The following is a 1,153,433-nucleotide window of genomic DNA, read 5'->3' on the forward strand; positions in this document are numbered from 1 at the left end:
ATAACGGCTATAATTTATCTCAGCTACGTAAACTGACAGAAATTAACTTACTCCGAAATAATCAGTGATACATTTGCCACACCAACGCGAACCCATGACATTAGAGCAGTATTAATTTCTAGAATGAAATTTTCACTCTACAGCGGAATGTGCGCTGATATGAAACTTCCTGGCAGATTAAAACTGTGTGCCAGACCGAGACTCGAACTCGGGACCTTTGCCTTTCGCAGGCATGTGCTCTACCAACTGAGCTACCCAAGAACTACTCACGCCCCGTCCTCACAGCTTTAATTCCGCCAGTACCTCGTCTCCTACCTTCCAAACTTCACAGAAGCTCTTCTGCGAACCTTGGAGAACTAGTACTCCTGGAAGAAAGGATAGAGCACTTGCCCGCGAAAGGCAAAGGTCCCGAGTTCGAGTCTCGGTCCGGCACACAGTTTTAATCTGCCAGGAAGTTTCTGTATTAATTTCAATTATGACAAGATGAAATGCAAAAAGAACTTGAGATATTTCGTTAACATACGAGCCAGTATGATGCTTCACACCGCATTAAACCTTCAAATATTATTTCCATAAACAAAAGACGGAGTAATTTGATCGTCATAAGTTGTGTTGTCACTTTAGTGTGTGTGTGTGTGTGTGTGTGTGTGTGTGTGTATGTGTGTGTGTGTGTGTGTGTGTGTGGCGTCATGTGATGTGTAACTATTCTTGCATGTGCATACAAATCACACAGTTTAATGAACTACACATATACACACAATTAAAGCACACCACTTGAGGTACAGAACGGAGCACAACATACACAATAAAAACAACACACGTTCTACAAGGTTAAATTTTTCGAAATGGAAAGATTCAAGTCCAGTTTGAAACGTAAATGTACTTTCATATTGATTAATCTTCAAAACGGTAGTATTCAACTACGATAAATTTCTATGTGTAAGTCACCATTAATTCTCTATGTTGTACCAAAGTGTCCAGTGGGATTTCTGCGCACGTCACTTGAATCTGAATTCAAAGTGCGTGCGAGTTACGTGGTTTATGTTGGTACACATCTTTTACTCTGTACCGTAAGAAGAAATGGAGCGGCGTAAGGTCTGGAAAGCGCGGAGCACATTCGATTTGCCCCCGCTTCTTATTCACAGGCCTGGTTAATATTGACCAAGGTGCGTTTACGCAAGGGATCATCTTGTTGGTAGTAATAAAACTTATCACTGTTAGGTACTTTTCTACAGGGAAAAGGCCCAATGAGTCCCCTTGCAGACAAACCACACGGCCGATGTGGCCGAGCGGTTCTAGACGCTTCAGTCTGGAACCGCGCGAACACTACGGTCGCAGGGCGAATCCTGCCTCGGGTATGGATGTGTGTGATGTCCTTAGGTTAGTTAGGTTTAAGTAGTTCTCAGTTCTAGGGGACTGATGACCTCAGATGTTAAGTCCCATAGTGCTCAGAGCCATTTGAACCATTTGAACAAACCACACCACACATTTACACCAGGAAAAATCCACTGTTTTTCAACTGTAACGTGAGATTATCTTCAGACCAATACACACAATCGTGCCTGTTGACAGGTGCATTAAGCCTGAACTGAGCTTCCTCGAATAAACTCAGCTATCCATAAATTCCAATTTACTTCTGGCCATCTCCTCAATCCATTCACAAAATTTTAACTTTTGATCTGGCTCATGGTCACTTAGATGAAGCACCAGCCTTGGGATGTACACACGAAACACGCCTTTCTTCAAAATGCGTAGCATGCCACTAGCACTTACTCTCACGTGCCCATTGTTTTGAAGATTTTTGAGGTGAAAGCCGAAACAGTTCCAGTTGTGGATTCATCACTTGTTGCTATATGAGGTCGGCCTGTCTGGACTTTACGCACATCGCACACTCTTCCCTGACTTGGAATTTGTCTCCGAGACATGTTAATTGCTAACCTTGGCAGTGGTTCTGTACCATACTCTCTTCTCCACTCCCATTGAATCGCAGCAACTTTCTCACAGTCGACCGTTGTGGCCACGCGGTTCTAGGCGCTGCAGTCCGGAACCGTGCGACTGCTATGGTCGCAGGTTCGAATCCTGCCTCGGGCATGGACGTGTGTGATGTCCTTAGGTTAGTTAGGTTTAAGTAGTTCTAAGTTCTAGGGGACTGATGACCTCAGATGTTAAGTCCCATAGTTAATAAAAAAAAAAACCTTTCTCACACTTCCAGTACTACTTAACCACCCGCTTCCGCGCTTCAAAGCTCAGTATGAAAGTTACTTCCTTGCCAGTAACCAAGTTGACTAGCGTCAGCGACGATTCTGGTACCACTTGCTGATAACATTACTCTCTATCAGGAGTTAAACAATGTAGAACGGGATATTAATTTTTTATGGCACTTCAAAGTGTGTATATATTTTTTGACCCTTTGTTTTTCATCTCCTCCAATTTCTGATAATATTAATTACAGTTTTTAAATTACATGGTACGCTTTCTGCAGCGTGTGAAGGAATTAACAAGATACTTAGAAAAGGAATACGACTGTGATAAACCTCCATCTACTGTCATCAATAGAATTTATTAAGTCACCGCTGAGGGGTAACGCTCGTTTCACAACAATTCCCGCAAACGTGACCTCATTTTGACTTCACACACACAATATCGACCACAGCACGATCGGCTACCAACTTCCGATAGCATTCGATACGAACCTCTCACAAGATTTCTTGCGCGCGTACCGGAGATTTACAAGGACTCGTCATTCTTGGAATGATTTATTATAATTATTGCTATAATAAACTATCAAGTAACGATTTATCTACAGCTAATGCCTTCATATAAGCGTGCTCTCTTTGGAGTGAGTTATTATCTCCAATAAATTACAAATTAAAAATGAAACTTTTTTTTTTCATTTGCGTTATGCCGCTTGAATGTAACGGAGCATTGAAAATTTATCACAACCACGTCACCTTTATCATTAAATGTCACCTAATAACGAGACCGGATTATATGCATTTGCATGTTGCATATGCATTTGCCTATTTGCTCCTTTCACCGTTTATTGCATATTTTAACTAAAAACTAGTGACGATGCATGTTTTCGCTCTATGTTTACAGTATTTTAAAAATTTAGACGGGCGGTGTCTAGCTCGATCTAGTATTGATGTCTCACAGACTGACCGCGACCTAGAATTACGTGCAGTCGCTAACCTAGAAGCCACTGCCTGGCGAAATCACTACAGAAGAGGAACAGGAACAGGAACAGGCAGACAGAGTCAATGCTCCTGCATCCGCACCCCTGGCCTTTAGTGACCAAATTATTTCCAGAAGTTGTAGACTTTTTATGAACACTTTATTGGGCTAAGAAACCGTTCATAAAATCATAGTTTAAATCTTGAAAGTGAGAGTTTAGCCTACGAGTATAAAAAAATTAGTGGGAACTATTGTTCCCACCGAACTCTGGAGTAACTTCACTTGCTAATTTAAAAAATATATTTTCTTTTTTTTAGTACAAAAACATGTTAAACATTACATTTATATTTGTATTAGTTCATACTGTCCTTTGAGTTCACTAAGGTGATGTACTATGGAACTTAGAGAAGCATGGTGCTACACACAAAGGTACACGACAGTTGCTACACATTATCTTTGTTCCCTTTGTTCTTGGTGCTACATTGGCGGCATCTTCTGTTTGTTGTACCTTTTGTAGGGAAATGAGTTCCAACTTTCTTCAGACAAACTTCATCTGGTACTCGAGACACAACTCTTTTTGGTGTTTGAAAATGAACAGGCCTTCCTCTTCTCTTACGACTTGAGAAGACAGAGATAAGCTGCCTTGCCAAGAACAATCTAAATGTTAGCTGGTCTGCTTCTGTCTTCTGTAGCTTCCAAATAACGTAGGAACTGACAACTGCCAAATCCACAAGATAGAAAAACAGTTTGTGCCACCACTTCCACGAATGACGGCCTACAGCATACCGTTCACACAGCTGATCACAACTATCCACTCCTCCCATTATTTTATTACACTCTGCCACAGCCAATGGGCAGAATACTTCACTTCTGCTTCCACTAACTTACCTTGTAGTATTTATGTAATTTTCAGTCAAATCCAGCAAATATACACGAATACTGTCTCCCTCATAAATATAAAAGTAGATAAATACAACACAAGTCACTTCACACGCAAAAGGAAAGCACACTATTCAAAAAACGGTGTAGCAGTCGAAACAGTGGCTAGTTTTCACGCGGGAACTGCGCTTCTGCATTGATTGACTCACAAGGTAGAAATACAACAGCTTTCACCTCACTGTTGACAATCTACACATGGTTAGCACACTCTAACAGAGATGGTAGAACAAGTTAGAAGTGGGAACATGGATTACCACTGAACTTACAGCGAAAACAAATAAGTGGGAACTATAGTTCCCACTGGTCACTAAAGGGTTAATACCCTCCGCCGTCATACCGGACGCGTCGGCAACAATTAAATTAAACTACGCAAGCTTTTAGTCGCCCGTCCATCCATTGTTTCAGTTTAGATTCCTATTTACTTGTACACAGTTGCACGTCTTTACGACGTGTAGTGTGTAACATGTCGTGCATCATGCTGCCCTAAAAAAGAAACGTCGTTTCGTGGACAGCTCACCATCCTGGAACACTTACATATGACGGAATTGTTTTATATTGTCGAGTTTGCGAAAAAAACCTTTCGTGCAAAAAAAAAAAAAAAAAAAAAAAAAAGGTTTCAAATAGACCAGTCTGTCAAGACAAGTCTTCATATCGCAGGAATACAGAAGAAAGGACCACGACAGCTTCTGACTACAGCAAGTTGCAGTATCAGGGATTTGTCCAAAGGTAACCAAAAAAGTCGGTTTAACATGGATCTATGTGAAGCATTCATTGCAAGCAATATTCGTCTTGCCGGCCGGCCGCTGTGGCCAAGCGGTTCTAAGCGCTTCAGTCCAGAACCGCGCGACTGCTAAGGTTGCAGGTTCAAATCCTGCCTCGGGCATGGATGTGTGTGATGTCCTTAGGTTAGTTAGGTTTATGAAGTTCTGAGTTCTGGGGTACTGATGACCTCAGATGTTAAGTCCCATATTGCTCAGAGCCATTTGAACCAATATTCCCCTTCACAAACTTACAAACCCAAATTCTCAAAGGCTTCCTGCGCAAATATTGTTTAAATCAAAATATACCAGATTAATCAACAATGCGTAAATATTACGTTCCGACTATTTACGTAAATGCTCTGCAAGAAGTACGCAATGAACTCAAGGACAGCATTATCTGGATTTCAGTTGAAACTACAGACACTTGCGGCCGTTACACTGCAAATTTAATTGTTGGTGCTTTAAAAGTAGAGCCTTCTTCTTCCTATTCAGCGGCCTGCAAAGAACTTAAAAAAGTAAACCATTCTACGATCGTTAGATTTGTGAAGGAGGGTATTAGAAAAATATTACCAGTATCTTCTGCAGATGGAAGGGTGTTTCTGTTTATTTCAGATGCTGCTCCCTACATGATCAAAGCAGGAAAAGCCCTCCGGGTATTTCTTCCCACTTTGATTCATGTGACGGGCTTTGCTCATGGAGTACATTGCCGTGCTGAAGAAGCACGTTCCACGTTCGTGAATGTAAATAAACTGATTTCATCCACAAAGAAAGTGTTTCTAAAGGCTCCTGCTCGCATCAAGACCTATAAAGAAAAACTGTCAAATTTGTCTTTACCTCCCGAACCAGTGGTAATTCGTTGGGGTACGTTGAGTCGAAGCTGTGTTGTTCTAGAATGAACATTTCGAAGCCATTAGAGGGGTGGTAAACGACTTCGATAGTGCAGATTCTTTGGCAGTTTGCCAGTGCAAGGAAGCTTTTAATGATTCCGGTATTAAGAAAGACACTGCTGTGATTAGCACTCATTTTCCCCATATACCTGCAAGTATTAAAAACCTTGAAACTGAAGGTTTGATGTTGAATGAATCTATTCAGTTAATGAATAAAATAATTCTAGTGAACTCCTCATTGCCGGAGGTATTCCCAAGAAAACTGAAATAAAAGTTTTAAAACATTTTAAACAATAGCGCAGGCTTTGAAACCTTGTGCCAAATTGATAGTTTTATTACTGAGACAGAACTTTTACCAGAAACAATTATTGCCAACATAGCACCCAAATTCAAGTACTGCACAGTTAATCAGTTGATGTAGAACCGTCCTTTTCTGCTTATAAAAATGGTTTGAGTAATCGAAGACACAATCTTACTACCGAACACTTGGAACAGTACTTGGTCGTTTATGTTTAAAATAGTAGAAAAATGTAGAATAAATGATGATTTGGTCCAATAGTGTTAATTAAAAGTTAATCCTGTTCAAAAAATGCATGATTGTATGTTGTTTTTTAAATAAAATATTACGGAGTTTTTGAGCGTGCCGCTCTGCAGGCGATATATCTCGAAGTTGGTCCTGTACATATCGACTGTTTCGCTGCGACATACTCGCATCGCATCTGCTAGTTACCGACAACATAGAAGGAACAGTTCTTGAAACACAGTATGCGTCCCCGTTTTGCAAATTTTTAGAAAATAGCCCCAGAAAGGCCCATTCCTAACCTCTACCAGAAAGTATTCAGAAGATGATATCAGTGTTCTAAATGTACCGATTTTTCGCGTGGCCGGCGCTCTTCCTCGTAATTCGTATGCACAGGTTCGACTTCGAGATGTAATGCACGCAGTAACTACCAAGTTTTTTTATTATTTGATCTTGCATATTTCGACACTTCTCATGCATTTTTAAGCATTATTCATGCATATTTGCTTGCATATTTTGAGGTTTTTATGATGCATGTGATCCGGTCTCTAATGATAACCAAGACCGAAGTGAAACATCATATGGTTCAATGCTAGCGTATGAATAACGTCGTGGTTTGCGAAGTAGAAAGATTTTGGTTCGCATCCCGTTAGATGCAATTTTGTTTTTCATGTTAGCGTCGAGGACACTTTCTTTTGCTTTCCTATGAATGAAATACAGGTATGTTCTGCAATATTGGATGCTATTTATATTCAGTATATTATCTGAGAACCAAGGATCAAATAAATATTTAGCGATTTCCGAGTATGTGGTTAAATTTCTGCAACTGAAACGAGCAACAATAAAATTCGTGTTCTTCTTTCTGACAAATATTTGGCTCTGTATTTCCGAATATGTGCCACCTATGAAGTGTGTGGTTAGGCAGGAACCTTGTAAGTAGGCTGTTTATGTTTTCTTATTGGCAACGTTACGTAGCGCTCTGTATGAAAATCACTGGCTGTGCTGTGTGCAGCCTGTGGCTAGTTTGCATTGTTGTCTGCCATTGTAGTGTTGGGCAGCGGCAGCTGGATGTGAACAGAGCGTAGCGTTGCGCAGTTGGAGGTGAGCCGCCAGCAGTGGTGGATGTGGGAAATGAGATGGCGGATTTTTGAGTACAGAATGGATATTATGAACTGCTATGTATATTATGCTTTTTCAACACTATCAAGGTAAATACATTGTTTGTTCTCTACAAAAATCTTTCATTTGCTAACTATGTCTATCAGTAGTTAGTGCCTTCAGTAGTTTGAATCTTTTATTTAACTGGCAATAGTGGCGCTCGCTGTATTGCAGTAGTTCGAGTAATGAAGATTTTTGTGAGGTAAGTGATTTGTGAAAGGTATAGGTTAATGTTAGTCAGGGCCATTCTTTTGCAGGGATAGATTGCGTTGCGCTAAATAATATTGTGTGTCAGGTTAAGCACAGTCGTGTATAAATTGTTCTAAGGGAACGTTTCAACCTAAGAGTACAGCTTAAATTGCTGCGAGTGAAACGAGGAGCGTTAACGTTCATATTGTTCCTTGTCACAAATGTTATGCTGTTTATTTAGGATGTGTGACGATTTTCGAGTGTGTGGCTAAGCAGGAACCTAAGAGGACGGTATAAATTGCTATGAGTGAAAGAAGGAGGCTTAATATTTATATTTTTCCTTGTCGAAAAGCCGATCGCCGTTCAAGGCGTCGTCGATATTGCGCTTGGCGTCAAAATGACGTCACGTTTGCGGGAGTTAATGTGGAAAGAGCATTACAAGCCGCTGATCGGTATAGAAGTTCTATATGCGGTTCAAAACGAAGGAATCAAATTCTGCCCCCACGGAAAATATACTTAACTCTCCCAATAACCATTACTTTCTGTTCAGAATATTCAGTAACTACTTTACCTGTTTTTTTAAGATGATAAAAACAAAATATACCACTTCATGAAAATAATCTTCGTCATCTTAAGAAATCCGTACATTACTTCCCATCAATATACAGGGTGATCGATTGGGAATGGTCAGTATTGAGGGATAGAGGGAAGCAAAAACGTCCAGTTACCATGGGCTCTAAAATGCACACCTTACATCTACATCTACAGCATTCTCCACAAGCCACCTAATGGTGTGTGGCGGAGGGTACTTTCGGTACTACTATCTGATCTCTCCAACTCTGTTCCACTCGCGAATAGTGCGTGACAAGATTGATTGTCGGTTAGCCTCTGTATTGGCTCTAATTTCTCGAATTTCTACTCGCGGTCAACACGCGAGATGTATGTGGGGGGGTGGGGGGAGAGGGGGGGGAAGTAATACGTTGTCTGACTCCTGAAAACTGATGTCCCGAAGTTTCAATAGTAACTCTGTTCGTAATGCAGAACGCCTCTCTTGTATTGCTTCTCCCTACTACACTCCTGGAAATGGAAAAAAGAACACATTGACACCGGTGTGTCAGACCCACCATACTTGCTCCGGACACTGCGAGAGGGCTGTACAAGCAATGATCACACGCACGGCACAGCGGACACGCCAGGAACCGCGGTGTTGGCCGTCGAATGGCGCTAGCTGCGCAGCATTTGCGCACCGCCGCCGTCAGTGTCAGCCAGTTTGCCGTGGCATACGGACCTCCATCGCAGTCTTTAACACTGGTAGCATGCCGCGACAGCGTGGACGTGAACCGTATGTGCAGTTGACGGACTTTGAGCGAGGGCGTATAGTGGGCATGCGGGAGGCCGGGTGGACGTACCGCCGAATTGCTCAACACGTGGGGCGTGAGTTCTCCACAGTACATCGATGTTGTCGCCAGTGGTCGGCGGAAGGTGCACGTGCCCGTCGACCTGGGACCGGACCGCAGCGACGCACGGATGCACGCCAAGACCGTAGGATCCTACGCAGTGCCGTAGGGGACCGCACCGCCACTTCCCAGCAAATTAGGGACACTGTTGCTCCTGGGGTATCGGCGAGGACCATTCGCAACCGTCTCCATGGAGCTGGGCTACGGTCCCGCACACCGTTAGGCCGTCTTCCGCTCACGCCCCAACATCGTGCAGCCCGCCTCCAGTGGTGTCGCGACAGGCGTGAATGGAGGGACGAATGGAGACGTGTCGTCTTCAGCGATGAGAGTCGCTTCTGCCTCGGTGCCAATGATGGTCGTATGCGTGTTTGGCGCCGTGCAGGTGAGCGCCACAATCAGGACTGCATACGACGGAGGCACACAGGGCCAACACCCGGCATCATGGTGTGGGGAGCGATCTCCTACACTGGCCGTACACCACTGGTGATCGTCGAGGGGACACTGAATAGTGCACGGTACATCCAAACCGTCATCGAACCCATCGTTCTACCATTCCTAGACCGGCAAGGGAACTTGCTGTTCCAACAGGACAATGCACGTCCGCATGTATCCCGTGCCACCCAACGTGCTCTAGAAGGTGTAAGTCAACTACCCTGGCCAGCAAAATTCCGGATCTGTCCCCCATTGAGCATGTTTGGGACTGGATGAAGCGTCGTCTCACGCGGTCTGCACGTCCAGCACGAACGCTGGTCCAACTGAGGCGCCAGGTGGAAATGGCATGGCAAGCCGTTCCACAGGACTACATCCAGCATCTCTACGATCGTCTCCATGGGAGAATAGCAGCCTGCATTGCTGCGAAAGGTGGATATACACTGTACTAGTGCCGACATTGTGCATGCTCTGTTGCCTGTGTCTATGTGCCTGTGGTTCTGTCAGTGTGATCATGTGATGTATCTGACCCCAGGAATGTGTCAATAAAGTTTCCCCTTCCTGGGACAATGAATTCACGGTGTTCTTATTTCAATTTCCAGGAGTGTATATTGTGAACAGCAACGGTCCTATCACAGTTCCCTGTGAAGAGCGACGTGTTGAGTTGTATCTGCAAGAAAGTCTTGAATCCAGTCGCAGCTCTGCTCTGATACTCTGTAAGATCGTACTTTTTTCATTAAACGGCAATGCGGGACGGTGTCAGATGCCTCACTGAAATCAAGGAACACGGCATCAGCCTGAGCGCCGTTGCCCTCTGTGCTGTGGATCTCATGGAGGAACAGAGCGAGCCGAGTTTCGCAGGACCTCTGCTTGCGGAATCCGTCTTGATTTTGAGTAGCCAGTTGCAATAATGACTGTGTGAACGATGTGGCCTATTCTACACCTTATTTTAGACCTATGTGACGATGCTGTGCTGATTATATTTATCTGTTTTGACGATGCCATGACGACCTTATCACTTTAGGACATGGTGTAATAAAGATCTGAGGATGGTCATTACGGACTCAAACCGGTCATCGTCCAAAGAATTGATATTGTGATCAAACACTGGAATAAAAAACATTTGACAGTGTTGGATCACTGTTTGTATACGCGATCACGTCAGTTGGTGGAGTTTTTAGCTTGTACAGTACTACAAGTTCCACTGACTTCACCTTACACAAGCTAGGTCCAACTTTACCCAACTGAACATTTCTTTGTACCCAGAAAAAAATAACGCTTTCCTCCGCTGCATTGTTGGAGCTTCATCCATCACAGTCGAGTGGTATTGGGCATTGTCCATTACTATTCTCGAATTCGGAGGAATATTTTGCAACGGAACATTATCTTCACAGACGGTGAACGTGTTCGTGGACGCCCACATATTGCGAATCTGGAATTAATTTTTTTTAATACCTTCAGCTGCTGACGGGCGTTCGTATATACCAACGGAGACAGGTGAAAATGTATGCCCCGAACGGGACTCGAACCCGGGATCCCCTGCTTACATGGCAGACGCTCTATCCATCTTTTTTTTTTTTAAATTCTTTGTTGATCTCATTTTGTTCTAATTTGTTCGTTGTATATGTTCGGGGCGGACGTCTCATGACATCCCTTCAGGTTGTTCGTTGATCCATTCACTCAGTTTTTTTATTACAGAGTGTAGCTAACCCTCTGACCGAACACGCTGAGCTACCGTGCCGGCTATACTTAACATCTATGGTCATCAGTCCCCTAGAACTTAGAACTACTTAAACCTAAGTAACCTAAGGACACCACACAACACCCAGCCATCACCAGGCAGAGAAAATCCCTGACCCCGCCGGGAATCGAACCCGGGAACCCGGGCGTGGGAAGCGAGAACGCTACCGCACGACCACGAGATGCGGGCATCTGAGCCACCGAGGACACAGACGAATAGCTTGACTGCAGGGACTATCTTGAGCACGCCTCCCGCGAGACCCACATTTTGACCTTGTATGTCCACACACTACATTCATAGTTTCCCACCCCAACAGGTCATCAATGGTGTCTGTTCTTTCGGACATGCCCGAAAGAACAGACACCATAACCATATAAGTATATTGCGAATCTCGTGTTCAGACATGCTGCGCTGTTATTATTAACGAAGCGCGAAAACGAATACATGACGACTGTAGAACACTTCAACGCCAGAAAATATCACTTTTAAACGTGAGCAAGTGAACGTAGGTGCCTCTAAAGCTCGTCACGACGGGCAACAGCGACGCTTTACCAACAGAAATGCTGGCGGCGTGGTAGGGAAAGCCGGCTCGCCATTGGTGTTACCTGGGTAACGGCGTCACGTCACCTCCGGGAGCCAAACGTCAGAAGGCCTAACTATTTTTAAACGCACTATAGTTAACTTCGGAGCGCAGCCACTGACTGTGGTTAGACGCTCAACGAGCACAGAGTACGAGAAGGAACTTGCCCCCCTTCTTGCAGCGGTGTACCGTAGGTCTCTAGAAGAGCGTAGCGTTCAAAAAGTTGGGAAAAGGGCACAGGTCACCCCCGTTTTCAAGAAGGGACGTCGAACAGATGTGCAGAACTATAGACCTATATCTCTAACGTCGATCAGTTGTAGAATTTTGGAACACGTATTGTGTTCGAGTATAATGACTTTTCTGGAGACTAGAAATCTACTCTGAAGGAATCAGCATGGGTTTCGAAAAAGACGGTCGTGTGAAACCCAGCTCGCGCTATTCGTCCACGAGACTCAGAGGGCCATCGACACGGGTTCCCAGGTAGATGCCGTGTTTCTTGACTTCCTCAAGGCGTTCGATACAGTTCCCCACAGTCGTTTAATGAACAAAGTAAGAGCATATGGACTATCAGACCAATTGTGTGATTGGATTGAAGAGTTCCTAGATAACAGAACGCAGCATGTCAATTCTCAATGGCGAGAAGTCTTCCGAAGTAAGAGTGATTTCGGGTGTGCCGCAGGGGAGTGTCGTAGGACCGTTGCTATTCACAATGTATATAAACGACCTTGTGGATAACATCGGAAGTTCACTGAGGCTTTTTGCGGATGATGCTGTAGTATCTCGAGAGGTAGTAACAATGGAAAATTGTACTGAAATGCAGGAGGATCTGCAACGAACTGACGCATGGTGCAGGGAATGGCAATTGAATCTCAATGTAGACAAGTGTAATGTGCTGCGAATACATAGAAAGATAGATCCTTTATCATTTAGCTAGAACATAGATCAGCAACTGGAAGCAGTTAATTCTATAAATTATCTGGGAGTAGGCATTAGGAGTGATTTAAAATGGAATTATCATATAAAGTTGATCGTCGGTAAAGCAGATGCCAGACTGAGATTCATTGGAAGAATCCTAAGGAAATACAATCCGAAAACAAAGGAAGTAGGTTACAGTACGTTTGTTCGCCCACTGCTTGATACTGCTCACCAGCGTGGGATCCGTACCAGATAGGGTTGATAGAAGAAATAGAAAAGATCCAACGGAGAGCAGCGCGCTTCGTTACAGGATCATTTAGTAACCGCGAAAGCGTAACGGAGATGATAGACAAACCCCAGTGGAAGACTCTGTAAGAGAGACGCTCAGTAGCTAGGTACGGGCTTTTGTTGAAGTTTCGAGAACATACCTTCACCGAGGAGTCAAGCAGTATATTGTTCCCTCCTACGTATATCTCGCGAAGAGACCATCAGGATAAAATGAGAGAGATTAGCGCCCACACAGAAGCATGCCGATAATCCTTCTTTCCACGAACAATACGAGACTGGAATAGAAGGGAGAACCGACAGAGGTGCTCAAGGTACCCTCCGCCACACACCGTCAGGTGGCTTGCGGAGTATGGATGTAGATGTAGATGTAGAACGAGCAGAAGGCTCCTGCTGCAGTCGCTCAGGAAGGTCATAGTGACGTCACGAGGCACCATCATTTGGAGCCCGAGGGCAGACAGTAAAGCCAAAAGTGGAAACATCCCACATCTCCCCCGGCAAAGAAATCAAAAGCTGTTCACGCAATTTCCGGTAAGGTAACGCTGACCTTCTTCGAGTGCAGAGGCGCTCTCCTCGTAGAATTCCTCGAACGTGGTGTAAGACGAGTATATTTCTATTGTCTATTGTCAAATCACAATTTATGAAAGATGTTTATATTTTATTAATAGGATTAAGTAGGAATAATTAATATTTGTCATGTTGGAAATAATTGTGGTAGCAGGGAATGTCCGCACCAAATTATTGTTGGCAAGAGGGACCGCAAATTGATATAATTTTAAGGCGGGAGAGACCGCGTATGGATACATTTTAAGAAAAGAGCGGGAAAGACCGCGCATTGATACATTTTGTAATGGTAGCAGGGATTGTCTGCACCAGAAAGCATTGTTAGCGGGAGAGACCGCACTTTGGCGTTCGTAGGAAGTCAGTAGCAGGCGAGATGTGAAGCCAGTCGGTAGCAGGTCTGAAGCGAGAGGTTGACAGGAGCGGTGTGCCTGCCAGCCACTAGCTATGATTTACAAGAGATTATAAACGGATGTACAGAGACATCAGCTAGCTATTATCATAAGGGGAACTAATATTATTGAATTAATTTTTTGAGAAACTCAGGACTACTGAAGGTATGTTAGCGCATTGCTAGTTGTAAGATTATTGTAAAAAGTAAGTCCCATTTGAACGTTTGTAAAATCATTTCATTCAGAATATAATTCACTTTTGCCAGCAATATTGCATTTCTAATTACAATCCATCCCAAAAAACATCAACGTAAAACTTTGCAAAATTTTATTGTTGTCAAGAAAACGTTTAACTATGAAAAACGTAACTTGAGTCAAATTAAATAAAGAAGAACGTCAGCTTTGCAATTAAAGAATAACGTCAGCTTTGGTAATAAATACACTCCTGGAAATTGAAATAAGAACACCGTGAATCATTGTCCCAGGAAGGGGAAACTTTATTGACACATTCCTGGGGTCAGATACATCACATGATCACACTGACAGAACCACAGGCACATAGACACAGGCAACAGAACATGCACAATGTCGGCACTAGTACAGTGTATATCCACCTTTCGCAGCAATGCAGGCTGCTATTCTCCCATGGAGACGATCGTAGAGATGCTGGATGTAGTTGGGTGGCACGGGATACATGCGGACGTGCATTGTCCTTTTGGAACAGCAAGTTCCCTTGCCGGTCTAGGAATGGTAGAACGATGGGTTCGATGACGGTTTGGATGTACCGTGCACTATTCAGTGTCCCCTCGACGATCACCAGTGGTGTACGGCCAGTGTAGGAGATCGCTCCCCACACCATGATGCCGGATGTTGGCCCTGTGTGCCTCGGTGGTATGTAGTCCTGATTGTGGCGCTCACCTGCACGGCGCCAAACACGCATACGACCATCATTGGCACCAAGGCAGAAGCGACTCTCATCGCTGAAGACGACACGTCTCCATTCGTCCCTCCATTCACGCCTGTCACGACACCACTGGAGGCGGGCTGCACGATGTTGGGGCGTGAGCGGAAGACGGCCTAACGGTGTGCGGGACCGTAGCCCAGCTTCATGGAGACGGTTGCGAATGGTCCTCGCCGATACCCCAGGAGCAACAGTGTCCCTAATTTGCTGGGAAGTGGCGGTGCGGTCCCCTCCGGCACTGCGTAGGATCCTACGGTCTTGGCGTGCATCCGTGCGTCGCTGCGGTCCGGTCCCAGGTCGACGGGCACGTGCACCTTCCGCCGACCACTGGCGACAACATCGATGTACTGTGGAGACCTCACGCCCCACGTGTTGAGCAATTCGGCGGTACGTCCACCCGGCCTCCCGCATCCCCACTATACGCCCTCGCTCAAAGTCTGTCAACTGCACTTACGGTTCACGTCCACGCTGTCGCGGCATGCTACCAGTGTTAAAGACTGCGATGGACCTCCGTATGCCACGGCAAACTGGCTGACACTGACGGCGGCGGTTCACAAATGCTGCGCAGCTAGCGCCATTCGACGGCCAACACCGCGGTTCCTGGTGTGTCCGCTGTGCCGTGCGTGTGATCATTGCTTGTACAGCCCTCTCGCAGTGTCCGGAGCAAGTATGGTGGGTCTGACACACCGGTGTCAATGTGTTCTTTTTTCCATTTCCAGGAGTGTACAACCACTTATAATGACAGCCTACCAGCAGTTAATATAGTAAAACAGAGTAAGTATATTCATGTCGCAGTTCGATGTAGCAGTCAGATGGCGATCCAGTAACAGTAAAGAACGGTGAGGAACTGTTTTGGGTTATTGCAGGTAACGACTAAGGGCCACGACGACGACACATTCTATGTTTCATCGAAATCATCAGAAAATCACTTTTAATAAGCAGCAACTAAATTTGTATGCGAAGATTGAGAAAGAGAATAAATTTCAAAGGGAAGATTTCATTTGTTATTATTAAGCAAGAGATAGATATCCTAAGGAAAGGTTTCATAGTTTATTGTAAAAGGGAAGGTTATCAATAACAAAAGAGATATAGAGGAGACGGGAAGGTTTCAGTGGAACCGCAAACGACCCTCAGCGCTATAAAGACACTTTGCAGAAACTGCGACGCGCCACAAATCAAAACGTCCAGGAACGCTGTGGTACGGACGTGTCCTGTTGTACAATAAGGCCCGCCCCTGCAGTGCCAATCGGACAAAGACTATACGTCACCGACTGGGCTGCGAAACAGTGCAACATCATCCGTACATTACAGATCTTTCACCGTGTGATTTTCACATCTTTTGCGACCACATCTACATCACCTACATCTACGTGATTACTCTGCTGTTCACAATAAAGTGCCTGACAGAGGGTTCAACGAACCACCTTCAAGCTGTCTCTCCACCGTTCCACTCTCGAACGGCGCGCGGGAAAAACGAGCACGTAAATTTCGGTGCGATTTCTCTTATTTTATTGTGATGATCATTTCTCCCTATCTAGGTGGGTGTCAACAGAATGTTTTCGCAGTCGGAAGACAAAACTGGTGACTGAAATTTCATGAGAAGACCCCGTCGCAACGAAACACGCATTTGTTCAAAAATGGTTCAAATGGCTCTGAGCACTATGGGACTCAACTGCTGAGGTCATTAGTCCCCTAGAACTTAGAACTAGTTAAACCTAACTAACCTAAGGACATCACAAACATCCATGCCCGAGGCAGGATTCGAACCTGCGACCGTAGCGGTCTTGCGGTTCCAGACTGCAGCGCCTTTAACCGCACGGCCACTTCGGCCGGCACGCATTTGTTTTAACTAAATATGACGGTAGTATCTGTTCCCGAAAGAACAGTTACCGTGGATGACCATGCAGCTTTGCTAGAAATGAAATGATAATTAAATGGACACCCTAGTTCCAAACAGGCGTTGATGTACTTCATTGGGGACATGTTGAAAATGTGTGCCCCAACCGGGGAGCGTGCAAGGGATAAGTCCCTGCAGACGCACTGTCCTCTCTGCCCGCGGTGGCTCAGGTGGATAGAGCGTTTGCCATGTAAGCAGGAGATCCCGGGTTCGAGGCCCGGTCGGGGCACACATTTTCAACATGTCCCCAATGAAGTACGTCAACGCCTGTTTGCAGCTAGGGTGTCCATTTAATTATGATGCCTTTGTTTTAGTGATTACTACTCCAATTCACGTATCATGTCTGTGCCACTATCTGCCCTATTCCGCAATAATACAAAACGAGCTGCCCTTTGTACGTTTTCGCTGTCATCCGTCAGCCCTGCCTCATGCGGATCCCACACTGCACAGCAATACTCCAGAATAGGGCGGATAAGCGTGGTGTAAGCAAGCTCTTTGGTAGACGTGTTGCGTCTTCTAAGTGTTCTGCCAATGAGTCGCAGTCTTTGGTTTGCTCTACCGCCGGCCGCTGTGGCCGAGCGGTTCTAGGCGCTTCAGTCCGGAACCGCGAGACTGCTACCGTCGCAGGTTCGAATCCTGCCTCGGGCATGGATGTGTGTGATGTCCTTAGGTTAGTTAGGTTTAAGTAGTTCTAAGTTCTAGGGGACTGATGACCTCAGATGTTAAGTCCCATAGTGCTCAGAGCCATTTCAACCATTTTTTGCTCTACCCACAACATTATATCTGTGATCGTTCCATTTTATCAGGTTACCTTCCATTCAGAAGGCTGTTGCACTCAGCGACTGTTATATTGACTTGTAAATAATAGATTTCAGTTATCAGTCGTTCTTTTTAAATTTTATTGGCATATCTAGATTTCAGCTAGAAACTAGCCTTCTCAATGCTAAGAATACAAGAGGTACATAGTTAGATGATGTCACAAAAAGTTGCAATTAACGGCTTAACTCATATGGTTTGTATATTACATACCACTATCATTTTTCACCAATGCATGTAATGCCTGAGTAAAAATTTCTCGGTGTACATGCCGCGTCAAATCAGGATAAATCTCCAAGCTTTCGACCACTACCTCCATGGTCGTCGTCAGGGCTAAAACTGACTGTCGTGAACTAGCGAGGTTCCCACTTTTATATGCAAATGACGGCTTCTTATTGGCTGGAATACGTCAGCGATATGGCGCGTAGCGAAGTGGTGCCCTCTACTTCCATAGATGTAGTTGCTATCCCGCGTTGCTTGCGCTACGCGCCATATCGCTGACGTATTCCAGCCAATAAGAAGCCGTCATTTGCATATAAAAGTGGGAACCTCGCTAGTTCACGACAGTCAGTTTTAGCCCTGACGACGACCAAGGAGGTAGTGGTCGAAAGCTTGGAGATTTATCCTGATTTGACGCGGCAAGTACACCGAGAAATTTTTACTCAGGAAATACGTCGGGAAAGACTTCGTAGCCACATGTAATGCCTGTTGGTCGGGCTTCATCCACAGTTCATTGAATACTAATGTTTGCGGAAGGCGGGCTGCGTGGAAAACACATCGGCTGGTTACCTGGCGCTATTCTATGTGAACTATGTATAAACCTCAAGAGAAGTAAACCACTTCAAGTTTAATTACATAAAATGAAACATAAGTAAAATTCTTAAACTGTCGTTCGTCTTATTTCATATTTATCATGAAGTAATAAAATTTCCATGTTCACTCCCTGTGAGTCCGTTATTATTATTAAACCATTTAAATTACGTCAGGCGGGTAAAACATTTTTTTTAATTAAAAAAAAAATTTTTTAATTTACAAAACACTAGAAGACACGTGCTGTATACACCTATTAGTTGATAGGTATTTATTTTTATGTTATATCCCCCTTTATTAAAACATAATAAGTATATTGTTCATCATATTTGCTAAATAGTTCATAGATGGCGCCAAACATCAGCCAGATGCATGGTTATTACAATTTGGCTATTGTGCTATAGATATTGAGGGTGCTAACCTCTTTCTCCCTTAAAGCCGATTTTCCTTGTAAATTCAAAACAACCAATATATTGAATTGCTGTTAATAATACTGTTTATTCATCTGACCTAACCTATCAAGGAAGAAGTTCTGTTGGTTCAGAATTATATTCATCGTACTAGTATAGTATAATGCAAATGGTTGCTACATATTGGCAAGACGGCATGTGTTACTTTGCCCCCCACCTCTCTTATGGATCCTCCTCTTCCATTGGCTCCTTATCCCCCCTTTTCCGTCATCTGACCAGTTTCCCCCCACCTGCTCTCGGGTGTGGTATGTCATATTTGTGCGAACTTTTAGTGCAGTGTTTAAGTGAGTGTTCAGTGTTGTGCGTCCTTCCACAGTGTTGCGAACAGAAATCGTGCTGTCGCTGGGTGTGCTTTTTATATCTCTTGCGGACAGAACCCAGACTTTCGCCGTGTTTTTTAATTGTCTGTCTATTATTTTTCTGCTTCCTGTGTCTTTTATTAGCATCATCCACCCTGTGTTTTATGTTTTAAGCTCCAGAATTTTCTGCCATTTTACCTTTAAATCACCGATTTTATCGCCGACTGTTATTATGTTTTTATTATCTTCATCTTTTTAAAACAAATTCTGTAGGCTGAAGAGCAGTGTAATAAGCTGCTGCCAGCCCGCCCCCTTTAGGGGGAATCTAAACTCAATTTAAGGAAAAAATATATATATATATATATATATATGTTACTTTGTTCCCGCTGGGTCAGATCCTTCACTGTTTCGTAGTAGCAAGTCCTCGAAAAAGTCTCAGAACCCTGTATTTTTCATAACAACCTGATCATTAATCCCGATACTTTTCTGATGGCAGAAGATTGCGATCTCTTCCACGAAGGAACCCGCCCTTTCTCACGATTATGCAGCAATTTCCTATTGGATGTCAAAGTCGGCACCTTATGTTTTGTTGTAAGCAAATGTGCCGCCATACTCGATTTTTCCATGGTATCTTTTCTTCCCAATGAGACGTGTTCCCCAAACCTGATTTCCAGCCTCCTTCCTGTTTGGCCAACATAACAGGACTTACAGCCTGGGCAATCAATTTTATAAACTCCAGATGCATGAAATATGTTTTTTACATCTACAGAGTGTTGCAAAATACATCCTGAGCTAGTTTTGGTACCAAAAGACACTGTCATATCGTATTTTCTAAGGATAGTTGCAATCCTAGTGCTCACTTTTCCGTAGTAAGGTAAGCTGACAAACTTACTATGTTCTTTAGAAGCCGTATTATTATTGTAAAGCGTCATTGAAAGGTCTCTGTTGGATTCCTTTCATGTTAATTTCTTACATCTGTTGTCATTTACGGCATACATTCCACTTCTAAATTTACTGTGGTGTTTCTGACTCTATCTGGGAGGAGACTGAGCAGTGGAACGTGTTACTTTTACATATAAACAAGAACGATCTGTCACACTACTACACTTTAAAACACAGTTTATATGTAATTCATGTCAAACAGTCTCATACGGAACCTACATCCGCTTTCTTTTATATACTGTATATCATAAGATACTGCCGTCCCCCTTCTGTGTGAAAGGATGAATGAGCAAATGTATTTCTAGTTGCATGCTCGATAGTAGCAGACAAGCCGGTCTGCTAGAGAACAGTAGGACCAACGTTGGAACAGGTAGCTACGCTTTCTAAAAGCAAAGAGGTTTCTATTCTTGGTATGGTCCTGTCCGTCCTTTGTCATGTTAGTATAGGAAGCTGCCTCTCTGGTCACTTCCGTTTGTGTCTGTGAGGTACCCTTGTAGGGGCCCACGCCAGTCTGCGGCGAGCGTCTGAAGTGGTAAGATCTCCGGCTAAGCCCATCTCTGCTGTCTGTAGGACAATGGATTTCTTAAGTTCAGCCTAACTGAAAATTTAATCACCTTTATTTCAGGTTTAGATCTAAAATATCTTACGTTATCTTAAATTGCAATGCAGCGTAATTCGAGTGTGAAGTTCAGAATATCTTCCAGAAGTTGCTTTGTCACTACTTTGTGAGTAAAGGGGAACCATGTGTGGATGATCTGTAACTCTAACTGAGATCATCAATCTTAAATCCGAATGTGCGTGAGATTATAACGTCTTGTCTTGACAATATTTTTCAATATAGCAAATTTTCTTTATGTTCAACCCACGTGGGGTATACTTTGTGAGAACAGTACCACGTGCTTATACAATTGTTTGACCCGTCAGGTTAATAGTAAGACGATAGTAACCAGTTCAAGGTTTTTATTTTGTAAATTGCCTTTCGATGTAATTTATTTTAATTATCAAAATTATTGTGAGTTACACTCTTTGTGTAAACCAAGTTGACCACGTGAAGCATGTGGTGTAATCATCAAAGTAGCCCTCAGCTATTCTTTTCGGGAAGATTTCACAGACAATTAGTATGAATTTAGTACACCAGTATGTGGAAATTTCATGATGGACAGGATTGCGCCACGAACGTAACTTCTTTGGGTAAAAATTGAATCGGTTGGTTGTGGTTAATTTCCTCTTGAATATGTTTCAACGTTCTTTGTGTGTTATTTTATGAACACAGTGTTGTATGCAGTCTCCCAACCTTGGCTCCATATTTGATGTGCTCCATAAGATTACAAACTCACATTTTCACAATCCTAAATAAGGCACCAGTTTAGTTATGAATCAAGTTTAATATGCTGAAATTTTTTCTGGAACAATGATCAATGTTAAAATAAATGTCCAAATATAAAATGATTTATTTCTTTTTATTTAAATTCTCTTTATATATATATATATATATATATATATATATATATATATATATATATATATATATATATATATATCACCGGTTGTAATAAGATGCCTATTGGAAGATTATAATTAATGAAACTTCCTGGCAGATTAAAACTGTGTGCCCGACCGAGACTCGAACTCGGGACCTTTGCCTTTCGCGGGCAAGTGCTCTACCAACTGAGCTACCGAAGCACGACTCACGTCCGGTACTCACAGCTTTACTTCTGCCAGTACCTCGCCTCCTACCTTCCAAACTTGCCCGCGAAAGGCAAAGGTCCCGAGTTCGAGTCTCGGTCGGGCACACAGTTTTAATCTGCCAGGAAGTTTCATATCAGCGCACACTCCGCTGCAGAGTGAAAATCTCATTCTGGATTATAATTAATGTTAGTCTGGTTGGGAATTTGGTGAGCTAGACTGGATACCTGGTGAAACAATTGCTCGGTAATGCAAGGTTAACTTCCCCAGATAGCTAACAGCTTTTAACCCGCTTTTATTGTCTTGAATATCAGCACCGCTTTCAGAACAACTTAATGCAACAACATTACATCATCCTATTACAATTTAGGTTACTTGTAATTGAAATCCCTAAGTATTTAATTGAATTTACAGCCTTCAGATTTGTGTGACTTGCCACGTAATCGAAATTTAGCGGATTTCTTTCAGTACTCATGTGAATAACTTCACACTTTTCTTTATTCAGGGTCAATTGTCACTTCTCGCACCATACAGATATCTAAATCATTTTGTAATTCGTTTTGGTCCACTGATGACTTTACAAGACGGTAAATGACAGCACGAGAAGAAAGAGATGCGTGGATGCTGGTTACAGTAGCACGAGGAAGCGTGAGGCTGGGTTTGGGCGGTTGTGGACCCGTCAGCGGCTGACCGCGTCCTACGAAACAGGAATTAATCGTGTTGGTTAGAAACAGTCTTGGTTGCAATTTTAGTTTTTTTCTTTTTCAACGACGCGTTTCGCCTTATTTAGGCATCATCAGGTTATCTTTTTTAGACGGATAACTTGAAGATGGCTAAATAAGGCGAAACGTGTCGTTGAAAAATAAAAAAAACTAAATATATACTAAGATGGTGTAAGTAGGCTGTTTAGATTTTTATATTGGTAATGCCACGTAGCGCTCTGTATGAAAATCACTGGCTGTGCTGTGTGCAGTATGTGGCTAGTTTGCATTGTTGTCTGCCATTGTAGTGTTAGGCAGCGGCAGCTGGATGTGAACAGCGCGTAGCGTTACACAGTTAGAGGTGAGCCGCCAGCAGTGGTGGATGTGAGGAGAGAGATGGCGGAGTTTTGAAATTACATATATTATGACTTTTGATGATATTAAGCTGGCAGTAGTGGCGCTCGCCGTATTGCAGTAGTTCGAGTAACGAAGATTTTTGTGAGGTAAGTGATTTGTGAAAGGTATAGTTTAATGTTACTCAGGGCCATTCTTTTGCAGGGATCTTTGATAGTCAGATTGCGTTGCGCTAAAAATATTGTGTGTCAGTTTAAGCACAGTCTTGTACAATTGTTCTAAGGGGACGTTTCAATGGTATCTGTTTTATCGGACAGAAAGAACAGATACCATCGGTGACCATGCAGCTCGTTAGAATGAAACTACAATGAAACACCCTTAGTTGCTTACAGGCGTTGACACACGTCAACGGGGAGAGATGAAAATGTGTGCCCCGACCGGGACTCGAACCCGGGATCTCCTGCTTACATGGCAGATGCTCTATCCATCTGAGCCACCGTGGACAGAGAGGATAACACGACTGCAGGGATTTATCTCTGGCATGCCTCCCGCGAAATCCACATTCTCAACGTATTGTCCCGCACTGTTTGTGCATTCGCGCAGAAGGAGAAGATGGTCAAGTGGCCGGTGAGCTTTAACTATATATATACTAAGATGGTATGTCCGAAAGAAGAGATACCATTGGTGACCATACAGCTAGTTAAAATGAAATTACAATGAAATGAACACCCTTACCTGCTTCTTCTCTGCGAATGCACAAACAGTGCCCGAACTCTTACGGGAATCGGCAACGCGCCGCGAATAATGAGTATAATGGGTGGGGGCACTACGAATGTAGTGCGGGACAATACGTTGAGAATGTGGGTTTCGCGGGAGGCGTGCCAGAGATAAATTCCTACAGTCGCGCTATTCTCTGTGCCCTCGGTGGCTCAGTTAGATAGATCGTCTGCCATGTAAGCAGGAGATCCCAGATTCGAGTCCCGGTCGGGCCACACATTTAATCTGCCCCCGTTGACGTATGTCAACGACTGTAAGCAGCTAGAGGTGTTCATTTCATTGTAAGAAAAAAAAAACTAAAATTGCAACCAAGACTGTTTTTAACCAATACTGTTAAGCACTGGTTTGCTGTATGCCATATATGGATTGGAAGAATTTCTATAGGAATTAATCGTCTCGTCTGCTAGTGGGATATATGTCTTCACGCGTGTGGTGATTATGAGAGGTGGCATGAGCCCCCTCTCATATTTCTATCTTACTCTCAGTAATTCGATTTTCCTCTCTAATTGCATGCGGTGAAAAGTCGCTATTCCTTCACGCGCAGACTTCCCACGCAGCGTCTCTCGTCATCTGCTGATCTTGAAAGGGTTATGCCGGGGAGTGGATGCTGTCCAGACGCCGACATTGTCAGAAGAGCGGGGACGACACGTCGACAGGGGCCTGACGGAGCGGCCGGGCTAGAGATTCCGTTACTTCGCAGAAAGTTAGTGAAAACACTTTCTAGCGGGCTACCAGTGAGGCATGGGAATGGCTTGTGTTCCCAGGCAGTCTTGGCGGGCAAATTCCCGCGTTTTCTGCAAAATCATAACTGTGATTGGCTTGCTCAGGGGATAGCAAAATCGGCGCAGAAATTGGCGCCAAGTATCTCCATTGGTAGAATAGCACTGCGTCGGCAATAGAGGGGAATTTTACGCCGGTTTTCGAGTTACTGATTGGAACGTTTAACCACGGCCACTGTCTTGGGGGCGGGAATGTTCTGTGTTCGGCTTGTGCGGGTGCTCTTGAGAGAGTCGGCTCTCGGCTTTTGGTCAGAGTGGGTTACAAGACTGAGCTCTCGCTGCTCTGGACACCCTGCCTTCCGCTGGCTGTCTAATAAACTTTCCATTAATTGTAACTGTTTGACGAAGTTGCTGAAGTTTCGACTTCAACGTAACTTTCCGAGTACAGTTGCAATTGAGCGTTCTGCGTACAAGCGGCCTATGTTGTCCGTATTGAGCAGTTTTGGCTAAAGTTGACTGTACCGGAGTTACTGTGTGACTTCTCTTGTTAAAATCACTCACTGTACCGTCAGTGATTGTGTAGCGAGCCTTCTTCGTCTCCCTCAGAGGCGCATTTGTATTGGTAGGAAGCCTTTAGCCTGGAACAACCAGACCAGGATAATTTGTTTCGGGCTATACTCTCGACATTATCATCACCACGATGGGATGTCGAAGCAACCAGCCATCGCCTCCGGTACGCCAGACCGTGTCCTTGCAGTTAAGAAGACAGCTTGGTAATGTATGTCCGCAGCACCGGCAGATTACGGAATGTTGCTCTGTGATAATCAGAGCTCAGCAGAGCGCGCCTGTTCCCGTCTTTTCTGACGTGGTTCTGTCTTGGATGTTCATTGCCTGAGTTCTCACTAGTGTAGCAGCAATTAATGTTGGGTTGGCTGGGTGTTTCTCTTAAGATTTGTGTTGCAAGGAATTGGCTCCACATACCACTTGGTCATAAATGTCAGAATCTAGTTTATGGACAACTTCACCTTCACAGCATTTATTTGAGTATGCAATTTGATGTATTGTAAATGTTTCATGTGTTTTGTTTATTATTTTGAGTTTAGTCGTAATAAATCAAATTGTTATTTTGGACAGAACCTACATTCCGTTAATTGGTGGAGCAACCCTTCCATTTCTCACTACGTTAATGAAACTTTCCTTTATCTAATTAATTTCTATCCAATTAAATTATTGCAGGTGCCAAACTCTTTTCTACTCCACATGCAGGGTCGATTACAGTCAGTTCGCGTTTCTTCTTAATCCATGTGCAACAGCAAAAGTCGGAGTTAGAAAAGGTGAGGTTCATCATTTCCATATGAGGATTCGAGAAGAATTTAGTGCTAAATACACTGCTAGTCCCGGCACCTCGCAATTACTGTGGAATAGAACCACACCATGGCCCCGTTCCAGTGGGTGTTTGGTTTTCATTTGACTGCACTTCACAGATACCAAAGCGAGTCACAAGAAACGTACACACAACTTCCGTTGCTCAATTTTGCCAAATCTCGAGCAGAGCGGATGCAGTACTAGATGTGATTAACTGTAAGAAGAAGATGAAAGAGAAGGATAGACGAGGCTCCACTTTACCCTGTAACTCCATTCTCATCTGTCAACGAACAAGCGCTCCGTTGTTGAGAACAGCAAAAGTTTTTTCCATCTCGCGCTGATAAATAGTCTCGGCTGCGCTTCGCGTTCACATCCATTTGGCGGTGTCTGCCTCGTCCTGAACCTTGTGTGTGTGTGTGAGAGAGAGAGCGCTAGTTCTTTAAGAGTCCTTTGAGCGCCGTAATACGCCTTGCGCGGCTCCGCCAACAGCGGTTATTCTGCGGGTCACGGCAGCGCCCGCTCCGCCCGCAGCTTCATCTCCTCGCCCCCTGCTTTTCGCACCTCGTTTGCGCGGAAGTGGGGGCGAGCAGGTGTGAAAATCCCGCGCAGTGGCGGGGGTCGGCTGTAGGGGAGACCGCGTGCCCCACCCATTCCCCTGCGGGCCCATCAGTCGCAGCCCTCCAATAGGGCGTAAACTTGGCGGCGCGTCCACGTGGCTGCGTCCAGGTGTGGTGCGAGGACCGGACTGTCAGTGTCGGGCCAGACGGGCACCTGCTGGACGCTACGAGGGAGATATCCTCCAGAAACCTCTAGTCTGCACGACAACCCACCATCTGCACTGCACGGACCGCTTTTTAACTTCTCCACAATAGTGATGTCTCGTGTAAGTACAGCTTTCACTGATTCTATAGCGTAAGATTCATTCACATCATACCCCGCAGGCCACCTGATGCTGTGTGACGGACGGTACTTTCGGTACCACTATCTGGATCCCTCCAACCCCGTTCCACTCGCGCGACTGCTACGGTCGCAGGTTCGAATCCTGCCTCAGGCATGGATGTGTGTGATGTCCTTAGATTAGTTAGGTTTAAGTTCTAGGGGACTGATGACCTCAGAAGTTAAGTCCCATTTGAACCCGTTCCCATTATGAACCCGTTCCATTCGCGAATAGTGCGTGGTAAGAATGATTGTCGGTAAGCCTCTGTATTGCCTCTAATCTAATTTCTCGAATTTTCTCCTCGTGGTCAAAATGCGAGCTGTATGTGGGGGCAGGGGGAGGGGGGGGGGGAAGTAATATGTTCCCCGACTTCTCCTGAAAAGTGCTGTCCCGAAATGTGAATGCTAAATCTCTCCGTGATGAACAACGCCTCTCTTGTAACCTCTGCCGGTGGATTTTGTTTGCCGGCCAGAGTGGCCGAGCGGTTCTAGCCGCTGCAGTCTGCAACCGCGCGACCGTGCGGTCGCAGGTTCGAACCCTACCTCGGGCATGCATGTGTGTGATGTCCTTAGTTAGGTTTAACTAGTTCAAAGTTCCAGGGGACTCATGACCTCAGAAGTTAATAAGTCACATAGTGCTCAGAGCCATTTGAACAATTTTTTGGATTTTGTTTGTTGTTGTTGTGGTGTTCAGTCCTGAGACTGGTTTGATGCAGCTCTCCATGCTACTCTATCCTGTGCAAGCTTCTTCATCTCCCAGTACCTACTGCACCCTACATCCTTCTGAATCTGCTTAGTGTATGCATCTCTTGGTCTCCCTCTATGATTTTTACCCTCCACGTTGCCCTCCAATACTAAATTGGTGATCCCTCAATGCCTCAGAACATGTCCTACCAACTGGTCCCTTCTTCTTGTCAAGTTGTGCCACAAACTCCTCTTCTCCCCAATTCTATTCAATACCTCCACATTAGTTGTGATCTACCCATCTAATCTTCAGCATTCTTCTGTAGCACCACATTTCAAAAGCTTCTATTCTCTTCTTGTCTAAACTATTTATCGGCCATGTTTCACTTCCATACATGGCTACACTCCATACAAATACATTTTATATCCTCTCTACTTCGACCATCATCAGTTATTTTGCTCCCCAAATAGCAAAACTCCTTTCCTACTTTAAGTGTCTCATTTCCTAATCTAATTCCCTCACCATCACCCGACTTAATTGGACGACATTCCATTATCCTCGTTTTGATTTTGTTGATGTTCATCTTATATCCTCCCTTCAAGACGCTATCCATTCCATTCAACTGCTCTTCCAAGTCCTTTGCTGTGTCTGACAGAATTACAATGTCATCGGTGAACCTCAAAGTTTTTATTTCTTCTCCATGGATTTTAATACCTACTCCGTATTTTTCTTTTGTTTCCTTTACTGCTTGCTCAATATACAGATTGAATAGCATTTTGTTTAGCATCTCCGTAACGCTCTTTCGCCAGCTAATGCTAACGCGAAAAAACTTGCTCCCTTTCTAGCAGTAATTTATCGTAGATAGCTCGAGCAACGAAAGGTACCTAACGACTGGAAAAAAGCGCAGGTCATTCCCGTTTTTAAGAAAGGCCGTAAGACAGATCCACACAACTACAGACCTATATCGTTGACGTCAATCTGTTATAGACTTATGGAATATATTTTGTGCTCCAGAATTATCTCGTTTTTGGAAAATAAACATCTCCTTTATAAAAATCAACATGGACCAGATGAGATATTCGTAAGGTTCTATCAAGATTATGCGAAAGAACTTGCTCCCCTTCTAGCAGTAATTTATCGTAGATCGCATGGGCAACGGAAGGTACCTAACGACTGGAAAAAAGCGCAGGTCATTCCCGTTTTTAAGAAAGCCGTAAGACAGATCCACACAATTAGAGACCTACATCGTTGACGTAAATCTATTATAGACTTATAGAATATGTTTTGTCCTCAAGAATTATGACGTTCTTGGAAAATTAACAGCTCCTCTATAAAAATCCACATGGATTCCGTAAGCAGAGATCCTGCGAAACTCAGTTCGCTCTGTTCCCCCATGAGATCCACAGCGCAGTGGACAACGGCGGTCAGGTTGATGCCGTGTTCCTTGATTTCAGAAAGGCATCTGACACCGTCCCGCATTGCCGTTTAATGAAAAAAATACCAGCTTACAGAGTATCGCAGCAGAGTTGCGATTGGATTGAAGACTTTTTTGCAGATACAACTCAACACGTCGCTCCTAACGGAACAAAATCGACAGATGTAAAGGTAATTTCCGGAGTACCACAGGGAAGTGTGACAGGACCGTTGGAGTTTACAATATATATATATATATATATATATATATATATAATCCAGTAGAAAGCGTCGATCCCATGACGAAACGCGCCGCTCTTCGTTGCATCCTCCCTGTCTCGCCTATGCCCTACCTGGGAGCGATCCTAGATAGATGAACAATACTCAAGAATCGGGCGAACAAGCACCTTATAAGCCACTTCTTTCGTGGATGAGTTACATTTCCTTAAGATTCTTCCGATGAATCTGAGTCTGGTGTCTGCTTTTACCACTGTTTTATATGGTAATTCCACTTCAGGTCGCTCTGGACAGTTACGCCTAGATATTTTCCGGCAGACGCTGTCTCCAGCTGTTTGTCATCAATAGTGTAGCTGTACAGTAGTGGATTTTTTCTCCTATGTATGCGCAATATCTTACATTTATTTACGTTCACGGTCAACTGCCAGAGTCGCACCATTCATCAGTTCCTGCACGTCGTTCTGCAAATTCTTACTATCTTCTGGCGTTGCTACTTTGCTATAGACAACTGCGTCATCTGCGAAGAGCCTTAAAGAGCATCCGACGCTTTCTACTAGATCATGTCTATATGTATGTTGTGAACAACAACGGTCCTATCACACTTCCCTGTGGTACTCCGGATATTTCCTTCACATCTGACGATTTAGTTCCGTTAAGAGCGACGTGTTGAGTTCTATCTGCAAGAAAGTCTTGAATCCAATCGCTAGTCTGCTCCGATACTCCGTAAGCTGGTATTTTTTTTCATTAAGCGGCAATGCGGGACGGTGTCAAATGCCTTACTGAAATCGAGGAACACGGCGTCAATCTGTGCGCCTTTGTCCACTGCACTGTGGATCTCGTGGAGGAACAGAGCCAGCTGAGTTTCGCAGGATCTCTGTCTGCGGAATCCAAGTTAATTTTTACAGAGGAGATGTTTATTTTCCAAGAACGTCATAATTCTGGAGGACAAAACATATTCCATAAGTCTATAACAGATTGACGTCAACGATGTAGGTCTGTAATTGTGCGGATTTGTCTTACGGCCTTTCTTAAAAACGGGAATGACCTGCCCTTTTTTCCAGTCGTTAGATACCTTTCGTTGCTCAAGCGATCTACGATAAATTACTCCTAGAAGGGGAGCAAGTTCTTTTGCACAATCTTTATAGAATCTTGTAGGTATCTCATCTGGTCCTGAAGCCTTTCCGCTAGTAAGCAACTGTTGCTGCTTTTCAATTCCGCGATCGGTTAGCTCTGTATCTCCCATTTCGATGTTCGCACGACGATTGAAAGGAGGGACAGGGTTACGATCTTCCACGGTGAAACGACTTCGGAAGACCGAATTCAGTATTTCGGCCTTCTCTCTGTTATCTACCGTTTCGGTGCCGGTGTCGTCCCTGAGACAATCAGTAGATGATTTTGACCCACTTACTGATTTTACACACGACCAAAATCTCTTAGGGTTTTTACTCAGGTCGGTTGACAACGTCTTACTTTCGAAATCATTGATCGCTTCTCTCATTGCTTTTTTATTTATTTATTTATTTATTTATTGTTCCGTGGGACCAAATTAAGGAGAAGTATCCATGGTCATGAAACGAGTCAATACATGAAATTATAACACGATATTAGAAACAGATAAAATGAAATATAAAAAAAACATATTCAGGTGACAAGTCGTAAGTTTAAATAAAGAAAATCAACCATGTAACACTGGAATTTGCTTAATTTTTTAGCTCTTCCAGGAGCTCCTCGACAGAATAGAAGGAGTGAGCCATGAGGAAACTCTTCAGTTTAGACTTAAAAGAGTTTGGGCTACTACTAAGATTTTTGAGTTCTTGTGGTAGCTTATTGAAAATGGATGCAGCAGAATACTGCACTCCTTTCTGCACAAGAGTCAAGGAAGTGCATTCCACATGCAGATTGGATTTCTGCCTAGTATTAACTGAGTGAAAGCTGCTAACTCTTGGGAATAAGCTAATATTGCTAACAACAAACGACATTAAAGAAAATATATACTGTGAGAGCAATGTCAGAATTCCCAGACTATTGAATAGGGGTCGACAAGAGGTTCTCGAACTTACACCACATATAGCTCGAACAGCCCGTTTTTGAGCCAGAAATACTCTTTTTGAATCAGAAGAACTACCCCAAAAAATAATACCATATGACATAAGCGTATGAAAATATGCGAAGTAGACTACTTTTCGTGTTGAAGTGTCACTTATTTCAGATACTGTTCTAATGGTAAATAAAACAGCATTTAGTTTCTGAACAAGATCCTGGACATGGGCTTTCCACAACAGCTTACTATCTATCCGAACGCCTAGGAACTTGAACTGTTCCGTCTCACTTATAATATGCCCATTCCGTCTGATCACAATATCGGTTCTTGTTGAATTGTGAGTTAGAAACTGTAAAAACTGAGTCTTACTGTGATTTAGCATCAAATTATTTTCCACAAGCCACGAACTTATTTCATGAACTACATTATTTGTTACTGTTTCAATATTACACACAAGATCCTTCACTATCAAGCTGGTGTCATCAGCAAACAGAAATATTTTTGAATCACCTGTAATACTAGAAGGCATATCATTTATATAAATAAGAAGCAGCAGTGGCCCCAGCACCGACCCTTGGGGAACGCCCCACATAAAAGTGCCCCATTGGGACTGAACATCACTACCACTCTCAATATTGCGGAGAATTACCTTCTGCTTTCTGTTCTTAAAGTAAGAAGCGAACCAATTGTAAGCTACTCCCCTTACTCCATAATGGTCCAACTTCTGCAGTAATATTTTGTGGTCAACACAGTCAAAAGCCTTCGTTAAATCAAAGAAAACACCTAGCGTTCGCAACCTTTTATTTAATCCGTCCAAAACCTCACAGAGAAAAGAGAGTATAGCATTTTCAGTTGTTAAATCATTTCTAAAACCAAACTGAACATTTGACAGCAAATTATGTGAATTTAAATGCTCCAGTAACCTTGTATATACAACCTTCTCGATAACTTTAGCAAACACCGATGGCATAGAAATAGGTCTATAATTGTCAATATTATCCCTGTCTCCCTTTTTATAAAGTGGCTTCGCTACCGAGTACTTTAATCGGTCAGGAAACCGACCACTCCTAAAGGAAAAGTTACAGATTTGGCTAAGTACTGGGCTAACATACATAGAACAATATCCATGAGAGTTCTTGGTCTTTAGTGATTTGATTATTAACTCAATCTCCCTCTTGTCAGTATCATGGAGGAGCATTTCAGGTAACAGTCTCGGAACACTTTTTTCTAAGAGCGCTATATGATTCCCTGTTGGGACTAGGTTTCTATTTAGTTCACCTGCTATATTCAGAAAGTGATTATTAAATACTGTACATATATGCGACTTATCAGTAACACGGACATTCCTACTACGCACTGCTCTCCTTATGCTCATTTTCGCTTCGTTCACCTATTGTTTGTCAGCTAGGTTTTTACTTCTCTTGAATCTGAGATGAAGTGCTCTTTGTTTACGTAGCGCTTTTCTAACACGGCCTTTAAACCGTAGTGGATCTCTCCCATTTCCTAAAAACCTTACTCGGAACACTTGTCAAGGAGATATTGAACGATGCCTTTGAATTTTTTTCATTTGTTCTCCACATCTTCGTCCTCATCACCGAATATTTGATGCTGACTGCTGAGATATTCTGAAATTTGTATCATGTCACCCTTGCTGAGGAAATATATCTTCCTACCTTTCTTAACATTCATAGATGCTGCCACAGCCTTATGATCACTGATACCTTACTCTACGTTAACCGATTCGATAAGTTCAGGTCTGTTTGTTGCCATATGGTCTAAGATGTTACTCTCACGAGTTGGTTCTCTATCAGCTCAAGATAATTTTCGGACAAGACTTACAGAACAATGCCATATGATTCCCTGTCTCTGGCATCAGTTTTGATGGCGTAACACTCCCAATCTATACACGTGGCAAGTTGAAGTCACCCCCTATTACAGCGGCATGACCAGGAAAATTGAAACGTCCCCTTAGAAAAATTATGAAAGGCTGTGCTAGTAAACTTCTACGTCATTTGATGCAAGGACAACTGAGTAAAACTGAACGTACTCAGACAGTTCTCTCTTTACTCATTCTGATCATCACTAAACTGACACACAATATTTTTTAGAGCAACGCAGTCTGACTTTCAATAATCCCTACAAAAGAATGGCCCTGACTAACAATAACCTACACCTTCCATGAATCACTTACCTCACAAAAATCTTCGTTACTCGAGCTACCGCAGCTAGCGCCAATACTGCCAGCTAAATAAAGGATTCTAACTACTAAAGGCACTAACTACTGATACGCATAATTAGCGAATGAAAGGTTTTGATAGAGAACAAACAATGTATTTACCTTAATAATGTTCAAAAGTCATATATATATATATATATATATATATATATATATATATATATATATATATATATATATATCAATTCATGACATCCATCTTTACAAATTTCCTTTTTCTGGCGGACACACGTCCAGATCGTTCGCTGAAAACTCTGCCATATCTCCCCCCGCATCCACCACTGCTGGCGGCTCACCTCCAACTGCCCAAAGCTACGCGCTGTTCACATCCAACTGCCCAACAATACACTAGCGAATATTCCAACAATCAGTCCAACCAGCCACAGACTGCACACAGCACAGATTTTCACACAGAGCGCTACGTGGCGTTACCAACATAAAAACCTAAACAGCCTACTTACAAAATTACTAATGGTATTCTGCAAATTTTGACAAGCGCTCTGCAACTACAGATCCTGACCCAGATGGTCTACAAAAAACATCCGATCACCATTTTTGACAGTTCTTTGATACTCAGCTTCACCCAGATTAATTCACATTCGAAATCTGTGATAACCTCGCTAGATTTTATCGAATTTCTTACTGCAATAATCACGCCACAACCATTGACGACTAACCTCTCCTTAGATAAACATTCCAATCTGAACTTAGGATTTCATTGTCATTGATGTCTGGTTTCAACCAGCTTTCTGTTCCCAATACTATCTGTGCTAGAGATGGGCAAACCGAAACACGTAACTGTTTCGAAACAAATGAAACACTACACTGTAATGTTTCGATACGCTGTTTCGAAACAGCGAAACAGCTTGTGTTTTGTAATCTAATAAATCTACACATTTTATCACATTGAATGTCTACTGTATAAGTATGTCCACATAAACATAAATGAGGTGCGAGAGCGCTAATCATATCGTAGAAAGTATGAAACTATCACTTAGGCGCTTGGCAGTTTCGTATTTCCTGCAGCAAATGCGCTGCTTTCGTGTCGTGTGACTTTCATACTTTTTAATTGGCTGAGGACAGCCATAGCTGAAAACAGAAGAACCCGCACGAACGGAACTGGAGGTGGGAGCAAACTGCAGAAACAACGGATACGCTGCTATGATTCCCACATTCCGTTAGTACGGGTAATATACCCATCTTGCTAATTTCCATGCACACAAAGGGAATCATTGTGGATAATAGGCAGTGACTATAGACTCACAAATAATTCGAATAAATAACAAAATATAACAAAAAAATTGTCTTTCAAGGTGTTTAGAACCGTTACTATAAATTCACCATGCTTCCCAGCCCTTCCCGGTCACCATTACACTATCAGTGATATGTCAAACAGATTGCATGCAATTATACCTACATCAAATTTATGTATATGTCTAATAACTGTCACTCTACGCCTTTTTTTATTCAAAATGTTATAGGCTTACTTGCGTTTCTTAATATGATTACTGTAGATGACGAGAGAAACGTATGTTATGAAAAAAGTGTAATTTAACTGAATGATTTTCACATATTTATTATTTTGAATGTGAATAGTATACGTTGTTTTATTGTTTGGTTAATGTTTATAAAGCAGATGTTACGCCATTTCGGAATAGGACAGTCAGATAGAAACGAAGCTTTATTTTCGGATATCTTAAGCTTCATGCTATTGCTTGTCAAAAAGATTTCGACACTCTTGAAAGTGTTTCACGAAGTGGTATGTTGTGTTTCAGTACCTGTGCCGAGCCCGAATCTCGTCCGACACAGAGCGGAATGAAACATCACTGTTTCGATACAATTAGTCCGCTCCAATCACAGGTGGACTGAAACAGCCTCATTTTGAAACAACGACACAGTTTCTGTGTCTGGCTCGAGATCGAATCTGATCCGGTTGTCCGAGACAGGGGCGGAATGAAACACCACTGTTTCGAAACAGTGAACCACAGCCGTTCCGAAACACTGAAACAGTTCCACGTATCGATACACTGTATCGAAACATAGAAACAGTGGTCAAATCTAATCTGTGCTTTATAACCTTCAGTAAGCGATACCAATTCTGGGACCTTTCCTTGCATGCACCTGCAATTTTTCTAAAATCATATAAATCTTTTCTACCTCTGATCTGCGAGGACCAAGCTTCTCTGAGGCCGCTGTGATTGGTTTAGCAGGCAAATCGTCTTTGTCTCCGAGGGAGGGATTCTCTAACCTCTGGGACAATTCTTCCGCACTGCATGCGTATTCATTGCTGGAAGTTCGCAACACTCGGACCACTGTCAATCGCAATACGGAAAAGTTTCTGCCCGCAGATTTAGAGAGCATCGCCGGTCCAAAACTCAGCTTGCCCTTTCCTCACACGATCTCGCACGAACAGTGGATGAATGTCAACAGGCAGATTTGTAGACGTCTGGGAAGCGTTTGACAGGGTGCCCGCTTGCAGACTGTTACAAAGCCTCGAAAATGCGGAATAGGTTCCCAGATAAGCGCGTGGCTCAAAAGCATCTTAAGTCACAGACCATAATACACTCCTGGAAATGGAAAAAAGAACACATTGACACCGGTGTGTCAGACCCACCATACTTGCTCCGGACACTGCGAGAGGGCTGTACAAGCAATGATCACACGCACGGCACAGCGGACACACCAGGAACCGCGGTGTTGGCCGTCGAATGGCGCTAGCTGCGCAGCATTTGTGCACCGCCGCCGTCAGTGTCAGCCAGTTTGCCGTGGCATACGGAGCTCCATCGCAGTCTTTAACACTGGTAGCATGCCGCGACAGCGTGGACGTGAACCGTATGTGCAGTTGACGGACTTTGAGCGAGGGCGTATAGTGGGCATGCGGGAGGCCGGGTGGACGTACCGCCGAATTGCTCAACACGTGGGGCGTGAGGTCTCCACAGTACATCGATGTTGTCGCCAGTGGTCGGCGGAAGGTGCACGTGCCCGTCGACCTGGGACCGGACCGCAGCGACGCACGGATGCACGCCAAGACCGTAGGATCCTACGCAGTGCCGTAGGGGACCGCACCGCCACTTCCCAGCAAATTAGGGACACTGTTGCTCCTGGGGTATCGGCGAGGACCATTCGCAACCGTCTCCACGAAGCTGGGCTACGGTCCCGCACACCGTTAGGCCGTCTTCCGCTCACGCCCCAACATCGTGCAGCCCGCCTCCAGTGGTGTCGCGACAGGCGTGAATGGAGGGACGAATGGAGACGTGTCGTCTTCAGCGATGAGAGTCGCTTCTGCCTTGGTGCCAATGATGGTCGTATGCGTGTTTGGCGCCGTGCAGGTGAGCGCCACAATCAGGACTGCATACGACCGAGACACACAGGGCCAACACCCGGCATCATGGTGTGGGGAGCGATCTCCTACACTGGCCGTACACCACTGGTGATCGTCGAGGGGACACTGAATAGTGCACAGTACATCCAAACCGTCATCGAACCCATCGTTCTACCATTCCTAGACCGGCAAGGGAACTTGCTGTTCCAACAGGACGATGCACGTCCGCATGTATCCCGTGCCACCCAACGTGCTCTAGAAGGTGTAAGTCAACTACCCTGGCCAGCAAGATCTCCGGATCTGTCCCCCATTGAGCATGTTTGGGACTGGATGAAGCGTCGTCTCACGCGGTCTGCACGTCCAGCACGAACGCTGGTCCAACTGAGGCGCCAGGTGGAAATGGCATGGCAAGCCGTTCCACAGGACTACATCCAGCATCTCTACGATCGTCTCCATGGGAGAATAGCAGCCTGCATTGCTGCGAAAGGTGGATATACACTGTACTAGTGCCGACATTGTGCATGCTCTGTTGCCTGTGTCTATGTGCCTGTGGTTCTGTCAGTGTGATCATGTGATGTATCTGACCCCAGGAATGTGTCAATAAAGTTTCCCCTTCCTGGACAATGAATTCGCGGTGTTCTTATTTCAATTTCCAGGAGTGTATGTTGTCCTCGATGGGGAGAGTCATTCAGATACTAGGATATCGTCAGGAGCGTCCTCAGGGAAGTGTGGTAGGACCACTCTTGCTATCTGTGTACATAAGTGATCTAATGGACTGGGTGAGCAGCAATCTGCTGTTTTTTTCCGATAACCCTGTTAGTGTACGGAAGGTGTCGTCGTTCAGTGAGTATAGGAGGATACAGAAAGACTCGGAAAAAAATTCTATCTGGTGTGATTAATAGCAGCTTCCATCATTATTGTAAATAGCAGCTTGCTGTATATCTGGAAAAATGAAAGCTAATGCAGATGAGTAGGAAAAACTATCCTGTGACGGTCGTATACACGAGCGTCATTCAATATTTAAAGAGACAAATTGGTCTGGAGAAAAAAGCGTTTGTTTTTACAAAAGAATACTTTTTCTACTTTTCTACATAATCCCCTTGAACATTTATGAACTTGCTCCAACGGGCTACAAGCTTTAATCCGGCTGCAAATAACTCTTTATCTTGATGTTTGAACCAACTTCCCACAAAATTTTTCACGTCCTCGTTGTCCTTTAACTTCGTCCCACGTAATGCCTCCTTCAGTACACCAAACAAATGGAAATCAGTAGGTGCTAAATGAGGCAGCACTTCCCAGCCCATTACTGTTAGTTGAGCAATATGAGGACGTGCGTTGTCTTGTTGGAGAATCACACCATTCCTCTCAGATCCACGACATCTCTCTCACTTTGTTTACAAGCAAATCCGAGTAGTATTGGCTGTTGATTGTACACTGCTCTTCGAGATAATCACAAAAATTTGGACCTTCAGCATCCCAAAACACCGTCAACATGGCTTTTCTTGCTGATGCTTGGGTTTTGAATTTTTTCTTGACAGGTGAGTTGGTGTGTTTCCACTCCATTCTTTGTCTTTTTGATACTGGCTCATAATAGTAAACCCAAGCCTTATCACAAGTTAAAATTTTGTGGAGGAGGTGCTCAGCTTCTCTTTCATAACGTTCATTTAGCTCTGTGCGCACTCTCAACCTTTTCTCCTTGTGTAGCCGCGTCAACTCCATTGGGACCCATCTTGCACACGTTTTGCGATACTTCACCTTGTTACAGATATGTTATGAACTGTACCAATACTAACTTGAACCTTATCAACTATCTTTCCTCAGTCACGTGGCGGTCGGCACGAGTAATGTCATCAATTCGACTTTGAAGTGAGGGAGTTGAAACTGCAACTGGTCGGCCAGAACAGTGTTCGTCAGTCACTGAGTCGCCATCATCTTTGAACTGCTCTACCCACTTTTAAAAGTTTGTACTATTCATAAAACCTTCAGCATAAACTTTGGACGTTCTACTGTATATTTTCACTGGTTTCTAGCCTTCAGAAAGTAGAAAACGAATAACAGAACATTGTTCAACTAATGTGGACGATTCAAGCGGATCGCCATCTTGAAATGTATTTTTGAGGTTATAAACAAAACAATGTTGATACATCTGCTCATCAGGACTCATCCCAGTGATGCCATCTTAAAACCATAAGAGTACCAAACTTGCCCTACTAACAGTTTTTCGTCAGACCAATTTGTCTCTTTAATTATTGAATGACCCTCGTAGTACCGGATGGTTATAATTGAAGTGCAGCTACTCAAAGAAGTCCAGTATGGACTGTAATTATCTTATCCTGACGATTTAAAGCGCAACCGATGTATACTCGAAAAAACAGTTCTAATTGTGCCCAACAGTTGCAAATCTCGTGCTGAGCAAACAAAAAAAGTTTAGAAATATTTGCATTTGTAACGGTCTAGGAACTGCACGTGGGCAGAAAACGTCAGACTAGTGCAAAAGGAACAATATTGATTTTTATTATTAACCGTTGCATACACAATTTTTTTTCGGTATTGGCACTGGAGACGTCGGCGGGATGCTGTACAACGCCAAATTTGAACCTGGTGGCCAAAAGTGGAACTAATTTTTATTCAGCGTGAGAATAAGAATAAGAATCTTTATTAGCCATTCAGTATTTTCTTATACAATGGGCTTCGTCAATAAGTTCAATTACAGTATAAAGATGGCTATATTCTCATAACAATGTATATATAAATCATATGAATGTTAGTGTAGTACAATAGCACACATTTGGAATTTTATATAGTGTTAATTTCACTTAAAAGAGAAAACATTATACAAATTTATATTAAGCGGGGAGTTTTCGTGTTTATGACACTATGTCATTATCATATACATGTTGATAACACTATGTCATTATCCTAAGATATTGATACAAATATAGAGCACTCGAAATAGGTCGATGCCTGTATGTTAGATATTGTTTTTCCTAGTTTAGGTCCTACTACAGGCAGAGGTACTTTCTCTATGTTAAAACAGCAAATCTGCCATAGCTCATCTATACAGGAGACCGCTCATAGAATGCTTGTGTGGTACGTACTCGAGTACTGTTCAAGTGTGAGGTTCGCACCAGGTCGCGTTAAAGAAAGACATCGAAACAATTCAGAGGCGCGCTGCTAGATTTGTTACCCATAGGTTCAGCCTAACAATAATTACAAAGATGCTTCGGGAACTCAAACGCGAAACCCTGGAGAGAAGAAGGCGTTTTATTCGGGAAACGCTTTTGAGAAAATTTAGGGAACCGACGCTTGCGACAAGACAGCAGAACGATTCCACTGCCGCAAACGTATATTTCGCATAAGGACCGTGAATACAAGCTGAGAAAAATTAGCACTCTTCGGAGGCACATAGATAGTACACCACTGGCCATTAAAATCGCTACACCACGCTACAGACGCGAAATTTAACCGACAGGAAGAAGATGCTGTGATATGCGAATGATTAGCTTTTCAGAGCATTCACACAAGGTTGGCGCCGGTGGCGACACCTACAACGTGCTGACATGAGGAAAGTTTCCAACCGATTTCTCATACACAAACAGCAGTTCACCTGCGTTGCCTGGTGAAACGTTGTACTGATGCCTGGTGTAAGGAGGAGAAATGCGTACCATCACGTTTACGACTTAGATAAAGGTCGGATTGTAGCCCATCGCGATTGCGGTCTATCGCATCACGACATTGCTGCTCGCGTTGGTCGAGATCCAATGACTGCTAGTAGAATATGGAATCGGTGGGATCAGGAGGGTAATACGGAACGCCGTGCTGGATCCCAACGACCTCGTACCACTAGCAATCGAGATGACAGGCATCTTATCCGCATGGCTGTAACGGATCGTGCAGCCACGTCTCGATCCATGAGTCAACAGATGAGGACGTTTGCAAGACAACAACCATGTGCATGAACAATTCGACGACGTTTGCAGCAGCATTATCTTTCAGCTCGGAGACCGTGGCTGCGTTTACCCTTGACGCTGCATCACAGACAGGAGCGCCTGCGAAGGTGTACTCAAGGACGAACCTGGGTACACGAATGGCAAAACGTCATTTTTCTGATGAATCCAGGTTCTGTTTACAGCATCATGATGGTCGCATCCGTGTTTGGCGACATCGCGGTGAACGCACATTGGAAGCGTGTATTCGTCATCGCCATACTGGCGTATCACCCGGCGTGATGGTATGGGGTGCCATTGGTTACACGTCTCGGTTACCTCTTGTTCCCATTGACGGCACTTTGAACAGTGGACGTTACATTTCAGACGTGTTACGACCCGCGGCTCTACCCTCCATTCGATCTCTGCGAAACCCTACATTTCAGCAGGACAATGCACTACCGCATGTCGCAGGTCCTGTACGGGCCTTTCTGGATACAGAAAATGTTCGACTGCTGCCCTGGCCAGCACATTCTCCAGATTTCTCACCAATTGAAAACGTCTGGTCAATGGTGGCCGAGCAACTGGCTCGTTACAATACGCCAGTCACTACTCTTGATGAACTGTGGTACCGCGTTGTAGTTGCAGGGGCAGCTGTACCTGTACTGGCCATCCGAGCTCTGTTTGACTCAATGCCCAGGCGTATCAAGGCCGTTATTACGGCCAGAGGTGGTTGTTCTGGGTACTGATTTCTCAGGATCTATGCACCCAAATTGCGTGAAAATGTAATCGCATGTCAGTTCTAGTATAATATATTTATCCAATGAATACCCGTTTATAATCTGCAGTTCTTCTTGGTGTAGCAATTTTAATGGCCAGTAGTGTAGCTTTTCCCTCTCTTAATTTGTGAGAGGAACAGGGAAGGCAATTACTAACACTAGTACAAGGTACCACGTACCCTTCAACGGTATCCAGAGTATGAATGTGCATGTAGATGTATCTGTATATGTGTACCAATTACTGGATGTTCGCTACATCATTACTCACCTTTACTCTGTCCACTAGCGCTTGTACCAGATAAAAGACAGCTAGTAAACATATGGTCTGTTTACCGGCGAAGAGCTTTCTCTAAAATCTACTCTAGTGACAACACCTGTCGTCTCACTGCACTAGCCCGCATCTCGTGGTCGTGCGGTAGCGTTCTCGCTCCCACGCCCGGGTTCCCGGGTTCGATTCCCGGCGGGGTCAGGGATTTTCTCTGCCTCGTGATGGCTGGGTGTTGTGTGCTGTCCTTAGGTTAGTTAGGTTTAAGTAGTTCTAAGTCCTAGGGGACTGTTGACCATAGATGTTAAGTCCCATAGTGCTCAGAGCCATTTGAACCTCACTGCACTATGAGCTGTGGAATAACATACCACTCACGCGATTTTTAAACAAAACAACGATGCATTTCGGAATGGCAACATATTATCTGTTCGTAGTGAGTTGTTGGGTGCACGAATTTAGTCTTGGAATGTTGTGTTTTGTTTTCAAGTGGGTGATATTACCATATTAGAGTTTTGAGCTAAGTTCCTGGGTTTGCAGGAGAATAATAATGAATTAAGGATGGGTCCGTCCTTTTAAAAGTACGCAAGTTATTGTTTTGTTTTAATACTCAAACACGTTTCATCACAGTTGTGGCATAGCTAATGGGTCTTTTGTTTTCGTCAACAACTACCACCCAATCTCTCTTCTGACTGCCTTATGCAAAATTCTTGAAAAAGTAATGTTTGTACAGTAGCTTCACACCTTTGTCAAAATAAAGTTTTAACAAAATGTCAGTTTGGTTTCCAGAAAGGTTTTGCAACGGAAAATGCAATGTATACTTTCACTAATGAAATATTAAATGCTCTGAGTAACCGGAAGTCACGCGTTGGGATTTCTTGTGATCTCTCAAAGGATTTTGATTATGTAAATCATGGATTACTTCTATATAAGCTCAAGTACTGTGGTATTAATGGGACAGCGCTCAAATGGTTTAAATCGTACCTAACTGGAAGAGTGCAGAAAGTTGAAATAAATAGTTCACATAATATGCAAAAAACTGGTGATTTCTCAAACTGGGGAACAATCAAGAATGTGGTGCCGCAAGGTTCGGTCTTCGGTCCTCTGCTGTTCTTAATATATATTAATGACTTGCTATTCTATATTCACGAAGATGCAAAGCTGGTACTTCTTGCCGATGATACAAGTATAGCTATCACACTCAACAGACAAGAATTAACTGATGAAATTGTAAACGATGTTTTTCAGAAAATCGTTAAGTGGTTCTCTGCAAATGGTCTCTCATTAAACTTTGACAAAACACAGTATATACAGTTCCACACAGTAAATGGAATGACACCATTAATAAACATAGACTTCGATCAGAAATCGGTAGCTAGGGTAGAATATTCAAAATTTCTAGGTGTATGCATTGATGAGGGGTTGAAGTGGAAAAAAAAACACACTGAAGATCTGCTGAAACGTTTGAGTTCAGCTACTTATGCTATTAGGGTCATTGCAAATTTTGGCGATATACATCGGAGTAAATTAGCTTACACGCCTATTTTCATTCTCTGCTTTCGTACGACATCATATTCTGGGGTAACTCATCATTGAGTAAAAGAGTGTTCATTGCACAAAAGCGTGTCATCAGAATAATTGCTGGAGCTCATCCAATATCATCCTGCAAACACTTAAACAGCTAGGGATCTTCACTGTAGCCTCACAATATATATTCACTTTGTTGTTGTTGTGGTCTTCAGTCCTGAGACTGGTTTGATGCAGCTCTCCATGCTACTCTATCCTGTGCAAGCTTCTTCATCTCCCAGTACCTACTGCAACCTACATCCTTCTGAATCTGCTTAGTGTATTCATCTCTTGGTCTCCCTCTACGATTTTTACCCTCCACGCTGCCCTCCAATGCTAAAATTGTGATCCCTCGATGCCTCAGAACATGTCCTACCAACCGATCCCTACTTCTAGTCAAGTTGTGCCACAAACTTCTCTTCTCCCCAATCCTATTCAATACCTCCTCATTAGTTACGTGATCTACCCACCTTATCTTCAGCATTCTTCTGTAGCACCACATTTCGAAAGCTTCTATTCTCTTCTTGTCCAAACTAGTTATCGTCCATGTCTCACTTCCATACATGGCTACACTCCATACAAATACTTTCAGAAACGACTTCCTGACACCTAAATCTATATTCGATGTTAACAAATTTCTCTTCTTGAGAAACGCTTTCCTTGCCATTGCCAGTCTACATTTTATATCCTCTCTACTTCGACCATCATCGGTTATTTTACTCCCTAAATAGCAAAACTCCTTTACTACTTTAAGTGTCTCATTTCCTAATCTAATTCCCTCAGCATCACCTGACTTAATTTGACTACATTCCATTATCCTCGTTTTGCTTTTGTTGATGTTCATATTATATCCTCCTTTCAAGACACTGTCCATTCCGTTCAACTGCTCTTCCAAGTCCTTTGCTGTCTCTGACAGAATTACAATGTCATCGGCGAACCTCAAAGTTTTTACTTCTTCTCCATGAATTTTAATACCTACTCCGAATTTTTCATTTGTTTCCTTTACTGCTTGCTCAATATACAGATTGAATAACATCGGGGAGAGGCTACAACCCTGTCTCACTCCTTTCCCAACCACTGCTTCCCTTTCATGCCCCTCGACTCTTATAACTGCCATCTGGTTTCTGTACAAATTGTAAATAGCCTTTCGCTCCCTGTATTTTACCCCTGCCACCTTCAGAATTTGAAAGAGAGTATTCCAGTCAACATTGTCAAAAGCTTTCTCTAAGTCTACAAATGCTAGAAACGTAGGTTTGCCTTTTCTTAATCTTTCTTCCAAGATAAGTCGTAAGGTCAGTATTGCCTCACGTGTTCCAACATTTCTACGGAATCCAAACTGATCTTCCCCGAGGTCGGCTTGTACCAGTTTTTCCATTCGTCTGTAAAGAATTCGCGTTAGTATTTTGCAGCTGTGACTTATTAAACTGATTGTTCGGTAATTTTCACATCTGTCAACACCTGCTTTCTTTGGGATTGGAATTATTATATTCTTCTTGAAGTCTGAGGGTATTTCGCCTGTCTCATACATCGTGCTCACCAGATGGTAGAGTTTTGTCATGACTGGCTCTCCCGAGGCCATCAGTAGTTCTAATGGAATGTTGTCTACTCCCGGGGCCTTGTTTTGACTCAGGTCTTTCAGTGCTATGTCAAACTCTTCACGCAGTATCTTATCTCCCATTTCATCTTCATCTACATCCTCTTCCATTTCCATAATATTGACCTCAAGTACATCGCCCTTGTATAAACCCTCTATATACTCCTTCCACCTTTCTGCTTTCCCTTCTTTGCTTAGAACTGGGTTGCCATCTGAGCTCTTGATATTCATACAAGTGGTTCTCTTCTCTCCAAAGGTCTCTTTAATTTTCCTGTAGGCAGTATCTATCTTACCCCTAGTGAGACAAGCCTCTACATCCTTACATTTGTCCTCTAGCCATCCCTGCTTAGCCATTTTGCACTTCCTGTCGATTTCATTTTTGAGACGTTTGTATTCCTTTTCGCCTGCTTCATTTACTGCATTTTTATATTTTCTCCTTTCATCAATTAAATTCAATATTTCTTCTGTTACCCAAGGATTTCTATTAGCCCGCGTCTTTTTACCTACTTGATCCTCTGCTGCCTTCACTACTTCATCCCTCAGAGTTACCCATTCTTCTTCTACTGTATTTCTTTCCCCCATTCCTGTCAATTGTTCCCTAATGCTCTCCCTGAAACTCTCTACAACCTCTGGTTCTTTCAGTTTATCCAGGTCCCATCTCCTTAAATTCCCACCTTTTTGCAGTTTCTTCAGTTTCAATCTGCAGTTCATAACCAATAGATTGTGGTCAGAATCTACACTTATGAAATTTATTATTAACAATCCGAACGAATTCAAAAGTAATAGCAGTGTACATGGCTACAACACTAGGAGAAAGTGTGATCTTCACTACTCAAGGTTAAATCTAACTTTGGCTCAGAAGGGGGTAAATTATGCTGCCACAAAAATCTTTGGTCACTTACCTAATAGCATCAAAAGTCTGACAGATAGCCATACACCATTTAAAAGGAAATTAAAAGAATTTATGAATGGCAACTCCTTCCACTCATTACATGAATTTTTGGATATAGTAAGTGGTAATTTCCACACACCCCCACCCAAAAAATACATTAAGTGTCATGTAATATTTTGTGTAATGTAATATCTTGTATAGACACCTTTTATTTACCTGAGACGTTCCACATCATTATGAAGTGTCGTATTCATGATCTATGGAACAAGTACTAATCTAATCTACATTTTTAGGTTAGGAAATGTGATACATCATAATTTTGTCATTTAAATTGTATGTGCCCAGCCACAAGTCTACATACATTAGTACACCATATCATCTGGGAACATGAGGGATGTTAGAAAATCGTCTGCATTGAATTATCGTTTGTAATCTAATCTTTAAAATGTATATTGTGGTAATATTCGTGACAGATGCCCGTTTTTGTCATTACCATTGTAGTATCTGGCTAGTCTTGTGCTTTGACACGTTATTTTTCATGTACCAAATGTGTTCTTGAACAGTGAAACCTATGGAGATCCGTAAGAGTTTTGTGAAGCTTAGGTGCGGCGAACTGTTTCGTAGTCTGTTATTCATGCGCTATGTCTCGTATTTTGAGAGTGTTCACTCGCGTTTTCTGCTGCTCGTTTGTAAATACTGCGTCTTGTTGCGTTGGTGTGGCTTGGACGCATTTTTACTGCACTAATTTACGTTTCTGGTGCAGATCCAAAAAGCTATCACTCAGGGCAATAAGTTATCAATGACCAAACAGTACTATGTAGCAAAACACCATTCAGTACTCTTAACGAATTATCGGACGACACAAAACAGAAAGCGCACACAGACATACACATACATGGAATAGATACAAACAGAACAAATCAAAGTTCGCAAACGTCAAACCGAAAGAAAACAGTAAACAAACGACAGTCGGAAGCACGAGATAAACGTAAATTAGCGTTGCTGGCCGCGGTGACCGTGCGGTTCTAGGCACTTCAGTTCGGAAACGTGCGACTGCTACGGTCGCAGGTTCGAATCCTGTCTCGGGCATGTATGTGTGTGATGTCCTTAGGTTAGTTAGGTTTAAGTAGTTCTCAGTTCTAGGGGACTGATGACCTTTCATAGTGCTCAGAGCCATTTGAGCCAAATTAGCTTGGGTAAACACTGCCAAGATACCAAACATAGTACATGAATAACAAACTACACGAAATAGTTCGCCATACCGAAGCTTCACAAAGCTTTTAGCGATGACCACAGGTTCAGCTCAGCTGTTGGAAAACATGTTTGGTACACGAAAACAAACTCGTCAGAGCTCAGGACTAAGCAAATACTACACTGTAAAACCACAAACGGACATGTTTCACGAATTTTACCAGAACATACATTTTAAAGACTAAATTATAGACAAAAATTCAATGCAGACGATTTTCTAACATTTCTCATGTTTGCAGATGACATAATATACTAATTTAGACATGTGGCTGATTTTGGTTGGCGGACGCAGGACACACATAATGTTAAAATAAAAGGTAATGTGCACATACTATTTAAATGACAATAATATCTGATGTATCACATTTACTAACCAAAAAAATGACCTTACGTATCTGTTTCAGGAAATTAATCAAAAAAGCAAATGAGGATGCCACAACTGTGGTAAAACATGTTTGGGTGTTAAAACAATAATTTTTGTACCTTGAATAGTATTACATTTGTACTGTATCTTCACGTGCAACTGGTATTGTTCTCTATGTTACGCGCTGCGACAACGTGTAGCCCTAATAATAACAATGGGAATTTTTAGTACTACAAAAGTGAGTTCGAGTTTTGTCTACGAACCAATCTCTGATTGTGCCGAGCAAAGATACGCTATTAACTTTTCATGTTTTTTTCTGTATCTGGCAAACATGAAGAACTCGGGGCATAAAAGGCATGAAAATTACATACAGAAAAATCACAGCACTTGAAATGACAATCACAGAACCGAGTGAACAATATTTAATTCCAAAAAGTACATTAAGTGATAAATGTAAAGCTTTACGGTGCTTCTGAAACCTATTTTACGAAATAATAAGTTTTTTATGAGTACATTCGGTGGTAAACAGGAAAACGTATTGTGTGATCAATTTAATTAAAAATGGTTTCTTTCGGCTAGTGTGCAGATACTCAGAACAGTCGAAAATAAAGCACGGGTTCGATAAGATGAAATGAAATCGGGTAAAGGCTTTTAATTTTACGAAAAATCATGGCGACTTAAGGATGAGGACAAATGAATCCACGAATTTGGTGCGAGCAGCAAGTTTCATCAAGGAACAAAGGATATATTGACCTGATGGACAAGGTTTATAACCATTTCTGAACCAATCAAAACTTTTTTTGCCACAAAAATTACTAGTTTACATAATACAGTTTCATAACCAACAAAAAGTTCCACAAATTTAAACGACCAAAATACGTGTACAGGGGCGGAAAAATTATTTAAAAAATGAACGAACGCATACACTTAAGCCCGCTTTACAATGGAGCGAATGGAAGCGAACGCAAACACAGCCTGTCAACGCTGCGTTACTGTTCTTTGGCGCTAATAATCGTCACACGGAACACAAACTCTGTTTAGTCAGACCCACGGTACGAAACACACGGTACGAAACTCTGATATTAACATCGGATTAACAAGGCGAGAGCACTATTTTCGATGAAGTATGCAAAACGGCGTAGGAGAAGAATTCAGGTGTCCCAATTTGTACGTAAGCGTGAAGTGGGTCAGGGCAGTGTACCTAATACTGAATTGCAACACCAGTTCCTTAACGTTATTCTAAAACGTTGCAGATATGTCGGCTGACGTTTTTCGCTAGCTCCTCAGGAGGAAATATGAAAGGATGAAACTGATAACCGACGACAAATACAACACGAGGAGATGCTAGCATTTACACTTTGCCTATTAACGAGTGGAGACATTTATGTTAGTGATTGCTCCGCTTTATAGTTTTGATGTTTGCAGCGACGTATGCGAAGCATTTCCACGTTTTGTTAAAGTATGTACGGCGCAGATAATGTCAGTAAAGTATGATTAATGAAATGTGAATTATAAGTACGACCCCTCACATAGGCTACTTGATAAAATCTGCTAGGTAGTTTGTTACAGAGCAGATAGAGTGATCCTGTGTATAGCATTTTTATTTATCATCAAAAATCTCTAACACAACAGTGATAGATCAGCCATTTATTTATAGATACCACAAACGTAAACAATGCAAATGATTAGGCCTTTCGTGTAATTTTCATTTTATTCAGCATCACAGATGCGTATACACACCTGTTAAGTTTCAAGGAAATTTACTGTGTTCCTCCTCACTAACAAAAATACATCTACATATATATTCCGCTAGCCACCAAGCGGAGTGTGGCGGAGGGCACAATTCGCGCCAAAATCATATTTCCCTCCCTCTGTTCCACTCGCGGATCGCGTGAGGGAAAAACGACTGTCTGAACACCTCAGTACGGGCTCTAATTTCCCTTATCTTATGAATGGTGATAATTGCGCGATTTGAAAGTTGGTGGTAATAATATATGCTCTACATCCTCGGTGAAGATCGGATTTCGGTTCAAATGGCTCTGAGCACTAAGGGGCTTAACATCTATGGTCATGAGTCCCCTAGAACTTAGAACTACGTAAACCTAACTAACCTAAGGACAGCACACAACACCCAGTCATCACGAGGCAGAGAAAATCCCTGACCCCGCCGCGAATCGAACCCGGGATCCCGGGCGCGGGACCGAGAACGCTACCGCACGACCACGAGCTACGGACTCGGATTTCGGAATTTAGTGAGGAGCACCTTCTGTTTAGCGCTCCATCTACCTGCAAGTGTGTCCCACTTCAAACTTTCTAAGAGATTTGTAACGCTCTCGCGATGGCTAAATGTACCAGTCACGAATCTTGCCGCTCTTCTTTGGACCTTGTCAATCTCTTGAATCAGACACAACTGGTAAGCGCCCCATACAGACGAACAATAAGACTGGACGAACTAATGTATTGTAAGCTATTTCCTTTGCTGAAAGACAGTATTTCTTCAGGATTCTACCAATAAACCGCAATCTAGAGTTCGCCTTATCCGTTACTTAATTACAAATCTCGTGGTTTTTCATTCCATTCCCGCCTTAAGCATGGATTTAATCAATTTATCGTCTTTCTGACGTTCCTTTTCTGACCATCGAGTGCTTCGGCGTTTTGTAGCAATCATATTTCTTTTTCTTCCACATTTTCGCTGCGATCTCTTGAAGCCGAAAGCACGATTACATTCTCGTACCCGTCCGCCACACACTCAACTCACATCAACAACAACAGAAGCAGATAATATAGGAGACGAAACCTTTTTGTAGAGCTGGCGCCGAAGAGGAGTGGACAGCAACTTGACGGTTCGCTAAGTGACGGACAACCAGCGGTACACGAGCGAACAGAAGCGAACGCGAACCGAACTCGACCGAATGCCGTTTTCTGTCCCTCGCCTAGCGTTTACACTTCAGAGAATTCTCGTCCGCCGTTGCACGTTCGCTTGTGTTCACTTCTATGTAAAGCTTAGTGTCCTTTTGGGGGCTGAATAGCTTTGATGTTGGGTTGCGGGACGCTGATGTCTACCGTATCCCTAGCAGTTGCGGCATATCACAAATCGGTTACATAGCGTGAACGACAGGTGTGTAGAACATAAGCGTTGTGCTTACAACAGCCGAGCAAATATGCTACTACAGTTCTACGTAAAAGTGAATAATTATAAAAAGTAGTGCCCATAGGACAGAACAGAATGTTAACAATAGTAAGGCAATAAGATCGTTTAAAAATTATTTCTCTTATTTCCTGTAGTGCCATCTGGCGGAATAATTTATTTAACTACTTATCAAAAATTTTGAGTTGAGATTAAACTAGCATATCACCTTCTACGACACATGCTCAGAAAGTAAGTGTACTGTGACCATAACGTGCTGTTTTTTGTGTTTCATTTATATATGTATATATATATATTTGGAGGGTTTGCAACACTGAGTATAGAGGAGTGGGGGGGGGGGGGGGGGCGGTGGATCCCCTGAGAGAGCGAGCATCACAGGAACACGGTAGTACGTACACACACATCTTAGTTTCCAGTTGCGTGAAAAATATTGGTAAGAAATCCCGCCAAGTGCGAGCCCCGTGCTGTGATTGTGTGCCGGACCGAGACCCGAACTCGGGACCTTTGCCTTTCGCGGGCAAGTGCTCTACCAACTGAGCTACCCAAGCACGACTCACGACCCGTCCTCACAGTTTTACTTCCGTCAGTACCTCGTCTCCTATCTTCCAAACTTCACAGAAGCTCTTCTGCGAACCTTAACTAGCACTCCTGGAAGAAAGGATATTGTGGGGACATGATTTTGCCACAGCCTGGGGGATGTTTACAAGAACGAAATTTTCACTCTGGAGCGGAGTGTGCGCTGATAAGAAACTTTCTGGCAACTGTGTGACGACCCGGGATTCGAACTCGGAACCGTTGCCTTTCGCGGGCAAGTGCTGTACCGACTTTTTTTGTTTTAAAAAAATTCATTTTGTTCGTTGCGTTTGTTCGGGGCGGACGTCCCATGACATCCCTTCAAGTTCATCGATGTCCATTCACTCCTTTTTTTTTTTATCACGGAGGACAGCTAAGCCTCCGTCCGAACGCGCTGAGCTACCGCGGCGGCGAGCTACCCGGCCACCACTCACGACCCGTCCTCACAGATTTAATTCCGCCAGTACGATGTCTCCTACCTTCCCCCAGGCTGGAGATAAACCAGGTCTCCGCGATGTCCTTTCTTACAGGAGTGCTAGTTCTGCAAGGTTCGTAGGAGAGCTTCTGTGAAATTTGGAAAGTAGGGGACGAGGTACTGGCGGAATTGAAGCTGTGAGGACGGGTCGTTACTCATATCTGGGTAGGCAAAAGTCCCGAGTTCGAGTCTCCGGCACACAGTTTTCATCTGCCCGGAAGTTTCAGAACGACTGTGTTTAAATGGTGTAGGGAGTTAAGTGCAGAACAAATGTTCATGACGAGCAGTGGAATGCAAGACCTTCCATTTTGATTAATGAACTGGTGAAAAAAATCGAGCAAACTGTTCGTGAAGACCGCCGACAATGGATGATATTTTGCGCCCCGTTTCCACAACTCTCTAGAACTCTTATGCGAGACACTCCCAGAAACGCTGGGGTAACCGGAAACTGTGCACAGGACGGATCCCAAAACAGCTGGCAGAGCAGCGCGAGAAAAATCGGCTACATAGCGCCCGCGAGTTTCTCGAGTTACATAAATTGGAAGGTGAGAATTTTCTGAAATTCATTGCGACTGGAGACGAAACAGCATCTGAGACAAAAAGACTTTCAGCACAGAGCTCACAATTTATGGCAAAAATCATCACAACCTCTGTGTTTTGGGACCGAAAAGGCATAATTTTGGTCGGATTTCTGCCTCAGGGTGAGACCACCAGTGCACAGCGATAATGCGAGACGTTAAAAAAAACTCTGAAGCAGCATTCAGATCGAAAGGAGGGGAATGCGACGAGAGGAGAGTGCCTCTCGCGCGAGAAAGCCCGTCCTCGCACTGCCTGAGCCCCGAGCCGCTATTGGACTCACTTTCAGATTATCATATTTTCACATCCCTGAGGGCGCACATGAATGGAATTAAACTTTCAACTGACGAGCAGGAGCAGAAAGAAGTTCAGAAATGGGGGAAGTTGCTTGTGTCACGGCTCACTACGTGCACTGAACGGAATGGCGATCATGTGGAAAAACAGTAAACAAGAATATCAACAATATCCTCTGATTGCTTCTTTCAAATACAGTTTCTCTAAAAAGACATAAGAATCGAATACACCTATTTTCTGAACATGCCTCGTATAAACAGAGATGAAGGATTTTTCTTAAATTCTGAGTGGGATTCTGCGCTCTATCGCTCGTCAAATGACATGCGGATACAGTTAGTGCTACCTGCTCGCCCGCTGCTAATTAATACCCACTACCGACAACTTCCGACTTGCGCATCTTTGCTTCTCTGATGGCGCTATTTGTTCACGGTGTGTTTTCGTTTTTTTTTTTTTTCTGCGTATAGGGTATTACACGAAAACGATGCTGTAGCAGCCACAGAGGGTATTATGGTTCATGAAAGCCCCGCACATCGATGTTTTAAATTTCCTTGCACAGGGTTTCTGTTAATGCATCTGCACGCCCGAATAGCTGTGCGTGATAAAGCGCTGCTTTATCGAATCCGCCCCGCATATTAAAGAAGAGGGTCGGGTGCTGTCCAGCCTAAACGTCGTTTGGCGTTTACCGGCGTGATGTGTGGCTTATGAACAGCCGCTCGACTATGAAACGCAAGTTTGGTTCGTTGGTTTTGTTGTTTGGAGGAAGAGACCAAACATCGAGGTCATCGGTCTCATCGGATTAAGGAAGGACGGGGAAGGAAGTCGGCCGTGCCCTTTCAAAGGAACCATCCGGGCATTTGCCTGTAGCGATTTAGGGAAATCACGGAAAACCTAAATCAGGATGGCCGGACGCGGGATTGAACCGTCGTCCTCCCGAATGCGAGTCCAGTGTGTTAACCACTGCGCCACCTCGCTTGGTGAAGGTTGTCCCAACTGAAACCTAGGTAAATGTAGGTAAACATTGAAACTAATGCTGTTGCTAATTTAAAATAAATGAAATGAATACCCTGTATAACCAGGAAGACTTTTTAAAAAAATTACTAACAAAACGAAATACATTGGTCTAGTGCACAACATACATACATTATACATCCTCCATCAATGGATCGCGGACCTATACGTATACGTCCAAGAAAATTAAAGTTTATCCGTTTTCTTATCGTCTCAGTTACAAATTTATTTTTATAATGTGGCTAGTTTCCATAAATATGTGATCATGCTCAGATCTATGATGTTGAGTAAACAACTCGTCGTATTCCTGTGGAACTACGGATCAGAATACTTTTCCATGTGAACGGGTTGCTTACGCAACAAAATTTATCTCGAGATGGAAAAATGTAAATGAGTGTTTGGCGTCATTGGCCGGGAGGCCCCTTGCGGGGCAGGTCCGGCCGCCTTGGTGCAGGTCTTACTACATTCGACGCCACATTGGGCGACCTGCGCGCCGGATGGGGATGAAATGATGATGAAGACAGCACAACGCCCAGTCCCTGAGCGGAGAGAATCTCCGACCCAGCCGGGAATCGAACCCCGGCCCGTAGGACGGCAATCACCCACGCTGACCAGTCAGCTATCGGGGCGGACATCTCGAGATGATCAAATATTGATCGAAAATTATGTCAAATTCCGCCTCAGAGGATACGATACGCAAACGCTTAAACTACGACAACACACGGAACACCGTATGCACGATTGACTGAGAGGTCGTGCATACCGCCTCCCTCCCATAGGCTACCTTGACCACTATGGCGTCAGAAATGACATCTTGCCACAAAATTAAATAACAAGATGAAATTTTTGCAAGTTCTGAAAAAGTGGACCTTATTCTGCACAGGATAAAAGAGGAAAAAAAAGAAAAAAATGTGTCTAATGCACAATACTGTTCTAATCTCCGCCCTCAAGGAACTTTACATGTTGTAAACAAAAACATAAACATCTACAGCTGAAACACGGAAATCATCGCACGAGCCATCTACGTAACATATGACGCCCAACGTCAAAGTACATATCTGAATGAAACCTTAGCGTCTCCAGGTTTAACGACTGGCCGGCCGCTGTGGCCGAACGGTTCTAGGCGCTTCAGTCCGGAACCGCGCTGCTGCTACGGTCGCAGGTTCGAATCCTGCCTCGGGGAGGGATGTGTATGATGTCCTTAGTTAGGTTTAGGTAGTTCTAAGTCTAGGGAACTATGACCTCAGATGTGAAATCCCATAGTGCTTAGAGCCATTTGAACCATTTTTTTTTTCTTTTTTTTTTGCGTAATGAATGTTCAATCAGCTTACGGAAATGCAGCCAGGTAGTGGTTTCGACAGGCGCCGATATTTTGGCAGGTGAACATCCAGTCATTTTTAAGGAACAAACGCAATGAGGGAGCAGTTCTTATATTTCGCAAGCCTTTGTTCCGCTTCGGCAGGTTCAAATGGTTCAAATGGGTCTGAGCACTATGGGACTTAACTTCTGAAGTCATCATGCCTAATATTTATACAGTTGCTGACAGGGCCGCGAAATGTTGAAAATATTGGCATTCATTTCAACTGAACATACTGAAATATTTCGAAAACTACACATCGGATCAGAGAAAGTTACAATTCCAATTCGTTTGTCTTGCAGGGGGACATCCAACGATACCACGTTCGACCCGCACCTCCCCATCCCGCGAGTGGGTGGCAGGGAGGCAACTTTGAAACCTCCAAAGAGATCTGCCGTTTTTTTTTATCGCAGATTACGATTCTACGGCAAAATCTACATGCGTTTGGTCCTTTGACCATAGATACTAGTAGACTGGCCTTGCTGTGCAGAAGCTATAGGGCTGGTGTGGCTCCAACATAAACCACGTGACTGTCGGCAAAACGTGGCGGCATTTCAAATCAGCGGTCTGCCATCCTATGTTTGTATCGTATTTTACCCACATTTCTCAGTTGACTGCCAAACGCATCCAACAAAAATTACTTTTTTATTTGCGAAAAATTATGTCAGAACTACATTTGACCTGGATTTGTTCACAGTACCATTTATAAAATCTAACAAATACATCGAACGCCCCTCTGGTGGGCAGCGGGACGAAATTACTATAAACTATCAATTAAAGTAAAATGTCGTTAAAATTCTTTTAAACGGTAAGAGTGGGCTCGTGTCAAAACTTCTAAAATTGCATTCGCCGCGTTTTGAGCTCTAGTCACTTATAAAAGAAAATGGGATATGGGAATTACGTCAACTATAGGTGCCAAAATTGTCAACTTTAGGAGCAGGTCCATTTTAGAGTATCAATTTTAGGTGCACTTCAAAGGTTCAGTTCCTACTATTTTTATAAAAGTTTAAACTATCAGTTTTAAAAAAAAAAATGATATTTTAGATGAAAGGTGAGACTTTGAAGTTTCAGAAAATAATTTTGGAGCCTACATTTATTTAATAGTATCAGAAGGTAGAAAAAAATTCTCTTCACCTGTCGACTATAGGTGCTCTTACCTTATTATAATCTCACTTGTATCTACAAAAAGGCGCGTATGTGCAGATGGCTTAAAGTTTTTCCATTTCAGGGCCTGTATCCAAAGCTGCCTTCGGTTTTCATCCTTAGGGAACCTATGAGTAGGAACGAGAAACAGTTATACTTACTTCTGTAACCGAATTATCACAGGTACTTTCGAAAATGGAATATGAGTGTGACTTTACAGGCATCACTTTCAACACTTTAATTTACGTGATACTCTATTTCAAGTGTAAAAAACGTAAAATTCACTTCAGCAGATTTCCATAAACGCATCTGCACCATCATAGGAACACTTACACGTGAAATGTAATGCCATTTCCCCCGACAAAACGCTGAGTACAGCCGCAAGCGCAACACGAAACAACCATGTTTTGCCAACATTCACGTGACTTTAGCCCAGAGATGTTGGAGCCACGAAAATGACGTTAGGGCCAGTCTATTATATATATGGTCGAAGGTTTGCTCTGAACCATTTTCTTCGTTCTTCGTGAGCTCAGGTCGCTGTGTACCGCCTGTTATGATGCGTCGTAGTTCGCTACACGGCCACGGTGGCGCATCGGGCAGTCCGCTGATCGATATGTCGGAGGAATACAACGTTGCGAAGGCGCTTTCCAATTATAAGTTATGAAGTACTGGCCCGTCCTGGCCAGCATTGAGGTGGGGTCCCGCGTGCCACTGTATATTCTAGGGCCATTGAGTATCATGTCGTAAATTACGATTACGTACCCATTTCTATTCGTCCGACTACAGCGCCATCTGTAACGAAACAAAGAAAATCCTTCAGTCAAAACGTATGTAAATTTTGCCGTAGAATCATAATCTGCAAAAAAAAAAAAAAAAAATAATAGGGAGGGTTCCCAATCAAAAGTTCAAAAAGTTTAAAGTTGCCCTTCGCCATACACGCACTAGGTGGGGTGGGGGACCAATGGGGTATCAATGTCCCCATCCGAGAGAAGCAAATTGGAATTATAACTTTTTTTGATCCGATGTATAGTTTTCGATATTTCAGTGTCTTCAGTTAAAATGAACTCCCTGTACATACAAACTGCTATTACGGTATGTTGATAATTTTTACTTATGGACCGTCTGACAGCAACTGAATAAAACACAATTTTAGTGCCATACGCGTTTCGCCTTTATTTTCTGCAAGGCATCATCAGTGGCCTGGAATATGTACCTATGTTTGCTATTTAATTAACATTTTTGTCGCTGTGCCTATAGGTTATAAACAGTTCTGGTGGTTGGTATTTCCTATTAAGTAGTAATGTTTTGAACTGTACTTACAGGTTGCGTGGACAATTTCTTACATATTACGCTCCTGTTGCATTTTTGGTGTTGTTCTTCTTCTTATGAATACCAATTTTCGGTTTTTTTCCACATTCAACAGCACTATGAACTGAACGCTCGTTTCAATGCAATGTTTTGGTTTCTGTTGCCAACTGTCAAATGTTCTTGCCAAAGATCGATGTTATTGCCAAACTTTCGAGTGTAATTATTGAAGTATCTGTGAATTGTCCACGCAACCTGTAAATACAGTTCAAAACATTACTACTTAATAGGAAATATCAACCACCAGAACTGTTTATAACCTATAGGCACAGTGACAAAAATCTAAATTAAATAGCAAACATATGTACATATTCCAGGCCACTGATGATGCTGCGACGGATTTTTTTTACGTGTGTGCGTGCGATGCACCAGTTGTGACGGATTATACGTTGCTGCTGCAATGCAATTTCTTTTATAATTTTTGTTCACCTACCCCTTTACAGCGGTAGATCTTCGCACGTAAACTCCTGACTGCAGCTACTTACGAGATCACAGAAAAGCAGTGTTGAGGAAACTGTAACCTCACAGCTACACGCCGGAGGCCGCTATAAGTAAAATTTGCTGAAAATTGTCTATGTACTTTAAAGACTAACTAACCTAAGGACATCACACACATCCATGCCCAATGCAGGATTCGAACCTGCGACCGTAGCGGTCGCGCGGTTCCAGACTGTAGCGCCTAGAACCGCTCGGCCACCTCGGCCGGCTTTAATCTCCTTTTTGTTCGTCATTGTTCGTTGTATTTGTTCTGGGCGGACGTCCAATGACACCCGTTCAAGTTCATCGTTGATCTCTTCAATCGGTTTTTGTTACAGAGGGCATTTAACCCTCTGACCGAACACGCTGAGCTATCGCGCCGACACGCACTCAGCTACGGGCGCCACCATTTCCAGATAGGCGCAATAGTAATTACTTCGTAGTCAAAAATAAAAGGCTAGAGTGAATTTTATGATTTCTGTCTATTTTCATTACACCCACACTTCAGAATAAAACCAATGAATCTGTTAACGTTTCCCTTAAATATATTTACAATTACAAAGTAGATTGCTAATTACACTAATACGAGGTGCATTCAAGTTCTAAGGCCTCCGATTTATTTTCTGCGGACTGGAAAGAGATAGAAACATGCGCATTGTTTTAAAATGAGGCCGTGGTCATTGTCAATACATCCCAGAAATGGCAGCACCGTACGGCAGATGGAATTTTACCACCAGCGGCGAGAATGAGAACTGTTTTAAATACTTAAAATGGCGACGTTTTCCTAACTTGAACAGCGTGCAATCATTCGTTTTCTGAATTTACGTGGTGTAAAACCAATTGAAATTCATCGACAGTTGAAGGAGACATGTGGTGATGGAGTTATGGATGTGTCGTAAGTGCGTTCGTGGGTGCGACAGTTTAATGAAGGCAGAACATCATGTGACAACAAACCGAAACAACCTCGGGCTCGCACAAGCCGGTCTGACGACATGATCGAGAAAGTGGAGAGAATTGTTTTGGGGGATCGCCGAATGACTATTGAACAGATCGCCTCCAGAGTTGGCATTTCTGTGGGTTCTGTGCACACAATCCTGCATGACGACCTGAAAATGCGAAAAGTGTCATCCAGGTGGGTGCCACGAATGCTGACGGACGACCACATGGTCAAGCAATGTTGACACGCAACGACAGCATGAATGGGACTTTCTTTTCGTCGGTTTTGGCAATGGATGAGAGGTGGATGCCATTTTTCAGTCCAGAAACAAAGCGCCAGTCAGCTCAAGGGAAGCACACAGATTCACCGCCACCAAAAAAATTTCGGGTAACCGCCAGTGCTGAAAAAATGATGGTGTCCATGTTCTGGGACAGCGAGGGCGTAATCCTTACCCATTGGGTCCCAAGGGCACTACGGTAACAAGTGCATCCTACGAAAATGTTTTGAAGAACAAATTCCTTCCTGCACTGCAACAGAAACGTCCGGGAAGGGCTGCGCCTGTGCTGTTTCACCAAGACAACGCACCCGCACATTCAGCTAACGTTACGCAACAGTTTCTTCGTGATAACAACTTCGAAGTGATTCCTCATGCTCCCTACTCCCCTGACCTGGCTCCTAGTGACTTTTGGCTTCTTCCAACAATGAAAGACACTCTCCGTGGCCGCACATTCACCAGCCATGCTGCTATTGCCTCAGCGATTTTCCAGTGGTCAAAACAGACTCCTAAAGAAGCCTTCGCCGCTGCCATGGAATCATGGCGTCAGCGTTGTGAAAAATGTGTACGTCTGCAGGGCGATTGCGTCGAGAAGTAACGCCAGTTTCATCGATTTCGGGTGAGCAGTTAATCAGAAAAAAAATCGGAGGTCTTAGAACTTGAATGCACCTCGTAAGTGTGGCACATGAAAATTATTTAATGTTATGATGAATTAACGTAAATTTTATAAACGAGCTACACTGATGTGACAGAAGGCATGCGATACCTTCCAATATCACGTCGATACTCCTTTTCCCCGCCGTAGTGCAGGAACTCGACGTCGCATCGACTCAACAAATCAAACTTCCTGGCCGATTAAAGCCGTTTGTCTGATCGGGACTCGAGCTCGGGACCTCTGCTTTTCGGAGGCAACTGCTCTACCAACTTCCTTTTTTTTAAAATCTCATTTTTCTCTCTATTGTTTGTTGAATTTGTTCGGGGCGGACACATGATTATACCCGTTCAGGGTCAACGGAACCGACCGATCCCACCTGTCTGCTCTGACTCATGACGTATGGGTGTTGAGGTGTGTGACGTCATTACGGCAGGGAGTTTATGATTTGGTTGTGTTTGTAGATGTCTTCTTGTTGTGTTTTATAGCGCCCTCTGTTTGTGTGTGTGGGGGGGGGGGGGCGACCTACTTTGCAGCGCCGAAATTTGTTCGTGGTAATTTTTTTTATCTATTTTTCTCGAGTTGTAATGTTTTGTGTGTTTATTGTGTACTGAATGTGTTTTAATTTATGTAGGGATGTTTGACTTTTGAATTTTTGAGGTGGTGTGGTTTTGGTTTTGTTTTTCGTAGTTGTAGGTGTTGGTTTTCTCGTATCAACAGTTATAGTTGACCTATATAGGTCAAGGGAAATGACCGATTCCAATTAGCATAGTTTCATATGTGGGTCTTGGTGTTTTGGTATCGTCAGCTGTGGTCAAGTGAAATGTCTGATTCCATTTTTCGTAGGCGTTGGTGTTTTGGTATCGTCAGCTGCAGTTGACCTATATAGGTCAAAGGAAGTGTCTGATTCCTATAGATTTTTGTAATTTTTTTGTTCGTCATTTTGTGTGTTTTGGGAACATGGTGTGTTTTTGTACTGTTATATTTAGCGAGTCACCTCCCTAAAACCCCCAATTTCCCGCAGTTGTCCCGTTAATTTGATTGTATTTTTGGAGGGAGATGTTATTGTCTTATTTATATGTATTTACGTTTGTTCCCGTGTGTACGTAGTGACATGATAAGCGCCATATTGGAGACGCTTAGCATAATCCATTTCCGCCATATTGATGTCGTCATGGGTCAAAGCAGACGGGTGGAGTCGGACACTTCCGTAATTCCCCGCCCCCAACTGAGCTAACCAAGCACACCTCGTCCTCACAGCTCTACTTCCGCCAATAACTTCGTCTCCTACATTCCAAATTTCACAGAAGCTCTCCTCCGAACTTGCTGGCACACAGTTTTAATCTGCCAGGAAGTTGTAAGTAGACTGTATAGGTTTTTTTATTGGTAACGCCACATAGCCCTCTGTATGAAAATCACTGGCTGTGCTGTGTGCAGTCTGTGGCTGGTTTGCATTGTTGTTGGCTATTGTAGTGTTGGGCAGTTGGCGGTTAACAGCGCGTAGCGTTGCGCAGTTGGAGGTGAGCCGCCAGCAGTGGTGGATGTGGGGAGAGAAATGGCGGAGTTTTGAAATTTGTAAGACTGGATGTCATGAACTGCTATATATATTATGACTTTTGAACACTATTAAGGTAAATACATTGTTTGTTCTCTATCAAAATCTTTCATATGCTAACTATGCCTATCAGTAGTTAATGCCTTCAGTAGTTTGAACCTTTTATTTAGCTGGCAGCAGTGGCGCTCGCTGTATTGCAGTAGCTTGAGTAACGAAGATTTTTGTAAGAGATTTGTGAAAGGTATAGGTTATTGTCAGTCAGGGCCATTCTTTTGTAGGGATTTTTGAAAGGCAAATTGCGTTGCGCTAAAAATATTGTGTGTCAGTATAAGCAAAGTCATGTATAAATTTTTCTAAGGGGACGTTTCAAAGTTTCATATTGGCGCCCACTCCGCTCCAGAGTGAACATTTCATTCTGGAGGTTCATCAGATCGTTGGAAGTCCCCTGCAGAAATACTGAGCCACGTAGCCTCTGCAGCCGTCCATAACTGCAGAAGTGTTGCCGGTGTAGGATTTTGAGCACGAACTGACCTCTCGGCGATGTCCCATAAATGTTCGATGAGATACGTGTCGGGCGATCTCGCTGACCAAATGATTCGCTCGAATTGTCCCGAATGTTCTTCAAACCAGTCGCGAACAGGTATGGCCCAGTGACATGATGCATTGTCTTCCATAAAAATTCCACCACTGTTTGTCGCAGACAGTTTCTGGCTAGCCTAACATAACCATTTTCTATCGATGAGAGGTGCAGTTGCATCAGAAGGCACAGTTCATTCCATGTAAACACAGCCCACACCATTATGGTGCCACCGTCATCTTGCACAGTGCCTAGTAAGAAAGAAATGCATATGATAAACAGGTATTCATTCGACAAATATGTTATACTAGAACTGACATGTGATTACATTTTCACGCAATTTGGGTGCATATATTCTGAGAAATCAGTATCCAGAACAACGACCTCTGGCCGTAATAACGGCCTTGATACGCCTGGGCATTGAGTCAAACAGAGCTTGGATGGCGTGTACAGGTACAGCTGCCCATGCAGCTTCAACACAGTACCACAGTTCATCAAGAGTAGTGACTGGCGTATTGTGACGACCCACATGCTCGGCCACCATTGACCCGACGATTTCAATTGGTGAGAGACCTGGAGAATGTGCTGGGCAGGGCAGCAGTCGAACATTTTCTGTATCCACAAAGGCTCGTACAGGACCTGCAACATGCAGTCGTGCATTATCCTGCTGAAATGTAGGGTTTCGTAGGGATCGAATGAAGAGGAGAGCCACGGGTCGTAACATATCTGAAATGTAACGTCCACTGTTCAAAGTGCCGTCAATGCGAACAAGAGGTGACCGAGACGTGTAACCAATGGCACCCCATACCATCACGCCAGGTGATACGCCAGTATGGCGACGACGAATACACGCTTCCAATGTGCGTTCACCGCGATGACGCCAATCACGGATGCGACCATCACGATGTTGTAAACAGAACCTGGATTCATCCGAAAAAATGACGTTTTGCCATTCGTGCGCCCAGGTTCGTCGTTGAGTACACCATCGCAGGCGCTCCTGTCTGTGATGCAGCGTCAAGGGTAACCGCAGCGTGGTCTCCGAGCCGATAGTCCATGCTGCTGCAAACGTCGTCGAACTGTTCGTGCAGATGGTTGTTGTCTTGCAAACAGCCCCACCTGTTGACTCAGAGATCGAGACGTGGCTGCACGATCCGTTACAGCCGTGCGGATAAGATGCCTGTCATCTCGACTGCTAGTGATACGAGGCCGTTGGGATCCAGCACGGCGTTCTGTATTACCCTCCTGAAGCCACCGATTCCATATTCTGCTAACAGTCATTGGTTCTCGACCAACGCGAGCAGCAATGTCGCGATACGATAAACCGCAATCCGATAGGCTACAATCGGACCTTTATCAAAGACGGAAACGTGATGGTCCGCATTTCTCCTCCTTACACGAGGCATCACAACAACGTTTCACCAGGCAACGCCGGTCAACTGCTGTTTGTGTATGAGAAATTGGTTGGAAACTTTCCTCATGCCAGCACGTTGTAGGTGTCGCCACCGTCTTCAGAAATACACCCAAGACCGAAGGCAACACTAGAACCAAAGTAGACCTCCCAAAAACATGTGCACAGTACAATTCAAGAGGCTGTCGAACTACACGCCATGTCAGACAGCATCAGCACGACGAGGAAAGGTACAATGCCGGAAAAGTATGCTAACCTCCAGGGCAGGCAACTGGAGCGTTAGCGGCAACAAGGCAGAAAATACTCCTGGTGGCACTTTACCAATAAGAATAATACTAAGTCCAAATTAATATCAAGGAGTAGAAGGCGGTTAATACGAAGGCATTTCGGAAAGTAAAGATACACCGTACGCCAGAGGAACAGAAGAGTTTTGGCGAGGAAGTTGGCAACACTGGTGTTAACCTTGAACCATTAGCTTTCTCCTCGCGGTCGTTCGGCAGTTGAACGTTGCTTCTGGTTGGAGTAGGTCGTGTTTAAAATGGCTGCTTCGATTCAGAATCCCGCCAAATGCGAAGTGCCCTCCGTCATACGTTTTGTTCATGCAAAAGGTCAGCGACCAGCGGATATTCACAAAGGAATTGTTTCTGTTTATGGGAACATTATGAATCGACAAAATGTAAAGAAATGGTGTCGTCATTTCTCTGAAGGTAGGACCGATGTTCATGACGAACAAAGGATAGGTCGGCCATCTGTGATCTTTGATGCTCTTCTTTGGAGAATGGAGGAAGCAATTCGTGCGAATAGACATCTCACATTCAAAGAATTGAATCAGATCATGTCGGACGTGTCAATGACAACTCTTTATGACGTTGTGACTGTCAAGTTAGGGTACAGGAAATTGTGTGCGCGCTGGGTTCCAAAACCGTTAACGAAAGAACACAAAAAGAAAAGGATGGGCTTTGCACTCGACTTCCTCACACGCTATGCTGAAGCAGGTGACGAGTTCCTTGATCACATTGTGACAGGTGACGACACGTGAGTTTATCACCATACACCTGAACCCAAGCAAACAATCAATGCAATGGCGCCATTCGAATTCACCAAAAGCCAAGAAATGCAAAACGTCGATTTCAGCGAAGAAAATCGTGGCTTCTGTTTTTTTGGGACAGACAAGGCATTCTTCTGTTGGAATTTATGCCTCCTGTAACGACAATTAATCCTGCTGCATATTGCCAGACTTTGAAACTTCTTCGATAGCCAATTCAAAACAGACGCAGGGGAATGCTGACAAGTGGAGTCCGCTTGCTTCACGACAACGCTCGGCCTCACACAGCGCTCGTAACCGAAGCACTACCCGAACAATTCAAATGGGACGTATTGGACCAAAGCCCGGACCTTGCGCCCACCAACTTCCATGCCTTCCGTTACCTGAAGTCACATCTCGGTGGAAAATCATTCCACGACGATGAAGAGATCAAAGATGAAGTTGAAATGTGGTTCCGACAACAGGCGGCAACCTTCGATGACTGTGGGATACAAAAGCTTGTGCACCGACTTGACAAATGTTTGGATAACGGGGCTGATTATGTCGAAAAATAACAAATAATCCAGTTAATAAGATGTAACAGACGTTTTCTAAATAAATGTTCTATTTAAGGACTGCGAGCCATTGTATCTTTACTTTTCGAAATGCCCTCATAGCTTCCACCAACCTGAGAGACTCTACTTGTTGTGGCAGGCCTCACCGACTTTGGGAGCAGCAACACGTAAACAACAGCGAGATCTCAAACAGTGGAGGTTTCAACCCTGGGCACGGTTCACTCAGCTTCAAACGTCCTGGGTTCGGTCGTCGGTTACAGCCCCTCGGTCCAACAGTGCATCCACGCCGCCAGCGGTCCCGGCCTCCCCCCGCGCTGCTGACGGCCTCGCTCCATCCGAAGCTGAACTGCCTGACACACACGACGACCCGGAATACTAGCCGTGGCACCAAAGATAGTACCTCAGTACTGGCTATCGATAACCGCTGCTGCTGCCACCCACGGACAAATAATACTAGCAAATCAGTGGCACCATTAACACAAGAAGGAATCGAGACGCCACTACCGCTATTACACGATGAGAAGTTGTGAACGACAAGAACGCGAGCCACAAACGGTTCAGACAGCTTTACCAATGCACTGCCCTTTTACACCTGTGTGCCTCTCACTTGCACAAGCTTCCCTAACTGTAACTTGCTCATTCCCACTATCTCACTAGACCATCGCTCTAAGTCGCTGATACCCATCCAGTACTAATCGGAAGTTCTCACTCACTCATTGAGACAAACTCATTATCTTATAGATTGATACGTGTTACAAACCGGACATAATAGGAAGGACCAGATCCCTTTGATTTTTTCTTTTATCACTCGTTTATTACATCAGAGAAATACACATTTTAAGGCAAAATTTAACTACATGAAATATTGCTCCCAGTAAAGGTTAACATAAGCAGTGACAAAACTTAGTTCTCTTAAGGTTTTCTGCTGGAAACAAATTTTACGTAGTCAATGCAAGGTTTATATCAATTTAGCTCAAACACGTAGCTAGTGATTGAATCACGACACAGACACTTTAACAATTTCGGCAACAAATAAACAGCGTGAATTTGTACTCACAGTAACCAACTACTCAACAGCCTTGCCATTGAATAAGTAGTAGGCCATTTGGAGCGAATTAGCAACACCCAGCAAGTAAGGGAGTTAATACCAACAGCCTTTAAATGTCTTGCTCCCCATTAAATAAAAAAACTTACAGTAATTAAATGAATAAAAAGTCAAATGCGCTACGCTCCACTCACACTCTTCAGTGGAACCCAAACCAAAATGCAGATTCCATCAACTGACTAGCACTGAGGTCACTCTAAAGCTCATCTCTGTGTTCCCAGACACACGTGGGGCAAACTTATACAAGACAAGATTTTGATGGGAGCACATCAGTAAAACCGGTAGTGGAGCTAACTCGTGCCACTGAAAATCAAGGTACTAGACCGGGGCACAAGGTGGTAAACAATGAGGTTGCCTTAGTGCTATGCCGGCCGCGGTGGTCTAGCGGTTCTGGCGCTGCAGTCCGAAACCGCAGGACTGCTACGGTCGCAGGTTCGAATCCTGCCTCGGGTATGGGTGTGTGTGATGTCCTTAGGTTAGTTAGGTTTAAGTAGTTCTAAGTTCTAGGGGACTTATGACCTAAGATGTTGATCCCATAGTGCTCAGAGCCATTTGAACCATTTTTGAACCTTAGTGCTATACTGCGACCCAAAATATTAATTAAAATGGCCAATTCAAAATTAAGAACACATAAACCATCGTTAATTAACGAGGAGTGACACCAGGTCGCTCGAAGGGATGACAACACTTAATTGAAAAGACGAATGCTGGAGGCGGCAGTGTCACACCTTCTCTGAGTTTTAACCAGGAGTCACTTTCCGCTATACAAGTAAACATTTAACCAAGCACAAGGAAGAAACCCCAAAGAGAAAATTCAAATAAAACCCCCAAAAGATTATAAAGGACAGGGAACCCCACCTATTTAAATTCAAAAGAATTAGCTCCCCCCGAAGGCAGTGTAAACGCTAGGACTACACTTACGATGCCACCAAAATTGGTTACAAAAATTCTTACACATTTGCTCCTTTTCTTTAAAAGAAACACAAGGCTGCTTAACTTCTGCTGGACGTCCGGTATGGCTTGTGTACGATACACCAGGCAGCAACCCAAGCTGGGCCGTCGCAAGGCACGGCGAGCAAAATCAGGAGAGCAGACAGGCAGGCAGCCGACACACATCCTCCCTCCTGAACCGGCAGACCGCGTACGACCGACTCCACATACACGTGGTTGCTTCCCACCTCGTACCTCGCGGCGTCTCAGCAGGTAGCCCGAGCAAACGTCAACTGCCACTCGCCCCGCGAATGCGGAAACAACAAGGCAAGCAAAGATAAGAAAGATCGAAGGATCGATAATGGACATCCAAGAGACTGGAGCGCCAGTAACGAGCGCCACGGCTCATAGATCTTATAATTAAATTTTCCCTGAGACATTTAAGTCTTATCTTTATCTACGATAATGATGGAAGCAGACGATACGAAGTAAAATTTGTGCCACATCAGGGACTCGAACCTAGGTCGTTTTGGTCATTTTTTTAATGTATCAAATGGCTCTTTTTTTGTTTCTTTTTTTTACGAGTTTGATGTCCCAGCAATCTACTTTTTTTTATTGAACAAACGGAGAGTATATATATATATATATATATATATATATATACAAAGCAACAGTTCTTCAAGGTACCAATTAAACATATACAAATGAGTGTTAGGTAAACAAATTGTTAGAATAACATTGAATACACAAAATATAACACAGCCTGTTGTCTTTGTTTTTTTTTAATAATTTGTATTGAACAAACTAAAAGTACATACACTCCTGGAAATGGGAGAAAGAACACATTGACACCGGTGTGTCAGACCCACCATACTAGCTCCGGACACTGCGAGAGTGCTGTACAAGCAATGATCACACGCACGGCACAGCGGACACACCAGGAACCGCGGTGTTGGCCGTCGAATGGCGCTAGCTGCGCAGCATTTGTGCACCGCCGCCGTCAGTATCAGCCAGTTTGCCGTGGCATACGGAGCTCCACCACAGTCTTTAACACTGGTAGCATGCCGCGACAGCGTGGACGTGAACCGTATGTGCAGTTGACGGACTTTGAGCGAGGGCGTATAGTGGGCATGCGGGAGGCCGGGTGGACGTACCGCCGAATTGCTCAACACGTGGGGCGTGAGGTCTCCACAGTACATCGATGTTGTCGCCAGTGGTCGGCGGAAGGTGCACGTGCCCGTCGACCTGGGACCGGACCGCAGCGACGCACGGATGCACGCCAAAACCGTAGGATCCTACGCAGTGCCGTAGGGGACCGCACCGCCACTTCCCAGCAAATTAGGGACACTGTTGCTCCTGGGGTATCGGCGAGGACCATTCGCAACCGTCTCCATGAAGCTGGGCTACGGTCCCGCACACCGTTAGGCCGTCTTCCGCTCACGCCCCAACATCGTGCAGCCCGCCTCCAGTGGTGTCGCGACAGGCGTGAATGGAGGGACGAATGGAGACGTGTCGTCTTCAGCGATGAGAGTCGCTTCTGCCTTGGTGCCAATGATGGTCGTATGCGTGTTTGGCGCCGTGCAGGTGAGCGCCACAATCAGGACTGCATACGACCGAGGCACACAGGGCCAACACCCGGCATCATGGTGTGGGGAGCGATCTCCTACACTGGCCGTACACCACTGGTGATCGTCGAGGGGACACTGAATAGTGCACGGTACATCCAAACCGTCATCGAACCCATCGTTCTACCATTCCTAGACCGGCAAGGGAACTTGCTGTTCCAACAGGACAATGCACGTCCGCATGTATCCCGTGCCACCCAACGTGCTCTAGAAGGTGTAAGTCAACTACCCTGGCCAGCAAGATCTCCGGATCTGTCCCCCATTGAGCATGTTTGGGACTGGATGAAGCGTCGTCTCACGCGGTCTGCACGTCCAGCACGAACGCTGGTCCAACTGAGGCGCCAGGTGGAAATGGCATGGCAAGCCGTTCCACAGGACTACATCCAGCATCTCTACGATCGTCTCCATGGGAGAATAGCAGCCTGCATTGCTGCGAAAGGTGGATATACACTGTACTAGTGCCGACATTGTGCATGCTCTGTTGCCTGTGTCTATGTGCCTGTGGTTCTGTCAGTGTGATCATGTGATGTATCTGACCCCAGGAATGTGTCAATAAAGTTTCCCCTTCCTGGGACAATGAATTCACGGTGTTCTTATTTCAATTTCCAGGAGTGTATGTTTCACTGACACTCTACCCCTCTCCTCTCATACTGCAATTGTCTCCTTCGCTCTTTCTACTACAACCACGGTCTACTATCTTCCCGTATTTATTATTTTTCGGTCTCATTCCCAGTGTCTCTATCTTCTCTTTCAGCATGAAACAGCACGAATATGTTCGCACGCCAAAATGATGAAAAAATTTTTGAAGGTAAAATGAGACAGGCGGTACCCTACATTCCAGTCAGCCTTTTAAACAGGAGCATATCCGCCTTTTTTTGTACTCCGATAGCAGCATTCTTTCAGTAGTTTCCTTCTTTTTCCCTACCACAGGATGGGTACTTACTCATTGAAGGACCTTATGGACCAGTAAAACTTCGACACTTTACTTTTTTGCAACTGGAATGATGCAGAAGTAATTATACACCTCAGACCGGATTTTACGTGCACAAAAATTGTGCATATGCTTCAGTACTTCAGCATGAGTTGCCCACAACTCTTCTGAAGATAATGGAGACACTTTACAGCATACGTCCCTTTATACACTTTTTGCCTCACATTGGATTTTTCGTGCGTATTTTACGTGCAGAAGTAGTATGACTTTGAACCTCTGTATCTCGAAAACGGGTAAAGATATAAAGAAAATTTTCAAAGTTGTTAGAGATCGGGGTCTTAAGAGTATAACGTAAAACTTACAGCCATTTGCGATGCTTAGCCTTGGAATGTGCGGCTCATTTTTGTATTTTGAGACTGATAAAAATGTTTGGAAACGGGAATATGGCTCTTCTAGATAAATGCCTAGATAATACGACACTAAAATTTCAGCAACTTGCTGGGGTTATTTATAATGTAGATTTGACCTCATACCGGTTTTGACGTGCGTATTATACACTACCCTATCAAAAGTATCCGGACATCCCCAAAAACATACGTTATTCATATTAGGTGCATTGTGCTGCCACATACTGCCAGGTACTCTATATCAGACACCTCAGCAGTCATTAGACATCGTGAGAGACCAGAATGGGGCGCTCCGCGGAACTCACGGACTTCGAACGTGGTCAGGTGATTGGGTGTCACTTGTGTCATACGTCTGTACGCGAGACTTCCACGCTCCTAAACATCTCTAGGTCCACTGTTTCCGATGTGATAGTGAACTGGAAACGTGAAGGGGCATGTACACCACTAAAGCGTGCAGGCCGACCTCGTTTGTTGACTGAGAGAGACCGCTGACAGTTCAAGAGGTTTGTAATGTGTAATAGGCAGACATCTATCTAGACCATCGCACAGGATTTCCCAACTGCGTCTGGATCCACTCCAAGTACTATGACATTTAGGCGGGAGATGGATTTCATGGTCGAGCGGCTGTTCGTAAGCTACACATCGCGCCGGTAAATGCCAAACGACTCCTCGCTTAGTGTACGGAGCGTAAACATTGGGCAATTGAACAGTGGAAAAACGTTGTGTGGAGTGACGAATTACGATACAGAATGTGGCGATCCGATGGCAGGGTTTGGGTATGGCGAATGTCCGGTGGACGTCATCTGCCAGCGTGTGTAGTGCCAACAGTAAAATTCAGAGGCGGTTGTTTTGTTGTGTGATTGTGTTTTTCATGGACGGGGCTTGCATCCCTTGTTGTTTTGCGTGGCACTATCACAACACGGGCGTACATTGATGTTTTAAGCACTTTCTTGCTTCCCACTGTTGAAGAGCAATTCGGGGATGGCGACTGCATCTTTCAACACGATCGAGCACCTGTTCATAATGCACAGCCTGTGGCGGAGTGGTTACAAAACTATAACATCCCTGTAATGGACTGGCCTGCACAGAGTCCTGACCTGAATCCTACAGAACACCTTTGGGATGTTTTGGAACACCGACTTCGTGCCAGACCTCACTCTCAGACATCGATACCTCTCCTCAGTGCAGCACTCCGTAAAGAATGGGCTGCCATTCCCCAAGAAACCTTCCAGCATCTGATTGAACGTAATGCCTGCCAGAGTGGAAGCTGTCATCAAGGCTAAGGGTGGGCCAACACCATATTGAATTCCAGCATTACCGATGGAGGGCGACATGGACTTGTAAGTCACTTTCAACCAGGTGTCCGGATACTTTTGATGACATTCTTGAACCGCGCATTTACTTTCAAAACGTTTTCTTATTTACTTTATTTACTAGCGATTCATCAAGAACATTAACATATTTAATCACACTATGTGAGCGTTGAAGTAGTTGCCAGAGGCAGAAATAGCTTTATTTTTTATTTTTTTGACAGTATGAGCTTTCGGGCTGAGAAGCTTGCCGCTCCCTTTCAACACGGCCGTAGTCACGACCGCTCACAACAACCTCTGAAAGACTACACTGGTGCAAATCTGCAACACACCAGATTACTTTAAACTAAAAATTTTAACAACTCACACAAACACATAAACTATGCAAAAAAAATGGTTCAAATGGCTCTGAGCACTATGGGACTCAACTCCTGTGGTCATAAGTCCCCTAGAACTTAGAACTACTTAAACCTAACTAACCTAAGGACATCACACACATCCATACCCGAGGCAGGATTCGAACCTGCGACCGTAGCGGTCGTGCGGTTCAAGACTGAAGCGCCTTTAACCGCTCGGCCACTCCGGCCGGCATAAACTATGCACCCCGTAAGAGGGATGGAAATGGTACAAAACACTCACATTAAAAAAAAAACTTACCACCGAAAGTGCAACTTGTTTTTAAAAGAAAACTCTTACGGTGGAAGGGTAGCAACTTTATATAGTAAAATAACCATGTAAACAAAAACCCACGAAATGCAGTCTCACATAAAATGTACAAACATGCTTTACATTACACATATACAGCCTCTCAAAATGATAGGCAAGATAAAAACATATTTAAGGAATTCGGCCTTTACACCTTAAGCAATAAATTCGTTAACACCGAATCCGACAAACATGACAGAGGCAGCTATTAACGTACGGTAGACCGACAGACAGACAGACAGACACTAATTGCCTAACAAATGCGGACAGGGGACAGACGAGCAAGCTGGGGACGAGAGACTGACCAAGAAAACAAGTAGAATTTAACAAGTAAATGAAACAACATATCACCAACCACTTAACTTCTAATAAACTGCGATGTCTGGCGAAGACTTGGCGCAGCACCCCCAAATCGCTCTCCCGAACCTTCCGCTGCCAGCCGCTTCAACGGACGCAGGAAGGCGCGCCGATCTCCCGTCTCACGGCGTCGCAGCTCGCACCGGCCAGACCGATGTCATGGGTTGACTCCTGTTGCTCTCGTGTCGGCCGCGAAGCCACTACCCCTCGCTATACGGCGCGGCCCACTGGACTCACGTGGGGACCTCACATGCGCCGACGCTCAAGACGGACAAGTCATCTTGCGTCTCAGTGCGCGACCGACCAACCGATCGATCCAAGCGCCAATGACCATTGACTGAACAAACTCGAGCAGACTGGCGGCCTAACACATACTCGCACTCCGGACGACAGACAGACACTGACTGCCCCACACTGACCCGGCTGACCAACTGACCAGACTCGCCGCCTAGCGAGTTTTTTTTCTTTATTGCTATTTTTATACCTGTTACAGGTAGGCCACCAGCGGCATAATACGCCGCTCCCGCTCTTCGGCCACAGAGAAAAGGAAAGATACAAATGAAGACAATCAAAGAATAAACAGGGTGGTTATATAGACGGAGACAGACACTTTTAAAATAAAATACATGGAGCCGTTCACGGGCGTACAGTCCAGGATAAAATTGTTCAGACACGTGGACACACACAGAGACGATAATTGGCACACGCGAACATTGGAGCACAAAACGAATAACACTGGAACACTAGAGCACGATCGACGTCACACACAGAAACACGTGGCGATGATCTCCGGCGCGCGAAAGTCCACTAAGCGTGTACGGGGACCTGCCAAGAGAGGAGGGAGGGGGTGGGGGCGGGAGAGGGGAGAGCAGAGATGCCAAGGGCAGGGGAGATGGTGGGGAGGGAGGAAGGGAGGAGGGGGTAGGGGAAGCCCGGGGGAAGAGGGGTGGAGGAAGGGGGGATGGAGGGAAAAGGAAAGAGAAGGGAGGGAGGGTGCCCAAAGGAAAAAAACACAGGAAGTGGGAGGGGAGGATCAAAGTTGGTAGGAGAGGTAGATGGAGGGGAGGAGGGCAACATCAGGCAGGGGGATCTGGTGCAAGTCACCTTGGTAAGGAGAGTGGAGAGATGGAGAGCGGGTGGGACGTGGAAATACAGGCACGGCAGCGGGCGGGGGTGGGAGAGGATGGGTGAGACAAGCGGGTGAGGAGGATCGAGTTTACGGAAGGCGTAGAGAATCCGAATCTGTTCGAGGAAAAGGAGGAAGTGCGGGAACGGAATGAGGTCGTACAGGATCCGCGTGGGGGAGGGGAGACAGATGCGATAGGCGAGGCGGAGAGCGTGGCGTTCGAGGAGTAGGGGGGGGGGGGCGGAGATCCAGGCCGGAAGGGCGTAACAGAGGATAGGGCGGATGAGGGATTTACAGGTGTGGAGTATGGTGGAGGGGTCCAGACCCCACGTATGGCCGGAAAGGAGCTTGAGGAGACGGAGTCGGGAGCATGTCTCGGCTTGCAGTGTCCGGAGATGGGGGGTCCAGGAGAGGCGACGGTCGAGGGTGACTCCAAGGTACTTAAGGGTGGGGATGAGGGCGATAGGACGGCCATAGATGGTGACATAGAAGGAGACGGAAGGAAGGGGTGGTTTTGCCTACAATGATCGGCTGGGTTTTGGAGGGATTGGCCTTGAGCAACCACTGGTTGCACCAAGCGGTGAACCGGTCAAGATGGGATTGGAGAAGGTGTTGGGAACGCTGCAGGATGGGGGCAAGGGCAAGGAAGGCGGTGTCATCGGCAAACTGGAGAAGGTGCCGCTTAGCGAGCTCATAGCGCCCCTTAAATGCTCGTGAACGGGAAACCTTTCCCGTTTCCCACCAGAGGGAGACACCAAAGCTGCGTCTGCCACAGTGGCGCCACCGCCAGGAACGGAGGGCGACTGCTTCACACTACGGGGCACATTCTGTTTCATGCATACCTATTATAACTTCTTTAGAAATGATTGATATCCGCCGGTATCGAAAGGTTGCTAATACTCATCGGGCTCGGTTACTCACAAAATGTGCGCAGCCTCCGACGAAGGCAGCGCAGCGTGTTGACGAGTCGTGGCTGTGTTTTTCAGAAGGCGACGTCAGAGAGGCGATCCTGAGCGGACGGGCGCCATGGCGGGACACGAGGTGGGCTGTGAGGAGGACCCGCTCTCTGTGGCGCTGCAGCTGCCGGCGGAGTCCGGCTCTGACGCCGAGGAGGAGGGAGAGGACGCAGGGGGCCCGAGGAAGGCGGCTGTCGGGGGCGTGCGGGGGCGGCGGAGGCGGCCCGGCGGCGACGCGGGCGCCAGGCAGCCCTGCAAGTTCTCCATAGACAGCATCCTCGGGCTGGGGACGGCGGTGAGTGCTACCTCGGGTCACCTCTCTTCCTCCTTCACTTATTTGTTTTTTTAATTGCATCCTAAGGGGGGAAAAAACGACGCACCACGAAGAAATTATCCGAGTGGGACGGAAATCGCTAGCTGTGATTTACATGTACAGACAAACACATGCCGCGAGGGATTAGCCGAGCGGTCTGAGGTGCTGCAGTCATGGACTGAGCGGCTGGTCCCGGCGGAGGTTCGAGTCCTCCCTCGGGCATGTGTGTGTGTGTGTGTGTGTGTGTGTGTGTGTGTGTGTGTGTGTGTGTGTTTGTCCTTAGGATAATTTAGGTTAAGTAGTGTGTAAGCTTAGGGACTGATGACCTTAGCAGTAAGTCCCATAAGATTTCACACGCATTTGAACATTTTTGACAAACACACGAGTACAATTTCAGAAAAATTTGATGATTCATTCAAGAGGAAGGGCTTCACAAATAGAGCTGTGCTCCACCTTTGGCCCTTATGCAAACAGTTATTCGGCTTCACATTGATTCGTAGTGTTGCTGGATGTCCTGAAGGATAGCGTGCTGGATTCTGTCCAATTGGTACGTTACATACGCAAACGCCAGAGCTGGTTGGAGTGCTCTATCCACGAAGCTCCAAACTTTCACAGTTGGGGGGATATCCGCCGAGCTTGCTAGCCAGCGAAGGTTTGGCAACACAAAGCACAGGATGGCCTGCCGTGAAGGGCACCAAACGGGCCATCGAATAATTAAATGTTTCCCTGAGGAAACATTAGTGTAAGGCCATAGAATGTTTTCGACATACATCTGTGGTGTAAAGGTCTGGCAGACAACAACCAAAGGGCTCGTCCTGCTGTGAAATGAAACGGCACCCCAGACCAGCACTGTTGGACTGCACGGAGGGGGAGTGTCCCGCCACTATGCCAGGCACATCTTCGCTGCTGATTGGGGCTCAGCTCGAAGCAAGACTCATCACTACTCCACTCAATGAGATTCCAGGCCGAATACGTGTCTGGAGATGTCCCAGAGGTCGACTGGATAGCAACCTGACCGTCGCCTACTGTACAGCCGAACAACCAGGCATGACGGGCTGAGGTGCCATTTCTTTTCGCAATTGGACCCTGTTGGTTGGCCGGCCTATGTGGCCGTGCGGTTCTGGGCGCTACAGTCTGGAACCGCGCGACCGCTACGGTCGCAGGTTCGAATCCTGCCTCGGGCAGTGATGTCCTTAGGTTAGTTAGGTTTAAGTAGTTCTTTCTAGGGGACTGATGACCTCAGATGTTAAGTCCCATAGTGCTCAGAGCCATTTGAACCTCTTGGTTGTCATCCGCAGTATCCTCACAGCACAGCAGTACGCTGACGATATTCCACGCCCCGTTTCGTTACCCTTCATGGCAAGCCATCCTGGGCTCGTATTTCAACAAGATAATGCCTGTCCGCGCATGGCGAGGGTTTCTACTGCTTGTCTTCGTCCTTGCCAAGAACTACCTTGGCCACCGAGGTCACCAGACCTCTCTCCAGGTGAGAATGTTTGGAGCATTATGGGCCGGGGCCTCCAGCTAACTTCGGGTTTTGACGACCTAACTCGCGATACCCTTCAGAAGAGCATCCAGCAGCATCTACATCTACATCATACTCCGGAAGCCACCTAATAGTGTGTGGCGGAGGATACTTTCGGTATGTAGGATAATGTTGATTGTCGGTAAAGCAGATGCCAGACTGAGATTCATTGGAAGAATCCTAAGGAAATGCAATCCGAAAACAAAGGAAGTAGGTTACAGTACGCTTGTTCGCCCACTGCTTGAATACTGCTCAGCAGTGTGGGATCCGTACCAGATAGGGTTGATACAAGACATAGAGAAGATCCAACGGAGAGCAGCGCGCTTCGTTACAGGATCATTCAGTAATCGCGAAAGCGTTACGGAGATGATAGATAAACTCCAGTGGAAGACTCTGCAGGAGAGACGCTCAGTAGCTCGGTACGGGCTTTTGTCAAAGTTTCGAGAACATACCTTCACCGAAGAGTCAAGCAGTATATTGCTCCCTCCTACGTATATCTCGCGAAGAGACCATGAGGATAAAATCAGAGAGATTAGAGCCCACACAGAGGCATACCGACAATCCTTCTTTCCACGAACAATACGAGACTGGAATAGAAGGGAGAACCGATAGAGGTACTGAAGGTACCCTCCGCCACACACCGTCAGGTGGCTTGCGGAGTATGGATGTAGATGTAGATGTAGATACCACTATCTGATCCTTCCAAACCTGTTCCACTCGCGAATAGTGCGTGGGAAGAATCAATGTCGGCAAGCCTCTGTATTGACTCCAATTTCTGCAATTTTTTCCTCGTTGACAATATGCGAGATGTATGTGGGGAGAAGCAATATGTTGTCCGACTCTCCTGAAAAGTTCTGTCCTGAAATTTCAGTAGTAACTTTCTACGTGACGCACAACGCCTCTCTTGTAACGTCTGCCAGTGTAGTTTGTTTATCATCTCAGTAACGCTCTAGCGCCAGCTAAACGATCCCGTGACGAAACGCGCCGCTGTTCGTTGTATCTTCTCTATCTCCTCTATCAGTCCTGTCAGTCACTACTTGCATGACGGCGAGAGGTGTACCAACACGGTACTGACTTGCTCAATTTGAGAAGCTCTTTCTCTTAAATAAATGTAGTGGTAGATAGGACAGCTTGGCTGTGGAAGTGGAAGGGTAGCCCACAACATAAACAGTATTCACAATTACAAGCACTCAATCTTTAATGATCTTCCAGCAATGAAGGCTCTTAACAAATCTCAAGCAAGGGCATAAACTTGGTTACAAACATATGTTAACCTTCAACCAATGAATAACACCAATAAAGAATTACCAGTCAATAAACCTAGGTAAAGGACTGCTTTACAAGAATGCTTAAATTAAATAAAATCATGAAAGCTAAGTTACAAATCTTATGTTAAGCTTCAACAGATGAATAATACCAATAAAGAATTCTCATTTAAATAAGACATAGATAGGAAAATGCCTTACCAAAATGCTTGAATTGTGTAAAATCATGAAAAGCTCAGTTACAAAATTTCCTCACAAACTGCTTAGGAATTTACAGCAAATAAACAAGTTTGATCTGTTTAACCAGAAGGTAACTGCCAAGTCCAAGCGACCGAAGCCACTCAGAGCGGACGACCGCCCCCAACGCTGGTCATCAACCGACATCGTCACGGCCCAGTGGCCGCTGTGCTAAAACAGACTAACGTTTCGGTAAGCGACCGACATCAACACAGGAGTAGCAGTGACTGAAGGTCGGCGTACGCCTTACGAAACACGGCACACCCTGAAGCGGGAGCAGGCACAGCTGACTAGCGGCCATACAACCGCGAGCAAACAAATCTCACGCCGCCCGTACTAACGCGGGAAATGATAGCGAGCGACAAGACGCCACGCGCAAAGCAGCAACCGTGCCTGCCCCTCGACCACAGAATGTGCCCTGTCTCCTTGTCTATGGTAATACAATTTATAGCACACAACAAACGATTTAATAATGGCATTAGTTCAACGCAAGATCAGTTAACAGTTAGGTCCAGTAGAGATTTACCCACGGATTTACCTTCAAACCAACTTCCGGACCACAGGCGGAAATTAGTAAACTTGGCATAAGTTTTCATCAGGCCGATAAACAAGAAATCAAATTAAACAGTACCCAAAATACATTCACGATACGCAAGCCCTTCAAGACCTTGCTATCTTAGAGTTATCATTAACGGCGAAACATACACAAATGAATGACAAGAAAGTCACCATTGAAAGCAAAAAAACGCACCACAAAGGTTAAATTAATTTGCAGACGATCCAGTCACTGAAAGCTCAGTTTCACAAGATTAGGGCTAACCCCACTCGGCAGCAATACATTTGTGTGCGTGATAACTAGGTTGCCCAAACAGGACTCCAAAACCCAAAACAACAGGTCACACGTTAGCTGTCTTTTTCTCGGATACTAGGCACCACCGGGCTAAGACAATCGCGACGAAAAAAAAAAATCTCTGAAATTACAGCTGCCTGCTGCAAAACAAATGAGTCAGGGTGCTTGAACGTAAAGCACAAGCCACTGTTCCAGCCGAATCGTAACCTTTTCAATGCACATACGGACAGAACAACACACGTGGGCATAAAGGGAGCAGTAGATGCGTATCGAGCAAACTATACTGCGCCAAAATACGACCCACGTCACGTCCACAAACCGGAGCACTGCTCCCGGAGCCGGTGTCTGCTCGCTGGACTGCCGCAACTCTGTCCCCCGGAAAGCGATGCTGACTGCCGCCTTGCTCAACGCCCCCTTCTCGGCCGTGCACAGCAACTCTTCTCTTGTCGCCTCAGAGTGCGGCCGCCATGTCCATTCTCCGCTGCTGTCCGCCCCAGACTCCCTTTACTCGCACTCACTCCCCCGTTAGGACCCGCTCCGACAGGAGGCGCTCGCGATCGCACATAGTGCCTGTGGTGTCACAGCCAGACACCACACTTGCTAGGTGGTAGCTTTCAAATCGGCCGCGGTCCGCTAGTATACGTCGGACACGCGTGTCGCCACTGTCAGTGATCGCAGACCGAGCGCCGCCACACGGCAGGTCTAGAGAGACGTACTAGCACTCGCCCCAGTTGTACAGCCAACTTGCTAGCGAAGCTACACTGACAAATACGCTCTCATTTGCCCAGACGATAGTTAGCATAGCCTTCAGCTACGTCATTTGCTACGACCTAACAAGGCGCCATAGCATTTGATAATTAATATTGTGAAGCCTGTACAGTAACGAGAGATGTACAACAATTATGGATTAAAGTTAAGTATTCCAGCAACTACGTTCTTTTCTTACTAGACTCAACTACTTTACTGTTCCAGACATCACGCCAGTCTGCGTGAGCTTAATCGCGTGCCTTTCGGCTTCCTCGCATAGTGACTTGGCTGTCTTGCCAAGCCACAACAGTGCCAACCTCAACCAGAGGAGTAATCGATAGCGTCTTGCGCCCGAGAGCCGCGTCACGGCTCAATAAATAATCTAGTTGTTGGTTTTTTTTCGCCTGTACACGTGAAACATTGCAACATATCTACCGATTTCCGTCCGATACGGATGATTTTTTCGCCGTGAGCCTTTTTTTTGGGTTAGGGTGTATTGACTTACAACCTGATCAAATTGTGCTTCTTTTAAATGCATAAAAAACGTAAATTAATGCAAATGGGTAGGGAAAACAGTTTGAAAAAAGAAACGCTCGAAGTTCTTGTGATATGACTGATCTGTAAGCAACAAATAAAATAGACTAGATAAACATGTGATACGCCTTTGAATGACTTACAGTTTGCCGCATGATACATCTGCTGGTCAAAGAATACAAATCTGAATAAAGCTAAGATAATGGCATTTAAAGGAGTTAAGTCAATCAGGTCAAAATCTCTTATCAGTAACTGAATAACTGAACATGTCAACAGTTGTAATAATATAGTACCCCAAAAAAGTTACCAGCATAATACAGATACAAACAACGAGCTTCATCAGTTTCAGTATATAAGAAAATAAAACTTTGGTAAAAACACACAGTTACTTGACTGTTTGCAACAGGGAGGGAGGGAGAGGGAGAGGGAAAGGGAGAGAGAGAGAGAGAGAGAGAGAGAGAGAGAGAGAGAGAGAGAGAGAGATGACACTTGTAAACAGTACAGTTTTTCACACTTGAAAACAGAATGACGATGATGATGATGATGATGATGCAAGCGGGGAAATATTGCAAGCTTTGGATCTTGTGTGCAAACATGTAAGACGAAATTTTATTATGAGATAGGACAGTATTTACTGAAGTAGAAAGCGAGAGACAGAGAGATAGAGAGAGAGGGAGGGTGGGGTGACAGAGGGTGTGTCTAAATCAGAGAAAATAAGAAAGGAGAGGCAGTTAGAGTTTGGTCTCCTATCGGAAGATGATGAGCAGGTGTGAAAATATTGCACGCTACGCAATTTATGATCTTATGTGCACACAGGTAAGATGAAATTTAATAATGAGACAATACAGGCTCCTCCATTTTAATACTACGCTGACACTGGTTCAAGATGGGATGAGGAGGAAGAAACAGAGAGAGAGCACAAAATACAACTGGACAAGTTCCACCACTCATTTTTTTTACGTTTCCCACCACTACCATCTTGCACTTTTAAATTTCACACCACAGCCATTTTGCATTTCTTATTTCTCACTGCAGCCACCTTGGGCGAAAGCATGACCTGTTGATTAAAGAGTACATCTACATCTACATCCATACTCCGCAAGCCACCTGACGGTGTGTGGCGGAGGGTACCTTGAGTACCTCTATCGGTTCTCCCTTCTATTCCATTCTCGTATTGTTCGTGGAAAGAAGGATTGTCGGTATGCCTCTGTGTGGGCTCTAATCTCTCTGATTTTATCCTCATGGTCTCTTCGCGAGATATACGTAGGAGGGAGCAATATACTGCTTGACTCTTCGGTGAAGGTATGTTCTCGAACTTCAACAAAAGCCCGTACCGAGCTACTGAGCGTCTCTCCTGCAGAGTCTTCCACTGGAGTTTATCTATCATCTCCGTAACGCTTTCGCGATTACTAAATGACCCTGTAACGAAGCGCGCTGCTCTCCGTTGGATCTTCTCTATATCTTCTATCAACCCTATCTGGTACGGATCCCACACTGCTGAGCAGTATTCAAGCAGTGGGCGAACAAGCGTACTGTAACCTACTTCCTTTGTTTTCGGATTGCATTTCCTTAGGATTCTTTCAATGAATCTCAGTCTGGCATCTGCTTTACCGACGATCAACATTATATGATCATTCCATTTTAAATCACTCCTAATGCGTACTCCCAGATAATTTATGGTATTAACCGCTTCCAGTTGCTGACCTGCTATTTTGTAGCTAAATGATAAAGGATCTATCTTTCTGTGTATTCGCAGCACATTACACTTGTCTATATTGAGATTCAGTTGCCATTCCCTGCACCATGCGTCAATTCGCTGCAGATCCTCCAGCATTTCAGTACAATTTTCCATTGTTACAACCTCTCGATACACCACAGCATCATCTGCAAAAAGCCTCAGTGAACTTCCGATGTCATCCACCAGGTCATAACTAACCTCGCTAGGTTAGTTACCATGTCCACGTCCCTTATCTAAGGCATATATTGTTCGATTCAGCAGTGTTTTTATAATTTCACCGAAATTTCACAACTGCTCATGCGGCGGCACAGAAATTTTAGCATAGGAAATATGACTCTATATTCTGTATGTGTTAACATATATTCGAACAGTCGGACGCCACTGCACGATTCCTTGCATACTTCCTCTCCCCTTCTTTTTCCAAAGCAGCAATCAGATACCACCAGGGGGGTACCCACGAGTGGCATGGTATGTGTTAATCTTGAATGTTCCTGCAGGTTCAGAGGCTGGAGACGGAGTTCATGGACTTGGGCTGTGGCCGGGAGTCGAACCCAGCAAGCAGGCCGCAGCACATCGCTCGTCCCGAGCCGAGGCTTCCTTCGCCCGACATCGTGGAGCCCATTCCACACAGGTGAGTCCCGACACGTCACACTCCCTTGTCTAAAAATCTATTCAGATGTCCAACTACACAATCACCCCGGTTCCCAGAACTCCTGGAAATAGACGTTGACTGTGGATGTTGTATCACAGACACAGTCCCTTTGACTGTTCAGAGATGTCACTAAACCCGCCCAAAGCTGTAAACAACAGTGCATGAACAGCGAGTATTAGATGGAGGGAGTCCGACAGACGATCAGTTCCAGTTATTCCAACAGGAAGGAGGTACACGGCCCGTGTTGTCTTTAGTTCAACCATGCCTAGACGATCAATACCGCCGTTCGATCGCATCTGCATTGTTGCTTTGTGCCAGGAAGGGCTCTCAACAAAGGAAGTGTCCAGGCGTCTCGAAATGAACCAAAGCGATGTTGTTCGGACATGGAGGAGATACAGAGGGACAGGAACTGTCGATGACTTGCCTCGCTCAGGCCGCCCAAGGGCGACTACTGCAGTGGATGACCGCTATCTCCGAATTCTGGCTCGGAGGACCTTGATAGCAACGCCACCATGTTGAATAATGCTTTTCGTTTAGCCAGGGGATGTCGTGTTACGACTCAAACTGTACGCAATAGGCTGCATGATGCGCAACTTCACTCACGACGACCCTGGCGAGGTCCATCTTCGCAGCCACGACACCATGCAGCGCGGTACAGATGGGCCCAACAACATGCCGAATGGACCGCTCAGGATTGGCATCACGTTCTCTTCACCGATGAGTCGCATATGCCTTCAACCAGACAATCGTCGGAGACGTGTTTGGAGGCAACCAGGTCAGGCTGAACGCCTTAGACACACTGTCCAGCGAGTGCAGCAAGGTGGAGGCTCCCTGCTGTTTTGGGATGGCATTATGTGGGGCCGATGTACACTGCTGGTGGTCATGGAAGACTCTGCAACGGCTGTACGATACGTGAGTGCTATTCTCCGACCGATAGTTCAACCATATCGGCAGCATAGTGACGACGCATTCGTCTTCTTGGGCGATAATTCACGCCCCCATCGTGCACATCTTGTGAATGACTTCCTTGAAAGTAAAGACATCACTCGATTAGAGTGGTCAGAATGTTCTCGAGACATGAATCCTATCGAACAAGCCTGGGATTGATTCAAAAGAGCTGTTTAGGGACCAACCACTTAGAGGGCTTTGGTGCTGCCATTCACTGACGGCATTCCATTGAGGTGTTTCCAACAGTACAACGCTCGCACACATACCACTGCTGTAACCCAAATGCCCCACTGCACATGTGGTGCAGGTCTGCTCTATCACATCACAAGATCTGTCTCTAATCGAGCACATGTGGCACATCATGTGGTTCAAATGGCTCTGAGCACTACAGGACTTAACAGCATCTGTGGTCGTCAGTCCCCTAGAACTTAGAACTACTTAAACCTAACTAACATAAGGACATCACACACATACATGCCCGAGGCAGGATTCGAACCTGCGATCGTAGCGGTCGCGCGGTTCCAGACTGAAGCGCCTAGAACCGCTCGGCCAGAGTGGCCGGCCATCGAACGACAACTCCAGCATCATTCACATACACACATAAAAAAAAAATTGCATCACCCCGGTTCCCAGAACTCCTGAAGATGGATGTTGACTGTGGATATTCTATCACGTACCTGGAAGTACTCGAGAAAGCTTGGCCACAGTCCCACGTGAAACGGAAATCCAACGAGGTTCCAGCAAACGCGGAAGAATACACAGTGCAATGTTTACATCGGGTTTATTCTTATGATGAACGGATTATAGCAGTTATATACAGTGGCAACATTCCTCCCATTTCTTTCTGCAATATCGCAGAAGAAACATCCAGATTCTCGAAGCCCTATTACACGACCTCGTTCAAACTCAGTGAGGTGTCGATAGTTGCTCATTGTCGCCTTAAAAGCATTCTTGATTAAAATCAACTCACCGAGTCCATCTGGAAGGTAATTAACGCTTACGACCGTTACTACGTGTATTTAAATCAAACAAGATTTGCAGCCACACAATGGCACTACTACCGCCACTCTTATGCGACTTGCGCGCAATTTGAATAGACGTCATATTTCAGATGTAGAAACACGCCTACCAACTTTGGTTTACGTCGTAAAACTCCGTCTTGGTGTAGCTTTTTTTTCTCCGTCAGTGCATTACCCATTAATGGAGGAACTGAGGCCCGAAGATCGCAACTTCGTGAGATGAAGGTGGTTGCTTTGACAAGCTGCTGTCTATAAAACAGGAACGAATTCACTCAAGTGGTACAGCAATGTTGTTCACACATTTTGTGATCGGACTCTGTCGTAGATGAGTGCCAGTTTCTGCCTCCTGGCTTGCTGAAAGAAAGCGTAAGATGCAGTCAAATCTAACTTGAACTGAAATGCCCTGCTTAACCCGCAGGACAGGACAGATAGAATAAATTGTGGACAGGGGCCAAAATAAGGAGCTGTCAGTTACACTCAAACATACAACTTTATTCTTTGATCAAACATTAAAAGAGCCCAAAAAGTTTTTTAAACACAGGACTTTAATCTTGGGACTTAATCACCGGCTGAAAGCTGTGCTGTCTGCCATCGGGTTCCCCTAAATGGCAGGCAGCACCGCATAACAGCCATGCTGTGAGGGAAACAAATCAACAGCCAAACAGGCGAAGACATCAGGTAAACACGCAGAAGATTCCAGTCAATTAATAGGAACCCGTGGTCTAGGGGTAGCGTCTTTGATTCTTAATCAAAACGTCTTCATTCCCGGGTTCGATCACCGCCACTGCCTACATTTTGATAAATAATCAGCATTGACGGCCGAAGACTTCCGGCATAAGAAGTCAGCCTCATTCTGCCAACGGCCTTGTCAAAGAGGGCGGAGGAGCGGATAGAGGTTCAGGGCACTCTCTTGTCCTAGGGGTGGGAAATTGCCCCTAAAGGTGGAAGAATCAGCAATGATCAACGACATGAGGATGCAGAAGGCAGTGGAAACCACTGCATTAAAGACACGTAACGTGTATCCACAGGACATGTGGCCTGTATTTGAAGAAGTGTCATGATCTCTCCATTGGCAAAAGATTCCGGAATAGTCCCCCATTCGGATCTCCGGGAGGGGACTGCCAAGGGGGAGGTTACCATGAGAAAAAGATTGAATAATCAACGAAAGGATAACATTCTACGAGTCGGGGCGTGGAATGTCAGAAGCTTGAACGTGGTAGGAAAACTAGAAAATCTGAAAAGGAAATTCAAAGGCTCAATTTAGATATAGTAGGGGTCAGTGAAGTGAATTGGAAGGAAGACAAGGATTTCTGGTCAGATGAGTATCGGGTAATATCAACAGCAGCAGAAAATGGTATAACAGGTGTAGGATTCGTTATGAATAGGAAGGTAGGGCAGAAGGTGTGTTACTGTGAACAGTTCAGTGACCAGGTTGTTCTAATCAGAATCGACAGCAGACCAACACCGACAACGATAGTTCAGGTATACATGCCGACGTCGCAAGCTGAAGATGAACAGATAGAGAAAGTGTATGAGGATATTGAAAGGGTAATACAGTACGTAAATGGGGATGAAAATCTAATAGTCATGGGCGACTGAAATGCAGTTGTAGGGGAAGGAGTAGAAGAAAAGGTTACAGGAGAATATGGGCTTGGGACAAGGAATGAAAGAGGAGAAAGACTAATTGAGTTCTGTAACAAGTTTCAGCTAGTAATAGCGAGGAGGTATACTTGGAAAAGGCCGGGAGATACGGGGAGATTTCAATTAGATTACATCATGGTCAGACAGAGATTCCGAAATCAGATACTGGATTGTAAGGCGTACCCAGGAACAGATATAGACTCAGATCACAAAATAGTAGTGATGAAGAGTAGGCTGAAGTTCAAGACATTAGTCAGCAAGAATCAATACGCAAAGAAGTGGGATACGGAAGTACTAAGGAATGACGAGATACGTTTGAAGTTCTCTAACGCTATAGATACAGCAATAAGGAATAGCGCAGTAGGCAGTACAGTTGAAGAGGAATGGACATCTCTAAAAAGGGCCATCACAGAAGTTGGGAAGGAAAACATAGGTACAAAGAAGGTAGCTGCGAAGAAACCATGGGTAACAGAAGAAATACTTTAGTTGATCGATGAAAGGAGGAAGTACAAACATGTTCCGGGAAAATCAGGAATACAGAAATACAAGTCGCTGAGGAATGAAATAAATAGGAAGTGCAGGGAAGCTAAGACGAAATGGCTGCAGGAAAAATGTGAAGACATCGAAAAAGATATGATTGTCGGAAGGACAGACTCAGCATACAGGAAAGTCAAAACAACCTTTGGTGACATTAAAAGCAACGGTGGTAACATTAAGAGTGTAACGGGAATTCCACTGTTAAATGCAGAGGAGAGAGCAGATAGGTGGAAAGAATACATTGAAAGCCTCTATGAGGGTGAAGATCTGTCTGATGTGATAGAAGAAGAAACAGGAGTCGATTTAGAAGAGATAGGGGATCCAGTATTAGAATCGGAATTTAAAAGAGCTTTGGAGGACTTACGGTCAAATAAGACAGAAGGGATAGATAACATTCCACCAGAATTTCTAAAATAATTGGGGGAAGTGGTAACAAAACGACTATTCACTTTGGTGTGTAGAATATATGAGTCTGGCGACATACCATCTTACTTTCGGAAAAGCATCATCCACACATTTCCGAAGACGGCAAGAGCTGACAAGTGCGAGAATTATCGCACAATCAGCTTAACAGCTCATGCATCGAAGCTGCTTACAAGAATAATATACAGAAGAATGGAAAAGAAAATTGAGAATGCGCTAGGTGACGATCAATTTGGCTTTAAGAAAAGTACAGGGACGAGAGAGGCAATTCTGACATTACGCCTAATAATGGAAGCAAGGCTAAAGAAAAATCAAGACACTTTCATAGGATTTGTCGACCTGGAAAAAGCGTTCGACAATATAAAATGGTGCAAGCTGTTCGAGATTCTGAAAAAAGTAGGGGTAAGCTATAGGGAGAGACGGGTCATATACAATATGTACAACAACCAAGAGGGAATAATAAAGAGTGGACGATCAAGAACGAAGTGCTCGTATTAAGAAGGGTGTAAGACAAGGCTGTAGCCTTTCGCCCCTACTCTTCAATCTGTACATCGAGGAAGCAATGATGGAAATAAAAGAAAGGTTCAGTAGTGGGATTAAAATACAAGGTGAAAGGATATCAATGATACGATTCGCTGATGACATTGCTATCCTGAGTGAAAGTGAAGAAGAATTAAATGATCTGCTGAACGGAATGAACAGTCTAATGAGTACACAGTATGATTTAAGAGTAAATCGGAGAAAGACGAAGGTAATGAGAAGTAGTAGAAATGAGAACAGCGAGAAACTTAACATCAAGATTGAAGATCACGAAGTCAATGAAGTTAAGGAATTCTGCTACCTAGGCAGTAAAATAACCAATGACGGACGGAGCAAGGAGGACATCAAAAGCAGACTCGCTATGGCAAAAAAAGCATTTCTGACCAAGAGAAGTCTACTAATATCAAATACCGGCCTTAATTTCAGGAAGAAATTTCTGAGAATGTACGACTGCAGTACAGCATTGTATGATAGTGAAACATGGACTGTGGGAAAACCGGAACAGAAGAGAATAGAAGCATTTGAGATGTGATGCTATAGACGAATGTTGAAAATTAGGTGGACTGATAAGGTAAGGAATGAGGAGGTTCTAAGCAGAATCGGAGAGGAAAGGAATATGTGGAAAACACTGATAAGGAGAAGGGACAGGATGATAGGACATCTGCTAAGACGTGAGGGAATGACTTCCGTGGTACTAGATGGAGCTGTAAAGGGCAGAAACTGTAGAGGAAGACAGGATTGGAATACGTCCAGCAAATAATTGAGGACGTAGGTTGCAAGTACTATTCTGAGATGAAGAGGTCAGCACAGGAAAGGAATTCGTGGCCGGCCGCATCAAACCAGTCAGTAGACTGATGACCAGAACAAATAGGAACCTTTCCTTGCAGAGGTCACCGCGACATATCCGGCCACGGATTCCTACGCCGGGTTTCTATTGGCTCCAGACTCGGCCGGTCGTCCGCTACTAAAGGCAACAGCTATAGCAGAGTCTCCGAGAAGATATCACCGAAGCCGCTGTAGTACCAGCCGATCGAAGTACCAGCCGACCGAGAGGAACCACATCTCCGGCTAGATCGACGGACGTCTGCATCTATTGTACAGCCAGCTATTGTATTGTAGAAGAAGTTACGTTCAATAAACTGTTGGAGAAGACAACAGTGGTCGCGGCGACCTCTGCGAGGAAAGGTTCCTATTAATCGACTGGAAACTTCAGCGTGTTTACCTGATGTCTTCGCCTGTTTGGCTGTTGGTTTGTTTCCCTCATAGCGTGGCCGTTATGAGGTGCTGCCTGCCATTTAGGGGAACCGAATGGCAGACAGTACAAAAGCCACTTTAATTTAAAAACGGCTGAAGGCCAATAACTTAAAGCAGAAGCATAACCAGAAATTTAAAAAGCAAGCCTTATCTTAAAACCGTTCTTTAGTTAGGCTGAAGTAAACAAGTTAAATTGGCTGAAGGCCAAAGACTTAAAACTCCAAAACATTATTTTTTTTAAAAAAATACCAAAGTCCTTATGTGAAACAGTTCATTAATTTAGGCTGAAGGCCATAAGAACAAACAACTGAAACTCAAACCAGATGAAGGCTGAAGACCTAAAAATTCAATAGGCTGAAGTAAACAAATTAAATTCAAATCGGCTGAAGGCCGAAGACTTAAAAGTTCAAAAATTTTTAAAAATGCCAAAAGGCTCACATGAAACAATACCTTAAACTAGGCTGAAGGACTTAAGAGTAAAACAACTCTAATTTAAAACGCAAAGCCAGATAGAAGCCATACAAGTACCTACAACAAGAACAAATTTTAAAATTTTTGAAACTATAATAAATAAATGTAAGTCTCGTCTGAGTTGGGCCTCCCGTCGGGTAGACCGTTCGCCGTGTGCAAGTTTTTCGATTTGACGCCACTTCGGCGACTTGCGCTTCGATGGGGATGAAATGATGATGATTAGAACACCACAACACCCAGTCCCTCAGCGGAGAAAATTTGCGATCCAGCCGGGAACTGAACCAGGGCCCTTAGGATTGACATTCTGTCGCGCTGACCACTCAGCTATCATCTCTTTTTCTTTTTTTTTTTTTAAAAAAAAGAAAAGTCTCATTTTGTTCGCTTTTGTTCGTTGCATATGCTCTGGGCGGACGTCATAAGACAGCCGTTTAAGTTCGTTGTTGATCGATTAACTCAGTTTTTTTTTAATATATTACAGAGGGCAGCTAACCCTCTGACCGAACACGCTGAGTTACCGAGCCGGCGAACCACTCAGCTATCGGGGGCGGACGAAACTATAATTACTTCTGCTTTTAATGCAATGTGTTGAAGATTCCTGCCATTTGTGACTCAGATGTAGAAACAATCGTGGACTCTGTTTTATTTTTGTTGCGACACAGTTTTATTGCTTTTGATATCTCATTGACACACGGCTGCGGGTTTTTTATTCAGCTACAAGTCTGGTGGTTTATGTGGTACGTTAAATAGTGCAGGTAATACATTCAGTACAGGTTTCCTACGTGCCACATTGACAGATTTGGCTGAATGTGTAGCGAACAAAACTGCGCTTTCTCGGGTAGATATACGACGTCTTTCTGCAAAAGGTCATTGAAACGCCCTGCTAATCTCGCAGGAGAGGACAGATAGTATAAATTGTGGAAAGGGGCCAAAATAAGAGGCTTTCAGTTACACTCGAACATACAAATTGATTCTTTGATCAAACATTACAAGAATCCAAAAAAAATTTTAAACACACAGCTTTAATCCTTGGGAACTAATTACCGGCTGAAAGGCACTTTAAAAACCGCTGAAGGCCAATAACTTAAAACGCAAGCATAATCAGAAATTTAAAAGGCAAGCCGTATCTTGGAACAGTTCTTTATTTGGGCTGAAGGCCAAAAGAATCTGAGATTTTCAGAGCAAACTATCTGAATTCAAAATCGGCTGTAAGCGCAACACTTAAGGCTAAACAACATTAAATTTCTCTGTTTTTAAAAAAAAGAAGGCCTTACGTAAAAAAGTTCTTAATTAGGCAAAACTCAACCAAAACAGAAATTTAAAAGGCAAGCCTTATCTTGAAACAGTTCTTTAGTTAGGCTGAAGGCCCAAAGAATTAGACACTTCAAGAGCAAACAAGTTAAATTCAAATCGGCTGAAGGCCTAACACTTAAAACTCCATAATTTTTTTAAATACCAAGGGCTTTACGTGAAACAGTTCTTTAGTTTAGGCTGAAGGCCATAAGAGCAAAAGTACTCAAACTCAAAATCGGCCGAAGGCCCAAGACTTAAAAATTCAACGAAATTAAAATTTTTAAAATGCCAAAAGGCTTACGTGAAACAGGCTGAAGGCCTTAAGAGCAAGACAACTCTAATTTAAAACAATAATCGGCTAGAAGCCATACTAGTACAAACAACAAGAAGAAATTTTAAAAAAGAGAATAGGGCAGTACACCCAAGGGCGCTCAGATGTTCGGGGATCGGCCTGTAATTCAAACACTAACCCTCACTTAGGTGTGACAGGCAGTCGGGCCAACCATTCACGATCCGACAGTAACCCAACCGACCGACAGTCAACGGGCCAAGCGACAGGATGTCCCAACAGCCCACAACGAAATTCAAACGACACAATGTGAACAGTTTGGGCTGGCTGGTAGATTAAGTAAACACTCAACTTCCGTGTCCGGGATCGGTGAGCCACGGACCTCGTAGCAATGGGAACAGCCCCTCACACTCCGACCGTGCACGTGGACCCCGGCAGCGGCGTCGGCCAGGCACGCGCCACGGAGACTTCCTCGCTGGTCCACGCCAACCGATCAACTGTGCAGGCCCGGAAACGGTGAAAGGACCAAATATACATAGGCCGATGAGACGACCAGCCAACGGTCGTCCCGCTCCAATCTCCCTCCGTCGGAGAGTTCACGTGTGTCTCCAGCCGTCGGCGAGCACTGGCTGCCGGCGCCTCACCGGCGCTCCGTCCCACGACTGCACTGCTGGTCCGTCCCGAACTGACTGCCAGACTCACCACGACCCGGAAAATACAGGGCTATTACAAATGATTGAAGCGATTTCATAAATTCACTGTAGCTCCATTCATTGACATATGGTCACAACCATGGAGGTAGAATAAGGGGAGATGGCACTACAGACTTACGCTGTACGTTGTTTTGAAGCCAGTGGGCGGGGCCTGCCGCCATCTTGGATCCCCCAAAACATTAGCAGACGAGTGTTTACAATTGCTTCTTATTCGTCATTTCTGTCTTGTGCACACGATATTTGTCTTATATAGTAAATGTTACACAGTTCAAAGTGAACAACACAGCATAAGGAACGCAACGTCCATCGTTTTTCTTGTCTTAAATGCGTATTCGATACAGTAATACGACACGAAAATACGACGCATCTGGCCTCAGTACTGTAATTCCTTTTTGTTTATGCACTTCAAATAACCGAGAAGAGAAGTATGTGATATGAAAAACGTGCTTTCGTAATCCATTTCTATTCACTTTCATTGTGTTTGTGTCGATTATTGATAAAGCCAGAACGCCAAAAGCAATTATTGATAGTAACGTGTAATACAATAACAAAGTGAAATTAACATATCTATGAACAGATTCTACACTTTTATTACACACAGTTAATTCCGTTGCAATCTCCACATTTCAGTTACTACACGTGCGTAACTATTGCAATTGAAATCTCCAGACAAGTAGTTCCGGATATTGAGGTTTTAAACCGTAATTTTATGGCAGCTGAATTCCATATTGATATGCTACATTTCACGAACCTTTTGCAAGTGAGCAGGATAAGCGGAAAAAATTGATGGCACAGCATCTTCCCTAATGCGGACTGACGAAACTGATGTTCGATCAATATCTTCCTCCCGGAAATGCTGCGAACATATTTTACTGTACTTGGTTGGTTTCCAATCTTTCCTTCTCAAAGCGTTCACTCAGAGAGCTCTTCGCGTTGGATTGATGGGAAATCTAAAGTCAAATCACAGAAATAAAACCATACAGTAAAACTTTACAGTGTATCAGAATTTCAAGTATATATAAGAAAATAGCGCTCAAATAAGTCCACTTACGAATGAAATGTGGTTTGTTTAAACTTTAGACTACAATCAGAACGATTAGTACACCCGTAAGAGACGCAAGCCGGCATTTTTTTTATCAAAACACTTCACGACCACACGGAATCAAACCACCAAATGCGAATGTTTTGGGGTAGGTAACATGGCGTACCTTCTCTAGGGTTGGCTTCAAGTTTGTGACGTCATGACAACTCCTCTTATTTTTACCTCCATGGTCACGACACACTACAGAAACGTAGAAAAACTCATAAAGTTTTGTTCGGCTGAAGCCGCACTTCAGGTTTCTGCCGCCAGAGCGCTCGAGAGCGCAGTGAGACAAAATGGCGACAGGAGCCGAGAAAGCGTATGTCGTGCTTGAAATGCACTCACATCAGTCAGTCATAACAGTGCAACGACACTTCAGGACGAAGTTCAACAAAGATTCACCAACTGCTAACTCCATTCGGCGATGGTATGCGCAGTTTAAAGCTTCTGGATGCCTCTGTAAGGGGGAATCGACGGGTCGGCCTGCAGTGAGCGAAGAAACGGTTGAACGCGTGCGGGCAAGTTTCACGCGTAGCCCGCGGAAGTCGACGAATAAAGCAAGTAGGGAGCTAAACGTACCACAGCCGACGGTTTGGAAAATCTTACGGAAAAGGCTAAAGCAGAAGCCTTACCGTTTACAATTGCTACAAGCCCTGACACCCGATGACAAAGTCAATCGCTTTGAATTTTCGGCGCGGTTGCAACAGCTCGTGGAAGAGGATGCGTTCAGTGCGAAACTTGTTTTCAGTGATGAAGCAACATTTTTTCTTAATTGTGAAGTGAACAGACACAATGTGCGAATCTGGGCGGTAGAGAATCCTCACGCATTCGTGCAGCAAATTCGCAATTCACCACAAGTTAACGTGTTTTGTGCAATCTCACGGTTTAAAGCTTACGGCCCCTTTTTCTTCTGCGAAAAAAAACGTTACAGGACACGTGTATCTGGACATGCTGGAAAATTGGCTCATGCCACAACTGGAGACCGACAGCGCCGACTTTTTCTTTCAACAGGACGGTGCTCCACCGCAATTCCATCATGATGTTCGGCATTTCTTAAACAGGAGATTGGAAAACCGATGGATCGGTCGTGGTGGAGATCATGATCAGCAATTCATGTCATGGCCTCCACGCTCTCCCGACTTAACCCCATGCGATTTCTTTCTGTCGAGTTATGTGAAAGATTCAGCGTTTAAACCTCCTCTACCAAGAAACGTGCCAGAACTGCGAGCTCGCATCAACGATGCTTTCGAACTCATTGATGGGGACATGCTGCGCCGAGTGTGGGAGGATGTCTGCCGAATCACTAAAGGGGCACATATCGAACATTTGTGAATGCCTAAAAAAACTTTTTTAGTTTTTGTATGTGTGTGCAAAGCATTGTGAAAATACACTCCTGGAAATTGAAATAAGAACACCGTGAATTCATTGTCCTAGGAAGGGGAAACTTTATTGACACATTCCTGGGGTCAGATACATCACATGATCACACTGACAGAACTACAGGCACATAGACACAGGCAACAGAGCATGCACAATGTCGGCACTAGTACAGTGTATATCCACCTTTCGCAGCAATGCAGGCTGCTATTCTCCCATGGAGACGATTGTAGAGATGCTGGATGTAGTCCTGTGGAACGGCTTGCCATGCCATTTCCACCTGGCGCCTCAGTTGGACCAGCGTTCGTGCTGGACGTGCAGACCGCGTGAGACGACGCTTCATCCAGTCCCAAACATGCTCAATGGGGGACAGATCCGGAGATCTTGCTGGCCAGGGTAGTTGACTTACACCTTCTAGAGCACGTTGGGTGGCACGGGATACATGCGGACGTGCATTGTCCTGTTGGAACAGCAAGTTCCCTTGCCGGTCTAGGAATGGTAGAACGATGGGTTCGATGACGGTTTGGATGTACCGTGCACTATTCAGTGTCCCCTCGACGATCACCAGTGGTGTACGGCCAGTGTAGGAGATCGCTCCCCACACCATGATGCACGATGTTGGGGCGTGAGCGGAAGACGGCCTAACGGTGTGCGGGACCGTAGCCCAGCTTCATGGAGACGGTTGCGAATGGTCCTCGCCGATACCCCAGGAGCAACAGTGTCCCTAATTTGCTGGGAAGTGGCGGTGCGGTCCCCTACAGCACTGCGTAGGATCCTACGGTCTCGGCGTGCATCCGTGCGTCGCTGCGGTCCGGTCCCAGGTCGACGGGCACGTGCACCTTCCGCCGACCACTGGCGACAACATCGATGTACTGTGGAGACCTCACGCCCCACGTGTTGAGCAATTCGGCGGTACGTCCACCCGGCCTCCCGCATGCCCACTATACGCCCTCGCTCAAAGTCCATCAACTGCACATACGGTTCACGTCCACGCTGTCGCGGCATGCTACCAGTGTTAAAGACTGCGATGGAGCTCCGTATGCCACGGCAAACTGGCTGACACTGACGGCGGCGGTGCACAAATGCTGCGCAGCTAGCGCCATTCGACGGCCAACACCGCGGTTCCTGGTGTGTCCGCTGTGCCGTGCGTGTGATCATTGCTTGTACAGCCCTCTCGCAGTGTCCGGAGCAAGTATGGTGGGTCTGACACACCGGTGTCAATGTGTTCTTTTTTCCATTTCCAGGAATGTATCTCAAATAATGAAGTTATTGTAGAGCTGTGAAATCGCTTCAATCATTTGTAATAACCCTGTAATGTTGGTCGCTCCAGTGATGGTACGACAGTGCACTTATAGATATATGCTGATGCTGCCGCTCACGGGCGAGTAAGGCAGCATCTCAGTGACAGCAGTAATTGAAAATTAACATTACGAGGCGCCAGTACGGTAAAAACAGGGTGTTAGACAAGAGACGGCACGAAGACGAGCCACGTACGGCTCAGTCATGTCTTCTCGTTTTAACTAGAATTTTTTTGTTACTAGAGGAAAACGACATTATTCAGTAAATATCTGAGCGTTACGAGAATCGTAACTAGACTGTCCTGTAAAGTCCCGTTTGCCAACGGCCTCTCCGCAGTGGTAACACTGGTTAGATCACCGAAGCTAAGCGCTGTCGGGCTTGGCCAGCTCTGGGATGGGTGACCGTCCAGGCCGGCCGAGCGCTGTTGGCAACCAGGGTGGTCTCAGCCCCTGTGAGGGGCTACTTGATTGAGAAATAGCGGCTCCGGTCACAAAAGCTGACAACGGCCGGGCGTTCAGTGTGCTGATCATGTTGTGTCTAGACAAGACAGTCTAGACATGCGAGGAAGCCGAAAGGCACGCGCTTAAACTCACGCAGGCTGGCGTGAGGTCTGAAACAGGATACGTAATGAATGCTGTAAAGAGAAGTACGTAGCTTCTGGAATACTTAACTTTAATCCACATTTGTAGAACATCGCTCTTGATGATACATTAATAGAATCTCAATATCTATACTGGTAATAGCGCCTTGCCAGGTCGTAGCAAATGTAGCTGAAGGCTATGCTAACTATCGTCTCGGCAAATGAGAGCGTAGTTGTCAGTGAACCATGGCTAGCAACGTCGGCTGTACAACTGGGTCGAGTGCTAGTACGTCTCTCTAGACCTGCCGTGTGGTGGCGCTCGGTCTGCAATTACTGACAGTGGCGACTCGCGGGTCCGTCGTATACTAGCGGACCGCGGCCGATTTAAAAGCTACCACCTAGCAAGTGTGGTGTCTGGCGGTGACACCAGAAATCATATGCCTCTCCGTATCCGCATCCAGCGAAAACCTACAGTCTCAGGATGACACGGCGGCCGGTGGGTGCCGTTGGGCCTTCCGAGGCCTCTTCGAATTGAGTAACGTACCGTTTCGTACCACCCAAGGTCCGCAGAAAAGTAAAGAATGACAAATGCGGTGCCACTTTTTAGTTATTGTCGATTTTTATAGCTCTACATTCACACCCTGTTGCAAAAACTACGAAGGTCACTCCAAAAGAAATGCACACTATTTTTTTTAATCCATTTTTTATTCTACATGTTTGAAACTTTTACAGTGTGTAGATACATCCTTTAGGAACACTATTTTCATTTCACCACATAGCCGGCCGGAGTGGCCGTGCGGTTCTAGGCGCTACAGTCTGGAGCCGAGCGACCGCTACGGTCGCAGGTTCGAATCCTGCCTCGGGCATGGATGTGTGTGATGTCCTTAGGTTAGTTAGGTTTAATTAGTTCTAAGTTCTAGGCGCCTGATGACCTCAGAAGTTAAGTCGCATAATACTCAGAGCCATTTTCTCCACATAATTTCAAATGGCTCTGAGCACTATGGGGCATAACGTCTGAGGTCATCAGTCCCCTAGAACTTAGAACTACTTAAACGTAAATAACCTAAGGACGTCACACACATCCATGCCCGAGGCAGGATTTGAACCTGCGACCGTAGCGGTCGCGCGGTTGCAGACTGTAGCGCCTAGAACCGCTCGGCCAAACCGGTCGGTCACATAATTTCCATCCCTCTCAACTGCCTTACGCCATCTTGGAACCAGCGCCTGTATAACCACACGGTAAAACACTGGACAAACCTGTTGGAGCCACTGTTTGGCAGTGTGCACAAGGGAGTCATCATCTTCAAACCTTCTTCCACGAAGAGAGTCTCACAGTTTTCCAAAGAGATGATGGTCACATCGAGCCAGGTCAGGACTGTAAGGCGGCTGTTTCAGTGTTGTCCATCCGATTTTTGTGATCGCTTCCATGGTTTTTTGAATGACATGTGGCCGTGCATTGTTGTGAAACAGCAAAACGTCCTGCTTTTGCCGATGTGGTCGAATACGACTCAGTCGAGCTGCAGTGTCGTCACATATGCATCAGAATTTATGGTGGTTCCACTTGGCACGATGTCCACAAGCAAGAGTCCTTCGGAATCGAAAAACACCGTAGCGATAACTTTTCCAGCAGAAGGTGTGGTTTTGAATCTTTTTTCATGGGTGAATTCGCATGATGCCACTCCATTGACTGCCTCTTCGTCTCTGGTGAAAAATGATGGAGCCATGTTTCATCACCTGCCGCAATTCTTCCAAGAAATTCATCTCCACCATTCTCGTACTGTTCCAAAAGTTCGCTGCACGCCGTTTTTCTTGTTTCTCTGTGAGCCACTGTCAACATCCTGGGAACGCACCTGGCACAAACCATTTTTAACGGCAACACTTTCAGTATTCTGCAAACACTTCCTTCCCCTATCCCAACGTAGCGTGACAATTAGTTCACTGTGATTCTGTCAGCAGTCACCAATTCGTTAACTCTCTGCACATTGTCTGGAGTGTGTGCAGTACGAGGCCTGCCGCTGCGAGGACAATCCTCAATATTGCCGTGCCCGCTTTCATCACGTAACCTGCTTGCCCACCGACTAACTGTACTACGATCGACAGCAGCATCTCCATACACCTTTTTCAACCTCTTGTGGATGTTTCCCACTTTCTTCTTTTCACAGCACAAGAATTCTGTGACAGCACATTGCTTCTGACGAACGTCAAGTGTAGCAGCCATCTTGAAGACATGCTGTGACGACACCACTCACGAGAGCAGGCTGAACTAAGTTTGAAAACATGCGGGAAGGATGTATCTACACGCTGTAAAACTTTCACACATGCAGAATGAAAACTGTATTTTTACAAAAATGGTGTGCATTTCTTTTGGAGTGGCCCTCGTATGTTACAGACCAAGTTAAATGTAAGCGCATCCAGAAGTGTCGCTTGCTGGCCGTTTGGGGCGCTGGTGTCGCTTTTGGTGACAAGAAGGAGCCAGAGTATCGTGGGTGTTATGTTAGAGTGTGACTATACTCCGCCACAGCATTGGCCGCACCGGAGCCGTCGGGCGTGTATTCCAAGTGGCTTTCTGCCGTGAACCATCCCTCTTTTCTGCTCCAGAGTACACGGTGCACACGCAGCGGACAGCAGTGAAAAGCTTTGCATTGACGATCGAGCGGTCCATGACCCAGGCGATCATGGTAGGCAAAACCACCCCTTCCGTCTCCTTGACTTCTATGTCACCATCTATGGCCGTCCTATCGCCCCCATCCCCACCCTTAAGTACCTTGGCGTCACCCTCGACCGTCACCTCTCCTGGACCCCCCATCTCCGGACAATCCAAGCCGAGGCACGCTCCCGACTCCGTCTCCTCAAGCTCCTTTCTGGCCCCACATGAGGTCTGGACGCCTCCACCATCCTCCACACCTGTAAATCCCTCATCCGCCCTATCCTCTGCTACGCCCACCCTGCCTGGATCTCCGCCCCCCCCCCTTCCTTTTACAAATCCCTTCAGATCCTTGAACGCCATGCTCTCCGCCTCGCCTATCGCATCCGTCTCCCCTCCCCCATGCGGATCCTGTACGACCTTATTCCGTTCCCACACCTCCTCCTTTTCCTCTACACCTCCCGTAAACTAGATCCTCCTCTCCCATCCTCTCCCACCCCCGTTCGCTGCCGCGCCTGTATTCACACGTCCCACCCGCTCTCCATCTCTCCACTCTCCTTACCCTCTCCCAAGGTGACTTCCACCAGCTCCCCCTGCCTGATGTTGCCCTCATCCCCTCCAGCATCCCCTCCTATCAACTTTTTATCCTCCTCTTCCACTTCCTGTGTTTTTTCCTCAGGGCACGCTCTCTCCCTTCTCTCCCTCCTCCCTTCCTCCCCCCTCCTCCCCCGGGCTTCCTCTACCCCCTCCCATACCGTCATTCCTGCCCCCATCTCCTCTGCCCCTGGCATCTCCGCTCTCCCCTCTCCCTCCTCCCCCACCTTTTTTCCTTTTTGGCAGGTCCGCGGACTCGCACATGTTAAGTGGAATTTAGCGCGCCGGAGATCATCGCCATCGGTTTAGTGGGTGTGCTGCCCTGTTTGTGCGTCAGTGTTTAACTTTTTAATGTTCGGATAATAAGTTGCCGTCTCTTTAACCTAAGAATAGATGATCAATGCAGCAAGCCGCTATCTCTGTGTAATGTCTTGTCTGTTTAGACGTGTATCTGTTGTCTTTAAGATCCCTTCACCTTCACACATAAGTCTATAAAGTAAAGTAAGGCCCTCCCAGTTCTTGGCTGATCCGTGATAAGACAGGCGAAAAATTAGAGTAATGGAGGATAATTAGTATTATCTCTATTTTCATCGCTCTCTTTCTCTCCTTTATCTATGTATAGTTTTTAATATAAGATTTAATTACGTGATATAGTGATAAAAATAATCAGCCAAATAGAATCTTTGGCGGAGTCCTTCGTCTTGGGAATCAGCGGCTGGCTTCCTGTAAGAGATCTTTACATTTATTATTACTGTTAAACACTGCAGTCAGTCGGGAGAATCAATCGTTTGGACAGTTTGTTCCTTTTACGAAAGATTGCGAATTCCAGATGTGTATATAGCCTTTCTGGACGATTTAACATAGACTCAGTGATTGCAAACTCTCTTCGACACAGCTGAAACTTCCCCACCAATTACAGGGCCAACGTGATCAACAAATGATTCAGGAAAAACTCATTCGTTCATTCACTCCAGAACTAAAAAGTCAAAAACCTTATTTATGGAGGAAATCGTGTATTAAATCCATCTCCATTACATGTCCAGATCTCCGGCGATTCCACGCCTTAATTATTTTCCTTTTACAATCTCTTTCTCTGCAAAACAAACTGCTAGCGGCACAAATGTTAATTGGCTCGCTTTAGCGAGAAGAAAAGCAGAATATGTATCTCTCAGAAACACGTCGTCCGCAGCTCGTGGTCGTGCGGAAGCGTTCTCGCTTCCGGCGCCCCGGTTCCCGGGTTCGATTCCCGGCGGGGTCAGGGATTTTCTCTGCCTCGTGATGGCTGGATGTTGTGTGCTGTCCTTAGGTTAGTTCGGCTTAAGTAGTTCTAAGTTCTAGGGGACTGATGACCATAGATGTTAAGTCCCATAGTGCTCAGAGCCATTTGAACCATTTTTTAGAAACACGTCAATCCCTCAACAGATACTCCAGAAGCTGTCCTAGTTACCACTCTAACAACCACGGAGAATGCATATCTGCATCTCTGTTATTTCAAAGAATAAATGCACTAGAAAATACTTTGGCGTCGACGAGCTGCCGCCGCATATATTACGAGAAAATCAGATCAGATAACTTTTCCAAAGTGAATGAATGTGGATGGTTTGATTGAAAATGATTAATTGGTGCGTGGTAGAGGGTATTTGCTGTGGGGACATTACAAGTGTTTTCGCCGCCCACGCTCCTTCGTACGCGTGTGTCGTCTAAATCATCAGTGTTTGTGTACAATACTGACAGTTTCCTTGTTTTTCTTCGCGTGTGAACGGCTTCATGTTTGTTAAATACTGTGTCTACTGTTTTTTAAACAACGTTATGTTACTTTGTGTCTTCATTGGTTTCTCTCTTATTGTACTACCTGTGGCTGAAGAGCGGAGTAAAGTTGCCGCTACCAGCCCACCTTGTATGACGTGTAAAATGACAATAAAGAAAGAAAAAAGATCGAGCGGTGAGAGCGCGTCGTGTGTTGTCCAGGCCGGTGCCTGCGGCACTGCTGGCGGTGTCTGGCAGTTCCGCGACGCCTCCGCCGCCGCCAGCGTCCTCCTCGGGGGCGGCGTCGGGGGCGGCGTCGGCGTCTGCGGCGGCAGCAGCGGCGGCGGCGGCGGCTTTCCTCGATTACGGTGCGGCTGGACCCGGGGGTTCCCCGCCGGCGGCTTCTCTGGGCTCCCTACTGTACGGCGGCTGGCTCGCCTCTGCTGCCGCCTCCGCCGCCCGACCACACCCGCACCTGTTCGGCCTGCAAGGTAGGCAACATACCACTCCACGTGAAATTTTCATGATAGAACGACAATTTTAGATTTCTGAACACCGTTCTCACAAGAGAGAGAGAACAGACACTACTGTCTGGTACCAATTCTTTCAGCACAGCTACACTACTGGCCATTAAAATCGTTACACTACGAAGATGACGTGCTACGGACGCCAAATTTAACCGACAGGAAGAAGATGCTGTGATATGCAAATGATTAGCTTTTCAGAGCATTCACACAAGACTGGCGCCGGTGGCGACACCTACAACGTGCTGACATGAGGAAAGTTTACAACCGATTTCTCATAAACAGCAGTTGACCGGCGTTGCCTGGTGAAACGTTGTTGTGATGCCTCGTGTGAGGAGGAGAAATGCGTACCATCACGTTGCCGACTTTGATAAAGGTCGGATTGTAGCCTATCGCGATTGCGGTTTATCGTATCGCGACATTGCTGCTCGCGTTGGTCGAGATCCAATGACTGTTAGCAGCATATGGAATTGGTGGGTTCGTAATACGGAACGCCGTGCTGGCTCCCAACGGCCTCGTATCACTTGCAGTCGAGATGACAGGCATCTTATCCGCATGGCTGTAACGGATCGTGCAGCCACGTCTCGATCTCTGAGTCAACAAATGGGGACGTTTGCAAGACAACAACCATCTGAACGAACAGTTCGACGCCGTTTGCAGCAGCGTAGACTATCAGCTCGCAGACCGTGGCTCCGGTTACCCTTGCGCTGCATCACAGACAGGAGCGCCTGCGATGGTGTACTCCACGACTATCCTGGGTGCACGAATGGCAAAACTTCATTTTCTCGGATGAATTGAGGTTCTGTTTACAGCATCATGATGGTCGCATACCTGTTAGCCGACATCACGGTGAACGCACATTGGAAGCGTGTATTCGTCATCGCCATACTGGCGTATCACCCGGCGTGATGATATGGCGCTCCATTGGTTACACGTCTCGGTCACCTCTTGTTCGCAATGACGACACTTTGAACTGAGGACGTTACATTTCAGATGTGTTGTGATCCGTGGCTCTACCCTTCATTCGATCCCTGCGAAACCCTACATTTCAGCAGGATAATGCACGACCACATGATTCAGGTCCTGTACGGGCCTTTCTGGATACAGAAAATGTTCGACTGCTGCCCTGGCCAGCACATTCTCCAGATCTCTCACCAATTCAAAACGTCTGGTCAATGGTGGCCGATCAACTGGCTCGACACAATACGCCAGTCACTGCTCTTGATGAACTGTGGTATCCTGTCGAAGCTGCATGGGCAGCTGTACCTGTACACGCCATCCACGGTCTGTTTGACTCCAGGAGTATCAAGGCCGTTATTACGGCCAGAGGTGGTTATTCTGGTTATTTATTTCTCAGGATCTATGCACCCAAATTCTGTGAAAATGTAATCACATGTTAGTTCTAGTATAATATATTTGTCCAATGAATACCAGTTTATCATCTGTATTTCTTCTTGGTGGAGCAATTTTAATGGCCAGTAGTGTACTTCTGACTTGTGTGAGGCCAGTTGGGTCTGACCACAGGGTTGTCCATGTGGGAGGCTGAGACATGGTTTCCCCAGAACCATACCGAGTGCGGAGTCAAGAAGAGATTACTCAACAGAGATATTCTTTATTACTTGACCAGCTGAGCACCCAGAATTGCCCGTCTATCTATTTATTCCAATCTGTTAGTCCATCTCCTCCCCCCCCCCCCCCCTCTGTCTCTGACCATTCCTCCTTCTCCCTCTCTCTGTCCACCTTCTTCACTATCTCCCTCTACTCTCTGTTCATCTCCTCGTGCACCTCTCTCCATCCATCTCGTTCACCCCTTCTTTCTGTTAATCTCTTCCTCGCTCCCTCTGTCCATCTCCTCCACCCCCTCTCTCTGTCCATCGGCTAATCCTTGTCCACCTTCTCCTCTGCCCTCATTCTGTCCACGTCCTGTGCCCTCTCTCTGCCCATCTCTTCCTCCCCATTCTCTCTCTATTCTTCTTTCCTTTCTCTTTGTATTCCTCCACTTCTCTCTCTCCATCATCTCCTCGTTTCTGTCTGTATCCATTTCCTCCTTCCCCGCATGCTTCTGTCCACCTGCTGCTCCCACTTTCATTTCTATCTCCACGTTATCACCCTCACTGCAACAGGAACTTCGTGGTTCTCATGTCAACTGTATTTCTTTCCAGAGAGTAACATCGGCACCAAGTCGCTCCTGTCAGAGAGGTCACAGTTCGTAGTCATTGACGTAAAGTCATTGTGGTGTCACCGCCAGACACCACACTTGCTAGGTGGTAGTCTTCAAATCGGCCGCGGTCCGTTAGTATACGTCAGACCCGCGAGTCGCCACTATCATTGATTGCAGACCGAGCGCCGCCACACGGCAGGTCTAGTCTAGAGAGACTCCCTAGCGCTCGCCCCAGTTGTACAGCCGACTTTGCTAGCGATGGTTCACCGTCTACATACGTTCTCATTTGCCGAGACGACAGTTAGCATAGCCTTCAGCTACGTCATTTGCTACGACCTAGCAAGGCGCCATATTCAGTTGCTATAATTACTAATAATATTGTGAATCATGTACCGTCAAAAGCGACGTTCATCATTAATGGATTAAAGTTAAGTATCAAACTAATTCCGTCCGCTTTCTGAATTCTAATTCCTTGTCATGTTCCAGACCTCACGTCAGTACAGTTCTTCCCTCCTCACGCCAGCCTGCGAGACCTAAAACGCGTGCATTTCGGCCTCCTCTAGTAACACGGTGTTGGCTCTTCTGCCAACACAACAGTCATCCAGTAAAGCAGAAGTTATTTCAGGCGCTCCCCAAGGTAGTGTTATAGGCCATTTGCTGTTCCTTATCTATATTAACGATTTTGGAGACAATCTGAGCAGCCGCCTTCGATTGTTTGCAGATGACGCTGTCGTTTATCGACTAACAAAGTCATCACAAGATCAAAACAAACTGCAAAACGATTTAGAAAAGATATCTGAATGGTGCGAAAAGTGGAAGTTGGCCCTAAATAACGAAAAGTGTGAGGTCATCCATATGAGTGCAAACAGGAATTCGTTAAACTTCGGTTACACTATAAATCAGTCTAATCTAAAAACTGTAAATTCAACTAAATACCTAGGAATTACAGTTACGAACAACTTAAATTGGAAGGAACACATAGGAAATGTCGTGGGGAAGGCTAACCAAAGACTGCGTTTCATTGGCAGGACACTTGGAACATATAACACACCTACTAAGCAGACTGCCTACACTACACTTTTCCGTCCTATTTTAGAATACTGTTGCGCGGTGTGGATCCTTATCAGATAGGACTGACTGAGTACATCGAAAAAGTTCAAAGAAAGGCAGCACGTTTTGTATTATCGCGAAATATGGGCGAGAGTGTCACAGAAATGATACGGGATTTGTGTTCGAAATCATTAAAAGAAAGGCGTTTTTCGTTACGACGGAATCTTCTCACGAAATTCCAATCACCAACTTTCTCCTCCGAGTGCGAAAATATTTTGTTGACGCCGACCTACACGATCACCACGATAAAATAAGGGAAATCAGAGCTCGTACGGAAAGATATCGGTGTACATTCTTTCCGCGCGCTATACGAGATTGGAGTAACAGAGAATTGTGAAGGTGGTTCGATGAACCCTCTGCCAGGCACTTAAATGTGATTTGCAGAGTATCCATGTAGATGTAGATGTAGATGAAGTTTGGTCGAAATCGATGGAGGAGTATTGGAGTTCCTTTTTACACACAGCTTAGCTCACGTTTCTACTGATCAGCCAGAACCACCTACCTAACAGCTGGTACATTCACCTTTGGTACAACTAACAGCAGCGATGTTTCGTGGCATGGAGGTAGTCAGGCATTGGTTGTCACTGGAGGGAGCTGGCACCAAATCTGAACACGCTAATTTCCGAAAATTTCGGTGAGGTGGGCGACGAGCTCAAATGAAAAGTTCAATCACATCCCACGTGTCTTTGGTCCGATTCAGATCTGACGAGTTGGGGAGTCAGCACATCAATTGGAACTCGCAGTTGTGCTCCTCGAACCATTCCATCACACTCCTGACCTTGTGACATTGTGCATTATCTTGTTGAAAAATGCCACTGCCATTGGGAAACTCGATCTTCATTAAGGGGTGTACATGGTCTGCAACCAGTGTACGAGACTGAAATGCCTGGGCTAACAGGACAGAGCGTATTAGGTTCTGGAAACGGGCCAAAATAAGTTCCTGTCAGTTGCACTCAACATACAAACTTTATTTATCAACACACAATATTACAACAAGGATGCAAAACACTCAAAACTTTAATCCACCTCCTTAGATAAACTTTAAATCGGCTGAAGGCCGACAGAAGGCTTAAGCAAAATTGAAGTACAAGGTTCTTCTGGGGGTTTCACCCAAGAATATTTTCTAAAACGTCAATCTAATCGGCTGAAGGCCTTAGCAATTTAATTTTAATGGGACTAGGCTGGAGGTCGCATACTAAGCAATAAGAGGGGTTTCACTGAAAAGACAGAAGGCCTTATCTTGACACATTTCATATAAAATAAAGAATAACAATCTCATGCCTTAAGGGAAATACAAGGACATTAATTTAAGAGATATTAATACTCTGCTGAAAGCCACATATCAACAATATATGTTCTACTGACTGGTTTGATGGGGCCCGCCACGAATTCCTTTCCTCTGCTAACCTCTTCATCTCAGAGTAGCACTTGCTACCTACGTCTTCAATTATTTGCTTGACGTATTCCAATCTCTGTCTTCCTCTACAGTTTTTGCCCTCTACAGCTCCCTCTAGTACCACGTAAGTCATTCCCTCATGTCTTAGCAGATGTCCTATCATCCTGTCCCTTCTCCTTATCAGTGTTTTCCACATATTCCTTTCCTCTCCGATTCTGCGTAGAACTTCCTCATTCCTTACCTTATCAGTCCACCTAATTTTCAACATTCGTCTATAGCACCACATCTCAAATGCTTCGATTCTCTTCTGTTCCGGTTTTCCCACAGTCCATGTTTCACTACCATACAATGCTGTACTCCAGACGTACATCCTCAGAAATTTCTTCCTCAAATTAAAGCCGGTATTTGATATTAGTAGATTTCTCATGGCCAGAAATGCCTTTTTTACCATAGCGAGTCTGTTTTTGATGTCCTCCTTGCTCCGTCCGTCATTGGTTATTTTACTGCCTTAATGGCAGTCGAATTAAGTCGGGTGATGTTGAGGGTATTAGATTAGGAAATGAGACACTTAAAGTAGTAAAGGAGTTTTGCTATTTGGGGAGCAAAATAACTGATGATGGTCGAAGTAGAGAGGATATAAAATGTAGACTGGCAATGGCAAGGAAAGCGTTTCTGAAGAAGAGAAATTTGTTAACATCGAGTATAGATTTAAGTGTCAGGAAGTCATTTCTGAAAGTATTTGTATGGAGTGTAGCCATCTATGGAAGTGAAACATGGACGGTAAATAGTTTGGACAAGAAGAGAATAGAAGCTTTTGAAATGTGGTGCTACAGAAGAATGCTGAAGATTAGATGGGTAGATCACATAACTAATGAGGAAGTATTGAATAGGATTGGGGAGAAGAGAAGTTTGTGGCACAACTTGACAAGAAGAAGGGATCGGTTGGTAGGACATGTTCTGAGGCATCAAGGGATCACCAATTTAGTACTGGAGGGCAGTGGGGAGGGTAAAAATCGTAGGGGGAGACCAAGAGATGAATACACTAAGCAGATTCAGAAAGATGTAGGTTGCAGTAGGTACTGGGAGATGAAGAAGCTTGCACAGGATAGAGTAGCATGGAGAGCTGCATCAAACCAGTCTCAGGACTGAAGACCACAACAACAACAACAACAATGGCTTAGGACCTAGAAATAGTTTCAATTCAAAAGGCAGAAGGCCTTATTTTAAAACGTCTCCAGTAAAATTCGGCTGAAGGCCCCATAAAGAAATATAACAACCTCATGCCTTAAGTGCAAGACAAGAACATTAATTTAAGAGATATTGATACTCATCTGAAAGCCACATATCAACCAAATATCTAAAATCCAAACGGGGAAATCACTACATAACACACATGGAATGGCGCTCAGAAGTTTGCAAGGGTCGACCTGGGATTGTAACACTAACGCCTATTTAGGTGAGACAGACAGCCTGTCGAACGACTTCTTAATCTAGAGGCAACCCAACCGACAGACAGCCGACCGACCAGTCAACGAAATCAGTTCCGCTCCACGCAACCAGCAAAACGACCACAAGATAACAGTACACGACACAGAATATTGGCGCCCGCAACGACCAACAACACCTCAGCAGTCGAACTACACTTCTGGAAATTGAAATAAGAACACCGTGAATTCATTGTCCCAGGAAGGGGAAACTTTATTGACACATTCCTGGGGTCAGATACATCACATGATCACACTGACAGAACCACAGGCACATAGACACAGGCAACAGAGCATGCACAATGTCGGCACTAGTACAGTGTATATCCACCTTTCGCAGCAATGCAGGCTGCTATTCTCCCATGGAGACGATCGTAGAGATGCTGGATGTAGTCCTGTGGAACGGCTTGCCATGCCATTTCCACCTGGCGCCTCAGTTGGACCAGCGTTCGTGCTGGACGTGCAGACCGCGTGAGACGACGCTTCATCCAGTCCCAAACATGCTCAATGGAGGACAGATCCGGAGATCTTGCTGGCCAGGGTAGTTGACTTACACCTTCTAGAGCACGTTGGGTGGCACGGGATACATGCGGACGTGCATTGTCCTGTTGGAACAGCAAGTTCCCTTGCCGGTCTAGGAATGGTAGAACGATGGGTTCGATGACGGTTTGGATGTACCGTGCACTATTCAGTGTCCCCTCGACGATCACCAGTGGTGTACGGCCAGTGTAGGAGATCGCTCCCCACACCGTGATGCCGGGTGTTGGCCCTGTGTGCCTCGGTCGTATGCAGTCCTGATTGTGGCGCTCACCTGCACGGCGCCAAACACGCATACGACCATCATTGGCACCAAGGCAGAAGCGACTCTCATCGCTGAAGACGACACGTCTCCATTCGTCCCTCCATTCACGCCTGTCGCGACACCACTGGAGGCGGGCTGCACGATGTTGGGGCGTGAGCGGAAGACGGCCTAACGGTGTGCGGGACCGTAGCCCAGCTTCGTGGAGACGGTTACGAATGGTCCTCGCCGATACCCCAGGAGCAACAGTGTCCCTAATTTGCTGGGAAGTGGCGGTGCGGTCCCCTACGGCACTGCGTAGGATCCTACGGTCTTGGCGTGCATCCGTGCGTCGCTGCGGTCCGGTCCCAGGTCGACGGACACGTGCACCTTCCGCCGACCACTGGCGATAACATCGATGTACTGTGGAGACCTCACGCCCCAAGTGTTGAGCAATTCGGCGGTACGTCCACCCGGCCTCCCGCATGCCCACTATACGCCCTCGCTCAAAGTCCGTCAACTGCACATACGGTTCACGTCCACGCTGTCGCGGCATGCTACCAGTGTTAAAGACTGCGATGGAGCTCCGTATGCCACGGCAAACTGGCTGACACTGACGGCGGCGGTGCACAAATGCTGCGCAGCTAGCGCCATTCGACGGCCAACACCGCGGTTCCTGGTGTGTCCGCTGTGCCGTGCGTGTGATCATTGCTTGTACAGCCCTCTCGCAGTGTCCGGAGCAAGTATGGTGGGTCTGACACACCGGTGTCAATGTGTTCTTTTTTCCATTTCCAGGAGTGTTCATGCCACGCTGGACTGCATCAACACGATGAGGAAAATACACTGCCAAGAACTACGTCAGTGACCAGGGCAGGTGACCGGAACGTCAACAGCCACAAGGCAAATGATACCGCTGGTGAACTTCAATAACAGGGAATAAATTAAGTTAAATTTCACAAGAAGACGGCTGGAATCTTAGCCGACTAAAATACACACGCGTTGTTGCTCGCGAGAATGTCCCAAAAGCGGCAACCAGGATCAAATGAAGAAATGTATACAGTTGAGGCTCGATAGTAAATTAAGTGAGGACTCAACTTTCATGTTCAAGAGTCCGCAGCTCGTGGTCGTGCGGTAGCGTTCTCGCTTCCCGCGCCCGGGTTCCCTGGTTCGATTCCCGGCAGGGTCAGGGATTTTCTCTGCCTCGTGATGACTGGGTGTTGTGTGATGTCCTTAGGTTAGTTAGGTTTAAGTAGTTCTAAGTTCTAGGGGACTGATGCCCATAGCTGTTAAGTCCCATAGTGCTCAGAGCCATTTGAACCATTTGAACCATGTTCAAGATCGGTGGGCGACGAACTTCGTAGCGCTCGCAAGCAGCACCTCACACTCCAGCCTCGCGTGCACACCGCCAGCGGCTCCAGCCCGACCTCGGACAACGGGGGACTGCGTGCTCCTCCATGGCAACTGTCCGACTGGACTGCTGGTCCGTCCGCGACTGCTGCTTCGTGACGTCTGCACTGCTGGCGTGTCTTCCATTCACTGACTACCTGCCCGACACACAACGACCCGGAAGTACTATCGATCGCAACAGAGATGGTACGACTGTACTTATCGTACGCGCTGCTGCTGCCACTCACAGGCAAGTACGTCAGGAACTTAATGACGCTAGCAAATGGAATGAGAAAACGAGGCGGCACTACTATAATAGAAGATGGCAATCAATTAATGGGATCAACACGAACTGTGCATGGCTCAGAGAGTCCTGGGCCATCTTGGTCCCTTGCACGAGCTCCACCGGACCCATGGACGCCCACGTGAGTGTTCCCCAGAGCATAATGCAGCCACCGCCAGCTTGTCTTCGTCCTGCAGTACAGGTGTCGAGGAGCTGTTCCCCTGTAAGGCTATGGATTCGCACACTTCCATCGGCATGATGAAGAAGATGTCAGAATTCATCACACCATGCAGCGCTCTGGCACTGAGCCAAAGTTCAGTGCTGATGATCAAGCTCCCATTCAGTCGTAGTTGTCAATGTTCTGGTGTTAACATTGTCATGCACAGGTCATCGGCTGTGAAGGCCCATTGTTAGAAGTGTTTGGTGTTCTGTGTTCTGAGGATGTACGTCTGGAGCACAGCATTGTATGGTAGTGAAACATGAACTGTGGGAAAACCGGAACAGAAGAGAATCGAAGCATTTGAGATGTGGTGCTATAGACGAATGTTGAAAATTAGGTGGACTGATAGAGTAAGGAATGAGGAGGTTCTACGCAGAATCGGAGAGGAAAGGAATATGTGGGAAACACTGATAAGGAGAAGGCACAAGATGATAGGACATCTGCTAAGACATGAGGGAATGACTTCCATGGTACTAGAGGGAGCTGTAGAAGGAAGAAACTGTAGAGGAACACAGAGATTGGAATACGTCAAGCAAATAATTGAGGACGTAGGTTGCAAGTGCTACTCTGAGATGAAGAGGTTAGCACAGGAAAGGAATTCGTGGCGGGCCGCATCAAACCAGTCAGTAGACTGATGACCAAAAAAAAGAAAAAGTGTTTAGACACACTTATACTCTGCACAGGATTATTGTCTCAGTTTCTCCACAGTACGCCACCTGTCCTGTTTTACCAGTCTGCCCAACCCACGACATCCGACATCTGTAACTTAATGATGGAAGACTGCCCGACTCCAAGTCGAGCAGATACCAAAATGCTCCTGCTCAACCTCTGGACCATTACCAACTGTCTACATCTACATCTACATACATACTCCGCAATCCACCATACGGTGCGTGGCGGAGGGTAGCTCGTACCACAACTAACATCTTCTCTCCCTGTTCCACTCCCAAACAGAACGAGCCCTAATCTCTCTTATCTTTGTGGTCTTTCCGCGAAATGTAAGTTGGCGGCAGTAAAATTGTACTGCAGTCAGCCTCAAATGCTAGTTCTCTAAATTTCCTCAGTAGCCTCCTTTCCTCTAGAGACTTCCACCCGAGTTCCTGAAGCATTTCCGTAACACTCGCGTGATGATCAAACCTACCAGTAACAAATCTAGCAGCCCGCTTCTATGTCCTCCCTCAATCCGACCTGATAGGGATCCCAAACGCTCGAGCAGTACTCACGAATAGGTCGTATTAGTGTTTTATAAGCGGTCTCCTTTACAGATGAACCACATCTTCCCAAAGTTCTACCAATGAACCGAAGACGACTATCCGCCTTCCCCACAACTGCCATTACATGCTTGTCCCACTTCATATCGCTCTGCAATGTTACGCCCAAATATTTAATCGACGTGACTGTGTCAAGCGCTACACTACTAATGAAGTATTCAAACATTACGGGATTCTTTTTCCTACTCATCTGCATTAATTTACATTTATCTATATTTAGAGTTAGCTGCCATTCTTTACACCAATCACAAATCCTGTCCAAGTCATCTTGTATCCTCCTACAGTCACTCAACGCCGACACCTTCCCGTACACCACAGCATCATCGGCAAACAGCCGCACATTGCTATCCACCCTATGCAAAAGATCATTTATGTAGATAGAAAACAACAGCGGACCTACCACACTTCCCTGGGGCAGTCCATATGATACCCTCACCTCCGATGAACACTCACTATCGAGGAAAACGTGTTGCGTTCTATTACTTAAGAAGTCTGTCCTCGGTCAAACTCAGACAGAGTGCATGCCTTGCCCATTCTACGCAACGGCAGCAGACTCACTGCTGCTATATGCACCGTGCGTGTCCCTGACTAGCAGAGATTCCTCACCAGATGACGCTACTATCAACTGGACGTTTTTATATCGATAGTAGGTCGGTGGTCATAACGTTCTCGCAGATCAGTGTATAACATGCACCACACATATTCTTACACATATTCCTCCTGTATCTGTATTGACGACAGCCTGCAATTGTGTTTTCACATATCTCCGTGTTTATGACGTCGTTTACCCTGAGCTATGTGTCACACACTTTTGAAGGTACATCCAGTGCTACATGTGCATACTGTCTGCAAAATACACTCCTGGAAATGGAAAAAAGAACACGTTGACACCGGTGTGTCAGACCCACCATACTTGCTCCGGACACTGCGAGAGGGCTGTACAAGCAATGATCACACGCACGGCACAGCGGACACACCAGGAACCGCGGTGTTGGCCGTCGAATGGCGCTAGCTGCGCAGCATTTGTGCACCGCCGCCGTCAGTGTCAGCCAGTTTGCCGTGGCATACGGAGCTCCATCGCAGTCTTTAACACTGGTAGCATGCCGCGACAGCGTGGACGTGAACCGTATGTGCAGTTGACGGACTTTGAGCGAGGGCGTATAGTGGCCATGCGGGAGGCCGGGTGGACGTACCGCCGAATTGCTCAACACGTGGGGCGTGAGGTCTCCACAGTACATCGATGTTGTCGCCAGTGGTCGGCGGAAGGTGCACGTGCCCGTCGACCTGGGACCGGACCGCAGCGACGCACGGATGCACGCCAAGACCGTAGGATCCTACGCAGTGCCGTAGGGGACCGCACCGCCACTTCCCAGCAAATTAGGGACACTGTTGCTCCTGGGGTATCGGCGAGGACCATTCGCAACCGTCTCCGTGAAGCTGGGCTCCGGTCCCGCACACCGTTAGGCCGTCTTCCGCTCACGCCCCAACATCGTGCAGCCCGCCTCCAGTGGTGTCGCGACAGGCGTGAATGGAGGGACGAATGGAGACGTGTCGTCTTCAGCGATGAGAGTCGCTTCTGCCTTGGTGCCAATGATGGTCGTATGCGTGTTTGGCGCCGTGCAGGTGAGCGCCACAATCAGGACTGCATACGACCGAGGCACACAGGGCCAACACCCGGCATCATGGTGAGGGGAGCGATCTCCTACACTGGCCGTACACCACTGGTGATCGTCGAGGGGACACTGAATAGTGCACGGTACATCCAAACCGTCATCGAACCCATCGTCCTACCATTCCTAGACCGGCAAGGGAACTTGCTGTTCCAACAGGACAATGCACGTCCGCATGTATCCCGTGCCACCCAACGTGCTCTAGAAGGTGTAAGTCAACTACCCTGGCCAGCAAGATCTCCGGATCTGTCCCCATTTGAGCATGTTTGGGACTGGATGAAGCGTCGTCTCACGCGGTCTGCACGTCCAGCACGAACGCTGGTCCAACTGAGGCGCCAGGTGGAAATGGCATGGCAAGCCGTTCCACAGGACTACATCCAGCATCTCTACGATCGTCTCCATGGGGGAATAGCAGCCTGCATTGCTGCGAAAGGTGGATATACACTGTACTAGTGCCGACATTGTGCATGCTCTGTTGCCTGTGTCTATGTGCCTGTGGTTCTGTCAGTGTGATCATGTGATGTATCTGACCCCAGGAATGTGTCAATAAAGTTTCCCCTTCCTGGGACAATGAATTCACGGTGATCTTATTTCAATTTCCAGGAGTGTATGTTGCGAATAGATTTAGTAGTAAAGAAGTAATAGATGAGAACGTCTTATATGATGCGCCAGTTTTATTGCATGAACAGCGAAAATGTAGTAAACGATAAAAAAAATTACAATCATCATTTTGCAGGTTGTGTCAGAAAAATAAAGTTTCACAACAGCTTTGAAATAATGTGTAAATTTTTTGGCAAGAGACTGAGTGCTCTCATTCTCAAATGCTGCATGTATGTAGACTGGGTATTTCCGCTCCATTAGCTATGCTTGCTTTCCTCCCTGAATCCATTCATAGGTAAGTGATTCTTTATCACCACAGTAGTTGTTTCCAGACAGTACGTGATTTGTATAACAAGCTTACTTGATATCGATCCAGTGCGTTAGAAAGAGATGTGCAACGTACTTACACACATCAAAAACAGTTCTGCATCACCTGGGTTCCGAGAGTTGCGGAACCTGTACAGAAAACTGGAATAGAGACCAACAAACATCATTTCCGCCATTTTTATTGCTCATGAAAACCACACATTGCATGTTGTGCCACCATACAGCGAGACATTCAGAGGTGGTGGTCCAGATTGCTATACACACTGGTACCTCTAATACCTAGTAGCACGTCCTTTTGCATTGATGCGTGCATGTATTCGTCATGGCATACTATCCACAAGTACATCAGGGCACTGTTGGTCCAGATTTTCCCAATCCTCAACGACGATTCCCTCTAGTTGGTGGGTGACGTCGTCCATAAACAGCCCTTTTCAATCTATCCCCTGTTCGATAGGGTTCATGTCTGGAGAACATGCTGGCCACTGTAGTGGAGCGATGTTGTCATCCTGAAGGAAGTCATTCACAAGATGCATACGATGGGGGCACGAATTGTCGTCAGTGAAAGCGAATGCCTCGCCAGTGCGCTGCCGATATGGTTGCACTGTTGGTCAGAGGATGGCATTCACGTATCGTACAGCCGTTACGGCGCTTTCCATGACCACCAACGGCGTACGTCGGCCCCACATAAAGCACCCCAAAACAGCAGGGAACCTCCACCTTGTTGCACTCGCTAGACAATGTGTCTAAGGCTTTCAGCCTGACCGTGTTGCCAACAAACATGTCTCTGATGATTGTCTGGTTGAAGGCATACGAGACACACATCTTTGAAAAGAGCGTGATGCCAGTTCTGAGCGGTCCATTCGGCATGTTGTTGGGCCTATCTGTACCGCGCTGCATGGTGTCGTGGTTGGAAAGATGGACCTCGCCATGGACGTCGGGAGTGAAGTTGCGCATCATGCACCCTATTGCGCACAGTTTGAGTCGTAACACGACGCCCTGTGGTTGAACAAAAAGCATTATTCAACATGATGGCGTTACTGTCAGGGATCCTCCGAGCCATAATCCGTAGGTAGCGGTCATCCACTGCAATAGTAGCCCTTGTGCGGACTGAGAGAGGCATGTCATCAACAGTTCGTGTCTCTATCTCCTACATGCCCGAACAACATCGCTTTGGTTCACTCAGAGACGCCTGGTCACTTCCGTTGTTGACAGCCCTTCCTGGCATAAAGTAACAATGCGGACGCGATCGAACCGCGGTATTGACCGTCTAGGCACGGTTGAACTACAGACAACACGAGCCGTGTATCCCCTTCTTGGTGGAATGACTGGAACTGATCAGCTGTCTGACCCCCTCCGTCTAATAGATGCTGCTCATGCATGGTTGTTTGCATCTTTGGGCGGGTTTAGTGGCATCTCTGAACAGTCAAGCGGACTGTGCCTGTGATTCAATATCCACAGTCAACGTCTATCTTCAGAAGTTCTGCGAACTGGGGTGATGCAAAACTTTTTTATGTGTGTACATGCATTTTTATAGTATGTATAGATACCTACAATAGAGTACTTTGTTAGCAGCAGCTCTGGAGCCAGATATGTCTGGCCAGCAGCCTATGACGTCCCATGTAGTGTGGTGAGACTGATATGACAGTGGCAGCAGGACACAGGCTGCGGGGATGGAAGGACTGAACCTAAGCAGACAATACATCACACATGTAATTTTCATTTTTCCCAAAAACTTCCAAACATCATGTACTGCATTTGTACTATACTACTGGCCATTAAAATTGCTACAGCAAGAAGAAATGCAGCTGATAAACGGGTTTTAATTGGACAAATTGTAAGGTGTCAGGCAAATCCAACACCTTAAATGAAAACCCTGACATGATAAGCAAATCCAGTAGTATGTCACATAGCTCCCAATAAATCGTGACATTAAATTAACCAAAGTTATACGAGTAACGAGTGAGCAAATGGAATACCACAGACTAACACAAGAATGCCTACATGCATGTCATACCTTCCCACCGTGAGACAGACGCAGTTCTGAGGGGAGAAACAAGAACAGAAGCCGAGAGCAGATCCGTGTTAAGCTAGAAGGCCCTACGATAAGGGACGGACACCCACGTCGCCAGCTAACCACCAGGACCACCACCTCCCACCCCCCCACCCCCCCCACCCCCCCGCCCATGTTAAAAGCTACAGCCCTCCAGAAGAACAGTATAGATCTTACGATAACACTAAAAGGGCCACGCCAGCCGCAAGTTTTAGCGTGAGACTTTTTCGCGTCTCTGTTACGTTGCAAACGTTAAAAACATTGCCCCACCACGAAAAGTAACCGCCAGGACTACCACCCAGCCCATGTTAAATGCTAGAGCCCTCCAGAAGAACAGTATAGATCTTACGATAACACTAAAAGAGCCACACCAGCCGCAAGTTTTAGCGTGAGACTTTTGCGCGTCTCTGTTACGTTGCAAACTTTAAAAACATTGCCCCAGCACGAAAAGTATAACGTTTCTCATTGGATGGAGAGAATTTTTGTAGGCGGAGCTTAAGGTTAACATTGAGACCCTGATTGGTCAGATGAAAACACAGCCAGATAGTTTTTTTTTAACGAACTTCGGTAAATTGTAGTGAGGAGAAGTTAGGAGAGAGTTGCATCGGAGACGGCGAGCTGTATGGAGCTGCGCCGTCCGCCGCCCCCTGACGAACACCAACAAGGTAATGAACGCACGCGATGCCGCATTTTTGGGCGCATAAGGCTTCACTCAGAACTGCAGAAGTATCATCTGTTACACCCCCTTTTTACGTAATACTAGTGTCGATCGTCAATTAAATCTCATGGTATTCATATTTGCTATGTAAGTTAAAATCTGAAACGCGATGATTTCTCTGTTATATAATTGTTGAGAAGCCACATCAGCCACTAATTTACAACAAGTTAGATAAGGAATTAAAGATAATTGAGGGTCACTGTAGACCATTTTGATAGTTTTATCTTTTGTGAAACTTAACTTAAACCTAGATTATAGATGTGATATGGCATAGGTCATCCTTCGATCCATTGTAGAACTTGGAAACCCATTCAGGGAATATTCCTTCACATTTTTGTTTGAACACAGTTGGTTTTTATCATCCTGTATTAAAATATTTCCTTTTATCAATAGTGCAATTTGTAAACAATGTTTTGTGAGTAGAATAAAATTTCCAGTGGTAAACTTAACTGCTTTTTCGACGTTATTTCACCAGCTAACTAAAAATAGGAAAGCCTTGAACCCCTTCCACTAAATTTAGTTAGTATTAAGATTCTTTTACAGGGAGTGCAGTGGAGCTAACGCTGAAATAATTAAGTATTTGGTTATATCATCGCTAGTCTCACTGAACACTTCTGAACTCTACATGTCATGTGTGGTCTGGCATCTCCTTACCAGCAACAGGTCCCAGGTTCAAACTAGTCAATTCCCTAAAAAACACGCTCAGAGCGTCGTTGCGCGAAAGTGGTAGGGAGACACGACATAGAACAACAGACACCACGCAGAATGTTATAAAATATATTATACTAACACTGACATGTGATTACATTTTCACGCAATTTGGGAGCACAGATCCTGAGAAATCAGTACCCAGAACAACCACCTCTGGCCGTAATAACGGCCTTGATACGCCTGGGCATTGAGTCAAACAGAGCTTGGATGGCTTGTACAGGTACAGCTGCCCATGCAGCTTCAACACGATACCACAGTTCATCGAGAGTAGTGACTGGTGTGTTGTGACGAGCCAGTTGGTCGGCCACAACTGACCAGACGTTTTCAGTTGGTGGGAGATCTGGAGAATGTACTGGCCAGGACAGCAGTAGAACATTTTCCGTATCCAGAAAGACCCGTACAGGACTGCAACATACGGTCGTGCATTATCTTGGTGAAATGTAGGGTTTCGCAGGGATCGAATGAAGGGTAGAGCCACGGGTCGTAACACATCTGAAATGTAACGTCCACTGTTCAAAGTGCCGTCAATGCGAACAACAGGTGACCGAGACGTGTAACCAATGGCCTCACCTCATACCATCACGCTGTGTGATACGCCAGTATGGCGATGACGAATACACGCTTCTAATGTGCGTTACCGCGATGTCGCCAAACACGGATGCGACAATCATGATACTGTAAACAGAACCTGGATTCATCCCAAAAAATGACGTTTTGTCATTCATGCACCCAGGTTCGTCGTTGAGTAAATCATCACAGGCGCTCCTGTCTGTGATGCAGCGTCAAGGGTAACCGCAGCCACCATCTCCGAGCTGATAGTCCATGCTGCTGTAAACGTCGTCGAACTGTTCGTGCACATGGTTGTTGTCTTGCAAACGTCCTCATCTGTTGACTCATGGATCGAGACGTGGCTGCACGATCCGTCACAGCCATGTGGAAAAGATGCCTGTCATCTCGACTGCTAGTGATACGAGGCCGTTGGGATCCAGCACGGCGTTCCGTATTACCCTCCTGAACCCACACATTCCATATTGTACTAACAGTCATTGGATCTCGATCAATGCGAGCAGCAATGTCGCGATACGATAAACCGCAATCGCGATAGGCTACAGTCCGACCGAAACGTGATGGTATTCATTTCTCCTCCTTACACGAGGCATCACAACAACGTATCACCGGGCAACGCCGGTCAACTGCTGTTTGTGTATGAGAAATCGGTTGGAAACTTTCCTCATGTCAGCACGTTGTAGGTGTCGCCACCGACGTCAACCTTGTGTGAATGTTACTGTATACTGATAATTTTTACTTATGGACCGTCTCACAGCAACTGAATAAAACACAATTTTAGTGCCATACGCGTTTCGCCTTTATTTTCTGCAAGGCATCATTAGTGGCAGGCTGCGTGGACAATTTCTTACATATTACGCTCCTATTTTTGGTGTTGTTCTTCTTCTTATGGATGCCAATTTGCAGTTTTTCCCACTTTCCACAGCTCTATGAACTGAACGCTTGTTTCAATGCAATGAAAAATAAAAACTAAAAATTAAAAAAACCTAAACATTGCATTGAAACAAGCGTTCAGTTCGTAGTGCTGTGGAATGTGGGAAAAAAGCCGCAAATTGGCATTCATAAGAAGAAGAACAACATCAAAAATAGAATAGCAGCGTAATATGTAAGAAATTGTCCACGCAGCCTGCCACTGATGATGCCTTGCAGAAAATAAAGGCGAAACGCGTATGGCACCAAAATTGTGTTTTATTCAGTTGCTGTCAGACGGTACATAAGTAAAAATTATCAATATAGCGTAATATTACACGCAACTGAGGAAGACAGGACTACAAAACTTGTGTGAATGCCCTGAAAAGCTAATCATTTGCATATAATAGCATCCTCTTCCTGCCGGTTAAATTTCGCGTCTGTAGCAAATCATCTTCATGGTGCAGCAATTTTAACGGCCAGTAGTGTAGATTAAAGTGATGTCTTTTCTGAAAGTGGTGTATAGCCGTGTGTGGAACGGAAACACGCACGCACGATAAACGGTTTAGACAAGAGAATATAGAAGGTTTGAAACGTCGTGCTAAAGAAGAATGCTGAAAATTATATGGGTAGATCACGTAACTAATGACATACCGAATGGAAGTGGAGAGAAAAGAAATTTTTTGCGTAATTTGACTAGGAGAAAGGTTCGTTTGATAAGACATCAAGAGAGCACCAGTTTATTACTGGACGGAAATGTGTGGTGGGGGTGGGGGTAAATATTGGTAGAGGGAGACCAAGAGATGAATACAGTAAGCAGATTCAGAAGATTGTAGGTTGCAGTAGTTATTCTGAGATGAAGAGGCGTGCACAGGGTAGAATAGCATGGAGAACTGGAACAGCAACAAAAACATCTCCAGCGAATTTCGCTGCTTGATGTTCATATGGTTCAAAGGGCTCTGAGAACTATGGGACTTAACTTCTGAGGTCATCAGTCCCCTAGAACTTAGAACTACTTAAACCTAACTAACCTAAGAACATCACACACATCCATGACCGAGGCAGGACTCGAACCTGCGTCCGTAGCGGGCATGATGCTCAACCTGTAGATTACTGCTCAGGCCTGGACGCTGACTGCAGCCGGCTGCAAACACCTCCAGCGCCCGCTCGTATAGGGACGGGGTGGTTTGCAGGACGGAGCGACCGCCGGTATGCTCCGCCAATTAGCGAGCAGGCAGCTGAAACACTGCCCACTGGCTGGCTAGCAGCCCCTCTGTGTGGTCTACTGTTAGCACCTCGGCGACACTCAGACGTCCTTTCCAGGGCTGCAAAGGACAGATGGTCGCCAAGCGTGGCGTTTCACTCCATAACAGGACCTCTTACTGTAGAAATGTTGGAACACGCGAGGCAATACTCACCCTACGTCATATCTTAGGAAATAGATTAACGAAAGGCAAACCTACCTTTCTAGCATTTGTAGACTCAGAGAAAGCTTTTGACAAGGTTCACTGGAATACTCTCTTTCAAATTATGAAGGTGGCAGGGGTAAAATACAGGGAGCGAAAGGCTATTTACAATTTGTACAGAAACCAGACGGCAGTTATAAGAGTCGAGGGACATGAAAGGGAAGCAGTGGTTGGGAAGGGAGTGAGGCAGGGTTGTAGCCGCTCCCCGATGCTATTCAATCTGTATATTGAGCAAGCAGTAAAGGAAACAAAAGAAAAATTTGGAGTAGGTATTAAAATCCATGGAGAGGAAATAAAACATTGAGGTTTGCTGATGACATTCTAATTCTGTCAGAGACAGCAAAGGACTTGTAAGAGCAGTAGAACGGAATGGACAGTGTCTTGAAAGAAGGGTATAAGATGAACATCAACAAAAGCAAAACGAGGATAATAGAATGTAGTCGAATTAAATCGGGTGATGCTGAGGGAATTAGTTTAGGAAATGAGACTCTTAAAGTAGTAGATGAGTTTTGCTATTTGGGGAGCAAAATAACTGATGATGGTCGAAGTAGAGAGGATATAAAATGTAGACTGGCAATGGCAAGGAATGCGTTTCTGAAGAAGATAAATTTGTTAACATCGAGTATTGATTTAAGTGTCAGGAAGTCGTTTCTGAAAGTATTTGTATGGAGTGTGGCCAGGTATGGAAGTGAAACATGGACGATAAATAGTTTGGACAAGAAGAGAATAGAAGCTTTCGAAATGTGGTGCCACAGAAGAATGCTGAAGATTAGATGGGTAGATCACATAACTAATGAGAAGGTACTGAATAGAACTGGAGAGAAGGGAAATTTGTGGCACGTCTTGACAAGAAGAAGGGATCGGTTGGTAGGGCATATTCTGAGGCATCAAGGGATCACCAATTTAGTATTGGAGGGCAGTGTGGAGGGTAAAAATCGTAGAGGTAGACCAAGAGATGAATACACTAAGCAGATTCAGAAGGATGTAGGTTGCAGTAGGTACTGGGAGATGAAGAAGCTTGCACAGGATAGAGTAGCATGGAGAGCTGCATCAAACCAGTCTCAGGACTGAAGAGCACAACAATAATAACAACAACTAACCTAAGGACTTCACGGTAAATGATGACAGCCAAAAAAGTTGCAGGATAAAGATTTACTAAAATTTTTGACCACAGTTTCCGTATATCTAAATATACCTTCATAGAAGTAAAATACACCTGAACAGGAAGACACCTTCATTAGTGAAAACTTAGCATCGGATCTGAGAAAGAAAAAACACTATAGCTTATGAATTTTTTTATGTTTGCTGTTTGTGGTTTTCGATGTGTATGTGTGGTTAATTGGCTATTATGTTTTTATTCACAACGACAGATGGTTTCGTTTTACTTTAATATTTTGGATGTCTTCGGTGGTATGTATTTTACCGTTTAACTTACGCGAGATTCTCGCGCATAACACTAGTGCCCTCTCTCGTTAGATGTGTTCCGTAGCGCAAGCTTCATCTGCTTGACACTAGGACACAGGTAAATTGGTTTCATATTTTCTACTTTACGTAGATGTTTTTAAATGGTTCTCATATGTTTTATTTCTGTCAGAGACAGCAAAGGACTTGGAAGAGCAGTTGAACGGAATGGACAGTGTCTTGAAAGGAGGGTATAAGATGAACATCAACAAAAGCAAAACGAGGATAATGGAATGTAGTCGAATTAAGTCGGGTGATGCTGAGGGAATTAGATTAGGTAATGAGACACTTAAAGTAGTAAAGGTGTTTTGCTATTTGGGAAGCAAAATAACTGATGATAGTCGAAGTAGTAAGGATATAAAATGTAGACTGGCAATGACAAGGAAAGCGTTTCTGAAGAAGAGTAATTTGTTAACATCGAGTATAGATTTAAGTGTCAGAAAGTCGTTTCTGAAAGTATTTGTATGGAGTGTAGCCATGTATGGAAGTGAAACGTGGACGATAAATAGCTTGGACAAGAAGAGAAGAGAAGCTTTCGAAATGTGGTGCTACAGAAGAATGCTGAAGATTAGATGGGTAGATCACATAACTAATGAGGAGGTATTGATCAGAATTGGGGAGAAGAGGAGCTTGTGGCACAACTTGACCAGAAGAAGGGATCGGTTGGTAGGACATGTTCTGAGGCATCAAGGAATCACAAATTTAGCACTGGAGGGCAGCGTGGAGGGTAAAAATCGTAGAGGGAGACCAAGACATGAATACAGTAAACAGATTCAGAAGGATGTAGGTTGCAGTAAGTACTGGGAGATCAAGAACCTTGCATAGGATAGAGTAGCATGGAGAGCTGCATCAAATCAGTGTCAGGACTGAAGACCACAACAACAACAACAACATGTTTTATTTATTAAGACATAAGGTTTGATTTAGCACAACTTTTAATATATTTGATGCGCATGTGTACGTGTCCATGGATCTTAATGTGCGCGAGTGTCTCGCGCATACCACAAGTGCCCTCTCTCGGTGAAACTTGTCTGCCCTAGGGCTTCCACACCCTCTTCACGCTAGTTCATAGGCGAAGTAGTGATGCTAAACTGTGTTCGCATCGACCCTCTGTCCATAATTATGTTGTATAAATGGAGATGATGTTTTAACTACTGACAACGCCCTTGGCACAATTGTTTTATGAATCTCCGTTTCAGGATGTGATTTTAGTAAGTGACAAATTTTTTGTGCCTGTAATACTCTGGTAATTTTACAGTTACTTTGCCAATTAACCACACATACACATCTAAAACCACAAACAGCAAACATCAAAAATACGTAAGCTATAGTGTTTTTTCTTTCTCAGATCCGATGCTAACTTTTTGCTAATGAAGGTGTCTACCTGCTCAGGTGTATTTCACTTCTGATGAAGGTATATTTAGATATACTGTGATACGTGTTACAAACCGGACACAATAGGAACGACCAGACCCCTTTGCTTTTTTTCTTTTATCACTCGTTTATTACATCAGAGAACTACACATTTTAAGACAAAATTTAACTACCTGAAATATTGCTCCCAGTAAAGGTTAACATAAGCAGTGACAAAACTTAGTTCTCTTAAGGTTTTCTGCTGGAAACAAATTTTACGGAGTCAATGTAAGGTTTATATCAATTTAGCTCAAACACGTAGCTAGTGACTGAATCACACCACAGACACTTTAACAATTTCGGCAACACATAAATAGCGTGAATTTGTACTCACAGTAACCAACTACTCACAGTAACCAACTACTTGCCGGCCGCGGTGGTCTAGCGGTTCTAGGCGCGCAGTCCGGAACCGCGCGACTGCTACGGTCGCAGGTTCGAATCCTGCCTCGGGCATGGATGTGTGTGATGTCCTTAGGTTAGTTAGGTTTAAGTAGTTCTAAGTTCTAGGGGACTGATGACCACAGCAGTTAAGTCCCATAGTGCTCAGAGCCATTTGAACCATTTTTTTAACCAACTATTCAACAGCCTTGCCATTGAATAAGTAGTAGACCATTTGGAGCGAATTAGCAACACCCAGCAAGTAATGGAGTTAATACCAACAGTCTTTAAATGTCTTGCTCCCCATTAAATAAACAAACTTACAGTAATTAAATGAATAACAAATCAAACACACTACGCTCCACTCAAACTCTTCAGTGGAAGCCAAGCCAAAATGAATATTCCATTAACTCACTAGCACTGAAGTCACACTAAAGCTCATCTCTGTCTTCCCAGACACACGTGGGGCAAACTTATACAAGATTTTGAAGGGAGCACATCAGTAAAACCGGTAGTGGAGCTAACTCGTGCCACTGAAAATTAAGGTACTAGACTGGGGCACAAGGTGGTATACAATGAGGTTGCTTTTAGTGCTATACTGTGCTCCAAAATATTAATTCAAATGGCAAATTCAAAATTAAGCACACATAAACTAGCATTAATTAATGAGGAGTGACACCAGGTCGCTCGAAGGGATGACAACACAAAGACGAATGCTGGAGGCGGCAGTAACATCAAACACCTTCTCCGAGTTTTAACCAGGAGTCACTTCCCGCTATACAAGTAAACATTTAACCTAGCACAAGGAAGAAACCCCAAAGAGAAAATTCAAATAAAACCCCCAAAAGATTATAAAGGACAGGGAACCCCATCTATTTAAATTTAAAAGAATTAGCTCCCCCCAAAGGCAGTGTAAACGCTAGGGCTACACTTACGAGGCCACCAAAATTGGTTACAAAAAGTCTTATACATTTGCTCCTTTTCTTTAAAAGAAACACAGGGCTGCTTAACTTCTGCTGGACGTCCGGTATGGCTCGTGTACGATACACCAGACAGCAAGCCAAGCTAGGCGGTCGCAAGGCACGGCGAGCAAAATCGGGAGAGCAGACAGGCAGGCAGCCAACACACATCCTCCATCCTGAACCGGCAGACCGCGTACGACCAACTCCACATATACGTGGTTGCTTCCCACCTCGTACCTCGCGGCGTCTCAGCAGGTAGCCCGAGCAAACGTCAACTGCCACTCGCCCCGCGAATGCGGAAAACAACAACGCAGGCAAAGATAAGAAACATCGAAGGATCGATAATGGACATCCAAGAGACTGGAGCGCCAGTAACGAGCGCCACGGCTCATACCGAAACCGTGGTCAAGAATTTTAATAAATCTTTATCCTGCAACTGTTTTGGCTGTCATCATTTACCGTGAAGAACTTCAACAGTTCCTGTTTCAGCCATGTTTAAAATCTTGAAATAACCTAAGGACATCACACACGTCCATTCCCGAGGCAGGATTCGAATCTCCGACCGTAGCGGCCACGCGGTTCCTGACTGAAGCGCCTAGAACCGCTCGGCCACAACGGCCGGCGACGACTACAAGTCACTGGAGGCAGACACGCCAGTATACATTGACGAGCCAAAGATTATGACAACCTCTTTTATAACTTTTTCGTGGAACGCAATACGTCACCAATTCAGAAGCTCAAAACAAAGTGCAAAACGTTTTAGAAGAAATATCGAAATGGTGCGAAAAGTGGCAGTTGACCTTAAATAACGAAAAGTGTGAGGTCATCCCCACGAGTGCCAAAAAGAACGCGTTGAACTTCGGTTACAGGATAAATCAGTCTAATCTAAAAGCCGTAAATTCAACTAAATACCTAGGAATTACAGTTACGAACAACTTAAATTGGAAGGAACACATAGAAAATGTCGTGGGGAAGGCTAACCAAAGACTGCGTTTCATTGGCAGGACACTTGGAACATATAACACACCTACTAAGCAGACTGTCTACACTACACTTGTCCGTCCTCTTTTAGAATACTGCTGCGCGGTGTGGGATCCTTACCAGATAGGACTGACGGAGTACATCGAAAAAGTTCAAAGAAGGGCAACACGTTCTGTATTATCACGAAATAAGGAGAGAGTGTCACAGAAATGATACAGGATCTGGGATGGACATCATTAAAAGAAAGGCGTTTTTCGTTGCGACGGAATCTTTCCACGAAATTCCAATCACCAACTGTCTCCTCCCAATGCGAAAATATTTTGTTGACACCGACCTACATATGGAGGAACGGTCACAAAGATAAAATAAGGTAAATCCGGGCTCGTACGGAAAGATATAGGTGTTCATTCTCCCGCGCGCTATACGAGATTGGAATAATAGAGAATTGTGCAGGTGGTTCGATGAACCCTCTGTCAGGCACTTAAATGAGATTTGCAGAGTATCCACGCAGATGTAGAATTCTGCGTATCGTGGACTCGACATGAATATTGATGAATAAACAAATCTTTTTTCATAGAAATATAACCTAACTTTTTGAACACATCTTGTACATTGCTACCAGTAAGAAGCACTCGTGAAGGTCACTGTAGCGCGCTTTCAGGAAACCTCCTTACTCCCGTGCTCATCATTCACATCACTGGAAAGTGTCAGAGTGAAGCGCGAGCTACGTATGGTACAGCGGGGTGACATCCGACCGCAACATACCTTGCCACGCGGCGGCAATAGCGTTTACCTCTTCATTCGCTGAGCGCTAACACCTGGCATGGCTGAAGAAAAGCTGGACATTCATCATATCACCACATACACATAGATACTCCGCAAGCTACGGTACAGTGAGTGGCGGAGGGTACTCTGTACCACCACTACTAATCGTTTCCATTCCTGTTCCACTGAGCGAGGGAAAAACGACTGTCTGCACGCCTCCGTTCGAGCACTGATTTCTCGTATCATCGTGGTCCTTACGGGAAATGCACACACCTCGGTTTCGAGAGTTCCGGAACCTGTACAGAAAATTGGAATAGAGGTCAAAGTAAACATCATTTGCGCCATTTTTATTGGTCATGAAAACCATACATTGAATGTTGTGCCACCACACTGCGAGACCTTCAGAGGTGGTGGTCCAGATTGTTGCACAAACTGGTACCACTGAAACGTCCCCTTAGAACAATTATATGCGAGACTGTGCTTAACCTGACACACAATATTATTTAGCGCAACGCAATCTGACTATCAAAGATCCCTGCAAAAGAATGTCCCTGAGTAACATTAAACTACACCTTTCACAAATCACTTACCTCACATCTCCGTTACTCGAACTACTGCAATACGGCGAGCGCCACTACTGCCAGCTAAATAAAAGATTCAAACTACTGAAGGCACTAACTACTGATAGGGATACTTAGCAAATGAAAGATTTTAATAGAGAACAAACACTGTATTTACCTTAATATCATCAAAAGTCATAATATATGTAATTTCAAAACTCCGCCATCTCTCTCCTCACATCCACCACTGCTGGCGGCTCACCTCTTAACTGCGCAACGCTACGCGCTGTTCACATCCAGCTGCATCTGCCCAACACTACAATGGCAGACAACAATGCAAACTAGCCACAGACTGCACACAGCACAGCCAGTGATTTTCATACAGAGCGCTACGTAACGTTGCCAATAAGAAAATATAAACAGCCTACTTACATAGCCCCCATGCTCCCCACAAAAAATTTTACGCAACGTTACGTAGCGCTCTGTATGAAAATCACTGGCTGTGCTGTGTGCAGTCTGTGGCTAGTTTGCATTGTTGTCTGCCATTGTAGTGTTGGGCAGCGGCAGCTGGATGTGAACAGCGCGTAGCGTTGCGCAGTTAGAGGTGAGCCGCCAGCAGTGGTGGATGTGAGGAGAGAGATGGTGGAGTTTTGAAATTACATATATTATGACTTTTGATGATATTAAGGTAAATACAGTGTTGTATGTGGCTAGTTTGCATTGTTGTCTGCCATTGTAGTGTTGGGCAGCGGCAGCTGGATGTGAACAGCGCGTAGCGTTGCGCAGTTAGAGGTGAGCCGCCAGCAGTGGTGGATGTGAGGAGAGAGATGACGGAGTTTTGAAATTACATATATTATGACTTTTGATGATATTATGCTGGCAGTAGTGGCGCTCGCCGTATTGCAGTAGTTCGAGTAACGGAGATGTGAGGTAAGTGATTTGTGAAAGGTGTAGTTTAATGTTACTCAGGGACATTCTTTTGCAGGGATCTTTGATAGTCAGATTGCGTTGCGCTAAATAATATTGTGTGTCAGGTTAAGCACAGTTTCGTATATAATTGTTCTAAGGGGATGTTTCACCACTAATACCCAGTAGCACGTCCTCTTGCATTGATGCATGCCTGTATTCGTCGTGTCATACTGTCCACAAGTTGACACGCGCAGTGGCCACACGGTTTGAGGCGCCATGTCATGGACTGCGCGGGCGCTCCCGCCGGACGTTCAAGTCCTCCCTCTGCCTTGGGTGTGTGTTTTGTTCTTAGAATCAGTTAGTTTAAGTAGTGTGTAAGTCTAGGGACCAATGATCTCAGCAGTTTGATCCCTCAGAATTCACACAAATTCACACTTCATCACCGCAAGCCCGCATCTCGTGGTCGTGCGGTAGCGTTCTCGCTTCCCACGCCCGGGTTCCCGGGTTCGATTCCCGGCGGGGTCAGGGATTTTCTCTGCCTCGTGATGGCTGGGTGTTGTGTGCTGTCCTTAGGTTAGTTAGATTTAAGTAGTTCTAAGTTCTAGGGGACTTATGACCACAGCAGTTGAGTCCCATAGTGCTCAGAGCCATTTGAACCATTTTTTCACCGCAGTGTTAATCCAGATTGTCCCACTCCTCAACGGCGATTCGGCGTAGATCCGTCACAGTGCTTTGTCGATCACTTCGTCCATAAACACCTCTTTTCAATCTATTTCAGGCAAGTTCGATAGAGTTCATGTATGGAGAACATACTGGCCACTCTAGTCGAGCGATGTCGTTATCCTGAAGGAAGTCATTCACAAGGTGCGCACGATGGGGGCGCAATTGTCGTCCATGAAGACGAATACCTCGCCAATATGATGCTGATATAGTTGCACTATCGGTCAGAGGATGGAATTCACGTATCATACAACTGTTACAGCATCTTCCATGACCACCAGCGTCGTACGTTCGCCCCACATAATGCCACCCCAAAACATCAGGGAACCTCCACCTTGCTGCACTCGCTGGACAGTGTGTCTAAGACGTTGAGCATGAGCCGCTTGCCTCCGAACACGTCTTCGATGATTGGTTGATGGCAATACGAGACTGATCGGTGAAGAGAACATGATGTCAGTCCCGAGCGTCCATTTGGCATGTTGTTCGGCCCATGGTGTTGTGGTTGCAAAGATGGACCTCGCCATGGACATGGGGAATGAAGTTGCGCATCATGGAGCCTATGGAGCCTATTGCGCACAGTCTGAGCCGTAACACGACGTCCTGTAACTGCACGAAAATCATTATTCAACATGGTGGCGTTGCTGTCAGGGTTCCTCCGAGCCGTAATTCGTAGGCAGTGGTTATCTATTGCAGAAGTAGCCCTTGGGCGGCCTGAGCGAGGCATGTCATCAACAGTTCCTGTCTCATAATTATTTTCAGCCATAGTGGCTATGTTTGTGCACCGTGACTGTGCTGGATAATTATTTATTTCAAGTTTCTGCTACCAGTCACTTTTTATTTTATGCTTAATCTAACATAATGCAACGCGTTTCGAACATGTTCTGTTCATCTTCAGGCGTTTATACGTACATACATACATATAGAGAAATGTTACTTAAAAATACAGTCTTAAACTAGATTCTATATTAATCTAGTTTAAGACTGTTTATTTTTAAGTAACATTTCTCTATGTGTATGTATGATGTATGTATGTATAAAAGCTTGAAGATAAACAGAACATGTTCGAAACGCTTTTAATTATGTTAGATTAAGCATAAAATAAAAAGTGACTGGTAGCAGAAACTTGAAATAAATAAGTTCCTGTCTCTCTGTATCTCCTCCATATCCGAACAACATCGCTTTGGTTCACTCCGAGATGCCTGGACACTTCCCTTGTTGAGAGACCTTCCTGGCACAAAGTGACAATGCGGACGCGATCGAACCGCGGTATTGACCGTCTAGGCACGGTTGAACTACAGACAACACGAGTCGTGTACCTCCTTCCTGTTGGAATGACTGGAACTGATCGGCTGTCGGACCCCCTCCGTCTAATAGGCGCTTCTCATGCATCGTTGTTTACATCTTTCGGCGGGTTTAGTGATATCTCTGAACAGTCAAAGGGGCTGTGTCTGCAATACAATGCCCACTATCTTCAGAGTTCTGGGAACCGGGGTGATGCGAAACTTTTTTGGATGTGTGTATTATTCATGCTGCGTTACACCTAACCGCTGGAAAAGAAGTGAATAATCTGATTTACATATCCACTAGTCGCAACACACGGTCAAATCCTCTAAAAAGGGTAACTCTTTTGATTAGCTATTCCTATTAACAGGAGTATCCTTCCATAGCGTCTTTGGAAACTAAGCAAATTTTAGCAAGAGGTTTATATGTGGCAACAGAGCGACAGGGTTTTCTGTTATTTACGTAATAACATGCTAAATTACTTTATTAGTGGTAGGGTTATAATTTCACTTTCATTAGCATAGAGAGCCAGAGGCTACTAACCAGATTTTCTCACGACTGTACTTGTGCTCGTTATGAAATTGTTTTGAGACCCGTGTTACACAGACTTTATGAAAGTTGAGCTTGTAATGGTTAATGTCATATGAAGAATCATGACTACTGTGCATTTTGTGTTCTGTTTCATCAACAATCACATGTCAGCTGTTCACATCAGTGTGAATGGGACTGGAAGCCCCACGCTTTCATTACCGCTACGCTCGTTTGGCCACTTTTAAATTTTTCACTCCACTTGTCTACACTTTCTCTGTGGTAGGCCTAAAGCATTGCTCCCGTACTGTCCTGAAAGTCTACATGTCACTCGCAGATTACCCCATTCCCGATAAACTTTGGGGCGGTGGTTCATGGGAATGGTCCAGGCACCTGATAGCCTTCCGGATGTGTTCAGATCATGAGAATCTGACGGCCAAGACATCAACGTGAGTTCACACTCAACCACTGTAGCGCGAGACTGGCATCGTGAATCGTTGTACGAAAAGCGGAGCAACTTGAATGGAAATATATCACAATTTATCCCGCTGGAATAAGCCATCGTCGTTATGGAGGACGTCGAATATCAAGGGACGCAGGAGGTCTTAATGCTCATGCCTTCGATTGCTACGGCAGGTCCCATAGGAGACCAGGCAAATGACCCCCCGCCGGCCGAAGTGGCCGTGCGGTTCTAGGCGCTGCAGTCTGGAACCGCGGGACCGCTACGGTCGCAGGTTCGACTCCTGCCTCGGGCATGGGTGTGTGTGATGTCCTTAGGTTAGTTAGGCTTAAGTAGTTCTAAGTTCTAGGGGACTTATGGCCTAAGATGTTGAGTCCCATAGTGCTCAGAGCCATTTGAACCATCTGAGTGTCCCCCATACAATAATAACGTCCCCGCAGGCCAGCGTACGTGGTACGGTATATCTTCCTTGCAGTCATTTGTCTGGGTGACTCTAACATCCCTTTTCATCTCCAGCAGATTGTTTATAAATGTAAGGCAGTAGACATATTGCTCAACTTCTTAAAAACAGGTCTGCAATATGATCGTCGGTGACCTTCACATACCTTCTCAGTAAATTAGCTTACCACGCCTATTTTCATTCTCTGCTTTCGTATGGCATCATATTCTGGGGTAACTCATCATTGAGTAAAAGAGTGTTCATTGCACAAAAGCATGTAATCAGAATAAATGCTGGAGCTCATCCAAGATCATCCTGCAGACACTTATTTAAAGAGCTAGGGATCTTCACTGTAGCCTCACAATATACACTCCTGGAAATGGAAAAAAGAACACATTGACACCGGTGTGTCAGACCCACCATACTTGCTCCGGACACTGCGAGAGGGCTGTACAAGCAATGATCACACGCACGGCACAGCGGACACAGCAGGAACCGCGGTGTTGGCCGTCGAATGGCGCTAGCTGCGCAGCATTTGTGCACCGCCGCCGTCAGTGTCAGCCAGTTTGCCGTGGCATACGGAGCTCCATCGCAGTCTTTAACACTGGTAGCATGCCGCGAGAGCGTGGACGTGAACCGTATGTGCAGTTGACGGACTTTGAGCGAGGGCGTATAGTGGGCATGCGGGAGGCCGGGTGGACGTACCGCCCAATTGCTCAACACGTGGGGCGTGAGGTCTCCACAGTACATCGATGTTGTCGCCAGTGGTCGGCGGAAGGTGCACGTGCCCGTCGACCTGGGACCGGACCGCAGCGACGCACGGATGCACGCCGAGACCGTAGGATCCTACGCAGTGCCGTAGGGGACCGCACCGCCACTTCCCAGCAAATTAGGCACACTGTTGCTCCTGGGGTATCGGCGAGGACCATTCGCAACCGTCTCCATGAAGCTGGGCTACGGTCCCGCACACCGTTAGGCCGTCTTCCGCTCACGCCCCAACATCGTGCAGCCCGCCTCCAGTGGTGTCGCGACAGGCGTGAATGGAGGGACGAATGGAGACGTGTCGCCTTCAGCGATGAGAGTCGCTTCTGCCTTGGTGCCAATGATGGTCGTATGCGTGTTTGGCGCCGTGCAGGTGAGCGCCACAATCAGGACTGCATGCGACCGAGGCACACAGGGCCAACACCCGGCATCATGGTGTGGGGAGCGATCTCCTACACTGGCCGTACACCACTGGTGATCGTCGAGGGGACACTGAATAGTGCACGGTACATCCAAACCGTCATCGAACCCATCGTTCTACCATTCCTAGACCGGCAAGGGAACTTGCTGTTCCAACAGGCCGATGCACGTCCGCATGTATCCCGTGCCACCCAACGTGCTCTAGAAGGTGTAAGTCAACTACCCTCTCCAGCAAGATCTCCGGATCTGTCCCCCATTGAGCATGTTTGGGACTGGATGAAGCGTCGTCTCACGCGGTCTGCACGTCCAGCACGAACGCTGGTCCAACTGAGGCGCCAGGTGGAAATGGCATGGCAAGCCGTTCCACAGGACTACATCCAGCATCTCTACGATCGTCTCCATGGGAGAATAGCAGCCTGAATTGCTGCGAAAGGTGGATATACACTGTACTAGTGCCGACATTGTGCATGCTCTGTTGCCTGTGTCTATGTGCCTGTGGTTCTGTCAGTGTGATCATGTGATGTATGTGACCCCAGGAATGTGTCAATAAAGTCTCCCCTTCCTGGGACAATGAATTCACGGTGTTCTTATTTCAATTTCCAGGAGTGTATATTCACTTATTAAATTTGTTACTAACAATACGAACGAATTCAAAAGTAATAGCAGTGTACATGGCTACAACACTAGGAGAAAGGATGATCTTCAGTACTCAAGGTTAAATCTAACTTTGCCTCAGAAGGGGGTAAATTATGCTGCCACAAAAGTCTTTGGCAGATAGCGATATAGCATTTAAAAGGAAATTAAAAGAATTTCTTAATGGCAACTCCTTCTACTCATTAGATGAATTTTTGGATATAGTAAGATGGTAATTTCCCCAACCCCCACAAAAAATAAAAATAAAAAACAATTAACAATATTGTCATGTAATATTTTGTGTAATGTAATATCTTGTATAGACACCTTTTATTAACCTGACACGTTCCACATCATTACGAAGTGTCGTATTCATGATTTATGGAACAAGTACTAATTTAAACTAATCTAAAAATCTAATATCATTCTTACCATATCATTCTGACCAATGAAAACTCTGTGTATCTCTTCTAGTTTCATAAATGTGGAATAACTAAACAAAGCGATAATGCTGCGTGGAATAACTAAACAGACTGATAATGCTGTGGCCTGCACGAGTTGAGACACACGCTACATAGAGGAGTGGCGAGTTGCCTATGCATCAGGCACAATGTAGTTCAAACGTCACTTAAGAGAGGGACTGTGTTATAAGGACTATAGTTACGCTTTCGCTTTGCATCGAAACGTACACAACAGCGACTGTGTCACGCTTGTGGCTTACATCACACAAAAAGTTACGAAGTGGATGTAACTAGACACGTGGCTGTGTTCAGAACACGGCAAGTGCCATAACCCAGTTTCCCAGAAATGTCGCTCAGTGAAAGATGGATCAAAATAAGCGAACGTGTGTCTCAGATTATCCGAGATACTCCACCGTTTCTGAGGAAATGACAGTGAAAGTTTCCGTGCCTTTTAGCACACAATAAATTTAACCGACGCTGTGCCAGTGTCTTCGCGCCTTTTCGCCCCATTTTAAACCAAATGATTGCTTTTACTTTATATTATTTTTTAATTAATCTAACCATGTCCATAGAAGATTACTACACGAATTTTTCCAATGTATTTTGAAACAGTAGTTTCCTTATTTGTCTAGTAATTGTCTGTCTAGTGAACGAATTAGACACAAAATAAATGAATGACAAAATCAGTTGAATTTGTTTTTGGTGAAATACCTGTAGTGAATCTTGATTCGTAATCAAGTGCAAGCGGCGTTTGCGAAAAAGTGATCCATTATGCATGGTTTGCCGCGAAATTATTGCCAACGCGTAAAATCTTCACCATTGTTAATGAAGTTTCTCTCGTGTGTGAGATTCACTGGAAGAAATGCTGCTGCAAATCTGCCTTCGCGCGATGCTCATAATATTCGGAATTCCTATGTTTGCAGTGTTTCTACTATCAGCATCGTCCAAGGGAATGCACCAAATCATCCTAAACAATAAACGTAAGAATAAAATGTAAGAATTAATATTGGAACTGATATAAGAATGAAATGTAAGAACATGAGAATTTGAAAAGATTGTAACCACTGAAAATACTATTCACACACACACATACACACACACACACACACACACACACACACACAGAGAGAGAGAGAGAGAGAGAGAGAGAGAGAGAGAGAGCGAGTCCGTCAGAAAAATGTATACACTCTTTGTCAGGCTCTATCGATATATCGATATTCGTCCGATTTGAGTTACGAGCGTGTTGTACTATGGTCTTTGGCTCAACAGACATTAGTACTTTCACGTGAGTATTGAGAAAAGAAGACTGCTGGAGCACGCTTGATATTCGAGCAACGACAATGTATTGTGATGTGGTTTCTCAAATTTTATAATGCCGTTGAAGTGCAGCGTCAGTGGAGGCATGAGTTTGAAACAGAACCGCCAACCCGCCCAAGAATTAAAGGCATCATTGACAAGTTCCAATTGCATGGAACGATTTGTGATATTCACAAAGGAAGTCAGCGTACAGCTTCGTCGGCTCTCGCGTTGGAAACGTTTGTTAATTCTCCACAGAAGTCTGCTACGCAATGTGCACATAAAGTGCGGGTAGCAGAACAAGTGTACGAAGAATTGTGGAAGCTGCTAAGTGAAAAGTTTACATTCCACGATTACTGCACGTGGGTGTGCCCAGATAATTTTGATTAGTTGAAATTGTAATGAAATCCACACCTTTAGCTGCTTACAGGCGTTGATAAATATCAACGGGACAGTTGAAAATGTGTGCTCCGACTGAGACTCGAACCCGGGATCTCCTGCTTACATGGCAGACGCTCTGCCTGACTGAGCCATCGAGGCCACAGAGGACAGTGTGACTGCAGGAACTTATCTCCTGCACGCTCCCCGTGAGACCGACATTTCCAACTTCCTGTCCACACACTACATCTGTAGTGCCCCTGCCCACTATACTTATTATTCGCGGCAATCAATCTACGGATTTCCGTAAGAGTTTGAGCAATGTGAGTGCATCCGCACCGAAGATCACTGGCCGGTAAGACATGTCCGGTATAGGTAAGGGTGTCCTCTGTGTCCTCGATAGCTCAGTCGGATAGAGTGTGTGCCATATAAAAAAAAGATCCCGCGTTCGAATCCCTGTCGAGGCACACATTTTCTACCGTCCCCGTTGATATTTATCAACGCCTGTAAGCAGCTAAAGGTCTGGATTTCATTGTAATAATTAATTAGTAGCTGTGTTGATCTGAAACACTAGACGCATATATACACTCCTGGAAATGGAAAAAAGAACACATTGACACCGGTGTGTCAGACCCTCCATACTTGCTCCGGACACTGCGAGAGGGTTGTACAAGCAATGATCACACGCACGGCACAGCGGACACACCAGGAACCGCGGTGTTGGCCGTCGAATGGCGCTAGCTGCGCAGCATTTGTGCACCGCCGCCGTCAGTGTCAGCCAGTTTGCCGTGGCATACGGAGCTCCATCGCAGTCTTTAACACTGGTAGCATGCCGCGACAGCGTAGACGTGAGCAGTATGTGCAGTTGACGGACTTTGAGCGAGGGCGTATAGTGGGCATGCGGGAGGCCGGGTGGACGTACCGCCGAATTGCTCAACACGTGGGCCGTGAGGTCTCCACAGTACATCGATGTTGTCGCCAGTGGTCGGCGGAAGGTGCACGTGCCCGTCGACCTGGGACCGGACCGCAGCGACGCACGGATGCACGCCAAGACCGTAGGATCCTACGCAGTGCCGTAGGGGACCGCACCGCCACTTCCCAGCAAATTAGGGACACTGTTGCTCCTGGGGTATCGGCGAGGACCATTCGCAACCGTCTCCATGAAGCTGGGCTACGGTCCCGCACACCGTTAGGCCGTCTTCCGCTCACGCCCCAACATCGTGCAGCCCGCCTCCAGTGCTGTCGCGACAGGCGTGAATGGAGGGACGAATGGAGACGTGTCGTCTTCAGCGATGAGAGTCGCTTCTGCCTTGGTGCCAATGATGGTCGTATGCGTGTTTGGCGCCGTGCAGGTGAGCGCCACAATCAGGACTGCATACGACCGAGGCACACAGGGCCAACACCCGGCATCATGGTGTGGGGAGCGATCTCCTACACTGGCCGTACACCACTGGTGATCGTCGAGGGGACACTGAATAGTGCACGGTACATCCAAACCGTCATCGAACCCATCGTTCTACCATTCCTAGACCGGCAAGGGAACTTGCTGTTCCAACAGGACAATGCACGTCCGCATGTATCCCGTGCCACCCAACGTGCTCTAGAAGGTGTAAGTCAACTACCCTGGCCAGCAAGATCTCCGGATCTGTCCCCCATTGAGCATGTTTGGGACTGGATGAAGCGTCGTCTCACGCGGTCTGCACGTCCAGCACGAACGCTGGTCCAACTGAGGCGCCAGGTGGAAATGGCATGGCAAGCCGTTCCACAGGACTACATCCAGCATCTCTACGATCGTCTCCATGGGAGAATAGCAGCCTGCATTGCTGCGAAAGGTGGATATACACTGTACTAGTGCCGACATTGTGCATGCTCTGTTGCCTGTGTCTATGTGCCTGTGGTTCTGTCAGTGTGATCATGTGATGTATCTGACCCCAGGAATGTGTCAATAAAGTTTCCCCTTCCTGGGACAATGAATTCACGGTGTTCTTATTTCAATTTCCAGGAGTGTATATATTAACCTTGTGAATGTATTACGTAAATGTTGTGTGTGAAAATATATTCAGGACAGGTTCAAAAAGAAGTTGTTTGAGTATTTATTTATTAGTCCATGAAACTACATTGTAACAAATGTTTGGACCTGCAAGGACACCAGTAATAACGCAGGGAAACACCAACGCGTCGCCTCAACGTTGAAGAGATGTAACAAATTAGACGGGACATAGGAACATTTTTAATTTTTATATCTATCTATTGTTAATGAAATCTTATTGTTCAATTTCTTCTTCATTAGCTAATGTGACTGTTTGGATAGCCGAAACCCCCCCTTATTCAATAATGCACTGGTAAAGGCATGCGTATTCAAATACAGAGATATATGTAAACACGAAGAAAAAGGCGCAGCGGTCTGAAACGCCTATATAAGTCAACAAGTGTCTGGCGCAGTTGTTAGATCGGTTACTGCTGCTACAATGGGAGATTATCAAGATTTAAGTGAGTTTGAACGTGGTGTTGTAGTCAGTGCACGAACGATGGGACACAGAATTTCCGAGGTAGCGATGAAGTGGGGATTTTCCAGTACGACCATTTCACGAGTGTACCGTGAATATCAGGAATCCGGTAAAACATCAAATCTCCGACATCGCTGCGGCCAGAAATAGACCCTGCAAGAATGGGACAAACGACGACTGTAGAGAATCGTTCCACGTGACAGAAGTGCAACCCTTCCGGAAATTGCTGCAGATTTCAATGCCGGGCCATCAATAAGTGTGGTGTCACCGCCAGACACCACACTTGCTAGGTGGTAGCTTTAAATCGGCCGCGGTCCATTAGTACATGTCGGACCCGCGTGTCGCCACAGTCAGTATTTGCAGACCGAGCGCCACCACACGGCAGGTCTAGAGAGACGGACTAGCACTCGCCCCAGTTGTACGACGACTCTGCTAGCGACTACACTGACGAAGCCTTTCTCTCATTTGCCGAGAGACAGTTAGAATAGCCTTCAGCTAAGTCCATGGCTACGACCTAGCAAGGCGCCATTAGCCTTACAGTGCTTGTAATTAAAGTCTCATTTGTATCGTCAAGAGCGATGTACCACAATGATGGATTAAAGATAAGTATTATAAAAGCTACGTACTTTTCCTTAGTGCATTCATAACTTATCCTGTTCCAGACTTCACGCCAGTCGGCGTGTGTGTACGCGTGCCTTTCGGTTATCCGTCACTGTGGACTGACTGTCTTGTCAGCCCACTACAATAAGTACCGAGCGAGGTGGCGCAGTGGCTAGCACACTGGACTCGCATTCGGGAGGACGACGGTTCAATCCCGTGTCCGGCCATCCTGATTTAGGTTTTCCGTGATTTCCCCAAATCGCTCCAGGCAAATGCCGGGATGGTTCCTTTGAAAGGGCACAGCCGACTTCCTTCCCCGTCCTTCCCTAATCCGATGAGACCGATGACCTCGCTGTCTGGTCTCCTCCCCCAAAACAACCCAACCCAACCCATCAATAAGTGTCAGCGTGCGAACCATTCAACGAAACATCGATATGGGCTTTCGGAAACGAAGGCCCACTCGTGTACCCTTGATGACTGCACGACGCAAAGCTTACGCCTCGCCTTGGCCCGTCAAAAGCGCTGTTGATGACTGGGAACATGTTGCCTGGTCGCGCGAGTCTCGTTTCAAATTGTATCGAGCGGATGGACGTGTACGAGTATGGAGACAACCTCATGAATCCATGGACCCTGCATGTCAGCAGGGAACTGTTGAAGTTGTTGGAGTCTCTACAATTGTGTGGGGCGTGTGCAGTTGGAGTGATATGGGACTACTGCTATGTTAGATTCTACTCTGACAGGTGACACGGACGAAAGCATCCTCTCTGATCACCTGCCTCAGTTCACGTCCATTGTGCACTCCGACGGACTCGGGCAATTCCTGCAGGACAATGCGACACCCCACACGTCCAGAATTGCTGCAAAGTGGCTCCAGGAACACTGTTCTGAGTTTAAACGCTTCCGCTGGCCACCAGATTTCCCAGACATGAACATTATTGAGCATCTGTGGGACGCCTTGCAACGTGCTGTTCAAAAACGTTCAAATGTGTGTGAATTCCTAAGGGACCAAACTGCAGAGGTCATCAGTCCCTAGACTTACATACTGCTTAAACTAACGTATGCTAAGAACAACACACGCAGCCATTCCCGAGGGAGGACTTGAACCTCCGGCAGGAGGGGCCGCGAAATCCGTGACAAGGCTCCTAAGACCGCGCGTTCACAACACGCCGCTCATGCTGTTCAGAAGAGATCTCCACCCTTTCGTAGTCTTTCGGATTTATAGACATCCCTGCAGGAGTCATGGTGTCAGTTCCCTCCAGCACTACTTCAGACATTAGTCGAGTCCATGCCACGTCGGATCGTGGCACTTCCGCGTTCTCGCGGGTGTCCTCCACGATTTTAGGCAGGTGTGCCAGTTTCTTTGGCTCTTTGGTGTATATTCGAGAATAATCTTAAAAATCATTTAACCCTTTAAATATTTCCCTTTTTCCCAATAATAGTGCTACACATTCTTCTTTAAGTCAGTAGGCGTTTCACCTGTGTCGCGTTCCATTCAGACCATATAGAAGAGCGTTCTCTTGCCTGGCTCTAACAACGACCTTGAACCGCGATTTATTTTCAAAGAATATTCTTAAGAATTTGTTCCATTTACTAGCGATTCATCAAGAACATTAACACATTTAAGCACATTATGTAAGCATGGAACTAGTTGTCAGGGAGTAACTGATGAAATCATAACCGAATTCATTTTAACAAATGGGAATTTTATTCACTTTAATAGTGCCTAGAAGCATTTTTTAAAAGAAACAGATTTAAAATTATAATCAGAAAGCACCCTCTACATATCAAAGTTACAATTTATTCAGAGGCAGAAAGAAACAAGTTTTGGATGTATGAGCTTTCGGGCAGAGAACCTTGCCGCTCCCTTTTGACACAGCCGTAGTTACGACCGCTCACAACAGCCTCTGAAAGACTACACTGGTGCAAATCTGCAACACGCCAGATAACTTTAAACTAAGAGTTTTAACAATTTACACAAGCACACAAACTATGCACCTCCCGTAGGATGGATGGAAATGGTACAAAACACTAACAACCAAAATATTAACCTTGCCACCGAAGGTGCAACTTGATTTCAACTTCTAAGAAAAGTCTTACGGTGAATGGGTGGCAACTTTATGTACTAAAATGATCATTTAAATAAAAGCCCATGAAATGCAATCTTATATAAAATTCTACAAGGTTGGTCAAACAATAGGTAAGATGTTCCACAGTACACAGATACCGCCTCTCAAGATCATAGGCAATAACATCAAAGTTTCCAAGGATCAAAACATATTTCAGGTATTAGGCCATTACACTCGAAGCAATAAATTCGTTAAGACACCAAATCCGACAAACATGACAGATGGTTCAAATGGCTCTGAGCACTATGGGACTCAACATCTTAGGTCATAAGTCCCCTAGAACTTAGAACTACTTAAACCTAACTAACCTAAGGACATCACATACACCCATGCCCGAGGCAGGATTCGAACCTGCGACCGTAGCAGTCCCGCGGTTCCGGACTGCAGCGCCAGAACCGCTAGACCACCGCGGCCGGCTAAACATGACAGAGGCAGCTACTAACGTACGGTAGATTGATAGGGAGATTACCAAACAACCCGAACCGCAGGCTGCTCCAACCCACCCCTACTCCACAAGGGAAAAACGGACCACCCAATTTATAAACAAGCACCTTCCCGCAGGTGGGCAAACGGAGAAGAATGGTGGGACGACCCCAAAGCATAACGGTTGGTGACCTCACCAAGAAAACAAGTAGAATTTAACAAGAGTAAATCAAACTACATATCACCAATCACTTAACTTCTAATAAACAGCGATGTCTGGCGAAGACCTGGCGCAGCACCCTCTCCCGAACCGTCCGCTGCCAGCCGCTTCAACGGACGCAGGAAGGCGCGCCGATCTCCCGTCTCACGGCGTCGCAGCTCGCACCGGCCAGACTGATGTCGTGGGTTGACTCCTGTTGCTCTCGTGTCGGCCGCGAAGCCACTACCCCTCGCTGTACGGCGCGGCCCACTGGACTCACGAGGCGACCTCACATGCGCCGACGCTCCAGGCGGACAAGTCATCTCGTGTCTCAGTGCGCGACCGACCAACCGATCGATCCAACAGCCAATGACCATTGTCTGAGCAAACTCGAGCAGACTGGCGGCCTAACGCGCAGAGTCAGATGCAGGAACCAAGCCCCGACCGGGCGACCACTCCCTGAGTTCTCTTACTGGCGGAGTGGGAAGACTCTCATTTTGCCGGCTTTAAGGGTTGATCCGAACGACAGACGGACACTAACTGCCTAACAAATGCGGACGAGAGACAGACTAGCAAGCTGGGGACGAGAGACTGACCCAGACTGACCGACTGGCGAGCTCATAGCGCCCCTTAAATGCACGTGAACAGGCAACCTTTCCCCTTTCCCACCAGAGGGAGACACCAAAGCTGCGATTGCCACAGCGGCGCCACCGCCAGAAACGGAGGGCGACTGCTTCACACTACGCGCTGAGGCTCGCTCTTCAAAATGGTTCAAATGGCTCTGACCACTATGGGACTCAACTGCTGAGGTCATTAGTCCCCTAGAACTTAGAACTAGTTAAACCTAACTAACCTAAGGACATCACAAACATCCATGCCCGAGGCAGGATCGAACCTGCGACCGTAGCGGTCTTGCGGTTCCAAACTGCAGCGCCTTTAACCGCACGGCCACTGCGGCCGGCCTCGCTCTTCAAAACAGCAATTTTTACCACGTCTCAGACCTCAATAATTCTACTAGAATGTCGGCTAATCGATATCTCCTGTTTCGACTTAAGTCTTCTAGTGATCTGCCAAACTTTTTCGCAGAATTGGACATCACATTTAATCTTCATGTACTTTATACTTATTTTTTTAGTAAAACTGTCTTTGAGTCTTTCTGTACGCACTGTACACGTATGTGTGAATGTTCAGAACCGTGTACGAGCCCGGTCAACTACCATTCGCTGGCACTGCTGTACCTATTCAGTCATCTCTCGAATCAAACTCAGAGCCATCGCAGATTTTTCTACCGTTTACTCACTGCTTTACATAGCTCATCGGTGGTTTGAGTACAGAATGACTTGAGAATTTTTTGTGCTCCAGCTGAAATTGCGCGCAAACTGCGGTCTTTAGCACCTGCGACCTCATTTTGTTTTCCACGCACGTTTCGTACCGGCCATTAGAGCACCTCTGCGAACCGCCTACGAACACGTCAAACTGCTAATGACACACTCGAAACAGATCTTCTTGTTATTGCCTCCAGTTTGGCCTGTAGTGCCTTCTCGTGCGTCACGCTCTCCATATTTGCCGCGGCTCTTATGGTCATCTGCAAGAAACTGCCTTCTTTCGTAATGTGCTAAGTCGTGCTTTCCGAGCTTTTCAGCATGTGGGACGTTACATTGTTGCCCAAGCTATGGACTATACGGCAGTGAGCCACAACTACAATGAGATACGTTGATTAGCCAGAATATTATGACCAGCTACCCGATAGCCTGTATGTCCACATTTGGCAGATATGACAGTGGCGACGCATCGTCGCATGGAAGCAATGTCGCCTTGGTAGGTCGCTGGAGGGAGTTAGCACCACGTCTGCATACACAACTCACCTATCAAATAACTTCCGGGAATTCAGCCAGGTAACACTTTCAGCGACCGCCGATATTTCGGCGGGAGAACACCCCGCCATTTTCAAGGCAAACTGCAACGGACAGGCGGCGTACATGCAAATTTAATACCTCGGTTCTCGGACCGAAGCAGGAAAGATAACACACACACACACACACACACTGAACACTAGTGCCACCAAAGATGACCAAAGTCAGAGCTATCGATAGCGAGACTATGAATTCGCAGGTGAGGCAGCATTGACTCTGTTCCTCTGTTTTTTTACTAGGGAGAGAGCCGGATTCCAAACAGAGTTTAAACAGAAACCTCCATCCCTGTTAACGAGGTTGCTCGCTAATTTAATCTCAACTGCCTCCCTAATCACACTGTCCCAATAGCTGGACGTGCCAATATCTCGGTGTTATTATATAACATGGGGTGACCAGTATCCAAGCAATGTTCGGCAATAGCAGATCTATTTGGCTGCTGTAATCGTGTGTGCCGTTTATGCTCAGTACATCTGTCCTCCACGGTCCTGATAGTTTGACCAATATATGCCATGCCGCAGCTACAAGGGATACGATATACACCCGCCTTACGCAGTCCAAGATCATCCTTAACGGAACTCAAAAGTGCTCTAATTTTAGATGGAGGTCGGAAAACACATTTCACATCGTATTTCCGTAAAATACGACCGATCTTATTGGACGTGTTTCCTACGTAAGGCAAGAAGGCAGTAGACTTAGGTGTTGACTCAGAATTATCATCAATGACCTGATGTACAGTTGGACGATAGCGCAACGCACGTTCAATCTGTCTATCACTGTAAGCATTTTGACGAAATGTAACTTCAAGATGGGACAGCTCAGCTGGCAAAGTCTCAGCGTCAGAAACGACATGTGCCCTGTGTACCAAGGTACGAAGTACCCCTTCACGCTGAGCCGAATGGTGACAACTATTAGCTTGTAAGTACAAGTCGGTGTGAGTACGTTTCCTGTAGACAGCATGTCCCAATGATCCATCATCCTTCCTCATAACCAACACGTCGAGAAAGGGAAGGCAACCATCCTCTTCCACCTCCATCGTAAAACGAATGTTCGGGTGGATCGAGTTCAGATGTTCTAGAAAGACATTCAAATTCTCCCTACCGTGAGGCCAAACAACGAAGGTATCGTCAACGTATCTAAAGAAACAGGCGGGTTTTAAAGGCGCCGACTCCAATGCACGTTCCTCGAAGTCTTCCATAAACATATTTGCGATCACAGGAGACAACGGACTACCCATCGCAACTCCATCTGTCTGCTCGTAATACTGGTCATTAAATAAAAAGTTAGTGGATGTCAACACATGCCTAAAGAGATTAGTTAAATCAGCACCAAACCTGGCTTCAATTAACCACAACGAATCGGACAGAGGAACACGAGTGAAGAGAGAGACCACATCGAAACTCACTAAAATATCAGAGTCATTCAGCCTCAGTCCCTCCAAACGACGTAAAAAATCAGCTGAGTTCCTGATATGATGTTCACACCGTCCTAATTGTGGACTCAACAGAGAAGCAAGATGCTTGGATACATGATATGTTCGATCGGATTCGTATCTGGTAGATTTGAGGGGGGGGGGGGGGGGGGCAGCACATCAATTGGAACTCGTCACTGCTTCCTCGAACCACTCCATCACACTCTTGGCTTAGTGACATTGTGCGTTATCTTGTTGGAAAATCCCACTGCCGTCGGGAAACATGTGCATGGTCTGGAAGTGGTGCAAGATATTCTTGGCCGTTATGGTGCCTTTCAAAAACTCCACTGGACCCGTTCATGCCCAGGTGAATGTTCCCCAAAGCATAATGGAGTCTACGCCAGCTTGTCTCCGTCCTATAGTACACGTGTGAAGGAGCCGATCCCCTGAAAGACAACTGATTTACGCCCTCCCGTCAGCATAATGAAGAAGGTGTCAGACCTCATCAGCCCATCCAACGCTCTGTCATTGCGCCAACGTCCAGTGCCAATGGACAAGTGCCCATTTCAGTTGTAGCTACCGATCTCGTGGTATTAACATTGGCACATGAATGTGACATCGGCTGCGGAGGCTCGTCGTTCGGTAAACAATGTGTTCACATTGTACTCTGCACAGCATTAAAATGTGATGTCAGTTCCGCCACAATTCGTCGTCAGTAGTGCAGCAAAGGTGGCGTCACCCCACTGACGTCATCAGCTGACGTCACGTGACGTCACCTACTCGCATCAGCAGCAGCGTCACGGCCGCCATCTTGGATGACGTCAGTGGGGCGACGCCGCCTTTGTTACACTACTGTCGTCTGACCTGTTTTACCAGTCCGCCCAGCCTACGATGTTCGACATCTGTAATGAGGGATGGCCGCCCAACCCCACTTTGGTTGCGCCACGTGTTGAAGACACTCACCACAACACTCCTGAAACACCCAACAAGTTTCTGAAATTTTCGCGCCGAACCTCCGGGACATTACAGTCAGCCTTCAAATGGTTCAAATGGCTCTGAGCACTATGGGACTTAACATCTGTGGTCATCAGTCTCCTAGAGCTTAGAACTACTTAAACCTAAATAACCTAAGGACATCACACACATCCATGCCCGAGGCAGGATTCGAACCTGCGACCGTAGCAGTCGCGCGGTTCCGGACTGCGCGCCTAGAACCGCTAGACCACCGCGGCCGGCCAGAGTCAGATAAATCGCGTGTCTTCCCCATTCCACACACACAGCGCACTGATAATACTACATGAACCGCGCATGTCTCTGACTAGCAGTCATTCCTCGGCAGGTGCCGCTGTTGTCATCTGGATGGGTTTATATCGATGGTAGGTCGGTGGTCATAATGTTCTGCCCGGTTGGTGTATGAGATGAAGGAAAAACCTCCATGCTACAAAAGTTAAAAATGGTTTAACTTCATGAGGCCACCTTAAGAGTCAGAAGGCCCCTTTTTTAATCTAACATCCCGAAACCGATGTTTTACATATTTATGCCTCGATATTTCGAAAATATGTGGTTTCAAAACATTTACACTCGAGAGTTCATTGGGAATATGATAATCTACAGCCTGTTTGTTGATTCAATGTGCATATGACAGCATCCGCGGCAATAGCCTATACAGTGCAATGCGAGGCTTTTTGATTTCAATGTGCATATGACAGCACGCACGGGAATAGCCTATAGAATGCAATGCGAGACTTCAGAATCCCTGAGAAGCTAGTGAGAGTGGTGCAAGCTTGTATGGAAGGGTCAAAGGCAGCAGTGCGTTTCAGGGGAGCCGCAACAGAAACATTCGAGATAGGCCTCAGACAAGGGTATGCTCTCTCATGTGTTCTGTTCAATGTCATCTTAGAGAAAGTAATAAAAGAGTGTAGGCAGCAGGAGTGGGCTGGAGTAGAGATGGATGGTAACTTCAATTGCATATGCAGATGAAATAGTACTATTAAGTGAATCAAAGTACGAGTTGAAAGAATTTACCAGAAAATGGACAATAATGCACAGAAGGTAGTGCTCAAAGTGAATCGAGGCAAAACAGAGTTCATGCAATTAGGAAGAAGACAAGAGCACGTAGAATTTCTTGAGATAGATGGCAAGAGGTTCAAGAGAGTAGACCAGTTCAGACACTTGAGATCTTGGTTTGCTACGGACAACAACATAAAAATGGACGTCAAGGAAAGAATAGCAGCGGGAACGAAATGCATGCATTCCCTCAGAGAGACGCTCGGCTCTAAATCGATCTCAGCGAACACTAAGATGAAAATCTACAACACAGTGATATGCCCAGCAGTAATCTACGGTTCAGAAACATGGAGCATGACTAAGCGAGAAAGGGAAAAAACCATTAATATTTGAAAGAGGAGTAATGAGGAAGATATGGGGACCAGTTTTAGATAACAGAGAATGCAGCAGGAGGAAAAACGAGGAAATCTACCTTCTGATTCGACAACCGACTATCCTACAGAAGATAAAGAGGAAAAGAATACAGTGGGTGGGCCATGTAGCCCGTATGCCAGATGGAAGACAGGCGAAGATGGCACTGGAGGGGAAACAAAACACCAAACGCCCCATTGGACGACGAAGGCAGCGCTGGATGGACGACCTGGCGAAGGACCTAGCAGCCCTGGGGACTGAAGACACCTGGAGGGACCGGACACAAGACAGGAAGGAATGGAGACAGTTTGTGGAAGCAGCGCGTGGCCTGCAGGGCCTGCGATCGCTGAATATCTGTCTATGTATCTATCTACTCCTGGAAATGGAAAAAAGAACACATTGACACCGGTTTGTCAGACCCACCATACTTGCTCCGGACACTGCGAGAGGGCTGTACAAGCAATGATCACACGCACGGCACAGCGGACACACCAGGAACCGCGGTGTTGGCCGTCGAATGGCGCTAGCTGCGCAGCATTTGTGCACCGCCGCCGTCAGTGTCAGCCAGTTTGCCGTAGCATACGGAGCTCCATCGCAGTCTTTAACACTGGTAGCATGCGTGGACGTGAACCGTATGTGCAGTTGACGGACTTTGAGCGAGGGCATATAGTGAGCATGCGGGAGGCCGGGTGGACGTACCGCCGAATTGCTCAACACGTGGGGCGTGAGGTCTCCACAGTACATCCATGTTGTCGCCAGTGGTCGGCGGAAGGTGCACGTGCCCGTCGACCTGGGACCGGACCGCAGCAACGCACGGATGCACGCCAAGACCGTAGGATCCTACGCAGTGCCGTAGGGGACCGCACCGCCACTTCCCAGCAAATTAGGGACACTGTTGCTCCTGGGGTATCGGCGAGGACCATTCGCAACCGTTTCCATGATGCTGGGCTACGGTCCCGCACACCGTTAGGCCGTCTTCCGCTCACGTCCCAACATCGTGCAGCCCGCCTCCAGTGGTGTCGCGACAGGCGTGAATGGAGGGACGAATGGAAACGTGTCGTCTTCAGCGATGAGAGTCGCTTCTGCCTCGGTGCCAATGATGGTCGTATGCGTGTTTGGCGCCGTGCAGGTGAGCGCCACAATCAGGACTGCATACGACCGAGCACACAGGGCCAACACCCGGCATCATGGTGTGGGGAGCGATCTCCTACACTGGCCGTACACCACTGGTGATCGTCGAGGGGACACTGAATAGTGCACGGTACATCCAAACCGACATCGAACCCATCGTTCTACCATTCCTAGACCGGCAAGGGAACTTGCTGTTCCAACAGGACAATGCACGTCCGCATGTATCCCGTGCCACCCAACGTGCTCTAGAAGGTGTAAGTCAACTACCCTGGCCAGCAAGATCTCCGGATCTGTGCCCCATTGAGCATGTTTGGGACTGGATGAAGCGTCGTCTCACGCGGTCTGCACGTCCAGCACGAACGCTGGTCCAACTGAGGCGCCAGGTGGAAATGGCATGGCAAGCCGTTCCACAGGACTACATCCAGCATCTCTACGATCGTCTCCATGGGAGAATAGCAGCCTGCATTGCTGCGAAAGGTGGATATACACTGTACTAGTGCCGACATTGTGCATGCTCTGTTGCCTGTGTCTATGTGCCTGTGGTTCTGTCAGTGTGATCATGTGATGTATCTGACCCCAGGAATGTGTCAATAAAGTTTCCCCTTCCTGGGACAATGAATTCACGGTGTTCTTATTTCAATTTCCAGGAGTGTATCTATCTATCTATCTATCAGTACATAAAAATCTTATGGCTGCTCAAGAAGAAAGAATTAGGAAGGAATAGATATCCTATGTTCATTCGTTCATTTTATTTATTTTCTTACATTCACCTCTTATAAAAAGAAAATACAGGGGTTGTCCAGAAAGTAAGTTCTGTTCGGTCGCGAAATGGAAGCCACAGAGAAAGCCAGAAACGTTTTATTTGCAACAGTTACGTACACCTTCCACCTACTTCTCTACATAGTCGCCGCTCCAACTTCGATTGCTGTCATGGTGTTGTATCAACTTTCCAATATCCTCCTCATAGAAAGCAGCCGCCTGGGCTTTCGGCCAGTTACCTTCACTGGTCTGCAGCTCGTTGTCTGTGGAAGACTTTTATCTTCATCGCCAGCGGTTCTTATGAGCAGAGATGAGACTCAGGGGCTGGTCAAACACTTCTCATCGGAAACGCTGCAGGAGCGCCTTCGTTGCCCCTGCAGTGTGCGGCCGAGAATTGGCAAGAAGAAGGAACTGCTCGACAGTTGTGTTATGTGGGTTGCATGACGCAGACGAAATCTCTAACCAGGTCATTATACTTGGCCGGAGACGCTGTTCCCTACGTATCTTTACGTGCTCACTGTTCACTCAAAACTGAAAAGAGCGACGAGACACAATCGACGGGCATACTAGAGACACTGCCAACACATCTGTGCACATACGGTTCTCGTCCACGCTGTCGCGGCATGCTACCAGTGTTAAAGACTGCGATGGAGCTCCGTATGCCACGGCAAACTGGCTGACACTGACGGCGGCGGTGCACAAATGCTGCGCAGCTAGCGCCATTCGACGGCCAACACCGCGGTTCCTGGTGTGTCCGCTGTGCCGTGCGTGTGATCATTGCTTGTACAGCCCTCTCGCAGTGTCCGGAGCAAGTATGGTGGGTCTGACACACCGGTGTCAATGTGTTCTTTTTTCCATTTCCAGGAGTGTATTTTCTTACATTCACCTTTTATAAAAAATATTAAATTTTATTTTCTTACATCCACCATCTATAAAAAAAATATTAAATTTTATTCTCTTACATTCACCTTTTGTATGAAAGAAATAATTATTTTTGAAAATTGGTGAATGTGATACTAAAAAATATTCATTCTTATTAATTTTTCTAAATGAGTTAGACGTGAAATGTTGAGAATAGTAGGTAGATTCGTGGATTCAGTAGGTTCTGGGTAAGTTTTCATTTTCTAGTGAAAAGAACAAGTGAAACGAGTGATTATTGGTAAAAAATGAAAAGGGAGCTAGAACCTACTGAATGGATCTACTGATATCCTTCGTCAGTTTATGGCGGGGTCAAGGAGGTTAGATTAAATTACAATCTACCCTATGTATGAACCAGGATAGATTTCAGCCTTCAAGGGTGGGGTGGATATCACGAAGCCTCTGCGCTTGGAGACTAGTGCTGCAAAGCGGCGTTTGCTACTAAAAATATGCCGAATGCACGTAAATGAGCTACATCCGTCTCTTGAGAATGTGGCGAGTATTGTAAGCTCTGTCGTCAGTTACTCGATTTACCAGACAAATTTTACCAGAATGTGAAAAGGGAAAAACGCCATGCAACAAAAGTTAAAAACGATTTAACTACGTGAAGCCAGTTTTGTTCCCCCACCACCGATTAAAGTTAGAAGGGCCCACCTTCGAATCTAACATTGCGTAACTGATGTTTTACGTATTTACACTGATAACCGAAAACAATAGCCGGCGACGCATCGCGGCGTGGAAGCAGTGTGGCTTTTGTAGGTCACTGGAGGGTTGTTTGGGGGAAGAGACAAAACAGCGAGGTCATCGGTCTCATCGGATTAGGATGGATGGGCAAGGAAGTCGGCACACTGCCCTTTCAAAGGAACCATCCCGGCAGTTGCCTGGAGCGATTTAGGGAAATAACGGGAAACCAAAATCAGGATGGCCGGATGCGGGATTGAACCGTCGTCCTCTCGAATGCGACTCCAGTGAGCTAACCACTGAGGTCGCTGGAGTGATTTGGCACAGGTGCACAAACAAGTCACTTAAGGGGCTCCGGAACGTCCTGTACTTGCAATGTTAAAATAACGCTTATAAATTACATCTTTCCTCACAAAGTATTTGAGGTAGGAAGTTGAACTTTTTACAGATTATTTATTGGAATATGGGCTACAACTTAACACAGGGATTTTACAAAATTTTAGTTCAGTTATTAAAGATGATTTTTTTTCAATTGTAATGAAAATTCACAACATTTTTTTGCAATTTTTTATTTATATATTCAAAAATATACAGTTTTTTGGAAAAAGGTTGTGTTAAATTATGCAGAAGGTACTGTGTAACATTTACTGAAAGTTTGAAACAAATATGTATGGAAGATCCTTAGAAAACATGTAATTAGTATGAGAAAATAAAAGTTTTGGGAATCGAGCGACAAAGATTGGATTAACTTTTTAGTGCATTCCAGGTCCATATGATGGATTATCTTCATCCTCTGCAAACTCCTCCTCCAGCTTCCTCTTGTTCCTCCTCCTGTTAACTGTTGCTTATATTTCTAGACTCTTTACAGCCCTGTCTGCAGCCCGAAGGCGTTCCTTGTCTAAAGCAAGCATCGCTCGTACCATGTTAGAACCTATCTTCATTCCCATATTTCTAAATACCTTGCACCTTACAATGTTGCCATCATTGAAAGTCGCAACAGCATCATACACACCAAAGTGAAGTGTTTCTATTCCAACAAATACAGTCTTGGGGATTCTCGACGATATAACACTATTTACACTTTCATTGGGGTTTTGAGTTTTTCCGTGAATACACTTTTTGAACAGCTTAGGTGCTGCTAAGTCTCTGAAAATAGGTTTAGGCACAACACATACTTTATCTCACATCACTAAAATGTACCTGATGAACACGGACGTTAATAATAACACCATTTGACAGCAGTTTAACAGCGCCACAGTGGGTCACGCCCATGTAGAACACATTTCAAAAAATTTTTAAAAATAGTTGTAGTCTTCGGAATTGAATAAATTATTTATCTATGAAAAGGTAATAGTCTGCAGATTCAGAAAACGCAAAAAAGTAAAAATTGAACTTTTCATGATTTTGAGCCTTTCCGGAGCCCCTTAATTCTCGTAAATTCCGTAGAGGAGAGCGATGAGCTCTGGCGCCTACTTCAGTCACATCCCAGATGTGTTCGATCGGGTTGAGATGTGGCGACCACACTCCTGGCATTGTGACACGACGCATTATCTTGCTGAAAAATGCACCTGCTGTCAGAAAACATGATCGTCGTGAATGGGTGTACGCGGTCTGCGACCAGTCTACCATACCCCTTGGCCGTCACGGTGCCTCGCACGACCTCCACTGGACCCACGGACGCCCACGCGAGTGTTCCTCAGAGCTCGTCTCCGTCCCACAGTACAGGCGTCAAGGAGCTGTTCCCCTGCAAGAGGACGGATTCGCACCCTCCCATCTGCATGAAGGAGGTAATGGGATTCATCAGATCGTGCAACGCTGCCCCACTGGACCGACGTCCAGTACCGGTGGTCACGTGCCCATTTCAGTAGTAACTGCCGATGCCGTGGTATTAACATTGGCAGGTGCACGGGTTGTCACCTGCAGACGCCCGTCGTTGGGAGTGTTCGGCGCGCTGTGGCACACCTGTATCTGCACAGCATTAAACTCTGATCTCAATTCCGCCACAGTTCGCCGCCTGTCCTGTTCTACCAGTCTACCCAGCCTACGACATCTGTAATGAGCGATGGCCGCGCAACGCCACGACGTCTGGACGTGGTTTCACCTAGGTTTCGCCACCTGTCTTAGACACTCACCACACCACTCCTCGAACAACCGACAAGTCGTACTGTTTCCGTAATACTGGTGCCGAGCCTCCGGGCCATCACAGTCCGCCCTCGGTCAAATTCAGATCGCGCACCTTCCCCATTCGACACACAGGCATCTACCGTCAGTGTGTCCCACTATCATTCCTCGCCATGTCACGCTGCTATCGCTTGGATGGATTTACTCTACTGACCATTAAAAATGCTACACCAAGAATAAATGCAGATGATAAAAGGCTATTCATTGAACAAATATATTATACTAGAACTGACATGTGTTTACATTTTCATGCAGTTTGGGTACATAAATCCTGAGAAATCAGTACCCAGATCAACCAACTCTGGCTGTAATAACGGCCTTGTTACGCCTGGGCATTGAGTCAAACAGAACATGGATGGCGTGTACAGGTACAGCTGCGCATGCAGCTTCAACACGATACCACACACCTTCAATAAAATTCTTCAGGGTATCAGACCGCATCGTCATAATTTAAAATGCGCCAACGTTTCGGCCAGCGTTGCAGCTAGCCTTCATCAGGGCCTTACGTTAAACTGCTAAATGAAACACACTTGGTTCCTTAAATAGCTGCACGAGAAAACCGTGTCGTTACTTGATTGGCTGTAAGAGGAGGAGGAGGAGGGGTGAAAGGTATGCTTTATTGGTGTTTCCTTTATTATCTGTCATTGGCTGAAATAGCTGTTTTCTATTGGTCTTTATATTAATCCACCCCATTGGAGGAGACGGACGAATAGCGAACAGGTGATGGCTGTGACGTCACACTGTTGACATGCTGTCCAGAAGCCGGCTGCGGCGTGCCATTGCTTTGTGTGCTCGCGACCACTACTGCGGCTCTCCGCGTGTCTGCATGGGCCGCCACGGCTCTGCCGCCGCTCCGTAGCCCTGCTATTGCAGGCAGCCAAGACCTCGGAAGCTTGTACCCGTCCTCTCTATTCATGTTGGCGGGTCTTCTGGCTATTTCTATCGCCTCTCTAATCTTTCTTTTGAAAGTGAGAGGCTGTTTCGCCAGGACGCGGGCTTCTTGAAAAAATATTGGTTTCCCGCACTCGTCTCGGTGTTCCGCCACTGCTGACTTAGTGTGTTGTTTCAGGCGGATATACCTTTCATGTTCCGAGAGCCTTGTGCTAATCGGACGTCCCGTCTCACCTATGTAGTCTAATCCACACGCACAACCAATTTCATACACGCCAGCTGTGTGTAGTTTCTCAACTGCATCCTTGGTAGAACCGAGCATGTCTGATATTTTGTTTCTGCTTCGGAAAATTGGTTTCATGTCGGCTTTTCGTAAGATTTTGCCAATACGTTCGGTGGACCCCTTGTACATATGGTAACACAGCAATGCTCTGTGCCTCCTTCTCCTCTTCGCTATTAGTCTTCTCCCTTGTCGACATGGTGCTGTCTATCGTCTGCTTCCCATAGCCATTCCGAAGATGGACCTGAGGCGTTCAAGTTCTGTCTTCAGATGTTCTTCGTCGCTTATCCTGTACGCTCTCTTCGTTAGCGTGTGCAGGGCGGACTTCTTCTGCGTGGGGTGATGGTGGGAGGAGGCGTGAAGGTACTTGTCCGTACTGGTTGGTTTCCTGTACACTTTGTGGCCAAGTTTACCATCAGGTTTTCGATAAACTTCCACGTCGAGAAAAGGCAGCACCCCATTCTTCTCTGTTTCCATTGTAAACTGAATTTTCCTATGCTGTTGGTTAAGGTGCTTGTGGAAGTTCTGTAACTCCTCTTCTTTGGCGCATTTTAAATTATGACGATGCGGTCTGATACCCTGAAGAATTTTATTGAAGATGACAACGGCCGCGGAAGCCTACGCTTACATACGATACCACACAGTTCATCAATAGTAATATCTGGCATATTGTGACGAGCCAGTGCTCGGCCACCATTGACCAGACGTTTTCAGTTGGTGAGCGATCTGGAGAATGTGCTGGCCAGGGCAGCAGTCGAACATTTTCTGTATGCAGAAAGACCCGTACACGACCTGCAACATGCGGTCGTGCATTATTCTGCTGAAATGTAGGGTTTCGCAGGGATCGAATGAAGGGTAGAGCCACGGGTCGTAACACGTCTGAAATGTAACGTACACTGTTTGAAGTGCCGTCAATGCGAACCAGAAGTGACCGAGACGTGTAACCAATGGCACCCCATACCATCATGCCGGGTGATACGCCAGTATGGAGATGACGAATACACGCTTCCAATGTGCGTTCACCGCGATGTCGCCAAACACGGATGCGACCACTATGATGCTGTAAACAGAACCTGGATTTATCCGAAAAATGACGGTTTGCCATTCGTGCACCCCGGTTCGTCATTGAGTACACCATCGCAGGCGCTCCTGTCTGTGATGCAGCGTCAAGGGTAACTGCAGCCGTGGTCTCCGAGCTGATAGTCCGTGCTGCTGCAAACGTCGTCGAACTGTCCGTGCAGATAGTTGTTGTCTTGCAAACGTCCCCATCTGTTGGCTCAGGGATCGAGACGTGGCTGCACGATCCGCTACAGGCATGCGGATAAGACGCCTGTCATCTCGACTGTTAGTGATACGAGGCCCTTGGGATCCAGCACGGCGTTCCGTATTACCCTCATGAACGCACCGATTCCATATTCTGTTAACAGACATTGGATCTCGACCAACGCGAACAGCAATGTCACGATACTATAAACAGCAAACGCGATAGGCTACAATCCGACCTTTATCAAAGTCGGAAACGTGATGGTACGCATTTCTCCTCCTTATACGAGGCATCACAACAACGTTTCACCAGGCAACGCCGGTCAACTGCTGTTTGTGTATGAGAAAACGGTTGGAAACTTTCCTCATGTCAGCACGTTGTAGGTGTCGCCACCGGCGCCAACCTTGTGTATATCGACATACGGTCAATGGTCATAATGTTCTGGCTGGTCATTGTGAATCATCTTGGAACACAACAGTGACTTAATTTTGTAAACGTAGGCTTCCGCGTCCGTTGTCAGACTCAATAAAGTTCTTCTGGGTTTGAGGCCACGTTGTCAACTATAAAATGCCGACGTTTCGGCGACTATTGCAAGACGCCTTCCTCAGGGTGTATTGCAAACTCCCTGAGGAGGGCGTCTTGCAGTAGTCGCCAAAACGTTGGAAATTTATAGCTGACAATGCGGCCTCAAACCCAGAAGAATTTGACTTAAATTGCTCAGTTGGGACAAGGCATATATCTAGAGACATAAAAAGCCAATAGTTCAGCGGCGACAGATGGAGGCCAGTTCGTCAGATCTCATGCCAAAGATGCAGTCTCCGAAGAAACCGCTTCTCCGGCCTTCTGCGATTGGTCGGGCGCCGCAGAGAGCCACAAATATCCGTGAGATGCTATAGGAATTTCTCCCCTTCTAGCAGTGTTTGGCCGTAGGTCTCTGGAACAGCGAAGTCTGCCTAACGATTGGTAACTCGCAGTCTGTTGTAAAGTCGTGGAACTTGCTCCTTGCTCGTGCATTATGTCGCCTACGGAGAATGTAACTCTGATCTACAAAGCTCATAGCGCATCTGTAAGCATAATGTAGCTCCTCAGTTTGCCTCACAAGGGCTGAGTGCATCCCGCTTGCTACCAGCGCTCGGCAGTCCAGATGGTCACCCATCCAAGTGCTATCCCAGCCCAACAGCGCTTAACCTCAGTGATCTGATGGGAACCGATGTTACTACTGCGGCAAGGCCGCTGGCCCTTCAATTACACTACTGACGCAAAATCACTGGAAACAGCAGCTGCCGTGAAATACCACTGAATAACCATTTGCAGCGAACTAAAGTACAATAGCCGCATAAAACAAATTGTAGGACAAGCAGACGCCAGATTAAGACTCATTGAAAGAATCTCGAGGATATTAAGCGGAATTGTATAGCATATTCCATGACAGGTGGATTGGTCGTCGAAGCACCATACCGTGGCCCGCACGTTCAACGTATCTAACGTCCCCGGATTTCTGTCTGAGGGGAAAGTTAAAGGATATTTGCTATCCTGATCCACCGACAACGCCTGACAACATGGGTCAGCGCATTGTCAATGCATGTGCGAACATTGCGGAAGGCGAACTACTCGCTGTTGAAAGGAATGTCGTTACACGTATTGCCAAATGCATTGAGGTTGACGGACATCATTTTGAGAATTTACTGCATTAATGTGGTATTTACAGGTAATCACGCTGTAACAGCATGCGTTCAAGTTCACAAAGGTACGTGTATCACATTGGAACAACCGAAATAAAATGTTCAAACGTACCTACTTTCTGTATTTTAATTTAAAAAACCTACCTGTTATCAACTGTTTGTCTAAAATTGTGAGCCATATGTTTGTCACTATTACAGCGCCATCTATCACAAAGCGAAAAAAGCGGTCCAACTAAAACATTCACATTTCTTTACGTACTACACGAATATGTAATAAAAAAGGGGGTTCCTATTTTTAAAAAACGCAGTTGATATCCGTTTGACCTGTGGCAGCGCCATCTAGCGGGCCAACCATAGCGCCATCTGGTTTCCCCCTTCAAGGTAGACAAGTTTCGTTCTTTGTACTTTTTTCGTTCGACGCTTATATCATGAGAGATTTGGCCCGGTCATGATCAATGGACCACCCTGTATATTATAAAAATAAGTGTGTAATGTGCGTGCCGCTAAAACTCATAACGGAGCCCCGGTATGATCAAGGGAGTTATATGGCGTGGTAGGCCTCTATCCTCCATCCATGAAGAAGGTTCCCGTTTTTACCTGAAGAGCGTGCTTTTGAAGATATGAGGACTGCGAAGATTCGCACTCTGGAAATTTCTAGAACATCCCAGAGCATTCGCGAGTTTTCGAGAACATCCCAATACATTCTAGAGTATTCGAGAGCATTCCACGAAATTCCAGAATGTTCAGGAATGTTCCGTAGTGAGCCGGGATGTTCTGTAATGCTCGGTAACATACCGGAACATCGCAGACCATTGTGGATTATTCCAGAACACTTTCGAATGTTGTGGAATGTTCTGGAACAGTGTGGACTATTCGAAGCCTTTTTGGTATGTTCTGGAATTCGCCACTGGTGCGACTACCATTGGTAAATGCCTGTCGTCAGTTCGAACGTCAGTTTCTTATCAGTAAAGAAAGGAGGAACCGAAAAAGTCGTCGGAGTGGCCGAGCGGTTCTAGGCGCTTCAGTCTGGAACCGCGTGACCGCTACGGTCGCAGGTTCGAATCTTGCCTCGGGCATGGATGTGTGTGGTGTCCTTAGGTTAGTTAGGTTTAAGTAGTTATGAGTTCTAGGGGACTGATGACCTCAGATGTTGAATCCCATGGTGCTCAGAGCCAGCCGAAAAAGTGGTGCAGTAAGTGAATAAAAACAAACAGTCACGCGTCAGAAGTCAAAGTGGTACAGTGGCTGAATATAAATCGAAAATAAAGTGTGAAAAGTGTGTAAAATGTCCTTAGCGTACTCGTCAATAAAAAGTTTATTTGAACTATATTGTAGACAATGCCCAAACGCAAAAGAGGAGGAGAGCTTGTCAGTTCTGAAGCAGAACGGTGAAAACAAAAAGAACAGAGAAACAACGAAGCAACGAAGCAGATGAAGAGCGCAAAGCACGTTTAACTGCCTAACGAACGACAAACGAATGAACTCGCCACGTTCTTTGGACGAAAACTGGTCAGTGCGCATCGGCCACCGTGTCCTGTCAACACCGACTCAAAGGAAGGCCTGAGCGCTTGTTGGTGACGTCACGTCAGCTAGGCACGGCGAACGCCAGGTCTCTTGCAGGCAGAAACGCCTGGGCGTGCTTATCACCATAAATCTCTTATTTTTGGACAAAATGTTTGGTATTGTTTTGGATTCTGCAGTTTTATTTAGATGAAAGATGTTCTTACTATCGTAAAGCTACAAATGAAGATCATAGTTCTGTATTATTGAATCCCGTCGAAACAAACGTAGATCATTATGAGAAGATGCTTTGCCCCATTGCAAGCTTCGGAAATTTTACATTCAAGTAACTATATTTACTTGATCCATTTTGTTATCGAAACTTACAGCAACCCCCTTACAATGAACTCGTTTCTTTTATTTATTTATTTATTTTCGTTTGACATCGTCACTGGAAATGTGAACTAATTTACATGTGTAAATGTCCATCTGTTGTCAGTCATTAGACTACAGTCGTTTTCAACGAAAGGAATTCTAAACAGGAAACAAAATAGCTTCATACATCGAAAATACTGCTGAGCTTAAACTTTTTTAAACATGCACATTAGAAAAGATAAATATTCCCCTCTTGCAACTGAAAGGAGAAACTTTATAAGATAAAAAAACTTTATTTGATAAAACAAGTATCTCTCTTTTGCCTCTTCTTCTGTCCCCCACCCCCTGCCGCAAAGTGTACAATCGCAAGATATTTCATGAACATTCAGTGCTCGTCACCCCATAGTCAACCAAGATACCTGAAGAAGAGCACCAATATGTTCACATTTTCTTGTAAAAGCAACCCAGTACAAACGTAACTTCGTCAGATTTACAAATAAGGTAAAGAAGCACGAATTCTGTTGCTGCTGGACCATGAAGTTGTTTTTGTATGTCAGTCCTTAAAACAGGTGGAATTTAAGTTCAGCAGTACACTATTTGTTAAGAAGTGTAATGAATTGCACAATCAATTGATTGCAGACATCTCTCAGAACAATGTGTGTTGGTCAACTACCGCCAATAGTTTCACATTTTCCTGTGTCAGAGAGGGAGACACCACCATTATGAGTATGCCTGCAACAGACCTGGCGTTCGCCGTGCCTAGCTGACGTGACGTCACGAACAAGCGCCGTGGCCTTCCTTTGACTCGGTGTTGATCCTGTGCGGGTGAAGATGTGTGTCACGTTCAAAATCTCGTTCAACATATCGGAAGCTGATCCGTAACTGATTTCCAGTTTTTTCTCAGTCGCCGCGATTGTGATGCACATGCTCTCGATCACCTGAGGCGTCACATCTCTTGCGACTTCCGATCCTTCACAGAGAGATGGTCTGCCATTTGGTTCTTCGTCACTCAGAATTGTCTGACCGAACTGGAAGATCCTGTGGGACCTAACCAATGTGTTATATGGTGGGCCACTGTTGCTGTAGACCTACACCATTTTGGCGCGGGTTGGTGCAGCGTTGTTCGTCTTGAAACGCAGAAAACGAATTTAGTGGACGATACTCCATTATATATATGGATATATAGGGTCTATGGATACAGGGGGTCTATACAGGGACGATGGTCCTGAGGACAAAATCATGGAAATGGAAGAAGATGTAGATGAAGATGAAATGGGAGATACGATACGGCGTGAAGAGTTTGACAGAGCACTGAAAGACCTGAGTCGAAACAAGACCCCGGGAGTAGACAACATTCCGTTAGAACTACTGACAGCCTTCGGAGAGCCAGTCCTAACAAAACTCTACCATCTGGTGAGCAAGTTGTATGAGACAGGCGAAATACCCTCATACTTCAAGAAGAATATAATAATTCCAATCCCAAAGAAAGAAAGTGTTGAGAGATGTGAAAATTACCGAACAATCAGTTTAATAAGTCACAGCTGCAAAATACTAAAGCGAATTCTTTACAGACGAATGGAAAAACTGGTAGAATCCGACCTCGGGGAAGATCAGTTTGGATTCCGTAGAAATACTGGAACACGTGAGGCAATACTGACCTTACGACTTATCTTAGAAGAAAGATTAAGGAAAGGCAAACCTACGTTCCTAGCATTTGTAGACTTAGAGAAAGCTTTTGACAATGTTGACTGGAATACTCTCTTTCAAATTCTAAAGGTGGCAGGGGTAAAACACAGGGAGCGAAAGGCTATTTACAATTTGTACAGAAACCAGATGGCAGTTATAAGAGTCGAGGGGCATGAAAGGGAAGCAGTGGTTGGGAAAGGAGTGAGACAGGGTTGTAGCCTATCCCCGATGTTATTCAATCTGTATATTGAGCAAGCAGTAAAGGAAACAAAAGAAAAATTCGGAGTAGGTATTAAAATTCATGGAGAAGAAGTAAAAACTTTGAGGTTCGCCGATGACATTGTAATTCTGTCAGAGACAGCAAAGGACTTGGAAGAGCAGTTGAACGGAATGGACAGTGTCTTGAAAGGAGGATATAAGATGAACATCAACAAACGCAAAACGAGGATAATGGAATGTAGTCGAATTAAGTCGGGTGATGCTGAGGGAATTAGATTAGGAAATGAGACACTTAAAGTAGTAAAGGAATTTTGCTGTTTGGTGGTCAAAATAACTGATGATGGTCGAAGTAGAGAGGATATAAAATGTAGACTGGCAATGGCAAGGAAAGCGTTTCTGAAGAAGAGAAATTTGTAACACCGAGTATTGATTTAAGTCTTAGGAAGTCGTTTCTGAAAGTATTTGTATGGAGTGTAGCCATGTATGGAAGTGAAACGTGGACGATAAATAGTTTAGACAAAAAGAGAATAGAAGCTTTCGAAATGTGGTGCTACAGAAGAATGCTGAAGATTAGATGGGTAGATCACATAACTAATGAGGAGGTACTGAATAGAATTGGGGAGAAGAGGAGTTTGTGGCAGAACTTGACTAGAAGAAGGGATCAGTTGGTAGGACATGTTCTGAGGCATCAAGGGATCACCAATTTAGCACTGGAGGGCAGCGTGGAGGGTAAAAATCGTAGAGGGAGACCAAGAGATGAGTACACTAAGCAGATTCAGAAGGATGTAGGCTGCAGTAGGTACTGGGAGATGAAGAAGCTTGCACAGGATAGAGTAGCATGGAGAGCTGCATCAAACCAGTCTGAGGACTGAAGACAACAACAACAACAACAACATTTTACAAGCGGACTGCGCGATTCTCTTCTGGCTCCTCTAGCGGCGTTCTACGGTACTTGTCAAACAGAAAATAGTCGGGAGAAAAGCACTGAAGGCAGACGTGTAGGCTGCATACGGTGAGGGCTGCAGCTTCGACTTTCTGCTGAGACGTGTGTGTGTGTGTGTGTGTGTGTGTGTGTGTGTGTGTTCAACTCATTTGACGGACCTACTTCTGCAGCACCGGCGCTTTTCTCCTGCGCGCCGTTGTAGGCAAGAGACACTCAACAACAACACCTCACCTCGAACCCTGTTGTGCGTAGAGTTTTCTTGTTTGGGAAAGCAAATAAAAGTGTCATTAATGAATATCTTCAGAGTCAGCTCCAAGCATTCACCGCGGGACACAAAGATATTGAGCATCTTTGCTCGGAATTTAAAGGTATTGTCCACCATGTGCTAGAGAAGTATGTGCCTAGCAAAAGTATAGTGGAGGGAAAGGTTCCACCTAGGTACAACAAACATATTAGGAAGTTGCTGAGAACGCAGAGAATTTTACGCAGCCGTTTTAAACGTAGTCACTGCCTCGCTGACGAACTGAAATTATGCAAAATGAAAGCACCGGTCAGAAGGACAATGAGAGACTCTTGTAACGAATTTGAAAGCAATATTTTATCTGCAGATTCTAAAAATAACCCCAAAAAATTTTTGTCGTATGTAAAATCTATGAACGCTACAAACAATTCAATACCTTCTCTTGCTGACAGTACGGGTAATGTAAGTGATGATGATAAACAGAAGGCCGAAATTCTAAACCTAGCTTTCAAAAACTCTTTTACGATAGATGACTGCAGCCCCATTCTCCCTTTCAGTTACCGAACAAACGAAAGGATAGCTGACATAGTGTTTAGTGTATCTGGGATTGTAAAACAGTTAAGATCCTTAGACGCCAGAAAGGCATCTGGCCCAGACGGTATCCCCGTAAGATTTTATGTGACTATGCTACAAATATAGCACCATTCTTATCTGTCATCTGTCAGAGATCATTGGAACGGCGGAAGTTTCCACGGGACTGGAAGAAGGCCCAGGCCATAGCAATCTATAAAAGGGTAGAAAATCGGATGCACATAATTACCGGCCAATTTCACTGACATCGATTTGTTGTAGAACCATGGAACATATTTTGTGTTCAGACATAATGACCTTTCTAGACTCTGAGAAGCTCATCTGCAGAAACCAGCACGGTTTTAGGAAACAGCGGTCATGCGAGACGCAGCTGGCCCTCTTTGTGCATGATATACAACAGGCTCTAGATACCGGCTCCCAGGTTGATGCCATATTTCTCGACTTTCGAAAGGCGTTCGACTCAGTTCCGCACTGTCGCTTGCTACAAAAAGTGCGCACTTACGGTCTATCCAGTGACATATGCGATTGGATAGAAAGTTTTCCAACAGGCAGGGAGCAGTTTGTCGTCCTGAAAGGGGTAACTTCAACAGAAACCAGAGTAACTTCAGGTGTGCCCCAGGGCAGCGTAATAGGTCCTCTGCTTTTTACGATTTACATAAACGATCTGGTTGATGGTATTGACAGCGGCATTAGGCTGTTTGCCGATGATTTTGTAGTCTACAGGAAAGTAGTGTCACACGAAAGTTGTGAACAAATCAATGAGCGTTTGCAAAAAATAAATGCCTGATGTAATGACTGGCAGTTATCTCTCAATATTAGTAACTGAAATCTACTGCGTATAACAAGGCGAAAATCCCCATTAATGTATGAGTACAAAATAAATGATCAGTCTTTGGAAGCGGTAACATCAGTCAAGTTTCTGGGTGTGACTATTCGAAATGATCTCAAATGAAATGATCAGATTACGCAAGTGACGGGCAAGGCGAAGTCTAGATTGCGGTTTATTGGTAGCATCCTGAAGCGATGCAGAGCTTCAACAAAGGAAACTGCTTTCAATACTTTGGATCGTCCAGTCTTAGAGTATTGTTCGTCTGTATGGGACCCTTACCAGTTGGGTTCATTCAAGCGATTGAAAACGTCCAAAGAAGAGCTGAAAAATTCGTGACTGTTATATTTAGCCATCGCGTTACAAATCTCATAGAAAATTTGAAGTGGGACACACTAGCAGATAGACGACGCGCTAAACAGAAGGGGCTGCTCACTAAATTCCGAAATCCGATCTTCACCGAGGATGTAGAGCATGTATTATTACCACCAACTTTCAAATCGCGTAATGATCATCATTCAAAGATAAGGGAAATAAGAGCTCGTACTGAGGCGTTCAGACAGTCGTCTTTCCCTCGCGCGATCCGCGAGTGGAACAGACGGGAGGATATGACTTTGGCGCGAATTGTACCCTCCGCCACACACTGCTTGGTGGCTAGCGGAGTATATATGTAGATGTAGGTGGTATTTATGTCCCTGTCCCGGTTGCTCCTGTTTATGCTTGCAGCCATCAGGTTTCCTTCAAATAGGCTGAGGAAGGGGAAAACTGTTTGCGTCATATTTCGCGTAAAATACGTCGGTCACATCCCGAGATGCTCTTACTAAATGAACACTGCAGCCGGCAGGTGTGGCCGTGCGGTTAAAGGCGCTTCAGTCTGGAACCGCGTGACCGCTACGGTCGCAGGTTCGACTCCTGCCTCGGGCATGGATGTGTGTGATGTCCTTAGGTTAGTTAGGTTTGAGTAGTTCTAAGTTCTAGGGGACTTGTGGCCACAGATGTTGCTCAGAGCCATTTGAACCATTTTTTTTTAACACTGCAGGCTTCAGCTGTGAAGTACCACTTCTCTCGTAGGCTCTTTACTTGTGAGTACATATAGTGTTTTCCTTTGCATTACACTAACTAACAAACACGGCGTTGGCTGGCTAAATGGTTCAAGTGGCTCTGAGCACTATGGGACTTAACATCTGAGGTCATCTGTCCCCTTGAACTTAGAACTACTTAAAGCTAACTAACCTAAGGACATCACACACATCCATGCCCGAGGCAGGATTCGAACCTGCGTCCGTAGTGGTCGCGCGACTGCAGACTGAAGCGCCTAGAACCGCTCGGCCACACCGGCGGTGTTTCGACGAACCCTCTGCCAGGCACTTCAGCGTGATTTGCACAGTAGCCATGCAGATGACTGGGGAGACGTCCTATTAACTGGTGCGATGAGCAGTACCCTCGGCCATTCATTTTATTTTGGTTTGCATGGTTGTAGATATACGAGGGTAATCCCAAAAGTAAGGTCTCCTGTTCTTTTCTAAGTACATGGACCTCTTTATTTCTATAGTGGTTTACATCAGTTTACAGCTTGAACATATAGCTATTTTTCGACATAATCACCACTTCTGTCGATGCATTTTTGTAGACGCTGTGGCAGTTTTTGTATGCCCATGTCATACCAGCTCGCCGCCACGCTGATAAGAAAGTTGTGAACCTCTTCTTTCACCTCGTCGTCGGAGCTGAATCGCTTTCCGGCCAAATGTTCTTTTTACCTAGGGAACAAGTGATATCTACATCTACATCTACATCCATACTCCGCAAGCCACCTGACGGTGTGTGGCGGAGGGTACCTTGAGTACCTCTATCGGTTCTCCCTTATATTCCAGTCTCGTATTGTTCGTGGAAAGAAGGATTGTCGGTATGCCTCTGTGTGGGCTCTAATCTCTCTGATTTTATCCTCATGGTCTCTTCGTCGCGAGATATACGTAGGAGGGAGCAATATACTGCTTGACTCTTCGGTGAAGGTACGTTCTCGAAACTTGACAAAAGCCCGTACCGAGCTACTGAGCATCTCTCCTGCAGAGTCTTCCACTGGAGTTTATCTATCATCTCCGTAACGCTTTCGCGATTACTAAATCATCCTGTAACGAAGCGCGCTGCTCTCCGTTGGGTCTTCTCTATATCTTCTATCAACCCTATCTGGTACGGATCCCACACTGCTGAGCAGTATTCAAGCAGTGGGCGAACAAGCGTACTGTAACCTACTTCCTTTGTTTTGGATTGCATTTCCTTAGGATTCTTCCAATGAATCTCAGTCTGGCATCTGCTTTACCGACGATCAACATTATATGATCATTCCATTTTAAATCACTCCTAATGCGTACTCCCAGATAATTTGAGGTATTAACTGCTTCCAGTTGCTGACCTGCTATTTTGTAGCTAAATGATAAAGGATCTATCTTTCTGTGTATTCGCAGCACATTACACTTGTCTACATTGAGATTCAATTGCCATTCCCTGCACCATGGGTCAATTCGCTGCAGATCCTCCTGCATTTCAGTACAATTTTCCATTGTTACAACCTCTCGATACACCACAGCATCATCTGCAAAAAGCCTCAGTGAACTTCCGATGTCATCCACCAGGTCATTTATGTATATTGTGAATAGCAACGGTCCTATGACACTCCCCTGCGGCACACCTGAAATCACTCTTACTTCGGAGGACTTCTCTCCATTGAGAATGACATGCTGCGTCCTGTTATCTAGGAACTCCTCAATCCAATCACACAATTGGTCTGATAGTCCATATGCTCTTACTTTGTTCATTAAACGACTGTGGGGAACTGTACTGAACTCCTTGCGGAAGTCAAGAAACACGGCATGTACCTGGGAAACCGTGTCTATGACCCTCTAAGTCTCGTGGACGAATAGCGCGAGCTGGGTTTCACACGATCGTCCTTTTCGAAACCCATGCTGATTCCTGCAGAGTAGATTTCTAGTCTCCAGAAAAGTCATTATTCTCGAACATAATACGTGTTCCAAAATTCTACAACTGATGGACATTAGAGATATAGGTCTATAGTTCTGCACATCTGTTCGACGTCCCTTCTTGAAAACGGGGATGACCTGTGCCCTTTTCCAATCCTTCGGAACGCTACGCTCTTCTAGAGACCTACGGTACACCGCTGCAAGAAGAGGGGCAAGTTCCTTCGCGTACTCTGTGTAAAATTGAACTGGTATCCCATCAGGTCCAGAGGCCTTTCCTCTTTTGAGCGATTTTAATAGTCACTGTGCGCCAACTCAGGACTATGGGTGGGTGATTATGTTCCACTGAAACTGTTGCAGGAGAGCAACGGTTTGCCGAGTGATGTGTGGGCGAGCGTTGTCGTGGAGAAGGTGTACGCCCTTGCCCAACATTCCTCTTCTCCGGTTCTGAATTGCCAATTTGAGTTTTTTCAGAGTCTCACAGTACCTGTCAGTGTTAATTGTGGTCCCAGTGGGCATAAAGTCGACTAACAATACCCCTTTCCGATCCCAAAAAACGGTTCTCATGACTTTACCAGCAGACTGTGTTTGTTTGAATTTCCGCGGCTTTGGCGAAGAAGGATGCCGCCACTGCCGTGATTGTTGCTCGGTCTCAGGTGTAAAGTGGTGTGCCCAGGTTTTGTCACACGTGACAATTGAACCCAGAAAGTTGTCCTGTTCGGCTGCAAGGCGGTGAAGGAATGCGCGGGAAGCATCAACTCGTTGCCGCATGTGGTCCTCAGTCAGCATGCGTGGCACCCATCTTGCGCATATTGGCCGAGCGGTTCTAGGCACTTGAGTCTGGAACCGCGCGACCGCTACGGTCGCAGGTTCGAATCCTGCCTCGGGCATGGATGTGTGTGATGTCGTTAGGTTAGTTAGGTTTAAGTAATTCTAAGTTCTAGGGGACTGATGACCTTAGATGTTAAGTCCCATAGTGCTCAGAGCCATTTGAACCATCTTGCGGACACCTTGCGGTAGTTCAATGTTTCCGTTAAAATTATGTAAGCGGTGCTTCGCGAAACCTCAGGAACCAACGTGCAGAGATTATCCAGGTTGATCCGTCGATCTTCACGCGTGCTTTGCTCAGCCTTCAACACTGTCTCCTCAGAAATTGACGGTCTCTCGCTCCTTTGTTCGTCGTGAATTTCGGTCCGACCAGCTGCAAACTCTCTACACCACTTACGAACATTTTTGACATCCTTGCACGACTCACCATACACTTCCGTCAATTGGCGATGGATTTCAATCGGCGCAGTGCCCTTTGCGTTCAAAAACCCAACAACTGCGCGCAATTCGCACTTGGCGGTAATATCTAACGGGAGCTCCATTCTCAACGGCTGCCAAGCCAAGACTGAGCGCCTCAGCGCGGCGTGCGCATGTTTACACACAGCGCGTGAAGCACTCTTCATAACAGTGTGACCAACTGCCACACAAGCAAGGTTCTATACTGAAACTTCCTGGCAGATTAAAACTGTGTGCCCGATGGTAGAGCACTTGCCCGCGAAAGGCAAAGGTCCCGAGTTCGAGTCTCGGTCGGGCACACAGTTTTAATCTGCCAGGAAGTTTCATATCAGCGCACACTCCGCTGCAGATTGAAAATCTCATTCTGGAAACATCCCCCAGGCTGTGGCTACGCCATGTCTCCGCAATATCCTTTCTTTGAGGAGTATTAGTTCTGCAAGGTTCGCAGGAGAGCTTCTGTAAAGTTTGGAAGGTAGGAGACGAGATACTGGCAGAAGTAAAGCTGCGAGACCGGGCGTGAGTCGTGGATCGGTAGCTCAGATGGTAGAGCACTTGCCCGCGAAAGGCAAAGGTCCCTAGTTCGAGTCTCGGTCGGGCACACAGTTTTAATCTGCCAGGAAGTTTCATATCAGCGCACACTCCGCTGCCGAGTGAAAATCTCATTCTGGAAGGTTCTGTACTTATAAAAAAATTGGAGATCTTACTTTTGGGTTTAGATGTAGACTGATGTCTCATTGTTTCCGTCGGTGAGAGAAAGAGGCAGCAAGGCTGAGATTGAGAAGGAAGGTCTTACGAAATATTTTATGCCCTCAGTGGACAACTCCAGCATCCTTCGGCCATACCTCGGCAACTACCTGCAACACCCTTGACCGGCCATATCGCAGTATTGCCGTGTGTTGGGGTCTTATTGCGGCAAGGTTGAAAGCAACACTACTGCGGACACACATGGGTATACACTGATGAGCGAAAACATTATGACCGCCTGCTTAATAGCTTCTTAGCCGTATTTGAAACGAAATACTTCACTGATTCTGCGTATCAGGGACCCCACAGTTTGTTGGTAGGTTTGTAGATGTATGTCTACGCACACGTCAGGTAATTCGTGTAAATAACGGGCTGCTGATTTGCGTACGCAGTAATGGCCCCCCGATAGCGACCCAGATGGGTTTCGTAGAATTTACATCAGGCAAATTTGGTCGCCTAGACATCAACGTGACTTCACTATAATGCTCGTCAAACCACTATAGCACGATTCTGACTCCGAGACACGAACAATTATACTGCTGAAAGATGGCATCGCCGTCGGTAAATACATCAAATTGAAGCAATGCAAATGGTTCGCTGCTGTCAGCGTGTCTTCGATTACTACCCACAGGTCCATGCAAGCCCAGGAGAATGTCTCCCGTAGCCTTATACTGCTCCCACCAACCCGCGTCCGTGATGTTTGTTTTGTGGGGCGCTCAACTGCTCCCAATTTTTTCACAGTCCAATTTTTTTTCGCAGTCCAATATAGCCACTGTCACGAATGATGAGCATGATGATGAAATGATGAGGACAACACAAACATCCAGTCCCCGCGCAGAGAAAGTCCCCAACCGGGCCGGGTATCGAACTGTGACCCCGTGATCCAGATGTTTAACAAACTCAAGTGGCAGACTCTGCAAGAGAGGCGCTCTGCATCGCGGTGTAGCTTGCTCGCCAGGTTTCGAGAGGGTGCGTTTCTGGATGAGGTATCGAATATATTGCTTCCCCCTACTTATGCCTCCCGAGGAGATCACGAATGTAAAATTAGAGAGATTAGAGCGCGCACGGAGGCTTTCAGACAGTCGTTTTTCCCGCGAACCATACGCGACTGGAACAGGAAAGGGACGTAATGACAGTGGCACGTAAAGCGCCCTCCGCCACACACCGTTGGGTGGCTTGCGGAGTATAAATGTAGATGTAGATGTAGGTAGCAATGCTAGCCAGTAGACCACGAACTGCGAACGCCTGCGAGTTAGCAGAAAAGTGATTCGCCGACGCCTTTCCATTGATCGACAGTCAAATCCTGATATCCAGTGCCCACTGCAATCTTAATTGTCGATGTCGCTGGGTCAATATGTGAACACGTACGGGTGGTTTGCTGCGGAGCTCCATGTTCAACAATATATGATGAACGGTGTACTCCGAAACTTTTGTGCGTGCGCCAGCATTGTGCTCTTTCGGCAGAGATGCCGCAGAACACCATCTACCGCAGACAAGGCTCCGAACACCACGTTCTGTGAAGAGTCGTGCACGTCCAAGCATTTAGAGCCTAGTGGTAGTTCCACTGTCCTTTTACCTCTTTCAGTAGACGCTCACGACAGTAGCACGTGAGCATTCGACCAGCTTTCGAGATACTCGTTGACAGTTTCTGCGTAATAATAATCTGCCCTTTGTCAAAGTCGTTTATGTCAAAGGATTTCCCAACTCGCAGTCCATATCTTTGCTAGGATGGTCCCTCGTCTGTGTCAACTGCGCTTATGTACGAGGGTCACTCCAAAAGAAATGCACACTATTTTTTTTTAAATCCATATTTTATTCTACATATTTTCAAGTTATACAGTATGTAGATACATCCTTTAGTTACAATATTTTCATTTCTTCACATCATTCCGTCCCTCTCAATTGCCTTGCGCCATCTTGGAACCAGCGCCTGTATACCCACACGGTAAAATTCTGGACCAACTTGTTGGAGCCACTGTTTGGCAACGTGCACAAGGGAGTCATCATCTTCAAACCTTGTGTAAGTAGGCTGTTTAGGATTTTGTGTTGATAACGTCACGTAGCGCTCTGTATGAAAATCACTGGCTGTGCTATCTGCAGTCTGTGGCTGGTTGGCATTGTTGGAATATTCGCCATTGTAGTGTTGGGCAGTTGGCTGTTAACAGCGCGTAGCGTTGCGCAGTTGGAGGTGAGTCGCCAGCAGTGGTGGATGTGGGGAGAGAGGTGGCAGAGTTTTGAGAGCAGATGATCTGGACGTGTGTCCATCAGAAACAGTACATTTGTAAGACTGGATGTCATGAACTCATATATATATTTTGACTGTTGAACACTATTAAGGTAAATACATTGTTTGTTCTCTATCAAAATCTTTCATTTGCTAACTATGCCTATCGGTAGAGTGAGTTCAGTAGTTAGAATCTTTTATGTAGCTGGCAGTATTGTCGCTCGCTGTATTGCAGTAGTTCGAGTAATGAAGATTTTTGTGAGGTAAGTGATTCATGAAAGGTATAGGTTATTGTTAGTCAGGGCCATTCTTTTGTAGGGATTATTGAAAGTCAGATTGCGTTGCGCTAAATGTATAATGACGTTACACTTGTTCCACGAAGAGAGTTTTTCAGTTTCCCAAAGAGATGATAGTCACATGGAGCCAGGTCAGGACTGTAAGGCGGGTGTTTCGGTGTTGTCCATCCCAGTTTTGTGATCGCTTCCATGGTTTTCTGACTGACATGTGGACGTGAAATGTCGTGCAACAGGAAAACATCCTGCTTTTGCCGATGTGGTCGAACACGACCCAGTCGAGCTTGAAGTTTCTTCAGTGTCGTCACATATGCTTCAGAATTTATGATGGTTCCACTTGGGATAATGTCCAGAAGCAAGAGTCCTTCGAAATCGAAAAACACTGTAGCCGTAACTTTTCCAGCAGAAGGTGTGGTTTTGAATTTTTTTTCTTGGGTGAATTTGCAGGATGCCACTCCACTGATTGCCTCTTCGTCTCTGGTGAAAGATGATGGAGCCATTTTTCATCACCTGTCACAATTCTTCCAAGAAATTCATCTCCACCATTCTCGTACTGTTCCAAAAGTTCGCTGCACACCGTATTTCTTGTTTCTTTGTGAGCCACTCTCAACATCCTGGGAACCCACCTGGCACAAACCTTTTTTAACGCCAACACTTTCAGTATTCTGCAAACACTTCCTTCCCCTATCCCGACGTAGCGTGACAATTCGTTCACCGCGATGCGTCTGTCAGCAGTCACCAATTCGTTAACTCTCTGCACATTGTCTGGAGTGTGTCTAGTACGAGACCTGCCGCTGCGAGGACAATCCTCAATATTGCCGTGCCCGCTTTCATCACGTAACCTGCTTGCCCACCCACTAATTGTACCGCGATCGACAGCAGCATCTCCGTACACCTTTATGAGCCTCTTGTGGATGTTTCCCACTGTCTCGTTTTCACAGCACAGGAATTGTATGACAGCACGTTGCTTCTGACGAACGTCAAGTGTAGCAGCCATCTTGAAGACATGCTGTGACGGCGCCACTCACGGGAACAGGTTGAACTGAGTTTGAAAACAAGCGGGAAGGATGTACAGGGTGTTTCAAAAATGATCGGTATATTTGAAACGGCAATAAAAACTAAACGAGCAGCGATAGAAATACACCGTTTGTTGCAATATGCTTGGGACAACAGTACATTTTCAGGCAGAGAAACTTTCGAAATTACAGTAGTTACAATTTTCAACAACAGATGGCGCTGCGGTCTGGGAAACTCTATAGTACGATATTTACCACATATCCACCATGCGTAGCAATAATATGGCGTAGTCTCTGAATGAAATTACCCGAAACCTTTGACAACGTGTCTGTCGGAATGGCTTCTCATGCAGATGAGATGTACTGCTTCAGCTGTTCAATTGTTTCTGGATTCTGGCGGTACACCTGGTCTTTCAAGTGTCCCGACAGAAAGAAGTCACTGGGGTTCATGTCTGGCGAATAGGGAGGCCAATCCACGCCGCCTCCTGTATGTTTCGGATAGCCCAAAGCAATCACACGATCATCGAAATATTCATTCAGGAAATTAAAGACGTCGGCCGTGCGATGTGGCCGGGCACCATCTTGCATAAACCACGAGGTGTTCGCAGTGTCGTCTAAGGCAGTTTGTACCGCAACAAATTCACGAAGAATGTCCAGATAGCGTGATGCAGTAATCGTTTCGGATCTGAAAAATGGGCCAATGATTCCTTTGGAAGAAATGGCGGCCCAGACCAGTACTTTTTCAGGATGCAGGGACGATGGGACTGCAACATGGGGCTTTTCGGTTCCCCATATGCGCCAGTTCTGTTTATTGACGAAGCCGTCCAGGTACTGTAAAAATAAGCTTCGTCAGTAAACCAAATGCTGCCCACATGCATATCGCCGTCATCAATCCTGTGCACTATATCGTTAGCGAATGTCTCTCGTGCAGCAATGGTTGCGGCATTGAGGGGTTGCCGCGTTTGGAGTTTGTATGGATAGAGGTGTAAACTATGGCGCACGAGACGATACGTGGACGTTGGCGTCATTTGGACCGCAGCTGCAACACGGCGAACGGAAACCCGAGGCCGCTGCCGGATCACCTGCTGCACTAGCTGCGCGTTGCCCTCTGTGGTTGCCGTACGCGGTCGCCCTACCTTTCCAGCACGTTCATCCGTCACGTTCCCAGTCCGTTGAAATTTTTCCAACAGATCCTTTATTGTATCGCTTTTCGGTCCTTTGGTTACATTAAACCTCCGTTGAAAACTTCGTCTTGTTGCAACAACACTGTGTTCTAGGCGGTGGAATTCCAACACCAGAAAAATCCTCTGTTCTGAGGAATAAACCATGTTGTCTACAGCACACTTGCACGTTGTGAACAGCACACACTTACAGCAGAAAGACGACGTACAGAATGGCACACCCACAGACTGCGTTGTTTCTATATCTTTCACATCACTTGCAGCGCCATCTGTTGTTGAAAATTGTAACTACTGTAATTTCGAAAGTTTGTCCGCCTGAAAATGTACTGTTGTCCCAAGCATATTGCAACAAACGGTGTATTTCTATCGCTGCTCGTTTAGTTTTTATTGCGGTTTCAAATATACCGGTCGTTTTTGAAACACCCTGTATCTACACATTGTAAAACTTTGACACATGTAGAATGAAAACTGTATTTTTACAAAAATAGTGTGCATTTCTTTTGGAGTGACCTCTCGTATTTTTGTTATCGCGCGACGTGCCCGAACACCACCAGGAGGCATCCAACGCCGCGATGGGCAGTGGTCATAATGTCTTGGCTAATCAGTGCAGAATACGTCCCGTGTAAACGCAGCTTTAAGGGAGAAGAGAGGAATAGGTTTATTGGCAGAGAGGGTGTAGAAGTTGGGTAGGGTGAGGGTGGGGTTTGTGGTGTAGGAAGGGAGGGAAGGAGTGAGGGAAGTTAGAACAGGAGAAAAAGAGAGAGGGAGAGAGAGACGGAGAGGTCTGCCGTGTGCACGTGAGTCGCGGCAATTTGTCGAGCGAGTTAGCGCCTCGCTATGCCCGTGTTAGCGGGCCCGTTCTTGCGGCGTCTCCGCAAACAGCTCGTTTTGTTGGGAGCCAGAAAAGGTCTTAAAAGGGTCAAACAGCAACGGCAGGCAGGGGATAACTGGCGCAGGAATGTCCTGCTCTGCTGCGCCCAGCACGGCCGTACCGGCCCGTGGAATGCGGTGCACAGCCACGACTCCGAGAATTCCGGCTGGACCCTCTTCCCCGAATCCGCTTTCTAGGTAAACCAAAAATCGGGAGGAAAAGCGGTGGGGGGGGGGGGGGAGGAGCAAACACTACGCACTGCCCGGGCTACAAGTGGGATACCCTGTCCAGGGGCCCTATTCTGTATCGTTCATACCGATCGGTGTAGTAAGTTAGACTCGGTAGTGACGTCATTTTCGGTTCTTTATCGAAATATCCTATGCAGCAAGCTCCTGAGACTTGTTACCGAACGGTCCTCCCATCGATTTTATAATTGAAGCGAGAGGTTTTGGATTTCGGTCTGGCCCTGTCGATCGGTGAGCTGTGCTTTACATACACCTACAATTTGTTACCTTTAAACATATTTAGCCGTTTTAGCTTTCGATTTAGTGATTGTGTTACTAAAGAATCACCAGAGGATGCATCCGGTTGGAAAGTGAGTTCATAATTGACTATTTTCCTTTGTTAGAAATATGGTTAGGTTGTTACTGTGAATGATTACATCCAAAAAAAAAGACGTTTTAAATCAATATAATCTCAAAATACGTGTTATTTTTATGCAAATAAGAGTTTAACGATCGTTAAATATCAAGACATCGGCTCTGCTAACGTATATTACATGAGTGTGATCTGACGTTAGTAGTGCCTTTGTGTACTTTTTTCCACGAATGGGTTAGTTAGTAATTATCGAAACGTGTTTACGACTTTCAAGTAACAATGGAAAGCAATTATGTGAAGCCTGATACAGAAAACCTTCCAAACTATCACGTATTTATGACTTATGCAGCAGTCGGCCGGGGTGGCAGAGCGGTTCTAGGCGCTACAGTCTCGAACCACGCGACCGCTACGGTCGCAGGTTCGAATCCTGCCTCGGGCATGGATGTGTGTGATGTCCTGAGGTTAGTTAGGTTTAAGTAGTTCTAAAGTTCTAGGGGACTGATGACCTCAGCAGTTAAGTCCGATAGTCCTCAGAGCCATTTGAACCACTTATGCAGCACTGTTTGGCAACGAAGCCACCCTACGTTCCTCTACACAATACTACAAGAATTCAGCATTGCCTGCCTGATATTTAGCGTGTCCAAGTGGTAAGCGCGCGGGAAAGCGATATAAAAGGACACGGGTTCGCGCATGGGTGACGCAAAAAAAGCATATAAGCAACACGTTCTGAGACATTGTTATTCGTGGAAGTTAAGGTTTTTCTGCAATATTCGTTCTTACTTACATGTAAGAGCACACATCCTCAGTAATGATTTCGTGATTTCTGTGTGTTTAAAATACGAAATATTGTTGGAGATGAAAGTGCTGTTGGTGGAACAACCAACAGTGACCTTTATATTTTTTCTTGTCAGAAATAATTCACCATTTTTACCGGACATGTAGCGATTTCCGAGTATGCGGTTAGACAGGAATCTAAGAGCACAACTTAAATTACTGGGAATCTAACTAGCAGCAGTCATCTTCATGATGTTGCTTGTCACAAGTATTTATCTGCGATCGAATCCTCAACCACAGTAGACAGAGATGGAAGATCTCTGCCGTAATATTTTTAGGCTGTAGCACGATATACGAAACATTTTCATTCTTGAGATACATGTTATAAACTTCCACGAACTGCAGGAGATCTCGAAAATGCGTTTTTTTTTTCAATTTTGTTTTTAAGACTCAAATCGTTGACATATCATATAGGGAAGCGAGCTACTTAATCAAAAAAAAAAAAAAAAAGGTTCAAATGGCTCTGAGCACTATGGGACTTAACATCTGTGGTCATCAGTCCCCTAGAACTTAGAACTACTTAAACCTAACTAACCTAAGGACATCACACACATCCACGCCCGAGGCAGGATTCGAACCTGCGACCGTAGCAGTCTCGCGGTTCCGGACTGTGCGCCTAGAACCGCTAGAGCACCGCGGCCGGCGCTACTTAATCATTTGGATCTCTAGGAGCGAGTTATAACCACATCCTGTTTACCTTCTTATCGTTTGGAACTCTCAGTATCAATTTGTCGGGTGTTTTTATAGGTGTATTAGTACAATGTAGTACTACACACTATTCCTAACTCATTTTCCGAAACATAAAATTCAAAACACGATGTCAGTGTGAATGAGAATAGGACGACATAATTCGGCATTTACGACAATCTGCAGAATACAGTGAAATACGCTACCGTTATTATGCATGCATGGAAATATGCGGTCAGGGAAACTGTAAAAATTTTTATGCATTTCAGCTGAGAATCGTGGAAATGGACATACTGCGCCTGATACTGTTAAGGAGGAGGCAAGGGCGATGAAGGCGGGCACGCCAGCTCGGTGGAATGCGGCGCCATGCGTTATGGCGACGTAAACGCAATTTTCGGTACTTGGAAGAATAGCGCGCCTGTGTCGTCTGCTATCAGCTTTGTGTTCGTAGCGCTGTGCGCGCTGCAGTGCGCATGCGCGGATTTGCGGCCGCTTGCTTTTGATTGGCTTGCGCGACACAAACCGACAACAGCGCTTCGGTTCTCTAGAACCGAACGGTATCGCTACCGAAATGCATACTGAATAACGCAGGGAATCTAATTCGAGTACTAGACCGTTCGGTGCTCTTGAGTACCGAAACGATCGGCACAATGGCGAAAGATACAGAATAGGCACCCAGGAGACTGTACAACGCTTCTACGAATCAGAAAGTAAGTTACACTTCCAAGTTATAGCCATTTATCAAGCCACATAGACATAGGCAACGCAGCAGTGATAACAAAAAAAAAATGGTTCAAATGGCTCTGAGCACTATGGGACTCAACATCTTAGGTCATAAGTCCCCTAGAACTTAGAACTACTTAAACTTAACTAACCTAAGGACATCATACACACCCATGCCCGAGGCAGGATTCGAACCTGCGACGTAGCAACCCGCGGTTCCGGACTGCAGCGCCAGAACCGCTAGACCACCGCAGCCGGCGCAGTGATAACATACAAGTTCACTTTTCCACATAGTCCCTAAGAGACAAACATTTCTCGGAATGGGTAACCAACTCTTCAATTCCAGATGCGTAGAAATCACATCCAGCGCTATGTAAGCACCTGATTACAGCTGCTTTCACCTCCTCATCGTTTCGTAATCGTCGCCCATCGAGTTCCTCTTTCATCTTGCCGAACACTTGATAATCGCACGGTGCGAGGTCTGGGCTGTATGGACGATCTTGCCACACCTCCCACTCGAATCGCGGCAGCAGCTCTGACGTTTGGCGGGCCAAATGCGGTGTTGCGTTATCGTGAAAGAAAATCACACCGGCGCTCATTTTTCCCCGCCGCTTTTCTCGAACTGCCTTACGCAACCGCTACAGCGTTTGACAACACGAAGCAAAGTTCATTTTCCACACCCTCTCTGTCAAAGAACACTGTCGCCGTCACCTTTCCTGCCGGAGGTTGGACTTCGGCATTTCTTCGTTGTGATGAGGTGGTGTACGCCCATTTTATCGATGTTCTCTTTGTTTTGGGGTGGTGAAGTGGGTCATCCACGTTTCATCCCCTGTGACGATTCGCCGCAAGAACTCCTTTCCTTCCACAGAATAAAGGCAGTGACAATTGGAAACGTTGTCCCGCGTGAACATCGGTGAGCAGTCGTGTCACCTACACTACTGGCCATTAAAACTGCTACACCAAGAAGAAATACAGATGATAAACGGGTATTCATTGGACAAATATATTATACTAGAACTGACATGTGATTACATTTTAACGTAAGTTGGGTGCATAGATCCTGAGAAATCAGTACCCAGAACAACCACCTCTGGCCGTAATAACGGCGTTGATACGCCTGGGCATTGAGCCAAACACAGCTTGGATGGCGTGTACAGGTACAGCTGACCATGCAGCTTCAACACGATACCACAGTTCATCAAGAGTAGTGACTGGCGTATTGTGACGAGCCAGTTGCTCGGCCACCATTGACCAGACGTTTTCAGTTGGTGAGAGATCTGGAGAATGTGCTGGCCAAGGCAGCAGTCGAACATTTTCTGTATCCAGAAATGCCCGTACAGGACCTGCAACATACGGATGTGCATTATCCTGCTGAAATGTAGGGTTTTGCAGAGATCGAATGAAAGGTAGAGCTACGGGTCGTAACACATCTGAAATGTAACGTCCGCTGTTCAAAGTGCCATCAATGCGAACAAGAGGTGACCGAGACGTGTAACCAATGACTACCCATACCATCACGCCGGGTGATACGTCAGTATGGCGATGACAAATACACGCTTCCAATGTGCATTCACCGCGATGTCCCAAACACGGATGAGACCATAATGATGCTGTGAACAGAACCTGGATTCATCGGAAAAGATGACGTTTTGCCATTCGTGCACCCAGATTCGTCGTTGAGTACACCATCGCAAGCGCTCCTGTCTGTGATGCAGCGTCAAGGGTAACCGCAGTCACGGTCTCCGAGCTGATAGTCCATGCTGCTGCAAACGTCGTCGAACTGTCCGTGCAGATGGTTGTTGTCTTGCAAACGTCCCCATCTGTTGGCTCAGGGATCGAGATGTGGCTGCACGATCCGCTACAGCCATGCGGATAAGATGCCTGTCATCTCAACTGCTAGTGATACGAGGCCGTTGGGATCCAGCACGGCGTTCCGTATTACCCTCCTGAACCCACCGATTCCATATTCTACTAACAGTCATTGGATTTTGACCAACGCGAGTAGCAATGTCGTGATACGATAAACCGCATTTGCGATGGGCTACGATCCGACCTTTATCAAAGTCGAAAACGTGATGGTACGCATTTCTCCTCCTTACACGAGGCATCACAAAAACGTTTCACCAGGCAACGCCGGTCAACTGCTGTTTGTGTACGAGTAATCGGTTGGAAACTTTCCTCATGTGAGCAGGTTGTAGGTGTCGCCACCGGCGCCAACCTTGTGTGAATACTCTGAAAAGCTAATAATTTGCATATCACAGCATCTTCTTCCTGTCGGTTAAACTTCGCGTCTGTAGCACGTCATCCTCGTGGTGTAGCAATTTTTATGGCCAGTAATGTAATTTACGTTTTTTTTCATATAATTCATTGTCACCCTATACGTCATGAATGCCCGTACATCCTGCTTTAAGGTTCGTGTACCCAAAGTTCCTGCACCGTTGCTGCACATTGTTGTTACTCATGACTGCTGCGTTATGTGGGCTGCATAAAATCAGGCGGAATCCCTCAGCACGCAGAAATCGAATGACAGCACGAACTTCACAATCGGCAGGAACTTCTAGGCGTCTTTACGTGCTCACTGGGCGTTCAAAGTGAAACGTGCGACTCGACACTATCGACGTGCGCAAGAGGCACACTGCGCAACACATCTGCGCAAAGCGTCACCTGATTTTCAGTCTGGTGTTAATTTCGCGACGGATAAGACCTTTAAAAAATATCCCTCGTATATACATCGTCCGTCGAAATACACTCCTGGAAATTGAAATAAGAACACCGTGAATTCATTGTCCCAGGAAGGGGAAACTTTATTGACACATTCCTGGGGTCAGATACATCACATGATCACACTGACAGAACCACAGGCACATAGACACAGGCAACAGAGCATGCACAATGTCGGCACTAGTACAGTGTATATCCACCTTTCGCAGCAATGCAGGCTGCTATTCTCCCATGGAGACGATCGTAGAGATGCTGGATGTAGTCCTGTGGAACGGCTTGCCATGCCATTTCCACCTGGCGCCTCAGTTGGACCAGCGTTCGTGCTGGACGTGCAGACCGCGTGAGACGACGCTTCATCCAGTCCCAAACATGCTCGATGGGGGACAGATCCGGAGATCTTGCTGGCCAGGGTAGTTGACTTACACCTTCTAGAGCACGTTGGGTGGCACGGGATACATGCGGACCTGCATTGTCCTGTTGAAACAGCAAGTTCCCTTGCCGGTCTAGGAATGGTAGAACGATGGGTTCGATGACGGTTTGGATGTACCGTGCACTATTCAGTGTCCCCTCGACGATCACCAGTGGTGTACGGCCAGTGTAGGAGATCGCTCCCCACACCATGATGCCGGGTGTTGGCCCTGTGTGCCTCGGTCGTATGCAGTCCTGATTGTGGCGCTCACCTGCACGGCGCCAAACACGCATACGACCATCATTGGCACCAAGGCAGAAGCGACTCTCATCGCTGAAGACGACACGTCTCCATTCGTCCCTCCATTCACGCCTGTCGCGACACCACTGGAGGCGGGCTGCACGATGTTGGGGCGTGAGCGGAAGACGGCCTAACGGTGTGAGGGACCGTAGCCCAGCTTCACGGAGACGGTTGCGAATGGTCCTCGCCGATACCCCAGGAGCAACAGTGTCCCTAATTTGCTGGGAAGTGGCGGTGCGGTCCCCTACGGCACTGCGTAGGATCCTACGGTCTTGGCGTGCATCCGTGCGTCGCTGCGGTCCGGTCCCAGGTCGACGGGCACGTGCACCTTCCGCCGACCACTGGCGACAACATCGATGTACTGTGGAGACCTCACGCCCCACGTGTTGAGCAATTCGGCGGTACGTCCACCCGGCCTCCCGCATGCCCACTATACGCCCTCGCTCAAAGTCCGTCAACTGCACATACGGTTCACGTCCACGCTGTCGCGGCATGCTACCAGTGTTAAAGACTGCGATGGAGCTCCGTATGCCACGACAAACTGGCTGACACTGACGGCGGCGGTGCACAAATGCTGCGCAGCTAGCGCCATTCGACGGCCAACACCGCGGTTCGTGGTGTGTCCGCTGTGCCGTGCGTGTGATCATTGCTTGTACAGCCCTCTCGCAGTGTCCGGAGCAAGTATGGTGGGTCTGACACACCGGTGTCAATGTGTTCTGTTTTCCATTTCCAGGAGTGTAGTTCCGAGACAGATTTAATTCATGGCGTATATGCGATGTCAGATCAGTAACTATGGTGGAAGCCTGAGCTAACAACTGTAAACAACATATGTTCATTGGACCAATCAGCTGTGAGCAGGTGAATTTCAACAGTGGACGTTGAAACTTCTTTATGTAAATGAGTGTGTCTGTACTTAAAATGCAGAATGACTGAGAAAGTGAAACTTCTTCATTTTTTGATTCTGAAAGAGCTGAGTAAAACTAAACCTACTGAGCCTACTTCCTCTTTACTTTTTCTTATCATGTCAACACTGACCCACAATATTGTAGCGCAACGCAATCTGACTGCTCAAAAGAATTACAACCTGACTTCAAATAATTAATTCAAAAGAATCGCCATGACTAAAAAGAAATCTTAACAATAACCTATACATTTCATTAAGGACTTACCTCACAAAACTTCATTACGCGAACTACTGCAATACAGCGAGGGGTAATACTGCCAGCTGAATAAAACTAGTAACTACTAATAGGCATATGGCTAGCAAAGGAAAGATTTTGTTGCAAATCAAATAATGTATTTTTTTATCTTAATAATGTGACATCCAGTCCAAACACGAATATAAATCGTCATTGACATCTAGTACAAAGGTATATAATCGTGAATAATATTGAATCTCCAAGCTGAACAAGTAGAAATCTTTAGCCTACGCTAACACTTCAGACCTCTACCCTCCACCAATGCTAACTTCTCACATCTAACATCCATCACTGTTGACTGTTCACCTCCAACTGCACAACAGTACTTCCATCACTGTTGGCGACTAACTTGCAACGGCCCAACAGTACTGGCGATTCTTCCAACAATGAGTCCAGCGATTAACTTCCAACAACGAGTCCGTCCAGCAACAGAGTCTCTTACAAAGAAAGCGCAGTCAGAGAACCAATGCAAAGCGCTGCCAACATAGAAGCAGCCCACTTATAACGTGTGGCAGTAGTGTGCACACATTGTTGTGTCACAAATCACAAAGGAGAAACTTCTCTAAACCAAGTGTTCTAGATATTTCATAGCACATTTCGAAGACGAGAAAACTGCGTTCAGAGTTTGTCCTACACACTGCGCCTCCTCAACGACACACAGACGCCTCAAGCGATTTGGTTGAACTGCAAAATGAGGAAAATTCTTATCCCGACGAAGAAATTTTCTGGCAGTTTGACATGGTTGTTTGAACGTCCTGTGGGTACTCATGGGAACTCAGGTGGCGTGGAGGGGGGCATGGGAGGGGAGGGGGGAACGGCACACCATGTACAACACCTGAAACCTTAACCCATCATCTCAACTTTTCTCTATTTTTTATTAATTCAGTCACGAAACTTTTGAGACTGACGTGATATACTTTGCAAACCAATATGAAGTGAGAGCCGCTGACCCATTGGCAGGCTGTGACGGGAACGATCATGGCCATCCTCTTACCGAAAAACATGTTAATAAAAGCTTCAGTGGCACATTAAGAGTGGAGGTCTTAATATTTCACCCCAATCAGTATGCAACAAAAATAACTTCAAACATACTAACTACATTGTTGAATGAAATATTCACCATTCCTGCACTAGTTAATTATCACTGATTAGATATAACTACAATCAGAATATGTTTTACTTACGTGTCTCTCTTGCTTCATGCTCTTTGCCTAGTGTCGCACCAGTTAAGTGGTGATTGAAACACATTCCCTCCCCTTTCTTGTGACTTATTAACACCAGATCAGCTGTGCACGACGCAACTTCTGCAAGTAAGTGAGACAAATGAAAACGTCTTCAGACGCGTGTCATTGCGTCTTTTTAGGTCAATATCTAAACACAGATTGAACCCTCTGCCAGGCACTTAAGTCTGATCAGCTGACTAGCGATATAGATATAGACAGATTCCCTAGCATAGTATCTTTACATATCAAAAACTGATCACAGACTCCGTAGCACAACATCTCTACATGTTGTTGTTGTTGTTGTTGTTTTTGTTGTGGTCTTCAGTCCTTAGACTGGTTTGATGCAGCTCTTCATGCTACTCTATCCTGTGCAAGCTTCTTCATCTCCCAGTACCTACTGCAGCCTACACCCTTCTGAATCTGCTTAGTGTATTCATCTCTTGGTCTCCCTCTACGATTTTTACCCTCCACGCTGCCCTCCAATACTAAATTGGTGATCCCTTGATGCCGCAGAATATGCCCTACCAACCGATCCCTTCTTCTACTCAAGTTGTGCCACAAATTTTTCTTCTCTCCAATTCTATTCAATGCCTCCTCATTAGTTATGTGATCTACCCATCTAATCTTCAGCATTCTTCTGTAGCTCACATTTCGAAAGCTTCTATTCTCTTCTAGTCCAAACTATTTATCGTCCACGTTTCACTTCCATACATGGCTACACTCCATACAAATACTTTCATAAACGACTTCCTGACATTTAAATCTATACTCGATGTTAACAAATTTTTCTTTTTCAGAAACGCTTTCCTTGCCATTGCCAGTCTACATTTTATATCGTCTCTACTTCGACCATCATCAGTTATATTGCTACCCAAATAGCAAAACTCCTTTACTACTTTAAGTGCTTCATTTCCTAATCTAATTCCCTCAGCATCACCCGACTTAATTCGACTACATTCCATTATCCTCGTTTTGCTTTTGTTGATGTTCATCTCATACCCTTTCAAGAATCTGTCCATTACCTTCAACTGCTCTTCCAAGTCCTTTGCTGTCTCTGACAGAATTACAATGTCATCGGCGAACCTCAAAGTTTTTATTTCTTCTCCATGGATTTTATTACCTACTCCGAACTTTTGTTTTGTTTCCTTTATTGCTTGCTCAATATACAGATTGAATAGCATCGGGTATAGGCTGCAACAGTATCTCACTCCCTTCCCAACTACTGCCTCCCTTTCATACCCCTCGGCTCTTATAACTGCCATCTGGTTTCTGTACAAATTGTAAATAGCCTTTCGCTCCCTGTATTTTACCCCTGCCACCTTCAGAATTTGAAAGAGAGTATTCCAATCAACCTTGTCAAAAGCTTTCTCTAAGTCTACAAATACTAGAAATGAAGGTTTGCCTTTCCTTTATCTTTCTTCTAAGATAAGTCGTAGGGTCAGTATTGCCTCACGTGTTCCAACATTTCTACGGAATCCAAACTGATCTTCCCAGAGGTCGGCTTCTATCAGTTTTTCCATTCGTCTGTAAGGAATTCGCGTTAGTATTTTGCAGCTGTGACTTATTAAACTGATAGTTCGGTAATTTTCACATCTGTCAACACCTGCTTTCTTTGGGATTGGAATTAATATATTCTTCTTGAAGTGTGAGGGTGTTTCGCCTGTCTCATACATCTTGCGCACCAGATGGTAGAGTTTTGTCAGGACTGGCTCTCCCAAGGCTGTCAGTAGTTCTAATGGAATGTTGTCTACTCTGGGGGGCATTGTTTCGACTTAGGTCTTTCAGTGCTCTGTCAAACTCTTCACGCAGTATCATATCTCCCATTTCATCTTCATCTACATCCTCTTCCACTTCCATAATATTGTCCTCAAGTATAGACCCTCTATATACTCCTTCCACCTTTCTGCTTTCCCTTCTTTGCTTAGAACTGGGTTTCCATCAAAGCTCTTGATATTCATGCAAGTGGTTCTCCTTTCCCCAAGGGTTTCTTTAATTTTCCTGTAGGCACTATCTATCTTACCCCTAGTGAGATAAGCCTCTACATCCTTACATTTGTCCTCTAGCCATCCCTGCTTAGCCATTTTGCACTTCCTGACGATCTCATTTTTGAGACGTTTGTATTCCTTTTTGCCTGCTTCATTTACTGCATTTTTATATTTTCTCCTCTCATCAATTAAATTCAATATTTCTTCTGTTACCCAAGGGTTTCTACTAGCCCTCGTCTTTTTACCTATTTGATCCTCTGCTACCTTCACTATTTCAAGCCTCAAAGCTACCCATTCTTCTTCTCCTGTATTTCTTTCCCCCATTCCTGTCAATTGTTCCCTTATGCTCTCCCTGAAACTCTCTACAACCTCTGGTTTAGTCAGTTTATCCAGGTCCCATCTCCTTAAATTCCCATCTTTTTGCAGTTTCTTCAGTTTTAATCTACAGTTCATAACCAATAGATTGTGGTCACATCTGCCCCTGGAAATGTCTTACAATTTAAAACCTGGTTCCTAAATCTCTGTATTACCATTATATAATCTATCTGATACCTTTTAGCATCTCTACATATCAAAAACTAAATACTCAATCATGAATATAGAAATTCTACATATGAAAAACCAGACACAATCTCGCTGGCATCGTAACTTTACAAATCAAAAGCTAAACTTAGACTCTCCGAATTGACGCGGAACGCCCATATCTATGATCTCACATTTTCCACGAGAAACAGAAACTTTTTAATATCACTAATTTAATAATTAGCACATTCCTTTAGACAAAGTACAAATTTTTAGAAATTCGAGAGTAATGGTTAGCAGACTATAGTGCTGGTTACTGAGATCTTATTCAATTTCACTAAACAATGTTAGAGTACCGGTATACGAATGTTTTTATGATCATTAACTTTTCAAATAAGTCGTTTATGGAAATGAAAACTGTACCTCTAAAAGTGGACAAAGCGAATTTCATTTGGGATATGTCAAGCCTAATACAAATAATTTTCACTTTTGCACAAATTTTAGGCAATACAAACTTTTGTATGTATCATAATTTTGATATATTTCTCTAAATAAAATATTTTTAATAACACTATCTACATTATTACAATTGCGAAACTAATAACTAATAACTGAATAATAAAATTTAATGCGAAACACCTTTAATAAAATTTCAGTGACTTATGGAATATATTGATCATGCTGTTATGTATTTACTAGACGGTATAAAAGACATATAAAGTGTTATTTGGACCATTAGTTCTCCATTCCTTGTTAATTACGTCCTTTACTCTAAAATAAATGAGGACAGGCCTTTAACACTATACGTTAAACATACCTGTTACGCTTGACTACAGCTCAAGAGAAATGCTTTAATTACCGCACATGCTGAATGAAATTAGTACTTATGTGTGATCACACATATCGCATAATTCAGAAACAAGGTAGTATCGAGAGCGCTTATCGAGTACTAGAGTAATGGAGATTTACGTAGCCTCCAGATACATTTCACGGTAACGGCGAGTTCTATATGCCCTCGATTTCTTCGAAGTACCCAGAGCCACAAATAAAGCTGACCAGTATGATCGATATTTGTAGTGGGATCAGCAACAAACTTAAAGTCAGAACTTTGACCGTAATGTAGGTGAAGGACTTCTGCTACCTTGGAAGTGAAATAACCAATGGCGGATGAAGCAGTCAGGGTATAAGAAGGACTGTGGGAAAAGCCGAGCGGAAGAGAATCGAAGCGTTTGAGATGTAGTCCCACAGAAGAATGTCGAAAATTAGGTGGCTTGATAAGGTAAGGAATGAGAAGGTTGTCTGTAGAAACGGCGAAGGGTCCACGACATGAGAAAACAACGGTTCGTTTCATTTGAGTATAACTTTATTCATTCTCGAGTTAGGTCGCATTTTCTTCAGAACAAGAGTGGTTATTTTTTTTTTTTTTTTTTTTTTTTTTTGCGCGAATTCCTCTCCTTTCATCTAAGAGTAGCACTTGCAACTTATGTCCTTAATTATTTGCTGGATGTATCCCAATCTCTGTCTCCCTCTACAGTTTTTGCCCCATACAGCTTCTAGCATCATGGAAGTTATTCCGTGATGTCTTAACAGATGTCCTACCATCCTGTCCCCTCTTCTTGTCAGTGTTTAACATATATTCCTTTCCCCGCTGATTCTGCGGAGAACCTCCCCATTCCTTACCTCATCAGCCCACCTAATTTCAATATTCTTCTGTAGCACAACTCAAACGCTTCAATTCCTTTCTGTTCCGATTTTTTCACAGTCCATGCTTCACTACCATACAGTGCCGTGCTCCAAACGACCATTCTCAGAAATTTGTTCTTCAAATTAAGATCTATAATCGACACTAGTAGACTTCTCTTGGCCAGGAATGGTCTCTTTGCCTGTGTTAATCTGCTTTTTGTGTCCTTGCTTCCTCTGTCGTATGTTTTTTGCTTCCTAAGTGACCGAATTCCTTAACTTCGTCTAGTTCCTGCTATCCAAATTTGAAGTTTATCGCTAACCTCCGTTCTGGTACTCCTCATTCCTTCCGCCTTCCTTCGATTTACTCCCAGTCTGCATTCTATACTCATTGAGCTGTTGATTCCATTCAACACATCTTGTAATCCTTCTTTACTTTCATTGAGGATAGCAGTATCATCAGCAAATCTTATCACTAATATCCTTTGAAACGTCCCCTTTGAAAAATTAAGAATGACAGCGCTGGAAAAACTTCTACGTTATTTGATTTCAAACAGCTCAGCAAAACTCAGTTTTCTCTTTACTTATTCTGATCATCACAAAACTGACACACAATATTTTAGCGCAACGCAGTCTGACTTTCAATAATCCCCAAAAAAGAATGTCCCTGACTAACAATAACCTATACCTTTCATGAATCACTCATCTCACAAAAATCTTCGTTACTCGAACTACTGTAATACAGAGAGCGCCAATACTGCCAGCTAAATAAAAGAGCCTAACTACTGGTTCAAATGGCTCTGAGCACTATGCGACTTAACTTCTGAGGTCATCAGTCGCCTAGAACTTAGAACTAATTAAACCTAACTAACCTAAGGACATCACACACATCCATGCCAGAGGCAGGATTCGAACCTGCGACCGTAGCGGTCGCTCGGTCTAACTACTGAAGGCACTAATTACTGACAGGCATAGTTAGCAAATGAAAGATTTTGATAGAGAACAAACAATGTATTTACCTCAATAATGTTCAAAAGTCATAATATATATATATCAGTTCATGACATCTAGTCTTACCAACTTACTGTCTCTGATGGACACACGTCCAGATCATCCGCTCTCAAAACTCCGCCATCTCTCTCCCCACATCCACCACTGCTGGAGGCTCACCTCCAACTGCACAACGCTACACGCTGTTCACGTCAAACTGGCCAACACTACAATAGCGAATATTCCGACAATGCCAACCAGCCACAGACTTGCACACAGCACAGCCAGTGATTTTCATACAGAGCGCTACATGGTGTTACCAACATAACATCCTAAACAGCCTACTTACATAGGTAGGTAGAAGTTACTAAAAGCGAACGATCTGGACGTGTGTCCGCCAGAAAAAGGAAATTTGTAAAGATGGATGTCATGAATTGATAGATACATATATCATGACTTCTGAACACTATTAAGGTAAATACATTGTTTGTTGTTTTTTATTTAGCTGGCAGTATCGCCGCTCGCTGTATTGCAGTAGTTCGAGTAACGAAGATTTTTGTGGAAGGTATAGGTTATTGTTAGTCAGGACCATTCTTTTGTAGGGATTATTGAAAGTCAGATTGCGTTGCGCTAAAAATATTGTACGTCAGTTTAGTGATGATCAGAATCAGTAATGGGAAAACTGTTCGAGTACGTTGAGTTTTGCTCAGCTGTTTGAAATCAAATAACGTAGAAGTTTTGCCAGCAATGTTATTCTTAATTTTTCAAGGGGGATCGGCCGGGGTGGCCGAGCGGTTCTAGGCGCTACATCTGGAACCGCGCGACCGCTATGGTCGCAGGTTCGAATCCTGCGTCGGGCATGGGTGTGTGTGATGTCCTTAGGTTAGTTAGGTTTAAGTAGTTCTAAGTTCTAGGGGACTGATGACCTTAGAAGTTAAGTCCCATAGTGCTCAGAGCCATTTGAACCATTTTCAAAGGGGACTTTCCACCTTTCATCCTGAAATTTAACTCCTCTTTTGAACCAGTCTTTTATTTCCGTCAGAGCTTTTCCGAGGACTTCGTTCTTACTATTCCCTCTTGGTTCTTGTATATGTTGCACTTTGTCCATCTTTCCCTACACGTTACTCCTATTTCTCGCAGAATTCGGAACGTGTTGTATCATTTTACACTGTCGAACGCTTTTGCCAGGTCGACAAATCCTGTTATCGTCTCTTGATATTTCGAAATCTTGCTTCCAATATCAATCGCAGCTTCAGAACTGCCTGTCTGGTGCCCTTGCCTTTCAGAAAGTCAAGGTCATGGTCATCCAACCGATCCTCAATTTCTTTTCCAGTCTTCTATGTATTATTCTTGGCTCTGAGCACTATGGGACTTAACATCTGAGGTCATCAGTCCCTTAGAACTACTTAAACCTAACTAACTTAAGGACATCAAAGACATCCATGGCCGAGGCAGGATTCGAACCTGCGACCGTAGTGATCGCGCGGAACCAGACTGAAGAGCATAGAACCGCTCGGTCACACCGGCCGGCTATTACTCTTGTCAGCAACTTCGGCGCATGAGCCGTTAAGCTGATTGTATGATAGTTCTCGCACTTGTCGACTCTTGCTATCTTCCGAATTGTGTGGATGATGTTTCTAGAGAGTCCGATGCTATGGTTCCAGACTCAGTGATTCTACACACAGATTTTAATAAACGCTTAATTGTCGTTTACTCCATTATCTTCAGAGATTAGAAAGCAGTGTTGTCTGTAACTTGTGCCTTATTTGATCTCAAGTCTTCTAAAGATCTTATGAACTCTGACAACTAAAATAGATGAACGTAGTGCTAGATAAATTAGTGCATAAATCCGTGTATGGCTTTACCATGTTGAGAAGTTACTATTTATGTAGTCACTGGTACCGTTTCCATGTTTGGAAAAATAATTATCGTAGTGACAATTATTTAACAAGAGCCCGTCAATGTTAGGGCGATTTTCTTAGGACTTACTGTGGAATTTGAGAAATCGTGTCGTAGTTAAGAAAAGGTTATTCTCGTTATTCACACAACTTTGCTCTTCCTGTCCACTGAAGTGTGACCGCAATTGACGCTGTGTCAGAAGCAGTTTTGCACTCCATACGCGTTTCAGTTATCGCCTCCCGATCTGTGAGCATCAATATTAGCTTTTATGTAATACCATATGTACGGAATTCATTCGATACATTGCTTGTCGCCTACGTATCGACCGGTTTCCTGACCTCTAAGACGCAAGATATTCATAACAGACACACTTGCTTACTCGCGCAATACACAATCTATAGGGTGGTTCAAAAATGACCGGTATATTTGAAACGGCAATAAAAACTAAACGAGCAGCGATAGAAATACACCGTTTGTTGCAATATGCTTGGGACAACAGTACATTTTCAGGCAGACAAACTTTCGAAATTACGGTAGTTACAATTTTCAACAACAGATGGCGCTGCGGTCTGGGAAACTCTATAGTACGATATTTTCCACATATCCACCATGCGTAGCAATAATATGGTGTAGTCTCTGAATGAAATTACCCGAAACCTTTGACAACGTGTCTGGCGGAATGGCTTCACATGCAGATGAGATGTACTGCTTCAGCTGTTCAATTGTTTCTGGATTCTGGCGGTACACCTGGTCTTTCAAGTGTCCCCACAGAAAGAAGTCACAGGGGTTCATGTCTGGTGAATAGGGAGGCCAATCCACGCCGCCTCCTGTATGTTTCGGATAGCCCAAAGCAATCACACGATCATCGAAATATTAATTCAGGAAATTAAAGACGTCGGCCGTGCGATGTGGCCGGGCACCATCTTGCATAAACCACGAGGTGTTCGCAGTGTCGTCTAAGGCAGTTTGTACCGCCACAAATTCACGAAGAATGTCCAGATTCAGTAATCGTTTCGGATCTGAAAAATGGGCCAATGATTCCTTTGGAAGAAATGGCGGCCCAGACCAGTACTTTTTGAGGATGCAGGGACGATGGGACTGCAACATGGGGCTTTTCGGTTCCCCATATGCGCCAGTTCTGTTTATTGACGAAGCCGTCCAGGTACTGTAAAAATAAGCTTCGTCAGTAAACCAAATGCTGCCCACATGCATATCGCCGTCATCAATCCTGTGCACTATATCGTTAGCGAACGTCTCTCGTGCAGCAATGGTAGCGGCGCTGAGGGGTTGCCGCGTTTGAATTTTGTATGGATAGAGGTGTAAACTCTGGCGCACGAGACGATACGTGGACATTGGCGTCATTTGGACCGCAGCTGCAACACGGCGAACGGAAACCCGAGGCCGCTGTCGGATCACCTGCTGCACTAGCTGCGCATTGCCCTCTGTGGTTGCCGTACGCGGTCGCCCTACCTTTCCAGCACGTTCATCCGTCACGTTCTCAGTCCGTTGAAATTTTTCAAAGAGATGCTTTATTGTATCGATTTTCGGTCCTTTGGTTACATTAAACCTCCGTTGAAAACTTCGTCTTGTCGCAACAACACTGTGTTCTAGGCGGTGGAATTCCAACACCAGAAAAATCCTGTGTTCTAAGGAATAAACCATGTTGTCCACAGCACACTTGCACGTTGTGAACAGCACACGCTTACAGCAGAAAGACGACGTACAGAATGGCGCACCCACAGACTGCGTTGTCTTCTATATCTTTCACATCACTTGCAGCGCCATCTGTTGTTGAAAATTGTAACTACTGTAATTTCGAAAGTTTGTCTGCCTGAAAATGTACTGTTGTCCCAAGCAAATGCAACAAACGGTGTATTTCTATCGCTGCTCGTTTAGTTTTCATTGCCGTTTCGAATATACCGGTCATTTTTGAAACACCCTGTATATACACCGAGAAGCCAAGCGTCATAGGATACCTCCTTTGCCCCAGCATTGCGCAACAAATCGACGTGGCACGGACTCAAAACGTTGTTGGAAACCCTTGCAAAATATTGAGTCACGCTGCCTCTGTAGACGTCAATATTTGCGACAGTGTTGCCGGTGCAGGAGTATGTGAACAAACCGATCTCTCGATTATGCCCGTAAATGTTGCCTGGAATTTATTTCGGACGAGTTGGATAGCCAGATCATTCGTTATAACGGTCCAGAATGTTCTTCAAACCAATTGCGAACAATTGTAGTCCGGTAACATGGCGCATTGTCATCCATAAAAATACTATCGTTTTTTGGGAATATGGAGCCCACGAATTGCTGCAAACGCTAACCAAGCAGCCGACCATAGCTATTTCCAGTCAATGATCCGTTCAGTTGAGACAGATATAACTGTTTCTTACGCACCTCCGTGGACCGAAAGGCCTTGTTATACCACCGTACAACGCAACCCGCCCAGCCATTATAATTTAGATGACACTCACTAAGGGATATGACGACCAACCTATTAGCCTGAAAAGAATCAAAATATTTTTCAATGAACCGAATACGGGACCAATTATTAACTAAAAAAGGATCAGTGTAATCAATCGCATTACAGGGCTATTACAAATGATTGAAGCGATTTCATAAATTCACTGTAGCTCCATTCATTGACATATGGTCACGACACACTACAGATACGTACAAAAACTCATAAAGCCGAGAAAGCGTATGTCGTGCTTGAAATGCACTCACATCAGTCAGTCATAACAGTGCAACGAGACTTCAGGACGAAGTTCAACAAAGATCCACCAACTGCTAACTCCATTCGGCGATGGTATGCGCAGTTTAAAGCTTCTGGATGCCTCTGTAAGGGGAAATCAACGGGTCGGCCTGCAGTGAGCGAAGAAATGGTTGAACGCGTGCGGGCAAGTTTCACGCTTAGCCCGCGGAAAATTGTCTCATGCCACAACTGGAGACCGACAGCGCCGACTTCATCTTTCAACAGGATGGTGCTCCACCGCACTTCCATCATGATGTTCGGCATTTCTTAAACAGGAGATTGGAAAACCGATGGATCGGTCGTGGTGGAAATCATGAACAGCAATTCATGTCATGGCCTCCACGCTCTCCCGACTTAACCCCATGCGATTTCTTTCTGTGGGGTTATGTGAAAGATTCAGTGTTTAAACCTCCTCTACCAAGAAACGTGCCAGAACTGCGAGCTCGCATCAACGATGCTTTCGAACTCATTGATGGGGACATGCTGCGCCGAGTGTGAGAGAAACTTGATTATCGGCTTGATGTCTGCCGAATCACTAAAGGAGCACATATCGAACATTTGTGATTGCCTAAAAAAACTTTTTGAGTTTTTGTCTGTGTGTGCAAAGCATTGTGAAAATATCTCAAATAATAAAGTTATTGTAGAGCTGTGAAATCGATTCAATCATTTGTAATAACCCTGTAGTACGCTCGGCCCACCTACACAACCAAACATTGAATGACAAAGCGGAGTCATTCCAATTAGAAATAGGTAGAGAATCATACTTAGTAATATAAATGAGTGCAGACTTTCGACTCCTACAGTTCTGAACATCAAACACACCATTAATACTACCGAACATAAACTCTATACCACCTCTAACCTCATTCAATAGCATTTTTTTTCCTTCGACTTTATATAACAACGCAAATGGGTGCAATTACCTTGAGCAAAAGGTTCCTCTGATGCACAATATTCCACAATAGCCCAAACAGAAAGAATAGTGTCAACAAAGTGCTGTTTTCCAGACACACTACTAGCATCGACTGTAAGCTCCACCATGCACTGTGACGTTTTGAAAACTTAGGTCCACGGATTCGTGGGGTCTACGCAACACTCTAAACCTACCATCAGCTCTTACAAACTGAAATCCGGGCTTATCTGACCAGACCACGGTTTCCCAGCCGCCAATCGATATGGTCAGGAGCCAAAAGAGGCGCTGCAGACGATGGCGTACTGTTACCAAAGGCACAACTGTGGTGTCACCGCCAGACACCACACTTGCTAGGTGGTAGCTTTAAATCGGCCGCGGTCCATTAGTACATGTCGGACCCGCGTGTCGCCACTGTCAGTAATTGCAGACCGAGCGCCACCACACGGCAGGTCTTGAGAGACGTACTAGCACTCGCCCCAGTTGTATAGCCGACTTTGCTAGCGACTACACTGACGATGCCTTTCTCTCATTTGCCGAGAGACAGTTAGAATAGCCTTCAGCTAAGTCCATGGCTACGACCTAGCAAGGCGCCATTAACCATTTCTAGAGAGAGTCTCACTTGTATCATCAAGAATGCTGTATACAAATGATGGATTAAAGTTACGTATTCCAGCAGCTACGTACTTTTCTTTATAGCATTCATTACGTATCCTGTTCCAGACCTCACGCCAGTCTGCGTTAGACTATAGCGTGCATTTCGGCCTCCTCTAACTACAAGGTGTTGGCACATCTGCCAACACATCAACAACCGTCGATCATCTGCTGGCGTCCCCCTTTAACGCCAAATTTCGCGTTTTGTCCTAACGCTTACATTCGTCGTACGTCCCACATTTATTTCCGCAATTATTTAACGCAGTGTTGCGTGTCTGTTAGCACCGACAAGTCTACGCAATCGCCGGCGCACTCGGCAGTTAAGTGAACACCGTCGCCCACTGGGATGTCCGTGGTGAGAGGTAATGCCTGAAATTCTGTGTGTTCTCGACACACTATTGACAATATGGATCTCGGAAAATTGAATTTCCTAAAGATTTCCTAAATGGAATGTCCCATGCGTCTAGCTCCAACTACCATCCCGCGATCATAGTCTCTTAATTCCCTTCGTGCGACCACAATCGTGTCGGAAACCTTTTCAGATGAATCACCTGAGTAGAAATGACAACTCTGGCAATGCACTGCCCTATTATACCTCATGTACGGGACGTTACCTTCGTTTGTATACAGGGTGTTTCAAAAATGACCGGTATATTTGAAACGGCAATGAAAACTAAACGAGCAGCGATAGAAATACACCGTTTGTTGCAATATGCTTGGGATAACAGTACATTTTCAGGCGGACAAACTTTCGAAATTACAGTAGTTACAATTTTCAACAACAGATGGCGCTGCAAGTGATGTGAAAGATATAGAAGACAACGCAGTCTGTGGGTGCGCCATTCTGTACGTCGTCTTTCTGCTGTAAGCGTGTGCTGTTCACAACGTGCAAGTGTGCTGTAGACAACATGGTTTATTCCTTAGAACAGAGGATTTTTCTGGTGTTGGAATTCCACCGCCTAGAACACAGTGTTGTTGCAACAAGACGAAGTTTTCAACGGAGGTTTAATGTAACCAAAGGACCGAAAAGCGATACAATAAAGGATCTGTTTGAAAAATTTCAACGGACTGAGAACGTGACGGATGACGTGCCGGAAAGGTAGGGCGACCACGTACGGCAACCACAGAGGGCAACGCGCAGCTACTGCAGCAGGTGATCCGACAGCGGCCTCGGGTTTCCGTTCGCCGTGTTGCAGCTGCGGTCCAATTGACGCCAACGTCCACGTATCGTCTCATGCGCCAGAGTTTACTCCTCAATCCATACAAAATTCAAACGCGGCAACCCCTCAGCGCCGCTACCATTGCTGCACGAGAGACATTCGCTAACGATATAGTGCACGGGATTGATGACGGCGATATGCATGTGGGCAGCATTTGGTTTACTGACGAAGCTTATTTTTACAGTACCTGGACGGCTTCGTCAATAAACAGAACTGGCGCATATGGGGAACCGAAAAGCCCCATGTTGCAGTCCCATCGTCCCTGCATCCTCAAAAAGTACTGGTCTGGGCCGCCATTTCTTCCAAAGGAATCATTGGCCCATTTTTCAGATCCGAAACGATTACTGCATCACGCTATCTGGACATTCTTCGTGAATTTGTGGCGGTACAAACTGCCTTTGACGACACTGCGAACACCTCGTGGTTTATGCAAGATGGTGCCCGGCCACATCGCACGGCCGACGTCTTTAATTTCCTGAATGAATATTTCGATGATCGTGTGATTGCTTTGGGCTATCCGAAACATACAGGAGGCGGCGTGGATTGGCCTCCCTATTCGCCAGACATGAACCCCTGTGAGTTCTTTCTGTGGGGACACTTGAAAGACCAGGTGTACCGCCAGAATCCAGAAACAATTGAACAGCTGAAGCAGTACATCTCATCTGCATGTGAAGCCATTCCGCCAGACACGTTGTCAAAGGTTTCGGGTAATTTCATTCAGAGACTACGCCATATTATTGCTACGCATGGTGGATATGTGGAAAATATCGTACTATAGAGTTTCCCAGACCGCAGCGCCATCTGTTGTTGAAAATTGTAACTACTGTAATTTCGAAAGTTTGTCTGCCTGAAAATGTACTGTTGTCCCAAGCATATTGCAACAAACGGTGTATTTCTATCGCTGCTCGTTTAGTTTTTATTGCCGTTTCAAATATACCGGTCATTTTTGAAACACCCTGTATGTGCATATTGCTAGTGCATGACTTTTGTCACCTCGGTGTTTAAGAAGAGAACAAATGGAAACATTAACCACAGTCTCGCAATATATTAATTCATTCATAAAATCTGTTTTAAACGACATAGCGGAGTTTGAGAATAAGAAACATACTCACCAGCACAATTCTAGAAGAAGTAATGATCTCAACTACACTCACATTCTGGCACAGAAAGCTGTGCAATAGTGAGCTACAAAAGCCTCTGGCAATCTACCTATTGAAATTAAGTATTTGACAGACAGCAGTAGTATACACATACACAATGTGATCAAAACCATCCGGACACGTCCCTGAAAATGACTTACAAGTTCGTGGCGTCCTCCCTCGGCAATGCTTGAATTCAATATCGTGTTGGCCCAGGCTTAGCCCTTGATGACAGCTTCCACTCTAGCAGGCATTACGTTCAATCAGGTGCTGGAATGCTTCTTGGAGAATGGCAGCCCATTCTTCACGGAGTGCTGCACTGAGGAGAGGTATCGATGTCGGTCGGTGAGGTCTGGTACGAAGTCGCCGTTCCAAAACGTCCCAAAGGCGTTCTATAGGATTCAGGTCAGGACTCTGTGCAGGCCAGTCCATTACAGGGATGTTAATGTCTTGTAACCACTCCACCACAGGCCGTGCATTATGAGCAGGTGCTCGATCGTGTTGAAAGATGCAATCGCCATCCCCGAATTGCTCTTCAACAGTGGGAAGCAAAAAGGTGCTGAAAACATCAATGTAGGCCTGTGCTGTGATAGTGCCACGCAAAACAACAAGGTGTGCAAGGGCCCTTCATGAAAAACACGACCACGCCATAACACCACCGTCTCCAAATTTTACTCTTAGCACTACACATGCTGTCAGATAACGTCCACCGTGTATTCGCCATACCCACACCCTGCCACCGGGTCGCCACATTGTTTACCGTGATTCGTCACTCCACACAACGTTTTTCCACTGTTCCATAGTCTAATTTTTACGCTCCTCACATCATGTGAGGCGTCGTTTGGCATTTACCGGCGTGATGTTGGGTTTATGAGCAGCCGCTCGACCACGAAATCCTTCTCACCTCTCGCCTAACTGTCACAGTAGTTGCAGGGGATTCTGATGCAGTTTGGAATTCCTGTGTGATGGTCTGGATAGATGTCTGCCTATTACACATTACCACTCTCTTCAACTGACGGCGGTCTCTGTCAGTCAACAGACGAGGTCGGTGTGGTGTCACCGCCAGACACCACACTTGCTAGGTGGTAGCCTTTAAATCGGCCGCGGTCCGTTAGTATACGTCGGACTCGCGTGTCGCCAATATCAGTAATTGCAGACCGAGCGCCGCCACACGGCAGGTCTAGAGAGACTTCCTACCACTCGACCAGTTGTACAACCAACTTTGCTAGCGATGGTTCACTGACAAAATACGCTCTCATTTGCCGAGACGATAGTTAGCATAGCCTTCAGCTACGTCATTTGCTACGACCTAGCAAGGCGCCAGTACCACTTACTATAGATACTGAATCATGTACAGTCAAGAGCGATGCTCATCATTAATGGATTAATGTTAAGTATTCCACCAGCTACGTCCGTTTTTCTAAATTCTAATTTCCTTGTCCTGTTCCAGACCTCACGCCAGCCTGCGTGAGCTAAAACGCGTGCCTTTCAGCTTCCTCTAATAAAACGGTGTTGGCTCTCCTGCCAACCCACAACAGTCGGCCTGTACGCTTCTGTTCTGTACATGTCCCTTCACGTTTCCACTTCACTATCACATCGGAACTGGTGGACCTAGGGGTGGCTAGGAGTGTGGAAATCACGCGTACATATATACAGTATGTACGCTTTTGTCTTCGAAGAATGAACAGCATAGAGACAGAAGTGCAGGACGTGACCACCATTTTGCAGGACAATGCTCAAGAACGTACAGTGCAAGCAGTTACTGATCTGATGTGGCTGCTAAGTGTTATACCACCTACTGCACTCCTCTGACATAAGCCCTCGTGAGTTCAACTCTATTTCTAAACTGAAGGAAACACTTCACGGCATTCGCTTCAGAACTGCTACACATTCGTCGGGCAATAGACCGCGCCGCTCGAACTGTCAGCACAACTGGCAATGCTAAGAGTATCCTACGACTTCCACATCGCTGGCAACGGGTTACACACCCGTCATCGAACCCATCGTTCTACCATTCCTAGACCGGCAAGGGAACTTGCTGTTCCAACAGGACAATGCACGTCCGCATGTATCCCGTGCCACCCAACGTGCTCTAGAAGGTGTAAGTCAACTACCCTGGCCAGCAAGATCTCCGGATCTGTCCCCCATTGAGCATGTTTGGGACTGGATGAAGCGTCGTCTCACGCGGTCTGCACGTCCAGCACGAACGCTGGTCCAACTGAGGCGCCAGGTGGAAATGGCATGGCAAGCCGTTCCACAGGACTACATCCAGCATCTCTACGATCGTCTCCATGGGAGAATAGCAGCCTGCATTGCTGCGAAAGGTGGATATACACTGTACTAGTGCCGACATTGTGCATGCTCTGTTGCCTGTGTCTATGTGCCTGTGGTTCTGTCAGTGTGATCATGTGATGTATCTGACCCCAGGAATGTGTCAATAAAGTTTCCCCTTCCTGGGACAATGAATTCACGGTGTTCTTATTTCAATTTCCAGGAGTGTATATATACAGGGTGAGTCACCTAACATTACCGCTGGATATATTTCGTAAACTACATCAAATACTGACGAATCGGTTCCACAGACCGAACGTGAGAAGAGGGGCTAGTGTAATTGGTTAATACAAACCATAAAAAAATGCACGGAAGTATGTTTTTTAACACAAACCTACGTTTTTTAAAATGGAACCCCGTTAGTTTTGTTAGCGCATCTGAACATATAAACAAATACGTAATCAGTGCCGTTTGTTGCATTGTAAAACGTTAATTACATCCGGAGATATTGTAACCTAAAGTTGACGCTTGAGTACCACTCCTCCGCTGTTCGATCGTGTGTATCGGAGAGCACCGAATTACGTAAGGATCCAAAGGGAACGGTGATGGACCTTAGGTACAAAGAGACCGGAACAGCACATTACGTCCACATGCTAACACCTTTTTATTGGTCTTTTTCACTGACGCACATCTACATTACCATGAGGGGTGAGGTACACGTTCGACGAGCGTTTCATAGGACGTGGAGGACGCATAAATTGGCCAGCCCGTTCTCCTGATCTTACACCTACGTTAAAGGAGAATGTGTACCGTGATGTGCCTACAACCCCAGAGGATATGAAGCAACGTATTGTGGCAGCCTGCGGCGACATTACACCAGATGTACTGCGGCGTGTACGACATTCATTACGCCAGAGATTGCAATTGTGTGCAACAAATGATGGCCACCACATTGAACATCTATTGGCCTGACATGTCGGGACACACTCTATTCCACTCCGTAACTGTAAACGGAAACCACGGGTGTACGTGTACCTCACGCCTCATGGTAATGTACATGTGCGTCAGTGAAAAAAAAACAATAACAAGTTGTTAGCATGTGGACGTAATGTTCTGTTCCAGTCTCTTCTGTATCTAAGGTCCATCACCGTTCTCTTTGGATCCCTACGTAATTCGGTGCTCTCCGATACACACGATCGAACAGCGGGGGATTGGTACTCAAGCGTCAACTTTAGGTTACAATATCTCCGGATGTAATAAACATTTTACAATGCAACAAACGGCACTGATTACGTATTTGTTTATATGTTCAGATGTGCTAACAAAACTAACGGGGTTCCATTTAAAAAAACCTAGGTTTGTGTTAAAAAACATACTTCCGTGCATTTTTTTATGGTTTGTATTAACCAATTACACAGCCCCTCTCCTCACGTTCGGTCTGTGGAATCGATTCGTCAGTATTTGATGTGGTTTACGAAATATATCCAGCGGTAACGTTAGGTGATATATATATATATACGCCGTAGAAGTTTCATTGTTGGGATTTCTGGTTCCCGCCTGTGAGAAGCAGGCAGCGTCAGACATTCAGTATCGCCTACCGCTGCAATGAAGGTAACACACGAGGAGCAATATGTGGCTTTAAAATTGTGCTTTCGTCTCAACAATTCTTCAGCTGAGACCTATAGATGGTTACTGGTGGCCTAGGGAGTGTCTTGTTCTTCCCTACAGCACAGGTCGAAGGTGGTTTAAAATGTGGGAGTGTCTGTTCTTCCCTACAGCACAGCTCGAAGGTTGTTTAAAATGTTTAAGACAGCAGACAATCAATTTTAAAGGAAGCTGGACCCTGTGCTCCAGTTACTGCTCTTATGGAAGAAAACATCAACTCTGATTTCACCAACACCGTTACTGCTACACGTTTAAATGAACATTTTACCCAGAAATGGATTGGTCGTGGTGCTATACGTTTGTGGCCACCCAGCTCGCCCGATTTAACAGCAATGGATTTTTATGTATGGGATGGATATAACTTGTGGAGGGGAAAAACTACAAGTGGTAGAGAACTTCAAGTACCTGGGAAGCGTGATTGAAAGTAAGGGGGAAAACGCAATGGAAATAAATGAAAGGTGCAGAAAAGCAGGGCAGTTCTACAAATGCATTAGGGGGCTTATTTGGAGCAAGGAGGTGCCACAGAAATCCAAGGGAATTATATACCGAACCTAGTTTGTCTCCATATTGGCATAAGGAAGTGAGACATGGGTAATGCACGAAAGCGACAAAAGTAGAATACAGGCTAGTGAAATGAAGTTCCAGAGGAGCAGGTTGGGTGTAACAAGACGAGACAGATTGCGAAATGTGTATGTGAGGGAAAGACTAAAGGAGGAACCAGTACAGGACAGGATAGAAAAATCAAGACTGCAGTGGTATGGACACATGAAGAGAATGGATGAGGGAAGAATTCCAAAGAGGATGTTTGATCTGCAACTGGAGGAGAAGAGGCCCAGAGGAAGACCAAGGGATAGATGGGTGAAGGGAGTGAAGGAATGTGTGATGAGAAGAGGAGAGAACTGGACGAAGGTGGAAGAGGGGGAATGGTGGAAAGACAGAACACGATGGAGAGGCTTGTGTTCCCGACAGACCCAGCCAGTGGCTGGAAACTGTCCAAGATGATGATGATGATGGATGAAAGACATAGTTTATGAGGAAAAAGCCAAGTGTGGCATTACTTGTCGCATTATGAATGCAATAGACGAAATTAAGATCAACCCTGTGAAACTGAAACTAGCAACAAAATCTGTTCCTACACGTGCAGCTAAATGCATTGCACTTGGTGGAGATATTTTTGAACATTTATTGTGAATGTATTGTGATATTGTATGTACACTGTACAACTTCTTTAAAACTGAGCCATGGTAAAATAAAAGCAGATTATCTGACACATTCATACAGCTTCAGTTAGCGTTATTAGCGTCGATTTCCCAAAATTAAATTCCCTACAACAGCTGTTGAATACTTTGTGCAATTGCCTGGAATTTAGAAAAAAAATTGGGCCAAGTAGTTAAAAAATTACAAATTTTACGAAATTACTTCTTCGCTTCTCTGGATGTTCTGGAAACCTAGTGCAGATACACGTCTGGGACATGTTTTATGCCCGAAACGTTCTAGGCGCTTGAGTCTGGAACCGTGCGACTGCTACGGTCGCAGGTTTGAATCCTGCCTCGGGCATGGATGCGTGTGATGTCCTTATGTTAGTTAGGTTTAAGCAGTTCTAAGTTCTGGAGGACTGATGACCTCAGATGTTAAGTCCCATAGTGCTCAGAGCCATTTGAACCATCTTTTTGACATGTTTTATTAGATTCGCCAGATGAATAGTAACAAAATAAATGGAAATTGTGCTTTACTTTAACCTTGTACAGTTTTGCGATGGCTTCATATAAGCGAAGTTGCTAAATTTCAGGCAAAATCTTTTACTAGCCGTAACTCCGTAACTAAACATTTGCAGACCTATGTTTATATGAACTTTTTTCTTTAGTTTTACTTGCAGAATAACCTATTCAAATATTTCCATATCTTCGTGAGTCACCCTGTATTGTTCACGCGCCAGTCTGCGAGGCATAGTTAGTTTTCAAATGAGTACACGAAGTGAAATTAGCAAAGGCTTTATGCCTCGGTATCAATATGATCAATGTTTACAGTCCTTGAAAACTGTGCGGTGAAATTGCGCTGGAGTGCCACACCTTCATCCATAGGCCACCAAAGTATACAGTTTCGCATTTTCCGTCGACACCTGTATGGATATGAATTTTTGACCAATTTGCATAGCTCCTTCGTGGTGCGTGGTTTTTTACTTAGAGTTTATGTCATTGGGCATGTGACAGCCTTTCTACTGATCGCAACCTCAGTTATCCAACTAGGGGAAAGAGATCCTACAGTGTAACGTGGAATCCGAGCCACATAAAGGCTAAGTGAAGGGGGGTAGGACGTCATACGGGCCGACTTGGAGCAGGAGAGGCACCACAGGACATTTTAATTTCCACTGTCTATACTTTTACAAGTAAATTCATAAAACTTTGTCAGCATGACCAGGAAGGATACAGGATTCACACTCATAGCAGCGAAAGCTCAAAAACATAACAAAATAATTTTTTTACATGTGAAATTTCATCATTTATTCACTTACTATTGGCTGCATTTGTTGCTATAGGTACACTTTTCTTCATAAGTAAGAGAGACTGTTCGATGAATTTTGCACAGCATACAAACAATACTTACAGGTGTCTGAAACTCTAGAATCTATTTAATTTAGGAAAAAATGAATGAGCTGTTACGTTTTAAACTTTAGAAAAAAATCAAATTTTGTAGTTAATTATCTCAATATTTACCACAGTTTTTAATAGATTTGGAAAATTCTAGAGTTTCATACAACTGTAAGTATGGTTTGTATGCCGTGCAAAATTCATTAAAGAATCTCTCTTACTTGTGAAGAAAAATGTACCTGTAGCAACAAATGCAGCCAACAGTAAGTGAAAAATGATGAAATTTCATATCTAAAAAAAATTTATTTTGTTATGTTTTTGCACTTCCACTGCTATGAGTGCGAATCCTGAATCCTTCCAGGTCATGCTGACAAAGTTTTATGAATTTATTTGTAAAAGTATAGACAGTGGAAATTAAAACGTCCTGTGGTGCCTCTCCTGCACCAAGTCGGCCCGTTTGACGTCCTACCCCCCTTAAAGGCATATCGAAAATTTCCGTCGTCCTGTCGGATTTCGATCCCGCGGCCTCTTATCTTCCAGAAGCGCGCACTAGACACGTTCTCCGACACCCGAAAATGGGACGAACGTCGAGGAAGTCTGTTAAAGCGACCATTTCCCACTTTGTTCACCTGCGTGCAGCGTGGAACTGTTCTGCGAAGCCGAGATCCCTTCCAGAAGCCTGACTCGGCGTTTAGAGGCCCCGTCCCGCGTGCTTATAGCCTTCCTGCCGCAACCCACTGCCGTCACACAAAACGTGAGAGCCGAGGAGAGTACACACGGGGGGAATACAACCCGCGCTAACTGCCTGCGCAAAGACAGCCGCGTCGTGACGGAGCAGCTGTCGCTACAGCCGTTTACCCAAAGCATCGGCCGCGAGTGTGCGCTGGAGGCGTGGCGGTCCCGAATTAGGTTCTTAACGATACCGTGACAAGTACGTCATTACACTAAAGGATTTACAGCGTGCGACGTATCGCGCATTCTGAATACTGCTCGCCTGTCTGCGATCCGCACCAGGTAGGGCTGGCAGAGGAACTGGAGAAGACCCGGAGAAGACCAGCACGTCTACATCTACATTTATACTCCGCAAGCCATCCAACTGTGTGTGGCGGAGGGCACTTTACGTGCGACTGTCATTACCTCCCTTTCCTGTTCCACTCGCGTATGGTTCGCGGGAAGAACGACTGCCGGAAAGCCTCCGTGCGCGCTCGAATCTCTCTAATTTTACATTCGTGATCTCCTCGGGAGGTATAAGTAGGGGGAAGCAAAATATTCGATACCTCATCCTGAAACGCACCCTCTCGAAACCTGGACAGCAAGATAGACCGCGATGCAGAGCGCCTCTCTTGCAGAGTCTGCCACTTGAGTTTTGCTAAACATCTCCGTAACACTGTCACGCTTACCAAATAATCCTGTGACGAAACGCGCCGCTCTTCTTTGGATCTTCTCTATTTCCTCTGTCAACCCGACCTGGTACGGATCACACACTGATGAGCAACACTCAAGTATACGTCGAACGAGTGTTTTGTAAGCCACCTCCTTTGTTGATGCACTACATTTTCTAAGGACTCTCCCAATGAATCTCAACCTGGCACCTGCCTTACCAACAATTAATTTTATAAGATCATTCCACTTCAAATCGTTCCGTTCGCATACTCCCAGATATTTTACAGAAGTAACTGCTACCAGTGTTTGTTCCGCTATCATATAATCATACAATAAAGGATCCTTCTTTCTATGTATTCTCAATACATTACATTTGTCTATGTTAAGGGTCAGTTGCCACTCCCTGCACCAAGTCCCTATCCGCTGCAGATCTTCCTGCATTTCGCTACAATTTTCTAATGCTGCAACTTCTCTGTATACTACAGCATCATCCGCGAAAAGCCGCATGGAACTTCCGACACTATCTACTAGGTCATTTATATATATAGTGAAAATCAATGGTCCCATAACACTCCCCTGTGGCACGCCAGAGGTTACTTTAACGTCTGTAGACGTCTCTCCATTGATAACAACATGCTGTGTTCTGTTTGCTAAAAACTCTTCAATCCAGCCACACGGCTGCTCTGACATTCCGTAGGCTCTTACTTTGTTTATCAGGCGACAGTGCGGAACTGTATCGAACGCATTCCAAGAGTCAAGGAATATGGCATTTACCCGGGAGCCTGTATCTAATATTTTCTGGATCTCATGAACAAATAAAGCGAGTTGGGTCTCACACGATCGCTGTTTCCGGAATCCATGTTGATTCCTACAGAGTAGATTCTGGGTTTCCAGAAAAGACGAAAAAAAGACATGTTCTAAAATTCTACAACAGATCGATGTCAGAGATATAGGCCTACAGTTTTGCGCATCTGCTCGACGACCCTTCTTGAAAACTGGAACTACCTGTGCTCTTTTCCAATCATTTGGAACCTTCCGTTCGTCTAGAGACTTGCGGTACACGGCTGTTAGAAGGGGGGCAAGTTCTTTCGCGTACTCTGTGCGGAAACGAATTGGTATCCCGTCAGGTCCAGTGGACTTTCCTCTGTTGAGTGATTTCAGTTGCTTTTCTATTCCTTGGACACCTATTTCGATGTCAGCCATTTTCTCATTCGTGCGAGGATTTAGAGAAGGAACTGCAGTGCGGTCTTCCTCTGTGAAACAGCTTTGGAAAAAGGTGTTTAGTATTTCAACTTTACGCCTGTCATCCTCTGTTTCAATGCCATCATCATCCCAGAGTGTCTGGATATGCTGTTTCGATCCACTTACTGATTTAACGTAAGACCAGGGCTTCCTAGGATTTTCTGTCAAGTCGGGACATAGAATTTTACTTTCGAATTCACTGAACGCTTCACGCATAGCCCTACTTACGCTAACTTTGACATCGGTTAGCTTCTGTTTCTCTGAGAGCTTTTGGCTGCGTTTAAATTTGCAGTGAAGCTCTCTTTGCTTTCGCTGTAGTTTCCTAACTTTGTTGTTGAACCACGATGGGTTTTTCCTGTCCCTCACAGTTTTACTCGGCACGTACCTGTCTAAAATGCATTTTACGATTGCCTTGAGCTTTTTCCATAAACACTTTCAGTGTCGGAACAGAAATTTTCGCTACAGGTTCATTTACGAGGGCATGCTGAGAAGTAAAGCCTCCGAATTTTTTATGTGAAAACTTATAAAGCTTTTCTAATAATACAAACGTTATTAACATCCTACATCTTTATTCTTTATGGCTACATATTTATTTCTCAACATAGCTACCATGGCGACGAACGCAGTTCTCCCAACGAGAGGCCAGTTTGTTGACACCGCCACTATAGAACGTTTGAATTTGTTGCGGGAGCAACAGCCTCACTTCAGCTTCATCACTACCGGAGTGAAGTCCTTGTAATTGGTTCTTTCTATCGACCACCAGACTCACCCCCCGATGTAATCATAAACTTCCGACAAAATCACTTCTCAGTATGAAACGTCCCCTTAGAAAAATTATACATGTCTGTGCTTAAACTGACACACAATATTTTTTTTTTTTTGCGCAACGCAATCTGACTTTCAGTAATCCCTACAAAATAATGGCCCTGACTAACATTAACCTATACCTTTCATGAATCACTTACCTCACAAAAATCTTCATTACTCGAACTAACTACTGATAGGCATAGTTAGCAAATGAAAGATTTTGATAGAGAACAAACAATGTATTTACCTCAATATTGTTCAAAAGTCATAATATATATAGCAGTTCATGACATCCATTCTTACAAATGTACTGTTTCTGATGGACACACGTCCAGATCATCCGCTCTCAAAAATCCGCCATCTCACTACCCACATCCACCACTGCTGGCGGCTCACCTCCAACTGCGCAACGCTACGCGCTGTTAACATCCAACTGCCCAACACTACAATAGCCAACAACAATGCAAACCGGCCACAGACTGCACACAGCACAGCCAGTGATTTTCATACAGAGCGCTACGTGGCGTTACCAATAAAAAAACCTAAACAACCTACTCACAACTACTACGTAGACGTATGTAATCACTGGAGGAGGCTTCACTCATTCAGCTATCAACAGGGATACTTAAGCTGTGAGCGTAACCGTCTAGGAAAACAGTACTAAATATCTTCTCTAAAAACAACCTACATAATATCTTTCAGAACCCAAGTCATTACGTAAACATATTGGACCTAATGAAAATTGTTGTGTTGGCAGAAGAGCCAACACCGTGTTACTAGTGGAGGCCGAAATGCACGCATTTTTAGTTCACGCAGGCTGGCGAGAGGAGGGAAGAACTATACTGACGTGAGGTCTGGAACATGACAAGGAATTAGAATCCAGAAAGCGAACGTAATTAGTTTGATACTTAACTTTAATCCATTAATGATGAACGTCGCTCTTGACAGTACATGATTCACAATATTATCTGTTCAGATTATAGTAAATGAATATGGCGCCTTGCTAGGTCGTAGCAAATGACGTAGCTGAAGGCTATGCTAAACTGTCGTCTCTGCAAATGAGAGCGTATGTAGTCAGTGAACCATCGCTAGCAAAGTCGGCTGTACAACTGGGGTGAGTTCTAGGAAGTCTCTCTAGACTAGACCTGTCGTGTGGCGGCGCTCGGTCTGCAATCACTGATAGTGGCGACACGCGGGTCCGACGTATACTAACGGACCGCGGCCGATTTAAAGGCTACCACCTAGCAAGTGTGATGTCTGGCGGTGACACCACAAAAATAAATAGGCCTAACCTGTTTGAAGATGACCACAATGAAAGTGGTATGAGTGACAGGTGGTTGAAGCATCAGTGATTACCAAAGTACAAAGGAAAATTACAAAAAATTTACATGTCCAGCAAATTAAACTGAAGCGCCAAAGTAACTGGTACAGGCATGCGTATTCAAATACAGAGGTATGTAAACAGGCAGAATACGGCGCTGCGGTCTGCAACGCCTGTATAAGACAAGTGTCTGGCGCAGCTGTCAGATCGGTTACTGCTGCTGCAATGGCAGGTTATCAAGATTTAAGTGAGGTTGAACGTGGTGTTATAGTCGTCGCACGAGTGATGGGACACGCCATCTCCGAGGTAGCGATGAAGTGGGGATTTTCCCGTACGATCATTTCACGAGTGTACCGTGAATATCAGGAATTCGTTAAGACATCAAATCTCCAACATCGCTGCGGCCGTAAAAATATCTTGCGAGAACGGGACCAACGACGACTGAAGAGAATCGTTCAACGTGACAGAAGTGCAACCCTTCCGCAAATTGTTCCAGATTTCAATGCTGCGCCATCAACAAGTATCAGCGTACGAACCATTCAACGAAACATCATCGATACGGGCTTTTCGGAGCCGAAGGCCCACTCGTGTACTCTCGATGACTGCACGACACAAAGCTGTACGCCTCGCCTGGGCCATCAACACCGACACTGGACGGTTGATGACTGGAAACATATTGCCTGGTCGGACGAGTCTCGTTTCCAATTGTATCGAGCGGATGGATGTGTGCGGGTATGGAGACAACCTCATGAATCCATGGACCCTGCATGTCAGCAAGGGACTGTTCAGGCTGGTGGAGGCTCTGTAATGGTGTGGAGAGTGTGCCGTTGGAGTGATTTGGGACCCAAGATACGTCTAGATACGACTCGGACTGGTGACTCGTACGCAAGCATGCTGTCTGATCAACTGCATCCATTGCCGGCCGAAGTGCAGTCTGGAACCGCGTGACCGCTCCGGTCGGGCATGGATGTGTGTGATGTCCTTAGGTTAGTTAGGTTTAAGTAGTTTTAAGTTCTAGGGGACTGATGACCACAGAAGTTAAGTCCCATAGTGCTCAGAGCCATTTGAACCACCTGCATCCATTCATGTCCATTGTGCATTCCGACGGACTTGGGCAATTTCAGAAGGACAATGCCACACCCTGCACGTCCAGAATTGCTACAGAGTGGTTCCAGGAACACTCTAATGAGTTTAAACACTTCCGCTGACCACCAAACTCTTCAGTCATGAACATTACTGAGAACAATTGGGATGCCTTGCAACGTGCTGTTCAGAAGAGATGTCCACCCTCTCGTACTCTGACGGATTTATGGACAGCCGTGCAGGATTCATGGTGTCAGTTCCCTCCAGCACTAAGACATTAGTCGAGTCCATGCCATGTCGTTCTGCGGCACATCTGCGTGCTCGTGGGGGCCCTACACGATATTAGGCAGATGTACGAGTTCAAATGGTTCAAATGGCTCTGCGCGCTATGGGACTCAACTGCTGAGGTCATTAGTCCCCTAGAACTTACAACTAGTTAAACCTAACTAACCTAAGGACATCACAAACATCCATGCCCGAGGCAGGAGTCGAACCTGCGACCGTAGCGGTCACGCGGTTCCAGACTGCAGCGCCTTTAACCGCACGGCCACTTCGGCCGGCTGTACGAGTTCCTTTGGCTCTTCAGTGTATATAAAGAATAAAGATGTAGAATGTGAAGAACGTTTTTTTATTTAAAAAGCTTTAAGAGTATTCATATAAAAAGTACACAGGCGTTACTTTTCGGCACGCCCTCGTAGCAAGCGCGAAAGCATCACTGAGGTGCTAGGTCGCCTCCAATGGCAGCTAGAGAGGCGTTCTGCAAGGTACGGTCTATTGTTAACGATACGAGAGCGTTAGTTCCTAGAAAAGACAGCCAACACATTTCTTCCTCCCAAGCGTAACTCGGGAAAAAACCACGAAGATAAAATCAGAGAGATTCGAACCCATACGGCGGCTTACCAGCAAACGTTCTTCCCGAAAAGCATACGCGACTGGAACAGGAAAAGGGGTGACAGTCGTACAGAAATTACCCGTCGCCACACACCGTAATGTGGCTTTTCGGAGTACAGGTGAGGAGGTGACATGCAAAGATGGTTGGTTGGAGAGAGGAGACCAGACAGCGAGGTCATCGGTCTCATCGGATTAGGGAAGGACGGGGGAGGAAGTCGGCCGTGCCCTTTCAAAGGAAACATCCCGGCATTCATGCAAAGATGAACGCGTCCACTAAATTTTACATTGTTGAAATCAGGATGACTACATACAATTGGCTGAGAATTAGAAATTAACAGTAATGGAGTACGTCTTAAAATAACATCTCCTTTATATTTTACACGAATGTTGCATGCAATTCCTTCACAAACTTTTTTGAAATCCTCTACAGCACCTTCTTCTAATGAAATTTCATTTCCAATGATTATACGCCTATTTACGGCGTCTTGAGGAGCAAATTGATTCGTCTTCTTATTGCATCGGCCAATGTGGCCTACATTAAGTCCAAGATGCGACCCTGCGATGTTAATGATAATCACCTTTTATCCACAGTATATAATAAAATACGTACCATAGACAAATCAAAGCAGAAATTTAAAGTAGGAGAGTTCGTAAGAATCAGTAAAAACAAAGCCATTTTTGATAAAGGATACAAACCAAATTGGTCTACAGAAATATTTAAGATAATTGGAGTCCAAGAAACAAATCCTAGGACATACACTCTGCAAGATTTTGAACTAAATAATATTACTGGTGCGTTTTATGGTCATGAATTATAGAAAACAAAATACCCCAATACTTATCTAGTAGAGAAAGTATTGTACAGGAAAGGAAATAAGGCATTTGTGAAATGGTTAGGTTTTGATAGAAAACATAACAGTTGGCTTCCAGTAACATAAAATGTAATTTTATTATACAAAATTACAGTTATTTTTAAAGAATTATATAAAAATTACAGTTATGTTTTAAAGATATACCAAACGAAAAAATTACAGTTATGTTTTAAAGATATACCAAACGAACAACTGCTTCTTCAAGTTCCCAATAGTTATACCACAGATGCACACCATCACACAACACATCAGGAATTTTAAAGCATTTACAAAAAAAGGCTTGAATACTAGGAAATGAAAATAAGCTTCACAGTTTTCACATGATTCACAATGGTCTAACAGTTCACACTTGCCTGCTTTTGTGAGGGGCCATTACACTCTTTACTCCACACTGTTCGGCTTAATGTTTTAAGTAGTACTCTTTGTACCACTTCACCAGCATATTTGTATTCAATTTCGCAGTTACTGGTTGGTACCTGCCAATACCATTCAGCTTACGTAGAGCATGTAGTGAAGGGCAGCCTCTCTCCTCCACATTAGTTATTAGGCAGTCAGGTAAGAACTCTCTTACCCATTTCACTTTTTCAGTACCTTTAACAAGCACAGTGCAGTTTGTTGGTACCACTGATTTGATGGAGTTTAATGCACTATCCAGCGAGACTCCAACTGAATTAATGTTGTAGTGGTGATGGTTCTCTGCCAACCATTTTGCTGATTCGATATCAAGTTCGTAATACGGTGTTCTACATTGAAGAATGTAACTTCCAGAGGCAAACACTGTTCCATCATCGCACAGCATTTGGAATGCTAAGTCCTTAGGAACAAATTCATTCGCACATGTCTTGAAGCCTTGACAGTCGAAGATTACAGTATACTTCTTGTAAGAAGGTTACACACACAAACTTGCTGCTGCTGCTCGTAGATGTCGATGTTATCGGTTCAGAGGACATGATGTGCTGTGCTCCAAATCACCCCCCTTATGTACTAAAATTCGAGTACAGCCGGTTAAAACAACTCCTGTTATCAATACGTGTCGGGCAGCCTTTTGCTGGCGTGGGTGCTTGCTCAGATAATTGTCCTAAAAGGGCAAATTATCTCGGCGGGACAGTGACAACTGACAACTGTAAAATTTATTTCAGGCATACACATTAATGAAAATAAATTATTGTGATGCAAACTCCTTTACTTATGTGCCAAAAAGTATTTCATATCTGTAAATCAAATTTACAGTTAAAATATTCCTTTAAAAAGTACATTTGAATATGGGCATGTTCTCATTTGCATGAACCGTTTGGACATGTTCGGCTTTGAATGATTTTCAAAAGCAAATACCATGCTTTTTTTCAAAATAATTTACGTCTTCCTGTACTATACTAAATGTACTGCACTATATCACATTACATATTTGTAACAGTTCACTATCCGCTATCACGCAAAAAAATTATAATTGTCAGCTGTAACAATGATATTCATTTTCAATGTTTTACCAAAACTTCTGATTTTATTGTTGTTTCACAATTATTTAAAATATTTCATATTACCCTGACAGAATGCAATAATGTAAGAATGGCATTACCTGTTTATGAAGAAGAGAAATTTGTTAACATTGAGTATAGATTTAAGTGTCAGGAAGTATGTGTCTGAAGATTAGGTGGGTAGATCACGTAACTAATGAGGAGGTATTGAATAGAATTGGGGAGAAGAGAAATTTGTGGCTCAACTTGACTAGAAGAAGGGATCGGTTGGTAGGACATGTTCTGAGGCATCAAGGGATCACTAATTCAGTATTGGAGGGCAGCGTGATGGGGTAAAAATCGTAGAGGGAGACCAAGAGGTGAATACACTAAGCAGATTCAGAAGGATGTAGGCTGCAGTACGTACTGGGAGATGAAGCGGCTTGCACAGGACAGAGTAGCATGGAGAGCTGCATCAAACCAGTCTCAGGACTGAAGATCACAACATAACAACAACTCTAAGTCAAAATCACAAAAATCTGTGGGTGGCCAAAAAAAAAAAAAAGTGTGCATCTCTGCTTGTCCGTCCTCAATAGGCTCGTAAACAACACTGACCATTCCTATCCTGTATTGTTATTGGTGACGAGTAATAGTCTCTTTATGCTTAACATAAGGGAAAGGAAGGACGCAATCCAAGAACAATGACCAGGAAGGCTGCGTGAATTGATGCTACTCCACAATAACGCCGGCCTGCATTCTGCTAGACTGACAGAAAACACTGTACAAGAGTTGGGTTGGGAAGTCATTCCACACCCATCTTAAGTCACCTGATCTTGCACCGTCAGATTCTCACCTTTTCCGTTCTCTATCGAGCGACCTTCCAGGAACTTCTTTTCCGAATAAAAATGCGCTCCGAACATAGCTCGACGAGTTCTTCGCCTCAAAACTACATGATTTGTACAGTAATGGAATCGAAAAGTACCCCATTGTTGTCAGAGTGTTGTAAATAGTAAAAGATTATAGTAAAGATAATAGTAAAATATTATTGATTACTAAAGTCTCTATTACGTGTATCTGTTCTAAGCGCGTCAGTCTGGAACCGCGTGATCGCTACGGTCGCAGGTTCGAATCCTGCCTCGGGCATGGATGTGTGTGATGTCCTTAGGTTAGTTAGGTTTAAGTAGTTCTAAGTTCTAGGGGACTGATGACCTCAGTAGTTAAGTCCCATAGTGCTCAGAGCCAATTTTGTATCTGTTGTGTTTATTAAAATATGGAAAAACGCTACGAAATTACGCATCAACCCAATGTATAGCAGTAACACTACCTACATTCTGTATATGAGGAAATATTACACAGCGGATTTCACATTCAAAAACATCGTTTGATTCTTCCTTGTTTGTAAGAAGATGGTATTATGTCTCGAGTAAAAAGGATAAATGTCTATCCACACATGCTACAAATCGACAGCGGCTGTACAAGCAAGAGTATAAACGTTGTAACTGTTTTATTTGATTTCTTCTTGAACAAAGGAGTGTGTGTATTGTAACGTGAGCATTCTTTCAACTGACCAACGCAGTCATATGCTTACTTAAAAGCTGTCTGATGAAAGGAGTCGCCAGATCCATCTGAAACTTCGTAACTGTATTCCAGTTGATTGCTACAAAAAATTAATTAAAATTCTGAAACTTTATACTAAAAAAGCTGTCGTGTGAAATTCTGTATGCTTCACTGCAGTGAACAGTGCTACAATTCGTGTCATCAGAATATGTGTCTTGCAGTTTTAACACGCAGAACTAACAGGGTAACGATTCTGCACAAAATTATTAAATCAACTTTGAAAGAATAAGTGCCTAAAATGTTTCTATCAAAATGCCGTGAAAATTTACGTACTGAACCTAAGTAACATCCCGCACATTGAATGACGCACACGCGAACACGTCACACAGCACTGTGAGAGCAACAATGTCTGACAAAAGAAATGAGATCTGAACTGAATTTCAACTGATCTGACCCTGGTCATAATTCCGAAATGCAACGTTCGACTGTAAGTAGTCGTAGCGTGACCTAACAGTGATATTAGACTGGCCCTAACAAAACTTTCGTGACTTGCCTTGCGGCAACGGAAACTCAATGCTGTTCCATAGTGATGCATGCTAGAATGCAGCGCAGCAGCAAACCGGCCAAGGAAATCTTATCCAAGTGCAAAGCAAGGAAAAACAACTATGCTAAGAATATAATACTGTGTACCGCTAAGTGCAGTACGGTGACACTCAACCACAAAATAAAACTGCAGTAAGGAGAGAGTGAAAGAAACTGAACCTACTGAATAATATAGAAGAGACTAACATTTAAAAAAATGTATTATGAAACTGTTTTTAACTGTTACAACAATCTTTACAAAATGCACTTCCTATAAAAAAATATTACTGTTCTGTGTAACTCGTTAATGAAATGGTAAAGGAGTGGGGGATCTATGACTCTGGTTCCAATCCATGTGAGCAGATAATTTTGCTTAATCTCGTTTCGTCAATCAGACTAACCGACCCGAATCAACAAAGAAAATTCATACAGAAAAGAACTGCCTTTCTCGAACTAATCAGAAATTACGCGTGAGAAAGCCGTGCAGCGGCAATATTAACTGAACACCTTCACACTTCAAACACCAGTCTTTACAAACTAATATCTCCGAAAATCAACATGCTCTGCATTTGCATCTCTGTTTCCGCTAGTTATTTTCGCAAACCGCCACCACACTCTGTCACTTAATAAACGCAAATGCTTCACTGGCAACGATAAATTACTGACAGCCAAAGATCACATTGCCTGTACTCAGAACCTCTGTGGCGTAACATATCGACTATTACTGACACTGTAAGTAGGCTGTTTAGGTTTTTATGTTGGTAACGCCATGTAGCGCTCTATATGAAAATCACTGACTGTGCTGTGTGCAGTCTGTGGCTGGTTTGCATTGTTGGAATTTGCTATTGTAGTGTTGGGCAGTTGACTGTTAACAGCGCGTAGCGTTGCGCAGTTGGAGGTGAGCCGCCAGCAGTGGTGGATGTGGGGAGAGAGATGGCGGAGTTTTGAGAGCGGATGATCTGGACGTGTGTCCATCAGAGACAGTAAATTTAGAATCTTTTATTCAGCTGGCAGTATTGGCGCACGCTGTATTGCAGTAGTTTGAGTAATGAAGATTTTTGTGAGGTAAGTGATTCATGAAAGGTATAGGTTATTGTTAGTCAGGGCCATTCTTTTGTAGGGATTTTTGAAAGTCAGATTGCGTTGCGCTAAAAAAAATATTGTGTGTCAGTTTAAGCACAGTAATTTATAATTTTTTTAAGGGGACATTTCATATGTCGACCCTTAGCCGAGGCTACCTCACTGGAATCTTCTGATTTTTTCTTGTAGTTTGTGTAATTAGTGTAGCTATTGTTTATTGCTAGCACATAATTATAGAGATAATTTCCTTTGTAGTTGTATTTTTTCATTGTTGTACAGTAAAACAGTTGTGGCATGCATGTAGATTTGCACCAAGTATTTCGCAGCTGCGCTTGCAATTAACCAGATATTATTTTCAATGCTATGTTAATGTGTTTTCTTATTTTTGCTATTCAAATTGTCTTTTCTTGTTGTCGTGTGAAATACGTGATAATTATGGCGTGTGAAAAACGTAACACTAGGCTCCAAAGTAAATTGAGAAATGATAGTGACGACGAGGGTAGCTTATCAGCACCACCTTGTAGTGAATTAACAGACATTCAAAGTGGTAATTTGGTAATTCTGCATAGGGAAATGGAGCAGGCGGCAAATAATGGTGTAAACAGTGAAACAATTAGTGAACAGGGAAGCATTATCGATCGATCGGTCGGCAACAGCTCGCCTTAGGAATCCAAAATGACAGGACACAATCTTGCAAATACTTTAGATTCAGGTTTTGCGTTCTCAAATAAGCCAAGACACATTTTCTGCTTTTCAAAATGCGAATATTGCCGGTTCAAATGCACTGCCGAAGAGCACTGAGGAACATGTTTCAGACACCAGTACATTGTCATTACAATTAATGCAACAAATGGGACAAAAGTTAGACACAATGGAACAAAATCAGAGACAAACACAGCTAAAGTTAGACACAATGGAACAAAATCTTCAAAAGTTAGACACAATGGAACAAAATCTTCAAAAGTTATACACGATGGAACAAAATCAGAGACAAACACAGCACAGTCAGTGATTTTCATATAGAGCGCTACATGGCGTTACCAACATAAAAACCTAAACAGCCTACTTACAACATCTGTTTGAAAAATATCCAGTGAACAAGTATGAAGTAGCCTATGACTCAATGAACAGGAAGAGAACTCTCACCGACTGCCAAAAGCTAGAGACCTCACATCGCCTTACAGTGTCTGTGCTGCTCGTTGTCGCTCGCAGCAATTTAAGCTGTGCTCTTGGTTTCCTGCCTAACAACACCCTCGGAAATCGCAACATATTCCGAAATGAACAGCCAAATATTTGTGACACGCAAGACTACAAAAAATGCTGCCGCTGCCTGTTTTACTTGCAGTAATTTAATCTTTCGATTTTTAATCAGATTAAAAGTATCTGGAAACAATACTGTGCCGTTCACTATCATTTAGGGCTCACGTCACTTGCAGAAACGTTAAAGACCAAGAACAACATTATCGGAAAACTAGCTGAAACTTCTTGGAGGATTCAAGCTGGCACTATCGTACAGCGGCCTTGTCCCTTTTATATTCTGCAGCTAAATATTGCGCACTAGTCTATTACAAGAGTGCGCACGTCAGTAAGGCTGATGTTCACTTGGAAGGCACCTTGATATCAATCCCTGTACATCGGCTGACTGCTCTCAGTAACATCGCTCCACTCCACATGAGACGACAAGAAGCAGTGAACCGTGAATGGAAAAAGATTACTAACGTAGAGTTTTCCCAAAGGCTACCTGTCCAGCAAACTGTGCTCAGTCCACCCAGCAGGAAGGAACCACTGTGGACAGCTCGTCAGATCCAACTAATGAAGACTGAAGCTGTGTGGAAGGAGACGTGGGAAAATAATACCCGCATACGTCGTCATGACCTCAAAGACCCCACACGTACACCGGACTTGTAAATGTCTAGAAGCACCTCTTGTCAGCTGAACACAGTCCAATGTGGACACGTAAGAACTAAGTTCTACATGTACAAATGGGGACTCTCGGACTCCCCATTGTGTGACTGTGAAGCTTCAGAGCAGACCACTGACCACATTGTAGAGGAACGTCCCACGAGATATTTTAATGGAGGCTGGAAGGATATCATCATCGCTACTCCAACAACACTGGAAGAGACAGACTCTCTTAACATCTCGCAGCAAGATCAACTGAGACCAGACCTCTTGCATATTCCCTTTGTATGTGTCAATATTGCTGGAAATTGTTTGTGTATATCCATACGATAAATAATAATAAACTTAAAAATTAAAACGTGGTTATGTACTATGTAGATTGTCAATCCTAAGTCTTGATAAAATGTGAAGGATTTTTCTTGTCACAAGACGGTTGGAAAAGCCACGCCTATTACCAATCAGTTTTGCATCGTGGTATCCCCGACGAGAGCCACCCCCACTGCTGCAGCTTTCTTTGACGGTCGGAAAAGCAAGGGCTAAAATTTTTGGGTTGGAAACTCCACGTTGGCGTCACGGGACCCAGATTCCATGATGACGTATGGATCACCACGGCGGCTATTGTTCAAGCTGCCCTTGAGGCGACAGCAGAGAGATTTGCATTGACAGTGGTCCATCCTGCCCAACACTGGACACATACTTAGTGTCTTTGAAGCGTCAAAATGTAGGGTGTAATGAGACGGCCACCAAGTCCCGGTTCTGCTTACGGCATCTATGGTGGAGGCACTGAGCAGAACGAACGTTGCCATTTGCACTTGTCATCCTCATACCAGCCCACCTCCAGGTGCAATACCATCATGAAAGACATCTTTGTACAGATAAATCATCAGTTGCTGCCCAAGACCTTATTACGTTTATACTACACACATCAGAAAAAGTTTTGCATCACCTCGGTTCCGAGAGTTCCGGACCCTGTACAGAAAACTGGAATAGAGATCAACATAAAAATCATTTCCACCCTTTTTACTGCTCATGAAAACCACACATTGCATGTTGTACCACCATACAGCGAGACCTTCAGAGGTGGTGGTCCAGATTCCTGTACACAGTGGTACCTCTAAATTCAGCAGCACGTCCTCTTGCATTGATGCATGCCGGTATTCGTCGTGGCATACTATTCACAAATTCATCTTTAATCTTTCATCTCTGACCTGCCTGAAACCATCACAAGGAAGTTCAGCTATGCTGTTGATATGGCCTGAGCTATCCAAAGCAAGCAGTTTGAAGACACTGAAAACATCCTCACAACTGACCTAAACAAAATGCACGAGTATTTCACCAAATGGAGGCTAATACCAAATCTCACCAAGACTGAAGTCAGCTGCTTTCATTTGAACAACAGAATGGCGGGATATGAGCTGAAGGTTCATATGAATGACAGTCAACTGCGATATCAGTCATAACCAAAGTACCTGGGGGTCACTCTAGATAGGACATTATTCTTCGAAAGATACCTGGAAGATGTATCCAATAAAATAAGCTCACGGAACAGCCTCATTCAGAGGCTCTGCAGCACTAACTGGGGAGCAGCAGCAGACACACTACGAACCTCTGCATTCGCCTTAGTGTACTCTGCAGCCGGGTATTGTGCACCAGCGTGGTTAACCAGCAAGCATGTAAACAAGGTGGACACCCAGCTCAACGCTGCTATGAGAACCATAACGGGATGCATAAAGATTACCCCACTATATTGGCTTCCAACACTTAGTCATATAGCTCCACCCTCCCTGCGAAGACAGGAAGCTCTGATGAAGGAATACACAAAAATAATGAATAATCCATGAAGATGTCCCAACTTTGGAAAGAACACGACTCCGCTCCAGAAATCCCCCTTTAAGACTGGCCCAACAACTGTCAGCTGCCAACTTCAGCATGGATACTAAATGGCACGAGAGCTGGAGTGATAGTGCCCCCCTGACAACCGTAAGCTTATCGGTACACCAGAGAAACCTAAGGGCTTTGAACTTGCACGACAGCTATGGAAAAGCCTAAACAGAATCCGTACAGGACACGGACTATGTGCACACAATCTACACAAGTGGGGAAAACTTCCCAGCCCTAGCTGTGACTGTGGGGCACCTAATCAAACAATACAGCACATTGCCCAGGACTGTGAATTAAGAGCAGGGTAGTCGGGCTGAATTCTTCAACGCCACACCGCCCTGCCTCGAATGGATCGCCAATTTGGATGTCAGAATTTGAAGACTTGTGTAACGCAAAATACCTGCTGTGACGTTACTTTTTATTGTTTTTATGTATTATATTTTATCTGAATATGTATCCTTCACTTATGTATTTTATAGTGTATTTTATCATATAATTTCATAATGTAATATGTGTAAACCATGTGTGTAGCGCCATACGCCATACTCTAAATAAATAATGGTCCAGATTGTCCCACTCATCAACGGCGATTCGGCGTAGATTCCTCAGAATGGTTGGTGGGTCACGTCGTCCATAAACAGCCCTTCTCAATGTAGGTTCATGTCTGGAGAACATGCTGGCCACTCTAGTCGAGCGGTGTCGTTATCCGGAAGGAAGTCATTCACAAGATGCACACGATGGGGGCGCAAATTGTAGTCTATAAAGACGAATGCTCCGCCAATATGCTGCCAATGTGATTGCACTATCGGTCGGAGGATGGCATTCATGCATCGTACAGCCGTTATGGCGCCTTCCATGACCACCAGCGGCGTATGTCGGCCCCAGATAATGCCACCATGCTGCACTCGCTGAACAGTATGTCTAAGGTGTTGAGCCTGACCAGGTTGCCTCCAAGCACGTCTCCGAAGATTGTCTGGTTGAAGGCATATGCGACACTCATCGGTGAAGAGAACGTGATGTCAATCCTGAGCGGTCCACTCGACATGTTCTTGGTCCCATCTGTACCGCGCTGCATGGTGTCGTGGTTGCAAAAATGGACCTCGCTATGGACGTCAGGACTAAAGTTGCGCATCATGCAGCCTATTGCGCACAATTTGAGGCGTAACACGACGTCCTGCGGCTGCACGAAAAGCATTATTCAACATGGTGGCGCCGCGCGGCGTAGCCGTGCTGTCTCAGGCGAAATGTCACGGTTCGCACTGCTCATCCCGTCGGAGGTTCGAGACCTCCCTCGGGCATGGCAGTGTGTGTTGTCCTTAGCGTAAGTTTAAGTTAGATTAAATAGTATGTAAGCTTAGGGACTGATGACCTCAGCAGTTTGGTCCCATAAGACCTTACCACAAATTTCCAGTTTTCAACATGGTGGCGTTGCTGTCAGGGATCCTCTGAGCCATAATGCGTAGGTAGCGGTCGTCCACTGCAGTAATAGCCCTTGGGCGGCCTGAACGAGGCATGTCATCGACGGTTCCTGTCTATCTGTATCTCCTCCATGTCCGAACAACTACACTTTGGTTCACTCTGAGACGCCTGGAGACTTCCCTTGTTGAGGGCCCTTCCTGGCACAAAGTAACAACGCGATATTGAACGTCTAGGCTTGGTTGAACTACAGACAACCCAAGCCGTGTACCTCTTTCCTGGAGGAATGACTGGAACTGATAGGCTGTCCGACTAATAGGCGCTGCTCATGCATGGTTGTTTACATCTTTGGGTGGGTTTAGTGACATCTCTAAACAGTGAAAGGGACTGTGTCTGTGATACAATATCCATAGTCATCGTCTGTCTTCAGGAGTTCTGGGAACCGGGGTGACGCAAAACTTTTTTCGATGTCTATATGTTTGTGACGATTGCCGATTGTATTAGTAAACGATTCTGCCGAGTTTTAGGAGGTTAGAACCACCATCCAACCAAGGGTAAAGCCTTTAATGCCACACTACTTTAATCTATTTACGTAGTAACTGTTCTGTAAGTGCTGCCTTGTTCAGTGACAGGTGATTACTTTGTTCACATGGAACGCGACTCGCGTTAGTCGCCGACTAGCGGCGGTGGCTGTGGAGAAAGGCGGCTGTCCGGCCTTAAAGACGTTCTTTGTGGCGCTCTATAGGCTCTAACGGCTGGGCAAACGCGCGGCCGCTCCCCGACGCCAGAGTGTTTGCCTAAGCGCTGTCACTCAACGCTGATGTGTTATAGGGGGCAGCGCGCGCTGTGTGTGTGTGTGCAGGAGTGAGAGGATGGGGTCGAATGCGCGGGTGGGTGAGGGGGGGGCGGCGAGCGAAACTCAAACAGGGGCACAGTGGTGGTTTGCGGTGACTGTTAGACGCTGTAAAGCAATGAAGCATACCGGCTGCGCGAGGGAAGCCACTAATGGAGCGACCGAGCTTTTTCCTGGAAAGTTGGCCTCCAACTACTCACAAAGAAGTTAGCACTCGGGTGTGGGAGGATGACGGTTCAAACCTCTCTCCGGCCAACCAGATCTTTAGCTCCTTTCATCATCATTCTAAAAGTAGAGAACGTTTGTTTCTCGCGGCATTTTCGTTCTAGACTAGCGACCCACCCAGCTTTGCATGGTTAGCATTGTGTGTCCATGGCCTGACGACTTGTCTGGCGCGGGAATCTACGACGGCTGTTCAAAAACCATGTTGTTGTTGTTGCTGTGGTCTTCAGACCTGAGACTGGTTTGATGCAGCTCTCCATGCTACTCTTTCCTGTCCAAGCTTCTTCATCTCCCAGTACCTACTGCAGCCTACATCCTTCTGAATCTGCTTAGTGTATTCATCTCTTGCTCTCCCCCTGTCATTTTTACCCTCCACGTTGCCCTCCAGCACTAAATTGGTGATCCCTTGATGCCTCAGAACATGTCCTACCAACCGATCCCTTCTTCGAGTCAAGTTGTGCCACAAACTCCTCTTCTGCCCAATTCTGTTCAATACCTCCACATTAGTTATGTGATCTACCCATCTAATCTTCAGCATTCTTCTGTAGCACCACATTTCGAAAGCTTCTATTCTCTTCTTGTCCAAACTATTTATCATGCATGTTTCACTTCCATACATGGCTACACTCCATACGAATACTTTCAGAAACGACTTCCTGACACTTAAATCAATACTCGATGTTAACAAATTTCTCTTCTTCAGAAACGCTTTCCTTGCCATTGCCAGTTTACATTTTATATCCTCTCTTCTTCGACCATCATCAGTTATTATGCTCCCCAAATAGCAAAATTCCTTTAGTACTTTAAGCGTCTCATTTCCTAATCTAATTCCCTCAGCATCAGCCGTCTTAATTCGACTACATTCCATTATGATCATGATTTTTTTTGTCAACATACCTTTACTCATCCTCATAATTTTGATGGTCCTTTTCAAAGTAGTCTGCCATGAGTGCGATGCACTTGTCCCAGCGTTTCTAGCAGTCTTCAAATACATGCTGGGAACTATTTTTTGAGAGGTCCTTCAAAATCACCTCTGCAGCCTTCACCACTGCTTCTTATGATTGATAGTGCATCCCATGAAGCCGTTTCTTCATGTTAGGGGATAGAAAAAAGGTCACATAGGGCTAAATCACTTCACGTTGATTTTTTGCAAGATATTCAGCAACAACATTGGCAATATGTGGCCGCGCATTATCGTAGTGCACCATTCAGCCTGCTTGACGGAAATGTGGCCTTTTGCTCCTGATATGGACTTGAAACGTTTTCAGGACATCCCTCTAGTATTGTCCAGTTACTGATGTGTGTGCAGGTACATGCTGATTAACCATTCCATGAATATCAAAGAATGAGATGACCATAACTTGCCCAGCAGAAGCAACCACTTTTGCCTTTCTGGGGATTGGTGATGGAGATTCCCACACTGAAATTTGGTGCTTGCTTCCAGGATCAAAATTATGTAGCCTAGTTTCATTAGCAGTGATTATATTTGAAAGAAACTCCGGATCTTCCTCTAACATCAACTTGAATTTTGTGCACTCGCACGCGAATGTCTTTTTGTTCGAGGATCTACAGTTTTGGAACCAGTCACGCACAAACACGTCTCATGTGTAATTAGTCTGTCACCAACGTGTGGGTGGCATCCAATGCAATTTCAGAAAGTGATCTTAAGGTAATTCGTCATTCTTCTCTCACAATTACAGCAGCAGAGTTGATGTTTTCTTCCGTAGGAGCAGTAACTGGAGCACCGGGTCCACCTTCCTTTAAAATGATTCTCTCCTCTCTTAAACCTTTTAAACCACCTGCGAGGTGTGCTGTAGAGAAGATCAGACACTCCATAGGCCTCCTGTAACATTGTATGGACCTAAGCTGAAGATTTGTTGAGACTAAAGCAGATTTTCAAAGCCGCATATTGTTCCTCGCGTGTTAGCTCCATTGCAGCGGTAGGCGATACTGAACATGTCTGACCTTGCCTGCCTCTCACAGGCGGGAGCCAGGAGTTCCAACAATGAAACTACTACGGCGTGTTTGTTGCACATTAAGCTAAAAGAATATCATAAGATTAAAATATTAGCGAGAGAAATTATGACCATAAAGAAAATTATGATCATTCTTTATCGAACAGCCCTCGTATATCTACATCTACATCTACATCCATACTCCGCAAGCCACCTGACGGTGTGTGGCGGAGGGTACCTTGACCACCTCTATCGGTTCTCCCTTCTATTCCAGTCTCGTATTGTTCATGGAAAGAAGGATTGTCGGTATGCCTCTGTGTGGGCTCTAATCTCTCTGATTTTATCCTCATGGTCTCTTCGCGAGATATACGTAGGAGGGAGCAATATACTGCTTGACTCTTCGGTGAAGGTATGTTCTCGAAACTTGGACAAAAGCCCGTACCGAGCTACTGAGCGTCTCTCCTGCAGAGTCTTCGACTGGAGTTTATCATCTTCGTAACGCTTTCGCGATTACTAAATGATCCTGTATCGAAGCGCGCTGCTCTCCGTTGGATCTTCTCTATCTCTTCTATCAACCCTATCTGGTACGGATCCCACACTGCTGAGCAGTATTCAAGCAGTGGGCGAACAAGCGTACTGTAAAGAAGAGTGTCTGTTTGTAACACATAAAAATCTGCCGTTTTATTCTGATCTTGATGAAATTTTGTAGATATTACCCTCAAGACAAGAGGAAGATCGCTGTCTACATAAGATTTCGTAATCTGACTTGAAACATATACGCTCATAAGCCAAAACATTATGACCACCGGCTACCGCGACGTGGATGCCGCCTGGTGGCTATGTGGGCAGCTGACGCGGCAGCAAAAGTATGTAAGCGGAACTGACACGGGCGGCGAATCACCCTAGCGAAGATATGGGCTGAAAATGGGGAAATTCATTGAGATAAACGACTTTGACAGAGGGCAGATTATTATTACACAGTTAGCAACAAATATTCGGTGATGAGGACAAAGATGTGGAGAACAAATGGAAAAAGTTCGAAACTTCAATATGCACTAGACAAGTATGTTCCGATTAAGGTTTTAAGGAATGGGAAAGATCCACCAAAGTTTAGTACCCGTGTTATAAAAGCCCTACGTAAATAAAGAGCACTTCATCTCAGATTCAAGAGAAGTAAAAACGTAGCTGACAAACAAAAGCTGAACGAAGCGAAAAAGTGAACAACTGCGATTATCGGCTGTTACCACGGACTTCAGTCAGTGTTGTGCTTTGTGATATTAGAAATACGCGGAGTGTGACCGTGTGTTTTTTAGTGCTAAGTGTACTAGTGTTGCATTTTTCAATGCGAATAAAGTGTTTATTACTGAATAATTGGCATCTAATTTACCTACGTCGTAACAATATAATAAAATGGATCGTTACGTAACAAGAAAAAAAAAGAAACATCTGAAGATTCCGGTCACCATTCAGCCGCAAAAACACCACCAGATGTACAGGCAGAGCCCAGAACTTCGTCGAAACTACGATTTTCCCAAGTGAGCCCTTTACCGATGAAGCAACGTTTACTAACCTCGCTAGTGTAAATTTTCATAAGATGCACTACTGGGCAGCAGAAAATCCGCACTGGCTTCGTCAGATACAACATCAACGGCCATGGACCGTAAACGTATGGTGGAGCACCATAGGAAACTACATTGTGGAACCTCACTTCATCTCACGCGTTCTGAATGGACATTCGCACGCTCACTTTCTGACGAACATCCTGCCGATTCTTCTAGAAGAGTTACCACTGGATACACGAAAGTGTACGTGGCTGCAACACGACGGTTGTCCAGCTCACTCGTCCAGTGCTGCAACGCAGATACTGAATGACAACGTTCCTGGACGTTAGAAATTACGGATTTCTATTGCCAACCGGCCTGCGGGGTCCTCCGATTTGTCTCCTCTCCATTTCTTTCTTTGGAGAGCACTCAAAGACGCTGGCTGTGACGAATCCCCAGCTACGCCAGACGATATGTGTCGTCGAATCGCCAGTGTGTGCTCTGCCTTCTCATCCACTGTGATTACTTCTGTTCATCACTCTTTCGAACGGCGATTGCAAATGTGCCTTTCAAGTCCATGGTCAACAGTTTCAACATGTGCTTAAATGAAGGATAAAGTTATTTTTTTTGGAAGACAAAATTTACGTTACGTGGTTTGTATTGTTACCAAACCATTGTTAGTAGATTGTTTATTTCATTTACGTGTGTACGAAACTGCACTGCACTGTCAAATAAGTCGAAAGCGTGTACTGCACGTAGCTGGTGACACTGTAATTACGCGCTTAGGTTCAGTGTGAAAAGACGTTTCGTTAAGAAGAATACTTATTTTGCGGCGTACAGATTATCACCTAAGTATTTTTAATAAAATGTTTAGTTCAAGGAATGTATCCTTTCTGATATGATTTAGAACAGTGTGGATAGAGACAGTTGTCCGACAGCATGTATTTTACCTTATAACCCTACCATTACTCCTGTAATTTAGTATGCTTTTACCTAAATAACAGAAAACCCTGTCTTAATGTTGCCACGTATAACCCTCTTACTAAATTTAGTTTCCAAATAAAGTACACTATGGGAGGATCTTTTAATAGGAAAAGCTAATCAATATAGTTATCCTTTTTACAGAATTTGACCGTGTGTTATGTCTAATGGATAAGTAAATCAGACTATTCAATTCTTTTCCTAAGATCTTACGCAGTAGCTGGAAAAAAACGCGGTATGAATAGTGTTACGAGTATATTGAAGCTAGGACAACTCGTTCCAAGGTTCATTTAGTGGTTTAAAATAAGTACCAACGGTTGCCAGCCTGTCCAGGCAATGAAACAGTGAAGTATTGGAAAAGCAGAAAGTACGGATTTTGCCTAATTTCTTGCTACTGTTTAAGTCGCCTCTTCAAATAAATGTTACTCCACGTAAACAATGTTGGTGCAGACACTGGAATTATTTGACTACTACACCCTTATACATTACGTTTTTAAAAGAGGAAAAGCCCAGTAGATAACTTCAAGGAAGCTAAAACAATTTGGCCAGGGAGGACCTATAGAAAAGCACTTTCTATAACTAACAAGCTTAAATACTAAAATACTTAGATACTAAAGCACACACTTCTTATACTGAACATTTCACTTCAAGAAAACCACTTTCTTACTGGGATTTAATTTTAAAGCTATTGCTCTTTGAACTAACTCTGTGTAGTCATTTAACAGATTCTAGTAACTTTGCTCCACTCTGACTGAATTTTACGTAAGCAAACTGTTACTATAACACTTTGCAATAGTCAGGAAAACGTTTAAAACAAGAATAGTTTGAATTTGTTTCTCTGTAATGTACTAAAGCATGGGTGTGATCTTATTCTGACTAAAATTTTCATTATGCCTTTCAGTGAAACAACTAAGAGAACTTTTCTTTAACTATTGCTCAAAATGAAAATATTTATGATCTCTTTAACTTTATGATGCAAATTTACATTAAATTTACACTCTTCCACTACTGAGACGTAATTTCATTACCCTCATACATTCATCTTATTATTTAAACAGAAACAATTTAAATGGTGCCTGTTTATATTAACTTGGCACTTCATAAGCCTGTAAAACAGGACACTCGAATTAATCAAACACCAGGAAGGAACCCTATATAGGTGTATGATTACGGCCGGCCGGTGTGGCCGTGTGGTTCTAAGCACGTCAGTTTGGAACCGCGTGACCGCTACGGTCGCAGGTTCGAATCCTGCCTCGGGCATGGATGTGTGTGATGTCCTTAGGTTAGTTAGGTTTAAGTAGTTCTAAGTTCTAGGAGACTGATGACCTCAGTAGTTAAGTCCCATAGTGCTCAGAGCCATTTGAACCATTTTTTTGTATGATTACGATGAAATAACAGGGTGAACCAGTTTATTTAAAGTTCAAGAATGATTAGTCACTAATAAAACACAGTTTAAATTAATGGTTCACGCTGTACAAAAGTAAAATACCAAAGAAAAATCTTATCTGGTGGCTGTAGGCTTGAGTGTGGTGAGCAGTTACGGCGACTACACTACCCACAGTACGGCGTGCAAGTATCTTGCTGTATGTGCTCAATTTCTCTTCTTGGCGTCGTTCAGTTTTACATACAGTAGCCCAACAACTCGCACGTATGCCGTAAGCCGTTTACAGTCTTCATCCGAGGCATTCTTGTGGAAATTTGAAGGCAAAGCTTCTCCTGTTCCACAAGGGTGTTCCCTCAGTCACTGCTGCCTACAGACTAGACTTGGCCACTGTTTCTATGTTTCGATACAGTGTATCGATACCTGGAACTGTTTCAGTGTTTCGGAGCGGCTGTGGTTCACTGTTTCGAAACAGTGGTGTTTCATTCCGCCCTTGTCTCGGATCTCGAGCCAGACACAGAAACTGTATCGTTGTTTCAAAATAAGGCTGTTTCAGTCCACCTGTGCTTGGAACGGACTAATTGTATCGAAACAGTGATGTTTCATTCCACTCTGTGTCGGACGAGATTCGGGCTCCGCACAGATACTGAAACACAACATAACACTTCGTGAAACACTTTCAAGAGTGTCGAAATCTTTTTGACAAGCAATAGCATGAAGCTTAAGATATCCGAAAATAAAGCTTCGTTTCTAGCTGACTGCCCTATTCCGAAATGGCGTAACATCTGCTTTATAAACACTAACCAAACAATAAAACAACGCATACTATTCGCATTCAAAATAATAAATATGTGAAAATCATTCAGTTAAATTACACTTTTTTTATAACATACGCTTCTCTGTTCATGTACAGTAATCATATTAAGAAACGCAAATAAGACTACAACATTTTAAATAAAAAAAGGCGTAGAGTGACAGTTATTAGACATGTATATAAATTTGATGTAGGTATAATTGCAAGCAATCTGTTTGACATATCACTGATAGTGTAATGGTGAACGGGAAGCATCGTAAATTCATAGTAACGGTTCGAAACACCTTGAAACACAATTTTTTTCTGTTATATTTTGTTATTTATTCGAATTATTTGGCGTTATTTGTGAGTCTACAGTCACTGTGCCTATTATCCACAATGATTCCCTTTGTGTGCATGGAAATTAGCAGGATGGGTATATTACCCACACTAACGGAGTGTGGGAATCCCAGTAGCATATCTGTTGTTTCTGCAGTTTGCTCCCACCTCCAGTTCCGTTCGTGGTGGTTCTTCTGTCTTCAGCTAAGGCTTTCCTCAGCCAATTGAAAAGTATGATAGTCACATGACACAAAAGCAGCGCATTTGCTGCAGGAAATACGAAACTGCCAAAACGCCTAAGTGATAGTTTCATACTTTCTGCGATATGATTAGCGCTCTCGCACCTCATTTGTGTTTATATGGACATACTTATACAGTAGACATTCAAGATGATAAAACGTGTAGGTTTATTAGATTACAAAACAAACTGTTTCACTGTTTCGAAACACCGTATCGAAACATTACATTGTACTGTTTCATTTGTTTCGAAACATTTACGTGTTTCAGTTTGCCCATCTCTACTACAGACTGTGTAACTTACTTCCCGCCCTTGCTCTAGGCAGCGCTCCAATTCGCCCTTGCCACCTTTTCCACTCCCCAGAGCCACTACCGTTTCAAACAAAAGCACACTGGTTTTTACGTAACACCTATTTCTTACATTGTTCCTACGCCTGATCGTTTTTTACAATTGTCAAACTGACATCAACATGGACAGTTCATACACACAAATATTTTAAAATACAAAATGCCATCAGAAAATTATTTAACGTAGTAAACAATTTACTTAGTATTTTACATGCATTACTCATATACAATGCAAAGAACTTCAACCTTCAGTACAGCACATTTTACACATGCAGAAAATATAGTACCAATATGCGAAAATTTTAAAACAAAAAATTATAGAAATTTAAATGAACCATAAACAAACAATGTAATAAAATGTGTTTAAAATCAATCATCACTGGACATAAAGAATGCGTTCCTCAGTTTGAATCAGAAAGCAAACGCCAGAGCATGAAACGGAAACACAACCCAGTCATGCCCGTGTAGGACAAGCTATGCTCACAGTTTTTAAAGCACAATGGCTAATTCTGGAACACTACCTGGACAAGTGGTCACCAGTGATTGCTTTTCGATGAGCGGATGCCTGCAATTCGAAATAACTGACAAACGGGCGCCGCACTTCAGTTGGTAAAAACGGGACCCTCAAAGGATCACTTTGTTGTTCTTCTGTCTGTATTTCTGTCCGTCCGACTTTTCAGAACCTTTTTTCTCGGGAACGAGTAGACGTATCAAGTTGAAATTTCTGTCACATTAAGGTCTACGGTCCCTTCGCGATTAAAAAAAAAGTCAAGCTACTAATAAGTTTCGGCTGGTCCCGGCGGAGGTTCGAGTTCTCCCTCCGGCATGGGTGTGTGTGTTTGTCCTTAGGATAATTTAGGTTAAGTAGTGTGTAAGCTTAGGGACTGATGACCTTAGCGGTTAAGTCCCATAACATTTCACACACATTTGAACATTTTGAACAAATAAGTTTTGTTTAATTTACGTCTATGGTCACAATCTTTTTTGTGACCATAGACGTAAATTAAAGGAAACTTATTACATATACGGGTCACTGTGTTTTTTCGCGATGATGTCGCAGCTTGTGAATCAAGCTACTAAGTCAATGCAATCAAAATATATGGCCATTTGTGTCACGTATTTTGATACTCGCTAACTCATTCATCAGACCCTACAGGGTACATTCCATCGGCCTAGAAGCGAGAAATTTGCAAAGAAGCTAGGATTTACACTACAACCAAAGGAAAAAAATCCGAATTTTTTTTTTCATTTGTGATTATATCACACGAAAAAAATCAACAATGGTTCACACATGCGTCCTGTATGCGGTCTCCTTTACAGATGAACCTCACTCTCCTAAAATTCTGCGAATAAATTGAAGTCTCTACAACAGTCCTTACACGCTCATTCCATTTCATATTGTTTTGCAACGTTACGCCTAGATATTGAAATGAACTGTTGTGTGGCTACGGCCTCCCGTCGGGTAGACCTTTCGCCTGGTGCAAGTCTTTTGAGTTGACCCCACTTCGGCGACTTGCGGATCGATGAGGATGAAATGATGATGATTAGGACAACACAACACCCAGTCCCTGGGCGGAGAAAATCTCCGATCCAGCTAGGAATCGAACTCGGGCCATCTTGTATGGCATTCTGCCGCTCTCACCACTCAGCTATCGGGGCGGACGCCTAGATATTTAATTGATGTAACTGCGTCAAGTGGGACACTACTGATGCTGTCTTCGAACATTGCGGTTCTGTTCCTACTACTGACCGGCCGGAGTGCCGTGCGGTTCTAGGCGCTACAGTCTGGAACCGCGTGACCGCTACGGTCGCAGGTTCGAATCTTGCCTCGGGCATGGGTGTGTGTGATGTCCTTAAGTTAGTTAGGTTTAAGTAGTTCTAAGTTCTAGGGTACTGATGACCTCAGATGTTAAGTCCCATAGTGCTCAGAGCCATTTGAACCATTTTTTTCTCCTACTCATCTGCATTAACTCAGATTTTTCCACATTTATGGCCAGCTATTTGGGGAGCAAAATAACTGATGATGGTCGAAGTAGAGAGGATATAAAACGTAGACTGGCAATGCCAAGGAAAGCGTTTCTGAAGAAGAGAAATTTGTTAACATCGAGTATAGATTTAAGTGTCAGGACGTCATTTCTGAAAGTATTTGTATGGAGTGTAGCCATGTATGGAAGTGAATCATGGACGGTAAATAGTTTGGACAAGAAGAGAATAGAAGCTTTCGAAATGTGGTGCTACAGAAGAATGCTGAAGATTAGATGGGTAGATCACATAACTAATGAGGAAGTATTGAATAGGATTGGGGAGAAGAGAAGTTTGTGGCACAACTTGACCAGAAGAAGGGATCGGTTGGTAGGACATGTTCTGAGGCATCAAGGGATCACCAATTTAGTATTGGAGGGCAGCGTGGAGGGTAAAAATCGTAGGGGGAGACCAAGAGATGAATACACTAAGCAGATTCTGAAGGATGTAGGTTGCAGTAGGTACTGGGAGATGAAGAAGCTTGCACAGGATAGAGTAGCATGGAGAGCTGCATCAAACCAGTCTCAGGACTGAAGACCACAACAACAACATGGCCAGCTGCCATACATGACTCCAGCTAGAAACTTTGTTTGACTTGTCAATCTTCTTGTATGCTCCTACAATCATTCAACTTCAAAAAATGGTTCAAATGGTTCTGAGCACTATGGGACCTAACATCGGATGTCATCAGTCTCCTAGAACTTAGAACTACTTAAACCTAACCAACCTAAGGACATCACACACATCCATGCCCGAGACAGGATTCGAACATGCGACCGTAGCGGTCGCGCGGTTCCAGACTGTAGCGCCTAGAACCGCTCGGTCACACGGGCCGGCCACTCAACTTCGACAGCTTCCCGAACACTACAGCATCATCAGCAAATAGCAGCAGATTGCTGCTCACCCCGTCCACCAAATCACTTAGGTATATAGAAAACAACAGTGGTTCTATCACACTTCCGTGAGTCACTCCTGACGATGCACTTGTCTCTGATGAACACCTGCCATAGAGGACAACATCCGGATTCTGTTACTTAAGAAATCTTCGAGCCACTCACATATCTGGGAACTTATTATGTACGCGTGTACCTTTGTTAACAGCCTGAAGTGTGGCACTGAGTCAAATGCCTTACAGAAGTCTAGGAATATGGAATTCGCCTGTTGCCCCTCATCCATGGTTCGTAGAGTTCGGGTCAGGCAACAAACATCCCCCAGGCTGTGGCTAAGCCATGTCTCCGCAATATCCTTTCTTTCAGGAGTGCTAGTTCTGCAGGTCCGCAGAAGAGCTTCTGTAAAGTTTGGAAGGTAGGAGACGAGATACTGGCAGAAGTGAAGCTGTGAGACCGGGCGTGAGTCGTGCTTCGGTAGCTCAGTTGGTAGAGCACTTGCCCGCGAAAGGCAAAGGTCCCGAGTTCGAGTCTCGGTCGGGCACACAGTTTTAATCTGCCAGGAAGTTTCATCTCGAAGGAAGTCTATGCCACAATCCACTGCTTGATTTGCCTGGCGGACCGCTAAGAGAGGGTGTACTCTGGCAGCGGCCACCCTAAGACGTCAAGGAACTGTCAGTTTGATAACGCAGGGAAATGTGGTGAGGTGGTAAAAACTGCAGAGGAAGAGCAGGGCTTCAGTACAGTAAGGAGCTCCAAGTGGATGTAGGCAGCGGTAGGTGAGAGGCTGGTGTAGGAAAGATTAGCGTGGAGAGTTACACTATGTGATCAAAAGTATCCGGACACCCCCCAAAACATACGTTTTTCATATTAGGTGCATTGTGCTGCCACCTACTGCCAGGTACTCCACATCAAAGACGACAGTTGTCATTAGACATCGTGAGAGAGCAGAATCGGGCGCTACGCAGAATTCACGGAGTTCGAATGTGGTCAGGTGATTGGGTGTCACTTGTGTCGTACGTCTGTACGCGAGATATCCACACTCCTAAACATCCCTAGATCCACGGCTTCCGATGTGATAATGAAGTGGAAACGTGAAGGGACACGTACAGCACAAAAGCGTACAAGCCGGCCTCGTCTGTTGACTGACAGAGACCGCAGACAGTTGAAGAGGGTCCTAATAAGTAGTGGGCAGACATCTATCCAGACCATCACACAGGAATTACGAACTGCATCAAGATCACAGTTAGGCAGGAGGTGGATTTCATGGTCGAGTGGCTGCTCATAAGCCACACATCACGCCGGTAAATGCCAAACGACGCCTCGCTTGGTGTAAGGAGCGTAAACATTGGACGACTCAACAGTGGAAAAGCATTATGTGGAGCGACGAATCACGGTACACAATGTGGCCATCCGATTGCTGCATGTGGGTGTGGCGAATGCCCGGTGAACGTTATTTGCCAGCGTGTGTAGCGCCAACAGTAAAATTCAGAGGGGCGGTGTTATGGTGTCGTCGTGTTTTCCATGGAGGGGGCTTGCACCACTTGCTGTTTTGCAGGGCACTATCACAGCACAGACCTACATTGATGTTTTAAGCACCTTCTTGCTTCCCACTGTTGAAGGGCATTTCGGGGATGGCGATTTCATCTTTCAACACAATCGAGTACCTGTTTATAATGCACAGCCTATGGGGGAGGGGTTACACGACAGTAACATCCCTGTAACGGACTGGCCTCACAGTGAAACGTCCCCTTTGAAAAATTATATACGACTGTTCTTAACCTGACACAATATTTTTAGCGCAACGCAATCTGACTTTCAATAATCCCTACAAAACAATGGCCCTGACTAACATTAACCTATACCTTTCACAAATCACTTACCTCACAAAAATCTTCGTTACTCGAACTACTGCAATACAGCGAGTGCCACTACTGCCAGCTAAATAAAAGATTCAAACTACGGAAGGCACTAACTACTGATAGGCATAGTTAGCAAATGAAAGAATTTAATAGAGAACAAACAATGTATTTACCTTAATAGTCATAATATATATATTAGTTCATGACATCCAGTGTTACAAATTTCAAAACTCCGCCATCTCTCTCCCCACATCCACCACTGCTGGCGGCTCACCTCCGACTGCGCAACGCTACGCGCTGTTCACGTCCAGCTGCCCAACACTACAATGGCAGACAACAATGCAAACTAGCCACAGACTGCACACAGCACAGCCAGTGATTTTCATACAGAGCGGTACGTAACGTTGCCAATAAGAAAACATAAACAGCCTACTTACAACAGAGCCCTGACCTGAATCCTATCCAACACCTTTGTGATGTTTTGGAACGCCGACTTCGTGCCATGCCTCAGCGACCGACATCGATATCTCTCCTCAGAGCAGCACCCCATAGAGAATGGGCTTCTATTCCCCAAGAAACCTTCCAGCACCTGATTGAACGTATGCCTGCGAGAGTGGAAGGGTGGACCAATACCATATTGAATTCCAGCATTACCGATGGAGGGCGGCACGAACTTGCAAGTCATTTGTAGTCAGGTGTCCGGATACTTTTGATCACATAGTGTATGTAGGATACCAGTAGGCTTCCCTTGACCAGGAATCTTCTTTTTGCCTAGTATGCCTTTTATGTCCTACCGCTCCATGTGTCGTGGGTTATTAGCTACCAAGTTAGCAGAACTCGTTAACTTTATGTGCTTTGTGATCACCAATTCCGATTTTACTTTCTCGCTTTTTCTGATTTGTGCTACTTCTCATTATTCTCATCTTTCTTCTATTTATTCTTAATCGATATTTCTTATTCATTAGACTGTTCATTCCATTCAGTAGATACTGTAATTTTTACAAAATTGTTGAGGCTTTCGTGGCCACTTGTTGACAAACTGCCTATTGGCTTCTGTCTCGGGTTCTTCGGCCGACGTTCATCTAATGATTTTTCTGACGTTTCGCCAGCACGAGTGGCTGGCATTGTCAAAGCTTCACCCTCCATTGCCGGTGGTGAACTGGAGGCGAGCTCGCGGCCGCAGACTATAGGTACATATAGTCTGCGGCCGCGAGCTCGCCTCCAGTTCACCACCGGCAATGGAGGGTGAAGCTTTGACAATGCCAGCCACTCGTGCTGGCGAAACGTCAGAAAAATCATTAGATGAACGTCGGCCGAAGAACCCGAGACAGAAGCCAATAGGCAGTTTGTCACTGTAATTTTTCTTCAGTTTTACTGAGGATGGCAATATCATCAGCGAATTTTATTATTAATATCCTTTCCCTTCGAATTTTAATTCCACTGTTGAACGTTTGCTTTATTTCTGTCATCGCTTCCTCGATGTACGAGCAGACTGAAGAGCAGGGGCGAGAGACTACATCCTCGTCTTACACCCTTTTTAATCCGGGCACTTGGTACTTGGTACTTTGCTGTTGTACGTATCGTACCCCTACGGCTTACCACTAATTTTCTCAGGATTTCGAACATCTTGCACCATTTGACATTGTCGAGCGCTTTTTCCAAGTCGACATATCTTGTGACAGTGTCTCGATTTTTCTTTAGCCTTGCTTGCATTATCAACCGCAACGTCAAAATTGTCGCTCTGGCGTCTACCTTTACTAAAGCCAAAGTCATCTAACAAATCCTCAGTCCTCTTTTCCGTTCTTCTGTATATTGTGTTGTGGACTGACAAGACAGACAGTCCACAGTGACGGGTAACCGAAATGCACGCGTACACACACACCGGCTGGCGTGAGGTCTGAAACAGGATACGTGATGAATGCTATAAAGAAAAGTACGTAGCTGCGTTAATACTTAACTTTAATTGATCCTTGTGGTACATCGCTATTGTTAATACAAGTGAGACTCTCTCCAGATATGGTTAATGGCGCCTTGCTGAAGGCTATTCTAACTGTCTCTCGGCAAATGAGAGAAAGGCTTCGTCAGTGTAGTCGCTAGCAAAGTCGTCGTACAACTGGGCGAGTGCTAGTCCGTCTCTCTAGACCTGCCGTGTGGTGGCGCTCGGTCTGCAGTTACTGACAGTGGCGACACGCGGGTCCGACTTGTACTAATGGACCGCGGCCGATTTAAAGCTACCACCTAGCAAGTGTGGTGTCTGGCGGTGACACCACATTCCTCCCCCGCAAATCGACGAACGGTCGTGTTATAAGGCTTCCGCCCGCCGTGGGGAGGGCCCCATGGTGACGTATGCGATGAGGTGGGGAGCCTAACAACAGGCGAGGCCGTGGCACCCGCACCCGGCCATTCAGTCCGAGGGGAGCTAGGAAACGCCTGAAAACCTAGTCCAGGGTGCACGTCAACATGCGGTGTATGCGCCCGTAATGAGACAGGAGGGGCCGAAGGGTCGACCTCCATTGCGTCGGGGTATCCGACGCGTGATGACGCCATGTGGTCCGGAGCGGGCAAGAGTTCCATGGCGGAGGACATCTGGCCACGGGAAGCGATCGGCGGCGCGTGACCCAGGGAGGCGCTTGGCGGCTGCAGCGAAGCGTCCACTGCGGGCGGCGCCGGCGAGAGAACAGGCGGCGGCGGCGGCGGCGGCGGCGGCGGCGGCGGCGGCGGTTCGCCATGGGGCAAAATGGAAGGCATCGTCGGTAACACCTGGGGATGAGGCGAGCCAGTAGATGGGTCCCCAGGGTGCTGACCGGACGGCACCGTCGCTGAAAGCAGACGGGGAGCGGCAGAACCCGTGCGACGACAGAGGCGCAGCTGATTTGAGATGCCGACGCACCTCACCAGAGGCCCCCAAAACCAAATACATCGCGCGGCCGAGGCAGCGAAGAATGCGCCCTGCGAGCCAACGCCGTGAACCGCGATAATTGCGATAGAATACAACGTCGCCTGGAGCGAAAGCAGGAGTCTGCCGCTGCACAGGAACCTGATGCGGGGGATGCAGCAAAGACATCAAGGTTCGATGAGGACGACCGTGGAGCAACTCAGCCGGCGAGCGACCATCTCGGGGCTGAGAGCGATACGAAGACAAAAAGAGCAACAACGCGTCCTCCCGAGAATGCGACTCTTTCAACTTCAACATCTGTGACTTGAAAGTCCGGACCAAACGTTCAGCGGCACCGTTTGACTGAAGTGAAAACGGCGCGGATGTCAGATGTTGAATACCATTGGCCTTGCAGAATGCCTGAAATTCTGCGGACATGAATTGTGGGCCATTGTCGGAAACAATAGTCTGTGGAAGACCTTCAATGCAAAAGACAGCAGACAACGCTTGGATGGTGCCAGATGACGTCGTTAGAAGATTCCACCGCAACGAAAAACGCCTTTGTTTTAATGATGTCCAGCCCAAATCCTGTATCAGTTCTGTGACACTCTCTCCCCTATTTCGCGATAATACAAAACGTGCTGCCCTTCTTTTAACTTTTTCGATGTACTCCGTCAGTCCTATATGGTAAGGATCCCACACCGCGTAGGAGTATTCTGAAAGAGGACGGACAAGCGTAGTGTAGGCAGTCTCCTTAGTAGATCTAAGTGTCCTGCCAATCAAAAGCAGTCTTTGGATAGCCTCCACCACAACATTTTCTATGTGTTCCTTGCAATTTAAGTCGTTTGTAATTGTAATTCCTAGGTATTTTGTTGAATTTACGGCCTTTAGATTTGACTGATTTATCGTGTAACCGAAGTTTAAGGGATTCCTTTTATTTAGGGTCAACTGCCACTTTTCGCACCATTCAGATATCTTTTATAAATCGTTTTGAAGTTTGTTTTGATCTTTTGATGACTTTATTAGTCGTTAAACGACAGTGTCATCTGCAAACAACCTAACAGGGCTGCTAAGGTTGTCTCCTTGATACGTAGATAACAGACAACAGAGGTCCTGTAGCACTACCTTGGGGAATGCCAGAAATCACTTCTGTTTTACTCGACGACTTTCCGTCAATTACTACTAACTGTGATCACTCTGAATGGAAATCACGAATCACGTATTTTAGACTATATTCCATAAGCATGCAATTTCACTACAAGTCGCTTGTGTGGTACAGTGTCAAAAGCCTTCCGGAAATTCTTGTTCCATACAATGGTAAATACGCTCCTGGAAATGGAAAAAAGAACACATTGACACCGGTGTGTCAGACCCACCATACTTGCTCCGGACACTGCGAGAGGGCTGTACAAGCAATGATCACACGCACGCCACAGCGGACACACCAGGAACCGCGGTGTTGGCCGTCGAATGCCCCTAGCTGCGCAGCATTTGTGCACCGCCGCCGTCAGTGTCAGCCAGTTTGCCGTGGCATACGGAGCTCCATCGCAGTCTTTAACACTGGTAGCATGCCGCGACAGCGCGGACGTGAACCGTACGTGCGGTTGACGGACTTTGAGCGAGGGCGTATAGTGGGCATGCGGGAGGCCGGGTGGACGTACCGCCGAATTGCTCTACACGTGGGGCGTGAGGTCTCCACAGTACATCGATGTTGAAGCCAGTGGTCGGCGGAAGGTGCACGTGCCCGTCGACCTGGGACCGGACTGCAGCGACGCACGGATGCACGCCAAGACCGTAGGATCCTACGCAGTGCCGTAGGGGACCGCACCGCCACTTCCCAGCAAATTAGGGACACTGTTGCTCCTGGGGTATCGGTGAGGACCATTCGCAACCGTCTCCATGAAGCTGGGCTACGGTCCCGCACACCGTTAGGCCGTCTTCCGCTCACGCCCCAACATCGTGCAGCCCGCCTCCAGTGGTGTCGCGACATGCGTGAATGGAGGGACGAATGGAGACGTGTCGTCTTCAGCGATGAGAGTCGCTTCTGCCTTGGTGCCAATGATGGTCGTATGCGTGTTTGGCGCCGTGCAGGTGAGCGCCACAATCAGGACTGCATACGACCGAGGCACACAGGGCCAACACCCGGCATCATGGTGTGGGGAGCGATCTCCTACACTGGCCGTACACCACTGGTGATCGTCGAGGGGACACTGAATAGTGCACGGTACATCCAAACCGTCATCGAACCCATCGTTCTACCATTCCTAGACCGGCAAGGGAACTTGCTGTTCCAACAGGACAATGCACGTCCGCATGTATCCCGTGCCACCCAACGTGCTCTAGAAGGTGTAAGTCAACTACCCTGGCCAGCAAGATCTCCGGATCTGTCCCCCATTGAGCATGTTTGGGACTGGATGAAGCGTCGTCTCACGCGGTCTGCACGTCCAGCACGAACGCTGGTCCAACTGAGGCGCCAGGTGGAAATGGCATGGCAAGCCGTTCCACAGGACTACATCCAGCATCTCTACGATCGTCTCCATGGGAGAATAGCAGCCTGCATTGCTGCGAAAGGTGGATATACACTGTACTTGTGCCGACATTGTGCATGCTCTGTTGCCTGTGCCTATGTGCCTGTGGTTCTGTCGGTGTGATCATGTGATGTATCTGACCCCAGGAATGTGTCAATAAAGTTTCCCCTTCCTGGGACAATGAATTCACGGTGTTCTTATTTCAATTTCCAGGAGTGTAAATAAATCTGCTCTCCTGTGAGCGCTGAAGCTAACCTTATAAGCTGTGCCCTGCTGACCCATTCACGCGAGCCGTAACTAAGTTTCTCCTTACCTTGCAGCCCCGAAGCCCTCTGGAAGGCGTTCTCGGAAGCCGGGGCTGGACCGGAAGCCCCGCCAAGCGTACAGCGCCAAGCAGCTGGAGCGACTCGAAGCCGAGTTCAAGGTAAGCCACTGGTGGAGCGAGCACGCAGCGCACTTTACAACGGCTGACGAACACACATTTTTGTGCTTAGGTTCCTCGTCGAAGACGGGGGTGAATTCTCACATTATTTAGAAATACACACTCTGATCAAAAATACACTCATTAAGGATAATTGCAGAATGTGGTGTCACACGACGTGGCACTACACAAAAATGGCGCTAATAGCATAGGCACACAGGGAACGCACACGACACAGATCTGTAAGTCCACGGTATTGGTGATAAGTTGAGAAAACCGTCCCGAAACACATGTGCTACAAAACGCCACTGTTTCCTGCGCATGTACCCCGACATCAATATGGGATATGATCACCATGCACACGTACACAGGTCGCACAACGGGTTGACATACTCAAGATCAGGTAGTCGAGCAGCTGCTGGGGTATAGCCTCCCATTCTTGCTCCAGTGCCTGTCGGAGCTCCTGAAGTGTCCTAGGGGTTTGAGGACGTGCAGCGATACGTCGACCGAGAGCATCCCAGACATGCTCGATCGGTTGGAGAACAGGCAGGCCACTCCATTCGCCTCATATCTTCCGTTTCAAGGTACTCCTCCACGATGGCAGCTCGGTGCGGCTGTGCGTTTTCATCAGGAGGAAGGTGGGACCCACTGCACCCCTGAAAAGGCGGACATACTGGTGCAAAATGACGTCCCGGTGCACCTGAGCTGTTACAGTTCCTCTGTCAAAGACATGCAGGGGTGTACGTGCACCAGACATAATCCCACCCCACACCATCAAACCACGACCTCCATACAGGTCCCTTTCAAAGACATTAAGAGGGTATCTGGTTCCTGGTTCACGCCAGATGAAAACCCGGCAAGAATCACTCGTCAGACTATACCTGGACTCGTCTGTGAACATAACTTGGGAACGCTGTTCCAGTGACCATGTACTTGACACCAGGCTTTACGGGCTCTCCTGTGACCAGGGGTCAGTGGAATGCACCTTGAAGGTCTACAGGTGAATAAACCGTGTCTGTTCAGTCGTCTGTAGACTCTGTGTCTGGAGACAGCTGTTCCAATGGGTGCGGTAAGGTCCCGAGCAAGGCTACCTGTAGTACTCCGTAGCCGTCTGCGGGCACTGATGATTAGATATCGGTCTTCTTGTGGTGTTGTACGCTGTGGACATCTCGTACTGCGGCGCCTGGATACTTTTTCTGTCTGGTATAATCGTTACCATAATCTTGCGATCACACTTTGCTATGTTTGACCAACCTCCAGTCGCCCTAGTATTCTACCCCTCATAACGTCATCAATATGTGTTCTTTGAGGCATTTTCAACACACAGTCACCATTAGCACGTCTGAAAACGTTGAAACGTCCCCCTAGAACAATTTATACGCGACTGTGCTGATAAATCTCTTACACTATTTGCTTTTCAAACAGCTGAGCAAAACTGAACGTAAACATTCACTAAAGTGACACACAATATTTTTAGCGCAACGCAATCTGACTATCAAAGATCCCTGCAAAAGAATGACCCTGAGTAACATTAAACTACACCTTTCAGAAATCACTTACCTCACAAAAATCTTCATTACTCGAACTACTGCAATACAGCGAGCACCACTACTGCCAGCTAAATAAAAGATTCAAACTACGGAAGGCACTAACTACTGATAGGGATAGTTAGCAAATGAAAGATATTAATAGAGAACAAACAATGTATTAACCTTAATGGTCATAATATATATAGCAGTTCATGACAAATTTCAAAACTCCGCCATCTCTCTCCCCACATCCACCACTGCTGGCGGCTCACCTCCAACTGCGCAACGCTACGCACTGTTCACATCCAGCTGCCGCTGCCCAACACTACAATGGCAGACAACAATGCAAACTAGCTATAGACTGCACACAGCACAGCCAGTGATTTTCATACCGAGCGCTACGTAACGTTGCCGATAAGAAAATATAAACAGCCTACTTACAACGTCTGCACACTTACTCGCTGCACCGTACTCTGACATTCACCAACACACCTCTGCGTATGTGGACTGCTGCCAGCACCACCGTGCGACCACCGCAGGTCAAATGCACCGCATGGTCATACCCCGAGGTGATTTAAACCCGCAAACCGCCCACCAGAGCGTTGTTTCACCATGTATCAGCATTATCCTTAATTTATGAGCATGAGTGTTTCTGGACATACCCACGTAGCGCGGACTGGGCAGTAGATGTGACGGGAGGCTGTGTTGTCAGCATAGAGGCAGCGACAACAGATGGGGGCGGTCAGGAGAGGTCGGTGATGTCCAACGTGGAATAGTAATAAAGTATCACCTGAGTAAAAGAGCCCATCAGGGACAGTCAACGCTTCTAAAGCTGTCCAAGTCGACTGTTGTTGATGTGATGTGAAACGGAAACGCGAACAAACGACCACAACTAGCAAGAAGAGGCCACGACGTTGGGATCACAGGTCTACTTCAAACTTTGTACGCCTTTAGTAGGCCAGTGAAACAACATAATGTCCAAGTAACTGATGTAGCTGTGCGAAGGGGGTGGTTGCAAGAATTCATTGTAGTTAATTGGTTAGCGTTCGAGCTACGTAAGATAGACGTCTATCAGGCTACGGTTCGACTCCCATTTCAGCTTAATTGTTTATATTTTTGATTACTCGTTACATTATTTAATTTATATCACATCTGAGAGGTAATACAGGGCGATTCAAAAAGAATACCACAACTTTAAAAATGTGTATTTAATGAAAGAAACATAATATAACCTTCTGTTATACATCATTACAAAGAGTATTTAAAAAGGTTTTTTTTCACTCAAAAACAAGTTCAGAGATGTTCAATACGGCCCCCTCCAGACACTCGAGCAATATCAACCCGATACTCCAACTCGTTCCACACTCTCTGTAGCATATCAGGCGTAACAGTTTGGATAGCTGCTGTTATTTCTCGTTTCAAATCATCAATGGTGGCTGGGAGAGGTGGCCGAAACACCATATCCTTAACATACCCCCATAAGAAAAAATCGCAGGGGGTAAGATGAGGGCTTCTTGGAGGCCAGTGATGAAGTGCTCCGTCACGGGCTGCCTGGCCGTCCAGAACTTTTCCCTTTGCACAAACACCCATTCTCTGTAAACTGTTTAAACCAACGTTTAATACACCACCTATCAGGAGGTTTAACACCATACTTCGTTCGAAATGCACGCTGAACAACTGTCGTCGATTCACTTCTGCCGTACTCAATAACACAAAAAGCTTTCTGTTGAGCGGTCGCCATCTTAGCATCAACTGACGCTGACGCCTACTCAACAGCGCCTCAAGCGAACAAATGTGCAACTAAATGAAAGTTTATAGCTCCCTTAATTCGCCGACAGATAGTGCTTAGCTCTGCCTTTTGTCGTTGCAGAGTTTTAAATTCCTAAAGTTGTGGTATTCTTTTTGAATCACCCTGTATAATAAAAAAAACCATGTGTATTTGCACGAAGTATTTGCGTAAAGTTTCAGTTTATGTTTTCCATGCCTATATGGCAAATACCATGCTGCAAAGTGTGATGTCGAGAGCACATCTGACTAGTAATTGTACATTATTCTTGTGGTCTGGCACATTATGACACACTATAAGGGGCGTTGAAAAGGAAACGAGCCGGAGACTGGAATGCGCAAACCGGTGACAGGAGAGTAATGTCGTGGCGTGTGTAGCGAGGTGTGGTTCTGACCACAGCGTGGAAGTTCACAGCTCGTCGTTAGAGGGCAAGTCACGTGACCATGCAAAGCTAGGAGCAGCATGCATCAATCGTGCAACGCTGCCAGTCGCATTGCAGTGACACGGAGGCGTCAACAGAAGAGCAAAGAGGTGTTGTTCGTTTTCTGACAGCGGAAGGAGGAGGAGGAACAGACATTCATCGACGAATGTCCCAGGTGTACGGCGGACACTTCATGTCCCTTTCAAGGGTCAAGCCGTGGCACAAGCGCTTCAGGGAAGGCCGGGTGTCCTTAGACGATGATGCACGGTCTGGAGCGCCAGACTCCATTACCGATGACACCGTCCAGCTGGTGGATGCACTCATTACCCGGGACCGCCGAGTGACAGTGAAAGCCACAGCCGCCATGGTCAGACTGAGCTTCGGAAGTGTTCACACTATCATGAAGGAACGACTGCAAATGCGCAAAGTGTGTGCCTCAGGAGTGTCCCAGTCTTCAAACGCACCAGGAAACGTGTCGAACGGCTCACTGCTCTGCTCATCTGCAGCGCTGGCACGAGCCGTGCCCTGGAGATGAGTCGCGGTGTCGTCACTTCGAACCAGAATCAAAACGACAAAGCATCCAGGGTCACCACCACCACAAAAAACCAAGGCCATCCACACGAGTGCAGGAAAGGTTATGCTGACGTTCTCCTTTGACCGAGATGGCCGCCTTATTATTCACTTCCTCCAGCGCGAGGCAACAGTGAATGCCCAGCGTTACTCGCAAACCTCGACCACCCTTCTCCAAGCGATCAAACCAAAACGACCACTCAATCTCACCCGTGGGTTCATTCTGCTCCACGACAATGCAAAGCGTCACACGGCCAACACAGTCGCGGCACTCCTGCAGAAATTCAAATTGGAGGTTCTCGGCCACCCTCCATACAGTTCGGACCTCTCCCCCTGTGATTACGCCATTTTTGGTCCCCTTAAAAAGGCTCTGAGGGGCAAACTATTCACCTCGGTCGACGACGTCCAGCTGTATGTGCGGAACTGGATAACATCGCAGCCCTGCGAATTTTATGAGACAGCCATTCACCGCCTTGTGTCACAGTGGTACAAGTACGTCAACATCCAGGGTCAATACTTCTAACGTACAGGTACTGGTTTCTGTAATTATGCCTCCGGCTTGATTCTCTTCGACGCCCCTTATATATTACTGATTGTGAACAACGTCATTTGCATCAATATTTATCGGGGTTTGACCTGGGTTTTCCGAGCCTCCCACTCGTCTTCGAAAATTTAATTACAAATAGTAAATAGTGAAATAACAAATTACACTCCTGGAAATGGAAAAAAGAACACATTGACACCGGTGTGTCAGACCCACCATACTTGCTCCGGACACTGCGAGAGGGCTGTACAAGCAATGATCACACGCACGGCACAGCGGACACACCAGGAACCGCGGTGTTGGCCGTCGAATGGCGCTAGCTGCGCAGCATTTGTGCACCGCCGCCGTCAGTGTCAGCCAGTTTCCCGTGGCATACGGAGCTCCATCGCAGTCTTTAACACTGGTAGCATGCCGCGACAGCGTGGACGTGAACCGTATGTGCAGTTGACGGACTTTGAGCGAGGGCGTATAGTGGGCATGCGGGAGGCCGGGTGGACGTACCGCCGAATTGCTCAACACGTGGGGCGTGAGGTCTCCACAGTACATCGATGTCGTCGCCAGTGGTCGGCGGAAGGTGCACGTGCTCGTCGACCTGGGACCGGACCGCAGCGACGCACGGATGCACGCCAAGACCGTAGGATCCTACGCAGTGCCGTAGGGGACCGCACCGCCACTTCCCAGCAAATTAGGGACACTGTTGCTCCTGGGGTATCGGCGAGGACCATTCGCAACCGTCTCCATGAAGCTGGGCTACGGTCCCGCACACCGTTAGGCCGTCTTCCGCTCACGCCCCAACATCGTGCAGCCCGCCTCCAGTGGTGTCGCGACAGGCGTGAATGGAGGGACGAATGGAGACGTGTCGTCTTCAGCGACGAGAGTCGCTTCTGCCTTGGTGCCAATGATGGTCGTATGCGTGTTTGGCGCCGTGCAGGTGAGCGCCACAATCAGGACTGCATACGACCGAGGCACACAGGGCCAACACCCGGCATCATGGTGTGGGGAGCGATCTCCTACACTGGCCGTACACCACTGGTGATCGTCGAGGGGACACTGAATAGTGCACGGTACATCCAAACCGTCATCGAACCCATCGTTCTACCATTCCTAGACCGGCAAGGGAACTTGCTGTTCCGACAGGACAATGCACGTCCGCATGTATCCCGTGCCACCCAACGTGCTCTAGAAGGTGTAAGTCAACTACCCTGGCCAGCAAGATCTCCGGATCTGTCCCCCATTGAGCATGTTTGGGACTGGATGAAGCGTCGTCTCACGCGGTCTGCACGTCCAGCACGAACGCTGGTCCAACTGAGGCGCCAGGTGGAAATGGCATGGCAAGCCGTTCCACAGGACTACATCCAGCATCTCTACGATCGTCTCCATGGGAGAATAGCAGCCTGCATTGCTGCGAAAGGTGGATATACACTGTACTAGTGCCGACATTGTGCATGCTCTGTTGCCTGTGTCTATGTGCCTGTGGTTCTGTCAGTGTGATCATGTGATGTATCTGACCCCAGGAATGTGTCAATAAAGTTTCCCCTTCCTGGAACAATGAATTCACGGTGTTCTTATTTCAGTTTCCAGGAGTGTAAATTCACTACAACTTCATGAAAAAGCACGTGGGTTTTTTCATTATATTGCCTCTCAAATGTCATATAAATTTAATTATGTGACCAGTGATGAAAAAAAAAATATATTACAAAGTAAGCGGATTAGAACCGCAGCCTCGTTCACAACCCGCTTCCAACGCGCGAACGCCAACCCCTTTCTTTACGGTATTTTTCGTTGTATTTGGTCGTAACGGACGTCACATGACATCCGTTCAAGTTCGTTGTTGATCCTTTCACTCAGTTTTTTTCTTATTGCAGAGACCAGCCAGCTCTCTGACCGAACACGCTGAGCAACCGTGCCAGCAGCTCTTTTTTTCCCACAGCCATATGAAATGTCGTGTGGCTAGTGCGTCGATCAGCTACCGTGACTTCTTATGTTAGCTCTTCCGCATGGATACATCAATTACACAATAGACGCGAAAAACTTCCGTTGCGATTTCCTCCTACCTGCACATTGTGTTGTTTTAATGGTCTCCTAAAGGTGTACAGAGTTTGAAGTAAACTCATACTCATAAATTAAGGATAATGCTGATACATGGTGAAACAACGCTCTGGTGGGCAGTTTGCGGGTTTAAATCACCTCGGTGTATGACCATGTGGTGCATTTGACCTGCGGTCGTCGCACGGTGGCGCTCGCAGCAGTCCACATACGCAGAGGTGTGTTGGTGCATGTCAGAGTATGGTGCAGCGAGTAAGTGTGCAGACGTTTTCAGGCGTGTGTTGAAAATGGCTCAAAGAACACATATTGATGACGTTGTGACGGGTAGAATACTAGGGCGACTGGAGGCTGGTCAAACACAGGTGGTCGTAGCACGGGCCCTCCGTGTGCCACAAAGTGTGATCTCAAGATTATGGCAACGATTCTAGCAGACAGTAAACGTGTCTAGGCGCTACAGTACGGGACGTCCACAGTGTACAACACCACAAGAAGACCGATATCTCACCATCAGTGCCCGCAGACGGCCACGAAGTACTGCAGGTAGCCTCGCTCGGGACCTTACAGCAGCCACTGGAACAGTTGTCTCCAGACACACAGTCTACCGACGACTGAACAGACATGGTTTATTCGCCCGGAGACCTGCAAGGTGCATTCCACTGTCGCCTGGTCACAGGAGAGCCCGTAAAGCCTGGTATCAAGAACGCAGTACATGGTCATTGGAATAGTCCCAGGTTAAGTTCACGGACGAGTCCAGGTATAGTCTGAACAGTGATTCTCGCCGGGTTTTCATCTGGCGTGAACCAGGAACCTGATACTAACCCCTTAATGTCCTTGAAAGGGCCCTGTATGGAGGTCGTGGTTTGATGGTGTGGGGTGGGATTATGATTGGTGCACGTATACCCCAGCATGTATTTGACAGAGGAACTGTAACAGGTCAGGGGTATCGGGACGTCATTTCGCACCAGTATGTCCGCCTTTTCAAGCGTGCAGTGGGTCCCACCTTCCTCCTGATGGATGATAACGCACGGCTCCACCGAGCTGCCATCGTGGAGGAGTACCTTGAAACAGAAGATATCAGGCAAATGGAGCGGCCTGCCTGTTCTCCAGACCTAAACCCCATCGAGCACGTCTGGGATGCTCTCGGTCGACGTATCGCCGCACGTCTTCAAACCCCTACGACACTTCAGGATCTCCGACAGGCACTGGTGCAAGAATGGGAGGCTGTACCCCAGCAGCTGCTCGACCACCTGATCTTGAGTATGCCAACCCGTTGTGCGGCCTGTGTACGTGAGCACGATGATCATGTCCCGTATTGATGTCGGGGTACATGCACAGGAAACAGTGGCGTTTTGTAGCACATGTGTTTCGGGAGGGTTTCCTCAACTTACCACCAATGCCATGGACTTACAGATGTATGTCGTGTGTGTTCCCTATGTGCCTATGCTATTAGCGCCAGTTTTGTGTAGTGCCACGTTGTGTGGCACCACATTCTGCAATTATCCTTAATTTATGAGCATGAGTGTATATCTGCGATCCCAATGTCGTGGCCTCGAAGACCAGGCCGACCTCATGTACTGACGGACAAGACCATGGAGTTTTGCGGAAGCCCGTTGTAAAGGGGCCACTATGGATTCCAGAGTAATGCCAGCACTAAAGTTACAACAGTGATTGTGTATAGGCAGTTAAAAAGAACGTGGTAGAATGGTACGGCAGCTTCTCACAATCAACACATTTCTGTGGTTAGTGCTAAGTGACGAATGAGCTGCTGTAAAGAGCGACGCGCCTGTACAGTGGATGACTGGAAACGAGTTCTCCTCCCGCCGGAGGTTCGAGTTCTCCCTCGGGCATGGGTGTGTGTGTTATTCTTACCACAAGTTAGTTTAAGTTACCAGAATGAGATTTTCACTCTGCAGCAGAGTGTGCGCTGATATGAAACTTCCTGGCAGATTAAAACTGTGTGCCCGACCGAGACTCGAACTCGGGACCTTTGCCTTTCGCGGGCAAGTGCTCTACCATCTGAGCTACCGAAGCACGACTCACGCCCGGTACTCACCTTTCTTTCAGGAGTGCTAGTTCTGCAAGGTTCGCAGGAGAGCTTCTGTAAAGTTTGCAAGGTAGGAGACGAGGTACTGGCAGAAGTAAAGCTGTGAGTACCGGGCGTAGTTTAAGTTAGTTTAAGCAGTGTGCAAGTCTAGGCACCGATGACCAAAGCACTTAGGTCCCTTAGGAATTCACACACATTTGAACATTTGGAAACGAGTGATTTGGAGAAATGAATCACGCTATAGCCTGTGGTAATCCGATCAAAGCGTGGGGTTTTGCGTATGACTGGAGAACTGTGCCTGCTATCGTGTCTAGCGCCAACAGTGAAGTTCGCAGGAGGCGGAATTTCGGTACGGCGAAATTTTTCGTGCGGTGCGGTCCCCTCACTGTGCTAAACGTGTAGGGATATAAACAAATTTTACAGCTTTCTGTACTGTGTACGGTACAGCAACAGTTCGGAGACAATGGTGGTTTGTACCCACATCAAAAAAAGTTTTGCATCACCCCGGTTCCCAAAACTCCTGAAGATAGACGTTGACTGTGCATACTGTATCACAGACACAGTCTCTTTGACTGTTCAGAGATGTCACTAAACCCGCCCAAAGATGTAAACAACCAGGCATGAGCAACGCCTATTAGACGGAGGGGATCCGACAGCCGATCAGTTCCAGTCATTCCACCAGGAAGGAGGTACACGACTCATATTGTCTGTAGTTCAACCATGCCTAGACGGTCAATACCGCGGTTCGATCGCGTCCGCATTATTACTTTGTACCAGGAGGGGCTCTCAAACAGGGAAGTGTCCAAGTCTGTCGGAGTGAACCAAAGCGATGTTGTTCGGACATGGAGGAGGTACAGACAGACAGGAACTGTCGATGACATGCCTCGCTCAGGCCGCCAGAGGGCTACTACTGCAGTGGATGACCGCTACCTACGGATTGTGGCACGGAACCCTGACAGCAACGCCACCAAGTTGAATAATGCTTTTCGTGCAGCCACAGGACGTCGTGTTACGACTCAAACTGTGCGCAATAGGCTGCATGATGCGCAACTTCACTCCCGACGTCCATCTTTGCAACCACGACACCTTGCAGCGCGGCACAGATGGGCCCAACAACATGCCGAATGGACCGCTCAGGATTGGCATCACGGTCTCTTCACCGATGAGTGTTGCATATGCCTTCAACCACACAATATTCGGAGACGTGTTTGGAGGCAACCTGGTCAGGCTGAACGCCTTAGACACACAGTCCAGGGAGTGCAGCAAAGATGGATCGCTCGACTAGAGTGGCCAGCATCTCCTACAGACATGAACCCTATAGAACATGATGAACTTGTGGATAGTATGCCACGACGAATACAGCCATGCATCAGTGCAAGAGAGCGTGTTACTGGGTATTAGAGGTACCGGTGTGTACAGCAATCTGGACCACCACCTCTGAAGGTCTCGCTGTGTGGTGGTACAACATGCAACATGTGGTTTTCATGAGGAATAAGAAAGGCGAAAATGATGTTTATAGCATTACAATGAAAAACAGCATCTGTGATATAATGCTCTGCGGACAAAAACATCCTGAAATGGACTGGTCTGCCCAGAGTCCCGACATAAACCTAACAGAACACTTCCGGGATGAGTTAGAATGTTGGCTTCGGTCCAGATCCCAGCGTCCAGCTAAGTTTATGCCGATATAAAGGCGAAGGCTGTACACATCTCACATTAATGTCCGCTAAAAGTTGTCCAGTTACTTTTGATCTGATAATATGTTTGCTTTCTACACAGGGTGACCAGAAAGAGGCTGAAAAGTTTGTAAGGGTGTTTCAGGATAGGTTGTGCTGAGAAATAATTTTTAAGAACCAAAATCGATACGTTGCGCCCTTTCCGATTTAGTTACCATTGTAGTTAACCAATTAGTAGGTTGCGCACTCAAATTCGAGCAGCCCTCCAGATACGGTGTCGCCAAACGTGCGCTTCGTTCGGTTTCCTGTATTCCAACAAGAGAGCGATATTAAAACTGGATATGGGATGGTCGTAAGGGTCGTACCCGAGCCAAACGTTTACCATTCTCGGGCACTTCCATCTCCACTAAGAGAACAACTGACACTCACAAAACTTCATTGGGCCACCCTACAACCCGGATCTCGGTAATTCTCACTTCCACCTATTTGGCCCCATATCGAAGAATAAATGCAGTACTCGATTGAAATTTAAATACGTTGTGATTAAGAAAATTTTGTTAGCGCTGTATTTAATACTCTATGTGTTACATTATTACTCTTCTACACATAAATAATCAATAACTGTAATCAAATTAAACAAAAGTATTATCAAATAACAATCACAAGTTAAACTGAAATATATTTATAAAAAGGATAGATGCATATATGTGAAGGCTTGGCAGGCCCATTATTCTCATCATACAAAGTGTGGTCTACATGATTCAAATTTTTTTACTTTGCAAGCCTAGACACGAAGAGCATAACAATTTTGAAAGCTTTGTTTCGAAATGTTTCACTCAGCAATTCATTTTTAATCTGCAGCCATATTCCTAGAACTTTAGTTTGAGTAACTGACTTCAGTGATGTATTGTCAAGACTTACCATTGCATTCGAATTGGTGAGTTGGAGAAGCGGTCATGTCCCAGAAAGTAAACTTTTCAGGGGCCACAAAAAACTGTTTTACTACACAGTGGTTTTAAGAGTAGCGTCATAGAGATGCTATGTAGCAGATGACCGAAGGCGAAACAATTTACACCATTGCGACATACTTTAAGCATGGAGTGCGGTCAGTAACGCACTTTGAACGTACAGGAGGTGACCCTTTCTAACCTGATGATGCTGATGAGCCAACTAGCGTCCTGTCTGCAGAGGAATGATTGTGTTATGGAAGTTCGTATTAATCATATTCATTACAGAAATAAAAGTATGTGTTATGAGCATACAGGTTTATTCACAGTGTAACCAAAATACAACCACTATCAAAATACAACAAAGCAGAAAACGGTGGCTTGTTTCATCTTCAACTTATCAATCCTTCGCAGGCCACTAAGAGATACTGTTATAAAATGGTTTCTGGTCGTCTGGTATGTATCGTAGAATTTTCCTAACATCATCTCGTTTCTTCTTTTTTATTCGAACAGATCCCCTATACACTTGTTTACTGGATGACCCCTTCTCTAATACAATACCCATCTAACGAGCATTTCTATTGATGATGCATCATCCTTTGTTATACCAGACAATAAAGATTAGTTAACTCCCGCAAATGTAATTTGAAGAAAAAAGATTCATACATTTCTTATAGAAGTTGGGAAGAGTGGAAGTTCATGAACTCCGTTTTTTTATTTATTTATTAACTTATTTTACTGACACCTGTTAGTAATTAGACATTAAAATGTATACACTGCAGAGTCCATAACATATTAACCATAACTGAAAACCTGGAAATAAACAAACAAATGGCACAGACTGCTGCTGGCTTATTATTAAATGATCAGACTCAGTTCCTTTCTGTCCCTTGATAAATCAACTTTTCGTTACAAACACTAGATTCAGATTATAAATTAATCTATTTCTCATAAACTGTTAATGTATCTCCACATAAAAACTTTGTTCTCCATTTCTAGTTAATATAACCGTTTATATGTGACAAAAAGAGTAATGTTTTGCTATGTAAACTCTCTATATCATTTTTGTATCTTCTGTACAAATAATATCATTGTAAGTTGCTTATCATTTTATCCATGTTTGCAGTACTCAGTTATCACCTGAAGATATCCTAAGAAGCTGAACATTGGTTTGTGACCAAATAAATATAATTTTGCACACCATTAAGAAATGTTTTCCAATTTGATGTAATTATAATGCCAGTGATATCTGCAAATAATTTTTTTCTGTTTCTTTTTTTTGCTTTACTAAAAGTAAATATCATCAACATACGGAAGAAGCAATTGAGGTCTTAGAACAGAGCCCTGCGGTAATCCACATGTAATTAAGCTAAATGTGTTGCTTTAATGAGACTTTCTGTTATGTTATCACACGTTAATGTCGCTATTCGCTGCCTGCTTTCTAGATAATACCATATTCATTGTGAGAACGAAGTCTTTCGCGATGTCACTGTTGTATAAAACATTCTCGGACTACTTGCTGAGTCAGTTCAGGGTAAAACCTTGAGCTTTCGACTACTACCTCCATCTTCTTCGTCAGGAGCAACTAAATGTCAGAACAGGTGCTGTTGTGGCCTTATGCAGCCCATAAACGGCTTCTGATTGGTCGGTAATTATGTAAAACTGTGACAGGTGGTCTCAACATTTGCGCAGGTGGTACCACCGCCCTGTTAAGGACAGTCTTGGTCTCAGGATCTCTGGGATTTACAACAATCCTGAGCACGAAACCAGTTACATTGGTCAGTCCACCCGCACTGTTTCCGACTGCTATGCAGGACATCAACGACATATTAAAAATCGAGAACTGCAGAAATCTGCAGCTGCTGAGCACAACCTCACAAAGAAACATAAAATACTGTTTGACGAAACAAAAGTTTCGTACCGGGCTCCCACATACTAGCGCTCTGTAATTAAAGATGCTGTTGAAATAAGAATGTGAGAGAATAACTTCAACCATGACAGTAGATATAATCTTAGCAGTGCATGGAAGCGAGCTGTCGATGCAGATAAGATCCAGAGATGTTCGTCGCAATGTTTACTCTACGGCGGGAGCGGTAGCACCACCAGTGCCTTCGACCATAGATACTAGTAGACTGGCCTTGCTGTGCAGAAGCTATAGGGCTGGTGTGGCTCCAACATAAACCACGTAACTGTTTGCAAAACAAGGCGGGATTTCAAATCAGCGGTCTGCCATCCTATGTTTGTATCGTATTTTACCCACATTTCTCAGTTGACTGCCAAACGCTTCCAACAAAAATTACTTTTTTATTTATTATGTCAGAACTACATTTGACCTCGATTTGTTCACAGTACCATTTATAAAATCTAAGAAATACATCGAACGCCCCCTCTGGTGGGCAGCGGAACGAAATTACGATAAACTATCAATTAAAGTAAAATGTCGTTAAAATTCTTTTAAACAGTAAGAGTGGGCTCGTGTCAAAACTTTAAACATTGGATTCGCCGCGTTTTGACCTCTAGTCACTTATTAAAGAAAATGGGATATTGGAGTTATGTCAACTACAAGTGCCAAAATTGTCGACTTTAGGAGCAGGTCCATTTTAGAGTATCAAAGGTTCAGTTCCTACTGTTTTTACAAGAGTTTAAACTATCAGTTTAAAAATAATATTTTAGATGAAAGGTGAGACTTTGAAGTTTCAGAAAATAATTTTGGAGCCTACATTTATTTAATAGTATTAGAAGGTAAAAAAAATTCTCTTCGTGTGTCGACTATAGGCGCTCTTACCTTATTATAATTTCACTTGTATATACAAAAAGGCGCGTATATGCAGATGGCTTAAAGCTTTTCCGTTTCAGGGCCTGTATCGAAAGCTGCCTTCGGTTTTCATCCTTAGGGAACCTATGAGTAGGAACGAGAAACAGTTATACTTACTTCTGTAACCGAATTATCACAGATACTTTCGAAAATGGAATATGAGTCTGACTTTACAGGCATCACTTTCAATACTTTAATTTACGTGATACTCTATTTCAAGTGTAAAAAACATATAAAAGTCACTTCAGCAGATTTCAATAAACGCGTCTGCACTATCATAGAAACACACGTGAAATGTAATGCCATTTCCCCCGACAAAACGCTGAGTACAGCCATAAGCGCAACACGAAACAATCATGTTCTCCATACTAACATGGAGATCACTGGGACCAGTCTATTACATTTATGGTCGAAGACCAGTGCAGACGTCACCATCACGCTTTACGCAATTATCGACCAATCAGAAGCAGTCTACAGTCTATATAAGGCCACCACAACATTAATTTTGAGTCAGCCGCTCCTGACGAAGAGGTAATCGTCGAAAGCTCTAGGTTTTACCCCGAATTAACGCGACAAGAAGTCCAATAATGTTTTAGACACCATGTCCACCGTTTTGGCATACCTCGGACAGCTTTTTGGGCTAATTTATGAATAATAATGTTACGTAGACTGCGTGTTACACAATTCTTTTTATCGACCAGGATAACACATTGATCGCTTCCATTTCTTGTGGGACACAGCCGCTTCAACTGTGTGTCTAGGATTCAGTCGTGTAATACACAGTGTGAACTTAATGACGGAAGTGGGTGTCAGTTTGTGACGTACAGGTGGTGTCTGTCGGCAGCTGGACAAGTACCTGAGCGTCAGCAAGCGGATGGAGCTGAGCAAGGCTCTGGCGCTGACGGAGGTGCAGATCAAGACGTGGTTCCAGAACCGGCGCACCAAGTGGAAGAAGCAGCTCACGTCCCGCCTCAAGATGGCTCACAGGCAGGTACCGTCAACACACAGTCCAGTCTTCTGTCTCTCTCTCTCTCTCTCTCTCTCTCTCCTCTACACTCACAAACTAGTCTCATGCACTGAGAAATTACATGTGCAAATCCGAGGGTAGCATGAAGTTTATTTCTTTTTTTGGCTTCTGGTGTCAGTCACATGATTTAAATAGTTCCCCATAAATAATTCTCATTTGTCATGTATCGATATGTTGTTGTGGTGATCTTCAGTCCAGAGACTGGTTTGATGCAGCTCTCCATGCTACTCTATCCCATGCGAGCCTCTTCATCTCCAAGTACCTCCTGCACCTGCATCCTTCTGAATCTGCTTAGTTTATTCATCTCTTGGTCTCCCTCTACGATTTTTACCCTCCACGCTGCCCTCCAATACTAAATTGATGATCCCTTGATGCCTCAGAATATGTCTTACCAACCGGTCCCTTCTTCTTGTCAAGTTGTGCCACAAACTCCTCTTCTCCCCAATTCTATTCAATACCTCCTCTTTAGCTACGTGATCTACCCATCTAATCTTCAGCATTCTTCTGTAGCACCACATTTCGAAAGCTTCTGTTCTCTTCTTGTCCAAACTACAGGGTTATTACAAATGATTGAACGCGATTTCACAGCTCTACAATAACTTTATTATTTGAGATATTTTCACAATGCTTTGCACACACATACAAAAACTCAAAAAGTTGTTTTAGGCATTCACAAATATTCGATATGTGCCCCTTTAGTGATTCGGCAGACATCAAGCCAATAATCAAGTTCCTCCCACACTCGGCGCAGCATGTCCCCATCAATGAGTTCGAAAGCATTGTTGATGCGAGCTCGCAGTCCTGGCACGTTTCTTGGTAGAGGAGGTTTAAACACTGAATCTTTCACATCACTATACGTGAAACTTGCCCGCACGCGTTCAACCGTTTCTTTGCTCACTGCAGGCCGACCCGTTGATTTCCCCTTACAGAGGCATCCAGAAGCTTTAAACTGCGCATATCATCGCCGAATGGAGTTAGCAGTTGGTGGAATTTTGTTGAACTTCGTCCTGAAGTGTCGTTGCACTGTTATGACTGACTGATGTGAGTGCATTTCAAGCACGACATACGCTTTCTCGGCTCCTGTCGCCATTTTGTCTCACTGCGCTCTCGAGCGCTCTGGCGGCAGAAACCTGAAGTGCGGCTTCAGCCGAACAAAACCTTATGAGTTTTTCTACGTATCTGTAGTGTGTCGTGACCATATGTCAATGAATGGAGCTACAGTGAATTTATGAAATCGCTTCAATCATTTGTAATAGCCCTGTACTTATCGTCCATGTTTCACATCTATACATGGCTACACTCCATACAAATACTTTTAGAAAAGACTTCCTGACACTTAAATCTATACTCGATGTTAACAAATTTCTCTCCTTCAGAAACGCTTTTCTTGCCATTGACAGTCTACATTTTATATCTATGTATTGGTATCGTATATAGTCATAAATCAAAATGAAAGCACTGGCTACACGCTGACAGAAGAAATACCGCAACACCAATAAGGAATTAAGGGACATAAACGAAAGTTGGTATAATCTGTCCATTAGAAAAATAAACCTGATGTAAACATTACGCCTTGTATTCTCCCGCGTTTGCTCGAATCTCACTGGAATTCGTTTCAGTGGAGCGGAAGCCAAGCTGTGACCATTGCAGTCAAGTACCATCGTAGGTATAGGTTTTATGCTGTGTTACTTATGTGACTGAGCGATAACGCGGGACAACAGCTTTACCAGCGCATTAAACTTTGACAGCACTGGCCAACCAGCGGTCCAACTAACCTGCAATGGTGTGAGCATTTGGAGTTTCGACGTTAAAAGAGACGAGTAAAGAAACAATACCATGCAAAAGCGTACTGCAACAATTTCACCGTACTAATACTGAAGCCAATGAAGGTATTAATTACAGTCAGTCATCAGGTAATCTCTTAGGTGCTTCCTTATAAGAATCTGAGAAATCCGTCAGTTCTGGAACTGTCATCTGCTACATTGATAACGAACCGATGAACAACTGAATCCACAAAGCCACGCGGTGGCGCATTTTCTCCTCTTGCTTTGTGAGGTGCTATTCCTAATCCGCCAGTACTCGGCAGTGACATGTGAAAAAGCTGCATGCGTTAGTTCCAGTATGTCTGGCAGTTTAACAGCCTTTTTAGTTATCGGGGCCAAATCCCTTAACTTGGCTCCAGATCTGCTGGGTTCATATTGTAATCGTACAGAGACAAAGGTAAAAATGCAGCATTTGTATGGTGTGCTCGATGCTGTGAAAATGACTGTTTTCTGTGATTCTACGACGCTTCGTACATCTGTGGTAAAAAATAATGGACATAGTCCAAATAAATAGTTTTTAGTTTTTCATTTTTGCCCTCAAAAATTAGACTGTATGTTTTCTTAATTTAAGCAAAATAATGGACATAGTCCAAATAAATAGTTTTTAGTTTTTCATTTTTGCCCTCAAAAATTAGACTGTATGTTTTCTTAATTTAAGCAACCTTTATTAACAATATTTAATAAAATATCTATAATTGAGAATTTATATTTGAAATGAAAACAGGAATTTCGGGTGCAATGTGTAATTAGAAACAAGAAGACGTGCATTATTCGTAACTACATTATTCGTAATTACTATTGTGAGATGTAGATATTTCAAACTGAACGAGAAAAAAATGACTCTGGTAAAGCTAGAACGAGCCTACGGTTTATTTTCAGTCTACATCTACATCCATACTCCGCAAGCCACCTGACGGTGTGTGGCGGAGGGTACCTTCAGTACCTCTATCGGTTCTCCCTTCTATTCCAGTCTCGTATTGTTCGTGGAAAGAAGGATTGTCGGTATGCCTCTGTGTGGGCTCTAATCTCTCTGATTTTATCCTCATGGTCTCTTCGCGAGATATACGTAGGAGGGAGCAATATACTGCTTGGCTCTTCGGTGAAGGTATGTTCTCGAAACTTCAATAAAAGCCCGTACCGAGCTACTGAGCGTCTCTCCTGCAGAGTCTTCCACTGGAGTTCATCTATCATCTCCGTAACGCTTTCGCGATTACTAAATGATCCTGTAACGAAGCGCGCTGCTCTCCGTTGGATCTTCTCTATCTCTTCTATCAACCCTATCTGGTACGGATCCCACACTGGTGAGCAGTATTCAAGCAGTGGGCGAACAAGCGTACTGTAACCTACTTCCTTTGTTTTCGGATTGCATTTCCTTAGGATTCTTCCAATGACTCTCAGTCTGGCATCTGCTTTACCGACGATCAACATTATATGATCATTCCATTTTAAATCACTCCTAATGCGTACTCCCAGATAATTTATGGTATTAACTGCTTCCAGTTGCTGACCTGCTATTTTGTAGCTAAATGATAAAGGATCTATCTTTCTGTATATTCGCAGCACATTACACTTGTCTACATTGAGATTCAATTCCCATTCCCTGCACCATGCGTCAATTCGCTGCAGATCCTCCTGCATTTCAGTACAATTTTCCATTGTTACAACCTCTCGGTACACCACAGCATCATCTGCAAAAAGCCTCAGTGAACTTCCGATGTCATCCACCAGGTCATTTATGTATATTGTGAACAGCAACGGTCCTATGACACTCCCCTGCGGCACACCTGAAATCACTCTTACTTCGGAAGACTTCTCTCCATTGAGAATAACATGCTGCGTCCTGTTATCTAGGAACTCCTCAATCCAATCACACAATTGGTCTGATAGTCCATATGCTCTTACTTTGTTCATTAAACGACTGTGGGGAACTGTATCGAACGCCTTGCGGAAGTCAAGAAACACGGCATCTACCTGTGAACCCGTGTCTATGGCCCTCTGAGTCTCGTGGACGAATAGCGCGAGCTGGGTTTCACATGACCGTCTTTTTCGAAACCCGTGCTGATTCCTACAGAGTAGATTTCTAGTCTCCAGAAAAGTCATTATACTCGAATACGTGTTCCAAAATTCTACAACTGATCGACGTTAGAGATATAGGTCTATAGTTCTGCACATCTGTTCGACGTCCCTTCTTGAAAACGGGGATGACCTGTGCCCTTTTCCAATCCTTTGGAACGCTACTCTCTTCTAGAGACCTACGGTACACCGCTGCAAGAAGGGGGGCAAGTTCCTTCGCGTACTCTGTGTAAAATTGAACTGGTATCCCATCAGGTCCAGAGGCCTTTCCTCTTTTGAGCGATTTTAATTGTTTCTCTATCCCTCTGTCGTCTATTTCGATATCTACCATTTTGTCATCTGTGCGACAATCTAGAGAAGGAACTACAGTGCAATCTTCCTCTGTGAAACAACTTTGGAAAAAGACATTTAGTATTTCGGCCTTTAGTCTGTCATCCTCTGTTTCAGTACCATTTTGGTCACAGAGTGTCTGGACATTTTGTTTTGATCCACCTACCGCTTTGACATAAGACCAAAATTTCTTAGGATTTTCTGCCAAGTCAGTACATAGAACTTTACTTTCGAATTCATTGAACGCCTCTCGCATAGCCCTCCTCACACTACATTTCGCTTCGCGTAATTTTTGTTTGTCTGCAAGGCTTTGGCTATGTTTGTGTTTGCTGTGAAGTTCCCTTTGCTTCCGCAGTAGTTTTCTAACTCGGTTGTTGTACCACTGTGGATCTTTTCCATCTCTTACGATCTTGCTTGGCACATACTCATCTAACGCATAATGTACGACGGTTTTGAACTTTGTCCACTGATCCTCAACACTATCTGTACTTGAGACAAAACTTTTGTGTTGAACCAACAGGTACTCTGAAATCTGCTTTTTGTCACTTTTTCTAAACAGAAAAATCTTCCTACCCTTTTTAATATTCCTATTTACGGCTGAAATCATCGATGCCGTAACCGCTTTATGATCGCTGATTCCCTGTTCTGCGTTAACTTTTTCAAATATTTCGGGTCTGTTTGTCACCAGAAGGTCTAATATGTTATCCCCACGAGTCGGTTCTCTGTTTAACTGCTCAAGGTAGTTTTCAGATAAAGCACTTAAAAAAATTTCACAGGATTCTTTGTCCCTGCCACCCGTTATGAACGTTTGAGTCTCCCTGTCTATATCTGGCAAATTAAAATCTCCACCCAGAACTATAACATGGTGGGGAAATCTACTCGAAATATTTTCCAAATTATCCTTCAGGTGCTCAGCCTCTACTACACTACCGATACCACTATAAATACAATCTAAGTTGACATCTCAATTGTATGTAATACCTGAAAAGAACTTCAAAGCCGATTACACCTGAGAATTTATGAAAAACATTAAGAACAACCTATTTCTCGGCACTTTTTAACCGTGTTCCACACGCGTGTTTCAATGCGGAACAGTAAGCAACCTCAGACATTTTCTTACTGCGTATTAACAGGGCGACAATCAGAGCACAACAGTGCAGACGTTGTGACTGAACACGATTTCTGAAATAAACGCTACATAGCTAAAGCGTGATTAAGAAATGCGTTGATGGCTATTAATATATAGTCTTAAAGTTTCATTTGAAGTGACGTAGTAATAATATATCTCATACAAAGTAGAGCCTACTGCCAAGAGCGTAACAACACCAGTGTACGTGTGCTATGGCTTCTGACCAATCATCGTGTTTGTGTTTGTTTATGTCAGGTTTATTCTTATGATGAAAGGCCTATAGGCGTGTTTCTACATCTGAAAGATGATGTCTATTCAAATTTCGCGCCAGTCGCATAAATGGGGCGCTAGCCACTTTGACGATGCGTTCAAACAGAAACGAACCGGAGGCGTAAATACAGTACCTGTATGTTAGAAGTATTGACCCTGGCTGTTGACACACATGTGCTACTGTGACACAAGGCGGTGAATGGCTGCCTCATAAAATCCCCGGAGCTGCGATGTTAACCATTTACGCTTGTACAGCTTGATGTCGTCATCCAAGGTGAATCGTTTGCCCCTCCCCCCAGCCTTTTTAAGGGGACCAAAAATGGCGCAACCACAGGGGGAGAGATCCGGACTGTATAGAGGGTGGCCGAGAACTTCCTTCCCATTTGAATTTCTGCAAGAGTGCCGCGACTGTGTTGGACAAGCAGAATGACCCCACAGGTGAGATTGCCTGGTCGTTTTGATTTGATCACTTGGCGAAGGGTGGTCAAGGTTTGCGAGTAACGCTGGGCATTCACTGTTGTCGTTTTGATTTGATCGCTTGGCGAAGGGTGGTCAAGGTTTGCGAGTAACGGTGGGCATTCACTGTTGTCCCTTGCTGCAGGAAGTGAATCAGAAGTGGGGCCATTTTTGGTCCCCTTAAAAAGGCTCTGATGGGCAAACGATTCACCTCGGATGACGACGTCCAGCTGTACATGTGGAACTGGTTAACATCGCAGCCCCGGGAATTTTGTGAGACAGCCATTCACCACCTTGTGTCCCACTCGGACAAGTGTCTCAACAGCTAGGTCAATACTTCTAACATACAGGTACTGGTTTCTGCGATTATGCTTCCGGCTCGGTATCTTTTTTACTTATTTTTTTACGCCCTTATAGGTTTGTTTTAAATACACACTGTAACGATCGTGGGCGTTAGTTATCTTTGAGATTGGACCTGATGAGTTGATGTTAGTCAAGGATGCTTATAAGGTGATAGAAACTCCACTAGCAGCACCTCACCGAATTTGAGCGAGGTCGTGTAATAGGGCTACCAGAAGCTGGATGTTCCTTCTGCGATACAGCAGAAAGACATGGCAGGAATGTAGTCACGAGAATGTGTAGTCACAAGAAGACTGGGCTCCAGACAGCCACATGGTACTACCTGTAAGAAAGAACGTCGTGTTCGGCGTATGGCTCTGGCGCATCGTACTGCATTTGCAGTAGCAATTTGAGCAGCAGCTGGCATCACAATGACACAACAAACTGTTACAAATCGGTTACACCAAGGACAGCTCCCAGCCAGACGTCCTGTAGAATGTGTTCCACTCATCCCAAACCACCGCGAGTAGTGTCAAGGGAGAGCTCACTGGGGGGCAAGCTGGAGGTCTATTGTGTTTTCTGATGAGAGCTGGTTCTGCCTCGGCATCAGTGATGTCCTTGTGGTGGTTACAAGGATACCTGTCTGGGTGCTAGACACACTGGACCTACACCTGGAGGTATGGTCAGGGGTGTAATTTCGTCCGACAGCAGGAGCACTCTCGTGGTTATTCCACGCACCCTGACTGCAAATCTGTACGAAAGTCTGGTGATTCGACCTGTTTTAGTGCCATTCACGAACAGCATTCCAGGGGGTGTTTTCCAACAGGACAACGCTCGCCCACATACCGCTGTTGTAACCCAACATGCTCTACAGAGTGTAGACATGTTGCTTTGGCCTGCTCAATCACCATATCTGTCAGTCGAGTACATATGGGACATCATCGGAGGACAACTCCAGCGTCATCCATATATAGCATTAACCGGCCTTGTTCTGAGCGACCAGGTGCAACAGGCATCGAACCCCATCCCACAAACTGACATCCATCACCTGTGTGACACAATGAATTCATGTTTGCATTCTCGCAGTTTTACGGTTATTAATGTAGCAGCATTTCACATTTGCAATGGCTTATTTTACAATTTCATAGCCTGTGATCTTGCAATGTTAATCACTTAAATATGTAACCTAGACAAATATATTACCGAAATTTCATTACTCTAATAAAATTATTTTTGGGGGTTTCGATTCATTTCCGTCAGTGTAATTAGACCCTAAAATAGTGGTTATCGTGAATCTCTTGGCTTCACATCACACACATTCATAATAATATTTTATTTTTTTTTTTGTAGTGATGATATTCCATATTCTTTCATGTTATTCGCTGAATGCGAATTTCATGACATCACCTGCAATTGGTAGAGATACATTAACCAGTTGTGACATATATTGTGCTGGACCGGGATTCGTGGCCAGAGTTCCTACTTTATCATGAATGAACGCCTTACCCCTTTTAGGCTTTCAGTACACGCTCCTTGGTCCGATCCAAACCTCCGTATCTCACTGTCATTTGTATCGTTTCTCATGCACGTCTTCCTTCAAGCTGATAACATTACTTCATTCGCACTCAGAGAGAATGACTCCCACAAGGTATCGAGACCAGCTGCTGATTGTCAAAACGTGTAACTATCGTAAGCTAAGATGGGGCATACGACGATAACATGATTTCCTTGTGGCATGTGTCATTCTCCCTGAGCGGAAATCAAGTGTTGTTGCGAACTTAACACTTTCGCTGCTGTGGACGTGTATACACGTCCTGCTAAGCCGTTTCCCAGGAGCTGCTTGGGATTTCCTGACGCGCTACGGACATCTGAATGCGTACTTAACCGCCGACCTCTCACAGCTGCGGACGAGTTGAAATAATAATAATATTTTGTGCGATCTGGCTTTTGAATGATTTTTAAAGGTCAAAGGGAGATGTGCATAAGACTAAAATATAAGGAAATGGACAGTGGCATATGGACGTTTGGATAGGGCCAGGGAGCTTGCACGGATAGCCAAAATTGTTTAGCCTACCACTCACGATAAGTAGGAAGTCTGGGTTCGAGTCCTGACCCGACACAAATTTTCACGTCACAATTGAGTAATACATCTATACCCATTGCAGCTGAAGCTGTGAAATACGCATTCAACAAGTGACTTGGAATATTTCATTCAGCTCCTGGTCGTCAAGCCATATGTAATACTCTATTTACGCTACTTACACTCCCTCAGCTCCATAGCTACAACAGATTCGAGGTAGCTGTGATATACGTTTTTATAGAGTATAGGGCAATGTTGTCAGTCAAAATACACGAGTGTTCAATGTATTTTCCAAATACTTTAGACGTGAAAACAATGATCTTTTTCTAGAACTATCCCCAGGAATTTCACCGAATTTCCTTTCATAAGTTCATGATTTTTACAGTTGATATATAAACTATTATATTTCTGTTGTTTACTTTAAACTGTGTCATTTGGGTCTTTTTCGTGATTAATTTTGATTCATTCAGATCAAATCAGTGTTCTAAGCTGTCTAGGGTATCAATGACCCTTCAAGAAATCTGTTGTCTGGTTTCACTTTCAATGAGTACAGATGCATTATATGCAGTTAAAACAGTGTGTTGTTATATTTTTGCTGTTGTGATCTTCAGTCCTGAGACTGATGCAGCTCTCCGCGCGACTCTATCCCATGCGAGCCTCTTCATCTCCCAGTAACTACTACAACCTACATAATCTACTTAGTGTATTCATCTCTTGGTCTGCATCTGTCATTTCTACCCTCAAGCTTCCCTCCAGTACTAAATTGGTGATCCCTTGATGCCTCAGAACGTGTCTACTGACCGATCCCTTCTTCTAGTTAAGTTGCACCACAAATTCCTCTTCTCCCCAATTCTGTTCAGTACCACCTCATTAGTTACATGATCTACACATCTGATCCTCAACGTTCTTCTGTAGCATCACATTTCAAATATTCTTCTCTCGTCCTAACAAATTTCTCTTATTCAGAAACGCTTTCCTTGCCATCGCCAGTCTACATTTTATATCCTTTTTACTTCGACCATCCTCAGTTATTTTGCTCCCCAAATAGCAAAACTCCTTTACTACTTTTAAGTGTCTTATTTCCTAATCTAATTCCCTCAGCATTACCTGATTTAATTCGACTACATTCCATTATCCTCGTTCTGCTTTATGTGATGTTCATCTTAGATCCTCCCTTCGAGACCCTGTCCATTACATTCAATTGTTCTTCCAAGTCCTTTGCAGTCTCTGACAGAATTACAATGTCATCGGCGAACCTCAAAGTTTTTATTTCTTCTCCATGGATTTTAATACCAACTCCGAATTTTTCTTTTGTTTCCTTTACTGCTTGCTCAATATACAGATTGAATAACATCGGGGACAGGCTACAACCCTGTCTCACTCCCTTCCCAACCACTGCTTCCCTTTCATGCCCCTCGACTCTTATAACTGCCATCTGGTTTCTGTACAAATTGTAAATAGCCTTCCGCTCCCTGTATTTTACCCCTGCCACCTTTAGAATTTGAAAGAGATTATTCCAGTCAACATTGTCAAAAGCTTTCTCTAAGTCTACAAATGTTAGAAACGTAGGTTTGCCTTTCCTTAATCTATCATCTAAGCCAAGTCATAGGGTCAGTATTGCCTCATGTGTTCTTACATTTCTACGGAATCCAAACTGATCTTCCCCGAGGTCAGCTTCTTCCAGTTTTTCCATTCATCTGTAAAGAATTAATGTCAGTATTTTGCAACAGTGTCTTATTAAACTGATAGTTCAGTCATATTCACACTTTTCAGCACCTGCTTTCTTTAGAATTGTGTTGTCATATGTAGCGGTCAATCATTTTATAAAATAAAAACAGAAATGGGTCTGTAATGGAACCTTGTAAGGCCATGAGTGAAATAACTTTCCATCAGACAAACTATTTCCTGTGCTTTATATGTTTTAATTCTGTTAAATGTGAATGCAAGACACAACCATTCATTCCATAAATTTCTAATTTATAGAACAATATGGAATGGTAACACAGGATGTCAGGTGTAAGTGTGCTGCCTGGAGATGAAAAGGTTGACAAGGTAGTCATGGAAGGCCACTTCAAACCAATCAGAAGACCGATGGGTACTCCCAACTTAAAGCAGTGGACTACACAGTCAAACGCCTTCATAAGTTGTTTACCAAAAATTCTTGAGAGTTTTTGGACTATAAGATGAATACCATTTCTCAAGTAATTTTGTTGATGTCACATATTGTACTTTTGCCTTTCTCAAAGCTAAAGTGATTTAATGATGTGAGATTAGATTTTTCTTTGTAGTTCTAGATCGGAGCTGCAACTATTTTTCCAAATACTTTTGAAAAAACTGAAGGAACGCTTACTGGTCAGCAGTTTCATACATCTCTCTTTGAGCCTTCTTTCAATAACTGCTTCACCACTGTATACTTTGGAGAATCTGGGGAGCATTTTTTCTTAAAATGAGTGATTAATTATTATGTTTAGGGGCCCTGATATTATCATGGAACCTGTTTTATTTACTCTTGTGATTATACTATGCACTCCAGAGGTATTTAAAAAATATATATAATGCCATATTTTCTACACCTTTATATGCAGTTAAAACCTCCGTATAATGCTGATTTAAACCAAAGGAAAGGACATTATCTATGTTTCATATTCACAACGTCCTGCAGCCTTGATGTAATTGATGAACGACATAATTTGTATTTATTGACAAGGACAAGGTTGCTTGTTTTTTATATTTTTCTGGATTGTTTTCAATCTGTCCAAAGATATTTGGAAATTTGTGGTAAGTTCCTATGGGACCAAACTGCTGAGGTCATCAGTCCCTAGGCTTACACACTACTTAATCTAACTTACGCTAAGGACAAAAAACACACACACACACACACACACACACACACACACACCCAACAAAAGACTCAAACCTCCGACGGAGGGAGTTGTGCAAACCGTGGCAAGGCACCCTAGACCACATGACTACCCCGTACAGTTGTCCAAAGATAAAGCAAGCCTTAAACGAAACACGACAGGTTTTATACTAGTAATATTTTGTATATTTTATTTTTATATTAACCATATTTAATACATTTATAACAATAAACGAAACAAAGCGATCGCACACACATCACATAAACCACAGAAAACATACACATGAAACAATATCTTTGACAAAAGAATACATCACTGATATTATACAGCATGCTTAACCTCATGGTTACAAGGACATGCTGATACCCAGATAAAATTTGTGTCCTGCCTACTCGCCGAATATAGGGTGCCTAGGAAACCTACTCTCTCGGATTGTTAGACAACAATTCAAGCAAATTGTATTAATGAATGTTTATTACATTAAGATAAATGGCAATATTTAACCTTGAGAATTTTCAATGAGGTGGTGCAAGCAATGGCGACAGAAAAAAATTAAAAATCTCCTCAGTATATACAATTATACAGTTCCTAAGTCGCTGCTACAGAGCTCTTAGAATGGCTAGTCTTCAATTGGGCTATGGCCAGGCAGCACAGCGCTTATGTTCTCTTCATGTAGATGCCACTACTGTCTCGTTGTCGTCCTAGAGAGGAGTCAGTCTGTGTAGTATTTGCTGACGTTTTCTTCACAGCCTTCTCTGCTCTACTGTTTTGCCAGCATTTGACTTTACGCCAGAACAAAATTAATGGCAGATTCCCACAAAGATCTTCAAAAAAGTCTGTGAAGAAATTAAAATGAAATATTTGTAAGCACTAGGCAGTCTAACATAAAATTTTCAAAATTATGAAAACATCCCAAATCCCATGACATAATTTATAACATAAAATACTGTGTCTTATATTACTATGTATCTTCTTTAGGACTGCTGATGATGAGCATGTAGTACAACAAAACAAAAATAAAAATTAATAAAACAAGCTGCCTAGGTTTTGTCTACAAATAATATCCTTTCTCAAGAACATTACCTATGTAACCACTTACAGTAACAATATTTAAAAAAATAAATAAATAAATAAATAAATAAATAAATAAATAAATAAATAAAAAGAAAAAAGGCTTTTAAATATTTTTGATATTTCTGAAGGATCTATATGGATTTGCCACCTAATTCTGCAGATCTGTAGACTTGCAGCTGTGACACTAAGGTCAGATTCTGCAGTTGACCACAATGCCTTTGATTTATCTGTACAACTCAGAATGAACTACTGTATGCCATTCTCACGCCCCCGACCATTCACAGGGCCTGTTCCCGCCGCCTCCATCGTCAGCACCGCCGCCTCCGCACGTCCCGACGCCGACACACCTGTTCACAGCGACGCCCCACATGTCGGCACCGGCTCAGTACTCCCCTCTGGTGGCAGTGGCCCCATACTACGGTGCATTGTACACACTGCCCGCTGCAACTTCGAGAAACTCTGCCAGTCCGCCACCACTGGCGCTGCTGTCACCGAGTGCGAGGGATGAAAATAGTAGTGGCAGTGGCTGAATCTAATGCTGTCATGAAAGCAATGTGAACTGAAGCTGGTTTCCAGTGATTGTATATGAAACTGTTCTAGTGAGATTCCACAGATTTGTGCACCTGACGAGTTCTGAGAAAAGTTCCTCTGCATTTTGTCACATTTACATTATGTGGACGTATGTGTTGTTGGAATGCTAAGTGAAGTTAGCAGTGTAGTGAATAAAGACCTACATGGCTTGTTAGTTTCAAGAGTGTTAGAAAGATGGACTTGGGATTGAATGTCGTATGGTTCCGTATGTTTCTTCACCATCCATGTATTTGACAAAATTACTGTGACTATCACCTTTTAGTTTCATCAGTGAAAATATTATACCACAGTAGACTGATGCAGATGTGCCATAAAATAACTTGGAGATTATCTGACACATTTCCAAACTGTTTTCATCACAACTTTTTACTCTCATTTTACTGTGTATCTATGAACCGACTTACTCATTTGTCATACAAAATGTGCAATATGATATTGGACCAGTCAGACTGTGATATTGCGAGCAAGGTACAATGGTAAGAAATACATTATGACTGAGGTGTGACATCATGTAATAATGATAATATAATCATATATGCAGTGCAATGTCTGCAAGCAATATTATTTTATGTATCCAACACATGCAATTTGTCTGTGTAGTAGATAAACAATAGTACAATAGTCATGATACTGTGCAAAATACTGTAGCTTATAGTGTACAGTCATATACTCTGAAAACCTCTTACATGTATATGCTACAAATACTTTACAACCACCAACATATTCAATCAACATATCACACTGTCTCCAATATACTTCAAAATTACATAACTAAATTGATTTTCGTAATATCCAATAAACTCCTTTGTACTCCAGACATAAATCAGCAGCTTGTGTCAATACTGTTCCAGTACCCCACCACCTGTATTTCATTGAGATATTGAACTCTCATATAGAAAGCATCTTCAAATGTCTGATTAAATTGCAAGTAAATTAATGTGCTTTATATTTGACATTAAAGATATAAGTGACAAAAGGCTTGACATATTTAAAGTTTGCTAAAATTCACTAAGTGTTCTCATTATCAAAAAATGGATGAGTGTAGTACAGACAAGCTGCACTCCGTTTTAAGTAAAAGCTAACTTTTCTCGCATCTCAATCTTTATGTCGTCATTTCTCCTGAACTGTATGTCGTATAATGATATAAATTTGCAGGTGCATTTAGTGATATATGTGGACACTGCCTGCACACTGTGTTGTTAGGGTAGATGCAGAGTGAAAAGTCAGCCAGACAAGCTCACAACTTGCAGCAACAAAAAAGTCCTTTGTGAGAGGGTGCATGGAAACCCAGGGGAGGGGAGGGGGGGGGGGTGTTTGCAACCCTTGTTTACAGAATAAGCAGCCCTTAGCGGCTCGCCATCTCTCAACTATTCATGACGTCACCTTTCCGGCTTAGATCTTTTTTAATATGACACTTTTAAGTACTGCATCTTTTCCAGTCAGTACAAACTTTAATTTTATTAATGTATTATATACCTAATGTTTTAGAACAGTTAGTCAATTCTGAAGACTACGCCCATAGTAGCGTCAAAACCTGATCAATTTTGACCTAATATTTGTCACCGAGGGCTTATTTGTTCTAATATAAAACAACTGTATTGTATTAATGGTAATGCTAAAGGATATAGGACTACCACATGACGAAGCAAGAATCAAGGTAAGTACATGATTAAAAATTATATTTTTTCTCTTTCTTCTTTTTCGTTTTTGAACTGTATAATTACATAAACGAAAATATTGAAAAGTGAAGCAGATGTAGATTTGATGACTGAGGTGTTGGCCAAAATGAAAAATTAAAAAACTGAATAATTCCAGTTATGATTCCTAGAAAGCTACAATAAAATCCACCAAAACTTCATTAGAAGCTAGTATGGGGAGATTAGAAAATAGAGTAAAGTCCAACTTACGGCTCTAAAATCAGATTTAGAAGTTCATAAGAAACAGTAATTAATTCCAGTTACAAACAAGTAATTCAAAGATAATATCACAAAACAAACTTATTCTGCGACCAAACCTGTTGTCCTTGAAGAAAAAAATAATCAAAAATAAACTAAACAATCACAACATAAATATAGTCAGCAATTGGGATCCAATTAATGTGCATATAGTCACATACTTTGAAAATCTGTTGTGGCATATTGTATTCCTTGAGTAAAAGTATATGACAATGTAATGAGTGAGGTAAGTAAATTATTTTTGTTTTTCAATTAAGGTGTTATCAGGATGGCATTTAGGGCATTATACAGATCTTTGACGCAATGATGTATTTTGCGATTTACGTGATACTACACGTGATTAATATTGCAAGAACACATGTTAATGTAAGCACGAGATAGACACTCAAATGTGAAATTCTGGGACATTAATAACCGGTAACCACCAGAATGTTGAATGCAAGCGTTGTGCATGCATTGTGTTGTACAGGTGCCGGATGTCAGTTTGTGGGATGGAGTTCCATCCTGCTGCACTTTGTCAGTCAATCCAGGGACTGTTAATGCTGTTTGTAGGTAACGCTGGAGTTGTTGCCTGATGACGATCAATAAATGCTCTATTGGAGACAGATCTGGTGATTAAGCAGGCCAAGGCAATATCGGCACACTGCAGAGCATGTTGGGTTACAACAGCAGTATGTGGGTGAGATGTGTGTAAATAATCATTTTACTGGAAACCATAAGTCAATCATATATGCTCCTGACATAGGGACATTAATCGACTATTTACCAAGCCTGTACCACGTGCTTCTTTGAAAACTCCATACACTAATGAACATAAGACAAAAAGATGTGTGATTATACACTGAGTGTAAATGATGAACCAAGTAAGGAACACAAAAGACGATCTGAAAGTGAATGAAGTGAAAGATGATAGTACTTTCAACTACTGAGTTGATTGGCAAGACGATATGGAAATAATAACAACTTTTACACTACAAATGTCTTTATGTGTTGATCATTGAAATCTTTGCAGAACAGTGGTTGAAAAGTCAACAAAAGAGTTGGAAAGAGAGACCTGTACCAAATCTTGTAACCTTTATAATTTTATTTATGCTAGTCCAAGTTTATGAACAATGTTATCATACAAATCAATCACATGTATGTATTTTCTTTGTAAAGTTAATGAAAATCAAGTTCAAATGTCACACTTTTACAAACTATGATAAATAGTATGACCATCAGTAAAATATTTTTGTGGTAATATGATACTTCTTAGCTGATGCAAGACATGTTTTTTTTTTTTTTTTTTGTGAATTTATGGACCTATTTACATGCTTCCAAACTCGTAATGGATACTTCATTTATTATTTTATATTATTTCCTTTACATTTGAAAATCTCTGGAGACATATTCTTAACTGTTATGCAAAAGCTTATATTATCACACACTGTCTTACACAGTTTACCAGGTATTAACTGGTTACTTTATTTTCTACAAAAATAAATTATTAAGAGTATATTATAAACAAGTATTTACAATAATTACATAATAATTTGTATTTTACAAAAATTGTGCTCGTGAATTATACAATTTCTGTCGTGAATGATAGAAAGTATGGCTAAAAATCAAGTTAAGATGTAGAATTGGAAATTCTTGCTACCAGCAAGGTGGACGTGACCAGACATAGCTTATGTGTAATGTTTACTGTGCTAACAAGAGAGGATTACGCCGCATAACAAGGCTCGAGAGCCGTTATAAGCCGCAACCCTTGGACACAGCGAACATAGCGGAGTACGGTCTGTTTGTCACATAGGCATCACGTGCTGCCGTGTGAAACACACATAATGCTCAGGAGTACTGAAAATTTCTAGAACTAGTGGTGCTGGGTGCACTACCGCCTATAAAAAGGCTAGCTGCCGTAATGTTGAGGGAGTGATGTAGCAGCTGGTCAGTCAATCAGATATGGTTTAGCTGGAGTTATGATGCAGTGGGATTGTAGTGCTGTGCTGCGTAACCACGAGAGGACTTAAGACTCATTTTCATGTAGTCAACACTTAGTCTGGTGTGCCCGCCTCTGCTATATCGGGACTCAGACTCAGGGAGCTATGAGAAGTTACACTATTAAGAAGGCAGTTAGTAGACTTTGTATATAGAACTGTTTATAAAACGGATGTGCCAGGAGTGCTTCCAATGTACATATCCTCATGCAATGATTTCTGATTGCATCCAGTGAACCCTGAGATCCAAGCCGAGTTCCGTATTCTAACTCAGCCTACAGCCCTCTTTTCAGTGGAGCGAGTGCACAGAAGACAGCCCACGACCACGAGACCTCCTGCCAAGTAAGTTCTTCTTCGTGCATTCTTGCAGTCCAGTCCTTCTACTCCCTCTCAGGACTCAGTGGGACACGACAGGAAGAGAAAACTATTTGGTTTCAGGTGTGGGGTAAGGGTGGAGAATTGGCAGAAATAGAGTACAGGAATAGGCAAAGGGGCGTCAAATAGCACCAGCACAGAGCCAGAGGGTAGACGTGCCGCGTCTACGAAGAGGGTTGTCACATCGCGTCAACGCAGAGCCAAAGGGTACACACACTATGTCTACATAGTAGGTCGTTGCATCGCGCCAATGCAGAGCAAGAGGGTAGATGCACCACGTCTACGGAGAGGTTCGTCGCTTCACGCCAATGCAGCACCAGCGTCGAATCGCGCCGTCGCAGGATGAAAAGGTCGCAGGTCTGCGCTACCGCGGCAGCTGATCCATCTCGCATCGCACTCGTTGCGGGCAGATCCACGTGGTGCCATCGAGAGTGCCGAGTTCGCCGTACAGGCCACAAGAAACAACGTTAGTGAAGATGGGAAACGCTGACGCAGTAGACTCAGGTGGGAATATGCAAATAAACCTCAGTGAGAACAGATTATATTTAAGTTATAGTGAGGCCACCAAGTTAGTACCACATAAAGTGGAGGGGGACAGAGAAAAACTGTCCGACTTCATAGATAATTGTGATAACGCTTACAACTTAGTAGACCCTAGTTATAAGCTAGTATTTTTAAAGTTTATTATTGGCCAAATAACGGGCTCCACCCGCAGTAAGCTATTAGTTAGAGATCACACAGAAATTTGGTCTTATGTGAGAGCAATTTTGTTAGAAAATTATGAAAGTAAACGCACTATTGATTACTATGCCTGCACCATGTTCAATAGTAGGCAAGAAAAGGGGGAAAGTGTGGTTCAATGGGTCTCTCGCATGGATTCCATGCAATTCCATTTTCGAGAGGCAATGAAGAGGGTCATGGATGATGAAGAAATTGCGGGGTGCAATGCATCGATAGGGAAGTTAGGACGGGGCATGTTTATACAAGGGTTGTATGATGAGCGGATAAAGACAGTTATTGATTGGTGACTCCATGGCGTGTTGTGTGCACCACGACCAAATAGTGGATAGAATTGGAAGGAAAATCAGCATTGGCCATATTTTGTTGTTTTATTGTCAGCAAAATTGATTTTCAGTCACTTAGTGACCATCCTTAGTGCTATAATATAAAATTAAAATTGGTAGGCACTGGTATCAAGCTATAACCACAAGCTTGTGGTGAACCCAGTGCCTACCAATTTTAATTGTATATTACAGCACTGAGTATGGTCACTAAGTGACTGAAAATCGATTTTGCTGACAATAAAACAACAAAATATGGCAAATGCTGATTTTCCTTCCAATCCTAAAGACAGTTATACGGGCCCAAGGTGAACGGATCACCCTGTCCAAAGCTATTAATTTAGCAGCTACCGAGGAGTGTGCAATAACCTCGGAAAGAGATAAGTGCCACGTAGCAACTGTAGCCTGGCCGGAGAAAAGAATTAGCATGAAATGTTTTAACAGCGGGAAAGAAGGGCACATATAGCAAGAGTGCAGCAAAAAGTATACTGTCCAGAAGACAGACACTGTAAAGGAGATTCCCCAAACGACAGAACGTAGTCGGCTGCCCATAAAAGAAAGGGATGATGATGATTTCAAAGGGACTGGATCGTGGGCACAGTGTCCCCAACCAGTATGATGTACGGCATGTAATCTGACGGGACACTTGCCCCTGTGTACTAGAGCAAAGCCAGTGACATGCTTCACGTGTCACCGAACGGGACACTATGCTCGTGATTGTCGTGAAAGTAAGTGGGCTAACATACACAGGAAAAATGTGCAGGGAAACAAGCAGCGGGCATAACACTGCAGTTCCATTACGCTGCGTCAGGAATCATATGAGCTGCTGACCGCACGGGGAAAAATGATTATATATGCGTACAGAGCAAGGATGTGAAAGGGTCTGAAACAAAGTTACTGATGGATAGTGGTGCCCATACTAACCTTATACAGTCCAAGGTTCTGAAGGAAAACGTGCAGTGGGATCCTAGAAGGGCGGTAATGATAAAAAGCATCGTCAACCAAGAATCAGGACAGAGGGTCCTGCGTCAGTACGTTTCAGCAACGGTGAGGGAAGCAACTGGGTCACACAGTTCCAAGTAGTGAATGAGTGTATTGAGTTGCCATTTGATGGGTTACTGGGACGGGAGTTCGTGGACAAAAATAAAGCGGTGTTGGATTATGACCATAGAAGAATGCAGGTACGAGGCGAATGGATAGCGTTGTGAGAAGAATGCAAAGAAGCCACCATCAATAGATTAATGGTACAAAATGATGGAAACGGGAAGACTTTAAGAGCAAGTTACGCAGCTGTAACGAGGTTTGGAAAGAAGCCGGCCAAGGTCACCCCGCACAGAAACAGTCGCCGCAACGCAAATGAATGACAGAGGCCCATTCCATGTAGATAACGAGGGTATTGGTCAAGACAAATACACAGCGAGGGGCGTCAGCTGGCCGCCGCCTGTGCCGTCCCAAGAGGGTTGTACAAAACCAAAGGAAAATGAAACTAAGCAAAGTAAATGGCCACACAGAAGAGCAAAGAATCAATGTAAGGTCACGACGAGTAGGAGTGACATGTCTCCAGCCCCGAAGGACTCTGAAGAAATAAGAATCGGGCCGCAAGAAGAAAGATTTATAAAAGTTTGCGTGACACGAAAACTAGGGAGTGAAGCAGTAATTCCGAAACAAGAGATTAGACAGGTATTAGCGGAACGAGTTCCGCCACCGAGCAGTTGTAAAATCCTACGTGCACCGCATGGAAAGAAAGGCAGAAGAAAACCGTGGTAGTGCTTGTTGAAAGAAAATGTGTGTAGAGCACTTAAACCAAGAAGAGCAAGAAGACATAAAGGAGTTGTGTTTGGTGACGTGCTCACCTACACCACTGTAGTCAAACACCAGATTCCATTAGTACCTGAAGCAGAAGGGACAGTCATAAATCAGAGGCCTTACCGAATCCCCCAAGCACAGCAGGAAGCACTGAAAAAGGAAATAAACGGCATGCTGGATGACGGCACAACATCACCGAGTACCAGTCCATTGAACTTCCCCCTGTTATTACTACCGAAGAAGCTAGATGCCAGTGGCACACAAAAGTGGAGAGTGGTTATCGATTATTGGAAATTAAATGATACGTCGTTGAATATGGTCTACCCACTGCTCGGAATTGATGAAATACTAGATAGCCTAGGGAAGGCAAAGTATTTCTCAACCCTAGATCTTGCAAAAGGGTACTATCAAGTCCTGATAGACAAACGGGATCGATAAAAGACGGCATTTAGCACACCTACAGGCCATTATGAATACAATAGGATGGTGATGGGCCTGAAGACGGCTCCATCCACATTCCAACGGTTAACCCTCCTAATACCCAGGCCGTAATTTTATGTAAAATGTACCTTATTTCCTATTCCTAAAAATTATGAAATATTCAGACTTTTCCTGAATTAAGTAATGGGTTCATAATATATTAATATAACTTTTTGAAAATATTTAGTTTTTCAGAAAATCAAGAGAGAACCACTGAATACCACTGGGGTTAAATGCAACCCCATTTCTCTCTTGCAGTATTATTACCCAATAATGCTGCATTGAATCCGTAACTGTTGCTGCATTTCCTTTGTTTTATTCTCGTAAAGTGTGATTGTTGCCAATACTTTATAAGCCGACAGTTATTTGTCCCATACAAGTGGACACTACTATTGCGCATTTTGCATCTAGTGGAAAATGTCTCGTCACCTTTCCGAAGACGAAGTGCTTGAAATATTACTGCACGATAATCCTCTACCTGGAGAATCAAATAGTGATATCAGCAATATAGTTTCTGATGTCTCATGCAACGATGGTGGGTGCGTCACTTGAGGAAGTATTTGATCACTTACTGAAAGAACCCTAAACTTGCAAGTTGACAAATGTGAATTCCTAAGGACGGAAGTTATGTTTTTGTGGCACGTTTTGACAGTAGAAGGTCTGGAATCCGATCCCACTAAAGTAGCAGGAATAGGAAAGTATCGGCGACCAAGGACAACTGCTGACTTCAAAAGTTATCTGGGCATGATCGGATACTAACGAAGATTTTTGAGCAACTTTAGCAAAATTGCGAAACCCCTACACGAACTATTAAAGAAAGGAGTTCCATATGTTTGGGTGGAAGCGCAGGGAGAGGCGCTTCAAACATTGGAAGAGACATTAACCAAGCCAGCGATACTACAGTGTCCAGACTTCACTAAAGAGTTTTCATTAACGAGTGATGCCAGTAAGTACACGTTAGGGGCATATTTGAGTCAAGGTCCAATGGGAAAGGATTTATCAATTGCATACATATCACGTACTCTCAAGGAGGGAGAGCTGAATTACAGTACAATAGAGCGAGAGTTGCTTGCCATAGTATGGGCAGGTATTTCCGACCTTATCTCTTTGGAAGGAAGTTCAAGATACTCACGGACCATAAACCACTGATGTAGCTAGGTAACATTACGGATCCATCATCAAGATTAATGAAGCTTCGGTTAAAGTTGGAAAAATATGATTACCAAATCTTATATAAGGAAGGAAAGCAAAATCGCGTGGCCGGTGCGCTATCATGCATTCGGAGTGTACAAGATGGCGACAAACACAACAGGTTACAAAGAGGGACACAAACGAGACTGACAGGCAAGAAGATAAGTGAGGGGACACTGCAACTAAGACCACAATCAAGGACTCTAATAGCAATGAGATAACTGAGACAGAGGTGACAGCTGAGATGCAGACCTCTAAGAGACAGCTGACGCAACAGAGATACGCGGAGGCAGTAACACATCCAAGATAAACAAAGACAATGTTCTGAGTGCAGAGGATAAATTGCACATCTCCCATAGTAGGCCATCAAGGAATGGGAAGGACGTATGAACGAATAAAACAGTACTATACATGGCCGGTTACGAAAGCAGACAGAGGGAAGTTCATAAGGACATGCAAAAGTTGCCAAAAGAACAAGATCACACAAGCTAAGACTAAGCAACCACTAGAGCTAACTCCAACGCTAGAATTTATATTTGAGCGCCGTGATATCGATATAGTAGGTCCATTACCTAGCCTGGGCACAAATATATTTTGTGCTTTTTAAGACTCTCACAAAGTTAGTAATAGCTGAACCAATAGCTCAGCAAGACGCAGATACGCTTCCACGAAAATTGGCGGAAAGCATTATTTTAAAATTTGGGATCCCGACAGCTCTGTTGAGTGACATGGGGAGCAATTTCATAGGTGATACCATGAAACGAGTCTGCAAATTACTGAGAATAGAGAAAATACAAATGACAGCGTACCATCCGCAGTCCAATGGAGTGCTAGAATGTACACACCGTACCCTGACGGAGATGCTGCGACACAATATGAACCAGGACCAGACAGGTTGGGACAGATGGGTTGCATTCACATGTTTTGTGTACAGTACTACTACTCATAGCACCAAGGGATGCACACCGTTCGAATTTTTCTTTGGCAGGAAGCACAATTTGCCGGGATGGCTACAAAAGAAACCAGCAAACATAATCTACAATTATGACGATTAAGTGACAGAGATTCGACAGCGACTACAAATGTTACACCAAGATGCCCGTGACGCAACACAAGTGAGCAAAGAAAGAAACAAGAATAACTACTACAAAACACAAAACCCGAGGGAATTTAGAAGGAATGATCGCGTATTGCTATATGGCAAGAGCGTGCGTCGGGGACAACTGAAGAAATTAGATAGCCAATGGCGAGGGTCATTTACTGTGGTTGATGTGCAAGAACCTAATGCAGTAATTAGGCTACAAGGGAAGAAATGTATAAAAGTGCATGCTAATAGGCTGAAGGAATTTTACTGAACGTAAATGTGAACATTTTATTAGAAGATGTGATGTAGAAGGAAGAAGGATCACGGGCGATAAAGGACCAGAAGAGTGACAAGTATGTTTCTATTACGGATGCCAAGGGCGAAGGCACTGTGGGTGACAGAGCTAGTCGGGAGTATCTTGCAGATCAGCCTAGGGGGATGAGAAGCGCCACCGCAAGATGTACGAATGCAAAAATTCCAGTCAGTGCCGGAAATTTACTACCACAACCAGGGCAATATGAGTTTGTACAGCATTACATGGAGAGTGGTGAGCTATTTTAACCTCAAGGAACTGCACGACAAATTTGAGGACACGCAAGTGGTTGCCAATTGAGCGGTAACACATTGCATGCGTAAGCTGAATCAGGCAAAGTTAAGCACCGGAGAGTGCGAGAATGTACAGCAAACTGTGCAATGGCATGTGAGTAAAATTTCTAGATCGAAAGAGTTAAGGCTAGGCAAGAACAACAGAGGGTCAAAAGAGGAAGATTAAATTTTGTAGAGGAGGCATATAAGGTATTGTTTGGCACATTAGATGAAGATGATGCGGCATTCTTCAAAGCCAAAATAGACGTACTCGAGGAACAGCAGAGAGAGCTGTTACGATTGTCCAAAGAACAAGTGACCATTGTGAGAGCGTCACTGGCAGGAGTGAATCAAACAATTAATGTGGTAATTAAGAATACTCAGATAATTGCAGAAGGAATAAGAAAACTAAGTATGCATGTAGAGGATTATGAGAATAGCACTAATAGGAAGGTACAACATGCCCTGATTCTCTAACTATTACAGAGCAAATAATGCAGATTACTGATACGTTCAATGAACTCGAGAGGGAATATGACTTATTAGTCTCTGCAATAGTGAACACGCAGAAAGGTCTATTAGAACCACACTTGATTAACCCCATACAGGTGGTCAAGTATTTAGAACTGATAAAAGATGATTTAAGAGACAAAAAGTTCCTCATTGAACTCACGAAGGACCAAGGGTATCAGTTACTTTGTATAATAGATATAGATGTTAAATGTACCTTTAGTGGACAGTAACATATATATGTTATATAGAATATGGCCATTTACCCATGGAGTATGATTAGGCAAAGAAATTGTTTGCTTATATACAGCCTGAGAAAAACTACTTGCTAACTGATAATGCGAAACGACAGTACTCCCTACTGTCCCATGACCAGTTACACTGTAAAATGGTAATGCTGAGAAGTCATATTTGCAAGCAGAGGTTTGTTTTTATGTCCACCTATGACCACAGCAATGTGAAGCTTGTATGCTGCAGCCTATAAGAGAAGTTCCAAAAGATTGCAATCAAAAGTACGAGGGCAGTTCAATAAGTAATGCAACACATTTTTTTTCTCGGCCAATTTTGGTTGAAAAAAACGGAAATTTCTTGTGGAATATTTTCAAACATTCCCGCTTCGTCTTGTACAGTTTCATTGACTTCCGACAGGTGGCAGCGCTGTACGGAGCTGTTAAAATGGCGTCTGTAACGGATGTGCGTTGCAAACAACGGGCAGTGATCGAGTTTCTTTTGGCGGAAAACCAGGGCATCTCAGATATTCATAGGCGCTTGCAGAATGTCTACGGTGATCTGGCAGTGGACAAAAGCACGGTGAGTCGTTGGGCAAAGCGTGTGTCATCATCGCCACAAGGTCAAGCAAGACTGTCTGATCTCCCGCGTGCGGGCCGGCTGTGCACAGCTGTGACTCCTGCAATGGCGGAGCGTGCGAACACACTCGTTCGAGATGATCGACGGATCACCATCAAACAACTCAGTGCTCAACTTGACATCTCTGTTGGTAGTGCTGTCACAATTGTTCACCAGTTGGGATATTCAAAGGTTTGTTCCCGCTGGGTCCCTCGTTGTCTAACCGAACACCATAAAGAGCAAAGGAGAACCATCTGTGCGGAATTGCTTGCTCGTCATGTGGCTGAGGGTGACAATTTCTTGTCAAAGATTGTTACAGGCGATGAAACATGGGTTCATCACTTCGAACCTGAAACAAAACGGCAATCAATGGAGTGGCGCCACACCCACTCCCCCATGAAGAAAAAGGTTAAAGCCATACCCTCAGCCGGTAAAGTCACGGTTACAGTCTTCTGGGACGCTGAAGGGGTTATTCTGTTCGATGTCCTTCCCCATGGTCAAACGATCAACTCTGAAGTGTATTGTGCTACTCTTCAGAAATTGAAGAAACGACTTCAGCGTGTTCGTAGGCACAAAAATCTGAACGAACTTCTCCTTCTTCATGACAACGCAAGACCTCACACAAGTCTTCGCATCCGAGAGGAGCTCACAAAACTTCAGTGGACTGTTCTTCCTCATGCACCCTACAGCCCCGATCTCGCACCGTCGGATTTCCACATGTTTGGCCCAATGAAGGACGCAATCCGTGGGAGGCACTACGCGGATGATGAAGAAGTTATTGATGCAGTACGACGTCGGCTCCGACATCGACCAGTGGAATGGTACCGTGCAGGCATACAGGCCCTCATTTCAAGGTGGCGTAAGGCCGTAGCATTGAATGGAGATTACTTTGAAAAATAGTGTTGTGTAGCTAAAAGATTGGGGAATAACCTGGTGTATTTCAATGCTGAATAAAACAACCCCTGTTTCAGAAAAAAAATGTGTTGCATTACTTATTGAACTGCCCTCGTATATCATACTGAATGAAAGTATCTGGACACAGATACACGACAATGAATGGCTGTACGTCGCACCCAAGGACAAGGGTTTAACAATATTGTGCAATGAGTTACCCCCTAACGATCTTATCATAAGAGGTACTCGTAAATTTACATTTACAAGCCAGTGCAAAGGATATGGTGCACAATTCATGCTACAAGCAGACCACATAAATTGTACTAATCTAAGCAAGAATGATGTAGTACCTACGTTAAGTTTAGATATAGACTGTTGTATGATAAATGAGGAGAAGCAGGAGTCACAAAAATACCTGTATTGTTACCCTTAGAACATATTGTAAGACACTTAGATAACCTAAAGATACCAAGTCACAAAATAGATTGACTATAAAGCGAAATAGAATACCAGCAGCGAACAACCTTCCGAGGATGGTCACAAAGTATGTATTCCGCGTGGGGATACATAGGTTAAGTAACCCTAGTTGTAATTATTATAATATGTTGCTCATGTATCTATTTTAAGTATTGTCGAGGGTGTGGCAGAAGATTGTGTCAAGCAGAAGGAAATTGCTGTGCTAAAGTGTGTGTAACAAATACGGTGGTAACAGATAGCCACCATAAAAGAAGTGTCCGATATGCTCCTTCCTTCCATTCTGTACAGTGTGGAGAGGAGGAAGATGGTGGAGAGTATGAATTAAAGTATACACGACGTACTCCTCTCCCTTATTGAGTGCAGTGGAGAGAGCAAAGTCAAACGCCACAACTCACTAAACAAATCGAACCACGTGCAAATACAGTAGAGTCGTCGGTACTCAAAACAGATAGGAGATGAAAATACAACTTAAAAATTATGTACAAGCGTAATTTGAAGTTGAATGATGAACTATGTTGTATAATATTTTATGTAACCTTTTACCTATTCCTTTTCTTTTGTGTTGTGTTGTAAACTATGTGTATGAAATTTTAAAGTGATCATGCATTTCAAAAAAATTATGTGAAACCTTGGTAATATTAGGTAAAGCTCTGGACTTTGAATTGTGTAATCCAAAACTTTGTATTGTTGTGTGAATTACGAACAATGAAAAGAGTGATATAGAAGTGTAATGTGGAAGTTACCACGACAAGTGTGGACAACAAACAACCAAATGTCAATTGTACTTAAATTGTGCTTTCTATTTTTATGACAATGTACTTGTATAAGAGTTTATAATGTGAAACCATGTTTTAAAATAAAGTCTTGCAAGTTTCACTGGCACCGCACATAGAGATGGAAAATTTTGTAGGCTAACCTCGAGAGTCCGAGCTTAGAAAATTTTCCCCTGGGGGAGGGAGATGTCGCGAATGATAGAAAACAGGGTTAAAAATCAAGTAACATGTAGGCTTGGAAATTCTTACTACCAGCGAGGTGGACATGACCTGGCGTAGCTTATGTGTAATGTTTACCCTGCTAACAAGAGCGGACTACGCCGCATCACGAGGCTCGAGAGCTGTTACGAGCCGCAGCCCTCGGACACAGCGAACATAGCGGAGTACGGCCTGTTTTGTCACGTAGGCATCACATGTTGCCGCGTGACACACACGCAATGCTCAAGAGTACTGGAAACTTCTAGAACAAGTGGTGCCGGGTGCACTACCGCCTATATAAAGGCTAGCCGCCATAGTGTTGGGGGATTGATGGCAGTGATGTAGCAGCTGGTCAGTCGATCAGATATGGTTTAGCTGGAGTTATGATGCTGTGAGATTGTAGTGCAGTGCTGTGTAGCCACGAGGGGACTTAAGACTCATTTCCATGCAGTCAACACTTAGTCTAGTGCACCTGCTTCTGCTATATCGGGACTTAGACTCGGGGAGCTATGAGAAGTTACACTACTAAGAAGGCAGACTTTGCAAATAGAACTGTTTATAAAATGGATGTGCCAGGGGTGCTTCCAATGTACATATACTCATGCAATGATTTATGATTGCATCCAGTGTACCCTGAGATCCCAGCTGAGTTCCGCATTCTAATCCAGCCTACAGCCCTCTTTTCAGTGGAGCAAGTGCACAGAAGGCAGCCCACGACCACGAGACCTCCTCCTGCCAAGTAAGTTCTTCAACGCGCAGTCTTGCAATCCTTCCACTCCCTCTCAGGACTCATCAGTGGGACACGACATTTCTATTTATAATCATTTCAGTTAAATTATAATCTGTGGTCTGTCAATACATAACTTTTGTAACAATATTGTGAGAGAAAAGTTGCTCCTCACCATATAGCGGAGATGCTGAGTCGCAGACAGGCACAATAAAAGGACTGTCACAAATATAGCTTCCGGCCAGTTAGGCCTTCATCAAAATTAGAGTGGTGTGTGAGGTACGTATTTGTGTGAGTTTGTATGTGTGTGTTTGTTGTCTAATTTTGACAAAGGACTTATTTGCCGAAAGCTATATTTGTGACAGTCTTTTTATTGGACCTATCTGCGACACAGCATCTCCGATATATGGGGAGTAGCAACTTTCCTTTCACAATATTGTTTACATTCCACCCTGGCTTTTCAATTGTTTTATATATAGAACTTTTTCATTTTTGGTTTATGTTACTCTCTGAAGATGAAATGTAGTCTAGTCATAATGGAAGGGAGACTTAAGAAAGTTTCTAACATGTGATGTTGGATGGACATGTGGAGGTGTGATTGTTCAATGTCTCATTGCACTCCCATAAAAATGTGTTCATGAAGTTATGTTGTGAAAGAGTAAGTCTCATCAGAAGAAATGTGTATGTCAAATTTGAGAAATATAAGAACGGACTATTTAAAGAGTGTTTGATTCAAAAATTCAGCAGCATTAGTTCAAAAAGTGTGGAGGAGTAAATTATTAATCTTGTTGTTTCACAAATGCTCTGTAACAGATTGCCAACTTCTGAGATTAAGGATCTGTTCCAAAACATGTAAAACCAGAACCCTAACATTCATCAACTACACATACAAATGACAAGGGTGCTTCTCACTGCCAAGCATTTCCAATGATTATAGGATTCTAGCATTGGTAAAACTCTCTCATTAACCACAACAAAAGAGCGAAGCAAAATCAAATTAGGAGACTATTTTTTTTTTGGACAACCTATTAGAAGGGTGAAGTTCTACAGAGTTATTTTTAGTTTTAAGTGTGGAAGGATAAGTTATATATACATGAACATGGCAAGGTACCTAGCATTGAAAATAAATAGATTGTGTGGTGATAAGAAATGTATTTCCTAGAGATTGTGAAGTAATAAGGCCAAGGAACAAGCCGCAAGGGCATGAAGAGACTTGCCAATGGGCATGATTAGCAGGAAGCAAAAGATAAATGCACAAAGTGATGGGAGCCTATACCCGGGCCGTTGAAACATTGCATTTGACTAAAATGAAATTTTCACTCTACAGCGGAGTGTGCGCTGATATGAAACTTCCTGGCAGAAAAAAACTGCATGCCGGAACGAGACTCGAACTCGGGACCTGGTAGAGCACTTGCCCGCAAAAGGCAAAGGTCCCAAGTTCAAGTCTCGGTCTGGCATACAGTTTTAATCTGCCAGGAAGTTTCATTGCACTTGACGTTTGCGTATGAAGTTGGCAGCATAACAGTGTAACAAGTGAAGAACGAGAGGCGTTCAGCGCAGGGCACCAGCCAATCACAGAGCAGTGAGCACTGCTGATACTCACGTGCTGTGACGTCAAAGTTAACGCGTTGCTGGCTCTGTTTAGGGAATGTCTAAACAACATGAATTGTATCTTGTTTACCGCGTGTTTTCATTGTACTGTGTTCTATATCATTGTGACTTTTGTTACATTGTGAGTTTAAATACTGGAAAATGCCACCGAAAAGACTTCGTTCACCTAGTGACAATCCTTTGCATTGAGGGGTGCCGCTAAACAGACAGGCACTGGAGTTCCTACACAGAATTCGTGAGTTTTAGTACATAAGCATTCATGGACAGCCATCAATTCCTCCCGATAAAGTGGTGAAACATACGTCGAAAACTCCTGGAATTAATGCAAGAACCGTAGTAAGTAAGGGAGTATTACTACAAAACTTGGAAGATACTAAAGTGAGCCGTAATGATTCCGAGCTGTCTGGATCAAATAATACATTTTTAACGACCCCGGGAAAGAAGAAAAAGCAGCCTAGTCCTATCACAGATTCAGAGTCTTTCCAGACTGATGCAATTCGCAGGCATGTTTATGCTTACTACAGCAGAAAAGAGTATCCAACTGTAGCTAAGTTATTAGTCTCTTTAAAAGAAAGTGAATTCTTCAGGGATGGTAAAACATCACTAAAAATTGTGCTAAAAAATATGGGTTTCCAGTCTAAAACGCTAGACGGACGCAAAGTACTGTTAGAAGGCGCACATATTGTTACGTCTCGAAGCATTTTCTTGCACAAAATTGTAAGCAGAGACATTCATTCCATAATTTGGCTAGACGAAAGGTGGGTTAATGCCAGGGAAGCTGTCAGTAAATGCTGGACAGATAACACACCCAGAAGTAGTGGCCATCAGCCGATGGGAAGAGGAGCTATATTAATTGTGGTCCATGCGGGCTCCTCCTGTGGTTTTGTCCCTGATGCACTTTTAGTTTTTAGATCAACACACACCGGTGATTATCATGAAGATATGGATCACACACGATTTGTTGAGTGGTTCAGGAACCTTTTAAAACAATTTCCTATCCCTACAACAATCGTAATGGACAATGCTCCATATCACTCGGTGATACTGAACAAAGCCCCAACCACAAATGATTGGAAAGAAGTTATGGTGCAGTGGTTACAGGCTCGAATATTGCAGCGGATATGAGTATGACAAAGGTTCTATTATATTCTCTTGTTAAAGAAAATAAGCCTAAGACACCTACATATGTAGTAGACGAAATCGCCAAGGAGCAGGGTCATAGTGTAATAAGGCTGCCACCATATCACTGCCATTTCAACCCTATTGAGTTAGTACGGAGTGATATAAAAATGTACGTAAGAAACAACAGCAAGTCCTTTACAATAAGAGAGGTGGAAAAGCTGTTGCATGAAGCTCTTGTGACTGTGAATGCAGCCTCATGGAGAAAAAGTTGAGCACGTCAAGAAGCTTATACGAGCAGCACAGACAATAGAAGGCATTATCTGTGGCCATGAAAAGTTAATGATTTGTCTTGCTGATGACGACGATGAACACTGTTTTGACAATGAATCGGACAACAGTGACGATGGCAAACTGGATGGAATTGCGCCATTATCGATGTAAAGTGGTGAGTGAAAAATTACTAATATTGGTTATTTATTGCAATCTCAGTTATTTATTTTGTAAACTATGTATAGTATTGATTTTAAAGTACCAGTCGTCAGATGCTTGTTTTCTGTATTTTTTTGCCCCGTTATCGAAAGGATGTGCATTGTTATGCTTTTACATGCATTATTACACGGTTGTTTACTTCCTGTCATCGTAGTATAACTAAAAACGAGTTTTTATATACTCTGTAATTGCTCAATTGCTTGCATTTATGAGACAGGGCGGAAAACTGTATTGTCTGTTGTGTGTATAGAGGCTGCTCTTGCATCACTATTACAATATAGCCAACCTAACTTGACAAAAAACGAACTGTCAAGTGCAATGTTTCGCTGGCGCAGGTATAATGGACTATTAAGTAGAGAAGTAATAAGTAGCCTAGTAGCATAAGATGAAGTCTAGAAAGTGATATAAATGTAGTCTCTGAACCTCTGGGGTTAAGCCACCTGAGACTCTACTGGTGGAAACTTGTCTTGTCCTGTCCTGTGTGTGTGTGTGTGTGTGTGTGTGTGTGTGTGTGTGTGTGTGTGTGTGTGTGTACAACTCTTGTCAACGAGTTGCGTGCTGTGTGCTGGGCACTTGTGTCACCAGTCCCACCTCACAATGTCTTCAGGCAGGTCCCATTCCTTGAAGCTGCCATGGATTCTGACAGCTGGCATCAGTTCCATCAGCCGCTTCACACCCCCGGGCACACGTCGACACCACTTGACATTCAGGTTCCTGTGAAAAATGTGGAAATTCTGCTGTTATTGCGTCAATGTCATCATCCACCTGAGGTAATTCTGCACTGTAAATGGTACAGGCCAATTATTTTAATCACTACGCACAGGTACATGCTAAAACAAAAAAGTGTGAAAGGTAGCTGAAGGAGGTAGACGAAAGAAACTGATAAGGAGAGAAAGAGGGTTATCAAGGAACAAAGGTATAATGTTGTAGGAAATGCAAGTGTAATAACACATGTTTACATTTAGTAACACTTGTTTACATTTAGTAAACTACAGTGATGTAATCATGTCGATGTTACTCACAGGAGAGAGTGATCCAGGAGGTATCACAGGATAGAAGAATGGGGTGGAAGGTTGATTCTCATCTACATCATTCAGAGAATCTCATATTTGAGGACAGTATCCACATAGAGCACATTTGAAGTCAAATTTACGACTAGCACATTGGTGCTCTAAGCAAGCTGTCACTGGTCACCTTTGCTAAAGAACACAATAGATGGTTGCCATTCACTTGGTAGTTGAAGAAGAAGAAGAAGAAGAAGAAGAAGAAGAAAGCTGTGCACTAGTTACAGTTGGTATACAACGCAACTGCATTCACAGGTGGTCCTGGGTGTGATAGGGTAAGATATGCCTCTGGTGGGACTGGATGCAGACAGGTCTCCTATCTGGGTATCCCACATCAAGATGACCCATGTGCAAGGGGTTAGGGATATGTGTGACTCAAGGATAGCCCAGGACCTTTCTTCCATTAAATGTACACTGAAATACAAGTTTGTGAGAGGTGAGAATGATTTTGAGAAGTACGTGCTTTGCTGCAGTGCACAGTGGAAGGCAGTTGAAGTTCTAGTAGAGGATGCAGTTATGTGGTACCTGATGGAGTGATGCTTGGTGATTAGGAGAGTGCTGATTTACATCTCATTTGCAGGAACAGTTGGATACACAAAGGCATGTGCTGATATGGCATGGATCTGTTTGTGGACTACATTTGGAGGTAGTTCCTCTCCATAAAGGTCTTAGAAGAAGGTGGCTAAGAGAGTGTTGGCAATAGAGGAGAGGAAACTGATGGCTGAGTGGAAAAAAGGCAGAAAAGGACAATGGTGCATGAGGTGGTCATCTATGGAGTGGTTAAGGCTAAGAAGAGAAGCACGATGCAAACTATCTGGAGGGTCAATAAAGAAGGAAAGACACTGGGAACATGCAGGATATCAAGAAGATGTGGATTAAGGTTTTGAAGAGGTACTAAACCCAAATGAAAACACAGAGAAGGAAAATGAGGAGCAGGGAATACAGAGGATGTCGAGATCGACCTAACCTGGACACAAGTAGAGAAAGCAATCAAGACCACAAAAGCAGGAAAAATGCCTCTACTAAATGTGCAGATAGTACTGGAGTGCAATATCTCCATTGGATTATGAGAACAGTATAGAAATAAAGGAATAAACCGGAAGACATGAAAAGGAATTGCATGATCAAATTTTCAAGAGGGTAGGAGGAAGCATTGTGTGTCAGAATTCTTGGAGAGTTACTTTGATGTGTCATGCTGGAAGAATGCAGAAGATGATAGGAAGAGAACAGGAAATAATAACTTGAGTTTAAACCAGAAAGGCCAACAGTTGATCTCACTGTTAGTTTGAGACAGCTCCAAGAGACAGACTGTGGTAAGACTTTAGTAATGGTGGTCCTGGATGTTGAGAGTGCGAATTTTAACAAAGCTGGTGGATTTCTTCCAGTTATTATTTTTCCTCCCTCCAAATTGTTATAATTACTCATTTTTTTTCAAAAGTAGTGATTTTTTGAAATGATTATTTATATAGCATGCACACAGTACCTAAAAGCCTCAAATATTCACCCAGGGCTTATTCAACTTATTTTTTGTTATCTATTACATACCTTGGGTTATCAGTACGAAAATGTTAGCAACATCTGTGCCCATTTCACTAAGAAGTAATTACATCTTTAATTGATTAATTAACACAACTTTAATTAAAACATTGTTACTACAAAAGAATAGCATATTTATGTAAACTAAGCAGTGTAATTTAATACAAATTATTACTGTATCTCAAAGTTTTATGTTCAAATGAATCTCCACTCAGTATTTAATTACTCAGAAATGAAAATACTTAATTGTAATTTGGGCAAAATCTGGTAAACAACAATAGGTAAATTGTTTTAATTATTGCATACTTATTAGAGAACTTGATTGGAAGCCATTTTAAGTCAGTCTGTGTAGAGTTATCAAATGAGCAAGATCTATGTCTGGTAATAGGGGGAAAAGTGCCACCAACAATGTAGTACAAATTAAAAGTTGGAAAATTACCATGTTTTGTCTCAATTTCATGTCCGGGAATTTTTTTTTTTTTTTTGCTGACTGATTTAAACTTTCACTTCTTTTTACAGACAGTGCTGAATTTCAAGAATGGATAATGCCTACTGTGAAACACGATCAGGCTATGAAAAGCATTTTTTTTGTTATGGTTTTAGGGCGCAAAACTGCTAAGGTCATTAGCGCCCGGTCCGGGACTTAAGAAACAGTAAAAAACCTAAAATAGAAACCAGCAACAGTGGGAACGAAAGGCATAAAATTGGAGAAACTAAAAGCAGAAGGAAGGCTTAAAAATCCACTACAGAAAGGGGTTGGTTATCCCAAAAAAAAAAAAAAAAAAAAAACTTCAAATGACTGACGTCATTTCACTGGCACGAATGAACTCTAGAACGCAATCGGCCGATCGCGTGTCATCTGCTAAAATTGACAATATATCAGGCGACAGCTGTAGATGGGCGTGTAACGGAGTAAAATAGGGGCACTCAATTAAAAGGTGTCTTACCGTCCACAACTGAGAGCAGTGGGGACAGAGTGGGGGAGGATCGCCGCTTAAAAGATGTCGATGGCTAAAAAGACAGTGCCCTATCCGGAGTCTAGTTAAAATTACCTCCTCCCGACGACGCGTTCGGGAGGAAGAGGTCCAAAAACAAGGAAGAGTTTTTACGTCCCGCAATTTATTTTGGGGAAGTGTCGACCGGTGCGCGTGCCATAAATGAACAACATGACGACATAAGACTCTCCGTAGATCGGCGACAGGAATCGATGGAATAGCTGGACGAAGAAGAGAGACTGCAGCCTTGGCTGCAATATCGGCCGCCTCATTTCCGCAGATACCAACGTGTCCCGGGAGCCAGAGGAACGCCACCGAGACGCCCCCCAGGTGGAGCAAGCGCAGACAGTCCTGAATCCGGTGGACCAGAGGGTGCACAGGGTAAAGAGCTTGGAGACTGAGGAGAGAGCTGAGAGAATCAGAGCAGATAACATACTGTATCCGCTGATGGCGGCGGATGTAGTGGACAGCCTGGAGAACAGCGTAAAGCTCCACAGTATAGACCGAACACTGGTCAGGAAGCCGAAAGTGATTTGGGGTGTCGCCAACAACATAGGCACTCCCTACACCTAACGATGTTTTCGAGCCGTCGGTGTAAATAAATGTGGCGTCCGGCATTTGTGCACATAGAGCAGCAAATGCCCGAAGATAAACAAGTGAAGGGGTACCATCCTTGGGAAATCGACAAAGGTCACAGAGCAGGCAGATCCGGGGACGGAGCCAAGGCGGTGCTGTACCCCAAGTTGTCAAGAAGGTTTTTGGAAAGCGGAAGGAAAGAGAATGGAGCAGTTGACGGAAACGGACTCCCGGTGGTAGTAGGGAGGAGGGGCGGCCTGCATACCCTACATCAAAGGAGGCGTCGAAAAATATGTCATGGGCTGGATTAGCAGGCATGGAAGACAGATGGCTGGCATAACGACTCAGAAGGACTGCTCGCCGATTGGACAGCGGAGGTTCAGCAGTCTCAGCATAAAGGCTTTCCACAGGGCTGGTGTAAAAAGCTCCAGACACTAAACGTAATCCACGGTGGTGGATAGAGTCGAGACGCCGAAGAATAGACGGCCGAGCAGAGGAGTAGACTATGCTTCCATAATCCAATTTCGAGCGCACTAAGGCGCGATAGAGGCGGAGAAGGACCACTCGGTCTGCTCCCCAGGAGGTACCATTCAGGACACGGAGGGTGTTGAGGGATCGCAGACAGCGAGCCGAAAGATACGAAATGTGGGAGGACCAGCATAGTTTCCTGTCAAACATAAGACCCAAGAATTTAGCGACGTCTGAAAATGGAAGGTTGACAGGTCCTAGATGTAAGGAGGGTGGAAGAAACTCCTTACGTCGCCAAAAATTAACACAAACGGTCTTACTGGGAGAGAAACGGAAGCCGGTTTCGATGCTCCAAGAGTGGAGGCGATCGAGACATCCTTGTAGACGTCGTTCAAGAAGGCTGGTCCGTTGAGAGCTGTAGTAGATCGCAAAATCGTCCACAAAGAGGGAGCCCGAGACATCAGGAAGGAGACAATCCATAATTGGATTGATGGCAATGGCAAACAGTACAACACTCAGCACGGAGCCCTGGGGTACCCCGTTTTCTTGGGAGAAAGTACGGGAGAGAGTAGTGTTCACCCGCACCCTAAATGTGCGCTCTGCCATAAATTCGCGAAGAAAAAGGGGCAGCCGACCTCTAAAGCCCCAAGAGAATAGTGTGCGGAGGATGCCTGTCCTCCAACAAGTATCGTATGCTCTCTCCAGATCAAAAAATATTGCTACTGTTTGGCGTTTCCGGAGAAAATTGTTCATGATATAAGTGGAGAGAGCAACAAGATGGTCAACGGCAGAACGATGCTTTCGGAATCCGCATTGGGCAGGTGTTAAAAGACTGCGGGACTCCAGCCACCACGCTAGACGGTGATTCACCATACGCTCCAAAACCTTACAGACACTACTTGTGAGAGAAATGGGGCGATAGCTAGAGGGGAGATGTTTGTCCTTTCCAGGTTTCGGAACGGGAATGACGATAGCTTCCCGCCATCGTCTGGGAAAAGTACTGTCGGTCCAAATTCGATTATAAAGGCGAAGGAGGTAATGCATACTATGGGTTGATAAATGCAGCAACATTTGGACGTGGATACCTTCCGGTCCTGGGGCGGAGGAGCGAGAAGAAGAGAGTGCATGTTGGAGTTCCCGCATGGAGAAAACAGTATTATAGCTTCGCGATTTTGAGAGGAGAAAGCAAGAGGTCGCACTTCCGCTGCACGTTTCTTCGGGAGAAACGCTGGCGGGTAATTGGAAGAGCTCGAAATCTCAGCAAAGTGCTGACCCAACGAGTTAGAAATTGCGACGGGGTCCACGAATGCATCATGCGTGACAGTGAGCCCAGAGACCGGGGAGAAACTAGGCGCGCCTGAGAACCGTCGAAGCCGACTCCAAACTTCCGAGGAGGGAGTGAAGGTGTTAAATGAGCTAATAAAGAATTTCCAGCTTGCCTTCTAGCTATCGCAGATGACGCGACGGCATTGCGCACGGAACTGCTTATAGCAGATACAGTTGGCCAAAGTAGGATGGTGGCGGAAAACGTGGAGAGCACGTCCCCGCTCACGTATTGCATCACGGCATGCCTCGTTCCACCAAGGAACTGGGGGGCGCCGGGGCAATTCGGAGGTGCGTGGTATTGAATGTTCCGCCGCCGTAAGAATAACGTCGGTAATATGTGTGACCTCATCGTCGACGCTGGGAAAGTGACGGTCATCGAATGTCACTAGAGACGAAAAAAGTGTCCAATCGGCTTGGGCAAACTTCCATCGTCGCGGGCGCATGTATGGCAGTTGAGGCTGCAGTCTGAGGACACATGGAAAGTGGTCACTCGAGTGTGTATCATCAAGGGCGAACCATTCGAAGCGCCGAGCTAGAGGAACAGTACCGACCACAACGTCCAAATGAGATAAATTTGTCGTGGAGTCAGACAAAAATGTGGGGACCCCAGTGTTGAGGCAAACTAGATCCGCTTGGTGGAAAACGTCTAGCAATATGGAGCCACGTGGACAAGGATGTGGAGATCCCCAAAGCGGGTGGTGGGCATTGAAGTCCCCAACCAGCAAATAGGGGGGTGGAAGCTGACCAAGAAGATGAAGGAGATCAGCTCGTGCCATTGGTGTGGACGATGGAATGTATACAGTACAAAGAGAGAACGTGTATCCGGAAAGGGAAAGACGGATGGCGACAGCTTGGGAGGAAGTGTTTAAGGGGATTGGGTGATAATGGAGAGTATCATGGAGAAGAATCATGAGTCCTCCATGGGCTGGAGAGCCTTCAACAGAGGGGAGATCATATCGGACGGACTGAAAATGGGGGAGAACAAAGCGGTCATGGGGACGCAGCTTTGTTTCCTGAAGACAGAAGATGACCGGCGAGTAGGATCGTAAGAGGATCGACAATTCATCCCTATTGGCTCGAATGCCGCGGATATTCCAGTGGATAATGGACATGGGGTGAACAGAAAATGGAGGAATGTGACCAAAGTTGCTGTCAACTCAAAGACTGCTCGGAGCTAGCGACCGACAGCATGGAATGGCAGTCAGCCGAAGGCAGAAGATCCTGATCCATAGGTTGGTCAGGAGCAGCTCCTGCCACCAGCGATCGACCGGTTGACCGGCCACCAGCAGTGCGCCTCGGCGACACAGAAGACGGCCGAGGGCGATTTCCGCCAGGTGGTGCTGTAGATGGGACACGCCTTGGCGGAGAAGGAGAGGAACTGGGTTTCTTTGTAGCCTTCTTAGAAGTATGATGTTTATATGAAGGAGGAACCGATGGTTGGGAAGTTGCGGTACGTAAAAACTCCTCACGAGTATGCTCTTTTTTGGAAGGCTTGGTGTCTGACTTTTGGGCTCGAGATTTAGCAGAACACGATGAAGGGTGAGCCATAGAGTGGGCAGGCGAAAGTGGTGAGGTTGAACGAGCTATCTTTGCGCTGGCCGATCTGACGACCGTGGCACTAAAGGTGAGGTCGCAAGTCTGTGTGGCCACCACCTTTGTTGGCCGAGGAGAAGCAAGGACAGTGCTGTATTTTCCTGTCTGAGGCACGGTGGGCTGGCGACTGGCGAATAATTTTCGAGCAGCAAAGGTCGACACCTTTTCCTTCACTCTTATTTCCTGGATGAGCTTTTCGTCCTTAAAAACGGGCAATCTCTAGAGGAAGCAGCGTGGTCACCCATACAGTTGATGCAGCGAGGGGATGGAGGTGGACAAGCACCCTCATGGGCATCCTTGCCACACGTAACACATTTGGCCGGATTGGAACAGGACTGGCTGGTGTGATTGAACCGCTGACACCGATAGCAACGCGTAGGGTTTGGGACATAAGGGCGAACGGAAATTATTTCATAGCCTGCTTTGATTTTCGATGGGAGTTGAACTTTGTCAAATGTCAAGAAGACAGTGCGGGTTGGAATGATGTTCGTGTCAACCCTTTTCATAACTCTATGAACAGCCGTTACGCCCTGGTCAGACAGGTAGTGCTGAATTTCTTCGTCAGACAATCCATCGAGGGAGCGTGTATAAACGACTCCACGCGAGGAATTAAAGGTATGGTGCGGTTCCACCCGTACAGGGAAGGTGTGGAGCAGAGAAGTACGCAGCAATTTTTGTGCCTGGAGGGCACTAACTGTTTCTATCAACAAGGTGCCATTCCGTAATCTGGAACAAGGATTTACAGGACCTACAATTGCGTCGACACCTTTCTGAATAATGAAAGGTTGACCGTGGAGAAGTCGTGACCTTCGTTAGACCGACAAACAACAAGGAACTGTGGCAACGATGGAAGAACTGTCTGTGGCTGAGACTCAGTGAACTTTCGTTTGTAAGCAGACATAGTGGAAGGTGAGGAAACCATTGCGGAAGAATCCCCCATGATTACCAGCGTCTCCGATGGCGCGCTCCTCCCTTGTGGGGGCCCTCACTGAGGGCACTCCCGCCTTAGGTGATTGTTCACACCTCAGGTCACACCTCCCGACAAACGGACGGAGGGACCAATCGGCACTTTCGGAAGGTATCAGCTCATGTAATCACCCCTCCCTGGGCCTGGTCGTTACCAGGGGGTACGTACGTGTCCTACCTGTCTACCCGGGGCGGGGAATTACGCGTTACCCCGTCACCGGCTACGCATGGAAGTGCGTGGGTCGGCCTTCAGACACGCACAGGGAGGAAAAAAGAGAAAGGGAAAGGAAAGAAGAGGGGTCTCAAACGCCGCAGCGGAGAAAAGTGCAGAGAGAAGAGGGAAGGAAAAGAGAAGGACAGAGGAAGGACGAAGACTTGCAAGTATAGAAAGCAAGGAATTTGTAACAGTTTAGAGCGTCCGTCTCCGGACGTAGCCACAAACCATACTCCCAGAGGGGGAGAAAGGGAAGGAAAGAGCCAGAGGTGAGGGGGAGGGGGGGGGCGAAGATGGGGGATGGGGAAGGATGCGGAAAGGGAAGGTATGCAGCCCGGAAAGGAAGGAAGGCCACATTAGCTCGGGGTCCCGTGCTCGCTACACACGTATCCACAAAAGGGTTGTGGACCCCCTGGGGGGTATGAAAAGCATTGCTTCCCAAGATACAGATCATGCACATCATTTTTGTACATACCGTTCATGTCTGTTACATTTGGAAAATAGTGTTGTAAGAGTTTTATCAGTGTGTGTGTGTGTGTGTGTGTGTGTGTGTGTGTGTGTGTGTGTGTGTGTGAGAGAGAGAGAGAGAGAGAGAGAGAGAGAGAGAGAGATATTATATGTTTGCCACACATGGATTATTGTGAATGATGGCATATTTACATGGAATGGCCTGTGTCTCCTAGTCCAACTGAGCTCATCACTGACTGGAAATGGCCATGCATTTGCAGCCAATAATGAACTTTGTGTTCCCAAGCAACAATGGAATTGACACCGGGTAACAATGGTTCGCAATTGGCTTGAAGGACATTTAGGACAATTACAGTGAACAATCTGGCCACCCAGATTGCCCGACATGAATCCCACTGAACATTAATGGGAAGTCATGGTGACAATCTTCTGCAACTCTGAATGGATTATTCTGTTTGATGTCCTCCCACAAGTCTGCACATCTGAGAGGTGCTCATAAAATGTCACTGGAATGTTCTTCCTTATCCACCACACAGTCCTGATCTTGCACCTTCTGACTTCCATCTGTTTGGCCCAATGAAGAATGCACTCTACGTGAAGCAGTATGTGGATAATGAAGTTATTGATGCAGCAAGACATTGACTCCAGCATCACACAGTAGAATTGTACCTTACGGGCACAAACCTTCCCAGTAAGGTGGCATAAGGCAGGCGAATTACTTATCGAATGCCTCACATACACATTAGAAGGCAAGTGCTATGGAAAGTGGAAAATTTCAAGTACCTGGGCAGTGTACTAGAAAACAGCAGGAGGGTAAAAAAGGAGAGGACAGAGGGGAAGGTAAGCCCAAAATTTCCTGCACAGTGTAAGCAACATGGTCAGGAGCAGGATTTAACACCAAAAACTAAGTAAATGTTGTACTGAGTGCATTATGCTCCAATACTCATGTATGCATCAAAGATAACGTATTTACTCGAATCTAAGCCGCACTTCTTTTCCAGTTTTTGTGATCCAAAAAAACATCTGCGGCTTAGAATCGAGTGCAAAGCAGAAGTTCTGAAAAATGTCGGTAGGTGCCGCCACAACTAACTCCTGCGTCGAATATATGTAGTGCTACACAGGCATGCTTTGCAGACACAAAGATAAATACTGGCACCAAAACCTCTGCGTCAGTACATAAATTAAAAAAGGGTGGAAGATAGGCTTTTTTTCTCCGCGGCGCGGGGAGGGGGATACACATTGGGTTATTACTGACAAGGTAACAAATCAAATTAGGGAAAAAGGAACATGCCTTGTAGTGTCATATCTACCAATTCCTTCTATTAGTCATCTGAAATGGTGAGTTTGGCAATGGAGTGAAGTATGTTGGGGTAAATAGTGTCGGGGAACACCAACGGATGAATATAGGAAGCAGGATCAAATGGATGTATGTTAAAGTACAGATGAAAAGGCTTGTATAAGATTGACTACTGTGGAAGCCTATGAAGGGTGTATCCATGGACAGGGAAAAAGAAATTTCCAGATTTTTCCCGGATTTCCTGATTGAAAATACACTATCTCTCGAGTGAAAATACACTTTTTCTGTGTTAAGTGACAGTATACTTTTCCTTGGCACTGTGAAACGTATCAATCCTTTGATGGTTTATTGTTTTTACAACATACAATTTCCTGGCACTTTAGAAAATGAAACTCCGGGGAAAAAACATGTTTTGGAAAGATCTTTGATGTGCAGCAACATCTACACTGCATATTTTTGTCTTACAAAGGTATAAATTCGAATTCCACCAAACACTACATGTTACTTTCCGAAGCATTGAAATCGAGATTGTGACACGCTTTTGTAAGCCAGTCACAGCACGTGTCCCATGATCTCGACAACTGATGACAGCAAAGGACACGTGATGAAGTCAGCCAATAGCGAGATCACTCTTAAGTAGCGCGAACACACAAATAAGAAAAGTTAATGGTTTAAATTAATATACATATTGTTGCTACAAGAAAAGAAAAGCTGCCACATATAATATTGGTCTCGAAGATTAATAAGCTGCAGAGAAGCTAAGCTTCCACATATAATGTTGATCTTTTTTGCGCATGGTACACTTTAAGATACATCACATAAATGTGCCAGTAAAATTTTCAATAAAGACGTAAATGTCTGATCTTCTGGGCTCGAAATTCTTCTAGATAGCCGTCCCCAAAGAGCTGATTTTTAAATGAGAGTCAAACACTCTGCGATTTAAGAAATTCGTTGTACATTCTCGCACATAGTTCATCTTGCATAAATGGAAATTTACTTCGAAAGTAATGCTTTTCAAACCACCATTTGCAGTATTTTCTGGTGACCTGTTAGAAATAGGTTCGTTTCAGCAGTCGACAAAGTGCGCCAGATAACAGGCATCGTCGTGCTTGCACAGCTACGATGACGCCGGAAGCCCATATGTTCGTACGTGTACAACATTAAAAGATCTTACATTAAACAGCTGTCATGTCATGCGCATTGCAGGTAATCTGTTGTTAAGAAGAATTGCATAGCCTTCCTAAAACCTTTAACGCAGTTTGCCATTGGCAGACGCTTGTATGAGCACTGTGTTTTGTTGTCATATATGGCACATTTCCTTTGCAACTTGAGTTTTATTTTCTTTTTTTTTTTTTTTCTCTCTTGTTCGTGTTTTGTTGCTGCAGTATTATACTGCAGAAGTGAGTTACAGTAATATTCTTTGTTAGAGTACTGGTTCTCACCAGTCAAAAATCACAAAAATTTAACTCAAAACTAAAACAATGTAAAATTCCCGGGCTTTTCCCAGATCTCCCGGGTCGTATACACCCTGCAATATCAAATACTTCTTTGGACTGAAGAGCGTAACAACAGTAATTCTCATCTAGTTAAATTATGTATGTGTTATTATTTACTATATCATGGCTGACTTATTGATGAAAGTTACAGCAGATTTGTTCAATATCACATAAACATTACAACATTTTGATTTCTCGGATCAATAACATATAATACAGGGTTATCCAGAAAATAATGCGTTCTCTCCTTCCCTCTTTTTTTAAACCATTGATCAGGTATGTTAGCACGATTTCCAAGCCTCATAAGCTTTCTGGAGTTCCTCAAACGACCTGCTCTTCACAACAAAAGCCATCAAAGTAGCTTGCAGACTGTCTGACTCTAGATGCTTCCCTTTGCAGCCAAGGGAACAAAGTATAGTATGCCACGGCCAGGTCGAGACTACAGGGCCGCAGTGGCACTGTTGTCACATTGATACAAGTCACACAGGACATGACAACAAAGGTGGCTCGAGACAGCACACTGTCACGGTGCAGTTTCCACAATGTGCAGAACTTCTTTCAGGTGTGGATGACGTGTGGTTCAGTATCTTGAGCACTGCCTTGAAAAACTGGACACCATCAGTCTGGCCATTGGGTATAAACTCATCATGCACTATCCCCTTCACATTAAAAAACAAAATCATGAGCATAGACTTTACTGGAACTTGTTTATGCAAGCCTCTTTCTGGTGAGCTGACAACACTGTGTGCCATTCTGCACTCCACCTCCAACTCCAGGTCATATTGAAAGACCCATAACTCATCCCCAGTGATCATAGTAAATTGGTATCCTCTCAGAGAGTTGGTCGATCTCTTCCTTTCACACGCTGGTCAAAAGTCTGAGCACAAGTTTTGCACAAATTTTCTGAACGACCAAGTCTTCCAATACAGCATCACAAGCAACTGTTTTCGTACGTCCAATATTTCTGACATCAAGCTAACACTCATTCGGCTGTCTGAACTCGGTGACTGGCATACACGAGTCACGGTCGTCCGTTCACAGTGTTGACGGGCATACCACGTGGGCCTCGTTTAAGACATCCTGCCAACCTTCTCTAAACACCTTGAACTACCTGTATATGCAAACTGAAATGGCAATCAGCTCAAAAGGCTTCCTTAAGCATTCCAGCCAGAAGTTTCCAGCAGTGTCTTGTTGAACTTCACACAAAATTTTGCTGTAGATCACTGCTCTAAAGAATTCTCCCTTGTAAATTTGCGCAACCACTAATCAGAGGTTCACCGAAAAAGCTGTATTAACACTCCAAGAGCAAGGAGGCAATTGAGCGACTTACTGCTGAAAAGCTAAGGTAACCCCCCCCCCCCCCCATCTCCCCAGATGGTATGACTGCTCTGCAGCATAGTCGTGTCACAAAAATTGTGATACATTACTTTCTGGATACACCCTGTACAACACAGAGGGATTTGTGGTTATAAGATTAAGACACTGTCTGCTTTCCAATCATGAAGCTGTTACTTTCAAGCAGTTCCTCAGATGGTTCCTCAATGCCAAACTACTAATTCCATCTTTGGCATAGATATGATAGTTTGGGGAATGATAAGAACAAAGAGTTCACTCAGGACCCAGTTCCAGAACAGCTCACCTTCTCTGAGGGTGAGAGGAGATTTGGTCTCTCTCAGTCTCAAAACAATTGGTTCTCTCCCCTCCTGGGATTTTACTGATGTCCCCTTCATTTTCAATCTTTCCAAAACTTCCTATCCCTATCCCAAGGAAGGAACTACTGTCAGTTCCTAAAGCTAGAATAGTGTGTATATTTATAATATATGCCTATTGCAGCACTGGTATTTCAAAAGATGAAGATACACACTAGCTACCAACTGCAGCATATATAAAAACCATTCAGATCAATATATAAAACCTTTCAGAACACTATTAGCACTTTGACATTTTCTTACCTGAGACTTACAAGCTTGCTTGCAAACTGATCAAATGGAACTCCAGTAACTATGGAATTCTGCAGTGACAGGCGGCGCAAGTTGGACAATTTGACAATACTACTTAGACCTGGTTCCAATTTTGGAAAATTCATTTCTTCCATGATTAATGTATGAAGTCGTGGTAGGCCGGTGAGGAAAGGGATCAGAGCCCCACCAAGAGCTTTGCAACATGACACATCCAATCTGAAACAAGCCACAAGAGTGATATTCATGCAGATATTAATGGGCAGTGAAACACTCAACAATTAGCCACCGTCTGCAGAAAACAGCGTCTTTGATGTAAATCGTGAAATTACGAACATATCTATAACAAGGCGTCAAACCATTAAATTACAATATAATACAGGTGTAGGGACATGACATACTTAGGAACTGCTTCCAAAATTAACAGGACAGTTAAATCTGACTGACTGTATCCGTAACTACTAAATATTTTACAATGTTGTATACTAGATGTAACTTATAACATGCTTGCCATAGCGCAAAATATCTAGAATTCAAAAGAGGGTCTGACGGCACTTACCTTGTCAGGTTAAATAAATACACAAAGTTAAGAAGCTTTTTAATCACCTGTATATTGCTGAAACCACATTCACAAGATGCTGCAGTCATTGAGACTGCCAGAAATATCCTAATATCGGAACGCGTGCAGCAGCACACATACCAAATATGCTCCAAAACGCCATGGGTCAAAATGGGATTTTCCAGTGTCCTTACCTCAGGTTCTATTGATGATAAAAAGGTATAGTCAAGTGTTTTAGATAACTCTTGGTATAGGGACCATTTGTAAACTCAACAGGATTGTCTGATTGTCACCATCCTGCAGTCCGCACCGGTAGCTGAGTGGTCAGCGTGACAGACTGTCAATCCTAAGGGCCCGGGTTCGATTCCCGGCTGGGTCGGAGATTTTCTCCGCTCAGGGGCTGGGTGTTGAGTTGTCCTAATCATCATCATTTCATCTCCATCGACGCGCAAGTCGCCGAAGTGGCGTCAAATCGAAAGACCTGCACCAGGCGAACGGTCTACCCGATGGGAGGCCCTAGCCACACGACATTTCCATTTTTATACCATCCTGCAGTACAAGGTCAAAGTATGAATATTACGTACTTCCTCCTGCTAAGGCAAATGAAGGAAATTGTTTGGTTCTTTTTGAATTTGATGTGGTCTATTGTGAGCTTGATGGGACTTACGGAGACAGCATTAGTTCATGCGTGGTTCCTTGTTCCCAACGCTCTCCCAAAAATAGTGTTTCTTTTACTACATTTCTGCCTTCAACAGTGGACCTAAACCCAACCGAGGATTCTAAGACAGCAATGCACAGAAAGGAATGAAATTTTTACAATATACTCCCAAGATCCCGATCCCTAACAATCTTGAAAATTTTCTTAGTAACAAAGCAAACTGCTCCAATTTTAATGGCATATTATCTGGGCATTTATCTAAACGAGTTATCTCCCCATTTTTTAAAAAAATCTTTGCCAGTTATCAACAAATGCCCATTTTTTTCCTTACACAAAAACCCAGCCACACATTCAGAGATATCTATGCAGCAAATGGCTGTAATTTTTATAATGTATTCCTAAGGTCCCAATCTCTAACAACCTTCAAATTATCTTCATATCTTTACCCTACTTGTGCAAGTAAAATCCGGTGTGAGGCGAAAATGTACAATAGTTTATAAAGTGATGTAGCACAAAGAAACAGGTTGTAAAGTGTCTCCATTATGTAATAAACCCCATGTCGTACTGAAACATACAAGAAAAATTTTGGCACCTAAAACACAGTCTCAGGTGTAAAATTAGTTTTGTGTTATTTCAATTTCACATAAGTAAACTAACTATATTTTACTGACCAATATATTTCTTTTCATATGCTGCAGCTGGGAAAAGAAGGGAAACAGCAGAAAAATGCTACTGTCAGAGCACAAGAAATGCAAAAATGTTCCTGCTTATTTTTAAAAGACAGGCTGTAAAGTGGGATAAAAGGTGTCTTCGTCTTCCTTCCTCAGCATCTTTAAAAATTTTCTAAAAAATTTGACATGCAAACATATTCAACTTTTCACACTGAGAGGGAAGAAGACAGTGGCAGTGGCAAAGAGACATAAAACTAATAAATACTGACGATAGCAAGCATGACAGTGTGAGAGAAAGAGGTACTAGTGGCAGCTGAACACAGTTGACATGGACAGAACAATGCTGCAACAAGAGTAATGGAGACAGTGCCAGGGAGGAGGAATAAAGGGAAGAAGAAACTGGAAGTGGGTGAGAGTCAGTGATAATGAGAGAGTGTATACTACAATGATAATGAGAAGCGACAGTAGCAATAGCAAGGAAGGAATGAGAGATTGGTAGTGAGAGAGCAAGAGGAGACTGTAGTAGTAGGGCAGAACAAAGGTGACTGTGGCTGTGACAGGAGACAATGACCGGGTGGGGGGCGGGTGGGGGGGGGGGGATGAAGTAAGTAAGTGAACCAGGGAGTAGAGTGAAGGGTATGAGAGCTGTTGGCTTGTGGGTGTGAGTGAGTTAAGTCAGAGGAGCTTTTGGGAGTTTGAGGTGAATTGCATGTTAAAAACGGGCGAATATGTTTGTATGCCAAAATTTAGTGTGAAAATTTTAAAGGTGCTTGGAAAGGTAGAATGAGGCAGCTGGTACTTTCCAGTCGGACACACTTATAACACGAACATGTTTACATTTTTTGTGGTCCGACAGGAGCATTTTTCCACCATCTGTTTTAATCTTCGTATGAACATGTCTCCACCAACACTGTGACGCAGTTGTTACAAAACAGTAACATCCCTGTAATGGACTGACCTGAACACAGTCCTGACCTGAATCCTATAGCACACCATTGGGATGTTTCTGGAATGCCGACTTCGTGCCAGGCCTCACCGACTAACATCGATACATCTCCTCAGTGCAGCTCTCCGTGAAGAATGGGCTGTCATTCCCCAAGAAACCTTCCAGCATCTGATTGAACATGTGCCTACGAGAGTGGAAGCTGTCATCAAGGCTAAGGGTGGGCCAATACCATATAGAATTCCAGCATTACCAATGGAGTGCACCACGAACTTTTATGTCATTTTCAGCCAGGTGTCCGGATACTTTTGATCACATAATGTATACACTATATATTGTCCACCATAATAGATGTATTATTTACATTTTAACTTACTATAGTCCACAAAGTTTGCATCTGCACTATGGCTTGCTCCCATTACCGATATTTTTGGCATTACATTACTGTTCTTATAGCAGTTACTGTTGCGGTGTGATGGCAGTTACTTTTTTTAGCATCATGCCTTTATTTATGTAGTATAGCAATCTCAGGACAGTAAGTTCTATTGTCAGCTGACTAGTCCCATGTTTTGTTTAGTTTCTCAATGGATTTCATGGTTCAGGCATGCATGCCCTTAATGTATTACTTCTTTTCATATTTAAGCATGTTTATGCATTCATTATTTCGATTCCCTATTTCTGAACATTTATATACTGAGAGATTCTGTGATTTCTGAACATTTCATTACAGTGTGATCACTGTATGCGATACCATTATTTGTGCAACACGACTCAGCGTACTTTTTCAATGAAAGCTTTTCTAATTACTACAATATCTCAACTTTTACTTAATATTATGTTACCACTGTCTGATGCAGGTTTTATTAATACAGCCATTGGGTACATGATATGTTTATGACTAATGTTTGCTTGTCATGCATTTTAGTTTACCATCTTGATATCTTTGATCCCTCTCTTATACTTTTTAGTAAGGGGTATGTATGGTTAATTCATTTTAAATAATTTATGTTGCATATCACAGTTGTTGCTTGTTTTAAGTCTGATTTTGTCTGTTTATAAAGTGAACTGAAGATGGTGCCAATGAGGCACTGATACTAGTGGTCAAAAGTGTTCTTAATATCAGAAAAATAGGTTTCAAGACACAGTTTCAAAGTGAACCACCCCTACGGTAGATGCCCTAAACTCTGACCGCCTAGATGTCGCACGGCAGCGGTGCTGCTGAGAAACTGCAAGTAGCTGCTGATTTATCTCCTATTGTAACATCTGATGTGTCAGTTCAACAGGATAATTTACATCCTTCAGATGATATAGGCTATGTTTATCTAATTTGTCTTGTGTACGTTAGGAAAACAGGAGTCACAGGCACGTGATAGTTGTAGTGCTTTCCGACATTATGAAGAAGAGCAGATAATGACAGCACTGCGCAAATGTTGAAATGCAGACAATAGTGAATTGTTATTCTATTGTGCACATTTACCTGCTCCTGCATCCACGTACAAGGCATGTTTTTTAAGTAAGTACCATTTTGAAATTAAAAAAAGACGTGCTAAGATATCTCACTAATTTTATTTTTATATGAAAGCCTGTACCTCAATCGACTTTTCTACATAATTTCCGTCAATATTGAGGCACTTGTCATAATGTCGTACCAGTTTCTGAATACCCTCCTCAAAGAAGTCTGCCGCCTGACTTGTTAACCACTGCATCACCACTGTTTTGACTTCGTCATCGTCTTCGTCGTAGCCTCGTAATGAGACAATCAATGCAGCAGCTTACTGTAAGACATTGCACAATCTGCACCGTACAATTCAAATCAGAACAAAAGACATGGCAAGTTGAGCAAGGGCATTGTTTTGCTGCAAGACAATGCCCGTCCGCATGTGGCGAATCAGCCCAAAGGTCTCATCACGTCTTTTCGATAGGAAACTCGAAATCATCCTTCGTACAGCCCCGATCTTGCACTTGAAGAAACACCTGGGCAGTCAGCGTCTTCAAGACGATGACGAAGTCAAAACAGTGGTGATGCAGTGGTTAACGAGTCAGGTGGCTGACTTCTATGAGGAGGGTATTCAAAAACTGGTACAACGTTATGGCAAGTGCCTCAATATTGATGGAAATTATGTAGAAAAGTAGATTAAGATACAGGCTTTCACGTAAAAATAAAATTACTGAGATATCTTAGCACACCTTTTTTTAAATTTCAGAACGGTACTTACATAAAAAACACGCCTCGTATATACGAATTCCCTTAGCCATCAGGCCTTCTCAACCACGAGGCATAAATGAATGCCCTAGCTGCCTGGAAGTTCTGCCTGCCGGATGTACATGTACACTCATAGCCGTCTGGTGGCATACACTTGTGCTTGTAGCCACAAAAGGATGAAATTCTACTGTGGTGGACTGTAATACCGATCGGCTAAAGGAGTGACTTCAGTCCAACCTATGAGCGGTTTCCACGAACGTAAATCGAGTTACACTGATTCCTATTGTTTTCATACTTGTCCTGGAAATTCACGAGACCAATAACTCTTACTTATTTGCGTTTCAGTTTAGTCAACAAGTAGTAAAAGACTTTTGTGATCCAAGTTGGGGAATAGAAAATGAACAAACCTGAACTCAACACTATTTCTACCTTTGTACCTCCAATTGCTTGGAGAGACTTTCTTCACTGACAATCATGTGCCTAAAAGAAAGTGTGACTTCGCCTTCAATACCATCAATCAGGCTGAAAGATGAAACATTTCTTTAGACAATTTCTGAGAAAGATTCAGAATGCATGACGAGCTATACCCCTCTAGCCCTACTGGAGGACTTAATAAGCTCAAACATGGCCTTCTTGAGTGATATTACATTCATTAAATGTCATGAGGTGAAACTCACTATACAGAGCCTGAACTGCAATTTTGACCAAAACAGTTCATTAATTAGTATCACAACTGTTTGGAGTCTGCTGCTTCGCCACTCAATGTTTCATTTCTCAATCAGATATTGTATTTCCACTGTGGAACAAAGTAAAATACAAAGCTTACATTTCAAGACGTTGCAGACGGTAGATCTCCGAGAAGGCAAAATCAGACAGCTTATCGGCACCCCAGAGATTGAGTTCACGTAAAGCAGGGCACCCACGACAGATGGCAATTACTGTGGCATCGTCCAGGGCAGATGAACAACGTAGATCCAGTGCTCTCAGTTTCCGTAGCCTTCCATCCCTTAAACAAACAAAAAAGTACATATTTTACACACTGACAAATCAATTTTGCTGCATTAGTGAAAAAATTTGCACACCAGTCTGACTTGATCTGCAGGAATTCACTGATATTATCTGAGAAAGCCCTTTATCTATTTAGGACACACAAGGATAGTAAAGCTGTAATAAGTTGTGTGAGAATAGGAAGAAAACAGGATGGCAGATAGAGAGAAATGATCTGATGCAAGGACATGTACAATCATAGTGTTAATGCATTTACCACACAACTTACTTAAATGCTAGAGCAGCTATACCAGGTGATGGGTCAATCCACCCCATTTTAAGTTCCTGCAAATTCTCCATTCTTCCAAGAGCAGTAAAGGCCTCCAGCTCTTCGACGTGAACATCATACTTGTAAAGCCTCAGACGTTCCAAGCCACCAGCACAGGATGCGAGTAGTGGGGTGACACACCTGTGATTCAACAGAAATGCAGCTCAAGATAATTAATCTACTCTCACAATTCAGAAGTCTAAAAAACAGAGAACCTCGTAACTCCGAATTAATGGCGATAAATCTGTACTTCAAACAACCATGTTCAGTTTTGATTACTACGTCATTTTCAACTGATTAATTACCATCATATTAATTTTATAGAAATTAACACAATATATTGCCACTAATTATCCTGTAGGAATATTCTGTGGCTTCGCCAAAGCATCCACCTGTGTAAATTACAAAATTCTGTTTAGCAAACTAAGTCTTTTGACATTACTGGAATCATTGTATGGACTAACTCAGGTACATAAATAGCCTGGGAATGGAGGACATAACCTGCGGTCCACCACAGGGAGTCCGCAGTGCCCCACTTTTCCTCCTGACCTACTGAAAAATGATGCCCCATTTTTTTTTTACTACCGTCTGTCTCCTCAATATCCCCTCCCCCCCAACAGCCAATGTCGCAGTAACACCAGCCTCCTATCATTCTTTTAATCGTTAAACCAAAGGGACCAGACATCCTCATCTTCTGGAGACTGTCCTCAATTTTCAAGCTTTGCCTTCAAATTCCTTTAAAACTGATGAGGACAATAAATATCCTCAATTTCTTATTTTTGTCCTCAAATTTTGAAATTTCCTGAAATAACTTAAGTACGGACAATGTACTGAACATTTTAAACTACAACTGAACATACAAATGCAATCAAATTTGCAACAATTATTTAATTGCAAGAAAATGCAGTATGCACTAACATGCAAATTATACTGAGGCAAAAGCTTGCAAGCACAATGCACACAATTTCTAAAATTGTGTCTCATTGATGAACAAGTTGTCACCCTCTCTTCCTAGTTATCATTTGCGATTTGCGTATACGCCAAATTTTAAGGAAACAACAGCTAATTTGTCATCTTCATTAATTGGGTTTCTGCCAGTTATTCGCATATTTCCTGCAGTAAAGACGTGAATAACTGACAGAAAGTCGATTAAACAAGATGGCAATGCCTCACTGGGAAAGCGTGTAGAATTATAACAATTAATTTGTTTGTGGAAAGACAATGTAATTCTTTTCTCGTGCTGCGAGTCTCAAATTCCCACAGACAGACAGACACAGACAGGCATATACTCGTTTTCATGTAGGCATACCATTATCTGTATTTATCTTTTACTTGTTTTAGGTATATTGAAAGACAAGTATAAAATCTAGCTTGTGAAGGGGTGGCTGTTTGTCCTCGGGGGAGGGGAGGGGAACACCATACAGAAACTTTAAATATAACTGACACTTCATAAATTATCTGCAGGGACAGAAACAAAAAAAGGGACTGAAGGAGGTGCGGTATCAAATTGTAACGTGACTGCAAGCCACGGCACGTGCCTCACTCAAGCACTTGACTGACACGAATTGAGGTCATGTTCATTTCTGTTTCATACTCAATAGCAGCTGCTTTAGATTTGAGCTACGCAGAAGCAACATGTTTACTTTCATCCCCTTTCACACAACTGACTTTCTTGTTCAACCTATTACTCGAGACAGGTGAGTGTACTGCAGCACCCCTGGTGTTCTATTCCTGGACCAAGTCTTATCTGTTTGGAGTGGTTGTTGTGACTCGCTGATCTTTCAAAGTGCCGCTGCGCAGTTACGCACGTCCTGTACATGCGGCACTGTCTGCCAGCCATGCAGCAGCAGCGCCACCTAAGCGACCGGCCAGCCAGGGGCTGCTAGACTCGGACTCAATTATGATTTGACTGTTAAGTATACACACGTCTTACTCTGTTTACTTGATCTGTGACTTTCATGTATTGCATCTTCCTTGAAATATATTTATTTGACTTGAAGTTATAACAATTGGTGACGAGGATGGGATTTTTCTTTTCCATTGTTGACCCTTATGTTTCCATGGCTACTTCAGAGCAATTATTGCAAGGTCTCATAGAACAGTAAACACTTCTCACAAATGCAATTCGTGATTTCGTCGCGGCATCAAATGCGGGACGTCTCTCATCGTAGTCTCTGCCTCCTTTTCCTCCTTACGACGAGACGCCGGAAGACTGGTCTGATTATGAAAAACGTCTTCGACAGCACTTCTTGGCATTTCATGTCGCAGGCGAACAAACATGTAAGTCTCTGTTCCTTTCATGGATTTCATGTTGTCGCAATTGGCTCCTTTGAAAGATCCTGCGTCTTTGTCCTTTGCTGAAATGTGCTCACTTCTGTCCGTCTATTTTCAAAAGCAAACGCATGGGGTAGCCTCTCGTGTTGCCTTTTATCGTTGTCAAAAACAATCGAATCAATCCTATCGCGCTTGGGCTGCTGAACTTCACGGCCTCAGTAGAAAGTGCCAATTTGTTACTGAAGTTCACAAAGAATCCTATGCCGATTCCATGGTATGGGATGCTATTATCCGATCAGCGCCCGACAAAGAAGTTAGGCAACGTGCCCTTCAGTTGGCAAATCCGACTCTAGATGAAGTCCTATCCATAGCTCAGTCTTTTGAAATTTCTCACGCCGCTGGAGCACAAATAGAGGCATGGGACGACGTCGGGGAAATACAACCTCTGTGCAATGTTGACGAAGCGCGTGGCGTGTCCCCGCCTGCCGACGTGGCCGCCGTACGCTCGCAAGCGCAGCCTCGGCTTAACCGTAAACTAACCTCTAAGAAACTGCAGCAAAACCCACGGCAACTTCCTTCATGTCCGCGGTGTTCTACAAAACATTCACAAGAAGATTGTCCACAACATTGGGCCATGTGTCACAAAAAAAAAAAGAGAAAGAAAGAAAGAAAGAAAGAAAGAAAGAAAGAAAGGGCCCTGTGTCATCCGTTGCAAATCCGACCGCATACATGTTCATGAACATGACGCTGATTCTGATTCTGTATTGTCTGTCGATTGTACTTCTTCCCTTTCAAGTAAGTTGTTCCTCACTGTCCAAATACTTGGTCGAGATGTTTGCATGCAGGTGGATACTGGTTCTGTTGTCACTATCATCAATTCTAAGGCGTATCTTCAGCTGGGTTCTCCAATCCTGTCACCTGTCACTAGGCAATTACAGACGTACAATAAACAGAAGATTTCTCTCTTGGGACAATTTGATGCTGAGATATCTTACAAATCTGTCGTTCGCTCTGTTCCCATATTTGTGGTCGACTATAGTAACACGGAGAATCTTTTTGGTTTTGAAACCATTCGCGTTTTTGGGTTCTCCATAGATGACCCTGTCAATATCGTCTCTGATGCTATTCCTTATGCTCAATTGGATTCCTTGTCGACGACATTTTTGTCCCTTTTTTCTCCTGGGTTAGGCCGTGCTAACGACTTTGAAGCTCATATCACGCTCAAACCCACTGCTCGGCCTAAGTTGTTTCGGGCTCGGCCCATTCCTGTGGCCCTTTGTGATCAGGTCAAACAGGAGCTGGATCGTCTCACTGCTTCAGGGGTCTTGCTTCCTGTCACTTCCAGTGAGTGGTCCTCTCCTGTCACTGTCGTTGCTAAGCCAAATGGTGATATTCGTATCTGTGGCTATTTCAAAGCCACTGTAAATGCTCAATGCCTTGTCGACACTTACCCTATGCATCGACACTGCTTCCAGGCAGTTTCTGGTCCCTTAACACGCCTTTCGGCCTCTATCAATACCAACGATTGCCATTCGGGGTTACCAGCATCCCTGCTCTCTTTCAGTGATTCTTGGAACAATTGTTGCTCACTGTCCCTGGGTGCATAAATTACCAGGACAACATTGTTGTCACTGGCTCAACCACTGACGAACATCTTCGAAATCTCTGCACGCTTTTTCATGTCTAACAGACTGCCGGTCTTAAGTGCAATCTTCAGAAATCAACATTTTTTCAGGCATCTATCACATACTTGGGGTTTCAACTCTCTCAGGATGGTATTCGTCCACTTCAGCAAACTGTCGCTGCGATCTGATGCCCTTCCTCACCCTATATCTATTAAGGAACTGTAGGCCTTCTTGGGGAAAATAGCATACTATCACAAGTTTTTACCGTCTGCTGCTTCGGTGGCTCAGTCATTGCATCGCCTGTTGCATAAAAATGTGCCTTTTCACTGGTCTGCATCATGCGATGCGACTTTCCAGAAATTGAAGACTATGCTGAAACAGGCCCCGTGCCTGGCTACTTATCGACCTGGCCAACATCTTGTTCTTGCCACGGACGCCTCTCAATATGGGGTTGGTGCAGTCCTTGTGCACCGTTTTACTGACGGTTCTGAACAACCCATTGCTTATGCCTTCAAAACACTCACGGACGCCCAACAAAGGTATTCTCAAATTGAGAAACAAGCTTTGGCCATTATTTATGCTCTTCATAAGTTTGGCGTTTTTCTCTATGGATCCAAATTTCATCTTGTTACGGATCACAAACCACTTGTTTCATCCATCAACGTCACTTCCTGACAAGGCTGCACACCACCACCAGCGTTAGGCTCTTTACTTGTCTCGTTTCAATTATGAGATTCATTTCCGGCCGACGGCTCAATATGCGAATGCTGATGCACTGTCTCGCCTTCCCGTGGGTCCTGATCTGGCATTCGATAGGGACGAGCTTTTGTGTTTCCACCTGGATATTGCCGAGCAGCGGGTTGTGGACGGGTTCCCCATCACCGGGGACCGGCTGGCGGCTGCTACGGGTTCTGATCCTACCCTCTCCCTGGTTTTACACTGTATTCAGAAGGGTTGGCCAGATCGTCCGTCCGCTAAGACTACTGATCCGTTGCGGAACTACTACGCTTTGCGTTACCGCCTCACGGCTAGGGATGGTGTTATCCTCCTTTCCCCCGAAAATGCTTCGCCGCGTGTTGTGGTACCTGCATCTTTGCGTGCTTCAGTCTTGCGCCTCCTTCACCTAGGGCACTGGGGTGTCTCTCGCACAAAATCTCTGGCGCGCCGTCGTGTGTACTGGCCCGGCATCGACTCTGAAATCACACACATGGTCGCTGACTGCAGCCCTTGTGCATCACAGGCCGCCGCCCCAAAGTCATCTTTGTCACCGTGGCCTTCGCCTGAGAAGCCCTGGGAGCGTATTCATGCATACCTCGCGGGACCTTTTTTAGGTAGTTATTGGCTTCTCGTTATTGAAGCTACTCTAACTTTCCATTCATTGCCCGTTGCACGTCGCCTACCACCGCGGCAACCACATATGCTCTAGCTCGCATTTTCTCTTTGATAGGCCTTCCCTCTACTCTTGTTACTGATAATGGTCCGCAATTTGCCTCTTCCGATTTTGCGGATTTTTCTGCCTGTCACGGCATCACACGTCACAGCCCCTCCGTTCCAACCAAAGTCAAACGGTGAGGCTGAACGACTGGTCCGCACATTTAAGGCTCAGATGAGGAAACTCCCGACTTCTTCTGCTGCTGATGATGCGCTTCTCCATTTCCTGGCTGAGCTCTTACATGGTCAACAGCTCCGCACGCTACTTCATGTTCTGTGGCCTTCCACCTCACGGCCGCAGGTGCCTTCGCTTGGCCGGTTCACCGCCGACGACCTCGTATTGGGTACAGGCATATGGCAGGCGGCCAAAATGGAGTCCTGGCCGCATCTTACGACACTGTGACCGATACCTGTATGAAAGCCAGACTCACGGGTGTTGCAGTGCATCATTCGGACCAGCTTCGGCCTCGTGTGTCGGCAACGCCTGTTCCGGATGTCGCTACAACACCTTCGGCTCTAACTGACGCTCGAGACACTGGAATCTCTCCTTACTCACAATGCAGTCCTCTCATCATCATATCGGTGCCAGCACAAGAACTGACGCCACCAGGAGACGTACCCATGCAGGAACCAGATGACCATCATCTGTCAGAGCAACTCTACTCACCTCCTCCTCCTCCTCCTCCTCCTCCTCCTCCTCCTCCTAAGGACACAGACACATCGCCCAAGTCTCCTGTAATAACAACCAGACTTGCCGCAACAGGCAGATTGGTGCATGGGGCCCCAGCACATTCGACCCAACGTCTTCTGTCATCTCAACCCATTATCATCGGGGACACTTCCGTCCGTAAGGGTAAGCCTCCTCCTCGAGACTTTACGGCCAGTCAAACAACACCTATGAACGTTAGCAATCTGCAGGCCACCTCCATCAAGACCTGTGCAAAAACTTCAAAGGGGGGAAAAGTGTTGACACTCGCCGATCTTTCAAAGTGCCGCCGCACAGTTACGCGCGTCCTCTACATACAGCGCTGTCTGCCAGCCATGCAGCAGCAGCGCCACGTAAGCGGCCAGCCAGCCAGCGGCTGCTAGACTCGGACTCAATTATGATTTGACTGTTAAAGTGTACACTGTTTACTTGATCTGTGACTTTCATGTATTGCGTCTTCCTTGAAATATGTTTATTCAACTTGAAGTTATAACAGTGGTCATTTTCGTTTGCACATCATTGCCAAAACTGTGTTGCTGTGAGAGCTGTCTGCTGTGCAGTGCAGCATCTGAGTGGTCAATGAGAGGTTATGAAGAACTACCCTTTCTAAGAAAAAATAGAAATATAGTAGCAAAAAATTGCGACTAGCAATGATAATAGAGTGTATCAAGGTGCACAGCAGAATTCATAGTCAAAGTTCTTGTCAAAGGTCGGGTGATAAATTCTTTACACTACTGACATCTGAAGGAACAGGAAAGTGTCAGCCTAACATTTCAGAATATAACAGTATAGATTTATTTGCTCTAGAAAATAAATACTTGTGAAGTGTAAACACACACAGTTATATCCAGAATGTAGTAAATGGTATCTTTTTACCGTATCCCTCTGCCAATTTATACTATATCTTTGAGAGTGTTCAGATCCTGTTTTCCTTGGGTTTTACTTAGCAAGCACTTCACACTATGTGTAAGATTCTGGAACGAATTATGCTAGCTATGGGAGGTTCCATTGTACTGCTCTGCTTGAAATTTGACTATTTTTTGAAAACAGGAAATAGCACAGTTCATTCATATCACAAACTCTTGTAGTATGTGAACAGGTTTAAATTAAAAGTTCTCCTACATCTATGGATGCCATGTACTGGGTGACAATTATTGAACTATACAAAATAAAACTGTCAACTTCTGAGCGGTTTGCATTAGGATGTTCAAACTGCACGGTTAGCCGCGGGGCACACTGGGAATTAGTATGCTAATGCATGGTTTGGTTTAGCAATGAAGCCAACTTTCACTTTAATGCGTTCATCAATAAGGCAAGTTGGCACATCTGGGGGACTGAGAATCCGTATTTCGCAATTGAGAAATTCTCTTCGCCCTCCAACGGATGGCTGTGTGGAGTGCAATGTCCAGTCACAGAATAATCAGTGTGATATTCCTTGATGGCACGGTGATTACCTAATGGTACATGAAGGTTCTGGAAGATTATTTCATCCCCCTTATCCAAAGAAGAGACCCCAATTTCGACAATATATGGCTCACGCACGACGGAGCTCGACCTCATCAAAGCAGGAGAGTGTTTGACATCCTGGCGGAGCACTTTGGGGACGGCATTCTCACTCTAGGGTACTCAGAGACCACTGGCATGGGCCTCAATTGGCTGCCTATTCTCCGGATCTGAACACATGCTACTCCTTTTTGTGGGGCTATTTTAAAGACAAGGTGTACAGCAATAACCCCAAAAGCATTGCTGAGCTGAAAACAGTCACTCAGGAGGTCATCGACAGCATGCATGTTCTGACACTTCAACAGGTCATGCAGAATTTCACTGTTTGTCTATGCCACATCACTGCCAATGATGGGAAGCATATCAAACATGTCAGAACCTAAATCCGAATATCTGTAGTGACCAGAATGAGATTTTCACTCTGCAGTGAAGTGTGCGGGAACAAGACTCCAACTTGGGACCTTTGCCTTTCGCGGGCAAGTGCTCTACCATCAGAGCTACCCAAGCACGACTCACGACCCGTCCTCACAGCTTAAATTCTGCCAGTATCTCGTCTCCTACCTTCGAAACTTCACAGAAGCTCTTCTGCGAACCTTGCAGAACTAGCACTCCTGGAAGAAGGGATACTGTGGAGACATGGCTTAGCCACAGCCTGAGGAATGTTTCCAGAATGAGATTTTTCACTCTGCAGTGGAGTGTGCACTGATATGAAACTTCCTGGCAGATTAAAACTGTGCTGGAACAAGACTCAAACTCAGGACCTTGGCCTTTCGCGGGCAAGTACTCTACCATCTGAGCAAAGGTCCTGAGTTCGGGTCTTGTTCCGGCACACAGTTTTAATCTGCCATGAAGTTTCATCTGTAGTGATGTGTAGTGATGTTTACACGTTGAATAAAGTATGTGAACACTGTAGTTTGTGAAGTAGAACTGGATTAAATTGCCCCACACTGACATCGTAAATTGGTGAGTGTAAATGTATACATAATTAATTCTTTTTCTCTCTGCAATCGGATAGGCTATGCATGTTTTGCTTTATTACTTTCTAGAGTGTGAATAGCGTGTTATTTGGTATGCTTGGATTACGTTATTATACAATGCTCTACATGCAGCTATTACTGTAACAATTTGGAACAACTTTTCGTAGATATTGTCATTAACTTCAAGTGTTTTTATTTCCTGGTTTGTCTCCGTCATCATTCTCTCCATTTGTTGCACCTACGTATAAACGTTAATTGTAGCTTACATTTACAAAACGTACTTCGGAGTTGTGGGTGTGTGCGGTGGCAGCTATTGCAACCTCGCAATCACAGTGTAGCAAACCACACGCGAGCAATCAAGTGACATGTTTCACCGGCCCGGGTTTATGTGACTCTACACTGCATACTCCGGCTTTGAACTCCAGTTTACCTGTGTCCATTTGTAAACAGGATTGAAGTGACTAAAATTATACAAGTACTCAACAACAGTACTCATTTCTGTACCAGACAGTAAACAGCTAGATAGGTACTAGTTGTACACATAGGTGTTTCATGCTCCAATGTTGTCAACACAATGACACATGATGGGAATGAAAGGGGGTGTATCAACTACTAGTTCTGGGCAGCCAATGAGAAAGCACCTGGCAGACGATAAGTTTGGAAGCAAGAGACATTGTAACATCCTCACGTCAGCATAGAAGGGAAATCTGATATATGTATTCGGACAAAAACAGCTGTGTTCTCAGGTCTCTCAGAAATTGCACACATTCTGAAGAAACAGCTAAATATTTGCAGCAACAAGATATAAATTTCACAGCTATGCTATTAGGATGACTATTAAAAATAGTGATACCACGGATGACAGGGTCGGCTAGTGAAAAATGTATAAAAGGAAACGGTCCACAAATTAATGTAAACCATTTCTTCTCACATCTTTTATTTCTCCTTGTATTACAAAATGTAAAGAATAAATGGCATGAATTTAGACTAGGTGTAATAACTTTTTAGACAGCTACTTTGTCACTAAAACAATTTGTAATCCTGATTGGTCAGAATAAGATAATAAGTTTTCCTCAAGAACATCTTGGAAAAGAAGGGGGCCAGCTTATAATCAAGGTCATCTTACACGAGGTAAATACCTGCATTTTGGTTTCCGTACAAGTTGTAAATAACATTTTGTCCCCTGTATTTTTTTTATACCTGCTGCCTTCATAATTTCGAAGAGTGTAAGTCAAGATTGTCAAAAGCTTTCTCTAAATTTGCAAATGCTGCAAACATAGGTCTGCCTATCTTTATTAGTGCCATAGGAATAATTGAAGACGGTGACCTGAACATTTTGAATACTATATAGTGTAACAAAAATTGTTGTACATAAAGCATAATCTTCAAACAAAACTCATTTTCACAAGAAGCTAGACAATATTCGAGTAGTGGTATTAACACTCACCCAGCCATTGTCCACTTTATGCGTATGGACTTAAGGGTGTTGTTCTTGGCTTCCAGGAAGTATTCCAGATCATCCATATTGACATAGCTGAATGTGAAGTCAACTTCTTCTAGCTGTGGGCAACTATCAGCTATTAGGCGCAGCAGAAGAGGTGTTTCATTGCTAGAATCGTATTCTCCCAGACAGAGGACACGTAGGTGCTCCAAGTGAGAGACTGCCTGTGCAAGTATCTCTGACCTCATCACTTCACTGGGTATCGTCAGTGAATTTATTTTGGGGCACTTCTCAACCAAGTTCTTGAGCATCTGCAAGTAAAACACCGTTTCCAAGCAATACAAACACACAGGTGCAAATGCAAAGTTCACGGAGCACAGCATAAGTTATTTTCCTGTTCAAAAAGGGCAACAAAAGCAAATGTAGAAACTCGACACGTTGGGCTGTTTAACGTGGCATACAACATCCACTCAAAAATACTGAACAACAGAAAATATCACATTCAATTCCATCACAATTCTTGTGACCGTGATGTAACCCAGGATAGAAAGATGGTCAGCACCCAATGTAGCATAATCCGTCTTTTATTGCACATCCAGATTTCAGCTAACAGTGCAGTTATCATCACCGCAGTACAGGTAGCCATGCAGATTCAACATAATTAGTTGGACTAATGCTTCTGTATGTAGGGTTGGAATTTGTGTCATCATAATTATATTTAGTCTATGTGACAACCTAAAATACACTGATGATTGCTGCACTGTCAGCTGATCTGCAATAATAAAGGCATACAATATTAGGACTGGTGATGACTACCTTTCTGTAACGCACAGACTAAGCTGAAGCACTTCTCCAAGACAATCAAAGTGCATTTACAAAAGGACAGTCATATAGTGAAAATATCTTTACAGTACAAGAACTTGTAATAGACAAACAGAATTTAACCTTTGAACTCACATCACTTTAATAGCTTTTGAAGAAGTTTTCGATACAGCAGACAGAAATACAGGGTGTCCGAAAAGTCTTTCCCTGATTACATAAATTGATAACGCAGGCTAGAAGTAAGATACAAATACAAAACTTGTGTTGAATTGTTTACAACTATCAAAGTTTTTTTTTTCTGTTTTAGGTTCGCAGCACGTAAGCACTGGATGAGGTGCAGTGCCCAAGAAGCCATGTTAACCAATCAGGAGAAGGCACAGTGTGTCCTGTGGTACCATGAGACACGATCACCAACCACAGTGCAGAGACACTTCCAGACAACATTTGGAAGGAATCCACCTGATGTCAAGAGCATTAAAGCCTGGTATGAGAAGTTCAAGAACACAGGAACGGTTGCTGACCTTCCGAGGTCTGGTTGACCAAGAACCTCATCAGACAGGGTGGAAGCTGTAAGGCAGTCTTTTCTGAGAAGTCCGAAGAAATCGGTGCACAGGGACCTTTGCCTTTCATGGGCAACTGCTTTACCAATTGACATGCTGAACCACAACTCACATGTCCTCATGCTTCGCAGGAGGGCTTCTGTGAAGTCTGGATGGTAGGAGATATGGTACTGGCAGAAGTAATGCTGTGAGGATAGGTCATCAGTTGTGCTCAGGTAACTCAGTCAGTGGAGTACTTGCCTGCCAAAACCAAAGGTCTCGAGTTTGAGTCTCAGTCTAGTACACAGTTTTGATCTGCCAAGAACTTTCAGAACAGAAGTGATTGCTTAGAAAATTGGCTTTAAGTCTCTAAACTCAAGTTACAAATTTAGTAAAGTAATGGAATCTACCTCCCTACAAGACCAATAGTGATATTTTGCCAGTAACATGTTTTTTTGGGGTTTGGGGGATGGTCCCAGGTTTAATTTTCAGCCTAAGTTTCATCTCTTGCTGCATGATAAACATTCTGACTGTGGACACAGGTTTTTAAAATTCTCTAGCAATTATCAATTTGAGACGCAAATACTTTGAATACTTTTCTGGTAGATATGGTAAAGTAGACCTATTTGTTACTGAAGCGAGTTATCTTCAGTTATAATTAACACAGAATTACTACAGCTACGGTTTTGTACACTGCTCTACTGATGGAGTAGTTATTGTGGGTTTGGCATGGGGTGCGTGCGCTATCTGCTGATGGTATTTCTTTGTGGAGCTTACCAAGGTGATTGTGACTGTGTGAGAGATCCGTGTAGGTAATTTTGCATCAATTCCTATCATACAGTACTGGTGATGTATGCTTTTAACACATCAGATCTTCACTTACAATTTCAGTGTGCCATAGCTACATTTGCATTTTATTTACTTCTGGTATGTTGACAATATAGTTGTGTAACATTACACTATATCAGTGCCAAATGTATCTCACTACAGAGCAGGTTCTTATAAAAAAAAAGTAAGAATCTAAAATAACACACAATGTGAAGTGTTACGTTAAGTTAAACATAAAATATACGCTGAAGCACCAAAGAAACATATACGCATGTGCATTCAAGTATGTAAACAGGCAGAATACAACACTATGGTTGGTAATGTGTATATAAGATGAGAAGTGTCTGGCGTAGTTGTTGGATCACTTACTGCTGCTACAATGGTATGTTATCAAAATTTAAACAACATAATGTTATAGTCGGCACATGAGCGATGGTACACAGCATCTCTGAGGTAGCGAAGAAGTGGGGATTTTCCCATACAATCATTTCACGAGTGTACCATGAATATCAGGAATGCGCTAAAACATCAAATCTCCAACATTGCTGTGGGCGGAGAAAGAACCTGCTGGAATGGGACCGGCAACGACTGAAGAGCATCATTCAACGTGACAGAAGTGCAACCCTTCCATAAATTGCTGCAGATGTGAATGCTGGGCCATCAACAAGTGTAAGTGGGTGAACCACTCAATTAACCATCATTGATATGGGCTTACAGAGCCAAAGGCACACTCATGTAACCTTGATGAACGCATAGCACAAAGCTTTACGCCTCGCCTGGGCCCCGTCGACACTGACATTGGATTGTTGACGACTGGAAACATGTTGCCTGGTTGGACAAGTCTCATTTCAAATTGTACCGAGCAAATGGATGTGTGTGGGTATAGAGACAACCTCATGAATCCATGGACCCTGCATGTCAGCAGGGGGCTGTTCAAGCCGTGGAGGCTCCGTAATGGTGTGGGGCATGTGCAGTTGGAGTGATATGGGACCTCTGATACGTCTAGATACGACTCTGACATATGTACGCATCCTGTCCGATCACCTGCATCCATTCATGTCCATTGTGCATTCCAACAGACTTGGGCAATTCCAGGAGGGCAATGCAAAGCCTCACACATCCAGAACTGCTACAGAGTGGCTCCAGGAACACCCTTCTGAGTTTAAACATTTCCCCAGACATGAACATTATTGAGCGTATCTGGGATGCCTTTTAACACGCTGTTTAGAAGAGACTCCACCTGCTCGTACTCTTATAGATTTATGGACAGACTTACGATTCATGATGTCAGTTTCCTCCAGCACTACTTCAGACATAAGTCGAGTCCATGCGATGCCGTGTTGCGGCACTTCTGCATGCTCGTGGGGGCCCTACACGATATTAGGCAGGTGTGCCAGTTTCTTTGGCTCTTCAGTGTACATAAGATACAAAGGAATTACAGATATTGGCTGCAAGTGGGCATTGTTTGAAACAAATGGGGACAGTTGAAAATTTGTGCTGGGCTGGGATTCGAATGCAAGCCTCCTGCTTACTTGGTAGTTGCTCTGACCACAGTGGCCAGATACAGTGATCACTGTAACCGCACAGACTACCCTAGAATGCCTCCCATCGCACCCAAATACTCAACTTATCTACACACTACTAATGTAGTGACCCTTGCCCATTACCCTCATTACTTGCAGCACTTCAACGATTCCATTAAGTCTGAGCCTGGCGCACATCCGCACTGAATAGATCACTGGCCGTATCCCCTTTGAAAAGTGTCTGTAATTCCTTTGTGCCTCAATTCATAATGGCTGGTAAATATAAATAAGACTAACAACAAGCATCAACACTCAGATGCAAAAAATGATACTTACTGGGTAGTTGATCCTCTGCAAGCTAACCAGGGACAGCTCGGAAAGTCTATGGCAACTGGTATACAGGGCTCGGATAACACAAGGTGAGACAGGTTGCAGCATACGCACTTTCCGTAGATCTGGAGCATTGGGGAGAAACTCTATCGCCTCCCGGTCAGTTGCGCCAAACTGCCTGTCACAAAGTTAGTTGATAACACATAAATACTTGTTTGTCAAGTGCCACCCGTAGTATCAGGATATGGCCATTGTAGGCCAAAACCGGTTATGATAGTATCATAAAAAAGTGATTGTGTCAAAAATAAAAAATAATACATTACATAATAATGACATCTAATTCCTTAATAGTACCTCCAATATGTCCGAATGTACCTTCCATACACATTGTCAATATTCTGAAGTGAAATATTTGTAGCTTCTACAATGACATCTATCTTGTACACGAATCCAGAAGCGAATCTGTTTCAAAATCTTTCTTTAAAGAGAATGGTAATAATTTGTGGTGGAGCAGAGAAACTAATGCTAACTTTCTGAAATTCCAATTTCTTCAGATAGTAATAGAACATAAGGGCTCAAAAGAAATGAGTAGGAAACACCCGTTACTGGGGCAAAGGACAGGCAGCATGGCAAGCCAACAATGTAAAGTTACAGCTGACAGCCATTTTTTTTAAATCACATACAGTGGTCATGTGAATTGTGTGTGTGTGTGTGTGTGTGTGTGTGTGTGTGTGTGTGTGTGTGTGTGTGTGTGTGTGGCCGAAAGCTTACTTGTTTAGCAGTCTCTTTGTTATGCCTGTTTGTGTCAGCATCTCCACAATTGGGGAGTAGCAGCATTCGCGATACTGTCAATAACTTAAATGCTCTAGATAAGCAGAAAATTTTCCGAAAAACTGCTCAGGTTTAACATGAAAATATTTTTAGAACAGAGTGCACCAAATGTTTTAACATATTGTACATGTGCCCCAGTTACTGGTTAACGCCTATGCCGTTAAGGACAAACTGAGTCATCTTTTAATGTTTGTCAAATGGCGACAACTGTCATTCCTGAGCCAGGCCACTGCCGCAAAGACGGCAACAATTATGCTTCATAATACAGCATGTCCCGCTCCTCCCCCCATGAACCATGGACCTTGCTGTTGGTGGGGAGGCTTGCGTGCCTAAATGATGCAGATAGCCATACCGTAGGTGCAACCACAACAAAGGGCTATCTGTTGAGAGGCCAGACAAACATGTGGCTCCTCGAGAGGGGCAGCAGCCTTTTCAGTAGTTGCAGTGGCAACAGTCTGGATAATTGACTGATGTGGTCTTGTAACATCTACCAGAACAGCCTTGCTGTGCTGGTACTGCGAACGGCTGAAAGTGAGGGGAAACTACAGCCGTAATCTTTTCCGAGGGCATTCAGCTTTACTGTGTGGTTAAATGACGACAGCGTCCTCTTGGGTAAAATATTCCGAAGTAAAATAGTCCCCCATTTGGACCTCCGAGCGGGGACTACTCAGGACGATGTCGTCAGCAGAAAGAAAACTGGCATTCTGTGGATCAGAATGTGGAATGTCAAATCCCTTAACTAGGCAGGTAGGTTAGAAAATATAAAAAGGGAAATGGATAGGTTGAAGTAAGATATATCAGGAATTGGTGAAGTTCAGTGGCATGAGGAACAAGACCTCTGGTCACGTGAATACAGGTTTATAAATACAAAATCAAATAACGGTAATGCGGGACTGGGTTTAATAATGAATAAAAAAACAGGAACGCGGATAAACTACTACGCACAGCGTAGTGACCGCATTATTGTAGCCAAGGTAGATGAAGCCCATGCCTACCACATTAGTACAAGCTTATATGCTAACTAGCTCCGCAAGTGAAAAGATTGAAGAAACGTATGATGAGATAAAAGACATTATTCATATAAATAAGGGAGACAAAAATTTTGTAGTCATGGAGGACTTGAATGCAATTGTAGGAAAAGCAAGAGAAGACAAAATAGTAAGTGAATATGGACTGGGGTAAGGAATGAAAGAGGAAGCTGCCTGGTAGAATTTTGCACAGAGCATAACTTAATCATAGCTCACTTGGTTTAAGAATCATGAACAAAGGTTGTATACATGGACAAGGCCTGGAGGCACTGGAAGGTTTCAGACAGATTATGTAATGGTAAGAGAGATTTAGGAACCCAGTTTTTAATTGTCACACATTTCCAGGAGCAATGTGGACTCTGACCATAATTTACTGGTTATGAACTGTAGATTGAAACTGAAGAAACTGCAAAACGGTAGGAATTTAAGGAGATGGGACCTGAATAAACTGAAAGAACCAGAGGTTATAATGAGTTTCAGAGAGAGTATTAGGGAATAATTGACAGGAACAGGGAAAAGAAATACAGTAGAAAAAGAATGGGTAGCTTTCAGAGATGAAATAGTGAAGGCAGCAGAGGAGCAAGTAGGTAAAAAGAATAGGGCTAGTAGAAATCCTTGGGTAACAGAAAAGATATTGAATTTTTTGACAAATGGATAAAATATAAAAATGCCGCAAATGAAGTAGGCAAAAAGGAATACAAACAATTCAAGAATTAGATCAACAGGAAGTGCAAAATGGCTAAGCAGAGATGGCTAGAGGACAAATGAAATGATTTGGAAGCATGTATCACTAGGGGTAAGATAGATAATGCCTACAGGAAAATTAAAGAGATCTATGGGGAAAAGAGAACCACTTGTATGAATATCGAGCTCATATGAAAAAACCCATCCGAAGCAAAGATGGGAAAGCAGAAAGGTGAAAGGAGTATACAGAAGGTCTATACAAGGGTGATGTGCTTGAGGGCAATATTATGGAAATGGAAGAGGATGCAGATGAAGACGAAATGGGAGATATGATACTTCATGAAGAATTTGACAGAGCACTGAAAGATCTAAGTTGAAACAGGGCACTGAAAGTAGACGACATTGCATTAGAACTGCTGATAGCCTTGTGAGAGCCAGTCCTGACAAAACTCTTCCATCTGGTGAGCAAGATGTATGAGACAGGCGAAATACCCTCAGACTTCAAGAAGAATTTCAATCCCAAAGAAAGCAGGTGTTAACAGGTGTGAAAATTACCAAATTATCAGTTTAATAAGTTACAGTTGCAAAATACTAACACAAATTCTTTATGGACGAATGGAAAAACTGGTAGAAGCCAACCTCAGGGAACACCAGTTTCAATTCCTTACAAGTGTTGGAACATGTGAGGCAATACTGACCCCATGACTTATCTTAGAAGACAGATTAAGTAAAGGCAAACCTATGTTTCTAGCATTTGTAGAATCAGAGAAAGTTTTTGATAATGTTGACAAGAATACTATCATTCAAATTCTGAAGGTGGCAGGTGTAAAACACAGGTAACAAAAGGCTGTTGACAATTTGTACAGAACCAGTTAGAAGAGTCAAGGGGCACCAAAGGTAAGCAGTGGTTGGGAAGGGAGTGAGACAGGGTTGTAGCTTATCCCCAGTGTTATTCCGTCTGTATGTATAGCAAGCAGTAAAGAAAACAAAAGAAAAATTTGGAATAGGAATTAAAATCCATGGAGAAGAAATAAAAACTTTGATGTTTGCCACTGACATTGTAATTCTGTCAGAGACAGCAAAGGACCTGGAAGAGCAGCTAAACAGAATGGTTGGTTGGTTGGTTGGTTGGTTGAAGAGAGGGGGGAAGGGACCAACAGCTACTTTATTGGTCCCTTGTTCTGAATAAAACAATGCCACAAGGGTGAGAATGAAACAAGCAAGAGCGACAATGCAAAATGGAGAGAAAGGAAAAACCACAAGAATGACGGAAGGGTAACAAACACTTAAATGGAAAAAAAGGAGAGAAGAAAACCACAGAAATGCAAGGGACGGGTAGAAGAGATTAAAACAACAAAACAGATTACCATGGCTGGCTGACCATGAGAATAAAAAGGAGAAGCCAGACACTCTGCAACACATGAAAACCTCCACCCTAAAAGCACTAGGGTGAAGGACACAGGACATGTAAAATTTAGATCAAATGATAAAACCTACCCTCACAAATAAAACGTAAAACTAAATTAGCCAATGAGGCGTTGTCAGATATAATTAGCGACAACGAGTGCGGTAACTGAAGATTTCGCTGCACGGCAGTCAAAGTGGGACAGTGCACCAGAATATGGGCCACTGTCAACCGGGAACCGCATTGACACTAAGGCTGGTCTTCACAGCACAGGAGCTAGCCATAGGTCGCCCAAGCTTGGCCAATGCGGAGCCGGCAGAGAACCACGGAGTCCCTGCGAGAGGCCCGCATGGAGGACTGCACACATTCATCGTCTCCTTACTGGCACACAGTTTGTTGTGTGTACTGAGACTATGCCATTCTGTCTCCCAAAGCCGAAAAACCTGGCGATGTAAAAACGAGCACAGGTCAGTTATTGGAATGCCGATCTCCAGAAGCGGTTTCCATGTATCCTGTTTAGCCAGCCTGTCAGCAAGTTTGTTGCCTGGGATTCCAATGTGTCCTGGGGTCCACACAAACAGCTGAACGACCGAAACGTTCCAGGGCAAAGATGGACACCTGGATGATTGCTACCAAAGGTTGACGAGGGTAGCACTGGGCGATAGCTTGTAGGCTGCTCAAGGAGTCAGTACAGAGAAGAAACGACTCCCCAGGGCATTAACGGATGTGCTCAAGAGCATGAGATACAGCCACCAGCTCTGCAGTGAAAACACTGGAGCCACCAGGAAAGGAATGCTGTTCAATATGTCCATGGACATACTGTAGCCGACATGACCATCAGCCATTGAGCCATCTGTGTAAACCACTTCATGGTCACGGTACATGTCAAGAATAGAGATGAAGTGATAGCAGAGAGCCGCAGGGTGAACTGAGTCCTTCGGGCCATGTGAAAGGTGCAGACGAAGCCACGGCCTAGGTGTACACTATGGAGGTATACATGATTGGACATCGAGTATAGGCAGTTAAGGCAAGGACTCGAGTATAGGTGGTAAAGGCAAGGACTCGAGTATAGGTGGTAAAGGCAAGGACTCGAGTATAGGTGGTAAAGGCAAGGACTCGAATATAGGTGGTAAAGGCAAGGACTCGAGTATAGGTGGTAAAGGCAAGGACTCGAGTATAGGTGGTAAAGGCAAGGACTCGAGTTCAGATAGAAGGGATTGGATGCGAACTGCAATTGTAAGCCCTGACCTGAGCCGCCGATGCAGGAGATGAACCGTTGTGGGTGGGAAAAGGAGACGGTAATTCAGATGCGCAGGAGAACTACGAATGCGTGCAATGTAACTGGTGAACAGTTGTGCACACCTGATCTTCAATGGAGAAACTCTAGCCTCCGCAAGGACGCTGGTCACCGGACTCGTCCTAATAGCTCCTATTGCTAGTTGAACACCACAGTGGTGCACTGGGTCGAGCAAACACAATGCTGAGGGCACCGCCGAACCATAAACCAGACTCCCATAGTCAAGGCGGGATTGAACAAGGGCTCTGTATAGCTGCAGTAGCATAGAGCGATCTGCACCCCAGTTGGTATTGCTCAGGCAGCGGAGGGTATCGAGGTGCTGCCAGCACTTCCGCTTAAGCTGATGAAGGTGAGGAACTCAAGTCAATCGGGCATCGAAAACCAGTCCTAAAGATCGCTAATCTCCACTACAGTGGTGGGATTGTTAGTAAGGTAAAGTTCTGGTTCCGGATGAATGGTATGATGCCGACAGAAGTGCATAATACACGACTTTGCGGCCGAAAACAGAAAGTCGTGGGCTAGAGTCCTTGACCGTGTCTTATGGATGGCTCCCTGTAGGCGCCGCTCAGCAACACCAGTACTGGAGCAGCAGTACAAAATGCAGAAGACTATGGGAGGCACCAACTCGGACACGTAAAGTTCGAACTAACAGGAAATTTTGGTTAAAAATCTGGAGCAGGCCTCTGATACCCCAATCATGTAATGTGCCAAGGATATGTTGTCGCCAGGTGGTGTCTTATGCTTTTTGTAAAAAAAAACGGCAACAAGGTGTTGCCACAAGGCTGTCGGATGGTAGACTCAAGAGACACAAGATTATCAGTGGTAGAACGACCCAGGCAGAAGCCGCCCTGGCACGGAGCCAATAGGCCACGTGACTCCAGGACCCAACCCAACTGCTGACAGGCCGTATGTTCCAGCAGCTTACAAAGAATGTTGGAGAGGCTGAGGGCCGATAGCTATCCACATCAAGCGGCTTTTTGCTGGGTTTGAGAACTGGTATGATGGCGCTCTCCTGCCAGTGCGATTGAAAGATGCCATCACACCACATTTGGTTGAAGGTCACGAGGAGATGTTGCTTGCAGTCAGATGAGAGATGTTTAAGCATCTGACTGTGGATCCAATTGGGCCCAGGAGCTGTGTCAGGGCAATGTGCAAGAGCACTGAGGAGCTCCCACTCTGTAAATGAGGCGTTATAGGATTCACTGCGGCGTGTAGTGGACTTTCTCTTCCATCCACCGTTTGAGAGGGTGAAAGGGTGGGGGGTAATTCTCTGACACAGAGGCGTGAGCACAGTGCTCAGCAAAGTGCTCGGCAGTCGCATTTGCGCTGGTAGAATAACACTCCATTTATATTAACACCAGGAACACCTGTTGGGGTCTGGTACCCAAACACTCGTTTGATGTATTGCACCCTATGGTCAACACGTACCTCTCCCAACACTCCTGTTTCCGCCTTTTGATAATCTGGCGAACGCGGGCACAGAGCCGTTTAAAGGCTATGAGGTGCTCCAGGGAAGTATGCCACTTATCAATGTTTCCGTGGGGGGGGGGGGGGGGGAGTCAACGGTGACAGCAGAGGTGAAAGTTTCCCAGTCCGCCTTGTTTAAAGCCCATCTGGGGAGGCGTCTGTTGGCCTGACGCCAGGGCAGTGACAGGAAGATGGGGAAGTGGTCACTACTACACAGGTCGTCATGTGCTCTCCAGTGGACAGATGGGAGGAGGCCAGGACAGCAAACAGAGAGATCAATGCCTTTTGCCACAGTGAAATGTGTGACGGCCCCAGTATTTAAGAGGCAGAGGTCGAGTTGCGACAGTAAGTTTTCGACATCTCTGTCTCAGCCAGTAAGAACTGTGCCATCCCACAAGGGGTTATGAGCATTAAAATCTCTCAGAAGTAGGAAAGGTTTGGGGAGTTGATCAATCAGTGCAGCCAATGTGTTCAGGGGTATTGCACCATCTGGAGGAAGATATACGTTGCAGACAGTTATTTCCTGCATCATCATCATTCTGACAGCCACAGCTTCAAGAGGAGTTTGAAGGGGCACAGGTTCACTGCATACTGAGTTCAGGACATAGACGCAAACTCCACCTGACACTCTATTATAGTTGCTACAGTTCCTGTAATATCCCTTATAGACATGGAGGGCAGGGATCCGCATTGCCGGGAACCAGGTTTCCTGGAGGGCAATGCAGAAAACAGGTGTAAAGCTTGACAGTTGCCATAGCTCAGCCAGGTGGTGGAAAAAACCGCTCCAATTCCACTGGAGGAAGACGTTATCGAGAGGCTGGGACGGCATGAAGCACGCAAGGGGGCAGGTTACGCCTCAGGATCACCTGCTGCCTCCGACTGAGTATTTGTAGCCATTTCTATGGTGGATGAGGCATCAGTGAGATACAGGTCTGCAGGGGACACTAAGATCTTCACTGCATCCTCAGATGCAGAATTGATAGGGAGTGGTGGTGTTGGGGCCACCAGAGGCTCCTGTTTCGTAGTAGACTACTACTTAGTTTGCTTGCTCTCTCGCTTCTCTTTAGGGCCTTGCTGGAAAGATTTCTCTGAAGCAGCTTCAGGCATGGATGAAGACCGTGAAACTCTTGGCACCTTGAGCCACTGGCGAGTGTCCGCCGTGGCATTAGCGGAGACCTCGGAAGAGAGGGCCTTCCGCATGAGAGGAGCCGGAGGGGGCTGTTGCTTCTCCAGCAGGGGGGAGGGACGATGTCCCCTGCATTTGGGGGGGGGGGGCGGGGGCGGCCTTGCTCCCGAAGTAGGTGTTTGGGAGCAATGGAGGAAGATTTGCGCCCCCTACCACCAAGGGGGCAGATGTATTCTGGTGTCCCGGAGGGCCCACTGTTCGAAGCACAGAATGAGGAGCCACTGGCACTTGGGACAGCGATGGTGATGTAGCTGCAGCGTACGTTGACATCAACCAAATAGGGTGTCATCATCAGTGTTCTGCCCAAAGGTAGGTTTTCACATGGTAGTTCTCCAGGCTGTCCGGGTCTTCTGCAATCTTCTTCAGGTCTGCATAATTTCCTCTTCCCTTTATGTCGTCTCTCATCTTGTACCTCCTTCTTCCTCCCTCGGTCTTCTCCCACAAACCAATCCTTCCAAAGCACCTGCTAGCACTCCCTTCTCAATTAATGTCCCAACCATTTCTTTTTCCTTTTTCTTACAACCTTCAGCAGACATCTCCTCTCACCAGCCCATTCCAATACTTTTTCATTACTCGCTCTTTCCATCCAGCTTATTCTCTCCATTCTCCTCCACATCCACATCTCAAATGCTTACAATCTTTTACATCCCCTCGTCTCAGCATCAATGTTTCTGCCCGATATAGTGCGACACTCCCGACAAAACATCTGCCAAGCCTTTTCCTTAGACCTCTACCTAATTTGCCACTTAAAAAGTCTCCTCTTTCTGTTGAAGGCCTCCTTCACTATGGCAATTCGAGTTTTCGCCTCCTGGTGACATCAAGTCTTCAGTTATTGTGCTTCCAAGATATTTAAATTCACTTACTTGGCTAATGGTAGATTGTCCTATTTTAATATTTGAACGAGCGAGGTGGCACAGTGGTTAGCACACTGGACTCGCACTCGGGAGGGCGACGGTTCAATCCCACGTCCGGCCATCCTGATTTAGGTTTCCCGTGATTTCCCTAAATCGCTCCAGGCGAATGCCGGGATGGTTCCTTTGAAAGGGCACGGCCAACTTCCATCCCCGTCCTTCCCTAATTCGATGAGACCGATGACCTCGCTGTCTGGTCTCCTCCCCCAAAACAACAGCAATATTTTAATACTGGACAGTCTGCGTCTTGTACTGATGACCATACTCTGTTTTTGCTGTGTATTTGCATCCCATATTCCACACAAGCTTTATTCAGATCCAGAATGAGATTTTCACTCTGCAGCGGATTGTGCGCTGATATGAAACTTCCTGGCAGATTAAAACTGTGTGCCCGACCGAGACTCAAACTCGGGACCTTTGCCTTTCGCGGGCAAGTGCTCTACCAACTGAGCTACCGAAGCACGACTCACGACCGGTACTCACAGCTTTACTTCTGCCAGTACCTCGTCTCCTACCTTCCAAACTTTACAGAAGCTCTCCTGCGAACCTTGCAGAACTAGCACTCCTGCAAGAAAGGATATTGCGGAGACATGGCTTAGCCACAGCCTGGGGGATGTTTCCAGAATGAGATTTTCACTCTGCAGCGGAGTGTGCGCTGATATGAAACTTCCTGGCAGATTAAAACTGTGTGCCCGACCGAGACTCGAACTCGGGACCTTTGCCTTTCGCGGGCAAGTGCTCTACCAACTGAGCTACCGAAGCACGACTCACGACCGGTACTCACAGCTTTACTTCTGCCAGTACCTCGTCTCCTACCTTCCAAACTTTACAGAAGCTCTCCTTTCTTTCAGGAGTGCTAGTTCTGCAAGGTTCGCAGGAGAGCTTCTGTAAAGTTTGGAAGGTAGGAGACGAGGTACTGGCAGAAGTAAAGCTGTGAGTACCGGTCGTGAGTCGTGCTTCGGTAGCTCAGTTGGTAGAGCACTTGCCCGCGAAAGGCAAAGGTCCCGAGTTCGAGTCTCAGTCGGGCACACAGTTTTAATCTGCCAGGAAGTTTCATATCAGCGCACACTCCGCTGCAGAGTGAAAATCTCATTCTGGAAACATCCCCCAGGCTGTGGCTAAGCCATGTCTCCGCAATATCCTTTCTTTCAGGAGTGCTAGTTCTGCAAGGTTCGCAGGAGAGCTTCTGTAAAGTTTGGAAGGTAGGAGACGAGGTACTGGCAGAAGTAAAGCTGTGAGTACCGGTCGTGAGTCGTGCTTCGGTAGCTCAGTTGGTAGAGCACTTGCCCGCGAAAGGCAAAGGTCCCGAGTTCGAGTCTCGGTCGGGCACACAGTTTTAATCTGCCAGGAAGTTTTATTCAGATCATTCAGCATGTTATTCACTGTTAGCTCACTTTCTGCTACTAATAGCGTGTCATCAGCAAATCTTATACATTCTATTCTCTTTCCACCAATACATATTCCTCTTTTCACATCTAAGCCTTTCGCAATAATCTCTTCAAAGTATGCATTAAACAACAGTGGGGAGAGGCAACAACCTTGTCTAACACTTCGTCCAATGCTACTTCCTTCTGACATTTCATTTCCAATCCTAATCCTTACTATCTGGTGTAAATATAGATTCTATATCAGTGGTCTCTCTTCCCAAGCTACTCCTTTCTTCTTCAAAATATCCATCAACTTGTTCCACTGAACTCTGTCAAAGGCCTTTTCTAAATCTATAAAAACAGCAAAGATTTCTCTACCTTTTCCCATATATATTTCCCCTATAGTTCTTAACAGGCCAATAGCATCTCTTGTTCCTTTTCTAAATCCGAACTGCTCCTCTGTAATCCCTCTATCCAGCTTAACATATAGCCTTCTATTCAACACTGTCAGCATGACACTAGCTGCATGAGAAATTAGACTGATGGTCTTATGCTCTTCACATTTTTTAGTGTTTCTCTTTTTCTCTAATGGTACCAGAACTGTTGCAAGGAAGTCCTCAGGACATTCCCCTTTGTCATATATCTCGTTACAGAGGTAGACTGTTTCTTTTCTTGCCTTGTTTCCCAGACTCTTCAACAGTTCTGCTGGCAAATCATCAATTCCACATGCCTTCCTATCTTCATCTCCCTCAGCACCTTTTCTACTTCTGCTTCCAAGATGGTGAATCCCTTTCTATCTTCTGGCACATATTGCTTCTCTTCAACCTTAATTTCGCTTTGTATTTCATCCCCCTTATACAGACATTCGATATATTCTTGCCATCTGTTCAAAACCTCCTGTGGTTCTTCTGCCAGAGTTCCATCCGCTCTTTCTATTTCCATCTTATTCCTCTTTCTTTTACATTCAAAAACTATCTCCCTCTTTCTTTTACATTCAAAAACTATCTCACTAGCCGGTCTATACATCATTTCATACTTTCCCCCTTTCTCCATTTTTTTCTATTTCGTTGCCTTTCTGTTTCATCCATTTTTCCCTTGCTTCTTCAGTTTCTCTTCTTAATTCATTATTCAGTTTACTGTACCTATTTTTTCTCGATTCATTATTCAGTTTCCTGCACCTATTTTTGCCTTCTTCAGCTTCTACATTTTTCCACTTTCTCTGCTCTTTCACCTTTTTCAACATGTTTTCTGTTATCCATTCTTTCCTGGTACTTTGGGATACTCTTAATTCCTAGTACGTCTTTGACAGAGTCCATGAGTCCTTCCCTCATTTTTATCCATTTGTCATTAACACTTTCATCAACACTTCCTCTTTCCCATATTTCCATAAAACTGTTTTCCAAATCTGATGCCTTTCCTACCTCTAAGTCTTTCTATTTTTAGTCTTCCTTTTGCTTTACCTCTTCAGAGTTTTTTCAACTTCACTTGTATTTCTCCCACTACTAGGTTGTGGTCTGAATTTATATCCGCTCCTGGATAAGCTTTGGCATTCTTTAAACAGTTCCTAAACCTTTTTTGTATCTTTCCCTATTCAAATTTGATATCCATGTGTAACGTCTCCTTTAGTGGTGTTCAAATAATGTGTTACCCACAGGTAATGAATTTTCTTTACAGAAACTAATTAGTCATTCACCTATCTCATTTCTTATTCCTAATCCAAATTTTCCTACTGTATCTTCATCTCTTCCTTCACTCACCACTGCATTCCAGTCCCACATGATGATAATGCAGGCATTTCTATTTTCTTTCTCAATGAGTTCTTATATTTTCTCATAATATTCTTCCACTTCCTCATCACTATTCTGGCTGGTTAGCATACATATCTGTATTAACACCAAATCTTTTGGACTACCCTTCAGTCGTATCAGCAGCAGTCTTCCATCAATATATTGTACATTCATTACCTTATTTTTCAGCTTTTGCCCTATCAATATTCCTACTCTGTTTTCACCACTCGTTTTCCTCTGAGTAAAAGAGCTTATAATCTCCACTTTCTATGTCGCCATTCTCTCCCCATCTCATTTCACACAAACCAAGGGCATCTAATCTGTTCCTTTTCATCTCCTGTTTTGCGTTCTCTAGCTTTCCTGCTTGCAGTAGTGTCCTCACATTCCACGTTACAATCCTTATCTTTCCTTCCTTCATTGTCCCTTTCTTCCTTTCAAATATGTCTACTCTCAATGTGTTCCCCTCCCAGAGATCTGAATGAGGGGATGTTTTCCACATAGGCAGTAGGATGCCCAGCCTAAAATCAGCTGCTCACTATGAGTCAGACGCTGTCTCTAGCCGCCCCCTCCGGGGTAAAGTCGCTACGTGTACACTTTTTGTACCCAAAGAGAAAAAGTGCCTCTTGTGCAAACTTCACCGTTTTGAAAGACTCTTTCTCCGCTGTCGCTGCCATTGAGGTCTTATACATATAACAGGAAATGACAGAAAAAGGACATAGTGAGGACAGATTTGGAATAGGAAAGGGGTAGAGATAGGCCATTGTGGGAAACACTTTGGTTCCACCCCTTTGGCCTGTCCGGCTTGGGTGACCCTCCTGGTAGCTAAGCTACCACCGGCATAGCCCTCCGGATCCAGAGCACGCAAACCTCCTCGCCCACACAGACAGTGCTACGTTAAGGCGGTGTCCCCTGAGGAAGGAATAGGGTGTTCGAAAGAATGGAGTGTAATCTTTCGAATTTACGTTTAGCCTCTGTGTAAGTCAACTGGTCCAGGGACTTGGACTCCGAAATTTTCCACTCCTTTTTGAGTACTGGGAAGTCTGGCAAGCAGGGGGAGTGGTGCTCTCCGCAGTTGATGCAAGTGGGAGGAAGTGCAACGAGAAGACATGTGCCTGAACTTCGAGCACTTAAAGCACCATATAGGGGGAGGGATGTGTGGTTTAACATCACAGCGGTGAACCATCAACTTGACCTTTTCAGGCGATGAATCACCCTCAAAGGCCAAGATGAAGGCACTGGTAGCAACCCTGTAAACGCACCGGATGAAATGAACACCCTGCCTTTCTAAATTGGCGCGGAGCTCATCGTCAGACTGCAAGAGGCGGTCACAATAGAAAATAATCCTCTGGACCATGTTGAGGCTTTTATGAGGAGCGACGGAAACAGGAATACCACTTAGCTTGTCACAGACGAGTAGCGCTCGGGATTTTGCTGAGGATACTGTCTGAATCAAGACTGCGCAGTTGTGCATCTTGGACGTGCTGCTGCTCCTCCAAACTTATCCTCAAGGTGTTCAACAAAAAACTGAGGCTTCGGCAGTAGAAAAGAGTCCCCATCAGTTCTGCTACAGACTAAAAATGGAGGCGAAAATGGCTCTCCCTGCTCTATAGCTCTATGTTACTCCCATGGTGTAGTGAGGGAGGGAAACGATTTCAGGTCATACCTGTCGGCACTGTACTCTATCTTGCCTTCTTTGAGACTGCTGGTGACGTAGTCACCAACAAGAGATGACTTAGTCCGTTTCACTGCGGGTCATCCGCCCTGATGCTGCCCACTCCGATCAGGGGCTCTCCCCACAGCTGCCACCCAGCCACAGCAAAGACCAACTGGCATGATGGCCGTTGCCAGGAGTCCTGATGCCCCAGGGTGACAGGCATCTAATCCTTGGCATATAAGTGGGGAGTTTACAGCTCAGGCACCAGCAGAGTGATCCCTGTCTTGTTAGGGAGCTACCACAAAATGGGTACATGACGGCTCACCACAACAGACTGGCTACTGTGCTGGATATTAGGTGGAGAAAAATCCAATATTGTCATGGTACAAAGAAGACAGGAGACAATGGAAGATGACATACCCCAGAACGTGTCCTTGCCCAAATAGTTGAAATGCAGGTGGAGATGCAGAGCCATGACGAGAGATTCAGGAGATCGAATCTAAGAGCACTCGTGCACCACTTAAGGCGTCCTTCCCCATATGGTCCGCACTTCTGTAGAATTTTGAAAGTGGCAGGTCAAACAGAAGAATGGGACCTGAACTCATAGGGCCGAAAAGTGAGAGACTTCTTTTAGTCACCTCTTACGACAGGCAGTAATACCTCGGGCCTATTCTAACCCCCGGACCCACAGGGGGGAGATAAACGGAATGAACAGTATCTTGAAAGGAGGATGTAAGATGAATATCAATAAAAGCAAAACTAGGATAATGGAATGCAGCCAAATTAAATCAGGTGATGCTGAGTGTATTAAATTATGAAATGAGACAAAGTAGTAAATGAGTTTTGTTATTTTAGGATCAAAATAACTGATGATGGTTAAAATAGAGAGGATATTAAATGTAGACTGGCTATGGCAAGGAAAGCGTTTCTGACAACGAGAAATTTGTTAACATGTAATGTTATGTGAGCCTCACTGCCCTTTTCTTAACAAATTTGTGCCTAATTTTATTCTGACAAGCTCAGTAATGTATGTAAATACCGTAACTGAATTTGATTCAAAAAGTACTTGTGGACAGCAAGTGCGCAATCCCCGCAATGATAGTAGTTGTGACTGAGTATGGAAACATTTCACATGGAAAAAATATATTAAAAAACAAAGATGCTGTGACTTACCTCACGAGAAAGAGCTGGTAGATGGACACAATAAAAAACACACAAACACACACAGATTTCAAGCTTTCACAACCCAAGGTTGCTTCATCAGGGAAGAGGGAAGGAGAGAGAAAGACGAAAGGATGTGGGTTTTAAGGGAGAGGGTAAGGAGTCATTCCAATCTCGGGAGCGGAAAGACTTACCTTACGGGGAAAAAAAGGATAGGTATACGCTCGCACACACACGCACGCGCACGCGCGCGCACACGCACACACATATCCATCCGCACATATACAGACACAGGTAGACGTGTAAAGGCAAAGAGGTTGGGCAGAGATGTCAGTCGAAACAGAAGTACAGAGGCAAAGATGTTGTTGAATGACAAGTGATGTACGAGGGGCGGCAACTTGAAATTACGGAGGTTGAGACCTGGTGGATAACGGTAAGGGAGAATATATTGAAGGGCAAGTTCCCATCTCCGGAGTTCTGATAGGTTACAAGGGTAGGAGCCCCCCCGGTGTAAAACCTGTCCCATGCACCCTCCCACCACCACATACTCCAGTCCTGTAACTCTGAAGGTGTACACGATCAAGGGCAGAGCCACGTGTGAAAGCACCCACGTGATTTACCAACTGACATGGCTACAATGTGAAGCCTTTTATGTGGGAATGACCAGCAACAAACTGTCCATTCGCATTAACGGACACAGGCAGACAGTGTTTGTTCATAATGAGGATCACCCTGTTGCTAAACATGCCTTGGTGCACGGCCAGCACATCTTGACACAGTGTTACACCGTCCGGGTTATCTGGATACTTCCCAATGACACCAAAATATCAGCCCACTGACAGCAACCTATCAGAACTCCGGAGATGGGAACTTGCCCTTCAATATATTCTCTCTTCCAGTTACCCACCAGGCCTCAACCTCCGCTACTTTCAAGTTGCCGCCGCTCATACCTCACCTGTCATTCAACAACATCTTTGCCTCTGTACTTCCGCCTCAACTGACATCTCTACCCAAACTATTTGCCTTTACATATGTCTGCTTGTGTCTGTATATGTGCAGATGGATATGCGCGCGTGTGTGTGTGCGCGCGCGCGATTGTATACCTGTCCTTTTCCCCCCCTAAAGTAAGTCTTTCTGCTCCCGGGATTGGAATGACTCCTTACCCTCTCCCTTAAAACCCACATCCTTTCGTCTTTCCCTTGCCTTCCCTCTTTCCTGATGAAGCAACCTTGAAGAGGTCTGTTAATCTGTATCTAGTGAAAAGCTTGTTGCTAGGCCGTCACTCAGAACGTATGTTACATTTAATGAAAACTTGCTATTTTAGTGATAAAACTGAGTAAAGTAGGTGTAAGAGTTGCCAAACATTTATGTATACAAATTTTCTGGAAGTGAAGAATAGAAATATCTTGTTTTTGGAAAAGGGGGTGAACTCCATTGTCGTCGTCGGCTATCAATCGACAGAACTGTAAGTGTACAAAGTTCCCTAAAATACAGGAAAGGAAATGCATTCTCTATAATTTTCACTCAATACATAACAACCTCTCATAATTTCGTAATTACAGTAATTGGATTTTGTTCTTGTTTTATAGTATGGTGCTGAACTCCACTGACCAATTTTGATGTAGCAGGACGTGTAGTTTGAAGGAAGCTTGTGTGCCAAGCAATCTCCTTTTCTCATGAAAAGGAAATTGCTGTTTGATCTTAATTACTTAGAACAGTGGTCCCTTAGGTATGAAAAGCTACGAAAACTTGGGCTAAAAGCTATCTGCAATACGGCCAAGTAACCAACAGAGTCGTATTTTAAATCTTAACGAACAATAACTTCCTCCAATACGTCACCAACTGGTGTAGAAGTTGATCATTTAAGGAAGCAGCAACCAAAATTCAAGTACCAGTTACATCTTAAAGTAAAGTCTCAATCAAAAATCAATCTCTCTCTCTCTCTCTCTCTCTCCAAACACATATATAAATATTCATATTATTATAATAAAAGTAATTTTACAAACATCAAGTATAGATTTAAGTGTCAGGAAGTCTCTTATGCAGGCATTTGTAGAGTGTGTAGACATGTAAGTGAAACATGGGTGATAAACAGTTCATAAAAGAAGAGAAGAGAATATAATCTTTTGAAATGTGGTGCTACAGAAGAATGCTGAATAGTAGATGAGTAGATCACACAACTAATGAGGAGGTACTGAATAGAATTGGGGAGAAGAGGAATTTGTGGCACACTTTGTCAAGAAGAAGGGATTAGTGGTAGGACACATTCTGAGACATCAAGGGATCAACAATTTGGTACTGGAGGGAAGTGTGGAGAGAGGGAGACCAAGAGATTAATACACTACGCAGATTCAGAAGCAGGTAAGTTGCAGTAGTTATTTAGAGATAAAGAGTCTCGTGCAAATAACTAGGTAACACAAATTTTTCACTTTTTTTAAAAATTTTAATTAATGTGGTCCCATGGGAGCTGAAGAAATGTCAGATTGTGTCACTACTTAATTCATAATAAGCAGATATAATCACTTTAAAAAGTAATAAATGGCTCACCTGGCGCGGTGGTGTCCACGTAAAGTATCACGCGGTCTAACTGATGGACAGCTGCAAACCAAAAAGTTGTTTTTAAACATCCACTTCACTGGGGTAAATTTTCAAATTCATATAAAAATTACTTACAGCAGTATATGAGGTGTGTTCAAAAAGAAACCAAACTTTTGAAATAGCGCACGAACCAGCAGAGAGCTCGCTGCCGCTCCTGCAGTGCGCCTGGTGACAGGTTTAGACAACGAACTGCCATCTGTCTCTCTCACTTGGACCATTTGCAAGCGAACCAAAGCCGCTGAAGTAAGCATGTGTACAGCCTGCTCATTGGATTAGTGCAATGAAGGAGCTTTAAGAACAACACGCGCGCGCGCGTGTGTGTGTGTGTGTGTGTGTGTGTGTGTGTGTGTGTGTGTGTGTGTGTGCGCGCGCGAGAGAGAGTGAGAGAAATTCTGCCTACAAACTTGGCGAAACTTTCACAGAGAAAGCCAAGCATATGAGGAGGACTGTACAAGTCGCATGCAGTGCTACGCATGGTTTAAATGTTTTCAGCAGGGCAGAATGTCGGCCTGTGACGTTCCAAGTCTGGATGCCCTTCCTCATCAACAGATAATGGCCATGTGGATAGCATTCATGCTGTGATTTGCGAAAATCGTGATTTAACTGTTTGGGAAGTTGGTGAGGAGGTGGGCATCAATGTAGGACCGTGCCATCAAATTTTGAGTGAAAAACTTAAGATGTGTCATGTCAGTGCAACATTCGTACCGCATTTGTTGACTGAAGATTAGAAACAGATCCGTCTTGAAATGTGTGAGGAACTGCTTGCTGCCGTTAATGACAATGAAAACTTTCTGCAGAACATCATAACAGATGAAACAAGGATGCAGTTGTCACAGTGGTCAGGCAAAGGGTCACCTCGTCAAAAAAACAGACAAATTGGTCAAAGATCAAGGTGGTGTTGGTTGCGTATTTCGCCTACAAAGGCATAATCCATCATGAATTTGTGCCATGTGGTCAGAAGGTAAACAAGGAAGTCTACCAGGGAACACCTGTGCACATGAGGGATGCTGCACACAGGAAGAGGCCTCATTTTGGGGAAAACCAGAATAGAATGTTGCATCATGAAAATTTGCCAGCTCATGTGTCACTCCTTGTCTGTAGCAGAACACAACATTCCTGTTGCGCACCGTCCACCGTATTCTCCGGACATAACCCCAGCAGCCTTTTTCCTGTTTCCCAAACTGAAAAAAAAAGTTGAAAGGACATCATTTCCAAACCGTAGAGGAGATACAGGACAATGCAATGAGAAACATGCACACCATCCCACAAAATGTGTTCCAGGAGACGTGCCATAACTGGAGGAAATGATGAGAACGGTGTATTGCCAGCAGATGGGACTATTTTGAAGGGGACGGTGCTTAAAATGTTACATAATAAGCGATAAAGCTGATACGGCAATAGTTTGGTCTCTTTTTGAACACACCTGTAAACATCACAGTGGTAGGCTCTGAACTATCGGGAGCAGCTCCCGTACTGAATAAAATTAGTGTGGCACAATGAAGCCTACAAACTTAAGATTTGAAACTTTGGGGCACATCATCCCATTTTTCAGTTCTGCAGAACACTTGCTCGAAATGAAGTCTGCAGAACTCTGTACAATTTTGTGTACAATGGTTAAAGAAGTTTTATTGAGATGCAAATCGTGTTTTGGCTAGTGTTCACTAGAATGAGTCTGCATCATTACCGTATTTACTCGAATCTAAGCCGCACTTTTTTTCCGGTTTTTGGAATCCAAAAAACCGCCTGCGGCTTAGAATCGAGTGCAAAGCAAGCGGAAGTTCCGAAAAATGTTGGTAGGTGCCGCCACAACTAACTTCTGCCGTCGAATATATGTAGCGCTACAAAGGCATGCTTTGTAGGCACAAAGATAAATACTGGCGCCAAAACCTCTGCATCAGTAAATAAATTTAAAAAAAAAAGGTGGAAGACGAGCTTTTTTTTCTCCGCCACGAGTTTCGACCACTGCATTTTCATACATTATCCAACGAAGTAAATACAAATTCCGTATTGTTCATCTTCAAATGTAGTAGAATTTCAATGTACTACGAAAATCCGACTGGCAAGGCTGTTTGGGATGTTTTTCAATATGGCCAACTCTACGTTCTGAATTTTTTCCTACCTGTGAGAAGAGATGGTTGCTAATAGTAACCTGATGAAATGTGAATCACAAGCAGTATTCTCTTCACCATTCACCTTAAGAATAATACGAATATAAACATTTTGCCATGTGTTCTTCCGTGTTTGTTGCTATCTCATTTAAATCCTGTCTGCCTAATAAACTACGAAACTAGAGTGAGACAACAGCAAACGCGGAAGAATACACTTATCGTGTCATGTTTATATTCGTATTATTCTTAGCCTAATAGTGATAGTCAGAAATGAACCACGGCAACTGACTTAGATTTTTAAATCTAAGATGACTCTAATTTCTGTGCAGAATTTGATGTACTAAAGAAGCGGCCGCAAAGATTTTCAAACAGAGAAAAATTTTCGCCTAACTCTCGTTCAGAACATGTTCTATCATACGCAGCCTATTATTTGGTTCTTGTTGATCATTCTCAAAGAAAGCAGCAGTGTAAGTAACAACAAATAGCAGTCTCTTGACATTGCTTCGCTAATGAGACGATTCGCCTCTTTTTAGTTGTAAGCGGCGGTAGCGTGCACAAAAGCAAGCCATGCCGCGAACAGCGACAGGCCGTAAACACGCACTATCAGAATGCGACAAACAATGCATGACACAGTACAGTGATGCATTTTCAGCTTAGAGTGACGTAAACACCTATAACAGAGAAAACAGCACTTATCAGATCAAACAAAATAAGCAATCAATTCAAACCAGACAAAGCACGTGAAAAAGGAAGAGTACCCGTATAAATACGGACGGAGCGCCCGACGCATAGCAATGGCCACCTGGTAAAGCTTACGACTCGAACCAAACTACTGTAGCTGTATCGTCATTCATTCGACCTAAATTGTGTCTCATATTACAATGGACCAACTTTGTTTCGATTTGGAGGTGTGGCCTAAAACTTTTCTCTCCCCTTGAATTTCGAGTCTCAAATTTCAGGTGCGGCTTAGATTCGGGAAATCTTTTTTTCCTTTGTTTCGAGTCTCATTTTTCAGGTGCGGCTTAGATTCGAGTGCGGCTTAGATTCGGGTAAATACGGTAATCACAAACCCTATGAGGCAGTGTATGAACAGAGTTGGCATTATAAGACGCTCTAACAACCCCCTCTACTACCAATCATTTTGACTATCCTTTTCTTTGCTAAGTACATCTTTTAGAACTGCCACATAACATGATACCACGTGATAATACAGCAAACACATGAAAGTGAACAACCTCCAACATATTACTGTCAGAGATAGCAGAGACTATTCTTATGCCAACAAAAGAAATCATTTATTCATAATATAATGTAATTGGATAGCTTACTCTACTCACCCAGTGGCAGCAGGAGAACATAATCAAGGTAAAGAAATTTTCAAGTTTTTGGAACCAGTGGCTCCTTCTAGCAGAAGGGTTGAAGGTGAAGGAAGAGGGGAGAAAGGAAAGGACTGTTGACATTTAAGAAATGGAAGAGTTCGGAAAAGTTGCACAGAACACTTGCTCAAGGGAGATTTACTGAATAGGATGAAAAGGAAAGACTTCTCCCAACTTTCCAAAACCTCACCAGTCGTTCTTCTCCATCCTTTTCCTTCTCCTTCGGTCCTTTTGCCCAGAGGAGGAGCCACTGGCTTCTAAAACTTGCAAATCTCTACACCTTTGTGTCTGTGTTCTCCTATCATTGCTTGGTGACTAGATTTATATATCTAGTAAAAGGAGATTTCTTATAGTAGAGATGCCACTGGTTTTGAACCAAAATTGTAAAAATGTAATGCATATTCTTACATGTTCAACCAAAAGTTTAAGCAATTATCATGAATCAGCAAGGGAAGTGTGTTCTGTTTACTTTCGATATTCATTCCACAGTCAGTGAAAGAGAAACCAGAGACAACTACTTGGTATAGCCATGTTATTTACCATTGTGCATAAGTGTTCCATTACATACTTATGTTGTCTACATTCAAGTGTTATTAAAATGATTAAAGAAACTGAAGGCTCTTAATACTTTATTTTTATGCTGTTTTATGCTATTTCACCTGGAAAGAGAAATGCAAGTCACTACCCAACATGTCGAAAAACACTGAATATTTGTTTGCTTGGAATGCAATTGTCTAACTTAAAAATTAAATTACATAATACATGACGGTGAATCTATACACAAAAGGCAATGTCCTGGCTGACTGATCATTGGCCAGCCCCTAACACTAAGGCTAGAAACTTGAAATTTGGAGATGATCTTTTAATGTAGGTGTCATTTAAGGGATTTTTCTACATTACAACTGTAAGGAGGGTAAATAGTGGATGAAGGTTTTTGAAAAATGTAACTATTAGCACAATTTTTAAGCTAGATCTGCAGAAACTGATGCTTTGTTTCTCAGCCAGAAATAAAGAAATGTATGTTAGCATTTTTTTTGGAAATTCAACCACAAAGCGAGTAAAATAGAGGGTGAAAGTTGTTTTGAAAATATTTATTAAGGTATATGACTTTTTGGTTAGAAATAAAAAAAAAAAAATACGTTTCAGAAAACTGTAGAAGGGGATGAAAATTTTTAAGAAAATATTTCAGTACAACAAAAAAATTTTAAAGCTGAATTCATTAAAACTGGCATTTCAATTCTCAGTTAGATATAAAGAAATATTTGTTAGGGGATGGGAGTTGCTATGGAAATATCTCTAAAGAACACAAACAGCATGATTAACAAAAATTTTGGACTCCAGCTACGAGAACTCCTTTTTGGACGGAAGTACATTTGGAAAAGACACTGCTTATATGGCCTTAATTAGTATGAAAAGTTTGTGTGTTACAATATGTGAACACCATAAAAATTTGAATAATTAAAAACAAAGAAAAATTTGCAGCCCATTAACCTACGGGGGCACTGAGCTAGTCAGATATATGTGGGATTTTTTATCCTGATCATCAACAGTTGGTACAACCAGACATACACTTCTAGTATTGTTAGGTGGGGGCCATTAGGTCTGGGGAGGGCTGGCTGTTACACACTTCCAACTGCTTGATCAGTTATGCTCATGATGTTGTTGTTGTTGTTGTTGTTGTTGTTGTTGTTTACAGTACAGAGACTGGTTTGAGGCAGCTCTCCATCCTAATCTATCCTGTGCAAGCTGTTTCATCTCAAAGTACTTACTGCAACCTACATCCTTCTCAATATGCTTAGTGTATTCATCTCTTGATCCCCCTCTACAATTTTTACCCTCCATGCTGCCCTCCAATATTAAATTGGTTATCCCTTGATGCCTCAGAACATGTCTTCCCTTGATGCCTCAGAAAATGTCTTACCAACTGACCCCTTCTTGTAGTCAAGTTGTGCCAGAAATTCCTCTTCTCCCCAATTTTCTTTAGTACCGCCTCATTAGTTATGTGATCTACCCATCTAATCTTCAGCATTCTTCTGTAGCACCACATTTCAAAAGCTTCTATTCTCTTCTTATACTCTCTACTTCATTTCCATACATGGCTATACTCCATACAAATACTTGCAGAAAAGACTTCCTGACACTTAAATCTACACTCGATGTTAACAAATTTCTCTAATCCAGAAACACTTTCCTTGCCATTGCCAATCTACATTTTATATCCTCTCTGCTTCGACCACCGTGAGTTATTTTGCTCCCCACATAGCAAAACTCATTTACTACTATAAGTGTTGTGGCGTATCAAGACAGCCACGCCACTCGGAAGTAGCCGAAATGCACGCGTTAAATTCAAGCAGGCTTGCCGAGGTCTGAAACAGGATACGTAATGAATGCTATAAAGAAAAGTACGTAGCTTCTGGAATACTTAACTTTAATCCATCATTGTGGTACATCGCTCTTGACGATACAAGTGAGACTCTTTAGATACATGCAATGTAATGCTAATGGCGCCTTGCTAGGTCGTAGCCATTGACTTAGCTGAAGGCTATTCTAACTATCTGCTCTGCAAATGAGCAAGGCTTAGTCAGTGTGGATCGCTAGCTAAGTCGTCCGTACAACTGGGGCGAGTGCTAGTCAGTCTCTCTAGACCTGCCGTGTGGTGGCGCTCGGTCTGCAATTACTGACAGTGGCGACACGCAGGTCCGACATGTACTAATGGACCGCGGCCGATTTAAAGCTACCACCTAGCAAGTGTGGTGTCTGGCGGTGACACCACAATAAGCGTCTCATTTCCTAATCTAATTCCCTCAGCATCACCCGATTTAATTCGACTACATTCCATTATCCTCGTTTTGCTGCTGTTGATGTTCATCTCATATCCTCCTTTCAAGGCACCGCCCATTCCGTTCAATTGCTCTTCCAGGTCCTTTGCTGTCTTTGACAGAATTACAATTTCATTGGCAAACCTAAGAGTTTCTATTTCTTCTCCATGGAGTTTAATTCCTAGTCCAAATTTTTCTTTGGTTTCCTTTACTGCTTGCTCAATACACAGATTGAATAACATCGGGGATAGGCTACAACCCTATCTCACTCCTTTCCCAACCACTGCTTCACTTTCATGCTTCTCGACTCTTACAACTGCCATCTGGTTCCTGTACAAATTGTAAATAGCCTTTCGCTCCCTGTATTTTACCCCTGCCACCTTCAGAATTTGAAAGAGTGTGTTACAGTCAACATTGTCAAAAGCATTATCTACAACTACAAGTGCTAGAAATGTAGGTTTGCCTTTCCTTAATCTTTCTTCTAAGATAAGTCATAGGGTCAGTATTGCCTCACGTGTTCCAACAATTCTATGGAATCCAAACTGATTTTCCCCGAGGTCGGCATCTACCAATTTTTCCATTTCTCTGTAAATAATTTGTATTAGTATTTTGCAGCCTTGAGTTATTAAACTGATAATTTGGTAATTTTCAAACCTGTCAACACCTGCTTTCTTTGGGATTGGAATTATTATACTATCCTTGAAGTCTGAAGGCATTTCACCTGTCTCATACATCTTGCTCACCATATGGTAGAGTTTTATCAGGGCTGGCTCTCTCAAGGCTATCAGTAGTTCTAATGGAATGTCGTCTACTTCCGGAGCCTTTTTTAACTTAGGACTTTCAGTGCTCTGTCAAATTCTTCATGAAGTATCATATCTCCCATTTCGTCGTCATCTGCATCCTCTTCCATTTCCATAATATTGTCCTCAAGTACATCGCCATTGTATAGACCATCTGTATACTCCTTCCACCTTTCTGCTTTCACTTCTTTCCTGAGAACTGGTTTTCCATCTGAGCTCTTGATATTCATACAAGTGGTTCCCTTTTCTCCAAATGTGTCTTAAATTAATGCATAATTACAAACTTTCTTGCTCATAAAGGAGTTCAAGTGACAGAAATTTTCCAGACATTGACTGCACAACCTACAGTTCCCCTGGCCTTATGAGTGAAAATCAGGAGCTGAGGCGAAAGAAAGTGATGCATTTATGAGTTGGATCGTCACATGTAATGAAATATGGGTCGACCACTACACCCCAGAATCCAAACAAGCCTGTAAAGAGTGGCAGAGGACAAGATAGGGAGCCCCCCTTGAAAGCCAAGACTCGATTGTCAGCTGGCAAAGTCACACACCTTACAGCCCGAACCTATCACTCAACAATTTTCATTTGTCTGGACTGATTCAGGGCACGCAAGTAGGTCACCGGCTTGAAGATGACAACGCTGTGGAAGAATCTGTGTACAACTGGCTTCTGGCGTGATCCCCGTTCTGCAGCAGGAGTGTGATTGCCCTATCAGCAGCTACTTTGAGACAGACTCGTTGGATTGCAAAAAGTGATTAACATTTCTGCACATAGGCTGAATCAAAATTTGTTCCAGTGCACTTTCTGAAGGGAAAATGTGCCTGAGGAGATAACAGTTTCAGCAGCACACTATTGCACTTAGACTTATGTATGCTAAGCAATGCCAAGGCAGTTTGTTCCACCATCTGTTGCTTTATTGTCAGCTGCAACAATTGCTAATGGCATTCTGCAGTGTGCGCTGGTCCATTAGTACTTTATATCTCAAAATGGCCACGTATAGCTCTACGTCTCTAGAAATGCAGGCACTATTGTGGTGATAAGGCTAACATACGTGACACTTAGCATAACATATCAATGTGAATTCCATTAGAACAGTTAGGATTAACAGACACTCTCTTCCCTCAGTTAAGACTATATATTGTGTGTTTTAGGCAGAGTTAGAAACCAACCACACACTGCCTCAAACTGTTCTATTCCTACGACAACCCCTCAAACACATATTTTTGAAAACTGCAATACCCTGTGTGTTTGAAATCTTATCAAAGTTTGTAACATTTACTACCTCTCATTTGTGATGTCCAGTGAGGATTTGGTTTAATGAGCTTGGAAGCATTACCTTCACAAATTAAGAGATGACCAACAACAGGACATGTGGAAAGTTTATTTTGTGCAATGGAAAGAGTTAAATCATTTTGGTTACAGCTGACAAATAAAATACCTAGTTCGTGTCCCTCTAAATAAACTTATAGAACTGTAAGCATTTCTAACTGAAGCAATGCACAAAACCCAAAACTTTCACATCGTACTGAGTTCCCTTCACCACTCGAACAATAGTATATGTGCACATCATTTTTTTTTTTTTTGCACTTATTCCGGAGAAAGAAGACTCAATAACCAAGTTTCACAGCTGACAACACTTCAAGAGTAATTACACTATAAAAGCTAAGTCATTAATTGCATGATCACATGTCACAAACACACCTACCTGCGCATTCCATACATGCATAGATACATGCAGCAAAAGAACATAAAATGAGAACACTGTAAAACAACAGTCGCAGCCAACACCGCAAAACACAGTATTTGTAATTTACACCAGACAGTTCCAGGAAAAGGGAAAATCAATCATTTTAAGTTTTACTAATGAGACAAAGAGAAATGGTGGAAGACCACAATAGCTATACAACGTGCTAACTAAAATATCCAACAATTTCACTGTACCGATCAAACCAATATCAGTACGACATTCTGCCGCTAGATGCCTCGAAGTACACGTCTTAGCTACTCTGCAGAAAGTTATGTCATCTTTCGCACATGCAGTTATAGGCTGTCATTGTGTGTCGGACATGTTTCAGAGCTTCTACGAATTGTGAAATGGATAATGTGAAGGTGCAACAGATTTGCATCAAGTTCTGTTTCAAGTTGAAGAAAACTGCAGCTGGAACCCACCACATATTAACAGAGCGTTTGGAGAGAGAGTACCGAGTCAAGTAAGAACATTTGAGTGGTTCAAGCACTTCAGGGAGGGAAGATGACGGACATTCTGGTCGACCATCAACATGCATAATGGAAACGATCGTGAAAGTGCATGACGCGATTCACGAAAACAGAAGGCATTCTCAATGTTTGTAACAGACTTCAACTGCTGTATGGTAGATGTCTAAGAACTCTAGCCGATAAACTGAACACGGAACGAATTGCAACAAAGTTTGTCCTCTGCCTCATCAGCATCGACCGACTAAACCTCATTATTCAGACTTGCACTGAGCTGCAACTAAAGAGTTCACGAGTGTCCAAAATTCTTATCCAGACTCATGACATGTGATGAGTCTTGGGTCTATGGTTATGACCCTGAAATGAAGAGCAATAATCACAATGAAAAACACCACCTTCTGTATGGCCGGAAAATCTCAACAAATTCGCAACAAAATGAAGTCAACGCTGATCATTTTTTTTCCACATTCGAGGAACAATGCAGACTGTCGACAGGCCGTTTCACTGCAAAGCTTTGGGCCAGTGAGGGAAATTGTTCGATGCCAATAGCCAGAGTTGTGGAAAAAGAAGACTGGTTGGTGCACCAGGACAATGCACCTGTCTACACCTCACTTGTCGTGAAGGTATTCCTGGCCAAACACAACATAGCAACAATCCCCCACACTCCCTACTCTTCAACCTAGCCCTGTACAACTTCTATTCCCGAAGATGAAAATCACATTGAAAGGGTGACATTTTGACTCTACTGAAGACATCCAGGTGAATCTCAACTAGTCCTGAACTCTCTTCACCCTGCAGACTTCCAGGAGTGCTTTAAAAAAATGGGAACAACACTGGTATCATTGCATACAAGCCTGATGTGACTACTTTGAAGGTGACAAAGGAAATTAGGATGTAAGTATAGCTTTCCGAATTTTACAGTGAAATTCTCCATTTTGTGTAGCACCTCATAACTGCACTTCACTTCCTCATCACACACGCGAGCCATTCTCTCCTCTCATGCTGCACACAAATAGGAATTAGTTAAATATGAGAAGCAATACCTGAAACAAATCTATGAAACAACATATCAGTTGTTAGGCAATATCATGACAACTGTATCATAGGAAGATAGGGGCATTTCAATTTCTTTGATATAGCATAAAGGGGGTATTAAAACAAAAATGAACTCCTGGCAATAAGTTGTATCAGAATTAATTATTTCATAATGAAAGAGACAAATAGGACCTTTATAGGAAACTCGCATGCAAAACAATAATACAACGTTTATCTGAACTTCAGTTAAGTGATCCTAAAAGCAGAATGTATTTTGAATACAACACCAGAATATTTCTATGATAATCTTGAATTGATTATACTTGCAATCCAAGAGTTTGGTTGGTCAGTTGGTTGGTTGGTGTTACAGGAATCAAACTGTGATATCAGTCCCTCCATCTTATTTGCATCAAACCAGGAATAACCCTTAAAGGAAGGATACAAAATGCTTGGGTAGCTTGATTTTAACCAAGATACAATACGACAAAAGAAGGAGGGGAATGAGAGGGGATAAGGTGGGTGAACTACTCTGCCAGAATGCTGTTGGACCCCAGAGAATGGTAAAGGTGGTAGACACCCTCTGCATCGAACTAGCACTACCTTGCCATCCGTTACCCCATCAAAACAAGCAGCACAGAGAAGATAAAAATTTTAAGTAAGGGTAAACATTAAAAATGGCAAACATGAAAGAGTAAGAAGAATAAAAAGGTGGGAAGGAAAGGAGTCAGGCTGGAACATTGAGCAATGGCTGCCGTGGGTCCCCTTGGCCAGAGTAGGCGAGGGGTGCCCCTCCATTCCCCATATCTCAGATACTAGCAGAAACCACCTTCACGGGTGAAATTAAACCAGGTCAGCCGGTTTGGCATCATCTGCCAGCGCCAGAGGTATCTTGTCAGGACAGTTTAGAGATCACTGCAGAGCAGACATATTTAATTTGGGCAGCCTAGCAGGATGTTGGTGGACTGTCAAGCAAACACCACATTGGCAGTAAGCTGAATGTGGCCGTGGGGCAGCCGAGTGGGACCAATGCGTAGCTGACACGAGACAGTGGATTCCCTGCGAGAAGTAAATCCTAGTAGTCAACACTGCCAACTGGTTGGCATGTTCATTCCCCGAGATCCCAACTTGTCTAGAGGTCTAAGCAAAGACAACCAGCCATCCAGCATGTTGGAGGTCAGAAGCAAGATCCTAGATACTTGTGACTAATGGGTGATGAGGATAGTAATGGTCTATAGCCTGAGGCTCCTCAGGGAGTCGATGCAGATTAGAAGAAACTGCCAGTGTAAGTACGAGAACGGCTAAGGGCTTGTTCGATGGCTACCAATTCAACAGCGAAGACAGTGCATGTATGCAAAACCGGTTCATCCATCAAGTTTCGAGCCAGCAGTGTATGCCACTTCCAAACCCAGAAATGCATTGATGGCAGCCAGAAACAGTTGGCAGTACACCATGGGGTCAAATGAATTTTAAGGATGAACTGAGACGGATCTAAGGTCAGGGTACAAGACACGTGATTAATCTCTGACAAGAGGTGACATCTGGGGAAGTTGGACTTCACAGCAGACACATTGTAGTCAAATTGCAATTGTGACCCCAGTACAGTGTCTTTATTGGAGATGGATCTTCCTACTAGGAAAAAGGAGACAGTAGCTCGGATACTTAAAGGAGCCGCAAACATGTACAGCATAATCGAGTAGCTGTTGCTGGTGCCTGATCCATAGTGGAGTGACCCCACAGAAGCATATCGGATCCAGTAACAGCAATGCTGAAGGCGAGACAGGATGAAGGTTTTGTAAAGGTACAAAAGAGTAGTGCGGTCTGCATTCCAGCTGGTGTTACTGAGGCAGCAAAGTGCATTAAGGTGTAGCCAGCACCTATACTTAAGGTCGCAAAGATGTAAGAGCCACATCAGCCGAGTATCGAAGACCAGTCCCAAAATGCAGCAAGTCTATCACATTGAGTAATTGGTTGTCAAGGTAAAGTTCTAGTTGTGGATGAACAGTACAATGTCCAAGAGTTAACCACACCCATTTTAGAATTTAAAATAGAAAGTAAACACTACACCACATTTAGTTAATGCACTGCAAGAACCCACATAACTATCAATTTATTTCTTACCCGATCAGATATTCCTTGTGGTTCCACAACTCCGGAGCTCGAGACAGTGTTTTCCAATGATGGCACACTTTCTGAACATCTAGGAGTTCAGTCAATGACAAGTGGGAGAAGATGATTATCAGAATTTCATCTGGTAAGTCATTAATGCCCAGAGGACATCTGCCACTCTGAACTTCTGATGGCATTTTTGCAGGTACTGAAAGAAAACAAGCACGTTCAAATACTTTTTTTTAGCCAAGCAGAGCTTTATTTTAAATTATATTTTAATTGTAATGTGTGTAATATCTTTCCAGTGAATAATAAGCTCACTAGCAAAGTATTCATTACATTGTTAAGTGGGGTAAGTATGGTGAAACAGGTCTAATAGTAAGATTTTTCAATTATTATTCCTTAATAACATTTGACCTCTCTTGAACAAGTTAATGTATTATTTCCAATTGGAAGTGTACTTTTTATCACTTCAAAGTTAATAATGGAAATGTAATAAAACCCAGTCTCCCTCACTGATTTAACAATAGGGTCATTCCATGTAATCTCACAGATGGTGTAAGATGACCATTTCAGAATTTAGTCACATTTGGTATATGGATAACTACTTGTCTCAATAGTACTACTGCCAAATAATGCTGCCCCAACTAACCATTTCTGGTAAATTCAGGTTTGAAGACTCAAGGGTGTTTACCCAGGCATTACTGAGGCACCAACTTATTTTCAGAGACCAACTACTCTGTAAGAAGTTGACTTACAGGCCTTAGTTTTTTAAGCATCGAGCATGTAAGACACTAAAGTGATAATAAGTGGGATACACCATTCACACTTTTTGTGAAAAATGTTTAACACTTTTTCCATGCTGTACCCTTTTTTTTTTTTTTTTTTTTAAATCTCAACTCCCCACAGGGAAACAGTCGAGACCTCATCTTGTGCACTGTGACTCTTTAGTTGAAAGCATTTGACATACCAATTACTAGTTTCTCACCTTCACTTTAAGACTATCACAAAAAAATCAAATTTGATGACTTTCAAAGTCATGGGGGGCAGGTTGTTCATAGACAGTTAAATCCCACCTTGATTTTTTGATGAAATGTTTACATTTCTGGGACCAATCTTAGTTGCAAAGAAGAATGTCTTAACTAACTTTCTTCATTGGCAGAGAATAAAATGAAAATACCATCCACGTTCAATGGTGCAAAGAACTGGTAAATAAAGACAATGTCTATTATCTGAAAAATTGTTCCTAAAATATTTGTGGTTGACATGTAGGTCAGAACTGCAAAACAAGTGAGAGCTTAAAACACTTATCAATCTTTTTCTTAATGTATGTGCTGTATGGTATTTCACTGTTAATTGTCTTTTCGGTGTACAGAATTACAGGAGACAGTTTAGGTGCATAAATAAGATGATATAGCTTTATTCTGTTACTGTAAATTAAAAATATAATTTCAGTGAAATGTATGTGCACCGGTATATACAGATATAAAAATTCTACAAGGAACAGTTTTACAAACAAATTCAAATATAAAGAAGGATTTTTTAAAATTCTTCCATCTTGCATATAACTGTTATCCTTGACATCCTTATGCAAAAATGAAAATAGTTAGCTTAAATGCGAGATTTTTTCGTAGCATTTGTTGTCAAGTTTATACAACCACACATAGTGTCTTTGTAGTGATGGGGACTTCACTTTACATATAACATTGGAGGATACACAAACAGCATCTTTCCTACTGGGCCATGAATGGAACTGTGATTTGGCAGTAGGTACACAGTTAATCTCAACACCTCTACATTCATGTGGTGCTGGGAAATGAATCCCGTGAAACAGTTTTCATCATATTTGAAAACTACATTCTGCTCAATTCCCATAATGCATTTTTATAAACTTCCACGGCAACAGTGCCCCATTTGAATCTGTTGAAGTCTCTTCATTAGAAAGTTGTTAGTAGCAGTGACTAGAAATGCATGGCGCGATCACGTTTCTGGATGATCATCTGTACATTCAGGAGTGCTTCCTTTGGATTCCACAGCCATTACTGCACATAAATCACTTCACAGCATAAACTCAACACATTACACAATCAATCACACATGGAACCCAACTGCCTGCCATCTGCCAAAAAGCGCAGCAAAGATTCCCACCATAGGCTGGAAGCAATGTGCTATATGCATGACCTCTCTTTCCAAGAAATTACCCACGCACAAATGTACATGGGTAGCTGTGCTGTCAGCAATTTATGTGCATGTGCAAAGTTGAACAAAAAAATGGCATCACATGGATGCACCTAACAGAACTAATGACACACTGGGCATCATGAGTTGAGTACCTCACAAAACAATAATGCTCACAGCAGCACAAAGCTGCTGGTCTTCAATGGGGCAAATGACACAGAAACTGGACAGCAGCTGACTGGAAATGATTTGTGCAGTCCGTCAAGTCAAGATTATTCCCCCCCCCCCCCCCCTTTCTCTCAAATGATACGAGGTGTCTCGTTCACTGACTGCCAAATAAGGGAGTTTTAACCACCCATGTGTGGAGGGTCCAGGTACAGTTGAGGCCAAAGATAGTTCAGAAATAATGTCAGGGCGTTCTCAAAGCCATACCGAGGTGACCTTGCTACCTTGTCAGAACTGCTCCTCTTCTCCCCATGCACCCTCTCCACCTCCCCAAAAACCTGCAATTTTTTCTTCACAGATTAACGAAGTTTTGTAATTTCTAAGATAAATTCAACAATAATGAAGCATTACTGACAAATACTTACAAGCAACTTTCTGAGGAGAGGAACTACAGCTCAGAAACATTGTGAATAAAAATATAAAAAAATCTCCACTCAATGACCATTCAAATTATCACAAAAATTGTAAGGAAAAAAGCTGATAAAGTGTTTCCAAAAACTGCATAGCTGTATCAAGGTGCTTTATTCGCAACAAATGGTTTCATGCCTGTATACACACACCTTCTGGTTTATAATGGTTATATTTTCATAATGCAGATGGACAATTATGGAAACTCAGCATCTGGGAAGCTATCTACGTTAAAGAACCAAACCACAATGGTGGGTTGTCATAATAAAATGGAGTACACCAAAAGGGTGCTTTTGAAAATGTACAAAGCACTACTGCTGAATGAGCCAGGCCGGATAACACCCCATAGAACATATTATAGGATTCAATGGACACCAGCTGCATAAAACCAATGTAACTAAACCTTAAAATCCTGCATGAAGTGAGTGTTTCTGCCATAATGCAAATAGGACGATGCAGTTGTGAGTAAAGTGCCCTCACACAGCTATGTGGCGAATTGTTATAATTTTGATAATAATTTGAATGTTTTTTTAATTGTTATTCATGACTATTACTTAAATGAGCTATGTAGATGAGAAATATTGTGCACAACAATTTAGATATATCACTGTAGAGAATAAATTACAAATTGTACAGGCTTTCTGAAGAAAATTGAATGTACACATATATGTCTTATTTTTATGGCAGTACTGTATTTTAGCATGATGTATAGCAAAAACAAATTTTTCTTTCCATTTACTTACCCTGAGCAAAACAAACACATTTATTCTGTCATATTCAGTCATTAATGTCAAATCTAGGAGCTATGCCGCATTCTGTCAACAATATAAAATTGTGACAGCCTGCTTCACTTTGATATTAAATATTTTTAATCATTTTTAATTTGCTGAAACTGCTTTGAAAAGATGTTACAGGCACTAGAATTGGCATCATCCCCAATTTATTTTATTGTTTAGATAAGTGTCTCATAAGCCACACCAGGAGGAGTCTCTCAAAACAGCCTTATCAGTGCTTATTAGATCTTTCTACTGGAATTCGAAAGCCAATAGTTTGTTAACTGGTTCAGCTGAGTTAATATAAATATTTCTGGTGTATTTGGCATCAAAATCACTGCATAATTTAAAAAATAAGATACTCAGCTCTCATTTAAGGCATTACTGGCAGGAAATTGCAGCGAGATGATATTGTGTGTTACATATGAAATACTTCAACATTTCACTTAATGAGCTATGAAATACTTTGAAGAACTCTAGCTTAAATAGCTGCACTCTAGCAATCCCCTGCTGGAAATAGCACACACATTTGTTCAGTATCCACTTGCCAAACTGAGGCACCAAAATTCCATCGTGAAACATTCTGCTGTTGAACATGAACTAGTTGTGTACGTGGCAGTTTCATGAACTGAACATACTGTTGACAACACAAGCCATGTTACACCTGCTCGGTAGTAGTAATTTCTTTACAATGATACTTGGACGAAATGATGTGACAACAGCAATCATTTACAATGTAGGACTAGGGTAAAGAAATCTGCTTTCAGGTGAAGACAGGAACATGAAGGGTTAGAGAACTGATGTATCCGTCACAGTTAGTTCTTACAACAGATTCTTTCAGTCAGTGTAGGCACCCGCTGTGCACCTGCATCCTCAGCAACGAACCATCTTGCCATTGTCTCAGTACAGCCCTCGGTGGTTTTCATACTGTGACTTTGACACATTCAGGGTACCATCAACATGAACCAGGATGGTTATTTCGACGTTCTTGGTGGCCAAGTATTCCCCTTTCTTCTACATCATCATGACAAGTATTCTGTGGACATTACAATCTTCCAAAATGACATCAGCAGTGTTCATAGAGTTGCATGCACACATTCCTGGTTTGCCTAACACTCAAGGTGAACTATTGTAACTTGACTGGCATGGTAAATCACTATCTGTATCCCACTGAAAATGTCATTGTTTGGAACAGTGGGTGAAACACAGCAACAATCACCCCCTCCTCCCCTGCCCAACAAATTTTGTAACTCTACGGGATCTAATCGTCAATAAGTATCTTCAGCTGTGTACTGTTTATCCAAAAAAATCTGTGAGTGCTCTAGGTGTCTACAGCCGGTCGTACTCAATATCTGGATGATGTGCCCCAATGTGTCACTCAGCAAGACTGCAGAAGAAAGCCAGTAGAATAATGAGTAGAAGTTGCTAGTGTACAGCACCTACATTTTTCAAAATTCATGTATGACATACTTGTAATATGGATCAAAATACTTGTCAGTTATCTAATACAGTGGGTTGGAATTTATCTTTCAGACTTATTTTACAATGAATAATTTGTTAAAAATGGCAAAATGTGTTAAAATGGTGTGGAATGACAAATCAGGCTATACTGCATATCAGTCTGTTATATTCTGTATGTAAACTGGAGACAGAGCAGCATTTGTGGCGAGGGAAGTGGCATTTCCTGGAAAAACTCCTTAGATGCCATACAGGATGACTAAGAACCAATTTTCAGTCTAGCACAGTGGCAATTTACATAGTCTGTCAATGTTAGTTTCTTGCATTAATTCTATTACCTAATAAATTTCATAATTCTGTACATAGTTGAAATTTACTGGGGAAAAAAAAAAACCACCTTTGTGTCTGAGCACTGCCTTGCCTTACCACTCGTTTAAAAGGCACACTGTGGAATGGCCAGGATGCTCACTGGGACATAGCTGGATAGAAAGATTGAGAACTCACCTGCTCGCTCTTCAGTTTACAGACCATACCACACCTTATTTCACCATCACATTAATTGACCTCGACAACTACCAACCAAATTATAGCCCTCCAACCATCTAGACCTCAGCCTGTGCTACAGACCAGTTTGGGGCCACAGCCAGGGTGGTATACTATCACACACTACCCAAATAATGAATGGAAGTAAATTAAGAAATTACAAAAACTATCTGTAACTGCGCACACACCCACGCGGGGGACGGGCGGTTGCCATCAAAACATTAACGTTCACTTAGGTGAGACAGCTGGTGGGCCCAACTACACTTGATCCGTCGATAACCCAACCAAGAGACATCACGGGCCAAACGACCAAACGACTTGCTAGCCACCAATCGGTACATGAAAAATCAAAGACAAAACTGTTACAGATGTGATTATCCACAGTGAAATAGGTATTAAGCTGTCAAAACCACGCACCGAGTTGGACAGCGACAACAGGTGAGGAAAGGACACTGCCTGAAATTACGTTAATGGCCAGAGCAGGTAACCGGAACACTAACAGCCACAAGGCAGAAAATTCCACTGCTACACTTGACTTGTAGTGAACCAATATAGTTAATTACACTGCACGGCAACTCAATTACGCCACTACAAACACTTTGTGTTGCTCACAGGAAAAGATCCCCAACAGCGAACCACCGAAACGAACGACACAACATGAACGGACGTGGCTTGGGTACTTAAAAGACACCACGCAACTTTGATGTCCTGGATCGGTGAGCCACGAAGATCGTAGCGATCGGACAGCTCCACACACGCTCCGACACTGTGCACAGACCGCCAGTGGACCCAGCCGACCACGCCGCATGGAGATATCCTCCCTGGTCCGCACCGATCGACCGACTACCCTCAGAATGCCGACAACATCTAAAATAGTCGTCCGTGGAAATAACGTCAACTACACACACAACCTGACAAAAACTTGCACGAAGACCTGAACGATACCCAACAGTAACTAAGTACGCACAAAGACAAATCAGGAGTCGATGCGCGCACCCGCACGACTCATGAATGAATGGCAAGCCAAAACGAGTCGTCCAGTAGAACGACCGACTGACGATCCACCAAGAGAGTGGCCCGGCTCAAGTGAAGCATGGCGACAATGGTCAGGTGAGCCATGTCGATGCAGACCTCACAGCTCCAACCCGACTGCACTAGTGCCGCATTACAACTCCCCAACTGGCAGATCCGGACTGCGTTCCAGACGCGTTCCAACTGACTGGCAGCCCGAACTCGCGACCCAAACTGCCCTTATGACAGACAACAACCGGGGAAGTAATAGCAGTCGAGCAAACATACTACAAGAGGAGATATATTGATACACGGTGCTAGTGCCATATGGCATCTCAGTGACACCAGTAATTTAAAGTAACGTAGTGAGGTGGTAGTACGTTAAAAACAGGGTGTGAAATACATGATGGCGGGAACATGAGCCACGCACGGCTCACTCACATTTGTTGGCTTCGCCAATTCACAACCATTTTGTCATATTCCCACCTAACAGACCTTCAACCGCACTACATACCGGTGTCACCACAACCATTACCTCAGGGGGTCCAATACGTAAATGTAACTGCTGCTTATAATCACTCAAGAGAATGTACACAGTGATGCTGTAATCTGTCCAATTTCCTCCTCAACTATATTTCATTTAAATCTGTAAGATTTGTAATAGTAGATTTAAATTCACATAGCAGTTTAAGGAATTACCTAGGTAAAGTTGGGCAAAGTTTAAACGTATTTCAAGTGGCCAATCAATTACAAATGCAACAATGAGAGTGTTCACATAAACAGCTAAAAAAGCAGGTTCTTGTCTCTTCAATTTATATTTGCAAAACCACAGATAAAATCAATCGTGTTGTAAAAGTACTTTAGAAAATATTATACATACACTGGTAGTATCCTACATCCAGCTTTACGTCTAGGTTACACTGACTGGGAATAATTTGACTATGAGTAGGCATAGCTAATGACTTCCAGTGTGAGGAAACTAAGCTACAGGTACTAGTTCGAGTAGTGATTTAGGTTATGTATTATGAACTACCAAAACTATTTTTATCACTAAGTGAATATTTTGATCTCTAGAATTGCTTGAGCCAAAGAAGCTTTCACGCAAATGTTCTGCTGATTTATAGAAACATATCATTAAAAAGTGGGTGGTTGTGATCTGCCCCAATAAAAACACCACAATTTTTAAAACTAACAACTAATGTACGTTCACTTAACTCCTGCACCCACAAAACAGGCCACTGAAGATACTAAGCACTCAACGTCTATTACCCAAATCACATATGGGCCTACAAGATGAATCAACAGCAGAATGAATGAATTGATTTGCATGCTGTTGCTGCTCCGGAGACTGGCATGTCTGAGGGATGAAGGCACAAATGTTTACTCCGAATTATTTTAAAATTTGTGATCTACAAAACTCAAAATTCCAATGCTACATTAAAAAACGCAAAATTCTGAGATTTTCCCAATTTTTCCTGGTAAAATTTAATTTCCTGAGAATTCTAGATTTTTCAGAAGAATCACCATTCTGTTCTTATAGGGAGAATGACAAATTCTGAAAATAGCTTCGAAAACAAGGGAGATACCTATTCCTGAGTTGCATGGGGTCACACTGGCCCAAGTGCTAACGGGAGCATTAAATAAATAAATTAAATAAATACCAAGAGCATTACAACTTATGATCATGGCGAAATCATGAAGGCTGGGTACTTATATCACACAGGTAGTTAATTTTGATCACTGGTCCTAACTTGATTTTAGGGCACTCCCATGTCAAATTTTTCTGACGAAAAGTTACCGAGTAATGGACCTTCAAAAATTGAAAAGATGACAAATTTTTGACTTGTGGAACAATGTTGTTTTCTTTACAACTCGTGTTCTAATTAAGATAGAACAATAAAATTTACTTCATTAGAAAGCTCTTTTAAAGAGCATTTATATAATACCACACATCATTAGTTTAATATACGTACACAAATAGTTAAAAAAAAAAAACATTGTTGAATTTAATGAATTTTGAAAAACTGTAATTCTAAAATTCTCAAAAAAATATATGTGAAAGATACACTTTACATCTACATATTCTGAAAGTTTCAACTTGGGATGAGCATGGGATCACTATCAAAAGCAATTTTACGTTAAGGGTGGTGCTTTAAACATTCTTAAAAACTAATTTATTTTAGATATTAGGCCTACTTCTCACCAGCTGTATGTTGTTGTAAAATGTGGAAATTAAAAATAACTTATAATTGACAAAAGAACATATGTTTTATGCTTCTGTAATTAATAAATACAAAATGAAAACTTAAAATAAATAAATAAATAAATAAACAAACATTAAGATGAAACTCTTTGCCTTTACAAATGTCTGTGTATATGCGGATGGATGTGTGTGTGTGTGTGTGTGTGTGTGTGTGTGTGTGTGTGTGTGTGTGTGTGCGCGTGTGCGCGCGCGCGCGCGCGCGCGAGTGTATACCTGTCCTTTTTCCCCCCTAAGGTAAGTCTTTCCGCTCCCGGGATTGAAATGACTCCTTACCCTCTCCCTTAAAACCCACATCCTTTCGTCTTTCCCTCTCCTTCCCTCTTTCCTGACGAAGCAACCGTTATGTTGCGAAAGCTTGAATTTTGTGTGTTTGTTTGTGTGTCTATCGACCTGCCAGCGCTTTTGTTTGGTAAGTCTCATCATCTTTCTATTTAGATAAATAAACATTAAGATGAATACCTGAGATCAGACCTAAATTCATTTAGTAATTATTATTTACAAATACGCGTCCCATTACTGCACTTCTTCATACTTCGAACTAATCAGTCTGTTGCACATCAACATTTCTGCACTGGATAACTTATATGTTCGCCCTGTAGCAGTTTGAGGGTTCACGATTGCCAGTACTTCCCTACTGCTTATGGAAAGAATGTCTGGATGACTCAGAAATGTAAAAGATGGTGACGGTCCATGTGGATCTAAGAAACTAACCGTGATTTCATCCTTCTCCTGATTTTCTTTCAGGTACACAGGTTAACCACCAGTGTCCATTATAATCACAAGCAACATATCCTTTTATGTCTTTGAACAGTATTCTATCAATGTCAGAAACTGTCACCAGTTCAATTTTACTATCATCAGAGTTTGAATACACTTTTGTTATTATTTTGTCCTTGCTAAAAGGAAAAAAAAGTGTGCAGTTTTTGTGTCCCTACAATTTTGCAGCATTTCTCAAATCTCTCCATAACTTTCATTTCTTCATTTTTGTGATCTTCTTTAGTAGCATACCTGAAGTTCATTCCTTCTATGTTATCCTTGGCAAACATATATAAAGTTGTTTTGGTGTCATTATTTGATCTCTGTATGGCCGTTGCAGACTTGCTCGAGCTGCAAGTCGTTTAACTGTTCCACCAACACCATCACTAGTTCCCTTCCCATGCGGGGTGGCTGAAAAATGCCATTCAGCTTCAGTTTGGAAATCATCTTCATGAAGGCACAGGTTGATAAAGTTCTTCCTATTTTTATGATGAGCTGCTGCTCTGTCAGAGAAATAATATATTTTTCTTGGTTTTCAACCGAATTTGACAGTCGGGAAGTCCAAGTACGATTGGAACAAATGCACAGCAACAGTGTCATGTGTTACGCATTCTCATCTGATTACAAGACTTGTGTGCTCGAGTTTGTTCCCATCCTGGTAATAAGCAACAATGGGATGAATCGTTGCTTGCATGTTTGTCCAGAGATAGCCTTGAACTTTGTCCTGGATGACAAAGGAGTAATTCTCAGAAAAGTCACAGATCACTAAGACCTCGCCTTCTATAAGTTCATTTCTCAATCCTTTTGGAAGGTTGATTGTTGACTAGCAACAAATGAATGTCATGTAAGCGATTTTAATTTATCAAAAAAACAAACAATAAAGTTGTCAGATGATTTTATGGTTGTTTCTAGAGATGTGTGATCAACGGAAACCCATAGCTGATAAGTTATGTTATCAATATCATTAGTATTCAACAAATTTTGTAAATATGTCTTAAATGTGTCTGGGCCAGGGCAGAATTTACATTCACCAAAATGACAAGCAGGTAATGATGGATTACATACAACTTTTGTAATGCAGTCTTTGTAAGTTTTTATTGGATTATCTTCATCCTTTGTCAGCTGAGGAATGTTACATCCAGTCAGCATGAGTTTGAAGTTTTGATGGGTAGTACACACACAGACACTATGTTTACCACTACTTCCAGCTAAAACACAAATTTTGGGACGTAGGTCTGCAAACTTCGAAAATCCAATGTGGAGCTCTGGATGGTTGTCTTTAAAGTTCACGTAAATTTCTTTTTTCCCAGGCATTGCCCTGCTTATCTCATCAGAAAAATGAAAGTTTCTAACAAAATCAGCAGTTGTTTGATCAAGAGATGATCAAGAGAGTTGTCAGGTTTTGGGTTTGGTGAAGACAAAATTCCCTTTGCCTTCACCAAATCTTTTACTCTTCGAGCCATGTAATTTGTTATGTTACATTCATCTTGAAGCTTCTTAACACTCCAGCTTTTAGGTAAAATAGTAAGAATTTCCATCTGTTTACTTCAACATGTACGAAATTTATCTTTTAGCTGACTGATCATCTCAGATTCTGCACGATCATGTACCTCCTCTTATTTTTCGGAAGGAAGCAATAATACCTTTGTTTGAATTGTTGAAGTTAATTTAATTAGTTTTTCCTTAGGATATTTTGCTTCACACAGTCGTTTCTTCTTAATTGGCGATTTAAAGTTAAGAAAGGTTTTCTTGCTATCATCCATTGTGAAACAGGCCGTAAGTTTTTCTTGTGGTTATTGTGGCCCTTTTCGTTAAATGGATTACAGCACAAAGCTGAAATCTTAGGCGTTTTATATTTCTCAAGTGAACAAACTAATTTTAAAAAAATGTTTTTGAAGTTGAATGACCCAGCTTTCTATATTCAATACTACACAATATTATTTCTCTATTCTTTCACTTCCTGTAAAAAATATTTCATTATGTTAATAGTATGCAAACATTAACTGGTTGTAGGCATACAAACTTACAGACTCTTGTGAGGTTTGTACAAAAGTACCTTTAATCTAGATTCAAAACACATTTCAAAGTTAATCACATAATTTCACTACAGCTGCCTCTCAACAAAAGAATGTGTGGGTCACTTTCAACAATAGTTGAAAATTGCTGACAATATTAACCAGAGATAAAATACTGACTAGATTGCAGATAGTAACACCAAAGAATCATTTTATATATAATCCTTAAAATGAGAGATAGCGTCCTTTTTCCAGTGGTTTTACAGCTATTAATAAATAGTTAGCACTATTTAATAAGCAGTTATTCGTTTCAAAAGTGCAATTTGTGGATCATGTAACAAAATCTAACACTGTAATATTTTCATGTGTAGCAAAATAATAGAAATTCACCTATCTGAGTGTGATTTTGGAGAATCGTAGTAAACATAAAATTGCTTTTGATAGTGATCCCATGCTCATCCCAAGTTGAAATTTTCAGAATATGTAGATGTAAAGTATATCTTTCACATACATTTTTTGGAGAATTTTAAAAATACAGTTTTTCAAAATTCGGCAAATTCAACAATGTGTGTGTGTGTGTGTGTGTGTGTGTATAAACTCATGATGTTTGGTGTCATATAAAAGCTCTTTAAAAGAGCTTTCCAATGAAGTAAATTTTATTGTTCTAGCTTAATTAGAACACGAGTTATAAAGAAAACAACATTGTTTAGCGAGTCAAAAATTTGTCATTTTTTCAATTTTTGAAAGTGCATTACTCGGTAACTTTTTATCAGAAAAATGTGAAAAAAATAATTTGTGGTACTATTTATGAGTACTATAGGCATACTTAATTTCATTTAAATGCAAGAGGGTAAGGTTGAAAACGATGGTTTCACTTGTTGATTTGACGTGGAATGACCCTTTAATAAACCTGTCCTAGCATTAGGCAAAGGAAACTACAATTTCAGAAAACCCATATTTGCGAACGAACAAGTGTCAACGAAGTACTCTTGACACATATCAAGTACACAAAGTTTGCAAAGTAACTTTCAGCAGTTTAAGTCGCTTTGAGAAGAAAAACTTCAGTGACACAGTAAAATCTGCCGTATTTCATTGTTCGTAGTTAATCGTAAGACCTCAAAAATTCCTGGACATATCATTTTTCGCGGAATTTGTACACACGAAACGAAAACTGTGAAACTAATGTATCTCATCACAGCTGAAAATTAGGGTTCAGTCGTAATCAGTATTGTTTGGGCAACAAGTTGGTACACGTGTGAAACATACTTACGAAATTACAAAAAATTATCACAATTAAGTGAACTCAAACACAGCATTTAATTGGTTTGATACACGTGAATGATCAGGAATACACACTACAGTCAATTAACCACACTTTCCTACATAATTCAAATAAAAAATTTGCTACTATAGCGAAAACATCGTCCTTACCATCTTCCATCTCACGAACGCAAAGAACAGTAGAACACACTGGAAGACACTCTCACAGTGCTGACAACAGTTAGCGCGGTGGCCCTGCCAACCACAGTGACTAAAGTTGTTTGGCAACTGGCGTCGCCATGTTAGATGCTGCAACACATTAACAGTCTGTTGTTTACGATTGCTTTTTGTTCATAATTTCTGTTGTGTGCTCATGACACTTGTTTCACATAGCAAATATTACAGTACTTACGCTAATGATATAACGTCAGAGACGCTTTTTCAAACGATTTTCTGGTCTTAAATGCGTATTTGATCTAGTAATGTGACGCATTTGGCTTAGCAAATGTGACTCCCTTTTTGTTTATACATTTCAAATAATCAACAAGGGAAGTATGTGATATGGAAATGGTGCTTTTGTAATTCATTTAAATGATCTTTTAATGTATTTGCGTCTAAATCTGATGAAGCTACAACTGCGGAAACAATACCTTTTTGCTTAGTGATACTGATTCTTATCCATCGCATTTCCAACTTTCAAATCGTATGCACAGCATGCTCAGTGTTCACGCTTGCAAAAAAAACTTACATACAATATCCTTGGCAGCCTACAAATGTGTGCAATGAGGAAATAATTAAGCAAAACCTGCTATAATGACTCGTGGAGATGTCAACAAAGTCAAAGATTTTTTAAACACCGCAGGAAGAGAACTACATGGAGGTACAACCACATTCAGAACTGAGTTGAAGTGTCAATCAGTGTGTGGCCAGTAACAGCAAAAAGTAACAGCAAAAACGCTAAATTCATTTTTTGAAGGCATGTTCCAGCAATTTGCAATTCAACAAAAGACATCAGTTGACACTTCTGATGGTATTAATCACCATTTAAACCAATGGCTCCTACATTCATTAGTGCTAAAGGACCCCCCCCCCCCTTCCATGAACGATGGACCTTGTCATTGGTGGGGAGGCTTGCGTGCCTCAGTGATACAGATAGCAGTGCCGTAGGTGCAACCACAACGGAGGGGTATCTGTTGACAGGCTAGAGAAATGTGTGGTTCCTGAAGAGGGGCAGCAGCCTTTTCAGTAGCTGCAGGAGCAACAGTCTGGATGATTGACTGATCTGGCCTTGTAACACCAACCAAAACAGCCTTGCTGTGCTGGTACTGTGAACTACAGCCATAATTTTTCCTGAGGGCATGCAGCTTTACTGTATGGTTAAATGATGATGGCGTCCTCTTGGGTAAAGTATTCCAGAGGTAAAACAGTCCCCCATTCGGATCTCCGGGTGGGGACTACTCAGGAGGATGCTGTTATCAGGAGAAAGAAAACTGGCATTCTACGGGCCGGACCGTGGAATGTCAGATCCCTTAACTGGGCAGGTACGTTATAAATTTAAAAAGGGAATTGGATAGGGTAAAGTTAGATATAGTGGGAATTAGCGAAGATCGGTGGCAAGAGGAACAAGACTTTTGGTCAGGCGAATACAGGATTATAAATACAAAATCAAATAGGGGTAATGCAGGAGTAGGTTTAATAAAGAAATAGGAATGCGGGTAAGCTACTACAAACAGCACAGTGAACGCATTATTGTGGCCAAGATAGATACGAAGCCCACGCCACCACAGTAGTACGAGTTTACATGCTGACTAGCTGCGCAGATGACGAAGAGATTGATGAAATGTATGATGAGATTAAAGAAATTATTCAGATAGTGAAGGGAGACGAAAGTTTACTAGTCATGAGTGACTGGAATTCGATAGTAGGAAAAGGAAGAGAAGGAAACGTAGTAGGTGAATATGGAATGGGATTAAGGAATGCCGCCTGATAGAATTTTGCATAGAGCGTAACTTAATCATAGCTAACACTTGGTTCAAGAATCATAAAAGAAGGTTGTATACATGGAAGAAGCCTGGAGATACTGAAAGGTTTCAGATATATTACATAATGGTAAGACAGAGATTTAGGAACCGGGTTTTAAATTGTAAGAAATTTCCAGGGGCAGATGTGGACTCTGACCACAATCTACTGTTTATGAACTGTAGATTAAAACTCAAGAAACTGCAAAAAGTTGTCAATTTAAGGAGATGGGACCTGGATAAACTGACAGAACCAGAAGTTGTAGAGTGTTTCTGGGAGAGCATTAGGGAAAGATTGACAAGAATGGCAGAAAGATACATTCTTGGGTAACTTTGAGAGATGAAATAGTGAAGGCAGCAGAGGATTGAGTAGGTAAAAAGATGAGGGCTAATAGAAATCCTTGGGTAACAGCAGAGATACTGAATTTAATTGATGAAAGGAGAAAATACCAAAATGCAGTAAACAAAGCAGGCAAAAAGGAATACAAACATCTCAAAAATGAGATCGACAGAAAGTGCAAAAGGCTAAGCAGGGATGGCTAGAGTACAAATGTAATGGTGTAGAAGCGTATATCACTAGGGATAAGATAGATACTGCCTACAGGAAAATTGAAGAGATCTTTGGAGAAAAGAGAACCACTTGCATAATATCAAGAGACCAGATGAATACCCAGTTCTAAGGGCGATGTTCTTGAGGACAATATTATGGAAATAGAAGAGGATGTAGATGAAGACGAAATCGGAGATATGATACTGCACGAAAAGTTTGACAGAGCACTGAAAGACCTACGTTGAAACAAGGACCCGGGTGTAGACAACATTCCATTAGAACTACTGATAGCCTTGGGAGAGCCAGCCCTGACAAATCGCTACCATCTGGTGAGCAAGATGTATGAGACAGGCGAAATATCCTCAGACTTCAAGAAGAATATAACAGGAACAATATAATAATTCCAATTCCAAAGAAAGCAGGTGCTGACAGCTGTGAAAATTATCAAACTATCAGTTTAATAAGCCACGGCTGCAAAATACTAACGCGAATTCTTTACAGACGAATGGAAAAACTGGTAGAAGCCGACCTTGAGGGAGATCAGTTTGGATTCTGTAGAAATGTTGGAACACGTGAGGCAATACTGACTCTACAACTTATCTTAGAAAATAGATTAAGGAAAGGCAACCCTACATTTCTAGCATTTGTAGACTTAGAGAAAGTTTTGTCAATGTTGACAGGAATACTCTCTTTCAAATTATGAAGGTGGCAGGGGTAAAATACATGGAGTGAAAGGCTATTTACAATTTGTACAGAAACCAGATGGTAGTTATAAGAGTCGAGGGGCATCAAAGGGAAGCATTGGTTGGGAAGGGGGTGAGATAGGGTTATAGCCTATCCCCGATGTTATTCAAACTGTATATTGAGCAAGCAGTAAAGGAAACAAAAGAAAAATTCGGAGTAGGAATTAAAATCCATTGAGAAGAAATAAAAACTTTGAGTTTCACTGATGACATTGTAATTCTGTCAGAGACAGCAAAGCACCTGGAAGAGCAGCTGAATGGAATGGATAGTGTATTGAAAGGAGGCTATAAGATGAACATCAACAAAAGCAAAACGAGGATAATGGAATGTAGTCGAATTAAGTCGGGTGATAATGAGGGAATTACATTAGGAAATGATATGCTTAAAGTAGTAAATGAGTTTTGCTATTTGGGGATCAAAGTAACTGATGATGGTTGAAGTAGAGAGGATGTAAAATGTAGACTAGCAATGGGAAGGAAAGCGTTTCTGAAGAAGAGAAATTAACATCGAGTATAGATTTAAGTGTCAGGAAGTCTTTTCTGAAAGTATTTGCATGGAGTGTAGCCATGAATGGAAGTGAAACGTGGACGATAAATAGTTTAGACAAAAAGAGAATAGAAGCTTTCGAAATGTGGTGCTACAGAAGAATGCCGAAGATTAGATAGGTAGCCTAGATCACATAACTAATGAGGAGATATCGAATAGAATTGGGGAGAAGAGAAATTTGTGGCACAACTTGACTAGAAGAGATTGGTTGGTAGGACATATTCTGAGGCATCAAGGGATCACCAAATTAGTATTGGAGGGCAGTGCGGAGGGTAAAAGTCGTAGAGGGAGACCATGAGATGAATACACTAAAGAGATTCAGAAGGATGTAGGCTGCAGTAGGTACTGGGAGATGAAGCAGCTTGCACAGGATAGAGTAGCATGGAGAGCTGCATCAAATCAGTCTCTTGACTGAAGACCACAACAACAACAAAGACCACGCTGTGAATAAAGGAATGGTCTCAATGGCCTAGACGTGGTAAAATGGTTATTTGACTTCAACAAGCATGTGACTTTTATTTTTTTTTTATTATTTTTTGTTTTGTTTTTTGTTTTAGTAATGATAGCCTAATCTCTATGATGTGTACATGCTTCTTAAATGGGCGTTTCACATGTACTTTAACAAATATTTAATTAATACCATTTAGTTTCACACATGGTTTTTCATGCTAAATTATTAGATCTTCTCAACAGTAGCCTATTTGATTCATTTCTGAGACTATTGATCGACAGGACTGCTCTGTGTCAGGTTTTCAAGGTACATAAACCTACACGAATCTTTGTGATAAACTAATACAAGTACATGCAACTACTGCTTGTATTTATTCATTTATCCACCGTATAGGAGATTAAACTTGGTACAGTGTACTAATCAGATAAATCATGAACATAAATGTGCATAACAGTAAATATTATATATATATGAATGGTACATGGAAATAACGATCGAGGCAAAATGAAATTTTGTAGAGGACTGGAAGTACTATAGTGTGGCAAGATTTGTTTTGTGTAAAATTGATAATCTGTGCTAAAGTTTACACATACATGTATGTGTATACACACATATACAGCAGTTGATTCTTGAGGGTTTGATCCCCTCGACTCCAAGTGAAAAGATTACACTGCCTGGGCTACACTCAGGGTGGAATTAAGGCATTTGGAAGTGACCACTGCCCCTGCTGCTGCCGCCGTCTGTGTGCCAGCTGTTGCCACAGCTGCCAGCCGTCCGTCTATCCATCAGCTGCTGCCCGCCGCCTCCCGGTGCCTGCCGCTGCGGTAGCCACCCCCCCCCCCCCCAACCGAGGATACTGGGCACCCCTTTTGCTTTATACAGCAGTTGACTCTCGAGGGTCGGATCCCCTCGACTCCAAGCGAAAAGATTCTGTTTTCCACCTAATCACCTATGCCATCTACTCCCACAACCAGACCCACTTCACCCCCTTCACCACCCTCCTCTAAATCTCCCATAGCTTGGCACAACAACACTACAGATCCTTTACCATAACATCCGTTCCCTGCCCACCCACAAACTCCTTTCTTCCACACCCTCTATCGACACTGTGTAGATGCCTTCATACTAAATGAAACCTTCCTCCAACCCCATATCTCCATCTCCACAACCCCTTACACCCTCCACCGCACCGATAACCTGTACCCCCTGGTGCATGGGGTGGGGGGTTGCTATTGGCCACCTCAATCACCTCCCTATTCGGCTCCAACCTCTCCTCAACAATCCTGCCGAGCATCTCACCTTCAGCCTCTTCTTCCCCACCCTTACCATCACATGTTCCACCATTTACATCTGCCCTCATACGCCCATCCCTAATGATTTCCTGGCCCACATTGACCGTACCTTCTCCACCTATGTGACTGCCGCAGACCTCAATATCCACAGCCATGTTCCTGCCGAACTCCAGCAGTGGCATCAGTTTATCACCACCCTCCAGAGAGACCTGGTTGACCCTCCCCCCCCCCCCCCCCCTGCACCCGACCCGAATCCAACACCACTCCTGATGTGATCCTAGCCACTCCCAATGTCCTTGGGCGCATCACTGTGGAAGTCCTTTACCTAATTGGCAGTGACCATGCCCCCATCCACTTCACGATTTCTGATGTTCGCCATCCCTGCCCCATTCCTCGCCCTGATATTCCTCCTTAACTTGTCCATGATTACTCCCGTGCCAACTGGTATGCCTACTGGTACTCCATATCCACCCAGGTCGAACGCTACGACCTTACCTTTCAATCTCTTGATGACATCCCCCATACTGCTACCTTCCTCGTGGAATCCATCCTTACCTGGCACGTCCATCACCACCTCCATTGACAAAACCTCCTCCCCAACACTAAATGTGGCTTTTGACCGTCCTTCTCTGCCGACAACCAAGTCCTACACCTCACTCATCTCCTCTCCCTCCAGCTTAACTCCCGTCGCTCCACCATTTTTTGTCTCCCTAGACTTCGAAAAGGCCAAAGGCCTACAACCGCATATGGCATCCCCCTCCTCTACCTCCTGTACACGACCAATATGCCCCAATTCCCCCCCCCCCCCTCCCCCCTCCGGTCCACCTCCTGCAGTATGCCGATGACACCACCTTCCTTACCCTTGCTCCTACCCTCCAACAGTCCCAACGCCTTCTGCAGAGTCACTTTGACCTTTTTGCCACATGGTGTAACCAGTGGCTCCTCAAAATCAATCCTTCCAAGACCCAGGCAATCATCATAAGTCATACCACTCGCTCCTTCTGACTCCTTGATTTTTCCCTTACCATCTGCACCCATCCTGTCCGCCTCTCCTCCACCCTCACCTACCTTGGTCTCACCATTGACTGTCACCTCACCTCGATCCCTCATCTCTGCTCAATCCAATCCAAAACCCACAACCACCTCTGCCTCCTTAAACTCCTCTCTGGCCGGACATGGGGGTTGAACCCCTCTACCATCCTCCACACCTACAAATCCTTAATCTGTCCCATCCTCTGTTATGCCAGTCCCACCTGGATATCCCCCCCCCCCAAATTCTATAAATCCCTCCAGATCCTCGAGCGCCATGCACTCCACCTTGCCTTCCGTATACACCTCCCATCCCCCATGCGGATCCTCTATGACCTGATTCCTTTCCCCCATCTGCTCCTTTTCCTCGAACATCCCTGGCTGCTCCTCTCCTCTCCAACCCACACCCACTGCCGCACTTTCACCATTGTGTACCCACTACCCTCCACCTCTACACCCTTCATCTGCTTTCCCAAGGTGGCTTGCGTCAACTTCCCCTCCTGGATGATGCCCTCTCTCCCTCCATTTATCCCTCCTATCAACTCTGATCCTCACCTCCCCTCCCTCGCTTTGTCCTTTTCCTGGGCTCCCCCTCCCCCCTCCTTCCATCCTGTTTCTTTTTTCCCTGCCTACCCTCTCTTTGACTCCTTTCTCTCCCGTAAGTCCTTTTTCTTTCCTCTTCACTGGCTTCCCCACTCTTTCTCGCGTCCGCCATGACCCCCTTTTTTTCCTGTGTCCTCTCCCTCCTCTGGCTCCCCCCTTTTTTCTTTTCCTCTCCTCCTTTTTTCCCCTCCTCCTCAGTCCGGGTCCTTCCCCCCCCCCCCCCCCCTTATCCCATCATGTCTCCTCTATGGTGCAGTTTTAAGTGTGTGTTCAGTGTTGTGTGTTCTTTTAAACTCCTGTGAACAGAAACCAGACTGTCGCCGTGTTTTTTAATTGTACCTGTCTAATTACTATGTGTTTTACTCAGAATCGTCAACCCTTTATTTTCACTTCATGACTTTTTGCCATGTCACAGTTTTAACCAGTCATCTTTTTATCACCTGTTTTTATTGTTTTATTATCTCCTCATTATGTTTTTAACTTCTGTAGGCTGCAGAGGGGGGGGGGGGGGGGAATAAAAATTCAATAAAGATAAAAATCCAGCAGTCACAAGCTCTGCTTCCACATGCAGCCGTCATTCCTTTTCATTTTGTGCTCCATTCCTCCAGGTGTTTTCAATCTCCAGGGCTGCCAGACCTTCGAGATTTGTTTCATCCAGTGCTGCCTTGGTCGTCCTATGGGATGTCTGGTGTTTGGTTCCCCTTCAAATGCTTTTTTCGCTTGTCTTTGTTCTGGTATACAGGCTACATGGCCTGGGCACTGGATTATTTTGCTCTTCAGCTTCATCTACATCTACATCCATACTCCGCAAGCCACCTGACGGTGTGTGGCGGAGGGTACCTTCAGTACCTCTATCGGTTCTCCCTTCTATTCCAGTCTCGTATTGTTCGTGGAAAGAAGGATTGTCGGTATGCCTCTGTGTGGGCTCTAATCTCTCTGATTTTATCCTCATGGTCTCTTCGCGAGATATACGTAGGAGGGAGCAATATACTGCTTGACTCTTCGGTGAAGGTATGTTCTCGAAACTTTGACAAAAGCCCGTACCGAGCTACTGAGCGTCTCTCCTGCAGAGTCTTCCACTGGAGTTTATCTATCATCTCCGTAACGCTTTCGCGATTACTAAATGATCCTGTAACGAAGCGCGCTGCTCTCTGTTGGATCTTCTCTATGTCTTGTATCAACCCTATCTGGTACGGATCCCACACTGCTGAGCAGTATTCAAGCAGTGGGCGAACAAGCGTACTGTAACCTACTTCCTTTGTTTTCGGATTGCATTTCCTTAGGATTCTTCCAATGAATCTCAGTCTGGCATCTGCTTTACCGACAATCAACTTTATATGATCATTCCATTTTAAATCACTCCTAATGCGTACTCCCAGATAATTTATGGTATTAACTGCTTCCAGTTGCTGACCTGCTATTTTGTAGCTAAATGATAAAGGATCTATCTTTCTGTGTATTCGCAGCACATTACACTTGTCTACATTGAGATTCAATTGCCATTCCCTGCACCATGCGTCAATTCGCTGCAGATCCTCCTGCATTTCAGTACAATTTTCCATTGTTACAACCTCTCGATACACCACAGCATCATCTGTAAAAAGCCTCAGTGAACTTCCGATGTCATCTACCAGGTCATTTATGTATATTGCAAACAGCAACAGTCCCATGACACTCCCCTGCGGCACACCTGAACTCACTCTTACTTCGGAAGACTTCTCTCCATTGAGAATAGCATGCTGCGTCCTGTTATCTAGGAACTCTTCAATCCAATCACACAATTGGTCTGATAGTCCATATGCTCTTACTTTGTTCATTAAACGACTGTGGGGAACTGTATCGAACGCCTTGCGGAAGTCAAGAAACACGGCATCTACCTGTGAACCCGTGTCTATGGCCCTGTGAGTCTCGTGGACGAATAGCGCGAGCTGGGTTTCACATGACCGTCTTTTTCGAAACTCATGCTGATTCCTACAGAGTAGATTTCTCGTCTCCAGAAAAGTCATTATACTCGAACACAATACGTGTTCCAAAATTCTACAACTGATCGACGTTAGAGATATAGGTCTATAGTTTTGCACATCTGTTCGACGTCCCTTCTTGAAAACGGGGATGACCTGTGCCCTTTTCCAATCCTTTGGAACGCTACGCTCTTCTAGAGACCTACGGTACACCGCTGCAAGAAGGGGGGCAAGTTCCTTCGCGTACTCTGTGTAAAATTGAACTGGTATCCCATCAGGTCCAGAGGCCTTTCCTCTTTTGAGCGATTTTAATTGTTTCTCTATCCCTCTGTCGTCTATTTCGATATCTACCATTTTGTCATTTGTGCGACAATCTAGACAAGGAACTACAGTGCAATCTTCCTCTGTGAAACAACTCTGGAAAAAGACATTTAGCATTTCGGCCTTTAGTCTGTCATCCTCCGTTTCAGTACCATCCCGGTCACAGAGTGTCTGGACATTTTGTTTTGCTCCACCTACCGCTTTGACATAAGACCAAAATTTCTTAGGATTTTCTGCCAAGTCAGTACATAGAACTTTACTTTCGAATTCATTGAACGCCTCTCGCATAGCCCTCCTCACACTACATTTCGCTTCGCGTAATTTTTGTTTGTCTGCAAGGCTTTGGCTATGTTTATGTTTGCTGTGAAGTTCCCTTTGCTTCCGCAGCAGTTTTCTAACTCGGTTGTTGTACCACGGTGGCTCTTTTCCATCTCTTACGATCTTGCTTGGCACATACTCATCTAACGCATAATGTACGACGGTTTTGAACTTTGTCCACTGATCCTCAACACTATCTGTACTTGAGACAAAACTTTTGTGTTGAGCCAACAGGTACTCTGAAATCTGCTTTTTGTCACTTTTTCTAAACAGAAAAATCTTCCTACCCTTTTTAATATTCCTATTTACGGCTGAAATCATCGATGCCGTAACCGCTTTATGATCGCTGATTCCCTGTTCTGCGTTAACTTTTTCAAATAGTTCAGGTCTGTTTGTCACCAGAAGGTCTAATATGTTATCGCCACGAGTCAGTTCTCTGTTTAACTGCTCAAGGTAGTTTTCAGATAAAGCACTTAAAAAAATTTCACTGGATTCTTTGTCCCTGCCACCCGTTATGAACGTTTGTGTCTCCCAGTCTATATCCGGCAAATTAAAATCTCCACCCAGAACTATAACATGGTGGGGAAATCTACTCGAAATATTTTCCAAATTATCCTTCAGGTGCTCAGCCACAACAGCTGCTGAGCCAGGGGGCCTATAGAGACATCCAATTACCATGTCTGAGCCTGCTTTAACCGCGACCTTCACCCAAATCATTTCACATTTCGGATCTCCGTCAATTTCCTTCGATACTATTGCACTTCTTATCGCTATAAACACGCCTCCTCCTTCACTGTTCAGCCTGTCTCTGCGGTATACATTCCAATCTGAGTTTAGGATTTCATTACTGTTTACGTCTGGTTTCAGCTAACTTTCTGTCCCTAGTACTATATGGGCGTTGTGATCGTTTATTAATGAGAGCAGTTCTGGGACCTTTCTATAGATGCTCCTGCAGTTTACTATTAGCACATTAATATTGTTATTCCCTGTTGCATTTTGCCTACTCCTACCTCGCCGCGTCTCAGGAGGCGTCTTGTCGGGCCTAAGGAGGGGATTCTCTAACCTAAAAAACCCCCATGTGCACTCCACACGTACTCCGCTACCCTTGTAGCCGCTTCCGGCGTGTAGTGCACGCCTGACCTATTCAGGGGGACCCTACATTTCTCCACCCGATAGCGGAGGTCGAGAAATTTGCACCCCAGATCTCCGCAGAATCGTCTGAGCCTCTGGTTTAAGCCTTCCACTCGGCTCCAAACCAGAGGACCGCGATCGGTTCTGGGAACGATACTACAAATAGTTAGCTCTGATTCCACCCCGCGAGCGAGGCTTTCCGCCTTCACCAATTCCGCCAACCGCCTGTACGAACTGAGGATCACCTCTGAACCCAGACGGCAGGAGTCATTGGTGCCGACATGAGCAACAATTTGCAGTCGGGTGCACCCAGTGCTCTGTAGTATTGTTGGTAGTTGCATCAAGAGGTAAATTTCCTCATTCCTCCTTCTCTATTTTCGTTTGTATAAGATTGGTTCTCATATTTTCCACATTGCTTTCCTTTGAAATACTAATAATTTTTCCTTTTCGCATTTTGTCATGGTCCGGGTTTCTGAATCATGCATGGCTGCTGGGCATATCAGTGTGTTATAGATTCTCATCCTAGTATTCGCTGATATAGATTTGAGCTGAGCGTCTTCCTGAGGAAAACGTGCATTTCATTCCCACTGCCGTTCTTTCCTTGATGTCTGTTTCTGCAGTGTTGTTACTGGTAAACCAAGATCGCAAGTATTTGAACTGGTGAACTCTCTTGAACCTCATGCCATCCATACAAAAATTCTTGTTGCTCTTGTCTTCTTCCTAATCGCATGAACTCCGTCTTAATTTGCCTTTAGCCCAATGTTCTGTCTGTAATCGCCCATTTTCTGGTACATTTCTTTCAGTTCATAGATTAATTCACTTAGCAGTAGTATATGGTTTGCATATGTGAATAGCTGAAATTACCACCCATGAGTACTCCAGCCCATTTCTTCTGCCTACATTCCCTTATTACTTTCTGTAAGACGACTGAACAGAACACATGAGAGAGCATCCCCTTGTCTGAGATGTGTCTCAACCCCTCAGAAATGTACAACTACTCTTGATCCAGCCATACAAGTTTGCACCATTCTCATTAGCTTCTCACGGATTCTGAAGTGACACAGTGCATTATATAGGCTATTCCTGGTGATGCTGCCGTAATGCAAATTGAAAATCGACGAACAGATTATAGAAATGCTTACACATTCTCAGTGTTTCCCAAACAATTGTCTTAGGATGAAAATGTGATCTTTGACAATCAGTTTGGTCGAAATTCCTGGAATTGGTTCTCATGTTTGTTATTCTCTAGGAATGGTTGAATTTTCTGAGGATAATGATAAACAGTACCTTGTAGGTTACATTCAGCAAACTGATACCTCTGTAGTTACCACATTTCATTTTGCATCTTTTCTTGTACATCGAGCATATTGTGGCCAATTTCCAGTCTTCTGGCAATATCTCATTCTTCCATGTCAGCTGGATCAGTTTATATATTTCTAAGTGTAGGTTCTTCACTCCATCTTTGATTAATTATCCTGTTATTCTTTCCTTCTCTGGGGCCTTGTTGTTTCTGAGTTTTCTGATTGCAGTCTTCACATCTTCTCAATTCACTCCCCATCTTCTTCATCCTTCCTTTCCTCCATGGTGTCTGCACATAGCATCTCATCTGGATATGAACAGTCAAGAGTTCTGAGAAGTATTCTTTTCATCTGTCTATAATTCTTTCCTTGTCATTTGTCAGGATGCCATTCTTATCTCTAATGACGGCTACCGATGATGCTCACATCAGGAACGTTAATGAAATTGTGCTTGCCAATCGAAGACTGACTGTCTGAGAGATTGCAGAAGAATGTGACATTTCAGTTGGTTCATGTCATGAAATGCCGACACGGTATCCTGGAATGCATCGTCTTTCCACCAAGTTCATCCCACAGCTCATGAGTCGAGACAAGAAAGACCTTCACCTCACAATCTGTGAAGAGCTTTTGGATCACGCAATTGAGAACGAGATGTCCCTTAAGAGAATCCTAACTGGGTCTACAGTGATAATGTTGAAACCAAGGTTCAGTCTTCACATTGGGTCGAGAAAGGTTCTCCAAGACCAAAAAACGCTCGTCAGTTCACATGTCAAAGACATGTTGATAGTTTTCTTTGACTTTGGAGGATTAGTTCATCATGACTTCATGCCAAAGGGACAAACTGTTAATTGATGGTACTATCAGGATGTGTTGCGACGTCTGTGAGAAAATGTGAGAAGGAAACGGCCTTGAAATGTAGCGAAATAAAAACTCGCTCTTACATCACAATAAGGGCACATTCATCCCTGTTGGTGCATGACTATTGCACGAAAAACGAAATCACTGTGTTGCCCCATCCTCCAGACCAGGCCCCTGCAGAATTCTTTTTTATTTCCCTAGTTGGAAACCTCGTTGAAAGGTCGAAGATTTGCAACAGTAGATGAGGTAACAGAAATTTCGCATACGGCACTTTGCACGATCCAGCAAGAGGTGTATCAAGACTGTTTCTGGATGTGAAAACAGCATTGGGAATGGTGTATCAATTGTGAAACAGAGAATTTCGAAGGTGACCATTCACCATAAGTACACGACTGGCCATTAAAATTGCTACACCAAGAAGAAATGCAGATGATAAATGGGTATTCATTGGACAAATATATTATCCTAGAACTGACATGTGATTACATTTTCACGCAGTTTGGGTGCATAGATCCTGAGAAATCAGTACCCAGAACAACCACCTCTGGCCGTAATAACGGCCTTGATGCGCCTGGGCGTTGAGTCAGACAGAATTTGGATGGCATGTACAGGTACAGCTGCCCATGCAGCTTCAACACAATACCACAGTTCATCAAGAGTAGTGACTGGCGTATTGTGACGAGCCAGTTGCTCGGCCACCATTGACCAAATGATTTCAGTTGGTGAGAGATCTGGCGAATGTGCTGGCCAGGGCAGCAGTCGAACATTTTCTGTATCCAGAAAGGCCCGTACAGGACCTGCAACATGCGTTCGTGCATTATCCTGCCAAAATGTAGGGTTTCACAGGGATCGAATGAAGGGTAGAGCCACGGGTCGTAACACATCTGAAATGTAATGGCCACTGTTCAAAGTGCCGTCAATGCGAACAAGAGGTGACCGAGACGTGTAACTGATGGCCGCCCTTCCATCACGCCGGGTGATACGCCAGTATGGTGATGATGAATACACGCTTCCAATGTGCATTCACCACGATGTCGCCAAACACAGAAGCGACCATCATGATGCTGTAAACAGAACCTGGATTCATCGCAAAAAATGATGTTATGCCATTCGTGCACCCAGGTTCGTCATTGAGTACACCATCGCAGGCGCTCCTTTCTGTGATGCAGCATCAAGGGTAACCGCAGCCACGGTCTCCGAGGTGATAGTCCATGCTGCGGCAAACGTCGTCCAACTGTTCGTGCAGATGGTTATTGTCTCGCAAACATCCCCATCTGTTGACTCAGGGATCGAGATGTGACTGCACGATTCATTACAGCAATGCGGATAAGATGCCTGTCATCTCGACTGATAGTGATACGAGGCCATTGGGATCCAGCACGGTGTTCCGTATTACGCTCCTGAACCCACCGATTCCATATTCTGCTAACAGTCATTGGATCTCGATCAACGCAAACAGCAATGTCGCGATACGATAAACCGCACTCGCAATAGGCTACAATCCAAAGACGGAAACATGATGGTATGCATTTCTCCTCCTTACACGAGGCATCACAACAACGTTTCACCAGGCAATGCTGGTCAACTGCTGTTTGTGTATGAGAATTCGGTTGGAAACTTTTCTCATGTCAGCACGTTGTAGGTGTCGCCACCAGTGCCACCTTGTGTGAATACTCTGAAAAGCTAAACATTTGCGTATCACAGCATCTTCTTCCTGCTGGTTAAATTTCGCGTCTGTAGCACGTCATCCTTGTGGTGTAGCAATTTTTATGGCCAGTACTGTAAAAGGTAAGTGAAGAAAAAATTTTGTGGACAAAGTTCCGAAACTTTTTGAACAGCCACGTAAAATTGCACTCACTTTGCATCCACATTAGGTTGGAAAATAAGTTTTCTCTTAAGAGGAGCTGAAACACTGAAGTGTTACTGTTACTTAGATTGTGCATAAAGTTATATCTTAAGTGAAATCAAGGCATCAGAAATGTCGGAAAATGAAGATGAGTATTCCAGTCCTATGCAGAATACAAGTACAAGGAAAAGACTCTTCAAAAAGATTGCAGGCCATAAGTCATGTCTCAAGTGACTATTGGAAGTGCGAACAATTGAGATGTTTTTAGAATGTTCCATTTACAGAATGGAATAGATTAAGTAATTCAATTAAATGGCTTCCTGTGATACAACGTAAGTTTTGGCTACCTCATAACTGAAACTTGGTTAGTGTGTGACAAATTTATAGCAGACTGTTCTAAACTTAATTTACGGATTAATATGCAACTCAGATGCAAACTTTTAATAAGCAGAAACAACATCTAACAACATAAAATGACTACATAAAAAGAAGGCAGATAATTTTATGAGATTAAATATTCTGAACATTTGAAGTCCAGAAAATGTGTGAGTGAAAAACCACTCTGTAGGGATTACCAGAAGAATCTTCGACTTCCTAATATTTGAGCCAGTGAAGCATATCACTGCAGGCAGTCATCATTTTATTCCTTCAATATTTATTTGTATTTCATATATATGATGAAACACTTTGCAACAAGTGACTTTAGACAATGATTAGAACAAGATGTACACCCATAAACACTGCAAGCTGGAATGTTTGATTAAACAACTAAATGTAATGTTTTGGGGCAACTAAGATGATGGACGTCAACTTCAAGTTTTTGACATCATGACAACTTCCCTTATTTTTACCTCTATTGGTGGAGTTCTGTGACTTTTGGCATGGTTCCAACAGTTAAACTGTAAGCAGTCGCCAGAATATCTGTAATATTTGGGTGTTGTATTGTACACTATATTGTTGGTAGACGCTAGACAATGAAGAGAATGTGCAAGATCTCTATGCATGTAGACGTATTAGTAAATCATTCCATAAATCGCAAGTATTTATCGTCTATAAATTGCATGTTGTGCAGTAAAATTGTATCGAGTGGTATTAGAATATGTGCAGTGATGGTGATATCATCTACATTGTTTTGTGAAAGTAAATCAAGAAAATATATTATGTGCATGTGCAACAAAGTTTAATGGATGTTTGGATGCAACTGAAATGTTTTGTTCTGACCATGAACTTGAAGTGCTACAAGTAGTGCAGAAAGACACAGAATAACACGGTATTCTGGTGGAAAAAATGGTGAAATGCTTACCTAAAGCACCACAAAAAGAACCTACAATGTATGAAAGAAATGCATAAAAACTAAACTTGTTTCAAATGAATTCAAGGTTCCTTTAAAAAACTGATTTCAACATTTGCCTCTGAACAGTGAACTTAAAACGGAATTCACATAAAGCATATTTATTTGAATCAGCAACACAAAACATACAATGCACCCATTATGCTGTAAAACATCTTTAGAAACTGACTGTCGTGAGATGTTTATTTATTTATTTATTCATTTACGTATTCTGCTTATAGACCATCAAGCCGATGACCTTTGCAAATGTCATACACTGGTTGAGTAGATTAATATAGGTAACACTTACATACAGTAGCGGAACATACTTTAATATTAATACTCTAATTATATTACATGTTACAACTGAGGGCAAGTAGATTAGAATTCATTGAGTGAATATTTACTAAAAAGGTTTTTAACTCCCTGTGGAACAGCTTTGGCTCACAAGTTTTAAAAGCATGTGGCAGCTTGTTGAACCATATATGCCCATTAATATAAGGAGTATTGTCAATTATTTTCTATTTTGTTCCCTGTCTGAAGTTCTAGTACCTCCAGCATCATAATGTCATTAATGGCTGAAATATACCAGCCAGAAGTGCCACTGATTGTAATATTGAAGTATCTGTCTCTTCTTGATCTTTGTGTATGATAGGGTACACAATTATAAACAGCCAAATATTTGTGACAAGGAGGAATATAAATATTATTGCTTCTCTTTCCATTTGCAGTAATTTGTCATGTTAGGTTCCTGTCTGGCCACACACAATCATATTTTGAAATAAACACCCAAATATTTGTGAGAAAGAAGTACATTAATTTTATTGCTGCTTGTTTCAGTCACAGCAATTAAAGCTGTACTCCTAGGTTCCTGCGTAACCACACACTGAAATCGTCATATATTTGGAAATAAAGAGTGAAATATTTGTAATGAGGAAGAATATGAATTTTATTGTTTCTTGTTTCACGCACAGCAACTTAAGATGGCAGCTTGTTGAACCATATATGCCCATTAATATAAGGAGTATTGTCAATTATTTTCTATTTTGTTCTCTGTCTGAAGTTCTAGTACCTCCAGCATCATAATGTCATTAATGGCTGAAATATACCAGCCAGAAGTGCCACTGATTGTAATATTGAAGTATCTGTCTCTTCTTGATCTTTGTGTATGATAGGGTACACAATTATAAACAGCCAAATATTTGTGACAAGGAGGAATATAAATATTATTGCTTCTCTTTCCATTTGCAGTAATTTGTCATGTTAGGTTCCTGTCTGGCCACACACAATCATATTTTGAAATAAACACCCAAATATTTGTGAGAAAGAAGTACATTAATTTTATTGCTGCTTGTTTCAGTCACAGCAATTAAAGCTGTACTCCTAGGTTCCTGCGTAACCACACACTGAAATCGTCATATATTTGGAAATAAAGAGTGAAATATTTGTAATGAGGAAGAATATGAATTTTATTGTTTCTTGTTTCACGCACAGCAACTTAAGATGACCTCTTGGGTTCCTGCTTAAACACACACATGAAAATTGTCACACATTCAAAATTAAATGGCCAAATATTTACTTAATACATCATTTTATAATCAGATGAAAATGTAAATAATATATAAAGTTGTATGACACAGCCTACTTGGATGACATTCGTAAGAAAGTCCCAGAATGTGTTACCAACATTAAGATGAAAAGAGAATTGCATATGGCGGGCCACAAATTCTCACCCTCTGTCTCTTTTGTCTACGACATTATCCATTACACTCAGCCTAGTTCATGCGATTTTTGTCTCTTGTCTCAGTTATCCTTTGAAGGCTTATGTCACTGATGTATTATTAATTGATATTTAATGATAAGGATGACGTGTATGTGATAAATTTTCAATGTGCTGTTGCTTTGAAATGGCATACTGTAAGTTACAATACGAAACAGGTAAATATGCCAAAATGAATCAACAAAAAATCTTCTGTGGCAGCTGAAGTTTGTGCCATGCTCAGCTTACTAGGAAACGATGTCAGAATGGCATGTCACAAGGCCTAAGAGAAAGACAGGCTGCGGCACGTACGTCACGAAGGTAGTCCTGCGCTTGCTCGCTCACTCAAATCAGCAGACAACTACGTTTCTACACCTGTTAACTCGTAACTAGGCGTGTCTGTACAAACGAAAACTGAATCTTCTACTGGAATCTGCTATTATGGAATCTTACTGTTGTTAGTCCTATAATGATGGGAAGTCCATGGGCCTACTTATAATTTGTTATGGCTGTACTGGCGTACAATAAAATAAAATCATGCTGAAACGATTATCAGTTGCATAAGGCACCACCAGCAATGAGACGTCTACAGACGTTAAAGTAATCTCTGGTGAGCCACAGGGGAGTGTTATGGGACCATTGCTTTTCACAATATATATAAATGACCTAGTAGATAGTGTCGGAAGTTCCATGCGGCTTTTCGCGGATGGTGCTGTAGTATACAGAGAAGTTGCAGCATTAGAAAATTGCAGGAAGATCTGCAGCAGATAGGCACTTGGTGCAGGGAGTGGTAACTGACCCTTAACATAGACAAATGTAATGTATTGCGAATACATAGAAAGAAGGATCCTTTATTGTATGATTATATGATAGCGGAACAAACACTGGTAGCAGTTACTTGTGTAAAATGTCTGGGAGTATGCGTATGGAACGATTTGAAGCGGAATGATCATATAAAATTAATAGTTGGTAAGGCGGGTGCCAGGTTGAGATTCATTGGGAGAGTCCTTAGAAAATGTAGTCCATCAACAAAGGCTTACAAAACATTCATTCGACCTATATTCGAGTATTGCTCATCAGTGTGGGATCCGTACCAGGTCGGGTTGACAGAGGAGATAGAGAAGATCCAAAGAAGAGCGGCGTGTTTCGTCACAGGGTTATTTGGTAAGCGTGATAGTGTTACCGAGATGTTTAGCAAACTCAAGTGGCAGACTCTGCAAGAGAGACGTTCTGCATCGCGGTGTAGCTTGCTGTCCATGTTTCGAGAGGGTGCGTTTCTGGATGAGGTATCAAACATATTGCTTCCCCTTACTTATACCTCCTGAGGAGATCACAAATGTAAAATTACAGAGGTTTGAGCACGCACGGAGGCTTTCCAGCAGTCGTTCTTCCCGCGAACCATGCGCGACTGGAACAGGAAAGGGAGGTAATGACAGTGGCACGTAAAGTGCCCTCTGCACACACCGTTCAGTGGCTTGTGGAGTATAAATGTAGATGTAGATGTAATAAGTACTGTTAAGCAGAAGAGACTAAATACTATAAATGAGCTGTTATACCATTTACATCGAGTATTGATCTTAAATTAAATTTTGCTGTAGTACTGTTAATCAGTAAGACTTCATAAAAGCAGATTCCAGTGGAAGATGCAATTCTCGTTAGTACTTACACACCCAGCTACGAGTTAACAGATTTAGAAACACATTTTGTCTGCTGAGCTGAGCAAGCGAGCGAGTTCAGGACTACCTTTGTGACGTGCACGCTGCAGCCTGTCTTTCTCGTGGACCTCGGGCATGTCACTCGATGCGTCCATGCAACAGGCACTCAACTGATTAGTTGTTTTTCGCAATTTTGGTATTACAACTTGCAGTATGCTGTTTCAAGAAAATGGCACAATGGAGATTTGTCACAAAAACGTCAGCCTCATCTCGTCTCAGGATAGAAAAAGTGAAGAATTAGAACAGGGTTACAGGGAGACAGAAGGAAGCAAGCAAGACTGTATGACGAGTAAAAGGCTTTACCTGAGGCACACCACAGAAAGTAGTGAGAATGACCAGAAAGAAAACAACATTCACAGTATGTGGCACCGTAAATAACGTCAGAAATGGATATCAACAACAACCAGCAGCTCTTCGTGACATCGATGGAAACATTATCTCTGGATCAGACAATATATTAAAGGCTTAGAAAGAGTATTTTGATGACTTAATGAACAGCCCAGAACCAGAAAAAAAGCTGGAGAAAATTTGCCCTACAACAGCTGAATTTCTTTAACTGAGCGAACATATGAAGATGTAATCAACAGTTCAAAAAAAACTGAAAAAAACACAAAGTGGCGGGAACTGAAGAATACGAGGGGAATTGCTGCAATATGGGGGTCATAAACTTTATGAGAAACTGTTTCACCTTATTCTTAAAATTTGGCAGGATGAAAAAATTCTGGATGAATGGAGGGAATCAATTATTGTCGCTATACACAAGAAAGGAGTTAAATGAAACTGCAGACATTACAGAGGAATAGCCCTACTAGCCACAGCAGTGCTGTGATGTATAGTATAGAAAAGATTCACCTCCTGCACCAAGGAAATAACAGAGGACTATCAAAATCGCTTTTGGAAAAATATATCAACAGCCGACAGCATATTCTGCATCAAGACCATCAATGAAAAAATATGAGAATACAACAAGAGCACCTGTTCATATACTTCAAAAAGGCCTACGTTTTGGTGCACAGAGAAATGGTATGGGAAATCGTGGCAAGAATACAGAATCCTCAGGAACCTCGTTGGCTTTGTCAGATCATCTATGAGAAGGCAGTAAGCAATTTTGGCTCGGTATCGGACTGTTTTGAAAACAAAACTGGACTGAAGCTCCACTCATCTTGAGCTTTGTCATGGAAAACGTGGCAAGAGAAACAATAACAAATGGAAACATCACAGGTAAACTGCCAAATATACTGGACTATGCAGATGATGTAGGTATTTTGTTGTTGTCTCGTTGTCACTGTAGGCTTTTACTATGGAAAGCAAGGAGAGGATGCTGTTTGGTGGCTGGCATCCTCTTCCTATAATACAACTGCACGTATATATTAACAGGGTTCTTTATGCACAAGAATAAGAAAGCTACTAAACTTAAGCTAGTTGTTGTGGTACAAGCTCTTCCATAATAGTCCATGTTAGCCTCACTGCTGGTGAAGTCCCAGTCCCGCTATGTACATTACTCTGGTCACTATGTGCTGCATGAGACAGAGACTCTATCTGCAACTACAAGTGACTGGGCTGCCACTGATGACTCTACTCGGTGACTCACTAGATGACTGACTGGTACTGCCTGGTCCCTCTGGTCCACAGAGGTGATCTAAATACTGGCGGACAAGAGGGCATTGGCGGTGCATAGTTTGCGAGTCTGTCGTTGGCCTCTCTCCTGATTGGCTCGCTTGCTCAGGTGCCTACTATCGATATTTTCGCACACTCTTTGCCGCCTGGTGTGGTGGGGACAGCTTACACCAGCACCATTTTAATATGAGATAGCAATAGTGAAATTTAAATACTGTTCAAGAAGCTAAACGAAACAGCCATGAAAATAGGTTTAAAAATTGACGAAGAAAAAACAGAATACATTATCATATGAAGGGAAAACATAACTACAGAACACTGTGATAACCTTCACATAGAAAACTACACTTTCAGGAACACTTACAAATTCAAATACCTTGGTGTAAGTATAAATGACTGCAGTATATGACAAGTCAAATACCAAATTAGACTACAGAATGCATAAAAAGTCCAGTTTTCCCTCCAAAAACTAAACTCCAAACTCTTGTTCAGGAAAACCAAGGTGAAACTATGTGACACAATCATCAGGCCAGTACTGCTACGTGGAACTGAAGCACGGAGCATTACCAAAAAAGAAGTAAACCAACTCTCAGTCTTTTAAAATAGTCTACAGAAAATTCTTTGGGTCAATATTTGACCAAGCAACACAAAGATGGCTTTGGAGATCCAATGAAGAACTACATAAGCTAGCCGACCAACCCTCAGTAGTGAACATTGCCATTGCAAGACATTTGCATCATGTTGTCAGTGTGGATCATGGCAGTATAGTCTGTCACATATATGACAAGAAGATGGAAGGCGAGGACCCCCTGGAAGACAAGAAACAGATGGGAAGATAAGATTACCTCAGACTGCAGGGTCAGTGAATGGGAGGAAGTGGCACAAGACGGGAAGAATTGGAGGCAGATACTTAAGAGTGGCGTGGGGTCGTCCTGTCCCAAAGAAGCCAAGGGATTGAGTGAGTGAACATTTGTAACACATTCTAGGACTTCATGTAGTAGAAGTGTATTCTGCAATATCTGAAGTTATTTACATATAAGATTCCACACTCTCAGGAATGAATTTCTTTGATTTTGTTACTCCTGTCTGATTAGAAAAACAATATGTACTAGTATGTATGGATGAAGAATTTTCTAATACCAATAGCAAGTATCTTTGGCTGGAAAGATTTTGCTGCTTGAAAAATAAGTGCACCTGGTGCATCAATTCAAACGTAGTACAAGTATAGTGTAATAGTTTCTGGCCCTAAACAGAAGTGATTCCTTCAGCAGTTAATGTGTACCATAATGAAGCAGAGGCATATGGACAATCCCACAATATTAACAAAGGGACATCAAAAAATGTTAGTACAGCTGTGGCGGAGGCACTGCAAGAATTCTTTGTCACCAGCAAGTCCTCAGTAGGTACTACAAGTGTCTGGAACAGTCTTGCAGGACATTATGAAGGACTACGAAAACAGTAATTGTGTGTTAAAAAAGTCAATCCTGATAGTAACCAGTGCAATCAATGTATATGAAAATGAGATCAAGTAGCAACCAGAGTATTAAGAAAGATACTATGTACATCAGGGGAACAGAAAGTGATTGTAACAGGTGTTGTCATATTGAACCATCTTGTGTAAATAAAGAGATCCACAAAGCCAACAGGACTTACAAAAACAAATGCCAGTCCATTTTAAATGCTGTTTCCTCACCTTAGATGATATGGAAAAAAAATGTTTTACCAAACATGGAATGCATCCAAAAACTGCGTCAAATCACTACTCAGTGAGAGGATCAAAATGTTTGTGACAAGCATTTTTTCTAGAAGTGAGAAATATGATGCAACTGCATCATCAACAGTAAAGGAGACCTACAAAGTATCTTGCACAACCATGGCTGTTAAAGAGTCCTGGGAAACCTTTCCCTACTAACGAATCCAGATGCAGCAGTAACAGAACATGAGGAAACATGAGCTACAGAAATAAGTGTCGACATAAAAGCAGCTGCAATAACAGCTGCAGCAGCAGTAATAAAAGACCTGGAATCAATGCCTGAGGAGGAAAAGGACATGGTCACAGCATGTCCCTCTACACCACTAACAATAGCAGCAACTGATGACACAGGAGCAACACCACCAGAAGAGAAAACAACAGCAAGTGAAATATGCAAAGTAGCCTCTGCCCATCTGAAGTCGAGGAGGGGCAGAGACCACCACGGTAAATACAACTAAATGTTTAACAGTCTTCCACAAAACTATACAATCCATAAAAAACAAGTTTAGCAATTAGAAGTAAATGTGCAAATACTAGACAGCACAGCTGTATGTCTCACCGAACACTGGTACAAAGAGAATTAAATTTTGTATTTACCTTTATCCTCATTAGACTTGCTTGTTTCTGTAGTATACTCTCCATTAAAGGTGGAGCTTCATGTATTTATGTGAAAAGCGGTACTTCGTTTCAAGTCAGAAATGACCTTACTGTGTCAAGTGTTTATAAAGATTTTTAACTGTCAGCCGTTGAAGTAAGAAAACATAGTATGTCAAACAAATGACTGTACAAGTATTTTGTGTGTACAGATCTCCCAGTAGTGATATGGACCTTTTTTTTTTTCTTTCTCAATACTAAACCAGACACTAGCTAAGAAATCTTGTTCAAAAACAAACATATTCTTCTGTGGGGATTTAAATATCTATATGATGAATTCAGTAATGCCTACTTAAATATCTTGTATAGCTATGGCATGTCTTCACTTATAAATTCTCATGCTAGAGTAACCAAACAAGCTTCTATATTGACAGAGCACATAGCCATAGGTGTAAATAGGAATAATAGCCATATACATGTTTAAAATCGAGGCTCACCAGATCAGCTGTGTCAGATATTAAAAGTAAATAATTACATAGAAAAGCCTTCTAAATTAAGAGTGTACAAAAGGGTCTTATCAAAGTCAAACCTTCATGAATTTTCATCCCGGTTACAATATGAAGGATGGGAGGAAGTTTGTACTGAAACAAATGTGAATAAAAGTTTAATAATTTCAATATTCCATTGCAACTTCAGAACGAAATATATGGGTGACTAGAGGAATAAAAAATCCTCTGGAACTCAGTGGCCATCATAAATAGGTAGACTGACTCAGCGTTTTCGTAGTTTTATAAAAACTATAGGAGAATTTACAAAAAGGGACTGCTAGCTCCTAAAAAACTTAAAATACTATTTCAGGCATAAGACAAAAGCAAAGCAACTTGGAATATTATCAAACAAGAGACAACAAACACTGGGCAAAAACATTCAAAAGGAATAGCAAACTTTGTGATTACTTAATTGACCAACACTGTCAAGAAACTGCAACAGAAATTTCCAGACACATATGTTTTACCCACCTAAGACCAGTCATCAAACTCAGTGGGTATTCTATCCAGCAACAGAGAGGTAGCACACCAATTAAGAAATTAAAAATCAACCAGTCTGTATGAAATCCCAGCTTGCATCCTAAAGAATGTACACATACCATAAAAGCTCCACTGAGAACACACTGTCACGTGGCTTGCGGAGTATGGATGTAGATGTACATGTAGAAAAATAATCAATAATTCATTCAAATCTGGCTGTTTTCCTGAGTACCTAAACAAAGCAATTTAATGTGCTGATGCAGAAAATGTAGCAAACTACAGACCAATCTCTTCAGTGTTCATCATTTCCAAAATTACTGAAAACCAATGAAAAATAGATTAATCAAAAATCTCTACAAGTTTAACATTCTTTGTAATGAACAACGTGTTTTCAGGCCCAGAAGAAGTACAGAATTTACTATTGCACAGTTTACAAAAGTCATTCTTCAAGCACTGGACAAAGGCAATTGTGTGAATGGAATTTTCTTGGACTTACCAAAGGCAATCGACACAGCTGGCTACAGAAGTTTATTATGCAAATTAGAGTCACTAGGAATAAGAAGTGTGGCTAAGAAGAAGTTTAATTCATACCTAGAAAACCAGGTGCAATGTGTTATCTTATGTACTGCAAAAGTATTTCTAGTGAAACACCTAGCAGACCCAGTATGTATTAATATAGGCATCCTACATGGGAGTGTATTAGGCTGTCACTTTGCTTTCTAATGTGGCAGGTCAAATATAATGTTGACCCTTGGTAATGAAAATCATCGTCCTTTAGACATAGTACAGGCCAGAACCTAATTCCACACAATATCTTAAAATGACTGGCAAGTTTGTCAATAACACTGCCTGGCGTGGGTCTCAAAGCTGTGGTAGAAGAAACATTATTAATCTGCCTAATATTAACACGCCTATAAAGCAATATTGTAAATGTGCCTCATAATGGTGGCAGAGTGCAGCATTTCAGCAGTGCTGTTTTTTCTGTGCTGCAAACAATGCTAGAGTTATGAAAACTGGGATTATTTCACACAGGTTTAACACTTCTATAAGTAAAACTCAAATGACATTTTAACTTATCATCTATTTGAAATCTTATTTTGTGTATTACACCAACAGAGTATTTGTATCCTGTCCAACCACACAATGTCCATTATAAATTAAACATAGTTACAACTATCATTCAAACAAGTTTTCTATTCCACTGCTCTCTTTGGTTGCCTTTAGTATGAGCATGACAAGTAAATCTTACACAAATAATGTATGTTCTGAGATTTTTTTGACACAGGTCACACACAGAAGAAATTTGTCATCAAACACATATTACAACAGTCAACACAGATGTAATAAATTTGCAGCTTTGCATATGATGTGGAGGGCAAATTTTTTTCTTAGAAAATAATGTGGTTAGAAAACACACACATTCTCTCTCTCTCTCTCTCTCTCTCTCTCTCTCTCTCTCTCTCTCTCTCTCAGGACAATTTCTTTTCCACTGGTCTATATGATCATACTGATGGATTTGGATCATGCAAAAACGGGTTCTAAAGGCCATAAAAGAAGCCTCACAAAGGCACCATAAAATTCTTTAGAAAACTGTGCCCTTCCTGTGCTCATTCTGCTACAGTTGCCAATCTTGGTAAGAATACTTGCCCGTTACAACTAAATAGTGAAAATCTGTGTCACCACAAAAAACTATACATAGATGCAAAAAGAATGGGTAAATAACTTGACAGTGTAAGCAACAAGGCCATTTGCTATAGTGCACAGCTCTTCCTCATCAGTAAAATAAAGGATAAATTACACAAACTGTGTTACAAAGAGTGTCATCTTAAACCTTGAACATTATCTTTACTTTGTTAGCAGGCATAATTATGCACACACCATAGTGCACTGAAATATTTGCGTTTGCATATAAATGCAATCCATCTGCAAAAATCCAAGGTGAAAACACTGTTGCTTGTACTCTTATGGCTGTAACTGTTCAATTCTTGATAACTGCAAATTTTTTAGCGCAAAGAACAGCACATTATGAAGCATTTCTTACTCTAGTTTCAGCTTTGTAAATAATTATTATAACCATTCTTGCTGAGAGAACCCTATGAATTTTATTTTTGAACCTTTCATTACCATGACACATCTGCAGTTTGCACCACATAATGCAAGGTAACTATACATTCAGTTCAGGAGTTCCAATAAGGAGAGATAAGTAAATGTTTGTACAAGAACACTTCATTTATAGCCTATTTACTGTGCTACACAGTGTTTAGTGTCTCCAGGAAAAAAAAAAGTTTTATTCTTCAGGTCTACATAAAATACTATATCCTGTAAATAATGATGAAACAGAATGCACTACTGTCTCATCAGATGACCAAATGTAAAAGACTGCGGACTACTAGCTATGTTGTTTTAATCGTGATCAGGATGACAGGCTGCTGTTTTCCTTACAGATGACAGTCGAAGAAAACTGCTGCTTCCTCTGTCACCTTTAAGGCAAGTAGCAGTCTGATTTCCCAATCAATGAGATAAACTGTGTGTTATTTAAATTCGTTGTTGATGCTGTGATATATTCAGCTTCTGTATCTTGAAGCTTCCAGTAGTACTACAAAGTAAAATCCATCATAGTATGCTAAACTGGGCTTCAATGTATGTGCAGCCATTTCAGCTGGACAAAGCCTGCTGGTGGCTACATAATGATCGGGGTGTATTTACATAGAATGGACTGGGTCCTCTGGTCCAATTGAGACCATTTGCACCCATTCGTAGACTTCATGTCCTCAAACAACAGTGGAAATTTTATGGATACCAGTGCATCATGTCACTGGGCCACAGTCGTTTGTGATTGGTTTCAAGAAGATTCTGGAGAATTCAAACGAACGATTTGGGTATCCAGATCACCCGACATTAATCCCATCAAACATTTATGTGACATAAGCGAGAGGTCAGTTTGTGCACAAAATCCTGTTACAGCAACACTTTCGCAATTATAGACGGCTATAGAAGGCAGCATGGCTCAATATTTCTGCAGGAGACTTCCAGCACCTTATTGAGTACACACCATGTCGAGTCGGTGCACTGCACCGTGCAGGAGGAGATCCGAGATGATATTGCGAGGTATCCCACGACTTTTGTCACCTCAGTGTATACAAGATGTTTGGGGAGGAAAGGTCAATATTTTACACAGTGATAGTGTAAGTAATAATGAACACAAAATGTTATATGAACGTAGGTCTGCAAATGCTTCATTAGGGAGGTATGGGTATTGAAAGGAACTTTAATTCTACAACTGGACCGTAATGTGATTTTCTTGAAAACAGTGTTACAGAGAAGTACAGCTATGTTATACAGTTTTACATAATGTTTATTTACTTTGCATTTAGTATATAATGCATTACAACATGCATGTTACATGTATTCAGTCTTTTACAAACGGCTTTAAAACTTATCGTACAGATGTTGTATGGTTCACAGAACAGGTTTGAATATCCCACCATGAACGTCAATGCACTTTTGCATTCTAGCAATAACATGTTGTGTTGCTTGTTCAATTGTTTGTGCTTGGTTCCTAATCAATTCATCAGCGTCCATGATGCGATGAAGCAGTTCATCTTGTGTATTTACCTTCACTTTGTGCACCTCTGATTTCATCCAACCCCATAATCAGAAATCTAAAGGCGTAAGGTCAAGTGATCTAGGAGGCCAGTTAATAGCACCACCACAGCCTATCCAGCGATAAGGGTAGGTGCAGTTGAGATGGTCTCTCACACGTAAGGTAACATGTGGAGGGGCACCGTCATGTTGATAATACATTCAAGTATGTTTGGCAAAAGGAACGTCTTCCAACAGTTCCACAAATGAATTTTCCAAATAATGCAGGTACCTCTCTCCTGTCAATCGCTGATTGATAGTAAATGGATCTACCAAAAGGTTACCGATCATGCCGCACCAAACATTTATGGCAAAACGAACTTGAAAATTGCTATCCACTGAAGTATGCGTATTTTCCCATGACCATCTATGGTTATTGTGTTGGTTGTTTATTCCATGTCGTGAAAATTGGGCTTCATCAGTGAGTAGTTTGTATGGAAGCAAATGACTCTCCTCAATTACCCAGTGACAGAACTGCAGTCGTTGGGCATTGTTGCCAACACGGAGATTTTGGACACGCTGTATGTGAAATGGATACAGGGTTTCCGCTTGTAATGTTTCCCATACACATCTGTGGGACATACATACACAGGGACATTCTACGTACGCTCGTACCAGAACTTCGCTCAACACTTGGGATAATTTCTTCCTGTTCTTGCAAAGTTTGTTGACATGCATGGTCTGCCAAAAAATGTCTACTTGGAAGAGAGCCTGTTGCATGCAAAGTGATAAACACTTTGGTAAACACCCTGCAATCAGGTAACTGTCAAGTCAGAAAGCCCCTGTTGTATTCTCCTCTTACAGCAGTAGCACTACCATCACAGAAGCCACAAACATACACCATATCTGCGTATTTTTCATTACTGTAGACATGTGGCATTGTTAGCAGCGCTTGTATGAACGCAGTTAACACCATACACTACACAGCTAACCAATCCGTCACCAGTACACTACACAATGTGGCTTACATGGCACAACTGCGCAAACAGTGGGTGATTGTAATACGTACATCACATGACCATAATATGTGATAGGTTGCATAGCGTAAACAAAGCACGTACCTGTGCAATGTTTGCAAGAAAATCACATTACGGTCTAGTTGTATCACATATACGTTCAAATTGTGCACATCAATGTTGCAGAATTAAAGTTCCTTTTCGATACCCATACCTCCCTAATGAAGCATTTACGAACCTATGTTCATATAACATTTTTTGTTCAGAATTACTTATACTATCACAGTGTGAAACATTGATCTTTTTTCGCCAAACACCCCATATAGGCTACCAGTTTTTAATTAGGAATTCGTCCATGGAATAGATGGAGTTGTCCAAGAGAAATGATTTTACATTAGATTTAAAACTTGCTTTGCTACCCATCAGATATTTTGTGTCATTGGGCAAATGATCAAAGATTTTTATTGCTGCATATTAAACTCCTTTCTGAAAGTCTTTCAGGCAACGTAATTTCAAATGCAAACATCACTCAGAAAAAATTTTTATTAATACCGATTGAGGGATATCTAATCATAATGCCTTCATCCTTCAATTCCAGTTATACATGTAAAAGAGAGGGCTGTAGGCCCTACATCTTTCTTACAGAAGAAACTAGTTGAGTACTCATTGTTGTTTGGGTACATATTTATTCCAATCTTCTGTTAGTTCACCTCCTTATCCCTCTCTCTCTGTCAGTCTCCTCCTCGCACTCTCACTATCCATTTCCTCCATCTTCCTTTCTCTGACCATCTCCTTCTCTCCCCTTTCTCTGCCTATCTCCACCTCTTCCCTTTCTCTGTTCACTTCCTCCTCCCACTCTTTTTGTCCATCTCTTCCTTCCCCTCTCCCTGTGCATCTCTTTATCCTCCCTGTCTGTGTCCGTCTGCTCCTTTCCACTCTGCCCACCTTCTTCTCCCATTTGGGCTAATATAACAATGAAAACAATCAATTATTTATAAAATTATTTAATTGTATGAATATAATAGAGGGAAACATTCCACGTGGGAAAAATATATCTAAAAACAAAGATGATGTAACTTACCAAACGAAAGCGTTGGCATGTTGATAGACACACAAACACACACGCAAAATTCAAGCTTTCACAACCAATGGCTGCTTCATCAGGAAAGAGGGAAGGAGAGGGAAAGACGAAAGGATGTGGGTTTTAACGGAGAGGGTAAGGAGTCATTCCAATCCCGGGAGCGGAAAGACTTACCTTAGGGGGAAAAAAAGGACAGGTGCGCCCACACTCACTCACTCACTCACTCACTCACTCACACACACACACACACACACACACACACACACACACACACACACACACACACAAAAGCAGACATTTTCACTGGTGGCTGGTTGGCTGCGGTTTCGAAAACGCAACGAAAGCGCGCGCTCACGCTCACACTCTCTCTCTCACACACACACACACACACACACACACACACACACACACACACACACACACAGAGAGAGAGAGCCAGGCGCGTCCACACCCCACTTCTCTGCTTGTGCCTGTATATGTGCGAATTGATATGTGTGTGTGTGTGTGTGTGTGTGTGTGTGTGTGTGGTGTGTGTGTGTGTGTGTGTACCTGTCCTTTTTTCCCCCTAAGGTAAGTCTTTCCACTCCCGAGATTGGAATGACTCCTTACCCTCTCCCTTAAAACCCACATCCTTTCGTCTTTCCCTCTCCTTCCCTCTTTCCTGATCAAGCAATCGTTGGTTGCGAAAGCTTGAATTTTGTGTGTATGTTTGTGTGTCTATCAACATGCCAATGCTTTTGTTTGGTAAGTTACATCATCTTTGTTTTTAGATAAATTATTTAATTGGACAGATAAAAAACATCCACTCACCAAGCAGCAGCAGAACACACACATGAAAGACTTGTGTTGGGGGTTGGGTTGTTTGGGGGAGGAGACCAAACAGTGAGGTCATCAGTCTCATCAGATTAGGGAAGAATGGGGAAGGAATTCGGCCATGTCCTTTGAAAGGTACCATCCCGGCATTTGCCTGGAATGATTTAGGGAAATCACGGAAAACCTAAATCAGGATGGCCGGATGCAGAATTGAACCATAGTCCTCCGGAAAGCAAGTCCAAAAGAATGACGTGATTGGCAAGCTTTTGGAGCCAGTGACTCCTTCTTCAGGCAGAAGGGTTGAAGGGGAAGGAAGAAGGGTGAAGAAAAAGTACTGGAGAGGTCTTGGAAAAGGGATAGATTTTGGGAAAGTCATCCAGAACTGAGGGGCAGGGAGACTTACCATATGGGATGATAAGGAAAGATTTATTGTTCGGAGCTGCATCTGACGAGATTTGAAAACCTGAGAGCATAAAGGTGAAAGAAAGGGTAATATGCAAGACAGAGATTACTACTAAAACATCGTGCACGAGTTAATAAGAGTGAGAAGCTAAGTACACTGTGCATAACAGAGGTGGGAGGGGGTGGTGAAAAATAGACGAGAAAGACAATGAAAGATGTAGAAAACTAAAACAGAGGGAAGCAAGGAGTAGTTATAGTGAAGAAAGGCTGAGATGGAAGAAAGTAACGTAAATTAAGGCCAGGTGGGTGGCGAGAACCGAGGACATATTGTAGTGCTAGTTCCTACGTGCAGAGTTCTGAGAAACTGGTGTCTGGGGGAAGAACCCAGATGGTGCGTGCAGTAAAACAGGTTCTGAGGTCACAACTGTTATGTTGTAGAGCATGATCTGCAACAGGATAAAATCATGTCCTGAAATAAGATCCGTTCACCTAAAATTTTACCCACAACACGTAGAATAGCTTTCTGTCACCCTCCCAATCTCCTCAATATTCTTGTCAGACCCTAGTCTCCTTCTGCACCGATCTCCTTACTGTACGGCTCCTATCCCTCTGACCTTCCCCACTGCAAGATTCACCCTGTGCACCCTCCTAGCACTGTTTATAATAGCCTTGTAACTGGCAGAACATATACCATCAAAGGGAGAGCCACCTACAAAATGATGCGTCATATACCAGCTTTTATGTATGAGGGGGGACCCAAAAATAACCGGAATTTCTTTCTAGAAAGAATATACTTAATTGTTTTCAAATAAAACCTTAATCTCCTTCGAAGTACTCTCCATTAGCATTAATACACTTGTCCAAATGTTCATTCTAGTGTTTGAAGCACCTTTTAAATTTGTCCTCTTTGATACCTGCTAGCATTTTCATGACATTGCGTTTTACGTCTTCCACATCCGCAAAACGCTTCCCTCTCAAGTCTCTTTTCATCCTCAGGAATAGGAAGATGTCCGAGGGTGCTAAATCTGGCAAATGGGGCGCATGGGTGTAGTCATCTTCATTGAGGCCAAAAACTGGCGAACGCTGAGAGCCGTGTGCGCGGGAGCATTGTCGTGATGCAGGAACCACACGCCAGAATCCCACAAAGCCGGATGTTTTTGCGACAAACTTCTGCAAAGCTGTTTCATAACCTCCAAATAGAATTGTTGGTTTTCAGGGACAAATTCAGAGTGTACGATCCCTTTGATGTCAAAAAACCGATCAACATCATTTTCACATTCAATTTCATTTGTCGAGCTTTTGTCGGTTGAGGTGAGCCAGGCGACTTCCATTGTGATGACTGTTGTTTACTTTCTGGATCATACCCATAGCGCCAAGATTCATCACTTGTAATGATTTTGTTGAAAAAATGTGGATCATCTTTGAACGCGTCCTTCATTTTGAGACGGGCTTGAACGTGACGATCCCTTTGATCTCCGGTAAGAAGCTTCGGCACGAATTTTGCTGCCACTCTTCACATCCCCAAATCAATGGGCAAGATGCGCTGAATTGAGCTCCAGGACAACCCAGACAAGCTCTCGAGTTGGTCAATTGTCCTGCGTCGATCTTCACTGATGAGATCACGAATTCTGTTGATGTTGTCTTCCCTTTGAGCAGTTGAAGGTCGACCAGAACGGGGCTGATCTTCAGCCACCATTTCTCCCTTTTTAAACCAAGAAAACCATTTGTACACTTGCATTTTACTAAGAGCATGGTCTTTGTAGGCTGTCTGAATCATCGCAACAGTTTCTGCTGCATTCTTGCCAAGCAAGAAACAAAACTTCACTGCCGCACGTTGTTTGTAAGAACTAGCCATTTCCTTGTGTCACGTCTGCACTGTACGCACACTCAAAGACCTGCCAAAGAAACCACACTTCTCACTGTTGGGTAACGCCGCGTGGCAGAATGACTCAGCAGAGCTCCTACTACAACCCTCTGGCAGGGCAACCTGCTACTACAAGTACACGATGTGCAGCACTAAGATTCCGGTTACTTTTGGGTCCCCCCTCGTAAACACTGTTCAGCCTTCTACATAGGCATGACTACCACCAAATTATCAATTAGGCTGAATGGGCATAGGCAGAGGGTGTATACTGGCAACTCGCAATATCCTGTTGCAGAGCATGCTGTACAGCATAATATTTGTGACCTCAGCACCTATTTCACCATATGTGCCATCTGGATTCTTTCCCCAGACACCAGTTTCTCAGAACTCTGCAGGTGGGAACTAGCACTATAACATGTTCTCGGTTCTTGCCATCCATCTGGCCTTAATTTACGTGAATTTCTTCTGTCTCAGCTTTTCTTCACTGTAGCTGCTCTTTGCTTCCCTCCATTTTAGTTTTCTACATATTTCATTGTCTTTTCCATCTATTTTTCACCACCCCCTCCCACCTCTGTTACATACAATACACTTAGCTTCTCACTCTTATGTCTTAATAGTAATCTCTGTCTTGCATATTACCCTGTTGTCCACCTTTAAGCTCTCAGGTTTTCAAATCTTGTCCGATGCAGTCCCCAAAAATCTTCTCATCCTGTACGGTAAATCTCCCCTGACCCACGGTTCTGGATGACTTTCCCAAAGTCTACCCCTTTTCCTAGACCTCTCCAGTCCTTTTCCTTCACCCTTCTTCCTTCCTCTTCAACATTTCTGCCTGAGAAGGAGCCACTGGCTCCGAAAGCTTGCCAATCACATCAGTGTTTCATGTGTGTGTTCTGCCACCACTTGGTGAATAGATTTTTTCTCTGTCCAATTAAATAATTTCTGCTCCCATTTGTATCTCCATCTCACCCCCCTATATGTCCATCTCCTCCTTCTTCTCTCTATGTCCATTTCCTTCTCTCCCCCTCTCTCTGTCCACCTTCTCCTCTTTCCTTTGTCTGTCCCTCTCCTCCTCTCCCCATTTCTGTGCATTCCCTCCTCTCCCCACGTTTCTGTCCATCTCCTACTCTCTTTGTGTCATGATCCTCTTCCTTCTCCTCCCCCCCGCCAATCTATGTTCATTGCCTTCTTCCCCCTCTCCATCTGTTCGTCTCCTCTTCCCTCTCCATGTTGTCTCCCCACCCCCACTGTATTTCTTTCCAGAAACTAAGTGTGTAAAATTGGCTGAAATCGAGCCAAAGGTTTAGGAGGAGCTTTTTATCCATGGCTTTGCCGGTCTTCACACATACCACATATACAGGGTGTACATAAAGTCTGGGAACACATACAATTACACTCCTGGAAATGGAAAAAAGACCACATTGACACCGGTGTGTCAGACCCACCATACCATACTTGCTCCGGACACTGCGAGAGGGCTGTACAAGCAATGATCACACGCACGGCACAGCGGACACACCAGGAACCGCGGTGTTGGCCGTCGAATGGCGCTAGCTGCGCAGCATTTGTGCACCGCCGCCGTCAGTGTCAGCCAGTTTGCCGTGGCATACGGAGCTCCATCGCAGTCTTTAACACTGGTAGCATGCCGCGACAGCGTGGACGTGAACCGTATGTGCAGTTGACGGACTTTGAGCGAGGGCGTATAGTGGGCATGCGGGAGGCCGGGTGAACGTACCGCCGAATTGCTCAACACGTGAGGCGTGAGGTCTCCACAGTACATCGATGTTGTCGCCAGTGGTCGGCGGAAGGCGCACGTGCCCGTCGAGCTGGGACCGCACCGCCTCTTCCCAGCAAATTAGGGACACTGTTGCTTCTGGGGTATCGGCGAGGACCATTCGCAACCGTCTCCATGAAGCTGGGCTACGGTCCCGCACACCGTTAGGCCGTCTTCCGCTCACGCCCCAACATCGTGCAGCCCGTCTCCAGTGGTGTCGCGACAGGCGTGAATGGAGGGACGAATGGAGACGTGTCATCTTCAGCGATGAGAGTCGCTTCTGCCTTGGTGCCAATGATGGTCGTATGCGTGTTTGGCGCCGTGCAGGTGAGCGCCACAATCAGGACTGCATACGACCGAGGCACACAGGGCCAACACCCGGCATCATGGTGTGGGGAGCGATCTCCTACACTGGCCGTACACCACTGGTGATCGTCGAGGGGACACTGAATACTGCACGGTACATCCAAACCATCGTCGAACCCATCGTTCTACCATTCCTAGACCGGCAAGGGAACTTGCTGTTCCAACAGGACAATGCACGTCCGCATGTATCCCGTGCCACCCAACGTGCTCTAGAAGGTGTAAGTCAACTACCCTGGCCAGCAAGATCTCCGGATCTGTCCCCCATTGAGCATGTTTGGGACTGGATGAAGCGTCGTCTCACGCGGTCTGCACGTCCAGCACGAACACTGGTCCAACTGAGGCGCCAGGTGGAAATGGCATGGCAAGCCGTTCCACAGGACTACATCCAGCATCTCTACGATCGTCTCCATGGGAGAATAGCAGCCTGCATTGCTGCGAAAGGTGGATATACACTGTACTAGTGCCGACATTGTGCATGCTCTGTTGCCTGTGTCTATGTGCCTGTGGTTCTGTCAGTGTGATCATGTGATGTATCTGACCCCAGGAATGTGTCAATAAAGTTTCCCCTTCCTGGGACAATGAATTCACGGTGTTCTTATTTCAATTTCCAGGAGTGTATTTATTGCACAGCAACTAAACATTGTACAGATGTCATACATATTGCATTTTGAAGAGAAACTCTGAAAGTTTTTTTTACAAACATTCAATATTCGAACTATGAGTGCCCCAGCAGACGTCAATACGATAATCGAATTCTTGCCATACCCATCCCAGCATGACATCGTCAACTGTAGCAGTTGCTTCCCGTATTCTTTCCCAGATTTCTGCTACATCATGTTGTACAGGCAGTACATACACCAATTCTTTAATGTGTCCCCACAGAAAAAAGTCACACACAGTGAGATCTGGTGGTCGGGGAGGCTATTTCATGAAACAGCTGTCCCCTTCTGTAGCACAGCCGATCCATCAGTGTGGCATCTCCGTGTTCAGATACCCACGAACTTCACGATGAAAATGGGGTGGAGCCCCATCCTGCTGAAAGATGAATGGAGAGTCCAATTGCATTTGGGGCATCATCCATTGATGCAACATCTCTAAGTAGGAATCTCCAATGACAGTGCTCTCGGTGAAGAAGAATGGCCCGTACAGTTTCTGACATGACAAAGCACAAAAAACATTTACTTTTGGGGAATAATGCTCAAATTCAATACATTTGTGTGGATGCTTTGTACCCCATATTTGACAATTATGCCTGTTCACTTTCCCATTAGTGTGAAAAGTGGCTTCGTTGCTAAAAATTAGGCGATCAACAATGTCATACCCATTCTCATTCAGTTGTTGCAACTACGAACAAATCTCAAAACACTTGTCTTTGTCGTCATCATCGAGCTTCTGCACTAGCTTCAATTTGAATGGTTTTATAGACAGCTTCTGTCACAGGACTTTCCACACTGTCATTGGAGCCATTTCGAGTTCACAAGATGCACAATGCACAGATTTCTTTGGACTCCTTCTGAATGTCTCTTGTACATGCTCCACATTCACTTCACTCACACTGGGATGACCGTTTCTCTTTGCCGGGCACAAGCAACCCATCCTAACGACTTTGTTGTGCCAGTGGTAAATGGCCTTCCTTGTTAGTGGCTTCGTACCATACTTGGTTCTAAACATCTGTTGAACAGCTGTAGCACACTTGTTTTTGTCATACTCCAACACACAGAAAGCTTGTTCTGCACCTGAACTCACCATGTTTGCAACTAGTGCTGACTATCGGCAAATTACCAAACTACGCTGTGGCAGTATACATGAAAAAAACTTTCAGGATTCTCTTCAAAATGACATATGTATGATATATGTACAATGTTTGGTTCTTGTGCAATAAATAATTGAAAGTGTTCCCATACTTTATGTGCACCCTGTATTTAACATATTTCCCACGTATGTGTACAAATCCTTCACCTGTATCTCTAGCCAATTTTGACCAGCAGTTTTGTTTTCAACCAGCTCGATGTGTATGACGTGGTATCTCTGAAATATATGTCATATAATGATATATTTTGGCAGTTACATTCAACAGCGTATGTGAATACTGTGTGCTAATTAGTTGCAAATACAGTTATTGTTGTTGTTGTTGTTGTGGTCTTCAGTCCTGAGACTGGTTTGATGCAGCTCTCCATGCTACTCTATCCTGTGCAAGGTGCTTCATCTCCCAGTACTTACTGCAACCTACATCCTTCTGCATCTGCCTAATGTATTCATCTCTTGATATCCCTCTACAATTTTTACCTGCCACACTGCCTTCCAATGCTAAATTTTTGATCCCCTGTTGCCTCAGAACATGTCCTACGAACCGATCCCTTCTTCTAGTCAAGGTGTGCCACAAATTTCTCTTCTCCCCAATTCTAGTCAATACCTCCTCATTAGTTATGTGATCTACCCATCTAATCTTCAGCATTCTTCTGTATCACCACATTTCGAAAGATTCTATTCTCTTCTTGTCCAAACTATTTATCGTCCATGTTTCACTTCCATACATGGCTACACTCCAAATACTTTCAGAAACGACTTCCTGACACTTAAATCTATACTCAATGTTAACAAATTTCTCTTCTTCAGAAACACTTTCCTTGCCATTGCCAGTCTACATTTCATATTCTCTCTACTTCGACCATCATCAGTTATTTTGCTCCCCAAATAGCAAAACTCCTTTACTACTTTAAGTGTCTCATTTCCTAATGTAATTCCCTCATCATCACCCGACTTAATTCAACTACATTCCATTATCCTCGTTTTGCTTTTGTTGATGTTCATCTTATAGCCTCCTTTCAATACACTGTCCATTCCATTTAGCTGCTCTTCCAGGTGCTATGCTGTCTCTGACAGGATTACAATGTCATCAGCGAACCTCAAAGTTTTTATTTCTTCTCCATGGATTTTAATACCTACTCCAAATTTTTCTTTTGTTTCCTTTACTGCTTGCTCAATATACAGATTGAATAACATCGGGGAGAGGCTACAATCCTGTCTCACTCCCTTCCCAACCACTGCTTCCCTTTCATGCCCCTTGACTCTTATAACTGCCATCTGGTTTCTGTACAAATTGTAAATAGCCTTTCGCTCTCTGTATTTTACCCCTGACACCTTTAGAATTTCAAAGAGAGTATTCCAGTCAACATTGTCAAAAACTTTCTCTAAGTCTACAAATGCTAGAAATGTAGGTTTGCCTTTCCTTAATCTTTCTTCTAAGATAAGTCATAAGGTCAGTATTGCCTCACGTGTTCCAGCATTTCTACGGAATCCAAACTGATCTTCCCCGAGGTCGGCTTCTACCACTTTTTCCATTTGTCTGTAAAGAATTCACTTTAGTATTTTGCAGCTGTGACTTATTAAACTGATAGTTCGGTAATTTTCACATCTGTCAGCACCTGCTTTCTTTAGGATTGGAATTATTATATTCTTCTTGAAGTCTGAGGGTATTTCGCCTGTCTCATACATCTTGCTCAACAGATGGTAGAGTTTTGTCAGGACTGGCTCTCCCAAGGCCGCCAGTAGTTCTAATGGAATGTTGTCTACTCCTGGAGCCTTGTTTCGACTCAGGTCTTTCAGTGCTCTGTCAAACTCTTCATGCAGTATCAATCTCCCATTTCATCTTCATCTACATCCTCTTCCATTTCCATAATATTGTCCTCAAGTACATCGCCCTTGTATAGACCCCCTATATATTCCTTCCACCTTTCTGCTTTCCCTTCTTTGCTTAGAACTTGGTTTCCATCTGAGCTCTTGATATTCATACAAGTGGCTCTCTTTTCTCCAAAGGTCTCTTTAATTTTCCTGTAGGCAGTATCTATCTTGCCCCTAGTGAGATAAGCCTCTACATCCTTACATTTGTCCTCTAGCCATTTTGCACTTCCTGTCAATCTCATTTTTGAGACGTTTGTATTTCTTTTTGCCTGCTTCATTTACTACCTTTTTATATTTTCTCCTTTCATCAATTAAATTCAATATTTCTTCTGTTACCCAAGGATTTCTAGTAGCCCTTGTCTTTTTACCTACTTGTTATTAGTAAATAAGTAATGAATTATAAGGTAATGCCTGGTGCAGCAATTTTACACCATGAACAGCAAACATTTTGTAAGCGATAAACTTTTTCCTTTCATCATTTTGTGGGGGGTGTCACCAAGAAAAACCTTGTGAAGGGTTGAAATTATATGTAAAGTTGGTTGCAAGTCACTAAGTGCTCTCATTCTTAAATGCTGGCCTTAATATGTTCTTGTTATTTGCATGTCTTGAGCTATGCATTTCCTCACCCCCTCCCCTTTCAGAGGTAGGTGGTTGTTACCTCCACAGCGGTTCTTTCCATATGGTAAGTGATCTGTGTAACAAGTTTAGTTGAAATCATTCCAGTCGTTTAGGAGAGAGGTGCAACATACATTCATATGTATGGATTTTTCTGACAAGGGAACCTCCCCATCGCACCCCACTCACATTCAGTTAAAAGTTGGCACAGTGGATAGGCCTTGAAAAACTGAACACAGATCAATCGAGAAAACAGGAAGAAGTTGTGTGGAACTATGAAAAAAATAAGCAAAATATACAAACTGAGTAGTCCATGCGCAACATAGGCAACAAGAACAACGTTCTGAGTTCAGGAGCGCCGTGGTCCTGTGGTTAGCGTGAGCAGCTACGGAGCGAGAGGTCCTTGGTTCAAGTCTTCCCTCGAGTGAGAAGTTTAATTTTTTTATTTTTAGACAATTATTATCAGTCCGTTCATCTGTCCGATGCGAGATAACTGCGCCGTAGTATGGGGACGCTACACCTAAACAAACATCGAAACACACGACGTCAGTCGACTGCAGCGCACGGAAGAGAGAGTATTCCTGCTAACAAGGCTCCCTGGCTGGAAGTTAACTGTTCGCTACTTTGGACGAGAGTGCATTAAATACGTGAGATGTATTCCGTGGGCAATGTGAGTCCAGCAAATACAGCTCGCGACTTCATTGGAGAGGCACGTCATTTCGTCTACTAATCGCACTATTTTGCGGTGCGGTCGCAAAACACAGACACTAAACTTATTACAGTGAACATAGACGTCAATGAACGAACGGACAGATCATAACTTTGCGAAAATAAAGGAAGTAAACTTTTCACTTGAGGGAAGACTTCAACCAAGGACCTCTCACACTAACCACGGGACCACGGTGCTCCTGAACTTACACTATCCTTGATGTTGCGTATCTTGCGCATGGACTACTCAGTTTCTATATTTTGCTTATTTTTTTCATAGTTCCACACAACTTCTTCCTGTTTTCTTGATTGATCTGTGTTCAGTTTTTCAAGGCCTATCCACTGAGCCAACTTATAAATAAATCTGAGGGGGGTGCGATGGGGAGGTTCCCTTGTGAGTAAAACTAAGCTGGTTTTATAAATAGTCTAAGAAATCAGTGATGTGGAAATGCTTTCACAATCATGTACTAACAATGCTTACAATGCTTTCTCTTCAGTACTTGTGACTAATTTTGAAATCTGCTTCCTGAAGAAATTGACCAGAGCCTATTCATATGAGACCAATAAATCTAGTACCTGGATTTACATTGAGCATTAACATTTTCTGTAGCACTCTAAAAAGGCTCGGTTTTCAAATAAAAAGATCCATAGATTCGCAGTTTATGGAATATGGAAAGATTGATAAGAAAATTTATCAACAAGTAATTCCAAAGACAAAATTGCTTGGAAACTATATCATAATAAGCTTGTCGGGCAATAAATCAATATCTGTATGGGAATTTGTAAAAACTGAATTAGGGAAGAGACACGAAGACCAGGAAATTACTTTTACTAACACTAATAACATTAATATTACTGAGTGAGGTGGCAAAGTTGTTTGACACTGGACTCGCACTCAGGAGTACGATAGTTCAAATCTGCAACCAGATATCCAGGTCTAGGAATTCCGTGATTTCCCAAAATTGCTCCAGGGCAAAGCTGGGATGGTTCCATTGAAACAGCATGACTGATTTCCTTCCCCTTCCTTGAAACGTTCCAAGCTTGTGCTCAGTCTCTAGTGACCTCGAGGCATGTGAGTTGTTAAACCCAAATTTCCTTCCTTCCGGTAATATTAGCAAGAATAAAACAAATTACATAATTGATTTCTTTATAAATGCTTCTCAGACACTGAGCTTGTATTTCATAAATCAGGATGAACACAAGTATTGTACATGGTGTACAGCTTGGGGTTAGTTTCGAATAGTGGCTAAAAATTTCAAATGTAAAATGTCACCAGGTGTAGATGAAGTTCTAGTGTCACTTATAACCCATACTGTTTCACAAATTGTAAAGTCCTTGGCTCACACTGCTAATTTACCGTTTATTGAGGGAATGGTCCTCCACAGATTAAAAATTTAGAAAACTGTACCTTTATTCAAGAGCGGTTATACGTGTAAAGTTGGAAAGTATTGGTCCATATCAATTCCTCCAGCATACTCTAAAGTATTTGAGAGATTCAGTCAGGGTGCTGATTCTTCTGGATAACCTGGAATTCTCAGGGAATTACATTTTACCTGGAAAAAACAGGGAAATCTCAGGGAATACAGTGTTTTTAATCTAGCACTGAAATTTAATTTTACTGAGTTTTATAAATAACAAATTTTAAAATACTTAATGTTTCAAAGTGTGTTAATTACATGAATATTATTCTATATAAATTATTGTTGTTTAAAAACTGCAGTTAAACTAGTGCTTACCGGTAGTATATCTTAGCAGAGATGAAAGAAAGCTCATTGTTGTGGCATCCTCATCTTCTCCACTGTTAATTTTTCAGGGGTTTCTTCACACTGTCTTCTTTCTCACAACATGAATACTCAGGGATATATTTTCTCTCTGAGTTTGAGTAGCCATCCTGTTAAAGGAACAACAAATCAACAAGTGCGTAAATGATCATGAGCTACTGAACGGTAACCAAGATAGCTTTCAAAAAGGTAGAAGCACAGAAATAGCGATGATGGATTACACAGATGAAATAGTTAGGAATATATAAAAAAAAAACAACAATGTTACAGGAGTTAATTTAGATCTTTCTAAACCTTTTGATAATGTTGGTCATGAAATACTTTTAATTAAGTTGCAAGCAATGGGAATAAAATGGAGAGAAAAGGAAGGTCTTGGGTCGGACGGAAAGTGTGTCTGGATGTCTGTGGGGGTTAAGACAACTGTTTTACAGAAGAGGAGCATCCGGATTCGAGTCCCGGTTTGGCACAAATTTCCATCTTTTGCCGTTACATTACCACACAGTCCTGTGTGGCTGGAAGTCATGAGTTTACCATGCATTCTTTCCCTTTCCTTCCCCACCCTCTATTGCTCCAGCAGCACCATCAAGAGTGGTGTCTTTTCTGTCAGACATGTCTGATACAAGAGACACCACTCAATTATATAAAAGGAAGAAAGATTAGAGCTTAACACCCCATTGATGACGAGGTCATTAGGGTTGAGGGCAGAAAAAAAGGTGGTTTCAGACATATTTTCTAACTAGATCACAGGTGGTGGAACTTGTATTAGCTCATTTTAATCATAAAATCAGATAAGTATTGGTGCAAAAAAAGTCACAATAAGAGTATCACAGGGTAGTGTGTCAGCCCTTCTTCTGTTCCTCATACAATGTCTGGTCATATTAATGGGACCACGTGTCAAAATCGTTAATAACCAACTTTTCTAGAGAGGACCACTTTGAGACGTGCAGGAAGAGAATTGATGAGGTACTGGAAAATGCCAACAGGGACATAGAGCCATGTCGAGGCCTGAGTCGTTGCCAGCTGGGCTAGGTTTCTCAGTTGATGACCCATGCTGTGAATAGCCTGATTGATGTGCTCCTACACATTCTCAGTTGTGTTTAAGTCCAGGGAGTTTGGTAGCTGGGGGAGTACAGTAAACACATCCTGGTGGTCTTCGAACCATGCATGTAAATTATGATCTGCATGACACATTTCATTGTCCTGCTGGAAGATGCCATTGTGCTCAGGAAAAACAAACTGCATGTAGGGGTAGACATGATCCCCAAGGATAGATGCATACTTGTGTTGGCCCACTGTGCCATCCTCAATTATGAGATCCCCAGACCATAATGCTTCCTCCTTTGGCCTGGACGCTTCTGGCAATTGTTGCAGGTTGTTTTCTTTCAGATGTTTCACGTCCTGTTGTTGTTGTCCAGAGACTGGTTTGACGCAGCTCTCCATGCTACTCTATCCTGTGCAAGCTTCTTCATTTCCAAGTAACTACTGCAACCTACATCCTTCTGAATCTGCTTAGTGTATTCATCTCTTGGTCTCCCTCTACCATTTTTACCCTCCACGCTGCCCTCCAATACTAAATTGGTGATTCCTTGATGCCTCAGAACATGTCCTACCAACCGATCACTTCTTCTAGACAAGCTGTGCCACAAATTCCTCTTCTCCCCAATTCTATTTCATACCCCCCCCAGCTAGGTTAGTTATGTGATCTACCCATCCAATCTTCAGCATCCTTCTGTAGCACCACATTTCAAAGGCGTCTATTCACTTCTTATCTAAACTATTTATCATCCACATTTCACATCCGTACGTAGCTACACTCCATGCAAATACTTTGAGAAGAGACATCCTGACACTTAAATCTATACTCGATGTTAACAAATTTGTCATCTTCAGAAACACTGCTTTCCTTGCCACAGCTAGTCTACATTTTATATCCTCTCTACTTTGACCATCATCAGTTATTTTGCTCCCCAAATAGCAAAACTCATCTACTACCTAAAGTGTCTCATTTCCTAATCTAATTCCGTCAGCATCACCTGATATAACTTGACTACATTCCATTACTCTCATTTTGCTTTTATTGATGTTAATCTTGTATCCTCCTTTCAATACACTGTCCATTCTGTTCAACTGCTCTTCCAGGTCCTTTGCTGTCTCTGACAGAATTACAAAGTCATCAACAAACCTCAAAGTTTTTGTTTCTTCTCGATGGAGTTTAATTCCTACTCCAAATTTTTCTATTGTTTCCTTTACTGCTTGCTCAATGTATAGATTGAATAACATGAGGTATAGGCTACAACCCTGTCTCACTCCCTTCCTAACCACTGCTCGCCCATTAAGAGACTGGAAGTTATTCGTAAAAAAAGTTACTCCCTATTATGCTGTCTGTCAGACAAAAAAAGAAGTTATTAATCTGTGGCGATTTCAATGTAAACTTTCTAAGTAATTCTGATATGAAAAGTTAACTAGAAGTGTTATTAACAACATCTAACTCAGAATCAGTCGTCAATTTCCCTACATGTATAGCTCAAGACAGTAGCACTCAAATAGATAATGTATTTGTACAAAAAGCGGATGTAAAACATACACATGCTTTCCCTGTGGTAAATGGACTGTCAGACCATGATGCACAGCTGATTAACTTACAAAACCTAACAGGGTGTACAGTTCAGAAACCATTAAGTAAAAGTGTGAGGTTGCTCAACCCCTTATTTATAGAGCACTTCAGAGAAAGTTTAAGGAATGTTAATTGGGGAGGTATATATAATGAGCCAAATGCTAATGATAAATGCAACATATTTCTTGATAATTTTATATCCCTTTTTGAACATTGTTTCCCAAGAAAATTACTGAATGTAACACCACACACTTTTCAAAGAGGTATTAAAGTGTCTTCAGAAAGAAAAAGAAAACTGTATGAGACAGCAAGAACTAGTAAAGATCCAGAAATAGTTTAACACTATAAAAATTATTGTAACACACTGAGAAAAGATGTAAGGAAATCAAGAAATATGTATGTTAGAGAAGAAATGAACAACTCCGGCACTAAAATCAAATCAGTATGGAATATTGTTAGAAGGGAGACAGGAAAAGTAACCACTGTGGTAGGTAGTATTACTATTAAAGATAACGAGACCGTCCTAACAAACAGTGCACAAGTAGCTATTGCTGAAGTGTAAGCACAGGATGACTTGCCACGAAGAGCAACAAAACGGGGCGTAGAATATTGTTGGTGTACCATTGTGCTGTGAGAACGCCATGGGTGACAACCAGAGGCATCCTGACATGATAAGAAATGAAATAGCACCACAGACCACCACTTCTGGTTGTTGGGCCGTACAGTGGGTGACAGTCTGGTTGGTATCCCCATCACTGTTCGGGGCGTCTCCAGTTATGTCTTCTGTCTGGAATCTCATTGACTGGAGGAGACTCGTCTTCAGTGATGAGTCCTGCTTCAAACTGAGGCACCGATGATCAGCAAAGACGTGTCTGAAGATGTTCCGGACAGCGACGGCTATAGCCCACTGTACGACCTGTCATCCAGAAGTGATAGTCTGGGGTGCCATTTTATTTCATAGCAAGAGCCTTTTGGTTGTCATCTGTGGCACCCTTACAGCACAGCAGAATGCCGATGGTATTATATGCCCCGTTTTGTTGCCCTTCATGGCAAGCCATCTTGGGATTACATTTCAGCAAGATAATGTCTGCCTGCACATGGTGAGAGATACTAATGCTTGTCTCCACACTTCTCAAACCCTAACTTTGCCAGTAAGGTCACCAGACCTCTTCCCAACTGAAAATGTTTTGAACATTAGCTTGGTATTTTGCCAATTGGACAGAATCGGGAATGATATCCCTCAGGAGGGGAGCCACAATCAATACCAATCCAAATGCATTAAGACCAGAAGTGGACCAATACTTTATTGACTTGCTCAATTTGTGAAGCACTTTGTGTTGAATAAATCACCCAATTTTTCTGAAACTGTAATCATTTGTTACCTACATTACATCCACCGATTTCTGTCTCATTTGGATAATTCCTTTGGGGCTTTTTTTTTTCTTTTTAGAGAGTACATTCAATTTGGAAAAATGAATGACCTTCAACTGGTATTGGGCAGAAATGAGTTAGGATATGATGCACAATACTTTTAAAAATGCATGTAGATCAAGACTCAGACTGGAAAGACCATGTAACAAGACCCTTCAAGAGACTCATTTTGGCAAGTCCTGCTCTGCTAGTCATTTCAACAGTGTGCTCCTCAAAAGTTACTATAGTGGTTTACATTGTTTACTTCCAGTCCCTTGTATCTTATGGAACAGTTTTTTCAGGCTGGGGGGTGGGGGTGGGGGGTGCTAATAGTCAGTTCATTGAATTGTTTTACATTACAGAAAGGGCTGCATAAATCTTAATAAACAGCTCTACAAGGACACACTGCAAGTCCATATTTAAAAAATTGTGTGTGTTTGTAGTATCCTCTCTATACATATACTAATGTTTATTGATGACAAGAGCTAAACTGATAGACCAGCAAACTAATACTAAGGATTGGGCATATCACAGAACCTTAAAATTCCAACCACTTTCATTCGAAAGTTACACTACGTAATCAAAAGTATCCGGACACCATGCTGAAAATGACTTACAAGTTCGTGGTGCCTTTCCTCGATAATGCTGGAATTCAATATGGTGTTGGCCCACCCTTAACCTTGATGACAGCTTCCACTCTCGCAGGCATACATTCAATCACATGTTGGAGGGTTTCTTGGGGAATGGCAGCCCATTCTTCACAGAGTGATGCACTGAGGAGAAGTATTGATTTGGTCAGTGAGGCCTGGCATGAAGTCGACGTTCCAAAACATCCCGGTGTTGTATAGGATTCAGTTCAGGACTCTGTGCAGGCCAGTCCATTACAGCGATGTTATTGTCATGTAATCACTCCGCCACAGGCTGCGCATTATAAACAAGTGCTTGATCGTGTTGAAAGATGCAATCGCCATCCCCGAACTGCTCTCCAAGAGTGGGAAGGAAGAAGTGCTTAAAACATTAATGTAGGCCTGTGCTGTGATAGTTCCATGCAAAACAACAAGGGGCGCAAGCCCCCTCCATGAAAAACATGACCACACCATAACACCACAGCCTCTGAATTTTACTGTTGACACTAAACACACTGGAAGATGACGTTCACCGGGCATTCGCCATACCCACACCCTGCCATAGGATCGCCACATCGTGTACCATGATTCGTCATTCCACATAACGTTTTTCCACTGTTCAGTCATCCAATGTTTACACTCCTTACACCAAGCGAGGCGTAATTTGGCATTTACCGGCATGATGTGTGGCTTATGGGCAGCAGCTCTACCATGAAATCCAAGTTTTAACACCTCCTGCCTAACTGTCTACTTGCAGTGGATCCTGATGCAGTTTGGAATTCCTGTGTGGTGGTCTGGATGGATGTCTGCCTATTACACATTACAATCCTCTTCAGCTGTTTGCGGTTTCTATCAGGCAACAGACAAGGTCAGCCTGTATGCTTTCATGCTGTATGTGACCCTTCACATTTCCATTTCACTATCACATTGGAAACAGTAGACCTAGGGATGTTCAGGAGTGTGGAAATCTCACATACAGACGTATGACACAAGTGACAGGCAATCACCTTACCACGTTCAAAGTCTGTGAGTTCCGCGGAGTGCCCCATTCTGCTCTCTCACGATGTCTAATGACTACTGTGGTTGCTGATATGGAGTACCTGGCAGGAGGTAGCAGCACAATGCACCTAATATGAAAAGCATATGTTTCTGCGGGTGTCCGGATACTTTTGACCACATAGTGTACTTAAAAATAGAGGGCAGATCTTTTGGCAAATCTGCTGCTGCCCTCTGGTCTGGAAATAAGACAGTGCTTGGTAACTTATACACCACAAGTATCACACATTAGAGGGTCCTCTTGCCGGAGCAAGAAGCTGCACATTGTAAGGCTGTGGCCTATGTGAAGACGACTAAGGAGGACCTCATCCTGCCTGTGTGGCTGGAAGGAGGCACAACCTGGCATTGTTCTCTGCTTCATTTAATACAGCTTATTGCCTGCCACTTCCAGCCACTCCTTTTCCCACTGACACACAACTTCCTACCTCAATGGCGAGGCGATAGCGTGCAGTGGGACGGCATACTGAACCGAGGATCACTACACGCCTCCTTGTCTGCTACACCCATTTTGTGCAATAGCCGCTTGCCCTGGCACCCAGCAGAAAGACACCCCCTTCCCCAGCCTTTCCAAGTGGAGGCTGTTCCTGTTATTTATATGATAAGAACAATGTACTTGTGCACTAAAGAATAATTTGTAAAAATTTAACTTGTTCTATATCCACAGATATATTCTCATATGGATCTACAGAACTTGAAATAAATAAATAAATAACTAGATATGCTGGACTACTTTACTGGTTGGAACATGCATTGCACAGACTGAAGGGCACTCATGGAGTTGGAACAGATGAGGCATTAGCAGGCAAGACACATCTCACCTTCTCCAGCTCCCTCAGGTCAGCGGATAACTTGGCTTCGAAGACAGTGAAGTCTGGAGGCAACCGATTCTTGAGGAGTCGATCAGGGAAAATATCAGAGTAGCAGACAGAGTACCCTTGTTTAGATCCACCACAGAATACAGCTATGTAGGTGAGATGTTCATTTAAATTGTCAGAAAATTGTGTATTAAAAACATTAGCAGAAGTGCAGTCTCTCCTGTAAATCTGAAATCACTCTGGATCTCTGCAGAAGCCAGGGTGGCAGTTGGTCAAAACCCCAGATTTGAGCCCATACATGTCTCACAACGAGAGTCTCCAGCACGCACTTCACGAAGATTCCAAATGGTCTCATTGCCCGTGGACAATTGGTAAAGAGGTGTTCCATAGCTGGATGAGCAATCGTATGGTAAGCTGAGATATGGGAGTAGTGAGGAACTTACACACCTGACACACTATGAGAAGTTGCTGTCAGACGGTAAGCAGTGGTCTACCAGCCTCAGCACGGAGACTGGGTATGGGGCCATCCTGGTACCCTCACGGAGGACAGCGTCAGTGATCTTCAGGTAAGAAGGCCTTGCTGACCAGTACTCTGTGCACCCATTGCCCAGCCATGACTGCGTGAAGGCCCGATAAAACTGGAGCAGACACACCCTGTCAGCTCCCCAGGACCTGTGGCTGAGACAGTTCAAGATGTCGAGTGCCTTATGGACCCTCACCTTCAGGACCTCGAGGCATGGTAACCGCAACAATTTGAAGTAAAAAATGAGGCCCAGAAACATCACAAGCATCTTTATAAAAGTAAGAATAATGTCCCACAAGCTCAATTCAGGTGAATTAAAAATACGAGAGAAAGATTTAAATGATCATGTACACACTTCTCTGTACAAAATGTAAAAACAGTATTTGCAACTGACTCATCAAACCTCTTCACTGTATGTTGCAGATGACAACTTGCCATTATGGTATTGGAGGAGGTGCAGGAGACTGCAAAATTGTCCACAAATAAGGAGCATTGGACAGGAATCTGTGCTGGGCAAAGAGGGTGATGGTTAAAACATTGCCCTGGGAAGCACCATTCTCCTGCAAAAAACTATCTGACAGCACATCACTGACTCTGTCCTAAAAAGGCATCTTGAGAGGGAGGACCAAATGGAGATGAAGAAGCAGCCACAAAAGTCTCAGTGACAGAGCTGACTGAGAATATTGGGCCTCCAAGTAGTGTCGTATGCCTTACTGGTGCCACAAAAATATCCCTAGACAATGCTTATTCTGTAGGAAAGGCTGCCGGATTTCCATTTCTAGCAGTATCTGTTTGTTGACAGCTGACCGACATCTCCTCATAGAGGTTCTAAGAGGCTGACTGGTCTCATATATCCAGACCAGATGATGGCCGAACATGCACTCTTGGGTATTTCCTACACAGCTTGTTAAGGTCATGCTCTGATAACTGCTGGCTCAAGTTTGGTACATTCCTGATTTGAGGAGAGGTGCCAAAATTGCCTCTCGCCATGAGCTGGGAAACTAGTCCGTCAGACGTAAAGAACTAAAAATTCATAAGAGAATTTCCTTTGAACTATTTGCAAGCGTTGCAGAATGCAGTACTGTATTTTGCATGACTGGGCACCAATCACAAGTGTCCACAAGGAGAGTGGACAGTTGTAGGACCAGAAGTCCAACTTTACTGTCTCCACGGTGGCACGGTAATGACAGAACACTGGATCCTGACCAGCAGTGGTGGTAATCAGTGCAAAATGCTCTGCCATTGTCGGTGCAATATCTCCTGGTGTTATTTGGAGACACCCTGTTTCAACAATGCCACTATACGTAAACAACTGCCTTTACTGAGAGTCCTGATGGCTTCCCATAGTGGTCTAGAATTGTTGATAGAGTCCAGGAGTGCTTGCAGTTGGAAGAAAGCACAAGTCACACCAGTCTATAAAAAGGGCTGTAGAAACGATCCACAACACCACTGTCCAGTACCCTTGACACCAATTTGTTGTAGAATCTTAAATCATATTCTAAGCCAAACATAATGAGGTATATTGAACAGAACAGCCTACTCAAGCCAACCAGTACGGATTCATAAAATGCTGAGCATGTGAAACCCGGCTTGCACTTTTCACACATTACATCCTGAAAGTGCTGGAACAAAGTAGACAGCTAGATGCAATATTTCTGGAAAGCATTTGACTCAGTATCACATTTACACTTATCAGCAAAAGTGCGACAGTATGGGGTATCGAGCAACATTTGTGATTAGATTGAGGATTTTTTGGTGGAAGGATGCAGCACGTTATCTTGGATAGAGTGGTCTACAAATATAGAAGTAGCTTTCGGTGTGCCCCAGAGAAGCATTTTCGGACACTTGCTGTTAGTTATGTAGCCTATATTAATGACATTGCAGAAAATATTAATAGTAATCTCAGACTTCTCACAGGTAATGCAGTTAGCAATAATGAAGTACTGTCTGAAAGAAGCTGAATAAATATTCAATCAGATCTTGGAAAGATTTCGGAGTGCTGCAAACGTTGTCAACTGGCTTTCAATGTTCAGAAATGTAAAATTGTGCACTTCACAAAAAAAGTAGTATCCTATGACTGTAATGTCAGTAAGTCACAGTTGGAATTGGCCAACTCCTACAAATAGGTGAGTGAAACACTCTGTAGGGATATGAAGTGGAATGGTCACATGAGCTTCATTGCTGGTAAAGCAGATGGCAGGCTTTGGTTTATTGGTAGAATGCTGGGAAAATGAGAGCAGTCCGCAAAAGAGATTACTTACAAATCACTCATGTGACCCCTCTATAACAAACAGGACTAACAGAGGATATTGAACGTAAACAGGAAGAGAAGCACGAATGCTTACAAATTAGTTTGACCTATGGGAATGTGCCACAGACATGCTGAAGAAACTGAACTGTTGACAGATTCTTGAAGATAGACATAAACTATTCCGAGAAGGCTACTTACAAAGTTTCAAGAACTGGCTTTAAATTATGACTTGAGAAATACACAACAATCCCCTATATACTGCTCCCATAGGATTTGTGAGGGCTAGATTAGATAAATTATAGCATGCAAAGAGGCATTTAAACATACATTCTTCCTGTGCTCCATGTGTGAATAGATTTGAAACAGACCCCAATAATTAGTACAAATGAAACCTACCCTCTGCCATACACTTCAAAGTAGTTTGCAGATATAGATGTAGATAAAAAAAGGCCATGGCCAACTTCCTGTGCTCTCCTCACCTAATCTGATGGTAGATTTCTCTAATGTATCTAATATATCCTATATTGCTGTCCCAAATGGTCATAGAGTAAATAAATAAATGAAATGAAATAAAATGAATTAGCAAATATGATGCAGCTAGTGTGTGGCAGGTGCCCCAGATATTATTTACTAATGGTTACATCACATAGCAATCACACACTTTCATGGTATGAAGCTGAAAATGAGGTTGAATTACATGTTTGTACTATCTCCAAGATCTAGGTGGTTAAGCGAAGATCCTCATTCTCAAGCAAACAAAATGTTCTTCTGTTGTGTACAAGGGCTGTTTCTGAGGTATGCCAAGAGCTTATTGTGACATTTACGAGTCCAAAATACAGATAGCTTATCTTTACCAAACATACTCTCAGACTTTGCCACTTAGAAACACAGATGGCGCAAGTAATTAGCCTTGATTATACAAATCTGACCATATGACAAGTAGTACTCTCTTCTGGCAATACCCTCTAAGCCAGAGATGATCTCATTAAAATGCAGTTACATGGGTTACTGAACATATAAATAATTATTATGATTGTAATGGATTGTTCTGTTTCATACAGAACAGCTAAAAGTTCTAAGCCAACCAACAGAAAAAGATATTTGAAATAAGCTTGAAAAAAGGTAATCACAAATTATGAATCAGATAGCTCCCACACTGTACCCCCTTTCCCCAAATACGAAGAGAGTTTTACTAGCTTATGAGAAGCATTGTCGAACATGGAAAGGTTTATATTTCTGTGCTAGTACATTACTTGTTCTGAACTGTAGGGAGGGGTGAGATTTTACATCCATATCAAACTAAAAAACGGGCTCTTTTAATTACTTCTGGTAAATGTCTGCTCAGTCTCGAATGCCCTTGGTACCAGTATAAAGTTCAAACTTTGACATCCTTCTCTTCTTACAGATACTTTAATAAAAAAAAGACATGCCTATCTACATAAATATGTAACTTACAACAATATTTGCAGTAGCTGGTGTGAAAAAATGTATTTTCGTGTTTTCTTTCCTTTTATGAAAAGCGTCTCTTGCCAACAGGGCGCACACAGCGCTCTAATAAAGTGATACGACATTTTTGTTCCAGCGTATTTCAAATGAATGGGTTTTACCATACAATTATCATTAATCGGTACATGAATGTCAAAAATGGCGAATATTTTTGATTTTATACAAAGTTTAATAATTATTGTTGTCGTGATTATAACATTATCCAACAGCTGAAATTTACGCTCGCTGAAGTCACAATAGAAGAAAATAAAGCGGTATATGAGAAACGAGAACTTATCGTCGAATTAACATGCTACGGGTAATTAAAAAAATGGTTTTTCTCTGTGGGCCACGATATCACTCTTTCAGTAATTCAACCCGAGCACTGCTGAGCTTTCACTTCTTTCCACATTATTTAACAATTCCACAGCACGATGTACTAACCAAATACTGCCAAAATAATGACCAGAAATAATTCATTTCTGCCTTGAATAATCCCTGAAATTTGTCAATAGTTGACGCATTGACAAGCCAATAGGCAGTGATTCTACTTAGATTTGCTTGTCATATGTGATTGCAATTGAGGGGTTTTGCTTATAACATGACGCCATTTTGACGCAAGACTAAAATGTGGGGCTAAGTACCTTTATTTGGAGTGTCTACACGAATAAAAAATTCTGGAAAAGTATGCGAAGGTGGTAAACAAGTTTCCTCCATTGACGAAAACACGTAGTTTTCAAGGCCACCTAAATTGATACATCGATATACTGTTGTTTACTCAGGATTACGCCGCGTGCTGCCTCTGGTTTATCTCGTTAGAAATAGGTTTTATTTTTGTGAAATGCATCACATAATTAATAAAAAATAGTCTATATCGTTGGTAATATTGACACTGTGTTGCCTTGTTATTTTAGCATCCGGTAGGCTGTAGATATGTGCAAAAAGTGTTAAGGAAAAAAAGTGCGCCATATTGCCTGTAGCAAAGTGCTGTGTTTGTCTGCAGTGTGTTGTGAAATGTGTGTTGTTTGTACGTCTGTGAAGTACTTAATGGTTTTAGAAGCAATAATAAAGTTTACAAATTGATGAATCATAATTTGGAGAAAATGTTTATACCGTATTTATACGATTCTTGCGTGCGACTATTCTGGACACATTGTTCAGTGAGATCAAATTAAATTTTTTAGCAGAGCAAGCGGAATTCATGAAGATTAGACGTAAGCGAAATGTGTAGTACAATGCCCCTGACTTTCAGCTTTTGTAAGTGCTTCGTGGAGCTGGACGTCGTTCATATTCCATTGGATGGCTACAGAATTAGAGACGAGCGACTTCATAGTCGCAGGCAGGTTAACAGTAATGCGACGTTCAGGCAGCTGTAAACAGTTTCGTGTGTTTCACACTGAAAAAGCCCATACGAAGTCCACATAGAAAGGAAAATTGCTTTCTAGTGGAAATATGTGTTAAAATCAATCAAATAAATGGAGACTTTTGTTAAAAGATATCCTTTACTTTATATCTGTTTACCTCCGTGAGGCCTAATTTGTGTTCAGGGCCTATTTAAGTACAAATATCCCCACCGTTCAGGTATTAAGTGCCAAAGCCTCACAGAGACAGTGTGCTATGATCAATGTGACGTTAAGGCAGTCTGTTAATAGCATTTGTAAGAGCAGGACGAAAACTCGTCAGAAGCAATGGTTGGCAGCTGGTGCATCAAGTCTACATTCCTGGTCATCGCATGCTTCTGTTTCGGTAAGCTGTAAGGCGTCTCTATGTGTACTTAATAACATTCTACTCTACCCATTCTACGTCCATTCTAGTTTAAATCTTAGATAGTTGCAAGGTGGTAGGTACATGGTTCAATGGTGTCAAAACTGTGCAGTTTTAAATGACTGACAATACTATTATTTGCCATTTTGAAATTTGTCCGAAGAGATGTTTCGCAGCGGAGACGTTAATGCTGTGTTTTCAGTGTAAGCCTTTAAAAAACTCCTCAAATGGGTTGTTTAACGAAAGACAACATGTTGGATGCAGAAGTTTCTGGCTGGTTGTTGACATTGTTTACTATGTTATTCTTTGAAAATAGGCTATAACACCATGAGTTCTCCTAGAAGCAGTGAATATCAGACTTGTTTCTGTTTTTATTTATCAAGGGCGTTCGTAATCATTAAATGTGGTGTTTCACTAGTAGGCCTGCTGTTGATATTGTGAAGACTGTATATTTAATATGGAGTGAATGTAGACCTTTGTGTATGCCACAGATTGTTCTGTTACCCCAGTCTTTATTTCGTTTTCACAAAAAGTTTACACCTTCCAACGTAATGTAAACATTGGTCCATGCTACAGAACAGCCTCACATGACAGTCAAAATTTCGAGTGGGGACACTATCATGCTCTAACCCTATTCAAAAGTAGGATTTTGTTAAATGATTAATATGAACAAAATAATCCAGGTGAATGTGAGTTGTTTGATATAGACTCACAACTAGTCCATATAGGTTCATCAAACATCTAAAAGTCTAACCTTGACTAAAGCAAATTTTGAATGTTTACTATGATTTAGTATCTGCACAGGTAAGTGACAACTACATGTCAAAAGATTTGGAATCCAATGTTCAGTTGGTTCTTGGGTTGTTGTGGCACTTAATACACCTTTCATCTTTGGATGTCTTTTCTTGCCTGAGTTGAAAGTTGCACCATGGTTCTAGTCCTTTGCCACAGTAAATGCTCTGTTGAATGATAGGTAAGCCAGTGTGCAAGTTGCAGGCAAGGAAGCCTTTCCTACATTCAGTAAGAACAGTGCCTACCAAAGCATGATTGTGTTCAATCCAATCTTCAGATTATGTCAGTGTTACTATTGATAACTTTCAAATCTTTTAAAATTATTCAAATACTAGGACATCGGTACTTTGTTTTAAAATTAGTTGCCATCATCAGAAGCTATAGCTATTGGACATAAACCTCTATCCCCTACATAACTTCACCTCTTTTAATAGATTTTAATATATCCACCTAAATAGTGAATGTGCTATAATGAGCAAACAACTGTTCAAAAATATGGTTAAAGGGTTGGTGGCTTTTGTAGTGTTGTGCAAGACACGAATTTGTAGAGATTGCAAATGGAGAATTGGAACTGTTGTATACATAGAATATAAAGTGCCTGTCATTGGTATAATTACAGAAGTAGTTGATCATAACTGCATGTCTGTGGTATTGTGTAGCTTTTGCACGTCAAGATGTGATCTACAGAATACTTAATGTGAATGAACTAATGATTGTTTTGTGACCACTAAAGTATTTTCAGATTCTAACTAGTAACTACCTGTGCATACTGCTGTTTTTATTTACATTTAAAATATTGAGAAACTCAAATCAAGGACTTCTGATGTCCATCTATTTTTGAAATTACTTATGTAACATGGTGACAACATCTCACACCGCCACACTGTACATTGAAACAGGACAATAAATTTATTCGTTTGCACTCATAAGACATTGATCATTATACTGTGACAGCTGGTGGGAGTTTTGTAGTTTGTTTTCCTGGCAGCCAGTTTGTGGATATAGCATTGACTTATTCATCCTGAAAAAGAAAATCTATATATTTTCTACCTAATTCAGTCAGTTGAGGAACTGTTTCCTTACGTGGCCTTTTTATTGTAATTCAGGTCAGTAGGTAGGCCTTAAATAGAAGAGGATAAAAATTGTCAGAAATATATCCCATACGCCTATATCAAGTCCATTATAACTACTGCAATATGGAAGAGTGCATCAAATGAAAACTAAATTAAGAGTCTTGTGTAACTGTTAATGAAATGTGCTGACATTGTATAAATGACATGTTGTGTACATTATGTGTAGCAGACACAAAGTATTTGATAAACAGTATGTGTTGTTTTGCAAATTGCTCTGCCCTTGATCCCAATGGTGTGCGTGGAGTGTGTGTTAGTGGTTAGGTTGCTTGGGGCAAGTTTTATGGCAAGGAGTATTGCATGGGTAGGAAACTTGGGATGAGGATAATGGTTGGAGAATGTCATAATGATTGACAGTGATAATGTGGGAGTTAGGAGGGTGACAGTGGGTGATGTGTGTGGGGGCAGGATCAGATCTCATTTCAGAAGTTGACTTCTCATAGTAGCCCTTCTCATGGTACATCCCCCCCACCCCGTGTGTGTGTGTGTGTGTATGTGTGTGTGTGTGTGTGCGCGCGCGCGCGTGTGCGCTAGGTGTATTCTCAGTGGAGTGAAACATAGAGTATTGGAAGTTTGTGCTCTACCACTTGATCTTTTTAATTCCATACCTGTTGCTGCAGCTTACCTTCCGACAACTAGCAAACTGGGAGTGCTATACACAAAGTACCAATTTCTTGTGAGAGATACAGGAAATGATTCCTCTCACTTGTGTATGACAGGGCCTACATTGTGATTTTTTTTCATGGTGTATTTTACAACAGTACAGTTGTTAACACATACACTGACACAAAAAGGCAGTGCTATATTTTCACTGGTCACTCCAGAAGGCAGATGACTGACAGAAATAGAAGGCTGATGGTTTTGGCTGGTGATGTATTGCACGTTACAATTTTCCTGTTCTTGTTATTGATGCCTTGAAATTTGCCAGTGTCAGTAACTGAAATGTATCAGACCACAATGTGAACATGAGAGTTTTCATATAGGCTACAGTCTAGATCTAGACCAGAGCCAGTCACGGTGATGTTTCTCTACTGCTCATGGGTTGGTGATACGCCAGTTTCATGTAGCCATTTGGATAATTTCATGTAACCAGAGAGAGAAAAGAGGCCAAAATTGAAACTTTTCACTTCAACCAAGAGGTTTATGCTAGGTTGGAAGTTGACGATTTGGTGGTATCGTGGCAGAACCAAGGAATGGGTCAGGTATAATGAAGCTGACTGATCTGTAGTATAGCTCCAGGTTTAGGCTTTGCTGGGAGATAATTTGGTTTTGCATTGGTGAAGTCAACAAATATGTCATGTAAAAAGAAGCATTCTGTGGGAATGAAAGTTGTTGTGACAGACTGATACGTAGCATGGCCTGAGGTCTAGATAAGTTTGTAAGATGATAATTGGGTTACGAGTTGGTGAAGTCATGACTGTGTCACCTAAAAAGGAGATTGGAATGAAGGTTGTGGTGTCGAACAGAAATGTAGTATAGCACGATGCCTAGGTTAGATTGGGAGGTGACTGTTTGTTAATTGGTGAAGCCAATGAATGGGAATACAATATCTTAGACTTGGCGAGGAGATGATCTACTGTGTAGGCCAAGTTCTGGGTTGAGTTGTAAGATGACAGTTCGGTTGTGAGTTGGCAAAGCGGTATCAGACTGGACAGTGATTGCATATGAGAGTTAGTGTGACAACATTCTCGAATAGCGCTCATGTGTGGGAACCTCAGCAAATCAAAATTAAGGGATACGTCAAAAGTACAGTATCGCCATGTTTTCTGTTCAGATTATAACTCACCAATGTAGTCAGTACCACAAGTTTTTTGCACTTTCCCAGGGGATTTAATTTGTGTTTTCAGATGAAAGGTGATGGCACTGTGAAACATTATTTGAGAAGGTATGAGACACAATATTTCAATTAGGCTGTTAAAAAATTTTACCGCCTCCAATCTGAATTTAATGTAGAGTTCACATGACAAGGGAAGAGCCTGGTGTTTACGTGGTGACATCCACTTGTTCCATATACATATCAAATGGGAAAGAGAGGCTTATAAAATGCATATTCCTGACATTGGCAGAATGAGGCCACTCTATAGTATAATGAACTTGGGAAAGACAAATACTGCAAGCATATAGTGCCATCACAAAGGGAATTTGATGTATCTCTGAAAGTGCAGTTGCGCGTAAACCTTGCAAATACGATGACATACTTCGACGTTTGTTACGCTGTATAAAGAATGATTAGCTTGATTGTTTACTATATTGCATCAAGGAACAGCTGGATGTTGCAGTTACACATTATTAAGACTTTTATTCCCTTTAATATAAGAATAATTTTATAAAATTATCTGGTCAATACCATAGAATTCCCTGGTGGGGTTTGGGCTTCGAAAAGGAAAAATTCTTGTTATTGTACAGCTCTTTTTATTTATGGGTTAACAACTACTACTACTACTGTTACGGAAAACCAAATTGTAAATTGGACTACTGTAGTGCCTTCTGGCGAGCTTACGATGTAGTGTTGGGTTTAGTTGACATTTTAGTCTGTATTCAGCTGTGGTATGAGCACGGACACTGGCAGTTCACACATTGATCTTAGGTTTTGTACACACAGTTTTTTTTTATTATAACATGCTTATGTCCAATGTGTTCTATGGTCCTTATACATACATTTGTGGTATGACACAATTCAAAATGCAGATGACAGAGATTGTATGAATTGTAAAGTTGAAAGTACATAACTTTCCATATATATGGATAAGCCAACTGTATTTGGTTATACCTTTTGTAAAATTATTATCCTGTCAATATGATTCTGTCCTTGCAGGTCCGAAGATGGTAACATAGTATATATTCTGTTTCAGTTCTTTTGGACATGACCGAAAGAACATTCAATAATTTTGATCCAGCAGCCATTATGAATTAAGACACAAAGTAGTTAGACATGTGTGCATGTGGATTTTGAGTGAAATGAATGGAGCAAGTTGAAAATTTATGCTGGGCTGGGATTCGAACCTGGGTTTCCTGCTTACCAGACAGTTGCTCAGACTACCAAGCCATCCACACACAATCGTCATTGCCATTGCACGAACTATCCTAGCATGATATATATATTTTTTTGCAACTGCACGGAGTACCCTAACACATATGTGTCATTATGACCAACAACCTGCTATCGATATTAACCCATCTAGGCGATAGCATCACCAGCTGCCGAGGAATGACTGCTAGTCAGACAAACAAACAGTGCACGTAGTATCAGTAAGCATACTGTATGTGTGTCGGACAGGGAAGGTGCACAATCGTAATTTGACCGAGGATAGATTGTGGTGGCTGGGAGGCTCGGCATGAGCATTTTGAAAACTGCACGACCTGTTGGGTTTTCGAGAAGTGCTGTGGTGAGTGTCTTCAACATGGGGCGTGACCAAGGTTAACCCATTAAGTCCCAAATTAATTTAAAAAAAAATGAATTTTATATTCCGTAATTATAATGTACATAGTGTATGAACCACAATATGTACAAAAATAGCCAAAGAATATTTATACATGCTGATAAAATGGCCGTCCTCAAAGTAGGATGCTGGGATCTAACAGTATCGTATACCATACTAAACTGTATTCAAGTCTTGACTATTTATTTCTTGTGAAATGGTACAAAACACTTCACACACAGTGTTACACGGCATTTAACACAATATGTTTTTGGTTTCCCGTTGCATTTAGCTCTTACACATCTTCTTTGCGTGCTTCTTTTGTCAATCATATGACCAATTCCACCAAACCTGATGTCTGGTATCACTCTCAACTGACTTGATGGGCATTCCATTGGACGTCCAATATTCGGTCTTCCAGTGTCCAATTTCAGGTATGTAACTGTAACAGCACGTCTGAAATCCAGTAAATCCAGTGCATTTTTCCCATGTACTAGTCTGTAGAAGAGCCAGGCATTTACAAGGGCCATTTCCAGCATACGTTTAAATACAACCCAGTACCATCGAGTATAGATTTAGGCGTCAGGAAGCCATTTCTGAAAGTATTTGTATGGAGTGTAGCCATGTATGGAAGTGAAACATGGACGATAAATAGTTTGGACAAGAAGAGAATAGAAGCTTTCGAAATGTGGTGCTACAGAAGAATGCTGAAGATTAGATGGGTAGATCACATAACTAATGAGCATGGAGAGCTGCATCAAACCAGTCTCAGGACTGAAGACCACAACAACAACAACAACAACAATTTTTTCCCTCTAATTACCGTCGCATATTTTCCAACTAACCAGTCATGGTGGTCAACACCTCCCATGTACACGTTATAAAATTTCAAAACGGCGGGTTGTTGCACTTGTGTCTTCTTACTTGCTTGTCTACTGTACCGCGTAGCTGCTCCCAAAGGTTCAACTTTGTCAAAATGTGTACCAATTGTAACGCATCTGTTGTCGTGCCATCGAACAAATAAGACTTCACCATTCCTCTTGAACTGGTAGTCATAGTTTCCCCGAACTGTCTTTTTCAGTTCGTTGCTGCTCAGTAGTGGACAATCACCAACTTGATTCTCTGTGACAGTCCCAGTTGCTTGAAAACCCAGATTTCTCATTTGAATCAGAAGATCTCTACTAGTGGAGAAATGGTCAAAGTACACACAAAGATTCTCTGGTTTTTCAATGCAGTCCAGCATGTTTAGGACTACTCTTGGTCCCAATAATAGGTCATCCCTTGCAGTATCTTCTGGATCCTTTCCACAGTATAAATCAAATTTGAAACAGTAGCCACTTGCTTCACAAAGAGACCACAACATATAGCCAAATCTAATAGGCTTGCCTTGGATAAACTGTTTCAGCCCACTTTGTCCATAGTATTTGAATGTCATTTCGTCAATTGACAAATTTTCCTCAAATATTCCAAATTTTTGAAAAGATTCATTTATCATTTTCGAGAGAGGTCTAATTTTGAATCCGTGATCGTGTTTGTTTTCATTGGCTAAGTCATTATCTTGAAAATGAAGCAATGTTTTCAACTTCTGATATTTATTCCTTGACTCAGCTGTCTTTGTAATTGGTATGCCAACAACTTCATCTTCAGACCAGTATAGCTTCTCAGCAGGGAGCGTATGGTAGCCAGTAAAAAGAAGAAATCCGACAAAGACCTTCACTTCACCAACTGTGAAGATAAAATCCTGCATATTCTTCATATTTACTGCATATCTCACCGTTTCTTTCACTATGAACTCATATATGTTTTCGTTCATCAGTTCTTCAAACATCTCCTTCGGAGTCAAGGAAGAAAGTTGTTCCTTCAATTCCTCTCTCTTTGTGCTGGTGTCATGTTCACTGGTTTGAGACTGTTTTGTATAAACTGGAGGTGTCTTTTTCCAATTGCTTTTCTCATCAGTAAGACATCTCTTCTTCAATTTACTTCTGGAAACTTGGGATGTACTTGGCAGTGAAGTTTTACTTGCAGTTTCTTCGTTATTCTCTGATGCAACATAATGTAATTCAGTAGCGCCTGGCACATCTGAGACTTCCACGGTTCCAGTAACATCGTCTGGACCTTCTTCTTCATTGGGCATACAGTCTACTTCAGGAGGACATACGACGATATCAATATGGTCCTCATCATCTGACACTGCATCATAGAATGCATCACTGTTTATTATATCTTCTATTTCTTCGTTAGTGAGGTATCTATCTCGTCTGAAGGCCATTGTAATCTATATAAAATGAAATGAAATGTAATGTAATAAAATAAAGTGAAATGAAAGAATAACACATAGCACAAACTGCAGAAAAGGGAATGTTTAAATACCTCTGTCCTTTTGGAACTGTATTATTTACTAATGGGTAACATATTCATAAGTATACTTACATAAAGGTAAAATTACCACGTTCTAAAAAGAAAATACATCAGCAGGAGCAGAGTTTCATATTCAAATGTGCAGCAATACAAATAACTGAAATGATGGAAAACAATGAATATAACTCCAATTCAGCTAACAGTGCAAGTAGTTTAAAAGACACATTGTTGACTATAAATAATCACAAAAACTCTTTGCCACATATTTCAAATATTACTAAATTGTCGATAAAGTAAATACCAGTAATAACGAAAAGTGTGCCTTAGTATTCAATAATCAATTAATGGTAAGATTTATTGCTTTCAATTTCCTGTAAGCATACATTTGTTATAAAAAGCATCAACAAATGATGTAGAACAGTAATAGTTGCAAATTAATAATTTATTGTGTATTTATAAATAAATATGTGCTCTGTCCTCAAAATAGGACACTGGTACTTAATGGGTTAAACTACATCCAGATGTAAAAGAGGACAGATGGCGAAATGTGGTGAAAGTGACATCGGACTTTAATTGTGGGCGGAGTACAAGTGTGTCTGAACACACAGTACATCGAAGACTCCTAGCGATGGCCCTTCATAGCCTACAACCCATGCACGTGCCAATGTTAACATCGACAACTACGACCTAATGGGTGCGTCGCCATGAGCACTGGACGTTGGCGCAGGGGCAGTGTGTTGCGTGGTCTGACGAATCCCAATACCTTCTTCATCATTCTGATGGGAGGGCATGATCCCATTTTCATCGAGGGGAATAGCTCTGACACATGTACTGCGAGACCGTGACACGCAGGTGGTGGCTCAGTTGTACTCTGGGGAACATTTACGTTGACAGCCATGGGTCCAGTGGAGCTCCTACAAGGCACCATGATGACCAAGGCGTATCGTACTGTGGTTGCAAACTATATACGTGCCTTCATGACGATTGTGTTTCCCAATGGCAGTGACATTTTTCAACAAGATAATGTACCATGTCATAAGGCCAGGAGTATAATGGAGAGGTTCGACAAACACAGTGGCAAGTTCCAATTTATGTGCTGGCCCCCTCCAGCTCGGCAGATCTGAACCCGGGCGAACGCATCTGCGATGTGATTGAACGTGGCATCAGAGCTCATTTCTCCTCTCCCTGGAATTCATGGGAATCAGGTCACTTGCGTCTTCAGATGTGGAGCCAGCGCCCTACAGTGACCTACCAAGGCCTTATTGCTTCCGTGCCATGATGCGTCGCTGCTATTATCCATGCCAAAGGTGGACATAGCAGTGATTATTAAGCAGGTGGTATAAAGTTCTTGCTTATCAGAGTGTGTGTGTGTGTGTGTGTGTGTGTGTGTGTGTGTCAGGTGAGGCAGCCAATGGTCTCTTCAGTGCAGATGCATACCAAGCTCAAACTTTTTTTGGGAATCGGTGGAATGCCATGAGTAATGAGGATAACGGATAAGGAGCACTAGGTTTGGATAAGTTGAGACTTTTGGTCTGAAGGGAGATGTGCTAAGATAGCCTATGCAGTTGCTGTGACCACTGTATCCAGATGGCTCAGTGGTCAGAGCATCTGCGTAGTAAGCAGGAGACCCAGGTTTAAATCCTGATCCTGTACAAATTTTTCAGATTCCCCATTCATTTCAGTCTGTGCCCACTCGGAGCCAATGTATGTAATTTCTCTCGTGTCTTAATGATAACATGAAACTGGTCATCTAAATAAATATTTTGCTAGTGATTTGGCTGTTTGGAATTTTTTTCCCGTGTTCATTGTATAAAATGCCCTCTGGTATGCTAATACAGTGATATTTAAACTTTCCATTGTGACAGAACACTGCAGTGCAGTCGTATGATATGTAGGGCCTGGGAATCCCCTAAATGAATTCACTTTCCCAGTGGCATTGTGGACACAGGTGTTACAGATCGTGGTGGTGCTGGACGGTGATGACAGTAAGCTGTGATCGATCCTGGCAGAAACATGCCTCCCATCAGAATGAATTTTTCACTCTGCAGCTGAATGTGTGCTGATGTGAAACGTCCTGGCAGATTAAAACTATGTATACTGGACTGAGACCTTAACTCGAGATATTTACCTTTTTCTGGGCACTCTGTTGCAGAATGAAAAATTCACTCTGGAACCATCCACCACTCTATGGCTAAGCCGTATCTCCACGGTATCCTTTCTTCCAGTAGTGCTAGTCCCGCAGGAGAACTTCTGTAATGTATGAAGTTTGGAAGGTAGGAAGGTAGTAGATGAGGTACTGGTGGAAGTAAAGCTTTGAGGATCGGTTGTAAGTTGCGTTTGGATAGTTCAGTAGGTTGAACACTACCCTGCGAAAGGGAGAGGTCCCGAGTTCGTCTTCGTGCGTCATACGGTTTCGATCTGGCAGGATGTTTCGTACCTCCTGTCGATTAGATGTTCATATACCACGTGCAGCTGAGGATGGGACTGGTAACTTCAAAACTGATCTTGACACAAAAACAAAAATTGAAGATTATTTTTGCCATCAGGGGCAAATTTATTCCTAATTTCCATTAATACCTTGACTTGCCGCATGCATACACGGGATGTTTGAAAATACAGTATGTAACTTCCAGTAGCATATTCTGCCAGGAACCAGAGATCAATCTCCACAATTTTTTATGACTGCTCAATGAAATTTCAAATTGAGGCACCTTCTGAGTTAGCCTGTACATCTTACGGCTAGCCAAGCTCTCGTGCTTGGTAACATTGACCGATGTATTAGATTACATTTCATGAGGGGGAAAAAAAAAAAAAGTCTAAGGAAGTATTGGGAAATGAACCGAGGTTCTCCACACAGATGGCAGCATTGCTTATTGTTTGGCTTTTGTGTATTCTCCGTTTTTGCTGTGGACTTTTTTGCAATATTATTTGTGCTTAACATCAATAATGTTGTGTTACACATTGTTCTTTTGTCATAGGACCTAGGCCATATAAAGCAGGTAACTCTGCTGACTAACCAAACTTTTAGGGACCAATGTATGACGGACCCTGTCTTACACTGTAGGACACATTAGTCACATATATATTCTGCAATTGGTTTTTACACATCCTGTATAGTTTCTCAACCTTTTAAGGCCAAAATTATATGGGGGACAAAAGATCATAAACTGAGTATTATGAGATGAGGAAGAAATGGTAGAAAATGACTATTTTGTTTTTATTGGCAGAAGCATGTTATGCTCATAGCAGTGGTTGAAGGTGACAAACACTAGTCTGAATGCAGGCATTACGCCACTCCATAAGATTTTGCTTTCCTTTTCTGGTATCCCTGTTGTCTTGGCAGTCAGATCGGAGCTTCTGCTGGTGTTTCGTACAATGTCAACTCCATCAAACCTCACAAGAAAAATCTGACAATTGCGTGTGTTGTTCAGCTGCTCATAGGTGTTAATATTGAAGTGTCATCATGCAGTCACAGATTTCTTATTTAATGCTTGGCAATTTGATTTGATTATAGTTCTTGTTTTGTCTGTGAAGGGAAGTGTTTTTGGCTCTTGGCTGTACAGTATCGGATACAATGCAAATAGGGGACAGTAGATGCTATGAAGTTATCTTGCATGAAACTGTTGACAGTGCTTGATGAAGTGAATGAAAGTTGTTCCTCTGTTCACTCATTGTGAGCTTCTGCTAAATAAAAGCAAATTGATAATATAAGTTTCTAAACAGTGTGTGGTGTCAAATTTTTGTCACTCACAAGAGACTGTTATTCAGCTAAAAGACTATTTGTTTTATTTTTTAAAAATGAAAGAAAGTGAAGGAAAACAGTTAATACCCCTCGTGAATGCACACTAATAAATAAAATTGATGTTTTGTCAAGTGTGTACTAAGTGTATGCTGTAGTTGATAGTTGTTATTTCCACAAAATTCTGGAGGGCAACGGAAAAAAAAGAGTTCAGAATTATTGACATTTGGAAATCAGCTGTAACTAAATTTATGATTTGTTACATATCTGTAATGTTGCTGTCTTAATGATTTGTATGAAAATAGGTCCTTCTCTTTGATAAATTATTACTTAAAAGTGAAACTCAATAATGCTGTAGTAATGCAATATGTCATCCTTACGTGAGATTGAAAGTTGAATCTATTAACACTGTGTGTCAGTATACCTCTATAGCCATCACAGAATTTGTAATTGTGCAGTCAACAAATGTAGGTCTTATGTCGGCACCTGAAAATGTCCTAAGGCCAAATTTGTACAAAAGTGCAGAAACAAACAAAAACAAAACTGTTAGTGGCAGTATGGAATGGCTTGAAAATGATTTCCAACCATGAACCAAGTTCAAGATGTAATTGTGCAAATATGGCATTAAGATATGGCAACATATACAGCTTTGAGTTGCATTAGAAAGGTACATGTGCTCTTTTCAGTTTGTTTGAATACCTGGTGGATGACATCGGAAGTTCACTGAGGCTTTTTGCAGATGATGCTGTGGTGTATCGAGAGGTTGTAACAATGGAAAATAGTACTGAAATGCAGGAGGATCTGCAGCGAATTGACGCATGGTGCAGGGAATGGCAGTTGAATCTCAATGTAGACAAGTGTAATGTGCTGCGAATACACAGAAAGATAGATCCTTTATCATTTAGCTACAAAATAGCAGGTCAGCAACTGGCAGCAGTTAATACCATAAATTATCTGGGAGTACGCATTAGGAGTGATTTAAAATGGAATGATCATATAATGTTGATCGTCGGTAAAGCAGATGCCAGACTGAGATTCATTGGAAGAATCCTAAGGAAATGCAATCTGAAAACAAAGGAAGTAGGTTACAGTACGCTTGTTCGCCCACTGCTTGAATACTGCTCAGCAGTGTGGGATCCGTACCAGATAGGGTTGATAGAAGATATAGAGAAGATCCAACGGAGAGCAGCGCGTTTCGTTACAGGATCATTTAGTAATCGCGAAAGCGTTACGGAGATGATAAACTCCAGTGGAAGACTTTGCAGGAGAGGCACTCAGTAGCTTGGTACGGGCTTTTGTCAAAGTTTCGAGAACATACCTTCACCGAAGAGTCAAGCAGTATATTGCTCCCTCCTACGTATATCTCGCGAAGAGACCATGAGGATAAAATCAGAGAGATTAGAGCCCACACAGAGGCATACCGACAATCCTTCTTTCCACGAACAATACGAGACTGGAATAGAAGGGGGAACCGATAGAGGTACTCAAGGTACCCTCTGCCACACACCGTCAGGTGGCTTGCGGAGTATGGATGTAGATGTAGATGTAAATGATCTTACTGTAATAAAGATTTGTTGGTAGAAGTTGTTGTTTAGCGCCTTAAATATTTTAATTCTGACAAGCAAGCTTGGCAGTGCTAAATATGTATGGGAATTGGCTGTGTGTCCTAATATCCTCTCCCCCCACCCCCCCCTCCTTCATCACCGCCCTCCGCCCCCTCCGTTCTCTCCGTCTCCCCACCCCATCCCCATATCTCTACCTGTTTCCTCTTCCTCACCTTCTGATTTTGGATCAAAAGTCATTTAAAATAAATTACTAGATCAGTTGGGATCATTGGTGTACGGGGTATGGTAGCTGCTGGATCTGTGAGGACAGTAGCTTCAATGAGAGTATTTCACATAGTTTTAATCTGCGAAAGGTAGGGTGATGTAGTTTTGGACGATTCAGATTCCTTAGTAGTATTCTAATCATCAGTTGATGAGCCATAAATCCAACTTTTCGTTTTTTTGTTAAAAACCAACTGTGGGAAAGGAAATTAATCAGAAAATTGTTCTGTATACAGTTTTTGTTTAATCTTACATATAAGGAGAGAGACTAAATATGTGTGAAACAATTTATTTTATCTCTGTAAGTACATTTTTTCATAGATGGTTGCGGGGCACGGCTGTTCGATACAGGATATCAAATTAAACACTTTTCGGCCCTCCAGTTACCAAACTTATTTTATTTTGTTACCAGTTTCGCTGATTTACTATGCCATCTTCAGGCCCCTGCCCGATGTGTAGGAAGATTCCATCTTAATTCTGATCAAAACAGGGACCAGCAATACTGGTATTAGGAGATTTCTGCTTGCTTCAACCATCATCTGTTGAACAGTCAGCAAATAAAATAAGTTTGGAAACTGGATAACTGAAAGGTGTTTAATTTGACATTTGACCTCCTGACAATTTATGTAATGTTTTAAATGCCCTGCTACTGTTGTTAAAATTGACGAAATTGTACATGTCCACAGCAGAGTACACGAGAGCAGTTTCTTGCTCGCTGTTGGTTTTAGCAGAAAACCTGTACATGTTATTTAAAAAACAATGTGTACATTAGTACTGTGTAAAAATTTGAAGTAATTTGGTTAATAGCTTTTCAAGATTTTTGGAAACAACGTTAAATATTGTTTATGTATGTAGATATTTGACATTAATCGGTTGAGAATTTTTTGAGATCTTTGGTAACAGTGTTTCCCATTCATATAATACACTAGAAAAATACGTAGCCAGTGTCCTTGTGAATGTTTATTAGAACACTGTGGAAAAATTTGAAACAAATTGGTCAAGAACCTTCCAAGATTTTTGGCACCACTGTTATATAACATCTTGTATTTATTATTGGAGTGTAGATTTGGATTCCAAGAAGTACTAGAAGTGACTAAAAGAGGCATTGTAATTTTGTGCGCTGTACCTATCCAATCAGATTGTTTGTACCCATTTTATTTTTTAAAATTTTGCCTTCACATTTTTCTGATCAGTCGTTCATTTGAACACATTTCACGTCCATCCGTGACCCACTGCAGCAGCATGCTGACCGGTAAGAGCAGGGGCCATTGTCCTCCCACCCGACAGTCCTTTAAGGAGCTGCATTACAAGCAGTTATTGGGATCTCTTATCTCAATGATGCTTTTGTGGGCTCAATCAGACCAAGTTAGGGCCGTCCACTGCTGCTGCTCCTGTAGGGCCAGGCACGGCACTGCTTGCTTGTGGGTGCCACTGTGAGGTCGGGAGGCAATCATGTCAACTGCACCCAATTCCAGCAGTGAGTACATGCTCTGTATATTCTCACACGGCGTATTGAGACTGGTGGCCATTTACATTTGTGAGAGCCTACTTCCCATGTTAGTGAACATGCACATATTTTGAGAAAGAGATAAATGGTTTTTGTTTGTTTGTGTGTGTGTGTGTGATATGCCCTTAACAAATATAGTATTAAATGCAGACATATATGAGCTGGTAGTACCTGAGGAAAAAATTAAATGAGCCTAATAAGTGGATTAATAGTAGTGCAGTGGAAAAGGAGTCCACATTGCTGAGTGGTGATAAGTTTTCAGTAGAGGCAATGAAAGCAAAGTAAGTGTGTGTATGCAGACTCTCATTCCTTTGCAAATGCATATGTTTTGCATTGTGAATTAGTCCTTTTGTTATTGTTTATGCTATTTTCCAGTCGCCTTTACTACAGATTGTAAAATTAGTTGTGGTTCAATTGCGGTCCGTGTTAGAATTTCCCATTTGTTGTATGAGTTATATGTACTCGTGTACAATTTTACGTTTCTTAATCGCACAAGAACACAAACATTGTGACTTGTAATTTTGAATTATTAATGATTTACAGGAAATGAAAAAGGTCTGGCTTTAAAAATGAGGCATTCAGATGCTATACAAATACATCCCAGAGTGATTACAGGTACTTGATCTTCTCACTGTTACACCTTGTATTCAGACTTATGGGGACTTCCCATTTGTGTTAGAGGTGCAAGTTTGTGTGTGTGTGTGTGTGTGTGTGTGTGTGTGTGTGTGTGTGAGAGAGAGAGAGAGAGAGAGAGAGAGAGAGAGAGAGAGAGAGAAAGGAGGTATAAATTACACTGTAATGGTGTTGGTGTTCGTTTTACTTGTTGCTCTTATTTATTTATTTTGTTTATCCTTATTCATGCAAGGACCATCTGTCGGTGAATAGGATTTGTAAGGAAACAATAGTGCAAATAAATTAGACCAAAATGTCCAACGCACAGCATAGATTACATGCTACATGAGAATAGGGCAGGTGGCCTGTGTGGAATGAATATCAGTATTAAATTGTGGATATTTGATTCAGTAGTCACATGGTGGGAAGGGGGGGATGTAATGTACCTGACAAGTGGATTCAAAAAAGGAATTAAAAGTAAGTGTGTGTTCAGAGTATTGTTTCCTTGCAAATGCACATATCGCATCTTGCTTCAGTCTTTTCGTCATCATTTGTTGTATAGTTCCATCTGCATTTACTTGAATGTGTAAAATTAGTTGGTGTTCAGCAGCGGGCCATCCAAACCACCCTTTGTAGCAGTCACCATGCGAGGCATACAGTCTTCGCATTGCAAAGACATCTCCTTCAAATGTTGATTCTGATTGCAGTGAGATATGACCCTTTAAGTCAAATTTATTTTATTTGTGACCTAGCCTTTGGCTTCTTCCCTTTTTAACAACTCCCAAACATTCTCTATTGGATTGAAATCAGGAGAATCGCCTGACTATTCCAGTAAAGTTACATTCTCCAACATCTTTATCTACATCTATATGCATAACTTAACGAGCCACCATATGGTGCATGGTGGAGCGTACTCTGTACCATTACTACTCATTCCCTTTCCTGCACTCATAAACAGAGTGAGAGAAAAACAGATGTCTGTACGTTTCTGTATGAACCCTAATCTCTGTAATCTTGTCTTCGTGATCCTTATGTGAAATGTAGGTTGACAGCAGTAGAATGGTTTGCAGTCAGCCTCAATTGCCGCTTCTCTAAATTTCCTCAGTAGTGCTTCTCAAAAAGAATGTTGCCTTCTCTCCAGGGAGTCCCATTTGAGTTCCTGAAGCATCTGATACTTGCTTGTTGCTCAAACCTAACAGTAACACATCTGCCCCCACCCCCCTCTTGTGAGTTGTTTCGATGTCTTCCTTCGATCCGACCAGCTGCAGATCCCAGACACTTAAACAGTACTCGGCAGTAGGTTACACTAGTACCATATATACAGTGTCCTTTACACATGAACCACACTTTCCAAAAAATTCTCCCAATAAACTGGAGTCAACCATTTGCTTTTCTTGCTACAGTCCATATATGCTCATTCCATTTCATACTGGTTTTCATCGTTATGCATAGATTTTTAATTGACATGACTGTTTCAAGCAGCACATTACTAATGCTATATTCAAAAATTATGGACTGTTTTTCCTATTCATGTGCATTAACTTATACTTCCATACATTTAGAGCAAACACCATGTATCACACCAACTAGAAATTTTGTCTTAAGTTATCTCGTATCCTCCTACAGTCTCTCAATGCTGACACCTTCCCATACGTCATAGCATCATCAGCAAAGAGCTGCAAATTGTTGCCCACCTGTCGGCCTTGTCTCTGATGAACACTCCCCATTGAGGACAACATACTGGATCCTGTTACGTAAGAAGTTTTTGAGCCACTCTCATATCTGGGAACCCATTCCGTATGCTTGTACCTTCGTTAACAGTTGGCAGTGTGGCACCGTACCAGGTGCTTTATGGAAAGCATCTGTTGCCATCCATTCATATTTTGAGGATATTGTGGGAAACCGTTAAGCTGACTTTCACACAAACGATGCTTTCTAAAACCATACTGATTCGTGGACGGAAACTTTTCCCTCTCAAGGACATTTATTGTATTTGAACTGAGGATATGTGAAAATATTTTGCATGTAACCACCGTAAATGATATTTGTTTGTGATGTTGCAGGTCTGTTCTTTTACCCCTCTTATATACAGGAGACAAATGCGCTTCTTTCTAGTCACTTGGGACTCTGCACTGGGTAGGGAATTCACGATAAATACAAACTAAGTAAGGGGCTAATGCTGTAGAGTACTCTTCGTAAAACTGAATTGGGATTTCATCATGATCTGGCGACTTATTTGTTTTCAACTCTTTCATTTGTTTCTCTATGCCAGGAATGCAGATTACTGCATCTGTGCTGTTGTCCAAAGACAGTATGTTGGTACGATTCTCCTGCGTGAATGATTTCTTAAACGCAAAATTTAAAAGTTCAGCTTTGCTTTTACTATCTTCTATTGCCAGACCAGACTGGTCAGTGTGACTGGATAGAAGCTTTAGATCCTCTTAGAGATTTATGTAGGACTAGAATTTTGTCAGGTTCTCAATAAGACCTTTGGCTAAGATATGACAGTTATACACTTTGTCCATTGAATGTTATACAGCTACACGAATTTCTATTAACTTATGCCAGTCTCATTTGCGCTTACTATTTTGAACCAATAGTGCAACAGCTTTTGCTTCCTCAGCATTTTTCAGATTTTGTTGTTAAACTACAGTGGGTCTTTTTCTTCCTTAATCCATTTCCTTGGCATATACTTCTCCAGCCAAAGTTGTAATGGGAAGATTGTGGTTACTAATCCCTTTGTCTATACTGACATTGTCGATTAGATCAGACCTGTTTGTAGCTACAAGGTCTAAAATTTTTTATTTTCTTGAAAACCTGTTCAAAAGAACTTCACAAGACTGCCCTTTTGTACCCCCTGCAATGACGTCCCAGTCAGTAGGTCAAAGTCACCTCCAGCTAATATTGCCTTATCTGAGTATCTGTGTGCACTAATGATTGTAGACTTTCATTGAGTGACTCTAAAACTGTCACAGTGGGATTGGGTGGCTATTAAAAACATCCAACAATTAACTTGATTTCATCTAAACCTGTTGTAAGCTATTCGTCTAGATAACTTTACTGTCACACTTGAATTCGACTTCAATAGAGACAATATTTTTGTCAACCGCAATGAACGCAGCCCTGCTTTGGCTTCTAATCTGCCTTTTCGATATAGTTTCCATGAATTGCTAAATATTTCAAAGCTTTCCACTTCAGGTTTCAGCCAGTTCTTGGTCCCCAGCACAACTTGAATGTGAGAAGTTTCCTGAAGAACGGTAAATTCAGCAACTTTGTTATGAATACATCAACAATTTACTGATAAAGTTTTGACACTTGAAGTGTTTTTATTCTTCAGGAAATTTTTTGCAGATTGCATTGTGTGGCAAGTTGAACCATTTTCCATTGACTGTTGGGTTTTTCTTGTTTTTTTGAACCTGTCTCGTAGTAGTGGCAGTCCATAAGGCTTCGGTGTACTGCTGCTGTCTCATTATGTCTTGAATGATCCAGAGACTTCCCAATCTTTTACCACAAATCACAGATACTATTTTGGCTGTGGTTTTATGTTTGATAGACCATATGGCACAATCTTCATTTTATTTTTCTGAAGAGTATCACCTGATTGTGTCTTGTTTGTCAAAATTTGAATGGTGCTTTCATCACTGAAGCATAACTGCAAAATGAGTCATTATCACGTAAAATAAAAAGGAATTTTTTTTATAAGGCAAAGAGAAAAATATTTTTTTAAAAATACTGGTCTTCAATCATTCACAGTGAAGTGCCGGTAGTTCTGAACGCAATCCAATTGTCGTTTTATCATCATGTTGTTTAGTCTGTCAGACTTTGGCACAGAAAGGGGTAAATTATGCTGCCACAAAAGTCTTTGGTCACCTACCAAACAGCATCAAAAGCCTGACAGATAACCAACCAACATTTAAAAATAAATTAAAAGAATTTCTGGATGACAACTCCTTCTACTCATTGGCTGAATTTTTAGAGGGGGGGAGGGGGAAAAAAAACACCAACTTAAACATTAGTGTCATGCAATATTTTGTGTAATGTAATATCTTGTACAGACATCTTTTATTAACCTGACGTGTTCCACATCATTACGAAGTGTTGTATTCATGATCTATGGAACAAGTATTAATCTAATCTAATCTAATCTAATCTAATTGAAATTGGTCTGCACCTTCTGTAGACCAACTCAGCCAGTCTTCTATGGACTGTTAGAGATGGAAGCCCCTGCATCTTCAAGTTTCTGTCTGATGGTGTTATTTGTTGCTGTTCTGTCCTCCAATACTATATCTTGCAACTGCTGCATTCCACGAGGAGAAAGCGTTTTATTTCTGCCCCATTTACCATTTTGTTTGGTTTTTTGGGGATTCATTGCTGAGCTTCTGATTATTAATATTAGCCACCAAAGTTTTAGAAATTCCACATTTATTTATTTATTTTTATTTTATTTTGCTATTTTGTGTTATGAGAGATTGGTTCCACAAGTTAGTTACCTCCCCAACCCTCCAATCCTACACTCCACCAAGACAGAATGTATGAATTCCAAATGACTACTTGTCGTGTTACTCATATGAAAGTGTGTGAAAGTTTTTGAGATGTTTGTGAGTCGCGTCACTGAGCTGAAACTTGCTTACTAGCCTGGTACCATCCTAGTCAGATACGGGAAACAGCGTAAAACCCACACCCAGGCTCGCCAGCACACCGACTCTTCTCAGTGATCTGCAGGGCGGATTTGATCCAGGGCTGGCACCTCTCCCCATCCTGGAAGCAGCACTTGAACAACACGGCTCTTTGAATAGGCACCAACATTTCAACAATGGAGAAATCAAACAGTTGTTTCAGTGAAATTTCCCTCTACAAGAATTCAACTAGTTATTAAATATACCTACACTGTTCTTAAAACTATTTTTCACATTGAAATTAGGTAATATTAGCAATCCTTGCAATGCTTCGCAATTACTAAATATGTTTAGGAATTGAATATAAATACTAAATTCCTTGCCCACCTCCCCCCCTCTCTGTGTGTCTTCTCATCCCTTCTTTTCATTTGTAATCTCCCCCCCCCCCCCCAATCTCTCTGTACATAACCTCCTCACCCCCCTCTATGCCCATTTCCATTGTAATGATGAGAGTATCTTGTAGAAATTTGTAGTAAATTTGTCAAGAACTTTTCAAGGTTTTTGCTAAAAATGTTTCCCCTTTATATATTACATATGTATTTATATATTATAAATATATAATATTTATATATTATAAATACATATGTAATATATAAAGGGGAAACATTATTACATGTTGTTGTTGTTGTGGTCTTCAGTCCTGAGACTGGTTTGATGCAGCTCTCCATGCTACTCTATCCTGTGCAAGCTTCTTCATCTCCCAGTATGTACTGCAGCCTACATCCCTCTGAATCTGCTTAGTGTATTCATCTCTTGGTCTCCCTCTGCGATTTGTACCCTCCACGCTGCCCTCCAATACTAAATTGGTGATCCCTTGATGCCTCAGAACATGTCCTTCCAACCGATCCCTTCTTCTAGACAAGTTGTGCCACAAACTCCTTTTCTCCCCAATCCTATTCAGTACCTCCTCATTAGTTATGTGATCTACCCATTTAATCTTCAGCATTCTTCTGTAGCACCAAATTTCGAAAGCTTGTATTCTCTTCTTGTCCAAACTAGTTATCGTCCATGTTTCACTTCCATACATGGCTACACTCCATACATATACTTTCAGAAACGACTTCCTGACACATATGTATTTATGTATTATGTGGTTCATGGTGTGGGTTCCTGTTGTCATGTCCTAGTTCATGAACCACAGGCTACGTATGAGTGGCCAAGTAAGTGGTCCTGACAGTCGGGATACCAGTTACTTTGGAATAAGGCAGGGCATCTCGGACATATTCTGAGTCGTGGTCACCTTTGCGCTCAGGCGGCAAAGACTACCAAATCCACTGGTTAGTCCCTCAACCGTTAGGGGTAAAACTCAATGGGACCAGGGGGCAAGTAAGGCTAGCAACCTGCTTCTCTGGTACTTTAAATATGATACTGGCAACAATCAGAGCAAAATGCCTCGAACCTTTGGAGGTGACGGAGTCCCACCTCTAATTGACTAACCAGGGACTCCTAAGATACGACTCGGCAAACGAATGGTAATGAGATGGGGAGCTATTAATATCAATGGGGGTTACTCTGGGAAGAAGGTAGAGCTGGCAGAGGCTGCAAGTAAGATGGGGTTGGACATTTTAGCTGTTAGTGGCATTCAGGTAAAGGGTGAGAAAGAAGAGGAAGTGGGAGAATACAAAGTCTACCTGTCAGGAGTCAAAGCAGGAATAGCGCAATGGGGTGTAGGGCTTTACATCAGGAAAGAAATGGAACCCAGCGTAGTTGCAGTAAGGTATGTAAACGGGATGACTGGTGTGGATAGATTTGACAGTGTCTAGCAAGAAAATTAGGATTGTTTCAGTATATTCGCATTGTGAAGGGACAGATCAAGATAAGATGGATAGTTTTTATGACGCACTCAGTGATGTAGTTGTTAGAGCAAAGGACAAGGACAGTGTTCTGCTCATGGGTGATTTTAATGCCAGGATTGGAAATCGAACAGAAGGGTATGAAAAGGTTATGGGTAAATTTGGAGAGGATATGGAGGCCAACAGGAACGGGAAACAACTCTTGGATTTCTGTGCCAGTATGGGCTTAGTAATCACAAACTCCTTTTTTAAACATAAGAACATTCACCGGTATACTTGGGAAGGCAGGGGAACCAGATCTGTCAGTGACTATATAATAACAGATCAGGAATTCAGGAAGGCTGTGAGGGACACACGTGTATTCAGGGGATTCTTTGATGACACTGATCACTATTTAATCTGCAGTGAAATTGGTATTGTGAGGCCAAAAGTGCAGGAGGTCAGGTCCATATGTAGGAGGATAAGAGTGGAGAAACTTTAGTATAAGGAAATCAGGCACAAGTACATAACAGTGATCTCAGAAAGGTACCAGTTAGTTGAATATAGTCAATTACAGTCATTGGAAAAGGAATGGACAAGGTACAGGGACACAGTACTAGAAGTGGCTAAAGAATGTCTTGGAACAGTAGTGTGTAAAGGTAGGATGAAGCAAACAGCTTGGTGGAATGACACGGTCAAGGCAGCCTGTAAAAGGGAAAAGAAGGCGTATCAAAAATGGCTACATACTAGAACTCAGGTAGACAGAGAAAGTTATGTTGAAGAAAGAAACAAAGCCAAACAGATAATTGCAGCATCCAAGAAGAAATCTTGGGAAGACTTTGGAAACAGGTTGGACACTTTGGGTCAAGCTGCTGGAAAACCATTCTGGAGTGTAATTAGCAGTCTTCGAAAGAGAGGTAAGAAGGAAATGGCAAGTATTTTCGACAGGTCATGAAAACTGCTGGTGAATCCTGTTGATGCCCTGGGCAGATGGAGGGAATATTTTGAAGAGTTGCTCAATGTAGGTGAAAATACGATCAGTAATGTTTCAGATTTCGATGTACAATGGGATAGGAATGATGATGGAAATAGGATCACATTTGAGGAAGTGGAGAAAATGGTCAATAGATTGCAGGGCAATAAAGCGGCTAGGGTGGATGAAATTAAGTCGGAACTCATCAAATACAGTGGAATGTCAGGTCTTAAATGGCTACACAGGATAATTGAAATGGCGTGGGAGTTGGGACAGGTTCCATCAGACTGGACAAAAGCAGTAATCACCCCAATCTTTAAACATGGAAACAGAAAAGATTGTAAAAACTACAGAGGTATCTCTCTAATCAGCGTTGTGGGTAAAATCTTCTCAGGTATTGTTGAAAGGAAAGTGCGAGTATTAGTTGAGGACAAACTGGATGAAAATCAGTGTGGGTTTAGGCCTCTTAGAGGTTGTCAGGACCAGATCTTTAGCTTACGGCAAATAATGGAGAAGTGTTACGAGTGGAACAGGGAATTGTATCTATGCTTTATAGATCTAGAAAAAGCATATGACCGGGTTCCTAGGAGGAAGTTATTGTCTGTTCTACGAGATTATGGAATAGGAGGCAAATTTTTGCAAGCAGTTAAAGGTCTTTACATAGATAGTCAGGCAGCAGTTAGAGTTGACCGTAAATTGAGTTCGTGGTTCAGAGTAGTTTCAGGGGTAAGACAAGGCTGCAACCTGTCTCTACTTTTGTTCATATTATTTATGGATCATATGTTGAAAACAATAGACTGGCTGGGTGAGATTAAGATATGTGAACACAAAATAAGCAGTCTTGGATATGCGGATGACTTAGTTGTGATGGCAGATTCGATTGAAAGTTTGCAAAGTAATATTTCAGAGCTAGATCAGAAATGTAAGGACTATGGTATGAAGTAATGTCAGTGGGAAAGAGATTGAGTTTTAAATAGGAGGAACAAAGTTAGAACAGGTGGACGGCTTCAAGTACTAGGATGCATATTCTCACAGGATGGCAACACAGTGAAAGAACTGGAAGTGAGGTGTAGCGAAGCTAATGCAGTGAGCACTCAGCTACAATCTACTCTCTTCTGCAAGAAGGAAGTCAGTACCAAGACTAAGTTATCTGCGCACCGTTCAATCTTTCGACCAACTTTGTTGTATGGGAGCGAATTCAGGTTACCTTATGAATAAGGTTGAGGTTACGGATATGAAAGTAGCTAGGATGATTGCAGGTACTAGTAGAACCATAGCAGGAGGGTGTCCTCAATGAGGAGATCAAAGAAAAACTGGGAATGAAGTCTATAGATGTAGAAGTCAGGGCGAACAGGCTTAGATGGTGGGGTCATTTACATGCATGGGAGAAGCAAGGTTACCCAAGAGGCTCATGGGTTCAGCAGTAGAGGGTAGGAGGAGTCGGGGCAGACCAAGGAGAAGATACCTGGATTCGGTTAAGAATGATTTTGAAGTAATAGGCTTAACGTCCGAAGAGGCACCAATGTTAGCACTGAATAGCGGATCTTGGAGGAATTTTATAAGGGGGACTCCATACTGAATGCTGAAAGGCATAATCAATCTTAAATGATGATGATGATGATGATGATGATGATGATGATGATGATTTATATATTATGTATAATTGTTAAACTGATTTTTTTTGTTATGAAAATGTGTGACAGCAGAACTGTCAAACTGTGAACGTAAAAATGTTTTATTTCCTTTTTTTGTACCAAAAACGCCATTTACCCCTCACAATTATGAACACAACAAAAATCAACCAAATCAGTCAAGCTGTCGATTTTAATTTCTGACTTCTCCAGTGGATTCTCCAAAAAATTTTCTTTCATACAAATCTTGTCCTGAGGACAACAAACAAAAAGATCAACCAAATCATTCAAGCCATTCTCAGGTGATGATCTTGCACACATGCAGCAATTGATTTTTGTTTGTAGAGATTATGTCATTTCATCAATTGTCTTAAGTGGTCAAATGAGTATTAATTTGGTCAGGAGCCATATAGTCCATTCTCTGCAGCTACCACTTAAAAAGGCATAAGGCATAGCAGCCAAAATACGCCATGAAAGGCGTGGCCGTGAGCAGGCAATATAATGCAGATGAGATACAGATAACTTGATTTATTTATTTATTTTAACCTTCAAACCGTAAATGATATATGTACAATTTGAGGCGAAGTTTTTCTCTTTTTATTTCCCCGACTGCAGTAGTGCTGTTTTCATCATTCAAATTCATCCATAAATGTATTTATATTTCTTCTTCTATAATTAAGTAATTAGGTTTTCATATTGATACTATCATTCATTCCTGACAGCCTCATACTGGCTTACAATTACGTGGATCTTCCGTGAGTACATTGACTCTTATGTATCTGGTACTGACCGTTAACAGCTTTCAGTTTTGAAATTCAATATGTATCTAATTGTCATCTTCAACATCCATGGAAGTACATTGGAATGGAGTAGTCAGAAGTCCACCTGGGCAGTCTGTATGGCATTGATAGCTTTTTTGTACTAGACTAAATAAGACTTAGCCTTACTCCTGGGGGAGTCAGAGCACACATCATAACACATAGCATATTAAATAACTGTATTACAACTGAGTGAGATGTATGTAAACACTTGTAAGCTTGTCAGTGCCAGCTGTGCTCATTTGTTGCTGTGTCTGGCAGCAACTATGCTACCTTGCGGTTTTGCTATGAGATATTGACCTCGCCTTGGCATCGCATTCTTCAGACAACACCACAAACTCTGTGTGGAAGGAGCCTCTGTGAATTATTGTTGCAGAGAGAATAGAACCAGACGTACCCTGGAAATGTTGAGCTAGTGTCAACTGATAATCCTTCTGCCACCGGAAATCATCAGAGAAAAATGGCAAACACACAAAATTGGACCTTTTTGGAGACCAAAAATTGTGAAGACTTCATTAAATATTGAAGGATTATCAAGAGAGAAAGAATTATTGCTGCCAGACCAATACAAACAACATTCATAGGACATTTTAGCATTGCAAGAAGCATGCAGAGGAACAAACAACCGAAGACCAAAAATTGAAGGGATGGTGGTGATCTTAGGACAGCCTCATGAACAGTACCTTTGTAAGACCAGATATGGAGATTGAGTCAACAAGTATAACGGATACAAACAATCTTGAAATTGTAACAATTGTGCTACAGTTGTGTCGTATTATGTTAGTGTACAAACCACCTAATATTGATTTTATTTTTGGATTCTTCCACTACTTCTTGGTAGAACAATTCCATATATAAGATTGGCTAACAAGTACACTGTTTTTGTTCTACTAATTTTTATTTATTTAAAACTAGTTTTTGGTTTATTAGGCCATCTTCAGGAAACAACTGACTAGCATCTGAAAGGGATGCTGGTTCTTAGGTAGTGGTACTTAGTTACCTAAGAGCCAGTGTCCCTCTCTGACACTAGTTAGTTGTTTCCTGAAGGTGGGCTAGTAAGCCAGTAACTAGTTTGAGGTAAACACAAATCAGTAGAAAAGAAATGGTGTACTTGTTGTTCAGCCTTAAAATAAATATCGATTTTACCTCCCATATGCCAAATACTTTTCATAATCAAAACATGAAGAGTGGATTCTGAAATTTTAACTGAGAAATTGTTGACTGGGGATATAACTCAAGTGAAAAAAAAAGAGGAGGAGGAGGAGGGAAGAACTAGAAAGTTGATCAGGAAACAAGGGATTGAAGTGTGTTTCTGATCCTAAACTAAGACCATCACTTAATAGCAGCAGATGATAGAGAGGATATAATCCGGACATCATCTTCATTATTGAGAACAGTGATTATTGTTTTACAAATACATTAGACCTTTCCCAGGATGGAATGTTGTCCTGATCTTATATAGTTTCTGGAGTTGTCCAAGTAGGAAGTGTACTCTTCAAATGGCATTTTAACACCAGTAAAACAAAATGGAAGGCTTTCAGAGTCAAAAAGTGTACCCTTCAAAAGCCTTTTTAACACTAATAAAGCAAAATGGAAGGCTTTCAGAGACAAAAACAGAGGCAAACCCAAAGATGTACAAAGAATTTGTAAACTTGCAAAGAAAACATCAAGGAGGCATATTCTACTCGGATGTAGGACCCAATGTGTATGTGGCCTGGACTCAAGCTCATAAGACTTGTTGAGCACCTATCGTAACAAGTACAATGCAGACGCTTCCTCATCAGATACAATTGAAGCAGGAGAACTACTGCTGCGAAACATAGCTGAATGAAGAAGTGAGAGGTGGACTAAATTACTATCTGGTAAGGACATGAAAAAGAACAGGTGAAGAGTGTGGAAATGAATTTAAAAAAAATTGTAGCTATGCTCCTACAAGCCCACCGTTGTGTACAAACAATACTCAAAACCTGATTGCTCACCAACTGTTACTGAATGGAAAAAACAAGACAGAATCCCTGAACAAACTGGATTCAGACCAGGGAAAGCATGATGTAATAAAATACTAAATCTGACTCAAAACATTGAAGACAGCTCTGAAAGGAAATCATAACTACTGCTGCCTTTGTTGACCTGTCTGCTGCATGTGATCGATGACTCCTCACAAAAGTCTATCAAATAACAATGGATTTTTGACTGACTTACATGTTGTGAGGCACGGTGCAGAATTGAAGGTTGTATATAATCCTCCAAGGGAACGAAAGTAGTCGGAGAAACTAAAAGAATTACTTACCACAAGGGAGCGTTCTTTCCCCTGTCCTGTATAATATACACACAAGTGACCATCCAGGCCAGTTGGAAAATGAAAGATTCAGTTGACGCCACCACATAACATTTGAAGAGGTTGAAAGAAAAGTGACAGAGGCTTTGGATACCGAGGGGAACGACTATGAAGAAAGTAACCTGTGACCTAACCCAGAAAAAATGCAATTATGTGCTTTCCTCCTGCATATTAGAGAAGCCTCAAGACATATGTAAATAGAACGGAGAGTGGTTAGGCTACAACCCTGCACCAAACCAAAATATGAGGGAGTCCACCTAGACTGTACACTGTCATTTGGAGAACACTGCACTGATCTAAAAGAAAAAAAAAAGTGCAATGAACAATATGATACGTAAACTGACCAGTTCAATACGTGAAGCGCAGCCTGAAGTTATTCGATCATCAGCAGTGGGGCTCTGTTTTACAGCTGGAGAAATGTGGTACCAGTATGGGTGATGTCTTGCCACTTCAAATAAGTAGACGTCAGGACTGTTACCTGTCTGCAAAATTAATCAACTTGTGGCCATAGCACCATGTAATATCAGACAGAAAATGGCCAATGAAATAGACAGGAAAAAGCAGCGAACTGGCCCATGGGACTTAATGTACACTAATAAAAAAAAAGTTTTGCGTCACCTCGGTTCAGAGAGTTCCGGAACCTGTACAGAAAATTGGAATTTTTTATTGCTCATGAAAACCACACATTGCATGTGGTACCACCATACAGTGAGACCTTCAGAGGTGCTGGTTCAGTTTGCTGTACACACCGGTCCCTCTATATCCAGTAGCACGTCCTCTTGCATTGATGCATGCCTGTATTCATCGTGGCAAACTATCCACAAGTTCATCTAGGTACTGTCGGTCCAGATTGTCCCACTCCTCAATGGCCATTCGGCATAAATCCCTCAGAGTTTTGGTGGGTCATGTCATCCATAAACAGCCCTTTTGAATCTATCCCAGGCATGTTCGATAGGGTTCATGTCTAGAGAACGTGCTGGCCACTGTAGTCGAGCGATGTTATCCTGAAGGAAGCTGTTACGATGACGACGTACGAGTCATCACCAATGTTGACTGGTGGCCAATGCTAAATAGAAACATATAAATCACAGCAGGTTTGTCAGCAACGTCGATAAAGTGCTGGCTGCATGGTAATATGTATTGTACTTAACTGGTTGTACACGATTTTTCTTGGCTGCATACATATAAACAGATAGCTATTGAGGCCTCATTTAGGACGTACGTTACTAAGCACCTTGTTAGAGGTTGCTTCCTGTCAGCTGAAGGCTATGCTACTTTACTAATTGACGTCCTGAGCAAGAGTGGACGAGAGCTCGCTAGAAACTTTATACAAGCCGCGGAGCGGCGCTGGTCGCAGCTTGCAGGTCCAACGATACTAATGCAGACCGTGGTCGATAACTGCAACTTCTAACAAGTGTGATATCGAACGATGATACCACAGAAGCCATTTACAAGAAGTGCGCGATGGGGCCACGAATTGTTGTCCATGAAGACGAATGCCTTGCCAATGTGCTGCCCATATGGTTGCACTATTGGTCAGAGGATGGTATTCATGTATCGTACAGCCATTATGGTGCCTTATATGACCACCAGTGGTGTATGTTGGCCCCACATAATGCCACCCCAAAACAGCAGGGAGCCTCCACCTTGCTACACTCACTTGGAAGTATGTCTAAGGCGTTCATCCTGACCGGGTTGCCTCCAAACACGTCGCCGACGATTGTCTGGTTGAAGGCATATGTGACACACTCTGGTGAAGAGAACATGATGCCAATCCAGAGCGGTCCATTCAGCATGTTGATGGGCCCATCTGTACAGTGCTGCGTGGTGTTGTGGTTGCTAAGATGGACCTTGCCGTGGGCAACGTGAGTGAAGTTGTGCATCATGCAGCCCATTGCGCACAGTTTGATTCTTAACAGGATGTCCTGTGGCTACACGAAAAGCATTATTCTACATGGTGGCATTGCTGTTAGGGTTCCTCCAAGCCATAATCCGTAGGCAGCGGTCGTCCACTGCTGTAGTAGCTCTTGGGTGACCTGAGCAGGGCATGTCATCGACAGTTCCTGTCTCTCTGTATCTCCTCCATGTCTGAACAGCATCACTTTGGTTCACTCCGAGACGTGTGGACACTTCCTTTTTTGAGAGCCCGTAGCAAAAAGTAACAATGCAGACACAATTGATCTGCGCTATTGACTGTCTAGGCATGTTTGAACTAATGTTTAGGTACTGGCAGGAGCTCATCGAAGATGACCAGCACGGGTGTTCGAGTGGCACAAACTGTTAAGGGACTGACGGGAGCTTGTCGAAGACGACCAGCGCAGCGGTCGCCCATCAACTTCAAGGATTGATGAAAATGTGGTCAAAGTGAAAGCACTCCTGGACTCTGACCCGCACTTAAATATTCATCTTATGGTTGATGAGTTGGGGATTTCATATGGTACCATCCAAAATCTGTTACTAAAGATTTGACCGTGTGAAAGGTGTGCACCAAGTTTGTGACAAAAATCCTGAGTGACGAACAAAAGCTGAATTGCATGCAAATTTCCCAGGAAATCCTGAACTGTGTCCAAGATAACCCAAATTTTCTTCAAAATATGATTACCGGTGACAAATCGTGATGTTTTGAGTACAACCCGGAGACCAAATGCCAGAGCGCTGAGTGGCACACCTCCAATTCCCTATGCCCGAAGAAAGCCAAAATGAATAAGTCGAGGGTCAAAACCACACTCATCTGCTTTTTTGACTGTCGTGGTGTGGTTCACCGGGAGTTTGTGCCCTCTGGACAAACTGTGAATGCTAAATTTTACGCAAAAGTGCTTGAAAGGTTGTGCAAATGTGTCCTCCGAGTGCAGTGGGACATTGCCGCTTTTTGGAGGCTGCACCGTGACAATGCATCGTGCCACTGCACACTGCGGGTGTTGGAACACATCGAGCAAAAGGTTTACACATCCTTCCTACAGTCCAGATCTGTCACTGGTGGACTTCTTCCTGATTTGGTTCTGTAGAAAACGTCCAAAATGCCGCGATGACGTCTCTAAAGAGGATTCCGAAATGCGAGTTCCAGAAGGTGTACGTGCCGTGGGAATTGCGTTACATGCATTGTGTCGAAGCAGATTCTGCTACTTGGAGGAATACTAAGGATTGTACCAGTTAAATCAATAAAAAAAATTAAATTAATTCAGTCCTACTACTTATTGATCACAACCTGTATGCTTTGTGGGTCTATTAGTGGCTTTCCTAGAATTTCATTTATATAGATAACTCGTTTTGAATTTCTCTTTTAAATTCTGTTGCATTCACAGCTAACTTCTTACAGTGTTATACAAGATACACTGAGGTGACACAAGTTATGGGATACCTCCTGATATTGTGTCTGATCTCCTTTTGCCTGGTGTTGTACAGTAACTTGTTATAGCATGGACTAAACAAGTTGTTTGAAGTCCTGTGCAGAAATATTGAGCCATGCTGCCCCTGTAGCCGTCCATAATTGCAAAAGTGTTGCCAGTGAGGGATTTTGTGCACAAACTGACCCCTCGATCATGTCCCACAAATGTTCAATGGGTTTCATGTCGAGCAATCTGGGTGGCCAAACCATTCGCTCGGATTGTCCGGAATGTAATTTAAACCAGTCGTGAACAGTTGTGACCTCATGACATATGACACATTGTCATCTGTAAATTTTCCGTCATTGTTTGGAAACCTGAAGTTTGTGAATGGGTGGAAATAGTCTCCAAGTAGACGAACATAACCACTTCCAGTCAATGATCGGTTCAGTTGGAGCAGAGGACCCAGTCCATTCCACGTAAACACAGCCCGCACCATTAAGGAGCCACCACTAGCTTACACAATGCCTTGTTGACAACTTGTTCCATGGTTTCATTTTGTCTGCGCCACACTTGAACTGTACCATCAACTTTTACCAACTGAAGTTGGGACGCATCTGATCAGGCCACAGTTTTCCAGTCATCTAGGGTCCGACCGATAAGGTCACGAGTCCTGGTGAGGTGATGCAGGCAATGTTGTGCCGGTAGCAAAGGCACTTGTGTAGGTCGTCTGCTGCCAAATGCCAAATTTCACTCTACTATCGTAACAGATATGTTTGTCATGCGTCCCACATTGGTTTCTGTGGTTATTTCATGTGGCTTTGCTTATCTGTTAGCTCTGACAGCTCTAATGCAAACGCCACTGCTCTCAGTCGTTAAGTGAAGAACGTTGGCCACTGCCATTGTCTTCGGTGAGAAGTAATGCTGAAATTTGGTATACTTGACACTGAATATTGGATTCTCTAACGATTTCTGATATGGAATGTCCCGTGCATGTGGCTCCAATTACCATTCTGTGTTTCAGAGTCTCTTGATTCCCATCGTGCAGCCCTGATCGTGTCGGAAACCGTTTTGCATGAATTGTGCTCAGTACAAATGACAGCTCCGCCAATGCACTAACCTTTTATACCTTATGTTTGCAATAACAGTATGACCTGTATACTTGCATATGACTATCTCGTGACTTTTCATTTCAGTGTATGTTGTACTGTTTAGTCCAGGTGTTTGAAACTATGTAACTTGCACTTCTATCTGAGCTGCAGATCGTTCCTGTAGACAGCGTTGATGAGAGAGCCTTAACACAAGTTTTCTAATTGTTGAGGCTCTTGTTAGCATAAGATTACTAATTAGATAAAGCTCAAGTGTTTCCCAGGAACTGCTTTTCTTACATCCGTGGGATATGAATTCACTAATTTGTACATGCATTAGAACCTCTGTAAGTTGTGTTGCTGTGATTCACTTTTTTGTTCTGACTATTTTTATAACTGTCCATAGATGAAGATGTGTGTCCATAGATGAAAATGACGTGTGCCTGTTCTGCACAAAAAAGAGAGCATTCATATATTGTTCATTGTTTTAACTTTTGATGGCAGTTCAAACAGCGTAACGATTTCTCGCAGGGTTTCTGGGTGCCCACGTGCCACACAAGCTGCAATGTGAGTTCTACAATCGATCATCCTGCATCAGCCAGGGCTTCGGCTGCGATGCTGTCCAGGAGTGTGCAGTGCCGGACGCTGGGAAGAACAACTACTGCTACGTCGTCTGGAGCAACAACAGCTTGGGTGAAATTGTCGTCTCCCTCAAGGTGACTCCTTTTGTTCTCTTGCAGGTGTGAGCTTTTCTTGTCCCAGAGGACAATTATGTCAGCAGAGTGCTTTTTTGTTCCATGTTTTCCTTGCTTCTCTAGTTGTGTTACACGTGATACATGAGGTAGCCTTGTTGCAGGGTTTAGAAGCAATTGAGAGAAGCTAAGTTAATACAGCTTGTGAGATTGAGATGCAAGGTATATGAAGGGTAACCATGAAGCTTTAATTACCACCTCAGAACATTCCAGCTGAGATCCTGAAGATTGGTGATGGTGTTAGTCATATTCTACATATATAAGTGCGACACATTTTTTTCCGATGCGGTTGACTTGACAGAAACCTCAGTTATTGAGGTTCGTATTTTGCTGACTGAGAAATGTTTTGTGCCAAAAACCACCTCCTCATCACTCTGAAAATGGCTATTACAACAGTTTTTTCATCCAAGGAAAGAGGAAGAAGTAATTCGCTGCCACGTCAGGAGTATGTCGGATGAGGCAAATTTGAGAGGGTAAAGAAGCAACGTGGTTGTTTGTGTCTGTCTCTGCAGAATGAGCTGGAACACTGTCCTGGAGCAAACACGTGCCCTCGAAGCCAAAAAACACTCGGCATCACCTTGTCAGATGATGGTTGGGACTTAACTTTTTTTCGACGTGGTACAACGTGATAAAACGTTGCAGTATCTGTGTTGTTCAGAAGTACGATGCGAAGTTCCTCCGGACATGCATGCTTGTGCAAAGAAACTGGTACTGCAGTGACTATAACTGTTATGAAATGCATGAAATGTATTCATGTCTGCGAATATGAGCAACCATTTGCTGTATAATGGAATGGCGACAATGAAAATTTGTGCCGGTCTGGAACCTCCTCGAGATAAGTGGGAAATCTGAGTTTGAGTCCCTGTCCAGCATAAATCTTCATTGTTGTCATTCCATTATACAGCTGATTGTTATTCATATTTGCAAATGCGAATATATTTCATGTATTAACTTTTTTCAGTTGTAGTGGGCTGACATTTCTACTGCTTGCTTTTACTGCTTTGTGTTAGAATAGTGGTGATGATTAGGTGGCCAAAGAGTTTTAGTTGGCCTGAGCCACCTGCAACATTTCTGCTGCTACCTCAGTTTGGCACGATTTTTAGTTGTTTATGAACACAGATGGATGAATTTAAAATTGTTGGGTGCTAAACAGCTTGGTCATCAGCTTCCTTTCTCAATATTGAAATACTTTTGTACGAGTAGTCACTCTTCTTTAAACAAAAAGCAAAGGCCATGTGATTCCAACAACAGTCATAAAAAATTTAACATACATTCTGTGGTATATCTGTTGATATTACTGTCATATGTTAATAGTATTAATGAAACAGTGGATGGCGTAAGGATGGCTGGTTGAATGTAGACCGAATGGGATGCATCAGTCACTCAAAAACACGTTAAAATATTAATCCGATTAAATTGGACAGAAGCCCGATGCCACACACAATTTCAATAATTTTTTTGCTATTGTCTCCTCATTGCATAAAATTGAGGGTAAGTCCCTCCTGTTGGCATACAAAATGCACAGCACTAAATTGTGACACATTGCAAGTATTACACCTCAAACACTGCCATGAGGTGACACTCTTTGTACTGTGAGAGATAAGCAGTGTCATTGGGCAGTGTCCGATACGAAAGCAACTGAGGACCAGTTTTCATCTACTTTGAGTTCGAAAGGAAGTACGCCGAGATTGAATAGTTGGGTTGACTGACTGCAGCTTGTCTGTTGGGATGTTTTCAGCCACTGTCTTTCCTACTCATGTATTACCCACGACACAGCAGCCTCGGGTGAACGCTGTGCTGAGCTACGGTGTTTTCCTGGCAGACTGCTTTAGCTACTCATTGAGCTTCCTTGTTACCCTCGATTCCAGTGTGTCCAGATGCCCAGCGAAAGGCCACTTTCTTCCGCCTTAGCGAGAAGTGTGTAGTGTCCTGTACCATCTAAACTACCCTATCTCCTGGTTGCATTTGCTGAATTGCATGTACAGCACCGAGAAAGTCATTCCCTCAACCACAAAATCCCATCTGCTTCAGTGCCTTCTTGACCACCCATGGCTCTGCATAGTTGTGCTCATCTATACTCCAATAAAATGCTGTTAAAAAACTTTTTTAAAAACTGTAGGTATAGTTTTGATGTTATTGTACTCTGTCACGGCCAACTTAAATGTGGACCTAGCAATCTTCTGGGGAATTGTGAGCCTTGACAGCCATGTTCAGGATGTGTGAGGTATCGAAAACTGATTCATAACTAATGGAATCAAAAACTGATTCGCAATGGATTTTCACTTTTTCCTCTATCTCCTCCAATGCAATATGGCAGTCTTCCCCAGTTCTTCACAGAGAGACAGTCTGTCACTTCATTCTTTGTGATTCAGAGTGGAAATTTAAGTGCCATCTAACCACTATATCATATGTTGATGCACTGTTGCCATACAAATCCACGAACTCAGTAATGATTTTTGGTGAGTAATTCCATGCCTAATATAGAAGATCAGTTTGTATTCCGTAGAAATATTGGAACACGTGAGGCAATACTGACCTTACGACTTATCTTAGAAGCTAGATTAAAGAGAGGTGAACCTACGTTTCTAGCATTTGTAGACTTAGAGAAAGCTTTTGACAATGTTGACTGGAATATTCTCTTTCAAATTCTGAAGGTGGCAGGGGTAACATACAGGGAGCGAAAGGCTATTTACAATTTGTATAGAAACCAGATGGCAGCTATAAGATGTTCCACACATCGATCTTGAACTGTACGAACAGTCTGTCCAATGTAGGCCTTTCCGCAGTGACAGGGAATTTTGTATACCCCAGGCTTCCTCAGTCCCAAATCATCTTTAACTGTTCCAAGACGGGACCTAGTTTTGGCCAAAGGCATAAGGACGCTTTTAATATCATATTTCTTGAGGATTCTTGAAATTTTCGAAGAAATACTTCCCACGAAAGGTAAAAAAGCAACTGATTTGGAAGTGTCCACCGTTGGTTCTCGTAGGGGTCCAAATTGAAAAGCACGAGTAATTTGGCGATCAGAATACCCATTCTGCCTGAAAACAACCTTAAGGTGATCCAACTCCTGCTTCAAGTTATCGGAATCCGAAACAGCATAAGCCCTCTTGACCAGTGTGCGTGAAACTCCCAAGTGTTGATGTTGTGGATGACAACTTGCGGCATGGAGGTAGCGGTCCGTATGCGTAGGGTTTTGGTATACACTGTGTCCCAAAGTCTAATTTTCTTTCTTATGTACTAAGACATCCAAAAAGAGGTAATCTTTTTCAATTTCCATCGTAAATTTGATTTGTGGATGAAGGCAGCTAAAATGATCTAAAAATCGATGAAGAGATTCCATTCCATGTGGCCAAATGATGAAAATATCATCCATGTATCTCAAAAAACATGTTGGTTTAAGAGAAGATGTCCTAAGTGCCATATGCTCAAAATCTTCCATTAAGAGATTGGCAACAATAGGGGAAAGAGGACTCCCCATAGCCACACCGTCAGTTTGTTCAAAAATTGCTTCATTAAATAAAAAATACGTCGATGTCAATACATGGCTCACTAGTTTTGTCATCCAAGAGCTGACCAATTAGCAATAAAGACTCCTCCAAAGGTACCTGAGTAAAAAGTGAAACAACATCAACGCTCACGAGAAGGTCAGATGTTCCATAGTGTAGAGACATCACGCGTTGAATAAAATCGGACGAGTTGGATATGTGGTGTTCACACTTCCCAACGTGTGGGCTCAGAACAGAAGCAAGATATTTGGCTAAATTATAAGTAGGGGCGCCCAGATTACTAACGATCGGACAAAGAGGTGCCCCAGGTTTATGTACCTTGGGTAGACCATACAACCTGGGTGGTACTGCCGCCCCTGGATGAAGTTTTTTAATGATATCCTCAGGCAATGAGCTCTTCTTAATAAGAGAGATGGTCTTCTGCTCTATCCGATCGGCAGGATCGCTCCGTAGCTTACGGTATGAAGAATCTTCCAACAAACAAGCCATTTTTGTCAGATGATCTTCACTAGTAAGAAGAACAGTGGCACTGCCTTTATCAGCAAGAAGAACTAAAATATCCTTATCTTCCCTCAGTGACCGAATGGGCTTCCTTTCACTAGAAGAAATGTTTTTCTGTGGTGGTGGTGCACGACAAAGATTATGAGACACTTCCTGTCTTAATTTCTTCTGCCCAATCTTCGGGAAAACGGGCGATGGCCTGCTCCACAGCACTAATGATATCGACAGTAGGCAAATGTCTCAGTGTGGGAACGAAATTCAAGCCTTTCTCCAAAACCGACAAAGTGGCTTCGTCCAATGTCTTGTCGGTAAAATTAACAACAGTCCAGCGCCGACTGATGTCATCAGATGTGGATGGTTGTTGATGAAGTCGATGAAATTTAGAAGATTGTTTCTTCACAGTATTCTACTTAGTAGACTCCGAATAGGCTCATGAGGCTTCGTCAACCCAATTCCAGGATGCAGAAGACAGATGTGAAGAAAGTTCCAAATGTAAAAAATACAAATCTTTGGGTACTGAATCCAATTGTCGACGTGTAAAATGAATTCTCTCATGTATCGAAGCAAAACTAGCACGTTTCATGATCTTTTTAGCCATATCAGTATCAATAAAATGAGAAATTTTAGCAAATTTCGGAATGATACCTTCATCCCTGCATCTCAATAAGAACACCAGTGCACTCAGCAATTTTCCTTTCTTCTTGTGTAATTTATCAAATTCCTAATTAGTTGCTTTTTTACCCTTCGTGGGAAGAATTTCTTCGAAAATTTCAAGAATCCTCAGGAAATATGATATTAAAAGCGTCCTTATGCCTTTGGCCAAAACTAGATCCCTTCTTGGATCAGTTAAAGATGATTTGGGACTGAGGAAGCCTGGGGTATACAAGATTCCCTGTCACAGCGGAAAGGCCTACATTGGACAGACTGTTCGTACAGTTCAAGATCAATGTGTGGAACATCAGCGGCATACACGTCTGCTCTAGCTGGAAAAATCTGCCGTTGCTGAACACTGTCTTAATGAAGGGCACAATATGTCGTATAATGAGACGCAAATTATTGCCTCGGCTTCCCGTTACTGGGATTGCGTATTGAAAGAATCAATTGAAATACGTCTGTCTGATGATATTATTAATAGAGATAAAGTTTTTCCTTTAAGTAAGACGTGGAATCCTATTTTATCACAGATAAAGCAACAGTTTGGTTTCCGACCGGCTGCAGTTTAATTTTGCGATTCCTCGCTTTTGACAGTTTTCACCGCTGGTGCTGCTGCAATTCTTCGCCCCACAGAGGGCAGCTCTTCCATTGCACGCGCAACGGCCAGTATCCGCGGTATAAAGGAGCCGCCGAATCCGAGGTCTTTTCAGTTCCGGCGTGATTGTGCACTCAATCTCACCTGAAGATGGCGGCCAGGTGGTCCGCCGAAATATCGTGTTGTTGTCAGGACGATGGAACCCGGCTGCAAACCCATGAAAATCATCAGTATTTGATACACCGGGAATATCTACGTTATCACAAAGATATCAGCTATTGAAGGATAGCAAGTTTATGGACAACTATGAACAAACATTGATGATTCTCTTCTTCGCCCTATGAGGACCATTCAATAAGTAATGCAACACTTTTTTTTCTTGGACAATTTCGGTTGGTAATACGAGGAATTTGTTGTGGGACAGCGAGGAATATTCCCGCTTCAGCCCCTATAGTTTCATTAAGTTCTCTTAGGTGGTGGTGCTATATGTAGCCTTCAAGTTGGCAGCTGTAACAGAGGTGCATTCCAAGCAGAGATCTGTCATTGAATTTCTTTTGTCAGAAAACCAGAGCAGCATAGATATTTATAGGTGCTAGCAAAAGGTCTATGGTGACCTGTCGGTGAACAAAAGCACAGTGAGTCATTGAATGAGGCATCCGTCGACATTGCAACGAGCTCACACAAACTTGTCCAACCTTTCTTGTGCTGTCCAGCCACACGCAGCAGTGACTCCTGCAATGTTTGCACATGCAGACGCACTAATTCGAGGTGATCGACAGATCACAAACAAACAACTCACTGGACATCCCTGTTGGTAGTGCTGACACTCTCACCAACCAGTTGGGGTAACCAAAGGTGTGTGCCAGCTATATTTCTCGTTGCCTAACAGAAGACCATAAAGAGCAACAAAGGACCGTCTGTGTGAAATTGCTCGCACGTTTCGAGGCTGATCATGACAATTTTTTGTCGAACATTACCACACATGATGAAACGTGGGTTCGTCACTTTGAATTGGAAACAAAACGGCAATCCACGGTGTGGCACCACACCACTCCTTCTCCGAAGTAGTAGTTGAAAGCCACATCACAAGCCGGTTAAGTCATAGCAGTGGTGTTCTGGGATGCTGAACAGGTTTTTCTGTTTTGATGTCCTTCCTGATGGTGCTGTGATCAACTGTGAAGTGTATAATACTACCCTCAGGAAATTGAAGAAATGTCTTCAGCATTGTCACAAAAATGAAAACGAACTTCTCCTTGTCCATGGCAATGCGAGGCCTCACAAAAGTTCAAGCACCTCAGAGGAGCTCACAAAACTTCATTGGACTGTGCTTCGTCATCCACCCCACAGCCTTGATCTCACACCCTCTGACCTCCACGTGTTTGGCCCAATGAAGGGTGCACTCTACGGGAAGCAGTATTTGTATGATGCAGCAAGTCGTTGCCTCCAACATAGACTAGTTGAGTGGTACCGTGCGGGCTTACAGGCTCTCCCAGTAATGTGACGTAAGCCTGCAGCATTGAATGGATATTTAGGTTGAAAAAAAATTTTTTTATAGCCAGTAGTGTGGGGAATAATATGTTGTGTTGGAACCACAAATAAAATCAACCTACTTTCAGGAAAAATGTGTTGCATTACTTATTGAATGCCGCTCGTATGTTGCACTCTTATTCCTTGCTAGTGTATATTGGTCACATGAGGAATCTGCAAAAAGTTTGTGGGATTAGGATACTGAGTGGATCACATTTCGAGCAACCATGTCCAGTGAAAAATTTTGTAAGGTATTTGTGTCTTCTGTGATTTGATAAGAAACCCACAAAAAAAATTGATGATGATCTGTTAAACTTTTTGCAATTCATGGTATTTGGAAGTAGGTAGAATGTTATTATTTTCGACAATGTATTGGAATATAACAGTGCCAACAACTGAACAAAAAATGTATGTTACTAGAATTTTTTGGCAGTATTTTAATATCAAGTCATATTGACCTGAACAGTGTATTTGTGCAGTAAAAGTGAACAGAAGAGCAAGGTTGAGGCAAATTCTGTGACGGTTCCTTTAAAACAGGATGGTCATTTTGCTTCCGCACCCTTTCCCAAGCTTAGCTTGTGCTCTTATGCTCAGTCCTTCATGACCTCATCATCAATGTGAAGCTAAACTTTAATCTCCCTTCTGTGATTTGAAACGTTTAATGTCATCTCCTAATGCATATCACACCAAAATTTGTAGTCACATTGTCCTGACTACCCACCTTGGAGAAGGTGCCAATTACTTTATAGTTTCAACCATCTACATTTTTTCCTGTTTTGTTCCCAACTATCATTATAAAAACAAGCTATAATTATCACTCGATTTCCAGTTTATAACAGAAAATAAGATATTCTACTGTTATTAAAACCTGGAGAGATTTTGCTTACACCCTTGGGCTTTCCTGAATCAAGTTGTGGTGGCCGTGCGGTTCTGGCGCTGCAGTCCGGAACCGCGGGACTGCTACGGTCGCAGGTTCGAATCCTGCCTCGGGCATGGGTGTGTGTGATGTCCTTAGGTTAGTTAGGTTTAAGTAGTTCTAAGTTCTAGGGGACTTATGACCTAAGATGTTGAGTCCCATAGTGCTCAGAGCCATTTGAACCATTTTTTGAATCAAGTTTTGCTGATTGCATGGGTAGTTGCTTGGAAATAGCAGTGGATGTAGGTGATCGCTTGAAGACAGCGATGCCTAGTACCCTGCCCCTATACTTGTCAAGCTGGGCTTTTTCTCGGTCTACCCAATTGACAGTGAGATAATTCTTATCTTTCTATCTTATGCAGTGTACTGTTTTCTATGACCAATTTATCTGTTGGTATTAACCCAAGGACGCCCAAGCCTTTTTTTCTACCTTGGATGCCTAAGGGGGAGGTTCGGCGAGCCCACAGGTGTTAAATAAGTTAACAGACGAAAAATTACAACTTTCAGAATGGTTTATGTATTTTAACTAAGGCATCGGTTTATAAATGTTGTTAATTGTTATAAATATTGGATTGAGTGAATAAAAAATTGATGTATTACAATACAAAATACAGATGTGTTCATATACAATAGACTACTCTGAGTCCTCAACTTCAAGGCAAGAGAGACACTTCACAATTCTTTCTGACTGTGTGTTACACACATGTTTATGACACTGTCCACAATACTGTTTTGGTTTACTTGTATTGTTGTACTTATGCTTCTTTGTTTAAGTTTTTCTTAGACATATATGGCACCGACCTTTCCCTGCAGGAGGCTGACATGCTTCTGTTGTCACTTCTTTGGTTTTCTTTTGTAGAATAGTCTCCATTGATTGAACAATGTGGTTAGATAACCCTCTTGCATTGGCACTTCTTTCTTCTACCTGTAATTTCACTAGTTCCATCCCAGCTTGCAGAAGATAAAGTTTCCGTTTGTTGTGTTTCTTTTCATTACATCTCGGATGTTGCTGGATGAATATGGTGGTTGCATTGATAGCACAAATGTCGATGAGAGAGTAAAATACAGATAGAGGCCATCTCTTTGTTCCCCTCTTGCAGGTGTACATACACGCAATTTGATCAATGGTATCAATTCCACCATTAGTGGAATTATAATATGCATTTATCTCGGTTTTATTCTTGTCTCCTCCAACAGTGCCATTATCTTGGTGCATTGTTGACAACATCAGTAAGTTTTTACTTGGTTTCGTTTTTGCTGTGTAGGACACCAAAGTTACTGGAGGCCTACGTGTTGGGAACTGCACTAACTCACTGCAAGTTTACAAGATAAATAACGGCTCACTGACATCAACAATCACTTCCTCTGAAAGTAAACCGATTGTTGTGAATATCAAGAATACCAACCAACAAGAAACTAACTTGCATGGTTGTAGAGATGAGAAATACGAAATCCTACTAAGGGAAATTTTCTTTTGCATGGAAGCCTAAGGGGGGGTTTGTTGGACCCATAATAAGTTTATTTATTTTTTCTTTCAAAGCAGGAATTTTCTATAAAATATATTGACACTAATGTTTCATAAAATAGCCAACAAACAATAACTCAAAGGGAATATGTAGTATGAAAGTTACTTGGGCAAAAGCAGGGAACATTAAAAAATTGTAGGTTCAACGAACCCCCCCCCCCCCCCCCCCCCAGACGTCCTAGGGTTAAGTGGAGTTCAGTTGTCGCAAGCGAAGTATAATTTCCTCGCTGTGTGTATAGTCTGATCTTTTTGCAATTAAAAAAAGATAGATTTTGTAAAATTTTGTATTGCCAATGAAAATGGGTGACTGATTGATTATCTTCTTTTTTCCTTACAACACAAATACAAAACATTTCATAATGCATAAGTTGTTGAGTGTGCACATGAACTGGCCTGATTTTGTCCCATAAATGTTCAGCGGGATTCGTGTTGGGTGATCTGGGTGGACAAACCATTTGCTCAGATTGTCCAGAATATTTTTCAAACCAGTTGTGAACAATTGTCACATAGTGACGTTGCGCTTTATCCTCCATAAAAATTCCGTTGTTTGGGAACATGACGTCCAGAAAGGGCTGCAAATCGCCTCGAAGGACCCGAACGTAACCATTTCCAATCGGTGGTTTTTTTAGTTGGACCAGAGGACCCAATTCATTCAACATCAACACAGTCCGCATCGTTACGGAGCCACCACCAGCTTAGTGATAACTTGGGTCTGTCGCTTCATGGTGTCTGCACCACACTTGAACACTACCATCAGATTCTTACCAACAAAAATTGTGACTCGTCTTACAGGCTACGTTTTCCAGTCATCTAGGGTCCAACTCGTATTGTCGCGAGTCCAGGAGAGGTGATGCAGGCAATGTGCTGTTAGTAAAGGTACTCGCGATGGTCGTCAGCTGCTGTAGTCTATTAATGCCTAATTTTGCTGCACTGCCATAATGGCTACATTTGTTGTTCATCCCACATCAATTTCTGCAGTTATATGATGCGGTGTTACTTGTCTGTTAGCACTGACAACTTTAAGCAAACGTCGCACCTCTCGGTTGTTAAGGCCGTTGGCCACTGTGTTGTCCGTGGTAAACTCGGCACACACTTAACACTGTGGATCTCAGAATATTGATTTCCCCAAGAATTTCCAAATTGGAATGTCCCATGCTTCTATCTCTGCGTACCATTCAACATTCAGAGTCTGTTAATTCCCGTCATGTGGCCATAAACTTCGTGTATGCAATACTGCTGCCATCTGTATATGTGCATTTTGCTATCCCTAGATTTTAGTCATCTCATTGTATGAAAATGGAGACAGAAAGTAATTACAGAATCTATAAAATCTCCAACTAACTATCTACATATTGATGAAACAGTAAAAATTGTGCCTGAAAGCACATACTGCAAGCTGTGACAGAGTGTTCATGTTGCATTGTCAAACATAAATGCAGGCAACTCTAAGTAGAGGTCAAGGTTGCATAAGCAGAGTGAAAGCTACACTCTGCGTATTCGTACCAGTCTGTATTTGTGACAGCAACCTACCTTGGCAGATTTTATGGTCAGATCCATTAGTATAATATCAGTAAGCCACAGATACATTAAACAATTGATCACCTGTGTATAAAACAGATTCATATGTCGATTACTTTTAAATAAACTAACATGTTAAATAGTCAATGTTAACATGTAAGTAAGAGAAAGTTCACAAAATGTTTGAAATTGTTTAAAATTTGTACAAAGTTACTAAGTGTTGTAATTACGAAACACTAGATGAATATTGTCTGGATGATTTGCATTCTATTTTAAGCAGAAGAAAGTTTTTCCTGCACCTCAGTGATGTGTAATATCTCCTCAAGTACTTGTCATACAATATTATAATTTTACAGCCACATTCAGTGATGTATGCAGGTACTGTCTCCAAACTGTGTTGCGAATAGAGTCGGTACTAAAGAAGGAATGTCTGATGCTGAATTTTTACAACATGAGCAGCAAAACTATAGCAAGCAATAAACTTTTTTCTGTTCATCACTGTGTAGGGGGAGTCAGCTATAAAAATTTCCGTAAAGACTTGAAATTGGGTTTTAACTTCATTGTAAGTCACTAAGTGCTCTCATAGTGCACATAGTTTATACCTGTAATATTTGATTTATTGTGTTAAATCTTTAATACCACTTAATTTTAAAATCTAAAATTTGACAATCATCATCATCATTTATTGCCTTATCGGGCCTTTAAGGCCTACAGCAAGAAGAACAAAAGGAAAAGTAAAGACAAAAAGACTTACAAAAGTACTCTATACAGTAGTAAAAGTTACATATGTACATTACAGCTTAAAGAAGAAACGAAAAAATAAACAGGGCATTCAATCAAAGGTTTAAAAGGCAAGAGGGATACATTACAGAAACAAAAAACACAAAAAAAAAAAAACACACACGCAGTGTCTGTCAATTACACGAGAGGAGGGAGCTGTTGCAGATGGCAGTCCATCTCATCCGGTCGTTGGCGTCCTCCTCCACGGCTGCTGGTTCCACTTCTTTCAGGATCGTTGTTATCCTATCCTTCCATCGAGTTCTTGGGCGTCCTCTAGGGCGTTTTCCTGTGGGTTGAGAGTGGAGGACTCTGTTTGGAAGGGATCCGTCTGCCCGTAGGATGTGGCCAAACCATTGGAGTCTCTTCTGTGCCAATATTCGTCCAATGTGTGGCTTTCCATACCGCTGGTATAAATCTTCTTTTTTTCTTCGTTCCCATTTACCTTCCATGGCATTGTAGATGGGTCCATATATCTTCCGAAGTACCTTCCTTTCAAATGCACATATTGCTTCTTCTGCTGTTGCTGATGTTGCCCAAGTTTCACAGCCGTATAAAAGTACTGGTCTCACCAGTGTCGTGTATAGGTGGATCTTGTTCTTCTGCGATATCAGCCGAGATCTGAAAAGATTGTTCAGGCTAAAGAACATGCGATTAGCATTTGTTATACGTTGCTGTACTTCTTTCGTTACTTCACTTCTATTTGTTAGTATGGAGCCCAGGTACTTGAACTCTTCAACTCGTTCGAAGGTATGCCTGTCGACATCAATGGAAGGAGGGAGATCTCGGCGGCGTGATACAACAAGATATTTAGTTTTTTCCTCGTTCACCACCAGCCCAATTTTCTCTGCATTGTGGAGGAATCGGGAAGTATCCCTGCGTACTTGCTCTAGAGTGTCGCCAAGGATCACAACATCATCAGCAAATGCCAAGATTGTGTCTGCTCCCACCATCTCCATCTCTCTGGTTCGACAAGTGTCACGGCTTACTTTTTCCAGGGCCAAATTGAATAATATTGGCGCCAATGGATCTCCTTGTCTCAATCCATTTTGTATACTGAATGATGGTGATAGTTGATTACCAAACCGCACTTGGGCCGTAGACTGAGAGTAGCAAGCAGCAATTAAGCGGATGTATTTTGATGGGATGCCAAGTTCCTCTAACGTTTCCCATAACGTGGCGCGGTCAATGCTGTCATAAGCTTGTCGAAAATCGATGAAGATGAGGTGTAGATCCTTATTGAATTCGTAGAATTTTTCTATCAACTGCCTCAGAGTAAATATGTGATCAATTGTCGATCGTCCAGCAACGAACCCACATTGATAGGTCCCTACAATTCCTTCAGCCAGTGGTTTCATGCGGTTTAGTAGCAGTGTTGTAAAAACTTTGTAGCCAATTTCAAGTAACGAAATCCCTCGGTAGTTGGATACATGAGTAGCATCTCCCTTCTTGAATATGGGACATATGATTGCTCCCTTCCATTCCTCAGGAATAACTTCTGCTTCCCAGATGGTAGAAATTAATCGTTTCAAAGCACCCACCAGTGTTTCCCCTCCCAAGCGAAGCATCTCAGCTGTGATACCACTACCTCCTGGAGCCTTGTTGTTCTTGAGTGCTTTTAGGGCAACACTGATTTCTTCCTCAGATGGTTCAGGGACTTCAACTCTGTCAAAACGGGCATCCGTCTGTGTTGTCCCTACTGGTGGGTTGTCGGGATTCAATAGGTTTTCAAAATGTTTTTTAAATAGGGTTGCTTGCTCTTCTGGCGGTACAACTTCACCCGTCTCATTCGTTAGGACCAATGTACGTTGTCTGTATGCGCCTCTGGCGAATCTTGAGGCCTGGAAAAACGAGCGTGACGACTTTGCTTCTTCGACTGCAATCAACAGACTTTTGTGGTGGTCCCGTTTCTTCTTTCTCATGAGTTGGTCCGTGTTACGCCTCGCTTCGTAGTAAGCTACCCTTGCTTCTTCCGAGAGTTGCTGTAGCCATTTTATCCTCTTCGCTGATCTAATCTCAACAGATTCTCGACATTGTTCATCGAACCAAGGTTTACTTCTTCGTTTTGCATCGCAAACTAGTTCTTCATTTGCACTTTCTAACACTGCATTCCTCAGCAGCATCCATGCGTTCTCCACACTGGTAGGGTTCTCTGTTATTGTGAGATGTTCTGCAATTTTTTCTTGATAGCGCTGTCTCACTTCTACATCTTTCAACTTATTCTTGTCGAAGCGGACCATCATTTCAGAATTTCTTCTCCACATGGTTGAAAGTTTCAGACGTAGTTTGACTACCACTAAGAAATGGTCTGAATTCATATCTGCCCCGCGAAAGGATCTTACATGCTCGACACTACAATGATGTCTTCGGTCAACAAGAACGTGATCGATCTGGTTCATCGTACTTCCATCTGGGGATATCCAGGTTACTTTATGCACTGCTTTGCGGGGGAAGTATGTGCTTCTAACGATCATTCTCCTTGTATCGGCAAGGTTAATTAATTTGATACCATTCTCGTTGCTTGTTTCATGGATACTATCAGGCCCTATCGTTGGACGATACTGCACTTCTCTTCCCACTTGGGCATTGAAGTCTCCCATTATCAACTGAATTGAGTGTCTTGGGAGTTTGTCTACTACATTCTCTAGTTCTAGATAGAAGTTATTCTTTGTTTCTTCATCGGCATCCTCTGGTGGGGCATGACAGTTGACTAGGCAGATCTTATATGGTTTAGCGTGTAAAATCATCCAACAGATTCGGTCGTTTACAGGAGACCATTTGTTGACAGCCGATATCATTTTATTGTGTACAGCAAAACCAACTCCAGAAGTCCAGGCTGGGCTTAGCTCATTGCTGTTAAAGAGCGTGTGAGTATCTCCAATCTTCATAACACCCTGAGGAAGTCTTGTTTCTTGAATTGCTGCCACTATGCATTGATATTTACTCAGTTCTCCTCCAAGTTGTTTCATTCCCCCCGTCATGATTGACCTTACATTCCATGTTCCAATTCTAAATCCAGAAAATCCATTTACGTATCCAGTTTCGTCACCATTTTGATCCGTCCAGTTTTTCCTTTTGTCTTTTTCTTTAACCAGAATCTTTTTTTACAGAGGATGGGGGGTTGGCCCATCCTCTAACCCTCCTCCTTTCTCATCCGGGCTTGGGACCGGCAATAATTATATGAAATACTAAAAATCAAATTTTTTTTGCACTGGAGGTTGTGAGATAGACAACCTGCAACTGATACCAGGTTCTGGCATAGTTGCTTAGTAACATGGATGATGATTTTATTGAACGACATTATAAAAAGTTAAAACAATTTTTAAATCTCAGCATTTGTCTGCTCTTCTACACCAGTAGTGATTTGGTACATAAGATTGAAGCTGTTGTAGCTATCCTTATAAGAAAATGTTTTGACATGTGCCACACTCTCACACATTGTGCTTCCATTACAGGGCTGCTTCTTAAGCAATGTACAGTGCCAGAACCGGACGGAGTGTGTGGAGCAGAACGAAAACCCGAATCACAATGTCTTCTTCTGCTGCTGCGAGAGAGACCTCTGCAACCACAACTTCAGCTGGCAGCCGCAACCTGCACCACCTCGACCCACTTCTTTCCCCCGTGAGTGACACAACTTTTGCAACAAATTCTTTTTATTCGTAACTTTAATATGCTGCTTAGTTTACCTGTGTCTAGATCCATTTTCTGCAAATCACCGTGTATTGCATTGCAGGTGGGAACATCCCACTGTAAAGCATATTAGGGTTTTTCTTTTGTGCTCCATTCGTGTATTGAGTGTGGGGAATATGACTGCCCAAATACCTCTGTGCACACTGTAACTAATCTAATCTTGTCTTTGCTGTCCCCACGGGAGTGATACATAGGAGGCTGTAATACGTTCCTGGATTCATCACTTTAAAGAGGCGTGTGCAGTAAGTCCTTAGGAAAAGAGAGAACAACACGTCATTTTGGGAAATTATTTTTTTTATGTTTCAATATAATCCCCTTTTAACTCCATACATTTTTCCAATCATTGCTCCAACATTTTTAAGCCGTCCAAGAAAAGTATTTCAGAAGGTCGGCAAAATAGGAGGGGGGGGGGGGGGGGGGAACTAAAATAATATCACTGTTGGTCAAATCTTATGAATATGGTTGATGTTGCAATGATTTGAACTTTTAATTCCATAATTTTGGCCATCAAAACTGTATAGGTGTGCACCCATACACAGTTGTGATGGAAGAGGATATTTTTCTTTCTCAAACGAGGATGTTTTTTAAGGTTTTTTTCACTCTACTGGTTCACTGACGCATAATGCTCTCCAGTTATTGAAACTTCCTGGCAGATTAAAACTGTGTGCCCGACCGAAACTCGAACTCGGGACCTGGAAAGTGCTGTACCATCTGAGCTACCGAAGCACGACTCACGCCCGGTACTCACAGCTTTACTTCTGCCAGTCTCTCGTCTCCTACCTTCCAAACTTTACAGAAGCTCTCCTGCGAACCTTGCAGAACTAGCACTCCTGAAAGAAAGGATATAGCGGAGACATGGCTTAGCCACAGCCTGGGGGATGTTTCCAGAATGAGATTTTCACTCTGCAGCGGAGTGTGCGCTCCAGTTATTGTTTGTCCCTTTTTCTAGTAATTGACACAGATGATTCCAAGTGCATTCTGTTGTGACTCGCCGATCATTCAAAGCGCCGCCACGCAATTACGCGCGTCCTCTACATGTGGCGCTGTCTTCCAGCCATGCAGCAGCTGCGCCACCTAAGAGGCCAGCCGAGCAGGGGCCGCTAGACTGGGACTCAGTGCTCATTCAAATGTTAACGTGTGCACATGTCTTGCTTGTCAACTTACTCTGTGACTTATATGTGTTGTGTCGTTCTGAAATACAGGGTTATTACAAATGATTGGAGCAATTTCACAGCTCTACAATAACTTTATTATTTGAGATATTTTCACAATGCTTTGCGCACACATACAAAAACTCAAAAAGTTTTTTTAGGCATTCACAAATGTTTGATATGTGCCCCTTTAGTGAGTTGGCAGACATCAAGCCGATAATCAAGTTTCTCCCACACTCGGCGCAGCATGTCCCCATCGATGAGTTCGAAAGCATCGTTGATGCGAGCTCGCAGTTCTGGCACATTTCTTGGTAGAGGAGGTTTAAACACTGAATCTTTCACATAACCCCACAGAAAGAAATCGCATGGGGTTAAGTCGGGAGAGCGTGGAGGCTGCGACATGAATTGCTGATCATGATCTCCACCACGACCGATCCATCAGTTTTCCAATCTCCTGTTTAAGAAATGCCGAACATCATGATGGAAGTGCAGTGGAGCACCATCCTGTTGAAAGATGAAGTCAGCCCTGTCGGTCTCCAGTTGTGGTATGAGCCAATTTTCCAGCATGTTCAGATACACGTGTCCTGTAACTTTTTTTTTCGCAGAAGAAAAAGGGGCCGTAAACTTTAAACCGTGAGATTGCACAAAACACGTTAACTTGTGGTGAATTGCGAATTTGCTGCACGAATGCGAGGATTCTCTACTGCCCAGATTCGCACATTGTGTCTGTTCACTTCACCATTAAGAAAAAATGTTGCTTAATCACTGAAAACAGGTTTCGCACTGAACGCATCCTCTTCCATGAGCTGTTGCAACCGCGCCGAAAATTCAAAGCGTTCGACTTTGTCATCGGGTGTCAGGGCTTGTAGCAATTGTAAACGGTAAGGCTTCTGCTTTAGCCTTTTCCGTAAGATTTTCCAAACCGTCGGCTGTGGTACGTTTAGCTCCCTGCTTGCTTTATTCGTTGACTTCCGCGGGCTACGCGTGAAACTTGCCCGCACTCGTTCAACCATTTCTTCGCTCACTGCAGGCCAACCCGTTGATTTCCCCTTACAGAGGCATCCAGAAGCTTTAAACTGCGCATACCATCGCCGAATGGAGTTAGCAGTTGGTGGATCTTTGTTGAACTTCGTCCTGAAGTGTCGTTGCACTGTTATGACTGACTGATGTGAGTGCATTTCAAGCATGACATACGCTTTCTCAGCTCCTGTCGCCATTTTGTCTCACTGCGCTCTCGAGCGCTCTGGCGGCAGAAACCTGAAGTGCGGCTTCAGCCGAACAAAACTTGATGGGTTTTTCTATGTATCTGTAGTGTGTCGTGACCATATGTCAATGAATGGAGCTACAGTGAATTTATGAAATTGCTTCAATCATTTGTAATAGCCCTGTATATGTGTTCAACTTGACGTTATAACACATTCCAAAAAAATGTGGCCACCACATTGTCAGCCGATTTCACCATCTTCGCCTTCATAAATCCACTGTTTTGATTGTTCCTTAGCCTCTGGAGTGAAGAATTGTATCCACGTTTCATCCACAGTTACATATTAATGCAGAAACCTGATAGGATTTCGACAGAAAAGTATCGAAACAGTCTCAGCATTGACCGTACGGTCGCATTTATTCTCCAGTGAGGGTAAATGTAGACCCATCTTGCCGAGATATTTTCCAAACATTATTTTTTGTGCAAAATTGAAAACACTTTATCTTGCACTATGCCTCAGGCCTCAGTTGTTTTGCACATTTTGTTTCAACGATCACTCGAAACTGCATCATTTATTTTGTCAATTGTTTGGGGGTTGATCACTTCCACTGGACAATCTGAATCCTTTTCATCTTTTGTGGACTTGTGGCCACGTTTAAACTCATTTACTCAGTTGTAAACTGTTGCAAATGCAGGGGCAGATGTGCAACTTTGTCCAATCTTGCCTTGAACTGTTTTGGTGTTAGGGGAGAGTGGGGGAAATACACGCACCTAAGGAAAAATCGATGTGAACCATACGTCATTAAAACCTACGAAAATAAGTACATACCATACAATGGACATTTCTCCACATATTCCAATCGTCTGTAGATAGTTATAAACAGTACCTTAATTTTGAACATTAAAATTAAAAAAAGTGCAAATGTGTGGTATTCCCCACCCCTGAGGCTAATGACATGCAAAGTACTGGGTAATAAAACGTAAAACAAACAAACCATAAAAATGTACAATACTTGCTATTTTTATTTGCTGATTAGTTACTGCAAATAGTAAACGGTATATTTAAGAACGAAATAATGTAAGTCTACAAACGTCTCTTATAATTTTAGTTTTTTACATTTTTATTGATGGGAAGAGTTCATTTCCTCATACAGCAAAGATCGCACTTGTAACCTTTTGGAGTGTTCCAGCCACTACATGCTTCATGACTCCATCTGCTACAAGAAATACACCAGTACCATAGTTATCCATCTTTCCCAAACTCTCCGCAAACTAAACAGACATCTTCTGAAATCGCCAATGGATCAATATCGTCCATTTCATTGTCATCACAAATGTTCTGCAAGTCCAGAATTAGGTCATCCTCGCTGCTACTTTCACTTTCTTGTTGGTGTTTCTTCTTATATAATATCTGTTTCTTCTTCGAGACTGTTTTAAGTTGCAGATTTCTGCACTTATCTGCTTTATCCTTAAGATTTCTTTTCTTGTTTCCTTCAACTTTCAACTTTCTTTTTCATGGCTTCTTTTTGTTTCTCTATTGATAACTCCGTTAGCAGTTTATTCTTCTCTGGAGTTGCTGTAAGGATCACTGACTTTCCCTTATGCTTTCCCTTGGCTTGTTTGATCTTAGGAAGAACTTGTTTTTGTTTTGGAACAGGATATATGTCTAATACACTACTGTGCTTGACACATGCACTTTTAGTTGATGTTGTTGTGACCTCTTCTAGGCCCACTAGAAGTGGAACATCTTCTGCTGAAAATCCAGGAATCTGTTTTTGACTCCTTTTGGGGATATGTGGCTCGTTTGTAGATGCACCCACTTCATTTCCATTTATTGCATTCGGAACCTCTTCATCTTCAAGGACAACATCTCTGAAGATCTCAAATTGTGTTTAGTCGTAATTCTGAAATTTGTTTGGATTGGAAGGACAAATCCCACATGCCTTAAACCCTGAATGCCCTTTGTCCATGGTAGCGACCTTAATATATGCCTTATTAAAAAGTTCTGCTAACTCATATGGTGTAATTTTTTGATACACCTGTGACTCCATATACATGTCACATTCACGATTGAAGGCTGATTTCAAAGAAGAAAAGAATGTGACATCTAGTGGTTGAAGCTTGTGAGAAGTGTGTGGAGGTATGCTTGCCATGACAATAGAACATTTTTTACCAAATTCAAAAATATCAAGCGAAATGTGGCTGCTGTGATTATGTAAAATCAGCAGCACAGGGTCATCAATAGTTGATTTTACATTGTTCTGAAAATGTTGGATCCATTCGAAAAATAATGACTCATTGGACCAGCCATTGACGGAACAACAATATATTGCTCCAACTGGTCCACCTTTACTTAAGAGATTTGACATCCTCTTCCTGGGGAAGATAAACATAGGGGGATGTAGGTACCAGCAGCACTGAAACAACATATCACAGTCACATTTTTCCCCTTTCCCAAGACGTGGCCCCACCTATTTGTTTAACACCTTTAGGAGCCAAAATTCTGTTGGGCTTTTATACAGTATTTATGCCCGTTTCACCAACATTGAACACTCGCCCCTCCTTAAATTTATATTTTTCAAAGACATGTTCTAAATTTTTAAAATATGCATTAACCTCTTCTTAATTAAATGCCTGTATTCTGTTAATCCTAGTTGCTTCAGGTTTTCACATGCCAATACTTGGGTTTCTTTTTAAAAATAGAGCTAGCCAGTCCTTTCCAGCTAACCTAGATGACTTTCCAAAATTGTTTGCAATGTTGTTAGCCTCTGCATACTCAAATGCAATCTTTTGAAGCTGGTTGCATGTAATGCCATAGAACAGCTTGGCCATTGTAATAACATGATCCCTAATCTCATTTTCCTGTTCAGTCGAAAATGTTGGGTTTGTTCCAAGTTTTGGACCCTCGGTATTTTTAACCTTCATTCTCGTTCGCCGGGTAGCTTCATGAATCCCGAAAGCTCTTGATACTTCTCTAATTTTTCTTCCAGATTTGATGGCATCAAGAGCCTTAAAAAGTTCCCCTTGCGTCCATTTTGCTTTCTGGGTTTTTCTTTTATAGTATGTACCCATCTGACATTTAAAAAAAATCTCATTAGTATTGAAAATATAACCTGCAAGGGGCAATACCACGGACTTCAACAGCTGCATGGCATTACCCCACTGTAAGTTCTTAGACTAACCTAAGCATAACTCGGCACCTAATTCAAATAGCGGGACAAATCTACAATTAAATTAAAGGTTTCATCTAGGGTTAGTAGTTGATACGCAAGAATTACATTAAAGCAACTTATAGTAGCACTTACCTTGCAAAATACAGCGGACCAAAATTACGTGAGACGCGCCGAAAATAAACAATACTTCATTGCTCCAACAATGCCACTGGAAAATGGCTGGCATAAGCTGCGTAGTAGTTGTTAATCCTGCCGGCAGGGTGTAGCAGCAACTGGGAACAGCTTGCGCCATTCAAACTGCGTAAATCAGCCTGCGTGGGATTACCCACATGCGTGCAATTCCCCCACCTTCCCCTAAGCCTTGTAAATAGAAGTGTTTAATCACTGTTCTGTCTGGGCACATTGTCGTCTGGCTGAACAGCAGCTCAAAACATGCACCATACCATGGATGCAAGCCAGTGGTGACAATATTATGCTATGGGGGACATTCATTTGGGCTTCCGTGGGTCCTGTGGTAATAGTTGGAGGCATCTTGACAGACATAGACTATATGAACATTATTGAAGACTATTTGCTTCTGTTCATACTCAATGCTTTTTGCAATGGTGATGCGGAATATTTGTGTATAAGGAAGTGGCATGTCCAGGGCCTCGCTGCGATGGAACACTTCCTTTCACGCCGATCACCTGCCACCCTACCTAAAACCTCTTTCCTCATTACCTTAGCCAGCTTCATCCTGACCCACAAATTCTTCCCTTTCGAAGGCCAGACATACCAACAATTAAAGGGAACACCCATGGGTACCAGGATGGCCCCCTCGTACGCCAACCTATTCATGGGTCGCTTAGAGGAAGCCTTCTTGGTTACCCAGGCCTGCCAACCCAAAGTTTGGTACAGATTTATTGATGACATTTTCATGATCTGGACTCACAGTGAAGAAGAACTCCAGAATTTCCTCTCCAACCTCAACTCCTTTGGTTCCATCAGATTCACCTGGTCCTACTCTAACTCCCATGCCACTTTCCTTGACGTTGACCTCCACCTGTCCAATGGCCAGCTTCACACGTCCGTCCAAATCAAACCCACCAACAAGCAACAGTACCTCCATTATGACAGCTGCCACCCATTCCACATCAAACGATCCCTTCCCTACAGCCTAGGTCTTCGTGGCAAACGAATCTGCTCCAGTCCAGAATCCTTGAACCATTACACCAACAACCTGAAAACAGCTTTCGCATCCCGTAACTACCCTCCCGACCTGGTACAGAAGCAAATAACCAGAGCCACTTCCTCATCTCCTCAAACCCGGAACCTTCCACAGAAGAACCCCAAAAGTGCCCCACTTGTGACAGGATACTTTCTGGGACTGGATCAGATTCTAAATGTGGCTCTCCAGCAGGGATACGACTTCCTCAAATCCTGCCCTGAAATGAGATCCATCCTTCATGAAATCCTCCCCACTCCACCTAGAGTGTCTTTCCGCCGTCCACCTAACCTTCGTAACCTCTTAGTTCATCCCTATGAAATCCCCAAACCACCTTCCCAACCCTCTGGCTCCTACCCTTGTAACCGCCCCTGGTGTAAAACCTGTCCCATGCACCCTCCCACCACCACCTACTCCAGTCCTGTAACCCGGAAGGTGTAAACGATCAAAGGCAGAGCCACGTGTGAAAGCACCCATGTGATTTACCAACTGACCTGCCTACACTATGAAGCGTTCTATGTGGGAATGAACAGCAACAAACTGTCCATTCGCATGAACGGACACAGGCAGACGGTGTTTGTTGGTAATGAGGATCACCCTGTGGCTAAACATGCCTTGGTGCACGGCCAGCACATCTTGGCACAGTGTTACACCATCCGGGTTATCTGGATACTTCCCACTAACACCAACCTGTCAGAACTCCGGAGGTGGGAACTTGCCCTTCAGCATATCCTCTCTTCTCGCTATCCGCCAGGCCTCAATCTCCGCTAATTTCTAATTTCAATTTGCCGCCGCTCATACCTCACCTGTCTTTCAACATCATCTTTGCCTCTGTACTTCCGCCTCGACTGACATCTCTGCCCAAACACTTTGCCTTTACAAATGTCTGCTTGTGTCTGTGTATATGCGGATGGATATGTGTGTGTGTGCGAGTGTATACCTGTCCTTTTTTCCCCCTAAGGTAAGTCTTTCCGCTCCCGGGATTGGGATGACTCCTTACCCTCTCCCTTAAAACCCACATCCCTTCTTCTTTCCCTCTCCTTCCCTCTTTCCTGACGAAGCAACCGTTTGTTGCGAAAGCTAGAATTTTGTGTGTATGTTTGTGTTTGTTTGTGTGTCTATCGACCTGTTTTTATAGTTAGAGTTTTAGCATCTGTCAGGCCAACAGTTGTGTTACTCAGCATACCGAATCTCAGAGGACTTCCGTTCATATTCGCTATTTGGCTTAGTTCCACATTGGTTCTCTTTTGATGTTGAATAATAAAGCAATGGAAAGACAATGATTTCTCTTCATGTTCTCGTGGCATTTTCTGAGATATTTTGAGTTTTGTTTGCAGTTTAAGGCCATGATGGTTCATAAACCTGTTATCACCAACCAACTCCACCCTTAAAGTCTGTAGCACTAGTTTATGAGTGTGTATTGGGGTCATTTTTGTATTAATTCCGATGCCATATTGACTGTGTCCTTGAATCCATTTCAATACTTCATCTTTTAGTCCTGGCCATTTTGCATTCAGTCCTCTATTTGCACATTAGTCTTCCTCATTTTTTTCAATTCTTCTTTTCTAGCCCACCAATTGCGAATGGTTTTTCGCTGTTGTCGGAGGGGCGAAGTGTCATTCAGTTGCTCTGTTTCCATGTTCTTGTGCATATGCTGTTACTTTCAATTTATAGCCTGCGTCATATGAATACCTTTTATTTTTTTCCATTATGGAACTGTTTCATTTCAATTCAAGATCACTGGCACTGTTGACTACAATGAAGCATCATAGGCTAGAGAGTGTTCTGGGTTTGCGATGGTGGGGCTTTTTCAGCTCACTGTCTGCTTTTAGATTGCAGCCTTGAAGTCTCGTGGGTCTAACAGTTCCAACAGCCAAAATGCCATAGTTTTTCAGGGCAGAAATAAGATTGTAAGAGGTGAACCAATTGTCTGTAAACACTTAAAAAATTTTATATTTTGGCAGTCCTTCCACAGGCCTTATCACAATATCACCACTTATACCAAGACCAGTATCATTATGTACAGTTCCTTTCCCTCGGTATATTTCAAAATTGTACACAATTCCACTAGAACCAGCACAGGCAAAAACTTTTATACCCCGCTTGTGTGGTTTGCTTTTTACATACTGTTTCAGGGATGAATGACCGTTGAATGGAGTGATTAATTCATCCACTGAATAATATTCCTCAGGTTCAATAATTGAAAAACCTTGTTTGATTTTGTCAACAAATGGTCTCACCTTGAACAGCTTGTCATAATCAGGGTCCTCTCTTTGTTTCATTTTAGTGTTGTCATTCACATGTAAATAATTTCTTGGCTTATCAAGCCTATTTCTAGGCATTGAGTCAGCTATTGGAGAAAATCTTGTAGCCTCTGCCCAGTACATTCTGTAACTAGGTATTTTCACAACACCTGCTAGGATGTTTATGCCTATATACTTTTCTATTTCACGAACATTTGTATCTAAAGAAGCACCTGTTTTCTGTGTGCAGTATAGATTAGATTGCTCGACTAGGTTCTGGATAATGTCATCACTACACATTGTTCTGAAATACTGCAAAGGTGTCAGTTCATCTCCTGGAGGGCCAGAAAAAACTGCATTACATGATGTGTCCACTTCTTCAAAGTCCTTCATTCTCCACCAAATATCCCGGTGTGTATCACACTGAATTTTCTGAGCTGAATGAGTTGGTGCAACGTTTGGCTCAGCAAGTAATCTTGAAGGGAACATCATCTTCATCATTGGCTTGAGGGTCCAGAATTTCAACCATATCAAGGTTCATTCCTTGAAGAAACTGTATATCCAGTGTAGTAGGGTCCTGCTGCCGAGCATTTTCAATCTCTTCCTCCACATCAGACATATCGAGGTCCAAATCAGATAAATCACCTTCGAGAAGCAGCAATATTTCTTCTTCTGATAATGATTTATGATTGGGAATCGTATGGTAAAGAAACCTGGAATTTTTTACTAAAGCAGCAAAAAAACAAGTAAATTATATCAATTAAAATTTTAACATATTAATATTAGTTAGTATAATAAAGCTTAAAAGAAACTTGAAAATATTAAGAGTTACACATTATGGTAAACTTAAGTCGAAGTTATTGCATGTACTACATTTGGTAACATAACAAATGCCCAATTATGCCAAATGGAATCACACATGTTTGTGACTTCCAAGCAGAAAATTGCCGTAACTAGCATTATTTTCAAAGTGTTTACTAGTTAATTTACACTTTCAACAATAATTTATTAGTGCAACTATGATATTAGTTTGCTTCCTTTACCTTCATATAATATTTTGAAAGGCCAGCTGGGTGCACTGTACCGTAGACACCATGCAACAATACTTTTGTCAAGGCATTGTAGCCTGGTGCTCTCTGCTTTAGCGAATTCACAGTAGCCAACCTAAGAACAACGAACTTCAGAAAGCCCTGCACACTTGTTTATAATCTTTGGACAAATAGTTTGGCCTTGGGAAAAAGTTAAATATGATGATGCCATATGGCATCACTGGGCTGGAAAGGGTTAAACCATCTGGATTTACATAAAATCATGTATATTCTACATTGTGCTGCTACAACTGTCAATACTTCAACCCACTGTGAGACTGAATATTATGCAAAGTCTCACGATAGAGTGCTAGTGGGTACAAATGCAACTGCAACGTAATGAGGCATACCCAAGCCAAAGTGAGTCAGCGTGCATCGTACCTCTAAATAAGTAAGAGACAATGGCATTTCACTTATGTATGTACACGGTGGCCATTGCAGTAAATGACAAGTTACTGTGAGCTCACAGTAGTGTTTCTCGTCTTTCATTACTGATCACATTAGTGCATTGGTACTGTCCCTGGTCTGGCCTTTGAGAGATGTAAACCATACATCGTGCCATCTTTCTAGATGTTGATCTCCATTGACACCTCAGTCCACATCAAACTCACCGACCCTTTCCACACCATAAAATCTCCCCAATACAGCCTGGCCACCTGTGGTAGACGCATCTGCAGTGATAAGAACGCCTTCGCCCAGTATGCTTAAGGCGCCACAAAGGCCTTTGCAGATAGGCATAACCCCCCCTCCCGACCTAATAAACAAACAGCTCTCCTGTGCCATACCTCCGCACACACCTGATCCTCGCATTCATCCCAAGAACCGACCACAAAGAAGTGACCACTTTGTCACCTAACACAACCCGGGACTTGAACAATTGAACCACGCTCTTCATCAGGGCTTTGATTCTCTATAACCATGCCCTGAAGTGAGGGACATCTTACCTAAGATATTCCCATCCCCTCCCAAAATAGTGTTCCGCCACCCACCCAACTTCCACAACATCCTAGTCCATCCCTATGCCACTCCCATCCCCAGTCTCCTGCTCCAGGGATCATACCCATGTGGAAGAACCAGATGCAAGACCTGCCCAATCCACCCACCCAGCACCTCCTACTCCAGTCCCGTCAAGGGCTTATGCTACCCCATCAAAGGCCGGGCCACCTGTGAAAGCAGCCATGTTTAGACGTGTTCTGCTGCAACCACTGCACAGTGTTTTACATTGGTGTGACAACCAACCAGCTGTCAACCAGAATGAATGGCCACCGCCAAACTGTTGCCAAAAACAAGGTGGACTACTCAGTGCACGACATGCAAGATTGTAATACTGCTTCACAACCTGGACCATCTGGATCCTCCCAACCACCACCAGCTTTTCTGAGCTGCGCATATGGGAGTATGGGAGTTATCCTTAGAGCACATCTTTCGCTCCCACAACCTCTCGTCCTAAACCTAAGGTAACTTGCTATCCCCCATGTGTGTGTGTGTGTGTGTGTGTGTGTGTGTGTGTGTGTGTGTGTGTGTGTGTTTCACCTACAGCTGGAGAAAGGAATTTCATTCCAAAAGCTCTGTACCTTTACCTTTCGTTTGTGTATCTGCCGAGGGTGCAGTGCTTCTGCCTTTCGGTGAGTCACTTCTTTATTCCTATATAATTCGTAGATTTCAAAATTTCTGTCTCACCATCCAGATATTGGTTTTGCTTTGTACCCTTAAGTTTCTTAAGTAACACAAGCAGTAACTAGAAAGGTTCCTTCGATTAGACGGTGGCCAAATGCCCGTTTCACTTCCTCTGTCTTCTGACCTACTGAGCTACAGCTGTAACATCTGGATTCCACCTAGAATGACTTCGATTCCACCTAGAATAACTTCATTCTGACCTTCCAGCATTCCGCCTATTTAGTTTTTCAGACCCACACTGTTTTGGTTTTGTATATTCTCTTACAGGGAGCCACAAAATTTGAATGCCTACGGTGTGTAGTCGTGATGTTACTTTTGTAAACTCGTTTGTTGCAGCAGTCACGACTCCCAGGAACAGCAGTATGGTGAGCACAATAGTCTGCACCATCGTGCCAGTGGTGCTGTTGGCAGTAGCGATTGCAGTACTGTACTACGTCTACCGGCAGAGGAATCTCAGCCACTTCAACGAGGTAAGCTGTAAGCTTTTTTACTCCACTGTCACTGTGTATTTTCTCGTGCCAGGAAACAGAGGAAGAAGAATGTGAAACTGTCTTTGCTTAGAACTGTAGAATTAGTATTGGCAGTTTATTCATCCAAGGATCATTTGTCAATGATATAGTATTTATCAGGTTAAATCGAGGAAAAAAGTAAGTCAATAATTACAGACAATTGAGTACATGAGGCAGTTGGACGGATAGCTGGAACTGCTGAGATCATATCCCTGAGTTTGACAGTCAAATACAGCTTTTATTAACTACCCTCCCGACCTGGTACAGAAGCAAATAACCAGAGCCACTTCCTCATCCCCTCAAACCCAGAACCTCCCACAGAAGAACCCCAAAAGTGCCCCACTTGTGTGACAGGGTACTTTCTGGGACTGGATCAGACTCTGAATGTGGCTCTCCAGCAGGGATACGACTTCCTCAAATCCTGCCATGAAATGAGATCCATCCTTCATGAAATCCTCCCCACTCCACCAAGAGTGTCTTTCCGCCATCCACCTAACCTTCGTAACCTCTTGGTTCATCCCTATGAAATCCCCAAACCACCTTCCCTACCCTCCGGCTCCTACCCTTGTAACCGCCCCCGGTGTAAAACCTGTCCCAAGCACCCTCCCACCACCACCTACTCCAGTCCTGTAACCCAGAAGGTGTACATGATCAAAGGCAGAGCCATGTGTGAAAGCACCCACGTCATTTACCAACTGACCTGCCTACACTGTGAAGCCTTCTATGGGGGAATGACTAGCAACAAACTGTCCATTCGTATTAACGGACACAGACAGACAGTGTTTGTTGGTAATGAGGACCACCCTGTGGCTAAACATGCCTTGGTGCACGGCCAGCACATCTTGGCACAGTGTTACACTGCCCGGGTTATCTGGATACTTCCCACTGACACCAACCTATCAGAACTCTGGAGATGGGAACCTGCCCTATCAATATATCCTCTGTTCCCGTTACCCACCTGGCCTCAACCTCCGCTAATTTCAAGTTGCCGTCCCTCGTACATCACTTGTCACTCAACATCATCTTTGCCTCTGTACTTCCGCCTTGTCTGACATCTCTGTCCAAACTCTTTGCCTTTACATATGTCTGCTTGTGTCTGTATAAGTGCGGATGGACATGTGTGTGTGTGTGAGTGTATACCTGTCCCTTTTTCCCCCTAAGGTAAGTCTTTCCGCTCCTGGGATTGGAATGACTCCTTACCCTCTCCCTTAAAACCCACATCCTTTCGTCTTTCCCTCTTCTTCCCTCTTTCCTGATGAAGCAGCCGTGGGTTGCGAAAACTTGATATTTGTGTGTGTGTTTTTTATTGTGTCTATCTACCAGTGCTTTTTAATATATATATTGCTGCTGAGATCAACATTTTTCATTTTTTTAATATCATTTTGAAGAATTCGGGAGGGCAGGGTTCAGCGAATGTTACTCACATTCCAAAGTACTTGATACAGTATTGACATTGCTCGATCTATAATGTGATATTCGAAATTGTGGGGTTTCTTTTTTTTTTCTTTATGCTCATCGTGCATGTAAAATAGTCAGCAAAGGTTTTTAAACTTTTCAAAAGGTCCCTTCAAAAAAGTTTAGAACTAAACAAATCCTGCTGAACTGTTAACACTTAAAAATATCACTTAAGGTAACATAGATCTTAAAACACATTAAAGAAATGGTGTGCATCTGTACAATAATAAAATAGGCCTGTAATAAATACAAGGCGCTAATAAGCGGTAAGAGATCACTTGGAGGCAACATAACCCTCAGTCTCAATAGCAGCAATATCCAGGTAACTGATACTGTGCTCTTGACAAACACGTTTCAAGTTGGCAGCATAACAGTTCATATAATAAGTGAAGAAAGCGAGGTGCCCTGAGTAGGGTGTGAACCAATCACAGCACAATAATCACTGCCGGTTGTGAAGTGTCATGATGTCGAAGCTCCCACATTGCCGGCTTTGTGTTGGTTGAGTATAAACAGTGTGCATTGTGTACGGAATCTACCACGTGCCTGCACTATACAGTGCTTTGTTTTGCCATGGTTAGGAACTTCTGATACTTGGAAAATGACACTGAAAGGATTTTGTTTGTCTAGTGACAGTCCTTTGTGTCAAGGTGTGCCTCTCAACAGCTAGGTGCTGGTGTTATTGCAGAGAACTTGGGGGTTTTATGAGCAGGAGAAAGAGCATGTAAGAATTCGTGGGTAGTCATCAATTTCTGCCGATAAAGTTGTGGAATGAACATCAAAAACTTCGGAAATTAGTACAAGAACAGTAGTGAGTAAGGGAGTGTTATTGCAAAAGTTCACAGAGTAGACATGAGTTGTAATGATTCTGAGCCGTCTGGATCAGACAATATATTTTTAGTGACCACTAGAAAGAAGAAGAAGTGGAAATAGAAGTAGAAGGAGCAGCCTCACCCTGTCACCAACTTACATTCTCTCCAGACTGATACTTATGCTTACTACAGCAGGGAAAAGTATCCTGCTGAAGCAAAGTTACTACTGTCATTAAAAGAAAGTGAACTTGTCAGGGATGGCAAAAGTGACTAAAAATTTTACTGAAAAGTATGGGTTTTTGTTACAGAACTCTAGATAGATGCAACATCCTGTTATAAATGGCACATATTGTTATGGCTTGAAGTAGTTTCTTCCACAAAATTGTAGACAAAGACATTCATTCCATAATATGGCTGGATGAAATGTGGATTAACACTGGGGAAGCTATTAGTAAATACTGGAAAGATGACACCCCAAGCAGTAGGAATAGGAGCTAATTAATTGTGGTCCATGCAGAATCTTCCCGTGGTTTTGTCCCTGAAGCACTTTTATGTTTATGGTCTAAAAAGACAGCTGTTTACCATGAAGACATGGACCATACATAATCTGTTGAGTGGCTCAGGAATCCTTTAAAACCAATTTTTATCTCTGCAACAGTTGTAAGTGACAGTGCTCAATATCATTTAGTGATACTGAAGAATGCCCCAATCACAAACAATCACAAGAAATTAGAGATCACATGAAGTTAAGAGTGCAGTGGTTAAATGCGCGAAGCGTTACTGGGGATATGAGTTTCTTTTGTTTTTATATCCTCTCATTACAGAAAATAAGTCTGTAATGCCTTCTTATGTAGTAGATGAAATCACTGAGGATCGGTAATAAGGCTTCCGTCATATCACTGCCATTTAAACCCAGTTCAGTCAGTATGAAGTGATGTGAAGATATACATGCAGAATAATAACAAGTCCTTTACAGTATCAGAGGTGGAAAGGCTGTTGTGTAAAGCTCATGTGACTGTGAATGCAACCTCTGGGAAGAGAAGCTCGACCGTGTCGAAGATTTATTCGAGCAGTACAAGTGATCACGCGTCAAGTGTCATCAGTGACTGTGCACAGCTAATGATTTATCTTGGTGATGGTGGTGTAGTGATGATGATGGGTGATCATTTTGCTGATTTTGACAGCAATGATGATGGGGAGCTGAAAGGAACTGTGCCATTGTCACTGTAAATAGATGAGTGAAAAGCAACTATAGTGGTTATTTACTGCATTGTTGTCATCTTATTTTCTGTATTTCTTTGCTCCATTGTCTAAAGCATGTGCTTTGTTATGCCTAGATCTACACTATTACACGATTGGAATATCAACAGTTATGAAAAGGATAGATCACTACTCACTGTAAAGATGACACATTGAGTTGGAGACAGGTATAACGAAAAGATTGTGACACAGAGATCTTTCAGCCAAAGCTTTCTTCAGAAAAGCGCGTGACCACTATCTCTGTCTGCTCTCTCCAGTCTGCACATGGTTGCTCATTTGCTGTCACTGTGGTAGCAACCCAAAAGGGAATTCTTATATACATTGTTGTTGTTCAATAGCTTATCTTTACGATATGAAATGGAAAACCGTATTGGCTGTTACATGTATAGAGGCTGCTGTCGAAACATCGCTATTGCAGTATAGCCAACCTAACTTGACATAATGCTTACTGTCGAGTGCACGTTTAATGAGTGCGAGTATAATGGGGCTAACATTCTCTTTGAGAACAGTCATTGCGAGGTAAACGTTACCAGTACTTGCTTTTATTCTCTTCACATAGCACACGACACCATGAAGTAAAAGACAATTTGATGAGGACAACAGTTTTCATGCTTTCTCTGTTCAGTTGCTGTCATTTCCAACAAGCAGCAAAATTGATCACGATATCCATGCAGTGAAGTAAGAGACCTGATGTTAACACTTTTAACCTGTAACACCCTTTTGATATACTTCAGCTGGCTCTCCAGCGGAGGCATAGGACGCGATCACTACAACCCAGTATTTGACGTCGGTCGTGCGAATTGTTGCTCTTCTACCTGGTGTCGCTGCCACTGCCTGTGTTACAGACTGGTGCCTTTCTTTGCAGGCCACTGCATAATTGAGATTTTATCATAGAATGCGTGATAAAAAGAGAAGCACCCAGAGGCAAGTAGAAAACATAATGAGACTTAATGGACTGAGAGTGTATGTGATCTTATTTCAGTGATTACAAAACTGAGTCAAATTGACAAAGAATTTGTCAATACGAGCCCACATATCGGTATTATGTCCCGTCCCCTCCGGTCTGAATTTGCACACTGATTCTGTTGGGAAAAATGCCATAAACCCATTGTATATCCTCCTCTGAGGAAAGCTGGATCACAACTGTCGTAATTGGTCCTCTGTATTGTCGATATTGCACTGGTACGGAGTTGACTTTCGAGCTGGTTTCACGTATTATCAGGGACAGATGTGGGGATTTTGCTAACAACGATAGTAATTCAACTTCACACAGGCGGTTCCACGGAAGCTGCAGTCACACGAGAGGTAACTGGAGGACACAGGATATCAGTGACCAGCAGTTGTGTCATCAGAATTCCCTCAATTACTACCAGCCACGACTCGAAGTCATAACCGACGGCTCCCTGCACCACGACACCGGGAGCCACACCGCCGTGCCTCTGTAAAACATTTAAAGAATGGGACTTCCCCCAGGTCACTACCGTACTAGCTGAACATCGTGCGTCACCGTTCGTCAGCAGTACGTGCTTCCCATTTGCTGCGCCTCTCCAAATGCGGCCTTTTTTGTTATGGTGTTAATGGCAGCCTACGTGTGAGATACTTGAATAATGAAAATTGAAACGAACAACTGTGTTGTAATTCAGATGTCCTTTATGTGAAACACGCTACCAGTTATGACGTGAAAAAGTATCACCTCTGTGCCCCGAGTGTACTCCGCTGTCGAAGTGCGGACCGCAGTGTCGGTCTGACCGAGTCTTCAAATAGAAACGGTACGACTTATCGGGCATATTACACTGGCACGTGCGACCGACAAAATCGAGTGCGGTGGCCCAAAAAACGACCGAATTCCCTAACTTCCAGTAACGAGCCTATCAGTTATTCGAATACTTCACGTCCGGCTGCCGTCCCACTGCCCTCGATGGAGTATCGGAGACTACACACGAAACGTTAATTCCCTAATCTGGCTGTTGCTAGTTCCGACCGATGGCTTGGGATGACACAGAATGTTACGAGGGGTCCATTACTTTTTGTAGGATGGCAGCAGACGCAGATGTGCAGGAGTTACCAAGTGTTTGGTGCACAGTATGGCATTCCTCCCTCGTGGTGGCCAGGTGTGATCGTCCGAAACCTCGACGGCGAGTATGCCTGCCCTTGTGTTCTTGTGCAGTCCGTTGTCGTGTCACTGTCGCATCCGAGTGCCCCACAAATGTGAATATTGTACGATTTGACTAGCTGGCCGAAAGGAGATCCAGAATGAGGCATCTTTCAGACGTACCGATAAAGCTGCTCTACTCAAATACGTGGCCTCTCCGTGTCCCCGTCAGTGATCACTCGACGTGTGACGCTGTTTGTGGTCCTTATGTACCCTACGAGGCCTAGTAACGACGCTAAGCGTGAGCGACGCTAATGCTCTCTGGTGGCTGTTCTACTTGTTACAGAGGATTGCAACTTGAGTCGTTTACATACGCGCGTATGGAATATGCATGCCCAAAACCGCATCGACATCTGACCGTGCCTTCTAGATGCTTCACTTTTTTGTCATGTGGTGTATGTTTACTGAGGAGAGGACAGATGTTCAGATGTGGCCTTGTTGTAGGTAGAGACATGGCATTTCCCTGGAGTAATTTCTAAATCTACATCCGTATACGTATTCAGCAAACCATTGTGAAGTGCATGGCAGAGAGTGCTTCTTACACACCAATTATTAAGGGTTCTTTCTGTGGCTTTCGCTTACGAAGCGTGGAATGGACGATTGCTTACATGGCTCTGTGCGCACTGCAGTTAGTCTAAGAGCGATCCGTACGGGAGTGATATGAAGTATATTCTTAGATTCGTCACTTGATACTGGTTTTTGAAACATTGTACGTAGACAGTCACGGGATATGTGACCTGAGGTTTCTCGTCAAACCGGCTGTTTGTACCGTTGTCGAGTATCTGTCCGGGCTCAGTTGTTTTCGTAACACGATATTTCACCAGCGTATCTTGCCGTCATCTTCAGGTGATACCTGTAGAATGAGTGGGATGATCAAAAGATGCACAGTGTAAAGGTATCACCTGAAGATGATGGTGAGGTACACAGTCGAAATACCATCTTTAGAAAATGACTGCACCGGGCTGGACGTCCGACAACAGTACAAACATTCGTGGGATGGTTTGTGTCTGTCTTCAGTTGTCTGCCATTTCTGATTTTTAGCATCTCCATTACTCTCTCCTAAGTGTGAAACAAATTGTGACCATTTGTGCTGCCCTTCTCCGTACGCTTTATCTTCTGTTAGACATATTTAGTATGGGTCCTACACACTTCTAAGATGGTTTGGATGACTGCTTTGTAAGCTGTCTCCCTTGTAGACCGACTGCATTTCTGTGCATTCTACTGATGAACTGGTCTGCCACCAGCCTTACCTACGATTGAGCCTTTGTGGTCTTTCCGTTTTATATCCTTAGAAATTCTTACACCCAAATTCTTGTGGAAGTTGACCGATTCCAACTGTGACTGTGAGTTTTTGCATCAAATTTATGCAGACCTAGATGCGACATCATTAAATATTAGACCTCCTACTTTCTTTATTTTTGTTTCATGAGAAAAAGAAAAAGTTTTTTGTGCTAGAGAAGATTTAATTTATTCTTGAGACCCTCCGGATAAGATTCAAAAAATAGATTTCGAAATACTGCAGTCAAACATTTGTATCAAATTGCACAGCAGGTAACACTCAGATCACACAGAACTTTGGCATCAAAATGTAAACAACTAGTCGTGCCAGGTGAGTTTCTTTGCAGGAATAATACTCCTGGTGTGCTGCAGTGGACTCACTTATCACGAGGAGTAAGTATTCAGTGAGGTTGCGTGTGAAATAACTGATTTCAATAAATAATGGGTTTAAAGTGTCCACAAGTTACTCATTAAAGATCTCATTATGGCAATTTTTCTAGGTAGTGAAATAACAGTGTGACACAGTGTCTTATTCTGATATTTGTATAACATACTGATGTTTTTTGGTGAAAATGTTATGTCTGCTATAGTTGATCATTAACAAAATTGTGTTTTTTATCTATTACATTTAATACAAAACTCAGAGAAACTGCCAATCTAGTACTTGAAGTTGTTCAGTATCTACTTAAAAAATGAATTCCCATATTAAAGGAGAAAAAAACCTCATATATATTGCTATGCATTAAAAATATTTGTTAAATGTGTCACATTCTTTTGTGTGTAATTGTCAGTTGTGAAACTGTTGCATCTTAGCATGAAAATGGTGTGAGCATAACAGAAATTTTGGTAACAAGTAATATTTTATTGGAAGGTTGTGGTTAATACTGTCTTCAATTTTTCATGCTGCCTCATTCTTTTCCATTTATGGAAATAGTGGGTAAGTTGATAAATATGCAACAATGCATGTGTATTTGTGTGTGGGTAAAAATACTAAATTTTTATTTTCTGCTTTAGATTGACAGTAAAGGAAAAAAAGAGCTAAATTTCTCATCCAAATATAACCAAAATCAAAAATTATAGAATTTTCCTTGTACTTACAGAATTTTCCTTGTACTTACATTAAGCTAAATAATGACATTTTTATACACTCCTGGAAATGGAAAAAAGAACACATTGACACCGGTGTGTCAGACCCACCATACTTGCTCCGGACACTGCGAGAGGGCTGTACAAGGAATGATCACATGCACGGCACAGCGGACACACCAGGAACCGCGGTGTTGGCCGTCGAATGGCGCTAGCTGCGCAGCATTTGTGCACCGCCGCCGTCAGTGTCAGCCAGTTTGCCGTGGCATACGGAGCTCCATCGCAGTCTTTAACACTGGTAGCATGCCGCGACAGCGTGGACGTGAACCGTATGTGCAATTGACGGACTTTGAGCGAGGGCGTATAGTGGGCATGCGGGAGGCCGGGTGGACGTACCGCCGAATTGCTCAACACGTGGGGCGTGAGGTCTCCACAGTACATCGATGTTGTCGCCAGTGGTCGGCGGAAGGTGCACGTGCCCGTCGACCTGGGACTGGACCGCAGCGACGCACGGATGCACGCCAAGACCGTAGGATCCTACGCAGTGCCGTAGGGGACCGCACCGCCACTTCCCAGCAAATTAGGGACACTGTTGCTCCTGGGGTATCGGCGAGGACCATTCGCAACCGTCTCCATGAAGCTGGGCTACGGTCCCGCACACCGTTAGGCCGTCTTCCGCTCACGCCCCAACATCGTGCAGCCCGCCTCCAGTGGTGTCGCGACAGGCGTGAATGGAGGGACGAATGGAGACGTGTCGTGTTCAGCGATGAGAGTCGCTTCTGCCTTGGTGCCAATGATGGTCGTATGCGTGTTTGGCGCCATGCAGGTGAGCGCCACAATCAGGACTGCATACGACCGAGGCACACAGGGCCAACACCCGGCATCATGGCGTGGGGAGCGATCTCCTACACTGGCCGTACACCACTGGTGATCGTCGAGGGGACACTGAATAGTGCACGGTACATCCAAACCGTCATCGAACCCATCGTTCTACCATTCCTAGACCGGCAAGGGAACTTGCTGTTCCAACAGGACAATGCACGTCCGCATGTATCCCGTGCCACCCAACGTGCTCTAGAAGGTGTAAGTCAACTACCCTGGCCAGCAAGATCTCCGGATCTGTCCCCCATTGAGCATGTTTGGGACTGGATGAAGCGTCGTCTCACGTGGTCTGCACGTACAGCACGAACGCTGGTCCAACTGAGGTGCCAGGTGGAAATGGCATGGCAAGCCGTTCCACAGGACTACATCCAGCATCTCTATGATCGTCTCCATGGGAGAATAGCAGCCTGCATTGCTGCGAAAGGTGGATATACACTGTACTAGTGCCGACATTGTGCATGCTCTGTTGCCTGTGTCTATGTGCCTGTGGTTCTGTCAGTGTGATCATGTGATGTATCTGACCCCAGGAATGTGTCAATAAAGTTTCCCCTTCCTGGGACAATGAATTCACGGTGTTCTTATTTCAATTTCCAGGAGTGTATATTTTCATTATGCTGTAGTGTAGCACAGTACACTCAAGCCAATGCCATTCCCTCACCCCTTCCCCACAATGTTGATGTTGACTTCATAAGCTAGATTTGAAGACATCAGAAAAAAGAAATTATTTTCATTGGCGCTGAAATTTTGAATTGCTGCAAAGAATGAGAAACTTGTTCCACTTTTTAAAAGGATATTGCAGTGTCTCTAGTACAAGTTGTAATTTAAATGTAAAAAATTGATTTTGGAAGAAATGTTCAAGATTTACAAATTTAAAAATTGTTTAAGATAACATCTACATTTCTGTTTGTCTTCTGAAAGTATATTAAATGTGTAGAAGATTAACTGTTGATGTAGAAGAAAGGAAGAGAGTTTTTTGAATATTTTCCCTAGTATTTGTATCATGCTAAAAAAAACTCTATAATTGTTGTCTGTCTTGCTTAATTTTGACTTCTCAGTTACTGCATTCGTGGGAGGTGCTTGCCAGGTATTAGAAGATGAGTGTTGGTTTGACAATCATATTGTCAGCCGCCAGAGACATTTTTCCATTGTCTGCCTTACTGATGATCAATAACGCTATTTTCGCTCCATATATACGTAGTAATTAATTTTCTTTTACATTTCTGTGTATGCCATGCCTAAATCTATACTCTGCAAACCACTGTAAAGTTTGTGACAGAAGATACCTCCCACTGTATTAGGGGCTCTTGCCGATCCATTCACATACAGGGTGGTTCTTAATAACATTTAATAACTCTGAGTGACATAGATGACACTGAGACTAGTAATTTAATACAAGTCACATGGGGCCACAAATATGGGGACGTACCCCAGAAGTGGATGGATGTCACATCCGAAATACAGAGGGCATTTTCAAGTATGTGGAGGGTATTTTTGAGTGTGTGCATGAAGGGACGATTGAGCGGTGCTGTTCTTGCATTCGTGCAAATGGTGCAAATTATGAACACTTTTTGTAAATGTGATCTGTTGTAAAGACAGAATTTACAAAATTATTGTCGTCTCTGCAACTGAGCAAAATTTGTTCATATTATGCCTTTTTATTCCCTTTTTGTCTCTTCCTTTTTTGTTTACAGACATTATTTGGTAAAGAAAACGAAGGTCGTTTACTGCTAATGACACAATTTGGAAGCTTATACTCATTTACTTGTGACGCCATATTGTAGGTTTTGTTATGCTGTACTTTGCAATGAACCAGCGGTGACCGCACAACTGGTAAATAAATTAAGAAATTAATACCTCACAGTAAACACATAATTGTCTCATGCAATGAAAAATGTACTGCCCTCTGCATGCAAGACTTGAACCCTGAGCCCCACGCACTAAAGTCATGCACGTAGGCACAGAGCCACATTGACGTGAATATCTGACGCAGATAGGGACGATCGGGTGTGAAGAACAGATAGCGTTAACCGCTGCACGTGCTGTGGTCTCATCGCCCACTTTTGGGATATTTCTGGACATTTGTCGCCCCACGTGTCTTATGTTAAATTACATGTCCCGGCTTCATCTGTTTTGCTTGTGAGGTTTTTAAACATTTATAAGAATCACCTTGTATAGAACAAGGGAAGAATGATTGAATCTCTGTACTTGCAGTAAGTAGATAAATCTGGTCTTCACAGCCTGTACAGGAGGGATACCAAAGATATGAAGTACACTGTCTTATTGAAACTAACCGACCACCCCTATATGATGTGGAACTGACCACTAGATGTCTTGAGAGGTGGACCGGCCAGCAGAGAAGGAGGCAGGAAGTAATTGTGTTGTCAGTAGAGAAGCAATAACAACAGAATGGATCAGTCAGGAGAGTGTAGTGACTTTGAATGTGGACTAGTCCTCGGATGTCATCTGAGTAACGAATCCGTCAGGGACACTGCGACCCTCGTAAAGCTGCCAAAGTCGACTGTCGGTGATGTTATCGTGCAGTGGAAACAAGAAGGAATGATTGTAGCTAAATTGAGACCGCACAGACCTCGTGTACAGGTACACAGGGACCGTTGAGCATTACAGAGAGTGGTCATAAAAAACCGTGCGGAACCAGTGGAAGCAGTCACTCGCGAGTTCCAGAGTGCTCCCAGCTGACGAGTTATCTCGATGACTGGGTGTACGGAGTTAAAAATAACGAGATTCAGTAGTCGAGCAGCTCCTCTTAAGCCACACATTTCTGCAGGCAGTGTTATGCGACGCTCGAGGTGGTATGAAGAGCGATTCCACTGTACAGTGGATGACTGTAAACGAGCGATCTGGAGTGATAAATCGTGGTATACCCTGTGGAAATCTGATAGTGGAGTTTGTGTTTGGTGAATGCGTTGGATAATACATTAGACTCTCACTCATCCGGCCATTCCTGGCACATATGGGTGCCAGATTAGTGGAAGTGCCGGATGATTGAGTGTCTGAAATTTATTTTGTTTTTTATTTATTTTGAAAACATAGGGGATATAGTGTACTGTACTTCATTAAACTGAAGGATACAATTTTAAAACATAGAGGATTTACTTTATTAAATCCAAAATAACATTAATTTTCAAAGAAAACTTAGTCTTTGAGTGTATACTGTACAGTCATATCACTCACTATGAAACATGTCCCTCATTTTTAACTGTCACAATGATGATACGCGATGGTGGCATGCTTTATCTTGCAGCTGCTTTACAAGCATTACATCAGTACTGCACGTATCTGGTTGTTGCATAATGTACTCCAGGAAGACCTCGGAAGCTTCAGCATCAGCAGTGTGAGCAATCTTCATGCTCTCTCCTCCTGTATCCTCTTCTTCATCACTTTCATCATTACTTTTTCACACACTTTTGATTATTTCTTCATCTGTTAAAGTTTGGTCCGTATCACAGTTTTCCTCATTCAGCCACTTAGTAACATCATCATCTCCTTCTGGAAGGTTGTGAAAAATGTCAGTGTACAAAGTAATGGATAATTCCGAATTGACTGGCACATCGCTGTCACTCACTACTGGATCCAATTCGACATCAATGGATGTCCACAATTTTCTCCAGCTCTTCATTACGGTAGCGCTTTCCACTTTATCCTATGCTTTGGCTGCTTGAAAAACATCATCGCGTATGTTACCGTATTTACTCGAATCGAAGCCGCACTTTTTTTCTGGTTTTTGTAATCCAAAAAACCGCCTGCGGCTTAGAATCGAGTGCAAAGTAAGTGGAAGTTCTGTAAAATGTTGGTAGGTGCCGCCAATTCTGCCGTTGAATATATGTAGAGCTACACAGGCATGCTTTGCAGGCACAAAGATAAATACTGGCGCAAAACCTCGGCGTCAGTAAATAAAAATACAAATTCCGTATTGTTCATCTTCGAATGTAGCAGCCTTTCAATGTACTATGAAAATCCGACTGGCAAGACTGTTGGGATGTTTGTCAATATGGCCAACTCTACGTTCTGAATTTTTTCCTACCTGTGACAAGAGATGGTTGCCAATAGGAACTTTTATGAATTGTGAATCACATGCAGTATTCTCTTCACCATAAGAATAATACGAATATAAACATTTTGTCATGTATTCTTTCGTGTTTGCTGCTATCTTATTTAAATCCTGTCTGCCTAATAAACTACGAAACTAGAGTGAGACAACAGCAAACACAGAAGAATATATGTATCATGCCATGTTTATAATCGTATTATTCTTACGCTGAATAGTGATACAGTCAGAAATGAAGCATGACAACTGACTAGATTTTTAAATCTAAGATGACTATAATTTCTGTGCAGGATGTAATGTACTAAAGAGGCGCCTGCAAAGGTTTTCAAACGGAGAAAAATTGTCGCTAAACTCTTCTTCACAACATCTTCTATCACACGCAGTCTATTATTTGGTTCTTGTTGATCATTATCAAAGAAAGCAGCAGTGTAAGTAACAACAAATAGCAGTCTCTTGCCATTGTTTCGCTAATGAGATGATTCCTCTCTTTTTTTTATTGTAAGCGGCAGTAGCACGCACAAAAGTAAACCATGCCGCGAGCGGTGACAGGTCGTAAACACTCATTATCAGAATGCGCCAAACAATGCATGACACAGTACAATAATGCATTTTGAGCTTAGAGTGATGTAAACACCTATAACAAAGAGAACATCACATATCAGATCAAAGAAAAATAAGCAATCAATTCAAACCAGACAAAGTACTTGAAAAAGGAAGGGTACCCGTATAAATATGGATGGAGCGCCTGACACATAGCAATGGCTACCTGGTGAAGCTTAACTGCTAAGCTTACGACTCGAACCAAACTACTGTAGCTGTATCGTCATTCATTCGACCTAAATTGTGTCTCATGTTACAACGGACCAACTTTGTTTCGATTTGGAGGTACGGTGTAAAACTTTTCTCTCCCCTTGAATTTCGAGTCTCAAATTTCAGGTGCGGCTTAAATTCGGGAAAATTTTTTTTCCTTGATTTCGAGTCTCATTTTTCAGGTGCGGCTTAGATTCGAGTAAATACGGTAATTGCGTCAGCATAGTCTCGATAGTCGTTTTCACTTTCATTCAGCAAGGAGACGACAAGTGAATGTCGATAATGACATTTAATTGATTTCAAAATTCCCTGGTCCATAGGCTGAATTAGGGCTGTCACATTGGGTGGGAGAAAGAGTGCTTGTACATGTATACCATCGGACCTTAGAGAAACATCTGAAGTATGACTGGGAGCTTTCAGTGGAAACTTTTTATTCTTTAGCTCTTTTCTCACTGCTGGTACAAATGTTCATGGAACGACCAAGAGAATATTTATCTGTCTGTCCAGGCTTTCTTCTGAGCACAATACTGCACTGGTAGAGTATTTGTCAGTGTGTTGAAAACAACGTGGGTGTTGGGATTTTCCAGTCACCATAAGTGGTAGCTATGACTCCCATTTGCATTACAACATGCCATTAATGTTACGTGCTGTTTCTGTTGCTTGTAACCACGAGCTTCCCTCTCATTCTTCGCAGCTAATGTTTTTGAGGGAATCATCTTGTGAAAGAGTCCTGTTTCATCAGCATTATGCAAGGCATCAGCAGTTAAATCTTCTTCCTCTATTATACTTATCGTTAGGTAAGCGACTTTCCCTGGTGACTGTCAGCTGCCGAATGCCATGTTGTTTTTCCCAGTATGATAGCCAACCTTTGCTCGCTGCAAACAAGTTTCTACCACCAAGTTGTTTGTTAAATGCAGCTGCTTTTTCCTTTGTAATCAGGCCACTGACTGGAATTCCTTTGCTGAGTTGTTGTATGAAGCATCTGTAAACAGCTACTTCCAGTTTTTCATTCTCACTCTTTTGCATAACCTTCCATTTTCTCAACTCTTTATCCATCTGTGTTGAGTACTGTCGGATAACGTCATCTGTCTTTTTGATGTAATAAATAGTTGCTCGTCCAATATTGAACTCATCAGCAATGGCTTTCTGCGAAAAACCTCGATTTAACTTACCTAAAATTTTGTGTTACTGTATAGAAAGTTACAATTTCAAATAGAGTATATAAAGTATTGTTTAACTAAGCGTTGTTGCACACAATTCATTGTGCACGTGTTTTTGGATGTGCGCTGGATTACTAAGAAGCCAGACTACTGAGGGCCGGATTATCGAGAGTCTAGTGTATGTACTGCCATTACTTTTAGTGCCTTCAGTAAAGTACGGAGGAGCTGGTGTCACGGTATGAGGGTATTTTTCACGATTAGGGTGTGGTCCTCTTACTGCACTTAAGAAAATGCCAAGTGCAGAAGGATACGAACACATTTAACAGCATTGTGTGCTGCGTACTGTGGAGTAACAGTTCAGAGATGATGATTGTTTGTATCAGTATAACAGTGCACCCTGCCATTAAACATCATCTGTGAGGGAATGGTTTGTGGCCAAAGCTTGGACCTGAACCAGATTGAAAACCTTTGGGAAGAGTTAGAATGTCAGCTTTGTTCCAGACCCCTGAGTTCGTCATTACCTTTTTTGGTTTCGGCTTGTGACGAAGAGTGGGCTGCCAGTCCTCCATAGACATTTAGACTCCTCATTGAAATGTCACCAGCACAGTTCAAGCCACTGTAAAGGTGAAGGGTAAACATGCTCCATATTAATGTGCACTAACAGGTGTCTGCATAGTTTCGATCATATAGTTTATATTTCTAGGTTCTTCACTTAAAACTTGTTTTGAAGCTTTATAAACAGGCTTTCATGAGATAGGTGTTTGTCTTCGAGCACACACCATTATAAATTTTTCAGCATCTTAGTGACACTCTTGCATGGGTCAAACCGACCTGTGATCAGAATGAGATTTTCACTCTGCAGCAGAGTGTGTGTGTGCTGATATGAAATTTCCCGGCAGATTAAAACTGTGTGTTGGACCGAGGCTCGAACTCGGGACATTTGCTTTCGCGGGAAAGTGCTCTACCGACTGAACTGCCCGACCATGACTCACAGCCTGAGGTAGTGGCAGAATTGAGGCTGTGGGGATGGGTCGTGAGTCGTGATCGGGTAGCTCAGTCAGTAGAGCACTTGCTCGCGGAAGGCAAAGGCCCAGAGTTTCAACCTGTGATAATTCGTACTGCCTTTCTTTATACAAATTCAGTATCCCGTGCAAGCACTATTTGGTATTGGTATTCGAGGTTGGGTTGCACAAGTGCAGTTTCTTTTGGAGCCCGATGGCATTTTCCCTGTAACCTACCAATGAACTGAAGTCTGCCACCTACTTCAGCTATGACTGGGCATACTGATCATTTCATTTCATAATCCTACAAATTTTTGCACCCAGGTATTTATACTAGTTGACTGAATTCAGTTGTGAGTCATTGATATTGTAGCCATAGGGCTGTACTTCCTTGCATTTTGTGTAGTGCGCAAATTTAAAATTCTGAAAATTTAAAGCAAGTTGCCACTGACGATGACGATAATGAGTTACTTGTTTCCATTTATTAGGATAATGATGTAGCGTAATATTATGCTTGTAATCATCTCGGCTGGCAATTTTGGAATATGTTATTTACTTTTTCGACAAGGAGAGGTCCCCAGTGGTGAGAATGACTTTTTGAAACCATCTACAAGGGGATTTAAGTTAAAGTACCATGTATCACACCCTGCATGTATTCCCCTGGTGGCCGTAGTTTGCAAGTAATCAGTGAAAAACAATTTCAAAATTTCGTGTAATGCTGTAGAGTTTTAAAAAAGAAATATTATACAGAATGGTTGCGTAGTGTTAAGGTACAGTCCCCACATGCAGAAGGTTGTCAGCTCGAATCACCGCGCGTGCCGTGAAATCTTTTATTTTTTAAATCTTTATCAAAATAACTTTGATCAATTTTTTATTCATTAAGTCATTTAAATGTAGTTTTTTTATTTCTTTTCATTTATCATGTCTTTTTAATCACTGTTTTACCTTTTTCATTTGCTCTCATTTTTCTTCCTGTAATTCTTTTCCAACTTGGAATCTTTGTGGATATGAATTTAATTATTTTTATTTATCTGTCATAGCATTTAAACATTGAAAATGCCAGTCTATTGGTTAAGAAACAAAATATGAAATAAATAAAACAAAATAATGCACCTGAGGAGATTCAAACCTACAACCTTCGCCAAGCGAGGACTGTACCTTAACTATTACTCTACACAACCTTCTGTACATCATTTTATTTTTAAGGCTCTAGAGCATCACGCAAAATCCCAAAATTATTTTTTGTCGGTTGCTTGGTAACTAGGGTCCACCAGGACAAATGGCTTCAAGGTGCAAACCTTGGACCTTGACCTACACCAGTCTATTGGTAGCTTCGAGAAGTCAATTCCTGAGAGGTAATATGTCTTGTTGTTGGAGACCAGTTGCGACACTGCATTGCTCAACAGTTTATCCACTTGTAACGAAGCAGGGTTGCCCACTGCTATCCTGTTTTGGTTTTACACTCCTTCAGTAACTTAGTTAAGCAGTGAACTTTTTTTCATTACTCAGATTCCGACTACAGATTCTGTGGCCGTCAGCCAGCCTCATAGTACAGAATTCAGAAATAGTTTAAATAAAATTCCCCTGGTAAAATCTATTATTTCAGTACATTCTAATGTCTATTATGAAAGTAATGAGCTAATCAGTTTTATTGGAAATGCATACTATTAACAGTTATGGACAATGACGTATATTGTGCAATACATATTTTAGTAAAATTCGAGTGAGCTAATAGATCAAATTCAGCTGTAAGACTGCATCCAAAAGAAAGCCTAAATTTTACTGATTCCAGCAAAGTGTTTAAATTAACCTAAAGTCTATTAGTTAAATAGATATTAAGACTTAAAATCTGTAGCCTGTATAACTTTCAGTGCCAATTGTGACCAAACTACCAAATAATTCTGAGATCTGTTTCGATACTTTTGCTACCTTTATTTTTCTACGTAAAATAACTCCAGTCTCAACTTTTTAAGTGCATTAATTAAGAATTAAGTAAATTTGAATATGTAAAATTATTGTTCAAAAGGGCTGCCGTGGTTATAAGTCGGGAATTCCCACGGCGGATGCATAAGTTAGTTCCACGTATTTAAATTGATACAGCTCACTCATGTTATTTAAATAATAAAGCCCAATAGTTAACTTCAAAACCAGTTAGAAAGGATCATTTTAACCCTGGGAAATTATAAACTATAGTATATTAACAGAAATAGTCAAATATTCAAGCACTCGTTTATATAAGGTCCGAGCTTGGTGCAGTTCTCAGTTAGTTCTCGGTCAGATTCTCTTGGAGCAAAAGTGCGGCAAGTTGGTTAATTTTTCGGTAATTGTAATTGTGAACTTTGTTAAAGACTTTAAGTTTTTTGACGTACCTAATGTGACGATTAAGTGTAAGAGGTCTGGTCACATGAATATTGTGTGTGCGAGTGATGACAAATAAATCGCACTGTGGTTGACATAAATGTTCAACAATGAATACGATCTTGACTTTTGATTTTGGAAAACTTAACCTAGGATCCTGGCTTCTTAATTTCAGTGTGATTTGGGTGAGACAGACGCAGCTGCCGGGAAGACAATATTGAATAAGCAAAGCAAGGTAGGTCGAGAACATTGCGCACTATCTACTGGGTGAGGAAATGTTTCAATACTGGTACATCCGGTTGTGACGTGAACCTTAAGTGGCACTAATAAATAAGGACATGTCCCGGCACGTTACACACTTATTCTAACTTTGCAGAAAGTTTACCCTTTGCACTTGCCAACCAGGTGGTTTCGCTTTGCAGTGAACTGGTAGAGTTATAATACTTTTAATTGTGTGTGTTTTCAGGCACGGTGGGTGCAGTGTGTTGATTTATTTTTAATTTTGTTATGACCGTCTATGTATAGGATTGCCACAAAGTTTCTAGTGAAATTGCCTTTTAATTTAAAATTATGTTGCAGGTGCCAATTGCAGAACCCCATCCTCTGCCACAACTGTCACCAATTCTGGATTTTCGTCCGATTCAGTTGCTGGAGATCAAAGCACGGGGTCGCTTCGGTGCTGTCTGGAAGGCACAGTACAAAAATGAAACTGTTGCTGTCAAGATCTTCCCACCTCAGGTGAGCCGCTATTGGAGACAGCCTCATAATACATCTACTGCACTCTACACCCACCCTGAACCTGCTAACTGTAGCCCGGCCTCTATGATTTCTCTGCCCCTCCCACATATGAACACACTCCATACGTTACCAAACTGATAATACCTTTATGCTTCAGCATGCGTCGTGTCAACTGATCTCTTCTTGTAGTCGAGTACCATAAATTTATCCTCTCCCCAATTTCATTCTATACTTCTTCAATAACACAACTGGATAGTCGAGTGCATTAAAGCACCTCTTTCCAGGATTCAGGGAGGCGCATTAGCTCCAGATCGAATCTGCCAACTGGATGAACAATGAGGGTTGGTATGCTGGCCGACTTGGATGTGGTTTTCCAAGTCCTCTTAGGTAAACACTAGTCTGGTTCCCAGATTTCAGCTCAGTTACTGCTCTGTTGACAGTACATTTGACCATGCGATATACAGGGTGTTACAAAAAGGTACGGCCAAACTTTCAGGAAACATTCCTCACACACAAATAAAGAAAAGATGTTATGTGAACATTTGTCGGGAAACGCTTAATTCCATGTTAGAGTTCATTTTAGTTTCGTCAGTATGTACTGTACTTCCTCGATTCACTGCCATGATTTCATACGGGATACTCTACCTGTGCTGCCAGAACATGTGCCTTTACAAGTACGACACAACATGTGGTTCATGCACGATGGAGCTCTTGCACATTTCAATCGAAGTGTTCGTACGCTTCTCAACAACAGATTCGGTGACCGATGGATTGGTAGAGGCGGACCAATTCCATGGCTTCTACGCTCTCCTGACCTCAACCCTCTTGACTTTCATTTATGGGGGCATTTGAAAGCTCTTGTCTACGCAACCCCGGTAACAAATGTTGAGACTCTTCGTGTTCGTATTGTGGACGGCTGTGATACAATACGCCATTCTCCAGGGCTGCATCAGCGCATCAGGAATTCCATGCGACGGAGGGTGGATGCACGTATCCTCGCTAACAGAGGACGTTTTGAACATTGAACGTGTTTGAAGTCACGCTGGTACGTTCTGTTGCTGTGTCTTTCCATTCCATGATTAATGTGATTTGAAGAGAAGTAATAAAATGAGCTCTAACGTGGAAAGTAAGTGTTTCCGGACACATGTCCACATAACATATTTTCTTTCTTTGTGTGTGAGGAATGTTTCCTCAAAGTTTGGCCATACCTTTTTGTAACACCCTGTATACTGGATGTAGACAGAAGGGATACACGGATTGCACCTCAGGTGAGAGCTGGCAGTAGCCTTAAAATGCCTTTTGGAGTGGTGACCTCATCTTAATAACAGCCTTGTACAAGTATGGTTCTCCAAGGAATTGTAGAAATGCTGTACTAGTCCAGATTTGGCTTTGGCTGGATATGCGGCATTTAATTCTCCTTATTAGTTATCAAATGTACCCATCTTATCTTCAGCATTCAGCATTCTTCCATAACACCACATTTCAAAAGCGTCAAGTCTCTGCTTGTCTGTATTGTGCATCATCCATGTTTCACTTTCATCCAAGGCTACATTCTGTACCTCCAGAAAAGACTTCCTAACCCTCAGATTTATGTTAGATGTTCAGGTATTTCTTCTTCTTCTTCTTCTTCTTCTTCTTCCCCACCCCCCACAGAAACGCTTTTGTTGCTATTATCATTCTCCATTTTATATCTTTTCTCCTTTAGGCATCATTAGCTATTTTTCTGCCCAAATAGCAGCTCTTCTACTACTTTTACTGTCTCATTTCTTAATCTAATTTGCTTCATTTCACATGATTTTATTCAATTACACTCCATTACCCTTTTTAACTTTTTATCATCATATTATAAACTGATTTCAAGTCACTATCCATTCAATTCACTTGTCGTCCTTGTTATCTTTTTCAACTGTCTGGTCTTCAATTATTTACGATGTTATTGTGCAGCTTTTACACAGTCAAAACTTCTAGATTTTTCACCTAAAGAAAAAATTGAACTGTACAGTTTGGACATCTGGTGAGAGTACACTATTATATTATGCCTTTGCTCATCTTTCAACCAAGTCTGGGGGGTTGCCATCTTTGGAACAATGGACTCACATTTGGGAGGACGTTGGTTTGAATCCCCCCACATTGCTATCCAGTTCCAGCTTCCATAATTTTCGTGAATGTTTGGAGGCAAGTAGCGCTGAAAAGAGCATGGCTAATTTCCTCTCCCAGCTAAAACTTGTGTTCCATCTGAAATGACCTTATCATTGATAGGATGTTAAAACCTTATCTTCATTTCTTGTCTCTCATTCCTCTTTCCATTTACCCACTTTCATTTGCATACCTCTTTTTGTTCAACATAACCACAAATACATGTGCATTGTGACCTCATTCTGCCTCTGACTGTTTTGCATTATTTGACAGATTACTATATTGTTCAGTCGATTGCAAAATTGACCAAGTGACTGTACATGAAGTGATAGAGCATTTAAGGGGACCTGGATATCAATAGGTAGCGTGTTTACCCGATACTTGGCGAGTACATTATTTATGTATGATTTGCCTATAAAATGAATTTTGAAAGTACATACAATCTTGGCACCGTTATCAGGGACATCATGCATGTAATATCCCTCTGAAATTGTGGCAGCCTATGTAGAAATATGTTGTTGTATACCCACAGCAGCACATTTGTGGGAAATATTAAACATAACACAAAGATACCATCATAACATTCTCTGAGAGACAACTGGTGAATATAGCTATCAACTGTTTGAAGATTACGTACCTTAAATATTGAAGTTGTAGTTTCCAAAAAATGAGATCAGAAAGTTCTCTAACTTTTTCATACCATATGGCTCTTTCATTACATTCCAGCAGCGTATTCTTGTTGTGAAGCCGATTCTCTGTCCTCTGCACTCATTCTCAAGAGTCTCTTCCTTAATTTGGTCACCTTGATACTGGCTTCAACAAATTTTTCTACTTCATCCATTTGCTGAAAATTCATGACAATTAAGGTTGTTATTATTATACATTCTGACTGGATACCAAAGATTCAGTTATCTTATTCCTGACAATGACGTATTAACCACCGCATGCTATGGCATCAGTTCTACCTTACACGCCATTTAAGGTTGATTTTCAGTGTCTAGAATATGTCCAACCTATGTAAACAGATATGTTACTGTATACTGTGTTTTTGTGGCGTAACAATCATCTGTGAATGGTATATGTATGGACATGGCCATGTACACAAGGTGTAAGTTGTAAAATGTTTTAGTTATGACAAACCTTTTATAACATGCTGTTTTTATCCACGTGGCAACTTGGCATGAAGGCCAGCTTAAAATGGGCACATTTCATTAGAAAAAGATTTTTTTATGACCTGAAGATGACAGTAAAGTCTGTCAGAACTGATTGTTTTAAGGAAAGAAATATTTATGAGACGATGGTTTTAGAATGTTTTTAGCAAGTAAAACAGGTTGGTCCTTCAATCTTCTCAAAATGAGAAAATGGAATCACATGTATAAGAAAGTTGTGTTGCCAGGTGTTTCCGTTGTTGCACATATAAGCCCTTTCACCGCTGCAAAATTAAATTGGTTGCTATAAAATTCAGTATTAGTATTAAATTTTTTTATTAGTGCAGTTTGGAATATCACAAACGCAGAAATCGAACTGCAAAAACAAAATCTCCCTTTACAGATGTCTACGACCAAATCTTAACTCGTACAAAAAAGAATAAATAGGCACTTACTGGAGCTCGTTATGCTCAGTTACTTACTACCGCCTTATAGAACATGTTTTTTCCGGGCATTGACAGTTTGACTACCAGAATGTAATGTAATATGTACAGAAAGGTGAGGCATCGTTCCAAGAGACAAAGGCAAGGAAAAAATATTTTGTAAACATTTAGTTCAGTAGTAGTGTACTGTGAAGGAACGTATATAAAAACCCCATCCTACTTTTGTGCATTGCAGGACAAGGAATCGTGGGCAGCAGAATACGAGGTATACCGACTGCCGCGTATTTCTCACGAGGCGATCCTGCAGTTTGTCGGTGTGGAGAAACGTGGAGACAACCTGCAGGCGGAGTACTGGCTGATCACCGCCTTCCACGAGAGGGGCTCACTGTGCGACTACCTCAAAAGTAACCTCGTCACTTGGCCGGAGCTCTGCCGCATTGCGGAATCCATGGCCAGGTGAGCAGCTCTCCAGCAAGTTCACAGAACTCGGAAAAGTAGATTGTAATGTTAGTGAGCCACAGTCTGAACCAGCCAACTCGTGCAAACACCTGAGTACAACAATTTGTAGGCTTAAGTAATGAAACGGTCACATATGCTCATTCATAAGTAAGGCAGACTTCAGTTTGTTGGCAGGATACAGGGAAAATACAGCCGGTCTTTAAAGGAGATTGCTTACAAACCACTTTTGTGTCCCGTATTAGAATTTTACTCACATTTGTCAGAACCTTACCAGATAGGAATAGGAATGGAGATGGTCATAGGTTTGTTTGACTCACAGAAGAGGATCACAGAAATGCTGAAAAATCTTCATTGGTTGACGCTGGAACGTAGATCCCAGTTATCCAGCGAAAGCTTGCTTACAAAGTTTTAGGAGTCAGTATTAAGAAAAGACAATAGATATATTCTTCTGCCCCTATACAGGGTGGATATGGGAGGAATGATCATACAAAGGAAAAAGATCTGATAAACATGGGCTCCAAACAGCATACCTTAAGAGCTATAAGCAGAAGAGATGTTTTCTCCAGTAGCAAAGATACACAAGTGCTTACAGCACTAAATGTATTTACTTTAGATCCCATATTGAGTAGAAATTTTTCGTGTTTTGTTCCATATGGAAATATGGAAAGCAAAGAGCTTGCAGTAGAACAGATTGGTTTCACAGTATCGAAGATGTGTAAGTGCTCATAGCCCTTAAGGTTTGCATTTTACAGCCCGTGTACACTAGACTTCTTTGCTTCGAATGATAGTTCCTATCACATGTGTGAAAATTGACCATTCCTCATGGGACACTCTGTGTAATTCCTGAGGTGATTATGAATACAATATCAGACTAATTATAATGTGCACTGAGACATTTAAGCCATCATTCTTCCTGTGCTCCATATGCAGTTGAAATGCACTATGTAATAAAAAGTATCCGGACACCTGGGTGAAAATGCTTACAAGTTTGTGGCATCCTCCATCAGTAATGCTGGAATTCAATCTGCTGTTGGCCCACCCTTAGCCTTGATGAGAGCTTCCACTCTCGCAAGCCTACATCCAGTCAGGTGCTGGAAGGTTTCTTAGGGAATGACAACCCATTCTTCACGGAGTGCTGCACTGAGGAGAGGCATTTATGTCGGTTGGTGAGGCCTGGCATGAAGCCGGTATTCCAAAACATCCCAAAGGTGTTCTATAGGATTCATGTCAGGACTCTGTGCAGGCCAATCCATTACATTCAATCAAGTACTAGAAGGTTTCTTGGGGAATGACAGCCCATTCGTCACAGAGTGCTGCACTGAGGAGAGGCATCGATGTCGGTTTGTGAGGCCTGGCACGAAGTCAGCATTCCAAAACATCCCAAAGGTGTTCTGTAGGATTCATGTCAGGACTCTGTGCAGGCCCGTCCATTCATCACCACCATCATCATCAGTTTTCTGCTATATTAGCAGGTCGTTAGCCTCTCCGTTTTCTGCGATCCATTGCTTTCTTCTTAAGGCTGCTGTATTTTGTACCATCCATCATGTCATCCAGTATCTGAAATCTCTTCCTTCCTCACTTCCATTTCCCGTCTACATAACCTTCTAAAACTGTTTTTATCAGTCCATCATTCTTTCTTAAAATATGCCCAATCCAATTTCTTTTTCTTCTTTTTATTACATCTAGTAACTGTCTTTTCTCTCCCACTCTTCTCAGTACCTCTTCATTTTTTTACTCTGTCCATCCAACTTATTCTTTCCATCCTCCGCCATGTCCACATCTCAAAAGCCTCTAGCCTTTCTCTGTCTTTCTTCCTCAAAGTCCATGTTTCAGTGCCATACAGAAGAACACTCCATAGAAGACATTTTATTAGTCTCTTCCTGAGTTCTCTGTCCAGCCTGCTACAGAAAATTCTCCTTTTCTTATAAAATGCCTCTTTTGCCATTGCTATCCTTGTTTTAATTTCTATGGTGCACTTCTAGACAATGTCTATCCTGCTTCCAAGATAATATTTCTCCATTCAGCATAACTGCACCGAATATGAGAAACATATGTTTTTGGGGGTGTCCAGATATCTTTGATCACATAGTGTAGGAATGAAAAACTCTAATATTTGGGAAATCTGATTGATTATATCATTATAAATTGTATCATTTAAAAAGACTGAATAGTTGAATTGAAGGACAACATGGTATAATGAGATTAGTTCAATTTTTCTTGGACTGTCCTCCTCCAACTCTACTCTGCCGCGCCCCTCTCTCCCCCCCTCCCTCCCCCTGCCCCCTCCCTCCCCCCTCCCCTTCACCCCTCCCTCCGTCCCCCCTCACCCCTCCCTCCGTCCCCCCTCACCCCTCCCTCCGTCCCCCCTCACCCCTCCCTCCGTCACCCCTCCCTCCCTCCCTCCGTCCCCCCTCCCTCCCTCCCTCCGTCCCCCCTCCCTCCCTCCCTCCCTCCCCCTCTCCCTCCCTCCCCCCCACACTCAAACTCGCACATACACATACACATACACATTCTCTTTCTCTGATACTGCTCCTTCTGCTCTCCCCTTCTTTCTCCTTCATTATTATTATTATTATTATTATTATTATTATTGTTGTTGTTGTTATCATTGTTGTTGTTATGAGGCAAATAACAGCTTGACGTATCAACGTAAATAGTTCTACAATTTGAGATACCAGTTTCAGCTCCAGGAAGGATGTACCATTTCTTATTTTTGAAAACGCATTGTAATTGGATGGATAAGAAAATGTACTCACCAAGCGGTGGCAGGAGAAAATACGAGGGTGGTTTGAAAAGTTCTCGGAACGGAATAGAAAAAAGTATTTACATCACTGAAACTTTTTTTTTTATTTTTCACTGTAGTCTTCTTGTAGATTAGTGCACTTGGTCCAATGATGTTCTAGTGCCTCGATCCCATCATGAAAATGAGTTTCCTCCAGGCCTGCAAAGTAGTGGTCAACTACGGCTATCAGTTCTTCGTTTGAAGTGAATTTTCATCCACAAAGAAAAATTTTCAGTTTTGGGAAGAGATGGAAGTCTGATGGAGCCGTATCAGGTGAATAAGGCAGGTGTGGCAACAATTCACACCCTAGTTCATGTAATTTTGCCACGGCAATGGCACATGTGTGCGGGCGAGCATTACCATTATGGAAGAAGACTTTCTTCCTTGCTAAACCTGGCCTTTTTTTGTGTATCTTTTGTTGCAATTTGTCCATGAAGTAAGCATAGTATTCTCCAATAATAGTTTGCCAATGAGGAAATAATCTACAAGCAGAATCCCCTTCGCAACCCAGAACACATGCCATGAGCTTCTCGCCAAAGGAATTGTCTTTGCTTTCTTTGGTGGTGGAGACTCAGCATGTTTCCACTGCTTTGACTGTTGTTTAGTCTCTGGGATATAGTAGTGTACCCAAGTTTCATCAGTGGTCACAAACCGGCACAAAAAATCTTGTTTGCTTCTCCAGAAACAGGCCAAACATTGTTCCGGTATGTCCATTCTTGTGTGTTTGTGATCCAGCATCAAGAGTCACGGCACCCACCTCGCTGATATTTTTTTCATTTCTAATTCTTCAGTAAAAAGATGATATACCCTTCCAGCTGACATCTGGCGAGCATGAGCAGTTCCATGCATTTTCAATCGGTGATCCTCCATAACCATTTCATGCTCTTTTGCAATGATTTCTGGAGTAGTGACACTATGTACCAGGAGCATGGTGAGCCCATACTTCTTGCTGCATAAGTTGTAAAGAGTACTGAAAATTTTTTGAATTTTAATTATAAAGAAGGAACTGAATGACATGGATTGTGATGAATCTGACACAACAAAGCCAGGATAAAAGCAGCCAAGGAGGAAGCAAATGACAGCTCAGAATAATTTCAAGAGAGATGCCATTAATCATCGTATATGTAACTATTATAAGAGAAAAGAACATGCAACACTTTCTAAACTATCTGTGTTGATTAAGGAAAACAGTCATCTTAATAACAGTAAATTTTCATCGCTTTTGGCACTAAAGGACAAAGGCTTCATTTAGTTGCCAATTTATTAATGAACAAAAAATGTTGATTGAAAAGACAGATGTTGCATGGCAGTGCAGAAGGATGAGGGGTATGACCTTGCAATCTACCCCTACCTCACATAATTTGTTGATTGTCACTGTTTTTATGGTTAACTCTTTTAACAAGTTTGGAGAGGAGTTAGATTTACAATAAACTTTTTACTTATCTTCTTTTCTCGCAATTGTCTCCAGTTCTTCACATGTAGGGGCTGATTCTTGAAGCTGAAATTTTTTGATGTTATAGGTTCTCATGGTTCCAATTGAAATAAGTTTTGAAGTAAGCCTGTTCAATTTTTTTTTTTTTTTTTTTCATGATAATATGTTCTCACATTTTTCTGTATCACACTGTCTAGTGAATTTTTACATTAACAAAGCCAAAATTGCATTGTTATTCCAAATTACAAAAACACGTCCGATCACATCAGAGGCATGCCCACTACTGTCTCTCTGTGGTATTGACAATACTCCAAAGGGTTTACAAATTCTCTTGACAAATTAGTTTCTATTAATTCATATTATTATTTTATAAATTAATCCAGAAATAAACATAATATACAGAACTAAATTGCATAATTAATAATAGAAATTTTAAGTGTGCCAAATACTTCATAATTTCAAATGTTTCTAAAAGAAAATAATTTCAACTGTCCTTTCAGAGCTAGTACATATCAATTGTAACAAAGAAAATAAAGCTATTTCTTTTTACAGGTTTTAACCTGAAAAATAATACATTGTGTACGAAATCATATGAAATTCTCTTAGAAAAACAGCTGAGATAATATTAACCTATTCAAAATTCGAAAATATTTTTGGTATCGACTACTTCTGTTGAGCAAAAGTAATGCTAGAAGAGGATGTCACTTAACAACTTTCAGTAAATTGTATCTGGGTGAACCTTGGATCGTCAGCAGTCATTCATTACGTAAAGGTTCAAGTGGTGGATCCCTGAGGGGACAACAGCAGTGCCTCAAAAAACGGGGGAGGGGGGACAAATTATTGTACTGTGTGCCAGTACATTAGAAAGTCTTGTGCTAAACGTCTTTTTTTTCTTTTCAAAAGCACAGGTGATTATCGTGAAGTATAGGTGATTATCATGAAGGGAAGTGTCTTGAAAAATCACTTGTAATAAATCTCACGAAGCTATCAGTCATTGTTGTGGGTAAAATGTGGTATACAATTCTGTTGTTCACTGTATCGTTGTATTCACTATAAGACTGGAATTAGGGCATCACAGGAGGATGAAATGGGCTGAGAAGATGGCATATCGACCTGATAGAAAATTTGATGAAGCGTTAATTGTTTTAAATTGAGGGAAAAAAACTGACCACATATTTTTAAAAGGCACAGGCATGAAATTATTCAGCTGTATGAATATAATTTTCATTTGAATACATTGAGGGTGTATGTACTGAAATACAGCAATATGTCGTTGCAAACGATAAAAAGCTTGTTCAAACAAATTTTGGGCTTGCAGCTGGTCGTCGTTCAATTGAACAACGACCGGCTGCAAGCCCGAAATTTGTACGAACAGTCAATTCGCCGGGAAAATTTTAAAATTCACGATAAAAAGCTTACATTCTCTGAAGTTGAGAAAGTCCTTGCAGAGCTTACGCATCGAGTGACTAGTGAGACATGGTGGGAAATAGCAGATAGTGCTATAGGTGTCAACAAAAGGCAGCCAAAAACAAAAGATGCTGTGGAAGCTGTAATTGTGTATGTGGGAGGGAGCAATGATGTTCATGCAGTTTGAGGTGGGGAACTGTTAGCAGTCAGATCCTGACATCGATACGAGTGGAATTTTTTTCATCACCACAACAACAACACGGCCAGGAATTGAAAAGCGAGAAGGAGGTGTTGTGAATGTTCTACAGCATTTTGGAAATAGTTGGCATATCCATACCTTGAGATATTTTGGAATACTAGCTACTGAATAGTTCTTTGCAGTTTCTTTACTTTTCTACATTGAGACTAATAACTGTAAATAAATTACACTTAGAGATTCGGCCTGCACATTGTTCCTTTTTTGCTTTTGTGGTAAATCAGCCGATCTGGTTTTTTTTTTTTTTTTTTTTTTTCCTGTGATGCTTCAGAACAAGTGCTCCTGTGTTGTTTCAGGGGCCTTATGCACCTGCACGAGGAGATCCCGTCCCCCAGGGGAGATCTGCACAAGCCAGCTGTCGCCCACCGTGACTTCAAGTCTAAGAACGTTCTCCTCCGTGCTGATCTCTCTGCGTGTGTTGCCGACTTTGGACTGGCACTGGTACGTTTTGTTTCAGAGATTGTTGGTATGCAATTGCTTTTATTCCAGTACAGTATTATGGTCAGGACAGCCTCACGTTTGTCGTTTAACTGATTTCATTTGTGACATACCCTGAATGACTTGCAGTGATTTTTCAGGTAGTATAATGTGTACAACACCAAAGACTTTTTCGTGTCGAATTGACAGATCTAGGGTTCTGGATCGAAGTAACCTGACTTAGAAGTTGTAATTTATTCACTCCAGGTATGACAAACAAATTCAGAACTTTCCATAACAATCAGTACAACAAAGCATTCAAATTCATGTTTGACACTCGGTATACTCTGTTTACCAACATAATTACAGTTGTAATTTTTTAGTGACATTAGTTTTGCAACTAAATTACAGAATCTCCCATCTTCTCTCTTGTTTCTCTTCATTTAACATTTTCTTTACTTACTAAGTGCTTTAACAATCACCCACTGGAATTTGCAAATTAATTAGTGCATTCATGTTTTCTGTAAGTGTGACTTTCGTAAAACTGATGTATTTTTTGGAAAATTATATTAATTATGTTTGCTTATTATTGATCGACGTATTAACTACTCTCTTTACTGAATCAAAAGTATAAATGAAAGAAAAATCACAGAGGAATAATCAAAATTGAAAAGTATCAATGCAGAACTAAAAGGCAGTATAGAGACCAAAAGATTTACAAATATGAAACATACATGTGTATCATATTCTCGAGTACTAAAAAAAAACTGTTTTATATCACAGTTTTGAAACATACCATTATAGTACAGTAATTAGCAAAGTTTACTCACAGCAGACAAAATAGTGAAATTTCTAAGTGCCAGTGAGAAGCCTTTGATCCTGTCCATGCATGATGTTGGCACAGTGTCATTTCAGCCACAGGTGCCATCCAGATAGTACTGTCAGAAGCAATGACTACCAGTCAGTTGTCACTGACAGGGTTTATGTGCCAGCACTGAACTTCATTTGTGTTACCGCCGGCAAACTTCACAACTTCATTGCTACCCATCATTCGCTTATGCTCTCGCTGTACGGAAGTGTCATAAGTTTCCAAAGTGTGACGAGGTACACGGAGGCAAAGTGAGTCGTATAAGAAGTATAGGAATTTTTTTTGTGGCCTCGAAGACAATCCCAGAAGAGACGAAATATTATTTGCGCTGCAGACTGTAACATCAAAGGCGTGTGGTGTTTCACTCAGAACTGTACGGAGAGTATGTGTAGAAGCATGGGAATGGAGCCCTGTCCTCAGGAAACAAAGTTTCAGTCCCTGAGGAAAGATATTAGTGGAAGAACTGCCACTGATTTGGACGATTTCCAGGAAGACAGCATTCATCGTACTGCATTGGAATTTTACGACAGTGTCTGTAATCCCTCCATTCAAAAGGTGGCAGATATTTTGCTTTATGAGGCTGACTTCACTGGAGGCTGCCTTTCTATTGGAAAACTATTAAAATGTCTGAGATTCAGGAACAGAAAATGCAACGATGGAAGAAACAATCTGATGGAGAGATCCAATATTCTAGCACGTAGGGCGACTTGTGTGAAAAAATTATTCATCATCAAGATTCAAAGAGCAGTGGCAGTTTCAAAGTGATGATTGGCAAAGGCAACAGACTTATTGTCTCAAGGGATCATTTGAATATGGTTTCATCAAAAGTGGAGAGCAAATATTTACAGCTAGCAAATCTGATGATTCTCATCAAGAGATGACTAGCAATGTAACTAAACATCATAGCTTAGAAGATGATAGTCATGGATAACACCAGTTATCGTGAGTGTGTGTGTGTGTGTGTGTGTGTGTGTGTGTGTGTGTGTGTGTGTGTGTGTGAGAGAGAGAGAGAGAGAGAGAGAGAGAGAGAGAGAGCTGGACAGGTTGCCCTCTTACTCATTGCCAGTACAATTTGAAAGGAAATGTATGGGCCTTAGTGAAAGGAGAGATCACAGATAAAAATTTTGGGCTTCAGAATGAAAGATGTGAGAACTTACTCGAGGAACCCACTAAAAGGTGTTACTTGGAAGATTGGACTGAGTGAATTTGCCACACAGTATGCATCCAAAAAAATTTCATTGGAAACATAGTTATTGCTGAACATTTAAGCAAAAATAAATTCCATTAAATGAATTTCATTTCCTATTTCTTCTCTCTCCAAAGTGACAAACACTGTTCCCTGTCAACACTTCGTTTCGTTTTGTATTCCCTTCCATCTCTCCTCAAAGAAATTCTCGTTGTAAGACAGAACAGCCACTGGGTGTACAGCACCTGTGCTGACACATTTGTCAAAGGAATTCTTAGTGATCAGAAGACCTGTGTTTTCTGTACTGTATGGAAGTCAAAACTAACATTCAAATGTGAGGGATGCGTAAATATTCACATAATAAAAATTGAAATAGCTTTGTAATTTGCGTAATATTTAATTGTGTATTTTGCTCTATTACATCTTACAAATGAAACAAGAATACATTAATAAAGGCTTAAACATAGAACAATGGCTGCCATTTCACTACAGTATTTTCTAAACATTCTCTCGACAGATTTTGCATTCGTAATAAATTGTTTAAAAGAAGTCATTGTCTGCTTCAGGCTATAAAATCTGTATTTCAGTGTGCTGTGTGCCAATTACAATTGTTGTGTCATTTACAAGTGAGTATCTTGTAACACATTGTTTATACATCCATAGGGCTTTGAGCCGACAGCTTCCGACTTCTGATGAGTGAGGTGTGTAAGACAAGAACGTGAGTGGTGGATGGGTGCAGAGGAGCTAGAGGAAACACTTTCCGTACTTGCCCCTCCAGCTGCCAGTTTTTCTGCTCCCTAGTATGAGAAAAAATGTGGACACTGTGAACTTTATTGAGCAAAAAATTATTTTTCAGATTTTTGTGCCCGGGAAACCCTGTGGAGACACTCACGGCCAGGTGGGAACGCGCCGCTACATGGCGCCGGAGGTACTCGAAGGCGCCATAAACTTCTGCCGCGACTCGTTCCTGCGCATCGACATGTATGCGTGTGGCCTGGTGCTGTGGGAATTGGCATCGCGGTGCACTGGCCCTGACGTAAGTTGGCAGAAAGCTGTAAGGCGGCATCGACATATGAAAAATTTGCTGCACAGTATGTAAACGTGTTATCCCAGTGCTTGAAAGTTTTACTGATAACTCCCTGAGGGGAAGGGGGGGGGGCAGAAAAGACCTGTTTCTGATTTTGGTGAGATTGGGTACATTTGGAGAATTTGCAGTAAATATTGTGTCTGTGTTGTTATGCTAACGAGCTGCCTCAACACTCCTAGACTATGAAACATTGTTGGTCTCGTGCCTGTATTTATAGCCAAGTTCGACTTCCAGTGTCCCTTATGAAGTTTGATGCTCATTGGTTTTTCTGAATGTGCACTATTTTTCTGTGAAACACGTTCCCTCTCCATTTTCTAGTTCTGGAGGACAAAGCATTTTCCAGCTCTGGTGGGTAAGTTGGCTGTTGAGATCTTCATGTACTTGACCCCAAGCCTTGTTTAAACTGAAACCTCTACGTTAAGATTATTATGTTCTCTGACATCTTTATTTGGATACATATATTAATTACTCTGTGTCAGAAACTTGTCATTTGCACCACGATACTGGTCTCTTCACGTTTCATTTCTAGAGTGTGTTCGAGGCAGAGTATGGTGACAGCTGATTCGCCCAGTTGTTTTAGTTGGGTGTGCTGATGTTCCTTACACCCCTCCTAGACTTGTTAATAGTCTGCCTCCTGTAAGATGTACTACATTCACACGGTACATGCTTTCGGGTAGATCATCTTTTAGCATCACAAAGAAGCCTTTTTTTCTTTATTGACTGAAGTGTCCGCAGAAGAAGTTGAGGCTGGGGAAGAAAAAGAGAAGCTAAGAATTGCTATCTACTCTATGCTGGCTCAGTCTTCACAATGGTAGATAGACATTTACAGAAACATTACATCCAGTCAAGCAAATGTGACATGTCTTGTGTGGGTGGAGCAGGCAAAAGGAGAGTTTTGAAGAACATCAGGAATACATTAGTGAAACTATCTAGCAAATCAGCTATCACCAAGCACTGCCTCGAATACAATCATAAAATGAAATATGAGAAGGCAAGTAATATGGTGCGAATGCCAAGTACCTGGGGCACACTAATTAAGGGGTTAATCCAAATAAAGGTGTCAGTAAACCTAAAAACTGGAACACAGTTTTCTATATAAAAACAAGGTTTGGGATTTGGCACCCAATTTATCATGATCTTACCATCAATCTATCTCACCAGAGCTGGTAAACATTAAGGCTATGCGTGTGTCATGGAATAACAGTATGGGCTGTGAAAAGCAGATGATCATCAAAGTGTGTAGTGCACACTGGGAGTCAAACCGAGCTGTAGTGGAACAACACCAGCAACACTTCACTATCTGGTTGAGTCCAGGCAGTGAGTACACATAATAGCACAGCTCACAGCATGTGAAGAAGTTGTCGAAATATTGTGCAGTAGTCTGTTTATTGTGGTCGTTTAATAAAATTGTGGACAGAAACAATCCCAACAGCTTGTATAAAACAGGTATGTGGAGGGTGCTCTCTGAAGACTGAACTGTATTCACTTCTCATTTGCATTAGATACTAGCAAAATAAGATTCATTGAGCTTCAAGGGAGGTAGGGATTTGAAAATGTTGCAGAAACCATGACAAGACAAGATATATAAAAAATTAAGTTTTAAGAATTAAAGTTTTACATCTCCTCCATTGAACCTTTGAAGTGGGTAGTCCACAAAAATGTGGCTGATGGTCTGAGGCACATCTGCACAGTCCAGTCGCAGAAAAAGCTATTGACAATCTTCCACTTGTGCTTCCAAAACTGACATCTGCCATGTTGGGTTGTAATCAGGTTAAGTGATGTCCAGATTTTCCTGGTTTGGTTGAAACCGGGGGGGTTGCTTGGTTGGGTGAGAGATCAGTCAAGATCTGTCTGGATTTGAAGACAGCCAGTTGCTGCACCAAGCTTCATTTACTGTAAACTGATCTCGGGCCAGCTTCTTTCCTAGAATCCAAGAAGGGTTCCGAGATTTCAGCCTAAGATCTACATGCAGACAGTCTTCAAGTATTGGTGTGAGGGTTGTCACAGCAGTTACGCCATTTTTTCTTCATTGGTAATGCTCTTTGGAGATGAGGAGGTGGAATGTTAGAAAGTACTGGTAGCCACTTCTGCGGAGTAGACTCAATGGTGCCTGATATAATCCTCATTGTGTCATTCAGCCGGACATCTACCTTTTTTGTATGGGTACTGTTAAGCCATACTGGACTGCAGTACTCAGCTACTGGGTATACTAGGGCGTGTGCTGTAGTTCTGAGAGTAGATGCAGTGGGACCCAACCTGTTTGTGTAGAATGTTGTTATGGCTTTTGATTTTAGGAGATGTTTTGCTTAGATGTGCACTGTAGGTCAAGGATCGATCCAAGATGACTTCTAGATATTTAGGGTGTGGATCGAACTTCAGCAGGTGGCCACGATACCGAACTTGAGGAATATAGTTGGCTTGTCTGTTGCTCAGATGGAAGCTGCTGATCTCTGTTTTAGTTATGTTCGCTTTCAGTCTCCAGGTTATGAAGAACTTGTCCTCGAGTCTCTGAAGATCTTCTGTGAGCGCGGTTTTTGCTGCTGCGAAGTCATTGGACTGCGCTGTCAGTGCGAGGTTGTCAGTGTATATAAACTTTCTAGCAGTAGTAGTGGATATATCCGCAGTGTATATGTTGAAGAGCAATGGGGCAAGGACCGATCCTTGTGGTAATCCATCATTCAGTTTGTAAGGTCTGCTTACGTTGCCGTTTAGGTGCACTTCAGTCGCTCTGCTGGCCGACATGTTGTTCAGGAGGGTGTCAAGTTTTTTGCAGGTGATTATTTTAAGGAATTTTAGGAGCATCGCTTTTCACCGAACTGTGTCATATGCTGACGATGTCAGCTCCAATATTATTCTTTCCAGCAACTCACAGCAGACACTCAGGGAGGCAATAGGCTTATAATCTTCTGCATTATCTCCATTTTTCCCAGGTTTCAGTATTGTGACAATTTTAGCTCTTTTGATTATTTGTGATAGCTGTTCATTGCCTCTATATGTGACAATTGCCACTTATTACAGTTTGTCACAGAATGTATTGAGTTTATGTAATGTATGATGTTAGGAGAGCCAACAGTTTTGCTCTGTAGGAAACTTTAAATTTTCTCACATTATTTGTGCAACTATACTATTAATGATAGAAAATAATTTGCCAGGTGTTACAAGAACACCAGTGATAAATAAGCCAACGTGATAAACAGTGTAATCCAGTAAGAACAAATTCGTGATTGTATATCAGGTATTCTTGTCTCGTGGTTTACATTGTGTTGGATAATGAAGATCTGAGATACATAAAAGTGTGACGACATAAATAGAATTGTCCAATCCAAACATAACCTAAATACAGATATGTGGCTTGTGAAATTGTGCAAAGCCTGAAACTGGTGAACTGTTAAATAAATAGCAGATTTGGTGTTAACGTTTAAAAAAGTGTCTTTTTTTCAATATTTGAGAGCTGCAAGACACATTGTGCTGAAAACATTAAGGGTTGCAAGCACCAACCAAGAGTAAATGAAACTAAAATAGTAAGTTGTTAATAGAGATGAAAATGAGTGACTTCCAGTCAAGATTACTGAATTAAAGGAGTAACTTACTACAGGAGTAAATTCTTGGTTTACTCCAGAAGTAAATTTATTTACTCCATAACTGGCGCAGAGCACCCACAGAGAGTATGCTACTATGTTAGTAACTTTAGCAGGAAATAAGGTCCAAATTTACTTGTAAGCAGTAGTAGGAGTAAAGTTGGAGAGCAAGATGTTTTCTTTGGTTTCTGCATATTAAGTACCAAATTCAGTGGATTACATGGACTACGAAGAATGTGTTGAAATGGCAGAAGAAGTAGACGTCCCAAGGATAAGGGTTTTAAGGGAGAGAAGAGACCCATTTGTGATGTATAGTGACAGTGATTTCAGAGAGTGGTTTGAGTTCCGTAAGGATTCTGTTGAGTTGCTGATTGGTGTGCTGTAGCAGTTACTGCAACATAATTCTGGCAGGAACCGTGCTTTGCTTCCTAGACTGCAACTTCTTTGTGGTCTGTGAACCTTTCGCACAGGTACTTATCAAATCATAGCAGGAGATCTCATTAACGTACATCGTACTACTGCTGGAAGAGCTTTTAACAGTGTGATAAACAGTTTAATTGCCATAAAGTCACTGTGTGTGTTGCTGCCTGAAAACCAAGAAAATATGAGGTCTGTTCAAAAAATTCCGGAACATTCGTAATTTCGCGCCAGTGGTGTGTTGGAGCAAAATATGGTTGACATACCTGCACATACCTGTATTTAATGTGTCACTGCCACAAGTTTCATTGTTGTATATCTGTTAGTTATTGTCCAGTGCTGTATTATGTAAAATGTTGTGTCACACAGTTTGCGAATTTCGTTTTGGCAGAGTAAAGAAGCAACACGTGTGCATTAAATTTTGCATGAAACTCAATAAAATCTTCATAGAGAAACATCAAAGATGCAGGTAGCTAACGGTTACAAGTGCTTAAGCCATACTCGGTGTTACAAATGGATCACATGATTTAAAAATGGCTATGCAGAAGTTAAAGGTGACCCTCATTCATCATGCCCTTAGATTTCTGCCGATGACACTCATGTCAGGACGTGAACAAAATTGTGCATGCCAATCGAAGACTGACTATCTGAGAGATTGCAGAAGAACGTAACATTTCAGTTGGATCATGTCGTGATATCCTGACACAGCATGTTGGAATGCATCGAGTTGCCACCAAGTTCGTCCCACGGCTCAAGACCATGACTTAAGACCAGAAAGTCCTTCATCTTGAAATCTGTGAAGAGCTTTTGGATCACCCAAATGAGAATGAGCTGTTCCTTAAGAGACTCATTACTGGTGATGAGACATGGATCTACAGTTACGATGTTGAGACCCAGGTTCAATTTTCATAATGGTTCGTGAAAGGTTCTCCAAGACCAAAAAACAGTTTGACAGATCAGGTCAAATGTCAAAGCCATGCTCGTAGTTTTATTTGACTTTGAATTCGTGCCGCAGGGACAAACTGATGGTAGTATCACGGAGATTGTTGAGATGCCAGCGAGAAAATGTGAGAAGGAAATGGCCTGAAATGTGGTGAGACAATTCATGGCTCTTGCATCACAATAACGCACCTGCACATTCGTCCCTGCTGGTGCGTGACTATTGTAGAAAAAATGAAATCACTGTGCTGCCTCATCCTGCATACTCTCCAGACCTGGTCCCTGTGGACTTTTTTCCGTTTCCAAAGTTGAGAACCCCTCTGAAAGAACAAAGATTTGCAATGATAGATGAGATAAAATTCGCAGGCTGCATTTCGCACAATCCAGCAAGAGGTGTACCAAGACTGCTTCCGGAAGTAGAAATAGCAACGGGAGTGGTGTGTCAATTGTGGAAGAGAGTATTTTGAAGGAGACATGCACAATAAGTAAAAGATATGCGCAGAAAAATTTTGTGGACAGATTTCTGGAATTTTTCGGACAGACCTTGTACATCAAGGAACAGAAGGGAATTCTATGAAATTGGTGGATTGCCAAATGTCATAGGGCCCACAGATTGTGTGCATATACCCATACTCTGTCCCCCTAGAGCACAAGCATAACTAAGCAGAAATTGAAAGAATTTCTTTTTTATCAATACACAAAAAATCATCTGGGGTACCAATATGAAGATTTTGAATGTTGCTGCGGAATTTGAAAATGGTATAATAGGTTGCTTGTTGGAGATAGTAGATATGCTCTCTCCAAACATCATATGAATTTTGTGTTTTGACCTCACACAGGAGCTGAAGGGTGCTACAAATGAGCTGATATTGCTACCAGATATGTAATGGAATGTACATTCAGTGTTCAGAAAAAATCCCATAACTTCCACTTTAAGATTAAGCTCTTCCTCCAGGATTTCTCTTTGTCTTTCAATAAACAGCATTTTTGCATTATATTCCTCTCATATTAAATGCATGTTTAACGAATGAAACTCATCTACATTTTTCCAATAATTCCTGGTTCTTCGCTGCAACTGCATGTCGTCTGTCCATTATTATTATTATTATTATTATTATTGTTGGTGCACCTTCTGATAACTCCCCACCAGAGAATGGAAGCTGAGGCTTGTGACTATGGGAGAAAGGTTCACTTTCAGCTGTTTCATTGCCATTTTCAGAGTAGCTATCATCAATGTTGCTAGAAAGGCTCACATTCTTTTCAGTTGTGTCATTGTTGTTAACTCTAGTTATCCCCTCAAAAACGTGCGGTCATATCAACAACCATTTGGCTTATATTGTCTGTCTTCGTCTCTGCTATTCCACTGCCAGTTTGTAATTTTTCTCGATTATGTTTAGCTTTCATTGTCTTTGCTTTCACTTTCATATCCTTCCACATTACTTTAAGCTGCTCGTGTGATCTTTGTGTAAGAGCTTTTGTGTTGTATTCAACATGTATTTCTTCCAAAGCATCTGTTTTTCCTTTTTAGCATATTCTCACTGTGCTGTTCAGATTCAGTAGTGGTTATGTACTTTTTCATTGTTTCAGCAAACTGCTCTTTTTCACTTTCTGGAATTTTTTTGAACATTTCTTGGCCACCTCCATGTTGCTGTTAGCTCATATCTAAAGCTGCAGGTGCCACTTACATTAACACGTGTCACCTGCTAGTAATGGATGGTGGTAGTTGTACATCACACTAACATGATATTATTGTCAAAAAGTGACGTAATAATGCCAGCAGTAAATTTTTTCCTAGAGGAAATGGAAATGCATGTGCTACTAGTAGGCTGGAATGGCTTACTTTTTTTTTTTTTTTTTTTTTTTTTTAACAAAAAGGCGTTACTACTTTAGTTACAACTAAAGGATTAAATAGAAATTGAGCTGGCCAACAGTTACTAAAAGAGCATCTTTATTGCTTCGGAAGTAATTTATTTAAGTAGTTCAGACTAAAGAAGTAAGAGCTAGTACAAGAGAAATTTATACTAGTTTGGTGCTCGCCATCACCACAGACGATATTCTCCTTCTTATATATATTTCTAGTGTTCATAGGTACAGATATATCTCTTTGATATTTTTGCTGTGAAGTAAGAGATAATGAAGATCTTAGCACATATCGACAACTGTTTCTTTTATGCAGTTGACAACTTCAATGGCTAACACTGGTTTTTAAACATTTGAGACAACATCCACTGAATTCACGCATCTAATTAGACACGTGTAATGTTCTGAGACTAGTATCTGGAATGTTGTAGACAAATTCAGAGAAAAAAATTACTCTTGCAAGCGTGTGTAAGCATAAATATTTGTACCTTAAAATAAGTTGTAGTTTCATCTGCTGCTTGTTATATTTCAGGGTCCAGTTTCAGAGTATCTATTACCTTTTGAAGAGGAAGTCGGACAGCACCCAACTCTCGAAGACATGCAAGAATGCGTCGTACAGAAGAAAGTTCGCCCTTGCTTGCGTGAGCACTGGCGCAGTCACCCGGTATGTGACAGTTTTTATTCGGCTACGCTTTTCCTGTAATGTTGTGGACAAAAGCATGTTTGCAACAAAAGTTAGTTATAAGATAAAAGAGAGCTGCCAGCTAATTTTGCAGTTTTTCCTCGGAACTTTTTTCCAGTTAGACAGGTCAAGCCAAGGTCTGTCAACATTATTACATTTTTCAATTTTGAGTCCCATGGTGGGCAAGCAGTATAGTCCATAATATCATAGACCTTTCACTTTACATAAATTACATTCCCATACATAAATTACATTCACATATGTAAATGATAACATACAACAATATTATGAAAAGGGAAGTTGCTACTCACCATATAGTGGAGATACTGAGTCACAAACAGGCGCAACAAAAAGACTGTCACAAATAAAGCTTTCGGCCAGTAAGGCCTTCATCAAAAAAAGACGACACACACACACACAAACCCGCGCGCGCACATGCGAATGCAACTCTCACACACGACTGCAGTCTCAAGCAAATGAAACCACAGTGTGAGAAGCAGCACCAGTGCACGATGGGAGTGGCGATCGGGTTGGGGTAAGGAGGAGGCTGGGGCAGGGAGGGTAAGGGATAGTAGAGTAGAGGTGGCAGACAGGGAAGTGCTGCTGGGGAGTGCACAGGAACCAGGTGGAGAGAGGGTAGGGCAGCTATGAGCAGTCAGGAGGTTACACGGAGAGGTGGGGAGAGCGGTGAGGGTAGCAGAAAAGGAGAGAAGTGAAAAGATGGGATGCGATGGTGGAATGAGGGTTGTGTAGTGCTGGAATGGGAACAGGAAAGGGGCTGGATGAGTGAGGATAATGACTAACAACGTTTGAGGCCAAGAGGGTCACCGGAATGTAGGATATATTGCAGGAATAGGTCCCACGTGCGCAGTTCAGAAAAACTGATGTTGGTGGGAAGGATCCATATAGCACAGGCTGTGAAGCAGTCATTGAAATGAAGGATGTCATGTGTGGTAGCATGCTCAGCAACAGGGTAGTCCAGTTGTTTCATGGCCAAAGTTTGTAGGTGGCCATTCATGTGGACAGACAGCTTGTTGGTTGTCATGCACACACAGGATGCAGCACAGTGGTTGCAACTTAGCTTGTAGGTCACATGACTGGTTTCACAGGTAGCCCTTCCTTTGATGGGGTAGGTGATGTTTGTGATGGGATTGGATTAGGTGGTGGTGGGAGGGTTTGGGAGCAGGGGTTGTGTAGGGATGGACGATTATATTGTGTAGGTTCGGTGGATGGCTGAATACCACTGTGGGAGGGGTTGGATGGATAGTGGCCAGGACATTTGTCATTTCAGGGCACGATGAGAGGTAGTCTAATTGCAAGGATTACGCAGAAGGACTCTGCCAGCTTCAGATACGTTCAGCTATAAACCTTGCCACAGTGACCCCATTCCAGAAATCCAACATGATCTCCAGTCACTCCTCTAGCCCTTGGGCCCATCCCAGAACCTCTCCCCAGAGTCTGCCTCTCTGCTCACCCCTACCATTCCCCGCACTCCTACCTTCTGCATGCTTCCTAAAGCCATAAACCCAACCTCCCCGGAACCCCCTTTGTGGCTGGATACTTCGCCCCACTGAGAGAATCTCTGCTCTCATAGACCAATACCTTCAACCTATTACCCTCCTATATAAAAGATACCAACCATTTCCTCCACTGACTCTCCCAGTTCCTGTCCCTTTACCAAACAGTGCCCTACTCATCAGTATTGATGCCACCTCCCTTTGCACTAACGTTCCTAATGCCCATGGCATTAGCGTTATTAAACACTACCTTTCCGAACACTCAATAGATTCCAAACCAACAACCTCCTTCCTAGTCACTATAACCAACTATATCCTCACCCACAATGACTTCTCCTTTGAAGGCATTATACATGGCACCATCCTGTGCCAACCTGTTCATAGTTCATTTAGAGGATTCCTTCCTAAACACCTCACCTGGTTCAGATTCATTGATGAAATCTTTGCAATCTGGATCCGGGTGATGCCACAGTATCCACATTTCCTCCGAAACCTCAACATCTTCTCCCCCATTTGCTTCATCTGGTCCTACTCAACAAGCCACTTTCCTAGATGTTGACGTCAACCTGAAAGATGGCTACTTCAATACCTCCATCCATATCAAACCTACTAACCACCAGCAATAGCTCCACTTCATCAGCTGCCACCCCTTCCATACAAAGAAGTCCCTTCCATACAGCTTAGCCACTTGAGGTCGTCGCATCTGCAGTGATGGGCAGTCCCTCTCGAAATATATCGACGGTCTCACTGATACCTTCACAGACTGTAATTATCCTCCCAACCGCATAAAAAAAAAAAAAAAAAAAAACAAATCTCCTGTGCCTTATCTTTCCTGTCTCCCACCACCTCCCAAAGTCCTACCGTCTGGCCACAGAGGAGCATTCCCCTTGTTCTTCAGTACCACCCAGGACTGGAGCAACTGAATTACATTCTCCGCCAGGGTTTCGACTACCTCTTGTCATGCCCTGAAGTGAGAAATCTCCTGCCCACTATCCTTCCCACCCATCCCACAGTGGTATTCCACCATCCACCGCACCTACACAATATACTCGTCCATCCCTAAAATAACCCCTGCTCCCAACCCCTTATTTCACAGCTTGTACCCCTATAATAGACCTAATGCAAGACCTGTCCCATACATACTCCCACCTCCGCCTACTCCAGTCGACTCACAAATATCATGTATCCCATCAAAGGCAGGGCTACCTGTGAAACCAGTCATATGATCTTCAAGCTAAGCTGCAACCACTGTGCTGCATTTTATGTGGTCACGACAACCAACATGCTGTCTGCTGCATGAATGGCCATCGACATACTGTGGCCGTGAAACAACTGCACTACCCTGTTGCTGAGCATGCTGCCACACATGACATCCTTCATTTCAGTGACTGCTTCACAGCCTGTGCCATATGGATCCTTCCCACCAACACCAGTTTTTCTGAATTGGACAGGTTGGAACTTTCCCTGCAATATATCCTACATTCCCATAACCCTCCTAGCCTCAACCTTTGTAAGTCATTATCCTCATCCATCCAGCCCTTTTCCTGTTCCCTTTCCAGCCATACACAACCCTCATTCCACCATCGCACCCAGTCTTTTTACCTCTCTCCTTTTCTGCTACCTTCACCGCTCTCCCCACCTCTCCGTCTAACCTCCTGACTGCTCATAGCTGCCCTACCCTCTCTCCACCTTGTTCCTGTGCGCTCCCCAGCAACACTTCACTGTCCACCACCACTACCCTACTATCCCTTACCCTCCCTGCCCCAGCCTCCTCCTTACCCCAACCTGATCACCACTCCCATCATGCACTGGTGCTGCTGCTCGCAGTGTGGTTTCATTTGCTTGAGACTGCAGTTGTGTGTGAGAGTTGCCTTTGCGTGTGCGCATGCAGGTGTGTGTGTGTGTGTGTGTGTGTGTGTGTGTGTGGTAATTTTTTGATGAAGGCCTTACTGGCCGAAAGCTTAATTTGTGACAGTCTTTTCGTTGTGCCTATCTGCAACTCAGCACCTCCGCTATATGGTGAGTAGCAACTTTCCTCTTTATAATATTGTTACATTCCATTCTGAATTTTCCATGGAATAATAACATACATGCACTTAATATACAGGGGATAGGCAAAATAATGAGAACTGTGGTAGTAATGTGATGGTTGTGTTTCATGGTCAACAATGTGGGTAAGGCACATGTCGCGCAGGACTGTGTGTATTCAGTATGGACTAGGCATCAGTGCAGGTTGTTTACGAGTAGTGTACACTTCATATTTGTGTTCTGAGGCCGAGGTCAACATGCAATGAAAGACCTAACAGAGTTCCAAAGAGGGCAGCTTGTGGGGGCCGGAGTAGCTGGAGCATCAGTAACCAAGACAGCCAACTTATTGAAAGTTTCAAGAGCAACTGTTTAAACAGTCATGACTGCCTACACAAAATGTGGAAAGACATCATCACGTAAACGTAATAGTTGGTGCAAATCAAAACTAAATGACAGAGATCGTTGTATGCTAACACAAATTGTGTCAAAACAACACAAAACTGTGGCTGCTAAAGTTACTGCAGAGCTTAATAGCCATCTTCGAGACCCCCGTACCTATCGACACTGTCGACCGAGAACTCCATGAAGCGAATATTCGTGGATGAGCTGCTATACCGAAACCATTAATGACGACAACCAATGCAAAGAAGTGTAAAACATGGTGTCAGGAGCATAAATCCTGGACGGCTGATCAGTGGAAACACATCATATGGTCCGACGAGTCAACATTTTTGTTTTTTCGAACATCAGGCCAAGTTTATGTCTGGAGAGTACCAAAAGAAGCATACACATGGAGGTGGAAGTGTAATGGTGTGGACAGCCATATCATGATATTCTGCTGGTCCAGTAATTACTCTCAAAGGTCGTGTTACAGCCAATGAACATTTTAGATGATCAGGTGCACTCCATGATTCAAATGTTGTTCCCCAACAATGATTCCATATTTCAGTACGAAAATGCACCCATTCGCACAGCCGGATCAGTCCAATTGTGGTATGAGAAGCATGCAACTGAACTGCAGCATCTTCCCTGGCCAGCACAGTTCTCGGACTTGAACATCATCGAACCCTTGTGGGCGGTATTGGAGCACAGACTCCGGAGCAGATTTCCGCCTCCCTCGTCGTTACAGGAGTTGAAGAGGTTCTGATTGAGCACAGACTAATGGCATATGAATTAAGAGATGCCAGGTTTACTGAGTTCAGCATTAAGTATTAAATCCACAGTGAATTATTTATTAATGGGCAGCCTCAACAATAGAATTTTGCAGCACGGTAGAAGGAATCGTATTGTCATATTTCATTTAAAATGTTGAAGTGTATTCACTGTAATGCAGAAGGAGAGATCTGCTAATAATTTTATGTCATTTTAGGGGTATCCCATGTTTATAACATAGGATAGAATGAATCAGGTCCATATTAAAGGCATAGTCATCATCCAGAGACTGCAGCAGTTTCAATGCTGTCAATGCAGGAATAATCGCTACTCGGCTGATGACTTCATAACTGGGATATTGCTATCTTGTAATCTGCTTGTAATCCCAGCAAAATTATCTTTTCTCTACGTGCAGATCTAAATTCAGCAAAGATGGGTCCAACATGCTTTGTAATGTCATTGATCTCTCCGCCCACACAATTTTGAAATTATGATGGAAACACTCCCGTCTTCACTTCAAGCCACCATCCCAATTTTCTAAACAGGGCTTCTTTCTTTACCCCATTTCACAACCCAAACCACATCTTGAGTTATTTTTTTTTTTTTTTTGTTTTTATTATACCTTTTTCCAAATATGAAATTATCTTACATCTTGTAGGATTAAAGAATGATATGATACGTGCTGAGTGTTGGTTGTGATAGTTCATTACAATCCACAGTGATTGTAATGGTTCAGTAGTCAGTTGCCGATAAGTTGTACACGTGCTGGAAATTACCAGAAATTACTGCACAACAATGAAGCCTACTATTCAGAAATAAGCGGAGTAACTACTGATTCGTCACAGTCTGGTCACAACTTTTTCTCCTTATGCTCCTGTTTATTGTAGTTGTGTTATGTTTTAATGGATTTTAGCTGTAGTGATATGTTTGCACATTATTTGAGACGACATGTTTCTCTGTTCACATTTTAGGGCATGGCTGTGCTTTGCGACACCATAGAGGAATGTTGGGACCATGATGCAGAAGCGAGGCTTTCTGCCAGCTGCGTCGTAGAGAGGCTTTCCATGCAGGCGAGGTCAATGTCCTGCACAAAAGAGCACATTTAATAAGGTACGTAAAGGGATCATTAGTTCTTCCAGTGCATAACTTACTGTTAAAATTATGCAGCTACAAAATTATTAGAAAACTATCTGAAAAAAGGCTGAACACTTGAAAACATCGCCTGAGAGAATGATTGCCTACAGGAAAGTCTAACAGTCGCAAAGCTTGTTAATGGTGTGCGTGGTAATAGAAATCATTCTCAGAGCATCATAAAAACAACATGCATCTTTATTGTTGGAAATTTTTTGTTGTGCACATGTTAGAACTTCCACACCACCTTAATATAGTATTGTTTGACTGAAATGTTGTCGAGACACCTAAATCCGCAGTTTTTCATTTCCTCGTTCAGCCTGTCCAAGTACATTAACTCACAGGACGTGCAACAGACAATCCCCATCAGTACATTGGACATTCGTAAAATTTGTATTTGGTTCGCAATGCAATTTATGGGAAGTTGGACCTGGAATGTTGTTTTGATACACACCATTGATATTTCATTTCTTCCCAGACATTTCTCACGAACTGATTTAGTTGCTTGTGTACAAAGCACCAACTAACAGTGATACTTGAAGTCATGGCCAGCGATATTTGAAGTCATCATTCTCACAGCAGCTGAGAAGGGTGCTCCACCTACCATCTTCGAAGGATGCCATGGGTCTGATGATCGTCACGTGATATGACCGAAACCAGTCACCTATGTTCTTGTAACATACGTGGTGTGATCAAGACTGAATTTTAAAAACAAAAAATTAAAAAAAAATTTTAATCACTGTTCCAAAAATGTTTATTAAAATCTCATTAACAGATTATTACTTTTGGCACTCCATGGAAATTTCATATTTGCTGCCTAATTTTATCTACTCACCAGTCGTGGGAATGGTCCATATTACAGGACAATATGATAGTGTTGAACTGCTACGGTTTTTATGGTTTCATTTTTGTTCTGGAGGTGCTTTGGGCACATTTTTACTTTACCAGTTGGGGCTTCGGTCTCTCATTTTTAGTTTACACAATGTATTAAATATTTATAGTTCAGGACTTGCTCTTGTGCATTATGTTTGACAATATTTTATCTTATTGCATATTTTTGTCCAAATACCTGTCCATTTTTGTGTTGTTCTTGAGTTGTTTCATAACTTAATTAAGATGTCCAGGGAGTTCTCCTTTTATTGTTTTTTCCCCAACTTCTGTGGATTATCGAAAGCTTCTTCATTATCAGTATATGACAATTGTTTGTAAATATAATTAAAATATTTTTATAAGTAGTATGCAGGTTTATTCCTCAGTAGCCCAGAATCTTCATTTTTCTTGGTTAAAAAGTGGTCCAGTTTTTGCTGTTTTCAACTGGACCTGTATGATGGTTTGCAAAAATGTTTTACAGAGGTTTAGGTCTGAGGGTCCAATATGGATGAGACTTGTAGTGAAGCTACAGAGCTCTCGGTGTATTTAAATTAAATGTGGAGGGGGCAGAAATGAAAGGAAAGTGAAGGGATTACTGATGTCAACTGCGTTGGGACATTACACAGAATCGATGGTGACTGGTGAAAATATGTGCTAAACCGGGAGTCAAACCCGCGATCTCGTGTTTATTAGGTGGTGGTGTTAACCACTGTGCCACCCAGGACAGTGTTCACCGCAACTGCACGGCCTATCTCGGCATGCCTGACAGCTGACCCACATACCCACCGAGTGCCGCCTATCTCCAGTCCCTGTCCATTTTTATCCATGCTCACTGGTCTGAGATTCCCCCAGGAGATCGGATGTACTTGTGCATCTGCACTGAAGAAGGTGGATCCATTGCCCATCTAGGTGAATCAGCTATTTGAATGTGTGGAGTCTATTCTTTTGGACGTGTCCGAAAGAACAGACACCACACATTCAAATAGCTGATTCACCTAGATGGGCAATGGATCCACCTTCTTCAGTGCAGATGTACAAGTACGTCCGACCTCTTGGGGGAATCTCAGAGTAGCGAGCATGGATAAAAATGGACAGGGACTGGAGATTGGTGGCACTCGGTGGGTGGTGTAACTGCACTCAGTATGTTCAGTGACAGATGACAGAATTTTGGTGTTAGAGATGAACAGTGCATGGTGATACCAGGATATCTGACACTCTAGGTTTGCAGGTACTTCAAACCCGTGTTTATGCTCTTCTAGTACCCATTTTGGCTCACATTAAGCTACACCTTGAGCTGTAGTCTGGAATAAGCCCAAATTCTGAGGCTGAGCCAGTCTTCGTAACATCCTTGTTCTAGTGCTGTCAATTCTGTAGCTTTGGCGTTGGAACTTCAGTTCTTAGAACATTGCCTATGAAAAGCAGAAATAATGGCATAAACGTTAACATAATGCCCTCTAGCATTCAGTTTTATTTTAACAGGGAGATTCATTTCAGTACAGACTGCTGTAGGGAGCGAGCTTCATTCCAGTGACAGAAACTTTTTACTCATCTTTCGTCTGATGTGTTGCATACAATCTCCTCTTACTATAGTAAGTGTGTAAAACAGATTAATGTCTCATTGCATGTATTTACCAGATTTACCACCTAACAACTTCATGTTCACACATGTCAAAAAACAGAAAAGTGTGGACAGCGACAAATACTCTCAAAGTGTGTTTTTGAAGCAGCAACATCAGCGTGAAAGAAATGTTTCCAGATGGTATCGGCAGGTCCATTAGACGCGCATGCCGGAGTACGTCAGTTCAAATTCACGCCTGGCGATCTGGATTTAGATTATCTGTGATTTGTCTAAATCACTCGCAGCAAATGGCGTGTGTTTTCTTTGAAATGACTTTGCCAGATTTGTTCCCCATCTGTATTACTAAACGGCTAACCCAGTCGCAGTTGCAGGTTGCCTATGCTGTTGCCCTGCTTATAGGGGCAGTAAAACTCTGATTTTCAGTGTTTCAAATAATTTGAGAATGAAATCTTTTGCGACAGCACTTGTAGAAAACATTTTCGAACTTCTCACTGCGTCAGTTCAGGGTAAAATCTTGAGCTTTCGACGATTACCTCCGTCGTTTTCATCAGGAGCAACTGACAGTCAAAACTGCTCCTGTAATTGCCTTATTTAGCCCACAGACAGCTTCTGGTTGGTCAGTAATTACATCACGCTGTCACAGATGGAGTGAACATCTGCACTGGTGGTGCCACTGCTCCTGCCGATGCGTAAACATTGCGACGAATATCTCTGGCTCTTCTCGGCATCGAGAGCTGACTTTCGTGCTCCTGTAAGATTACACCTGCTGTCACGGTTGAAGATTTTCTCCAACATTCTTATTTCTGCTGCCTCTTTTAATTACAGAATCCTAATATGGAGGAGCTTGGGGCGAAACTTTCATTTTGTTAAACAGTATTTTATGCTTGTTTAGGAGGCTGCACTCAACAACTGCAGATTTCTGCAGTTGTTGATTTTTAACACGTTATTGATGTTCTGCTCAGAGGTCAGAAACACTGCGGATGAACTGACCAGGGTGTATACGCCCCGGGACAACCGGGAGATCTGGGAAAAACCTGGGAATTTTTTCATCCAGGAGAAAACCGGGAAAAACCCGGGAATTGTGTACAATTCTGGGAATTTTTCATTGTTTTAGTTTTCAGTTAAATTTTTGTGATTTTGAGTGGTAAGAACCAATACTATTACTGTACCCTGCTACTGCAGAATAACACTGCAGCAATGAAACAACTTATGTTGCGAAGGAAATACGCCGTATACAACAACAAAACACAGTGCTCATACAAGCGTCTGCCAACAGCAAAATGTGTCGAAGGCTTTTGGAAGACTGTGCAATGCTTCATAACAACGAATTGCCTCCAATGAGCATGACGTGACAACTGACCAAATTAGATTCCTTTGAGCAGTTGCAGGCGGGCTCTTGTGCATGTGTCGTTGAGTCGCGTATGAGTAGTGCCTTCTCCCGCTTTTGGCTACAGAAGTGTGGCAGGGCACCACTACCTAATATTGCACCGGTTCGGAAATATAGTAAATCCGGGCCTGATGCACAGAGCAGTCTGAGTTGAGGTGAGTCGTCTCCACGTGACCTTTGTTTACGTTCACTAATTTTGTTGTATCCTCTTCGTTTATTGCTGTCACGTTAAATGATAAAAACAGATTTTTGTGACCGGGAGATATCAAATGAATTAAAATACGTTCGCATAATTACGGAAGGCTAAAATATGTTATTAGTTTCAGATTTTATTTCCACCTTTCTGACAGTCAAGCATTAATCGCATTGCAGAACAATGAAGTTATCTTTGTCAATTTGACTTTTATTAATCTTTTCTGCTGAGGCAATCAGTTTATTTGAAACGAACTGTTTAATTTCACACTGTTGACTGGTTTCAACTGTTCGCTGATTTCAAGTGTATGTATGACATTATGCCATAATAAAGAACCAAACATGAGATAATACAATACTGGTACTCCAAGAAAATTTACATACGAATCTGGACATACGAAAGTGCACTTTAAACTGAATTATGCATTTTAGTATGTTTCACAAAATTCTGATGCTTTTGAAGTATCCCCTGATGTCTTGTTTCTTTTATGACATAATGTAAGATCTTTTTTACAAGAACGAACATATGGCCTTCCTGCGACATCGCGCGATGGCGCCTGTTGTCTGGCGCTCTCTTGCAACTGCTGAAACGAACCTATTTCTAACAGGTAGCAGGAAAATATTGCGAATGGTGGTTTGAAAAGCCTACATACATTAATAGCAAATTTCCTTTTACGCAAGATGAACTATGTGCGAGAATGTACAATGAATTTCTTAAATAACAAAGCGTTTGACTCTCATTTGAAAATCAAATCTTTGAGGACGGCCATTTAGAAGAATTTCGAGCCCAGAAGATCAGACATTTACGTCGTTATTAAAAATTTTACTGGCGCATTTGTGTGATGTATCTTAAAGTGTATCACACACAGGAAAGATCAACATTATATGTGGAAGCTTAGTTTCTCATCCAGCTTATTAATTTTCGAGACCAATATTATATGTGAATGCTATGTACATTAATTTAAACCATTAACTTTTCTTATTTGTGTTTTCGCGCTACTTAAGAGTGATCTTGCTATTGGCTGACTACATCACGTATCCTATGCTGTCATCAGCTGGCGAGATCACGTGACATGAGTTATGAGTGGCTTACAAAAGCGCATTACAATCTCGATTTCAATGCTTCGGAAAGTAACATGCAGTATTTGGTCGAATTTGAATGTATACCTTCGTAATACAAAAATATGCAGCGTGCATATTGCTGAACATCAAAGTTGTTTCAAAACGTGTCCCCACCCCCCAAAGTGACGTTTTTTAAAGTGGCGGGGAATTCTACGTCGGTGTGTAAAACCATAAACATTCAAAGGATTGATGAGTTTTACAGTGCCAAGGAATAGTATATGGTCACTTAACACGGAGAAAGTGTATTTTTAACCGGGAAATCCGGGAATTTTTTTTCTTTGTCCACGTAGACACCCTGACTCACTGATGTAATTGCTACTGCACTCACAAGAGATGTAGGAAATCCCAGGGATTGTGAAGCCAAGATTGTCCGTATCAGGGTGTAGCATCTCCTGTATCATCTCAGGAAGTCAGAAAATAGATCTGATAATTATGGACTGTATTTAAAATGCCATCTTATCTACTCATTAAGAGAGATAATCTTACATTAAAGATTTAACCCAGTAAGATGAGAATTACTGTTATGAACTGTGTATATGTCTTGAGGCGACGTAACTCGTATAATACAAATTACCCAGGCTGTATTCATCTAGTACAGTGATTCACAACCTTTCTTAGACTATTACCCCTGAGTGCAATTAGACATTAGCTAGTACCCCTGCCTCCCTTTGCTGTCTATTGCGCTCCCCCTCCCCCACTTTATTACCAACTTTAGCACTTAACTAAACTGTAGAATGAAATACTTTTCTTGGAACACGTTCATTTTTAAAATGTTGAAAGATGAATGGTATTTAGTTTGCGCACGTGTGTGTGTGTGGGGGGGGGGGGGGGGGGGGGGGGCTGCAACCCGGTTTAAAATTAACCAAGTTGAAATGTGTGCACTATACTTACTGTTTGTAAATCACATGATTCTTGTACTTCTTACTTTAGAACTGGCAAAAATTTGAAGATTTCAGGCTGTTTATGCTTTGCATCTGACCACAGCCACCAATTGTAATAATAATAATAATAATAATAATAATAATAACAATAACAATACTGTATACGGCAGTGTAGTAGCCCTTTACGTAGTTACTGCTACGTCATTCTATCAATCAATTCATTTATCTGTTTTGAAGTGAGTAATAGAGTAATTTATGAACTACTGCAGGTACTATCTACAAGTTGGAGAAGACATTTTGTGGAGATATTTAGGATTTGTTATGTATATGCCTCACTTTTATCATCAGTGATGTACAGGACAAAGCACAACATGTGTGTGTAGTAGGTGGACTATGTGATTAACTGGTAACCTTCACCATATTAATACTACTGAGAAAAAGTAATTATTGGTAGCTTATGTAATAAATATTAGAGTTTTACAAAATTAAGATAAAAGAAATTGTCTTTTAAAAATAATGTAGTTTCGTAACTGAAACGAGTAAAATTGTTTCATTTTTAATCCCTCAGAAAATTATGAGAACACTATACATGACCTTCACAAAACTTTTTCTCACTGCCCACCCACCCACCTGCCTGCCCACCCACATGCATGTGCACTCTCTCTCTCTCTCTCTCTCTCTCTCTCTCTCTCTCACACACACACACACACATGTATTCACATTCACGCAAGCACAGCTCTCGCACACGTGACCACTGTCTCTGGCTCCTGAGGCCAGACTCATTTGTGAAGTACACTTGAAGCTGTATTGGGAATTCGATTCCTTGAAGAATCAGTGGTGTGGGGGTTTACTGTTACTTCCCTACTCCAATCTTCTGCACTATCTCTAATGACCTTCTTGTTGATGGAATGTTAAAACCTCGATGGAAAGTTAAAACCTGTCTTCCTTCCTTTGAGACTGGGGAATCAGCATGGTTTTCTAAAGCCACTCATGTGAAACTCAGCTTACCCTTCTCTCACATGATATGTTGCATACTATGGATGAAGAGCAACAGGCTGATTCCAGAAAGCACTTGACACAGTGACCCATTGTAGGCGGTTAAAGAAGATATGAACATATGGAATAGGTTCACAGATATGTGAGTTGCTCGAAGCCTTCTCAAGTTACAGAACCCAGTAAGTTGTCCTTATCAGCGAGTGTTCATCAGAGAGAAGGGTATCGTCAGGAGTGCCACGGGAAGTGTGATACGACCAATATTATTCTGTATATGCATCAGTGATTTGGGCAGATGGGCAGTTAGCGGTCTGTGATTATTTGCTGATGGCACTGTTGTGTATGGCAAGGTGTCGAAGTTGAGTGACTGTAGGAGAATACAAGATGAACTGGACAAAAATTTTAGTTGGTGTATTGAATGTAGAAAAATGTATATTAATATGGATGAGTCGGGGGGAAAAAACCCCGTAATGTCTGGATCCTGCATTAGTAGTGTCCTGCTTGACATAGTCACTTTGTTTTAATATCTGGGCTTAACATTGCAAAGAGATACGAAATGGAATAAGCACGTGAGGATTGTTGTAGGAAAGGCAAATGGTTGACTTTGGTTTATAGGGAGACTTGTAGGAAAGGGTGGTTCATCTGTAAAGGAGATGGTATATAGGTCACTATGGTTTCTAGGCAGACTTGTGGGAAAGGGTGGTTCATGTGTAATGGAGATGGCGTATAGGACACTAGTGCGACCTATTCTTGAGTACTGCGTGAGTGTTTGGGAACCGTACCAGGTCTTATCAAAGGAAGAGATCGAAAAAGTTCAGAGGTGGGCTCGTAGATTTGTTACTGGTAACAAATAAAATGCAACTGTTACGGAGATTCTTCGGGAGCTCAAATGGGAATCCCTGGAGGGAAAAAAATGTTCTTATTGAGGAACGGTCTTGAGAAAATTTAGAGAACTGACTTTTGAAACTGACTGCAGAATATTTTTGTTGCCTCCATCATACATTGCACGTAAGGGCCATGAAGATAAAATAAGAGAAATCGTGAGTATGCCTCACCAGCCAAACACATTAGTTCCACTGAATTTTCCTCTGTAATTTAAATAGCAAAGATAAAATCTGCCTTTGAAAGTTGCTCAGATTACTGCAGACATTTTGACCTCATACGGGAGTGTTGCAGTGCTCCTCAGCACTGGAGAGTGCATATAAATAGTCATTTTTCCCGCTTTCTATTTGCTAATGGAACAGGAAAGGAATGGCTACTAATGGTAAGGGGTACCTCTTGCCAGGCAGCATAAAGTGGATTGCAGAGTATCGATGTAGAACATTCAAGCTAAACATATTAGAATTCAAATTCTCGTGCTTTCTGTGTTGTTGTAACTGACTGAATAAGAGTTCCTGGTTTTTCTCTTGTGATTACAGTAATGCTTTGTTGTCATGATTGTGTTTATACAACTTGTAATTATTCTGTTTCAGTGGATAGCTTCTGTCACAAATGCAGCCACTATCGACAGTGTTCGATTTTGGGGCGGTAAGTCTGCCGTCCACAAATCTGTCTGGGAAATGACGGACGTACGCGGAGTGCGTATTTTTGTCGAGCCGTGTGGGTATTTGGAGAGCATCTCTCATCGTCTCACATGGTGCCACAGTTTTCTTCTCATGAGTACGCCTCACCAGCCAAACACAGTAGTTCCTCTGAATTTTCCTCTGTAATTTACATAGCAAAGATAAAGTCTGCCTTTGAAAGCTGCTCAGATTACTGCAGACGTTTTGACCTCATACGGGAGTGTTTCAGTGCTCCTCCGCACTGGAGAGTACTGCTAGAGGTCCGAAGAGTTTCGTTGGGATGTTTGCAGTGACTATTTGTACCTCTTCTGTCAGTGACTTGCTTGCTTTGTGGCTATGCACCTAAACATTAAAGCAGAGGAGACAGACCTGCTCTTATAATTGAACTTGGCACTTTGGAAATTTATGCTCAGTAGTAACTGTATGTGTATATATATGTATGTCTTAATTATTGTAGCAGGCAGGCATATAATTTGTCTGAAATATTTATGTTGCGGGGCAAAAAAGAGAGACATATTTTAGAATGGCAGACCTGTGCAGGCACAAGGCTGCCAAAGTAAAGAATTGGCCTAAATTGTGGTCCATGGCTATCACCAGTTTCTTTTTTAATAATTGTGCGGATGGTAATTCACTGGTGCTAACGACATAGATTTTGAAGCTAAACATTAGTGCCCTCTTTTAACACTGACGTAAATTGAATTGTTATTCTCATTATCTCTCACGTAGCCACTGAAAGGACGAGAACAGTAGCTTGTGTATAGAAATCCAAAAGATATAAATGTTTGATATCTAGTGAAAGACATTTTGTATTGTTTAGTTTACTGAATGTGTATTATGTGTACAGCATACTGGCAATAATTTTTAACATGTTCATACATGGATTTTTCTCAGAAGGATATCAATTTAAAAAAAAGATCTTTATATGGATGTTATTTTTAAACACAGTTTTTGAAACAGTAACTTTCAAGGTTTGTGGGAAATTAACCTTTAGTATTTGCTCTAAAAAATTTTCAAAACTCATGTTTGCCTTACAACATAGCGACGAAATGCTTGTCGGGAAAGGAGATGTGCCGTGACTACCAGCCTTTGAGACATCAGCAGTGTATTCTTGTAAAATATTGTCTATGTAAAATTTGTAGTGTGTAGTGTAAGTGGTTCTCAATTAACCTCTGTTATATTGAATGCTTTTGCATTAGAGTGATTGTTATGTGTGTCGAGAGATTTGATGGTTGCATACTTTCGTGCAAGAGTAGGTGCGACGTGTATCCTTATTAGTTAATTTTCTTGTATCAGGTTGTCTACTATTATGCAAAATAACTTTAGTGCTTTGAGTAACAAATATTTGGAGTTATTTTATTCATTTATTTGTGTAAAGGAATCATTGTCTTTTTAATGAAGGTTTGTCTCAGTTTTTTTTTATATATATATCAAGCAGCTTTGAGAGACAAGGTATCCACCATAAGATTGTAATTTGTAAGTAATCATCTTATTCTTTGCTGTTGCATGTTTTCTGTCTGAGTAAGACTTACAAGTGGCTGTAATCACTAGCAGATGTCTAGATGTGGATATAGACTAAAATTCTTCATGGAAGAATATGTGGAAAAGATTTGTGTCCAACTCTGAACAACAGACTAATGATGGGTATTAGTTTACAGAGAAATGCTCAGGATTTTCTGTAGGATGTCTGTCGGGCATTGGTGTTACTCTCTGCTCAAAAAACAACAACAATGATTCTATCTTAGTGTCATTTTTCTGTTTGTTTCTGGCTTTGGCAATTGCTTTTCTTCTTTAATTTCTTCCTGCTATTGCCTTATGCAGTGGCGGGTTGTTTGTGATAAGTACATCTTGCTTTACAGACATTTTATGTCACGTAAAATAGTAGGACAGCATTCACATCTTGTAAACTATTATGTGCTGTAGACAGTCTGAGGGGCAGTTATCATGGAACTTACTTTTCTTAGCAGAAGCTTGTGTGTGGTAACAGACTACATCTGTGGTAACAGACATATTACAAAGATGATAATGGTGTTCAATGGGAGAACGTTTCCAGAGGGCGTCATTTCTGTTCTGCTATGTTTCCAGGTATAGGAAGATCTTTATTATTAAAACACAGACAAAGCTACGTTGTGAAAGAAAACAATTCTTAGTCCTTAACTTATTTGTGTGTCAGCTACAAGATAGTTTTGCAAAGATGGTGATTTTCCATGAATGAATGTTGGTCTCTCTAACTGTGGGTAAATGTGTGTATTTGAATCATTTGAGCTGTGACAGAGACCTCAAGCCATTAGTGATAGATGCTGACAGCAACAAAGAAATTTGTATAGTAACATTAACCCTCATAATCTAATTCACTATCATGTATGGCTCATTTCATACGATTTACATCTACATCCGTACTCCGCAAGCCACCTGACGGTGTGTGGCGCTATTGCGTTCATGACCTGACAATGTTGTTTGCCAAGTTTTTAATGTATTTATTAGATGAGCATGTAGGTTCTCAGCTTTAGAATTTCGTTCCTCATTACCAAATAAATGTGAGCCATTGGACAGCTCCACAGCCTTTAGTCACCCCCATTGCCCCCCCCCCCCCACCCCCACGTCACCCCTTCCTTTGGGATAGGACCACTGATCACAATAACTTACTTTGTATCATAGATAATGAGAATGAATGTTGTACATGGAAGTTGCATTCTTTCAAACACAAATTAATCAAGTAATGAAGGCTGGATTGTACAGTTCACTCATGTAACCCCTAATGGACTAAGGGTCATCGTCCAAATACCATTCGTGGAATTTCATTCTGCATGGTGATAAATGTGAGCTGATAATGTTAGTGCCACATTGGAGGTCAGTGTAACAGGTGGCACGGTACGCTTAAGCTGAGCATAGAATAATTTCCTGAAAGGCAGGTCAGTCGGAGGCTCGAGCCCATCGGTGATAGATGGTACCACTTACTTACTTACTTTCTCTTTTTTTTACCCAGATACTAAGAAAACTTTTCGTCTGTCTTCATCACTACCAGGGCGAGGCATAGAAGATATTGCCGTTCACCTTTGACATACAGGTCTAAGAACGGGGATATCAAAATCCTTTAAAAAAGCAGTTTGTGGCTTAGTGCCACTGCAAGGCATTAGAAAACTGAATCTAATTTGGCAGTTTATGTATCCGTTTTGTTGATTGTTTGCGTAATGGGCCCTTCAGTTGGCATTAACAAAACAGAGTGAGTTTGTTTCAGGACTTTCAACCTCAAAAATATTGAATTTGGCTCCTAAGGTTCAGGCCTGTTAACTTGGGATCATTATGAATGAGGAAAATTTTGAAATGAGTGTCAAGTTCGGTGTGTCCAGAGTGAATAATGAGTGAATTGCCTGTCAAACTTGAAATCTGCACTATTTACTCAGTGTTTTGTTGTAGAAATCTGTGGTGTTCTGTATAATCTCACTGCATGCGAAAGTATATTTGTAGCAATACATCACCCACCAGACACATACTGTTAAATCAGTGTAATACGGTTTCTAATAATGAAAACAGTTTGACAGAAATGCAATGTACTTAGAGATGGTAGCCTGGTGATGTACATCGCTGCTGGTGTCACAGTAGGCATAAGTGGGTAGAGCACGAGATTTTGTAGTGTTGTAAGGCCAGTGGTTCTATCTCCGTGTCCCACATTGTTCCTCTTGACGATTAGGCTTTGACAACTTTCCCGTTCCTCTGAACTCAGGTTTTCATCCACAACTGAAGTTAACACTGGTGTGGTCTCGACGCATCGAATGGTGGTAAAGAATGGCTGGTATTTGATTTTAGTATTATCCATTATTTTTTACATTAATGTGGTCTTTTATTCATCATCTTTGTCATGGCATAAAATGTTAGGAGCAATGAACCCCATGCCTATAGTTGTTCATGTAGTGTATCTGCATTGTTTGCAAATTTACACAAATTCTTACTGTTATAGCTTGCACCCTATATCTTCCACATCAGAGTCTCTCTGCTTTTACTTTATTTTTGTTATCACATCTCACAGTTTTAGTGAGTTGCTTTGTTATATTCCTTCTGAATACGTATCACAATTCTACTCGTAAGGGACTGTATAGAGATATTTCTTAAGTTCATCATAGCATGAAATCTATGTTGATGTTTATATATTGTTGAGTGTTGAGTTCATTCTCATGTAATCTTTATTTTTTTTATGTACTGAAATTTTTAGAAAGATTGATAGAAAGATTGATTATACTATCGTGGTCAGAGAGACACTAACATACTTTTGACGCCAGTGTAAATTGTTCAAGATCATTGTAATTTGTATGAAAAGTATTTGAATGTATATCTTGTATCAAAATGATAATTCATGCAAGGAAACTATAAAATTATGATTATTTTATTGTTTATGAATATGTATATCATGCATTTTGTACTAGTATTGTGTCCTTTTGTTTTACTTTACTGAAGTTGAAGGCTACTCATACATATTTTCATGAACTAAACTGCCTGTCACAAACTTTGGTACAAATGCAAAAGATGTTTATTTATTATCTACCAGTCCAGTACAAGCCCCTCCAGAAATATACAATACCTCTGTTACTTTCGTATGTTATGGAACCATTCCACATAATTTTGTACAGTTGTGCAGTTCACATATATTAAGTAATTTGTGTCAGTATAGGAGTACTTAAAAGCCTTCTGCGTTCTGTGTGCTTGTAATAAATTAGGTATGATGGTTTTGATCTCTCTCTCTCTCTCTCTCTCTCTCTCTCTCTGTGTGTGTGTGTGTGTGTGTGTGTGTGTGTGTGTGTGTGTAAAGTTGTATGACCGTATGATATTTTTATTCTGTTATGAAAATAGCACTGTTTCCGCTTTCAGCTACAACTGTAAGACATAGTATGCGTTTTCCGATAATAAAAAAAAGTTGCTACCTCCAGTTTCACCATTCCATCAGGCTACTTCTCTCGTTATAGTGACAGTAACTGTTTTGTCTGCAGATCCCACGAGATAGCCAACTCGGGCCAAAAAACAGTCGGATTGGTCCTCACCAGCAGACCTTTCCTACCAGTTCCTTATTAGTTTTTAATTATGCACCATCAGTGCAGGCTGAAATCTACCTCTTAAATTTGCTTCAAAGCCTCAATAATAGCCTTAAATATACATATTCAACCATTGTATTTTCTTGTATTTGCACAACTTGAATTGTTGATTGTGCACTCTCACATTATCATGCTCCTGAACCTAGGTTAGTGTGGGTGTCTAATTTGTCTTTGTATAATAATTAATTAAAAAAAAAACCTGCCCTACCCATTTATTTGAAGTTGTTTTTTGTATTCCCACCTTCCTTTAGCCACATAAAAAATGTTTTTGGTTTTTTAGCACACATGTGCACCCACATACACACGTGCGTGTGCGCGCGCGCGCACACACACACACACACACACACACACACACACACACACACACACACACACAGTCTTAACCTTCAGATTTAGAGGGCAGTGCAGTACCAGAGGATGTGGACCCAGCGTAAGACTGTTTCGGATAGTGGAGCTATGTCGAGGGACTAAGCTTCATCTTCCTCACTCAATGCAGCCTATATATCTAACGTCTTTGCTATGCACCTACCCTTAACTGTGAACAAGTAACATCCCCTGCCGAAGAAATAGTTCTAAGTAGTACTCGTGCAGTGTATCATCCATAGAGAACTCAAATACAGAGCAGCAAAGTGAAGCACAGTATTTGTGAGTGACTACTACTGAGCCACTGCATACAACATTGTTCATTTGAGGTTGGAAATAACCAGGCACAAAACGCTAACAGCTTGAAGTCTCTGCCAGTCGGAACTAAGGAGCCGAGAATTTGAGAGCAAGTGCGTGCCCTGCACCTAGTATTTGCAGTGTTGTGTATCGTCCAATCCTGCCAATTAAATGCTTGAAATGATAATTTTTTTTCATTTAAATTCAGAAGATGATATAAGAAAAATAGTAAGCTCTCAGGTACACAAGGGAAGCTTCGACTTACTGACTGATGAATTGGAAACAAGTCTGTCAGGAGTTGACACATAGGGGGATTGGGGGGGGGGGGGGGGGAGGATCATTGGATTGATGACTTTTGTGACCTGAAAATATTCTGTTCTTCAGGTGAATGAGATTGGTAGGAAATATGGGAAATTTAGAGAGACGTTAAAAAGTTACAAAGTCAAAGTTCATTGTTTCACTCACAAGAAAGTAATATATTATTTTAAATTCCTGTTTGTGTTTATTTCTTCCCTTATGGAGCATATTTATGGTGGTTGTAGGTCCCCCTCTCCCTTTTCTGCTTCAACATATCTTTAGTGAGTATTTCTATTTTTTTTCCCTGCAGTAGAATTAACAATGTAACATACGGCAACTTTATCATGTATTATAATGCTTTTACATAATTTTTAATGTTATCCATTAAAATGAAGTCCATGTAGACGTTATTTGTTGTAAATCGATTGCAGTGTTAATTTCTGGCATTGGACCTTAAAAATTACTACTGTTATTGCTGGTTTACTTGTGTATGTAAGACAAGTGTACATTAATTTCGTTCCATTGTTTCACTCTTGCACACTTTGGCTTACAGGAACACACACAAACACACACACACACACACACACACACACACACACACACACACACACACACACACACACCTTGTAGGTGGCGGTAATACTCTGAAACTCACACCTGGGGGGAAATTGCTCTGCACCTACCAGGCCGAGGATACTGCTGAGATGTGCGAGTCACAAAGGAATATTTGCTCAAGTAAACAGTTCAATGGAGGAGGCTGGAAAGGCACTCGAGTTATGTAGTGGTAAACAAGAGTTCCTAAGCATTGATGGTGCACAAAGAATCTTCTAAGCTTTTGTGTAATTAGTGGTACTAGCGAATACCGTGTGTGGCCCATGCATACCTTTACAACATGATAAAAATGGATCCATAATTCTTTCATTCAACCCACAACACTTACTTAGCATTTACCTAATTATTATTGGAAGATTTGGAAGTGTGGTAAATTGGTTATATGTAAACCTGTTTTTTGGCTCAGTTGGTTTTTCTGTGCAACTTGACTCACCGTGTGTTTGGTTTAGTGCTATGATGTCAAAAGGCTGTCTGTAGGGGTGTGTGTGTGTGTGTGTGTGTGTGTGTGTGTGTGTACTATTTTTCTCATGCATTTGGTGCATGTGGAAAATGCATTGATGATTTTAATATAGAGCTTGTACGTATCTCATGTAAAGTCGTTTGTAAGTTGGATTCAGCCACATTTTCTGCTAGAATGGTGCAGAGGCATTTTTTCCTGTTAAAATATATGTCACAAGAGCATGTACTGTATAGCTGTAATTTTTATTATCTTGCTCAAGAGATGTTGTTATGTACATTGTATACACAAATAATAGATGGATTTTTGATATGTCATAACATATTTTATGTCACACTGAAGATAAATACAATTAATTTAATTTATTTTGACATTTACTGTCTACAGAATATAGCATAAGGGTATATGATCTGACTTCCATAATATTTTGTCTTTTGTAAAAAAAAAATTAAGAGGGAAATATTTGTAGTTGGCTTCTAGAATAATGAATGTGGGGGGTGTTTCTCACATTGGAACTTTCTAAGAGTGTTTATTAATAACTCACTTGTATCATCAGAACTATATTTTTCTTATGGTGTTAATTGGTACAGTAGATGTGTTCTCAGTGGACAGAGGTTTGTAGCACTGCATTGTTTGGAAATATATTCTCACTTCCTTTCTATCTCTGTGTGTGACCCTTTTACATAATACCATTACTTATGTGGTGCCATACCAACTAGGCTTGTGAAAAAGATTCAGCCAAGGGAGAAGAAAAATTTCTACCCGTTGCTGTTAAGATTAAGGTAAATGTGTTGCTGTGCTTTGTATGACTGGCTCTTTCTTGGCATGTGATACACGTATTAATCTCAATATCTATGTCATCTTCGTATATGTGAATACAACTCTTCTTGCAATACATTGCTGTATTATCCCTGCCCACTATTTGGTGTGTGTGTGTGTGTGTGTGTGTGTGTGTGTGTTATACACACAGTTGTAAGAGCTTCTTGTGCACACACTTACCTTGTTAGACAGAGTAAAAATGTAAGTACATAGTACATTTATACTTATTTGTATATTCCTATAATCAGCAGTAATGTACTGTAATAAGTTACTAAAGTGTAGGACGTAGGTATGTATAAGAATTATTACATTTGTGTTTGTGTGTGTCTGGAAAGGCTGTAGAGTAATATAGAAATGTAATTACACTATTTGTCAGCAAAATCAAGCACTGTGACCTAGGAACAAGGAAGATGATATAGTTCCTGAAGCAAATTTGTTTTAAAGATAATTATGATAGGCAAAGTTGTTTGTGCATATATGTGTCCCGGTGTGTTGCCTTCCTTGCCAAGCAGAAGTCTCCTCATCTTCTCAGTTATAACTAACGAGATCTCCGGAGGTGAGATTGACTTTTTGAAGCTATCAGTACAGTGGTGTAGGTTAGGGCCCCAGATAGCATTCCCTGTGTTGCACTTCAACTTGATGAGCCCTCATTTGCAAATACTTGGGGGAAAAAAAATCTTGAAATCCACTAGAGACTTAAAAATAAGTGGCATTCCATAGCAATGCCATAGCCTTGTGCTTGTGTTGTTTGGTTGGTAACTGATGGCTGTAGGTTCGTATCCAGTTTGGTGTAATCAATCATTTTGTCAACATCTTTATTGAAATAAATGCAATCATTGTGCTTATTGAATTAATTGGATTAAATATAATTTGGATTACAATAAATTCTGTAATTACTTTTTTGATGATTACTTGTAAATGAAGGCACACCAGCGTGAGTGGTTGTAGGATGTATATCTGGGATGCTAACCTACACCACCATAATAGATGGTTTCAAAAAGTCAATACCACTCCTGGAGACCTTACCTTGTTATACACCTCAGAGACAAAGACTGATCGGTAATTTTTATACTCTTCCACTGGCTTTCAGATTTTTGTTACAAACAGTTTGTTTGATATTTAGTTTCCCTGCTTATCATTCATATGCAGTAAAGCACAGAGCAAAATGAGAAGTGGCACCTACTATGCGAGTTTACTATTTGTTTTCAGCACATTTCAGAAGTGGAAATTGATTTTTTCTTCATTGATTTCTATGTGTGTATGTCATGATAATTCTCAGTGTGAATTTTGATATACTGCAGTATGTGCTTGGTATCATCTCAGGAAGATAAAACTGATTATTAGAATGCAGCCTTCAAGCATAATTGCAAAACAAAAATTGTGTCAACTTGGTGCATATTTAAAATAATGGAGTTACCAGTTTTTTTGCTGTGGGGCACAAAACTGGCTTTCTATTATTAATACCATGTGCCTGAAATGTGTTGAAAATGAACTTCATACTGTCTGCACAAATGACAATATTTCATATTATTGATGAGATAATTGAGCCTGTTCCAAAATAGTATAAAAGTATGTTATTGTGTAGGCCAAGATGTCAGCAATGGTGGTCTTACGAGATTGCCACTGATGTATTTGTACACAGCAGATGAAATTCGTATTTTTCAGAATTGTTAAAATGGATTGATGGGCTGCTTATATTAATAACTAGACCTCTGTTGTTTGACTGCAGTTTTAGTGAAATTGTTTCTCCAAGTGAATTTGTTGGATATAATTATACCATGTGTTTGTAGTTCTCCCCGTAAAGTTGGCTCAAGTTTTTCACGTTTGTTTCTGACACAAAGTTTACTGACAAATAGTGTAATGCAGAGCATATCCAGCTCACTGTAGTTATTAATGTAGTGTAGAAACATAGAATTGAGTTTCGCATATATGTACATTAAGAATGTAATCCTTGTATTAACCTGTTCGGACAAATTAATTGGTTAAAAAATTGTTTATATTCTGTCCCCCTCCATTGGTAGTGCTATGTGGCACATCCACGGTTGCTTGGAACCGGTGACAGATTTCAGTGCCAGCCTTGATGAAATTCTCACCTGAAAAAAGTACAACAATAAAATAGAAGTGAAGTACGGACGGGAATCGTCGTCGAGGTATCCCTGGCACTAAGTTGCTGTAATTGTGTTGGGCATGTGTCATTGTAAAATAAAGTTGAGTATCTAGCTGAAGATGTTTGTTGCTGTAGAAATTGCAGTCTTGGCAAAGGAGAAAGTGTCTTTTTAACATTTGATAATACTCTGAGAAATTGTGTCTGCATAATTCAAGAATTAACACTGTGACCAATAAAAATAGTGTCTGCTGCTGTATACAGTTTATTTTTTGAAATCCTCTCTTTATCTTCCTTTTCCAGAATCGTGTCCTCAGCATAACAAAATTTTCAGGACTTTTGTTTTTGTATGACATAAAAAACAACGAGGCACAGTAATGCAACCACAGTGTCCACAAGTTCAGAGTACAACAGTTGGATTTGTGAAAAGAGCATACTTCACCAGGTCAGACATAAACACATTCTGGGAAATGAGAAATGAGGGTCATTGGGGTTAATATCACCTTTCAAGAACTAAAAGGCTGCAGCATGTATTTTAGTTGTTGAAGTAATAATTGCTAGAGGTGTTTAACTACAGCACATCTGTCTTATCTGGTAACCAATTGCTTTTGCAGTTAATTACAGGATTCTATTTGCTTCTGTGTGTGGGCATAGTCTTATATAAGCAACACTTTATCTTCCATTTTCTTCTCTTCTTTCTGAGAGTAAGGGAAAAACTTAGAAATGACAATGTCCTGTAAGAATATATATCGGCTAAGAAAGTGCAGAAATATTATTATTGAAATCTGAAAGTGCAAATAATTTAAGCCTTTGTACACTCATAATTATAGGAAGAGTAATTAGCAGTTTCATAACTTAAAAAACAGTTTCCATCCAGTAATATGTAATGCTCATTTTATGTGGTTCTGAGAGCAAAAGAGGTACCACATACCATACGTGATATGTAGAATGACTGACGAGCGTGCAGTGTACTTAGACTTAAATGTATCACATTGGAAATGCATTAAACGTCTGAAGGGATTTTAAGATCTTTCTTGCCCTAATAGCGTCGGACTTGAACTGCTCAATATTGTTAAATAGTTTTGCTTAAAGTACTGGCTTTCCTTTAATGTTTGTTTTGTTGGAGTTACTTAAATGACAGATGATCTCTGTTGTATGGTGTCAGAGTTTATGAGTAGATTTCTCTACCTCCCCTCCCTCACCCCCCCTTTCTTTTCCCTGTGGGCTTCATTTGGCTGTGAAGCAGTGTGAATGAAGAAAGACAATGACACTTCAGTGAGGTAGAGCAAGACTTGATAATGTGAAAGAAAACTATAACTAGTTCCTCCTAAATATGCAACAAATGTCTATAAAGGGACGTACACGTTAGGTGACCAGCTAATGACAGCCAGTGGTTTCTGTCACCAATGCATTGGTGTTCAGACTCACATCCTCACCAAAGCGAGGGGTCGGGACAAAGGGATTTGGCCATGTGGAATTGCAGTTGGCTCTGGCAGCTTGTCGAAGTTGCTCCCATCTTGTTGTTGTTGTTAAGTAGCAATTATGATTTCTCTGGCCGATATTATGAGGGAAGAAGAGGATTTAGCAGTTGCATGTGCAGCATTTATTTTACTACAAGAAGCTGATGGTGAGAAAAAGAAAGAGAAGAAACAGTGCTGGTGGATGACGTCTCTTTTACAAAGTAGGGACCAGTGTGGCGGGACAAAATTAATGTCTGATCTAAAATATAGACTATTTTGTAATGTAATTCAAAAGAAAGCTACAGATTTAGAACTGTTATTGAAATGTGAAGGCTCTTAAATTTCCAAAAATGACATATTTTAGGATAGTTGTACCCTTTGCAGAAAGATTAATGGTGCTATGATACATTTAGCTATTGGGGATCCATATGCCAGCTTAATCTATTTTTACACACAAATAATACATAGCCGTATAACATGCACAGCAAATCACTACAGAACTAACGAACATTTGATCCGGCATCCGTGCTAGGAGAATGGACCTGATGTCAACTCACCGCCAGCATATCGATGTTGCCACCAGCTGTCGAAACCAGAACCGAGGCCAAGTGCTTCATTGGCTGCGATTTGCTGCCGGTACACACTAAGCAAATTCTAACTGCCGAAGCAGTTGCTGGTCGTTTGTTGGCATAGTACGCATGTGCCCTAAGACACTACTGCTTAAATAGACATAGTACGGAATGCTGACTGATGTCCTCACAATTGCAGTTGTGTAACTTCGGTCATTGACGTCCAATTTGGCTAAAGCATTGTCAAAATACTTCCTGTAGACAACTAACTATTATGGATATACCTTCTTATAGGAATGCCACAGGAAATAGATACATTGTCAGAAGGAAATCTAATCACAGTGTTGCAGGACGTGAGGGTCTGGTGACCTCAGATGTTAAGTCCCATAGTGCTCAGAGCCATTTGAACCATTTTGTTGCAGAATGTGTATTCACTGTTCAGTAATGCTGCTGAAATGTTTGTTAGCAGAGAAAGATGATTTTTTTCCCCTTCAAGTCATGGTTGCAAATTGTTAACATTGATGTTTGTAGTCTGTTTCAAGTTTTGCATCCATCTTGACATTATAGGTATGTTATATTACAAATAAATGTTACCTTGACATTACAGGCAGGTTGTGGTACAAATAAACGGAGGAACCAGAGCTCCCGTCAGTGATTTAGAAACTGTACCTGTAAAAAAACTCAGAGAAATTAATGTAATAACGAAAAATGTCAGGCAGTCTGTGAGTGCAATATCCAATCTGCAGTGGTGTTCAGTTTAATTTTCCAGTGTATAATGCGTTCAGAGAGTTGCTGGGCATACAACAAGGTCTTCATAACACACACAATATTCTGACGACAGTGAGCTGTCATCACATGCACAGACAGGCTGTATTGCGTTCACTTCATAGCTGGAAGCTTCACTCGCTTATTCTTTTGCCCATACATTCTGTTCCACAGATGGCATCATGAAAGATTGTCTTTAGGAATGTGGACTGACTAAAGCTGTATAGCAACAAGCAGAAGTAACCACAGTATACAACTTTTGTAAAGTATGAAACCTGCTACAAGTAATTAAAAGAAGTCTCGTAGATCACTTTATAGATGTGGAGGTACAAGTAAATTACAGAGAAACAACTATTATGGAAAAAAAAAAAAAAACAGAGAGGAAGCACTGTTTCTTCCCTTACACTGCTCAGATACTGCTTTTATCTACTACTCCACACTAGACCTATGTTTATATGAACTTTTTTTCTTTAGTTTGACTTGTAGAATAACATATGAAAATATTTGCATATCTTTGTGAATCACCCTGTAGAGCTGGTCAGGAAAAACAAATTCTAGGCATTTGTTCGTAATAAAAACAAGTGCCTTGCAAATAAGGTATATTGTTCTTTTTATTGTGCAGTTAGACAGCTAGTAGCAGTCCATATTTTTCAAGTCAGAAAATTTTGAAATAGCATATATGTTGGTCTGAGATGATCCTCAATGCCCTCTAGAAAGTTGAGCAGCAAGTACATCAGTTGGTGATATGTTTGACTGTTGCTATAATATCCCAAACAAAATTGCATTTGTTTAGAGTTTTTTCTATGTAATTTTCTCAGACGGCTTGTTTTGCAAGTTAAAGTTTGGCTTTATAGTGTTTTTTCACATTTCAGGTAAGCCTTATAAGAAATGACATTCTGCTCTCAGCCACATTTACAATTATTTTTATACATTTTGGACAGTGAAACCATCTTTTCCGTGATACCAGCAAGGACATTAGTGTACCATTTAATCGTTTTTACCTTTTCTGTTTGGTTTAGTGCTGTTTCTTTTCACTGGTGAGCAAGAGTCCCATAAATCAGTATATGTCTTTAATAATATCAGTAAGAGATTTTCAACAGCTGATCTATCTACATCATACTCGTAAACAAAGTTCCAATTTGCATTTATAAAGCAGTCTGTGAATAACTTAATACAGTACTCTGTCTGACCTTTAATTCATGTCATACTTGGCTTTTTGCTTGCAGCCACGTAATCATTATCTTACTGTGCAAAATGATACATGAAGAGTAATGCGAGGCACAGTCACACTTCTGATTATTCCTAAGTGAATAATTAAAGCCCCTGAGCTGTCTAACTAGTTTCAGAGAGCTACGAGATCTGACTACTGCACTGGCAAATGCACACTGCCGCCAGCTGGCTCCCAGCAAAATTCTGCCCATAAGCTCCACAACAACTAAACAGAAATACTCTTCAAAGTCACGTGCTCAAAAAACATTAAAACACACTACACTGCATGGAATTCATTGACTTCAATTAAACCTCACTAACTCCATTGCTTTTATCCGATACCACCTCCAGCTAACTAATGGCTCCACAAGTTGCTATAAAGCTTCTTCCCACCGTCAAAATTATTTTGCCCTTCCTACCGGAAACTTGGGTGAGTTAGGAAGTGATATGTTACAAATTCACTAGGTAAACGTTTATGACAAACCCAAAATTTTGTTCCACCTCATAGAGGTTAGTGAATGAAGATTACTCCTTATTTTGTCAGCCCTTGGTAGACAAATGAATAACTTCAGTCATAATTTTTTGAAAAATAGTTATGGCCTAGCTTTTAAAGAGTACGTTTATTGCAGCGGGTCAAACAAATTTACTAGTGACCTGTATTGGATATTGATTTATTTTCTTACTAAAGATGCATGGACTAAAATGAATCTGTACAAAATTGTTGAAGCACTTCATAACTGTATATGTGTCTATAGAAAAACTCTTATGCCTGAATCACTTGTGTAACTGTTATGTTAGACAATAGACATTAGTATTTTGTATCGGAAATGTTTATTGTACCTTAATGGTTGTACAGGAACAGTGTAGAAGCATTCTCTTTCTTGTGTTCGGAAATGTTTATTGTATACCTTAATGGTTGTACAGGAACAGTGTAGAAACATTCTCTTTCTTGTGTTCCTATCGAAAACTTGACTAGGTAGTGCACTGTTGTTTTTAGTCCATACATTATTTAATGGTTGTGCAGGTGTTTTATGAATAAAGTTTCTAAAAGGAAGTAGGTGGTTAGTAGGTTTCACTCCATGGTATTTTAGGTTCTGTGACATACTGTTTGCACAAGACTTGTTTTCCTTACTGTTTTGTTGGCATTTTCTTTCCCTCCATTATTCATTCATAATTTTGCAATGCCTCTGTTTCTTTCTTTAGATCACTTCAAATCTGTTCTTACTTCACTACCCTGAAATCCTTCAAAGTTTAAGGTTCTCACTGAAGCTATACGATACGGAAGCAACCAACGTCTATGGTGTCTATAAAAGCATAATTGAAACAACTTGACAAGCTCATACTGGTATGACAGCGAAACATCGATACATGTTGCCCAGCGCAATACAGAGTGCTCGTCTCTCCACACACTTTGTGTGATATGATAAACAGGGAGGGAAATTTCAAGTCATTCAATGTGCCACAAAAAAATTGTTTTATACAGGTAAAGCAAAGCTACGTCCATTTCTGTGGTTTGATTCTCAGTACAACTTTTACTTTTTACCTATAACAGTAAAAACCATTGTTTTTGGATTCACGTGTTTTCTCTGCTATGCACTCTCTCTCACTCGATTTTGAGATTGATAATGAACTGGTTTTATTTTTGTGGTCATCCATAGCTACTGTGACATTCTGCAAATAAGTAAGCCACCGGTAATATTTGGAAAAGCTTCCAGTGAAGAATTTAGTGGCTGGCCAGTTTTGTTTGGTGGGGTTTAGGTCACAGATTGCCCTGTACAAAATATAGATAACATACCAAATTTGTTTTTATCCATGAAAGAAGAGTGAAGCCTCTTTCTAGTCTTGAGAAAGTACCTGAGATATACTGGAAGGAGTTTGTATTTTTCGTACACCGCCGATAAGAACTGAAGCTAGTAATGAAAAACTTACTGAAATGAAAAGACACGGAGATCATCAGCTGATGATGCGTACAGGATGTTTTTCAGTCAGTGCTCCCTGATTTCATGAAATTTTGACTTGTGCAGAAGAGATCTTAAAGTTAAATTCCTGTTACTTCTGAATGAGCAGCTGGGCAAAGCTGAGAACAACATATCAAGATTTTTCGTATCGTCATGGGCTTCTTCCATTTCTTCAAACACTATGTTTCATCTCAATACTCCTCAAGCTGAATCAGATACTACATTCTAAAATTGAAAAGCTGTAGGATTAATTTTCTAAGTTTATTAATTAGTACCACATTGAATAAAGAACTATACCAGTTGCTATTACAAAGATAAACTTCTCTTGATGGCATTTTAATGTCATTCACACATGTACACCAACTTACCTTATTGTAATGAGTGGCTCATCTGCAGGGGAAATGTTGTTGTTGTTGTGGTCTTCAGTCCTGAGACTGGTTTGGTGCAGCTCTCCATGCTACTCTATCCTGTGCAAGCTTCTTCATCTCCCAGTACCTACTGCAACCTACATCCTTCAGAATCTGTTTAGTGTATTCATCTCTTGGTCTCCCCCTACGATTTTTACCCTCCACGCTGCCCTCCAATACTAAATTGGTGATCCCTTGATGCCGCAGAACATGTCCTACCAACCGATCCCTTCTTCTGGTCAAGTTGTGCCACAAACTTCTCTTCTCCCCAATCCTATTCAATACTTCCTCATTAGTTATGTGATCTACCCCATCTAATCTTCAGCATTCTTCTGTAGCACCACATTTCGAAAGCTTCTATTCTCTTCTTGTCCAAACTATATACTGTCCATGTTTCACTTCCATACATGGCTACACTCCATACAAATACTTTCAGAAAGAACTTCCTGGCACTTAAATCAATACTCGACGTTAACAAATTTCTCTTCTTCAGAAACGCTTTCCTTGCCATTGCCAGTCTACATTTTATATCCTCTCCACTTCGACCATCATCGGTTATTTTACTCCCCAAAAGCAAAACTCCTTTACTACTTTAAGTGTCTCATTTCCTAATCTAATTCCCTCAGCATCACCCCATTTAATTCGACTACATTCCATTACTCTCGTTTTGTTTTTGTTGATGTTCATCTTATATCCCCCTTTCAAGACACTGTGCATTCCGTTCAACCGCTCTTTCAAGTCCTTTGCTGTCTCTGACAGAATTACAATGTCATCGGCGAACCTCAAAGTTTTTATTTCTTCTCCATGGATTTTAATACCTACCCCGAATTTTTCTTTTGTTTCCTTTACTGCTTGCTCAATATACAGATTGAATAGCATCGGGGAAATTTCAAAAAGAAATGCGTGTGGAAAGAGCACTGTCATTCAAAGGGAAAAACATATTGAGGCGATTGCGCAGTCCACGACTGCACTCACCCATTCATACACTATAATGCCCATAATTAGTCTGGATGGTTCATTGCTGCCTAAAATATATGTGTCTCTTCAAGACCCAACTGGACGTTTTGGACCACGTGTCAAAAGAAAAATGTTCTACGCAAACAGTCTTGTAGTAGACTTATCGAAGTCTGGAAAAATGGGAAACGAAAACGTTACACTTTTCATGCGTCATGCTTTTCTTCCGTTCTGCGGGAACAAATCTCTTCTCCTTCTAGATTCGTCGTCAGGTCATAAAAGGTCTGATTTATTAAAAGCTGTATTTGGAGCCCACCCTGACAAAGAAGTAGAGGTGCTTCAGATTCCACCAGGCATGACCAACGTAATTCAACCTTTAGACAGAGAATTTTTCCGCCAGTGGAAGGCATTTTACAGAAAACTAACAGAAAACATTATTGTGTGCTGATCACTGCAATTTACTGTCTATCACCGTGACAATATTCTCAAGCTGCAATCAGTAGTACATTATCAATTTTCCTCTCCACGATTTCAGAATTTGATTAAATATGCGTGGCACTCCTCGAAATATGCTGATATTAGGCCTGATTCATTCCTAACACCAGCCCAGTTTTGTCTACGTACATTTAACAACGTCTGTGATGCGCAGGGCTGTCATATGTCGTCTTTGCTTGTATGTTCTTGGTGCACAAAAAACCTATGTTTTGAACATTGTATCAATGTTTCGCATTTTTGCGGTAATTACAAGAAATAAAATTTGGACGTGTTCTAAATCCTATATTTATTTGTGTCTATTTCATAGCTATTTGGAAAGAATGTCGTAGATAACATATCAGCCATATTTGTCAACGAATGTTTGATTATCATACGATCGCTTTCACTGGGGGAATCAACTCTCACTGCTGTGGCAAGAGAGCGGCGCGTAGCTAACGCCACCTTGTCCCTAGATGGCGTTGGTACAACGTAGCGAGAGAGGTCAGGGTTGTACAAGAGGCAGTTATAAGCGTGGAAACCATGCGACAATAATGTCTTACTTCATAAAATTGTTTACAGACTTCCAGGTCATGTCAGCAGCTAAAATTCTGCATACAGACTTCTTGCAATGTTAACTCACAGTGGTAAAAAAAGCAACACAGTTTTCGACATGACAAGTCTGACCATTCCCTTGTTAGATCCTTCCCAGAACCACTCCCCTGAATCCATTTCCCTCCTCATCTTGATGACATCCTCCACATCCAACTCTGCATGTTCCCCAAAATCCACAATCATAAGGTTCCTGGATGCCCCATTGGAGCTGTTTATTGTGCCCCCAATGAAAGAATTTCGGCCCTCATTGATCAACACCTCCAGCCAGTTGCCCATAATCTAGCCTCTCACATCAAAGATACCAACAACTTCCTTCACCGACTCTCCACCAGCACCACCCCTTTACCTCCTGGATCCCTACTCATCACTGTTGATGCCGCTTCCCTGTACACCAACATCCTTCGTGCCCAGGGTCTTGCCACTTTTTCACAACTCCCAAAACCCCAAGCCTCTAGTCTGGTTCAGCTTCCTTGATGATATCTTCATGATCTGGATGCAGAGACAGGACACCTTGTTCTCATTCCTTCACAACTTAAACTCCTTCTGTCCCCCTCAACCCAGCATGCCACCTTCCTGGACATTGACTGCCTCTCTGATGGCTCCATCTACAGCTCTGTCTACATTAAGCCCACCAACTACCAATGGTGCCTGCATTTATACAACCATGTGCTGCAATGATTCAGCATTCTTATTGAGCTGTTTACAGAAGCAGAATTTATGGATAAGAATCCTGTAGGGAATATGATCTTTTATGAATTTAAGAATTGCTACATAAGGACTTATCTTCATTTCATGAGCCACTTACTGGCATTAACTGACCAACTCAGTGGGATGTTTCAGTCACAGAAAGTGTCTGTACAGAAACTATGTCCAGAAAGTAGAAGAACTATCAGAATTCTGGCAGTCAGTTTGTTCTAACCCTCTGTCATCAACCAGGATGTGAAGTTAGACAGTTTAAATGTGTACGATCCTAATGTTCTTGTTTTGTGGAGTAAGAACTCTGGCTAGTTCATGTGATATTTTACCAACAAACAGGAACTCATGTAAGAACATTTCATTTATGAGTCCAAAAATTGCCCTTAGTGCTGATGCAGACAGAGCATGTGGAGGAGTATGAAAGGTAGGTAAATATATATGAAGCCATCAGAATGTTAAACAAACTAAAGATGTATTTTTCTGATACAGAAAAAGAGGTCTTAGGCTCAAAGAATAGTGTTGAATTCTGGATTACAGTAGATGAAATTAAAAATGTTTATGGACAACACATACCCTTGGATACTGCCAAAAATAATTCTTATCTTGCCACATGGGATTACAGGTGCTGAATTGACTTTTTCCATGATGATAGACATAAAAAAAAGGTAATAGGTTAAATCAAGAAACACTAAGTGACTGACACGAATGGATAGTTTCACGGCATTATATACTGATAAAATTCTCTTGGACTTCCAGGCATGTGAAGCAGTTTAAAATCAACGAGCTTTTGGCCAAGTGCACCTCAGCCATTGTCAAGTGACTGTGGCTGAGGAGCACTTGGCTGAAATCTCATGGATTTTAAACCACTTGACATGGCTGGAAGCATGAGAGATTTATATCACTGAGTTACTACTCGAGAGTATGACTAGACATGCAAAACAAGCACTATTGTTGTATTTCATACCCAGTTACAGAGGAATGAATCATCAAAATAAAAAAAATGAATGTGTTAGCTCTACAACAAAGATGAAAAAGTGCTGGAATCACTTGATGCTGAATTATAATGATAGGATTAGTAAGCAAATGAGGAAATTGATATTTTATTTGAATTGTCCAATTGTGTTTCTTACACATTTATTACAATCTTAAAATACTATAATAAAATAATAATAATAATAATAATAAATATATCTAAAAACAAAGATGAATATAATAGAGGGAAACATTCCACGTGGGAAAAATATATTTAAAAAGAAAGATGATGAGACTTACCAAACAAAAGCGCTGGCAGGTCGATAGACACACAAACATACACACAAAATTCTAGCTTTCGCAACCAACGGTTGCCTCGTCAGGAAAGAGGGAAGGAGAAGGAAAGACAAAAGGATATGGGATTTAAGGGAGAGGGTAAGGAGTCATTCCAATCCCGGGAGCAGAAAGACTTACCTTAGGGGGAAAAAAGGACAGGTATACACTCGCACACACACACATATCCATCTGCATATACACAGACACAAGCAGACATTTGTAACAATGCAACAGTGTCACTATCTTTTCAAAACAGGAACAACGGAGTTGGATCAAGATTGAATGTGCCAGAGGTTGCACAGCAATAGAGTGTCATCAAGGTCTTCAAGAGATGTGCGGGGAATTGGCATTGCCGTACAGAACAGTGGCACGTTGGGTAAAAGCCTTCAATGAAGGTCAGCAAACTGTGGCAGACATGCATTGGACAGGTTGTCCTAGCATCTCTGAAGAAGAAGTGCATGCTGTTGCCATGTTAGTGGACAGTAATCAACACCATACGATTTGTGAGCTCGCCCATGAAACCGGATTAGTGCTTACGACTGTGATTTGCATCCTGAAGGAATGCCTGGGTTTGCAAAAAATTGCATCATGATGGTTTCCGCATGACTTGACGGAAATGCGGAAATGGATGCGTTACAATGTTGCTCAGATGCACTTGGAGTGCTATGAGCGGGAAGGAGAGGCTTTTTTACACTGTTTCATAACACTGGATGAGACATGGGCCACATTTTACGAGTCAGAACTGAAACACCAATCCAACAAATGGCGTCATTATGGGTCGCCGCAAAAGTTGAAAGTGTGTCAGAGGCCCAGTGTGGTGAAAGTTATGGTAATTCTCATGTACAACTGTGATGGTGTTATCCTAATGCATTACATTCCTCCATGGCAAACCATCAATGCGCAGTATTACTGTTCGTTTTTGGGGCATCACCCGCGACGAGCTTTGTGAAAGATGCGGCGACACTATCTGCGCAACCCACACATCATTTTGCATAACAATGCGTGGGTGCATACAGTGCAAGCTGTGACTGCTCTGTTTGGTCGATGGGACTGGGAAGTACTATACCATCCACCACACTCCCCGGACTTAAGTCCTTGTGACTTTGATTTGATTCTGAAGATGAAGGAACCAATTCGTGGCATTCGCTTCAGAACTGTTTCAGAGATTCAACCGGCAGTAGACCACTCCAATCGCACCATCAGTAGAACTGGCCCTGCTAATGGTATACTATGCCTTCTACATAACTGGCAATGGGCTCTACACAACGCTGGTGACTACGGTGAAGGAAGTAACAGGTGCAAACATGTAACTTTTTCGTATCGGTTGTGAATAAATAGTTGCCACTATTTAAGTTCCAACCCTTGTATTAGTATATTTATGGGTTACACAGGAAAGAAGAGAAAGAAGGACAGACATTGAGTGTAGTAATGCATTAGAAAACAATAACAAAGGAAAACAGCACTGGGTTAGGATCAAAGACAGGCCATCAGGCAAAAATCAAAAAATGGAAAATCCAGGATAGAATGTAACAATATTATGTAAAGGAAAGTTGCTACTCACCATATAACAGAGATGCTGAGTTGCAGATAGGCACAATAAAAAGACTGTCACAATATAAGCTTTTAGCCAACAATGCCTTTGTTGAAAACAGATGACAGACGCACACAGACATGCACACTCGAACACAACTCACACGCACATCATTGCAGTCACACTGTGGCTTCAGCTGCCAGAGGCTGCAGTCTTGTGTGCATGTATGTGTGTGTTTGTGTGTGTGTGTGTGTGTGGGGGGGGGGGGGGGTTGTCTTTGTTGTTGTGCCTATCTGCTACTCTGCATCTCTGCTGTATGGTGAGTAGCAGCTTTCCTTTTCATAATACTGTTACATTCCATCCTGGATTTTCCATTGTTTGATTATATTAATGGAGTCATACATTTCACTGCCATGTTAAGGAACATTGAAACTTTCAGATGTAAGGATAACAAAACCACCTTGTGAATGAATTCCTTATACCTTACATGCTCAGATCCCTTATAAAAAGGAAGTACCTGTTGCGTCAAACTACAGTTATTGTATTAACAGTGACCTCACGAATTATCCACGATCAAGTTCATCACTACCACCCTTCATGGTGCTGATCATCAAGTGGTCTAGCCAAAAAGGTGTGGAATATACTAATTGTTTATAATTTAATTTTTTTATTTAGCCTATATATCATTAATAATTTGTGTAGGCTATATTATAAATTATACTTCACATTGTAGTGGAATTTGAGTATGATCTTAGTGGAAATTATTTTTGGCTGGCAATGCTGATGCCAAGGGACAAGTGGCCCCACACAGCAGGTAGAGACACTTACTCTCCATCTTGCATTGTAGAAGTAATGGGTTCAGGCCCTTCTCCCAGCTCCACATATTATAATAATACCTCCCACACTGGCACTTCATGACACTTACTTACTACTAAATGTCACAAAAAACTTTCACCATCATGGTAGCTTGCAAGTGATACATATGAACCTAAAAGGTCACATCATACTTTACTCTTCATACATTTATCCCACTGTGGGACAAGATGGTTAATGCCCTCACGGAAAAATATTTGGAGTTGTCTACAGAGCAATAATTGTACGCAGACATGCACCTCTTCATCCAAAGCAAATTGACGGGCACTGATGTCTTACTTCAGGGTTCCAAAAATGTGGAAATCTCATGGAGAGAGATCAGGATTGCCCAGAGAATGTATAAGGACTTCTCAGCAAAACTTCACCAGCCTAGTCAAAATACTTTTGGCAACACGTGGGTGGGCTTTATCCTGCAGCAAAATTTAGCCGTTTTGGTTATGCAGCAGAAGTTTCGCTGGGAAGCTCTTACATACCCTCCATCCAGTCCCGGTATCTCCCAACATGATTTCTGTATTGTTATAACTAGGAATAACACAGTAAATATATCACTGGCTACAGTGACCACAATGCACAGCTACTTGCCGTATGCAGAAGTGTTGATTTGTCTAGGAATGGAAGTGTTATCTACAAGAGAAAATTCAGCATGCAAAATATTGAGCACTTCAAACATATGCTAAGTACCCACTCGTGGAATAAAATCTACAATAGTTACAACACAGATGAAAAGCTGGATAATTTCATGGAAATTTACAGACATTGTTTCGAAATTGCATTTCCAAAAAAGAAAATAATTTGTAAAGGCCCCAGCAAACCCAAAACTTGGATTACATCAGGGATGAAAGTATCATGTAGAAGAAAAAGAGAACTTTTTGCACTATCAAAAACAGATAACAGCCCTGAATTTGCTCACCACTTCAAATGATACAAGTTAACTCTGAGTCGTGTAATAAGGGAAGCAAAATTAAGGGAAAATGACAAACTTATTTTGGAATCATCAAACAAAGCTAAGACAATGTGGAATACGGTACAGAGACTTACTGGAAAGGTGGAAACACACAAAAATATTGTATTGTCACAGGCGGGCAGCAAGATCACTGATCCAAAGTTAATTGCTAACCACTTCAATTCTTACTACACCAATATTGCTCGTGAGTTAGCGAAGGAACAAATGGGAAAAACATCAAACAAAATATTATAGGAAATTTCTGGAAATAGCGTAACAAATACATCCATGTTCCTCCGTCCAATAAGTAGGGAAGAACTGTTAAACAATATAAAGTCATTAAAAAATAAATATTCAGCCGGAGTCGACGATGTGCCAGACTATATTATAAAAGTATCAGCTGAACAGATACTCGCACCACTGCTAGATATATGCAATTCTTCACTATCAAGTGGTATTTTCCCACAACAGTTAAAAACTGCAAAAGTTGTACCCCTTTACAAAAAGGGCGATCGGCAGCAGATGGTCAACTATAGGCCTGTGCCACTCCTATCAGGTTTTTCAAAAATCATTGAAAAACTAGTTCTGCTACAACTAACTGATTTCTTTAACAAAAAAAATATGATTTCAGGATGTCAGCATGGCTTCAGGCCTCAGTGCAGTACTGAAACAGCCACTTTTAGCCTCATAAATCGTATTTTAAATTCAGTGGATAATCACAAAAATGTTTCGGGGATTTTCCTGGATTTAACAAAAGCATTTGATCTAATAGACCATGAAATTCTCCTAAGAAAGTTAGAGTGGTATGGTGTAAGAGGCCTGCCACACGAGTGGCTGAAATCCTACCTAGAAAATCGCTCTCAGATAACAGAGGTAAAACACATGGGAAAAAACGAACTCCAAGTTTATCAATCGAAACCTTCCACATTAACCCATGGTGTACTACAAGGCTCAATTTTAGGTCCCTTTCTCTTCCTAATTTTCATAAACGACTTCCCCCTACACGTTCAACACTCCGAACCAGTGCTATTTGCAGATGACACAAGCATATTAATTGAAGGTGAAAATGAAATGGCTCTAAGTTTAAATGCTAAAGTCACAAGTGAAAATGTCTCAGAGTGGTTTATGAGGAATAAATTACTGATAAACCCTCAAAAAACAGTCGTCTTACACTTCCATACACAACAAAATAAAAACCCATTAAAACCAAACATGTCAATGGAAAACCAAAGAATTAACAGTGTCACTGAAGCAAAATTTCTTGGCATCTACTTACAAGACAATCTTAAATGGAATTCCCACATCACTTCATTAAATTCTAAACTATCCAAAATGACTTATGCAATGAGGATTATAAGGAACAACACAAGTCCTGAAACAGTTAGAGCAGTGTATTACGCTTGCATACACTCCCCATTAAGATATGGCATCATATTCTGGGGAAATTCTCCTCATTGCATAACCACATTCCGGAAGCAAAAAAAGATTGTGAGGGTAATGAAAAATGCCAACACCCGAAAATCATGCAAACCATTCTTTAAAGAACTGGGGATTCTACCCCTACCATGTATCTATATACTAGAAGTTGTAATGTTCCTAAAAAAAGCATGCTAAAAAATGGAAATGTATTTATTCAAAATAAATCTGTACATGAACACCATACAAGGGCAAATAGTGACATACACAGACATCATTGTTATACCACACTGTGCAAGAAAGGTGTATATCACTCAGGTTCACATTTGTTTAATAAGCTGCCAAGTAACCTAAAGGCCATAAACAAAATCCATAGCTTTAAAAAATCTGTAACATCATATCTTTTGGAAAACTGTTTTTACTCAGTAACAGAGTATCTTGAAAAATAAGTTGGTTGTAACAATATAAAAATGTAATGTAACAATATAGCAATATAAAAATGTAACAATTTATAAATGTAATGTATACACCAATGTAACAGTATATTAATGTAATATCATTTTGTCCAACATCTAAGGCATGGTATATGTACCACAAAGATTCAGGACGTAAATAAATAAATAAATAAATAAATAAACCATTCTATGGTTTACTGACACAACACTGATGCAATAACTCCGTTACCAAGTGCGAAGTTGTAGATGAACACTTTATGGAAAATTATGTAAATTATGTATAGCAATGCCCAGGAAGTGCAAGTGAAATGCAGAATTCCAGAAATCGCAAGTTCCTTGATTGAAGTGCTAGTTCCAGTATAGCATTCATATTCTAAGTCCAGAGTGCAGCTAGTCCTTCCGAGTTGTGGAATATAAACAAAGCACAATGAGAAATGGCCTGTAGACGTCAGGAGTGGTATTAAATAAGGCTCCATAGTTAATGGAGCCAGTGGCTGGGGTTGCCGTATATTCTGGGCGGCCAGTCGTTGATTGCCATGGGTGGCCAGTCACTGTGTTTTGAAGTGCACGTACACGAATGCGGACTGCAATGATAGCAGCACATGATGAATGGAACTTGGAAAGTGACATCTGTTTACACTATGTGATCAAAAGTATCCGGACACCCCCAAAAACAGATGGTTTTCATATTAGGTGCATTGTGCTGCGTCCTATTGACAGGTACTTCGTATCAGAAACCTCAGTAGTCATTAGACATCGTGAGAGAGCAGATTAGGCCGCTCTACGGAACTCACGGACTTCGAACGTGGTCAGGTGATTGGGTGTCACTTGTGTCATACGTCCGTACATGAGATTTCCACACTCGTTTTCATTCCTAGGTCCACTGTTTCCGATGTGATAGTGAAGTGTAAACGTGATGGGACACATACAGCACAAAAGGGTACAGATCGACCTCATCTGTTGATTGACAGAGACAGCTGACAGATGAGGATCTTAATGCATAATAAGCAGATATCTATCCAGACAAACACAAAGGAATTCCAAACTACATCAGGATTCACTGCAAGTACTATAACACCTAGGCGGTAGGTGAGAAAACTTGGATTTCATGGTCAAGTGGCTGCTCATAAGCCACACATTGTGCCAGTAAATGCCAAATGACGGCTTGCATGGTGTAAGGAATGTAAACATTGGATGACTGAACAGTGGAAAAACATTGTGTGGAGTGACAAATCACGGTCGATCTGATGGCAGGGTTTGGGTATGGTGAATGCCTAGTGAACATCTGCCAGTGTGTGTAGTGCCAACAGTAAAATTTGAAGGTGGTGGTGTTATGGTGTGGCTGTGTTTTTCATGGAGGGGGCTTGCACCCCTTGTCATTTTGCATGGCACTATCACAGCACAGGCCTACACTGATGTTTTAAGCACCTTCTTGCTTCCCACTGTTGAAGAGCAATTAGAGGTTGGTGAATGCATCTTTCAATATGATCGAGCACCTGTTCATAATGCATGGCCTGTGGCAGAGTGGTTACATGACAATAACATCCCTGTAATGGACTGGCCTTCACAGAGTCACCACCCAAATCCTATAGAACACCTTTGGGATGTTTTGGCATGCCAACTTCGTACCAGGCCTCACCGACCGACATCGATACGTCTCCACGTCTCCTCTGTGCAGCACTCTGTGAAGAATGGGCTGCCATTCCCCACAAAACCTTCCAGCACCAGACTGAACTTATGCCTTGGAGAGTGGAAGCTGGCATCAAGGCTAAGGGTGGGTCAACACCATGTTGAATTCCAGCATTACCGATGGAGGGCGCCACGAACTTGTAAATCATTTTCAACCAGGTCTCTGGATACTTTTCATCACATAGCATATTTACAACTTATACAAAATAGATATGTGTTTCAAAGTTTTACAGCCCTTCAGAGTAGTCAACAGCATTATGGATAACCCATTTCTAGTGATGTGGAAGTCATAGGGTATTCTTAGTAGCGCTTTTTGTTTTAACAGTTTGAGTGCACCAGTCTGTTGCCTGGCAAATCTCTGTAACCATTTCGAAGCAAATGCCATGAAGTGCTTCTTTCAGTTTAGTAATCAAGTTGAAGTCACTAGGATTTAGGTCCAGGGAGTGTGGTGGGTGGTACAGCACTTCCCTGCCACAGCAGTGTGTCCAGTGTTCATTTGTGGAACACAGCCTGTGACTAGCTTAAACAAAGAAGCAGCAACACTTTCTGCAGGACCCACCATCATTTTGCATGACTGTTTAGGAGCGTATGGTGCAAGTTGGGACTAACTTGTTTGATTGATGGGGCTGGGAACTGCTGTACCACCCACAACATCCCCTGACTTAAGACCATGGGACTTCATCTTGATTCCAAAATTACAGGAAGCACTTCATGGTATTTACTTCAGAACAGTTACAGGGATTCAATAAGCAAGAGGCCACTCCCACTTGAACTGTCAATGGAATAGATGCAGCTAAGGGTATCTCCCCCCCCCCCCCCCCCCCCCCCCCATGAACCGTGGACCTTGTCATTGGTGGGGAGGCTTGCATGCCTCGATGATACAGATAGCCATACCGTACGTGCAACCACAACGGAGGGGCAACGGTGGGGTATCTGTTGAGAGGCCAGACAAATGTGTGGTTCCTGAAGAGGGGCAGCAGCATTTTCAGTAGTTGCAGGGGCACCAGTCTGGATGATTGACTGATCTGTCCTTGTAACACAAACCAAAACAGCCTTGCTGGACTGGTACTGCGAATGGCTGAAAGCAAGGGGAAACTACAGCCGTAATTTTTCCCGAGGGCATGCAGCTTTACTTTATGGTTAAATCATGATGGCGTCCTCTTGGGTAAAATATTCCAGAGGTAAAATAGTCCCCCATTCGGATCTCCGGGTGGGGACTACTCAAGAGGACGTCGTTATCAGGAGAAAGAAAACTGGCGTTCTACGGATCGGAGCATGGAATGTCAGATCCTTTAATCTGGCAGGTAGGTTAGAAAATTTTAAATGGGAAATGGATAGGTTAAAGTTAGATATAGCGGGAATTAGTGGAGTTCGGTGGCAAGAGGAACAAGACTTTTAGTCAGGTGAATACAGGGTTATAAATACAAAATCAAATATGGGTAATGCAGGAGTAGGTTTAATAATGAATAAAAAAATAGGAGTGTGGGTAAGCTACTACAAACAGCATAATGAACGCATTATTGTGGCCAAGATAGACATGAAGATCACACCTACTACAGTAATACAAGTTTATATGCCAACTAGCTCTGCAGATGATGAAGAAATTGATGAAATGTATGATGTGATAAAAGAAATTATTTAGATAGTGTAGGGAGACAAAAATTTAATAGTCATGGGTGACTAGAATTCCTTCGCCGTCGGCGTTGCCGTTGTTACCGTGAGACACCGTTATACCAAGAGGAAAGGCGCGTCGATCTTAGAGCATGAGATATGATGATCTTAAGCCATTGACAACACACAACGGTCACGGTAGCACCTGATTCCAGAATAGCTGCAGTAGTTAAGATCTACGAACTATCCCTTGTTGACCAGGTCCCCAAAACTTAACTCGTAACGAGATCCCTTCAAAGCAAATTGTCATAACGATCGTCTATAAAGGCTTCATACAACGAGAAGAAATGTTACAGTTTATGGAATAATAACAGATACGACCAAACTGTCTTGTCTCTTCTGCTTTATTTAACATAACTTCGTTCACAGTTTCATTTCACATTCACCACTCATTCACCGAAACCCTTTGATGAATAGTTTTGGTTGCTTGACACCAACAGTCAATAATAATGATACAGCTTTTCTCCTTTTATAAACTGAAGCCCACTCTCTGTGATATAATAATAAAAAAAAAATGGTCTCAATACCGCAACCCTCGTGAGATGCGAATAGACTTATCTCGGAATTGACCGCCCTGTAGGTGTATTCAATTTAATGACCACACTTCGCTATCCGCGATTTCGTGTAACTGAATGTCCATTTGTTAGTCTGATTATACACTGTAGCTATTTAAAATTCGCCCCTATATTTTTCACAACGCACAATTAGCACTTCTTTACTTGTTTTTTTTTTTTTTTCTAAGAGTAAACGAAAAAAAAGACGCCGTATCATCGGCTTAGTCGATATAAAGCAAAACACCTTATTCTTTAATTTTCTTTGTAAGTTAGCATAAGTACATATTTATCCACTGGTGCTTTTATTTAGTCCACTCTGAGTGTAGTCTTGGTATCATTCAGTGTTTCTTGAATCTATATTTTGCTCATTATTGATAACACTTCTTCAGGTCTATGTGAGGGAACAAGCCCTTAATTACATCAGTATCACAATCTGCCAGGAGGTAGCTCCCTTCATGAGGTATTTTCATTATTTTGTATGGACCTGTATATAAATATTGCCATTTCTTATTCAGTTTTTTCCTAGTTGCTGCTTTTGGGTGATTTCTCAATAAAATTTCTTCCCCTACATCATATGTGACTACTTTCTTCACATTTTTATCAAAACGGGTTTTTCTCAATTGTGCTTGATGCTTCAGGTTTTTGTGGACCTTCTTCACCATATCTTCTTTCTTGGTAATCTTTTGTTCTATCGCAGGTAATTTCTTCATCCATTCTGGCACAATACTTTCACCAAATACTATTTGGTTAGGTGAATAACCTGTCGATAAGTGTGGTAAGTCGTTATACACTTTCTCAAATTCATAAATCCAATCGATCCATTTATAATGTTGTTTGGGTATGTACGTCCATAAAAATCGGTTCAACACTCGAAAGATTCTCTCAACTGGATTTCCACAAGGGTAAAATCTTGAGATGTAAATGTGCTGGATTCCTTGTTCTTTCATAGTGTCTCTCCATACTTTGCTTGTATAATAAGCAGCGTTGTCTGTCAAGATCATTATAGGTTTGCTGAGCTCATTTATATAGTTGTTGATAAATTTGCGTAACATGGGTCAAACGTGGAGATTTTTCAAAGGATGTAACTTCACATATTTTGGAAAGAGATCATAGAAAGCCAAAACATATTTGAACCATCCACGTGTCATGGGACATGGTCCACAGACATCACATGACACCAACATTAAAAGTTGTTGTGGGATGATCGGATGTAATTCTATCTTCCGACAATAGTTTATGGGTTTTGCCTTCTGACATATTTTGCACTTCTTAAGAATATTTGTAGCGAGACGTCCCAAATTTGGATGATAGCAGTATTGTGCTATTTTGGCTGTACATTTAGCGGCACCAAAATGACCCCAATTCAAGTGAGTGTAACATACTAGTGATTCTAAATATTTATGTGGAACACAAACTTTCCAAACATCTTCTTCATCCTTCCTCCAATACAAAATTCCAGATGTTAATTGATACTGTTCTTGAGAGTGACTTAGCGTTTTGCTTTCAACAGCATGTCTAATGGCTTTCCACAACTTATCATCTTCTTGCAGTTGTGGAAGACTTCGACATAGCTGTGAAATCTGCCTCTCGCAATATTACCTTGATAAATTCATGACTTTAAAGTCAATAGTCCGTTCTTCACACTCGTCGTCATTCTTTATTTTCGGTAGTCTTGAAAGAGCATCGGCTATGATGTTATCTTTCCCTCTGATGTATTTGAGCGTAATATCATATTCTTGCAGTAGCAAGGCCCACCGGGTTAAACGTGAATGGAACATCCTTCCTGTTAAAATAAAAGATAAAGCTTTGTGGTCACAGAATACAATGATCTTCTTTCCATATACAAAATATCGAAACTTTCTAAGGGACCAGACCACGGCCAGTACTTCCAATTCAGTAGTACAATACGCACGTTCACAGCTAGAGGCTGTCCTGCTGGCAAACCCAATTATTTTGATGGTACTGATATCTTCTGGATTGTCCATCTGGAAAAGAGTGGCACCCAATCCTGTTTCAGAAGCATCCGCAGCAATATAAAAATCTTGATCAAGTCTCGGATGATGTAACAATGGAGCATTAGTCAAAGCATTGCGGATTGTATCAAAAGCTTGTGTGCATTCGGAATTCCACTTCCACATGACATTTTTTTCTTAACAGCCGTAACAAACGGTCTTGGCTTCCTAACTGATTGGGTAAAAATCGTCGAAAAAATGAAACTAAACTGATAAATGACTTTAATTCCGTTCTATTCTTTGGATAAGCACATCTGTTAATTGCATCCATCTTTTTAGGATTTGGTTTTATCCCTTCAGGAGTAATTATATGTCCAAGAAATTTCAATTGGTTATGAGCAAACTTGGATTTGCTCAAATTTACAGTAACTCCGTATTCCAAAAATTTCGCAAAAACTCTTCTTAATAAGTCCAAATGTTCCTCCCAAGTTTCAGAAGCAATTAGCAAATCATCCACATATAAAGTAACTTCATTCAAAAGGTCTTTGCCCAGTATGGTATCTAATGCCAATATGAAAACACCACCGCTTATTTTTAACCCAAATGGCATGACGGTAAACTGGTAACTTCGGCCCAGAAAAAACGAATGCAGTATATTTTCGAGATTCTTTCAATATTCTAGTTTGCCAATATGAACTATGCATATCCAAAGAAGTTAAGAAGCGGGCACCATAAAACTTTTGTACTAACTCTTCTAGGTTCTCCGGTCGTCTTTGTACAGGTATAATGATCTTATTGATCTCTCTGGCACGCGTCCGCCGCTCGTGGTCTCGCGGTAGCGTTCTCGCTTCCCGAGCATGGGGTCCCGGGTTCGATTCCCGGCGGGGTCAGGGATTTTCACCTGCCTCGAGATGACTGGGTGTTTGTGTTGTCCTCATCATTTCATCATCATCCAGGAAAGTGGCGCAATTGGACTGAGCAAAGACTGGGTAATTGTACGGGCGCTGATAACCACGCAGTTGAGCGCCCCACAAACCAAACATCATCATCATCATCTCTCTGGCATCCAACACCAATCTGATGTCACCATTGGGTTTAATTACCGCCACAAGAGAGTTACAATATTTGGAATCTGAGGGCTCAATAATACCCCATTCTAACATTTTATTGATTTCCTTTCTGACTACTTCTTTCTTTGTCCATGGGATAGAATAGGAAGTACAACAAAAGGGTTTATGTGCATACGTCTTTATATGGTATTCAAAGTCTTTTATTATACCTGGATGTTTACTAAAAATCGACTGATATGCTTCCAACAAGTAGTACAATTCGTCCCTTTGGATAACAGATAAATATTCTGATTCTAACACCTTTTCCTGCAGTGACATTTTATCCATCATTTCTTCAGAACATTCAATAAATCAGATATCATACACATCTTCATCATCAATACTGACATATTTTACCATTAGATTCATACACAATTGATTTGGAATTACTCGGCCCTTTCTCAGGGTGGCTGTCAAAACATTACCATTGGAATTAAATATACATTCACCTTTCTCCAAATTAATGATTGCACCGGTCTCACATAAAAAATCCAAACCCCAGATACATGGTACTGTCATTTTAGGAACAACCAGGAATGTACTTTCTATTTGAGTCCCCTGTATTGTAACGTCGACACGTACCTGTTTCACAACTTTTTGCATTTTTGCGCTGAACGCGCCAGACACGGTACATCCTGTGATAGGAAAAGTGGGCATTTTTACCCCTCGGCTTATCTGTTTTAAACAGTCCAGCGTTGTGACACTAATAGTCGCTCCAGTATCAATTAATATTTCAACATCAACATTATTTATACTTGTTGGAATTATTGCCTGTAAAATTTGTCCGCATTTATTAGAAACTTCAGGTTTTTCTTCAATTAATTCATTCCTTATATCCTGATCATTATTGTACCTTAATACTCTCAGTTCAAATTGATGCCTGCCTTCCTTCCTTCTCCTTTCCAGTCATCCTAGGAAGGCATTTGGTGACTGGTATTAGTTTAATCTATCTCGTTGAGTCATCGGTGGGGGTTCATGAACTTCCACAATCCGTGCAGTATGATCCGAGTTATGGTATTCACCCCGTCGCACATTGAAGGCTCCTTCGCCCATTGGTATAACTCCTTGTGCTGGATGAGGACTCAAGGCATTTGTTCCATCCTGCCGATGAACATTACGCTTCGAATTATCTTCCCAAGGTCGAATACAATTGGGTTCATCACTTGGGTACCTGTTACTCTTATTAATATCACTACTATGCACATTTGCGTCACCATATCGAGGTTTACCTCTAGCACAGTAAGTATCTCTTCTATATTTATTATAATCATTGTTTTTATTGCAACCATAGGACAAAGATTGTCCACGCTCCTGTGATGTGGATTTGACCTGGTTTTCAGTATTATTATTATCATACGTTAAATTATTATTATTATAATTATTCGTATTACTATGAGTGTGAGTCGACATTTGATTACTACTCATTTGTCTTGCATCTTCCATAATCATATCTATAGAGTCAATCACCGACAAGAATTGTTCTACATCATGGTCAGGAACATTTATTAACTTTTCATGTATATTTATGGGCAACCTTCCCTTCAAAATTCTGATCACTTCCTTGTGAGAAATTGGATCACTCCAATAATGTGTCTTATTTATGTACTTTTCAAAATATTGCCTTAAGGTACTCCTTTTACTGTTAAAATACTCAGGTTGATAAACCTCTTTTCTTAATTTCTCTTGTTTACTCGACGACCAGTATTTAGCCAAAAAAGTTGTTCAAACTCAGCGCAAGTATGGCAACTTTCACTTAATTCGGCGGCCCATAATGCGGCTTCTCCGGTAATTTTGGATACTATAAACTGAAGTCGGTTGTGTTCTGACCAGCTACGTGGAAATATTCTTTTGAAATTATTGATAAAGATTTTCGGATGCAGGTTGTTCTTTTCAGCGGAGAATGTTGGGAATTGTCTACTTTTAAAAATGATGTTCTCCACCTTTAAAGAAGACAAATATCCTCGCTGACCAAAAGAATCATCATCTTTACCAACCGAATCATCAACTTCCCAATGCAAATTTTCACGACAGTTGTACTTCGTATTATCACATGTTCGGTTGTTTTTCAACCTATTCTCCGAATGTTCGTCCTCTGTCAACCAATTTTGTGATGACTTTCATTCTAACTCTGCCAATTTATGATTGGTTTCCTTTTGCCATTTAGGTAACTCATCAACTATTTGGTCTTTTATTTTCTGAATTTCGCTAGTGAAGAGCTTAATTAAATCATCATTTCTACTTAGGTGCTCATTGATATTTTCATTTGGCTGGGATCCAATAGTAGTCTTAACCTTGTCTACAATTTCATTTCCTTTTATTTCTATCCATTCAGATAGATCTTCGTCAAGTCTTTTAGTTTGATCTACTAAATACTTGTCAATCCCCTTACGAGCATCGGACTCAAACTTGACTATTTGTTTCGAAAGCTCTTCTATCTGTGCGCTAGCATTGAAACAGCTGCTTTCACACTTAACTATCCTATTGGACAGGCCACCATAACTCTTCGAAACTACCTCATATTTCTTTTCTACGTCATGAAGTTTTCCCATTAAATTATTATATTGCTTTTCTAATGTGTTAGAAAACTCTACATCTAGTTCTCCAAATTTCGCATTTAATTGAGTCTCCCAGTCCGCCTTTAATTCTTTCTTAGTATTTTTCAGTTTATAATCAAAGGTGTTCAGTTTGCTTTCCAAAGAATCCATTTTAACTTCTAATGAACCAAATTTGGCCTCAAATTTTTCATTTAACTTTTGATTGTCCTCTTTTAATTGCTTATTATCTTTTTCTAGTGAACCAAGTCTTCCATTCATTACACCCATTTGAGTATTTATTGATACCAGCATATCAAACATTTTTTGATTAATATTTACATTTTGAGGATCAACTTGCTGATCTACTTCCGAAACCTCAAGATCTTTATGTTCTCCCACACTGCTTACCTTACTTGTCATTGTATTTGAATCTCCTAACGGCTCTAAATCAATAACTGTATTATTATCTGTACTTGTCTCCTGTCCCACATTGAGCTCATGGGATGCGTCATTCATATCCTCTTCACTTTCCTCTCTCTCTCTCTCTACTCATTACTCTACTCAACTGCACATTATCATGTATTCTTTTCATTCGTTTTGACATGATTATTCACTACCAAGACATACACTTATTTTCACTATGTATTTATATATATTTATCTACCAAAATCACAAGTCTCAACTTCCCTTTTTTTTTATAATTATTCAGTTATTTTAATCATACCTGGTAGTATCACTCACTTTTAGCGATTATTGAAGAATTACTCTTTCATTGGACAGACTCACTGGCTGCTACAATATTTTCCAACTCTAGGGTTCGTGAATCCGGATGACACTCGACTCGATGCAGCAATCCTCCTCGATCGAGCCCCACATTGGGCGCCACTTCTACCATATCTTCCTTTGCCGTTGGCATTGTCGTTGTTACTGTGAGACACCGTTATACCAAGAGGAAAGGTGTGTCGATCTTAGAGCATGAGATATGATGACCTTAAGCCATTGACAACACACAACGGTCACAGTAGCACCTGATTCCAGAATAGCTGCAGTGGTTAGGATCTACGAACTATCCCCTCTTGACCAGGTCCCCAAAACCTAACTCGTAACGAGATCTCTTCAAAGCAAATTGTCATAACGATCGTCTATAAAGGCTTCGTACAATGAGAAGAAATGTTACAGTCAATGATAATGATACAGCTTTTCTCCATTTTATAAATTGAAGCCCGCTCTCCGCAATATAATAAAAAAAATGGTCTCAATACCGCGTCCCTCGTGAGATGTGAATAGACTTATCTTGGAATTGACCGCCCTGTAGGTGTATTCAAATTAATGACCACACTTCGCTATCCGCGATTTCGTGTAACTGAATGTCCATTTGTTAGTCTGATTATACACTGTAGCTATTTAAAATTCGCCCCTATATTTTTCACAACGCACAATTAGCACTTCTTTACTTGTTTTTTTTTTTTTTTCTAAGAGTAAACGAAAAAAAAGACGCCGTATCATCGGCTTAGTCGATATAAAGCAAAACACCTTAATATGCCCAATTTTACCTCTTCTTAAAGATCGGCTACCTTACTCATTAATTTATTACATATTATTTCCAATAACACTAAACAGATATCGCCGTTATATTTTAATTGCATTCAAAAGCATGTTACTACTATTATGACCGACCAAATCATAACAAATTGCACGGCGTGCGTTTTTAATGATAACTTTACGCTATTCAAGTTCCGCTACAGCTATCTTGACTCTTAATGTTACAATGGGTGACTGGAATTCGAGAGTAGGAAAAGGAAGAGAAGGAAACGTAGTAGGTGAATATGGATTGGGGCTAAGAAATGAAAGATGAAGCCACCTGGTAGAATTTTGCACAGAGCATAACTTAATCATAGCTAACACTTGGTTCAAGAATCATGAAAGAAGGTTGTATACGTGGAAGAACCCTGGAGATACTTAAAGGTTTCAGATTATGTAATGGTAAGACAGAGATTTAGGAACCAGATTTTAAATTGTAAGACATTTCCAGGGGCAGATGTGGACTCTGACCACAATCTATTGGTTATGAAATGTAGATTAAAACTGAAGAAACTGCAAAAAGATGGGACCTGGAGAAACTGACTAAACCAGAGGTTGTACAGAGTTTCAGGGAGAGCATAAGGAAACAATTGACAGGAATGGGGGAAAGAAATACAGTAGAAGAAGAATGGGTAGCTTTGAGGAATGAAATAGTGAAGGCAGCAGAGGATTAAGTAGGTAAAAAGATGAGGGCTACTAGAAATCCTTGGGTAACAGAAGAGATACTGAATTTAATTGATGAAGGGAGAAAATAGAAAAATGCAGTAAGTGAAGCAGGAAAAACGATACAAATGTCTCAAAAATGAGATCAACAGGAAGTGCAAAATGGCTAATCAGGGATGGCTAGAGGACAAATATAAGGATGTAGAGGTTATCTCATGAGGGGTAAGATAGGTACTGCCTACAGGAAAATTAAAGAGACCTTTGGAGATAAGAGAACCACTTGCATGAATATCAATAGCTCAGATGGAAAACCAGCTCTAAGCAAAGAAGGGAAAGCAGAAAGGTGGAAGGAGTATATAGAGGGTCTATACAGGGGCGATGTTCTTAAGGACAATATTATGGAAATGGAAGAGGATGTAGTTGAAGATGAAATGGGAGATATGATACTGCGTGAAGAGTTTGACACAGCACTGAAAGACCTGAGTCGAAACAAGGCCCCGGGAGTAGACAACATTCCATTTGAACTACTGACAGCCTTGGGAGAGCCAGTCATGACAAAACTCTACCATCTGGTGAGCACGATGTATGAGACAGGCGAAATATCCTCAGACTTCAAGAAGAAGATAATGATTCCAATCCCAAAGAAAGCAGGTGTTGACAGATGTGAAAATTACCGAACTATCAGTTTAATAAGTCACAGCTGCAAAATACTAACGCGAATTCTTTACAGATGAATGGAAAAACTGGTAGAAGCCGACCTCGGGGAAGATCAGTTTGGATTCCGTAGAAATGTTGGAACATGTGAGGCAATACTGACCTTACGACTTATCTTAGAAGAAAGATTAAGGAAAGTCAAACCTACGTTTCTAGCATTTGTAGACTTAGAGAAAGCTTTTGACAATGTTGACTGGAACACTCTCTTTCAAATTCTAAAGGTGGCAGGGGTAAAATACAGGGAGCGAAAGGCTACTTACAATTTGTACAGAAACCAGATGGCAGTTATAAGAGTCGAGGGGGCATGAAAGGGAAGCAGTGGTTGGGAAGGGAGTGAGACAGGGTTGTAGCCTCTCCCCGATGTTATTCAATCTGTATATTGAGCAAGCAGTAAAGGAAACAAAAGAAAAATTCGGAGTAGGTATTAAAATCCATGGAGAAGAAATAAAAACTTTGAGGTTCGCCGATGACATTGTAATTCTATCAGAGACAGCAAAGGACTTGGAAGAGCAGTTGAACGGAATGGACAGTGTCTTGAAAAGAGGATATAAGATGAACATCAACAAAAGCAAAATGAGGTTAATGGGATGTAGTCAAATTAAGTCAGGTGATGCTGAGGGAATTAGATTAGGAAATGAGACACTTAAAGTAGTAAAGGAGTTTTGCTATTTGGGGAGCAAAATAACTGATGATGGTTGAAGTAGAGAGGATATAAAATGTAGACTGGTAATGGCAAGAAAAGCGTTTCTGAAGAAGAAAAATTTGTTAACATCGAGTATTGATTTAAGTGTCAGGAAGTCATTTCTGAAAGTATTTGTATGGAGTGTAGCCATGTATGGAAGTGAAACATGGACGGTAAATAGTTTAGACAAGAAGAGAATAGAAGCTTTTGAAATGTGGTGCTACAGAAGAATGCTGAAGGTTAGGTGGGTAGATCACATAACTAATGAGGAGGTATTGAATAGAATTGGGGAGAAGAGGAGATTGTGGCACAACTTGACTTGAAGAATGGATCGGTTGGTAGTATATGTTCCGAGGCATCAAGGGATCACCAATTTAGTATTGGAGGGCAGCGTGGAGGGTAAAAATCATAGAGGGAGACCAAGAGATGAATACACTAAGCAGATTCAGAAGGATGTAGGCTGCAGTAGGGGCTGGGAGATGAAGAAGCTTGCACAGGATAGAGTAGCATGGAGAGCTGCATCAAACCAGTCTCAGGACTGAAGATCACAGCAACAACAACAACAACAACAACAACAAGGGTATCTTACAACTTCAGCATCCTTGCCAATGGGTTATACACAATGCTGCTGATTGATATGAAGGACACTAACACTTTGAACCATGTATCTATTTAATATAAGTTGTAAATAAATAGTTGCCACAGTTAGGGTTCCAACCTTCGCACATTTATCTGGCAGCTCTGATCAAGTTTAACGGGCTCCAATCTGTCAGTGGTCTTACAACACAGTTTTCTCAGTAAATTATGTTTTTATGGCATTTGATCATGTTTACCATGCATCTGCATTTTCTCTTTCTCAAAACACTGGCTACAGGCTTACTTCAAACAAGCAGTTTCCTGAAGTTCTGTTGGTTTGCGTGTTGCATTTTTTCAGTGCTGCTGTGATAACAGAGTACTCAACTTTTATGCTGATGGTTTTATTCCTTTTCCTTGTGTTGTTCTTGCTTTCATTATTTTTCTTTTAATTCGTGGGAAGCATTGTATTTGAATTCATACATGCAAAAAGTAAATTTAAGGATTTTGTGTATGATAACATTTACTTTCTTTTTAGTAGCAAACACTTTTTGTCTGTATAGTTTATTTATTTTGTTCATGCTATTGAAAACATGTGTTCAGGAACACATGTTTTCAATAGCTGTCTGCAGCTACAAACTGCTTAACTGCTAATAAAGTTCAATTTAAAAGAAGTCTGAAGGATTCAACAGTGACCAACTTTTCCTTGTTCATTGATGAACTTCTTACTAGAACCACTTATTGTATTTATTACTAATAATATCAGATAACATGAGTGTTGCTTAACAAGCTGATTTCCACATTTCTTCAGTGCAATAATAAGGGCGTAAGTAAGTATTGATAACCCACTGAATGTACATTTATTTGTCTGTGATAAGTTTGGTATTATCCTTTGGATTTTTGACTCATTCCACTTTCTTGAGTCTCATATAACTTAGGATTTGTGAAGGGAACATTAGAATAGTTCTTCATTTGTAAATATGTATTACTCAATTTTTGTTTTCAAGCCATGTTCTGCAGTATAGAAAAGTATCTTTCTAATGGAGATATGCAGGAATGGTACAGTGAAACATATTATCTTGTGCTGCAAATCCTTCCACATTGGCAGCTAAACACTTGGGAGCCTCTTGGACTTACTCTACATGTAACAACTCTGAGCTATCCCTAAATGTTACACAGTCAGAAAGGGAAGAATGAAAATGCACTAAATATTTTAACTGATAGTTTTTCGCAAAAACAGACATAATGTCCAATGGGATAACTACAATCACTGGTTTTTCCAATGTTATTTATAATTCGTCTTGGTTGCAAAAAATGTTTATTCGCATGACCAGTTTTGGTTCCTCTAGAACCATCATCAGATCTGTAATGATAATGATACTAATTTAATATTTCACAAATGCAAACCTTTTTCATCCTATCCAATCAACATCAAATGTACCAGAACGTACCTGCAATTTCGGTTACAGGAGTAACCTGTCCACACACAGCAAATTTCACATGCTGCATCACATAAAATTGGTTGGCAGAATGCACATCATTTATATTAATTATAAATCTATTACCGACAGGTGGCATCTGGTACATTTGTTACATTACATATGCGCATACTGTATTAAGTAGATTTTTGTAATTTACTTTTACCTCTAAAAATATTTTATTAAAATCTGTAGATGTCAAGGTTAAAATCTGTGCTTGTCAATATTAAAATACACAGTAAAATTATTATTTTTATATGATCTAAAAACAAAGGGCAATTTCTACATCCATGACGCTGGTGTAGACTTGCTTTCCTCCATGGACTGCTTCCGTGGTTCCCGCCATTTCGGTGTTGTGCCGTGATCCGCCCAGTCATCTGACGTCCATCGCCATGGGCAAGAGGGCCGCACAGGAGGGTCCCATAAACGACGCCATGCGTTGCACGCATCTTCCAACTTCCCAACCATGCACCATCTCTCATTCCTCGGCCTGGACCTCCATACGCAACAGTCGTCATCTCAGTAAGTCATCATAAATACTAAAATAGCCATTATGATTGAACTCGCTTTGCTCATTGAGAATTCAATCCGGATCTTTCTTTTTGTGGGGTATATTTCAATTTTTTCCAAAATGTTAAGAAACCGACCCTCATGAGCTCTATGCAGGATGTTTAAATTTTGTTCAGAGTTTGTGACTGAGTGCTTTAAGGCAGCCATATGCACCCCAAATGCTGTTTTGTTTTGAGATCAGGTGTGTTCCCTGAATCTGGCCTCAAAGTTCCTGCCAGTCTGCCCAATATATTGATCTTATATACACCTGAATCCTGAAATTTATTCCCACTATTACATATCTTGTGGTGGAGCTTCAGTTTTAGTGTTTGGAGTCTGAGCACGCAGTTTTAAGCGATGAAAGGTGAGCATAAAGTTCTCTTTATGTCTTGTGTCGTATGAGTGTCCAAAATGGATTTTTTTTTCTATGCCATATCTAATAACTGATTCAAAGTAGCTATTTCCCTGGTGGCCATATCAGTGGCACAGGCTAAAATTTCCATTGCAAATGCAAGGCTGTTTAATTTATTTGCTAGATATTTTATATGAGAATTCCAACTCAAAGTTCTGCCATTGTGTTATCAGAAATAACACCTGGAGCTGACATGCAGTTTTAATAGCCATTCAAATTCTGTTACAGGAACAATTATTGAACATTATGGTATACATTGTGTTCTCCCTTCCTGTGTAAGTAAAATGAATTTCCTTTCTAAAGTAGATTAACCACTCAGCATAACTTCTGATCTTTTTTCTTAAATGAAAGTCAGATTATTTCCATTTTATTCCATCAGCCTGATAAGTGTAGTCTCTCTAGCAGACTATTTTGATTAACACTGACTTCTACTTGATGATATTCTAGTATTCATCTTTTGCAGCAAATTTGTCCTGAAGGAATTTAACATGCACCCAGCTGATTGCCTCATTGTACAGATGTGGATATTATTATTTTACCTAAAAATCATTTTGAACAGTTTTTTCAGTGCACTAAAAGTATGTAATTGATGAACTTCCATGGAACACCAAAAATACAGAAGTAAATATCACATTAAAAGTGATATAACAACTCATTTAACATGGTGTGGAGTAGGACCAAAATAACAGCAGTGCAGTAACTGTCAAAGTTGACATAAATCATAGTTCCTTGCTATAATATATGTTTACTGTTGTTAAGGTTTAGGCAAAACTTCCGAGAGAGGTGCTGTATGACACTCCTGTTTTGAAGATGGCATGCTATATTTAATAGACTTGAGTCTGAATTTGATAGGCAGCCGTAGAAAGAATATGTAATCTAAAGCAAGGTACAATAGATAGAAGTGTACAGTTAACAGTAGCAAATTAAGTGTCTACAGATCTTCAGTTCACACTTTTATAAGGAATACAATACAAAAATATGTTGAAATACGTTAGGGCAGTAACAGATCTAAAACTGTGATTTGTTAGAAGTGGATTCTGTGCTGTGAAATACAATGAGTGCTTCGTCTTTTTTTTTTCCCCTCAGTAACCATTAACATATGTCCCCTCTACCCACTCCCCTTAGCTCACATCTCTAATCTCTATTGTTGTTTATCATTTTTCACACACAGACAGTTTGTTTTGTTCCTCGATTTCTTTTTGTCACCATTTTGTTAACTTCTTGGGAGGGATCTTGTTTTTCATGTTTTGCCTTAAGTTATATAGATTTTTTTCCTGGTAAACCAGGCTTTCACATGTTTACAGAAAGATTACTAGAGGTTCATTTGCATTCATTGTTGTATATTATCCACATTTCCTTCAGTTTCAGATCTACAGAACATACATTATTTCCCACTGTTTATGTGTGATGGGGCAATGGGGGTGGGGAGAAAATATATCCAGACAGAAATGTTGATTTATGTTTTTTATTGAAATGGCACTATACATATCATCAGTACAATAGAGGTGAATTTGCTGATAATTTACATTAAACTATATAACTTTTCACATTGGAACAAGTTTTCATTCATTATAAAGGCCACAATCATTTGAACGGACATTGCCATGGACATGGACATATAATGATAAATTATAATTTGCAGTTTCTGTTGGTGTGCTTTGTGCACAGTTTTGTATTCATCAAATCTCAAGGTACAGTGGTGTGGAGTTCAGAGTTTGTTGAAATTTTCTGTTCACTTTGAGTTATTATACCATTATTTGTGAAGGAATTGCATACATTCTCAGAAAACCCTCATGTGCTATACATAAGTTAAAAGGCAAATCATTAGAACTCAGAATTGAGGCAATTCCAGAATGACAGGTTACCATCAGAAGCTGAGTGGTGGGTATTTCATTCTTTGTTAAATGTATTCCTTGTGAGAGAGGGGGAACGATGTTAAAAATTTAGAGCAGCAATACACAGACAACTGTTTTCGGAAGAATTTTATGCAAGGAACAAACACTAAGACTTATAAAAAAGCTGTACAGTGTAGCTGACAAGAATGTAATAATAGAACTGATATGTATGTTAACTTTAACTGGAGTTTTCATCTAGCTCTCTCATGTCATATACAGTGCTTTTCTTCCCGCCCCACAGATAAAATCCTCCTGCCCAAACCAACTAGATAACCTTGTTTCCTCTTTCCCATGTTCTTCTCTCACATTTTGGCTTCTGCCTACTTCTATCTTCAAAGTATCATCTGCTTTGTTCACCAATCCTCTTATTCATCAATGCTTCATAACAGTATATAACTCATTATCTAAGAGTCGAATCCTGTCAATTCTAGACCATGTAAAACATGATTTATTAATATTTTGCTTAAAGGGTGTCACATTTTTTTTTCTGACGTGATCTCGAGGCGACATCCTTCTGGTTTCTCCCTTCTTGCCTGCTCATAATTTATTTCTTTTTTTTCTTCTAGCCTGTCTGATATATTTCCACTTTTCCATTAGTTCAGTACTCCTTGGTTCTATGACTGTTTTCCTTTACTTCATCATTTTGCTGCCCTTGCTAATTTTAAATTTCTTTTTTTTCCAGTTGACATACTGTAAGTTTCTCTTAACTTGGATATATCTGATCAACTCATAACCTCTCTTTACCTCTGTTTCACTGGAGTAAGGAACCAAATGTTCAAGTCACTATTACATGGTTCACTTATGGGGCCAGTTTAATGAGCCACCTATTTATTTTTTCAACTAAATTATGTGTATCTTACTTTGCTATTCAAACATGTATTATACAGCTTTTAAAATGCATTGAGAATGTTATTTTGAAATGAAGCCTTCCTGTTTTGAACTGTGAATGATTTTATATTGTTGTCATTAATGTTTGTCTTGGAGAAAGAGAGATACTGTCAATAGTAGTGTGAGTGTGAAAGTCTACTAATGCACATCCAGAGATTCATAATATATGTAGTTTAACATTGCCTGGGATCAGCAGAAGAAGATTTCCAAATTTATTTGGCATCGAATGAAGTTTTCTGGTGAAGCTGGAGGCAAAAGGATGAAACAGATAATTTTAGCACTCGACACTACGACAGAGAAATTCTTAATAAAAATTTAATGAAACAAAACTTTACATTATGCCACCTCAGAAAATGAAGTGTGAAATTGCACAGTGACCTTTTTTTGAATCAGATCCCCGCTTTTCTATCACAAGAGAACTTGCATAACACTGTGTAATTTTTAATGCTTACTATTTAAATTAAAATTATACAGGAAGCAGAAAAGGTCACTCAGACTGTTGCTATATTATGATGGCAAAATTTTATTCTAACAAAGTTGTGATTGCATTTAAAATTATTTATGCCTCCATTTTTGTCCATATTCTCTGATATGACACCACTGTACTTCTGAGAAATAAAGCATCACATTCTTCTATTGGAGTAAATAACTCTCAGTATAGCTAATCTGTTTGCTGTTGCTAGAAAAAGTACTCACAACACAGCAGAAACTGCAAGGAGGGTTACACACAGGCTATTCAGTCATTGCTATAGTGTCCATCTGTTGTCTGATGAACTGAATCTTTGTAAATGTTGTCACTTCCTTTATACAGTCACAAAATCTTACCACTATTCTCTTCAGTAAGTACTCTTAAATTATTTTGTTGTGTTTAGTCAGTAGAAATCAATAATTCCAGTAACCAATTACAACTATAGTAATAGTGACTCTTGGACTGTGATCTAGAAGCCTGAGACATTGATAAATGAAACACTGTTAACAACCATATTTATACTGTCTGAAGAGAGATATTTTATTACAAGCAATGTACATTGAAAACATATGTTCTGTCTACTGGATTTAGAATACATATAGAAGATTCATTGGTATTTCAATGTTCAGCAAATGGGACTGGAAATTGTGTGAGACATTTGAGATGCTTGAACATATCTCACACAAGCTGCTACACATCAGTATTGTATGGGATACCTTACTTAAAGATGGAATATTTGTTCTGAAATCTTCATCAGCAATAATACAGGTTTCGATTTAAGAAATTTCTCTCTATCTCTCTCTCTCTCTCTCTCTCACACACACAACAGAGGGAGGGGGGGAAGGAGATAGGAAGAGGGAGAGGGAGTGGGAGGGAGGGAGGGAGGGAGAGAGAGAGAGAGAGAGAGAGAGAGAGAGAGAGAGAGAGAGAGAGAGAGAGAGAGAGAATGTGTATGTTTTCTCACCCTATTATTTTCTAAGAAAAGAAAATTTGCCCTCCACATCATATGCAAAGCTGCAAATTTATTACATCTGTGTTGACTGTTGTAATATGTGTTTGATAACAAATTTCTTCTGTGTGTTACCTGTATTAAAAAAAATCTCAGAACACACATTATTTGTCTAAGTTTTACTTGTCGTGCTTAGACCTTAAACTAAGTTTTGAAACAATGAATAACAATATGTTTACTGTCCACAAATTAAGATTTGTTTTTTTATCGACACAGTTTTCAGAACAAATGTTCCACTCAGGATTTAGAGAGGCTGATCAAGTTTCTATCCACTTAAAGAAACTGAGGCATTCTAAAAGCAACCAAAGAGAGCAGTGGTATAGAAAACTTGTTTGAATGATAGTTATAAATGTTTAATTTATAATGGACATTGTGTGGTTGGACAGGAAAAAAATACAAATACTCTGTTGGTGTTATACACAAAATAAAATTTCACTCATATTATTCTTAATATGGTTAGTTTTTGTAGCTACATTTTTATTAATATGAATTTATCTCTTTCCATTCTTCATCATGCGCAACAAAACGTACACACAATTGCACATACACACAAGATTCACACCTCCTTTCTATGCTTAATTTACAGTCATTCATGTATTAGAAATATACACTGTAATATATTTATTCTTTCAGAGTTTTTAAAATATTGAATTTCCATCTGAAGATGCAGAAGATGAGAACTATCATTTTCTTTTTGGCACATTTCTGTTTAAGTAATACATGAATTTGTAAAATGAGGATGGTACAGGAAAATATATCTATTTAGTGTAATAATTTGTGATTCGTAAAATGAGCAACTAAATAAATAATACACATTACTAAAATAAAAGAATGCTTTGGAGGAATGCATGGTACAGTTGTTTATAGGCAGATTACTGATTTGTAACCTCAGTACAGCAGAGAAAAATCCAGGGTTAATGAATTTGTCTTCTCAAACTTGCAAAATAAGTTTAACTACACTTACTTGATCAAATGTGCAGAAACAATGGATTTATATAAAGGAAGTTCAAATTATTTTATAGTATTATTTCTTCATGATTTGGCATTCATCTTCTGCTGCTGTTACAAAAATAAATGGAAATTCTTTTATAGGTAACACTGAGATTTGAGTGAAAATTTATACAAGGCAGAACTTAGCAGTCATATTCACGACATTACTAAAATGAATTCATTTCTTCTGAGCATAGGCTTTACAAATATTCCCTAGCGATTACATAGAGCTACAAAATGGTTGATTATGAAATAGTGAAAACATGAGGTATTTGCTTTAGAAAAGACATTCATAGAAGTAGAGTTTTTATAGCCTTTTTCATTTTTAGAATCCTTTAATTGTGCCACATTTATAGTTTAAGACAGAGAGAACACTGAAGAGGAAAGAATAATACACATTTCATGGAAAACAGTCTATATAACTTCATAGTAGGTGTTACATATCCTACTCTGTATTAAAACCAGCACCATCACATTAGTAACCTACCACATTGAAGAGAAAATTTCAGATCCATTTGTGACATAAATATTATGACTTCTTAGCCATTATACCTACTTACATTTTCTACAAAACAAATATATTTCTCGGTATTATGAATTGCTAGTATTAAAATATATTTTCTACTTGATTTGTAAATACCCCTGTATGTGTTTCATTCTGAGTATGTAGATATGCCTTATGCAGTCCATGTTCATCTTCAGTCAGGTATCAGCATTTTATGATTAGGACATGCAGATTTGTGAGGAAACATCCTTCCCTGTCCAGCTAATTATACCGAGTGCACTTCTCGAAGTACTAGCCACAGAATTTTTCTGCACACTGTGGGTGTACTTTTTTCCATCGCTTGGAGGCTGTTTTGTATGGTACTATATAAAACATTTTCGGAAAAGATCATCGCTCACATTACACGTGCAGTTAAATAGCAGCAACTGACTGTGCTGAATGGAGCTTCACTGATATCAAAATTCTACTTTTCTAAAACTGATGTGATTTGAGGATATACCTTTCTGTGATTGTGAGAAACTGCATTACTCTGTGACATGTAAAGATGAATTAAGATGAGAGAACATACGAAGTGTGTACGAGAAAGTGGAGAAGCTGAGGAGAAAACAGATTAACAGTAGAAAAATATGAATGATGATAAAAATGAATCTGCAGAAAACAGATTATTCAGAAGAGTGTGATGTGGTGGATGCAGGTTGGTAAGCCATAAGGACAACCGTAGAATGTTATTTATTTAAAAACCATATGGTATTTGTCAGGTGGGATTCAGCAAGTTAAATTGGAAAGTTATTCTTTATTTGTACCTCATTGGGCAGCTTCCTTTCGTGATTTGTGAGTGATGTATATGAGTGTACCTGTTCTACACAGTTGAGTGTTGACTGAGCAATTCAGTGAAAAACATAAGAAAACCAAATAGTACGCATGCAGTGTGGATGTAGGCACCTACAAGTGCACTGTTTGGTTTTATCAGATTGTTTATTATGGTGGTTCTTCTGTTAGTGCTCAAATGCACAGTGTGGTTTTATGTACATGCCATTACCGCTAATATACTAATCACTAGCTCATAATGATTGCCTGCTTGACAGTTATATAACAGTTGAAATTAGCTAATAATGCATTTTTCAGTAAGCAGAAAGCCACTATTGGAAAAGCAGCTACATTTAAACTGTTTGCTATTGGCATATACACAACGAAAATTGCCCACATTGTCACACATTCCCATTCTGTGAGACAATTTGGAGATCTTTGAATTTAATCTCAAACTTCTGCACATAATCTGATGATTGGCAGCTTTTCACCACTATTTGTTCTGCTTAGGTAGGTGATGAAAATTTCTTCCACCAATCAACATGGCTTGGATAGCTATGCATGGAAGTCACTGCACCATTTGTGTTAATACGTTGGCATCAGTGACAGCTGTATAGTATCTAAGTCTGCAGACTTTCATGGCTGTTGTCACTGAAATTAAAGTCTTCTGGGTTATTAGGCCGCCTCATGTTTCTTCTAAAATGATCAACGTTTTGACCCCTCTGCTGGGATCTTCCTCAGGGTCTTCTGGTGTCCACCAGAAGATCCTGAGGAAGATCCCAGCAGAGGGGTCAAAACGTTGATCATTTTAGAAGAAACATGACATGGCCTAATAACCCAGAAGATTTTAACATCTGTATAGTGTTTATGGAAGCCATTGTTCGAATGAAGACTCTCAAATTATTCTACTGTTTTAAGATGTGTTGTGTGTCTTCTGACTAAAGAATGGTAGTAGCTGTTTGTTGGTGACCATCCTTCATGCTAAGAAAGCCAGTAACTTCTTGCAAGCTGCATATAAGGCGAACTGTCAAGTTTAGTTCAGGAAGGTCAGTTTTGTAATTTGTTCTCTCTTTCATAGAAAAAGGGCAGCGAGGCTGCTGTTTAAAGTTCATGGTGCATTATAAATTTGACTCTGTCTTTATTACCTCTGCATTCTGACAGAGGCCATTTCTTCACCATGTTCATCACTCCCTTTCCCTCTCTGTCACTACCTTATCTTGAGACCTTCTGTCATTGACAGCTCCTCACTTTCTGATTTTCCTACATCTTCGAAAAATTTAAGTCGCAGCTTTTACTGTATTGATAACACTCTGAGTGCATAAATTGTGGCATATAATATGCAAATGTAGTTTTTTGTCTCAACATTCCTGAATAAATACTTTGCAGAGTTCTCGCTGTGTTAAATTTTGCAGCCTCGAGCTTTCGACAGCTTCCTCCCTTGTCATTGACAGGAGACATTTCGGCAGGCCATCAGTTACTCAAATTGGCCAAATTACCGTATGAAAGTTCCATGACTCTGTGACATCTCTGTGACAATTTGGCCAACTTCAGTACCTAACGACCTTCTCCTGACAGTGACGATGGAGGAAGTCATCAAAAGCTTGAGACAGACAAATGTGGCATGGCAAGAACTGTGTGATGTGTTATATAATCTTCTTCATCTTCATCTTGGACAGTTTCCAGTCACTGGCTGGGTCTGTCGGGAACACAAGCCTCTCCATCGTGTTCTGTCTTTCCACCATTCCCCCTCTTCCACCTTCGTCCAGTTCTCTCCTCTTCTCATCACACATTCCTTCACTCCCTTCACCCATCTATCCCTTGGTCTTCCTCTGGGCCTCTTCCCCTCCAGTTGCAGATCAAACATGTGATGTGTTATATAATGGCAACTCTAATTGTATACATATTGTTATGCTGACAGAGAGGTGGAGACTGGTGAGGCAGCAAGATAGAGTGGGGCTGGGGAGTCAGTTATTTGTCATTCCACCCTGTGATGTTCACAGTATCTAACAGTGCTGCACTTCAAGACTCCCAATTGTAGTAGGGGTGTGTACAGCTCTCAGATTCAGTATGTAATATAAATATGTATGCATGTGAAATTAAAGTGTATGAGTAATGTGTTAAATCTATTATCACTAAGCACCTGCCTTGTATATTAACTGACTTGCTCAACGCCTTATGCACCAGCTGCTTGTGTGGATAACTGCATCAACAAAAGTGCAATACAGTACAAAAAGCAGGAAAAAAACTTCATTCTCTTTGCACCATATCACTGCAGTATGAGGAATGAACATGTAAGGCATATTGTAAGGTGAGTGAATGGAAGACTTGAACTGTTTGGTAGGACTCTAGAAAAGTTTTGTGTGACCTGGTAATGAATAATGCTGGAGGCATTTGGACATTCACACAGTTAATATGAAAGCAGATGACTAAAGGAATTTAGACATTTTACTGGGGCTGTTAACAGGCCATTATGGTCTATACAAATATGTTACAGAGAGCTCAGGGGAGTTTAATTTGTGGTCACTGGAAGAAAGATTGAGCTCTGTTTGCAAAATTCTGCTGAGAGAAAATTCACTAAAGCACTATTTCCAATAATCTGTAAAACAGGGTTTTGTTTTACTACCACGTACCATCATTTATCTGCACCAGGACAAAAATATGCTTTACACTACAGAGAGTGGTACAGCCTGTCTACCTTTGAGTCGTGAACTTATCTGCTCCCAAGCTAAATGTGCGCTCCGTATGTAGGTGTTGTCAGATATTTTCATGGTGCTTTCTCCAGTCTGATTGCTTATATCATCATGTAGGTTGCTTCAGGCAAAAGGCTATTAAGTTATAAGAAATTGGAGCATGCCAACCTTTATTGGTGCATGGAAAGACATGTGCTTGGTGTAGCAAGCTACCCAGTATGTCAGTTTCAGTTTTCATAGGTTAATTTTGAGGCTTACCCAATTTATTATTGCTCAGTACATTTTCAGTTTCTTATTTTTACAGTGCACCCCATCCCTAGAAATCTTCATTAGCCTCATGTTATTTGTATGTTTATTTGCCTCAATACTTTCTTGGGGAGTACCTGTGAAGAGGAGGACAGAGAAGAAGCTACAAACTGTTGATATCATGACACTATATGCTGAGAAATAGAAATGTAAATAAAATTAATTTGGCTGAAGAGTTTTACAGACCAACAATTATGAAATGATGGGACATGAAAAGTCAGTGATACAGTACAGTAATTTGTCAGACCCATTCTGACTAATGCTCATATATGCATATGATTTTGATATATGCCAAACTGCTGTAGCGACATAACAGAAAATGTGTTTGGAAAGCTACTCTGGAACATTTCAGTGCATGCATTTGAATAAATTAATGCAACTTACAATGGAAGGTCCATTCCAGTTAATGCAGCTTACATGATATGAGCTGAAGATGTTCATGAAATTTCACTTGTTTACCTAAGCTGCAGTAAGAAGAGTGTTTTAATATTTTCAAACATTTATTTGAGGGAAAGAAGGTAGGTTTTTTTGGACAAAGTCAATAGCAAAATTATGAAATTATTAACTATGTCCTTGGAGTGTAGAAATGAGATAATATATTTGGAATTAAAACGTTATAATAATATTTACATACATGGAGGGAAGAATTAGCTACTAGCAGCCACACTCTTAGCAAATCATTATTGTTTTATTTCTGTGAAATGGAATCCATCAATGCAGTGTTCCAGTGAACGTTCAAGTGAAATATCTGTGGTGTGAATGGAATATTTTTAAAGACTTTCACATTTTTCTCCAAGTTTATTGCATTGCAAATGATATGTAAATATTAATTTTAAAATGTCACTTTCGTGTGTTTTTTTATATTGCTTCATATTTCACCATTTCTGGTGCTTTGTGCACTGAATAATTGCTAGGGAATTGGTTTGATATACAAAAGAGTGTTGCATTTTAATTATAATGAAGATGATAATACATGCACAGGTTGCTGTGTGTACTTAAGTGCCCAGTTTTCGGCCATCCCAGACGGAGTCCACTTTGTGGATAAGTGGTGGAGGCTGGTGTGCCAGCCAGCCTGATTGTGTTTTTAGGTAGTTTTCCACATCCCCCTAGGTAAGTACCAGGTTGATTCTCATATCCCACCTCAGATACATGATGAGCAAATACTTTGAACAAATGATGTCATATCTGACTATGTGATTACACTGGATGCAAACAGAAGGAGTGCACAGATTGTCCCATCCAGCCACTGGAGTGGGGGATGGAGCAAGAGATAGCAATGGAGGGGGGAGGGGGGGGTGGCTGGGGGCTGGCAGTAGCTTTAAAATGACTTAGGAATGGGAATCCTACACTAATAATAGCCTGTATACAGGCACTGGAAAGGAAGGAAGGAAGGATGATGACGACGATGATGATGATGATGATGATAATGATTGCAATGATTTGGTATGAGAGTGATAAATAGCATGCTGAACACCACTAAGAGAGTTAAGTTGGTTAATTTTTTTGTTTGTGTTAGGGTACTTTTTGTGTGTCTATGTTATTGAAACTCCTTCTTAACACCAACACAAAACACAGTTAACACAGTGTACAATTCTCAATAATTGGGAGATGAGAAAAATGACAAATAGTGTATCAAGATAGACATTTAAATGTCTGTAGCTTCAAATTACTTACATATATATACATAATGCTGGAAATATGTAATTGTAGCTTCCTGAACAGTTTCAGTGATTTTTTAGCAGTAAACCATATACAGTGCAATACTTAACATTAGGCAACTTCCTAAACAGTTTTAATGATAACACGCTGGTTTACACATATGCAACATATTTTCACAACTGTTGTTTGCTGCTCAAGTTACAAGACACAAAATGAAATGGTAACTAGAATATTAGAATATTAACAATGTTTACTGCACTAAGTTTTCTGGTGTCTTCTCATGTTGCGTAGGAAAATTGCTCTCCGATTTGTAATAGAAATGACCATCACGACTCTACACTGTAGAAGTCCTGCGAGTGTGTACGCACTGACATCAGTTCTTTGTAGTTCTGCCAGTTTTGTTCACTATGCAGGGTGGTCAGATACTGTCTGAAACGCTTGTAGGGATGTTGCAGGGCAGGCTGTACTCAGACATAAATGTTAAGAAAAAAATTCGATACATTGTGCCGTTTCAGAGTTATTTAGCATTGAAACTAGCCAATGGGGGCATCACACACTCACATTCAAGCGGCCTGCCAGGGGCGGTACTGCTCAAGGAGTGCTTTGTTTGGTTACATAAAACTTGGATTTGCGCGCACAATGACTCGATTGGCTAACTTCAATGCTAAATAACTAGGAAACGGCACAACGTATTGAATTTGTTTGTTAACATTTATATCTCAGTACAACCTGCCCTGCAAAATCCCTACAAGCGTTTCAGACATTTTCTGATCACCCTGTATATGAAAAACACAAAACAGTTTCTTTACACTGAAAAATTGAAATACCGCTCAGTGGGAGACATTTGTGATTAAGACAGAAGGCTATATACAAAAAAAAAGTTATTTCTCTAAGATGATCAGTTTGTTGTCTTCATTAGTTGACAGTGTTTGGTCAGCTATTCCACTGATTAACATCTTCACCTGCAACAGTTTCATTACAAGTATTATCCTCAGTTGACTTTTAAAGCAATTACAATAGCAACTATCTCAACTTCAGTTGTAATTCTCAGTGTGTTTATCTTAGAGTCATCACGTAAAACTGTCAGTTAAGATTTTTCGGGGCATAAATAATGTTGTTGTGCAGGAAGAGAGAGAATGAACGTTTGCAAGCCACTTGTGATGACAGGAAATACACACAGGTTCCCCATTGTGCTTGATACTCTGATTCCTGTGAATGTGCTGCCTGCTTTCTCTGTTGTCATGAATCGTGTGTCAGCACGAGATATGATACCTGTCAGGACATTCACCATTTGTCTGTGCTCCGTTAAAAGTGTTTGTTTGGCAGTAACCACACTGCTGCATTTATTACTTCCTGTATCTTCACGGTTATGAGAAGTTTCCATTTTAAGGACCCATCCTAAACCAGAAACGACACTGTCGACAATAAAAGCTCTGGGGAACTGGACACAAGGAGGGGGGAGGGAAGGAGTATGAGTCTCCAATTATGTGCAGCTGCACCTCATAATGCTGTTGTTGCTGCTGGAGCAGAACTCGTGCGGGTCTAACTCATTTGTCTCACCTCATCAGAACAGACGAGTCTTTTAAAGGTGCTCTTATAATGTTGCTACAATGATGAAGAACTGCAGTACACACATACTCTGGTTTGATTGCTCTATTGGAAGATTTTCCAGCCGGATGTTTTATTACACGGACAGTTATCTTCGGTAGTATGACAGGTGAGCCTAGGAGGTGCGTGCGGGGGTGACTCTGGCGCGCAGCTGCTGCACGGCCACCGCCATCGCCTGCTGCTGCTGGCTGATCGGCTCCGTCGGACTCTCCGAGTCGCTGCTCGTCCCCTGCGACAGAAAAGGAGCCGTAGCCACTGCAGTTCCTCACTTCCCTTTTGTTCGTAGTTTATGAGAGTCACTTAAGAATTAAACAGACAAAAATATGTTCTGAATACAAATGTTTTATTCCACTGTTCAGCATATTTATACGCAATTGGTGTTGTCAGTGTTTACATAATAATAATAACAATAATAATAATATAAACTTTGACATGGCATATGTTATTAACCACAATATAATAATCCAGGATGGATGCAATACATATCTGTGCAAATGCAAATAACAAGAAGTTCCCTAATAGATCAATTACAGGATAAATTAACTACATAGTTCAGTGAATGACAAATAAATACACTACTGGCCATTAAAATTGCTACACCATGAAGATGAAGTGCTACAGACGTGAAATTTAACTGACAGAGAGAAGATGCTGTGATATGCATAGCTTTTCAGAGCATTCATACAAGGTTGGCGCCGGTGGCGACACCTACAACGTGCTGACATGAGGAAAGTTTCCAACCGATTTCTCATACGCAAACAGCAGTTGACCGGCATTGTCTGGTGAAACGTTGTTGTGTTGCCTCGTGTAAGGAGGAGAAATGCGTACCATCACGTTTCCGATGTTGATAAAGGTCGGATTGTAGCCTATAGCGATTGCGGTTTATCGTATCGCGACATTGCTGCTCATGTTGGTCGAGATCCAGTGACTGTTAGCAGAATATGTAATCGGTAAAGGTAATATGGAACGCTGTGCTGGATCCCAATGGCCTCGTAACACTAGCAGTCGAGATGACAGGCATCTTATCCGCATGGCTGTATCGGTCGTTCAGCTGCATCTTGATCCCTCAGTCAACAGATGGGGACGTTTGCAAGACAACAACCAACTGCACGAACAGTTTGACGACATTTGCAGCAGCATGGGCTATCAGCTCGGAGACCGTGACTGCGGTTACCCTTCACACTGCATCACAGACAGGAGCGCCTGCGGTGGTGTACTCGACGATGAACCTGGGTGAACGAATGGCACAACGTCATTTTTTCAGATGAATCCAGGTTCTGTTTACAGCATCACGATGGTCACATCCGTGTTTGGCGACATCGCGATGAACGCACATTGGAAGCGTGTATTCGTCATCGCCATACTGGTTATCACCCAGCGTGATCATTTGAGGTGCCATTGGTTACACGCCTCGGTCACCTCTTGTTCACTTTGACGGCACTTAGAACAGTGGACGTTACATTTCAGATGTGTTACAACCCGTGGCTCTACCCTTCATTCAATCCTCGCAAAACCCTACATTCCAGCAGGATAATGCACGACCGCATGTTGCAGGTCCTGTACGGACCTTTCTGGATACACAAAATGTTCGACTGCTGCCCTGGACAGCACATTCTCCAGATCTCTCACCAATTGAAAACGTCTGGTCAATAGTGGCCGAGCAACTGGCTCGTCACAATACGCCACTACTCTTGATGAACTGTGGTATCGTGTTGAAGCTTCATGGGCACTGTACCTGTACACGCCACCCAAGCTCTGTTTGACTCAATGCCCAGGTGTATCAAGGCCATTATTACGGCCAGAGGTGGTTGTTCTGGGTACTGATTTCTCAGGATCTATGCACCCAAACTGCATGAAAATGTAATCACATGTCAGTTCTAGTATAATATATTTGTCCAATGAATACCCGTTCCTTCTTGGTGTAGCAATTTTAATGGTCAGTAGTGTATTTTGCTAGGTTTGATCGGTTTCCATTCTTTCCTTCTCATAGTGTTCACTCAGAGAGCTATACGAGTTGGACTCATAGGAAATCTGAATTTGAATGACAGAAACAAAAGCACTACAGTAAAAATATAAAGCGCGACCAAAACTCATGTAGTAAAAAAAAGCGCTTGAATGAAATGTGATTCCTTTACACTTTGGAATATACACCGAACGATTAGTAGGCTATGCCTGTTAATGACGCAAGTTAGCATTTTTGATCACACTTCTACCAGAAGCAAATGTTTGGGGTAACGAACATGGCGGACGTTGGCTTCAAGTTTGTTGTGCTCTGACAACTCCCCTTATAATACCTCTGTGCACAGCGCTTCGGAAAGAGCATCTCGAAAATGGCGGAGGTGGTCAGCGGTTAGCGCGCTGCTGTCGTGAGAAGTGTGGAAAGTGGTTTAATGATGGTTAAACCACGAGTAGGTGACGAGGTGTCAGATGTCCACTCGCCGGCCGCAGTGGCCGAGCGGTTCTAGGAGCTTCAGTCCGGAACCGCACGGCCGCTATGGTCGCACGTTCGAATCCTGCCTCGGGCATGGACGTGTGTGATGTCCTTAGTTTAGTTAGGTTTAAGTAGTTCTAAGTTCTAGGGGATTGATGACCTCAGATGTTAAGTTCCATTGTGCTCAGAGCCAATTGAACCATTTTGAGCTACAAAACACCATTATTTCCCGTGCATGTACCCTGACATCAATATGGGTTATGATCACCATGCACACGTACACAGGCCGCACAACTGGTTGGCATACTCTGGATCAGGTGGTCGAGCAGCTGCTGGGGTATAGCCTCCCATTCTTGCACCAGGGCCTGTCGGTGCTCCAGAGGTGTCGTAGCGGTTTGAAGACGTGCAGCGATACGTCGACCGAGAGCATCCCAGACATGCTCGATGGGGTTTAGGTCTGGAGAACAGGCAGGTCACTCCATTCGCCTGATATCTTCTGTTTCATGGTATTCCTCCACGATGGCAGCTAGGTGGGGCCGTGCGTTATCATCCATCAGGAGGAAAGTGGGATCCACTGCACCCCTGAAAAGGCGGACATACTGGTGCAAAATGACGTCCCGATACACCTGACCTGTTACAGTTCCTCTGTCAAAGACATGCAGGGGTGTACGTGCACCAATCATAATCCCACCCCACACCATCAAACCATGACCTCCATACAGGTCCCTTTCAAGGACATTAAGGGCTTGGTATCTGGATCCTGGTTCACGCTAGATGAAAACCTGGCGAGAATCACTGTTCGGACTATACCTGGACTCATCTGTGAACATAACCTGGGACCACTGTTCCAATGACTATGTGCTGTGTTCTTGACACCAGGCTTTATGGGCTCACCTGTGACCAGGGGTCAGTGGAATGCACCTTAGAGGTCTCCAGGTGAATAAACCATGTCTGTTCAGTCGTCTGTACACTGTATGTCTGGAGACAACTGTTCCAGTGGCTGCGGTAAGGTCCCGAGCAAGGCTACCTGCAGTACTACGTGGGCGTCTGCGGACACTGATGGTGAGATATCGGTCTTCTTGTGGTGTTGTACACTGTGGACGTCCCGTACTGTAGCGCCTGAAGACGTTTCCTGTCTGCTGGAATCGTTGCCATAATCCTGAGGTCACACTTTTTGCCACACGGAGGGCCCGTGCTACGACCTGCTGTGTTTGACCAGCCTCCAGTCGCCCTAGTATTCTACCCCTCATAACGTTATCAATATGTGTTCTTTGAGTCATTTTCAACACACAGTCACCATTAGCACGTCTAAAAACGTCTGCAGACTTACTCGCTGCACCGTACTCTGACATGCACCAACACACCTCTGCGTATGTGGACTGCTGCCAGCGCCACCGTGCGACGACCGCAGGTCAAATGCACGGCATCGTCATATCCCGAGGTGATTTAAACCCGCAAACCGCCCACCAGAGCGTTGTTTCACCATGTATCAGCATTATCCTTTGTTTATGAGCATGAGTGTAGTTGATGGATGAGTGTATGGGGCAGAAAAGAGAAGCTCCTTTCATTCTTCAAAGAAGGCTCTCAGATTGACTGTTCCGTATGGCTGGGCACTGTTCTGCTGAAATTAGTCTGTAGGAGAGGCACTGCCTAGGGATATAAAGCCAACTCGATGTAACGTTTGTTTTTCAGTGTTCCCTCAATACGTGGAAGTATTTTGTGCTTTGCCCGTTGTATCAAAATCGTCACACTTGAGATTTGTTTGGAGACCTCCAATGGCGGCTGCAGAAAGATTGCCACACTAGGCGAGCCTACTTTGCCATGAAATAGTATACATCTAATGTGGAACTTTCTACTGCGTCACAGGATGTTTAGTTTTTCAGACAGGCAGAAGGAAATCATGGAGGTAGAACAGAGGCGTGGCAGACCGGTTGCACTCCAAAAGTCATCTGCAAACGTGTGTGTTGTATGCAGTGGTTTCATTTGAAAGCTGCAATGATCGTATACAACAGGTAGCGGGAAAAGCAGACTCAGATTCATCGGAAGAATCTTAAGGAAATGTAACTCATCCATGAAAGAAGTGGATTATAAGGCGCTTGGTCGCCCGATTCTTGAGTATTATTCATCTGTCTGGGGTCCCTATCAGATAGGACTGATAGAGGAGATAGAGAACATCCAACGAAGAGCGGCGCGTTTCATCACAGAATCGTTTAGCTGGTGAGACAGCGTTGCTTAGATGCTTAACAAACTCCACTGCCGGCCGGAGTGGCCGAGCGATTCTAGGTGCTACAGTCTGGAACCGCGCGACCGCTACGGTCGCAGGTTCGAATCCTGCCTCGGGCATGGATGTGTGTGATGTCCTTAGGTTAGTTAGGTTTAGGTAGTTCTAAGTTCTAGGGGACTGGTGACCTCAGAAGTGTTAAGTCCCATAGTGTTCAGAGCCATTTGAACCATTTGAAACTCCACTGGCAGACGTTACAAGAGAGGCGTTGCACATCATGGCGAGATTTATTATTGAAATTTCGAGACAGCACTTTTCCGAAGGAGTCGGGCAACATATTACTTACCCCCACATACATCTCGCGTATTGACCACCAGGAAAAAATTCGAGAAATTAGAGACAATACAGAGGCTTGCCGACAGTCATTCTTCCCACGCACTATTTGCGAGCGGAACAGGGTTGCAGGGATCGGGTAGTGATACCGAAAGTACCCTCCGACACCCACCATTAGCTGGCTTGCGGAGTATGATCTGGATGTATGCAGGCTAACTACACTCCTGGAAATGGAAAAAAGAACACATTGACACCGGTGTGTCAGACCCACCATACTTGCTCCGGACACTGCGAGAGGGCTGTACAAGCAATGATCACACGCACGGCACAGCGGACACACCAGGAACCGCGGTGTTGGCCGTCGAATGGCGCTAGCTGCGCAGCATTTGTGCACCGCCGCCGTCAGTGTCAGCCAGTTTGCCGTGGCATACGGAGCTCCATCGCAGTCTTTAACACTGGTAGCATGCCGCGACAGCGTGGACGTGAAACCTATGTGCAGTTGACGGACTTTGAGCGAGGGCGTATAGTGGGCATGCGGGAGGCCGGGTGGACGTACCGCCGAATTGCTCAACACGTGGGGCGTGAGGTCTCCACAGTACATCGATGTTGTCGCCAGTAGTCGGCGGAAGGTGCACGTGCCCGTCGACCTGGGACCGGACCGCAGCGACGCACGGATGCACGCCAAGACCGTAGGATCCTACGCAGTGCCGTAGGGGACCGCACCGCCACTTCCCAGCAAATTAGGGACACTGTTGCTCCTGGGGTATCGGCGAGGACCATTCGCAACCGTCTCCATGAAGCTGGGCTACGGTCCCGCACACCGTTAGGCCGTCTTCCGCTCACGCCCCAACATCGTGCAGCCCGCCTCCAGTGGTGTCGCGACAGGCGTGAATGGAGGGACGAATGGAGACGTGTCGTCTTCAGCGATGAGAGTCGCTTCTGCCTTGGTGCCAATGATGGTCGATTGCGTGTTTGGCGCCGTGCAGGTGAGCGCCACAATCAGGACTGCATACGACCGAGGCACACAGGGCCAACACCCGGCATCATGGTGTGGGGAGCGATCTCCTACACTGGCCGTACACCACTGGTGATCGTCGAGGGGACACTGAATAGTGCACGGTACATCCAAACCGTCATCGAACCCATCGTTCTACCATTCCTAGACCGGCAAGGGAACTTGCTGTTCCAACAGGACGATGCACGTCCGCATGTATCCCGTGCCACCCAACGTGCTCTAGAAGGTGTAAGTCAACTACCCTGGCCAGCAAGATCTCCGGATCTGTCCCCCATTGAGCATGTTTCGGACTGGATGAAGCGTCGCCTCACGCGGTCTGCACGTCCAGCACGAACGCTGGTCCAACTGAGGCGCCAGGTGGAAATGGCATGGCAAGCCGTTCCACAGGACTACATCCAGCATCTCTACGATCGTCTCCATGGGAGAATAGCAGCCTGCATTGCTGCGAAAGGTGGATATACACTGTACTAGTGCCGACATTGTGCATGCTCTGTTGCCTGTGTCTATGTGCCTGTGGTTCTGTCAGTGTGATCATGTGATGTATCTGACCCCAGGAATGTGTCAATAAAGTTTCCCCTTCCTGGGACAATGAATTCACGGTGTTCTTATTTCAATTTCCAGGAGTGTACATGCTGAAAAATTTCCTTCTTACACTATGTGGTCAAAAGTATCCGGACACCCGCCTGAAAACGACTTACATCGGTAATGCTGGAATTCAGTATGGTGTTGGCTTACCCTTAGCCTTCATGACAGCTTCCATTCTCGCAGGCATACGTTCAATCAGGTATTGGGAAGGTTTCTTGGGAATGCCAGCCCGTTCTTCACGGAGTGCTCCAATGAGCAGAGGTATCGATGTCGGTCGGTGAGGCCTGGCACGAAGTCGGCGTTCCAATACATCCCAAATATGTTCTGTACAATTCAGGTCAGGACTCTTATGCACGCCAGTCCATTACAGGGATGTTATTGTCGTGTAACCACTCCGCCACAGGCCGTGCATTATGGACAGGTGCTCCACCGTGTTGAAAGATGCATCCCCGAATTGCTCTTCAATATTGGGAAGCAAGAAGGTGCAGAACACCGCCTCCATGAAAAACACGACCACACCATAACACCATGCCTCCGAATTTTACTGTTGTCGCTACACACGCTGGCAGATGACGTTCACCAGGCATTCTCCATACCCACACCCTGCCATCGCATCGCCGCATTGTGCACCGTGATTCGTCACTCCACAGAATGTTTTTCCACTGTTCAATCGTCCAGTGTTCATGCTCTTTACACCAAGCGAGGCGTCGTTTGGCATTTACTGGCGTGATGTGTTACTTATGAGCAGTCGCTTGACCATGAAATCTAAGTTTTCTCAAAATGGTTCAAATTGGCTCAAATGGAGCTGAGCACTATGGGACGTAACTTCTGAGGCCATCAGTCCCCTAGAACTTAGAACTACTTAAACCTAACTAACCCTCAGGACATCACACACACCCATGCCCGAGGCAGGATTCGAGCCTGCGACCGTAGCGGTCTCGCGGTTCCAGTCTGTAGCGCCTAGAACCGCTCGGCCACCCCGGCCGGCTAAGTTTTCTCACCTCGCTTTTGTGCTGTACGTGTCCCTTCACATTTCCACTTCACTATCACATCGGAAACAGTGGACCTAGGGATGTTTAGGAGTGTGGAAATCTCGCGTACAGACGTATGACGCAAGTGACACCCAATCACCTGACCACGTTTAAAGTCCGCGAGTTCCACTGAGCACCTCATCCGGCTCTCCCACGATGTCTAAAGACTGCTGAGGTCGCTGATATGGAGTACCTGGCAGTAGGTGGCAGCACAATGCACCTAACATGAAAAATGTATGTTTTTGGGGGTGTCCAGATACATTTGATCACATAATGTTTCCGAAACAAGAAGCTAAACTGACTCTTGTCTGCTGATGATACAAGCATCATCATTAATCCAGGAGCTGCTTTACCGACGATTAATTTCATATAGTCATTCCATTTTAGATCACTCCTAATGCCTACTCCCAGATAATTTACGGAATTAACTGCTTCCAGTTGCTGACCTGCTATGCTGTAGCTAAATGAGAAAGTATCTTTCTTTCTGTGTAATCGCAGCACATTGCACATGTCTACATTGAAATTCAATTGCCATTCCCTGCACCATACGTCAATTCGTTGCAGATCTTCCTGCATTTCAGTACAATTTTCCATTGTTACAAACTCTCGATTTACTACAGAATCATCCGCAAAAAGCCTCAGTGAACTTCCGATGCCATCAACAAGGTCATTTATATATATATTGTGAATAGCAACGGTCCTACGACACTCCCCTGCGGTACACCTGAAATCAGTCTTACTTCGGAAGACTTCTCTCAATTGAGAATGACATGCTGCGTTCTGTTATCTGGGAACTCTTCAATCCAATCACACAATTGGTCTGATAGTCCATATGCTCTTAAAATGGCTCTGAGCACTATGGGACTTAACATCTATGGTCATCAGTTCCCTAGAACTTAGAACTACGTAAACCTAACTAACCTAAGGACAGCACACAACACCCAGCCATCATGAGGCAGAGAAAATCCCTGACCCCGCCGGGAATCGAACCCGGGAACCCGGGCGTGGGAAGCGAGAACGCTACCGCACGACCACGAGATGCGGGCCATATGCTCTTACTTTGTTCATTAAACGACTGTGGGGAACTGTATCAAACGCCTTGCGGAAGTCAAGAAACACGGCATCTACCTGGGAACCCGTGTCTATGGCCCTCTGAGTCATGCGGACGAATAGGGCAAGCTGGGTTTCACACGATCGTCTTTTTCGAAACCCCTGCTGATTCCTACAGAGTAGATTTTTAGTGTCCAGGAAAGTCATTATACTCGAACATAATACGTGTCCCAAAATTCTACAACTGATCGATTTTAGAGATATGGGTCTATAGTTCTGCACATCTGTTCGACGTCACTTCTTGAAAACGGGGATGACCTGTGCCCTTTTCCAATCCTTTGGAACGCTACGCTCTTCTAGAGACCTACGGCACACCGCTGCCGGAAGGGGGGCAAGTTCCTTCGCGTACTCTGAATAAAATGTCCGAGAAAACTGTGAGAGTAGGTGCTGGAGTTTCCTGACAACGCATGTCCCCGCGTGGCAAGTGTCGTAACGCAGACGGACTTGAACGGTGGACGATTCCTGGTGGACGAGGGTGTGCAGCGGACAGTTACCGACTTCTTCACGGAGCAGGACGCACTGTTTCACGAACCGGGTATCTTCAGCCTGTTGCCTCAGTAGGGTGGTTGCCTCAACTCACACGGCAATTCTGCCTGACTGGCACACCAGTTCTGACCTTTGAACGGAAAATTTTTGATCGCCCCTTATTCATGCTTTACCACATTATATGCACACAAAGCCACTAGCTCGCACTCAACATCGTGGTGGGCAGTGTTCATAATCTTTTGGCTTATCGGTGTATAAACTATTCACATGCTGGTAACATAATTTGATTACGCCTACATCTACATGACTGCTCCGCTATTCACAATAAAGTGCCTGGTAGAGGGTTCATTGAACCACTTTCAAGCTGTCTCTCTACCGTTCCACTCTCGAACCCAGGATCTCCTGCTTACATGGCAGACGCTCTATCCATCTGAGCGACCGAGGACACAGAGGATAGCGCGACTGCAGGCATTTATCTCTGTCACGCCTCCCGCCAGTAGAGACCTGTAGATTAAAACTGAAGAAACTGCAAAGAGGTGGGAATTTAAGGAGATGGGACCTGGATAAACTGACTAAGCCAGAGGTTGTACAGAGTTTCAGGGAGAGCATAAGGGAACAATTGACAGGAATGGGGGAAAGAAATACAGTAGAAGAAGAATGGGTAGCGTTGAGGGATGAAGCAGTGAAGGCAGCAGAGGATCAAGTAGGTAAAAAGACGAGGGCTAGCAGAAATCTTTGGGTAACAGAAGAAATATTGAATTTAATTGATGAAAGGAGAAAATATAAAAATGCAGTAAATGAAGCAGGCAAAAAGGAATACAAACGTCTCAAAAATGAGATCGACAGGAAGTGCAAAATGGCTAAGCAGCGATGGCTAGAGGACAAATGTAAGGATGTAGAGGCTTATTTCACTAGGGGTAAGATAGATACTGCCTATAGGAGAATTATAGAGACTTTTGGAGATAAGAGAACCACTTGTATGAATATCAAGAGCTCAGATGGAAACCGAGTTCTAAGCAAAGAAGGGAAAGCAGAAAGGTGGAAGGAGTATATAGAGGGTCTATACAAGGGCAATGTACTTGAGGACAATATTATGGAAATGGAAGAGGATGTAGATGAAGGTGAAATGGAAGATACGATACTGCGTGAAGCGTTTGACAGAGCACTGAAAGACCTGAGTCGAAACAAGGCCCCCGGAGTAGACAACATTCCATTAGAACTACTGACGGCATTGGGAGAGCCAGTCCTGACAAAACTCTACCATCTGGTGAGCAAGAGGTATGAAACAGGCGAAATACCCTCAGACTTCAAGAAGAATATAATAATTCCAATCCCAAAGAAATCAGGTGTTGACAGATGTGAAAATTACCGAACAATCATGTTTAATAAGCCACAGCTGCAAAATACTAACACGAAAAAACGAGCACTTAAATTTTTCTGTACGAGCCCTGATTTCTCTTATTTTATTATGATGATTATTTCTCCCTACGTAGATGGGTGCCAACAGATTTTTTTAGCAATCGGAGGAGAAAACTAGTGATTTAAATTTAATGAGAAGGTCCGTCGCAATGATACACGCCTTTGCTTTAAAGATTGCCTCTCCAATACACGTATCATGTCTGTGGCACTATCTACCCTATTTCGCGATGATACAACACGAGCTGCCCTTCTTTGTACTTTTTCGATATCATCCGTCAGTCTCACCTGATGCGGATTCCACACCACCCAGCAATACTCTAGAATAGGGCGGTCAAGCGTGGAGTAAGCAGTCTCTTTAGTACACCTGTTGCACTTTCTAGTCGCAGGTTCGAATCCTGCCTCGGGCATGGATGTGTGTGATGTCCTTAGGTTAGTTAGGTTTAAGCAGTTCTAAGTTCTAGGGGACTGATGACCACAAATGTTAAGTCCCATAGTGCTCAGAGCCATTTGAACCATTTTGCACTTTCTAAGTGTCCTGAAAATGAACCGCAGTCTCTGGGTTGCTCTACCCACAACACTATTTATGTGATCGTTCTAGTTTCGGTTATTTGTAATTGTAATCCCTAAGTATTTAGTTGAATTTACAGCCTTTAGGTTTGTGTGACTTATCGCGTAATCGAAATTTAGCGGATTTATTTTAGTACTCTTGTGAGTAACTTCACACTTTTCTTTATTCAGGGCCAATTGCCACTTTTCGCACCATACAGATATCTAAATCATTTTGCAATTCGTTTTTGTCTTCTGATGACTTTCTTGTTGTTGTTGTGGTCTTCGGTCCTGAGACTGGTTTGATGCAGCTCTCCATGCTACTCTATCCTGTGCAAGCTTCTTCATCTCCCAGTACTTACTGCAACCTACATCCTTCTGAATATGCTTAGCGTATTCATCTCTTGGTCTCCCTCTATGATTTTTACCCTCCACATTGCCCTCCAATGCTAAATTTGTGATCCCTTGATGCCTCAGAACATGTCCTACCAACCGGTCCCTTCTTCTTGTCAAGTTGTGCCACAAACTCCTCTTCTCCCCAATTCTATTCAATACCTCCTCATTAGTTATGTGATCTACCCATCTAATCTTCAGCATTCTTCTGTAGCACCACATTTCAAAAGCTTCTATTCTCTTCTTATCTAAACTATTTATCGTCCATGTTTCACTTCCATACATGGCTACACTCCATACAAAACTTTCAGAAACGACTTCCTGACACTTAAATCTATACTCGATGTTAACAAATTTCTCTTCTTCAAAAACGCTTTCCTTGCCATTGCCAGTCTACATTTTATATCCTCTCTAATTCGACCATCATCAGTTATTTTGCTCCCCAAATAGCAAAACTCCTTTACTAATTTAAGTTTCTCATTTCCTAATCTAAGACCCTCAGCAATACCCGGCTTAATTCGACTACATTCCATTATCCTCGTTTTGCTTTTGTTGATGTTCATCTTATATCCTCCTTTCAAGACACTGTCCATTCCGTTCAACTGCTCTTCCAAGTCCTTTGCTGTCTCTGACACAATTACAATGTCATCGGCGAACCTCAAAGTTTTTATTTCTTCTCCATGGATTTTAATACCTACTCCGAATTTTTCTTTTGTTTGCTTTATTGCTTGCTCAATATACAGATTGAATAACATCGGGGAGAGGCTACAACCCTGTCTCACTCCCTTCCCAACCGCTGCTTCCCTTTCCTGTCCCTCGACTCTTATAACTGCCATCTGGTTTCTGTACAAATTGTAAATAGCCTTTCGCTCCCTGTATTTTTCCCCTACCACCTTTAGAATTTGAAAGAGAGTATTCCAGTCAACATTGTCAAAAGCTTTCTCTAAGTCTACAAATGCTAGAAACGTAGGTTTGCCTTTCCTTAATCTTTCTTCTAAGATAAGTCGTAAGGTCAGTATTGCCTCACGTGTTCCAGTATTTCTACGGAATCCAAACTGATCTTCGCCAAGGTGGGCTTCTACTAGTTTTTCCATTCGTCTGTAAAAAATTCGCGTTAGTATTTTGCAACTGTGGCTTGTTAAACTGATTGTTTGGTATTTTTCACATCTGTCAACACCTGCATTCTTTGGGATTGAAATTATTATATTCTTCTTGAAGTCTGAGGGTATTTCGCCTGTCTCATACATCTTAACAGTTCCTTGGGGACCGCCGGATCTTAGTTCTGTTTTACTCGATGACTTTCCGTCTATTACTACGAACTATGGCCTTTCTACCAGTAAATCACGAATTCAGTCGCACAACTGAGACGATATTCCATGGGCAGTTTGATTAGAAGACGATTGTGGGGAACGCTGTCGAAAGCCTTCTGGAAATCTAAAAACATAGAATCAATTTGGCATCCCCTGTCGATAGCACTCATTACTTAGTGAGTATAAAGAGCAAGTTGTGTTCCACAACAACGATTTTTTTGAATCCGTGCTGACTATATGTCAATAAATCGTTTTCTTCGAGGTAATTCGTAGTGTTCCAAACCCTACTGCAAAACGACGTTAGTGATATGGGCCTGTAATTCAGCAGATTACTCCTATTTCCGTTTTTGGGTGTTGGTGTGACTTAAGCAATTTTCCAGTCTTTAGGTACGGATCTTTCTGTGAGCAGGCTGTTGTATACAATTGGTAAATATGGAGCTATATTTTATCAGCATACTCTGAAAGGAACCTGACTGGCATACACAGCGGTATTATGGTATCATGAAATTCTGAATATTAGTTCTGGACAGATGCTCAGTAGAGCTACTTAATTTCAGGAAGCGACATTATGTGCACTGCCGATAGACAGATACAAAAGTACAAAAAAGTGACTCTATGTATTTTTTTTTTTACTAATTAACGTGTGCACTGCACGGCTTGTTATAAAGAAAATTTTGTAAATAGGTTTAATAATAATGATGTACAGTATTACTGAAAATTATGTGTCCTGTAAGATATACAAGAACTAGAGCTGGTTCGAGAAAATTTTAAACAGAAGTAACATATCTTTTGCCCTCCCCCCCCTCCACCCCTCATATAAGTTCCTCTTATGTGGCCTCATGGTAAAATTTTTAAAAATGCATCAGTTCCGTTGATCGTGGATATGGGATATTTTTTCTCTCAACTTATGTTCTCCATAGGAATATTTATGTTACTTCTATCATTTCGTTTGCCCTCCTCCTCTCACATAAGTTCCTCTTATGTGGGCTCACGGTAAAATTCTTAAAAATAGATCTGTTGCGTTGATCGTAGAAGTGGGTTATTTTTTCTCTAATTAAGTTCTCCATAAATGTAACAGAAATAAATTCATGAGTTTCATTCCAGTGCTAAATACTAAAAGGAAGAATAGCTCGTTATCATTTAATTCCTGAGATCTTTAAAAGCTATTAGTGAGAGCAAAAAGAGGTAGACCTATTGTACCGTTCTAGCTTCAATAAAATTGTGGTATGAAACTGAATAAAAGGAAAATTTTTTAGGAATTTCTGTTTTATTAATTTAAATTTTCAGTTCTTCAGTTTACGAACTATTAGGATATCCAGCGGAGAAGCTTGAATAGAAATAGAAACAAGCATCTAATTTTATATGTAAAGAAAACTCTCAAGTAAGTACTAGGGTAATCCCAAAAGTAAGGTCTCCTATTTTTTTATAAGTACAGAGACCTGTTTATTTCTACAATGGTCTACATCAGTTTACAGCTTGAACATTTAGCTATTTTTCGACATAATCGCCATTTCTGTCGATGCATTTTTGTAGACGCTGTGGCAGTTTTTGTATGCCTATGTCCTACCAGCTCGTCGCCATGCTGTTCAGAAAGTTATGAACTGGCGTGATTGTTGCTTGGTCTCAGGTGTTTAGTGGTATGCCCATGTTTCGTCACCCGTGACAACTGAGTCCAGAAAGTTGTCCTGTTCGGCTGCAAGGCGGTGAAGAAATGCGCGGGAAGCGTCAACTCGTTGCCGCCTGTGGTCCTCAGTCGGCATGCGTGGCACCCGTCTTGCGCCCACCTTCCGGTAGTTCAGTGTTTCCGTTAAAATTCTGTGAGCGGTGCTTCGGGAAACCTCAGGAACCAACGTGCAGAGATGATCCAGGGTGATCCGCCGATCTTCACGCATTCTTTGCTCAACCTTCAACACTGTCTCCTCAGAAACTGACGGTCTCCCGCTCCTTTGTTCGTCGTGGATTTCGGTCCGACCAGCTGCACTCTCTCTACACCACTTACGATCATTTTTGTCATCCACCATACACTTCCGTCAATTGGCGATGGATTTCAATCGGCGCAGTGCCCTTTGCGTTCAGAAACCGAATAACTGCGCGCAATTCGCACTTGGCGGTAACATCCGACGGGAGCTCCATTCTCATCGGCTGCCAAGCCAAGACCGATCGCCTCAGCGTGGCGTGCGCATGTTTACACACTGCGCGTGAAGCACTCTTCATAACAGTGTGACGTTCTGTATCATCATCATCATCAATGTGGTGTCACCGCCAGACACCACACTTGCTAGGTGGTAGCTTTTAAATCGGCCGCGGTCCGCTAGTATACGACCGACCCGCGTGTCGCCACTGTCAGTGATGGCAGACCGAGCGCCGGCACACGGCAGGTCTAGAGATAGATCCTAGCACTCGTCCCAGTTGTATAGCCGACTTAGCGAGCAATGGTTCACTGACAAATACGCTCTCATTTGCCGAGACGATAGTTAGCATAGCCTTCAGCTACGTCAATTGCTACGACCTAGCAAGGCGCCAATATCATTTAATATTTATCTATGGATGCCTGTACCGTCAGACCGATGTTCTCCAATAGTGGATTAAAGTTAAGTATTCCAAGAGCTTCGTACTTTATTTGCTACTATAATTTCCCTTAACTGTTCCAGACCTCACGCCAGTCTGCGTGAGCTTTAACGCGTGCCTTTCGGCCTCCTCTAGCTACAAGGTGTTGGCTCTTCTGCCAACACTTCAATCATCATCATCATCATCATCATTTAAGACTGATTATGCCTTTCAGCGTTCAGTCTGGAGCATATCCCCCCTTATACAGTTCCTCCATGATCCCCTATTCAGTGCTAACACTGGTGCCTCTTCTGATGTTAAACCTATTACTTCAAAACCATTCTTAACCGAATCCAGGTACCTTCTCCTCGGTCTGCCCCGACTCCTACCCTCTACTGCTGACGTTCTGTATTTATAAAAAAAAATAGGAGACCTTAGTTTTGGGATTACCCTCGTAGTTAAATTATAAGTGATTTTCCATGAAAGTAATTGAAAATTGATAAAGGTGGTGGAAATGTTTGTGTGTGCAACCAAAAAGGATGACACAGAGCCGTGTGTGTCGTACGAGACGAAAATCACACGGTACACCTGGATTCGACCAGAGGAGACAGCACCAACGATTTAAACTGACATGACCGCCGGTCAAATGGGCTCAGCTGAAAATACTTGCAATAAGCTCTGAGCCACAATACATTTATTATTTATTTATAAATGTAATAAAATTTTTGTTATTAGGCTATATATACAAGGTGTGTCGCAATTAGTAGTGAATACTAATACGGCTGAAAACAGACGGTAGAAGAATCAAATACGTTTGAGTAAACAAGTCGTTTGTGAGATAATTGCAAATATCTGGTTACGTCACTAGAAATATTTTTCTAGCTTGTGCAAATGTATACGAAATATAAACAGTTATTTTAAGTCCCCATGTAATTGAGCTTAAATTCCGATAAGACAACGTATGATACTTTGTAAAATTTACGTATAGGATATACCCTTGCACTCTATGTATGATGTATGTACATAACAGGCATCAAAAGACTTGTTATGGACTTTTTTTTATTAAAGGTTTATTATCTAATAAAAACCGCTGATGTAACTGGAATTGATAGCTGTCTGGGAAGTGGAAACGTTTGACTTAATTTCAAACGTCGTAATCGATGTTTTTGAAAAGCCTACAGCTGTCATTAATTAATTATATAATGAAATACTGCACTAGTTACGTATTTTGTAATGCTTAACGATGTGTTTCGAGAATTTTTAATTTCAAACGTCATAATTGATGCTTTTGGAAAGTATCAATTCATTAACTAATGAAATACTGCACTAGTTACGTATTTTTTCATGCTTAGCACGACGCGTTTCGAGAATTTTTCCTCGTTGTCAAGTGCAAATATGTACATAAGTATTTTGTATAGTGTTTGAATATGTGTTATTCTGCGTCTCTTGCACTGTACTCGTCTTTTTGTCATCAGGTACTATGCCTCATCAGTTATGTAGAAAACCACACATACACACGCAAACTAGCACTCACATTGTTTGTTTGTGTAACATCACAAAAAATACATACGTAAATGCTGCACTTGACAGCGAGAATAAATTCTCGAAACGCGTTTTGCTCAGCATGACTACAATACGTAACCAGCGTTGTGTTTACACTAAAAACATTTGGGCAAAACAAAGTGAGTGACGATGTCAACTAGCCTCCACGTGGCCGTACGCTGAAACAAGCTAAATATGGTTCGACAAAGGTGCCACGATGATCACAGCGATCACGTTCCACAACACGCCTCCCGCCTCCCGCGAAATCCACATGTCCGAAAGAACCGATACCATCTTAGTAAATATATAGTTACAGCTCACCGGCCGGTTGACCATCTTCTTCTTCTGTGCGAATGCGCAAACAGTGCCCGAACTCTCACGGGAATCGGCAACGCGCCGTGAGTAATGAGTATAATGGGCGGGGGCACTACGAATGTAGTGCGGAACAATACGTTGATAATGTGGGTTTGGCGGGAGGCAGGACAGAGATAAATGCCTGCAGTCTCGCTATCCTCTGTGTCCTTGGTGGCTCAGATGGATAGAGCGCCTGCCATGTGAGCAGGAGATCCTGGGTTCGAGTCCCGGTCGGGGCACACATTTTCATCTGTCCCCGTTGACGTATGTCAACGCCCGTAAGCAGCTAAGGCTGTTCATTTCATTGTAATTTCACTTTAACTGGCTGCTTGTCCGAAAGAACAGATACCATTTTAGTAAATACGAGTGGAATCGAACACTTCAGTTAAATGGCGGGCTGCCGTGCGACGCACCTGGAAGTAGAGATGGGGGATCCGCTCCTGAACTGATTCATAGAGTTGAATCTTTCAAAGGAGTGAACAATCAGTGATTCAGAAAAAAAGAACGGTAGCTCCACACGTTTCCCACAGCAGAGAGAGAGAGAGAGAGAGAGAGACAGAGAGACAGAGAGTCGGAGCAGATCAGCGGCGCCTCTGCTGGTCACAGCACAGTGCACGCCACACAACACAGCCAGCGCTGGCCTCTGCCCTGCTTCTGCCTTGGCTGCCTGCATTGTGCAGTGCCCCACTGGATTTTGTGTTTCACATATGCCGTGCCGTCTCTGTGCGTCGTCTGCCGCGTGCAGTGTCTGGCGCAGCTTAACTTCGCATCGCACTCTGTCGGCGATCGTTTCAGTCGCACGTCCTGCCCTCTGGGCAGTTGATGCGAGCAACAGGACATAGAGCCACCTAGCGGATAACACGGGAACTACTTGCAACAACCTGCTCGCAAGGGAACGGACGATTTGTCTTGGAGCGGGTGAGTTCACCGCTCCCCCCACCCTCGGAACTAGCCCGCTCAACGCTCACCCCACCATTCTCGACTCTAGCCAGAGCATTGAGCAAAGCAACTCAGGTGTCACTCTGGTCTCTGCGGTCTTAGCTCACGCAGTAATACAGGTCGCGGCTCGACCTGCTTGACTCAGCGCCTCTGCATCGGAGTTCGTCTATACTGGATATTGTTCTTCATAGTAATACCGGTATGTATATTACATAATTATGTTATGTATACATCATTTGTTTTTATTTTATTTTTATTTGTTTAAACTGATCAGATGAGGTTCCTGACGACTCCTCTTACTATAGGATTTTTTATTATGGACACTCGAATTTACGCTTCAATTACGAGCGAACCGATAAACGTATAGCAAAATGTGATACACCAATATTTTCCTTGTTTTATTCTGCGTAAGACTATATGCAGCACTTTGGTCTTACAGTCAAATTTATATATTTTTTTCTTATTGTAGTACGGATTTTGCGATTTTAGGCGTCTTCGGAAGGAAACGTTCACTTTAAAAATATATGGCTTGTGATGTATTTGTACGAGGTTAATGAAATTTTAATACATTGTAGCCAAATACATTGTTAATGTAAATCTCAAGTTACAACATTTTCCGATCACCCAAAAAACCACAATAGTGCAAAATAAATCAATAATCAAAAACTTTGTCATATCGTGGAAATTTCAATAAACAATACAAAATTCTTACTCATTATCTGTGTTACTTCAAAATAGGATCAATTAAGATCAAAATACAGGTATAGTACTGGAATAAACCAAGTTTAAAGGGCAATGTGCCTTCCATTTATTTTCTATTGTGAATGAGTTGTGAGTCATGAAAAAGAGCTAGTTCATTTCAGGGAGTGAACAGTTCTGATCCGATCTCTGAAAAGAACAGTTTTGCCCATCTCTACCTGGAAGGCGGGCGTGGGGCCCAGGCCGGGGGCGAGCGTGGCGGCGGCGGCGGCGGCGGCGGCGGCGTCGTTGCCGTTGTCGCGGTCTGCGGCGGCGTCGTCGTCCTCCAGGCTGGAGTAGCTGGCCGTGGTGGCGTCCGAGTCGCCCTCGGAGTGGCTGCAGCCCGAGGCGCGGCCCTCCTCCTCCGAGTGGACGCTGCTGCTGGAGCCGCTGGAGCTGCAGCCGCCCCCGGTCAGCGCCGCCCCCGAGCTCACGTGGTTCCCGTTGTCGTCGTCCTCGCCTTCGCCGCTGTTCCCGTTGCTGCTGTCCAGGCTCGCGGCTTCCACTGCGGACACGTGCCCCCAATTATTAATTAAGTTCTACTTTTGCTGAACACCTCCTGATAGCCAGTCATACGCCTAAACATTTAGAAGACACTGTTATCCTACACAGAGAAGTGAAAGGGCGTAGATTAGATCTGTGGCAAGAGTTACAAATTCTCAAACATCTTGAGCTCAAGGACGGCAATATACTGAACGACCAGTTCAACCTTGCTTGTAGACAATTTTTCGAAGGCTTTAAACCTGTACTGTTTATGGTATAACATTAATGCTGGTAACCTTAGTGGTTTACTTCCTCAGGAAGCTATGATGCACCTTCAATGTTTTAAGCTCACTACCCGTTATGTAATGGTGGTTTTCTCACGATGTATGTTTGCTACTACATCGGTCCTTATGTGATTTTGCCTGGCTCTAAAATTTTGGTTTTCCCTATGAATGTGTATTAACAGGATCGTGTACCAGTGTTCGTAATTCTTTCTTGACAAGAGCCATTAATGTCAATTTTGAAGTTCTGACATATACAGGGTGTTACAAAAAGGTACGGCCAAACTTTCAGGAAACATTCCTCACACACAAAGAAAGAAAATATGTTATGTGGACATGTGTTCGGAAACGCTTACTTTCCATGTTAGAGCTCATTTTATTACTTCTCTTCAAATCACATTAATCATGGAATGGAAACACACAGCAACAGAACGTAACAGCGTGACTTCAAACACTTTGTTACAGGAAATGTTCAAAATGTCCTCCGTTAGCGACGATACATGCATCCACCCTCCGTCCCATGGAATCCTTGATGCGCTGATGCAGCCCTGGAGAATGACGTATTGTATCACAGCCGTCCACAATACGAGCACGAAGAGTCTCTACATTTGGTACCGGGGTTGCGTAGACAAGAGCTTTCAAACGCCCCCATAAATTAAAGTAAAGAGGGTTGAGGTCAGGAGAGCGTGGAGGCCATGGAATTGGTCCGCCTCTACCAATCCATCGGTCATCGAATCTGTTGTTGAGAAGCGTACGAATACTTCGACTGGAATGTGCAGGAGCTCCATCGTGCATGAACCACATGTTGTGTCGTACTTGTAAAGGCACATGTTCTAGCAGCACAGGTAGAGTATCCCGTATGAAATCATGGCGGTGAATCGAGGAAGTACAGTACATACTGACGAAACTAAAATGAGCTCTAACATGGAAATTACGCGTTTCCGGACACATGTCCACATTACATCTTTTCTTTATTTGTGTGTGAGGAATGTTTCCTGAAAGCTTGGCCGTACCTTTCTGTAACACCCTGTATACCGTTTGTGGGCTTCACTAATATAGTAATGTAATTTTTTATATTTTGGCTGTATATGCCAGTAGGCGTAAGTTTCTCGGCGTAAGCGCCACCTGCTTTTTTGATGTATAACTACATCATTTGTACCAATGCTCCCATACTGTTATAACGGGAGTGTTAATTTCCTTCCTTTTTTATTGTTACTTTACCTAAGGACGTTATTAATACTGATAATTTACACGTTGCCTTTGTACGCCAATTGGCACGTTTCTCGCCACGAGCGCCATCTGCCCTGGTTTCAGAGTAACTACGCTCGCCGATTACACTCAGTCCATGTACTATTTTATATGTACGTGACAAACCCTAATTCTAGGGCTATATTTCATTTTTGACAAATGGGTCTATCCCGACATTTGTAAAAACGGCGACGGTACATTAGTCCTTACTAATGTAAAATTGTAAGTACCAGTCGTTGTTATCATATTTCTGTAATGCAAGAGTTCTCTAATTTGTGTTAAAATTTATTCTTGGCTTAAGTTTCATACTTTCCTAATGTAAGCAATGATGTTCACTCTCCTTAGGCTACCTCCTGAAGAAGACAAATTTATATATGTCTAAACCTAGGTAAAGAATCTCTTTATCCATTGCAACTGGTCGGCTGTTATAATTTTATTACGTGGAACCGTTGTTGTTGTGCAGCTATGTTTAAAATATTAATTATAAATTAGAATTCTATGGTGTCACGGGCAGTGCTGGAAAATGGTTCAAGTCATAGCTCACTAACAGGAAACAAAGGGTGTCAGTGCAAGGGACTAGTGAATTAAGTCATCAGTCATCATCAGAATGGGAAGAAATTACATGTGGTGTCCCACAAGGATCCATCTTAGAGCCATTGCTTTTTCTTGTGTACATTAATGATCTACATCTACATCCATACTCCGCAAGCCACCTGACGGTGTGTGGCGGAGGGTACCTCGAGTACCTCTGTCGGTTCTCCCTTCTATTCCAGTCTCGTATTGTTCGTGGAAAGAAGGATTGTCAGTATGCCTCTGTGTGGGCTCTAATATCTCTGATTTTATTCTCATGGTCTCTTCGCGAGATATACGTAGGAGGGAGCAATATACTGCTTGACTCCTCGGTGAAGGTATGTTCTCGAAACTTCAACAAAAGTCCGTACCGAGCTACTGAGCGTCTCTCCTGCAGAGCCTTCCACTGGAGTTTATCTATCATCTCCGTGACGCTTTCGCGATTACTAAATGATCCTGTAACGAAGCGCGCTGCTCTCCGTTGGATCTTCTCTATCTCTTCTATCAACCCTATCTGGTACAGATCCCACACTGCTGAGCAGTATTCGAGCAGTGGGCGAACAAGTGTACTGTAACCTACTTCCTTTGTTTTTGGATTGCATTTCCTTAGAATTCTTCCAATGAATCTCAGTCTGGCATCTGCTTTACCGACGATCAACTTTATATGATCATTCCATTTTAAACCACTCCTAATGCCTACTCCCGGATAATTTATGGAATTAACTGCTTCCAGTTGCTGACCTGCTATATTGTAGCTAAATGATAAGGGATCTTTCTTTCTATGTATTCGCAGCACATTACACTTCTCTACATTGAGATTGAATTGCCATTCCCTGCACCATGCGTCAATTCGCTGCAGATCCTCCTGCATTTCAGTACAGTTTTCCATTGTTACAATCTCTCGATATACCATCACATCATCCGCAAAAAGCCTCAGTGAACTTCCGATGTCATACACAAGGTCGTTTATGTATATTGTGAATAGCAACGGTCCTACGACAGTCCCCTGCGGCACACCTGAAATCACTCTTCCTTCGGAAGACACCTCTCCATTGAGAATGACATGCTGCGTTCTGTTAGCTAGGAACTCTTCAATCCAATCACACAACTGGTCTGATAGTCCATACGCTCTTACTTTGTTCATTGAACGACTGTGGGGAACTGTATCAAACGCCTTGCGGAAGTCGAGAAACACGGCATCTACCTGGGAACCCGTGTCTATGGCCCTCTGAGTCTCGTGGACGAATAGGGCAAGCTGGGTTTCACATGATCGTCTTTTTCGAAACCCCTGCTGATTCCTACAGAGTAGATTTTTAGTGTCCAGGAAAGTCGTTACACTCGAACATAATACGTGTCCCAAAATTCTACAACTGATCGACGTTAGAGATATAGGTCTATAGTTCTGCACATCTGTTCGACGTCCCTTCTTGAAAACGGGGATGACCTGTGCCCTTTTCCAATCCTTTGGAACGCTACGCTCTTCTAGAGACCTACGGTACACCGCTGCAAGAAGGGGGCAAATTCCTTCGCGTACTCTGTGTAAAATCGAACTGGTATACCGTCAGGTCCAGCGGCCTTTCCTCTTTTGAGTGATTTTAATTGTTTCTCTATCCCTCTGTCGTCTATATCGATATCTACCATTTTGTCATCTGTGCGACAATCTAGAGAAGGAACTACAGTGCAGACTTCCTCTGTGAAACAGCTTTGGAAAAGGACATTTAGTATTTCGGCCTTTAGTCTGTCCTCCTCTGTTTCAGTACCATTTTGGTCACCGAGTGTCTGATCTCTCATGAGTTACACTGCCGGAAGCAGAGTTGGTTTTGTTTGCAGATGACACAAGGATTGCAATAAATAGTATGTCGAGTGTAGTTCTAGAAAGGTCTGTTAATGGTATTTTCATGGATATTAATAAATGGTTTAAAGCCAACTCACTCACATTAAACTTCGAAAAGACTCACTATACGCAATTCAGAACCTGTAAGAGGTTTCCACCCAGCATATGCATAAAGTATGAAGAAGAGCAGATAGAAGAGGTTGACAGTCTTAAATTCCTGGGATTACAACTTGATAATAAATTCAGTTGGGAGGAGCACCCTACAGAACTGCAGAAACGCCTTAACAAATCTGTATTTGCAATTCGAGTGTTAGCAGACATAGGCGACATAAAAATGAAAAAGCTTGCATACTTTGCCTACTTTAATTCCGTAATGTCATATAGTATAATATTTGGGGGTAACTCTTCAAGTCAAACAAAAGTTTTCAGAGTCCAAAAGCATGTAATACGTATTATTTGTGGAGTAAATTCGCGGACGTCCTGTAGAAACTTCTTCAAAGAACTGGGTATACTAACTGCTGCCTCTCAGAATATTTACTCCTTAATGACATTTGTCCTAAATAATATATCTCTTTTTCCAACAAACAGCTCAGTTCATACAAACAATACCAGGAACAAAAATGATCTGCACAAGGACTTAAAAGCACATACTTTAGTTCAAAAAGGGGTCCACTATCAGAAACACTCATCTTCAATAATTTGACACCAAACATAAAAAATTTAGTTACAAATAAAGGAGTTTAAAAGGAGCTTGAAAGACTTACCAGTGGCCAACTCCTTCTACTCCATTGACGAATTTTTTAATAGAAACAAACGATGTATTGTATATATTCATACTATTAGTATTGTTAATTCAGCTTAAAAAATTATGCATTGTATATACTCATACTATTAGTATTCTTAATTCAGCTTAAAAAAATTATGTGTTGTATATACTCAAACTATCGGTATTGTTATTTCAGCTTAAAAAAAATCTGACATGTTCCACATCCACGAGGATCTCGTCAGCACGGACCTATGGAACGAAAAACTAATCTAATCACATTCCTATATTCTGAGCGAACAAACAGTCAAGTGGTACATTTAGCTGGTAAAGCGCCTTAGTCAGAAAGGGTTGTCTGCCTCCAGCACAACGGATCCTTCCTCATATTCTGGGTGAACAAACAGCCATGTGGCATGTTTAGCTGCATTGACCCCAAATGGGTAGGCACAGGATTTTCTTCGTCCATGCACAATGGACCCTTTCCTTCTATTCTGGGCAATCAAACAGCCATGTGACATATTTAGCAGGACTCGCTCGGTGTGGGTACATTCAGCACCCAAACAGAAAGGATTTTCGTCCTCCATACACAGTGGAGCCTTTCCTCGTATTCTGGCTGAACAAACAGCTACACTGAAGCGCCAAAGAAAGTGGTATAGGCATGTCCATTGAAATACAGAGTTATGTGCCGGCCATTGTGGCCGAGCGGTTCTAGGCGCTACGGTCTGGAACCGCGCGACCGCTACGGTCGCAGGTTCGAATCCTGCCTCGGGCATGGATGTATGTGATGTCCTTAGGTTAGTTAGGTTTAAGTAGTTGTGAGTTCTAGGGGACTGATGACCTCAGAAGTTGAGTCCCATAGTGCTCAGAGCCATTTGAACCATTTGAGAGATATGTAAAGAGGCGGAATACGGCGCTGCTTTTGGCAACGCACTTATAAGACAAGTGTCTGGCGCAGTTGTTAGATCGGTTACTGCTCCTACAGTGGCAGGTTATCAGGATTTAAGTGAGTTTGAACGTGGTGTTACAGTCGGTGCGTGGGCGATGCGACCCAGCATTTCCGAGGTAGCGATGAAGTGGGGATTTCCTGTACGGCCATTTCACGAATGTACCGTGAGTATCAGGTATCCGGTAAAATACGAGGGCAGTTCAATAAGTAATGCAACACATTTTTTTTCTGAAACAGGGGTTGTTTTATTCAGCATTGAAATACACCAGGTTATTCCCCAATCTTTTAGCTACACAACACTAGTTTTCAACGTAATCTCCATTCAATGCTACGGCCTTACGACACCTTGAAATGAGGGCCTGTATGCCTGCACGGTACCATTCCACTGGTCGATGTCGGAGCCAACGTCGTACTGCATCAATAACTTCTTCATCATCCGCGTAGTGCCTCCCACGGATTGCGTCCTTCATTGGGCCAAACATATGGAAATCCGACGGTGCGAGATCGGGGCTGTAGGGCGCATGAGGAAGAACAGTCCACTGAAGTTTTGTGAGCTCCTCTCGGGTGCGAAGACTTGTGTGAGGTCTTGCGTTGTCATGAAGAAGGAGAAGTTCGTTCAGATTTTTGTGCCTACGAACATGCTGAAGTCGTTTCTTCAATTTCTGAAGAGTAGCACAATACACTTCAGAGTTGATCGTTTGACCATGGGGAAAGACATCGAACAGAATAACCCCTTCAGCGTCCCAGAAGACTGTAACTGTGACTTTACCGGCTGAGGGTATGGCTTTAAACTTTTTCTTGGTAGGGGAGTGGGTGTGGCGCCACTCCATTGATTGCCGTTTTGTTTCTGGTTCGATGTGATGAACCCATGTTTCATCGCCTGTAACAATCTTTGACAAGAAATTGTCACCCTCAGCCACATGACGAGCAAGCAATTCCGCACAGATGGTTCTCCTTTGCTCTTTGTGGTGTTCGGTTAGACAACGAGGGACCCAGCGGGAACAAACCTTTGAATATCCCAACTGGTGAACAATTGTGACAGCACTACCAACAGAGATGTCAAGTTGAGCACTGAGTTGTTTGATGGTGATCCGTCGATCATCTCGAACGAGTGTGTTCGCACGCTCCGCCATTGCAGGAGTCACAGCTGTGCACGGCCGGCCCGCACGCGGGAGATCAGACAGTCTTGCTTGACCTTGCGGCGATGATGACACACGCTTTGCCCAACGACTCACCGTGCTTTTGTCCACTGCCAGATCACCGTAGACATTCTGCAAGCGCCTATGAATGTCTGAGATGCCCTGGTTTTCCGCCAAAAGAAACTCGATCACTGCCCGTTGTTTGCAACGCACATCCGTTACAGACGCCATTTTAACAGCTCCGTACAGCGCTGCCACCTGTCGGAAGTCAATGAAACTATACGAGACGAAGCGGGAATGTTTGAAAATATTCCACAAGAAATTTCCGGTTTTTTCAACCAAAACTGGCCGAGAAAAAAAATGTGTTGCATTACTTATTGAACTGCCCTCGTATTAAACCTCCGACTTCGCTGCCGCCGGAAAAGGATCCTGCAAGAACAGGACCAAAACGACTGTACAGAATCTTTCAACGTGACAGAAATGCGACCCTTCCGCAAATTGCCGCAGAATTCAGAGCTGGGCCATCAACAAGTGGCAGAATGCAAACCATTCAACGAAACATCATCGATACGGGCTTTCGGAGCCAAAGGCCCTCTCGTGTCCCCTCGATGACTGCATGAGCAAAGCTTTACGCCTCGCTTGGGCCTGTCAACACCGACATCGGACTGTTGGTGACTGGAAAAACGCCGTCTGGCCAGATGAGTGTCGTTTCAAATTGTATCAAATCGATGGACGTGTGCAGGTATGGAGGCAAAATCATGAATCCATGGGGCCTGCGTATCAGCACGGGACTGTTCAAGGTGATGGAGGCTGTGTAGTGGTGTGGGGGGGGGGGGTGCAGGTGGAGTAATATGGGACCCCTGATATGTCTAGATATGAGTCTTGTAACGTTCCCTGGCAGCACGCACGCTATTAATAAAATGAAATGACATTTAATTGTACTATGTACGCCGCTATGAAGCAATTCGTATGTACTGTAATTGTTTAACAAAAAATATTACTTAATTTTGTATAAAGGACGTTCGTTATTATTGTAATATTTTCTGTAATAATATTCTCGATGTATTTATGATTGTAATATTTCTATACTCATAATGTAATTGTTGTTGTTGTTGTGGTCTTCAGTCCTGAGACTGGTTTGATGCAGCTCTCCATGCTACTCTATCCTGTGCAAGCTTCTTCATCTCCCAGTATCTACTGCAACCTACATCCTTCTGCATCTGCTTAGTGTATTCATCTCTTGGTCTCCCTCTACGATTTTTACCCTCCACACTGCCCTCCAATGCTAAATTTGTGATCCCTTGATGCCTCAAAACATGTCCTACCAACCGATCCCTTCTTCTAGTCAAGTTGTGCCACAAACTTCTCTTCTCCCCAATCCTATTCAATACCTCCTCATTAGTTACGTGATGTACCCACCTTATCTTCAGCATTCTTCTGTAGCACCACATTTCGAAAGCTTCTGTTCTCTTCTTGTCCAAGCTATTTATCGTCCATGTTTCACTTCCATACATGGCTACACTCCATACAAATACTTTCAGAAACGACTTCCTGACACTTAAATCTATACTCGATGTTAACAAATTCCTCTTCTTGAGAAACGCTTTCCTTGCCATTGCCAGTCTACATTTTATATCCTCTCTACTTCGACCATCATCGGTTATTTTACTCCCTAAATAGCAAAACTCCTTTACTACTTTAAGTGTCTCATTTCCTAATCTAATTCCCTCAGCATCACCCGATTTAATTTGACTACATTACATTATTATTAGTATAATAATGTAATTACGAAATATGTTAATATCTGCGATAAAAAAATGTAAAATATAGCCACAGAGGAAAATAATGTTGTAAGATTACAAAGAGATATTAAAAATCAGCAGTAGTATAAAAAGCACTACATAATGTGCATTCTTTGTCGTCTTCCTCGAGAGCTGAGTGAGAGAGGTACCTGTGACGTAGCATTATATGAATGAGTAGACTTCTTTTGTCTGTATCTATCTTTAGCCGCCATTAGAGGAGAAATTATAAAGGTGTGTAATTTTAATTATTGTTATGGTCTAAATACATTATAATTTATCAAACTTGTGTATTACTAATGTAAATTAGCTTGCCCATGTCATCTATAATATTTCTTTAAAGAATTTTCAGCATTTTTAGCGATTATCGTTGGTGTTGCTGGGCTGTGCCGCGACAGAACGATTTGCAGCGACGGCACATTTAAAAAATTGTTTCGCTATAAATTAACTAAACCCGTAAATCGGGAGCAGGTAAAATTAGCAGTGAATTACGAAATATTTTTCTTTTACAGCGATCCTGAGGCTGACGGAATTTATTACTGGTTTTACATTTGTGCATTCATAGGCGGATAATTAACGTTGAAGTTGTTAATCTGTTGGTTCTTTCAATTTCTAAAGCAAATAACTTAAACGTTTAGTGAAGTGTGTTTTGTCAATGATAATTAAACGTTCAGGTCGGCTCGGCAATATTTAACCATTTTATGCTAATAGAGACAGTCTTGTGTTCCATAGCTAACGCCGGGAAAGAATTCAGTAAATATTTAAAAAACCACTGCATTTAGAAAATGTGTGCCAAGGCCGAAATAAGTAAAAATAAAATTAATTCATACAAATTTCAATGTCATAAATGTTATTAATCAGTTAGTGTGAATTTATCAGCATGAGAGGGTTGCTAAGGTTCACGTAATTTTAAATGTGCTTAATTCTGTCTAAATGAATTTTTATTACCACACGTAAATAACGGGTTCTACAACAAAGTTCGTACTGAAAGAGTAAATAACAAAAATATTTAAAAACCATTTCTTCCACATTTTCATCCATTCATTATATATATATATATATATATATATATATATATATATATATATATATATATATATATATATATATATATATATATATATATATATATTTTCTTTCATTAAAGTCTCAGGTGACACGTACGTAAGCGTCCTGTTTGATCACCTGCATCCATTCACTTTTCAGTTCAATAAACTTTACCGACAGCCGTATATTTTAGGTTATTTTATATTACCTTGAACGCAACCAGTTTTGGCAATTCATTTTGCCATCTTCAGGCCCCATACGCTTTTTTCAAATCAACGAGCTTATCGTATAGCGCCTTAAAACTGGATACCGTGAATCCCAACCGTTGTGCGTTCGAAATAAAATAACCTAAAGTATACGGCTGTTGGTAGAGTTTATTGAATTGTAAAGTACGTACCAGCTGATGTTCCCTGGCCGTAATGGACCGACAGAGGCTGCATCCATTCATGTCCATTGTGCGTTCCGACGCACTTGGGCAATTCCAGCAAGACAATGCGGCACCCCGCACGTCCAGAATTGCTACAGAGTCGCCCCAGGAACACTCTTCTGAGTTTAAACACTTCCGCTGGCCACCAAACTCCCCATACATGAACATTGCAACGTGCTGTTAAGAGGAACTCTCCTCCCTCTCGTGCTGTTACGAATTTATGGACATCCGTACAGGATTCACGGTGTCAGTTCCCTCCAGCACTGCTTCAGACATCAGTCGAGTCCATGCCACGTCGTGTTGCGGCACTTAGTGCTCGCGGGGTTCCTACACGGTATTAGGCAGGTGTACCAGTTTCTTTGGCTCTTCAGCGTATGTGGCACATTTAGCTGGTAGACCCCGCAGGCTCTACAAAGCCACCTAGTTAGAAAGAGTGGTCTTCCCCCACACGCAATTAACCCCCTCCTCGTGGTGTGTGTGAGTGTTTTGTCTTACATCTCTCTGGTCAGTGCATGCATACTGTAGTGTCGATTTCTGTTGCAGGGTAAAACTGGGAGACGCGCCACATGCGGTATAGACTGCGCAGCCCTCGTAGCCGACAGAGCGTGCGCGTATCAGGACTGTAGTTGCTCAGTGGATGCTGGCCCATAACAAAAGTGTTTACGTTTCGATCGAGGAGACTTTACATAAGCTCAGGGGGAATAACTAAGGTAATTTTATAAATATCCCTACAAAACTTTTTCAGCATCATGATTAGTTTCTTATTGTGTGCTAAATAGTAAACATTTTTCAAATGTATGAGTAGTTGTATTAACAGTATGCTCTATTGGGCGTGCTTTCATTCTAGCGCGGCCATCTTGGCTATCAGTGTCATGAATTCAAAAGGTGCAGCGTCTCTGCCCTACAGTACAGCTGCCGCACATTTTTCGTTATACACACTTGCTGCACAAGGCAAATAACAGTTTTAAATAAACGAAAACATTTCTTTTTCTATTTTAGTTCAAATGGCATAGCATGTACAACATTTCAGATCCCAACGACTCAGATGACGACAAAAAAGAGTAAAAAATGGTGTCCCTCGATATGTGTTTGATGTATGGAAAATTATACCTGAAAACTACAAAAACAAAAAGAAAAGGTTGTTATGTGGTGCAACTTCTTTGTTTTTGTTACATAAGGATTCCCCAATTTTTGGTATGTTTTGTGTCGGTTGTGGCCGAGAACGTAGAAAGAAAACGAAAAGAATTAAATTTGCAAACCTTACTTTTCTTTTTGATTTACACTACTGGCCATTAAAATTGCTACACCAAGAAGAAATGCAGATGATAAACAGGTATTCATTGGACAAATATATTATGCTAGAACTGACATGTGACTACGTTTTCACGCAATTTGGGTGCATAGATCCTGAGAAATCAGTATCCAGAACAACCACCTCTGGCCGTAATAACGGCCTTGATACGCCTAGCCAATGAGTCAAACAGAGCTTGGATGGCGTGTACAGGTACAGCTGCCTATGCAGCTTCAAACGATACCACAGTTCATCAAGAGTAATGACTGGCTTATTGTGACGAGCCAGTTGCTCGGCCACCGTTGTCCAGACGTTTCCAATTGGTGAGAGATCTGGAGATTGTGCTGGCCAGGGCAGCAGTCTAACATTTTCTGTATCCAGAAAGGCCCGTACAGGACCTGCAATATGTGGTCGTGCATTATCCTGCTGAAACGTAGGGTTTCGCAGGGATCGAATGAAGGGTAGAGCCACGAGTCGTAACACATCTGAAATGTAACGTCCACTGTTCAAAGTGCCGTCAATGCGAACAAGAGGTGACCGAGACGTGTAACCAATGGCACCTCATACCATCACTCCAGTATGGCGATGACGAATACACGCTTCCAATGTGCGTTAACTGCGATGTCGCCAAACACCATCATGATACTGTAAACAGAACTTGGATTCATCCGAAAAAATGACGTATTGCCATTCGTGCACCCAGGTTCGACGTTGAGTACACCATCGCAGGCGCTCTTGACTGTGATGCAGCGTCAAGGGTAACAGCAGCCACGGTCTCCGAGCTGATAGTCCATGCTGCTGCAAACGTCGTCGAACTGTTCGTGCAGATGGTTGTTGTCTTGCAAACGTCTCCATCTGTTGACTCAGGGATCGAGAAGTGGCTGCACGATTCATTACAGCCATGCGGATAAGATGCCTGTCATCTCGACTGCTAGTGATACGAGGCCGTTGGGATACAGCACGGCATTCCGTATTACCCTCCTGAACTCACCGATTCCATATTCTGCTCGACCAACGCGAGCAGCAATGTCGCGATAGGATAAACCGTAATCGCGGTAGGCTACAATCCGACCTTTATCAAAGTCGGAAACGTGATGGTAAGCATTTCTCCTCCTTACACGAGGCATCACAACAACGTTTCACCAGGCAACGCCGGTCAACTGCTGTTTGTGTATGAGAAATCGGTTGGAAACTTTCCTCATGTGAGCACGCTGTAGGTGTCGCCACCGGCGCCAACCTTGTGCGAATGCTCTGCAAAGCTAATCATTAGCCTATCACAGCATCTTCTCCCTGTCGGTTAAATTTCGCGTCTGTAGCACGTCATCTTCGTGGTGCAGCAATTTTAAAGGCCAATAGTGTAATATTCCACTGGGAATTATTGAGTACCCTAACTAAAGGTAAATGGATGATATGTCTTAGTTTTAATGTTTTCATTAAGTAAACTAGTTTTCTAAATCAGTGAGCTACTTATATACGAGGGTTATTCGGAAAGTAAGGAACGATCGATCGCGAAATGGAAACCACAGTGAAAATCCGATGAAGTTCTGCACAGGTGTGTTGGGCAGTGTCTCTAGTATGTCCGTCGATCGCGTTACGTCGTTCTTTTTAGTTCTGAGCACACAGGGAGCACATAAAGATACCTAGGACAATAGTGTCTGCCGCCAAGTACGAGGGCCTGGTGAGAAATTTCGCCTGAAGCTATGCAGCCAACATTACATAACCGTCGTGCGTTTTCTTTTTCGATACGATTCTTAGCCACATTCTGCAGGGGCAATGAAGATGCTCCTGCATCGTTTTCAGTTGGAAATGTTTGATTACCCACAATACAGTCCGTAATTGTCTCACTCTGAGTTTCATCTCTGTTCACATGAACCACTGGCTATGAAGACAACATTTTGGCACAGACGACGAACTTCAGGCCAGCGTAGAGAATTGGAGGAATGCACTGGCGGCTGCCTTGTATAACGAGGGTATTAGAAAGTTGGTACGACGCTACGAGAAACGTCTAAGTTGGATCGGCGACTATGGAGATAAGTAGCTGGAAGTTGTAGCTAACTCTTGCAGTGGTTTTCACTGTGGTTTCCATTTCGCGACCTATCGTTCCTTACTTTCCGAATAGCCCTCGCATCTAAGGTGGCAATGATTGAACTATATGAAATAAAATCGTCATAACTTCTGAACACTTCGTGCGAGGACGTCCAAACTCCACGGTTGGCGCGGGGCATGATGGGAATTAGTATGCGCATGGTCACGCGCCTTATTGTTGTCGGCGATTTTCATTTGGATGGGTTCGTCAATAAGCAAAACTGGCGCATTTCGGGGACTGAGAATCCGCATTTCGCGATCGAGAAGTCTCTTCACCCTCAACAGGTGACTGTGTGGTGTGCTGTGTCCGGTCACGGAATAGTCGGCGTGACACTCCTTAACTGCACCGTGACTACCAAACAGAACGTGAAGGTTTTGAAAGATGATTTCATCCCCATTATCCAAAATGACCCTGATTTCATTCAACAAGCTATATTGTGGTTCATGCAAGACAGAGCTCGATGCCATCAAAGCAGGAGAGTGTTTGATGTTCTGGAGGAGCCTACGGAATATCAGACCAGCTGTGTGGCTGGATTGAAGAGTTTTTAGCAAACAGAACACAGCATGTTGTTATCAACGGAGAGACGTCTACAGACATTAAAGTAACCTCTGGCGTGCCACAGGGGAGTGTTATGGGTACATTGCTTTCACAATATATATAAATGACCTAGTAGATAGTGTCGGAAGTTCCATGCGGCTTTTCGCGGATGACGCTGTAGTATACAGAGAAGTTGCAGCATTAGAAAATTGTAGCGAAATGCAGGAAGATCTGCAGCGGATAGGCACTTGGTGCAGGGAGTGGCAACTGACCCTTAACATAGACAAATGTAATGTATTGCGAATACATAGAAAGAAGGATCCTTTGTTGTTTGATTATATGATAGCGGAACAAACACTGGTAGCGGTTACTTCTGTAAAATATCTGGGAGTATGCGTGCGGAACGATTTGAAGTGGAATGATCATATAAAATTAATTGTTGGTAAGGCGGGTACCAGGTTCAGATTCATTGGGAGAGTCCTTAGAAAATGTAGTCCATCAACAAAGGAGGTGGCTTACAAAACACTCGTTCGACCTATACTTGAGTATTGCTCATCAGTGTGGGATCCGTACCAGATCGGGTTGACGGAGGAGATAGAGAAGATCCAAAGAAGAGCGGCGCGTTTCGTCACAGGGTTATTTGGTAACCGTGATAGCGTTACGGAGATGTTTAACAAACTCAAGTGGCAGACTCTGCAAGAGAGGCGCTCTGCATCGCGGTGTAGCTTGCTCGCCAGGTTTCGAGAGGGTGCGTTTCTGGATGAGGTATCGAATATATTGCTTCCCCCTACCTATACCTCCGGAACAGATCACGAATGCAAAATTAGAGAGATTAGAGCGCGCACGGAGGCTTTCAGGCAGTCGTTCTTCCCGCGAACCATACGCGACTGGAACAGGAAAGGGAGGTAATGACAGTGGCACGTAAAGTGCCCTCCGCCACACACCGTTGGGTGGCTTGCGGAGTATAAATGTAGATGTAGATGTAGATGTAGACCGCGTTCTGGCTCTGGTGCCTTGGTATGGGTCTCGATTGGCCGCCATGTTCTTCGAATCTGAACACATGCGATTCCTTTTTGTTGGGCTATTTTAAAGAAGAGATGTCCAACAGTAACCCAAAACTTTTACTGAGCTGAAAATAGCCATTCAGGAGGTCATAGACAGCATCGATGTTCCGAACTTCAGCAGTCATACAGAATTTCGCTATTCGTCTGCGCCGTATCATCGCCAGGAATGGCAGGTATATCGAACATGTCATAAAGTAAAGACGAATATCTGTAGTAACGTATACGTGCTGAACAAAGTTTGTGCACCCGTATAGTCTGTACCTAATTTAGGTTTTTTTCATATAGGTCAATAATTGTCATCCTGTATATAAATATACTGAAGGGCAAAAGAAACTGGTACACCTGCCTAATATCCTGTACACCACCAGCGAGCACGCAGACGAGGCACAACACGACGTGACATGGACTGGACTAATGTCTAAAGTAGTGCTGGAGGGAACTGACACAATGAATCCTGCAGGGCTGCCCATAAATCCGTAAGACTACGAGGGGGTGGAGATCTGAGCAGCACGTTGTTAGACATCCCACATATGCTCAGTAATGTTCATGTCTGGGGAGTTTGGTGGTCCGTCGAAGCATTTAAACTCAGAAGAGTGTTCCTGGAGCCACTCTGTAGCAATTCCGGACGTGTGGAGTGTCCCACTGTCATGCTGGAGTTTTCTAAGTCTGACGGAATACACAATGGACATTAATGGATGTAGGTGATCAGACAGGATGCTTACGTACGTGTCACCTGTCACAGTCGTATCTAGACGTATCAGGGATCCCATATCACTCCAGCTGCACACGCCCCACACCGTTATTGAGCCTCCACCAGCTTGAACAGTTCTCTGCTGACATGCAGGGTCCATGGATTCATGAGGCTGTCATCATACCCGTACTCGTCCATCCGCTCGATACAATTTGAAACGAGACTCGTCCTATAAGACTACATGTTTCCCGTCACCAACAGTCCAATGTCGGTATTGACGGGCCCACGCGAGGCGTAAAGTTTTGTGTCTGCAGTCATCAAGGGTACACGAGTGGGCCTTCGGCTCCGAAAGCCCAAGTCGATGACGTTTCGTTGAATGGTTTGCACGCTGTCACTTGTTGAAGGCCCAGCTTTGAATTCTGCGGCAATTTGCGGAAGGGTTTCACTTCCGTCACGTTGAACGATTCTCTTCAGTCGTCGTTTGTCCCGTTCTTGCAGGATCTTTTTGATGTTTTACCGGATTCCAGATATTCACGGTACGCTCGTGAAGTGGTCGTACAGAAAAATCTACACTTCATCGCTACCTCGGAGATGCTGTGTCGCATGGCTCGTGCGCTGACTATAACACAACGTTCAAACTGACTTAAATCTTGATAAGCTGTCGTTGTAGCAGCAGAAACTGATCTAACAACTGCGCCAGATACTTGTTGTTTTATACAGGCGTTGCCGACCGCAGAGCCGTATTCTGCCTGTTTACATATCTCTGTTTGAATAGACATACCTATACCAATTTCTTTGTCGCTTTAGTGTAATATATCAGTAAGAAACTAGTGCTAATATTTCATCGTTTTTTCTTCATCCCACAACATATCTATAACCGAAAATGTGTATATAAGTGTGTATATACAGGTTTTGACTTAAAAAAGCGGGATAGTTTTGCGGTTTTTAGCATGCGGCATATCACCCATAGTATGAGGGATAAATGTCGCAATGTAAAGATGTTTTCATGGTCAAATATTATGTCTCAATGTTACTTTTTGGGTGGTAAATTTGAGTCACCAGTTGGAAATAAATTTTATTATGTTTACCGGTTTCGACAAATTTATTTGTGATCTTCAGAAGCTTAGTTCAGCAGACAGTCGATTTCTTCTTCATAGGAGGATAATGCCGTGGTATCTTCAGATGTGATTCGTTTTCTAAATTTTCAAACAGTGTATAAAATAATCACATACAATGTGTGAATCACAGAAGGTAGTGAGGTTGGGCCTTGGGGTCTGGATCGAAGCCGTCGTTCTGGCTCACCTCGACAGTCTTCTAGTGGATTCAGGTCAATTCTCTGGGCAGATCGGTCCACTACAGGAATGTTATTGACCACAAAGGATTGCCGCACACACTGTGCTTTACGAGATCATGCATTATCCTGCTGAAACAATCATCGCCTCCCAACCATTCGTCTACTGTAATCAGCGCGAATGCTATAGAATGTGTTCGTATCCTTCTTAATCGAGCATTTTCTCAACAGAGCTATGGGGACCATACTTTAACCATGAAAACAACCCCATACTGTAACACCGATTCCTCGAGACTTTACTGTCAGCACTATACGGGATGGCAGCTAACATTCTCCAGGCGTTCGCCGAACCAAGACCCACCCGTCGGATTGCCACACGGTACAGCGGGATCATCACTTCAGATTTCCCGTTGCTGGGCACTGACTTTCCATTGGAGTCGCACTTTACACCACCTGATTGCCTACATGTATTCGTGGAGTAGAACAGCTCCTCGACCAATGCTGGTTTCAAGCGATTCTTTACAACCATACTCCACGATAGCAGACGACTCCTAGTCGTCAGTACATGAGGTCTGTCTGGCTTTGATTATACACTCATGCTCATAAATGAAGGATAATGCTGATACATGGTGAAACAGCGCTCTGGTGGGCGGTTTGCGGGTTTAAATCACCTCGGAGTATGACCATGCGGTGCATTTGACCTGCGGTCGTCGCACGGTTGCGCTGGCAGCAGTCCACATATGCAGAGGTGTGTTGGTGCATGTCAGAGTACGGTGCAGCGAGTAAGTCTGCAGACGTTTTCAGACGTGCTAATGGTGACTGTGTGTTGAAAATGGCTCAAAGAACACATATTGATGACGTTATGAGAGGTAGAATACTAGGGCGACTGGAGGCTGGTCAAACACAGCAGGTCGTAGCACGGGCCCTCCGTGTGCCACAAAGTGTGATCTCAAGATTATGGCAACGATTCCAGCAGACAGGAAACGTGTCCAGGCGCTACAGTACGGGACGTCCACAGTGTACAACACCACAAGAAGACCGATATCTCACCATCAGTGCCCGCAGACGGCCACGGAGTACTGCAGGTAGCCTTGCTCGGGATCTTACCGCAGCCACTGGAACAGTTGTCTCCAGACACACAGTCTACAGACGACTGAACAGACACGGTTTATTCGCCCGGAGACCTGCAAGGTGCATTCCACTGACCCCTGGTCACAGGAGAGCCTATAAAGCCTGGTGTCAAGAATACAGTACATGATCATTGCAACAGTGCTCCCAGGTGAAGTTCACGGACGAGTCCAGGTACAGTCTGAACAGCGGTTCTCGCCGAGTTTTCATCTAGCGTGAACCAGGAACCAGATACCAACCCCTTAAGGTCATTGACAGGGACCTGTATGGAGGTCATGGTTTGATGGTGTGGGGTGGGATTATGATTGGTGCACGTACACCCCTGCATGTCTTTGACAGAGGAACTATAACAGGTCAGGTGTATCGGGACGTCATTTTGCACCAGTATGTCCGCTTTTTCAGGGGTGCAATGGATCCCACCTTCCTCCTGATGGATGATAACGCTTGGCCCCACCCAGCTGCCATCGTGGAGGAGTACCTTGAAACAGAAGATATCAGGCGAATGGAGTGGTCTGCCTGTTCTCCAGACCTAAACCCCATCGAGCACGTCTTGGATGCTCTTGGTCGGCTTATCGCTGCATTTCTTCAAACCCCTAGGACACTTCAGGAGCTCCGACAGGCACTGGTACAAGAATGGGAGGCTCTACCCCAGCAGCTGCTCGACTACCTGATCCAGAGTATGCCAACCCATTGTGTGGCCTGTGTACATGTGCATGGTGATCATATACCATATTGATGTCGGGGTACATGCACAGGAAACAGTGGCGTTTTGTAGCACATGTGTTTCGGGATAGTTTTCTCAACTTATCACCAATACCGTGGACATACAGATCTGTGTCGTGTGTGTTCCCTAAGTGCCTATGCTATTAGGGCCAGTTTTGTGTAGTGCCACGTTGTGTGGCACCAACTCACAGACACATCACCAAAGTCGACTTGGGCAGCTTTGGAACGGTTGAAATGTCCCCGTTCGACATGCTACTCAGCTCAGGTCTAATAGGTTGTCCAGACTCTCGTGAGATCTTCTGACCAGTTCCACATTTTATGCACGTATCCAGATACTACTGAACAGATAGTGTGTGTGGACTCACCATATGAGACACTGTACACTGAGGTGACAAAAGACACTGGATACCTCCCGATACCATGTCGTAACTCCTTCTGTCTCGTGTAGTGCACAACTTGACGTGGCATGGACTCAACAAGTTGTTGGAAGGCCTCTGCAGAAATGTAGAGCCATGCTGTCCTTACAGCCGTGCATAACTGCGAAAGACCCCCCCCCCTCCCCATGAACCATGGACCCTGCCATTGGTGGGGAGGCTTGCGTGCCTCAGCGATACAACGGAGGGGTATCTGTTGAGAGGCCAGACAAACGTGTGGTTCCTGAAGAGGGGCAGCAGCCTTTTCAGTAGTTGGGCAACAATCTGGATGATTGACTGATCTGGCCTTGCAACATTAACCAAAACGGCCTTGCTGTGCTGGTACTGCGAACGGCTGAAAGCAAGGGGAAACTACAGCCGTAATTTTTCCCGACGGCATGCAGCTTTACTGTATGGTTAAATGATGATGGCGTCCTCTTGAGTAAAATATTCCGGAGGTAAAATAGTCCCCCATTCGGATCTCCGGGCGGGGACTACAAAAAGGACGTCGTTATCAGGAGAAAGAAAACAGGCGTTCTACGGATAGGAGCGTGGAATTTCAGATCCCTTAATCGGGCAGGTAGGTTGGAAAATTTAAAAAGGGAAATGGATAGGTTAGAGTTCTGGTCAGGTGAATACAGGGTTTTAAATACAAAATCAAATAACGGTAATGCAGGATTTGGTTTAATAATGAATGAAAAAGTAGGAACGCGGATAAGCTACCACGAACGGCATAGTGAACGCATTATTGTGGCCAAGATAGACACGAAGCCCACGGCTACCACAGTAGTACAAGTTTATATGCCAACTAGCTCCGCAGATGATGATGAGATTGAAGAAATATATGATGCGGTAAAAGAAATAATTCAGATAGTTAAGGGAGACAAAAATTTAGTAGTTATGGGGGACTGGAATGCGATTATAGGAAAAGGGAGAGAAGAAAAAAGTAGTTGGTGATGTGGATTAGGGGTAAGGAATGAAAGGGGAAGCCGCCTGATAGAATTTTGCGCAGAGTAGAACTTAATCATAGGTAACACTTGGTTTAAGAGTCATGAAAGAAGGTTGTATAAGTGGAAGAGGCCTGATGACAGTGGAAGATTTCAGATAGATTATATAATGGTTAGACAGAGATTTAGGAACCGGGTTTGAAACTGTAAGACATTTCCAGGGGCAGATGTGGACTCTGACCACAATCTATTGGTTATGAACTGTAGATTAAAAAGGAAGAAACTGCAAAAAAGGTGGGATTTTAAGGAGATGGGACCTGGATAAACTAAACCAGAGGTTGCAGAGAGTTTTAGAGAGAACATTAGGGAACGATTGACAAGAACAGAGGAAAGAAATGCAGCAGAAGAACGATGGGTAGCTTTGAGAGATGAAATAGTGAAGGCAACAGAAGATTAATTAGATAAAAAAACGAGTGCTGATAGAAATCCTTGTGTAACAGAAGAGATATCGAATTTAATTGATGAAAGGAGAAAGCATAAAAATGCAATAAAAGAAGCAGGCGAAAAAGGAATACAAACATCTCAAAAATGAGATCGACAGGAAGTGCAAAATGGCTAAGCAGAGATGGCTAGACGATAAATATAAAGATGCAGAAGCATGTATCATAAGGGGTAAGATAGATACTGCCTACAAGAAAATTGAAGTTGCCTTTGGAGAAAAGAGAACCACCTGTATGGATATCAAGAGCTCAGATGGAAAACCCGTCGTTAGCAAAGAAGGGAGAGCAAAAAGGTGGAAGGAGTATACAGAGGGTCTATACAAGGGCGTTGTACTTGAGGGCAATATCATGGAAATGAAAGAGGACGTAGATGAAGATGAAATGGGAGATACGGTACTGCCTGAAGAGTTTGACAGAGCACTGAAAGACCTAAGTCGAAGGCACCGGGAGTAGAAAACATTCCATTAGAACTACTGATAGCCTTGGGAGAGCCAGTCCTGACAAAACTCTACCTTTTGGTGAGCAAGATGTATGAGACAGGCGAAATTCCCTCAGACTTCAAGAAGAATATGATAAGTCCAAACTCAAAGAAAGCGGGTGTTGACAGATGTGAAAATTACCGAACTATCAGTTTAATAAGTCACTGTTGCAAAATAGTAACACGAATTCGTTACAGACGAATGGAAAAACTGGTAGATGCCGACCTCGGGGAAGATCAGTTTGGATTCCGTAAAAACATTGGAACGCGCGAGGCAATCAATACTGACCCTACGACTTATCTTAGAAGAAAGATTAAGGAAAGGCAAACCTACGTTTCTAGCATTTGTAGACTTAGAGAAAGCTTTTGACAATGTTGACTGGAATACTCTCTTTCAGATTCTGTAGGTGGCAGGGGTAAAATACAGGGAGCGAAAGGCTATTTACATTTTGAACAGAAACCAGATGGCAGTTATAAGAGCCGAGGGGCATGAAAGGGAAGCAGTGGTTGGGAAGGGAGTGAGACAGGGTTGTAGCATATCTCCTATGTTATTCAATGTGTGTATTGAGCTAGCACTAAAGGAAAAAAAAAGAAAAAATTTAGTAGGATTTAAAGTCCATGGAGAAGAAATAAAAACTTTGAGGTTCGGCGATGACATTGCAATTCTGTCAGAGACAGCAAAGGATGTGGAAGAGCAGTTGAACGGAATGGACAGTGTCTTGAAACGAGGATAGAAGATGAACATCAACAAAAGGAAAACGAGGATAATGGAATGTAGTCGAATTAAGTCGGGTGATGCTGAGGGAATTAGATTAGGAAATGAGACACTTAAAGTAGTAAAGGAGTTTTGCTATTTGGGGAGCAAAATAACTGATGATGGTCGAAGTAGAGAGGATATAAAATGTAGCCTGGCAATGGCAAGGAAAGCGTTTCTGAAGAAGAGAAATTTGTTAACATCGAGTATAGATTTAAGGGTCAGGAAGTCATTTCTGAAAGTATTTGTATGGAGTGTATCCATGTATGGAAGTGAAATATGGAGGATAAATAGTTTGGACAAGGAGAGAATAGAAGCTTTCGAAATGTTGTGCTACAGAAGAATGCTGAAGATTAGATGGGTAGATCACATAACTAATAATGAGGTACTGAACAGAATTGGGAAGAAGAGGAATTTGTGGCACAACTTGTCAAGAAGAAGGGATCGGTTGGTAGAGCAGCAGGAAGAGCTGCATCAAACCAGTCTCTGGACTGAAGATCATAACAACAATTGCGAAAGTGTTTCTGGTGCAGGATTTTGTGCACAAACTGACCTCTAGATCATGTCCCACAAATGTTGGATGTGATTAATGTTGGGGATATGAGTGGCCAAACTCGAATTGTCCAGAATGTACTTCAGACCAATCACGAACAAATATGGCTCAGTGGCATGGCGCATTGTCATCTATAAGAATTTCGTCGTTGTTTGGCAGCTTGACGTCCATGAATGGTGCAAATGGTCTCCAAGTAGTCGAACATCGGGAGAACCCAATCCATTCCACGTAAACACAGCCGACGCCATTATGGAGCCACCAGTTGCTTGTACAAGTTGGGTCCGTGGCTTCGTGAGGTCTGTGGCATACATACTCCAGTCCTACCATCAGCTCATACCAACTGAATTGGGGTCTCACCTAACCAGGCCTCGGTTTTCCACTGGTCTAGGATGCAACCGACATGGTCGCGAGCCCAGGACAGGCGCTGCAGGCAATGTTGCCCTGTTAGCAAAGGCAATCACGTCGGACGTCTGGCACCAGAGTCTATTAACGCCCAATCACGCCACAGTGCCCTGATGGATACTTTCGTCGTACGAGGGTCACTCCAAAAGAAATGCACACTATTTTTAAAAAAAATTTATTCTACATGTTTGAAAGTTTTACAGTGTGTAGATACATCCTTATGGAACAATATTTTCATTTCTCCACATAATTTCCGTCCCTCTCAACTGCCTTACGCCATCTTGGAACCAGAGCCTGTATACCCGCATGGTAAAATTCTGGACCAACCTGTTGGAGCCACTGTTTGGCAGCGTGCACAAGGGAGTCATCATCTTCAAACCTTGTTCCACGAAGAGAGTCTTTCACTTTCCCAAAGAGATGATAGTCACATGGAGCCAGGTCAGGACTGTAAGGCGGGTGTTTCAGTGTTGTCCATCCGAGTTTTGTGATCGCTTGCATGGTTTTTTGACTGACATGTGGCCGTGCATTGTCGTGCAACAGCAAAACATCCTGCTTTTGCCGATGTGGTCGAACACGACTCAGTCGAGCTTGAAGTTTCTTCCGTGTCGTCACATATACATCAGAATTTATGGTGGTTCCACTTGGCACGATGTCCAAAAGCAAGAGTCCTTCGGAATCGAAGAACACCGTAGCCATAACTTTTCCAGCAGAAGGTGTAGTTTTAAATTTTTTTTTCTTGGGTGAATTTGCATGATGTCACTCCACTGACTGCCTCTTCGTCTCTGGTGAAAAATGATGGAGCCGTGTTTCATCACCTGTCACAATTCTTCCCAGAAATTCATCTCCACCATTCTCGTACTGTTCCAAAAGTTCGCTGCATACCGTTTTTCTTGTTTCTTTGTGAGCCACTGTCAACATCCTGGGAACCTACCTGGCACAAACATTTTTTAACGCCAACACTTTCGGTATTCTGCAAACACTTCCTTCCCCTATCCCAACGTAGTGTGACAATTCGCTCACTGTGATGCGTCTGTCAGCAGTCACCAATTCGTTAACTCTCTGCACATTGTGTGGAGTGTGTGCAGTACGAGGCCTGCCGCTGCGAGGACAATCCTCAATCTTGCCGTGCCCGCTTTCATCACGTAACCTGCTTGCCCACCGACTGACTGCACTGCGATCGACAGCAGCATCTCCATACACCTTTTTCAGCCTCTTGTGGATGTTTCCCACTGTCTCCTTTTCACAGCACAGGAATTCTGTGACAGCACATTGCTTCTGACGAACGTCATGTGTAGCAGCCATCTCGAAGGCATGCTGTGACGACACCACTCACGAGAACAGGTTGAACTAAGTTTGAAAACATGCGGGAAGGATGTATCTACACGCTGCAAAACTTTCACACATGCAGAATGAAAAGTGTATTTTTACATAAATAGTGTGCATTTCTTTTGTAGTGACCCTCGTACTTCCCGCATTAATTTCTGCGGTTATTTCACGCGGTGTTGCTTGTCTGGTAGCACCGACAACTCTACCCAAACGCCGCTGCTCTCGGTCGTTAAGTGAAGGCCGTCGGCCACTGCGTTGCCCGCGGTGAGAGGTGAGGCCTGGTATTCTGGGCACAGTCTTGAAAGCTAGCGCGAAAGCTATTTATAGCCCCCAAGGTCGCGCCGATGACGTCACATTTTGATTCTCAGCGGCTGGCGATAAGTCAAGACTAGTATCGCCAGCCGGAGTAGGCAACCCGCAGCGCATCCCAGAGTGCCCCAGAGAGCTACGACACCAAGAAGAATCGCTTCTCGGCTTTTGACAAGATCAATGTGTAGGGTTTGTTAATTCATACAACTCTTAAATAAAAAGAAAGCTTTATTGATGTTAAACATTACGATAATAAAACATCACATCTCCTTGCACTGAACAATCGTTACCAATAGAACCACCAGTCTTACACCATAGAAATACATGTTCAGAACTTTCAATTTTACGACAAACACGGCTTCTTAAGACCAAAGGTTCATCACTTGACAGATAACTTCCTCCATACGACTTATTTGACTGATGAATAATGTTGAATGTCTTCCAGGCTATCACATCCCGTGTAGGAAATGAATCCAAAGAACTCTTCTTAGCATCACTACTACGAACAAACGCAATAGTAATCCAACCATTACCTGTTCCTTGAACAGACATAGCCAAACTAAATCTGGCAACAAAACCCATCCATCTGTGCGCTCCTTGAAAAATAGAAGCCTCGTCGGTAGACTTAGGTGAAAGATTAACACTCTTATACACTTTAAAAACAGGTGGCCTAAAACTCCTCCTCCTTACATAACGTCGAATCGGCATCGTGCGGCTGCTCGGAATATTGAATTGCCTAACGATTTTCGAGATGGAATATCTGATGCACCTAGCGCAAAGTACTATTCCGCGTTTAAAGTCTATCAATTCCCGTTATGCGGCGATAATCACATTAGAAATCTTTTCACATGACTTATTTGAGTACAAATGGACAGCTCCGCCAATACCTTACCCTTTTATACGTTGTGTACGCGATACTAACGCCATCTGTAAACGTGCACATCGCTATCCCACAGCCTTTGTCACCTCGGTGTAGGCGGGTTCACAGCCATCGAAAGCGTTACGTATACCTCACTTCTTCAAAGATCTGACAATAGTGTCTTCTCTCAATGTAGGCCACGACTATCTTATCCACTGACACACTCGTTTGATTGATTGTAGGTCGTTTTAAAGCTCACTTCGGCGTGAAGTCATGTAGTGTTTCGTGCATCGTCAATTTGTACCATTCCTCTCTCATATACACTTTAAATGGTTTATTTATCGAGACATCAAGAGGTTGCAATTGTGAAGTAAGTCCTCCCGGAATACGGTATCATATGAGTACCTTTAATTTTTTTCATTCACGAAACTAGCTGCTAACGAAAATATTGTACTCCTATCGATAACACAAAGCAGTTTCAGTTCATGATCACTGGCACCGTAGGCTGCAATAATGCATCAGAGGCTAGATAGACGTCTGGGTTCGTGATGGCAGGTGGGAGGGAGACGTTGTTAGCAAGCTTGTGAATCCCCGCAACTCATGTTCGTCGCATCGGCGCACTGCTCCTGCCAGTTGAATCCAGTGTTGCCGGATAGAGGTAGGTTTCCCGCGGCACCAAACAGACCCATCAAAAAACGTTTTGCATCACCTCAGTTCGAGAGTTCCGGAACCTGTACAGAGAATTGGAGTAGAGGTCAACATAAACATCATTTCCGTCCTTTATATTGCTCATGAAAAGCACACATTGCATGTTGTTACACCATACAGCGAAACCTTCAGAGGTGGTGGTCCAGATTTCTGTACACAGTGGTACCTCTAATACCCAGTAGCACGTCGTCTTGCATTAATGCATGCCTGTATTCGTCGTGGCATCCTATACACGAGTTCATCAAGGCACTGTTGGTCCAGATTGTCCCACTCCTCAACAGCGATTCGGCGTAGATCCCTCAGAGTGGTTGGTGGGTCACGTCGTCCGTAACAGCCCTTTTCAATCAATCCCAGGCATGTTCGATAGGGTTCATGTCTGGAGAATATGCTGGCCACTCTAGTCGAGCGACGTCGTTATCCTGAAGGAAGTCATTCACAAGATGTGTACGATGGGGGGCGCGAATTGTAGTCCATGAAGACGAATGCCTCGCCAATATGCTGCCGATATGGTTGCACTATCGCTCGGGGGATGGCATTCATCCGTTACGGTGCCATCCATGACCACTAGCAGCGTACGTCGGCCCCACATAATGCCACCTCAAAACAGCGGGGAACCTCCACCTTGCTGCACTCGCTGGACAGTGTGTCTAAGACGTTCAGTCTGACCGGGTTGCCTCCAAACATGTCTCTGACGATTGTCTGGTTGAATGCATATGCGCCTCACCGGTGAAGAGACCGTGATGCCTATCCTGAGCAGTCCATTCGGCATGTTGTTGGGCCCATCAGTACCGCGCTGCATGGCTTCCTGGTTGCAAAGATGGACCTTGCCATGGACGTCGGGAGTGAAGTTGCTCATGATGCAGCCTATTGCGCACAGTTTGAGTCGTAACACGACGTCCTGGCCGGCCATTGTGGCTGAGCGGTTCTAGGCGCTTCAGTGTGGAACCGCGCGACCGCTACGGTCGCAGGTTCGAATCCTGCCTCGGGCATGGATGTGTTTCACGTCCTTAGGTTAGTTCGATTTAAGAAGTTCTAAGTTCTAGGGGACTGATGACCTCAGATGTTAAGTCCCATAGTGTCAGAGCCATTTGAACCATTTTTTGAACGTCCTGTGCCTGCACGATAAACATTTTTCAACACAGTGGCGTTGCTGTCAGGGTTCCTCCGAGCAATAATCGGTAGGTAGCGGTCATCCACTGCAGTAGTAGTCCTTGGGCGGCCTGAGCGAGGCATGTCATCGGCAGTTCCTGTCTCTGTATCTCCTCCACGTCCGTACAACATCGCTTTGGTTCACTCTGAGATGCCTGGACACTTCCCATGTTGAGAGCCGTTTCTGGCACAAAGTAACAATGCTAACGCTATCGAACCGCGCTATTGACCGTCTAAGCATGGATGAACTACAGACAGCTCAAGCCGTGTACGTTCTTCCTGGTGGAATGACTGGAACTGATCGGCTGTCGGACTCTTTCCATCTAATAGGCGCTGCTCGTGCATGGTTATTTATATCTTTGTGTGGGTTTAGCGACTTCTCTGAACAGCCAAAAGGACTGTGTCTGTGATACAATATCCACGGTGAACGCCCCTCTTCATGAGTTCTGGGAACCGGGGTGATGCAAAACTTTTTTGATGTGTGTATGTGGCCATTTTTGTGACTGGCGGAAATTTTAAATGAAACACTGGACATTTTTGCATTAATTTCGAGTACAAGCGGACCTGAATTTTGAAAGCAATTTTTCGAAGAAAAAAGTGCGTCTTATAGTCGGTAAAATACGGTAAGTGGACACACGTAGTAAGAACTACGGTCAGATAAGAACGCACGACGGAAGAGGCCTGTGTAAAAAAAGTGGGTAGAATACGGGAGATACAAAATGGCTCTGAGCACAATGGACTTAACATCTGAGGTCATCAGTCTCGTAGACTTAGAAGTACTTAAACCTAACTAACCTAAGGACAACACACGCATCCATGACCGAAGGGTGGTTCCAGAGCGAAGCGCCTAGAAACGCTCGGCCACACTGGCCGGCCGGGAGATACAAGTTCAACGTGTTGTAAAGGGATACTTGCTGTTGTAATTGGCAGTACAGAGTATTTGTGGTGAAATCAGTTAATCGACGATATTCGTGGAAGTTTGAATGTCGAGACTACACGATAGGAAGATATGGAGGACGGCATTAGCAAAATCGAAAAAAAATTTCTTGAATATCATTTATTTTCTTTTCTGTTTACTTCTGCCGGCCGTGGTGGCCGAGCGGTTCTAGGCGCTTCAGTCCGGAACCACGTGACTGCTACGGTCGCAGGTTCGAATCCTGCCTGGGGCATGGATATGTGTGATGTCCTTAGGTTAGTTAGGTTGAAGTAGTTCTAAATTCTAGGGGACCGATGACCTCAGATGTTAAGTCCCATAGTGCTCAGAACCATTTGAAACATTTGTTTACTTCTTTTTTGTTATACCATTCAGCATGACGTCGCTTCCCATTAACGCCAGGGATCTGATGTTGTACAGTATTTGCCAAAGCGAAAGAGACGAAGGTCAGAGTCTGCAGTAAGTGATTGCAGTACTTACTGAGCTGGATCTTCTCGACGATCAGCGGGTAGAACTCTTTGGCGGCCGCGTTGTTTGGCTCATACTGCAGAACTGAAACAGAAAACACGCACGCGCCAGTTAAGGAAAAATGCTTTCCGGACTCCAGTAGGAACTTATTGAAAAATGGTGACATTTTTATACGGCACTGCGGCCCTACATTGCATCTATGTGGATTTAGGGGCATTGAACAGAGAAGATATCTTACAAGGGAACCTCCCCATCGCATCCCCCTCAGATTTAGTTATAAGTTGGCACAGTGGATAGGCCTTGAAAAACTGAACACAGATTAATCGAGATAACAGGAAGAAGTTGTGTGTAAGTACGAAAAAAATTACCAAAATATACAAACTGAGTAGTCCACGCGCAAGATAGGCAACATCAAGGAGAGTCTGATTTCAGTAGCGCAGTGGTCCCGTGGTTAGCGTGGGCAGCTGCGGAACGGAAGGTCCTAGGTTCAAGTCTTCCCTCGAGTGAAAAGTTTAATTTTTTATTTTCAGACAATTATTATCTGTCCGTCCGTCCGTCCGATGCGAGGTAACTGACTGTCTACACACGGAAAAATTTGAAAACGCTAAAAACATACGTTTTGACAGAGCATAGGGAAATCTGTGCGACTGTGAAACTGTTGTATTCATTTGTTGCAGTTTATCTGACAAACTCTTATGTTTTCGTCATTTTTGGGAGTGATTATCACATCCACAAGAAAACCTAAATCGGGCAAGGTAGAAGAATCTTTTTACCCATTCGCCAAGTGTACAAGTTAGGTGGGTCGACAACATGTTCCTGTCATGTGACGCACATGCAGTCGCCAGTGTCGTATAGAATATACCAGACGTGATTTCCTGTGGAGGAATCGGTTGACCTATGACCTTGCGATCAAATGTTTTCGTTTCCCATTGGAGAGGCACGTCCTTTCGTCTACTAATCCCACGGTTTTGCGGTGTGGTCGCAAAACACGGACACTACACTTATTACAGTGAACAGAGACGTCAATGGACGACCGGACAAATCATAACTTTGCGAAAATAAACAAAGTAAAAATTTTCACTCGAGTGAAGACTTCAATCTAGGACCTCTCGTTCCGCAGCTGTTCTCACTAACCATGGGACCACGGCGCTCCTGAGTTCGTATTATCCTTGATGTTGGCTATGTTGCGCATGGACTACTCAGTTTGTATATTTTGCTTATTTTTTTCATAGTTCCACACAACTTCTTCCTGTTTTCTCGATTGATCTGTGTTCAGTTTTGCAAGGCCTATCCACGATGCCAACTTATAACTAAATCTGAGGTGGGTGCGATGGGGAGGTTCCCTTGTTAGTAAGGTACGATAACCGGCGCGGTTGGCCGTGCGGTCTGACGCACGGCTTTCTGGTCACGAATCCGGCCGACGGACTTGTGTCGAGGTCCGGTGAGCCGGCGAGCCTGTGGATGGTTTTTAGGCGGTTTTCCATCTGCCTTGGCGAATGCGGGCCGGTTCCCCTCATTCCGCCTCAGCTACACTATGTCGGCGATAGCTGCGCAAACAAGTTCACCACGTACGCGTACACCACCATTACTCTACCACGCAAACATAGGGGTTACACTCGTCTAGTGTGAGACGTTCCCTGGGGGGTCCACCGGGTGCCGAACCGCACAATAACCCTGGGTTCGGTGTGGGGCGGTGGAGGGGTGAAGTGGACTGCGGTAGTCGTCGTGGGGTTGTGGACCACTGCGGCTGCGGCGGGGACGGAGCCCCTCCATCGTTTTTAGGCCCCCGGTTAACATACAATACAATACGTACAAGGTACGATACGAGGTGTGGCTAGAAAAAAAACCGGACTAGTACTGGTGAAACTATAAAACGAATGCAATAAGGCTGAAAGTCGCGTGGCCTGTCACGTGACTCTCGCTCCGCCTACTGCTCGAGTTTCATCTGCCTCCTGCACTCAGTCTGCCCGTGGCGTCTGTTTTAAGTAGTTGACGTTTTGTCTGTGCGTCGGAAAATGTTGAGTGTACAGAAAGAACAGCGTGTTAACATCAAATTTTGTTTCAAACTAGGAAAATCTGCAAGTGAAACGTTTGTAATGTTACAACAAGTGTAGGGCGATGACTGTTTATTGCGAACACAAGTGTTTGAGTGGTTTAAACGATTTAAAGATGGCCGCGAAGACACCAGTGATGACACTCACACTGGCAGACCATTGTCAGCAAAAACTGATGCAAACATTGAAAAAATCGGTAAACTTGTTCGACAAGATCGCCGTTTAACAATCAGAGTAGTGTATCAGTTAACAGGAGGCGACAAGGAAAGTGTTAGGCAGATTCTTCATGGAAGTTTCAACATGAACAAAGTGTGCGAGTGTCATCACTGGTGTCTTCGCGGCCATCTTTAAATCGTTTAAACCACTCAAACACTTGTGTTCGCGATAAACGATCATCGCCGTACACTTGTTGTAACATTACAATCGTTTCACTTGCAGATTTTCCTAGTTTGAAACAAAATTTGATGTTAACACGCTATTCTTTCTGTACACTCAACATTTTCCGACGCACAGACAAAACGTCAACTACTTAAAAGAGACGCCACGGGCAGACTGAGTGCAGGAGGCAGATGAAACTCGAGCAGTAGGCGGAGCGAGAGTCACGTGACAGGCCACGCGACTTTCAGCCTTATTGCATTCGTTTTATAGTTTCACCAGTACTAGTCCGGTTTTTTTTCTAGCCACACCTCATATATCTCTTATTATGATGGTTCAAATGGCTCTGAGCACTATGTGACTTAACATCTGAGGTCATCGGTCCCATAGAACTTAGAACTACCTAAACCTAACTAACCTAAGGACATCACACACATCCACGCCCGAGGCAGGATTCGAACCTGCGACCGTAGCGGTCGCGCGGCTCCAGACTGTAGCGCCTAGAACCGCACGGCCACACCAGCCGGCTCTTATTATGAGTGTCATTTGCTAGGGGGAGTCTGTGGAAACTGCCCGTTCTTGTCTTTGTATCTTCGTCGATTTCTCTAATATTCAAACCTGTTTACAGATTTAAACTGCGTCTTGGGCCGAGATACGAAGCTGGAAGCTCCTGTGATGTTGCTCGTGTATGGTTCCATTGTGACACTACACTGCTCAGCCAGAGCAATAGGACCACCTGCCTAACAGCCGGTATGTGTATCTTTGGCACGGATAACAGTGGCGGCGAGTCGTGGCGTGGAAGCAGCGAGGCCCCGGTGGGTCACTGGAGGGTGCTGGCGCCACATACGCACACCAAGTCACCAAAATTCCCGTAAATTTCGCGGAGGGGGCCGAAGAGCTCTGACGCCACACTCAGTCACGTCACATTTGTGTTCGGCTGGGTCCAGATCCGGCGACTTGGCGGGCCAGCACATCAACTGGATCTCGCCACTGTGTTCTTCAAACTACTACAACACAGAATGAGATTTTCACTCTGCAGCGGAGTGTGCGCTGATATGAAACTTCCTGGCAGATTAAAACTGTGTGCCCGACCGAGACTCGAACTCGGGACCTTTGCCTTTCACGGGCAAGCGCTCTACCAACTGAGCTACCGAAGCACGACTCACGCCCGGTACTCACAGCTTTACTTCTGCCAGTACCTCGTCTCCTACCTTCCAAACTTTACAGAAGCTCTCCTGCGAACCTTGGCTAAGCCATGTCTCCGCTATATCCTTTCTTTCAGGAGTGCTAGTTCTGCAAGGTTCGCAGGAGAGCTTCTGTAAAGTTTGGAAGGTAGGAGACGAGATACTGGCAGATGTAAAGCTGTGAGTACCGGGCGTGAGTCGTGCTTCGGTAGCTCAGTTGGTAGAGCACTTGCCCGCGAAAGGCAAAGGTCCCGAGTTCGAGTCTCGGTCGGGCACACAGTTTTAATCTGCCAGGAAGTTTTACTACGACACACTCCTTGCCTTGTGACATGCTCATTATCTTGTTGAAAAATGCCACTGCTGCCGAGAAACATGATCGTCACGAATGGGTGTACGTTGTCTGCAACCCGTGCACGATACTCCTAAGCCATCGTGTGCTTTGCAGGAGCTCCGCTGGACCCGTGGGCGCCCACGTGAACGTTCCTCAGAACATAATGGAGCCGCCGCGACCTAGTCTCCACTGTAGAGTCAAGGAGCTGTTCCTGTCTAAGACGACGCATTCACGCTCACCCATCGGCTTGACGAAGGACGTATCTGGATTCATCAGCCCGTACAATGCTGCGCCACTGCGGCAACGTCCAGTACTGATGGTCACGTGCTCATTTCAGTCGCAGTTGCCGATGTGGTGTCAACATTGATAGGAGGGTTGTTTTGTAAGTAAGGGCCGTTCGCGCGTATAGTCCCGTAGTTCGCGCGGACGCCGCAACAAGCCACCGCGCCACTTGCCGGCATCCTTCCCGTTCACACTGATGCAAGTTGCAGCTCTCTAGCTGACGTGTACGCATCGCTGTGCTACTTTATAATGTTTACGATTATTGAATCGCCCGCCGCGTGTGAGATACGGTCAGTGATACGTTTTTTGAGCGCGAGAAGCCTATCAGCTGCAGAAATTCATCGTCAGTTAACAGAAGTTTATGGCTTGAATGCAACGAGTGAAGGTAAAGTGCGTCAGTGGGTTAGAGAGTTTAAAAATGGCCGTCAAAACGTCCAGGACGAAGAACGCTCAGGCCGGCCCTCTGTGATCACTGATGATTTGGCGGCTGCAGTCGAAGCAAAGATTCGTGAGGACAGAAGATTCACAATTTCCACTCTTTCTTTGGAATTTACACAAGTTTCAAGATCGGTTTTGTACAAAATTGTGTCTGAAAACCTAAACTTTAAGAAACTGTGTTCTCGGTGGGTACCCAGACTCCTCACAGAGGACCACAAAGGGAAGAGATTTGCCACTTCATTGGACTTTTTGATTCGTTACGAGGAAGAAGGGGATGACATTTTGAGTCAAATTGTCACTGGAGATGAAACATGGGTATCCCATATCACTCCCGAAAGCAAGCGACAATCCATGGAATGGCGACACACAACCTCACCCGCCAAGGTCAAAGCCAAACAGACGCTGTCAAAGAGCAAGATTATGGCAACTGTGTTCTGGGACCGGCGCGGTGTTTTGCTAGTGGACTGTATGCCACGAGGAACGACAATCAACTCAGAGGCATACTGTGCAACTCTAAAGAAGCTCCGCAGAGCAATTCAAAACAAAAGGCGCGGCACACTGACAAAAGGACTTCTGCTCCTGCACGATAACGCTAGGCTTCACACCTCCCAAAACAGTCGGGATTTGATTGATTCTTTTGGCTGGGAAGTTTTGGACCATGCACCATACAGCCCCGACCTTGCTCCTAACGGTTTTCACCTTTTCCGGTACCTGAAACACCATCTTGGTGGGCAGCGCTTCAATGACGACGATGAAGTGAAAGCGGCCGTGAACTCTTGGCTGTCGGAGCAGGCGGCCAAATTCTTTGAAGAGGGAATTAAAAACTTAGTTGTACGGTATGACAAGCGCTTAAATAAACAAGGCAACTACACTCCTGGAAATGGAAAAAAGAACACATTGACACCGGTGTGTCAGACCCACCATACTTGCTCCGGACACTGCGAGAGGGCTGTACAAGCAATGATCACACGCACGGCACAGCGGACACACCAGGAACCGCGGTGTTGGCCGTCGAATGGCGCTAGCTGCGCAGCATTTGTGCACCGCCGCCGTCAGTGTCAGCCAGTTTGCCGTGGCATACGGAGCTCCATCGCAGTCTTTAACACTGGTAGCATGCCGCGACAGCGTGGACGTGAACCGTATATGCAGTTGACGGACTTTGAGCGAGGGCGTATAGTGGGCATGCGGGAGGCCGGGTGGACGTACCGCCGAATTGCTCAACACGTGGGGCGTGAGGTCTCCACAGTACATCGATGTTGTCGCCAGTGGTCGGCGGAAGGTGCACGTGCCCGTCGACCTGGGACCGGACCGCAGCGACGCACGGATGCACGCCAAGACCGTAGGATCCTACGCAGTGCCGTAGGGGACCGCACCGCCACTTCCCAGCAAATTAGGGACACTGTTGCTCCTGGGGTATCGGCGAGGACCATTCGCAACCGTCTCCATGAAGCTGGGCTACGGTCCCGCACACCGTTAGGCCGTCTTCCGCTCACGCCCCAACATCGTGCAGCCCGCCTCCAGTGGTGTCGCGACAGGCGTGAATGGAGGGACGAATGGAGACGTGTCGTCTTCAGCGATGAGAGTCGTTTCTGCCTTGGTGCCAATGATGGTCGTATGCGTGTTTGGCGCCGTGCAGGTGAGCGCCACAATCAGGACTGAATACGACCGAGGCACACAGGGCCAACACCCGGCATCATGGTGTGGGGAGCGATCTCCTACACTGGCCGTACACCACTGGTGATCGTCGAGGGGACACTGAATAGTGCACGGTACATCCAAACCGTCATCGAACCCATCGTTCTACCATTCCTAGACCGGCAAGGGAACTTGCTGTTCCAACAGGACAATGCACGTCCGCATGTATCCCGTGCCACCCAACGTGCTCTAGAAGGTGTAAGTCAACTACCCTGGCCAGCAAGATCTCCAGATCTGTCCCCCATTGAGCATGTTTGGGACTGGATGAAGCGTCGTCTCACGCGGTCTGCACGTCCAGCACGAACGCTGGTCCAACTGAGGCGCCAGGTGGAAATGGCATGGCAAGCCGTTCCACAGGACTACATCCAGCATCTCTACGATCGTCTCCATGGGAGAATAGCAGCCTGCATTGCTGCGAAAGGTGGATATACACTGTACTAGTGCCGACATTGTGGATGCTCTGTTGCCTGTGTCTATGTGCCTGTGGTTCTGTCAGTGTGATCATGTGATGTATCTGACCCCAGGAATGTGTCAATAAAGTTTCCCCTTCCTGGGACAATGAATTCACGGTGTTCTTATTTCAATTTCCAGGAGTGTATGTAGAAAAATAGGTGAAAGTGTGTAGAATCAGAAAATGGAAGTTTTTTTACGAAAGTATTTGTATCTTTTTTAAAAAAGAAAAACGGCCCTTACTTAAAAAACAACCCTCGTACATGCACGGGTCGTCGTCTGCAGAGGTCCATCATGAGGGATTTTGGGTTCACTGTGTGTTCAGACACGCTGGTACTCTGCCCAGCATTAAAATCTGTCCTGTTTTACCAGTCTGACCAGCTTACGGCGTCCGACATCCGCAATGAGAAGTGGCCGCCTAACCTCTCGACTTCTGGACGTGGTTCCAGCTCGCTTTCTCCGCGTGTTCGGGGCACCCACCTCAGCACTCCTCCAACTCCCGACAAGTCGAAATGCTCGTGCCGCGCCTCTGCGCCACCATATTCTGCCCTCGGTCGACCTCAGTCGCACCGCGCGCCTTCCATATTCCACACACGAAGAGCACGCACTCTGGTGCTACATGGACAGTGCGTGTGTCTGACTAGCAGGCAATCCTCCCCAAGCGACGTTGCTCTGACCTGGATGGATATATACTGATAGTAACTCCGCGGTCACAATGTTCTGGCTGATGAGTATGTTTCCAGAATGAGATTTCCTCTCTGCAGCGGAGTGTGCGCTGATATGAAACTTCCTGGCAGATTAAAACTGTGTGCCCGACCGAGACTCGAACTCTGGACCTTTGCCCGCGAAAGGCAAAGGTCCCATGTTCGAGTCTCGGTCGGGCACACAGTTTTAATCTGCCAGGAAGTTTGATGAGTATGTGTTGGCGCAGCCAGTGTATTCCGCTCAACAAAACACTCTGCAACCACACAAGGAGACGCCTGTGTGGCAGCTAGATTACAGATTAGATTAGATTAGTACATGTTCCATAGATCATGAATACGACTCTTCGTAATGATGAGGAACGTGTCACGTTAATAAAAGGTGCCTATACAAGATATGACATTACACAAAATATTACAGGACACTTAATTTTTTTTTTTTGGGTTGGGGATGGGAAATTACCCTCTTACTATATCCAAAAATTCATCTAATGAGTAGAAGGAGTTGCCATTCACAAATTCTTTTAATTTCCTTTTAATGCTATATCGCTATCTGTCAGACTTTTGATGATATTAGGTAAGTTGAAAATAAATATATCGCCAGGTCCTGATGGGATTCCAATTCGGTTTTACAGAGAGTACTCTACTGCATTGGCTCCTTACTTAGCTTGCATTTATAGCGAATCTCTTGCCCAACGTAAAGTCCCGAGCGACCTGTATATAAGAAGGGTAGAAGGACGGATCCTCAAAATTACAGACCAATATCCTTAAACATCGGTTTGTTGTAGGATTCTCGAACGTATTCTCAGTTCGAATATAATGAATTTCCTTGAGACAGAGAAGTTGCTGTCCATGCATCAGCACGGCTTTAGAAAGCATCGCTCCTGCGAAACGCAAGTCGCCCTTTTTTCACATTACATCTTGCGAACCATGGATGAAGGGTATCAGACGTATGCCATATTCCTTGACTTCCGGAAAGCGTTTGACTCGGTGCCCCACTGCAGACTCCTAACTAACGTACGAGCATATGGGATTGGTTCCCAAGTATGTGAGTGGCTCGAAGACTTCTTAAGTAATAGAATCCAGTACATTGTCCTCGATGGTGAGTGTTCATCGGAGGTGAGGGTATCATCTGGAGCGCCCCAGGGAAGTGTGGTAGGTCCGCCGTTTTGGATAGGGTGGATAGCAATGTGACTGTAGGAGGATACAAGATGACTTGGACAGAGTTTGTGATTGGTGTAAAGAATGGCAGCTAACTCCAAATATAGATAAATTTAAATTAATGCAGATGAATAGGAAAAAGAATCCTGTAATGTTTGAATACTCCATTAGTAGTGTAGTGCTTGACACAGTCACGTCGTTGGGCGTAACATTGCAGAGCAATATGAGGTGGGACAAGCATGTAATGGCAGTTGTGGGGAAGGCGGATAGTCGTCTTCGCTTCATTGGCAGAATTTTGGGAAGATGTGGTTCATCTGTAAAGGAAACCGCTTATAAAACACTAATACGACCTATTCTTGAATACTGCTCGAGCGTTTGGGATCCCTATCAGGTCGGATTGAGGGAGGACATAGAAGCAATTCAGAGGCGGGCTGCTAGATTTGTTACTGGTAGGTTTGATCATCAAGCGAGTGTTACGGAAATGCTTCAGGAACTCGGGTGGGAGTCTCTAGAGGAAAGGAGGCGTTCTTTTCGTGAATCGCTACTGAGGAAATTTAGAGAACCAGCATTTGAGGCTGACTGCAGTACAATTTTACTGCCGCCAACTTACATTTCGCGAAAAGACCACAAAGATAAGATAAGAGAGATTAGGGCTCGTACAGAGGCATATAGGCAGTCATTTTTCCCTCGTTCTGTTTGGGAGTGGAACAGGGAGAGAAGATGCTGGTTGTGGTACGAGGTACCCTCCGCCACGCACCGTATGGTGGATTGCGGAGTATGTATGTAGATGTAGATGTAGATGTAAGTGACCAAAGTCTTCTGTGGCAGCATAATTTACCCCTTTCTGAGCCAAAGTTAGATTTAACCTTGAGTAGTGAAGATCATCCTTTCTCCTAGTGTTGTATCCATGTACACTGCTATTACTTTTGAATTCGTTCGGATTGTTAATAACAAATTTCATAAGTGAATATATATACTGTGAGGCTACAGTGAAGATCTCTAGCTCTTTAAATAAGTGTCTGCATGATGATCTTGGATGAGCTCCAGCAATTATTGTGATTAGACGCTTTTGTGCAATGAATACTCTTTTACTCATTGATGAGTTACACCAGAATATGATGTCATACGAAAGCAGAGAATGAATAGAGGCGTGGTAAGCTAATTTACTCAGATGTATATCACCAAAATTTTCAATGACCCGAATAGCATAAGTAGCTGAACTCAAACGTTTCAGCAGATCTTCAGTGTGTTTTTTCCAGTTCAAGCCCTCATCAATGCATACACCTAGAAATTATGAATATTCTACCTTAGCTACCGATTTCTGATCAAAGTCTATATTTATTAATGGTGTCATTCCATTTACTGTGTGGAACTGTATATACTATGTTTTGTCAAAGTTTCATGAGAGCCCATTTGCAGAGAACCACTTAATGATTTTCTGAAAATCATCGTTTACAATTTCACCAGTTAATTCTTGTCTGTTGGGTGTGATAGCTATACTTGTATCATCGGCAAAAAAAGTACCAGCTTTGCATCTTCGTGAATACAGAATGGCAAGTCATTAATATATATTAAGAACAACAGAGGACCCAAGACCGAACCTTGCGACACCACATTCTTGATTGTTCCCCAGTTTGAGAAATCACCAGTTTTTTGCATATTATGTGAACTGCTTATTTCAACTTTCTGCACTCTTCCTGTTAGGTATGATTAAACCATTTGAGCGCTGTCCCATTAGTACCGCAGTACTTGAGCTTATCTAGAAGTATTCCATGATTTACAGAATCAAAAGCCTTTGAGAGATCACCCAAAATCCCAACGGGTGACTTCCGGTTACTCAGAGCATTTAATATTTCATTAGTGAAAGTATATACACTCCTGGAAATTGAAATAAGAACACCGTGAATTCATTGTCCCAGGAAGGGGAAACTTTATTGACACATTCCTGGGGTCAGATACATCACATGATCACACTGACAGAACCACAGGCACATAGACACAGGCAACAGAGCATGCACAATGTCGGCACTAGTACAGTGTATATCCACCTTTCGCAGCAATGCAGGCTGCTATTCTCCCATGGAGACGATCGTAGAGATGCTGGATGTAGTCCTGTGGAACGGCTTGCCATGCCATTTCCACCTGGCGCCTCAGTTGGACCAGCGTTCGTGCTGGACGTGCAGACCGCGTGAGACGACGCTTCATCCAGTCCCAAACATGCTCAATGGGGGACAGATCCGGAGATCTTGCTGGCCAGGGTAGTTGACTTACACCTTCTAGAGCACGTTGGGTGGCACGGGATACATGCGGACGTGCATTGTCCTGTTGGAACAGCAAGTTCCCTTGCCGGTCTAGGAATGGTAGAACGATGGGTTCGATGACGGTTTGGATGTACTGTGCACTATTCAGTGTCCCCTCGACGATCACCAGTGGTGTACGGCCAGTGTAGGAGATCGCTCCCCACACCATGATGCCGGGTGTTGGCCCTGTGTGCCTCGGTCGTATGCAGTCCTGATTGTGGCGCTCACCTGCACGGCGCCAAACACGCATACGACCATCATTGGCGCCAAGGCAGAAGCGACTCTCAACGCTGAAGACGACACGTCTCCATTCGCCCCTCCATTCACGCCTGTCGCGATACCACTGGAGGCGGGCTGCACGATGTTGGGGCGTGAGCGGAAGACGGCCTAACGGTGTGCGGGACCGTAGCCCAGCTTCATGGAGACGGTTGCGAATGGTCCTCGCCGATACCCCAGGAGCAACAGTGTCCCTAATTTGCTGGGAAGTGGCGGTGCGGTCCCCTACGGCACTGCGTAGGATCCTACGGTCTTGGCGTGCATCCGTGCGTCGCTGCGGTCCGGTCCCAGGTCGACGGGCACGTGCACCTTCCGCTGACCACTGGCGACAACATCGATGTACTGTGGAGACCTCACGCCCCACGTGTTGAGCAATTCGGCGGTACGTCCACCCGGCCTCCCGCATGCCCACTATACGCCCTCGCTCAAAGTCCGTCAACTGCACATACGGTTCACGTCCACGCTGTCGCGGCATGCTACCAGTGTTAAAGACTGCGATGGAGCTCCGTATGCCACGGCAAACTGGCTGACACTGACGGCGGCGGTGCACAAATGCTGCGCAGCTAGCGCCACTCGACGGCCAACACCGCGGTTCCTGGTGTGTCCGCTGTGCCGTGCGTGTGATCATTGCTTGTACAGCCCTCTCGCAGTATCCGGAGCAAGTATGGTGGGTCTGACACACCGGTGTCAATGTGTTCTTTTTCCCATTTCCAGGAGTGTATATAGCATTTTCCGTTGACAAACCTTTCTGGAAGCCAAACTGACAATTTGTTAAATCTTTATTTTTACAAAGATGTGAAGCTGCTCTACAATACATAACTTTTTCAAGAATTTTGGATGAGGCAGTCAGAAGAGAGATTGGGCGGTAGTTGTTGACATCAGACGTATCCCCTTTTTTTATGCAGTAGTTTAACAATGGCATACTTCAGTCTATCTGGGAAAATACCCTGCTTCAGAGAGCTATTACATATGTGGCTAAGAATCCCACTTATCTCTTGGGAACAAGCTTTTATTATCCTGCTGGAAATGCCATCAATTCCATGTGAGCTTTTATTCTTGAGAGAGATTATTATCTTCCTAATTTCAGAAGGAGAGGTGGGTGGAACTTCAACTGTATCAAATGGTGTGGGTAAAGCCTCTTCGATTAACTGCCTTGCTTCTTCTAATGAAGATTTAGATCCTATTTTCTCTACAACATTTAAAAAATGATTATTCAAAATGTTTTTGACTTCCGTCTTGTTGTTTGTCAAATTTCCATTAGCTTTGATGGTAATGCCGTCATCCTGTACTCTTGGTTGCCCTGTCTCCCCTGTAATAATATTCCAAATTTTTTGATTTTGTTATCAGAGATCTTAATCTCAGACATTATGCTATTTGTGCATGTTACGACCTGCGGCTACTAGATAGTCAGAATTCCCTTTGGCTCGCAGTATATAGTGCCGAAAGAGCTTCGAGCTGAGAGTATCGGACAGTGGGTACGCATGTGGCAGCATGCGGTGCCTGATACGTTCCGTAACGACTCCCATAAAAACGAGATTTTTTCGGAGCTGATACCTCGGTTTCTGTCGTTTTACGTCCATATTTCACATATACTAGCTGCATAACTTTGATCTGAGTATATGGGAAAGAGAGAAAGATATCACGAAAATTTTCAGCGTTGTTCCAGATCGGAATCTTAGCAATATATCGCAAAACCTACAGCCATTTGCTGTGTGTAGCCTTCTTTACTTACTTTTTATCCATATGTGTGGGAAGTTCCATGCGGCTTTTCGCGGATGATGCTGTAGTATACAGAGAAGTTGCAGCATTAGAAAATTGTAGCGAAATGCAGGAAAATCTGCAGCAGGTATGCAATTGGTGCAGGGAGTGGCAGCTGACCCTTAACACAGACAAATGTAATGTATTGCGAATACATAGAAAGAAGGATCCTTTATTGTATGATTATATGATAGCGGAACAAACACTGGCAGCAGTTACTTCTGTAAAATATCTGGGAGTATGCGTGCGGAACGATTTGAAGTGGAATATTCATATAAAATTAATTGTTGGTAAGGCGGGTACCGGGTTGAGATTCATTGGGAGAGTCTTTAGAAAAAGGAGGTGGCTTACAAAACACTCGTTCGACCTATACTTTTGTGCTCTTTTAGCTGTGTATTTACACTCCTCTTGGTAGCTCCAATATAAATCTGCTCATCACTTGTTACTTTGACCACGCCCCCTTTCCTGCAGTATTTATGTCGCTCTCGGACGTCCGACCGGTCAGTCGGAAAGACTCAGAGGTGTGGGATCCGTACCAGGTCGGGTTGACGGAGGAGATAGAGAAGATCCAAAGAACAGCGGTGCGTTTCGTCACAGGGTTATTTGGTAACCGTGATAGCGTTACGGAGATGTTAGCAAACTCAAGTGGCAGACTCTGCAAGAGAGGCGGTCTGCATCGCGGTGTAGCTTGCTGGCCAGGTTTCGAGAGGGTGCGTTTCTGGATGAGGTATCGAATATATTGCTTCCCCCTACTTATACCTCCAGAGGAGATCACGAATGTAAAATCAGAGAGATTAGAGCGCGCACGGAGGCTCTCCGTCAGTCGTTCTTCCCGCGAACCATACGCGACTGGAACAGGAAAGAGAGGTAATGACAATGGCACGTAAAGTGCCTTCCGCCACGCACCGTTGGGTGGCTTGCAGAGTATGAATGTGGATGTAGCTGTAGATGTCTCGTTTTTGACTAAATGCCAGCTGTAACATCTCGCAGAAAGGCGTACAACAAGTGATTCTTCCCCCAGGTAGACAGCTTACTGTACGGTGCAATAAAAATGTACCCTCTGCCTTGAACCTACCAGTGAGACGCAGGACAGAAAAATGTAGGTGCAGAGAGTACGTTATCGGAATTGCAGTAGTAAACATGTTATTGATACACAACGCGTATCGCTGGAGTTGTTGAGCATGTACACTATGTGATCAAAAGTATCCGGACACCCCCAAAAACATACGTTTTGCATATTGGGTGCATTGTGCTGCCACCTACTGCCCAGTACTCCATATCAGTGACCCCAATAGTCATTAGACATCGTGAGAGAGCAGAATGCGGCGCTCCGCGGAACTCACGGACTTCGAACGTCGTCAGCTGATTGGGTGTCACTTGTGTCATACGTCTGTACGCGAGATTTCCACACTCGTAAACATCCATAGGTCCATTGTTTCGAGTGTGATAGTGAAGTGGAAACGTCAAGGGACACGTACAGCACAATAGCGTACAGGCGACCTCGTCTGTTGACTCACAGAGACCGCCGACAGTTGAAGAGGGTCGTAATGTTAACAGACAGACATCTATCCAGACCATCACACAGGAATTACAAACTGCACGAGAATCCACTGCAAGTACTATGAGAGTTAGGCGGGAGGTGAGAAAACTTGGATTTCATGCTCGAGCGGCTGCTCATAAACCACACGTCACGCAGGTAAATGCCAAACTACGCCTCGCTTGGTGTAAGGAGTGTAAACATTGGACTATTGAACTGTGGAAAAACGTTATGCGGAGTGACGATTCACGGTACACAATGTGGCCATCCGATGGCAGGGTGTGGATATGGCGAATGCCCGGTGAACGTCATCTGCCAGCATGTGTAGTGCCAACAGTAAAATTCGGAGGCGATGTTGTTACGGTGTGGTCGTGTTTTCATGGAGGGGGCTTGCACCCCTTGTTATTTCGCGTAGCACTGTCGCAGCACAGGCCTACGTTGATGTTTTAAGCACCTTTTTGCTTCAAACTGTTGAACAACAATTCGGGGAAGGCGATTGCATCTTTCAACACGATCGAGCACCCGTTTATAATGCACGGCGTGTGGCGGAGTGGTTACAAGACAATGACATCCTTGTAATGGACTGGCCTGGACAGAGTCTGGAACGCCGACTTCATGCCAGGCTTCACCAACAGACATCGATACCTCTCCTCAGTGCAGCACTCCGTGAAAAATGGGCTTCCATCCCCAAAGAAACCTTCCAGCACCTGATTGTACGTATACCTGCTAGCTGTCATCAAGGCTAAGGGTGGGCCAACACCAGACTGAATTCCAGCGTTACTGATAGAGGGCGCGACGAACTTGTAAGTCATTTTGAGCCAGGTGTCCGGATACTTTTGATCACATAGTGTATGTCATTAAACAGTCAGTATGTGTTGCAGGTTGCCTATCTAATGAATTCCAGGGGTAATAAGAATTTCGTTTTGTAGTATTTCACATAATTATTTGCCAAGTTTAAATTCCTCTGATAATGTACTCATCATGAGATATAACCTCACGTTAAAGGTTTGAAGCAGTAAGTCGAGTATTAAAGCTAGAAACTGTGTTTGTCTTTAGCATCATACTCACCGCTCGCGAATTGCCCGTGACTGTATTCATCCAGTATTTGAGAATGAGGACACTTGGCGATTTTCAACAACGTTTCACGTAATTTCAGTCCTTTTCGGAAATCTTTCTCGACGACAATAACGGAAGGCAAAATATTTGTCTCTTACTAGACATTCTCTGTTCGTGCGGTAAAAATTGATGATCAGGCACGACGTTTTAATTCGTTAATTCTTTACTATTAAATCCATCCGCAACGAATTTCGCAAGCAGTATGCACTTACAGTATTGAATTTACCTGAAAAATTATATCAGTGTACAATATATGATTCAGGAGTTGTGTAATAAACTACCTTTTCCTAAAATGGAGCGACTATTCTCATCTAGTGTTTCATAATAAGAGCAGTTAGCAAGTTCCAACAAGCTTTAACACGTTCACACGATACTGAGGTGCCGGCCGCGGTGGCCGCGCGGTTCTAGGCGCTCAGCCCGGAACCGCGCGACTGCTACGGTCGCAGGTTCGAATCCTGCCTCGGGCATGGATGTGTGTGATGTCCTTAGGTTAGTTAGGTTTAAGTAGTTCTAAGTTCTAGGGGACTGATGACCTCGGAAGTTAAGTCCCATAGTGCTCAGAGCCATTTGAACCATTTGATACTGAGGTACCTGTGTTATCCTGAGTTACGATGCAAAGTTGCTTCGGAAGTGCATGCTTGTCCGGAGGAACAGGCTCTGCGGCGACAACAGCTGTCATCAAACACACTAAATGTTTTCGCAGTTGCGAATATGGACGACCATCAATTGTAGAATTTAATGACAACAATGAAAATCTGTGCAGACAGAACTCGAACAACTATTTGGCACACGGTTGTACCTGGCCATGAAGCGTGCTCGGATAGCCCGATGCTAAGGAGACCACTCGCGATATGCGAGTCCCGGTCCGGCACAGATTTTTACCATGATTCCATTATACAGCGCATAGTAGTCCATATTCGCAACTGCGGATACATTTCATGTGTTTCATGATGGCTGTTGTCGCCGCAGTGCCAGGCCTGTCAGAAGTAACATTGCACCCTAATTCGAAATAACGCAGGCACTGCAATATCATATTTATACACCGACAACGGGCAAGTAAAATGACTCTCCTGTACGGGAATATATATAGGGTGACAAACTGCCTATTCGCTTCTGTCTCGGGTTCTTCGGCCGACGTTCATATAATGATTTTTCTGACGTTTCGCCAGCACGAGTGGCTGGCATTGTCAAAGCTTCACCCTCCATTGCCGGTGGTAAACTGGAGCCGAGCTCGCGGCCGCAGACTATATGTACCTGGCGCGCCAACGTCCGAGGGCTTCTCTGCGGTCATTTCCGGTGCGGTTCTCCTCTTGCTACCTGCGACGGTCGTTCGCTGCAGTACAGGAAGCCAGGATCCGTTTACCTAAAGGCTTTCCTCTTTCTTGTTCAAGCTGTTCGCGTGTTTTTGTATTTCTACAGCTTCTCTGAACAAGCGCGTGTGATAGTGCTTCTCTACAGCCAGAACTTCCGTGTCGGCGAATTTTATTACGTGGTCGGTCTCACTCAGTGCGTGCTCTGCCACGGCCGATTTCTCCACCTGCCCCAACCTGCAATGTCGCTTATGCTCTTTGATCCTGGTGTTGATGGATCGTTCAGTCATTCCGACATAAACTTTTCCGCATGTGCATGGTATACGGTATATTCCCGACATTGCAAGTGGGTCTCTTTTCTCCTTCGCCGATCTAAGACACTCTTTGATCTTCTTTGTCGGTTTGAAAATCGTCTTTACGCCATGTTTGCGCAATATACGGCCGATTCTGTCCGTCACTCTGGGAATGTATGGCAGAAAGGCCGTACCGGACATTTCCTTTTTTGGTTCCTTACTTCGCCGAGTGTTTGGCTCTGTTACACTTCTGATATAATTTGTGGAGTACCCATTGCTCCTCAGGACAGTTTCCAGGTGTTGCATTTCTCGTTTGAGGTGTTGCGGCTCACATATTCGTCCTGCTCTCGTTAAGAACGTACTAATCATGCCTCTCTTCTGGCTCGGATGGTGGTTTGATAGTTTGTGCAGGTATCGGTCCGTGTGTGTCGGTTTTCGATACACGCTGTGTCCCAGGTTTTCGCCGTCCCTTGTGACCAGCACATCTAGAAATGGCAGTTTCTTGTCCTTTTCTACTTCCATGGTAAATGTTATGTTGGCATGGAGGCTGTTCAAGTGTCTTAGGAAGTCATCGAGCTGTTCTTCACCATAAACAATTTTGTATATAGGGTGAGTCAGGAAGATATCCAAATATTTTAGCATGTTGTTCTACAAGTAACACTAAAGATAAAAGTTGGTATAAACATAGGTCCGCAAATGTTTAATTACGCAGTTACGGCTAATAAAAGATTTTGACTCAAATTTAGCAACTACGCTAATATGAAGGCATTGAAAAACTGTAGGAGGTTGAACTGAAGCACACTTTCCATTTATTTTGTTGTTATTGGTTTGGTGAATCTAATAAAACATGTCCCAGACGTGAAACTTCCTGGCAGATTAAAACTGTGTGCCGGACCGAGACTCGAACTCGGGACCTTTGCCTTTCGCAAGAGAGTTTCTGTAAAGTTTGGAAGGTAGGAGACGAGGTACTAGCAGAAGTAAAGCTGTGTGGACGGGGCGTGACTCATGCTTGGGTAGCTCAGATGGTAGAGCACTTTCCCGTGAAAGGCAACGGTCCCGAGTTCGAGTCTCGGTCCGGCTCACAGTTTTAATCTACCAGGAATTTTCATATCAGCGCACACTCCTCTGCAGAGTGAAAATCTCGTTCTATGTCCGAGACGTGTATCTGCACTAGTTTTCCAAAAGAATCCTGAGAAGCAAAGATTATTATACAAGTACATTTGTTTACTTTCCATTAAGAATGTGTGTCATTGTTGATAACTATTAATGAGTAGTTTCAGTCGTTTCCTAACCTTGAAGCGAGTTAGTTTTCGGTATTGTTCAGTGAAAGAACATAATAACAGCAGTGAAGAATTACTTGCTCGTATTATGAATGCAATAGACGAAATTCAGAACAACCCTGTGAAACTGAAACGAGCAACAAAATCTGTTCATACACATGCAGCTAAGTGCGTCGAACTCCGTGGAGACGTTTTTAAACATTTATTGTGAACATATTGTGAAATTGTATGTGACTGTACGACTTCCTTAATACTGAGCTTTTTTCCGGTTTAATATAATAAATGGAAATGCCGTGTGGCTAGGGCCTCCCGTCGGGTAGATCGTTCGCCTGGTGCAAGTCTTGCGAGTTGACGCCACTTCGGCGACTTGCGTGTGCTATGGTATTAACAAAAGCAGATTATCTGACACATTCATACAGTTTCAGTTAACGTTATTACTGTCGTTTTTCCAAAATTAAATTCCCTTCAACTTCTGTTGAAAACTTCGTGCACTTGTCTGGAATTTAAAAAGCAAATTGGGCCAAGTAGTTAATAAATTAAAATTTTTACAGAATTACGTCTTCGCTTCTCTGGATGTTCTGGAAAACTACTGCAGATGCACGTCTGGAACATGTGTTATTAGATTCACCAGACCAATAACAAAAAAATAAATGGAAATTGTGCTTTACTTTAACCTCGTACAGTTTTGCGATTCGTTACATTAGAGAAGTTTGCTAAATTTCAGGGAAAATCTTTTATTAGCCACAACTCCGTAACTAAACAATTGCGGACCTATGTTTATATGAACTCTTTTCTTTAGGTTTACTTGTAGAATAACATATTAAAGTATTTTCATATCTTCGTCAATCACCTTTTATAATGGACTTACGAGTACATGTTGTAGACACATGGTTGACAACATATGGCAGTGAAGGTCTGGCCTGAGTCGCGCTCGGGTAGCCAAATAGTGAGGCGACCGGTCGCGATAAGTGGGAAGTCTGGGTTCGAGTCCTGGACCGGCACAACTTTTCATTTTCGTCATTTTGATACGCAGTTGATGGTTGTCCATATTCGCAACTGCAAATAGATTTCTTGTATTAACGCGTTCCCGCCGGTGCTGAAAACTTGTTTCTCGCTGTGGGGGCCCTAGACTACTATTTTAATATATTGACCCCTTACTTTTAAAACAACGATAGACTATGTAAAATATTTTTATACTAGATTATTCACAAATTACGTGATATCGTATTTTTTCGGAATGTTCTCTCGTTGAAGGTTCACACAAAATTCTATTCAGAGCGGTTCGTTCGCCTGGCTTGTAGGTAATATGACGTACGGTAGTGTATTGCGGGTAGCATAACTGGCGGAGTCGGGCGCGAGCCGTCGGTGGTACACGCGGCGGCCCGACGGGAGGGGGTCGCGAACCAAGTATTTGTCCGGCCCGCGGTTGTTAGCCGTACTTTATAATAGTACGCATCAAGCAACTAACAGCCGACACTAAAAACGACAACTAACGTTAAGAGCTTCTTAAGATATTATTTTCTTGTTTAGTAACAAAAATACGGATTCTTGGTGTCTGTTCCTTCGGAATTGTCCGATAGTTGTGGTGTAAGTAGGCTGTTTATGTTTTCTTATTGGCAACGTTACGTAGCGCTCTGTACGAAAATCACTGGCTCTGCTGTGTGCAGTCTGTGGCTAGTTTGCTTTGTTGTCTGCCATTGTAGTGTTTGGCAGCGGCAGCTGGATGTGAACAGCGCGTAGCGTTGCGCATTTGGAGGTGAGCCGCCAGCAGTGGTGGATGTGGGGAGAGAGATGGCGGAGTTTTGAAATTTGTAAGACTGGATGTCAATTATGAATATTAAGGTAAATACATTGTTTGTTCTCTATTAAAATCTTTCATTTGCTAACTATGCCTACTAGTAGTTAGTGCCTTCCGTAGTTTGAATCTTTTATTTAGCTGGCAGTAGTGGCGCTCGCTGCATTGCAGTAGTTCGAGTAACGAAGATTTTTGTGAGGTAAGTGATTTGTGAAAGGTACAGGTTAATGTTAATCACGGCCATTCCTTTGTACGGATTTCTGAAAGTCAAATTGCGTTGCGCTAAAAATATTGTGTGTCAGTTTAAGCACAGTCATGTATAAATTGTTCTAAGGGGACGTTTCATATGTCGACCCTTAGCCGAGGATACCTCACTGAAACCTTCTGATTTTTTTCTTGTAGTTTGTGTAATTAGTAGTGTAGCTTTTGTTTATTGCTAGCGCGTAATTGTAGAGAGAATCTCCTTTGTAGTTGCAGTCTTTCATTGTTGTACAGTAAAACAGTTGTGGCATGCATGTAGATTTGCACCAAGTATTTCGCAGCTGCGCTTGCAATTAACTAGATATTATTTTCAGTGCTATGTCAATGTATTCCCCTATTTTTGCTCTTCAAATTGTGTTTTTCTGTGTTGTCGTGGGAAATATTGTGACAATAATGGCGTGTAAAAAACGTAATACTAGGCTCCAAAGTAAACTGAGAAATGACAGTGAAGACGAAAGTAGTGTGTTAGCGCCACCATGTAATGAATTAACTAATGTTCAACATAGTAATTTGGTAATCGTGCATAGGGAAATGGAGCGGGCGGCAAACAATGGCGTAGGCAGTGAAACAATTAGTGAACAGGGAAGCATTATCGATCGATCGCTCGGCAACAGCTCGCCTCAGGAATCCGAAATGATAGGACACAATTTTGCAAATACTGTGGATTCAGGTTTTGCGTCCTCACCGTTTTCTCAAATAAGTCAAGACACATTTTCTGCTTTTCAAACTGCGAATGTTGCTGGTGCAAATGCACTGCCGAAAAGCGTAGAGGAACAGATTCCAGACACTAATGCATTGTTATTACAATTAATGCAACAAATGGGACAAAATCTTCAAAAGTTAGACATAATGGAACAGAATCTTCAAAAGTTAGACACAATGGAACAAAATCAGAGACAAACACATCAAAAGCTTCAAAAGTTAGACACAATGGAACAAAATCAGAGACAAACACAGCAAAAGCTTCAAAAGTTAGACACAATGGAACAAAATCTTCGGAAGTTAGACACCACACTTGAACAGACACGTGAAGATTTAACTACTGAGTTACATAACATTGAATCGAAATGTCAAAAAGTCTGTTATGACGTAAAAACACAAATTTGTGAGCATTTTCAACCTATTTTTTCGCGGCATGAAAATGCATTACAGAATCACGAAGCAGCCATAAAAGAACTGCAAACCATTGTTCATGAAAATCATGAGACCTTGTGGGCTAAAATTGACTCAGTTGCATCTACCGATTCGGTTACGCAACTTGCAAAACCTCAGGAAAACTTAAAGGACACAGTAGATTCGATTTCAACACAAATGGACACTCTGAAACTTGGTTCAGAAAAACACACTGAGGAAATGTGTTCACTATCGGAGAAAGTAGCTGAACTTTCGGATCAGGTCACTAACTTATCTACAAAGGTAGATGATGATCTGAATGACACAAGACCCGTAGCCTTCACTGACACAGAAGAGTATGAACAAATTAGAAAATTCAAACAAAATCAAAATCAAATAAATACACAGTATAAAAGAGAAATCCGGGAAGTACAAGCTCAATTGACGCAGGTAATACAAGAATTACATATTTCAGAGGACACTCGCGCTCCAGTACGGGAAGAGGGACATAGAAATACGGAACAACCACAAAATAAGAACACAGGACACTTCGGAAATTATGAAAGAAATTGGCAAGGGGCATTGGATTTTGAGATGGAACCGCCGAAACGACGTAACAATGACCGACATGTGACTCGCCGACATGATGATTTTGACTATAAGCTGTTCATTACTACACGTAAATTCAAAACATTTAAGAATTCTGGCAACGACATTCATCCACAAGCATGGCTCCATCAATTCTCTCATTGTTTTCCTCCCAACTGGTCATTGGAGCACAGGTTAGAATTTATGTGTGGCTACTTGGAGAATGAACCAGCTGTAAGAATGCGATCGGTCATTCACGATTGTCACAGTGAAGGAGAATTTTATCATGCCTTCCTCTCAGCGTATTGGTCTCAAGCTACACAAGACCGAGTAAAACATAGCATCATAATGATGAAACGTTTCGAACAATCTGAATTTTCCAGTCTTGTGAAATATTTTGAAGACATGTTGCATAAGAATCAGTATCTTTCAAACCCATACATCCCCCATGCTCCCCACAAAAGTCAGATTGTGTTGCGCTAAAAATATTGTGTGTCAGTTTAAGCACAGTCATGTATAAATTGTTCTAAGGGGACGTTTCAGTGGTAAATGTCCGAAAGGTCAGACACCACGAATTAATATAACTGATCCGCAACTGTTGGGCAACGAATGCACCTCCTTCACTGCGGGTGCACAATTACGTCTGACCTCCTGTGGGAAGCTCTAAGAAACAAGCGAGGAGTACACGGACACGTACTGCGAACAGGTGACGCAAGGTGGGATGCGTGCCGAGGTGGTGCGCGGAGTTGCGGCAGATACTGCGTCCGGGTGGCGCAGTGGTTAAAGCTCCGGCCTAACAGGCAGGAGATACCCGCTTAGAATCCTGGTCCGGCACACACTTTCACTTACCACCGCTGACTCCGGATAAAGTCTCGATGCAGCTGACGCCAATAGTCCCCTCCATTTCCTTTCCTTTCTCTCCCCTCCACTTTCAGTTTACATAGAGAAACAAAATACTTACAGAGACAGAAATATTTTACGATTTGTTTCATGGTAATTGACGGTGGTGAATTTGGCCGGGAGTTAAATAAAGTTTGTCGCTAATGTCAGGGTCAGAGTGGTGGGTAGCGCGCGGCCACTGCAGCGTTAGCAGACGTGAGAGGGGGAACATTTTATTGTTTGTCTTCCAGCACTGTCAAGAAATTCCCCCCTGTCGGATTTAGTGATAATATGGCATAGTGAATAGTTCGTCAAAAACTGAACACAGCTCAGGCGTGAAACCAGGAAGAAAGTGTACCGAACTGTGAAAAAAGAAGCAAAATAGAAACAGTGAAACTTCAAGTTCAGTGTGTACATCAAGCAACTTCGAGTAGCGAGTGCGTTGTGATTGTGTGGTCACGGCTTTCGACTGCGAAGGAGGAGACCTGTGTTGAAATCCTCCTGGTGCCCGATTTTTTTTTTTCACGAAATTATGAACTGTCCGCCCGGTTACTGACGTGTCTGTTCATTGTATTCAAATTTGCGTCTGTTTCGTGGTGTAACGTCGGGTGCCAGCAACCGGCCGTTGTGGCCGAGCGGTTCTAGGCGCTTCAGTCTGGAACCGCGCGACTGCTACGGTCGCAGGTTCGAATCCTGCCTCGGGCATGGATGTGTGTGATGTCCTTAGGTTAGTTAGGTTTACGTAGTTCTAAGTCTATGGGGGACTGATGACCTCAGATGTTGAGTCCCATAGTGCTCAGGGCCATTTGAACCATTTTGAACCTAACACCAGCACCCCCTTCCCTCTCCACCCCGCCCCCCATCCCTCTCAGGACGGAAACTGCACACTCCATCTGTCTGCGTCTTGTCGTATCTCATGTCAAAGCGTCAGACATTTCCTGAACGTTTTCAAAACGTGTAAGTGAGGTGGAACTTTGGTACCAGCGCGGTATTCACCTACTGGGATGTGGAAAACGGCTTAAAAGCCACATACAGGAGAGGCCGGCACACCGGCACTAGTCTTTAATACGCCGGGCAAATTCCGCCAGAGCCTGGCGTGCCTCCCTGTGCCCTGCAAGTGGGTGTCTCGACACTTTCGGCCATCTGGGTGGGTCTGTATGACAAGTACTTATCTATTATAAATGATAATGATGACGATGAGGTCCCATACTCCGAGGAGCGTAGGGGACGATGCGGCAGACCCGCACCTACGTACTAGGCAAGGTCCTAGTGGAGGTGGTTTGCCATTGCCTTCCTCCGACCGGGGATGAATGATGATGATGAAGACGACACAACAACACCCAGTCATCTCGAGTAGGGAAAAATCCCCGACCCCGCCGGGAATCGAACCCGGTGCCCCGTGCGCTGGAAGCGAGAACGCTACCGCAAGACCACGAGCTGCGGACCTATTATAAATAGGACAAAGTAATTATAGATGTAAAAATCTAGTAATACAGCTATACAGACTGATGAACCAATGCATTATGACCACTGCCTTTGCAACAAATACATCACCCGTTCTGCGTACCAGGGATCCCAAATTTTGTTGGTAGGTTTGTGGAGCTATGTGGCATTAGATGTCTACGCACAGGTGCCGTTATTCGTTCAAATAACGGGCCGCTGACTTGCATACGCGGTGATGGAGCCCGATGGCGATCCACATGGGTTCCATAGGATTTACAACAGGTGAATTCGGTCGGCAACACATCAACGTTCCTCAAACCACTGTAGCACGGTTCTGGCTCCGAGACACGGACAGTTATAGTCCTGAAAGATGACATCACCGTCAGAGAAGACATTAAGCATGAAGGGATGCAGGTGGTTCGCAGCTATCAGCGTGTCTTAGTTTACTACCACAAATACCATGCAAGCACAGGACAATGTCTCCCATAGTATAATACTGCTCCGACCAGCCTGCGTCTGTGATTCACTGCACCTTCGAACCGCGATTCACGGCGATAATTTCGTTTGTAGAGACGACCATCGATCTCGTGTAGAAAAACGTGACTCAGCGGAAAGGCCGACACGTATCCATTGATCGACGGTCGAATTCCGATGGTCCTGTGTCCACTGCATGCGTAATTGACGATGCCGTTGGGTCAACATGTGGACATGTAGGGGTGGTCTGCTGCGGGTCTCCATGTTCAACAATGTACCATGAACGGTGAGCTCCGAAACACTTCTGTGTGGACCAGCACTGTGCTCTTTCGGCAGAATTGCCGCTGATCACCATCTGTCGTACATTACAGCTCAGACAAGCCTCCGAACCACACGTTCTGTGAAGATTCGTGAACGTCCAACCATTTAGAGCCTAGTGGTGGTTTCACCGTTCTTCTACCTCTTTTCGTAGACGGTCACGACAGTAGCACGTGAACATTCGGTTCGCCGTTTCAAGGTATTCATTCACAGGCTGTACGTAATACACTACTGGCTATTAAAATTGCTACACCACGAAGATGACGTGCTACAGACGCGAAATTTAACCGACAGGAAGAAGATGCTGTGCTATGCAAACGATTAGCCTTTCAGAGCATTCACACAAGGTTGGCGCCGGTGGCGACACCTACAACGCGCTGACATGAGGAAAATTTCCAAATCGATTTCTCATACACAAACAGCAGTTGACCGGCGTTGCCTGGTGAAACGTTGTTGTGATGCCTCGTGTAAGGAGGAGCAATGAGTACCATCACATTTCCGACTTTGATAAAGGTCGGATTGTAGCCTATCGCGATTGCGGTTTATCGTATCGCGACATTGCTGCTCGCGTTGGTCGAGATCCAATGACTGTTAGCAGAATATGGAATCGGTGGGTTCAGGAGGGTAATACGAAACGCCGTGCTGGATCCCAACGGCATCGCATCACTAGCAGTCGAGATGGCAGGCATCTCATCTGCGTGGCTGTAACGGATCGTGCAGCCACGTCTCAATCCCTGAGTCAACAGATGGGGACGTTTGCAAGACAACAACCATCTGCATGAACAGTTCGGCGACGTTTGCAGCAGCACGGACTATCAGCTCGGGGACCGTGGCTGCGGTTACCCTTGACGCTGCATCACAGACAGGAGCGCCTGCGATGGTGTACTCAACGACGAAGCTGGGTGCACGAATGGCAAAACGTCATTTTTTCGGATGAATCCAGGTTCTGTTTACAGCATCATGACGGTCGCATCCGTGTTTTGAGTCATCGCGGTGAACGCACATTGGAAGCGTGTATTCGTCATCGCCATACTGGCATATCACCCGGTGTGATGGTATGGGGTGCCACTGGTTACACGTCTCGGCCACCTCTTGTTCGCATTGACGGCACTTTCAACAGTGGAAGTTACATTTCAGATGTGTTACGACCCGTGGCTCTACCCTTCATTCGATCTCTGCGAAACCCTACATTTCAGCAGGATAATGCACGACCGCACGTTGCAGGTTCAGTACGGGCCTTTCTGGATACAGAAAATGTTCGACTGCTGTTTTGGCCAGCACACTCTCCAGATCTCTCACCAACTGAAAACGTCTCGTCAATGGGTGGCCGAGGAACTGGTTCGTCACAATATGCCAGTCACTACTCTTGATGAACTGTGGTATCGTGTTGAAGCTGCATGGGCAGCTGTACCTGTACACGCCATCCAAGCTCTGTTTGACTCAATGCCCAGGCGTATCAAGGCCGTTATTACGGCCAGAGGTGGTTGTTCTGGATACTGATTTCTCAGGATCTATGCACCCAAATTGGGTGAAAATGTAATCACATGTCAATTCTAGTATAATGTATTTGTCCAATGAATACCCGTTTATCATCTGCATTTCTTCTTGGTGTAGCAATTTTAATGGCCAGTAGTGTATTATCGTTACTGCGTCACATGTCCACAACGTCACCAAGCGACATCCAACGTCGCGATGTGCAGTGGTCATCATGTCTTGATTTAAAACTAAAACTAAACTCCTCCCGAACAGGCCATGAAGGCCCAAGGGTGCCGACCGGCCGCCGTGTCATCCTCAACCCATAGGCGTCGCTGGATGTGGATATGGAGCCTTCACTTCAAAGATTCAACAGGTAAACTGAGTACCAACGGCTAAGGTAACTCCGAGTTACTACCGTAAAACTTCAAGAAGCTTATAAACTGCGAGAAGCCAACGCAAAGACTAATTTTGAGAAAATCTGAAAAGGAAAACTCACTTTCAGAACCACCGTCTCTGCATCAAACTGAACAGTGCACTGGCCAGCTGGGAAACAACAGAACGCCAGGGGAACACGGAACATTACAAAGCCGAGTCACATTAACTGTTCATCGCCCAGGTTTGATGTTAACGTCCAATAACCACTCACAGACGGCAGGTGGCACCATCAACAGTGGAGGGTCAGGGGGACACGGAAAACAGTCCTGTCGCCGTCATAATGCGGAAACGGCGCGATTTATCTGACTGCCAAATGGGCATCATCATTGGCTTTCTACCGAAGGGTGGAAGCATTTCAGAAACGACTAAGTTTGCGAAGCTGTAGAATGCCTCCATGAGAAAAGTATACTGTGCATGGCGAAATGGCGCTATCCAAAAGAATACCGGACGATAGCAAACAATCCCGAAGTCCATTCGCTACGTAAGAAGGGAGACAGCACAGACGCTAACAGTTACCGAGGCCTGTCTCTACTTCCAGTCATCTACAAAAATATATCGAAAGCTGTACTAAACGAGATAGAAGAGCAAACACAAAACTTAACTGGCGAGCACCAAGCGGAGTTCAAAAAGAAGAACGTGCTCAGAGGAAATTATTTAACTTGAAAACAATTCTCAAGTTCAGAACAATACGGAACATTAAATCCATAGACAGAAAGACGTTATTTCTAAAACTGTAAGAAGCAGGCATCGACAAAACCACCAGACAATTAGTCGAACAGGCATTTACGGATACAGCTGCAAAAGTTCAAATTCTAGGAAAAGTTTCAGTAACAGAGGAGCTCGGCAGGGAGATGGGATCTTACCGATTCTCTTCAATTGCTATTATATAATGTCTGGGAGATTGCCATATGGGACTACAAGAGAAAAACATCGAAGGAATACATCTAGGACAAGGAAGAAGAGGATTCGAAGTGAAATGCCTCGCTTACGCTGGCGATACCTCAACAACTTCTAAGGACAAATGATGATGATGATGATGTCCCACACTCCGAGGAGCCTAGGGAACGATGCGGGAGACCCGCACCGCCGTCTAGGCAAGACCCTAGCGGAGGTGGTTTGCCATTGCCTTCCTCCGACCGTAATGTGGATGAATGATGATGAAGACGACACAACACCCAGTCATCGCGAGGCAGGGAAAATCCCTAACCCCGCCGGCAATCGAACCAGGGACCCCGTGCGAGGGGAAGCGAGAACGCTGCCGCAAGACCACGAGGTGCAGACTCTAAGGACAAAAAGAGATGCCAGAATAATGACAGAAACAAGTACCAAAATTTCAGATAAAACTGGATTACAAATATCGTATGAGGAAACAGAATGCATGGAACATACGCACAACTGAGGAAAATATGTACAAACAAAACACAGAAACAACAGAAGAATTGACAGGTTTAAGTATGTGGGAGAATGTACAACACCAAAAGTAGGAGAAAGACCAAAGAAAATGGAATTAACATACAAACTCACCCACAGTCGATACAATTAAAGATCATTATCGTTCCACACAAAAATTAAACAGTACGCAACAGTAACTGAACCGAAAGCACTGTGCCCACATGAATGTATTACAATGGAAAACAAAGAAAGGGAAATGCTCAGAAAAAAATTTAGGGCCACGAAAGAAAGGAAGATAACAACTGGACGAAGAGGAGAAATGAAGATTTATACAGACGCAATAAGAAGAGGAGACTAAAGTTTTACGGTGATATTCACAGAATGAATGAGAGTTAGGCTAACCAAGAAAATTTTCAGTTTCATTTTCAAAGTAAAAAACTCTACGGGATGGCTGGAAGAGACAAGAAGAGATTTGGGAAGACTTATAGTCACAGAAGATGCCGTACAGGGCAGAGAAAATTTTACGCTAGTGATCGGCACTGCAAAATTTCCTATCCAGCAAAATAAAAGCAACCTAGGAAAGTGGCAGTGACATCTCAGCATATCTCTGCAACGCCTGAAGGAATTTCTACTAAAATTGGCGCACGTATCGCTTGCCACCCGCAAAAATTACTGCAAGATACCCCTAGCACCTCTATGGCTGAAGTTTTGGGTTGAAATGGCAGTGACATAAAAACATAACTCGGGAACTTCTAAAGCAATTTCAACCAAATTTTGTCTATACGTGACTCATTACCTGTGTAAAAATACAGTGGGAGGGAGATACCCCTACTTCCCCTAGGGGTGGGGATCACGCTCTACATCTACATCTACATGGATACTCTGCAATTCACATTTAAGTCCCTCGCAGAGGATTAATCGAACCACCATCACAATTCTCTATTATTCCAATCTCGTATAGCGCGCGGAAAGAACGAACACCTGTATCTTTCCGTACGAGCTCTGATTTCCCTTATTTTATCGTGGTGATCGTTTCTCCCAATGTAGCTCGGTCTCAACAAAATATTTTCGCATTCGGAGGAGAAAGCTAATGATTGGAATTTCGTGAGAAGATTCCGTCGCAACTGAAAACGCCTTTCTTTTAATAATATCCAGCCCCAATACTGTATCATTTCAGTGACACAATCTCCCATATTTCGCGATACTAAAAAACGTGCTGCAATTCTTTGAACTTTTTTGATGTACTCTGTCAGTCCTATCTGGTAAGGATCCCACACCGCGCATTAGTATTCTAAAAGAGGACGGACAAGCGTAGTGAAGGCAGTCTCCTTAGTAGACCTGTTACATTTTCTAAGTGTCCTGCCAATAAAGCGCAGTCTTTGGTTAGCCTCCCCCACAAGATTTTCTGTGTGTTCCTTCCAATTTAAGTTGTCGGTTATTGTAATTCCTAGGTACACTCCTGGAAATGGAAAAAAGAACACATTGACAGCGGTGTGTCAGACCCACCATACTTGCTCCGGACACTGCGAGAGGGCTGTACAAGCAATGATCACACGCACGGCACAGCGGACACACCAGGAACCGCGGTGTTGGCCGTCGAATGGCGCTAGCTGCGCAGCATTTGTGCACCGCCGCCGTCAGTGTCAGCCAGTTTGCCGTGGCATACGGAGCTCCATCGCAGTCTTTAACACTGGTAGCATGCCGCGACAGCGTGGACGTGAACCGTATGTGCAGTTGACGGACTTTGAGCGAGGGCGTATAGTGGGCATGCGGGAGGCCGGGTGGACGTACCGCCGAATTGCTCAACACGTGGGGCGTGAGGTCTCCACAGTACATCGATGTTGTCGCCAGTGGTCGGCGGAAGGTGCACGTGCCCGTCGACCTGGGACCGGACCGCAGCGACGCACGGATGCACGCCAAGACCGTAGGATCCTACGCAGTGCCGTAGGGGACCGCACCGCCACTTCCCAGCAAATTAGGGACACTGTTGCTCCTGGGGTATCGGCGAGGACCATTCGCAACCGTCTCCATGAAGCTGGGCTACGGTCCCGCACACCGTTAGGCCGTCTTCCGCTCACGCCCCAACATCGTGCAGCCCGCCTCCAGTGGTGTCGCGACAGGCGTGAATGGAGGGACGAATGGAGACGTGTCGTCTTCAGCGATGAGAGTCGCTTCTGCCTTGGTGCCAATGATGGTCGTATGCGTGTTTGGCGCCGTGCAGGTGAGCGCCACAATCACGACTGCATACGACCGAGGCACACAGGGCCAACACCCGGCATCATGGTGTGGGGAGCGATCTCCTACACTGGCCGTACACCACTGGTGATCGTCGAGGGGACACTGAATAGTGCACGGTACATCCAAACCGTCATCGAACCCATCGTTCTACCATTCCTAGACCGGCAAGGGAACTTGCTGTTCCAACAGGACAATGCACGTCCGCATGTATCCTGTGCCACCCAACGTGCTCTAGAAGGTGTAAGTCAACTACCCTGGCCAGCCAGATCTCCGGATCTGTCCCCCATTGAGCATGTTTGGGATTGGATGAAGCGTCGTCTCACGCGGTCTGCACGTCCAGCACGAACGCTGGTCCAACTGAGGCGCCAGGTGGAAATGGCATGGTAAGCCGTTCCACAGGACTACATCCAGCATCTCTACGATCGTCTCCATGGGAGAATAGCAGCCTGCATTGCTGCGAAAGGTGGATATACACTGTACTAGTGCCGACATTGTGCATGCTCTGTTGCCTGTGTCTATGTACCTGTGGTTCTGTCAGTGTGATCATGTGATGTATCTGACCCCAGGAATGTGTCAATAAAGTTTCCCCTTCGTGGGACAATGAATTCACGGTGTTCTTATTTCAATTTCCAGGAGTGTATTTAGTTGAATTTACGGCCTTTACATTAGACTGATTTATCGCGTAACCGAAGTTTAACGAATTCTTTTTAGCACTCATTTGGATGACCTCACACTTTTCGTTATTTAGGGCCAACTGCCAATTTTCGCACCATTTAGATATATTTTCTAAATCGTTTTGCAATTTGTTTTGATCTTCTGATGTCTTTATTAGTCGATAAACTACAGCGTAAATGCAAACAACCGAAGACGGCTGCTCAGATTGTCTCCCAAAACATTTATACAGACAAGGAACAGCAAAGGGTCTATAACACTCCCTTGGGGAACGCCAGAAATCACTTCTGTTTTACTCGAAGACATTCCGTCAGTTACTACGAACTGTGATCTCTCTGACAGGAAATCACAAATCCAGTCACATAACTGAGACGATATTCCATAAGAACGCAATTTCACTACAAACCGCTTGTGTGGTACTGTGTCAAAAGCCTTCCGGAAGTCCAGAAATACGGAATCGATCTGAAATCCCTTGTCAGTAGCACTCAACACTTCATGCGAATAAAGAGGTAGTTGTGTTTCACAAGAACGATGTTTTCTAAACCCATGTTGACTGTGTGTCAATAGACAGTTTTCTTTGACGCACCGAGCGAGGTGCGCTGTGGTTAGCACACTGGACTCGCATTCGGGAGGACGACGGTTCAATCCCGCATGCGGCCATCCTGATTTAGGTCTTCCGTGATTTCCCTAAATCGCTCCAGGCAAATGCCGGTATGGTTCCTTTGAAAGGGCACGGCCGACTTCCTTCCCTGTCCTTCCCTAATCCTATGAGAGCGATGACCTCTATGTTTGGACTCCTCCACCAAACCTACAAATCTACACCCCCCCCCCCCCCTATATCTGCTTCTGAGTACGCCTTACAATCCAGTATCTGATTTCGGAATCTCTGGCTGTTCTTCGAGGTAATTCATAATGTTCCAACACAATATATGTCCCAAAACCCTGCCGCATATCGACGTTAACGATATGGGCCTATAATTAAGTGGATTACGACGAGAAGGGCAGATGTCTACAATCGTCCGAAAACGACCTGTTTCTGATTTCTGCCGGCAAATAGCTGACTTGGGTTACATTACACGTATGGATTGCTCAATGCGTCAGAATGAGCCAATCATTTTGCCAGCGTGTCCCGGGCCAAAATTCGTACCACACGACTGAATACCGCAGATATGAGTAATGTTCTCTCTGGAGTTGTTCTGTGTAAAACAGTGGAGAATAAGACAGTTGGCAGCGACAGTTCTTTTTTCTCGAAACTACAGCCACTTAATGGCAGAATTAGAAGTTTCCTCAGAATCCATATGAAACTGCAAGGCGAAATTCACTAGAGATTCAAATGAAATATGTATACAAATATGTGTGAAATATGTACACATATGTAGATACACAGGGCGTGACGGGTAAAGCGCAGATATTTCTACTGGTGACTGAGGACGGAATACTGAACAACATTACATCAGTACTTACTTCGTTTGCACAATAATAATTGTAGCCATTACGAGTATTATGTTTTTAGTTTGGTTAGTACCTCGAAGTACAGGGTGTTTCAAAAATGACCGGTATATTTGAAACGGCAATAAAAACTAAACGAGCAGCGATAGAAATACACCGTTTGTTGCAATATGCTTGGGACAACAGGCAGATAAACTTTCGAAATTACAGTAGTTACAATTTTCAACAACAGATGGCGCTGCGGTCTTGGAAACTCTATAGTACGATATTTTCCACATATCCACCATGTGTAGCAATAATATGGCGTAGTCTCTGAATGAAATTACCCGAAACCTTTGACAACGTGTCTGGCGGAATGGCTTCACATGCAGATGAGATGTACTGCTTCAGCTGTTCAATTGTTTCTGGATTCTGGCGGTACACCTGGTCTTTCAAGTGTCCCCACAGAAAGAAGTCACGGGGGTTCATGTCTGGCGAATAGGGAGGCCAATCCACGCCGCCTCCTGTATGTTTCGGATAGCCCAAAGCAATCACACGATCATCGAAATATTCATTCAGGAAATTAAAGACGTCGGCCGTGCGATGTGGCCGGGCACCATCTTGCATAAACCACGAGGTGTTCGCAGTGTCGTCTAAGGCAGTTTGTACCGCCACAAATTCACGAAGAATGTCCAGATAGCGTGATGCAGTAATCGTTTCGGATCTGAAAAATGGGCCAATGATTCCTTTGGAAGAAATGGCGGCCCAGACCAGTACTTTTTGAGGATGCAGGGACGATGGGACTGCAACATGGGGATTTTCGGTTCCCCATATGCGCCAGTTCTGTTTATTGACGAAGCCGTCCAGGTAAAAAATAAGCTTCGTCAGTAAACCAAATGCTGTCCACATGCATATCGCCGTCATCAATCTTGTGCACTATATCGTTAGCGAATGTCTCTCGTGCAGCAATGGTAGCGGCGCTGAGGGGTTGCCGTGTTTGAGTTTTGTACGGATAGAGGTGTAAACTCTGGCGCACGAGACGATACGTGGACGTTGGCGTCATTTGGACCGCAGCTGCAACACGGCGAACGGAAACCCGAGGCCGCTGTCGGATCACCTGCTGCACTAGCTGCGCGTTGCCCTCTGCGGTTGCCGTACGCGGTCACCCTACCTTTCCAGCACGTTCATCCGTCACGTTCCCAGTCCGTTGAAATTTTTCAAACGGATCCTTTATTGTATCGCTTTTCGGTCCTTTGGTTACATTAAACCTCCGTTGAAAACTTCGTCTTGTTGCAACAACACTGTGTTCTAGGCGGTGGAATTCCAACACCAGAAAAATCCTCTGTTCTAAGGAATAAACCATGTTGTCTACAGCACACTTGCACGTTTTGAACAGCACACGCTTACAGCAGAAAGACGACGTACAGAATGGCGCACCCACAGACTGCGTTGTCTTCTATATCTTTCACATCACTTGCAGCCCCATCTGTTGTTGAAAATTGTAACTGCTGTAATTTCGAAAGTTTGTCCGCCTGAAAATGTACTGTTGTCCCAAGCATATTGCAACAAACGGTGTATTTCTATCGCTCGTTTAGTTTTTATTGCCGTTTCAAATATACTGGTCATTTTTGAAACACCCTGTACATGTGACAGGAGGAAGCCATTAATGTTTATCTGTTTTCCCCCTAGGAAGCAGATCAGGTATTGAGATGTAGATGCATGGGCGCAAAACGGTTAGTCTATACCGACAGGCGTAGTCCACTTAGTGGTGCAGTTACGGTTGTCCAGAAAACATCAGGTTGTAAAGTATGTGACACGGTTGTGGGCAGACTGTTGAATGCAGAGAAGAAACAACGAACACATTAAGCTACCACATATAAGAATCTCTGCACAGGGTATCACACGAATCATTATTTGAAGCAAAAAAAAAAAAAAAAAGAACTGATAAATGATGGCTCTAAAACGCATGCCTTAAGAACTATGAATACTTGTTCATTTTTTTCTACAGTGAAACACATGGCCGGCCAGGTTGGCCGAGCGGTTCTAGGCACTACAGTCTGGAACCGCGCGACCGCTACGGTCGCAGTTTCGAATCCTGCCTCGGGCATGGATGTGTTTGATGTCCTTAGGTTAGTTAGGTTTAAGTAGTTCTACGTTCTAGGGGACTGATGACCTCAGAAGTTAAGTCCCGTAGTGCTCAGAGACATTTGAACCATTTTTTTTAAACACATGTCTTCTACTGAACAGGTGCTCATAACTCTTAAGGCATGCACCTTAGAACCCATGTTTACTAGACTGTTTTGCTTCAAATGATCGTTCCTATCTATCCTTGAGTGCTGACCATTCCTCCTGCAGCAGCCTATATATACTTATATACACACATCAAAAAAAGTTTTGCATCACCCGGGTTCCAAGAACTCCTGTAAATAGACGTTGACTGTGAATATCGTATCACAGACAGAGTCCTTTTGGCTGTTCAGAGATGTCACTAAACCCGTCCAAAGATGTAAACAACCATGCATGAGTAGCGCCTATTAGACGGAGGGGGTCCGACAGCCGATCAGTTCCAGTCATTCCACCAGGAAGGAGGTACACGGCTCGTGTTGTCTGTAGTTCAACCGTGCCTAGAGGGTCAATACCGCGGTTCGATCACGTCTGCATCTTTGTGTCATGAAGGTCTCTGAAGAAGGGAAGTGTCCAGGCGTCTCGGAGTGAACCAAAGCGATATTGTCCGGACATGGGGGAGTTTCAGAGAGACAGGAATTGTCGATGAGATGCCTCGCTCAGGCCGCCCAAGGGCTACTACTGCAGTGGATGACCGCTACCTACGGATTATGGCCCGGAGGAGCCTGACAGCAACGCCACCGTGTTGAATAACGCTTTTCGTGCAGCCACAGGACGTCGTGTTACGACACAAACTGTGCGCAATAGGCTGCATGATGCGCAACTTCACTCCCGACGTCCATGGCGAGGCCCATCTTTGCAACCACACCATGCAGCGCTGTACAGATGGGCCCAACAAAACGCCGAATGGACCGCTCAGGACTGCCATCACGTTCTCTTCACCGATGAGGTAGCATATGCCTTCCACCAGACAATCGTCGAAGACGTGTGTGGAGGCAACCCGGTCAGGCTGAAAGCCTTAGACACACTGTCCAGCGAGTGCAGCAAGGTGGAGGTTCCCCGCTGTTTTGGGGTGGCATTATGTGGGGCCGACGTACACTGCTAGTGGTCATGGAAGGCACCGTAACGGATGAATGCCATCCTCCGACCGATAGTGCAACCATATCGGCAGCATATTGGCGAGGCATTCGTCTTCATGGACTACAATTCGCGCTCCCCATCGTACACATCTTGTGAGTGACTTCCTTCAGGATAACGACGTTGCTCGACTAGAGTGGCCAGCATATTCTCCAGACATGAACCCTATCGAACATGCCTGGGATTGATTGAAAAGGACTGTTTATGGACGACGTGACCCACCAACCACTCTGAGGGATCTTCGCCGAATCGCCGTTGAAGAGTGGGACAATCTGGACCAACAGTGCCTTGATGAACTTGTGTATAGTATGCCACGGCGAATACAGGCATGCATCAATGCGAGAGGACGTGCTACTGGGTATGAGAGGTACCGGTGTGTGCAGCATTCAGGAGCACCTCCTCTGAAAGTCTGGCGGTATGGTGGTACAACATGCAATGTGTGGTTTTCATGAGCAATAAAATGGGCGGAAATGATGTTTACGTTGATCTCTATTCCAATTTTCTGTACAGGTTCCGGAACTCTCGGAACCGAGGTAGTGCAAAACTTTTTTTGATGTGTGTATATATAGGATGTTGGGAAATTTCTGTTAGAGACTTCTAGGACTTGTAGAGGGCAGCGAGTACGGAACATTTTGCATAGGAACCAATGTCCGTTCGACGATGGTTTCAGTCCAGATGTGTAACGCGTCCACGTCTGCTGCGGGAAAGAGAAAAGTCTCAGAGTTGCTTGTCCTGGAATGCAGCATGGTATATGGTACGACCTGTAGCACGTCAAACGGTTACCTGGTGTCACTTAACGTCTACAAAGTTTAATTTACGAGACTCCCGTAGAGAAAGAGGAGGATCTGGTTCGCTGGTACGAGTTCTGGCCGCTGGACCTGAAACTGAAGAGACACGAGAGGTGGGATGGAGAGTGTGTATCAGAACATGCTTTGTAGCTACAGTGCGTGTAACAACGTTGGTGGTCGCCACATCGAGCAGCTGTTGTAATGCATCAGTACTTTTCTATACGTTCAGTACGCTGGGTTTTTGTTTGTCTTGGGACAATGTAGACACGTAATGTTTGAGTGTTAATACAAAAAAATGTGCTTAATTCATATGTTTTCTTTCGAACTGTCACCTTTAACTGTACTGCGTCACGCCTAATTCAGTTCCTCAGGCGGAAAATGGATGAGTTAAACAACTGAATTGAAACCGTCGTTGAAGGGAACCGGTACGTTCCTGGAAATTGGTTCCTATTCAAAATATGATGTACTCACTTCCTTCTAACTGTCCTAGAAGTTTGTATCGGGAATTTCCGAACATCCTGTGTAACTTTTTTTCGATCCGTTTAATATAGTTCACGCACAGAGTTGTTTCTTTCTGTCGCTTCCGCCTAAATGTAGGAAGGCAGTCTGCCTTTTATTGTTTTTTTTCTTTGTGGTGGGTCTTCCCCTCTCTGCCTTCCCTGCTCCCTCCTCCGCTTCTTCCTCCCACCCGCAGTAATCCAGCCTTTTAGTAACCTTTTGAAATATTCTCATTCCGTGGCACCCATCGCAAGCTAAGTGAGACTACTGGACACAGCGGACTGGTGGAGAGTACTGATGTGGCTGGGATACTTACTGAGCTTGCAGTACTTGAGCGCTGCCTCGTAGTCCTTCAGCATCAGCGCAGACAGGAACTGCGGAAACAAACAAAAATATACTGTCATGTCGGGCATATACACTCAGTTATGGTCAGTTAAAGCAGTAATCTATAACATCCGTATTACCAGGCGACTGGGGCTCAGATTCTGGTACCAGCTATAGGTTTCCTGTCTAATGGCTTGCAAAAGGGAAACAAAAATTTGATGTGCAATATTTCGCGTAATTACTGACTTATTCAATAATTTAATAACTGTAACAAGATATGTACACTGATGAGCCAAAACATGATGACGACTGCCCACCGCAACGGCGGATGTCGCCTGGTGACGTTGCAGGCATGTGACGCAGTGACGAAAGTATGTAAGCGGAGCAGACAATGACGGGGGATCGCCCTAGCGAAGATATGGGCTGCAAATAGGGAAATCCATTGAGATACGCGACTTTGACGAAGGACAGGCTATTACACTACTGACCATTAAAATTGCTACACCATGAAGATGACGTGCTACAGACGCGAAATTTAACTGACAGGAAGAAGATGCTGTGATATGCAAATGATTATCTTTTCAGAGCATTCACACAAGGTTGGCGCCGGTGGCGACACCTACAACGTGCTGACATGACGAAAGTTGCCAAACGATTTCTTATACACAGACAGCAGTTGACCGGCGTTGCCTGGTGAAACGTTGTTGTGATGCCTCGTGTAAGGACGAGAAATGCGTACCATTACGTTTCCGACTTTGCTAAAGGCCGGATTGTAGCCTATGGCGATTACACTTTATCGTATCGCGACATTGCTGCTCGCGTTGGTCGAGATCCAATGACTGTTACCAGAATGTGGAATCGGTGGGTTCAGGAGGGTAATACGGAACGCCGTGCTGGATCCCAACGGCCCCGTATCACTAGCAGTCGACATGACACGCATCTCATGTGCATGGCTGTAACGGATCGTGCGGCCACGTCTCGATCCCTGAGTCAACAGATGAGGACGTTTGCAAGACAACAACCATCTGCACGAACAGTTCGACGACGTTTGCAGCAGCATGGACTATGAGATCGGAGACCGTGGCTGCGGTTACCCTTGACGCTGCATCAAAGACAGGAGTGCCTGCGATGGTGTACTCGACGACGAATCTTGATGCACGAATGGCAAAACATTATTTTTTCGGATGAATCCAGGTTCGGTTTACAGCATCATGACGGTCGCATCCGTGTTTGGCGACATCGCGGTGAACACACATTGGAAGCGTGTATTCGTCATCGCCATATTGGCGTATCATCCAGCATGGGGTGCCATTGGTTACACGTCTCGGTCACCTCTTGTTCGCATTGACGGCACTTTGAACGGTGGACGTTACGTTTCAGATGTGTTACGACCCGTGGCTCTACCCTTCATTCGATCCCTGCGAAACCCTACATTTCAGCAGGATAATGCACGAGCGCATGTTGCAGGTCCTGTACGGGCCTTTCTGGATACAGAAAATGTTCGACTGCTGCCCTGGCCAAAACATTCTCCAGATCTCTCGCCAACTGATAACGTCTGGTCAATAGTGGCCGAGCAACTGGCTCGTCACAATACGCCAGTCACTACTCTTGATGAACTGTGGTATCGTGTTGAAGCTGCATGGGCAGCTGTACCTGTACACGCCATCCAAGCTCTTTTTGACTCAATGCCGAGGCGTAGCAAGGCCGTTATTACGGCCAGAGGTGGTTATTCTGGGTACTGATTTCTCAGGATCTATGCATCCAAATTACATGAAAATATTATCACATGTCAGTTCTAGTATAATATATTTGTCCAATGAATACCCGTTTATCGTCTGCATTTCTTCTTGGTGTAGCAATTTTGATGGCCAGTAGTGTATTAGTCACGTCTATGAATCAGTATCTTGATACGGCGAACCTGCTCGAAAGTTCACGTGCTACTGTCGTGACCGTCTACGAAAAGAGGTAGAAGAGCAATGAAACTACCGTCGGCGCTAAATGGTTGGACGTTCACGACTCTTCGCAGAATGTGAGGTTCAGAGGCTTGTCTGCTCTGTAAAGTAGGATAGGTGCTGATCTGTGGCATCTCTCTCTAAAGAGCACATTGTTGGTGCACTCCAAGTGTTTCGGAGCTCGCCGTTCATCGTGCATTGTTGAACATGTAGCTTCGCAGCAGACCACGCCCACGTGTTCACATGTTGACCCAACTACATCGTCAGCCACGATCGCAGTGGGGACGGAACCACCGGAATTCGACCTTCATCAATGGAAACGTACCGGCTCTTAGGGTGAATCACATTTTTGCTACTTTGTGTCGAGTCACCACAAACAGCGTCATCGAGGTGAACTGCCACTCGAAACGTGCAGCGCGCCTCGGACATAGTTTGGCGAGAGCAGTACTGTGCTACGGGAGACAGTCTTGGTTCAAATGGCTCTGAGCACTATGGGACTTAACATCTTAGGTCATCAGTCCCCTAGAACTTAGAACTACTTAAACCTAACTAACCTAAGGACATCACACAACACCCAGCCATCACGAGGCAGAGAAAATCCCTGACCCCGCCGGGAGACAGTCTCCTGCGCTCTCGTGGGACCTGTGGCAGTAATCGAAGGCACGCACATAGCTGCGGATCACCTGCATTCTTTCACGCTTGATATCTTTCCGGACGGCGATGTTATCTTTCAGCAGTATAACTGTCCGTGCCTCGGAGCCAGAACCATGCTACAGACGTTTGAGCAGTATTGTAGTGAAATCACGTGGATGTCTCGGCGACCAAATTCGCCCGATGTAAATTCCCTGAAATCCATCTGGGTCTCTATCGGGTGCGATCACAGCATGTACAAATCAGCGGCCCGTCTGAAGAAATGACGTTTTGCCATTCGTGCACCCAGGTTCGTCGTCGAGTACACCATCGCAGGCGCTCCTGCCTGTGATGCAGCGTCAAGGTTAACCGCAGCCACGGTCTCCGGACTGATAGTCCATTCTGCTGCAAATGTCGTCGAACTGTTCGTGCTGATGGTTGTTGTCTTGCAAACGTCCCCATCTGTTGACTCAAGGATCGAGACGTGGCTGCACGATCCGTTACAGCCATGCGGATAAGATGCCTGTCATCTCGACTGCCAGTGATACGAGGCCGTTGGGATCCAGCACGGCGTTCCGTGTTGCTCTCCTGAACCCACCGATTCCATATTCTGCTAACAGTCATTGGATCTCGACCAAAGCGAGCAGCAATGTCACGATACGATAAACCGCAATCGCCGTAGGCTACAATCCGACCTTTAGCAAAGTCGGAAACGTGATGGAACGCATTTCTCCTCCTTACACGAGGCATCACAACAACGTTTCACCAGGCAACGCCGGTCAGCTGCTGTTTGTGTATGAGAAATCGGTTGGAAACTTTCCTCACGTCAACACGGTGAGGTGTCGCCACCGGCGCCAACCTTGTGTGAATGCTCTGAAAAGCTAATCGTTTGCATATCGCAGCATCTTCTTCCTGTCGGTTAAATTTCGCGTCTGTAGCACGTCATCTTCGTGGTGTAACAATTTTAATGGCCAGAAGTGTAGTAGGTGGCAGGCTTTCTTTCATATATGGAATATTATGGAAATGCAGCACATCTGCAAAGGAGGTTGCTTACAACACCCATCGTTGCGACAGACGCTGGAATTCCGCTCAAGTGTGTGGCATCCGTAACAGACAGGGCTAACAGGGGATACAGCACGTGTACACCGAAGGGTAGCACTAATACTCACAGGTTTCTTTGAACCATGGGGGACTGCCACGGAGATGGCGAAAAAACTGAACTGGCAGACGAAAATTATCTGGCGTCAGCGTACTTCCATAGTCTGAAGAACCAATATTACGTGAAGACTCTAGGACTATGCTACAGCCCCCAATGTATCGCTCTGCATGGACTGCGTGAAGACAAGATTAACCTGACAACTCCCGGCAGATTAAATCTGTGTTCTGGACCGCACTCGAACCTTGCCGTTCTCAGGCAAGCGCTCTACCCACTGAGCTATCCAAGCACGATTCCCCAAAGCTTTATTCTCGCCAGTACCTCGTCTCTGTAATATGCCTAATATACAAAGACTTAATGAAAACTTCGATTCCTTGACATCGTGTAGTACAATACCTCACTTTAAAATGATTGGTATTGTGGTGTTTCGTGAATTTCATAAAAATGACACTAAATTGGCGATTAATTAGTAGACACTGTTAGAAAATAAAACAAACGACGATGTATTTTAACAAACTGTGGCATTCATTGTAGTAATGGGAAAGACTTGAATTAGTGAAAATGGTAGGAATAAAATATATGATATTAATCACCAACTGTAATTATTCAAACAACTGGACTTTTACGAATGTAGTTAACTCATTCAAGAAGTTATTCTGTCGCTTGCAAATGAAGGCACATATTGTAAAACGTAAATTTAGGATGAAAGCTGTAAAGAACATTCCGTCTTAACGATTTTATTAATTAAACTCGTATTGTTGTAAGCAGATATACGCCTAATTATAAAATTCTAGGCATCTGTTACAAATTCTGTCAATAAAAACCTCTTTCGTTTTACCCTCTTAGCATCAATTATTGTGTAATTAGCGTGTATTTATTAATTTTGTGAAGTTCATTATTGTACTAATGTTTAGATGGAATTTTCACATATAAAACATTTTTACGTTATAAATTTCACATATTATTCAATTCTGTAATTTTAGACATATTATTCTATGTAATCAGAACATCTTAGCTTTGGAACTTTTAATTGTAAATACGATTAAAAATATGTTGCCATTATTAAGCAATAATGGTCGAAGTGACTATCCATAATTCAGAATATACACTCCTGGAAATGGAAAAAAGAACACATTGACACCGGTGTGTCAAACCCACCATACTTGCTCCGGACACTGCGAGAGGGCTGTACAAGCAATGATCACACTCACGGCACAGCGGACACACCAGGAACCGCGGTGTTGGCCGTCGAATGGCGCTAGCTGCGCAGCATTTGTGCACCGCCGCCGTCAGTGTCAGCCAGTTTGCCGTGGCATACGGAGCTCCATCGCAGTCTTTAATACTGGTAGCATGCCGCGACAGCGTGGACGTGAACCGTATGTGCAGTTGACGGACTTTGAGCGAGTGCGTATAGTGGGCATGTGGGAGGCCGGGTGGACGTACCGCCGAATTGCTCAACACGTGGGGCGTGAGGTCTCCACAGTACATCGATGTTGTCACCAGTGGTCGGCGGAAGGTGCACGTGCCCGTCGACCTGGGACCGGACCGCAGCGACGCACGGATGCACGCCAAGACCGTAGGATCCTACGCAGTGCCGTAGGGGACCGCACCGCCACTTCCCAGCAAATTAGGGACACTGTTGCTCCTGGGGTATCGGCGAGGACCATTCGCAACCGTCTCCATGAAGCTGGGCTACGGTCCCGCACACCGTTAGGCCGTCTTCCGCTCACGCCCCAACATCGTGCAGCCCGCCTCCAGTGGTGTCGCGACAGGCGTGAATGGAGGGACGAATGGAGACGTGTCGTCTTCAGCGATGAGAGTCGCTTCTGCCTTGGTGCCAATGATGGTCGTATGCGTGTTTGGTGCCGCGCAGGTGAGCGCCACAATCAGGACTGCATACGACCGAGGCACACAGGGCCAACACCCGGCATCATGGTGTGGGGAGCGATGTCCTACACTAGCCGTACACCACTGGTGATCGTCGAGGGGACACTGAATAGTGCACGGTACATCCAAACCGTCATCGAACCCATCGTTCTACCATTTCTAGACCGGCAAGGGAACTTGCTGTTCCAACAGGACAATGCACGTCCGCATGTATCCCGTGCCACCCAACGTGCTCTAGAAGGTGTAAGTCAAGTACCCTGGCCAGCAAGATCTCCGGATCTGTCCCCCATTGAGCATGTTTGGGACTGGATGAAGCGTCGTCTCACGCGGTCTGCACGTCCAGCACGAACGCTGGTCCAACTGAGGCGCCAGGTGGAAATGACATGGCAAGCCGTTCCACAGGACTACATCCAGCATCTCTACGATCGTCTCCATGGGAGAATAGCAGCCTGCATTGCTGCGAAAGGTGGATATACACTGTACTAGTGCCGACATTGTGCATGCTCTGTTGCCTGTGTCTGTGTGCCTGTGGTTCTGTCAGTGTGATCATGTGATGTATCTGACCCCAGGAATGTGTCAATAAAGTTTCCCCTTCCTGGGACAATGAATTCACGGTGTTCTTATTTCATTTTCCAGGAGTGTATAAATAGGGAAGCAGCGAGGTTGCTGAACGGGCAGTTTGGGCTGATATCTCGAAGTGTAACCTGTGTTAATTACTTGAATATTATTTGACTAAGATTTAAAGTTGTGAGAAAGTATGTTTCTTGATTTCTGAACCAGTCAGTTGTTATACGAAGACATACTGTAGAACTTGGCCTCTTTGCAATGTGTCATGATGGATTTGATCAGCTGTTACGAACGGAAGGATACATGTTTAAAAACTGGAACCGATCACTTTCACTGTAAATCACAGACTTCATGAAGATCCAGGCAATCTACGAATATTTCAGTTATGTGGAGGAAAATTTCGTTTTAACCTTCTACTTATGATTCTAGATAACATCAGATGACATGCACTTTTGATAAATCAGTTCATCTGCCTTCGAAGTTTTGAGGATTACCTTACCGACGAGTAGATAATAATTAAGTAGAAGTGTTAAATCTCCTACCTTCCAACCTTCACAGAAGCTCTCCTATACACCGTATGGGATCAGCATTTTTGGGAGAAATGATACTGCAGAGACATGGCTACAGACTGGGAAGATTGTTTCCAAACGGAATTTTCACCCTGCATCGGACTTTGCACTGATTTGACACTTCATAAGAGTGGATAGAGCACTCGCTCGAGAAAGCAGAAGTCTCGGGTTCGATTCCAAGTCCAGCACACAGTTTTAATCTGACTGGAGGTCTCACATTATCGCACCCTCCGCTGCAGGGTGAAAATTCACTCTGAAAGATAAGGATAGTTACAGTTCACACAGAAGTTTATGAGCAGTCAGTCTTCGCGTATTTCACAGGCGAACAGAACCTGAAGAAACAGAAATACGTGAATAGGAAGCATACTGTACCACACATGTAGAAGGGGAGTCACAGAAGATGTCGTACAAGTGTCGAAACGTTCTTCTGCTGCCAAAGCAGAGAGAGAGAGAGAGAGAAACCCTGAGTTATTACAGAATGCGGATGTATAAAAAACTAATTTATATGGAGTTCTAAGGATAAAGGAGAGCCGTATTTCTGCTCTGAAGCATAAATGGATTAAGAGTCTAAATCCAGGACATTAATCTTGCTGCCAGTTGAGCAAACTCTTTGAGCAAAACAAAGCCCTTCAAAACGTGTTTCTTATCCCCACACCCGGGAGCAAACAAAGGGGAGCGAACAAAGGAGTTTGGAGTGGTCTGTAGGCGGGGATTTAGCAACGGGCGGCGATCCACTCCTGTCCCCGGACCAGTGAATTCTAGCAAATTCTTACCGTCCGTTACTCTGTTCCTTTTCACCTTCGTCTTCATGCCGGATTAAATCCCTTAGTGGCGGATGCAGAACAACCGCAAGGAGGGGCGCTAAAGATATCTTGAGCTACCTTTACTTTTACCACAGTAAAAATAATCAAGTAACATGCAAAGTTTAATACAGTTTTATTTAAACTGATTATACACATATAGAAGACAATGCCATTTTATGATATGAAAAAGTTACAATTGTGGTTCTCTTCCTTAAATGATGAATTCTATGCGCTTATTCTTCCTGGAAAATTGGTTAATGACGTCGTCAATAGGACAATCAATGTCAGGGTGAGTGTTCAACAGAGGTAAGCTATTAACTCGTTCCTCCTTCATTGTCGACTTCCGCCATGTTTTTGTACACTGCAATGTTGAAAAACTTCTTTCTACTGTAGCAATAGTTGGAGGCAGACAAGCAAATATTTTGTACAGCGTGTGCAAAGTAGGATAGGCAGATCTAGGACAAACAGACAACTTTTGCATGACAGAATCACATTCATTAAGGGCGTTAATCCTCGTTTGTTTCTATTGAAGAATCTCTCCCATTCGTCTCTTTTTTAATCACAAAGAGTGATTCTTCTTCAAAGAACGGTATTTCAGTTAAGCACTGATTCAATTTATGTGCCAGATCATTACTGCCATGTTACAGTAGTTTTGAGGGCAAAGTATGTTGAATTTTAAATGGTAAATATTTTCTTCAGCAAAACGTTCTCTCATGTCAGTCGTAACATGGTCCAGTGTTGGAATAAAAACAGTTCTTTTCCAATATGACTTAGCATCATCATTATGATCACAGATTTCCCTGTGTCTTTGTCTGCCCGTAAGATGAGGAACACTCACCTCCACGTCTAACTCTTCCCTAACTGTCTTCGCCTCTTTAACTATACGAGCAAAGTCGCTCCCATGCCGTCGTACACCTTGAGCGTCGGCTCTAGTTTTGCTTTTGCCATCGCGACGTCCAAGCTAGGGTCTTGTAAGATTTTGCTGACTCGATATGTTACGCTCATAACGTCACTCAGTGTAAACAGAGTGATAATAAACTCGCGATTAGAGAGAACTCCAAGGAGAATACTGGCCCTAGCAGCCGTTGTTGTATCCCTCCAATACTGGATTTAGCAAAGGGTGGCTATCCACTCCTGTTCCTGGACGCAGTGAATTCTAGCAAATTCTTGCCGTCCGTTAATCTACCTCTTTTCCCCTTTGTCTTCATGCCGGATTAAATCCCATACGCGTTCTTAACACATCATGGGGCTGCTCCATCAAATACATTCAGTACCATTAAGTCAAGGGGTCTTAAAATTCCATCAAGAACAATGTGAGACGGGAGCACTGCGTAAAATAAACTCTTCCAAGAAGTATTTGATTCGTTACCACACAAACGCGAAAAAAATAAAAATCTGATCGTACGGCTCATAAAACAAAATACGGGATTCCAACGACGATTCCTTGGTAGGAAGGCTCAGTATGTTATCTTGGATGCAGAGTCATCGATAGATGTGAAAATATCAGTTATACCTCAGGGAAGAATGTTGGGACTATTACTGTTTATACTGTATGTCTGGATAAAAGTACCGACAAAAGAACTATAGGAACAGACAGAGACGATTACAAACATCTGTAAAAGAAGAGAAAAGTGCTATGGACACTTGTTAGGGAGGCTCAGTATGTTATCTTGGATGGAGAGTCATCAATAGATGTCGAAATGTCAGGTATACCTCAGGGAAGAGTGTTGGGACCATTACTGTTTATGTTGTGTGTTTGGATAAAAAGAGCGACAAAAGAACTGTACAAACAGACAGAGGCGATTACAAACAACATCAGGAAAAGAAGAGCAAAGTGCTATGGACACTTGGTAGGGAGGCTCAGTATGTTATCTTGGATGGAGAGTCATCAACAGAAGTGGAAATATCAGGTATACCTCAGGGAAGAGTGTTGGGAACATTGCTGTTTGCGCTGTATGTCAGTAACCTAGAAGAGAATATTAATAGAGACCTCAAACTTTTAACACATTACGTCTTCATCTACTACTACCAAACCCGACAACGCTTCACAACTGCTTAATATGTGCTGGAATTGGCTATAGGTCCTAATCTCCTTCCACTCCCTCTCTTTGTTCGTCTCCACTGTCCCCCTCTCGCTGTGCATATCCACCTTCCACCTCTGTTTGTCCATCTCCTCTTCCTCACCCTCGCTCTGAACATTAGTTGCCCCTCTCTGTCCATCTCCTCGTTCCCAACATCGCATCTCATCCTTAAAAGTAACTCTCGCTGTCCATCTCTTCCTCTCTTCTCTCCATGTCCATTTTCGTCTCCTTCCCCCCTCCCCCTCCTCTGTGTCCATCTCCTTTCTCCTTTTCCCCCATCTCTCTGACCTTGAGCCTTGTTTATTGTTATTGCAAACAAAAGCTTGATTAGGAATGTATCTCGCTTAAAATGAGTGGATGGATTGGCTTGGAGTATTGATATACAGGGTATGAGAGAGACATCTCCTGCTGATGGATCTTCCAGGACAGTGGCTCCATTGACAGTATTTCACACAAGGGCATACCCAGGATTTTGTCAAAGGCGGGTACAACTTGTTAAAGAGGACCTTAAGGAGACTCATGCTACTCGATTTATTCTGAAAACACATGTATTTATTTGTTAATCATAGGTACATAATTTGCTATTGAAAATCGCTCATACAAATTGTATGTTGTCAATAGAATTAAGCAAGAAAACCATTTCTTGAAAAAAGGTGTAACATATTCTCAAGACTGTGTACATAGAGATACTCTCAACAGGGCATATATCCATGTATCAAAAAAAGTTTTGCATCACCCCAGTCCCAGAATTCCTGAAGATAGTCGTTGACTGTGGATATTGTATCTCAGACACAGTCCCTTTGACTGTTCAGAGATGTCACTAAACCCGTCCAAAGATGTAAACAACTATGCTTGAGCAGCGCCTATTAGACGGAGGGGGTCCGACAGCCGATCAATTCCAGTCATTCTACCAGGAAGGACGTACTCGGCTCGTGTTGTCTGTAGTTCAGCCATGCCTAGACGGTCAATACCGCCGTTCGACCGCGTCAGCATTGTTACTTTGTGCCAGAAACGGCTCTAAACAAGGGAAGTGTCCAGCCGTCTCGGAGTGAACCATAGCGATGTTGTTCGGACATGGAAGAGATACAAAGAGACAGGAACTGTAGATGACATGCCTCACTCAGGCCGCCCAAGGGCTAAAACTGCAGCGGATGACCGCTACCTTCGGATTATGGCTCGGAGGAACGCTGACGGCAACGCCATGATGTTGAATAATATTTTTGTGCAGCCTCAGGACGTAGTGTTACGACTCAAACTGTGCGCAATAGACTGCATGATGCGCAACTTCACTCCCAACGTCCTTGGAAAGGTCCATTTTTGCAAGCACGACACCATGCAGCGCGGTACAGATGGGCCCAGCAACATGCCGAATTGGCATCACGTTCTCTTCACCGATGAATGTCGCATATGCCTCTGACCAGACAATCGTCGGAGCCTTGTTTGGAGGCAACCCGGTCAGGCTGAACGCCTTAGACACACTGTCCAGCGAGTGCAGCAAGGTGGAGGTGCCATGCTCTTTTGGGATGGCATTATGTGGGGCCAACGTACGCCACTGGTAGTCATGGAAGGCGACGTACCGCACGACCGCTACGTTCGCAGGTTCGAATCCTGCCTCGGGCATGGATGTGTGTGATGTCCTTAGGTTAGTTAGGTTTAAGTAGTTCTAAGTTCTAGGGGACTTATGACCACAGCAGTTGAGTCCCATAGTGCTCAGAGCCATTTGAACCATTTTCTTCGGGATGGTTCCTCTGAAAGGGCACGGCCGACTTCCTTCCCCATCCTTCCCTAATCCGATGAGACCGATGACCACGCTGTCTGGCCTCCTTCCCCAAACCAACCAACCAACCAACCATTTTTTTAAGGCGCCGTAACGGCTGTACGATACGTGATTTCCATCCTCCGACCGATAGTGCAACCGTATCGGCAGCATATTTCTGAGGCTTCCGTCTTCGTGGACGATAATTCGCGCCCCCGTCGTACACATCTTGTGCGTGACTTCCTTCAGGATAACGACACCACTCGACTAGAGTGACCAACATGTTCTTCAGACATGAACCCTATCGAACATGCCTGGGATAGATTGAAAAGGGCTATTTATGGACGACGTGACCCACGAACCACTCTGAGGGATCTACGCTGAATCACCGTTGAGGAGTGGGACAATCTGGACCAACAGTACCTTGATGAACTTTTGGATAGCACGCCACAACGAATACAGGCATGCATAAATGTAAGGGGACGTCTACTGTGTATTAGAGGTACCCGCGTGCGCAACAATCTGGACCATCACCTTTGAAGGTCTCGCTGTTTGGTGTACAACATGCAATGCGTGGTTTTCATGAGCAATGAAAAGGGGCGTAAATTATATTTATGTAGACCTCCATTCTAATTTTCTGTACAGGTTCCGGAACTCTCGGAACCGAGATAGTGCAAATTTTTTTTGGATATATATATAATGCAGTACAATAGTCTTACCAGAGAGCTTGTATGCCTCAGAAACAACAGTAATCAAATGAAGAACGAAAATCAACGGGATAGAAAAACAAGAAAGGGAAATGCCGAGAAAGATATACAGGCCAGTTCAGAAAGAGGAGATCTGGATAAAGAGACCGACAAAAGAACTGTACGAACACACCGAGAGGATTACAAACATCAGGAAAAGAAGGGGAAAGTGCTGTGGACATATACGAAGGGTGAACGAAAATAGACTGACCAAGAAAATTTTTAACATGGTGATAGCTAATATAACGCAAAACATGTAAGTAAAGGGAGCCATGGAAGACTTCAAGAACCTAAACAACTTCACAGAAGACCTGACAGACAGGGAAAAATGCAGAGAAAAAGAATCAGAAATCAGAATTTTTTAGCAGACGCACAAATAGAAGAAAACAGGAAAGTAGCGGAGAGAAGAGAGGAAGAAGAAACACAGTGAATATCTGAGAAGTATTGGAAGAAAAAAAGACAGCAAAAATGCCACGAAAATTGATTGTGATTTAGCACTCTCATTGACGGGGAGAAAGCAATTGCGCATTTGGGTATCTCATATATATATATATATATATATATATATATATATATATATATATATATATATATATATAATTGCGCATTTGGGTATCTCATATATATATATGAGATACCAAAATGCGCAATTGCTGTCTGATTAGCCGAAGAAACTGGTGCACCAGCTAAATATCGTGTAGGGCGCCCGCGAGCACGTAGAAGTGTGACAACACGACGTGGCACGGACTCGGCTAATGTCTCAAGTAGTGCTGGAGGGAATTGACATCATGAATCCTGCAGGGCTGTCCTTAAGTCCGTAAGAGTACGAGGGGGTGGAGATGTCTTCTGAACAGCATGTTGCAAGGCATTCCAGATATGCTCAATAATGTTCAAATCTGGGAGTCAACGGAAGTGTTTAAACTCAGAAGAGTGTTCCTGGAGCCACTCTGTAGCAATTCTGGGCGTTTTGGATGTCGCAGTGTCCTGCTGGAATTGCCCAAGTCCGTCGGAATGCACATTGGAGATGAATGGATACAGGTGATTAACAGGATAGTTACGTACGTGTCACCTGTCAGAGTCGTATTCAGACGTATCAGGGGCCGCTTATCACTCCAACTGCACACCATTACAAAGCTTCCACCAGCTTGACATGCAGGTTCCACGGATTCATGAACTTGTCTCCATACCTGTAAACTTCCAACTGTTCGATACAATTTGAAATGAGTCTCGTCTGACCATGCAACGAGTTTCTAGTCATCAGCAGTCCAATGTTGGTATTGACGGGCCCTGGCGAGGCGTGAAGCTTTATGTCGTGCAGTCATCAAGGTTATACGAGTGGGCCTTCGGATGCGAAAACCCATATCGATGATTTTCGTTGAATGGTTCGTACGCTGACACTTGTTGATGGCTCAGCATTGAAATCTGCAGCATTTCGCGGAAGGGTTGGACTTCTGTCACGTTGAACGATTCTCTTCAGTCGTCGTCGATCCCGTTCTTGCAGGATCTTTCCCGGCAGCAGCGATATCGGGGATTCGGTGTTTTACCGGATTCCTGATATTCACGGTACACTTGTGAAATGGTCATAGGGGAAAATGCTTACTTCATCGGTACATCAGAGATGCTGTGTCCCATCGCTCATGCGCCGACTATAACACCACGTTCAAACTCACTTATGGTTCAAATGGATCTGAGCACTATGGGACTTAACATCTGAGGTCATCAGTCCCCTAGAACTTAGAACTACTGAAACCTAACTAACCTAAGGACATCACACACATCCATGCCCGAGGTAGGATTAGAACCTGTGACCGGAGCAGTCGCGCGGTTCCAGACTGAAGCGCCTAGAACCTTTTGGTCACAGCGGTCGCAACTCACTTAAATCTTGATAACCTGCCATTGTTGCAGCAGTAAGCGATATAACAATTGCGAAAAAAACTTGTTTTATATAGGCATTTCCGACCGCAGCGCCGTATTCTACCTGTTTACATCTCTCTGTATGTGAACCGAGCGAGGTGGCGCAGTGGTTAGACACTGGACTCGCATTCGGGAGGACGACGTTTCAATCCCGCGTCCGGCCATCCTGATTTAGGTTTTCCGTGATTTCCCTAAATCGCTCCAAGCAAATGCCGGGATGGTTCCTTTCAAAGGGCACGGCCGACTTCCTTCCCCGTCCTTCCCAAATCCGATGAGACCGATGACCTCGCTGTCTGGTCTCCTTCCCCGAAACAACCAACCAATATCCCTCTGCTCTTAATTGCCTCTGTATGTGAATACGCATGCCTGTACCAGTTTCTTTGGCGCTTCAGTGTACGTTTCTTTATTTGGCAATTTGATAACTTCACTCCATTGCCAAACGAATTAAAATTCTTTGCTAACAAAACACAGCACAGTTCTCCAATATAAATGTAGGTGTGAACGTAAGGATTTTCAGGAGCCCAGCACGCGCAGCTGTGAAGGTTTACAGTACCGTCCAGTTTGAGTTGAGCCTCGTCAGACCAGATAACCATCCCTGTAGACCGTTCATCCTCGCAAAGCGTGCATTCAAAACACTCGCAGCAGTCCGTCCTTTGATCCGGGTCGTCCTCGTTCATAGCGTGCAGCGGTCTTGGAATGTATACTTTCCGCTTTGCAGGCTTCAGAATTCGTCGTACGCTTGATCGGACTACACCGCTTTCACGTGCGTCCTGTTTCACAGATTTCTGAGGTGACTTAGTAAAATGTTGCAAAAGAGCAACGCTGGAAGCTGAAAGTGCCGTCAGATTCTAATTTCCCGCGCCCGGGTTCCCGGGTTCGATTCCCGGCGGGGTCAGGGATTTTCTCTGCCTCGTGATGACTGGGTGTTGTGTGCTGTCCTTAGGTTAGTTAGGTTTAAGTAGTTCTAAGTTCTAGGGGACTGATGACCATAGATGTTAAGTCCCATAGTTCTCACAGCCATTTGAACCATTTTTAGATTCTAATTTATCTTCGATTACGATAAATTGTTGTATGTGTTGGTGGCTGAGTTCCGTATACATTACGCCTTTGCCGTAGTACGTCCATCACGTTTTTGTACTTCCAGTACCACATCAGTGCCGGATACATATGGCGACCTCTCCGCCCCCCCCCCCCCCCCCCCCATCCTTGCGAGACCACCCGCATTGCCACCAGCACCGTCCCCGCCAGTCAACCCACACGCTATTCTTTCGTTTCTTTCGTCAGTCAGTTCGACTAAATCGAGTTATCGAGTAGTGCTTTCATATGCAGCACGCGCGTCCACCTCATCGTATCTTATACGTTTCTGTTCAAATGGTTCTGAGCCCTATGCGACTTGACATCTGAGGTTATCAGTCCCATACACTTAGAATTACTTAAACCTAACTAACCTAAGGACATCACACACTTCCAAGCCCGAGCCAGGATTCGAACCTGCGGCCGTAGCAGCAGCGCGGTTCCGGACTCAAGCGACTAGAACCGCTCGGGCACCGCGGCCGGGTACGTTTCTGTCTGGCACGTAGATGTTGTTGTTGTTGTGGTCTTCAGTCCTGAGACTGGTTTGATGCAGCTCTCCATGCTACTCTATCCTGTGCAAGCTTCTTCATATCTCAGTACCTACTGCAACCTACATCCTTCTGAATCTGCTTGGTGTATCCAACTCTTGGTCTCCCTCTACGATTTTTACCCTCCACTCTGCCCTCCAATACTAAATTGGTGATCCCTTGATGCCTCAGAATATGTCCGACCAAGCGATCCCTTCTCCTAGTCAAGTTGTGCCACAAATTTCTGTTCTACCCAATTCTGTTCAATACCTCCTCATTAGTTATGTGATCTACCCATCTAATCTTCAGCATTCTTCTGTAGCACCACATTTCGAAAGCTTCTATTCTCTTCTACTCCGAACTATTTATCGTCCATGTTTCACTTCCATACATGCCTACACTCCATACAAATATTTTCAGAAATGACTTCCTGACACTTAAATCTGTACTCGATGTTAACAAATTCCTCTTTTTCAGAAACGCCTTCCTTGCCATTGCCAGTCTACATTTTATATCCCCTCTACTTCGACTACCATAACTCATTTTGCTCTCCTAATAGCAAAACTCCTTTACTACTTTAAGTGTCTCATTTCCTAATCTAATTCCCTCAGCATCACCCGACTTAATTCGACTATATTCCATTATCCTCGTGTTTTTTTTTGTTCATCTTATATCCTCCTTTCAAGACACTGTCCATTCCGTTCAACTGCTCTTCCAAGTCCTTTGCTGTCTCTGACAGAATTACAATGTCATCGGCGATCCTCGAAGTTTTTATTTCTTCTCCATAGATTTTAATACCTACTCCGAATTTTTCTTTTGTTTCCTTCACTGCTCGCTCAATATACGGATTGAATAACATCGGGGAGAGGCTACAGCTCTGTCTCACTCCCTTCCCAACCACTGCTTCCCTTTCGTGTCCCTCGACTCTTATAACTGCCCTCTGGTTTCTGTACAAATTGTAAATAGCCTTTCGCGCCCTGTATTTTACCCCTGCCACGTTCAGAATTTGAAAGAGAGTATTCCAGTCAAGGCACGTAGATAGCTAATACATTATGATGATGATGATGTCCGACACTCCCAGGAGCGTAGGGGACGATGCGGGAGACCCCGCCGCCGTACTAGGCAAGGTCCTAGTGGAGGTGGTTTGCCATTGCCTTCCTCCGACCGTAATGAGGATGAATGATGATGATGAAGAAGACACAACAACACCCAGTCATCTCGAGGCAGGAAAAATTCCTGATCCCGCCGCGAATCGAACCCGAGATCCCGTGCGTGGGAAGCGAGAGCGCTACCGCAAGACCACGAGCTGCGGGCAGCCAACACATCCCTACATGAAAAGTCGCGGTCATTCTAGTGATTTCGATATGTTATTCTGTCTGGCATTTGTTCGACGAAAGTCGCGAATATTCTACTGTTTTCCTGTATAGAGAACCTTCGATACGTAGTGTTTGTTATAAATACAGACTATTCGCTGAATGGGAAGCTAGTTTACATTCAGAAGCAGAAATATGAAGACTGAAGAATGAAAGTAAAATGTCGTAATTGTAGCAAGTGCAAGTATGAAGATTAGTCAAGAATGAGAGTGCTCGGTTGATTGTGAAGTATTAATAATAGTAATTCATAGTCATTTCTCAGTAGAAATATTGTCACAAGACTCTGTTGAATACTCACTCTGACATTGACTGTCCTGTTGACGATATAATTAACCAATTTGCCAGGAAGAATAGGCGCATAGAATTCATCATTTAAGGAAGAGAAACTCAATTGCTAGTTTTTTATATCATACGATCCCATTGTCTTGTATATGTGTATAATCAATTTGTATACGTGTATAATCAGTTTATTAAACTTTCCATGTGATTTGATTGCTTTGTATTACGGGAAAAGTAAAGGTAGCTCAAGATATCTTTAGCGGCCCGTCCTTGAGATTTTTCTGTATCCGCCACTGGTACGACTGCAGTACGGCCTTGTCATGTTCAAACAACAATCTTACTTCATTCATTTCTGCACTGTCCTCTGACGGAAAACCCGGGCCAAAATCTGTTGAGAAAACAATGGACTACGCTACCGTGCAAAATTGCAACGATATGTCATTTTTTTCCAAAGATATTAACTATAAGGAGTATTTACATTTTTCTGGACCCCTTTCTCGTTTTCAGAGAGTACACAATTAGTGAAATACTGAAATTGAAATAATGAAAACTAATATAATCAAAACCCAAAACTAACTAAGTTTAAAGTTGTTTCACAACACATTTCACATGCGCAACACACGGCCAACCAACAGTCAGTTTTTCTCAGCAGTTGAATACCATATTTAAAGCCCACATTCCATGAGGAGAAAGTTTTTGAAAAAAAAGAGGAGTTATTATTTTTATTAGTACATAAACTGTTATAGAAAACTTGCACCATTACATATGGAAACGTAGTGCTTGCATTCACTGCGCCAGATTTGCACCTAGCGGCCAAAATTGGAACTAATTTTTTTTTCAGCGTAAATACGTTGAATATCATACCTAAAGCTCACGACGAAGGAGGAGAAAGTTTTTGAAAAACACAATAGTATTATTTTCATTAATACATAAACTGTTATAGAAAACTTGCACCATTACATATGGAAACGTAGTCCTTGCATTCACAGACAGACTTATACCTGGCAGCCAAGATCGTAACTACTTTTTTTTTGGCGTAAATACGTTGAATATCATATCTAAAGCTAACGTTCCACGAGGAGAAAGTTTTTGAAAAAAAGAATAGTCACTATTTTCATTAATACATAAACTGTTATAGAAAACTTGCACCATTACACAGGGAAACGTAGTTGTTGCATTCACAGCGCCAGATTTACACCTAGCTGCCAAAATTGGAACTAATTTTTTTTTCAGCGCAAATACGTTGAATATCGTATCTAAAACTCACGCTCCAGGAGGAGAAAACTTTTGAAAAAAAGAATAATCATTTTTTCGTTAATACATAAACTGTTATAGAAAACTTGCACCATTACACAGGATAACGTAGTTGTTGCATTCACAGCGCCAGATTTACACCTAGCTGCCAAAATTGGAACTAATTATTTTTTCAGCGCAAATACGTTGAATATCGTATCTAAAACTCACGCTCCAGGAGGAGAAAACTTTTGAAAAAAAGAATAATCATTTTTTCGTTAATACATAAACTGTTATAGAAAACTTGCACCATTACAAATGGAAACGTAGTTCTTGCATTCACAGCGCCAGATTTGGACCTGGCGGCCAAAATTGGAACTAATTTTTTTCCAGCATAAATACGTTGAATATCATTTCTAAAAAACGTGCACAATTACACATGGAAACGTAGTTCTTGCATTCATAGCGCCAGATTTGCACTTGGCGACGAAAATTGGAACTATTTTTTTTTTCAGAGTCAATCGCTTCCGCATTAACGCATTAGAATGTCTACCGAGTTTCGCTGCCACTGGATAATTACAACCCACACTGGACCTCTGTATGTAGCTGCAGTTACAGTAGCCGGGCAGTTGTGGATGAAATTTGTTTCATAGCCTCCAGGCGAATGCAGGTTTCTAGCTTCTCAGCGCAGCGTGGCCAGGTATCGAAAGAGAAGCGCAGTGGGCTCGCGATATGATCGACACAGCCTGTTTACTCGTCCAGTTTAGCTTGTCTAGTGCTGTAGAACGCATCGGCCGCGTTTTGTTGACATCGGCAGAGACAACGCAGCCAGCCATTTGGGACATACGCGCCTCATCTCCGAGCCTTGCCGGCAGGAGCGGAAGATGGTAAGTCGTCAGCTTTCTGGAAATTTTAAACAAAGGGCGCTTTCTCGTTAGAAAATATAGTTTACCAAAAGAAAGATCTGTAGTCTGCTGTGAGCAGATACTTACTTGTTTCAAATTATGACTTCAATTTATAATCGGAATCTTTTTGTATGCAAAGTAAAGAGCACAAAGTACTGTGAAACAATCTTGGTATCCTTTGGTACACAGGAAGTCGTATTGCAAAGTTCGGGTCCATATAAGGAACAAGTGAAAAACTGACTCTGGAGAAAGATTGATAAGCTAGGAGGTATCTTTAGCATTTATTTAATAAAGTTACGAACATCCGACATCCTCACCGTGGGTACGAACTGGACGGGTCCGTGAGTTGTAGTTTCTGCATTTGATCTACGTAATAAAAAACTTTCTTCACGTATATCGAAATCAAATACAAATTTAAACGTATGCCAAATACGATTTATATAGAAGCATATTTTTTTTCTGGAACCTTTCTCTGTCAACGCTTTTCTCCGAAACCTGAGGGCTGTACATATCTCCAGTTGATATTGAAATATTCCTGTGATCGATATATCTTAGGGATACTGAAGGATGTATTCAACTGCACAAACACTGATCCTAAACTGAATGTTCCAGACCATGTCGTCTTATTCTAAATGCCACGCAATAGTTCGTCTGGTCTAAAGCGTATGCGTGTATATGTTGCAGACGTTGCTGAAAGACGATGTATATCAACTGATCGTCCGTCATAATCAGAGGTACTTTAGTTTAAAGGTGTAACTATCGAACATTCGCATTTGGGTGTCATTTCGTGCTTATTGACACATTATCAAACACGAACATTTGTTCTCACACCATAAAATATGCTCGAGGGTTATGCAGTTTGCTTTACTGTCGCCAGTGTGTTGCTTCTCTATGCAGGGTGTACAGAAATTTCCGTCAAAAACTTTGAATATAGGAGTGAGTACATAATATTTTCAGTAAGAATCTGTGTCCGGAAATGTACCGTTTCCGCTGTATGACGGTTTCAATTCAGATGTTTAATTCATCCACTTCTGCTTGAGGAAATGAATTACGCGTGACGCAGTAGGAAAGGAATTGTTCACCCGAAAAGGAGACCGCATATAGGACACTGGTACGACCTGCTCTTGAGTGCTGCTCGAGTTTTTGGGATTCGTACCAGGCCGGATTGAAGAAAGAAACGGAAGCAATTCAGAGGTGGGCTGCTAGATTTGTTACCGGTAGGTTCGAACAACACGCAAGTGTTAGGGAGATGCTACGGGAACTCAAATGGGAATCCCTGGAGGGAAAGCGACGTTCGTTTCGGGAAATACTATTGAGAAAACTTAGAAAACCGCCATTTGAAGCTGACTGTCGAACGATTCTATTACCTCCTACATTGCGCGTAAGGACCACGAAGATAAGATACGAGAAGTCAGGACTCATACGGAGCTATATACTTACTCCTCGGCGCTACAGCCCATGTACGGCCTTGGTTTCTCTGATGATCACAGCCCAATCCCTACGGTTTTCTGATCGTTTCCTCCATCCGACTCCAGTCTTTCTCAAATCATCTTCCACGTCCTCCAGCCATCGTTTCCGGGGTTTCCCTTTGCTCCATTTGCCATCCGGATTTCCTGTGCAAAACTTTTTAGACAACTCGATCCTCCGACATTCGCTCTACATGGCCCAGCCATCTCAATCTGTTACACTTAATTTCAGTCACCAAGTCAGGATTTCTATACAGTTCTTCAAATTCCTTGTTTCTCCTTATCCTCCACTGCCCCGCCTCGTACACGACTCCAAAAGTCTTTCTTAATATTTTTCTCTCCCATCTTCTCAAGAGCTATTCTTCCGCTACAGGCATTGTCCATGTTTCTGAGGCATACATTACCACCGGCCTTATGTCTGTTCGACAGTCGATTTTCTGCTCAGGTTACGTGACTGAAGGACCTTGATCAGGGCCAGGTAAGCTCTATTTCCTGCAGCAGTCCTAGATTTTATTTCTTCTCTTATTCTGCTATCCTCCGTAACCAGCACTCCCAGGTACTGGAACTTCTCATGTCTCTCATAATTGCCTCTGTTCAACTTAACACATTTCTTTTTAACAACAGCATATTTCAAAAATGATTCAAATGGCTCTAAGCGCTATGGGACTTAACATCTGAGGTCGTCAGTCCCCTAGACTCAGAACTACTTAAACCTAACTAACCTAAGGACATCATACACATCCATGCCCGAGACAGGATTCGAACCTGCGACCGTAGCAGTCGCGCGGTTCCGGACTGAGGCGCCTAGAACTGCTCGGGCATAGCGGCCGGCAGCATTTTTCCTCGAAGCAAAGAGATAGTGTGTTTTTGTGTTGTTTACTCTAACTCCCAACTCTTCTGCCTCCTTTTCCAGTCTGTCAAATCCTTCTTCCATATCTTTCAAACTTCTAGACAGTATACACACATCACCAGCATAAGCTAAATTTTGGTGCATACGATTAAACAGAGTGCCACCTCAGTTATCGATCTCCACCCTTCGCATCACTCTCTCCAACTCTATGTTGAAGAGCAGCGTGGATAATACATCACCCTGTCTTAATCCTTGGTTGACCTCATATTCTTTAGAAAGTTTCCCTTCTACTTTTACCTGGCATTCTGTGCTGGTGAGGGTCATTTGTACCAGTCTGATACATTTACTTGGGAATTCCATCTCCATTATGGTGTCATATAGTTTTTTCCTTTTAATTCTACCATAGGCCTGTTTAAAGTCTACAAAAAGCTGGCGTACATCCACATTATATTCATAACACTTTTCCATTATTTGCCTTATAATGAAGATCTGGTCAGTTAATCTGCCCCGCCGAAAACTGCACTGGTAGTCTCAGAGTATTTCTTTTGTAATTGGTGCAACTCTCATAGCAATACTTAAACCTAACTAAATCTAAGGACATCACACACATCCATGCCCGAGGCAGGATTCGAACCTGCGACCGTAGTGGTCACGCGGTTCCAGACTGAAGCACCTAGAACCGCTCGGCCACACCGGTCGGCCCACTGGTCTGGCATCCCTTCCTTTTCCCATATTTCCACTATCAGCTGATGTACCGATCTTGTTAGAGGTTCACCTCCGTCCTTTATCATCTCTGCTGAAATGTTACCTGGAGCCTTATTATTCCTTCTGTAGTGACATTCAGCGGCTCACTGAAATATTCGGCCCCTCGGTCTAGAACTTGTTCTTCCCCTCCTATAAATTTTCCTTCTTTATCTCTGCAGAATATCGTACGTTCTTCAGTTCCTGAGCCGGCAGGAGTGGCCGTGCGGTTCTGGGCGCTACAGTCTGGAGCCGAGCGACCGCTACGGTCGCAGGTTCGAATCCTGCTTCGGGCATGGATGTGTGTGATGTCCTTAGGTTCGTTACGTTTAAGTAGTTCTAAGTTCTAGGCGATTGATGACCTCAGAAGTTAAGTCGCATAGTGCTCAGAGCCCTTTGAAATCAGTTCCTGAACTCTCTTGAAGAATTTTCTTCCTTCTTGATCATTATACTCAGCCGTTTTTCCCTCGCTCTGTTTGCGAGTTGGTCAAGAAGAGAAATGAACGCGCCATGCGTTACACGTCTGAAACGTACCGGACGTGGGTTCCTCCTCAAAATGTTAAGTACCCAGGCCCCTCTAAAAGTCCTAGAGCCACCGTCAATACGGGTTGTATGTATCTGCCCTGCTACCCCCTGGAGTTCGCTTTCGTCGCCTTCTTCAGCAACTTGATTTTCCACTCCCTGCAACCTTTAGAGTGGGCGAGAGCCACACGCCACCTTGGCCCCATGCTCAGGTTCGCGTTCACCTTGACCTCAGCTCGCTCCCAAAGGAGGTTACCCCAGTTTCGGTATACCGCTCGCGGTTTGTCGAACTTCGTTCGAAGCTCTTTAATACGATCTTCATTTATACAGATGGCTGTAAGACCAATGACGGTGTCGGGTGTTCTTTTATTGTCGGGGCACACAGTTTCAAATACTGGCTCCATGGCCATTGTTCGGTCTTCACAGCTGAGCTATTTTCCCTCTATCAGGCTGTTCTTTACATCCGCCGGCACCGACATTCTGCTTATGTCATCTGCTCCGACTCCCTGAGCGCCATCCAGAGCCTCAGTGATCCGTATCCGGTTCACCCTTTCGGATCCAACGCTCTCTTCAGCAGCTGGTGGACGACGGTTCTCCGGTTAGCTTTACGTGGGTTCCTGGCCGTGTCGGCATCCCTGGGAACGAAGCTGCAGATGCCGCGGCCAAGGCTGCGGTCCTCCAGCCTCGGACAGCTTCTTGTTGTGTGCCTTCGTCTGATTTTAGCAGGGTCATTTGTCAGCGCATTTTATCGCTGTGGCGTGTCGATTGGTCCACACTTACTGCAAACAAGCTTCGGGCCTCGAAACCTCTCCCCACGGCTCGGACGACCTCTTCACGCCCTTCTCGGCGGGAGGAGGTAGTTTTGGCCCGGTTACGGATTGGACACTGCCGGTTCGGCCACCGCCATCTGCTGACGGCTGCTCCGGCGCCGTTCTGCCCATGTGGGCAATTGCTGACGGTACGCCACATTTTAACGTCCTGTCCGAATTTTAAAACACTGCGCGTTGATCTTGGCCTGCCGTGTACTCTGGATGCCATTTTAGCGGATGACCCAGGAGCAGCTGCTCGCTTTCTTCGTTTTAGCCACTTAACAAACCTGTCTAAGGACATTTGATTATGCTGTTTTCTTTTAATCCCTCGCCTGTTAATGTGCCTTTTATAGTGTTGTCCCTTTTAGTTGCTGTTTTAACCTTGTGCCTCGCAGCGCATTCATAACTTAGTCTGGGCGCTAATGACCACTGTAGTTGTGCGCCCTAAAACCACAAAAAAGAAGTCCTAGAAGGCTGTAACGGGAGTTTCCGAATCGCCTATGGTATTCTATGTCTTTGACTAAGCTTGAAACGGTCACACTACACAAAGGCCTCCGTATTCACTGGATCCAACGTCCGCTGGCTCTTTCCGACCTCTTGCGTAGATAGCGGTCGTCTTCTGCCGCTTACTGCAGCGCCGTGCAATATTCACGGCTGCACGAAGCCACGTGTTGCGTAACGCGCAGTTACGGGAAGTTGGAACGTCCTATCCCTACAATGTTAAATTTAGTGCCTTGGCTTCCATGTATTTCAGGAACCATTGCAGCCACTGACATGAAACTTTAAGAGGACATTAAACTGTGTGTTCTGAGTCTACTGAACTACAATAATTGCATTTTAGCCACCGATTTTGGAAATACAATGTTTTGATTACATGGTTAAAATTTTGTGTACTTTTTGTACGTTATCCTAAATAATTTTAATTATACATAACATTATGTTCTTCTTTCAGTTCAGTAGACTTAGCATTTGTATGTTATTACTTCCTGAAAATTTGAATACTCTACTCGAAGTGGTTTCAGAGATTTAGGGAAAAACGTAACAGAAAATGTAAATTTTTAGGAACGGCTTTTAAAGTTTCAAAAGACTGTAACTCGCTTAATATATGCTTATTTTTTTTTATTTTTAGTCACTCAAAAGCACCCTGCACCATACTGTATATCAATCTCTTGATCTTTCTCCAAGTTTTTTTTTCTCATTTTCTTTTTTCTGGACTCCTTAGTGGCCAACTGTGCTGTACACTCTGCTTTATCAATGCGAATCTTGCCCATCCGTTCAAGTTATCTGATGCAGTTTACTCCAGGATTAATTCCCATATGCTGTTGTAGTACCTTCACCCTACCAATGTTGCCATCATTAAAAGCAATAACAGAATCACTGACTCCCAACTGTACTGTCTTCATTCCAGCAAAAACATTTTTTTTTTGACGACTCATTGGGATTTTGAGTCTGACCATGCAGACACTTCTTCAGTAATTCAGGATTTTCCAGATCTCTGTAAATAGGTTTTGTGATATCCATTAATGTTGCTGGGATGGAATGTTTATGGCTGTACGAACTGTTTGAGTACTGGGCATTGCGGTAATTGCAGCATGAATCAAGTCCAGGAGGGCAAAGGTGGTGTACTGGTTTTTCATCAGTTGACAGTCTGTGGAAGAAGGTAGCCTATATTGCCTGCTTCATTTTCAACAAATCCTCAGTATTATTTCTAACGGTCATCCCATAATACTGCCGTAGTTCATCAATCATTTTGTCTGTTAGCCTGCCTCTTATGGTTTTACCATCGGAAAGTTTCTTGTCTCTCAAACTTTGTTTCAACTTCCTAAACCTGGTGCCCGTCCTCTTCTAGCCATGACCTTTATTAACACAACAATCCATAGTCTTCTATATAAAAAATTACCGATTTTATTAGATCTCGCAAGTAAAAATTCTAACATTTTCAACCGGTGTAGATTATATTTAAAAAAAAAAAACTTCTCATGCCAGTTTATAAGTGATTATATATATATATATAAATATATATATATATATATTTATATATAATCATTTTAGTTTCAAAATTGCAAATTTTATAATGAGATAAAAATCCGAAAATGAAAATTTTTTTCCGTTCTAACTCCCGTTAAGCAATGACCAGCTTCCTCTAGGCCGTGCAGCGCCTTCGTGCGAACGCACCCAGCATCTGGTTTTGCGTGCGATTTCCATCCGAGTCTTTCACGCCTTTGCTGCTTCTTTATGTTGTGAGCTACAGAGATTTTGGGTTTATTCTCATCTTAAGGGGGAGGTACGTGAAAGGGATAAAAAAGCCCTCTTCATTTACTGTAGTCAATCGGGGTAACTTCGTACCACGTTTGACCATTTTCTTGAAAATACAGGACACAAAAGAAATTACACATCACAACAAACTTCGTAACGTAATTACTGAGTGCCTGAAAAAGTGAAAACGTATACTAACTATGTCCTATTAGAGCAAAATTTCAGTTTTAATGCATTGAATTTCTCCAATTTCTAAGGCTCTGGGTAAATTTAGATCGTGTCAGAAGGAAATGAGATGTTAACAAGAAGTGAAAACAGTGTTACTTCAGTACTGTAGGTTTGCTTCGAAATAGAGGTTGAGTTGGGGGAGGAGACCAGACAGCGACGTCGTCGGTCTCATCGGATTAGGGAAGGACGGGGAAGGAAGTCGGACGTGCCCTTTCAAAGGAACCATCCCGGAATTTGCCTGAAGCGATTTAGGGAAATCACGGAAAACCTAAATCAGGATGGCCGGACGCGGGATTGAACCGTCGTCCTCACGAATGCGAGACCAGTGTCTAACCACTGCGCCACCTCGCTCGGTGCTTCGAAATACCGAGATATTAGTATCGACACGGCATTATTCAAGTTAAGGCTTTTGATACTGTACTACGCAAGCGGCTTGTAGTGAAATTGCGTGCTTATGGAATATCGTCTGTTACGTGATCGGTTTCGTGATTTCCTGTCAGAGGGGTCACAGTTCGTAGTAATTGACGGAAAGTAATCAAATAAAACAGAAATGATTTCTGGCGTTCCCCAAGGTAGTGTTATAGGCCCTTTGCTGTTCCTTATCTATATAAACGATTTGGGAGACAATCTGAGCAGCGGCCTTATGTTGTTTCTAGATGACGCTGTCTTTTATCGACTAATAAAGTCGTAAGACCAAAACGAATTGCAAAACGATTTAGAAAAGATCTGTACGGTGCGAAAATTTGAAATAGACGCTAAATAACGAAAAGTGTGAGGTCATTCACACGAATACTAAAAGGAATCCGTTAAAATTTGGTTACGCGATAAATCAGTCAAATCTGAAGGCCGTAAATTCAACTAAATACCTAGTAATTACAATTACGAACAACTTAAATTGGAAGGAACACGTAGAAAATGTTGTGGGGAAGGCTAACCAAAGACTGCGTTTTATTGGCAGGACACTTAGAAAATGTAACAGACCTACTCAGGAGACTGCCTACACTACGCTTGTCCGTCCTCTTTTAGAATACTGCTGCGCGGTGTGGGATCCTTACCAGATAGGACTGACGGAGTACATCGAGAAAGTTCAAAGAAGGGCAGCGCGTTTTGTATTATCGCAAAATAGGGGAGAGGGTGTCACTGAAAAGATACGGGATTTGGGCTGGACATCATTAAAAGAAAGGAGTTTTTCGTTGCGAAGTAACCTTCTCACGAAACTCAAATCACCAACTTTCTCCTCCGAATGCGAAAATATTTTGTTGACACCGACCTAGATAGGGAAAACCATCATCATAGTAAAATAAGGGAAATCAGAGTAGCTCGGAAACATATACGTGTTCGTTTTTCTCCGCGCGCTGTTCGAGGTTGGAATAATAGAGAATTATTATGAAAGTGGTTCGATGAACCCTCTGCCAGGCACTTAAATGTGATCTGCGGAGTATCCATTTAGATGTAGATACAGAAATCACTGTCTCCAGAAGTTCTCTTCTCAGCCAACGCAATTAGAGTAATCCAAGCGTAAGATCTAGTAGGAAGGCAGGGTCCAAGTGTGTCTGAACGCACAGTGCACCGAACACTGCTTATGATGCGCCTCCACAGATGGAGACCCCTAGGAGTGCCGATGTTAACACCACGAGATCGGCAACTACTACGGGAATGGACACTGAACTTCGGTACTGGTCGTTGCAGCAGTGGTATAGCGTTGCACGGTCTGATGAATCCCAACATCTTCATCGTGCCGTTGAGAGGGCGCGAATCCGTCGTCCTCCAGGGGGACAGGTCATTGACACCTGCTCTGTGTGACGGAGGCAAGCTGGCGGCGGGTCCATTACGCTCTGGGGAACATGCACGTGGGCATCCGTGAGTCCAGTGCAGCTCGTGAAAGCACCATGGCCGCCAAGGGGTATCGTACAGTGGTTGCAGACTACATACACCCCATCACGACGATCACGTTTCCCAACGTCAGTGGCATTTTTCAACAAGATAATGCGCCGTGTCACAAGGCCATTAGTGTGATGGAGTGGCGATTTGGTGCCCTCTCCCCCTCCCCCCCCCAACCACCCCAACTCGCCAGATCTGAACTCGTCCGCAGCTCGTGGTCGTGCGGTAGCGTTCTCGCTTCCCACGCCTGGGTTCCCGTATTCGATTCCCGGCGACGTCAGGGATTTTCTCTGCCTCGTGATGACTGGGTGTTGTGTGATGTCCTTAGGTTAGTTAGGTTTAAGTAGTTCTAAGTTCTAGGGGACTGATGACCTCAGGTGTTAAGTCCCATAGTGCTCAGAGCCATTTGAACCATTTTTTTTAATCTGAACTCGATCGAACGCATCTGGCATGGGACTGGACGTGGCGTCAGAGTTCATCACTCGCTGCCCAGAATTTATGGGAATTAGGTGACTTGTGTGTGCAGATGTGGTACCAACTCCCTCCAGCGACCTACCACGTCATCAATGTTTCCATGTCACGAAGTGTCGCTGCTGTTCTTCTTGCCAAAGATGGACATATCAGCTATTAGATAGGTGGTCATAATGCTCTGGCTGATCAGAATATATTGCTCTGTCAGCTGCGTTACATCCTCTTCAGATCGTTCACGCAACTCACGTCAACAACAAAAGCAGCCGGCCGCAGTGACCGAGCGGATCTAGGCGCTCCAGTCTGGAGCCGCGCGACCGCTATGGTCGCAGGTTCGAATCCTGCCTTGGGCATGGATGTGTGTGATGCCCTTAGGTTGGGTAAGTTTAAGTAGTTCTAAGTTCTAGGGGACTGATGACCTCAGATGTTAAGTCCCATAGTGCTCCGAGCCATTTGAACCATTTTTGAACAAAAGTAGGCAAGGTAACAAGCGAAACATACCTGTACTGCTAGCACCAGAGCGGGAGGGCACGCGAACTTTCTTTCACGGTTCACTAAAACTTACATATTAGGGACGGTATAGTCACCATTGTTGTGCCCCTCTCATCTCTTTCTTTCTCCTCTCCGTCATAGCTTCGAGTTTTACCATTCTATTTCTCTTCCTCTAACCTTCTACCTCTTCTATATCTCTTTCACCCCATTCTATCGTCTTATGTCTCTGCTCGATGAGAATAACTCACAAGCTGCAAGAACATAACGAGAAAATTACCAACTAGCAATAGGACTGACATTCATAAAAGAAAAATATGTTTACTTTCATATACATAGTCATTACTATTGCTGTTATTATTATTATTATTATTATTATTATTATTATTATTATTATTATTATTATTCTTGATTGTTATAATTATTTTTTAATTGTTGCAATTATCATTGTACTACTGTTATAATCTCTATTTTTTCTTTAACTTTAATAGTGTATAACGCGTTATATATCCTTAATGTTCTGTAGAAATCTGAGTATGCCTGGTTAGGTGTAAGAGAGGGCCTGAAGGCCCTAATCTTGCCAGGTAAAATAAATGCATAAATAAATAAATAAATAAATAAATAAAATAAAAGACCGACAACCTGCGGAATGCGAGTTAGCACTAGCGAATAGGAAACAAACAAGACCAAATACAGGTCGGTCAAGCTCGCCTGCCCTTTGCACCAGAGAGAATGCAGATGAAGAGGAAAAAGAATCCCGTAATGTTTGAATATTCCATCAGTAGTGTAGCGCTTGACACAGTCACGTCGATTAAATATTTGGGCGTAGCATTGCAGAGCGATATGAAGTGGGACAAGCATGTAATGGCAGTTGTGGGGAAGGCGGGTAGTCGTCTTCGGTTCATTGGTAGAATTTTGGGAAGATGTGGTTCATCTGCAAAGGAGACCGCTTATAAAACACTAATACGACCTATTCTTGAGTACTGCTCGAGCGTTTGAGATCCCTATCAGGTGGGACTGAGGGAGGGCATAGAAGCAATTCAGAGGCAGGCTGCTAGATTTGTTACTGGTAGGTTTGATCATCACGCGAGTGTTACGGAAATGCTTCAGGAACTCGGGTGGGAGTCTCTAGAGGAAAGGAGGCGTTCTTTTCGTGAATCGCTACTGAGGAAATTTAGAGAACCAGCATTTGAGGCTGACTGCAGTACAATTTTACTGCCGCCAACTTACATTTCGCGGAAAGACCACAAAGATAAGGTAAGAGAAATTAGGGCTCGTACAGAGGCATATAGGCAGTCATTTTTCCCTCGTTCTGTTTTGGAGTGGAACAGGGAGAGAAGACACTGGTTGTGGTACGAGGTACCCTCCGCCACGCACCGTATGGTGGATTGCGGAGTATGTATGTAGATGTAGAATTCTCCGTTGCTTCTCTTTCGCTTCTATTCGCTCCCGTGTAAAGTAGGCTTAGACAGTTTTAGGATCCCGAACAATCACAGTATTCTCCTAGATAAACTGACGTTTTATGGGATTGATGGTGTAGCTAGCCAATGGATAATGTATCTAACCAAAAGGCTGCAAAATGTTGTACTTCGTAATTCACTCAACACAATACAGGGACATAATTCTGAGTGGACCGAAATCACGTGTCGGGTTCCCCAAGTTTGTCTTAGGTCCACTACTGTTCCTCACACATGCAAATGATCCTCTGTCTAGTATACGAGAAGCAGAGTTAGTTCTTTTGTGCGTATGATGCTAGTACTGTAATCAATCAAAGCACATGTACAGAAACAGAAGAAACGGTAAACAAAGTTCTTAAAACTATCATTGACTGGTTTTCTGCGAATGGTCTCACCCACAATTTTAAAGAGAGACAACATACTCAACTCTGCACATCTAAGGGTACTATACAAATGGTAAGGGTAACAAGTGGTGAGGAAATAATGAATGGGGTGGAAGCTACAAAATTCTCATTGGTCCATGTTGATGAGAATTCAAATTGGAAAGAACTCATTTTGGAACTTCTAATGGAACTTAGTTCAGCCACATTTTCACTTAGAATAATTGAAAATGTTGGACAGACAAATCAGTGAGTTGATATTTTTTGCATATTGTCATTCAATAATGTCATATGGAATAATATTCTGGGTAACTCATGTTTAAGAAAGTCTTCATTGCGCAAAAACGTGCTGCAAGCCCAGCCATGATCATTTTGTAGACATCTGTTCAAGGACTTAGGCTTTCTAGCTACTACTTCACAGTAAATTTATTCCCTCATGACGTTCGTTGTAAATAATCCAGTATTGTTCAAAAGGAAAGCTGAGGTACATAATTACAGTATCAGAAGGAAAAATTTATTACTCCACTTTAAAGTTGTCTTTAGCACGGAAAGGGGTGGACAACGCTGCAACAAAAATTATTGATCATTCACCCAGAGATACAAAAAGTCAGACAGCAGAGCAAAATTTGATAGCAATCTGAGAAAGTTTCTCCTTGACGACTTCTATTCCGCAGAACAACTTCTATTACTGCAATGTGTAAGAGGTGCTTGGCAGGAATTACCTTTAAAATGTTCAAAAAGTAACATTATGTACAAATTAATTTGCGACGTGAATGTAAACTGACTCGTTCCACATCATTACGATCTATCGTGCAAAATTATCCATGGAACATTGCAGGGGTGTTATTGTCGTGTAACCACTCCGCCACAGGCCGTGCATTATGAACAGGTGCTCCATCGTGTTGAAAGATGCAATCGCCATCCCCGAATTGCTCTTGAACACTGGTAAGAAGAATGTGCTTAAAACATCAGTGTAGGCATGTGCTGTCATAGTGCCACGCAAAACAACAAGGGGTGCAAGACCCCTCCATGAAATACACGGCCACACCGTAAAACCACCGCCTCCGAATTTTACTGTTGGCACCACACACGTTGGCAGATGACGTTCATCAGGCATTCGCCATACCCACACCCTGCCATCGGATCGCCACATTGTGTACCGTGATACGTCACTCCACACAACGTTTTTCCACTGTTCAATCGTACAATGTTTACGCTCCTTACACAGAGCGAGGCATCGTTTGGCATTTACCGGCGTGATGTGTGGCTTATGAGCAGTCGCTCGACCAAGTTTTCTCACCTCCCCCCTAACTGTCATAGTACTTGCAGTGGATCCTGATGCAGTTTGGAATTCCTGTGTGATGGTCTGGATAGATGTCAGCCTATCACACATTACGACCCTCTTCAACTGTCGGCGGTCTCTGTCAGTCAACGGACGAGGTCGGCCTGTACGCTTTTGTACTGTATGTGTCCCTTCACCTTTCCACTTCACTATCACATCGGAAAAAGTGGACCTATGGATGTTTAGTAGTGTGGGAATCTCATGTGCAGACGTATGACACAAGTGACACCCAGTTACCTGACCACGTTCGAAGTCCTCGAGTTCCACGGAGCGCCCCATTCTGCTGTTTTACGATGTCTAATGACTACTGAGGTCGCTGATATGGAATACCTGGCAGTAGGTGTCAGTACAATTCACCTAATATGAAAAACGTATGTTTTGGGGGTGTCCGGATGGTTTTGATCACTTGGTGCATATAATGGTTAACCTGATTCTTTAGATATCCATAGCGTCTTTCGTTCGTGGTGAGATTATTTAAGATAATATGCGAATGAATAAAGGAATGAATAAACGAATTAAAGAACACTGATTGTTCTCGAAGGAATGTTTCAGTGTATGCGAAAAGAGAATCTGTTCGGTTGGCCAAGTAATCTTAGATATGAAAGGCGACCATGAGAGGATGCATCTGTGTCTGATTCTTGGATTTCAGACTCTGCTCGTTCATCACTGCAAAATTTTGTACAGCCAGGTGGTGAGAATGACAGACATACCAGCTTATTGGAATAGTATCAAAACGTTGTCAAATCAAGTGATTTTATGACTAAGCAACCAGCCCGGAAGCGAAAAGCTACTACCAGTCACCTGTTGCCTTCTAACGGCTTCCCGGGGCCACAAAAATTTTATTTTCAGTATTTCGCGTGATTATTGGCCGAATTAAAAGAATTGAAATGCTGTCACAACCTGTTCATTAAGAAAAAAATGGCTCTGAGCACTATGGGACTCAACATCTTAGGTCATAAGTCCCCTAGAACTTAGAACTACTTAAACCTAACTAACCTAAGGACATCACACACACCCATGCCCGAGGCAGGATTTGAACCTGCGACCGTAGCAGTCCCGCGGTTCCGGACTGCAGCGCCAGAACCGCTAGACCACCGCGGCCGGCTGTTCATTAAGAGGTGTAATCTTATGTCAAGAGTTTAGCGCAATACAGTTAGAAACTGCGTGTTTGTTTTGACGCAGCGTAAGTGAAGGCGTGCAGATACTTGGGCTTAACACTTACAGCATCCGAAAACCAGAGCGCTTCGCGATTTCCAACAAACTAGAAGCATCCAGAATGAGATTTTCACTCTGCAGCGGAGTGTGCGCTGATATGAAACTTCCTGGCAGATTAAAACTGTGTGCCCGACCGAGACTCGAACTCGGGACCTTTGCCTTTCGCGGGCAAGTGCTCTACCATCTGAGCTACCGAAGCACGACTCAGGAGAGCTTCTGTAAAGTTTGGAAGGTAGGAGACGAGATACTGGCAGAAGTAAAGGTGTGAGTACCGGGCGTGAGTCGTGCTTCGGTAGCTCAGATGGTAGAGCACTTGCCCGCGAAAGGCAAAGGTCCCGAGTTCGAGTCTCGGTCGGGCACACAGTTTTAATCTGCCAGGAAGTTTCATATCAGCGCACACTCCGCTGCAGAGTGAAAATCTCATTCTGGAAACATCCCCCAGGCTGTGGCTAAGCCATGTCTCCGCTATATCCTTTCTTTCAGGAGTGCTAGTTCTGCAAGGTTCGCAGGAGAGCTTCTGTAAAGTTTGGAAGGTAGGAGACGAGGCACTGGCAGAAGTAAAGCTGTGAGACCGGGCGTGAGTCGTGCTTCGGTAGCTCAGATGGTAGAGCACTTGCCCGCGAAAGGCAAAGGTCCCGAGTTCGAGTCTCGGTCGGGCACACAGTTTTAATCTGCCAGGAAGTTTCAAACTAGAAGCATAATTTCGAAAGTTTTGCTAAACTTTTTCTCCCTTGCATACCTACCGTCAAACATTAGAGCACATTGACTCATTTGTAAAGTAATCAGACATTTAAAGCCGTTTTATGCACTGATCAGACAAAACGTTATGATCACCCACCTTATAGCCGATATGTACAACTTTGGTACGGACAACAGCAGTCACGTGTTGTGCCTTGGAGACAATGAGGCCTCGGTAGATAGCTCGAGGGAGTTGGCATCACATCTGCGCACACAAGTCACCTAATTCCCATAAATACCGGGCAGTGTGTGTGTGTGGGGGGGGGGGGGGGGCGAAGGGCTCTGACGCCATGTTAAATCAGTTCCCGGATTTATTCGATGGGGTTCAGGTCTGGCGAGTTGGGGGGGGGGGGGCAGCAGATCAGTTGGAACTCGCCACTGTGTTCCCCGAACGACTCCATCACACTCCTGACCTTGTGACATGCCTAATTCTTTTGTTGGAAAATGCCACTGACGTCGGAAAACGTACTCGTCATGAAGGGGTCTACGTGGTCTGCAACCAGTTGACGATATTCCTTGGCCGTCACGGTGCCTTGCACGATCTCTGTTGCGGCGTAGCAAGACAGCCACGCCACTCGGAAGTAGCCGAAAGGCACGCGTACACACACGCCGGCTGGCGTGAGTTCTGCAACACGATACTTTGTGAATGCTATAGAGAAAAGTATGCAGTTCCTCGGATACTTAACTTTCTTCCATCATTGTGGTACATCGCTCTTGACGATACAAATGAGACTTTAATTACAAGCACTGTAAGGCTAATGGCGCCTTGCTAGATCGTAGCCATGGACTTAGCTGAAGGCTATTCTAACTGTCTCTCGGCAAATGAGAGAAAGGCTTCGTCAGTGTAGTCGCTAGCAGAGTCGTCGTACAACTGGGGCGAGTGCTAGTCCGCCTCTCTAGACCTGCCGTGTGGTGGCGCTAGGTCTGCAAGTACTGACAGTGGCGACACGCGGGTCCGACATGTACTAATGGACCGCGGCCGATTTAAAGCTACCACCTAGCAAGTGTGGTGTCTGGCGGTGACACCACAATCTCCTCTGGACCCATGGAAGCCACGTGAATGTTCCCTAAGGCATGACGGAGGCGCCGCCAGCTTGTCCCGTCCTGAAGTACACGTGTCAACGACGTGTTTCTCTGGAAGACGACGGATTCGCCCCCTCACATCGGCAGGATGAGGAAGGTATCGAGTTTCCATGCAACTTTCGGCCACTGCGCCAACGTCCAGCGTGGATGGTCAGGTGCCCATTTCAGTCATAGTTGCCGATGTCGTGGTGTTGACATTGGCACAGCCATCGGTAGCCTGTTTTGGAGGACTGTCGTCAGAAAGGTCCGGGTACACTGCGTGTTCAGACACACTTGTACTCTGGCCAGAATTAACGTCTGATGTCAGTTCCGCCACAGTTCGCCGCCTGTCCTGTTTTTCCAGTCTGCCCCGCATATCACATCAGACACCCGTAAAAAAAGGGGTAACCCGGCCGCTTTGGCCGAGCGTTTCCAGGCGCTTCAGTGTGGAACAGCGCGACTGCTACGGTCGCAGGTCCGAATCCACCCTCGGGCATGGATGTGTGTGATGTCCTTAGGTTAGTTAGGTTTAAGTAGTTCTAAGTCTATGGGGGACTGATGACCTCAGATGTTGAGTCCCATAGTGCTCAGAGCCATTTGAACCATTTTGAACCTAACACCAGCACCCCCTTCCCTCTCCACCCCGCCCCCCCCCCCCCCATCTCTCAGGACGGAAACTGCACGCTCCATCTGTCTGCGCCTTGTCTTATCTCATGTCAAAGCGTCAGACATTTGCTGAACGTTTTCAAAACGTGTAAGTGAGGTGGAACTTGGGTACCAGCGCGGTATTCACCTACTGGAATGTGGAAAACGGCTTAAAAGCCACATACAGGAGAGGCCGGCACACCGGCCCTAGTCTTTAATACGCCGGGCAAATTCCACCAGAGCCCGGCGTGCCTCCCTGTGCCCTGCAAGTGGGTGTCTCGGCACTTTCGGCCATCTGGGTGGGTCTGTATGACAAGTACTTGACTATTATAAATGATGATGATGGCGATGAGGTCCCATACTCCGAGGAGCGTAGGGGACGATGCGGGAGACCCGCACCTACGTACTAGGCAAGGTCCTAGTGGAGGTGGTTTGCCATTGCCTCCCTCCGACCGGGGATGAATGATGTTCAGCTGTTAAGCCCATAGTGCTCCGAGCCATTTTGAAAAAGGTGTAGCCGCCGAACTCCAAGATTTCTGGACGTGGTTTCCCCTTGGTTTCGCCACGCGTTAAAATTATTCACCACAGCACTTCTCGAACACCTGACAAATCGTCCAGTTTCCGAAAAGCTCCTGCCGAGCATCACAATCGGCCCTCGGTCAAACAGAGATAGACAGTGCATCTTTCTCATTCCACACGTGGACAACACACTTGATGATGATGTTTGGTTTGTGGGGCGCTCAACTGCGTGGTTATCAGCGCCCGTACAATTTCCCAATCTTTGCTCAGTCCAATTTCGCCACTTTCCTGGATGATGATGAAATGATGAGGACAACACAAACACCCAGTCATCTCGAGGCAGGTGAAAATCCCTGACCCCGCCGGGAATCGAACCCGGGACCCCGTGCTCGGGAAGCGAGAACGCTACCGCGAGACCACGAGCGGCAGACAAGGACAACACACTTGCTGACAGTGCATGCAATGTGCGAGTGTCTGACAAGCAGTCATTCCTCGCCGTGGACGGGTTTATATCGGTAGTAGGTCGGTGGTCGTAATGTTCTGGCTAACCAGTGAATACGGGAGTCCGGTCCTTTAAAGAATTGGGATTTAGTGTTGGGGCCACTCCTGTTCCTTATTTATATAAACGATATGCCCTATGATATTACGGGTAGCTCTAAAATATTTCTGTTTACTGATAACACTAGCTTGGTAGTAAAGGATGTTGTGTACAACATTGCCTCGGTTTCAGATAGTACAATTCGTGACCTAAGTTCATGGCTTGTGGAAAATAAACTAACGCTAAATCACAGTAAGACTCACTTTTTACAGTTCTTAACACAGAATTCGACAAACCCTGACGTCTTACTTTCACATAATAGGCATATGATTAGTGAAACTGAACACTTCAGATTTCTAGGTGTTCAGATAGACAGTAAGATGTCATTGATAGCCCACGTTCAGGATCTTGATCAAAGACTTAATGCTGCCAGTTTTACTATTCGAACGGTATCTGAAGTGATCGTTTGACACGAAAATTACTCTACTTTGCTTATTTTCATTCGCTTATGTCGTATGGTATCGTATTTTGGTGTAACTCTTCCCATTCTGAAAGCATATTTTTGGCTCAGAAACGGACGGTTCGGGCAATAAGTGGTGTAAGTTCACGAACCTCTTGTCGACCCCTGTTCACGAGTCTGGATATTTTGACACTGGACTCTCAATATATATATTCTTTACTGTCATTTCTTGTTAACAATAGTAGCTCATTCCCAAAAATAAGCAGCTTTCACACAGTTAATACTCTGCAGAAAATAAAATCTGCATTTGGATCGGACTTCCTTAACTCTTGTGCAGAAAGGTGTGCAGTATACTTCTGCATCCATTTTCAATAATCTACCACAAGAATTCAAAAATCTTTGCAGTAATCCACGCGCTTTCACATCGAAACTGAAGAGTTTCCTCACGGGTCACGCCTTCTATTCTGTCGTGGAATTCCTTGAGAAATTTAGTTGATTCTAGTTGTATTGTTGACTGCGTTTTCTTAAACTTATGCCTTGACGTTTTTCGGGTTCATAAACATTTGATTTTTATCTGTCATTACTTTTATATTGTAATTTCATGTACGAGGTGCATTCAAGTTCTAAGGCCTCCGATTTTTTTTCTAGTTAACTACTCACCCGAAATCGATGAAACTGGCGTTACTTCTCGACGTAATCGCCCTGCAGACGTACACATTTTTCACAACGCTGACGCCATGATTCCATGGCAGCGGCGAAGGCTTCTTTAGGAGTCTGTTTTGACCACTGGAAAATCGCTGAGGCAATACCAGCACGGCTGGTGAATGTGCGGCCACGGAGAGTGTCTTTCATTGTTGGAAAAAGCCAAAAGTCACTAGGAGCGAGGTCAGGTGAGTAGGGAGCATGAGGAATCACTTCAAAGTTGTTATCACGAAGAAACTGTTGCGTAACGTTAGCTCGATGTGCGGGTGCGTTGTCTTGGTGAAACAGCACACGCGCAGCCCTTCCCGGACGTTTTTGTTGCAGTGCAGGAAGGAATTTGTTCTTCAAAACATTTTCGTAGGATGCACCTGTTACCGTAGTGCCCTTTAAAACGCAATGGGTAAGGATTACGCCCTCGCTGTCCCAGAACACGGACACCATCATTTTTTCAGCACTGGCGGTTACCCGAAATTTTTTTGGTGGCAGTGAATCTGTGTGCTTCCATTGAGCTGACTGGCGCTTTGTTTCTGGGTTGAAAAATGGCATGCACGTCTCATCCATTGTCACAACGGACGAAAAGAAAGTCCCATTCATGCTGTCGTTGCACGTCAACATTGCTCGGCAACATGCCACACGGGCAGCCCTGTGGTCGTCTGTCAGCATTCGTGGCACCCACCTGGATGACACTTTTCGCATTTTGAGGTCGTCATGCAGGATTGTGTGCACAGAACCCACAGAAATGCCAACTCTGGAGGCGATCTGTTCAACAGTCATTCGGCGATCCCCCAAAACAATTCTCTCCACTTTCTCGATCACGTCGTCAGACCGGCTTGTGCGAGCCCGAGGTTGTTTCGGTTTGTTGTCACACGATGTTCTGCCTTCATTAAACTGTCACACCCACGAACGCACTTTCGACACATCCATAACTCCATCACCACATGTCTCCTTCAACTGTCGATGAATTTCAATTGGTTTCACACCATGCAAATTCAGAAAACGAATGATTGCACGCTGTTCAAGTAAGGAAAACGTCGCCATTTTAAGTATTTAAAACAGTTCTCATTCTCGCTGCTGGCGGTAAAATTCCATCTGCCGTACGGTGCTGCCATCTCTGGGACGTATTGACAATGAACGTGGCCTCATTTTAAAACAATGTGCATGTTTCTATCTCTTTCCAGTCTGGAGAAAAAAAATCGTAGGCCTTAGAACTTGAATGCACCTCGTATTGACACGTTCCATGACCTTGGAGATTTGCTGCTCAGTTTGGTCCTACGGAATTTGACGTATATATATACACTGACGCCTCAGAATGAAACCTGAAGTGAGCACGAAAAAAATAGAAAATTTACTGTATTTGTCGACAAATGTACGCCAGCCAACATTTCGTAGTGCTCTGTCAGAATCTGAGATTGGAGATGTAGTTGGCGACCCTGACAGGGCGTGATTCACTGTCGGGTGTGAGTGTTGCAGACTGCTGTTGTCCCCTCAGTGTGAAAAGCTGCGCTGGCAGGTACCAGACACACACTGCTGCGGATTAGAACTTCCGGAAATCGAACTTTTCAGGAGAGTTCGTGACTGACTACTGACGTAATAGAGACAGAAGTTGTAACGGCTGGCCCACGGGAACGCAGCAGAGGCAGTCATTCGCGGTGTAGCGATGTTGTAAATGCAGATGTCGCCGCTGCCGCGAGACACGTCCCACGCCATGCATATTAACGCTGCGAGCAGTGGGGATGCGAACTGCCGGGGGCCCGCCGCGGCTGCAGTTAAGCCGGCAGAGATACACAGACGGCGTAGCGCCTGCATACGGGAGGCGCTTGACTGCCGCCGGCGCTCGTAATGGTACGTGGCGAATTGCGCCGCGTCTCGCTGTTCCATCATGGGTTGTCAGCTGTACTGCTTCACGCTGTCCCCACTTCCTACGTCGACGTCAGCATCAATACTGCACAAGCCACTTGACGGTGCGTACCGGAGGGTACCACTTTCTGATCCCCTCTCGCCCCTTTTCCCTGTTCCATTCCCGAATGGTGGGCGGGAAGAAATATTCTCGGTAAACCTCCGTATTAGCTCTACGATGACACTGAAACTGGAAATGAGCGTTCAGCGTCAACACAACTAGCTCTTTATTCACACCAAGTGCTGATTGCTACTGACAAAGGATCTCAGATCGATTCCGTATTCCTGTATTTCCGGAAGGCTTTTCACACTGTACCACACGAGCGGCTCGTAGTGTGTAAGATGTCGTCGTCTCCTGACCTTCACTGCTTACATATTCCGCCCTCACAATCATATTCCGCACATCAAGACACTTCATTCGAATCCAAACTCGATAAGACAAAGTCAATGTTGTATGAATTCACGTAAACGATATGCAAATAACTAGTAAATCGCAAGTGCGCACCGTGGTTGAGATACTCGAGGCTGGCATACACACATCCATTCCAGACATGACAGTCACAGGATCTTTTAGCTCGAGAGAGGTAGACCACAGACCGGGAGGCTGGTCCCTTCAGAGGACGACCCAGCATATGTTGGCTGGTGACTGCCAGTGTAGCGGACAGCGTTTGCCAGAGTGAAAGGACGACCCTGTGTTCGCCTTAAAAGCAAATTCCGTTACATTCTGTGCGAGTGGCCAGCCTACGCATTCTTTACACATAGCACGCAGTTTCAGAGATTTTCACAGGGAGACAGCAAACGCCAAACGCCAAAGCTACAAGCTTCCGGATTGGTCGCCTTAAACGAAACGTCATTCTCCCGTTTTAGGAGAGCAATGCCGATTGGCAGACGGTATTTCAGACGCCTTGAGCTGAAGGAGTAATGGAAGAGACCGAAAGATATACCCCTTCATTTCTGGTGTGGAGAGGCGACGTTCCGTTGTCGCTCTTGCAGCGAGGAACAAGTCTCTCCTCAGTACTTAACTCAGAGAGCACCTCTGTCGAGAGCGAATCGAAGTGTGACTCTATATGAGTCCTTGCGATTAAGTGGTGTTCACTGTGTTGGCCGCCACACTTATTGTGCGTCGTGAACGGACAGAATTGTAGTTAAACGCCTGCGAGCGAATTTTGAGTGGCGTCACGGTGGACTGGTTATCTGACCGGTGTACCACGCCAATAGTTAGACTAGGGGCCAATAGGAGTCCTCGACTTCATCAAGGCGTAGGGAGAGTTTCATTGGCGAAGGTCAATCCAGATAGAACGAGAGTTACCTTATTTGTCAGCAGCGAGCGGTGCAGACAGCAGTCATCGCAGCTTACGGTATTGTGCGCTCTTGCGAGCCCCATATTTCCTCCACAACAGTACACTTCACTGCATTTCACATGTGACAGCCTCGACCGTACCTAGCAACATTCTAACGGATAATTATTAAAGTTGAGTAGGCGTGTCTCTCAGCCATTCTGCCAAGTCAACAACCATCTTAAACTTTGTATAGAAATTTCATTAGCGAATCCTATCCTTGAGAGGTAACTTCACATTCCGAAAAGAACCAGGAAATAAAGTGTTCAGTTCATAACTATAAGTGCCATTGTGATTTCTCAGAATTTTTGCAAAATAAATAATAATTTTCGTTAGTTTCATGTTTTTCTTACAGTAACTAGCACTACTCCAGTACCCAAGTATCCCACTAGCTACGTAAGAAATTTTGTAAATTTTTTTGTCATTTCCTTACAGCGGACGACTCCAGAAGATATTTATTGCTGAAAGTTTTGCAGGCATTTCTCTTTAGAACGTTAGGAGCGTCTTTCGGACTTCTGTAGTAGTGTGGGGGTGGAAATTGCATCTTGCAGGAGCCACAGGGTAAAGAGTACATCTCAGATTAATCCGTTGCGCAAAATAAGAGAATAGCAACCCCACGCTCACAAGTGAAATTGCGTGCTTATGGAATATCGTCTCAGTTATGTGACTGGATTTGCGATTTCCTGTCAGAGAGTTCGTAGTAATTGACGGAAAGTCATCGAGTGAAACAGAAGTGATTTCACTCGTTTCCCAAGGTAGTGTTATAGGCCCTTTGCTGTTCATTATCTATATAAACGATTTTGGGAGACAATCTGAGCAGCCGTCTTCGGTTGTTCGCAGATGACGCTGTCGTTTATCGGCTAATAAAGTCATCAGAAGACCAAAACAAACTGAACAAACTGCAAAACGATGTAGAAAAGATATCTGAATGTTGCGAAAAGTGGCAGTTGACCCTAAATAAGGAAAAGTGTGAGGTCATCCACATGAGTGCTAAAAGCAATTCGTTAAACTTCGGTTACACGATAAATCAGTCTAAACTAAAAGCCGTAAATGCAACTAAATACGTAGGTATTACAATTACGAACAACTTAAATTGGAAAGAACAACATAGAAAATGTTGTGGGGAAGGCTAACCAAAGACTGCGTTTTATTGGCAGGACACTTCGAAAATGTAACAGACCTACCAAGGAGACTGCCTACACTACGCTTGTATACTGCTGCGCGGTAAGGGATTCTTACCAGGTAGGACTGACGGAGTACATCGAAAAAGTTCAAAGAAAGGCAGCACGTTTTGTATTATCGCGAAATATGGGAGAGAGTGTCACTGAAATGATACGGGATTTGGGCTGGAAATCATTAGAAGAAAGGCGTTTTTCGTTGCGACGGAATCTTCTCACGAAATTCCAATCACGAACTTTCTCCTCCGAATGCGAAAATATTTTGTTGAGACCGCCCTACATAGGGAGGAACGATCACCACGATAAAATAAGGGAAATCAGAGCTGGTACATAAAAATATAGGTGTTCATTCTTTCCGCGCGCTATACCAGATTGGAATAATGGAGAATTGTGAAGGTGGTTCGATGAATCCTCTGCCAGGCACTTAAATGTGATTTGCAGATTATCCATGTAGATGTAGATTGCCCGGGAGGCCCCTTGCGGGGCAGGTCCTGCCGCCTAGGTGCAGCTCTTATTACATTCGACGCCACATTGGGCATTCTGCGCGCCGGATGGGGATGAAATGATAAGGAAGACAACACAGCGCCCAGTCCCTGAGCGGAGAAAGTCTCCGACCCAGTCGGGAATCGAACCCGGGCCCGTAGCACGGCAATCCGTCACGCTGACCACTCAGCTATCGGGGCGGACATGATGACACTGCTATCTTCAATCAGAGTGGAGAAGAATTACAGGGTCTGTTGTATGGTTTGCGGGGATGGGACCAAACAGCGACGTCATCCGTCCTATCAGATTAGGGAAGGATGGGGAAGGAAGTCGGCAGTGCCCTTTCAAAGGAGGTATCCCGGAGTTTGGTTGAAGCGATTTAGGGAAATCACGGAAAATCTGCATCAGGATGGCTGGACAGGGGTTTGAACCGTCGTCCTCCCGAAGGCGGATCCAGTGTGCTAACCGCTGCTCCACCTAGCTCAGTTGTTGAATGGAACGAACGGTCTAATGAGTATAGAATTTGGATTGAGAGTAAATCGAAGAAAGGCGAAAGTAACGAAAAGCAGCAGAAAAGAGAACAGCGAACAACTTAACATCAAATTTGGTGATTACGAAGTGGATGAAGTTACGGAATTCGGCTACACAGGAAAATAAATGTTGACGGATAGAACAAGGAGGACATATAAAGTACACTAGCACTGGCAAAAAGGACATTTGTTGCCAAGAGAAGTCTACTAGTATCAAACAGGGGCCATAACGGGTTCACTATCTTTCAGTTCAAAAATCGATTTTTTTTTTAAATTGCATTTTTGGATCCGTAGAAGTGTTTAGAATCCAGCCCTGAAACGGTTTTTCCGAATACGGAACGGAAATGTTTGTTATTCGCGGTTGAACAAAAAAATGCACTTGCCTGAAATCGGCCTCTTTCACGCACCAGTTTTTTTTCTTTCACAGTTCGAGTTACTGTACCGGTGTTTGGGAGGAAACAAAATTCAAGTGAAGGTTTGAACCCGTGTGTTTGGAAGTTAGCACCCAAGCATTTGCATTCTGGTGCGAAGACTGTGGAAATCGCGACTTTCCTGACAGTGAGCAGCTTCAACGAAGGGTATTCAGCAATTCTGAAGACCGTGACAACGATGGACGTCACCCTGGGACTCTATTCGACGCAGTTCGCCAAGCATTCGGATGACCACCGGATTCAAGCGGCCGAAAACCGCTTGTCAGCGGCCGTACGAGCGGCTCTGGAGCAGCGCAGGATGGCCCAGGTCGAGCAGAACGCCCTCTGTTAGGAAGAGGAAGGACTAGTTTATGGACCCGGAAAAGCAGATTGAACGTACGTTGCGTAATATTGCATTTATATTTAGTCAAAACTTCTAACGCGTTTTTCTCGAAGTGAATTTTTTTTGTCGCGCGATATGGTAACTTCAAATCTACTGAACCGACTGGCATGATTCTTTGTTTGCCACGAAGCTAACTAAATTGTCTAGGAGCTGTACCACTTTTATTCCGATCCATCAACTATAAATATTTTTACTTGGCTTACGAAGGCGAAAAATCGATGAAAAAACACTATTTTCTTCAAATGGCCGCCATTTTGTTTTCTGTGGTCCAAATAAATTACATAAGGTACAACTCCTAAAGAATCCTACATACTTCACTAACGTCAACTCAATTTTGATTTCAGACGAGCCGGCTCACTTGTGACATACCGCGCGTGGATGTCTACATAAAAATTTTGTTTCTTCCCGATGGCACCTCCGACTTTGCTCTTCGACATTTCCGGTAGAAAAAATTCCAGTTTGTGCAGGAAATATGAATAAACATTTTTACCAAATTTGACACTTATATCTATAACACATCCCGAGGAAAAAAATTCTCAAAGAACATGCTTTTTTCGGGCCAAAGGTAGTAAGCCTTCCCCTTAATTTGAGGAAGAAATTTCTGAGAAAGTACGTTTGGAGCAGGAGAGAATCGAAGCATTTGAGATGTGGTGTTACAGACGAACGTTGGCAATTATATGGACTCATAAGGTAAGAAATGAGATTTATCCCGAGAATCGGCGACGAAAGGAATATATGGGAAACACTAGCAAGAAGAAGGGACAAGATGGCACCGACATCCTTTAAAACACCAGGGAATAACTACTATGGTACTAGAGGGAGCTGCAGAGGGTAGAAGCTCTAGAGGAACACGGGGATCAGGCGCACAACGCCTCTCTTGTAACGTCTGCCCCTAGAATTTGTTGAGCGTCTCCGTAACAGTCTGGCGCCGACTACACGATACCGTGACTGAACTCGCTGCTCTTCCTTGGATCTACTCCGTCTGTTACTTAGCTTGCATTTATCGTGAATCTCTTGCCCAACGTAAAGTCCCGAGCGACTGGAAAAAAGCGCAGGTGACGCCTGTATATAAGAAGGGTAGAAGGACGGATCCTCAAAATTACAGACCAATATCCTTGAACATCGGTTTGTTGCAGGATTCTCGAACGTATTCTCAGTTCGAATATAATGAATTTCCCTGAGACAGTTGCTGTCCATGCATCAGCACGGCTTTAGAAAGCATCGCTTCTGCGAAACGCAAGTCGCCCTTTTTTCACATGATACCTTGCGAACCATGGATGAAGGGTATCAGACGGATGCCATATTCCTTGACTTCCGGAAGGCGTGCCCCATTGCAGACTCCTAACTAAGGTACGAGCATATGGGATTGGTTGCCAAGTATGCGAGCGGCTCGAAGACTTCTTAAGTAGTAGAACCCAGTATGTTGTCCTCGATGGTGAGTGTTCATCGGAGGTGAGGGTATCATCTGGAGTGCCCCAGGGACGTGTGGTACGTCCGCTGTTGTTTTCTATCTACATAAATGATCTTTTGGATAGGGTGGATAGCAATGTGCGGCTGTTTGCTGATGATGCTGTGGTGTACGGGAAGGTGTCGTCGTTCAGTGACTGTAGGAGGACACAAGATGACTTGCACAGGGTTTGTGATTGGTGTAAAGAATGGCAGCTAACTCTAAATATAGATAAATGTAAATTAATGCAGATGAATAGGAAAAAGAATCCCGTAATGTTTGAATACTCCATTAGCAGTGTAGCGCTTGACACAGTCACGTCGATTAAAAATTTGGGCGTAACATTGCAGAGCGATATCAAGTGGGACAAGCATGTAATGGCAATTGTGTGGAAGGCGGATAGTCGTCTTCGGTTCATTGGTAGAATTTTGGGAAGATGTGTTTCATCTGTGTCCGCAGCTCGTGGTCGTGCGGTAGCGTTCTCGCTTCCCACGCCCGGGTTTCCGGGTTCGATTCCCGGCGGGGTCAGGGATTTTCTCTGCCTCGTGATGACTGGGTGTCGTGTGCTGTCCTTAGGTTTGTTAGGTTTAAGTAGTTCCAAGTTCTAGGGGACTGATGTCCATAGATGTTAATTCCCATAGTGCTCAGAGCCATTTGGTTCATCTGTAAAGGAGACCGCTTATAAAACATTAATACGACCTATTCTTGAGTACTGCTGGAGCGTTTGGGACCGCTATCAGGTCGGATTGAGGGAGGACATAGAAGCAATATAGAGGCGGGCTGCTACATTTGTTACTGGTAGGTTTGATCATCACGCGAGTGATTCGTGTGGGAGTCTCTAGAGGAAAGGAGGCGTTCCTTTCGTAAATCGCTACTGAGGAAATTTAGAGAACCAGCATTTGAGGCTGACTGCAGTACAATTTTACTGCCGCCAACTTATGTTTCGGGGAAAGACCACAAAGATAAGAGGGATTAGGGCTCGTACAGAGGCATATAGGCAGTCATTTTTCCCTCGTTCTGCTTGGGAGTGGAACACGGAGAGAAGGTGCTAGTTGTGATACGAGGTACCCTCCGCCACGCACCGTATGGTGGATTGCGGAGTATGTATGTAGATGTTAATCCTAGCTGGTCAGGTTGACTAATAAGCAGCACTTCTTTCGTGAATGAATTTCGTTTCCTTGATATTCTTGCTACGAATCTGTTTGGCATCAGTGTTCGCTACTGCACTCACGGAAAAAAAAAATCACAACACCAAAAATTAATTAATGTAGAATAACGAATCTGAGTAATGTTTTGGCACGTCAGTGTATACAGTTTGAGAGGTTGTAGTATAGGGTAAAACATTCCGTATGAGGTGTGTCGAGGTCTACAGGGTTCCGTTATCCATAATTTCTTGAAAACGAGCTTCCAGCAGAATTGGAAGAGGTTCGTTTCGCTACAAAGACGGTTGCGTTCTTCTGGCATGACGTGCCGCTGCATATTCTAGCCGCTAGGTGATACATCGTTCTCCAGAAGACCGACTGGCGAGAATGGTCACGTTTCTTGACCAGCAAAAACGTAGGATGTAACCCCTTTAGACTTTGGCATGTTGGTATGGTTAAAAGAGAGTGAAGTCTTAAACAGAAGAGGCCCAGGGCAACGAAGTGAAGTTCAGGCAGACACGTACCTGGAACCATCAGGTAGCAAATTTTGTGGAGAAGGTGAATCAAAACCTCCGTTACGATAAACGAGTCGGGGTGGCAATAGCTCAAACAAAGGCGTATTTAGTTGCGGTGAGACTTGAAACGATCGGAAATCACCTGAAGGTGACTCTGTTAATACTCTGCCAAGCACTGGAACGTAAATTGTAGAGTTGCCATGTAGACAGATAGATAACAAGGTCCCAAAAAAACTGCCACTGTGTGAGTAGGCTGTTTACGTTTTTATGTTGGTAACGCCACGTGGCGCTCTGTATGAAAATCACTGACTGCTCTTTGAAGTCTGTGGCTGGTTTCCATTGTTGGAATATTTGCTATTGTAGTGATGGACAGTTGGAGGTGAGCCGCCAGCAGTGTTGGATGTGGGAAGAGAGATGGCAGAGTTTTGAGAGCGGACGATCTAGACGTGTGTCCGTCAGAAAAACGAAATTGGTAATACTGGATGTCATGAACTGATATATAACGACTTTTGAACACTATTAAGGTAAATACATGGTTTGAATCTTTCATTTGCTAAGTGTGGCTATAAGTAGTTAGTGCCTTCAGTAGTTAGAATCCTTTATTTAGCTGGCAGTATTGGCGCTCGCTGTATTGCAGTAGTTAGAGTAACAAAGATTTTTGTGAGGTAAGTGATTCATGAAAGGTATAGGTTATTGTTAGTAGGGGACATTATTTTGTAGGGATTATTGAAAGTCAGATTGCGTTGCGCTAAAATTATTGTGTGTCAGTTTAGTGATGATCAGAATAAGTAAAGAGAGAAATGTCTGAGTACGTTCAGTTCTGCTCAGCTGTTTGAAAATCAAATAACGTTAGGGGGTTTACCAGCACAGTAAGTCACTAATTTTTCTAAGGGGATGTTGCGACTGAAGATGTTGCGCTAAGACAAGGAAGCGAAACACGTAGGACATTACGAACAGCCAGAACATTATAACCACCTGTCTAATGGTCAGTATCTCCACCTTTGGCTCGGATAACAGTGGCGGTGGTAGGTCGCTTGAGGGGGGGGGGGGGGGGGGGGGCTGACAGCATATCGGCGCACACCAGTGACCTGTTGTTGTTGTGGTCTTCAGTCCTAAGACTGGTTTGATGCAACTCCCCACACTACTCTATCCTGTGCAAGCTTCTTCATCTCCCAGTACTTACTGCAGCCTACATCCTTCTGAATCTGCTTAGTGTATTCATCTCTTGGTCTCCCTCTACGATTTTTACCCTCCACGCTGCCCTCCAATACTAAATTGGTGATCCCTCGATGTCTCAGAAAATGTCCTACGAAGCGATCCCTTCTTCTAGTCAAGTTGTGCCACAAACTCCTCTTCTCTCCAATTCTATTCAATACCTCCTCATTAGTTATGTGATCTACCCATCTAATCTTCAGCATTCTTCTCTAGCACTATTTATCGTCCATGTTTCACTTCCATACATGGCTACACTCCATACAAATACTTTCAGAAATGACTGCCTGACACTATCTATACTCGATGTTAACAAATTTCTCTTCTTCAGAAACGCTTTTCTTGCCATTTCCAGTCTACATTTTGTATCCTCTCTACTTCGACCATCATCAGTTATTTTGCTCCCCAAATAGCAAAACTCCTTCACTACTTTAAGTGTCTCATTTCCTAATCTAATTCCCTCAGCATCACCCGACTTAATTCGACTAAATTCCATTATCCTCGATTTACTTTTGTTGTTGTTCATCTTATATCCTCCTTTTAAGATACTGTCCATTCCGTTCACCAGAATTACAATATCAACGGCAAACCTCAAAGCTTTTATATCTTCTCCATGGATTTTAATACCTACTCCGAACTTTTCTTTTTTTCCTTTATTGCTTGCTCAATTGACCTAATTCACGTAAATTCCTGGGGGGGGGGTGGAGGGGGGGGGGCGATGGGCTCTGGGCTCTGTGCTCTGAGCTCTGACCCGACGTTCAATCACACCGCAGATGAGTTCGATCGGGTTCAGATCTGGCGACTGGACGACCACCACATCAACTGGAGCCCGCCACTGTGTTGCTGGAACCACTCCATCACACTCCTGGCCTTGAGACATGCGCGTTAACTTGTTGGAAAATACCACTGCCATCGTGAACCATGTTAGTCATGAAGGGTTGTACATGGTCTGCAACAAGTGTACGATACGCCTTCGCCGTCATGGCGCCTTGCACGAGTTGCGTTGGACCCAAGGTTGCAGACGCGAGTGTACCCCAGAACATAATGGAGTCGCCGCGAGCTTGTTTGTGCCACGCAGTACAGCTGTCAAGTAGCTGTTCACCTAGAAGACGACGGATTCGCGTCCTACCATCGGCTTGATGAAGAATGGATTCATCACACCATGCAGCGCTCTGTCACTGCGCCAACGTCCAGTGCCAGTGGTCACGTGTCCATTTCAATCGCAGATGCCGACCTCGTGGTTTCAACATTGGCACATGGTGTCGTCGCTTGCCGAGGCCGTTCGTTAAGCTTGTTCGGAGCACTGTGTGTTCAGACACACTTGTACTTTGCATGGCATTAAAGTCTGATGTTACCTCCGCCACAGTTTGCTGCCAGTCCTGTTTTACCGGTCTGCCCAGCCTACGACGTTAGACATCTGTAATGAGGGCTGGCCGCAGACCCCACGAACTCTGGATGTAGTTTTACCTTGATTCCGCCACGCGTTGTAGACACTCGCCACGGCACTCCTCGACCACCCGAGAAGTCGTGCAGTTTCAGGAATGCTCGCGCCGGGTCTTCGGGCCATCAATATCTGCCCTCGGTCAAACTCAGATCGCGCGCCTTCCCCATTCTACACATGGCCAGCAAGCTCACTGACTTTACATGCACCGTGCAGGTGTGTGGTGTAACTAACCTGTTTCTACGGGTTATTACGTTAAGATTAGGGTTGCCACCAACTCTAACCACACAACTAATCAAAGGTTTGGCCGAGTCGGAAAATAAATTAATTTGATCACAGACCAAAAACTCATAAAAGTGCATACGTTGTGATGTCGCTCATAGGGCATGCGATGTAATTAATAGTATTGCCCGTGCACTGTTCACGAGAATCAAACATTTAAAATAAAATAGAAAATTCGTGAACACTGCTCCCAGCAACACAACTGAAAATGAGACTTAATTTAAAGCATTTGTTTTAAAATAAAAGGGGAAACTAATCACTGGACCTGTGCGTAAGGAAACCCGTTGCAGTGCTAACGGGAAAGGTACGAGGTGAGCGGCTTAGGTGCAAAAACGTAACCTCGGAGCCGGCCGCGGTGGTCTAGCGGTTCTGGCGCTGCAGTCCGGAACCGCGGGACTGCTACGGTCGTAGGTTCGAATCCTGCCTCGGGCATGGGTGTGTGTGATGTCCTTAGGTTAGTTAGGTTTAAGTAGTTCTAAGTTCTAGGGGACTTCTGACCTAAGATGTTGAGTCCCATAGTGCTCAGAGCCATTTGAACCATTTTTTAACCTCGGAATGCAAGAGAAAATTGTGGGTAAAATCATTTATTCCTAACACATGGATGTGAAGCATGTACACAATTCCTGATAACATTAATTCCTAAAACATTAAAGAAAAGCATCGATATATTCACCGTTAAAATCTACACCAAAAATCATTGGTGTGACTCATTCATACAATTGCTGTTGCCTCATAACTGATCGCAATAACTCGTGAAACGGTACATTTTTCGCAGTACACCCGCGTGCCCACGTGGTTTCTGGAGACGCAATTTCTAGGTATTGTGCCCATTTTGCAACAATATCAGATTACACAATCATGAGCAGTTAACATTCTTTAAAACAAACATGAGTTCGGACAGTTAGTTATGCCGGTAGCCCAACAAACTCTAATGTTCATCCACGTGGTTGGCTCCCCACGGACGAAAGATACATAAAGCAAGGAAAATTTACTAGAAGGCAAAGCTATCAATATTTAGAAAGATGAAAGCTTATGCAGACACAGCTGAAGGCAGACAGACATTCATACAGAAGCGAGTGCTCACTTCTTATCGACACCTTTTGTGTGGCGCTCTTCCGGCGGATCCAAGTCTGCTATAGAAATTTACTAAAAGAAAAAATCTGCCAAAGTTTAGCATTCCTTGCTGCGACAAGGCAAAGCAGTCTTCCAGAGCTAGCGACAAGGCAAAGCAGTCTTCCAGAGCTAGCGACAAGGCAAAGCAGTCTTCCAGAGCTGAAAAGCGAGACCAAAAGCTTAACAGCTCACCTCTCGCCAAGTAACAACGCGCCACGCGGTCAGTCCAACTCACCCTCCTTCGACTGGAGCACAGCTGTGGACGCTTCCCGTACCGGCGGCAGACTGCCTCCCTTTTTCTCCTCCAGCCTCCTGCACCCTCCGTGTGGCCCGGAAAACCCAAAGATGACAATTCCGCCACCATCCTAACGCAGGTGAATTTCTCACAAGTAGCGCAAACCTCTTTGCCTACTTGACCACTAAGAGAGTTGGCTATTCTGTACAACTGCCGCTCAATCTGTGTGACTATCGCAGACTTTCTGCAGCAGACTACGCCATCGTCTAGCAACGTACCACACAACCACATTCATTCAATCACACCACTATGAGAGTTACGACAAAAGAGAAACAAGGAAAAGAAAGAGAAATGCTGGTGAAAATGGGCTCCCGGACTAATGAAAGGTGGCTACAGGACCCTTTCAGTGACTAGCAGTCATTCCCCGCCACGTAATGCTGCTACCGGCTGGATGGGTTTACATCGATATCAGGTCGGTGGTCATAAGGTTCCGGTTGATCAGTGTATTTTCTTCAAGTCACAGTCGCTTTCTATTTACACCAATGGGAAATACAAAGACAGAACTTACTGGTCTTTGCATCCGAAAACATAACACCAATTCTTCCCTATATGTAAAAGTCAGGGTCCTGACTGAATGACACACTCCTCATCGCTCAGACTAAACCGCTTAGGTTAGAAAGTTGAAATTTTGAGAAGTTGTGGATCTTGTACTGTAGGCCTCGCTGAAGAAGGGATTTTATGAAATTCCAATCCTAAGAAGTTGAAGTAGGGGATGAAGTTTTTGCGAAAAATGACGCTGTTAAACCAGTTTTGAAGCTATACCTACGAGAATCAGTATTTGCTTTCGCAATGAAATTTTCGTAAAATGTTTCACTTCCTATTTCATTCCCTTAGGGGTTGAATTTCGAAACCTTCTCGGTCAGAAATAAAGATATTCGCGTTGCAGCATTTTTGGAAATTCATCCCTATGGGGAGAAATAGTCTGTGAGAGATTTCTTTGAAAATATATTATTATTAAACAACTGCTACAGTATTTTTAAAGCTATAGCTATGAGCAATGGTATTTGACTTCTCGGTTACAAATAAAGAAATACGTGTTTCAATGTTTTTCGAAATTCAACCCCTAAGGGAATGAAATAGGGAGTGAAACATTTTACGAAAATTCCATTGCAAAAGCATTTTTAAAGCTAAATCTTTGAAAATTGAGGTCTTGCTTCTCGGTTAGAGATGAAAAAATACGTGTTTCAGTCTGTCTGGAAATTCAACCCCTAAGGGAGTGCAATAGGGGATGAAAATTTTTAAGAAAATATTTCGTTACGTTAAAAAAATTTTAAAGCTAAATTTAAGAAAACTGGCACTTGACTCCTCAGATAAAAAGAAATATTTGTTAGTGTATGAAAGTTGATGTGGAAATATCTCCACAAGAACGCAAAAGGCATGATTAACTAAAACTGTCGACTCCAGCTTTCAGAATTGCTTTTTGATCAGAAGTAAATTCGGGAAGGACCATGCTTATGAGGCCTTAATTAGCACGAAAAGCACAGAAGGTGTTCCAATTTGTGGACAACACAAAAATTCGATTACATAAGAACAAAAAAATCTCCGCAGGCCATACAATCTGCATGAGCGAAGCCGTGGGCACTAAGCTAGTGTAGTTCATGGCAGTATACTTCGAATAAGTTAGATGCTATACAAATGAGACGACTAAATGTACAATTTTCCAATTCAGAAAACAAATAGAAAAAAGGAACTGAAGTACGTACAGAATGACTGTGTCAGTTATTGACTGTGTCAGTTATTGACTGTGTCAGTTATTGACTGTGTCAGTTATTGACTGTGTCAGTTATTGACTGTGTCAGTTATTGACACTGTCAGTTATTGACACTGTCAGTTATTGACACTGTCAGTTATTGACACTGTCAGTTATTGACTATGCTGTTGGCTAGACAAAACAAGAGGAAGAGGAATTTCGACTGTACTTTCTCCAGGAAACGTTTCCGTATGTGATCTTGTAAACAGCATGGACTGTAATGATGACAGGACACACCTTTGTCTGGCATGCTTTGGTACGAAGTTTGCTTGTTGTAGAGGATGGAAACATTGTTACGCGGAACGCATGGACCTCCTACGCAGGGGTAAATACAGGCTCCTCGACCAATGTTCCAGCTTTACGGCCGAGCTTTTTGCTCTCCATCAGGCCGTTCTGTATGCCCGCCGCCACCACCATTCATCATATGTACTTTGCTCTGACTCACTCAGTGCTCTTCAGAGCCTTGGAGCTCCCTATCCGGTCCATCCCTTGATACAACGGATACAGCAGTCCCTCCATTCTTTGGCTGATAACGGTGGTTCTGTCAGCTTTCTGTGGGTTCCCGGCCATGTGGGAGTGCCTGGGAATGAGGCTGCGGATGCTGCAGCCAAGGCTGCAGTCCTCCTGCCTCGGCCGGCCTCCCATTGTGTCCCGTCATCCGACGTTCGTGGGGATGTCTGTAAGAGGCTTGTGTCGTTGTGGTGGGATGCTTGGTCATCCCTCCAAGGAAACAAGCTCCGGGCAGTAAAACCGCTACCAACTGCTTGGACAACATCCTCCCGACCATCTCGGCGCGAGGAGGTCCTTCTGACCAGGTTGCGGATTGGGCATTGCCGGTTTAGCCACCGCTACCTGCTCTCCGGTGACCCAGCCCCGCAGTGCCCTTGTGGTCAGGCATTAACAGTGCGCCATGTTTTATTGTCGTGTCCCCGTTTTAGCCAATTTCGTGTTGTCCTGTCCCTGCCATCTACTTTACCGGATGTTTTAGCTGATGACGCTCGAGCAGCTGCTCGTATTCTGCGTTTTATAACTTTAACTGGCTTGTCCAAGGACATTTAATCTTTTTACTTATTTTGTCTGCATCTTTGTCGGGTCCTTCTGGTGTCCCCTCCATCCCCTTGAGTTTTACCAGATTCCATGTGCTCAAACAACAGTGACTGGGCGCTAATGACCTCAGCAGTTGAGCGCCCTTAAACCCAACAAAAAAAAAAAAAAAACCTACGCAGGGGTAAGCTGGCTTTTCTGTCACGACGTGCTGTTAGAGTGTACTGGTAAGCCAGTGCCCTTACGTAGCGAGTAGACGGAGCGGAAGACAGCCGGAGGTCGCGGGCCAGACGGGGCTGGCCGGACAATCCGTTTAGCGCTGAGACGGCGGGCGAGCGACTTCTGTCCTGTCTGCTGGGTCCGGGCCTGCCAAGGCTGCTCTGAGCCGAGCACTTCTCGAGATTCAGCCGTGACCTACAACCCGAGTTTCCACAATCATGTTTAACCTCGTAGACTACACGCTGGGACACAGTCCGCGGTGGGAATAAGATAGTGATACATAGAGATAAGTACCTTCTGAAATACACTCCTGGAAATGGAAAAAAAAACACATTGACACCGGTGTGTCAGACCCACCATACTTGCTCCGGACACTGCGAGAGGGCTGTACAAGCAATGATCACACGCACGGCACAGCGGACACACCAGGAACCGCGGTGTTGGCCGTCGAATGGCGCTAGCTGCGCAGCATTTGTGCACCGCCGCCGTCAGTGTCAGCCAGTTTGCCGTGGCATTCGGAGCTCCATCGCAGTCTTTAACACTGGTAGCATGCCGCGACAGCGTGGACGTGAACCGTATGTGCAGTTGACGGACTTTGAGCGAGGGCGTATAGTGGGCATGCGGGAGGCCGGGTGGACGTACCGCCGAATTGCTCAACACGTGGGGCGTGAGGTCTCCACAGTACATCGATGTTGTCGCCAGTGGTCGGCGGAAGGTGCACGTGCCCATCGACCTGGGACCGGACCGCAGCGACGCACGGATGCACGCCAAGACCGTAGGATCCTACGCAGTGCCGTAGGGGACCGCACCGCCACTTCCCAGCAAATTAGGGACACTGTTGCTCCTGGGGTATCGGCGAGGACCATTCGCAACCGTCTCCATGAAGCTGGGCTACGGTCCCGCACACCGTTAGGCCGTCTTCCGCTCACGCCCCAACATCGTGCAGCCCGCCTCCAGTGGTGTCGCGACAGGCGTGAATGGAGGGACGAATGGAGACGTGTCGTCTTCAGCGATGAGAGTCGCTTCTGCCTCGGTGCCAATGATGGTCGTATGCGTGTTTGGCGCCGTGCAGATGAGCGCCACAATCAGGACTGCATACGACCGAGGCACACAGGGCCAACACCCGGCATCATGGTGTGGGGAGCGATCTCCTACACTGGCCGTACACCACTGGTGATCGTCGAGGGGACACTCAATAGTGCACGGTACATCCAAACCGTCATCGAACCCATAGTTCTACCATTGCTAGACCGGCAAGGGAACTTGCTGTTCCAACAGGACAATGCACGTCCGCATGTATCCCGTGCCACCCAACGTGCTCTAGAAGGTGTAAGTCAACTACCCTGGCCAGCAAGATCTCCGGATCTGTCCCCCATTGAGCATGTTTGGGACTGGATGAAGCGTCGTCTCACGCGGCCTGCACGTCCAGCACGAACGCTGGTCCAACTGAGGCGCCAGGTGGAAATGGCATGACAAGCCGTTCCACAGGACTACATCCAGCATCTCTACGATCGTCTCCATGGGAGAATAGCAGCCTGCATTGCTGCGAAAGGTGGATATACACTGTACTAGTGCCGACATTGTGCATGCTCTGTTGCCTGTGTCTATGTGCCTGTGGTTCTGTCAGTGTGATCATGTGATGTATCTGACCCCAGGAATGTGTCAATAAAGTTTCCCCTTCCTGGGACAATGAATTCACGGTGTTCTTATTTCAATTTCCAGGAGTGTATATGTAAGAAAATAGCGATCCGGTTTATAAAAAAAAAATAAATAAAAAAAACACTGTGGTCGATCCATAGCTTGAGCTCTGTTGGCTATCTACATAAATAAATATGTAAATATTCGTTTGTTTCAGAATCGTAAATATCCGAAATTTGTTGACTGACTGCTTCCAAATTTTGAGACAACAACGGATACAAGTACATGCGTGTTTTTGTGTACTATTTCTTTTGGTGTACACTATGTGATCAAAAGGATCCGGAAACCCCCAAAAACATAAGTTTTTTATGCTAGGTGCCTTGTGCTGCCACTAGGCATTAGCCATCGTGAGAGAGCAGAATGGGGCGCTCCACGGAACTCACGGACTTCGAACGTGGTCAGGAGATGGGGTGTCACTTGTGTCATACGTCTGTACGCCAGATTTCCACACTCCTAAACGTCCCTAGGTCCAATGTTCGCGTTGCGATAGTGAAGTGGAAACATGAAGGGGCACGTACAGCACAAAAGTGTACAGGCCGACCTCGTCTGTTGACTGACAGAGACCGCCGACAGTTGAAGAGGATCGTAATGTGTAATGGGCAGACATCTATCCAGACCATCACACAGGAATTCCAAACTGCATCAGGATCCACTGCAAGTACTATGACAGTTAGGGGGGAGGTGAGAAAACTTGGTCGAGCGACTGCTCATAAGCCACACATCACGCCGGTAAATGCCAAACGATGCCTCGCTCTGTGTAAGGTGCGTACACAATGTGGCGATCCGATGGAAGGCTGTGGGTATGGCGAATGCCTGATAAACGTCATCTGCCAACGTGTGTAGTGCCAACAGTAAAATTCGGAGGCGGTGGTGTTATGGTGTGGTCGTGTTTTTCATGGAGGAGTCTTGCATCCCTTGTTGTTTTGCGTGGCACTATGACAGCACAGGCCTACAATGATGTTTTAAGCACATTTTTGCTTACCCGTGTTCAAGAGCAATTCGGGGATGGCGATTGCATCTTTCAACACGATGGAGCACCTGTTCATAATGCATGGCCTGTGGCGGAGTGGTTATACGACAATAACATTCCTATAATGGACTGGCCTGCACAGAGTCCTGACTTGAATCCTGTAGAACACCTTTGGGATGTTTTGGAACGGCGACTTGGTGCCAGGCCTCACCGACCGACATCGATACCTCTCCTCAGTGCAGCACTCCACGAAGAATGGGCTGCCATTTCCCGAGATTTCTTCCAGCACCTGATTGGACATATGCCTGCGAGAGTGGAAGCTGTCAGCAAGGCTAAGGGTGGGCCAACACCATATTGAATTCCAGCATTTCCGATGAAGGGCGCCACGAATTTGTGATTTTGAGCCAGGTGCCCGGATACTTTTGTTCACACAGTGTGTATAATTAATAAATGTGTGTCTGATATGTAAAGGGGAAATGTTATCAAATCTCTCGAAATGTTGTTGACCGGTTTACTTGAAGTATTTGCGCAATACTCTAATGAATATTATGATTTGAATACTACTGCAGAATCTGAGTTTGGAATAAAAGTAAACATCGTTCAAGATCAGCGAGAGATAGAAAGAGGAGATGGATAAAGGGATTGGAGGAAATGGACAAAGAGTGGGGGGCAGGAGGAGATCGAGAGATAGATGGAGTAGATGGACATAGAAAGAGGGAAGGAGATGGGAAGAGAGAGAGAGAGAGAGAGAGAGAGAGAGAGAGAGAGAGAGAGAGATGGACAGACAAAAGGGGGCAGAATGTGATGGACAGAAAAAGAGGTTGGAAGAGAGTGGCAGGAGGTGAGAGAGACGGGGGAACGATGATGGATGGAGATAGTGGAAGGAGATGACGGGGAGAGAGGGGGAAGAGGAGACGGATAAAGAGAGGGAGAGCAGGCACTGGAGAGAGACAGGAGAGAGATGGAGATGAGGATGTATATGCAATTCCCATACGTATTAGAAACGCGAGCTTTGTCTTTACTGTCCGTTCAACTTAACTGCGCCGTAGCAAACCGTGGCCGGTACCAGCTACAATGAAAATATTTTCGGTATTGTTGTGTGTTTCTATGTTTCCTCTTTACAACGTGTACTGCACAAGAAATGGTGTGATGTTTAGTGTGTTCATGTGTTCATGTGTTGCACAACTGGAGTACAAGAAAGTCGGATGTAGTTCTTCTTATTGCTAAATTGCTGTTCAGTTCTACGTAAATATCGGGCATTGATTGAAAAATAGCGCGTGTTTTTACATATCAAAGTAAAGAAGACAGAGCAATGCAGCACCTCACACATCGAAAATGTCACGAAAAAGTAGCACAGTGCGCGAAGAATGTACTTGAAAATGGGAACCGGCGATAAATAAAAATAAAGTCGTGGCTGGTAGCTGAAAACTTACTTTAGATGCAAAACCATTGTTTTCGCTATCACAGACTCTAGCCAGCCTTTTTTACTGGATAAATTGAAACTTCTCCGTTTTATATGGCGACCTTACGGAATTCAGTTTGCTAAGTCAGGACGGCGTAAAAAAATGCCTCCAAGGAAGTCGCCTTTGAAGACATGAAGATATCCCAGCACAGTAGCTGAGTACTTAGCTTAAAAACTTTATAACCATAATTGTGAAAACATTTTTTACTTATATTTAAATTCCACATTTATTAACAAATAAAAATATTAACAAAAAGTGAAACAGTTTTGTAGACAGGAATAACATTTTACTAATTGCATGACATTGTGCATATTCCCAATAGCCGGCCGGGGTGGCCAAGCGGTTAAAGGCGCTGCAATCTGGAACCGCGTGACCGCTACGGTCGCAGGTTCGAATCCTGCCTCGGGCATGGATGTGTGTGATGTCCTTAGGTTTAAGTAGTTCTAAGTAGTTCTAAGTTCTAGAGGACTGATGACCTCAGAAGTTAAGTCCCATAGTGCTCACAGCCATTTTTTTTTTTGTTTAGAACCGCATCAGGTAGAATTAAAGGAAGACATAGAAGCAGTTCAGAGGCGGGCCATTGGATTTGTTACCGGTAGCTTCGAAAAAGACGCAATTATTAAGGATATGCTTCTGGAACTCAATTGGGAATTTCTGGAGCGAAGGCGTCACTCTTTTCGAGGAGCACTATGGAGACAATATATAGAATCGAAATTTGAAGCTGATTGCGGAATAATTGTACTACATACATTTCGCGCAAGCACCTCGAAGATAAAGAGAAACTAGGGTTCGTACGGAAGCATATAGACATACATTTCCGCTCTATTTGCGAGTGGAACAGGATAGGAAATGTACTGGTGGAGGGTACCCTTCAGTATGCACGGTACGGTGGTTTGCAGAGTATAAATGTAGATGTAGATGTCAATTACGTTTTCTTCGAATATAAACTCTCTACAAACGAGGAAAATGATTTCATACTACAATTAATTAGATTTCATCAACCATTACCCTCTACTATAGCTACTCACCTTCACGCAAATAACATCTTAGTTTTGAAACTGAGCTTGAAATTTTTTGATAAATCTAACCTTACCCTATAAAACTCTCAAACACTGAGAGACGGCTGTATTTCCTTAACGGCAGAAGTGCCAATAAATAGAAAAAAGTTTCACTCTGCATTCTGAACCTTAATAGCTTCTGATGATGTATCTAGCAGCGAAAGAAGAAACGTCAAGCAGAGAGATATATTTGGACCGCGCTCTAAATCCCATAATACGAAAATCACCTAGGAGCAGATAAAACCTCTGGAAATCAATCAAGTACTTGCCAGACATATGGCAAGCAGAATCAGTGCTGAACTGAGTTCCAGAAGTGGAGCAAGAAGCTTTTAAGTAGGTGGTCATAAATGATTTGGCTCATCAATCTATAAAACCCTGGTCATTTCGAGACAACTGGGCGTGAGCCGTAGTCAAATGTAACCACAATCAGCTCCCTCCTTTAACTTGATCCAGGACGGTACATCAGCATTCTGCGTTGGACAGGTTTAAATGCCGAATTTAGCGCGGTTAACTTTCAATCGAGGCTGATGCATTCTCCTGTCGGCCTACTCCGAACTGTTGGTGGTACGTAGCAGTCAATATCCGCACTGTTTCGTTGCTCTGCGTGATCTGCTTATCAACGAGCGCCTTGAGTTGGATACTGAAACTTGCCGACTCTCTTTATCGCCGAACTGACGCCATTACTGAGGCTAGAGACGCTATCAAACAGTGTTGGCGTGATATCCACCGGATATGGCAAATATTTTGTCCGTTGTGCTCGTTACGTGGCTGTGCAGTCCACCCCTGGCCAATGAACCACCGACGATAAACTGGTGTGGAGCGTCGTAGATAAACAGAAATAGCAGTTGTAGCAGCTTCACCTGTCTCTAAAGGACGGTCACTGGGTAACATCTACGAGAGCCGATTGAGTGCGATGATGAATGATGTTTGGTTTGTGGGGGCGCTAAATAGCGCGGTCATCAGCTTCCGTACAAAGTCCCAACTTTTACACAGTCCATTTGCTTGTCACAATCCAGTGTAGTCACTCTCACAAACGATGATGAAATGATAACACAACCATCCAGTCTCCAGACAGGGAAAATCCTCAACCCGGTCGGGAATCGAACCCGGGTCCCCGTTCCAGAGGCAGCAACGCTAGCACGAGCTGCGGACGCGTCAGTGCGATGCAGGGATTCCTCCACTATACAGACTGAACACCAACACTCATATGCCGTCCGGCGACACCACAGTGGTGTCACGCGCGAAAATGGCTCTGAGCACTATGCGACTTAATTTCTGAGGTCATCAGTCCCCTAGAACTTACAACTACTTAAACCTAACTAACCTAAGGACATCACACACATCCATGCCCGAGGCAGGATTCGAACCTGCGACCGTAGCGGTCGCGCGGTTCCAGACTGTAGCGCCTAGAACCGCTCGGCCACTCCGGCCGGCACCACATTGGTGTTGTGAGCATAGTGGATAGGCCTTGAAAAACTGAACACAGATCAATCGAGAAAACGAGAAGTCGTGTGGAATATGAAAAAAATAAGCAAAATATACAAACTGAGTAGTCCATGCGCGAGATTGGCAACATCAAGGAGAGTGTGAGAGGAGCGCCGTGGTCCTACAGTTGAGGCGAACCCTAGTACAAGCTCAAAAATGGTTCAAATGGCTCTGAGCACTATGGGACTTAACATTTGAGGTCATCAGTGCCCTAGAACTTAGAACTACTTAAACCTAACTAACACAAGGACATCACACACATCGATGGCCGAGGCAGGATTCGAACCTGCGACCGTAGCAGCAGCGCAGTTCCCGACTGAAGCGCCTAGAACCGCTCGGCGACAGCGGCCGGCTTAGTACAATGTCCAGGCAAGTGGCCCGCCACGGTGTAAGCCAAAGTAGGATTATGTGTATGCTGCACGAGGAACGCTAATATATCCCTATGACCTAGAGAGACTGCAAGGATTATCAGCAGCTTATTTCCCTCTACGGAAAGGATTTTGTCGATAGCTTTCGAACAGACAATGACAACTGTGGGATTTCTGTCATCAGTTCTCTTTACCCACAGAGCAGCTTTTAGAACCGTCATCATCGGTCTGCATAATCGTCATGTGTCGGCTACAAAAATGTTCAAATGTGTGTGAAATCTTATCGGACTTAACTGCTAAGGTCATCAGCCCCTAAGCTTACACACTACTTAACCTAAATTATCCTAAGGACGAACACACACAACCACGCCCGAGGGAGGACTCGAACCTCCGCCGGGATCAGCCGCACAGTCCATGACTGCAGCGCCTCGGACCGCTCGGCTAATCCCGCGCGGCTGGCGGCTACAGACAATCGTCGGACCAAGCGTCATGGTGCAGAGCACAGCACACGGAGCTCGCATTCGGGGAAACGACTGTTTAAACCTGCGTCTGGCCATCCTGTTCTGAATTTTACGTGATTTCCCTACATCGCTTCAGGCCACTCCAGAAATGGTTGCTTTGAAAGGACACGGCCGATTCCCTTACCAGATGGGACCTATGGCCTCGCTGTTTGGTCCCCTCCCCCATATCGACAAACCAGATAGTCCTCGTGGAATGGTTGAGGCGTCTCATCAGCATATGTGTGGGCAGGGATTGTTGGCTACCACATACTTGGACCAATTATTATCCCACAACGCCTCGATGGAGAAACGTAGCTGAACTTCCTGCGAAATACTCTGCCTAGGTTGCTTGAGAATGTCCCTTTCGCAATACGACAGTATGTTGTTTCTGCATTACGGAGCACCACCCCAATTCCGCACTATAGTTCGCCGACACCTCAGCATCGTCTTCTCTGGATGCTGGACAGGGCGCGAAGGCCCTGTAGCATGGCCTGCTGGATCGTCGGATTTAAATCCCCAGGACTTTTACCTTTGGGGGTATAAGAGAAGCGTTGTGTACGCTAAACCAGTTCCTGATGTGCAGACCCTTCAACAGCGTGCTCACTACTCCTGTGATCCGTACCAGATCGGGTTGACGTAGGAGATAGAGAAGATCCAAAGAAGAGCGGCGCGTTTCGTCACAGGGTTATTTGGTAAGCGTGATAGCGTTACGGAGATGTTTATCAAACTCAAGTTTCAGACTCTGCAAGAGAGGCGCTCTGCATCGCGGTGTAGCTTGCTCGCCAGGTTTCGAGAGGGTGCGTTTCTGGATGAGGTATCGAATATATTGCTTCCCCCTACTTATACCTCCCGAACAGGTCACGAATGTGAAATTAGAGAGATTCGTGCGCGCACGGAGGCTTTCAGACAGTCGTTCTTCCCGCGAACCATACGCGACTGGAACAGGAAAGGGAGGTAATGATAGTGGCACGTAAAGTGCCCTCCGCCACACACCGTTGGGTGGCTTGCGGAGTATAAATGTAGATGTAGATGTTATTCGCGCAGAGGCCGGAACGTGCAAAAGTCTGTGGCTGTCCACGTGTGAGAGGAGGGCGGGGGTGGGGGGAGGTCAAACGAAATGTTACAAGTAACATAAATATTCCTATGGAGAACTTAATTTGAGAGAAGAAATAACCCACTTCTACGACCAACGACGGAACAGATCTATTTTTAAAAATTTTGCCATGAGGCCACGTAAGAGGAACTTATATGAGGGGAGGAGGGGGGCGGGGGGGGGGGGGAGGGGAGGGGCAAACCATATGTTACTTGCTTTTAAAATTTTCTCGAACTAGCTCTAGTTCTTGTATATCTTACAGGACAGACAATTTTCAGTAACACTGTACATCATTTTTATTAAAGCTAATTACAAAATTATAAGATTTGCCTTGTAACAAGCCGTGCGGTGCACACACAAATTGGTAAAAAAAACATACATAGTGTTACTTTTTTGTACTTTGTATGTGTCTATCGGTAGTGCACATAATATCGCTTCCTGAAATTAAGTAGATCTACTGAGCATCTGTCCAGAACTAATATTCAGAATTTCATGATACCATATCACTAACGTCAATTTGCAGTAGGGTTCTGCAACATATACTGTATTCGAACATTATGAAGTACCTCGAAGAAAACGATTTATTGACACGTAGTCAGCACGGATTCAGAAAATATCGCAGTTTGGTCCCTTTAATCCTTAAACCAACCAACCAACCAGAAAATATCGTTCTTGCGAAACAGAACAAGCTCTTTATACTCATGAGGTAATCAGTGCTATTGACAGCGGATATCAAATTGATTCCACATTTTTATATTTCCAGACGGCTTTCGACACCGTTCCTCACAAGCGTCTTCTAACCGAGCTGCGTGCCTACGGAGTATCGCCTCTGTTGTGCGACTGGACTCGTGATTTCCTGTCAGAAAGGTCACAGTTCGCAGTAATAGACGGAAAGTCATCGAGTAAATGAGAAGTAATATCCGGCGTTCGCAAAGGAAGTGTTATATGCCCTATATTGTTCCTCATCTATATTAATGACACAGGAGACAATCTGAGTAGCCCTCTTAGATTGTTTGCAGATGATGCTGTCATTTACCGTCTCGAAAAAGTCAACAGATAACCAAAACGAATAGCAAAATGATTTGGATGAGATATTTGTATGGCGGGAAAACTGGCAACTGACCCTGAATAAAGAAAAGTCAAAAGTTACTCACATGAGTACTAAAAGAAATCCGCTAAATTTCCATTACGCGATAACTCACACCAATCTGAAGGCTGTAAAATCAACTAAATACTTAGGGAATACAATTACAAATAACCTAAATTGGAACGATCACATAGATAATGTTGTGGGTAGAGCAAACCAAAGACCGCGAGTCGTTGGCAGAGCACTTAGAAGGTGCAACAGGTCTACCAAAGAGACTGCTTACACCACGCTTGTCCGCCCTATCCTCGAGTACTGCTGTGCGGTGTGGAATCCCAATCAGGTGGGACTGACGGATGACATCGAAAAAGTTTAAAGAAGGGCGGCTTTTTTTGTATTATCGCGAAATAGGGGAGGCAGTGCCACAGATATGATACGTGAATTGGAGTGGCAATCTTTAAAACAATGGCGTGTTTCGTTGCGACGGGATCTTCTCATGGAATTTCAATCACCAGTTTTCTCCTCCGATTGCGAAGACATTCTGTTGGCATCCAACTACATAGGGAGACATGATCATCACGTTAAATAAGTCGGTGCTCGCACAGAAAAATTGAAGTGGTCGTTTTTCCCGCGCGCCGTTAGAGAGTGGAACCGTAGAGAGACAGCATGAAGGTGGTTCATTGAACCCTCTTCCAGGCACTTTATTGTGAATAGCAGAGAACTCACGTACGAGGGCAGTTCAATAAGTAATGCAACACATTTTTTTTCTGAAACAGGGGTTGTTTTATTCAGCATTGAAATACACCAGGTCATTCCCCAATCTTTTAGCTACACAACACTATTTTTCAACGTAATCTCCATTCAATGCTACGGCCTTACGCCACCTTGAAATGAGGGCCAGTATGCCTGCACGGTACCATTCCACTGGTCGATGTCGGAGCCAACGACGTATTGCATCAATAACTTCTTCATCATCCGCGTAGTGCCTCCCACGGATTGCGTCCTTCATTGGGCCAAACATATGGAAATCCGACGGTGCGAGATCGGGGCTGTAGGGTGCGTGAGGAAGAACAGTCCACTGAAGTTTTGTGAGCTCCTCTCGGGTGCGAAGACTTGTGTGAGGTCTTGCGTTGTCACGAAGAAGGAGAAGTTCGTTCAGATTTTTGTGCCTACGAACACGCTGAAGTCGTTTCTTCAATTTCTGAAGAGTAGCACAATACACTTCAGAGTTGATCGTTTGACCATGGGGAAGGACATCGAACAGAATAACCCCTTCAGCGTCCCAGAAGACTGTAACCGTGACTTTACCGGCTGAGGGTATGGCTTTAAACTTTTTCTTGGTAGGGGAGTGGTGTGGCGCCACTCCATTGATTGCCGTTTTGTTTCAGGTTCGAAGTGATGAACCCATGTTTCATCGCCTGTAACAATCTTTGACAAGAAATTGTCACCCTCAGCCACATGACGAGCAAGCAATTCCGCACAGATGGTTCTCCTTTGCTCTTTATGGTGTTCGGTTAGACAACGAGGGACCCAGCGGGAACAAACCTTTGAATATCCCAACTGGTGAACAATTGTGACAACACTACCAACAGAGATGTCAAGTTGAGCACTGAGTTGTTTGATGGCGATCCGTCGATCATCTCGAACGAATGTGTTCGCACGCTCCGCCATTGCAGGAGTCACAGCTGTGCACGGCCGGCCCGCACGCGGGAGATCAGACAGTCTCGCTTGACCTTGCGGCGATGATGACACACGCTTTGCCCAACGACTCACCGTGCTTTTGTCCACTGCCAGATCACCGTAGACATTCTGCAAGCGCCTATGAATATCTGAGATGCCCTGGTTTTCCGCCAAAAGAAACTCGATCACTGCCCGTTGTTTGCAAGGCACATCCGTTACAGACGCCATTTTAACAGCTCCGTACAGCGCTGCCACCTGTCGGAAGTCAATGAAACTATACGAGACGAAGCGGGAATGTTTGAAAATATTCCACAAGAAATTTCCGGTTTTTTCAACCAAAATTGGCCGAGAAAAAAAAGTGTTGCATTACTTATTGAACTGCCCTCGTAGATGTAGATGTAGAGCGATTTGTCGCCGTTGCACGGACACCGTCTACTTCCGCACACAAGTACATAGGCCCTTTTTTTGTCCATTTCCAGTGATAAACCGTCGCTGCGGTTTGTGGGTTTTATCACTGTTCACCCTGTGTAGAGGAAGACTTTCCTGGAAGGCGGCGGCGCAAACAACCTCGTGACGTCACACGCAGCCGAGAGCCCCGCCTGAGCAACGCTGCACGACAAAGGAGTGGCCGGACACCTGTTGATTCTCTCCAGGCAGCCTCTGCACGCGAGACCGCGAAAAAAAAAGAAAAAAAAGAACACACAGATCAAAGTGGAGCTTGCAGTCTGTGGCGTCTTTGGCGAATCCTGTTTGCCCGTCATATTGACAGAGAGGGGCCACACAATGGCGAAAAGGGTCAAGCGTTGTGCCGGCTTTGCTGATTGGGACGTCCACAGAACAATACGACAAGAAGACCGGTATCTCACCGTCAGTGCCCGCAGACGGCCACGGAGTACTGCAGGTAGTTTTGGTGGTGGTGGTGGTGGTGGTGGTGGTGGTGGTGGTGATCAGTGTTTAACATCCCGTCGACAACGAGGTCATTAGAGACGGAGCGCAAGCTCTGGTTACGGAAGGATGTGGAAGGAAATCGGCCGTCCCCTTTCAAAGGAACCATCTCAGCATTTGCCTGAAACGATTTAGGGAAATCACGGAAAACCTAAATCAGGATGGCCGGAGACGGGATTGAACCGTCGTCCTCCCGAATTCGAGTCCAGTGTGCTAACCACTGCGCCACCTCGCTCGGTAGGTAGTCTTGCTCGGGACCTTACCGCAGCCACTGGAACAGCTGTCTCCAGGCACACAGTCTACAGACGACTGAACACACACGGTTTGTTCGCCCGGAGACCTACAAGGTGCATTCCACTGACCCCTGGTCACAGCAGAGCCCATAAAGCCTGGTGTCAAGAATACAGTACATGGTCATTGGAACAGTGCTCCCAGGTTAAGTTCACGGACGAGTCCAGGCATAGTCCGAACGGCGGTTCTCGCCGAGTTTTCATCTGGCGTGAACCAGGAACCAGATACCAACCCCTTAATGTCATTGAAAGGGACCTGTATGGAGGTCGTGGTTTGATGGTGTGGGGTGGGATTATGATTGGTGCACGTACACCCCTGCATGTCTCTGACAGAGGAACTGTAACAGGCCAGGTGTATCGGGACGTCATTTTGCACCAGTATGTCCGCCTTTTCAGGGGTGCAGTGGGTCCCACCTTCCTCCTGATGGATGATAACGCACGGCCCCACCGAGCTACCATCATCGAGTATCTTGAAACATAAGATATCAGGCGAATGGAGTGGCCTGCCTGTTCTCCAGACCTAAACCCCATCGAGCACGTCTGGGATGCTCTCGGTCGACGTATCGCTGCGCGTCTTCAAACCCCTACGACACTTCAGGAGCTCCGAAAGGCAGTGGTGCAAGAATGGGAGGCTATACCCCAGCAGCTGCTCGACCACCTGATCCAGAGTATGCCAACCCGTTGTGCGGCCTGTGTACGTGTGCATGGTGATCATATCCCATACTGATGTCGGTGTACATGCGCAGGAAACAGTAACGTTCTGTAGCACATGTGTTTCGGGACGGCTTTCTCAACGTATCACCAATACCGTGGACTTACAGGTGTGAGTCGTGTGTGTTCCCTATGTGCCTATGCTATTAGCGCCAGTTTTGTATAGTGCCACGTTTTGTGGCACCACATTCTGTAATTATCCTTAATTTATGAGCATGAGTGTAGATAAATACCTATGTAAATAAGTAGTTGTGCATAACAGTAAACAGCAATACAGAAAAACAGTTCTAAAGTGGTTGTTGCAATGAGCAAAAAATTTAAATACTCACCTTGTTTCGTCGATATAGTTGTGGCTCCTAACGTCGTCATCTTCATATCTAGGGGACTATGTAATGCTCCAGATTTCTAAGCGTAAGTGAAGACACCGGTAATTCGTCAAATCAACTTTTCAACAAATTTTTCTGTATAAATGAGTCAACAGTTACAAAAAACTCATTCTTCCTGAAATCAACAAAATTTATGAAGATAAAAATAGTTAAATATTATTAGACATAGCTTTCAAATAAAGCTTTTGTAAAATTTATTTAATTGTCACACTGCCAAAGTAATAAACGCTTTTATTTCTTTACGAAAAATTATAAAACTTTTTGGTTTAATAGACAGTAAAATGTTATGAGAAAGTTTCGTAACCAATATGTTGTAAAGCGCGAAATATAAGTGAATTATGGTCGAATGAAACAAATCGAATTTATAGGATAATTAATTTCTTTAAAACCAAATACAAAAATAGTGCCCCAAAGTATTACAGAAAAACTTGGAAAAGTGAGAAATTTAAAGGAATATTTCCTTACAATAGATCGATCCCATAAGCTCATCTTTAGTACTGCGGAGTTGTAATTTTAGATGAAACATAACCGAAGAAAGAATGGAATCGCAAATTTCCTCAAACAGGCTTAGTGTCTTAACTAATGTCGATAAAATGTCCCGAACGAAGACAGTGTCAACGTCAGCTTAAGGAGCGCTCATAGTAGAACTAGAGTAGTCAGTCTTTTATACTTACTGTCCATTTTTTTCAATCTCTGTTAGTAATTTTCTAACTGCCTATCGCTTCCACAGTAATGGTGATTTGTAAAGTAAGGACGTAATTTTACTTTACAAAATTTATAAAGTACAGTTACAGCCAGTTAAAGCGTATAATAATAATAATTACTTACAAAATACTTTTCTCAAAATTGTATGAAAAGCTACTGAAAATGTTTTTAAAAATCGTGTCGCTGGCCGTAGCGGTCGCTCGGTTCCAGACTGGAGCGCCTAGAACCGCACGGCCACTCCGGCCAGTCCTGATTCTTCGTTAGGATATGAACACTCAGAGAAAAATCCACCGGATAATTATTGGGAGTTCTCCTTTCGCTCCTCCCAAACATTTGCCAAAAATGTACAGCGCATTTCGTCACAGCTTCATTTGGCAAGCGCAAAAGCATCTCGGAGTGTTACAAGACAGCCTTCATATGTTACGGCATGGTCCCCCTCCCCTCCACCACATGGGCTGAATTTTCAAAAAACAGTGAAACACGTATTTTTTATTTCTTACCAAGAAGGAAAATTTAAATTTTCATAGATTTAGCCTTAAAATGGTTTCATAATATTTTCACAAAAAAATCTCATCCTCTTTCACCTTCTTCACGGTTCAATTTCCCAAAACCGTAAAAGAAGTATTTTTTAATTTGTAACCGTAAAGTCAAATACCAATGTTTAATAGTTCTTTAATAATGATATATTTTGAAAAAAAGCTTTCACTCACTGCTTCACTCCGAAAGGGTGATATTTCCAAAAATGCTGAAACAAACATTTCTTGGTTTCTGATCGAGACACTAAATACCCAACTTTCATAAGTCTAGCTTCAAAACTGCCTTAATAGCGACACTAACAAAAAAAAGCTTCATCCTCTATTTCACCCCCTTAGGATTGGAATTTCGCTAAGTCCTTTCTTAAACGGCACCTGCCGTGTAAGATCCATACCTTCTCTAAATTTCTAGTTTCCTGTCTGGGCTGGCCGATGTTCAGTCAGTCGGAACATTGTCTTTTATACATAGAGATTTCACAACATATTCACCCTGACGACGAACACATTTATCCGAACGAGAGCCCAGTTTGTGGATATCGTCACTGTAGAATGTTTGGATTTGCTGACGGAGGCACAACCTCACCTCTGGTTGGACTGCTTCATCACTATCAGAGTGGAGTTTCGAAGGAGTTCTTTAAGTTTCGGAAACAGATGAAAATCGGTTGGGGTCAAGTCGGGACTGTATGGAGGATCATCGGAGACAGTGAACCCAGGTCGTCTGACAGTTGCAGGTATCACAGCGCACACCTCTGGTCTGCATTGTCATGCTGAAGAAGAGCGTGCTCCATGGGTGGAAATCGAAACTCGACCACAGCACTCTGTTTCTCAAGCCATGTCACAAGCTCTAATTCGGAGCCCTGTAGCGTCAGAGGGCTGCGAATATGTAGACATGAAGAACAAAAGTATACAGGGTTAATAACATCTGTTTTTTGCGAAAAGCTGTAAAAGTTTTGACGCAAAACATTGCAATGTTACTTTACAAACGTATAAAAAGTAGCCCCAATTTTAATTCACTTCTGAAAATATTATAAATAATCTTACACATGTAAATAAATTTGTATATTAACTGAAAGAAACGGTGTACTAATGAGACGATGATTTTTAATTATTCGTGAATTATTTTGTAAATAAGTGTCTATGGGTTAAGATGTGTAAAGAAAACTCTGTGAAACAAAATGTAGCACGTACTTTCGTTTGTCTAACGATATAAAAAAGAGGAACGTGACTTGTTCGCTGTCTTTTTGTCGTTAGCTACAGAGATAAGTCGTGTCAGTTGTGCAACGCTTTTGTTGAATAACTACGTTAATTTGATGTTTCGTAGCTAACAAGGGAACCTCCCCATCGCACCCCCCCACCCCCCCTCAGATTTAGTCACAAGTTGGCACAGTGGATAGGCCTTGAAAAACTGAACACAGATGAATCGAGAAAACAGGAAGGAGTTGAGTGGAACTATGAGAAAAATAAGCAAAATATACAAAGTGAATACTCCATGCGCAAGATAGGCAACATCAAGGACAGTGTGAGCTACGGAAAGCCGTGGTCCCGTGGTTAGCGTGAGCAGCTGCGGAACGAGAGGTACTTGGTTCAAGTCTTCCCTCGAGTGAAAAGTTTACTTTCTTTATTTTCGCAAAGCTATGATCTGTCCGTTCGTTCATTGACGTCTCTGTTCACTGTAATAAGTTACGTTTTGCGACCGCACCGCAAAACCGTGCGATTAGTAGACGAAAGGACGTGCCTCTCCAATGGGAACCGAAAACATTTGATCGCAAGGTCACAGGTCAACCGATCCCTCCACAGGAAAACACGTCTGATATATTCTATACGACACTGGTGACGGCATGTGCGTCACATGACAGGAATATGTTGTCGACCCACCTAACTTGTACACTTGGCGAATGGGTAAAAAGATTCTTCTACCTTGCCTGATTTAGGTTTTCTTGTGGATGTGATAATCACTTCCAAAAAAGTGATGAAAACATAAAGAGTTTGTCACATAAACTGCAACAAATGAATGCAACAGTTTCACAGTCGCACAGTTTTCCCTGTGCTCTGTCAAAACATATGTTTTTAACGTTTTCAAATTTTTCCGTGTGTAGACCGTCAGTTACCTTGCATCGGACGGACAGACGGACAGATAATAATTGTCTGAAAATAAAAAATTAAACTTTTCACACGAGGGAAGACTTGAACCAAGGATTTCTCGTTCCGCAGCTGCTCACGCTAACCATGGGACCACGGCGCTCCTGAGCTCACACTATCCTTGGTGTTGCCTGTCTTGCGCATGGACTACTCAGTTGGTATATTTTACTTATTTTTTTCATAGTTCCACACAACTTCTTCCTGTTTTCTCGATTGATCTGTGGTCAGTTTTTCAAGGCCTGTCCACTGTGCCAACTTATAACTAAATCTGAGGGGGATGCGATGGGGAGGTTCCCTTGTAAGTTTCATTTGAAGATCTCTTTCCTTGCTATTCATTTTATGTGTGATTTTATTATGCACTTCTCCTTTCTTTCTTTTTTTTTTCGTCTAGTTGCAGGCTGCATCGAAATCGAAGAGAAGTTGCTAGTGGGTTCTTTGGTGGTCAAGGCCGAACGGTGTTAGTGCTCATTCGCCGTTTAATCCGTCAGTTCATAATTCGTACGTCCCTGACATCATTTTTACCGATCTTTTTCTCTCAAAATCCAGGCAATGTCATTACGCGAACCGCGTCATATTTAGATCAGTCACCGGCCTCCAAACAATGCCGTCTAACAATGCACTCGCCGGTCTGATGTAACGACGATGCTTGAAGGCGGGGTGAAGCCTAATTAGAAAAGGGAGTAACATTTTTCTGTGCCATGTTTTATCGCTACAATAGTATTGCCCCCAGCAAAGCAAGATACATTCCCCTAGTGTTCTCGACCAGTACTTACCAACTATTGAACACTTTCTTAACTCATCTTTAGTAGCAAAGATAAAATCTATTAACATGCCATTGTAATTAATCTGTATCTCTCTAACCTATAATAATATAAAATATCTTTTTATTTTTTAAGTTGAGAAACACTATATATTACTTCTGAACAGGCCCACCTACTTAAATTGCTTATGGTGGATCCGCCGGTGGGAGGAATCAGGTAGACATAGTTTATTACTTAATCTGAGGTGGCTACTTAGTAGCACATGAAGCCGTAGCTTTCGACTCCAGCGCCGCAGTCCAGGGCAGCTGGAATCGATTTCCCTCCTCCCCTGTGGCAGCTGGAGAACTAATGTTGGCCGAGTATTCCCCCGAGCCATGAAGAAAGACGGCTTCAAATGTCACGCTGACATTTGGTCTCTCTCTCTCTCTCTCTCTCTCTCTCTCTCTCTCTCTGTGTGTGTGTGTGTGTGTGTGTGTGTGTGTGTGTGTGTGTGTGTGTGTGTGTATTTGCAGTGTGGTCACAGAGGGCACGGACGACCGACCCGCTACACAAGCCACGATGTGACCTCTGTTTGTCCTGCAGGGGTCGCCAGTTGCTCTTTAGCTCTGACTTGCGCTCGACCGACCCGGAAAAAACGACATCCTTTGTGGTGATGGTCCTGCCACGACTCGTCGATAATTACATAAATGGTAGTGTAGGCGGCAGCTGGGCAGTGGGTGGGGTGTTTGGAGATGAAGACTTCTCAAATAACAGAACCCAGCATGTTGTCCCAGATGGCGAGTGTTCACTAGAGACAAGGGTATCGACAGGTGTTCCCCAGGGAAGTGTGACAGAACCGCCGCTGTTCTCTATATACAGAAATGATTTGGAAGGCAAGGTGGGCTGCAGTCTGTGCTTGTTTTGCTGTTGATTCCGTGGTGTACGGTAAGGTGTCGAAGTTGAATGACTGAAGGAAGATACAGGCCGACTTAGACGAAATTTCCAGTTGGTGTGATGAATGGCAATTAGCCCAAAATGTGGAAAACTGTAAATTAATGCGGACGAGTAGGAAGATCAAAGCTGTGGTGTTCAGATACAGTGTTACTAGCGTCCTGCTTGACACAGTGAAGTCACTGAAGGGGGGTAGGACGTTAAACAGGCCGACATGGAGTGCGAGAGGCACCACAGAGCATTTTAATTTCCACTCTCTATACTTTAAAAATAAATTCATAGAAGTTTGTCAGCATGACCAAGAAGGATTCAAGATTCACACTGATAGTGGTGGAAGTTCAAAGACACAACAAAATAAATTTTCTTTACATGTGAATTTTCATAATTTTTTCACTTACTATTGGCTTAATTTGTTGCCATAGGTACACTTTTCTTCGATGAATTTTGCACAGCATACAAAACTCTAGAATGTATTTAATTCATGAAAAAATGAATGCGCTGTTACATTTTAAACTACATGTTTAGAAAAAACTCAAATTTTGTAGTTGATTATCTCAGTTATTACCACAGTTTTTAATAGAGCCGGAAAAATCCTAGAGTTTCATACACTTGCATGGTTTGTATGCTCTGCAAAATTCATTGAAGAATCTCTCTTACTTAAGAAGAAAAGTGTACCTATAGCAGCAAATTAAGCCAATAATAAGTGAAAAAATGATGAAATTTCACATATAAAAAATTTATATTGTTATTTTTTCGAACTTTCGCTGCTATGAGTGTGAATCCTTCCTAGTCATGCTGACAAAGTTTTATGAATTTATTTGTAAAAGTGTAGACACTGGAAATGAAAATATCCTGTGGCGCTTCTCCTGCTCCAAGTCGCCCCCTTTGACGTCCTACCTCCATTAAACATCTGGCAGTAAAATTTTGTTCATGGGTGCACGTTCAGAGAACGCGAACAGTTACAATTGAAAGGAAAACAGCCCTCGGTCACTATTTTTAACAAATTAACCTGTTTTCAACACTGCTAGGTGTGTCTTCCTCAGAATGTAAATCAAAGAATGGTCTATATTCTATAACATGGTCACATAATTATGACTAAAAACGTATGATGGGGTATAAGTACGGAATCATCGCGACAGACTGGCAGTACTTATATGTCATTTATAAAATAATAAATATGCCAAAAGGGCATTAGTCACAAAGATATTTAAGATAAAGGAAACTGTGATGGCGAGCCACTAAGGGCTGCTCGTTACTGGCGTGGTGCAGGTTCGCAACCTCGCCCTGACAGTTTTCTTTATCTTAAATGTCTTTGTGACTAATGCCCTCTTGGCATATTTATTATTTTATAAATGATATAAGTACTGCCAGTCTGTCACGATGATTCCATACTTACACCCTATCATACGTTTTTAGTCATAATTCTGTGACCATGTTATAGAATATAGACCATTCTTTGATTTAAATTCTGAGGAAGACACTTCTAGCAGTGTTGAAACCAGGTTAATTTGTTAAAAATAGTGATCGAGGGCTGTTTTTCTTTCAATTGTATCTGGCAGTAATGTTGGAAATCGATATGAGATGGGACAGGCATCTGAGAACTGTGGTGGAAGGGGGGGGGGGGCGAATGCTCGACTTCGGTTTATTGCGAGAATTTTAGGAAAGATTCGTTCAAATGTAAAGGAGACCGCATGTAGGACGCTGTTTCCACCTATTCTTGAGTACTGTTAGAGTGTCTGGGATCCATACCAGAGTGGAATAAAGGAAGGCATCGAATAAGTTCAGAGCCAGGGTGCTGTATTTGCTACCGGTAGCTTGGAACAACACGTGTTACGTAGACACTTCGGGAACACAAATGGCATTCCCTGGAGGGAGAGCAAAGTCTTTTTTGAGAAACGCTATTGAGAAAATAGGGAGAACCAGCACTTGGAACTGAGGACGAATCGATTCTACTGTTGCAGGGCTCATATCAAAGCATATGGAAAATAGATTTTCCCTCGTTCTATCTGCTAGTAGATCAGGAAAGGAAATGACCAGTAGTGGTACAGGGTACCCTCCACCACGCACCGTATTGTGGCTTGCGGAGTATCTATGCAGATGTAGATCTAGATGACGATGAAGGCCATCAGAATGTATTCCAACCAACTCTGCTCTTTCTTTCGCTTGTGCATTTTTCCTGCATGTATGCAGGGTCGGCATGGTTAATCGGATTTGGCAATGTTAGATTAAGGGGTGGCCGGATGCCCTTCCTGCCACCACCCCGTAGCCCCGGGACAGAATGAGTGTACCCCAAATGTCTGCAACTAGAGCAATCCATGGAATAATGCAAAAGTGTGCAGATGTCTGTATGCAATGTAACTGAGGCGGGACGTGGGGACCAGCCCGGTATTCACCTTCGGGAATGTGAAAAACCGCCTAAAAACCACGTCCAGGCTGGCCGGCACACCGACCGTCGTCGTTAATCCGCTGGCCGGCGCGCCTACCTGAGTCCACGAAGCAGCACATTAGCGCTCTCGGCTAACGTGGCGGGTCTCCAACCAACTCTACTCTATGTGATCAAAAGAATGTGGACACCACCGTGTAATACAGAACTGACCACTGGTTGCCACGAGAGGCGAATCCGATTGTATAAGAGGAGAAGCAGTATCAACAGAATGTGTTCGTCAGTGACTTCAAACGTGGACTGGTGATCGGATGTTACCTGAGGAACAGATCGATCAGGATCAATTCTACTCTTTTAAACCAACCAAGTCGACTGTTGTTGATTTGACTGCAAAGTGGAAACGGGGGGGGGGGGGGGGGGAGGGACAACAACCGCAACTTAAGTCAGACCAGGCAGCCTCACATACCGAGGGACACGGACTGTCAGTCGTTGAGGATGATGGCTGTAAAAAAATCACATGGAAAGCAGAGGAAGGATTTACATGCGACTCCCAAAGTACTACAAGCAATCCAGCTGGCTTGATGACTGTGCGTAGGGTGTTGCAGAGAAAGGGGTGCAACCGTCGGGCAGCCCCTAATAAGTACCGGGTCATCAAAAAGTCAGTATAAATTTGAAAACTTAATAAACCACGGAATAATGTAGACAGAGAGGTAAAAATTGACACACATGCTTGGAATGACATGGGGTTTCATTAGAACCAAAAAATACAAAAGTTCAAAAAATGTCCGACAGATGGCGCTGGACAGCAAAACTGCTACCGTGACGGGTGAGAGGTACACCGATATGTTACAGAATCGCATCATCCCCAGCCTGGCTGAAAACAACCTGCTGGAACGTACGACGTTTATGCAGGATGGCGCTCCATCACATATTGCTAGACGCGTGAAAGATCTCTTGCGCGCGTCGTTTGGTGATGATCGTGTGCTCAGCCCCCATTTTCGTCATGCTTGGTCTCCCAGGTCCCCAGACCTCAGTCCGTGCGATTATTGGCTTTGGGGTTACCTGAAGTCGCAAGTGTATCGTGATCGACCGACATCTCTAGGAATGCTGAAAGACAACATCCGACGCCAATGCCTCACCGTAACTCCGGACATGCTTTACAGTGCTGTTCACAACATTATTCCTCAACTACAGCTCTTGTTGTTTAAATTCGTGTAAAGGGCGACGGTACTGGGCAGTGAATTAATGGAAACGAGTGACTCCCTGTGATGAATGACCCCATACGCTGTGGCAATACGATGGAAGGGTTTGACTTTGGCGAATGCCTGCAGAGCGTTACTTCCCATCATGCATGGCACCGACACGGAAGTAGGGAAGAGCTGGTTGGTTTATTCGGGAGACGGGACCAGACAGCGAGGTCATCGGCCCCATCGGATTAGGGAAGGATGGGGAAGGAAGGCGACCATGTCCTCTCAAAGGAACCACCCCGCCCATTTGCCTGACGCGGGTTCGAACCGTCGTCCTCCCGAATGCGAGTCCAGTGTGTTGACCGCCACCTCGCTCGATACAGGAGCTTGTGTTATGGTTGTGGCCTTCAGTCCAAAGATGGGTTTGACGCAGTTCTCTTTGCTACTGTATACTGTGCAAGGCTCTTCATATCCGAATAACTACTATAACCTACATCCTTCCGAATCTGCATCTCTTGGTCCACCTCTACGATTTTTACCAGCCCTCACTTCCCTCCAGTACTAAATTCGTGATCCCTTAATGTCTCAGAATTTCTCCTATCAACTGGTCCCTTCTTCTAGTAAAGTTGCGCCATAAATTTCTTGTCTCCCTAATTCTATCCAGCACCTCCTCGTTAGTTATGTGATCTACCCGTCTAATCTTCAGCATTCTTTTGTAGCGCCACATTTCAAAAGTTTATATTCTCTCCTTTTCTGAACTGTTCATCGTCCGCGTTTCACTTCCATCCATGGCTCCACTCCATACAAATACCTTCTGAAAAGACTTCCTGAAACTTAAATTTATATTCGATGTTAATCAATTTCTCTTCTTCAGAAATTTTTTTCTTGCCATTGCCGGTCTAGATATTACATCCTCTGTACTACAGCCCTCATCAATTATTTTGCTGCCCAAATACCAAAATTAATCTAGGGTAATTAGGGTGTGGACCCCCTACTTTTTTTAAAAAAATGCTAATTGTCGAAGGATGGGAAGACGTTTTAATGCGTTGTGTATAGCTTACATTAGAGGAACAAATCAGAGGCGATGATGATATCAACATAACAATACAATCTGTCACAAAGCAACAATTATGAGGCAAATATTTGTGGACAAAAACGGTCTTGAAGAGAACGGGCTTACCCAGAGTCGTGATCTGAACCCAATGCACCATCTTTGAGATGCTTTAGAAGGCTGGTTTCGTTCCAGACCCCACCGTCGTAACTGCCGTCTGCTTCACGTCTGCTGTGCAGCGAGCTACCTTAATATGAGTATTAACTGTATTTTTCTTACTTGTCACTTCTTCTTCTTCCGTGTGTTTTTGCTTTTAGGAAGCTTTAATTGTCGAGTGCTAGTAATAGTGTTCCATAGATTTCGTGTTTGTTTTGAATACAGTCAGAGAGAGAGTCCCTTTAGTCAGCCATAATGCCAGTAGTGCTAGTGTTTGTTTTCAATACAGTCCAGAGACAGGTAGTGCTATTTTCATTGTTTTCTACAAGAAGTGGCTAGGAAACAGAGTTTAGTCAACAATCAGCCGCCTTCAGCGAATTAGCAGTCTAGTTAAAAGTTGATTAACTCTCTACAGTGAACTGTTGATTTCTTAGGACGGATAGGATGTGTGACTGCTGTGTACGGACGCAGGAGGAGCTGGCCACTGTTCGCGTTGATGGCCGCGGTCAGCCGTCTTCAGGCTGCTGCCTCGGATTGTGGCGGCAGTGGGGAGTCTGGTGCGTCGCAAGGTACACCCCAGGTGTTACATGCTCCACCCACTGTCCCTCCTGTCGAGACATCTTCGCGGGTACCGGGCGCGGTTGGGCCACCCTCTCCCCAAGGGGAGTGGCGGGTTCAGCGGCGTTCGCGTTGCACGAGGCGGAGGGTCAATGTGGAGGCTGGCCGTATGGCATCGCCCGCTCTGCCTGTGAGTGGACATGTGGCCGCTCCTTCAGCAAGGTCCGAGCAGGCACACGGGGGGAGGGGTTTATTAGTTATTGGGAGCTCCAACGTCAGGCGGGTGATGGAGCCCCTTAGGGAAATAGCGGAAAGGTTGGGGAAAAAGGCCAGTGTTCACTCTGTCTGCTTGCCGGGGGGTCTCATCTGAGATGTGGAGGAGGCCCTGCCGGTGGCGATAGAGAGCACTGGGTGCACCCGACTCCAAATTGTTGCTCATGTCGGCACCAATGACTCCTGCCGTCTGGGTTCAGAGCTCATCCTCAGTTCGTACACGCGGTTGGCGGAATTGGTGAAGGCGGAAAGCCTCGCTCGCGGGGTGGAATCAGAGCTAACTATTTGTAGTATCGTTCCCAGAACCGATCGCGGTCCTCTGGTTTGGAGCGGAGTGGAAGGCTTAAACCAGAGGCTCAGACGATTCTGCGGAGATCTGGGGTGCAAATTTCTCGACCTCCGCTATCGGGGGGAGAAATGTAGGGTCCCCCTGAATAGGTCAGGCGTGCACTACACGCCGGAAGCGGCAACAAGGGTAGCGGAGTACGTGTGGAGTGCACATGGGGGTTTTTTAGGTTAGAGAATTCCCTCCCTCGGCCCGACAAGACGCCTCCTGAGACGCGGCAAGGTAGGAGTAGGCAAAATGAAACAGGGAATAACAATATTAATCTGCTAATAGTAAACTGCAGGAGCGTCTATAGAAAGGTCCCAGAACTGCTCTCTTTAATAAACAGTCACAACGCCCATATAGTACTAGGGACAGAAAGTTGGCTGAAACCAGACGTAAACAGTAATGAAATCCTAAAGTCAGATTGGAATGTATACCGCAGAGACAGGCTGGACAGTGAAGGGGGAGGCGTGTTTATAGCTATAAGTAGTGCAATAGTATCGAAGGAAATTGACGGAGATCCGAAATGTGAAATAATTTGGCTGAAGGTCACGGTTAAAGCAGGCTCTGACATGGTAATTGGATGTCTCTATAGGCCCACTGGCTCAGCAGCTGTTGTGGCTGGGCACCTGAAGGATAGTTTGGAAAATATTTCGAGTAGATTTCCCCACCATGTTATAGTTCTGGGTGGAGATTTTAATTTGCCGGATATAGACTGGGAGACTCAAACGTTCGTAACGGGTGGCAGGGACAAAGAATCCAGTGAAATTTTTTCAAGCGCTTTATCTGAAAACTACCTTGAGCAGGTAAACAGAGAACCGACTCGTGGCGACAACATATTAGACCTTCTGGTGACAAACAGACCCTAACTATTTGAAACAGTTAACGCAGAACAGGGAATCAGCGATCATAAAGCGGTTACTGCATCGATGATTTCAGCCGTAAATAGAAATATTAAAAAAGGTAGGAAGATTTTTCTGTTTAGCAGAAGTTACAAAAAGCAGATTTCAGAGTACCTGACGGCTCAACACAAAAGTTTTGTTTCAAGTACAGATAGTGTTGAGGATCAGTGGACAAAGTTCAAAACCATCGTACAATATGCGTTAGATGAGTATGTGCCAAGAAATATCGTAAGAGATGGAAAAGAGCCACCGTGGTACAACAACCGAGTTAGAAAACTGCTGCGGAAGCAAAGGGAACTTCACAGCAAACATAAACATAGCCAAAGCCTTGCAGACAAACAAAAACTACGCGAAGCGAAATGTAGTGTGAGGAGGGCTATGCGAGAGGCGTTCAATGAATTCGAAAGTAAAGTTCTATGTACTGACTTGGCAGAAAATCCTAAGAAATTTTGGTCTTCTGTCAAAGCGGTAGGTGGATCAAAACAAAATGTCCAGACACTCTGTGACCAAATGGTACTGAAACCGAGGATGACAGACTAAAGGCCGAAATACTAAATGTCTTTTTCCAAAGCTGTTTCACAGAGGAAGACTGCACTGTAGTTCCTTCTCTAGATTGTCGCACAGATGAAAAAATGGTAGATATCGAAATAGACGACAGAGGGATAGAGAAACAATTAAAATCGCTCCAAAGAGGAAAGGCCGCTGGACCTGATGGGATACCAGTTCGATTTTACAGAGAGTACGCGAAGGAACTTGCCCCCCTTCTTGCAGTGGTGTACCGTAGGTCTCTAGAAGAGCGTAGCGTTCCAAAGGATTGGAAAAGGGCACAGGTCATCCCCGTTTTCAAGAAGGGACGTCGAACAGATGTGCAGAACTATAGACCTATATCTCTAACGTCGATCAGTTGTAGAATTTTCGTATTATGTTCGAGTACAATGACTTTTCTGGAGACTATAAATCTGTAGGAATGAGCATGGGTTTCGGAAAAGAAGGTCGTGTGAAACCCAGCTCGCGCTATTCGTCCACGAGACTCAGAGGGCCATAGACACGGGTTCACAGGTAGATGCCGTGTTTCTTGACTTCCGCAAGGCGTTCGATACAGTTCCCCACAGTCGTTTAATGAACAAAGTAAGAGCATATGGACTATCAGACCAATTGTGTGATTCGATTGAGGAGTTCCTAGATAACAGGACGCAGCATGTTATTCTCAATGGAGAGAAGTCTTCCGAAGTAAGAGTGATTTCAGGTGTGCCGCAGGGGAGTGTCATAGGACCGTTACTATTCACAATATACATAGGTGACCTGGTGGATGACATCGGAAGTTGACTGAGGCTTTTTGCGGATGATGCTGTGGTATATCTAGAGGGTGTAACAGTGGAAAATTGTACTGAAATGCAGCAGGATCTGCAGCAAATTGACGCATGGTGCAGGGAATGGCAATTGAATCTCAATGTAGACAACTGTAGTGTGCTGCAAATACATAGAAAGAAAGATCCCTTATCATTTAGCTACAATATAGCAGGTCAGCAACTGGAAGCAGTTAATACCATAAATTATCTGGGAGTACGCATTAGGAGTGATTTAAAATGGAATGATCATATAAAGTTGATCGTCGGTAAAGCAGATGCCAGACTGAGATTCATTGGAAGAATCCTAAGGAAATGCAATCCGAAAACAAAGGAAGTAGCTTGCAGTACGCTTGTTCGCCCACTGCTTGAATACTGCTCAGCAGTATAGGATCCGTACCAGATAGGTTTGATAGAAGAGATAGAGAAGATCCAACGGAGAGCAGCGCGCTTCGTTACAGGATCATTTAGTAATCGCGAAAGCGTTACGGAGATGATAGATAAACTCCAGTGGAAGATTCTGCAGGAGAGACGCTCAGTAGCTAGGTACGAGCTTTTGTTAAAGTTTCGAGAACATACCTTCACCGAAGAGTCAAGCAGTATATTGCTCCCTCCTACGTATATCTCGCGAAGAGACCATGAAGATAAAATCAGAGAGATTAGAGCCCACACAGAAGCATACCGACAATCCTTCTTTCCACGAACAATACGAGACTGGAATAGGAGGGAGAAACGATAGAGGTACTCAGGGTACCCTCTGCCACACATCGTTAGGTGGCTTGCGGAGTATGGATGTAGATGTAGATGTACAACTTCAGCACGAACTCTGGTTTCGGCTCTTCAGGAAGAATGGGCTGCCATTCCTCCTCAGACAGACACCTCACTGGAATTTTCCGCAGCAGATAATAAGCCGTTATAAAGGCGAAGGGAGGACATACCGCGTATTAATGTCCACTAACAGCTGCCCAGATACTTTCAACCAAATAGTTTATCTACACACTACGCAAACCACTGTAAAGTGCGTACTGGAGGTATCTGCACTCATATCACACGTTAAGACTTCTTCCAGTTTCACTCCCGTGTATGATGATGACGATGATGATGATGATGATGATGATGATGTTTGGTTTGTGGGGGTACTCCTCAATTGCGCGATCATCAGCGCCCATACAAAGTCCCAATTTTCGCACAGTCCAATATAGCCACTGTCACGAATGATGACGACGACGATGATGATAACACAAACACTCAGTCCCCAGGCAGAGAGAATCCCCCACCTGGCCGGGAATCGAACATGGGACCCTGTGATCCAGAGGCAGCAACGCTAGGCACTAGACCACTCCCGTGTAGAGCACGGGAGGAATGACCACCTGAGAAAGCATCGCTCATGAGAGCCTCAAGCTTTCGTGTTTTCACACGATATCCTGGATGAAGGACCACAGGTACATTCCACATTCGTAGATTACCGCAAGGCGTTGGAGACAGTAAGATACTGAAAAGTGTTAACGAAGCTCCGAGCATACGGAATAGGTTCTCAGTAACACAGCTATCTGAAGACTTCTTAAGTAATAGAACCCAGTACGTTGTCCTGGAGAAGCGAGCGTTCGTCAGAGACAATGGTATCGTCAGTAGTGCCGCAGGGAGTGTGGTAGGACAGATACTGCTGTCTACAGGTTGTTTCCGAGCGACGTTTTAAAATTTCGGGTCAAGTTCCTTACGCCAAAACAAGTAAAAAAAGGTCAGTAAACATGGGCTCTAAAATCTGTATCTTCAGAACTAAGAGTGCTAGTTCATCGTCGATACTGTGAAATACGTGCTTTCTATTGCGAGCTCTTCCCGTTTCATATTTTGGAAGGAGGCAGTATGGACCACAAGAAGAAAAAAATGTCAAGTAAACGTAGGATCTGAAGTGGACACCTTAACAGCTATCAGCACTTGTTGATCTTCGCTTCAGCGAGACACATCTGCTCTACTGAACAATTGCTCATGGCTGTTAATAGGAAGTACATGTGAAATTTCATCCAGGACGTAAGAAAACTCACAGGGAGCTAAAGACTTGTATCATAACCTTTCTTCTAATGGTGAATTCAGTGGGTTAATCCAATTTGCTTAGCAAAATTTTTTCCATCATTTTCGAATTTCTGAGTTTTGAAAAAAAAAGTTTCATCAGATCGATACGTAGAGTAGCTGGTTATAACGAAATGTATTCACTAAAAAAGTTTGAGCTAAAATTATTTAAAATTGATGGAAGAGTAGCATTTTTTACTGTCGCCATTTCGATTTTTTTTCGAGAAAGTCGAAGTACAGTTAATTTTTAATTTTCTATCATTAGACATACAGGGCTAAGATATGCAAATTTTGTAATATGTTATTCTAAAAGTAAAACTAAAGAAAAAAGTTCGTATAAACATTTGTTGTTGTTGTGGTCTTCAGTCCTGAGACTGGTTTGATGCAGCTCTCCATGCTACTCTATCCTGTGCAAGCTTCTTCATCTCACATAGGTCCACAAATGTTTAGTTACGGAGTTATGGCTAATAAGATTTTGCCTGAAATTTATCAACTTCGCTAATATAAAGCCATCGCAAAACAGTACGAAGTTAAAATAAAGCACGATTTCCATTTATTTTGTTCTTATTGGTCTGGTGAATCTAATAAAACATGTCCCAGACGTGTATCTGCAGTAGTTTTCCAGAACATCCAGAGAAGCAAAGGTTATTATACAAGTAAATTTGTTTACTTTCCTTTAAGAATGTAGAAACGTTTGCCATTGTTGGCAACCATTAGCGAGTTGCTTTAGTCGTTTCCTAACCTTGAAACATGTTAGTTTTCTGTATTGTTCAGTGACAGAACATAACAACGACAGTGTGTTTCAGTGAAACAACGTAGTAACTGTTGCAGTTTGTAGATTATTTATGAAATACTAATGCCTTTCAAATTTACGACGGAGGAATACACTGATATGGTGTTTATTTATGGCAAATGTGATGCTAATGCTACGGTTGCAGTTAACGAATATCGCGTACGTTATCCAACTCGAAGTATTCCGAAGGCACGAACCATTAGCGAAGTGTTTCAAATGTTAAGGGAGAGACGTTCTCTACATAGAGTTCGTAACTAGTACGAGCGCTCGATACATGAAAACGGTGATGAGGATATTATGGATGCTGTTCTACGTAGCCCGGGTACCAGTACACGATGTATCTCTCAACGATTAGGCATTTCACAATCTAAGGTATGGCGCACACTGAAGTACAGTAATCTGTATTCTTACCATAAACAAAAAGTGCATCATTTACATCCGGGAGATCCTGCCCTTCACTTGGAGTGGTGCAACTGGCTAAATACTAATCGGCAGTTACAGAAATACATGTTATTTACGGATGAATCACAGTATGCTCGAGATGCTATAAACAATTTAGATAACGAGCACGTATGGTCTGAAGCAAACCCACAGGCAACAGTGCAACGCAATTTCCAGCTGCGATTTAGTATAAATAAATAATAGTATAAATAATCAACACACACTTTCTTTGACCATACATTTTCCCGGAACCACTCCGCCACAGGCCGTGCACTACGAACAGGTGCTCGATCATGTTGAAAGATGCAGTCGCCATCCCTGAATTGCTGTTCGACAGTGGGAAGCAAGAAGGTGCTTAGAACACCAATGTATTCCTGTGCTGTGATAGTGCCACGCAAACCAACAAGGGGTGCAAGCCCCCCCCCCCCCCCTTGAAAAACCCGACCACTACTAACACCACCGCCTCCGAATTGTACTGTTGGCACTACACACACTGGCAGATGACATTCACCGCGCATTCGACATACCCACACTCTGCCATCGGATCGCCACATTGTGTACCGTGATTCTTCACTCCACACAACTTTTTTCCACTGTTCAATCGTCCAACGTTTACGCTACTCGCACCAAGCGAGGCATCGTTTGGCATTTACCGGCTTGATGTGTGGCTTATGAGCAACCGCTCGAACATGAAATCAAAGTTTTCCCACCTCCCGCTTAACTGTCATAGTACTTGCAGTGGATCCTGATGCAGTTTTGAATTCCTGTGTGATGGTCTGGATAGATGTCTGCCTGTTACACATTACGACCCTCTTCAACTGTCGACGGTCTCTATCAGTCAACAGACGATGTCGGCTTGTACGCTTTTGTGTTATACGTGTCCCTTCACGTTTCCACTTCACTATCACACCGGAAACAGCGGACCTAGGGATGTTTGTGAGTGTGGAAATGTCACGTACAGACGTATGACACAAGAGACACCCAATCACCTGACCACGTTCAAAGTCTGTGAGTTCCGCGGAGCGCCCCATTCTGATCTCTCACGATGTCTAAAGACTGCTGAGGTCGCTGATATGGAGTAGCTGGCAGTAGGTAGCAGCACAATGCACCTAATATGAAAAACGTATGTTTTTGATCACATAGTGTATGTTTCCCGACGTCAGTGTAATTTTTGAACAAGATAATACTCCATGTCACAAGGGCAGGGATGTAGTGGAGTGATACGAGGAATGCGACCAGGCGGCATCCAACGTCTCGGTGGGCTGGGTGATTAGCTTATTTGTCCGGAGGGGTCTGGGGATTGAAGTCAAGGCGCCTCCTTGGTGCTTCTTCCGCTGTAGCGCGTCTGTTACTTCTGATACTCGTCGAGCGAATACGTCGGTAATCAGCGATGGCGACAAAGTCTGCCGCGATTCCTGCGAGGCGTTTCCCGTTAACGAGAGTCTTCCATCACGGGCCGCCCGCCACGGGGGGGAATATCGACCCGGAAGGCTGCTGCGCCACGCCTTTGTTCTGCGCCCATTCTTCCGATTGCGGACGCGCCTCGGCGGGTAACAAGACTGGCATTAAACCTGGGACCGCATTCGTGCGACTCCGTTGCCAGGACGACAAAACGGACGGATACGGACTGTTGCATGCGCACAGCACTCAGCTACCACGGTCATACCTTAGCGAAAGGTCTGGCAGAGAACCCGAAAAAATTCTGGTCCTGTGTAAAATAGCTAAATCTGCCTAAGGCTTCCATCGAGTCACTTGTTGATCAGTCTGGTGCGACAGTTGAAGACAGCAAAACGAATGCCGAAATTTAAAATTTCTCTTTCAATAATCTATTTGCGCAGCAGAATCGTACAAACATACCGTTGTTTGACTGTCGAACAGACTCCCGCATGAACGACATAGTGAAACTACCTCTTTAATATTTTTTTATTAAACACTGACCTCCAGAATTTTCCCCGACAAAGAAGACTCAAACTTGATCTATTCATTTACACTACTGGCTATTAAAATTGCTACACCACGAAGATGACGTGCGCCGGCCGCGGTGGCCGTGCGGTTCTAGGCGCTCAGTCCGGAAGCGCGCGACTGCTACGTAGGTTCGAATCCTGCCTCGGGCATGGATGTGTGTGATGTCCTTAGGTTAGTTAGGTTTAACTAGTCCTAAGTTCTAGGGGGCTGATGACCTCAGATGTTAAGTCCCATAGTGCTCAGAGCCATTTGAACCTTTTGAAGATGACGTGCTACAGACGCGAAATTTAACCGACAGGAAGAAGATGTTGTAATATGCAAATGATCATCTTTTCAGAGCAATTCACGCAAGGTTGGCAACGGTGGCGACACCTACAACGTGCTGACATCAGGAAAGTTTCCTACCGATTTCCCATACACAAACAGCAGTTGACAGGCGTTGCCTGGTGAAACGTTGTTGTGATGCCTCGTGTAAGGAGGAGAAATGCGTACCATCACGGTTTCGACTTTGGTAAAGTTTTATCCTATCGCGACACTGATGCTCGCGTTGGCTGCGGTTACCCTTGACGCTGCATCACAGACAGGAGCGCCTCCCATAGTGAACTCAATGACGAACCTGCGTGCACAAATGGCAAAACGTCATTTTTTCGGCTGAAAACAGGTTCTGTTGACAGCATCATGATGGTCGCATCCGTGTTTGGCGACATCGCGGTGAACGCACATTGCAAGCGTGTATTCGTCATCGCCATACTGGCGTATCACCCGGTGTGATGGTATGGGGTGCCATTGGTTACACGTCTCGATCACCTGTTGTTCACATTGACGGCACTTTGAACAGTGGACGTTACATTTCAGGTGTGTTACGACCCGTGGCTCTACCCTTCATTCGATCCCTGCGAAACCCTACATTTCAACAGGATAATGCACGACCGCATGTTGCAGATCCTGTACGGACCTTCCTGGATACAGAAAATGTTCGACTGCTGCCCTGGTCAGCACATTCTCCAGATCTCTCACCAATTGAAAACGTCTGGTCAATGGTGGCCGAGCAACTGGCTCGTCACAATACGCCAGTCACTACTCTTCATGAACTGTAGTACCGTGTTGAAGCTGCATGGGCAGTTGTCGCTGTACACGCCACCCGAGCTCTGTTCGACTCAATGCCCAGTCGTATCAAGGTCGTTATTACGGCGAGAGGTGGTTGTTGTGGGTACTGATTTCTCAGTATCTATGCACCCAAACTGCGTGAAAATGTTATCACTTGTCAGTTCTAGTATAATATATTTCTGCAATGAATACCCCTTTATCATCTGCATTTCTTCTTGGTGTAGCAATTCTAATGGCCAGTAGTGTAATATGGCATTAAAGAAAGTAAGAGAGACCTGAGAAAGTGCTCTTGGACAGTCGCCTGGAGTTGCAGGTAGACCGTTGAGAGTAGTATCTGTAGTATTGTTTCCTTCCGGGCAGGGGAGCACCGTTTTCAGGAATGGTGGAGCGCCGAGCCAGCTGGTGTGGGAGGTGTGTACGCAGGGGCGGCGCACCGGAAGCGAGCGGCGGCAGCCGGAAGTATCGACCTGCCTGGCCTGCCCCACTGCCGGTCGACGAACCCTCCAGACTGGGGTCACCCGGCGTGGGAGCCCTGCACCGCACGGCGGGTTACTCCAGGCGCGGGGATACGTCGCACCTCAGGCGGACGAGTCTGGTGGTGCAGAGGTGGCGGTACGACGCGTTCTGCACCGGTGAAAACACCGCCAGCCAAGTGTAACAGTCCGCCCACACTCCACAGACCATAGCACTGTGGAATGGTGAGAGAAGCCCAAACAAAGACGCAGGCGCAGAGGGGGCCGAAACACTGACAGAAAGAAAAAAAAAAAACAGGAATGGAGGAAGACATCTAAATTTCTTGTTGCGGCATCTTCTCGGTGTTCAGACCACGTCCAACGGGAGTTAAAGCTCGAGCTTTCGAAAATTATCGCCATCTACTTGCTTCCATGGCTCTCGGGTGTCCAGCCAGATGCGATCATTGAAGTCCCACGATATTTCGGTGAATAATCTTTCCGCGATCGTCAGGTGGTTCTGATGGAATGGTCTGTCTGCTGCTGCTCTCATCTGTTACTTTCCCCTCTTTGGGGAAGTGTTAGGGGGAGTTTCTAGCCTTTCGGCTTTTACTTCTCTGTGTACATGTGTGTGTGATTATATCTGTAGTTTTTTTGGTGTCTGTGAAATGTGATGACTGTTCTGTTTGTGTCTGGTATTTGCCTGAGGTTGGCGACATGTTTGGTGTTATATGGGAAGGAGCAGGCTTTGGGATTGGATATTGGGATTTTCTATTCGACTTAATCGTCGAAGATCGTCATGGGGCGCTTTTGCTTATCGCGGGACATGTCATACCGACCTTGGGAGTGGATGAGGGCGTTTCCTGATCTGGAAGAACCCTCATAGAAAGACCTTGCCTGATCTTGGAGACGCTCTCTTAGGAGTGGGAATTCGGCTGCAGCATGCAGATCATCTATGCGGAATCCGAGAGGTAAGTGCAATGCCCTCCTGAGGGCGCGGTTCTGCAGCCTCTGGAGTTTGTCCAGGTGCTGCTTTGCCGTGTATCCCCAGGCAGGGCACGCATGTTCCATTACTGGCCGAATCAGGGCCAGGGAAGGGAGCTGGTTGAGTTCAGGATTGGGTATAGGGTGGACATTGTGGCGCAGACCTTCTTGTGGCCCTCGTCTATGTGGGGTTTCCACGTAAGACGAGAATCCAAGGTTACGCCAAGGTACTTGTCTGTTCTGCGCCAGGGGAGTTGGGTTCCGTTTAGGTGAAGGTGGAGGGGGGACGTTGAGGAGGTTCGCGCCTTCCGAGCCTGCAGGTAATCTGCGTCGCCTGCGTCTTTTCGGAGTTGATGGTGATGCGCCACCGACGGGCCCAGGTTTCTGTGTCGTCTAAAACCTAGTGTAGCCTACGAATGACCAGGTCCTTGTTCGCATTTCTCGTGTAGAAGGCTGTGTCGACCGCGTACTGCGCAGTGTGCACCAGGGGGCCGCTGGAGTGTCCGCAGTGTACAGGCTGTACAAAATGGGCCCCAGGACTGATCCCTGTGGCACCCCGGCACGAATACGCCTTTTGGTGGAGGTGGCAGTTTCTACTTTGACGGAGAAAGTCCTATTCGTGAGATAGCTTTTGATCAGCTGAACTATGCTCCCGGGAAACCCTTGTGTGTACAACTTGTAGAGTAGCCCTCTGTGCTGTACTGAGTCAAAGGCTTTGGCTACATCTAGTAGCACTATCCCGCAGTAGCCTCTGTGGTTGAAACTCTCTGTGGCTGCTTCAACCATTCTCATGACCCGTTGTGGGGCAGAGTGGTTCTGCCGGAATCCGAATTGGAAATCCGGCAGAATTTGCTCTCTGGCAATATGTTCTTGTATGGGTCTTAGCAGGAGGCGCTCATAGATCTTGCTGAGAGTTGGTAAGAGGCTAATCGGCCTGTAGTGCTGCGGGAATAGAGGGTCTTCCCTGGTTTGTGTATCGCGACCACTTCCGCGTGTTTCCAGCAAGCTGGGAACTCGCGATAACGAGTAATCTCATTGAGGACGTTCGCGAGGTGTATGATGGCTGTGGGTGGGAGATTTTTGACTAATTGGTTAGTGACACTGTCATGCCCTGGCGCCTTTTTTGTAGAGAGGGACTTACTCTTGCCACGTCCTCGGCGGCGAAAAGTATGGGTTCGTCCTCTGGGTCCTCCCCAGCGTTGAGGAAGACGGCCACTTGACGACTGACTACCTCTTCGTGCTCTTCATCCTGGGGTTCTGCCGCTTGAAAATGCTTCTCGAAGGAGTCGGCGAGGGCGTTGGCCTTCCCAGCCTGGCTGTAGAGCAGTCCCCGCTCGCCGTGCAGTGGCGGCATCCTAGCGCGTCTTTTTGTGAACTGTTTGGTTGCTTGCCATAGTGTACGATCGTCTGCTCATTGTCAGTGTTATTTATGTCCGTCAGTCGGGCTTCGATTCCCTGCGCCGACGCTTCGATTGCGGCCTCCGACAATCCGTTTGCGGGCGTCGACCCAGGTCCGCGCCCACCCCGGCGTCGCGCCGGGTGGTGGAAGATGGAGAATCCCGTGGGGTGTCCTCTGCGGCCGTCGTAGAAGGGTCTTGTGTCCGCTTGTGGCCTGACTCCTTGATGGAGTTACGTAACGGTTGCCATGCCTTGCTTAGTTGAAAACCTGTGTCTCGGTTTATGAGATTGTCCGTTGGCCTCCTTGAAGATGCTGTCCCAGTAGAAACTGGTAGGGGCCAGAATCTTGGTCTCTCCGTATTTCGCGTTGTATCCAGTTTCCAAGCAGTGTTCTTCCAGTGCCGATTTGGTGGGCTGTCCTAGGCGCGTGTGGCGTTGGTGTTCTTTGCAGCAGTCTTCGACTGTTCGGATTCTTCGACCGATGTAGGGTTTGCCGCAACCACATGGAATATTATATACGCCCGCTTTCTTGAGGCCAAATCCGTCTTCCTCTGTCCCCAGTTGGGCCCGTATCTCGGATGGTGGTCGGAAGACCGTGTCAATTTTGTGTTGTTTTAGCAGTCTCCCCATTTTTGACGTCGCGTTACCTGCATACGGTAGAAAGGCAAGGCTCGTTTCCTCATCTTTATACTGTTCTTCATCTGGGTTTCTGCAGTGTTTCCGTCGTCTGAGGGCTGTCTGAATCTGTCGTTTGCTGTATCCGTTCTTGTGAAACACATTTTCTGAGTCTTTGTGCAGACTTTGTTCGTCCGATATCGAGTATGCCCTATGAACGAGTGTGTTGAGCATCCCGTTGAGCTGTGCAGGATGGTGGCAACTCGAGGCATGTAGATACAGGTCCGTATGTGTAGGCTTGCGGTACACGCTATGACCCAGTGTGCCATTTCATCTCTGCTCTACGAGTACATCAGGAAAGGGTAATTTCCCTTCCTTCTCGATCTCCATGGTGAACCGTATGTTGTCGTGGACGGAATTTAGATGTTCTAAAAACGTGTGTAGATGATCAGGTCCGTGGGGCCAGATGACAAACGTGTCGTCCACGTATCGGTAAAAACACACGGGTTTCCGTTCGCCAGCTTGAAGTGTCTCCTCTTCGAAACTCTCCATAAATAAGTTGGCTAGCACTGGTGAGAGAGGTCTCCCCGTAGCTACACCGTCGGTTTGCTCATAGTATTGGCCATTAAAGACGAAGTAGGTGGATGTAAGTAAGTGCCTGAACAGTTGTCAACTAGGGACCGAATTTCTCGCTGATAAGGTGAATCGAATCTTCTAGCGGGACCCTTGTGAACAGTGACACGACATCAAAGCTCACCATGATGTCTGTTTCTCGTAGGGTCAGCTCCTTGAGACTACGAATGAAGTCTGTTGAGTTCCGAATATGATGTTCACACTTTCCCACATACGGTCTGAGCAGACCTGCCAGTGTTGTGCGCCCCTATGTTTCTGACAGTGGGCCGATCACATACCATCTACTTGCTTAGGAGATGACTGTCTGCTGGGAGCGAGATCCGTTTCTCCTACACTGGTAAGGCAGAACACTATGACTGCCATCCTAATGACCACTATGCCTACCTTTGGCACGGATAACAGCGGTGACACATCATAGGAACGAGTTCCTCGTAGGTCGCTGGAGGAAGCTGGCATGACGCCTGCACAGAAGCCATCAAACCCCCGTAAAATCCGGGGAGGGGGGTGATGAGCCACGTCCAATCGCATCCCGGATGTGTTGGATCGGGTTCAGATCTGGCGAGTTGGGAGGTGTAACGCCGCTTCCTTTGGACGAAAAATGAAGAATATAAAAATAGTACCCCAAAGCCCAAAAGTCCCAGAAATAATTTTCCAAATTTCATAAAGAAAGAAAAAAACGAAGTCCCTTTTGGAATAATGTTGCTTGAATACTAGCTGAGACGAGAGGATGAGAAAAGGTTAGAAGGCATTTGAGATGAGGATGTGGAGGAGAATGGAGAGAATAAGGTGGATGGAAAGACTGAGTAATGAAAGAGTATTGGGAAGTTTCCAGAATGAGATTTTCACTCTGCAGCGGAGTGTGCGCTGATATGAAACTTCCTGGCAGATTAAAACTGTGTGCCCGACCGAGACTCGAACTCGGGACCTTTGCCTTTCGCGGGCAAGTGCTCTACCATCCGAGCTACCGAAGCACGACTCACGCCCGGTACTCACAGCTTTACTTCTGCCAGTACCTCGTCTCCTACCTTCCAAGAGCACTTGCCCGCGAAAGGCAAAGGTCCCGAGTTCGAGTCTCGGTCGGGCACACAGTTTTAATCTGCCAGGAAGTTTCAGTATTGGAAAGGTTTGGTGAGAGATGATGTCAGCTGAAGGTTGTAAGAGAAAGGAAAAAGAACTGGTTTGGACATTCATTGAGAAGGGAGTGCTTGCTAGTAGATGCTTTGGAAGGATTGGTTTGTGGGAGAAGACAGAGAGGAAGAAGGAGATACAAGGCGATAGACGACATAAAGGGAAGAGGAAATTATGCAGACCTGAAGAGGATGGCAGAAGACCGGATAGCCTGGAGAACTACCAGGCGAAAACCTCCGTTTCGGCAGAACACTGATGATGATGATGGTTCAAATGGCTCGGAGCACTACGCGACTTAACTTCTGAGGTCATCAGTCCCCTAGGACTTAGAACTAATTAAACCTAACTAACCTAAGGACATGACACACATTCATGCCCGAGGCAGGACTCGAACCTGCGATCGTAGCGGTCGCTCGGTTCCAGACTGCAGCGCCTAGAACCGCACAGCTACTCCAGCCGGCGATGATGATGATGATGATGATGATGATGATGATGATGATGATGATGATGATGATGATGATGATGATGATGTGATGATGATGAATACTACCACGTAGATAGAAAATAAATTCATTACCTAGTAGCTTAGTGTTTTTTTAAAAAGAAAGGAATGAAAAAAGGATAGAATCCCATTAGTTTCAAAATAAAATCATAGTAGATCGCAAAGTACCGTAATTAGAAATCACGGAGTAGGGCGAACGATCTCAAAGAATACTCCTTATGAGTACTCTTTGAGACCGAGCGAGGTGGCGCAGTGGTTAGCACACTGGACTCGCATTCGGGAAGACGACGGTTCAATCCCGCGTCCGGCCATCCTGATTTAGGTTTTCCGTGATTTCCCTAAATCGCTCCAGGCAAATGCCGGGATGGTTCCTTTGATAGGGCACGGCCGGCTTCCTTCCCCGTCCTTCCCTAATCCGATGAGACCGATGACCTCGCAGTTTGGTCTCTTTCCCCCAAACAACCCAAGTACTCTTTGAGAATCGTGTGTAATGCCTAAGAAAGAGCCACGCATTGTTACTGTGTTACGAGAGCTCTCCGGAGCGAATCGTACCTCAGCGTGTGCTCGTATACCTGAGCGCGACGAGATTGTTTTTTGGACGCTAAAGATCTGTGATCTACTACGACGCACTGAACTTGTAAGAAGTGAATCAGTAACTTGAAATAGGATATTACGTAGGCTCCAGATAGCGAAAGATTCGAAATTGTCTTAAATTGAATATTTTCAATAAAAGACTGGACATTACCCGAAATTAGAAACTATTAACGATGGACCGATATAAAGACTAAACTTTGAAACCGAATTGTGAGAAAAGAATTAACTTTCGTAAAATCAGTTAATGGACTCTGGAACTTGATAATACCTTGGACTGAAGTAAACGTCATTAATTCCACACAGACAGGAAAAGCTACTTCCTTACGGCAATGTTAGGATGTGAAAATAGTGCAATAAACCAGCATTTGGTGTTACTGTTGCTTTAACTTCTTTCAATCCATTCAGTATTGTATACTCAGTAAATAGTTATCTGTGCGACGACATTGGTTGTCCAGGGAACGCGGCGTGGGTAAGTACTCTTTGCCGCATTAACAAATTATCGCTCTGTTAATAACTATTAGGCTGTAGTAAACTGAAAAACTGTAGTGGGGATATTGGTGTTGTGCATGTAATGAAGCTATGATTAATACCGGAATAGGAACTAATATATCTTACGTGTAGCTATGTTTAAATACGCCGGAGAATACGTAATTGCTCGACTCGATCGAGACAAATAATACGCGCTCGGTGGGATTTCAGCGCAGCCCAAACAGATTTTTTATATAACCTCAATATATACACTACTGGCCATTAAAATTGATACACCAAGAAGAAGTGCAGATGATAAACGGGTATTCATTGGACAAATATATTATACTAGAACTGACATGTGATTACATTTCACGCAATTAGGGTGCATAGATCCTGAGAAATCAGTATCCAGAACAACCACCTCTGGCCGTAATAACGGCCTTGATACGCCTGGGCATTGAGTCAGACAGAGCTTGGATGGCGTGTACAGGTACAGCTGCCCATGCAACTTCAACACGATACCACAGTTCATCAAGAGTAGTGACTGGCGTATTGTGACGAGCCAGTTGCTCGGCCACCATTGACCACACGTTTTCAATTGGTGAGAGATCTGGAGAATGTGCTGGCCAGGGCAGCAGTCGAACGTGTTCTGTATCCAGAAACGCCCGTACAGGACGTGCAACATGCGCTCGCGCATTATCCTGCTAAAATCTAGGGTTTCGCAGGGATCGAATGAAGGGTAGATCCACGGGTCGTAAAACATCTGAAATGTAACGTCCGCTGTTCAAAGCGCCGTTAATGCGAACGAGAGGTGACAGAGACGTGTAACGAATGGCACCCTATACCATGACGCCGGGTGATACGCCAGTATGGTGATGACGAATACACGCTTCCAAAGTGCGTTCACCGCGATGTCGCCAAACACGGATGCGACCATCGTGATACTGTAAACAGAACCTGGATTCTAAACTTCCTGGCAGATTAAAACTGTGCGCCGCACCGAGACTCGAACTCGGGACCTTTGCCTTTCGCGGGCAAGTGCTCTACCAACTGAGCTACCCAAGCACGACTCACGCCCCGTCCTCACAGCTGAACTTTCATATCAGCGCACACTCCGGTGGAGAGTGGAAATCTCATCCTGAGAATCTCGATTCATATGAAATAAAAAAAAAGTTTTCCCATTCGTGCACCCAGGTTTGTCGTTGAGTACACCATCGCAGGCGCTCCTGTCTGTGATGCAGCGTCAAGGGTAGCCGCAGCCGTGCTCTGTGAGCTGATAGCACGTGCTGCTGCAAACGTCGTCGAACTGTTCGTGCAGATGGTTGTTGTCTTGCAAACGTCCCCATCTGTTGACTCAGGGATCGAGACGTGGCTGCACGATCCGTTACAGCCATGCGCATAAGATGCCTGTCATCTTGACTGCTAGTGATACGAGGCCGTTGGGATCCAGCACGGCGTTCCGTATTACGCTCCTGAACCCACCGATTCCATATTCTGCTAACCGTCATTGGATCTCGACCAACGCGAGCAGCAGTGTCGCGATACGATAAACCGCAATCGCGATAGGCTACAATCCGACCTTTGTCTAAGTCGGAAACGTAATGGTACGCGTTTCTCCTCCTTACACGAGGCATCACAACAACGTTTCACCAGTCAACGCCGGTCAACTGCTGTTTGTGTATGAGAAATCGGTTGCAAACTTTCCTCATGTCAGCACGTTGTAGATGTCGCCACCGGCGCCAACCTTGTGTGAATGCTCCGAAAAGCTAATCATTTGCTTATCACGGCATGTTCTTCTTGTCGGTTAAATTTCGCGTCTGTAACACGTCATATTCGTGGTGTAGCAATTTTAATGGCCAGTAGTGTACAGCTCTCTCGCTAGCTAGCCAGACTGCGATGTTAAAGAGGCCAGCATTTCAGTTGCAATTCGTAACCGTGTTCCTCGAACCATTGCATCACGCTCCTGGCCTTGTGACATTATCTTGTTGCAAAATGTCACTGCCGTCGGGAAACACGATTGTCGTGAAGAAGGTGTATGCGGTCTGCAGCCAGTGTATGATACTCCTTGGGCGCCACGGTGCCTTGCACGTGCTCCACTGGACCTTTGGACGCCCACGTGAATGTTCCCCAGAGCACAATGTAGCCACCGCCAGCTTGTCCCCGTCCCACACTTCAGGTGTCAAGGATCAGTGTGGTGTCACCGCCAGACACCACACTTGCTATGTGGTAGTCTTTAAATCGGCCGCGGTCCGCTAGTATACGACGCACCCGCGTGTCGCCACTGTCAGTGATTGCAGACCGAGCGCTGCCACACGGCAGGTCTAGAGAGACTTCCAAGCACTCGCCCCAGTTGTGCGGCCGATTTTTCTAGCGATGCTACACTGACAAATACGGTCTCATTTGCCGAGACGATAGTTAGCATAGCCTTCAGCTACGTCAGTTGCTACGACCTAGCAAGGCGCCATTTATCCTTTGCTATGTATCTTATGAAGCATGTACCATCAGACCGATGTACACCAATTGTGGATTAAAGTTAAGTATTCCAGCAGCAACGTACCTTATTGGCTATGTTAATTACATTGTCCTGTTCCAGACCTCACGCCAGCCTGCGTGAGCTTAAACGCGTGCATTTCGGCATCCTCGCATAGTGACTTGGCTGTCTTGCCAAGTCACAACAATCAGTTCCCCTGGAAGACGAGGGATACACGCCCCCTCGTCAGCTTGATGGAGATATTGGCATTCACCACACCATGCAACACTCCGCCACTGGGCCAATGTACGGTGCCAGTTCTCACGTGCCCATTTCAGTCGTAGTTGCCGATGTCACAGTATTAACATTGGCATATGCACGGGTCGTCGGCTGCAGAGGTCCATTTTTAGGTGTAATCGGTGCACTGTGTGTTCAGACACACTTGTACTCTGCTCAGCATTAAAGCCTGATGTTACTTCCGCCATAGTTTACCGCCTGTCCCGTTATACTACTTTGCTCAGCCTACAGTGTCCCACATCTGTAAAGAGGGATGGCTGCCAAATCCATCTTCGACTGTGCGTGGTATCACCTTGTTTTCGCCACGTCTTGAAGACACTCACCACAGCACTCCTCGAACACTCGACAAGTCGTGTAGTTTCCGGAATGCTCGAGCCGAGCCTCCGGACCAACGCGATCTGCCCTCGGTCAAACTCAGATAAATCGCACACATCCCCCATTCTGCACACGGACAGCACGCTCACTGATTCTACATGCACTGTGCGCGTATCTGACTAGCAGTCATTCCTCACCAGGTGACGCTGCTAGAGGCTCGATGGGTTTATACTGTTAGTAGGTTGGTGGTCATAATGTTCTGATTGATCAATGTACGAGGGCAGTTCAATAAGTAATGCAACACATTTTTTTTTCTCGGCCAAGTTTGGTTGAAAAAAACCGGAAATTTCTTGTGGAATATTTTCAAACATTCCCGCTTCGCCTCGTATAGTTTCATTGACTTCCGACAGGTGGCAGCGCTGTACGGAGCTGTTAAAATGGCGTCTTTAACGGATGTGCCTTGCAAACAACGGGCAGTGATCGAGTTTCTCTTGGCGGAAAACCAGGGCATCTCAGATATTCATAGGCGCTTGCAGAATGTCTACGGTGATCTGGCAGTGGACAAAAGCACGGTGAGTCGTTGGGCAAAGCGTGTGTCATCATCGCCGCAAGGTCAAGCGAGACTGTCTGATCTCCCGCGTGCGGACCGGCCGTGCACAGCTGTGACTCCTGCAATGGCGGAGCGTGCGAACACACTCGTTAGAGATGATCGACGGATCACCATCAAACAACTCAGTGCTCAACTTGACATCTCTGTTGGTAGTGCTGTCACAATTGTTCACCAGTTGCGATATTCAAAGGTTTGTTCCCGCTGGGTCCCTCGTTGTCTAACCGAACACCATAAAGAGCAAAGGAGAACCATCTGTGCGGAATTGCTTGCTCGTCATGTGGCTGAGGGTGACAATTTACTGTCAAAGATTGTTACGGGCGATGAAACATGGGTTCATCACTTCGAACCTGAAACAAAACGGCAATCAATGGAGTGGCGCCACACCTACTCCCCTACCAAGAAAGAGTTTAAAGCCATACCCTCAGCCGGTAAAGTCACGGTTACAGTCTTCTGGGACGCTGAAGGGGTTATTCTGTTCGATGTCCTTCCCCATGGTCAAACGATCAACTCTGAAGTGTATTGTGCTACTCTTCAGAAATTGAAGAAACGACTTCAGCGTGTTCGTAGGCACAAAAATCTGAACGAACTTCTCCTTCTTCATGACAACGCAAGACCTCACACAAGTCTTCGCACCCGAGAGGAGCTCACAAAACTTAAGTGGACTGTTCTTCCTCGTGCACCCTACAGCCCCGATCTCGCACCGTCGGATTTCCATATGTTTGGCCCAATGAAGGACGCAATCCGTGGAAGGCACTACGCGGATGATGATGAAGTTATTGATGCAGTACGACGTTGGCTCCGACATCGACCAGTGGAATGGTACCGTGCAGGCATACAGGCCCTCATTTCAAGGTTGCATAAGGCCGTAGCATTGAATGGAGATTACGTTGAAAAATAGTGTTGTGTAGCTAAAAGATTGGGGAATAACCTCGTGTATTTCAATGCTGAATAAAACAACCCCTGTTTCACAAAAAAAATGTGTTGCATTACTTATTGAACTGCCCTCGTACATTGTTATTTATGACACTGATGGCTTAAGAGATAGAATGATTAAAGTTGGGCAGAATAATCCAGACAATGTCGAAAAGGGAGAAAGTTTTACGACTGGGAAGAAATCACAAAGGGAGTCCCACAAGGTTCAGTTTGGGGTCCGCTCTTATTCCAGTGGCAGATAGAATGATTAAAGTTGGGCAGAATAATCCAGACAATGTCGAAAAGGGAGAAAGTTTTACGACTGGGAAGAAATCACAAAGGGAGTCCCACAAGGTTCAGTTTGGGGTCCGCTCTTATTCCAGTGGCAGATAGACAAAGATGTGGAAATCCACGAAGAAAGTTGGATATAGTAAAAAGTGAAAGTGAAAGTGTTTGAGTGGTAAGAGGCATACGTACATGCCACTAGCCCTAAACCAAATGCACATTAAATGTGTTCTATCTCGGAAAGTATGTGGAATATGGGCATATGTGTGTAAGAAACTTTTTGCTTCAAATGAATAGCCTTGTCATATCCCTGACTACTGGCCACACCTAATAGGGGGCCAGACACGCACTGGGATCAAAAGTATCCGGACACCTGGCTGAAAATAACATAAAAGTTCGTGGCGCTCTCCATAGGTAATGCTGGAACTCAATATGGCGTTGGCCCACCGTTAGCCGTGATGAGAGCTTCCACCCTAAAAAAAAATGGGGCCATAGCGGTCGCGCGGCTCCAGACTGCAGCGCCTAGAACCGCTCGGCCACTCCGGCCGGCCTTCCACTCTCACGGGCGTACGTTCAATCAGGTGCTGGAAGGTTTCTTGGGGAATGGCGGTCCATTCTTAATGAAGTGCAGCATTCGGTCAATGAGGGCTGGCACGAAGTACGCGTTGCAAACCATCCCAAAGGTGTTCTATAGGATTCAGGTCCGCACTCTGTGCAGCCCAGTCCATTACAGGGATGTTATTGTCCTGTAGACACTCTGCCACAGGCTGTGCATTATGTACAGGTTCTCGAACATGCTGAAAGATCCAATCGCCATCCGCGAATCTCTCTTCAACAGTGGGAAGCAAGAAGATCCTTAGAACATCAGTGTAGGCCTGTGCTGTGATAGTGCCACGCAAAACAACAAGGGGTGCAAGCTCCCTCCATGAAAAACACGACCACACCATGACACCACCGCCTCCGAATTTTACTGTTGGTACTACACACGCTGTCAGCTGACGTTCACCGGGCATTCGCCATACCCACACCCTGCCATCGAATCGCCACATTGTGTACCGTGATACGCCTCTCCAGACAACGTTGTTCCACTGTTCAGTCGTCCAATGTTTACGCACCTTACACCAAGCGAGGCGTCGTTTGGCATTTACCGGCGTGATGTGTGGCTTATGAGCAGCAGCTGGACCATGAAATCAAAGCTTTTTCACCTCCCGCCTAACTGTCATAGTACTTGCAGTGGATCCTGATGCAGTTTGGAATTCCTGTGTGACGGTCTGGATAGATGTCTGCTTGTTACACATTACGACCCTCTTCAACTGTCGGCGGTCTGAGCATGCGTGTGTGTGTTTGTCCTTAGGATAATTTAAGTAAAGTAGTGTGTAAGCTTAGGGACTGATGACCTTAGCAGTTAAGTCCCATAAGATTTCACACACACATCAAAGTCGGAAACGTGATGGTGCGCATTTCTCCTCCTTACACGAGGCATCACAACGACGTTTCACCAGGCAACGCCGGTCAACTGCTGTTTGTGTATGAGAAATCGGTTGGCAACTTTCGTCATGTCAGCACGTCGTAGGTGTCGCCACCGGTGCCAACCTTGTGTGAATGCATATCACAACATCTTCTTCCTGTCGGTTAAATTTCGCGACTGTAGCACGTCATCTTCGTGGTGTAGCAATTTTAATGGCCAGTAGTCTATATATGTGTGTGTTTGGCGTGGATGATTTTTGATGAAATACGAAATAAAAGGGCCAGACCCAGGATTCGGGATCCAAAGACATCAAGAAAGACAACCAGACAAGCAACTGGAAGTGAGCTGACCAGCTGATTGGCAGTTTGCCAGCGGCGAATGGTTCGGGCGTGACGTTGAGCGCTCTGATTGGACGACAGCAGATGAAAGGCGTGAAGCGTCAACTACCAAGTAAGTTTGATCGGGCTGTGGTAACTGGTACAGCGGTCAAGTGCCTCTTGCCTGTGGTCTGCAGAGCACGCATAGAGCTGCAGGTGTGTACGTTTGTAGCAGAGTGCGAGTGCGGAGGTAAAGCCGTCGGCACACGGACCGTGCATCCGAACGTTGAGCGTTGAGCGTGCCGAGTTTCTGACGTCATAGCGTGGAATAGCACGCTCGGGAGTCTTTCCGAACGTGCAGAGCAATATCTGGCGTGTCAGATATTCTCAGCGTGCGTCTGAGCGTTGACCAATGAGATGCCACAACGCCACCTACGTCACACGCACGCCGTCTCCCTTCAGCACAGGTACAGAGTTGTGAGGCGCCATATTGGCGTTCATTTCAAGCCTATATGTATATATGCCGTTTCTGAGCACCACCAAATTGGGAATCACTCGAAAACCCGTTAATACGTGTGTGATTCGTTCCAATAAAATAATGAGAAACATCACATTCGTGGCAAAAGAATTATTGTAACTTGCGTATTATGAGAGTAGGCTATTTGAAGGCAGTGACACACTGAAGATCCACCCAAAACGCATTATTCTTGGTACAATTAGTTATAATTCAGTTTCAATTAGTAACATAAATATCTACAATTGTTTATAGCAAGGGGTAACACAGTATGGCTAAGAATAACAAACCTGTTGGTTTAGCGAAATGTGTAGTCTATCTGTTTAGTAATGAGTATTTGTTGGGATAGTGGTTCGTGTCTTGACACTTCCAAATTTTTTTCCTAACATTCGCTTTTTTATTAGGTTCTGATACTTTCTTATTAGTTTAATATAAGTATATGCTATAATATTTGATGTTATATAAATATAAGTTCACGTTTTTTTGAGGGGTGGAAATGGAAATGAGCGTTTGGCGTCATTGGCCGGGAGGCCCCTCGCGGGGCAGGTCCGGCCGCCTTGGCGCAGGTCTTATTACATTCGGCGCCACATTGGGCGACCCGCACGCCGGATGGGGATGAAATGATGATGAACACAGCACAACACCCAGTCCCTGAGCGGAGAAAATCTCCGACCCAGCCGGGAATCGAACCCGGGCCCGGAGGACGGCAATCCGTCACGCTGACCACTCAGCTACTGGGGCGGACTTTTGAGGGGTGACTTTGTTCCATTGGATTAATCTACAGGACAGCTTGCGCAACTTGTATAAAGATATTTTGCTTCGTAATTCACATGTTGCAAAGATTCTGCTACTGGTTAGGAACAGTGATTAAGTAAGACTGACCTTGGGGTTTTACTAAAATGTGGGAATGATGAAACAATGTTTATCTTATGCAAAGAAGTATTCCAAATTTGTAACGCACTGTTTGTAATGGAACTTTTATAAGCCTGTGTCCTTATTGATTGGACATGGTACTTTCCTTTTCGTGGACGATGGAGGAAATGTGCCTTTTAATAGAGCTAACGTGGTAATTTTACGCACGCCCGTTGAGTAAACAGTGTGATTTACGAACTAGAAACATCTCTCAACTGCCGCTGGAGTGCGTTGCGATCGTATATACCACGTTGGGGCCCACGTACCGTATGCACAAGTGGCATCGTTCCTGAGCGTTCTGCAGCACGTTGAACTTGGCACGCTCAACGTTAACGCTCGGCAGCACGGTCCGTGTGCCGACGGCTTAAGGGCGGGGGATGTCCTGCGCAACCCTCTCTGGCCGCCGCTCCCCTTTAAGGCCGCGGCGTGCGGCTGGTCGATGTAGGCACCGCCGCCCGCGGGCAATACTCTGCCCTGCGCTGGTGGTGGGCGGCGGGGGTGGCGGGGGCGGCGCCCCGGGCGTCAACATCACGTGCCGGCGCTCACCTGCCGGGGGCGGCCGCCAAAAAGAAAACTACTCCAGCCTCCGCCGCCGAGAGCTGCTCTCGAGACCGCAGCAGCAGCAGCAGTAGCAGCAACACACGGACTGACGGCAGTTCAGAACTGCATTGTATTCTGGCGCGCGTACGATGGCTGCTAATTTTCGTAGTCACACTCGTTCCACCACTAGATGGCTGTCGTGCTAGATCAGTACCATTCGCGTCGGATCATCGTGTAATAGCCACTTACGTGCACGGTGTGTGGCGGAGGGCATTTGCTGCGAATATTACATATTTTCTGTTCTGTTTTGATCTGGTTGTACAGTGATTTAAAAAGGGAATGGATAGGTTAAAGTTAGATGTAGTGGGAATTAGTGAAGTTCGGTGCCAGGAGGAACAAGACTTTTGGTCAGGTGAATACAGGGTTATAAATACAAAATCAAATAGGTGTAATGCAGGAGTAGGTTTAATAAAGAATAAAAAAATAGGAGTACGGATAAGCTACTACAAACAGCATAGTGAACGCCTTATTGTGGCCAAGATAGACACGAAGCCCACGCCTACTGCAGTAGTAAAAGTTTATATGCCAACCAACTCTTCAGATGAAGAAATTGAAGAAATGTATGATGAGATAAAAGGAGATTAAAGAAATTATTCAGGTAGTGATCGGAGACGAAAATTTAGTAGTCATGGCGGACTGGAATTCGAGAGTAGGAAAAAGGAGAGAAGAAAACATAGGTGAATATGGATTGGGGGTAAGAAATGAAAGAGCAAGCCGTCTGCTAGAATTTCGCACAGAGCATCACTTAATCATAGCTAACACTTGGTTCAACAATCATAAAAGAAGGTTGTATACTTGGAAGAACCCTGGAGATACTGAAAGGTTTCAGATAGATTATGTAATGGTAAGACAGAGATTTAGGAAACAGTTTTAAATTGTAAGACATTTTTTCCAGGGGCAGATGTGGACACTGACCACAATCTATTGGTTATGAACTGTAGATTAAAACTGAAGAAACTGCAAAAAGGTGGGAATTTAAGAAGATGGGATCTGGATAAACTGACTAAGCCAGAGGTTGTACAGAGTTCCAGGGAGAGCATAAGGGAACAATTGACACGAATTGGGGAAAGAAATACAGTAGAACAAGAATGGGTAGCTCTGAGGGAAAAAGTAGTGAAGGCAGCAGACGATCAAGTAGGTAAAAAGACGAGGGATAGTAGAAATCCTTGGGTAACAGAAGAAATATTGAATGTAACTGATGAAAGGAGAAAATATAAAAATGCAGTAAATCAAGCAAACAAAAAGGAATAAAAACGTCTCAAAAATGACATCGACAGGAAGTGCAAAATGGCTAAGCAGGGATGGCTAGAGGACAGATGTAAGGATGTAGAGGCTTATCTCGCTAGGGGTAAGATAGATACTGCCTACAGGAAAATTAAAGAGGCCTTTAGAGAAAAGAGAACCACTTGCATGAATATCGAGAGCTCAGATGGAAACCCAGTTCTAAGCAAAGAAGGGAAAGCAGAAAGGTGGAAGGAGTATATAGAGGGTCTATATAAGGGCAACGTACTTGAGGACAGTATTATGGAATAGAAGAGGATGTAGATGAAGATGAAATGGGAGATACGATACTGCGTGAAGAGTTTGACAGAGCGCTGAAAGACCTGAGACGAAACAAGGCCCCGGCGGTACACAACATCCCAAAGGCGAGATACCCTCAGACTTCAAGAAGAATATAATAATACCAATCCCAAAGAAAGCAGGTCTTGACAGGTGCGAAAATTACCGAATTATCAGTTTAATAAGTCATGGCTGCAAAATACTAACGCGAATTCTTTACAGACGAATGGAAATACTGGTAGAAGCCGACCTCGGGGAAGATCAGTTTGGATTCTGTAGAAATATTGGAACACGTGAGGCAATACAGACCTTACGACTTATCTTAGAAGAAAGATTAAGGAAAGGCAAACCTACGTTTCTAGCATTTGTAGACTTAGGGAAAGCTTTTAACAATTTTGACTGGAATACTCTTTCAGCTTCTAAAGATGGGAGGGGTAAAATACAGGGAGCGAAAGGCTATTTACGATTTGTACAGAAACCAGATGGCAGTTATAAGAGTCGAGGGACATGAAAAGGGAAGCAGTGGTTGGGAAGGGAGTGAGACAGGGTTGTAGCCTATCCCGATGTTGTTCAATCTGTATACTGAACAAGCAGTAAAGTAAACAAACAAAAAAATTCGGAGTAGGAATTAAAATCCATCGAGAAAACTTAAAATTTTTGAGGTTCACCGATGACTTTGTAATTCTGTCAGAGACAGCAAAGGACCTGGAAGAGCAGTTGAACGGAATGAACAGAATCTTGAAAGCAGGATATAAGATGAACAAAAAAAAACACGAGGATAATGGAATGTAGTCGAATTAAGTCGGGTGATGCTGCGGGAATTAGATTAGGAAATGAGACACTTACGGTAGTAAAGTAGTTTTGCTGTTAGGAGAGCAAAATGACTGACGGTAGTCGAAGTAGAGGGGATATAAAATGTAGACTGGCAATGGCAAGGAAGGCGTTTCTGAAAAAGAGGAATTTGTTAACATCGAGTACAGATTTAAGTGTCAGGAAGTCGTTTCTGAAAATATCTGTATGGAGTGTAGCCATGTATGGAAGTGAATCGTGGATGATAAATAGTTTGGACAGGAAGAGAATAGAACCTTTCGAAATGTGGTGCTACAGAAGAATGCTGAAGATTAGATGGGTAGATCACATAACTAATGAGGAGGTATTGAATAGAATTGGGGAGAAGAGGAGTTTGTGGCAGAAGTTGACTAGAAGAAGGGATCGGTTGGTAGGACATGTTCTGAGGCATCAAGTGAACACCAATTTAGTACTGGAGGGCATTGTGGAGGGTAAAAATCGAAGAGGGAGACCAAGAGATGAATACACTAAGCAGATTCAGCAGGATGTGGGTTGCAGTAGGTACTGGGAGATGAAGAAGCTTGCACAGGATAGAGTAGCATGGAGAGCTGCATCAAAGCAGTCTCAGGACTGAAGACCACAACAACACAAGCGACTTTGACAAAGGGCGGATTATTATTACTCAGAGCCTATGAACGAGTGCCTCGAAAACGACGAAGCTGGTCGATTGCTCACGTGCTACTGTCGTGAGCGTCTATGGAAAGAGGTACGAGGACAGCGAAACTAGCACTAGATGCTAAATGGTTGGATGTCCACGGCTCTACACAGAACGTGGGCCTGTCTGCTCTGCAAGTAGCATTGATAGTGATATGTGGCACTGTGATATCCCTGGCTGTGGCTGGCAGAATTTTGACTTTCTAGAAGCTCGCCTTGTTGCAGCTTGATACACGTGAAGTAGCATATTGTACAAAGGTAGAAGCGAAGTACAAGCAGCAGATGGTACAGTATGTACCATTCCAGTGGAAGAGTCCGCCAGTTGTACTGAACTTGCTTCTGATTGGTCGGCACATTCGTGAGTTATGCGCCAAGACGCCTAACTTTTCTTATTATTTATATATTTTTAATTGTATTTAACCCAGTTGTTCAGTATGACAATCTCTTATGGCTACCCTACGAGTCTACCGTTTTAGTTCATTAAAAATAAGTAGTTTTGAGAAACATAAGAGTAATGATGTTACAACGTAAGTGCTTCGGACACCTTCGCTTCACTTTGGCGCGCCTGGGAGACGAAGTACTTTGGCTGCGCTAGTCAGACTGTTTCGGGCGTTCCGAAGGTCTGGTCACGCAAGACTGTTTCGGGTGTTGTTCAGAGCCGGACGTGTATCTCCGTTTCGGACGGATATGTCGTACTCCATATCGGAAGTTGGCGGCAAAGTTACCGTACTGTTAACAAAACTATGTCAAGTGCTGTAGAAAACAGCGTGAAAAGTGATTATTTAAAATACAGGGTGTCACAAAAAGGTACGGTCAAACTTTCAGGAAACCTTCCTCACACACAAATAAAAAAAAGATGTTATGTGGACACGTGTCCGGGAGCGCTTAATTTCCATGTTAGAGCTCACTTCAGTTTCGTCAGTATGTGCTGTACTTCCTCGATTCACCGCCAGTTGGCCCAATTGAAGGAAGGTAATGTTGCAATTGTGCAATCACGAAATCAACACAAATTTTCTGTGACCGTTTGGGCAGGCATTGTTGGTGATGTCTTGATTGGGCCCCATGTTCTTCCACCTACGCTCAATGGAGCACGTTATCATGATTCCATACGGGATACTCTACCTGTGCTGCTAGAACATGTGCCTTTACAAGTACGACACAACATGTGGTTCATGCACGATGGAGCTCCTGCACATTTCAGTCGAAGTGTTCGTACGCTTCTCGACAACAGATTCGGTGACCGATGGATTGGTAGAGGCGGACCAATTCCATGGCCTCCACGCTCTCCTGACCTCAACCCTCTTGACTTTCATTTATGGGGGCATTTGAAAGCTCTTGTCTACGCAACCCCGGTACCAAATGTAGAGACTCTTCGTGCTCATGTTGTGGACGGCTGTGATACAATACGCCATTCTCCAGGGCTGCATCAGCGCATCAGGGTTTCCATGCGACGGAGGGTGGATGCATGTATCCTCGCTAACGGAGGACATTTTCAACATTTCCTGTAACAAAGTGTTTGAAGTCTCGCTGGTACGTTCTGTTGCTGTGTGTTTCCATTCCATGATTAATGTGATTTGAAGAGAAGTAATAAAATGAGCTCTTAACATGGAAAGTAAGCGTTTCCGGACACATGTCCACCTAACATATTTTCTTTCTTCGTGTGTGAGGAATGTTTCCTGAAAGTTTGGCCGTACTTTTTTGTAACACCCTGTATAAACAAACAGGGGTGTCGCCTATCATCGCTGTCAGCGCTACAGATCTTGCCCTCTGTAGACACGGAGACTAACCTGGGCAAGTGGCATTCCATAAAAACACAATCACAGGATCAAGTTAGGAGGCTAGCAGCCTCCGCCGAAGAAGATCCCACGACCGACGAGCTGTCTTCTGCACTGGGGACACAACTGCAGAAGAAGACAGGTTGGTGGATTGAACGATGAGGGACTCTTACTCAGTCTCTCCAGATCTCTCTAGCATGCAGATCTGACTTCCAACACGACAACGTATAATTTATAGCATCTCAGTCGAAAGAGCGCATTGCTAATCTACACTCCTGGAAATGGAAAAAAGAACACATTGACACCGGTGTGTCAGACCCACCATACTTGCTCCGGACAGGCGCTGTAGGGCGAGAGGGCTGTACAAGCAATGATCACACGCACGGCACAGCGGACACACCAGGAACCGCGGTGTTGGCCGTCGAATGGCGCTAGCTGCACAGCATTTGTGCACCGCCGCCGTCAGTGTCAGCCAGTTTGCCGTGGCATACGGAGCTCCATCGCAGTCTTTAACACTGGTAGCATGCCGCGACAGCGTGGACGTGAACCGTATGTGCAGTTGACGGACTTTGAGCGAGGGCGTATAGTGGGCATGCGGGAGGCCGGGTGGACGTACCGCCGAATTGCTCAACACGTGGGGCGTGAGGTCTCCACAGTACATCGATGTTGTCGCCAGTGGTCGGCGGAAGGTGCACGTGCCCGTCGACCTGGGACCGGACCGCAGCGACGCACGGATGCACGCCAAGACCGTAGGATCCTACGCAGTGCCGTAGGGGACCGCACCGCCACTTCCCAGCAAATTAGGGACACTGTTGCTCCTGGGGTATCGGCGAGGACCATTCGCAACCGTCTCCATGAAGCTGGGCTACGGTCCCGCACACCGTTAGGCCGTCTTCCGCTCACGCCCCAACATCGTGCAGCCCGCCTCCAGTGGTGTCGCGACAGGCGTGATCGGAGGGACGAATGGAGACGTGTCGTCTTCAGCGATGAGAGTCGCTTCTGCCTCGGTGCCAATGATGGTCGTATGCGTGTTTGGCGCCGTGCAGGTGAGCGCCACAATCAGGACTGCATACGACCGAGGCACACAGGGCCAACACCCGGCATCATGGTGTGGGGAGCGATCTCCTACACTGGCCGTACACCACTGGTGATCGTCGAGGGGACACTGAATAGTGCACGGTACATCCAAACCGTCATCGAACCCATCGTTCTACCATTCCTAGACCGGCAAGCGAACTTGCTGTTCCAACAGGACAATGCACGTCCGCATGTATCCCGTGCCGCCCAACGTGCTCTAGAAGGTGTAAGTCAACTACCCTGTCCAGCAAGATCTCCGGATTTCTCCCCCATTGAGCATGTTTGGGACTGGATGAAGCGTCGTCTCACGCGGTCTGCACGTCCAGCACGAACGCTGGTCCAACTGAGGCGCCAGGTGGAAATGGCATGGCAAGCCGTTCCACAGGACTACATCCAGCATCTCTACGATCGTCTCCATGGGAGAATAGCAGCCTGCATTGCTGCGAAAGGTGGATATACACTATACTAGTGCCGACATTGTGCATGCTCTGTTGCCTGTGTCTATGTGCCTGTGGTTCTGTCAGTGTGATCATGTGATGTATCTGACCCCAGGAATGTGTCAATAAAGTTTCCCCTTCCTGGGACAATGAATTCACGGTGTTCTTATTCAATTTCCAGGAGTGTATGTACATCGTTCATTATTCGAGATGGACCTCCGCAGCAGACCACTCGTGTGTGTTTTCATGTTTACCCTACGACATCAGTTACGGTTCGAGGCCCACGAGAAAGACGGGCCGCGGCGCGTACGTCACGAAGGTAGTCATGAACTCGCTCGCTAGCTCAGCTCAGCAGACAAAATGCATTTCTAAACCTGTTAACTCGCAGCTGGGCGTGTAAGTACTAACGAGAATTGCATCTTCCACTGGAGTCTGCTTACGGATTAACAGTACTACAGCAAAATTTAATTCAAGATCAATACTCGATTTAAATGGTATAACGGCTTGTTTATAGCATTTACTCTCTTCTGCTTAACAGTTACATGCTGGAAGTGATGCCTTATGCAACTGATAATCATTTTAGCATGATTTTCTCTTTATTGTACGCCAGTACAGCAGTAACAAATTATAAGTAGGCCCATAGACTTCCCATCATTATAGGAGTAATAATAGTAAGATTCCATAATAGCGGATTCCAGTGGAGCATTCAGTTTTCGTTTGTACTGACACGCCTAGTTACGAGTTAACAGGTGTAGAAACGTAGTTTGTCTGCTGATTTGAGCGAGCGAGCGCAGGACTACCTTCGTGACGTACGCACCGCTGCCTGTCTTTCTCGTAGGCCTCGTTACGACTGCAGTTGGCACGTGAGCATCGGGACTCGACCGCCGATCAATGGAAACGTGTCGGCTCTTCGGGTGAATCGCATTATTGGTACGCTATAGTTCAATTCTTTTATCTAGGCGGCTCGCGCATGCCCGCCCAGACGCGGGAGATTGCTGCGTTGCCAGTTGAACGCGCCAACAGAAGTAGCGCCATGGTATAGTATAGTTCGCAAACTTAGTTTAGGGGGGAGCGCGCAGTTTATGAAGTAAAGCCACCACGGCCGCATTAACCCTTTCGCTACTAGGGAGACGTGCTCCCCGCATTCCGCGCTGTGCGCGATTTTGTCATCCCTGCACTGCTCGCCTGTGCTGACACATGGTGTTCCGACTGCTTTGACACACTCATCATTCGATTTCACAAAAAATATTTGGCACAAAAATTTGATTTTTTACACATCTTCTTGACTGATACCTTCCCCCCCATAAATGACTTAAATTTGTTTCGATGTTCAACGCAGTTATTGTGCAGCATTAATGTAGCAAACCATTGGACGAAATTTTGAAGAGTTTGCAGTGGTAAAAGTCCACAGCGTACACTTTCCGTATGGTCGATTTTAGTTGCGACTAGAAATTTCAAAAAATTACATTCAAACGAATAAAATTAATGTAGTAACGCACTTCGATGTTGTTTTTAAATAAAGAAAATATTAACTACCGAACACGGTTTGAACTCGGAACCTTTTGCTTGGAAGCCAAACATTCTCACCATTACGCTAACGCAGCTCGTCGTTCAATTGGGTCCCTGGAGTCACACAAAATACCGACAAATGCTGTTGGTACGACTATGAATTACTCAAGTTTCGTCGAAGTACAATAGGAAATAAACAATTACCGGTGTTCTTTATTGCGAAAAAGCGGTTAGTGAGAATGAGTTTCCTTGCTATCGCCTGAATTAGGAGGCTTATTGCTTGTTTGGTTTAATTAATTAATAGAATATGAAGCAATAGGTACAAAGAATGCTATATATTGATTACAGTTCAGTCTTGATTATTATAAAAACTATTATATCGATGAGTTTTAAAAAAATTTAATCAGCAGTCTCATCAGTTATTCAGATATACATAATGCGGAACGTACTCCTGGTTGCTACCATACTGCTATAAAGAATATTGCTATAAAAACTACAGTTAAAATAAGACGATTCTGCAGCATCCAACAAAGATGCAATTGTGATGTAGGCGACTCGGTATAATCGATATATACCACAACGCCAAGGACTTTCACATCTTTGATGTAACTGACACTGTAATAGTATTAAGGTTGCCCATAGAGGGCACAACTATTACACATCGTAGTTCACTGTTTTTATCCAAAATATAAATAAGCTGTACACATACTAACTATCTGTTAATCAGACATTTAAATGAATCAATTTTATGTTGTTAGTGTATTTCCTACTTTTATACTTTGACGATGGCGTCATATTATGAACGCTGATTGGCAGTTGTGAAGTAGTGTGACAGGAAGTAGGCGGAGCCTCTGCATATTTAAGCTCGTGCTCAGCACTCATAACCATCAGTTGACTGCGTAGCAGCGAGGAGAGCTCCGCCTACCATCCTAAGGGAGCCATGGGTATAATTAATTTTATTTTATCTTGTTAAATTTTGACATCATTGGACACTTTCATTTTATTTAAAGATTGGTATCTAGTATTTCTTAAAATTTATCCACAGGTCTGATGATGGTTTTGTAAAAAGAACCGAAACCGGTTACCTATATCATTAAAACATAAATGATGTGATCAAGACTGAACTTTAGTCAAAATATAACAATTAATTGATCACTGTTTTCCAAAAATGTTTACCAAAATTGTATAAAGAATGCTGTTTCCAAATTTTCTTTTATAGGATGTCTGCTATCAAGGCATTGCTTTTGTTCAATTACTTTATTTATGACTGAACGTTTCTAAAATTGAAGACACTCGTCCGTGGTCTGTACTGCAGTCGAGCTCTGGCAACGTCGTTCTCTGTTCATCAGCCGACTGTGTTTTGTGACGTCAGATGCGCAGAACGAACCTAAACTCGGCCGCCGTCGTAAATGATGCGCACTTTAGGTCGATGGTTGTCTCGACAATCGCTGTCATCGAAGTGAATGGCGCATCGAAACGTGCAGGGTTGCCTATCCTGTCAGCACACAGTCATTTGTGAATGCTCGTCTCGGCACAGATATGCTCTCGGATTGCTCAACAAAGGTTTGTGGGTGGCACCGAGAGTATTGCCGAATTCGGGGCAGGTGGTCTTGGAGATTGCCTTTGCAGCATTATTCACGCATGTGTACAGTGTGTAAACTTTTAGATGCCAGACCTCTTCCTAGTCCTGAATCGGTAGAAGACGGTAAACGTCGGGAGACTTCGGAAGGCACGCAGTTTCGACTGCTGCCAACATTACGTAGCTGACTGTGTTGTACAAGGTAGCCATTGTCGTCTGCTTCGTTATTGTTTTGCGCTGTACTGTTCTGCGTGTTTTTATTGTGCAGTTGTGCTAAACATTATCAAAATGAGTGAAGAGGCAGTTGCTGGCCCATCTCGGGAGTCGCCAACAACACCTACCGATAGGCCTACGGTTAGAAGGACACCAGTATTACGTAGCGATGCTCGCAAAATTATATTGCGTGTAATTGAATGCTGCGAAAGGGAAAGGGAACAGAAAAAATTGCTTCACCCCATTTACAGATCTTCAGTGAGAGCTGCTACATACACAAACAATGCATGCGTAGCATTGGAAGATTTAAACAGTTTTCCAAGAATCATCCTGGCGTATCACCACAAACGCCTGGCAAGAAAAGGTGAGTTTCCATTTCAGATATTTTGTTCGCCATCGCTTTGAAGGAGCCCCCTATTTCGACCGAATTAACTTATATTTCATTTTTCCTTGCTACCGTATTGCTTTGTATGGAAACACCACTGGTTACTGTATTATTTCGAAACACATTCATATTACAGTACATTTCCAAATTAAAAAAAATACATGCAGTGCAGAAGGCATTTTCTTATAAATGTTTCTCTCTCTTTTATCTTAGGAAAAGAAGTGGAGAAATCGAAGTAATGATCGACGATTTCAACCAGCGTGTCATTCGCGACACGATAGCGGAATTTTATTCAGTGCGGAAGACTGTGCCGAGCCTGCGAACACTGCTTCCAGTTTTGCACGACAAAATAGGCTGGAAGCGGAGTATTGTCTCGCTGAGAAAAGTACTTTTGTCTATGGGATTCATATGGCATAAGGTGGAAAACAAGAGGACTGTGTTGTCAGAACGTCCAGACATTGTGCACTGGCGATCTCGTTTCATTGTTGACATCAAGAACTTCAGGGAAGCAGGCAGAGAAATATTTTATCTCGACGAATCGTGGATCGATAATAACTTAACGTTTAATAAATGTTGGCAGAGGAAGGGTGACTTACCTGAAGAGTGTGTCGTTGGTATCACTACATGGGGGAGCGCATAGTAGACAAACATACATACATTCATTTATCAGTAACTCTAACTCATCAATCTTAAATGCGAGTGTGCGTGAGATTATAACGTCTCGTCTTGACAATATTTATCAATATAGCAACTTTTCTTTATGTTCAACCCACGTGGGGTGTACTTTGTGAGACCAGTACCACGTGCTTATACAGTATATAGATTTTAATGTACATGACGATTTCAGTTTCGTTTACGAGCAACATTTAAAGCGAGTTTTACTTCCAAGCCTTTCGTCTGCTTTCGTATAAGCGTGACGCGCAATTTGTAGTGCCAGCACTGCAACTGGTAGGCGTGCCTTGTCCCCCCACCACCACCGGCTCCCCTCCCCTCACCAGCCAATGCTTGCTTCCTCCTTTCCCCGCACTCCCCTCACAACTCTGCCGTCTTACAGCTAACACACTGTAAACGCTGCACTCGCCTAGATCACTCCAAAGGAGGGCGCGGAACGGGCGGGCTGAAAAAGCATTACCTCCATTTTGCTACTTCGGGTCACGTTCACACTCCCTCAAACGGTTTTGAACGGGCCCTCGTATTCCACCTTGTACAGCAGGACACAACTGTGGTCGCGCTACACTTCAGAGGGCTCAGATCTCTTCCAGTGGCACTGCAGTCCATCGACGTCCTCTGGATTCTCTGGATAATGGGGGAGCCGCCAACAGCGTGTAGGACGTCAATAATTCGTCTTGCTGCAGATCGCACTGCCAGAACGCGAAATGTGTGCAAGCGAACGCTCCAAAGGAAGGGCTGGTTTCATTGATTCGCGTTATACCACCCCTGGGACGTTTTCGAGTCGATTGTGAGCGGCAGTGCGTTCGAAATGTTTCCTCGGGCCGGCCGCTGTGGTCGAGCGGTTCTAGGCGCTTCAGTCCGGAACCGCGCTGCTGCTACGGTCCTAGGTTAGAATCCGGCCTCGGGCATGGATGTGTGTGGTGTCCTTAGGTTGGGTAGGTTTAAGGGGAGCTGGAGGTGGTCAAATCCAAAAAATTACGATTTTTTTTTTTTGCTACCGAAAATTAATTGGAACATTCCTCTTTAATGTAAACTTTGAATTATTGTTCTACTCGCCCTAGAAGTAGAGTTATTACCTTTTTCCCCCACGCCTGCAGAGGAAATGGGCGGCCGCTGAATGCATCTGACACCCTCTCGTGACTTCCTGGCGAACTGCTTGGGATTTTCTCGGCCTGTTACGCATACAGCGCCTTATGTTACGCATGCAGCGAGTGTGCAAGGGTTGGCTACATTGTTTTCTGTGACAAATGAAGCGCTAAGAGCGCGGAACATCGTCTCTTTGCTGTTTACCGTTTCGAATTAGTTCAGTGTTGCGCCTGTTGTTGGTAGTATTATGCTTCTTGTGTAAAGCGTTGTTCTGGTTACGATGCCACGTTTTAGTAACCGTGTATATAAGAAGAGGAAGAACGTAGGGAAAAGAAAATTAACACTAATACCAAGTTGCGATACTACAATTACTGAAACAGTGCGTTCTTCTGCTAAGCAACACATGGCTGGCCATAGCCCTGCGACATCTTCTAGCAAATACTACCTTGGGGATGGTGACTCCAAAGGTTTCAAGACTACAGAGGAACTGAAACCATATGGAAATGAATTTGTAGTTGAAAAGTTGGAATGCATTGGGCATGTGCAAAAGCGTATGGGTGCACGGCTTCAAAGGCTCAAACAAACTTTGGGTTCAAGTAAGCTCAGTGATGGAAAGACAACAGGAGGGACAGGCAGGCTTACTAATGAGGTGATTGAACGTCTACAGAGATACTATGGGTATGCTATAAGGCAAAATACTATTAATGTTAGTGACATGCGAAAAGCAGTGTGGGCATTGTTCCTTCATACTGCCTCTTCCAATGAATACCCTCAACACAGCCTGTGCCCAAAAGATTCCTGGTGCAAATATAATGCAAAAAAGTACTATGATCACAAACATGGTTTGCCAGCAGCTGTGATAAATGCAATAAAACCAGTTTTTCATGACTTAGCACAGCCAGAATTGTTACACAAATGTCTACACGGAAAGACGCAGAATCCTAATGAGAGCGTAAACAATTTGATTTGGAAAGTGATTCCTAAAAGGGTGTTTGTAAGCATAAAAACACTGCACTTTGGCATTTATGATGCAATAGCAACCTACAACCAAGAGAGCAGTGTGAAGTGTGAAGTTCTGATGGCATTAGGATTTACAAAAAATGGTTCAAATGGCTCTGAGCACTATGCGACTTAACTTCTGAGGTCATCAGTCGCCTAGAACTTAGAACTAATTAAACCTAACTAACCTAAGGACATCACACACATCCATGCCCGAGGCAGGATTCGAACCTACGACCGGAGCGGTCACGCGGTTCCAGACTGAAGCCCCTTTAACCGCACGGCCACACCGGCCGGCTAGGATTTACAGCTGGGGTGAACACTTTACGAGCACTAAGAAATATTGACAGAGAAAGGATAAGAGGAGCAGAAAGAAGAGAAAGGCATACGAAGTATGATGGAACAACAGCCCAGAAAAGAAGGGAGAAGAGGAAGCTTTTGGAGGATGAAGAAGAAGACCCTGATAATCCATCCTATAGTGCAGGAATGTATTGAGAAACTTTGATAGCCATTTCCCGTAAATTAGAATTTTTCGAATATAAGGAACATTTTCTCAAAATCCACTCAAGCTAGAGAGATGAAATGTTTATACAGCACTCCTAGTGGTCAAACTTACATTGTAACACAGCCATTTGGCAATATGTTCAGTAGTTTCATTTCAGTTTCATTATAAAGCAAATATTTGTAAAAAAATTTGGGTCATTAATAAAAAAATAATTGGAAGGAAACTAGAAAAGATACTCCGAAATCCCTCTGTCATAACTGCTATACTAAACCACTCTACATGTAAAAAAAAAATTCAAATTTTTCTATTTGGTAGTTTATTATAAATTTTCCTCAAACTTAGTGATTTTAACATGGGCAGCATAGGCACCTCCGGCTCCCCTTAAGTAGTTCTAAGTTCTAGGGGACTGATGACCTCAGAAGTTAAGTCCCATAGTGCTCAGAGCCATTTGAACCACTTTGTTTGCCTCGGCCACTCACAAGATAAACAGCATGATTTAACGCTAGGCGTCGTGGTGCTGAGTTCCATCGGTGAGGCGTCAGAGGAAGGCGTGCAGTGGGGGTAAGACGGGCTGTGTCGATCTTCCCATCGTGTGACGTGTCGACGGTGGCGGGGAACAAAAGTGTGCTGAAACTTGGTCCCAATGTGACAGCATTAACCCACCTTAGACCTCACATTCGCTGTCTGAAGCGTCCCCGAGACAGAGGTTGATATCGCCTGGCGCCACGCTTCCGCACCATTACATAGGAAAGTTGTAGGCGCTTTTGAACCAAATTTCAAACTTCTCCGTCGCAATGGGAGACAATTATGGAGTTTCGAAAAGGTGACCCTTTAATTGTGTTACATACTGGAATTCCCTCAGCGTCGTCCGATTTAATTAGACTACATCCCATTACGCTCGTTTCACTTTAGTTGATATTCATCTTATAACTTGTCAGAATATCGTTATTCCAACTCCAGAAAGAATCAGGTGCTCACTGGTGTGAATATTATCGAAGTATGGGTTTACTACGTCATGGTTGCAACATACTAACACGGATTCTTTACAGAAGAATGGAAAAACTGGTAGAAGCCGATCTCAAGGAAGATCAGTTTGAATTCTGGAGAAATGTAGGAACACGCGAAGGAATACTGACCCAACTATTTATCTGAGAAGATAGGTTAAGGAAACACAAACCTACGTTTATAGCATTTGTAGACTTAGAGAGAGCTTCTGACAATGTTGACTGGAATACTCTACTTCTGAAGGCAGCAGGGCTAAAAAACATGGAGCGAAAGGCTATTTACAATTTGTACAGAAATAAGACGGCAGTTACAAGAGTCGAGGGGTACGAAAGGGAAGTAGAGGTTGAGAAGGGAGCGAGACATCGTTATAGCCTATCCCCGATGTTACTGAAGCAGTACATTCAGCAAGCAGTAAAGAAAACCAAAGAAAAATTTGGAGTACGAATTAAAGCTCTGGCAGAAGAAATGAAAACGTTCAGGTTTGCCGATGACACTATAGTTCTGTCAGAGACAGGAAATGACTTGGACGAGCAGCTGAAGGGAATGGACAATGTCTTTAGAGGAGGAAATAAGATGTGCATAAACAAAAGCAAAACGAGGATAATGGAATGTAGTCGAATTAAGTCGGGTGATGCTGAGGGAATTAGACTAGGAAATGAGACACTTGAAGTAGTAAAGGTGTTCTGCTATATGGGGAGCAAAATAGCTGATGATGGTCGCAGTAGAGAGGATATAAAATGTAGACTGGCAATGGCAAGCAAAGTGTTTCTGAAGAAGAGAAATTTGTTAACATCGAGTATAGATTTAAGCGTCAGGAAGTCGTTTCTGAAAGTATTTGTATGGAGTGTAGCCATGTATGGAAGTGAAACATGGAGGATAAATAGTTTGGACACGAAGACAATAAACGATTTCGAAATACGGCGCAACAGAACAATGTTGATGATTGGACGGATAGATCACGTAACTAATGAGGAAGTACTGAATAGAATTGGGGAGACTAATTTGTGCCAAAGGCTGACTAAGAGAAGCGATCGGTTTGTATGACACGTTCTAAGACATGAAGGGATCACCAAATTAGTATTGGCGGGAAGCGTGAGGGGGGGGGGGGGTAAAATTTTTTAGAGAGGGACCAAGAGGGGAGTATTGTAAACAGATTCAGAAGCATGTAGACTGCAGTAGTTACTCGGAAATGAAGATGATCGCAAAACATGAAGATAGCATGGAGAACCGCAATGAAACATTCTGCAGTTAAGTCCCATAAGATTTCACACACATTTGAACTAATTTTTTTGACGACAACGTCGACGACGAAAACAACAACAACAACCACCTCTCTTAAGGGGCTCCGGAAAGACTCAAAATCATGAAAAGTTCAATTTTTAGTTTTTTTGCGTTTTCTGAATCTGCAGACTATTACCTTTTAATAGATATATAATTTATTCAATTCCGAAGACTACAACTATTTTTAAATTTTTTTTGAAATGTGTTCTATATGGGCGTGACCCACTGTGGCGCTGTTAAACTGCTGTCAAATGGTGTTATTATTAACGTCCGTGTTCATCAGGTACATTTTAGTGATGTGAGATAAAGTATGTGTTGTGGCTAACCTGTGATGGTTCAATATATATCGCTGGTGTGATTGTCGATTGTTTCATGTTTATTTACTCTGTCGTTATCTCGAAACTATTCGTAATTAATTCTGTTTCTTGAGTCTCTGTTTTGTTGAAGTATAATAATGAGTAAAAGTAAAGTTATTAGAAATCCTCTGAAGGATGGCAACATTGTAAGGTGCAAGGTATTTAGAAATATGGGAATGAAGATAGGTTCTAACATGCTACGAGCGATGCTTGCTTTAGACAAGGAACGCCTTCGGGCTGCAGACAGGGCTGTAAAGAATCTAGAAATACAAGCAAGAGTAAACAGGAGGAGGAACAAGAGGAAGCTGGAGGAGGAGTTTGCAGAGGATGAAGATACTCCATCCTATGGACCTGGAATGCACTAAAAAGTTAATCCAATCTTTGTCGCTCGATTCCCAAAACTTTTATTTTCTCATACTAATTACATGTTTCCTAAGGATCTTCCAAACATATTTGTTTCAAACTTTCAGTAAATGTTACACAGTAACTTCTGCATAATTTAACACAGCCTTTTTCCAAAAAACTGTATATTTTTGAATATATAAATAAAAAATTGCAAAAAAATGTTGTGAATTTTCATTACGATTGAAAAAAAAATCATCTTTAATAACTGAACTAAAATTTTGTAAAATCCCTGTGTTAAGTTGTAGCCCATATTCCAATAAATAATCTGTAAAAAGTTCAACTTCCTACCTCAAATACTTTGTGAGGAAAGATGTAATTTATAAGCGTTATTTTAACATTGCAAGTATAGGGCGTTCCGGAGCCCCTTAAAGGTTTCCGTTTTTTTCCTTCAAATGAAAATCCCCCCACAAAGAACAAGTGCCGCAGCCTGGGAACAAGTGTCCTGAGCTGGGCAGCGGGCCAGGTGAGTCGTCCATTATGCAGCACACAATGGCGGGGCCGGCCAGCTGTTGTGGCGTCAGAGAGGAGGCAGCGTACGCCACGAGCCACGCGGCAGCACGCGAGGCAGAAGCCTGGGTCGATGCCGCCACGTGGCCGGCCGCAGCACGTGCGCCGAGCCGCAATGGGCGCTCGTTAGGGCCGGGGGGCGCAGCCCACACCGACTCGAAGGAAAGCCTCGGCGCTTGTTCGTGACGTCACGTCAGCCAGGCACGGCGAACGCCAGGTCTGTCGCAGGCACAAACGCCTGGGCGTGCTTATCACTATAAAGCCCTTATTTTTGGACCAAAATATTTGGCTTTGTTTTGGATTCTGCAGTTTCATTTACAAGGGGTGGCCGCCAATTGTGAAATTCGTATTCGATTCATACTGCGCATAATAAAAGCCCATGGCCAGAGGTGTAATGTGGCAAAGCACCAAGATGCACTTCTCAACCACTGTCGAGAAAATCGACAGTTAAAAGAAACCGTTGCGGTGAAATACTCTCTACGATTAATACTTTTCTACAGCGCCGTGGCGCAGCGGTAAGCGCTCGGGCTCGTAATCCGAAGGTCGCCGGATCGAATCTCGCGCCATGTAACTTTTTTTATTGTTTGTTTTTTTGTAATTCAAATGTACACACACACACACACACACACACACACACACACACACACACACACACATATATATATATATATATATATATATATATATATATATATTCCCGGCAATCAGTTGCCACAATTATGCATATAATAGGTTGTTGAAAGTCGTTTGTCGTGGAAAAACTGGTGACTTCGAACATTATTACGTTTTCCGCAAAAAAAGTTGTATTTCACAAATGTTATTAATTGTCTTCATAATGTTTACCACGCATAGTTCACGGAAGACATAGAAACGATATTCCGAAACGAATACGTATAGTGTAAGTCAAACGTTCGAATTAGAATAGAGACCCCATGAACACAAATTTGCTGTGGCAAGTATGAAATATAAACTCCGTTACTCGCTCGTTACACTTGAAGGACAGATGTTGAATGGGCCGAAACGAGCCCCCGCATAACAGCGTAGTTGCCTGCTAACTTCGAAAAAACGTAGATGCGGTCCCTAGCGCAACTTATAACATCGTCGAAAATTAGTGCGTACGTGAGAGCTTTGGTACACCCTGTTAAACAAACGGAAACAAGGAAGCGGTACAATTGGAGAGCGATCCGGGCCCTTCGCATGAAAGTGCTGTGATCGAAGAAGATTCTATACACAGTGAAGTGGCGAAACAACAATTGAAAGATGCGTTGGTGTATTTTGAAAGCCTCCTTCGTAACAGTAATCGCAGCAGAACCGTCATCATCAATCATATATATATATATATATATATATATATATATATATATATATATATATATGTGTGTGTGTGTGTGTGTGTGTGTGTGTGTGTGTACATTTGAATTACAAAAAACAAATAATAAAAAAAAGTTACATGGTGCGAGATTCGATCCGGCGACCTTCGGATTACGAACCCGAGCTCTTACCGCTGCGCCACGACTCTGTAGAAAACTATTAATCGTAGAGAGTATTTCACCGCAACGGTTTCTTTTAACTGTCGATTTTCTCGACAGCGGCTGAGAAGTGCATCTTGGTGCTTTGCCACATTACACCTCTGGCCATGAACTTTTATTATGCGCAGTATGAATCGAATCTGAATTTCACAATTGGCGGCCTCCCCTTGTTAGATGAAAGACTTTCTTACTATCGTAAAGCTACAAATAAAGATCATAGTTCTGTATTACTGAATCCTGTCGAAACAAACATAGATCAATATGGGAAGATGCTTTGCCCCACTGCAAGCTTCGGAAATTTTACAGTCAAGTAACTATATTTACTTGATCCATTTTGTTATCGAAACTTACACCAACCGCCTTACAATTAACTCGTTTCTTTTATTTATTTATTTTCGTTTGACATCGTCACCGGAAATGTGAACTAATTTACATCTGTAAATGTCCAACTGTTGCCAGCCATTAGATTACAGTCGTTTTCAACGAAAGGAATTCTAAACAGGAAACAAAATAGCTTCATACATCGAAAATACTGCTCAGCTTAAACTTTTGTAAACATGCACATTAGAAAAGATAAATATTCCCCTCCTGCAATTGAAAGGAGAAACTTTATAAGATAAAGAATTTTATTTCATAAAACAAGTATCTCTCTTTTGCCTCTTCTTCTGTCCCCCACACCTCCCCCAACGTGTACAATCGCAAGATATTTCATTAACATTCAGTGCTCCTCACCCCATAGCCAACCAAGATACCTAAAGAAGAGCACCATTATTTTCACAGTTTCTTGTAAAAGCAACGCAGTACAAACGTAACTTCCCGAGATTTACAAATAAGGTAAAGAAGCGCGAATTCTGTTGCTGCTGCACCATGAAGTTGTTTTTGTATGTCAATCCTTAAAACAGGTGGAAATTTAAGATCAGGAGTACACTATTTCTTAAGAAGTGTAATGAATTGCACAATTCGTTGATTGCAGAAATCTCTCAGAACAATGTGTGTTGGTCAACTACCGCCAATACTTTCACATTTTCCTGTGTCAGAGAGGGAGACACCACCATTATGAGTATGCCTGCAACAGACCTGGCGTTCGCCGTGCCTAGCTGACGTGACGTCACCAACAAGCGCCGAGGCCTTCCTTTGAGTCGATGTTGGTGCAGCTCGGCGCCTTTCGAGGGGGCGACACCGAAAGGAGGCAGCGGCTGTGACGCGCGACGCCCCCCCCCCCCCCCTGACCCCGTTCAGCCAGTGGAATCCCAGCGGCGTGAGGACAAGGGACCGGAGGGAATCAGTGTAAAGGCAGCATCCCTACGAAAGTAATCCACTGGGGCGCCAAAGAAACTGGTATAGGCATGCGTATTCAAATGCAGACACATGTAAACAGCCACAATACGGCTCTGCGGTCGGCAACTCCTATACAGGGTGGTCCATTGATAGTGACCGATCCAAATATCTCACGAAATAAGCGTCATACATAGCACACGCCCGTTGGGCATTTTGATTACAATAGTCATACATCAACACGATATCGACCTTTTCCGCAATTGGTAAACGGTCGATTTTAACACGGGTAATGTGTCACGAAGCAAATACCGTGCGCACTGGCGAAATGTTACGTGATACCACGTACGTTTGTGACTATTACAGCGCCATCTATCACAAAGCGAAAAAAGTGGTCCAACTAAAACATTTCATATTTCTTTACGTATTACACGTATATGTAATAAAAAATGGGGGTTCCTATTAAAAAAAAACGCAGTTGATATCCGTTTGACCTATGGCAGCGCCATCTAGCGGGCCAAGCATAGCTCCATATAGTTTCCCCCTTCAAGCTGGACAAGTTTCGTTCTTTGTAGTTTTTTCGTTCGACGCTTATTTCCTGAGATATTTGGCCCGATCACGATCAATGGACCACCCTCTACTAGACAAAAAGTGTCTGGCGCAGTTGTTAGATCGGTTACTGCTGCCACAATGGCAGGTTATCAAAATTTGAGTTTAAACGTGGTGTTGTAGTAGGTGCACAAGCGACGGGATTTTTCCGCACGACCATTTCACGAGCGTGCCGCGAATATCAGGAATCTCGTAAAACATCAGATCTCAGACGTCGCTGCGGCCGGAAAAAGATCCTGCAAGAACGGGACCAACGGCGACTGAAGAGAATCTTTCAGCGCGACAGAAGAGCAACACTTGCGCCAAGTGATGCAGATTTCAGTAGTGGGTTACCAGCAAGTGTCAGGGTGCGAACCATTTGACGAAACATCATCGATAGGCGCTTTCGGAGCCGAAGGCTCACTCGTGTACCCTTGATGACTACACGACACAGAGCTTTAAGCCTAGCCTGGGCCCGTCAATACCGATATTGGACTGTTGATGACTGGAAAAATGTTGCCTGGTCGCATGAGTCTCGTTTCAAATTGTTTCGAGCGGATGGACGCGTAACTGGTATGGAGACAACCTCATGAATCCATGGACCTTGCATCTGAGCTGGGAACTACTCAAGCTGGTGGAGGCTCTGTAATGGTGTAGGGCGTGTGCAGTCGGAGTGATATAGGATCTCTGATACGTCTAGATACGACTCTGACAGGTGACACGTACGTAAGCATCCTGTCTGATCACCTGCATCCATTCATGTCCATTGTGCATTCCGAGGGACTTGGGCAATTCCACCATGACAAAGCGACACCCGACACGTCCAGAATTGTTACAGAGTGGCTCCAGGAACACTCTTCTGGCTTTAAAAACTTTAGTTGGCCACCAAACTCCTCAGACGATTATTGAGCATATGTGGGATGCCTTGCAATGTGCTGTTCACAGGAGACCTCCAGCCCGTCCTACTCTTACGGATTTATGGAAAGCCGTGCAGGATTCATGGTGTCAGTTCCCTCCAGCACTACTTCAGACTTTAGTCGAGTCCATGCCACGTCGTGTTGCAGCTTTCTGCGTGCTCGTGAGGGGGGGGGGGGCGGTCTACGCTATATTAAGCAGGTGTACCAGTTTCTTTGGCTCTTCAATGTTCTACAATGCCTCTAGCATACTGTATCAACTTTATTATAAAAACTAGTAAATACAGTCATGTTCTGAAAAAAATCAGAGCACCTTGCACGATTAGAGATCGGACGTTCATACTCACAGGACAGGTACCCCCAGACCATACAGGAGCATCCCCCTTGCCACCAATATTATTCTGGTCTCGACTACATCAAATTACACCTCCAGGGAATGCCTTTCTAAAGTCAAGCCCTGAAATGAGATCATCCCTTGACAATATTCTCTCCACACCATTCACAGTTGCCTTTCGTCGCCCCCTAACCTCCGTAACATCCTTGTCAAACTCCACAATATTCCTTGACCACCTTCTCTACCCAGCGGTTCCTATCCCTGTAACCGACCCCGCTGCAAAACCTGCCCCATGCATCCCCCACACAACCACCTACTCCAGCCTCGCTACTGGTAAAACGTACACAATTCAAGGCAGGGCCACATGTCAAACAACACATGTCATTTATCAGCTAACATGCCTGCATTGCACAGCCTTTTACATTGTCATGACGACAGCTAAACTGGCTCAGTGCATGAATGGGCACAGACAAACTGTCCGCCTAGGAGATGTCCAATACCCAGTAGCCCTCCAGCATAATTCAGGGACCTAGGAACCCGCTACACCGTACGTGCCATTTGGCTTCTCCCACCCAACACCAGTCCTTCGGAACTGCAGAGGTGGGAACTTGCACTCCAACACATCCTTTCATCCCGCCATCCCCCTGGAGTGAACCTACGTTAACCAACCACACTCCCATTTACTCTTGAGTCTTCTCCTCTTTCCCTTTCCTCTTTAGCCATTGAAGCATAGTTGTGTTTATCTTTATACCATATACCTCTTCACTTCTGTATGCATCCTCTTTGGTTTGAAGCTGGCACAGTACTTACAGCAGAATATCTTTGGCTTCTCTCTGACACCCATGCCTCCATTTTTGCTACCCTCCCTGTTTACCTTTCCCCTGTTGCTTCATAACCTGGGTTGTGAGTAACTGAATCCACTCTCCCTTCTTCACCTTTTCCCCCCCACTCTCCTCCCTGTTGAAGCAACAAAGTTCCGAAAGCTAGGATACGTAAATGTTCTGTTCTGTTTTGTGTACCTATCGGCTGTACTGAGCTAAGCACTGGCCAGCCCCTCTATCTCTTTGTTAGTATTCGTTTCACATCTTTATATGGGATTGTCCATTAATCATTTGGACATGTACAGTAGCATGTAATGCAGAATTGATTAGCATGTGAACCATGTCGGCCCGCGGGTTCAGGGTCAACACAGACATCGCAGCGCAACACCACCTACCATAAAATGTGATTGCGGCTCTCGTTGTCGCTGTAAACAGAAGGTAGTGGACGAGTGTGATCTGAACAGATGTGCAGGATGCCTGGCAGACGTACGCGCGAACCGTACTGTCAGATAAGCGAGTCTGAAACAGGCTGCATTATTGGCATGCGAGAATGGGATGCATCCCTCCGGGAAATTGCTGCTCGTGTGGGAAGAACTGCCGGCCGCGGTGGCCGAGCGGTTCTAGACGCTTCAGTCCGGAACCGCGCGACTGCTACGGTAGCAGGTTCGAATCCTGCCAGGGGCATGGATGTTTGTGATGTCCTTAGGTTAGTTAGGTTTAAGGGGCTCCGGAAAGGCTCAAAATCAAGAAAAGTTCAATTTTTACTTTTTTGCGTTTTCTGAATCTGCAGACTATTACCTTTTAATAGATATATAATTTCTTCAATTCCGAAGACTACAACTATTTTTAAATTTTTTTTTTTGAAATGTGTTCTACATGGGCGTGACCCATTGTGGCGCTGTTAAACTGCTGTCAAATGGTGCTATTATTAACGTCCGTGTTCATCAGGTACATTTTAGTGATGTGAGATAAAGTATGTGTTGTGGCTAACCTATTTTCAGAGACTTAGCAGCACCTGAACTGTTGGAAAAAGTGTATTCACGGAAAAACTCAAAACCCCAATGAAAGTGTAAATAGTGTTATATGGTCGAGAATCCCCAAGACTGTATTTGTTGGAATAGAAACACTTCACTTTGGTGTGTATGATGCTGTTGCGACTTTCAATGATGGCAACATTGTAAGGTGCAAGGTATTTAGAAATATGCCAATGAAGATAGGTTCTAACATGGTACGAGCGATGCTTGCTTTAGACAAGGAACGCCTTCGGGCTGCAGACAGGGCTGTAAAGAGTCCAGAAATACAAGCAAGAGTAAACAGGAGGAGGAACAAGAGGAAGCTGGAGAGGAGTTTGCAGAGGATGAAGATAACCCATCCTATGGACCTGGAATGCACTAAAAAGTTAATCCAATCTTTGTCGCTCGATTCCCAAAACTTTTATTTTCTCATACTAATTACATGTTTTCTAAGGATCTTCCAAACATATTTGTTTCAAACTTTCAGTAAATGTTACACAGTACCTTCTGCATAATTTAACACAGCCTTTTTCCAAAAAACTGTATATTTTTGAATATATAAATAAAAAATTGCAAAAAAATGTTGTGAATTTTCATTACAATTGAAAAAAAATCATCTTTAATAACTGAACTAAAATTTTGTAAAATCCCTGTGTTAAGTTGTAGCCCATATTCCAATAAATAATCTGTAAAAAGTTCAACTTCCTACCTCAAATACTTTGTGAGGAAAGATGTAATTTATAAGCGTTATTTTAACATTGCAAGTATAGGGCGTTCCGGAGCCCCTTAAGTAGTTCTAAGTTCTAGGGGACTGATGACCTCAGTAGTTCAGTTCCATAGTGCTCAGAGCCATTTGAACCATTTTTTGGGAAGAACTGCTCCGGCAGTGCAACGAGTGATACGACGAGATGGGTGAGATCATACCACCCAGGCCACAGCCAAGAAGATAGACACCTCGCCCGAGTGGCACTGCAGGTCCACGCCCACCCTCGGCGCTGTCACAACGGTGGAACGATGTAACGTCACACACTGTCGGATGTGACAGACCATCGCTGTTTATTACGGCAAGGGCGCTTCGTCCACTTCTCCGCTTACCTTTGACGTATGTGCAGAAACGTTGCTAGACGGCACTGATGTATGGAACGACGTCATTGGGGACAGGAATGTCATCATAAATCATCATAAGCCCGCGTTAGTGCTGCTATAGTCGGACTCCATTGTCTTAGAAGTGTTTTACTGTTGAAACCACTGTCGAAGGCAATGCGTCTTTCATATTCATAATTACCGGTTTGCACAGTAGCTACTCTCCAACTTCACTATCTAAACTACGAAGTGTACCGTTAGTAACTTATGGATCGTTCCCTGTTGCCCTCCCTCAACAAACTGAAGACGGTACCTGAGTTATTCCTAGACAAAATGAATATACCTGAGGAACTATACCACTGGCGATTAAAATTGCTACACCAAGAAGAAAAGCAGATGATAAACGGGTATTCAGTGGTCAAATATTCTACTAGAACTGACATGTGATTACGTTTTCACGCAATTTGGGTGCATAGACGCTGAGAAATCAGTACCCAGAACAACCACCTCTGGACTAACAACGGCCTTGATACGCCTGGGCATTGAGTCGAACAGAGCTAGGATGGCGTGTACAGGTACAGCTGCCCATGCAGCTTCAACATGATACCACAGTTCATCAAGAGTAGTGACTGGCGTATTGTGACGAGCCAGTTGCTGGGCCACCATTGACCAGACGTTTTTAATTGGTGAGAGATCTGGAGAACGTGCTGGCCAATGCAGCAGTCGAACATTTTCTGTATGCAGAAAGGCCCGTATAGGATCTGCAACATGCGGTCGTGCATTATCCTGCTGAAATGTAGGGTTTCGCAGGGATCGAATGAAAGGTAGAGCCACGGGTCGTAACACATCTGAAATGTAACGTCCACTGTTCAAAGTGCCGTCAATGCGAACAAGAGGTGACCGAGACGTGTAACAAATGGCACCCCATACCATCACGCCGGGTGATACGCCAGTGTGGCGATGACGAATACACGCTTCCAATGTGCGTTAACCGCGATGTCGCCAAACACGGATGCGACCATAATGATGCTGTAAACAGACCCTGGATTTATCCGAAAAAATGACGTTTTGCCATTCGTGCACCCAGGTTCGTCGTTGAGTACGGATGTCCGACAGATGGCGCTTCATCTGATCAGAATAGCAATAATTAGAATAACAAAGTAAGACAAAGCAAAGATGATGTTCTTTACAGGAAGTGCTCAATATGTCCACCATCAATTTCTCAACAATAACTGTAGTCGAGGAATAATGTTGTGAACAGCACTGTAAAGCATGTCCGGAGTTATGGTGAGGCATTGGCGTCGGATGTTGTCTTTCAGCATCCCTAGAGATGTCGGTCGATCACGATACACTTGCGACTTCAGGTAACCCCAAAGCCAATAATCGCACGGACTGAGGTTTGAGGACGTGGGAGGCCAAGCATGACGAAAGTGTCGGCTGAGCACACGATCACCACAAAACGACGCGCGCAAGAGATCTTTCACGCGTCTAGCAATATGGGGTGGTTCTAATAAACCCCATGCCATTCCAAGCATGTGTGTCAGTTTTTACCTCTCTATCTAAATTATTCCGAGGTTTATAAAGTTTTCAAATTTATACTGACTTTTTGATCACACGGTATATACCTCCTTTCAAGAAGAAAGCATCAGGCTGCAACGTCTGGCACGGCATTAGACCAGTGCGTCTTTTAATCTGTGACTGCATGAGGCGAAATGCAAAAATTGTCAGAATAGGCAAAAGGGAAGATACGTATGTTTTTAGATTGGGTCCGCCCTTAGCAAAACACAATTTTGTTTTTTAACTCAAACATGTTTCACTGCAGTTGCAGCATCTTCAGTGGGATCCTATTTTTCATCTGTTAAAGATAAGGAATGTTCCTTACTGTTTGTATACATGGAACTATTAGTTTTTAAATCGTAATTACAGATATTTGAAAAAAAAAACCACAAGTTATGAATTCAAACCTTTTACCACATGGTGTGGTTTTTCTGATGTGTTGTGTTTCTACAGTGTCTATTTTGTTCCACAGTTTGTCATCTGCAACCACTTACACCTTGAAGTAGATAAATTGTTTAAGCCAAGATTACGATTAGAAAATTGTTATTTCTATGCCTGAACTTCATTAATTTTGTGTGTGTGTGTGTGTGTGTGTGTGTCTATATACATAATGTTACATACACTACTGGCCATTAAAATTGCTACACCACGAAGATGACGTGCTATAGACTGGAAATTAAACCGACAGGAAGAAGATGCTGTGATATGCAAATGATCAGCTTTTCAGAGCATTCACACAAGGCTGGCGCCGGTGGCGACACCTACAACGTGCTGACATGAGCAAAGTTTCCAACCGATTTCTCATACACAAACAGCAGTTGACCGGCGTTGCCTGGTGAAACGTTGTTGTGATGCCTCGTGTAATGAGGAGAAATGCGTACCATCACGTTTCCGACTTTGATAAAGGTCGGATTGTAGCCTATGGCGATTTCGGATTATCGTATCGTGACATTGCTGCTCGCGTTGGTCGATATCCAATGACTGTTAGCAGAATATGGAATCGGTGGGTTCAGGAGGGTAATACAGAACGCCGTGCTGGATTCCAACGGCCTCGTATCACTAGCAGTCGAGATGACAGGCATCTTATCCGCATGGCTGTAACGGATCATGCAGCCACGTCTCGATCCCTGAGTCAACAGATGGGGCCGTTTGCAAGACAACAACCGACTGCACGAACAGTTCGACAACGTTTGCAGCAGCATGGACTATCAGCTCGGAGACCACGGCTGCGGTTACCCTTGACGCTGCATCACAGACAGGAGCGCCTGCGATTGTGTACTCAACCACGAACCTTTGCGCACGAATGGCAAAACGTCATTTTTTCGGATGAATCCAGGTTTTGTTTACAGCATCATGATGGTCGCATCCGTGTTTGGCGACATCGCGGTGAACGCACATTGGAAGCGTGTATTTGTCATCGCCATACTGGCGTATCACACGGCGTGATGGTATGGGGTGCCATTGGTTACACGTGTCGGTCACCTCTTGTTCTCATTGACGGCACTTTGAACAGTGGACGTTACATTTCAGACGTGTTACGACCCGTGGCTCTACCCTTCATTCGATCCCTGCGAAACCCTACATTTCAGCAGGATAACGCACGACCGCATGTTGCAGGTCCTGTACGGGCCTTTCTGGATACAGAAAATGTTCGACTGCTGCCCTGGCCAGCACATTCTCCAGATCTCTCACCAATTGAAAACGTCTGGTCAATGGTGGCCGAGCAACTGGCTCGTCACAATACGCCAGTCACTAATCTTGATGAACTGTGGTATCGTGTTGAAGCTGCATGGGCAGCTGTACCTGTACACGGCATCCAAACTCTGTTTGACTCAATGCCCAGGTGTATCAAGGCCGTTGTTAGTCCAGAGGTGGTTGTTCTGGGTACTCATTTTTGAGGATCTATGCACCCAAATTGCTTGAAAATGTAATCATATGTCAGTTCTAGTATAATATGTTTGTCCAATGGATACCAGTTTATCATCTGCGTTTGTTCTTGGTGTAGCAATTTTAATGGCCAGCAGTATAATACTCTTATAATATATACATACCATGTGTCTAATTCTGTGTGTGTGTGTGTCTATATACATAATGTTACATAATATTCTTATAATATATACATACCATGTGTCTGTCAATTGTAAAGTAATATGCAGCAAGAAAAAGGCGTTTAATATATACACCGGAAGTGTATGAACGAGTGGTAGCGTCCTAAAATTAAAAGTGGCGACCCTGCCAGGAGAGGGCACTGCACTGGTTGCCCGCCTGGCTGCACCCGACCCCGCTGTGCTGGCTGGGCGCGCTACGTGACGCACAAGAAAGCCGCCCCCGCCCCCGCCCTGCCCCTCCGCCCCCGCCTTTGTGGCGGCAGCGCCCTCGAGACGCCGTGGAGCGCCTCTCGCCTTTCACCTGGCCCCTCGACTTTGCCGCGCCCTCGCCGAGGGCCGGGCTGCTTAGTGCTTACCTCCCGCCGTCAGCGCCTTCCCCTCCCCCCACCCCCAGCTCCCGAGTATTTCGCGCTGGCGCTGCATTTCCTCGCTGCGGCCGCGCGGCGTAATGGGAGTGCACTCGCCTGCGTCTGTCATTGCCGTAATCAGCTGCTAGAGGGGAGCCGTTCCTGACTTCAAATACCGTGGCTCTGTTACGTGTGCCCCACTACGACATCTACTGCACCCAATACAAAGACACAGGCAAGGGCAGCAGTTCTCAATCAGACTGCAACGAGAGTATTGGATAGATCTACATCTACAGCTCCACTCCGCAATCCTGCTTACTGCGTGAGGGTAGCCTCTACCACGAGTAGTCATTTCCTTTCCTATTCCAGTCGCAAACAGAACGAGAGAAAAACGACTGTCCAAATGCTTCTGTACGAGCCCTAATTTCTCGTATCTTATCTTCGTGGGCCTCATGTGCAATGTACACTCATGCTCATAAATTGAGGATAATTGCAGAATGTGGTGCCACACAACGTGGCACTACACAAAACTGTCGCTAATAGCATAGGCACATAGGGAACACACACGACACACACCTGTAAGTCCACGGTATTGGCGATGAGTTGAGAAAACCGTCCTGAAACACATGTGCTATAAGACGCCACTGTTTCCTGCCCGTGTACCCCGACATATGATCACCATGCACACGTACACAGGCCGCACAACGGGTTGGCATACTCTGGATCATGTGGTCGAGCAGCTGCTGAGGTATAGTCTCCCATTCTTGCATCAGTGCCTGTCGGAGCTCCTGAAGTGTCGTAGGGGTTTGAAGGCGCGCAGCAATACGTCGACTGAGAGCATCCCAGACGTGCTCGATGGGGTTTAGGTCTGGAGAACAGGCAGGCCACTCCATTCACCTGATATCCTCTGTTTAAAGGCACTCCTCCACGATGGGAGCTCGGTGGGGCTGTGCGTTATCATCTCTCAGGAGGAAGCTGGGACCCACTGCACCCCTGAAAAGTCGGACATACTGGTGCAAAATGACGTCCCGATACACCTGACCTGTTACAGTTCCTCTGTCAAAGACATGCAGGGGTGTACGTGCACCAATCATAGTCCCAACCGACACCATCAAACCACGACCTCCTTACAGGACCCTTTCGAGGACATTAAATGGTTGGTATCTGGTTCCTGGTTCACACCAGATGAAAACCCAGTGAGAGTCACTGTTCCGACTATACCTGGACTCGTCTGTGAACATAACCTGGGACCACTGTTCCAATGGCTATGTACTGTGTTCTTGACACCAGGCTTTACGGGCTCTGCTGTGACCAGGGGTAAATGGAATGCACCTTGCAGGTCTCTGGGCGAATGAACAGTGTCTTCTCAGTCGTATGTAGACTGTGTGTCTGGATACAACTGTTCCAGAGGCTGTTTTAAGGTCCCAAGTGAGGCTACCTGCAGTACTCCGTGGCCGTCTGCGGGCACGGATGGTGAGATATCGGTCTTCTTGTGGTGTTGCACACTGTGGACGCCCCGTACTGTAGCGCCTGGACACGTTTCCTGTCTGCTGGAATCGTTGCCATAATCTTCAGATCACACTTTGTGGCACACGGAGGGCCAGTGCTACGACCAGCTGTTTTTGACCAGCCTCCAGTCGCCCTAGTATTCTACCCCTCATAACGCCATCACTATCTGTTCTTTGAGCCATTTTCAACACACGGTCACCATAAGCACGTCTGAAAACGTCTGCACACTTACTCGCTGCACCGTAATCTGACATGCACCAACACACCTCTGCGTATGTGGACCGCTGCCAGCGCCACCGTGCGACGACCGCAGGTCAAATGCACCGCATGGTCATACCCCGAGGTGATTTAAACCCGCAAACCGCCCACCAGAGCATTGTTTCACCATATACCAGCATTATCCTTCATTTATGAGCATGAGTGTATGTTGGAGGCGACAGTTTAGCAGTCAGTTTCAGATGGCAATTCTCTAAGTTTTCTCAGTAGTCTCCCTCCCTCTAGAGATTGCCATTTGAGTTCCTGAAGGATCTCCCTGAAACTTGCGTCTTGTTTGAAACTACCAGTAACAGATCTAGCAGCATCTCCTTTGAACTGCTTCTATGTCTTCCTTTAATCCAACCTGGTACGGATCTCAAACGCCAGAGCAATACTCAAGAATAGATTGCACCAGTGTCCTGTATGCGGTCTCCTTCACAGGTGAACCATTCTTTCTTAAAATTCTCCCAATAAGCCGAAGTCGACCATTCGCCTTTCCTGCTACAATCCTCACATCCTCGTTCCATTTCACATCACTTCGCAACGTTAGCCCCAGATATTTAAACGACGTGACTGTGTCAAGCACGACACTACTACTGCTGTATCCGAACATTACGGGCTTGTTTTTCCTATTCATCCGCATTAACTTACATTTTTCTAGTTTCATCATACCAGTTAGAAATATTGTCCAAGAAGAAACAGATACAGACCAGGGCACCAACACAGATATTGAAGCGTCCAGCGCGGATGATCCATAGTGTCAACCAAGTCAAATTCAAAGAATAGAGTGGAACAACCGACAAGAGGTGCACAAGTCACACACAGTCCTAAAAACAGATTGCACCTTATATATAAACAGTTAACAGCATCTCCATGTTCAATAAGAGCTTAAAGCTGGGTACCTCTTCAAGGGACCTACGCCTTCCGTTAAGAGGCAGCGCACAGTCTGTATGGAAGGATCTTAATTGTGGTCCCTCTCTTTTGAGCCCAGCCCGACGGATACCTATGGTAGATCGGGGAAAACCACCGCTCAGGCTGTGTTGCTGGCGGGGCCGGAAGGTGCTAACTGCCACACCACGTATCATTGTAAGTCTCATTGGCTCAGCGTGAACTGTTTGTACAAGCAACCTACACAGCCTATACCTCAACCTCCACTACACTAATAACTTCTGATCTGAAGCTTAAAGTTAGGCACCTCTTCAAGGGACCCACGCCCCCCTGGTAAGAGGCGGCGCACGTCCTGGATGGAAGGGTCTTAATTGTGGTTCCTCTCTTTTGAGCCCAACCCGACGGATACGTATGGTAGATCGGGGAAAACCACCGTTCAGGTCGTGTTGTCGGCGGGGCCGGGAGGTGCTTGCGCCTGATGTACTCTACTAGGAGCCTTGTAGGCTCAACACAAACCGTTAGCGTCATTACCTTATTACTTTTACTACGAGTACCCTTTCATTAGCAACTTTGAGCCGAGCACAAAATCAGTTACCTTTCTATTGTATATCGTAAATAGTTTAGCAGGCTGGACATGGAGGTCTTAGTCTTAGTTTCTAGCTTTAACGTACCCTAATCTCTTCTAGTTAAGGTAGTTTTTAGGATGGTAGATGTTAAAGGCATGGTGAGCAACGGCCAGCGTCTTGAGGTTCATTCCAAGACCCGGGCCGCCGCCCACAACCAGGTGACGGGCAATATTATACCTATAACTTCTCTATTCAGTTCTCTTCCTTCCTTCTTTCTAAATATTTAATTTCGTTTTGTTTATTAATATCTTACTTGATTTTGTATCAGTTATACGTTTTTCTAATGCTGCACAAAAAAAAAGATATCAAATGGATCTAAACAGAGCCCGCCTCCACGTGGCGGGACACGGGCAACGGTGTGAGTGGGGACGGGAGCCGGTGTGGTGTTACTTCCAGTCACTCCGGACCCCGGACCCAGTCACAGCGGGCAAGTGGCAGCATACGACCCACCATAAGAAATTAGACGGTGGGTCATAAAATATAAGCAGCTAGTGAAAAAAAAAAAGTGTCCAACTCATCTCGCATCGTCCTACAGACTCTCAGCAAACAACCACAGATTGCTGCCCACCCTATCCACCAAATCATTTACGTTTATAGATATCCACAGCGGTCCTGCCACACTTCCCAGGAGCGCACCTGACGATACCCTTGCCTCTGATGATGACTCGCCACCGACGACAACATACTGGCTTCAGTTCCCTGAGAAGCCTCAGAGCCGCTCACGTATCTGTGAACCTATTCCGTGCGCTTGTACCTTCCTTAACAGCCTTCAGTGGGGCACCGTGGCAGATGATTCACAGAAATCTAGAAATGTGGGATCTGTCTATTGTCCTTAAACCATATTTCGCAGTGTAATATTAGTAATTTTCGCCTCACAAACATTAATATACGCTCAATAGTAAACGCCTCGTGGGCCTAAAGTTATCGAACAATTATAAAGTAAAATAAATGAACCATCGCATAGCAACGACAGAATCTGTCTTTGCCGTTCTTACGCGGTGCCTGTAAATCTCTATGTACATGTATCGATAAATGATATAATAAAGAATTCTGTTGTTTCAAGACAAATGAGGCATTGGGCGCCTCACCTTTTACTGTTTATATTCCATGAAAGGCGGACGCGGACTTGCTGCGTTCCGCATCGGTATGTTATATTTTATGTGAAAATATTGAGTGAATATCGTAATTGTTATTTTTCCAATCAGAAACATGTAGTTTCTTTTAACTGATTACGAACAGACAGCATCAAGAGGACATTTTGACTGTTGCGTATGAATAATTTAACCACAATGGCCGGCCGGAGTGGCCTTGCGGTTCTAGGTGCAACAGTCTGGAACAGCGAGACTGCTACGGTCGCAAGTTCGAATCCTGCCTCGGGCATGGATGTGCGTGATGTCCTTAGGTTAGTTAGGTTTAAGTAGTTCTAAGTTCTAGGGGACTGATGACCTCAGTAGTTAAGTCCCATAGTGCTCAGAGCCATTTGAACCATTTTTAACCACAATGGTCATCTATCGTAATTTAATATGAAAAGGTACGTAGCATCAAAAAACCTGTGTGAAAGATAAGTGTGGTTATTTTAGTAAATTAACCTTGATAATTTCCATCTCCTCATTTACTTTAATGATGATTATTTTGTGTTAGTTCATCACCAGAAATTACGATCACGCTGATGGGCCGAACGCAGCATGAGGCAGAAGGAACGTCATGGTTTTCCTATTATTTCTGAACCAACTCTTTTTTTTAAAATTGTGTAGTGTTGCATTTCTTTTAAAGTCTATAAATCTTATGGTCCCTTAGTGTTGTTGTGGGTATGACTACATCGCGACTATAAAAATGCACAGAAATGATAACGTTTCTTCCGAACGATCTCAAATAAATCAATCTGCTGCTCTTGTTCAAAATAATCCAACCAGGTATTTAATGCTCAACGTATGTTCTTATAATTGTGTAATCAATCCCTGATTGTGTTGTCAAGTGGCCCACCAAAATATTCACTTTTTCGACATTTTTCAAAAAATATAAAAATAACAATTCTATTTCTTTTCGCCCCCCCCCCCCCAAAGAACAATGCTACAGCAGTATACCTTGTGAGTAAAGGGCAAGCTGAGTTTCGCACGAGCGATGCTTTCTAAAATCGTACTGATTCGTGGATATAAGCTTCTCGGTCTCAAGAAAATTTGTTGTATTCAAACTTAGAATTTATTAAAGGATTCTGCAGCAAACTGCTGTTAGTGATATTGCTCTGTAGTTGTATGATCTCTTACTAGGTTCTTATTTTCATGCAGTACGTAAGGTATGAGTCTAAATATCAACAGCAAGTCTGTGACTCGTTAGAAAACAGAAGATAACTGCTACTGTGAGTAAATGCAAGTCTGTCGCAACCAGTTTGCGAGTGAACACTGAGGGCGGAACTGCATTCAGTGGACGTTTGGGGATAGGTAACTGGCTCACACTGGCACGGCACTGCACGTCCTCAATGGGCCATACGACACACAACGTGGACAGTAGCTGACAGCCGTGATTAAGGCATTTAACAGCTCGTAGAATGCCAGTTTTCTTTCTCCTCATGATGTCCCCTGGGGTGGTCTCCAGTCTGAGACCGATATGGCGAACCTTTTTGTGTGTGTGTGGGGGGGGGGGGGGGGTTGTCAAGTTGTGCAATGGATTGATCCAACAAGTACCCTTTGGCTCCTGCAAAAAACAATTTCCACCTCACACTACTACAGAAGTCAGACAGACGACCCTAATGTACCAACAAGAACTGCTTGAAAAACATTCAGCAACAAATACCTTCTGGAGTTGTCCGCTGTAAGGAAAAGACACAAAAATATTCTATATTCTTATGTTGTTGTTGTTGTGGTCTTCAGTCCTGAGACTGGTTCGATGCAGCTCTCCATGCTACTCTATCCTGTGCACGCTTCTTCATCTCCCCAGTACCTACTGCAACATACATCCTTCTGAATCTGCTTGGTGTATTCATCTCTTGGTCTCCCTCTACGATTGTTACCCTCCACACTGCCCTCCAATACAAATTTGGTCATCCCTTGATGCCTCAGAACATGTCCTATCAACCGATCCCTTCTTCTGGTCAAGTTGTGCCACAAACTTCTCTTCTCCCCAATCCTATTCAATACTTCCTCATTAGTTATGGGATCTACCCATCTAATCTTCAGCATTCTTCTGTAGTACCACATTTCGAAAACTTCTATTCTCTTCTTGTCCAAACTATTAACCGTCCATGTTTCACTTCCATACATGGCTTTCCTAATCTAATACCATCAACATCACCCGACTTAATTCGACTACATTCCATTATCCTCGTTTTGTTTTTGTTAATGTTCATCTTATATCCTCCCTTCAAGACACCATCCATTCCGTTCAACTGCTCTTCCAAGTCCTTTGCTGTCTCTCACAGAATTACAATGTCATCGGCGAACCTCAAAGTTTTTATTTCTTCTCCATGGATTTTAATACTTACTCCGAATTTTTCTTTTGTTTCCTTCACTGCTTGCTCAATATACAGATTGAATAACATTGGGGAGAGGCTACAACCCTGTCATACTCCCTTCCCAACCACTGCTTCCCATACATATCCCTCGACTCTGATAACTTATGTAACTAGTGGAATACTTGGGTACTGGAGTATTACTAGTTAGTGTAAGAAAAACATTAAACGATCGAAAAAATATTATTTATTGCAAAAAATTCTGAGAAATCAAGTGTAACTTTTTCTTATAAAATAATAAATTTCCGGGCTCTTTTCGGAACAGTAGATTGCCTCTTATGGATAGGAATGCTATTATTTTACAGAGTATGGAAAGTTTCTTTTCTCCTTTTTCTTTAAGAATGTCATTTACTCAGCAAAATGGCTGAGAACTGCACCTACACAGCTTGAATAACTTCTCTAGGTACTGTCAAGGCTGTCGTGTGACAAATGTAATGCAGTGTACTGTTATGGAGGACAGATGGGGCTCGCATACACTGTAGCGAACAATACCGTGAGCTGCTACGACTGCTGCCTGTGTCGTTCGATGCTGACAAATAACACAATTATCTCGTTCTATCTGGATTGACCTTCACCAATCAAACTCTCACTACGCCTTGATGAAGTCGAGGACTCCTATCCACCCCTAGTCTAACTACTGGTACAACAGTCAGATAACCAGTCCACCGCAATGCCACTCAATATTCGCTCGCAGGCGTTTAACTAGTACTCTGTTCGTGTTCACACCTCACAATAAGTGTGGTGGCCAACACAGTGAACAACACTTAATTGGGAGCGACTCAATATAGAGTATCACTCCGACTCGCTAACGACAGAGGTGCTCTCCCAGTGAAGTACTGAGGAGAGACTTGTTCCTTGTTCCTTGTTCCTTGCTCTTTGCGTACACGTACGAGCGCACTCGCTCTCGTTACGTGTTCCCACGCCAAGAACGACAGTGGAACGGCCCCTTTTTCTGAAAAAATTACAAGGACATGTCATTCGCTCTCTTCCCTCAGTCCTCTGGCTCATCGCGTCAGAAATGTTCCGCCAATCAGCGTTGCTCTTTTGAATGGGAGACTGACATTTCGTTTAAGTCGACCAATGCGGAAATATGTAGCATCTCCATTAGGCGTATAATGTCCTCCTGTGAGAACTCCGTAACTACGCAGTTGCTCCATCAAAAAATGCGTCTTCTGGGCGCTCCCACACAATGTAGCGGAATTTGCTTTTAAGCCGAACACAGGGGTCATTATCCCTTTGCTCTGGCAAAAGTTATTCTCTCCCTGGGCGGTCGCTCTGGCTGAAGTAGGTGTGTCTTGTTGACTCACCCCTCTGAAGGGATGGGCCCCCAGCGGGCTGGTTGCCTCTTAAGAATGAAAACTCCTGTGGCCGTCATATTGTGCACGCCAGCCTCAACTTTTTCAACGTAGGTGCGGACTTGGGATTTACTTACCAGACTTGCATATCTCTTACATGAATTCATACAAAATTGACTCTACCTTATCGAGTTTGGGTTCGAATGAAGCGTCTTGATGTGCAGAATACGATTGTGAGGACGGAATAGGTAAGAAATGAAGGTCAGGAGACCACGCCACCTTACATTTTCACCAACGGAATATAATACCGAAGAGTAGAGCTACACGTCCTCGAAAAGTACAATAGCAACAGTTTGCCAAGCTTTTGCTGTTCGGAGTACGATCATAGCAAAACCTTGTTGGCCGAAGTTAGAAGGCCAGATCAGTAAAACATTCCGACTGTTGCCCCTGTGACTACTGAAAGCTCCGCTGCTACTTTTGAGGAACTACAGGTTTTGCTGGTCCTTCCATACACACACTGATGAGCCAAAACATTATGACCACCTGCTTAATAACTTGTTGATCCATCTTTGGAACGTAATATGCCACCGATTCTGTGCATCATCGATCACACACTTTGTTGGTACGTTTGTGGAGGTATGCAGCATTGGATGTTTATGCACAGGTCGAGTAATCCGCGTAGCCGGCCGATGTGGCCGAGCGATAGTAGTCGCTTCAGTCCAGAACCGCGCTGCTTCTACAGTCGCAGGTTCGAATCCTGCCTCTGGCATGGATGTGTGTGATCTCCTTAGTTTAGTTAGGTTTAAGTAGTTCTAAGTCTACATCTACATCTACATTTATACTCCGCAAGCCACCCAACGGTGTGTGGCGGAGGGCACTTTACGTGCCACTGTCATTACTTCCCTTTCCTGTTCCAGTCGCGTATGGTTCGCGGGAAGAACGACTGTCTGAAAGCCTCTGTGCGCGCTCTAATCTCTCTAATTTTACATTCGTGATCTCCTCGGGAGGTATAAGTAGGGGTAAGCAATATATTCGATACCTCATCCAGAAACGCACCCTCTCGAAACCTGGCGAGCAAGCTACACCGCGATGCAGAGCGCCTCTCTTGCAGAGTATGCCACTTGAGTTTGCTAAACATCTCCGTAACGCTATCACGGTTACCAAATAACCCTGTGACGAAACGCGCCGCCCTTCTTTGGATCTTCTCTATCTCCTCCGTCAACCCGATCTGGTGCGGATCCCACACTGATGAGCAATACTCAAGTATAGGTCGAACGAGTGTTTTGTAAGCCACCTCCTTTGTTGATGGACTACATTTTCTAAGGACTCTCCCAATGAATCTCAACCTGGCACCCGCCTTACCAACAATTAATTTTATATGATCATTCCACTTCAAATCGTTCCGCACGCATACTCCCAGATATTTTACAGAAGTAACTGCTACCAGTGTTTGTTCCGCTATCATATAATCATACAATAAAGGAACCTTCCTTCTATGTATTCTCAATACATTACATTTGTCTATGTTAAGGGTCAGTTGCCACTCCCTGCACCAAGTGCCTATCCGCTGCAGATCTTCCTGCATTTCGCTACAATTTTCTAATGCTGCAACTTCTCTGTATACTACAGCATCATCCGCGAAAAGCCACATGGAACTTCCGACACTATCTACTAGGTCATTTATATAAATTGTGAAAAGCAATGGTCCCATAACACTCCCCTGTGGCACGTCAGAGGTTACTCCGTTGATAACAACATGCTGTGTTCTGTTTGCTAAAAACTCTTCAATCCAGCCACACAGCTGGTCTGATATTCCGTAGGCTCTTACTTTGTTTATCAGGCGACAGTGCGGAACTGTATCGAACGCCTTCCGGAAGTCAAGAAAAATAGCATCTACCTGGGAGCCTGTATCTAATATTTTCTGGGTCTCATGAACAAATAGAGCGAGTTGGGTCTCACACGATCGCTGTTTCCGGAATCCATGTTGATTCCTACATAGTAGATTCTGAGTTTCCAAAAACGACATGATACTCGAGCAAAAAACATGTTCTAAAATTCTACAACAGATCGACGTCAGAGATATAGGTCTATAGTTTTGCGCGTCTGCTCGACGACCCTTCTTGAAGACTGGGACTACCTGTGCTCTTTTCCAATCATTTGGAACCTTCCGTTCCTCTAGAGACTTGCGGTACACGGCTGTTAGAAGGGGGGCAAGTTCTTTCGCGTACTCTGTGTAGAATCGAATTGGTATCCCGTGAGGTCCAGTGGACTTTCCTCTGTTGAGTGATTCCAGTTGCTTTTCTATTCCTTGGACACTTATTTCGATGTCAGCCATTTTTTCGTTTGTGCGAGGATTTAGAGAAGGAACTGCAGTGCTTCCTCTGTGAAACAGCTTTGGAAAAAGATGGGCCCATAGTGCTTAGAGCCATTTGAACGAGTTTGTAATCCGCGTAAATAACGGGCCTCTCTGATTTGCGTACGCAGTGGTCGCACCCGATAGCGACGCAGATGGGTTCAATAGGATTTGCTTCAGGCGAATTTGGTGGCCGAGACAAGAACGTGAGTTCACTATAATGCTCCTCAAATCACTGTAGCACGGTTTTGGCTTGGAAACACGGACGGTTATACTACTGAAAGATGACACTGCCCCCTGGGGAAGACATCAAGCATGAAGGAGTTCGCAGCTGTCAGCGTTCTTCGATTACTACCGCAGGTGCCATGTGAGTGCAGCAAAGTAGCATAATACTGCCATCACCAACATGCGTCGATGGCGCGGTGCACATTTCGAACTGCCTTTTGAGTGTTTGTTTTTGTCTTGCTTTAGGGCGCAAAAAACAACAGGGGTCATACGCGGCCAAGTCAAAACTATAGAATACAAAGACACAGAGGAGTTTAAAAAAACTACTATACGTCAGTCCCAAGTGACAGCTGAAAACAGGGACGTGGAGGAGGATGAGGATGAGATTAGTGTTTGTCTGACAACGAGGTCATTAGAGACGGAGCACAAGCTGGGATTAGAGAAGGATGGGGAAGGAAATCGGCCTTGCCCTTTCAAAGGAACTATTCCGGCATTTGCCCTAAGCGATTTTAGGGAAATCACGGAATACCTAAATCAGGATGGCCGGACGCGGATTTGAACCGTCGCCCTCCCGAATGCGAGTCCAGTGTGCTAGCCACTGCGCCACCTCGCTCGGTACAGGCACGTGGGAAAAGGGCTAAAAAAGACACCATACAGAAGCGGAGGTCCAAATCTAAAAGTTAAATAGCCTTCGCCATATTGCTTTGACGGATAAAAAGAAAGTAAAACGCGATCGACAGCCCGAGCGTCACTTGCTAAAACGGCCGATAACTCAGACGGCAAACCCAAGTGGGTACGCAAATGGTTAACAAATGGAAATTCCGTCAGGCAGTGACGGACACTTGAAACTTGGGCGCATTGTGTACAAAGTGGTGGGATAGCGCCACTTATCAAATGACGATGCTTAAAAGGCTGTGCCCAATGCGCAGCCAAGTTAAAATGACCTCCCCACGGCGGGAGGGCCTAGAGGAGGTCGTCCAAGCCGCTGGGAGTGGCTTACTAAGAGGGAGCTTATTCCCGTGAAGGGAGGACCAATGGCGATGCCAAAGGGTCACCACCTCCTGATAGACGGCAACACACAGATCATCGGGGGGAATGTAGGTACTTGCGGGCTGAGGTGCGAGCATTAGCAGCCTCGTGTCCTGGAAGGCCGACATGACCAGGGACCCACAGAAACGTCACACTGGCTCTACCAAGACTGAGCGAGTGACGGTTTTCTTGGATCCGCTGCGCTAAGGAATGGGCGGTGCACCGCGCACATAGACTTCCAACGGTGCGTCTCGGAGTGAACCAAAGCGATGTTGTTCGGACATGGAGGAGGTACAGAGAGACAGGAACTGTCGATGACATGCCTCGCTCAGGCTGCCCAAGGGCGACTGCTGCAGTGGATGACCGCTACCTACGGATTATGGCTCGGAGGAACCCTGACAGCAACGCCACCATGTTGAACAATGCTTTTCGTGCAGCAACAGGACTTCGTGTTACGACTCAAACTGTGCACAACAGGCTGCACGATGCCCAACTTCACTCCCGACGTCCATGGCGTGGTCCATCTCTGCAACTACGACACCAAGCAGCGCGGTACAGATGGGCCCAACAACATGCCGAATGGACCGCTCGGGATTGACATCACGTTCTCTTCACCAATGAGTGTCGTATATGCCATCAACCAGACGATCGTCGGTGACGTGTTTGGAGGCAACCCGGTCAGGCTGAACGCCTTAGACACACTGTCCAGCGAGTGCAGCAAGGTGGAGGTTCCCTGCTGTTTTGGGGTGGCATTATGTGGGGCAGACGTACACCGCTGGTGGTCATGGTAGGCGCCGTAACGGCTGTACCGTACGTGAATGCCATCCTCCGACCGATAGTGCAACCATATCGGCAGCATATTGGTGAGGCATTTGTCTTCATGGACGACAATCCGCGCCCCCATCGTGCACGTCTTGTGACTGACTTCCTTCAGGATAACGACATCGCTGGACTAGTGGCCAGAATGTTCTTCTGACATAGAACCTGTCGAACATGCCTGGTATAGATTGAAAAGGGCCGTTTATGGACGACGTGACCCACCAACCACTCTGAGGGATCCACGCCGTTGAGGAGTGGGACAACCTGGACCAACAGTGCCTTGATAAACTTGTGGATAGTATGCCACGACGAATACAGGCATGCATCAATGCAAGAGGACGTGCTGCTGCGTATTAGAGGAACCGGTGTGTACTGCAGTCTGGACCACCACCTCTTAAGGTCTCGCTGTATGGTGGTACAACAAGCAATGTGTGGTTTTGATGAACTTTAAAAGTGGCGCAAATGATGTTTATTTTGATATCTATTCCAATTTTACGTACATGTTCCGAAACTCTGGAAACCGAGGTGATGCAAAACTGTTTTTGATGTGTGTATTACCAGTACATCTACTATCCCCCATTGGATCAAAATCGACGTCGTCTTTCGAGGTGTACTAACTGCTTTCCGGCTGTGTACTTGGGTGGTGAAGATGGCAGGTCTGTACAACTCGCAGAACATCCCCATCTTTTCCAACGCATTAGGATCCAACTGTGACCCCATATCGAATGCAGTTTCAGTACAAATGAGGCAGGTGCCGTCTACGCAGTGTTAAAATTATCAGGGGGAAGCTTATACACAAGAGTCGTGCAGTTGTAGAGATGCGGTTGCCGTGGCTCACCTCAGCGAGGAACTCCGTAGGCGCCGAGGAGACGGACTCGTCGGCGTCGGTGTACTCGCTGAGGTCCTCTGCGCTGGCTGACTTCTCCAGCTGCAGTTCCAGCTCCAGGCCCTGGGTCTGGACAGCCACGGGGGCGACGCTGCCGCTGCCGCCCACCGCCGGGGGCGGCGAGCCGCTCTTCGCGTCCATCACTGCCGGCACACAGCGGAAACACACACACTCAGCCCCCGCCGACCACACCACTGTTAATTAAACTTAGTCTGAACCCAAGTAGATGCCAGCTCGGTGGAGACAGTGGCTGCGGGGAAACTCGAACGTGGGACAGCATTGCTCAACACTGCAGGCACTTATGAGTATGGAAGACATGAAATGTGGAATGTCACATATGATATACGGTGGAAAGCCAAAGCATTAAGACCACTGCCCATCGCGACGTTGGATGCCGCCTGGTGGCTTTGCGGCCACATCATGCGGTAACAAAAGCATGCAACCAGATCAGACACAGATGGGGGTCACCCTAGCGAAGATACGGGCTGCAAATTGTGAAGTCGACTGAGATAAGCGATTTTACACTACCAGCCATTATAATTGCTACAAAACTAAGATGACGTGCTACAGACGCGAAATTTAACCGACAGGAAGATGCTGTGATATGCAAATGATTAGCTTTTCAGAGCATTCACACAACGTTGGCGCCGGTGGCGACACCTACAACGTGCCGACACGAGCAAAGTTCCCAACCGATTTCTCATACACAAACAGCAGTCGACCGGCGTTGCCTGGTGAAACGTTGTTGTGATGCCTCGTGTAACGAAGAGAAATGTGTACCATCACGTTTACGACTTTCACAAAGGTCGGATTGTAGCCTATCGCGATTGCGGTTTATCGTATCGCGACATTGCTGCTCGCGTTGGTCGAGATCCAAGGACTGTTAGCAGAATATAGAATCGGTGGGTTCAGCAGGGTAATACGGAACGCCGTGCTGGATCCCAACGGCCTCCTATCACTAGCAGTCGAGATGACAGGCATCTTATCCGCATGGCTGTAACGAATCGTGCAGCCACGTCTCGACCCCTGAGTCAACTGATGGGGACGTTCGCAAGACAACAACCATCTGCACGAACAGTTCGACGACGTTTGCAGCAGCATGGACTATCAGCTCGGAGACCATGGCTGCGGTTACCCTTGACGCTGCATCACAGACAGGAGCGCCTGTGATAGTGTACTCAAGGACAAACGTGGGTGCACGAATGGCAAAACGTCATTTTTTCGGATGAATCCAGGTTCTGTTCACAGCATCATGATGGTCGCATCCGTGTTTGGCGACATCGCGATGAACGCACATTGGATGCGTGTATTCGTATCACCCGGCGTGATGGTATGGGGTGCCATTGGTTACACGTCTTGGTCACCTCTTGTTCGCATTGACACCACTTTGAACAGTGGACGTTACATTTCAGATGTGTTAGGACCTGTGGGTCTACCCTTCATTCGATCCCTGCGAAACCCTATATTTGAGCAGGATAATGCACAACCGCATGTTGCAGGTCCTGTACGGGCCTTTCTGGATACAGAAAATGTTCGACTGCTGGCCTGGCCAGCACATTCTCCGGATCTCTCACCAATTGAAAACGTCTGGTCAATGGTGGGCGAGCAAGTGGCTCACCACAATATGCCAGTCACTACTCTTGATGAAGTGTGGTATCGTGTCGAAGCTGCATGGGCAGCTGTACCTGTACACGCCATCCAAGCTCTGATTGACTCAAGGCCGTTATTACGGCCAGAGGTGGTGGTTGTGGGTACTGATTTCTCAGGATCTACGCACCCAAATTGCGTGAAAGTGTAATCACGTGTCAGTTCTAGTATAATATATTTGTCCAATGAATACCCGTTTAACATCTGCATTTCTTCTTGGTGTAACCATTTTAATGGGTGGTAGTGTACTTTGACAAAGGGCAGGTTGTTATAGCGCACAGCCTGTCAACGAGTATTTCGGAAACGGCGAAGCTGGTCGAATTTTCATGTGCTACTCTTCTACAGAAAGAGCTAGAAGGATAGAGAAACTATCATTAGTCGCTAAGTGGTTGGATGTCCACGACTGTTCACACAACGTGGGGTCGGAGGCTTTTCTGGTCTGTAGAGTAGAAGAGATGCTGATCTGAGACATCTCTGCCAAAGGAGCACGATGCTGGTGCACGCACAGTTGTTTCGGAGCACAACGTGCGTCGTACACTGTTGAACATGGAGCTCTGCAGCAGACCACCCTTATGGGTTCCCACGTTGACCCAACGACATCGTGAACCACGATTACAGTGGGCACGTGAACATCGTTATTCAACCGTCAATCAACGGAAAGGTGTCGCTCTTCGGGTGATTCTCATTTTTGCTACACTAGGTCGATGGTCGGCTCCGTGGACACCGCCATCGAGGTGACGGACGCAGTCTGGTGGGACCAGTGTTATGCTATGGGAGACATTCTGCTGCGCTTCCGTAGTGAACTGTCGCACTAATCGAAGACATACTGACCTCTGCGAAACACCTGCATCCCTTCATGCTTGCCGAGCGGTTCTAGGCGCTACAGTCTGGAACCGCGCTACCGCTACGGTCGCAGGTTCGAATCCTGCCTCGGGCATGGATGTGTGTGATGCCCTTAGGTTAGTTAGGTTTAACTAGTTCTAAGTTCTAGGGAACTGATGACCTCAGATGTTAAGTCCCATAGTGCTCAGAGCCATTCGAACCATTTGAACCTTCATGCTTGACATCTCCCTCGACGGCGATTTCATCTTTCAACAGTATAATTGTCCGGCAGTCAGAACCATGTTACAGTGATTTGAAGAGCGTTATAGTGAACTGATGTTGATGCCTCGGCGACAAAATTCGGCTTATGTAAATCCTCTGGAACGCATCTGTGTCGCCACCGGGCGCCATCATTGCGTGCGCATATCAGTGGCTAGTTATTTATGCGAATTACATGACCTGTAGTATACTGGAAATTTGTGGTAAGGTCTTAATGGGATCAAACTTCTGAGGTCATCGGTCCCTACTTAAACTGACTCAAACTGACTTAAACTAACTGACTTACTCTAACTGACTTAAACTAACTGACTTAAACTGACTTACTCTAACTGACTTAAACTGACTTAAACTGACTAACTAACTGACTTAAACTGACTAACTAACTGACTTAAACTGACTAACTTAAACATATAATGCCACAGACCTCCACAAACGTAACAAGAACATTTTTGGATCCCTGATAGGCAGAATTGGTGATCTATTTTCTTTCAAAGGCTCACAGACAAGCTGTTAATCAATTCGTCATAAGTTTTTGGATGATAAGTGTATAATTCGGTAATTTCCAAGAATGATTGCCTATCGAAATCGGCGGGTCCAAACGATACAAATCGAACGTGCGGTCATAAATCGATCATGCGACTCTGGTGGCGGGCGTTGTGAGTATGTTTACGTTGGTCACTACAGCAACTACAAAAGAAGAGCGTTACAAAACTACTTGTAATTGCAAAGGCGATGACTTACGTTACTCGTCTCCGGTGTTGTCGTCGTGTGCAAGTCAATTACGGTGGTCTGGATGGATAATTTGGAAGAGTCGAACAATGTATTCTTCGTTTTCCGCACTGTCCGCGGAGAATATGTGACGGTATTTCAGCATCGAAACTGTTCTTAAACTTCGCACCACCACAGTCTACAGAGTCCCTTCTTTCCTCGCCCAGTAGTACTTCATATTTGCGACAAAAAGTCGAACAATTTTCTACGCTTTATAAACATGGAATTAGATTCTTCCATGTGAGAGAATCCGCCGAAGGAACATCACGAAAACCAGTCATCCCACTCACTAATGACATAAATCGTCTGGCTTTCCCTAGCAAATCACAAATAATTCGCGGAGGTATGTAATTAGAGCAGGTAGGGTAAAGACTACTGACGGCCTTGGGAGAGCCAGTCCTGACAAAACTCTACCATCTGGTGAGCAATATGTATGAGACAGGCGAAATACCCTCAGACATCAAGAAGAATACAATAATTCCAATCCCAAAGAAAGCAGGTGTTGACAGATGTGAAAATTAAGGAACTATCAGTTTAATAAGTCACAGCTGCAAAATACTAACGCGAATTCTTTACAGACGGATGGAAAAATTGGTAGAAGCCGACCTCGGGGAAGATCAGTTTGGAGTCCGTAAAAACGTTGGAACACGTGAGGCAATACTGACCTTACGACTTATCTTAGAAGAAAGATTAAGGAAAGGCAAACCTACGTTTCTAGCATTTGTAGACTTAGAGAAAGCTTTTGACAATGTTGACTGGAATACTCTCTTTCAAATTCTGAAGGTGGCAGGGGTAAAATACAGGGAGCGAAAGGCTATTTACAATTTGTACAGAAACCAGGTGGCAGTTATAAGAGTCGAGGGGCATGAAAGGGAAGCAGCGGTTGGGAAGGGAGTGAGACAGGGTTGTAGCCTCTCCCCGATGTTATTCAATCTGTATATTGAGCAAGCAGTAAAGGAAACAAAAGAGAATTTCGGAGTAGGTATTAAAATCCATGGAGAAGAATTAAAAACTTTGAGGTTTGCCGACGATGTTGTAGCCCTGTCAGAGACAACAAAGGACGTGGAAGAGCAGCTGAACGGAATGGACAGTGTCTAGAAAGGTGGATGTAAGATGAACATAAACAAGAACAAAACGAGGATAACGGAATGTAGTTGAATTAAATCGGGTGAAGCTGAGGGAATTAGATTAGGAAATGCGACACTTTACTACATTAAGGAGTTTTGCTATTTGGGGAGCAAAATAACTGATGATGGCCGAAGTAGAGAGGATATAAAATGTAGACTGGCAATGGCATGGAAAGCGTTTCTGAAGAATAGAAATTTGTTAACATCGAGTATGGATTTAAGTGTAAGGAAGTCGTTTCTGAAAGTATTTGTATGGAGTGTAGCCATATATGGAAGTGAAACATGGACAATCAATAGTTTGGACAAGAAGAGAACAGACGCTTTCGAAATGTGCTCTTACAGAAGAATGCTGAAGATTAGATGGGTAGATCACATAACTAATGAGGTATTGTACAGAATTGGGGAGAAGAGGAGTTTGTGGCACAACTTGACTAGAAGAAGGGATCGGTTGGTAGGACGTGTTCCGAGGCATCAGGGGATCACAAATTTAGCGTTGGAGGGCAGCGTGGAGGGTAAAAATCGTAGGGGGAGACCAAGAGATGAATGCACTAAGCAAATTCAGAAGGATGTAGGTTGCAGTAGGTACTGGGAGATGAAGAAGCTTGCATAGGATAGAGTAGCATGGAGAGCTGCATCAAAAACCACAAAAACAACAAGGGAAAGACGGAAAACAGAAAAAATGACGATCAAAAATAATTGATCACAACGCCTGCCACGGGAGTCGCATGATCGATTTACGATCGCACGTTCGATATTTATCGTTTGGACCCACCGACTTCGATAGGCAATAATTCTTGGAAATTACCTGTAATTCTGTACTACTTTCGACATCAGTCCCCGTCCAAGATACTCCAGACCAGTACAGCGTTCAAGAAACTTGCACAAGTCAGGTGTTGAGTCTGGTAGTAGTTACGGCCCCCTGTTTACACGCACGGTACTGGCGGGCGGGGTCTAGTTTAGCGCCGGTCGCTGTGGTCTAGCGGTTCGAGGCGCGCAGTCCGGAACCTCGCGACTGCTACGGTCGCAGGTTCGAATCCTGCCTCGGGCATGGATGTCTGTGATGTCCTTAGGTTAGTTAGGTTTAAGTAGTTCTAAGTTCTAGGGGACTGATGACCACAGCAGTTGAATCCCATAGTGCTCAGAGCCATTTGAACCATTTTTTCTGGTTTAGCAGGGGATACAACCCGTCAGTTTTGACCAATGACGTCAGAATTGGCCAGAGAGCATGTATTACAAAGATGAAAGAGCTGAGAAGAATGTTCAGAAACAAAGGAATGCAAGAGAGAAAAACTGTACTTCACTTTATAAGGGCCAGAAGCATTTTCACGTTAACGATATCGCGTGTTTTTATCTTAGTATTTCTACGCAAAATACAATGGCAAGAAATGAATGAAATATATTACTAGCTAAGAATACATCACGTTTCATGTATGTAAGTTGTGTCTCGAAACTCTTTAGAACTGTATTGCTTAAGTGCAGTACGGAATACAAGTTCAGCGTAAGTCGATTTCTTTCCTGTTGTTCACTTGAACTATGTATCACCTGCTTCACTAAACCGTAAATGAAACACCGGATACAAATTAGAAGCTCACTCGAAGTGTGTTGCTTAAGTACAGTACGGAATACGAGTTTGTCGTAAGTCGATTTCTTCGTTTTCACTAGCATTACTGTCCTGTTCTTCACTTGAACGATGTATCCTCCGCTTCAGTAAACCGTAAGTGGAACACGGAATACAAATTGTAGATGTGTTGTTTATTTCGTCTCCGCTATTACTAACAGTCCTTTCTTACGTATATATCAATACTACTGGTGACAGAAGGACCTACATATGTAATATATGTATACCAGACTTCCGTTAACCTCTATATATGTACACTGGTAACGAAAAGGTGGAAATAGACGTAAGTTACATTTGCAACCTGTACCACAACTGAACTACACGGAGACAAGAAGACGACACATGTAGAATTTGTATCCCGTACTTCACTAAGGGGTACAGTTTTCTTGTTGCCTTGGACACTAATAGTATCCCATTCGTTACTTGAGCTATATAGCTATACGCAACATTTGTATCTTGCTCGCCAATTGACATATATAGTGTCGGTGTAAAGGCGAAGTGAAGGACGGGATACAAATTTCAGTTGTGTCAGGGGTTTCGCCTGTGATATAGCAAGTACACATTCGAAAATGTCGCACTGATACTAGTGCTAGGAAACGAAAGAAGATCGACAGCCGAGAAATTTCTATTACGTACTTCGCAACACGAAAATACACGTATTGGTGGAATAAAACAGTGAAATATGTCAAAATAGTGAAATACAGTGAAAGAAGGTAATGGGAAAGTGAACTTATCACACGGAAATATCGAGCAATAACCGAAGCTCGCCTAGACAGACAGTAACGGAAATTAAATACCCACAAACAGACAAATCCATTCCTATAAACGAAAATAAGTGACTAAAAATTGCTCTACAATAACAAGCTAAGACTCCAAATTACCTCAATATCATTACGAATAATTATTTTAATGTGCGATGATAGCGCTTATCCGGAACACAGAATTGCTTTATTATCTATGGCTCGAAGTGAAGACATTACTATCTATGACTAATGTATGACGTCATTGATCAAAGCCGACGGGGTTGTATCCCCTGCTTCACTAGACCCTTCTTGGAAATTACCTGTAATGCTATACTACTTTCGACATCATGCCTCGTCCAAGATACTCCAGACCGGTACAGCGTTCAAGCAACTTTCACAAAAGTCAGGTGTTCAGTCTGGTACGGGTTACGGCCTCCTGTTTACACGCACGGTACTGGCGTGCGCGCATGGAGTGCATCTTACAGAAGCGTCGCTAGAACCGTCCGTGCAAACGGGGCAACTTTCGTGCGAGATGTCGCCCAGGCGGGGCCGCGAGCAGACTTACACGCCTTGCAGCGTCCGATGCCCCGCGACGTGGACCGCATCTTGCCGGACCCGCAGCCTCGCGTACTGTCCGAAAGTCCGAGCGAGCGCCAGCGCGCCTGCGCTCCACTCTGTTTACGTTTCCACGGCAACGACCGACCCCTGTCGCAGTTTACTGCTGCAGGCTCACCACGAAACTCCCGTGCGGCTTACCAGACGATCGGCAAGCCTTTGGTTACATCTCGTGGAAATCGGGTTTTCTGCCGGATACCAGCGTCTTCCAAACACGATATTTCGACGTCATTACCTGACGTCTTCATCAGGTGTTCCCCAGTCTCAGGGAACACCTGATGAAGACGTCAAGTAATGACGTCGAAATATCGTGTTTGGAAGACGCTGGTATCCGGCAGAAAACCCAATTTCCACGAGATGCCATCAAATCGCCAGGAAAGTCTAAGAAATTACATCATAAGCCTTTGGTTCATTCGTGGCTCGTCCCAAATGGTAAAAGAAAGAGTAATAAGTGTGCAGTGACAAATTAAAAATAGCGTCCCGTGGGGCATCGAACCGGGATTTACTGCAGACTCCAGCGAGCAAACGGCTTAACCACTAAACTACTGCGGCGGCGCGGCTACGTTCGTCCATTACCAGCACCTGCATCTACATCTACATTTATACTTCCCAAGCCACCCACCGGTGTGTGGCGGAGGGCACTTTACCTGCCACTGTCATTACCTCCCTTTCCTGTTCCAGTCGCGTATGGTTCGCGGGAGGAACGACTGTCTGAAAGCCTCCGTGCGCGCTCTAATCTCTCTAATTTTACATTCGTGATCTCCTCGGGAGGTATAAGTAGGGGTAAGCAATATATTCGATACCTCATCCAGAAACGCACCCTCTCGAAATCTGGACAGCACTGCGATGCAGAGCGCCTCTCTTGCAGAGTCCGCCACTTGAGTTTGTTAAACATCTCCGTAACGCTATCACGCTTACCAAATAACCCTGTGACGAAACGCGCCGCTCTTCTTTGGATCTTCTCTTTCTCCTCCGTCAACCCGATCTGGTACGGATCCCACACTTACGAGCAATACTCAAGTATAGGTCGAACGAGTGTTTTGTAAGCCACCTCCTTTGTTGATGGACTACATTTTCTAAGGACTCTCCCAATGAATCTCAACCTGGTACCCGCCTTACCAACAATTTATTTTATATGATCATTCCACTTCAAATCGTTCCGTACGCATACTCCCAGATATTTTACAGTAGTAACTGCTACCAGTGTTTGTTCCGCTATCATATAATCATACAATAAAGGATCCTTCTTTCTATGTATTGGCAATACATTACATTTGTCTATGTTAAGGGTCAGTTGCCACTCCCTGCACCAAGTGCCTATCGGCTGCAGATCTTCCTGCATTTCGCTACAATTTTCTAATGCTGCAACTTCTCTGTACACTACAGCATCATCCGCGAAAAGCCGCACGGAACTTCCGACACTATCTACTAGGTCATTTATATATATTGTGAAAAGCAGTGGTCCCATAACACTTCCCTGTGGCACGCCACAGGTTACTTTAACGTCTGTAGACGTCTCTCCATTGATAACAACATGCTGTGTTCTGCTTGCCAAAAACTCTTCAATCCAGCCACACAGCTGGTCTGATATTCCGTAGGCTCTTACTTTGTTTATCAGGCGACAGTGCGAAACTGTATCGAACGCCTTCGGGAAGTAAAGGAAAATGGGATCTACCTGGGAGCCTGTATCTAATATTTTCTGGGTCTCATGAACAAATAAAGCGAGTTGGGTCTCACACGATCGCTGTTTCCGGAATCTATATTGATTCCTACAGAGTAGATTCTGGGTTTCCAAAAACGACATGATACTCGAGCAAAAAACATGTTCTAAAATTCTACAACAGATCGACGTCAGAGATATAGGTCTATAGTTCTGCGCATCTGCTCGACGACCCTGGGACTGCCTGTGCTCTTTTCCAATCATTGGGATCCTTCCGTTCCTCTAGAGACTTGCGGTACACGGCTGTTAGAAGGGGGGCAAGTTCTTTCGCGTACTCTGTGTAGAATCGAATTGGTATCCCGTAAGGTCCAGTGGACTTTCATCTGCTGAGTGATTTCGGTTGCTTTTCTATTCCTTGGACACTTATTTCGATGTCAGCCATTTTTTCGTTTGTGCGAGGATCTAGAGAAGGAACTGCAGTGCGGTCTTCCTCTCTGAAACAGCTTTGGAAAAAGGTGTTTTGTATTTCAGCTTTACGCGTGTCATCCTCTGTTTCAATGCCATCATCATCCCGGAGTGTCTGGATATGCTGTTTCGAGCCACTTACTGATTTAACGTAAGACCAGAACTTCCTAGGATTTTCTGTCAAGTCGGTTCATAGAATTTTACTTTCGAATTCACTGAACGCTTCACGCATAGCCCTCCTTACGCTAACTTTGACATCGTTTAGCTTCTGTTTGTCTGAGAGGTTTTGGCTGCGTTTAAACTTGGAGTGAACTCTCTTTGCTTCCGCAGTAGTTTCCTAACTTTGTTGTTGAACAACGGTGGGTTTTTCCCGTCCCTCACAGTTTTACTCGGCACGTACCTGTCTAAAACGCATTTTACGATTGCCTTGAACTTTTTCCATAAACACTCAACATTGTCAGTGTCGGAACAGGAATTTTCGTTTTGATCTGTTAGATAGTCTGAAATCTGCCTTCTATTACTCTTGCTAAACAGATAAACCTTCCTCCCTTTTTTTATATTCCTATTAACTTCCATATTCAGGGATGCTGCAACGGCCTTATGATCACTAATTCCCCGTTGTGCGCTTTCGGAGTCGAAAAGTTCGGGTCTGTCTGTTATCAGTAGGTCCAAGATGTTATCTCCACGAGTCGGTTCTCTGTTTAATTCAAAAAATGGCTCTGAGCACTATGGGACTCAACATCTTAGGTCATAAGTCCCCTAGAACTTAGAACTACTTAAACCTAACTAACCTAAAGACATCATACACACCCACGCCCGAGGCAGGATTCGAACCTGCGACCGTAGCAGTCCCGCGGTTCCGGACTGCAGCGCCAGAACCGCTAGACCACGGCGGCCGGCTCTCTGTTTAATTGCTCGAGGTAATTTTCGGATAGTGCACTCAGTATAATGTCACTCGATGCTCTGTCCCTCCCACCCGTCCTAAACATCTGAGTGTCCCAGTCTATATCTGGTAAATTGAAATCTCCACCTAAGACTATAACATGCTGAGAAAATTTATGTGAAATGTATTCCAAATTTTCTCTCAGTTGTTCTGCCAGTAATGCTGCTGAGTCGGGAGGTCGGTAAAAGGATCCAATTATTAACCTAGCTCGGTTGTTGAGCGTAACCTCCACCCATAATAATTCACAGGAACTCTCCACTTCTACTTCACTCCAAGAATCGGGAAAAGGTCTTACGTTTGAATGAAAGGTGGAATTACTGGCAAAACGTCGGTATATTATGAATTCGAGAATTAAAAGTTCACTGCTAATCCTAACACAGTCATATGAAAACTCTTTCAGTAACGTTAGCAATTTCATGGTAACGTATTTCCCGACATCTGAATAGCTACTAAGCACTGATCCTTCTTAAATGAAAATGCACGCCAGTCTGTTAAGTTTATCAGTGTCTAATGCACTTAAGTTTTTAGTCACCGATCTGCTCAATGTGCCTCGCGTAATTAGTCTTCTCTCATACACAAAATTACTCAAAATCCATACTTTCTAAAAAAATTACACACTCGAATAAATATACCTTCATTTCAAAACACTTTTGAAACACGTAGCACAACTAAAACCGGCAATTTATAACTCCCTTCGCAGCTCCTACTACGGACGACCATACCATTCAAAGGCTCAGCTCCGACAGACACCCTTAGACTGCTGTAAGCATTCCATATCTCCAAGAGAAAACATGCGTGAAGAATACTCAGTTTTGATTGGTCAGTTTTCGTAAAACTTTGAACATAGCTGCTAAAGTTCAGTGACCGTGTCAGAATTACATTGGAACAAATAAGCCCTCGTTGTAACCCTTGTTCACAGTACGAGCAGCCCTTAGCGGCTCGCCATCTTACAACTGTTCATGACGTCGCCTTTCCGGCTCAGATCTTTTTTAATATGTGACTTGTAAGTACCGCATCTTTTCCAGTGAGTACAAACGTTAATTTTATTAATGTACTATATACCTAACATGTTTTAGAACAGTGAGTCTGATTCTGAAGACGACGCTCATAGTGGCGTCGAAACCTGGTCAATTTTGACTTAATATTTGTGACCGAGGGTTTATTTGTTCCAATATGGTCAGTTTTCTTTAAGGGCAATAGAAAAACGCTTTCCCACGTTAGTCCGCGCTTTTCATGACGAACCAATCAACAAAAAACACTCTTTCGAACCGTGTTTTTTCCCGATATACACTCCTGGAAATTGAAATAAGAACACCGTGAATTCATTGTCCCAGGAAGGGGAAACTTTATTGACACATTCCTGGGGTCAGATACATCACATGATCACACTGACAGAACCACAGGCACATAGACACAGGCAACAGAGCATGCACAATGTCGGCACTAGTACAGTGTATATCCACCTTTCGCAGCAATGCAGGCTGCTATTCTCCCATGGAGACGATCGTAGAGATGCTGGATGTAGTCCTGTGGAACGGCTTGCCATGCCATTTCCACCTGGCGCCGCAGTTGGACCAGCGTTCGTGCTGGACGTGCAGACCGCGTGAGACGACGCTTCATCCAGTCCCAAACATGCTCAATGGGGGACAGATCCGGAGATCTTGCTGGCCAGGGTAGTTGACTTACACCTTCTAGAGCACGTTGGGTGGCACGGGATACATGCGGACGTGCATTGTCCTGTTGGAACAGCACGTTCCCTTGCCGGTCTAGGAATGGTAGAACGATGGGTTCGATGACGGTTTGGATGTACCGTGCACTATTCAGTGTCCCCTCGACGATCACCAGTGGTGTACGGCCAGTGTAGGAGATCGCTCCCCACACCATGACGCCGGGTGTTGGCCCTGTGAGCCTCGGTCGTATGCAGTCCTGATTGTGGCGCTCACCTGCACGGCGCCAAACACGCATACGACCATCATTGGCACCAAGGCAGAAGCGACTCTCATCGCTGAAGACGACACGTCTCCATTCGTCCCTCCATTCACGCCTGTCGCGACACCACTGGAGGCGGGCTGCACAATGTTGGGGTGTGAGCGGAAGACGGCCTAACGGTATGCGGGACCGTAGCCCAGCTTCATGGAGACGGTTGCGAATGGTCCTCGCCGATACCCCAGGAGCAACAGTGTCCCTAATTTGCTGGGAAGTGGCGGTGCGGTCCCCTACGGCACTGCGTAGGATCCTACGGTCTTGGCGTGCATCTGTGCGTCGCTGCGGTCCGGTCCCAGGTCGACGGGCACGTGCACCTTCCGCTGACCACTGGCGACAACATCGATGTACTGTGGAGACCTCACGCCCCACGTGTTGAGCAATTCGGCGGTACGTCCACCCGGCCTCCCGCATGCCCACTATACGCCCTCGCTCAAAGTCCGTCAACTGCACATACGGTTCACGTCCACGCTGTCGCGGCATGCTACCAGTGTTAAAGACTGCGATGGAGCTCCGTATGCCACGGCAAACTGGCTGACACTGACGGCGGCGGTGCACAAATGCTGCGCAGCTAGCGCCATTCGACGGCCAACACCGCGGTTCCTGGTGTGTCCGCTGTGCCGTGCGTGTGATCATTGCTTGTACAGCCCTCTCGCAGTGTCCGGAGCAAGTATGGTGGGTCTGACACACCGGTGTCAATGTGTTCTTTTTTCCATTTCCAGGAGTGTATTTAAAAAAATGGTTCAAATGGCTCTGAGCACTATGGGACTTAACTGCTGTGGTCATCAGTCCCCTAGAACTTAGAACTACTTAAACCTAACTAACCTAAGGACATCACACACACATCCATGTCCGATGCAGGATTCGAACCTGCGACCGTAGCAGCCGCGCGGCGCCGGACTGAAGCACATAGAACCGCTCAGCCACAGCGGCCGACAAATATTTAAAATTCTGATATTTTGTTTATACTTTATATAATTAACTATTGTCATTTGCACTTGAATTATCTTTCGTTTCACCGTAAAATTACTTGTCATATTATGATTCAAAATTCTCCGTCGTTTGCACTGTCTTAAAACTTTCTCACACTATTTCGTACAACTTTCACCAATAGAACAATCTACATATTTACTTTAGACCACATTCACGCATTATTCGTACTACTAAAAGCATATACAAAACTGTACAAACGCAAATAAACAAAAAAGCCTTCAAGAAATAAACAGAGAAATTTACAAAAACATTAACTTGATCTGTTTCTTTAATGTCAGTGAGCACTACTCAAAATTAGCTACATTATAGTTATTTCTGTTTAGTCCTGTCCGCTGCTGTCCTCTAGCAAATGAAAATTACAACTACGTTCTGGACTGAACGCGCATCAGACCATCTGCCACTGTGCACGCACGAGTCATTCTCCCGATACACAGGCTCTAGACAGGAGCTATGTAAGGCCTCATGCCTCACTATTCTTTTTTGTACAATTCGAAAGTCGACCATGGCTCTTGATATGTAGCGCAATGTGAGAGTAACTCTTCTCCCTTTTCGTAGGCCTTCTGCTGTATGTCTCTGGGGTCGTCATGTCAATAATTTGATTTAGCAATGTTACTGGTAGGGGGTGGCCGTATGCCGTTCCTGCTGCCAGCCGTAGGCAACCTGACAGGGCGACGGCGCGTGAAGCACCACAGACTGTCAGCACGGCGACCATTAAAGTTAGGAAAAACAGTCTCTATCTGACATTAATTCATTAAAAATGTAATTACTTTCGGCCTCTAGTAGCACGCCAACCTCACATAATGCACTACAAATCGTCCCTCTCTGTCCGTACCTTTTTGTTACACTACTCGCCATTAAAATTGCTACACCAAGAAGAAATGCAGATGATACACGGGTATTCATTGGACAAATATATTATACTAGAACTGACATGTGATTACATTTCCACGAAAAAAATGATTCAAATGGCTCTGAGCACTATGGGACTTAACAGCTGTGGTCATCAGTCCCCTAGAACTTAGAACTACTTAAACCTAACTAACCTAAGGACATCACACACATCCGTGCCCGAGGCAGGATTCGAACCTGCGACCGTAGCAGTCGCGCGGTTCCGGACTGAGCGATTTTCACGCAATTTGGGTGCATAGATCCTGAGAAATCAGTACCCAGAACAACCACCTCTGCCCGTAATAACGGCCACGATACGCCTGGGCATTGAGTCAAACAGAGCTTGGATGGCGTGTACAGGTACAGCTGCCCATGCAGCTTCAACACGATACCACAGTTCATCAAAAGTAGTGGCTGGCGTATTGTGGCGAGCCAGTTGCTCGGCCACCATTGGCCAGACGTTTTCAATTCGTGAGAGATCTGGAGAATGTGCTGGCCAGCGCAGCAGTCTAACATTTTCTGTATCCAGAAAGGCTCATACGGGACATGAAACATGCTGTCGTGCATTATCCTGCTGAAATGTAGGGTTTCGCAGGGATCGAATGAAGGGTAGAGCCACGGGTCGTAACACATCTGAAATGTAACGTCCACTGTTCAAAGTGCCATCAATGGGAACAAGAGGTGACCGAGACGTGTAACCAATAGCACCCCATACCATCACGCCGGGTGATACCCCAGTATGGCGATGACGAATACACGCTTCCAATGTGCGTTCACCGCGATGTCGTTAAACGCGGATGCGACAATCATGATGCTGTAAACAGAACCTGGATTCATCCGAAAAACTTACGTTTTGCCATTCGTGCACCCAGGTTCGTCGTAGAGTACACCATCGCAGGCGCTCCTGTCTGTGATGCAGCGTCAAGGGTAACCGCAGCCGTGGTCTCCGAGCTGATAGTCCGTGCTGCTGCAAACGTCGTCTAACTGTTCGTGCAGGTGGTTGTTGTCTTGCAAACGTCCCCATGTATTGACTCAGGAGTCGAGACGTGGCTGCACGATCCATTACAGCCATGCGGATAAGATGCCTGTCATCTCGACTGCTAGTGATACGAGGCCGTTGGGATCCAGCACGGCGTTCCGTATTACCCTGCTGAAGCCACCGATTCCATATTCTGCTAACAGTCATTGGATCTCGACCGACGCGAGCAGCAATGTCGCGATACGATAAACCGCAATCGCGATAGGCTACAATCCGACCTTTATCAACGTCGGAAACATGATGGTACGCATTTGTCCTCTTTAGACGAGGCATCACAACAACGTTTCACCAGGCAATGCCGGTCAACTGCTGTTTGTGTATGAGAAATCGGTAGGAAACTTTCCTCATGTCAGCACGTTGTAGGTGTCGCCAGCGGCACCAACCTTGTGTGAATGCTCTGAAAAGCTAATCATTTGCATATCACAGCATTCTTCCTGTCGGTTGAATTTAGAGTCTGTTGCACGTCATCCTCTTGGTGTAGCAATTTTAAAGGCCGGTGGTGTATATAAAGGCATCGGTTTGTTACGTTTGGAATCGTTAGAGACAATATTTATGAGTAGGTTTCGCACACTAGTAGTTGTGGCTGAAATGTACGCTAACAATCGTCTGTGTTGCTATGAAGGTTAATAACTCTGAGTAAAGGTACTAGGTTGGGTTGTAACAGTTTACTTATATTCTCAACACACACGGCTTGCTCAAAAATGTGCATGGTTTCTTTAAAAGTGAAGTAGTTAATGCCCAATAAATAACTATCGTTACCGAGAAAAAGACACGATATAATCACCTACGTTGTTGCACTATTTATCTCAATGTTACGTAAGTCCTTTGTTGAAAAGCAACCTTGTATACTGTTGATTATTATTTGAATAATATTTACGGAGTGAAAGCAAAATTTTTTATCAGTCACCGACTTACTCACAAGCAAGCCTGAACCTCGTATAGTTATTTATTATCTCTGCATTCGTCGTGTGTAATTTAATGAAAAGTTTCCAGCAATAAATATTTTCTTTTCCTGATGGCAAACATTTTGTCCTGTTATTTTTTGGGTGAAGCCCGAAGATCATGTGATTAATTTATTTCATGTACTGGCTGCCAATGCGCCATTACGATAAAAGAATGGCAGACGGCCAATGATGAAAATTAAGTGTGTGTGTGTGTGTGTGTGTGTGTGTGTGTGTGTGTGTGTGTGTGTGTGCGCGTGCGCGCGCACTGAAACAGCACATCCTCGGTACTAAAAACGTGCAGTGTAGCAACTTACGTTGTTCCAAACTCACAGAATTTCTCATTTCACCAGCTATGAACGGCCGTTAAAAGTTGAATTATTTCATCGAAAAGTATGTGTAGTTAGTGAAATAATACGGTAGATAATGAAGTTTTGCGTAACAAACAAATGGCAAAATTCTCTCCTGTTTGCGTGCCATCATTTGCCAAAATCTCATTTAGGCATCTGAACCCTTTCGTCAAATATGAGAGGAATGTTGCGGATATTTCGCTCTGACTTTATCGCTGGCGCGGCGCGATCGCAAATCAGTCAGATCAGTTTTCTCGAGACCTTCCACCCAAGTGTGAATAAAATTTCAGCATGTTAGCTACATTTCATAAGCAGCATCGTATTACGCAATATGCACCAAACTCAAAATCATTGTGACCTCTCTTTTTCATCACAAAGTTTTCCGAATTTCAGAAAATTCAAATGGCTCTGAGCACTATGCGACTTAACATCTGAGGTCATTAGTCCCCTAGAACTTAGAACTACTTAAACCTAACTAACCTAAGGACATCACACACATCCATGCCCGAGGCAGGATTCGAACCTGCGACCGGAGCGGTCGCGCGGTTCCAGACTGTAGCGCCCAGAACCGCTCGGCCGGCTTTCCGAATTTCGCGCAGTGTCTTACTTCCACGTAAATATCACAATAACTATTACCACTAAGGAAATGATGGGAACATCATCATGAACCTCACATATAAAGCTGTAAGTAAAGCTAAAATTAAAATTTTCTACCAAATAGTTTCTGTCATATCGTTTCAGATAGACTGCAAGGTGAGCGCCTCCATTCTGTCCCCGCCGACCGGCCGGAAGGTGGCAAACACTTGTCAGCCTCCTCCTGTGAGCAAAAGAATGAACCAACTTTGCGTCGGCCGCGGTGGCCGAGCGGTTCTAGGCGCTTCAGTCTGGAACAGCGCGACCGCTACGGTCGCAGGTTCGACTCCTGCCTCGCGCATGGTTGCGTGTGATGTCCTTAGGTTAGTTAGGTTTAAGTAGTTCTAAGTTCTAGGGGACTGATGACCTCAGATGTTAAGTCGCATAGTGCTCAGAGCCATTTGAACCATTTGAACCATTTTTGAACAGAACCTTCTGGTGATTTAGAATACTTGTTATACCTCAGAGATGCCATTTCAGCCTTCACAACGAGACCTCTTGACTAATTTTTTCAGTCCAGAAGTAATTATGCAGTACACATGCAGTCATCACAGTTCTAATCGTAAAGGTCTCTTAAGTTCCGAATCAGAGTCGGAATCAAACTGCACGGACAGACTCGCAGTGGACACTGCAGGGAGCACTGGGGAAACTCGCCATTGCACCCCTTTCAGATTTAGTTGTAAGGGGACACAGTTGACAGCGCGTCTAAAGCTGAACACAGATCAAGCACGAAAGCAGGAAGGATGTGCACTGAACAGTTAAAAAAGAAAAAAAAGTGAACGATCCAAGCTCAGTATGTGCAACATAGAGAACTGTGGATGAGCTACGGCATCGTGCTGCAGTGGTCACGGTGTTGGACTGCAACGCTGGTGACCCGTGTTCGAAGCTCCCTCGTCCCAATTTTTTTTTTTTCGCTGTTCGGTGTATTCAGGTTTGTGCCTGTGTCGTGGTGTAACGTCCGTTCGCAACAGCGAGCTCTAAGGAAGGGACGTACAATGCAGCTGATTCTGCACAACTACTGTCAACAGCCAGAAGGTAATGGCTTTCGAATGGGAATGACAAACGTTTGATGACAAGGTGACTAGTCAGCCGAATCCTCTACCAGAAAACACGTCTGGTGTGTCATACACGGTATAGTGACAGTACGTGTGTCATAGGATAGGAATCTCTTATCGACGCACCTAACTTGTATGCTTGGTGAGTGAGTGAGGAATGCCTCCCTGCCCTGTAGAGGTGTTCGTATCAATTTGATTGTGGTCACTCTGTAGGAAATGATGGAAACATAACAGTTTGTCACATAACCTGCAACAAATGAACGCAACAGTTTCACAATCACACAGCTTCTCTGTTCTCCGTCAAAATACATGTTCTAACATCTATCAAATTGTGAAGGTGGCAGGGGTCGAATACAGGGAGCGAAAGGCTACTTACAATTTGTACAGAAACCCGATGGCAGTTATACGAGTCGAGTGGCATGAAAGAGAAACAGTGGTTGGGAAGGGAGTGAGACAGGGTTGCAGCCTCTCCCCGGTGTTATTCAATCTGCATATTGAGCAAGCAGTAAAGGAAACAAAAGAAAAATTTGGAGTTGGAATTAAAATCCATGGAGAAGAAATAAAAACTTTGAGGTTCGCCTATGACATTGTAATTCTGTCACAGACAGCAAAGGCCTTGGAAGAGCAGTTGAACAGAATGGACAGTGTCTTGAAAGGAGGATATAAGGTGAACATCAACAAAAGCAAAACGAGGATAATGGAATGCAGTCGAATTAAATCAGGTGATGTTGAGGGAATTAGATTAGGAAATGAGAAACTTAAATTAGTAAAGTAATTTTGCTATTCGGGGAACAAAATAACTGATGATGGTCGAAGTAGAGAGAGTATAAAATGTAGACTGGCAATGGCAAGGAAAGCGTTTCTGAAGAAGAGAAATTTTCTAACATCGAGTATAGATTTAAGTGTCAGGAAGTCGTTTCTGAAAGTATTTGTATGGAGTGTAGCCATGTAGGGAAGTGAAACATTGACGATAAATAGTTTAGACAAGAAAAAAATAGAAGCTTTCGAAATGTGGTGCTACAGAAGAATTCTCAAGATTAGGTGGGTAGATCATGTAACTAGTGAGGAGGTACTGAATAAAACTGGGGAGAAGAGGAATTTATGGCACAACTTGACTAGAAGACGAGATCGGTTGGTAGGACATGTTCTGAGGCATCAAGGGATCACCAATTTAGTATTGGAGGGCAGCGTGGAGGGTAAAAACCATAGAGGGAGACCAAGAGATGAATGCACTAAGCAGACTGAGGATATATGTTGCAGTAATTACTTGGAGATGAAGAAGTGTAATATTACATGAGTATGTCCAATATAGTCAAATCAACTTTGCGTCACGTGAATGTAGGGGAGTCGAAACAAATAGTGACCCTTGACGTCATATCAACTTGAGATTTTTTTATGTATGTAATTCATTTATAAATTTTGTTATTTGCAGAGTAAAGAATTTAATTATGTACAACATTTAATAGGTAATGAGTTTTAATGAGATCGATATAAATGTGTTTTGACATATGAAATAACCTAGTCGCATTATGCATGATATATTTTCTCTTTGTAAGAACAAAAAACTTCCGTGTCGCTCGAGAGCGCGTTCAAGTAGTCGTAGAGTGCGGATCTGCTGTACCTTTCATGAAGGGGCACGGAACTGTTAATTTACAACCCAGAGTTGATTTAAAAATTATTCTAGGGAACCACGGCCCGACTTTGGTGCAAAAAAAAAAATGCGCGCGAATTCTCAAATATCGCCGCGGATTTTAAGATACGCGCCTGAATATCGGGCGCTATCGTAGAGTGTATGATTCAGTAACACTAACCGCAATTTACGGACATTAGCTTGATAATAACTATCAAAGACTTATATGAACGGCATAGTAATTGTCTAGATGTTTAAAGCAGGCGAGAAGAGATTTACTGTCGGAATACGACAAATATTAATCATTGTATAGTCAGCTTGTTGATACGTTGCTTAGCAACTCATAAACGGACAGTGATAGAATTATTGAAATGATCTTTTAAGTATCAATGACCACTACACATACATCAGGAACTAGTTACTCTGTGAGTGACTTCTGGATTGGATGAGGCTTTTTTTTTTATTTCTGGTAGTTGGTATTAATAATAAACTTTTTTCGAGATTGAAACTTCATCAATGGTGTCACGCTGATTCAGTTTAGTAGAACGATAGATAGTACTAGCTACGCTACTATTTATAATTTTAAAAGAAAAGAGAGCACATACTTGCTTTTCTTTTTCTTTTGAGAAATGTTCGTACTTCAGTCATCAGTCTTCTGAAACCAGAGGCACGAGTGATGCTTCCTCACAGCACTATCATATCATGAACCACAACACACATGTGCCCCCGTCTCACTACATTCTGCATTGAAAACCCTGAGATATAGCCGCGGTACGAAGAAGGAAGGAAGAAGAGGAAAGATCAGCGAAAGAAACGGAGAAAAGGGAGAAGGGGAGGTCACAGAAGCTTGCACAGGATAGAGTAGCATGGAGGGTTGAATCAAACCAGTCTCTGGACTGAAGACCACAAAAATAACAACAACATTTTTGAAGTTGCTTTCCGTTTTGGCATTTTGATTCTTGAATTCCTTTTTCGTAGCATAGTTCACATACGTTTATTTGTTGCTTCTGTGAGACGTATATGTGGTATCTCGCCTGCTGTCACTATTCGTCACATTTACTTGCGACAGTACTATATTCTTACCATATGACTCATATTCTATAAGCAGTGTACAGTATGAGAACTACCTAGACAACAACAAAAAGAGAACAAACTTTTCAATGACCAGACGCACAGTTGAGAATTTTGTGAAAAAATCAGTAAAAAAAATGGTGTGAAAGAGTTTTGAACCTAGGCCGTTCGTGTATTAACACCGTGACCACTTACCAATGACGCCACAGCTCTTCCACTGCGCTCGATATTGCACTTGCTAACTTTGGACCGTTTACTGCTTTTATTTTGCTTTTCTTTCACAGTTCAGTACACCTTCTCCGTGTTTTCATGCTTGATATGTGTTCAGTTTTGGACGGTCTATCTGCTGGGTCACCTTACCACTAAATCTGAGGGGGGTGGGGGGGGCGGGGTGCAATGGGGAGTTTGCATTGTAATCTCTGGCATGTCTGTGCTTTGGGCAGTGTTCGCTGACCTGCAGAAGTTCTTTTGTTCTGACACACCTCTGCTCTGCCTCTGCTGTGTGCAGTGTGTGGCCGGCCTTACTGCGGAACAGACAGGAGCAGAGTAACGGCTGGCTCGGGAGCATTTGGGGGACACTGCCAGCGTGGAATGAAACGGAAGTAGGCCTAACTTCCGCCCAGTGGCTCTGATGGCAGCCACTGCTGGCCCAGTGACTCTACGATCTCGGGGAGGGCTGACGTTTATGGCACCAGAGACGAGGGAGTGAGAGACTAGAGGAGACGAGAGGAGAGGACACTTTAAGCGCCGCTGTACCGCTGCCGGGTTTACGACCTCTTAGCAGGCGACTGCCCCCGTATCCTGCTGCCCCACAGGCTGTAGGGAGGCGGTGCGCCACCCTCCCTCACAACACATCCTCCCACGACGTTCTGCCGCTGCTCCACAAACACTGCACCCTGCTGCTTGCAAAGACCACATACAGGCCAGTGCAGCCACTGGGTTTCACTTTGTATTACCTATGGAGCGACAATTATGGAACTAGATGCAGAAAAACGTAAATTAACTGCCGTAGCGGCCCCTTATCAGTTAGAGGGCCCGCACAACAGACAAGCAAGGTGGGCTGCCGACTTCCTTTCAAGAGCTCAGATCAAAACATCGCAAGTAGATGTCAACATCAACACACTTTCCCCATAAACACGGCACTACTTCGTGGAAAGCCATGTGACAGAGATCCTCCAATGGGAACTAATGTGACTAAGTGTGGCACTCCGCCGGACTGGCGTTGTAAGTACGCCAGCTGAGTCAGATTGACAGTGTGTACCGACAGCTAGGACAGCTCTGGCCATCACCTATGCCAGTTCTAGCATAGTAAATACTCTCCGTACCGTTCAGTAGAAAGTTTTATCTTTGTAACTGTCTAGAGTAGTCATTAATTAAAACTTCCGGGCTCAATTGCTGTGGTCCACATGTAAAACTACTACTCCTTCCTGACGTTTCGTTGCCTACTGCGGGCAACATCTTCTGAGGTGAGTCAGAGACTGGCTGCTAGGCGCTGGAGGTCCCGCTCATATAGAGCGATTAGATGGCGCCACCACTCGTCACGTGCTTTCGACTTTAAAACTATCTCTGGCTAGTGCCATCTCTCTCGATTACAAGTAATCGATTGTCACTTCGTTTGTACAAAGTCGACCGTCATTTTATTAAAATTATTTTCGTGCTTGTAAACCTCTGTAGCTTCTCTATACATGTGGGTATAATAATGTGACTTCCTAGCTATCACGTTTGTCTCACTAAATTTTATTTCGTGATCACCGTCTTTGAAAACGTGTTCCGCTACAGCTGATTTGTCAATTTCTTCCCATCTACAGTTAGTTTTGTGTTCCGTTATTATACCCGCACGTATAGAGAAGCTATAGATATTTACAAGCACGAAAATAATTTTAATAAAAAAGAAGAAGGATTAAAACTAGACAAGATATGACGGTCGACTTTGTACAAACGAAGTGACAATCGATTACCTATAATCGAGAGAGATGGCACTAGCCAGAGATAGTTTTAAAGTCGAAAGCACGTGATGAGTGGTGACGCCATGTAAGCGCTCTATATAAGCAGGAGCTCCAGCGCGTAGCAGCCAGTCGCCGACTCACCTCAGAAGATGTTGCCCGAAGCCGGCAACGAAACGTCAGGAAGGAGAAGTAGTTTTACATGTGGACCACGGCAATTCAGCCCGGAAGTTTTAATTAATGAAGACGCCGGCCGTGAAAGCTTACATGTTATGATTATGTGTAGAGTAGTATTTTGGTTACTATTTTCTTTTCATTGTCTTGTACTCTTATCTGGTTTTTGCCACCACATGAATTGTTGTCCTTGTTGATTGGAAATTAGTGCACGACAGAAGGAAATTCAGTTACAATAAAGTGTGTTCAAACTTGATAGTTGGTTCTTTCCTGCTGACCGCAGGGCACTACACAAACTATGGCGTTCACACACTTTATTCAACATATTGGTTCGTATTGGGGGGGGGGGGGGGGAAGCAAACAGCGAGGTCATTGGTCCCATCGGATTAGGGAAGGATGAGACAGGAAATTGGCTGTGCCCTTTCTAAGGAACCCTCTTGGCATATGCCTGGAGTGATTGAGGGCTGTCGTGGATGGCCGGATGCGAGATTCAACCACTCTACCGAAGGTGAGTCCAGTGTGCTAACCACTGCACCACTTTATTCAACGTGTAAACGTCACTACAGATGATTGTATTTAAGTTATGACATTTTCGAAGTGCCTGCCATCGTTGGCGATGATGTGATGCAGACGAATTGCGAAATTCTGCCTGACCTGCTGAAGTATTGGAACATCTTTGCTGTCTATGACCTCCTGAATGGCTGTTTTCAGGTCAGCGATGGTTTTGGGATAATTTCTGGACACCATGTCTTTAATATAGACCCACAAAAAGAGTCACATGTGTTCAGGTCCGGAGAATATGGCGGCCAATCGAGATCCAAGCCAGTGGCGTCTTGGTAGTGCTCCTCCAGGACATCAAACTCTCTCCTGCTTTGATGGGATCGAGCTCTGTCTTGCAGGAACCACAACAGAAGTTGTTGAAATCAAGGTCATTTTGGATAATGGGGATGAAATCATCTTCCAAAATCTTCAAGTACCGTTCGGTAGTCACCATGCTGTCGAGGAATATCGCACCAGTTATTCCGTGACTGAACACCGCACACCTCAGAGTCACCCGCCTGAATTCCCGGACTTTACTTATCCATTATTTAGAATGAGAGCACTTAGCCATTTGCAACGAACTTTACACGGAATTTCAAACCATTACGAAATTTCTCCCACAGAGATCGTGAGGACAAATCAGACTAGTTACACCAGGAGTGCAGGCATTTAAACAATCTAACGTCCTCTACTCCGTAGGTGACTTCAAAAAGAGGATATCCCAATATCTGATGTAACGGCATGTATGCTCAGCCATGCACATCAGTGATTTTTTGGAGTACAGATGTAGAATACTTCAAGATGCCTTTAACTTCAACGTAACAGCGTTGTTAGCACACCAGTGAGTGTCGAAGGAGCGTCATTGTGGTTCTCCATTTCGATTAGCAGTTACTTCTGTAAAATATCTGGGAGTATGCGTGCGGAACGATTTGAAGTGGAATGATCATATAAAATTAATTGTTGGTAAGGCGGGTACCAGGTTGAGATTCATTGGGAGAGTCCTTAGAAAATGTAGTCCATCAACAAAAGAGCTGGGTTACAAAAACACTCGTTCGACCTGTACTTGAGTATTGCTCATCAGTGTGGGATCCGTACCAGATCGGGTTGACGGAGGAGATAGAGAAGATCCAAAGAAGAGCGGCGCGTTTCGTCACAGGGTTATTTGGTAACCCTGATAGCAGAGTCTGCAAGAGAGGCGCTCTGCATCGCGGTGTAGCTTGCTCGCCAGGTTTCGAGAGGGTGCGTTTCTGGATGAGGTATCGAATATATTGCTTCCCCCTACTTATACCTCCCGAACAGGTCACGAATGTGAAATTAGAGAGATTAGAGCGCGCACGGAGGCTTTCAGACAGTCGTTCTTCCCGCGAACCATACGCGACTGGAACAGGAAAGGGAGGTAATGACAGTGGCACGTAAAGTGCCCTCCGCCACACACCGTTGGCTGGCTTGCGGAGTATAAATGTAGATGTAGATATATCGTCGGTATAATTTTACAGTGTGCAGATTTGTGGATCATTTGGATGGGACAGTGGCCCGTTGCTCGACTGCGGGAGAATGTAAATGAGGCATACCTGTCATCAAAGGTCCTGCTGGCCACGTCTCACTACTAGAGAGGACCATCCTACTGTACACCAAACACACACATAAACCAGTAGGCTCCGTGTGGTGCTCTGTGTCACCCTGCACCATTGGTCGGAACGTAGCTCCAGCCACACTATGAAATTACCGTCCCACGAGTATGCTGCTGGTAACACCGCAACACAGGCGGCAGCGTCTGGAGCAGTGCCGTGGTCAGGAAACCTGCAACGCTGATGAATGGCGCTGCATTGTCTCCAGCGGCGAACCACGGTTCTGCACTACCCCGGATGACCTTCGTACGCGAGTACTGGGGAGAGCCCCCACTTCGCCAGTGTCTCAGAGTGTCACAGCGGCGTTGCTCCTGGATTCGTGGTGTGGGGATCCAACGGTCACGGTTACAGGTCGTGGCTGACGGAACTCTGATGGCACATCGTGGGGATGCTGCGACCTCGCGTGTTACGTCTGATGTGACAGCATTGTGGTGACGTTTTTTAACAGTAGAATGCTCGTCCAGATATGACACTTGTCTCTGTGAACTGTGCAGTCCCGTTACCAACAAGATACCGAGGTCTTCATCTACATCTACATCATACTCCGCTAGTCACCTAATGGTGTGTGGCGGAGGGTACTTTCGGTGCCACTATCTGATCCTTCCAACCCTGTTCCAGTAGCGAGTAGTGCGTGGGAAGAATGGTTGTCGGTAAGCCTCTGTATTGGCTCTAATTTCTCGAATATTCTACTCGTGGTCAATACGCGAGATGCATGTGGGGGGAAGTAATATGCTGTCCGACTCCTGAAAAGTGTTGTACCGAAATTTCAATTTATGCACAACGCCTCTCTTGTAACACCTGCCAATGGAGTTTGTTCAGCATCTCCGTAACGCTCTATCGCCAGCTAAATGATCCCGTGACAAAACACGCCGCTCTTCGTTGGATCTAACTCCTCCATCAGTGCTACCTAATAGAGATCCCAGATAGATGAATAATACTCAAGAATCGGGCGAACAAGTGCCTTGTTTATAACTTCCTTCGTGGATGAGCTACATTTTCTTAAGATTCTTCCGATGAATCTGAGTCTGGTGTCTGCTTTTCCCACTATGTGCTTTATGTGGTCATTCCGCTTAACGTCGCTCTGGATAGTTACGCCTAGATATTTTACGGCAGGCGCGGTCTCCAGCTGTTTGTCATCATTAGTCTTTTCCTGTGTACGCGCAATATGTTACATTTATTTACGTTCAGGGTCAACTGCCAGAGTCTGCACCATTCATCAGCTCTCTGCAGGTCGTTCTGCAAATTCTTACTATCTTCTGGCGTTGCTACTTTGGTATAGACAACAGCATCAACTACGAATAGCCTTTAAGAGCACCCGACGCTTTCTACTAGATCGTTTATATATATTGCAAACACTTCCTTGTGGTACTCCGGATATTACCTTTACATCTGTCGGTTCTGATCCGTTAAGAGCGATGTGTTGAGTTGTATCTGCAAGAAAGTCTTGAATCCAATCGCAAGTCTGCTCCGATACTCCGTAAGCTCGTATTTCTTTCATGAAACGGCAATGCGGGGCGGTGTCAGATGCCTTACTGAAATCAACGAACACGGCATCAACTTGAGTGCCGTTGTCCACTGCGCTGTGGATCTCAGAGCGAGCTGAGTTTCGCAGGATCTCTGTTTGCGGAATCCATGCTGATTTTTATAGAGGAGATGATCATTTTCCAAGGACGTCATAATTCTTGAGCATAAAACATGTTCCATAATTCTACATGAGATTGACGTCAACAATATAGGTCTATAATTGGATCCGACGTACGGCCTTTCTGCGCTTTTTTCCAGTCATTAGGTACCTTTCGTTGCTCAAGCGATCTACGACAAATTACTGCTAGAAGGGGAGCAAGTTGTTTCGCATAATCTTTATAGAATCTTATAGGTATCACATTTGGTCCTGAAGCCTTTCCACTACTAAGCGATTGGAGCTGCTCTTCGGTTATCTCAACATCTGGCATTTCGACGCTCGTACGGCGATTAAGAGGGACAGTGTTTCGATCTTCCGCGGTGAAATGTCTTCGGAAGACCGAATTCAGTATTTCGGCCTTCTCTCTGTTATCTTCCGTTTGGGTGACGGTGTGGTCCCTAAGAGAATGAATAGGTGGTTTTGACCCACTCCGATAGAACACGTATGGAACGAGCTCGGACGTCAACTAAGCGCCAGGGCCATTGCCTGGTATCACAAGGACCAGTTACAGTAGTTCGGGGCCAGTTTTCCTCAGGAGACGATACAACAGCTTCGTGAACACCCGTCCCAAACCAACGAAAGGATGATTCCAGGCCAGAGGAGAGATAACGTCACACTGATAAGTTGGTATACACTGTCAGGATTTTGTAATCCTTGCAGTAACATCACGTATACACTCAAGCTGTGAAGTTTCATTTCTTTTTCTCCTCTCCTTCTGGGTGCATCACTTTTTTTGTCAGGTGGTGTATACACTACTGGCCATTAAAATTGCTACACCAGGAAGATGACGTCCTACAGACGTGAAACGTAACCCACAGTAAGAAGATGCTGTGATATGCAAATGATTAGCTTTCCAGAGCATTCACACAGGGTTGGCGCCGGTGGCGACACCTACAACGTGCTGACATGAAGAAAGTTTCCAACCGATTTCTCATACAAAAACAGCAGTTGACCGGCGTTGACTTGTGAAACGTTGTTGTGATGCCTCGTGTAAGGAGCAGAAATACGTACCATCACGTTTCCGACATTGATAAAGGTCGGATTGTAACCTATCGCGATTGCGGTTTATCGTATCGCGACATTGCTGCTCGCGTTGGTCGAAATCCAATGACTCTTAGCAGAATATGGAATCGGTGGGTTCAGGAGAGTAATACGGAACGCCTTGCTGGATCCCAACGGCCTCGTATCACTAGCAGTCGAGATGACAGGCATCTTATCCGCATGGCTGTAATGGATCGTGCAGCCACGTCTCGATTCCTGAGTCAATAGATTGGGACGTTTGCAAGACAACAACCATCTGCACGAATAGTTGGACGACGTTTGCAACAGCATGGGCGATCAGCTCGGAGACAATGGCTGCGGTTACCCTTGACGCTGCATCACAGACAGGAGCGACTGCGATGGTGTACTCAACGACGAACCTCGGTGCACGAATGGCAAAACGTCAGTTTTTCGGATGAACCCAGGTTGTGTTTACAGCATCACGATGGTCGCATCCGTGTTTGGCGACATCGCGGTGAACGCACTGAACGCACATTGGAAGCGTGTATTCGTCATCGCCATACTGGCGTATCACCCGGCGTGATGGTATGGGATGCCATTGGTTACACGTCTCTGTCACCTCTTGTTAGCACTGACGGCACTTTGAACAGTGGACGTTACATTTCAGATGTATTACGACCCGTGGCTCTACCCTTCATTCGATCCCTGCGAAACCCTACGTTTCTGCAGGATAATGCACGACCGCATGTTGCAGGTCCTGTACGGGCCTTTCTGGATACAGAAAATGTTCGACTGCTGCCCTGGCCAGCACATTCTCGAGATCTGTCACCTATTGAAAACGTCTGGTCAATGGTGGCCGAGCAACTGGCTCGTCGCAATACGCCAGTCACTACTCTTGATGATCTGTGGTATCGTGTTGAAGCTGCATGGGCAGCTGTACCTGTACACGCCATCCAAGCTCTGTTTGACTCAACGCCCAGGCGTATCAAGGCCGTTATTACGGCCAGAGGTGGTACTGATTTCTCAGGATCTATGCACCCAAATAGCGTGAAAATGTAATCACATGTCAGTTCTAGTACAATATATTTGTCCAATGAATACCCGTTTATCATCTGCATTTCTTCTTGGTGTAGCAGTTTTAATGGCAAGTAATGTACTTAGCTCTTGGAATCGATGCAAAGTTGTCTGTTCAAAAGCTACACCATAATCGCCGTCAGATGTTTCACAGGTATCACCATCTTTGACGGTACGCTATAGACGGTTGTCCTTGCTTATGTCACGTTTGTGTGTTCCTCCATGATTTTATGTCCCTTTGACATTATTCACTGTGAAATTAGTTCTTTATTACCGTAAGTGCTGTATTTAACCATTGGTTGTGAATTCTCACTGAGACAGCTCTCAGTTTGTATCAATCTAAAAGGAATATCAAATTTGCATTTACCAGATCTGTTCTCACCTTGTAAGTATATACACGTATGTTATACCTACATTCTTGCTGTATGATTTTTTGTGTACATTACGTGTCTCCAGTTTCGATGTAGGCAGACCTCCTGCGAAGGTGCTCAGTGACCGAAATCGTTAGACATACAGATTTAAAATAAACAGCTGATAGTTAAAAATGCATTTTTTTCCAAAGTTGTTGTAATGTTTTGGGTCATTAGCGTATATTAAATATTGTTTACGGAATCCATAGTTTCTGTAGAACGTCGAGAGCAGTTTTCTATTAAAAATGCTTTTATAAAATGACATCATCGAACGCAATTATCGGATAACATGACGCGTCGAATGGAATATTATGCGTTGTAGCAGGGCTAGTTTATTGACGAAGGAGTTAATGGCCCCTGTCCCCCAGCAGCTGACAACATCGCAAATTGCTTACTGCCCGCTTCATTATTCAGACGCGGGCCTGGACCGTTCCCTGCCCAAGAGCCGAATATTTTATTTACGGCGCTACCGCAATCACCTGGCGCCGCAGCCGCTTCGTCGTTGGCCAAAGTGCCAACAGGTTGTCCTGGGGTTGCTGGCTGTTGGGCTGCGGTACGTAAAATCTGGCCCACTGACGACTATAGGTCTAGTGTCACCGCCAGACACCACACTTGCTAGGTGGTAGCCTTTAAATCGGCCGCGGTCCGCTAGTATACGACGGACCCGCGTGTCGCCACTGTCAGTGATTGCAGACCGAGCGCCGCCACACGGCAGGTCTAGAGCGTCTTCCTAGCACTCGCCCCAGTTGTACAGCCGACTTTGCTAGCGATGCTACACTGACAAATACGCCGAGACGATAGTTAGCATAGCCTTCAGCTACGTCAATTGCTACGACCTGGCAAGGCGCCAGTATCATTTAACATTTCTCTATGGATGCCTGTACCGTCTGACCGATGTTCTCCAATTGTGGATTAAGTTAAGTATTCCAAGAGCTTCGTACTTTATTTATTAGACTCAACTCCTTTAACTGTTCCAGACCTCACGCCAGTCTGCTTGAGCTTAAACGCGTGCATTTCGGTCTCCTCTAGCAACACGGTGTTGGCTCTTCTGCCAACAAAACAATAGGTGGGGAGATTCAGGCTTCGATTCTGGAGGAGGTCACAGTCTGTTCCTGATTCAGGATGATTTTCTAAATATAAATTCGTAGGCTTCCGCGGAGAGTGCCGATTTGAAGAAAATCACCTTGGTGGACTGGGCTAACAAGGGGAGGCCGGCAATTGTGAAATTCAGATTCGATTCATACTGCGCATAATAAAAGCTCATGGCTAGAGGTGTAATGTGGCAAAGCACCAAGATGCACTTCTCAGCCGTTGTCGAGAAAATCGACAGTTAAAAGAAACCGTTGCGGTGAAATACTCTCTAAGAGTAAAAGTTTTCCACAGCGTCGTGGTGCAGCGGTAAGCGCTGGGGTTCGTAATCCGAAGGTCGCCGGATCGAATCCTGAACCATTCAACCATTTTTTTTAGTATTTGTTTTTTGTAATTCAAATACATATATATATATAATTCCCGGCTATCAGTTGCAACAATTATGCATATAATAAGTTGTTGAAAGTCGTTTGTCGTGGAAAAACTGGCGACTTCGAACATCATTACGTTTTCCCCAAACAAAGGTTATTAAAGGTTATTAATTGTCTTCCTAATGTCTTGTCTTCCTATTGTCTTCCTAATGTTAACCACGTATAGTTAACGGAAGACGTAGAAACGATATTCCGAAACGAATACGTATAGCGTAAGTCAAACGTTCGAATTAGAATAGAGACCCCACGAACACAAACTTGCTGTGGCAGGTATGAAATATAAACTCCGTTACTCGCTCGTTACACTTGAAGGACAGATGTTGAATGGGCCGAAACGAGCCGCCGCATAACAGCGTAGTTGCGTGCCAACTTCGAAAGAAGGTAGATGCGGTCCCTAGCGCAACTTGTAACATCGTCGTCGAAAATCAGTGCGGATGGGAGAGCTTTGGTACACCCTGTTAAACAAACGGAAAAATGGAGGCGGTACAATTGGAGAGCGATCCGCCTTCACCAACATGCATAAGCAATTTATATATATATATATATATATATATATATATATATTACAAAAAATAATAATAAAAATAAATTGCATGGCGCGAGATTCGATCCGGCGACCTTCGGATTACGAACTCCAGCGCTTACCGCAGCGCCACGACGCTGTATAAAGTTATTAATCGTAGAGAGTATTTCACCGCAAACGTTTCTTTTAACTGTCGATTTTCTCGACAACGGCTGAGAAGTGCATCTTGGTGCTTTGCCACATTACTCCTCTGGCCATGAGCTTTTATTATGCGCAGTATGAATCGAATCTGAATTTCACAATTGGCGGCCTCCCCTTGTAAGATCGTCACACTGTCCCAGATGCAGGCTGACTATTTGCAGCGATGCACAGACTGCTATTGATTTAATGTCAGCCCTCCAATCATCGTAATTTCTAATAAACATTTTATTTTTTTTATTTTTATTATCTCTTTTCACTGATCTTTCCCTCCCTCCTGGGGAGGTGAAGGCGGACCCTTGTACAACTTGGTTCTTTTGAGAACACATTTTTACAACCATATTTGTTAAACGAAGTGAATATTTGTGAAACAAATGTAGTGATTTCACTTTCGTATCGGCCCTAATGTAGTCACAGCGAGGGATTTGCGGACCACGGGACTACCAAATCACCGGCCGCTGTGGCCGAGCGGTTCTAGACGCTTCAGTCTCTAATCGCGCTGCTGCTACGGTCGCAAGTTCGAATCCAGCCTCGGGAATGGATGTGTGTGCTGTCCTTAGGTTAGTTAGGTTTAAGTAGTTCTAAGTTCTAGGGGACTGATGACCTCAGTCCCATAGTGCTCAGAGCCATTTGAACGATCTGAACTACCAAATCGGTACCCAGCTGACCTAACGGCGTCTAGAGTAAGTCTTGGAAACAAAAATTTGCTCTTCAGTAGTCCATATAAGTATTGAACTACTTTAAAAACTTAAAATACTGCCATATTGCACATGTTAAGAGGTATACTCTTACGCTAAAGGTTTAACGAAATAAGTCGAGCAATAAATTTAAAAATAGCTTATACGTCTTGATGAAACGTAAGTCACAGTACACACAGTACCCAAATTATATTCAACCACTGTTTAAGAATAACAATACTTATCGACTTTACACATAATTGAAATCAGTTGGAAAATTTTTGTCGCTGACACCGTGTACAAAATAATGAAGCTAAGACAATTTACCGCTTAGTACATTTTCACTGTTTGTGCAATGAAACTTCAGAATCGCATATGGCGTTCTAATTTATTACTTTTTCACTACTGACTCCATTCGCAATGCAATTTGCATACTGTATCCACATATACCACTGAATATAACTGCAATATTATGTAATTGCACGATGCATAGGTGACGAGATATGACGTCATACACATTGACATGCGCGAAAACAAGGATTGTGCGCCTTTAACCATAAATGTTTTACATGCTTAAACGTTAAATATTTAATACATTCTCTCATTCGTAAAACAATCAGACGTTTGAATCTGTTTTATACATGAGAGTTCGATTCTTTAAAGAATTGGAGTTAGGAGTTATTGGTCTATCTATCTACCTATATCCGAATCCCGCTCCAGCTACTGCCGGGTCTGGGTGCTGACGAGTCCTCTCCATCTGGCTCGGTCCTCCCACCACTTTTCTTCCTCCACTTGCTGCCAGGTCACACCTCTCCTTTCTACAGATAGTCTCACTCACATTTTCCACCGTATTCTTGGGCGCCCTCTAGGTCTTTTCCCATCCATCTTTAGTTCTCCCATAATTTTAGGGAGTCTCTGCCCATGCATACCATCTTAATCTCTTTTTTTTTCAATTTCTTCTCTCATACTTTCTTCTCTCCTTTGTGATCTCTACATTCCTTACTCTGTCCATTCTTGTTTTTCCCTTAACTGCTCTGAGAAATTTCATTTCCCCTGCTTGCAGTCTGCTCCAGTCCCTTTCTTTCATTGTCCATGTTTCTCCACCATAGGTGACAATAGGGAAGTAATAATTCTTATACATCAGGAGTTTTGCTCTTTCTGAAACTTCATTATTCCAAATCAGATGTTTTATTGTTTGGTAGAAATTGCCTCTCTTCTGTAACCTCCTATTAATTTCGTTAGTTATTCTTCCATCCCCAGATATTTCAATCTCTAAATAAGTGAAACTTTCTACCACTTTGAGAGGTTCTCCATTCAAGGTAATATTTCCATTGATTCCTTTCTCTCTTCCATATACCATTACTTCACTCTTATCTTTATTTATTTTTAATCCATACCTTTTCATTATTTCCTTCCACGCATCGAGTTGTAACTGTACATCCACCTCTTTATCACCCCATATTACCATACCATCTGCAAAAATCGTCTTTTTGTCTTTTTCTTTTACTATATCTTTAACTGCCCTATTCATTCCCTCCATCACAACATTAAAAAGCGCAGGAGATAGAATACTTCCTTGCTTAAGTCCTTGTCTTATTTCGAAGTATTCAGAGTTCCCCAATGGTGTTCTAATTCTACAATTGTGGCCTCTGTACATTGTCTTTATAACATTAATGTATCCATCTTCTATATCTATCTTCTTCAGTTCTTCCCAGAGTCTTTCCCTGTCAACTGAGTCATATGCCTTTTCTTTGTCTATAAAAACCATTATCGCCCTTTTGTTATACTCCCAACTTTTTTCCATCAATTGACGGATAGAAAATATCAGGTCGATTGTGCTCCTTCCTTTCCTAAACCCATGCTGTTCTTCACTCAGCTCCTTTACTATCTTTTCACTTATTCGATTTAGTAAAATTCTTTCAAAAATCTTGGCTGTATGACTCATAAGGGTTATTCCTCTGTAGTTTTTACAAAGTCTTTTATTGCCTTTCTTGAAGATGGGAACAATGTCTCCTGTTCTCCAGTCCTCAGGTATTTTACTATTTCTCCACACGCTTGATAGTACTCTATATAGCCATTGCATTCCCACTGGACCTGCTGCTTATCATGTCCACTGATACTTCATCAGGTCCTGGGGCTTTCTCCCCATTCATCTTCTTCACAGCTTTTTCCATTTCTTCCTGTGTAGTTTTTCCTAATTCTGCTTCCCAACTTCTCTCAATTTCTCCATTATTTGTTGTTTCCTCAAGTACCTGCTCCTCAGCGTTTAACAGCTTCTTAAAATGTTCTTTCCAGAGATCTTTTATATTCCCTGGATCTTCAATAATGGTACTGTCCTCTGTTTCCATCTTTACTGGTACTTCAGAAGCCTTCCTTTTATTTTTCATCATTTTATAGAACATTTTCTTATTGCTCTTCACATCTTCAAGTTTTTTTGTAAACTCTTCCCATACCTTTTTCTTTGCTGTTTCCACTATTTCTTTGCACTTCTTCTTTTCCTCTATATATCTTTTATGGTCTTCGTCATTTTTAGTTTTCCACCATTTTCTCCATGCTCCATTTTTTCTTCTAACTGCTTGGATTGTGGTATCATCCCACCAACTTGTCTGTCTTATTTTTTCCTTTCCAGATGTTCTGCCACATACTTTTTGTGCTGCTTCGACTAAAGTGTCTTTGAATAAACTCCATTCTTTTTCTACATCGCAGAAAACTTCTTTTGGAAATTTTTGTGTTATTAATTTTCTGTACTTCTCAGCACATTCATTCTCCTTATTGGTAAAACACTAAAACCACTACACAACGCTGTCGTTTTGGCCGTCTTTGTAGCGAGTCTCTGCAGGCCGACTAAGTGCTAGATTCTGGGGATGGCTTTCCCTGTATGCTGACTTATTTCGGTTGTCGTCACATTCTGGGATACCATGCACCGTAGCAAGTAATGATTCCTACGGATGGCGGCTGCTGAACTGTGTTAATGGCGTCGCATAATGTTGCGCCGGTAGTCACGTGACGGACGAAATTAGGTGTTGTTATATAGGGGTGCACAGCTCCGGAAGCCAATTGTTGGTCTCTCTGAAGGGTGGGTACCGTTCGTGCGCGAAAAGTTGCTCTTTGCCCATACGCGCGAGGGCACGTTCAGCATTACCGCAGCAAACAGGTCGTTCGCATGTAAGTGTTTCTGTTTGCTTACTGGGCAATGCCTGCACTGTGCTGTTGGCAGCACCGTCATTATTAGTCACTTTCTTAGAGTGCTGTGCCGTATATTCCAGTTCCTATGCCTTGTATGTGACTATAATCCATTCATCAGAAGGATAAACGTGATGTAATCAAACACAAACGCGATGAATGGTCAGAAGCAGTAGCACTCCTACACTGGTGGCGTTACGCTCTTGGAAGTAGATCCCACTTACGTGTTAGATACCTTATTACTAAGTTACGTTAAATGAAACTTTAAGATATTCAAATGTATTAACAGCCATCACCGTTTCTCTTAATCATGCTTTAGCTACGCAGTTTTTATTTCAAAAATCGCGTGCAGTCACAACTTCTGCATCGTTGTGTTCTGATTGTCGCGCTGTTAATAAGCAGTATGAAAATGGCTGAGGCTGCTTTCTGTTCTGTAGTGAAACACGCGTGTGGAATAGGGTTAAAAAGTGCCGAGAAATTGGCTGTTCTTAATGTTTTTCGTAAATTTACAGAGATAATCGGCTTTGAGGTTTTCCCAGACACTGTATACAGGGTGTCCCAGCTATCTTGTCCACCCAAAATATCTCTGGAACAATAACAGCTATTGGAAAACGACTTTCACCGGTATCAATGTAGGGCTGGGGCCCATGAATGTACATATTTGGAAACATTCTAAAACGAAAGCATATGTGTTTTTTAACACAAACTTATGTTTTTTTTAAATGGACCTCCTGTATTTTTTCTTCAGCAATCCATAGCATGACAAAGCACATACACAATGGCGTTGATTGCATCGCAATATTCCCATTACATCCCGAGATATTGAGACGCGAAGTTGATGCTTGAAACACCCGACATGCGCTGCTAGCGCACGTCCTGGGGCTCAGGCGTGAACCCCATGCTGCCCGTAATCGCAGCAGGGTGGCAGCAGACCGTATTATTCTTTTCGGACCTCTTGATAAGTATGGAAGTGTGATTACGCATGTCAATCACATCGCGATTACGGGCAGCATGGGGTTCACGCCTGAGCCTCAGGACGTGCGCTAGCAGCGCATGTCGGGTGTTTCAAGCGTCAACTTCGCGTCTCTATATCTCGGGATGTAATGGGAATATTGCGATGCAATCAACGCCATTGTGTATGTGCTTTGTCATGCTATGGATTGCTGAAGAAAAAATATAGGAGGTCCATTTTAAAAAAACATAAGTTTGTGTTAAAAAACATATACGCTTTCGTTTTAGAATGCTTCCAACTATGTACATTCATGGACCCCAGCCCTACATTGATACCGGTGAGAGTTGTTTTCCAATAGCTGTTATTGTTCCAGAGATATTTTGGGTGGACAAGATAGCTGGGACACCCTGTATAATACAGTTGTATCATAAGATCATATCGTACGTGTAGCGCAGTAGGTAGCGTAATGGAGTGTAAACATAATGCAGTGATTCGTGATATGATTCAATTCTTCTTTCATTTTTTATCTCTTTCAATTTGAAATATCTACATTTCGTAATTATAAAACTCACCATTTTTTATGAATAATGGACGTCTTTTTGTTTCTAATTACATACTGAACGCGAAATTCCTGTTTTCATTTCAAATACAAATTCTTAACCATCGATGTTTAATGAAAGACTACTCACAAAAGTTGCTTAAATTAAGAAAATATAACAATTTGATTTTTAAGGCAAAAATGAAAACCAAAATCCTCTTGATTTGGACTATGTCCATCGTTTTATACCACAGAAGTAGATAAGTATCGTAGCAACATGAAAAACAATCATTTTCTCAGCATCGAGCATATCATACAAATGCTGCATTTTTACATTTGCTGCTGTACCATTACAATACGAACCCAACAGAACTGATCTGGAGCCAAGTTGTGGGATTGGGCTCGAGAAGTAACAAGACTGTTAAGTTTCGAGACGTGCTGGAACCTAACGCACGCAGCTTTTTCACACGTCACTGGCGAACGATGGCGGGATACACAACCGCTCGTGATAAAAGAAGAAGAGAGAATGCTGGTTGGCTCCGTGGATTCTGTTGTTGACAGGCTCGTTATCAACGTAGCAGGTGACACGTCCAGAACTGAAATGTATTTCTCTGATTCAGATAAGGAAGGAGGTTCAAATGGTTCAAATGGCTCTGAGCACTATGGGACTAAACATCTGTGGTCATCAGTCCCCTAGAACTTAGAACTACTTAAACCTAACTAACCTAAGGACATCACACACATCCATGCCCGTGGCAGGATTCGAACCTGCGACCGTAGCAGTCGCGCGGTTCCGGACTGAGCGCCTAGAACCTAAGGAAGGAGCTAAGAGATTACCTGACGACTGACTGTAATTAATATCTTCATTGGCTTCAGTATTCAACAGTACGGTGAAATCCCTGCAGTATGATTTTGCATTACACACAGCTCGCTCAGGAAAATTACCCTGTCTTTAAGTTAGGAATTTTCGTCACTCCTGTTTGTAATTACAATAATATGTCAGTTGAGAACAATAGTATTTTATGCCTTCCGTCTGGTCAGCTAACAAGCGCGTGGTAGTCGGAGTTTTGCCGAATATTATTTGATTCTTTTTCAAAATTAAATGACACTCGAAGCTGTATTGTTTCTTTGCTCGTCTCCTTTCACGTCTGAACTGCAGCTGCTGACATCATTACAGGGTAGCTGGGCCCCTGGCTGGCCAGTGCTGTCAGAGTTTAATCCGCCGGTAAAGCTGTTCCCCTGCACGTTATCGCTCAGTCTATGTGCGTGTAACAAAGCGTAAAACGTATCCTTATGATCGTACTTGACTTTACTGGTGACATCTTTACTTCCACTCCACGTTAAACGAAATCCAATGAGATTCAAACAAACGCTGAAGAATACATGGCGTAATGTTTACAGCAGGGTTATTCTTATGGCAAACAGAGTATATTAAGTTAAGCCGTCGGCTGTTGAACATCAACGTTGAACGTCCCCAGTTCAGCGTGCTGCTAAACGCGCAGAAACTGTGCGACTTGCGCATACAGTATGCGTGCCCCACTGCGGTAAGAAGGTCTCAGCGCTCTCCAGCGGCAGCTGTCGGCTCTATCTGGCTCGCAAATCACATAATTTGTTTACCCTCCAGTATACTGGACTACGCACAAAAGCTGCTTGAGACCCGAAGTTCAGTATACTGTACCAGCCATTCTGAAAAAAGTAAAACTGCAAAAAAAAAGTCCTGGTTCATTATGTATTTAGGCATATCTGGCCCCAAAAAGAGTATATTCTAAATGAAATTAAAGAAAAACCCCTTTGGGTCTCAGAGGGTTATGAACTCTTCGAGCGTAAAATTCAATCGTTAGCTCTACTAAAACTCACACTTCCTCCCTTGTCCATAACATGGTGGTTGTGGTTAGTGTTTAACGTCCCGTCGACAACGAGGTCATTAGAGACGGAGCGCAAGCTCGGGTTAGGGAAGGATGGGGAAGGAAATCGGCCGTGCCCTTTCAAAGGAACCATCCCGGCATTTGCCTGGAGCGATTTAGGGAAATCACGGAAAACCTAAATCAGGATAGCCCGCATCTCGTGGTCGTGCGGTAGCGTTCTCGCTTGCCACGCCCGGGTTCCCGGGTTCGATTCCCGGCGGGGTCAGGGATTTTCTCTGCCTCGTGATGGCTGGGTGTTGTGTGCTGTCCTTAGGTTAGTTAGGTTTAAGTAGTTCTAAGTTCTAGGGGACTTACGACCACAGCAGTTGAGTCCCATAGTGCTCAGAGCCACCTAAATCAGAATAGCCGGACGCGGCATTGAACCGTCGTCCTCCCGAATGCGAGTCCAGTGTGCTAACCACTGCGCCACCTCGCTCGGTTTTTGGTTTGTGGGGCATTCAACTGCGCTGTTATCAGCGCCCTTACAAATTCCCAACCTTTACTCAGTTCAATCTCGCCACATTTATGAATGAGGAGGGCAACACAAACACCCAGTCATCTCGAGGTAGGTGAAAATTCCCTGACCCCGCCACGAATCGAACCCGGGACCCCGTGCTCGGGAAGCGAGTTGGGTTGTTTCGGGGAAGGAGACCAAACAGCGAGGTCATCGGTCTCATCGAATTAGGGAAGGACGGGGAAGGAAGTCGGCCGTGCCCTTTCAAAGGAACCATCCCGGCATTTGCCTGGAGCGTTTAGGGGGAAATCACGGAAAACCAAAATCAGGATAGCCGGACGCGGGATTGAACCGTCGTCCTCCCGAATTCGGGAAGCGAGAACGTGACCGAGAGACCACGAGCTGCGGACAATTCCGCATAGAGGAGGCAGGGGTTTAAGCTCTGACGCCATGTTCAAACACGTACCAGATACTTTCCTTAGGGTCCAAACTGGCGAGTTTGGAGTTTTGTACATAAATTGGAACTCGCCATTGTCATTCTCGAACCACTCCATCACAGTCCTGCCCTTGTGACATGGCGCATTATCTTCCTGAAAAATGCCACTCCTTGGCCGTCACGGTGCCTTTCACGAGCACCACTGGATCCGCGCGAATGTTCCCCAGAGCATGAAGTAGCCGACGCCAGCTTGTCTCCGTCCCGCATTAGAAATGTCCGAGGAGCTGCGCCCCTGGAAGACGAGGGATTCACGCCCTCCCATCGGCATGAAGAAGAGGGTGTCGGGACTTACGAGACCGTGCAACACTCTGCCACTGCGCCAACATCCACTGCCGACAGTCGCCTGTTCATTTCAATCGGAGTTGCTTACGTCGCAGTGTTAACATAGATACATGTACAGGTCGTCGGCTGTGGAGGCATCTGCATCTAGATCTACATCTTGTAACGGTCGCCTGATCGTAGATATTGCTAATTGCTATAATCGCACTATTTCACTCCCATTTACGGAGCTTGTTAGCACTTGATGTTAGGTTGGCGCCATTAAATTGCATTGTAGTAATCGCTGCTGCTTGCTGGATCGCTGCTGTGTCTCGATGTTGATGCTGGCTCTAAATCTGGCTGTCTAGGGTTAAAACATGAGGTCCCGTGTTTTTTATATGCTTTTGATGATAAAGAACGAGCGAAACCAACAAATATGTAAACTTCAAATATTTATTACTCTGGTGGAGATCTTAATTCCACTGTCCACCAAAGACCATGACACAACACAAAGTAGTAATTCCGTTACATGTTCTTTGCATTGTTTATCCACCTCAAACAATAACACACAAACACACTTTACCAAAGTGACATTCCGACTGCCCTCCGACCGTTCTTGCTGCTTGTATTTATAACATTGTCAAAGAACTACTAAAAAGAGATATAGTTTACAAGTCACATGTACATCTGTTATCATAATTTGTGCAGAAAAGTTATTAATTTGCATCGAGTGACATAATTTAACATGTTATTAAAATGACAGACAGATTTGTTGACTTGACAGAATAATTCTTTGTTACAAAAAGGCCGTTTTTTAGAAGTTTGTCAATTGACTTCTCTAATTTGCATGGATTGACTGTTTATGCAGACATGTTATGCAATCGTTGTTAACATACACAATAACTTTTCTATAATCATAAATACTCGTTAAACTGGTTGAATTTGGAGGGTATCGCATACTTCGGTAAAGTAAAGCCTTTAATATGTTCCGTTACAATCTACATGGATACCCTGCAGATCACATTTAACTGCCTGGCAGAGGGTTCACCGAACCAACTTCACAATTATCTATTATTCCAATCTCGTATAGCGCGCGGAAAGAATGAACACCTATAGCTTTCCGTACGAGCTCTGATTTCCCTTATTTTATCGTGGTGATCGTTCCTCCCTATATTGGTCGGTGTCAACAAGATATTTTCGCCTTTCTCTTAATGATGTCCTGCCCAAATCCTGTATCATTTTAATGACACACTCTCCCATATTTCGCGATAGTACAAAACGTGCTGCCCTTCTTTTAACCTTTTCGATGTACTCCGTCAGTCCTATCTGGTAAGGATCCCACACCGCGCAGCAGTATTCTAAAAGAGGATGGACAAGGGTGGTGTAGGCAGTCTCCTTAATAGATCTGTTACATTTTCTAAGTGTCCTGCTTTGGTCAGCCTTTGCCACAAGCGCAGTGGTTAGCACACTGGACTCGCATTCGGGAGGACGACGGTTCAAACCCTCGTCCGCCCATCCTGATTTAGGTTTTCCGTGATTTCCCTAAATCGCTCCAGGCAAATGCTGGGATGGTTCCGTCGAAAGGGCACGGCCGACTTCCTTCCCTAATCCGATGAGACCGATGACCTCGCTGTTTGGTCTCTTCCCCCAAAACAGTCCAGTCCAGTCCTTTCCCACAACTTTTTCAATGTGTTCCTTTCAATTTAAGTTGTTTGTATGCGGGTTAACGAGCATTGCACTCTCATTTAAATATATCGCCGAAAGAGTCAGCCTACAAGAGTTGTGAAACGGACCCTGTCGTCCAGGACCGCTTGCCACAAACGGCGCAGATTCACCACGAGATGGGGAAACTCACAGCCGTCTGTTGTCTATTGGGGCCTAGTGTGCGAGTGAGACAGACGAGAATCTACGTCATAGGGAAACCCAGTAGAAGGCTTTCGTGGCCGAGGAGACGAAACAGTGCTGAATATGGCGGACCTACGATCGGCCATAAAGGGAAACATTTATAAAAACTATTCAATTCTGTAGTAATGCAGGGAATCAAGCTACAGTAATTTTAATCTGCCATCCTCCATAAATTTTCATGGTGATCCCTATAAAACTTGATATATTGGTCATATTTATAATAGTTCAGGATTTACTGTTAAAGTGAAATTAACAAGTTTTGTAACAAAGACCTGAACGCTAAAATCTAAACGCTTTTGGTCGATCTTAACGATCGACATTTCATATAGAAGTGCATCGTTAGAATGACAAATGTCGTAAATATCAACTGTGTAACTTTATTTGTTTAAAAGATATACTAAATTTAAATTATCAGTATTTTGAGTTAAGCATCAGATCATCATTTCCTCCACACAAAACACATTGAACGATGACAGTATCACACCTTATTGAATCATTAGGTAACAGAATATTTCTTGTAAAGTTTTATTTATCTATCAGGAAGCACATTGGTGCATGGCTACTGGCCGTGGCATTCGAAGCTAAGAAGGAAATTGTATTGGTTTTATGTAAAAGAATTTAACGTTTACTATGTAACGGATATTATTGCTACTTTATTTAGAACGTGAAAGTGGTCAAGGTTTGATTATTTAAATACGTTAAAATGTAATAATGTAGAATGAGCTGTAGCCAATCAGATGGACGGCTTCAGGAAAGGGAACTGCCCCAGTCAGTTGAGCGAGGATGTTCGACGCGCGGGAAACGACGTCGGTGACGGGCAGAGGGCAGTTCTGGTCGAGACACCAAAGGGGACAGTTCGGATGTAGACGCGAAAGCGGACAGTCGGTCTTTAGGCAGCTAGCAAGTGAAACGACTCAGAAAATTTCGCGTTGAGTGGTATCGCGGGACTTTGTCTCTGAGCGGTGAGCAGCCCCGCGCCTGGTGTGAACACTACTTTTCGCGTAGATAACTTATATTTCGCGATGAGATTGTGAATGATCGAACTGTGTCAAATGGATATGCTCTCGAGTGTAGCAGTAACTCTAAATACGACCACTATCGCAATTAGTTTGCTTTCTGAAGAAACTTTATTCTAACCAAATCGCAACTGTGTGGTCTACATCATGTATGGGTCGTTAATTTAGTTCCCGATATTATTATTACCGTTATTATATGTTATGATAACTTTGTATTTCGCAAACTTGCCATCAGCCACACAATTTAACCAAAGGGTCGCAAGTGTCTAATTTAGGGCGTGTAATGCGACACGTGAGGTTCAACCCCTAGATTAGTTTGAGCCCAGACATTTCGACGAAGGAACCGCATGTGAACGCGAAACTTTTTTGGGGTGTTAGCGCGGAATAATTGTAATTTCTAGGTATTTAGTTGAATCTACGGCCTTTTGATTTGACTGATTTATCGTGTGCCCGAAGTTTAACGGATTCCTTTTAGCAGTTATGTGAATGGCCTCACAGTTTTCGTTGTTTAGGGTTAAGCACACCGTTAGAAGTGTTCGGTGGACTGTGTGTTCAGACACACTTGTAGTGTGCCCAGCATTAAAGTTTGATGTGAGTTCCGCTAAAGTTCGCCCCCTGTCCTGTTTAGAAGTCTGCCCAGCGTATGACGTCAGACATCAAAGAGGGGCGGCCGCCCTAACCCACGACGTCTGGTCGTGGTTTCGCCACGTGTTGAAGACTCTCACCACGGCACTCCTCCAACACCCGACAAGTCGTGCAGTTTCAGGAATGCTCGTGATGAGCCTCTGGGTCATCACCGAGCGAGGTGGCTCAGCGGTTAGCACAATGGACTCTCATTCGGTAAGAAGGTTCGAACCCGCGTCCGCCCATCCTAATTTAGGTTTCCCGTAATTTCCCTAAATAGCTTCAGGCAAATGCCGGGATGGTCCCTTTGAAAGTGCACGGCCGACTTCCTTCCCCACCCTTCCCTAATCCGATGGGACCGATGATGTCGCTGTTTGGTCCCCTCACCCGAATCCAACCACCTCTCATCCATCACAGTCTGCCCCTGACCAAACTCAGATCGCTCGCCCTGCCCATTCTACACAAGGAAAGCAAGCACACTGGTACTACATGCACCGTGCTACCATGTGACTAGCAGTCATTCCTCACCAGGTGACGCTGTTATTGCCTGGACTGATTTACACTACTGGCCATTAAAGTTGCTACGTCAAGAAGAAACGCAGGTGATAAACGGGTTTTCATTGGACAAATATATTATACTAGAACTGATATGTGATTACATTTTCACGCAGTTTGGGTACATAGATCCTGAGAAATCAGTACCCACAACCACCACCTCTGGCCGTAATAACGGCTTTCATACGCCTGGGCATTGAGTCGAACAGAGCTTGGATGGCGTGTACAGGTAGGGCTGCCCATGTAGCTTCAACACGATACCACTCTCCATCAAGAGTAGTGACTGGCGTATTGTGACGAGGCAGTTGCTCGGCCACCATGGACCAGACGTTTTCAATTGGTGAGAGATCTGGAGAATGTGCTGGCCAGGGCAGCAGTCGAACATTTTCTGTATTTAGAAAGGCCCGTACAAGAATCTGCAACATGCGGTCGTGCATTATCCTGCTGAAATGTAGGGTTTCGCAGGGAACGAATGAAGGGTAGAGCCATGGGTCGTAACACATCTGAAATGTAACGCCCACTGTTCAAAGTGCCGTCAATGCGAACAAGAGGTGACCGAGACGTGTAACCAGTGGCACCCCATACCATCACGCCGGGTGATACGCCAGTATGGCGATGACGAATACACGCTTCCGTCCGATCTCTCCGATGTCGCCAAACACGGATGCGACCATCATGATGCTGTAAACAGAACCAGGATTCATCCAAAAAAAGGACGTTTTGCCATTCGTGCATCCAGGTTCGTCGTCGAGTACATCTGTAATGCAGCGTCAAGGGTAACCGCAGCCATAGTATCCGAGATTGTAGTCCATGCTGCTGCGAACGTCGTCGAACTGTTCGTGCAGATGTTTGTTGTCTTGCAAACGTCCCCATCTGTTGACTCTGGGATAGAGACGTGGCTGCACGATCCGTTACAGCCCTCGGATAAGATGTCTGTCATCTCGACTGCTAGTGATACGAGGCCGTTGGGATCCAGCACGGCGTTCCGTATTACTCTCCTGAACCCACCGATTCCATATTCCGCTAACGGTCATTGGATCTCGACCAACGCCATCAGCAATGTCGCGATACGATAAACCGGAATCGCGATAGGCTACATCCGACCTTTATCAAAATCGGAAACGTGATGGTACGCATTTCTCTTCCTTACACGAGGCATCACAACAACGTTTCACGAGACAACGCCGGCCAACTGCTGTTTGTTTATGAGAAATCGGTTGGAAACTTTCCTCATGTCAGCACGTTGTAGGTGACGCCTCCGGCGCCAACCTTGTGAGACTGCTTTTAAAAGCTAGTCATTTGCATATCACAGCATCTTCTTCCTGCCGATTAAATTTGACGTCCGTAGCAAGTTATCTTCTAGCTGTAGCAATTTTAATGGCCAGTAGTGTATATCGACACAATGTCGGTGGTCATAATGTTCTAGATGACCAGTTTACATGTGTAGAATTTCGTGGGAAAAGCAATAAACTGCTGTCTCAACTCCACACACCAGCGAAACTAGAGCAGAATCACCGTTGGGCCTGATGCGCTAGCGGTACATCGTCTTCCTGCAGCTGAGAAGTCGTCTGACGAGCCTGATCAGACCACCCAAATTTCCAGTCTGCCTTTAATCCAGCCCTCGCTTCTCAACAACTTGAGGAGTTGGCAGGAGCGACACGTGGTTCGGATTCCACGCTAAAATGTGGCCTTTTTTCCACGGTGCCAAAGTGATAAGGAATACCATTCAATCTATGATAAGAAGATTGTAGCACTGCATTGATACCAATGCTCGTCATTTCGAACACCTTCTGTAATTGGACGTTCATGCCACCTTTTTGACCTTCATTGACCTTCATAGTCCGCCCCGATAGCTGAGTGGTCAGCGTGACGGATTGCCGTCCTACGGCCCTGGGTTCGATTCCCGGCTGCGTCGGGGATTTCTCCGCTCAGGGACTGGATATTGTGCTGCCTTCATCATCATTTCATCCCCATCCGGCGCGCAGGTCGCCCAATGTGGCGTCGAATGTAATAAGACCTGCACCAAGGCGGGCGGACCTGCCCCGCAAGGGGCCTCTAGGACAATCTCCATGTACATCAACATGGATACTCTGCAAATCACATTTAAGTGCCTGGCAGAGGGTTCATCAAACCACCTTCACAATTCTCTATTATTCCAATCTCGTATAGCGCGTGAAAAGAATGAACACCTATATCCTTCCGTACGAGCACTGATTTCCCTTATTTTATCGTGGCGATCGTTCCTCCCTATGTAGGTCGGTGTCAACAAAATATTTTCGCATTCGTAGGAGAAAGTTGGTGATTGGAATTTCGTTAGAAGATTCCGTCGCAACGAAAACGTCTTTGTTATAATAATGTCCAGCCCAAATCCTGTATCATTTCAGTGACAATCTTTCCCATATTTCTTTGAAATTTTTCGATGTGCTTCGTTAGTCCTATCTGGTAAGGATCCCACACTGCCCAGCAGTATTCTAAAAGAGGACGGACAAGCGTAGTGTAGGCTGTCTCCTTAGGAGGTCTTTTACATTTTCGAAGTGTCCTGCCAATAAGACGCACTCTTTGGTTAGCCTTCCCCACAACATTTTCAATGTGTTCCTTCCAGTTTAAGTTGCTAGTAATTGTAATACCTAGGTATTTAGTTGAATTTACGGCTTTTGGATTAAACTTCGGTTACACGATAAATCATTATCGTGTAACCGAAGTTTAACGAATTGCTTTTAGCACTCATGTGGATGACCTCACACATTTCGTTATTTAGGGCCAACTGCCACTTTTCGCACCGTTCAGATATTTTTTCTAAATCGTTTTTCAGTTTGTTTTGATCTTTTGATGACTTTATTAGTCGATAAACGACGGCGTCATCTGCAAACAACCGAAGACGGCTGCTCAGATTGCCTCCCAAAGCGCCGGCCGGTGTGGCCGAGCGGTTCTAGACGCTTCAGTCTGGGACCGGCGACCGCTACGGTCGTAGGTTCGATTGCTGCCTCGGGCATGGATGTGTGTGATGTCCTTAGGTTAGTTAGGATTAAGTGGTTCTAAGTTCTAGGGGACTAATGACCTCTGATGTTAAGTCCCATATGGCTCAGAGCCATTTGAACCATTTTTTTGTCTCCCAAATCGTTTATATAGATAAGGAACAGCAAAGGGCCTCTAACACAACCTTAGGGAACGCCAGAAATCACTTCTGTTTTACCCGATGACTTTCCGTCAGTTACTACAAACTGTGACCTCTCTGACAGGAAATCACAAATCCAGTCACATAACTGAGACGATATTCCACAAGCACGCAATTTCACTACAAGCCGCTTGTGTGGTACAGTGTCAAAAGCCTTCCGGAAGTCCAGAAATACAGAATCGATCTGAAATCCCTTGTCAATAGTACTCAACACTTCATGCGAATAAAGAGCTAGTTGTGTTTGACAAGAACGATGTTTTCTAAGCCCATGTTGGATGTGTGTCAATACAGTTTTCTTCGAGGTAATTCATAACGTTCTAACACAAAATATGACGGCAAACGCTGATTTCCATTTACATTGACCTTCAAAGACCTTACTGTTACACATCACTGGATTCGTATCGATGACTACTATTAGAAAATAAGTACCAAACCACAGCATCTCCTTTAAAAAAAAAAAAAAATTGACCTTCATATCTCTGAGGAGACCCCACCTAGCTACAAAAAACAAACGTCGTATTATGGTGTTGTATTCTCCAACAGTTCATTGAGCGTAACTTCTTCTACAATACAATATCTGGCTCTACAGTAGATGTAGACGTCCGTCGATCTAGCCGGAGATGTGGTTCCTCTCGGTCGGCTGGTACTTCGATCGGCGGTGCGGTACAGCGGCTTCGGTGATATCTTCTCGGAGACACTGTTATAGCGGTTGCCATTAGCAACGGACGAAGACTCGTCTGCCTTCGACTGGCCGGGCCTATATAGTGAACTGGAGCCAATAGAAACCCGGCGTAGGAATCCGTGGCCGGACATGTCGCGGTGACCTCTGCAAGGAAAGGTTCCTATTAATCGACTGGAATCTTCGGCGTGTTTACCTGATGTCTTCGCCTGTGTGGCTGTTGGTTTGTTTCCCTCATAGCGTGGCTGTTACGCGGTGCTGCCTGCCATTTAGGGGAACCCGATGGCAGACAGTACATATGGCACCCGTTGTTCCATGCAATATTTGTCCCACAAAATTTTTCCGTTACTATCATACTTTCGGAGTTATTCTAGGTGGCAATTTTTTTTGGTCCTTGTGTTTGGTCTTTGCGGACGTCATGTGACGTCCGTTTAAGTTCGGTTGCTGATCCTTCCACTCAGTTTTTTTTTATTACAGAGGCCAACCAGCTCCCTGACGGAACACGCTGAGCTGCCTTGCCGGCTGATAGATAGTGGCTCACCCTGTATAAGAAGTGACGGATCAGAAAAAGAAATGTCGGGTTCGGACTTTCTGCCGTACATTCCCAGAGTGACGGACAGAATCGGCCGTATATTGCGCAAACACGCCGTAAAGACTATTTATAAACCGACAAAGAAGACCAAAGAGTGCTTCAGATCGGCAAAGAGTCCGACTCTTGCAGTGTCGGGAATATTCCGCATACCACGTACATGTTGGAATGACTGGACGATCAATCAGCACCTGGATTATGCAACGTAAGCGGCACTGCAGGTTGGGGCACGTGGAGAAATCGGCCGTGGTAGAGCGCGCTCTGTGTGTATCAGAACGACCACGTAGTAAAATTCGCCGATACAGAAGTTCTTGCTGTCGAGAAGAGCTATCACACACACTTGTTCAGAGAAGGTATAGAAATACACAGACATGAGAAGAGCTTCAACGAGAAAGAAGAAAGCCTCAAGGTGGACGGATCCTGGGTTCCCGGGTTCGATTCCAGGTGGGGTCAGGGATTTTCTCTGCCTCGTGATGGTTGGGTGTTGTGTGCTGTCCTTAGGTTAGTTAGGTTTAAGTAGTTCTAAGTTCTAGGGGACTGATGACCATAGATGTTAAGTCCCATAGTGCTCAGAGCCATTTGAACCTGGGTTCTCGTGCTGCAGCGAACGACCGTTGCAGAGAACAAGAGAACCCCATCGGAAATCACGGAGAAGCCCTCGGACGTTGGCGCGCCAGGTACATATAGTCTGCGGCCGCAAGCTCGGCTCCAGACCACCACCAACACTGAAACTTTGACAACGCCAGCCACTTGTGCTGGCGAAATGTCAGAGAAATTATATTTCTTTACCGTTCCACTTTCAAACAGTGCATGCGGAAAAGACACTTAAATCTTTCTGAAATAACTCTGATTTCTCTAATTTCTTTTTTTTGCGATCACCATTTCTCCCTGAGTAGGTTGACGACAGTAAAATATTCTCACATTCATAGGATAAAGTTGGTGATTGAAGTTTCGTGAAAAGATCTCGACACAACGAAGAACGCCTCTGTTTTAACGACTGACATCCCAATTCGCGTATCATAATTGTGGCACGCTTTCCCTATTTCACAATAATACGAAACGAGCTGCCCTACTTTTAACTTTTTCGATGTCCCCCGTCAATCCTACCTCGTAAGGACCCCATACTACAAAGCAGTACTCTAGCAGAGGACAGATAAGGTTGATGTAGACAGTATCTTTAGTAGACGTCAAAAAATGGCTCTGAGCACTTCGGGACTTAACATCTGAGGTCATCAGTCCCCTAGAACTTAGACCTACTTAAACCCAACTAACCTAAGATCATTACACACATCCATGCCCGAGGTAGGATTCGAACCTGCGACCGTAGCGGTCGCGCTGTTCCAGACTGGAGCGCCTAGAACCGCTCGGTCACTGCGGACGGCTTAGTGGACCTGTTGCATCTTGTAAGAGTTCTACCAAAAACACATCGTCTTTGGTTTACCTTCCCCAAAATATTATCTAAGTTATCGTTCCAACTTAACTTGTTCCTAATTGCAATTCCTAGGTATTTAGTCGAATTGGCAAACTTTAAAGTCAACTCATTTATCGTGTATATTTAACGGATTTCGTTTTGTACTAATGTGGATAATCTCACACTTTTCCTCCTTGAGCTGAAGTTGCCACTTTTTGCACCGTCCATCGTGTCTAAGTTATTTTGCAATTGGTTTGGACCTATTAGTGACTTTACTAGACGGTAAATTACGGCAGCATCAGCAAACAGTCTAAAAGTGCTCCTCACATTATCTCTTGAATCTTTTATGGAGATTAGTAACAGCAGAGGGCCTACAGCACTTCGTTGGGGAACGACGGATATTATTTCTGTTTTACTCGAATGATTTTCCGTCGTTTAGTGAGAGGAAAATCACGGATCCAGTAGCAAAAATTAAGCGATACTCCACTGGCACGCATTTTGATTAGCAGTCCCTTGTGAGGAACTGTGTCAAAAATCCTACTGGAAATCAGCAATATGCAATCAATTACAGGTCCTATGTCGATAGCACTATTTACTTTGTGCGAATAAAGAGCTAGTTGTGTTTCACAAGAACGATATTTTCTGAATCCGTATTGACCGTTCGTCAAAAATAGTTTTCTTCGTGGTAATTCATAACGTTTGTACACAGTGTATGTTTCAGAATCCTACTACAAATCTATGTTAGTGGTATGGGTGTATACTTCAGCAGATTACTCCCATTCCCTTAGTCGAGTATTGGTGTTAACTGCTCAACTTCCCAGTCTTTTGGTGCGGATCTCCGGTCGAGCGTGATTGTCGCACAGATGACAAAATGGTAGATATTGAAATAGATGACAGAGGGATAGAGAAACAATTAAAGTCGCTCAAAAGAGGAAAGGCCGCTGGACCTGATGGGATACCAGTTCGATTTTACACAGAGTACGCGAAGGAACTTCCCCCCCCCCCCCCCCCCTCTTCTTGCAGCGGTGTACCGTAGGTCTCTAGAAGAGCGTAGCGTTCCAAAGGATTGGAAACGGGCACAGGTCATCCCCGTTTTCAAGAATGACGCCGAACAGATGTGCAGAACTATAGACCTATATCTCTAACGTCGATCAGTTGTAGAATATTGGAACACGTATTGTGTTCGAGTATAATGACTTTTCTGGAGGCTAGAAATCTACTCTGTAGGAATCAGCATGGGTTTCGAAAAAAACGATCGTGTGAAACCCAGCTCGCGCTATTCGTCCACGGGACTCAGAGGGCCATAGACAAGGGTTCCCAGGTAGATACCGTGTTTCTTAGGTTCCGCAAGGCGTTCGATACAGTTCCCTACCGTCGTTTAATGAACAAAATAAGAGCATATGGACTATCAGACCAATTGTGTGATTGGATTGAAGAGTTCCTAGATAACAGAACGCAGCATGTCATTCTCAATGGAGAGAAGTCTTCCGAAGTAAGAGTGATTTCAGGTGTGCCGCAGGAGAGTGTCGTAGGACCGTTGCTATTCACAATATACATAAATGACCTTGTGGATGGCATTGGAAATTCACTGAGGCTTTTTGCGGATGATGCGGTGGTATATCGAGAGGTTGTAACAATGGAAAATTCTACTGAAATGCAGGAGGATCTGCAGCGAATTGACGCATGGTGCAGGGAATGGCAATTGAATCTCATTGTAGACAAGTGTAATGTGCTGCGAATACATAGAAAGAAAGATCCCTTATCATTTAGCTACAATGTAGCAGGTCAGCAATTGGAAGCAGTTATTTCCATAAATTATCTGGGAGTACGCATTAGGAGTGATTTAAAATGGAATGATCATATAAAGTTGATCGTCGGTAAAGCAGATGCCAGACAGATTCATAGGAAGAATCCTAAGGAAAAGCAATCCGAAAACAAAGGAAGTAGGGTACAGTACGCTTGTTCGCCCACTGCTTGAATACTGCTCACTGGTGTGGGATCTGTATCAGACAGGGTTGATGGAAGAGAGAGAGAAGATCTAACGGAGAGCAGCGTGCTTCGTTACAGGATCATTTAGTCAACGCGAAAGCGTTACAGAGATGACAGATAAACTCCAGTGGAAGACTCTGTAGGAGAGACGCTCAGTAGCTCGGTACGGGCTTTTGTTAAAGTTTCGAGAACATGCCTTCACCGAGGAGTCAAGCAGTATATTGCTCCCTCCTACGCATATCTCGCGAAGAGACCATGAGGATAAAATCAGAGAGATTAGAGCCCACACAGAGACATGCCGACAATCTTTCTTTACACGAACAATACGAGACTGGAATAGAAGGGAGAACCGATAGAGATACTCAAGGTTCCCTACGCCACACACCGTCAGGTGGCTTGCGGAGTATGGATGTAGATGTACTGTAGGGATTTTGATACGGTCTTCAATAATACATGGAATGACTGACGAGGGAGATTTCTGTATAAAATTTGCAAACGCCAAGCCAAACAAGTTGACCGCCCGTACGTTCCCATTGATACCCATGCGAATCGGGGCGGGTTTGTAGTTACCTATACACCATCCGATAAATGTTTATGCAACATAAAAAATCCCCGATACTAGCAAAACCCATTTTTAATAGCTGACGATAGACTAAGCATCCGATGCGGCCTGCAATTTTCAGATACGTTTCAGATATGTTTCCCAAAGCAAAAACAATCATCATCATCATCATCATCATCATTTAAGACTGATTATGCCTTTCAGCGTTCAGTCTGGAGCATAGCCCCCCTTATACAGTTCCTCCATGATCCCCTATTCAGTGCTAACATTGGTGCCTCTTGTGATGTTAAACCTATTACTTCAAAATCATTCTTAACCGAATCCAGGTACCTTCTCCTCGGTCTGCCACGACTCCTCCTACCCTCTACTGCTGAACCCATGAGTCTCTTGGGTAACCTTGCTTCTCCCATGCGTGTAACATGACCCCACCATCTAAGCCTGTTCGCCCTGACTGCTACATCTATAGAGTTCATTCCGAGTTTTTCTTTGATTTCCTCATTGTGGACACCCTCCTGCCATTGTTCCCATCTACTAGTACCTGCAATCATCCTAGCTACTTTCATATCTGTAACCTCAACCTTGTTGATAAGGTATCAAAAACAAAAAAACAAAAATTGCGCGAGTCAGTCTAATACAAAACGTGAAATCACGAAATTTCCTTATAATTTCCAAAGACATAGTATGTGTGGAACTGGAATTGTACAGAAGACTAGATCTGATCCAGTGCCTGAGTGTTGTTCGTCAGGTACTTCCATTATCCTGACGGCCAGATGAAATTTTTCATTTCCTGCACCTCGCCGCGTACTTGAGCGTCCTGATGATCGACTGACGTTGCCTGTTCATAGAAGTGGAGCCTGGACTGTGTGCGGCAACGTTCTGTCAGGTGGACAACAGTTTTATTAACGTGTGGCAGGTCGCGAGAGCGTCAGCGGAAATTGGGCTGTTTTGGCGAAACGACGAGCGCGAACAGTTTTACGGGATTAAAAATTAATTTTACGAGATCGTTCGGAATTGCTCTGACAGTATCCCATTAGTTTTTAAATTACCTTTTTCCACGTAGGAAATGAAATACATTGTACGTTAAAAAAGCAACAAGTTGCGCTGGGCACGATACAGACCTCTTCGTGTTACGTGGCCGTTTCACTTGTTTGCTCAGTTCTTGTTTATCGATCCATCAAAATAATTTCATCATTTCATCGGGTCTCTTTTTTTTTCTTTCTTCGACAACTTCTTTGCGGTTCTCTTATTGTTACTGTTGTGGCGTTGCAAGACAGCCACGCCACTCGGAAGTAGCCGAAATGCACGCGTTAACTCACGCCGGCTTGCGTGAGGTCTGAAACAGGATACGTTATGAATGCTATAAAGAAAAGTACGTAGCTTCTTTAATACTTAACTTTAATTCATCCTTGTGGTACATCGCTCTTGATAATACAAGTGAGACTCTCAGATATGGTTAATGGCGCCTTGCTAGGTCGTAGCCATGGACTTAGCTGAAGGCTATTCTAACTATCTCTCGGCAAATGAGAGAAAGGCTTCGTCAGTGTAGTCGCTAGCAAAGTCGTCGTACAACTGGGGCGAGTGCTAGGAAGTCTCTCTAGACCTGCCGTGTGGTGGCGCTCGGTCTGCAATTACTGACAGTGGCGACACGCGGGTCCGACATGTACTAATGGACCGCGGCCGATTTAAAGCTACCACCTAGCAAGTGTGGTGTCTGGCGGTGACACCACAGTTACCACCTCGAAAATCCACTTCTAAGGATCTGATCTGCTAAAATTTCTTTGCCGTTGTCTGTTCCTCTGCTACGTAGTGTTTTCCCGGATTTTTAACTCACCGGGATCTGTTTGCTGGTAGTTTGTTTTTTGTAAGTATTCTTTCATCTGTATTGTTAGCTTGTTCTTCCCTGCTCTCCACAAATGACCAGAAAATCTTGTTTCTTTATTGAGTCTCTTACTTTTTTCCTAACACACGCTTCACTGTTGCTTCATAATATCTAGGCTTCTGTGGTTCTCAGTAGCACTAAAAAAATTTCTTTTAACTATTCTACATAATTACCGCAGTTTTTGTTGAAGTTTTTAGTCAGAAAACTAGTTCGATTTGTCTCTGTATAGCTATGGTAACCTACATACATCTGAAGCTACTCACTACCTTCGAGTCTTCCTCTACGATTTTAACGCCCCCATACTTACCTCATTAACTAAATTGACGATTCCTTAATGCACCTGTAGCCCGCATCTCGTGGTAGTGCGCTAGCGTTCTCGCTTCCCACGCCCGGGTTCCCGGGTTCGATTCCCGGCGGGGTCAGGGATTTTCTCTGCCTCGTGATGGCTGGGTGTTGTGTGATGTCCTTAGGTTAGTTAGGTTTAAGTAGTTCTAAGTTCTAGGGGACTGATGACCATAGATGTTAAGTCCCATAGTGCTCAGAGCCATTTGAACCATTTTGATGCACCAGTATGTGTTTATCGACCAATCCCTCCTTTCAGTCAGGTTGTGTCGTAAATTTCCTTTTTGCACAGTTTCATCTAGCACCTCCTCATTGCTCACCCGATCTACCCATACTGTCTTCAGCATTGTTCTGCAGCGCCACATTTCAAAAGCTTCTATCATCTTCTTGTCTGAAACGTTTATTGTCCACTTTTGACTTCCGCACAAGAATGCTAATTTAGCAATTGAGCCCAATTTTTCAATCTGTAATTCAATGCTATCCATTCCCTTGCATAGGAGCATTTTGATATAATTTACTGTATTAATTTTGAGTTACTGGATAACTGCTAAGTAATGTTGTAGATTATTGCAGATGATTTTTTTTTTCTTTTCCCAAATCTTAAATCTGCGGTAATTTTCTATTTTCACGATACACTCGTGAAATAGTCGTATAGGAAAATCCCCACTTCATCGCTACCTCGGAGATGCTATGTCTCATCTCTCGTGGTCCGACTATAACACCACTTTCAAACTCATTTAAATCGTGATAACCTGCCATTGTAGCAGCAGTAACCGATCTAACAACTGCGCCTGACAGTTGTTGTCTTGTGTAGGCACTGCCGGACGCAGCGCCGTATTCTGCCTGTTGACATATCTATGTATTTGAATACGCATGTCTATACCAGTTTCTTTGGCGCTTCAGAGTACACTGCCATTGTAGTGGACTGACAAGACAGCCAGTCCACAGTGACGGGTAACCGAAAGGCACGCGTACACACACGCCGACTGGCGTGAAGTCTGGGACAGGATACGTTATTAATGCACTAAAGAAAAGTACGTAGCGTCTGTTTACTTAACTTTAATTCATCCTTGTGGTACATCGCTCTTGACTATACAAATGAGACTCTCTCCAGATATGGTTAATGGCGCCTTGCTAGGTCGTAGTCATGGACTTAGCTGAAGGCTATTCTAACTGATAATATTCTTCTCGGGTATGCAGCCGGATCATAACGTCTTCATGACACAGTATTTCCGCGGTCCAACTGGCCGCCATCTTCAGGTGAGGGTGCTGGTGCACGATCTCGCCGGAACTGACTTCCTAGCGCAAGCTGCGGCCCCTATATAGGCCGCAGAAGACCCACAACGCGTGCGCGAGAAGGTGCCGTAACTGCCCTCTAGCGCAGTAAACATACGGCGCCGCCAGTGGTGGAAATAGGCGAAATCGAGATATCGCTGTCAAAAATTAAAAATTTTTTATTCCGACGATCGAAACACAGACCGTTGTTTTTTGATGTCCGATAACACCGGGTCCCAAGTCTTACTTAAAAGATACCCCTTGTCTCTATTAATAAGATTGTCAGATAAACGAATCTCTATGGATTCTTTTAAAACACAGTCCCAATAGCGAGATGCCGGGGCAACCATTTGCGTCTCGTCATAAAGCATTCTGTGTCCCTCGGTGAGACAGTGCTCCGCCACGGCAGATTTCTCAGGTTGAAGCAGCCGTGTGTGCCGCTGATGCTCAACACATCGGTCCTGAATGGTCCGGATTGTCTGCCCAATATAAGCCTTCCCACAGTGGCAAGGGATCTTGTACACACCGGGCTTCCTCAAACCCAAGTCATCCTTTACAGAGCCAAGGAGCGCTCTAATCTTGGCTGGCGGACGAAAAATACTTTTGATATGGTATCTTTTCAGAATTCTTCCTATCTTCGAGGAAATGCTCCCAGCAAAAGGCAGAAAAGCCACCGATTTGCAGGTATCTTCTGGTGGTTCAGGCGAAGGTCCAAACTGGAAAGCACGACGGATCTGTTTATCTGTATAGCCATTCTGCTTGAACACAACCTTAAGATGGTCCAATTCTTGTGTCAAGCTTTCTCCATCTGAAATGGCATAAGCTCTTCTCGCCAACGTCCGCAGGACCCCCGTACGCTGGAACGATGGATGACAGCTAGAAGCATGAAGGTAACGGTCCGTGTGCGTAGGCTTTCGATAAACACTGTGTCCCAGCGTCCCATCATCCTTTCTGTACACCAGAACATCCAGAAACGGAAGCTTTCCATCACTTTCTACCTCCATAGTAAACTTGATGCTAGGATGCAGGGAATTAAAATGATCTAGGAGGCGGTCAAGAGCTTCTCTCCCATGAGGCCACACCATAAACGTATCGTCAACGTACCTCCAGAAACAAGTTGGTTTTAAGGACGCCGTCTTCAGCGCCATGTCCTCAAAATCTTCCATAAAAAGATTGGCTAGGAAGTCAGTTCCGGCGAGATCGAGCACCAGCACCCTCACCTGAAGATGGCGGCTAGTTGGACCGCGGAAATATTGTGTCATGAAGACGTTATGATCCGGCTGCATACCCGAGAAGAATATTATCAATTATTACGCCGGGAAAGCCTTCGTAGCTATTCTAACTGTCTCTCGGCAAATGAGAGAAAGGCTTCGTCAGTGTAGTCGCTAGCAAAGTCGTCGTACAACTGGGGCGAGTGCTAGTACGTCTCTCTAGACCTGCCATGTGGTGGCGCTAGGTCTGCAAGTACTGACAGTGGCGACACGCGGGTCCGACATGTACTAATGGACCGCGGCCGATTTAAGCTACCACCTAGCAAGTGTGGTGTCTGGCAGTGACACCACAGTCTGAGACAAGGTTCTCAGAAAGAAGTACGAACTTCGGCCAGTAGGCGGGACAGGACGTTGAATGTTACAATGCTACTTTTGTTGTTACTTGTCACTTATACTGCCCATGAGAACAGTCGAAATAACATGTATGTTCGTCGACCTGGCGCAAGTCTCTTTATTTGATACCACTTTGTCACTTTGCGAGGCCGGGAATCGAACCTGGGGCCACATGATCGAGAGTCACAACGCCATCACAAGACCAGGAGCTGCAGACGAAATAAGATGTGAATAGGATGGCAGTATGAATGCTTCAAGCGCTGATAGAAAGCACTAAGTTGAAATCGGTATAGAAAAAGAAAGCTGGCTAAAGCAGGAGATAAATTCTGCCGAAATTTTTACAGAGGCGCAAATCGTGTTCAGAAAGGATAGATTAAAAAAAAGTAGGTTGTGGTGTGTTTGCGTCTGTTGGTAGTAGTTTATCTTCTAGTGAAGCCGAAATAGACAATTCCTCCGAATTACTATGGGTAGAGGTTATACTCAACAGCTGTATCAAAATAATAATTGGCTCCTTCAACCGACCCCCCGACTCAGAAAACTTTAATCTCATTACAAATAAGTACCCCATTCATACAGTTATAATTGGCGGAGACTTCAATCTACCCTCGATTTGTTGGCGAAAATAGAAATTGTACTAAATGCTTTTTACTTTGAACAATTAGTTCATGAGCCCACACGAATTGTAAATGGTTGCGAAACACACTTGACCTCTTAGCCACAGATAATCCTAATCTAATAGAAAGCCTCATGACGGATACAGGGATTAGTGAACACAAGGTCATTGTAGCGAGGCTTAGAACCATGTCAACCAAAACTACTGAAAATAAACGCAAAATAATACGAGGTGCATTCAAGTTCTAAGGCCTCCTATTTGTTTTCTCCGGAAAGAGATAAAAACATGCGCATTGTTTTAAAATGAGGCCGCGTTCATTGTCAATACGTCCCATAGATGGCAGCACCGTATGGCAGATGGAATTTTACCGCCAGCGGCGAGAATGGGAACTGTTTTAAATACTTAAAATGGCGACGTTTTCCTTACTTGAACAGCGTGCAATCATTCGTTTTCTGAATTTGCGTGGTGTGAAACCAATTGAAATTCATCGACAGTTGAAGGAGACATGTGGTGTTGGAGTTATGGATGTGTCGAAAGTGCGTTCATGGTTGCGACAGTTTAATGAAGGCAGAACATCGTGTGACAACAAAGCGAAACAACCTCGGGCTCGCACGAGCCGCTCTGACGACACGATCGAGAAAGTGGAGAGAATTGTTTTGGGGGATCGCCGAATGACTGTTGAACAGATCGCCTCCAGAGTTGGCATTTCTGTGGATTCTGTGCACACAATCTTGCATGACGACCTGAAAATGCGAAAAGTGTCATCCAGGTGGGTGCCACGAATGCTGACGGACGACCACACGGCTGCCCGTGTGGCACGTTGCCGAGCAATGTTGACGCGCAACGACAGCACGAATGGGACTTTCTTTTCGTCGGTTGTGACAATGGATGAGACGTGGACGCCATTTTTCAATACAGCAACAAAGCGCCAGTCAGCTCAATGGAAGCACACAGATTCACCGCCACCAAAAAAAATGTCGGGTAACCGCCAGTGCTGAAAAAATGATGGTGTCCATGTTCTGGGACAGCGAGGGCGTAATCCTTACCCATTGCGTTCCAAAAGGCACTACGGTAACAGGTGCATCCTACGAAAATGTTTTGAAGAACAAATTCCTTCCTGCACTGCAACAAAAACGTCCGGGAAGGGCTGCGCGTGTGCTGTTTCACCAAGACAACGCACGCGCACGTCGAGCTAACGTTACGCAACAGTTTCTTTGTGATAACAACTTTGAAGTGATTCCTCATGCCCCCTACTCACCTGACCTAGTGACTTTTCGCTATTTCCAGCAATGAAAGACACTCTCCGTGGCCGCACATTCACCAGCCGCGCTGCTATTGCCCCAGCGATTTTCCAGTGGTCAAAACAGACTCCTAAAGAAGCCTTCGCCGCCCTCCATGGAATCATGGCGTCAGCGTTGTGAAAAATATGTACGTCTGCAGGGCGATTACGTCGAGAAGTAACGCCAGTTTCATCGATTTCGGGTGAGTAGTTAATTAGAAAAGAAATCGGAGGCCTTATAACTTGAATGTACCTCGTATATATTTAAAACAGTAGATAAAAATTCGCTTGATGCCTTGTTAAGAGAGAGTCTCCATTTCTTCCAAGCTAATTATGTAAGTGTAGACCAGATGTGGCTCATATTCAGAGATACAGTATCGACAGCAGTAGATCGATTCGTACGACATAAGTTGATAAGAGACGGAACTGATCCACCATGGTACACAAAACACGTCAGAACACTGTTGCAGAAGCAACGAAAACAGCATGCCACATTCAGAACAAAGCTAAATCCCCAAGACTGGCTAAGTTTCACGGAAGCTCGAAATTTAGTGCGGGCGTCAATGCGAGATGCTTTTAATAGTTTCCACAATGAAACATTGTCTCAAAATATGACAAAAAACCCAGAGATATTCTGGTCGTATGTAAAGTACACCAGTGGCAAAAAGTCAATACCGTCACTGCGCGATAACTATGGAAATGTTACCAATGATGGTGCCACTAAAGCGGAGTTACTAAATACAGTTTTCCGTAATTCCTTCACGAAAGAAGACGAACTAAATATTCCAGAATTCGAAATCGGAACAGCTGTTAGCATGAGTGACATAAAAATAGATATCTTAGTTGTTACCAAACAGCTCAAATCACTTAAGAAAGGCGAGTCTTCCGGTCCAGATGGTATACCAATCAGGTTCCTCTCAGACTATGAAGACACAATAGCGCCTTTCTTAGCAATCATATACAACCGCTCACTTGACGAAATTTCTGTTCCTAAAGACTGCAAAATAGCACAGGTCACACCGATATTCAAGAAATGAATTAGGAGTAATCAACCATGTCACTGTCCTCAATTTGCAGTAGGATTGGAGCATATACTGTACTCTAACATTATGAATCACCTTGAACAAAATGACTTATTGATACATAACCAATACGGATACAGAAAATATCGTTCATGTGCAACACAGCTAGTTCTTTACCCCCATGAAGTAATGATTGCTGTCAGAACGATTCCGTGTTCCTGAATTTCCGGAAGGCTTTTGATACCGTTCCTCACAAGCGACTATTAATCAAATTGCGTGCATATGGAGTATCGTCTCTGTTGTGTGGCTGGATTTGTGATTTCCTCTCAGAGAGGCCACACTTGGTAGTGATAGACGGTAAATCACAGAGTAGAGCAGAAGTGATATCTGACGGTCTGCAAGATAGTGTCATAGGCCCTCTGCTGTTCCTGATTTACATAAATGATCTACGCGATAATCTGAGCATCCCCCTTAGATTGTTTGCAGATGACAGTGTAATTTACCGTCTAGTAAAGTCATCAGACGATCATTTCCAATTACAAAATGATCTAGAGAGAATTTATGTATGCTGGAAAAGTGGCAATTGGCATTAAACAAAGACAAGTGTTAGGTCATCCACATGTGTACGAAAAGAAATCCGATAAATTTTGGGTATACGATAAATCGCACAAATCTAAGGGCTGTCAATTCGGCTAAATACCTAGGAATTACAATTATGAGCAACTTGAATTGGAAAGACCACATAGATAATATTGTGGGGAAGGCGAAACAAAGACGGCGCTTTGTTGGCAGAACACTTAGAAAATGCGACAAACTCATTAAAGAGACAGCCTACATTACACTTGTCCGTCCTCTGCTGGAATATTTCTGCACGGTGTGGGATCCTTAAGTGGTAGGATTGAAGGAGGACATCGAAAAAATTGCAAAGAAGGGCAACTCGTTTCGTGTTATTTCGCAATAGGGGTTGTGATAAACCTTTTGCATTTCTTTTATGTTTTCGTCTTCTTTAAAGGCAAAGAGAAAAGATGAAGCGGTAGCCCATCATAGAGCCTATGCCTACCGTCAGGTATTTTTGATTTTCAGTTGTTAAAAAACAGAGGAGATTTTCTTGTGGCAGTATGAGGATTGGAGGATTCGCGTTCAGTTAGTGAACGAGTGAGAATCACGCCATTTTTAGCGAGTAATTGTAGACCGCCATTTTGGGTTCGCTATGAATAAGTGAGGAGTGTGTATTTCATATGTACACCGTTTAGAAAATACAGTATTGTTTTATTAACATAAAGGTCGTGTGAGTTGTTATTTCAATAGTACGATAATTACAAGAACTGAAGCCCACCTGTGTACTTTGGAAAATTACGAAGATCCGATAAGCTAAATGGGAACACGGCCAAGACTTCAGAGGTGAACACGGCGACCAAACGTAGCATTATAAAGAACGGTAAGCACAAATCTACGGCGGGAAAAGAAACTACTTCGCCCTGCAAAATAATATGAACTAATACGAACTTATTTCCAGGCATAGCTCAGCTTATTGTGCTTGTCATTCATGCCGAAAACTTAATCTCATTCATTCAATACATTTTAAAAAGCCACGCATTTCAACATTTTATTATCAACTATTCCATTAATTTATTATATTATAGGGTGATGGTGTCAGTGATGTGATACGCGAGTTGGGGTGGCAGTCACTGAAACAAAGGCGGTTTCCTTTGTGACGAGATGTATTTACGAAATTTCAATCACCAACTCTGTCTTCCGAATGAGAAAATATTTTGTTGACACCCACCTACATAGGGAGAAATGATCATCACAATAAAATACGAGAAACCAGAGTTCGAACGGAAAGATTTAGGTGTTCCTTTTTCGCACGCGCCATTCGAGAGTGGAATGGTAGAGAAGTGGTATTGGAAATGGTTCGACGAACCCTCTGCCAGGCACTTAAGTGTGAATTGGAGGGTAACCATGTAGATGTAGATCACTTGTTATTGTGGAAACTGTGACTTCTCAGCCACCAGTGATTTGTAACAGATACGAGGGCAGTTCAATAAGTAATGCAACACATTTTTTTTCTCGGTCAATTTTGGTTGAAAAAACCGGAAATTTCTTGTGGAATATTTTCAAACATTCCCGCTTCGTCTCGTATAGTTTCATTGACTTCCGACTGGTGGCAGCGCTGTACGGAGCTGTTAAAATGGCGTCTGTAACGGATGTGCGTTGCAAACAACGGGCAGTGATCGAGTTTCTTTTGGCGGAAAACCAGGGCATCTCAGATATTCATAGGCGCTTGCAGAATGTCTACGGTGATGTGGCAGTGGACAAAAGCACGGTGAGTCGTTGGGCAAAGCGTGTGTCATCATCGCCGCAAGGTCAAGCAAGACTGTCTGATCTCCCGCGTGCGGGCCGGCCGTGCACAGCTGTGACTCCTGCAATGGCGGAGCGTGCGAACACACTCGTTCGAGATGATCGACGGATCACCATCAAACAACTCAGTGCTCAACTTGACATCTCTGTTGGTAGTGCTGTCACAATTGTTCACCAGTTGGGATATTCAAAGGTTTGTTCCCGCTGGGTCCCTCGTTGTCTAACCGAACACCATAAAGAGCAAAGGAGAACCATCTGTGCGGAATTGTTTGCTCATCATGTGGCTGAGGGTGACAATTTCTTGTCAAAGATTGTTACAGGCGATGAAACATGGGTTCATCACTTCGAACCTGAAACAAAACGGCAATCAATGGAGTGGCGCCACACCCACTCCCCTACCAAGAAAAAGTTTAAAGCCATACCCTCAGCCGGTAAAGTCACGGTTACAGTCTTCTGGGACGCTGAAAGGGTTATTCTGTTCGATGTCCTTCTCCATGGTCAAACGATCAACTCTGAAGTGTATTGTGCTACTCTTCAGAAATTGAAGAAAAGCCTTCAGCGTGTTCGTAGGCACAAAAATCTGAACGAACTTCTCCTTCTTCATGACAACGCAAGACCTCACACAAGTATTCGCACCCGAGAGGAGCTCACAAAACTTCAGTGGACTGTTCTTCCTCATGCACCCTACAGCCCCGATCTCGCACCGTCGAATTTCCATATGTTTCGCCCAATGAAGGACGCAATCCGTGGGAGGCACTACGCGGATGATGAAGTTATTGATGCAGTACGACGTTGGCTCCGACATCGACCAGTGGAATGGTACCGTGCAGGCATACAGGCCCTCATTTCAAGGTGGCGTATGGCCGTAGCATTGAATGGAGATTACGTTGAAAAATATTGTTGTGTAGCTAAAAGATTGGGGAATAACCTGGTGTATTTCAATGCTGAATAAAACAACCCCTGTTTCAGAAAAAAAAAGTGTTGCATTACTTATTGAACTGCCCTCGTAGACGACTTCATGCCCGCCCCTGTGCTACTGGGCTGGGGAGATGCGGACGAGGTAACAAGGGCTGTTGTGAGGAATCGTTAGTGCCAGGATTTCGCACGGACCAAGTCGCGCCCACTCACCCCCGGTCTTCCCGGTCTTTGTTCGGCGCCTGGGCATCGTTTCTGTTGACCCACGTGGTTTACCGCGTTCGGCTGCACTTGCAGTGAATGTTAAATTAATCTCTTGCCAGGTCTCAAATTTTGCCAGACAGTTAAGACACGTTACAATAAACGTGCACAATTGGCCTCAGCTGTGCCAGGTACTTCCACAGCAAACATGAGAGAAAACAATTTAGCACTGAATTCTCTAAATACGAGAGCTCAGTATTCAGACGAGTAGCCTATGAAAAAACATACTTCTGTGTGAGAAAAAGAACCCATAGCTAAAACAACAAAAACCTACCCTCAAAGAATAATTTACTCGGAGAAATAGGAACCACGATATACTTGACACTCGAGTTTCAGAACTCAGCCACTATACGCGAAACAGGCACCAGTGTTCACTACAATTCCAGAGGGCATCAAAATTACGTTGTTGTTGCTAGATCGATCCAGGCTGTTTTTGCGCGTTATTCACTGAATAGTTTTGCTGAAAAGTTTTAGGGGTGGAAGAAGAGCTAGCACAGCATGAAGGACGTTTTACAGCCGTGAAACACTGCAGCATTTATTTCCTCCATAACTGCTTTGTTACAAACATACACATCATCATTATCATTTTTAAAAAATGGTTTGAATGACATTTATGAAATTAATGAACCTTTTGGTTAAAAAGAGACAGGACAAAGAATAACGACAGATTATTTTCCTGGGACGTTTGCAACAGCATATAGGACACTAATCACACAGAAACAGCCACAATTCTTTATTGCCTCGTTTATAATGCGCACGTATGACATTGGAAGAATTTACAAGTTAAAAATTCACCCATTACCCATGCAAATACTAACGAAATATGTCGTATAAGCTTACTGCTTTCATTAGGCATTTCTACTTTATGGCATTCTTATATTCTTTAATTTTCGTGAGTTACTATGAGGGCCTACATAAACAAAACGACTTTGACTTATTTCTGTATAACGTTGATTTTAGACAACAGAGTTAGTCGACTGCATCCGTGGCTTTACTGCCGACATCACAGAGTCAAGACCATTGTTTTCGCATTGTATGTTTGCTCTGATGTTACCCTCAAATAAACTTATTATAATAAGTGAATTAGTTAATGAAAATTTGTCCTTATTGCCCTTAAATAACATCAAATAATTTTTTTTTGTTTTCTATTGCTGGCGATGCTTTCAATTCTCTATAAATATTTTTATTTCTTTAATTCTTTAATAATCATGCTGTAGGTTCCTGTAGTCATGTCCTAGTTCATGAACCACGGGCAACGTATGAGTGGCCAAGTAAGTGGTCCCGACAGTCGGGATACCAGTTACTTTGGAATAAGGCTGGGCATCTCGGAAATATTCTGAGTCGTGGTCACCTTTGTGCTCATACGGCAAAGACTACCAAATCCACCGGTTAGTCCCTCCGCCATTAGGGGTAAAACTCAATGGGGCTCGGGGCAAGTAAGGCTAGCAACCTGCTTCCCTGGTACTTTAAATATGATGCTGGCAACAATCAGAGCAAAATGCCTCGGACCTTTGGAGGTGACGGAGTCCCACCTCTAACTGACAAACCAGGGACTCCTAAGATACGACTTGGCAAACAAATGGTAATGAGATGGGGAGCTATTAATATCAATGGGGGCTACTCTGGGAAGAAGGTAGAGCTGGCAGAGGCTGCAAGTAAGATGGGGCTGGACGTTTTAGCTGTTAGTGTCATTCGGGTAAGGGGTGAGAAAGAAGAGGAAGTGGGAGAATACAAGGTCTACCTGTCAGGAGTCAAAGCAGGAATAGCACAATGGGGTGTAGGGCTTTACATCAGGAAAGAAATGGAACCCAGCGTAGTTGCAATAAGGTATGTAAACGAACGACTGATGTGGATAGATTTGACAGTATCTAGCAAGAAAATTAGGATTGTGTCAGTATATTCGCATTGTGAAGGGACAGATCAAGATAAGATGGATAGTTTTTATGAGGCACTCAGTGATGTAGTTGTTAGAGTAAATGACAAGGACAGAGTTCTGCATGGGTGATTTTAATGCCAGGATTGGAAATCGAACAGAAGGGTATGAAAAGGTTATTGGTAAATTTGGAGAGGATATGGAGGCCAACAGAAACGGGAAACAACTCTTGGATTTCTGTGCCAGTATGGACTTAGTAATCACAAACTCCTTTTTTAAACATAAGAACATTCACCGGTATACTTGGGAAAGCAGGGGAACCAGATCTGTCGTTGACTATATAATAACAGATCAGTAATTCAGGAAGGCTGTGAGGGACACACGTGTATTCAGGGTATTCTTTGATGATACTGGTCATTATTTAATCTGCAGTGAAATTGGGATTGTGAGGCCGAAAGTGCAGGAGGTCAGGTCCTTATGTAGGAGGATAAGAGTGGAAAAATTTCAGGATACGGAAATCAGGCACAAGTACATAACAGCGATCTCAGAAAGGTACCAGTTAGTTGAATGTAGTCAATTAGTCATTGGAAAAGGAATGTACAAGGTACAGGGACACAGTACTACAAGTGGCTAAAGAATGTCTTGAAACAGTAGTGTGTAAAAGTAGGATGAAGCAAACAGCTTGGTGGAATGATACAGTCAAGGCAGCCTGTAATAGGAAAAAGAAGGCGTATCAAAAATGGCTACATACTATAACTCAGGTAGACAGAGAAAGTTATGTTGAAGAAAGAAACAAAGCCAAACAGATAATTGCAGCATCCAAGAAGAAATCTTGGGAAGACTTTGGAAACAGGTTGGGGACATTGGGTCAAGCTGCTGGAAAACCATTCGGGAGTGTAATTAGCAGTCTTTGAAAGGGAGGTAAGAAGGAAATGACAAGTATTTTGGACAGGTCAGGAAAACTGCTGGTGAATCCTGTGGATGCCTTGGGCAGATGGAGGGAATATTTTGAAGAGTTGCTCAATGTAGGTGAAAATACGATCAGTAATGTTTCAGATTTCTAGGTAGAATGGGATAGGAATGATGATGGAAATAGGATCACATTTGAGGAAGTGGAGAAAATGGTCAATAGATTGCAGTGCAAAAAGCAGCTGGGGTGGATGAAATAAAGTCGGAACTCATCAAATACAGTGGAATGTCAGGTCTTAAATGGCTACACAGGATAATTGAAATGGCCTGGGAGTCGGGACAGGTCCCATCAGACTGGGCGAAAGCAGTAATCACACCAATCTTTAAACATGGAAACAGAAAAGATTGTAACAACTACAGAGGTATCTCTTTAATCAGCGTTGTGGGTAAAATTTTCTCACGTATTGTTGAAAGGAAAGTGCGAGTATTAGTTTAGGACAAATTGGATTAAAATCAGTGTGGGTTTAGGCCTCTTAGAGGTTGTCAGGACCAGATCTTTAGCTTACGGCAAATAATGGAGAAGTGTTATGAGTGGAACAGGGAATTGTATCTATGCTTTATAGATCTAGAAAAGGCATATGACCGGGTTCCTAGGATGAAGTTATTGTCTGTTCTACGAGATTATGGAATAGGAGGCAAACTTTTGCAAGCAATTAAAGGTCTTTACATGGATAGTCAGGCAGCAGTTAGAGTTGACGGTAAATTGAGTTCATGGTTCAGAGTAGTTTCAGGGGTAAGACAAGGCTGCAACCTGTCTCCACTGTTGTTCATATTATTTATGGATCATATGTTGAAAACAATAGACTGGCTGGGTGAGATTAAGATATGTGAACTCAAAATAAGCAGTCTTGCGTATGCAGATGACTTAGTTGTGATGGCAGATTCGATTTAAAGTTTGCAGAGTAATATTTCAGAGCTAGATCAGAAATGTAAGGACTACGGTATGAAGATTAGCATCTCCACAACGAAAGTAATGTCAGTGGGAATGAAATACAAACGGATTGAGTGCCAAATAGGGGGAACAAAGTTAGAACAGGTGGACGGTTTCAAGTATTTAGGATGCATATTCTCACAGGATGGCAACATAGTGAAAGAACTGGAAGCGAGGTGTAGCAAAGCTAATGCAGTGAGCGCTCAGCTACGATCTACTCTCTTCTGCAAGAAGGAAGTCAGTACCAAGACTAAGTTATCTGTGCACCGTTCAATCTCTCGACCAACTTTGTTGTATGGGAGCGAAAGCTGGGTGGATTCAGGTTACCTTATCAACAAGATTGATGTTACAGATATGAAAGTAGCTAGGATGATTGCAGGTACTAGTAGATGGGAACAATGGCAGGAGGGTGTCCACAATGAGGAAATCAAAGAAAAACTATAGATGTAGGAGTCAAGGCGAACAGGATTAGATGGTGGGGTCATGTCACACGCATGGGAGAAGCAAGGTTACCCAAGAGACTCATAGGTTCAGCAGTAGATGGCAGGAAGAGTCGGGGCAGACCAAGGAGAAGGTACCTGGATTCGGTTAAGAATGATTTTGAAGTAATAGGTTTAACATCAGAAGAGGCACCAATGTTAGCACTGAATAGGGGATCATGGAGGAATTTTATAAGGGGGGCTATGCTCCAGACTGAACGCTGAAAGGCATAATCAGTCTTAAATGATGATGATGATGATGATGATGATGATGATGATGATGATGATGATGATGAATAATGCAGATTCATGTTCTATTACTATCCAGAAAAACTTAAATTTCTTATCATTACTGAATTTCATCACAGTGTAACATGCCGGGCGGTGTGGCCGTGCGGTTCTAGACGCTTCAGTCTAGAAGCGTGCGACCGCTACGGTCGCAGGTTCGAATCCTGCCTCGATCATGGATGTGTGTGACGTCCTTAGGTTAGTTAGGTTTAGGTAGTTCTAAGTACTAGGGGACTGATGACCACAGATGTTAAGTCCCATAGCGCTCAGAGCCATTTGAACAGTGTAACATGTGTTCGACTGTGACGATAGCAACCTTGTTGTAGCTTCCAGTTTGCGGATCTGGCGGCACGGATAGGCGTGGAGGGGGGTGAACGGACGGGACTTGTTCCGAGTGAAATCCTGGCGCTAAGGGCACGAGCTGTTGTGTGTCTAGCCTCTTGCCTCTCCAACTCCCCCCCGGCCCCCGCATTTCCACTCAAGTTGCCGTCCAACAAGAGGCACGGCCGTCCGACAAATTCCCTGCGAACTCCATCCATCCTCGGCCCGCCTCCCTCAGTGACAAACTCAGACTGCGACTCAAGAGAAACACACACACACACACACACACACACTCGCCCCCCTGGGCGTGCTTCCCTGGAGCAGTTCCGCTAATCGGCTGACAAGTTTCCAGGGGCAGTGCCATCCTCAGTATAGCGCGGCCATGTTTCTCTCTTCAACCCCCCTCCCCCTCCCCATCTCCCTCCCCCTCCCGCTCCCCCTCCCACGCACACCCCTTCTCCCCCACCACCACCACCAGCCCATAGCATAGCTATTACGGCGCAAACACCGATCTTCTTCGCCCCTCCGTACCCTTCTATCGCTCTATCTGCACGGCGAGTTCCAAGCGTCTCTCCCTCTTTTTACAGCCGCACAAAACACTTTAAACGCTGCAAAGTGTCGGCAGTTTGTCACGCTCTTATCACTTGCGCGGCACATTCGTCACCGGATCCGGGTAATGGCTACAGAGATTAAGACATGTAAGCTGCTGTTGTGTAACTCCTGGTTATACGAAAAAAAACCGGCCATAAATACTACGGAAGTCACCACTTACAGTAGAGAGGGTTGTAATACACAGACATCAATATGGGATTGTGGGTCCGCCTTGGTGCAGAACACTTTCATTATTTATTTATTCCAAAATGGCTCTGAGCACTATGGGACTCAACATCTGAGGTCATCAGTCCCCTAGACTTAGAACTACTTAAACCTAACTAACCTAAAGACATTACACACATCCATGTCCGAGGCAGGATTCGAACCTCCGGCCGCACCAGTCACGCGGTTCCGGACTGAAGTGCCTATAACAGCACGGCCACCGCGGCCTTATTTATTCCCTCAAACTAGTAAAGGCGACAAATATCGCCATTGTCAGTGGATTCTTCGATTCTAGAACATGCAGAAATGGCATACTTATAAAGCATTGCAAAACATTATTATACACAACTGGCCATTAAAATTGCTACACCAGGAAGATGACCTGCTACATATGCGAAATTTAACCGACAGGAAGAAGATGCTGTGATATGCAAATCATTAGCTTTTCATAGCATTCACACAAGGCTGACGCCGGTGGCGACACCTACAACGTGCTGACATGAGGAAAGTTTCCAACCGATTTCTCATACACAAACAGCAGTTGACCGGCGTTGGCTGGTGAAACGTTGTTGTGATACCTCATGTAAGGAGGAGAAATGCGTACCATCACGGTTTCGACTTTGATAAAGGTCGGATTGTAGCCTATCGCGATTGCGGTTTATCGTATCGCAACATTGCTGCTCGCGCTGGTCGAGATCCAATGACCGTTAGCAGAATATGGAATCGGTGGGTTCAGGAGGGTAATGCAGAACGCCGTGCTGGATCCCAACGGCCTCGTATCACTAGCAGTCGAGATGACAGGCATCTTATCCGCATGGCTGTAACAGATCGTGCAGCCACGTCTCGATCCCTGAGTCAACAGGTGGGGACTTTTGCGAGACAACAACCATCCGGCGCGAGCAGTTCGACGTCGTTTGCAGCAGCACGGAGTATCAGCTCGGAGACCGTGGCTGCGGTTACCCTTGACGCTGCATCACAGACAGGAGCGCCTGCGATAGTGTACTCGAAGACGAGCCTGGGTGCACGAATGGCAAAACGTCATTTTGTCAGACAAATCCAGGTTCTGTTTACAGCATTATGATGGTCGCATCCGTGTTTGGCTACATCGCGGTAAACGCACATTGCAAGTGTGTATTCGTCATCGCTATACTGGCGTATCACCCGACATGATGGTATGGGGTGCCATTGGTTACACGTCTCTGTCACCTCTCGTTCGCATTGACGGCACTTTGAACAGTGGACGTTACATTTCAGATGTGTTACGACCCGTGGCTCTACCCTTGATTCGATCCCTGCGAAACCCTACAATTCAGCTGGATAATGCACGACCGCATGTTGCAGGTACAGTACGGGCCTTTCTGGATACAGAAAATGTTCGACTGCTGCCCTGGCTGCACATTCTCCAGATCTCTCACCAATTGAAAACGTCTGGTCAATGGTGGCCGAGCAACTGCTCGTCACAATACGCCGGTCACTACTCTTGATGAACTGTGGTATCGTGTTGAAGCTGCATGGGCAGCTGTACCTGTACACGCCATCCAAGCTCTGTTTGACTCAATGCCCAGGCGTATCAAGGCCGTTATTACGGCCAGAGGTGGTTGTTCTGGGTACTGATTTCTCAGGATCTATGCACCCTATTTGCGTGAAAATGTAATCACATGTCAGCTCTAGTATAATATATTTTTCCAATGAATACCCGTTTGTCATCTGCATTTCCTCTTGGTGTAGCAATTTTAGTGGCCAGTATTGTACTTTTGTTACCACATCACGTGCCCGCAACGCCGCTAGGGGGCATCAGATTTCGCAGTGGTTACAATGTTTCGGCTGATACAGTAAGTGAACATCAGGGAGCGGTCGCCACGGGAACTAATACCGAGGAAATCATAACAAGACGCCCGCATCCCTATCGTTTCTCCGAAACCCTGCCTTTTCATGCCTCATTCGCACGGTATCTAGCATGCTACTTCATAAGTTTGCTAGATTTTTTTTTACATGACTGGTACGACTTTCTTGTCTGCAGTCAAGGCATAATTTAATATCCTCACTTGCAGGGCCTCTTGAATGAAACGGCCTTTGTGGCCGAGCGGTTCTAGGCGCTTCAGTCTGGAACCGCGCGACCGCCACTGAAGTCACAGAAATCGCATTTTAACTTTGGTAGAGTGCCTCGGGGGGATACAAGTTGTCAAATTCGTAAACTGCCATTTTAAACTGTGTCAAACAGCAGTTAAAAATAGTAATAACATAGTAATAACCGAAAAGTGTTAGACTGGCGCAATAGTTCATAGCGTTTTTAATATATAAGAAACTATCAGCGTCGTTTACTATAATGAAACCAACCTTTACCTAGGTTTCAGCCCAGATAATTGAGCCTTCTTCAGAAGATGTACCTGAATCTATAATTTGTCTAACAGGTCATGGTCTAGAAAAAAAACTTAGGTTGGTTGGTTGGTTGTTTGGGAAAGGAGACCAGACAGCGTGGTCATCGATCTCATCGGATTAGGGAAGGATGGGGAAGGAAGTCGGCCGTGCCGTTTCAGAGGAACCATCCCGGCATTTGCCTGGAGTGATTTAGGGAAATCACGGAAAACCTAAATCAGGATGGCCGGACGCGGGATTGAACCGTCGTCCTCCCGAATGCGAGTCCAGTGTCTAACCACTGCGCCACCTCGCTCTGTGAAAATAAAACTTAAACAGCCTCAGTAGGCGTAGACACATTTTATTTCTAGACCATGCCCTCTTACACAAATTATAGATTCCTGTATGTCTTCTAAAGAAGGCTCAGTTATTTGGGCTGAAACCTAGGTTTGTCTAAATGCTGCTTGGAAACCGGTTCTGTCTCCCATCAAAAACACAAAGGGACAAAATCGGGGCTACCTCACCTGTTGATTAATAGTCACTATCGATATTTCTGATGTTGGTTATCTTTGGTTGTGTGTTGACTTTGCTGTTACTTGTTCTGTTTGTGATATCTTCCTTGTTTCTCCTCTGTGAACCGAGGTATTAATTTCCCTTGCACATTTCTTCCTCCTTGCAGTTTTACGTTGAGAATGGCAGGGTGTGCTCCTGCCGAAATATCGGCGGTGGTCGATGACGTCACCCGGCAGCAAACCCGTAAGTTATTTTAACATTTAATTCGCCGGGGAAAGTTAAGGTGTCACAAGTCACAGATTATCCCATCCCTGGTACGGTGTTCCAGCCATAGAGTATAAATATTTGTGGAGTGAGCATACCGTACTACGCATGTTCTCAACATCAAACCTGGCTAGTCACGTGGTATTGGCATATGTCTGCTTGTCTGCAATTTGTGCTAAAACCGAAACTTTAGTATTACATGTATTCATCTGTTTTTACATGTGTTTCTACACGTTTTAGTATTAATAACAGCCATGGTGCAGTATTGTTGTTGCTTCGGATGTAAAGGGAAGTATGTACTAGGAGGAACAGTTACTTTTCGTACATATGTACAACAAGATGGTTCAAATGGCTCTGAGTACTATGGGACTTAACTACTGAGGTCGTCAGTCCCCTAGAACTTAGAACTACTAAAATCTAACCAACCTAAGGACATCACACACATCCATGCCCGAGGCAGGATTCGAACCTGCGACCGTAGTGGTCACGCGGTTCCAGACTGTAGTGCCTAGAACCGCTCGGACACTCCGGCCGGCTATGTACAACAAATCAGTAATAGTGAATATCATGTTGATGTGAGCGGCTTTATATGTTTAAAAACATCGAGACGCGGTATTATAATGTATTGTGTTGCAGAACAAATTTCAGAGTTTTTTTTTGTCCATGAGTTTGCGAGAGAAATGATAGATGAATTTGTGAGTCTGTTTAAGCTGCCAGTCATTGGTCACGTATTCGCGCTATGTTTTCTGCAGATAAAATTATAAAAGACAGTGTGATTAATTTCCTCCAGTATTTAGGTCCTCAAAGCCTTGCGTGTATCGAAGTACTTCTGCATGAGACAGTTTCCTACATTATATAACTGAAGATAATGGACAAATAGATCGTGTAAACTCCCATAAGATTTCACACATTTGAACATTTGAACAGAAAATGGCGGGGGGGGGCGCATTTGTAGCAATTTCATTGCTACAAATGCGTCCCCCCCCCCCCCCATTTCCTGTTCAAATGTTCAAATGTGTGTGAAATCTTATGGGAGTTTACTGCTGAGGTCATCAGTCCGTTAGCCTAAATTATCCTAAGGACAAAAACACACACACACACACACACACACACACACACACACACACACACACACACACACACACACCCATGCCCGAGCGAGGACTCGAACCTCCGCCGGGACCAGCCGCACAGTCCATGACTGCAGCGCCTAAGACCGCTCGGCTAATCCCGCGCGGCCCCCTTTCGGTGATGCATCGTCGCCCAATAAGTGTGATTGTAACGTAATTAATTGGAACGATTCGACAATATAAACAACTGCAATAGCAAACCTAAAAAGGTATTGTTGGCTGTCTTTTCTTTTCCCGGACCCGAAAAAAGTTAAGTGAAGTGGAACTGAACTATGACACTGTGGCGAAAAAGCACAATACCCTTGCTCCTCACAGCTTTAAAACTATTTCAGTTCCAGGTATAAAATTGTTAAAACGCATGTACAGTTACAAGATACTTCTAAGGGTGATCTATCTGTTCTAGCGAAGTAATAACAAAATACAGTAAGCGCTAGACGTACTACCGAACGAGGTGGCGCAGTGGTTAGCACACTGGACTCGCATTCGGGAGGACGACGGTTCAATCCCGCGTCCGGCCATTCTGATTTAGGTTTTCCGTGATTTCCCTAAATCGCTCCAGGCAAATGCCGGGATGGTTCCTTTCAAAGGGACGGCCGACTTCCTTCCCCGTCCTTCCCTAATCCGATGAGACCGATGACCTCGCTGTCTGGTCTCCTTCCCCGAAACAACCAACAACCAATCCCGTCTCCGGCCATCCTGATTTAGGTTTTCCGTGATTTCCCTAAATCGCTTCAGGCAAATGCCGGGATGGTTCCTTTGAAAGGGCACGGCCGATTTCCTTCCCCATCCTTTCCCTCACCGGAGCTTGCGCTCCGTCTCTAATGACCTCGTTGTCGACGGGACGTTAAACACCAGTCTCCTCCTCCGCTAGACGTACTAACATGCGCCGTCCAAATACCACGTGACGTGAGCAGCAGGAGATGGTGCGGACAGATTTCTCTTTCTGTGCATCCGAATGCTCACTCCATATTTTTATTCATTTTATTTATTTATGCATTTATTTTACCTGGCAAGATTTGGGCCCTCTCTTACACCTAACCAGGCATACTCAGATTGAACGAATTTCAGTTTCTACAGAACATTGACATATAACGTATTATACAGTATTAATGTTAAAGAAGAAGAAAATAGAAATAATAACAGTAATACAATGATAATTATAACAATCACATATAATTATAACAATCAAGTATAATAATAATAATAATAGTAATGACTATGTATATGAAAGTAAACATATTTTTCTTTTGTGAATGTCAGTCCTATTGCTGGTTGGGAATCTTCTCGTTATGTTCCTGCAGCTTGTGAGTTATTCTCATCGAGCAGAGACATCAGACGATAGAATGGGGTGAAAGGGATATAGAAGAGGTAGCTAGGTTACAGGAAGATAAATAGAATGGTAAAATTAGAAGCTATGATGGAGAGGAGAAAGAAAGAGATCAGAGGGGCACAATAGTGGTGGCTGTACCGTCCCTAATATGTAAGTTTTGAGTTCCCTCTTTAATGTTGAGTGGTTCTGGATAAGACGCAGATCACAGGGAAACGCGTTCCATAGTCGTATGGCTGAGATGGAGAATGACTCGGAGAAAGATTTTGTGTTATGTAAAGGTACAGCCAAGATGCTAGACGTATCCGATCTGGTATTGCGGTTGTGAAATTATGATAGGTGTTCAATGTGAGAAGATAAGTATTGGGGGCACCAGTGGCTAAGAAATCGATGAATTAAGCACATTGCGTGCCTTATGTGGGCGTATCCAACCTAGCTGGGAGTATGAAGGACTGATATGATCATACAAGCGTACATTTATTTAGCGTATGGCTCATAACATCACAGTAAAAATTACAGAAACAACACGATTAAAAAAAATCACATCTGTATAAACAGAGCAATAAATAACAGTTTGTATATAAGGACACCGCCAATTGTAAATTTACACTCACAGAAGAGCAATCACAAGCAGACGTCCAGCTTAGATAGTAAATAGTCGATTGCCTCTTGGGTCGCCATTAGGAAATCCTGTGGGTCACCCTCGTATGCCCTTAGTGGGCATTCCTGCACGATGTGTTTGACCGCCTGTCTCTCAGCGCCACAGTCGCAAGCGGCCGAAGGAAGTTTACCCCATCTGTGTAAGGAGTCGGCGCATCTCCCACAGTTGGTTCTGATGCGATTAAGGGTTGACCAAACTTTGCGACGGCAATCAAATCCTTTTGGTTTACTAAAGATGCATGGCATACTGTGGCAGTTTACTGCTGTTCTGCTCTCCCATTCCTCTTTCCATCGGTCATTTATTTTAAAGTTGGTTTGGTGCACACGTATCTAACGCAAGCATTCATCACTAGCTCGAGGCGTCTCGAATTTTCACTATTTGTGCCGTGTTGAACTGCATCACAGTAGTAAAGATTAGGCAAGACTAGTGTTTGGACTAATGTTTGTTTAACATGGGTTGGAAATATTTTTCTAAATTTTTGGATTGCATGTAGGGAGGAGAGCGATTTCCGGCAAGCTGTGACTCTTTGTTCTTCCCAGTATTTGTACTCTGTGGTTTCGGCCGCGCCTGTGTCTGCCCTGCTTTCGGCTATACCGGTTCCTCCGGCCGTAAACAGCGCAGCAGGAACCGCGGAAGGAAACAACGCCGGCTTCTCCCACGCGCTTTGTAAACATCGATCCGGCCGAGTGGGGCCCTCGCGTTGTGTACACAGCAGGAAACTAGACTTCACCGGCCCCTGATAAATGTATCACGAGGAGGGCCGGGAGGGACCGCACGCAAACGGTGCTGCCAACTGAGGGGGCGGCACCGACGCTGCCTCGGCCGAGGCGCGTATCAACTCTTTAACTCAGCAAGGCGAGCAGCTTTGACTCCGAACCGAGGACAATCGTCTCCTACAGAGCGAGTGCGAGTCTCGTGTTGCGGGTTGCGTACTTCACAAATCGAGGCGCCGCTGTAATTTATACGAGGTGTGGCTAGAAAAAAACCGGACTAGTACTGGTGAAACAATAAAACGAATGCAATAAGGCTGAAAGTCGCGTGGCCTGTCACGTGACTCTCGCTCCGCCTACTGCTCGAGTTTCATCTGCCTCCTGCACTCAGTCTGCCCGTGGCGTCTGTTTTAAGTAGTTGACGTTTTGTCTGTGCGTCGGAAAATGTTGAGTGTACAGAAAGAACAGCGTGTTAACATCAAATTTTGTTTCAAACTAGGAAAATCTGCAAGTGAAACATTTGTAATGTTACAACAAGTGTACGGCGATGATTGTTTATCGCGAACACAAGTGTTTGAGTGGTTTAAACGATTTAAAGATGGCCGCGAAGACACCAGTGATGACACTCGCACTGGCAGACCATTGTCAGCAAAAACTGATGCAAACATTGAAAAAATCGGTAAACTTGTTCGACAAGATCGCCGTTTAACAATCTGAGCAGTGTCTGAGTTAAAAGGAGTTGACAAGGAAAGTGTTAGGCACATTCTTCATGAAAGTTTCAACATGAACAAAGTGTGTTCAAAAATGGTTCCAAAGTGTCTCACAATTGAACAGAAGGAACGCCGAAGAATGATTTGTTCTGACATCCTGGAAAACATTGAAAGTGATCCCACCTTCTTACAAAATGTTATTACTTGCGATGAATCGTGGTTTTTTACTTACGATCCCGAAACTAAACGCCAATCGATGCATTGGAAAACTCCTGGTTCTCCACGACAAAAAAAGCACGAATGTCAAAATCGAAATTCAAGGCAATGATGATTGTTTTTTTTTTTTGACATCAAAGGGATTGTGCACATTGATTGGGTACCAGAGGGACAAACAGTGAATCAGCATTACTACATTAGCGTCCTGGCTACCCTACTTGAGCGAGTACGGAGAACACAGAAAGATTTGTGGAGAAAAAAGTCATGGATCCTTCACCAAGACAATGCCCCAGCTCACAGTGCGTTGTCAGTGAAGACGTTTTTGGCGAAACACAACATTCCCATCTTAGATCATCCACCCTACTCACCTGATTTGGCCCCCTGTGACTTTTTTCTTTTCCCTAAAGTCAAGTCAGCTTTGAAAGGAACTAGATTTGAGACTGTTGAAGCAGTAAAAGAAAAAGCGACGGAAGTAATGTATGGACTTACCGAAAATGATCTGCAGCATTGCTATGAACACTGGAAAATTCGTATGGAGCGGTGTAGAGACCGAGGAGGAGAGTACATTGAAGGAGATAACATGAAATTGTAAATAAATGTTTTTTCCAGCATCAGTCCGGTTTTTTTCCAGCCGCATCTCGTATGTCAAATGCGATCCACACATTTATGAATAACAGTCCCTAATGTGTTGCCACAGCCGACACAACCTGTGAAGCACCTCGACGTCGTGTCACAGAGACCATCCCCACCGACGTCTCACAGATGGAAAGGGAAACGCACATACGAGACAGTTGCTGAGTGCAGTCACGCAGGTGCGTGCCCGCTGAGCGACTCCTTCGGTGGGTCCACCTGTGAGCGCCCTGTGCGTGTGCAGTATAGGATGACCGCGGCAGCTACGCGTCCCGGTCTAAGCTGCAGTCTGCAACGGTCTTCTGTCTTAGTCACCCTTCAGCAGTTCCCTGTGCATTAGTAAGGGATGCCTCACACTGAGCAACAATGTTGTAATAGCTGGACATTAGCGCTGTTCTTTTTCGTTTGAGGAGTTCCTTCGCAATGCCTGGAGAGAGCTGCAAGTTAAGTAAAACTTCTCTTCACTCTTCGCTAGTCATTTCTGTTCCTGTCCGGCTTCCCTACAACAACAGCTGCTGCACCTCTCTCTGGCCCATTCTGGGTTGCGTACGCAGTACTACACCACACTGTCCAAGTACAATTATGGGGATTTCTGGTCAGGAAACGGACACCAACACTGTGTGATCAGAAGTATCCGGAAACCCCGAAGAATATGCGTTTTTCGAATTAGGTGCATTGTGCTGCCACCTACTGCCAGGTACTCCATATCAGCGACCTCAGTAGTCATTGGACATCTTGATAGAACAGGATGGGGCGCTCCGCGGAACTTGCGGACTTGGAACGTGGTCAGGTGATTCTGTGACGTGTCACAAGTCTGCACGCGATATTTCGACACTCATAAACATCGCTAGGTCCACTGTTTCCGATGCGATACTGAAGACGAAACGTGAAGGGACACGTACAGCACAAAAGCGTACAGGCCGACCTCGTCTGTTGACTGACACAGACCCGCCGACAGTTGGTCGTAATGTGTAATAGGCAGACGTCTATCCAAACCATCACACAGGAATTCCCAACTGCGTCAGGATCCACTGCAAGTACTAAGTTAGGAGGGAGGTGAGGAAACTTGGATTTCACGGTCGAGCGGCTGCTCATAAGGGCCACATCACGGCAGGAAATGCCAAACGACGCCTCGCTTGGTGAAAGGAGCGTAAATATTGCACGATTGAACAGTGGGAAAACGTTGTGTGAAGTGACGAATCACGGTACATACTGTGGCGATCCGATGGCAGGGTGTGCTGTGAACGTCATCTGCGAGCGTGTGTAGTGCGAACAGTAAACTGTAGAGGCGGTGGTGTTAAGGTGTGGTCGTGTTTTTCATGGAGGGGGCTTGCACTCCTTGTTGTCTTGCGTGGCACTATCACAGTACAGGCCTACACTGATGTTTTAAGCAACTTCTTGCTTCCCACTGTTCAAGAGCAATTCGGGGATGGCGACTATATATTTCAACACGATCGAGCACCTGTTCATAATGCACAGCCTGTGGCGGAGTGGTTACAAAACTATAACATCCCTGTAATGGACTGGCCTGCACAGAGTCGTGACCTGAATCCTATAGAACACATCTGGTATGTTGTGAAGAATGGGCTGCCATTCCCCAAGAAACCTTCCAGCAACTAACTTTTGCCTGCGAGTGTGGAAGCTGTCATCAAGGTGGGTCAACACCAACACCTCCTCTATTACCGATGGAGGGCGCCACTTGTGCATGTTGTATTTGCACCTACCCTCTTCAGTCCGATATCTGTTTAACTGCACCCACACCTCCCTCGGTTGGTGGAAGCCCGGAACTGGACCTGTTGGATTGTCTACAAGTTCGTGGTGAGAGGCACCCACATGCCTTGCTCATACTGTGGCATCAAGCAGTCAGGCCTGCAAGATGAGTGGTCTGCCAAGCGAGTGGATTCATTCTTATTTATCGAGTAACATGAACTCTCGTACTCACAATTAAGTTACAAATTATCCTCCTGTATGGATAATATGCAACGGAAACGCACATCTATCAGTAATTTACAGAACTCTGACTGTTCACTACGCACTGGCAATACCACATTTTCTTTTTTATTATTTAACGGCTTTTATCAACACGTGGCCATCGCACTGAATATGAGTGGCGCACACATTATAAATTCTGGATATCATGACAACATACAATTCGAAGGAAAAGGCCACCAATCTTTTTCTTTTCACTATCTTATTTATTCCGACAAATTCTATAACCTAAACACACAAAATCCATAACCTACAACAATAACACATGAGAAATTCCGCCTAGTGGGCATGGCTTTACATTGGTGATTCTCTACCTTATGGTCTCGTAATTATTTAACGCTACAGTGCACTTTCTGGATAGGATGGTGGATCTTTTGCTATATCTCACGCTTCGACTCTCACAACCATCATCAAGAAACTTCCCTCCAGACCGAGCGGTACAAAAGGAACACGCATAACCCACTACCTCGGCAACTACCTACCTACACTCCCATGCAAACCACACATACCCAAATTACATGACATACACCACACTACAACATGGAATACAACACAATAAATAGTCACAACACTATCACTTTCAGCTTTCCCACTTCAATTAGTATTTATCCCAGTTTCACACGACACTGCCCCACTTCGTAATTCTTCTTTTCTACTATGAACTCTGGAGATATATGCACGTCTTCCTGTGCAATGCAATCCAAGTGGCGTTGCTGGATAGATGGCTGACTCACCTTGCTTCTCTCTCAGAGTATTATAGTTTGAATCAAGCGTCACACGGAAACATAACATGCAAAGTAATATTAAGAACATATTCATCACACACGCGAGTCCCCAACTGATACCATGGACGAGTACTTCTCTTTATCCTTTGTCTCATACACAGATTGAGACTCACACAGTACTCACCACGTGGAAGTACTCGTCTCTAATTTCAAGTCCTGCACACGCCATTCCTTAAATATTTCAACTTATAGTACACACGCTAGTAATTCAGCTTAACTTAAGCGCACGGAAGTATTTCAACTTATTGCTACACGTGGTTTCATTGTGACCATTGGTCACTTCCGAAGATTACTACGATCCCATTAATATTACCTGCCTGACATTTAATTCTCCCCACAAAAGTTCCTGAAATAGAGAAATTATTATTTCTAACTACTCTTAAATATTCCACATGCATACCATGTCTCCACTCTTTTGTCTTTACGGAGCACACCTAAGACAGGTCATAACAGTGAAAGGTCTCTGTTGGATTCCTTTCATGTTTAATTTCTTAAATCTGTTGCCATTTATGGAATAAATTCCTCTTCTAAATGTACTGTGGCGTTTCTGACTATCTGGGAGGAGACTGAGCAGTGGAACGTTTTACTTTTACACATAAACAAGAACGATCTGTCACACTACTACACTTTAAAGCACAGTTTATATGTAATTCTTATATGTAATCCATGTCACACAGTCTCATACGGAACCTACATCCGCTTTCTTTTATATACTGTATATGATAAGATACTGTCATCCCCCTTCCCTTTTGTGTGAGAGGATGAATGAGCATATGTATTTCTAGTTGCATGCTTGAGGGTAGCAGACAAGGCTGTCTGCTAGAGAACAGTAGGACCAACGTCGGAACAGGTAGCTACGCTTCCTAAAAGCAAAGAGGTTTCTATCCTTAGTATGGTCCTGTCCGTCCGTTGTCATGTTGGTATAGGAAGCTGCCCCTCTGGCCACTTCCGTTGGTCTTTGTGAGCCACCCTCAGGAAGCACGCTCGGCAGTAGGGCAGTTGCAGTGTGGCCGTGGCGAGCGTCTGAAGTGGTAAGATCTCCGGCTAAGCGCGTGTCTGTTAAGTCCGTAGGACAATGGATTTCTTAAGTTCAGCCTAACTGAAAATTTATTCACCTTTATTTCGGGTTTAGGTCTCGTGTGAAGTTCAGATTATTTTCCGGTAGTTGCTTTGTTACTACTTTGTGAGTAAAGTGGAACTACGTGTTGATCAGTAACTCTAACTAAGATCAATCTTAAATGCGAATGCTTGTGTGATTATAACGTCTCGTCTTGACTATATTTTCAATATAGCAACTTTTCTTTATGTTCAGCCCACGTGGGGTGTACTTTGCGAGACCACTACCACGTGCTTATATAACTGTTTGACCCATCAGGTTAATAGTAAGACGTTAGTAACCAGTTCAAGGTTTTTCTTTTGTCAATTGCTTTTCGATCTAATTTATTTTAATTATCAAAATTATTGTGGAGTTGTACGCTTTGTGTAAACCAAGTTGACCACGTGAAGCATGTGGTGTAATCATCAAAGTAGCCCTCAGCTATTCTTTTTGCGAAGATTTCACAAAGAGTTAATATGAATTTAGTATACCATTATTGCGGTAATTACATGACGGACAGGATTGTGGTATGAACGTAATTTCTTTGGGTAAAAACTGAATCTGTTGGTTGTGGTTAATTTCTTCTTGCTTATGTTTCAATGTTCTTCGTGTGTTACTTTATGAATGCAGTGTTGTATCCAGTCTCCCAATCTTGGCTCCATATGTTATGTGTTCCGTAAGATTACAATCTCACATTTTTTCAATCGTAAATAAGGCACCAGCTCAGTTATAACTCACGTATAATATGCTGAAATTTCAATGAACAATCTTAAAATAAATTTCCAAATATATTCTCCTTTATATATATATATATTACCGGTTTTGTATGACTATTAAAAGATTATCATTAATGTTAGTCTGCTTGGTAAACCTAGACTAAATATCTGATGAAACAGTTGCCCAGTAATCCACGGTTAACGTCCCCAGACAGATCACGGCTTTTAACCCACTTTCATCGTCAATTAGCACCGATTTCAGCATACCAAATTAAAGTAACAACATTACAACAGCACAAGATCCAGCGGCAGAGTCCTGAAACATGGCCGTTCTTCAGGTTCTCTCGCACCTCTGCCGAAGTGGGGGAGCACCTTGCTACCGTATTGGTCAGCCACATTTCAGGTGCTCAAAGCTCAGGTAAATTTCATCTCTTTGGTCCCACCAAAGGTGGCCAAAGGATCGTCTCAAAGCTGATCATATATTCACATTCACTATCTGCGGTTAGCAGACGACCATACATTCATTCATTTCACAGATCTCACCAAACTGGATTTAGGGATTTATTTTGTGGGAGTGCACATGTGATCAATTAAATAAATAAATTGTCATTCTTTCCCACACTGGTATCCGGCTTCGCTGTATTAATTGAAATTGAGTTATTTTACAAAAAAAATGTATTGTTCTGACAAAAATAATGAAGTATGTTGTACCTATTTTCAATGTCGGGCGGTACTGTACCCTTTCAGTGGTTTCGGTTTCTTGTAGCTTGACACACACGTTTCCACTCTGCGTCCTGGTCGAATCCTGTGGATACCATTTGGACTCCCATTTCATATGCTGGTCTTCTAGATTTGAGGCGTTTCCTGCGTAGTGATGGCAAATCGTCATGAAGAGGGGTCGAGTTGTTTTCAGAAACTTGCTGACAGAGGTTGTAAAGAGCAGCCTTTCGAAGGAGATCTGGTGGGCAGATGTTTGAAAGTACTGGTAGCCAGCAAGTAGGTGTAGACCGGACTGTCCCACTAATTACTCTCATAACTGGGTTCAGTTGGACGTCTACTTTCACTACGTGGGCGCTTCGGAGCCAAACTGTCGCACAGTATTCTGCTGCAGAGTAGACCAGTGCGAGGGATGCTCCTCGGAGGACTGACGTGGTTGCTCCCCATATACCGCCTGCCAGCTTTCTCGCAAGGTTCGCTCGTGTTTGTGCTGTGAACGAACGGCAGAACTATCAGGTTCAACTCTATGTTTCTGCGTTGGTGTATAGTTCCCAGAGTTTCTGTTCTGCATGTTACTATTCCGGTTGCAATGGATCTATTTATCGATTGTCATCTTCTATTTACGCTTCACTGTTGCTATTTGAGTTTACATATTGTCACTTCGCCATTTAGAGATAGTAAGTGGATCTGTACACGCTAGAAAATGAAGTACAGAAATTGAAACATTTCCGACCTATTTTTTTATTTGAATTCAGTAGAGGGGTGACAGCAGCGAAGGCAGCCACAAGCATTTGCGTCATGTACGAGAATAATGCCACTGGATAGAGCATCTTAATAAAATTTTTATCTCCTCGTTTTGACATAACTGATTCTCGACGTTCAGGAAGAGCTTCGTTGTTTAATGAAGACAGCTCAAACGCATTGATCCAGCGATCCACGTCAGTGTACTCGAGAGCTGGCAAATGTGATTGACTCTGATCATACCACCATAGTGAGACATTTGAATGGAACTGGCGAGGTTCAAAACCGCGATGTATGGGTACTGCAAACTCTAAGCCAAAATCTCAAAATCTAGCGGGTCCCGTACCTGCACCGGTGCTTGCACGTCATCAACTGGCTCGTGAATAACACCAACCAGTCCGCAGCTCGCGGTCTTGTGGTAGCGTTCTCTCTTCCCGCGCACGGGGTCCCGGGTTAGATTCCCGGCGGGGTCAGGGATTTTTCCTGTCTCGATATGACTGGGTGTTGTGTCGTCTTCTTCATCATCATCAGTCATCCCCATTACGGTCGGAGGAAGGCAACGGCGAACCACCTCCGCTAGGACCTTGCCTAGTACGGCGGTGGCCGGCCAGTATGGCTGAGCGGTTCAAGGCGCTTCAGTTTGGAACCGCGCAACCGCTACGGTCGCAGGTTCGAATCCTGCCTCGGGCATGTATGTGTGTGATGTCCTTAGGTTAGGTAGGTTTAAGTAGTTCTAAGTTCTAGGGGACTCATGACCTCAGAAATTCCATAGTGTTCAGAGCGGTGCGGGTCTCCCGCATCGTCCCCTACGCTCCTCGGACTATGGGACCTCATCATCAATTCTTACATCGTTACTGGTGAGGAGAAGTTGTATCTTTATGCCAACATAAGCAAAAGAAAGCAACGCTTGAGCCCAAACATACCAGCAACTCCCCGTACAAAGATGCATGCGCATGCGGAAAAGATATGCATCTGGAGAAACACCGACGGTGTGGTGTACTACGAGTTGCTTCCCCGAGGTGTAACCGTCACAGCTGACATTTATTGTCAACAACCGAGACGCCTTTCAGCACAGTCCAAGAACAACAACCAGCAAGACTGCGTGAAGTGACGCTACTCAAAGATTACGCCTTCTAGCATTCCGCCAGACTGAGTGTCTTCCTCATCCACCACACTCACCAGACCTTGCCCCTAGTGATTTCCGTATGTTTGGACCACTCAAAGACGTAATGGGAGGAAAGAAGTTCCGTTCTGATGAAGAGGTACGCCACGCGGTGCATGAGTGGTTGCGCGGACTAGCAAAAGAATTTTTTTCTAAAGGGATTTATGCACTTTGTAAGCGCTGCAGGACTTGCATTGAGCGTGGGGGAGATTATGTTGAAAAGTGATGTAGCTTTGTACCACATCCGCACAATAAATAACATTTTTTTTAAAATTTGAGATTTTCATTTGACTCTCCCTCGTATATTATGACTTTTGAACACTATTAAGCTGGCAGTATTGGCTCTCGCTGTATTGTAGTAGTTCGAGTAACAAAGATTTTTTGTGAGGTAAGTGATTCGTGAAAGGTATAGGTTGTTGTTAGTCAGGGCTATTATTTCGTAGGGATTATTGAAAGTAAGATTGCGTTGCGTTAAAATATTGTGTGTCGGTTTAGTGATGGTCAGAATAAGTAAAGATGAAACAGTCGCAGTACGTTCAGTTTTGCTCAGCTGTTTGAAAATTAAATAAGGTGAGAGGTTTACCAGCACACTCATTCATAAATTTTCTAAGGCGACGTTTCAACAGTTGTGTTCTGCAAAGATGCAATCACGTATTGCACGCCTTTTTAAGAGACAGTCTCCACTCCTTCTGCTCTGATCATATAAACGTAGAAAAGATGTGGAATGATTCCAGAGATATAGCATCGACTGCAATTGGGAGATGTATACCACATAAATTAATAAGTAATGTTAATGATTCCCCATGGTCCAAAAAAAGGTCAGATCGCTGTTGCAGAAGCAACGAGAAAAGCATGCCAAAATTAACAGAACGTAAAATCCACAAGATGGGCAGAGCTTTGTAGAAGTTCGAAAGATAATGCGTACTTCAATACGAGGTGCTTATAATAAATTCCACAAGGAAACTCTGTCTCGGAATATGGGAGAAAACCCGAAGAGATTCTGGTCATACATAAAGCACACCAGTGGAAAAACGCAATCAATACCTTGACTGTGCGATAAAAACGGTGAAGTCACTGATGACAGTGCCACTAAAGCAGAGTTATTAAACACGGTTTTCCGAAACTCCTTCACCAAAGAAGACGAAGTAAATATTCCTGAATTCCAATCATGAACAACTGTGAAGATAAGAAACACAGAAGTGGCTACCCTCGTTGTAGCAAAGCAGCTTAAATCAGTTAACAAAGGCAAGGCCTCCGGTCCAGATTGTGTAGCAGTATGCTGATACAATAGCTCCATATTTGGCAATTATATACAACTGCTTGGTCACAGGAAGATCCGTACGTAAAGACTGGAAAGTTGCTCAAGTCACACCAATACCCAAAAAGGAAAATAGGAGTAATCCGCTGAATTACAGACACATATCACAAACGTCGATTTGCAGTAGGGTTTTGGAACACATACTTGATTCGAACACTATGAAGCACCTCATCAGTTTAGTGATGATCAGAATAAGTAAAGATAAAGCAGTCTCAGTAAGTTTAGTTTTGCTCAGCTGTTTGAAAATCAAATAACGTAAGAGTTTTCCAGCACTGTCATTATTTGCATACTAAGGGGAAGTTTCAAATGTTTTGCCTCATTAGCGTATGAATATACCTACGATCTCTCGGCATCCTGCGATGTATACAACCCGCACCTCTGCAACGGTAAACACCGTCAGTTTCCTTATAACCTCTCCGTATTGGATGGTGTTCGAAAAACATACTTCAAGCCACGTTTCCGAACAATGCGCCCGGGTTTGCTGGAAACGATACTCGTGTACGGTAAAAGGGCCCCAGGTTTGGTGACAACTCGTTGTTCTCGCCACTCATCCGATTCACGTGTGGTGGATAGCGCAACGCGCGCCAGGTCTGTCTTTCCACAGCATCTATTCCGGGGCTCACTCTGAAAGGTGGCTTTCATTGGTGACGTTCATTTCGCAGATCATTCTGCATGTTTGAAGTAAGTAAACCCATATGATGGTTAATTAGTCTTATTAGGTGGATTAGAAAGAGAGATACGTGATGATTAAACACATGTCTGAAATAATACGGGCTTTGGTAATGATAATATTCAGTTGCATGCTGTAGGTGTAAGCAAAGTAAATTTGCCAGTGGAGGCGAGGAGTGGACGGGTGCAGCCGGGGATCCGAAATCCGGCGAACGCTGGAAGAGCATTGTGCAGGGGCCGGCGGTCCCAGGGGATGCGGCCGCTGACCGGCAAGCATCAAAAGGAACACCGCCGGGTGCCAGGGGGAGAGAGAGAGGGGGGAAATGTCGAGCAGACAGAGAGCGTCCAGCGTACGCACTGGCGCCGCCAGGTCGAGCGATGGATAGGTGGAGAAACTGTATCACTCCGCGAGGGAGATGTGGGAGGTCTTTGCAGCATCGGGATAGGCTGATTAGAGTTTGGCGGCAAGATTGTCGCGAGAGCATCGGGGAGAGCGACGCAGGTGAGGAGAGCGTCTTGCGCCGTGAAAGCGGACAGTCGCAAAGTTCGGTAGCTCTGAGAGAGGGACTTAGATTCTGAATACTGTGCTGTGTACGATCTGGAGCCTGCAGCTACAGTAGGACATTAGCGTCCACGATAGGCATTGCATTGACTACTAGTATAATTGCAGTTGTTCCGTCTTATAGGCTGGCAGTCACCATTGAACGTAGTCAACCAGTGCACAGAGCTATCATACTGGTACTGCACGTTAGTACAAGACACACTGGGCTGCACCTTAAGGGTTGTTGAGCCAGTCTTGAAAGCGTTGTATACCATTTAGAGGAAATATAGGGCTTGTGGTATTAGCAGTTTCTGAGTAGTTTATTCTGCTCAAGATATTTGAGAGACTTATCGTAATTCAGCGACTTTGCAGCTGCAGTCGTCGCCCCAGAAGTATCGACGGAGCCAGCACGCTGGTAGACGGTATTGTAAATCTTGCAGCAGCGGCAGTAAAGTTCAGAAATAGTTGTCGGATCGTGTTCTTGCCATCCACTGAGCATCCGTGCAGTTCTGCTTACGATTCTTTATTGGTTATTTGTCTTTTTGCGTGTTGTTCGGTTTGTTTCTCGGTGGTGGTGTCCGAAGTACGTATTATTTCAGACACAAAAGAGATTATAGGAACGCAGTCAGATCGCATTTACCATTTGCTTATCCAGGGGCGTAATTAAATCTAACTTCGCATCAACTTAACATTAAGAGCTGAGAGCCAATCTTACCAGTGTAGTATATCTAAGAACAGTGTACAATTTGTTTGATTTGTTTTCATTCATGATTTGTTCAATATGATCTAATTTCTATCGTGAGATAATTTACAGTAAATACAAGTTATTTACAATATCGCTTTTGATTCAGTAGTTGGTGGTAGTTAGACGTCACTGTCACATTAGTATACAGGGTGTTTCAAAAATGACCGGTATATTTGAAACGGCAATAAAAACTAAACGAGCAGCGATAGAAATACACCGTTTGTTGCAATATGCTTGGGACAACAGTACATTTTCAGGCGGACAAACTTTCGAAATTACAGTAGTTACAATTTTCACCAACAGATGGCGCTACAAGTGATGTGAAAGATATAGGAGACAACGCAGTCTGTGGGTGCGCCATTCTGTTCGTCGTCTTTCTGCTGTAATCGTGTGCTGTTCACAACGTGCAAGTGTGCTGTGGACAACATGGTTTATTCCTTAGAACAGAGGATTTTACTGGTGTTGGAATTCCACCGCCTAGAACACAGTGTTGTTGCAACAAGACGAAGTTTTCAACGGAGGTTTAATGTAACCAAAGGACCGAAAAGCGATACAATAAAGGATCTGTTTGAAAAATTTCAACGGACTGGGAACGTGACGGATGAATGTGCCGGAAAGGTAGGGCGACCGCGTACGGCAACCACAGAGGGCAACGCGCAGCTAGTGCAGCAGGTGATCCGACAGCAGCCTCGGGTTTCCGTTCGCCGTGTTGCAGCTGCGGTCCAAATGACGCCAACGTCCACGTATCGTCTCGTGCGCCAGAGTTTACACCTCTATCCGTACAAAATTCAAACGCGGCAACCCCTCAGCGCCGCTACCATTGCTGCACGAGAGACATTCGCTAACGATATAGTGCACAGGATTGATGACGGCGATATGCATGTGGGCAGCATTTGGTTTACTGACGAAGCTTATTTTTACCTGGACGGCTTCGTCAATAAACAGAACTGGCGCATATGGGGAACCGAAAAGCCCCATGTTGCAGTCCCATCGTCCCTGCATCCTCAAAAAGTACTGGTCTGGGCCGCCATTTCTGCCAAAGGAATCATTGGCCCATTTTTCAGATCCGAAACGATTACTGCATCACGCTATCTGGACATTCTTCGTGAATTTGTGGCGGTACAAACTGCCTTAGACGACACTACGAACACCTCGTGGTTTATGCAAGATGGTGCCCGGCCACATCGCACGGCCGACGTCTTTAATTTCCTGAATGAATATTTCGATGATCGTGTGATTGCTTTGGGCTATCCGAAACATACAGGAGGCGGCGTGGATTGGCCTCCCTATTCGCCAGACATGAACCCCTGTGACTTCTTTCTGTGGGGACACTTGAAAGACCAGGTGTACCGCCAGAATCCAGAAACAATTGAACAGCTGAAGCAGTACATCTCATCTGCATGTGAAGCCATTCCGGCAGACACGTTGTCAAAGGTTTCGGGTAATTTCATTCAGAGACTACGCCATATTATTGCTACGCGTGGTGGATATGTGGAAAATATCGTACTATAGAGTTTCCCAGACCGCAGCGCCATCTGTTGTTGACAATTGTAACTACTGTAATTTCGAAAGTTTGTCTGCCTGAAAATGTACTGTTGTCCCAAGCATATTGCAACAAACAGTGTATTTCTATCGCTGCTCGTTTAGTTTTTATTACCGTTTCAAATATACCGGTCATTTTTGAAACACCCTGTATTTTATTCATGTTTAATATTGGCCTCTACCCCAATAGGAATTCTACAACTGAGCTACGAACGGGTAGGTAAGGAACTGCCCCCTCTCGCCCCGGACATTCTGTCGCCCGCAGCTACCTTCGCTTCGTCGAAGCTGGACCCTCGCTCGCCTGGCAGCCTTTCCAGCTGAGCGGCTTCGGGCGCTGCTGATTCTGGCAGTATAAATAACGGTCCACGCAGTGGGGGGCGACGTGCGCTGCGTCGGTAATTACTTTTTTCGCCCCCAGCGGCCGGGCTGCTTATCGACAGAAGGGGGGAGGGGTGGATCGGCCGGGGCCGAGTGATTTCCGCCGCTGCTGGTTGGGCGGTGGGGAGGGGGGGGGGGGGCTCGGCGCCGCTAGCCGACACACGAGCCGAGCCGAGCCGAGCCGAGCCGGCGGTCGGCCGTCGCCGTTCAGCCAGCGGAAATGGAGAACGCCGCGCAGATTGGCTGCGAAATTGCCTCTCCGCGTAACGCGGTATCACAATAACATGAAGGCCAGCACGTGCCGTGTTGACGGAGCTGCCCCTGGACAAACCCTAACGTTCGTCTGCTTATTTATTTTCGATCCCCTTCCCTCCAGAAGCACGGTGTGCGTATGAGAGATTTGCTAAAGCGAAAATGCTGCGGACGGACAAACACGCAAAGAACATACACTGATTAGCCTAAACATTATGAGCACCAGCTTCATCATCATCAGTTACCTGCTACATTAGCAGGTCCTTTGCCTCTCCATTTTCTGCGATCCATTGCTTCCTTCTTAAGGCTGCTGTATGTTGTACCGTCCATCATGTCATCCAGTATCTGGAATCTCTTCCTTCCTCGCTTCCTTTTCCCTTCTACATAACCTTCTCAAACTGTTTTTATCAGTCCGTCATTCTTTCTTAATATATGCCCAATCCAATTTCTTTTTCTTCTCTTTATTACATCTAGTAACTGTCTTTTCTCTCCCACTCTTCTCAGTACCTCTTCATTTTTTACTCTGTCCATCCAACTTATTCTTTCCATCTTCCGCCATGTCCAGATCTCAAAAGCCTCCAGCCTTTCTCTGTCTTTTTTCCTCATAGTCCATGTTTCAGCGCCATATAGAAGAACACTCCATACAACACATTTTATGAGTCTCTTTCTGAGTTCTCTGTCCAGACCGCTGCAGAAGATTCTCCTTTTCTTATAAAACGCCTCTTTTGCCATTGCTATCCTTGTTTTAATTTCTGTGGTGCACTTCCAGTCGGTGTCTATCCTGCTTCCAAGATACTTAAAATTTTGCACCTGTTCTAGTGTTTCTCCATTCAGCACAATTTTTATTTCCTTATTTCCTCCTATTGCCAATACTTTTGTTTTATTTGTGTTAATTTTCATTCCATATTTTTTTCCGTTAGTTGCAATGGTGTCCACCAAATCCTGTAATTCTTTTTCCCCTGTGGCTAGAAGGACCATGCCATCAGCAAATCTCAAGCATCCTACTCTTCTTCCTCCAATTTCTACTCCTTTGTCACCAGCTTCATACACACATCAAAACAGTTTTACATACCTCGGTTCCGATAGTACGTGAACCTGTACAGAAAATTGGAATAGAGATCAACATAAACATCATTTATTGCTCATGAAAATCACACTTTGCATGTTGTACCGCCGTAAAGCGAGACCTTAAGAGGTGGTGGTCCAGATTGCTGTACACACCGGTACCTCTAATACCCAGTAGCAGGTCCTCTTGCATTGATGCATGCCTGTATTCGTCGTGGCAGACTATCTACAAGTTCATCAAGGCACTGTTGGTCCAGATTGTCCCACTCCTCAACGGCGATTCGGCGTAGATGCCACAGAGTGGTTGGTGGGTCACGTCGTCCATAAACAGCCCTTTTCAATCTATGCCAGGCATGTTCGATAGGGTTCATGCTTGGAGAACATGCTGGCCACTCTAGTCGAGCGATGTTGTTATCCTGAAGGGAGTCATTCACAAGATGAGCACGATGGGGGCGAGAAATGCCGTCCATGAAGTCCAATATGCTGCCCATACGGTTGCACTATCGATCGTAGGATGGCATTCACGTATTGTACAGCCATTTCGGTGCGTTCCGTGACCACCAGCGGCGTATGTCGGACCCACATAATGCCACCCCAAAGCAGCAGGGAACTTCCACCTTGCTGCACTCGCTAGACAGTGTCTAAGGCGTTCAGCCTGACAAGGTTGCCTCCAAATACGACGATTGTCTGGTTGAAGGCATATGCGACACTCATCGGTGAAGAGAACGTGATGCCAATCCTGAATGGTCCATTTGCCTCGTTGTTGGGCCCAACTGTACTGCGCTGCACGCTGTCGTCGTTGCAAAGATGGACGTCGTCATGGACGTCGGGAGTGAAGTTGCGCACCATGCAGCCTATTGCGCACAGTTTGAGTCGTAACACGACGTCCTGTCACTGCACGAAAAACATTATTCAACATGGTGGCGTTGTTGTCAGGATTCCTCCGAGCCGTAATCCGTAGGTAGCGGTCATCCACTGCAGTAGTAGCCCTTGGGCGGCCTGAGCGAGGTATGTCATCGACAGTTCCTGTCTCTCTGTATCTCCTCTATGTCCGAACAACATCGTTTTGGCTCACTCTGAGATGCCTCGACACTTCCCTTGTTGAGAGCCCTTCCTGGCACAATGCGGACGCGAACGAACCGCATTATTGACTATCTAGGCGTGGTTGAACTACAGAAAATACGAGCCGTGTACCTCCTTCCTGGTGGAATGACTGGAACTGATCGGCTGTCGGACCCCCTCCGTCTAATAGGCGCTGCTAATGCGTGGTCGTTTACATCTTTAGGTCGGTCTAGTGACATCTCTGAACAGTCAAAGGGACTGTGTCTCTGATACAATATCCAAAGGCACCGTCTATCTTCAGGAGTTCTAGGAACTGGGGTGATGCAAAAGTTTTTGTGATGTGTGTATGTTAATAGTTATGGCGATCAGTTTTAAAATAATGAACAGTTTACTTATTTATCTTCCATCTCTTACTTTTATTCGGCTGCGCCGATAATTAAAGTTCCAGCTTCGAGACATTGTAGAAAGAGAACCACAGCTGAGAATAATGTCGAGTTTGAACAGTGTATTATTTACACAGATCGAAAAGTCATGGAGCAAAAAAATAAGTAACGAAAGTTTCACCAATGAATGGCGCCATAAGCGTCAGAATATGCTCACTGGTAGACGCCCGGCACATGGCTATTTCTCGGTTTGCGCACGAGGCGTCCAACAAGACTGTCTCAATGAAGGATCGCGTGCTACTGCTAAAAATCTTTCACAGGAACGGTTACTGTGCTCCAGTATCGCTACAGAAGATCTGTACACTTAAGGTTCTACATCTACATCTATATACATACTCCGCAAGCCACCTGACGGTGTGTGGCGGAGGGTACCCTGAGTACCTCTATCGGTTCTCCCTTCTATTCCAGTCTCGTATTGTTCGTGGAAAGAAGGATTGTCGGTATGCTTCTGTGTGGTCTCTACTCTCTCTGATTTTATCCTCGTGGTCTCTTCGCGAGATATACATAGGAGGGAGCAATACACTGCTTGACTCCTCGGTGAAGGTATGTTCTCGAAACTTCAACAAAAGCCCGTAACGAGCTACTGAGCGTCTCTCCTGCAGAGTCTTCCACTGGAGTTTATCGATCATCTCCGTAACGCTTTCGCGATTACTAAATGATCCTGTAACGAAGCGCGCTGCTCTCCGTTGGATCTTCTCTCTCTCTCTTCTATCAACCCTATCTGGTACGGATCCCACACTGCTGAGCAGTATTCAAGCAGTGGGCGAACAAGCGTACTGTAACCTACTTTCTTTGTTTTCGGATTGCTTTTCCTTAGGATTCTTCCTATGAATCTCAGTCTGGCATCTGCTTTACCGACGATCAACTTTATATGATCATTCCATTTTAAATCACTCCTAATGCCTACACCCAGATAATTTATGGAATTAACTGCTTCCAGTTGCTGACCTGCTATTTTGTAGCTAAATAATAAGGGATCTATCTTTCTATCTATTCGCAGCACATTACACTTGTCTACATTGAGATTCAATCACCATGCGTCAATTCGCTGCAGATCCTCCTGCATTTCAGTACAATTTTCCACTGTTACACCCTCTAGATATACCACAGCATCATCCGCAAAAAGCCTCAGTGAACTTCCGATGTCATCCACAAGGTCATTTATGTATATTGTGAATAGCAACGGTCCTACGACAGTCCCCTGCGGCACACCTGAAATCACTCTTACTTCGGAAGAGTTCTCTCGATTGAGAATGACATGCTGCGTTCTGTTATCTAGGAACTCTTCAATCCAATCACACAATTGGTCTAATAGTCCATATGCTCTTACTTTGTTCATTAAACGACTGTGGGGAGCTGTATCGAACGCCTTGCGGAAGTCAAGAAACACGGCATCTACCTGGGAACCCGTGTCTATGGCCCTCTGAGTCCCGTGGACGAATAGCGCGAGCTGGGTTTCACACGATCGTCTACAGAGTAGATTTCTAGTCTCCAGAAAAGTCATTATACTCAAAATTCGACAACTGATCGACGTTAGAGATATAGGTCTATAGTTCTGCACATCTGATAGACGTCCCTTCTTGAAAACGGGATGACCTGTGCCCTTTTCCAATCCTTTGGAACGCTACGCTCTTCTAGAGACCTACGGTACACCGCTGCAAGAAGGGGGGAAAGTTATGGGTTATGAAAAAAGGCATTGGTTTGATGACTGCTAAAGGTCTAGAGAAAATTATTACAAAAGTCGAAAAGACCTTCTGAAGTGAAATGTGCTAGAGGGAGGAAAGCAGTTGGTTGATCTGACGTCTGACGAAGATTTGGCCGCAGCACTGCAGCAGGGATCGAGAGGTGGTGTGCGAACACGCAGTGAATGGGAAGTTGTGCGAACGCTGGACACACCTGTGAGCATGGTTTGTAACATCCTACGAAACATGCTGCATTGCTGTCCGTACAAAATTGCCCATGTTCAGGAGCTGCTTGCTGCTGACATGCCAGCAAGACAAACGTTCACTCTGAAATGTCTTGTTTGCATGGAAATTGACAGCAAATGGCCATGGAACATTCTGTGGGCAGTCGAGTCCCATTTGTATCCCCAAGTACATGTCAATACGCAGACTTTCAGAATGTAGGTAACGAAAAAACCGCATTTACATCAACCAAAACCACCTCTTTCTGCAAAGTTGACTGTGGTGCGGGTTGACGAAATCGTAGGGGGGCACAGAGAGAATCAGCGCAATTTGCTAGTGCAGGTTGCCTACATCAGGAGCAAGTGTACATTCAGGGGGCAAACTATTGTTCTTTTTTGATTGAGAGGTTCTTAAACCATTGTTCTGCTAAGATTATGACCCCCTGGATTCATCTGTCATTTCGATTGACAGATTCTTAACCTATCGTTCTGCTAAGTGTGTCATGAATCCCTGGGGTTAAGGCCAGTATTACACTATCAAATTTCTTTGTCAAAGATTTGATCAAAGATGTGATCAAATATTCCATCAAATATATTTGACCAAGAGCTTTGATGTAGTGGTAGAAGGGGTATTACACTGTCATCATATTTTTCGTCAAAGTTCAAGATGGCTGACAACAACAACTTGTTATTAACCGCAGCAGCTGCATGTACCACAATTGCACTGTGTGCACATGCGGAAGAGAAGCAGGGGAAAAAAGGAAACGTACCTGGGTGAAGCTGTGGGTTTTATGATGATACGATAAAAGCGTTCAACAAAACTTGTTGCGTGAGCTTATAGTGGAGGACGTCACATCGTACATCAATTACTAAAGAATGGATGAGCATACATCTCTGTATGTGCTCAGTGAAGTGTGTCCTCACATCACAAATCACAATACTCACTTAAGAACTGCTACATCTGCAGAAGACAGGTTCACTGTAACACTAAGATTCCTTGCTACAGGAGAGGGTTAGGTTAGGTTAGCTTAGGTTAGGTCTCCAATCTTCTTAATCTATTTTTGTATTCAGGGTGCCTCACGTTGTAAAGCGCTTCATCAGCGTCATACATCTCTATCAATTTTGTAGTTGTCGACACACACCAATTGTATTTACTGGCAATATCGTACAACTACAGACGACAGAACGCTGCAGTGATGATGTTAGCGCTCCATGTGGTAACATGTCACATTGCAGTGAGCAGAAAACAAGCGACTTCTTTGATCAAATCTACAGCGAGACCCTAGATTTGATCAAATATTGGACGACATTTGACAAAGTTCCCTATTATACCATCAAATACCTTTGACAAAGGGTTTTGACAAAGGGTTTTGACAAAGGGTTTTGACAAAGGGTTTTGACGAACTGTTTTGACGAACTGTTTTGACGAACTGTTTTGACGAACTGTTTTGACGAACTGTTTTGACGAACTGTTTTGACGAACTGTTTTGACAAAAACTGTTTTGACAGTTTTGACGAACTGTTTTGACAAAAACTGTTTTGACAGTTTTGACGAACTGTTTTGACGAACTGTTTTGACGAACTGTTTTGACGAACTGTTTTGACGAACTGTTTTGACGAACTGTTTTGACAAAAACTGTTTTGACGAAAACTGTTTTGACAAAAACTGTTTTGACAAAAACTGTTTTGACAAAAACTGTTTTGACAAAAACTGTTTTGACAAAAACTGTTTTGACAAAAACTGTTTTGACAAAAACTGTTTTGACAAAAACTGTTTTGACAAAAACTGTTTTGACAAAAACTGTTTTGTCAAAAACTGTTTTGTCAAAAACTGTTTTGTCAAAAACTGTTCGTCAAAACAGTTCGTCAAAACCCTTTGTCAAAGGTATTTGATAGTATAATAGGGAACTTTGTCAAATGTCGTCCAATATTTGATCAAATCTAGGGCATCGCTGTAGATTTGATCAAAGAAGTCGATTGTCTTCTGCTCACTGCAATGTGACATGTTACCTCATGGAGCGCTAACATCATCACTGCAGTGTTCTGTCGTCTGTAGTTGTACGACATTGCCAGTAAATACAATTGGTGTGTGTCGACAACTACAAAATTGATAGAGATGTATGACACTGATGAGGCGCTTTACAACGTGAGGCACCCTGAATACAAAAATAGATCAAGAAGATTGGAGACCTAACCTAAGCTAACCTAACCTAACCCTCTCCTGTAGCAACGAATCTTAATTGTTTGACAAACTTCTTTGACAAACTTCTTTGACAAACTTGTTTGACAAACTGTAATACTGGCCTAGCCAGTATTTGAGAGAAACCTCTACCCCTCCCCTCCCTTTTACCTTTCTGGGAACTTCCCTCACCGATACAAGCACTTAATATCAGCTTGATTGACTAGTTAATTAACTATGGAAACTATTAACTTCCGGGAAACCCCCAGCTACCCCTGTCTTTTATCCCACCTGAAAATTGGCGGGAAAAACTGAGTTGATTGGCCATTTGATAGGAAATCGATTGATGTTACGGAATATTGTTTAAAAAGGGCCGTGTTTTTACGAGGAGACGAGTCCTACAAACACTGTTACCTGTACAGGCACTGGTTTGCACCAATGTCTTTCCAACCCTTCAACAGTGTGGGTGTGTGGGTAGAATCGTATCCATGCAAGATGGCGCTCCTCCACACACTGCACACTGCTGCAGAAGTTTTCCGGAAATGCTAGAAGTATCAGCCGACATTTCCCTACAGTCTGGCCGTCCAGATCAGCTGGTCTTAATCTGTGTGACTTCTGGCTGTGTGGTTACGTGAATGATGTGTTCAGTGCTCCAGTGACGAACGTAGCTGACTTGAAGAAAGCACGCATTGTGCAACGCATTCTGAACATAGTCCCTGAGACACTCCGACCTGTTGTGGAATATGCTGTTTCTCAGTTTCAACTTGCAGCAGAAAATGGTGGACAGCACACTGAAAATGCCTTGCGCCTGCCTTAAGGGAATTAGAAAACCGATGTCCTTACTCTTTTTATGCGGTTTTCGACCTCAGGACAATTAAAAGCCTATTTTTCCTAGCCACTTTTGTACGACCTTGTGGTGGTGGATGGGCTCAACTAACCAACAATGCCTCAACTGTTGACTATAGAACTTGCGCACTCATTCACATTGAACAGTGTGGATAGTATAAGCTGCAGTTTAAAAAATGGCCTTTGTATTGTGAGTCATCTGCCATTTTTAACCGACCCCACTTACGTTAAGACGCTTATTTCGCCATCTATTAGTAAAATTTTCTTTAACATTTTTAAATCCTTGACGTTTCCCCCTGCGTCAATAATATTCCTGTTAAAATATGACGCCATTCTGAGCAGTGGTTCTCTTCCTACAGCCTTTTGAAACTGGAGCCTTATTACTTCATTGACGAAGGTATAGGCGTCTGCGTACCTGTGTTATAAGCCATTACTGAACTTCGGTAGATGACATATTAATCTGTCGAAACCTGTTAAAGCAATAAAGTAATCCACTTGTGCAGCTGACGACGGAATATTTTTGGGAAAAAAAATATACCGCACTTGCTGCAAATATAATAGCTGTAAACAAAATCATTCTAATGTACGTGTGAATATTGCGAAAAATAATCTGCGTTGGCTATTGAGGACGGGTCCTGAAATGTAGGTGAAACGAATCACTTAGATGAAAAGAAAATTCATACACGGCTAGGAGGAATGAAAATAATAATAGACTCAACCAAAGCAGTCTGTTGAGCTTCTGAACAGCTGTGCTATAAGGCGTGTTTCAGACTCATGGCTTCACAATTTGACTTTCGAGAACCCCATGTTCCCACCAGAAACGTGTCTTCTGTATTATGGTTGCCTTAGGGGACATTTTTGGCAAAACCAGTCCAATAACGTAAGTGGAAAAATGTAATGCTAAAATCAGTTTACTGTCCCTTCATTAGCGTGCTTTTTTTGTTGTCATAGCTTCATCATCAGTATTTCAGTTGGTTTTTTTATTTTTATTTTTTTTATTGTATAGGATATCACGATGAAGCAATCCTACGTGTTGTTTACTCTGTTATACTAAACTACATCATTTTCAAAGATGACATTACAAGTTGGAAATAACATCACATCTTGTTTAGGTATCTCGCCATTACAAAGATAATACATAGCTTACGTGTTAGACAACGCATCTCAATATTTAAACAAATGTTTCACTTACATATTCTATAGAAAAAATGTAATATGATCTTCTGTTCTTCCGATGTTTGATGTTAAAAATAAACATTAGAATCACAGATTACAAAAGCTATGTGAATACTTTAACGATAATGTGTGGCTTTCATCCAGGAATAATACTAATAAATAGTGCACAAATACAATACACAAATGCCTTTTACAGAAATGGAACAAACGTTTAGTAATACGACCGTTCATCGGAGTTCATTAATGGTGAACTCATAGGTTAAACAAGATTGGGTAGTATGAGATAGTGACAGGTAGGAAATAGGAAATGGCAATAGATGGGAAGAGTACAGAGACTGTGTGTGTGTGTGTGTGTGTGTGTGTGTGTGTGTGTGTGTAATTTGTAGTGTAGTGTCATCAGTGCACGGTGTGGCCTTGCTCTTCTAGGCGCTTCAGTCTGGAACCACGTGACCGCTATGGTCGCAGGTTAGAATCCTGCCTCGGGCATGGATGTGTGTGATGTCCTTAGGTTAGTTAGGTTTAAGTAGTTCTAAGTTCTAGGGGACTGATGACCTCAGAAGTTAAGTCGCATAGTGCTCAGAGCCATTTGAACCATTTTTGTGTATATTGATTCAAAAGTGTAAACAACATCTGGAAGTTACTTCATTGTTACCATACCATGTTTGTTCAAATGAAAGCACCAAATTTTGATGCTGTACTATATTTTAACGATTATCTACGCAAATTCCTCTCTCACAAGTATCCCCCTCCGTCCAGATTCTTTAAAGAATCGAATTCTCATGTATAAAACTAATTCAAATGTGTGATTCCTTTACAAATGATTTAATGTTTTAAATATTTGACGTTGACCATATAAAGCGTTTATGATTGAAGACGCAAAACCCTAGTCATGTTGGTTTCAATAGTTTCGGATTACTCACCACAGACAATTGAAAAACGTTACAAAAGATTTGGAATTATGTTTAAAGTTTGTTGAAATCTGAGTGTTCTCGTCGTCAAACATTGGATGAGTATACTCTGTGGCTCATTTGCACCCCGTTTGAAGGAAAAGCTGGGTGAACATACATCTCAATATATCTCCTGAACTATGTATCGTACGGTTATATAAGTTTGCAGGTACACTCAGTGGTATGTGCGGGTATTCTATGCAAAATCTGTTGTGATTAGATAGACCTAACCGTAAAGAAGTAATAAATTTAAACGTCATGCATGAGGTTTTACTGGATGAACAGCGAAAATTTATTAAGCATTAAACTTCCTTCGTTTCATTATTTCGGGGGTAGGCGGGGTGTATCAGCTTTAAAAACTTTGGGAAGCGTTGCAGTTACGGGTAAACTTTGTTGGAAGTGGGTAAGTGCTCTCATTCTGAGATATCAAAAGAATATAGTCCGGGTAATATCCGCGGCGTGAGTTAGGCTGTCCCAAGCATGTACTTTGTGTATGACCGTTATATTTGACTTACTGCGTTGAACCTTTAACATAACATTATAGCGCTTAATGAATAGATTGTCAGCGTTTTGAATTTCTAAAGTCGGTCAATAATTATATATAATACTGAAAATCCAGTTATTGTCTCTGCACATGGGACAGTGCACGTGTTAGCCATTAAATAATATAAATTACTAGGTTGGTGCATAAGTTCGTACAGTTTTTGTTTCGCATGTTGCTATTCCGGTTCCTATGGGTTTATTTATCGATTGCCATTTTCTATTTACTCTACACTATTGCTACTTCAGTTTACCTATTGGTATTCGGATATAGCGATTGCAGATGTGGACGCTAGAAAATGGAGAACCAAGTGCAGAAATCGGAACGTTTCCGAGATATTCTTCTGTTACAGTTCAGTAAAGGGGTAACAGCAGCGGAGGCAGCCACCAATGTTTGCGTCATTTATGGGGATAATGCAACTGGACAGAGTACGCCAAGAAAATGGTTTTGTCGTTTTAAGGAGCATCGTTCTGACATTAGTGACTTTACACGTTCAGGAAGACCGTCAAGGATTGATGAAGGTCGTTTAAACACATTAATCCACAGTGATTCACGTCACTCTCATGAACAGTGATCGTTCCACCATCGTGCGACATTTGTTCGCAATCGGGAAGGTTCGAAAAATCGGATGTATGGGTACCGCATACTCTAAGCCGACAAAAATGAGCCGGCGGCCATATGTGAATCTCTGCTTGCTTGTCATCAATTGGCTCGTGAATAACACAGACCATTCCTATCGTATCTCGTAACTGGTGACAAGAAGATGTGTCTTTACGCTAACATAAGGAAAAGAAACGAATGGTTGACCTCAAACAAAGCAGCATCTCCCCGTAAAAAGACCTGTGCGCATCCATAAAAGATAAAGTTATGTATCTGGTGGAACAGCGGCGGTGTGATGTACTGCTTATCTCTTCCACCAGGTGTAAGCTTCACTGCTGACATTTACTGTTAACAACTGAGACGCCTTGCAGATGCACTCCGAGATCAACGAACAGGCAGACTAAGTCATACTACTCCACGACAACGCGCGCCCGAATTCTGCTATACTGATCAAAAAGCACTATATAGTAACTGGGTTGGCAAGAAACTCCGCAACTCCTCATCTCGTGTCCTCAGAAATTCACGTTTTCCGGCCGGCCGAAGTGGCCGTGCGGTTCTAGGCGCTGCAGTCAGTAACCGCGAGACCGCTACGGTCGCAGGTTCGAATCCTACCTCGGGTATTGTGGTGTCACCGCCAGACACCACACTTGCTAGGTGGTAGCTTTTAAATCGGCCGCGGTCCGCTAGTATATGACGGACCCGCGTGTCGCCACTGTCAGTAATTGCAGACCGAGCGCCACCACACGGCAGGTCTAGAGAGACGTACTAGCACTCGCCCCAGTTGTGCAGCCGACGTCGCTAGCCATGGTTCACTGAGAATTACGCTCTCATTTGCCGAGACGATAGTTAGCATAGCCTTCAGCTACATTTGCTACGACCTAGCAAGGCGCCATATTCAATTGCTATAATACTTCTGTATCATCAAGAGCAATGTTCTACAAATGTGGATTAAAGTTAAGTATTCCAGAAGCTACGTACTTTTCTTTATAGCATTCATTACGTATCCTGTTTCAGACCTCACGCCAGCCTGCGTGAGCTTATAGCGTGCATTTCGGTCTCCTCAAACAAAACAGTGTTGGCACTTCTGCCGACACTTCAGGTATGGATGTGTGTGATGTCCTTAGGTTAGTTAGGTTTAAGTAGTTCTAAGTTCTAGGGGATTAATGACTTCAGGAGTTGAGTCCCATAGTGCTCAGAGCCATTTGAACCATTTTTTTCACGTTTTCCGCTTCATATAGAACAACCTTCGAGTAATTTCCTTCCGGATGAAAATGCGCTCCGAAAATGGCTACACGACTTTTTCGCCTCAAAACCATGGTTTTACAATTGCGATATCGAAAAGTTGGCAGAATATTGTAAACAGTGAAGGAGAATATATTACTGATGACTTTAATCTCTGTTATATCTATCTGTTGCGTTTATTAAAATTATGGAAAAACTCTACGGCCTTATGCACCAACCAAAAGTGTATACATACCATAATAATTTCGCACCTCGCATGTAATAATTCGCTACAGCTCCTACAGATATGCCATTCTGGAGTGTTGACACCGCATTACGTAACATTGCAAGCTTCGATGATTGATCTACACTAAGTGATCAACAGTAACCTGACACCTGGCCGAAAATGACTTACAAGTTAGTGGCGCCCTCCATCAGTAATGCTGGAATTCTGTATGTTGTTGGCTCACCCTTAGCCTTGATGACAGCTTCCACTCTCGCAGGCATACTTTCAATAAAATGCTACATGATTTCTTGGGGAATGGCAGCCCATTATTCCCAGTACTGCACTGGCGAGAGGTACCGATGGCGGTCGGTGAGGCCTGGCACGAAGTCGGCGTTCTAGAACATCCCAGAGGTGTGGTATAGGATTCAGGTCAGGACTCTGTGCAGGCCAGTCCATTACAGCGATGTTATTGCTGTGTAACCACTACCCCTCCCCCCCCCCCCCCCCAGGCCGTACATTATGAACAGCGTGTTGAAAGATGAAATCGCTATACCCAAAATGCTCTTCAACAGTGGGAAGCAAAAATGTGCTTAAAACATCAATGTAGGCCTGTTCTGTGATAGTGCCACGCAAAACAACACTCCACACCATGCCCACACCATACCTACACCATGCCATCGGATCGCGACATTGTGTACTGTGATTCGTCACTCCAAACAACGTTTGCCCACTGTTCAATCGTCCAATGTTTACGCTCCTTAGGTGGCGGCTGTGGCCGAGCGGTTCTAGGCGCTTCAGTCCGGAACCGCGCTGCTGCTACGGTCACAGGTTCGAATCCTGCCTCCGCCATGGATGTGTGTGATGTCCTTAGGTTAGTTAGGTTTAAGTAGTTCTAAGTTCTAGGCGACTGATGACCTAAGACGTTAAGTCCCATAGTGCTCAGAGCCATTTTTTAGTTTGTTGTTTTGAGTAGTTCTAAGGGACTGATTACCTCAGATGTGAAGTCCCATAGTGCTTAGAGCCAATTGAACCATTTTACGCTCCTTACACCAAGCGAGACGTCGTTTGGCATTTACCGGCGTGATGTGTGGCTTATGATTAGCTGCTCGACCATGATATCGTCATAGTACTTGCAGTGGATCGTGATGCGGTTTGGAATTCCTGTGTGATGGTCTGAATAGATGTCTGCCTATTACACATTGCGACCTTGTTCAACTGTTGGCGGTCTCTGTCAGTCAACAGACGAGGTCCACCTGTACGCTTTTGTGCTGTACGTGTCCACTTCACTATCACATCGGGAACAGTGGACCTAGGGAGGTTTAGGAGTGTGGAAATGTTGCGTACAGACATAAGACACAGGTGACGCCCAATCAGCTGAGCACGTTCGAAGTCCACGAGTTCCGCAGAGCGCCCCATTCTGCTCTCTGTCTCGATGTCTAATGACTACTGAGGTCGCTGATACGGAGTACCCGGCAGTACGTGGCAACATAGTGCACCTAATATGAACGTACGTTTTTGGGGTGTTCGGATACTTTTGATCACATGATGTATCACTTGTAGTTTGCCACGGTAGAAACGCTGATAGGAAGAGACTAGACGGATTTTATTACCGAGGTACTATCGTCTACATCGTGTTTGAGTTCAGCTCTCATTGGTACGATCCGTGTGAGAGGAAGAAATGTAAACAAACAGCTACGGTGCGGCCCGCTTCCCGATTGGGCGGTCGCCAAACGCGCTGACTGCTTCGCCGCTCTGCCTGGGCGCCTTGTTTACATACCTGGGTGCCGGCCATGCCCGACCGACGCTAGCGAGCCCAACGTTGCCGCTGCCCCCGCGGGACGCCGGCGACCACCTCGCGTCACGGCGTCTCCGGCGCGAGTGACGCCACGCCAGCGGCGGCGCCGACACTACCTTCGCCACCCGCTGCGCCGGTGGCGTCGTCTCTCCACGCGACTGGCGGCCCCTGAGGCGGCGTCGACACCTCTGCGACCGCCCGACGTAGCAGAGCACTCCCGCTCCGACCACCTGGCAGTCACCAGCAGCCGCGCAATTAGCTACACTTCACTGCAACGAAGTCTGGAGCCACTCGCACCGCGCTCAGTCAAACTTCGGTAGGTTCAGGAACACTCGGCGCCTTGAGACTAGGCAACACTTCGAACACAACGGTGGTGCAGTATAGCCTGCACAGCAGGGGTAGCTTCACGAACAACTGGCGCCTTGTGGATAGGCAACACTTCAAACTTGACGGTGGTGCAGTGTAGCCTGCACAGCAGGGGGTAGCTTCACGAACAACGGGCGCCTTGTGGATAGGCAACACTTCGAACTCGAGGGTGGTGCAGTGTAGCCTGCACAGCAGGGGCACCTTGCGAGCACTCGGCGCCCACGGAAGCCGGCCGCTGGCGCGTTTCGGAGCTTTGCCGCCCGCCGGTCGTCGAGTTGCCACTGGGCAGGGGCGTCACTGCGCAGTGCCCGCGACACTCGCTCGGCCCCCGGCGTACGCACCGGCGAGGGGCGCGCCTAGCCCTATGCGCGGCCAGTTACAGCGGCCCGCGTATTGATCCCGGCGGAGCACCCCGCCACAGGTTGGTCCGCCACGCGCGCCGCGCCGCTGCCCGGATCAATACGCCGCGCGACACGAAGGCGAAGGCCGCTGCCACCCGGCCTAATTGGGGATAGGTGGGGCAGGACAGCGCGGCGCGTGGGCGTGGGGGAGGGGGCGGCGAGTCATTTCGCTTATTGCTCGACGCTGACAGTCGTACACGTGGCAACACCACTGCGGCCGTCCGAGCCTCGAGGCTTCGCGAGCACCACTCCGCCGGCGCAGCTCGGCAGTGCGGCTGAGTGCGCTCATTTATGCACTCTCACTAAACGAGGGTGGTTTGAATTGTTCTCGGAATCACCACGAGATGTTCAGTGTGTCCTTTACGTTTGACTCTGACGATTTGAACGCATGCCCAGGTATACTGTATACAGGATGTTACAAAAAGGTACGGGCAAACTTTCAGGAAACATTCCTCACACACAAAGAAAGAAAATATGTTATGTGGACATGTGTCCAGAAACGCTTACTTTCCGTGTTAGAGCTCATTTTATTACTTCTCTTCAAATCACATTTATCATGGAATGGAAATACACAGCAACAGAACGTACCAGCGTGACTTCAAACACTTTGTTACAAGGAAATGTTCAAAATGTCCTCCGTTAGTGAAGATACATGCATCCACCCTCCGTCGCATGGAATCCCCGATGTGCTGATGCAGCCCTGGAGAATGGCGTATTGTATCACAGCCGTCCACAATACGAGCACGAAGAGTCTCTACATTTGGTACCGGGGTTGCGTAGACGAGAGCTTGCAAATGCCCCCATAAACGAAAGTCAAGAGGGTTGAGGTCAGGAGAACGTGGAGCCCATGGAACTGGTCCGCCTCTACCAATCCATCGGTCACCGAATCTGTTGTTGAGAAACGTACGAACACTTCGTCTGAAATGTGCAGGAGCTCCGTCGTGCATGAACCACATATTGTGTCGTACTTGTAAGGGCACATGTTCTAGCAGCACAGGTAGAGTACCCCGTATGAAATCATGATAACGTGCTCCGTTGAGCGTAGGTGGAAGAACATGGGGCCCAATCAACACATCACCAACAATGCCTGCCCAAACGTTGACAGAAAATCTGTGTTGATGACGTGATTGCACAATTGCGTGCGGATTCTAGTCAGCCCACACATGTTGATTGTGAAAATTTACAATTTTATCACGTTGGAATGAAGCCTCATCCGTAAAGAGAACATTTGTACTGAAATGAGGATTGACACGTTGTTGGATGAACCATTCGCAGAAGTCTACCCGTGGAGGCCAATCAGCTGCTGATAGTGCCTGCACACGCTGTACATGGTACGGAAACAACTGGTTCTCCCGTAGCACTCTCCATACAGTGACGTGGTCAACGGTACCTTGTACAGTAGCAACTTCTCTGACGCTGACATTAGGGTTATCGTCAACTGCACGAAGAATTGCCTCGTCCATTTCAGGTGTCCTCGTCGTTCTAGGTCTTCCCCAGTCGCGTGTCATAGGCTGGAATGTTCCGTGCTCCCTAAGACGCCGATCAATTGCTTCGAACGTCTTCCTGTCGGGACACCTTCGTTCTGGAAATCTGTCTCGATATGAACGTACCGCGCCACGGCTATTGCCCCGTGCTAATCCATACATCAAATGGGCGTCTGCCAACTCCGCATTTGTAAACATTGCACTGACTGCAAAACCACGTTCGTGATGAACACTAACCTGTTGATGCTACGTACTGATATGCTTGACGCTAGTACTGTAGAGCAATGAGTCGCTTGTCAACACGAGCACCGGAGTCAACATTACCTTCCTTCAATTGGGCCAACAGGCGGTGAATCGAGGAAGTACAGTACATACAGACGAAACTAAATTGAGCTCTAACAGGAAATTAAGCGTTTCCGGACACATGTCCACATAACATATTTTCTTTCTTTGTGTGTGAGGAATGTTTCCTGAAAGTTTGGCCGTACCTTTTTGCAACACCCTGTATAAGTCGGTCATTATTTTCGCTTACTATTACCTGCTATTAACATGGTGAACCTAATATCAGACTAAACCGTACACAACAATTTAAGCATGTTGGTTTATAATATTATATTCCTATAAAAGAAGCAATACTTCTGATGTTTCGTTTTTCATTTTGTTTTAAAGCTGTCTAACGGAAAAACAAGATTCATATTGTGCTTCATCATTTAAAGAATGTTGTTTTGTTTACTGCCATATTGTGGCTCTTTGATTTAACATCCGTTAAAAATACTGTGAGATTCAAATAAGATTCTTTTAACCACATTTTAATAATCACGACTCGTTACATGTTTTACTACTTTTAGATTAAATGTCATTAATATATCGATGTTATGAACGCCATTTGTTTAGAATATTGACATTTGTTGCCAACCTTGACTGCAGCAAGGATCCTACATTTTTTGGATGTAGATCTTCATGTTTTTGTGATCTTCTACAGTAATGCCTTCGACAGTTTGTTTGTAATAGATACCTCTATACGCCTGAACTTACTAGTTGATATCTGTGAGTGGTCTGGTATACTCTATTGGATTTTTTTGGGTTATACTATTTTGAAGGTTATTATAGCGCAAGCAAGTACTCGGTATACAGCTGTCTCCTATTTGAAGGTAATGAATTTTTGATCCGTCGATGTACTGCCTTGTTAGCGCTTTCCGGACGATCGTTCTTCACACATGCGTTTCCTTACTCTTACAAACTTGTCTGTGTAAACTCCATGTATTTTTCTGTTTCTTTATTTTATATTCCTCTGTGATAATGGATGCTATAACTGAATAACTGCGAATAAGGTTTATCCACAACGAGCAACGGCTATTGGTTTGCCATCATACAGCGACTCACTGCGACTGTACTGCACTGTCCACTAATTCCTATGTGCACTCGCTGAGTTGAAAGTGTGAACATAAAGTTGAAGAACTGAACTGAACAAATGTCACTTGAAAGTCACTGTTGAGTAGATCACCGAAAAAGCTCAGAGTCCCCAGCACTACTGCGTAAATCATCTTTCTATTAAAGTTGTTTTTCTTTAATGCTCCCGCTACTTTTACGATATCAATTAATTTTGTAGTTGTTGTTGTTGTTGTGGTCTTCAGTCCTGAGACTGGTTTGATGCAGCTCTCCATGCTACTCTATCCTGTGCAAGCTTCTTCATCTCACAGTACCTACTGCAACCTACATCCTTCTGAATCTGCTTAGTGTATTCGTCTCTTGGTCTCCCCCTACGATTTCTACCCTCCACGCTGCCCTCCAATACTAAATTGGTGATCCCTTGATGCCTCAGAACATGTCCTACCAACCGATCCCTTCTTCTGGTCAAGTTGTGCCACAAACTTCTCTTCTCCCCAATCCTACTCAATACCTCCTCATTAGTTATGTGATCTACCCATCTAATCTTCAGCATTCTTCTGTAGCACCACATTTCGAAAGCTTCTATTCTCTTCTTGTCCAAACTATTTACCGTCCATGTTTCACTTCCATACAAGGCTACACTCCATACAAATACTTTCAGAAATGACTTCCTGACACTTAAATCTATACTCGATGTTAACAAATTTCTCTTCTTCAGAAACGCTTTCCTTGCCATTGCCAGTCTACATTTTATATCCTCTCTACTTCGACCATCATCAGTTATTTTGCTCCCCAAATAGCAAAACTCCTTTACTACTTTAAGTGTCTCATTTCCTAATCTAATACCCTCAGCATCACCCGACTTAATTCGACTACATTCCATTATCCTCGTTTTGCTTTTGTTGATGTTCATCTTATATCCTCCCTTCAAGACACCATCCATTCCGTTCAACTGCTCTTCCAAGTCCTTTGCTGTCTCTGACAGAATTACAATGTCATCGGCGAACCTCAAAGTTTTTATTTCTTCTCCATGGATTTTAATACCTACTCCGAATTTTTCTTTTGTTTCCTTTACTGCTTGCTCAATATACAGATTGAATAACATCGGGGAGAGGCTACAACCCTGTCTTACTCCCTTCCCAACCACTGTTTCCCTTTCATGTCCCTCGACTCTTATAACTGCCATCTGGTTTCTGTACAAATTGTAAATAGTCTTTCGCTCCCTGTATTTTACCTTTTACCTTTATCTTGTAGTTGAATTTGCCGTTTTTTTTCAGCAGGAAATACACATTCCGGCTATAGTCAAAAAATATTAAGGGTGTCACAATTTTTGTTTAATTTTTTGATAGATATTTGGAGAACTACTCATTGACCCTTCGTTGTTCATGTGATACTCATTGGGCTGTTGCACGTAAACACGTGCCACGTCATTACTCTTGGAAGAGAGCAGTGGCAGTGACGTGGCTCTGTTGTTGTTCCCACGCAGTGTTTTTCGAAGCTGGAGAAACTCGAGATTCGAGCAGTGGTTAACTACTTCGTAAAGAAAGATATGAAAGCAAAGGACATTCGTGCCAATTTCCAGAATACACCGTGGGACTATGCTCCTTCATATTCAACTGTTGTCAAGTGGACAAATGAATTTAAATTTTGTCGGGAGAGCTCAGATGATGATCCGCGCAGTGGTGTGTTACACCTAACAGGGGAGTGTTATGGGACCATTGCTTTTCACAATATATATAAATGACCTAGTAGATAGTGTCAGCAGTTCCATGCGGCTTTTCGCGGATGATGCTGTAATATACAGAGAAGTTGCAACGTTAGAAAATTGTAGCGAAATGCAGGGAGATCTGCATTGGATAGGCACTTGGTGCAGGGAGTGGCAACTGACCCTTAACATAGACAAATGTAATGTACTGCGAATACATAGAAAGAAGGATCCTTTATTGTATGATTATATGATAGCGGAACAAACACTGGTAGCAGTTACTTCTGGAAAATATCTGGGAGTATGCGTGCGGAACGATTTGAAGTGGAATGATCATATAGAATTAATTGTTGGTAAGGCGGGTACCAGGTTGAGATTCATTGGGAGAGTCCTTAGAAAATGTAGTCCATCAACAAAGGAGGTGGCTTACAAAACACTCGTTCGACCTATACTTGAGTATTGCGCATCAGCGTGGGATCCGTACCAGATCGGGTTGACGGAGGAGATACAGAAGATCCAAAGAAGAGCGGCGCGTTTCGTCACAGGGTTATTTGGTAACCGTGATAGCGTTACGGAGATGTGTAACAAACTCAAGTGGCAGACTCTGCAAGAGAGGCGCTCTGCATCGCGGTGTAGCTTGCTCGCCAGGTTTCGAGAGGGTGCGTTTCTGGATGAGGTATCGAATATATTGCTTCCCCCTAGTTATACCTCCCGAGGAGATCACGAATGTAAAATTAGAGAGATTAGAGCGCGCACGGAGGCTTTCAGACAGTCGTTCTTCCCGCGAACCATACGCGACTGGAACAGGAAAGGGAGGTAATGACAGTGGCACGTAAAGTGCCCTCCGCCACACACCGTTGGCTGGCTTGCGGAGTATAAATGTAGATGTAGATGTAGATGTAGTGGTCGGCCAAGACGTTTCACTACTCCAGAAATCATTGCAAAAGTGCACAAAATGGTCACGAAGGATCGCCGATTGAAAGTGCGTGAAATTGCTCACGCTTGCCAGATGTCACCTTAAAGGGTGTATCACATTTTAACTGAGGAATTAGAAATGAAATTCAACACTATGGCTGCAGTACATTAGGACTTTGTTTTTATGAAACAGATCTGATGATGGTCATTAAAGACCGAAACCGGTAATTTGTTAACAAAACGCTTGTGACCATAGTCATAAATTAAAGGAAAATTATCTGCAAGATGTGTGCCGCGATTCTTGGCGCTGGATCAAAAACGCCCGAGAATGGACATATCGCAACAATGTTTGGTCCGTTTTAGGAGAAACGAACAAGACTTTCTGCGCCGACTTGTGACCACAGATGAAACGTTGGTGCACTACTATACTCCAGAGACAAAACAGCAGTGGAAACATGCTGATTCTCCGCCACCAAAGAAAGCAAAGACAATTCCTTTGGCGAGAAAGGCCATGGCATCAGTGTTCTGGGATGCGAAGGGACTTCTGCTTGTAGATTATCTCCCCACTGGGAAAAACAGTTACTGAATAATACTATGCTAACCTCCTTGACAAATTGCAACAAAAGATACGCGAAAAAGGGCCAGGTTTAGTAAGGAAGAAAGTCATCTTCCATCAAGGCAATGCGCGCCAGCACAGATGTGCCGTCGCCATGCGAAATTCCACGAACTGAGATATGAATTGTTGCCGCACCCGCCTTATTCACCTGATACGGCTCCGTCAGACTTCCATCTCTCCCCAAAACTGAAAATTTTTCTTGGTGGACGAAGATTCACGTCAAACGAAGAACTGAAAGCCGGAGTTGACAACTATTTTGCAGGCCTGGAGGAAACTAATTTTCGAGATGGGATCAAGGCACTGGAACATTGTTGGACCAAGTGCATTAATCCACAAGGAGACAGCATTGAAAAATAAAAAAAGTTTCAGTGATATAAGTACTTTTTTTCTATTCCGACCCGGGAACTTTTCAAACCACCCTCGTAGTTTTTGTTGAAACGAAGAGTACAAGGTTATACAGAGGGTCCACAAAAATGTAGACTCTCTTTGATAGCTAACTTTAATGGAACAAAATAGCATACCGTTACAGTTCTTGCACGGGGGAGGGGGGAAGGTTACTTCATACGTTCAAAGACCCGCATCAGCAGCCAAACAACGCCGATGCCACTGAACTGTTGACCAACTACGGCTGTCGATGTTGCCGGTGTGACAGCCGCACAGGACGCCTCGACGGTTTTTCGTAGCTCGTTTACTGTAGCTGCCTTCAGTTGATAAACTTCATTTTTCAAGATCGGTCATACACTTAACACCACCTCTTGTACCTGTCCACCGTCCAGGTAGATTTTCATCCAAGTAGGCTCTGACATCTCTGTGGCAGTGTTACCTTGTTCTCGGCAACATCCTTCATTTCCAGAGACCTCTTGACCAGTAGGTAAATCGGTGTTCGCAGCATATGAAGATACCCATCACCAGTTAGGGTGACCTTCAAAGAAAAATGGGTCAATGAAACCGCGCGATGACAGACCACACCACACATTAACACCCGATAGATTAACATGTTTGCCGGCCTGTGTGGCCGAGCGGTTCTAGGCGCTTCAGTCTGGAACCGCGCGACCGCAACGGTCGCAGGTTCGAATCCTGCCTCGAGCATGGATGTGTGTGATGTCCTTAAGTTAGTTAGGTTTAAGCAGTTCTAAGTTCTAGGGAACTGATGACCTCAGATGTTAAGTCCCATAATTTAAAAAAATAAAAAAAATTAACATGTTTGTCCAGGTGAACGTGCGGATTTTCAGGAACCCTGAACACGCAGTTGTGGCTGTTTACAGTACCGTTCAGTTTCAACTGTGCCTCGTCAGACCAGGGAAACCATTCATCCTCGCCAAGCGTGCCTTCAAACCACTCGCAATACTCCACTTTTCGATCCGGGCTATCCTCGTTCATAGTGCGCAGCGATGTCGGTATGTACGCTTTCCACGTCGCAGCCTTCAGAATTCGTCCTATGCTTGATCGGCTTACTCCACTGTCTCGTACACCCTGCCAGGAATCGAACCCAGGCCCTTAGGATTGACATTCTGTCGCGCTGACCACTCAGCTACTGGGGGCGAACTTACGAGGTGCATTCAACTTCTAAGGCCTCCGATTTTTTTTTTCTAATTAACTACTCACCCCAAATCTATGTAACTGGCGTTACTTCTCGACGTAATCGCCCTGCAGACGTACACATTTTTCACAACGCTGACGCCATGATTCCATGGCAGCGGCGAAGGCTTCTTTAGGAGTTTGTTTTGACCTCTGTAAAATCGCTGAGGCAATAGCAGCACGGCTGGTGAATGTGCGGCCATGGAGAGTGTCTTTCATTGTTGGAAAAAGACAAAAGTCACTAGGAGCCAGGTCAGGTGAGTAGGGAGCATGACGAATCACTTCAAAGTTGTTATCACGAAGAAACTGTTGCGTAACGTTAGCTCGATGTGCGGGTGCGTTGTCTTGGTGAAACAGCACACGCGCAGCCCTTCCCGGACGTTTTTGTTGCAGTGCAGGAAGGAATTTGTTCTTCAAAACATTTTCGTAGGACGCACCTGTTACCGTAGTACCCTTTGGAACGCAATGGGTAAGGATTACGCCCTCGCTGTCCCAGAACATGGACACCATCATTTTTTCAGCACTGGCGGTTACCCGAAATTTTTTTGGTGGCGGTGAATCTGTGTGTTTCCATTGAGCTGACTGGCGCTTTGTTTCTGGATTGAAAAATGGCATCCACGTCTCATCCATTGTCACAACCGACGAAAAGAAAGTCCCATTCATGCTGTTGTTGCGCGTCAACATTGCTTGGCAACATGCCACACGGGCAGCTATGTGGTCGTCTGTCAGCATTCGTGGCACCCATCTGGATGACACTTTTCGCATTTTCAGGTCGTCATGCAGGATTGTGTGCACAGAACCTACAGAAATGCCAACTCTGGAGGCGATCTGTTCAACAGTCATTTGGCGATCCCCCAAAACAATTCTCTCCACTTTCTCTATCATGTCGTCAGACCGGCTTGTGCGAGCCCGAGGTTGTTTCGGTTTGCTGTCACACGATGTTCTGCCTTCATTAAACTGTTGCACCCACGAACGCACTTTCGACACATCCATAACTCCATCACCACATGTCTCCCAACTGTCGATGAATTTCAATTGGTTTCACACCACGCAAATTCAGAAAACGAATGATTGCACGCTGTTCAAGTAAGGAAAACGTCGCCATTTTAAGTATTTAAAACAGTTCTAATTCTCGCCGCTGGCGGTAAAATTCCATCTGCCGTACGGTGCTGCCATCTCTGGGACGTATTGACAATGAACGCGGCCTCATTTTAAAACAATGCGCACGTTTCTATCTCTGTCCAGTCCGGAGAAAAAAAATCGGAGGCCTTAGAACTTGAATGCACCTCGTATTTGGGGTGAGCTAGTGACATGTTGCAACACAGTTGTGCTGGATGTTTTTGGTCGGCCAGACCTTTCCTTGCGCACATCCTGAGCAGTACCGTAAGCTTCAAAGTAATCCCGAATACGATAAACTGTTGTACGTGTTGGTGGCTGAGTACTGTACACATTATACTATTGCGTTGTATCTCCATCAAGTCTTTGTACTTCCAGTACCACTTCAGTAGGGCCTCGAGCTGCTCAAACGACAATCTAACTTCATTCATTGTTGCATTGTCGTCTGCTGGAAAACGCGCTCCAAGATCTGTTGAGCAAAACTGTAACGATACACCATTTTGTTCCGTAGATATTAACTATGTGTTAATGTGTAGGTGCGAGGGGGCGGTTGGAAGGCTGTTGTCTCCAAAAACAGTGACGTATCAGGCCATCTCTGTAATGACTGAAGCAGTTTCTACCAATCTGACCTCACTAACACTTGCAACGTGGAAGAAAGTTATCGCGACTCTAAGATCCTGCAAAGCACCATTACAAAAAATGGTTCAAATGGCTCTGAGCACTATGGGACTTAACTTCTAAGGTCATCAGTCCCCTAGAACTCAGAACTAATTAAACCTAACTAACCTAGGGACATCACATACATCCATGCCCGAGGCAGGATTCGAACCTGTGACCGTAGCGGTCACACGGTTCCAGACTGTAGCGCCTAGAACCGCTGCACCCTTACAGCTAAGGGTGAAAAGGAGTGTCATAAAAGCATTAATCAAGGACGTCTGGAGCAACTTCAACCAAATTTAATACGTACAAAGCTCATTTTTACGGTTCCGAACCTCGGCCGATAAAAACGGAATCTTTACAGGATCATTTCGTTGTCCGTCCGTCCGTCCGTCCGTCCGTCTGTCTGTCTGTCTGTCCGGTTATTAAGACCCCTCTTTCTCAAGAATGGTAAGAGGTATAGAGTTGAAATTTATCTCACGTACTAAGGTAGCTTGGCGGTATAAGCAATTTAAGATTCTAAGTCAATGCAATCAGGGGATACCGCTATACACACTAAAGCGCCAAAGAAACTGGTATAGGAATTCAAATACAGAGATAGGTGAACAGGCAGAACACGGCACTGCGGTCGGCAATTCCTATATACGACAACAAGCGTCTGGTGCAGTTGTTAGATCGGTTACTGATACTAAAACGGCAGGTTATCAAGATTTAAGTGAGTTTGAACGTGGTGTTATAGTCGGGCACGAGCGATGGGATACAGCGTCTCCTTGACAACGATGAACTGGGTACTTTCCCATACGACTACCTCACGAGTGTACCGTAAGTATCAGGAGGCAGGTAAAACATCAAATTTCGACATCGCAGCGACCGGAAAAAGATCCTGTAACAATGGGACCGACGACGACTGAAGAGAATCGTTCAGCCTGAAAGAAGTACATTCTTTCCGCAAATTGCTGCAGATTTTAATGCTGGGCCATCAACAAGTGTCAGCGAGCGAACAATTCAACGGAACATCATCGATATGGACTTTCTGGGCCGAAGGCCCACTCGTGTACCCTTGATGACTGCACGACACAAAGCTTTACGCCTCGCCTGGGCCCATCAACACTGACATTGGACTGTTGATGACTGGAAACATGTTACCCGATCGCACGAGACTCGTTTCATATTGTATCGATCGGATGGACGTGTACGGGTACGGAGACAAATTCGTGTATCCGTGGATCCTGCATGTCAGCAGGGGACTGTTCAAGCTGGTGGAGTCTCCGAAATGGTGTGCGGCATGTGCAGCTGGAGTGATATGGGACCCCTGATACATCTATGTACGACTCTGACAGGTGACACGTAAGCATCCTGTCTGATCACCTGCGTCCATTCATGTCCATTGTGTATTTCGACGGACTAGGGCAATTCCAGCAGAACAATGCGACACCCCACACGTCCAGAACTGCTACAGAGTGGCTCCAGGAAAACGCTCCTGAGTTTAAACACTTCCGCTGGCCACCAGAGTCCCCAGAGATCAACATTATTGAGCATGTCTTTGGATACCTTGCAACGTTCTGTTCTGAAGAGACCTCAAAAAAAAAAAAAAAAAAAAAAAAAAAGTTCAAATGTGTGTGAAATCTGATGGGACTTAACTGCTAAGGTCATCAGTCCGTAATCTTACACACTACTTAACCTAAAGTATCCTAAGGACAAACACACACATCCATGCCCGAGGGAGGACTCGAACCTCCGCGGGACCAGCCGCACAGTCCATGACTGCAGCGCCTGAGACCGCTCGGCTAATCCCGTGCGGCTCTGGAGAGACCTCCACCATCTCATACTACCACAGATTTATGGACAGCCCTGCATGATTCATGGTGTCAATTTTGTCAACGTATTTCGGGGCGTACGATCATGCTTCATGCCTGAATACCACAGAAAAACTTAACAGCTTCTCTGGAGTCGTGCAGCGTCACTGATAACTCAAAACATTAAAGCACGTTGGATGCCCACTGGAGGCGTCGGGGACACGAGACACGGTGACAAAAGTATGTAAGCGAAAAAGACACGGTCGAGAGGTCACCCTACCGAAGATATGGGCCCCAAATGTGGATATACACTGAGGTAAGCGGCTTTGACAAAGGGCAGCTTATTATTACGCACAACCTATGAAAGAGCACTTCGAAAACGGCGAAGCTGGCGAATATTCACTTGCTACTGTCGTGAGCATCTACGCAAAGAGGTAGGACAGTGGAACTACCACTAGGAGCTAAATGGTTGGACGTCCACGACTCTTCACAGAAAGTGGGGTTCGGAGGCTTGTCTGCTCTCTAAAGTACGATAGACGGCGATCTGTGGCATCTCTCCTGAAAGATCACAAGTGTTTCGGAGCACACGGTTTATCGTGCATTGTTGAACATGGAACTCTGCAGCAGACCACCTCTACGTGTTCCCATCTTGACCCAACGACATCGTCGGTTACGATTGCAGTGGGCATGGGACCATCGGGATTCGACAGTCGATCAATGGAAACGTGTCGATCTTCGGGTGAACCACATTTTTGCTACACTAGGTCGACGGTCGTCTTGACGAACGCCACCATCCAGGTGAACGGCGATCCGAAACGTGCAACGCGCCTCTGAAACAGGCTGTTGAAGCAGCACAGGATGTCCCACTCAAAACTCCCTGATTTCAAAGACCCAGGAAGAAAAAACACAGTAGATACGACAATGAAAAATGTACCACATTGTAGAGCATCTCAAAGAATCTTTATTTATTTATCATCAATACACCTCTACATGTGAATTATTTACAGCACGAAAAATATCGAGTCTATATTCAATTTCTAGCCAAGTTCTTTGAAACATTTTCTCTGTTATTGTTGCAATCGCATTAGTGATACGATGTCGCAACGTAGGAATATCGTCCACTTTGGTCGCATACACGTGGTCCTTCACGAATCCCCACACGAAGAAATCAAGTGGCATAATGTCAAGTGAGCGTGGTGGCCAGGCACTAGGTCCTCCGTGTCCGATCCAACGATTGGGAAATTTACTATCCAGGAACTTGCGAACAGCCACTGACCGATGCGGCGGAGCTCCAACTTGTTTAAAAATGATGTTGGGTTGCAAGTCTTGTACCTCAGGGTACACAAATTGCTCCAACATGTCCAGATACATTGACCCATTTACTGTTCGTTCCGCAAAGAAGAACGGTCCAACAATCCTGTGATGCATTAGCCCACACCAGACGTTTAGTTTAGGGCTGTCACGAAAATGTTCAATGAGAGTGTGCGGATTTTGCGAACGCCAAATCCGAAAATTATGCCTATTAACCCTTCCTGACAGATGAAAGGTTGTCTCATCTGAGAGTAAACATTTTTCCAGGACGCTGGCATCCACATCAATGCGCCGCGGCATATCTACAGCAGATTGTTGTCAGCATGGTTTGTCGTTTGGCATCAGATGTTGCAGAATCTGCACTTCGTAAACACACACACGAAGACCCTGGTGAACTACGCGATGCAATGTTGATCGAGGTACATCAGGTTGCCTAGACGCTTGACGAATTGACTTATGTGGGCTTCTGAGAAACGTCTAATGCCCTCCACTGTCTCTTCTGAAACTCCATAACATGCACCGTCAGAGCTTTTCAGAACACTTCCTGTTGCCAGAAACTTCCTATACCATTCCTTAATTGTTTTCACATCAGGTGGATCACAGTCATACACACGATGATAATTTCTTTGCGCAGTAATCGCCGATTTTGTTTCTGTACACCGCACTACTGCTTGCGCACGCTGCTCTGGAGTCGCCATTTCCACTGCATGCGACCATGCTGCACTCTGGCGACGATACTTTGCACTTCTGAGGCGGGAATACAAATTCTTCGAGATGCTCTACAATGTGGCGCAATTTGTATCGTCGTATCGACTGTGGTTTTTCTCTCCTGGGTCCTTGAAATCAGGAGGGTTTGAGTGGGACACACTGTATTACGCTATGGCAGACATTCTCCCACACTTGCATGGGACCTGTGGTAGTAATAGAAGACACGCTGACAGCTGCGAACGACCTGCATCCCTTTATGCTTTGGTGTGTTCCTCGATGGCGACGTCATTTCTCCGCAATATAACTCTCTGTGTCTCGGAGCCAAAACCATGCTACAATCGTTTGAGGAGAATTATACTGATCTCACGTTGATGTCTCGTCTGTCAAACTCGCCTGACGTAAATCCTATGGAACCCAGCTGGGTCGCTACCGGGCGCCACCACCGCGTGCGCAAAGTGTTCTGTAGGACTCAGGTGAGGACTCTGCGCAGGCCAGTCCATTACAGGGATGTTATTGTCGTGTAACCACTCCGCCACAGGCCGTGCATTACGAACAGGTGCTCGATCGTGTTGAAAGATGAAGTCGCCATCTCCGAATTGCTCTTCAACCGTGGGAAGCAAGAAGGTGCTTAAAACATCAATGTAGGCCTGTGCTGTGATACCGCCACGCAAAACAACATCGGGTGCAAACCCCCTCAATCAAAAACACGACCACACCATAACACCACCGCTTCCGAATTTTACTATTGGCACTACACACGCTGGCAGATGACGTTCACCGTGTATTCGCCATACCCACACCCTGCCACCGGGTCGCCGCATTGTGTACCGTGATTCGTCACCCAACACAACGTTTTTCCACTGTTCAATCGTCCAATGTTTACGCTCCTTACACCAAGTGAGGCGTCGTTTGGCATTTACTGGAGTGATGTGTGGCTTATGAGCAGCCGCCCGACCATGAAATCAAAGTTTTTTCACCTCCCGCCTAACTGTCACAGTACTTGCAGTGGATCCTGATGCAGTTTGGAATTCCTGTGTGACGGTCTGGATAGATGTCTGCTTGTTACACATTACGACCCTCTTCAACTGTCGGCAAGGGATGCAAGCCCCCTCCATGAAAAACACGACCAACCATAACACTACCGCCTCCGAATTTTACTGTTGGCACTACACAAGCTGACAGATGACGTTCACCGTGTATTCGCCATACCCACACCCTGCCATCGGATCGCCACATTGTGTACCGTGATTCATCACAGAACGTTTTTCCACTGTTCAGTCGTTCGATGTTTACGCTACTTACACCAGGCGAGGTGTTTGGCATTTACCAGCAGCCGCTCGACCATGAAATCCAAGTTTTCTCATCTCCCGCTTAACTGTCATAATACTTGCAGTGATCCCGTTGCAGTTTGGAATTCCTGTGTGATAGTCTGGATAGATGTCTGCCTGTTACACATTACGACCCTATTGACCTGTCGGCGGTCTCTGTGAGTCAACATACGAGGTCGGCCTGTACGCTGTTGTGCTGTAAGTGTCCCTTCACGTTTCCACTTTACTATCACATCAGAAACAGTGAACCTGATGATGTTCAGGAATGCGGAAATCTCTCTTACAGACGCATGACACAAGTGACACCCTATCACCTGACCACGTTCGAAGTCCGTGAGTTCCGCGGAGAGCCCCATTCTGCTCTCTCACGATGTCTAGCGACTACTGAGGTCGCTGATATGGAGTACCTGGCAGTAGGTGGCAGCACAATACACCTAATATAAAAAACGTATGTTTTTGGGGGTGTCCGGATACTTTTGACCACATCGTGTATTTCCCATTTATTGCTCCGTCTCAGTTGCACATTTTTTAATTAGTTACGTGTTTCAGTCACTCTGGATCGTCTTCAGATCTACAAAAAAGTAAAAATTAAGTATGGTTCAAATGGCTCTGAACACTATGGGACTTAACATCTGTGGTCATCAGTCCCCTAGAACTTAGAACTACTTAAACCTAACTAACCTAAGGACATCACACACATCCATGCCCGAGGCAGCATTCGAACCTGCGACCGTAGCAGTCCCTCGGTTCCGGACTGAGCTCCTAGAACCGCTAGACTACCGCGGCCGGCAAAAATTAAGTATGTACCAATATTTTATCAGAGGTAGAAAACACGAAAACTGTACGTAAATGTAGCGTCTACCTAAGGTGTTGCATCAGCAACCCGTCTTGTCTACCAGAACGGAGTGTCAGATTACTATGTCAGTCAGTGTATTAAATAGGTAATATGCTGGGGACAGGGAAATGGGAAATATAAAGAGGCTGACTAGCGAGGGAAACTAAGCAGATACTGGACGGTGGTGGAGATGTCATGAGCTTAGAAACAGAGGTCAGCTAAAATTGTGGAACGATTGATTACGTAAAGATTCTCCTTAAAAATGTAAATGTCGTGTGACCAGGACCTCCCGTCGGGTAGACCGTTCGCCGGGTGTTAGTCTTTACATTTGACGCCACTTCGGCGACTTGCGCGTCGATGGGGATAAAATGAGGAAACGACGATGATGACAACACAACACCCAGTCCCTGAGCGGAGAAAAATCTCCAACCAAGCCGGGAATCGAACCCGGGACCTTAGGACTGACAGTCTGTCGCGCTGATCACTCAGCTACCGGGGCGGACAAGATTCTCCTAGAAACACTAATATTATATATCAATACGTACCACATTTACTCCAAAATTCAGGTGCGTTTTATACTCGACATTAATATAAAAATGTCCAGTGATTGATTTGAAATTCCCACTAGTCTTAAAAATGTTCATATATTCTATGCCGCAGGAAACCCACTTCTGTCTGGCAACACATCATTCAACTGGCAGCAGGAGCGCACCGATGTGACGAACTTCAGTTGCGGAGATTGTCGAGCTTGTTCGCAGGAGAGATTCTGTGAAATTTGGAAGGTAGGAGACGAGGTACTGGCAGAAATAAAGCTGTGAAGACGGGGCGTGAGTCGCGGTTGGGTAGCTTAGTCGGTAGAGCACTTGCCAGCGAAAGGCAAAGGTCCCGAGTTCGAGTCTCGGTGCAGCATGCAGTTTCAATTTGCGAGGAAGCTTGCTAACACTCTCTCCCTCTCGCCCCTCCATCACAAACACAGAACACTGTCTAACCTATGCAGTCTACGGAGCCACTGAACTTGAATTGAAAGCGAATTGTGTTATCGGTAACAGAACAGTATTTTTGTTAGTAGATAGTTTCGTAGTGGAAAAAACAATAGGTGTTCATATGATGCGGGCTATAAATTGAAAGTAACAGCGTATGCAGAAGAACGTGGAAATAGAGCAACTCAGCGGCATTTCGGCCCTGTACCAACAGAAAAAGAACATTCGCAATTGGCGGGCTAATAAAGAAGAACTGAAAAAAATGAGGAAGACTAAATATTCAAATAGAAGACCGAATGCAGAATGGCTAAAACTAGAAGATGACGTATTGAAATGGATTCAACGACACCGTCAAAATGCCGCAAGAGTATGAAGAGAAAACATTATCTTCCCATCGCTTTATTATTCAACATCGAAAGAAAACCATTGTGGACCTAAGCGAAATAGCGAAATGGACGAAATTCGTCTGACATTTCACGTGCCGAGTAACAGTACTATTGCCACGAAAGGTGCTAAAACCGTAATTATAGAAACAGGTGGACATGAAAAACTGCATTACACCGTTGTTCTTTCATGATGTGCTGACGGTACTAACCTTAATCCAATGATAATTTCAAGCGCAAAACAATGCCAAATCTTCTGAAATACCGCCAAGTGTTAGTGTTCAAGTAGATGACGTGGATTGGACGGATGAGGTTGGTATGAAAGTACAGATTAACAGACTGTGGGAGAGAGGGAAAGGTGCTTTATTGAAGAAGAGTGCTCTTTTTGTGCTAGACGAGTTTAGCAGTCATTTGAAAAATTCTGTGTAAGAGAAACTGAGGCAAAGCTCGCTGTTACTCCGGGAGGAATTACTTCAGAGTTGCAACCTCTTGATGTCTTGATAAATAAACCATTTAATGTGTATATGAGAGAGGAATGGAACAAATGGCTTGATGAATAAAATCCAACATGAATTAACGTTGAAGGTAGCTTTAAAACGACCTGCAGTCAAACAAGTGTGTCAGTGGATTAAACAGTAGTTGTCTAGAGTGACAGAAGACATTGTTGTTAAATCGTTGAACAATTGCGGGATAAGTAATGCTTTCGATGGCAGTGATGACCATTTTATATACGGTATATGATGAGGACAACGATGAAGAAGAAAAAGAAACAAGAAGAAGAAAGATCACATGACGATTTTCAGGGATTTTAAAGGTCAGTTTCGTTTTAAAAATAAGAATATTTTTGATCTGACTTAGCAATCTAATAATAAAATGTAATAATAAATCTAATAATAACAATGGTAAAATTGTCATTTAAAAAACTACTTAAAACTTAAGGTGGGTCTTATAGTCTGTAGCGTTTTATAGTCCATAAAATACGGTATGTAAATTGTAAACGGTACAAAATAGTGAAATTATAAAATGGAGTGAAGGGGAATTGAGGGCGGCCAAGAAGGCAAGAGAGGGCGGAGGAGGAAGAGTGAGGGTACAGTGGTAGCGATGCTATAGGTTTAACAATAGAGGGTCCCATATCAAAATTGCAAAAAGTCTGTAATGTAAAATACACCATTCTGTTAAGATATCAGAATGGATACGTAAAACTATAAAAGGGTTTAAAATAGTAGATCATTAAAGTATAAATAACGTAGTGAAAGCTGAATTGTTGTTGTTGTTGTTGTTGTTGTTGTTGTGGTGGTGGTGGTGGTGGTGGTGGTGGTGGTCTTCAGTCCAGATACTGGTTTGATGCAGCTCTCCATCCTACTCTGTGCTGAATTATTATCTGAAGATATTCGAAGCGCGAACCTTTGGAAGTCTTAAGTTCTTACTCTGAACTTCTAAAAATAAAATTCTATAAAAAGTTTTTTTTCCGTTTCAGTATTAGAAATATAAGTGTAGAACAATGAATGTATAAACAGTGAGACATAAAGATCGTAAAATTACGGAAGTGATTCTAAGTAGACAAGACGGGTTGCTGACGCAGCTACTCAGGTAAATTCTACAATTGTGTAAAATTATTGTATTTTCTACGTACTGAAAATATTACACGGTGCATATTTACTTTTTACTCTGTTTTAGACTGAAGATGATCCAGAGCGATCGAAAAATAAAATCTAATTAAATACGTGCAACTGAGACAGAACAATAAATGAGAATTATCTGAACTATCTAAACAGATGGCGAATCTCTCAGGACGATTGTGTCGACCGAGTAGGATAGCGCAGTTGTTAACTCACTGGACTCGAGGTTCAAACCCACGTCCGGTCATCCTGAATTAGGTTTTCTGTGATTTCCCTAAATCGTTTAAGGCGAATATCGTGATGGTTACTTCAAAACTGCATGCACCTTCCCTACTACACCCTTCCATAATCCGAGCTTCTCTTCCGTATCTAATGATCTCGTTGTCGACGGGACGTTAAACATTAATTGCTACGCCGGCCGTGGTGGTCTAGCGGTTCTAGGCGCGCAGTCCGGAACCGCGCGACTGCTACGGTCGCAGGTTCGAATCCTGCCTCGGGCATGGGTATGTGTGATGTCCTTAGGTTAGTTTGGTTTAAGTAGTTCTATGTTCTAGGGGACTTATGACCTAAGATGTTGAGTCCCATAGTGCTCAGAGCCATTTGAACCATTAATTGCTACGGAGTGTCTCCAGGAACGCTCTTCTGACTTTAAACACTTTCGCTGGTCACCAAACTCCCCAAACACAACCACTATTGAGCATATCTGGGATGCCTTGCAACGTGCTGTTCAGAAAACATCTCCGCCCCCTCGTACGCTTAAGGATTTATGGACAGTCCTGCAGGATTTATGGTGTCAATTCTCTCCAGGGCTACTTCAGAGATTATTCGAGTCCATACCAAGTCGTGTGGCGGCACTTCTGCGTACTCGCAGGGGCCCTACACGATATTAGATAGGTGTACCGGTTTCTTTGGCTCTTCAGTGTATGATCCCAAACCCTCGCACGATATCCTACAACGGATGCTAATATACACTACTGGCCATTAAAATTGTTACATCACGAAGATGACGTGCTACAGACGCGAAATTCAACCGACAGGAAGAAGATGCTGTGATATGCAAATGATTAGCTTTTCAGAGCATTCACACAATATTGGCGCCGGTGGCGACACCTACAACGTGCTGACATGAGGAAAGTTTCCAACCGATTTCTCATACACAAACAGCAGTTGACCGGCGTTGCCTGGTGAAACGTTGTTGTGATGCCTCGTGTAAGGAGGAGAAATGCGTACCATCACTTTTCCGACTTTGATAAAGGTTGGATTGTAGCCTATCGCGATTGCGGTTTATCGTATCGCGACATTGCTGCTCGCGTTGGTCGAAATCCAATGACTGTTACCAGAATATGGAATCGGTGGGTTCAGGAGGGTAATACGGAACGCCGTGCTGGATCCCAACGGCCTCGTATCAGTAGCAGTCGAGATGACAGGCATCTCATCCGCTTGGTTGTAACGGATCGTGCAGCCACATCTCGATCCCTGAGGACGGGACGTTTGCAAGACGACAACCATCTGCACGAACAGTTCGACGACGTTTGCAGGAGCACGGATTATCAGCTCGGAGACCGTGGCTGCGGTTACCACTGACGCTGCATCACAGACAGGAGCGCCTGCGATGGTGTACTCGACGACGAACCTGGGTGCACGAATGGCAAAACGTCATTTTTTTCGGATGAATCCACCTTCTGTTTACAGCATCATGATGGTCGCATCCGTGTTTGGCGACATCGCGGTGAACGCACATTCGCAGCGTGTATTCGTCATCGCCATACTGGCGTATCACCCGGCGTGATGGTATGGGGTGCCATTGGTTACATGTCTGGGTCACCTCTTGTTCGCATTGACGCCACTTTGAACAGTGGACGTTACATTTCATATGTGTTACGATCCGTGGCTCTACCCTTCATTCTGTCCCTTCGAAACCCTACAGTTCAGCAGGATAATGCACGACCGCATGTTGCAGGTCCTGTACGGGCGTTTCTGGATACAGAAAACGTTCGACTGCTGCCCTGGCCAGCACATTCTCCAGATCTCTCACCTATTGAAACGCCTCGTCAACTAGCTCGTCACAATACGCCAGTCACTACTCATGTGAACTGTGTTATTTTGTTGAAGCTGTATGGGCAGCTGTACCTATACACGCCATCCAAGCTCTGTTTGACTCAATGCCCAGGCGTATCAAGTCCGTTATTACGGCCAGAGGTGGCTTTTCTAGGTACTGATTTCTCGTGATCTCTGTACCCAAATTGCGTGAAAATGTAATCACATGTCAGTTCTAGTATAATATATTTGTCCAATGAATACCCGTTTATCATCTGCATTTCTTCTTGGTGTAGTAATTTTAATGGCCAGTAGTGTATGAAAACCAGTTAAAAATTCACAGGACAGAAACTACGTGGCGATGGTTTCCACGCTCGCTGAATACGCTCTTTGTACTCGTTCATAACTGTTGTTTTATGGACGCCGGCGTAGTTTATTAATGCAGAAGTTTCTTCATCGCTGAACATCTTTTATTCACCTTACGAGCGCCGTGCACTGCCAGCGTTTGCTGTAATTCCCTACAGGTGGGCCAGGGATCTCGTTCACATTATCTTCAATTATTAACGGATTAATTACAGAGTTTATCCAGAAAACTGAAATTCTTCTCAATGAATAAAATTTCTAGACAATTTCCGCAAGTTAACTTCTTTTTTTCCCCAGTCACTGATTTGTGATGCACAACAAGGGGAGAAAAATTTAGTAGATGGACAGAAATCATGAAGGCAGTCTAACAAGTTCCAGTTTGGCGCTGACTCCCATTCTTTCTATACGCGAATCGGTTACCACTTAGCATTAGCCAGTCATAATTGCTACTTTTAGCGTTATAATAAATCCCATTAGAGAGAAAGCGATAGAAGAGACTGTTAATGACATTTTTCAAACAGTTATTAAGTGGTTCTCTCAAAATGGACTGTTCCTTAGTTTTACGAAAACACTATACTCAGTTCTGTACAAAAAAGTCATACCGGCCGTTGATGTAGCACGTGAACATACACTATGTGATCAAAAGTATCCGGACACCCCCAAAACATACGTTTTTCATATTAGGTGCATTGTGCTGCCACCTACTGCCACGTACTCCATATCAGCGACCTCAGTAGTCATTAGACATCGTGAGAGAGCAGAATGGGGCGCTCTGCGGACGTCATGGTTTTTGAACGTGGTCAGCTGATTGGGTGTCACTTGTGTCATACGTCTGTACGCGACATTTCCACACTCCTGAGCATCCCTAGGTCCACTGTTTCCGATGTGGTAGTAAAGTGGAAACGTGAAGGGACACGTACAGCACAATACCGTATAGGCCGACCTAGTCTGTTGACTGACAGAGACCGCCGACAGTTGAAGAAGGTCGTAATATGTAATAGGCAGACATCTATCCAGCCCATCACACAGGAATTCCAAACTGCATCAGGATCAACTGCAAGTACTATGACAGTCAGGCGGGAGGTAAGAAAACTTGGATTTCATGTTCGAGCGGCTAATCATAAGCCACACATCACGCCGGTAAATGCCTAACGACGCCTCGCTTGGTGTAAGGAGCGTAGACATTGGACGACTGAACAGTGGAAAAACGACGTGTAGAGTGATGAATCACGGTACAGAATGTGGCGATCCGATGGCAGGGTGTGGGTATGGCGAATGCCCGCTGAACGTCATCTGCCAGCGTGTGTAGTGCCAACAGTAAAATTCGGAGGCGGTGGTGTTTTGGTGTGGTCGTGTTTTTCATGGAGGAGGCTTGCACCCCTTGTTGTTTTGCGTGGCGCTACCACAACACAGGCCTACATTGATGTTTTAAGCGCCGGCCAGTGTGGCCGTGCGGTTCTAAGCGCTTCAGTTTGGAACCGCGTGACCGCTACGGTCGCAGGTTCGAATCCTGCCTCGGGCATGGATGTGTGTGATGTCCTTAGGTTAGTTAGGTTTAAGTAGTTCTAAGTTCTAGGGGACCGATGACCTCAGAAGTTAAGTCCCATAGTGCTCAGAGCCATTTGAACCATTTTTGATGTTTTAAGCACCATCTGCGAGAGTGGAAGCTGTCATTAAGGCTAAGGGTGGGCCAACGATATATTGAATTTCAGTATTACCGATGGAGGGTGCGACGAACTTGAAAGTCATTTTCAGCCAGGTGTCCGGATACTTTTGATCACATAGTGTAAGTCAGTGAACAGAGTAGAATTCTCCAAATTTCTGGGTGTGCATTCTGTTGAAAACTTGTACTTGCGGAAGCTTATTGCTGAGCTACATTTTCTCTTCGTATAATTGCTGGCCATTGAAACTAAGCAACCAAACTCACGTATTTTGCATATTTCCACTCTTTAACGCGTTACGGAGTAATTTTCTAGGGTTACTCATCGCTCAGAAAGTACTGATCGCACTAAGTCGTCAGTAAAACAAAATAAGGTGTTCACCTGCGGTCGTGATGTAGCCACATCTTCGAGGAGATAGGCATTTTAACTGCACCGGCACAATCCATAGACTCGCTAATGAAATTCGTCATAAATATTTCATCACATTTTGAGAAGAATACTGACGTCCATATTTAGAGCACTAGCGGAAGAAATGTCCTTCATTACCTACTATCCAAGCTGTAGTGACTCGGAAAGGAGTTCAGTATACACCAACAAAAAATTTTCATAATTTGTCCACACCATCTCTCCTGGCGACTTCTTCTATACCATGGATGAATTTTTAATTAAACTGGTAACTCGTAAAAAAATAAATAAAAGCTAAAGAGCTTTCTTTTTAAGTATTGCTGCATGAGTAGGACTAAAAATAATATGTTCAGTAATGTGACCACGTATTCGTGACCATGTATTCGTATCCTGTAAATTTTCAAGTGATCTATGGAACATCTAGTTAACTAACTTTCCACTAGAGATAGAGCAATTTAATTCTATGAAATCATTTCTTACCATCATCTCTCTCTTCTGTTTTTGTTGACCTGCAAAGACGAAAACTTCCGATTACATTCGTACATCTACAGGTACATCTATACTCCGTAACCCATCAGACGGTGTATGGCGGAGGGCTCTTGGCACCTCTAACTGACCATCACTTTCCGCTTTTCCATTCGAGAAAGGCCCGTGGGAAGAATGATGGTTGGTAAATCTCCATGTGAGTTCTAATTCCTAAACTATTCTCTTGGTGGTCATGTAAGGTGTCAGGAAAATCCAACACCTTCCATGAAAACCCTGACATGATAAGCAAATCCAGTAGTATGTCACATAGCTCCGAATAAATCGTGACATTATATTAACCAAAGTAATACGAGTAACGAGTGAGCAAATGGAATACCACAGACTAACACAAGAATGCCTAAATGCATGTCATACCTTCTCACCGTGAGACAGACGCAGTTCCGAGGGGAGAAACGAGAACAGAAGCCGAGAGCAGAACCGTGTTAAGCGAGAAGGCCCTACGATGAGGGACGGACACCCACGTTGCCAGCTAACCACCAGGACCACCCCCCAGCCCATGTTAAAAGCTAGAGCCCTCCAGAAGAACAGTATAGATCTTACGATAACACTAAAAGGGCCACACCAGCTGTAAGTTTTAGCGTGAGACTTTTTCGCGTCTCTGTTACGTTGCAAACTTTAAAAACATTGCCCCACCACGAAAAGTATAACGTTTCTCATTGGCTAGACAGAATTTTTGTAGGCGGAGCTTAAGGTTAACATTGAGACCCTGATTGGTCAGATGAAAACACAGCCAGGTAGTTTTTTTTAAACCAACTTCGGTAAATTGTAGTAAGGAGAAGTTAGGAGTGAGTTGCTTTGGAGACGGCGAGCTGTATGGAGCTGCGCCATCCGCCGCCCCCTGACGAACACCGACATGGTAATGAACGCACGCGATGCCGCATTTTTGAGTGCATAAGGCTTCACTCAGAACTGCAGAAGTCTCATCTGTTACATCCCCTTTTTACGTAATACTAGTGTCAATCGTCAATTAAAGCTCATGGTGTTTTTATTTGCCACTTGAAGTAAAAAGATGAAACTCGATGATTTTTCTGTTATATAGTTATTGAGAAGCCACATCAGCCACTGTAATTTACGAGAAGTTAGATAAGTAATTAAAGATAATTGAGGGTCACTGTAGACCATTTTGATAGTTTTCTGTCTTGTGAAACTTAATTTAATCCTAGATTATAGATGTGATATGGCATAGGTCATCCTTCGATCCATTGTAGAACTTGGAAACCCATTCAGGGAATATTCGTTCACATTTTTGTTTAATGCAGTTGGTTTTTACCATCCTGTATTAAAATATTTCCTTTTATCAATAGTGCAATTTATAAACGATGTTTTGTGAGTAGAGTAAAATTTCCAGTGGTAAACTTAACTGCTTTTTCGACGTTATTTTACAACCTAACTAAAAATAGGAAAGCCTTGAACCCCTTCCACTAAATTTAGTTAGTATTAAGATTCTTTTACAGGGAGTGCAGTGGAACTGAAGCTGAAATCATTAAGTATTTGGTTATATCACCGCTAGTCTCACTGAACTCTTCTGAACTCTACATGTCATGTGTGGTCTGGCGTCTCCTTACCAGCAACAGGTCCCAGGTTCAAACTAGTCAATTCCCTAAAAAACACGCTCAGAGCGTCGTTGCGCGCAAGTGGTAGGGAGACACGATATAGAACAAACAGACACCACGCAGAATGTTAAGAGTCATACCGCAAGACGCTTCTGCGAGTAAAAAGTACACTGGTCGGCCAGAACATTATGACCATCTACCCAGCTGCCGGTATGTTCACCTTTGGCACGGATAACAGCGGCGACGCGTCGTGGTTTGCAAGCAATGGGCCCTTGGTAGATTGCTGGAGGGAATTGGCGCCACATCTGCACACACAAGTCACCTAATTCCCGCAAATTTTGGGGAGCGAGGCGATGAGCTCTGACGCCATGTTCAATCACATCCCAGATGATTTCGATCGGAGCCTTCAACATTGCAGCGCGTCAGCAATCGTTGGTTAATATGTTAAAAAAAAACTGAAAACCCGCCTCCATTGCGAAAAAAGCACCTAGTGTTAAGGGTTAACCCAGGTTTCGGCGTAGATAACTATACCTTCTTCAGAACAACAATAAAACCCACAAGTACCTAAGAAGACCTTTGTCAATGATTAAAAGAACACCATACCTATACATTTATAAACGAAAAAGAAAAGGAAAACACAAACAGTAGATATGTACAAAGTCAAAACCACTGCTTAACTTAATGGTGTACGCTCCACCTCACACCGGCCTATGTTCGATGGGCCATGACCCGCCATAAACTGCAGCTACAAACGGTCGGTGTAAGTGAGCGACCATTTGTAGCTGCAGTTTATGGCGGGTCATGGCCCATCGAACATAGGCCGGTGTGAGGTGGAGCGTACACCATTAAGTTATGTAGTTCAAATTGCTCTGAGCACTATGGGACTTAACATCTGTGGTCATCAGTCCCCTAGACTTACTACTTAAACCTAATTAACCTAAGGACATCACACACATCCATGCCCGAGGCAGGATTCGAACCTGCGACCGTAGCGGTCACGCGGTTCCAGACTGAAGCGCCTAGAACCGCACGGCCACACCGGCCGGCTAGTTAAGTAGTGGTTTTGACTTTGTACACATGTACTGTTTGTGTTTTCTTTTTCGTCTATAAATGTATAGCTATGGTGTTCTTTTAATCATTGACAAAGGTCTTCTTAGGCGCTTGTGGTTTTTTTTGTTGTTCTGAAGAAGGTGTAGTTATCTACGCCGAAACCTGGGTTAAAACTGAACACTAGGTGCTTTTTTCGCAGTCGAGGCGGGTTTTTAGTTTTTTAATAAATTTCGATCGGGTTCAGATTTGGCGAGTTGGGGGGCCAGCATATCAATTGGAATTCGCCACTGTGTTTATCGAACCACTACACACTCTTGGCCTTATGACATGCCCCGAGTGTCTGACACAGGCGTCGAACGCATCCGCCATAGTTTCACGAGGAGTCCGCAGAAATCCGTTCGCCGTGCAGCTCGACAGATCAACATTCACCGCATGTCCGTCTGGCGTGTGTTGCGTCGACGTTTACACATGAAACCATACAAAATTCAGCTACTGCAAGCTCTTAGTGAAGGTCACAAACGACGAAGTGTACAGTTCTGTAATTTCGTTCTTGGCAAGATGGAGGAAGACACTTGTCATCCACACTTAGTGATGTGGCAACATTACATTTAAATCGAAAGGTGAACCGTGATAATGTGAGAATATGGGATACAGAATAGTCACATTGAGTTGTACAATATAAGGAGGACTCTCCAAAATTTAATTGGTTTGTGCTGTTTCACGGGAAAACGTGTGTGCTCCATTTTTCTTTGCCGAGAACACTGTTGCAGGAAGCACATATCTCAATATGCTTGAGAATTCTCTTTTCCCACAGTTGGAGACTGATTCGAACGACTTCGTTTAACAAAAGGATGGGGCACCGCCACAGTGGCATCTGGAAGTGCGGGAATTTTTACATTAAAGGTTTACTGAATGATGGATCTGTCGCACTGGACCAAATGATTCAGCCTAACAATACTGGCGTCCAAGGTCACCGGACCTGACTGTATGTGATTATTTCATATGGGAGTTTATAAAAGACACTGTTTATGTGCGTCCGTTACCAGCAACAATGAGATATCGCATAACGCCCTCCCCCCAACCCCCATGAACGATGGACCTTGCCACTGGTGGGGAGACTTGCGTGCAACCACAGCGGAGGGGTATCTGTTGAGAGGCCAGACAAACGTGTGGTTCCTGAAGAGGGGCAGCAGCCTTTTCAGTAGTTGCAGGGGCAGCAGTCTGGATGATTGAATGATCTGGCCTTGTAACACTAACCAAAATGGCCTTGCTGATCTGGTACTGCGAACGGCTCAAAGCAAGGGGGAACTACGGCCGTAATTTTTCCCGAGGGCATGCAGCTTTACTGTATGGTTAAATGATGATGGCGTCCTATTGGGTAAAATATTCCGGAGGTAAAATAGTCCCACATTCGGATCACCGGGCGGAGACTACTCAGGAGGGCGTCGTTATCAGGAGGAAGAAAACTGGCGTTCAACGGATCGGGGCGTGAAATGTCAGATCCCTTAATCGGGTAGGTAGGTTAGAAAATTTAAAAATGGAAATGGATAGGTTAAAGTTAGATATAGTGGGAATTAGTGAAGTTCGGTGGCAGGAGGAACAAGACTTCTGGTCAGGTGACTACAGGGTTCTAAATATAAAATCGAATAGGGGTAATGCAGGAGTAGGTTCAATAATGAATAAAAAATAGGAGCGTGGGTAAGCTAAAACAAACAGCATAGCGAACGCATTATTGTGACCAAGATAGATACGAAGCCCATGCCTACCACAGTAGTACAAGTTTATATTCCAACAAGCTCCGCAGATGATGAAGAAAAAAAGTCATCGGTGACTGGAATTCGATAGTAGGAAAAGGAAGAGAAGGAAACGTAGTAGGTGAATATGGATTGGGGCTAAGAAATGAAAGAGGAAGCCGCCTGGTAGAATTTTGCACAGAGCACAACTTAATCATAGCTAACAGATGGTTCAAGAATCATGAAAGAAGGTTGTATGCATGGAGGAACCCTGGAGATACTAAAAGGTATCAGATAGATTATATAATGGTAAGACAGAGATTTAGGAACCAGGTTTTAAATTGTAAGACTTTTCCAGGGGCAGATGTGGACTCTGACCACAATCTGTGGTTATAACCTGTAGATTAAAACTGAAGAAACTGCAAAAAGGTGGGAATTTAAGGAGATGGGACCTGGATAAACTGAATGAACCAGAGGTTGTAGAGAGTTTCAGGGAGAGCATAAGGGAACAATTGACAGGAATGGGGGAAAGAAATACAGTAGAAGAAGAATGGCTAGCTTTGAGGGATGAAGTAGTGAAGGCAGCAGAGGATCAAGTAGGTAAAACGACGAGGGCTAGTAGAAATCCTTGGGTAACAGAAGAAATATTGAATTTAATTGATGAAAGGAGAAAATATAAAAATGCAGTAAATGAAGCAGGCAAAAAGGAATACAAACGTCTCAAAAATGAGATCAACAGGAAGTGCAAAATGGCTAAGCAGGGATGGCTAGAGAACAAATGTAAGGATGTAGAGGCTTATCTCACTAGGGGTAAGTTAGATACTGCCTACAGGAAAATTAAAGAGACCTTTGGAGATAAGAGAACCACTTGCATGAACATCAAGAGTCAGATGGAAACCCAGTTCTAAGCAAAGAAGGGAAAGCAGAAAGGTGGAAGGAGTATATAGAGGGTCTATACAAGGGCGATGTACTTGAGGACAATATTATGGAAATGGAAGAGGATGTAGATGAAGATGAAATGGGAGATACGATACTGCGTGAAGAGTTTGACAGAGCACTGAAAGACCTGAGTCGAAACAAGGCCCCCGGAGTAGACAACATTCCATTGGAACTACTGACGGCCTTGGGAGAGCCAGTCCTGACAAAACTCTACTATCTGGTGAGCAAGATGTATGAAACAGGCGAAATACCCTCAGTCTTCAAGAAGAATATAATAATTCCAATCCCAAAGAAAGCAGGTGTTGACAGATGTGAAAATTGCCGAACAATCAGTTTAATAAATCACAGCTGCAAAATACTAACACGAATTCTTTACAGACGAATGGAAAAACTAGTAGAAGCCGACCTCGGGGAAGATCAGTTTGGATTCCGTGGAAATATTGGAACACGTGAGGCAATACTGACCTTACGACTTATCTTAGAAGAAAGATTATGGAAAGGCAAACCTACTTTTCTAGCATTTGTCGACTTAGAGAAAGCTTTTGACAATGTTGACTGGAATACTCTCTTTCAAATTCTAAAGGTGGCGGGTAAAATACAGGGAGCGAAAGGCTATTTACAATTTGTACAGAAACCAGATGGCAGTTGTAAGAGTCGAGGGGCATGAGAGGGAAGCACTGGTTGGGAAGGGAGTGAGACAGGGTTGTAGCCTCTCCCCGATGTTATTCAATCTGTATATTGAGCAAGCAGTAAAGGAAACAAAAGAAAAATTCGGAGTAGGTATTAAAATCCATGGAGAAGAAATAAAAACTTTGAGGTTCGCCGATGACATTGTAATTCTGTAAGAGACAGCAAAGGACTTGGAAGAGCAGTTGAACGGAATGGATAGTGTCTTGAAAGGAGGATATGAGATGAACATCAACAAAAGCAAAACGAGGATAATGGAATGTAGTCGAATTAAGTCTGGTGATGCCGAGGGAATTAGATTAGTAAATGAGACACTTAAAGTAGTAAAGGAGTTTTGATATTTGGGGAGCAAAATAACTGATGATGGTCGAAGTAGAGAGGATATAAAATGTAGACTGGCAATGGCAAGGAAAGCGTTTCTGAAGAAGAGAAATTTGTAAACATCGAGTATAGATTTAAGTGTCAGGAAGTCGTTTCTGAAAGTATTTGTATGGAGTGTAGCCATGTATGGAAGTGAAACATGGACGATAAATAGTTTAGACAAGAAGAGAATAGAAGCTTTCGAAATGTGGTGCTACAGAAGAATGCTGAAGATTAGATGGGTAGATCACATAACTAATGAGGAAGTATTGAATAGGACTGGGGAGAAGAGAAGTTTGTGGCACAACTTGACCAGAAGAAGGGATCGGTTGGCAGGACATGTTCTGAGGCATCAAGGGATCACCAATTTAGTATTGGAGGGCAGCGTGGAGGGTAAAAATCGTAGGGGGAGACCAAGAGATGAATATACTAAGCATATTCAGAAGGATGTAGGTTGCAATAGGTACTGGGAGATGAAGAAGCTTGCACAGGATAGAGTAGCATGGAGAGCTGCATCAAACCAGTCTTAGGACTGAAGACCACAACAACAACAACAACAATGTCCTTCATAGGGGCCTGTATGGAGGTCGTGGTTTGATGGTGTGGGGTGGGATTATGATTGGTGCACGTACACCCCTGCATGTCTTTGACAGAGGAACTGTAACAGATCAGGTGTATCGGGACGTCATTTTGCACCAGTATGTCCACCTTTTCAGGGGTGCAGTGGGTCCCACCTTCTTCCTGATGGATGAAACGCATGGCCCCAGCGAGCTGCCGTCGTGGAGAAGTACCTTGAAACAGAAGATACCGGGCGAATGGAGTGGCCAGCCTGTTCTCCAGACCTAAACCCCATCGAGCACATCTGGGATGCTCTCGGTCGACGTATCGCTGCACGTCTTCAAACCCCTACTACACTTGAGGAGCTTCGACAGGCACTGGTGCAAGAATGGGAGGTTTTACCCCAGCAGCTGCTCGACCACCTGATCCAGAGTATGCCAACCCGTTGTGCGGCCTGTGTACGTGTGCATGGTGACCATATCCCATATTGATGTCGGGGTACATGCGCAGGAAACAATGGCGTTTTGTAGCACATGTGTTTCGGGACGGTTTTCTCAACTTATTACCAATACCGTGGACTGGGATCGTGTGTGTGTGTGTGTGTGTGTGTGTGTGTGTGTGTGTGTGTGTGTGTGTGTGTGTGTTCCCTATGTGCCTAGGCTATTAGCGCCAGTTTCGTGTAGTACCACGTTGTGTGGCACCACATTCTGCAATTATCCTTAATTTATGAGCATGAGTGTAGACAGCTGTTATATGACTCGAGGGGGGGGGGGGGGGGCACGAAACGAAGTGAGACAGGGTTGTAGCCTCTCCCCGATGTTATTCGGTATACTGTATACATTGAGCAAGCAGTAAAGGAAACAAAAGAAAAATTTGCAGTAGGAATTAAAATCCATGGAGAAGAAATAAAAGCTTTTGAGGTTTGCCGATGACATTGCAATTCTGTCAGATACAGGAAAGGACCTGGAAGGGCAGTCAACGGAATGGACAGTGTCTTGAAAGGAGGCTATAAGATGAACATCAACAAAAGGAAAACGAGGATAATGGATGTATGCTAAATACACTCCTGGAAATTGAAATAAGAACACCGTGAATTCATTGTCCCAGGAAGGGGAAACTTTATTGACACATTCCTGGGGTCAGATACATCACATGATCACACTGACAGAACCACAGGCACATAGACACAGGCAACAGAGCATGCACAATGTCGGCACTAGTACAGTGTATATCCACCTTTTGCAGCAATGCAGGCTGCTATTCTCCCATGGAGACGATCGTAGAGATGCTGGATGTAGTCCTGTGGAACGGCTTGCCATGCCATTTCCACCTGGCGCCTCAGTGGGACCAGCGTTCGTGCTGGACGTGCAGACCGTGTGAGACGACGCTTCATCCAGTCCCAAACATGCTCAATGGGGGACAGATCCGGAGATCTTGCTGGCCAGGGTAGTTGACTTACACCTTCTAGAGCACGTTGGGTGGCACGGGATACATGCGGACGTGCATTGTCCTGTTGGAACAGCAAGTTCCCTTGCCGGTCTAGGAATGGTAGAACGATGGGTTCGATGACGGTTTGGATGTACCGTGCACTATTCAGTACCCCGTCGACGATCACCAGTGGTGTACGGCCAGTGTAGGAGATCGCTCCCCACACCATGATGCCGGGTGTTGGCCCTGTGTGCCTCGGTCGTATGCAGTCCTGATTGTGGCGCTCACCTGCACGGCGCCAAACACGCATACGACCATCATTGGCACCAAGGCAGAAGCGACTCTCATCGCTGAAGACGACACGTCTCCATTCGTCCCTCCATTCACGCCTGTCGCGACACCACTGGAGGCGGGCTGCACGATGTTGGGGCGTGAGCGGAAGACGGCCTAACGGAGTGCGGGACCGTAGCCCAGCTTCATGGAGACGGTTGCGAATGGTCCTCGCCGATACACCAGGAGCAACAGTGTCCCTAATTTGCTGGGAAGTGGCGGTGCGGTCCCCTACGGCACTGCGTAGGATCCTACGGTCTTGGCGTGCATCCGTGCGTCGCTGCGGTCCGGTCCCAGGTCGACGGGCACGTGCACCTTCCGCCGACCACTGGCGACAACATCGATGTACTGTGGAGACCTCACGCCCCACGTGTTGAGCAATTCGGCGGTACGTCCACCCGGCCTCCTGCATGCCCACTATACGCCCTCGCTCAAAGTCCGTCAACTGCACATACGGTTCACGTCCACGCTGTCGCGGCATGCTACCAGTGTTAAAGACTGCGATGGAGTTCCGTATGCCACGGCAAACTGGCTGACACTGACGGCGGCGGTGCACAAATGCTGCGCAGCTAGCGCCATTCGACGGCCAACACCGCGGTTCCTGGTGTGTCCGCTGTGCCGTGCGTGTGATCATTGCTTGTACAGCCCTCTCGCAGTGTTCGGAGCAAGTATGGTGGGTCTGACACACCGGTGTCAATGTGTTCTTTTTTCCATTTCCAGGAGTGTAAATCAGCAGATGCTGTGGGAATTAGATTAGGAAATGAGAGACTTAAAGTAGTAGATGAGATTTGCTGCTTAGGGAGCAAAGCAACTGATGATGGTCGAAGTAGAGAGGATATACAATGTAGACTGGCAACGGAAGGAAAGCGTTTCTGAAGAAGAGAAATTTTTTAACATCGAGTATAGATTTAAGTGTCAGGAAGTCGTTTCTGAAAGTATTTGTATGGAGTGTAGCGATGTATGGAAGTGAAACGTGGACGATAAATAGTTTGAACAAGAAGAGAATAGAAGCTTTCGAAATGTGGTGCTACAGAAGAATGTTGAAGATTAGATGGGTAGATCACGTGACTAATGGGGTGGTACTGAATAGAATTGGGGAGAAGAGGAATTTGTGGCACAACTTGACTAGGAGAAGGAATCGGTCGGTAGGACACGTTCTGAGGCATCAAGGGATCAGCAATTTAGTATTGGAGGGCAGCGTGGAGGGTAAAAATCGTAGAGGGAGACCAAGAGATGAATACACTAAGCAGATTCAGAAGGATGTAGGTTGCAGCAAGTGCTGGGAGATGAAGAACCTTGCGCACGATAGAGTAGGATGGAGAGCTGCATCAAACCAGTCTCTGGACTGAAGACCACAACAACAACAACAACAACGCATAACAGCAGCTGTGGAAGCTGTAACTCAAGAAAGGCTCGCTGCAGTGTGGGAACAATCTGAGTACCGCATTGACATATGCCGTGCATCTCAATGGGGACATATTGAACACACATGAAATGGTATGAAAACAAAACTTTTTGAGTTTCCCGTTCATCAAAAAACTAAAATCATTGTATATGTTAATTGGTTTCAGAAATATAGACGTGTCAAGTCGGATAATTCTTTTTGGCACACTCTCTGCTGTATTTCCCCTTAACCATTTGATGCCATTTTTCTACATTTTCGAGAAGGTTTTGCATCTGGATGTAGAAGGCTCTTCGGTGTTGCCATGTTGGGTGGCGTCATTTGGATACTTCCTAATTTTGTACTCGTGTATGGTCCTATGTTGTCTGCATTGCCACAAATAAACTGATGAAATTACAGTGAAATCCAGAACATTAGCAGCTTAAAGGAGTCGATAAATGTCAACGGGAACAGTTAAAAAGTGTGCCTCGACCGGGACTCGAACCCGGGATCTCCTGCTTTTATGGTAGACGCTCTATCCGACCTTTTTTTAAAAATCTCATTTCGTTCGCTTTCGTTCGTTGCATCTGCTTCGGCCGGACGTTTTAAGTTCATCGTTGATCGGTTAACTCGGTTTTTTATATTACAGAGGGCAGCTAACCCTCTGCCCGAACACGCTGAGCTCCCGTGCCGGCATCCGACTAAGCCGTCGAGGACACAGAGATGGTAGCGCGACTGCAGGGTTTTATCTCTGGCACGCTCCCCGTGAGACCCACGTTTCCCAACTTACTGTCCACACACTACATTTGTAGTACCTCTGCGGCAGTCAATCTACCGATTCCCGTAAGAGTTTGAGTAATGTGAGTGCATCTGCACTGAAGTAGATCATTGGCCATTAAGCCTTATCTATATGAAGATTGTATCTGTTCTTTCAGACATGTCCTAAACAACAGATACCATCTTCATATACAGGCTGTTTCAAAAATGACCGGTATATTTGAAACGGCAATACAAACTAAACGAGCAGCGATAGAAATACAACGTTTGTTACAATATGCTTGGGACAACAGTACATTTTCAGGCGGACAAACTTTCGAAATTACAGTAGTTACAATTTTCAACAACAGATGGCGCTGCGGTCTGGGAAACTCTATAGTACGATATTTTCCACATATCCACCATGCGTAGCAATAATATGGCGTAGTCTCTGAATGAAATTACCCGAAACCTTTGACAACGTGTCTGGCGGAATGGCTTCACATGCAGATGAGATGTACTGCTTCAGCTGTTCAATTGTTTCTGGATTCTGGCGGTACACCTGGTCTTTCAAGTGTCCCCACAGAAAGAAGTCATAGGGGTTCATGTCTGGCGAATAGGGAGGCCAATCCACGCCGCCTCCTGTATGTTTCGGATAGCCCAAAGCAATTACACGATCATCGAAATATTCATTCAGGAAATTAAAGACGTCGGCCGTGCGATGTGGCCGGGCACCATCTTGCATAAACCACGAGGTGTTCGCAGTGTCGTCTAAGGCAGTTTGTACCGCCACAAATTCACGAAGAATGTCCAGATAGCGTGATGCAGTAATCGTTTCGGATCTGAAAAATGGGCCAATGATTCCTTTGGAAGAAATGGCGGCCCAGACCAGTACTTTTTGAGGATGCAGGGACGATGGGACTGCAACATGGGGCTTTTCGGTTCCCCATATGAGCCAGTTTTGTTTATTGACGAAGCCGTCCAGGTAAAAATAAGCTTAGTCAGTAAACCAAATGCTGCCCACATGCATATCGCCGTCATCAATCCTGTGCACTATATCGTTAGCGAATGTCTCTCGTGCAGCAATGGTAGCGGCGCTGAGGGGTTGCCGCGTTTGAATTTTGTATGGATAGAGGTGTAAACTCTGGCGCATGAGACGATACGTGGACGTTGGCGTCATTTGGACCGCAGCTGCAACACGGCGAACGGAAACCCGAGGCCGCTGTCGGATCACCTGCTGCACTAGCTGCGCGTTGCCCTCTGTGGTTGCCGTACGTGGTCGCCCTGCCTTTCCAGCACGTTCATCCATCACGTTCCCAGTCCGTTGAAATTTTTCAAACAGATCCTTTATTGTATCGCTTTTCGGTCCTTTGGTTACATTAAACCTCCGTTATAAACTTCGTCTTGTTGCAACAACACTGTGTTCTAGGCGGTGGAATTCCAACACCAGAAAAATCCTCTGTTCTAAGGAATAAACCATGTTGTCCACAGCACACTTGCACGTTGTGAACAGCACACGCTTACAGCAGAAAGACGACGTACAGAATGGCGCACCCACAGACTGCGTTGTCTTCTATATCTTTCACATCACTTGCAGCGCCATCTGTTGTTGAAAATTGTAACTACTGTTATTCCGAAAGTTTGTCCGCCTGAAAATGTACTGTTGTCCCAAGCATATTGCAACAAACGGTGTATTTCTATCGCTGCTCGTTTAGTTTTTATTGCCGTTTCAAATATACCGGTCATTTTTGAAACACCCTGTATATAAACTGGTAATCTTCATTGTCAGTTAGATTGCAGGTGCCCACAATGGAGAATCTGTCAGACAAATCGAGCTCAGACTTCAGTTTGTCGGTAATTTTCTGCCGACCACATTGCCCTCACATTGGTCGGCAATAGCCGGCCGTGTACGTTCTTCCACAATTTGTGCCCAGTTGAAGGCTTTATGCTTTTGTTTTCTGACATTCCTACTTCTATTAAGCATAAATTTCTTGTACACCTCTTTCACTTTGGTCATACGTTTCTCAGGAGCTCTCATTTTAGACTATCTCTATTCTGTCAGAATTGTTTCTGGTGGTATAATTCGGTCGAGATGCAGCGTACATCTGCTGGAGAGTAAAGGGGTGACCGGCGCTGTTTCATTTAATAGTTCTGACCTTATCTTACTAGTTGTGGTGACTCCTCCTACTGTTTGTACGTTGTACAGCGCTTGTGCCTTATTGTATACAGCTGTAAGATTCAAACCGCCATTGTCTGTGGACAGCGTCAGTTCTAAAATGGCTCTGAGCACTATGGGACTTAACTGCTGAGGTCATCTGTCACCTAGAACTTAGAACCACTTAAACCTAACTAACCTAAGGACATCACACACATCCATGCCCGAGGCAGGATTCGAACCTGCGACCGTAGCGGTCGCGCGGTTCCAGACTGAAGCGCCTAGAACCGCTTGGCCACCCCGGCCGGCGGACAGCGTCAGTGTTTCATATTTCACTTTAAATATATGTCGGCTGCTAACGAAGTGGTCGATAGCGGAAGAAATTCTTTTGGTCACATGTTTCCGTCATAGCCCTAAATCGCTTACGGAAAATTCAAGGAAGGTTTCTTCGAAAGGGCACGGCCGATTTCCTTCTCTATACTTCCCTAACGCGACCATGTGCTCCGTCTCTAAGGACCTCGTTATCGACGGGACGTTGAACACTAATCTGCTCCGATCCCCTGTGTCTTACATTAAATTACTTGCTTGAACGTCATCTACGTCGCTTCTGGGGTTTGTAGACGTAAATATGAATCATCCTCTATTTGACATATGCGGAGGCTGGCAAAGCTGCCGGAAAAAAACTAGTCCTACATTTAAACACCTCAAAAAAGTTTTCCATCACCTCTGTTCCGAGAGTTCCGGAATCTGTACAGAAAACTGGAACAGAGATCAATATAAACATCATTTCCGCCCTTTTTATTGCTCATGAAAGCCACACATTGCAAGTTGTACCACCACACAGCGAGACCTTCAGAGGTGGTGGTCCAGGTTGCTGTACCCACCGGTACCTCTAATACCCAGTAGCGCGTCCTCTTGCGTTGATGCATGCCTATATTCGTTGTGGCATACTATCCAGAGGTTCATCAAGGCACTGTTGGTCCAGATTGTCCCAATCTTCAACGGCGATTCGGCGTCGTCCCCTCTGAGTAGTTGGTGGGTCACGTCGTCCATAAAGCCCTTTTCAATCTATCCGAAGCATGTTCTATAGGGTTCACGTCTAGAGAATATGCTGGCCACTCTAGTCGAGCGATGTCGTTATCCGGAAGGAAGTAATTCACAAGATGTGCACGATGGGGGTGCGAATTGTCGCCCATGAAGACGAATGCCCCGCCAATATGCTGCCGATATGGTTGCACTATCGGTCGGAGGGTGGCATTCACGTACCGTACAGCCGTTACGGCGCCTTCCATGACCACCAGCGGCGTACGTCTGCCCCACATAATGCCATCCCAAAACTGCAGGGAGCCTCCATTTGCTACATTCGCTGGACAGTGTGTCTAAGGCGTTCAGCCTGACCGGGTTGCCTCCAAACACGTCTCCGACGGTTGTCTGGTTGAAGGCATATGCGACACTCGTCGGTGAAGAGAACGTGATGCCAGTCCCGAGCGGTCCATTCAGCATGTTGCTGGGCCCATCTGTACCGCGCTGCATGGTGTCGTGGTTGCAAAGATGGACCTTCCCATGGATGTCGGGAGTGAAGTGGCGCATCATGCAGCCTATTGCGCACAGTTTGAGTCGTAACACGACGTCATGTGGCTGCACGGAAAACATTATTCAACATGGTGGCGTTGCTGTCATGGTTCCTCCGAGGCGTATTCCCCAGGTAGCGGTCACCCACTGCAGTAGTAGCCCTTGGGCTGCCCGAACGAGGCCTGTCTTCGACAGTTCCTGTCTATCTGTGTCTCCTCCATGTCCGAACAACATCGCTTTGGTTCACTCAGAGACGTCTGGATACCTTTCGTTGTGGGCCCTTCCTGGCGCAAAGTAACAATGCGGACGCAATCGAACCGCGGTAATGACCGTCTAGCCATGAGTGAACTACAGACAACACGAACCGTGTACCTCCTTCCTGCTGGAGTGACTGGAACTGATCGGCTATCGGACCCCCTCCGTGTAATAGGCGCTGCTCTTTGGGCGGGTTTAGTGACATCTCTGAACCGTCAAAGGGACTGTGTCTGTGATAGAATACGCACAGTCAACGTCTGTCTTCAGTTGTTCTGGGAACCGGGGAGATGCAAAACTTTTTTGATGTGTGTATACGTCGGCGGCTAACGAAGTGAATGATAGCGGAAGAAATTCTTTTGGCCATATCTTTCTGTGATTTCTCTAAATCGCTTAAAGAAAATTCGAGGATGGTTCCTTCGAAAGGGCACGACTCATTTCCTTCTCTATCCTTCCATAACGCGAGCTTGTGCTCCGTCTCTAATGACCTCGTTGTCGACGGGACGTTTAAAACTTATCTCCTCTTCCTTCATGTTGTGGTATTTCGTGATATTTCGGACCCTCTGTGCCTTACATTAAATTACTTGCCTTAGTGTCATTTACGGCGCTTCAGGGGTTTGTAAACATTAATATGACATACGCGTATGCTGGCAAAGCTGCCGGCAAAAAACTAGTCCTACATCTATATATTTATAAAAATCATTGTATGAAGGAACAATGAAATGCTATGGTAAAAAGTAAATAAGCTGTTTGTTATTTCAAAAGTGAGGGGGGGGGGGGGGGGCGCGATGCAAACCCGGGGTATCTGCCCCGAACGGGAATTTCAGGAGGCGCCAAATTCATATTCTAGAAAAAACCCTGTTTCACAAAATGCCTACACCCAGCGCTCATTGGTCTATCGATTGTTCATATGATTTTGAAACGCACCCCTGCTGGTTTTTTAACTTTTTTGAACACATTTTAAGTTAATTTCTGAACTAATCACAAGTTGGTAATTGAATGCATGCATAGCGTACGTAATGTCTCTGCCAGGGGAATCCCCGTCGCATCTAGAAATAAGACTTTCCCGCAGACAAAAGGGGACGGGGCTATACGATCTGAGCCAAATAAACCAGAACGGGTGAATGGCAATCGCTGTTCGTTTAGGTAGTTGATTGGGCGTGCGAGTGATAAGCGTTATTATAATTATTGGCCAAACCCATAGATTCAGACAACCAGAGTGGAAATAAGCGACTAACAGGAATAAAAGTTAAGAAAAATTCTTCGACCATAGATACTAGTAGACTGGCCTTGCTGTGCAGAAGCTATGGGGCTAGTGTGGCTCCAACATAAACCACGTGACTGTTGGCAAAATGTGGCGGTATTTCAAATCAGCGGTCTGCCATCCTATGTTTGTATCGGATTTTCCCCACATTCCTCAATTGACTGCCAAACGCTTCCAACAAAAATTAGTTTTTTATTTGTGAAAATTATGCCAGAGAACATTTGACCTGGATTTGTTCACAGTACCATTTATAAAATCTAACAAATGCATCGAATGCCACTCTGGTGGGCAGCGGGACGAAATTACTGTAAACTATCAATTAAAGTAAAATGTCGTTAAAATTCTTTTAAACAGTAAGAGTGGGTTCGTGTCAAAACTTTAAACATTATATTCGCCACGTTTTGAGCTCTAGTCACTTATAAAAGAAAATGGGTTATGGGAATTATGTTAACTATAGGTGTCAAAATTGTTTACTTTAGGAGCAGGTCCATTTTAGAGTATCAATTTTAGGTGCGCTTCAAAGGTTCAGGTCCCACTATTTTTATGAAAGTTTAAACAATCAGTTTTTAAAGATATGATATTTTAGATGAAAGGTGAGACTTTGAAGTTTCAGAAAATAATTTTGGAACCCAGGTTTAAAAATGACATACACTGTAAATACAAATTATACATATACATTGTAAATAATAACTAACCTATCAAAACACTTCTCCGCGAAGTCCTTCGAGCAAAGGCGCGTATGTGCAAACGGCTTAAAGTTTTTTTCTTTTCAGGGCCTGTATCCAAAGCTGCCTTCGGTTTTCATCCTTAGGGAACCTATAAGTAGGAACGAGAAACAGTTATACTTACTTCTGTAACCGAATTATCACAGATACTTTCCCAAATGTAATATGAGTCTGACTTTACAGGCATCACTTTCAACACTTTACGTGATACTCTATTTCAAGTGTAAAAAACATATAAAAGTCACTTCAGCAGATTTCAATAAACGCATCTGCACTATCATAGAAACACTTACACGTGGAATGTAATGCCATTTCCCCCGACAAAACGCTGAGTACAGCCATAAGCGCAACACGAAACAACCATGTTTTGCCAACATTCACGTGACTTCAGCCCAGAGATGTTGGAGCCACGAAAATGACGTCAGGGCCAGTCTATTATATTTATGGTCGAAAGAAAAATTACATATTGTTTTCACAGTATATCCAAAAAATGAAGTTTTGACAGAAAATTTTTGCCAGATCGCTAAACTACTAAGGACCAGTTGTACAGCCCCCGGTTATCAGCCGTTTATTTTCTGTTCTCGGAATACCGCGGAACACTTACTGTACGAACACGTAATAACGCCTAACTGGAGAATAAACGCGGGATAATTAAACCGATGATTCTGGGAGGGTTAGTAAAGTTAACCGGAGAATAAGTTGTGACAATGGCAGGAAGAGTTAGAGAATCAGTGATGACAATACCGTCTGCTAGAGCGAGGAAGGAGAGGAAACGGGGCCATCATACATATTATATGGAAAAACATGACGATTTCAAATTCATATAAAAATTTCGTACAACTACTACTACTTCTTTTCAATCTCATGCTTGAGAAACTGGAGCATAAGAAAGAAATATGGAACTACACTCCTGGAAATGGAAAAAAGAACACATTGACACCGGTGTGTCAGACCCACCATACTTGCTCCGGACACTGCGAGAGGGCTGTACAAGCAATGATCACACGCACGGCACAGCGGACACACAGGAACCGCGGTGTTGGCCGTCGAATGGCGCTAGCTGCGCAGCATTTGTGCACCGCCGCCGTCAGTGTCAGCCAGTTTGCCGTGGCGTACGGAGCTCCATCGCAGTCTTCAACACTGGTAGCATGCCGCGACAGCGTGGACGTGAACCGTATGTGCAGTTGACGGACTTTGAGCGAGGGCGTATAGTGGGCATGCGGGAGGCCGGGTGGACGTACCGCCGAATTGCTCAACACGTGGGGCGTGAGGTCTCCACAGTACATCGATGTTGTCGCCAGTGGTCGGCGGAAGGTGCACGTGCCCGTCGACCTGGGACCGGACCGCAGCGACGCACGGATGCACGCCAAGACCGTAGGATCCTACGCAGTGCCGTAGGGGACCGCACCGCCACTTCCCAGCAAATTAGGGACACTGTTGCTCCTGGGGTATCGGCGAGGACCATTCGCAACCGTCTCCATGAAGCTGGGCTACGGTCCCGCACACCGTTAGGCCGTCTTCCGCTCACGCCCCAACATCGTGCAGCCCGCCTCCAGTGGTGTCGCGACAGGCGTGAATGGAGGGACGAATGGAGACGTGTCGTCTTCAGCGATGAGAGTCGCTTCTGCCTTGGTGCCAATGATGGTCGTATGCGTGTTTGGCGCCGTGCAGGTGAGCGCCACAATCAGGACTGCATACGACCGAGGCACACAGGGCCAACACCCGGCATCATGGTGTGGGGAGCGATCTCCTACACTGGCCGTACACCATTGGTGATCGTCGAGGGGACACTGAATAGTGCACGGTACATCCAAACCGTCATCGAACCCATCGTTCTACCATTCCTAGACCGACAAGGGAACTTGCTGTTCCAACAGGACAATGCACGTCCGCATGTATCCCGTGCCACCCAACGTGCTCTAGAAGGTGTAAGTCAACTACCCTGGCCAGCAAGATCTCCGGATCTGTCCCCCATTGAGCATGTTTGGGACTGGATGAAGCGTCGTCTCACGCGGTCTGCACGTCCAGCACGAACGCTGGTCCAACTGAGGCGCCAGGTGGAAATGGCATGGCAAGCCGTTCCACAGGACTACATCCAGCATCTCTACGATCGTCTCCATGGGAGAATAGCAGCCTGCATTGCTGCGAAAGGTGGATATACACTGTACTAGTGCCGACATTGTGCATGCTCTGTTGCCTGTGTCTATGTGCCTGTGGTTCTGTCAGTGTGATCATGTGATGTATCTGACCCCAGGAATGTGTCAATAAAGTTTCCCCTTCCTGGGACAATGAATTCACGGTGTTCTTATTTCAATTTCCAGGAGTGTATTTCCTAACATAACAGTAGGCCTAATAGTCGTTCGATATTGGTACTTCATGAATTATATGTTGTTGTGTTATTTACGTAAGCGAGGTAGATAAAAATGACCATTTGCGCATAAAACAGTCTCGCTTATTTGGCGTGTGTTACAATTGCTGCAAAGGTAGAAAGGCCTATTGACAAAATAGACGTAATCAAATCGAGAAACCACACGTCTTGGAGACGATTCGTATTAACAGCTTTTTCAGTATTAGACAACGACATTTTGATTTTTAATGTAGCAAAACGTTTGACAAACTTTAATGAGGCAATAGACTCTTTCGCAGAAAGGAAAGCACGCCGTGTGAAGCTGTAGCAAGATTGGAGGAAAAAAGATCCTGGGACCAAAGGATTGAAGAAATGTGTACTGTCTTGCTTGTCTCTTGTGGTTACTTGTTTTATGTTTCCTACATTTAATTTTTATGTCAGACAAAAGGGAGAGTTATTGGCTGGTAGGCAATAGAGAGTGGGATGTCAAACCGCCGACTGGGAGCTGGAGAGGTACCACAGAACATTCTGATTTCCAATTCCACAGAGCTAAATACAGCGACGTGCGACAGAAGAATGCTGTGTGAAGAGGTGTGGCACTGCACTTTGGCAAACTAAGACCAAATAGAATGAAATTGTCACTCTGCAGCGGAGTGTGCGCTGATATGAAACTTCCTGGCGGATTAAACCTGTGTGCCGGACCGAGACTCGAACTAGCGACCTTTGGCTTTACACGTACAAGTGCTCTACCACCTGAGCTACCCAACCACGACTCACGACCCGTCCTCACACCTTTAAATCAGCCAGGACCGAGACTCGAACTAGGGACCTTTGGCTTTACACGTGCAAGTGCTCTACCACCTGAGCTACCCAACCACGACTCACGACCCGTCCTCACACCTTTAAATCAGCCAGTATCGTGAAAGCCAAAGGTACCGAGTTCGCGTCTCGGTCCGGCACACAGTTTTAATCTGCCGGGAAGTTTCATATCAGCGCACACTCCGCTGCAGAGTGGAAATCTCATTCTGGAAACATCGCCCAGGCTGTGGCAAAGCCATGTCTCCGCAATATCCTTTCTTCCAGAAGTGCTAGTTCTGTAAGGTCTGCAGGAGAGCTTCTATGAAGTTTGGAAGGTAGGAGACGAGGTACTGGCGGATTTAAAGGTGTGCGGATGGGTCGTGAGTCGTGCTTGGGTAGCTCAGATTGTAGAGCACTTGCACGTGTAAAGCCAAAGGTCTAGCACACAGTTTTAATCTGCCAGGAAGTTTCATAAGACCAAATAGCATATCTTACATTTCCTCACAAATATAGTTTTTGACGTCCTGTCTCAAACGCTCGAGAGGGGTTGGTGGGTGTGGGTGGGGGGGAGTGGGGGGAGAGAGAGGTCACACTGTCAAGCTTTTGTCCCAGTGCGGAGATAATGCAGATCTGGGACTGCTAATCAGCCAAAACATTATGATCTCTGTCCAGGGCGAGTCTGAATTGTGGAGCAATCTTCTCACGTAATCCCAGTCACCAACTTTCTCCTCCAAACGCGAAAATATTTCGTTGACACGACCTACATAGGGAGAAACGATCTATCTATCTATCGCTTGCGCCTTGTCTAGCAGTGACGCAAGGTCGGCCACGGTTAACCTGCTTTTGCCTTTTAATGTTAACAGGTGGCCGGATGCCCCTGCTGCCACCACCCCATACCCCCAGGACGGCATTAGTGTACCCCAGCTGTCTGTGTCTAGTGTAAATCGTGAATTAGTGTAATGTGTTTCAAATGTCTGCGAGTATTGTAACTGAGGCGGGACGTGGGGACCAGCCCGGTATTCGTCTAGTACAATGTGGAAAACCGCCTAAAAAGCACATCCAGGCTGTCTGCAGATTTCATAGACTGATGAGTTTTGCTAGAGTCCATAACTGCTGCTGGAGCATCAGCTTCAGAATCACTTTCATCACAAAAATAACATCAGTTTCACAAATGAGTTGTTCTAACAGCAATTCCGTATAGCATCTCTCATTAGTAAAATGTCATTCCTCCGCGGCATTTTTACACAAACATACTTCACACTCAGTGACAAGTAGTCACACAGTGCTGTCAAATTAATTAAACAGCAGTGTCTCACAACTTTGAATGTCCATCCTCTACTAGATTGCTCGGAATGCTGAATTTACATTGTTACTGGTGGCTAGTGTATACACAGTGACACAGGCTCAGTAACAAACAAAAAACTCAAGGGCGTACACTTCTAGGGTTATTAATAGATAGTAATATACATTGTAATGTAAATTTCATAATAGCAAAGAGAGTCTTATTGTGATCCCAGTATTACAATAGATAGCTTGTAATGGTGCTTTGCCAGCCTATAGGTGTGAAGTACAAATGCAACATACAAGTATGATGTGGAGTGTCTTTGCCATTGGGCCTCAGAAACTTGCCAAAGGTCAAGAACTGCCCCATCCCCACATCAAGTAACGCTTAGCATATTAGTATCACAATCGAGCAGAGACCTACATATAAAACTACACAATTCAACAATTTTTTCCTGTGTTTGATGAATGTCACTATTATGCTCATTTTTTTGTTTCCTTGGTGAGCACTGACAAATTCATTTGCCGCAGAAGTTGTGGAGAATTTCCATTCTAATCTGTTATGTGATTGTGTTGTTGCTGGTCTTGGTGTGTAATCCAAAAACTTTATCATGAACTGAATCCAAGAGTTTTGTGAAATAATCTTTGCAAAGACAAATGGCGGATTGGAAACTTAATCCTTTGGAATATTGATGGACACAAGTTTTTATCACCTAGTGGTGCATAATGTCCACTAGCAGCCCATAACACGTTCCTTATCTTTAGTTGGAGCAGGATGGAACATTATCTGCCAGTGTGAGTGAAAAGATAAAAATCAGTCTACGTTTATGTTTGGCCATGCCCACCGACTTCTGACTGAATATAAAATTATATTGGAGGATTTGGCTGGGAGACAAAATGACTTCAAAAGGTGCATTCCAGAATACAATTTTTTTTTTTTTAAAGTATTCATTTTTGTTTGTAGAGGAAAATGTGTCTACAACACAAGTGTAGATACATCATCTAGTACAAGATGATTGGATGATTGCTCTCTGTGAACCCACCATTATCATAGCTAGGTTGTATTGTAACTACGATAATAGTAAAGTGTGCCCCTGTGACCCAGAATTTATTGTAGATAGACTTTAAAGTAAATACCATAATCACAGTATTCACTGTATCCATAACTCTCTGAATATAGTATGTCTAACTATTCCTGCCTTTATTGTTGACATATATTGATATGTTGGGTCTGTCACATCTGCCATGTTGATGTCTCATTGGTTTGAAAGCCTTCTATACACCTCGTCCTTTGCCATATTCTGCCCTTAGACAAAATTGTGTGTGAAGTTTTCTACCATCCTACAGGTATCAAATGTAATTGTCATAACATATAAGTGCAATATGGAGACAATTCAGCTTTAGGCATCAGATAATCACGCCCAAGGTCAGGAACTCAAGCCTGCCTAGTGACCTAGGTGCAAATCTTGCATTAATTACCACATGAGTATTAGCAATGTGCAGAGATCTACATGTCATACTAACCAATTCCATATGCTTTCACACTGCCAAAAAGTAACTGGCAACAAGGCAAGCTCCTTCCTTATATGCTGACTTATAACATCCAAATATGTAACCAATTTGTGAGTATACGGAAACAAATCTCCTTGTATGAAGTACGTCCAGCAGTTCATTAGGACTGCACCTTTCCCTTCCTGAGTGTCATAGTAAGGTACAAAGCATCCACCTTGGTCACATCACCAATATCCAGATACCATTCACATATGTTTCCAGAAAACTCACAATTTTTGTTTATCTGTACTTTCCTCGCCTCATCATTGGGGGAAGGGAAAGGTGACTCTTCATGCACTGTTTGAACAATTTTGACTCCTGGAAGTTGTACCCTTCTACCCATTTGTAGTTAAGGACTGTTGCCTTTAGCTATAATGTTACAGAAACTTATCAGAGCTTCCCTATAATTGGTGAAGCTATTGAACGTACCACAATTCACCCTCTTTGCTGTACTCATGTAGAGTTCTCCACTTGCAAATAGATCTGTTACATCAGAGAGGAAGTTTTATCAGGGATTGATAAAATGCGCTCATACAGCAACACATTTTGTATCAGGTGGTACATTTTGTTGTTGAATGGCATCATTATGTTCAGTTACAGGGGCTTCGGTGTGCACTGAGAAGTTCACTTGCAAGAATAATTGGTGAAAATTTTTATTCTAATCTGTTGTGTGATTGTATTGCTGTTGTCTTTGGTATGTAGTATGAAATCTTTAATAATATTATGAAAAATTATTGAGTGCAACTCTGCATATAGAGGAGATGTTAAGTCATATACAGGCACAACAAAAAGCATGCTATTCACAAAGAAGTACATGTAAATTTATGAGGAACAATTTATGGAAAAGAAACCTACAAAAATTTACATTAATTAGTACAAAAAATAATACATACAAAATTGTACAAAAAACTGTACAAAGAATAATACTTGGTCATACAAGACACAGTAATACAACTTTTTATACGTGTATACTAACAGCATTGTAACTGCATAGTCTGCCATAAGGCTTTACTTTAGTCTTCCCTAAACAGAAAGCCCTTATATCCACTACAATAATTCAGTAAATATTTTACCACACTCAACATTTGTCCATCAGATATACAAAATTAACAGAAACTTTAGGGTATGAAAGACAATGTCTACAGTTTTGTCTTAATATAAACATTATCAGTATTAATTATTGACCTAAATAGTCATTTACCAAGTAAAAAGTAGAAATTGTTTAAATTTGACTTTAAATCTGTTTTCATCTTCTAACTTTCTGATGTTGGCTGGCAGTATGTTGTAGAGTTTTATACCAATATGGCTCACATGGCTGTCAGTGACATGGCGCCTCAAACTGCATGGCCACTTTGACATATTTTCCCAAACTGCATATAATTTGATTTATTTGCATTTCATGTCAGCCGGTTTGCAATGAACCAAATGTGTACATTTTTTATTACTTGATCGGTAATTGTTTTGAGCATTTGCTTTGGCACACCTATTATCACACTAGTGCCATCTTCAAATAGTATGGTCTTTGCCGCAACATCTGAGGTGTGAGTGTCATTTATGTAGAGGAGAAACAATAAGGAACCTAGAATACTGCCTTGTGGCACTCAGATTTCCACATCCCCCCCCCCCATCTGATACTAAATTTATTTTGTGGTTGGTGTAGTCTGACATCAGTTCTACAATCTGTGTTCTGTTTTTCACACAAGTACATCCCACACATAAACGACCAGCGTCACCACCCTTTAGTTGTTTATCAGAATTTCTTCTCTTTGGTGTGCAGCCACGAGCATGACACTGTTCCTAGGTGTACTGCACATTCCAGATTTCTTGAATTCCTGCATTGAATCTTTTCATCTCGATTCTAATGGCCCATTCTCACCACAGGGCAGTGGGTGCTTGACACTAAAGAGATCACCTCAGCTTCCTTACCAGAAGGAAATTGGTGCCTGGTGGATGCATACCTGACCGTAGCCCTAAGGTCAGCAGCTACTGTTTTTCCATTTTGGATTTCACATCAGCTTTATAGGGAAAAACATGAGTTACATTTTGAAATTTAGGAACTGAAGGGAATGAACCTGGAAGTGCCTTAAAAACTTTCTCATGTGGCAGATATTTTGGCTGCACTGTGGACTGTGACTTGACAGACTCTGCTCCTAATCTAACAGGGGTAGAGTCATAAATCTGTGACATCTGTGAGGACTTCCAGAATAAGTAAGTGCACAGCAAGAAACATTATATTGTCAGTCATCCCTTACTGGAGGGAGAATCATCATTCTGCACTCTAAATTCACCAGATTTGCAGTACTGTGTGACTGTGGAGTGAGCATTTGCTATTACACTGGGGGCCAGCCGTGGTGGCTGAGCGGTTCTAGGCACTTCAGTACAGAACCACGTGACCGCTACGGTCGCATGTTTGAATCCTGCCTCGGGCATGGACGTGTGTGATGTCCTTAGGTTAGTTAGGTTTACGTAGTTCTACGTCTAGGGGACTGATGACCTCAGATGTTAAGTCCCATAGTCCTTAGAGCCAGTTTTTGCTATTACACTGGACTACAAAATGAAGGACCATTTAGGACACGGAGTGACATTAGCATGACAGCTAAACTGCTTTCTAGTATGCATCAGCAGCTTTGTAGGCACAATATGCTTCGGCAGCTGCGTAGGCACAACAGTTCAGTTCTCTATTTATGCATTTAGTGTGCCTTTGTGTTATTGAAAGTGCTCAATGTTGTGTCTGTAAAAAAATCAGTAATTTTTCATTACTTATGACTTTTCTGTTTTAAATGCTTGGAGAGAAAAAAAATCATATTTTCTATAATGCCCTCAAAATTTTTTGTACTTGTGTTTAAACTTGTTTGTTTAATCACTCTGACTGTCTATTTATTTTACCCCTTATTTCTTACGACCACTGTAATACTGTGTCCTCATCATGGAATATGTAATTGCATTATGTGAGTAATGATTAAGTACAATGACATTAATCATAGCAACAACAACAATAATACTAGTCTAGTGAATGGACAGTAAATTGGGAACTATTTCTCAATTACATCAGACAAGTTACTTGTTAATTAATGTAGTGTAACCGTGTCTTGTTTGCCATTTGAGCTGACTTCAAATGAACGAGATAATTATATTAAACAGCTAAGTTTTAGTGTACACATTTGTCACTGCAGCAGTAATTTTATATTTCCACAACTATATTAAATAAAATCACATAAGCTAATTGTCTGTTAGATAGAATTGTGTATTCATTTGGGTGTAGACCATTTCTTTAATATCTTGTTTGAATATTTGTTACTAAAACAATTTTTTTCTTGGCTTTGCACTCACTGTTGTCAAACTTGTTTGTAATTTGGTTGTGGGAGGGGGACTGGTAAATAATTCACAGGTTGCTTGTATTTAATATGTCATTTAAATGTTAGTATATCCTGGGCGTCAATAATCTTGTATTTCCAATCCAGTTTCTCACTTTTTCAAAGTTGTACTCCGTGTTGGCTTGCAGTATTTGGTTTGTCTCAGTAACATGTTTATATTGATTTACACTTATATCCCTCTTACTTATTACTTTGTTAGTGATCTCCAACAAAACATTGATTTTATGTACTTATTAAACTCTATTTTTACATGTGTATTTTCTATTTCTGCTACAAATGAGTGTCCCCATCAGTGCCCACAATGTTACCTAGTGATGGCAGAATTATCTATGCAATCATTCAGTACGAAGTAAAGTACTGTTTGATGGCACAGCTGTTGTAATTCCGTTAGACTATAGGCACAAAGATCTGGGGTTTGATTCCTAGTTAGGATTTTTAGATGTCGGCGATCACTACTTTCACATCTGGCAATGTTTATTAATGTGGTGAGATAAACTGGAAACAAATTTCAAGGTGCAAAACAAACCCTTGCAGTATTTTTGTCCATAACATGTAATGGACAAATGATTCTGTTACGTACTAGAGAAATCCCAAAAGTAAAGTATTTTGGATGTACAAAGAACCACTTATTTTCTATAATAATTATATCAGTTTCAATATTTAATAATGATTTATTTCTCTTTATTATAGCCATTTTGTTTCATTTTTGTAGATGATGTGGCAGTATTACAATGCCCCTGTCATACCAGTTTGCCCCTGTGTCCTTCACAAAGCATTGAACCTCACCTTTCACCTCATCACCAGAGCAGAATTGCCATCCAGACAGATGTTCCTTCAACTTATGGAACAGGTGGTAGGCACTTGGTGCCGAGACCGAACTGTAAGGTGGGCTGGTGTTGACGTTCCAGCCAAAGTTTTTCAGATCAGCAGTTTGACAGCTGATGTTTGGTCAGACGTTGTCATGGAGAATGCTTGCACATTTGCTCTTCTCCAGTTTGAATTGACTTTGATTTTTTTGTCCAGAGTACCTGTCAGCATTTATTGTTGTCCCACCAGGCAGAAAGTTAACCAGCAGTATCATCTTCTGGCCCCAAAACTCAGTTGCCATGACTTACCGGCAGATTATGTTTGCTTGAATTTTCATTGCTTGAGCGAAGAGGGCTGCCACCACTCCTGGGAATTGTTTTGCCTCAGGTGTGAAGTGTGATGCTCAGGTGATAATCTCCTGTGATAATCTAGACCAAGACAAGTCTGTGAAAAAATTTGCAGGAAGAATCAACTCACCATTTATGGTCTCCTGTCAGAGTATGTGGTACATACAGGGTGTTTCAAAAATGACCGGTATATTTGAAACAGCAATAAAAACTAAACAAGCAGCGATAGAAATACACTGTTTGTTGCAATATGCTTGGGACAACAGTACATTTTCAGGCAGACAAATTTTCGAAATTACAGTAGTTATAATTGTCAACAACAGATGGCGCTGCACTCTGGGAAACTCTATAGTATGATATTTTCCACATATCCACCATGCGTAGCAATAATATGGCATAGTCTCTGAATGAAATTACCCGAAACCTTTGACAACGTGTCTGGCGGAATGGCTTCACATGCAGATGAGATGTACTGCTTCAGCTGTTCAATTGTTTCTGGATTCTGGCGGTACACCTGGTCTTTCAAGTGTCCCCACAGAAAGAAGTCACAGGGGTTCATGTCTGGCGAATAGGGAGGCCAATCCACGCCGCCTCCTGTATGTTTCGGATAGCCCAAAGCGATCACACGATCGTCGAAATATTCATTCAGGAAATTAAGGACGTCGGCCATGCGATGTGGCCGGGCACCATCTTGCATAAACCACGAGGTGTTCGCAGTGTCGTCTAAGGCAGTTTGTACCGCCACAAATTCACAAAGAATGTCCAGATAGCATGATGCAGTAATCGTTTCGGATCTGAAAAATGGGCCAATGATTCCTTTGGAAGAAATGGCGGCCCAGACCAGTACTTTTTGAGGATGCAGGGACAATGGGACTGCAACGTGGGGCTTTTCGGTTCCCCATATGCGCCAGTTCTGTTTATTGATGAAGCCGTCCAGGTAAAAATAAGCTTCGTCAGTAAACCAAATGCTGCCCACATGCATATCGCCGTCATCAATCCTGTGCACTATATCGTTAGCGAATGTCTCTCGTGCAGCAATGGTAGCGGCGCTGAGGGGTTGCCGCGTTTGAATTTTGTACGGATAGAGGTGTAAACTCTGGCGCACGAGACGATACGTGGACGTTGGCGTCATTTGGACCGCAGCTGCAACACGGCGAATGGAAACCCGAGGCCGCTGTCGGATCACCTGCTGCACTAGCTGCGCGTTGCCCTCTGTGGTTGCCGTACGCGGTCGCCCTACCTTTCCAGCACGTTCATCCGTCACGTTCCCAGTCCGTTGAAATTTTTCAAACAGATCCTTTATTGTATCGCTTTTCGGTCCTTTGGTTACATTAAACCTCCGTTGAAAACTTCGTCTTGTTGCAACAACACTGTGTTCTAGGCGGTGGAATTCCAACACCAGAAAAATCCTCTGTTCTAAGGAATAAACCATGTTGTCCACAGCACACTTGCACGTTGTGAACAGCACGCGCTTACATCAGAAAGACGACGTACAGAATGGCGCACCCACAGACTGCATTGTCTTCTATATCTTTCACATCACTTGCAGTGCCATCTGTTGTTGAAAATTGTAACTACTGTAATTTCAAAAGTTTGTCCGCCTGAAAATGTACTGTTGTCCCAAGCATATTGCAACAAACGGTGTATTTCTATCGCTGCTCGTTTAGTTTTTATTGCCGTTTCAAATATACCGGTCATTTTTGAAACACCCTGTATCTTGCACGCATGTTCTAATATTTCAACTTTTCCATTAACAACCTGCGGAAACCTCAGGATCCAAAATCTAAAGTGTGTCCAGAGTGATCCTCAAATCTAGGCCCATCTCATCAGAAATTGACAGCCTGCCATGCCTTCCTTCGTTGCGAATTTCAGTATGTCCAGCTGTGACCTCTCTACATTATTTGGAGATGTTTTGACATCCACGCATAACTGTCCATACTCGTCTGTCAATTTGTGATTAATTTCAACCAGTTTAACACCTTTTTATGTTCAAAGATCAAATGACTGTGTGAACTTGATACTTGTCGGTAGCATTTGACGGGAGCTCCAGTCTGAATGGCTGCCAAACTGAGACTGAGCCTTTGAGCAAAGCACGAGTGTGTTTGCTTGGGAACAGTGAAAGTGCCAATCACAACAGTGTGGCCACCAACTGTATTAACTGTATCTCTGCATCCCCAAAAAACAGGAGACTTTACTTTTGGGGTTTCCCTCATGCAAGTATACACAACCATGAAACACTGGTATTTGTGTGATTAGATGCTGCAGTAAAACAGACTTTCCCAGTGAGTAAAGCATTATTTTTAAAAACATTCTCAAATAAAATTTTCTCAGTTTCCTCCCCACATCATGGCACAGAAGCAACTTGAGCTTTCAGTGACTTCCTCTATAGTTATTGTCAGAAGCTGACTGTCATCACTAATCCAATGGAGGTGTTTTACATGTGTAACAGGTACATATGAAAGACCACAACAGTATGAGATATGACAGGCAGCTCCTGGCAGTCAAAGAGAAGTTGAAAACTTAATTTTTACAAGAAATCCAATGGGGAAAGTAAACCTTGAAGATAATATCTAAGATTTTTGTTATCATTTAAATTTATTTGTATCATACTTTGGAGCAGTTAATGAGAATTTGGATTTTAGGAGTTTTATCTACACTGGCACAGTACAGAAGCTGTGCTGTAGTAAGTAAAAGGATGCTGATGTCCATTAGTACATGTTCTGGAGTGGCAACCTCTCTGCAGTCACATACAGTGTTTTATCGCCTTGCCCATTCGAGGGGTGTAGATGCCGAAGCATCATGTGTTGCCTCACTAAAGAGAGCAACTGAGGCATAGGCTGGCCCACATGGAGCAGGTCCCATCTCTGCTGCCATTCATCTTACAGTCATCTGCTTGTCTCTCATCTGTTACTTGCATGTCAGTTTATTATGCTTTGCACTCAGGCTTGTTTGGCCCAGTAGGTTCCTCTGTTTTTGATCATTAGTTCTAATGGTGAGATTACAGCAGGGCTTAACAACTGGCCGGTTTTGAGCGTGAGTACTCGTGTCTGCTCAGGCATGTGCTCGCGAGCAGGTGCAAGGTCGCGGTGTAGGGAGGGAGGGGAGGGAAGGGAAATGCGCGTGCACGTTTGAATGTGATCTCGCGTTCTTAGCAGATTTAACTAGCCATCTGAATGCTTTGAACATTTTACTACAAGATAAAGATCTGCCAATTACTCATTTCATAGATCGAATACGAGCTTTTAAAATGAAATTGACACTTTGGGTGAGTCAGCTGGAAACAGGAAACTAGCTCATTTTCCTAAATTATCATCCATGCAAGATGTTCACAAAGACTGTGAACGTTATTCACATAGTTTAGTTGATCAGCGCTTTCAAGATCTGACAGCACTAGACAGTGGTTTTGATCTGTTCTCTCCATATTCAGGGAATATTTAAGAGATTCGTCCTGAGCTGTAGCAAGAAATTATTTACCTGCAGTGTGACAGAGAATACAGAGACAAATTTCAGAACAAGAAAAACATTGTGGAATTCCACAGACACTTCCCTCAGGATAGATTTCCTCGTTTGCACAAACTGGCGGCTACAATAATATCAATGTTCAGTTCCACATATGTTTGTGAACAACTGTTCTCTGCAATGAAATGTAACAAGACGCGCCTGAGAAACGCATTGTCTGATCGAAATTTAAACTGCATGCTGCACCTAAAATGCACAAGAACAATTACTCCGAACATAGACGCAATTGTAAAGGGCAAAAAGTACAAGATAACCGAGAATCCCACACTTCAGTAACACCTTTTATTGTGTAACAGTTCACAAATTAATGCGAATGTAGAGGCATACACTAAGCTAATAAAATTATGTAGCATGTGTACATTCTCCTTTATTTGTTTCATTTGTCACAGTACTAATTCGTGAGTGATATCCCTGCAGGTGGCCGCGGATTTACATTGACTGGCAGCAGCTGTTGTGTGCCCCACGTGACTTTCCCCACTCTCCGCCCTGGTCCGGTAGTGGGGGTAGCGTGGTCGCGCTGCTCCGTGCTTGTGCCTTGCTGCTCACAGCTTGCTCTGCGAGCACGTATGTTGTGAAGCCCTGGATTACAGCAATGGCAAGCAGTGCATCAAGGGGAATTCTACTAAATGCGCCAGGCATATCGACACACACCTTCGCATTTGCCTCACAGCTAGCACCCGCTCAGTCTGGGACCGTAGACACTCGCAACATATACCGCAACTGAGACCAACAAGCTGTGGTGATATAGTCAGTGTGTACAGAGTGGTAGTCCAAACTGCTACTGTGATATTTCTGCAACTTTGTTAAATAGTGTGAGTGTCTACTCGTATCCACTTTCTGTGTGCTTCCTGTAGCACCTGAACTCATTGAGGTGGCCTCCAGGATACTTTGTTACTGGTCCTAGTGTTCCCATCCCACCCCCCCATTCTCAGGGTCGGATCTCTGTCAAGTGGCCCCTTTCAGAACATAAGCCATCTTTTCAGGACACATTCTTACACTACAGATATAGGGTGTGAAGCGTATCATTGCATCTCTGCTTATTATCGGCTCGGACAACCAGTAATACGTCAAGAGTTTATGCAACCACACCCTGCAGCTGCCGGATTCTCTAAGTTCAGCTAGTGCAGGTTTTAGCCCCGTGTCCCAGAATACTGGTCTGCAGACCAGTCTCTGTCGACATCCCTTTGAGAGAAACATTCTGCACTATCAGCCCAGGCCATTGCTGCTTCCTAAGGCTGTCGAACAGAGCTGGCCACCGTAGGTTATCAAAAGCCCTTGTGATGGGTATGTACTGGGCTGCTGCTTCATCTACTGGAGCCATTGCTTTGTCTATCATGTCTTCTGGGGACAGTCCTTTCCTGAAGCCAGTCTGGGCTCATACCGAGGGCTCTTCTGCGTTGTTCTAGGTGTGAGCACAGCAGCTTTCCTTGTATCTTCACAGTAGTATTCAGTAAGCAAATCGATCTGTGTGGCTTTGGTATAGCCTCGTCTTTTGTCGTTGCCCTTCTTTACGAGAACCTTGTTTGACATTTTCTATATATTGGGCACTCGACCCTGTTTCGGGCATGCATTCAGTGATCTTGTCAGGTATAGCATAAGGCTTATGTGTAGTGTGTGAAGAGCCTCCACAATGATCCTATGTGGTCCTGTCCCCTTCTTGTGGTGCATTCTGAGAATGGCCAGTGTGACTTCACAGTCAGAAATGGTTCCACAGGGTTAGCATACGTGTCAATAAGCCTTTACCGCAGAACCCTATGGTTGTCATCCTCGCGTACCGTGTTGTCGTCGGACAGAAGCATGCCCCGAAGGACCTCCTCAGATTCACCCCAGCCACTGGTATACGAACCGTCATGTTTCCTTAGGGTGTACAAGACAGTAGATCTTATTTACGATGATGCTGTCTTGTAGGGTGTGACCCACAGGTCTAATGTTAACTCTGTGCTCACAAAATTTTCCCAGCATTCCTTTATGACTGCCATCAGTTTTCGCTCAAATGGAGCTTTCAATTTTTTATGTGGCACAAGTCTTACTTACCTTTCATCACCGATGCTTCTCTGGTAATGTTCATGAGATCTCTCGCTAGTGGTTCTGGGCCACTCCATTCCAAGTGGCCCGACCATCGGTACAGTCCCATCTGCAGTTTGGTGGGTTGCTACTATCAGTCGCCATGTCTGCACGTGTGTGTTCACTGCTTCTCAGGCCAGTTGGGCACTGTGAACCTTTCTTTGAAACTATCCTAGTTTGCTTTATACTATTTGTATCTCTTTGCATTGTTCATCTCTCCTGACAGAAGTGCTTCCTCTGTGGCTGTGGACAGTCTGAAGTTAATCAGGTCATGATCACTTCAGGTGACCCAGTGTATCCCTCTCCAGCTATGGACATGCTTGTTCACCTTTCTATATGTCAAGGTTACATCTAGGTTTGATTTGGCACCAGGTTTGCAGGTTTGCCATGGTATGTTTTTGGGAAGTTGAGACTCTTTTCCACTGTCAGTCTTAACTCACAAATAACTTCTCATAGGCTTTCATCTCTCTGGACTGCTCTTCTTCCCTTCTTCCTGCACCCAGGTTGAGCTCATTGTACCACAGCTCAGAACTCACATTGGCATCCATCATGCACACTGGCATTTTGTCATCACAGGTAACTGTGTTGCATAGCTGGTCAACAAACCTGTCTATAGTGTAACAATAGTGAAAGCACATGTTCAGAATGAAGATGTCCGAAAGAACAGATACCATCTTCATATACACTCCTGGAAATTGAAATAAGAACACCGTGAATTCATTGTCCCAGGAAGGGGAAACTTTATTGACACATTCCTGGGGTCAGATACATCACATGATCACACTGACAGAACCACAGGCACATAGACACAGGCAACAGAGCATGCACAATGTCGGCACTAGTACAGTGTATATCCACCTTTCCCAGCAATGCAGGCTGCTATTCTCCCATGGAGACGATCGTAGAGATGCTGGATGTAGTCCTGTGGAACGGCTTGCCATGCCATTTCCACCTGGCGCCTCAGTTGGACCAGCGTTCGTGCTGGACGTGCAGACTGCGTGAGACGACGCTTCATCCAGTCCCAAACATGCTCAATGGGGGACAGATCCGGAGATCTTGCTGGCCAGGGTAGTTGACTTACACCTTCTAGAGCACGTTGGATGGCACGGGATACATGCGGACGTGCGTTGTCCTGTTGGAACAGCAAGTTCCCTTGCTGGTCTAGGAATGGTAGAACGATGGGTTCGATGACGGTTTGGATGTACCGTGCACTATTCAGTGTCCCCTCGACGATCACCAGTGGTGTACGGCCAGTGTAGGAGATCGCTCCCCACACCATGATGCCGGGTGTTGGCCCTGTGTGCCTTGGTCGTATGCAGTCCTGATTGTGGCGCTCACCTGCACGGCGCCAAACACGCATACGACCATCACTGGCACCAAGGCAGAAGCGACTCTCATCGCTGAAGACGACACGTCTCCATTCGTCCCTCCATTCACGCCTGTCGCGACACCACTGGAGGCGGGCTGCACGATGTTGGGGCGTGAGCGGAAGACGGCCTAACGGTGTGCGGGACCGTAGCCCAGCTTCATGGAGACGGTTGCGAATGGTCCTCGCCGATACCCCAGGAGCAACAGTGTCCCTAATTTGCTGGGAAGTGGCGGTGCGGTCCCCTACGGCACTGCATACGATCCTACGGTCTTGGCGTGCACCCGTGCGTTGCTGCGGTCCGGTCCCAGGTCGATGGGCACGTGCACATTTCGCCGACCACTGACGACAACATCGATGTACTGTGGAGACCTCACGCCCCACGTGTTGAGCAATTCGGCGGTACGTCCACCCGGCCTCCCGCATGCCCACTATACGCCCTCGCTCAAAGTCCGTCAACTGCACATACGGTTCACGTCCACGCTGTCGCGGCATGCTACCAGTGTTAAAGACTGCGATGGAGCTCCGTATGCCACGGCAAACTGGCTGACACTGACGGCGGCGGTGCACAAATGCTGCGCAGCTAGCGCCATTCGATGGCCAACACCGCGGTTCCTGGTGTGTCCGCTGTGCCGTGCGTGTGATCATTGCTTGTACAGCCCTCTCGCAGTGTCCGGAGCAAGTATGGTGGGTCTGACACACCGGTGTCAATGTGTTCTTTTTTCCATTTCCAGGAGTGTAGATAAGGCTTGCTGGCCAATGATCTTCTTCAGTGCTGATGCACTCACATTGCCCAAACTCTTATGGGAATCGGTAAATTGACTGCCGCAAGTAATGAGTATAGTGAGCAGGGGCACTGCAAATGTAGTGTGTAGACAGTGAGTTGGAAGTGTGGGTTTCATGGGGAGTGTGCCAGAGATAAGTCCCTGCAATTGCACTATCCTCTGTGTCCACGGTGGCTCAGTCAGATAGAGCATCTGCCATGTAAGCAGGAGATCCCGAGTTTGAGTCCCGGTCGGGGCACACGTTTTCAACTGTCCCCATTGATATTTATCAACACCTGTAAGCAGTTAAAGGTCTGGATTTCACCGTAATTACATGTTCCGAAATGTCTTCTAAGAAGTGTGGTGTGTATTTCACTATCCTCTAGACTGGGTTAAGTACAATGATGGTCACTTTCTGTTGGTACCACTTGCACTCTTGCTGGCATATATAATATTTTTCCATTTCTAGCCCATGGTTCCTGTAGGCAAAGTATGTCCAAGTCCAATTTAGCCACAAGGAAACTTGCCTCTTGCTTTGCTGTCTGACTGCCCACACAGTTCAACTGTCTATGTTTGCTTCAGCCCCCTTTGTGGTGTTTGAATGTAATTTTTGGCGCCTGTATGTCGGTGCCTTGTGGGGTGTTGGACTCGTGCCCGGCTGCCTGTTTCTGTGGTGACACCACTCATACAGCCATTTATATTTCTACCGGCAGAGCTGGGGAGTGCCATTGCAATAAACCAATTGCCCTTTATTTTGACTCTGCCCTTATATTTGTTGTACTGTGAACTGGAAAGCTTTGTATACTTGGTACTCTTACAACTTGTAATCCGTAGATCGAATATAATGGCTTCAGAGTAATTTGTAAGTAGGGCAGCTCAGACCAGGCGATGTGTGTGGCAGCTTTCCCTGGTTTTTACAGGGTAAGGACATCGATAGCAGTTTGTTGTTCTTGCTATTGCTCCTCAGGTGGCTTCCCCCTCAGCACTGCCCATACACCACTACCGTATCCAGTAGTCTACACCATTTTATAGTGGGACTAACACCCTGGCACCGATTGCAGTTTGACAGCACCAGGTGGTCATTTATTGCCATAAATTGGTAACCCATACATATTTTCTTCTTGTGAAGCAGTGTGCACCTTACTTTATTTCTTGCTTCAGTTATTACATATGACATACTTTTCATGCCTGGCCATCCTATACTTCAGGATGAAGACCTCAGAGAACTACTACTCCGATAGTACACTTCCAACTTCATTTTGTGCTTTGACATTTTATGCAGTTTGTTCATGTGACTTTTCCTTGGGAACATTCTAGGTTACCAAAATCGGATTTCTATTCTGCCGTACTTCACATATCATGTTTTCATTCAGCAACTTGTGCTGTAGTAGTTTTTCCCCATCATCTGTAGTTGCTGAATCAACCACCATAGTCTTTCCCATTTCTTTCTTTCTCTCTCTCTCTCTCTCTCTCTCTCTTTGTCTATCTATACCGTTAAGACCACTGATCGTACTAGATCATGTCCTCATGAGAGAATTCCCCATTTCCAGTACTCTAGACTTGATAAATAGTGTTGCTGTATCAATCTCTGCAGCCTGGACGGCATCATTCCTGCTTGGGGTTGAAGAGTTAAGGCACCACTGCCGCCTGAGCACTTTGCGGAACTCTGCTAGTTGGTATTCTAGTGCTCTGACTTCACTTTTTATAGCACTTTGCCCTATTGCCCATTCACAGAGTTGTTATAATTCCCACTTTAAATCCAATACACCTGACAGGGAGATATTGTCAGCAACAGAGTGTGACTCTTCCACAAAATACATAACCTCCTCTGGCTTTTGTTTTTCTTTCGTAGGCAGTGCACACTGTCTCCTCTCTCACTCATTTCTGTATTATCATCACCAAATGCAGAGTCCCTTTCTCACAGGGAGTTGCAATCTACTTCCTCTGCTTGTGTGCTTAACTATGGCTTAGTGACAGCTCTGTGCCTTTTCCTGCGACTGCCTTCTTTCCTCTATTCTTAATCTGTTCCGCCACTTCACTGACCTGGTTGCAGCTCAGCCTCTGCTTCAGAATAACTTTTTGTTGCACACTTTCCTACAGCTTGTTACCAGATTTCACCCCATTTTTACTTGGAGCTTTGCTTGTTTCACCTTTGGCTCCATCCTATGTGCACATGGCTCGCCTTGCCTATATCAACAGCTTCACGTGTGAAGCACTTTTGGACCATCAGTGCCATATGCTCATTCTTGTTCTTCCTTTTCACCATTTGTTCTTCCTTTTCACCATTAAATGATAATCTTCAGCAGTCTCACTGCCTGTCAGAGTTTGCAAGGCAGCTTTGGTCATTTCTGGTCGCTGACTTAACATATCTATCTGCTCAGTTCTGCCAGCTTTTCCTCCTTGCCTGTTGATCTCTGAGCTTTCCAATCCTCTATTTTGTGCCTGAGAGCATTGAAATTCGTATGTATTCATCTCGGTCTCACGATCAGTAGTGATCTACTCGGTCCGTCCAGGCGTACCCCCTGCACATAGTTACGGCTAAAACAACAGAAGGTTGGGCAGTCACCTGAAATGGCTGACTTGCGACTGTTCCCAACTCGACAGCCTTGCACTCCATAACTGCAAGCTAACACAGAGAGTGAGAGGTTATTGTAGAGTACGTTCTCCTTTTGCCCAGGCAGATAAGCCACAAACACACGACATTCCACACCAGGCCTCGCAGAGCTCGTTGAAGTATGCCTGTAGGGTTCCAGCTGCAGCTGGCAGTGCTTACCAGCAATGAGTTAGGGCACCCCAGGCTTGCCACACCCATACCAGACTACGATTGTCCTGCTGCTGTGTTTTTGAACTTCCAGCCACTCAGAGACACCCCCCTGTTAGCAGCTTCAGGCAGCAGGTGCATTTTCCACTCTCGCTGGCACTGTCTCACATTTTCTACTCAAAATTGAACGAACGTAGACGAGGCAGCTTTCACGTCACATCTTCCGCAGTATAGGGGCACTCTGCATTAACCGTCCATCCTTCGCCTGTTGACACTGACCCGATTCCACATCAGAGACTCAGAAGCTGCGATTAATGGTGACCACCACCTGCTAGAGCGACGCAGCCCGGAGTCTGAACATGCCGGAAGCTCAGGTCAGAACATCTGACTGTCAGAGAGGATGATGTCGGCCTGATAGCTCTCACCTACCCAATTGATAGGACCGCACGTACCACTCCCCAGGAGCGCCGAGAGCCAGGTGCACAACCGTCGCACAGATCGTGACGTCACGTCTAGGCACAGAAGCAATCGGTCGTGGGGGGCCACTACCTACAACGGCCGCACGGCTACCACCCCGACTGACACCCAGTCCCACATGTCTGGTACAGTGCAGTGTCCACAGCCTGACCACGTGACGCCACTCACCTGACCACACACTCCCCCCGGCCAGAGCCTGGGTGGCCAGCAAGCAGCCGGCCCGACTGTGCCGTACACGACAGGCACACGACGTAGCGCCGGTGCGTACGCGACGCACATTGCACACCGGCAAGCTGACGCACCTGTGGGTGCCGCTAGTGCTTTAGCGTGTACAAACTCAGATAGACTTGGCGGGCTGAGTCAGGCAACCTGAAAGTGCCCGTAATAGCTAAGAGTGCAGAGCAATGCTTGAATGCACCAGTGCCCCGGTCTGTCTGCATTAACACACGATCTTTTGGGGAGAGTTTGCCCTTCTCATGTTCGCATCTCCCAATTGGCATCATGGCCATTATATGGCCACAAGACAGACTTTTCGATCTTTGTCACGCTCAGGTGCCTGCGAGACCACGAAATGGAATCACAAGGTTTGCTGTCAGTTTAATCGGGTTTTAAGAGGACTCTAACCCCTAGGCACCATCGCTCAGGCTCTCTTGAGCCTGTCTGAGCTCTTTACAGAGAATCTCGGCACGATGTCAGCTCATCCGTCGGCTGGCGACCTCTGCAGCACACAGAGCTACTCCTCCAGGTACACAGACCGGATTTCCTGTCACATACGAGCTCAGATGCTAAACATGGTGACCCATGTTTGACACTTGCTAGCACTCTCAGTGGAGAAGATTCCAGAGCGCAGCAAGTAGAGATCAGTTGCCCTGTCTTTTCTGCCTCAAGAACTTGCTCCCTTTGTCAGCACTGGCAATATAGCATCCATTGTCCACAGCTCAAAACCAAAGCAACGCTTACGGTGTGGAGTTTGACATGAAGGGGGTTTGAGGGCCACCCTGGGAAGGCAGTGAGCTCTCAGGTAATATTCCCCTGGAAGCGTCTCCACACGTACTGGGGACACTCCCTCAACTCAGTCTTTGCCTTTTGCTAATTCACGGAGAGGCAAGTGCAGGCTGGACAGAAGTTGCTCTGACTGGCTACCCTTCTAATGTTGCGCATATACAGCCCTTCTCACGTTAGCTTCGCCCCAGCACAAAGGGTTACTGAGTGTCTGTGTCACATCAATGCCACAAGTGTGGACCTTACGGTCCGGACCTCACTCAGGGTCACCAGAGGCCACTGAGTATTTGAAATGTGTTCCATATTTATTGGAATCAGTCTCCTGATGGGTTTACCGATATCCCAAGGTCCCCCCCCCCCCTCCCATCCCCCACTCCACCCCAGTGGCTGGGACCCATTCCCACAGATAGGGACAGTGCGAATCTCTCTAATTCCTTCATGTGCATCAGTAATTAGATGACATGCATAGTTACCTCATACCTACCACTGCCCACACACACAATCTGTGAATTCCTATTAATACACTACTGGCCACTAAAATTGCTACACCATGAAGATGACATGCTACAGACGTGAAATTTAACCAACAGGAAGAAGATGCTGTGGTATGCAAATGATTAGCTTTTCAGAGCATTCACACAAGGTTGGTGCTGGTAGCGACACCTACAACGAGCTGACATGCGGGAAGTTTCAACTGATTTCTCAAACACAAACAGCAGTTGACCGGCATTGCCTGGTGAAACGTTGTTGTGATGCCTCGTGTAAGGAGGAAAAATGCGTACCATCACGTTTCAGACTTTGATAAAGGTCAGATTGTAGCCTATTGCGATTGCAGTTTATCGTATCGCGACATTGCTGCTCGTGTTGGTCAAGATCCAATGACTGTTAGCAGAATATGGAGTCGGTGGGTTCAGGAGGGTAATACGGAACGCCGTGCTAGACCCCAACGGCCTCGTATCACTAGCAGTCAAGATGACAGGCATCTTATCCGTATGGCTGTAATGGATCGTGCAGCCACGTCTCGATCCCTGAGTCAACAGGTGTGGACGTTTGCAAGACAACAATCATCTGCACGAACAGTTCAACGATGTTTGCAGCAGCATGGACTATCAGCTCAGAGACCATGGCTGCGGTTACCCTTGACAATGCATCACAGACAGGAGCGCCTGCGATGGTGTACTCCACGACGAACCTGGGTGCACGAATCACAAAACGTCATTTTTTCAGATGAATCCAGGTTCTGTTTACAGCATCATGATGGTCGCATCGGTGTTTGGCAGCACAGCAGTGAACGCACATTGGAAGCGTGTATTCGTCATCACCATACTGGTGTATCACCCGGCGTGATGGTATGGGGTGCCATTAGTTACATGTCTCTGTCACCTCTTGTTCGCATTGACGGCACTTTGAACAGTGGACGTTACATTTCAGATGTGTTATGACCCGTGGCTCTACACTTCATTCGATCCCTGCGAAACCCTACATTTCAGCAGGATAATGCACAACCACATGTTGGAGGTCGTGTGTGGGCCTTTCTGGATACAGAAAATGTTCGTCTGTTGCCCTGGCCAGCACATTCTCCAGATCTCTCACCAACTGAAAACGTCTGGTCAATGGTGGCCAAGCAACTGGCTCGTCACAATACGCCAGTCACTACTCTTGATGAACTGTGGTATCGTGTTGAAGCTGCATGGGCAATTACACCTGTATACGCCATCCAAGCTCTGTTTGACTCAATGCCCAGGCGTATCAAGGCTGTTATTATGGCCAGAGGTGGTTGCTCTGGGTACTGATTTCTCAGGATCTATGCACCCAAATTGCATGAAAATGTAATCACGTCAGTTCTAGTATAATATATTTTCCCAATGAATACTCGTTTATCATCTGCATTTCTTCTTGGTGTAGCAATTTTAATGGCCAGGAGTTCACTGACCTCACAGCATGAGGATCACTGATGAGATACACCAGATTACTTACCGAGCCGGACCTGTGGCACCCCTCCTAAATCATGCCTGTACCCCAGGCAGCAAGGCCACTAGAGACGCAGACCTGTGCAATGCTGACGGCCTAGGGGGGCTTTAATGACTGGGGCAACTCCTGGAAAGCCTTGCCTGAAACTGTGTCTCCCTACTGGTGTAATGTATATCACAAAATGGGACAGCTCGACATGTGGAAAGTACCGTATATCCTCCACAGATACCTCCATGTGGCATTCTCGCAGATATTTGAGGTCTGAGGGGAAGATCAGGAAACTGCCGCAACTGCATTGCTCTTTGTTTGCCGAACCCTGTCTTCCTCCTAGAGGATTCCAGGAAACTTGAATGCTCGTGCAGAAAAGGAAACTCTTCCCCAATCTCCCGACAGCATCCCCAGGTCTTTTAAGTTTACCCTGACGAGCATTTCTAACAGAGGAGGCCGACACATATTGGTTCCACTGCTGTGTACCGGTACAGGAACTAGATTTCCTTTTGCCCAATGGTGGCCGGCACTAACTGTGTCGTGCTACGATGGCCATTATCGACATCTGATTTTTCCTAAGACTTAGGATCGACTGGCTCTTGTGCGACAGGTCTTCACACAAAACTCTTCTCCACATCAGCCCTCCAGGGCCTTGCTGAAGTAATTGCTACAACAAAAAAGATCTGCACTGACAGCGACTCTGCGCTGGCTCACAACTACACCCTCCTGCACCCACTGCCGGAACCCTTCGAGATGTCAGCGCTTCGCGGCCTGCCGCGAGGACAAACTGTGGCTGCCAGACTGACGCCTGAGTATAGGCGTGGTGCTTCAACACCATTCGTTTTTAAGGCTAGTTGCTTTGACAGGTAAGTTGTTACGCACTCTTTAGCAGATTCCGACTTCTGTGGCCACAGTCCTGCTGTCTTAAGCAACCGACATTTTCACAATTTCTCACGAGCATCAATTCTGATGCCTTAACACAGTTCATTTCATACCACAGCACCAGTTCTGCTTACAAAAAGTGATCCACTTGCCACTCTGATCCAAGTTGTTTTCTCATGGCTTCAGCTTATCGAGCAAGCCAAAGATTCATCCATTTAAATTCTGAAAAGAGGATGAGGTCATTTCAGCCCCGAGGCCTCTAATCATTTGCTTTACTGGATGAGAGTTGTACGAGCACCAGCTACCGTGATGGAAACTTTGGAGGGGACAAGCTATTAGATGATTCATTTACTCTTTCACCCCCATATCCTGCTCTGATGACTGATTTGCATGTGAGAATCACTATGAACCTTGGTCAGGGTTTCCCCTGACTTTGTCCTGCCAAGGCATTGTTCACCGCCTTTGAGGTCGTAATGTTTACATTCTAGGTGTGCATCACCTTGCAACGAAGACGAGACACCGTGGGAGCATGGAGGCCACCGCCCCGTTAGGGTGGGGAAAAGCCCCACCGTCCCTCAGCCTGCGCAAGGCGAGACCTTCATTTTTATTAGACCTTTAGATTTTGCACATGTAACTGAATAAAAATATCCCCAATTGCATATAAAGTAGCACCACCACTACAATGTTATCTGTATACTAAAGAACCATTAGTTTTATGAAATATTAAATGACTTCTTAATGTGTATGACACCACAGCATTGTTGTTGTTGTTGTGGTCCTCAGTCCTGAGACTGGTTTGATGCAGCTCTCCATGCTACTCTATCCTGTGCAAGCTTCTTCATCTCCCAGTACCTACTGCAACTTACATCCTTCTGAATCTGCTTAGTGTATTCATCTCTTGGTCTCCCTCAATGATATGCATGTAGCATAAAATCAAAGCAAGAAGAAAATCAATATTATAAACACATTCCTCCACGAGCAGCAAATCATTACAGTGGCCTCACTAATGTGTCTTATTTTTCTTTGCTGTTAATTGACAAAACTGTGACAATAAAGCTTGTGTCATATTGCCAGAGAAGTAATGATTACTTATTCAGTGAGCACAATAGCAACCAAATTACAAAAAAGGTAAGAATTAATGGCTTGAAGAGTTTGGGTATCTAGAAAAATCCCATGTAGCTGTACATCACCAATTTCAGTTTACAATCTTTGAATAATGTGCACTTAACTGAACATAGCAAATCATAAAGTACTGCCCATGGCTGTGAAGAATGCGTGCAAGTCGCGTAGGCATTGGGACATGTAACTTGAGGTCTGAGTGTCATAAATATATTAAACAGTCTCACCTCTTCTGCATGTGTGATAGTTCCAGAATAATATTGGTCAAACTCCCCAGTTGAGTATATTAATATAGTTGTTCTGCTTGCAACTATGAAATATGTTTCTTCATCACAATAGGCATTTAAATTGAGGCATAAGGCCCTAAATTACACTATTGTCAATTTTGAGATTATGCAATTATACGTGCTCCTGACATTTGTTAATCTTACAGTGAACTAGCTTTATCTGTGCTGTAGGTCAAAACCTATATGAGCATTCATGAAAAGCTGTCTCTGTTTTCCCTGATATTTACTTCCATACGTGGCAGACACACAAAGCATAATTTGGTTGCTCTGCACTAGTCAACTGTTATCTAGGGTTGCCAACAAAATAGTGTGTCTACATCAAGTATGTAGTAGTACTTTGGAATCAGAGGTACATTGGCAATACCAAGTGGACTGTGTGGCTGTTGAAGATGGAGGTTACAGTTTGTAATAAAGAAGTGGTGCAAAATAAAGGTAAAAAAAACATGTAAGGGATGAAAAGTTGTCAGGGGAAAAATGACAACATGGGGAAGGAACAGTGATGAAACGTACCTGAAAACTGTAAACAAGCAGATTGCATGGAAAGAGAAGGAAAATGGAGGCCTATGTAGCTAATGAGATAAAAGTAATGCTAAACTAACTTGCCAATTTTTGAAACTTTTGGAACAAGAAATGACAAGTAATTTTGTTGAATTATAACCTACAGAATGAATTATAATTTATAGAATGCATTTCTTGCAAGCTTTGTAGTTGAAGTAAACTATAAAAGAGAGTATACTTACAGAATGAAAGACAAAAATCAATAAACTTGTAAGCGAGTATCACGCTAAAATTACTACTTACTGAGTAATGTTAGCAAACTGTGTGTTTGCCAAATCACTATTTTGAATACATTTGCATTTCATATAAATACCTTCATATAGCAAGACACAAGTCCAGGTACATATACAGGCTTATGTTTTATTTCCACGCTTTTAAAGTTATCGTACACAAAAAGTTACATTTTTTTGTTGCGTTGTTAGTATTATTAACATTGTTTTAGATCCTAGTAGAGATGAGAATAATGAGGATTCTGAAGATGCCATCTTTGATTTGACAGTAATTAATGCATTTCTAAATATGGACAGATGTGGAGATTGCAGAGGGAAAATTAATGAAGAAGAAATGGCTTTTGTTAGGTAACACATTGATTCCTTATCAGAATACATAAAACATATGAATTTAAAATATTGCACCAGTGAAAATGATTGTATATCAATCTGTTTTTAATACAGAGGTCAATATTGTACTGAAATTGCCACACAGTGACATGTGTGAGGTTTGTGATAGTATTGAAGATAAGGAAGTACATAATCTACCTTTAAGTGTGTGACTGCACCAAGATAAGGCAACTAATTCATACAATATGTTGAAACAGAGTACTTACTAAGTAAACAGGCAGACAATGACCTTTGTGTTACAGTATTTTATTTACAGCTGGCTCCACCTACTCCGACACTAAGTACAGAGGCTGTGTTTTACATTAGAAAACTATGGATGTATAATTTAGGTATTTGTAGACATTCAGATAATGTCATTTACACACGTGTCTGAAGTGAGAAGGTAACACAGCAAGAAAGTGATGAAATAATAACCTGCTTATCAGAAGAAAGAATGGAAATTTCAGATGGAAAAAATGATGATGATAAAGTATTCAGACTCGTACCCTGGACAAAATAAAAACACTATTGCTTCATTGTCTGGATAATATGAGGAGGTAATTCACAAATTTTTAGTTCTTGACCACACTTTTCTGCCATGTAATGTTGACTTAGGTCAGATCAGAAAAGTGAAGAGGCAAACTGTTTCAGTTTTCTGAGCTGATGGTCAGTGTCAAGTTATACAGGAACCGAGGATAGCTAAATCTCTTCTAGTCCATATAATCATTGCTGAGAATTTCAGAACCTTTGAAGAGTGTTAATTTCCTCACTACCAAACAAAAACATGACGTATATGGTCACAGCGTACATTTCAGAAATTTTACAATGATGAAGTTTTCAACAAGTTGCCGGGAACTGTTCATCGGACTCTTGGTTGGCTACCATTTTCTCCAAGTCATGGCAAGGGAGCTTTAGTCTGTCGTTTCCCCAGGTTTTCAGATGCTTTACAAAATTCAGTGTTCCAATGTGGCCGGCCGCGGTGGTCTAGCGGTTCTGGCGCTGCAGTCCGGAACCGCGGGACTGCTACGGTCGCAGGTTCGAATCCTGCCTCGGGCATGGGTGTGTGTGGTGTCCTTAGGTTAGTTAGGTTTAAGTAGTTCTAAGTTCTGGGGGACTTATGACCTAAGATGTTGAGTCCCATAGTGCTCAGAGCCATTTGAACCATTTTGTTCCAATGTGTAGGTGAAGGGCAAATATCAACATCGAAACACAAAGACTTAACAAAACTGTTAGATTTCTTGCCTGAAGTGTACAGATAATTTTATCTGAAACTCAAGTCATAGAAAATGCTTCATGAAAATATGATAAAAAGGAAGGACTGTGAAGTCTTGGAATACATCATAATTGTGTATGTGGTGCATTTAGTATCTCCTCCTTATATTCTGATTCTGGTTTGACATTAATTACAAACTTTACAACTGTCATAGAACACACTGTCACTAGCCTACATAACAAACATTCATGAATAAATATTAATAATGAATATAATCATCACAAATAATTAATATTTTGTATCAAAGTGGGTACATTATTTTTTCAACAGGAAATATAGGATGTTGAGATATAATTAAAAAACTGACAAAGCGTGAGCAGGACTCATGCACCGAGTGTTCCACTCAAACTTAATTATGTATATAAATATAATTCGTTCATCTTGGGAATCGAGAATTTCGATACGAGGGGCGTTTGAAATGTCCGTGCAAAAATAAAAACTACTTATGTGTTTGGGGTAAACCTTTTTTATTTTTTGACATAGTCTCCTTTTAGACTTATACACTTCATCCAACGCTGCTCTAATTTGTTGATCCCTTCTGAATAATAGGAACTGTCCAAGTCTGCAAAATAGCTATTAGTTGCCGCAATCACCTCCTCATTTCTATAAAATCTTTGTCCTGCCAGCCATTTCTTCAAATTGGGGAACAAACACTAGTCCAAAGCATCCAAGTCTGGAGAATAGGAGGGGAGGGGGTGGGGGGGGGGGGGGGGGAGGAGGAGGTGAAACCAGTTGGAATCCTACTTCCATCAATTTTGCGACCACAACTGCTGGAGTGTGTGCTGGTGCACTGTCGTGATGGAAAAGGACTTTTCTGCGGTCCAATCACCGTCATTTTTCGTGCAGTTCGATTTTCAAACAGTCCAATAACGATGAATGATATTCACCTGTAATAGTTTTACCCTTTTCCAGGTAATTGATGAGGATTATCCCTTGCCAATCCCAAAAGACAGTCGCCATAACCTTTCTGGCCGAAGGAATGGTCTTCCCCTTTTTTGGTGCAGATTCTCCCTTGGTAACCCATTGTTTAGATTGTGGTTCGGTCTCAAGGAGTATAGTAATGTATCCTTCTTTCATCCACAGTGACAAAATGATGCTTAAAGTCCTGCAGATTCTTCCTGAACAGCTGCAAACCATCCTTGCAACACTTCAAACGATTCCGTTTTTGGTCAAGCGTGAGCAATCGCAGAACCCATCTTGCGGGTAGCTTTCTCATGTCCAAATGTTTATGCAAAATATTTTGTACCCGTTCATTCGAAATACCCACAGCACTAGCAATCTCACACCTAACTCTTCTGTCATCCATCATCATATCATGGATTTTATCAATGATTTCTGGAGTCGTAATCTCCACAGGGCATCCAGAATGTTCAGCATCACTTGTGCCCATATGGCTACTGAAGGTGCAGAGTCACCGTAATGTTTATCAAGCTACTCTTCAGCCTCCTGAGGTGTTTTGCGTTTCATAAAGTAATGTTTAATCACCACACAAAATTCTTTTTCAGCCATTTTTTGACAATCACTCAACTTCCTTGATTCACATGAATGCCACACATAAAGAAACAGACCAATATGGCTGAAACTTGGTGCGCGTTCTTTCCAAAGGTGCTACTAACTAAACATGACCTTGATACGCACCACTGGTGTCATCTCTCAGACTTTGCGTGGACTTTTCAAATGAGCCTTGTAGATACTGGCAAGACAGCAGTTCCGGTAATTCCAAGACTATCAAAATCTCCACAGTAGTGGGCTTCAGTTCATACAAGTAGATGTAAAAGATTTAATATAATGATTTTATTTACTTACCAAAACATGACTAAAACTTACATTTTATGTCTGCATGCAGCTTTGTTCTAAAGTGGCCTTATCTTTTGACTGAATTAACTTAGAAGCTTAAAATTTTTACACTGCCAAGGGACCATAGATCTTAGTAAGTGACAAATTTGAATTTGATATGCCAACCACTTCGAGGGAAAAAGGGTTCTTCACAGCAGATGGACAGACACAGACAACAAAGTGATTCTACAAGGGTTCCGCTTTTACCGGTTGAGGCACGGAACCCTAAAAACAATTCAGACCTATGAGAGTGGTGATTTACTTACAAATTTGATTTTCACAAACATCTATTATTCTCAAAACTTTGTCTGTATTTTGGGCTCTTATCATTGCCAGTGCCTTATTTCATTCAATTAAAACATCACCAATGGTAGGGTTTTCTTGCCCGTTTTAGGCTTATGACAGGGAGGTGATGTTTTTGTCCATGGTTCACTAGAATTTTCCTCTTTGGCACAGGTATGTACACAAAAAAAAAAAATTGAAAAAACTGGAACATCCCATAAACAGCACACAAAAAACACAACAAGGCTGACAATGACATCTGGTAGTAAGGCTAATAATGCAAAACATCAAAACAACAAATATTTACAACAACAAAAAATAAGCTAATGTACCTTTGACAGGTCCCAAGTGGAATGATCATTAATTATTTTTAACACTATATGAAAGGATCATTTTACAACACTCATTTACTAATATCACGTTAATGCACTGAATTTAAAATTTTAAAACAATGCTTTTTTTTATTTATAAGGTTAAAAATTGAAGATGGCAAATCCATTGTAATTACAGTGGAAGCTCAAACAACAGTAATGTAGATGATTTAATCTGCAACAACATATTTCCTAAATGATTTACAATTACCTTTCTTCAAAACAGTTTTTGCCACTGTTAACATGACTTTACAGCCAATGTAATCACAATGATACAGAAATACATGACTAGCTTTAGTTTCATAGCATTCAGCAGTCCACTATGACATATGTTCCAGTAATGACAGTTGGGGAGTATCAAATTCTGGTCCAGTTACACAGTTCCAACTGAAATGCTACCAGTATTGAGAGTCGTAGCTCCCTATAAATATCACATCACCTCTGTACATCCTCTAGGAAGATAAGAGATTTACCACTTTCATCCCACATAACGTTATCACTGTCACTATCAATGTTACTGCTATTGTCACTATTACCATCTTTGTCAATCTCCATACTGCTGCCCCACTCTCATGTTCCTCCGTGCCTACAGTAGGTTCCTCTACTTCAGCTTTGCCATGGATTTCAAGATTGGGCATCCGTTCGACCAGCCCATCTGTAGCTTTAAGGTCACCTCGACACCAGGCAATACTCAGGTCCCTGTGGTGAGAATGAAATCATTGGTGTAGTACATGCTAATGTAAAAACAAAAACTACATGTAAACTTTAAGAGACTACAGTTCTGTAGAATGTACCATAATGCCAATATTATCTGTGGGGACAGCACTGGAGGTCAAATTTGCTCTTAAACTGGTTTAAAAAGATTGTCTAAATCATTATAATATTTTATTAATGAGCAGTTTCAACTTCATGTAGAACTTGTTTCAAGAAAAAGAGCACTGTAAGAAAAGGAATACCAGTGTTACAGAAGGATTGGTGAGTATGGTGTCAGAGGAAAGTACAAAGAAGTAGCGATGTAGCATTTTCCCATCTGGCTGCTGCTGGCAACTCCTCGTATGCTTGCGCACCTACAGGGCCATGGATTCAATAGTGTGCAAATTTTGTGCTAAAAATGGTTTAAGTCAGCCGCAGCCAATGGTAAATGCTTTATAAAATGTGAGATGTTGATGTTCTATGAAATTATCAAAATAAGCTATTGTAAACTAGGTACGAACATATAAATGGGTAAATAGTTACAGTGCAGACAAGTACTCTTTATTACATTAAAACTTGTGAGCTTACAGATTGAATGAGTATGAAGCATCAGTGCGAGTTACAATGACATTGCTCTTAATAGTTTGCAGTCAATAAGAAAAGAGAACAAGACAAAAAAATTAGTTTTGTATACTTGCTGGCATAACATAACATGACACGACACCTTCGTAACTTGCACCAATGCCACAAGGTGGCACATCATCCTCTTTCAATCTGCAAGCCTTTTAATTTTAACATAAAAAAGACTACATGTCTGATCTGTAACTATTCAACAGTGGACAATCCAGGATGGAATGTAACGATATTATGAGAAAGAAAGTTGCTACTCACCATATAGTGGAGATGCTGAGTCGCAGATAGGCAAAACAAAAGCTTTCGGCCATTGGCCTTCATCAACAACACACACACACACACACACACACACACACACACACACACACACACAACTGCAGTCTCGGGCAGTGTGGTTTCAGTTGCCTGAGACTGCAGAGTGTGTGTGTGTGTGTGTGTGTGTGTGCGCGCTTGTATTGCTGATGAAGGCCAATGGATGAAAGCTTTAATTATGAAAGTCTTTTTGTTGTGCCTATCTGCGACTCAGCATCTCCGCCATATAGTCAGTAGCAACTTTCCTTCTAATAACTGCAACTATTTACCTATTTATACAGGGTGAACATTAATAAAACCCACAAGCTGCAGGGATGGATTGCTGATGATAAATAGAGCAAAAAAGGTCCTATGAACATGTATTCAGAAATGGACAGTCTGCGTGCAACAACAATAAATCGTCCAGGAACACAGTAAAGAACTGCATCGCATCCGTGTCACAACAGATGTTCAAAGTGGCCTCTGTGGAATTGCAGGTGACAGGGATAGTAGTGGTTGTCATGTTAGATACACGTAACTGCACTTTGGCTTACACCCTGTAAGCAGGCCAATTGTCTGGAGCCTGTACTAGGGTTTGTCTCGATATCCTGTAGGACCCAGTCCTCCAGATCTGATGTACGTGCAGTGTGGCATCACAATGCACATTCATATGTTTGAAAAGGCCCACGATCACATAAAACACCCAAAGAGGGCTTGAAATCTTGTGTGATGTGGTTGGTGTCTGTGAGGGTACTTGTTTTGGTATATTTCCATCTGCTCAGTCACACACAAACACCATCTCTGCTTGTTCCTCAAATGAATACTGGAGCATTCTGCTGTTTCCAGTATGCTGCATCAATCACACAGCCTGAAAAGCACAAGGAACACGCAACATGTGGTCAGAAGAACTGTCATCTGTCAGCACCGTCAAATGTGGCAACAACGCATTTCCACATGTTCAGGGCACCTTTTTCCTTCATTTCCAGTCAGGAATCTGCCCCTGCAATTTGTCTCTTTTTTTTTTTTTTTATTAATGTGCACCCTGTATATCAGCACCCAGTTTACAATAACATGTTGTTGATGTTGTGGTCTTCAGTCCTGAGACTGGTTTGATGCAGCTCTCCATGCTACTCTACCCTGTGCAAGCTTCTTCATCTCCCAGTACCTACTGCAGCCTACATCCTTCTGAATCTGCTTAGTGTATTCATCTCTTGGTCTCCCTCTACGATTTTTACCCTCCACGCTGCCCTCCAGTACTAAATTAGTGATCCCTTGATGCCTCAGAACGTGTCCTACCAACCGATCCCTTCTTCTTGTCAAGTTGTGCCACAAGCTCCTCTTCTCCCCAATTCTATTCAATACCTCCTCATTAGTTATGTGATCTACCCATCTAACCTTCAGCATTCTTCTGTAGCACCACATTTCAAAAGCTTCTATTCTCTTTTTGTCTAAACTCCTTATTGTCCATGTTTCACTTCCATACATGGCCACACTCCATACAAATACTTTCAGAAACAACTTCCTGACACTGAAATCAACACTCAATGTTAACAAATTTCTCTTCTTCAGAAACACTTTCCTTGCCATTGCCAGTCTACATTTTATATCCTCTCTACTTTGACCATCATCAGTTATTTTGCTCCCCAAATAGCAAAACCCCTTCACTACTTTAAGTGTCTCATTTCCTAATATAATTCCCTCAGTATCACCCGACTTAATTCGACTACATTCCATTATCCTCGTTTTGCTTTTGTTGATGTTCATCTTATATCCTCTTTTCAAAACATTGTCCATTCTGTTCAACTGCTTTTCCAAGTCCTTTGCTGCCTCTGACAGAATTACAATGTCATCGGCGAACCTTAAAGTTTTTATTTCTTCTCCATGGATTTTAATGCCTACACTGAACTTTTCTTTTGTTTCCTTTATTGCTTGCTCAATATACAGATTGAATAGCATCGGAGAGAGGCTACAACCCTGTCTCACTCCCTTCCCATCCACTGCTTCCGTTTCATGTCCCTCGACTCTTAACACTGCCATATGCTTTCTATACAAATTGTAAATAGCCATTTGCTCCCTGTATTTTACCCTGCCACCTTCAGAATTTGAAAGAGAGTATTCCAGTCAACATTGTCAAAAGCTTTCTCTAAGTCTACAAATGCTAGAAACGTTGGTTTGCCTTTCCTTAATCTTTCTTCTAAGGTAAGTCGTAGGGTCAGTATTGCCTCACGTGTTCCAACATTTCTACGGAATCGAAACTGATCTTACCCGAGGTCGGCTTCTACTAGTTTTTCCATTCATCTGTAAAGAATTCACATTAGTATTTTCCAGCTGTGACTTATTAAACTGATAGTTCGGTAATTTTCACATCTGTCAACACCTGCTTTCTTTGGGATTGGAATTATTATATTCTTCTTGAAGTCTGAGGGTATTTCGCCTGTTTCATACATCTTGCTCACCAGATAGTAGAGTTCTGTCAGGAAGGGGTCTCCCTAGGCCATCAGTAGTTCTAATGGAATGTTGTCTATTCCCGGGGCCTTGTTTCGACTCAGGTCTTTCAGTGCTCTGTCAAACTCTTCACGCAGTATCATATCTCCCATTTCATCTTCATCTAAATCCTCTTCCATTTACATTATATTGTCCTCAAGTATATCGCCCTTGTATAGACCCTCTATATACTCCTTCCACCTTTCTGCTTTCCCTTCTTTGCTTAGAACTGGGTTTCCATCTGAGCTCTTGAAATTCATGCAAGTGATTCTCTTTTCTCCAAAGGTCTCTTTAATTTTCCTGTAGGCAGTATCCATCTAACCTCTCGTGGGATAAGCCTCTACATCCTTACATTGTCCTCTAGCCATCCCAGCTTAGCCATTTTGCACTTCCTGTTGGTCTCATTTTTGAGACGTTTGTATTCCTTTTTGTCTGCTTCACTTACTGCATTTTTATATTTTCTCCTTTCATCAATTAAATTCAGTATTTTGTTAATTTCACATATATCTTGTTTTTTGAAGCATTTATCATTGGCTGGGGCTGATTAATCCATTTTTGGCACAAAATCTGCACACTATTGAACCCGTGGCTCTGCAGCCATCAGTCAGCAGTTTAAGACTGTGTTCTCCCATGAGCATCTGAAGAGCTGCAGCAGCAGTCAGATGGTAAACGCTACATCACTACTCCATTACACTTTCCTCTGACACCATTCTCACCAAACCTTCTGTAACTTCGCCATTCCAATTCTTACAGTGCTCTTTTTCTAAAGACGACTTCTAGGTGTAGTTGAAACTGGTCATTAATAAAATGTAACTATTATATACATGGCCATTTTAACACAGTTGTCTCACCAGATTGCTGTTACTCCTGTGGACCATCTTGTCCAAATTTTTGCTCTAGAATGCAGTTGACGGTGGCCATTCATTTGCATGTACAGCTGACTACTTGTAATTCCCAGGTAACAGGCTGCGCCAAATTTACAGCAGAACTGGTATGTGACCACACATTGCCCAGACTGTGATACGGTAGGATAGCCTGACGTCAGTCGGATTAATGCTCGTACGTGCCCAAGTTCGACTACAATGTGTGTAGTCGTAATTATGTTTAGTCTTCGTGACTACTTATAACACACCGATGATAGCTGCACTATCAACTGAAATCTAGATCTGCAATGCATAAAAAAGAAGAGGATGTTATGACCAATGCTGACCATCTTTCAATCCTAGACAAAACACTCATTTCTGACAAGATAATAGAACAAGTAAAATGATTTAACTATCTTGGAAATCAAACAAGCTATCTAGAAGTTCAAGATGTCCAAAAAAATCTTGCAAAATTCCAATAAATGTATGGCACTATAAACAGAATTTTAAAAAAGAAGGCAAGGAAAGAAAATCTAAATTTTGTAAAGTGTCAATTCTTGCATTTCTTTATGGCAGTGTGACTTGAACGTTAAGCAAATGACAGAAGTGCCTGAAATGAGATTCCCAAGGCTAATGAAAGGATGTATAAAATTACACAGAATAAAAAGACAGAGTTAAAAGTTTGCTCAAGGAAAGATATAATAAATGAGTATACACTGAGTCATGTGATAGCATCTGTCAACATCAAACCCACTAACAAGCAACAGTACCTCCATTATGACACCTGCCACCCATTCCGTATCAAACGGTCCCTTTACCCACAGGCCTCAACCTCCGCTAATTTCAATTTGCCACCCCTCGTACCTCACCTGTCACTCAACATCTTTTCCTCTGTACTTCCACCTCGACTGACACATCTGCCAACCTCTTTGCATTTACATATGTCTGCCTGTGTCTGTATATGTGTGGATGGAGATGTGTGTGGGGGGGGGGGGGGGCGTGTGAGTGTATACCTGCCCTTTTTTCCCCCTAAGGTAAGTCTTTCCGTTTCCCGGATTGGAATGACTCCTTACCCTCTCCCTTAAAACTCACATCCTTTTGTCTTTCCCTCTCCTTCCCTCTTTCCTGATGAAGCAACCTGGGGTTGTGAAAGCTTGAAATTTGTGTGTGTGTTTGTGTGTTTTTTATTGTGTGTATCGACATACCAGCACTTTTTCATTTGGTAAGTTACAGCATCTTTGTTTTTTATATATATTTTCCCCACATGGAATGTACCCCCCCCCCTCTCTCTCTCTCTCTCTCTCTCTCTCCAATATATATATCTGCTTGTGTCTGTTATGTGCAGATGGATATGTGTGTGTGTGCGCGCGCGCGCGCTAGTGTATACCTGTCCCTTTTTCCCCCCCTAAGGTTAAGTCTCTCTGCTCCCAGGATTGGAACGACTCCTTACCCTTACCCCCACATTGAAGTAGGACAAAGGCCCAAAGCAAATGATGATGATGATATTTGGAGGGAATATCTCCAAATGATGATATATATGTATATAAAAATGTTTTTCACATAAATGTTGGTATGTAATTAACATTCTTGAAAACTGTATAACCAAATTTTGTAAAAATTCAAAATTTTGCAAAATACCCCACTACCATTAATTTTGAATAATGAAAACATTTCTACAACATAAATTGAAGCAGCTTTCAAGCTACATACATCCATGCATTCTGAAATACCATTTTTGAGAAATAAGCTGTACACAATGTGCTGTCAGAGTATTTACAACATACCTAATTAAAATATCTGAACATTCATTATTAGCGTAGTTACTGATTTTACTTGTATTTGTTTTATGTTTTAAATTGTTATTTTACATTCTGTTTTTTTATTATTTCATTTACATGTATTTTGTTAATTAAAAATAATACATAACACATTATTATGATACACAATCATTACAATAATGATAACCTGTACATACATGCTTAAAACATAACATAATGATTTTGTATCATAATAATGAGTTTACCTATATTTTCAATTAACAAAACATACATACATGAAATGATAAACTAAAAAACAAAAAAGACATAACATTCAAATTTAAAACATATAACAAATGTAAGTAAAATAAATAGACTAATAAGACTGTTCAGATGTTTTAATTGCGAATGTTGAAAATACTCTGACAGCACATCACATACAGCTTATTTTTCAAAAATGGTATTTCAGAAACCAGCTTTATTACACATGGATGATTGTATCTTGAAAGCTTCTTTAATTCACGTTGTAACAAAAGTTTCATTTTTCAGAATTAATCGATGGTGGTGAGCTATTTTGCAAAATTTCAAGTTACTGCAAAACTTGATTATACAATTTTCAAATCCATTAATATACACCAAATTTTATACGGGAAACATCTTTTACATATCATCATTTCAAATAATGATTCCCTCCAAACATAATATGCCAAATTACATTTTGAAATTGGGCAGAAGCAAAACAATATGCATTCCATTATTTTGCCCCCTCTATACCAATTTTCATCAGGACTGTTTATTGACACTTGGCAATGATCCATCACATGATTCAGACCTCAAGTGACACAGCTTGAAAGGAGAAAACATTTTATTCCATTATACTGCCATGAAAGACTCGCAGCACGTAACTGTCCTTACATAAAGACATTCAAATCATTGCTCACACTTGTCAATGGGTACAAGAAACCAGTTGGGCTGGCAGTCATTGAAACAGAGGTATTTTTTTGCTGTGGCAAGGTCTCTTCATGAAATTATAATTGTCAACTTTCTTCTTCGAATGCCGAAATACACTGCTGGAAAAAAATTAGTACACACGGAAAGATGATCGATTTTGACCCGATGATGGCATATGTCATATGTGGGATAGTAGATGTACTGATAATGGTTTCAACACTGTCCACTGTCCACCACTGACATAGCTACCACAGTGCCATCTGTGTCTACCCTTTAATAGGGAATGCTCACAGCCAGAAGGCTCAGCGTGTTGCAAATGTGTGAAGCAATCAGCAACCATGCCACAGACACACTCTCGTACTTCCTACAGCCAACTGGGCAAATTTGAAGAGGGTCAAATTGTGGCCTTCCAGGTGGCAGAATGATCTTTTTGGAGAATTTCTGCCCAAGTTGGACATGCTGCATGAGTTGTGCAACAATGCTGGTATCAGTGGTCACGTGAATGCTCTTGCACTCTTAGACGAACTTCTGGGCATCCACGCAGCACAGACACAACCCAGAATCATCATATTATAAGGGCAGCAGTGGCAGATTGTACAGCTACCACACAAAGGTAAGAGGGCTTGTGAGCCAAGATGTGTCAACACGAAGTGTGTGAACTCTTTGTTAGCGGTGGGACTACTGGCACACACATCTCTAGCTCATCTTCCACTCGTGCCACAGCACCAACGTGCACTGCTCGACTGGTGCCATTAGAGGATCACTTGGAAGGTGGAATGGTACACCATAATCTTCAGCAATGAATGCAGGTTCTGCCTGCATGCAACATAGACCTGGTGAGCACATCTACATCTACAAGGATACTCTGCAAATCACATGTAAGTGCCTGGCAGAGGGTTCATCGAACCACCTTCACAATTCTCTATTATTCCAATCTCGTATAACGTGCGGAAAGAATGAACACCTACATTTCCGTATGAGCTCTTATTTCCCTTATTTTATCATGGTGATCATTTCCCCTATGTAGGTCGGCATCAACAAAATATTTTCGCATTCGGAGGAGAAAGTTTATGACTGGAATTTTGTGAGAAGATTACTCCGTAGTGAAAAACACCTTTGTTTTAGTGATGTCCATCCAAGATCCTGTATCATTTCAGTGACACACTCTCCCCTATTTTGCGACAATACAAAACGTGCTGCCCTTCTTTGAACTTTTTCGGTGTATTCTATATACAGTTCTGTCTGGTAAGGAACCCTCACCATGCAACAGTATTCTAAAAGAGGACAGACAAGCGTATTGTAGGCAGTCTCCTTTGTAGATTTGTTACGTTTTCTAAGTGTCCTGACAATAAAATGCTGTCTTTGGTTAGCCTTCCTCACAACATTTACTGTGTGTTCCTTCCAATTTAAGTCGTTCGTATTTGTAATTCATAGGTATTTAGTTAAATTTACAGCCTTTAGATTTGACTGATTTATTGTGTAACTGAAGTTTAATGGATTCTTTTTAGCACTCATGTGGATGACCTCATATTTCTCATTACTTAGGGTCAACTGCCAATTTTTGCACCATACAGATATCTTTTCTAAATCATTTTGCAATTTGTTTTGATCTTCTGATGACTTTACAAGTCGATAAACGACAACGTCATCTGCAAACACCCTAAGATGGCTGCTCAGATTGTCTCCCAAGTCGTTTATATGAATAAGGAACAGCAAAGGGCCTATAACACTATCTTGGGGAACACAAGAAATCACTTCTGTTTTACTTGATGACTATCTGTCCATTACTATGAAATATGACCTCTCTGACAGGAAATCATGAATGCAGTCACATAAGTGAGAAGGTATTTCATAAGTATACAATTTCACTACAAGCCACTGGTGTGGTACATTGTCAAAAGCCTTCTGGAAATCCAGAAATATGGAATCAATTTGAAATCCTTTGTCAACAGCACTCAAAACTTCATGCGAGTGAAGAATTAGTTGTGTTTCACAAGAACAATGTTTTCTAAATCCATGTTGACTGTGTGTTGAGGTAATTCATAATGTTCGAACACAATATATGTTCCAAAATCCCGCTGCTTATCGATGTTAATGATATGGACCTGTAATTCAGTGGATTATTCCTACTACCGTTCTTGAGTATTGGTGTGACCTGTGCAACTTTCCAGGCTTTGGGTACAGATCTTTAGTTGAGCAAACGGTTGTATATGACTGTTAAGTATGGAGCTATTGTATCAGCATACTCTGAAAGGAACCTAATTGGTGTACAGTCTGGAACTGAAGACGTCCTTTTATTCAGTGATTTAAGTTGCTTCACAACTCTGATCAACTCTGATGATATCTACTTCTGCATTACTCATGTTGGCAGCTGTTCTTGATTTGAATTCTGGAATATTTACTTCATCTTCTTTTGTGAACACATTTTGGAAGGCTGTGTTTAGTAACTCTGCTTTGGCAGCACTGTCTTCGATATTATCTCCACTGCTATCACACGTAGAAGCCATTGACTGTGTCTTGCTGCTAGCATACTTCATATACAACCAGAATCTCTTTAAATTTTCTGCCAGGTTTTGAGATACAGTTTCATTGTGAAAACTATTATAACCATCTCGCATTGAAGTCTGTGCTCAATTTAAAGCTTCTGTAAAAGATCGCCAACCTTGCAGATTTTGTGTCTGTTTAAATTTGGGATGTTTTTTTCAATGTTTCTGCAACAATGCTCTGACTCGTTTTGTATACCAAGGATCAGATATGTCATTTCTTAATTTATTTAGTATAAATCTCTCAACTGCTGCCAATACTATTTCTTTGAATTCGAGCCACATTTAGTCTACACTTGTTAACTTGGAAGGCATGAAGATTTTGTCTCAGGAAGTTGTCAAGTGAATTTTTATCTGCTTTTTTGAATAGGTATATTTTTTGTTTATTTTTGTAGAATTCAGGGGTTGCAATATTCAGTCTTGCTATAACAACCCTGTGTTCACTAATCCCTGTATCCATTTTGATGCTCGTTATTAACTCAGGATCATTTGTTGCTAAGAGATCAAGTGTGTTTTCACAACTATTTACTATTCACATGGGCTCACGAACTGACTGCTCGAAATAATTTTCAGAGAATGCGTTTAGTACGATTTCGGATGATGTTTTATGCGTACCTCCAGAATTAAACATGTATTTTTGGCAACATATCAAGGATAAATTAAGGTCATGACCAACTATAATTGTATGAGTTACTACATGTTTGAAATCAAACTCAAGTTTTCTTTGAACCTTTCAGCAATTGCATCATTTGAATTGGGAGGTCAGTAAAATTATCCAATTATTATTTTATTCCAGTTGCCAACAATGACCTCTGCCCATACTAACTCACAGGAACTATCTACTTCAATTTTGCAACAAGATACACTACTTCTAACAGCAACAAACACGCTACTGCCATCTGTGTTAGCCTATCCGTTTGTAAGAATTCTTTGCAAAAATTTTGGCTGAACTTTTCTACAGCCTTAGCCAGCTTTCAGTGCCTATAACAATTTGAGTATCAGTGCTTTACATTAGTGCTTGGAGCTCTGGTACTTTTCCAACACAGTTATGACAATTTACAACTGTTATACCGATGGTTCCTGTATCTACGATCTTCCTGTGTTGGGCCTGACCCTCTGTGACTGTAGCTCTTTTTGCGTTTTCCCAAGACCCTCTGACCTAAAAAACCGCCCGGTCCATGCAGCACAGCACCAGCTACCCGTGTAGCTGCCTCCTGTGTGTAGTGGACTCCCGGCCTATTCGGTGGAACCCGAAAGCCGACCACCCTATGACCGTCCTGTACAGCGCAGTCATCTGAGACACACTGTCCTCACTCCATGTCTTATGGTCTGGAGTGTGATAAGGTACAGCTCTCGTCCATCTTTGGTGTTTCTGGAGGGGACGGTAACCAGTACTCAGAATGTGCAGAATGATGTCAGACCAAATCTTTTACCATTCTTGCAACAGGAAAGCGATGTGTTGTTCCAACAGGATAACGCTCGTCCACACACTGCCTGTGAAACTCAAGGTGCTCTGCAAGATGTGCAGCAACTTCCCTGGCCAGTACGATCTCCGGACTTGTCTCCAATTGGGTCGTGTGGGATACGATGGGTCGAGAAGTGACTTGTGCAACTTGTTGAACAACAACTCTTACAAAACTACGTGAACAGGTCATGCAGACACGGCATAACATATCCCAGGACAGATTTCGCCATCTGTACCATCAAATAGATGCCAACATCAGCACCTGCATTGCCAGCCCTTAGAGGCTACACTACATACCAATATGGGTATTTCAGCACAGGTCAATGCCTGATGCCTCAACACCGCTTGTAATCAGTTCATGTACTCCATATGTACTGTTGCAACAATAAATTCTGAGTGAACTGGAAACCTCTAAAACAATATACTACACTTTTTCTCACAGTGTATTTTATTGACTCCTACCTACATAGGGAGAAATGACTGTGATAAAATAGAAGAATTCAGAGCTTACAGGAAGAGATTAATATGTTGATTTTCCCCACACTCTATTTGAGAGTGGAATGTAACAGGAATCATGATAATGATCTATGAATCCTCTGCCAAACACTTAAGTGTGAATTGCACAGTGATCACGTAGTGTAGATCTTTCCTTACCTGAGACCGACAAGCTTTCCTGGAAACTTATCAAATGGCACTCCAGTAACAAGGGAATGGTCGAGTTTCAGGCATCGCAAACTGGACATTTCGAGGATACTGCTCAGACCTGGTTGCAACTTTGGAAAATCCATATTTTCCATAAGCAATGTGTGAAGTCGTGGTAACCCAGCGAGGTAGGGGACCAGGGCTCCGTCGAGACCTCTGCAGCGTGATACGTCCAGTCTGGAACAAATCACAAGTGTGCTTTCACTTATCTGAGAACAAATTGGTAGAGAAAAATGTAATTAACGTTACTTCCAGTTGTCAACTGAGAAACAGAGCATCTTTGATGTAAATTTAAAAAATCATGAACAGCTACAAGTATAAGTGTTATAAAAACTTCTATCTAATAGAGAGTTTGAAATTTTTTTTGGGGGGGCGGAGGGGGGGGGGGGTTGGTTGTGGGTTGTGGAGCTGACAGAGATATTACGAGGAACGCTTAATAAGCAATACAACACGTTTCTCTCCCCTGCCACTTTCAGTTGCAGAAATGAGGAATTTGTTGTGGAATATTCCCGCTTCAGCCCTTACAGTTTTACTGACCCCCCGTCTCAGAAGATATAGTTGCTGAACAGTTCAAAGAAAACTTGAGTCTCATCTCAAATAGGTACCCCCTCATACAATTATAGTCAGTGGTGACTTTAATATACCCTTGGTACGCTGGAAAAATTATACGTTTAAAGCCAGCAGCAGGCATAAAATGTCATCCGAAATTGCACTGAATGCTTTCTCAGAAAATTACTTTGAACAATTAGTTCACGAGCCCACTTGAAGCGTAAGTGGTTGCGAAAGCATAATTGACCTGTTAGCAACATCCGCCCCATTTGCTGAATGGTCAGCGCATTGGAATGCCATGCACTGGGGGCCCGGGTTCGATCCCCGGCTGGGGTGGGAGATTTTCTCCCCTCAGGGCCTGGGTGTTGTGCTGTCATCATCATTTCATCCCCACTGTCGACACACAAGTCGCCCAACGTGGCGTCGCACTCAGTAAGACTTGCACTTGGTGACCGACCTCTACGTCTAGCGAATTTTGTCCAGCAGTTTCATTTTCACGTGTCTCAGTGTTTATGACATCATATCTCCTGAACGAAGAGTCACACAATCGTATGTCTTTGTAGGTACATTCTGCAGCATACGTCGGTACCGTCTGCAAAATGTGTAGTGAACAGAGTCAGAAGTAAAGAAGTAATAAATTAAAATGTCATTTATGATGTGGTAGCTTTTCACACATGTAAGTGTTTATGATTTCATGTATCCTAAACTACGTGTCATACAATGATGTAATTTTTTTGGTACATTCAGTAGTACATGTGAATACAGTCTGCAAAATGTGTCACAAATACAGTTCATAGTAAGTGCTTTACACGGCAGTTCTACTGCATGAACAGCGAAAAGCAGTATGTGATAAACCTTTTTTATTGCATCATTTTGTAGGGTTCTCAAAGAGAAAAAGTTTCATAAAGGTTTTAACTTACATGAATGCTCTCATTCTCAAATACTGAATGACTAGAGAAGGGATATTCTCATGTCGTGGGCTACACTGACTTTTTACTCCAACCCCCAACCCTTCGATAAGCGGGTGTTCTTGCCCCCCAGAGTGATTCTTTCCAGACTGTACATGGTATGTGTACCAAGTTTAGTGGGAATCGCTTCAGCAGTTTAGGAGAAGATGCGGAGACACAAGTATTCAAGTTGAGTCACGTAAAATTGCCACTGGAAACACCTCCCAAACCACCACAAACATGGAATAACCAATCTACAGTCCAAAAGTGAGGAGAGGGGCTGGTGTAACTGGTTAATACAGACCACTGAGAAATAGATGGAAGTATGATTTTCAATACATACTCATGTTTTTTAAATGGAAGCCTGTTATTATTTTTAGCACGACTGAAAATAGAAACAAATACTTAATCAATGTCGTTTCTTACATTGTAAAATGTTAATTACATCCAGAGCAATTTGTAATGTAAAGCTGACGCTTGAGTAACTCCTCAGCAATTTAATCCCGTGTACCAGAGAGAAACGAAGTAATTAGGGATACAAAAAGAACAGTGATGTAACGTAGGTACAGAAGGGACTTGAACAGCATGTTATGTCCACATGCTAACATTTCTATTAGACTTTTTCTCTGAAGAATACTGTATGGCACTGATTTGTTAGAATAAAATGTACATTAACATGAGAATTAAGTTATACTTACAAATTTGTATTTTGTTTTCAGTTACGGAATGTAAAAGAGTGTGTCCTTACATTTCAGGCCAAAAAATGTTCAAAGCGGTGCCCATTATTTGCTGCACACATTTGCAACCTACCGCGTAATGAATATCTTACATGACGCAGTACATCTGGTATAATGTTGCCACAGGCTGCCTCAATACAATGTTTCATATCCTCTGGGGTTGTAGGCACATCACGGTATGTGTATTCTTTTAATGAAACCTACAGAAAGAAGTCTAAATGTGTAAGATCAGGAGAACTGGCTGGCCAATTTATCTGTCCCCTATGTACTATGAAATGCCCATCGAACGTTCTGTCAAGGGTCAGCCTAATGTTCACTGCAGAATGTGCAGGAGCGCCATCATGTTGATACTACATACATCTACATGTTTCCAGTGGGACATTTTCTAGCAGTGTTGGCAGATCATTTTGTAGAAACTTGGATGTATTTTGCAGCTGTTTGGGTGCCTTAACGTAAGCAAGGACCAATGAGATGGTCACCAATTACTCCGCACCATACATTTACATTCCACAGTCACTGTCGCTCTACCTGTCAAAGCCAGCAAGCATTATTCACGGACCCGTAATGCATGTTTTGTAAATTCACTGCACCCCCATTGACAGAAATTCACTCAATTATTAAAGTCATCTCCATGCAATTGCTAATGCAACGACACATGATACAGGTGAAATTTGTGACAATGAAGTACGCAAATTACACTACTTTGACTAATTACACTGTCTCTAGCGATGTCACGTGAACTTGTGTGGGTTCACGGCAACAGCAACTAATACACCAACTGCACCTGCTTCTCCTATGATGGGTTTGCATTTTATGACCATACAATTGTTTGTAGATGTTTTCAAATGTGCGGCACATTGGATGATCTCTGTCCGGGTACCTTTCTGCATATAACTTGCAGGCTGCAACTGCATTTTGTCTACATTTGCTATAATTGAGTATCATCTCTGCCTTTTCAGTGTTAGAGTAAACCATTTTGACAGTTCTTACAACATTGTGCACACTGTTCTACTTTCAACCTTCTCACATTCCTACTGTACGTACTTCTGTTCTTACTCGTGTACAGTACACTATCACAGACGTCCGGTAACACAGTGTACTACAGTTATTCTGAGTACAAGGACTGATTCAGCAAGCGTTACATGCAGACACAGAGACAACCAAACTTGTAAACATCACAGTCTTAGTAAACATACCCCTACGGATCTTGTTTGTTACAACATGCAACTGAATGTCTGAGGTCTCAAGTGTCAACTTTACACAACAAATTACTCTGGAAGTACTTAACCTTTTACAATGTAACAAATGGCATTGATTAAGCATTTGTTTCTATTTCCAGTTGTGCTAAAAATAATAACAGGTTTCCGTTAAAAAAATTATAAGTACATGTAGAAAATCGGACTTCCGTGCATTTCTCAATGGTTTGTATTAACCAATTACAACAGCCCCTCTCCTCACTTTCAGTCTGAGGAATTGATTTTTGTGGTTTGGGGGGTTTTCCAGCAGTAATGTTAGGTGACTCACCATGTATATAAAAATAAAACTACTGTTCACCACTTCATGATTTACGATTCGATTACTCAGTTACTTTGCCTACATAGCACTGCAAAGCCAGCAACATTCCTTACATTTCAAGCTGTTCCAGATGGTAGATCTGAGAGAAGGCGGCATCAGATAGCAAATGACAACCTCTGACAATGAGTTCCCGCAAAGCGGGGCACCCGCGGCTGATGGCAATTACTGTGTTGTCGTCCAGACCGTAGCCTCCTCGTAGGTCCAGAAGCCTCAGTTTTGGCAGTCCACCGTCCCTTAAAAACATAAGCAAGCAGACAGGTCATATTGTGGCAGATTATTTTTCTTCACAATAGAAAAAATTAAAAAGAATAATTTTACAGGATCTGCTAACAAGGTGAGAGCACACCCTGATAATAAATTTTGATGACTGACGCACTAATAGAGTGCCACTCTAAAGCACCTGTTGTGGGAGAATTTAGGACATGACACGCTATTCAGTTTGGACCACGTAGAATTATTGTCGGAACACATGCAAACTGTGTTTTTGTGAATTGGACCAAAAACATGATAGTTTGCCAGGTTTTGACTGGTTTTAGATATATTTGACAGATAACCAACAGTCAGATTTCGAGATGATCATTATACAGGAAAGGGGGAGGAGAGGACACAACAACAAAATTAGAGTAGGGTACACAACATCAAATTAAGCAGAGTTTCCACATAACCATAGGTCACAAATGTGCCACTGTGATGACAGGGCCACAAAATGGCAGCCAATCAGAGAAGAGCATGCGGAAGTGTGTGTGTGTGTGTGTGTGTGTGTGTGTGTGTGTGTGTGTGTGTGTGTGTGTGTGTGTGTCTGTCCAGTAAATGCAGGTTGTATGAATAAACTGCAGTTGTACTTTTATTTTAAAAAGTTAATTCACGCTTCTTTACGTTTGCAAGAATCAAAACTTGTAGCGTTTGAAACTCATGATTAACAACACCGCAACTCCCAGTACCATCTGTCCACTATCTTATAGCAGTACTGCTTCTCCAGTACAGGTTATTATCTTAATAAATTAACGGGTTGCAGTATTATTAGTGTAGTCAACTTAATAGTCAGGCTTTACCCAGTAAATATCACAGAAAATTCGTGTCTAATGGAAGTACCCATGGATAGGAATTTGAAGTGTGCACAGATCTGACTGTTCAGCTGAAATCTTCAGTTTCAGTTAATTTAAACAGTAATTGCACTCTCTAACATAACTGGTATTACATGGGGCAAGTTAGTTCAAACACACACTTCCACACACTCACTGTTGATTGCTTGTGTTTACGGAAGTAGCTCAACAATGGTGCATTTTCAACTGCTTCATTTTCATTTCAATCTTGATCTATACACCAAAAGCCACTTTACAGTGTGTGGAGGAGGGTACTTGGTGTACCACTGTGATTTCCCCTCCTTCCTGTACCAGTCGCAAACGATTCACGTGAAGAATAATTCTTGGCAAGACTGTGTGAGTGCAAATCTCTTCCTTTTACCTTCACAGTATTTTCACAAGGCTATTTTAGGAATGTACATTCTCAGAACTTTAACAGGAAGCAACACTGGGGAACAGCTCTTTTGCAGTGTCTGCCAATGAAGATGGCTGAGCACATTTGTGGCACTTTCACACTCACTAAACAAATATGCAACAAAACATGCTGCTCTTCTTTGGATATTTTCTATTTCCTCTATCAATCCTGTTTGGTACTGGTCCCAGACTGAAGGGCAACACTCAAGTATTGTTCGAAAGACGGTTTTGTAAAGTACATCGTTTGTGCGTGGACTACACTGAGGTTGCAAGTCTCAGGAAAGTGGTACGCACGTATACAGATGGCGGTAGTATTGTGTGCACGAGGTATAAAAGGGCAGTGCAAAGTTGGAGTACTCAGGTGATTCGTGTGATAACGTTTCTGACATCATTATGGCTGCATGATGCGAGTTAACATACTTTGTGTTATATCCTAGCCAGTAATGCCAACCGAGCCCGCTGCCAAAAGGTTGGCAGCATCAAAGTCTGGACGCCGTCCGCATAAGCAGCACCAGCGATACAAGAAATCACCGCAAGTCTGCGCGCGCCACCGCTGGCTTCTGGCTTCTTAAGCGCTGGAGTCGCGAGCGCTAGGACAGTTCTGTATTCGCCGCTCAGTTGTATACTCGCCACCGATTTGTGTACTTGCTAGTCAGTTGTGTGTTCATCGCAGCAGAGTAGTTGTCTGTCGTCAGCCGACGCTGACCTAGCCGCTCCGACTCGAACTAGACAGATTTCTGTAGACACGGAGTTCACTACTGTGTTTCTGTATCTTCGTTAATAAAGATAAGTACCGACTTTCATTTAATCAGAGTGTTTGGGTTTTCATCTTTCTGTTCACTGTTCCAGCGGACCAGTCGGCCCGCTATTAAAAGTGTGGCGGTGACTTCGTAAGCCGTTTCTACAGCGAAGTTTTTGTCGCTACGAATGCCGCCACAAAACTTTGAAAGTGAAATAGCAGTTAGAGCTAGATGCATGGGACATTCCACTTTGGAAATTGTCAGGGAATTCAATATTCCTATATACACAGTGTCAAGAGTGTGCCAAGCATACCAAATTTCAGGCATTGCCTCTTACCTGAGGCAACACAATGGCTGTCTGCCTTCACTTCAAGACGGAAGGCAGCGCCTTCTGCCCAGAGTTGTCAGTGCTAACAGACAACCGACACTGTGTGAAATAACTGTAGAAATCAATGTGTAACATACGATGAATGTATCAGTTATGAGGGTGTGGCAAAACTCGGCATCAACGCCCCACGGCAGCAGACGACCTACACGAGTGCCTCAGCTAACATCACGACATCGCCTATAGTGCCTCTCCTGGGCTCGTGCCTGCATCAGTTGGACTGGAAAACCGTGGGCTGGTCAAATAAGTCCCAGTTTCTGTCAGTAAGAGCTGATGGTAGGGATCAAGTATGGTGTAGACCCCCCCCCCCCTCCCAAGCCGTGGACCCACGTTGTCAACAACGCACTTTGCGAGGTGAGGGTGGCTCCGTAATGATGTGGGCTGTTTTTGCTGGAATTGACTTGTGCCTATGGACCAAATGAACAGATCATTGACTGGAAATGGTTATGTTCGGCTACTTTGAGACCATTTGCAGCTGTTCACAGACTTCATGTACCCAAGCAACAATGAATTTTTTACGGATAACAATGCGCCGTGTCGGCAGGCCACAATTGCTCGTGATTGGTTTGGAGAACATTCTGGACAATTCGAGCAAATGATTTAGCCACTCAGATTGCCTGACATGAATCCCAGCGAACATTTATGGCACATAATCAAGATGTCACTTTGTGCACAAAATACTGCATCGCAACATTTTTATACACTACCCGTTTTTATCATATGTTGCATATCTGTTGTTGCTGGCAATGGTCCACCAGAATTTAAAAAAGTCTGAATCATCGCAGTGTAGCTTTGACCATTGTTCTGTCTTTTTCCACAGAATGAATCACCTTTTCATGTAATGTAGATGCACTGACAGTCTGTGTGGGACTAAAGTCTCCCCTCGACATACCTAAATCGTCATCCTGCAGGATGTCAAAGTCGAATTTCCTGGCAGGCAGACCTCATCTGTACCAAAGTTATCCACACACCTCAGGACTACACAAGCTCGACCTATTCTCTTACGCTCGCTATATTACCACGCAGAAAATGTACAACATATTCATCCCTTTAGTGGATTCCAACAGCTCCACAGCACTCATCGTCTCACTTGATAGGTCACTACCCACATTCACCAAGACTATCAATTCTGTATCTGCCGTTATCATACTGTGCAAACTGAACTTCAGTGGACACAACTGCAGTGTATTTGGTACCACCTGCATTATACTTGAAACTTGTGACAATGTCACACTATCAGTGGTCGTTCGCAGCTCGACTGTGACCCATATCCAGAAAATATAGTCAAGGACAACACAGTATCCATCACCAACAAGTGGCACTACTTCTATATGGTCCTGAAAATTTTCATACTCCAACAACGAAACTGAGCCACGTTGATCCCAATGACACCACATCATTGTCCCTCACTCCACACAAACTACACTCCTGGAAATGGAAAAAAGAACACATTGACACCGGTGTGTCAGACCCACCATACTTGCTCCGGACACTGCGAGAGGGCTGTACAAGCAATGATCACATGCACAGCACAGCGGACACACCAGGAACCGCCTTGTTGGCCGTCGAATGGCGCTAGCTGCTCAGCATTTGTGCACCGCCGCCGTCAGTGTCAGCCAGTTTGCCGTGGCATACGAAGCTCCATCGCAGTCTTTAACACTGGTAGCATGCCGCGACAGCGTGGACGTGAACCGTATGTGCAGTTGATGGACTTTGAGCGAGGGCGTATAGTGGGCATGCGGGAGGCCGGGTGGACGTACCGCCGAATTGCTCAACACGTGGGGCGTGAGGTCTCCACAGTACATCGATGTTGTCGCCAGTGGTCGGCGGAAGGTGCACGTGCCCGTCGACCTGGGACCGGACCGCAGCGACGCACGGATGCACGCCAAGACCGTAGGATCCTACGCAGTGCCGTAGGGGACCGCACCGCCACTTCCCAGCAAATTAGGGACACTGTTGCTCCTGGGGTATCGGCGAGGACCATTCGCAACCGTCTCCATGAAGCTGGGCTACGGTCCCGCACACCGTTAGGCTGTCTTCCTCTCACACCCCAACATCGTGCAGCCCGCCTCCAGTGGTGTCGCGACAGGCGTGAATGGAGGGACGAATGGAGACGTGTCGTCTTCAGCGATGAGAGTCGCTTCTGCCTTGGTGCCAATGATGGTCGTATGCGTGTTTGGCGCCGTGCAGGTGAGCGCCACAATCAGGACTGCATACGACCGAGGCACACAGGGCCAACACCCGGCATCATGGTGTGGGGAGCGATCTCCTACACTGGCCGTACACCACTGGTGATCGTCGAGGGGACACTGAATAGTGCACGGTACATCCAAACCGTCATCGAACCCATCGTTCTACCATTCCTAGACCGGCAAGGGAACTTGCTGTTCCAACAGGACAATGCACGTCCGCATGTATCCCGTGCCACCCAACGTGCTCTAGAAGGTGTAAGTCAACTACCCTGGCCAGCAAGATCTCCGGATCTGTCCCCCATTGAGCATGTTTGGGACTGGATGAAGAGTCGTCTCACGCGGTCTGCACGTCCAGCACGAACGCTGGTCCAACTGAGGCGCCAGGTGGAAATGGCATGGCAAGCCGTTCCACAGGACTACATCCAGCATCTCTACGATCGTCTCCATGGGAGAATAGCAGCCTGCATTGCTGCGAAAGATGGATATACACTGTACTAGTGCCGACATTGTGCATGCTCTGTTGCCTGTGTCTATGTGCCTGTGGTTCTGTCAGTGTGATCATGTGATGTATCTGACCCCAGGAATGTGTCAATAAAGTTTCCCCTTCCTGGGACAATGAATTCACGGTGTTCTTATTTCAATTTCCAGGAGTGTATATCACGTAGTCTCGACATATCGCCTGGAAATGCTCCTCAAATTTTTGTACTTAAAGACTGTTATAGAGGCACCGTGGCTCAGTATTTCTACAGGGAACTCGCAATGACTTTTCAAGTGCACGCCATCTTAAGCTGCCGCACTATGCCGGGCAAAAGGAGATCTGACGCAATATTGAGAGGTATCCCGTGACCTTTACAACCTCAGTGTACAACAAATTCTGATAAATGTAACCCGACAAAATGTGCTGTAAACCACACAAGAGTGAGTAGCTACTACTTAGCGATGGCTGGAGGACAATTGGCTGAAACTCTGTGCCATTAAAACCAGTTTAATGAGCTGGAAACCTCAGTAATTTTAATTATCTCTAATCCTAACAGACTATACATTCACAAAAATTTTGCGTGTTCACCAGGTAACTTACGTAAACGCCAGAGCGGCTGTGCCGGGTGGTGCCGGTTTGATGATCGCCATCTTAAGTACCTTCAAGTTCTTCAGTCTTCCCAGAGCAGTAAAAGCCTCCCTCGCATCGTCGCGGAGTATGTCATAACCGTAAAGTTGCAGACATTCCAAGCTGTCGGCACAGACTGTCAGCAATGGTAGAACACACCTGTTAACGACATGAAAATTATTTATCACATTTCAGAAGTCCAAAGAAACACAGTACCTTCTATTCTAACTACAAATTGACGGTTCTTACCCTGCCATTACTACGTCAATTACCAATGGAATATGCAATGTCATTACTATTACCTTCACATCCATTTTTTTCAATAAGGACAGAAATTGAAGCACGAGTTAAAATTTGTGCCACAGCCTTAGACTTGAACCCGGGTCTTCTGCTTATTAGGTAGATGTGCTAATGACTACCGTATTTACTCGAATCTAAGCCGCACTCGAATCTAAGCCGCACCTGAAAAATGAGACTCGAAATTAAGGAAAAAAAAAAATTCCCGAATCTAAGCCGCACCTGAAATTTGAGACTCGAAATTCAAGGGGAGAGAAAAGTTTTAGGCCACACCTCCAAATCGAAACAAAGTTGGTCCATTGTAATATGAGACACAATTTAGGTCGAATGAATGACAATACAGCTACAGTAGTTTGGTTCGAGTCGTAAGCTTAGCAGTTAAGCTTTACCACGTAGCCATTGCTATGCGTCAGGCGCTCCGTCCGTATTTATACGGGTACCCTTCCTTTTTCACGTGCTTCGTCTGGTTTGAATCGATTGCTTATTTTGCTTTGATCTGATAAGTGCCGTTTTCTTTGTTATAGGTGTTTGCGTCACTCTTAAGCTGAAAATGCATTACTGCACTGTGTCATGCATTGTTTGTCGCATTCTGATAGTGCGTGTTTACGGCCTGTCGCGGCTCACGGCACGGCTTGCTTTTGTGCGCGCTACCGCCGCGTACAATTAAAAAAAAAAAAGAGAGGAATCGTCTCATTAGCGAAACAATGGCAAGAGACTGCTATTTGTTGTTACTTACACTGCTGCTTTCTTTGATAATGATCAACAAGAATCAAATAATAGACTGCGTATGACAGATGATGTTCTGAACGAGAGTTCGGCGAAAATTTTTCTCCGTTTGAAAATCTTTGCGGCCGCTTCTTTATTACATCAAATTCTGCACAGAAATTAGAGTCATCTTAGATTTAAAAATCTAGTCACTTGCCGTGCTTCATTTCAGACTGTATCATTATTAGGCATAAGAATAATACGAATATAAACATGACACGATACGTATATTCTTCCGTGTTTGCTGTTGTCTCACTTTAGTTTCGTAGTTTATTAGGCAGACAGGATTTAAATGAGATAGCAGCAAACACAAAAGAATACATGGCAAAATGTTTATATTCGTATTATTCTTATGGTGAAGAGAATACTGTATGTGATTCAAATTTCATCAGGTTCCTATTAGCAACCATCTCTTCTCACAGATAGGAAAAAATTCAGAACGTAGAGTTGGCCATATTGACAAACATCCCAAACAGTCTTGCCAGTCAGATTTTCGTAGTACACTGAAATTGTGCTACATTCGAAGATGAACAATACGGAATTTGTATTTACTTCGTCGGATAATGTACGAAAATGCAGTGGTCGAAACTCGCGGCGGAGAAAAAAAAAACTCGTCTTCCACTTTTTTTTTAATTTATTTACTGACGCAGAGGTTTTGGCGCCAGTATTTATCTTTGTGCCTACAAAGCATGCCTCTGTCGCGCTACATATATTCAACGGCAGAAGTTAGTTGTGGCGGCACGTACCAACATTTTTCATAACTTCCGCTTGCTTTGCACTCGATTCTAAGCCGCAGGCGGTTTTTTGGATTACGAAAACCGGAAAAAAAGTGCGGCTTAGATTCGAGTAAATACGGTACATTGCCATAGCATCGTCACTACGACAGCTGCACAGACTACCCTTGTCCGGTGCCCTCCCTGAGACAAACTTTAATTCACATCTTCAGCCCATTTCCCCCTGCTCAGGTTGCCAGTATTGCCGAGACTCTCCGGCACTGGAATAGCACCCCAGCTTTGTACATAATGGGGAAATCCTGCCCGTACCCGAGTTGTAGGTAACCTACCGATCTGATGTTTCTCTCCAATAAGGATAGAAGCTGAAGTAATGAATTAAAATTTGTGCCACGGCCAGGACTCGAACCTGGGTCTCCTGCATAATAGGCAGGTGAGCTAACCACTATAACACAGTAGCACTTTGGTTACCACAGCTGCGCGCACTACCCTACTCCAGTTTCCTCTGTAATACAAACTGCAATCCCACTTTCAGCCCATTGTCCCCTTTGGGCTGGAGGCAGGAATTAAAGTTTGGGTTAGGGAGGGAATTGGAATACGGTAGTCTGTGCAACTCTGGTAGTCACAATGCTATGACAGTATAGTGGTTAGCACACCTGCCTTCTAAGCGGGAGACCCAGGTTCGGGTACTGGCTGTGGCGCAAATTTTAATTCATTACTTCAGCTTCTATCCTGATCAAAGATAAAACTGAGCCAGACTCATATGTCCCCAGAAAAATATAATTTCATCAGATGAATGCATTTATTTTTGTCAAAAGTACACCCATAATTAACAAATTCTATCTCTATACATTAGACAAATGGTGCGAGTCAGGCCCCAGATAGGCTATTAGAAAATTCCGTTCATTACGAAATAGTGTTTGCACTGCTCGGCTTTTAATACTACTACTAAGGCATCATACATGAACAATACTTTTTTGCCTTTGCAAAGTGTGTATTCAATATTTACTGTGCCCATGTGATACGTAACGAGTCTGTGCTGTCACTTGTCGGTTGCTTTCTCTCAGAGAACAAAAAGTTAAAAAAAAAAGTTGTTTTTTTTTTTTTTTTTTGTAAAGTACCCTTTTTAAAAGGTATTTGAAGTACATAGGCACTATATACTCATTGTGAAAATAAAAATCTATGCTACTATAAAAAGACAAGTCATCATTTAAAGCTGTTAACAAAAATCTCAAAAAGTTCGTGACCAATTTACTTCAGATTTTTACAGGATTCTCTAATAAATGTTTGGACTGACATAGGCTGCAAAAATTTTAACCCTACAGGTTTTCGAGAAAGAAAAGTGCTGTGCTGTCAAAATGTGCATTATTGTTTTTCTTTGCACTTAATTTTAACTATGATAAAAGTTCATTTAAACCACTAGACACATTGTTTCTGCAATATATATTCTTCTCCTTTTTATATATAAAGGAGAAAGAATATATATGGGAGAAACTATATATACAGGGTGTTCATTTTAACTGAAGACATTAAAATATCTCAAAAGTTACACATTGTATTGCAAAAAGTTATAATTCCAATTTATTTGTCTCCTGATTCTTCTTTTCTCTCTCTCTCTCTCTCTCTCTCTCTCTCTCTCTCTCTCTCTCTCTCTATTAATACTCTACAACAAGATTTACATACGTTTTCTCTTAAGCATTTTCTGCATTTTGTCACAGACGGTGCTGTAATTGGAGGAACAGAAATGGCTACACAATCATAATTTACAGTACGTTACTCGATGGCCCTTGAATACCCAGTGGCACGTGGTCCCACACTTCCATGCTGCAAGGGTAGGACAGGCCAGTATTTCCTAACTTGTGACTGGAAACCCCATTAACAACATTGTATTCCTCCAACAGAGAACTACTCGACGCGCCACTGTGGGTGGGGCTTGAGGTGAACGATACTCTACTTTTCCAGTTAAAGTGTTCAAACGTAGTACCACCATCTTCAATATACTTAGTGATCTGCTTTTCCCTGTACAACGATGAAAGCATATCTGCAGGAATGTCAGCACAGATGTTTCTGATGTGGTCAACCGCGTTTTCATGGCCTGTTGACACCTGTTAGCACATCTTATCTTTTAAACATTCCCACAGAAACAAACCGTGAGCTAGTGAGCCAGTTAATAGGGCCACCTCTGCTGATAAACTGACCAGTGTAAACACAGTCTGATCTCTCCTTACTTCAATGGCATAATGCGCTGGGTAGCCATCATGCTGCAACCACAGATGATGTTGAATGTACAGGCAAACAACCTGCATTAGTATCGGTAGTTCGTGTTCCAAAAAATGTTCGATATTTGCGTCCAGTCACCGTGCCATCGATAAAATACAGGCCAATGAGTTTGTTCTCCATGATACCACATCGTTAACTGGCCGAGGACATTTATGGTCACCTTATCGAAATCAGTGGGGACTGTCAGTAGGGACACATTCCAGTAATGCATGTTACGCCGGTTAATGCTACCATAGTTTGTGAATGTAGACTCATCAGAAAATAGTACCTCAGCAAAGAACATAGGGGTCATTTGCATTTGTTGATGTAAACACTACCTGATTGTGGAAATCACTGCCATGAGGTCCTTGATGCAATGACAAGTGATATGGATGATACTTATGACAATGCAATATTGCGACAGTACTGCCTACGGACATATCGGAACCACATTGTAACTGCCAGATGCTGATCCATAGACTGTAGTGCACTGCTGCTAGTACAGCTATTTAATTAGCTTCTCCTGTAACATGTTTGCTTTGATCCCTTTTGCCAGTTTGTATGCTGCTGTCAGACATAAAGGCATTCACAGCCTTGTAAAGGAACGAATGAGAGCGAGCTCTCTCTGGAAAACGCTCGGCATACGAGGAAACAGCAGCCTCGACATTTCTCCTACATTTTCCATAAATCAGGATTATTTAAGTTTTTTCTTCTGTCATCATCCACTTGCATGTCTGTTCCCCGGACGATAGGGAGGTGTGCAGGCAATAAACACTGTAAAAGTATCGTAATGTTTACAGTCACTGTGTGTTCTATGTCTACGCAGTACGTGAGCTCCTGTGGGTGTACTGCCCAGTTACGATACATCGTAGTTCGCTACACAGTGACAGTGGTGTGTCGAGTAGTCCCCTGTTCGATATGTCGGAGGAATACAACATTGCAAATGGGGTTTACAATTAGAAGTTACGAAATACTGGCCCGTCCTACCCTCGCAGCATGGAGGTGGGTCCCACATGCCACAGGATACTCGAGGGCCACTGAGTACCATGTCATAAATCACGACTGGGTAGCCATTTCTGTTCCTCATTACAGCGCCATCTGGTGTAGATTTTGACTACGTAGATTTCCCCGGCATATATGGAGTGTTCCAAAAGAAACGAGCCGGAGGCATAATTACAGAAACCAGTACCTGTACGTTAGAAGTATTGACCCTGGCTGTTGAGACACTTGTCCCACTGTGACACAAGGCAGTGAATGGCTGCCTCATAAAATTCCTGGGACTGTGTTGTTAGCCAGTTCCGCACATACAGCTGGATGTCGCTGTCCACACGAGTGCAGGAAAGGTTATTCTGACATTCTTCTTTGACCAAGATGGCCCCCGTCTGATTGACTTCCTGCAGCACAGGACAACAGTGAATGCCCAGCGTTACTCATGAGCCTTGACCACCCTTCACCAAGCGATCGAATCAAAACGACCAGGCAGTCTCACCCATGGGGTGATCCTGCTCCACGACAACACAAAGCCTCATTTGGCCAACACAGTTGTGGAACTCCTGCAGAAATTCAAATGGGAGGTTCTCAGCCACCCTCCATACAGCCCGGACCTCTCTCCCTGTGATTACATTTGGTCCCCTTAAAAAGGCTCTGAGGGGCAACCGATTCACCCTAGATGATGATGTCTAGCTATACATGCGGAACTGGTTAACATCGTAGCCCCGTGAATTTTATGAGACAGCCATTCACTGCCTTGTGTCACAGTAGGACAAGTGTCTCAGGAGCCAGGGTCAATGCTTCTAACATACAGGTACTGGTTTCTGTAATTCTACCTCTGGCTTGTATCTTTTTGAACACCCCTTATATTAACAGATCAAATTCTTCTCAGGTCTTCAGCTGGACCAAACAGTCATCTGTACACAATATTTCAGTGATCCACTTGGCAATCATCATATGGTGAGAAAAGCTAAGCCGCTCTCACTGATAACTGATTCAAACTGTGAATGACATCACCTTTATATGCAGCTTATAAAGGTTCCGTCATTCATGGTTTGAATCAGTTATCGGCGAGAGCAGCTTAGCTTTCTTCACCTGATGATCGCAGCCAAGTGGACCACAGGACTAGTGTTTGTAGATAACAGTTTGATCCAGCTAAAGACCCGACAAGAATTTGATCTGATGTAGATTTTGCTGTAGAATTGTAATCTGCAATAAAAAACAGGGGTTCCCATTAAATATTTCAAAGTTTCCCTGGCCAACCGTGCATTGGGGGTTGAGTGTGGTATCGATGGATGTCTCTCTGCGAGACAAACAAATTGGAATTATAACTTTTTTTGATTGGATGTGTAGTTTGAGATATTTTGGTTGCTTGGTTGATTTGGTGGGAGGTACCAAACAGTGAGGTCATCAGTCCCACTGGATTAGGGAAGGAAGTCAGCTGTGTTCTTTTGAAGGAATCATTCCAGTATTTATCTCAGGTGATTTAGAGAAATTACAAAAAACCTAAATCAGGATGGCCGGATGCGGGTTTGAACCGTCGCCCTCCCAAACGTGAGTCCAGTGTGATAACCACTGGGCCACCTCGCTTGGTACTATGTGCTGCTTTGTTTTCTTCATCACAGTCAGTTTTAACAGGAAATGTGAAAGCTGTCTGTTGGCTTATTGCCTTGTTGTTGTTGTTGTTGTGGTGGTCTTCAGTCCTGAGACTGGTTTGATGCAGCTCTCCATGCTAATCTATCCTGTGCAAGCTCCTTCATCTCCCAGTACCTACTGCAACCTACATCCTTCTGAATCTGCTTAGTGTATTCATCTCTTGGTCTCCCTCTACGATTTTTACCCTCCACACTGCCCTCCAATGCTAAATTTGTGATCCCTTGATGCCTCAAGACATGCCCTACCAACCGATCCCTTCTTCTAGTCAAGTTGTGCCACAAACTTCTCTTCTCCCCAATCCTATTCAATACCTCCTCATTAGTTACGTGATCTACCCACCTTATCTTCAGCATTCTTCTGTAGCACCACATTTCAAAAGCTTCTATTCTCTTCTTGTCCAAACTAGTTATCGTCCATGTTTCACTTCCATACATGGCTACACTCCATGCAAATACTTTCAGAAACGACTTCCTGACACTTAAATCTATACTCTATGTTAACAAATTTCTCTTCTTGAGAAACGCTTTCCTTGCCATTGCCAGTCTACATTTTATATCCTCTCTACTTCGACCATCATCAATTATTTTGCTCCCCAAATAGCAAACCCCTTTTACTACTTTAAGTGTCTCATTTCCTAATCTAATGCCCTCAGCATCACCCGACTTAATTCGACTACATTCCATTATCCTCATTTTGCTTTTGTTGATGTTCATCTTAAACCCTCCTTTCAAGACACTGTCCATTCCGTTCAACTGCTTTTCCAAGTCCTTTGCTGTCTCTGACAGAATTACAATGTCATCGGCGAACCTCAAAGTTTTTATTTCTTTTCCATGGATTTTAATACCTACTCCGAATTTTTCTTTTGTTTCCTTTATTGCTTGCTCAATATACAGATTGAATAACTGTCTTACTCCCTTCCCAACCACTGCTTCCCTTTCATGCCCCTCGACTCTTAACACTGCCATCTGGTTTCTGTACAAATTGTAAATATCCTTTCGCTCCCTGTATTTTACCCCTGCCACCTTTAGAATTTGAAATAGAGTATTCCAGTCAACATTGTGAAAAGCTTTCTCTAAGTCTACAAATGCTAGAAACATAGGTTTGCCTTTCCTTAATCTTCCTTCTAAGATAAGTCGTAAGGTCAGTATTGCCTCACGTGTTCCAACATTTCTACGGAATCCAAACTGATCTTCCTTATTGCCTTATGATCAGAATACTGCTACAAAATCTTTATCAAAGGAAACTTCGTAATCCTACTCATTTGCAGATTCAAATACTGTAAAATACTGTCACTGAAGCTACCATTGTCACAGATGATTTCAATTCCAAATCAAGTTTTCATTGGCTATAAAGAAGGTTCTAGTTCAGAAAGAAAGAAATAGGGGGTTGGGAAGGAGGAACTGGGCATACAGAGAGTGAGGGGGGAGGAGGTGGAGAGGGGATGGAGGGGGGGGGGGGGGAGAGAGAGAGAGAGAGAGAGAGAGAGAGAGAGAGAGAGAGAGAGATCAGAACACATATCCAGTTCCCAAATTTATCAACTGCAAGGTACTGTCGGGTTCGCTAGTCTCTGTACTAAACATCTGTGTGGACAACGCACACAGAAACATGGTTATTCAAGAAGGAATAGATTTCAAAAATTTGTTTCTCACAAGCTGCAAATGGCAGAAGCATAATTCCAATGCCCCTGAACAGAGAAAGGTTAAGATTTGAAGTTTCACACAGTTATGCACCCAAGGTGAGCACCATATATTACATGACAAATATCAGAAAGGCATCTCGTTTTTTGTCACACGCAAATTGGCCGTCTCTGGTTATTGAACTCACTGCTTTGACAATTTGACATCTTACACCTTAAAGAGCAGCAGGCATACTTGGGACAAAAACATTGGTCTTTCAGGGGCCCTCCACAGGTAAAAATCACAGGGCATTAGGTCCATTGACCTGAATGACCACCAGTGATGAAACTGGTCATCTGATCCTCCTCCAATCCAGCATTCAGGAATGGTGTGAGTCAGTAATGTCAGATGTTGTTTGAGAAGTCACACATCTTGCACATAGCTGATGTTATGTGAAAATCACTTGGTTGGGGAACCAAGCTGTTATCTAGACCATATGGATGTAACATTCCTGTGATGTGTTTTCAGAAAAAAATATGGGTTGGCCATAAACTTTGTTTTCAGATATTACACAGAAGATGATGATAATCTTTGGTGTGAGTCCTTTGTGTGGAGTAATTACAATAGGATTTCACTCACGCAAAATCTAACATTGTGTTGATTAACTATACCGGAGACATTGAAAGTGGATTTATCTAAAACAATTATTTGTTTGGAAATGTGTCTTCTTCCAAATCCTCTAGAATAGCAGCACAAAATTTGTAACCTTTGGTGTGGTCATTAGGATACAATGCATGGAATAACAGCAATCTGCATGGCTCACGATGCAGGTGGTATTTAGGTTCATTTCTTGCAGCTCCTTTTGTAATTCATATGGATACAAACTATATTTTGATCTGATGTATGACGACGACTCACACCTCCCCATATGCAGACACAACCATCAATCCCATTCATAAATGCATATTCCATATTAACAACAGACTGATTTTGCTAACCGCAGCACACAAAACTATTATCACTGCAGTGTTGATTGAACTCCTATGTGGACTCTTCAAAACTTCCTACTTTTCTCAGTTTAGGAGTGTCTGAGTTGCATTTCTACATCCTGTAATTTGTGAGGGGGTGAATTCTAGAATTCTGCTCCTTCTTTTTGAATAATCCTGCACTGGCATGTTACCAAAAAACACAAAACAGGTGTGAGGCTGACTGCTATGCATTCGTTAATGGGCAATACAAAGAAAATGATCTGCACGCTGGGAAATGCCCGTACTAGCACTGGAGAAATTGTGTGAGAGAACTGGATGTGGTGGCAGCATTTCCTATAATACAGTCACTACACTTGACATGCCAACTGACTGCTGCAATTCAGTTGGGGCTTGCTCAGCTGACAAAATACAGTAAATTAATACCTTGCTAATTTCAGAATATAGTGATTTTGGTGAAATAAATACACTCCTGGAAATTGAAATAAGAACACCGTGAATTCATTGTCCCAGGAAGGGGAAACTTTATTGACACATTCCTGGGGTCAGATACATCACATGATCACACTGACAGAACCACAGGCACATAGACACAGGCAACAGAGCATGCACAATGTCGGCACTAGTACAGTGTATATCCACCTTTCGCAGCAATGCAGGCTGCTATTCTCCCATGGAGACGATCGTAGAGATGCTGGATGTAGTCCTGTGGAACGGCTTGCCATGCCATTTCCACCTGGCGCCTCAGTTGGACCAGCGTTCGTGCTGGACGTGCAGACCGCGTGAGACAACGCTTCATCCAGTCCCAAACATGCTCAATGGGGGACAGATCCGGAGATCTTGCTGGCCAGGGTAGTTGACTTACACCTTCTAGAGCACGTTGGGTGGCACGGGATACATGCGGACGTGCATTGTCCTGTTGGAACAGCAAGTTCCCTTGCCAGTCTAGGAATGGTAGAACGATGGGTTCGATGACGGTTTGGATGTACCGTGCACTATTCAGTGTCCCCTCGACGATCACCAGTGGTGTACGGCCAGTGTAGGAGATCGCTCCCCACACCATGATGCCGGGTGTTGGCCCTGTGTGCCTCGGTCGTATGCAGTCCTGATTGTGGCGCTCACCTGCACGGCACCAAACACGCATACGACCATCATTGGCACCAAGGCCGAAGCGACTCTCATCGCTGAAGACGACACGTCTCCATTCGTCCCTCCATTCACGCCTGTCGCGACACCACTGGAGGCGGGCTGCACGATGTTGGGGCGTGAGTGGAAGATGGCCTAACAGTGTGCGGGACCGTAGCCCAGCTTCATGGAGATGGTTGCGAATGGTCCTCGCCGATACCCCAGGAGCAACAGTGTCTCTAATTTGCTGGGAAGTGGAGGTGCGGTCCCCTACGGCACTGCGTAGGATCCTACGGTCTTGGCGTGCATCCGTGCGTCGCTGCGGTCCGGTCCCAGGTCGACGGGCACGTGCATCTTCCCCCGACCACTGGCGACAACATCGATGTACTGTGGAGACCTCACGCCCCACGTGTTGAGCAATTCGGCGGTACGTCCACCTGGCCTCCCGCATGCCCACTATACGCCCTCGCTCAAAGTCCGTCAACTGCACATACGGTTCACGTCCACACTGTCGCGGCATGCTACCAGTGTTAAAGACTGCGATGGAGCTCCGTATGCCACGGCAAATTGGCTGACACTGACGGCGGCGGTGCACAAATGCTGCGCAGCTAGCGCCATTCGACGGCCAACACCGCGGTTCCTGGTGTGTCCGCTGCGCCGTGCGTGTGATCATTGCTTGTACAGCCCTCTCGCAGTGTCCGGAGCAAGTATGGTGGGTCTGACACACCGGTGTCAATGTGTTCTTTTTTCCATTTCCAGGAGTGTATGTATTTAAGGGTGAATTATTATTCCCTGCCTGAAATCTGTCACACTGTACTGTATAGTAGCAAAGGACATGAGCCAGTATTACTATTAACATTCTTGCATTTAAAGTATCGATTTTGTAAATAAAAACCACCTTCTCTTGCTTCCCTAGACGTATTTCACCTTTTCTACTTTAAGGCATCTTCAAAGGGATCTGGAATGATACAGTTTTGTATTGATATTTGTTATTTGTGGGTGATAAAACAATTCACTTCTTGTTTTTTATGTGAATGAGTGATTACTTGCAGTACTTACCTCCTGGAGGTCCAGCATGTGACCAGATGAGGGGAAACACTGATGCCAATCAAAAACGTGAAGAACTGTAAGTAATCATTTATTTTAAATAAAAAATGAGATGCGAACTATTTCATAATCTACAAAATCACATATCAAAACAAAACTGTGTCATTCTAGATCCCACTGAAGATGTCTTAAAGTAAAAAAAAGGTAAAACACATCTGGGAAAATAAAATACAGTGCAGTAAGAAAAGACAATTTTCATTTACAAAACAAATATTCCAGGGCTTGCTGTGGAGGATGCACACACAAACAAACTTGTTAAAGTAGAGGTATTTATTAATTTCGTTAGTTTTAATCCTTAAGGATCGTGATCGACTTGTCCTAATTTTGATTCTGGTATCAATACTATGACCATTCAGTGTGTACCTATGGTCGGACCTATCCTGCACTGCTGTTTATAGATACTCCAGTTGTTTAACAGTGCTCCCTGACTTCTTTCATCCAGTTGTTCCCTGTCTAACACATTGTGTCCCCTACCTTCTTGGTCAATGTCTTGTCAACCATCCTCATGAAGTACTTGGCAAATGTCAGTCTTCTCTTTTGCATGGGCCTGAAATTGATTATACACTCTCGAGCATCTTCTGGCTGGATCTGTTGGTACAAATGTCACTTCATTTTCTTTGTACCACAAATGTCTCTCGAGACCTTTTGTTCCTCGTCCTTCAGCCAAATGTGCGCTCTCTCACCGTGGTGGACAACTCCATAGTATACGATGCAGAATTTCTCATTGCTGAAATATAATAACTCAGTCTGCCTTTCCTGGACAGGTTTTTCTTTTAAACAGCTTGTCTTTGCAACATATCATAGTTTCTGAAGCGTTTGGGACCTGTCTATTATGCACTTGTCAGTTTGTAACTTTCCCGTTACATTTTCCCAAGGTAACGAAAGCTGTTCACATTCCCCACTACTTGTCCTTCAGCCTTCCAGTTCATCTCTGCATTCATGACTTCTGTCTTGCTCTACGCTAGCTTCTGGTTGGCTTTTGCTGCGACAACAGCAAGAGTCTTCCAGAGCCATTTGTGCACCTTTTTCATTCTCATGTAGCAGTGCCATATCACCGGCAAATCCTAGGCAGTCTACTGTGGTTTTGTTTTACTTCGTACACAGTTTGAACAGAATTGGTGACAATTCATTTCCTCGATGAAATCCTTTCTTTATTTAAATCTTTCCAACACTAAGCTTCACTACTCGACCCTAGCAGTTCTGCCCATTAAGGTGTCCTTAGCACCAAGATGTCCCTTAGTACATGGGGCATTCAATAATTAATGTCCCAATAGACACTCCAGCAGCATAACAAGCTGAATAAAACACTTCTACATTAATTTAGACGAAGATATTTTATCTTTAAGTGAAATCTTTACACACAAACATCTGACAACAAGCAGTACAAGCTTGAAACGAGTTGCAGTGTGTTGGATTGGTGGTTGTCAAACTTTTTTACTCGAGATCAAATACTGAAATTGGAGGGAGGGGGGGTGTCACCTTGGGCTGCATACGTCCCAATCTTATTATAAATTGATACACTACATAAATTAGTATGTTGTTAAACCTCAACAGAGTGACTATAGAAAGGGCGTGATAAGCTGGCCACCAAGTTGCAAGTACAGACTGTTAGAAGTCTGCACCATTTGGAACACTTCGTGTTCACTGTTCTCTGTTAAATGTAAACTTTCATGGCTGTAAATGTCACAATTAATAAAAATGTTCTGGGCTGTTATGCCATGATGAATGGATTTCACCTCAAAACCATTAAACCACCGCATAATAGCCCAGAACAGTTTATTAATTGCGACTGTTCCCTGTTTCAGACTACTACCACCATCAGGACCCTGAAGTTGTGAGATTGTAATAGCCTGACAAAGTGTTGTGTTGTCTGTGTGGATGGATTACTGATTGATTAGCATATTTTACAGGCTACAAAAAACACTTTCTTCTTTGAAAAATTGCCTCCAAAATTCAGGTGTGTCTTATACTTGAAATTAATATAAAGATGTTAAATGCCTGATTTAAAATTCCCAGGAATCTTAAAAGTGGTCATATATTCAATGCCACAGTAAACCTATCTCTATCTGGCAACACTGTAATATACTGGCAGCAGCAGTGCACCGATGATACGAACACGAGTTGTGGGGATTCACAGGCTTGCTTACACTGTCTCCCTCCTGCCCCGCCATCACAAACCCAGAACACTGTCCAGCCTGTGATGCGTCACTGCAGTCTACGGTGCCAGTGAACTTGATTTGAAAGTGATTTGTGTTATCGGTAACAGTACAATATTTTTCTTAGTAGCTAATCTCGTAATGGAAAAAATTAAAGTTATTCGTGTGATGTAGGCTGTAAATTGAAAGTAATAGCACATGCAGAAGAACATGGAAACAGAGCAGCTGAGTGGAATTTTGGCCCTCCACCAACAGAAAAAAACCATTCGTGATTGGGACAACTAAAAGAGAACTAAAAAAATGAGAAAGACTAGATGTGCAGATAGAGGACTAAATACAAAATGGCTGAAAGTAGAAGGTGGCGTACTGAGATAGAGACAAGGACACCATCAAAATGGCACTGGAATTAATACAAAAATGATTCAACAGTCATAAGTGGAACTTAAAAAGACAAAGGGTGGGGTTAGTTGGTACTATAGGTTTATGAAGTGTCATAGACTTAGCATGTGAAATAAAACATAATATTTCAAAAAATGCCACAAGAGTATGAGGAGAAAATATTACCTTTCCATTGCTTTATCATTCAATATCAAAAGAAAACCAGAGTGGAACTAAGTGAAATAATGAATATGGACGAAACTCGTCAGACAATTTATGTGCCAAATAACAGAGCTGTTGCCATGAAAGGGGCTAAAACTACAAAAATAATTGGACATAAAAAATGCACTACACTGTTGTCCTTTCACGTTGTGCTGACAGTACTAAACTTAATCCAATGGCCTCCAATAATCATTTTCAAGAGCAAAATAATGACAAAACCTTCTGAAATACTGCCAGGTGGTTGTGTTCCCTACATGACAAGGGTTGGATGGACGAGGCTGGTATGAAATTATGGACTACCGGTAACATAGTGTGGGAGAGAAGAAAATGTGCTTTATCGAAGAAGAGTTCTGTTCTTGTGCTAGATCAGTTTAGTACTCATTTGAAAAATTCTGTGAAAAAGAAATGAGACAGGGAAATACAGAGTTTGCTGTTATTCTGGGAGGACTTACTTCGTAACTGCAACCTCTCGATGTCTCAATAAAGAAACTATTTAAAGTGTGTATGAGAGAGGAATGGAACAAATGGATGATGAATGAAAGCCAACAAGAATTCATGATGAAGGGAGCTTTAAAATCACGTACAGTCAAACAAATGTGTCAGTGTACAAAACAGTCATGGTCTAGAGTAAGAGAAGACATTATTGTTTAATAAGTGCTGCTGCATAAGTAATGCTCTCGATGGCAGTGAAGACCATCTAACATATGAAGAGGGCAACAATTATAATGAGGAGGAGGAGGAGGAGGAAGAGGAGGAGGAAGAGGAGGAGAAGGAGAAGAAGAAGAAGAAGAAGAAGAAGAAGAAGAAGAAAGTTCAGATGACGATTCTCAATGATTTTAAAGATCAGTTCAGTTTCATAAACTAAGAATTTTTTTTAGTCTGGCTTTGCAATCTAATAATAAAAATGGCAAAAAAATGTTCTTTTCTTAAGAAACTGCTTAAAAATTAAGATGCATCTTACAGACTGTAGTGCCTCATAGTCCAGAAAATACAGTAATAACATTAATTTTACTTAATGGGTTAAGTACCAGTGTCCTATTTTGAGGACAGAGCACATATTTATTTATAAATACACAATAAATTATTAATTTGCACCTATTACTGTTCTACGTCATTTGTTGATGCTTTTTATAACAAATGTACGCTTAGAGGAAATTAAAATCAATAAATCCTACCATAAACTGATTATTGAATACTAAGGCACACTTTTTGTTATTACAGGTATTTAGTTTATCGTCAATTTTGTAATATTTGAAATATGTTGCAAAGATCTTTTTGCGATTATTTACAGTCAACAATGTGTTTTTTAATCTACTTGCATTGTTAGCTCAATTGGAGTTATATTCATTGTTTTCCATTGTTATAAAATTTGGTGTACTTGAAATAGGACACTGGGACTTGGTGTTATCATTTCAGTTATTTGTATTGCTGCATATTCCAATATGAAACTCTGCTACTGCTGATGTATTTTCTTTTTAGAACGTGGTAATTTTACCAGATTTTGTTGCTGATGTAAGTAACGACCCCTCTTTTATATATAAATTACAGGATATGAAGTTACTTTGAAATTTACAGTGTATTATGTAAGTATATTTATGAATATCGTACCCTTTAGTAAATAATACAGTTCCAGATGGACAGTTTATCCGAGGCAAGCCTATTAGATTGGGCTACAAGTTGTGATCTCTTTGTGGAGCAAGTGGCTACTGTTTCAAATTTGATTTATACTGTGGAAAGGATCCAGAAGATACTGCAAGGGATGACCTACTATTGGATCAAGAGTAGTCCTAAACATGTTGGACTGCATTGAAAAACCCGAGAATCATTGTGTGTACTTTGACAATTTCTTCACTAGTAGAGATGTTCTGATTCATCTGAGAAATTTGGGTTTTCGAACAACTGGGACTGTGAGAGAGAATCGAGTCGGTGACTGTCCACTACTGAGCAGCAACGAACTGAAAAAGACAGTTCGAGGAAACTATGACTATCAGTTCGACAGAAATGGTGAAGTCTTATTTGTTCAATGGCATGACAACAGATGCGTTACAATTGATACAAATTTTGACCAAGTTGAACATTTGGAAGCAGCTACGCGGCACAGTAGACAAGCAAGTAAGAAGACACAAGTGCAACAACCTGCCGTTTTGAAGTCGTATAACGCGTACTTGGAAGGTGTTGACCACCATGACTGGTTAGTTGGAAAATATGCAACGGTAATTAGAGGGGAAAAATGGTACTGGGTCCTATTACATGTTTGTTGGAAATGGCCCTCGTAAATGCCTGACTCTGCTACAGACTAGTACATGGGAAAAATGCACAGGATTTACTGGATTTCAGACGTGCTGTTACTGTTACATACCTGAAATTGAACACTGGAAGACTGAATATCGGACGTCCAATGGAATACCCATCAAGTCAGTTGAGAGTGATACCAGACATCAGGTTTGATGGAATTGGGCATATGATTGACAAAAGAAGCACGCAAAGAAGATGTGCAAGAGCTAAATGCAACGGGAAACCTAAAACATATTGTGTTAAATGCCGTGTAACACTGTGTGTAAAGTGGATTGTACCTTTTCACAAGAAATAAATAGTTGAGACTAGAATACAGTTTAGTATGCTATACGATACTGTTAGATCCCAGCGTCCTATTTTGAGGACGGCCATTATATCAGCATGTATAAATATTCTTTGGCTATTTTTGTACTTATTATGGTTCATACACTATCTACATTATAATTAAGGAATAAAAAATTCAATTTAAAAAAAAATTAATTTGGGACTTAATGGGTTAAATTTAAATGACATTAATTTTACCTAAATTTAAACGCATTATGCAATAGAAGACACTGTTAAAAATGTTTACTAAGGTTGGGAATGCCATTTTTCTTTTACTCATTATTTTGCATTACAACAGCCTTAACCTCATGTCATACTCCCTGTTACCAATATGTACTGCATTTGAAGGCGACTGTCTCTGTAATGTGCATTCACAAAACTGAAATTTATACCGTAGTAGCTGATCAGTATGACGCATGACACACACACTTGTCAATGAGTTCTCAACACTAGAAAACAAAATGACAAACGAGAAAACATTCCCCCTACAACGCTTTGTAAGCTCGCATTGGCTACCTGCCCCAGGGATAAGTGACCGGCTTCACTTAGCTCGTGGCCAAATCAAATTCACCAGCCTCAATTAAAATTAAGCACCTCTTAAAATGTTATGGTCCTTGTAATTATTTTGTTTTATCACTGATCAGAAAAACTATCTTCTGAAGAAGTGCTTAACTTGTTTTTTGTCCTTTATTATAAAATACAGCTGACAACTGCAGACTGGCCAAATACTCAATTTGGGCCACATGCAGGGTGCAGTTTAACGATCACTGCGTTAAATTAAACATAAATTGGAGTAAAAAAATGTAACCAGCAGCAGAAAAAACAAAATAACTAGTTAACGGCAATATTTGTTAAACTTTATGATTTCAAAATGACTTAAGTAGTGTCAAAATGGGCATGTTTTATAGTCTGTAAACACACTGCAACACACTATGTGTGTACTACAAATCAAGAAAAGCTAAGGAATGCAAAATTTGTAGATGACGAACAGGTCTAGTACCGACTGTTGCGCAGTACAGAAATCAACTGAGTAAAACCAATAATCATAATGGCTCAAATAATGGTATGATCACATAAGATTGGAAGTAATGGTACCAAACATTACTGCAGATGTTTAAAGAGTTACACAATTTTATTAACCTCCAGCTTTCTTAAAAGTACGTAAGCAATAATTAGATGTCCACGGTAACAGGAAGAGCAGTATTAGTTGTAAATTTTTAATCTGTTTATTGCACATCAGTTTCAGCTACTGTATAGCTATCTTCCGTGCAATTATATCCAAGTCATGACGACTCATCATAAATAAAATTCTACATGGTACCAACATTGCACATGACAAACAATTAGTTTAATTGTTTGTTATCTGTAAGGTCAAGTGGTACCATGCGAGATGTTATTTACACTGAGTCGTCATGACTTGGATATAACTGCAGTAATTTTAACGTAATTGAACTATGTCAGTATGTTGCGTTTTTAACTTAGTGTCCTCCATGTCATAGATTCCACACTAATACGCTTATTGGCTGGTTGCCCAATCAGCCTTATGGTCTTGACATTTATTCATTATGGTGTGAGAATGAGTGAAGGGGGGAGGATGAGAGAAAGCATGGGGGAGGGAGGGAGGGTTGTTTATTTAGCTTGCTTGGTCCCCAGTTTTGATCTTCCCATATTTATGTCTTTCGTTTTCACTCACTGTGCTTATTTATGGTTTCTTCTCATGGTGCACCACTGCACTATTTGTCCCACTGTCCTGTTTTATTTATTTTCCCTTTTCAGGTGTTTGATTTTTTACTACGAGCCTTGGGGGTGTCTTGGTGTGACACTGTGAACTACATTTTAATTCTGATTTATTTCTTCCTGTTTAAAGGCTTTACATAGATCTACTAAAATATATTTTTTTTATTTCCTTATAAATTCTCAGAAAAATTTATTTTTTAAAAATTTGTTTGAAAAGATCCATATGCTATTTTGATCATAAGTATTACATGAGATCCTTTACTTCTTCTGTAGTTCACTTGAAAATACTGTTTTAACATAGTGAAACCAGTTGTGACAATAAAAAAAAAAAAAAAAAAAAAAAAAAATCGCCAATTACAGCTGTCTTGAGGCTTATTTTACTTCCATTCACTATGAATTGCACTGAAGATAACTACATACAGCTGAAATCTATCTGCAATAAACAGATCTTCATTATCTTAAATCTCATTAATATGGTTGTGGCAGACAATGTTCCTGATTGAAACAAACCTAAGTAATTAGATGTATTTTCAACTTTTTGTATCTAGTGGGTACCTATACGTACGTGAGAATGAAATATGCTGAATGTCCATCTGTCACAACAAAAAACCTACACGAGATATTATGCAATGTGAAAACATTGACTAGATATCAATCAAAAGTCAACTTAATGAGAAGTTAAAACAGTGATATGAGGAGAGGTTACAAGACTCACTTTTTTCCAGCCATTGTCCATTTTATGCGTATGGACTTAAGGGTGTTCCTCTTGGCATTCAGAAAGCACCTCAGATCGTCCATATCAACAGTTGTGGATCTCAAGTCGACCTCGGCCAGTTGCGGGCACCCATCCCCCAAGGGTCGCAGTACGGGAGTGCTTTTTGTGAAGCGTAGGACCACGTTCAGCACACGGAGGTGCTGCAGATGAGACACTGCCTCCGAAAATTTCTCCGACTTCAGCAGTTCACTGGGTATCCTCAGCGTGTGTATTCTGGAGCACTTCTCAACCAAATTCTTCAGCACCTGCAACCAGACAACAATTTCCCTACTAAACAAGCATTTACAAACAGAGGAATGAGAAACCTCGAGAGGAAAGAAGTGCCTGTACTAGTCATTTAAGCAGATGTTTTCTGTCTCTTCTGATGCTTATAACTTGTTTCCCACAATATGAGTTCCAAAATAGCATTGCAGATGGATCACTGCAGCAAAGAAAGGTAAAGAAGTATTAGTGGTGAATAAAAGACATGCAGCCACCTCATCCACAGCCACCAAACTGACTACTTGCCACATAAGAGACAGACTGGTATTCACTATCAACAGGTTTCAGTCTCACCTGACACAGCTGGTCCAACCACCCTGGTTCTTTTCCAAACTGTGCAAATACTCTGTCCAAATGACCTACAGTTCAAAACAAGCTAACTTAACCTTGCTGCCTTGTTAACTATGTGCCCTCCCACTAACCGTACACACATCAGAGCAAAATTTTTACTGGGAAAAAAATACTCACTAATGGAGCAGAATGGAAATATACTTATTTCGGAAAGAGGTTTCCACAACGACAGTAATCACTGGAAAATGTGTTTAGCATCTGGGTCATTGAGTATCAAATCTGACACAACTGGGGTCACAATAGCATATGCCTATGGTCCCTAGGTGATATAATAAAATGAAGTTTCTAAGTCAATGCAATCAAAAGATCCAGCCACTTATGTTCGATATTTTGATACTTGCAAACTCACTCATCAAAACCTATGGGGTCTTCCCGATCGCCTGGAATCATGACATTTAGCAAGAAGCAACGTTTCACAGTACAAGTATATGGAAAAAAACAAAATTGTTCATTTGTAGCTATATCACATGAACAATTTTTTTCATCATTTGTTATGTGACGTCTCTCTGCCCATCTGTTTATTAAGATGCCTTTTTCTCAGGAACAGATAGAGATACTAAGCTGACATTTACGTGACATACTAAGGTCTATGGATGCTCAGTGATGTAAAAAAGTAAAGATTTTATGTCAATGCAATCAAAAGATATGGCCATTAATGTCATATATTTTGACACTTGCAAGCTCACCCCTTACAACCTATAGGGTTGGCTTAGAATCATGAAATTTGGCAAGAAGCAAAGTTTCACAGTGCAAGTTAAGAAAGACAAAAACAGAATTTTTTTATTTTTTAATCACATCATGTGAAAAGAAGTTTTTTTGTCTTAAAATTAACACATTCCTGAAAGTCTTGGAATTCCCAGGATCCATATCTTTCCAGTATTAATGTCGAGAACAGGCAAAATTTCTGAAGATTCTCAATCCTTGTGATGAATCAACTGTCTTCACACATAATTACGTTTGTACAGAACCATCATAGTGCGAGTCCTACTCGCAGCTGGTCATTTTATATTACACTTAGGATTCAGAGCTTGTAACAACTGCAAATAATGAGGAGGTAGTTGGAAGTGTCTGTCCAAATGTGTGTGAAATCTTATGGGACTTAACTGCTGTCATCAGTCCCTAAGCTTACACACTACTTAACCTAAATTATCCTAAGGACAAACACACACACACCCATGCCCAAGTGAGGACTCGAACCTCCGCCAGGACCAGCCGCACAGTCCATGACTGAAGCGCCTTAGACCGCAGTTGGAAGTGTCTCCTTAAGTCTCCACACAGATCACACTCGAATTGCTGATTCACAACTAGCCTTCCAAACTGATTTCTTGTGGCTCGCGCAAAAGACTCTCACCTATTCAAGACGTTCTTCAGTCGCTCTTGCTCATTCCATACTCTTCCCTTTGCGCACAGGTACACAAACAAAACTGTTTGAGTTGCACTTTCATTTGATGTATTATTTATATCTCTAAGTTGAATGTAATAAATGCTACAAAACACTCATTTTCAAATAACCTGTATTAAATAAATGAAACTCCAAACAGATTTTCTACAGTAAAATATTAGAGCATAAAACATTCACCAACATTCTGATTGATTATTCAAAGATTTGCAACTAATTACTGTCAATAATTGCATGTAATTAGAATTCTATTATTCTCAAAAATTATTTGTGAAAATGTTGTCTTTGGTGCCACTGAAGATAAATCAGCGTCTTTTACAACTAAAGACATAAATACTATCTTTTCATAAATATCCAGACACCCATATAAAATACGGAATTGATGACTAGATGTCACGTGTGGTGGACCCTCGGCCTGTCACCACCCTCTTGTAGCCCAACAGTTGATCTATTAACTCTGAAGTAAATTAATAATTTTCACAGAACTTCGCACACTGAGATAGTGATACAGTGCGGAGAGACGTAGGAACAGTAGAATTTGAATAAACAATTTTCATAATACTCATCTTTTAACCATCCTTTATTGTTGAAAATTGTAGGCTGGTATTCCATTCTGAAATGCAACTTTTTATACTTGTCTAGAAGATGCTCAGCTTCATTTTGTTAAATAATATGAACACTAGTGGACATTATGTTGTTGAATACATATACTTTCAGTCATTTCACTTCAAAATACAAATTAACATCAACCACCATGTTAACACAACACACACAACTTGTAGTCCATCCTCGCACTTCAAACTCATACTACTAACTGCCCAAAGACAAAGATATACTTCTAAGAACACATAGCAAAAAGAAAATACTATCATATATTGGTCTAGTCCTTTAAATTTTGGGCATACAGGCACGCAAATAAAATTTCTGCCATCGATATTTGAGCCACGTAACATTGGGCCATCCTCAGAGTAAGTCTCACAAAAAGTTGAAATTGCACATACATGTTGTTGTTGTGGTCTTCAGTCCTGAGACTGGTTTGATGCAGCTCTCCATGCTACTCTATCCTGCACAAGCTTCTTCATCTCCCAGTACTTACTGCAACCTACATCCTTCTGAATCTGTTCAGTGTATTCATCTCTTTGTCTCCCTCTACGATTTTTACCCTCCACGCTGCCCTCCAGTACTAAATTGGTGATCCCTTGATGCCTCAGAACATGTCCTACCAACCGGTCCCTTCTTCTTGTCAAGTTGTGCCACAAACTCCTCTTCTCCCCAATTCTATTCAGTACCTCCTCATTAGTTATGTGATCTACCAATCTAATCTTCAGCATTCTTCTGTAGCACCACATTTCAAAGGCTTCTATTATCTTCTTGTCCAAACTATTTATCGTCCATGTTTCACTTCCATACATAGCCACACTTCATACAAATACTTGCAGAAATGACTACCTGACACTTAAATCTATACTCGATGTTAACAAATTTTTCTTCTTCAAAAACCCTTTCCTTGCCATTGCCAGTCTACATTTTATATCCTCTCTACTTCGACCATCATCAGTTATTTTGCTCCCCAAATAGCAGAACTCCTCTACTACTTTAAGTGTCTCATTTCCTAATCTAATGCCCTCAGCATCACCCGACTTAATTTGACTACATTCCGTTATCCTCGTTTTGATTTTGTTGATGTTCATCTTATATCCTCCTTTCAAGACACTATCCATTCCGTTCAACTGCTCTTTCAAGTCCTTTGCTGTCTATGACAGAATTACAATGTCATCGGTGAACCTCAAAGTTTTTATTTCTTCTCCATGGATTTTAATACCTACTCCGAATTTTTCTTTTGTTTCCTTCACTGCTTGCTCAATATACAGATTGAATAGCATCGGGGAGAGACCACAAACCTGTCTCACTCCCTTCCCAACCACTGCTTCCCTTTCATGTCCCTCGACTCTTATAACTGCCATCTCGTTTCTGTACAAATCTTAAATAGCCTTTCACTCTCTGTATTTTTCCCCTGCCACCTTAAGAATTTTAAAGAGAGTATTCCAGTCAACATTGTCAAAAGCTTTCTCTAAGTCTACAAATGCTAGAAACGTAGGTTTGCCCTGCCTTAATCTAGCTTCTAAGATAAGTCGTAGGGTCAGTATTGCCTCACGTGTTCCAACATTTCTATGGAATCCTAACTGATCTTCCCCGAGGTTGGCTTCTACTAGTTTTTCCATTCATCTGTAAAGAATTCGCTTTAGTATTTTGCAGCTGTGACTTATTAAACTGATAGTTCGGTAATTTTCACATCTGTCAACATCTGCTTTCTTTGGGATTGGAATTATTATATTCTTCATGAAGTCTGAGGGAATTCCACCTGTCTCATACATCTTGCTCACCAGATGGTAGAGTTTTGTCAGGACTGGCTCTCCCAACACCGTCAGTAGTTCTAATGGAATGTTGTCTACTCCGGGGGCCTTGTTGCGACTCAGGTCTTTCAGTGCTCTGTCCAACTCTTCACGCAGTATCGTATCTCCCCTTTCATCTTCCTCTACATCCTCTTCCATTTCCATAATATTGTCCTCAAGTACATCGCCCTTGTATAGACCCTCTATATACTCCTTCCACCTTTCTGCTTTCCCTTCTTTGCTTAGAACTGGGTTGCCGTCTGAGCTCTTGATATTCATACAAGTGGTTCTCTTCTCTCCAAAGGTCTCTCTAATTTTCCTGTAGGCAGTATCTATCTTACCCCTAGTGAGATAAGCCTCTACATCCTTACATTTGTCCTCTAGCCATCCCTGCTTAGCCATTTTGCACTTCCTGTCTATCTCATTTTTGAGACATTTGTATTCCTTTTTGCCTGCTTCATTTACTGCATTTTTATATTTTCTCCTTTCATCAATTAAATTCAACATTTCTTCTGTTACCCAAGGATTTCTACTAGCCCTCGTCCTTTTACCTACTTGATCCTCTGCTGCCTTCACTACTTCATCCCTCAAAGCTACCCATTCTTCTTCTACTATATTTCTTTCCCCCATTCCTGTCAATTGTTCCCTTATGCTCTCCCTGAAACTCTGTACAACCTCTGGTTTAGTCAGTTTAACCAGGTCCCATCTCCTTAAATTCCCACCTTTTTGCAGTTTCTTCAGTTTTAATCTACAGGTCATAACCAATAGATTGTGGTCAGAGTCCACATCTGCCCCTCGAAATGTCTTACAATTTAGAACCTGGTTCCTAAATCTCTGTCTTACCATTATATAATCTATCTGAAACCTGTCAGTATCTCCAGGCTTCTTCCATGTATACAGCCTTCTTTTATTATTCTTGAACCAAGTGTTAGCTATGATTAAGTTGTGCTCTGTGCAAAATTCTACCAGGCGGCTTCCTCTTTCATTTGTTAGCCCCAATCCATATTCACCTACTACGTTTCCTTCTCTCCCTTTTCCTATTACCGAATTCCAGTCACCCATGACTATTAAATTTTCATCACCCTTCACTATCTGAATAATTTCTTTTATTTCATCATACATTTCTTCAATTTCTTTGTCATCTGCAGAGCTAGTTGGCATATAAACCTGTACTACTGTAGTAGGCGTGGGCTTCGTATCTATCTTGGCCACAATAATGCGTTCACTATGCTGTCTGTAGTAGCTTACCCGCATTCCTATTTTTCTATTCATTATTAAACCTACTCCTGCATTACCCCTATTTGATTTTGTGTTTATAACCCTGTATTCACCTGACCAGAAGTCTTGTTCCTCCTGCCACCGAACTTCACTAATTCCCACTATATCTAACTTTAACCTATCCATTTCCCTTTTTAAATTTTCTAACCTACCTGCCCAATTAAGGGATCTGACATTCCACGCTCCGATTCGTAGAACGCCAGTTTTCTTTCTCCTGATAACAATGTCCTCTTGAATAGTCCCCGCCCGGAGATCCAAATGGGGGACTATTTTACCTCCGGAATATTTTACCCAAGAGGACGCCATCATCATTTAATCATACAGTAAAGCTGCATGCCCTCGGGAACAATTACGGCCGTAGTTTCCCCTTGCTTTCGGCCGTTTGCAGTACTAGCACAGTAAGGCCGTTTTGGTTAGTGTTACAAGGCCAGATCAGGCAATCATCCAGACTGTTGCCCCTGCAACTACTGAAAAGGCTGCTGCCCCTCTTCAGGAACCACACGTTTGTCTGGCCTCTCAACAGATACCCCTCTGTTGTGGTTGCACCTACGGTACGGCTATCTGTATGGCTGAGGCACGCAAGCCTCCCCACCAACGTCAGGGTCCATGGTTCATGGGGGTGGATGCACATACATACATACATTACATGATCAAAAGGATCTGGACAACCCCAGAAACACGTTTTTCATATTAGGTGCACTGTGCTGCCACCTACTGCCAGGTACTCCATATCAGTGACCTCAGTGGTCATTAGACATCGTGAGAGAGCAGAATGGGGCACTCTGCAGAACTCACAGACTTCAAACGACGTCAGGTGCTTGGGTATCACTTGTGTCATACATCTGTATACGACATTTCCACACTCCTAAACATCCCTTGGTCCACTGTTTCCGACGTGATAGTGAAGTGGAAACATGAAGGGACACATACAGCACAAAAGCGTACAGGCCGACCTCGTCTGTTGACTGACAGACTGCTGACAGTAAAAGAGGGTCATAATATGTAATAGGTAGACATCTATCCAGACCACCACACAGGAGTTTCAAACTGCATCAGGATCTGCTGCAAGTACTATGACAGTTAGGTGGGAGGTGAGAAAACTTGGATTTCATGGTAGAGCATCTGTTCATAAGCCACACATCACGCCGGTAAATGCCAAACCACACCTCGCTTGGTATAATGGGCATAAACATTGGACGATTGAACAGTGGAAAAACGTTGTGTGGAATGACGAATCACAGTACTCAATGCGGCGATCCACTGGCAGGGTAGGAGTGCGGTGAATGCCCGGTGCAAGTCATCTGCCAGCGTGTGTAGTGCCAACAGTAAAATTCGGAGGCAGTGGTGTTATGGTGTGGTCGTGTTTTTCATGGAGGGGGCTTGCACCCCTTGTTGTTTTGCATGGCACTATCACAGCACATGTCTACATTGATGTTTTAAGCACCTTCTCGTTTCCCACTGTTGAAGAGCAATTCGGGGATGGCGATTGCATCTTTTAATGCGATCGAGCACCTGTTCATAATGCACGGCCTGTATCGGCGTGGTTACATGACAATAAGATCCCTGTAATGGACTGGCCTGCACAGAGTCCTGACCTGAATCCTATAGAACACCTTTGGAATGTTTTGAAATGCCGACTTCATGCCAGGCCTCACCGACCTATATCAATACCTCAGTGCAGCACTCCATGAAGACTGGGCTGCCATTCCACAACAAACCTTCCAGCACCTGACTGAATGTATGCCTGTGAGAGTGGAATCTGTCACCATGGCTAAGGGTGGGCCAACGCCATACTGAATTCCCGCATTACCAATGGAGGGCACCACGAATGTGCAAGCCATTTTCAGCCAGGTGTCCAGATACTTTTGATCACATAGTGTACATTGATATATTTGTGCAAAATCATCCTCGAAACTTACAATTGGAAAATGAAGTATAAATAATTGTTTATCATTACTTTTTAAAAAGTATATATTTGTGCAAAATCATCCTCGAAACTTACAATTGGAAAATGAAGTATAAATAATTGTTTATCATTACTTTTTAAAAAGATGATGATCATCATAATTACAAAAAATGTCTATTTATGCTGATGTTTATAAATTTTTATATAACTATATGGTAGTGGATTTCTGGGTTTTGAGTTTTCAACTAGGGAATCAGCCATTTCATACGATCACAGATCAGTTAGTACATTTATTTCACCATAACGAGTCATGTTACAGCCCGCCAGCATAAAAAGAGGTGCAGAGTATTGTGCTGTCAGTAGAGAAAGAGTAACAGCAGAACGGATCGGTCAGGAGAACTCGTTAACTTCAAATGTGGACTGGTCATTGGATGTCACCTGAGTAACAAATCCATCAGCAAAATTCTGACCTTTCTAAAGCTGTCCGAGTCGACAGTTGGCAGTGCAATTTGTGAAGTCAAAATGTGACGGAACAACTGCAGCTGAACTGACACCAGGCAGAACTCTCATGCTGATACATGGGGATTATCGAGCATCGTGGAAGGTGGTCATAAGAAAATTGTACAAAATCAGTGGAAGCGATCACTCGAGTTCCAAAGTGCTACCAGCAGTCCAGCTAGGATGGTGACTGTGCATAGGGCAGAAAGAATAGGGCACACTGACAGAGCAGCTCCTCATTAGTCACACATTTCTATAGTCTATGATACACGATGCTCGAGGTGGCGTAAAGAGTGACAACACTGGAAATGAGTGATTTGGAATGATTCTATGCCCTGTGACAATCTTGCAGAAGGGTTTCCATTTGGTAAATGTCTGGAGAATGTTGCCTGCTGTGATGTTGTAGCACCAACACTGAAGTACGGTGGAAGTGAATAAAATGTTCTCGGTTTTCAAGCCTCATCAATTCCAGTAAAATCCTCAAGTTTTCAATGACCATCTCCGCCATTGCCGTCAGGAGTTCACTGACTGCCAGGGCTGCTACGGTTTCTCGCTTATATAGGCACACGCACGCGCGCCCACACACACACACACACACACACACACACACACACAAACTGCAGTCTCAGGCAACTGAAACCATACTACGAGCAGCAGCAGCACCAGTGCATGATGGGAGTGGTGACTGGGTGTGGGAAAGGATGAGTCTGTGACGGGCAGGGGGAGGGATAGTATGGTGGGGATGGCACACAGTGAAGTGCTGAAGGTTGGGTGGCGGGCAGGGGAGAGTGAGGAGTAGTAGGGGGAAAGGAGGGAAAGGAGAGACATAGAGAGAAATAAATAAATATAAATAAATAAATCAAAAAATATAAAAAAGACTGGGTGTGGTGGTGGAATGACGGCTGTGTAGTGCTGGAATGGGAGCAGGGAAGGAGCGACTAACAAAGGTTGAGGCCAGGAGGGTTACGGGAACATAGGATGTATTACAGGGAAAGTTCCCACCAGCGCAATTCAGAAAAGCTGGTGTCGGTGGGAAGGGTCCATATGGCACAGGCTATGAACCAGTCATTGAAATGAAGGATATCATGTTTTGCAGCATGTTTAGCAACAGGGCAAGTATAAGCACATGCGCGCACGCATGTGCTTGTGCAGGCACGCACGTGTGTTTATTGTTGACAAAGGCCACTGGCCAAAAGTTTTAAGTGTGAAAGTCTTTTTGTTGTGCCTATCTGTGACTCAGCATCTCTGCTATATACCGAGTAGCAACATTCCTTCTCATAATATTGTTACATTCCATCCTGGATTTTTCACTCTTTGGTAAATGTAACCAAGCATCATTTGAAAACAGAATGAGATAACGATCCAGTTCATTGTCATGCACTTGTTTTAAAATCCATTTGCAAAACTTAACCCTGTGCACAGGATCACTAGGTCAAAGTTCTTGTGCTACTGATACTTTATATGGCCTTAGCCCAAGCAGCCTCACCTCTTTGTACAGAGGTGCACAATATTTGTGTTTGCTGTGAAAGACTTCTAAGCGACTTTTCAGGAGAACTTTCCAGGCAGTATGCCGTGTCATCAAGACAAGCTTCTGTGAGCACTGTTCGTCATCATTTATGCTTCTTGTCTTGAACATTTCTCAATTCACAAAATTTGTTCACTTATTTGTGAACTGTATCATGACTCAGAACTCTAACACCTGGAAACTTTGGTTCAAACAGTCTCTGAACAGTACAACCGGACTCTGTATGCACATACGAATTGTAAATAAACATTTGTTGTGGACATGAATAATTTGGTCTTGCCATTGTTGCATTTGAAAACTTCACTGTTACACTTGTGATGCCTGTTTCATTGCTCGAATGACACTGGCTGACAAGGCGCCTATGTCTGTACGACCTTCAGGCTAAAACCCACAACAAAATAGGGGGCAGGGCATAGTGCAGTCCCACGCGACCCATCTGACCGGCAGGCATGGCTTTCGTGGCTAGCCTGCAATATTCCGGGTAAGCGGTTGTCAGATAAATGGAACACCCTGTACATTTTGGAGCATAAAGATATATTCTAAGTCTCTTGCAAGAGTTGCTGTGAACAAGTATAAGTGAGATTACAGTTGGCACAAATAAAAGTAGTTTAATTATGGATGTTATAGAAAGTGAGGTATCCGATGTCACAGGGGCAGAAATTTTATAAATAGGAGCAATGGCCCCTCGTTTGAGCAGATTGTGGTAGGGTTTGGCTGAGGGCAGACAATATACCTGGAGGTGGTCCAACCTCAAGTGAAATAAGCCTTACTGTTAGCTTATCTGATGCTACAAAGCAGAACTACAAACAATTGCATAGGAACTGACTGTGATTGGTGCAGAAAAGTCTTTATTTTAACTGGTGACAATAAGTAGTCTTAAGATGTGGTTAGACCAGATGAACCAAAATTACGCTGCTGTACTGTGTCACATCTTAAAACAGCACTGGTAAGCAGGGCTATGTTCGCTACCTTATTATGTATATTCTCAGTGTCGTGGTAGAAAATAGCTGATGACATTATGGTTCCAACTGAGTAGGTAAATGCAATAGTAGTGGAGATCTTGAATGGTGGTTTGCAGTATTTTAAATATTGTGGTGTTTAGAATGTCATCCAAAATTTTGCTGATCACTTTCTGTGAAAATTATTTTGAGCAGTTAGTTCATCAGCCAATTCAAAAAGTAAATGGTTATGAAAACACAGTTGACTTCTTATCGACAACTAATCCTGAGTTTGTAACAAGTATCAAAACAGATATAGGGTTCAAATGGCTCTGAGCAGTATGGGACTTAACATCCTATGGTCATCAGTCCCCTCAGATATAGGGATTAGTGAACACAGGGTTGTCGTAGTGAGATTGAATGCCGTAATTCCCAAATCCTCCAAAAATAAATGAAAAATATACCTATTCAAAAAAGCAGATAAAGATTCCCTTCATGTCTTCCTGAGAGACAATCTCCACTCCTTCCAAATTAACAATTTAAGTGTAGACCAGATGTGACTGGAATTCACAGAAATAGCATCAACAGCAGTTGAGAGATAAATCAACACACAGTGGAGCTGATTGGAACGCAAAACAGGTCAGAACACTGTTACAGAAACAGTGAAAAAAAGCATGTCAAATTTAAATGAATGCAAAATCCCCACGACTGGTGATCTTTTACAGAAGCTCAAAATTTAGTGTGGTCTTCAATGCGAGATGTTTATAACAGCTTCCACACTAAAATTCTGCCTCCAAAAATGATGACAGTGCTGCTAAAACAGAGTTACTAAATACATGCTTCCAAAATTCTTTCACCAAAGAAGACAGAGTAAATATTGCAGAATTCGAATCAAGATGGTGATGTTTGGCTTGTGGGGTGCTCAACTGAGCGGTCATCAGTGCCCATACAAAGGCTCAATTTTTCTCACAGTCAATTTTTTTTTTTACACAGTCCAATCTATCCACTGTCACAAATGATGATGATGATAATAACACAAACACCCAGTCCCCGGGCAAAGAAAGTCCCTAATCCGGCTGGGAATCAAACCCGTGATCCAGAGACAGCAATGCTAGCCACTAGACCATGAGCTGTAGACTCGAATCAAGAACAGCTGCCACCATGAGTACCTTGGAAGTAGGTGTCCTCCGAGTAGTGAAGCAACTTAAATCACTTAATAAAAGCAAGTCTTCTGGCCCAGGCAGTATACTAACTAGGTTCCTTTCATAGTATACTGATGCAATAGCTCCATACTCAACAATCTTATACAGCAGCTCGCTCGATGAGAGATCCATATTCAAAGACTTGGAAGCTGCACAGATCACACCAGTATTCAAGAAAGGCAATAGGAATAATCCACTACATTACAGCCCGTATCATTAACAATGATATGCAGCTGGATTTTGGAGCATATCTTGTGTCTGAACATTATGAATTACCACGGAGAAAACAGCCTATTGAGACATAGTAAACACAGATTTAGAAAACATCACTCTTGTGATACATAAGTCTCTTTAATAAGAAGAAGTGATGAGTCCTATTGACAAGGGATTTCAAATTGGTTTCATATTTCTAGATTTCCAGAAGGCTTTTGACTCTGCACCTCACAGGCGGCTTGTAATCAAATTGCATGCTTATGGAATATTGTCTCAGTTCTGTGACTGGATTCGTGTTTTCCTATCAGAGAGGTCTCAGTTCATCGTAACTGACAGAAAGTCATTGAGTTAAACAAAAGTGGTTCCTAGCATTCCACAAGGAAGTGTTATGGGACCTCTGCTGTTTGTTATCTATATAAATGATTTAGGAGACAATCTGAGCAGTCATCTTAGGTTTTTCACAGATGATGCTGTCATTTATCATCTTGTAAAGTCATCAGAAGACCAAAACCAATTGCAAAACAATTTACATAAGATATCTGTACGGTGTGAAAATTGGCAATTGAGGTGAAATAATGAAAAGTGTGAGGTCATCCAACATGAGTGCTGGAAGGAGTCCATTAAACTTTGTTTCCACAATAAATCAATGAAACCTAAAGGCTGTAAAGTCAACTAAATACCTAGGAAATACAATTACAAACAACTTAAACTGGGATGGTGAACCAAAGACTCCATTTTATTAGCAGAATGCTTAAAATATGCAACAGCTCTACTAAAGAGGTTGCCTACACTATGCTTGTCTGTCCTCTTTTGGAGTACTGCTGCGTGGTGTGCAATCCTTACCAGAGAGATTAACAGTGTACATCGAGAAAGTTCAAAAAAAAAGGGCAGCATCTTTTACATTACTGAGAGACAGAGGAAGAGTGTCATTGCACAACATAGGATTTGGGGTACACATCATTAAAACAGGCATTTGTCATTGGGGTGGGATCTCCTCACGAAATTTCAATCATCAACTTTCTCCTCCAAATACAAAAATATTTTGTTGACACTGATCTACATACAGAGAAATAATTGTCAAGGGAAATCAGATCTCACAGGGAAAGATATAGGTGTTCTTTTTTTGCGCTCTTTGAGAGTAGAATAATAGGTGCTTGAGTGTGATCTGCAGATGTGTGGATATTGTGCTCGTGTGTTGAATTATCTCCCACTGGGATCATAAGTCCATAAAACGTCCGTCAGGAAGACAATTATTCAGAATCAGTGTCTTCCGTGAAGACTCCTCAAATTCTGACCTGGTGCACAACTCTCTATCGTACTGGCGTAAACCAGCTTAACTGGAAGACTAAACCAGCTTAATGGGAAGACACAGGACCTCAGGAATAGTCTGTTTTTACCAGAAGTGTTGGTTACTTATTTTCTGCCCAACCACAGTTTTACCTAGTCCACAATGTCATCACAAATTTGTGAATGTGTCACCAACAGAAGCACAATGTCAGAAAACGTCCATTAAGGTAAGGCAGGTAAGTTTGCAGATTGCAGTGTCACCAATGTGGGACAAATGGCAGCATCAACCGGGCACATCCACTTTGGCATCTGGAGCTCAGACAGCTGCCACTGCAGTGAGTCCTAGTCAGTTAAGACTTTGTGAATGTTGTACATTTTGTTTAACTTGGCAAGAGTGATGTATTATGTCGTAACATAAGTTTGTGGCATTTTTCCGTAAGATTAATAAACACAACAGCTACACATAATAGAGACTTTAGTAATCAATAATATATCTTCCTTCACTATTTACAAAAGTTTGCCAACACTGGAGTAACCTTGCAATTCCACGACTGTAGAAATCGTACAGTTCAAGGTGAAGAACTAGTTGAGCCATGTTTGGAGTGCATTTTCACCCATAAAGGAAGTTCCTTGAAGGCTGTTTATTAGAGAGCAAAAAAGTTGAAAATCTGAGGATGCAAGATCAGGTGACTAATATGGGTGAGGAACGACTTCCCAACTCAACACCCGTATATTGTTTTTTTGTCAGTCTAGTAGAATACAAGCAGGTGTTACATGGAGTAGCATCACTTCACTCATTCTCCCTGGTCGCTGTTCTCAAATTGCATCTGCAAAACATCACTGTTACTGACAGAAAATATCAGCAGTGATGGTTACAACTTGGGGAAGTGATTCGTAGGACACCACACCGCCACTGTTCCACCATACGTGTAACATTATCTTTTGTGGATGCGCGCAGGTCTTTGTACGGGGAGATGCTGCTCCGTTTGGGCTCAACCATTCCTTTCTTTTTCTTTTATTAGCAAAAAGCCTCCATTTCTCATCAACAGTAACAATACAGGATGACAATGATAAGAGTTGTTTATGAGCCAATTGATGACAAGCAAGATGAGACGCACATATGGCCACTCACAGATCTTTGTGATTTTGGCTTGGAGCATGTAGTACCTTTACACCCTATTTTTGAACGTTCCCCATTGCATGCAAATGTCAAATGACAGTGGAATGATCACAGTTCACAACATCTGCCTGTTCTCAAGTACACTGATGTAGATCTTCATCAAACCTCATATGTCTATACGAATGTGGAGAGTCACTAATGTTGGAATGATACTCTTTAAAACTAGAAAACCATTTTCTTGTCATGCTCTCTCCATTGGTATTATATTCCTATACACAGTGCTAACGTTTCTGTCAGCCTCCACTACTGTCACCCCTCTATTGAAGTCAGATGAAAGAATATTTTGGAAATGTTCTGATTTCTTCACTTGGCACTCCATTTTTTAGCATCCACCACTCCATTCACTGTCTCCAAATGACAAAATGTAAACTCAAATAACTACAGTGAAGTAAAATAAAAATGACATTCGATAAATAAACCGATAGCAACCAAATTCCCAAAACACAAAACAAAAACACTACGAACTTATAGACTAACCTAATACAAAATATGCCAGTGTTATATCATCAGTAACATCTGCCTTTTTGAACTAGGTATGGTTGTAGGTATGTTTTGTTTCCAGATGTGCAGTGCACAGGAACTAGAGGCATAGGTGCTCAAATTATTTAACAGTTTCAAAAGCAAATACATCGGAAACAGAACCAGTAGATATTGTTAAGTACTGCATCTATAAGTCTATAAACATGGGAGCACAGACACCTGTGTCCACTGTGTCTTGCCAGTCTCTGCCAAAGACCAAATTTTTGGCAGAAAATTATAGCTCTAACAAAAGCTCGGTACAAAAAATCGTATATCTCCTGAGAATAAGGCTCAGGGTGTGAATAAACGCACTGTGTAACCATTGGTGGGTGTAGTTACTTACAGATATTTAGAAGAAAAAAAGTGATAACCTCCAATATGAAGAGCAATACACTAATCCAAATAAAGTAACACTTACAGAGTAGCTGAGTTTCTGGGTGACATGCATCTGCAGCTCTGAGAGCTTCTGGCAATTGTTGTAGAGAGCACGGAAGACACGGGACGTGGCACCGCGCCGCATGCACACAATTCGCAGGTTCGGGGTGTCGCAGAAGGTCTGTATTGCCTCCCGGTCAGTCGTGCCACCCTTACAGCTGTCCGAATCTATCGCACTCGAGTCTCTGTAACAGAAATACACAAATGGAAAAAAATCGCAACACCAAAAAGTAATAAATGTAAATGTCATGTGACTAGCGCCTCCTGTCGGGTAGACCGTTCGCCGGGTGCAAGTCTTTCGATTTGAAGCCACTTCAGCACCTTGCGCGTCGATGGGGATAAAATGATGACGACGATGCAACACTCAGTCCCCGAGCGGAGAAAATCTCCAACCCAGCCGGAAATTGAGCCCGAGCCCTTAGGATTGACATTCTGTCATGCTGACCACTCAGCTACTGGGGCGGACACCAAAAAGTAAATAATGTAGAGTAATGAAAGGTTAATTTAAGTACAAGATAAGTCGTTGCAAATGCGAAATGCTAGTACATTAATAACTAGTGTAACCACCAGAATATAGAATGCAAGCATGCAGACATGCACGCTTGTGCTGTACTGGTGCCAGGTGTCAGTTTGTGGAATGGATTTCTACGTCTGTTACACCTGGTCTGTCAATACAGGAACAGTTAATGCCGGTTGTGGACAACGCTACAGTTTTCATCTGACGACGCCCCTACGTCTTCAATCGGAGACAGATCTGACGATCGAGTGTGTCGAGGCGACGTGTTGCCACTCTGTAGAGCACGTAGGTCTAGAACAGTGGTATGAGAGAGAGAGTTATCCTGTTGGAAAACACCCCCTGGAATGAGTGGCAGCACAACAGGTTGAATCACCAGACCGACATGCAAATTTGCAGTCAGAGTGTATAAGACAACTACAAGAATGCATTTGCCGTCTTACACAATTGTACTCCGGTCCACAACTCCAGCTGCAGCTCCAGCGTATCTAGCATGGACACAGGCTGGTTGCAGGCCATCTACTGGCTTCCTCCTAACGGACACACGGCCACTACTGGCACCGAGGCACGACCAGCTTTCAGAAACAATAATAGAACTCCATCCTGCTCTCATGGCAGTGGTTTGGGTTCAGTGGAATGCACGCCAAAGGGGGTCTGACTTGGAGCTGTCCTTCAAGTAACCTATTTGTAACAGTTTTTTGTGTCACTATAGTGCCAACTGCTGCTGCAGATGCAGTACAACGCACCAGAGCCGTACGCCAAAAATGACAGTCTTCCCTCTCAGTAGTGGCCATCCGGAGCCGAGTCTTCTCGCAACTGTACATCCTCGTGACCACCACCGCCAGCAATCCTATACAATGGCCACATTCCTGCCGAGCCTTTCTGCAGTATCTCGTAGCCCTATTACACTACCTTGCTTGAACACAGTGGGGTGTCGATAATGATGTTGTGGCGCCAATGAGGTCGACACCAGCATCAATATACACTTGTCTCCAGACTCCGAGCATCGTCTTTGGATGCTAAGCTAAGATTATCTTTGCTCTCTTCCACCGTGACTAGTTCTTTGTAAGCCTTGCTTGTGTAAAGAGGTGAATAAATGAACTACTGTTTAAAAGGTGTTGTTTGGTGTAACTGACCCAAACATCCACCTTGATGTCTTTGTCACCTTAAAGGTATTCTTGACTAGTATCAACTCACCTCACCACATCCAGTCTCAAAGGAACTAACACTCATGACCGTTTACAGTGTGTATTTACAGCAAATTTGATGTGCTTATTCACTGTGTTGCAACTAGTGCTACTCTTACGTGACTGGTGCAAAATTTGAAGGGACACAATCTTTCCAATGTGGAAATATGCCTACCAACTTTCTTTTATGTCACGCAACTCCTCCTTGGTATTGCAGTTCTTTTCTGCCAGCTCATTCCTCAATAGTATCTCACACATGCACGAGAGAGAGTCTGTAGAAGCCAGAATTTTTGTCACAAATTAAACCAGAAGCAAATAGATAAAAAAACTAAATGATAACAAACATGAACACAAAAATGTAGGAGCAAGACCAACATTAAGTTCCAAAATCACTGGTTTCTTGACACCACAGAAGTGAAAGGCTTGTAGGAAAGAGTAGTAAACACATCCAATACTCTCACAATTAACAGGCTACATTAAAATTTAAGTTACAAATAAAATAGCAGCAAGAAGTGTCTTAAGATTTTCACAGAAGACAGCAAAAACGAAAATGGACATGTGGAGTGAAGCAGTGAGCTAAAGTTATGTTAACCAGTCCTATCTTCAACCACTTCCTCCCTCTGTCTACACATCTTGTTATTGTTTTCATGTTTCATTATTTTAACTTTCTATCACTATATTTTGCAGCTACTCAGAGTAAGCAGCTGACTCACCGTGTGGATCTCTGCGATAGAGTATGCCGTATCTTGATTTTATTTATTTACTTATTTCATTCTTATTTAGAGCTTGATAATCAGGTTATTGTAGCTGGAATAAGCAGCAGAAATCAGAAGACTTAGATGAAAAAGGATATGAGGGTGTCAGGTACTTGAAAGTATCACAGTCATCCAATAGCTGGACCAATGCTGATGCAAATGACAAAATAAATCAAGTATAAAAAGCAACAAGATATCTCACTCCATTCCCTGGAGTAGCAATAAGACAAAAAAGCACGAAGAAAGACATTGTGTGTTTACAAAGTTTCCCAATGACTAAGCTGCTCAAAAGTCTCAAGGAAAATTGTTGTTGATAGTACTGCTACATACAGTACATGAAGACTAAGGGGAGGAGTTGGGGCATTACAAGGATGGACCAGGTGAAGAGTAACACAGTAAGAGAGAGTATGGGAGCCAGCAATAACTGTATCACCAGAAACAAAATAGCTTTCAGGGTTGGCCATCTAGAAAGGCCACATGACCACAAGTGGGCAAAATTAATTTGGAAACACAGTGCACAAAAAAGGAAAAGGAAATGTGGGTACTATCCTGCAATATGTGGCGATGGAGACCAGAGGCCTTCAGGAAGGAGTCTGGCTACACAAAAAGGCTGGGAAATTGGAAACAAGAAATGAGAGGATCAGTAAATGATACTAATAGTAATTTAACTATGGAAAATCCAGAATGGAATGTAATAATATTATGAAAAGGATAGTTGCTACTCACCATATAGCAGAGGTGCTGAGTTGCAGGTAGGCACAACAAAAAGACTGTCAGAAAGTGAACTTCACATCAGCAAGGCCTTAATTGGAGATAGAACATACGAGGCGTGTTTTTTGAGTAAGTACCGTTCTGAAATTTAAAAAGGATGTGCTAAGATATCTCATTAATTTTATTTTTACATGAAAGCCTGTACCTTAATCTATGCACTGACGCCATTACAGTCTGATTCTTCCTTGTTTACATTGTGTACTGAGTATTTAAGATGCCTCCGATAATCGTGAGTTCCACCGACTGTGAAGTACGGGCTGTTATAAGATTTCTTAGTGCTAAAGGCCTAGAAGCAATCAATGTTCATCGTGAGATCTGTGCAGTTTACGGAGAAAACATTATGAGTGGTGCAATGGTAAGAAAGTGGGTGAGAGCATTTAAAGATGCCCGCACGAATGTGCATGATGAACAACGGAGTGGGCATCCTTCGATCGTTAATGAAAGTTTGGTGCAGGAAGAGGACAATAAGGTGAAAGAAAGCAGATGCTTTACGATTTCCTCCTCGCGGAATGACATTCCTAATGTTTCTCATAGTGTTTTGTATGGAATTGTGACCAAGCACTTGAATTACCGAAAATTGTGTGCGCGTTGGGTACCGAAAATGTTGACGGACGTGCACAAAATCAAACATTTAGACAGTGCATTGACTTTCCTTGAGTGGTACCACAACGATGGTGATTATTTCTTAAGCCAAACTGTTACGGGTGATGAAACATGGGTGGCCTACGTCGCACCGGAATCAAAACAACAGTCCATGGAAGTTGAGCAAGGGCATCGTTTTGCTGCAAGACAATGCCCGTCTGCATGTGGCGAATCAGACCAAAGATCTCATCACATCTTTTCAGTGGAAACTCTAGATCATCCTCCGTACAGCCCCGATCTTGCGCCCAGTGACTACCATCTGTTCCTGCACTTGAAGAAACACCTGAGCAGTCAGTGTCTTTAAGACACACACACACACACACACACACACACACACACACACACACACACACACACACACACACACACACACAGCAGTCTCTGGCTGTGGCCTCAGGAGCCAGAGACTGTGGTCACATGTGTGTAAGCTGTATTTGCATATGTGTGTGTGTGTGTGTGTGTGTGTGTGTGTGTGTGTGTGTGTGTGTGTGTGTGTGTGTGTGTGTGTAAACATTCTATCTCCGACAAAGGCCTTGTTGACTGAAAGCTCATTTTCCGACAGCTTTTAGTTGTGCCTATCTGTGACTCCGCATCTCCACTCTATGGCAAGTAGCAACTAATGGTGATTATTTCATGTCAGAAAAAAAAATATTTCACAAATTTCAGTATTCAGTTGTATATAAAGAACATCTTCTTTTCCTACTCGGTAACATTAAGATGGATTCATTCAGGTTTACACACTGTCCTAAACTTTAGTAGCATAATTAAATGTTAATATATCTCATGTTCACCAAATAATTTGTTTCTAAATTCACATTTATCTTCTGTATCTCTTCAAACATGAAGAGAGAATAGATTGTTTTGAATTATAATATAGTCATTACAATCCTAGGTGTGTGTATTCTAATAACATAGACCTACAAATCAAAAAAAAGTAATGATATAGTTTTGAACTCAGTACTAAATGCAATTTTAGGTGTGTTATTCCATTTAAAAACAAAGGCCTACAAATAAAAAAAAAGTACTGAGATATCTTTGAACTTAGTGCTGAATGCAATTTTAGATTTCTCAGTAAGTGCTTGTTCTTGAAAACATGTAGTTTGCATCTTTATAAAATCTGTTACTCTTTCAATCCTGACTTTAATGTTATGTATTATAATATATACTTTATTAATGATTATATGAATTTTTGTTAAAAGAGAGCTACAGTTACTTGGTAAATAAACTTTTTGTCTTCAGTGAATGACAGGGCTTTTATTTTTTCTTCCTTATCTGAGATGACCACAGCTATTTTCCTGACCATATATGGTTTGAACTACCACCTACAAATGATTGTTGTCTTCTATTCTACAGGAAGAGAATTAACTCCAGTGCTACTTGTTTTGTTTTAGTCCTGCTGTGGTTCAATAAATCTAACCAATCAACAGCAGAGAGAGAGAGATTCTAACCTGTAGTAAATTTATCCATGCAGTGGATTCTTGTTATCTTTGATATACTTAGTGAATTCCAATTTTAAAACTTATTTGAAGGTGTTAACAACAAGAACATCCCAGCCAGTACCTCCATTTTCACAAAGAGATCTCAATACTGTGAATTTAAAGTGTGTGACACTATGTCATGGCCACCATTCTGATTGGTATTATTGTTGGGCACAACCTACTGGTTGCATCATATTCTTCAACACTTCTAGGTTTTTGACACACACACACACACACACACACACACACACACACACACACACACACACACACACACACACAACCTCATTGTAAACTTCACAATTTTTTATAAACACATGTATCTCATTTTGTTCCAATCTGGTGAACAGTAGTTGCTGGAATTGGGCAGAAACATATTTAAGATGCACAGTAAGCCCCTGACTTTTTAGAATTTTCTAAAAGTCCACCAGGAAAAATGAGGATAAGGAAAATGAATGGGTAGATGCACACATATAAAAGGACAGAAGTGAAAAGAAAGAAACACTCACACTCTCTCATTGTAAATGTTTCTTAACTCTGTGAAGTGCATGCATCATTGCAACCTACCACATATGTACAAAGGGCATTCAAAAAGTTTTGCACAGTCGTCTCTAATTTTTTTTATTTTTTGCAGGAGGACAAAAATTGTTTGTGAACATACTTGGAACATTTAGCTACAAGTTGTTATATAAAAGTATTTTCTTTTATTTACAGGTGAGCCATAATGGACCATGAAGTAGATGTCAGGTTGCGACAATGGTCGGTGATGGAGTTCCTCTTCAAGATCGGCGATGACTCTGCCACATTGATTCCCTGTTTATGGGAAGGACACAGTGGATCACAGCAGTATCCAGCAGTGGTTGCAGAGGTTTAAAGAAGGTGATTTCTCTCTACTGGACAATCCACAATGCAGTAGACCACTGGCAGCAGTGAGTGATGTGAGTAAGGAGACCATTGATCAAATCATCCAAAAAGACAGATGCATCATGGCATGACAGCTTGCTGAGATAACTCGTTTGTCATTGGGTAGTGTGGTATCACTGATACAGTCACTAGGATATAGAAAAATCTGTGTATGTTGAGTGCCTAGATTATTGACAAGAGAAATGAAAACGATGAGGAAGAATGTGTGTGAGGGTCTCATGAAGACCTTTACTGAAGAGTGGAAACAGTGTTTTGATGGCGTCATTACCCAGGATGAAACATGGTTGTTTTGTCTGAACCTGAATGCAAAACCCAACCCACGGAGTGGCATCATCCCGGTTCCCCTCGGAAGAAGAAAACAAGACTTTCACGAACAGCAGGCCGAAAGGTGATGGCTTCCTTCTTCTGGGATCAGTGTGGTGTCATTTTCATTGACTTTTTGGAACATGGCTCCACAATTAACTACTGTTACTGTTTTTCACTGGACAAGCTGCGACATGCCATCAAGGCCCACAGAGCACAGCTTCAGGGTCAGCTCATCAGACTACACCATGACAATGCCAAACCCCATACAGCCCTTATGACGCAGGAGAAAATAACGAAAATGGATTGGAAAATTGTTCCTCATCCTCCCTACAGTCCAGATTTGGCTCCATTATATTTCCTATGTCAAGTGATGGTGTAAAAGTCAATTTTTTTTTTTTTTTTTTTTTTTTTTATCAAAGGGCTTTTAGATCATGGAACGAACATTGAGCCAGATACTTCACAGCTGATGGAGGCTACATTGAGTAGGCTCAATGTATAGCTAAATGCTCCAAGTACAGTCGTCCCCATACGTGCCATGCATGTCCCTGCGAATTTTGCTTGGTTTATGCCCTTTGGCTGACAAATACCTAACTACAATTTGTTGCTCTTCACTAGGGCATCATGATTGTTTTGTAGCTCAGGCTTCTCTCATTACAGCTGCACATGAAAACAAAATAACCTCTGTTGTGCAAACTTCAAACTGTATCATCATGAAAGTTCAACACTCCAGCTGCAGTACCGAGGAAGGAAAAAATTATTGTGCGTCATTTTCCGATTCTCCTCATAGATATTTTATTGTGGTGCAGACTGTTTTTAATCCATTTTAAAACTAGAATATTGCAATGATCTGAAGTGAGCTGACAATAGTTTCAAATCCAAAGATTACCACATCCAAGGTAAAATATATGAAATAAAGTATAACGCCACTGTATATCTTTAATGCAGAACAACTGCACAACTCACATTTCATATATATTAGTATGTTTCTTACCTGATATGGTACTCTTTGTCAGCCCACAACTCCAAATCTTGGGACAACCTTCTCCAACGAGAGCTCACTTTCTGTACCACATCTACGAGTTCACTGAAAGACATGTAAGAGAAGATCTTTATCAGAATCTCATCTGGTAAGTTATCAATGCTAGGACACCAGGTGTCACGCACTGTGCCATCAGCTGCATCAGGAACTGCAGTTTCCAACTGCTGAGTATTCAAATTAGTAGCTGATAAATCTGAATGGGAATGCGTGTGCCCAACATTTTGCGAAGCAGAACTGGCAATGGGAGGAGACGGTTCAGGTGGTGCACTGCTCTGACACAATGTGATGTCTTCACCAGCCATATAGCATCCACCACTATGCTCGGGTTGTGAAGCCATTTTTCTGCTTTGTCTGCCTTCAGATGCCTTGCAGATTGAAGATTCTGGTGATGAGGTTGTCAGAGATTCTTGCAGGCACTGAAACAAACAAAGAAAACAGTGAATATCTCTCTCTCTCTCTCTCTCTCTCTCTCTCTCTCTACACACACCCACACACAAACACACACACACACACACACACACACACACACAAATTAGTTCAATAAAGTATGGCAGGTTAACAGGACCTCCGCCCACCTTATTAGTGCCTTCAAACCCTTTAAAAATTTGAAAATATATCACACACAGTAGGAAAACAGGGCTTTTGATCATGGATGTAGGTATCATTATGGAACACACAATGTCTAATAGGCCTAATAAGATTGTCATGACATTCATTGGTTCTGCCAACTCACATCCTAACCATCACTTTACAATCTAACCTAGGCTCCAGGCTACACTACTGATCAGTCTGTGACCACAAACTCCATTTAACAAGCAAACTATCGGCTTTCAACCTAATCTATCCCTCTGCTACACTACAATTCAATTTATTACTGCTACTTCGACATGATTGTTCCCTTTGATGGATGAGCACCATCACCAAACATGTATAGATCTAGTAAACAAAAAGTTCTAAGCCACCACCCACAAGAATTGAATAACATTTGGTATGGCAGAGAGCTTATGCAAAGTCTATAAGCCAGGAGAAGCTGTGCGGGCAGATCATGGGTCGTGCTCAGATAACTCAGTCGGTAGAACACTTTCCCTTGAAAGGCAACAGTTCAAGTCCTGGTCTGGCACTGTTTTAATCTACAATAAGTTTCAATTTCAGTGAACAACATACTAGTATTACAAATAAAATATAAGACCAACATCTACAACTGAAAAATACAATCAAAAATATCTCAGTTGTCATTTACATAGCATAAGGCATTGCACTTCATAGCACCACGCACACACATGCAAATGATAAAAAAAAAATGACATGAAAATATTTCACTCCAACATTAAATTGAAACTAATGGGAAAACAATCGGAAGTAGGGGGGGTTAAGGTAGGAACAAGCTACATATATGCCAATAGAAAAAGACCACCACCACCCCAAACCAAACGACATCCATCAAATCAAACAAAGAAACTCTCAACATATAACATACCACCTCAAATGCAAAAACCACAAGAATCTAACATTCCACTTGACTTATGTAGCTGGGTCGACAGAAGCGTCCGATCCCACGCGTCGGCTTTGACCCGTGACGTAAGGGTGTTGTCGTGTGTGATGTCATGACGGCGCAGAGTTTGGTTTGAGTGTGGCTGTCTCCAGTTCTGTTTTATCTTATTTTATTTACTTTTCTGATCAGTTCGTTCTATCTCGTGAGATTTTTTTTTTTTTTAATTTAAAAACACTTATTACTTATTTTAATTATCTGTTTCCACCAATTTCTGTTTTAGTTTATTATATTTATCTTTCTGATCTGTTCATTCTATCCCGTGAGATTTTTTTTTTTTTTAAAAGACAAAAAACACTAATCAGCTACTGAAGCATCTTTATCTTCTACGGGTTGCAGGGGTTACGACCCCTGGGGAGGTGGGCGGGTATTCATGCATGGCTGTCTTCACTTACACGTTGTAGCTACACAAGGCGTCTAAATTTGTTTATATTTAGTTTGCCCCCCACCCAAAACACCCCATTTCCCGCGCTTGTCCCGTTAGTGTCATTAGGCTTCTTGTGGAAAGTGTGTGTGTTTGTTTTTGTTTCCGCCATATTTGTGACGTCATGGGTCAAAGCAGACGGGCGGGATCGGACGCTTCCGTATTTCCATGTAGCTCAAGCTGAGCCCTCGATACCAAAAGACCAACAAATACACATCCAAAACGCAGTATAGAACAATTCCCTTCACCTATACATATCAAAAGAGACCCTCGACACAAAAAGCGAAGTAGGAAAAAATTATGCTTCTTCAGTTTCCTTAGAAATGCACCAGTCCTAACAACTTTAATCAACTGAAGCTCCTCAGTTACGTTTTGCTGTGACCACTGCAGCTTAGAAGTTAGGTCTCTAAGCAGGGCTGACACAAGATAATAAAAGAGAGAGGGGAAGCACAAATGGATTTGTGTAATATATGTGACACACAAACCAGGTATTGCATTACATTTCTGCCCCCCCCCCCCCTTTTACAGATGAAAACAGTATTCGCTATAAAACAGGTGTCTAATAAAGGAAAATTACGTCTTCATCTGGGCTTTTTTTTACAAAACATTTACGGTGACACTGCTTCACCAGCAAATTGTATGGTCTTCTGCCCACAGTGAAATTTTTGTCGCATTTGTTTCACAACAGATATCTTGCAGTTCAATAAACAGGCCTCAAAATAGACTCAGTGTCTCTTAAAGACGCTACTTCTGAAGCATATATGTGTAATATTTACTGAGACTAATTCTTGCGCAGCGAGTACGGATTAGAATCAGCTGTAACTTAACTACTCACTTGTCAGTATTGTTCGCACTGAAGGATGTCAAGAATGGCACGCAGAAACTGACTTGTTCCACACCCACGAGAATCATCTCATTTTTCGGATCTCTGGAACGAAAATTGAATCTAATCTAATCTGATCACAAAAGTAGTTCCGACACGCCACCACTTACGTGTTAGTGCGTAGGAGTTAAGTGTTTGCATACTATGTGAACGTCACTGTGTCCCGCAGTTTATCAGGCCTTCGGCTGAAACGCAGCTGTCAACTTAGTTCCACGCCGGCCGCCAGAAGCGCTTTGTTTCCGCGAGTAACAAGTGAGTTGCGGTAGTAAAAATAGTTCCGCGCGCGGCCGCCAGGGCCACCGTCATCGTCAGTCAGTAGCGCGCTGGCCGCAGTTGAGAGTGGGTGTGTAACTGCCGCCGCTCCTCTGAGATGAGTTCGTGGATGCGTCCTGGCGCGCTGGTCCCGAAGAACGCGGTAAAGGATGCCGCTCGATTGAGCATGCTCCCGAACGTGCATCATCCGAACACCCGCGTGCAGCGGCAGGGGACGATGTGAGAGCGACAGTCCGTCCTCAGGCAGAGGACATTGAGACGAAGTGTTCGTCCGACGTCAACTACGTGGTTGTGCATGATCCAGCACTTGGCACGCTACCAGCTGCAGAGAGGGAGCGTGCTGTCGCGCCTTGGAGGCGAGCGGGACAAAACGTCTGCTGCGGCGCAAACGGGTGTACTTAAAAAGACACCCAAGAAGAAGAGAGAACCATCCGCCTCATCTACAGAAGAGCGCCATTGCCGACAAAAGCGTGGCGGGGCTCGCAAGGACCACCGTTTCGTCTAAGCGGACGGCAAGGCCAGCTGCGACCCCTTCCCCACGGCCTATATCGACAGCCAACCGCTTCAACGCGCTGACGGAAGACGAGATGCCAGTGCAGCCACCACCGGAACTGGAGGGGAGTACTACCGCTTCCCAAGGCGACCACCCTGCACAAGAAGAAGCGCCCAACTCCCGCCCAACAACATCATCGAGTCGGTCGGAGACAAGGTCGCCTCCCATAGTCCTACAAGTAAAGGAGGGCTACCAAGGATTCCTGCAGCTCCTCGATGGGTGGACGACCGCGGATTACACAGTGAAGACCGCAGGAGACGACCTGGTGCGACTACAAGTCGCAAATTCTACAGATTACAGGACTGTGACAGCCGAGGCATCAGTAAGGCCAGTATTACACTATCAAATTTCTTTGTCCAATATCTTTGTCAAAGAAATTTGATGGTGTAATAGGGAACTTTGTCAAATGTCATCAAATATTTGATCAAATCTAGGGCCTCGCAGTAGATTTGATCAAAGAAGTCACTTGTCTTCTGTTCACTGCAATGTGACATGTTACCACGTGGAGCGCTAGCATCGCTGCAGCGTTCTGTCATCTGTAGAGGTTTTATAAACATTGCTGGTAAATACAGTTGGTGTGTACCGACAACTACAAAATTAATAGGGATGTGTGAAGCTCATGAGGCACTTTATAACGTGAGGCACCCTGAGTACAAAAACACATTAAGAAGATTGGAGACCTGACCTGACCTTACCTGACCTAACCTAACCTAACCTAACCCTCTCCTGTAGCAAGGTATCGGAGTGTTGAGTGTTACAGTGAGCCTGTCTTCTGCAGATATAGCAGTTCTTAAGTGAGTATTGTGCTTTGTGATATGAGGATACACTTCATTGAGCACGTACATAAATGTATGCTCATCCATTCTTAAGTAATTGATGTACGACTTGATGTCCTCCACTATAAGCTCACGTAACAAGTTTTGTTGAATGCTTTTCTCGTGCCGTCGTAAAACCCACAGCTTCACCCAGGTATGTTTCCTTTTTCCCTCCACTTCTCTTCCGTATATGCACACAGTGCAATTGTGGTACACGCAAATGCTACAGTTAATAACAAGTAGTTGTTGTCAGACATCTTGAACTCTGACGAAAAATATGATGACAGTGTAATACCCCTTTTTAGCGCCACGTCGAAGATGTTTGTCAAATATATATGATCACATCTTTGATCAAATCTTTGACAAAGAAATTTGATAGTCTAATACTGGCCTAAGAGCAATCTACTGGGTACTCGCACGCCTCACATCTGGAAAAAGGCTTTCCCGAAGGCGGCGGGCCCTGAATTCCTGAGGAAGGCACTGTCTGGCATGAAATGTGGCGCACAACGTGACGCGCATGTCACGCACAGAGAGACGCCATCGTTGCTGGTCATCAGCACTGATACGTCTGAGAACAGGCAACTGTTCCAATTGTAGCAGGTGACCAACACAAAAGTAACCGTGGAAGCACTGAAGCAGACGAAAGGGATGGTGCAGGGGCGGGCAGGAATTCTGCACGTGTGCGGTGCACTTGCACGCGTGCAGTTAACAGGTGTTCCGCGTGCACACAGGGGCAAGTTGGTCACCCTCTTATCTCCCCTCCCCACCATACCTTCTGTCCGCTCCTTCCTCTGCATCGCGTTATGTTTCCTAGCTTGCTTTATTGAATGTAGGAATAAGAGTAGTAGTAGTAGTGCTTGAAAGATATCGTGGTTTGAAAGAGTACCTATTACCTAAGATACGTTTTATTTAATTATCAGAAGTGGGGTGGAGCAAAATAAGGTTAGTAGGAGTGCTTGAAAGATGTCGTGTTTTGAAAGAGTACCTAATACCTAAGATACGTTTTATTTAATTATCACAGGTGGAGTGGAACAAAATTTCTGCATACAGACAAACGCAAGCAGTTACTTAAATTTTCACTGATGTTTGCTCTTAACCGACACTTACTAATTCAGCAAATGGTTTTCCAGCTCTCGCTATATTAAGCTCGTACCGCTGGGCTATTATTGTTGTCGTCCTGAAAAATTGAAAACGGTGCTCCATAAAATGTTAAATCAGTTACATGAGAGACATGACGAAAGGAAGTCGCAGATCTCTCGTGACCACAGCAACTACGACAGATTCGTCTACTATCATCAGATCGCTCTTCTTAAGCTCAGTCAATTTCCCCATCCGCTCAGAATCCGACAATAAATTGTACCCGTCCTTGTGAAATTTGTTATAATGGCCTTCAATACTAAACTTCCGCTGACCAGCGAGAATACTGCCACATATCAAACATTTTGAATTTTCACGTTTTTGCACAAAGAAAAAATGATTCTCCCATTACTTTTTAAAAGGTAGCAAATCTCCACTTCTCCGTTTCCTTGTTTCACTCTGCATTTTCCGGTTCTTGAAATACAACGTTGACTACGTAGTGGTCGCTACGCATCAACGTCCGCAGCTTAGCCTGGTACTGCACTGCCTCAACCTGCCGGCTGTCGCCACTGCCGCTGTCGACGATTGCACGCGAGCAGCACACGTGCAGCGCTGTGCACTCATGAGCTGCGTGCAACGTTTGCCCGCCCCTGGGATGGTGCAATGGTTCCGCTGCCATAGGATGGGGCACGTGGCTCGGCACTGCTCCTTTCCGGATGTATGCGTGAAATGCGTCGAAAACCCCTTTCTTTCAGGGCAATTGTTAATGGTATATACGAAAACCAACTATCAGCAAACACTTTGAAATGCTGTTTCTCTGGCAATGTTTACGTCAATGCCAAAACAATATCCCCAGACAAACCTAATGCTCTATCACTGCAGGTGTTTTTGCCAACATAAATTTCAAAATCATACATCATGGTTGAAGCACCAGCTCTCGTAAAAGATTTGTGGCCCCACTTGTGAGGCTTATTTCTTACGTACTGTTTCAAACCACTTCTACCCCTGAATGGTATTATCTGTTCATCAACAGCTTGGTATTCTTCTGGAGGGAGGGTATTCAATGATGACTGCAATGCAGATAAAAGTGGGTGAATCTTGAAGAGTTTGTCTCGATTACTTTTAGCTTCAGGCAAGTATTGATTATTGACAACATGAAAATACTGCAGTAGCTGGAAGAAGCGAATTCTGCTCATCACGTCAGCTATTGGTGAATATCTACACTCATTCGACCAGTATAAACGAATGGAAGGCATTTTGATTATGCCCATGTGCAGTAAAATACCAACAAACTGCTCCATTTCATTTTTGCTTGTCTGCAAAGAAACTGATCTTTCTGCAAAGCGTAGATATTGGGCTGCTCAGCAATGAGTTCAAATATGTCATCATTCATAAATATTTTATAATATTGCATGGTGTCATTTCCTCTACTGGTGGTGGTGGAAGTGATCCTTTCCATTCTGTGTCTTGTACCACAAAATCAGTTTTTCTAAATTTATAATCACCACACTTACATCTATGTTTTACTTGCTGCTGCTGCTGCTGCTCACGTGTAGATGGTGCTCCTTCATTTGTATTGTTGTCACTTACATCTGATTTTGGCTGGGAATAAATAACTTTACCACTCCTGACTGCATCAGCCTGAAATTTAAAGATATTGACGTCTAAAATACGTAATTATACTTATACTTATGTACTTTCTCAATATTGTTACTTCTGTTAGTGATTCTACCTTTGGAAATTCATATTCTGTCTCTTGCTCCTCTCTAATTGCCAAAATTTCAGCTCCATCCTCCTTTTCCACCATCTGAATGAAATTCATGACAGCTGCTTCGGAAATAGCTTGAGAACTTTCATCAATTTCGACAGTTTCATCTTTATCTTCGTCCCCAACATCTGATATATGCCCAACAGGGACATCAATGTATGCATTGAACTCATTATCGAGTAAATTCGTAGTATATTCTAGATCAGCATCAGTCAAAAAGCTAGACATAGTGAGACAATATTTAAAAAGTGTCTAGAATGTGATTTTATACCTGAAAAGCAAAATTTCAAGCACCTACATCAATATATTTGTAAAGCGAGGCATTATATTACAGAATTTCCACTCTATTCCACTGTTGCTTTGATGCAACATAAGTTTGTTCGCAGTTTATCTTATCTGGAAATCATTATGCAAGTCAAACGTATAATGTACTTATGAAGGAAGGATTGTCACAACACATGATAATTATTTCACTGTAAACGAAAGTTCAAAACTTACGTATTTTACGCGTTTTTTATCATCAATTCTTCACAATGAAGACTGCAGCAACTAGTCACCCTCAACAATTGTTTCCTTCTTCCGGCCATTTATTGTCAGGAACAGTCACTACTGGCATGGAGCTTCAAGTAAACAGTGACAAAGAGTAGTTAAAATCGGTTTGATGTAAAATACATCTATGGAAAGACGATGTTTCTTGTAAGCTACGCTGGTAAAGAAAGGGTTAAAGAGGGAGGAAATGTGAATAATTATCGGCGGGAGGAATTAGCGCAGTTACGTAGCCGTGTGTTGTGTGGGGACAAGACTGTCGACACAGTATGGCTCAGATGACTGTGCTCAGTGGCCCATACTTGAAGAAGAACACTGCAAAATGCGCAGTCTGTGGCAGTCCACGCGTGGCGAGCTATCGAGGCTGTAAAGTCGTAATAGCAGCAGCAGCCTGACAACGCGGCAACACGCCGCCCGAGCAGTCGGCCGGCCGCTCCCGGAGAATGCTAAGTTCACCGGACTTGAATACGATGTGACGTCATTATGACGTATACACGCTACATCGAAAACGATAGGAACCGTATATCGACTGTTCGGCTTTTGTGAACTTTCGAGAGATTGTGACAGGGTAGCGCTGTGCTCTGCACCATTCGTTTAAATGTGTTTTGCGTTCCCTGCGTTTATTGTACTGTGTTTGTGTCCTGTGTGTTGTTTTTGCGTTTGCTCGTCTCTAATTATGTGTTCAGCATTCGAGGGGCTAATGAGAGAAAAGCTTACCACCATGGAATGCTTTGACAATATCATACCACCACGGAATGCTTTGACACTGCATTCAATCATTTCATACGTCAATCAGTACTAGACACTAACCTTTGGTTAAGATTACATTGAGAAATCCACTTCCCCTCGTATTTCATCTCCAGTCGACGATTTTTCTTCAACAATGCCTCATATTTTTCTTTTTAAGTTTGAAATTCAATCATTCTGACTGATGACCATAGATGGTTAAGTCCCATAGTGCTCGGAGCCATTTTTTTCAATCATTCTACACATCAGCCATTACTGGACAGCAAGGTATCTCTGCGGTCCGAGTGTAAAATTACTTGGAATTATCGTTGATAAAAGACTATCTTGGGATGGACATATAAATTACTTAGCTAACAAACTTGCACGAGTTCTCTTTCAGCTATATAAATTAAGAAAAAAAAAGTCAGTAAGAGTATGCTGCTACAATCTAATATGTACTGACAAGACCAATTGTATGAAACCATACTAAAATGTTGATAATAAATAAATATTATTTTCGGCGTAACCATTCGATACAACAATCACACAATCTAATCTGGTCGGCACATAAGAAGACTTCACTTTTTTACGTGGTGTTTTCAAGGCCACGGTCAGGAATATTTCTATTAATATCCAGCTCTTTTACTTTTATTTTGGCGAAATACATATACGCTGCCACACTGAGCTGTTTTCAGAATCGCACGTGTCGAAACAAACCACTAGCTGACGACAGTTTAGAATCTCGAACGTTCGTAAAAGTCGATAGGTGTCTTAATCGACTAAAGCGTATATACGTCATAATGACGTCACATCATATCCAGGTTGGGTGAACTTAGCATCCTCCGGCCGCTCCCTCTGCCGTCCCCACCCAGGCGAAGATGCAGCAGGCCGTCACAGAGATGACGCCGGCCACCAGAAACAACGCCACGGCCAGCCAGCCGATGCAAGCAGGAGACACATCCGCGCCACCAAACGTGTCCGAGAGGGCACTCCACGTGACCAGCGTGCCGACCTGCCAAGAGCGAAGGCACGTCGAGCAGACGAAGACAAATCTGTGGCAACGCTCGGACTGCTTCCTGCACCCAGCCGCCATGCAGCACCCGCTGCGAACAACAGAGTTCTGGCTAGACTTGGCCACTGTTTCTATGTTTCGATACAGTGTATCGATACGTGGAACTGTTTCAGTGTTTCGGAACGGCTGTGGTTCACTGTTTCGAAACAGTGGTGTTTCATTCCGCCCCTGTCTCGGACAACCGGATCAGATTCGATCTCGAGCCAGACACAGAAACTGTATCGTTGTTTCAAACCACCTGTGTTTCAGACCACCTGTGCTTGCAACGGACTAATTGTATCGAAACAGTGATGTTTCATTCCGCTCTGTGTCGGACGAGATTCGGGCTTGGCACAGGTACTGAAACACAACATAACACTTCATGAAACACTTTCAATAGTGTCGAAATCTTTTTGACAAGCAATAGCATGAAGCTTAAGATATCCGAAAATAAAGCTTCGTTTCTAGGTGACTGTCCTATTGCGAAATGGCGTAACATCTGCCTTATAAACACTAACCAAACAATAAAACAACGCATACTATTCACATTCAAAATAATAAATATGTGAAAATCATTCAGTTAAATTACACTTTTTTATAACATACGCTTCTCTGTTCATGTACAGTAATCATATTAAGAAACGCAAGTAAGCCTACAACATTTTGAATAAAAAAGGCGTAGAGTGACAGTTATTAGACATATACATAAATTTGATGTAGGTATAATTGCAAGCAATCTGTTTGACGTATCACTGATAGTCTAATGGTGAACGGGAAGGGCTGGGAAGCATGGTGAATTTATAGTAACGGTTCGAAACACCTTGAAAGACAAAACTTTTTTATGTTATATTTTGTTATTTATTCGAATTATTTGGCGTTATTTGTGAGTCTGTAGTCACTGTGCCTATTATCCACAATGATTCCCTTTGTGTGAATGGAAATTAGCAGGATGGGTATATTACCCATACTAACAGAATGTGGTAATCCCAGTAGCATATCCGTTGTTTCTGCAGTTCGCTCCCACCTCCAATTCCCTTCGTGGTGGTTCTTTTGTCTTCAGCTATGGCTGTCCTCAGCCAATTGAAAAGTATGAAAGTCACACGACACGAAAGCAGCGCATTTGCTGCAGGAAATACGAAACTGCCAAGCGCCTAAGTGATAGTTTCATGCTTTCTGCGATATGATTAGCGCTCTCGCACCTCATTTGTGTTTATATGGACATACTTATACAGTAGACATTCAAGATGATAAAATGTGTAGGTTTATTAGATTACAAAACACAAACTGTTTCACTGTTTCGAAACAGCGTATCGAAACATTACATTGTACTGTTTCATTTGTTTCGAAACAGTTACGTGTTCCAGTTTGCCCATCCCCCGGATCTGCCTGCTCCGTGACCTTTGTCGATTTCCCAAGGATGGTACCCCTTTACTTGTTTATCGTCGGGCATTTGCTGCTCTATGTGCACAAACGACGGACGCCACATTTATTTACACCGACGGCTCGAAAACATCGTTAGGTGTTGGGAGTGCCTATGTTGTTGGCGACACCCCAAATCACTTTCGGCTTCCCGACCAGTGTTCGGTCTATACTGCGGAGCTTTACGCTGTTCTCCAGGCTGTCCACTACATCCGCCGCCATCAGCGGATACAGTACGTTATCTGCTCCGATTCTCTCAGCTCTCTCCTCAGTCTCCAAGCTCTTTACCCTGTGCACCCTCTGGTCCACCGGATTCAGGACTGTCTGCACTTGCTCCACCTGGGGGGCGTCTCGGTGGCGTTCCTCTGGCTCCCGGGACACGTTGGTATCTGCGGAAATGAGGCGGCCGATATTGCAGCCAAGGCTGCAGTCTCTCTTCTTCGGCCAGCTATTCCATCGATTCCCGTCGCCGATCTACAGAGCGTTTTATGTCGTCGTGTTGTTCATTTATGGCACGCGCACTGGTCGACACTTCCCCAAAATAAATTGCGGGACGTAAAAACTCTTCCTTGTGCTTGGACCTCTTCCTCCCGAGCGCGTCGTCGGGAGGAGGTGATTTTAACTAGACTCCGGATAGGGCACTGCCTTTTTAGCCATCGACATCTTTTAAGCGGCGATCCTCCCCCACTCTGTCCCCACTGCTCTCAGCTGTGGACGGTAAGACACCTTTTAATTGAGTGCCCCTATTTTAATCCGTTACGCGCCTGTCTACAGCTGTCGCCTAATATATCGTCAATTTTAGCAGATGACACGCGATCGGCCGATCGCGTTCTAGAGTTCATTCGTGCCAGTGAAATGACGTCAGTCATATGATTTTTTTTTTTTTTTTTTTTTTTTGGGAATGCCCAACCCCTTTCTGTAGTGGATTTTTAAGCCTTCCTTCTGCTTTTAGTTTCTCCACTTTTATGACTTTCGTTCCCACTGCTGCTGGTTTCTATTTTAGATTTTTTACTGTTTCTTAAGTCCCGGACCGGGCGCTAATGACCGTAGCAGTTTTGCGCCCTAAAACCACCAAAAAAAAAAAGTTTGCCCATCTCTAGTTCTGGCTGTAGTCACTGCCTCGCTCCCTACGGTGCTCAGTCAGGTGACACACCTGCCAGAGACGCTGCAGAGAGTTTCTGAGGCCCCGTGGATAACCTTTGCCGCGTCGGCTGCCGTGCAGTTGGTTGCACCCACATTGCATCTGGAAGTCACCCGTTCCGATCCAGTCCTGGGGCGGTAAACGTGCCCTGGCCTCGTCCAATGTAAAGGCCTACACTGGGCCCGAGCCGATCCGGCAACTGTGCGCAGCTGTCGCACGTGAGACAGGAAGAGTTGAGCGCCAACCCAGTGTACAGTCGTTATTCGTGGGTTTCCGCGCTGGACTCAGTTACGCGCTATAGCTCAGCAGTTGCAGCTGTTGAGAAGCTACCCTGAATGATTCAGATGATGATATTTTGTACTGGCTGCTGCTACACAAGAACGTTCGCCTTAAAAGACGTAGGGAAAGGAGTTGGGTGCATCGTTTTAATGAGGACAGATCTGAGGGGGAAATTTTTACAACTCGCCAGTCACTGCTAAATTTTCCAGACAAGTTCGAAGAGTACTACCGCATGTCTACAGGGTGGTCCATTGATCGTGACAGGACCAAATATCTCACGAAATAAGCGTCAAACGAAAAAACTACAAAGAACGAAACTTGTCTAGCTTGAAGGGGGAAACCAGATGGCGCTATGGTTGGCCCGCTACATGGCACTGCCATAGGTCAAACAGATATCAACTGCGTTTTTATTACATATTCGTATAGTACATATGAATGTTTTAGTTGGACCACTTTTTTCGCTTTGTGGTAGATAGCGCTGTAATAGTCACAGACGTGTAAGTGCGTGGTATCATGTAACATTCCGCCAGTGTGGACGGTGTTTGCTTCGTGATACATTATTACCCATGTTAAAATGGACCGTTTACTAATTGCGGAAAAGGTTGATATCGTGTTGATGTATGGCTATTGTGATCAAAATGCCCAACCGGTGTATGCTATGTATGCTGCTCGGTATCCTGGACATCACCCAAGTGTCCGGACCGACCGCCAAATAGTTACGTTATTTAAGGAAACAGGAAGTGTTCAGCCACATGTGAAACGTCAACCACGACCTGCAACAAATTATGATGCCCAAATAGGTGTTTTAGCTGCTGTCGCGGCTAATCCGCACATCAGTAGCAGACAAATTGCGCGAGAATCGGGAATCTGAAAAACATCGGTGTTGAAAATGCTACATCAACATCGATTGCACCCATACCATATTTCTATGCACCAGGAATTGCATGGCGACGACTTCGAACGTTGTGTACAGTTCTGCCACTGACCACAAGAGAAATTACGGGACGATGATAGATTTTTTGCACGCGTTTTACGTAGCGACGAAGCGTCATTCACCAACAGCGGTAATGCAAACCGGCATAATATGCACTATTGGGCAACGGAAAATCCACGATGGCTGCGACAAGTGGAACATCAGCGACTTGGGCGGGTTAATGTATGGTGCGGCATTATGAGAGGAAGGATAATTGGGCCCCATTTTATCGATGGCAATCTAAAGGGTGCAATGTATGCTCATTTCCTACGTAATTCTACCGATGTTACTACAAGATGTTTCACTGCATGACAGAATGGCGATGCACTTCCAACATGGTGGATGTCCGACACATAGCTCGCATGCGGTTAAAGCGGTATTGAATAGCTTATTTCAGGACAGGTGGATTGGTTGTCGAAACACCGTACCATGGCCCGCACGTTCACCGGATCTGACGACCCCGGATTTATTTTCTGTGGGGAAAGTTCATGGATATTCGCTATCGTGGTCCACTGACAACGCCTGACAACATGCGTCAGCGCATTGTCAATGCATGTGCGAACATTACGGAAGGCGAACTACTCGCTGTTGAGAGGAATGTCGTTACACGTATTGCCAAATGCACTGAGGTTGACGGACATCATTTTGAGCATTTATTGCATTAATTTGGTATCTACAGGCAATCACACTGTAACAGCATGCGTTCTCACAAATGATAAGTTCACAAAGGCCTACACTGGGTCCGAGTCGATCCGAAATAAACTGTTCAAACGTGCCTACATTCTGTATTTTTATTTAGAAAACCTACCTGTTACCAACTGTTTCTCTAAAATTGTGAGCCATATGTATTACAGCGCCATCTATCACAAAGTGAAAAAAGTGGTCCAACTAAAACATTCATATTTCCTTACGTACTACACGAATATGTTATAGAAAATGGAGGTTCCTATTTTAAAAACCGCAGTTGATATCCGTTTGACCTATGGCAGCGCCATCTAGCGGGCCAACCATAGCACCATCTGGTTTCCCCCTTCAAGCTAGATAAGTTTCGTTCTTTGTAGTTTTTTCGTTTGACGCTTATTTCGTGAGACATTTGGCCCGGTCACGATCAATGGACCACCCTGTATAGAATCGTTTGACTATATACTTGGAAGTTTCCATCTATGCGATATTGTGTGAATTTTTTCAATCAAGCTTTTTAACAAACTGAGGGATATCTGAGCATTAATTGTCAGGTTTTACATCATTGTACTTAAAGAATTAATTTCGCTTAGAACTTCGTACCAGATTACAACAGAACAAATGAGTTTATAACTTTGAATTTTTAAAGCAAGTGACTTCTCTTTGAGATGTTGGTGCAATCCCCAACTAGAAGAAGCTTATATTTCCAACAAGTTAGCAAATACGTTTCCTGTGTAGAACTGTAAGGGCTTCATTGCTTCAATTCTGCTAGATCATTTCGTAGCCCTTAAACGTTTTGGCTTTAGCTCTAATAAATGTTTGCAAATGTCTGACCACCTAATTTTTGACGATGAATTCTTGAATTTCGTCGAAGAAATTGATGGTCTCGCAAGGAATATTTGCTGCATCATTTACCACTAAGTTTAAGTCATGAGCTGAGGACGAGACGTAAAATGCACGCTTATTGATATCAAAAATTCTTTTCTGCAATCCTTTGTGTTTCCCATGCATGTTAGAGCCATTATCATAACATTGTCCTCGAAAATTTTGAATGTTCAGGTTCAAGTTAGAAAACAGATTCAGAACGAAATTTAACAAACCCTCCCCAGTTGAACTGATAATTGGGTACAAACCAATGAAATGTTCACTTACATCTACTTTCTTGTCTGTGTGATTTAGATAGACTTGCCTAAATATTACTGTTATCTGTTCTGTATGCCTTGCATCTAGTGTGCAGTCTAATATGATGGAAAAATATTTAGATTCTCTTACTTTCTTCAAAATATGTCTTTGTGCCTCGTTTTTAATCATTATGCCTCGTAAATCGATTTCATTTTGAATGTGGTCTTCTAAATAGTGGGCCTTCCCCTTCCAACTTGAGTCAGATTTGATTCAGTTCTGCGAATACGTTCCCATATAACTGTATCAAAAGATGCCAGCATCTCTACTGTTTTTAAAAATTTCCATTATCATCATATTTTTTTGGGAGAATCGCGAAAATCCAGATAGTGTCGCAACAAAAACTTAATAATAGCATTAATCTTTTTTAGTACATCACAGCAATGCCTTTTTTCTTTCTCTATCTGTCTCAGTTGCATCTGATTTACAGTGTTCTTTGTTTGTAACATTATTCAGTTGTACCCATTACTTCACATTTTCATTGGGGGAATCACTCGTTTCGTTTCTTTTCAGAGTCTATGATAAATGCTGCCAATCTAAAAATCCATTCATATCACACAAACTTACACTTTCGCCAACATTTTACAACAGAAACCATACACTAAATCCTTTGCTGAAGAGTGAAGAAGCCTATCTCTTTTAACTTTTTCGCCATTAGAAAGATTGCTGTAATTGTAACTGTCAGCAAACTTTCTTCCATCGTCGTTAATGGGATAAGTATGATTATGTACTTGAACAGGACCACAAGTAACTAAAATATTAACAAGATCACTATTTGATCACTTTTTGGATATTAATTCTGATACTAATGACGTAGGCTAATGATGTCAAAAACTCGTATGTGTCAGACAGTTTAATGTGTGAAAGTAGCAAGTCATGTATCAATGACACAACGAATGAAATTCGCATAATATATGTAGTTGTACGGGGCGATGGCATTGAATTTATCCTATAGGGTGGCAAAATTCGTCAAGACAGCTGAGCATGTCTACGAACCTATTAATGATAGATTAGAAATCAATCAGAAAGCTAGAAATCATGATTATATTACTCACAAAAACTTTACCGCAAGAATCAGATGCGCATTGGCACAAAATTACGTCCTCCTTCCTTAAAAGGAGATAAAAAACCCTACATTATTTTGAGAATTAACTGTGCTGTTATTGTTTAAAAGTCCTTCGTTCATACACTTGCTTACTGTGTGTGAATGACGTTTTCCAAGACCCGTTACTAATAAAAATATTATCAATCCGAAAAGACAACAGGAAAGGAAATTAGAGTATTAGCCTAACTGACTGCTGCGCAAAGGTTATAAACATCAGCGAAAATGTAATTTGTAGGGCCAAAGGTGAATTGTGGCCATAAACATAAGCGAAAGTGTAATTTCTAATGTCAAAGGTGAAGTGCGGCCACTTTGAGGGTTTAAAGTTCTGTATAGACACTGCTGTAAGCAATTAACGTGTTAAGACAGCAATTATAAAACAGGGAATATTTAGAATTAAAAATTAGTACAATTACAACAGACAACAGTACTCACCATATGGACGTTTCTTTCTCCACCTATATTTTATAAAACTAAAAACAATATGCACTGATACCACTCCTAAGTTGCAGCAAACAATCAACCGACAATGTGCGGCTTTGTGTATCGCGCTCAGGCCCCCACAACCGCACGAGTGGTCGACTGTGAAGAGCGGACAAATTGAATAGCTGGCCGGCGGCCATTAGAGTGGTAAACTGACGCGCGGATTTCGAATGTTTATACATCGCTTTTGGTTATAAAATGCCTTGCCTAGAGTTAGGTCATAAATATAATGCCTCATTTAAATTCGTTACTACAATATAGTTTTTAATTTATGGACAAACAGCGACTAGTCACTGTTTATGAATTTATGTTACGTAGTAGATGGAATCTGCCGTAGCTACAAGTTATGCACTGGACCCCTAGCATTTTTCGTAGTTCATTTACGATAGATGTACGCAAAATGCATCGAAATACTCGAAGATTTGCCCACTATGTTAACAGATATTTTCTGACTCTACTTTGCTTTAGATTTTATGACGAAAAGTGCGTTATATATGGCGTAGTGCATTGGCAACTCACGACCAAATTATCGAGTTTCAACCTAACCTAGACCATGAAAACACTACCGATCAGCCAGCTACAACAAACAAGACTTCAGGCAGGCATCCAATATCGCATTAGTCACAATATTTACTTTCGAAGATGTACACTTCAGTTTATATGTGTGTTTTTTCATATAATAAATAAAACTCAATAACTGTTCCATCGAGAGAAGCTGTGAAATCAGATTACAATTACACACATTCAGTTGCATTTTATAACGATAAAAAGCCTGCTAACTCAAATTTCGTGTTGCTTGCAACTCAACTTTTATAGTTAAAATAAAATGTGGTTCACAAAGAAAAATTTATCTTCTGCTGTATATGGTCTGGAAAACGAAAGACGGATGGAACAGCATCATCTCTCAGCTTTCTGCGATTTACGTAATTTTCAAGGAAACAACTTTCTTCAAAATGATCGGAACATATAAAATGGTATTCTGTCGGTCGGAAATCTTGCCTCCTGACAGCGTGTAACCATTTTTGTAACAGCTGTGGTTTTGAGAAAGGAAACCTGCAAATATATGCACAGACATTATGCTAATACCGTGTTACAAAAACATTTACTAAGCAAGTGCACTGACATACAAAACAACTTAAAATATCCATACGTGTGAAATGTAACATTCGTTCCCTTCTCGAATTTATTTGTACAATTAATCGCTACACAACTCTTCACCATTGTAGTTCTTTTGATTGGAACGTACAGACAGTAGAATTACGAGTAACAAATACTGTATGTACGCCCCAACAAATATACAACGTTGAATCAGGGTCTTCATAAACAACAGTACTACACAACACATCAGACTACAACCACTATAATGGCGTCCAGCCGAAGGTTCAAATTATCCCGCGACTGCAGCGCCATCAGTGAGTGTAGTTATTTTTTACAAGGTCTTTGATCGCGCTAACGGCTCGGAACAAGTGAATGGAGAGAGGAGTTCTGTCAGTCAAATGCACCCGCCGAGAAGCCACGGGGATTCCCTATATGGGAACCAGCGTCTGGAGGCCGACTCTTCTACTTTCGCGGATTAAACAGATCTGTGACCATTCGTGCTGCCCTTCTCTGTGTACATTCAATATCCCCTGTTATTCCTATGTGGTACAGGTCCTATACATGTGAGCAATATTCTAGAACGGGTCACACAGTTGATTTTTAAGCAGTCTTCTTTGTAGACTGATCGCACTTCCTCTAGCACCTGCTTCGCCCACGAGTGAAGATATGTGATCATTCCATTTCATACCCCTATAAAGTGTTACACCAAATATTTGTATGAGTTGGTCGATTCCAACAGCGACTACTTGATATTATAGGATACTACGTTCTTTTCGTTTTATGAAGTGACTCAGAATATGTTAAGCAAGTAGCCAATCTCTGCACCATGTTGAAATTTTATTAAGAGCTGGCTGAATATTTATGCGGCTTCTTTCAGATAGTACTTCATCACAGATAACTGCATTGACCGCAAAAGCTTGATTTTCCTATTAAAATTGTCTGCAAGTTCATTAATATAAAATATGAACAGCAGCAGTCGCAATACACTTCCCTGTGGCACACCTGATGTTACTTCTACATCTGACAATGCCTCTCCATCCAAGATAACATGCTGTGCCCTCCCCAATACAAAGTCCTCAACCCAGTCACAAATTTCACTTGATACCCCATATGATAGTACTTTTGGCAATAAGTGTAGGTGCAGTGCTGAGTCTAATGCTTTTCGGAAATCAAGAAATATGCCTTTTACATGATTGCCTTGATCTAAAACTTTTAGAATGTGATGTGAGAAAAGTGCGTGTTGGATTTCACATGATCGATGTTTTCAAAATCCATGCTGGTTGGCACTGAGAAGATCACTCTGTTCAAGATACCTCATTATGTTTGAGCTCAGAATATGTTGTAAGATTCTACAACAAATCGATGTCAAGGGTATTGGGAGGTATTATTGTGGACCACTTCTACTACCCCTCTTATATACAGGCGTGGCTTGTGTCTTTTTCCAAGAACTGTGCAAGGTTTTTTGTTCGAGGGATCTACAATAGATTATAGCGAGAAGAGGGGCTAACTCATCCTCAGATTCAGTATAGAATCTAACAGGGAGTCCATCGGTCCCTGGAGTTTTGTTCTATTTTAACAATTTCAGCTGTTCCTCAACATAACTGACACTAATACTTATTTCATTCGTCTTTCCAATGATACGAGGATTAAATTGGGGCAGTTCTCCTGGGTTTTCCTTTGTAAAGGAACATTTGAAAATGGAGTTAAGCAATTCAGCTTTTGCTTTGCTGCCTTCAGTTTCAGTTCCTATCCCATTCGCTAGGGACTGGACACTAACTTTTGTGCCACTATACGGCCTTTACATACGACCAGAATTTCTTTGGGTTCTGTGAAAGATCACTTGATAATATTATCCTAAGGTAGTCATTGAAGGCATCACACATTGCTGTCTTGAAAGCCAAACATGTATTATTCAGTATCTCTTTGACTGAGCTATTCCGGCACAAGTCATGACCCATCCTCACTGCTTGTCCTCTTCCAGTTCGGAACATAAGAGAGAGGGACAGCTGGAAGCAAAGCTGTGAATGTGCCTGAATAGTTCAGAAGAGGACTGTGCCTATTCCTCCTCCAAAGGGAGGCCACAGCGAGAAATGAAAGTGAGAAGCGGGAGATCTGTATGTTCAGGCATCCGGAAAAAATAGCATTTGTGGCACGGGTCGGGAGAGGCACGAGCAATTTATATTATGGTAGTCACAGGCTGCAATTGGTGCAACGGAAACAGTATAGAATAGTAATCAAAGGGTCGTGTGCTTGAGTCCCTGTGCAGCGACTGTATTTACTCTTTTATTCTTAAGTTCTCTGTTTTTACATTACTTACAATGCAAATAAACCGAAATAATGATCAAAATATTTTATTTATTAATATTTTCATTAACAGTATGAAAAGAAAGACAAATAAAAATTTGGGATTGCAAATACATTTACAAGAAAGGATTGTATGCAGAGAATTACTGTTCTTACCGTCTCTCCTGCACCAACCAGAACCTGATAACTTGTGTATGGACTCGTCCAACTTGGACCAAAAATACATTTTTTTTCCAACACTTGGCCATCTAGAACTCTTACTTCTGTTACTTTCATTTGTGGCCAAGCCCTGCAGGTGTCACAAATTTGGATGAAATCAGTGTTGATGACTAGGTGCGGTCCCCCTGTCAGTCAGCAGACATGCTACTTTAATGTGCCAGGAAGTTTCATTAGTGAACTATAAATATATCAGGCCATGCTGACAGGCACCAAGCCATTCCATGCCAACAGGACCACGTTAATAAATGTATACAAAACTCTCATTTCCATACTATCCTGCAGTCAGCAAGTACTTATAAATAAGCTTAGCTCACAAAACAAATTACTGCTGTGATGTGGAGATTTTAATATTGACTTTCTATAAGGTACTTAAAGGTAGAAAAAGTAAGTATGAAGTTGTTGCATGTTGCTTCCACATTGAACTGAATTCCAACTGTAAAAGTCCAGTTAGCATAACTGAAAATGCTGAATTAGCTTTTTATCAGACTTTTTGAAAACATGGAAACTCAGTAATATTCAGTTTTAGTCATTAATAGGGTTACTGTCATCATGAAGCCCAGTTACTACAAGGAAAACTAAAATCCCAATGCAATACCTAATTAAAAATCATTTAATAATGAAAATGATGTTATGAAACATTTGATTCCTATCATAAAACTTTACTTCAGTACTACATTTCCATTCAAACTGAAAAAAACTGTAACTAGTGGAAAAACTGCTGCTTAATGAAAGGGATATAAATCTCTACAAAAAGAAATTGCAGCCTAAAGAACTGAATAAATATCGCAAAGCAGGTAAGTTAACAGTATACTGTAAAATGTGCAGTGCAATGTACAGAATCATAATGTAACAATCTAATACTTTATTTAACCAAAATATAATCAAATAATGTAGGAACACAATGAAATGCATTTGGTAAGTTGTAAAAATGAAACAAAGGGCAATGTATTAAAAACAAAGAGTGAGATGTTTAAGGTGCATCAGATGTTGAGAAAATAGAAAATGCCGTTTCAACAACTAGTAATGTAGCTGAGGATATAATAAAATGTTCTGCCAACGCTATTGTATATTTAGCTCTTCAGATCTTACAGCCACTAGTGAACTGATGTTTCTTTGCAAAGAGTCTAACACTGAAATATCCACAGGTATACAGAAACTGAAAAATAAACTCAGATATCATATGAGAGTTAACTGGAAGGACAAGCAGGCATTACAGAAAATATGTAATTTTAATTTACCCGTTACGGACTATGAAGCTGCAGATGTGATAGTGGATCATTGGTACTGATGCTGTGATCTGCCGCTTTATAATGCTCTGTGAAACTTTTATTCTTCCATTAGCTAACTTTTAAGTGACTGCAAGCATCTGGGAGGGAAGAAGAGTCATAATTTTAGTGCTTAGAAGATTAGGAGATGGTAGTGCTGGTTATAGAGGAAAATCTCGAATTACATTTCTCTCCAAAAAACGAAATCAAAATGAATGCAGAAATTACAAGGATACATATCTGGTAGATAGGGCATATCGAGATATAGACCAGAACAATCTGTAAAAAGAATACAAATAATAAATGAAGCACTTGTTTCAGAGGAGTTGAGTAGTTTCAGAAAGGACACGTTTTGCACCGATGTTTCCTGTGGTAGTAAGGCATTTGGGTGAATTGAATTCGGGAATTCCCATAATAATTAGAGCTGCAAAATTTTCTGTACCTTCATCGATGACCAACGAGTGAGTGTCTACAACTAATTATACAGCAATTTTTATGATAATTAAATAGCATGGAAAGATATTAATTTTGTGTACATGGTATCTTTTATTTGTTTTGAATTGTACTATTTTTTGAGGTGCTCGTTGACTGATGTGTGGTAAATGAGGTTCATCAGCTGACATCTGTACATCACAGCAGATGCAATATGGAGTTAACAGCACTGTATGGTTTGCCAAGGAAGACTTCTGAACACTTTGTGACATCAAAGAGAACAACAGCAACAAATCTGAAAAATGAGATGTAAAACATTTTAATTTCAGTATGAGCTTAGTCATTGCTGAAACCACATAACCAGTACTCAGTCATGTAATAATAGACTGTCATTATTTGCAACTGATGGAATTTAATTCAAAAATTAATAACAGAAGACAATTAATTACGATTAAAGGAGGACAATGTGCCAGAATTGGTGCCACCTTTCAATAAAACGACTGAGATAGAAAAGTGTGAGATATCAGTGGAAGTGGTATAGGATTTGCAGATTATGTGAAGATAAAATGTTGTACTGAGCTAGCACAATGTACCTGTACAGGTTTTTTCCCTACTTCTAAAGAATGACTCTGTCTGATAGCTTATGAGATCTTGCAATCTACTATTAATTACCTGTCTGCAGCTCAACCCCTCCTATAAGAAGCGAATAGCAATCTATCCTACTTCATATTGTCATTCCATTTGAGATCTTCCATTGTTTGATTTTGTGGAATGGTTTAGGTCATTAATTTCAGTTTTTTACATGTTCCACTTATCATATTTGCAACAACTTGCTGTTAGTGCTGTAAACCACACAGGAGTCAATAGCTACTACTTGGCAGTGGGTGAAGAAAAATCAGCTGAAAGTCTGTGCTATTGGAAACACTTTGGTTAGATGGAAACCTCAGTAATTTCATAAACTCATTTTGTATAGATCATACATTTGTTCCGTACCAACCATGTTCCTGGATGTACTAATAAATTTTCGAAGTTATTGTTCGACACAGAGTGTAAGGATTGATGCGACTCAGACCATGAGTCACAATCAAAAGCAGGAACATGTGAAGGGCACTAATACTGCAAAAGCAGGGCGATACTCTTAACTCATTGACATGCTGATAGCAGAGCCATAGCAAGGAGTGCAAACAGTGCAGTATGGCAACACCCGGAACGGTGTTCTGCAAACTCTACAATTCCAAGTAGTAATATTCAACATCCAAGCTCCACCCTGCCAATGTGTTATAGTACCAATGAGAAATGCAAAGACAGGGACAGCAGTCAATAATTGAGAGAACATCGTGTGTGGCAGGACCTATGCTCAACCGAGCGCAAATGGCTGCCTAAACTGATATTTGGCTTTAAACAACCCTATTTCAGATTCCTCGTCCTCTGGTCATTCTGTTAGCATGACAGATCTGGTTGATTACAGGTTAACTCTGCTGGCGACTCTTGATGTGCTGCTTGCTGTCCATGTGAAAACTTCAACTTTGAGACAGCAGCCTGCTGGCTGTGGTCAGGATTCGCAGCTCCATGCTGCTACTACTGAAGGGTCACAGCTATAACTGATGGAAGATGCAGAGCTACTGGACCTCAAATGGCCAAACCGACTGACTAGAACTGCCATCTTCTGCTTGCTGGACGGGCACGTGAGTGCTGCCTTCCAGGTTGTACTTACACTGCCTTCCTAGCGGTATGCTGTTTGTGCTGAGGGAACCCTGTGCTTCCACCTTCACGACAACCAACATCAGAAGATGCTGTGGTTATAGGTCTAAATGTGTGTCCATCTTCGAGAATGTTGAGATTCATTGCTGCTTTAATGAATGTTAGTTACACTCATGCTTATAAATGAAGGATAATTGCAGAATGTGGTGCCACACAACGTGGCACTACACAAAAATGGCGCTAATAGCGTAGGCACATAGGAAACACACAAAACAGTGATCTGTAAGTTCACGGTACTGGTGATAAGTTGACAAAAACATCCTGAAACACATGTGCTACAAAACGCCAATGTTTCTTGACCATGTACCCCGACATCAACATGGGATATGATCACCATGCACACATGCACAGGCTGCACAACGGGTTGGCATACTCTGGATCAGGTGGTCTAGCAGCTGCTGGAGTAATAGCCTCCCATTCTTGCACCAGTGCCTGCCAGAGCTCCGGAAGTGTTGTAGGGGTTTGAAGACGTGCAGCAGTACGTCGACCGAGAGCATCCCAGACGCGCTCGATGGGGTTTAGGTCTGGAGAATAGGCAGACCACTCCATTTGCCTGATATCTTCTGTTTCAAGGCAGTCCTCCACGATGGCAGCTCAGTGAGGCAGTGCATTATCATCCATCAGGAGGAAGGTGGGACCCACTGCACCCCTGAAAATGTGGACAAACTGGTGCAAAATGATGTCCCAATACACCTGACTAGTTATAGTTCCTCTGTCAAAGACACGCAGGGGTGTACGTGCACCAATCATAATCCCACCTCACACCATCAAACCACGACCTCCGTACAGATCCCTTTCAAGGACATTAAGGGGTTGGTATCTGGTTCCTGCTTCACGCCAGATGAAAACCCGGCGAGAATCACTGTTCAGACTATACCTGGACTCATCTGTGAACATAACCTGGGACCACTGTTCCAATGACCATGTACTGTTTTCTTGACACCAGACTTTATGGTCTCTTCTGTGACCAGGGGTCAGTGGAATGCACCTTGCAGGTCTCCGAGCGAATAAACCGTGTCTGTTCAGTCGTCTGTAGACTGTGTGCCTGGAGATAACTGTTCCAGTGGCTGCTGTAAGGTCTCGAGCAAGGCTACCTGCAGTACTCCGAGGCCGTCTGCGGGCTACATCTTGTGGTGTTGTACACCGTGGACGTCCTGTACTGTAGCGCCTGGACACGTTTCCTGTCTGCTGGGATCGTTGCCATAATTTTTGTGTTCACTTTGTGGCACACAGAGGGCCCCTGCTACGACCTGCTGTGTTTGACCAGCCTCCAGTCGCCCTAGTATTCTAACCCTCATAACGTCATCAATGTGTGTTCTTTGAGCCATTTTCAACACACAGTCACCATTAGCACGTCTGAAAACGTCCGCACACTTACTCACATGCACCAACACACCTCTGCATATGTGTACCGCTGCCAGCGCCAACGTGCGACGACCACAGGTCAAATGCACCGCATGGTCATACCCTGAGGTGATTTAAACCTGCGAACCGCCCACCAGAGCGTTGTTTCACCATGTATCAGCATTATTCTTAATTTATGAGCGTGAGTGTATAACTATCACAAGAAATAATTCCATAGGAGCCTATTTTTTACTGACAGTCCAGTATTTACATACTACATTAATACATGAACACGAAAACTGAAGTACCGATTTTTAATATTAATTGTACTAGGAGGCCAATGACCCTTATGTAGTTTGAAAGGTACTTTGTCATAGATGGGCACAACGAAAAAGTAATGTGTGTATGCAGCCTTTAAGAATTGTAAAAGGAAGTAGAAGCTTTCACACATATAATACTGATGTTTCATTCTCTGCCATGCGTTGAAATCACAATAACTGAACATCGAAAACTGAAGAGCTACCAACCTCTGCCCTGTGCACCGATCAAATTCTATGATAGAAATGACACATGAAAGTAACAACATTTCATGAAACCGCATTCTAGGGGCATACAAGTTTACATGGTTCATTTCTAGTAATACATGCATACAGGGCAGCTACAGTGTGACAACTGCTGGGTCGATGATGTTGTCAGCAGTGAAAATCAGCATATAGTAACTAACGATGCCTGTAAATAACGTTGCACATTGGTGTAGTTATGTCGCTCACTTTTTTGTAAGAATAATGGTGTGGTCATTTGCTGCCATTGCTAGCAAATTTAAAATCAGCTCCTAATTTTTAATTTCTTCATTTTCAATAAGTACGACTTCCGACTTTCCTTATTATGCGTAAACTGTATTTTTTTTAGGGTATGTCTAGAAGGAGAATGCCAATGGGTCAGAGTGAAAGACGCAGAGCTTGACAAACACAATTTTTGCGTAGAGAAAACGTTAGCAATGTGGATATTCATAATGATACTGCATCTATTCTATTTAACGACCATAATATTAATACCTGAGCATCGAAAATTGAAGTGCCGATTTTTAAAATTAATTATTCAAGAAGGCCAATGAAATCTATATAATTCCAAAAGAACTTTGCCATAGTTGCGCACAAAAGAAAAAACCATTTCTATACAAAGCCGATAGGAGAGGTAAAAGGAAGAAGAAACACACATGCGAAAAGTTTTTCTTCGTCTCTGACATTGCTACCATGCATAACGATCAGGTGCTACGTCAGAAACGACACACGAAAGTAACAACGTTTCATGAAGTTGCATTCAAGGGACATTCATGTTTAAATGTTGCAGACAGTTCATTTGCAGTAACACACACATACAGGACAGCTACAATGCCGCAACTGCTACGTCGTTGATCTTGTCGACTGTGAAAAACGAAGGAACGAAGCTGTCGGGGACAACAAACGTTGTTTACTAGCACCTTCGACCATAGATACTAGTAGACTGGCCTTGCTGTGCAGAAGCTATAGGGCTGATGTGGCTCCAACATAAACCACGTGACTGTCGGCAAAACGTGGCGGGATTTCAAATCAGCGGTCTGCCATCCTATGTTTGTATCGTATTTTACCCACATTTCTCAGTTGACTGCCAAACGCTTCCAACAAAAATTACATTTTTATTTGCGAAAAATTATGTCAGAACTACATTTGACCTGGATTTGTTCACAGTACCATTTATAAAATCTAATAAATGCATCGAACGTCCCTCTAGTGGGCAGAGGGACGAAATTACTATAAACTATCAATTAAAGTAAAATGTCGTAAAAATTCTTTAAACAGTTAAGAGTGGGCTCGTGTCAAAACTTCTAACATTGGATTCGCCGCGTTTTGAGCTCTAGTCACTTATAAAAGAAAATGGGATATGGGAATTACGTCAACTATAGGTGCCAAAATTGTCGACTTTAGGAACAGGTCCATTTTAGAGTATCAATTTTAGGTGCACTCTAAAGGTTCAGTTCCTACTATTTTTGCAAAAGTTTAAACTATCAGTTTAAAAAAAATGATATTTTAGATGAAAGGTGAGACTTTGAAGTTTCAGAAAATAATTTTGGAGCCTACATTTATTTAATAGTATCAGAAGGTAGAAAAAAATTCTCTTCATGTGTCGACTATAGGTGCTCTTAACTTATTATAATCTCACTTGTATATACAAAAAGGCGCGTATGTGCAGATGGCTTAAAGTTTTTCCATTTCAGGGCCTGTATCCAAAGCTGCCTTCGGTTTTCATCCTTAGGGAACCTATGAGTAGGAACGAGAAACAGTTGTACTTACTTCTGTAACCGAATTATCACAGATACTGAGTCTGACTTTACAGGCATCGCTTTCAACACTTTAATTTACGTGATACTCTATTTCAAGTGTAAAAAACATAAAAGTCGCTTCAGCAGATTTCCATAAACGCATCTGCACCGTCATAGGAACACTTACACGTGAAATGTAATGCCATTTCCCCCGACAAAACGCTGAGTACAGCCGTAAGCGCAACACGAAACAACCATGTTTTGCCAACATTCACGTGACTTTAGCCCTGAGATGTTGGAGCCACGAAAATGACGTTAGGGCCAGTCTATTATATTTATGGTCGAAGACTAGCACCGTTTTTCCAATTACTTTGTCTAAGAGTGACTGAACTAACTCTGTCTTCGCTTGCCGCCGTCACCATAAAATTTAGTCTGTTCCTAATTTTCAGTATCTCCATTTTGAGTCGCTACAATGCCCTTTATTATAAGAAAACTATATTTGTTCTAGGCTATGCCTCAAATAAGAGCATTAACGGGTTGGACTGAAAGACGAAGAGCTAGGGAGACAGTTTTCGTGTTGAGAAAGCAATAGGAATAATGAGATGCTGATAACGATAATTATACAGAGTGTCCCACTCAAACCTTCCTGATTTCAAAGACCAAGGAAACAAAAACACAGTAGATATGACAATGAAAAATGCACCACATTGTAGAGCATCTCAAAGAATTTATTTATCATCAATACACCTCTACATGTGAACCATTTGTAGCACGAAGAATATCGAATCTATATTCAATTTCTTGCCAAGTTATTTCTAACATTTCCTCTATTATTGTTGCAATCGCATTCGTGATACGATGTCGCATCATAGGGATATTGTCCACTTTGGTCGCATACGTGATGAAGTCCTTGACGAATCCCCACATGAAGAAATCAAGCACCATAATGTTAAGTGAACGTGGTGGCCAGGCAATGGGTCCTCCGCATCCGATCCAACGATTGGGAAATTTTCTATCCGGGAACTTGCGAGCAGCTGTTGACCAATGCGGCAGAGGTTCATCTTGTTGTAAAATGATGTTGGGTTGCAGGTCTTGTATCTCAGGGTACACAAACTGCTCCAACATGTCCAGATACACTGCCCATTTACGGTTTGTTCCACAAAGAAGAACGGTCCAACAATCCTGTTGTGCATTAGCCCGCACCAGACATTTAGTTTAGGGCTATCACAAACACATTCTATGACAACATGCAGATTTTGTGAACCCCAAATCCGAACATTATGCCTATTAACCCTTCCTGATAGATGACAGGTTGCCTCATCTGAGAATAAACATCTTTCCAGGAAGCTGGCATCCATATCAATACACTGCAGCATATCCGCAGCAAATTGTTGTCGGAATGGTTTGTCATTTGGCGTCAGATGTTGCAGAATTTGCACTTTGTAAGCACACATACAAAGACGCTGGTGGACTACATGATGCAATGTTGATTGAGGTACATCAAGTTGTTTAGATGCCTAACGAATTGACTTAAGTGGGCTTCTGAGAAACGTTTGTCTGATGTCCTCCACTGTCTCTTCTGAAACTCCATAATGTGCACCGCCAGATTGTTTCATAACACTTCCTGTTGCCTGAAACTTCCTACACCATTCATTAATTGTTTTCCCATCAGGTGAATGACGATAACTTCTTTGCACAGTAATCGGCCATTTTGTTTCTGCAAACCACACTATTGTGCGCACTGCAGTGGAGTCGCCATTTTCACTTGAAGCGACCATGCTGCACTCTGGCGACGATACTTGGCACTTCTGACGCGGGAATATAAATTCTTTGAGATGCTCTACAATGTGGTGCATTTTTAATTGTATCTGCAGTGGTTTTTCTCTCCTGGGTCCTAGAAATCAGGGAGGTTTGAGTGGGACACCCTGTATTGCCGTTCTGAAAGATGCATTTAAATGAACAATAGACGTAATTCCACATAATTTTGAGAACTGTAGTTGCGATTTGATGACTTTACAGTGCAGATTTTGTAATGCAAATCAATTCGCATGTGAGGAGATTATGCGATATAACGGCATTCACATTGTGTTGTCGTAAGGGAAAAGTTAATTTGCCACCATTAACACAAAATTTATTTTTCAGCGTAGTGTATCGAAGACTCCTTCAAATGATTGAACAATTAAAGAAAAATCAAGAAATATTTCAAGAATACACATAATCACAAGCAGCATTTGCTAGGATCAATTCAGCAGCTAAAATTTCAGACACTTTTAGATACGTGACATTTGCTATCACAGATCAGGTCCACTGACGCAACTGGTTGAATTTAGACCACAGGTGATACTAAAATGTATATATTAGAGCAAGATTCGTCATGGTTCTTTTTTATGCTTATCCAATCTCTTGGCTGCTTACTGCTCATATGGGGTTCATGCTAACTTCACGTCCCAACACATATACACAGTATGGCACTTGTGCTACTGACAAGAAACAGAGCTCGATAGAGAAAAGTGTCCATCTGTACAAGTTCTATGTTCTTACCTTCCTTCAAATGTACGCTGGCTAAAATGTCACTGTTCAATAGTGTTTTCGCGAAAAGATCGTAGTCCTATTCGAGTTCGTGTAATACTAACATGTTCATTGAAGCTGCTAGTGCTAAGTCCAGAATTATGTCATCGGTTATTTGGGAATAAATCTTCTACTTGTAGTAAGGTGTGCGTTACAGTGACAAAAGATTCCCTGCTACGAAGTGTGACCAGCAGCCTTTTAGAGCACACGAACTGATCATAGCTTGTTTCTCCTTCCTTGTACGAAACTGTAAGTGACTCAGTCTTGTGATACATCAATCGTAATTTAACACTACATACGTTGTCAGGGCGCATATTTTATTGACTTCCATCACGGTGGCCAATATGACACAAGTTACTGCATATTTGTTTCAGAATGTCTTATTTCCTAGTACTTGCTGTGCAGGTAGATTCTGCTAGCATTCCTCTGAGAAGTATTAGGATCCAATATTATCTGATTTGAGATTCGTCATCGATGACAATGTCGTAGACGGGCTGCTGTCGGAGCTCCAGCGATACGTAAGATGTGGATTCGGTGTAGAACCCTAACGTCCAACGCCTGCTGCTATTATTGTAACCAGTACAGGTGTGGAGTGGCTTGACTGGCAGCTGCTGTGATGTGAACTGGTGTGTTTGAAGAGCTCCCGATAGTCGTGTACCAGGGCTACCTCAAGGACCATCCTGTCCTGTGGATCCTGTCTCCTCAGCACAAAGTGTTGTGGACTGACATGACAGCCAGTCCACAGTGACGGGTAACCGAAAGGCACGCGTTTAATTCACGCAGGCTTGCTTAAGTCTGAAACAGGATACGTAATGAATGCTATAAAGAAAAGTACGTAGCTGCTGGGATACTTAACTTTAATCCATCATTTGTATACAGCATTCTGGATGATACAAGTGAGACTCTCTCTTGAAATGGTTAATGGCGCCTTGCTAGGTCGTAGCCATGCACTTAGCTGAAGGCTATTCTAACTATGTCTCGGCTAATGAGAGAAAGGCTTCGTCAGTGTAGTCGCTAGCAAAGTCGTCCGTACAACTGGGGCGGGTGCTAGTCAGTCTCTCTAGACCTGCCGTGTGGTGGCGCTCGGTCTGCGATCACTGACAGCAGCGACACGCGGGTCCGACATGTACTAATGGACCGCGGCCGATTTAAAGCTACCACCTAGCAAGTGTGGTGTCTGGCGGTGACACCACACAAAGTACAGGATGTGTCATTACCCGTTCACTTGATTGTGAGCAGAGCTAGGAATCATGCACAGGAGGACGGGAACCAGGAAGGACTCGGGGTGTTGTACCAATTACCCGGAATTAGTGAACAACATCATCTTTTATGCGGGATACGTGGATGACATTCTTCTACTGGTTAATAACTCTCCAGAGGGAATAAAGCAAATTTTCGCAACGTTTAATAGTCTACATGACAAAATAAAATTCACACAAGAATTGGAATCAGCTGATAGATCACTAAATTATCTTGATTTAACGTTGACTATTAAAGATGCTAAAATAGAGTTCAACATATTCCGGAAGGCAACTTATTTAGACAATATCATCCCGGCCGATTCAACCCACCCCCAAGCGCATAAAGTGGCGTTTTTCTAGTCTAGTATCCATCGGGCGATTTCTGTCCCGTTGTCAGATGTCAACCTCGAAAAAGAATTACAAATTCTCGAGAGTATTGCACAAAATAATGGCTATGATCCAAAGATAGTGAGGCAATTATATCATAAGAAAACGCGAAAAAGGGCAACGAGTTTAGTAAACACAAATACTCAAACCCAAGATCAGACCAATAAATGGTTGTCGGTTCCATATATAGGTAATGTCTCCTACAAGATAGGGCGCCTGTTGAAAAATTCAGGTTTTAAAATTTCCTTCTCGACGAGTAATAGTTTAAAGCGAAATTTGGTTCATATCCTTGAGAAAGACTGTGATAAGTCAGCGAAATCAGGCGTATATAAGATTATGTGTGGTGATTGCCCATGTTATTACATAGGTCAAACAGGCAGAGCTATGGCAGGCTCATGCACCTAAACCTTTACGTGACACAGAGCTACTACATCATGAAGTTAAGGGCTACAGACTCGACACGCTTGAGGAAATACAAATTTATGCACACCTAATTACAGATAGAGGCAATTTACTGAACGATCAACTGTATCTAGAAAATGGGGCACACTTCGAAGGCTTCCAGCCTATATTAGGTTTACAATAATTCATAATGCATGTGACCATTACAGTTTCTGTAATAACAGAACCTTTCCTACAGATGTTCATACGAGATTTGTTGGTCAGTTTATAAGGCTCTGTAGTAGAATGTAAAACGTAGTCATGCAGGATACTGTAATTAACTTACAATAGTAAAGTATAAAATTAATTCAAAGCAAAAATGTTATCCGACGCTTGCGTAATAAGAGTTTGATTCTATACGTCTCGTGCGTGCGCACCGCCCTCTGTGAGGCAGACCGCGAAGCCCTCGCGGTCCGCAGTCTCTCGTCACACGACGAGGCCCACACAACGGGCTTAAAGTGAATTTGCTACAGCTTGTTTAATAGAAGAGACAAAACCTTATGGTTATGCATCAAGTTTTATAAAGTTGACTTAGGATATGGCTTGTTTTAGGCAAACATTTAAATAATATTTTATGTAAGTACTACACGTTGCATCCTGTAGGATGACCATATCTAATATAATTTACTAGCACATTATAATATTAACTTTTTGCAGGTTCTGAACATTGCACACACGGAACTCAATGCCCCTATCACTACACAGGATCTCATTGCTACACTCCGCACGAAACGCAACACCACTCCTGGTCACGATCGTGTCACCTACCATCACCTTCGTGAAGCTCCTGTTTCTTTCCTCTCCACCCTGGCCAGGCTCTACAATGTAGTCCTGTCCACCGGTTACTACCCCGACCTGTGGAAAACCTCCCGTATCCTCATGTTCCTAAAACCTGGCAAAGCGCCGTCCACCGTCTCCTCCTACCGTCCCATCAGCCTTACCTCAGTCTTCAGCAAGGTCCTGGAATCTATCCTCACCTGACGCATCCACCAGCATCTCCGCCAGCACCGCCTCCTTCCCGTTACCCAGTGTGGCTTTCGGCCGTCCTTCTCTTCTGATGACCTTCTCCTTCACCTCACTCATCTCCTTTCCGACCAGCTTAATTCCTGTCGCTCCGCAATCTTCCCCTCCCTGGACCTCGAACGAGCTTATGACCGTGTATGGCATTCCGGTCTCCTCTTCAAGCTCCAAACCTTCGCCCTTCCCATCAACTACGTCCGTCTGATCAGCTCCTTTCTCTCCCGCCGTCCTTCCTATGTCACCATCCATAACACAGATTCCTACACCTTTTTCCCCTCTGCCGGTGTGCCCCAAGGCTCCGTCCTCTCCCCCCTTCTGTACCTTTTGTACACGGCGGACATGCCGCAGCCGTCACCCCCCGTCCACCTTCTCCAGTTTGCCGATGACACCGCCTTCCTTGCCCTTGCCCCCACCCTGCAACGCTCCCAATGCCTTCTCCAATCCCATTTTGACCGGTTCACCGCTTGGTGCAACCAGTGGTTGCTCAAGGTCAATCCCTCCAAAACCCAGGCGATCATTGTAGGCAAAACCACCCCTTCCTTCCGCCTCCTTGATTTCTATCTCACCATCTATGGCCGTCCTATCGCCCTCACTCCCACCCTTACGTACCTTGGCGTCACCCTCGACCGTCGCCTCTCCTGGACTCCCCACCTCCGGACAATCCAAGCCAAGGCACGCTCCCGCCTCACTCTCCTCAAGCTCCTCTCCGTCCGTACGTGGGGTCTGGACCCCTCCACCATCCTCCACACCTATAAATCCCTCATCTGCCCTATCCTTTGTTATGCCCATCCGGCTTGGATCTCCGCCCCCCCTACCTTTTACAAATCCCTCCAAATCCTTGAACGCCATGCTCTCCGCCTCACCTATCGCATCCGTCTCCCCTCCCCCACGCGGATCCTCTACGATCTCATCCCCTTCCCCCACCTTCTCCTTTTCCTTGAAAGGATACAGATCCTGTACACCTCCCGTAAACTCGATCCTCCTCACCCGCTCGTCTCCCCGATCCTCTCCCACCCCCGCCCGCTGCCGCGCCTGTATTCCCACATCCCACCCGGTCTCCATCTCTCCACCCTCCTTACCCTCTCCCGAGGTGGCTTCTGCCAGCTCCCCCTCCTTGATGATGTCCTCCTCCCTTCCATTTACCCCTCCTATCAACTTTGATCCTCCCCCCCACTTCCTGTTTCCTTTCCTTTAGGCACCCTCCCTCCCTTCTCTTTCCTTTTTCCCCCATCCCCCTTCCTCCACCCCTCTTCCCCCGGGCTTCCCCTCCACCTTCCTCCCTCCCCCACTCTCCCCTGCCCATGGCATCTCTGCTCTCCCCTCTCCCTCTCCCACTTCCCTTCCTCCTCCTCCTCTCTTGCCAGGTCCCCGGACTCGCACACGCTCAGTGAACATTCGCGCACCGGAGATCATCGCCATCAGTGTCTCGTGTGTGTGCTTCGTTTTGTGTTTCGCGTTCTTTCGCAGTTACAACTCCACTGTTCACATGTGCTGTCGCCGTCCTCCGTGCTCTGTGCGCCGTGCCAACAAGTGTTAGTGTTTTTATCGTCCAGCGTGAATGGCTTCATGGCTCAAATGGTTCAAATGGCTCTGAGCACTATGCGACTTAACTTGTGAGGTCATCAGTCGCCTAGAACTTAGAACTAATTAAACCTAACTAACCTAAGGACATCACACACATCCATGCCCGAGGCAGGATTCGAACCTGCGACCGTAGCGGTCACGCGGTTCCAGACTGAAGCGCCTTTAACCGCACGGCCACACCGGCCGGCACGGCTTCATGTTTATTGTTTTTTGTCTCTACTTTTTTTTTGCCCGCCATTTTCATTGTATTGTCTATGTCGCCTCTTTGTCATATGATTAACCACTTAAGGCTGAAGAGCGGCGTACTATGCTGCTGACAGCCCGCCTGTATGAGGTGCTAAAATTACAATAAAGAAAAAAAAAGCAGGTTCTGAAGAAGACGTTATTAATAACGTTGAAACCTAGGTAAACGATAAAGTTAACCTACAACTGTAGGCTGTATATTCTTCTATATACAATATCAGTTGCTGTCGCTGCATAAAAATGTTAAAAATTATGTTGTGCCAATCCCACTAAGCAACAAGTCTGAGGTGCTGTCTTTCACTGAAATTGAGCCAGTGGGACGCACTTTACCTGGTTTGGGGAGATCTGTTTTGCCCGGTAACAGGAGGAGGCAAATGCAAAAGGGTAGGGGTCCACTAATTGTTGACAGCTCAAATGTATGACAAATGATGGTAACCCTTAGGGGAATGGCAGCAAAGGGCAGCAGGTGCACCCTTAGTGTATACCCGAGGACCGCATTCAGCACGCCGAAGAGGCTATTCCAGCAGCCACTGAGGGAACAGGGTGCAACCAGCTGCAGATTGTGGCACACGTTGGAACCAATGACGCCTGTCGTTTGGGTTCTGAGGTCATTCTTGGGTCATTCCAGCGACTGGCAGAAAAGGTAGAGAAGATCAGCCTTGTGCATGGGGTTTCAAAGAAGCTCCAGCGTTGTCCGCAGAACCCATCGTTGCCATTTGGTTCTGAGTCGAGTGGCGAGACCACAAACGTTTTGTGACAAGCTAGGCAGAGACTTCCTGGACTTGCTCCATAATGTTCAAAACTGTATGGTCCAACTATCACATCAGAGGCTGCTACTCAGTAGCTGACTGTGCGTGGGATGCACACATGTCATCAGTAACATTACCAGATGCCAAGTTTGTTTTGTTTGCCGATGATACAAACACTGCAATAAATAGCAAATCTGTCCGCCGCTCGTGGTCTCGTGGTAGCGTTCTCGCTTCCCGAGCACAGGGTCCCGGGTTCGATTCCCGGCGGGGTCAGGGATTTTCACCTGCCTCGAGATGACTGGGTGTTTGTGTTGTCCTCATCATTTCATCATCATCCAGGAACGTGGCGAAATTGGACTGAGCAAAGATTGGGTAATTGTACGGGCGCTGATAACCACGCAGTTGAGCGCCCCACAAACCAAACATCATCATCAAATAGCAAATCAAGTGTAGTCTTAGAAAGATCAGCCAATAAAATATTTGTGGACATTAATCACTGGTTGCTAGCCAATTCTTTGTCACTAAACTTTGAAAAAACACACTACATGCAGTTCAGAACTTGCAAGGTGTGTCCCAAGAGTATATGTCTAACATACGATGACAAGAAGATAGAAGAAGTGGACAGTGTTAAATTCTTGGGATTACAGCTTGATAATAAATTCAACTGGGAGGAGCACACAGAACTGCTGAAGCGTCTTAACAAATCTCTGTTTGCAATGCGAATTTTGTCAGACATAGGGGATATAAAAATGAAAAAGCTCGCATACTATGCTTACTTTCATTCCAAAATGTCATATGGGATTATTTTTTGGGGTAATTCATCAAGCCAAGCTAAAGTTTTCCGGGCACAAAAACGTGCAGTAAGAATTATATGTGGTGTGAACTCAAGAACATCCTGCAGAAGCCTGTTTAGGGAACTAGGGATACTAACTACTGCTTCCCAATATATTTATTCCTTAAGGAAATTTGTCATTAAAATATATCACTTTTTCAAACCAACAGCTCAATTCATGGAATCAATACTAGAAATAAGAATAATCTTCACAAGGATTTAAAGTCACTTAGTCTTGTACAAAAAGGTGTGCATTATTCAGGAACACACATTTTCAATAACTTGCCAGCAGCCATAAAAAGCTTAACAACCAATGAAATTGAGTTTAAGAGAACCCTAAAGGATTTATTGGTGGCCAACTCCTTCTACTCCATTGATGAATTTCTTAGTAAAACCAACTGATTTGTATATAAGTACAACATAACTTCTGCACAATTTCAGTGCAGTAATGTGTTCACTGAAAATTTGTGTGTCTGTGTGTGTGTGTGTGTGTGTGTGTGTGTGTGGTTGTGTATAAGTATAATCTAACTTCTGCATCATTTCAGTGCAGTAATGTGTTCATTGTAAATAAGTATTACAGTAGTTGTATTACATGTTTATTACCTTATAAATAAATAAAAAACCTTTTTATTTTAAATTCAGTCCATTAGTATTTGTAAAATGACTCTTAGTGTTCATTAAAAAATGACGATCATTCCACTTGGGACCTGTGGAATAGTATATTAGCTTATTTGTTTTTGTTGTAAATATTTGTCATGTATTGTTGTTTTTTCTGACATGTTCCACATCCTGGAGGACCTCCTCACTACGGATCAATTGGAATGAAAGTAAATCTAATCTAATCTAATCTAATCATGGTTTATTTTAGATTAGGAGACTCTCCATCAAATACAGATAACGATAGCTGTAGGAGATACAGAAGTACCAGCGTAAGATCGAAAGAAATGCCTCCCACAGGTGAGAATATTAAAATCTTAATGGCAAACTGCGAAAGTATTTGCAGCAAACCGCCACGGTTTGAAGCGCCCGTGAAAAGCAGTAAATCTCACACATATTAGGTGCAGAAAGCTGGTTGAAAACTGAAAATGACAGCAGTGAGATTTTTGAGGAAAATTTAAAAAAGCATAGGCAATTGAGAAATGGAGGTGGTGTATTTATCGCATTAGAAGAAACTTAGATTCATCGAGATAGAAACTGAAGCTGCATATGGGATTGCTTGAGAAGACTCAATATCAAGGATGGGTATAAAATGATTATTGGATCTCTCTATTGCACACCAGACTCATCTTCTGATGTAGCTGATAACTTCAGAGAAAATTTCAGTTCACTTGTAGGTAAGTTCCCCAATCATACTGTAATCGCCACTGGAGGCTCTAATCATCCAATTGTTAATTGGGAAAACTACAGTTTTGTTAGTGATGGGCACGATAAGACATCCTGTGAAACTTTACTAAATGCCTTCTCTGCAAATTACCTAGAACAGGTAATTAGGAACCCCACTCATAATGGGAATATATGTTGGATCTAATGGAAACAAATAGACCTGATCTAAAATGGTTCAAATGGCTCTGAGCACTATGGGACTCAACTGATGAGGTCATCAGTCCCCTAGAACTTAGAACTAGTTAAACCTAACTAACCTAAGGACATCACAAACATCCACGCCCGAGGCAGGATTCGAACCTGCGACCATAGCGGTCTTGCGGTTCCAGACTGTAGCGCCTTTAACCGCACGGCCACTTCGGCCGGCTAGATTTGATCTCTTTGAGGATGTCTGTATCGAAACTAGTGTCAGTGACCATGACATGGTTGTGGCAACAATGATTACCAAAGTACACAGAACAACTAAAACAAGCAGAAAGATATATGTGTTCAGTAAGCTAGATAAAAAATCAGCAGTGTCGAATTTCAATGAAGAACCTGAAACTTTCTGCACAGGGCAGCAGCGTGTAGAGGAACTATAGCTCAAGTTTAAAAGAATATTTGACCATTCATTGGACAAATATGTGCACAATAGAACAAATCGTAATGGGAGGGAACCTCCACGGTATACGGCACGGTAAAGAAACTTCTGAAGAAACAAAGACTACTGCATAACAAAGAGTAAGGCTGTAGATGGATAGATGCTGAATGGAGCATGTTTGGCTGTCAACATAGCAATGCGTGATGCCGCAATGGCTGCCTTAGCAGAATACTGGCAAGTGATCTTTCGACGGAACCCAAGAAATTCTGGTCGTATGCAAAAGCTGTTAGTGGCACCAAACTCAGAGCCCAGTCTCTAATGAATGAGATGGGAACTGAAACTGAGGGCAGCAAAGCAAAAGCTGAAATGCTTAACTTCGCTTTCAAATGTTTCTTTCTTTGCAAAGAAAAACCCAGGAGAATTGGCCCAATTTAATCCTCGTACCACCGAAGAGATGAGTGAAATAAGTATCAGTACCAGTGGTGTTGAGATACAGGTAAAATTGAACAAAGCTGCAGGGCCCGATGGAACCCCTGTCAGACTCTGTACTGAATTTGTGTCACAGTTACTACTATAATCTATAGTTGATCCTTCGAACAAAAAATCATGTCCAGTTATTGGAAAAAGGTACGAGTCACACCTGTCTACAACGAGGGTAGTAGAAGTGATCCATAAAACTACTGTCCAGTATCCTTGAAAGCGATTTGTTATAGAATCTTAGAACATATTCTGAGCTCAAACATGATGAGGTATCTTGAACACAATGACCTCCTCAATGCCAACCAGCATGGATTCCGAAAACATTGATCATGTGAAACCCAACTCTCACTTTTCTTGCATGACGTACCAAAAGCTCTGGATAAAAGCAATCAGGTAGGTGCTGTATTTCTTGATCTCCGAAAAGCATTTGACTCGGTATCACACCTACACATATCGTCAAAAATACGATCATATGGGGTATGAAGTGAAATTTGTGACTGGTAATGAGGACGCAGCATGTTGTCTTGGAAGGAGGATCATCGTCAGGTGCAGAAGTAACTTTGGGTGTGCCCCAGGGAAGTGTGTTGGGCCCTTTGCTGTTCATGTTGGATATTAATGACCTTGCAGACAGTATTAATACACTACTGGCCATTAAAATTCTTACACCAAGAAGAAATGCAGATGATAAACGGGTATTCATTGGACAAATATATTATACTAGAACTTACATGTGATTACATTTTCATGCAATTTGGGTGCATAGATCCTGAGAAATCAGTACCCAGAACAACCACCTCTGGCCGTAATAACGACCTTGATACGCCTGGGCATTGAGTCAAACAGAGCTTGGATGGCGTGTACAGGTACAGCTGCCCATGCAGCTTCAACACGATACCACAGTTAATCAAGAGTAGTGACTGGCGTATTGTGATGAACCAGTTGCTCGGCCGCCATTGACCAGACGTTTTCCATTGGTGAAAAATCTGGAGAACGTGCTGGCCAGGGCAGCAGTCGAACATTTTCTGTATCCAGAAAGGCCTGTACAGGACCTGCAACATGCGGTCGTGCATTATCCTGCTGAAATGTAAGGTTTCGCAAGGATCGAATGAAGGGTAGAGCCACGGGTCGTAACACATCTTAAATGTAACGTCCACTGTTCAAAGTGCCGTCAATGCGAACAAGAGGTGACCGAGACGCGTAACCAATGGCTCCCCATACCATCACGCCAGGTGATACGCTAGTATGCCGATGACGAATACACGTTTCCAATGTGCGTGCACTGCGATGTCGCCAAACATGGATGCGACCATCGTGATGCTGTAAACAGAACCTGGATTCATCTGAAAAAATGACGTTTTGTCATTCGTGCACCCACGTTTGTCCTTGAGTACACCATCACAGGGGCTCCTGTCTGTGACGCAGCGTCAAGGGTAACCGCAGCCTTGGTCTCCGAGCTGATAGCCCACGCTGCTGCAAACGTCGTCGAACTGTTCGTGCAGATAGTTGTTGTCTTGCAAACGTCCCCACCTGTTGACTCAGGGATCGAGGCGTGGTTGCACGATACGTTACAGCCATGCGGATAAGATGCCTGTCATCTCGACTGCTACTGATACGAGGCTGTTGGGATCCAGCGCGGCGTTCCCTGTTACTCTTCTGAACCCACCGATTCCATATTCTGCTAACAGTCATTGGATCTCGACCAACGCGAGCAGCAATGTCACGATACGATACACTGCAATCGCGATAGGCTACAATCCGACCTTTATCAAAGTCGGAAACGTGATGGTACGCATTTCTCCTCCTTACACGAGTCATCACAACAACGTTTCACCAGGCAACGCCGGTCAACTGCTGTTTGTGTATGTGAAATCAGTTGCAAACTTTCCTCATGTCAGCACGTTGTAGGTGTCGCCACCGGCGTCAAACTTGTGTGAATGCTCTGAAAAGCTAATCACTTGCATATCACAGCATCTTCTTCCCGTCGGTTAAATTTCACGTCTGTAGCACGTCATCTTCTTGGTGTAGCAATTTTAATGGCCAGTAGTGTAGTAACCTTAGATTTTTTGCAGACGAAGCACTGAAAGACGTTGCATACATACTCAGTCAGATCTTGATATGATTTCAAACTGGCGAAGAGATTCGCAACTCGCTTTAAGTGTTCAGAAATGTAAAATGGTGCACTTCACAAAACTAAACAATGTAGTATCCTTTGACTATGATATCAGTGAGTTACTGTTGGAATAGGCAAACTAATACAAATGCTTCGGTGTAATACTTTGTAGGAATATGAAATGGAATATCACATAGGTCCAGTCGTGGGTTAAGCAGGCGGTGATTTTGGGTAATTGGTAGCACACTGGGGACGTGCAACCGATCTGCAGGGTGTAGATGTAGATGTGGAGTGTTTTTGCCACTAAATAATGCTATTTTAGTTAATATGAGTGTATGACTTAATCCTGTAGGTCATAAGCGTGCAATTACAATTATATTAGAACGTTTTTATTCCGACAGCTTTTGCTACCTGCTTCGCATTCGACATGTGACACGCTGGAAGCTTTATCAGGCTGGCCTCTGGAGATTACAGGGACCTTGCTTACTGTTTCGCAACTGTCGCGTTGTGACCATCTTAAGAGGTATTGCGAATCATCTGACGAAAGCCGTTAGAAAAGAATTCTCGACTGTTACTAATACACATACACTATGTGATCAGAAGTATCTGGACACCTGGCTGAAAATGACTTACAAATTCGTGGCGCTGGAATTCAATATGGCGTTGGCCCACCCTTAGCCTTGATGACAGCGTCCACTCTCGCAGGCATACGTTCAGTCAGGAGCTGGAAGGTTTCTTGGTGAATGGCAGTCCATTCTTCACGGAGTGCTACACTGAGGAGATGTATAGATGTCAGTCGGCGATGCCTGGCACGAAGTCGGCGTTCCAAAAGCATTCCAGAGGTGTTCTATGGGAGTCAGGTCAGGACTCTGTGCAGGCCAGTCCATTACAGGGATGTTATTGTCATGTAACCACTCCGCCACAGGCCGTGCGTTATGAACAGGTGCTCGATCGTGTTGAAAGATGCAGTCGCCATACCCGAATTGCTCTTCAACAGTGGGAAGCGAGAAGGTGCTTAAAACATCAATGTATACCTGTGCTGTGATAGTGCTACACAAAACAACAAGGGGTGCAAGCCCCCTCCATGAAAAACACGACCAACCATAATACTACCGCCTCCGGATTTTACTGTTAGCACTACACAAGCTGGCAGATGACGTTCACCAGGCATTCGCCATACCCACACCCTGACATCGGATCGCCACATTGTGTACCGTGATTCATCACTCCACACAACATTTTTCCACTGTTCAGTCGTTCGATGTTTACGCTACTTACACCAGGCGAGGTGTTTGGCATTTACCAGCAGCCGCTCGACCATGAAATCCAAGTTTTCACACCTCCCGCCTAACTGTCATAATACTTGCAGTGGATCCTGATGCAGTCTGGAATTCCTGTGCGATGGTCTGCATAGATATCTGCCTATTACACATTATGACCCTCTTCAACTGTCGGCGGTCTCTGTCAGACAACAGACGAAGTCGGCCTGTGTGCTTCAGTACTGGATCAGAAACAGTGAACCTAGGGATGTTTAGGAGTGTGAAAATCTCGCGTACAGACGTATGACACAAGTGACACTCAATCATCTGGCCACATTCGAAATCCGTGAGTTCCGCGGAGCGCACCATTCTGCTCTCTCGCGATGTCTAATGACTACTGAGGTCGCTGGTATGGACTACCTGGTAGTACATGCCTCTGAGCACTATGGGACTTAACATCTATGGACATCAGTCCCCTAGAACTTAGAACCACCTAAACCCAACTGACCTAAGGACATCACACAACATCCAGTCATCACGAGGCAGAGAAAATCCCTGACCCCGCCGGGAATCGAACCCGGGAACGCGGGCGCGGGAAGCGAGAACGCTACCGCACGGCCACGAGCTGCGGACTACCTGGTAGTAGGTGGCAGCACAATTCACCTAATATGGAAAACGTGTGTTTTTGAGAGTATCCGAATACATAGTGTATGTAGCACGACATCTGCAAGTCTGTGGCTTTGTGTATAGGAAGAGGTTATTTTTTGCTGTAAAGTGGCCACTGCTTAGTTCCATTTGTGCATTTGGCGATGTCGTGTATAGTTTGGATTATTTCTGCATGTATTTACATATACTGTAAGTATCAGTACCAGTGGTGTTGAGATACAGCTAAAATTGAACAAAGCTGCAGGGCCCGATGGAACCCCTCTCAGACTCTGTACTGAATTTGTGTCACAGTTACTACTATAATCTATAGTTGATCCTTCGAACAAAAAATCATGTCCAGTTATTGGAAAAAGGTACGAGTCACACCTGTCTACAACGAGGGTAGTAGAAGTGATCCATAAAACTACTGTCCAGTATCCTTGAAAGCGATTTGTTATAGAATCTTAGAACATATTCTGAGCTCAAACATTATGAGGTATCTTGAACACAATGACCTCCTCAATGCCAACCATCATGGATTCCGAAAACATTGATCATGTGAAACCCAACTCTCACTTTTCTTGCATGACGTACCAAAAGCTCTGGATAAAAGCAATCAGGTAGGTGCTGTATTTCTTGATCTCCGAAAAGCATTTGACTCGGTATCACACCTACACATATCGTCAAAAATACGATCATATGGGGTATGAAGTGAAATTTGTGACTGGTAATCAGGACGCAGCATGTTGTCTTGGAAGGAGGATCATCGTCAGATACAGAAGTAACTGTGGGTGTGCCCCAGGGAAGTGTGTTGGGCCCTTTGCTGTTCATGTTGGATATTAATGACCTTGCAGACAGTATTAATACACTACTGGCCATTAAAATTCTTACACCAAGAAGAAATGCAGATGATAAACGGGTATTCATTGGACAAATATATTATACTAGAACTTACATGTGATTACATTTTCATGCAATTTGGGTGCATAGATCCTGAGAAATCATTACCCAGAACAACCACCTCAGGCCGTAATAACGAACTTGATACGCCTGGGCATTGAGTCAAACAGAGCTTGGATGGCGTGTACAGGTACAGCTGCCCATGCAGCTTCAACACGATTCCACAGTTCATCAGGAGTAGTGACTGGCGTATTGTGATGAACCAGTTGCTCGGCCGCCATTGACCAGACGTTTTCCATTGGTGAAAAATCTGGAGAATGTGCTGGCCAGGGCAGCAGTCGAACATTTTCTGTATCCAGAAAGGCCTGTACAGGACCTGCAACATGCGGTCGTGCATTATCCTGCTGAAATGTAGGGTTACGCAGGGATCGAATGAAGGGTAGAGCCACGGGTGAGCCAGGTGATACGCTAGTATGGCGATGACGAATACACGATTCCAATGTGCGTTCACCGCGATGTCGCCAAACACGGTTGCGACCATCATGATGCTGTAAACAGAACCTGGATTCATCTGAAAAAATGACGTTTTGTCATTCGTGCACCACGTTTGTCCTTGAGTACACCATCACAGGGGCTCCTGTCTATGACGCAGCGTCAAGGGTAACCGCAGCCTTGGTCTCCGAGCTGATAGCCCACGCTGCTGCAAACGTCGTCGAACTATTCGTGCAGATAGTTGTTGTCTTGCAAACGTCCACACCTGTTGACTCAGGGATCGAGGCGTGGTTGCACGATACGTTACAGCCATGCGGATAAGATGCCTGTCATCTCGACTGCTACTGATACGAGGCTGTTGGGATCCAGCGCGGCGTTCCCTATTACTCTTCTGAACCCACCGATTCCATATTCTGCTAACAGTCATTGGATCTCGACCAACGCGAGCAGCAATGTCACGACACGATACACTGCAATCGCGATAGGCTACAATCCGACCTTTATCAAAGTCGGAAACGTGATGGTGCGCATTTCTCCTCCTTACACGAGTCATCACAACAACGTTTCACCAGGCAACGCCGGTCAACTGTTGTTTGTGTATGAGAAATCAATTGCAAACTTTCCTCATGTCAGCACGTTGTAGGTGTCGCCACCGGCGTCAACCTTGTGTGAATGCTCTGAAAAGCTAATCATTTGCATATCACAGCATCTTCTTCCCGTCGGTTAAATTTCACGTCTGTAGCATGTCATCTTCTTGGTGTAGCAATTTTAATGGCCAGTAGTGTAGTAACCTTAGATTTTTTGCATACGAAGCACTGAAAGACGTTGCATACATACTCAGTCAGATCTTGATATGATTTCAAACTGGCGAAGAGATTCGCAACTCGCTTTAAGTGTTCAGAAATGTAAAATGGTGCACTTCACAAAACTAAACAATGTAGTATCCTTTGACTATGATATCAGTGAGTTACTGTTGGAATAGGCAAACTAATACAAATGCTTCGGTGTAATACTTTGTAGGAATATGAAATGGAATATCACATAGGTCCAGTCGTGGGTTAAGCAGGCGGTGATTTTGGGTAATTGGTAGCACGCTGGGGACGTGCAATCAATCTACAAGGGAGATTGCTTACCAAACAGTCATGCATCCGGTTCTAGAATATTGCTCAACTGTGTGGGACCTGCACCAGATAAGCCTGACAGGGGATATTGATCACATACAGAGAAGGGCAGCTTTGTCTGATCTGTGGGAGGGTGAAACAAAGATACTGAAGGAACTGAACTGGAAAACGAAATAAACTTTCCTTAGAAAGTCTGTTAACAATGTTTCAAGAACCGGGTTTAAATGATTGCTACAGGAATATATTACAACCCCCTACGTATTTCTCACGTAGGGATCGTGAGGATAAGATTAGAATAATTACTGCACATATAGAGGCAATCAAACAGTCATTCTTCCCAAGCTCCATACGTGAACTGAACAGGACGAAATCCTAAGAACTGCTACAGTGGGATGTACCCTCTGCCATGTACTTCATGGTGGTTTCTATTTTAGTTAATATGAGTGTATGACTTAATCCTGTAGGTCATAAGCGTGGAATTACAATTATATTAGAACGTTTTTATTCCGACAGCTTTTGCTACCTGCTTCGCATTCGACATGTGACACGCTGGAAGCTTTATCAGGCTGGCCTCTGGAGATTACAGGGACCTTGGTTACTGTTTCGCAACTGTCGCATTGTGACCATCTGAAGAGGTATTGCGAATCATCTGACGAAAGCCGTTAGAAAAGAATTCTCGACAGTTACTACTACACATACACTATATGATCAGAAGTATATGGACACCTGGCTGAAAATGACTTACAAATTCGTGGCGCGCTCTACCCGTAATGCTGGAATTCAATATGGCGTTGGCCCATCCTTAGCCTTGATGACAGCGTCCACTCTCGCAGGCATACGTTCAATCAGGAGCTGGAAGGTTTCTTGGTGAATGGCAGTCCATTCTTCACGGAGTGCTGCACTGAGGAGAGGTATAGATGTCAGTCGGCGATGCCTGGCACGAAGTCGGCGTTCCAAAAGCATTCCAGAGGTGTTCTATGGGAGTCAGGTCAGGACTCTGTGCAGGCCAGTCCATTACATGGATGTTATTGTCGTGTAACCACTCCGCCACAGGCCGTGCGTTATGAACATGTGCTCGATCGTGTTGAAAGATGTAGTCGCCATACCCGAATTGCTCTTCAACAGTGGGAAGCGAGAAGGTGCTTAAAACATCAATGTATACCTGTGCTGTGATAGTGCTACACAAAACAACAAGGGGTGCAAGCCCCCTCCATGAAAAACACGACCAACCATAATACTACCGCCTCCGGATTTTACTGTTAGCACTACACAAGCTGACAGATGACGTTCACCAGGCATTCGCCATACCCACACCCTGACATCGGATCGCCACATTGTGTACCGTGATTCATCACTCCACACAACATTTTTCCACTGTTCAGTCGTTCGATGTTTACGCTACTTACACCAGGCGAGGTGTTTGGCATTTACCAGCAGCCGCTCGACCATGAAATCCAAGTTTTCACACCTCCCGCCTAACTGTCATAATACTTGCAGTGGATCCTGATGCAGTCTGGAATTCCTGTGCGATGGTCTGCATAGATATCTGCCTATTACACATTATGTCCCTCTTCAACTGTCGGCGGTCTCTGTCAGTCAAAAGACGAAGTCGGCCTGTGTGCTTCACTATTGCATCAGAAACAGTGAACCTAGGGATGTTTAGGAGTGTGAAAATCTCGCGTACAGACGTATGACACAATTGACACTCAATCATCTGGCCACGTTCGAAATCCGTGAGTTCCGCGGAGCGCACCATTCTGCTCTCTCACGATGTCTAATGACTACTGAGGTCGCTGGTATGGACTACCTGGTAGTAAATGCCTCTGAGCACTATGGGACTTAACATCTATGGACATCAGTCCCCTAGAACTTAGAACCACCTAAACCCAACTGACCTAAGGACATCACACAACATCCAGTCATCACGAGGCAGAGAAAATCCCTGACCCCGCCGGGAATCGAACCCGGGAACGCGGGCGCGGGAAGCGAGAACGCTACCGCACAATATATATAAATGACCTAGTAGATAGTGTCGGAAGTTCCATGCGGCTTTTCGCGGATGATGCTGTAGTATACAGAGAAGTTGCAGCATTAGAAAATTGTAGCGAAATGCAGGAAGATCTGCAGCGGATAGGCACTTGGTGCAGGGAGTGGCAACTGACCCTTAACATAGACAAATGTAATGTATTGCGAATACATAGAAAGAAGGATCCTTTATTGTATGATTATATGATAGCGGAACAAACACTGGTAGCAGTTACTTCTGTAAAATATCTGGGAGTATGCGTGCGGAACGATTTGAAGTGGAATGATCATATAAAATTAATTGTTGGTAAGGCGGGTACCAGGTTGAGATTCATTGGGAGAGTCCTTAGAAAATGTAGTCCATCAACAAAGGAGGTGGCTTACAAAACACTCGTTCGACCTATACTTGAGTATTGCTCATCAGTGTGGGATCCGTACCAGATCGGGTTGACGGAGGAGATAGAGAAGATCCAAAGAAGAGCGGCGCGTTTCGTCACAGGGTTATTTGGTAACCGTGATAGCGTTACGGAGATGTTTAACAAACTCAAGTGGCAGACCCTGCAAGAGAGGCGCTCTGCATCGCGGTGTAGCTTGCTCGCCAGGTTTCGAGAGGGTGCGTTTCTGGATGAGGTATCGAATATATTGCTTCCCCCTACTTATACCTCCCGAGGAGATCACGAATGTAAAATTAGAGAGATTAGAGCGCGCACAGAGGCTTTCAGACAGTCGTTCTTCCCGCGAACCATACGCGACTGGAACAGGAAAGGGAGATAATGACAGTGGCACGTAAAGTGCCCTCCGCCACACACCGTTGGGTGGCTTGCGGAGTATAAATGTAGATGTAGTAGGTGGCAGCACAATTCACCTAATATGGAAAACGTGTGTTTTTGAGAGTATCCGAATACATAGTGTATGTAGCACGACATCTGCAAGTCTGTGGCTTTGTGTATAGGAAGAGGTTATTTTTTGCTGTAAAGTGGCCACTGCTTAGTTCCATTTGTGCATTTGGCGATGTCGTGTATAGTTTGGATTATTTCTGCATGTACACTCCTGGAAATGGAAAAAAGAACACATTGACACCGGTGTGTCAGACCCACCATACTTGCTCCGGACACTGCGAGAGGGCTGTACAAGCAATGATCACACGCACGGCACAGCGGACACACCAGGAACCGCGGTGTTGGCCGTCGAATGGCGCTAGCTGCGCAGCATTTGTGCACCGCCGCCGTCAGTGTCAGCCAGTTTGCCGTCGCATACGGAGCTCCATCGCAGTCTTTAACACTGGTAGCATGCCGCGACAGCGTGGACGTGAACCGTATGTGCAGTTGACGGACGTTGAGCGAGGGCGTATAGTGGGCGTGCGGGAGGCCGGGTGGACGCACCGCCGAATTGCTCAACACGTGGGGCGTGAGGTCTCCACAGTACATCGATGTCGTCGCCAGTGGTCGGCGGAAGGTGCACGTGCCCGTCGACCTGGGACCGGACCGCAGCGACGCACGGATGCACGCCGAGACCGTAGGATCCTACGCAGTGCCGTAGGGGACCGCACCGCCACTTCCCAGCAAATTAGGGACGCTGTTGCTCCTGGGGTATCGGCGAGGACCATTCGCAACCGTCTCCATGAAGCTGGGCTACGGTCCCGCACACCGTTAGGCCGTCTTCCGCTCACGCCCCAACATCGTGCAGCCCGCCTCCAGTGGTGTCGCGACAGGCGTGAATGGAGGGACGAATGGAGACGTGTCGTCTTCAGCGATGAGAGTCGCTTCTGCCTTGGTGCCAATGATGGTCGTATGCGTGTTTGGCGCCGTGCAGGTGAGCGCCACAATCAGGACTCCATACGACCGAGGCACACAGGGCCAACACCTGGCATCATGGTGTGGGGAGCGATCTCCTACACTGGCCGTACACCACTGGTGATCGTCGAGGGGACACTGAATAGTGCACGGTACATCCAAACCGTCATCGAACCCATCGTTCTACCATTCCTAGACCGGCAAGGGAACTTGCTGTTCCAACAGGACAATGCACGTCCGCATGTATCCCGTGCCACCCAACGTGCTCTAGAAGGTGTAAGCCAACTACCCTGGCCAGCAAGATCTCCGGATCTGTCCCCCATTGAGCATGTTTGGGACTGGATGAAGCGTCGTCTCACGCGGTCTGCACGTCCAGCACGAACGCTGGTCCAACTGAGGCGCCAGGTGGAAATGGCATGGCAAGCCGTTCCACAGGACTACATCCAGCATCTCTACGATCGTCTCCATGGGAGAATATCAGCCTGCATTGCTGCGAAAGGTGGATATACACTGTACTAGTGCCGACATTGTGCATGCTCTGTTGCCTGTGTCTATGTGCCTGTGGTTCTGTCAGTGTGATCATGTGATGTATCTGACCCCAGGAATGTGTCAATAAAGTTTCCCCTTCCTGGGACAATGAATTCACGGTGTTCTTATTTCAATTTCCAGGAGTGTATATTATAGTGATGTTGTATACTAATACTGCGATAGTTATATGTGTGATAACACTGGTGGATCTATCCCACTATTGACATTGTCCTAGTATTGTATTTTGTCGTTAATTTTTTTTCCTTGTATACTGATCTGGTTCACTTGTAGTAGACGATATCTATGTTGCAGCAGTCTTGTTCTCGTTTGAACAATACTTTTCATTAATGTACAGATAAGTTTTCATAGCAAACACAGCTGTGTGCTAGTCATCCTGTGTACGTCTTTGGAATTCTACGGATGAGTCGAAATTACATTAATAGTGTTGACTTAACTCAGGTTTTTCCGTGGTTAATATGTAAGACTTCAGTAATATTGTACAGACCTGCAGGGATAATTTTTTTAGGCATCATAATCGGATCATCACTCTGCCCGGGAGGCTGCCTGGCTGACAAATGAGTTACCCACTCTAGTTTCAAAAGCGTGATGGTTGGGAGGACGGTGTGAATATGTTTCTCATGGTCCACAGAGAAAGAGTAGTGGAGAGAGATGTGGTTGCGAACTAACTGTTAGCAACGGTTATCTGCAGAGGAGTCCACAGATTTCTTGTGGTGAGTGTGTTGGTGTCTAGAAGCTGCAACTGGTTTACTTAGGTGTTCCATAGAGGAATTATGGTTCAAATGGCTCTGAGCTCTGTGGGAGTTAACATCTGTGGTCATCAGTCCCCTAGAACTTAGAACTACGTAAACCTAACTAACCTAAGGACATCACACACATCCATGCCCGACCCAGGATTGGAATCTGTGACCGTAGCAGTCATGCGGTTCCAGACTGAAGCGTCTAGAACCGCTCGGCCACACCGGCCTGCAGAGGAATTATGAAGTGGCAAGGAGAGGACTGCTAGGCACTTAAATTCCTAGTAATGTTCATCTGCAAAGACGTCGGTGAGTTACAACAGGTTTCGTTGTGTTGGCGTGCTCTCTCCCTGAATGACTGAGCACCATTTGTGCCACTTACCATATCGGAGGTAATTACACATTACATTGTGCAACTTTCACTCCCATGGCTGGGGATATGGTCTGATGTAGTTTTAGGAAGGCCTGTGGAACACTCCCATTCGTGACCTGGTGGGCATTATCATACGGGCAGTTCCATACCCTACAGGCATTATCCAGCCAATATGGGGGAAGAGTTCCTCATACTCTAGGAATGTTTTTGTAGCAGTCTTTGATATTTCCTCCTACGTCTTGCGACCTATTTGCCGTTATTATAGTATACAGTAGATCCAGAACTGATACAGCAGCAAGGTCACCCAACAGGCCAGAGCAGATTATACCGAACCTTTCGTGGTAACCACTAGCGCTATGTCTGCGATCATATTGGAAGCACCGGCGTTCATGGCTACGCACCAACTCGTCAGAGTATGAGGGCGATCGAACCTGCAGGCGGCGCCATTTTCACTGACCACCTCCGTCAAGGAGTATACGTGTGCAGTGTCTTTTGTTGGAAGCATCAGAATTGTACTATGATGTAACACAAGTTAGTGATGTAGTATGGCATTACACAATATCTTTGGATAGAAATTGGTAGTGCCTGAAGAATTCTCTGCGACATGATGTACTATTTCCACCAATATGTGCATTTGCAACACAAAGCCGGCCGGTGTGGCCGAGCGGTTCTAGGCGCTTCAGTCTGGAACCATGCGACCGCTACGGTCGCAGGCTCAAATCCTGCATCGGCATGGATGTGTGTGATGTCCTTAGGTTAGTTAGGTTTAAGTAGTTCTAAGTTCTAGGGGACTGATGACCTCAGATGTTAAGTCCCATAGTGCTTACAGCCATTTGAACCATTTGCAACAGAAACTATGACGTCACACACACACACACACACACACACACACACACACACACACACACACACACACACACACACACACGCTAATAATGGATAAACGATACACAAATTGGAACACAACATCATGGCACAACATTGTAACACTACACGATGTGATACTGACATCCACTATGCGCTCAAAAGTATCGAACACCCCCAAAACATACGTTTTCCATATTAGGTGCACTGTGCTGCCACCTACTGCCAGGTACTCCATATCAGTGACCTCAGTAGTTATTAGACATCGTGAGAGTCAGAATGGGGCGCTCTGCAGAACTCATGAACTTCGAACATGGTCAGGTGATTGGGTGTTACTTGTGTCATACATCTGTACGCAAGAGTTCCACACTCCTAAACATGCCTAGGTCCACCGTTTCCGATGTGATAGTGAAGTGGAAACGTGAAGGGATACGTACAGCACAAAAGCGTACAGGCCAACCTCGTCTGTTGACTGACAGAGGACTGCCGACAGCTGAAGAGGGTTGTAATGTGTAACAGGCAGACATCTATCCAGACCATCACGCAGCAATTCCAAACTGCATCAGAATGCACTGCAAGTACTATGACAGATTGGCAGGAGGTGAGAAGACATGGATTTCATGGTCGAGCGGCTGCTCATAAGCTACACATCACACCAGTAAATGCCAAACGACGCCTCGTTTGGTGTAAGCAGCGTAAACACTGGACGTTCGAACAGTGGGAAAACATTGTTTGGAGTAGCGAATCACGGTGCACGGGGTGATCCGATGGCAGAGTGTGGGTATGGCGAATGCCCAGTAAACGTCATCTGCAAGTGTATGTAGTGCCAACAGTAAAATTCGGAGGCGGTGGTGTTATGGTGTGGTCGTGTTTTTCATGGAGGGGGCTTGCACCCCTTGTTATTTTGCGTGGCACTATCACAACATAGGCCTACACTGATGTTTTAAGCACCTTCTTGCTTCCCACTTGTAATGGTCGCCTGGTCGTAGATATAGCTAATTGCTATAATCGCACTATTTCACTCCCATTTACGGAGCTTGTTAGCACTTGATGTTAGGTTGGCGCCATTAAAATGCATTGTGTTGTGGTAATCGCTGCTACTTGCTGGATCGCTGCTGTGTCTCGATGCTGATGCTGGCTCTAAATCTGGTTGTCTAGGGTTAAAAACATGAGGTCCCGTGTTTTTTATGTGCTTTTGATGATAAAGAACGAGCGAAACCAACAAATATGTAAACTTCAAATATTTATTACTCTGGTGGCCATCTTAATTCCACTGTCCACCAAAGACCATGACACAACACAGAGTAGTACTTCCGTTACATGTTCTTTGCATTGTTTATCCACCTCAAACAATAACACACAAACACACTTTACGAAAGTGACATTCCGACTGCCTCCCTACCGTTCTTGCTGCTTGTATTTATAACATTGTCAAAGAACTACTAAAAAGAGATATAGTTTATAAGTCACATGTACATCTGTTATTATAATTTGTACAGAAAAGTTATTAATTTGCATCGAGTGACATAATTTAACATGTTATTAAAATGACAGACAGATTTGTTGACTTGACAGAATAATTCTTTGTTACAAAAAGGCCGTTTTTTAGAAGTTTGTCAATTGACTTCTCTAATTTGCATAAATAAGTAAATAACATGAATTATTAAGAATTGCATTGGTTTTCGTGTAAAATAGGATTGATTTCGTGAATACTGAGTGAAACCGCTCCTAGTGAACAAATAGGTTTCACTGGGTGAGTTTTATTTAAGGAGATCTAAAATACCTAAGTTGGCCACTATTTTTCGTACTTCATATTAATTATTTAAGATGAACTCAGTGTTTTTACATGATGACATTTGCTGTATCAGTGATCAAGTGATATAAACTTTTGTGTGGGTCAGTTACTCAGTATAATTTAATGGGTTGACTGTTTATGGAGACATGTTATGCAATCATTGTTAACATACACAATACCTTTGCTATAATCATAAATACTCGTTAAACTCGTTGAATTTGGAGGGTATCGCATACTTCGGTACAGTAAAGCCTTTAATATGTTCCGTTACACACTGTTGAAGAGCAATTCGGGGATGGCGAATGTATCTTTCAACACGATTGAGCACCTGTTCACAATGAACGACCTATCGCGGAGTGGTTAAATGACGTAACATCCCTGTAATGGACTGGGCTGCACAGACTCCTGATCTGATTTCTGTAGAACACGTTTGGGATGTTTTGGAACGCCGACTTTGTGCCAGGCCTCACCGACCGACAGCGATACCTCTCCTCATTGCTGCACTCCGTGAAGAATGGGCTGCATTCACCAAGGAACCTTCCAGTACCTGATTGAACGTATGCCTGCAAGAGTGGAAGCTGTCATCAAGGCTAAGGGTGGGTCAACACCATATTGAAATTCCAGCATTATCGATGGAGGGCGCCACGAACTGTTAGGTCATTTGAGCCAGGTGTTTGTACACTTTTGATCACACAGTGTATATTTCACATAATGAGGTAAAATTGTGGAAAAATGAGAGTAATTACGTATCTGTCATGGTGTGACATCTGCTGGAGCCTCGAAATATGAATTTATTATTAATAAATAGTGACTGTGTGATGTAATTTGTTATTAACAAATAGACAAGGCCTATAACCTGTCCCACTCATGTGTCCCAATTATACAAGATGGATCTGGAGCAGTTGGCTCAGTGTCAGTGACATCTGATTCAGCCACATACTGCGTTGTGGTTTCCCGAGAACATCATGACTAGACATGATGTCAGGAACAGTCTTGCGTAAATGGTGAAAATACGTAAAACTGTGGAAAACCTGGTAAAAAGATGAAAATGGGTGAAAAATACGTAAAACTGGGCTAAATGTGGAAAATACGTATATACATTCCTGGAAATGGAAAAAAGAACACATTGACACCGGTGTGTCAGACCCACCATACTTGCTCCGGACACTGCGAGAGGGCTGTACAAGCAATGATCAGACGCACGGCACAGCGGACACACCACGAACCGCGGTGTTGGCCATCGAATGGCGCTAGCTGCGCAGCATTTGTGCACCGCCGCCGTCAGTGTCAGCCAGTTTGCCATGGCATACGGAGCTCCATCGCAGTCTTTAACACTGGTAGCATGCTGCGACAGCGTGGACGTGAACCGTATGTGCAGTTGACGGACTTTGAGCGAGGGCGTATAGTGGGCATGCGGGAGGCCGGGTGGACGTACCGCCGAATTGCTCAACACGTGGGGCGTGAGGTCTCCACAGTACATCGATGTTGTCGCCAGTGGTCGGCGGAAGGTGCACGTGCCCGTCGACCTGGGACCGAACCGCAGCGACGCACGGATGCACGCCAAGACCGTAGGATCCTACGCAGTGCCGTAGGGGACCGCACCGCCACTTCCCAGCAAATTAGGGACACTGTTGCTCCTGGGGTATCGGCGAGGACCATTCGCAACCGTCTCCATGAAGCTGGGCTACGGTCCCGCTCACCGTTAGGCCGTCTTCCGCTCACGCCCCAACATCGTGCAGCCCGCCTCCAGTGGTGTCGCGACAGGCGTGAATGGAGGGACGAATGGAGACGTGTCGTCTTCAGCGATGAGAGTCGCTTCTGCCTTGGTGCCAATGATGGTCGTATGCGTGTTTGGCGCCGTGCAGGTGAGCGCCACAATCAGGACTGCATACGACCGAGGCACACAGGGCCAACACCCGGCATCATGGTGTGGGGAGCGATCTCCTACACTGGCCGTACACCACTGGTGATCGTCGAGGGGACACTGAATAGTGCACGGTACATCCAAACCGTCATCGAACCCATCGTTCTACCATTCCTAGACCGGCAAGGGAACTTGCTGTTCCAACAGGACAATGCACGTCCGCATGTATCCTTTGCCACCCAACGTGCTCTAGAAGGTGTAAGTCAACTACCCTGGCCAGCAAGATCTCCGGATCTGTCCCCCATTGAGCATGTTTGGGACTGGATGAAGCGTCGTCTCACGTGGTCTGCACGTCCAGTACGAACGCTGGTCCAACTGAGGCGCCAGGTGGATATGGCATGGCAAGCCGTTCCACAGGACTACATCCAGCATCTCTACGATCGTCTCCATGGGAGAATAGCAGCCTGCATTGCTGCGAAAGGTGGATATACACTGTACTAGTGCCGACATTGTGCATGCTCTGTTGCCTGTGTCTATGTGCCTGTGGTTCTGTCAGTGTGATCATGTGATGTATCTGACCCCAGGAATGTGTCAATAAAGTTTCCCCTTCCTGGTACAATGAATTCACGGTGTTCTTATTTCAATTTCCAGGAGTGTATGAGAGTACCTAGATATCTGTCATTCTTCAGCCTCCCGTGCGATACGTTAACATGTTGAATAATTGGGTCTTCTGCTGGACTTTCACGTCATTCTCGGGCGGTATTTTGACGGCGTGACACGCTGTTTTCTTCAGGTGCTCCCTGAGACTGGACCTTGGACGGTACCGGCCCTTGGGTGGATTGGGTCCAGTATTTATGCCTTGACGGTGCTAGACGCTCTGTTTTCAGTCTACACCGCGTGCTGCACTCCGAATGTGGCCCACACCTACCACGGGCGGCTGTAGTTTTCCTCTCTTGCCGCTTTAGTCTGATGCTCCATTTCACAACTACACAGCGCCAGGCGTTCTATCCGCCGACTGCTTCTGCCCTGGTCGTCATCCAGTTGTTTTGGATGTTGTGTGTGAAGTCCTTGACTGTTAGGGTAGGACTCTGATTTTGTATTTCTCATCGAGTGCTCCAGGTGTTCCGTCTCCTCTGTGGGAACAGTCAGGTGTTTGGTCTTACATCTGCTACTGTCGCGTCTGTCTAGTGACACGTCACCTACAGTCTGTAGTGTCTGGTGCTCTCTCCAATTGTTGTTTTCTCAGTCTCCACTCCCATTTCTGTTTCCTTCAGAATCTCAATGTTGTCCCTGTTGTATTCCAGACACTCGAGAGCTGGATCCAGGTGGTACTGAGCTGGTATCCAGCGTCACAGTTGATGAGGTTCTCTGTGATCTTCATCTCGACTGATTTTGGGACAGTGCCATAAAAGAGTCCATCGAGATCAAGGTCACAGGGAATCTCATCAACCGTCGCACAGGATATCAGCTCAGAGTTTCTAGGAATCCAGCACTGAAGCGTCCTTAAACACAACGAAGACAACATAGAGATTATGGGAGAAACAGAAATGGGAGTGGAGACCGAGAAAACAGCAACTGGACAGAGCACCAGACATTACAGACTGGAGCTGACGCATCACTAGACAGACCCAACAGTAGCAGATGTAAGAACAAACACCTGATGTTCCCACGGAGGAGATGGAACACCTGGAGCACATGATGAGAAGTACAACACTGGCGGCCTGCCTCAACAGGCAAGGACTTCACACACAATGTCCAAGACAGCTGGAGGATGGCCGAGGCAGCAGCAGTCAGCAGATAGAACGCCAGGCATGATGCGGATGAGAAACAGAGCATCAGACAATGGCCACGATACCAGACAGCCGAGGCAGTTGCAGACGACAGTCAAAACACCAGTAGCAAGAGAGGACAACTAGAGCAGCCCTCGGTGGACGTGTACCGTGGACGGAGAACCTGATGTGGTGCGAACCGAATTGCGGCTGCTGAGGACAGCATCTCTGATGGCAACAATGTCTCCCACCACATCTACGATGATGACGAGACACAGGTGATGGATGATTTCAAGATCACTGTGCGCAATGCCAGGCAACCAGAGGCGCCAAGACTCCCTGTCCATTTCTACATCCAGGACCAGGGTGAGAATTTGGTGTTCCTTCGCACACTGGAGAGAACTATATCTGTGATAAAAGCATAAAGTGCTTAAACAACAACACTCTTCTCGAGGTGCGAGTCGAATACTGCAGTGACTATGAGGCCCTCTCGCCTCTTCTTGACAAACACACTCTGTGATCAAAAGTATCTGGATACCTGGCTGAAAATTACTTACAAATTCATGGCGCCCTTCATCGGTAATGCTGGAATTCAATATGGTGTTGGTCCACCCTTAGCCTTGACGACAGCTTCCACTCTCGAAGACATACGTTCAAACAGGTGCTGGAAGGGTTCTTGGGGAATGGCAGCCCATTCTTCACAGAGAGTTTTGGAAAGGTATGGATGTCGGTCGTTCAGGCCTGACACGAAGGCGTTCCAAAGCATCCCAGAGGTGTTCTGTGGCATTCAGATCAGGACACTGTGCAGGCCAGTCCATTACGGGGGTGTTATTGTCGTGTAACCATTCCACAAGAGGCCATGCATTATGAACAGGTGCTCGATCGTGTTGAAAGATGCAATTGCCATCCCCGAATTGCTCTTCAACAGTGGGAAGCGAGAAGGTGCTTAAAACATCAATGCGGACCTGTGCTGTGATAGTGCCACACAAAACAACAAGGGGTGCAAGCCCTCTCCATGAAAAACACGACCACACCATAACACCATCGCCTCCGAATTTTACTGTTGGCACTACAAAAGCTGCAGATGATGTTTACCGGGTATTTGCCATACCCATACCCTGCCTTCGGATAGCCAGATTGTGTACCGTGATTCGTCACTCCACATGTTTTTCCACTGTTCAATCGCCTGATGTTTATGCTCCTTACACCAAGCAAGGCGTCGTTTGGCATTTACCAGCTTGATGTGTGGCTTACGAGCAGCCGCTCGACCATGAAATCCAAGTTTTCTCACCTCCCGCCTAACTGTCACAATACTTGCAATGGATCCTGATGCAGTTTGGAATTCCTGTGTGATGGTCTGGATTTATGTCTGCCTGTTACACATTACGACCTTCTTCAACTGCCGGCGGTCTCTGTCAGTCAACAGACGAGGTTGGCCTGTACGCTTTTGTGCTGTACGTGTTCCTTCACGTTTCCACTTCACTATCCTATCAGAAACATTGGGCTTAGGGATGTTTAGGAGTGTGGAAATCTCGCGTACAGACGTATGACACAAGCTGACCACCCACGAAGTCCGTCAGTTCCGCGGAGCACACTATTCTGCTCTCTACCGATGCCTAATGACTACAGAGGTCGCTGATATGGAGTACCTGGCGGTAGGTGGCAGCACAATGCACCTAATATGAAAAACTTATGTTTTGGGGGTTGTCCAGATAGTTTTGATCACATAGTGTACACTGTCCTTGCACTGGATCACTTGCCACAGAAAAGGAAGATGACAGGAGCCAAGGTATTTCTCGAATGGCTACCGTGGATATTAAATGAAGACATGCTCTGCAAAAGATTGCTGCATGCCGTATTCAGAGGTGTGTCAGACTGGCTGCACAGCAATGCAAATTAATGGAGACTGTTGCTGTTCATCTTAGTGGTGGACATAGCAGGAAGGCAGCAGATGCTATCTTCGAGGTGCACAAGCTGCTTGGCATTCAGGTGCAAGTCGAACCTTTTCCAGCGGAACTTGACACCGAGCCACAATTCTTTAGGTGCCTAGAGGATGTTCACGTGACAAAATATTTGCCGCTATCAGGCAAAATGTGTAAAACGTGCTGAGAATCACGCCAGCCACAATTGCACATTGCAGAAGGAAGATCAGCTAACATGTAATCGCTGTGGTCAGCCTCATGTAGCAAGTTGGTGTCGTTAAAGATTTCACAGGCCCTAGCAACGTCACGAGTAAAATGCCCCGTCCCACCCACGCAAGATCGGCAGAAGTAGAGATGGGCAAAACTGTTCTTTTCAGAGATTGGATCAGAACTGTTCACTCCCTGAAATGAATTAGCTCTTTTTCATGACTCACCACTCATTTACAATAGAAAATAAATGGAAGGCACATTGCCCTTTAAACTTGGTTTATTCCAGTACTATACCTGTATTTTGATCTTATTTGATCCTATTTTGAAGGAACACAGATAATGAGTAAGAATTTTGTATTGTTTATTGAAATTTCCACGATATGACAAAGTTTTTGATTATTGATTTATTTTGAACTATCGTGGTTTTTTGGGTGATCGAGAAATGTTGTAACTTGAGATTTACATTAACAATATATTTGGCTATAATGTATTAAAATTTCATTAACCTCATACAAATACATCGCAAGCCATATATTTTTAAAGTGAACATTTCCTTCCAAAGACGCCTAAAATCGCAAAATCCGTACCAGAATAAGAAAAAAAATATAAATTTGACTGTAAAACGAAAGTGCTGCATATAGCCTTACGCAGAATAAAACAAGGAAAATATTGGTGTATCACATTTTGCGATACGTTTATCGGTTCGCTCGTAATTGAAGCGTAAATTCGAGTGTCCATAATAAAAAATCCTATAGTAAGAGGAGTCGTCAGGAACATCATCTGATCAGTTTAAACAAATAAAAATAAAATAAAAACAAATGATGTATACATAACATAATTATGTAATATACATACTGGTATTACTAAAAAGAACAATATCCAGTATAGACGAACTCCGATGCAGAGGTGCTGAGTCAAGCAGGTCGAGCCGTGAGCTGTATTACTGCGTGAGCTGAGACCGCAGAGACCAGAGTGACACCTGAGTCGCTTTGCTCAATGCTCTGGCTAGAGTCGAGACGGTGGGGTGAGAGTTGAGCGGGCGTGTTCCGAGGGTGCGGGGAGCGGTGAACTCACCCGCTCCGAGACAAATCGTCCGTTCCCTTGCGAGCAGGTTTTTGCAAGTAGTTCCTATGTTATCCGCTAGGTGGCTCTCTGTCCTGTTGCTCGCATCAACTGCCCAGAGGGCAGGACGTGCGACTGAAACGATCGCCGACAGAGTGCGATGCGAAGTTAAGCTGCGCCAGACACTGCACGCGGCAGACGACGCACAGAGACGGCACGGCATATGTGAAACACAAAATCCAATGGGGCACTGCACAATGCAGGCAGCCAAGGTAGAAGCAGGGCAGAGGCCGGCGCCGGCTGTGTTGTGTGGCGTGCACTGTGCTCTGACCAGCAGAGGCGCTGCTGATATGCTCCGTCTCTCTCTCTCTCTCTCTCTCTCTCTCTCTCTCTCTCTCTCTCTCTCTCTCTCTGCCGTGGGAAACGTTTGGAGCTACCGTTCTTTTTTTCTGAATCACTGATTGTTCACTCCTTTGAAAGATTCAACTTTATGAATTAGTTCAAGAGCGGATCCCCCATCTCTAGGCAGAAGCCGGTCGAGCCAATGGAAAATACCGCGGAAGAGGAAATGCAGTATAGCTGCGGCTTCAGCCACAGAGCTGTGGTGACTGAGCAGAGTCGGCAGCTCGTGGTCGTGCGGTAGCGTTCTCGCTTCCCACGCCCGGGTTCCCGGATTCGATTCCCGGCGGGGTTAGGGATTTTCTCTGCCTCGTGATGACTGGGTGTTGTGTGCTGTCCTTAGGTTAGTTAGGTTTAAGTAGTTCTGAGTTCTAGGGGACTGATGACCAGAGATGTTAAGTCCCATAGTGCTGAGAGCCATTTTACTGAGCAGAGGTCTTGTCTACCACGTGGCCAGCAGCTCCTTCCACCAGTGAGAGAGGTGTAGGAGGAAGCCGGCGACCCGGCACAGAGTCGAAGCAGTTACCACAGGCATGCCGTGTGGGTCAGGATGTCGCAGTGGCACAATAAGCACTGGCAAAGAAGAAGACCGCTGCAACAGCATTGATGCCACTCTAGAAGAGGCCTAGTCCCATTTCAGGATGGCGCTCCACGTGGAGATGGAGGCTGTGTTCCTCTTACTGAGGGAGGCGTACCAGTGTCGTCTGCAAATGGAACCGTGTGTGTGCCAAACTAGTGCTCTTCAGCTTGCCTCATCTTCTTCCCAAACCGAGGGCCATCACAGAGAGACATAAACATAAGGAGGGAAGACGAGCAGAACAGTGCAGATGTTTGAGGTCTTCAACTGATTCAGCGTCCTGATGAGACCTCAACAGCTGGAAGAATTAAACTGAAATGACGCATGTAATTGCAGGACTTCAAGACTTCAAGGCGAATATAATAATTCCAATACCAAAGAAAGCAGGTGTTGACAGATGTGGAAATTACCGAACTGTCAGTTTAATAAGACACGGCTGCAAAATACTAATGAGAATTCTTCACAGACGAATGGAAAAACTGGTAGAAGCTGACCTCGGGGAAGATCAGTTTGGATTCCGGAGAAATGTTGGAACACGTGAGGCAATACTGACCCTACGACTTATCTTAGGAGAAAGATTAAGGAAAGGCAAACCTACATTTCTAGCATTTGTAGACCTAGAGAAAGCTTTTGACAATGTTGACTGGAATACTCTCTTTCAAATTCTAAAGGTGGCAGGGGTAAAATACAGGGAGCGAAAGGCTATTTACAATTTGTACAGAAACCAGATGGCAGTTATAAGAGTCGAGGGGCACAAAAGGGAAGCAGTGGTTTGGAAGGGAGTGAGACAGGGTTGTAGCCTCTCCCTCTGTATATTGAGCAAGCATTAAAGGAAACAAAAGAAAAATTCAGACTAGGTATTAAAATCCATGGAGAGGAAATAGAAACTTTGAGGTTCGCCAATGACATTGTAATTCTGTCAGAGACAGCAAAGGACTTGGAAGAGCAGTTGAATGGAATGGACAGTGTTCAAATGGTTCAAATGGCTCTGAGCACTATGGGACTTAACATCTACAGTCATCAGTCCCCAAGAACTTAGAACTACTTAAACTTAACTAACCTAAGGACATCACACAACACCCAGTCATCACGAGGCAGAGAAAATCCCTGACCCCGCCGGGAATCGAACCCGGGAACCCGGGCGCAGGAAGCGAGAACACTACCGCATGACCACGAGCTGCGGACGATGGACAATGTCTTGAAAGGAAGGTATAAGATGAACATCAACAAAAGCAAAACAAGGATAATGGAATGTAGTCAAATTAAGTGGGGTGATGCTGAGGTAATTAGATTAGGAAATGAATCACTTAAAGTAGTAAAGGAGTTTTGCTATTTGGGGAGCAAAATAACTGATGATAGTCGAAGCAGAGAGGATATAAAATGTAGACTGGCAATGGCAAGGAAATCATTTCTGAAGAAGAGAAAATTGTTAACATCGAGTATAGATTTAAGTGTCAGGAAGTTGTTTCTGAAAGTATTTGTATGGAGTGTAGTCATGTATGGAAGTGAAACATGGACGATAAATAATTTGGACAAGAAGAGAATAGAAGCTTTTGAAATGTGGTGCTACAGAAGAATGCTGAAGATTAGATGGGTAGATCACTTAACTAATGAGAAGGTATTGAATAGAATTGGGGAGAAGAGGAGTTTGTGGCACAACTTGACTAGAAGAAGGGACTGGTTGGTAGGACATGTTCTGAGGCATCAGGGGATCACAAATTTAGCATTGGAGGGCAGCGTGGAGGGTAAAAATCGTAGAGGGAGACCACGAGATGAATACACCAAGCAGATTCAGATGGATGTAGGTTGCAGTAAGTACTGGGAGATGAAGAAGCTTGCACAGGATAGAGTACAATGGAGAGCTGCATCAAACCAGTCTCAGGACTGAAGACCATAACAACAACAACAACAATTGCAGGAAGCAAGAAAGCCGCCCCAGCAGGAGCCAGATCTGGTGTAATGCTTAAGGTGTCAACACTATTAGCTCTAACCAGGCTTTTTGGAGGTTTCCCCTGAGCTGTAAGCCGAATGCTAGAGCTGTATCCCAAATGATGTCCCCAAAATTGTTCATTAGGAGATATGATCTCCCAGGCCAATTGCCCTAAACACATGACAAAAAGAATCCCAAACATAGAACAATGGCCTCAAAGAGTGTGAGAACTCTCAATCAGCCCTCCCAACCGTGTCAAGAGGAAGGGAATGAAAGGTTAAAAACAAACTAAGGATCTCCTGCCTCCTGCTGAGAGAGGCCTACCATTGTCAGCCACAAGTGGTGTTGCAAGAGGCACAGATTGGCACACCAATGGACACCACAATGGTCTCCCAGATAGAAGACTATCCACTACAATGTCAAGAGACGCAGACTCCCCTGCCAGATGACCCCAAGGTTCAGATCGGAAAGATAAACAGCACGAAGATGGTGGTGAACACTGTGTAACACAAATGCCAGAGGTCAACAGAAAAGACAGTATCTCCATCACCCAAATGGAGAGAACCGAGCAAGCAGTGCAAACCGTCAAATTCATCAACAGCCATAACTGTGTAATTAACACACAATGGCTGGAAGATTCGATCCCAAATGAAGAAGAATAGGACCACAAATGGCAATGTAAATGGCTGTTCTACTGCCACTACAAGGAGAAGGTCAACACACAACAGTCTAAATCCACAGCAAGAAGGAGACTTCACTGATGCAAGCAGACTGACCTTGAAGAAAGGAACACAATGAAACAAGGTGAAAATACCATAGCACCCCAACAGGTGGTAACCCAGCACTTCTTGCCAGGGGTTTCAGAGATATCCCTGCGGCTGTAAGTCGAGCCTCTTGCAACTCCTCCTACAGTCCCAGTCAGGATACAGTAAACATCACCCCCCCCCCCCCCACTCCACCCAAAATACCCACCTTGGCATCACTGCAAACAAAATAAAGTTGCAAGCAGAACAGGGCGTTGGCTGAGAAAGTGCAAATATGTGTGCACTAGTGGGACCTGTCTTCCTCCATAAAAGGAAGCAATTAAATGTGCTGGGAAAAGAAGAAAAGAAAACACCCAAGGACCACTATCAGGGTACCTGAAAGAAGGCAGTGAGTCATGCCATGGAAATATCATGTTAGAACAATGTGAACAATTGGCAGATGGCTTGATTATTCTACATGTCTGCCTAAATATTTGCTCCATGTGGGCTCTACCGGTGCCACGTAATGCTAAATTGTTATTAACAAATAGAACTCATGTGACTAATTTGTTACTGACATATAGACTGTGGCTACAACCTCTCAATATGCTCCATCTACGGAGTAACTCCCAGTTATAAAACAAGAAAATTGTGGGAAAAATATGAAAATGTATGAAAAATACATAAAATTGTGGAAACTATAAAAATATAAATACATAAAAAATGAAAGCACTTTCATCCCTCTTAGTTGCTGCACTGCTGGTGCCTTTAATGATGATATATGAAACTGGTATCAACGAATAGCACTCAATTGATGTGACCTAACATAATGTGTTATTAACAAATACACACATCAAAAAAGTTTTGCATTACCTCAGTTCCGAGAGTTCCAGAACATGTATGGAAAATTGGAATAGAGATAAACATAAACATCATTTCCACCCTTTTTATTCCTCACGAAAACCACACATTGCATGTTGTAGCACTATACAGTGAGACCTTCAGAGGTGGTGGTCCAGATTTCTGTAAACACAGGTACCTTTAATACCCAATAGCACGTCATCATGGCATACTATCCACAGGTTTATCAAGGCCCTGTTGGTCCAGATTGCCCACTCCTCAACGGCAGTTCAGTATAGATCCCTCAGAGTGGTCAGTGGGTCCCATCGTCCATTACCAGCCCTTTTTTTATTTATCCCAGGCATATTCGATAGGGTTCATGTCTGGAGAACATGCTGGCCACTCTAGTTGAGCGATGTCGTTATCCTGAAGGAAGTCATTCACAAGATGTGCACAATGGGGACATGAACTGTCGTCTGTGAAGACAAATGCCTCGCCAATATGCTGCCAATATGGCTGCACTATTTGTCGGAGGATGGCATTCACGTATCGTACAGCCATTACAGCACCTTCCATGACCACCTGCAGCATACGTCAGCTCCATACAATGCCACCCAAAAATAGCAGGGAACCTCCACCTTGCTGCACCCGCTGGACTGCGTGTCTAAGGCATCCGGCCTGACCAGGTTGCTCCAAACACGTCTCCGGCGATTGTCTGGTTTAAGGTATATGCGACACTCATTGATGAAGAGAAAGTGATGCCATTCCTGAGCGGTCCATTTGGCATGTTGTTGGGCCCATCTGTACCATGATGCATGGCATTGTGGTTGCAATGATAGACCTCGCCATGGACATCAGGAGTGAAGTTGCGCATCATGCAGCCTATTGTGCACAGTTTGAGTTGAAACACCACGCCCTGCAGCTGCATGAAAAGCATTATTCGACATGGTGGCGTTGCTGTCACAGTTCCTCTGAGCCATAATCCTTAGGTTGAGGTCATCCACTGCTGTAGTAGCCCTTGGACGGCCTGAGCAAGGCATGTCATTGACAGCTTCCGTCTCTTGTATATCCCCCATGTCTGAACAACATCACTTTGGTTCTGAGATGCCTGGACACTTCCCTTGTTGAGAGCTCTTCCTGGCACAAAGTAGCAATGCGGACACTATCGAACCACACTTGGTTGAATAACAGACAACACAAGCCATGTACCTCCTTCCTGGTGGAATGACTAGCATTGATCGGCTGTCAGACCCTGTCCATCTAATAGGCACTGCTCATGCTTGGTTGTTTATACCTTTGGGTGGGTTTAGTGATGTCTCTGAACAGTCAAAGGGATTGTGTCTGTGATACAATGTCCACAGTCAACACCTGTCTTCAGGAGTTCTGGGTCCTGGGGAGATGCAAAAATTTTTGATGTGTGTATAACAAAGGTGATGTAATTTATTATAAAAAAGAGACACAATCTCTTCATATACTGACCATCTCTTGAGTAACCTCCCCGCCTCAGGCGACCCAGTTATGAAAGATGAAGATGCAGAGGGTGTGCTTAGTTGTCATTGATCCAGAGTGGTGAGAAGTGGAGGAGGGGATGGGTTTGCCACCATTTTTATGTCAGATAACAACTATAGAGTTACGTCATCATCTTGAATGCAACTAGTGCAATTGCTTGGGTGGCCTTGATCAATTCCCAGTGCTTCAGCGGAGAAGAAGAAGTGGGTGAACTGTAGAGCCCTAGTGAATAACCTGACACCAGATGTCGTCATATTATATGGTGATAAGAAATCATTTTTAACCAGTCTGGGTGCCAAACCTGCAGTGCCACCCTACTCGTATATTTCCTGCATACTTGAAAAAAATAATTTCACAGTGCTGTTCACTGATGTTACATTTCTCATTATAAGATGAACTGATGGGCATAACTATGTATATACTCTGTGTTAAGATAGAATTTTTTTGCAGTAGCTTCTACCCCACCAGGGGAGCCAGCCATAACAAATACCCTAATCTAGGTCTGTGCAATTAATTTCTGGGCAGTTTCATTTACTTTTAAATTGTCTAACTTTTCCAGCAAATTCACAGCTAATGTCTGTGTGTCAGGAGACCAGAAAATGCAAAACATTTCTATTGGCATACTTCTTAATATGTTAACAGTATACAACAGCCATCTGAAATACATTTGATATGGCACTAGTTTCATCTGCCATGTCAGCTAAAAATCCTGTTTCCTTATTTTTCATGAAATTTCTTCTTGGCATATCTCCCAACGTAATTTGCAAAAGCTCCATTTGAACTGTTTTTGATGTTCCTCTGAAAATGGTTGCCTTACAGTATTGCAATTCTACAATTATTCAGTCCTCTGAAAACATCGGGATTTGATGGTGATTCAGTTTTCTCATGAACCTTTAAGGTCAATTGAAAGCAACCACAAAAACACAATTTTTCAACACACACATATTATGCCTAGCTTTTCCATTATATTCCACAAATTTCCTTCTGTACCTAATATCCAGTTGCTTAGCTACATTGACAGTTCCTAAAAGTGCCAGTCCTAAACAATGTTGTTGATGAACAGCTGAAGATCCATGCTCCCTTACTTTGGTACTCGGATGACTTATGCCCATAATTTCCACTTTCATTCATGAGGGACCCTCATCAACAACAGGCATGGGAAGCAGAATAATGCATTTTTAACTTCACAGTCACATAGCCAATTACTGTTTTTGTAAGTATCCATTCTATATGGTCTCTTATAGTGCCAATTTTCAGTATTAATATTTTGCACAATATTTAAAACTGGTAATGGCCATCCTAGTTCCTTTATAGCAAGCATCTTCTCATCAGAATCGTGGGAAAAGTCTGTACCTTGTAAATTATTTATGCTGTTTATTTTCACTTGCACACAACCACCTAGAAACTATGTAACGAGCTTGTTCTCTCTGCCCAGAACATATCAGATACAGTAGTGCATATCAAACTGCAGTATCAAGGACCAATGAACCAAAACACTAAATCATCTTGAAACATCAGAATTTCTAGACACAGGTTCTCAGAAATAATTTAAATACACATGATAAAAATTATGGCAGCAATAACATCACCAATTGCAATACTCTAGCTACTGTCTGAAATGTCGCAATGTTAGCTTCAATTACTATTGACAAAAACATGTAATGTACTTATGAGAAAACATTTCACATCTACATGTACGTGATTACTCTGCAATTCACATTTAAGTGCCTGGCAGAGGGTTCATCAAACCACATTTAAGCTACTTATTTGCCGTACCCTCCCAAACAGCGCATGTGAACAACGAACACTTAAATTTCCTCTCTGAAAGTTCTGATTTATCTTATTTCATTATGATGATCATCTCTCCCTATATAGGTGGGCACCAACAAAATATTTTCACACTCTGAGGAGAAAGTCAGTGATGGAAATATTGCGAGAATGCCCTGCCACACCAAAAAACGCCTTTGTTCTAATGACGGCCACTGAGCAAGGTGGTGCAGTGGTTAGCACAGTGAACTCACATTTAGGAGGATGACAGTTTAAACCCACATCAAACCATCCAGATTCAGGTTTTCCACTATTATTTTCAATACTCCAGGCAAATGCCAGGATGGTTCTTTCAAAAGGGCATGGCCGGTTTCCTTCCTGATCCATGACACAATACTAGCTTGTGCTTCATCTCTAATGACCTCGATGTTGCTGGCACATTAAACCCAATCTTCCTCCCTTCCTTTTAATGATTGCCACACTAATTCGTTATCATATCCGTGGCACACTCTCCCTTATTTTGCAATAATACAAAATGTCCTGCTCTTCTTTAAACTTTTTCAATGTCCTCCATCAATCCTATCTGATGCAGACCCTACACTGCACAGCAGTACTCCAGGAGGGGGTGGACAATCATACTGTAAGCAGTCTCTTTAGTAGACCTGTTACATTTTCTAAGTGTTTTGCCAATAATTTGCAGTCTTTGGTTTGCTTTCCCACAACATTATCTGCATGATCCTTCCAGTTTAAGTAATTTGTAATTGTAATCCCTAAATATGTAGCTGAGTTTACAGCCCTTAGATGTGTGAAGCTTATCATATAACTACATTTAACAGATTCTTTTCAGAGCTCATATGGATGACTTCACAGTTTTCATGATTTAGAGACAGATACCACTCTTTGCACCATGCAGATATATTGCTGAAATCATTTTGAAATTCATTTTTTTTTTTTTTGATTGTGGTTTTAGGGCGCAAAACTGCTATGGTCATTAGCGCCCAGCCCGTGACTTAAGACAGTAAAAAACCGAAATTGAAAACCAGCAGCAATGTAAACAAACTCATAAAATTGGAGAAACTAAAAGTAGAAAGAATGCTTAAAAATCCAGTACAGACAGGGGGTGGTTGTCCCCAAAAAAAAAAAAAAAACTTCAAATGACTGACGTCATTTCACTGTCACTAATAAACTGGAGAACGCGGTCGGTTGAGCGCGTGTCATCTGCTAAAATCGACGATAGATCAGGCGATAGCTGTAGACGGGAGCATAACGGATTAAAATAGGGGCATTCAATTAAAAGGTGTCTGACCGTCCACGGCTGAGAGCAGTGGGGACAGAGTGGAGGAGGATCACCGCTTAAAAGATGTCTATGGCTAAAAAGACAGTGCCCTATCCGGAGTCGAGCTAAAATTACCTCTTCCCGACGACGCGTTCGGGAGGAAGAAGTCCAAGCGCAAGGAAGGGCTTTCACTTCCCGCAATTTATTACGGGGAAGTGTTGACCAATGCGCATGCCATAAATGAGCAACTTGGCGACATAAACCGCTCCGTAGATCGGTGAAGGGAAGCGACTGAATAGCTGGCCGAGGAAGAGAGACTGCAGCCTTGGCCGCAATATCGGCCGCCTCATTCCCACAGATACCAGCGTGTCCCGGGAGCCAGAGGAACGCCACCGAGACGCCCCCCAGGTGGAGCAAGCGCAGACAGTCCTGAATCCGGTGGACCAGAGGGTGCACAGGGTAAAGAGCTTGGAGACTGAGGAGAGAGCTGAGAGAATCTGAGCAGATAACGTACTGTATCCGCTGATGGCGGCGGATGTAGTGGACAGCCTGGAGAACAGCGTAAAGCTCCGCAGTATAAACCGAACACTGGTCGGGAAGTCGAAAGCGATTTGGGGTGTCGCCAACAATATAGGCACTCCCTACACCTAATGATGTTTTCGAGCCGTCGGTGTAAATAAACGTGGCGTCCGTCATTTGTGCACATAGAGCAGCAAATGCCCGACGATAAACAAGTGTAGGGGTACCATCCTTGGGAAATTGACAAAGGTCACGGAGCAGGCAGATCCGGGGACGGAGCCAAGGCGGTGCTGTACCCCAAGTTGTCAAAAAGGTTTTCGGAAAGCGGCAGGAAAGAGAATCGAGCAATTGACGGAAGCGGACTCCCGGGGGTAGTAGGGAGGAGGAGCGGCCTGCATACCCTACATCAAAGGAGGCGTCGAAAAAAAGGTCATGGGCTGGATTAGCAGGCATGGAAGATAGATGGCTAGCATAACGACTCAGGAGGACTGCTCGCCGATTGGACAGCGGAGGTTCAGCAGTCTCAGCATAAAGGCTTTCCACAGGGCTAGTGTAAAAAGCTCCAGACACTAAACGTAATCCACGGTGGTGGATAGAGTCAAGACGCCGAAGAATAGACGGCCGAGCAGAGGAGTAGACTATGCTTCCGTAATCCAATTTTGAGCGCACTAAGGCGCGATAGAGGCGGAGAAGGACCACTCGGTCCGCTCCCCAGGAGGTACCATTCAGGACACGGAGAGTGTTAAGCGATCGCAGACAGCGAGCCGAAAGATAGGAGACGTGGGAGGACCAGCACAGTTTTCTGTCAAACATAAGACCCAAGAATTTAGCGACGTCTGAAAACGGAAGATTGACAGGACCTAGATGTAAGGAGGGCGGAAGAAACTCCTTACGTCGCCAAAAATTGACACAAACGGTCTTACTGGGTGAGAAACGGAAGCCGGTTTCGATGCTCCACGAGTGGAGGCGATCGAGACATCCTTGAAGACGTCGTTCAAGAAGGCTGGTCCGTTGAGAGCTGTAGTAGATCGCAAAATCGTCCACAAAGAGGGAGCCCGAGACATCAGGAAGGAGACAATCCATAATTGGATTTATGGCGATGGCAAACAGTACAACACTCAGCACGGATCCCTGGGGTACCCCGTTTTCTTGGGAGAAAGTACGGGAGAGAGTAGTGTTCACCCGCACCCTAAAAGTGCGCTCTGTCATAAATTCGCGAAGAAAAAGGGGCAGCCGGCCTCGAAAGCCCCAAGAGAACAGTGTGCGGAGGATGCCTGTCCTCCAACAGGTATCGTATGCTCTCTCCAGATCGAAAAATATTGCTACCGTTTGGCGTTTCCGGAGAAAATTGTTCATGATATAAGTGGAGAGAGCAACAAGATGGTCAACTGCAGAACGATGCTTCCGGAATCCGCATTGGGCTGGTGTTAAAAGACTGCGGGATTCCAGCCACCAAGCTAAACGGTAATTTACCATACGCTCCAAAACCTTACAGACACTACTCGTGAGAGAAATGGGGCGATAGCTAGAGGGGAGATGTTTGTCCTTTCCAGGTTTCGGAACAGGAACGACAATAGCTTCCCGCCACCATTTGGGAAAGGTACTGTCGGTCCAAATTCGATTATAAAGGCGAAGGAGGTAACGCAGACTAGGGGTTGATAAATGCAGCAACATTTGGACATGGATACCATCCGATCCCGGGGCGGAGGAGCGAGAAGATGAGAGGGCATGTTGGAGTTCCCGCATGGAGAAAACAGTATTGTAGCTTTCGTGATTTTGAGTGGAGAAAGCAAGAGGTCGCACTTCCGCTGCACGTTTCTTCAGGAGAAACGCTGGCGGGTAATTTGAAGAGCTCGAAATCTCAGCAAAGTGCTGACCCAACGAGTTAGAAATTGCGACGGGGTCCACTAAGGTATCATGCGCGACAGTGAGCCCAGAGACCGGGGAGAAACTAGGCGCGCCTGAGAACCGTCGAAGCCGACTCCAAACTTCCGAGGAGGGAGTGAAGGTGTTAAATGAGCTAATAAAGAATTTCCAGCTTGCCTTCTTGCTATCGCGGATGACGCGACGGCATCGCGCACGGAGCTGCTTATAGCGGATACAGTTGGCCAAAGTAGGATGGTGACGGAAAATGCGAAGAGCACGTCGCCGCTCACGTATTGCATCACGGCATGCCTCGTTCCACCAAGGAACTGGGGGGCGCCGGGGCAATTCGGAGGTGCGTGGTATTGAACGTTCCGCAGCTGTAAGGATAACGTCGGTAATATGTGTGACCTCATCGTCGACGCTGGGAAAGCGACGGGCATCGAATGTCGCGAGAGACGAAAAAAGTGTCCAATCGGCTTGGGCAAACTTCCAGCGTCGCGGGCGCATATATGGCAGTTGAGGCTGCAGTCTGAGGACACATGGAAAGTGGTCACTCGAGTGTGTATCATCAAGGGCGAACCATTCGAAGCGCCGAGCTAGCGGAACAGTACCGACCGCAAGGTCCAAATGAGATAAGGTTGTCGTGGAGGCAGACAAAAATGTGGGGACCCCAGTGTTGAGGCAAACTAGATCCGCTTGGTGGAAGACGTCTAGCAATATGGAGCCACGTGGACAAGGATGTGGAGATCCCCAAAGCGGGTGGTGGGCATTGAAGTCCCCAACCAGCAAATAGGGGGGTGGAAGCTGACCAAGAAGATGAAGGAGATCAGCTCGTGCCATTGGTGTGGACGATGGAATGTATACAGTACAAAGAGAGAGCGTGTATCCGGAAAGGGAAAGACGGATGGCGACAGCTTGGAAGGAAGTGTTTAAGGGGATTAGGTGATAATGGAGAGTATCATGGAGAAGAATCATGAGTCCTCCATGGGCTGGAGAGCCTTCAACAGAGGGGAGATCATATCGGACGGACTGAAAATGAGGGAGAACAAAGCGGTCATGGGGACGCAGCTTCGTTTCCTGAAGACAGAAGATGACCGGCGAGTAGGATCTTAAGAGGATCGACAATTCATCCCTATTGGCTCGAATGCCGCGGATATTCCAGTGAATAATGGACATGGGGTGAACAGAAAATGGAGGACTGTGACCAAAGTTGCTGTCAAGTCAAAGACTGCTCGGAGCTAGCGACCGACAGCATGGAATGGCAGTCAGCCGAAGGCAGAAGATCCTGATCCATAGGTTGGTCAGGAGCAGCTCCTGCCACCAGCGATCGGCCGGTTGACCGGCCACCAGCAGTGCGCCTCGGCGACACAGAAGACGGCCGAGGGCGATTTCCGCCAGGTGGTGCTGTAGATGGGACACGCCTTGGCGGAGAAGGAGAGGAACTGGGTTTCTTTGTAGCCTTCTTGGAAGAATGATGTTTAGATGGAGGAACCGATGGTTGGGAAGTTGCGGTACGTAAAAACTCTTCACGAGTATGCTCTTTTTTCGAAGACTTGGCGTCCGACTTTTGGGCTCGAGATTTAGCAGAACCCGACAAAGGGTGAGCCATAGAGTGGGCAGGCGAAAGTGGTGAGGTTGAACGAGCGATCTTTGCGCTGGCCGGTCTGACGACCGTGGCACTAAAGGTGAGGTCGCAAGTCTGCGTGGCCGCCTCCTTTGTTGGCCGAGGAGAAGCAAGGACAGTGCTATATTTTCCTGTCTGAGGCACGGTGGGCTTGCGGCTGGCGAATAATTTTCGAGCAGCAAAGGTCGACACCTTTTCCTTCACTCTTATTTCCTGGATGAGCTTTTCGTCCTTAAAAACGGGGCAATCTCGAGAGGAAGCAGCGTGGTCACCCATACAGTTGATGCAGCGAGGGGATGGAGGTGGACAAGCACCCTCATGGGCATCCTTGCCACACGTAACACATTTGGCCGGATTAGAACAGGACTGGCTGGTGTGATTGAACCGCTGACATCGATAGCAACGCGTAGGGTTTGGGACGTAAGGGCGAACGGAAATTATCTCATAGCCAGCTTTGATTTTCGATGGGAGTTGAACTGTGTCAAATGTCAAGAAGACAGTGCGGGTTGGAATGATGTTCGTGTCAACCCGTTTCATTACTCTATGAACTGCCGTTACGCCCTGGTCAGACAGATAGTGCTGAATTTCTTCGTCAGACAATCCATCGAGGGAGCGTGTATAAACGACTCCACGCGAGGAATTTAAGGTTCGGTGCGGTTCCACCCGGACAGGAAAGGTGTGGAGCAGAGAAGTACGCAGCAATTTTTGTGCCTGGAGGGCACTGTGTGTTTCTAACAACAGGGTGCCATTCCGTAATCTGGAACAAGACTTTACAGGACCTGCAATTGCGTCGACACCTTTCTGAATAATGAAAGGGTTGACCGTGGAGAAGTCGTGACCTTCATCAGTCCGAGAAACAACAAGGAACTGTGGCAACGATGGAAGAATCGTCTGTGGCTGAGACTCAGTATACTTACGTTTGTGAGCAGACATAGTGGAAGGTGAGGAAACCATTGCGGAAGAATCCCCCATGATTACCGGCGTCTCCGATGGCGCGCTCCTCCCTTGTGGGGGCCCTCTCTGAGGGCACTCCCGCCTTAGGTGATTGTTCACACCTCAGGTCACACCTCCCGACAAACGGACGGAGGGACCAATCGGCATTTTCGGAAGGTATCAGCTCGGGTAATCACCCCTCCCTGGGCCTGGCCGTTACCAGGGGGTACGTACGTGTCCTACCTGTCTACCCGGGGCGGGGAATTACGCGTTACCCCGTCACCGGCTACGCACGAAGGGCATGGGTCGGCCTTCAGACACGCACAGGGAGGAAGAAAGAGAAAGGGAAAGGAAAGAAGAGAGGTCTCAAACGCCGCAGCGGAGAAAAGGGAAAGAGAAGAGGTAAGGAAAAAGGGAAGGACAAAGGAAGAAAGAAGACATAAAAGCAAGAAAGGCGAAGAATGCAGTACATTTACGAGCGTCCGTCTCCGGACGTAGGCACAAACCATACTCCCAGATGGGGAGAAAGGGAAGGAAAGAGCCAGTGGTGAGGGGAGGAGGGGCGAAGATAGGGATGGGGAAGAATGCGGAATGGGAAGGTATGCAGCCCGGAAAGGAAGGAAGGCCACATTAGCTCGGGGTCCCGTGCTCGCTACGCACGTATCCACAAAAGAGTTGTGGACCCCCTGGGGGGAGAAATTCATTTTGATCACCTGATGACTTTACATGATGGTGACTGACATCATCATGTGCAAACAATATAAAAGGGCTACTCAGATTGTCCCTAGATCAGGGACATTCAGAAGGCCTATATCACTTCCTTGGGGAATGCCAGATATTACTTCTGTTTCACTCAATGACTTTCAGTCAGTTATTATGAATCGTGACCGTTCTGACAGAAACTCATGAACCCTGTCACACAACTAAGATGGCACTCCATAGGCACACAGTTCACAGTTTAATTAGAAGTTGCACGTGAGAACGGTTTCAAAAGCCTGGTGGAAATCTAGAAACATGGAACCAATTTGATGTCCCCTGTCGATAGCACTCATTACTTCAAGAGGATAAAGAGCTAGTTGTGTTTCACAAGAACAATAGTTTCTGAATGTGTGTTGGCTGTTTGTCAATAAATCTTTTCTTGAAAGTAATTCATAATGTTTGAGCACAGTATATGTGTGGTGTCACCGCCAGACACCACACTTGCTAGGTGGTAGCTTTTAAATCGACTGCGGTCCGCTAGTATACGACGGACCCGCGTGTCGCCACTGTCAGTAATTGCAGACCGAGCGCCACCACACGGCAGGTCTAGAGAGACGTACTAGCACTCGCCCCAGTTGTACAGCCGACGTTGATAGCCATGGTTCACTGACAACTACGCTCTCATTTGCCGAGACGATAGTTAGCATAGCCTTCAGCTACATTTGCTACGACCTAGCAAGGTGCTGTATTCAATTGATATTGAGATTCTATTAATGTATCATCAAGAGCGATGTTCTACAAATGTGGATTAAAGTTAAGTATTCCAGAAGCTACGTACTTTTCTTTATAGCATTCATTACGTATCCTGTTTCAGACCTCACGCCAGCCTGCGTGAGTTTAAGCGCGTGCCTTTCGGCTTCCTCTCATTGTGTCTAGGCTGTCTTGTCTAGACACAACAATATGTTCAAAATTTTACTGTATATTGACATTAGTGCTATGGGCCTGTAATTCAGTGGATTGCTCCTATTTCCTTTCTGAGGTATTGGTGTGATTTGTGCAACTTTCCAGTCTTTGCATATGGATCTTTCTACAAGCAAGGGGTTATATATGATTCCTAAGTATGGAACTGTCATATCAGCATATTCTGAAAGGAACTTGACTGGCATGCAGTCTGGACATGAAGCCTTACCTTTCTTAACTATTTTAAGCTGCTTCACTACATCAAGGATATCTACTTCTTAGTAGCTCATGTAAGCAGTCAGTCTCAATTCCTCCGGATATCTACCCTCAAAACAGATTTATTATGATTTATGTTGAAATATCGATATTTATAAGACTGTGGGTGGCAGAAAAGGATACCTTAGCAGCTTGAGTAACAAATTAAGAAAGGAGAGAAAGCATGGAGAAGTGTCTTATGTAGAGTAGTGCAATCAGAACTGTTTCCGGTCACGGAGTTTGCACATCGGTTGCAACACCGTCTGAAGTCACTTGCGAGTATGCTACCTAGTGCTATGGAAAGGCTTTGACTCATCCCTGCTTGAAGTACAATGGGCCATGTAGTCTGCCAGGGAGTTGCAGTAGGAGTGCAACATCCCCCGCCCTGAGTTAGCTTCAAGCCCAGCAGCATGTTTGGGTCCTTTATGAGGCAATAGAACACTGAATGAACTAAGGTAGTTGACTGTAACATATTTCATGGTATACATTAGGCTTTCTAAACAAAAAATGTATTTGTAAGAAAAGGGCACATAGAAAATGTAAAATTGTTGAGAGTTGTAAACACTGCACCAACACCATGCACCACCTCTTCATTAGACCATCTGAGGTGTTTCTGCAAACTTAGGTCCCAAAATAAACCCAGTCTTGTAAATCATGAAACGTTCTGAACTTAAAGAGTCAAAATCATCCAATCTGGCACATCTGTATTTCTGAAACTACTCTGACATGCCAAAGAAACTGACATAGGCAAGCGTATTCAAATACAGAGATATGTAAACAGGTAGAATATGGTGCGACTGTCAGCAATGCCTATATGAGACAAGAAGTGTCTGGCGTAGTTGTTAGATTGGTTACTGCTCCTAAAAGGGCAGTTTATCAAGATTTAAGTGAGTTTGAACATGGTGCATTTGGAATTGCATATAGAACCTTTGCCTTTAATCCAAATAAATACAGTTTCATTAGATGATAGCTTACGTCTATTACGAGTATATAAAGTAAAGGGAGAGGGTGACATGTAGGTAGATTTGCCAAAGTCTTTATTTGCGTTCTCAGTAACATGGTAGGTTCTATATGCAATGACATCACGGTCCACGAAGCTCTCCAGGCCAGATACATTTGGGACTCCGGATCCACCTCGTACTATAGCAACGGTTAACCATCCGTTGCCATGTGTGAAGGAATCGTTGATGTCAATGCTGAAGTTGAGACGGCATCCACAGAAGACTGCTGGTCCATCAAGTAGAGAGTGTGCTGCAACAGACTTTATAGTATTCTTCTTCTTGTCTGCAGCGGACGTTGTCATTTCGACATCTTCAATAGTTAACCATTGGCGTGATGTCATTGCATATAGAACCTACCATGTTACTGAGAACGCAAATAAAGACTTTGGCAAATCTACCTACATGTCACCCTCTCCCTTTACTTTATATACTCGTAATAGACGTAAGCTATCATCTAATGAAACTGTATTTATTTGGATTAAAGGCAAAGGTACTTGTGAATATGTTAAATTTGTAGGTGATTGTACTCTATATTTTCATAAATAAGGTTATTGATTTACAAGACCAATTGATCTGTAGCGTAGCCGCGGCCGTGTGCTGCAACAGACTTTATAGTATTCTTCTTCTTGTCTGCAGCGAACGTTGTCATTTCGACGTCTCCAATAGTTTTATATATTGTCTGTCGTGAGCGTCGACGATATCGTCTATAATGAGGCATGGTGGCTGCGTTCAATGCAGTTGCCTGTGCAGCAGCAGCAGCGCGAATGAGTTGCTGAGCAGCGCTCGCTCGCTTATATGAACGCGCGATAGCGCGTGACCTTGATTCGGACTTAGAATCTGCGCGGGACTTAGCCTCCGCGCGGTCGAGTCGTTATCGCATACGCGTGCTAAAGGAAATCTAGTAGCACGCGTCCGCGCGCAGGCCACTGGCAGCTTGACCTTTGACCCTGCCTGATAAGGCGTTGTGACGCAATCGTGGCAGCGCGCCAGCGGCCTGCGCGCGGACGCGTGCTACTAGATTTCCTTTAGCACGCGTACACGATAACGACTCGACCGCGCGGAGGCTAAGTCCCGCGCAGATTCTAAGTCCGAATCAAGGTCACGCGCTATCGCGCGTTCATATAAGCGAGCGAGCGCTGCTCAGCAACTCATTCGCGCTGCTGCTGCTGCACAGGCAACTGCATTGAACGCTGCCACCATGCCTCATTATAGACGATATCGTTGACACTCACGACAGACAATATATAAAACTATTGAAGACGTCGAAATGACGAAGCTGTATAATGAGGCAAGGTCACGCGCAAATCTACCTACATGTCACCCTCTCCCTTTACTTTATATACTCGTAATAGACGTAAGCTATCATCTAATGAAACTGTATTTATTTGGATTAAAGGCAAAGGTACTTGTGAATATGTTAAATTTGTAGGTGATTGTATGATCAATAACTTTATTTATGAAAATATAGAGTACAATCACCTACAAATTTAACATATTCACAAGTACCTTTGCCTTTAATCCAAATAAATACAGTTTCATTAGATGATAGCTTACGTCTATTACGAGTATATAAAGTAAAGGGAGAGGGTGACATGTAGGTAGATTTGCCAAAGTCTTTATTTGCGTTCCTTTAGCACGCGTAGGCGATAACGACTCGACCGCGCGGAGGCTAAGTCCCGCGCAGATTCTAAGTCCGAATCAAGGTCACGCGCTATCGCGCGTTCATATAAGCGAGCGAGCGCTGCTCAGCAGCTCATTCGCGCTGCTGCTGCTGCACAGGCAACTGCATTGAACGCTGCCACCATGCCTCATTATAGATGATATCGTCGACGCTCACGACAGACAATATATAAAACTATTGAAGACCTCGAAATCACAACATCCGCTGCAGACAAGAAGAAGAATACTATAAAGTCTGTTGCAGCACACTCTCTACTTGATGGACCAGCAGTCTTCTGTGGATGCCGTCTCAACTTCAGCATTGACATCAATGATTCCTTCACACATGGCAACGGATGGTTAACCGTTGCTATAGTACGAGGTGGATCCGGAGTCCCAAATGTATCTGGCCTGGATACACAGATTTGTTATAGACGATATCGTCGACGCTCATGACAGACAATATATAAAACTATTGAAGACGTCTAAATGACAACGTCCGCTGCAGACAACACGAGCCGTGTGCTGTGGTCTTCTCCACCAGACATCACTGCACCTAGAGTATCAGCAACCAAACTGACAGCCTGCAGCCATGGGTTGCCCACCTCGCAGACACACCGAAGCACTACACAACCGACAGGCAATATTGATGAACGGCCACAGCAACAACCACAACAACAACAACACCACAGCAAAGATACTAGCGGCTGCCAGGGGCCACTACCGGCCCACATAAACATAAGGAAGAGGTCGCTGCAGATCCCGAAACTATTTTCACATGTCAAACCACGTGATGGAAAATAGTTCTGAGGTACTCATCTGCTGAAGCGCTATAAAGACCGGCGCTCGGCCGCAAATCAGCAGTTCATCGACCGCAAGAACTCTGTAATCTCAAGTACACCTAGGAAAAGAGTAGCAACCTGGTGACTGCATAACAAACAGATATTCTGATAGGAGTACTCAAGAGTAGCTTCCACCTTGGTAATTCTCATTCACATAAAACTGCTTTCATCACTGCACCAAGTGCATTGTCACATCGACATACTCTTGAAAAATGAAAGAAATTTCTTTTCTGGTATCTACAGAATATCATCATTACAGTTCCTTGATGACTCTAGAGGTTGTGAAGTGATGCTGAAAGATACCTCTTCATCCATTCTGTTCCCACTGCAATAGTTCAGTGGTCTCTAGCATTACAGAGTGGTTTTGCAGTTTAGGCAGTGTAGTGTTTTTACTAAGCCCATCACATCTTTAGCTGATGACATCCTCACAGAAACGTGACAGAACAGCTCCTGTATGGTATATTCCAGGCCGAAGCATCTTGTATCGACCCACTTCAGTTTTGATGCACACAGTTTCTGTCGACACTTCTCGAACAGACTCTGGTGTTACTCCCATGTACATTCATTCAAACTCCTTTCCGTAGCACTAGCTGTAAGACATGAAGGCACTCTAGATGTAATATTGATGGTGCAGATCACTGGTCAAATTAGCTGATACAACTATTCTTGCTCATGAGATAGATAAATGTAATCATCTTCCTCACCCATCCCACTGGCTTCACTCCACATACAATTGTCTTTAGGTACGCAGGGGGAATTGCAAGAAAATTAACTACACAGTATTAACAACATCCAGCAAGAGTATTATAGTTCCAAAAATCATCTTAAATGGAAACAATATACATTTTGCTGAAGAGTCAGGAGTACTATGTAAACATCACAATTAAAAAGGAAATTGCTCATACAGACACTATCTCCAGCTTCCATGAAACTTTTCAGAATGTTGATATGAGAACCAGTAACCATAGACCATTCAATTCAAACCTAATTTTTATAGCTGAAAAAAGTCTGTATTCACTTGATGAATTTTAAAGCAAGAAATAGTAAGAACACACAAACATAATACAACAGCATGTGTACAAGTTAAACGTATCGTATTTCAAGTATTTTTATAACTAAGAGTTTCATAATAATTTGGACATATGCTATGTAGTAACCTAATATCCCTTGCAATACAAACGTATATAAACACTGTACTGAATTTCAATAAGTATTACTGATTGTTGTAATTACTACTTTCAACATTAAATATGTACAGCTGCTTTGTCCAAATGTCATCTTTATGACTCCATGAAAAAGAATAAGTAAATAAATAAGTTTGGTTCAAATGGGAAACAAATATGTACTTCCACAACTCCAGAAATATAATTAACAACTACACATACGTTGATAAAGAGCACAAAAGTCATGTGCGATGTTGCAAAATCTCTACCATTGACCAACAGAACATGAGATGATAATCTCAAAAATGTCCAAGGGCTTACTGAGGTGAAAATGAACATGGCATCATTATGGGTTATGCAAAGACAAATATTACACATTTGCATTGACAAATAATGCCATTTTTCTAAAATGTGAATAAAATTTCTAAACATATTCAGTATTGATACACAAAAGATGTATTGTATTTCTTGGTATTGATTAGTCTCATTTTATACATATGCATACTGAAAGATAACAGTTACAGCATCGAGTACCACCAAGGCACCAATAATCTTAAAAAGACCTATCAGAGAAAAACACACTGATAAGCCAAAACATTATGATCACCTGCTTAATAGCTTGTTTGTCCAGCTTTGGAACAAAACAAATCACTGTTCCTGTGTATCAGGGATCTGATAGTTTGTTGGCAGGTTTGTGGAGGTATGTGACATTAGATGTCTATGCATAGATCACGTAATTTGGGTAAAGAAGAGGCCACTTATTTGTGCATGCAGTGATGGTGCCAAATAGTGGCCCAGATGGGTTCCATAGCATTCACATCAGGCAAATTTTGTAGCCAAAACATCATAATGAGTTCACTGTAATGCTGTTCAAACCACAGTAGCATGGTTATGGCTCCAAAGTACAGACAATTACACTGCTGAAAGATGACATTGCCGTTGGAGAAGACATCAAGCATGAAGGGATGCAGGTGGTTCGCAGCTGTCAGCGTGTCTTTGACTACAACCATAGGTCTCACACAAGTGCAGGAGACTGTGTCTCATAGTACAATGCTCCTACCAGCCTGCATCCGTGGCATGCTGGATGTTTCGAACCCCATTCACCTCGATGACGGCATTTGTGGAGATGGCTATTGATCTAGTGTAACAAAAATCTGATTCAGCTGAAGAGCCAACAATTATTCCATTGATCAACGGTTAAATCCCGATGGTCTCGTACCCATTGCAATCTTAACCCATTAGCACCATGCATTGCCATATGGCAACGTTTGTAACACTTTTTTAAAATCGTTGACTCCACCACATCAACAAAGCGAGAGTGTTGGCAGCACTGGATTCCGTTCCGCAAGACTGTAAAGATCACTACAGTGCAACAGTTTTAACAATACATTTAAATTCTGCGGCGTAAGCAGTGTTGGAAGTCATCGTTTGCTGAATGACGAAGAAAAATGGAGTATAAGTTCGAGTAAGTATGTTTTATGCAGTAATTTACGATATATAATTTAGTTACTCGACTATATATTCTTTGGAGGTTATTGCTTGCTGTGAAATAAATTACATTCATTTAGGCCATTGAACATCAGTGTTGCCATATGGCAACGCTAAGCTCTGTACTCAGTAAAAGGACGAATTTTCTCTTTTTTGTTTTAGAATAGGCTTCTCGCTTGCTGAGGCACTGGAGATTCTTTATAATGATGATATTGAAGGTGATGTGTTTGTTGAGCCGCCAGATCCAAATAGAGAAGAATGATGGAGTATTGTATGTGCGGTGGCTGGACAACTCAGTTGTCACTATGATCTCTTCTTCATGTGGTGCCCAAGAAGTTGGCCAAGTCAAGAGATTTTCACAACTAAAAAAGCGAAATATAATGATTCCCAGACCAAAGCTGGTAGCCAAAGATAATACATATATGGGAGGTACTGATCAGATGGATCAGAATCTAGCATGCTATCGCATTGCAATAAGAAGCAAGTATCTCTTTACATGGATGTTAGATGTCGCCATACAAAATAGTTGGATTTTGTATAATAAAGCAAGAAACCAAACTATTTCTCAGCTTGATTTCAAGAGAGAAGTAGCAACAGTGTACTTGCAAAGACACCAAGCTTTACCAAAAGGAACCGGGAGACCATCTGCATCAAGGGCATGTTCCAACAGCCGCATATCAGATTCAATTAGGTTTGATAACCACCTCGTCCAGCACACAGAAGGAAAGAAGAAGAAAAGGTGTGCACACAAGGACTGTAAATCTATTGTGAGAACAATGTGTTCAAAGTGTAATGTTGGATTGTGTATTGACTGTTTTATTCCATTTCATGTAAAATAATGCTGAGTTCAAGGTTTGATTTTTGATTATTAATTATACTGTATTATAAAGTATCAACTGTATGATGAAGACTGAATAATAAATTTGCACAAAACTTGTATATGTAATAAGAAATTTCAATAACCTACTTATTTTAGTGGAAGTTGTAATCCATATGAATTTAGGTAGTGCAAGCGCCTAGCGTTGCCATATGGCAACATCAAATATCCCGCTAATGACGGTTAATGACTTTCGTCAAAACAACTCTGTTGTGTAATTTATGCCTTTTAGAGACATACTAACGCAATTTTTTTTAAAAAATCACGAAAAAATTAATTCCGGCACTAATGGGTTAACTGACGGTGTCATTGGGCCAACATGTGAACAGGCAGTGGTCATGTGCTGCGGAGCTCTTTGTTCGACAATGTACGATGAACAGTGTGCTCCAAAACACTTGTGAGTGCACCAGCCTTGTGTTCTTTCAGCAAATATGCTACAGATTACCATCTGTCCTACTTTATAGAGCAGACCCGCCTCCAAACCCGATGTTCTGTGAAGAGTTGTGGACGTCCAACCATTCAGTGAGTATTGGTAGTTTCCCTGTCCTTCTACCTCTTCCATGGATGCTCACAAAACCAGCACATGAACATGTGATAAAGTGACTGATAACCCAGCAGTTTAGTCCCTTTGCTCACCAAACCAACCCCAACCAACCACCGTTCAACCACCTTTGCCGCTTTCCAGATACTCATTCACAGGCTCTATGTAATAATAATCTGCCCTTTGTCAAAGATGCTTATCTCAATGCAGTGCCCCATATTTTCACTAGGATGATCAACCATCTGTGTCTGCTCTGCTTGCATACTTTTGCTTCCACATCACATGTCCACAGCGCCACCAGGCGGGATCCAACATCGCGGCAGGCAGTGATCGTAATGTTTTGGCTGAGCAGTGTTTATCTGCATAAATCAGTACACTGCAAGAAAGGCAAGAGTGTTTTAAGCATTAATTTTTCTGTTATAAACTTGTAATTTTAGAAAAGTTTGTCAGGTACACAATACAAAAAGTACGTTAAACAGTAAGTCAAGCAACTATGTCCTGGGAGTTCTGTTGACCCAGGCTTGATTTTATAACTAACAATAAACATTTACATAACAAAATAAATAAACATTTTATCATATAACAAGAATAAAGCAATTACTTTACCAGAAGACTACTACAAAAAAAAATTATATCAACAAGTCATCATAATTTTAAACGATAATAATTTTTACAACTTTGGTGACTAGATTTGCATAATGATTGCTACTCTATTCACGGATGATGCTGTAGTATACAGAGAAGTTGTAGCAATAGAAAATTGCACCGAAATGCAGGAAGATCTGCAGCGGATAGGCACTTGGTGCAGGGAGTGGTAACTGACCCTTGACATAGACAAATGTAATGTATTGCGAATACATAGAAAGAAGGATCCTTTATTGAATGATTATATGAAGTGGAACAAACACTGGTAGCATTTACTTCTGTAAAATATCTGGGAGTATGCGTGCGGAATGATTTGAAGTGGAATGATCATATAAAATTAGTTGCTGGTAAAGTGGGTGCCAGGTTGAGATTCATTGGGAGAGTCCTTAGAAAATGTAGTCCATCAACAAAGGAGGTGGCTTACAAAACACTCGTTCAACCTATACTTGAGTATTGCTCATCAGTGTGGGATCTGTACCAGGTCGGGTTGACAGAGGAGATAGAGAAGATCCAAAGAAGAGCGGTGTGTTTCATCACATGGTTATTTGGTAAGCATGATAGCGTTACGGAGATGTTTAGCAAACTCAAGTGGTAGACTCTGCAAGAGAGGCGCTCTGCATCGCGGTGTAGCTTGCTGTCCAGGTTTTGAGAGGGTGCGTTTCTGGATGAGGTATCGAATATATTGCTTCCCCCTACTTATATGTCCAGAGGAGATCACGAATGTAAAATTAGAGAGATTTGAGCGTGCACGGAGGCTTTCAGACAGTCGTTCTGCCCGTGAACCATACGCGACTGGAACAGGAAAGGGAGGTAATGACAGTGGCACATAAAGTGCCCTCTGCCACACACCATTGGGTGGGTTGCGGAGTATAAATGTAGATGTAGATGTAAAATGCGAATCATAATAGGTTATTTAAAGTTTATGATAAAGCATCAATTTTCTATATCTGATAAGCATATGAAATGAGCAGTGCACAATTTCTTTAAATTATAAAGTATGAAAGAAGTCGTTTGTGACAAGAAGACACACACAGAACATCTGCAGCTTACCAGACTGTTGTACAGTGGAAATTCTGATGACCACAAGTTCATTAATAATTGAGCAGTCTAATTAAACCTACACAAAATTTCCTGCAAGACATTCACTTCAACTATTGTTTGGATAGTAGTGTACCACACAGTTTGATGACTTACATAATACCATATTAAATCCCAGTTTCTTTTTATAACAACAAAAATAATCAATTTTTGACAATATAATGTAGATGGATAAATAAATCTGCTCACTAAGTGACAGCAGAAGAGCACACATATACACAAATAAAAAAGGTTTTACACATGCATTTTTCAGAGGCAGTGGTTCCTTCTGGCAGAAGGGTTGAAGGGGAAGGAAGGGGGATGAAGGAAAAGAACTGGAAAAGTTAAGAAAAAGGGGTAGACTTTGGAAAACTCACCCAGAACCCCAGCTCAGAGGTGACCTACCGTTTTGGGGTTCTGGGTGACTTTTCCAAACTCTACCCCTTTTACTAAGCCTCTTCAATCCTTTTCCTTGACCCGTTTCCTTCCCCTTCAACCCTTCTGCCACAAGGAGCCACTGGCTCCAAAAGCTTGAACATTTCCATAAGTTTTGTGTGTGTTTTCTACTGCTGCTGACTGGTAAGTAGATTTTTTTACCTGTCCAATTATATTTTCTTCACATAAGGTAGTCGAGGGACATGAAAGGGAAGTAGTGGTTGGGAAGGAAGTGAGACAGGGTTGTAGCCTCTCCCCGATGTTATTCAATCTGTATATTGAGCAAGCAGTAAAGGAAACAAAAGAAAAATTCGGAGTAGATATTAAAATCCATGGAGAAGAAATAAAAACGTTGAGGTTCGCCGATGACATTGTAATTCTGTCAGAGACAGCAAAGGACTTGGGAGAGCAGTTGAATGGAATGGACAGTGTCTTGAAAGGCGGATATAAGATGAACGTCAACAAAAGGAAAACGAGGCTAATGGAATGATGCCGAATTAAGTCAGGTGATGCTGAGGGAATTAGATTAGGAAATGAGACACTTAAAGTAGTAAAGGAGTTTTGCAACTTGGGGAGCAAAATAACTGATGATGGTCGAAGTAGAGAGGATATAAAATGTAGACTGGCAATGGCAAGGAAAGTGTTTCTGAAGAAGAGAAATTTGTTAACATCGAGTAAAGATTTAAGTGTCAGGAAGTAGTTTCTGAAAGTATTTGTATGGAGTGTAGCCATGTATGGAAGCGAAACATGGACAATATATAATTTGGACAAGAAGAGAATAGAAGCTTTTGAAATGTGGTGCTACAGAAGAATGCTGAAGATTAGATGGGTAGATCACATAACTAATGAGGAGGTATTGAATAGAATTGAGGAGAAGAGGAGTTTGTGGCACAACTTGACTAGAAGAAGGGATCGGTTGGTAGGACATGTTCTGAGGCATCAAGGATCACCAATTTAGTATTGGAGGGCAGCGTGGAGGGTAAAAATCGTAGAGGGAGACCAAGAGATGAATACACTAAACAGATTCAGAAGGATGTAGGTTGCAGTAGGTACTGGGAGCTGAAGAAGCTTGCACAGGATAGAGTAGCATGGAGAGCTGCATCAAACCAGTCTCAGGACTGAAGACCACAACAACAACAAGGTAGTTGAGATCTTTACTTGTTGGAGAAAGAGTGATGCCTTTGCTCAGTGGTTAGTTTTTGCATTGGAAACAACGAGATCACGTGTAAATCACATGCCCGAGGTTGCAACTGACATGATGAATATTACAAAGTGTTTGTTTAACATGTAACACAATGGTTTGTTTAGAAAGTATGTGCTGTCTACATGTCAACACTTTATGCATTGCCTGAAAAGTCATAAGGACCAAAACAAAACACAACACCATCCACTTCAACAAACTTCAGTGTCTATAATTCTTTAATGTTGTGTCTTATCAAATGCAGGCACTTAGCATGTTTCCTGCTACCCACACAATGTAATAAGATTTTTATTCATTGCAAGAGCAGACGGGATCTTTCTGACAAATAAGCTACTGTAATTAAAAAGCCCATCACCTGAAGGTAAGTGTGAGAGCCCAAATATGGTAACAGCATTACAATAAAACTTTGTGAAAGTATTTGTGGTTGGGTGCATTGTTCATCAGTAATCCTCAACATTTAGTTTACAACTGGTTTCACAGTGAAACTATCTTTTATTTTAAGTCTCAAGAGCCATTCAGTGGCTGTTCTGTAATACCACAGATTCATTTTATTGTGCTAAACTCTGGTCAAGAAATACAACTCACTGTGTGCTTTGACATTATGTGAGAGCAAAGGCAACAAAGACATTTAGTTGCAGAGAATGGTGTGATATCAGCTACTTTACATTTCATGCTGGTGCTAACCTGGTAAGCTACCAAACGTTGTGTGTTGTAGAGTAGACCAATATTTTAGTTTAATTTCTTTTATTTAGTTTCATCCATTCCTTTTATATGTGTGATGTCAACACAAAAATTATGTTTGCTTTTACTACATAGCTGCTGTGACACATTAGCTGGTGACAGATTCTGTTTCTTTTAGGAATAGAGCATTTGACCATGGTCTCGAAAGGAAAATTCAGAACATGAGTTAAATACCAAAATACTAATGAAAATACTTTGAGGTGGATGTTCGGGTTGGTTACACCAAACAACACCAATTTATCAGTAGTTTGTTTATTCACCTAAACACATCAAAGTCCCACAAAGAACTGAACATGGTGGAAGAGGCCAAAGATAATCTTGGCTTAGTTCAAAGACGATGCTCAGAGTCCATATCGATGCTGGTGTCAACCTCAGGGGGGACTAAGGCGTCGGCCGGACCACGGTCAGCTCGACAGTGTCGTCGGGGAGCTGTCTGTGTGGGTAGTCAACCTGGAAGTCGTTGAAGCTAGCTGGGCGTCGTACTGGGCGTGCTGGTCATGCGGCAACAGGTAGGCCGGCGGTTCGCGGGTGGAACGGAGCGACGGCGAGGATGTCTCCAGAGGGCGTGGGAAACACACGAAGCATGTCCAAGTCGACATCGGGCGGGAGGGGAACACATTTCACCAGGTGGCAGGGAATGGCGGGGGTTGTGTCATGAGCACTGGATGAAGGGAAACACACGACGAACAGTGTATCATCGCGCAGTATTATTGAGATGTCGTGGATTATGTCCGGGGGGACAGGCACAAACATCTTGAGCGAGGGCACATTCAAGATGGGGGGGCATGATTAACCTCGACAGGGCGAAGCAGGCTACGGTGGAGAGGTCAAAGCGACCGGCGAAGGGGCCGGTGGCGAGGGCGTGATCGTAGGTAAGCTCGACATGGGGAGCATGTGGTCACTCAATGGAGTACGTGAAACCGGAGTAGGGGGTGAGGTCGGAGGGGAGCTCAACGATTGGAACTGGAAGTCACTCGACGGAGTGTGTAAGTCCAACGTGGATCTGTCTTTTTGGCTAGAGTGTACCGTGTAGATGAGTCCAGGGCATCGACCAGGTCAGCAATCAAGTCGTCCTGGTCATGCAGGTGAGTAGGTGAGTAATGAGGCACTGAAACCTGGTTGACTCGTCGAGTTTGTAATGGTCGAACACTTCGTCCACAATTTTGAACCAGGTTGTTGGTCTGTCAGGATTAAACAGCGGCAGCATCAGTAAGCATTGTAGAATGTTCGGAAGAACAGGTTAAGTTGAGTTCGTCGGGGCACTGCCTGAATCAAGCTGTTGTTGCTGTAGTATTCCAGGAGAGTGTGCCTCCAGGGGATGTGGCAACGACAGCTGTTCGGGTGGCAGGTGAAGGTGACACGTTGTTGTTGAGTGCGATCCGTCACGATGCGGAAGGCCGACGCGAGTGAGACACTGTAATGTGTCAATTGTGGTTGCGGAAGCTCAACACATTGCGGGTGAGTTCGGATTGACGTGTTGTGGAAGACCGACGTGGATGAGGCACCGAGATGTGCTGAGAATGGTAGCAGAAGCTCGACGGGAGCCAGCGCGGGGACGACAGGTGAGAAAAAGTTCAAAGTTTGAGAACACATGTTAGTCCGCGGAAAGCTCGATGTATGATTAGAGGTGGGGCCACCTGTGTTACAGGGAGGCTGTGGATGTGTGGGCTGTCCAGAAGCACAGTGTGGGGAATGATGTCGAACGTGGGACGGAATGTGTGAATGTTCACTGTTCATAGTCACTCCACTCAAAACGGTGTGCGGATAAGGTGAATGTCGTGGCACAAAATACTGAGGCATAACAGTGGGACAGAGATGGAGGTCAGGCACAGGTAACAAGTTATTGTTCCTGTTGCAGGCCGAGGTATCGTAGCAGGAAGGCGTGTGCTGATGCTGAACCGAGGCAGGTGTGGGTGTAGTCGGATGCTGAGGAGGTTGACCTGGAACGAAGCAGTTCCGGCCACGTGGCAGGAATCCGCGTGGTACTGCACGGATTGCGGCATGGCAAATTGTTGTCCTGGTGGTGGTAGGTTGTCCAACAAAGTTTTTGCAGAAATCGGCATTGGTCCCGCACTGCACAGAGATCCGTAAGAGGTAACTGCACCATTGATGAGGGAGGGCACATGTGGTGGGAACAAAGGCATCTGATAGCCGGAGTCATGCACACGCCTAACCTCACTTATTGTTGCAGGCTCGAAAATGTCCGGCAAAATTGGCGTAATCGTCGAGTGAGAGGCATCGTATTGCAGTCCTGGCGGGTGTACATCGCCCACAACATGATGCATGTCGATCAAAAAATCCGGCGTTAGGCGCTGGGCCAAAGTCATTGTTCAAATGCTGTGTCGATGTAATACACACAAAAATAACCGACGCGGAGGTCGCGGACACAGTAAAATGGCGAAAACGGAAGACGTTACAACTCGGGGTACCAGTGAGGTGAATGTTCGGGTTGGTTACACCAAACAACACCAATTTAACAGTAGTTCGTTTATTCACCTAAACACATCAAAGGCTCACAAACAACTGAACATAGTGGAAGAGGCCAAAGATTATCTTAGCTTAGTTCAAAGACGATGCTCAGAGTCCATAACAGTGCTGGTGTCGACCTCATCGGCACCACAACTTTATGAAATGCTGAGCAATACTTTGTCTTTTATACCAAATTGTCAGTATTTCCTTCTCATCCCATATGGTAAGTCTCCCCTAACCTGTGGATCTGGCTGACTTTCCCAAAATCTACCCCTTTTCCTAGACCCCTCCAGTTCTTTTCCTTCACCCTTCTTCCTTCCCCTTCAATCCTTCTGCGAGAAGAAGGAGCCACTGGCTCTGAAAGCTTGCCAGTCACAGCAGTCTTTTATATGTGTGTTCTGCTGCTGATTAGTGAGTAGATTTTTTATCTATCTAATTAAATAATTTTATCAAAAATTGTGAAAGTGAGGGTTTTGACAATGAAATGCAAGATTCTGAAGTTCTAAACCAACTTACATTCAATGAAAGCGATCCTCTAAGTGAAGAACAAAATTTGCTGGAAACAATAGCTGATGATGAAGTTATATGGAAGCAGTTTCCAATCTACAAAGGTTCAAAAGAGTTTTGTGATGATACAGGCCCTGACACTGAAGGGAAACTACCTTTTCAAGAAAGTAACTGTAGATGTGAAGAATGACTGTAGGACACACAATATTTTTCAGAATTTTATGGGTATCAAGTCATTGTCAAGAAACTTAAACCTGTCAGCAAACACATGCAGATTTAGATTCAATGTTGCAAGAAAGGCTGATCCCCCCATCCCAAACTTATATGAGGAGCCAGAAGTAATCTTTCACACAATACTGGCTTTCACACCCGGTGTTTACTTCACTAAAAATGTCTGGGTTGAGAGGCCATAGCCGATATATAAAACCCTGCCTGACATTTTGTCCCCAACTGCAGGAGATGAGACATCTTCGGAGGCTGACAAATTACCTCCAAAGATGTCTCCCACAGTCTAACAGTAAGAGATGAGATGTCAAAGATCAGTTTTATATACCAACAGTGGCTCCGAAGTTTTAAGTGAAGCATTATTTTCATTCAATGCTCCAACTAGTAGTTGAAGATTTTAGATGAGCAAAATAAATATTAGCTTGTGTGCACCTGGTTGCAGCATGAATTACTATTGAGGGTATGAAGAAAGTCCGCATCTTAAAACTTGGGTTCTGGCTGCTCAGTGTAGCAACCCCTACAGAGAGAGCTACAAATCCCTGGTCCCTTGTTGCAGTCCTCACTATAAGTCCGTAAAACAAACATCACCAATTGCTGTTATCCAAACCAGAATGGACAAACATTCTTGAAGAAGTTGTTGTTCTTACACATTACTTTTCTTCCTGCTTTGTGACAGAGAGAGGCTTCTGAAAGGAATCAGGTGTTCAACAATTAAACAGAAGTAACATCATTTTAAGGTAGCGCCCCTGAAAGAGAGAAAAAAATTAGAAATGAACAAAAAATTGAACAGATAAGTATGTGCTGTTTTAAGCATAATCTAAGAAGCGTACCCTCCGCCACACATCATATGGTGGATTGCGGAGTATGTATGTAGATGTAGATGTAGACGTATGATCATCTTTTCTTATTCTTAAGCTAAAAATTCTTTCGCTTTTTAAGGAACAATATTTTTTCAGTGTTTGTTCCTGAAATAGAAAAAGCTGTTAACTAACTACTGAA

The 1,153,433-nt window shown here is 43.7% G+C and overlaps 4 protein-coding genes, 1 long non-coding RNA gene and 3 other non-coding genes across 12 annotated transcripts; 3 read left to right on the forward strand and 5 right to left on the reverse strand.

The window, feature by feature from the left end:
- Positions 1–23,353: 23,353 nt before the first annotated feature.
- Trnat-ugu (transfer RNA threonine (anticodon UGU)) lies at positions 23,354–23,428 on the reverse strand. The gene has a single exon. It is a non-coding gene; the product is annotated as a tRNA-Thr (tRNA).
- Positions 23,429–74,229: 50,801 nt separating this feature from the next.
- On the forward strand, positions 74,230–265,323 carry LOC126109526 (barH-like 1 homeobox protein). The gene is made up of 7 exons (XM_049914546.1): positions 74,230–74,361; positions 81,866–81,999; positions 98,004–98,164; positions 100,802–100,957; positions 238,838–238,941; positions 254,161–254,307; positions 265,315–265,323. Exons 1-7 carry the CDS (start codon positions 74,230–74,232, stop codon positions 265,321–265,323), a joined length of 843 nt encoding a protein of 280 aa, XP_049770503.1.
- Positions 265,324–265,918: 595 nt separating this feature from the next.
- On the reverse strand, positions 265,919–416,521 carry LOC126109737 (F-box/LRR-repeat protein 2-like). 4 transcript variants are annotated; one of them, XM_049914791.1, is made up of 13 exons: positions 416,425–416,521; positions 404,956–405,110; positions 404,628–404,772; positions 362,730–362,867; positions 349,681–349,876; positions 337,160–337,210; positions 319,841–320,012; positions 315,799–316,103; positions 305,797–305,976; positions 305,347–305,526; positions 299,481–299,705; positions 286,121–286,243; positions 265,919–266,540 (listed from the first exon to the last, which is right to left on the reverse strand). In XM_049914791.1, the coding sequence occupies exons 4-13, from the start codon at positions 362,737–362,739 to the stop codon at positions 266,531–266,533; spliced, it is 1,452 nt and encodes a 483-aa protein (XP_049770748.1). In that variant the 5' UTR covers positions 362,740–362,867; positions 404,628–404,772; positions 404,956–405,110; positions 416,425–416,521; the 3' UTR covers positions 265,919–266,530. The 4 variants fall into 4 exon arrangements, with proteins under 4 accessions (XP_049770748.1, XP_049770747.1, XP_049770749.1 ...); XM_049914790.1 differs by lacking the exon at positions 416,425–416,521 and adding an exon at positions 416,225–416,378; XM_049914792.1 differs by lacking the exon at positions 416,425–416,521 and adding an exon at positions 415,751–416,179.
- A 65-nt stretch (positions 416,522–416,586) lies between these two features.
- Positions 416,587–533,737, forward strand: LOC126109739 (activin receptor type-2A). Its single transcript, XM_049914794.1, has 11 exons — positions 416,587–417,526; positions 450,078–450,262; positions 465,276–465,441; positions 477,587–477,720; positions 496,656–496,814; positions 500,777–500,997; positions 507,174–507,318; positions 510,205–510,384; positions 517,762–517,893; positions 523,580–523,718; positions 532,236–533,737. The coding sequence occupies exons 1-10, from the start codon at positions 417,469–417,471 to the stop codon at positions 523,712–523,714; spliced, it is 1,515 nt and encodes a 504-aa protein (XP_049770751.1). The 5' UTR covers positions 416,587–417,468; the 3' UTR covers positions 523,715–523,718; positions 532,236–533,737.
- A 70,723-nt stretch (positions 533,738–604,460) lies between these two features.
- On the forward strand, positions 604,461–604,534 carry Trnat-ugu (transfer RNA threonine (anticodon UGU)). The gene has a single exon. It is a non-coding gene; the product is annotated as a tRNA-Thr (tRNA).
- Positions 604,535–606,414: 1,880 nt separating this feature from the next.
- LOC126109823 (uncharacterized) lies at positions 606,415–673,096 on the reverse strand. Its single transcript, XR_007523735.1, has 3 exons — positions 673,037–673,096; positions 635,133–635,204; positions 606,415–606,477 (listed from the first exon to the last, which is right to left on the reverse strand). It is a non-coding gene; the product is annotated as an uncharacterized LOC126109823 (long non-coding RNA).
- On the reverse strand, positions 638,633–638,707 carry Trnas-uga (transfer RNA serine (anticodon UGA)). The gene has a single exon. It is a non-coding gene; the product is annotated as a tRNA-Ser (tRNA).
- Positions 673,097–995,643: 322,547 nt separating the features above from the next.
- On the reverse strand, positions 995,644–1,064,092 carry LOC126109806 (F-box/LRR-repeat protein fbxl-1-like). Of its 2 annotated transcripts, XR_007523734.1 has the most exons (9): positions 1,063,836–1,064,092; positions 1,060,980–1,061,443; positions 1,053,395–1,053,596; positions 1,037,967–1,038,271; positions 1,018,581–1,018,766; positions 1,012,743–1,012,922; positions 1,008,834–1,009,058; positions 1,001,452–1,001,766; positions 997,061–997,198 (listed from the first exon to the last, which is right to left on the reverse strand). XR_007523734.1 is itself a non-coding variant. In XM_049914867.1 (8 exons), the coding sequence occupies exons 2-8, from the start codon at positions 1,061,363–1,061,365 to the stop codon at positions 996,952–996,954; spliced, it is 1,731 nt and encodes a 576-aa protein (XP_049770824.1). In that variant the 5' UTR covers positions 1,061,366–1,061,443; positions 1,063,836–1,064,092; the 3' UTR covers positions 995,644–996,951. The 2 variants fall into 2 exon arrangements, 1 of the variants encoding a protein (XP_049770824.1); XM_049914867.1 differs by lacking the exon at positions 1,001,452–1,001,766 and having other exon boundaries at positions 995,644–997,198.
- Between the last annotated feature and the right edge of the window lie 89,341 nt (positions 1,064,093–1,153,433).

Source organism: Schistocerca cancellata, chromosome 12 (genome assembly GCF_023864275.1).
Source record: "Schistocerca cancellata isolate TAMUIC-IGC-003103 chromosome 12, iqSchCanc2.1, whole genome shotgun sequence".
In the NCBI taxonomy this organism is placed as follows: Eukaryota; Metazoa; Arthropoda; class Insecta; order Orthoptera; family Acrididae; genus Schistocerca; species Schistocerca cancellata.

Coding starts and splice junctions, on each gene's coding strand:
- LOC126109737 (XM_049914791.1), bottom strand. Junction 305,977..315,798: donor ATAAAGTGGACAATGGCTGG/GTGAGTGTTAAT, acceptor GTTGAATCACAG/GTGTGTCACCCCACTACTCG. Junction 286,244..299,480: donor AGCAAGCTTGTAAGTCTCAG/GTAAGAAAATGT, acceptor CATTTTTCACAG/GAACCTGAATGTCAAGTGGT.
- LOC126109739 (XM_049914794.1), top strand. CDS start 417,469: ATGGTTGGCAGCTGGTGCATCAAGTCTACATTCCTGGTCATCGCATGC. Junction 465,442..477,586: donor TCGACCCACTTCTTTCCCCC/GTGAGTGACACA, acceptor CGTTTGTTGCAG/CAGTCACGACTCCCAGGAAC. Junction 500,998..507,173: donor ATTGCGGAATCCATGGCCAG/GTGAGCAGCTCT, acceptor GTGTTGTTTCAG/GGGCCTTATGCACCTGCACG.
- LOC126109526 (XM_049914546.1), top strand. CDS start 74,230: ATGGCGGGACACGAGGTGGGCTGTGAGGAGGACCCGCTCTCTGTGGCG. Junction 98,165..100,801: donor GACCCAGGCGATCATGGTAG/GCAAAACCACCC, acceptor CTGCGGCGGCAG/CAGCGGCGGCGGCGGCGGCT. Junction 100,958..238,837: donor GCACCTGTTCGGCCTGCAAG/GTAGGCAACATA, acceptor CTTACCTTGCAG/CCCCGAAGCCCTCTGGAAGG.
- LOC126109806 (XM_049914867.1), bottom strand. CDS start 1,061,365: ATGGCTTCACAACCCGAGCATAGTGGTGGATGCTATATGGCTGGTGAA. Junction 1,038,272..1,053,394: donor CCCAGAAACTCAGCTACTCT/GTAAGTGTTACT, acceptor GTCTGGTTGCAG/GTGCTGAAGAATTTGGTTGA. Junction 1,018,767..1,037,966: donor TGGACAATGGCTGGAAAAAA/GTGAGTCTTGTA, acceptor TGTCGTTAACAG/GTGTGTTCTACCATTGCTGA.